Source organism: Hyperoodon ampullatus (genome assembly GCF_949752795.1).
Source record: "Hyperoodon ampullatus genome assembly, chromosome: 14".
Taxonomy (NCBI): domain Eukaryota; kingdom Metazoa; phylum Chordata; class Mammalia; order Artiodactyla; family Ziphiidae; genus Hyperoodon; species Hyperoodon ampullatus.
This window is the reverse complement of record NC_136927.1, coordinates 27,372,705-28,526,137: the sequence shown is the minus strand read 5'-3', so window position 1 is coordinate 28,526,137 and position 1,153,433 is coordinate 27,372,705. Positions and strand designations below refer to the sequence as shown.

At 41.6% G+C, this 1,153,433-nt stretch overlaps 1 protein-coding gene and 1 pseudogene across 21 annotated transcripts; one reads left to right on the top strand and one right to left on the bottom strand.

Annotated features, from left to right (window-relative positions):
- The first annotated feature begins 381,245 nt into the window (after positions 1 to 381,245).
- LOC307062934 (small ribosomal subunit protein uS5-like) lies at positions 381,246 to 382,104 on the top strand (annotated as a pseudogene). Its single transcript has one exon. The product of its transcript is annotated as a small ribosomal subunit protein uS5-like (transcript).
- A 21,427-nt stretch (positions 382,105 to 403,531) lies between these two features.
- On the bottom strand, positions 403,532 to 1,024,840 carry RBFOX1 (RNA binding fox-1 homolog 1; the record flags this gene model as incomplete). 20 transcript variants are annotated; one of them, XM_079718518.1, is made up of 14 exons in its annotated part: positions 404,673 to 404,820; positions 405,189 to 405,264; positions 418,554 to 418,606; positions 438,187 to 438,251; positions 449,400 to 449,439; positions 459,644 to 459,776; positions 483,504 to 483,584; positions 505,947 to 506,000; positions 516,635 to 516,695; positions 518,432 to 518,524; positions 525,327 to 525,380; positions 531,995 to 532,138; positions 583,139 to 583,381; positions 1,024,805 to 1,024,840. In XM_079718518.1, the coding sequence occupies 14 exons, from the start codon at positions 1,024,829 to 1,024,831 to the stop codon at positions 404,673 to 404,675; spliced, it is 1,272 nt and encodes a 423-aa protein (XP_079574644.1). The 20 variants fall into 20 exon arrangements, with proteins under 20 accessions (XP_079574645.1, XP_079574653.1, XP_079574657.1 ...); XM_079718514.1 differs by lacking the exon at positions 1,024,805 to 1,024,840 and adding an exon at positions 783,012 to 783,306; XM_079718525.1 differs by lacking the exons at positions 449,400 to 449,439; positions 1,024,805 to 1,024,840 and adding exons at positions 442,947 to 442,989; positions 755,504 to 755,590.
- Positions 1,024,841 to 1,153,433: the final 128,593 nt, after the last annotated feature.

Genomic DNA, 1,153,433 nt, shown 5'->3' with positions numbered 1-1,153,433 from the left:
CTGGAAGGTGAGTCAGATGCAGGGGATGGGGAGCAAACAAGGGGGAGAACTGCTTGACTTTAGCTTTGAATGGAGGGGAGAATAGAAATTTTCCAAAATAGACCCAATGTCAAATGACTCTTTGGTTTTTATTTTTAAAGAAAGAAATAAGCTGTGGTTATTATTGTTGTTATTTTAGAGAGGAAAATTTTTCCTGGTTAACTGCTTCTTCATAATGAATCATTGCCACAACATTTTTGTGTCTCTGAAATAAAGGTTGTCAAAAAGTTCTAATAAGCCAATGGATTTCTGTGTTGTCAATAAACTCATACTGTCAAAGGCAGCATTAGCTCGATGAAGAATTATTCAAATTAGCATGATCTTGAAATATATGGACCCATCATGAGGCCTCTGTCTCTTTCTTTCTCTCTCACAATTATATAAGGAGACACACCATAATTCTTTCTGGAAGTATGATGCTTGCATTGATGTATCACTGTAACCAGTTGTCTTCTTGCAGTGGACTTGTGTTGTCTTTATTTGCCTGTGTTAGATTTTGGTGCTTTTTATCAAAAATATTTCCATTGTTCTTTCATGCCAAGCACATGGTAGGGCATGCTTTTCTGCCCCATGAAGTTGGAGGTGGCCATGCGATTTGCTTTGGAAAAAAGATAAAGTAGAAATGATAGGTGTGACTCCCAAGAAGAAGCTTTTAACAGCCAATGGGAAATTCACCACATCCATTTTTTTCCTACCTCAGCACTCTCCTTCACTTTGAGCAAAGATGAGATGATGTAAAACAGAGCCCCCTCCCCCCAACCACAATGGACAATGGTGTGAAGAGGAATAAAAAGGTGTTGTTGGAGCCGGAGGAAGATGGCGGAAGAGTAAGACGCGGAGATCACCTTCCTCCCCACAGATACATCAGAAATTGGTCTACACATGGAACAACTCCAACAGAACACCTACTGAACGCTGACAGAAGACCTCAGACCCCCCAAAAGGCAAGAAACTCCCCACATACCTGGGTAGGTCAAAAGAAAAAAAGAATAAACAGAGACAATAGGATATGGACGGGACCTGCACCAGTGGGAGGGAGCCGTGAAGGAGGGAAGGTTTCTACACACTACAAGCCCCTTCGCGGGCGGAGACTGCAGGTGGCAGAGGGGGAAAGCTTCGGAGTAGCGGAGGAGAGCACAGCAACAGGGGTGTGGAGGGCAAAGCAGAGAGATTTTGGCACAGAGGATCGGTGCCCTCAGGCACACACCAGCCCGAGAGACTTGTCTGCTCGGCCGCCAGGGCGGGCGGGGCTGGGAGCTGAGGCTCGGGTATCGGCTTTCAGTCGGAGCGCAGGGAGAGGTCTGGGGCTGGCGGCAGGAAGAGACCCTGAAGGGGTTAGTGCTAGCCCGGAGGGAGTCCGGGGAAAGGGTCTGGAGCTACCGGAGAGGCAAGAGACTTTTTTCCCTTTTGTTGCCTGGTGCGCGAGGAGAGGGCATTCCCCTCCCTCCCCTCTGCCTGAGTGAGCCAGAGCCCCCGAATCAGCGGCTCCTTTAAACCCGTCCTGTCTGAGCGAAGAACGGACGCCCTCCGGCGACCTACGCGCAGAGGCGGGGCCAGGTCCAAGGCTGAGACCCGGGAGCTGTGAGAGCAGAGACAGGGAAATCTCTCTGTGCAGCCTCCGAGGCAGCGGATTAAAGCTCCACGGTCCATTTGATATGCCCTGCGTCTGTGGAGTGCATGAATGGACAGCGAATCATCCCAAATTGAGGAAGTGGACCTTGAGGACAAGATTTAAGACTTTCCCCCCCTTTTTTTTCCTCTTTTTACAACGAATTATCTCAAATTAAGGAGGTGGACTTAGCAAGATTTCAGACTTTTCGCCCTTTTCCTCTTTTTACAACGAATTATCCCAAATCGAGGAGGTGGACTTGGAGAGCAAGATTTTTGATTTTTCCCCCTGCTCTCTTTTTGTGAATGTGTATGTGTAATCTTCTGTGTAAGATTCTCTCTGTATAGCTTTGCTTCCACCATATGTCCCAGGGTTCTTTCGGTCCGTGTTTTTTTTCAATAATTACTTTTTAATTTTAATAACGCTACTATATTTCATACTTTATTCTATTTTACTTTACCTGCTCTTTCTTTTTTTCCTCCCTTCCCTTCCTCCCTCCCTCCCTCCGCTCCTCCTTTCCTTCTTTCTTTTTCTTTCCTCCATCCCTCCCTCCCTCCCACCCTTCTTCTTTCCACTTTCTTTTTCTTTCCTTCCTCCCTCCCTCCCTCCCTCCTGTCTTTCTTTCTTTCTTTCCTTCCTCCCTCCCTCCCTCTCTTCTTCCATTCACTCTTCCTTTTGCTTTCATTCCTCCCTCCCTCCCTCCTTTCTTTCCTTTCTTTCCATCCTTCCTCCCTCCCTCCTTTCTTTCTTTCTTCCTTCCTTCCTTCCTTACTTCCCTTCTTCCTTTCTTTCAATCTCTCTTTCTTTCTTCTACTAATTATTTCTTTCTACTGTTTCTCACTGTTATTCTGAGCCGGGTGGATGAAAGGATCTTGGTGCTGCAGCCAGGAGTTAGTGCTGTGCCTCTGAAGTGGGAGAGCCAACTTCAGGACACGGGTCCACAAGAGACCTCCCAGCTCCACATAATATCAAGCAGCGAAAATCTCCCAGGGATCTCCATCTCAACACCAGCACCCAGCTTCAGTCAACGACCAGCAAGCTACAGTGCTGGTCACCCTATGCCAAACAACTAGCAAGGCAGGAACACAACCCCACCCATTAGCAGAGAGGATACCTAAAAACATAATAAGGCCACAGGCACCCCAAAACACACCACCAGACGTGGACCTGTCCACCAGAAAGACAAGATCGAGCTTCAACCACCAGAACACAGGCATTAGTCCCCCCCACCAGGAAGCCTACACAACCTACTGAAACAACCTTAGCCACGGGGGACAGACACCAAAAACAACGGGAACTACGCATCTGCAGCCTGCAAAAAGGAGACCCCAAACACAGTAACATAAGCAAAATGAGAAAGCAGAAAAACACACAGCAGGTGAAGGAGCAAGATAAAAACCTACCAGACCTAACAAATGAAGAGGTAATAGGCAGTCTACCTGAAAAAGAATTCAGAATAATGATAGTAAAGCTGATCCAAGATTCTATTTCCCAGATCCAAAATCTTGGAAATAGAATAGACAATATGCAAGAAACAGTTAACAAGGACCTAGAAGAACTAAAGATGAATCAAGCATCGATTAAAAACACAATAAATGAAATGAAAAATACTCTAGATGGGATCAATAGCAGAATAACTGAGGCAGAAGAACGGATAAGTGAGGTGGAAGATAAAATAGTGGAAATAACTGATGCAGAGAAAAATAAAGAAAAAAGAATGAAAAGAACAGAGGACAGTCTCAGAGACGTCTGGGAAAACATTAAACGCACCAACATTCGAATTATAGGGGTTCCAGAAGAAGAGAAAAAGAAAGGGACTGAGAAAATATTTGAAGAGATTATAGTTGAAAACTTCCCTAATATGGGAAAGGAAATAGTTAATCAAGTCCAGGAGGCACAGAGAGTCCCATACAGAATAAATCCAAGAAGAAATACACCAAGACACATATTAATCAAACTGTCAAAAATTAAACACAAAGAAATCATATTAAAAGCAGCAAGGGAAAAACAACAAATAACACACAAGGGAATCCCCATCAGGTTAACAGCTGATCTCTCAGCAGAAACTCTACAAGCCAGAAGGGAGTGGCAGGACATAATTAAAGTGATGAAGGAGAGAAACCTGCAACCAAGATTACTCTACCCAGCAAGGATCTCATTCAGATTTGATGGAGAAATTAAAACCTTTACAGACAAGCAAAAGCTGAGAGAGTTCAGCACCACCAAACCAGCTTTACAACAAATGTTAAAGGAACTTCTCTAGGCAAGAAACACAACAGAAGGACTATACCTACAATAACGAACCCAAAGCCATTAAGGAAATGGGAATAGGAACATACATATCAATAATTACCTTAAATGTAAATGGACTAAATGCTCCCACCAAAAGACACAGAGTGGCTGAATGGATACAAAAACAAGACCCATATATATGCTGTCTACAAGAGACCCACTTCAGACCTAGAGACACATACAGATTGAAAGTAAGGGGATGGAAAAAGATATTCCATGCAAATGGAAATCAAAAGAAAGCTGGAGTAGCAATTCTTATATCAGACAAAATAGACTTTAAAATAAAGACTATTAGAAGAGACAAAGAAGGACACTACATAACGATAAAGGGATCGATCCAAGAAGAAGATATAACAATTGTAAATATTTATGCACCCAACATAGGAGCACCTCAATACATAAGGCAAATACTAACAGCCATAAAAGGGGAAATCGACAGTAACACAATCATAGTAGGGGACTTTAACACCCCACTTTCACCAATGGACAGATCATCCAAAATGAAAATAAATAAGGAAACACAAGCTTTAAATGATACATTAAACAAGATGGACTTAATTGATATTTATAGGACATTCCACCCAAAAACAACAGAATACACATTTTTCTCAAGTGCTCATGGAACATTCTCCAGGATAGATCATATCTTGGGTCACAAATCAAGCCTTGGTAAATTTAAGAAAATTGAAATTGTATCAAGTATCTTTTCCGACCACAATGCTGTCAGACTAGACATCAATTACAGGAAAAGATCTGTAAAAAATACAAACACATGGAGGCTAAACAATACACTACTCAATAATGAAGTGATCACTGAAGAAATCAAAGAGGAAATTAAGAAATACTTAGAAACAAATGACAATGGAGACACGACGACCCAAAACCTATGGGACGCAGCAAAAGCAGTTCTAAGGGGGAAGTTTATAGCAATACAATCCCACCTTAAGAAACAGGAAACATTTCGAGTAAACAACCTGACCCTGCACCTAAAGCAATTAGAGAAAGAAGAACAAAAAACCCCCAAAGTTAGCAGAAGGAAAGAAATCATAAAGATCAGATCAGAAATAAATGAAAAAGAAATGAAGGAAACGATAGCAAAGATCAACCAAACTAAAAGCTGGTTCTTTGAGAAGATAAACAAAATTGACAAACCATTAGCCAGACTCATCAAGAAAAGAAGGGAGAAGACTCAAATCAGTAGAATTAGAAATGAAAAAGGAGAAGTAACAACTGACACTGCAGAAATACAAAAGATCATGAGAGATTACTATAAGCAACTCTATGCCAATAAAATGGACAACCTGGAAGAAATGGACAAATTCTTAGAAATGCACAACCTACCAAGACTGACTCAGGAAGAAATAGAAAATATGAATAGACCAATCACAAGCACTGAAATTGAAACTGTGATTAAAAATCTTCCATCAAACAAAAGCCCAGGACCAGATGGCTTCACAGGCGAATTCTATCAAACATTTAGAGAAGAGCTAACACCCATCCTTCTCAAACTCTTCCAAACAATATCAGAGGAAGGAACACTCCCAAACTCATTCTACGAGGCCACCATCACCTTGATACCAAAACCAGGCAAGGATGTCACAAAGAAAGAAAACTACAGGCCAATATCACTGATGAACATAGATGCAAAAATCCTCAACAAAATACTAGCAAACAGAATCCAACAGCACATTAAAAGGATCATACACCATGATCAAGTGGGGTTTATTCCAGGAATGCAAGGATTCTTCAATATACGCAAATCAATCAATGTGATACACCATATTAACAAGTTGAAGGAGAAAAACCATATGATCATCTCAATAGATGCAGAGAAAGCTTTCGACAAAATTCAACACCCATTTATGATAAAAACCCTGCAGAAAGTAGGCATAGAGGGAACTTTCCTCAACATAATAAAGGCCATATATGACAAACCCACAGCCAACATTGTCCTCAATGGTGAAAAACTGAAACCATTTCCACTAAGATCAGGAACAAGACAAGGCTGCCCACTCTCACCACTCTTATTCAACCTAGTTTTGGAAGTTTTAGCCACAGCAATCAGAGAAGAAAAGGAAATAAAAGGAATCCAAATTGGAAAAGAAGAAGTAAAGCTGTCACTGTTTGCAGATGACATGATACTATACATAGAGAATCCTAAAGATGCTACCGAAAAACTACTAGAGCTAATCAATGAATTTGGTAAAGTAGCAGGATACAAAATTAATGCACAGAAATCTCTGGCATTCCTGTACACTAATGATGAAAAATCTGAAAATGAAATCAAGAAAACACTCCCATTTACCATTGCAACAAAAAGAATAAAATATCTAGGAATAAACCTACCTAAGGAGACAAAAGACCTGTATGCAGAAAATTATAAGACACTGATGAAAGAAATTAAAGATGATATAAATAGATGGAGAGATATACCATGCTCCTGGATTGGAAGAATCAATATTGTGAAAATGACTCTACTACCCAAAGCAATCTACAGATTCAATGCAATCCCTATCAAACTACCACTGGCATTTTTCACAGAAGTAGAACAAAAAATTTCAAAATTTGTTTGGAAAAACAAAAGACCCCGAATAGCCAAAGCAATCTTGAGAACGAAAAACGGAGCTGGAGGAATCAGGCTGCCTGACTTCAGACTATACTACAAAGCTACAGTAATTAAGACAGTGTGGTACTGGCATAAAAACAGAAAGATAGATCAGTGGATCAGGATAGAAAGCCCAGAGATAAACCCACGCACATATGGCCAACTTATCTTTGATAAAGGAGGCAGGAATGTACAGTGGAGAAAGGACAGCCTCTTCAATAAGTGGTGCTGGGAAAACTGGACAGGGACATGTAAAAGTATGAGATTAGATCATTCCCTAACACCATACACAAAAGTAAGCTCAAAATGGATTAAAGACCTAAGTGTAAGGCCAGAAACTATCAAACTCTTAGAGGAAAACATAGGTAGAACACTCTATGACATAAATCACAGCAAGATCCTTTTGGACCCACCTCCTAGAGAAATGGAACTAAAAACAAAGATAAACAAATGGGACCTAATGAAACTTCAAAGCTTTTGCACAGCAAAGGAAACCATAAACAAGACCAAAAGACAACCCTCAGAATGGGAGAAAATATTTGCAAATGAAGCAACTGACAAAGGATTAATCTCCAAAATTTATAAACAGCTCATGCAGCTCAATAGCAAAAAAACAAACAACCCAATCCAAAAATGGGCAGAAGACTTAAATAGGCATTTCTCCAAAGAAGATATACAGACTGCCAACAAACACATGAAAGAATGCTCAACATCATTAATCATTAGAGAAATGCAAATCAAAACTACAATGAGATATCATCTCACACCAGTCAGAATGGCCATCATCAAGAAATCTAGAAACAATAAATGCTGGAGAGGGTGTGGAGAAAAGGGAACACTCTTGCACTGCTGGTGGGAATGTGAATTGGTACAGCCACTATGGAGAACAGTATGGAGGTTCCTTAAAAAACTAAAAATAGAACTACCATATGACCCAGCAATCCCACTACTAGGCATATACCCTGAGAAAACCATAATTCAAAAAGAGACATGTACCAAAATGTTCATTGCAGCTCTATTCACAATAACCCGGAGCTGGAAACAACCTAAGTGTCCATCATCGGATGAATGGATAAAGAAGATGTGGCACATATATACAATGGAATATTACTCAGCCATAAAAAGGAACGAAACTGAGCTATTTGTAATGAGGTGGATAGACCTAGAGTCTGTCATACAGAGTGAAGTAAGTCAGAAAGAGAAAGACAAATACCGTATGCTAACACATATATATGGAATTAAAAAAAAAAATGTCATGAAGAACCTAGGGGTAAAACGGGAATAAAGACACAGACCTACTTGAGAATGGACTTGAGGATATGGGGAAGGGGAAGGGTAAGCTGTGACAAAGGGAAAGAGAGGCATGGACATATATACACTACCAAACGTAAGGTAGATAGATAGTGGGAAGCAGCCGCAGAGCACAGGGAGATCAGCTCGGTGCTTTGTGACCGCCTGGAGGGGTGGGATGGGGAGGGTGGGAGGGAGGGAGATGCATGAGGGAAGGGATGTGGGAACAGATGTATATGTATGACTGATTCACTTTGTTATAAAACAGAAACTAATAAAAAAAAAATGTCATGAAGAACCTAGGGGTAAAACGGGAATAAAGACACAGACCTACTTGAGAATGGACTTGAGGATATGGGGAAGGGGAAGGGTAAGCTGTGACAAAGGGAAAGAGAGGCATGGACATATATACACTACCAAACGTAAGGTAGATAGATAGTGGGAAGCAGCCGCAGAGCACAGGGAGATCAGCTCGGTGCTTTGTGACCGCCTGGAGGGGTTGGATGGGGAGGGTGCGAGGGAGGGAGATGCATGAGGGAAGGGATGTGGGAACAGATGTATATGTATGACTGATTCACTTTGTTATAAAGCAGAAACTAATAAAAAAAAAAAAGGTGTTGTTTTAAGCTACTGAGGTTTGGGGATTATTTGTTACAGTAGCATAACCCATCCTATCTAACTAATACATTTTCTTTCATTTATTTCTGCTCTAATCCTTTTTGTGTGGTTGGGGGAACAGAGACGGACTGACAGCCTCTCCTTCTCCATTTCAGAGGTGATTACTTAGCCCCATTCTGGCCAAACAAGCCATCCTGTCCTCAATTACTGGTTCAAAAACAAGCAAATGATCCAAGCCAGAGCATTGAGAATCAATCCCTAGTTAAGAAAGAAGATCTCTCTCTACACAGGGGGTTCATTAAGCAGGTAGAACAAAGGCTAGTGGTATTGGTGACCATTTTTTATGGCTACTTTGGAAGATTCCCTCTGAGAATAAAGGCTCCCAAAGAAGCAAGAGCTCAGATATGGAGAGGGACAAATTCACGATGATATTATCTAAGCGCTCAGATTCAGAACATTCTTGTTTTCTGGTGATACTAATCAGTAACTTCCCTAAAAAAAAAATTGTTTTTTGCTAAGATTTTTTTTCACTTGTAGTAAAAACCTTAACTAATATTCTTCCTAAACACACTAGATGAAGGATCTTGCGTTTTCAACCACATTCATCTACAGAATAAAGTTGAAATCTCTCAAGCATGGCCTTCAGTGCCTTTCAGGCTTTAAGCTCGACATACATTTCCAACTTTACACCTGGGTCACATCCTTTACCCTACTTTGCCTCCTCAGTTCCCCAGTGTTACCCCGGATTGCACACTGGTCATTCTTCAAGGACAACCTGGACTTTCCCAGGGCCATTCTCATGTTGCCTTGGGCTATGGTGACTCATGCTTGGGTCTCCCCCCTCCCCACTTGAACGCCAGCTCCATTAAACAGAGAGGGGGCAGTATTTCATTGCACTTTTATTTTCTTCATAGTGTCAAATGCAGATTCTTGCCCAGTAGTAGGTGCTAAGTAAACAGCTGCAGAACCGAACCAAATTTTGCATTCCAAGAAGTCTGCTCATCACATGCTGAGCATGGTCAGACCCCTGGTACATAAACCCTGTGTGTGGTTGAGCTTCTGAGAAAGCCACGTTTGATTCTGTTTTTATTCACCCAGATGTCATATTTCAGGGCTCCAGTGGAAACCCAATTTCTTTGTTTAGGCTGTATCTTTAAATATTTGTCTCCTTTCCAGAAGTCAAGAGGCTCTTGATTAATTAAAATTAGTAACTTTTTGAAGAAAGATAATGTACTATATGCTGTTTAAAATGTACATTTAACACACATAACAGTCCTGGATGGATTCTTTTGTTAACTCAATTTTATAGACAGGAAATAAAATCCAGAGACATTAAGTCACTTGCATAGTGTCACACAGCGGGGCTCAGATTGGAACCTAGACCATTTGATGCCAGAACCTTTGCTATCTCTTCTTCATGTGCGTCCCTCAGTTCAACACTGAGGAATTAATGGTCGCCCATCTTAGCTCTTCTTAAAAAGAGATACTGTTTTTACACTGTTTTGGAATCTTCTCAATCCATCCCAATCAAAACTGGAACTTCACACTCCCTAGAGAAAAGGGCAGTGCAATGCAGCACAAGAAGGAGAGTCCAGGCTGATTTGGGTATCCTCAGATCATGACTTTGCCCCTTTCTAGCTCTGTGACCTTTCACAGCCACTGAAGCATCCCCAGTCTTAGTTTAGTCATTTGCAAAATAAAGATAAGAACCTCCGCATGGAGTTGTGAGGATTAAGAGTGAAAACAGATGAAATATTCCCAATATAGGACCTGGCACAAAGGAGTGCTATGCAAACAGAGACTATAAATAATAATGCATGGATTTCTATTTTTAGTAATGCATATGTCCTACATCATCACACTCTTAGGGTTTGGAGACTGGGTCTTGTCTATATCTAGATACATGGCACCTGGCATAAGCCAATGTTCTGCCATCTTTAGGAAAGTCTGTTAGCCTCCTAAACCTCCTTTTCCTGATTTTAAAGCGGGGCAATCCTATCTACCAAGTGGGGTTGTTAGGATGAAATGAGGGCCTATGTGCAAAGTCTTAAGTGCAGGGACGGGCACCTAGAGAATAAATGTAAACAAATTGGATTGAGGTGACTATGAATATGGAGCCCGTTAGAGAAGATTCCCCCACTGCTTTCTAAATGCGCCGGTGCTCACATTTAGAGCACCTTCTTGTGTCCTCCTCGATCTGGGAACCATCAAGGTGGTAGATTTCTAGGATGCTCTTGGAGCCATGCTTGCCCTATCATGCAGACACAGCAATGCCAGACAGGCATGATGGCACAGGCAGAGGCAGGAGAGGGGTCTGGGGAGGGACGCAGTGCAGAGAAGGCCTTTCTTATTAAATGTCGACTCCCATTCCGCAAAGCAGTGGTGACATGTGCTATTTCCTAGTCCCTTACCAAAGGCAAGCTCCAGGTTGTCACTGTTTGCAGCACGGGCACAGAAGCTCTGGTCATACAGAGGACTTTTTATGAGGACATGTGCTACATGCCCAGCAGCATTGCCAGGCCTGAATGCTATTCCTTGGCGACACCATGATTATATTCCATCAAGTCTAGGGAAGCATCTCAGGCCTGCAAGGCTGAAATTTTGAAATGGATTTCACAGCTGCAAACTCGAAGAGGACCCAATTTGTCTTCTCCATTTCTGCCTCCTCTCCTATAACTATGGAAATCTGCATCGAGGCTCAGTGATGGGCTGCATAAAATATGCAACAGGACTCAGTGCTCAGATTTGAGAGCTGCAAAATTGAAGGACAGCTGCTCAAGCGATCATGGGATCTAGATGGAGGGGGCGGTGTGTGAGCTAAGGCCTCGAGGGGCATCTGCAGATTTCTGTTCCCCCAGATACAAAGGCCTTCTTTTTTCTAAAAGGCTTGTCGCAAAGGCAGGAGAAGGGGAGGATATATATGTCCCGCTTATCCTTTCCGAGGAACCTGGGGCTACCCATCCTCCAAAGAATATCCCAGATGGTAAACGGAACTGAAGTTTGCACATAAATTCTCCCGAGGGAATTGGTGGTTGGTGATAGCAGGCCTAATGAAATTTTTTATTGTGGTTATTACATACAATTTGTACAGTATATCATGCATGGAATTTTTTTCTATTCCTATAAATCTGGAATTGCCAGCATAAATGCCCAGGCTTACGAACTGCTACAGAACACAATTACCTCTTGATACAAACTCTCTTTAGGACATAAAAATCGTTGCTACTGAGAAGGCTGAATTGCACCAGCAATTTTGTAAATATTTAAGTGATATATTTCCTTTTGGATAAGTTTTCATAGCTTTGGAAAGCTGTCTCATTTCTTAATGCTTTTGTTATTGTTGTTGTTGTTGTTGTGTGTGTGTGTGTGTGTGTGTGTGTTTTCCTGGGTATTGCTTGTGGTCTGATTGTTGTCTTCAATCACACTTAGTAAATCAGACTATTGGGCAAATGTCATTTATAAAAGGCTCAGAAGGGCAAGACCTTCTGCTGGCGTTAAGATGACTGTCTTTCTAGCATGTTTCTTAAAGACAGGAGAGGAAAGGAAAAACCAAAACCAAAAGTCAGGTATGTTGTGGACTTTCTGCCCCTGCATGGTCAGTTTTTCAACTTAGAAGTTGCAGACGAGGTTTCCATTTTTAATGCGGGCTGAAACACAGTGACTGCCTCTTTATGCTTCGATCAATGAGAGGGAATCAGTCCTGGATAAACCGGGTTGATTTTCATGCTGGCAAAAACGAACCAGACACATGGAGTTTCTGCACATTTTCTAGTTAGGCTTTATTACCAAGTATGATGGTGAAGGATGTTATACCCTGGTATCGATTTGCTACAAGTTCTAATATTGGAGATAAGGAGAGTTCTTCCATCAGCTTCCAGCAAACAGAGAATGGGGACTGTTAAAACTCCTCATAACGGCTTCCAAAGGAAGACAACAGTGATGGATTATAGACTGCCCTGGAAGTGAGGAAACACGCTCATTGAGCAAACAAAGTGTTCAAATACAAGCCATACTAATGGAAAGGCAAAGTAAATATACGTTCTTTCTCTCTCTCCCACCCTGCCTCTCTTTTTCTCGCTCTCCTCTTCTTCCCCCCCCCCCCTTTTTTTCAAAGATTTTTTCTTGATGTGGACCATTTTTAAAGTCTTTATTGAATTTGTGACAACATTGCTTCTGTTTTATGTTTTTTGGTTTTTTGGCCGTGAGGCATGTGGGATCTTAGCTCCCGGACCAGGGATGGAACCTGCACCACCTGCATTGGAAGGCGAAGTCTTAACCACTGGACCACCAGGGAAGTCCCTCCTTTTCTTTCTTTCTCCCTTTCCGTATCATATCACATTCAGTCCTTATAACAACCTATGAATTGCCAATATTCTGCATGTTACCAACGAGGAACATTTCTGAGTTTCTTGCTGGCGTTGTACAGCTTGTGATGGGCAGCTGAGATCTGAACCCAGGTCAGACTGGAGTCTGATGCACAACCACGGGATGCAGTCAGTTGCCTGCTTCTCCCAAGTTTCTTGTTCATCCCAAGAGTTTGACACTCACAGGATTATAGAACACCACCTGGCCACCTGCTTGTGTCCCTTGAGATGCTTGAACACAATGAAATGGATAGTTGAGAAACAAAAAGAGGATTGATATACTTTTCCTATGCCAGTAGTGAGGATTTATGCCTGCATCTTCTACATGGGAGTCTAAAAAGAGAAATTTATTAAAGGCAGAATAAAGCAAAAGGGAGAGGTTGGGGCTCAATAGATACTTAATAAATGCAGACTGAATGTATATTAAATAAATTGGGCAAGGAACCAAAATAAAATGAGCAAGAACATGAATGAGTATTTACCAAAGAAGAGATAAATAATAAACAAGAATAGGAAAAATTTTAATGTTCCTAGTAATTAAGGAAAAGCAAAGTAAAATAAGAGGAGCTCAATTTTCATCAATTACAATGACACTTTTATTTTTCTAATCATAATTCCTGCTGTATGGAGAGGCAAGGTGAAGATGCTGTGACTGATACACATGTATTTTCATATACTGATAGTGGGAATGAAAATTGATAAAAACTCAGTGGGGAGATTTACCCATACATGCTTCTAGTGTTTCCTGAGCACTTACGGTGTGCCAGACTTTACTGGATGCTCAAATCCATAAAAATGAATGGGTCTGTTACTGAAAGTGGGGTCCAGATGCTCACTGCTCTAAAGCCAATACTAGAGAGGCAAGGTTGGTGGAAAGGAAAGTTTGCTTTATTTCGGCAGCTGGCAGCCTGGGTCGGGGGAGAAGGGAGGGTGGACTTGTGTCTAAAGGCTGACTTTCCCACTAGAATATAAATGCCACAAGGGTGAGAGGCATTAATCAAATAATTTTATTAGTGAATGTAGAATGATCAATGAAAATAAGAGCTATAGAAAAAAAAAAGCATGTACCAAATATATAACAAAGAAACCTGGTATGGACTAGGTAAAATTTTCTTAAAAATTAGAAACATTAAAAAGATAAAACTTAAAAAAACAAATTAATTTTTAAAAAAGATAAAACTTCCCTGAGGAAGTAGTGCTATATAAAAAAGTATTTTAAAATGTACTTTTCGTTCAGCAGTTCTAGTTTGATCAAGTTTTTGGAAATAATCATTGATTTATAGAAATCTCCATGCACAGAGATTTTCATTATTGTGTTGTTTATAATAGTAGAAATTTGGGAACAATATTCATCATTGGGAGAATACTTAAGATTTGGTGTGAACACACAATGAGATCCCAGGTGGTATTTAGAAATCAAAATTTTGAAGACTTTAAGTGATATGAAATTTCATGCTAATATAATGTTAAGTGGAAAATACAGGCTACAAAACTGCACACATATTATGACCTTAATTGCATAAAACAGAGAAAGGAAGTGCAACAGTATAGGATTAAGGTGAGTCATATTATCTTTGTTCTACTTAATATGTGTTTTCCCAGATATATGTAATGAACCTGTATTAGCACCTTATAAAGAAAATGATTGATTTTTCAACAGAGGAGAGATTCAATTCTTAAGTAGTTGTTGAGTGGATGAGCTCCAGATGTATATGTGTAAATCTGAAAGCAAATGAAGTGTCCCCCTCTGGTTGAGTGCAGTTTGAGCTTTGGAAGAGGATGGACCATGCCCCTAACATACTTATCCTGTGAGCTTCTATCCAGAGAATGAGAAGGAATTGAGCTTCGCAACTAACCCTGGCGGCGTGACTTACTTAATGAATTTAAGTCACAATCCATAACACTATTTGCCAGGCACTGTTCTTAGTGCCTTACAAATGATAACTTATTTACCTGTCATAAAAATCCTATGCGTTGGTAAACTGGTGCAATCACAGTGGAAAGCAGTTTGGCGGTTCTTCAGAAAGCTACCCATGGAATGACCCTATGACCCAGCAATTCCGCTCCTTGGTACAGCTGATCTGATTATGCATGGATTCTGTACTTGCAAATTCACCTATTGGCTAAAATTTATTTGTAACCCTCACATCAATGCTCATGGCAGTTTAGGGGTCATTTATATAGATATGCATGTAGTGGCAAAAAAATTTGAGTTGCCAGTCTGGCATATTCTCAGCTGAGGTCAAACAAGGTGATGCTCTGGTTTCTTGTTTTAGTTCTCTTGCAGAGATGACCAAGGATGAAGACAGTGGGAGGAGATGCTAGGTAGAGCAAGCAACTCCATCTCTGGGGCCAGTGGGATGCGGTTAGTGGGGGTGGCATCAGGCAAGTCACTCAACATCTCTGAACCTCATTTTGTCCTTTTGTAAAATAAAGAACACAGAATCTACCAGGATATGTTGCTTTTAGGATTTAAGATTAACATCTGTGTGATATACATCTATATATTTCCCCTAGGAGCAAGGACTTAGTATTTGCTAATTCAGTGTTTGATGTGGCTTTATAGAACATAACTATAGCAAATAATGAGAACTGACTGTATATCCCCCAAAAGAATGGAAAAGAGGTATTCACAGCATTATTTACAATAGCCAAGATATGGAAACAATCTAAGTGTCCAGCTGGAAATGGAGTTGGGGGTGGGCAAAGTGGGTAAAGGGGGACCAACCATACGGGAATAGGTAGTAACTACACTTGTTGTGATGAACACTTGGTAGTGTATCCAGATGCTGAACTATATAATGCTGTATGCCTGAAACTTATAAAAAATAGCAAATATGATATAATAACAGTATGTTATAATAACAAAGCTAAAAGATGAAAAAACTCAAATACCCATAATGAATGGATGGATAGTTAAACAAAATGTGTTTATCCATAAAATGGAATATTACTCAGCCATAAAAGGAATGAAGTACTGATACATGCTACGATGTACTAGACACAAAAAGTCAGACATCATACAATTCTATTTATATGAAATATCCAGAGTAGGTAAATCCATGGAGGAAGAAAGCTGATTGGTGGGTGTCAGGGGCCAGGGCAGGAGGAAATGGGGAATGACTGTTGAATGGGTACAGAATTTCCTTTGGGGATGATTAAAAAGTTCTGGAACTAGGTAGAGGTGATGATTGCACCCCATTCTGAATGTACTCAATGCCACTTAATTGTACTTTTAAAGATGGTTAACTGCATGTTGTGTGAATTTCACCTTGCTGAAAAAAAAAACCCCGATGAGGTAGGAATTATTATTATGCCGATTTTATAGGTGAAGAAATCAAATCATTGGCTTAAGGCACCTAATTGTCAGAGGAGGAGCTGGGATATGAACCCAGTGGAGATGCACTTGACCCCCATGTCATAAGCTGTTGTAGAACAAAGTGTAGATTTGGGTACATAGTAGGTTCTTAACAAATGTTGGTTCCATTCTCTTCTTCCTTTGCAAGGAGGAATTGTATATGGCTCCATTGGACTTCCACACTGCCATTTGTAGAGGGAAATAAATACATGTCTTTTTTTAAAGTTTTTTTTTTTTATATTGGAGTATAGTTGATTTACAATATTGTGTTAGTTTTAGGGGTACAGCAAAATGATTCAGTTATACATATACATATATCCATTCTCTTTCAGATTCTTTTCCCATTTAGGTAATTACAGAACATTGAGTAGCATTCCCTGTGCTATACAATAGGTCCTTGTTGATTATTTTATATATAGTAGTGTGTATATGTTAATCCTAAACTCCTAATTTATCCCTCCCCTGCACCTTTCCCCTTTGGTAACCAGGAGTTTCTTTTCTAAGTCTGTGAGTCTGTTTCTGTTTTGTAAGTAAGTTCTAAATGCATGTCTTTGTTCATTGTTTTCATCTTCTGTTGAGGTGGACTCTTAAAACAAGCTCAGTCATAAAAACTGAATATGCAGAACAAAATGTGGCAATGAGCTGAAGAAAACATCCATGAACCAAAAAAGAAGAAGAAAAAAAAGGTCCAGACCTACACTCTTCTAAATGATATAAGAGAAAAATAATGGGCCAGAGGGCAGAAGCCCATTGCATTCCCTCGAGTCCTTAAGATTTATCACCTGTACATGCAGGATGCTACAGAAAGGAGATCTGGGGACCACGGCAATAACTCACAGGGCAGCCATGCAGCCCGCTACTTGCTGATAGTACCTGCAACGTGTGGCCCGCCCCCACTATCATCTGGAACTGTCCATGGGGGCAGGGCTTCATTTCTAACACCAATCCCCCCACACACACCAGCCCCCTTCACTGCAGATTCACTGTTTGTCTGTAACAGTAGCTCAGCACATTGGGAACTGGGGAGAATCAGTGTTTCAGCTGCAGATTTGATGGCTAGAAAAATGCACCCTCTTTCACAACAGTGATTTGAATGGGGGAGACAAAGCAAAGTTAACAAAACGAACCCAAACTGTGAACCTCCTACTTGGGGAAATATTTCACTCTCCTCTGAGAAAGAAAAAAGCTCAAATAACAGAGGGGTTTTGGGCTGCAGTATCCCGTCAAGATTTGGTATTGTATTTGCAGGCATTTTTGAGGCATTTAAACAAGTATCTAAAACTTACTCTTTGTCCAAGGTGCCCATAGTATGAATGGATTACAGAGAACCAAACTTATATAAAATAATACTTTGGGCTTCCCTGGTGGCACAGTGGTTGGGAGTCCGCCTGCCAATGCAGGGGACACAAGTTCGTGCCCCGGTCCGGAAAGATCCCACATGCCGCGGAGCGGCTGGGCCCGTGAGCCATGGCCGCTGAGCCTGCGCGTCCGGAGCCTGTGCTCCACAACAGGAGAGGCCACAAGAGTGAGAGGCCCGCGTACCGCAAAATAATAATAATAATAATAATAATAATAATAATAATAATACTTTGGTTTTCAGTGGTGGGAAGAAATGTGTATCATTTCACTGTAAACATAATTGTATTAGCATAAACAAAATAATATTTTCATTGGAAACTCAACTGAATCACTCTAAACCCATGGATGATGAAATGTATTCTGCCCTCCGTTCTTCCCTTTTCCCAAAAAGCCCTTATAAAATTAGAATTTTTCTGTACCTCTAATTCTTATAAATCAGCCAATCTGGCAGTTCAATTTCTGATCTGTTTTTCTTTTTTTGACTCTTCTTAATAACTTTCTCTGCATTCATTCATTCACTCATTCATTCAGTATTTACAATGTATTAACTAGGCTATAGGAGATTTTGATTTAATGAGAGAGACAAATATGTACTGAAAACAAGTTTGAATACATGCTGGGCTCACCTACTTGGATTTTGCAGTTTTCTTTAGCAGGTTCTGCCCCCTGATCACAGAGGAGGTCATAGTTTGGAGTGGGTTGTGGGGATATCCTAGAAACTCAACCTTCTAGCAACAGTGGCTATTATAGGCAGTGGTGGAGTTTCTGGAATTTTTTAGGGAGAAGACAAATTATTTTTACTGAGGATGTCTGCTGGAAATGCTCTTTGCCTTCATCCAAAGTGCTTTTGGAGATTCGGAATAACTTCTGCAGCCTAAAATAGAGTAACCTCTCTTCTAACCTAATGGTCTGGCGAAGTCCCTCAATAATTACTTTTGTGGCATGACTGCAACCCATTAAGGTCCCCCAATATCACCCATGATGACCTGTGCCTGAAATTCCACCAATAGAAATGGCTATCTTTGGGATATTTTTTGGTCTTTGTTTCTGAGGTTCTCCACCCAAGGGAAAACGAAGATATGAAAAATATTCATTCTAGCTTTTTCACTTTGCTATTGGTTGGCACTGGAAGCCAAGTAAACTGGACCAGAGCCTTTGCTGTGGGCTCAGACAGGCAGGGTCTGAATTCTGGTCCCATCACTTAGTAGGTGTGTGATTCCAGGTAACTTCCTCAACTACTGAGATCAGGGTTGCCCTGTGATGCCTACTTCCTAGAGTTGTCCTGTGAGATTGAAGTAGCTAATGGACTCATGGGGCTTACAGCCTGGAAGAGAGAGGTGACAGTCCATGTCCTTGGGTGGACACCTCAGCGCTGTCCCTTAATAGCTGGACCACCTTGGGCAAATAAACATTTCTGTATCTCAGTTCCAGTGATGTGCAGGAACCAGCCTGCAATGGCTTGCGAGGGCTGATTATTAAATAGGAATTTTGTGAGCATGTTGTTAAATTATTGGTAGCTTGAAATTGGCCATGATGGGGGGATTTGAACCACAGAAATCAGCAAACACTGCAATGCCAGCCTCCTCCCCTCCCCTCCCTCTTCTGAGAACTGGTTTGCCAGCACTCCCTGCTCAGTTCCTTCATAAGTCTCTTGAAACAATTATAATAAGAATTTATGGAAAGGGCTCAGCACACTGCCTGGAGTTTTAAGAAGTTCCTCGTTAAAAGTTATTTACCACTACTGCTATGTCTACTCCTCCTATTATCGACAATAAGTTATAATAATGTTATTCTAGCACATTGGACATAGTAGGTACTTGAAAAATCTTAATCTCTTCCCTATCTGCTCATTATTAGAGTTTCCACAAAGGGAATAAAAGTGAATCTATGCAGAAGTCAAGACAATTTGTCTCTAAGGGTCACTTTTGACCCTTCAACAGTGTGGAAACCTCTTTCCTTCTCATTGTCCAGAGTTCTAGGTAGACACTTAGACAATCATAGAGCCTATGACTGGACACCAAATACGGTCTCCATCCTCACTCTCTCCATCCCGCGACATTTTCCCCTCTGGCTGCCACTGTAGCTGAGTGACTGGGGGTCTCTTCTCACCATCATGAAGCTGTCAGCACCCATGGTGGGCCCTGCAAAGTATAAAGGACAATTGATCCACACAGCAGTGGCAGCATCATTGTTTATGAAATGATAACTGCTTCAGGTAGCAGCAAGTTCCAATATTAGCACAACAAAAGCTTTGAGCTGGACCATCTGTCGCCACGTGGACAATCTGGTGGGCTTGCCAAAGCCATTTATCCGTGTCCAGTGCATATCCACACTGGCCAGTCCTCACGCTGAGCATAAAGGAAATTTAAAGAAAGGCCCATCATTTATCATTGTAGACAGCTGGGCTAGAGTGTGGGCAGAGAATACTTTTTTTTCCTTGAGAAAAACAAAGACCATGAAGATGGGTAATGCTCGCTCAGCTCCAAGCGTCTTTCTAACTACAGTCCCTGTAGCTCACTCCTTTTTTCTTGCTTTTCCAGATTGCAGAAGGGGAGTTGCAGCCATGGATGCTCGTCCCCTACCCCAAAATCCCATGACCTGGGGGGCACCTGGAATTCTTTGGTTTTGAGCTGGAGTTGGCACGCTTATCTGTGTCTCCGAAACAGAACCTTTCTGGCTCATTCAGGGAAATAGCAGCAGCAGCAGCAAAGGCCATTGATTTCAGAGCTCACAGCCCTCAACAAGGGTATAGGCTGTGTCTGCTGTGTGTGAGGAAACTGGGACATGGGAAGGTCCTCCAAACCTCAGCTTTCCATTCTGCGATCAGTTCTGCCTTGTTTGTGCCGGCAAGGCCATAATGTGACTTTCATAGGCCTCCTCTCTTCATAGAAAATGTTCAACAGTGTATTTTGGGACTGTGTTGGTATAAAGAGAAAGATACGAATATTATATATTCAGACATTTTCTTTAACCTAAATGTTTATTCTTTTCTTCTCTTTTTAAAAGAAATTAACATCTTTTCATGGACCCTGGAAATCATTGTGGGCCCTTGGCACTGTGTCCCCTGTGTCTAATGAATAAGTTGGTCCCACGTGTGTGTGTGTAAAATAACATACCGCCAGATGGAAGTACCTGACATTACTGTTAGTGTTGACTTAAAGAAAAACCAAACATGACATAAGAGTTGTGAGATAAGTTTTATTTGGGGGCAAAATGAGGACTACAGCCCGGGAAACTGTTCCTGGGCTATAGTCTTCATTTTGCCCCCAATAAAACCTAACTCACAACTCTCGTGTCGTGCATTGTTTTTCAGTCAACATTAGCAACAGGATAACAAGGGAGTTAAACTCATGGTCCAAGAACTGAAATTTCTGAGTTTAAATTCTGCCTGCCTCTATTGCTTACAAGCTAAATGAGCTTGAACAAGCTACTTAGTTTTTTTATAATATGTATATTTTTCACATATAGAAATATAAAAATAAATATAAAAATACTAGTACACAACCATCTACCTCAAAGGGTGGTTGTATGAACTTACTAATTTAAAACTCTTAAGGCAGTTGCACGGAATAGAGTAAGTCCTTGTTCAGTGTTAGCTCTGAGCAATGTTATCTTTCATGAAGTATTTCCAGTATACTGGGGAAGTCCAGTGGGCAACACTCTGCCACCCTCCCTGTCTTCCAAAAATCTCCAATGTCACCTCTGTAACTTCTTGGATTTCCTCATAGGAGTTTTATGGATGAAAAAATTAAGGTGTATAAAACACTGTACTAGACGACATCTCTATTCAGCACTAATTATGATATTTGGAAGCAGTGGGCCAAATCTGAGATAAAATTAGATAGGAATACACATAGGATTCCACACTGAATCCCCCAAAGAACAGCATCCAACTACAGAATGAGGGGTTATACTTAGGAAAACACAAACGAAAGAGACTTGGGTGTTCTGGCTGGTGGAAATCCCAGTGTGGGTTAAGATTGTTGTGTTATTGTAAGACAATAGCCCAAGCAACTATTACCCACCACAGTGACCACCACTTCCATGGTAAACTAATGTGGGCTAATGCTAAATTAACAGAAAGGACATCTCCCGAACCAGAAGGGTGAATTTCCCTTTCTACTTCTTGCTGGTCACACCATACTCTCTGTATTCTAATTTTTTAGGGGTATTATTGCCATTACAATGATATTTCATGGTTTTGATTAGAAGTTCCAGGTTTATCCATATCCTTCCCAAACAACCCTTTCCAATGTTCCCCGGGAAGTTACAAGCCAGTGGAACTATATCAAAATCAAAATCATCATAAGCACTTATCTACAAGGTTCAAAGAGCTTCGTACGTATTATCTTATTGTATCTCATTTAAATTTTTCATAGCCACTCTGTAAATTATTTTACTTCCTTTTTTTCCCCAGAGGAGGAAATTAAGACAAAGGGATGTTGAGTAATTGGCTCAACATCATATGGCAAGGTAGAGCAAATAAAAATCCAATACAATTTTGCCACAAGCTAGGTCCAGGCCAAGGAACCTCCATGTAGGGAGAGCTGTTTAGGAGTTTCTGGCTTCAAATTGAACCCTGGGCAAAGTCTCTACTGCCTCCTTCAAACATGAATATGACTCAATGGATCTTTCTGCATCTGATCAGTCGCATGGTACAGGAATTTAGAGCAGTGACCTTGAAGTTGATGCAAGAAAACAGAGTATCATTCTGAATGCCCCCGTGAAATCAGGCAGCCCCTGACCTTTCTATGTTCCATAAATATGATGTGAGCAAAGCAAATGAGAGACTGACTCCTGGGTGCATGCCTTTGAACTCCAAAATGCCCTTGCCCATGGTAGACCTGGTCAAGCAGGGGCTGCATCCTGAACCATCAGATCACTCTTCCCTGCTCTTCTGGAGGAAGAGAAACAAGTCACTGGGCTGGAAGCTTCCATGATTGCCCTCTGCTGCAAGCAGTCCTGAAGGCTGGACTCAAAGTGGGCTATTGCAAACTCAAGTGTGTGGGATCAGGGGAAGGGAAGTCAGAATTTGGTTATCCTCATATATCTAAAAACTGTGACTGGAAAGAGTTGTTTGGGGTCAGAAGTAGAATCCTGGCCAATGAATTCAGAGAAGCAGACTTTGGTTTCTGGTCATTAGAGCAGTTCAGCAATGGATGGGCTGCCTTGGGAGGTGGGTAGTCCGTGTCATGAAAGATGTTCAGAAACTGCATGATGGTTGGTTAAGATCGTGTAGATCAGCTCCACTCAGTGTGATCTGAGGACCACTTCCAGCCTATTCATTGCTACTGCTCTGCAGCTAAGTAAATATGGAAATTGAGAATAAGCATTTAGAAACTTTATAGGAATTTGACATAAAATTTTTTATATCTGTTGAATCTAATAATAATAAAAATAAATTTGGGCTTGTATATTGTACATTTTATTTTATTTTTCTAGTAACTTTTTTTTAAATAAAAGCATTGGTCTGTGGATGCATAAAACAATTTTAAAAAGCAAGTGCTTCTCCATAGATAGTTTGAGAAGCACTGGTGTAGAGGTTTTTCTGGTATTGGGTACAGCTTGGCCTGTACAGACATTAAAGTCAGCTGAGTCATACACATTCTAACTAATGACATATACAAATTACCTAGCACAGTTCCAAGCCTATAATAGGTATTCATCACAGTCTTTCTTGTCCTAGAGTCATGATTATTATAGCATATACATTGGGAGGCTACTCACTCATTTGTGCACAGAAATAAAATTTTATATTTACATAGGAGGAACGTTGGAATGTCATTGCAACTATAAAGTCTGCCTCTGTGACTTCTGATGCACGCTTGCAAACACACACACACATACATGCATCCTTATACTTTCTTTGCATTGTGAGCCTCTAAAAATAACTCCTTCCTTTCCTTTTCTGCCATGGGTTTTGCTTTTCATTTGTACAGCATGCAGTAGTAAGTGGGATAATGGTAAGCAATCATCACTTATAGATATCCCAGGTTTTCTTTTTTCTTTTTAAACCTTTCTACTTGAACTGAAATTTTGGAAGCAAACAGTGGTATTTGAGCTCTGGCACCATAATGACTCACCAATAGCCTGTTTTTCTGACCCCAGTCTGGGAGGACAAGATGGGAGCACGAATAGCCTTCTCACTGGCCACTAGGTGGCGAACTCAAACTCTCACAGCTTTGACCCTGATGGCTGGCCAGGATCAGGACAGCACACACAAAAGATGATGGACAAGAATGGAAGTATAGATGGAGCAAGTTGGAGTGAATTATCCTGAGCACACCCGACCAAGGACTTGATCATTTCCTTTGTGGGGAGGCTTGGAAAGGATGCTTGAGCTAATGCCATAGTAAATGATTTCTGCTTTCCATCCCACAGTGTGGGTTATGGTATGTTCAGCCAAGCTTGTTGTTTTCCCTTTCTTTTCCCCCATAAAATACTGAATTGAAGCATCCCTCCAGATATTCCTACCTATCTATGTATCTCATGTTGGGAGATTAGCTACAACTCAGGTGACCACAGTGAGGAATCAGGTGTCAGGCTACCTTGCAGAAGTCTGCTTTAATGAACAAGGATCGTTTCTGCCCCGGTGTGTGAGGTATTGCACATGCAGCCAGTGGCTCGGACGCAGCTAAAATCAAAACGAATGTGTGTGCAGCGTTTGGACAGATGAGACTCCAACCTGCCGCACTCTGCAGAGTGACGCCTTTTAAGTTCGAAGGCAGCCGTTCCCCACCATAAAGCTGGAAGGCAGCAGTGAGCCCATCCGCTCTTGGCAGGTTTGAGGGGTCCAGATGTCCATCATGAAATGGGTTATTTAATGTATCTGTGGGCTGTTTGCAAAATGGGAATGCCTCCGTTTTTGCAAACACTGAGTGGGCAAATGCCAAATGATTTTGCCAACAACATCCCTGTGTACACGGGTACCAAACACACATAAAAGACCCTTTCTATTCAATCCAATACAAATCAAACATTGTGCATTTCAATTCCTGTCTACTCAATTCTATTTCCTACACAGAAGCAGCTCCATGAGGTCACCCTGACAAACTCTGGTGAGAGAGGTGTCTCTGGAGACCTCTTCCCTCTGGGGCGATTATCAAACTGATCTGTCTCTATAACGCTTGGATGTGACACAGTGCTGACCCTGACTCACCTTGATCATAACTCATCAAAGCCCACTTACCCAAAAGGAACTTGAAAAATAACTCTGGTTTAGATAAGATGCCTTCAAGACATGATTCTGGAGAAAAGAATTCATTTTGGACAGAAACCGAAGTACAGGCATTGTCAGGCTGCCAACATCAAACGCATGACTTAATCCCATCCTCCTAAATCCATGGCTTCTCACTTTGCACGTGTGTGTATGTGTGTGTATGTGTGTGTGTGAATGTGTATGTGTGTGTACAAGACTAAACATCTTAGAGAATGTATTTACAGCAACAGATTCACTCCCCGGGGGGGTGGGGGGAATGTATATATGTACATGCACTCCATGTAAACATTTTAGGGGGCTCATGGACCTTCTAGAAAGCTATGGATTAAGAACCCCGCTCTATATTTTCTACATATGCTTAGATTACATTGAAAAGTCTATTAGAATTAAAGCCATCTGAATGCTCATCTTCCATTCTCACTCAATATGGTGGACTGCATTTCATTAACCACACTTCTGGAATTTAGAGTAAATATTGTTAATGAACCTCCTCTAAAGGTCCTGATGGAATGGACAGATACATTGAAAGTGTTAAACAGTCAAATTGAAACAGAAAGATTATTTTGACCCAGTGTGCTGAGCCACTATGTAGCCAGTCTGTGCATCTTGGGTGCTCAAGGAAACTTGACCCCTTAGGAGATTATTGCTCAAGGAAGGAGGACTCTTTGGGACATGATGGTTCTACATGCTTAATAATCTGAATCTATCTTCGAGCCAACCCCTCCCAAGGGCTGGACATCCAAGGACAGTGGGATTGGACACACCGACCAGCATGTCCCAGTCCACACCATCTTCTGGTCTGCATGAAACCTGTCTAATATCAAAACTAGCTTCTCACCTCAGTTCTACCTGACTCACTTGTGCTGACCATTTTTGCCTGCCATTACTCTCTTCTGAGTCCTGCAGGAAGTGCTGTACATGTCACTAGGTGATTATTACAATTGCAGTATCTGAGAACTAATTTTCTATGTCTAAGCTGGTTTGCAGGATGCTTCTGCTTTCCCAATTTCCTCTCATGTGGGTCCACTGAGTCATCCCTCTCCCTGCTTTCTACCCCCCAAAATACCTGGAGTGAGTCCTACTCCAGTATTCAAGCCAATCTTGGATGGGGCTAATTTTTTTTTTTTTTTACTGGGTATGGTTATTTTACAATGTTGTGTTAGTTTCTACTGTACAGCAAAGTGAATCAGCTATAAGTACACATATATCCCCTCTTTTTTGGATTTCCTTTCCATTCAGGTCACCACAGAGCACTGAGTAGGGTTCCCTGTGCTATACAGCTGCTGAATGGGGCTAAAAATTTATATGAGCCTCGTTTCTACCATTTGTGAAGGCTTTGAATCTATCCCTCTTTTTTTCTCCCAGCCTAACTCTAATGAAAAAGCAGCAGCACAGACATCACCTCCTCCAGGAAGGCTTTCTTGATTTACATTTGCTGGGTTAGATGTGCTTCCTCTGCATGCTCATCCCCATCTTGCATCTATTTGTAGCATAGCGCTATGGTACCATGACGTGACTGTCTGTCTATATGTCTATACCTCAACCAAACTGTGAGTTCTGTGGGGAGAGAGATGGTATCTTATCTTCTCTGAAACTCTAGACATAGCACAATGCCAGGCACATAACAGCTACTTTGTAGTGATAATGGAATTCACGGATGAAGGCTTCCCACTGAGTCCTAACCCTTAGTCTTCTCTGCACTACAATGTCAATCATACCTGCTTCCCTCATCACATGACCTTCTTTCTGGGACACATTCTCCCCTGGTTTGCCTGCCTCCTTCTGGTTACTTACCTGCCTCGGTTGACTGAACAGACTTCTTTCTCCTGGGTCATTTCCATAACTGAGGTAATTTCCTCAGTCCCTTCCTTTGCTCAAATAGGCAGGCTTCCTCCTAATTCCATCACCTCCCTTTCTCCACTCTACCAGTTCAGTACCTGGGATCCTAGTTTATCACATTGCCAATGACACCAGTCTTGCCAATGACTCCGAGAGACTGATTCTTGTGAGTCTCATAAATTGATATCCTCTTGGACCACACATCTTTGTTTCCATAACTCAGTACTGAGAATAGATGGATTCATCTCACTGACTGGGAAGTTTCTCTCTTTCACCCCAATTCCACCTACTTCTGGGCAGTCTGTTGAGAAGGGACCATTCCATTTCCTGCAGGGGACAGGCAGAGTTCATAAACACCTGACTCTGAAGCATCCTGCAAACCAGCTTAGACATAGAACATTAATTCTCAAACATCAGAGTGAACAAGAATCACCTGGAAGTACTCAGAGAGACCAGATTCCCATGGTCCCCCTCAGAGATTCAAATTCAGTGCTTCTTAGGTGGGGTTCAGGAATCTGTATGTTTGATAGATATCCCCAGATAATTCTGATGATGGTACAGTGTAGCTCCCAAGTTTAAAATATCGCTGTAGAATAGTCATATTATAGGCTTTCTATCTGGGTGAAGATGGGCCACAGCACAAGTCCCAGAGTTGCTCCAACTAAGTGGACTAAAGAATGGTCCATCTTGGAAACTGACATTTCACGTGAGAGACCACATGGCATACTGGCATGAGCATGGGTTTTAGAGATGGACAGACATTGGTGAGGATCCTGGCTGGACCACATACTGGCTATGTTAGTTGGAGAATACCACTTAATCCTTTTCAGCATCAAAAAGGATGCTTCCTGGGCTTCCCTGGTGGCGCAGTGGTTGAGAATCTGCCTGCCAATGCAGGGGACACGGGTTCGAGCCCTGGTCTGGGAGGATCCCACATGCCGCGGAGCAACTAGGCCCGTGAGCCACAACTACTGAGCCTGAGCACCTGGAGCTTGTGCTCCACAACAAGAGAGGCCACGATAGTGAGAGGCCCGTGCACTGCGATGAAGAGTGGGCCCCGCCTGCCACAACTAGGTGAAGCCCTCGCACAGAAATGAAGACCCAACACAGCAAAAATAAATAAATTAATTAATAAACTCCTACCTCCAATGTCTAAAAAAAAAAAAGGATGCTTCCTGATAGGCAAACTGAGGTTTACTTTTCAGAGTTTTAGAGGGACTCAGAGATAATGTAACCGAGTACTTTCCGTGGTGCCCAGCATACGGTAGGCTCTCAATAAGTGGCGATTTTATTTTCATATTGTTATGGTTAATATCCCTTTAAATTCCAATGATCAGAGCCTAGTAAAAATTGAATCGGAACAAAAAGGGTCTTCCAGAAGGCCATTTCCCGGCTCCACGTTCTGCTTCTCTCTCCCAGTTTCTCTTTAAGTGGTAATACTGGTTTCAGACAAGAAGTTCCCTCATTTTATTTTAAATACAACAGCAAGGCAGATTTTGACAGCTCCCGTCTGCACGAAGGTGATACCGGGAGAAGGGATGAGGAAGAGGGCAAAAGGCTCTCTCTCTCTGGCTGCATGGAAGTGTGCAAAGTGGCTGATTAGCCAGATATTTTTAAAGTTTCATAGGTGTGAGGCAGCCTCCGCTAATGAGAGTTTTAGGGGATTTCTCAAATCTAAAGTGAAAGGTGCCAGGAGTGGAACATGACCTTGGGGCTTTCCTGTACATTTTAACTAATATTACAAAGAACTCTCAGAAAACCCTCTGAAGTCAACTTCTGCAGGAGGTGTTGGGGGAACAGGTGAGGCTCTGGGGACTGGCCATGGAGAGTTAATGATGGCTGCTATAAATAGATTCATTCTGAAGGTGTGGGCAGAGTCTCGCCTGGGCTCTGCTAAGAGGAGGGAATGGAGGGCTTTGAGCGAGAAATCGGGTCAAGGGTCCCCACAACGACGTTTTCTTTGGAGGCGAAAGTTAAAAACAGCCATGTCTAGGGCCACCAAAGCGCAAGGCTGGATGGGAGCTCCGCAGCCCTTGAGCCCCTCAACCTCTCCCGGTTCACCCCACTGTTGGCTCTTTCGAGGATTCAAATCTGTCACAAGCGAAGATCTGTTGGGACCTCCGCTCAGAGAGTGGGTGGGTTTGATGGGGTAATGAGGCTTCCTGAGCACCTACTGAAGTGCCAGCTCCTATGCTTGATAGTTCATATGAACTGGTCCCATCCTCCCGCTGACAGGGAGGAGAAGGCATCCCATTCCTATTTTATAGGCGCTGGTGCAGCGGTTGGCTTGGAGAGGCCGAGAAATGTTCCAGATACACACAAATACTAAGTGGTGGACAGACTTTGGACTCAGGCCACCCTGTACTTATTAGGACTCGGGGTGTGAATGAGGAGACTAAGGTGGGCTATAGTGAGAGCCCTTCTGGGAAAAAAAAAGCAGGTTGCCTTGACCTCCAAAAGGATGCAAAGGCAAAGTTGGGATTGCAACAGGGGTCAGAGAATTGCTGATGGGGTGGGGAGAGAGACGGATACAAATAGCCACACTGTGTATTGCAAATGGAGATCCAGGGAGCAGGATGGGTACTGGGGGCGGGCGTGCAGGAAGGAGAGATTACTGCATAGCTGCTTATGGCAGTAGAGTCGATTCTTCTAGCCAAGCAGTCGTGCCTGAGCAAAGCAAGTGAATGACACAGCTTAAAGTCTAACAGGAAATTCTGTTGCCATGGGGGGTGGGGCGGGAAACTGAGGCAGGGACTAAAATGAGTGGATTGGATGATTATGGGATTGGGGAAGGGAGTGTGAATGACCAGTGTGACTTAGGCTACTGAGTCGGGGTACTGAGTCGACTCAATGCCAGGTATTTTTCCAGACAGACCAGATGCTGACTTTGTGGGTTCTTATATCTTTCTTTCTGGACCTTGTCTTCATCTCCATGGTGTCTCCCCAGCACTCAGCACAGCGCCTGACCAGCAACATCACTCAGGCTTCATCCCTGCTCCTGTCTGGGAGCATCATTCACACATGTGCAGAGGGAGCTGGAAATCCTAGACTTAAAATTAACTCATGGGACTTCCCTGGCAGTCCAGTAGTTAAGACTCTGGGCTTCCCTGGTGGCGCAGTGGTTGAGAGTCCGCCTGCCAATGCAGGGGACGCGGGTTCGTGCCCCGGTCCGGGAAGATCCCACATGCCACGGAGCGGCTGGGCCCGTGAGCCATGGCCGCTGAGCCTGCGTGTCCGGAGCCCGTGCTCCGCAACGGGAGAGGCCACAACAGTGAGAGGCCTGCGTACCGCAAAAAAAAAAAAAAAAAGACTCTGCTCTTCTACAGCAGGGGCACGGATTCGATTCTTTGTCGGGGAACTAGGATCTCACATGATGCCCAGCACGGCCCCCCAAAAACAAAACGAAACAAAACCAAAAACGAATTCATTCTGCAGCTGACTTCTGGGTAGACTTGAGCATGACCATCGGCTTCTCGGCTGAGTTTCTTCATTCGCAGAATTTGTAAAACTTTCCTCCTTGTGCACTTGGCAGGGGGGCTGTGCAGAAAGACAGAACCGTGCTCCTTATACCGCAGCCATCTCGGTCAAGGCCAGCGTGGCGGGGGGCGGGTCTCAACATTGAAACGTCTTTGAAGTCTTGTACTTAATTTTTTTTTTTTAATCACACAATTCTGAAGAATAATTCTTCCCCCAAACTGCAGTCTTTTATTTTACTCAGTGTGATTCTTCTCTTAATTGAATTTTTAACGTGCCATTTTGGTTACTGGGCAAAATATATAATCTTCATCTTATAATCCTTGGAGAAAGTCATTCTGGACCCAAAAAGTAAATTCATTTCCTTATTTCGTTCATAGAAAAATAATAGAGACCTTGCTCTGGCACATTGCTGAGGTACATTTGAATCTTCATGATTACTAGTCAGCATGTTCTCTTGGTCATATATAGCAGCACCACTGGTGGCAGCAGTGGTAAAGCTGGGGAGAGTGAGACATTGCATCCTGGGAATTTTATATATATATCTCACATTTAAAAACACACAAGGAATTCTTCAAAATGTTATGTTCTCTTCATGCACATTTGACATTGGCTAATAGGTGTCCTCAAGTCTCCTGTTTTCAGCGTTTCGGACTGAGGTTTGCTGAGCGTGTCTGGCACATCTACAGATGCCAGCCAAAAGCTGTAGGAGGTTGGCATAATAGTTTCAGGTCCCCTGCCCATAACACTCAACGAAGGGAGCTGAATGAAACTCTTCCAAGCATGGTGCTACTAATGCTACTGTATCCCAGTTTTTTTTTTAATTTAATTTATTTTTTTACACAGCAAGTTCTTATTACTTATCCAGTTTATACATATTAGTGTATATATGTCAATCCCAATCTATCCCAGTTTTTTAATATAAAAGAAGTGTTAAGCTTATTTTGCTCTGTAAGTAAAGAATGTATATATTGTATAAACAGCATTTTAGCTAAAAATGTTGAGTCATTTAGATGTGACCTGACATGAATCACTCTTTAGAGAAAACTTAGGAAAACCTAGAATACAAACAGCAAGATTTTATATCCATGTTTATCAAAGTGAGAGAATTTATATTCTCATATCAAATTACTACCGAGAGTGAATATATCTTTTGTTTTACCCCCTAAGTTCTTATTTGACTTTTTAAAAAAATAGGTCAGTTTTAGTCACTTTAATCAGAATTTTAAATGTACATGTTACATACGAAATTATAATATCTAATGGAGTAATTGCTCTTTTGCTATATTCTCCAAGACCTCTTAACACGAGGTGCTCCCAGCTTTGATGTTTCGTACATCTTGTTTTTGCTCATCCCTGACTGGGCAAAGTTTTCCCAAATAATTTTGAGAAACAAAAATATATTTTAAAAATTGACAATTCTTTTCCCTGTGCTTTTTTTTTTTTTTTTTTTTTTTTGCGGTACGCGGGCTTCTCACCATTGTGTCCTCTCCCGTTGCAGAGCACAGGCTCTGGATGCGCAGGCTCAGCAGCCATGGCTCACGGGCCCAGCTGCTCCGCGGCATGTGGGATCTTCCTGGACCGGGGCATGAACCCACGTCCCCTGCATCGGCAGGCGGACTCTCAACCACTGTGCCACCAGGGAAGCCCTCCCTGTGCTTTTTATGTAAGAATTATTCTCCTGTGGGCTCTGCTTGTACAAGAACTGGGAAAACAATACTTAGTCTTCTCTCTTCAATTACAAAGCCAATTGATGTTTCTTACATTTGTATTTTAAACATTTTATTATAAATAATCATAAGAATACCTTATTTCCCTAGCTGTCATCTTCTCAATGTTTTTAAACTCATCAATATCAATTTAATTAAAGATATCATATGTTGTAAAAAAATAAAATAAAATAAATTTACAAATCACACAATTCTGTATTCTGTTCCATAATATATTCAAGTTTGTTTTAATAAAGTATCATGTTGTTTCTCCCCCAAATTGAGTACAGTGGATACTCCAGGAAAACATCTTCCCCCCCAGATTGTCACATGCCTCCTGGTACACGTGTGCCCCAGTTTTAAAAAGCACTTTGAAAAGAATAAAGCAGAAATAAAAGAAAACTATAAAGCACTGAACAAGTGCAGGGTATCCTTAGAGTTCTTATTTATTAATAAATAATTGTTTTGAATAATTAATGCCAATCAAACCCACTTAAATGGCCCAAATCCCTTCGTAATTCGAGGCAGCCTCAGCCACAGCGAATGGAAAGAACATCTCCATTCTTGACTCAGCCCCGCTGAACAGTTTTTCTCCAGTGCTGCTGGCTCTCACATTGGGGTTCATTTTCCATAGCACCTGATGGGGCCGGAAACAAACAAAACCCAAACACACACAGGACAGCAGCCAGAGCAAAAACCACCACCAGCACAACTGCACTTACTATGTGTGTAATGTGGTGCTCAACGTTTTTCAAGCCTGACCTCATTCTTCTGCACAAAAGTCCCCTGGTGGGTAACAGATGTCATTTGCAGAAGGGAGGTTAGTTGTTCTTCCAAGGGCACACAGTGAGGGGGAAGAGGGAGCAGGGTTGAAGGGCAGGTCTAAAGTAGAGGTCTGCAGGCTGCAAACTACGTCCTGGGCAGAGGACCTAAATAGACATTTCACCAAGGAAGACATACAGTTGGCTAAGAAGCACATGAAAAGCTGCTCAACATCACTAATTATTAGAGAAATGGCAAATCAAAGCTACAATGAGGTATCAACTCACACCGGTTAGAATGGCCATCATCAGAAAATCTACAAAGAGAAAGTGCTGGAGAGGGTGTGGAGAAAAGAGGACCCTCTTGCACTGTTGGTGGGAATGTAAATTGATACAGCCACTATGGAGAACAGTATGGAGGTTCCTTAAAGAACTAAAAATAGGATTGCCATATGACCCAGCAATCCCACTACTGGGCATATACCCAGAGAAAACCATAATTCAAAAAGACACATGCACCCAAATGTTCATTGCAGAACTATTTACAACAGCCAGGTCATGGAAGCAACCTAAATGCCCATCAACAGATGAATGGATAAAGAAGATGTGGCACATATATACAATGGAATATTACTCAGCCATAAAAAGAAACGAAACTGAGTTATTTGTAATGAGGTGGATAGACCTAGAGTCTGTCATACAGAGTGAAGTAAGTCAGAAAGAGAAAGACAAATACCGTATGCTAACACATATATATGGAATTTAAGGAAAAAAATGTCACAAAGAACTTAGGGGTAAAACAGGAATAGAGACACAGACCTACTGGGGGTGGGCTTGGGGATATGGGGTGGGGGGCTGTGATGGGGTGGGAGAGAGGCATGGACGTGTATACACTGCTGGGCGTGGGGTGGATGGATGGTGGGGGGTGGCCACGTGGTGCGGGGGGATCGGCTCGGTGCTTTGTGGCCACCTGGAGGGGTGGGATGGGGAGGGTGGGAGGGAGGGAGACACAGGAGGGAGGGGATGTGGGAACAGATGTATATGTATGACTGATTCACTTTGTTGTAAAGCAGAGACTAATAAAAAAATAAAAATAATAAATAATAGGCAAAAAAAAAAAAGGAACGAAACTGGGTGATTTGTAGAGACGTGGATGGATCTAGAGACTGTCATACAGAATGAATTAAGTCAGAAAGAGAAAAACAAATATCATATATTAACGCATATATGTGGAACCTAGAAAATGGTACAGATGAACAGGTTTGCCGAGCAGAAATTGAGACACAGAAGTAGAGAAAAAACATATGGACACCAAGGGGGGGAAAGCGGCAGGGTGTGGGGAAAAAAAAGTGCAATGCAGGATGTGGGGGGCTGTTGCGGTTCTATGATTCTCCCAGTTGGACTTGTGTGTCTGTCCCTCAGGCTACAACAGCTTTTTGTACCTGCTCCAGTTCTGGCCCTGCTTACACCATCTTGCAACTGTGGATTTACTTCTCTGAACTCCCACTAGACTGGGAAATCTTTGAGGGCAGATATTGTCTTACTCCTTCATGTCCTATTTCTCCAAATTAGCCCAACATCTGGCCCAGGGTGTGTGTAACACTGAGAGTGCATTTGGCTGCTGGTAACAGCTCCTGATCAATGATGGCTGAGAGCAAACAGCATCCCATGTTTACGTAAATGGAAGTCCAGTGCTAGATGGTCCCAGCATTGGTTCAGGCTCTCAGCAACGTCATCTAAGATGAAGTCTTCTGCAATCCTTCCATTTTGTCACCTTCTACACTGGGGAGGTCTCTCTTCATGGCCATGAGGTGGATGTCTCAGCTCTGGACATCATATCCTCATATGGTGACTTCCAGAGAGTAGAAGAAGGATAAAGAGGTGCCACAAAAGGCTCCTACACGTGTGGCTCTTCTTACATTGCTGGGGGTTAGTTCCTAGAAGCCACCGCCAGATAATTTTTCTTTATCTCATATAGGCCAGAACAAGGTTATGTGCCCTCTGCTAAACCAATCTCTGGAAAAGGGGAATCTTTCGATGGTGACTGGCTTACAAGAGTGATAGCTTATTGATGGTAATCTCAAATGTCGATTTACTCCATAAATTCTGTATGTAGGGGGAGATTTATATTCAAAGAACCATTGTCATTAATAAAAGATGGGGGCTTCCTGGCCCACTTTCACAAGGGGGTAACTTCCTAGTCGAAGGGAGGTGGGAAAAGCTACATTATTCAATACCCCACCCTCGCCCACCACACCAGAGAGAGTATAAGAGAACGTACTGGAACCACACACATTGCTGCGATCACCACTGACCACACTGGCACCCTGATGCTTCCAGAACAGATTTTAGTTCTCCTAGGTTCAGTGACCAGTTATTGAGAAGCTACTAAGTGCCATTCCAGCTTCAGACACTGGGGGTTAGAGGTGACAACAGGAGAGAGGGCTGCCCTTTATGAAGCTTATATCAAGGGGAGGTCAAAGTGGACAGTGGACAAAGAAGATGAAGGAACTTATTAGTTGTTGAGCTTTGTGTTCTGTGGTTCATTCATCCATTCATCAAATATTTATTGCAAACCTACTATGTGCCAACCACTATTACCCATGTTGGTTGGAGATCCAGCAATTTGATTAAGACAGAAAGGATCTCTGCTTCCTTGACGTTTATATTCTACATGGGGAGATAGATGATAAAGATCGAAAGATAAAAATAAGAAAAGGACATCTAGGAATAATTGCTGCTAATAAACAGGGTAAGGGATGGAAAATGAACAGGAGAATATCCAGTTACATGAAGGTGTGTGTGCGTGCACTCAGAGCAGAGAGTAAAGGACTAGAAGGAGGGAATAATTTTGCCTGTTCAAGGCATGTCCAGGGGAACTGATGGGAGTGAGTCAAGGAGACAGTCCAGGGACAGGTGACATTATGGAGGAAGTCGGGGCTTTGGAGGTCATGCTAAGGAACTTTGTAAAAATACATTTTCCCTGCCTACTCTTGTGTTAGCATAAACGACATGGATAAGAAATGCATAAAATCCTTCAAATAGCAGTTGTGGGGCTTGCTTGAGCACATTATTTGTTATTATGTTATTTGAATTGTAGGATGCAGTGAGCATGAATACTGCTGTTTGCACAGCCTTATTTGCTTGGTATACTGTGGTCCTGGTTAATGCAGGCGTCTGTGCAATCTTCCTGTGTTCTGTGGTTTCCCGAGAGAAGCACCATTGTGGATTCAATAAAGCTAGCAATAAAGCCCATATTAATAATGCATGTGGAGCTATATATGTCTATTTATAAGGTGCAGAATTGCAGTCCAAATGCATCCTTTCTCTCTCCTCAGATGAATGTAAGTGGCCCCAACTATGTTAGATGAGGTTTCTCTCCCAACTCGACACTCCTTTTCACCACACTGCATATTAAGAGTTGAGCTAAGTGCTATTCCAGCCCTGGGACCACTGCATACACATTACCCCTTGGATCTGGGACGATTATTTATGCAGGAAATAGGAGATAAAGCATGCCTAGAAACATGCTATGATTCACCACTGAAAAGAGGAAAAGTAGCTGGGAAACCATATGAATAAGGAGATGAATAAGCTTTCTTGGAAGGCATTCTTTACATGAGAAGAGTTCAGGGAGGCAGGAGAATGCAGGAGAAAAGGCATCTGATGTGTGATGTGCACCTACTATGAGTTGGAGAATATGCTAGGATATAAGTGTGTGCATGTGTGTGGTCTGTGTGTGTGTGTTATAAACTGAATGTTTGCATCTCCCCCAAATTCATATGTTGAAACTTAATCTCCAGTGTGATGGTAATTGGAGATGGAGCCTTTGGGATGTAATTAGATGATGAGGGTGGAGCCCTCATGAATGAGATTAGTGCCCTTATAAAAGAGAGCTTCCTCATCCTTTCCACGATGTGAGGACACAGAAAGAGGATGACTTCCTATGAACCAGGAAGTGGGTCCCCACTAGACACTAAATCTGCTGGAGCCTTGATCTTGGACTTCCAGCCTCCAGAAATGTGAGAAATAAATGTCTATTGTTTATAAGCCACCCAATATACTGTATTCTTTTATAGCATCCCAAATGGACTAAGAAAAAAAATATATATATATAATTTTTTTCCACATAATAACAGAAACACTCAGGACATTGACTTAAAGGGGGCAATTATCATTTATGGAAAACTACTATGTGCTAGACAGTTCTATATACATTGTTTCATTTCAGTGACTCCTCAAACCCAACCCATAATGCCATTAATCAGACAGGATACACTAAGTACTGCTGCTGTAACAAGTGACCCCATAGCCTCTGTGGCTACTGATAACAGAGGCTTATCTCTCAGGCATGCTACATACTCATTGTGGGTCACATGTCTCTCTACTCCATGACAGCTTTACTCTGGAACCCAGAGAGTTGGAGCAGAATCTATCTGGAGCATTGCTGGTCATTGTGGCTAAAGGAAAAGTCTACCTGGTGAGCCACACAGGGAATATGAAAGCTTCTACCTGGTGGGAAGCAGCCGCAGAGCACAGGGAGATCAGCTCGGTGCTTTGTGACCGCCTGGAGGGGTGGGATAGGGAGGGTGGGAAGGAGGGAGACGCAATAGGGAAGGGATGTGGGAATAGATGTGTATGTATGACTGATTCACTTTGTTATAAAGCAGAAACTAATAAAAAATAAATTAAAAAAAAAAAGAAAGCTTCTACCTGGACTTGACATGCCTCTGTTCACATTTAATTGGCCAGAGCAAGTCACATGACCAAGCCTGAGCTCAACAGGGCAAGCATGTTTGATCTTCATAACAGCCTCCTCACAGGTATCCCTGCCTCTGGTCAGAATGATAACCTTTCCAAAGTGCAAATCCAGCCCTGCTTCTTGTATTCAAACCTTTCATTTTTTCTCCCCTTCAATTATCCCACTCAGAAGCGATTAATGAGACACCTACTATGTGCAAGCACTTAGTAGGCTTTTGGATCATGATAATCAATCTCACTACCTCTTATGGGGTTTATAGCCTGGAGGGGGAGACCAAATTTAGCCAATGATGCAGGAATGTGTAAAATGGCAATTGCAATCAATTCTACAAAGGCGAGATACCAGTGCTATGGGATAAAGTCCAAACTCATAAAGGATGCATCATGGTGGGTTGTTATTTTTGCACTGGGCTTTTCTGTCTCTGTCATGAACCACAAAATTCTGTAGAGCAGGAAGTGTGCCTTCTTCATAACTTCATATTCTGATACTTCTCTAGAGCCTGTTACATAATAGGAGCTCATGATTCCTTGTTGGTTGACTGAGTGAATAAATAAATAAACCATGTATTTTATTCTGTGAATTATACTTGTTTATATTGCTAAACCTGGGGTGAAATGGGTGAGATATCTAGCAAGGGGGATGAAAAGAAAGGTAAATAACGTCTCAACCCATGGGCGTTGGTGTCACAACACCTCAGGCTGGGTCCCCATAGTAGAGATCACTAGTTATAAGACTTTGAATAAATTACATTGATACTGGGCCTCCCTGGTGGCGCAGTGGTTGAGGGTCCGCCTGCCGATGCAGGGGACGTGGGTTCGTGCCCCGGTCCGGGAGGGTCCCGCATGCCACGGAGTGGCTGGGCCCGTGGGCCATGGCTGCTGAGCCTGCGCGTCCGGAGCCTGTGCTCTGCAGCGGGAGAGGCCACGGCGGTGAAAGGCCCACATACCACAAAAGGAGAAAGGAAAAGAAAAAAAATAAATAAAAATAAATAAATAAATTACATTGATACTCTGTGATCCTTAACACTTACCCCCTGGTGGGTGTGAAACCTGAATAAAAAGCATGTAAAGCATTTGCCATGATGCCTGAGCACTGATAATCATGAAGTGCTAGACCACATCAGCCTCAATATTATTTGCAGAGGATGTACAATGTTCTGAACACTTGGGAGGGATTTTAAGCATCATCCAATGCAATTCCCACAGATCATCCCATTGTACAGATGCACACACTGAGGCCAAAGTGTTGAAATAACTTTTGCTAAAGCTCACAGGGAGTAAACCATAATGTCAGGAAAATCATATAAGTTTTTTCCTGAGCTTCTTAAGGACAAGGGGAAAATGATAAAATAACTCGCCATTGGGGATTTATTTAAACATTGGCCTTTGGCAGTTTCTGTCCTTTTCCCAACAGTCAGTATAGGCCCCAGGGATTTGGCGTAACTTGTTAGTTTGCAGAAACCACATTCTGTCCTTACACAAGGCCTCCAGAAGTAGAATTATCCTTAATATATTTTAACTTTAGTGTTTTTCATCTGTGAAAGCAATCCCACTTTTTAGAATGTCTGTGAATATTTAATACACATAAAATGCAGCAGACTTTCACTAAGGACATAAATTGATTTTTAAAAAATACAGGGCACATAGCAAGTACTAAAAATAGAGCAATTATTGTTAAGAAAATATAGTATAGGCAATTAGTCATGAAAAAAGAAATTAAAGGCATCCAGATTGGAGAGGAAGATGTAAAACTATCTCTATTTTCAGATGACACAATCTTGTCTAGACAAAATACAAAGGAATCCACAGACACACACACATACACGCACACTTATTAGAGCTTATGAATGAATTCAGCAAGTTTGCAGGATACAATATCTGTCTATAAAAATCAGCTGTATTTCCATACACTAGCAATGCACAATCTGAAAACAAAACTGAAAAAGTGATTTTGTTTATAATAGCATCAAAAAGAATAAAATACTTAGGAATAAAGGAACAAAAGAAGTGGAAAGCTCATACACCCCAAACTGCAAATCCTTTTGGAAAGAACTTAAAGACAACAAAGAAATAGAAAGACATTCATGTTCATGGATTGGAAGACTTAATCAAAATTCCAGGTGTACTTTTTTGCAGAAATTGGCAAGCTGATCCTAAATTAATATGGAAATGCAAGTGACCCAGAGGAATCAAAGGATCTGGAAAAAAGCACAAAGATGGCAGACTCACATTTCCTGTTGGAAATAGTCCAATTATCTATCAACAGGTGAATGGATAAACAAAATGTAGTTTATCCATGCAACAGAATATTATTCAGCCATAAAAAGGAATGGAGTATTGATACTTGCTATAACATGGATGAACCTTGAAAACATGCTAAATAAAAAAAGCCAGGTAAAAAAGTCCACATATTTTATGATTCCACTTGATATGTACAGAGAGGCACACCCACAGAGGCAGAAAGTAGATTAATTTTTGCCAGGGGCTAGGCGGAGTGAGGAATGGGAAGTGACCACTAATTGGTATGGAGTTTTTTTTGGATGGGGGGGGTGTTGAAAATATTCTGGAATTGGAGAGTGGTGACGATTGTACAACCTTGTGACTATGCTGCAAACCACTGAAATATACACTTTAAAAGGGTGGATTTTATGTTATATGAATTATATCTCATTAAAAAAAGAAAATTTAGTGTAGAATGAGCAACCTAAATGTCCATCAACAGATGAATGGATAAAGAAGATGTGGTATATATACACACAATGGAATATTACTCAGCCACAAAAAAGAATGAAATAATGCCACTTGCAGCAACATGGTTGGCCCTAAAAATGATCATACTAAGGGAAATAAGTCAGAGAAAGACAAATACCATATGATGTCACTAATATGTGGAATCTAAAATACAACAGAAATGTATTTATTTATGAAAGAGAAACAGACTCACAGACATAGAAAACAAACTTATGGTTACCAAAGAGGAGAGGGGGTGGGAGAGGGATAAATTAGGAGTTTGGGATTAGAAGAAACAAACTACTATGTAGAAAGTAGATAAACAACAAGGTCCTACTGTATAGCACAGGGAACTATAATCAATATCCTGTATTAAACAATAATGGAAAAGAATCTGGAAAAGAATATGTGTATGTGTATAACTGAATCACTTTGCTGTACACCAGAAACTAACACAACACTGTAAATCAACTATGCTTCAACAACAACAACAAAAAACTTTAGTGTAGGATGACCCATACTTCTCTGGAGCCGACTGCCTCTGTTCAGATCTCAGCTCTGACACTGGCTGTCACATGACCTGTCCGTGATGCCTGACTTTTAAGTGCATGGGTGTCCTGATCTGAATAAGGGATAACTTAAGGGTCTCTAAGTTGTAGGATACATGTGAAGTGCCAAGGACAGTCCCTGGCATGCAAAGAAGAGTGCAATAAATTATCAATTACTGTCCCTGGCCTGGAGGAGTTATAATCTAGACAGAGGGTTGACAATTACCAATAAACAGAAAATGATAATGCAGCATGTCAAGGGCTGTGATGGGGAGAAACAGCAGGTATTTGGGGGAGAGTTGTGCAGGCTGTCTCACCCAGCAGGGAAGTCTTCCTGAAGGAGATGATACCTTGGATAAGCTTAAAGTCATCAAGCAGGCAAAGCAGACTTCAGTAATTTCAGATAAAGGAGCCATCCAAGTCTCCAATTTAAGAGAAGAGCATAGTGTCTTCCAGGAAGAGAGAATGGGAGATGAGGCAGGATGGATGCAGGGCTGGGGCGGCAAGCAGGAACCAAAGCACAAGAAGCAAGATGAAAAAATTTTTTAAAGAGTTAGGTTTTATCTTGGGGACAATAGGGCACCTTTGAGGGGGTTTAAGTAAGGAATGATGGAATTAGACTTGAATTTTATAAAGATCCCTGTGGCTGAAGGGTAGAAAATATTTTAGGAATGGGCAAAAAAAAAAAGAAGAAGAAAGATCAGTTGGGAGGCTAGCTTGCCTTTCCAGGCTCTGAGGATACAGAGACAGCAAGTAGATGGAAACTAACAATAACCCACATGGGTAACCCACGAGAGCTGGGCAGGGAATGAGGATGGGTTTTGGGTCCTTGGTCTGGCTGGGAGGGGAAGGTGGTAACTTCTGCTGAGACAGAGAGTCTACGAGGAGGAGCATGGGAAGAGGAGGAAACAAAATGAATTTGAATTTGGGAAGGTGAGATTCAGGTGTGTGTGGACCTCCAGGTGCTGGGGTCAGTTCTGCAAGGCCACGGTCAACAGTTCCATCCTTAAATTCAGGCATTCATCACTTCTAAAAAGCTAGCATCTCCTGAGTTCTCATCCTTGAAGCTGCTTTCGCTTGCAGGCATCTTTGTGTGAGCTTGGTCAGTTGGTTCTCTGAACTCAGATTTTATTACCAGTAAATCTGGGTAAATGGTGATCCTCCCCCATGTCATCTCAAACCAACCTACACCAATGAAATGAAATCCGTGTTGTAAAGTGTTCTAAAAATGCAGAATGTACAACCATTAATAACATAAAAAAATTAAATCTACATCACAAATAACTTTCCTACTAAAGACTATAATCCCTTATCTACTACCAAATCTATCAATACTTATAATTAACTCCTAGCAACATTACACTTACACTGCACCGACACCTGCAAATCCACATCTATCTTCTGAGCAGATACTTTCTAGTGTAGACAAGGCTGAGACCGTCATTTCGTAGATGAGGAAATGAGATGTCGAGCACTTAAATATATTTCCCAAGGTCGCCTAAGTATCAGAAATGATCTGACTCCTAATTCAAGATGTTGCCCTCCACACCGTATATTCTGTTAAAAAGTCACTTGAAGATCTGGTTCTCTAGATTTCAGATAACAGGTATTATGTTTATGACAATGGCAGAGACTGCTATTGCCTACCTAACATCCATTCTCCCCTTGTTATTTAGTGGCCAACTCTGATTATATCTGGTGGGTCAAAGTGCTCAGCTATCGTAGTACGTACCCGGCCTTCCTTGTGGCAAAGTATATATAAGTGGAAATGAATGGGGTTATGAAAAAGTTTTTTCAGAGGAACCAACCATATTGGGAAGTGGATCCTTTCTGACTTTCTCTCTTCCTGCTGTCTGGAAGGGGGATGTGATGGCTGGAGTTCCAGCAGCTATATTGGACCATGAAGTGACCTTGAAGATGAAAGCCTGAATTCCTAAAACACCTTATCAGCCTGGAACTGCCTACCTCTAAACTTTGTTTTCAGCTTTATTGAGGTATAAATGACAAATATAAATTTTATATTTCTAAGGTATATAACTTAATGTTTTGATATACGTTGTGAAATAATCACCACAATCAATCTAATTACCATATTTATCATCTTGTGAAGTTACTGTTTTCCCTTCTCTCTTTTTTTTTTTGTGGTGAGAACTTTTAAGATCTACCTTCTTGTCAAATTTCATGTATAAAAATCAGCATTGTTAACTATAGTTATATTGCTGTACATAACATCTCCAGAACTTAATCATCTTATAACTGAAACTTTGTACCTTTTGACCAATATCTCCCCATTTTCCCATGGCCCCAATCCTTTGTAACCACAACTTTATTCTCTGCTTGTATGAGCTAATACTTTTAACAGGAGGGAGAAAAAAGATTCTATCCCATTTAAACCCCCATCATCTTGGCTTTTCTGTTTAATACAGCCAATAACTGATCCAAGAAAATAACATTTCTTTAACATCAGGTCCACAGACAAGACTCCCCAGCTCCTAGATGTGAGGGAGATGGGGTTCTTTCCCACCAGTTATTGACATTCAGATCCCAGTGTGAAGTCAGTTTGCCTTAGAGTTAATTTCACTGGATGGCAGCGTTGGAAGGTAAACATCTCAGTCTGTGCTCTTCCCTTCTAATACCCTATGGCCATGGAATCACTATGCACGTTTCCTCTATTGCCATGCCTGTGGTCCGATGAGTAGCATCTCTTTCTTACCCCACCCTTCTGACACGAGCCCAGTTTACTTCATCTAAACATGCTCCATTATCATCAAGGCAAATGAGTGGCTGGAACCCCCTGGACGGGCAAGTCAACTGGAGTAAATTGACGTTGTGTTGGAACAAACTGGGGACCTAACGAGCAATCTGGGTAAGTTTGGGGATGGCTATGGCTGCTGCACAGCTTGGATTTCCAGAGACTGTTGAATGTCAGCATCGGTGGATTCCACGTAGGCAGCATCCTACCCTTGACTTCAACTCCACACCCGCTGACATTTTCCCTTCTTTCAAATTGGCAGCAGGAGCCAGGGAAAACCTAAATTTAACCTCCAGAGAATATACCACATGACATTTGTGGGCCTTGCATGTTCGGTTTAAGACTTTGAAAGCTAATTTAGCCATGTGATGCCTCCGTAAGTGATGGGGGTTGGTACACCTGAACTTCTGTCATTGTTAGCCATTGTGGTTTCACTCTGTCTCCCGAGACTTCATTCCTTAATAACTGCTATCTTAAGCCCCAGAGGATAGCACTAATGAGTATTTGAAAATGCCAGGTTCTTGGCACCGTGGGTTGATTTAAAAAAAAAACAAAAAAACTAAATAACACCCATCAGGGTAATGGTCACTCAGCGAGGGGTGGGAGGGCATGTATTATGCATGACTTGCTTTGTCATTTCCATCTCTCCCTTGAATTCCCACATTCTAAGTACAAGCAATTAAGCGGCTCCTGGACCAAATCTTAATTAATTCGAGGTCCTGTGACCAAGGCCCTGAAATAAAATGCCATAGAAGCAATACACATAAAAAAAAAATCACTAAGCCATGAAGGGGACAATAATTCAAGGATTAGCTTTGGAGAGATCAATGATGCCTGCTTGGTGACAAATCTCTCTTCTTAGTCTGGGCTTCCCAGCATAGAACGTGGCTGTTCAAGTTTGAAATTCCCTTGTAAGTTCCCAGAATCTAACATAAAATATCTGAGACTAAACAAACCCATGAGATAGCAATTCCTCGGGGATAAGGGCTTTCTTATTTGCCTTTTTCTTTTCAACATTTAGCACCTAGTAGGTATTCAACAAGTTCTGGCTAACATGAATGCAATTAATCAACTTCTTGTACACTTTTTAAAAAATATTTAAGAATAATTTATTTGTTATTGATTTTTTAAATTTAATTTTTTTTATATTGGAGTATAGTACAATGTTGTGTTAGTTTCAGGTGTACAGCAAAGTGGTTCAGTTTTATATATACATATATCCACTTTTTTAAAGATTCTTTTCCCATATAGGTCATTACAGAACACTGAGTAGAGTTCCCTGTGCCATATAGTAGGTTCTTGTTGATTATCTATATTATACACAGTAGTATGTGTTAACCCCAAACTCCTAACTCCTTGTACTCTTGACATTAGCACCAGTGTTCCATACTGCCTGAGAATCTTGACAAAGGTCTACTTATTATATGGTGTCCAATCCAGTTGATGTATATGAAGCTGGAAAACCTGTTGGTTTGGAGATGGCTGCAGCGAGAAAATGTTACCTTCTTGGAATTGTTAGAAACTCTTTCTACTTGATTTGATCTTCATATACTGATCTGAAAAATCACATTGACATTACTCTTTCCTCCATAGCATTTGAAGTCTTTAAAGTGGCCAAGTAATCTTGAGCACCAATAGTAGGATTCCCATCTGGCAGGCATATGACCACTGCCAGCTATTTAGCTGTGAACATTATCAAAACGTGTCTGTCCATGTAAGCCTTTGTTGGGCTTATTGACTTTTATTTTTCAAAATTGCCTAGCTAATGTCAACATTCACCAGTGTCAGAAATTAACCAGAATAAACCCACAAAGCAGGTGTAGCCAACTCACTTACCTCTTGTAAAGCAAAGCTCGAGGCATTTTCCATTCAGTTAGTGTAGAGTAGTTCCTCTTTTCTTCTGTGTCCATTTGTGTTTGTTATAAACATGGTTGTTTTGGGGTAGCAGAAGACCTTGGAAACCTTACCAAGGCTCCCTTCTCTTTTTTCTAGACATAACTCTCCCCAGTGTGGAAAAGAAGAGCAGGGACTTCCCTAGCGGTCCAGTGGTTAAGACTTTGCCTTCCAATGCAGGGGGTGTGGGTTTGATCCCTAGTTGGGGAGCTAAGATGCCACATGCCTCGTGGCCAAAAAAACCAAACATAAAACAGAAGTAATATTGTAACAAATTCAGTAAAGACTTTAAAAATGGTCCACATCAAAAAAATCTTTAAAAAATGAGCAGTTGCAGGAAAGAGGAGAAGAAGAAAGAGGAGGAGGAGAAAACCTCCCAATATCACAGCAGAGAAAAAGGCATAAGAAAAAGTGAATAATAGTTTTATCTCCAGTATATAGAGCACCAAACTCAGGTATGAGTTCTCCAATCCAATAAGGGGCAGTTGAAATGCAGGATCAATTTAAAATAACATCTTTAAAGAAGACATACAGATGGCCAACAGGTACATGAAAAGGTGCTGAGCGTCAGTACTCATCAGGGAGTTGCAGATCAAAACCACAATGAGATATCACCCCACACCAGTTAGAATGGCTGCTGTCAAGATGACAAGAGCTAACAAATGTGGGCGAGGATGTGGAGAAAATGGAACCCTTGTACACTGTTGGTGGGAATGCAAATTGGTTCAGCCACTGTGGAAAACAGTATGGAGGTTTCCCCCAATATTAGAAATATAACTACCATAGGAGCCAGCAGTCCCACTTCTGGGCATTTATCTTAAGATGAAATTGAGATCTCAAAGAGATATCTGCACCCCCATGCTCCACACAGAATTATTCACAATAACCTAGACATGGAAACACAACCTAAGTGTCTGCTGACTGATAAATCAATAAAGAAAATGTGATATATATATATATTTATATTTATATATATACAATGGAATATTATTCAGCCATAAAAAAGATGGAAATCCTGCCATTTGTGAAAATATGGATGAAACTTGAGGGCGTTATGCTAAGTGAAGTAAGGCAGACAGAGAAAGACAAATACTGTATGATCTCCTTTATGTGTAGAATCTAAAAAATCTGAGGTCATAGAAACAGAGAGTAGACTGCTGGTTGCCAGTAGTGGTGGGGGAGGGGAAATGGGTGAAGGTGGTCAGGGATACAAACTTTCAGTTATAAGATGAATAAGCTTTGAGGATATAATGTTCAGCACAGTGACTACAGTTAACAACACTGCATTGTATACTTGAAATTTGCTAAGAGAGTAAATCTTAAAGTTCTCCCCACACACATAAAAGTGGTAACTATGCGAGGTGATGCATCTTTTAATGAACCCTACTGTGGTAATCATTTTGCAATGTATTCATGAATTAAATCATCACACTGTATACCTTAAACATATCCAATGTTATATGTCAGTTACATCTCAAGGCAGCCGGGAAGGAAAGAAAGAGCATCCTCACTCCAGGGAAATGGCTGCTCATGAGGAAAGAGACTTTGGCACTTCAAAGAGTTGTACTCAATAAAGGAAATGAGGTAGGGTTTCTAGGAGCTGCAGCAGAGGTGCAATCAAGGTCACACAGAGGAAATGCAGAACAGCCCTGATGCCTAACTCCTGCTTTGAGGAAATCCACTCCCTGAACTGCTCGACCACCTGATGTGATTTTGAGCTCATGGGTTTAATGTACAGTTGCAGGCAGTTTCCAAGGCAGCAGCTTCTAAGCAGTGGCCGCCTCAGGAAGTGTAGACTGCTTCCTTCTTGCACTTTATTGGCAAGAACCCCAGTTGGCGAGGCGTTATTTTGACCTCCATCCATCAGCAGTTCATGAGAATTAATAATGTATTAATGTACAGCACAGGCTAGTAGTGGCATAAAATTATTTATAAATGTTTAATAAATATTCTGTAATGTTTCTGGAATACATGTTATAAATGATAAATAAATAACAATGCATTTCTGATGAAATATTTATCCTCAGCATGGTTATTGTTATGTTATAATAGGAAGCCATTACTAACAAAGCGAATTGAGTTATCAAAGTTATAGATATGTTTAGCATGCCATTCATAATGAAATGTGCAACACTTAAAATGAAGTAAAGACACTAGAAACAGTTGTTGACAAATTGTAACTGTCAGAGTCACCCGTCATACTTAGCAGTTCACAGACATGAAAGATTGGCAACTGTTTAATAATCTATGCCTCATGAAAAACTGGATCCTGGTGTCTTGTAAAATATTGTGGACTCTTTATAGATTGTTCTCTGTGAATGGTAATGAGGAAGCATGGAGTCTTCCCCAAATTTTCACAGGTTCAACGAGGCACGGAGCAAAAGTTCAACAGATGACCTTGCATTTGACTCATAAAGGGCACTTCACGGATGGGAAAAATGTGCACAGGATAGCCAGGGGTGAACATCTCAGAAGAGTTCCATATTTTGAGCACTTAATTTTTGAATATCATCCAGAAAAATTTTTTCATCCTTTTTTTTACTGAGGCATCACTTATATACAGTAAAATTCATCTTTTGTGTACAGTTCCATGGGTTATGAAAAATGCCCACAGGCACGTAACCACTACCAAATTCAAGTACCCACTTCCCCAATTTTTCCCATGCCCCTTGTGGATAACCCCTTCCCCATTCCAGCTCCTGCAAACCAATGATCTATTCTCCATCCCCATAGGTTTTCCTTTTCCAGACTGTCATTACAAATGGACTCATAATTTTGTAACCTTTTGAATCCGGATTCTTTCAGAGTAATGCATTTGAAATTTATCCACTGTATATGTCAGTAGTTCATTCCTTTTTATTGCTGAGTAGTATTCCATTGTATGGAGATACCACAGTCTGTTTATTTATTCACCAATTGAAGGATATTTGGGTTCTTTGTCAGTTTTTGGCAATTATGAAAAATCTCCTATTAACATTTGGTTACAGGTTTTTGCATGAATTTACATTTTCATTTTTATAAGGTAGATACCTAGCAGTGGGCAGGCTGGGCCATATGGTAAATATGTGTTGATTTTTATAAGAAAATGCCAAACTGATTTCCAAAGTGGCCACACCATTTTCGTTGCCATCAGCAACGTATGAGTACCGGTTGCCCTGAACCATCACTGGCACATGGTATTGTCATTTGTTTTTTAATTAACAAGACAATTGTGGTTATACCAATCAATGCAAACATTTTTTTATGTAGCCACATTAAAATGGAAAAAAGAAACATTTTGTTATCATGAACCAAAAGTATCCCCAAGTTTTAATCCTTGTCAGTTGGGCATGGAAAGTGTCAGGTGAGACAAAGGATGGGGTAAATCTCAGGGATAAAATGCAATTGTTAGCATTATATATATATACACACACACACACACACACACACACACACACACACACACACACACACAATGGAATATTACTCAGCCATAAAAAGAATGAAATAATGCCATTTTCAGCAACATGGATGGACCTAGAGATTATCATACTAAGTGAAGTAAGTCAGACATACCGGTATCATATAATATCACTTATAAACTCAATCTAAAAGAAAGATACAAATGAACTTATTTACAAAACAGAAGTAGACTCACAGACATAGAAAACAAACTTATGGTACCAAAGGAGAAATGCAGGGAGTAAGTTAGGAGTTTGGGATTAACATATACCCACTACTACATATAAAATAGATAACCAGCAAGGACCTACTGTATAGCACACAGAACTCTACTCAGTATTTTGTAATAACCTATAAGGGAAAAGAATCTGAAAAAGAATATATATATATATGTATGTGTGTGTGTGTGTGTGTGTGTGTGTGTGTGTGTGTGTGTGTATAACTAAATTACCATGCGGCACACCTGAAACTAACACAACATTGTAAATCAACTATACTTCAATTAAAAAAAACTTTTTTAAAGAAAGAGTTTATAATTTAAACAAGAGAGCTTAGAGAGGTTTTAAATGTAGCAGCAATCACTTAATGAACATTTACCTTGTGCTGAACACTTTAGTTCATACAATCTTTACAGCAACCCTAAGAGGCAGGCATTACCATACCCATTTTACAGATCAGAAAAAGTGATCTCAGGGAGGTTAAATAACTTACTCAAGCTTGCCCAGCTAATTAGCAGCAAAGTAAAGATTTGAACCCAGGCTTGTCTGAACATAAAGCCCACGCATTTTTCCAAGGCAGTATGCTACCAAAGTATATTAAAACACTAAAATGACCCTTGCACATATGGTCAACTAATTTTCAATAAGGATGCCAAGACCATTCAATGAGGGACAGTTTTTTCAACAAATGATGCTGGGACAACTGGATATCCACATACAAAAGAATGAAGCTGAACCCTTACCTTACATCATATACAAAAATGAACTCAAAACGGATTAAAGGCATAAACATAAGAGCTAAAACAATAAAACTCTTAGAAGAAAAGATACAAGAAAAACTTCATGACATTGGATTTGGCAATAATTTCTCAAGTATGACACTAAAATCACAGGCAACAAAAGAAAAAATAGATCAACTGGAGTTCATCAAGACTACAAACTTTTATGCTTCAAAGGATGCTACAATTGTGAAAAGACAACCCACAGAATGGGAAAAAATATTTGCAGATTATCTATCTGATAAGGTATTAATATCCAGAATATTTAAAGAACTTCGTACAACTGAAAAAAAACACAACAAAAACCCAACTAAAATATGGGCAAAGGACTTGAATAGACATTTCTCCACAAAGATATACACACGAATAGATGTTTATCACCAATTATTAGGTAAATGCAAATCAAAAGCACAATGAGATAACACTTCACACTCATTAGGATGGCTACTATCAAAAAAATAGACATGAAGTTTTGAGGATGTGGAGAAATTAGAACCTTTGTGCATGCTGGTGGGAATGTAAAATGGTACAACCACTGTGGAAAACAGTATGGCAGTTCCTCAAAAAATTAAACATAGAGTTACCATATGATCCACTAATTTCACTTCTAGGTATGTAAACAAAACAACTGAAATGCAGGACTCAAAGAGATATTTGGACACCAAATTCATAGCAGCATTATTTACAATATTATTTACAAAAGAGGTGGAAATAACCCAAATGTCCATTGATACATGAATAGATAAACAAAATGTGATACACACACACACAAAATGGAAAAGGAATGAAATTCTAATGCATGCTACAACATGGATGTACCTTGAAGACACTGTGTTATGTGAAATAAACCAACCATAAAATATTATATAATTTCTTATATAATATAAATATTATATGATTCTACTTTTATGAGATACCTAGAATAGTCAAATTCATAGAGATAGAAAGTAGGATAGTTGTTCCCAGGGGCAGAGACAAGGAGGAATGGGACCCTATTGTTTAACAGACACACAGTTTCACTTTGGGAAGATGAAAACCTTCTGGAGATGGATGGTGGTGATGGTTGCACAACGACGTGAATGGACTTAATGTTCCTGAACTGTACTCTTAAATGGTAAATGATGGTAAATTTTGTGTTATGTATATGTGACTACAATTTTTAAAATCCTCTAAAATGAGAAAGATTAGCATGTAAGTTTTAAAAGTGATTCACAGAGGGTCCCACAAAAAAGAAACAAAAATATAAAGCCTGAGGGTGTTTGATAAAAAAAATCTCTGACCCAAAGATCAGAGCAGCAGAGTTATAGGTAGAAGATATCCCATGGGACTCATACTACTTGCAAACAACTTTTTGCATTCGTATGCTTTTCCAAGGACAAAGTAATTTCCACCCTGAAAAGTGCCCAGAGTTAATATTTTCCTTATATTATTTCAATCACCGGCCACTTCTGAGGCCCAATATTCACCAGCTTTTATAGTTAAATGGGGACAGGTTGGAAAGATGGCACATTAATTAAGGATGAATTACCCTGGATCACTGCAGAGTTCCTTATGTAAGAATTACATTAATAGTAAAAATCAGCTCCTCATTATTAGGGAGGAAAAGGAGAACTAAGAATGAGACCCTCATTTTCTGCTAGATATTATTGCTGAGCTGATTTAACATCTCAGATCTTAAGCTCTTCTCGAGTTCAGCGAAGCTTCACAACTATTAAAATACTCAGGATTCAACAGATACACCAAAAATAAAATGGAAACTCATCTGCATAACAAAGCCTGGATGTAGCCCCTGAATCAGCCATTGCCAGATCTCAGCTTTTTCGACAAGCTTTGAGTCTTTCATAATGAACACACCACCATAAGCTGCATCATTTGAAGAAAAATGTGTGCTTTGGGCAACCAGGATAAAGTGATGCACGTAAGATGCATACATTCTAGTAGTGAGTGAGTATATGCGTGTATGTGGGGATGGAAAAGAGTGAACTAGATAGGGCTTCCCTGGTGGTGCACTGGTTAAGGATCCGCCTGCCAATGCAGGGGACACAGGTTCGAGCCCTGGTCCGGGAAGATCCCACATGCCGAGGAGCAACTAAGCCTGTGTGCCACAACTACTGAGCCTGCGCTCTAGAGTCCGCGAGCCACAGCTACTGAAGCCCATGCGCCTAGAGCCCGTGCTCCGCAACAAGAGAAGCCATTGCGGTGAGAAGCCCCCACACCACAACAAAGAGTAGCCCCCGTTAGCTGCAACTAGAGAAACCCCTTGCGCAGCAACGAAGACCCAACACAGCCAAAAATAAACAAATGAATAAATAAATAAATCTATTAAAAAAAGAGTGAGCTAGATAGTTTTTTAAGGTCTTAGAGAGCCCCTATATTTATCATAATGTTAGTTCTCTGTCCCACTCTTGACCCTTTAGACTAAAAAGATGTATTCACCACACTTCTTCCAGACGAGGCAATCAAATCTCAAATGTAATCTGACATCTAAGCTAGGAGCTTAAAACTCCAATACCCTCAAGAGTCAGGGAGGTCCCATAAATTGGAGGAGTGGGTCAGGTCTGAGTGGTAAGTCTGGTACATATTAAGCATTCTGTAAATGTTAACAATTTTTTTATTTTTTTAGAATTATAATTTGGATAGCCCATTAGGATAAAGAGGACTGCTTTGGAAATCTCTTACTTTGTGTTCAATATCAATTTAAATCTCATTAATATTCACATCTACTTTAAAAAAAGAAATGAGTTTATTGTGAAAGCACACAGGCACATAGAATAAGAGAGCAAGGAAGAGGATGAACTGGCTATCAGACTGAGTAATATGTCTGGCTCCGAGCTTCCGGATAGCCAAGAGAAAGTAGGGAAATGATGCATTAAAAACTTTCTTTGTCTGATTAGTAATTGCTCTTAGCAGGTCTTTAGGAACATCAAACGTTTTAACTGAAGTTTAGATATTAAGATGGAAACAAGTCTGTTCTGAAAAAGAATATCATGCAGAGGGAATCAAGGAAAATCCAGAGAAGGTTACATCCTGGGCTGGTGGTGACATTCATGTTGAAATGTACTTGATAGACATGCTCATATTTCATTCATTCACCAAATATTTCTTGAGTGCCTGCTATGTGCTAGGGACTGTTCTAGATATTTAAGGTTAATGAGTCAAGTAAATAAACATTTATACTGTTGTTCTAGCAGAAGAGAGAAAAGATGCAAACTATGTAATAAACAAACACATTAAGTGTTATGTGAAAATTGATATATGCTATAGAAAAAAAAAGAAAATGCAAAGGAGAGTACAGGGGATCAGGCATGAGATGAAAACAGTAATAACTGCTCTGATTTATCAAAAGATTGCTCTGATAATCAAATGAAATCACGTAGGTGAAATAGTTCCAAAAGTTATGTTGTAAAAGTCCATAGATATAATCATGGGAAAGTTGTTTTCAAAAGCTTCACACAAACACACACACACACACACACACACACACACACACAAATGTCTAGCTGTTAGAATACTCCAAAGGACACATCTACCCTGCTCTTTGTCCTAGTAAATAATCATCTGTTATTAGAGAAATATCCTTGGTTGTTAGCCAATAGCAATTAGGAGATGACATTTCAGAAGATGAAAAGGAGGCGACATATGACCCCGTGCCTTGCCTGGTACCTCTCCGATTCCCCATCCACTGGTGACATCACTAGGGCCACAATGGCCAGTAAACCAATTACAGCCTCTCCATGGCAACCCCCATCAGTAGCTAACTTCTCCTCCCTTCACCTGATGATGGCTGGAGGGGAAACAGACACCCCATGCCTTTCCTCTATCAGAACAGGCACATGATGGTTAAGCACTCAAACTGGTTAATGGAGTGCTCATCACAACTGAAACCAGCAAGCAAAAGACAAGTTACAGTTGTCTCTTGGTATCCATGGGAGATTGGTTCCAGAACCTCCCATGGATACCAAAATCCATGGATACTCAAGTCCCTTTGCATGTAAGCTATGCACATCCTCCTGAATACTTTAAGCCATCTCTAATACAATGTAAATGCTATGTAAATGGTTGCCAATGTGGCAACTTCAAGCTGTGCTTTCTGAAACTTTCTGGAGGAGTTTTATTTTTTCTGACTATTTTCCACCTGTGGTCGGTGGAACCCACTGAGGCAGAACCCGCGGATGTGGGGAGAGGGCCCACGGTCCATGATTAACTGTCAACAGAATTAACCAAACAACCAAATACATTGAGTAAAGTTTCTTTTGAATTCCTTGTTTCTTTAGAGAGCTAACTAATGCTTATTTCCATCAAGTTCTAGGTTGACAAGATGGTGGAGCCCATAGGATTTCCTGGTGGACTGGATGTGGGGTACTTGGATAAGAAAGGGAGTAAGGGTGTCTTTGAGGCTTTTGTTCTGAGCTGTTAAAAGGATCAGGCTGTCTTCAGCCGAGTTGGGGAAAGCTGTGGATGGGGGAGGATTTGCGGGAAAGATGCAGAATTTACTTTTGGATGTGCTGAGTTCACGATACTGATTAGACCTACAGGTGGAGATGTGGGGAAGAGTGGTATAGTTATGAATCTGGCATTTGGGAGACTGGAGATCTAAATCTGAGTTATCAGCATATAGATGGTGGTACATATGGAGCATATCTATGGATACTGAGTGTAGTTCAAGGAGAGAGGAGGGTTATGGAAGGGGTCCTGAGTGACTCAAATACTAAGAGGAAAAGAGAGGGAAGAGGAGAGGAGACAGTGGGCGAAATTGTGCGGAAACAGATAGTAAGGTGGGAGGAAAACTAGGAATTAGATGTCCTGGAAGGCAAATTAGAAAGAGTACCGAGGGGGAGGGAAGGAAACTACGCCAAACATTACAACGTTAAAATCTGTAATTAAGTGGATGCCTGCAATGATTCCCATTCCTCAGGAAACTCACAGCTTAACCCTAAGGACCCCAGGGATCTTATGAATAGGAAGCATGGTCTGGACTTGACCGTTGAAGAGCTCAGTGGGAATGGGGAGCTGCTTTAAGTGCCTGAGCTTGGATTCAAACCCAAGACCCTCTAACTTTGATGCCCAAATTCCTTCTACCACACACCCATTTATGCATCTTCTCATCAAAACCCCTCCCTCAACTTTTGGGAAGGGTGGGAGGCAAGGGAAAATGAGCTTTAGGGATTTTCTTATTCATTTTATGTTATCTTTTATAAATTAATTCAGTGGAAAAAGTGAGCCCCAAACCATATTGTGTTTGAATTATTGACAACCATTCCTATTGTAGCCAGGAAAAAACTTCACTTGGTGGAAATAAAGCCCCTAATCCCCACTCTACTTTTCTATTATTAAAAAAATGCCTTGCAATTCTGTGCCTATTATTTTACACTGTAAAGTGATGAGGAATTAGGAAACTCTTAGATAGCAGATGACAAACTGCAATCTGATGGGCCAACATGAACCTGTAAAAATGTTAACAAGATGATATTGAACAGGCTATTCCTTACTTAGCATCCAGGCAGGAAATTGGAGCTATTCTTGCTAGGATATCTCACACTTTGATATTTTTCATTTACATAATGCTATTTAAAATTTAACTGGATTGCTGGTAATTTGTCTTTCAAAATGATGTACCTGATCACTTGTCTCAGAATATCCTTCTACTAGTTTTCAGTGAAAGGTATTTGATCCTTTCTGGAATTTCTGAAATTTTTTTTTGTGGGGGGGCAATGATTTTTTGTTTCATCTACCCCAAAGCTGCTTAAAAAATGATTTCATATTTTGCTACATGGCCGTTGGATGTGAGGGACAATTATTCTACGCACATCTTATGGCATGAAGTGCTTCTATGCGGTTTGTGGTTCTGTCCCCAGAGCTCAGTGGAGTGCATGTCACATAGTAGGAACCCAATTCACATTTGTTGAATGAATGTTTTATTTGTCTAAAACTTGCACTTGATATGATATCCAGCACAGAATAGGTGTGAAATTAATACCACTTGCATTGGGCTACTCAGGGTATAGGTAGATAAGAAACCCCTGCAGCACAGAATCATCTCAAAAAAATTCACCTTATACCTCTTTTCTCATAGATCGTATGGAGGCAGAGCTGTGTCTCTTTTCTTAAGGCTAGGCTTTTTTTTTTTTTTTTTTTTTTTTCCTGCAGAAAGGAGAACACCTGTTCTTGTCTAAAAGTAGACTTAGAGATAGTAAAATTCTGGGCGGTGTCTGGTAAATGGGAGGAGGATAACTGTACATATGGTCACAAAATTGTACATAAAGGCCAAAAATAATTCTTAAAAAAGCTATATCGTATGAAAATAAAAACCAGCTGGGTTTGACTGTCAGGTCATGCTTACAAAGCCTAAGAAGAAAGGAAGAGAGGATGAAGAAATTCTTTCTTTTATTTGAAAAAGTTATTGGGCATGTGTTGTGTGCAGTGGTCTTTGCCTGGTGCTGGAGCTACAGTGGGGACAAGTCAGCGTACCTGACCTCAAGAGACTTACATCTTATCAGGCAAGACAGACTATAAAGAAGTTAAAATATATATAGTTGTGGTGATGAGTCACACACAATCATATAATTTAAAAGATGCTCTTGAGAAAATTAATATTAGCCAATAATGGAGTAAAAAATAAGATGTATGTTTTTCACATTTTTGGGAAAGTTAAATGATAAATAGGTTCCAGTATCAATTCCAAGGTTGGGGGAGGTTCCCCACACCAACAAGCAATTCTTGGATGCCAGTTCAGTATCCTACAATTCAACTAAATTCTGACACTATCTACCTGGAGACAGCAACAGATTCCATAGGTGAAGGGCTCCATCCTCCAAGATTATCCCCTCCTTTGGACAGCAGTCACAAGCCCGGGTTGTTACCCATACTTCTGACCGACTGTCTATACATCAGTTCTGTGAGTGAGTGGCTCATAAAACTCAGAGAAAAAATTTACTTACTAGATCAGTGGTTTATTATAAAATGATATAAGTTAGGAACCGCCAGGTGTAAGAGATGCACAGGGCAAGGTTTGGGGAGAGGGTGGGGAACTTCCACGCCCTCTTCAGCCATGCCTCTCTCCCCAAATCTCCATGTGTTCACCAACCCAGAAGCTCTCCAAACTCTGTCCTTTTGGGGTTTTATGGTGGCTTCATTACAGAGGCACGACTGATTATATCATTGGCCATTGGTGATTGGTTCAACTTCCACCAAGGTAGGGGAGGTTGGGGGGATGTGTAGGGATATGACTGAAAGTTCCAACCCTTTAATCACATGTCTGGTTCTCCTGGCAACCAGCCCCATCCTTAGATGAGGCCAAAAATGCATTCATTAACATAAGAGACACCTTTAAAAAATTCCAAGGGCTTTAGGAGCTCTGTGCTAGAAACGAAGACAAAAACCAAATATATACTTCTCATTATGAATCACAATATCACGTATGGTAACCAAACATAATCTACATGGGAAAGGTCAGAAGAACAAAATAAATTTCAAGAAATCACTAAAAATACCACAAACAAAACAACAACAAAAAGCATACAGGAAGCATAAGACAAAATGACACATGTAAGAGTAAATATATCAGGTAAGGTAATGTGTTCATAGACTCTCCTATTACAAAAAAAAAAAAAAAAAAGATTCTCATACTAAGAAAAAAAAAAGAAATTAAATGCAACCAAATGTAAAGAAAAAAGTTAAGAATAAGACAAGTGAAGCTTTATTTGAGAAAACAAGCCAGAAGAAAGAGTTGGAAATTCTGCTTTTACATAAGCTCAGATAAAGGCAAAATTCATGAAATCCAAAGGATTGTCTGACATTGTGACATAACATGCAATCTGCAATAAAAATATAAGGGCCATGACTATTTAGCTACTAAATAACATAGTTTAATATATAAAATAATCAACGGATTAAAAAATTTGTTTGCTTTGTGTTCTGCGTTTTGTTTTTATGTTTAGCAAATGGAAGGATGGCATTGCCAGCACTTGAGATGGGGAAAACTGTGGGAAGAGAGAGTTTTGGAAGGAGAATCAGAAGTTCAGTATGGGATATACTGAATTTGAGATCTCTGTTAAACTTCCAAAAAATGTGTCCAGTGAATTCAGAGAGTATGAAAGGCAAAGTGTATAGCAGCGTTTTTAAAGGCACAAATGAGAGGCTAAAGATGGGAGAAGAGAAAACAGCTATTTTTAAGCACCTAGTATGTACCAGGAATTTAGGGAGGGATTTTCCAAAATAAGTTATTTCATGTAGTACTCACAACAACTTGGATTATTTACCACTCATTAATTGACCACCTACTATGGTCAGTCACTGCATTTAGAGGGATAAATAAGATACAGTTGGTGCCTTAAAAGGATCTCAATGCAGGAATTACTGTGACCACTTGACAGGAGGGGTGAGTCAGTGTAGGCAAAGTGAAGTGGCTTATTAAATTGTCATACAGCTGGAAGATCCCATAATTAGATAGCACAGTCATAGACAGGTGACTTCAGAGATGCTCCTCTTTCAACCTTCTGTCTTGTGTCTATCAACCCTCCTCTCTGTCTCTGAGAGAGGAATGCTGCCAATATTACAGAAAAATGAGAAAGATGCTTCCAGGCCTGCTTGCAATTTTTAATGTTTCTGAACAAACACTGATCTTATTACAAATCAGTCTTGGCAATTATTTAAAGCAGGACTTCTAAAGCCAAAGAACTCATATTCAGTCACATGTTATGTTATCTTGATACAGCTCTGTTTTTACTGAAGAGCTGGAATTCCAAGTCCTCATCTTTTCCAAATACCTTTGTCACACATGAGCGGTGTGCTACTGGGAGCAGACAAGCCGGGCCATGCAGGCATCCCAGGGCCTTTCTTGAAAGATCCAGATGTCCAAGGGCAGGCAGTGAACAGCCAGTTTTCTCCTTTCTCCTCCTTCCCCAGATGACAGCCCGGAAATCCTGAGGTCTCTGCAAAGCAGGTATTGGGGGCCTAATTTCCTCAAGGAGAAGGTTAGAGTGCTTTGGAGAAAGCAGATCAGAGAAGGTTGGCCTTTAGAAATGAGGGCTTCTAGGTAATTTAACCTCTTAAAGTGAATGTTAATATTTACATTATCTTGTTAACATCTTTGTGCTTTTCTTCTCTGTCTGAGATACGAGCCCAAAGGTTCAAATATTTTAAATGGATATTTCTTTGAGGAAAACTGGTCTATGACAGCTTTTCAGAGAGGAAAGAGCAGAGCCTCTGTAACCCGTCCATCTGAATTTTAATCCCATCACAGCTATTTGTTTTGCTGGATGATCTTTGGAATAGGAGGTACTCTGGGCCTTCAGTCTCCCATCTGTAAAATGGGAACATGTCCCCTGGAAGGATTCAACTGGGATCATTTATTGAAACTATCTACCGCCTGGCACATTGAGTACCCACTGGTACCCAACAGTGTGGAACTATTATAGTTATTTTTGTTGTTACTACGAGCTCATTCAAAATCGTCACGAATAGAAGCAAATCTACTCTGGTTTTGTTCACTCTGTCTTTTAAAGGAGTTCCAATATTGTAAATGTTAACCCATGAGAAGTTTACTAGCACTTAGGACTTTTCACAAAACCACGGCATCTGTCATGACAGACCAATCATTTTGTGGCTATGAACTCAAACACCAGATCTGGTCTGAGTTCAGATCTTGTCAAGGCCACACTCTAGCTTTAGGACATTGAGAAAGATAGTTAGCCTCTCTATGCCTCCATTCTTCCTCCTCTTAATAGTGATGATTATGGTACCATCTCATGCAGTTCTTGTGTGCTTTAAGTTAGTCAATACGTGAGAGCGCTCAGTACATGCCTGGCAAGTGTCAGATGTGCAAAACATTGTAATGATTTCTAGCTCACTGGAATTTGATTGTATACGGGGCACTACTTTAACAGGGAAGAACAAATCTGACTCCATATTAGATCTGGTTCTTTTACCTTAACCTTTGTATTCTATTGCTTTGGCTACAAGTTAAACACTAAAGGGATGTTGCCTATAATTTAAAGGATGCATAATGGGTCACGTCCAGGGACCCTGCCTCCCAGACCTAAAGTTAAGCTAAAATACCTTTGTTTAAGCTCCCAGGAAACATCCTGACCAGGCCCACCTGTGAATGGCTGCAAGAAGGAAGAAATTAACAAATCCCCTCCGGAGTCTGGCCTGAAAGGGGAAATATTTGCAATAACTTATCACTTTTTTACTTTACCTCCTCACCTCCCCATCTTTGCTCTATAAAAGAAACTAGCATCCAAACCTGCACAAGATGGTCCTTTGGGACACTAGTCCACCATCTTCTAGGTTTGCTGGCTTTCCAGATAAAGTCACTACTCCTTGCTCCAACACCTCGTCTCTGGGTTGACTGGCCTGTCGTGTGGTGAGCAGTACAAGCTTGGACTCAGTAACACTACTATGAGCAACCAACAGTGCATGTGATATTATTCTCATTGAAAGGTGGAGAAACCGAGTCACAAACCAATTTGTAGGCATGGCCAAAGTCACACAACTAATGTGCAGCCAGCCAGTACTAGCCCCGCATCCTTTTAACTCCCAAAGCAGTCCCGGCAGCTGGAGCTCCCACCAGGATTTATTTCCCAGGCAGCTTTCCCGCACTGGACTCCCCCACCCGACCACGGTTGCCGGAAATGATGCTGGGAGCCATGTATCTTCTCGGACATGCTCTGCTCTTGAAGAAACACTCCCAATTACTGTGGCTGTGTTCTCCATGATTGCAACGTGTCATGACATTTCCAAGATGTAAGTTTCTTTGAAAAAGACATTAGCACCAGGAGAGTGAAGCAGCTCATTTTTCAAACTTGGAGACTGTTGTCTGCCCTGCTCAGCGCTGCTGAAGCCTGAACACACTGTTTAGTTAGAGACATCAGATGACTGAAGTTTCCCCCCGTGGGCACGAGTGGCTGCTCTGCCTCCAGAAGATCTGTAGCTGAGGACGTGCAAATGTACATGCATGTGTAACCACACTCATATACACACACTTTACACTATGCACCCCCTGTCTCTTTCAGGCTCTCCCATATCCTCAATTGCCACCTGAGTCTAATTCTCTCCCCTCTCCCCAGGAGCACCTGACAGCTGCTTACAGACTATTCTTCACCCCCTGTCCACTACTTACCACTTCAGGGAGGTATTACATCCTTCATGGTTCTCCACCTGTATCAGCCAGGTTATCAGTTGCAAGAAAAAGAAACTGCTGATTTAAGCAGTGATGGAAGTTACTGGAAGGCTTTCAGCACACAGAATCACCAGCCTCAGGAAACAGGCAGGAGCAAAGGAAGGCAATACAGTTGGGACCACGGGTTAATTCATGCTACAGTGGTGGTCCAGGGTGGGGAACTTGGTGCTGGGTGGGTACCATTCTCACATTGAAGATGGATGTTACCATGTTACCATGTGCCCCTTTGCCCAGGTACATCCTGGGTGGATGCACCTGATTGGCTGCAAGGTAGGCTGAGAAAGTGAGTAATGGCTATATTCATGTCCTACTGCTGTTATAACAAAGTACCACAACTGGGTGGTTTAGGATAACAGAAATTTATTGTCTCACAGTTCTGGAGCCCACAAGTCCAAAGTCAAGGTGTCAACATGGCCATGGTCCCTCTGAAGGTGCTAGAGAAGGATCTGTTCCAGGTCTCTCTCCTAGCTTCCAGTAGCCTCAGGTGGTCCTTGGCTAGTAGATGGCTGTCTTCTCCCTGTGTCTTGTCCTGATGTCTTCCCTCTCCTTCAAGTCTGTCTCTGTGTCCAAATTTCCCCTTATAAGGACATCAGTCATATTGGATTAAGAACCACCCTAATGATTTTTTTTTCAATTTAATTAATTTTTTTTTGGCTGCCTTGGGTCTTCGTTGCTGCACGTGCACTTTCTCTAGCTGCAGCAAGCAGGGGCTACTCTTCATTGCAGTGCGTGGGCTTCTCATCGCAGTGGCTTCTCTTGTTGCAGAGCACAGGCTGTAGGTGCACGGGCTTCAGTAGTTGTGGCATGCAGGCTCAGTAGTTGTGGCTCCCAGGCTCTAGAGTGCAGGCTCGGTAGTTGTGGTGCACGGGCTTAGTTGCTCCTTGGCATGTGGGATCTTCCCAGACCAGGGCTCAAACCCGTGTCCCCTGCATTGGTCGGCAGATTCTTAACCACTGCGCCACCAGGGAAGTCCCCTCATCTTGAGTATATCTGCAAAGACCCTATTTCCCAGTAAGGTCACATTCCGAGGTCTAGAGTTAGGGTTTAAACACATCTTTCTGGAGGACAGAATTCACCAGCTCTCCATTTATCTGGTAGGAGGCAGACTGTGGTGCATACCAAGACTTAAACGTTGCACCCAGCAGTGAATCTTTTATGCATACAAAGAGGTTCAGGTGCAGGCAGCCAAAACATAGTAACGAAAAGCCTGAGGGCCAGACCTGGGGGAAGATGGCGGAAGAGTAAGACGCGGAGATCACCTTCCTCCCCACAGATACACCAGAAATTCATCTACACGTGGAACAACTCCTACAGAACACCTACTGAATGCTGACAGAAGACCTCAGACACCCCAAAAGGCAAGAAACTCCCCAAGTACCTGGGTAGGGCAAAAGAAAAAAGAATAAACAGAAACAAAAGGTTAGGGACGGGACTTGCACCAGTGGGAGGGAGCCATGAAGGAGGAAAGGTTTCCACACACTAGAAGCCCCTTCACGGGCGGAGACTACGGGTGGCGGAGGGGGGAAGCCTCGGAGCGGCGGAGGAGAGCACAGCAACAGGGGTGTGGAGGGCAAAGCAGAGAGATTCCCGCACAGAGGATCGGTGCCAACCAGCACTCACCAGCCCGAGAGGCTTGTCTGCTCACCCGCCGGGGCAGGCAGGGGCTGGGAGCTGAGGCTCAGGCTTCGTTCGGAGCGCAGGGAAAGGACTGGGGTTGGCGGCGTGAACACAGCCTGAAGGGATTAGTGCACCACGGCTAGCCGGGAGGGAGTCCGGGAAAAAGTCTGGAGCTGCCGAAGAGGCAAGAGACTTTTTCTTCCCTCTTTGTTTCCTGGTGCGCGAGGAGAGGGGATTAAGAGAGTTGCTTAAAGGAGCTCCAGAGACGGGCGCAAGCTGCGGCTAAAAGCGCGGACCCCATAGAAGGGCGTGGGACGCTGGGGTTGCTGCTGCCGCCACCAAGAGGCCTGTGTGCGAGCGCAGGTCACTGTCCCCCCCGCCCTTCCGGGAAGGCTGTGCAGCCTGCCACTGCCGGGGTCCCGGGATCCAGAGACGGCTTCCCCGGGAGAGCGCACGGCGCGCCTCGGGCTGGTGCAACGTCACGCCGGCCTCCGCCACCGCACGCTCGCCCCGCACTCTGTGCCCCTCCCTGCCCCGCACTCTGTGCCCCTCCCTGCCCCGCGCCTGAGTGAGCCAGAGTCCCCGAAGCAGCTGCTCCTTTAACCCCGTCCTGTCTGAGCGAAGAACAGACGCCCTCCGGCGACCTACACACAGAGGCGGGGCCAAATCCAAAGCTGAGCCCTGGGAGCTCTGAGAACAAAGAAGAGAAAGGGAAATCTCTCCCAGCAGCCTCAGAAGTAGCAGATTAAAGCTCCACAATCAACTTGATGTACCCTGCATCTGTGGAATATATGAATAGACAAGGAATCATCCCAAATTGAGGAGGTGGACTTTGAGAACAAGATTTATGATATTTTCCCCTTTTTACAACAAATTATCCCAAATTCAGGAGGTGGACTTTGAGAGCAAGATTTATGATTTTTTCCCCTTTTTCCCTTTTTGTGAATGTGTATGTGTATGCTTCTGTGTGAAATTTTGTCTGTATAATTTTGCTTCCACCATGTGTCCCAGGGTTCTATCCATCCGTTTTTTTTTTCTTTTCTTTAATTTTTTTAATAATTATTTTTTTATTTTAATAACGCTATTATATTTTATCATACTTTATTCTATTTACTTCATCTTCTCTATTTCTCTTTTTCCTACCTTCCCTCCTTCCTCCCTCCCTCCCTCCTTTCCTTCTTTCTTTCTTTCTCTCTCTATTTCTTTCTTCTATTAATTCTTTCTTTCTACTTTTTCTCCCATTTATTCTGAGCTGGGTGGATGAAAGGCTTTTGGTGCTGCAGCCAGGAGTCACTGCTGTGCCTCTGAGGTGGGACAGCCAACTTCAGGACACGGGTCCACAAGAGACCTCCCAGCTCCACAATATCAAACGGCGAAAATCTCCCAGAGATCTCCATCTCAACACCAGCACCCAGCTTCACTCAACGACCAGCAAGCTACAGTGCTGGTCACCCTATGCCAAGCAACTAGCAAGACAGGAACACAACCCCACCCATTAGCAGAGAGGCTGCCTAAAAACATAATAAGGCCACAGACACCCCAAAACACACCACCAGACGTGGACCTGTCCACCAGAAATACAAGATAGAGCCTCATCCACCAGAACACAGGCACCAGTCCCCGCCAACAGGAAGCCTACACAACCAACTGAAACAACCTTAGCCACTGGGGACAGACACCAAAAACAACGGGAACTATGAACCTGCAGTCTGCAAAAAGGAGACCCCAAACACAGTAAGATAAGCAAAATGAGAAGACAGAAAAACACACAGCAGGTGAAGGAGCAAGATAAAAACCCACCAGACCTAACAAATGAAGAGGAAATAGGCAGTCTACCTGAAAAAGAATTCAGAATAATGATAGTGAAGATGATCCAAAATCTTGGAAATAGAATAGACAAAATGCAAGAAACAGTTAACAAGGACCTAGAAGAACTAAAGATGGATCAAGCAATGATTAGAAACACAGTAAATGAAATTAAAAATACTCTAGATGGGATCAATAGCAGAATAACTGAGGCAGAAGAACGGATAAGTGACGTGGAAGATAAAATAGTGGAAATAACTGCTGCAGAGCAAAATAAAGAAAAAAGAATGAAAAGAACTGAGGACAGTCTCAGAGACATCTGGGACAACACTAAACGCACCAACATTTGAATTATAGGGGTTCCAGAAGAAGAAGAGAAAAAGAAAGGGACTGAGAAAATATTTGAAGAGATTATAGTTGAAAACTTCCCTAATATGGGAAAGGAAATAGTTAATAAAGTCCAGGAGGCACAGAGAGTCCCATACAGAATAAATCCAAGGAGAAATATGCCAAGACATATATTAATCAAACTGTCAAAAATTAAACACAAAGAAATCATATTAAAAGCAGCAAGGGAAAAACAACAAATAACACACAAGGGAATCCCCTTCAGGTTAACAGCTGATCTCTCAGCAGAAACTCTACAAGCCAGAAGGGAGTGGCAGGACATATTTAAAGTAATGAAGGAGAAAAACCTGCAACCAAGATTACTCTACCCAGCAAGGATCTCATTCAGATTTGATGGAGAAATTAAAACATTTACAGACAAGCAAAAGCTGAGAGAGTTCAGCACCACCAAACCAGCTTTACAACAAATGCTAAAGGAACTTCTCTAGGCAAGAAACACAACAGGAGGAAAATACCTACAATAACGAACCCAAAACAATTACGAAAACGGGAATAGGAACATACATATCGATAATTACCTTAAATGTAGATGGACTAAATGCTCCCACCAAAAGACACAGATTGGCTGAATGGATACTAAAACAAGACCCATATATATGCTGTCTACAAGAGACCAACTTCAGACCTAGAGACACATACAGATTGAAAGTAAGGGGATGGAAAAAGAGATTCCATGCAAATGGAAATCAAAAGAAAGCTGGAGTAGCAATTCCCATATCAGACAAAATAGACTTTAAAGACTATTAGAAGAGACAAAGAAGGACACTACATAATGATCAAGGGATCAATCCAAGAAGAAGATATAACAATTGTAAATATTTATGCACCCAACATAGAAACACCTCAATACATAAGGCAAATACTAACAGCCATAAAAGGGGAAATCGACAGTAACACACTCATAGTAGGGGACTTCAACACCCCACTTTCACCAATGGACAGATCATCCAAAATGAAAATAAATAAGGAAACACAAGTTTTAAATGATACATTAAACAAGACGGACTTAATTGATATTTATAGGACATTCCATCCAAAAACAACAGAATACACATTTTTCTCAAGTGCTCATGGAACATTCTCCAGGATAGATCATATCTTGGGTCACAAATCAAGCCTTGGTAAATTTAAGAAAATTGAAATTGTATCAAGTATCTTTTCCGACCACAATGCTATGAGACTAGACATCAATTACAGGAAAAGATCTCTAAAAAATACAAACACATGGAGGCTAAACAATACACTACTTAATAACGAAGTGATCACTGAAGAAATCAAAGAGGAAATAAAAAAATACCTAGAAACAAATGACAATGGAGACACGATGACCCAAAACCTATGGGATGCAGCAAAAGCAGTTCTAAGGGGGAAGTTTATAGCAATACAATCCCACCTTAAGAAGCAGGAAACATCTTGAATAAACAACCTAACCTTGCACCTAAAGCAGTTAGAAAAAGAAGAACAAAAAACCCCCAAAGTTAGCAGAAGGAAAGAAATCATAAAGATCAGATCAGAAATAAATGAAAAAGAAATGAAGGAAACGATAGCAAAGATCAATAGAACTAAAAGCTGTTTCTTTGAGAAGGTAAACAAAATTGATAAACCATTAGCCAGACTCATCAAGAAAAAAAGGGAGAAGACTCAAACCAATAGAATTAGAAATGAAAAAGGAGAAGTAACAACTGACACTGCAGAAATACAAAAGATCATGAGAGATTACTACAAGCAACTCTATGCCAATAAAATGGACAACCTGGAAGAAATGGACAAATTCTTAGAAATGCACAGCCTGCCAAGACTGAATCAGGAAGAAATAGAAAATATGAATAGACCAATCACAAGCACTGAAATTGAAACTGTGATTAAAAATCTTCCAACAAACAAAAGCCCAGGACCAGATGGCTTCACAGGCGAATCAAACATTTAGAGAAGAGCTAACACCTATCCTTCTCAAACTCTTCCAAAATATAGAAGAGGGAGGAACACTCCCAAACTCATTCTACGAGGCCACCATCACCTTGATACCAAAACCAGACAAGGATGTCACAAAGAAAGAAAACTACAGGCCAATATCACTGATGAACATAGATGCAAAAATCCTCAACAAAATACTAGTAAACAGAATCCAACAGCACATTAATAGGATCATACACCATGATCAAGTGGGGTTTATTCCACGAATGCAAGGATTCTTCAATATATGCAAATCAATCAATGTGATACACCATATTGACAAACTGAAGGAGAAAAACCATATGATCGTCTCAATAGATGCAGAAAAAGCTTTCAACAAAATTCAACACCCGTTTATGATAAAAACCCTGCAGAAAGTAGGCTTAGAGGGAACTTTCCTCAAAATAATAAAGGCCATATATGACAAACCCACAACCAACATCATCCTCAATGGTGAAAAACTGAAAGCATTTCCACTAAGATCAGGAACAAGACAAGGTTGCCCACTCTCACCACTCTTATTCAACATAGTTTTGGAAGTTTTAGCCACAGCAATCAGAGAAGAAAAGGAAATAAAAGAAATCCAAATTGGAAAAGAAGAAGTAAAGCTGTCACCGTTTGCAGATGACATGATACTATACACAGAGAATCCTAAAGATGCTACCAGAAAACTACTAGAGCTAATCAATGAATTTGGTAAAGTAGCAGGATACAAAATTAATGCACAGATATCTCTGGCACTCCTGTACACTAATGATGAAAAATCTGAAAGTGAAATCAAGAAAACACTCCCATTTACCATTGCAACAAAAAGAATAAAATATCTAGGAATAAACGTACCTAAGGAGACAAAAGACCTGTATGCAGAAAATTATAAGACACTGATGAAAGAAATTAAAGATGATACAAATAGATGGAGAGATATACCATGTTCCTGGATTGGAAGAATCAATATTGTGAAAATGACTCTACTACCCAAAGCAATCTACAGATTAAATGCAATCCCTATCAAACTACCACTGGCATTTTTCACAGAACTAGAACAAAAATTTCAAAATTTGTTTGGAAAAACAAAAGACCCCGAGTAGCCAAAGCAATATTGAGAATGAAAAACAGAGCTGGAGGAATCAGGCTCCCTGACTTCAGACTATACTACAAAGCTACAGTAATCAAGACAGTGTGGTACTGGTACAAAAACAGAAAGATAGATCAATGGAACAGGACAGAAAGACCAGAGATAAATCCACGCCCATATGGTCACCTTATCTTTGATAAAGGAGGCAGGAATGTACAGTGGAGAAAGGACAGCCTCTTCAATAAGTGGTGTTGGGAAAACTGGACAGGGACATGTAAAAGTATGAGATTAGATCACTCCCTAACACCATACACAAAAATAAACTCAAAATGGATTAAAGACCTAAATGTAAGGCCACAAACTATCAAACTCTTAGAGGAAAACATAGGCAGAACACTCTATGACATAAATCACAGCAAGATCCTTTTGGACCCACCTTCTAGAGAAATGGAAATAAAAACAAAAATAAACAAATGGGACCTAATGAAACTTCAAAGCTTTTGCACAGCAAAGGAAACCATAAATAAGACCAAAAGACAACCTTCAGAATGGGAGAAAATATTTGCAAATGAAACAACTGACAAAGGATTAATCTCCAAAATTTATAAGCAGCTCATGCAGCTCAATAACAAAAAAACAAACAACCCAATCCAAAAATGGGCAGAAGACCTAAATAGACATTTCTCCACAGAAGATATACGGACTGCCAACAAACACATGAAAGAATGCTCAACATCATTAATCATTAGAGAAATGCAAATCAAAACTACAATGAGATATCATCTCACACCAGTCAGAATGGCCATCATCAAGAAATCTAGAAACAATAAATGCTGGAGAGGGTGTGGAGAAAAGGGAACACTCTTGCACTGCTGGTGGGAATGTGAATTGGTACAGCCACTATGGAGAACAGTATGGAGGTTCCTTAAAAAACTACAAATAGAACTTACATATGACCCAGCAATCCCACTACTAGGCATATACCCTGAGAAAACCATAATTCAAAAAGAGACATGTACCAAAATGTTCATTGCAGCTCTATTCACAATAGCCCAGAGTTGGAAACAACCTAAGTGTCCATCATCGGATGAATGGATAAAGAAGATGTGGCACATATATACAATGGAATATTACTCAGCCATAAAAAGAGACGAAATTGAGCTATTTGTAATGAGGTGGATAGACCTAGAGTCTGTCATACAGAGTGACAAATACCGTATGCTAACACATATATATGGAATTTAAGAAAAAAAAATGTCATGAAGAACCTAGGGGTAAAACAGGAATAAAGACACAGACCTACTTGAGAATGGACTTGAGGATATGGTGAGGGGGAAGGGTAAGCTGTGACAAAGCGAGAGAGAGGCATGGACATATATACACTACCAAATGTAAGGTAGATAGATAGTGGGAACCAGCTGCATAGCACAAGGAGATCAGCTCAGTGCTTTGTGACCGCCTGGAGGGGTGGGATAGGGAGGGTGGGAGGGAGGGAGATGCAAGAGGGAAGGGAGATGGGAATAGATGTATATGTATAACTGATTCACTTTGTTATAAAGCAGAAACTAATAATAACAGCAACAACAAAAAACCCAGAAAAAAAAAAAAGCCTGAGGATGCCCATTATGCCAACATCCAAAGAATCCAGTACTCCAAGCTTCTTATACATTTAAAGTTTTCCTCCTTGACCTGGCCCTCTCTTTCTTCTCCTTACCTTCTGAATATTTCCTAAAATATTCCCTGTCATTTTATAGGGAATTGCCTACCATTTCTTGAGTATTAAAAAAAATGTTGACATTAAAAAAGCTGTACATGATTAACATATACAAGTAGAGAAATTTAGAGGTAAGTATACATCTGTGAAATTACTGACATAATTCGTCACAAACCTGCTTATCACCTCCAAATTTTCCTTTCACTCTTATTTATTATTATTATTATTATTTTGTGATAAGGACATTTAACATAAGATCTACCTTTTTAGCAAATGTTTCTGTATACAGTATAGTTAACTACAGGCCCTATGCTATAGAGTTGATCTCTAGGACTTATTAATTTCCTGAATATTTTGTAACAGAATTGATGAATCATTTAAAAAAATCTAATGGTTTGAGTAGTCCAACCCCCATCACTAGGACAAACACAGGCTATTTAAAGACCTGCTGATAAGAGATAATGTATATCATCGCTGCCCAAAAGATAGTGGGAGAAAGCATTGACACATGAGGAAGATGGGAAGGAGCTTCCCCAAGACTTGCAAGGTGATGGGGATTTAGGGAAGCACAGAAAGTGTGAGGATATGAAGAATTATTGCCCTTGTAGCAGCAGGGGCAGGTGGTCCCCAGAGGGGAGTGTCTGCATAGGGCAATGAGGGACTTTAGACCCTGGTCCTTGGGGCTTTAGGTCTTGAGGAACAAGGGATGTTGCAGGGTAAATACGCATGTGAATGGTAACCCGTATAACATAGACTGGAGGGCCTTTTTCAAAGGTTCTAGACTAGACCTTGTACAAACCCCAAAACTCTGCTTGACCTTGGGTGACACTGGAAGAACAGGCATGGTAGTAACAGAGATTAAATTTCCTGCCAGCCTGGAAGGGTGGAGAGTTATATGCAGATATATCTAGATTTAGCTCGAAGAAAATATGTTCTTTTCAAGTCATGTTTTTTCCTTGAACTCACATGTGGTACTTAGAAATGTAAACTCTGTTCAGCTCCACATGTTCTTATGTGGTCATTCTTTTGAATAGTTCCATTCTTTTTCCTAGAAGCACCTCCTCCTACCCTGGCCATTTCATTCCATCTTCCTTATTCTGGCAGCCTTCTCTCACTTCCCCTTCCTGGACTGAGTTAAGAGAACTTCATCACTTCTCTCTCAGGACCTGGTTCTGCATTGCTATCATGGAACTCCTCGGTTGTAATTGACTCTTTCCTAGCCTGTCATCCCTAATGATTTGTGAGCTTCTGGGGCCATCACTTTATTTGATTTTTCAAGGTCTAGCACAAGGCTAGGTGCATAGTAGATACTCAACTCCTTGATGGACAAATGAAGGGAATGATAAAAAACAGTGAGATAGATGCCACAGCCTCCTGGACCTCGAGAACAACTCAGCAAATCATTGTACCATAGAGTGAAAAAGTCAACTTCCTCTGTAGAATAAGGGCTCACAGAGGGCCTCAGCTTCAGGCTGGGGTGAACATAGGGTGACACTGTCCAATATACTAGACACTCTCCACATATGGCCATTTAAAATTAAATTTAAATTATTTAAAATTACAAACACATTTCCTCTGTTGCACTAGTCACATTTCCAGTACTTAATAGGTCCATGTGACTAGTAGCTACCATACTGGACAGCATAGAAAGTTCTACTGGACACTGCTGACATAGGGTTCCTCTGTCCCTGCAAAGAGATTACATTCTAATCTAAGTAACTGGTCCATTTTCTTCCTCCATATTTATTTTTAACTCTTATAAAATCTCTCTCTCTCTCTCTCTCTCTCTCTCACACACACACACACACACACACACACACACACACACACACACACAAAATTAACTATCAAACTACCAATAACTTTTATTTTTTAAAAGGAGTATTTATTGATTTTTTACTAAAAAGACACTTGTCGCAAGAGGAATTCCACATACTGCAATAAAAAAGTCCCCTTTCGGGATAACTTTAAGAGAATGTCTGAATTTTAATGGGGCCACTATCTTTGCGCCATTGCCATAGAATACCAAGCACTTCGCATCTGTTCCCTGCTGCATTGCCTACAAAGACAGCTCAGAGGTAGATGCTCTGAAGGTGAGGTGACAGGTAGCTTGAGAGTCCCTGATCCCAGCAACTGTGAAAATTTCTTAGGGTGGGTCAATTTTATAGTTTCTGCAGAACTGGAAGGCCACCATTCAAAATGCATCTGACACGGTATTCACCGGTTGGATCAGGCAAGTGATATGATAGATCCTCCAATTGTTTTCAAGCCAGGAGTGGGTCTTAAAGGTAACTATTGATTGGGCTCTATACAGAAAGGGAAGGCTGAGGTTACCAAGAGAGAAAGGGAGAGAGAGAGAGACTGAGACAGAGACAGAGAGCTACTCCCAGAAGCTCTCTGAACCTCATCCTTTTGGGTTTTTATGGAGGCTTCATTATATCAGAACAATTGATAAATCATTGGCCATTGGCAATTGATTCAACATTCAGCCCCTCTCACCTCCCAGGAGGACAGGTGGATGGGACTGAAAGTTCAACCCTCTAATCACAGGACTGGTTCTCCTGGCAACCAGCAGCCCCCTTAGGTGAGGTCGTTAACATAACAAGAGATAACTTGGTTAATTTTTTTTTAAACAGCTTTATTGGGGTATAATTGCTTTACATTGTTGTGTTAGTTGCTGCTGTATAACAAAGTGAATCAGCTATATGTGTATACATATATTCCCATATCTCCTCCCTCTTGCAGTCTCCCTCCCACCCTCCCTATCCCACCCCTCTAGATCGTCACAAAGCACCTAGATGATCTCCCTGTGCTATGCAGCAGCTTCCCACTAGCCATCCATTTTACATTTGGTAGTGTATATATGTCAATGTTACTCTCTCACTTCGTCCCAGCTTCCCCTTCCCCCTCTGTGTCTTCAAGTCAGTTCTCTAAGTCTGTGTCTTTATTCCTGCCCTGCTACTAGGTTCATCAATATCATTTTTTTTTAGATCCCATATATGTGCATTAGCATATGGTATTTGTTTTTCTCTTTCTGACTTACTTCACTCTGTATGACAGACTCTAGGTCCATCCACCTCACTACAAATAACTCAATTCCACACATATATACAGTGGAATATTACTCAGACATAAAAAGGAACGAAATTGATCACTCTTATCACTGGAAATTCCAAGGGTTTTATGAGCTCTGAGCCAGAAATGGGAGGAAGTCCAAATACATATTTCCTATTATAAATCACAGTATCACACCATCATAATTGAGTACCTACTCTATGCCAAAATCCATGCTTGATGCCATTTAAAACTCATGATCAGATTTCATGATCCATCTCATTACATTTGAGGAAACTGAGGCCCAGAGAGGTTAAGTGATTTGTCCACGGTGGCACAGCTAGTAAGAGATCAAAGCTGGGATCCTCTGGCTCAGATGTCTAATTCCACAATTAATTTACAGCATACCAGCTGTCTTAGTTACCTTGTGCTGCTATAACTAAAATGCCTTAGACTAGGTGGCTCATAAACAACAGAAATTTATTTCTCACAGTTCTGGAGGCTGGAAGTCTGAGATTAGGGTGCCAGTATGGTCAGGTTCTGGTGACCTCTCTGGGTTACAGATGGGTGACTTCTTGCTTATCTTATCATGGCAAAGAGCAGAGAGAGGAAGCAAGCTGTCTCATGACTCTTAAACTGGCACTAATCCCATTCATGAGGGCTTCATCCTCAGGATCACATCTAGTCTTAATTACCTCCCAAAGACCCCAAACTTCATTTCATAGCACCACCTTTCACACCTAAAACACGATCAGAGGGCCATAAGAAACATCCATTTGACCCATTGGGGATGCTTATCCTTGCTGATTCTGCTGTCATGTCCCATGTCCCACCTCCCACCAGCTCCAAGCTCAGCAGCAGTAGACAAGGGCAGCCACCTCTTTCTGCATCACTGCTTATCTCCTGGAGCCCAGAGAAAGCCTGCTTTGGTGTTTACTCTTCAGCAGTGCCCTCATTTAAATGTGATCTGCAGGCTCTGCCTCTGATCACCCAGGCTGGGAAGAAGACTTCGTTTGGCTTCTGTACGATAAGTTTAGCACATAAACCCAACACCTATGTAGACATCCCCCACTGCTCATCCCTTGAAAATCCTTTTCATGTCCGTGGGCTAAGACCACAGTATGTACTATATCTTTTTAGAAACCTAAAGAGTTTGTGGATCACTGAAAAAGAACTGCATGTGAATAGCAAGCTCTGGTTACAGATTTGATGGAGCAGGAGGAAAACAAAGAAGTGCTGTGTGAATGGGGAAGAATTTCAAATGTAAGTTGATGAAGAGCAGGATGGGGAAAGAAAAACTCGGGGGACCCATTTGTGGTTCACAGGGGCCTCCATCTGGGGTGATCTTATGTTTAACATTAATAATTGTTTAATGATATTAAATGATATATCAATCAGATTAACAAAGCTTACAATATTTAGGGCATTTCTTTTGCTAAAATCACTGACATCTGTTCCTATTAAAAATGACAGATGATTAGGATACTCCAAAGTTTGGTGGAATCCACTAGCTAACAAGGTAGAATTAAAATTTACATCTTGTTCTGGCATAATGAAGATAATTAAAAAGAGTGATAAAACCCTTTGATTAACCCTCATCTCCTCTTGCATAACATTTTATTATGCAAATGAAACCTCCAACACTGTAAACTTAATACCAGTTAAGAATATGAATCTGTTCTCATTTTCAAAGCACAAAGACATATGTGTATGTATAAAATACTTGATGGAGATTGGAGACGGGGCCCATTTTACAATAAAGTGGAACTCAGGAGTGCATGTCGCAGGAAGCAAAATTATGTCTCCATTTGCTCCCGTCTCGACTTCTGGCCCAATGTGCCACCCACACTATTTTCTCAATAGCATCTGTTTTGTTATTTAATTACCTGCTCTGCCATGTCTTTGAAGATGCCCAGACACTCCCCACACCAGAGTGGCTATGTCATCCCATGAAGGGCTGGCTTATGGTCCTGCTTTTGATTTCCTGAATTAAAAGACTCAAGACAGTGACTTTAAAAAGCAGGAAATTCCACCATCTGATCCTGCAATCCCACTCCTGGGCATATATCTGGAGAAAACCATAATTTGAAAAGACAGATACACCCCAATGTTCATTGCAGCACTATTTACAATAGCCAAGACATGGAAGCAACCTAAATATCCATCGACAGATAAATGGATAAAGAAGATGTGGTATCCGCAAACACACAGACACACACACACACACACACACACACACTGGAATATTATTTGGCCATTAAAAAGAATGAAATAATGCCATTTGCAGCTACATGGATAGACCTAGAGATTATCATACTAAGTGAAGTGAGTCAGACAGAGAAGGTCAAATACCATATGATATTACTTATATGTGGAATCTAAAAATGTGATACAGATGAATTTATTTACAAAACAGAAAAAGACGCAGACTTCGAAAATAAAGTATGGTTACCAAAGGCGAAAGGTGGGGGGGAGGGATAAATTAGGAGGTTGGGATTAACACATACACACTATTATATATATATAATAGATAATCAACAAGGACCTACTGTATAGCACAGGGAACTCCACTCAACATTCTGTAATAACTGGTAATGGAAAAGAATCTGAAAAGAAAGGATATATGTATATGTACAACTGAATCACTTTGCTGTACATCAGAAACTAACACCACATTGCAAATCAACTATACTCTAATATAAAATAAAAATTAAAATTAAAAAAAAGCAGTAAATTCCTTGTCTGGCCCTCTCTGAGGTTAGAGGAAAGAGAGATTAGGAAGCCCCAGGGAGGAGAATTTTTTTTTAAGGAGATACGTTTTCACTGCATAATTTCTCTCCACCCCAGGAGGTGCTTCTCCCTCTCCAGTGATGTTAAAGGGAAAGCAGGGCTAGCAGGATCCCTCAAAGTGATGCTGAGCTGCTTCAAGAAATTTGCCCTCAGTTAATTGAGTTAATCAGTAGGAAAAAAGTATTTTTTTTTCCATTTGCCAGACTTCTCTGCTCCCCTTTGCACGTTTTGTTCATCGTTCTCTATCTTCACCCCGAAAGCAAAAGAGCCTTTAGTTCCATGATGAGAAGTCACCAACATCAGCAGGAGGAATCTGAGTTAGCTTCTAAGAGCCACTCTTCAAAGACTGTTAAGATCCAGAGACACCTGCGGAGAGGACATGGATGGTGGTGTAGACAAATGGGACGGGGCTTGCAGCCTCCTGGACGTGGGGGAGGAGGAAGCTGAGATGCTGAAGGGAGGAGACCAGACATGCAGGAAGGAAAGGAGGTTGATGGAGAGAAGTTTTGGAGGAGCCCGCAGAGGCCAAGGCCACGTGAAAACGTAGCAGAGAGAGACGGGTCATGAGTCCAGGAAGCGACAGCTTGCAGAAGCTGGAAGAGGCAAGGATGAATTCTCCCCTAGAGCCTATTGAGAGAAGGTGGCCCTGCTGACACCTTGATTTTGACTTCTGGCCTCCAGAACTTCAGAGAATACATTTCTTTTTTTAAAATTAATTTTTATTGGAGTATAGTTGCTTTAAAACGTTGTGTTAGTTTCTGCTGTGCAGCAAAGTGAATCGGCTATATGTTTACATATATCCCCTCTTTTTTGGATTTCCTTCCCTTTTAGGTCACCACAGAGCACTGAGTAGAGTTCCCTGTGCTGTACAGTAGGTTCTCATTAGTTATCTATTTTATACATAGCAGCGTGTATATGTCAATCCCATTCTCCCAATTCATCCCACCTCCCCTTTCCCCTTGGTATCCATACGTTTGTTCTCTACATCTGTGACTCTATTTCTGCTTTGCAAATAAGTTCATCTGTATCATTTTTCTACATTCCACATGTAAGTGATATTATATGATATGTGTTTTGAGAGGATACATTTCTGTAGTTTGAAGCCACCCAGGTTGTGGTCTTTTATTATAGCAGCCTCAGGAAACTAAGACAGCTCTTGGAATCAGGAAGTATGAAGTGGATGAAGAAGGGACCAAGAAAAAGGGGAAGGGATGCTCACACCATCTCCCAGAACTCAGGTGCATTCCTGAGCACGTGCAGTTGAACTCTGGCCTTTCTGATGGTGGTCATGGCGCCTATATGTGCCCAACCTGCAAATGGGAATAATAACAGTACCTACCCCCCGGGTTTGTTGAGTGGATTAAATGAGCTCATAAGTGGAAAGGTCCCAGAAGAGCATCTGGCACAAAATCTGTACTATTTCAGTATTGGCTTTTATTTCACCTACTGTTGCTGCTGTTATTTATTATTTTTGTTATTCTTATTTGCTGGAATTTACATGCCTTGATTATCACAGAGTCTATTTGAATAATTTCATTTGCACGTGTATTTATGGAAAAAGAGTAGAAGTCTATTCTCCAAAATACTATAAACAGTTATTTCTGGGTGATGAGTTTGCCATAGAATTTTATTTGCTTCTGTTGGTTTCTATTTTCTAAATTTTCAGCAATGAACACATATGACTTTGGTAATAAGAACATTAAAGATTTGGTTTTCTTTTTGGTTTTTATGAGCGTTCTGTTTGAACTCCTAACCAAAGTGAAGAAGCCCCAATCCAGGCATTCACAATGTCAATGAGTTGATAGAGAAAAGGATATATACTATTTTTGATGCAATCCTAAGATTTGTAAGAATTTTCAGCTAATCACTGGAGAAAGAGCTCAGGGTGGTTGGGTGCAGAGAACAGATGTGGAAGCCAGTTTTAAAGGTTTGCCAGTGTACCTGAGTAAGATTCTGAGCTCCCAACTATCTCTCCAGTTTGTACTTGAAATCCTGCCCTTGTGGATTGAGTCCTCTGATTCAGCCCTTTCTTCTCCAGGGAGATTCTTTCTGGGAAGAGAAAACCATGTGGTCGCTATAGACCAGGATTTATCAACAGGGCAAGATTGACATTTTGGGGCTGGATAATTCTTCGTGGTTGGGCTGCCCTTGGCATTGCAGGGTGTTGAGCAGCCTCCCTGGTCTCTCCCCACTTGATGCCAGGAGCATCGCCCCTCTCAGCTATGACAACTCAAAGTATCTCTAGACATTGCCAAGTATCTCCTGGTGCGTGGGGCGGCGGTGGCAAAACCACCCCCTCCCCCAGCTGAGAACCGTTCCCCAGCCCAACGTCCAATGTTGCTTCCTTCAGATTCTGCTTAGGGAAGGAAACCTGGGCTCAGACTGAATTGCTGCAGAGTATTTTTTTGAAGAGAGACAGCAATTAGGTGAAATGCTGTGTGTGCATGGTGGATTAAGAATGCCTGGGTTGCTGTACAAGTCCTATCACTCACTAGCCATGGAGCCTTGAACAAGGTACTCAACTCCTCCCATGCAGTTTCTTCACTATAAAATAGGGTTAATAACATCAACTTTAATAAATTTTTCTATGACTAAGAGGTAATATCTAGGCCATGCTGCACCATGCTTGGCACACCTTAGGACTTCATAAATACCTGGTCCCTTCCCTGCAGGTTGGTTGCTGTGTCTCATAAAATAAGAGAGATTAATTAATCATGCTGTAGAATTGACCCTTCCCATCAGAAACACATCAACCATACTATGGGCATGCTTCTTTTATCAAACCCAGGTTTCCTAACCTACTGTGCCTCCTCCTCACAACTTCCAGTAAAAATAAAATATGGAAACCAAGTTGATGCAAAATGATGATTTATGTTCTTTTTGTAGTTTAGGAGGGTCTAAGCAGAAAGTCCTTATCATTGGGCCTCAGCTACAGAAGGAATCCTTTAATCGTGACCATCCTCCTGGAAGAATAATCGAGATTTAGGGCCAGACTCGAGTTACTGAGCAAGAAGAAAATACTGCCAGTGGATACCCTACTTCTTGTTAGCTGCCAATGGCTGTAAGCTGCTTCCACTGCCTTTTTTGAAGTCTGAAGATATGTGACTACAGCCTAATTAAGAAGTTGTGGGCTGAGAGAGAATTTATTTTTGTCAAACCCATGGCATAGAGGAAAATGTGTCAGTGATGGTGATGGCGAAAGCTGGCCTCTTTGGTACCCATGGTCCCTCGGGCCACCCTGGGTCTTCCTTGTGGTGGCACCTACTCAGTGTCCTTTAGGAAAGATGGTCAAAATGTCTGAGGGAATCTCTACACCTGGGTGCCCTTTCTCTGTGGAAATACAGAGCTTAGGTCTGAAGTCAGAGTGAATTGGATTTAAATCCTGGCTTACTTGCTTATGAGCTGGGCAACCTTGAGAAAGTGACGACCTCTCTGAGCCTCAGCTTTCCCAGTTGTACAGTGGTGGATATTGAGCTTAGCTAAATTGATTAAGTCAACATTTATTAAACACTTGCTATGTGCAAGGTATTGTTTTAGGTGTTAGGATGAAAAAAAAAATCTCCATTATCATGGAGCTCATATTCAGTGATGCACAGGTAATATTTAACAAATGAATCACACACACGTCAAAAGACCTTATTGGTAATATTTGTCTATTTCTGTAGTGTAAATATTCCCATTATGGGTGACTTCAAGCTACGAACAGAACATTGCCAAATGAACAATTAGGAAGCAATGACATGTTATTAAGAGGAGCCGTGGTAAGGTTATATGAGAAGCCACTATGTCTTGGGTGTTGCATATGACCTGGGTTATGATAGAAACAGTGGGACTTTTGAGTTCCAATTTTGCACATCAAATCACCAAAAAAAACCCTGTTATAATAAATGAATTTAGTAGAATTGAATAATACAAAAGCCATACACAAAAATCAGTTAAATTTCTGTACACCAACAATGAAGCACCAGAAAGAAAAATTAAGAGAACAATTCCATCCACAAGGGCATCAAAAAGAACAAAACACCCAGGTACAAATCTAACCAAAGACATGAACGATGTGCACACTGAAAACCATAAGACACTGACAAAGAAACTAAAGTCACAAATCAATAGAAAAACAATCTGTGCTCACACACTGGAAGAATATTGTTAAAATGTTCATCTGGCCAAAGCTGTGTACACATTCAATTCAATCCCTAACAAAATTCAAATGGCATTTTACGCGGAAACAAAAAACGATTCCACCATTTGTCCAGAACAACAAAGGACCCCGAGTAGCCAAAGCGATCCTAAGAAAGGAGAACACAGCTGGAGGCATCTTCATCACTGATTTCAAACTATACTATGAAGCCATAGCAACCAAAAAAAGTGTGGTATTGGCACAAAACCAGGCACATGGACCAGAGGAACAGAATAGAGAGCCCAGAAACAAATCCACATGTGTGTGGTCAGTTAATTTGTGACAAAGACGCCAAGGACACACATCACCAGGGAAGGACCATCCTCCCCAATAAATGCTGCCGGGAAAGCTAGACACCACACACCAAAAGATACTGCACCCAGTCTACACCACACACAAAACTAACTAAAATTCCCAATGCTCCACGTCAAGCCCTTCCTTTGCTGACTCCACTGAAAATGAACGCCCTCAGCAGCAATCCATGCAGGAAGCTTCTTCCGACCTCTTCCTTACCTTTTACTCCTGCGTAGATGCCTCCTAGTGGGTCCTGAAGACACCAGGCTCCTGCCTGCATGGATGCGGTCCAGCACCGTCAAGAAGCCGAAGCTCCAGTTTGTCCCGAGGAAACTGATCTTCTGTCAATGTTGACATGTCCCGGCGCTGTCCAGAAGTCAAAGTCTGGGCAGATCCTGAGGAGGCCAAGCTCCTGTCCACTGCACCAGGAGCCACGCTCAAGCACGGAATTCAGTCCTCCAGCTGAACACTCAGGAGCCCCAAAAGTCAGAGTTGGGCTTGGCGCCACCTGCTGGCCAGTTGGGATGTGCAGGCCCCAACCACTCAGTTCAGCAGAGGCTGTGCAGCTGGCAGGCCTGCTGAATCCACTCAATTTGGAAATTCAAACTGAAATGGAGCCCCGAGTCCAAAACAAGCCACCAACTGAGGATGCCACATAGCGTCTTCAATATTTAGACAATGGCTTTGAAGAAACAGATCCAGTTCACACAAAGATGTGAGGCTAATCACCCTTGGAAGAGTCCACATGTATTGCAGCGGCACTGAGATTATATTAGGAGCCAATCTGTCTTGGGTGTTGGGGATGTCTTGGGCCTTGTCCTCCAGGCGGCGCCTCCCCAGGCAGGTCCTGAAGAACCAGGCTCCTGACAGCATGGACAGAGCCCTGTGTAGTCCTGAAGCCCAAATCCCAGTGAGTCCAAAGAAGACTGAGCTCCTTTCAGCACAGATGCTGACCTGCCATGTCCTAAAGCAAAGCCCTGGAAGTGCCTGGGGAGACAGAACTCCTTTTCTGAACCTGTTTTCTAACAAACAAACAAACAAACAAACAAAAAAGATAACAACTGTAATACACTGTCATTGTTTTGAGTACTTTTCTCACATTTTTATGCATATGTTTATATTTGTATATATTTTAAGCAAATATCTTTGTTTCCCTTCCTCTCTGATTCCCTTGTCATAAAACATAAGGACATATTAACATATTAACTTTACACCATAATGTTTGAGAATTGTTAATTTTTTAGTAGAGCATTAAAGTTTCAGCCTATCAAGGAGAAGAGTGAACATTATCTAAGGACATTGCATCCTCTTCTAGAGAAAGGGTTAGTGCATTTTCAGTTTTCTGCAGGATAGTTGTATTTTGTGAGGGAGAAGTATGACTTTGCTATTGTCTTTATTTCGAGGTGAAGTATGGTTTCAGGAGACATGTATGGGTACTGAATTGGTGGAAGGCCTTAGGAGCAAAGACTGAGGTTTCCAGAAGAGAAAGGAGCTCTGCTTCCAGACTGCAATGTAGAAATGCCGCCTGAGTTTCCAGCTTTCAGACTCAACACTGCAACATCAGCTCTCACCCCAATCCCCAACCTTGCCCTGTGGATTTCCGACTTGCCGGCCCCCATAAGGGTGAGCCAATTCCTTAAAATAAATCTCTCTCAGTATCTCCATTTGGTTCTGTTTCTCTGAAGAACTAATACAGATTTGATATTTCCTGACTCCATGCGATGTAGTCAATGATCAGATTAAGTACAAGAACATGTGTAAGGAATTGGGGTTGGGGGGATTTTGAAGTAGATGCCCTCCGAGTGTTCTTGTCCATCGTGTGTAACAGGATCTGCGTGAGAATGCACACTGTGTCTCAACTCAAGGGCCCCTTGGAGCTCAGCAGTTTGATCTCCAGCCGAGGACCCCTAATCTCGATAGACTCTAATGGAGCCACCTGGTTTGATATCGTGCTTCTAAGTAGGAAGTGGGGACCTGGCATCAAATGGAGCAGAGTGTCCATCAATTCCTCTCCCCCCCCCACCACCACCCTGGTGTCACCTTAACCCTGACCTCAATGCACACGGTGGTAGAGGGTGTATTCATACAGCACAGACACAGGGAGCAGCAAGGGGGAGGGGAGGTGCAAGTGGGGTAGAGGAGGTGGATGAGAGATGCTGGACGGGGCCAGGAAGGGAGGGAAGAAGGAGAGCTCAGTGAGATGGGAGAGCAGGGAAGGAGGGGCACCAAGCCAGTTCCTTCCACATCATCTGATTTATCTGATCATCAATTCCAACACCTGCAAAGCAGTTTTTACCATTTCAGTTTCTACGATGAGCAAATGGGCTCAGATAGGTGAAGTAGTTTGTGCAAGGCTACTCTAGTAACAGATATATGGAAACAGGATTTGAACTTGATTCACTCTGACTTCAAAATCCTTCCCATTTAGGGAAGAGGGCTACAGAGAGGAAGATGAGATATTGTAAACAAAGCTCTTTCTATGCAAGTTTGGGCACTGGAGTTATTCTTCCAGCCAACATAAGTAAATGTCCTAAGATATCAAAGGAAGAAAAAAGGTGACAACTTTCCCCCAGGCCTCTACTGTGTCAACACTCAGGCACTGTGACAGGATGTGGGGATACAGTGGAGAGAAAGGCAGACCCTGTCTCTGACCGCTGACTCCAATTTCACGTATGTTATACTATTTGACAGTGTCCCGTAGGACTCTGCTGCTTTTTTTTTTGAAGAGTCAGAATAGATAATTTTACTGAATTTTATTTATCCATGATATATTTTCTGCTATGTAGAGCCTACAAGTAAGCCCATTTGCTGAATTCTTCCTTAAAGATATTACATTTTTCAGTTCTAACATTTCCATTTGTTTCTTTGTTCGTGTTTTCCCTCTCTGTTGAAATGTTTATTATTTCATGTGCATTGTCCACTTTTTCCACTAGATGTTTTAGCAGGTGGAGAGTAGTTATTTTACAGTGCTTTTATGCTAATTCTCACATTTGGGTCATCTGTGAGTTCACTGACCAATTTTTTTCCTCTAACTTGTGGGTCACATTGTCCTTTTTTAAAAAAAAATCTTGTAATTATGTCTAAAAGATATTGTATATAAAAGAAGAATAGGGGATTTCCCTGGTGGTTCAGTGGTTAAGACTTTGCCTTCCATTGCAGGGGGTATGGGTTCAATCCCTGGTCAGGGAGCTAAGATCCCACATGCCTCGTGGCCAAAAAACCAAAAAAAACCCCATAAAACAGAAGTAATATTGTAACAAAATCAATAAAGACTTTTAAAAAATGGTCCACATCAAAAAAAAATTCTTAAAAAAAAAAAAAGGAAGAAGAGTAGATGTGGATTAAATCCTATCTACCCTGGACAGGGTTTGCCCCTTCCTCTCACCCAGTAGAGTGGGAGGGTTTATCCTCTTTCATCTCATCCCAGCACTACTGGGTTAAAGTTGGGTTGTAGCTTCAGGTCACGGTGGTTGTAAATGTTTATAGGTAAGATGAAGATTCTCCCTTCAGCAGGGCTTGGGACCCGAGTCCCGGCAAGACTTCTTAGAACTCCCTTTGCTTCACTAGCAAGGCTCCAGCTCTGTGGACCTTTGGGGAGCTTTTTCTGCTCTCCAGCCCACCTGTGTATTTTCAAGTTTTTGAAGATGCAGCTCCATCCTTGTGCTCCCCAGCCTTCAGTGAGCCACACCGTGGGTTTGTGGGAGGCACAGGTAGAATTAGCAGGTAGGTATGCCTCAGGTGACTGTCTGCCCTCCCAGCCTGCCCCCAGCCTCCTGCGTGCAGCTCTGCAGCTCACAAATCAATGGGAATGCTGGAGAGGCCAGTCTCCGACAGTGAATCAAGAAGCAGTAGCTAAAACAGGGGAGCAACAGATGCTAAAAAGGCAGTGATTCCTCACTGCATTATGACGGTACCCCGTGCATGTTAAAAAAGTAACTTGGACTAATCTGGTCCAGGCTTACGTCTCCAGCTTCTTCTTTTGCTTCTCTTTAGTTTCCATTTTCCCTTCCAATTGTGCTGAATCACATGCAATTCCCAAGGCTTTTTTTTCTAAAAGAACCACCATTTCTCTTCCATCACTCCATGGATTCCTCTTTATCCTTCAAAATTCCATTCCAAGGTCGCCTCCTCAAGCACGCCTTCCCTCGGTCTGACACATAAGGTCTGATACATTTCTCATAGCCCTTCATCATACTTTATTTTGATTACTGTACAAACACATCTTCCACACTAGACTTTGTGTTGCCTGTGAGGGGAAGCTTCACCCCATTTCAGCTAGCATCCTCAGAACCTAACAGAGCACAAGAAACTTGTGTCAAGGACTGTTGACAAAAAAGCACTGGGATTCCTCTCTTTAACAGCCTCATCTGAGCACCTGCTTCCTTCCCAGTGTTCATACCATATTTATCAGCTCTCAAGTGGACCCCGCTTCTCTCAGGGACCATGATACCATTATTGAGTACTTACTGGTTCCAAGAACTTTCCAGTGATTATTGCACACAATCCCCCGCGACCCTGCAATTTAAGTGCCACTGACGTTCTCTTCATTCACAGATAAGGAGGCTTAGGATGATTCACTGTCTTGCTAGAAAGCTAAGACTCCGTCCCGGCGTCTATGCCAATCTCGACCACAGGCTTTCACAACCAGACTCCAGTCTTTGCCCTCTGCTCCACTCCCCTCCTTCCCTCTATCCTCCTCCCCTCTCTGCATCTGACTCTAAACCCAATGATCAGCGGAGCCCATCCATCTGGCAGTGGACACGCAGAGCCTTGCAGCTCTGGTTTTCCCTATTCTGCTTCTGTATCATTCAGCAACTTCTGTTTTCCTCTGAGGTCACCCTTAAAGGTCTATGTGTCATGTTTCTCGTTTCTGCCTTGTCGAGGAAATCTCCCCAGTGCATCTATCAAAGTAATCATCACAAGCCTGATGTAAGAGTATGGTTCCTCTCACATTTTTCATTACTAGATAATTTATTAATATCCTTCCCGAGGAGCACTAGATTTATCTTGATAAAACTGCTATCAGCGGCGACACAGGCAAGGCCGCTGGGATGTACCAGGAAGAGCAGTGCGTTCACCTCCTTCACCCCTTAATGCCTCGGGAAGCCCAAGCTGGAGCCAGCCCAGGGGTCTGCCGAGACCCAAAACATTTTATCTTTTTGATAAAGTTGACCCAGGACAGCCCCGGAGGGATTGCTACCTATCTCGCCTTTCTTTTCTGCTTCTGGCAAGCACAGGATGGCCTGTGTATGGGACAGGCAGGTAGCGAGGGATGGATAAATTACCTTCAAAGAGTTCACTATTTATCTCATTTTCCTTTGAGCATCCGCAGGGAACTTCACCTCTCAGCTCAAGCGGGCTTTCTGGGAGGGTCTGCGTCTGCAGTGGGTGATGGACCTTTGCCTTATATGGCGGCAGCCTCGGGGCATGGATCCTTTAGGTCCATGAGCTGAAGTGACCCTTGCTGCCCCCTCTGCCTGCTCCCATTCAGTCCTCCTCTCTCCAGGAAGAGAGCAGAGCGAGCAGAGACCACCCCTCCCACCCGCCCTACCGATTATCCGCAAAAATGAAAATGCAGGAAGCTTCCTGCATAAGGCTGCTGCCTCCAAAGGCTTATGATGGACATTGTTGCAGGGGCGCATTCCAGAAGGGGGGCAGCTTCTCTGTCGTCCTTAATTTGTCTCAATTCAGAGCATCTCTTTTATAAACTGGGTTTCATGGTTCATTTCTCTCAACATCACCCCTCTCCCCCCCCAAAAAATAATTAATTAATTAAAACACACATATGTGCTCCAAGGGGAAAGTGGGGTGTCAGAGCATTGTGTGGGTGCTTCTGGGTGTGAAAACAGATAACGCATGCCTATTATTGGTGGAGTGGCTCATTAGTTTTGCAAATTGAGAAGAAAGGTCTACTCCCTATGACTCACAAACCCTGTCTCTAATATTTTACTTACATGTGCGTGGAGAATGGTTTTTGAAATGTGTTTTGCAGCATCGTTTATGATAGCAAAATAGTTGTCATCACGGAAGCAGAAAACTGCTGAAAGGAATGATGGTACGTCCATAGGGTGGAGTATTGCCTGGTCTGGCAAAGGAAGAGACAGATACAGAGGTTCTGATTCAAGAACAAGATCTAATCAGTGAGAAAAAGCAAAGTCGAAGTCGCTTTTGTAGAATTCTCTTCTTGTCTACACAGTGATTGTTACTTGAAGGATGCACAAGAAACTAGCCACAGTGATTTCTCATGAGAGGGAGACCCGGTCATCTGATGGCGGGGAGGAAGATGTATTTATTATTAGGCATTCTTGCATCCTGTTTACGCTTTCCCCGATAATGTGTTACATTTTCAAATAAAAGTTGAGGCTCATCATGTGACTCTCACATTTGTCTCTATGAACATTTCTGAGTCTCCGAATTAATGCTTTATCTTCTCTCCCCAAATGAGCTTGGGCCATACCATCTGGTTCTTCCCCCTTTTCCCTTCCATAAATAATAAAGTCCATGTTGTGCAGGGGGCCATAGCTGACAGTTCTCACCACAACAGATCACTCACTAAGTGACAAAGCTAATTTTCACACCAATTATTCCCTTATGAAGGAAGAAGGAAAGAGTCTGTTGTGATTTTCCAAGGGCAGAAACTGAATCTCTAGGCGTGACTTGTTCAAGATCATGCATCCCATATGGGCTGGAACAGAGATTGAAACCCAAATTTGACTGAAACCATCAAACTTGCCCTTTCCCCTTCACCACGCTCACACTCAGGGAAATCATGTCCCCTGGGCTTTTTCAGGGGTGATGGCCTAGAGCTCCCATCCATCTTGCGTGATCCCCTCCCTCCACCTTCTGTTGATCCGGGGACTTCCCAGCACCGATGGGTAGCTGGCGAGGCCGTGTCTGTGAGCCCCGGGCTGCAGGTGTCTGCTGGGGAAGAGCTGCCTCTTCTGATTGTGAATTTCAATGCCGAGGATGGCTCTGGACTCCTGGACAGATGGCCAGTGGCACTAGAGCTCTCAGAGTGCACATATGTCAACAATGACAGGGAGTTTCAGCTGTAACCAGAACTGGGACCACCATCCAAATGCAAGGCCATTTGTTACTGTGGTCGATTCCATAAAATCAGCAATGAGAGGGCGGATAGGGGATGCAGCCTCAGCTCTCTGTGGCTTGGCAAATCCTCGGATAACCCAGTGCACACCTGGCTTGTAGAGATTCCAAACCTACAGGGAATTGTTTTGCTTGACTTAGCCACACCTAAGTGACCTGGTGATGGCTTTAAATACATACCAGGATCACCACTATCACTACTGCACTACAATTAAATATGACAAAGAATGTACCTCTCCCCGCTTGCTGTCTTAACCAAAGAGAGTTCCGGAAGGAAGAAGAAAGCCTTTATTTCTATCCATGTCCTGGCTATTGTAAATAGAGCTGCAATGAACATTGGAGTGCATGTATCCTTTTGGACCATGTTTTTCTCCAGACATATGTCCAGTAGTGGGATTGTAGGATCATATGGTAGCTCTATTTTTAGTTTTTTAAGGAACCTCCATACTGTTCTCCACAGAGGCTGTACCAATTTACATTCCCACCAACAGTGTAGGAGGGTTCCCTTCTCTCTACACCCTCTCCAGCATTTAGTGTTTGTGGATTTTTTGATGATAGCCATTCTGACTGGTGTGAAGTGATATCTCATTGTAGTCTTGATTTGCCTCCACTGATTGTTTTCCTTTCTTTCTTTGGTATTTCACTTCATCTTCTAATACTGGCTTTTCCAGGATCCGGAGGAGAAGTCCCAACAGAGTGAAGGAAAACGCAGGGTATCCAAATTCTGGCTCCCCTGTTTCTTAGCTCGGTGGCCTAGAGGATGCTGCTGGCCACGCCTGAGTCTCAATCTGTTTTCTGAATCTTGTGAGGATTAAAGTGGGTGTCACATGTCAGGTGACATCACGGGGCTTCATACAGAGCACGTGACCCCGCCTGCATAATGTTCACTCCTGCAGTTATCCCTGTGACCTGAAGTAGAGGTTTCCATATCTTTTTTTTTTTTTTTGCGGTACGCGGGCCTCTCACTGTTGTGGCCTCTCCCTTTGTGGAGCCCCGGATGCGCAGGCTCAGCGGCCATGGCTCACGGGCCCAGCTGCTCCGCGGCATGTGGGATTTTCCTGGACCGGGGCACGAACCCGTGTCCCCTCCATTGGCAGGCGGACTCTCAACCACTGCGCCACCAGGGAAACCCTCCATATCTTTTACAGAAGTGGTTCTCAGCCAGAGGTGATGTTGCCTGCCACCCGCCCACACCCCTAGAACAATGTTTGGGGACATTTTTGGTTGTTGTGAGTGGGCTAGGGGGGCAGTCCTATCAGTGAATTGAAGGTTGAAAGGAGAGGAACTTTAAAGATGTAAGGATCCAGAATTAGTAATCATTACCATGGTGACATAAAATTTGGGCTCTAGAATGAAATAAATGAGCTCAAATCTGGACTCTGCTGTTTATCTATGCTATAAAGCAGAGAGTCATAACTGGGAGTGATTATATCTTCCAGGGGACATTGACAGTGTCCGAAGATGTTTTTGACCATCACAACTGGGGAGAGGGTGTTAGTGGCATCTAGTGAGTGCAGACGAGGGATGCTCCTAAACATCTACAGTGCACAGGACAGCCCCCTACAACAGAGAATGTCAGTGCTGAGGCTGAGACGCCCTGACCTACAACAGGCCATTTGTTTTATTTTTTTCCATCACCAGATTCATATCGTCTTTCAACTTTATGAACACTGGGAATTCTTATAAAGATACTTTGTTGGAGAGGTGGTCTGTTAATGCTGCTTATTAAATATAATATAATATACATATTTATTCTGTTTCTCTGGAAAACCCTGATGAATACATGCAGTGATGAGTTCCAACAATGTATGTGCACTAGACATAGTTCTATGCATAATGCAAGGTAGAAGTTTCCAGGTTCTAAAAGATAGGGATGGATAAATGTGGGAGTTCAGAAGGTGATGGATGAGACAGTTTGCTATATAAGGGGCAATGGACCTTTGACACTAAACTGTGAGAGAGTCTAAACTCTACTGAGCATCTATTTTTACAATATTAGTGCATTTAATTCCCCATAAAACTCCAGAAGCTAAACACTATACATCTCATTTTCTAGACTAGGGAAGTCATATTGAAAAAGGAATAGCCAGAATTCAAATCCAGGTCTGTTGGTTCCAGGGCCTATTTATTTTGGGCTCTTAATACTCCATGGGCTAAAGTCAAGATCATCAGACAGTCTAGATAGCAGAATCACCACTGAAATTAGTCTCAACAAGCTTGAACCCTAGTCAACTAAGGGTTGAACACAAGCCAACCTCCTGGTATCTAGAAAGTAAAAAGTCAAGCTTCACACTCAGGATCTGAAAAATCAAAGTCAACAGATGATTGGTTTAAGAAGATGTGGTATACACACGCACACACGCACACACGCACACACACACACACAAACACACAATGGAATATCACTCAGCCATCAAAAAGAATGAAATAATGCCATTTGCAGCAACATGGATGGACCCAGAGAATATCATACTAAGTGAAGTAAGTCAGACAGAGAAAGACAAATATTATATCACTTATATGTGGAATCTAAAAAATAATACAAATGAGTCTATGTACAAAATACAATAGAAACAGACTCACAGACATAGAAAACAAACATGGCTACCAAATGGGAAAAGAGGGGAGGATAAATTAGGAGTATGGGATTAACAGACACAGCCTACTATATATAAAGTAGATAAGCAACAAGGATTTACTGTATAGCACAGGGAACTACAATCAATATCTTGTAATAACCTATAATGGAAAATAATCTGAAAAATATACATATATAACTGAATCACTTTGCTGTACACTTGAAAGTAACCCAATATTGTAAATCAACTACATTTCATTAAAAAAAAAGACATGTAAGAGATTCAGTTTTGGCATCTGTAAAATGGGTATAAGATAACCGTTCATGGAGATGTTGCAAGAAATAAATGGTATCACTTATGTAAAGCATCATGATGCTGTCTAGTGTTACAGAAATTGTGCCATATTTTGGGTATTTACTTCCATTCTCATGGCTGTTCTATGCCAGCACAATCTTGCTGAATGCCACACACTGCTTGTCCTCCTTCAATTAATTATTTCTTCGGTTGTTTGCAACCATTCCTCATAAACCCAATTCTCTAGCAACTCTGACACTTCTGGCTGGAAATGGTGGGTTTATGGCCAAGTGTTCTTACCCTGACAGGTTCTAGAGAGATCCCTAGGAAGAAGATTTATAACTTATAATTTTCCCTCCAGTGTCACCTATAGAACAACACAAATCCTGGAAAAGTCTTTATATCTACACTTTTATCAATTAAGGCATAGTGTCTTTAAACCATAGTGATTCACAGAGTAATCAGGAGGAGCCTAATGGGTGATGAGGGATTTAAGAGCTTGACCTTGGAATCATGCATCTATTACTCAAACCCTAAAAGAGGGCAAACGTGGATGTCATCTATGTGTGTGCCTTTAAGACAGGACAGGGGCAGGAACATAGCAGGGAGAGTTAGCGACATACACTCCAAACTTGGACTTATTTAAACGGCAATGAAATAACAGCCAATCAGAAACTCTGAGTCAGTTTCTTTCATGATTAAGTGACGGCTTCAGGTCAACAATGGTGCTACATCCTCAGGAGATACTGGATGTCAGAGAATATAAACTCTCACCCCATGTGGCTGGGGAGGTAGAGCCATGAGTCAGGAAGTCAATAACTAAACTCTTTTCTCAAGGTTATTTAGCAGATGGAAAAGTTTCCATAAAACTCCAATGGTCCCCTCTGGAACCCTCTGACCGGGCTGATTCTTACAAAGAGTGTTAAGTTCCAGTGAGGGCCATAAAAGAGACCAATAATGATGACAGAAGAGGCTCAACAAGGTTAGCCAAAGATTGAACCCCACAGGGGAGGCAGAAGTCTTCTGCCTATGAGTGCCAATGGGACTTTATTGCCCATTGTAGGGAGGAGTGAAAGGCTGAGAGAAGCAGAAGGACTTAGAAAACTCCCAGGTTGACAGTTAAATTTCTAACTCCTCCACTGCCTTCTTTGGTAATCAGAGAATCTCGTTAGGGGCTGGGACTGGACTAGGTCTTATCCAGTTTCATTTGAGGCACCAAAGTGAGATGGGCTTAGCTTGTCCTGAGTTCTTTCTCCCATGGGTAGAGGCTGGTTCCACTGGGGCCATACATATGTGAGACCAGGTATGGCCAAACAAGAGGCCTCAGGCCCTGGCTTCAAAAAGAGAGAGGACCTGGTAGACCAGAAAATGTTTTAACCATCAGACACATTGACATTGAACTCCAACCTTGATTCTCTAATGCCATATTTGCATCTGGTGTTCCTTTCTGAGAAACGTGGGCAGTAATACATTCTTTCCAGGGTCACTTGGTGATTCAATGAAACAATGTTATCAAATCATCTAACGCTGCTGGGCACAGATTAAGCGCTCAGAAAATGACAATTTTCTGACCCAGTGCTTTGCAGATCTGGAGAAATTGTGTCACTGAACAAATGTAGATTTTGACTCAGACCTTAGAATGGGGTCTGCTCACCTCTTTCATCGTCAATTCAGTTTGCCATCTTCCCACCTGCCTTCCTGCCTCTTCTGTTCCAACGTAGAGCTGGTCCATCTTCTGTTACTATTTCTGTTCATAACACACACCCAGGTATTCTTGTGCTTAGGGCAATCCCTCCCCAGCTCTGCACTCCTTTCTTTGTATCAGGTGTCCTTGGCTAACTTTACAAGCTGTTGCTCTGCCCTGTCTGTCCTTTGTGACCTGACCTCCATGCAGGCTGGGAGCCAGAATTCAGAATACAAAGTCCCAGCTGCCATCTTGCAATGAAGAAGAAAAAGGTTTATCTCGTTTATTGGCACTTTCCAGAGCAGAGAGAACAACTCACATCTCAATAGATTAACTCAGGACAGGAAAAAAGTGCTCTGAGCAGTCAGACTTTCTGGTGGAGTGAGGTTTCCCTCTGAACATTGATGGGTGAGTCTGGACAAGGAGAAAGGTCATTCCATTCAGAAAGGATAGGATATACAAACACACAGAGACAGGTTCAGAAATGGTCTTTGTGGTTGAAGCAGAGAATTTGTAATATGAGATGAGACTGGGGAAGAAACGGGGTGCCTGATGGGAACAGGTGGAAGAAAGGAGGCAGAGAAAGAGGCAAGAAGACAGGTCCAGAAATTACAGTGAACATTTACTGTGTCCTTTTGCAGGAATTCAAAAGGGACCCCGAGAACATTTATTTAATTATGCCAGGGTCAGAGATAAGGACTCCTTTAAACATAAACCTAAAACAGATGCCACTGCTACAGGACAGGGCTCCCTCAGTCACTCAAAAACAAGGAGGAAAAGAAAACCTTGGAACAAGTATTTTTGGCTCAGGGTAAAACAAGCTGAATTACTCAAGTTCTTACAGTCCTGTTTAAAAGGCACAATTCACCATGAGTTCAAAACATTTTCACATTGAAGATGATAATTCAACAGTGAATTCTCAGAGATATTAACAAGAGGAGTTATGAGGAACACAGTGAAGGAGTTAAAATTTGAAGGAAAAAAAGATTGGGGATTATATGGACTTGAACTATGGAAAAGGCTGAGATGCATTCAAGAAAGCAATAAAGACTAGTGACCCAGAAACTCCCTGCTCACTTATGATAAAATAGCTAGTTAATACCAAATAAAAGATTCAAATAGACTTGTTATTGTTCTTTAGAAAGTCTCTCTAAAATAATGCCGAAATCCCAGTCTTTTAAAAGCACTTTCACAAATAAAATGTTGACTTTAGGAAGGAAGATTGACTATGGGGAATAAGCAGCTTAGTTTGAAGGGTAAAGATAGGAGAGGAACATAATTTCTGTACTTAGAATTGTCCTTAGACACTGTTTCAAGAAGCCTGCCTTGCAAACAAGATCCACCCTTCATTTGATATAGGTATGTATGGGCTTTTGATCACATACACACACTTTGAACACAAAAATGCAGGCCCTTTTAGTGAAAGAGATGGGAAATCAAATTGTCAATTTCAGTAAATGGTGAATGGTACTCTACAAAAGAAAACATTTGGTACTTTAAATGCACAAATAAGGGAATGCTCAGTGGTTGGGAAAATCAGGAGGACATCATAGTGGAGGAGACATTTGAGCTGGTTCTTGAAGGATCAATAGGAGTTCACCAGATTGCAGAATGCCTTCTACTTGGAAAATATAGGTCTTTCCCACGGCAGAGAACAGTTAGAAAGCCTCACTGAAGTGGGTTTATTGGCTAAAAGAGAGTACATGTGGCTGGGCAAAACACCAGGGATTTACCAAATTGCAGACCAAAGAGTCTTTATCTTATTTTTGATCTGTGAATTAACCAATGTTGTTTATGTGAATACATATCTGAAAAGGCATCTGAGGGATGCTTAATGGTGGGTATTTTCTCAAACCTAGGGGCAAGCATGAGTCAGGTCAAGCCCAATCCCTCTCCCTTCAGAAAAAAAACAAAAGTCAACTAAGATTTTCTGTCCTCCCTGTGTTAGTTTTCCACGGTTACTATAACAAAGCATCACAAACTGGGTGACTTAAAACTATGGAAGTTTATTCTCCCGTAGTTCTGGAAGCCAGAAGTCTGAAATCCACATGTCGGCAAGATCAGTTCCTTCTGATTCTCCAAAGGAGAATCTGTTCCATGCCTTTTTCACAGCTTCTGGGACTGCCAGTAATTCTGTGAGCTCCTTGGCTTGTAGACCCATCACTCCAACTTGCACCTTCATTGTCACATGGCCCTTCCCTCTGTGTGTCTCTGTGTCTCCTTCTGTTTCCTGTAAGAAGACTCATCACTGGATGGAGGGTCCACCCTAAATCTAGGACTATCTTATCTTGAGACCTTCAACCAAATTCTATCAGCAAAGATCTTATTTCCAAATAAGGTTGCATTCACAGCTACCAGAGGCTACGACTTGGACAGAACTTTTGGGGGATACTATGCAACCTACTACACTCCATTCCATTTCCTCCAAAGTTTTCTCTTCTAGAGAGAAGGTGACCCTATAACTGTAAAGAGTGAAAAGGGGAACTACTAATAATTATGCAGTTCAAGGTAGATGGTGGCCCATCTAGAAGGTGTGGTACATATATACAATGGAATATTACTCAGCCATAAAAAATGAAATAATGCCTTTTGCAGCAACAAGGATGGACCTAGAGATTGTCATACTGAGTGAAGTAAGTCAGACAGAGAAAGTGAAATATCGTATGATATTGCTTATATGTGGAGTCTAAAAAACTGGTACAAATGAACATATTTACAAAACGGAAATAGAGTTACAGATGTAGAAAACAATCTTATGGTTACCAGGGTGAAAGTGGAGGAGGGATAAATGGGAGATTGGGATCGACGCAGACACACTGCTACATATAAAATAGATAACTAATAAGGACCTACTGTACAGTGCAAGAAACTCTACTCAATACACTGTAATGACCTATATGGGAAAAGAATCTAAAAAAGAGTGAATATATGTATATGTATATGTAGAACTGATTCACTTTACTGTACAACAGAAAGTAACACAACATTGTAAAGCAAATATACTCCAATAAAAATTAAAAAAATTAAAAAAATTAAAAAAAAGGAAAGTGAGCTTGAAGCAAGGATGAAAGTGCTCTCACTTTATTTGAGAGCTGAGAGTCCAGGACAGGGAGGGTAAAGGAAAGATAGGAGTGGGGCCAGGAAAGATGTGAAGCGATACTGCACCCTGGATTTCAGGGACGGCTACCACTTCATGACAAGCTACGAAGAGACACATCACTTCTGCTCAGTGAGCAGGGTGGCTTAGCAAAAGGGAATTTCTTAAGAAAAGTTACACAAAGGAAGTACAAGTAGGAGGAGACTCCGTAATGGAGAAAGAAGGAGGAATTTATTTGCCCGGGCCCTTCTATACCTGTTTCCTTTGGTCAAGATTCCCCCTCATGGAAAACTGATTCTCCACATTTCAAGGTTATATCATTTGCCCTTGAATATCCCTCAAGGAGGTTGGATGCCCTCCCTCATGGTGTGGCATTACATCCAAGAGCAGAAGTGGAGGGATGACTTGGGGTGGGCAGGGCTCAGCTTATTGGGAATGAGGGTGATCCAGGTCCACGGCTTCAACTTGACCTCAGCCAACCCAGCTAGGCTGGTAAGGGCACTGCCAGAGATGCAGCAGAGTGGTCCAGAAGGCGGAAGTGGTATATTCTCAAAGAAGGAAGCTGTCGAGGGAAATCTAAGAGGGCTTAGATTTGTGCCAAATACTAGTATCAAGACACAGTGTTGATGGAGACAGTTCTTATATCAAGAGTTTGCTCCAAACATCAGAGATGTTTACTTTCTAATTGTGGGGAAAGCAGGAGTACTATGGAAAAGTGGCACAGAGAATTTATTAACTAACAATTCCCTTTCAGAGCATAGATGTTAGTCTAAAAAAATAATAATAAATTACCCTCGACCACGTGATTTAGGGGAATATAGAATATTTTGTTTCACAATACAAAAAGTAAGCAATGAAATGACATGTATATCTTTCACCTGAATTATTCTTTACTTTTTTATTTAACAGAGAGAGAAGGAAGAGAGAAAAATAGCATCTACCCACAGCAAGCTTTTTATTATTATTATTTTTAATGGCAAATCTTGCTAGAACCATAATGAAGCTCTGGAAGAAATAAAAACTTATGATCAGAACAAGCATTATAGACGTTTATGTAAAACTGGAAGTGAATAGTATTTTCCCATCTGTTACTAATTCATAAGCGGAGTCTCTCTGGTATTGTGACTGAAGTACATTTTTATAATTCATTTCTTGGCTTCAACTGTCAGGGAGTTCTCGTCTTTGTTAATTTCACAACATCAGCTGTTCATGAGGAAGTTACCATTATGACTCTGAGTCAACATGTTATCAATTCCAAGAGGAGAGGATGTAGTCATATAAAGTGGTGACTTGGAGGTTTTAAAATAGAGCTGTATTTCTAAACACTCAATGCTCCAGGAAAGTATCGAGGGATGTAGGAAAAGGCTCAGGGGCTGGATCTGAGGATCCCATATGCACGATTACAGTACACCAGGCCATCCCAGGATCCTACAACCTTGTTTGTGCTTGTGCCTTCAATGATGCCAAAACCCATTAACTACTCATTAGCAAAGGTGAACATTTGATGGAAAAGGAGTGATCTGCTGCCTGGGTAAAAGAGAGAGAGAGAGAAAGAGAAAACTGGGGGGAGTGCTAAGCTTAGACAATCCCACCCTTTACATGCTAGTCTAGAAAAACTCCATCACTAAGAGAAAAGCAAAACCACTGTTTCTTAATAATAGCAACTACAAGCAGACATTTTGCTGATCCAAAACGTCTAAACACAGAGTATTATTTTAAGCAATCAACCATTTGGCTGACATTTGTGAGACACACAAAATTATACTGAACCTGATCAAGCTGTATTGTATTTTAGTCCCATCCGTGGAGCTTTTAGCAAAATAAATGTCCTTTTCATTTTTTTCCCTGTTACAATGTCACTTACCAGGTGAATTTATGTCTTTCCTTATATGTTGTCTGAGCGATAGCATTTTTACTATGAAAACAGTATTTATTTGGTTATTTCATATGCAAACATAGTCTGAAACAACAAAATGTAAAAGGAAATATGTATGATATTTCCCAGAATATGAATCTTGTATTATTAAACTAGCTGGGTTCATTTCTTTGAAGCTTTCTATCCTCTTTTTGCTAGTATTACGGAACCTAAGAGGGTTTAGCGGGTATAAAAAATTTGTACAATACTTTAGAAAAACATAATTTCAAAATGAATCAAGTTTAAAATGTGTATATTGTCTGACACAATAAGTCAAAATGCAGGAATTCATCTTAAGGAAATAATACTTATTTGAAGGAAATGCTTTATACTCAAATTTACTGACCACAATGTTATTTACGATAGTTAAAACTTCAATACCATCTTAATGAATCACCATTTTTTTTGTGTGTGAAAAAATGTGAAATACCCATTCTTTGGGGCAAACTGCTGCCATTTATTTTAAACTTCATTTTTTAGGAATATTATATAATAACATGGGAAGAAATCTCAGAGAAAGATTTTTACGGTGAGTTACGCATAGACCCCCTACAATTGGTCTATTACCATAACAGTGCTCTCTACAATTATTTAAATGGCAGTGGGAAGAAAACAAGCAGATGAATAAACCATACCAAAAATATTTTTTTTTCCATTACAGTCTTTAGGCCTGATCCTACCTTCTCCGAGTCCAAACTTTTAAATCTCTTCAAAGAAAATAATAATAAAAATGTTAAGAGTAACAACAAAAGTTTTCTTAGAGTTTGTTCTAAAATAAACTTATAAGGAAGGTATTGTTCTCATTTTGCCAATGAAAGCAATGAAAGCTAGAAATATTCAATCACCTCTCTGAGTTCTTAGGGCTACAAAGTGGTAGACAGAGCATTTGAATTCAGGTTGGTTTGACTTCCTATCTGTGTTATTGCACAAACAGAATTTCGTATGCTTTTTAAGCTTAAAGCTAGAGAAGGGGAGGATTACAAAATATTAAGAGAGGTAATGAATAGGTATCAAAATTGAAAAAAGAAAATGAAAATAGAGATTAAGGACATAATGAGCTCTAAGGTAATCAAATACTCTTTGGGGAAGGGAAAAATTGATGATAAATTTTAATCAGACTTTTTATATTCACATCTTTTATTAGTCTTTGCAGCATTATCTCCAACGACAACAATGGCAACAAAAACATAGAAATAATTTAAAATGTCCATCCAGATAGCCGGAGGAAGATGGCGGAAGTGTAAGACGCGGAGATCACCTTCCTCCCCACAGATACATCAGAAATTCATCTACACGTGGAACACCTCCAACAGAACACCTACTGAACGCTGACAGAAGACCTCAGACCCCCCAAAAGGCAAGAAACTCCCCACATACCTGGGTAGGTCAAAAGAAAAAAAGAATAAACAGAGACAATAGGATATGGACGGGACCTGCACCAGTGGGAGGGAGCCGTGAAGGAGGGAAGGTTTCTACACACTACAAGCCCCTTCGAGGGCGGAGACTGCAGGTGGCGGAGGGGGAAAGCTTCGGAGTAGCGGAGGAGAGCACAGCAACAGGGGTGCGGAGGGCAAAGCAGAGAGATTTTGGCACAGAGGATCGGTGCCCTCAGGCACACACCAGCCCGAGAGACTTGTCTGCTCGGCCGCCAGGGCGGGCGGGGCTGGGAGCTGAGGCTCGGGTATCGGCTTTCAGTCGGAGCGCAGGGAGAGGACTGGGGCTGGCGGCAGGAAGAGACCCTGAAGGGGTTAGTGCTAGCCCGGAGGGAGTCCGGGGAAAGGGTCTGGAGCTACCGGAGAGGCAAGAGACTTTTTTCCCTTTTGTTGCCTGGTGCGCGAGGAGAGGGCATTCCCCTCCCTCCCCTCTGCCTGAGTGAGCCAGAGCCCCCGAATCAGCGGCTCCTTTAAACCCGTCCTGTCTGAGCGAAGAACGGACGCCCTCCGGCGACCTACGCGCAGAGGCGGGGCCAGGTCCAAGGCTGAGACCCGGGAGCTGTGAGAGCAGAGACAGGGAAATCTCTCTGTGCAGCCTCCGAGGCAGCGGATTAAAGCTCCACGGTCCATTTGATGTGCCCTGCGTCTGTGGAGTGCATGAATGGACAGCGAATCATCCCAAATTGAGGAAGTGGACCTTGAGGACAAGATTTAAGACTTTCCCCCCCCCTTTTTTTACTCTCTTTACAACGAATTATCTCAAATTAAGGAGGTGGACTTAGCAAGATTTCAGACTTTTCGCCCTTTTCCTCTTTTTACAACGAATTATCCCAAATCGAGGAGGTGGACTTGGAGAGCAAGATTTTTGATTTTTCCCCCTGCTCTCTTTTTGTGAATGTGTATGTGTAATCTTCTGTGTAAGATTCTCTCTGTATAGCTTTGCTTCCACCATATGTCCCAGGGTTCTATCGGTCCGTGTTTTTTTTTCAATAATTACTTTTTAATTTTAATAACGCTACTATATTTCATACTTTATTCTATTTTACTTTACCTGCTCTTTCTTTTTTTCCTCCCTTCCCTTCCTCCCTCCCTCCCTCCGCTCCTCCTTTCCTTCTTTCTTTTTCTTTCCTCCATCCCTCCCTCCCTCCCACCCTTCTTCTTTCCACTTTCTTTTTCTTTCCTTCCTCCCTCCCTCCCTCCCTCCTGTCTTTCTTTCTTTCTTTCCTTCCTCCCTCCCTCCCTCTCTTCTTCCATTCACTCTTCCTTTTGCTTTCATTCCTCCCTCCCTCCCTCCTTTCTTTCCTTCTTTCTTTCCATCCTTCCCCCCTCCCTCCTTTCTTTCTTCCTTCCTTCCTTCCTTCCTTTCTTCCCTTCTTCCTTTCTTTCAATCTCTCTTTCTTTCTTCTACTAATTATTTCTCTCTACTTTTTCTCACTGTTATTCTGAGCCGGGTGGATGAAAGGCTCTTGGTGCTGCAGCCAGGAGTTAGTGCTGTGCCTCTGAAGTGGGAGAGCCAACTTCAGGACACGGGTCCACAAGAGACCTCCCAGCTCCACATAATATCAAGCAGCGAAAATCTCCCAGGGATCTCCATCTCAACACCAGCACCCAGCTTCAGTCAACGACCAGCAAGCTACAGTGCTGGTCACCCTATGCCAAGCAACTAGCAAGGCAGGAACACAACCCCACCCATTAGCAGAGAGGCTACCTAAAAACATAATAAGGCCACAGACACCCCAAAACACACCACCAGACGTGGACCTGTCCACCAGAAAGACAAGATCGAGCTTCAACCACCAGAACACAGGCATTAGTCCCCCCCACCAGGAAGCCTACACAACCTACTGAAACAACCTTAGCCACGGGGGACAGACACCAAAAACAACGGGAACTACGAATCTGCAGCCTGCAAAAAGGAGACCCCAAACACAGTAACATAAGCAAAATGAGAAAGCAGAAAAACACACAGCAGGTGAAGGAGCAAGATAAAAACCTACCAGACCTAACAAATGAAGAGGTAATAGGCAGTCTACCTGAAAAAGAATTCAGAATAATGATAGTAAAGATGATCCAAGATTCTATTTCCCAGATCCAAAATCTTGGAAATAGAATAGACAATATGCAAGAAACAGTTAACAAGGACCTAGAAGAACTAAAGATGAATCAAGCATCGATTAAAAACACAATAAATGAAATGAAAAATACTCTAGATGGGATCAATAGCAGAATAACTGAGGCAGAAGAACGGATAAGTGAGGTGGAAGATAAAATAGTGGAAATAACTGATGCAGAGAAAAATAAAGAAAAAAGAATGAAAAGAACAGAGGACAGTCTCAGAGACCTCTGGGACAACATTAAACGCACCAACATTCGAATTATAGGGGTTCCAGAAGAAGAAGAGAAAACGAAAGGGACTGAGAAAATATTTGAAGAGATTATAGTTGAAAACTTCCCCAATATGGGAAAGGAAATAGTTAATCAAGTCCAGGAGGCACAGAGAGTCCCATACAGAATAAATCCAAGAAGAAATACGCCAAGACACATATTAATCAAACTGTCAAAAATTAAACACAAAGAAATCATATTAAAAGCAGCAAGGGAAAAACAACAAATAACACACAAGGGAATCCCCATCAGGTTAACAGCTGATCTCTCAGCAGAAACTCTACAAGCCAGAAGGGAGTGGCAGGACATAATTAAAGTGATGAAGGAGAGAAACCTGCAACCAAGATTACTCTACCCAGCAAGGATCTCATTCAGATTTGATGGAGAAATTAAAACCTTTACAGACAAGCAAAAGCTGAGAGAGTTCAGCACCACCAAACCAGCTTTACAACAAATGCTAAAGGAACTTCTCTAGGCAAGAAACACAACAGAAGGACTATACCTACAATAACGAACCCAAAGCCATTAAGCAAATGGGAATAGGAACATACATATCAATAATTACCTTAAATGTAAATGGACTAAATGCTCCCACCAAAAGACACAGAGTGGCTGAATGGATACAAAAACAAGACCCATATATATGCTGTCTACAAGAGACCCACTTCAGACCTAGAGACACATACAGATTGAAAGTAAGGGGATGGAAAAAGATATTCCATGCAAATGGAAATCAAAAGAAAGCTGGAGTAGCAATTCTTATATCAGACAAAATAGACTTTAAAATAAAGACTATTAGAAGAGACAAAGAAGGACACTACATAACGATAAAGGGATCGATCCAAGAAGAAGATATAACAATTGTAAATATTTATGCACCCAACATAGGAGCACCTCAATACATAAGGCAAATACTAACAGCCATAAAAGGGGAAATCGACAGTAACACAATCATAGTAGGGGACTTTAACACCCCACTTTCACCAATGGACAGATCATCCAAAATGAAAATAAATAAGGAAACACAAGCTTTAAATGATACATTAAACAAGATGGACTTAATTGATATTTATAGGACATTCCACCCAAAAACAACAGAATACACATTTTTCTCAAGTGCTCATGGAACATTCTCCAGGATAGATCATATCTTGGGTCACAAATCAAGCCTTGGTAAATTTAAGAAAATTGAAATTGTATCAAGTATCTTTTCCGACCACAATGCTATGAGACTAGACATCAATTACAGGAAAAGATCTGTAAAAAATACAAACACATGGAGGCTAAACAATACACTACTCAATAACGAAGTGATCACTGAAGAAATCAAAGAGGAAATTAAGAAATACCTAGAAACAAATGACAATGGAGACACGACGACCCAAAACCTATGGGACGCAGCAAAAGCAGTTCTAAGGGGGAAGTTTATAGCAATACAATCCCACCTTAAGAAACAGGAAACATTTCGAGTAAACAACCTGACCCTGCACCTAAAGCAATTAGAGAAAGAAGAACAAAAAACCCCCAAAGTTAGCAGAAGGAAAGAAATCATAAAGATCAGATCAGAAATAAATGAAAAAGAAATGAAGGAAACGATAGCAAAGATCAACCAAACTAAAAGCTGGTTCTTTGAGAAGATAAACAAAATTGACAAACCATTAGCCAGACTCATCAAGAAAAGAAGGGAGAAGACTCAAATCAGTAGAATTAGAAATGAAAAAGGAGAAGTAACAACTGACACTGCAGAAATACAAAAGATCATGAGAGATTACTATAAGCAACTCTATGCCAATAAAATGGACAACCTGGAAGAAATGGACAAATTCTTAGAAATGCACAACCTACCAAGACTGACTCAGGAAGAAATAGAAAATATGAATAGACCAATCACAAGCACTGAAATTGAAACTGTGATTAAAAATCTTCCATCAAACAAAAGCCCAGGACCAGATGGCTTCACAGGCGAATTCTATCAAACATTTAGAGAAGAGCTAACACCCATCCTTCTCAAACTCTTCCAAACAATATCAGAGGAAGGAACACTCCCAAACTCATTCTACGAGGCCACCATCACCTTGATACCAAAACCAGGCAAGGATGTCACAAAGAAAGAAAACTACAGGCCAATATCACTGATGAACATAGATGCAAAAATCCTCAACAAAATACTAGCAAACAGAATCCAACAGCACATTCAAAGGATCATACACCATGATCAAGTGGGGTTTATTCCAGGAATGCAAGGATTCTTCAATATACGCAAATCAATCAATGTGATACACCATATTAACAAGTTGAAGGAGAAAAACCATATGATCATCTCAATAGATGCAGAGAAAGCTTTCGACAAAATTCAACACCCATTTATGATAAAAACCCTGCAGAAAGTAGGCATAGAGGGAACTTTCCTCAACATAATAAAGGCCATATATGACAAACCCACAGCCAACATTGTCCTCAATGGTGAAAAACTGAAACCATTTCCACTAAGATCAGGAACAAGACAAGGCTGCCCACTCTCACCACTCTTATTCAACCTAGTTTTGGAAGTTTTAGCCACAGCAATCAGAGAAGAAAAGGAAATAAAAGGAATCCAAATTGGAAAAGAAGAAGTAAAGCTGTCACTGTTTGCAGATGACATGATACTATACATAGAGAATCCTAAAGATGCTACCGAAAAACTACTAGAGCTAATCAATGAATTTGGTAAAGTAGCAGGATACAAAATTAATGCACAGAAATCTCTGGCATTCCTTTACACTAATGATGAAAAATCTGAAAATGAAATCAAGAAAACACTCCCATTTACCATTGCAACAAAAAGAATAAAATATCTAGGAATAAACGTACCTAAGGAGACAAAAGACCTGTATGCAGAAAATTATAAGACACTGATGAAAGAAATTAAAGATGATATAAATAGATGGAGAGATATACCATGCTCCTGGATTGGAAGAATCAATATTGTGAAAATGACTCTACTACCCAAAGCAATCTACAGATTCAATGCAATCCCTATCAAACTACCACTGGCATTTTTCACAGAAGTAGAACAAAAAATTTCAAAATTTGTTTGGAAAAACAAAAGACCCCGAATAGCCAAAGCAATCTTGAGAACGAAAAACGGAGCTGGAGGAATCAGGCTGCCTGACTTCAGACTATACTACAAAGCTACAGTAATTAAGACAGTGTGGTACTGGCATAAAAACAGAAAGATAGATCAGTGGATCAGGATAGAAAGCCCAGAGATAAACCCACGCACATATGGCCAACTTATCTTTGATAAAGGAGGCAGGAATGTACAGTGGAGAAAGGACAGCCTCTTCAATAAGTGGTGCTGGGAAAACTGGACAGGGACATGTAAAAGTATGAGATTAGATCATTCCCTAACACCATACACAAAAATAAGCTCAAAATGGATTAAAGACCTAAATGTAAGGCCAGAAACTATCAAACTCCTAGAGGAAAACATAGGTAGAACACTCTATGACATAAATCACAGCAAGATCCTTTTGGACCCACCTCCTAGAGAAATGGAAATAAAAACAAAGATAAACAAATGGGACCTAATGAAACTTCAAAGCTTTTGCACAGCAAAGGAAACCATAAACAAGACCAAAAGACAACCCTCAGAATGGGAGAAAATATTTGCAAATGAAGCAACTGACAAAGGATTAATCTCCAAAATTTATAAACAGCTCATGCAGCTCAATAGCAAAAAAACAAACAACCCAATCCAAAAATGGGCAGAAGACTTAAATAGGCATTTCTCCAAAGAAGATATACAGACTGCCAACAAACACATGAAAGAATGCTCAACATCATTAATCATTAGAGAAATGCAAATCAAAACTACAATGAGATATCATCTCACACCAGTCAGAATGGCCATCATCAAGAAATCTAGAAACAATAAATGCTGGAGAGGGTGTGGAGAAAAGGGAACACTCTTGCACTGCTGGTGGGGATGTGAATTGGTACAGCCACTATGGAGAACAGTATGGAGGTTCCTTAAAAAACTACAAATAGAACTACCATATGACCCAGCAATCCCACTACTAGGCATATACCCTGAGAAAACCATAATTCAAAAAGAGACATGTACCAAAATGTTCATTGCAGCTCTATTCACAATAGCCCGGAGCTGGAAACAACCTAAGTGTCCATCATCGGATGAATGGATAAAGAAGATGTGGCACATATATACAATGGAATATTATTCAGCCATAAAAAGAAACGAAACTGAGCTATTTGTAATGAGGTGGATAGACCTAGAGTCTGTCATACAGAGTGAAGTAAGTCAGAAAGAGAAAGACAAATACCGTATGCTAACACATATATATGGAATTAAAAAAAAAAAAATGTCATGAAGAACCTAGGGGTAAAACGGGAATAAAGACACAGACCTACTTGAGAATGGACTTGAGGATATGGGGAAGGGGAAGGGTAAGCTGTGACAAAGGGAAAGAGAGGCATGGACATATATACACTACCAAACGTAAGGTAGATAGATAGTGGGAAGCAGCCGCAGAGCACAGGGAGATCAGCTCGGTGCTTTGTGACTGCCTGGAGGGGTGGGATGGGGAGGGTGGGAGGGAGGGAGATGCATGAGGGAAGGGATGTGGGAACAGATGTATATGTATGACTGATTCACTTTGTTATAAAGCAGAAACTAATTAAAAAAAAAAAAGAATTAAAAAAAAAATGTCCATCCATTGAGTAATGATAAACTAAATGATGTTCCATCGACATGATAGGATATTTTGCAGATTGTAGAAGTTATAATTGTGAAAACTGGGTGGAAATATGGAAAATGTTTTTGATCAATTATGAAATGAACAAAGCAGAACACAAAATGACCTGGGCACTATTAATGCCAGTCTGTAAAAATATGGGTCTATGCTCTTGGACTGGGGCAGGGGATATATAAATGAAAATAACTGTGTTTAGGATAATATTTTTGTATTGAAGTATAATTGGGCTATTACGCCTTCCTTTCAATAATAGGTATAAACACACACATGTATTTTAGGTATCATGAGTTTCACATCTTTGCTCATTTTAATATATCGAGCTCAAAAAGATAAAAGAATAAATTCCATGCATCCATGCAAGTGGGACAGAAAAATAAACCCATTGTATCCATTATACAGCTTTGAAAATTATTAACATTTTTTGGTATAAGCCATTTGTATTATTGCAAAACTAAGGTGAGGTTTGGGAGAAACTGACAACCAGAGATCATCACCAAACTTGGAAAAAAGTCTCACTCTAGAAATTAAAAATCTACTGACTGACTCAGCTCTGAATCTACCACTCTCATCTTGGTCCTACATGTGACCAAGAACTGCAGCCCCCTCTAGTTAAAAGACAGGCAGTATGGGTTGACTCCAAAGAAAATAGGAGTGGGGGAATAGAAAGCTGCTAAGAATCCTATGCCTGGTTGTCGGAGAGAGGTAATTAAATGTAACATGAATCAAGGAAAATAGTGTCCATCACCAGGACCTCAGGGCCCCCAGAGTTTAAGCCAAGATGAGAGGTTAGAACCATAAGTAAGGTTGAACTTCACCAAGAGGCATAATCACCTCAGTATCCAGCAAGTAAATATGATTCAGACACACTGACATGTCTGAGATGTAGAATGGAGAAGAATGAATTAGAGCAAAGGAAGATATTTTAGGGACTAGGGGTAAATACTTCCAGGAATGGGAAAGACAGTTACTTGAGCTATTCATCCATCTATCCAACCACTCTTCCATCCCTTCATCCTTGCATCCATCCATCTATCTACCTATCCATCCCTCCACCTATCCATCCCCTCGTTCTTCCTTGCATCTATTCATCCTTGCATCCATCCATCCATCCATCCATCCACTCATCCATTCATCCATTCAGCCAATAAACCATATTCATTTTTGGCCATGCCTTACAGCTTGTGAGATCTTAGTTCCCCGACCAGGGATTGAACCTGGGTCACGACAGCGAAAGTGCCTAGTCCTAACCACTGGACCAGCAGGGAATTCCCTCAATAAACCATAATTCTGCAGGAATTAAAAGACCTTCAGAATGTTTAGAACACATCGGATGGAGGAATATTGACAGAGTCTGAAGTGTTAAGGAGATGCTTTGCCTAAAAGTTTAGACTGAGCATGATGGGAAACCACTGAAGAATTTTGAGCAGCCCAGGAACGAGATGAGATATACCTTTTAGAAGCAAGTGGCTAGTAATTAGCATATGGTCACAAAAGAGCTGCAGACTTTGATTTCTGGAGAGGCAAATAGAAAATGGGAGTGTCTGAGTTGTCTCACCAAGCCTGGAGAGAGATGTTGTAGCAGGTTTTCTGACATTGGGGCATCAGAACCTCCAATTATTCCAGGAAACCACGCCTTTCTTCTTTAATCATAAATATCCATCATCTATAATCAAGCATTTAATCTAGCAGGTTCTGCTGAGGTGAGCCTCTATTTTCTATAGTCAATCTTCACTACCGTATTAGATTCACATCCAACTTGTCACCAGGGGCAATATGGCAGCATATAAGAGCTGGAAAAATGCTAAGATATAATCAAGTCCCAATTTTTCCCATTGTAATGACAACATCACACCCCTTCAAGGTATATCTGGTTAAGAAGTAAGTAAGTCAAAATGCCAATTGACTGATTTTGGAGGTGGAGCCGAACTTTGCAGAGTTCTTTCAGACTTTGGAGGAAAGTGTAGAAGATTCACCCTGCCAAAGTCTCCTTCCTCTCCAGTCACCAAACTCTCCCAAGCAGTAACCCAAAAATATGACAGCCAAATATCATCTTTGTTAAATTACTTTTTCAATAGTAGATGATTTATAGTTGATTAGGTAATTAAATCAAATACAAGTGGCTGAAAGCAAATCTATTTTTATCATCCCTGTAAATTAAAAGTTCTGCATCATAAAAAATCAGGACCATCTTGAAAATGACTAGTCAAGTGCCTTTTAGAGCCAAGCAGGATTTATTGTCAATTAACATATTGAACTGTATAGTCAGCATAACCCTGTGCTCGAGACTTTTAAAATTATTGGCTTCCGCTTCTGAGCTGCTTCCTATCATGGTAATGAAATGTATCTAGCTATTCTCATATTGAACAGTTCTGTAGGTTGCGTTTATATCTCACTATAACAACATTTCATTTTATTATTATCTCCAATCCCCTGTAATGAATACAAATACATTCCTTTTTTCCATCATGAGTTTATCAATTTTCATTGATTTGCCTATAATGAATACAGCCAGGAAAAGAAAGGCAGACAGATCATATCCATTAAAGTGTCTTTAGCTTCAAAAGTTTGTCTGTGGCATTGTTTAATTAAAAAAAGAAAAAAGAAAGTCATCAGGAAACCAATTAAAAAGAGACACTACTTTCAGGACTGCTTATAAACAAGAAGTCAATAATTATTACATAAAGGGGCTTGGGAGCTATCACACTTATAGAAATTGGGCATTTATATCCACCCCATTTGAAAAATAAAATGATGAATGCTTATCAAATATTTAGTGCATGTGGATAATCTCATATTACTAGTTCAAATGTTCTACATTTTACTAAGTTAATAAAGTCCAAATGGAACTGTAAAAGCTAAGGTGCCTTCATGACAAGTTCAATCTTTATAACTAGATGTGTTTGGCAGCTCATACACAGCCTTACTTTTGGGCAAAGCCCTATAAACCCACACTGGCTGGGTGACACTGAGAAATTCGTGTGTGTTTCTAGCTGTAAGGATCTTCATCTGTAACAGTCTTCTGAGATATTTTCCAGAAAAATGATTTCCAGTTCTAAAAAAATGTTTTCTGTACCATTGAATGAGGAGCTCTATAAAGCAATTGGGTTTCCCAAGGCCACATTGCTCATAGAAGCCAAGCCCAAATATTGGATTTCAAGGCAAATGCTTGTTCCAATTCCATGGAAGGCTCTGAGCATCATCTTGCAAGAGTGAGAACATACATCACACTTTCTTGAAGTGAAGGGCTTGAAGCAAAGTCTTCGAGATTCCTCCATGCATATTCATCTCTAATCACTTTCCATCTTGTCTAAAAGAAACACTACTTGAAGTTAAAGAATGGGTTGTTTAGAGTGAAAACTCACCCCGTATTTTGGGGTGTGCAAAGCAAGCAACCGTAGCAGGTCCAAGTGCATTAGAGATGAGTCTGTGGTTTTTTCAAAACCATTTTATCTAATCACAACTGTTAGCATCAAAATTCAAACCACCATGTCTTCAGTGATATCATTGCCTCTGTTTGGGCTTAGCATTTGTATCTCCAAGTGGTGCTAACATTTAGTAAAAAAATCAGCAATTCAATAAAGCTCAGAATTCTGAAGGAGAAAAATTTGTGAAACAGCGAATAATTCCAGGTTTCCTTCTTGCTCCCTCACTATTTGGAGTTGACAGGAGGATGCTGGTGAGAATAATATCTGGGGCTTCTTCTAATTTTGCCCTGAGAAAGATGCTGATGAATCTAGTCCTGACGTCCAAGCTTTTTGCATAGGGTAGAGAGTTTCCTTTTCAGAAAGCTGATTCCTTTAAGTTTCCTTACTTAGAGCATAAGATACAGAAACAGTGTCTCATTTAAGGACAACCATGACATCTGTCACATACAGAGGCATAGAGATGTTAGGCAAAACTGGGACTGTCTCCAAAAAAAAGACTTGTCTGTTCACCCTTCTTATTCTTGCCCACATCGTCTGCCTTTAGTCCATAGTATGTGCCTAGTTTGTTGAAAGAATGAGCTTTCATTTTTATTCAGATAGAACTTGATAGCCAAAGTGTGGTTCATGCAGACCAGCATCAGCATTACCTGGGAGCTTGTTAGAAACTACAAATCTCACCCCTGACTCCAGATTTATAGAATCAGAATTTGCATTTTAGCAAGATCCCCAGGAAATTCATTTGCACATTAGAATTTGAGAAGCACTGAGGTGTAACAGATTGAGGTTGGCACAGACTTAGCAGTTCTTTAATTTTCCTGCCCATGAGAATCAACTGAGCAGTTCTGAAAAAAAAACAGACTCACCATTCCCCATGACCCAACAATTCCACCCCTCGGAATATAACCTAGAGAGTATCATGGGTATGAGTGAGGGGATATGTTCAAAAATGTTCACTGCAACATTGTAAAAGTGACCATTTGTAAACGTCTTAAATGTACATTAAAGAAAAAGCGGATACATAAATTGCAGTAAATAAAGGCAAACAATGGAATATTATACAACAGTGAAAACAAATGAACTACTACTACATTCATCAATGTGATTGCACCTCAAAAGATACAACTGAGAGATCAAAGAAAATTGTAGAAGAGAACGTGGAGTTAATGCATATTGTATAAAATATGCAAAAAGATACTATATATTACATATGGACATACATATGTAGTAACGGTACAAACATAGATGAAATAGTAAACCCAAGCTTCAGGATAAACACTATTGCCTATGGCAGGGTGGCGGGGGGGACGGCAATGGCATCCGAGAGGGTTACAGAGGACTTTTTTTTTTTTTTTTTTTTTTTTTGCGGTACGCGGGCCTCTCACTGTTGTGGCCTCTCCCGTCGCAGAGCACAGGCTCCGGACGTGCAGGCTCAGCGGCCATGGCTCACAGGCCTAGCCGCTCCATGGCATGCGGGATCTTCCCGGACCGGAGCACGAACCCGTGTCCCCTGCATCGGCAGGCGGACTCTCAACCACTGCGCCACCAGGGAAGCCCTACAGAGGACTTTAATTACACATGATGTGTTTTATTTTTAAGCTTGGTGGTAAATGCATGAATGCTTTGTTTTCTGTGTGTTTTGATTGCTTGTAGTATTCACAATAGTTGCTAGAATACAGATTACCAGGTCCTACTCCATAATTTCTAAATCAAAATTAACAAGAACAAGGCCCAGGATCCAGTATAAGCATACAAAGTGATCATTATGGGCAACCAGATTTGAAATTCCCTGTTGTTGATCCTCTCCAACATGATTTGAAAAAAACAAAATGAAACAAAAAAACCACAGATCTATGATAAGGTGTACCACCCTGAAAACTTTTAGAGGCAGTGTGTTGTCATGCAAAAACATGGATTTTGTATTTGGATAAAAATGGAGTTTGAATTCAGTGCAGTTTTAGACAAATTATTGGATGACTCTGAGCTTTACTTTCCTCATCAGCAACTGGAATTGTTTTAAGGACTAAATGAAAAAAAAAATTGCTGGCATAGGAGGCGGTTCACAAATGGCTACTGTTTCTATTGTTACAAAATACCCAAATTAAGTGTTCATTGATGAAGATGTAAACACCCATAAGATGTCCACCATGTGCCAGAGACATTAGATATGAAACAGAACTGGCCTCTGTTTCCAAAGAGCTAACAGCCATGCACTAGGTAGTGAGTACTATGGTTTTATCTTATAATCCATCTTTTTTGGGACACGGTTCATCTCTCATTATCCATTTGACTATGTATCCTGTATGATTCCAGAGGGGCTGCCAATCATGGTATTCTGTCCCCTGACCACATGGGCATGCATGTGACCCAGACTGGCCAATCCCCACACTCCTCCCTGCCAATACTACATGGTACAAGGGGGGGGGATGTGATCCTAGCTGGCCAATCAGAGATCTTCCCTGGGATTTATCTACATGGATTCTGGGAGAGAAAACAGTATATTTCCTCTAAATGAAAGTACTGCACACCTTGGCTTGTTTTGGCTATGCTTCCCTGATGCTCAGTCACATGGAAAAAGCTATTGGAACAGGGAGTGAGAAACTTACATAAAAGATGATGACATTATTGGATGCCTTGGATCCATTTCCATTCATCCCAGTGACAGGGACCAAATAACCCCGCCACTTCTGCTTTTTTTTTTTGCTTAAATACATATATGTTACAGTTCTTAGTTGGCACCAATGAACATTGTCTAATGAAAACATATCCTAAGATAACCTCTCTCATAGCACAATTTGTTTAGTGCCTGATTAGAATGTCAATTATCATTAATTTGTAAAATCATATGACAAAAATCTAACATTTTTTGTGTTCAATAGTTCTAAAGCGTTTCTCACCCTCCCACCCTATTTGATTAAATAACCTAAGAATTTTGTCTCCTGTACCACTTAGGGGTTGCATTTGGCTGCTAGGAGCAGAGATTCATTTACAGTGGCTTGAACACACAAGAATTTATTTATTAACATAAGAGTATTTTGAAAGTAGATAGTTCAGGATTTTTATGGTGGCTCTACTGGGTCTGCTTGGACATAGAGTACATTTTATGTTTCTATTTTGCTAGCCTTAATACTGATTTCCATCTGCAAAGTCACCTCATAATCCAAGATGGCTGCTGGAGTTACAGTCATTGCATCTATATTAAAAGAAGCCAAAAGGAGACAGGGTGGTGATGACAGAAGAAGGAGTTACCTCCAACCTGAGGCAGTTCTTAGTAGGAACACTTTTCAAAATCCCACACAACACTTCCACTTATATCTCATTGACCAGAATCATGAGACAGAAAATGTAATCTTTGATCTTGACACAACACCGCTCAGAATAAAATCACATTCTGCGACTAAGTAAGAAAGGAGAATGGATACAAGGTAGGCAGCTAGTAGTATGTGTCACTCTTTTCAAATCAGTGTGGACCCTGTCTGGTCAGACCACATCCTCATCTTTCCAATCTTAAATTAGAGGGAAGCTTAGAGAAATGATGTTTTTCCCCACAATAAATGAAGGGGTATTGAATGGGAGTGTGGGAGCACAGAGGACTGACTCTTGGTGTGGGCTGGTGGGGAGGGGTCAGGGAATGCTTTTCTAAGGGAGAAGATGTCTGAGCTAAGTCTCAAAGGAGGAACCCAGAGTGGATGGATTTCTGGCCCAGAGGCAGCAAAATAGGTAAAAAGAAGTCAATGAAACTAAGTTTCATAGCACCTTTCTTAAGTTCTTCCCTTCAGAGACCACAGCCCTAGAGCAGAATTGGCAAACTTTTTATGTAAAAGGGCCAGATAGTAGATAATTTAGACTTTGTACTCATACCTTCTCTATCACAAGCACTCAACTCTAACTCCTTGTAGCAAGAAAGCAGCCATAGACAATAGAGGTACACAAACAGGTGCAACTGTGTGCCGAAAAAGACTTTATTTACAAAAACAGCAGCTGACCTCAGGCCTCAGTTTACCAACCTCCGCCCTTGGAGAAAAAGTAGGAAACTCATATGATAGACATATATGTCAGAGAGACAATGATATAAATAGTGTAGTTTTTCTGGATTTTTAAGAAATTTTCTGATGTTTTTCAGCATTTTAAAATTGTAATTTGCCATCTTTTTATTATTCGAAATAAGCATTCATATTAATACCTGAATTTTTTAAATTGGATTTTTAAATTGAAGTATAGTTGATTTACAGTGTTGTGTTAGTTTCAGGTGTACAGCAAAGTGATTTAATTATACATATATATGTATTTATTCTTTTTCAGATTCTTTTCCTTTATAAATACCTAAATTTTTATTAGTACATTTTTTCTTTTCCTTAAAGAGGGTCTGCAAAACTGTATATGCTTTCAGCCCTACAGAAAACCAGATCCATTCCTGCCCAGAGGCATGAGAAAATTGCACACTGGGTGAATTACAAGTAATTTGGTATTGCTGATGCGAAATAGTGAAGTGATTAAAATCACAGTCAGACTGCCTGGGCTGAAATCCGAATCTTACTACTTATTAGCTATAAGACTTGGGGAAGTTATTTCCTCCCTGTATTTTTTTTTTCTTTTTTCATGTGTAGAATGGAGATAAGAACACTCCCAGCCTTGGAGGGTTGTTGGAGGGATGAGGTGGAAAATTCATGCCAAGGATAAGTACAACCTGTAGTATCTCAGAAGGATGTACTAATGCTAGTGGTGAAGATGAGGATGGTGAGGGACATGGCTGGAAGGAAGGGGGCAAATAGGGTTAATGCAAAAGACTGTGTTGTCATCTGTAGGAATTTGAAATCTATACTGGAGACAATGGGGAATATAGGAGTTTCAGTCCAAGACTAGCCTGATCAGGTTTTCATGAGCTCCAGAAGCTATGAATCACTGGCCCTAAGAAAAGAAGCAAAGTGGGCCCAGCTCAGTGAATACCTGCAGTGTCAGCGAAGTTGGAGGTTTAGTTTTCAAAATTCCTCTCGGGGAAGTTTTCTGCTGAATTATATCACCTGGCATTGGGGACCCCTAGCAGAAGGAAATGAAATGCCTCAGTGAAGGCCTGGAAGTGTCCTTAAGGACTGGTGTAATTAAAGCTATCTATCCCTGTTGCCGGGCATTGGAAGGAGGATGTGGACGCTAGTATCAAAGAATGGTGTCAGGGCCAAGTTCCAGGTACTCTTCAGTGCCCCAGGTAGGGCCGTCCATCCCAGCAGTGACAGGGTAAGAGACTCCAAGCACACACTGGCTGGCTCTGCATTCTTTTACTAAAAGCTCAGTTAGTTTGTGAGGAGACAAGGTCAAGCAGTGTTAACAGAAAACGTCCAAACGTCCAATGAAAATTACCTGACAATGGGGGCCTCATCCAGACCAGACAAGGAATATTCTTCTACTCTACTGGTGGCTTGGATGTTTTCCTTTCTAGCTTGTAACACAACGGTAATAATAACAGTAATAAAGCTCTTTGGATAATACTTTGTTAAATATCAGGCTATTACCCTAAGTGATTAGCTCTCCAATGGCAGAGAATATTTCTGTTAGATTAACTTCTTGAAGGCACACAATAGCCTTGATGCTATTTGTTGTATAAATAACTCAATAATTTAGGAGGGACCCTCTTGGCAGGTATAGGGAGTCAGGTGAGAGAGGCTTTTTACTTACTGAGATGCCCCATTAACCTGTATTAACCTGGTTCATGATTCACCCTTCTCTCACTCATTCTTTTCATTTTCAATTCTTCAAACAGCTTTACTGAGATATAACTCACATACCAAACAATTCACCCATTCAAAATGTACGATTCAATGGCTTTTAGTATATTTACAGAGTGGTGCATCCATCACCAATCATCAATTTTTTAGAACATTTTTATTTCCTTAAAAAGCAATTCCATACCCTTCATCCTCTCCAGCCCCAGAAACCCACCAACCTACTTTCGATATCTATGGGTTTTCCTATTCTAACCATTTCATGTAAATAAAATCATATAATAAGTGGTCCCTAATGACTGGCTTTTCACTGAAGCACAATGATTTTAAGGTTCATCCACACTGCAACAGATATAGATACTTCATTTATTTTTATTGCCAAATAGCATTCCATTGTATGGATATACCACATTTTATTTAACCATTCATCAGTTGATGGACATTTGGGCTCTTTCCATTTTGGGGGTTTCATGAAACTCATTCATTCTTAAATACTGATTGGCACCTACAGTTTGCTGAGCACTGTTCTGGGCTCCTTATGTGAAGATAAGTAGGAGTTGGTCTTTGTCTGGGTAGAACATTGCAGCCTTTAGGGAGAGGATCATAATTAAGATATAGATAACTTGAGAGGTGCTAAAGAGAAGGGATAAAAAAATCCAGAGGAAGGAACAAGCACGTTTGCAACCAAAGGGATGGAGTCTGATTAAGGCTGGATGGGCAGGAGTTTAGTGGAAGATCTGAGAAGGCTGTGCAAGGCCAAGGAAACTGATCAGATGTGTTCTGTTGTGGACACACCCTGTGTGTTCAGGACAGGGTGAGTATGTTGGGGTGGGCAGTGGTCAGAGTACATGGTGGGGAGATGGGAAATGAGGTTGATTGGAGCTTCTACACTCAAGGATATTTTTTGGTGGAGGTAAACAATGAAAATCAAGACTCTCTCACCCCAGACTCCCAGTGTTTTGTTTCAGGACAAATTATGCTGAGAGACTGAGATTATCTGTGTGAATAGTTTCTTTAACACAGGTTCACAGTGGGAATTATAATGATTTCACAAGCCAATTGCATACAGGATAATATCTCTTAATAAACCAACAAAGAAATAACATACTCCAAACCAATGAGAGATTAATTACACTATTGCTCCAGGCAAGTGGAGATGAAAAAAATAAAGTCCATATTTAGTTGAGGTGTACCTTTCTACGAGTTAGCTCTTGGTAGAGTTGGCTTACCCAACCACTAGCTGATACCCAACTGCTGGGGAAAGGAAAGTGAAGCATCCCTGTTGCTAGGGAATGATGGCGCCGCTGTTGGTGGGGAAGATGCTCTTCTTCTAAGAGCTGCAGCATGGCTTCTGCCACTGCTGGTAACAGAGTCGCCTTTACCACGGCAGGAGCTAATGCCCCAAGGTCTTCGGAAAGCTACAGAGATCAGCAAAGGGGAGTCTTGCCCAGACCAAACACTTTTAAATGGTCCTCACAAATTTTGAGCATTTATCGTCTAAATGTCCCCTCCCCACAGTTGCTCTTCCCATGTTATTTTTTTTAAGATTTAAAAAAAAATTAAATTAATTTATTTATTTATTGGCTGTGTTGGATCTTCATTGCTGCACACGGGCTTTCTCTAGTTGCAGCAAGCGGGGGCTGCTCTTCATTGTGGTGCATGGCTTCTCATTGCAGTGGCTTCTCTTGTTGTGGAGCACAGGGTGCGTGGGCTTCAGTAGTTGTGGCATGTAGGCTCAGTAGTTGTGGCATGTAGGCTCAGTAGTTGTGGCTTGCAGGCTCTAGAGCGCACGTTCAGTAATTGTGGCGTACGTGCTTAGTTGCTCAGCAGCATGTGGGATCTTCCCGGACCAGGGATCTAACCCATGTTCCCTGCATTGGCAGGCGGATTCTTAACCACTGTGCCACCAGGGAAGTCCTCATGTTCTTATCGATAAGCCCTCCCGGGATCCATCAGCAGCTGAGCTACTGAGGGCTTACTGGCAAACACAGGTGTGGATGATCACATCCTGGCACAATTTCCCTTTTATATCAAAAGAATAACTTCATTTTCGAAAATCATCTCACTCTCAAACACAACTTCACTTTTGTCATAAACAAGTAGATTCAAAATCATAATCAAACCACGACACAACAGATAAGTACCCAGGCCGTTTTCTCTGATACATTATTATTATTATTCAGAAGATAGAATAAATGACAAAGTCTTTCAACAGAGGCTTTAGTGTGGAAAGACAGATGATGCATAAGTGAAGAAATGTCTATTTTTCTGTCACTTTTTTTGAAACATATAAAGGATTATCCTGTTTACCCAGTTTGACAACTTGGTTTTTATTTTTTCACTTAAAAAGATATCTTGGGGCTTCCCTGGTGGCGCAGTGGTTGACAGTCCACCTGCCAACGCAGGGGACGCAGGTTCGTGCCCCGGTCCGGGAGGATCCCACATGCCGCGGAGCGGCTGGGCCCGTGAGCCATGGCTGCTGGGCCTGCGCGTCCGGAGCCTGTGCTCCGCGACGGGAGAGGCCACAATGGTGAGAGGCCCGTGTACTGAAAAAAAAAAAAAAAAAGGTATCTTGGCAAATTAATCCATAAAAGCACTGAAGTGTCCACCTTATGCTTTAAAAAAAAAAAAAAAAAAGCCACATGGCAGTCCTGCTAGAGTCAGCATAATTTATTTAAATAGCATCAGTTAATGATCATTTAGGTTTTTTCCAATCTTTACTGTGAACAGTGTTGCAATGGATATACTTGACTAGGATTTCTGAAGGTAAATTCGTAGAATTGGAATTTCAGGGTAAGAGGATGTGCATTTTTTCATGGTATATATTCACAAATTGTTTTGCAGAGGGGCTGCAGTGTGTTTCTCCTTCCACAAAGGAAGTATAAATGTGAGGCCTATAAGGTTAAAACATTTTAAGTACGGATACCGGAATGACCAAGTGTGTGTTTAGAAATATCAGGTAAAAGCTGGTTTGACTTGTAGGGGTGGGTTTGCAGTGGGAGAAACTAAATGAAAGAAATACCAGTTTGTGGTTACTCAGGGTGAGAGATGCTGGGTCAGAGGCAAGGAGCTGGGCAGAATGCAGGGAGGAGAGGTCAGCCACGTTGGCCATGGAAGTGAGGGAATGGAAGGTTTCAAATATATTATGTTGAGGTGAAAGGGTCTGGAACAGTGCCTGGGTCTGAAAGATGAGGAACTGAGACCTTGAGAGAGGAATCCACAGTTGACTCCTGGAGGCCAGCACCGTGCCTTCCAAAGGCACAGCCTTCCAAACACCTAGGAGAGTTCACCTTGAATGACTCCCAGCAAAGCCGGAAGAAACAAAACTCCCAACCATCCATGCGGGAAACCGCAGCTGCGTTTGGAAAGAGGCCCTAAATCGAGCTTCCCGTCTGGGGGAACATATGGAACGAGGCGTTCTCTCCGAAGAGGAAAGACTGTGGTGTGAAGCTGCCAGGGGACCAGACGGCATTCTTGAAAATCAGAGGTTTCGTCTGTCTGTATTTCCATCGCTGCCACCAAGCGGGACTTCATCCGAGGGCTTTCTGAGTGAAACTTCAAGACTTCGAGGGACATTTCCTTCAGGTTTCTGGGACTCAGTTTGGAGATACAGAAAATCATGTCCTCACTAGTAACTTGAGAGTCTAAGAAATTCTGCAGCTTGCAATGTAGACCCAAATATCCATTTCCAGTTCTGACAAACACATTTGTATCAGATCAACACTCCCATCAGAATCAACTACAAATACTGTGTTATAATAGAAAGTATTTGATAGTTATCACAGCAGCTATGGCTTGGGGGTGATGGTGGCAAGGTTCTGGAGAGAAGGGAGACCACTGAGGTGAGCCCCGTAAGCTTGAGAATCTGAGTAGAGAGCATCAACAAAGAGCCACTTCATTAGCCTCATAGGGTTGTGGAGGCCAAAAAGTAAAGCAAAAAGGAAGTTTAGAATTATCCAGACAGCCAGGACCCAAGTGGGCAAGACACCAGAAAGAAGGTAAATAGAGGAATAGAGTCTGAGAGTCTAAGCTGGTTTTCCCCTTGAGTTATTTGTTTATTTATACATGGAGGACAGAATGAGAGGCAGAAACACCAGGCAGAAAGTCACTGTTGGGAGCCTGAGAAGATGCCAAAAGTTCAGAGGAGATAAGGATTGGGGTTCAGGATTTGACAGAGTGGAGAAGCTCTAGTAAACAAGACAGGCATTTTATTGGGACAGTGGAAGGATCACACCCCAGGAGGACAGCTGAAATGAAATGGAAATGTTCTTATAATCCTAAAACATACTTTGAACCATCTTGATGCTTGATTGTATTTAGATAATCTGCTCCTACTTGAAATTCTGGTTAGAAGCTAAATAAATTCTTCCAGGAGAAAGACAACAACATCTAGAGCCTCTACAATTTTTTCAAGTATATGTGGTATGGCGTTCATGCAAAACTTCCTATGTATACAAAGATGTGAGGCCAATAGAAGAGATAGACCATAGAAATGGAACCAGGAGTGATCCATGTATTGGATAGTACATTAAACATGGGCTGAAAAACAACTGTGATTAGTATCTTCAAAATATGAAAGACAAGATAAACAATTTAGAAAGATAACTGAAATGCAGAGAAGCTAATTTAAGGAAAACATTAGACTGGAGAAAAGAAATTAACATTGCAATAGTGTTTAACTGACACAGCAGTCATATACAAAGAAAGTATTAATGAATTAGAAGATAAATCAGTAGAAAGCATTTAGACAGAAGATCAGAGAGAAAAAGTATGAGTAAAAAACAGAAAAGTAACATATGGGACACAGTGTTTTGATCTAACATGCATGTATCTGGGATATCAGAATTGGATGTCAGACAGAAAGGGACGGAAGCAATATCTGAAGAAACAATGCCTGAGAATTTTCTAAAACTGTTGAAAGATATCCACCCACAGATTCAAGAAGCACTACAAACTTAAGTAAGATACATACAAAGAAAACCACACTGGGTCACATTACAATAAAACCGTTGAAAACCAAAGAGAGAAAATCTTAAAAGCAGACAGAGAAGAGAAAACAAAACAAAACATTATCTTCAGAGAAATAACAATAAGTATGATGCTAATTCTTAGAAAAAGATGAAAAACAAAATATAAACATTAAATAAAAGTAACTGCCAACCTAGAATTCTTTACAGCAAAAATATATTTAAGAAGTGAGGGCAAAATAAGGACATTTCCAGAAAAATAAAACCTGAGATAATTTAGAGCAGATCTACACTAAAAGAAATACTTAAAAATTAAAGTTCTTCGGGCTCAGGAAAAATTATTCTAGATGGAAGCATGGAAATGAAGAAGGGAATGAACAGCAACAGAAAAATTTAATTAAATGTATGTGTAAAATGTGTGACTATTGAAGGCACAGAAAGATAACATTGTCCTATGTCATTTAAAGTATATGCAGAATTAAAATATATGACAGGGCCTCCCTGGTGGCGCAGTGGTTGAGAGTCCGCCTGCCGATGCAGGGGATACGGGTTCGTGCCCCGGTCTGGGAGGATCCCATATGCCGCGGAGCGGCTGGGCCCGTGAGCCATGGCTGCTGAGCCTGCGCATCCGGAGCCTGTGCTCCGCAACGGGAGAGGCCACAACAGTGAGAGGCCCGCGTACCACAAAAAAAAAAAAAAAAAAAAATATATATATATATATGACAATTATACAACAGAAGGCAAGAGGGAGTAAATGGAGCAGAAGTATACTGAGGTTCCAAATATCAGGAAATGAGTGAGAACAGTAATTCATATTTTACTACAGTCAAGGACACATGCTCTAATCTCTAACTATTAAAAGAATAGTAAAAGTATGCATAATTATTATTTCAGTAGAAGGGGACATGGCATAACAAAATACCCCAATAGAAATCAAGCAAAGGAGAGAGAGGGAAATGGAATAAATGAGACAAATACAGAAAATAGTAAAGTGGTAGAGTTACACCTAAATATATCATAAATTATATTAAATGTAAATAGATGAATGAATACAATTAAAAGACAGGGACTGTCAGAATTGGAAATAGATAGATACAGCTATAGATATATAGATATATTCTGTTTACAAAATTACTCCTTAGATGTGAGAATAAATTGATATTGAAAGTAAAAACATGGTAAGGATAGACCAGGCAAACACTCTCCAAAAGAAAGCAGATACAGCTATGCTAATATAAATGAGGACTCAAGGAAGACTGTAGCTGGACACAATGGGTGGTGTCAGCCCAAGGAGAATCTGGGATTTATTCAACACGTGGTTGCTGCATGTCTACCGTGGGGCAAGGAAGAAAGACAGCTGTCAGAAGCAGGGATTTCAGCATCAGGGTAATGAGCAGGGGGAGATATTTTTAAATAGGGAGGAGATTGTGTCTACTCATCTCAGCAACATTAGACAGACTGGACTTCTTTTCAGTGCAGAAGCTCTTTTTTCTTTTTTTTCTTTTTTTTTTTTTGTTAACTAAGAAAGTTTCAGATTAATAAACTGGGACAAAGAGATGAATTTTAAAAGTGTCTTTGTTTGTACTTGTATTTTTAACAGCATAATCTAAAAAAGAAGAGTTATTTGTTTTTTCAGGACGCTTCATCTACATTATCATGAATAAACATAGACCAGTCCACTTAAATCTTCCTCTACTGTGGCTGAATTTCTGTTTCTCTCTGGAGAAGGCACTTCTCTTTGGTCTAACTGAAGTGAAATAGAAGTTTCCAGGATTCTATTATTTTAAAATTTCTATCTCGGAAGCCCAACTTAAGAAGGGTTGGCCTCTGGGGACTCCTCTGTATGGTCTAAATTTTAAGAAGAGTAATCATTACAATGATAAAAAATAATAATAACTATTATTATTAATTTATATTTGCTAAAATATATTGAGTGCTCAACCCCATGCAAAGCACTGTGCTACTCTTTATTTATTTATTTTTTTTATTTAATCCTCATCACAACCCTATACTTTCCAAAATGGGGAAACTGAATCTTAGAGTAAGCAACCCGCCAAAGTGATCTGGTTTCCTAGTGTCCTGTGGATGGATAAAGGTGGAAAGGACATCTCTCATTGTCTGTGCCCATTGATTCCTCAAAACCGCAAGGCAATTAGGAACCACTCCTGCCCCCACCTCCCTGCCAAACCATCCTACGTGGAAGCAAGGCTGTGTCTCGCAAGGCTGTGTTTCACAGGGCTGAGTCTCTGCCTCTATGTAAGATTATAGCTTATTCTGCAATTAATGATGCAGCAGCCTCTTTGGCTAATAAAGTCTAAACAAAGAGCATTTAATCCAATTCATGGGGTTTTTTCTCTCCATCGCGAGCAGCCTGTCAAACACAATCAGATTCCGCATGCAAAGCAGAGAAGAGGCAGGCGTCAGCCACACCTGCTTAGCGGGGTTGCAAGCTGGAAGCTTGCAGCCAGAGAACAGTTGGCTGCGCAGATGGTAGAGATGGAAAGGCTTGGGGAAAAGCCACTCTCTCTGACTCCAGCTCAGCGCCAGGAAGGGGCCATTTGGGGGTTGCAGGCAGGGAAACACTTTCTCGTCCCTCTTGACTTGGGCCAACCAATGGGGTGGGGGTGGGGTGAGACCACTCAGAAACAAAAGGCACAGATATTTACCAAGAGCCTCCTATGTGACAGACACTTAACTTACGTGATCTCTAATTATCAAACAATTGTCAGAGACAGAGGTGGGGGGAGGTGAATCTCTATCTTGCAGATTCGTTTCTCTGCACCAGGCTTATTGAAGAATGTTCAAAGAATATCCACTAAGTAATTGCTCTTTGCCCATCCCTGGATGAAAGGCTGGGTAGAGATGCCAGAAATGTGGAGAGCATCATCCTTGCCTTTAAGGAATGCTTGATACAAATAAGAAGGTAGGAATTAATACATAGGGACTAATTTTTTTTTTTTTTTTTTTGGGTACGCAGGCCTCTCACTGCTGTGGCCTCTCCGGTTGCAGAGCACAGGCTCCGGACGTGCAGGCTCAGCAGCCACGGCTCACGGGCCCAGCCACTCCGCGGCATGTGGGAATCTTCCCGGACCGGGGCACGAACCCGTGTCCCCTGCATCGGCAGGCAGACTCTCAACCACTGCGCCACCAGGGAAGGCCCGGGACTAATTTTAAAACAGTGCTGTGCTGAACTGTGTGGCCATGACTCTGGGTAAACTGGAAAAGGACAGATAACCACAGACTGATGTAGACACAGCAGCCTGGAGATTCATAAAATCTCAGAATCGGAGGGGACCATCATAATGATGTGTGAACATACTTTTGGGACCCCTGGACGCAGAAGACAATGTCCCTCTGCCCAATGCTTTGATCACTGTCAGGAAATAACTGTTGAATGTGTAAATAAAAATTAACCTTAAAGAGTAAATAAACACAGATATTACCTATTATGATTTTTTTCTGGGTCATGGACTCCTTAGAGAAATTTATAAAAGCTATGATCTTGCTCCTGGGAAAAAATGCACATGCAATTTCTGTGGGTCCAGGTTTCCCTAGAAACATAACATTAGGGAAAACCACTTGATTATAGAGGTAAAGGAAATAAAACCATGATGCAACAATTTTATATACCTTATGATCTCTTCTAGGTATAAACTCCTGGTTAAGAGTTTTGGTCCTGGCAAGACTACCAGGTCCATTCCTAGTTCCTCATCAGCAGTGTGGCCTTGGATAAGCTTCTGAATCTCTTGGTGCCTCAGTTTCCTCATCTCTAAAATGGTACTTTCTGCATAGGGTTATTGTGAGAATTAAGTGATAAAATATACTATAGATACGGTACTTAGCACAGTGTTTGGCATTGGGACAAACCATCCATAAACATCATCATCATCATCATCATAATTATTGTACATTATTCAAAAATTAATCTGTAATTTAGTCTCATCCTTTTATGTATCACACACACACACAATCATTTATAAAATTGACCTCTGTGAAGGGAATAGAGTTGATTTTGGAAAATGATGATGCCTCGATAAACAGGGACTGCAAAGATTTTTTTTTCAATAAGAACATACGTGTACATTGCTGTACAACAGAGACCGTTCCTCAAATGTATAGTATTATTGCAAACGTGAGCCACTCTATCCTGTGCATACTTTGTCCAGAGCATGGAATATTTTCTGCATAAGGAAATTATTGCCTTTTCAGGATAGAGTGTCTAGATTAAATCCCAATGCCTACCTTGACTTCTCTAAGGAAAGAGAGAAAACAGGCAAATTTCCATTGAATGTTGCAAAAGCCTCCCCAGAAGACAGATGCTTCAGGACCAATCTACTACCTTGCAGGCCTTCACCTGTACCATTGACACCCTGAAGTGATTGGCTCCATCTGCTCCGAGGAGTTCAAGTCCTCCAAATGGAATTATCCTGTTGTCATTTAGTTAAGCAATGGGCTTAAAAGCAGGGGCTGTTAAATATCTTCTCTGACTGCTAAGTTTTCCATTGAAAAGTCAGCTTCATCATTCAAACAATACTATTTCAGCATGAAGTATTTCCGTCTACTTTCCTCCACAGAGACTTGGCCGGGGGCAGTTAGCAAGTCCTGGCAAGCTGCCGTTCAAAAGAGAATGAGAGGAAGCCCAGTATTCTAGGAACCAAGTAGAAATTATTCAGAGAAGTACACATTGAGTATTAACTGAAACAAAGTTTCAAAATTCACAAAGTTTAAATGATCCAAACAACAGATCTCCTGCAAGAATTTTTGTGACTGATGAGGTCAAGATAAAACCAGCAAGGGACTTCCCTGGTGGTCCAGTGGTTAAGAATCCGCCTGCCAATGCAGGGGACACCGGTTCAATCCCTGGTCCAGGAAGATCCCACATGCTGCGGAGCAACTAAGTCCATGTGCCACAACTACTGAGCCTGTGCTCTAGAGCCCGCAAACCACAACTACTGAGCCTGGGTGCTGCAACTACTGAAGCCTGTGAGCCTAGAGCCCATGCTCTGCAACAAGAAAAGCCACCGCAAGAAGCTGGCACACCTCAAGGAAGAGTAGCCCCCGCTTGCTGCAACTAGAGAAAGCCCGCGCAATGAAGACCCAACGCAGCCAAAAATAAATAAACAAACAAACAAAACAAAACCAATGAAACCAGCAGAGAAGAGAGTATGTTTCCTGATGAAGAGAAAACTTCAGCACCATCTGGAGAGAAAGGAGGGAAAGGATATCTTTGTCAGAAAATATAGCCACTACTGCTGTCTCAGATGATGCACAGATATAGGAAGTTGAATGTTTAAGTACAACAATAATCTCACAAAGCGTTTGATGTTTTCAGTAGAACACATCCAAGGTCCTCTATCAAAGGTTGAGGGGATACTGACACATCCTTCAGCAATAATAGGGAAGAAAATATGTCTCATACACTCATCTTTTTCTTTTTTTTAAATTATTTATTTATTTATTTATTTATTTATTTTTGGCTGTGTTGGGTCTTCGTTTCTGTGCGAGGGCTTTCTCTAGTTGCGGTGAGCGGGGCCACTCTTCATCGCGATGCGCGTGCCTCTCACTGTCGCGGCCTCTCTTGTTGTGGAGCACAAGCTCCAGATGCGCAGGCTCAGTAGTTGTGGCACATGGGCCTAGTTGCTCCATGGCATGTGGGATCTTCCCAGACCAGGGCTCGAACCCGTGTCCCCTGCATTGGCAGGCAGATTCGCAACCACTGCGCCACCAGGGAAGCCCTCATCTTTCTTAAATAAACATTTATGGAGCATCTTCTGTCTGTCACCCCTGTTCCAGGCACTGTCTTTTTCTAGCAGTGAATGAGATAGGCAAAAGATTTGTCTTGTTCAGAAGGGAATACAGATAATTAGCGAACAAACATATACATAAAAATAATACAGACGCAGTTAGTGCTAAGTTCTACGAAGGGCATAAAACAGGGTGAAATGACAGACAGGTGCTCTCCATCTGAGGAGGTGAAATACGAGCAGAGGTTGGATAACAGAAGAAGCCACCTAGTTCAAAATTTGAAGACAACATGCTTCAGGGTGTTTAGAGGGAACAGCAAGTACGAAGGCTCAGAGGATGAGCTTGGTTTGCCAGAGGAGCAGGAAGAAGGCCAGAGTGACTGTAATGTTTAAGAAGAATAGTAGGTGATGGGGGTATCCCCTTGAGGAGAGAGGTACTTGACGGCATTTCTGTTATCTACTAATCTATGCCATGATAGAAAGCCATCTGAATAAGGCAATCAAATTTGTACATAAAATGCTGATTATTGGATCTGAAAAACTTTTGAGGGTAACTATGAAAAAGTCCCCCTTAAGGCACAAAAAATCAGTTTAATTTAACTGAATTATAGAAAATCAATTTGCTAAACTCCGATTGATTGTATGTATCAGTCAGGATGGGTTGGATTATGCTGTAGCAACAAGCATCTCCCAACTCTCAATAGCTTAAGAAAAAAAAAAAAAAGCTTGATTTCTTGCTGTCACTATATATCCACCACAAGTCAGCATAGGAACTTTGCTTATTCTAGTTAGCTGGGAATTTAGGCTGATAGGACAGTTGTCAACTGAAACATCTCTGGCAGTTGTTGTGCTATGAGAGAGCTGGGGAGACTCTTGTACTGGCATTTGACCCTCACAAATGTCACTTTTGCTGACAATTCAGGGGACAGAACTAATCACTTAGTTCTAGTCAATGGCATCATACTCAAGAAATGACATTCTACCTTGTGCTCAAAGGAAGGGAATATTTGTAAAATATCACTAAGGACAATCACAAATCAAAGTGAAGTTATTTTTCAGCATTTACATTCTTTTTCCTCAAGGACTTGTGATTTGCCTAGCAAACCTGCTCTATTTGGGAAAGTACTGAAGGTGACTAGCTGAGTGGCAAAACTCCAGGGCACAAATACTATACCAGTTGGCCCTAATTCTGAAGCATAGCCTCGTGATAACTTGTTGAATGCCTACTGTATCTGTGTCAGTCTCTTGACGTTACCTCAGTATTTTGCTTACTCTTCACAAAAACTCTAAGAAAAAGGTACAATTATCTACATTTTACCACCATAGAAGTTGATGCTCTGGTCTATCGGGCAGCTGGCTTGAAATCATACTTACATGTTGGGTATTAGGTTATGTCTACCAGATGCCAAAGTTCTAAAGTATTTTTCACCCTGATATTTAAGGTTCAATCAATTCAGAAAAATAACCAAGATCTGACTTAATTATTCAGGATTAACTGATGTTCTTTCATAGCTTTTTGCCTTTGGACATGTCATCACTTTTTAAATTCAACTATGTTTTATACTTTTAAATTTAATAATGATTCCTAACTGGAAGACAGAGTTCAAAGGATGAGAATTAGCCATCAAGTGTGCCCCCAACCCCCCCAAAAAACCCCATAGTTGTTACTTGACGTGCTTGCAAAAAAAAAAAGCTTGGAAACCAACCTCCCACCCCCTCCATGTGTATGTAGTCACAGTGATGGATGCTAATTGGGCCATGAGCCACAAAACCAACTATTTCTCTTTCCAGAGACATATTTTCACTTAAGAATTTCAGATTATACCTTAAAGAGCAATCTGTATCAGAACAAGCCCTCTGCCCAGGGTCAGAAGTCTTGGGCCACTGATGGAAACAAGCTTATGGTGAAATATTTAGATCCCGATTCTCCTGCAGAAAAATGTACCTACAAATTGAATCCAGGACTAACTTCAGTAATCTTCCTTTCCTTTCTTCTGTGCTAGAAATTCCGGTTCCCAATGACGCCAACATGATTTCTCATTTGTTTTGTCTCATACCACACATACAGCAGACCCACAGTAACAATAGCAACACTACCACTATTGATACGCTTTCTTAAAACAGTTCCCCCCCAGTTATTTTAGGTGATAGAGTATATCTCATTAGTGATATAGAGTGAAATTACTTATTTTAAAATCACGATATAGTTTCCCTCTCTATGTGTATGCCATCAGCTTGATGAACAATCAGGCTCATTTGTTATGTTTTAGGAATTGCTTTTTAAAATATAAATTGGTTTTGTGATTGTGGGAAATATTTACATGGTTTCAGAGCAAGATCTATAGAATTTATTACCAAAGAAGTCAAGATTCTGTCCCATCCACATTGTTTTCTCCCTCTTTTCCTCTTTCTTTATTTTTAAAAACACTTTCATTTTGTTTGTTTGTTTTGGGAGGGTTTTTTGGGTTTTTTTACATTTTTAAACTTTTTATTTGGAAATAATTTCGAACTTAGAGAAGAGCTGCTAGAAATAGTACTCACAACTCCCAATATCCCCTAAGAACACTCTCATTGTTTTTAATATAAGCTACTACATACTCAGGAATTTCCTGGTGGTCCAGTGGTTAGGACTCAGTGCTTTCACTGCCAGGGCCCGGTTCAATCCTTGGTCAGGGAACTAAGATCCCACAAGCTACTACTACTCCTACTTGCCTTCTCTTAATGATAGCAGCATGTTATAAACACTTTTGTACATTTTAGATTTTTTATTTTGGACTATATCCTGGCAAAGACTCCATAGCAATCCATGGAGGTATTGCACATTCCTTTTAAGTGCTGTATAATATTCCACTGTGTGGATGTTCTGTAATTTATTCCACCAGCCTTTGATAGGTAGATATTAGACATTAGAGTGGGGAACTGGCTCTAGTTTTGTATTAAATAAGAGTTAATGTCGGGGGCTTCCCTGGTGGCGCAGTGGTTAAGAATATGCCTGCCAATGCAGGGGACACAGGTTCGAGCCCTGGTCTGCGGGAAGATCCCACATGCTGCAGAGCTGCTAAACCCATGCACCACAACTGAGCCTGAACTCTAGAGCCCATGAGCCACAACTACTGAAGCCCACGTGCCTAGAACCCGTGCTCCGCAACAAGAGAAGCCACTGCAATGAGAAGCCAGCGCACTGCAATAAAGACCCAATGCAGCCAAAAATAAAGTTAATTAATTAATTTAAGGAAAAAAAAAGAGTTAATGTCGGGACTTTCCTGGTGGTCCAGTGGTTAAGAATAAACCTTCCAGTGCAGCGGACATGGGTTCGATCCCTGGTCAGGAAACTAAGATCCCACATGCCGCGGGGCAACTAAGCCCGTGCGCTCTAGAGCCTGAGTGCCGCAACTACTGAGCCCGCACACCACAGCTAGAGAGAAGTCCACACGCTGCAATGAAAGATCCCACATGCCACAACTAAGACACGATGCAGCCAAATAAATACATAAATAAATATTTTTTTAAAAAAGAGTTAATGTCATCCCTGGGAACAGATCCAAACTGATGACTTCTCTATTTATATACAGGCCACCTTGAAGGCACACGCTGTGTCATAATCTATCCTTTACGAACACAGATTGCAGGGCTAGTGCCTGGCTTAGCAAGCCAGGCTGAGCATCCCCTATGCACATCACTGCTATTCACATCCTGTCATCACGTACTCGGAGCTCTTAGGAAATGACCATAACTTGATACTTTGTGAAAGAAATGGTCCCCTCAGGAAAGTCCACTGCTCATGCTGGGGATGGAAAGGATGAGAAATTACAGGGATTTAGGAAAGTGGCGATTCTTAGACAGGAACGAGCTTCATGTGGAAATTCAGTTTTGTATTTACAGACTCAGTCCTTCTCTGCAGGAGCAATTGGCTTTCCTTCAGCCATGCTTTACTGCACTCATGAGGAATCTTGAATGCTGCGCTGGTGGCATTTGGGAACTTGGGGATTTGTGAAGCTCTTGCTCCTTTCTAGGTCAAAGTCACAGAGTGCTCACTGCATTTCAGAAAGCATAGACTTTGGAGTCAGACAGATTTAGGATTGAGTCCTGGTTCCGATTTTTGTGGTGGTTGTTTTTTTCTTACTGTGACCTCATGCAAATCATTTCGTTTTTCTTATCCTCATTGTGCTCTACTGTGACATGGGGATAAAACCATGAGCTTGTGATGTTGTTGAAGTGAATGAAATGTGGCAGACAGATTACTCAGCTCAGGGAGTTACCATCAGCAGTAACTTCTTCCCCTTCAGCATCATTATCAGCAAGAGGTCATGTAGCATAGTAAGTAGAGTGCAGGCCTGGAGATTGCCCATTGAATCCTGGCTCTACACTTCCCAAATATTTCCAAATACTCTTTATGCAAATTTCTTTATCTGTGCCTCAGTTTCCCCAACTATGTCTGGGGATAAAAATAGCACCTCTCTCATAGAATGTTGTGAGGATTAACTGCATGAACACTTGGAAAGTGCTTGGAACTGGGGTAGCCACTGTGACGTTTTCATATGGGAAGGAACGAATATCTGTATGTGTTATTTAAAGCTGGACCTCACGTTTCTTTTTTTTCAATTTTTAAAAATATTATTGAGGGCTTCCCTGCTGGTGCAGTGGTTGAGAGTCCGCCTGCCGATGCAGGCGACACGGATTCGTGCCCCGGTTGGGGAGGATCCCGCATGCCACGGAGCGGCTGGGCCAGTGAGCCATAGCCGCTGAGCCTGCGCGTCTGGAGCCTGTGCTCCGCAACGGGAGAGGCCACAACAGTGAGAGGCCCGTGTACCGCAAAAAAAAAAAAAAAAAAAAAAAAAAATATTGAAATATAGTTGATTTACAATGTTGTATTAATTTCTGCTGTACAGCAAAGTGACTCAGTTTTTTATATATATATATGTGTGTGTGTGTATATATATATATATATATATATACACACATATATATATTCTTTTTCATATCTTTTCCACTATGGTTTATCATAGGATACTGAATATAGTTCCCTGTGCTACACAATAAGACCTGTTGTTTATCCATTCTATATATAATAGTTTGCATCTGCTAATCCCAAACTCCCAATACTTCTTTCCCCAACCCCATTCTCCCTTGGCAACCACAAGCCTGTTCTCTATATCTGTGGACCTCGTAAGTTTTAATTATAAAAACCCTGCTCCTGGGCTTCCCTGGTGGCACAGTGGTTGAGAGTCCGCCTGCCGATGCAGGGGACACAGGTTGGTGCCCCGGCCGGGAAATCCCACATGCTGCGGAGCGGCTGGGCCCGTGAGCCATGGCTGCTGGGCCTGCGAGTCCGGAGCCTGTGCTCCGCAACAGGAGAGGCCACAACAGTGAGAGGCCCGCGTACCAAAAAAAAAAAAAAAAAAACCCTTCTCCTGAGCCTTGAAGCCAGATGTATCTGGACAGTCATGTACTAATGTCTTGCTTCTCACCATCAAAGATAAGTGTGGAGTCCCAAACCCTCAGCTGCCCCCTGCCTGATGCCATCCTACCCTTCCTGTGCAGGCCCAGGAGACAGCTCCCAAAGGAGATAGCAGATCTGCAGCCCAGCTGGTGTCAGGAGTGGGGAAGGGAATCAGATTCTAGCTGCAGCCTCCGGCCCCACCCTCTCTGTGCTATGCTCTTCTTGGTGAACCCTCTAAGGTCTCAATAATTCACTGCAGTCACCTTGTTCAGAAAGGTTGCTTGGAAAAGCGAGTTCTGAGCCAAGGGTTTTGGCAGGTCTTAAAATATTTCCTTCTGTGCAACTTCAATCACATCTCCATCACGAGCACCTGGGAGTGCAGGAAGGCAGAAAGGGGAGAGGGATGAGGAACAAATGCAGCCCTTGGTTTATAATTCACCCTTGTCATGGAGAGATCCAGGCACAGCCAATCTGGCTTGTAGTGTGAGATTTGGGGCAAAGGAAGCGATGCCTTTTTGGTTGTGTCTATTTTAATGTTCCCAGGTAAACCAAGTGTAGGTCTACTCCCAGAGGCAGCTACCAATTGCTTCTACAATTCCAATGGCCAAAGCTCAGAAAATGCATGCATCAGTGTCCACACTCAACTAACTCAGACAACGTTTGTTATCTCCTATTTTTTTTTCTAGAAAATGCTGGAAGAGGAGAGATAAGCACTTGAGAAGAGCTTGGTCTGCATTCCCTGTGACAAAGGGACTTGCACGTGGTGGGACCAGGACAAGTTATCAGAGACGTCATATTAAATATTAAGGTCCAAGAGGAAAAGATAAGTGGTGTACAATTTTGTTTATTTCATACTTCATTCTTAGTAAAATACTTGGTATATTGTATGTGTTCAATAAATTGTTGAACAAAAGGAGGGAAAAAAAAGAAAGAGGAAAAGAAGAAGAAAAAGGAAAAGAAAAAGAAAGCAAGAAAGATCTGATCAATCAAAGATCACTTAATGATAGTGTCAGAGATGGGATTCAACATTCAATCTGTATATTGTGAATACAGTAGACATGGCTGCCAACTCTGTCTCTCTCTCTCTCTCACACACACACACAAACACACAAACAATGACTGGGCTTATACATGTTACATCTGTGAAGCCTTGATTATTTATTGATCCCCCCCAAGTCTCAATAAAGTAATAACATTAACTTACATGTACTGAGATTCACTATATGTCATATATCATGCTAAATACTTTATGTGAATTTTTTTCATTCTTCATGATATAATTACTCTTTTCACCTTTATTTCTATAGATGAGGAATCTGAAATATGACCTTTTTTGCTTCAGTGTCACTCAACTTTTTTTTTAACACTTTTTAAAATCGAAGTATAGTTAATTTACAATGTTGTGTTAGTTTCAGGTGTACATACATATACACACACATATATAGAATGCATATATGTATATATACATATACATATTCTTTTTCAGATTCTTTTCCATTATAGGTTATTACAAGTTATTGAATATAGTTCTCTGTGCTATACAGTAGGTCCTTGTTGTCTATCCATTTTGTATATAGTGGTGTGTACCTGCTAATCCCAAACTCCTAATTTATCCCTCCCCCCTTTCCACTTTGGTAACCACAAGTTTGTTTTCTATGTCTGTGAGTCTATTTCTGTTTTATAAATAAGTTCATTTGGATCCTTTTTCTAGATTCCACATATAAATGACATCATATGATATTTGTCTTGCAATGTCACTCAACTCTTACATGGAAGAGCCAAGTTTTGAAATAATACTGTCTGATTACTATCCCCATGATCACAAGTTATTTACAAGTGACAGCTAACCTGGGGGAGATAGAGGCCCAAAGAGGTGCAGAAACATCCACAGTAACACCCACTACATCAGGAGCAGATCAAGAGTTACAGTTCTACACTTTGTTCCTGGCCCAGCGGCCTCCCCTCTAAGCTTCCAAACCTTAGTCTGATATTTGAGAGCAGAGGCAACTGCAACCTCTCTCTGGCCTTGCAGTGAGATTTGGGGGAAGCCAACGGCCACACACTAACACAAATATTTTGCAAATTCTGTTGGGGATAAAATCTTTTGAAAGGGGTGACATTAAATGGCTTAGTTGCAGGTGACAGAAAACAGCTAAGAGTAGATTAAACAACAACAGAAAATGGAGGAGGGAGTGGGAATAAGGGGTTTTTATTGATTCAGGCAACTGAAATATTTTTGTGTGATTCAGATTGTTACAGATTCAGCTGTAACTTATTGTTAGGCTCCAAATGATGTCATCTCTCTCTGTTTCTCTTTCTCTCTGCCATCTCTCAAATCTATTTTCCTCTTTGTTGGTTTATTTCTCAACCAGACTCTCTCCAAGTGAGTGCAAAATGCCAGACTTGTATAGACCTCACAGAATTTGAGGTGAAAGCATCTCTTTCCTAGTGGCCGTATCAATCCCTGATTGGCCCTTCTTGGATCCCATGCAGGTTCCTGCATCAATGGTTGTGTCCAGGAGGATAGGCTGCTCTGACCAATTTGCTGCAGTCACATGGTCATTCCATTGATTAAGAAGACAGGGGGGTCGGAAATTTTCCAAAGGAAAAAAAAAATCTGTAACCAGAAGAAAGAGAAGAGCTATTGGGCAAGACAAGTCTAGCTGCCCATTATAGACCTACATTCATTCTGTTTCATGTCCATAAAAGTCTCAATAAAATCCTAAAGTCCTGCCCACGTGGCCTGTGAAGAACCCTGGTTTGACCCACTCAGTGTGACAGGGGTATTTGCTGAAAAAAGTCTCTACTGCCTGCTGAAGGTTTCTCCCAGACTCCTCTCTTTACAGGAAGATTTAATCATTTATTATTTGAAGATCACTTCCCGACATCTGAAATGCTAGTCGTAAGGGAAGGTGAAAAATCATGTGATGTTGATTTGGCGAAAACTCAAGTAAGGAAGAGCATTGTTCTTGGCTAATCACAGCATTGAGCACGGTGATTTTTATTGATGGTCTCCTCCAGCAGGATGGATGTCTTTATAAGCCCAAGAAGGAAAGAAAGCAGCAAAAATGACAGAAAGAAGCCGAGGAGAAAATGTGACAAATTCTGAAGTGGGTAGGAAATTGTTTTAAAGAATCAGAAATCCATGGAGAATACTGAACTACCTTTGCACAAAGATGAGCAGACAAGTGCAATTCCACCGCAGGTTCTGAGGCTCCAATGTGAGCTCGGATATGCTTTCACCATTGTCTGAAGAATGATGGGCCTCTTTGGACTAGGAGGATGTCATTAGAATCCCAAACGGAGTCTTCTTCACACTAGGATACAAATCTCTAAGATCAAGCCTCTCTCAGCCACAACATGTTTCCTGTTACTTGCGTTCTTTCATGGCCCCTGCCACCTGCCCTCCACCTTTGTAAAATTTTGCATCTGGGCATGTGACCATGAAGGTCTTTGGCTGACATCTAAATTCTCATCCTAGAACCTTCACATTGGCATTTTATTTTAGATGACTTCTACTGGCTATCAGAAAAATAAAGAAGGAAACATGATAAATCAGCTGGAACGGCAGAATCTTCTGAAGGACTTGATGATTGGAAACACGAGTCCTTGACTGTCAACAGAGTGAGAAATTGTGTCTTCTTTCACTGAGCTGGGTCTCTTCAGACATGGTGATAAGAAGTCATGGAGCCCATTTTATTTGGCTATAGTAGCTGCTGCTATTAGTAAAGCCTGGAGGGGGTGAGGGCATACTCCCACACAAGCAGGTGATTTTGCCTGATACCTTGGAGAGACCACTGGATTTAAGTTGAGAAGATTTGGGTGAGTTAAAATGGTATAATTACAACCAGAAGAATACCTGTAACAACAGAGGTGCTACAATGTGTAGGCATGATGCTTGTCACATTGATATATGTTGTCTCAATTGATCCTTATAACAACACTGTGAGGTTCATAGAATGTCTTTCCCATTTTAAAGATGGAGAAATGGAGACTGAGGGCAAATAAGCAACATGCTCCAGCCTATGGGGCTAGTTAATGAATGAGCTGGGACTTCATTCTAGCTGTTTCTGTCTCAAAGCCTATACTTGGCAACATTTTTCTATACTGCTTGGGTCCTAAGCCATGTCCTGTTACTGTCTTCACGATCGTGGGAAAGTCATTTCCTAAGTCTCTTTGCCCGTAAAATGAGATTGATTTAAATCTGTAGAAATCAAGTTTTGGAATGTGAGAGTTTTTTTTTTTTTTTAAAGGCCAAAACATTTTTCAGATGCTCAGATAATTTAAAAAAAATAGTCATTGAGAAAATAAAGTATAATTTCTATGTTCTAAGTAGTTTTATTTACCTATAAGTAAGATGAAAAATTTCACAGTGGTTCAAAGTTGAGTCTCCAGAGCCATACCATTTGGGTGCAAATCTCATGTCTGCCATTTTTGAGCTATGTGGCTTTGGACCAACTACATAACCTATATCTCAATCCCCTCACCTATAAAGTAAGATGATAATAGTACCTCTCTCATAAGATGTTTGCAAAGACCAAGTGACTTTCTATTTGGAAAGCAATGAGAAAAATCTCTGGGGCATAGTAAACATTACATATGATTTAGCTATTATTATTAACTCATATATCATTTATCTTAGTGATAGTAATTATATTTAATTATGTTTAATATTATCACAGATCTACTAATTTTTCAGACAAGACTAGGGATATATTCAGAAACTCTGGGATATATTCCACAGAATTCTGAACACAAAGATAGGAGCCCAAAGCCACAATTTTCTGAGCTTTCTTCCAATTTGAGCATGGTGTGAAAAGGAAAGATTTCCCTTGTCCCCAACTTCTTGACATCATAGAGCAATTTTTCAAGACTTCTCTGATGGAAAAAAAAAATGTTTCAGGATAAATGTTGGGTTTTTTTCTACTGGACTGCAAGCTCTTTGAGGAGGGAAGCCATAGGTGATTCATGTTTGTAACTAGCAAGGCTGCTCTTTCATGCCTGCTCTAGCCTAAAAAACACATGGTCTTGTAAATAGCAGACGCTCATCCAGTGTGTGAAAAAGGAAGGGAGGAGAGGAAGGAAGAAGGAAGGAAGGAACTTGGCATTTATACATTGCCTGCTCTAAACAGGGTTGCCTGGAAATTTTCCAGATGGAAAAAGTGTAAAAACCAGTTGACTATGCAGACCAGGAAGTGAGAGAAATGATTAGGACTGGGAGTCACTGCATCAAGGTGGAATCTGAGAATGGGGACCAGAGGAGCATCACGTGCAGCCCAGCCCAGCTGCATCAGCCTGTGGTAACATCTGGATGTCGTTTCTTGGTGTTGCCTCCCATTTTTACAATTCCCTTCCTGCCTAGCCTCCGCTTCCCCAGGCATCCATGGCACAGGCACTAAGACCTCCCTCCCTCCTCATCCCCAGCCCCATTTTCTCACTCTCGGGCTCTTTCTACTGGACACTTCCACCCAGAAAACCTTACTGAATCCTGAGTTGGAATACAGCCACTGACGGCTTCTGTGCTGAACCGTATGCAGTCACAGTGAGAGCTGATGTACAACAGGGATTGAGAGCGTGGTCCCTGAGCCATGCTGTTAGGGCTTAATTCCTCGCTTGCTCTGCTGCTTACTGGGTGTGTGACTTTAGCCTCTCTCTGCCTCACGTTACTCCTCCAGCAAATGAGAATGATAGCAATCACACCACCTGTCTTAGGGGGTTGCTGTGAGGAGGAAATAAACTTAGAACTGTGCCAGACACCTAGCAATCATTATGTAGCTGTCCTGGTCGTATAACCCTGAAAATTGTTTGTTCTACCTAGACTGTGATTGCACACTTTTTCTTTTTTTCTTTTCCTGGCTACCTTCTACTTGTCCTTCCACCTCTGCTGAAGAGACGTCATCTCTTGGAAATACCCCTTCAGGTTCACCGTCTGGCACAGCTGTTCATCCTCTGTGCCCATTTTGTGCTGGGGTCAGACATACCAGTAGACAGTACAGCTTTGCTCTATATTATAAAGTCAGTTTTTTTATTTCTCCCACTGGACTTCTTAAGTCCTCTGAGTTTCTTAGGAGCAGACACTGAGAACTATACACCACTTTATCACCATCATCGGGTCTCTCCATAGACTGACCCTTGTCTCTCTGGACAGCACAGGTGTGGCTTGGTGGGCAAGCAGAGGTTTTGGGGAAAGACTAGTGTGGGCTTCCCTCCCACCCTCACTGTATCAGCCATGTTGTTCCCATGTCCATATTATTTCCCACTGTTCACAATCACTGCTTTAATTTGAACTTCTCCAGTGCCTCATCGGACCCCTGTGGTTCATCACAGACTATTCTTACTGAGTTTCCTTGTGTCCAACGACTCCTTCCCATATGCCCTATGTAGTCAAGATCAATCTTCCTAAAAGGCAAATTCAATGATTGCGTACCTCCCCGTCTATCCCACTAAACTGGAAATGTATTATATCTTTCCTTCTGCCCACAGTCCTAAAATAATACAAAACAGGTGCTCAAATTACTGAACTTCACTTTCCCGCTTTTACCCACTATGTTTATACCCCAACCCTTAGAAAAGAACAATCCATCTGTCAACCAGGAGGGTAATGGATAAATATACAGTGGGGTACTCATGGAATGGAATTGTGAACAGAAAATGAAATCAAAGAACTCGATCTCCTTGGGTTAGCCTGGATGGATCCCCAAACAGAATCTTGAGAAAACCAAGTCAATTTCAGAATGATATGCATAGTATATGCAATTTGTCTAAGTTCATAACACTACAACTCTTTATATTTTGATGGTTAGTCAAAGTATATAAAATACGAATCATATATACAAGTTCTTTTTATTATTACCTCTGGAGGAGAGGTAGAAAAGTGTTATTGAGAGAAGGCAGTATGTAGAATTTGGCTTTATTTACTATACTTTGTATATATAGGGAGAAAGAGAAAGAGATGACAGAGAGAGAGAGTGAGGGAGGGAAAAGAAGAGCAAGAAGAAGAAGAGGAAGGAGAAGGAGGGGGAGAAGTGGGGGAGAGAGGAGAAACCTAGAGATGCAAAGAAACCTAAACTAAAATCCAGAAAGAGCTAAGCTATTTATAGGAGAGAAGAAACCCCTGGCTTCTTTTACCCCTGGGCAAGGCAGGAGGAGCAAACCTACCTTAAACTGAAAGGAGAAATAGTCAAACTTTTACCAGACCTTGTGGGCTGCCATGATGGATTAGAATCTGTTGGAGCACCCATCAAAGGGTGAGTCTGCACCACCCTGAGGACCCTTTTCCTGGGGGGCTCCACTCAGCACACAAAGGCCACATGGCGAGGGCAGGACAGGAGGGCTTTGAGGAGGATCCTTTTCAGAGTGCCTGGCATGGGCCCACGAAGGTCTGATGAGCTGAGGAAAAGCCCGGAGGTACAGCCTAGTGTTAGGAGTGGCTGCAGAAAGGTGAGGGCAGGGCGGAGAGCTGAGACGTATCCCCGGATACACAGGCCTTCACCAGGCTCAGGCAGCAACTCCACAGTGCTGGGGGAGGCCAGCTAGGTGGGGAGAAATCGCCAGAGGCACAGAAAATCAGGGTGGGGCTGACGACAGAGAGAATTCCTCAGTGACCCTGAAAGCTGGTGGCTCTGTGAAGCGTAGTGAGATCTCTGGGGTCTGGCCAGTGCTCAGATCCCAAACCCTGCTGAGGGAAAGCCCTGATCTGACTCTGAAAACATCTGAAGCCAGTAGTGAACCGAATATATTGGGTTGCCAAAAAGTTTGTTCAGGTTTCCTGTAATATTAAGTGAAAACCCGAACGAACTTTTTGGCCAGCCCAATAATTACAACTGTGGTCTCTCTATATACACAGTGGAATATTCCTTAGCCATACAAAGAATGAAATAATGCCATTTGCAGCAACATGGGGGACCTAAAGATGATCATGCTAAGTGAAGTAAGCCAGACAGAGAAAGACAAATAGCACATGATATTGTTTATATGTGATGGAATCTTGACTGGTTCAACTCAGATTCTGTGGACTCAGCCCCAATTCTAAAAACTCGACAGAGAAAGAAAGAGATGTGCACTTTCCTGGGACAAATAGTATCTTCCTCAGTCTCTGCTGCTCTTTCCACAGTGTCTTGTGTATATACATGGAGCTCAAGGGATACTGTTGAATGAATGAATGAGGGAGTGAATGCAAGTCTTTGATGTTTATCTATCTTCTGGGTCACCTCACTGGGAGAAAATAAGTTACCAAGTTGGAGCCAAAAGCTCTCTTTAGTAAGAATGATTTGGTTCTTTCTCTACCTCTCTTGGAAACCTACAATGGTGACAGACACGCTTTTAAGTAAAAGTAAGCAAAATGAAGTGGATATTTTATAACTCTGAATTTATTCAGTTCAAAGGGCTGACATTAATCTAACCGTGTCTCCTTATTTTCCTGGTGTTCAAAAGTTCTTTCTTCCATGAAATTATGATAGTCAATAGCTGCTTTAAAAGATGTACTTAATCAGCAAAATGAAAATTTGGCTACCCTTCGAGGGCCCCCTAGACATGCTAAACTGATTTTTATTCCTCCAATGAGCCGGCCTTTTCCTCTCTCCCCATGCCTCACCACTGAGCTGAATGAATTCATTATTCAGGGCCTGGATTAAAAAATTGCCCACTCCTAGAAATATTTCCTGACTCTGCAGACTTTTTGGATCTCCCTGGAATAGATGCTCATTGTGTCTGTCACTTTTCAGAACATTCGTCACATGTGTATTTAGTAAGTCAGGGTGAGTCTTCTCCATCCCAGTAGATTATAAGCTTCATGAGCACAAGAAGGGCGCTTATCTTTTCCACCCGTGAATCCACTGGACCTAATGCCATGTGTAGAATATGGCAGTTACTCATTAGAAATATTCACTAAATAAATGAGTGAACATTGACATGTACACACTGTTATATATAAAATGGATAACCAACAAGGACCTACTGGATAGCACAGGGAAAGCTGCTTAATATTCTGTAACAACGTAAATGGGAAAGGAATTTGAAGAGGAATAGATACCTGTATATGTATAACTGAATCACTTTGCTGTACACCTGAAACTATCACAACATTGTTAATCAACTATACTCCAATACAAAATAAAACATTTTAAAAAAGTAAAAAAAGATTTAAAAATTAAAAAAAAATAAATTTAAGAAATGAGTGAACATATGCCACAACAAATTTAGGGGAAAGGGCTGGTTTCTTTGTTTATCTCAGTTACCCCCAAATCTACACCAAACACCCTTTCCTAATTCCCAGCCCCATCTCCCTTGGGAATGACAATATGCAGGCGAGCTGATGACAAGGCAAGCTTGTGGCTCACTCCTGCCCATCATTCTGCCTTGCAGCACCCATGTATTCCGAACATAAAAGACGAACTAAACAGATGTTTTACGTGAATTCACTTTATCACAGCCATTTCTCATAAGGACCTTGTGAGTTGTTATGTTATTAACCTCATTGTATTTACAAAGAAATTGGGGCCTAAAGAGATTAAATCACTTATTCACCCAAGTTTACATAACAGTAGATGGCAGGGCTGGCATCAGAGCTCAGCTGCATCTGGCTGCAAAGACCGTACCATTTTGCACTCTGTTATATGTGGCCTTCATCATCTTCTCCATCTCCAAGAGAGGCACCTTTGGATTTGTGCAGGAAAAGTGAAAAGGACAATGATCCTTTCCTGGGTGCCACTTGCCCTTCCTCCTCCCCGCTGGCGCTGTTTGGTGGCACTGCTTGAGCTACTTCCCACTCAATCAGGAAGAAATCATGACTGCATTACCAGGAGAATGAAACAATGCAAGTTATACAAGATCCACAGTGACACAGAGAAATGAGGAGCTGCCTTGAGTGCCGCGCGGCCAGATTTGCATGCCTGCCGGCCGAGTCACAAACAACCCCTCTCACATTTGTCCTGGAAAACGGGCAGCTTTAATTGTGGTGTGGGATAAACACAGAGACGTCCAAGAGCAGCCCTGTGGAGCCAACCAGGAGCTCCAGCCATGGGACGGGGTGGAAGCAAGGTCCCTTTCTCTATAGAAAGTCCCACTCAGTAAACCATGAAATCATTAACGCTCTGAGCCAGAAGGGTTCTGGCTGCCTGGTAGCTGGGTAACCTTCTAACCGACATCCCTGCTGACTATGGTCTCTTAGAAATACTTCTTTGACTTGAAGCTCCCTATTTGCTAAATGACCCATCACTGGACATCCTGGTCAGTGTTTCCCAAAGGATGGGATGGACATTAATTCTCCCAGAGTGAAAGTGATGTCCTTCTTAGCCCTCTTACGTTTCTTCTGACATCAAGGAGGTGATCTCAATATCCTCTAACACCTCGCCAACACTTTCCAATCTTTCTTTTCTTATGTTAAACTACCATTTTTGTAAATTTATTTCACTCTTTGTGAATTTTACCCCCCTATGAGATGTACATGATGCAATTTCTTATTTTTAAATATGAAGATGATGTAAGTAATTTAGTTTACTTGGTGTAAGTTAGTAATTAAGTGTGTATTTTATGACATTAATTAATTTTTATTGATGTATAGTTGATTTACAACGTGCTCGTTTCAGGTGTACAGCAAAGTAATTCAGTTATATATATATGTACATATATATTATATATGTATATATACATATTACATATTATATACACATAATATACATATATATAACATACATATAATATACATATATAATTATATGTGTGTATATATATATATGTGTGTGTGTGTGTTCTTTTTCTGATTCTTTTCCCTTATAGATTATTACAAAATATTGAGTATAGTTCCCTGTACTATACAGTATGTCCTTGCTGGTTATCTATTTTATATATAGTAGTGTGTATCTGTTAATCTCAAACTCCTAATTTATCCCTCCCCTGCCTTTCCTCTTTGGTAACCATAAGTTTGTTTTCTACGTATGACATTAATTCTTATCATTCTTTTTTTTTTTTAACAGAGAGGTAGCAGCCTTCAGACCAGATGGAATTCCATATCACTGTCTTTTCATCTTACTTATTTTTATTATTTACTCTCATTTACAATGAATGGTACTTATTTTCCATGTATAGTGATGCTAGAAGGTATTCTTTTAAAATACATTTATTTACACTTAATAAGAAAGTCAGTTTAAAGAAAAATGGACCAAAACATAGGGCAGGTTTTCTGCAGATACAGTGAAGGTGGTACAAACGTGACTGAGATTTGGAAACCTAGCTTTTGACTCTCTGAGCATCACTCTGATATGGTCCCTAACTTTGTCTCCCTTAAGCTTCTATCCATGGTTCTAACAGCAAGTCTCCAGGGTTTCACTGTTTATCTCCGCTTCCTGTAAACTGAGGTCCTCATAGTAAGAAGGAATTAATTTTCCTAAGTGCCTTTCCTCTCAAGAAAAAACTCATTCCCTTGACTATTTTCTTTTTTTATGATGAACTTCCAGTATCTTCCCACCCTGCTTACCTTCTGCTGGACAATTCCCATCTTCCACTTTCTCTCTTAAAGAGCACTGTGTGGGGCTTCCCTGGTGGCGCAGTGGTTGAGAGTCCGCCTGTTGATGCAGGGGACGTGGGTTCGTGCCCCAGTCCGGGAGGATCCCGCATGCTGCAGAGCGGCTGGGCCCATGAGCCGTGGCCGCTGGGCCTGCACGTCCGGAGCCTGGGCTCCACAACGGGAGAGGCCACAGCAGTGAGAGGCCCGCATACCGCAAAAAAAAAAAAAAAAAAAAGAGCGCTGTGTGGAACTAAACATATAATACTAGGCTTTGTGGGTCACTGAAAACAAAGTACCTCATTTCTCTCATTCTGTTCATTTTCCCACTTAATACAGCTCACTATTACATTGAGGTCTTCTGTTTTGCTTTGTTTGTTTGTTGTCATCCCATTCTCTATTGATATTGCCACACGAGTCAGTGTCTACGAAAATTCCTACGTGCTCCCCCTTCTACCTGCGTATTGGTATCTGCATCTCTATCTCTATCATATCTATCTATCCATATCTATGTCCATCCATCCACCCATTTTATCTATTATCTATGTATGTATCTATCCATCTATCTATGTCTTATCTATTGATCCATTTATTCATCCATCCACTTGTCCCTTTATCCATTCATCTATCTATCTATCTATCTATCTATCTATCTATCTATCTAGGAGTTTCTTGGCCATTATGTTTAACACAGAATAGCACGTCATTCAAGCTTCAAAGTCAGATTCAAAAAAACACTTTGAGTTCCGACTCTGGCACTTGCCAGCCATAGACCTTGGTTCATGAAGTTGTCACCCATGAGGCTCAATTGCTGGCTAATGATCTCCAAACAAAGAGTTACTCTACCTGGTGTTTAGGTATAGTGACACCGAAGTATTTATTTGTCCTTGGATCTGTGCAGGATTTACATGGGGAGCTCTATTTAAAAAATCCATCTGCACTACTGTTAAGTAGAAGGAAGGCAGAGAGCAGTAGCTATTTGGATCTGTTAGAGACCCAGGAAAACTAATACCAAAAAGTAAAGTCTATATTCAAGATTAGCAATAAATACTACAATGCTGTTATTCCACTTATCCACCCAAATTCATTAAGGCACATTCTGCAGAAGATGGGGTAGCACTGCATCAGTCAAGACCTTTCCCATCCAACCTGAATTAGGCAAAGATGAGGAAACCATGGAAACACTTGATGTGGATAGAGCCAGGTTCCAAGGGAGGCCAGCCTGGAACTGGAAAGGCATCGTTAGCTAAGGATGCCTCTCTATTCTGTAGGGTTCCATAAGATGTCTGCTCTGTTTCTCATGGTCTCTGTTTCTACATATCTGTTTTATTTTGCTCTCTCAGAAACCATATTTACCTTCACATCTCCTTGGCCCCAAGTGAACCCCTATTTGAAATATGAAGGACTGACAATCTGTCTGGTCCTATTGGGTGAGGTTTTACTCCTAATGCAGCCAACTCTATGGGGGAAAGAAATGGCAATATACATGTGACATATACATATACATCTTTTTACATACATGTGACAACAGAAGCCCACCCTGAGGGTGGCAGAAAATCATTAGAAAAGGGGGACTGTAGGATGAACAGACACCCCAAAATTGTCTACTACAGGGGCATATATAGAAATATAGACCATGTTGCTCTGAGATCTTCCTTTATATATGTCTCTTCATGATAGAAAAGTGGGCATATGGTCATAGAGAAAGGTTTAGCTTAGGCTAAATAACTTGTTTTTATACAATCACTATGCAGGGTTAGAAATTTTATTTGTCTTCTGAGATGGTGATTTTTATATTCTAACTCTAGCCAGTCACAACTGCACACAACATTCCCAGCACTAAAATCCCTCTCTTCACCCAGTCCCGAAATATATTATTTTACCAATCCAAATATGTCAGGGATTTTATTGCATTTGCATTTCAAACCTGATAAAATCATTTTCCGGGTGACATTTTTCCTGGAAGGCAACTTCAAATTGAATATTTTTTTTTCCTTGCTATCTCTCTCTCTCCCTTTGCAGTCCAACTTCACTTTCAGATTGCAAATCACTCACTATCAAGAGAGAGGCAATGATCCACTGTTGCCATCTTTCCCTCCCTGGTGTGTGGAGAGGTTCAGCTCTGCATTTCCAGCTCAGGTCTAGACTTACAGAAAATCTTTTACAAGCACCTTCAAATATCTTTATCACCCGTATCTCACAAGTTGATCATGGCTTTTTGCAAAATACTGCAAGTGATGTCTCCTATCATGCCCCAAAGACAGTTAGGTAAAGAGACACATTTGTACTTGGATTTCGGGGATCCATCCTTTAACCATGATCCCTATTTTTGATTTTCTTTAAGCACTTGTAACAAAAAATACAGGCTTGGAGTCAGATGGTTCTGGATGTGAAACCCTTTTTGTAAGTGACAGATGTGAAGAGTAAGGACTAAAGCATATGGCATTTGAGACAATTCAATTAAGTAACACCTCGTATGGCGCCGCGCATGAATGTAAGCTACTGGGAGTTCTTTGTGATTTGTTTCACGTTGTCTTTCTCCAGACCTGTTCTCAGGAAGATCTCTAATAGGAGCCATTTACACTGGGAAACTCCCAGTGTTCAGTAAGGAAAAACAAGGGAGACTTAGAATCTGAACCCTGAGTGACACAGACTGCATTACTTAACCTCTTAGCGCTTTGGTTTTCACCTCTGTCAAAGAAGGGCGACTTGTAGGTTTGGTGTGAAGATGCACATAGATGTGCCGCCCAGAAGAGCCCTGCAACCTTCAAGACGTTGTTCTGCCATTGTTAATAAGAGATAATATGTATAGAGCTTCTCCTATGTGCCAGGCACTGAGCCAGAATTCGATATGCTTTTGTCCTACAGTATTTTTACTACAGTCCTACACAGTGTACATCCTTTTCTTATTTGACACACAAAGAAACGGAGACAGTCAAACTCTTACCTATGTAAGTAGCAGAGCCAGATTCATGCCGAAGTTGTTGTCTTTTCTGTCACTGTCACTGCATTCACTCTGCCAGAGGCACGGGTCTTTTAAACCCTAAAATTAAAAGGGAAAACAAATGGAAATTATTATGAAAGAAGAGAAAGGAATTGAATGCTGAGAGAAAAATGTTCTTGGCACTTCCTCAAAATACTAATTGAAAACTTGTTTAAACACCCAGGACAGTCATCCAGATGGTGAAACATATAATTAAAATAATTACCCTAAATCTGGCAATCTAGAATTATCATTTATTATTATTAATATAGCACCTATTCAGACAGAATTCACTTTTTTTTTACTTCAAATTATTCTGTAATATTTAGTACAGTTTCATCAGCATGAGGATTATCTGTCTTTGGGATAAAGTCTTTTTTTTTTAATAAATGTATTTATTTTTGGCTGCATTGGGTCTTCGTTGCTGTGTGCGGGCTTCCTCTAGTTGTGATGAGGGGGCTACTCTTCATTGCGATGCATGGGCTTATTGCGGTGGCTTCTCTTGCTGCGGAGCACAGGTTCTAGGCACGCAGGCTTCAGTAGTTGTGGTGCGCAGGCTTCAGTAGTTGTAGCGCACGGGCTTAGTTGGTCTGCGGCCTGTGGGATCTTCCCGGACCAGGGCTTGAACCTGTGTCCCTTGCATTGGCAGGTGGATTCTTAACCACTGCGCCACCAGGGACGCCCAGGATAAAGTCTTTCTAACACTTTTCAGTTACATTAACATTCACCTATACACAGTGCTTCCTTAGGCATGAAATGATTTACCCAGCAATCCTGCAATCATGGACAGTCTCATTACCATTTCAAAGACAGGGATATTAATGCCCTGTATAGTTATGTCAATGGCTACTAAATGATTGGGCCGGGATTTGGTTTCGTAACTCTTAACTTTGTTCAGACAGGAACTTTTTGAATTATGAAGATCAAAGAAATAAAATGAAATTAATGTGCAAAAGTGTTCAATATCAGCCTTATTTATTAGAATAAAACATTGGAAAATACCTAGATTCTCAGTTTTAGGAAGAGGGTTCTGTATCTTGTTTGCCAACTTGATGGCACATTATACAGTGATTTGAAATGCTTTTAAAAAGTATGTGATATCATGTAATCATATATACTTATATATTGTATTTGCTACATAATGTGGGGTGAAACAAAAACTGCAGTTCACAGTTTTATACAATGGGTGATTATAATACTCAAAAAACTAACAAAAAGGAATTTCATTGAACTGTGAACAGAACTTGTACTTGATAAGAAATTTTTTTTTCTTTTCATGTTTTTATATTTTTACATTTTATGTGATGATACTAATTTTATAATAATGATGGTCGCTGATATATTTTAAAATGTTCACCTGCAAATTTAGAAGTGAAACTAGAATGGTTACCTGATTCCAAGACAGCTTCTATAATAATGACTGAAAAATATAAATGGCAGGCCTTTGGGAATTCCCCTTTTCTTTCTAAGATGCCTCACAGCTTAGTAAGCTGCATAATTTTGTGGATTTCATAGGCTGCTTTACCAATGTATTAATTTTGTTTCTCTCTGCGGGAAACACCAACTGCTGAGGGATTGGGTCTATTTGCCTATTTGTTCTGATTGGAGAGGAGAGTGTTATTACGCCATCTCAAATAATCAGGGTTGACTTACTGGAGAAGGTAAATGAGTTGAGGGACACGGTGGAATGGCTACCTGGGAGAAGGTGATTTCAGGCATGAGAAACCATTTAGCAGAAGGGCAAATGAAGTGGGGAGATTCCTGCCCACCTTTGCCAGGTGAATTTTGCTTAAAGACAAAAATAAAAATCAAACATACAAAAGAATATAAAATCTTTCTATCTGGTTCCTTCTTAGCTCAACAACAATTAATAGGTTCCCCATAAAGTCCGAATTCCTCAGCCTGGGGAGCCACATGGTACAGACAGATGAAAGGGAAATGGGCTTTAGGAACTGGGATGAATAGGTTCAGAGCCCAAGTTGGTCAGTTGCTAATGCAGACAAGATGCTTAACATTTCCGAATGTCAAAGGCCTAGTTTGTAAAATGAGAATAGTGTGAAGCAGAAAGGAAAGTTTGGGGATTACAGACACAGACGGGGTTCAGGCTATAGGATAGCCACTCCCTTTCTGTGTGGCCCCTGCCCCTTCCCACACACACACCACCCACAGAGCTGTCTTATGTTCCCCAAATATGCCAGGCTTTTCTTTTTTCCTATGGGGTTTTGAAAAGTTGTTTGCTCTGTTGGAAATGACCCCAACTTTTCCTCTGCTCCCTCAAGTTTTGCACACTCCCTCCTCCCCCTTTCACTTAGATGAGTCCTTCTAGCCTTCATATCTTCCATCAGAGAACTTACCACAGTTGATAATACTTTGTTTATGTGATTATTTGACTAGAGTCTTTCCTTCCACCAGAACACAACTTTGAAGAGGAATTAGGCCGTTTGCTCTTAATTCACTTCCTAATATCTAGTACAGGGCCTGATCCAGTAGGTCCTGAATATGTATTTGTAAACTAAATGAACAAATAAAGGAAGTAAAAGTAACATTTTGTCTTCATAACTCCCTCGGTCCTGGAAGCAAGGTCTGAGATGCAGGAAGGAATGATGATCAAAGAAAAGAATAAACATATAAATGGTATTGTCACTATAAACCAAAACAAATAATATCCTTTTGTAGGGTTAAAATATGAACACAATCGAACTAGAGTACTAGACAAAGATGTACTAATATACTCTGAATTGGGAGGAGGGTGACTCAAGTTAAAGCATTCTAAGTCTTGTATAATATTTAGTAGAAAGTTAAAGAGAGGTACACTTTAGACTTTATTATGTCTGCTATAATTTTAGAGTAACCACAAAGACATTTGAAATAGAGAATGTAACTTAAAAACTGCTAAAGAACAAAAAAGAAAATGGAAGTAGGATGGATGGGAAGCTCAATCAGTCACAGAGAAGAAAAGAAAAACAGAAGAAATAGGCAAAACTCCAAAGAATAAGCCTAACTAAATATGGACAAGACCTTTTGGGGGAAAACTGAACATTATGAAGCCTTTAAAGAGAACTTAAATGCGTAGATATCCCATGTTCCAGGGAGACTTAATAATGCCAAAAATGCCAGTTGTCCCCCAAATTGGTCAAAAGATCCAATTCAGTAGCCAGTAAAGTCCCTACAGTGTCCTTTGTAGAACTTAACATATGATTCTAAAATTTATATGGAAGAATGAGTCACCAAAAATAGCCAAGATGTACCTAGAAAAATGAAATCATGGAATCATTGTCAAACCCAATTAGAATTCTTAAAAAGTATAATAATTAAGACAGTGTGGGTATGATACAGAGATGCACAGAGCAATGGATCAGAAGAAAGAAGTGAGAGAAAAGTGTCTGTAGAAACAGACCTACATAGATATGAGAACTAAAAGAGAAGAGCAAATGTATATCAGTGAGAAAAAGGGAGGATCTTTAATAAACCATGTCAGCACAACAGATTATACACTCAGGGAATGAGAGAAAGAGATGGGGAGAGAGACAGAGAAGAGAGAAAGAGGGGGAGAGAGAGAGTCTCACCTTTCTTTTTTTTTTTCAGGAGAATTAAATATTTAAATATGAGACAATTTTTAAATGTTAAAAAATAAAGAAGGTCTTTATAACATCTGAATAAAGTAGAATTTCTTAATCAAGACATAGAACCATAACTACAGAGAAGATTAGTAAGTTTGACTATGCCCAAATTTAGAACTTTTGATCCTCAAACACAAAGCCAACACACAAAACTCAAAAAAAAAACCACAAACTGGGAGAGGTTGTCAGCACCACATGAAACGCAGAAAATGCTAGTATACATTAAAAATTCCCCAAGACTCAGTAAAGAATTCCAAACAACCAAGAATAAAATGGACAAAATCCTTGAATCAGCATTCCCAAAAGAGAAAGGACAATGGTTAATAAAATAAGATGCTCATCCTCATTGGTAATCAGAAAAATTCAAATTAAAGTCACAATAAAAGGTTTATAGTGGCCAGTTTGACAAAATTTATAAGTATGGAAATATAGGTATGGAGAATGTGCTCTGACATACAACTGGGAGGTGGTTGGGAGCATAAATATTTGCAACTTCTTTAGAATACAATAGTCATTATTTTATATACCATTGACCCGTGAACAACATGGGTTTGAACTGTGCAGGTCCACTTATACGTGGACTCTTTTCAATAGTCAATACTACAGTAATATATGATCTGAGGTTGGTTGAATCTGTGGATATGGAGGAACCTTGGATGCTGTGGAACCACAGATACAGAGGGCTGACTATAAGTTATACACAGAGTTTCAACTGCACAGAGCGTCGGTACCCCCAACCCCTGAGTTGTTCAAGGATCAACTGTAGTTTAAAAAATTAATAGCCTAGAGAACCTCTTAAACATAGTTAACATCTTTGTTTCCAGAAGTACATTAAAAAAAAAAACCTGGAAACATCCAACAAATCCAACAACAGGTGAACAGGTAAATAAATTTGGCATATTTATACACTGGAATATCATTCAAAGGCAAAATGAATAAACAATATCTATATACAACATAGATAAATCTCACAAAATACTCTGAACACAACATAAAACAAGAACAAATATGAAAAGAATATGTACAGTATGATTTTATTTATATAAGGCTCCCAAACTTGAAAAGTAAATGATACATTGAATAAGCAGTACCCAGTAAAACTTTATAGAAAAGCTAAAACATGATATCCATAAAATTCAGGAGATGGTTATCTTTAGGCTCAATATAGGTGAATACAAAGAAGATTTCAGAAATATTGGTAATATCCTTTTCCCTTTGTTAATTGATTGGCACACTGTTATACATTATATTATTTCAATAATTTATAAATCCATAAAATACTTTATTTTTAATTTAATTTTATTTTATATTGGAGTACAGTTGATTTACAATGTTGCATTAGTTTCAGGTGTACAGCAAAGTGGTTAAGTTATACACATACTTATATCCATTCTTTTTCAGATTCTTTTCCCATACAGGTTATTACAGAATATTGAGTACAGTTCCCTGTGCTATACAGTAGGTCCTTGTTGATTATCTATTTTATATATAGTAGAGTCATAATGTACTTTATTTTTTCATGAAATATTACATATTTTTTTTAAGTGGAGGAGGACTAGGTAATTCTGTTGCCTTCTCATAGTATTCCTTTTCTAATCAATTACATCATCGGTAAATATCAGAGCTTTGAAACCAAGTTAATTTTTCTATTCTGGCTTTCTGAGACTATGGGATGCCTAATGAATGGACAACCAGACCACTTATCTTGTCATTTAGGTACCTTTTATTTAGATTTAAAGCTGCTTTAATCAAGACATGTTCTCCATGAATTAAAATCTCTTGAATGCCATGCTGGCTATAAAAACAGGAAATGAATAGTCGCTTTGAACAAAGTATTATTCATAATGATCTATAGAACTGTCACTTTTCCTCAACTGTCCTTTGATAATGAATTAGACCTTTCTCCCTCTACTGATTAAAGTGGGTGATTGAATAATCTTGTAGTCACAGTGTCTGCTGCCCTATAGAGATGGACACCTTTTCTAACCAGAATGGTTAATGCTAAAATTGTTCTGTTCCTCTGATGAGTCCTTTTGAATGTCACCTTAGTTATTTTATGGAGCTAATTGTTAGGTTTCTGGTGGTCTCTGCTTGTTCGAATAGTGAAGATGTTCTCAGGCTTGAGATAGAGTTGGTATACTGGATTTTATCAGTGACAGGAAAACTTCCTCTTGGCTACTTGGGCTGATCTTTCTGAATGTTGCCTGGAGGACTTTTGGATGGCTCTGAAATATGATGGAGCAGCCAAGATTAAATATTACTCATTCCTGCCTAAGTGGAAAACCAGAAGGAACTCTTAGATCTTAGTTGCCAGGTACAATTCACCAAGTCTTCATTTTGTGGGGGATTTAGAACTGTTCATGTAAGAGGGTTTTGTGGTCTGTAAAGTATTGTGAAGGTAAACTCCATTATTAGGCAATTTTAATGTTTAAGCAAGCTAATATGAGGTATTCAGAAAGCTTAGTGTGTGGTTTCTCTGGGTGCGCATGAGAGTCCCTTGGGGACTTAAAAAAAAATGCCCAGTGCTCAGCCCAGATCAATTGCACTGGATCTGTGAGTGTGACATTTAGATATTGGTGTATTTTACGTTTTCTACGAGTGAGTCAAATATGCAGCCAGGGTTGAAACGAACATTTGACATCAAATCAGATCTGAATTTGATTCACAACTTAGATTCTCAATTAGCTGCTTGGTTTAAGCCTCTCTAATTACTAGTTTCCTTATCTGGAAAAAGTGACTACTGTGCTTGGCACCTAAAAAATATTCCATAAATGATGCTATTGTAGTCATATTTATTTGTTTTATGAATCTTTACTGCAGAGGTGCAGAGCAAAAAAGAAAACACTAGAATCAGCCAGGATCCAGAGGAGATTTGAGTTCCTAGTCCTTTTTGATGAGAGCAAAGTGCACTCCTTCTGTTGTTTTATTTCTACTTTTCTGGGTCCTCTTTCATAAGAAGTGTGGAAAAGTTAGAGTTTTCCAATCCGTACTTGAGCTCTAACAGTCATGTTCTTTCCACATCAACAGGCTTTCCTGAGAAACTAGAAGGCTTGGATGAACCCAAAAGGTTTGGTGGAAAAGTTCAACTGACCCTGGCAACCAGACAGAACTCCTGAAAATACTTTATCTTTGAAAATAAAAATTCATTTAATGGACCCAAAGATAATGTAGTATTCACAGACATGCCATTTTTCTTCCCACATCATTCCCACTGGTGCTGCTAAAGGGTTCAGTTGTCAGGGGTTAAGATGGAGGAAATATTTCTTTTTCTGAGATAAATTATGAATTGGCTCCCACTCCATCACCCCAGTGCTAATATGTCAGCAGCCAGAAGGTCAGGTGTAGTTTCAGTTCACATACCCCCACAGTGATAGAATGATTAACAGCACAGGATTTTGATTACAGAAGTTCAACTTCTGCTGTGCCCCTGTCTTAATAACGTGAGAGATGGCAAGTTACTTCATCTCCTGGTGTATCAATTTTCTCGTCTGTAAAATGGGGGTAATATTACCCACCACACTTGGTCTTTGTAAGAATTCAATGAACCAATGCTTTTTCAAGCTCTGCTTCTTAAACACTGTGTTTTTCCACAGTGTTTGGTATTTAAAATGGACTCGGTGCATTGTTGCTGTTAGGACAGTGTTAGTGATCTTAAGAAAACAACTCAGATTTAAAGTTGTGTGTATGCTCTATGCCTGGCAACAGACGTGCATGGCAACTTCCTTTGTCACTTGAAGAAACATACTATAAATGGCAAATCAACTTGAACCCAGGATGCAAGGAACATTTTTTTTTTCTGGCAATAAGAATAAAATACCCACATTTATATGTTTAAAGTCATGGTGGATGGGATGATGGCTAAGTGAGATTCAGTAAAGCCAGTTCCAATCCTAGTGCTCACAATACCTACATAAACTTAGGCAAATAATTTTCGTTTTTCTCAGCCTGTTTCCTTGGTGATGAAGTATATCTAGGCTAGAGTAGATGTAAGGTCAAACCCTGCTCAACAATGCTTTGAAAATGTTCATATTTAGGGAATCAGTGTTGGCTTTATAGAATAGCTCAAGAGAGATCCTTTCTATGTGGGGTTATTTGAGTGGTTGTTGATAAAGACCAGGCCTATCACCCTGTTATTTAACTGTTAGACTGCAAAACCAAAGGATAGGGAATTTGTCTGCTCTATTCTTGTTAACCTCCTTTTGTTGCCAAGAGCCAGCCTCTATCCATCTCCATCTTGCTTTGGGCACTAAAATACAAACAGGTTGCTGTAACTGGGCTTCCTTGCTTTCTAAACCCTAGTTCAGTTAAGCCAATGGCAGGAACTGGTAGGAGATCGTATGGGAAGAGGAGAGAGAGATTGCAGTATTTACTCACAGGTCTCCTTCCTGCTGGACTATGGCGTCATATAGTCTAGTGCTCAGTGATATGGCAGTGCCCTTCTGTCCAAGGTCATGTCTTCCATCAGGCAATCCTATTATACAGCTACAGCTCTCACCAGGCTTGCCAACTGCTTTTTTCACTTGTCCCTGGGGGAGTGGTCTAGGTGTGATGATGGCATTCCCCTTTTTGCTAGCTTCAGGGTATTTCTCCATCCCTTGTTGATTTCCCACACCTTATAAGGAGTTAATTCATTAGACTCCCAAATCATCTTTTTTGAATATGCTGTTTTTATGCCAGGGCCATGCTAAATATCATCATTTAACACCTGCAAACTTCCTCATATTTAGCAGACATTTAAGACTGGCTTTTATTATTTTTTAAATTTTTTTTAAAAAATTTAAACATCTTTATTGGAGTATAGTGGTTTTTCTCCTTCATCACCTTAAATATGTCCTGCCACTCCCTTCTGGCTTGCAGAGTTTCTGCTGAAAGATCAGCTGTTAACCTTATGGGGATTCCCTTGTGTGTTATTTGTTGTTCTTCCCTTGCTGCTTTAAATATGTTTTCTTTGTATTTAATTTTTGATAGTTTGATTAATATGTGTCTTGGCGTGTTCCTCCTTGGATTTATCCTGTATGGGACTCTCTGTGTTTCCTGGACTTGATTAACTATTTCCTTTCCCATATTAGGGAAGTTTTCAGCTATAATCTCTTCAAATATTTTCTCAGTCCCTTTCTTTTTCTCTTCTTCTTCTGGGACCCCTATAATTCGAATGCTGGTGCATTTAATGTTGTCTCAGAGGTCTCTGAGACTGTCCTCAGTTCTTTTCATTCTTTTTTCTTTACTCTGTTCTGCAGTAGTTATTTCCACTATTTTATCTTCCAGGTCACTTATCCATTCTTCTGCCTCAGTTATTCTGCTATTGATCCCTTCTAGAGAATTTTTAATTTCATTTATTGTGTTGTTCATCATTGTTTGTTTGCTCTTTAGTTCTTCTAGGTCCTTGTTAAATGTTTCTTGTATTTTCTCTATTCTATTACCAATATTTTGGGTCACCTTTACTATCATTACTCTGTATTCTTTTTCAGGTAGACTGTCTATTTCCTCTTCATTTGTTTGGTCTGGTGGGTTTTTATCTTGCTCCTTCATCTGCTGTGTGTTTCTCTGTCTTCTCATTTTGCTTAACTTACTGTGTTTGGGGTCTCCTTTTCACAGGCTGCAGGTTTGTAGTTCCCGTTGTTTTTGGTGTCTGTTCCCTGTGGCTAAGGTTGGTTCAGTGGGTTGTGTAGGCTTCCTGGTGGAGGGGACTGGTGCCTGTGTTCTGGTGGATGAGGCTGGATCTTGTCTTTCTGGTGGGCAGGTCCACGTCTGGTGGTGTGTTTTGGGGTGTCTGTGGCCTTATTATGATTTTAGGCAGCCTCTGCTAATGGATGGGGTTGTGTTCCTGTCTTGCTAGTTGTCTGGCATAGGGTGTCCAACACTGTAGCTTGCTGGTCATTGAATGAAGCTGGGTCTTGGTGTTGAGATGGAGATCTCTGGGAGATTTTCACCGTTTGATATTATGTGGAGCTGGGAGGTCTCTTGTGGAGCAGTGCCCTGAAGTTGGCTCTCCCACCTCAGAGGCACAGCCCTGACGCCTGGCTGGAGCACCAAAAGCCTTTCATCCACACGGTTCAGAATATAAGGGAGAAAAAAAAAAGAAAGAAAGAAGGAAAGAAAGAAAGAAAGAAAGAGGTAAAATAAAATAAAATAAAAATAAAGTTATTAAAATAAAAAATAATTATTAAGAAAAAAAATTTTTAAGTAAAAAAAAAAAAAAAAAAAAACGGACAGAGAGAACCCTAGGACAAATGGTAAAAGCAAAGCTATACAGGCAAAATCACACACAGAAGCATACACATACACATTCACAAAAAGAGAAAAAGGGGGGGAAATATATATATATATCTTTGCTCTCAAAGTCCACCTCCTCAATTTGGGATGATTCGTTGTATATTCATGGATTCCACAGATGCAGGGCACATCAAGTTGATTGTGGAGCTTTAATCCGCTGCTCCTGAGTCTGCTGGGAGCAATTTCCCTTTCTCTTCTTTGTTCTTACAGCTCCCGGGATTCAGCTTTGGATTTGGCCCCGCCTCCACGTGTAGGTCGCCTGAGGGCGTCTGTTCTTCGCTCAGACAGGACGGGGTTAAAGGAGCCGCTGATTCGGGGGCTCTGGCTCACTCAGGCCGGGGGGAGGGAGAGCAACGGAGGCGGGGCGAGCCTGCGGCGGCAGAGGCCGGTGGAACGTTGCACCAGCCTGAGGCGCGCCGTGTGTTCTCCTGGGGAAGTTGTCCCTGGATCCCGGGACCCTGGCAGTGGCGGGCTGCACAGGCTCCCGGGAGGAGAGGTGTGGATAGTGACCTGTGCTTGCACACAGGCTTTTTGGCAGCCCCAGCGTCCCACGCCCGTCTCTGGAGCTCCCTTAAGCGGCGCTCTTAATCCCCTCTCCTTGCGCACCAGGAAACAAAGAGGGAAGAAAAAGTCTCTTGCCTCTTCAGCAGGTCCAGACTTTTCCCCGGACTCCCTCCCGGCTAGCCGTGGTGCACTAACCCCCTGCAGGCTGTGTTCACGCCGCCAACCCCAGTCCTCTCCCTGCGCTCCAACCGAAGCCCGAGCCTCAGCTCCCAGCCCCGCCCGCCCCGGCAGGCGAGCAGACAAGCCTCGGGCTGGTGAGTGCCGGTCGGCACCGGTCCTCTGTGCGGGAATCTCTCCGCTTTGCCCTCCGCACCCCTGTTGCTGCGCTCTCCCCCGCGGCTCCGAAGCTTCCCCCCTCCGCCACCCGCAGTCTTGGCCCGTGAAGGGGCTTCCTAGTACGTGGAAACCTTTTTTCCTTCACGGCTCCCTCCCACTGGTGCAGGCCCCGTCCCTATCATTTTGTCTCTGTTTATTCTTTTTTCTTTTGCCCTACCCAGGTATGTGGGGAGTTTCTTGCCTTTTGGGAGGTCTGAGGTCTTCTGCCAGCGTTCAGTAGGTGTTCTGTAGGAGTTGTTCCACATGTAGATGTATTTCTGATGCATTTGTGAGGAGGAAGGTAATCTCCGCGTCTTACTCTTCCGCCATCTTGACGCAAACCCCAGACCGGCTTTTAAAATGACCCTTTGACTTATCGTGAAATCACCATGTCTGAGTTCGAATAATCTACTCTTCATCAGAATCGAAGTAGCCAAGATCATGCATTATTTTTCCCTTCGGTGCAACTCTCCCTTCACCCACCCCCATTTTTTCATTCAACTCCCTATTATTAAGAATCTAGTAAGTGTCAAGAATTACATAAAGGGCTGAAGTGATGTGTTTAAAAAATTAGATAAAAATTATATTTTGTATTCACCCCAATCTTCACCATTGCCAATGTCCTTCTTTCCTGAAGAATTGTTACCAACTGGTATAATTTTCCTCCAACCTGAGGTACTTCCTTTAGCATTTCTTATAGGGCACACGTGCTCAATGAATTCTTTGTTTTAATTTACCTAAAAATATATTTAATTCACCTTAACTTTTGAAGGATATTTTTGAGGAATTCTGGATTGATAGTTTTTTTTTTCTTTCAAAACTTAAAAATGTTGCTCCACTATCTTCTGAAATCCACTGTTTCTGATAAATCAACACTAATTTCCCTACATGTAGTGTGTTGCTTCTTCTGGCTGCTTTCAAGATTCCTTCTTTATCTTTTCCGTTTGATTATTGTGTGTCTGGATGTGGTATTCTTTATATTTACTTTGGATGAGTTTCACTAAACTTCTTTAATCTGTAAATATATGCATCTTCCTCCAAATTTAGAAAGTTTATAGACATTATTTTTTCAAAAAAATCATGCCCCATCCCATTCCTTCTTGCCTCACCTTCTTGAGCTCCAGTTAAACATATATTAGATCTTTTAATATTGTCCCACAGATGCCTGAGGTCCTGTTCATTTTTTCAATCTTTAATTTTTCTGTTCTTCAGATTGGATACTTTACACTGATCTATATTCAAGTTTACTCTTTCCCCTGTCATCTCCAATATAACTGTTAAGACCATCCAGTGAATTTTTTTCAAATGTTGTGTTTTTTTAGTTCAACAATATCAATATGCTTCTTTTTAAGACTTTATATATCTTTGTTGGCATTTCTTGTCTTTTCATTTATTATTAACATAACTTTATATCATTGAGTATAAATATAATAGGTACTTTAAAATATTTTTCTGCTATAGCCAATCTGTTGATCATTTCAGGTTGGTCTTTATCAATTGCATTTTCCTCTTTGGTATGGGTAGTGTGAATGTTGTGTTACTGAGACTCTAAATTCCATTATATTCCTCCAAAGCATGTTGATTTATTTTTTGTTTTAGCAGAAAATTAACTTGGTTGGACTCAAACTACAAACTCTACCGCTTGAGAGGCAATTCAAATGCTGGTTCACTTCTTTCATCTTTAGCTTGGTTGTTTGTAGCCTCCCCTATGCATGGGTGGTTCAGTGATCAGTCAGGCAAAGTTTATACACAGGATCTAATACCTCCCCTCTCATGTTCTCTCTTTTTCAGGAACCCCCTCCTCACTTTTTAGTATCTGCAATTGCTTCAAACTCTATCCTCCCATTTGTTAAGCAAGATGTACTGTGGGGTTAGCTACCCAAAATGGCACAGAAGGCTGCCTGCCATCAGCTAGAAGCTGTGAAGATGGGAAACTCACACAGTGTAATTCTCTTTTTTTCAAGTGATGCCTCCTTTCAAGAATCTGCTTGCTTTTATGCTCCCAACTGCTTTAATGTAGTTATGTTTTTATTTTGTTCAAAGTTTACGGTTATTATTTGTGGAAAGGTCTGTATAGTAGAAGCTTTCTAAATCATATTGGAAACCAAATTGAAGTATATCTTCTTTAAAATTTAATATGACTCTGTGTTTAGAGGTGCTAACAGGGTTATGGATTCAACCAAAATGAAAACCAAAAATTACAACTTTACTTGATAAAGGCATCGGACCTATCCCAGAAAGAGTGCTTAAAATAAAAATGTAGCATTTAATGTTACTGCACATGTAATTTGGAAACTTAATGACAGCTCTTTCTCAATCTCTATCAACAATATGCCTCTAAATTTATCTATCTCAACATTTCCAGCCCTTTCAAATGAGACTGGAATACTCATCCAAAGGAGTTTCTTCACTGGAAGATGATTTCAGAGCTTTACGTTTTATTTGAAAACCTCAACAATTATTACAGTAATAGCAAGCATAATATTGTACTACTACTACTACTATTAGCTTTCTAGGACCCCTGCCATAGTAGATATTACAATAATCCTTATCTTACAGATAAGGAGATTAAAGCACATGGAGGTGAAGCAATGCCCAAATTCACCCAGCTTGTCAGTGTTGGAGGCCGGATTCAAATCTACGTTCCGATATGGATAATGGAATCTTAACTTGTAGGCTTTTAGGATGTTCCAGACATACCGATACTCATTTAAAATTTATATTTGTCTACATTTTTAGTGCTGGATGAACTAATGAACTTCTATCAAAGAAAGATCAATTGACATTTGAACTCAGGAGAGTTACTGAATGTACCACTAATTTTCAGATCTTTTGACAGGGACCAAACCATAAGCCTGTACATCCGCATAGCAGTAAACAGAAGTTGATTGGCAGAAGGAAATTCAGTTCCCAGGAAGGAGAAGGAAGTTGCTGCTGAAAGTCTATCAGACCTTTCTGTAGACCTCATAAGAAATTCCATTATTCCAGAATTCTAACATGATTGAAAACCCAGGGCATCAGTCACTTTCAGAAGCTAATCATATTCTTAACAGCCAGAACAGTGTGACTTTGGCTCAAGATAGGTCAAACTTGTTTTTTTTTTTTTTCCCCTTTTGATGGGGGTGGGGCAGGGCAGAAAGAGATTTAACTAGATTGAAAACAGCTATGAATCTGAGGCATACTTGAATAAAACTTTGCTACCAGTCCAACCTATGTCCTCATTAAAAAGGTCATTTTCAAAGTTTCTGCACATTTTGTTTCAGCCAGTATGAAGACACACCAGGCTGTGGTTTCTCTCTAGCATTGTCTCATGTTAAAATTACCTTGGCATACACAGAGGGTATTTGTTGAATCTAATTGAATGTATTGTTGAGAAAGGCCAAACCAGCACATCCAAAAGGAGCTGTCCAAGGCCCAGGTGCTGGAACCAGGAGCGAAGACATTAAGAAGCTCACAAATTATTCAGCCTATTTGTAGTTGTGACATTACCCTCTGCGCTAGCTGCACACACAACAGCTTATATTGTTTATTTATGTAATAAATTAGCCTGTGAAATATTCAGGTCATTTCTTGAGTCATTTCACTTCCTATGATGACCATAATAATCAAATGTTACAGGAGTATAGGAGACAAAGAAGAAAAAGGATGTTATACTTAGATCTGGTGACATTTTCCCTGTTTTCGAGTCTAGGTACAAAAGCACCTAACTGTATACATGCCAGTTGAGATGTAAAATAACGCATGTGATGCATGTGTCTGGCACATATTTCATGTCCCTTCCTTTTATAGTAATGGTGTGGGATATTTCCTTTCTCCATCCGTCCCCCAACTTACTTCTTGCTCTCGATTCAACCTTGTTTCTTCCTGGCTCTTATCTCTTACCATGAGACATCATCTCAAGACATTGTTTATCGCACTGTGCCGAGTGCTAGGAATACAATAGTAAATGCCCTTTATGGAGTTTATTCTCTAGTGGTGGAAACAGCATATTAACACTTACACAAGTAAGTGTGTAATTATAGACCTACCTATGGAACGACTGCTCTGTTAATCCTGTTAAAGTTACAGATTATAACTTACAAAATTGTATACATATGTTGCTTATTTACTTATAAACTTATGTTATTTTGAGAATCCATATCATCTTTAGCTTAATGAAAACTGTCTTCCAATCTAATAATTTTTTCACACACAAAACACGTAAACAAGTCTGCCATAAGAAGTTATATTTTGGTAGTATAGTCATTTTTTTCTCTCCATAAGAGTTTCTAGTCAGAGAATGTCATGTGTACCAAATTTGAATTGTGCTCTGTGTTCAGATAAAGCACAAACCTTTTGCATATAGCAAGTGAGAGGGATAAAGAGGTAATATCTGAGATTAATCCATCTTTTGCCCACGAGGGCTATTTCTATGCATTATAAAGCACTTTGTATTCAGTGTTTAATTTGCTTTACATGCATTTTCTGTACTGTAACTTTAAAGTGCACATTGACAAAACAGAAACAGAATCACAGATATAGAGAACAAGCTAGTGGTTACCAGTGAGGAGTTGGGGGAGGGGTGAGATTGGGGTAGGGGAATAAGAGGTAAAAACTACTATGTGTAAAATAGATAAGCAGCAAGGATACATTGTACAGCACAGAGAAATATAGCCATTATTTTGTAATAACTTTAAATGGAGTATAATCTGTAAAAATATTGAATCACTATTTTGTACACCTGAAACTAATATAATATCATATATCAAGTCAATAAAAATAAACAAATACATAAAGTGCAGTTTGAGGGAAAGATAACTATGAGTCCCCCCAAAATGTTGGAACACTGATATAGAAAAAAAGAATTCTTCTTCCAAAGAATGATTCTTCTCTCTAACCACCCACTAGTAAATACTTTTTCCTCCTTTGACCAGTGAAATCTCCATCCATCAGATTAAATTTCACATGCAGACTATTTACTTTCAAACTGTTGCTTATTTCTTACTTTTTATATTATTCAATTTCCATATGTACATATATACATACATATATAAATCTATATGTTTTTTAAAGCTAGGTATAAAAAATATTTGTATATATTGATTTGGTAAGGAAGTCAAAATATTTTTTCCCATTAAAATTAATGGAGATATTTTATTTTTATTTGACTTTTCTGTTAGTGACATAGCCTCAGAAACTAGAGTTATTAAGTAAGGAATTAGGTGTATAGAAAATGCAGCTTTTGATACCACATGACAGGATAACTGTCTGAATCTGAGTGATCATGGGAAGGTCCCTGGAAAAAGTACCATTTAAGTGGGAAAGTTGAATAATGAGTAAGATCTAAACAGGAGAAGTGCAGAGAGCTAGTGAAGGGAGCATGTGTTTGTTCCTTCAGTGGAAGAGGGCTTGGCATGACCAAGGAATCAGGAGTATAGTGGATAGCGAATATATACATGAAGTAAATGGCAAGTTGACACATGATGAGGGGCAGTTCACCCATGGCCTTGTTGACCACATTATAAGATCAGTGGGAAGCTAAAGAAGGGCTTTGGGGCTTCCCTGGTGGCACAGTGGTTGAGAGTCTGCCTGCTGATGCAGGGGACATGGGTTCGTTCCCCAGTCCGGGAAGATCCCACGTGTCATGGAGAGGCTAGGCCCGTGAGCCATGGCCGCTGAGTCTGCATGTCCAGAGCCTGTGCTCCACAACGGCAGAGGCCACAACAGTGAGAGGCCCGTGTACCGCAAAAAAAAAAAAAAAAAAAAAAGAAGGGCTTTGGACAGTAGGGTATCAGGATCATATTTATTTTCCAAAGGCCACTTTGGCTACCTTGTTCATGATGAATTGGAAAAGAGCGAGAGTGGATACAATAACTTAGAAGGAAGGGATGGGGACTCAGACTAGACTGGCAACAGAGGGGATGGAGAAAATTGGATGAGATTGAAAGCTGCATTTTGATGTTTTATTGACATAAATTTCCAATTAATTGCATATGAAGACAGACAGGGAGATATTTATCCTCACTTTCCCCAGGGTTTGACTCTTCTCCTTAGAATCCAGACTTGTATTATTCTGGCTCCATCTGTCTTTAAGTGAACAATGATAAGAGTGTTTACTATATGCATTCTATCATGTAATTTTCACTACAAGTCTCTGAGTCTTATTATAATTTTCCATTTCATAGATAACTTGGATGAGGTCACATGATGGATTAGTGGGACACTCAATATTCAAACCCAGGAAATTTGACTTCAGAAACCACCATTTAACCCCAAATTGTCATATATCTCCCTTCTCTAATTTCACATCCAGTTAAAAACTTAACTATTATATTCTACTGCTTCAGGTAAGACTAAAATATGGGCTGGAAGTTTTCTATACTTTTCAAGCATCCATGTATTCCCTGTCTTTCAGAATCAAAGAGTGTAACATGTTGGCTGCACCTCTAAATGCTGCAGTGCTGAGAAGTCTCCAACTCCTTAAATGTCATCTCTTCAAGACCCCGGGAAGCTGATTGTGAAGTGGGAAACCTTTGTTTGCGATTAGAGTGTTAATTCCTTTTTCTTTTTCCCACTGCATGGCATGCGGGATCTTAGTTCCCCGGCAAGAATTGAACCTGCGACCCCTGCAGTGGAAGCGTGGAGTCTTAACCACTGGACCACCAGTGAAGTCCCTAAATTAATTCTTAGAGGAGTTTCCTGCAACTGCAAATAATTTTCAGCTGCAGAAAAATCCCAAACTCCCTGTTTTCTCCTTGACAAATCCAGCTGCAGAAAGCAGAGGAAATGTGCAAATGTCAATGGTGACACTTGATCTTCACAATAGACACCAAAGAAACGTGTGATGACAATGATGAAAACTGAGTGGAAACATTAGCCCATAACAGATTCATTCTCAGTGCAGAGCATGACTTTCATGTACTCTGAGGTGCAGAGAAAATATCATCTTGATGTTTCCTAGATAAAGGAAAACTTTGCATGGCCAAACTGGAACTCTTTTGAGAGTTAACAGAGCCACGGAAAACAGATATAGGGCTTCCCTGGTGGTGCAGTGGTTGAGAGTCCGCCTGCCGATGCAGGGGACATGGGTTCGTGCCCCGTCCGGGAAGATCCCACATGCCATGGAGTGGCTGGGCCCGTGAGCCATGGCCGCTGAGCCTGCGTGTCTGGAACCTGTGCTCCGCAATGGGAGAGGCCACAACAGTGAGAGGCCTGTGTACCACGAAAACAAAAAACAAAAAACCCAGATATAAACCAGGGCTATTCTAGAGAAACCAGAATGCATGGACAACCACATATGGGCATAGTTACCTTTGTGGTTAGTGCACAGTTCTTGCCAGGAGCTTATGTCTTGAATTATTGGTATCAGGATCTTTCCTTTTTTTTTTTTTTTTGCGGTACGTGGGCCTCTCACTGCTGTGGCCTCTCCCACTGCGGAGCACAGGCTCCGGACGCTCAGGCTCAGCGGCCATGGCTCACGGGCCCAGCTGCTCCGCGGCATGTGGGATCCTCCCGGACCGGGGCACGAACCTGTGTCCCCTGCATCGGCAGGCGGACTCTCAACCACTGCGCCACCAGGGAAGCCCAGGATCTTTCTTTTATGCTTGACATCTCCTAGACATAATCTCAAATGATTCATCTCATCATCTGAGCATAATTTTCTTTACGTTAAGCATTTTGTCATTGCAAGGGTGAGACAGGAGACAGGTGAGTGGTAGAGGTGGATGGAAAAGTCTCAGGAAGAAGAATATAAGGTTTGAAGCCTGACAAACCCGTCTCAAAACAACAGGTCAACTATGAATTTATTGGGTGATCTAAGTAAGACAGAGCTCAGCTCAGTGTCAAGTGACTTGTCTAAGCTATACTTAATGAACCCTATTGCCTGACTGGAATATTAAAGATCATAATATTCCATCTGACACTTAAAAGGACACTTAAAAGTTTCTCAATAGTGATGGATATTATTATTACCATTCTTTCCTTCCTGCATATCACATCTTAGTGACGGTGATTAGAGGTACATTTGTTTTCCCTATTTATTGATATAAATTAAGACATCTAGTGCCAAGACAATAGTAAGTGCCCAACAAATATTGAGCTGTATATCAATTAGCAAACTGTTGGGCTATCTTTTGTTGAAACAAAAGACTCCACTAATAACAGCTTTGAGAAATATAGAATTATTTGACTCATGAAACAAGAATTCCAGGACTGGGAAATTTAGGGCTGACACACTGCCTCTATGATGCTAAGGACTCATAACTTTTACAATTGTACATACACCATCTTAGCAGGAAAGAAGTCAAGTAGATGGCCTCCTTAGAAGGAGTTTTTAGTCCTCTGAATTCCCACCAAAATCTGAAATAATCTGTGCATGAGGAGGTGATCACTTTCAGGCAGGTAATTAATTGGTCCTTTACATAGTTCCCTAATACAAAACTCTCCAATCTATTCTTTATCCAGGGCTCCTCAAACAGATTCGGTTTATTAGGGGAGTGAAATATTGATCCCCTCAGCCCTTGGTATGTCCACGTGGGGTTTTCAATGTTCAGATCTCTTGTGTCAATCACTTTCAGACTAGAGAAGCCTTACTGTAACTTACTAGAGAATATGGTTAAAATATTATAATCTTAAGGTGTTCTATGATACAAAAAAATGTAGAAAGCAAGTAAATGCAAATCAAATCTCAATTAGAATAATATTTACACCAAAGATTTTGACAAAAATTTAAAAGCCCAGCAGTTATAAAGGTAGGAAAGGATATGGATAAACAAGATTATTTCTTACTCTTCTAATATGAGTACCATTTCATCCAAGCACTTTGGAAAACAAGTTGGCATCATATTGTAACATCTGTATATACTCCACAATTTAGCAATTTTACACCAAACAATTTTACTCTAGGAAAATGTTATCATTTACCCCCTGGAAACATATACTGGAATGTTTTACCCATTGTGAAAACAACCACATAAGCAACCAAACCTGGAAACAACCTAAATTCTAGAAAGAGGAGTAGAGAAATAATTTGTGGCATATTCATACAACAGAATATCGTGCTGTAATGAAAATGAATGTTGAATAAATCACAATAGATTTGACTTAGGAGCCTAATTTTGGGGGAAAAGTCCATGAAACAAGATATAGTTTGATACAATTTTTAAAGTATATTAATAAATAAAACAAAAGTATGTTTGTGTGTACATGTGGTGGTATAGAAGAACCTTTTTTAGTTCAATAAAGAAAAATAATTTTCCTGTAATCATTTACTTTCCAGAATCACCAGATAGTTTCTTTATATATTTTATTTGGAGTTTTTAGTTGTCATCAGCAGGGGAACTAGAGTGGAGTGTTCCTACTCCATCTTCGCTGGAACCAGAAGTCCTCAGTTCTTTTTGAAAACATGGACTGATAGCCCATGGCACCTCTAATGGAGATTAAAGGAGCAGAGATTAAGAGTTGGTAGTTTAGCTTATTTTTCTCATTGGACAGGATTACTTACTGACTATATGCTACAGCAACAGTCACTTTCACCGATGTTGCTGAAGGACCACTCTCTGAAAAGTGCTGAGCCCTTGATCGAGCACCTTCTCAGGTTTAATGTTGCTACACTGGTCTCCAGGGAGAGTCTCATAGAGCAACTTGAACAGAAATCACCCTCTTGTACTTAGTTAAGTAGAGAGAGTGGCTTTACCTATCTGGATTCACAAACACAGGAGCATCTCTCTGTGGTCCTTGGTGTTGCTCTTCTATGCAATTGTCTTTGTTGCCTGAGTGTATTTCACCTATAAGTAGGGTGACCATAACTTTATTGTCCCAGTCAGGGCACTTTTGAGAGTAAAAGAGAATGCTAATTGTGTGGCATATTGGAAAAACAGCTGTAAACTGGAACTAGTTTGGGGAAAAGCAGAGCATATGGTCATCCTACGATACATATGGTTATATCACACCATCCTGTGGTTATCTCAAGACTTTACCCACCAGCAGCATTTCTACTCAATGAAAAAGGCCCAATCAGGCCAGAAAGTCACTCCTAATACCGTGATAGCTTTAGAGCTGATGAGCTGGAGGTCAAACGAGAAACCAAAGACAGCAGAGCAAACAGCAACCCTATTTCCTTCTCAGAGTCAGGGCTGGAAACTTGGGGCTCTTCCTCACCCATGTCTTGAAGAAGAAGGAGTTATTCCTTTGATCCCTTATCTAGAAATGTCCCAAAGACTTTACTCTCTCAATTTCCATAATAACAACCCTCAACACATCCCATTCCTCCAATTCTCACCACTTTTATGTGTTTTCACCCTAAACCATTGAGAAGTGACATAATTAAATCAATGCTTGGATTTGACACTGGGGTGGAGGGTGGGGAGAACTCTGCCTTATTCTGAATGGAGCAAAGATTTCTATTTCTCCTTCCTTCACTATTCATATTAAGATACAATCACAGGGGTGGGCTGGGGGTGGGGAGGTCAGGATTTAGAATGTAACTCTTGGCTGATTAAGTGACAAAAGTTAAAAAGCAGTCATTTAGGAAACTTAAATGTGACAGTGGATGATAGATGGTAGCTTGCAAGACTGCAAAATGAGAAACATGAAATCGTAGATTAGAATAGATCAAGCTCTGTATTCCAGTTTGTGTCAGCAAGTTTCTTTTGATATGTCAAGTCTCCATAGGCCTGGAACTCCAGTCTCCTTTGAAGATGGATTTTAAAAGGAATATGTTTATGTTTAGAAACTTAATAATGCCATGTGCACCAAAAAGCCAGGGACAAAATCAAACTGAATGTGTTACTGTTTATTTGCTGTGTGCTCTTCCCATGGCTGGCACCCTGGGGCTCTGTGTCTGCTCTGAAGTTCTGGAGATCCTTTTAGAACCAGATCAGGAAGGCCTTTTTCCAGGAAGGCCGTCTGGTCCCCCCAGCTGGGTGTACTTGTGCCTCGCCAGAATCCTCAGCTTCCTGCTTGGACCTTTCTTGTGGCACTTGGCATTTTCTCCCTTGATATAGTTTTGCCTCTATCAGTGTCTTATCTTCCCTGCTAACCTATGAGCTCCTCAAGGACAAGGCAAATGACAGTTTTATCTCTGTACAGGGCTCGGAGAAGAACACTATGGTCATAAGCGTGTCTTAAGTTTTCTCTGCCTTCCCATCAGTGATAGCACCTCAGCTGATCACAACACTTTGGCTATATATCTATTACAATCTTTATTCATCATGAACCAGTTATGTATTTTTGTGTCTTCTTTTCATCTTCCATACAGTGAGTTTCTTGAGGATAGAACATATGTACTATCCCTCTTGGGAATCTCAATGACCAAAGCAGGGTCTGAGCCATAGGAAGTATTTGTTAGATGTTTGGATCAATCCATGAATGAATCAGTGAATTCCAAGAACTCCACCTCTCTGTAGCTTGAGTGTCCATGGGGCAGGAATTTGGTCTCTAAGTTGTTTTGTATGCTAGAATAAATAAAGGCTGAATCACATGACTTCCAAGATCCTTTCTACCACTACTAAAAGTTCTATTTGCTAAATTCTGTTTCTGATAAAAGAAATAATAGCACTCTTACAGCAATACACTTTTGTCCTTTATCTTTCATTTACGTAAACACATTCATCATCGTTATATCACATGGGGACTTAGGCTTAGAGAGGGACAAGGAAGAACATTCTAGCAGGAGCTTCTCATTTTATTCTCTCCTGTGGTTTCAAAGACAGATTGAGAAGAAGCTGAACCTTCAAGGTATCCAAGACTTCACATACTCCTCCCTCAAGCCTCCAACAACAGATGTGAAGCAGGGAAAGGGAGGCGTGAAGGAAAGGGAAGGGGAGGATCACAGTTTCATTCTCTTCTTCCCATGTGCCTAATTCACTCCATCTCAGGTGTGTGTTTTGGGGATCATTGCCTTCCTCTGGTGTAACTTCTCAAAATGTCACATCATTCTCTGAGCAAACCTAGATTCAATATTTGGAAAACCATCACTCAGATTTTAAACAATATCCCTTTACAATTTGTAGAGTGCTATTTCAGAGCTGGACAATGTCTTTTTTTTTTTTAAAGCATTTTACTAAGGTATGATTGACATACAGAAAGCTGTACATATTTAATGTATACAACTTGATGAGTTTGGAGATAAGGATACATCCATGAGACCATCACCACAGTCTATGCTATGAATATATCCACAATTTCTAAAGGTTTCCTTCTGCTCCGGTAGATCTGATGTTAAGTAGTGGATGTCTTTTGATGTCAGGTTAAGAGTTGAGATGTTGTGTTCTGGGGTTATTACTTCTTTAAAAGTCATTTCTTTGTGACCTGTGCTTTTTAGAAGTATAGTCCTCTTCTAGGTGGAAATTCTACTGGAGTACTAGGAGTGCAACTAATGACAGTATTAGAGGTAAAGAGTTGACATTTTTAGAGCATTTTATGTATTAACGTTTCCTGTCCTATCCATTGTGAGTATCAGTATTTCAGAGCTCATGGTCCAGAGTCAGATTATTTGGACTTGAATCCACATATAAGCCAAGGAAGACACTCAGCCTCTTTTTAAAAGATGTTTCTTCTTGACAGAGGAATGGATAAAGAAGATGTAGTACATACATACAATGGAATACTACTCAGCCATTAAAAAGAATGAAATAATGTCATTTGCAGCAACGCAGATGGACCTAGAGATTCTCATACTGAGTGAAGTAAGTCAGACAGAGAAAGACAACTATTATATGATATCACTTATATGTGGAATCTAAAAAAAATGATACAAATGAACTTATTTACAAAACAGAAACAGACTCAACAGACTTCAAAAACAAATGTATGGTTACCAAAGGGGAAACATGGCAGGAGGAGAGATAAATTAGGAGTTTGGGATTAACATATACACACCACTATAAAATAGATCATCAACAAGGACCTACTGTATAGCACAGGGAACTCTACTCAATATTCTGTAATAACCTATATGGCAAAAAAATCTGAAAAGAATGGATATATGTATATGTATAACTGAATCACTTTGCTGTATACCTGAAACTAGTACAACATTGTAAATCAAATATTCTCCAATATAAAATAAAAATAAAATTAAAAAATAAATAAAAGACATTTCCTCATCTTTTCAATGGAAATAATAATACCAGGCATCTCCTCAAATTGTTGTGAGGACAAAGTAAAAATAAAGCAGGTGAGGTTTTTCCAACAGTCCCTGGCATATCAGAAGCACCAATTGCATTTCAATTATTTTCATTGTATATTTGATTTCCCACAGCAACCATGCCCAGAAGATAGATAATTAATCTCTGCACATAACAGCTGAGGATACTGAGATTTTAAAAGGTGGAGAAGATTGTCTGCTGTGACACAGAAAGTAAGGAACTAATCCAAGGCACAGAGTAAGATTCTCTTTCCCCCATCTGGAGCTCTTCCACTGCACCCACAGCAGCCTTCTTTCAAGCTATTACATTCATGCTGAGGCAACACTGTGATATAGATGATCTGACAGAAGAGAACATAGTGGAACATAGCAGGGAGGGATGAGGATCAGTGCAAGAGAGACTGATGTCTGCGTATCACCTGTATCAGGTCACAATTAGGTCCCAGCGTAAATTATGTTCAAATATGACCCCTCCTCTATATAGACCAAAGCCCTGGGGTTCTAAATTCCATTCTAAGTGTGAACCAGACATTCAGAAAAATCTGAATTCCTATTAGGCACCAGAGGTCCCTAATACTGGTGAACAGAAGGTCACTCAGCTATAAATAAATGGATTTGTTCATTGAAACTGTGCCACCACTTTTTTTTTTTTTTTTTTTTTTTTGTGGTACGTTGGCCTCTCACTGTTGTGGCCTCTCCCATTGTGAAACACAGACTCCGGATGCGCAAGCTCACGGCCATGGCTCACGGGCTCAGCCACTCCGCGGCATGTGGGATCTTCCCGGACCGGGGCACAAACCTGTGTCCCTTGCATCGTCAGGTGGACTCTCAACCACTGAACCACCAGGGAAGCCCACCACCACTTCTTTTTAAACAGTGCCGGGTGGCCACTCCAATGGCAGAAGCCAGAGACATTGGTTTGTCTGAAATTCTGTAATTAAAGTCTGACCAGAATGCCTACTTTGTCCAAATAGAATCCTGCAACTATACTTCCAGCCATCTCTGTTATGAGGGTTCTAGTTCTTTCTGCCTGGCTATATTAAAGTTCTGGGGTGGCAATAGGTAAGCTCTCATTTACGCTTGGGACCCTACTCTGTAAAAGTTTTCCTAGTTCTAACTGAAGATGTAAGCAAAATCATTCCATGCATATAGTTCTTAAGACCTATTTTTGTTTGTTTTTGGCTTTGTTTTTATTTGTTTATCCCTAAAGAGCACACATTTTTATCCAGGATTATCTAAAGAGCAATACTCTTCGTAAATGCTCAGGAGAAAACAAACTCTTGCAATGACATGTCTTTCCGATCAAGACATTTTTCTCCCCTGAGGCAGAGGGCATTAAAGTCCTGCTTTGTCCATCAGAAGCTCTAAAATCTATGGCACTGAGTCATAGGAGATGCACATGAAGAATTCATTTGCCTTATCCTCTTTTTTTGTTTTGTTAAGGGGTGATCAGAGACACATAAGGTCTTCATGAAAAATGGATGTTGGAAAAAGCACCCAAATGGAGAGAAAACCTTCCAATGACTAGGTCAAAGGTGAACAATGAAAATGGGTCCTGGAAAGAGGAAGCCACTCAGAGCTCGTCATTCACCAGAGAAACCCAGCTGCCTTTCTGTGCATGTGCAGAGGAGGATCAGCCAGAAAGCCAGATGCTGCATTGGGGAAATAGAGGCTGAGTCTGAGTGCTCATCATCCAGGGATGGCCTTGGCTAATTGTCCAGATAATTGATTAACAAGAGGAAATATTTCTTTTGCTTGATGACTCTTCCACTTACCCACACAATTTGCCACTTCCGACCCCCCACACACATACACAAAAGACACATATAAAGCTTTGCAAGAAAGAGCAGCCAAGATGAAAAGAAAGGCAAAGTAAACATACCAGAACCCCTCACTGTTTCCTTTGCCACAGACCCTCTTTGTGTGTGGCATGTTTCCAAATAATATGCTTTGAGGACGGAGTCCTTTTAAGAGAAGCTAATTATAAAAACATGATCTGGCTCGGAAACGGTGAAATGGTTCCAAATCATTCCAAAGTAGGATGCCAGGTTCCTTGTAGCTTTCAATGTGTCTATTAAATTGCCAAAGCCCTTCTGCTTACCATTTTTATACTCTGGACCTTCCTTGCTGCCAAGAACCGTGATTTTGGGAGAATAGAAAGAAAAGATGGGAGTGAGGGTAGAGTTTGAAACTTGCCTAAAGTAGAATTTGTGTTTCATTGAATCAAACAGGTTTCCTTATTTCTTTATATTATTTTATTTTATCTTCAATAAAGTGACATCTATATGATGTGGACACAAAGGATTTTGTGTGGTCAGCAGTGTCCTCTCTGTTTTATTGATTCTCTCAAACATATTAAATCCTACTTCTGTTTTAATCTACCTGCATTTTAACCAGGGCAGTGAAAGGATGTCAGTTAAGTACTTTAACCCTAACCCTATTATTCCCCATCACTGCCTGTGAAAAGATAGCATGATATAAAGCATTTAACCTGTATATTGGTTTAAACCAGTGGAACTTTCAGTGATGGTGGAAATGTTTTTATATCTGTTACTGACCAGTATGGTATCTCCTAGCCCTATGTGGTTTTTGAGTCCTTGAAATGTGGCTGGTATGACTAGGCACTGAAGTTTTAATTTTAATTAATGCAAGTTAAACTAGCCCCACGTGGCTTGTGGGTATGGTATTAGATAGAGCAAATCTAAAACGGTGAAAAAAATAGGTAAAAATCTCAAGTACATGGGGCTTCCCTGGTGGCGCAGTGGTGGAGAGTCCACCTGCCAATGCAGGGGACACGGGTTCGTGCCCCAGTCCAGGAGGATCCCACATGCCACAGAGCGGCTAGACCTGTGGGCCGTGGCCGCTAAGCCTGCATGTCCGGAGCCTGTGTTCCGCAGCGGGAGGGACCACGGCAGTGAGAGGCCCGCGTACCACAAAAAACAAAACAAAACAAAACAAAAACCTCAAGTACCCTCACTCTGTATTGGAAAGGGCTCTGAGCCCAACCCAATTGGTCAATTGATTTGCATCTTCAATTCAGGCAAGTTACTGAATGACTCTGAACCTTGGTTTTCTCATCCGTAAGAGGGGTGCAAGAGCCCCTGCTCTGCCTGCCTCATGTTGTTATGTATGGCTCAAAACAGCCAGGGAGCATCAAAATGTCTAACTAAATTTAGTGTTTCGTATAACAGCCAAGTTTAGAGAGGACAGTATATGAAATAGATTTCCCTCACTTAGTCTGTATTTTAGCCTTTGGAAGGACTTTGAATGCCATTCTAAGAATTTAACTCTTAAAAATTAAGTAGCTTGTTCTTACACTAATTCCATTTTACAAATGTGTAAAATGATGCATAAAGAGATGAAGTCATTGCTCAGCATCACTCAGGTAGTGAGTGATGGGGCTGATATTTAAATGTAGGCATTTGGATTCTAAATTTTTATCCCTATAATGACTCCCCAAAGCCCAGGCTGACTCCCAGGTGTCCTCTCCAGCACTCATTCTTTCTTACCTACTATGATCCCTAAAGGTTTGAACCAGAGATTTAGATTGATTGGTCTTAAACCAATCAGCACATCTCCTACTCCTGGTCACATGACATAGCCATCTATGACCTGAAGTACAGATGCACTTCAGGTCAATGGGACTAGGACATTTACTGGGGCCTTTGGGTGGAGAAGTTTCCTCTCTTGCTTGTTATAATTTGGCAAATTTTTAATTCTGGTGACTGCTGACAAATATTTTGTAACCAACATTGTACTTAAGTTAAGGATGGAACAAACACTCTGAAAGGCAGAGTGGAGAAGTAGAAAAAAACCTTGGTCCTTGGTGATACTGGTGGTTTGCTTGATCCAGCTTTCCCTGAAGTCCAGGCTACAGCTGGACTTCTCAGTTAAATAATTTTTTTTTTTTTTTTTTTTTTTTTTTTTGCGGTACGCGGGCCTCTCACCATTGTGGCCTCTCCCATTGCGGAGCACAGGCTCCGGCCGCGCAGGCCCAGCAGCCATGGCTCATGGGCCCAGCCACTCCGCGGCATGTGGGATCCTCCCGGACCGGGGCACGAACCCCTGTCCCCTGTGTCGCAGGCGGACTCTCAACCACTGCGCCACCAGGGAAGCCCTAAATAAAATATTTTTTTAAATAGTATGTATTTTTTGTTGTTCTTGTTGTTGTTGTTATAACTAACAGTGGAAAACATCCCAAACTAATAGTCATGTCTTACACAAACTCAAAATTTCACAATCCAGGAAAATAGACCCATCATTTAAACGTCAAAGTTTGAAACTAACAAACGCACAAAGAAAGTGTTGCTTTTAGCTCAGAGCAGAGAGACAATTCTCTGCTCTGGCATTTGGAATGAGGTCTCCATAACAAGATAAACTCTGCAGCAAGCAACAGCAGTCCATTAAAAGAATATTAAGGTTGTGACAGGAAATGATATCAGTAAAAGCAATTCCTTGGGAAGAGAGAGGCACCATATGTGCAGCCATCACTGAAAGACAAGGGCAAGGTGGGGTAGAATTAAGACAGTCATTAAAGAGGCTCCACATTGTGCCCAGGAGTTAGAAGACATATGGTGCCTTTGCCCTGAGTTGGGAGGTTTCATTTCTCTTCGCTTCCAACTTTAGACTCATCCTATGTCACTTAGGAAGGAGGCAGGAATAATAGCTGTACAAGAATCAGCAAGGTGGGTCCTTATGTCGTGGTGACTCAGCCAGACTGGGGATATGGGTGGGGTAGTGGAGAGAGCATTGGGTGATGTGTTCTAAGGCCAAGGTTAGACCTGTGACCTTGGTCAATCACTTCAACTTCTTAGCTCTGGTTGCCCCATCTAAGAAATAGAGAAAGGATGCTGCTTTAGCCACAGTGAAACATTACCTTCTCCCCTAAAATTCATGCATCGTTTGCCTCTGGGATTTCACTGCTTTGCTCCTTCTGTCTGCACACTTTCCCCACTATCACTTTTTAACTTATTTTCAGCTCAAGTAACATCTCCAGTACGAAGTCCTGTCTGACCTGTATTGAATATCTCCCCTTCTGCTCCTACCTGTCCTAGGACTCACCACAAAATGCTGGGGTTGTCTCTTTGTCATCAACAGAAGTTAAGGTATGCATAGGTCTCCACTTTCCTTCACACATAATAAGCATTGAGTTCCTTGAAATCAGGGACCATGTTTGTGCATCACTGTATTTGGGGAGGTTGGTAACTAAACACAGGACTGGAGTAGGCACGTGTTCAAATTCAGGTGTCAACATTAACCAGGCTGTGGCAGCTTCCCTGGTGCCTTTGTCAGCAATCTGTTGCATTCTCTGCATTGCAATTAGAAGGATCCTCCCCCTCCTTAGATTGCCCTGTGACCCTGCCCTTGACTCTCAGCAGAGGTCTTTGGCTCCTTTGGTGCATTTGAAGGTGAAAATGGTGAAAATGTGTTCTCTCCTTGTTCATTTTCAGTTGAGAGAGGTGGCAAAATGAAACAGGCTTGTAAGAAATCTTTAGGTGTATTCCTGGGAAACTGTACTAGGAAGTGAGAGGTGGGTAGGTAGGAGGAGACCTCTTACATGCAGGTGTTAAAGTATTTGCTCTGCTCAGTCAGGAAACAGGTACCTGTGGTCATGGGCATTTTACCCTCATTGATCAAATAGACCTCTCCTCCTGTGAGATGGAGTGAGGAACTTATGGGGTTTCCTTGTGGAAACACCATAAGGAAAACAACAGAGTTTCTCTTCCTGTCCTATTTCACAGAGAAAGTATCTAGATTTCCTTGAAGCCTTTCTCTCCCCTTTCATCTTTCCTTCTGTAACAACTGAAGGGGAAAGTCCCTTCTGCCCAGGGCTGTGCTCCTCTCCCCGCCACCTCCAGGGGATTTTCCCTTCCTACTTGTCATGCTTTACTGGTTCCCATGTATCCTCCATTCACAAGACAGGGTGCAAAACAGAATTCAGAGCCTACCCTCAAAAGCTTTCATTAGCCATTCTTTATGACTAGGAGGGCACTTTCACCCTGCCTTTGTAATCAAGGAAATAGACCTGATTCTCAGATAAAGAAGCATTGAGGGATGGGTTAGAAAGATAAAGGGAAGCATGTTTCCCCAAACATACAATCTCCTGGTCATATTAACCTCTTGCTTCTCCGGCTCTTTTGTGTCTTCAAGTGATGTTAAAATGGCAGTGGCCAGCCCCAAACTTCTCCTTTCTCTTTCAGTCTAGAAACCAGCCCTGCTTCATTTTGTCAACAGTTCTACCATGCACTTGGACTGACCAATCTCTAAGAAGCATTTTAAGTGATAGTCCTTCCAGTTCAGGAAAAGTGACAAATTGCTCAACCCAAGTGAATATCTGAGTTGCCAAGATTATGGATACATAAGCATCAGCCTCTAAATGCCCTTTCTCAGCCAGATGCCAGGGGGCTAGATCCTGAACTCAACAATACATGGACTCAGCCATGGAGCAAATGCCCAAGAAGACAATGCAGTGAGTGACAGTCTCAATCACATTCAAGAAGAAGTCCATCTCTGTTGATGAATGTATTATATCTTCCATAAGAGGTATCAATTTGTAAAGAAGATGTGGTATATATATAATGGAGTATTAGCCATGAAATAAAGAATGAAATAATGCCATTTGCAGCAACTTGGATGGACCTAGAGATTATCATATTCAATGAAGACAGAGAAAGACAAATATCATATGATAGTACGTGTATGTGGAATCTTAAAAAATGATACAACAGAAGTGGGGGCTTCTCTGGTGGCGCAGTGGTTGAGAGTCCACCTGCCAATTCAGGGGACACGGGTTCGTGCCCCGGTCTGGGAAGATCCCACATGCCACGGAGCGGCTGGGCCCATGAGCCATGGCCTCCGAGCCCTGCGCATCCGGAGCCTGTGCTCCACAACGGGAGAGGCCACAACAATGAGAGGCCCGCATACCGCAAAAAAAAAAAAAAAAAACAGAAATGGACCCACAAACATAGAAAACAATTTTTATGGTTACTGAAGGGGAAGAGGGGTGGGATAAATGAGGAATTTGGGATTAACATATACACACTACTATACATGAAAGAGATAAACAACAAGGACCTACTGTATAGCACAGGGAACTACAGTCAATATCTTGTAATAGCCTATAATGGAAAAGAATCTGAAAAAGAACATATGTGTGTGTATATATAGAGATGTATACTTATATACGTGTGTATATATATCTATATATATACATATATATGCAATTGAATCACTTTGCTGTACACCTGAAAATAACATAACATTGTAAATTAATTACACTTCGATAAAAAATTAATATATATATAATAGATATCCATTTGGTTGAGAGTAATTCATATAGTAATACATATCCTTGTTTTTAAGACAAGCTGCAATTATTTATTTATTTATCTTTGTTCTTCAGCAGACATCTAAGAAGGAAGGAGAAAACAAAGAATAAGTAGTCAGTCAAATAATGAGATTTGAACTTAGTCTGATAACAGCCAGGTTATGAATGCAGGTCAGATTCTTCTCACTTGATGCAAACGGTAGCCGGGACACTTGCAAAGTACAGCAAAACTGGTGAGGCAAGACTCCTAGTGTCTCTGAAGATGCAGTTGCCGCCCATGACTGGGGAGCATCGTAAGTTCACAGAAGCCTTGTCGGCCCCACGCTCCATTTATTCTGATTTTCAACTTTGTTGTCTCCGCTTTTATGGATGAGTTAAAAGGCATATAACCATTCAATAATAATGAAGTACAGCATGGCTGAGGGCTGAGATCATATATTTCCATTTGAGTTTATTTTTGTCCAAATTTCTTAAAGTGCATTGCCCACCAAAAGCTTTCCCTCCACAAATACGAACATGATTAAACTAGTGACTGCAACTGAAAATGAAAAATTCGTGCTACGTGGCAAAGTGGTTTGATGTTCATCTTGCTGCTTTTAGTAGAATTTTCACGGGGCTGCAGAATGCTCCAGAAGCTTTAATCCAGGAAGAGATACTGATGAGTCTCAGATCCCAATCAAGAATTTGAAGAAGGATCTTCAAAGTTATCCATTAGCTGGCGATGGGAGTTATTAAAGTAGCTGTTGTGTGTGTTATACACAAGCACACCCAGGCTTCAGAGAAATGGGACAGTACGTATGTATGAACCTAAGATTCCATTGAATGGAATCCAATGTCTCCCCATCCAGTGCCGTCTTTCCCATTTAGGATGAGGAAACTGAGATCCCAAGAGGAGAAGTGATATGCTTACAATCTAAAGGCCAATTAAGATCTCTTTCAGGGGCAAGGCAATAGCTCACCCTCTGAGCAATTATTGACACCCTGAACATATCCCCTCATCTTTAATGCTTCAGCGAAAGTTGGCCAGGCTTCCAACTATAAGCACACGCACTTAATTGCCTGAGGGCTTCCTTCAGCCACTGACATCCACTTTGCCCATGGATGGCAAGTTGGAAGATCTGGGGAATTAACATCATGCCCAAGTATTCCTCAACCCATGGTAGAAGGGAGTTGGTGTAAGAATAACCCCAGCACCCTCACCCTTCAGATGGGAAAACATTTGTATGGTACACTGGCTACCAGAGTCTCCAGGGGGATTAATATTCAGTCACCCACAGGGGTAACTGACTCGGTAATCCAACCTTACTGTCTGACTTCTTTGTCTATAATAATTCATTACTTGCTGTCTGACCCCTGGTATTTTCTTCATCTTCCAACTAAACTAACTTGAACTCCAGTTTTTTTTCTTAGGGTATGCTTTTGGGAGTTTCCAAATCGAGACAGACCTATCTGCTTAGACTCTAAGGACCCAGCTACTGCCCATGCTCACTAAAAATAGTCACAATTTCCATTTCATTTTTCTTCCCACTGCTCCATCACCAAGAATTGGATTCTTGGGACTTCCCTGGTAGTCTAGCAGGTAAGACTCATCTTACCTGCTCAAGACTTGTGGACGATTTTCCTTGTTTTCACCCAAGTACGGAAAAGACACAGTATCACCAAATTCAGTGATAGCAACAATAAACGCTGACCTGCACCCTACCTCCAGCAGCTGCTAACAGGAAGCTTAATACATTCTGAAAACCAGGTAGTGCCATTGGTGAACAAGAGGCTACACATTTTCCGTTTTCTTGCTGATACTCTGAGAAATGATCTGGAAACCCACCCTTGACATATCTATTCCATGTAGATATTTGTAGAGGTTAAAGAAATTTGCCACTGGAAAAATATTAAGAGGATACAGGGAGATTTAAACAAAAACACTAAATTCAACTTTATATCCAGTGACTCAAGCCAATAGTTAATGAGTTAAAGAAGCATTCCCCGCCACCCTTCTCATCTATCTGTATCTCTCGCTCTCAAATAGAACAATCTTCATTACTAGTGAAATACATTGCAGTGAGTTTTCATGTGAAAAAGCTTGTTTCTTCTTATCATGCTTGTTTGAAACCCAGGCAAGATTGTGACCTAGAAGGGGCTATCCTTTGTATGATAAAAGTTCTCCTATAATTTTCAGAGTTTTGAAGGATTGTCTACCTAGTCTTTTATCTCCACATCCTCAATTTAACAGAAAGGTTGTAAGAAGCCTTAGAATTGACTGGTTCATTCTCACATTTTAGTCTTGAATATGTCCTGTGATTCTCTGCCAAATGATTAAGACCTCTCCTTGAATGCCTATGGTGACAGGGAACTCACTTCTGTAGAAACCTCACCCATCTATCCACAGAGGGCTCTAGTGCTTAACATGGTCTTTTCTGGCTTGAGTATGTTGGCTTCATGCCCCAAATGGAGTGGGTAGAATTAAAGTAGCACTCAAACTCCTAAGTCTAAGGATAAGAGAAAGGAAAGGAAGGAAAGAATAAGGGGAAAAAATGATAAGAAAAAAATGGGCAAAGAAAAAGAAGAAATTCAAATGGCCCATAAACATATGTCAGAGAAGTCACCCTCATTAGGAAAGATACACAAATTAAACAAAAATGAGATGCCATTTTCTTCTGTTCAAATAGGTGAAGAAAAAACAAAATGCTGACAAAAATGCTGGTTAGATCAGGGAAATGGGCTCTTGTATACACAGCCAGCTTCTCTGAAAATTGATTTTAATCTCAGGAGGGAAGTTTACCAAAATCTAACACCTTTACCATGTGTACATTCTATGGTGTATCATTTATGCTTGCAGAAACAGGACTGAAGGACAGACATGTGTAAAAACATTCAGCTACCCAACAGTTCATTCTAGTTTTATTTGAAGTAACAAAACAGCAAATATTGACATCCCTTATGGTTTATCCATACACTGACTACTTCAACAGGATGGTGATTAATAATTATTGACATGGTAACATTTTCACAGTATATTATTAAATTTAAAGAGCAGATTTAAAAGCACTATGGCTAGGTAATTGTGCGTCTGGAGCACGTGCTCTGCAACAAGAGAGGCCGCGACAGTGAGAGGCCGTGCACCGCGATGAAGAGTGGCCCCCACTTGCCGCAACTAGGGAAAGCCCTCGCACAGAAACAAAGACCCAACACAGCCAAAAATAAATAAATAAATAAATAAATTAAAGACAAACAAACAAACAAAACATCCAGAACGGTGTCTGGCACAAAGTGAGTGCTACGTAAGTGTGATCTCAGAGCCCTTTCTGGTTTTAGGAAGAAGCTTTAAACATAGTGATGAAATCTTCTAATGGCTTCTTTTTTACAACCATTTAAACAAGGGAGATTTGTAAGGAACAGCAAAGTTCCACTGCTTTGGGAAGCACACAAGCATGGTGAGCGATGACTCTACATAACATCTCTACCAGGCTTAAAACTAGTTTGTTCAGTAAAAATCAATCTTAATGTATCTCTCACATGAACTTATTTACAGAACAGAAATAGACTCACAGACATAGAAAATAAACTTATGATTACCAAAGAGGATAGCAGGGGGTGGGGGAGAGATAAATTAGGAGTTTGGGATTAACAGATACACACTACTACACATAAAAGAGATAAACATCAAGGACCTACTATATAGCATGGGGAACTATATCAAATATCTTCTAATAACATATAATGGAAAAATTCTGCAAAAGAATATATATATATGTATAACTGAATCACTTTGCTTTACACTTTAATTAACTACACTCCAATAAAAAAAATCAACCTTAATGTATCTCAATAAAAAATCCACATGGATACATTATCAGGGATCTGATATTAGCTAAGTTTGAATTAATGAGAAGTTTTTCAACTGCTTGTTGACACTGCAAGGAAAACAGCAAAGAAATAAAGGGAAAGAGAGAGAAGACAGGAAGACTGGGGGATGAGGGGAGAGAGAGAGAGAGAGAAAGAGAGGGAGATGCACAGAGAGAAACAGGAGAAGGGGGAGAAGACAGAAGCTCCAAAGAGCTGAGGCAGGGAGCTATACGAAAGAAAATCTAGGAAAAATCAAGGTTTATTGACTAGTTGACAAAACAGCCTAAAAAATCAATAATGTTTTCTCTGACACTTTAGATAACTTCCCAATAACGTTGGGTAGCATGCTACAGGAGACGGGTTCCTATGGTTGACAGCTTCTCTCCAGAGCAAGTTGAGTTTCTTTATTTTTACATTTCCCCAGGTGGGAAGAAGTGCAGGCTGTCACCTTCCAAAAGGATGAAAGTGAGCCTTCTTCACCATGAAGGGGACTTTGGAGCTGGGAGCAGGGGGTGGCTCAGATAAGGGATTTTTTTATTTTGGGGTTTTTTTTTGGTAACTAGGGGCTCTGTCAGTGACTGATTCTGCCTTTTCGGTGGAAGGAACCTGATAATACAATATTGCTTTTGAAGATCATTGCCAAAACTAGCCCCAAAGAGAAAGAATTACCTTTCTTTGAGTGGTCTTTCCAATTTTAGTATTGTTCAGATGACTTGAAGATGAAAGGTAATGGAAATCTTCAGAGCTGACTTATTGGAATGATGTGGCAGTACTTGGTCATAAGGTAAATTATAATATGCTTTTATTTTATTCAGATTATAAAACTTTTCCTTAAGAATTCCCAGAACACAGCAATATACCCTAAGCCCTTCTATGTGTGGCAGACCTCAGATTGAGAAGAGATGGTGAGGACAGCCCTTTTTATGAGTCCCAAGCCTCAGACTCTAGTATAACCTGTTTGGGGATGAATGAGTTCAAGGTGATCAAAGACCCTGGCTTTGGAGAGGGGGGTCTATGCTCAGTATCTTCTATTCACACCTCCAGATTCACTCCCTTTCTTCCTCCTGCTCTGTTTGCCAGAAGGCTGACCTGGATGGACCACAGATTGCCTTTGAGCTTCAGAGTTTGTTCATTGGGTGGGAGGAACTAACAGAACTGGAGGAAAGGAGAAAATGAAGCTGGATCCCTGCCTTCCAGATCTCCAAAGCTCACTGCAACCCTTTCCTGAAGGCCGTAGATCCTGTTCAGGCATCGCCTCTCTTTCACACTGTTACTAGTCCCCAAGTCCAGGAGCTCTGCCCTATGCCTTGTAGTTCCCTAACCCTACCTTGATTTTTGTAACCATCCCCTTTTATAAACTCTCCTTGAATCACTCAGTTTGACTACACATCTTTTGCCTGCCAAGATTTTGATTAATACAAGTGCCTACCCAGTCAATAGAATCAGAGGCACCTACAATCTCCAAGATAATAGAACAAGGTTAGTGGAACACACACACACACACATTTCTCAGGGGAGGGTATGGGAAGAGAATTCTCCTTTGTAACTAATTTATGATGTGCTAGGCATGGAACTAGGCACCTGATGTACGTTTTTAAAAAATGCTTCTTGATCACATTTTGAGAGCGGAATTATTCATCCTATTTCACAGATGAAGAAATCAAGTCTCAGAGAATGGAAGTATCCAGCGCAATGCAACAAAGCTGGAGAGGGACTCTGTTGGGATGCAAAATACAGACCTCTCAAGACTCAAAGCGGATGTTTTATTTACTGTAGTCCTCATTTGCCCAAACTGCTTGTGGAATTTTGTAGAGGAGTTGGTGTGATTTTAACCTGATTTTAATTTTAGACCAATGTAGGGAGCTCCATAGGAATTATTTCAGCTAACTGGATGGTTCAGAATGCTTGTGTTATGTTACATGATTCCAAAAAGCAAGATGAAAACCATATAATTTGGTTAAGGAGAGAGAAGCTTCAAACTAGATGGGTGTTGACTGTCATGTGGGTGAAACAAAGATAGAAATGAACAAGGGAAATCTATCCTGAGGAAATGCTTGTGGATGGACATAGAAATTTAGCTATAGAAGAGAAGGAAATAACCAAATGATTCAAAAAATAGGGAGTTATTTAAATGAACTATGGCACATCCATTTGATGGAACACAATACCCTGACTCCAGGGTTCCTTCCATTCAGCTGTGATCCATAGAACATAATTATCCCTGAATGAGGGATATTTTTTTTTCTTTTTACTGCACTGAGGAGTTATTTGGTCCTATGGGAATAAAGGCTTAGAAAAATACCTAAGTGAAGTACTTTTTTATCTATCCCCAATCCTCACGCACAAAAAAAACACATTCTCTGTTCCAAACTCTAACCTATAGAAAAGAGTGATCTGAGTCAGCAAAACTTAATTCCCATCATGGAAACCACCAGAAGGAAATAAACAACAAGCTGACATAGCTAAGCGATGGAGTCAAAAGTTCCTTGCAACAGGGAATTCATAAGATACATTAATAACTTTCATCTAACAGTCAATTCACTTCAAAACACTGTCAACCCTTGCTTTCCCAGATATCATGTATTGATAAATGACAGTCTTAGAAGGCAAATAATCAGAATGTAAGTGGTAGAAGTAAAAGGTCTTTGTGAAATCAGAAGGAAATCCATGATCCAGAAGATCTTGATAAACTCCCTTTCAATGTTCGAGATGCAATTTTCATAACTGAGATTGGAGCCAGTCTTCAAAAATGGAGTGAACCATGTGAATCGTGGCTCCTTATATTGCATTCTTGTGAAATTTGACCAACAGAATAAGGCAGAAGTGAGGCAGGGTAGGCCATAAGAAGCCTTACAGCTCCCACCTGGATCTTTTGAGATGTGTGCTATTGGGCTACTCTTTCTGAGAACCCAGCTGTGAGAAGTTCAAGCTACAGGGAGAAGCCATGGGTCCGTGCTCCCTTCTGTAGCCCCAGCTGGGCATCAGCTGACAGCCAGCCTCAATGGTCATCCTTGTGATGAGCTATTTTGGACATCGAGCCCAAAGGTGAATCTTCAGGAAAACCCTGTCCCTGCTGCCATGTGATTCGAACCACAGGAGACACGACCCCTAGTGAAAAACACCCTCCCCAGTCCACATACAGAACCACAAGAGACATTAATGAACTGTTTCAAACCAACACATTTGGAATAGTGTCTGTAAGACCCGGCAGTAGTAGGAATTGAAAGTTAACTTTGAGGGAAGTAACAGAAACCATTAAAATCAAGAGAAGACCTCAAAACAATAGCTGGAGACCATTTAGAGGGCAGAAGTGGAGGGAGAACACCGTAAACCCAGCACCAGATCCTTCACAATAATTATTTCTATATCATATCACTGTAGGCTCATGAATTCATGAGAACTTGGAGTTAAGAAGAAAGATGACATTCTTGTCAGCATATTTGAGAACCCACAGAGGTTCTCAAATTTTTAAAGGTTTACATTTTTAAAATCTATTTTTTTTTAATTTTTTGGTCGCTCTACATGGCTATGTGGGATCTTAGTTCCCCAACCAGGGATAGTAGCCATGCTCCCTGCAGTGGAAGTGTAGAGTCCTAACCACTGGACCACCAGAGAATTCACAGGAATGGGTTTTTAAAAAGGTTGTGATTGTCAAAGATTAAAGGGTGACATTGTCCAAGAATTTAAGGAGGCAAGCTTTGATTTTCTGCAAATTCATTAACTAGGCCACTTAATTTCCCCCCAACAATCTCAAATATGCAACATATTCTTGCCTCCTAACTCTTTCTGACATTTGGACTTCCACAGTGGCTCTTAGAGCCATGGAAACACATTAAGTGATTCATTGAGCAAGGATGCATTCATATTGGTTAACCACTCATCTTTGTCCAGGCATTATTCATAGAAAGACGAATAAGATATGGTCCATGCCTCCACGCCTTATCGTCCACTGAGGGAGCTATAAAGAAGAGGCCAGAGTAACATCTACTGAGGACCAACTCCCTGTACCAGGGAGGATATTATTTGCTTTCACAATGTTTGTTATTTTTAGATCCTCCCAGCAACTCTGTCCAATGAACCTGATTTGTCCCATTTTCAGATGAAAGGGCTCAGCCTCAGGGTGGCTGTACAACCTTCATTGAGGACTTAATAAGTGACAGGCTCTTGGCTTTCATCAATGGGAACTCTCCAACTTCCATAAACCTTATACGAACCTTATGGGAAACTGCAAGGTAGAATGCCATCATTGACTTATTTTACTTATTTTGACCATTTTAAAGGCCTTTGTAATAATTTGAGGTCACAGCAGTGTCAGAAAAATTCCTTCCCACCATCTTCCCAAGCCAGTTCCTCTTTTCTTTCCCCTGCCATTATTTAATTTGATGACTCCTGAGGTTTCCCAAGACTGTTTGTCATTTTAATAACAGCCATTTTTCTTTGACTTGGGGGAAGAGAAATATATTAAATTAGTGTTTGCATTTGTGCACGCTCCTTAAAGTGCTCCCAAATAAGTTAAGATTCCCATTGAACTTAAGATTTTAATTCATTTTACCCCATTGCCGCTGCAGAAGGAGTCACAATTTTAAATGCGTGATGACATATGGCTGTTCATTATTTATACATTCTGTAGCAGACTATAAATTTTACTTTGGACATATATCGCGGCACTGAAACCATTCTGGTTGCAAACACATAAATCACAGGTACAGTTATTAGTCTAAATGTAACACCGCTCGGGTTCTAGAGCAAAACCTTTAAAATCCTTTGTAATTGATACCTGCTGCATAACTTATGTCTGATTTTATTAAAGGTTCTCATTATTATTTATATATTTGGAGCATGATATTCCTAGCTGGGCTACTCCATCCAGATAAATTATTTTGAGGTGTAGGATATAGGGTGTTGAAGAGTCAGGGGTCAGAGGGATGCTCTTTGTGTCATAAGTGGGAAAAAGAATGGGTGTTGTATTTCAGTGAGTTCTAACTAATTCATACAATGATTTAGTTAATTTAGCTCCTGAATACCTGATCCTCTGTACCAATTGACATTCATTTGAGACAAGTGAAACAGCAGTGGAGTGGTGGAGTGTGTCAGTTGTATTATAAATTAGCAAAAGGGTAACTGAATGAGCTGGGTTCCCAGGACTACCACTGGACTGGGCCTTTCAAAGACCAGTAGCACTTCGATTGATCCATACATCACAGCACTGAGAGAGCTGAGTGAAATGGGAACCAAGGATGTATGACATTCCACAGGCTCATTAGAAAGCTTCAAGTTGATGAGCAGGTTCTCCTGGAAAGCTTGACTGCAGAAATGCTGGCAGGGTGACCCCGGGGGCCAGGCCGTATCAAGATGGTACAGAAAGTGAAGAGTGAAGGCAACTTGCCGCAGAGGAGAGAGCACACTCAACAGGGAGACAGGAGGCCAGGAAATAAGGAAGTGAGAATGTGTGGTGATAGGAACATGAGTTTCAGAACCACATGGACCAGGAGCCCTGTCCCTGTGATGCCATTAAAAGCCATGTGTTGGGCCTCCCTGGTGGCGCAGTGGTTGAGAGTCCGCCTGCCGATGCAGGGGATACGGGTTCGTGCCCCGGTCTGGGAGGATCCCATATGCCGCGGAGCGGCTGGGCCCGTGAGCCATGGCTGCTGAGCCTGCGCATCCGGAGCCTGTGCTCCGCAACGGGAGAGGCCACAACAGTGAGAGGCCCGCGTACCACAAAAAAAAAAAAAAAAAAAAAAAAAGCCATGTGTTCCCGAGAGCCTTACTTGCCTCCTCTGTAACAAAGGGGTAACAATGACCACCTGCAAGGATTTGTTATAAAGTTTTCCTTTCAATGAATGGGCTTTAAATTTTTAGAGCAGTTTTAGGTATACAGAAAAATTGAGCAGAAAATACAATGTTCCCTTATGTTCCTCTTCCTCCCTGACAGTTTCCCCTATAATTCTCATCTTGCATTAGTGTAGTACATGTGTTAAGATCCATGAACCGCTATCGATATATGATTTTTTTAATAGAGCTTTACTGGAGTATAATTGCTTCACAATAGTGGGTGTTGTACTGTTCTGTGAATTTTGACAAATCTCTAACATGCATCCACCATTAGAGTATCATACAGAATAGTTTCACATCCCTAAAAAAGTTCCTGTGGCCCACCTGTTCATCCCTTCCTCCTTCCCACCCCGGATCCATGGCAACCACTGATCTTTCTGCTGTCTCTCTAGTTTTGCCTTAGTTGGAATGTTTTGAGATAATACATGTGAAGGTCCAACAGAATGTTCTGGAAATGGCTGAACTATGGCAGCTGCTACAGTGGCAGCAGGCCACTGTATTTACATGTGAATTTCAAAAGTCACACGTTTAAAGGCAGATTTAAGACCAATAAACTCAAAAGTTATAAGAGGAGAAGTAGCTACATTATAAGGTCTCTGACTGTGTCTTCCCCAGACGCAAGCAACCGAAAGGAATGGTGCGTCCTGCCAACTCCAATCTTGCAGCTTTGGCTACTAGGAATGTTGATCTGGGGACTTCTTTTTCCCTAAGGCCCTCCTTGAAGGCTTCCACTGGGGCAAAATCAGAAAGTTCAATTGCATTTTCTGTAAACTTCTAACCCGGGGCCGGATCGGTCTCTGGAGCAGGGATTGGAGAAAGGCTCTTCAAGGCAAAAACTGAGTTCTTCACCCTATAGCATCTGCTGCTTCCTGGCACAGCTGCTTATCCTCATACCCTTTATCTTTTCTGCCCCCTTGAAGGGTGTGGGGACCCAGAGGATACTGCTGGGATGTGAGAGGTCATTGGTCAGGGAACTTGGTCATCTGCTTTCAGTGGTGGGTATAGGAGACACCTGTGCTCCTGTCATATCCCCTTGGCCTGTCTCTGAGTATCTGGTGTGTCCAACATGATGGAAAGTTCCCAGGCACACCAATGGCATCTGTCCCCAAGCCTCTGACTGTGTCTCAAGGTTTACTCCAATGACACACATGCTTCTTCAGCCCTCAGTCTGGATAGCCTGGAATTGTGGAGAAGTAAAATGCCTGGATAAACCAGTAACCAATGAGCAATAGGTGTTGGTGGCTAATGTCTCAGCCTGCTGTCTTTAGAAGAGACAATTCTGAGCTGTGTTGTTGAGCGGGTCCCCAGCAGGACTGAACTCCAGCCTCCCACAGTGGTACCTAAAGGGGAGCAAAATATGCCATCCCCAAATATGCCACTTTGGCATATTGATTATCTTGAATTAAAGTTACCTAAGGAACCGCTAGTGCAAGAAGGCACTCTGTACCTCCTTTGTCCCTCAGAGAGCAGGAAATAAATCTTCCATGGAAAAGGTGCCCTCCCAGTACCAGAAGGTAGAGAGACAATCTTACCACCAGATATAGGAAATTGAAGGCTGAGAAACCTATTTCAACAAACCTAGTGTAGGGGAGCAAAATTTGCCATCCCCAAATGTGTCTTTTTGGCATGTGGATTATTTTGAGCTGAAAACAATCAAGACCCAAAGACTTAGGAAGAACCTTTGACCTTCCCCTAACTGCCTAAAAAAATGTAGCTAGAGGACCTGATCCAAGAAGGGAGCATCACCAGAGATCAGTATAGTGTGAACTAGGTGTGCAGACGAGGAGGAACCTAGATAAGTCTGTTTGTTAAAATTCCTCTCTGTGTCCTACCATCTCTGCATGGCTTAGCAAACATTTTTTCACCAAATACTTGCTTTTCCAGCTCCATGTCAATTGTCTTCCTCCCCTTTGAAGTCCCAAACCACATCCCCCCTGCAACATCCTCTTTTTTTTTTTTTTTTCAATTGGGGTATAGTTGCTTTACAATGCTGTCTGTATCGGTTTCTGCTATTCAGCAGAGTGAATCAGCTATATGTATACATATATCCCCTCTTTTTTGGATTTCCTTCCCATTTAGGTCATCACAGAGCATTGAGTAGAGTTCCCTGTGCTATACAGCAGGTTCTCATTAGTTATATAACATCCTCTTTTGTTTTTAGCTGAAGATGGTATTTAAAGTAAGAGTTTCCACCATTTTGGTGAATTATTCTGTTTTCCTGGGTCTCTCCCATGTATACGTGTTATTAAACTTAATCAGTCTCGTTCAATTTAATTCTTAGACCATCCAGAATTTGTGTATATGCTTAATATACAACCTAGAAGGACAGAGGAAAATTTCTTCCTCCCAGACATTTGTTACTTCCTCACTAATTTAATACCCCAAGTCCAAATTTCTTTGTCTTGTCAGTTCCTCACAAATTTATTGTTTCTTTGTCTAAAAGGTATTAAAAATTGCCTGCCTCGGCCACTTCTTTGAGCCTCATATCTTTGGGACTCCCGTACATTTGAAATTAAATTTGTTTTTCTCCTGTTAATCTGTCTTAAGTCAATTATTAAACCAGCCAAAGAGCCTAGAAGGGAAGAAAGAGAAAGCTTTCCTCCCCTACACAGCCACATGGAAGAAAAAGGCATCCTTTTCTTTTCCTTCTTTCACGCCTCACCCTCTCACTGCTTTGTCATTCCTGCTTCCAGGTATCACTTCTACAAAAACTACCTGCTACCAGTCTTGTCTCAGATTCTGCCTTCAGAAAAACTCCAGCCAGGCCAGTGGGGATGCATCCAAGCAGATGGCAGAAGGTAACATCTTGTAGAAGCTGAAAATTTCATTCAGTTAATGAATGAAAGTGCAATTTACAATGACAATTACAATTGCTAACATTGCCAGGTTGTTTACTGAATGCTAGATGTTGTACGTGGATTATGTCATTTAATCCTCATACAACCATATGAGGTAGGAATTATAACCATGTTATAGAGAAGTCAGTGGAGGTTCAGAGATGTCAAGTGATTTGCCTGAATTCAAACACCTAATCAATAGAGCTGTCAGGAGACAATCTAAGTCAAGACTTACCTCTTAACCCTGGTTCTCCACTTCTTGACTCAGCATAGGGTTTTAGTTGTGTATATGTTTAATATACAAGTTCTTAAGAACACACTTTTTATAAAGATAAAATCATGACTCACAAACAAATGTTAAGTGAATACATGCTACGGATCTTATATTTATCTTATTCATTAATGAGGGAACCAGTAAGATGTTACAACCAGTTCAAAGGAAAACTTAAAATACTATAATTTTATAGGCAGTCAAGAACGTTGAAATGAAACTACAATGAGGTATCACCTCACACTGGTCAGAATGGCCATCATCAAAAAATCTACAAACAATAAATGCTGGAGAGGGTGTGGAGAAAAGGGAACCCTCCTGCACTGTTGGTGGGAATGTAAATTGATACAGCCTCTATGGAGAACAGTATGAATTTCCTTAAAGAACTAAAAATAGAACTACCATACGACCCAGCAATCCCACTACTGGGCATATACCCTGAGAAAACCATAATTCAAAAAGAGACATGCACCATAATGTTCACTGCTGAACTATTTACAATAGCCAGGACATGGAAGCAACCTAAGTGTCCATCGACAGATGAATGGATAAAGAAGATGTGGCATATATACACAATGGAATATTACTCAGCCATAAAAAGAAATGAAATTGAGTTATTTGTAGTGAGGTGGATGGACCTAGAGTCTGTCATACAGAGTGAAGAAGTCAGAAAGAGAAAAACAAATACCATATGCTAACACATATATATGGAATCTAAAAAAAAAAATGGTTTTGATGAACCTAGGGACAGGACAGGAATAAAGACTCGAGGTAGAGAATGGACTTGAGGACTCGGGGAGGGAGAAGAGTAAGCTGGGACAAAGTGAGAGAGTGGCATGGACTTATATACACTATCAAATGTAAAATAGATAGCTAGTGGGAAGCAGCCACATAGCACACGGAGATCAGCTCGGTGCTTTGTGACCACCTAGTGGGGTGGGATAGGGAGGGTGGGAGGGAGACACAAGAGGGAGGGGATATGGGCATATATGTATATGTATAGTTGATTCACTTTGTTATAAAGCAGAAACTAACACAACAATGTAAAGCAATTATACTCCAATAAAGATGTTAAAAAATATTAAAAAAGGAAAAAGAATGTTGAAATGAATTTACCAATAGACTCAAACCTGGAAGCAAAACTGGCCAATATCCACAGAGCAAAAATCAACTGCATTCCACCCAGCACAATTCACTTGCTTTTCTATGGATAAGAACATTTTGCGTGAGTAACAGTTTTCTGCAACTTACAGAATTGTAAAAGAGATCAAATACTTGAAACCAGACATAATTCTGGAGAGTACACTACATCGGATACCCAGTAATCTTTGTTCATGTCTTGATAAAATTTATGGGTTGATGAGTCCAGAACTTTTACAATAACAGCAATAATAGAACAGCGGTTGGTAAACTTTTTTTTTTTTTTTTTTGCGGTACGTGGGCCTCTCACTGTTGTGGCCTCTCCCGTTGCGGAGCACAGGCTCCGGATGCGCAGGCTCAGCGGCCATGGCTCACGGGCCCAGCTGCTCCATGGCATGTGGGATCTTCCCGGACCGGGGCACGAACCCGTGTCTCCTGCATCGGCAGGCGGACTCTCAACCACTGCGCCACCAGGGAAGCCCGGTAAACTTTTTTCCTAAAAGATCAGCGAGTAAATATTTTAGGCTTATTAATCCTTATGGGCTGTTCTGCAACTACTCAACTCTGCCTTTGTCACATCAAAGTATCCACAGACAATACATAAACCAACAGGCATGGCTGTGATCAAATAACACTTTCTTTTTTTTTTTTTTAATGCAAAGAGGTGGCCAGCCTGCAGGCTGTTCTAGTCCACCCCAGGTATAAAAGACCATAGAATATATGAAAACTTTGGCTGGAAATTTTTCCCAGGCAGCTACAAACCTCCATGTGGAGGTTATTCTGTGGACATAAGTTTTCAGCTCCTTTGGGTAAATACCAAAGAGCATGATTGCTGGAACATATGGCGAGAGCATGTTTCCTTTTGTAAGAAACTGTCAAATTGTCTTCCAAAGTGTCTGTACCATTTTGCATTCCCATCAGCAGTGAATGAGAGTTCCTGTTGCTCCACATCCTCACCAGCATTTGGTGTTATCAGTATCTGGATTTTGCCCCTTCTAACAGGTGTGTAGTGATATCCCATTGTTGTTTTACTTTGCATTTCCCTGATGATATATGATGTCAAACATCTTTTCATATGCTTATTTGCCACCTGTATATCTTCTTTGGTGAGGAGTCTGTTAAGGTCTTTGGCCCATTTTAAAATTGAGTCATTTTCTTATTGTTGATTTTGAAGAGTTCTTTATATATTTTGGATATAACAATTATTTATTAAGTGCTTATTATGTTCTAGTGGATGGGACACAACAGTGAACAAACTAACCTTTTTCCCCAGAATACCTGCCTTTGAATAGTTTACATTCTGGTGGGAGAGAGAGTCAAATAAATTAAGTAAGTGTAATATAAAGGTTGACATTTATTTATAAACACTTGTGCGAGGATCTGTCTCTCTCCCTCTACATCCTTAATGTACATCAGGGCAAGAAGAGACTTAATTTTGTTCTCCAGAGCCCCTAGAACAGTGATTAGTGTGCATCACATTCTCAATCTATTTTGGCTGGATTGAAATGAAGCCTCACCAATTTCATCTTCCTACTTCCCCTTCCACATACTACTCAGATTGGGAAAAATCTGAAACGAAACCACACTAGCAGTCACCATTTGGGCTCCAAGTGCTGCCAGCAGAGACGTGACCAATCTTAACCTATTTATCTGTTTGAATCACGGGGGTCCTGGGCTTTCCGACATGAAAGTGAATTCAGTTGTCCTCTCCCCAGTGCTCAACACTCAAACACACTCAAGGCGAGAGGGTGAAAGGAAAATGCAAAGCCCGTGTTTCCAGATGTTCTTTATTCCTTTAGACCCTGTTAATCTCTTTGCAGACTCCGAGGATACAAAACAAAGCTCTTTAGACTCCTTTTCACGGAGCCGAACATTCATTACCAAATGGCATAAGGGAGATATTTGAGGTTTTGGAGGCAAAAGGAAAATGCGTCCACATGGAGGCAGGTCTGGAATGAGTTTTTCTTTGCCTTCCCCAAGAATACCCATAAAACTGTATTTGCTACTGGTTTCTAATCATAACACACTCTTGAATTTTCTCCCTGAGTGTAAGTGTCCCTCCAGATAGAGCAGGAACCAACCGCTATCCTGTGTGTGCCCCCATTTATGTGCCATTTGTCTAATTCTCCTTGTGTCTTATAATCTGAGGTGCCCTGTCATTTGGACAGTATTAAACTACGTGGGCTTTTGCCTCCCAACCTGATGGAGTACTATTTATTTACTGGGGTTATCATGGGAAACTATATGTTCCCGGTGTAAAGTATACAACCATTTCGCGAGAACAATATTTAATTGAGGGGATAAAAACAACTAGTTCCATTCTCCAAGGTAAGCTCCTTTGCAAAAATACAGCGTCTTGTATAATTGGGAGCATAGCAATCACTTCTTTATCTCTGAAGCCTGCCTGGCGAGAGTGATTTTTGTTTTGAGAAAGTGAGGATTTCCTTTTAAAAACTGCCTTGGGGCTTCCCTGGTGGTGCAGTGGTTGAGAATCTGTCTCCCGATGCAGGGGGCACGGGTTCTTGCCCCGGTCCGGGATGGTCCCACGTGCCGCGGGGCGGCTGGGCCCGTGAGCCATGGCCGCTGAGCCTGAGTGTCCGGAGCCTGTGCTCCGCAGCGGGAGAGGCCACAGCAGTGAGAGGCCCGCGTGCCTCAAAAAAAACAAAACAAAACAAAACAAAACAAAAAAACTGCCTTGAAGAGCGAGCTTTCTGAAAATTATTTACCCACCAAAGGATGTGAGCTTGCATTCATTTTAGGCTGTAGATTTAGTGTTTCAGAAAGCCTGCTTAGTAAGAAAGACAGGGGATGGAGAGACAGAGAGAAAAAAGAAGGTGAAGAAAAAGAGAAAATAAAGGAGAAGAAAATGAAGGAAGAGAAAGAAGTGCAGAGGGAAGAAAGGAGAGTGAGAAGGAACTGATGGAGAAACAGGTTTCTTTCATCCCATAAAAATGGCTTCCCCTACAAAAATAATAGAGACCAAGTCATCTGCTTTTATTTTAATTTTATGATCCAGAAAATAAAAACTTTTCTTATGCTGGTGATCCTAAGTTTGACTTAGTAATATTAAAAGAAGATTCTAGTTATTCCATTACTGTCATTAAATTCTCAGAAATTTCCAAAATGGAAATCATTAAAAATTTGAGTTTAGTTTTGTTTGTAAATCAATGCAGCATCTATGTGCTGGATTTGAGGAAGCAGTGGCATCACTCAAGAGTGGGGTGTCAACTCCTAAAAAGATGAGGATGTCTGAATAGTTCGTAAGATGGTTCTCAAGAGGGAAAGACAGAGAAGGAGATAGATGTTGATATATTTATAGGTATAGTTACAGATATAGAGTTATTTTGATTTCTAGAAGTATAGTGAAAAGCAACACTACCAGTTAAAAGGGAGATATTGTTACAGACTGTATGTTTATGTTCTCTTAAAATTCACCTGTTGTCAATATTAGGGTTGAGATTCAAATGTAGGTCTGTCTATCCCCAAAACTCTCCAAGATTATAAGATACTTAGAATAATAATAATATAAGTACATCTTTTTAATTTTTTTTTTATGTAGCATGATTAAGTAACCACATGTAAAGTTAAGAATACTAAGATAGCATATAAAATACCAAGCATTGTGCAGTTTTCAACCTACTTACTTGCCACCATGTTCTTTTCAGGTGGGTGGACATTCATATTGCCATCTTCCAGACAGGAAAGGAGATTCTGAGAAGTTAAATGGCTTGCCTGAGGTCAAATAGCTGATAAGTGGCAGACTTTAAGTGTGAACCTACTTATCTCTGGCCCCAAAGCTCATTCCAGTTCAGTCAAGGTGAACATTTATCCTTAGGTAAACTTTTTAAAAATACTTGGGCAACTTGGGCTTCCCTCGTGACGCAGTGGTTAAGAATCCGCCTGCCAATGCGGGGGACAAGGGTTCAAGCCCTGGTCCGGGAAGATCCCACATGCCACGGAACAACTAAGCCCATGCGCCACAACTACTGAGCCTGAGCTCTAGAGTCTGCAAGCCACAACTACTGAGCCCACGTGCCACAACTACTGAAGCCTGTGTGCCTAGACCCCATGCTCTGCAACAAGACAAGCCACGACAATGAGAAGTCCGCGCACAGCAACGAAGAGTAACCCCCGCTCACCACAACTAGAGAAGGCCCACGCACAGCAATGAAGACCCAACACAGCCATTAATTAATTGATTAATTAATTAATAATAATAATAATAAAATAAATACTTGGGCAACTTCTCTCAGGACTGTAATGTGATGGTATTTGGAGATGGGGCCATTACATTGGGAGGTGATTAGATTAAGATGAGGTCATGAAAGTGGAGCTCTCAGGATGGGGTTTGTGGCTTTATAAGAAGAGGAAGAGAGACAGAGATCACTCTCTGTCCATCATGGGTTGACACAGCAAGCATCTCTGTAACCTATTAGCTTGCTACTTTCTATATTCCTCCTGTTCCTCTGACAACTTTCATATGAGAGGACAAAGAAAATCACCACCACTGGATACACCCTTCTCATCAGGCCATGGCTTAGGCAAGCATTTCCTCCAGACTCCTTCACAAGCCAACACTCAGACTCATCAGAATTTGATGTTACTGAGGTTAGAAGGAAAGAGAAAGAAGGGGGCCATTATCCTTTGGAGCCCTGGTCACTGCAGTCAAACAGCATAATTGAAAGTGTTCTCTCGTCCAGCGGGCCATCTAGCGCTTGAAAAAGGAGAGCAGCTCCTGGTTCTCACCCATTTCTGTAGACAGATTTGAAACACAAGTACCACAAGCGGTGTTCTCACTGTCGCTCACTGTAGCCATTTCTAGGAGTCCTGTGGTCAGGCCAGAATCTCTTCTCAAAAACATCATTTTAGATGAAGCTTAGAAATCTAAGAAAACATAGGTGCCAGGAATATGTGAGAATCTAATCTCTGAGAAAGTGGTAACAAGAGGTAGTAGAAAAAGATCCAAAGTATAGGGTAACACACCATCATCCTTGCCTTGCCTGTGACACCCGATAGATCTGTGATTTCATATTTAACATACCAGAGCTCCACATCCTTATCTACAAAATGGTTCTACTGCTACTTGTTCTTTTCAACCTCAGGAATGTTTCAAGCATCAGAAGAGAGAATGTATGTGGAAATATTTTCTAAATAGTGCACTACTTTCCAACACTAAGAACATCAAACATCATAGTTCTACAAATCTATGTCATATATGCAAATGCATGAGATCATGAACTATTTGTAAGTCAGGTTGTGTTATGAAATTCGAGGTTCTACTACTGATTGCAACAACCATATTAATAGCAAGGTCTGAGCATTTAATTTTCTTAACTGAAGAACTCTTTTGTCCGGTTAAGGAATCAGGGGCAGATAATATGAACAGGTGGGAGAATGAGCCTTTCATGTTCACGGTCATGTTATGACTACTGAGGATGTAAACAATGCTTCCAAACCATCCCTTGATCTTCAGTGGCTCTTATCTGTACCATTTCCCATGGACCATCATCTTCTATTAAGGGATCTGTTCTGTATTCTAGAAATGCTTCTGAAGCAGGGATCCTGCCCCTTGATTCTACAATTCCCTAATGCTTTTGAAGGGGCTGTGGACATAGAAGGAATGTAGGAAATGTGGGTTGGGATTAAATCTGGATAATCCAAGGTTGCTAAATATGTTCCACATTATAAATAAAACCACACAGTGCAGCGAAGGTAGAATGATTGTGGAGAATTAAATGTTCCAATCAGAGATGCAGATGAGAAATTGCTCATTTTCCCTCTTCTCACTCTCCCACCCCAAACATGAAAGATCACAGGGAAAACATGGCGGGTATCAAAGAATAAGGTGATGGGGTTGTGTGTTCCCTTCATCAACATCTCAAAGTGCAACTGGCTGCTTCTATAACAACTTTTTAAAAAATGGAATGTTGACTTGTTACAAAAATAGATAGCCCCAGGGCCTCCCTGGTGGCGCAGTGGTTGAGAGTCCGCCTGCCGATGCAGGGGATACGGGTTCGTGCCCCGGTCTGGGAGGATCCCATATGCCGCGGAGCGGCTGGGCCCGTGAGCCATGGCTGCTGAGCCTGCGCATCCGGAGCCTGTGCTCCGCAACGGGAGAGGCCACAACAGTGAGAGGCCCGCGTACCACAAAAAAAAAAAAAAAAAAAAAAAAAATAGATAGCCCCAAACTGAATCAGAATCTCTGGGAATAGGGCTTGGGAACCTGCAGGTTCTCAAGCATCTTGGGGATTCTTATGCATATACATGTCCTAGGAGCACCGCTCTACCATTATCCCTTTCTCCCCACAGACTGCTTCTCATTGGAATGTGGAGGGTGAGAGGAGCTGAAACAGGCTTGAATGGTTTCCCTTTATCTCAAGTTTTAATTCCCTAGTGGAGAGATCCCACTGACTCAGTAGACCACAGTCATTGTTGGGTGGAGTTTTTGAAGTTAACCATATCACAGGGCTCTTTGTTTATAGTTTTGTATATTTTAGGTCATTAGAAGTCAAGTCCATTTCACTAGGCTGGTGAGAGTCACATAGCACCTGCCCTAGGACCAGTATGTGTCAGTATGTGCAGTATGTGTCAGTTTTCTTAAATGAATGTTTATAAGTGGAAATGGCCCAGAATGGAACTGGGGATGCAGTCTAGCTGTGAGTGGTCCTATTTGTTAACCACTGGCCTCATGTGTATCTGAGATGTAGCTAGATTAAATTGAGCTGGACTCGGAGTGTATAATGCAGACTGGATTTCAGACAGTACAAGAAAAGAAGTAAATTGTGTCATGATCACTTTTATATTGAAATGATCACATTTTGTATATGTTAATAATAAAACATTATTACAAATTAATTTCACCTGTTTCTTTTTTCTTTTTCAATGTGGCTACCAGGGAATTAAAAATTATGTATATGTTTCACACTGTATTTCCATTGGAGGGCACTGAGCTAGCCTCTCCTGTAGCTACAGAATATTTAAAAACCTTAGTGCTAAGTGATCAAAATAGGATTTAAGTTTATATATGCTGTACAATCTCAATTTCTCTTTCACACAGGCATGCATGCACGCACACACACACATACATCCCCCCCCCCCCACATGCACTGTATTCAAAATCAATAGCTTTTGAGTTCTTTAAATCTTCCATTTAACCAGTACCACATTTGGATGGCAACAATGTCCATGCACTGATCAAGGACATCTCAGATGTATGCTTCAGGGAAATGACATATGACTAGCATGACACATGATGCTTGTGGATTACAGAACAGAGGATACTCTTTCTGAAGGTGTTAAGAGACTGCTCTGAATCCAAGTGTCAACAGTGGTCAACTCTGGATGGTGAGATACTTGCTTTTAATAACAACAAAAAAATCAGTCCTTTTTATTCAAACTTTGTGTCCAAAAACTTGGGTGTAATATAACAGCCTCCTTATACTCAGAAGAAGATATAAGAGGTCACAGAAACTAGGATGCTTATATAAACTGAATTCCCTAGCCCAGATCAAGTCAGAATGAGATGCTCAGTTTTAAGTAAATATGAGAGCTGAAACAGTAGCTGTACTATTGCCCTGAGCCCCAGGCATTAGTAAGACTCAGAATATTCCTTCCTTCTATGCCCCCTAGTCATGCTTGTTTTCCTTTGAAGAATAATTAAGATTTAATGGCATATTTTCACAGTTTTTTGTCTGCCTGCTTTCTGACTGCCTACTGTGCAGAATGCTTGCGTTTGATCCCGGTCATTACAAGAACTGTATAGTAATTGCCTATCTGGTGACTCGCTAATGGAGGTCCCCAGAGAGCAGAGACGCTGCTCTTTTGAAGTTCATCTTGTTTACTGTTGGCCTTTCTGGTTTAATCTATATCATCAGAGAGCCTTGCTCAATTATTGGCACCTCAATCTCTTCTCATTGGGATACAGACACTGAGTAAACAAGTTTCTGCTTGTTTTTCTTTTCTTTCATTCTAATCTCTTTTTTCCTTTTTCTTTTTTTGTTTCTCCTTTGCTTACCCAGGTGGGCCCATGTTGATCAATCATGAGATGACAGGACCAGGGATCAGTGGACCTCTGAAAAAGCCCCAAAAGCCACAGGTTGGAGAGCAACTAACCAGATGGGATGTTTCTGCTCTCTATTTAAACATGGGTTGACTTCTATTCATCTTGTAGGACCCAGATCATGGAGTAGCTTCTCCACAAAAACTTCTCAGACTTTACGAACACAGCTGCATCCAGTTTATCTATCCCTCCACTGACTGCCATCATAACATGGATCACAATTAACTTTGATCATTTGTGTAACTTTTGTCACTCTGGGTATGGGAGACACACACAGCCAAATGTTATATCTCTTTCCCTCAGTACCTAGTTTAGAACACTTCTCAGTCCATCTTAGATGGTTAAAATGTGTTTTCAGAATAAATGGACATTCTTAGGTTTTAGTAAAATTGCTGTTTTTCCTAAGGGAGGAAAAATTCAACACTAGATACCAGAGTTCTATTCCCTTCCTACCTCCTATTGTCAGAAAATATGGAATTAGAGAATTTTTCTAAAATAGGAGTTTTCTGATCATAAATGTAGGGGACCCTGTTTCTGGTTAGCATAGGCAAAGGTCACGAGCTACGTGACAACTTAGAGATCTCTGACCAGGATGGCTGTGAGAACTTTTAGCACCATAGATGTGGACAGCAACTCCAGTTGACACAACAGCCCTTTTAAAAAATGGATTTAAGCAGAGCTAATCAGGGGACTTCCCTGGTGGTCCAGTGGTAAGAATCCGCTTTCCAATGTAGGGGACATGGGTTCAATCCCTGGTCGGGGAACTAAGATCCCACATGCTGTGGGGCAACTGAGTCCGTGCGCTACAACTACTGAGCTCACCTGCCTCAACTAGAGAGCCTGCATGCCACAAACTATAGAGATCACGCTCTCTGGAACCTGCACACCACAACTACAGAGCCTACACACCCCAGAGCCTGCATGCCGCAACTAGAGAGAGAAAACCCACACGCCACAACTAGAGAGAAGCCCGGCACCACAACAAAGAGCCTGCGCCATAATGAAGATCTTGCATGCCTCATCTAAGATCCAACGCAGCCAAAAATAATACATACATACATACATACATAAAGTAAAATAAATAATTTTTTTAAAGAAAAGCAGAGCTAATCAGAATCTCTCCTGGAATTAATATCTGAACATTGGAAGAGGAAATTTTGCTTTCCATTCAGAGCTCTAAAGTACACTTAGAGATACAAAATCAAAGATAAAGAGAGAAAAGAGTTGAAGAAAGAGATTTTTACTGATGAGGTTTGAGCTCCTGGATCCAGATATATAAGAACCCAACGTTAACTCTAGACTTAACTGTTATATGAGAAAAAATAATTCTTAAACTAATTTGATTTTATTGTTTCTAAGTTAATCTTAATTCACAGAATTATACAAAACACAAATCATTCCACAGTCCCAATGTAGACATGTTTTGCATTTTCAGACAATTTTGAATTGGAAAATTTGCACCATCAATACATTTCAAATTCAACTGAAAATAATTACCTCAATAGTACTTTGGTCCCATAAGTACCATGAAGTTATTTTCCTGAGGCAGGTCGTTTGGTAAACACTTTTCCCATATTAGTTTGTTTAGTCTTCACAACAATGTCACAAGACACAACCACTTATTATTTTTATTCTTATTTAAAGAGAGAAAGAGACCAAGATTAAAAGTAGTAAAATAAATAATCTATAATGGAAAAGAATCTGAGAAAGAACATATATATATATATATATATATATATATATATATATATATATATATATATCTGAATCACTTTGCAGTATACCTGAAACTAACACAACATTATAAATCAACTATATTTCAATTTTTTTAAAAAGTAGTAAAATAGTTCACATTTGTCAATATTGGGGCTAATATTCAAATATAAATCTTCCTGTCTCTAAAACTCTCCAAGATTATGAGATACATCTAACAATAATAATATTGCAATTTAAGAAATTTTTTGTTAAGTAACCACATCTAAAGTTAAGAATACTAAGATAATTTATATAAAGTATCAAGTGTTGTGCAGTTTTCAATCTGTTTAATTGCCGTCATATTCTTTTCAAGTGGGCGGAGATTCATATTGCCATCTTCCAGACAGGGCAAGACACTCTGAGAAGTTAAATGGCTTGCCTGAGGTCAAATAGCTGATAAGTGGCAGAATTTGAGTGTGAACCCACTTATCTCTGGCCCCAAAGCTCACTCCAGTTCAGTCAGTCAAGGTGAACATTTGTCCTTAGGTAAACTTATTTTAAATACTTGGGCAACTTCTCCTAGGAATGTTCACACCACCAAGAACTGAGAGCCCCAAGTCCAATTTAGAAACCTTATTAGTCTAATAAGACTTCAGTTCCATCAGCATAATTGGCATCCACCTCAATTGCATACAGTCTAATTACTTTATTCTGGATTCCTCATTACTGGGTTTTGAGGGGAGGGAGAATGTGAAGAGAGAAGAAATGCATGTCAGGGGAATGCCAGTGTAGCCTAAGACCTCCCTGTGAAGCTAACAGAAGTTGCCCAAGGTCATGGGGGTATTGGAAATCTAGAAGAGCACATTAGTGTACTGTCGGCCACCTTCATTTCTGTTGGCACAGAGGCAAAACAGCCAAGAGAAGTTAATATCCAACTTGTATTATAAGCATTTAAAGACTTTTAAAGAAACTCCATGGCAAGGAAAACCTCAGAATTCAGTTGCATTGCTAATACTTAAATTACTTCATTTCTTCTTGGGGTCACCTTTCATTGGATGAGTGTGAATCTTAGCTGTTCTTTAGGACTGAAAAACAACAACAGTGAACAAATGCACAATTAACACCGTCTATATTTTTTAAATGGAATGTTGTTTTTTTCCTGTAAAATCTCTTCTATACTCCCTTCTCTACCTTCAAAACTAATGCAACATTTGCAATGATTTCCTTAGGATACATCTCCAGAAATAGGAATGATAATTCACAGGTTATGTATATTTTAAAATTTTGAGTATTTTATTAAGGCTAGTACAAAGGGCTATTCAATTATTTTTTATATTTGTGTCATTAAAAGATTGTTCTCAGCAATGCCATGTGATGGCAGGTGTCAAGCAACACCTTGGAAGATGATCCCAAGCATCAAAGCAAATGTTTTTTCTAGTGAGCAGTATGATATAGGATAAACTTTACTCTCAAAAGTTTCCAAAGTAGATTTCCCAATACTTACTCTGAGTCACATTTTTATCCCCAAGTTTTACTGATGGGTAATACTACATATATTTAAGGTGTACAGTGTGTCATTTTGATATACATATACTTTGTAAGATGATTACCACAATCAAGTTAATTAACATATCCATCACCTCACACAGTTACCTTTTTTTTTTGGTGGGAGAACATTTAAGATATATTCTCTTACAGTCATGCATATTTCAAAGCTTTTGACCCATATTGCTAAATTGTCAACTGGGTACCAATCTTCCACCCTCTGAATTTCCCCTTATTTCTGTAATTTTTCATTGTCATTAGTTGGATAGGAAAAAATGTCTAGATTTGAATTCTGCCTTTTATATTTACTTGGTACGTGACATTGAGCAAGTCACTGAAAGACTCCAAACATTTGCAAAAGAGGGATAATTAAAAGACCACAATGACAACAACAGCAATAATAATAATACCTAATACAGTCCTCATGAAGGTTGAATAGATAACACAGTATTCTGATACATGGAAAGGGCTCGGTAAGTATTACTATAGGTCTACTTATAACAAGTTCCTATAACACAATGCAATACGTGTTTTAACAATAATACCTGAGAGCACCAGGGAAGATCAGATAAACAAGATTTGCACATACCAAAGCAGACTTTCTCAAGTGGTAAAATCTTAGCAGAAAGCGTTCCAATTCACTCATCACCCTCCATTTTTCATGGAACTTTGGAGACTCAAGTTGTAGTCCTCCCAGCCCACATCCTAAGTCAGTCAGAAACTAGTTTCCCCAGTAGGATGTTTCAAACAGTGTCCTGACTCTAAAAAGTTACCAACAATCAGAAAACTATTCCTTTGGATGTTTCACAGCAAGCCAATCAACACCAAGTTCAATAGTTTCACCTGTTGACCTTGACCACAACATACCTGTCCCATTTTATAAACCGCTTCATGCTCTGAAAACAAAATGTTTAAACATGAAGGAAACATCATCACAGCACAAAAAGAAGACCAAATTGGCAGAAAAAGTCACTTAGTTGTGCGTACATATCCGAAAGGGCTATTATGATCCTGCCTTCTCTAGATCAAGCTTCTAAAGGCATTTTCTCTAAAAACATTATTCCGAACTCAACTCAACTTTACAAACATATGCACCTCCGGGACTCTAATGAAACCAAGTTATTCCACCTCTTTTCCAATCACAACTTCTTGTATCAACCAGTCGGTAGGTGTAATTGTTCATGGCCAACCATTTTTAAGGAAATCGATATCAGCTGATGGATTAATCTCTCAATTTAGCTTACTTCATTCAAAAAGAAAAGGAGAAGGAAATCTACTAATTTTTGGATATCCACCATCTCCAGAATACCCATAGTTCATTAGACACATTTCTTTGAGATTTCCTTCCTGTTGCCATTTGCTGGTGACCCTCTACCCATCTCAGTGATAGATATCTTACTTGTCCAATATTTCCTATTTTACACCTGACCCAGAGTTAACAAGAGGCAGTTTGAGATTACTGGGAAAAATCCATACTTCAAGTCAGGAAAGCTGAGTTCTACTCAAGGTCCTGTCACTGGGAACTTTGGTAAGTTGCATACCTTCTCTGGGACTGTTTCTTCTTGTTTAAAATAAGATTGCATTGAGACATTCAGCTGTATATAATGAAACAGAAGAAAAAAAGGAAAAAAAGGAAATTAATTTATTTCTGTCTCGTATAGATACAGCACAGAGGTTGGTAAGTTAAGACTGGGACAGCAGCTGTATGGTTTCAGATACCCAGGCTCTTCCTGCTCCTCCTATGTTATTCGTCTACCATCCTTGGTGTATAGACCTCATGGTGGCAGAGAGCTTTCTCAGCTCCTGCCTTCAGGAGCAAGTCCCAGCCAAGAAGGAGGAAAGGCAGAAAAATGACATGCTGCATCCTTTTAAGGAAGCTTTCCAGAAGACCCTCAGGATACTTCCACCTTCAGCTAGAATTTAGTCCCAGGCCACAGCTAGGCACAATGGAAATTAGAGAAGGTAAACTTCTGAATCATTGAGATTAATGTGGACTATTTTATTATTTTCATTTCGTGAAAAATTACAAGAGAGACAGTTAGGACAGCTCCTAAAGTCTGTTTCTGAATATGTATTTTGAACAAGGCTCATAGAGTTCTCAAGAAGGCTCCCACCCATCAGAACTTTCACAATTTTCCCCAATTCCTTCCCCCTCCCAACTCTCTACATAGCCACTCACAACCTATGGAAAGAGAGCAGGATGGAGACATCAAAAGAAAGAGGAAATGTCTCTCTTTTCCGCTAACATCTCCTACTTTATTTTTGAAAAAAAAGCTTCTGGTGTAGTAAGACCAATGTTCTGTGCATAAAATACTAAGAAATTCAGGATTTCTAAGCCACCTGAGAGCCTAATCTACAAGGTCCAATGGACTGCCCACGTGGCACAGAGCTCATGCATCAACCAAGAAGCAAAGGGAGGAGCATCCCAAGACAAAGTGACAAAAATACCACTCGGAGAAGAGATTGAAAATGATGACCTGCCTGACTCACCTCTCAGGGAGCTCATACCATGCCCCCGATTTTGTTTAAAATCACCCTAATAGGCTTGACTGAGCTGCATAGATCAGAAACTAGGGTCAGGGAAGTTAAGTAGCTTTGTTAAAATGGAAACCCCTACCAGGAGCAGAGACAATGTTAGCACTCTGTGAAGTTGGACCCTGTCATTCTTATCTGGCGCTTTGTCCCTAGCACCGAGCTGAGTATCCAGCATATGGGATCAATAAGAATTGTTTGATTGACCACACAAGTGAATGGATCACCCCATATTTAACGTCCTGTCCCTGTATGGGTCTCCCACTACGATTAGAGTTGTGCTTGTGCTTTCCCTGCTAGAAATACTTGGCACATCGGAAGGTGATAAAACCTACAATGGAGCAGATTCCCACGGTGCTGCAGAATTGGAAACCACATCTTATCACTGCATAATGGCCCTGGTTCTATTTCCCACATCACAGAGAATGAAGCCTAAAAGAGATTGAGTTATTCCACACAAAGACTTCACAGGAGGAAGGAAAAAAAAAAAAAACTGTTGTTTTGATTCACTGCTTTTTTGTTTTTTTTGGCGTTTCAAACATAATAATGCACATTTTCATCAGAAGCTAAATGATAGTGCTTACAGTATTTAATATATAAATTCAATTATGTTTTTGAAGGCTTATTACCATAGTAAAAGGAAAGTATTTCAGAAAATTTCCAAAGGCATCAGGGTACAATTGTTGGGGGGAAAAGTACACACTCTTAAGGGAACTATGTATCCAGATAAAAGAGAGACACTGAGACCTGCACAGGGAAACACACACACATACACACAAAAGACAGAGACTCACAAAATAAACATAGAGGCACACACATGAATAAGAAGGGCAAATAGATAAAGAACTTCCAGTATGACCCTCCAACACTCTTTTTTTTTTTTTTTTTTCGGTATGCGAGCCTCTCACTGTTGTGGCCTCTCCCGTTGCAGAGCACAGGCTCCGGACGCGCAGCCTCAGCGGCCATGGCTCATGGGCCCAGCCGCTTCGCGGCATGTGGGATCTTCCCGGACCGGGGCACGAACCCGTGTCCCCTGCATCGGCAGGCGGACTCTCAACCACTGCGCCACCAGGGAAGCCCTGACCCTCCAACACTCTTGATAACACTTGTTCTGTCATCCCTCCATAACATCATCTCCTCCAACCTATTCTCCATGCCTCCCACGAAGTAATTTGTCAAAAAGCAAATCTGATCATTTCACTCATCTGCCTAAAACCCTGCCATATATTTCCCACTGCCTGTGGGATAAAGGGCGAAGCCCTTTAAACTGGTCCCTACTGGTCAAACCTGGGACAATTTGAGCATTGAAATATATAATGATAGCAATGGTTTATAACTCATAAAATAAAAACCCATGAGTCCATAATAATATTTATGAATTCATTAGTAGAAGAGATGGGGAAGCTCTTCCTTACCCAAAATTGACAAATAATAAATACTAAAAGAGTAACAGACTTAGAAAATCACCAGTGGATGCTAGAAGTAGTGGATGAAAGATTGATGGAGAACAAGATATTTACATATTCTCAAGGAATTTCCCAACAATCGCTTATTAATTGCAAAGGGAAAAGTATGAAAAATTTGAAAAGACAGGGAAAAAAGAAGATACATCACAGTTCCATCATTCAGTAATGACTATTATTAACATGTTTTCTTTGGTATGGGAGAGAGAGAGAAAGAAGGTGAGAAAGGATGAGTGGGCTTAGTCATCATGCTGTGTGAATTATGTCATGTTGCATCTTTCTTTGTTGATTATATAATTATACAATATTCACAGGCCACCCCACTAACCAACTGCATTTGGTCAAAATATTATCTTTTCTTTTTCGTTTAAGTGTTGCTGGGATAACCTCCATATAGTGTTTTCCTCTCTGCACGCCAGGCAAACCACAGTCTGTTCATTATAAACTAAGAGAGAGCTGTGTATCTTGGATGCCTTAGTCTCAGCACAGCCCAGCATGAGCAGAATCTAACGGGCCATATCAATCGTTTAATAGTAACAGAAAGGGCCAGTTTTTCTCAAGAAGTGAGCTGGAGCCCAATGATTAAGAAATTTGGGGGCTCAAGGCTCTTCTCCATCTTTCTTTGGCTCTGTGGATTTGGTCCATTATTCAAAGTCTCCATCTCTTTGCTTTACCATGTTTAAAATGGAAAGGAGAAATCTAATTTTATGCTTACATTTATTCTTGCAATCTTTTGACCAAGCATCATTCAGTGAGTACCTTTCCTAAGCTAGACACTCTTTATGGGGCAGGGACACTAAGCAGAATAAAGTATCTTTTCATCAGCTGTTCTCAGTCCATTGGGAGATTAAAGACTTAAACCACAAATTATAGTATAATGCAGTGAGTTTCATAGTAAGAGAATGTTCCCCATGGTAGAGGAGTTGAGAGGAGAATTATACTCAAATAATATTATATTTAGTCTAAACAACAATGGTGAAGAATCAAAGGAGGAATCCCATAGAATTGCAGACAGTGGGACCAAGGGCTCCAGTCTGGTGATGGCAAATGGCAGCATGGTTACCATAAGATCTTGCCTGTGTCCTTGGCAGACATTATTAATCAATCCTTATTTCCCTTTGAACTCAGATTACAAAACCCTCCTTAAAAGTGTACCTCAAGGGGCTTCCCTGGGGCTTCCCTGGTGGCGCAGTGGTTGAGAATCTGCCTGCTAATTCAGGGAACACGGGTTCAAGCCCTGGTCTGGGAGGATCCCACATGCCATGGAGCAACTAGGCCCGTGAGCCACAACTACTGAGCCTGAGCGTCTGGAGCCTGTGTTCCACAAGAGAGGCCGCGATAGTGAGAGGTCCATGCACTGCGATGAAGAGTGGCCCCCACTTGCCACAGCTAGAGAAAGCCCTCTCACGGAAATGAAGACCCAACTGAGCCAAAATGAATAAATTAATTAATAAAGCCTACTTGGCTTTAAAAAAAAAAAAAGTGTACCTCAATCCTGGAGCCACAGCATGGGGGAGAGAATGCTTTAGAATCAGTAAAATCTGGGTTGAAACTCAACCTCTGAAATTATGGGATGCATAATCTTGGGCAAGACAATCCACATCTCTTTCCTCATCTAATCCCTCCCGGACAGAGCTCACATGATAATTAAGTAAAATTAAGATAGGTAAAATTCTACCTCAGACACTGCTGATGGGAATGTAAAATGACACAACCACTTTGGAAGATAGGAAAGTTCTTTAAAAGCTAAACCTAAGTTTATCATCTGTCCTAGCAAGTCTACTCCTAAGTATGTACTCAAGAGAAATGAGAACATATATCCATATTAAAACTCACATGTGAATGTTCCTAGCAGCATTATTCATAATAGCCAGAACTTGTCCATCAACTGATGGCTTGATAAAGAGGATGTGGTCTATCCATATAATGGAATATTATTTAAAAATAAAAAAGAACAAAACACAGAGACATAACACAACATAGATGAAACTCAAAATCATTATGTTCACTAAAAAAAGCTAGATCCAAAGCACTATTGTGTGATCCCATCTATATACAAGGCAAGAAAAGGCAAATTATAGACAGAAAATTGATTCCTGGTTGCCTGGGGCTGGGGGTGGGAACAATGATTAACTGAAAAGGAGCTTCAGGCAGTATTTTAGGGTGTTGGAGAGGTTATACAATTGTAACATGGAAACAACCAAATGTCCTTCAATAGATGAATGGATGAAGAAGATGTGGTGGCTATATACACAGTGGAATATTACTCAGCCATAAAAAGAATGAAATAATGCCATTTGCAGCAACATGGGTAGACCTAGAGATTACCATACTAAGTGGAGTAAGTCAGACAGAGAAAGACAAATATCATATGATATCACTTATATGTGGAATCTAAAAAAAAGATACAAATGAACTTATTTACAAAACAGAAATAGATTCATGGACATAGAAAACAAACATATGGTTACCAAAGGGGAAAGCAGGGGGAAGGATAGATAAGCATTGTATTAACAGATACACAGTACTATATACAAAATGGATAAACAACAAGGACCTAATGTATAGCACAGGGAACTATATTCAATATCTTGTAATAGCATTGTGGAAAAGAATCTGAAAAAGTATATCTATCTATCTATCTATCTAACTGAATCACTTTGCTGTACACCTGGAACATTGTAAATCAACTATACTTTTTAAAAAAGTATTGTGGTTATGGTTTCACAGCTCTGTAAATTCATTAAAAATCACTGGACACTTAAAATAAGTGAATTTTTAATTAGATAACTAATATCTCAATGAAGCTATTAAAAAAGATATGTCAAGTTTTTGCACGGAACTTGGGTCTACAGAATACATACAAAATTGTATTCCAACTCCCTTCTTTCCAAAAGTCTTCTCAGACCATTCCTTTCATCCTACATGAACTGTTACTTCTACAGAGCTCTGTAGTCATTCCTTCTTGGCAATGAAAACTGACTTGCCTCATGGCATTGCTTGCTGTTTGATATTATATAATTTAATTTTGGGTATACATCTTTTAATACTCCATAAAAAGACTGTAAACTTCCTCAGGGATAGGGATAATCTCTTATGTATTTTCATATCCTCCTCATCGGCAGCTGGCCTTCAGCTTGGCCCCTGGTACAAAATCCAAATTCCACTATTTTATTAACAGATTATTAACTTCAACCTTAAAAAAATGAATTTCTTGCCAACTGTGATTTCTGATTGGGAAAAGGAAGTAATAACAAGAATGGCTACTTTCAAGGGTGAATACATTTTAGAAAACAGAGCTGCATAAAAGCAAGATCAGTTTAGAGACGCTGATTCAGGCTCAGCGTGGCTAATTAATTTACACTGCCATGATCACTACAGACACATCTAAATTTTAGATTATTTTTATCTTGGCAAAGAAGCTCTTACCCAATCCAGCCTCTTGTTGCTACTCATTTAACAAAATAGACATTAAAGGAATTGGAGGGAAAAAAATTAAAGCTACCACATGGATTTTTCTTTTTATGACAAATTGATGTCTTTTAAGACAATCCAAACAGTAGCATTTTATGCAAGAACAACACTTAAGTCAATTAAATTAATTGATGTGTGTGTTAAGATCAGCCAATGCATTCAATGTCTTTCATCTAAACAGGAAAAAGAAGTTGCAATGGCTTTACAAAATCTCACATGTGAAGGTTGCGCTGAGCTCACAAAGTGCTGCTCAAACTTTAATACTAGTTTAAGCAAACACTGAAGATAATGTTTCAGAATTTTTGTTCTACAAAGAAAGGAAGATAAGTGTAACCTAGACAACTGCTATTTTGCCTATCGGCCCCCTCTTCCTCTTGTTCTTCTGATGGGACCTCAAGTTTCTTTTAGAAGCATCCCCCTTCTTTGTTGCAAGAAGGTAATGATTATCTGGATACCCTTCACCTACATTTACAATTGTTAATATTTTAACATTTCAGTATTGTCTTTCTCTCACTCTTACTTTCTCAATGCATGTGTGTACACACACACGGATATGTGTATGCATGTGTGTGTCTGTATACATACATTTTTTCTGCATCATTTGAGAGTAAGTCATAGCTGTCATGATCCTTTGTTACCAATTTTCCTCATGTATCTTCTAAGAATGAGGACTATCTGTTATGGAACCATAGTAGAATTATCAAGTTCAAGGACTTTACATGTTGATACAATATAATTAGCTAAGATAGAGGCATATTTAAATTTAGAAAATTATCCTCAAAATGTACCTTACAGCATTTTTCATCCAGGATACAACCCAGGGTCACACACTGCATTTAGCTGTCATGTGAGTGGCAGACCTCTAACAAAGTATTCAGAAAAAGGCAAATATAATGTTTCTCTACTGGAGGAGGATCTAGTAATATAAATCATGGAGGTAATACTGACTTATTAGCCAGGAGAGGCTAGTAATCATGGGAGGCTCTCTCTTCTCTGTGAGAGTTCCAAAGGTTTCATTCACTGTGGCAGCTCAGACAGCCACAGCTAGATTCTCTCTTCTTGACCCAAGCAGGAGTTACCATAGTAACTTTAACTCCATAGAGTCCTAGGTCAGCAAGACAGCCTTCTAGTAAGTGGCAAAGGAGACTCCCACAAAACCAAGGCCACTTTTGCAAAACTGAAAAACATGGCAAAGTTGACTTTTATTGTCTCTGACTTCCCTTTTCTATGCATTTTCCATTTCCCCTGATATTTGCTCAACCACATAATCCTTTCTTCTTGCTGTTAAAAGGTAGATGTGGCCTAATTTGAAAAGATATATGCACCCCAGTGTTTATAACAGCACTATTTACAACAGTCAAGACATGGAAGTAACCTAAATGTCCATCGACAGAGGAATATATATATATATATACACACACACACACACACACATACACACACACACAATGGAATATTACTCAGCCATAAAAAAGAATGAAATAATGCCATTTGCAGCAACATGGATGGACCTAGAGATGATCATATTAAGTGAAGTAAGCCAGAGAGAGAAAAACAAATACCATATGATATCACTTATAGGTGGAATCTTTAAACAAACGATACAAATGAACTTATCTACAAAACAGAAATAGACTCACAGACCTGGAAAACAAACTAATGGTTACCAAAGGGGATAATGGGGGTGGGGGGATAAACTAGGAGTTTGGTGTTAACAGATACATACTACTATATATAAAATAGGTAATAAACAAGGACCTACTGTATAGCACAGGGAACTCTACTCAATATCCCGTAATAACCTATAATGGAAAAGAATCTGAAAAAGAACATATATATACATATATATATATATATATATATATATACACACACACACATATATATGCATACCTGAATCGCTTTCTGTACACTTGAAACTAACACAGATTTGTAAATTAACTGTACTGCAATTTTTTAAAATTAAACATTTTTCATATTTAAAAAAAAAGGTAGAGGTGGCCATCCTCATCTCCATATGAATCAGTAGCACTCACTTCAATAAAGATTCATGGAAGGTCCTGTGATGCCTCTGGGAAGAAGAGGTGAAGCCAAATGCCAACGTGTGCTTCGGGAACTTATCCTCCCAGAAGGATTTGCAAGATAGGCATCTGGGAAGAAGATGCTTCCTTAATGGGATTTCAGACCCATCTCTGTCTGGGTGTCAGGGGGAGTCTCTGCAAGAAGGCCATGCCAATGCCTTTCAAAACAGTCTGCAGATGGCTTTTGCCCTCTCTACAAATATTCTGCAGTCATTAATTTTGGTCTTCTGGTAGATAACATGGTCTCTCCATCACATGCCTTCTTTCTCCAAAACTAAAGTTTCCTCTCCTGCCTTCCTACCATTTTGGAGTCAGAGTCTGGATACTCCCATGAGCATAAATAAACAAAACAAAATGAATGAGAAACAGATGAAGCAAATATTAAAATTCTGGCAATGCCTATTTGTCTACTACCCATTTTGGTCCACTCTGCACAGTGAATCTCCAGTCCTCATTCCTAGAAAACACATAGTCAGGCTTCTGCATGGCCAGAGATGATTTCACAAAAAAAGGTCCTCTGGAATTCAAACATTTTGACCTAGAAGATTGCCCTGATACTTTTGCTCAGTTTAATCACTTTTGCATTTGTCACAATTATAATAAGCCTTCACAATCTGGTTTTACACTGGGAAGCAGATGAACAGCCACAAATTGGAAGAAGAAAAATAATTCATTGGAACTTGAAACAAGAAGGGAAATCAGATGCCAGCTTTAAGGGAGGGAGGAAAGCAAAAAGTCTTAAAAATCACATGAAAAGCAGACACCACAGGTGAAAAAGCTGAGAGCATCAGGGGTCATTTACTGCAAGAACAAACCTGCTTCTCCACTTGAGCATCAACCCCAGAGCATCTTTTGTTATATCACACTTCAGTGAAGAATGTGCCAGACATCTGGCCTTGAATCATTACAGAAAAGTTATATTGTGTTGGGTCATCTTTGCTTAAGGAAGCAGAGGGGAAAATGAAATGTTTATTTAAAATGCTTCTGTAAAAAAAAAAGAAAGAAAGAAAACTAAACTAAAAACAAAGAGCTTGGGTGTTTAAGGGGACAAACTTATGTTACTTGGAAATTAATTTTTGTGGAATGGTTCATTCCCTGGCATTGCCTGATAAATGAGTTATCAAGACAGAAGAAGCCATAAGTGGCTAGATGCTCTCATGGAAAGAAGGGAAACTTACCCTTAGAGGAAACAAGAATTTTAGGATAGTGTTGCAAGCCTTTTCCTGCCATTGAGACATCTTCACCTGTTACTCTAAAACTTCTGAAATTGAAATTGAAAAAACATTACCAACATTGGCATCAACTACCCGCTGAGGGACATTTGCCATCGCTGGCATGACTGTCAAATTTATTCTGGTCCCAGACTAAGAGCAACGTCAAAGGAAAGATTTGTCAGCCCTGCTCATCCTAGAGATGGGTGGGTACAAAAATTCTGGCACCCAAGGATTGATCCTGGGGATCACACTTCAGCTCTGAGGCTAGAATGTTTGTCAGGCATCCTTTTTATCTCCAGCTAATGAGTTTTTAAGGTGCAGGGCCTTGGAGGCTATTTTAATGTTGATTAGGGAATTCTTCGCTCCCTCTCTCAGATTCACTGGTCAAAGTCTTAGGGTCACATAAGACATAGAAATATCAGAAAAAGGCAGAGCAAAAATAAATCTGTCTCTGTCTCTGTCTTAGTCCCTGACTCTGTTTTTTTTTTTTTTTCTCTCTCTCTCTCTCTTACACAAAACATATTAGGATATTTCCAACATGAAACAAATGCAATGAGATGGGTAATACTATTCTGATTTTGACAAGGAGAAAAAAGGAGAAAGCAGAAGGATTTCTTACTTCTCCTTATCTACCCCGTCCCCCAAATCAAACAAGCAAAAAACCCAAAAATCTAGTGAATAGAAATGATATGCAAATCCATTACTGCCTAACCTCAAGCCAGAATTTTTTTCACTACACGATGTGCATGAAGAATAAGTCCAAATAAAGACACAGTCAAAAACTGGAAAGAAAGCACATGAGAGGCAAGTCAGATTATCAGCTGCATATTCAGAGACGGCCCATGAACTGATGGCAGCATCTCCATCAGGCAGTGAAGCCCAGGAGGAGCATCACAACCTCATTCCTAGCAGTATCTCAGCCTAGATGTGAGAGGCTCTATCTGGATGCTTTCTTACTATCTCATTCCTTTCTTTTGTGCTACAGTCTAGCAAGGCTTCTCTCTGGGCTGGACTTACCTCCTTAAGTGGATCAAGTCTAATTTCTCTTAATAAAGCAATAGTGATGGCATCACCTTGACTAAACCATTAATTTTTGAGTCTCAGTAGCTGACTACAGACTGACCAAGCACTTCACACACATCATCACTTTTTATCCTCAAGGTATCCATTGGGTTATTGGGAGGATTAAAGGAGATAAATGCTTTGTAAACTGAAAAGCACAAAGGACGTATTAACCAATGTCATTCTCATGGCTGTGATTATTTACCTAAATCTGGCTCCTGAACGTGAAAGGCCTAATCTCTCTTTTCTCAAAAGTCCTGCCAGTTTTTTCTCTTACCTGCCTCCCAAGTCCACCCTCTTTGCCATTATCATGGCCACTCACCTCACCAAGAGTCTTGTCCAGGGACTTCCCTGGTTGCACAGTGGTTAAGAATCCGCCTGCCAATGCAGGGGACACGGGTTTGAGCCCTGGTCCAGGAAGATCCCACATGCCACAGAGCAACTAAGCCCGTGTGCCACAACTACTGAGCCTACACTCTAGAGCCCGTGAGCCAAAACCACTGAAGCCCGCGCGCCTAGTGCCCGTGCTCCACAACAAGAGAAGCCACCATAATGAGAAGCCCGCACACCACAACGAAGAGTAGTCCCTGCTCGCCACAACTAGGGAAAGCCTGCGTGCAGCAATGAAGACCCAATGCAGCCAAAAATAAAATAAATAAACAAGTAAATAAATAAATAAATAAATTTATTGAAAAAAAAGAGTCTTGTCCATCTCACACCAGACTCCCTTCCAACTGATCTTCTTGCCTTCAGCCTCCCTCTGCCTCCATCTATTCCCCCACAGCAGCCAGATTTATTTTTTGATATGAAAATCTGATCTCACTTCCCTCCATGAATTCATGTGATGGATCATGAAAATCTACAAGATGCACCCAAACATCCACTGTGTTTGCTCTAGAACCTTGCTCTTAATGTAACCCTACAGACTCACTGCATGTGGTTCCCCAATTTCCCAAGCAAGCCAGACTTGTTCAAAAGCCAGTGCTTTAGCCAAGCATGCTCTATATCTGAATCACCCAACCTTTTGTTGTTGAGCAATTACACATCTATCCACAGTATACGATGAAGCTGGAATGCCATTCCTTCTGTGAGTTATGTTCTGATATCACCTTCTATGTCTGCCTCAATCACAGTGCAGTGAGTCATTCTTTTTTTTTTAAATTAATTAATTAACTTTATTTATGTTTGGTTGCATTGGGTCTTTGTTGCTGTGCGCAGGCTTTTTCTAGTTGCGGCGAGCAGGGGCTACTCTTCATTGTGGTGTGCAGGCTTCTCATTGCAGTGGCTTCTTTTGTTGTGGAGCACGGGCTCTAGGTGCGCAGGCTTCAGTAGTTGTGGCTTCTGGGCTCTAGAGCGCAGGCTCAGTAGTTGTGGCACACGGGCTTAGTTGCTCCGCAGCATGTGGGATCTTCCCGGACCAGGGATTGAACCCGTGTCCCCTGAATTGGCAGGTGGATTCTCAATCACTGTGCCACCAGGGAAGCCCACAGTGAGTCATTCTAAACTCAATGGCCTCACAACAACTTGTGCATTCTTTGATTACAAAATAATGATGACAATGACAATATAATTAACAATAAATAATAACTGCTGGTATTTTATCAAAACTCTTTTAAACTTTGTAAAGAGCTTTATGTAGAATATCCCACACTCATGGGAATCCCATCATTCTTTTATCATAACTGTCCTCATTTTACAGATGCCTACTTTGGGCTCAGATAAGTTATTTAACTTTCCCAAGGGCACAGAGCTAGTGGTGGTGGAAGCCACAGACTCCTGCACCTTCTGTAAACTCCAAGGTTACAGCCTTTATCCTCATCACTGATTTTCTCCCTTACCTCATCGTCTAGATCTGTGCTATCCAAAATGGTAGCCACTGGCCATATATGTCTGGTTACATTTAAAATTTAGGCAATTAAATAAAATGAAGCATTCAGGTCATCAGTTACATAAGCCCTATGTCAAGAGCTCCAGAGTTGTAGTGGGTAACGCAGATATAAACCATTGCCATAGTCAGAGAGTGACCTATTGACAGCACTATCCCATGCTGTGAGCCTCTGAGAGCAAGAACCTGGTCTCTATATTACATTATCTCTAAAATCATCCCCTGCAGCTCAGTGAAGCTATGTATGGGGTACCAGACCCTTGTTAAATTGACTAGATTTTCTTACACTTCGTCTGCAATGTTAATGATGTTTCTTTTGAGCAAAAGAGCAACGCTGGTATTCCATCTGTCAGTGCCCATCATTACCAGCATGTGGATGGCTCTTCTTAACCTTCATCCCAAGGCCGGGGGAGGATTCAGTTCCTGAATCCCCAAAAGCACAGCCTCAGTCGCGTCATGGGTACATTGCGATAAGAGCTATCCAAACCTGTGTCCTTAACCATTTCATGTGCTTGGTTCTGAATTCTAATGTGAAATTCCCAAACTCACAATCTGTCTTCTTTCTTTGCTGTTTGGATTGTGAATGGGGTCTTTTCTTTGGTAAACATTCCATCAGTACCGAATCTCCTAGGAGTTCAATTGGTTATTAAAACCAAGCTCCAATTCCATCCTCCACCCCCTTGAACATTTCAAGGGTAAAATTTCCAATTAGTATCATCACTTCTCTTATTAATAACAACAATGCTTGGCATTTTATTTACAAGCGGAGTCTTTAACTTAGGCAGCTCAGGATCTGAATCCTGGCTCGACTGGCTTTGTAAACCTAAAGCAAAGTACTTCTCTGTGCCTCTAATTTTATTTTAGCTGTAAAATGGGAATAATTATGTTACTCACCTAAGCATGATGGTGAGACTAAAACAAGAAAATGCTTATCAGTTGCTCACAACACAGTGTATGATACACAGAAAGTGCTTCATTGAACTTTTAATCACTATTACCAGGATATATTTTTATTTTGCCATGGGCAAGGTTTTGGAAACTTTACATGTAGTGCCACCCTTTTTAACCTTTTCAAAGTCCTGATGAAGTTGGTATTAGTCCCTCGGCTTTTCAGATGAGGAAGAGGTTCAGAGCAATGAAGAGAATTGCACCCCAGGTCTGATGAACTGCAGAACCAAAGATCACTCAGCACCACCACTCACTGTTCCCATTTACAAGACCAGCTCGAAACTCAGAACAGTCAGTGTGGCTCAGGGCATCTGCAGATAGTGGCTTGCTTGCAGAGAAAATGCCAGGCTCTCTGGAGCTTCTGTGATGCACATCCTTCTGGTAACTTTGGAGAATCCACCAGGGAGTTGTTAAAACGGCAGGTCTTCCTGAAATGGGTTGAAAACCATTAGCAGAAAAGAGCATTCCATTCTCTGTTACCAGAGACATTTAGATGAACACTCTGGAAAGGAAACAAGAAGGCACATATTGGGGAGTCATTCTCTCCTGGCAACTCAGAGCAGGTAAAAGCAAAACAACCACAACAAACATCATAGTCATCTCTTCACCTTTAGACCCTTTATAGGAATGTTACCCAAACGGCCCTGAAACAATACAGTATTTACTACTGGATAAAGGTTTTCCCTCCCAGGACTCCTGGAATTCATGATTCTAGTGATGCTGAGAATCACCCATTGTCTAAAATCTGTACATTATGAGAAAACACGCTGTGAACCCTGTGCTTCATGCACCCTTCAAAGTATCTCTGCTTCTAGAAATTCATGTTGGGTTTGGCCTCAAGAAATTCACATTGCTTTGTATATCATGTAGAAATTTCAGTAGACTCTGCAGGTTAAAAAATAGTACAGAATTTTCTGGGGAAAAAAAAATCCAACTGTAACAGAACAGCTTGAGGAAGATAAAATTCTCTGCACATATTTAAATATATATTTAAATTAAATCTATCTATGTATGTGTGTGTATATACACTACACACACACACACAGTCTTTTACCTGAAAGCATGCTGGTTCATTTCCATAAAAAACAAATTTGAGGTTGATGCTGATGAAGGCAGTTGCACATTTTATTACTAATCAGTGACACCAGGGGCCTTATTACAAAATATTTCTAAACATACGAAATTCTGTAATGGGACCCCCAGGGTCCAGGCCCACGAGGCGTGGACTCTGTTCTGCATCGGCCCGGCCATGTGTCTCCACGGTAACTAACTAAGGCAGGGTATGTGAGCAGTTCAGAATTGCTGGCATGCAGAAATCCTAAAGCCTGCCGACTTTATTTTTAGTCGGAGTCGTTAGATTTCACATTTCCTCAGCGTTTAGCTTGCTTCTGTTTCCTAACAAACCCCGCACGTACAGGCGCACTCCACCAGATGTCTACAGTTTATCATGCAAATATTACATAGAAGCGATAATCATTATTAACGAACATAATCACCCAAAGTCGGGAGGAATATCCTTCACTGCCAGTTTGTGCTCAGTCCCTTATGTCCCGGCGTCAAAAGGGAAAAGAAGAAGAAGAAGAAAAACTGTCAGCCATCAGACATCTACTTTAACAAAGAATAAAGCTCATGTCCTGCCAGGGGGCTGGTCTGCAATTTCTTTGTTTTGACAACCTTTTTTTCTCCCAAAGAACAGAATCTACAAAGTCCAAAGTTGCCAGGGTAGGTCACTGATTGTTCTTTGTCCACAAGCTTGTAAAGATCTCTCTAGCCGGACCCTAGCCCATCTTCCAGCCGCGAAACCAGCAAGCCTTTTGGTCGTAAGCTGTAAATTGGGAGAAAAATCAAGCAACTGTCTTCTTGATTCCTCCTTCACTTTGTTCTTCTCTGTCTCAGCAGATGGTCCTTTGCAGTGTGGCCACCTCCTGCCCTTCTGTTTCTCTACAACAGAGGCCACAAACCTCTGCAGCCCATGGGAAACGCCAGGCGTGCAAACAAGTTTAGCCCAGCGCACGGTCGTGTTTAAAAAATAAGAGGAATTAATTGGCTGTCAACTTTTAAAAATCGGGAAGTTGCACATAAAAATCCAGATTGTCAGCTTCTTAATAAAAGAGAAAGAAAGAAAAGGCTAGCTGCAACACTGGGCCTGCATACCTGTTGCCTGCTGAGTGGGCTGAGAAGAACGGGAGCCGTCTTCTCTAAGTGGGACAAGCCTGTTTAGTGTTGCAGGGATCACTACCTCTCTTCAAATGCTTCGCCAGGGTCACATCACAGGTTTACCTGTTTGGATCCTTTTTTAAACCTGTGATCTTCACTTCCACCCTAACCGTAGAGCAAATAGATGTCTTCATTAGCCCTAACCCAGGTTCCTTCTTAAGGGAAATCTTAGGAGGACCTTAAGGGGAATTCTCCCTAAATTTTCCTCCTTCCCTCCCTCCCTTCCTTCCTTCCTTCATCTTTCCTTCCTTCCGTAATCCCTGAACACTTTCTATGCATGTAGCATGTTTCCAATCACTGAGAATGACCTAGAAAAAGGTCATGTGTCTTAATCATCTCAAGTATGTGACAAGTTTCATTGTATGATCACCTTTCCCCATCAATAAATAGGGATGTGAAACTTGGCCCTTACTTCCAATGTCATAGTACCCTTGTCTGTTCAATGACCTTCAGAGTGGTGAATGTCAGATTGGATAATGCATGTCAAAGACTTATCCCAGGGCTTGGCAAATAACCATGAACAGTTTTAGCAGGAAGGTGATCTGGCACAGCGGTTAAGAGCATGGACTATCGACTCAGGCAGAACTGGGACCAAATTCTGGCTCCCTTCACTTACTGGTTGTAACTTTGGCAACAAAGTATCTCTGAGCCTCAGTCTTCTCATCTGAAAAGTGGTTTAATAGGAGTTAGCCTCATAGGGTTACAGTGAAGATTAGTGCGAGCTAGGAATTCATGCTGTGATCTTCTTACATGTCTACATTAACAGTCCAATAATATTAAAGATGATGCACTGTATATTTGATTATTTTATGATTGACAGAGAGTGGAATAAATAGACATATATACTCAAGACCTTGGGAAAACTTGAGAGTAGAGGTCAACTATTTCCAGAGACTACCTGAAACTTGTATTGAGTTTTAAAAAGGGGGATAAACAATCTACACCTATAATTAGTGTCTATGGACAAAGAAAATACACAAGATTTTCTAACCTTGGGGGCATGGGAGAAGTATAGCAGCACGGTAGAGAGCTAAGATCGCATTCTGGGAAACACTGCCATGCAGAAAGGGGGGCTGGGCTAATTTAATACACTTTTTCTAACTCTAGCCAAGATTTGGGTCTGAGAAAATATGAAGGGGTTGGAACTTTCTTTGGATAAATAGGCTCCATCACTTCCATCCAAAATTATGCCTGCAACGTGTGCATCTTCTAGACAAATATTAGGTCAGGCAAGCCTTAGAGACCTCCCTCAAAGTTGCTCTCAATCCTTGAAGCCACATCTTTTGGTTTTACTTAATCAATGAGTCATTCATCACTCCTTCTTGTAGAAAATACTTCAGTGATGAAGGTGTAAATTCCCTCACCTTGAATCAACATATAGAATGTCACCTCAAAAATGGGATGTTAGTGACACAGAATAGCATGGGGGCAAAAAAGCAGGGACTCTGGAACCAGATTTCCTGATGTTAAATCCAAACGCTATTACTTAACCAGCTGTGTGGGACAGATTACTTAGCACTTGGTACTCACTTTCTTCATCTGTAAAAGGGGGTTAATAATGGTACCCACTTCATATGATAGTATTGATAGTTAAGATTAAATGGGTTAATATACACAAAGTGCCTAGAATACACCTAAAGTGATCAGAGGAATCTCAGTAAATGTTAGATGGTTTTTATTATTTCTGAAATAAGTAAAAATTCTCTCAGGAAATAGGACAAGATGGTAGACAAGAAAACAATGCACTGATTGAGCTGAGAGAGAAAGCTTTTATTTTATTTTATTTTTTCTGAGTTGAAGGAAGAACAGAAAGATCTAGCACACACTTCTGTCTTAAACCAAGCTGGCATCTCGTTTTTGTCTTTCATGTCTGGAGCCTGAGTCTCCAAAGACAATTGCGAAGAGATTGTGTTTGACTGATCAGTCAAAAGCAGCCCCCTTGCTTGTCTTCTGAGACTCTGAATTAAAACCTCCAGGCAGGATTCTGGGGAGGACAGGACCGGTGAGAGGGTGGGCAGCTACTCAGCATTGTGCAGGCTTTGATGGCACAGAAGCAGCCGAGATAAAAGAGCTCCTCCCAGCAAAGTGGAAATTAAAACAGGAAACATTTCATTAGGTCCAGTCCCAGGAAAGGAGCCCTGGGCAGGGAGGGAAAGCACGGAGGGTAACAGATGCCACAAGCCAGTCCTGGCAGCAATGGGGAAGCGGAGGCGTCCCGTGCAAGAAGAACTCTTCTACTCTTACCCTGTTGGGGTTACCAGCACTCCAGGCACCATGAGGCCCCTTGGCTGCAGGAACAACAGGAAGTCAGCAGCTTCCAGAATTAGGCATTTAGGGCATATGGCCATCTGATCCCCACCTACCTGGTTTTTTTTTTTTTTTTTTTTTGGTCTCTTCTTCCCTCCATATCTATTTGTCCCTGTTTCATGCACAAAGTCCATATGTGCTCCCATCAGTCTGGACACTCACCATCATCAAACAGCTCTCCATTCCGTCAGTCTCTAGAAAAGTTATTTCTTCTGCCTGAACCGCCTTTCTTCTGTCTCTGCCTGTCAGGATCCTATACATCCTTCAAAACCCACCTCAAAGATCACTTCTTCCAAAATGCCTTACAGCTTCTATCTCTGACCTGTCTAGAGTCACCCTTTCCTTGGACTTGGATTTTAGAATGCTTCAATGGACCCAGTCATTTATGCATAGGTCAGAGTCCCACTCTGTTCCCCCACCACAGTTTATTAGGTAGGAGTAGGAGAATGTAATTCATCTTATTTCTCACATCAAATTGAATCAGAGGATGTTAGAGGTGAAAATGACCTTAGGCTTCCTTTAGTTCAGAGATGGTAAATTTACAGCCCATGAATACTGCTTCTTTCATCTGAGCTCATGGCAGACACCATGAATCATTCAGAGCACTCTTTACTTCTGCAGAACCTGATATCAGAATCCTTATCAACACTGTGTTCCAGGCAGTCACAATCACTATATTTGATTTGATGTGCCACCTCTGAACTAATTTAGTACCTCCCCTCATTATATATGATGGAACCAAAATCCAGGTAAAAAATAAAGACTATGTCTAAGAACCAGTCTTCCATCTTTAAATTCCCCAGCTTGTACCATGTGGGTATACCATGTTGCTTCCCCAAACAGTGATTTAGAGAGAATAGGACATATTATGGGTGTGGGTGTAAAATTAAATTCCAAATTGAAAATAGAAAAGTTGTGAGAAAGCAACATTTTCAAAGATTGGCTTTAGTTTGTTGTATGGAATATTAATATGTATAATGAAAAGTACAGGATTCTTTCATCTAATTGGTCTAATTGGTCTCTTTAAGACAAGACTTCTCATAGGCTTTAAATATTCTAATAGGCATCGTGACTTTTCAAGAGAAAAATACATGATTCAGAATTCCTCAAGTGCTTTAGCTCGTGGGGCTATTTGAGCTAGGATCAAGGTCACAGAAATAGTGTGTGACAAAGCCTGCTTTGAGAAATGCTGATGAAAAGGAAAGAACATGGGTTTTTTAATCTGTCTTTGATTTGCATCCTGGCGCTGTAACTCATGAGCTGTGTGTGTGCACTTTCTAGCACCTTGAGGTCTAACTCATCTGTGAAACAGGTGTAATAACTACCTCACAAGTGTAATGAACTAACACACTCCAAGTGACTGATAATGGTGGTAGTTGATAAATATGAATTCTATTGCCTAAATCCCAATCCATGCATTGGGATTTAGGCAATGGAACTATTGCCTAAGAACTATTGCCTGAGAACTATTTTCCCAACTACAATGCAATACTCTCCAATTAAAATTATGTTTTGCCACTGTTTAATTGCTGTATAAACATGTTGGCTCTTGTGCCTTATTTATTCAGCATTTATTCAAAATGAACTTTCCATGTGTGTCAGAGACAATACAATGTGTTCATCAAAACATTTCACTTTCCTTCTGAGAATGCCGGAGGGCTATTTCCCAGTGCCCCTTTGAAGCTGGGTAAGCCCACAGTACTGAGTCCTGGCCATCAGAATGTAGGTGGAAAGGATGTACAGCACTTCTGGGTCTGGACCCTAAAAGATCTGTGTAATTGGCCATCCTCTACAGGATGGAAGAAGCTTGGAAGCCTGCATCCTTTGGGTACCACTTGGAGGAGTATTTCTTAGCAAGCATGACAAACTACAAACATTAGCTTTAGATCTTTTGCAAATGGGCAAAATCACACACACACACACAGAAATGTGTATCAGTTCAGACCTTGAGATTGTAGTGTTTATGTGTTATCTCAGCATAGTCTAACCCAAGGTTTCTCAACCTTGGCATTATCGACATTTGTGGCTGGATAATCGCTTGCTGGAGGGAGTGGGGAGGCTGTCCTGTGCATCACAGGTTGCTGAGCTATACCCATCAGATGCCCATAGCAAACCTCCCAATTGTGACAAGTACAACTGGCTCCAAACATTACTAAATGTCCCTTGGGGAGCTAAATTGCTCTCCTTGAAGACCCCTGGCCTAGCCTGACCTAATCTGCACACTATACACCAACACTCCCAATGGCTTACAAGCTTGTTGAAATACTGCACACTCAGACAACAGATTTCATAAAATTGTTTCGAAACCAGATGTAGATGCAACTACCTGAGCAGCCCTCTAGATTCCACCTCTTCCAATAAGAGTCCTGAAGACTATGAGTCTTCAGGATGAAATATCCATGGAAAGGAGGAAAATGAGTCCAGTCAATCTAGTCATCGTGATTTGATTCGCAAGGAAAATTAACATCTCCTGCAACACCTGGGGCCTCACTTTCTACATCCGGCCAAGTCTCCCACTGTATTACTCTCTGAAAGGTGGCAGGAGGGGGTGGGCGGGGTTTGGGGGGTGGAGGGGAGGGGGCGGGGGGAGATGCCAAAGGCCAGATTATTCGTTTATTGCACTCAGTCACACTCAGTATGTTAACTGTTGTCATAGGAAGAAACCAGCAGACACAACCCACAAACCCAAAGGTTGGCTCCAGAATGAAATCATTTTGAAAGCATTTGTAAAATAAACTCAAACTGGGTTCTTCCTTGTAGGCTGTCTCAGAACCTTCAATCGGGTCATATGCTCATGAATGCCAAAGAGAAGGTATAGAGCATGGTCCCCAACTTTTTTGGCACCAGGGACCGGCATCGTGTAAGACAATTTTTCCACGAACCGGGGAGGTGGGGGTGGCTCAGGCAGTAATGTGAGCAATGGTTCAGGTGGTGATGCAAGCGATGGGGAGCGATGGGAACAATGGGGGACAATGGGGGACAATGGGGAACAATGAGGAACAATGGGGAACAATGGGGGACAATGGGGGACAATGGGGAGTGATGGGAACAATGGGGGACAATGAGGGACAATGGAGAACAATGGGGGACAATGGGGAACAATGAGGAACAATGGGGAACAATGGGGGACAATGGGGAGTGATGGGAACAATGGGGGACAGTGGGGGACAATGGGGGACAATGGGGAGTGATGGGAACAATGGGGGACAATGGGGGACAATGGGGAACAATGGGGGACAATGGGGAGTGATGGGAACAATGGGGAACAATGGGGGACAATGGGGGACAATGGGGAACAATGGGGGACAATGGGGGACAATGGGGAGTGATGGGCACAATGGGGGACAATGGGGAGTGATGGGAACAATGGGGGACAATGGGGAACAATGAGGAACAATGGGGAACAATGGGGGACAATGGGGGACAATGGGGAGTGATGGGAACAATGGGGGACAATGGGGGACAATGGGGAGTGATGGGAACAATGGGGGACAATGGAGAACAATGGGGGACAATGGGGAACAATGAGGAACAATGGGGGACAATGGGGAACAATGAGGAACAATGGGTAACAATGGGGGACAATGGGGAGTGATGGGAACAATGGGGAATAATGGGGAGTGATGGGGGACAATGGGGAGTGATGGGAACAATGGGGGACAATGGGGCACAATGGGGAATAGTGGGGAGCGATGGGGGACAATGGGGGCAATGAGGAGTGATGGGAACAATGGGGGACAATGGGGAGCGATGGGGGACAATGGGGGACAATGGGGAGCGATGGGGAACAATGGGGGACAATGGGGAGCGATGGGGGACAATGGGGGACAATGGGGAGTGATGGGGAGCGGCAGATGAAGCTCCACTTGCTCGCCTGCTGCCCACCTCCTGCTGTGAGGCCCGGTTCCTAACAGGCCGCGGACAGGTTCCAGTCCTAGGCCCGGTGGTTGGGACCCCTGGTATAAACAATGCTTCCCCAATGTATTTGATCCTGAAACGTGAGCATGGTGTTATGGGGATTAAGTGGAGGTGAAGACAGCATTTGTTGAGAACACAGGCTTTGAGGAGAAACAGACCCTGGTTGATCTCGACTCGTGCTTTCTGAAACTCAGTTCCTCATCTATAAAATAGAGATAACAATATCTCATTCAAGGAGTGGAAATAGTCCATGGGAACTAGTTAGCATGGTTATTGATGCAGGAAGTGTGAGATAAATGCTGGCTTTCATCGTTATCACCACCACTGCTAGGAGGCTACATGGGATTCTCTTATGGAAAGAGTTCGCTTATCTAATTTGCCTAGTAATCAATCAAAAATCCAAAGGGACTGTCAAGTAAAATGTTAAATAAATCCTGAGGAATCACGATGAAACCTTCATAATATATGCTCTGCACTAAAACATCTTTACAACTCTCCAGGGTATTTGTCTTTTTAATGTAGTATGTGAGGAAATGCTACGGGGGATACTATTGATGGGAGGGCCCTGTGGCGGTGACTTTTAAATATGGGTGTCTGTGCCACCGATCATGTTAGAGCCCTTTGCAGCTGAGTTTGAGGGGAAGGGAGTTGTGACTGAGCCCCGGGGAACACTCCGTGGTTGGTGCCTTTGTTGTCATTTTATGACCCTGAAAGTATTGAGAACTTCCTAGACATCCAAAGCTTAATCCCCACAGAGTTGAAGAGCTATAAAGTGTTAAAGAGAAGTGCAATTGTCATCCGTGAAAGTATAAGAGGCTCACTTTCCCCAAAGATGCTAAATGTCCCAAATCTGTAGCCGTGGCAAATGCAAATGCATCCTCTCATATCCTGAGGCTCCTCCCTGCATTCGTGCAATTTAACTCCAATACAACACGTGCCTATTGATGCCTCCTATACCAGATGCTGGGTACGAAAGTAAAAGAACAATCGTCATGATCAGCTCTTCAAACATTTGTCATGGTTTTATTGCCGGTGCCCACGTGGCGCATGTTCATCGTATGCTAGGTGGTAAGTAATTCAGCCTCTATTTGTTGTAAGAGACAGAAACTCAGCTCAAACTGACCTAAGCAAGAAGCAGACGGTATTAGGAACTTCAAAACTTGGGTCTGCTTCAGGCATAGCTGGAACCAGAACCTAAAATGCTGATATCAAGGCTGTGTTTCACTCTCTTCTTCTCTCTGCTGCACTTTCCTCTTTATCTCTCCAGCCTCAGGTTGATCCCTTCTCCCAGGGGCAAGATGAACACCAGCAGCTCCAAGCTTACATTTACAGCTCTCAGGAACTGTCATGGAAATAGTAAATCCCTCTGCCTGCTTGCTTCAGCAAATGTCCACAAATTGACTCTGATTAGACAGACTTCAGTTGTGAGATTGCCCCTCAACCCATCACTTTGGTCCAGGATACAGAAAATTCTGACTGATAGGCTTGGGCCAGTTTCCTAGTCTTGAATCCAGGAGGTTGAATCTCCCCACTGAAACTACACACATTAAAGTGATTTCCTTAAGGGGGAAAAAAAACTTGCATGATGTAACAAAAAACAAACAAAGGAGAAGTGGATGCTGAGCTGGTAAAAAAAAAAAGAGAGAGTTTTTGCAATACTCTCCTATACATCATTTTTTTTTTTTTTTTTTTTTTTGCGGTACGTGGGCCTCTCACTGTTGTGGCCTCTCCCCTTGCGGAGCACAGACTCCGGACGTGCAGGCTCAGTGGCCATGGCTCACGGGCCCAGCTGCTCTGCGGCATGTGGGATCTTCCCAGACCGGGGCACGAACCCGCGTCCCCTGCATCGGCAGGCGGACTCTCAACCACTGCGCCACCAGGGAAGCCCTATACATCATTTTAATACCGGAAGCCTGGCCTGCATTTTGTACATGAGAAGACTGAAGCCCAAGTTTGTTAAGTATCCAAACTCATGTGCCTGGCTAGAAACCCAGGAAGTCAGCCTCCAAACGCACTCTTAAACACACAAGCTTTCTACAAAGAGCGCCTAGGTACCATTTTTCTTGTGTATTTTCTGAAGGGTCAGAGATAGGGTGGGGTGGAGGGGAGCATGGGAAAAATTCCTGGGGACATTGTTCATTCTAAATCTTTTGGACCTTAGATCTGAACCCAGCAAGGTGAATCTTGTGCTATCATGACCTCTGAATCAACCTCTGTTATCATCCTTGGATCTTGATATTTCTGATGAAAGTGTAAGGACTGATATGATTCTTAGTTGAAACAACAGAAATGGGCCATGGCTCATTCAAGCACACAGGGATTTATTGAAAGACTATCTGGTTTGATCACAGATTCACCAGAAAAGAAGGAGAACTAGACTTGAAAGATATCCAGGAGAAGGGGAAGTTAGGCAGCCTGTGTTCCAGCCAAAATCGTGGTCCAGAACTAGTTTGGTGACATCACTGACATTAAATTCTAACCAGCTCCGTTCATCCTGGACACTCCAGGATCTCCTGGCAAAGTCCCCTGTAGCTTGTTATACTTTCAGAACTGGAAACTGCTGGTGCCGAGGGTGGTAGTGCTGTCCCTGTGGGTGGGGGTGGTCAGTTTCCCAGAGTCTGTTTCATAGACTCCCTAGGTCCCAGTTCTGGAGAACATGCATCTGATTGGCTGAGTCTAGATCTTGGACGGGTGGTTGTCAACTAGGGTGAGGTTGCCTGCAGGAGACATTTGGCAATATCTGGAGGCAGTCTGGGTTGTCACAACCAGGGAGAGGGATTGTACTGGCATCTCAATCATAGGAGCCAGGGAGACTGCTAAACATCCTATGATACACAAGACAGGATGCACGCTGGTCAAAAATATCAACAATGCTGACACTGAGAAATTCTCTCCTAGCTGAAGAGAAGGTTGGAAAAATGAGTACGTTGAGATTTTTATGTCCTATCAAGAGAGGTGACTTCTGCTTCCCCCCAAAACTTATAAGGGAGTTCTGATGATAAAAATAAGTCCCATTATAAATTGATACCTCAAAGTTATTTTTGGTGGTTTCCTGGAATCCTCTTTGTTTGTTTCTGATATCTACTTGCTCTAATCCCATCTTAGCCCTTCTCCACATTCTTCACCTTGCGTCTGCCCTGTGTACATCTGTCTTCAGACCTAGTAGTTTGGTTTCTTGACTCTTCCTACATACTTTAGTTTGATCATGCCAGCTCCATCTTCCTGCTTCTCAACGTTCAAAAGCCTTACGGCTCTTGAAATCCTACTCTTGGACCATCTTCCAAGAAGATCCAAGTTCCAATATCCCTTTACCTTCACTTTGTGGCTTTTTCAACAAGGCTGCCAATTCCACAGGGAGAGAACACGGCCAGAAAAACCACTCCAGGAGGCCTGATACATCACTTCCATCTCTCAGAGCACCTGAGTCGATTCCAACAAAGACACCGCTATCCAGAGAAAAATAGCCATTTTTGTGTGCAAGTCTCAAGAGATTGAATATTTTCAACTGGGAATCTTGATGACCCCAGGTGAGAGGAAGTACTTAAGCCATTCTTTTCTTGGCCCTTGGGAATTCCATGACGAATGAGATGGCCAGTTAGCCAAAACAGTGCAGTTGGGAGCGCCAGGAAAGAATTGTAATTCCAACTAGAATGAGTGACTCCACTCCACTGGACACCTAAGAGTAGGCTCCAGAAAGAGGCTATAAAGTCATAGAGGAATTGGGAGAAAAATTAAAAACATCCCGCACCTGCCTCTCCACCTGCAAGAGAACATACAGCTCAGGCACCCTGTACCACAAAAATCATCCTTAGATGAAATTACAGTTCAGACAGGAAGGAAACCCAACAAATAAAGCAGTTTTTCAACGCAGCAAGCCTCTTTGTGTTATTTCAAAATTACAGCTGACACTTTAAACAGAGCAGAAGAGATATGGATTATTTATTTTCTTTTACTTTAATTTTACTTCTGAACCAGCTCCCAACTTTCTTTTTTTAACTTTAAAACAACAAAGCCCTACATTTTAACAGCAGTTTCTGCTCGATTCATCAGGTTGTGAATGTTAACCTGACATTTATAATCTACTAAAGCCTTTTTCAATGCCTTTGTCCCATTATCTGCTTCCATGTTGCTATGAAATTACACTGGAAATATTTTTTGCTCTGGGCAAAACTAGTCATATAGAATTTGACTATGATCTATATATTTATGGAAGAAAATTAATCTTCAATGCTTCAAACTTTTTATGCCTCATAATTTTATCAGAATGTCCAAATGCATCATAATGGAGCTGCCAGAGATGTGAAAAATGTCCCACTTTCTTCCTAAGCTTTTAAAAAAACATGCTTTCAGGATGCTTTTTGAAGGCATTGTCTGGTTATACTGTTTTATGGGCAACTCAACAACTGTAGCAGAAGCCGATGAAAATCTAAAAACGTGGGAGAAACTATGTAATAGCCTGTTTTAGATCAGTTATGGATAGCCCTACAAAGCTGTTCTGTTGGCTGAAGCAATTGTAAAACACTATTTATCCAGTCCAAGGAATGTTTTAAATCCACATTAATGTGAAATAAACTGCAGATGTTTGAACAGTTGCAAGTGACAGAAACCCAACTCAAGCAAAGCAAAAGAAAAAAGACACTGATGGGCTCAAATAATTAAGAAGTCTTTGTGGTGTTACTGGCTTTGGACCAAAGGCCCAGAGAATTCAATCAGGCATACATTTCTCTTCATTTTTCTAGGTGTGTCCTCCCGTGTAGCAGGCCTGACACACACTAGCCTCCCCAAACCCATATATTAGAGCTTAGCCCTCCCATCACAATGAGAGTGGGCAGAGAAGTCCCGGGGAAAACTCTGATTGGCTCAGCTCAGGTCACATGTCCATCTCAGAACCAATGACTATGACCAATGAAAGGAGCCCTCTCACCTGGGTCACACCTCCTGTGGTAGGTGGGAAGGCAGGGCCAATCCTAGGGGATGAATTCCCCATCGGGAAGAGCCACTGTTCCAGCAGAAGGAAAAGGTTCTCTGGGCAAGTGATTATGGAGATAACCACTACCAGTGGTGCTGGGTTTGTGAAGTGTTATTTCCATGTGTAACTTACTAACCTACTGGATTCTGGTTTCCACTGAAAATGCTAGAAACAGTTGTTTCTTGCATGAATTTTACAGTGATCTGACTTAAGTTTTCTGTATCTGCCCATAGCAGAACTCTAGCTTTTGTTCTTCTGAATTAGACAATGGTGTTGAAGTACTCCATCAATCAAGCCTCTTCAAACTATCCTCTTTCTACCTTCTCCTGGAGTCCTCTCCCTTCACTTCAGCTTGTTTTCAATTCTTTCTTCTGAATGAATTTTTAAAACAGACAAAAGTTGCTTATGAACTGGAAAGATGTTGTCACCCAGTGCAAACATTTTAGCTCCTTCTTCCTAGAGATCACCAGGATTTGGGCCCTTGGTCTTCTCATTTCATATGTTGTGAAAAGAAAATTAGATTTGGCCCTGAGATTACCCTTTGGTGTTTATGCACTTATGGACTTATTCTTCCATTTAGCAAATATTTAGTAAGCTCCTATTACGTCCCAGGTACCATGCTGGGGACCAAGGATAAAACCAGGTTCAGTCCTATTCTCCTAGCATTGAGAATCTTGTAGAGAAGAAAAACTCTTCAAATAGTCTTACAGGTAACTAGATAACTGGGATATATGCTAGCGCATGTACTGTCGGGGTGGGGGTGGTGATAATGGTGGTGATGGTGTTGATGATGATGATGGTGATGTTGATGGTGATGGTGGTGATGATAGTGGTGATGGTGATGATGGTGATGATGGTGGTGGTGGTAATAGAAGGGACATACTATACTATAAAAGGGACATATTTGTAGGCAGAGAAGTCAGAGGAATTCTTTCCCAAAGAAGCAATGCTTGTCCTGTGGTCTGAAAAATTAAGTAGTGATTAATCAGAGAAAAAAAAGAAGGATGAAGGGACATAAAGACAGCCAAGGAATCCTTCTGGGCTCATTTTCCTAGTCCCAATCTGGACAACTGAGTTTTAGTCAATAATTCTAAATTTGCATCAACACTGTAAAACGTTCACTGAAAAATTTCATCCCATGAAAAGCCTAAATGTATAGTTAAAAAATTCTGTATGTTCACACTTCATAGGTAGTCTATATAAATCTTTTATAAGGAAAAAAATTATATATTATAGAGCACTATAGGTAGTAATTACATATGTAGTGGCCATTGATTGAGAAAATTCATAAAGATGAAAACACTGCTATCATTTTGATGTCTTAAATGACTTTGCCTTATATTCTTCACAAGAGCATCTATGCTTATTTGAAAATTAGCCAGATATATACACAGATATTAGTCACCTACTCTAAAGTGAGTGGATGGTGGGTTCACCTAAGGATTGACGAACTTACTGGGACAAATACACGCAGCTCTCACCCACCCCTGACAAGTTGTAGCTCACAGGCTGTGAATAGGAGCAGACAACTGATACTTGTTTGTGCTGCTTCCCATCTGTTCGTTTTATGAATTCCTCCCCACCTCCTGTGATAATGAGGTACCTGTCAATCGGGGTCTCCTCTTCTACCATCTCAGGTGTGGGCTGGACAAGTTCTTTGGGGTAGTGACATGGACGCTGGGAGTAAAGGGTTGCTTTCTTTTATTTCCTGAGACCAGGCACTCTAAGTGCCATGGAAGCCAGGGGTCATCCTCCCATCAGATAGAGGTTGGACTCATCCGGGAATAAAGCCTGGAGGCATAGAATGAACCCATGAATTCAGCTGAGATTGAGGCCAGTTACCTTAGCCATGCATGTGAGCTAATGATTTCCTTTACCTTCTCCCACCATCTTAAACTACTGTGAGTTGGTTTTCTATGACTGGCCACTGGAAGTAACTTGGCTAGTACTATAATTTCTGCTAGTCCAAGCATTTGCAGGTTTGTGCCTATAGTCAGAGAGTTCATTATTACACAAGGAGCTCACTGTTACACAGAAAATCAATTATTACACAGAGGGTCAATTATTACACAGAGGCAATTATTACACAGAAATCAATTACTACACTGAGAGTCCATTTTTACACAAAGTCAGTGATGGCACAAAGAAATAATTAAACAAAGAGACCACTACTACACAGAGTCAATCATTACAGAGGGAGTTTATTACACAGAGTCCTTTGTTAAGCAGAGAGTTGATTATTACACAGGCCACCCACTATTATCCAGAAAATTATTACATAGATTCCATCAGTACACAGGGAGTCAATTATTACACAGAGACACAATTATCCATTATCACACATGGTCACAATACATCGGAGAACCCTGTTTGTTTAACCACCATGTCCTATTACCATATTTCTGGATTCTAAGAAAGGCATCCCCTTTCTCTCTCTAAGAAAGATTCCACAGGGCCTACAGAAGAGTGAAGTGTCCAGGGACAAGTTGTGGGAACTCTTTCAAAGAATTAAAATATCCACCGAAAAGTCTGCTGATGTATAATTCACGGGGGAAAAACAGGAAACAGAACTGCCCATATACCTGGGTTCAAATCTCAACACCACCACTTATTAGCTATTCCACCTTGACAACTGTCTTCATGTCTCTGTGCCTCAGTTTCTTTATCCATGAAATAAGGCTCTTAATGGTTCCTAACTCACATACCACATGTCCAGCTTATACAGAGGTCAACTGTATTTTTCTCCAATTGATGTAAATATGGATTATATTAATTTCCTAGGGCTGCCATAACAAATAACAACAAACTTGGTAGCTTAAAACAACAGAAATTTATTCTCTCACAGGTCTGGAAGCCAGAAGTTGGAAATCCAGGTGTCAGCAGGGTTGGTTGCTTTTGGACGCCCTGGGGAGAATGTGTTCCATACCTTTCTCCTCGCTTCTAGTAGCTACTGGTCATCCTTGGTGTTCCTTGACTTGTAGACTCATCACTTCAGTCTCTGCCTCTGTCTTCCCAGCACCTCCTTTTCTGTATCTCTGTCTTAAATTTGTGTTCTATTGATCAATGTTTCCATGGAATCTTTGAGTCTAACCACTCGTCTATACTCCGTGTCTCAAATCTTTCTCTTACAAGGACACATGCCAAGATTTAAAGCCCACTTTTCAAAATCCGTAACTTAATGACATCTGCAACGACTCTTTCTCCAAATAGGGTCAAATTCAAAGGTTCTGAGGATTAGGATTTGGGCTTTTTTTTTTTTTTTTTGGCATCCCTGTTCAACCCACTACATGGATGGCTTTCCTTTTTGTGATTTAACCTTCAATTGCAAAAATTACTTAATCACTTTCATAAACAGAAATATATATATATATATATATATATATATATATATATATATATACCTCTTCCCCACACCTCTCATATAACTATTTCATATATCTAAAAGCCCTAAAGGATCCATGTTTCTGCTTGTGGCAGGATATGTAAATCTATAGCAATTATTACCTTGATGAAAAGAGTACATGATAAGTCTTAATACAATTGCAAGCTCTGAAACCAAGGACTAATTTTAGGCAGTAAATGACATTAACCTGTGTTCCCAGGAGTACATTAGGATTTTCAAAATACAGCACTTTCTCTTTGCTCTGCCTGCATACAAATGGGACTCAATTTATTGTAAATGGTATTCCCGAGCACACCGCCAGTGACATAGTTAAGAAATGTATTCAGCCTATTACTAATTTAACAGTGTTCGGGGTTCTTATCAAAAAGCCATATGTCTCCCCACAGTGTCGCCATCAAATTTATGCATTGTAAATACAAATATATTTTATTCATAGTGGATTCTTGCAACTTCAATTATGCAATAAGTATTTATTTGGAATTCATTCTTTCCCCCCGTTTGATAGCCATCATTAATTCATGTGAAATTGATGAAGCCTGTTGTAAAGCTCCAGCAAACACCTTAGAAGACGAACTCAATTTGTAAGGATGTAGCTGTTGTCATGATGTTTTCAAATGAAGAAAAAATAGCCTCTGGACAGAATAACTTCAGGGCTGGTGCGTAGCAAAATGGTGGAGTAGGGTAAGTTGATTTTTGTGGCACCAATTCTTTTGTTGTTGTTAGCATCCTTCTCTCCTCCCATAGGAATCCAACTCCCAATCCTGGTGTCCAAGTGGCTTCTCTAACATCTCCTCAGCATATTCTTCACCCACTCTCCCTCAGTCCTTAAATGGAACCACCATAGATCCAAGTTCATGCCCAAAGCTAGGGATCACCCAGACCCTCCACCTCTCCCCTTAAATAAACCAGTAAGTACTGTTGGTTCCATCTCTTACATGTAACCGCAATTCCGTCACTATTCACTAGGGTGATCAACTCATCCAGGCTTGCCCGGGACCTTCCCAAGTTTAGCAAGGAAAGACCCACATCCCAGGAGCTCCCTGAGTCCCAGGCAAACCTGGATGGTAAGCCAGGACTGTCTCATTTTAAAATAGAAATTCCTGTACGCTGGGATCTCCTCAATCCTTGGCAAATGGATTGGTCACCCTACTTGTTACCAGCTTCACCTATCCATCCACATCCACAATCAAAATCACAATCAACTTCTGTAATAGTGTCTGATTCTACTCTTCCACTGGTACAGTCAAGTTTCCATACCTGCTATGTTACCCCCTTGCTTACAACCCTCCAACGATTTCCATTATACTCAGATTAAACTCCTCCTCATGGCATCCAATGCCCTGTGGTATTAGTTTCCTATTGTTGCTATAACATAACATATAACATTGTTGCCACAAACTCAGTGGCTTAAAACAACACAAATTTATTCCCTTACAGTTCTAGAAATCAGGAGTCTGAAATCAGTTTCACTGAACTAAAAGTCAAGGTGTTGACAGGGCTACTTCCTTCCTGGAGGCTCTATGGGAGATCTGTTTTCTTGCCTTTTCTAGTCATCCTTATTCCTTGCTTCATACCCTGCAACACATAACTATTCCCCCCTCTGCTTCTGTCACTGCATTGCCTTCTTTTTCTCATCTGATCCTCCTGTTTCATACACAGACTTTCATAGGGACCCTTGTGATGACATAGGATCCACCAGGTAATCTAGGATCATGTCCCCATCTTAAGATCCTTAATTTAATCACATCTGCAAAGTCCCTCGTGCCATGTATGGTAACGTATTTATAGGTTCTGGGAATGAGGGCGTGGCCATCTTTGGAAGAGGGGCATTAGTCAACCTACTACCCCTGTTTAATTTGGCCTCTGCCTTTATCATTGGGATCTTAAATGGATCCATAGAGCACGATCCTCTCTCCCCCACGCTGTCCTTCTTTGAAGTCTTTGAATATACCAATCTCATGTTCCGTTTAAGACTTTCATGCTTGATGTTTTCTTTGCCTGACCTCATTGCTCCCAGGTATTCAGAGGACTGGCTCTTTCTCATCATGTAAATCTCCTGCTGAAATGTCACCACCTCAGAGGGGCCTTCTTTGCCACACCCTCATCCTCTGCCCACTCTGCATTAGTCAGGGTGCTCTGGGGGCAAATGGAGATAAGTCCATTCAAACCAGTTCCAAAAATAAAGATGTAGTATGTCACATAATAGAAGGAAATGGCTCTACAGTTGGTAAATTCAGCTGTTCAGGGATGTCATCAGGTGCCCAGGTAGGTCCCACTGTCCTTCTGCTTCTCCTTGTGGCCATAAAATGGCTGCAGAACCCAGGCATCATATGCAAACACAACAACACCCATGAGAAGATGACTGCTCCTAGGTGTATTTTATCTTAAGAGCAAAGAATCTTTTCAGATAGACTCCGATGTGGCAGCAGACTTTGCCTCACCTCTCATTAGCCAGAACTGGCTTACCTGCTCACCTCTAAACCAACCACTGCCAAGGAACATGAGATTACCTTAGATAGTTACCAGACTCTATCTACTCCACAGGTGGGTATCTGAGCAAAATCAAAACTTGGAAATAAATGTTAGCGAGAAACCCACCTTGCCTTCTACTCTGATCCTCTATTTTATTTTCTTCACTGTGCCTAACACTTTTAGAAATAAACTTACTTCGCTTATTGCCTATATTTTCCTAATAAAATATAGATTTAATAAGAGTCCTCTTCCTGTCTTGCTCACAACAGTATCTTCATTCCCTAGCACAGTCTCTGGCACATAATAAATGCAAGATAAATCTTATTTGTTGAACGAATCTTGTTTGCAGAAGGACTCGTCCCAAATGGACTTCCATTCTTTTGTATTTTTCTTTGTGACTAACCAACAAATAACTTCTTTTTTTTTTTAAGTTTTTTTGATGTGGACAATTTTTAAAGTCTTTATTGAATTTGTTACAATATTGCTTCTGTTCTGTGTTTTGATTTTTTGGCTGTGAGGCATGTGGGAAACTTAGCTCACCAGCCAGGGATCGAACCCGCACCCCTTGCATTGGAAGGCAAAGTCTTAACCACTGGGCTGCTAGGGACGTCTGGCCAACAAATGTCTTCTGAGTGCTATGATAGTCTGGGCACTGTGATAGTAAGTGGGAATAGTACAGTGAACAGGATAGATGTGACCTGTAGGAGTTCTCAGTCTAAAGAAGGATGAAACAAACAGAGACATATTGTTATAGGTCTTGACTTTTTCCTACCTCTCCACACTTGAATTAAGCCTGAAAGTTCCATACCAAAGTAAAGTGACCTCCTTTGGCATAGATTCTCAAGCTTTAGTATGCATTAGAATCGCCTGAGTTGCTGATTACAAGTGCTGATGACTGTCTAAATTAAATTCCCTACCACAAGTTTTGAGGTTCTGATTCATTAAATCTAGATAGGTTCTGGGAATCTTTGTTTCAATCAGTTAAAGAGTTATCATCGGGCTTCCCTGGTGGCGCAGTGGTTGAGAGTCTGCCTGTCGATGCATGGGACACGGGTTTGTGCCCCAGTCCGGGAAGATCCCACATGCCGTGGAGTGGCTGGGCCTGTGAGCCATGGCTGCTGGGCCTGCGCGTCCGGAGCCTGTGCTCCACAACGGGAGAGACCACAACAGTGAGAGGCCCGCGTACTGCAAAAAAAAAAAAAAGGAGTTATCATCTTTTGTAATCCTTCCGGTAGTTGGAATCAGGTGGCCTATGATCCATCCTTTGAGTGACATGATCCTATGAGGTCTCATTCCCTTAGGATAAGCTTTGTGGAATCTTGGGGTTGGGAGGACAGAAAGCGCTTTTAAAAGACTGTGAACAAAAATATTACCTGCCACATCTGTAAACAAAGGATGTTGCAGCCATCATGCCACCACATTACAGCCACCCCGACAATGAGCACTGAGGGAAGTTAGGATAGAAACAAAGCATGTCCACCACCTAGCAGTCAACTGCTGCAGCCACTCCTGACAGTGCAACCTGTAGAGACACAGGGTGTGAAGACATAGGATACCCACCCCAGATAAATGAGGTGCAAATCAAAGGAATGATTTTGGTGAGCCCAGACTTTTGCATCTTCCCCTACACAGAAAAGCGTGAAGTTCATTAACTTGAGATGTCTGGTTTTCTTTAATGAACAGTAATCTTTTGATGTCCCAACTACCTGATCTTTTGTTGTAAAAACTCTTATGTATTCTGGCTCCCCCCTTGCCTCTTCGGAGCTGGCCCTTAGAATTATCTGAGATTCTGTGTCCCAGCTTAAGTCCTCCATTTTGTCTGCCAAATAAAATATAATTCCCAACTTTTAGGTTGTGCTTTTTTTTTTTTTTCAGTCAATATAACCTTCCTCATATCCTGAAGACTTCCTAGTGGGGTTTCCAGATAAAATGCAGTTAAATTTGTATTTGATATAAACTTTTTTTCTTTTTTTTTTTTAGTATAAGCATCACCCATGCACTATTTGGGACACACTTCTACTAAAAATAATTGTTTACCTGCAGTTCAAAGTTAACTGAGCATGCTGTATTTTTATTTGCTAAACCTGACAAATCTACTTTTCAGTGAAGCATAAACAAGTACAGATATTTCTGAGGATCACTTCTATGTAGTATAAGTACTATGACAGAAAGAAGTATATGATGTTGTATAAGCCTAGAGTTAGGAAAAGGGGGGCAAACTCAGGCTGGAAGGTCAAGGAGGTCTTTCTATAGGAGCTAACATTTAAGTTGAAACCTAATGGATGAACAGGAACCAGCTTGGAAGGAGGCTGTGTGTTACAAACAGAGGATGGGCTGTCAGCATGGAGACCAGAGAGCTGATGCCCTCTTGGGAGGCCACACAAGCATCTCCCTGTGGACAGAAGACTGAAGGCCAAGGAGCCAATGGTGACACTAGAGGGAGGCCTCAGGCCAGGCTATCAAGACACCCTTTGCCAAGTGTGTGAAGCTACTCCAACTCAACTCACTCAACTTCAGCTGGAATCTGGATTCTTGTCCCCTAGATGATGCTTAAGGATTTTGACTCAAGAACTTGCATCAAAAATTCTATTTCTGGGGCTTCCCTGGTGGCGCAGTGGTTGAGAGTCCGCCTGCCAATGCAGGGGACGCGGGTTCGTGCCCCGGTCCGGGAGGATCCCACATGCCGCGGAGTAGCTGGGCCCATGGGCCATGGCCGCTGGGCCTGCGCGCCCAGAGCCTGTGCTCCACAACGGGAGAGGCCACAGCGGTGAGAGGCCCGCGTACCGCAAAAAAAAAAAAAAAAAAAATTCCATGTCTGCCTAAGCACGGTGGTTCTCAACCCTGGCCGCATAAGCCCTGCCTCAAGCAAGCAAATCAGAATCTCTTCATGGGGTCTAGGCCCAGGCATTGGGTTTTTTTTTTTGTTTTTGTTTTTTAAAGCTCTGACTGATTCTACTATGCAGACTGGGTTGAAACCAAAGCCTTTGGTGAATCATTTCACAGGTTGAGCATCAGTTTTCATAGCTTAAAACGATGTGAGAGATATCACCACCTTACAGCATTTACCTTGTGACTTAACCAAGAGTATAAACAGAAAAAACACTTCATGAGTTTGAAGATAGTGGATGCTGGAATCAGATGGCTTTGGTTGGAATCCTAGCTCCAAATCTTGGTGTCACTGGGCACAAGCTATTTCACTTCTCTGAGACAACCTCCTCCTGTTAGCAAAGATAATAAAACCTATTTCATAGGGTATTTCGGCAGAATAAAGGGGATAATCCATGCGAGTGTTTGGTATGGTGGTTGCCACATGGACTTCATAAACATAGGATATTATTGTGACTACCAACTATACAACCCATATGCTCTCTTACTGTCAGGGGACTTTCAAGTTGGAAATGATCTGATGATCTCATTCACACCTGGGTGTTAGTACCTGGTGAGGCCAAACAGTGAACTTTCTGAAGGCAGGTGTTGAGCTGTACAGGTAAACATTTGAACGCATATATGACCAAGTTTCTCAGAGGCAATTCCACTTGACAAGGACCAGTAAAACCAAACAATAAAATTTGCAGCTTCATCAGCAATCTGGCTGATCGCTGATCGCTTAGGGGCTGGGAGAGCCCTCCCCAGACCCACAAAGACAACTTCTTACAAATATATACGCAACAGTTGGAGGTGTCAAAATCTTTCCCTTGAATTTCCTCACTGGAGTTGTGTTCTTTTTGAGTAAATCCAATCAGCTGAGTGGGGTCCTTAGATAAGAGGTGCTTTATACCAGAAATAGACAGGAACCAACTGAAAGGTTTTTGTTTTTAAGGAACATGAAGAAATATTGAAATTGGTATTTCACCATCATTCCTACCCTTGATGTCAGGTAAAGTTTTCTTCGAAGAGGGGAGAATGGCTACAGGAGGAAAGATGGCAGCCGCTGCTACTTTGGGGTAAAATGGAAGAGATTAGGGAGGGCTGCTGTTTCAGATGGGGCAATCTGGAAGCTCTGAGGAGATGACCCTGTGGTAGAGAAGTAAATAAAACGCAGGAATCAACAGATGCCTAGAGGAAGGGCGTTGCTGGTAAAAGTGTCTGCACAGGAAATCACCTAAAACCAGGTGCCAGAATAAAAATGGTCAGGAAACTATGACATGATGCTAATTAAATGCCCATTTTGGGAGGGGGGGTTGATGAAAATAGGCTTAAAGACCTGTGCTGGTCACAGAGAAAAGCCAGATTCCTTCTCTCTTTAACGATGATACCATTTTCTGAAATGAGGTCTCTTAGGCAGAGCCTGGAGTGAATGCATTTCAAAGGAGATGGTTTGACACATCATCAAAGCAAGTGGTTGGAACACTCACCCCAGGAAAGGGAGGTGAGAGACAGCCAGCACCCCCAGGTTCTGGGCTCCCATCTCTCCAAACCCCTGGCCCCATCCCATTTGAAGATTGCACACTGGCAGACGCTCTTATCATGAAGCACAGACAATGATGACTGCCAAATATTCCAGCCTCTCCGAATGACTGTCCGGAAGCCCACTGTCTCCCAGGACCACAAATATCCTTCTGGGAGAAATGATCTTGAGCGGCTTTCATGACGGGCTGACTTGCTCAGAATCCCTCTCTCCTTCTCTGCACACCTTGTGAACTCCTAGCTGTTGACTGAAATGTCACTTCCATGGGGGACTCTGCCCTGATCAAATAGACAATATCAGGTCTCCCTGTCATAGACTCTCGGGGCTTCTTAAGACCCTCCTAGTGCCTGGATGTATGAGATCATGTGCTGAATGTCTGTTCAGGCTGTAACCTCCACGAAGCCCATGTTGTGTGGCTAAAAGGTAAAGGTTTAAAAACGGTAAAATCATGAATCTCTTACAAATATAACATGAACACATCTCAAAAATTTTTACTTAACTTTTTCATTCAAAAAGGAACCAGGAAGATGTTAATACTCAAAGGAGAACGCAAAGGGCAGAGGAATACATGGGCATCCGAAATGTTAGGGGAAAATGCACAAATAGTAGCAAAACTGGCAACAGTGGTCAATATCCACGGGGCAAGAATCAATTGCATTCCCGGGGACACAATTTGCATTTCTATGAACAAGAATCATTTGCATTGCTATCAGCTTTCTACAATTTACCGAGCTGTGAAATAGCTCAAAGACAGGGAAAGAGTGAGATAGTGCAGAGGAGAAGGCCAGATAGGACGCCCACTCATCTTTCTGGTTCTCATCAAAGTTTCACAGTTTTTCTCAATTTTGCTCGTCTTATTTGCTTCCCACTGCTTTGCCGAGTGCTCACAACATAGCAGATCCTCAGTGAATATTTATTAAATGAAGGGCAGTGTTGTGAATGTATTTACTGAATGATAATATATTTTGTATCTACTGGGGTGGTTCTCAGTTTGAACCTACCTATGTTTCCTCAGAAACCATGTCTGCTCCTGTCTAATGAACAGTTGAAGAAGTTCCAGCAGGATCTTGGGAGGAAACATCGTCAATAACACACGTGACTCAATAGTAAATCTCATTGGTCAGAGGACAGCATGTACACGACCACATATGCACCACTTTCGTTGTATGAGGTCCTTAAAAGAGGCTACATGCTATAGGCACACTTAAGAAAACAACTATACTCCAATGCAAATTTTTAAAAATTAAAAATTAAAAAAAAAAAAAGAAAACAGCTTTCTAAGGAGATCAGGAATGCAAAAAGGTTTTGGAAATGGTAAAATGCCAGAGTATTGGGGGATGAGATGTATAAAATATCCATTCCAAATTTGTGTCATATAGATTTAGATGCAGGAAGAGGTTGACTCAGCCAATAAAATAAATTGTAGCCCCCCTCAAACTTTCAGTTTAGCACATAATTTATGAAACATAAAACTTGTCCCCTCCCCTCCCTTTTATCACGCCTATGAACATTTCAACAGCCCCTGAATCTCATCTTTTGCTTCGAAGTCCCTCACTCACACTGGTTCTCTCCAAGACCCTGGGAGGAAGCTTGGCAATGTGTTTACATGGTTACACTTTTTTCTAAAAATGTCAAAGTAAAATATTCTACCTGGTATTAGTTAAGATTATTGATTATATTTCATTACCCCCTCCATCACATTTCCCCTTGTGTTGGGTGGCATTCCAGTGGCACAAGCATTTGGGGGGACCCTTCGAAGAAAATTTGATTTGGGGATATATTTAGTTCAGACTGATGTCGTTTTCAGTCATTGCCATATAGAATTAAATTATCATTACATCCCAGTGTAGGAATGAATGGCTTCAAGGAATATGGATATACTCATTCCACTGTGTATACCACCAGGAGTCATGATACAAAAATGCTGGGAAGAAGTTATATCATGATATACCTGAGTCCTATAGTTCCCAGTTCCAGAAATACGTAAATAGTGAGGGCAAAACATGATTTGAGGTGTAAGGAGGTAGATGCTAGTCTGTGAGAAATTCTTGTAATCATTAGATGTGTAAAATTCTTATGTCACTGATTTGGTTCTCATTGATAATTACTCAAAATGGAATTGCCTACCAACAGGAATACACTAGAAAAAGTACAGCTTATACAATTTTAAATGCTACATACTTTTCTTTTTTAAAAATAAGTAGACTTCATCAAAATTCATGTGTTTTTAGGGCACAAACATACAACATGACTACAAACAGTATACGGCGTCACATGTTTTATCAAGCACGGTCATCAATAATATTGATAATAGAAAAACATCCCAATCAAAAAAACAATTATCTATCTTTTCTATGAAAAAAATCACAAAATTGTTGTCCTTTGAAAAAGCAATCAAAGAATATGCAGCTACAAGGTGTTAAGAAAAAAGTATCCCGTAGGTATGTCAGAGAGATAATAAAGAGAAAATAGTACATCATTTTTCTGGATTTTGTGATGTTTGTGCTTTCTGTTGGCTTGTAAAAATTTATAATTTGCTGTGATTTATGTTCTCATTCTAAATAAATATCCACTTTCACAACAGCTTTTTGCTCATAATTTTATATTCTTTTCCTTAAAGAGGGCCCTGGATGAAGCATAACTGTCAGGCCCCATAGAGCCTAGACCTGCCCCTGCTCTTGGTGTGTGTGTGTGGAGGGGGGGCTCATTCCTTTGCCCACCCCATTCCTTATCCTCACTCCATCACTGATTCCCTCACCTCCATCTGATCCCTTACCCCAAGAGTGGGAGATGGGGTGGAGGTCAGAAATTTAATATTACACAACTCTTGTTAATTTTTAAAACTTTAAAAAAATCATATTTATACAGCTGCTGCTATGTAGACATGTAAAAATGGCAATGTCAAAACACGGAACTTCACACGAAACCGTCCTAGCACCAGCTCCATCTGACACCCAATCTGTACTACCAAGCTGCCCTTTCCATGAGCATGGAAGCAGCCTGTGTGTCATGGAGGAAATTCCCAAATAATTTAGATGTGGTAGGCAGAAGGACCACCCCCAAATGCCCACATCAGGATCCCCAGAACCTATGGATGTGTTACCTTCCGTGGCAAAGGAGAAGTAAAGTTGCAGATGGAATTGAGGTTGCTAACCAGCTGACCTTGAGCTGGGGAGATTAGCCTGGATAGTCTAGGTTGGCTCAATAAAATCACAGGAGTCCTTAAACATAGAAGAGGAAAGCATAGGTGAGTCAAAGAAAGAGATACGACCACAAAAGCAGGGTCAGAAAGATGCTGTATAGTGACTCTGAAGATGGAGTAAGGGGTCACAAGACCAGGAATGCAGGTGGCCTCAAGAAGCAGGAAAAGTCAAGGAAATGGATTCTCCCCAAGAACTTCCAGAAAGGAACGCAGCCCTGCCAACACCTGAATTTTAGCCCAGTGAGACAGATGTCAGATTTCTGACCTACAGAACTGTAAGATAATAAATATGTGTTGTTTTAAACCACTAAGTTTCTAGTAATTTGTTTCAGCAGCCATGGGAAACTAATACACTAAACATTTAAGTAATGGAGACCCTGAGACATGGGTCCACTACATTAGTTAAGATTCTTTGGGTTATAAATAATAGAAAACCCAGTAGAACTGACCTAATAATGATAGGAATGCATTGGCGGGCATAACAAAAAGGAAGAGATTCGATTCCATGCCATGAATAAACCAATCAGTGCAGCCAGAGAGGCTGGAAGGACCCAACTGGCTTGGCCAATGTCATGTGCTACACTCCACTCCCTTCCAACTGAGAGCTAAGTCAGCATCACATAGGTCCCCAAATGGAAACTAGGTGTTGCTGGACAGGAAGGAGGAAAAGCCAATTCTCAGAAGACTGCCACAGACACAGTGTATTGTTTCATTTTCTTTTACCCAGTCTGTGAAAGACAGGCATTAAATCTGACCAGTGCAGACACATGAAAACAAGGCAAGAAAAGAAAAAAAAAAGGTTGTTGACATTGGAATACCCATCTTCTGGGTTATTGATTGACTATTTTCTTTATTATTTGCTCTTACCTGCACTCCAGTTAAAATAGTTGGGTATTCTGCCCGAGAGGTTGATTAATAAACCTTCAAAAGCTGGTTGTCTTTAAAGGATTCATCTGAATCCTTTTCGATGTTCTTTTGTCTGTTTCTGTAGTGTAAAGGGCAACAAGTCAAGAGTTCCTTTTGGCTGATTCCCTCTACTAAATGTTTAGTTTGTACTGTTTTATTGCAATCTATTTATAAGAAACGGGTGGGTTTTTTTTCCATGATGCCAGGAGCCCTGTCCTGTATTTGTTTATTGCTCCTTTCTGTACCAGAATCTGTCCTTGGGATTCAACTGCCAATGTAAGGGATTAAGGGGCTAAGTGAGTCTGACTAGAGTAGGAATCTTTCAAATGTGCTTCTCTCACCCAGCTCTTTTGCATCTTGGAAAATAGAAAAATATACAGGTATAACATGTAATTATCCAAATATACTTATTTCTGTTCGTTAATAATCTGCTTTTCTCCTTTGATAGAAAGTACCCCAAAGGAACATCTAGCCATCCGTTCTGCCACAAAACAACACGTTCTCAGCAGCAATGTAATGGAATCCGCTCAATTGCCTGGAAACCATTCTGTCAGAAGTGTTTTAGTTCCAACCCATGTGATGGTCACTTCTTACTCGGAAAAACCCTACTGCAGGGAGTGTTTCTATATCTGAAACCAGGACATCCTGGGATTTCTGGAGTGAAAGAAAAAATGGACCCATCTCTAAAGGCATCCCCCGCATCCCTCCAGCCCTGACCACTCCCCACAGAGGAGTACTCAGGAGTCAAGGGCTCTGACACACAACCACTAATGCCACCCTCTTTCTGACTGGCCTTTGCATTCTGGTTTAAGTCAATGTCTTGGTCCATCACACAAAACGGTACAAATGATGATGACAATGATGTTCCTAGGACTTTCCACACACTTTGCACATATTAGCTCATTAAATCCCCGAATGGCCAGGAAGCAAGTATCACTGTCACTCCTGCTTTACAGCTGAGGAAACCTAGTTCTAAAGAGCTCAATAAATGTTCCTGTTATCACTGCGTTTCTCAGTCCCAGCACTATTGACATCTTGGGTTGAATTATGTTGTAGGGGTGTTTCCCTGAACATTGAAGTATCCCTGGCCTCTACCTACTACAGCCAGTAGCATCGCTTCCCCAGAGAAAAATGTCTCCAGACACAGTCCTCCCAGTTGAGATCCGCTTTATGGCATTGATAAGTAGTGAGGTCTAGATTTGAGCTCACCTAATGCTAGAGCCCCAATTCTCTATCACCATGGTATCGATTACTGATTCTGGGTCATCAAGTAGCTAAAATACGTCTCTCTTCAACATGCTGTCCAGTAAAAGTACTGTCCCCTCTCTTTCCATAGAGCCACCTTCCTGAGCTTTCTTTTCTTTTCCTTCACTCTCATTTGTAGCCTTTATAATCCGGTTTCTCTCCTCTCATTAAATGCCATCCTCTGCCCCATCACATAACTTGGTATTCTGAAGGTTGACAGACCAATGTATTCAAAGAGACCCTACATTCCTCAGTGTCTCTTCTATGAGATGGATGATATCATGGAAATAGTGTGGTCTTTGGAGCTGGAGAGTCCCAGACTTTGCTGCTGACTTGCCGTGGGTGGTGACTTTGCTTCCCTGAGCTTCAATTTTCTCTGTTACAAAATGACGTAATCTCTGTCTTCATTCTCATCTTCCCTCTCTTGACTTCCAGGAGACCATATCCTCCAGGTGGTCCTCTGTCACCTCAATCTCTTTTTTGTTGGCTCCGGTTTCTCCTCTGCTTAAAGTTCTAACCTTGGCCCCCTCCCCTCCCATTCTTTCCCTCCATCTTCTCTCTCTGAAGCCATGCCCATCTCATTGCTCTGATGATCAACAACTGTACCCAGTTTCTTAGGCCAGAAAAATGCTAGTCACCCTAATTATCCCCACTTTCTTAACTCCAAATTCTATGAGTGGGTCCTCATAGCTCTACACTTTCTCCCTTCCTCACATTGTATAAATGCTCTGAATCCTTAGATGGTTTATCTTCATAGAGAATTAATTGATCTATAGTAATTTGGATAAAGTTAATTTTCACTTGGGGTTGTTTGTTTACTTTTGGGAATTTGTGCCACTGTTACCAATTCCATCCTTATACTGCTCGCCACATGACAGGCCAATACATTGATAGATGAGTTACAAGGAATAGCGAATTTATTTGGAAAACCAGCAGACCGAGAAGAGGATGGAATCGTGTCTCAAAGAACCATCTTCCCTGAGTTAGAATCCAGGCTTCTTTTATACTAAAGGGGCGGGGGGTGGAAATCCTGGTTCTGGCCAGACTCCAGAGGAGGTATGTTAATTTTGTCCTTCCTGCAGTCATTCACAGGTGAGCTGATCAGGATATTTCCTGTGAGCTAAACAAAGGAATTTTAGCTTAACACTTGTTACCTGGGAGGCAGGGTTCCCAGAGATGGGCCATTATGGATAATTTAAGCTATAATAATTTAATTTAAGCATATAGGCAACATCTCTTTAGTGACTAACTTGTAACAGAATACAAAGGTTCTTCCCTATACACCATGTTTGACAAGCCACAGGCCAGGGCAGAGATCTTCAAAGTAAGGTGAGCTTTATGTCTATTCCCAAGATAAATGCAAATCCCTTGGAACCACCTTCTTAGAGTTCTGATGACTCCTCAGCTTCTCCCCAACATGGCATATGAGAGAATGGAGAAAAGGCTGACAAGACAGCTGATTGCTCTAGCAGAAAGGTCAACTCTGACCGTAACTCCTGTTTCAAAATATAATTCTTCCACGTGTCAGTGGCACGAGTGATGATGTTAGTGTGGTCAAACTTAGTGGGGACTTTGCATTTGACCTTCAGGAATTTTAAAGTAGCTGGCATTATTTCTGGGCTACCTTATTTTAAAATCATTGATATGACAGTTGCCAAAATATTGGAAAGGTCCAAGTTCCCTTCCATTTTTTTTTTTTTTTTACTCTCTAATTGCTAAAATAATAATCAGGAAAAAGGAAAAATTACTCTGCTTCAAAGCCCTCTGTTACTAACTGAAAACCATCATTTCACCTGCCTGTCAGAGGCAAATATTTAGATTTATTTAATGGAAAAATATCTACCAAATCTCAAGATCTGTTCCTTCTGTGGGCCAATGTGTTAGTATAGTCTTTCCTTTGCAAATGGCAGAAACCCACCTCAGTCCAAGATCTGTAAAAAGAGGGAATGATTAGCTCACACAAACAAGAATTCCCAGGGGCTGGATCAGACACTTCAGGCACGGGGGTTGGGGGGATATAGGGATTTGAACTGTATCCTCAGGGCTTTCTGTGTCTCTTATTTCTGCCTCTGACTGGCTCCTCTCTTAGACAAAAAAGGAGATGATCACTTGCAATGGCACATCTACAGTATTTTTAGCTTTGGGTTTCAGAGAAAATTCTAGCATCTAGAAAGGCTGGAAAGGGAAGCTTCTGGTTGGTTTGGCTGTTTCATCCCTTCCCTGATCCAATCACCAGGTCCAGGGTGGTGACGGGTTCTTACTGACCAGTCCTGGACCATGTATCAAGATTGGAGTTTGAGATTTAAAGCTCTATTAGGCCCACGTGGAATATGGAAATGACAGGTCCCCACAGGAAAACATTTGGTGCTCTTACAAGAAGAATAGCAGAGGGATGCCAGACAGTCAATATCAAGATAAGTTCATCTCAGACACAGGTTTTTATTCCTTAAGTTTCCTGGACTGTGTACATCTTTCCATAAGATTATTCTGTCAGAGATCAATACACTTACAGGAAAGTTGATGTTTAAGCTTTGTCTTAACGTTTGATTTTTCATTTCTATTGCTTTCAAAGCCCATCTATGGTCAGCTTGGCTCCTTCAATGACTCTAAGCAGAAGGTAATTAATTCTAGGAGGAGACAATTCCCAGGCTCTCTTTCTTTCTCTCGATCTCTCTTCCAGAAAGAAGGAGTTAATGGCACTCCCACTTGATACAGCTGCTTCCAATAAGCTGTCTCACTTGTTCATTCTTACGATGGGTGCCCTAAATAATCTATTTCTGTCAAATTTCATATCTCATATCCATATATTTGCTTTGTCTAGACCGATGCTATCCAAGATGGTGGCCACTAGCCACTTCTGGCTATTTAAGTCTAAATTTAAACTGAGTAAAATTAAGCAAAATAAAACACTCAGTTCTTCAATTTGCCTAACCACATTTCAAGTACTTTATAACCATCTGTGCCTAGTGGATGCTATATAAGACAACATGGTATAGAACCACATCACCACAGTAAATTCTGTTGGAAAGGACTGGTATAGATTACAAAAGATTTCTATATTAAAGATAAAATTGTATTTTGTTACACATATATTCCATACATATGGCCTTTTGATACAAAGTAGAAACTTAACTGACCTTAAAATTATAAGGAATGATATATGTAGAGTGCTGACTACACCCTACACATCAGGGACCATTTAAAATGGGCACTGAATATTAGCATGTACATTGTAATTTTTCAAAAACGTATAATTCCCCTCCCAATAAGTTAAGCATTCCTTTAATCCTTTTTTTTTTTTTTTGTGGTACGCGGGCCTCTCACTGTTGTGGTCTCTCCCGTTGCGGAGCACAGGCTCCGGAGCGCAGGCTCAGCGGCCATGGCTCACGGGCCCAGCCACTCCGTGGCATGTGGGATCCTCCTGGACCAGGGCACGAACCCGTGTCCCCTGCATCGGCAGGCGGACTCTCCACCACTGCACCACCAGGGAAGCCCCTAATCCTTTTTTCACTCAGACTAAGCCACAAGGTTTTTTTAGGCTTCACTTCTGTCACTTACCGCCATTCAGTCTACCTTTCGGCCATACCGAATTTATCCCAGTTCCCCAAACAGGCTAGAATGTATCGTTATTCTAAGTCTTTGCTTATGCCATTCTTGGTGCCTGGAAAAATCTTCTAGTCTGTCTCCTACTTGCCTGTCAATAATTTTTTCTATGCTCCCCACTGGATATTAGATATTTGCTCCAATAATCTTTTACATATTTGCATGAGGGAATTAATTACACATTTTATTGCAATTAGCGCTTTGTATGTGATCCTACTTGATTACATTCTCTTGAGGGCAAGAACCCTGTGTGTATTATCCTCCCAGTTCAGCTTATAGAACTGTGCTTCTTACATCCTAGGTTTTCAAAATCTGTTTTTACCAATTGAAGTACATTAGAATGATATTGAAGGCCCTCCAAATTCTGACCCCATTGTAAATCTCCACCCCACCCCACCCCCATTGCTGTTACCTTCAGACTCTACATCCAAGCCACTCAGACCATTTAAATAAACAACCACTGCTCATTTTGTTCATTGTTCTCTGAACATACCATACACCCCATTCTCCATATTTTTGCATATGTTGTTACTTTCACTGGAAGAAGCTCTTCTTTTCCCCCTAGCATTCATCTTTCACTGCCAAGCTCAAATAGCTTCTCTGGAAACGAACCCAAAGCCTACTCACCCAGAACATGTTTTTCTCTGCTCCATTCTCTCATAGTATTCTGTTTTTGTTTTTTTTTTTTGCAGTATGCGGGCCTCTCACTGTTGTGGCCTCTCCCATTGTGGAGCACAGGCTCCGGACGCGCAGGCTCAGCGGCCATGGGTCACAGGCCCAGCCGCTCCGCGGCATGTGGGATCTTCCCAGACCGGGGCACGAACCCGTGTCCCCTGCATTGGCAGGCGGACTCTCAACCACTGCGCCACCAGGGAAGCCCAGTATTCTGTTTTTGAATACCTCCTTTAAAGTACTTTTCACAGCCTGATTTTTATTACCTTTAATTGTGTCCAAGTCTCTCTCCCCCACTCACTTGTGACCCTTCCAAGAACACAGATTCTGTCATATTCGTCTTTCTTTTCCTCTTGCGCTTAGCACAGGGAGTTGCCCACAATTCACACTAGAAAGTGTTTGTTGAATGGCATCACTGTGCAAAGAAGTACTTCCTTTAAAAGACATAAAAGAAAAAGAACAGTGACAGCTTAGCTGAAGAGAGCACAGTGGACTGAAAAGCCACCAGCTTTGATCAAAACCTGGCCCCAGGAACTCTCCAGCTGCTCACATGTGGTTTCCTAGCATCTGTGGCAGTGATGGACTCTCAGAAAGGAATAGTGTGTTCAGGACTCAGGGAGAGGAAAGAAAAATACCAGTAAAGCATAGGCAGTGGTTCCACATGCTGTAGTGTATTAATATACAGCACAGTAGAGGAAGGCTGAAAACCTTGGCAAATGGAAAGCCTGTGTCCTTTGCTTTATACATATTTTGAGTTTTGATACCTAAAAACAGCCTGTCATGCTGTCTTTTTGTAGAAGAGTGACGTGTAATAACATTTAAAATGATTGGGAGAGGTTAAAAATAATCATCTCATCTCAAGCATCAGGAAAATATTAAAGTGTTTAGAATAACAGAATTTTCCATCTAGAAGGGATCACAGAAATCATCTTTTTCAGGGATAGCAAATAAAAGAGATGTGCTGCTAACCCTCCCTTCCCAAGGTGATGGCAAATAATTTCAATTCGGTTGCCTAATTACTTCTTGGAGAGTGAGGATACGACCTCAGAATCCTTCTCAACACAGTGCCAACACCATAAGAGCTGACCCGTGAGATGAGATTATTTTTCATCCCTCATTTAGTCCAACTTTTCTCACTTGTGAGATGAAAGTGCAACCCAGAGAGGGGAAGGGAATTCTCCCAGTGACTCAGCAAAAGGGTGCAAATTTAGATCTACATCCTAATTTAGTTAACTTTCTGTACACCATGCCACCCACTTACTTGTCCCTTTCTTGGTCATGGCTCCTACAGTGATATATGCATTCCAAACAGAGCATGCATGCCAAAAACTCAGAGAGCTTTATGGTAGCACATCTAACGTCAAACCCAGCAAGAAAGCTCATGGTATATATGTTCCCTTGAGTTGAGAAAACAGCAACCCTCTCCCAGTCATCATAAACTGTTTTCTGACCACCCAATACACATCCTCCACTAAATCAGTCTTTTTTCTTGGCTATCATCAACTTGCTTCTCAATTTCTGATATGGCGGTGGTACAGGGCACTCCCTGGCAGGTATCCAATCAGAAATGAGCTTTGCTGAAAATCTTCAGGCCTCCAGCTTCCCCTGCCTGCTGCTTGCACCTCAAGGTTGCTCAGATCAAGCCCGGGGCTGCTGGAATGTGCAGAGTCTGAGTTCCAAGTACCGTACTGCTTCTTCCCTTTTCCTTTTCATGCAGCTGTTTGTAGAGTTTCCCAGAGGGACAACTTGAAAGGGCCTCTTAATAACCTTGTTCAGAGCTCCAGGGGAGAAATTAAATCTTTCTGCAAATTCAGCATGGAGCCGATTTTGGCAAGACAAGATCTCAGATGGCCTTTCTGGCACCAGGGCTATTTGGAAATTAACCCTTTGTTTGTCACTGAGGGTTATGAAATGTATCACCGAGAGAGAGGGAAAGAGAAAAAGAGAAGACAGGGAGGAAGAGAAGAAAGAAGGAGGAAAGAAGGAAATGATCTTTTTCAGCACATCTCCCTCTATGGAAGACTTCAAATGAACACGACCCTACTTCAATTCCAGAGGTGAACATGTGACGTGAGTTGGACCAATGAAAATGCTACATTGTTACATCAATCTGGCCACAGCCATAGTGTCCAATCCGGGCTACTGAAAGAACACCCTGACCCTTTTCCTAAAATTGATTAAAAAGAAACTCTTCTTCCTCACCTCTGGGAATTTCTGTTCTCATAGAAGTCTTAGAGCTGGTGTGGTCTGTGTTTTGGCTACTTAGGGAGCACCTTCCTGAAAATGAAACGTTCACAGAGAAAAGCACAGTCCAGAGAATGACAAACGTTATTTGGTCACTGGAGTCAACCAAGCCTGAACTTCACCCTTGTTCAGTGCAATTACTTGGTGCGATAAATCTGTTTATTTGATTAAGCATGTTAGAGTTGGGTTTCTATTGCTTGCCATTTAAAGCACCCTGATTAATAAATATGCTTATGGAAGACAAGGGTTATGGGGCCAAAAGTAACTGGGTAACCTGGTTGCAATAAAGTTAAACACTGGAATATTTTTCTCACTAGAATAGGATTTTTCAGATAATTGATTATGCTAACACTTTCTGTGATTTTCAAAGACAGGATATAGACAGAAGCATTGCCTAGAACTCTGCTGCATGGTTTCACTTATTTATTTTTATTTTCTTTTTTAGCAGAACACCAAAAATTAGCTAAAGCTTGTATACAGCAAGGCTTTGGGAGATTCTTTATGACTCAATGAAAATATGTATACTATCAGAAAGAAGAATCATTGGTAATGTTAAATTTTATGTCTGAAACTAGAAATAAACATATATATAGTAAAACATATATTATTTATAAATGTATAAAATAAATATATGATTAATTTAAACTTTTATGCATCAATTTTAAATGACATTTAGTATGTGTGTTTGTTGGGAAGGATAGCCTTGTAGTAATTTCAAATCTCTCCTCATTAAGAATTTTCAGAAAACCTATAATCTGGTGTGAATGATACTACTAATAATTAAAATTTATTGAGTAAATATTATATAGCCAAACACAATGCTCAGTCTTTTAGATGCATTCATCCATTTCATCTTCACAGCATGCAGTGGTTCCATTTTTATCCTATTTTACAGATCAAGAAACTGAGGCTTAAGGAAGTGAAGTGACTTCCTAGTCATGTGTTAGTTGTAGATCTAGGACTTGATCCCAAATTTGTATGACGCCATTGCCCAAGTTTTTAATCATTGCAATTAAAGAGCTTTCTTTGTTTGATCTAAATCTTTCTTGTGTTCTTCACTGGACCCCCATGTTTCTTATCTCATGCTGGTTTGCTTGGGAATGGTATTTTTTTGTTTGTTTGTTTTGTTTTGTTTTTTTTGCGGTACGCAGGCCTCTCACTGTTGTGGCCTCTCCCGTTGCGGAGTGCAGGCTCCGGACGCGCAGGCTCAGCAGCCATGGCTCACAGGCCCAGCCGCTCCGTGGCATGTGGGATCTTCCCGGACCGGGGCACGAACCCGTGTGCCCTGCATCGGCAGGCGGACTCTCAACCATTGTGCCACCAGGGAAGCCCGGGAATGGTATTTTTTAAATATAAATGTTCTTATTACAATGAATAGAAATTTATTAAATGCTACATATGACGTGTTTAATTTATGACATCCTCTCTACTGCTCCTGAATCGCTAAAGAATATTTGTCCCTGGGTTGATGATAACCCTGGGAAACTTCCTTCTATTTCTTATGCCCTTTGTCTGCTCTCCCTAATCTAAGTACCCCACTGAGATGGACACAGGGATGTACTTCCCAGATCCTGCTTCATGGCAGGGCTTGCTGCTCAGCTGCAGGAAGTGTGGTCATCAGCCAGCTCCAGCTGTCACCTCTTTCAGGGTCTGCCTGTCCCCCTAGCATGAGATTACAGCCTTCCCGGGGCAGCCTGACTTCAGTGTCTGAGTCATGAGAGGTATAAAGTCCTAGACACTTCAACCCAACATGGACAGCTCATGGGCAGCGTCCACTTCAGCCTCCCTGTCTCACTGGCCAAGGCTCTCGGGGGGGTCTGCATTGCAGTTCAACTTTTCTCTGTGTCCAATCCAGCTTCCTCCTCTTCCTTTCACAGATATTGATTTCTAATAAACTCATCTCAGTATCTGCTTCTGGAGAACCCCACCAGCAAGACCCATGTGCCAGCTGGAGGCCTCTGTGCTCCCTGTCAAGATCTCTTGCACCACTACTATATACCTATTACTCAGAATGGGTAAGATAACGTCATGTTTGGGTTCCTAGATCTATTCACCCACTAGATAAAAATTCAAGAAGCATCTCCAGTGTGCCAGGTACTAAGAAAGGCAAATCATTTGATTATCTGAACACTTACTATGGACCAGGTGCTGTGCGATGGAATGGAAACACCTTGGGTCACTGAATCCCCTGCAAGGATTATCAACGAGGAAGCGGGCTCAATGAGAGTACGATCTTTGGCTCAGTCACCAGCTAAGAGCAGGCTGAGCATTCAATTTCTATTCTCTCCAACTCCAACATGCCTGGGACCATGGTCAGATAGATACACACACATCAGCTTCTGAGAGGCTTATGCTCTGTCTACAGCCTTCTACGGAGAAGCTGACTAGGAGCTGCCCCAAATGGATACTTTGGAAATCAAAAGAAATCAAATTCAGGGCTCTTGATTTAGAATCAATCTATATTACCCTGGATCTGAGAGGACCTTTTTCTACAAAATTGGATGGCTCTGACTCAGGCAAACACTTCACGACATCAAGTGGGGGTCTTCAGTTTCTGAGTTTCATGATTCCCGTGGTGGGACCCAGGGAAGAGCGTCTCATCTGTTAAGACCCTGTTCCTCATAGGACATCCCAGCTGCCATTCTAACTCCACGCTGCCTTCTGTAATCCAGACCATCTTCTCCACTATGAACACATGAAAATATTGATTAACAGGAACTCATTAATACAAGGAGTATAAATAAAGACGATGATTCCTAGAAAGAGTGGTATTTAATAAAATAATGGTCTTCAATAACAATAAGAAGTAAAATAACAATAGCAATAATGACAATGGTTGTAATAAGTGAGACTTTCATTGAACACTTCCTACAAGTCAGGTGCTGAGCTGAGCACTTCACATAACTCATCACATCTTCACAACGACCCTTAAAGATGGACATAATTAACTATATTTTGCAGAAGGAAAAAACAATGTCTTGAGCTATGCTATCCAATATGGTAGCCACTAGTCACAGGTGGCTACCTAAATGTGAATTTATATCATCAAAACTAAATAAAATTGGGCTTCCCTGGTGGCGCAGTGGTTGAGAGTCCGCCTGCCGATGCAGGGGATACGGGTTCGTGCCCCGGTCTGGGAAGATCCCACATGCCGCGGAGCGGCTGGGCCCGTGAGCCATGGCCGCTGAGCCTGCGCATCCGGAGCCTGTGCTCTGCAACGGGAGTGGCCACAACAGTGAGAGGCCCGCGTACCGCAAAAAAAAAAAAAAAAAAAAAAAAAAAAAAAACTAAATAAAATTGACAATTCATTTCCTCAGACTCGCTGCCTATATTTCAAGTGCTCAAAAGCCACATGAGGGCAGTAGCTGCAGATTGCACAGGGCAGAATGTGGACATGTCCACCATCACAGAGAGTTCCATTAAACAGTGCTGCTCTAGAAAGCATCATCACTCATCCATGTTTAATGAGCTGGTAAGAGACGGGCTGAGATTTGAAGCCATGACCTTCTAGTGGTTAAAGTTTAGGCTAACACGCTTCCCTTCCTGGAAACTTTCTTTTTATACTTAAACTAGACTTAAACTTGTCTGTTTCCAGTCCAAGACAAGATCAGAAGAGAACATGGTATCTTCTTTTGTCTTCCCAAAGCAAAATAACTGTTCCAAGGAATCCAATTCACTGCCCTTCATCTACAGGAATAAAAAGTTTTACCATATTCACTGAGTACCAGAACTGGATCAGGTTGGGACCTTGATCTCAGATTTCCAGCCTCCAGAACAGTGAGAAATAAAATTCTGTTGTTGATAAGCCACCCACGTCTATGGTATTTGGTTATCGCAGCACCAATGAACTAAGACAAGTGTCCTCCATTGTATAGTGAGTGATGGAGGTATATAATTTTATTTAAATATGCATGCATGGGGTTGGCATTTAAATCAGTAAGCTTCTCCAAGAAGCCTTCTCTTAGCTTTCAGATTGGACTGAATACCCTTCTCTGTGCTTACAGAGCTTGTGCTGACAGAGCTGCAGAGCCACTAACGCTCTCTGCTTTACTCTTTGAGGCCATGTATCATAGCTGATTAGTATCTGCTCAGAGGTGGCTCCCAAATTTCTGCACGAATGCCCGCCTTAAAGGAAGAGCAGCTGGGGAATTATCTTAAAGCTGTGTTTTCATAGTATTTTATTTTCTTTTAAAATATTAGGTTGTATGTTCATTGGCAATGTTTTTGCATGGGGAGCTAATCCAGATTTTGATGGGGTAAGGACAGCTAATCCCTTGCCCCTCCCAAGCCACTCTTTGGCATTACAACTGTGAACACTTTGTACTTTGTGCATAGTCTAGCATAGTGCCTGGGATGTGACAGAATTTCAGTACATGTGGGTTAACCTAAACAGAAAGATGAACAAATACATCTAATTTACTTATGTGAACGACTTCTTTCCTGAATCTTGCCAAATCGAAATGCTTTTTGATACTGCATACTTCAGCATCTGATTCTGAAGCTACAGACATGCAGACTTAATCCACAAGTAAATTAAAAAAGGGCCCATAGATATTGACGACAATCGGAGTGGATGTTGTGATGTATCTGAATACACTCTACCCAAGTAAAACCCTAGACAGAGTAAGAGAAACAGTGGAAATTTCCTCTGAGGAATTCCATCTCTACAGTAGATAAGTTTTATCAAGTATGCACAAACAAATACCATCTATGTGGTGTTCCAAACTGAGCCCTCCAAGGAACATGAGACTTGAGAAAAATTTGATGAAGAACAAAGACTTTTTTTTAATGTTTAAGAAGACAGGGAATAGTGGGAGGGGTGTGTGTGTGTGTGTGTGTTTGTGTCTGTGTCTGTGTGTCAGAAAGAGAGAGAGGGAGAGAGAGAGAGAGGGAGATTGAGACTCCCTTAAATTTAACTTCGAGTTATTAATATATTGAAGTTGTTTTAAGGAAATTGAAAAGGATGAAAAGACTACCTTCAGAATCAAAAGATTTGCATGTGGCAGAGGGGATATATTAATATATTAAGTACATCTTACAGAGATGAACAAAGAAATGAATCTTTTTCTAGGACTTGTCAGCATGCCTTGTGATGTAATTTTTGTTTGCTATCTTAAAGATTCTCTATCCCTTCCCAAATTTTCTCTTTGAGCCATTTTTCATTCTCTTGAAAATGGTGTTCAATGAGACATCTCATGGTATGCACTTTCCTTTTTTTTTTCTTTTCCACTTCCTTCCTTCTTGCCTCCTGGCTGCCTTCCTTTCTCATGTGTTGAGGATGCAAACAAACATACTGCGCCAAGAAAGATGGCTTCATTCACTCACCAAGTGTCTAGTGAGTGTCGGCTGTGTGCCAGACCCTAGAAAAGATGAGGAGCGGGGAGGATTCAGACATAAGTGAGATGAGCCTTCTGGTATCAAGGGACAGAGAGGTAAGGCTGGTGACGGGTATGAGAAGAGGGTTGTGAAATAACATGATGGACACCTTCATGGAAGTAGCAAGAGGGTGCTGTGTGGGTAAAGAATGGGGAATGTTTGGAATATTACTCAGCCATAAAAAGGAATGAAAATGTGCCATTTGCAAAGATGTGGATGGACCTAGAGACTGTCATACAGAGTGAAGTAAGTCAGAAAGAGAAAAACAAATATCGTATAATATTGCTTATATGTGGAATCTAGAAAAATGGTACAGATGAACTTATCTGCAAAGCAGAAATAGAGACACAGACGTAGAGAACAAACTTACGGTTACCAAGGGGGGAAGGGGGGTGGGATGAATTGGGAGATTGGGACTGACATATATCCACTACTATGTATAAAATAGATAACTAATGAGAAACTACTGTACAGCACAGGGAACTCTACTCAGTGTTCTGAGGTGACCTAAATGGGAAGGAAATCCAAAAAAGAGGGGATATATGTATATGTATGACTGATTCACTTTGCTGTACAGCAAGAAACTAACACAACATTGCAAAGCAACATACTCCAATAAAATTAATAATAATTTAAAAAAAGAATGGGGAATATATGATTCTGTCTCAGTGGAGTGGGCAGAAACAAAAATGACTCCAGAGAAGTCATGCCCAAGCTGAGCTTCTCAATACCAGCCAAGGATTCCTGGAACCATGTTGGGAAGGATGGGATTCCAATTAGACATCAGGCTTCTAATAATTCCCTTAGTTAAAGAATTCTCAGCCCACTGCCCACAAAACATATAACCACCCCAAGCTTCCAGTGGAGTTAATAATACTTGTTCAGCTCCACCTATAATTTTGTCTCTGGCAACCCTTGACTGGGAATGATTATGAGTGGGTTAATGTAAAAAAATAAGCCAGCACATGCTAAACTCCAATAAGTCAGAGGATGGAGGGAGAGGATCCATGAAATCTAATTTAAATTTAAAAAGATGTTTGGGAAACACAAAATAAATCTTGCTCCAGAGTGATCACCAGATGAAACATTTTACTGAGTGGATGGTGAACCGGCCCATATTTCATGTTTGCAGACGACGTTCGCTCTTTGCATTACCTGAAGGGCCTGAGTGCTACACTGATGAATGTTTTGTAGGCTTAAGAAACCATTTATCACCACCACAGCAAATGCCATTTTCTGAAACATAATCTCAAGGCACTTTCTCAAAAGAGCTTTCTGTCTGGAAGTGTCCCCACCATGACTTTTTGGATGGCTTCTTGCTGCCTGATGATAATGTGGCAGGACGTGCTCCTTTACCTCTTTGTTTTGGATGAATTAGCATCACGCGTTCCCTGTCTCCCTCCTCCTTTCTTGAACTCCTCCTCTGCACCCCAGGTGGGAATGGTATCATGGGATACTGTCATGATTTATACGCACAAAAGGGTTAAGTGCCTTGGAAATTCTCCGCCCTCCCTGGAATGCTCCTTGTAGAAGAACAGGTGTAAGGGAAGAGCAGTAAGTGAGTGAGGATGGCACCTTATTCAGGTGGAGGCAGAGGGGAGTTGGAAAAGGAAGATGGAAAGAAGGTGGAGGAGGAGGGGACTTGTGGGCATCTGGGAGGTGGAACCATAAAGAGAGATTCGCACCATCACCAGGGACCACCTTATCAGCTTTAGATATGGTTAATTCACTTTTCTACTTATAGAATCGTTAAGAGGTTTCAGTAATATGGTTAAAATTATTAGTATCTTTAGGTAGAAAAGGACTTCATTACTGTGGCAAAGCCCGTGTGTACACCTTGACATAATCAGCTGTATATGTACCATCTGAGGGTTCATTTTTTTAAATTGAAGTATAGTTGATTTACAATGTTGTGTTAGTTTCTGGTGTATAGCACAGTGATTCAGTTATACATATACATACATTCTTTTCTATATTCTTTGCCATTATGGTTTATTGCAGGATATTGAATATAGTTCCCTGTGCTATATAACAGGTCCTTGTTGATTATCTATTTTATATATAGTAGTGTGTATCTGCTAATCCCAAACTCCTAATCTAGCCCTCCTCTAACCTCTTCCCCCTTTGGCAACCAGAAGTTTGTTTTCTATGTCTGTGGGTCTGTTTCTATGTTGTTTATAAGTTCATTTGTGTCATATTTTAAATTCCACATATAAGTGATATCATGTGGTATTTGTCTTTCTCTTTCTGACTTACCTCACTTAGTATCATAATCTCTAGGTCCATCCATACCATATGAATTGCTGAGTTGACTTATATTGCCTAACTTTGTGAGTTTTATTTTTAATAAAGTGTTTCAAGCATAAAACAAGTATATAGAATGTTATGAAGAGCACCTATGTTCTTACAAATCACTGTTTTCAAACCAACATTTTATTGTATTTGCCTTAGATATTCCTTCTATTGTTTTAATAAATAAAACACTGGAGATAGGTCCTAAATTCCACTCCTAGTTATTTCCCCAACTTAAATGAAAAGTTATTGTGTCACAAATATCTACACATATATGTTTACAGTGGTTTTATTTAAAATCACCCAGATCTTGAAAGAATCCAAATGTCTTTCAGTGGGTGAATGGATAACAGTGTGGTATGTCTGTTCAATGGACTATTACTCAGCAACAAAAATCAATAAACTACTGATAAAGCAACAATGTAGATAAATCTCAAGTGCACTGTTTGGCGAGAGAAGCCATACTCAAAAGTCTATGTACTGTTTGATTCCACATTTTTAATAACATTTTGAAAAAGTTAACTATATAGACAAGAAAACAAATTAGTGGTTGGCAGAGGTTGGGGGTGGGGAGAAGTGCTGATGACAAAGTGACATAAAGGAATTTGGGGGGAGGGGTAATGAACCTGTTCTCTAGCTTGATTTTGGTGGTGGTCACTTCATTTTGTTTGACAGAAAACTCATATACCATAAAGAGTGATTCACTGCATGAAATTTATATTTCAATTAAAAAATATATAGTAAATTAAAAATGAGTTGAAGTGGAGTGTGCATGTGGGTAATTATACATTATTGACAAGTAACAAGAATAAAAGTGCTCAATTGGAACTAATACAACATTGTAAATCAACTATACTCCAATAAAATTTTAAGAAAACACTGCTCAATTGGGTGTAAGATAGGTTCAAGGATGTATTGTACAATATGGGGTACATAGTCAATATTTTGTAATGACTGCAAATGGAAAGAACTATTTAAAAATTGTACAAAAATTTAAAAAAACTAAAAAAATCTTTAAAAAATCCAGTACTGAACTATTCACTGAAAAATGAAAAAAGAAAAAAGAATAAAAGTGCCTGGTTTTCTGAGAATATGGGATGGGAGATCCACAGATATAGGGCTGAGTCTCGTGTGGATGTGAGCGTGAAGGAGGATGACGTATAAGCTTTCTTTGGGTAAGTGATCTATGAGCCAATATCTGTAAGCTGAAGAGAAGTGCTCAATCCAAAAGGTCTAGTGGGAACCAGATAATAATTAGGATAATAACACCTTTATATTAAATGCTTGCTCGGTGTAGGTATTGATGTTTAACGTATTTTGTTCGAGATCCTTACAGGTCTGCAATGAAAGTATCATGATGTCATTTTGCCCATGGACAAAAAACATTTCAGATCAGGAAAGCCACTTGCCCAAGGTCACAGAGATAAATAATATGGTGAGACCAGGATTCAAAGTCAAGTCTGTATGACTTCAACTTCCTTGTTCTTTCAATCTGCTGTGCTGCTTTATCTCCCTTCTCAGACTCCAAACCCTCAGATGAATACTAGGGGAGAAGAGATCATCTTACAGTTTTCCCATCTCTGACATACTAAAACACTAAAATACAGGTAAGCCTCATCACTGGTCGAACAGACTAAGAAGAGCCAAGCTACCTCTTTCCTGTACTTTCTCCCAGCCTGCTTTTCAATGCTAGATTCATCTCTACTGCAGTTGATATTTCTGCTGAGTCCAGTGGTTTTCTTCTTCAACAAGTTTTTACAATAAACTCAGGCAGAGATTGCTATCAAAGGGCAGGTATGAATGAGTTCCATTAGGAAATGAACAATTATAGTGTAGAATTAATTTAATAACTACCATATTGAATGTACTCCAATCTGTACCATTTTGCCCATCTTTAGCTCTATCTGAAAACCTTAGTTAGTTGTCAGGTTGGAATTGTAGTTTTTTTAAGGTATAAATCCCAAAGATTTTGATCTTTTAAAATTTATATGTATACACACATGCACATACACACATATATGAATGTACACATATGTATTTAAGACATCTATATCTATCTATTTATCTATCTATATATACTTATATGTGTATGTGTATTTGCTTACTTGTGTTCACATCAAAAACATATCTGCTATATATACTTCTCCCACTAAATAAGGGAATTAGGAAGAATTTATAAAAGTAGATTCAGGGTATTTTTGAAAAGGGTGACAATACCATTTACTGGGGAAAGAAAAGTCTCTTCAACAAATGGTGCTGGTATCACTGGGATCTCTTGCATGTGGATAACCACATGCAAGAGAATGAAGCTGAATCACTACCTCACACCATACAAAAAATTAACCCAAAATAAATCAAAGGTGAAAATGTAAGAGTTAAAACAATAAAAACCTTAAAAAGAAGCAAAGGTGTATATCTACATGACAAAAAGATAAAATAAATAAATTAGACTTCATCAAAGTTAAACACTTTTGTGCATCTATTAAGAAAGTGAAGAGAAGGCAGACAGCAGAAGCAAGAAGAACTGCAACCCTGCAGCCCATGGAACGAAAACCACATCCACAGAAAGACAGACAAAATGAAAAGGCAGAAGACTTTGTACCACATGAAGGAACACAATAAAACCCCAGAAAAACAACTAAGTGAAGTGGAGATAGGCAACCTTCCAGAAAAAGAATTCAGAATAATGATAATGATAATGAAGATGATCCAGGACCTCGGAAAAAGAATGGAGGCAAAGATCGAGAAGATGCAAGAAATATTTAACAAAGACCTAGAAGAATTAAAGAACAAACAAACAGAGATGAACAATACAATAACTGAGCTGAAAAATACACTAGAAGGAATCAATAGCAGAATAACTGAGGCAGAAGAATGGATAAGTGACCTGGAAGACAGAATGGTGGAATTCACTGCCACAGAACAAAATAAAGAATAAAGAATGAAAAGAAATGAAGACAGCCTAAGAGACCTCTGGGACAACATTAAATGTACCAACATTCACATTATAGAGATCCCAGAAGGAGAACAGAGAGAGAAAGGACCTGAGAAAATATTTGAAGAGATTAGAATCAAAAACTTCCCTAACATGGGAAAGGAAATAACCACCCAAGTCCAGGAAGCCCAGAGAGTCCCAGGCAGGATAAACCCAAGGAGAAACATGCCAAGACACATAGTAATCAAACTGACAAAAATTAAAGACAAAGAAAAATTATTAAGAGCAACAAGGGAAAAACAACAAATAGAATACAAGGTAACTCCCATAAGGTTAACAACTGATTTTCTCAGCAGAAACTCTACAATCCAGAAGGGAGTGACACAATATATTTAAAGTGATGAAAGGGAAGAACCTATAGCCAAGATTACTCTACCTGGCAAGGATCTCATTCAGATTCAACGGAGAAATCAAAAGCTTTACAGACAAGCAAAAGCTAAGAGAATTCAGCACCACCAAACCATCTCTACAGCAAGTACTAAAGGAACTTCTCTAAGTGGGAAACAGAAGAGAAGTAAAGAACCTACAAAAACAAACCAAAAACAATTAAGAAAATGGTAATAGGAACATACATATTGATAATTACCTTAAATGTGAATGGATTAAATGTTCCAACCAAAAGACACAGGTTTGCTGAATGGATAGAAAAACAAGACCCATATATATGCTGTCTATAAGAGACCCACTTCAGACCTAGGGACACATACAGACTGAAAGTGAGGGGATGGAAAAAGATATTCCATGCAAATGGAAATCAAAAGAAAGCTGCAGTGGCAAAACTCATACCTGATAAAATAGACTTTAAAATAAAGAATGTTACAAGAGACAAGGAAGGACACTACATAATGATCAAGGGATCAATCCAAGAAGAAGATATAGCAATTATAAATATATATGCACCCAACATAGGAGCACCTCAATACATAAGGCAAATGCTAACAGCTATAAAAGAGGAAATTGACAGTAACACAATAATAGTAGGGGACTTTAACGCCTCACTTACACCAATGGACAGATCATCCAGACAGAAAATTAATAAGGAAACACAAACTTTAACTGGCACAAAAGAACATATAAAATGATATTTATAGGACATTCTATCCAAAAACAGCAGATTACACTTTCTTCTCAAGAAAAACTGTAATGGCACATTTTCCAGGATAGATCACATCTTGGGTCACAAATCAAACCTCAGTAAATTTAAGAAAATTGAAATCATATCAAGCATCATTTCCAACCACAACACTGAGATTAGAAATAAATTACAGGGAAAAAATGTAAAAAAAAACAAACAAACACATGGAGGCTAAACAATACATTACTAAATAACCAAGAAATCACTGAAAAAATCAAAGAGGAAATCAAAAATTACCTAGAGGAAAACGACAACAAAAACACAATATTCCAAAACTTATGGGATGCAGCAAAAGCAATTCTAAGAGGGAAGTTTATAGCAATACAACCCTATCTCAAGAAACAAGAAAAATCTCAAATAAACAATCTAACCTTACACCTAAACAAACTAGAGAAAGAAGAGCAAACAAAACCCAAAGTTAGTAGAAGGAAAGAAATCATAAAGATCAGAGTAGAAATAAATGAAATAGAAACAAAGTAAACAATAGCAATGATCAATAAAACTAAAAGCTGGTTCTTTGAGAAGATAAACAAAATTGATAAACCTTTAGCCACATTCATCAAGAAAAAGAGGGAGAGGACTCAAATCAATAAAATCAGAAATGAAAAAGGAGAAGTGGGCTTCCCTGGTGGCGCAGTGGTTGAGAGTACGCCTGCTGATGCAGGGGACACGGGTTCGTGCCCCAGTCCGGAAAGATCCCACATGCCACAGAGCGGCTGGACCCGTGAGCCATGGCTGCTGAGCCTGCACGTCTGGAGCCTGTGCTCCACAACAGGAGAGGCCACGACAGTGAGAGACCTGCATACCGCAAAAAAAAAAAAAAAAAAAAAAAAAAAGAGAGAAGTTACAACAGACACCAGAGAAATACAATACATCATAAGAGACTACTACAAGCAACTCTATGCCAATAAAATGGACACCTGGAAGAAATGGGCAAATTCTTAGAAAGGTATAACCTTCCAAGACTGAACCAGGAAGAAACAGAAAATATGAACAGACCAATCACAAGTAATGAAATTGAAACTGTGATTAAAAATCTTCCAACAAACAAGAGTCCAGGACCAGATGGTTTCACAGGTGAACTCTATCAAACATTTAGAGAAGAGCTAACACCCATCCTTCTCAAACTCTTCCAAAAAATTACAGAGGAAGGAACACTCCCAAACTCATTCTATGAGGCCACCATCTCCCTGATACCAAAACCAGACAAAGATACTACAAAAAACCAAAATTACAGACCAATATCTCTGATGAATATAGATGCAAAAATCCTCAACAAAATACTAGCAAACAGGATCCAACAACACATTAAAAGGATCATAAACCACGATCAAGTGGGATTTATCCCAGGGATTCAAGGATTCTTCAGTATATACAAATCAATCAGTGTGATACACCATATTAACAAATTGAAGAATAAAAACAATATGATCATCTGAACAGATACAGAAAAAGCTTTTGACAAAATTCAATATCACTTATGGTAAAAACTCTCCAGAAAGTGGGCATAGAGGGAGCCTACCTCAATATAATAAAGTCCATATATGACAAACCCACAGCAAACATCATTCTCAGTGATGAAAAACTGAAAGCATCTCCTCTAAGATCAGGAACAAGAGAAGGATGTCCACTCTCGCCACTATTATTCAACAGAATTTTGGAAGTCCTAGCCATGGCAATCAGAGAAGAAAAAGAAATAAAAGGAATCCAAATTGGAAAAGAAGTAAAACTGTCACTGTTTGCATATGACATGATACTATACATAGACAATCCTAAAGATGCCACCAGAAAACTACTAGAGCTAATCAATGAATTTGGTAAAGTTGCAGGATACAAAATTAATACACAGAAATCTCTTGCACTCCTATACACTAACAACAAAAGATCAGAAAGAGAAATTAAGGAAACAAGCTCATTCACCATTGCAACAACAACAAAAAATAAAATACTTAGGAATAAACGTACCTAAGGAGAAAAGACCTGTACTCAGAAAACTATAAGACACTGATGAAAGAAATCAAAGATGACACAAACAGATGAAGAGATATACCATGTTCTTTGGTTGGAAGAATCAATATTGTGAAAATGACTATACTACTTAAAGCAATCTACAGATTCAATGCAATCCCTATCATGTTACCAATGGCATTTTTTACAGAACTAGAACAAAATGTCTTAGTGTTTGTATGGAGACACAAAAGACCCTGAATAGCCAAAGCAATCTTGCAGGAAAAAAACGGAGCTGGAGGAATCAGGCTCCCTGACTTCAGACTATACTACAAAGCTACAGTAATAAAGACAATATGGTACTGGCACAAAAACACAAATATAAATCAATGGAACAGGATAGAAAGTCCAGAGATAAACCCATGCACCTATGGTCAACTAATCTATGACAAAGGAGACAAGGATATACAATGGAGAAAAGACAGCCTCTTCAATAAGTGGTGCTGGGAAAACTGGACAGTTTTCATTCTTTCATAAAAGAATGAAATTAGAATACTCCCTAACACCATACACAAAAATAAACTCAAAATGGATTAAAGACCTAAATATAATTCCGGACACTATAAAACTCTTAGAGGAAAACATAGGAAGAACACTGTTTGACATAAATCACAGGAAGATCTTTTTTGAGCCACCTCCCAGAGTAATGGAAATAAAAACAAAAATAAACAAATGGGACCTAATGAAATTTAAAAGCTTTTGCATAGCAAAGGGAACTACAAACAAGACAAAAAGACAACCCTCAGAATGGGAGAAAATATTTGGGAATGAATCAACGGACAAAGGATTAATCTCCAAAAGATATAAACAGCTCATGCAGCTTAATATTATAAAAAAACAAACAACCCAATCCAAAAATGGGCAGAAGACCTAAATAGACATTTCTCCAAAGAAGACATACAGTTGGTCAAGAGGCAAATGAAAAGCTGCTCAGCATCACTAATTATTAGAGAAATGCAAATCAAAACTACAATGAGGTATCATCTCACACTGGTTAGAATGGACATCATCAGAAAATCTACAAACAACAAATGCTGGAGAGGCTGTGGAGTAAAGGGAGCCCTCTTGCACTGTTGGTGGGAATGTAAATTGATACAGCCACTATGGAGAACAGTATGGAGGTTCCTTAAAGAACTAAAAATAGAATTACCATACAACCCAGCAATCCCACTACTAGGCATATACCCAGAAAAAACCATAATTCAAAAAGACCCAGGTACCCCAATGTTCATTGCAGCACTGTTTACAATAGCCACGACATGGAAGCAACCTAGATGCCCATCAAGAGATGAATGGATAAAGAAGATGTGGTACATATATACAATGGAATATTACTCAGCCATTAAAAAGAAGGAAATAATGTCACTTGCAGCAACATGGATGGACCTAGAGATTGTCATACTGAGTGAAGTAAGTCAGAGAAAGATAAGTATCATATGATATCCCTTATATGCAGAATCTAAAAAGAAATGATACAAATGAACTTATTTACGAAACAGAATCAGATTCACTGACTTAGAGAATGAATTTACGGTTATGGGCCGGGGTGGGGTGGGGGTCGGTAAGCATGGGGAGAAGCGATAGTTAGGGAGTTTGGGATCAACATGTACATACTGCTATATTTAAAATGGATAAGTAACAAGGACCTACTGTATAACACAGGGAACTGTTCAACGTTATGTGGCAGCCTGGATGGAAGGGGACTTTGGGGGAGAATGGATACATGTATATGTATGGCTGAGTCCCTTTGCTGTGCACCTGAAATTATCACAAACTGTTAACCGGCTATACTGCAATATAAAATAAAAAGTAAAAAAAAAATTGAAGTGAAAAAAAAAGTATGTGGAGAAATTGGAGCTCTTATGCATTGCTGGTGGGAATGTAAGAGAGTAAAGCACCTATGGAAATCAGTTTGTCAGTTTCTCAAAAATTAAACACAAAGTTACCAATTGACCCAGCAATTCTACTCCTATGGATACATCCAAGAGAATTGAAAGCATATGTTCACATAAAAAATCGCACATGAAAGCTCATAGAAGCATATTCATAATAGCCAAAATGTAGAAACAACCCAAAAGTCCATCAACTGATAAATGCATACACAGAATGTTTAGGAAGGGAATGGTAGGCAGGAAAGGAAAGGTCGCTTGCAGTAAGTGATTTCTAAGTTCTGTTTGTTTGCCTAAGACCTCAGGCTCTGAAGTCTGAAAGACCCATGTGAAGATTCACTAACTAGCTGTGTGTCATTGACCAAATTACTCAAACCTCTGAGCCTCAGATTCTGCACATTCCCCTTGGGGATAATTCCATTAATCTTAAAACATCATTATGGGGATTAAGTGAGTCAGTGGATCTACAGTGGAACTTCATCTGGTCAAGGCCTTTCCCAAAGATGAGACCTCACCAATCCCATGGGACCCAAGCCACCATCATGAATTAATGCAGACATGCTCAGAGAGGTACCCTCCTGAGAAGTTAAGTTGTTACCATGACAATGAGCCCCTTTCCACTTCTCTCTGTGGGATTGGTGTCCTTCTGCCTGTTCAACTGTGTCCTCTATGTAGAGTGACACCAAGGTGCCTTTCTGGTCAGTTGACTCTGATGCATCTTGTCTCATTCACAGCAGTGTCCCCCATGCAGTGTTATTTCTTTAAACATGTTCCCATCGTTCTTTTGATTTTTTTTTAAGAAGGAAAAAAACACCTTCAGTAATCAGGTTTTCTCAGATTTTCTACTTCATGATCTTGATTGGGTCAAACACTTGAAAATTATGTTAAGAGGCTCCGAACAAAGTGAGTCAAACGGAATTGGATCTAATTCCATGTAACTTCTAGATCACCATCACTAAATGCAGAGTCGTTTTGTGGCAGCCTAGCAAGGGAAAAGTTACAGCCATTCCCATCTTAATGATAAATCGAGTGTTGAAGGGGCTTAGTCTCAGAGGCTATAGATGTTTTTGACTTATGACATAAGACATTGGTAAAAAGAAACAGCCAAAGGAAGCCTACTCTTGTTAAATGTAAAATTATGTTAAAAGCAGAAAGCAAATTCATGTTCTAAGGAGAAGAAAGTTGGACCAAACAGTTATGAAGATAAAAGAATAAAATACAAAATATAACTGGATGGTGAAAGAAGGCTCCGGTCAAAGTGTCCCATACACTGAAATGGTTAGATTCAGTATCACAGAAGAAAGAAACAAATACTCCTTTGGATATATATATATTTATATATATATGAATTAAAATGTAGCTGAAATTTCTCTCTCATATTATATTATGAACATATTCAAACATAGAGAAATATTGAAAGACTAGCACAGTGCATACACATACCACTCCGAGGTGACAATTGTTAAAATTTGGTCCAATTTGCTTTCTGTATACTTCTCTCCATATATGTATATGCATATGTGTTTTTTGCTGACCCAGTTGAAAGCAAGTTGCAGACATCATGACACTTCATTTCTAAAGTCTCCAGCATACATCTAAAAATCAGGACCTTCTCCTGTATAACTTAAATTGGCTTTTAAAGTCACAGTCCATAAATCTTTCAGATCATAAAACTAAAAGAAAAATATTCATTTCGCTCTCTGTGAATTGTCTTTGGTCTAGAATGACTCTGGGCAAAATACATGTTGGCTTTGGCTTTGTAATCTCACTGGGTCTATTCGGTGTGTGTGATTTATTTAGAGATGGGACAGAATAGCAAGTCTGAGTGGCCCCCTCCCTGAAGGGACAGGAGATAAGGTCATCCTGTGGGGTTTAAAATATGGGATCAATACATGAAAAATTTGAGTATGGAGTATAATATTGGTCTACTGACACAGAATGATGGTGAGGCCTGCAAGCCTGGGCTTGTTTGAATAGATATGTTAGGATAAAGTGTAAGTTCTTCCAAAGAGGTTGGCAATGGTTAAGAAAGGGTTACAGACTCTAGGGTTAGTGTCCCGCCAGGCCCTGTGCCAAGGAGACGGGATGCTAGCAAGTCACCCTAAGGAACTGGGTATCTGAGCTCATTTAACCTGTGTGTGATGTAGATGTATCTGGAGATCACAGATAGTGGCGTGAAGTAACCAATTCCCATATTAAAACAAAACCAAACCAAACTTGCCCTTGTTCAGAAACTCATGCTTACCAAGTAACCTTTGGAGGTAACTTGGCATCCCCTATAGCTTCCTTGGTCAGGCCAAGATCATTATCCCAAGTACTTGGCAGTTCCAGTCCTCACATTTAATTCATAAAATTGGTCTCTGATGTTATTCATTCATTCATTTAGTGAGTTCTCTAAGTCCCTACTATGTGTGCGCTATTTTGAAGAATCATCATCATCACCATCTTCCTAACTGATCTATAAAATGAGTATTTTCCAATGCTCAGCATTATTCTAAGGGGCTCACATGGCTTTACCTCATTAATCACCCCATCCCCCAAACATCCTAAGACAGATAGCTTTTCAGTATTTAAAAAATCTGGAAATAGAGGTTCAGAGAGTTAGAATCAGGATCTGAATTCAGTCTGAATCTAGATGGCCAGGTCTTACTGTGAGTCAGATGAAACCTGCCTAGAATACTAACAATAAAGAATTTTTGAACTTTCAGGATGAAAACGCCATCTCTGGACAGCGGCTAGGGAAAATTTCACCACAGCAAATTTCAGAACCAGAGACCTGGCCAGTCAGCTTTCCCCAGTAAATTACCTCCTCTTCTGTATTAAGTCGTACCTTTATCTAAGATTCATATGTGAAATAAACCTTATTAGACTTCAATGATACACAATTGTGAAGTCTGGTTCAACCAGTCTTATTCATTATTTTAATATCAAAATAATACACTTGAGGGTCAGTGGAAAAGTACAGGTGGGGAGAGAGAAGGGTGATCCCCTTAACTGGATTGACTAGAGTGAGTGATTATAAAAACAACATACACATTCAGTAAAGTAAGCTTGAAAGACTCCCTGCTTGGGAATACGTTGTCAACTGCTCAGTTGATTCACTGTATATATTTGAAATAAAACTGCATCATTGCATCTTTTATAGTAAGATTTTATGATTTAGATTTAGTGTTGTGTGCTGATCATCCCTTAGTTAAACTAAACTTTTATTAGTTTTCTATTGTTGCATAACAAATGACCATAAACTTAGCAGCTCAAAACAGCTCTCATTGATCATCTTCAGGAGGTCATCTTCATTCAGTTCCTTATGGTTGTAAGACTCTGGCCCTCAGCTCCTAGAGGCTACCCCTCTCCATAGGCTACTCCTCCCACAACACGGCTATTTGTTAACTTACTTGACAGCTTCAGAGGGAATATCTCTGATGCTACATTTTCTTTGAAGGACTCAACTGATTAGACCAGGCCCACCCAGTATCATTTCCCTCGTAATTCCCTCAGAATCAATGGATTAGTAACCTAGTTACGGGATCGATATTTTATTATAGTCACAGATATCGCCCAGACTCAAGGTGAGAGGATTATACAAGGTTGTGGGACATTGCAGGTTGGAATTTGGGAAGGGAGGTCCCCTTAGAATTCAGCTTATTACAATTTAATACTGCTTGTACCTGCTTCTTTCCCTTTATTCCACCTGACACTATTCCAGCTGAAACCCTTATCACCTCACCGTCACATTTCTGAAACTGCTTCATGGTAGGTGTTGTAAGACGTTTCTTTACAGTTTCTATAGTTTGGGTTTGTTTGTTTGTTTGTTTTCACTTATCCACACTTCATCTTCTTAATGTCAGTTCAGATTTTGTACTTAATTCAAGGTGTAGCTGATGTCCAAGAAAGAGGGTTTGCCAGAATCAATTCAAACAATACTTAAGTCATTGAGCAGGTTACCTATTTGCATGAATTGTCAAACATGTTGGCTTATCCGACTCACCTGGATGCTCCAGATAATAACATATCAGAAAGGAAAAAAAAAAAACCTCACATTTTAAGTTACAGAAAAAGACCCAAACTCATGAGCTGTTCTGAAAATCTGACTTCATTAGCAGGTACTCAGAACATCCAGATAACATGCTGTGAGCTGTGTTCCCTCCAGAAGTGTGAGTGCAGAGGTCTCCCAGAGGCAGCTTAACTTGCCCAACCTACTTCAAAATTAGATTTATTTTGTTACAAATTGTACATGTTAAATGAGCAAAACCATTAAACAAGGAGGACTTTCTGGGCTAAATAGCTGAGCATTTAATGGTTCACCATGGCATTACCATTTTTATAGTCTATTCAGGCAATTGGAAGAATATCAGCAGAATGAGGAATCAGGTACTTTATGTACGTGTTTTAGAAATCACCACGTGCCTGGGTAAAAAGTCAAGTCCCCTTCTCATCTAATAAAATCTGACAGAGACACTGGAAAGACGTCCGTCTGTATCAGACACAGAGGACTTCTCCTCATGACCATGAACAGAATTTTCTTCTCTTCCTTTCCTAAATCGATGCTTTGGAGAATTAAAATATTCTAGGTCCTGGCCTTCAGTGTTTTTTCCCTCTGATCTATTTGCAATCAGATTGAGGAAGGCAGAGAGTCATTATTAAGAATTAGAAGAACCATTTTCTAAGTTGCTGCCTTAACTTTTGCAATTTAAACCTAAAGTAAGGTAACTCCTAAATCTCCTGCTATCCCCAAATGAAACTTGCAGTGTCGACTTCACCTTGGGCTGATTTTCCCCTGAATTGTAAAATCCAGGGACAGAAGACATGTGACTCTGGTGTAGCCAGCAGCCATGTGTCTGGGGGAGTTTAATAGATAAATAAAGGGGGAGGGGAAAGAAACTGCCCCCAAACACCAAAATTATAGTCCTTTAAAAACATCTAACTTGTGAGTAGTACTAAGAGTGAAATCACTCTCCAGGTAGAAGAGCTTTTCACAAATGGTTTCCTTGACCACAACAGGGGATATGCAGAAGATGTCACATGCGGAGTCACAGTGCTAGATCCCAGGGTCCCCAAGAAGCCATATTTTGCACAGCAGCTTCAGGGAGTTAGCCTGGAGGGGGTAAATGGTATCAACCACCTCCAAGACATCAGGGCTACATTTCCAGTTGGAGAATTCCACCCTGAGAATGGAGCCATTGGGATTCGGAGGAAGAAAGAGAGGAAGTAAGGGGATCTCAAGGTTCCAAAACAATAAGGCAGCCTCACAGAATAAGGAAAACCAGGATTTCAACAGATCTACAAATATGGAAAAATTTCTCTTTGGTATTGGCTGTGGTTTGAACAGATGCTGGAAACATAAAATAAATGGACATTCTGTTACAAAGAGACTCATTTTTTTTTTTTTACATTGAAGTATGGTTGATTTACAATATTTTATTAATTTCTGCTATATGGCAAATGGATTCAGTTATGCATATATATACATTCTTTTTTAAAAATATTCTTTTCCATTATGGTTTATCATGGGATGTTGAATATAGTTCTCTGTGCTATACAGTAGGACCTCGTTGTTTATCCATTCTATATATAATAAGCTTACATCTAAAGAGACTCCTTCTTTAAAGCTGAGCTCAACTGTCTGCTCCTTTGTGAAGACTCACCCTGCCTCCATGGAACAATGACCTCTATTTTTGTGCCACCACTGAAGGAGCCAGTGAAGTCACCACCTCTACCTTGTGAAACACTTAAACATTTATTGCAATTATCAGTGTACATGTCTTTTGTTCCCAGAGAGCAAGATGTGTCCAATTGTTTATGTACAATCTGATTTGTTGACTCTCCTTGTGCTTGGCGGATGTGAATGTCCAGGTGACTGCTAGAGTGACAACTGATATCAATAGTTAGAATTATACATTAGCTCATATTTACTAAGCTCGTATGATGCACTGACACCTATGTTAAAGGATCGACATATTCTAACTTCATGCCATTTGCATTTATTGGAGAGCTTTGATATGGACTAGGCTTTACATATATTATTTCATTTCTTTTCTTTCTTCCAAGGAAAGTACCTGTGAGATAGTAACTCTCATCTTTAGTCTGCAGATCTGAAAACTGAGGCTTACAGAGATGAAGGCAGGTATTTGAGTGAAGGTAGCTAGAAGTCATAAAGTCAGGGACTTCCTTGGTGGTCAACTGGGTAAGACCCCGCGCTTCCAATGCAGGGGGGCCCGGGTTCGATCGCTGGTCAGAGAACTAGATCCCGCATGCGTGCTGCAACTAAGAAGTCTGCATGCCACAACTAAAGATCCTGCCTGCTGCAACTAAGACCCGGTGCAGCCTAAATAAATAAATAAATAAATATTTTTTTTAAAAAGTCATAAAGTAAGACGACAGACCCACTTATGTCTGACTCTAAGCCTCATAGTGTGGACTAACTGAACTAATTAATCCGTCAGTAAGGGACTACTGCCCTGGTATCAGGTCACTTGCACTCAAAGCTCAGTTCTTCTGTATGTGGCTATGAACTGTGAAAAAATCACTAACCTCTCAAGCCTCTGCAAAGTAAGGGTGGTAACAGGACGTATCTCATGGGGGTAAGAGTGAGGAATAATGACAGGTGTGCAAGAACTTGGCTCGGCATCTGGTCCCTAGACACTGCTCAGTAATCGTCTGCTAGCATCCTCGTATTCACTGCTATTATCACCATTGCTCATTATTTTTCTGTGTTGCTCCCTCACTCCATCATTATCTTATCATGTGTGTGTGTTTCACAGCTTTACTGAGGTTTAATTTACTTACCATAAAATTCACCCATTCTAAGTGTGCAGTCTGATGAGTTTTAGTAAATGTACATAGTTGTGAGACAATCACTACTGTTCATTGCTGGAAATTTTCCATCAATCAAAGAAGCTCCCTCATGCCCATTTGCAGTCAACCCCTGAAACTGCTTCCAGCCCCAGGCAACCACTGACCTGCTGTCTGTCTTTAGAGTTTCATCTTTTCTAGATTTCTACATTGATTTTTTTTTTCCTCAAGCTCTGGACCATCCATATTAAACACCTTATCGTTTGTTAAACAGGCAAATTCCCAGGCTCCCCCAGAGGCTTACTCAATGGGCTACAAGTAGGACCAGGAAATCTCCATAATTAATCAGCAACACAGGGGGTTTCCTGATACTATAAAATGGGAGACACCTCATCTGTAAATTCCAAGGGTGCCAGGTTGCCCCTGGCAGGACTGAGTCAGATCCTGGCTAACAAAGCCCACGAGACTGAACAGAGAGATGGGAGGGAAGGCTCGTTTTCCCTGGAGGGTTTATCTGGATGATGATTCCCATCATTGTTCTTCTGGAACACGTCCCTTGGAGGAGGCAACCTGGCAGCCCCTTCCTCGGGAGGCGCTCCCACGGGACCCTGAGGACAGACCTTCCTTGGCTCCCATTATTTCTTTCTCCCTGGAGAAAAGACAATCCTGCCACATAAAAGACTGATTTCTCCTTGAGCCATCCTGGGAGACCAGAGCCTCCAGTCAGAGCTGTTCTTGCAGGATTTGCAAACCATCTTCTTAGATCACTGTCTTTACAGAGCCTGCTAAGGATGCAGTAAGTCTTAGCTGAATAAAGTGACAATTTTAAGGAATCACAGGGGGACAACACTGTGTCAGGGAGGCCTCTGTGACCAGGCTCCAATCAGGACTGGGAACCCCTGAGGACCTGGAGACTTCTCTAGCCATCATGCCCCTACACTGTGTGCAGTCTAGAAGGGCACAGGGCTTGGGTCAAGTTTCATCTGAGTCAGGGTTACAAATTCAAATGCCTACAGGGGCTAGGCAGGTAAAGGAGAGTAGCAGAAGGAGATGGCTGTGGGGACTTGCAGGGTTCATGTGTCATCCAGGAGACATGGCTACTACCCATTCATTGTCAATTGTCCCTGTGAAGGTTGCAGTCCCAATGTTATGAGAGCTTCTGATTTCTTAAGACATGCTGCAACCCAGACTCGCATGTACACATTTTATAATTGACAATTCAATTTTTTTTTTTTAAGTACAGGACATACAAAACCTCTGTGGGCTGTATCCAGTACTCGGGTCACTCAGCATACCATATGAACTAGGTGGTCTTTTTGGCTGTTTCATAATACCTATGGAGCTAGGAAATGTGTCCCAATGCAAGGGCACAGGAGATGGCTTCATAATGAGATGCACTTGAAGCCCAGCTCTGCCATTACTGATTACATTGACCAATCACTAACTCTTTATATATGCCAACACCCTCCTCTGAAAGGCAGGAAAAGGCACACGTACTTATCATAGGTTCTTGTGAAAATTAAATGAAGAGTTCACCTTTAAGTATCCAAGCGAGGTAAAAACACAACCCAGTGTTATAAATATCTGAAAGTCGTTTCCTTAACTAAAAATCTTGATGTAGCCAATCTCTTGCTCCCCCCAGCCCAAGACCTCTTAGAAGCTGTCTGGTATTCAGTTCTCACGAATTCCTCAATATCCGGGAAAGAGTAAACCAAGAGGGCATCATTTACTTTTCCCTCCTTTGATGGGGAAATGTAGTAGGAGCATCTGGGAGGAAAGGAGTGAAGCAAAAGAAGCAAAAAAAAAAAAAAAAAAAAAGAGTCTGAGCAATTTATGAGGGAAATGAATTGAAAGATGAGAATAAATCTGAGTGTATCTCCACAGTGATACACAGTGTATGTATCCATCCTAGACAATAAGGAATGATCTTGGGCTATTTAACAAAACCTCTAAGTCTATATAGAGCACTATTTCTAACAAAGAAAGCACTCTCCTCTGGATGAACATTTTCCTCCAATCTACAACCTCAGGCTATAGGGAAAAAAAACAGACATAATACTAAATACTCAGCCCTCAACCTGTGGCCCTGTGTACAGTCTCCTCCATGGCTGGAAAGGAGTCAAGAAATCAATTACATGTTATGAAAGCAATAGACCTGGATAGATCTATCCAAACAGGAGGGAAATAAAGGAAAAATTTTCAAGGTAAATCCAGGAGGAGAGGAATAAGAAAATGGTTAAATAAATAAATGTAAAAAATTGAAAAAAAATAAAAGAAAAGAGCTCAACCTGGAAAGTTATCTAATACAACAAGAAAAAAAAAAAGGTTTTGCAGAAATGTTCAAGCACTAGATCCACTTAACTAGAACACATTTTTAAATAATAATAATAATTCAAAGACAAGATAAAATGACAAATAAAAATATAAATGAGAGATATCACACACAAGGACAAAAATGAGGAACAGTAAGCAACTGAAATGATAATATCCTGAAAGATAATATCCTTTAGATCTGATCTAAGAGAAGGGTTTGGTACAAACTGGGTGGGAAAATTCCAAAAGATTCAAGCAGTCAGAGAGAAGATATTAGCAGGAGACCAAAAAAAAAAAAAAATTTGAAATAGAGAGAATGACTTTCCTTCTAGGAAAGAACTCAACAAATGGAACCAGAAAAATAAAAGTTTTCAAAGATATAATACAAGAAAAAATTTCTGAAATAAAACTAAGTTCATACAATTCAGGGAAAGAACATTTTAGAAGAAAATATGATACCAAATGGTCAGTATGAGGCATATTTTGTTTATATTATTGAACATAAAGATTTTTAAAAGGACTTTTTTTCCAAGTCTTTAAGGAGTCAAAGAAAATCATCTACAAAGAGTGAAACTCTGACTGGTCTCAGCTTTCTCCAAAATAAAATTTAATGCTAGAAATAAATGGAGTAATATGTATACAAATGTGATTCAGGAATAATCCCAGCCAGGGATTTTGTTCTAAAAGTAACACACAGTAAGTATTCATAAAAAAATACTTAGGGAACAGAGCTCTTCAAAGAAAATTAGCCCTCACCATGTCATGGTGTATCGGCAACACCTAGAAATAAAGGCAGAATATCAGGCCCCACCGCAAACCTACTGAGTCATAATCTTCATTTTAAACAAGCTCCCCAGATGGTTAACTTGTATATCAATGTTTGACAGCACTTGTGAGAGCAGTTAAAACAAAGAATTCAGGAATGAAGAAATTGTGGTCAAAAGACTATTAACGTTGTCTCTCTTTCAATACAATACTAACAATTGGCAATTATGAAAATCATGGTTACAGAACAAAATGTAACTGTCATCATCCCTGGCAATGTCAAAATTAATAATAATAGAACTAAAAAATTTGGAAGTGGTGGAGAAGTGAGGTCAGGAGAAATATGTGTTAAGAGCTTACTCTTTTACGGCAGAGAACCAAATGACATCATCTAAAAAGCAAAAGTAGTTTAAAACGCAGTAACGACTCCAATTTCTTAATGTTTTTGTAACATGTTTTCTTTACATTAGAGGAGCCTTTTAGGGTATTATATTTCCTGCAATGAAAAAACATTTATTTGAATCTCACCTATATCATTAAATTCACGTTAGTGTATTTTTCCATTTTTAACTCCAAGTACTATGAAATGTGATTCTTTTAGATGAACCTAGGGCAGGACAGGAATAAAGACACAGACGTAGAGAATGGGCTTGAGGACACGGTGGGTGAGGGGGAAGGGTAAGCTGGGAGGAAGTGAGAGAGTACCATTGACATATATACACGACCAAGTGTAAAATGGATGGCTAGTGGGAAGCAGCTGCATAGCACAGGGAGATCAGCTCAGTGCTTTGTGTCCACTTAGAGGGGTGGGATAGGGAGGGTGGGAGGGAGGTGCAAGAGGGAGGGGATATGGGGATATATGTTACGTATAGCTGATTCACTTTGTTATACAGCAGAAAGTAACACAACATTGTAAAGCAATTATGCTCCAATAAAGATGTAAAATACAAAATAGCCTGTTAGGTTAATGTGTTTCTCTATCCTTAAATCTGTGTTAATGAACAAAATGATACCGAGTATGATATTCACCTAATATTAATGATGGCTCTTTAGGATGATAATATTGGGGTGATTTGCAAATGTCTTCTATTTTACTTAGTATTTTTTAAATGAGTATGCATTTATTTTATAAAAGCAATAAAGCTGTAAGTCATCTTAAGGTCACACGTCCTTCTTCTACTACAGTAAGCTCAATCTTTGGTTCAAAGTTCTCTTCTCTAAGGCTTCCAGACAATCATGCTTAGTCCCTTCTATCTGTCTCCAGCCTCCTGAAACCTCATTAAACTGCAATATTGAAGAGTCAGGAAGCAGACTGGTCTTCATTATCGATGTATATCCCTTGTGTTTAATGTACAAGATGACACAGTTGTTCAATACATATTTGTTAAATGACTGAGTGAATCCTATTTGCTCCACAAAGGTTTCATCATAAACCAGGTCTCCTTTTAAACATTTGACCATGGTTGAGCTGGCTGCCTTGAATTTTAAGGAACTAAATGACTAAAAAATCTGGTGACCTTTTCTCAGCAAGAATCAGGATGTGGCTAATTGAGACTAATCCATACCATCGAGGTGCTCAGCAGTTGTAAATCTGATCCTCAGGTTTGTATGAACATGACTTTTTCATGTTTGAATGTGGCTTAATTAAGCAAAATGTCTTATGTGAGGATTCAAATCCCCGTGTAGATTAAACGAGTCTATTTAGGATCCACTAAGACTTTGAAAGTTTTTCTCGTACTGTAGCACATTACATTACATCCCCATACCTCCGGGGGATAAGGGAAAAGTTCAGCGAGAGAGAGAGACAAAGGGAGAATCACTGAACATGAGAGCTGAGTGGGACCTCAGAGACCATCAGGAACACCTCTCATTTTACCCATGAAATCGACTCCCTGTCAAAGAAAAATAGGCCATGCAGAAGAGTGCCATTTCCTCCCTGTTCTGAAAGAGACTCCACAATAGTGTTTTAGTGTCACGTAAGAATGTGGATCAGAGCTGCAGAATCGCCCGGTTTAAGTTCCAGCTTTGCCTGACAATGTCATGTGTCAACATGGGCAAGTCTGTTTCTGTTTTTGGGTCATCAGTTTCCACGCTTTTGAAAATTAAAGGATCACATTAAGATTAAAAACCATTAAAGTAATAAATAAATTCAAAAGAGATTCTAAGACAAAAAAACCCCAGAAAATTAAAGGATCATGTTAGATAGGCACTCATCAAAATTTATTATTTAAGACCTGGAATACTGATTTAACAACAACAACATAATTAATTTTCTTGGAAACTGAACACATAAAACAAAGGAAGGTTGAGGTGTCTGGGTTGGATCCAGGGCAGGAACTCTGATCCCTGACCACTTGGCCTTGTCATTTCAACCAACATCCCTTACAGTTTGACATTCAGAGTGACTTCTAGGGACAACCATTTTTTTAAAGTACTTAATTATTCACAGACATAGAAAACAAATTATGGTTATCAAAGGGGAAAGGGGCCAGGGAGGGATAAATTAGGAGTTTGGGATTAACAGATACACACGACTACATATAGAACAGATAAACAACAAGGACCTACTGTATAGCACAGGGAACTATATTCAATATCTGATAATAATGTATTACATATATATATAATATATAATAATGTATAATGAAGAAGAGCCAGAAAAAGAATATATATAGGTAAAACTGAATCACTTTGCTGTATACCTGAAACTAACACAACATTGTAAATCAACAATACTTCAATAAGAAAATAAAGTACCTAATTATTGTAACAAAAGTAACAAGAACCACAGAGCCATGATTGAACCATGCTATTTCTATTTGAAAGAATAAGTCATAGACTCCTTTTTTTTTAAAATTAATTAATTAATTAATTTTGGGCTGCGTTGGGTCTTCATCGCTGCGCATGGGCTTTTCTCTAGTTGCAGCGAGTGGGGGCTATTCTTCATTGCGGTGCGTGGGCTTCTCATTGCAACAGCTTCTCCTGTTGTGGAGCACAGGCTCTATGTGAGCAGGCTTCAGTAGTTGTGGGCTCAGTAGTTGTGGTTCGCAGGCACTAGAGCTCAGGCTCAGTAGTTGTGGTGCACGGGCTTAGTTGCTCCACGGCATGTGGGATCTTCCCGGACCAGGGCTCGAACCCATGTCCCCTGCGTTGGCAGGCAGATTCTTAACCACTGCACCACCAGGGAAGTCCCAAGTCATAGACTCTTGATCTACCACAAGTTTTGTGATACAGTAGGGAAGACCCTTCACTGACAAAATGTCTCTCCAAGCAACTTTTGGGGGAGTAAAACCTATTTATATTTCCAGTAAAACCGGTCAGTGTTGCCCAGGGAGATGACAATCAGAGAAGGATAATGCACCTAGGTTTGATCTGATGGAAGAAAGCTGAGATGCAATAAGAGATGTCAGAGACGGTGAGGTTATAACAAGATGTATAACACAGAGACTTAGACCAAGGGTTCAGGAGTGGGGCAAAACTGTTTTATCTGAAGGATCTTGGAAAATCTTGTTTAACTCCTCTAGTCCTGATTTTATACAACTCTAATAATTAAGACTCTCCAGCTGTACGTTTCTTATTAGTTCCCCAAAGTAATCACTCTCACTTTATTTTGCTTTTCTTATGATATCTATTGACATGGGAAATCATAAAACCAACTGAAATTTTTATAAGGTTCCTAAAGTAGAAGTTCTTGTTTTCAAATTTCTGACCCCATTTGAGCTGGCAAAGGGAAAAAAGTAGTAAAGAATGTGAAATTTTGAGGTAGCTATTTGAGCCCTGGACCAGTCCCCCATTAGCCACGTGACCTTGGATAAATCAAACCACGAATCTAAAATACCTTGCTGCTGAAAATAGGGCTACCTTTCACTAAGAAAAATAAAAAGATAAATACTGGTTTGGATAATACAAGGAACAGCATAAGAGGTAACCATGGGACAGAAATAACTCAAATTTGGCAAACATTGGCTTCCTGGCTTTCGATGAGTGAACCTAGGTTTGACTATCAGCCAGGTAACTTAGTTCTGGGGCCTCCAGCAATTTCTATAAACCCCTCTCTGTCTGACTCCTCTTCTCCTAGATGGATGAATAATAAAATCTACCTGGCTTCAGGGCGATAATACCACGTGAAAATCTCCTGGCAGACAGCATGGTGATAATGATGTTCTGAAAATGGGAGCAATGTTGTGTTTTTGTTTACTAGATTAATGCCTATATTCTCCCTCTTGACTTTAAGTACTTTGGAAACATGGCTTTGCTTATTTGTTGCTTCCTTCAAATAATTCCAAAAGTACCTAAGATCTATTTGTCAATTTAATTAATTAATTAGAAGAATATGCAGGTCCTCCCTAGCACTCACCAGGAATAAATTCTTCTACTGGGGAGTTGTACTATTATTTTTCCCTAATGGTTGCATGATGCCATTGTTAAACTCTCAAGGAAAAGCCAACAGAGGGCTATTTAAAAGTCTTGAGTTACATTTCCTGGGTATGGATTGTGACAAAACATCGTTGCTGGTAACTACAGATGGTGCCTCTTTCACCATAAAGGGGTCTCATCTGTTTTTCTTGCCACTTCTTAAGCCATTTGCCACAATTAAGTATGGCAGCAGAAAGTCCCACAGGCTGGTTTATGTTGTGTTTAAAAAGTTAATTAAGTTGCCAAGTTGTTAAATTTAAAGTTAAAAAAAATCTATCAGCAAGTTTCCTCCTGATTAAAGTCGTGAGACCCATGTGTTTGATTTTCAACTTGGTCCTCTCCCGCAATAAACATTAAAAATAAAACAATTCCATTTTATGACCAAGCCCTCTACAATGCCTTTTGTGTGATGCATGAGGAGGGGGAAAATGGCAGTTAAATGGCAATTCATCTACACACAAAACTTCCAAAGAACATGTTTCTCTTGGTGGGGAGTGGGGGGGAGATAAAATTAAACATCTGTCCAGAGTCACTGTGTGCCATTTTCTAATTTATAACCTGATCTTACGAGATAATAGAAAACCAGATGCCCTGTCCATTCTTAGGATGCTAGACTACCTTGATAGGACTTTGGAATGGGTGGATAACATCAGTCAGTGGTTTTAGAGGGCAGACAGATCTGCCCTAATTCCTGGCTTTACCTACATGCTGCTAGACCACCCTGAGTTTCCACTTTCTCACCGGTCCAAAGAGGATATGATAATATAGGCGTCAAAGGATTGTGAAGAGGATCAATGTAATAATGGCAATATAGTAAACCATTATTTTTAAAAAAGAACAGCTCTATCAAGACAGATTATATAGTATAGGGTTTCACTGGGGCCGAAGTTCAAATGTCAACTCAACCAACAGCGTGAATTTGGACGAGTTAGTCAGCTTCTCTGACACAGGTTTCAGGTCAGTGAAGTGGGTTTCATGACAGTATGCAAGGCAGAGGGTTAATATGACGAATCAATTAAAAAAATAAAATAAGACAATACTTGGCACAATAAAATGGTTTGCTTAATAAATGATAGTTGTTATTATTGGTAAGTCACACAGAAAATACATTCTGATCTATATCTATCTGTCTATCTATTTATCTGTTCCCAGATACAGTATTATTTCTTATAACATTATATAATATATATACATATATATGAACTAAAGATAGATGACAGCTAGCTAGCTAGCTAGATAGATGATAGATAAATAGATATAGGTATCTGTAAGAGCTAATTTAAAGGGAAAATATGAGGATAAATTTGAATCTCAAGAGATGCTTCGATGGAGCCAGTGCTAGAATAATCAAATCCACAAGTTGGAAGAGGTCTTAGAAATCATCAATTCTAACCTAAATGCTGAATGAATCTTCCCCGCCATCCACTGACAGGTTGTCATTGGAAATGTGATGTGGAACTCTCTACCTTCTGACAGCCTGTCCTACTGCTGGACAGCTCTGATTTTTGGCAATCTCATTCTTCTACTGATCTGAAGGCTGTCTCCCTTCCATATCGGGGTTACACAGAAGACATCTGCTCAGTCTTTACATAATAGCTCTTGAGAGACTTGAAGGCAACAGTCATGAATCCTGAGGCGTCTCTTCTCTTGGATAAAAAGCCTCCATCTTTAGCGAACACACACTCGAGTCACTTCAAATGCCACCACCTCTTGAAAGCATCCCTTGTTCTCTCTGAGAAGAGCTAAGTGCACCCTCTTCAAAGCTCTCACACTCTCTTAGCCAGCCCTCCATTGATTCTTTTATCCCAATGTACTGTCATTACATGTTTGTATTCATTTTCCTCTGAAACTAAACTGTTACCTGAAGGGCTCATGGCTGATTCATCGCTGCATCCTGGTGGTGCATAATTACACCTGAAAAACAATATGGCAGACGCAACTAGAGATTATCATACTAAGTGAAATAAGTCAGAAAGAGAAAGACAAATACCATATGATATCACTTATATGTGGAATCCAAACTATGGCACAAGTGAACCTGTCTACGAAACAGAAACAGAATCACGGCATAGAGAACAGATTTGTGATTGCCAAAGGGGAAGGGAGGTCAGGGACAGAACGACTGGGAGTTTGAGGTCAGTAGATGCCAACAAATATATATAGAACGGATAAACAACAAGGTCTTACTGTATAGCACAGAGAACTATATTCAATATCCTGTGATAAACCATAGTGGAAAAGAATATGAAAAAGAATATATATATGTATAACTGAGTCACTTTGCTGTCCAGCAGAAATTAACACAACATTATAAATCAACTATACTTCAATTAAAAAAACAACACAGAAGTTCCTCCAAAAATTAAAAACAGAATTGCCATATGACCCACTTCTAAGTGTATACCTATAAGAATTGAAAGCAAGGTCTCGAAAGAGATATTTGTGCATCTGTATTCATACCAGCATATAAAAGGTGGGAAGAAACCCACCTTTTGTCCATTAGCACATGGATGGATAAACAAAATGTAGTGTACACATACAATGAAATATTATTCATCCTTAAAAAGGAAGGAAATCCTGTCCCATGCTACAAGGTGGATAAACCTTATGCTAAGGGAAATAAACCAGTCACAAAAAGACAAATACTGCCTGATACCACTTCTATTCCACTAGCGGAGTCAAATTCATAGAGACAGAATGGAGAATGGTGGTTACCAAGGGCTTGGAGGAGTGGAAAATGGAGAGTTAGTGTTTAATGGGTGTAGAGTTTCAGTTTTGTAAGATGAAAAGAATTCTGGAGATGGGTGGTGGTGATAGTTGTACAAAAATACAAATATACCACTGAACAGTTCATTTAAAAATGGTTAATGTGGGCTTCCCTGGTGGCGCAGTGGTTGAGAGTCTGCCTGCCAATGCAGGGGACATGGGTTTGTGCCCCGGTCCGGGAGGATCCCACATGCCGCGGAGCGGCTAGGCCCGTGAGTCATGGCCGTTGGGCCTGCGCATCCGGAGCCTGTGCTCTGCAGCGGGAGAGGCCACAACGGTGAGAGGCCTGCTTACTGCAAAAAAAAAAAAAAAAAAAAAAAAAAAAAAAAAGTTTAAGGTGATAAATTTTATCTTATGTAAATTTTTAAATTTACATAACATTAAATTTAATTTAAAAAATTAAAAACTTGTAATATAATAAAATAATTATTGCTGAATGAGTGAATGAATGAATATATTTTAACTAAAAGGATTAATTCCCAATAATCTTACAGATATTTTGTCTGAGAGGCAGAAGAAATAAGCTGATGAGGGCAAAACTGTTTCTGGTACTCCTCAAACCATACCATTCAGACAGCTGTTTCTTTTGCATCCACCTAGTGCCTGCTTTAATAAGAGCAGAGATGACTTAAGTTGATCCAAGAGGTCAGTATAAGCCTGGCTCTTTTTGTTCACGTTCTCTTTTTGGATAATTTGGATAAAGCCAAGTGATATAGATTGGCTGAACCAATATTGCAGGTTTGGAGAGAAATGCAGTCACATTTATTAATGTAGTAGAGAGCACTTCCTGCTAGATACACTTTCCCAGGGAATAGTTAGCCCCATCTGTATACCCTTTTACATTTACAGAGAATAATTTTCACCAAATGGTCTAGGTTTCAACCTCAACTGCCAAAAAGTCAGTATGACCTCAGGCAAGTCCTGGCATCTCTCAATGAATATCAGTTTCACAATCTGAAGACAAGGAGTCAGATTTTTATCATCTCTATGAAAGCATTAAGATTAGAATTTTTAAGAGCTTGGATTTTGAGGCAGGCAGCACTGGCTCTAGTACAAGTGCCAATACTTGATAAACAGTAAAACCTGGCTATATCAATTAGTTCCTCTGAGCCTTGATTCTTTCTTTTTTAAAATGGGGGTAGTAATAAAAGTTACAAAAGACACAGTTTAAAAACCAGAGAGGTAATAGTTGAAAAGTCTTACCAGTAAGGACTTTATTTTAGCCTCTGTTTTAATCATTCCACCCTGGTCTAACCATCTTGTTCAGGAGAAGGGAAGCAATTCTACCAATAGTTTCCTGGAGATTCAATAGTAATCACCCAAGACATGAATAATTGTTTTGTAGGGTCAGGCTCTTCTGAAAGAGGACCAGAGGGCTCCTTCGTTTATGGGACCAATTGGGTACCATCATGACTCTTAGGATGGGCAGACACTCAGGGGCCAGGATGCACGTGCCTAAATCCCTGCACTTTTTCAAGTTTGCATCATCTTGTCTATAATTTAGGGATTACAGATTTCAAAAATGTAGGAGAACATTTTCATTATCCACCTCATTACAAAGCAACATTTACGTGTTGGGCCCAGGTGCACAAGATGGATTTTCCTCTATAGCTTTATGTTATTATATCAAAATTTGAGGTCATAATCTGTTAATTAAAACAAACAAACAACTTATCTAATGTGACCTGAAGTATGGCAGTGAAGCATCATGGCCTCCAATTCCTTTACATTATATCTTTCCCTAAAATTATCTCATTAAATCTTTAAGGGTTTTGGTCATGTTAAATCCCCAGGGAAAAGAATTCTCCTCCCTAGGCCTTGTTCCATAAAAACTGCCTTCCATTCTCCATTTCACAAAACCCAGGCACACAACAATATCCCACATGCCACTGAGTTTCGCTGAATCAATCAGGGGGTAACATAATCTTCCATTCCAAGGCTGGAGGGGGAAGGCCCTGTGACTGTCACAGGTGGGTGTCTCAGACTCTGCTTTGCTGGGATATCTTACATGAAGGAAGTGTTCACTCTTCATTTGTGTGAACAGTCAACTGTGGCAACATGGAGGCTGTTAAGTGGATTTCATTATGGAAATGATGCTAAAGAGGGCCACGAGCTCCATAATCCATTAAACTGTTTTCTATTGCTTTACATATTCTTCTATGATAAAAATAGCCTGATATTTGAATTTAAGAAGCCTCTGCCTAAAGGGTAACAGATGGATATTAAGAAGATTATAATAAAGAGGGGGATTATCAAAAAAGAAAATGGGGGTTGGGGAAAGATCGTCCTCATGCTGAAGGCAAATCAGTTTGGGGAGCCATGTGCTTTCCAGAATGTGACACTTTCCTCTTTGGCAGTAAAACTTCTCAGCACCTTGGTCACACTGAGGGGATTTGCAGCCATGGGTTGTTGGGTTTCATTTCACAGCCATTTCTCTCTGACTACCTGGGGTGTCTGTTTGTGACTTCCTTCTCTGAAAATGTGATTCGTGTTCCAAGATCCACTCACCATAGCCCTCGACACAACAGACTCTCTCCTTTCTCCCTGTGTCTGTTTTCCTTCTGTACCCACTCCCTGTAGAAAGCAATGGTACCATCCCCATATGTTGTCACACACCTGAGATACACGTGCTTTTTGGCCAGCCTCAACACTCTAAAGTTTGGGCAACAACCAACCTTGATTCAAAATTTTGCAATTCAGAATATTGCCTTTCTATCCTTCTTAAAAATTTGGAATTGCTGCTTTGAAGCTCTGTCCTCCAAGCTTTTCTTTACTAAGCAGCCATGTTGAAAGGTATATTTTATACATCATACCAAGTACCCATAATTAGCCATGTCTCCACCATGCTGCTACTTGTTCTCCTTGTCTATTAACTATTTCCTTCCAAGGCATTGAAAGTCCTTCATCCTGTCCCCCGATACTCTCAACTCGTACGTTTCATTTAGGTCATCTAGAAATTCAATTCCAGAGTATTATTAAATTTTTCCAGATTCTCAAAACAGAAGCATAAAAACACAAACCATAATTACCAGTCACAGTATCATTAACCCATTAGGTGCAATTACCATATTACAAGATCCATTGTCCACCTTGATTTGTTGAATACTTTGTCTTTTCCTATCTGGAGAGATTTGTTTTTAATCTCATTTTCTTCTGGTTAAGGTACTTCCTCAACCAACTTCTTTAAACAGGTTTTCCTCTACTCTTGAACTAGAATTATATTTGACTAGATTCTAAAATACTTTAATCATTGTCCTTTTTTTCTCAAAGGATATTAAGTGTGGTAGAGAGATATCAGAAAACTGCCTAACTCTCTGTTCTGTTTGGAGTCTGTTCTTTTCATCAGAAGTGTGTAAAAAAAAGTTCTTTTTATCTTTGAGATTTGGATATTTCACTAAGATTGACTAGAAGTCTGTGAATCTGTGTGTCCTATCTGAGAAGATGTGATCTAACAATTCATGGTTTTCTTTGGTTCAGTTAGTTTTCTTCTTTTATTTCTGTGTTTCATTTCTCTTTGGTCTTTTTATCCTTTAAGAATTTCAAATGTTAGCACGTTAAGACTTTTGGATCTGTCTCCAAGTCTCTTAATTTTTATACTGGAAATATAAAGCTAGCTAGCCCGATAAGTGCAACTATTATGAGTGTAAAGTTAAGATCAAGGAACAGAATATATCCAGTATGCAAAAGCTATCTTCATTATCTCTCTCCATCACTGGCTCCCATTCCTTTTCCTACCACTAGCATAATGATAGCCAATATTTTGATTTCTAACAGCATAGGTTAGTTTTGTCTGTGTTTGTGCTTTATGTAAATAAAATAACAAGGTGTGTACTATTTTGTGTCTGGCTTCCTCCATTCACATTGTTGTATATAGCTGCTGATCATTTTTCCCTCACGGTTGTGTATTATTCCATTGTATGAATATGCTGCAATTTATTTACCTATCCACTGTTGACAAGCATGTGGGTAGTTTCTAATTGTAGCTCAGAATTTTGAAGATGCGACTTCATTTTCTTCTGGTATGTACTGCAGTGGATGATAAGTTTGGTTTGAACATTGTTACTTGCACATAACTACCTTTTCTTTATAGGGATTTAAATTTTTTTTTCGAATACCTGCTGTTTTGATTTTTCACTATAGTGCCTCTTGGTATGGATTTATCCGTGTTTATCCTACTCACTCAGACACTTTCATCAACAACAGTGGATGTTCTTGACATCATTTACTCTTCCTTACAGGTAGCCACATCTCATAATTAACTCGTTCACTGCTCACAACATTCCTGCGAAGAAAGGACCATGTTACCCAACTTACAGGTGAGCAAACTCTGGCTCAAAATATGAAGCTCCTCTGCCCAATTTGGGAAGAACCCCAACTCTAATAACTGCCATACCCTAACCATGATTTAATGCATTCTAGACAACATACATTCTTATGGGATACCTAATTCTACATGTTAATATTGCATTCTGATTGTCTAGTGCACCACAAAGAGTAGTAGAGAGCTAAAGATGCAACACCAATACAAACAAAAAATATAAATAAAACCAAGAATTTCCTAACAAAATATTTTAAGGAAATATTAGGCTAAATAAAGTTTACTTATTTTGTTTTAACTACAAAACTTCAAGTCTTTAATATGTTTCTGATCTCTAAACACCCCCAGGGGAAGATGTGATAATTAGAATTCAGCATTTCCTAAATAGAGAACACTTTTTAAGATTACTATCAGTTTATTTTTACCCAACATTTTATCATGAAAATTTGCAAACAAATGGAAAAGTTGAAACAATTGTACAGTGAATACCCATGTACTCACCACTCAGCCTCTACAATTAAGACTTTGATGTATTTGTTTTATTATCTATCTATCTATCCATCATCTACAATATCTATCTATCATCTACAATATCTATCTATCTATTCATCCATCTATCCACCTATTTGTCCCTTTATCAATTCATCCATCTATGTATCTATGTATCTATCTATCCATCTATTTATTCTTTTATCCATTCATCAACCCATCTTATATTTGGAAGAATTTCAAAGTAAATTGCAGCACATCAGTACTCTCCAAATACTTCAGCATGTATATTATTAACTAGACTTCAACATATTTTATGACTGTTTTTTATTGTAGTAGAAATTACATAAGGCAAAAGGTGCACATTTTAAAGATTTTTAAAGATTTGCTAAACTTAAATTGAATTTAGAATTTAAATTTTTTATTTTGAATTTTTAAGGAATTTTGACAAATGCAAAGATCTGTATGACTCAAGTTCATCACCCCAGATATTTTCTGAATTCCCCTTCCTGTCAATCTCTACTCCCATCCACTCACCCAGAGGAAGTCATTTTTCTGATGTTTTTCCATCCTAGCAACGATCACTGTTTGATTATTTTCTCACCACACGTTAGTTTTGCCTGTTGGAAAACAAATCTGCTCTTTCACCCATTTTGCTGTTTTGAGAGCCATCCATGTTGTTGCATGCACCTATACTTGTATAAAACCTTTTTTCTTTTTTTCTGTAGCATCCTGCTGAAGGAGTGTGGTATGAAATACATTTTAGGGGACACTGGGCTACAGAATTTGGGGAAGAGCAGAGAATTGATTTGACAAGAACAAGTGGTCTTGTCTCCAGTACAAAGAAGCAATAAGACACTTTTAAGTTTGGATTTTTAAAAATATATCTTGCTTCCATTAAAATGTCTAAGATATGCAATGTTTGATAACCAGGGCAGGCATGAAAGAAATGTCTATGGTTTTAACTTATGACCTTGATTTAGTTTTAATGCAAGTCACTTCAATAACCTTTCTATAACAACTCCAAATTAATGAGTGTTACTTTTCTCAACATAATACCCAAAAGCTTGCCTACATCTCAAGGTTGTCTGAGAATATAAATAAATAATGCAAGATAAAATACTCTACAAACAGAAGTACCCTAAATGTTGGTTACTATCATGAATGACAATGATTTAAATACTATTTTTTCCCCTTTTGGACTCCTAGGGATTTAAAGTTGCAAGAAAATGTAGAGATGGATCAGTTCATCAGTCACTTCCATCTCTGCATGAGGAGCGTAGACGTAGAGGAAAAAATGACTAACCAGCTGATAGAGGCAAATCTGGGATCATAACTCAAGTCTCTCCGAGTGTCATCTTCTTCTACATCCCTGCCAGTCAATTACATCCTTCTTGAATGCAAGTTTGATTTAAACCTGTTTAAAAAATGTCACTTAAACGTAACTTTGGTTTTTAATTAAGAGGACCTGGGAAAACTCTTTATCTGTATCTATTTGGGTGAACAGCCATCCCAGTTTGCCTGCTTTAAGCACTAAAAGTGCTATCTACCCCAGGAAACACTTCAGACCTAGAAAATTATACAGCTGGTCATACCGAATCTTCTCAGGAGTCAGAGGTTCTTAGAAGACATCACTATATTTACATTTCAATCACTCTTAAAAGTTGGACCCTTGCAAGGGACAATCAGAAAACCACTTAAATCTGTTCCCTACTTTTTACTGGAAGCAGGTGTCAAATACTTTGTGTATCATTTGACAATTAAACTGCCCTTATTTGGGGGAGAGGGGGCATATGGTACAATGATTATGAGCTAAACATTAGAGCAAAAGTCCTGGATTTAATAGTTAGATCTCCTCCTTACCAGCTATGTGACCTTGAGCAAGTCACTTTACCCCTTTAAGCTTCAAATGCCTTGCCTTTAAAATGGTGGTGAATAACTACCTATCTTGCAAGGTACTGTGTGGATAAAATGAGATCACACATGTCAATGGCTTGGCAGGGTGCCAGGCATATTGCTAGTGCCCTGGAAAGAGTAATTTCTTTTATGATTTAATATGCAAGCCCTACAAGAAAGCTTAAAGACCAAGCTGGGAACAGCTTCCACAGGGACCTTATCCATGAACCTGCCTCGTGGTTTGATGCAGTCAGGAAGTTCACTTCCACTGAATGAAAAGCAGAAGAAATAGCTAAACAGCAGGCACTCACCCCAGCTCTAAGGGTTAAACAAAGAGGCAAGTGCTTTTACATCGGAATGTTTTTGTCACCCTCTTTTAATGTGAAAGCTTTTCATCTGTGCTAAAGCTTCAGAAGTCAGATTTCACTGAACTCACTTTGAGACTTGTGCTAGGGATGGGACTTTAATTACCTTTCTCAGACACAGAGATGGCTCTTGTCTTTAAAAACAGAAAGAAAGAACTCTTTTTTTCCCCCTTCGTTCATGCTTTTTTTTTTTTTTTTCCAGCTTGAAATCTTTTGTTCCTGGCACTTTCCATATGCCATCCTTTAATATTTAATCAGTCCCCACCTCATCGGAAGACTACTGGCCTCATTAGATAATTAATGGTTGCCGGCATTGCATTTGCTTCAGTTAATACATCTGCAGCCAACAATTAGTGCCTGAGTTTATTAGTTGCACTGGCTTCATTTACTGGGGAAGCAATTCGCCTTTGATTGAAGCCGCTGGGATTGGCATATGTGGACAGCTTGCCCCCTGTTCCATGGGATTCTTTTGCTTACATTTTTTTTTCTTTTTTGCTACAGTTTTGCAACACTGTGCATCCTGGCCCTGCCACCAACAGTTGGTGGGGAAGAGTTCCCTTTTATAATTTAGAAGATAATTGGGTAATTCTGTGCAAGAGAGAGGGGCTGCACAGTGATTCTCCAACTTTGGGTAGGGTGAGGGGCTGGGAAGGAAAAGGCTAGGTAATTTGTTCTTTTGGAAATGTCTATTTTTATAAAAGCCATAGATTCAAGGTTGAGGAATATTCATTCAGGAGGAATACAGGCTGAGAAATGCAATCTAATGTGTTAGGCAGCTGCCTGGAGTGAGATCTTGCTTCTTAGAGCTGGGAAGTTGCAGGGAGATGGGTCTTCTGCCATCTTTCATCCCTAAACTTGACTTCCACACTTTGGCCCTGTTCCCACGTGCATTTTTGTTACTAAGTGAAATGGTGTCATTTTCATGTGCATTTTGGGCGTGCTTCCCTGATGACCCTGATCACTGCTGGTTTCTTCCTGGTGATTAAAATCCTGGCCTATCACCAGGATTATTTCCCTCGTCAAATCCCATTTCATTCCTGATGCCAGACATTGGGGGAGATGAACATTAAGAACACAATAATGATGTGAAATCTGAAGGAAATGAGGGTGATGGTTTCTAGGTACATCAGAGAAAAGCAGGAAACAAAGAAAATATAGCTCGACCAATTGGGGGAAGAGGGAAGGAAAAAGCAGAAAAGACCAGAAGCAATAAGTGTTTCCAATTTTTTGTCTGTCTTTTCTTTTAGGCCAGAATTACTAAGTCAAGACCCTTCTAAGTACATATGCCATAAATGGAAGGAAGTAATGATGATGATAATACAGATAAATATAACAAACCTTTATCAAGCATTTTTCCAATGCCAGGCATCCTGTTAAATATGTTTCTGCAAGAGCGTTTTCTTATGTAATACTGAGGCATCTCTACCATCTTTCTCCCCATTTTAAGGATGAGAAACTTAGTTTCCACCGATTTTAAATGTTTTCCCCAGATGACACAACTTGTAACATCTTAACTACCATTCATTGAGCTTTTAGCCTGCATCAGTCACTCTGCATGCATAAATTCATTTCATTCTCCCAAGAACAGTGAAAAGCTCATTGAAGTTAAGTACTTACCTAGGACCATGCAGCAAGTACAGAGGCTGTTTAATTCCCAAACCTCTTTCCACTGCTCTAAAGACGAATACCATCTAGGGTCCCAATTAACATTCAGGTTGAAGGCATAGTCTACAAGGACTCCATCCTACTCAAAATCATGTGCTAAATTTTGGATTGCTCTATCATGATATTCAAGTCCTTTGGATGAGAGCAAGAAGGTCCTACATGCCTCTTCAGGCCTAAATGGTAAGACCCATATATTGATTTACCTATTAATTGCTTTTTTTTCAGGGTCAGCTCAGTTCTCAACCTCAGGTTAGAATGCACAAGGTAGACACCTGCCCTTACGGTGCAGTGCTTCTCAAATTTTAACGTACACACAAATAATATGGAGAGCTTGTTATCCATATAATTGAAAAGGGTAAGAGGAACCTGGGATTCTGAATTTCTAACAGATGGTCTCAGGCTTGTGAATGGGATGCAAAGCTGAACTCCTAGCCTCTGGAATGGATTCTCTTAGTGCTCAATCTTTGCAGGTTGATCTTAGCTCTCAGCCAATATCAAGCCATTTCTTCTCTCTGTGAATTCAGAGCATCTTATTTTCTAGAGGACTAAGTAAATGATGATAGTGATCTAAGTTAACGATACTTCCCTCGTAGTCCATATGCAAAAAGTGAAAACTCTCTAATTTCTTCTTCTGAGAGGCCATTAATAGAAATCTTTAAAAAGACAGTTTCTTAGCACTGGAAATATTAAACTGTTATTATGGCAAATGAGCTTATTTTTACTTTCAAATGAAAATATAAATAAGTAATAAGTAAATATCAGCAATTTCGGTTCCATAATGAATAAGGACAGAATTGGGAGCTGAAAGAGTGTGTGCCCATTAGAGAGAGCAGGAACTTAACATTTGTTGACATTTTCCTGCTTTTAGTTTTAATGTAAACTAGAGGCAATTAAGTTATGTTCAACACTTTTCCCTTGTAAATATTTTCTGTTTCTCCATATAGTAACCAAGATGTCTTACAACACTGCCATTTTAGCAAGCCCCAGATTAGGTGGGAAGCCTTACCTGTCATTGCTAGTGTAAAAATAGAAAGCCTAAATCCTTGAATAATTCAGTGTTTCTCTTCTATTTCTTATCCACATCATGACTGTGCCATTTACCACTCAGGATGCCTTCTGTTTTTCTGTTTTCTGTTGTTTTTGTTTTGTTTTGTTTTGTTTTTTACACAGTCGATCTCTAGGTAAATCTATAAATCGCCACTCAGAAGAACATGAATTATCCGATGCTTGAATGAAATGAAGACAAAAACAAGCTTGAATATTTAAACTTATAGCAAGTGTCTTCCATGATAGATCCTTTCAGACTCCAACTCATTTTTTTCTTTGATATCTACTACTGCTATAAAGTCCTAGTTTATCATATAACATTACAATTTATGGTGTAACCAGCTTGGGTACTGACTATAAACCCTTCATCAATGCCACTGTAAAGGGTTTATAGTCCATAAATAGAAGCGCAAGACTATCTTGCCTCCTTGTTTTGCCCACAACACAGCCCTTCAGATATGTCAGCTCTGTTATTTGTTTTACATGCTGGGTGAGTTACAGGAAAATAAGTGTATACATTGTTTTGTCTCTCCAAAATCCAGAGACAATTCAGGGTCACAGGGGAAATGAACAATGGGATGTTGGCTGGAAAGATACAAAAGGATAGGTCTGGCCTTATCACATCATGAATCTGTAAGTGGGAATTTTTTTTTTAATTTTTATTTTACATTGGATTAGAGTTGATTAACAATGTTGTGTTAATTTCAGGTGTACAGCAAAGTGACTCAGTTATACATATACATGTATCTATTTTTCAAATTCTTTTCCCATTTAGGTTATTACAGAGTATTGAGCAGAATTCTCTGTGCTATACAGTAGGTCCTTGTTGGTTATCTATTTTAAATATAGCAGTGTGTACATGGAAAAAAAAATTTTTTTAATCTCATAATTCAAGTAATTAGGAACATGCTCTTTGGAAACCAACCAACCATGTAATAATGTCACATCTTAAATTAATAGATGTATATAATCTGACTGTATTTCCTGTTGTTCACCTGTTTCTTAGGCTCTTTGCTCTGTATCAACACACTTTTTGGAAAGAGTGCTGGATTTTAGTACATGTAAGAACTGGGTTCAAATGCTAGCCCCAGTCCTGAATAACTGTGGGCTCAGGCAGGCCTCTAATTCTGATCCATGCTCTCCTCACCTATAAAGTGGAGGTGATAATAATGCCAGTATCATTTAAATTTCCTCAGTCCTCATTATTCTGCAGGCACCAATTCTGATGATGTTGGTGATGTGATGATGGTAATGATTGTGATGATGATTGTGATAAAGATGATAGGGATGATTCTGATGGTGATGGTGTTGACGGTAACAACACTGAGGTCACAATGATGATGGGGATTATAATGATGATAACTAATGATTATTTAGTTTCTTTCTGGCCAGATACAGTTTTAAGTGCATTATGCATATTATCTCATTTAATCACAACAACCTCATTTTACATATGAAAATAATGAGGCTCACAGGGGTTGCTCATCATCGCATAACTTGTGTAATAAGGTAGGTTTTGAACCCAGCACTCTGATTCTGTATCCCTTGGCCTTAATCACACCATCATATCACCTTCCTTTAATGGGTGTTTCAAATTAATGGTAATGATTCATATTTTGTTAACTCTTCCACAATCTGCACAATGAAACTGTCAATCTCTCCAAAATCTATATTTTTCCTCTTTTTTAAAAATTGAAGTATAGTTGATTTACAATGTTGTGTTAGTTTCAGGTGTACAGCAAAGTGATTCAGTTATACATATATATATATATATATATATATATATATATATATATATATATATATATATATATATGTTCTTTTTCAGAGTCTCATCCATTACAGTTTATTACAAGATACTGAGTATAGTTCCCTGTGCTATACAGTAGGTCCTGTTGGTTATCTATAGTAGTGTGTACCTGCTAATCTCAAACTCCTAATTTATCCCTCCCTCCATATAAAATCTTAAGATAATTCCAGGAGTCCCAGAGTACGGTGTTTCTTCTTTTTTTTTTTTTCTTTTTTTGTGTGGTATGTGGGCCTCTCACTGCTGTGGCCTCTCCCATTGCGGAGCACAGGCTCCGGACGTGCAGGCTCAGTGGCCATGGCTCACGGGCCCAGCCACTCTGCGGCATGCAGAATCTTCCCAGACCGGGGCACGAACCCGTGTCCCCTGCATCGGCAGGCGGACTCTCAACCCCTGCGCCACCAGGGAAGCCCGGTGTTTCTTCTTATCTGTATCTGCCTTTCTGTCTGCAAAGCCACTGATCACAGTGCCTCATGCCTTGAGCTGGTGCCCACCATGACGTTGCTGTGTTCTCTGACTCCTCGAAGGACCTCAGTGCTCTGAGGCTGCAAATCCCTGATGTTACAAAGCATGGCTGTTCTCCTCAGAGGACCAAAGCCATGATGTGCTCCTGACAATGGTTAAGGGGAATCCCTACTTGGTCTCCTAGACCCCAAATCAATTCTGCTTGTGTGTCCCAATCTCCAGTTCCTTGTGCCAACAGTTTCATTGACTTCTGGCTAGAGCCCCTCTCTTCTTAGGCCAGAGACACATTCATGGGACCACATCAAGGCCAAGGCCACTTCCCCATCATACCCCAAGTGCCCCATCTTTGCTGTAGGGAGCAGCAATGGGACTAGAGACACCCAAATTTATCACTGGCAAGAATTTACAATGCGGGGGGCACTTTTAGTAATATTCCAGAATGTTCCAGAAGTAACTGGATTGAGAGAGAAACCCTTCTGGTAAATAGAAAGTCCCAATGGAAAGTGTCCTCACTTCATGGGATGCCAAAGGAGAGAGAAGGTCCCAATTTTAATTAGGGGCACATTTGAATATCTTCATTCTGAACAAGACAGGAAGAGGCTCAGGTGAGCCCGGAGGGATTTCCAGCCAAAAGCTGGCTAATCTCCAGTTAAACAGGCCCATTATCTCTCCCTCCCCAGGAGAAAGTCAGGCAGAACTGATTTGATTAACAGTAGATTAACCTCTCTAACACAGCCGTCCTGGGTTTTACACCTGTCACTTTAGTATGACAATTTATATTTATTCAAAAAGCCATGAGACAGTAAATTAAACATTGCCCTAATTAGAAAAGTGTCATATGTTACAGTGGGGAAGCCACCTGATCTAATTTTCTAACAGGGCCTGTGCAAAGAACGTGTTGGTGTGGCATTAGCAGAAGCCCTATAAACACCAACACTCTGGGGAGGAGAAAAATCCGGGCTGCTGATGCTACATCTTGGTTTTTGAGAGGAGAAATTCAGAATTCAACTCAAGGAGCATCTATTATGGTCCTGTGAACTGCCTGGCAATGCACCGTGGTACTGAGTTGGGAACCAGAGTGGGACCCCTGCCCTTAGTGACTTCAGAATCCAGTAGGAAAGACAGGCAAGAAGTGAGGCAGTTTTGATTCAGTTTGGGTTAAGAGTAAATACTCAGTGCTGTGAAGGCTAAAAAAGCCCACCTAGTTAATGCAGGCTTGGGGGAAAGGTGACCAAGAGATTATCCTGGAAAGGAATGACATCTAAAATGGTATCTGAAGGTTATAGAGCAGTTTTCCAGGCTTAAAGGAGTGAGGAGGAAACAGAGCTTGCAAAATACTGATAATGAAGCAATACCTGGTATATTCAGGCACTCCTTGGTTAGTAATAAGTAGCAAAATACGCATAGGGAAATATGAGCGTCTAGGGAGATGAGAGTCAGGTCATGAAAAGATATGATGCCATATCAAGAAACACACTTTTAAAAAATTGAGTTGCCACCTACATAGGGCAAAGCATATAAATCTAAGCATAGAGCTTGATAATTTTGGATGTATGTGTGCATCCATGGAAATAACACTCCAATCATCATACAGAACAGTTTCAGCTCTTGATTCTAGCCTTATGCAGGTCAATATACCCCAAGGTTACACCTCTGCTCTCTATCACTGAATATTATGTTTGCCTGTCTTTGAACTTCATATATGTGGGATAATGAGACATACACATTTTAGGTCTGACTTCTTTTATTCAATATTCTCCCAGTAACGATGTTTTCTTGTTGTGTTTAGTTCTATCTTATTGCTGTGCATCATCCCACTTTTTGAATGCATCACAATGTATCCATCCCTTTCTACTGTGGGTGAACATTAGGGTTACTAATAGGGTCACATATTATAAATAATGCTGTGATAAACATTCTCGTACATGTTTTTTGGAGGACACTAGTGTTCATTTCTGTTGGGTGTATACCCAGGAGTGAAACTGTGTCAGGGGTATGTCAGGGTGTGGGTTAAGGCTACTAAGAACCTTCGCATACATTGTCCCATTCACTCAAGAACATTTCTAGAATACCTACTATGTGCTGAGTGTACAGCAGTCAACAGCACCTCACCCTACCCTCTTGATGCTTGCTGGTATAACCTCAATGGACTATATAAACCCCAAATTATGGCTGAAGTAAATTTGCCATCATAATGCCTCCAAGGGTCGAGAATAATGTTGGAATTACTTATAATTGACATTTGCCCTATCAGTCTGCCTGAACTCTTTAAGAAAAGCTAAGGTGTGGAGAACTAGTAATCTATTATTACTCAACAATAAATGAGAAGGATTTTAGGGAGAAACAATCTGATGGAAACACATTGCCCACCACACTGCCTCTGGGTATGGTGTGTGACAACCTTGTTCACCTCCCAAGGAGAGTGTGACATACACAGTCCCTAATGGGACAGACTCAGAGCTATTGGGATGTGACTCAGAATTGGCCATAATTTCTGGAAACCGGAATTGAAACCAGAGCATAGTGCATGGTGTGAGAGGGCCATCTGGCCCTCCCATGATGGTCATACCCTCAATCGGGTGTATCAGCTTCTCTTAACAGCTTTTCAACTTGCTTCCAAGCTGGAGTCCTGTTGCGGAGGCAGGATGCTGGACCAAGCCCGGTCCCTCTTTCCCATGTAAGAAGCTGGCTTATTCACTGTACCTAGTTCCCTGGCTACATTTTCCTAAGAGTACTCTCAACAAATCCTGGGTTTTGAGCTCTTGGACCAGGTTTTTCAGGCTATTTCTAGAGCTAGGAACTTAACAAAGGAAAAGGAAACAAAGAAGGAGTAATATTCTTACCATTCTGAAGAGGAAAACAAACAAAAATTTTATATACATGATAAACCAAGCAAGAGCTTCTGGGGTGGGGGGGGGGGGGGGTGGTCACATAAATTCCAAGGGTTCAATAGAAACTTAAAATGCTACAGCCTGTTTGGCATCTCAGGAAAAATCTGAGCCATTACCAGCCTGAACCTCCATCCATCAGAAAAATGGGGGGCAAATGAAATGTATCCTCTGAAAATACTAGTGATGCATTGTGAGACTCCAAAACCTTTTACTCTTTGATCCAATAATTCTGCTTTTAGGATATACAAATGTACAGGATATTCACTGTAGTATCACTTATGATAGAAATAAACCTGGGGAAAATTATGTATTCAAAACAGGCGAAAGGTTAAATAAATTATCAAGTGTTCATATGGTGAAATGGTGAAAATTACAAATGGTGAAAATTATTTTAGGAAATATGCTTAGTACATACTTATGATATAAATTTAATTGATGAAAAAGCAATATACTGACGTTTACATATTAAGCATGGTGAATCAATTTCATTCTTCGTGTCATCACCAACTGGTTGCTAATAGCTGCTTGGAATTCTACACTGGAAAAGATTCTGAGGTCCTATGTGCACTCAGCAGAAATGATTAGCAAGGTCTGTGTGGGCAGAAGAAGGGAGAATATCTCACCTTTGCCAGCAATTTGCTTTGCCAGGTTTATTCAGAATAATTTAAACTATGACACATGCAATATGCCTTCACACATATGAGTATGTTCATGCAGACAAGGGGAAAAATAATTGAGCAAAAAGAAAGTAAACTCTGTTGATCAGCAGAAAAGCATGACTTTGTTTACTTATGTGATAAGATGGGTAAGGATTTCTAGAGCTTCCATCTTAATGATTCCTTGGATTAAATAAAGTCACATAGACATACAAACATATTTCACGTCCACTAGAAAGGCGACCATTCAAAAGCAGGCGATAATGAGTTTGTGGAGGTGGAGACATGGGGACCCTTATATGTTGCTGGTGGGGATGCAAAGTGATACAGCTCCTTTGCAAAACAGTTTGGCCATTTCTTGAAAAGTTAAGGGCAAATTTATCAGATGACTCAGCAATTCTATGCCTAGAGAAATGAAAGCATGTAACTAACACACAAATGTTCTTAGGAGCATATTGTATAATAACCCAAAACTGGAAACAGTTTGAATGTCCATCATTGGGTGAATTGAGAGACAAAATGTGGTCTCTCCATACAATGGACTATTATTCAGCCTTAAAAAGGGATGAGGTACTGATACCTGCTACAACGTGGCTGGCCCTTAGTAACATTTTGCAAAACGAGAGAAGCCAGACACAAAAGTCCACATATTGTATGATTCCATTTATATGAAATTCTTCATAAAAGTCATATCTATATATAGAGAAAAGAAATCAGCTGTTACCTGAGGTTGGGAAGGAAATGGAGATTAATTATAAAAGAGCATGAAGGATCTTATTGGGTGATGAAAATGCTCTGAAATTGGTTTATGGTGATGGTCCCACAACTCAATAAATTTACTAACAATCATCGAACTGCACAACTACAAAGGGGATATTTATGATGTATAAGTATACCTCAATAATGTTGTTTAAAAAGGTATAAATGGAAGGAGAGAGAATGTGTGCTCCCGACAGGATGCTATCAGTGACTTTCTTGGTAGGATGTTGGAAAATTATTTTCTTATTTACGTCTCTCTATGTTTTCCTTGTTTTCATCTGAATATACCTTTTTTCTTAATAATCAGGGGAAAAATTACCATCCCCTAAACCCCACTCAAACCTCTTTCAGAATCAACAGATCTTTATGATGGAGACCTCCTATCCTCATCTCCATTCCTGCTGGGTGATACAATTGGACCAATGTGCCAAGGGCACCTTGGTGGATGCACTAAGCGTATCCACATGGATGTTGAGGGCCCTACTCTTGGCAAACATATGATTCTCCTCCTCTAATAACTAGATGAAACATTTTCACCTTTCGAATGCTTATTTTCCAGCTTCCAATTTCCCGGGGCCATGGCCTCCAGCTCTTATATGAAGTGTGCAGTCATGCTTCATGCTTGAGAAAAATCATGCCATTGCTGTGTAAGGTCAAGATGCCTGTTTGAATCCTCTAGAGCCCCCAGAGAAATAGCCCTGCCAAGTTTTTCTCGACATCGCAGATTTCATGTGTTAGAATTGCTTGCTGTGTCTGGCACAATAGTTTAAAGCAGTTCTGTAAGTAAAGGCCCTTCCTTAGAAGGAGGCCGTTTTTCTACTTGTGTCGGGAAAATGTCACACAATACACTAGATTCTCACCCTATTACATTTCCAGGTCACTATAGAGAGGAGTTACACCTCAATGAAGTGGGTCAGACATAGGCCATTGTAATGTAGCAAATAATAACAAGTATTAGCACTGGGCTCTTACTATGCGCCAGGTACTATGTGAAACATTTTATATACAGTATTTTTCATTGTATATACAATGAATATAAAATTTCATTTTGTATGCATGATTTTACTAAAGCACTGTTATTATTATCAATAATTCACTTTAGAGGAAATGGGTCAAAGAGAAGAAATGAGTCAGTTAGTGAGGTGCAGAGTCAAATTTAGGACTCAGTTCTGTCTTATTTTGACTTTGGGATAGACAAGACACGAAGTGACCTGAAACCAGGGGACCAGATGGAAAATATAAATCGCTTAGCCATTTGCAACTGAGATAGGTGCATACAGCTGGCCCTGGTCATGGTAAAGTCCATTGCAGTAGATTCTAGTGCCGGTAGACAATGATGAAGAAGCAACCACAGTCTCCTCCACCCAAGTGATGTTAAAAATCTCCTCTGCAATATATATGTAACCCTTCTGAAAATATATAGGAGCAACCACTGAGTTGTCTGAAAAACACTGATTTAACTTGTATTCCCTTAAATTGATTCGTCTTCAGTTTCTGTCATCAGGCCATTTGGAGACTTTTGATAAAAATTCATTTCTGTTATTCAATAATAAGAATTAATACATTTCCTACAAATGAATTCGTGTCCACTGACACAATTTAATTGCTAACGCTGTGAGATGATTTTCTTTCTGATAAAAGACTATCCTTGGATGAGCTTGCAGACAGTGTGACTGGAATGGATGGGGCTTCTTAGAGGAAAGCAGGTCTGAAAAGTGTCCTGTTGAAATGAGGTGTCAGGACATGGGTGAGAATGAAGGCTCAATTTTGAGTTGTGAATATCCTGAGAGCTCGTCCCCACCTGTCCATATATCCTGGGAAGGTAGGGGGCAAGCACCTGCCCTCGTCCACATTTTTTTTTTTATTAGTTTCTGCTTTATAACAAAGTGAATCAGTCATACATATACATCTGTTCCCATATCCCTTCCCTCATGCATCTCCCTCCCTCCCACCCTCCCCATCCCACCCCTCCAGGCAGTCACAAAGCACCCAGCTGATCTCCCTGTGCTCTGCGGCTGCTTCCCACTAGCTATCTACCTTACGTTTGGTAGTGTATATATGTCCATGCCTCTCTTTCGCTTTGTCACAGCTTACCCTTCCCCCTCCCCATATCCTCAAGTCCGTTCTCAAGTAGCTCTGTGTCTTTATTTCTGTCTTACCCCTATGTTCTTCATGACATTTTTTTTTCTTAAATTCCGTATATATGTGTCAGCATACGGTATTTGTCTTTCTCTTTCTGACTTACTTCACTCTGTATGACAGACTCTAGGTCCATCCACCTCATTACAAATAGCTCAATTTCATTTCTTTTTATGGCTGAGTAATATTCCATTGTATATATGTGCCACATCTTCTTTACCCATTCATCCGATGATGGACACTTAGGTTGTTTCCATCTCCGGGCTATTGTAAATAGGGCTGCTATGAACATTTTGGTACATGTCTCTTTTTGAATTATGGTTTTCTCAGGGTATATGCCCAGTAGTGGGATTGCTGGGTCATATGGTAGTTCTATTTGTAGTTTTTTAAGGAACCTCCATACCGTTCTCCATAGTGGCTGTACCAATTCACATTCCCACCAGCAGTGCAAGAGGGTTCCCATTTTTCCACACCCTCTCCAGCATTTATTGTTTCTAGATTTTTTGATGATGGCCATTCTGACTGGTGTGAGATGATATCTCATTGTAGTTTTGATTTGCATTTCTCTAATGAGTAAAGATGTTGAGCATCCTTTCATGTGTTTGTTGGCAGTCTGTATATCTTCTGTGGAGAAATGTCTATTTAGGTCTTCTGCCCATTTTTGGATTGGGTTGTTTGTTTTTTTGTTATTGAGCTGCATGAGCTGCTTATAAATTTTGGAGATTAATCCTTTGTCAGTTGCTTCATTTGCAAATATTTTCTCCCATTCTGAGGGTTGTCTTTTGGTCTTGTTTATGGTTTCCTTTGCTGTGCAAAAGCTTTTAAGTTTCATTAGGTCCCATGTGTTTATTTTTGTCTTTATTTCCATTTCTCTAGGAGGTGGGTCAAAAAGGATCTTGCTGTGATTTATGTCATAGAGTGTTCTGCCTATGTTTTCCTCTAAGAGTTTGATAGTGTCTGGCCTTACATTTAGGTCTTTTATCCATTTTGAGCTTACTTTTGTGTATGGTGTTAGGGAGTGATCTAATCTCATACATTTACATGTCCCTGTCCAGTTTTCCCAGCACCACTTATTGAAGAGACTGTCCTTTCTCCACTGTACATTCCTGCCTCCTTTATCAAAGATAAGGTGACCATATGTGCGTGGGTTTATCTCTGGGCTTTCTATCCTGTTCCATTGATCTATCTTTCTGTTTTTGTGCCAGTACCATACTGTCTTGATTACTGTAGCTTTGTAGTATAGTCTGAAGTCAGGGAGCCTGATTCCTCCAGCTCCATTTTTCGTTCTCAAGATTGCTTTGGCTATTCGGGGTCTTTTGTGTTTCCATACAAATTGTGAAATTTTTTGTTGTAGTTCTGTGAAAAATGCCAGTGGTAGTTTGATAGGGATTGCATTGAATCTGTAGATTGCTTTGGGTAGTAGAGTCATTTTCACAATGTTGATTCTTCCAATCCAAGAACATGGTACATCTCTCCATCTATTTGTATCATCTTTCATTTCTTTCATCAGTGTCTTATAATTTTCTGCATACAGGTCTTTTGTCTCCTTAGGTAGGTTTATTCCTAGATATTTTATTCTTTTTGTTGCAATGGTAAATGGGAGTGTTTCCTTGATTTCACTTTCAGATTTTTCATCATTAGTATATAGGAATGCCACAGATTTCTGTGCATTAATTTTGTATCCTGCAACTTTACCAAATTCATTGATTAGCTCTAGTAGTTGTCTGGTAGCATCTTTAGGATTCTCTATGTATAGTATCATGTCATCTGCAAACAGTGACAGCTTTACTTCTTCTTTTACGATTTGGATTCCTTTTATTTCCTTTTCTTCTCTGATTGCTGTGGCTAAAACTTCCAAAACTATGTTGAATAAGAGTGGTGAGAGTGGGCAACCTTGTCTTGTTCCTGATCTCAGTGGAAATGGTTTCAGTTTTTCACCATTGAGGACGATGCTGGCTGTGGGTTTGTCATATATGGCCTTTATTATGTTGAGGAAAGTTCCCTCTATGCCTACTTTCTGCAGGGTTTTTATCATAAATGGGTGTTGAATTTTGTCAAAAGCTTTTTCTGCATCTATTGAGATGATCATATGGTTTTTCTCCTTCAATTTGTTAATATGGTGTATCACGTTGATTGATTTGCGTATATTGAAGAATCCTTGCATTCCTGGAATAAACCCCACTTGATCATGGTGTACGATCCTTTTAATGTGCTGTTGGATTCTGTTTGCTAGTATTTTGTTGAGGATTTTTGCATCTATGTTCATCAGTGATATTGGCCTGTAGTTTTCTTTCTTTGTGACATCCTTGTCTGGTTTTGGTATCAGGGTGATGGTGGCCTCGTAGAATGAGTTTGGGAGTGTTCCTCCCTCTGCTATATTTTGGAAGAGTTTGAGGAGGATAGGTGTTAGCTCTTCTCTAAATGCTTGATAGAATTCGCCTGTGAAGCCATCTGGTCCTGGGCTTTTGTTTGTTGGAAGATTTTTAATCACAGTTTCAATTTCAGTGCTTGTGATTGGTCTATTCATATTTTCTATTTCTTCCTGATTCAGTCTTGGCAGGTTGTGCATTTCTAAGAATTTGTCCATTTCTTCCAGGTTGTCCATTTTATTGGCATAGAGTTGCTTGTAATAATCTCTCATGATCTTTTGTATTTCTGCAGTGTCAGTTGTTACTTCTCCTTTTTCATTTCTAATTCTATTAATTTGAGTCTTCTCCCTTTTTTTCTTGATGAGTCTGGCTAATGGTTTATCAATTTTGTTTATTTTCTCAAAGAACCAGCTTTTAGTTTTATTGATCTTTGCTATCGTTTCCTTCATTTCTTTTTCATTTATTTCTGATCTGATTTTTATGATTTCTTTCCTTCTGCTAACTTTGGGATGCTTTTGTTCTTCTTTCTCTAATTGCTTTAGGTGCAAGGTTAGGTTGTTTATTCGAGATGTTTCCTGTTTCTTAAGGTGGGATTGTATTGCTATAAACTTTCCCCTTAGAACTGCTTTTGCTGCATCCCATAGGTTTTGGGTCGTCGTGTCTCCATTGTCATTTGTTTCTAGGTATTTTTTAATTTCCTCTTTGATTTCTTCAGTGATCACTTCGTTATTAAGTAGTGTATTTTTTAGCCTCCATGTGTTTGTATTTTTTACAGCTCTTTTCCTGTAATTGATATGTAGTCTCATAGCATTGTGGTCAGAAAAGATACTTGATACAATTTCAATTTTCTTAAATTTACCAAGGCTTGATTTGTGACCCAAGATATGATCTATCCTGGAGAATGTTCCATGAGCACTTGAGAAAAATGTGTATTCTGTTGTTTTTGGATGGAATGTCCTATAAATATCAATTAAGTCCATCTTGTTTAATGTATCATTTAAAGCTTGTGTTTCCTTATTTATTTTCATTTTGGATGATCTGTCCATTGGTGAAAGTGGGGTGTTAAAGTCCCCTACTATGATTGTGTTACTGTCGATTTCTCCTTTTATGGCTGTTAGTATTTGCCTTATGTATTGAGGTGCTCCTACGTTTGGTGCATAAATATTTACAATTGTTATATCTTCTTCTTGGATCGATCCCTTGATCATTATGTAGTGTCCTTCTTTGTCTCTTCTAGTAGTCTTTATTTTAAAGTCTATTTTGTCTGATATGAGAATTGCTACTCCAGCTTTCTTTTGGTTCCCATTTGCATGGAATATCTTTTTCCATCCCCTTACTTTCAGTCTCTATGTGTCTCTAGGTCTGAAGTGGGTCTCTTGTAGACAGCATATATATGGGTCTTGTTTTTGTATCCATTCAGCCAATCTGTGTCTTTTGGTGGGAGCATTTAGTCCATTTACATTTAAGGTAATTATTGATATGTATGTTCCTATTCCCATTTCCTTAATGGCTTTGGGTTCATTATTGTAGGTATAGTCCTTCTGTTGTGTTTCTTGCCTAGAGAAGTTCCTTTAACATTTGTTGTAAAGCTGGTTTGGTGGTGCTGAACTCTCTCAGCTTTTGCTTGTCTGTAAAGGTTTTAATTTCTCCATCAAATCTGAATGAGATCCTTGCTGGGTAGAGTAATCTTGGTTGCAGGTTTTTCTCCTTCATCACTTTAATTATGTCCTGCCACTCCCTTCTGGCTTGTAGAGTTTCTGCTGAGAGATCAGCTGTTATCCTGATGGGGATTCCCTTGTGTGTTATTTGTTGTTTTTCCCTTGCTGCTTTTAATATGATTTCTTTGTGTTTAATTTTTGACAGTTTGATTAATATGTGTCTTGGCGTATTTCTCCTTGGATTGATTCTGTATGGGACTCTCTGTGCCTCCTGGACTTGATTAACTATTTCCTTTCCCATATTAGGGAAGTTTTCAACTATAATCTCTTCAAATATTTTCTCAGTCCCTTTCTTTTTCTCTTCTTCTTCTGGAACCCCTATAATTCGAATGTTTGTGCATTTAATGTTGTCCCAGAGGTCTCTGAGACTGTCCTCTGTTCTTTTCATTCTTTTTTCTTTATTTTGCTCTGCAGCAGTTATTTCCTCTATTTTATCTTCCACCTCACTTATCCGTTCTTCTGCCTCAGTTATTCTGCTATTGATCCCATCTAGAGTATTTTTTATTTCATTTATTGTGTTTTTAATCGATGCTTGATTCATCTTTAGTTCTTCTAGGTCCTTGTTAACTGTTTCTTGCATTTTGTCTATTCTATTTCCAAGATTATGGATCTGGGAAATAGAATCTTGGATCATCTTTACCATCATTATTCTGAATTCTTTTTCAGGTAGACTGCCTATTACCTCTTCATTTGTTAGGTCTGGTGGGTTTTTATCTTGCTCCTTCTCCTGCTGTGTGTTTTTCTGTCTTCTCATTTTGCTTATGTTACTGTGTTTGGGGTCTCCTTTTTGCAGGCTGCAGGTTCGTAGTTCCTGTTGTTTTTGGTGTCTGTCCCCAGTGGCTAAGGTTGGTTTAGTGGGTTGTGTAGGCTTCCTGGTGGTGGGGACTAGTGCCTGTGTTGTGGTGGATGAGGCTGGATCTTGTCTTTCTGGTGGGCAGGTCCACGTCTGGTGGTGTGTTTTGGGGTGTCTGCGGACTTTTTATGATTTTAGGCCACCTCTCTGCTAATGGGTGGCGTTGTGTTCCTGTCTTGCTACTTGTTTGGCATAGGGTGTCCAGCACTGTAGCTTGCTGGTCGTTGAGTGAAGCTGGGTGCTGGTGTTGAGATGGAGATCTCTGGAAGATTTTCGCCGTTTGATATTATGTGGAGCTGGGAGGTCTCTTGTGGACCAGTGTCCTGAAGTTGGCTCTCCCACCTCAGAGGCACAGCACTGACTCCTGGCTCCTCAATTTGGGGTGATTTGTTGTCTATTCATGTATTCCACAGATGCAGAGTACATCAAGTTGATTGTGGAGCTTTAATCCGCTGCTTCTGAGGCTGCTGAGAGAGGTTTCCCTTTCTCTTCTTTGTTCTCACAGCACCTGGGTCTCAGCTTTGGATTTGGCCCCGCCTCTGCGTGTAGGTCGCCGGAGGGCGTCTGTTCTTCGCTCAGACAGGACAGGGTTAAAGGAGCAGCCTCTTCGGGGACTCTGGCTCCCTCAGGCCGGGCGGGAGGGAGGGGCACGGAGTGCGGGGCGAGCCTGCAGTGGCAGAGGTCGGCGTGACGTTGCACTAGCCTGAGGCGCGCCGTGCGTTCTCCCAGGGAAGCCGCCCCTGGATCCCGGGACCCCGGCAGTGGCGGCCTGAACAGGCTCCCGGAAGGGCGGTGTGGACAGTGACTTGCGCTCGCACACAGGCTTCTTGGCGGTGGCAGCAGCAGCCCCAGCGTCCCACGCCCGTCTCTGGGCTCCGCGCTTTCAGCCGCGACTCGCGCCCGTCTGTGGAGCCCCTTTAAGCAGCGCTCTTAATCCCCTCTCCTCGCGCACCAGGAAACCAAGCGGGCAGAAAAAGTCTCTTGCCTGTTCGGCAGCTCCAGAGTTTTCCCGGACTCCCTCCCGGCTAGCTGTGGCACATTAGCCCCCTTCAGGCTGAGTTCTCGCCGCCAGCCCCAGTCCTCTCCCTGCGCTCTGACCGAAGCCCGAGCCTCAGCTTCCAGACAAGCCTCTCGGGCTGGTGAGTGCCGCTCGGCACCGCTCCTCTGTGCGGGAATCTCTCCGCTTTGCCCTACCCAGGTATGTGGGGAGTTTCTTGCCTTTTGGGAGGTCTGGGGTCTTCTGCCAGCGTTCAGTAGGTGTTCTGTAGGAGTTGTTCCACGTGTAGCTGTATTTCTGGTGTATCCATGGGGAGGAAGGTGATCTCCGCGTCTTACTCTTCCGCCATCTTACCCGGAAGTCTCCTCGTCCACATTTTTTGTCTTCTCTCTACCTCTGCAATAGCAGATAAATGGACCATGGTGCAGTGTTAAGACATTAGAAGGATTTTTCTCTTTGGATTTCTGCTTTTCACTATTGTGTACAGGAAGGATGAATAATGTTGGAACATAATAAAAATGCTTTCAGTCCCCTGAAGCTAGGAAAGCATTTTAATGTAGTGAGTGATGTTGCAAAACCTTCTTTATCAAGAAACACGAAGGAAAAGCTTTTCAAATACTGACTGCATACACAAACCTGCTATGTTAGAGACACCTCCCCAGAGACGGTCAGGAAGGGGCTTGCTTAGAGAACACTGCCCTCATTACTGTCCTGTAGCTGAGGATTCAAGATGAAGGGGCACAAGTCTTTTCAAGAGCTGGCTCTCACACCCTCTCCAGCCTCATCTCTCTCCACAAATTTTACCCCCTAGACAGGATGATGGAATTTCTAGTCCCCAAAGGCGCTGCAGCCTCCTGTTTCTGTGCCTTGTGTCTCTGGGGGTCTCCATGGGTCATGTTCCTTTTTCCTCCTCTTCTGATTCATTCTCATGCTTTGTGACTCATTTCACATTTTCTCCCCTGGAGAAATCATTCTCTAAGGACTCAGTCACAGAGTGTTGTCCTCTTTATATGTACCCGTAATCACCTTGCATTTTCTTCTGACAAGTGTTTTACATCAATATATAGCAATATGTCAATATCTCTATCTGTATCTAATCTTTACACTTCTCTCCCTCTCCCTAAGTGGGGACCAGGGCAATCCATATAAATAACAAAAGGTGGGGAAGTTTTACTGAAAATTATACCTTATGCTTAACCCAAGCAAAAAATCACCCAAGCCAAGAAGATTGCAAAAAAAAAAAAAGAGAGAGAGAGAGAGAGAAATTGATTGATAGTAGAATGGTGGTTGCCAGGCACTGGGGGGTTGGGGAAAATGGGGAGATGTTGGTGAAAGGATACATTTATAAGATGAATAAGTCCTGGGGACCTAATGTACAGCATGGTAATCATCATTAATAATAATGTATTATAGACTTGAAATTTGCTGAGAGTAGATCTCAAGAGTTCTCACCCCCACCCCCCGACAAACACACACAAAATGATAACTTTGTGATGGAAAGATTAGTTAGCTTGACTGTGGCCATCATTCACAATCAATATCTAGACATTTTCTTCATCACAAAAATTCCAGTTGTGACTCTTGTCAGTAATTCCTGCAGCCCCACCCTGGCTATTAGCTGTCTACTTTTTGTCAGTAGGGATTATGTTTGTCTTTTTTAGAGTTTCATATAAACACATTAATTTAGTTTTTAATCTTCTCTGTCAGCATAATGTTTTAATATTTCTGCGTTTGTCTGTAGTTCATTCCATTTTTATAGCTGTATAGTATTCCATTTTGTGGACATACCACTATTTGTTTATCCGTTCATCTATTGATGGACCATCAGGCTATTTCTGGTACTAAGGTATTATGAATAAAGGTGCCATGAATGTTCACACACAAGTCTTTGTATGGACATATATTTTTATTTCTTTGGATGAATTTCTAAGAGGGGAATTATTAGGTCACATAGTAAGTTTACATTTCATTTCATAAGAAACCTCAACAACCTTTTCCAAGTGTTATACTATTTTATATTCCCTGGGACTCCCAGTTGCTCCATATCCTTGCCAACAATTGGTGGTGTCAGTTTCTTTTTTTTTAATTTTAGCTATTCTTATTGATATGGAATGACATCTTATTGTGGTTTAATTTTTCATTTTCCTGGCAGCTAAAAATAATGATGATCATTTTTCTTATGCTTATTGGTCATTTTTAGATTTTCTTTCATGAAGTGTCTGTTCAAAAAATTTACCTCTGTTTTATTGGGTTACTAATCTTTTTATTGGTAAGTAAGACATATCTATCTATATTCATATATATGTCACAAAGATATATATATATTCAAATATTTTCAATATTTGTCAATATGACAAGTGTATATATTCAAATGGATTTCACATTTATTCCCTTAGTTTGTAACTTGCCTTTCATTCTCTTAGAAGTATCTATTAAAGAGCAGAAGAATTTAATTTTTCTGAAGTCCAATATATCATTGTTTTTCATTTATGGTTCATGCTTTCTGTGTCCTAAGAAATCTTGTCAACCCAAAACCAGGAAAAATGATCCTATTATTCTTTTAGAAACTTTATAATGTTAGCTTTTAGGTTCTAATGTATGATCCACTTTTAGTTAATTTTTATATAGTGTGAAGTTGATCTCTTTTCATATAAATATCCAATTGTTCCAGTAACATTTATTGAAACTATTGTCCTTTCCCACACTAAATTACCTCAGCACAGTTGTTGAAAATCAATTGATATGCACTATATTTATGGATGCTCTATTTGGTTCCATTGACCTATATACTCACCTTTATGCCAATTTCTATTCTATTTTTACTTCTATTCAATGCCTTGATTATTGTAGCTTAATAATAACTCTAAATAGTATAAGTTGTCCAGCTCTGGTCTTCATTTTATAAATTATTTAGGTTATTCTAGTTTCTTTGAATTTCCACATACATTTTAGAATCAACTTGTCAATTTCTATGAAAAAATGCCACCAGGGCTGGAGTTATGAAATTGTTGAACCTATAGATTCAAATCCCTTTAAATTGGTTGATATCTGTTTTATGGTTCAACTTTCCTGGGGCAAGTGTTGGAAAACCATAAATTAACTCAGCTTTATTCCTGTCATGATCTTTCTGGACCTTCACTGAATGCCCCAAATAATCACCAAGGACCTTCCATTTTTTCAGATTAAAACTTGAACATCTACCCATACTCTATGATCTCTGGTATTTTTTCTGCTTACAATTTCCTTGTTCTTTGACCAGTCTTTTGTGATGTCCCTTTGTGCATATGTGGCCTCATGCTAAGCAAAGACTCAAAGGGGCCCCTATGTAGATATGAGGCATTCTTTTTCAGCATAAATCACTTCTTCTTTCCCTTCTTCTTCTTCTTCTTCTTTTTTAAGAGGATGAAAAGATTTTACTACATACTTCTAGCAACTTAATTTGGAAAAAAATCAGTTTTAGAATAGAATTCTACTTCTCATATCGAAATATACTTATGTTTTATTACTTTTAGAAACATTATGTATTTAAGGTACACAATATGATGTTTTGATAACACATACATTGTGCAATGATTATTACCATTATTATCAGTCAAGCTCATTAACATGTCCATAACCTCACGTGGTTACCTTTCTGTGTGTGTGTGGTGGTGTAGTGAGAACACTTAAGATCTATTCTCTTAGCAAGTTTTGTGTGTCCAATACAATATTATTAACTATAGTCACTATGCTGTGCATTAGATCTCTAGAATTTACTCATTCTACAGAACTAAAACTTTGCAACCTTTGACTGACAATGTAACTCCCTTTTTTCCAAAACTGTTTTCTCACATATTTAGGCTCATCAGCTTCCTTAAATATTTGTTATCTCTATCTTCTCAAATCATTGAGGCCACTGGAGTCTTTCAGGGTTCTGTCTCTCACACAGACGCACCATACCCTATATATTCCTTCTATGAAGAATGGAGAAAACTAGGGCTCTCAACTCATATTATTCTTCTGTCTGGGTTCCCAGACCTGTGTAATCTATTGTTTGCCATAGTTGTGATACAGATATAGATATATAGTGATATATATTTTTTCATAGTTGTGATATATATAATATACATATTATATTATGTGTATATAATATACATATCATATATATATATACATGTATATATGTATATATTAGTTCCCCAGTGTCATCCAGAACAAGGTTACTTTATTTTTTATGCAGCCTTAGAATGTGGCTATAATCCTCATGGTCACAATATGGTTGCTCTCCCTCAGAGCATTGCAGCAGCATTCCAGAAATAAAGTCAGGGATATTGTTCCTCAATTTTTTCGTAAGTATTATTAAAAGCTCTTAAGAGTTATGAATTGGGAAATTGAATATAATTTTACCTTCTTTTATACATTTAGGCAGTTTCCAATATTTAGATAAAATGAACATCTGAGGGCTTCCCTGGTGGCGCAGTGGTTGAGAGTCCGCCTGCCGATGCAGGGGACACGGGTTCGTGCCCCGGTCCGGGAAGATCCCACATGCCGCGGAGCGGCTGGGCCCGTGAGCCATGGCCGCTGAGCCTGCGCGTCCGGAGCCTGTGCTCCGCAACGGGAGAGGCCACAACAGTGAGAGGCCCGCGTACTGCAAAAAAAAAAAAAAAAAATGAACATCTGAGAAATTTGACTTCTTAAAATATCTTTTTCTAAATAGAATTTTTACTACACTCCTCCTCCAAATAAATGATGTTTCCTTTGAAAGGATAAAGGCATCCCCCAGATCTCATCAAGAAATTTAAATTACAACTTCTGTAAGAAGAATCTAATCTAATTTTTTAAAAAAATATTAGTGCAAGAAGGTGTTCCCTGGAATTTTGTTTAAAAAGAGAAGCCAAGGGGTTTTATTTCTCTCTCTCCCATCACTTCTGCTCTCTTCTCTTTTTCCTGTCAGTGTCTTCCTTCTTCCTCTCTTTCTCTCTTACCCCATCCCTTTTTCTTTAGCGTTATTAACAGTTTTATATGCCATTCCTAGCAGGTGATATTTTTTAAACAATAGATACAACAACATTAATTATTGTTTACATTTTAATTTTGACTTTGAGTTCCATGAAAATATTAAGGTCCTTGAACATAGGAAGCCTAAAATGTATTTTAAAATTTCCATTCTAAATTATATTCCAAAAGTTACATTCTAAAAATTTTGGTAAATGTTTATATTTTATTTTTAAAAACTCCTAAAAATGCAGCTGTTATGACCACCATGGTATTGATCTATGTAATGGATTATTGATATATCACTTTAGAAAAAAGGCATGTGTGTACACAATTCCTATGTGTTCTTTAAAGATGTGTATAGAAAAGATTCCCTAGGGGTTTAATGATTTTATAAATGGGTTTTTTTTTGAAGCTTGGCTCTTATAAGTAAAAATTTTACCATTATTCTCATACCAAGAAAAAAGGATAAAGTGGTTTTTTGTTTGTTTTTATGTTTCTTTGTTTATTTTTTCCTTTATGATACCATTAAATGACCCAGAGCAAAGGGGAAGAATCCAGGAGATAGAAATTAGTAGAAGGGTTGCCACTAATGGAAGGACTGTCACAGTTTTTGTACTGTTGAGTCCCACATTCGGGGATAACCTTTAGTCCTGGCCAAATTGGGCAAATTTATCATTAAATGTCCATGTCCCAGGATATCACTGAGTCACAGGCAAGCCAGGACAGATGGTCACTCTAATTAGAGGGGAAAAAAGAGGGCCCCAAATTAATGTATTGTCTATAAGACTTGGATTGGCTCACTGTAGGTTATACTTTGTTTTTTATAGCTTTGATCTCATTCAATCATCACAACTGCCACAACTGCCTTATGATGTAGACATTATGATTCTACCATATAAGTGAGTATTAATCCCCTGCACCACAATGAATGCTCCAAGGGGAGGCTATTAAACCAAGCAGGGTGAATCACCAAGCATCCCTGGGAGTTTATCTTCTGCTATTAGGAGAAAGAAGTTCTTTCTCTTCTTTGGGACACCTATGTCCTGATAATATAAGCTTGGGGCTCTGTGCATCTGACTTCAGCTCTTGGTAGAAGCCCTCTTAAAAGACAAAAGAGAGGGCTTCCCTGGTGGTGCAGTGTTTGAGGGGCCGCCTGCCGATGCAGGGGACACGGGTTTGTGCCCCGGTCCGGGAGGATCCCACATGCCGCGGAGTGGCTGGGCCCGTGAGCCATGGCCGCTGAGTCTGCGCATCTGGAGTCTGTGCTCTGCAACAGGAGAGGCCACAACAGTGAGAGGCTCGCATACCGCAAAAAAAAAAAAAAAAAAGACAAGACAAAAGAGGAATATCAAGACAGAGAGAAATACCAAACTGGGAAGAGGAGGGAAAATACTAGAGAATATTGGGGAAGAGAGAGAAGGGGAGAAGGACATTGATGAAATTGAATCCCTAAACCCCATAATGTTACTGACACCCCTGGAATTCCAACCAAGCTCCCCAGTTGCTGTTTACTGCTCCTAGCTAAATTGAGGGTTTTTTTTTTTTTAATTCTTAGAGGTAATCATATCTTCACCAATACACTGTCTTTATTGGGGAGATCCAGGGTTGGCATCCCCAATCTCTCATTTCTCCTAAGTAGAACTTAAATGTGTGGGAAACATGCTCACACATACAAGCTGTGATACTGGGATTTATAATAGAAATATATATTTGGTCTTCGTCCTGTTTCTGTCACAGAGCTCCTAAAACCCTTGGAATTTCCTGAGTGATAAGAGTTCATAACAAACCCCTTTGAACCACACCTGAGTTTATGTCAATGAGGTGATATTTGGAATGTACCTAAGGGTGGGAGCTGGTTGCCAGGGGAGCCAACCATGTGATTAGAGGGTTGGAACTTTCAGTCCCACCTGCCCTGACCTCCAGAGAGGAGAGAGGGGCTAGAGGTTGAATTGATCACCAGCGGTCAATGATTCAATCAATTGTGCTGATATAATAAAGCCTCCACAAAAAATTCAAAAGGATGGGGTTTGGAGAGCTTCTAGATTGGTGAACACATGGATGTTTGGGGGGAATGGTACCCCCTTTTTCTTTATACCTTGCGCTGGGCCTCTCTTCCATCTGGCTGTTCCCTGAGTTATACACTTTTGTAGCCAGTAAGTAAAATGTTTTTCTGCATTCTATGAGCTGCTCTCGCAAATTAATCAAACCCAAGAAGGGGATAGTTGGAACCTCCCATCTACAGCCAGTGGGTCAGATGTATAGGTGACAACCTGGACTTGTGATTGGTGTCTGAGGGGGGCAGGCAGTCTTTTCAGACTGTATAATCCGATGGTATCCCTCAACTTGTGGAATCTGATGCTGTCTCTGGGTAGATAGCAACAACATTGAGTTAACTGTAGGACACCCAGCTGGTGTTGAAGGATTGTTTGGTGCTATGGGGAGCAAAAAGCCCACACATGGGGAGCGAGTACAGAATCCTTACGAGGACACACCCTCCACATTTCAATTCTGCTTAGTCTACAAAAATGATATTCAAAATGCCTTAAGGACATTAGGAGAGGCTGCTGTTACTGTCTGAGATAAGCATAGAAAAAGAGGCTTGGGGACTTCCCTGGTGGCACAGTGGTTAAGAATCCACCTGCCAATGCAGGGGACACGGGTTCGAGCCCTGGTCCAGGAAGATCCCACATGTCGCAGAGCAACTAAGCCCGAGCACCACAAATACTGAGCGTGTGCTCTGGAGCCCGCGTGCCACAACTACTGAGCTTGCACTCTACAGCCCGTGTGCTACAACTACTGACCCCTTGTACCTAGAGCCCGTGCTCTGCAACAAGAGAAGCCACCACAATGAGAAGCCCTCGTGCCGCAATGAGAGTAGCCCCCGCTTGCTGCAACTAGAGAAAGCCCGTGCGCAGCAATGAAGACCCAATGCAGCCAAAAAAAAAAAAAAAAAAAACTTAATAAAAAAATAAGAAAAAGAAAAAGAGGCTTGGCTTTCAAAACTTCACTCTGGCCGTCTCTCCAGCTCCAGCCAAGAGGGAGAGGTGCTCTCTCCATCTTTTTTTCTGTCCGAGTGCAGTTTTGGCAGAAGTGCCTCCAATTTGTTTTTGAGATTTGCTGTCTTGCCTGAGTAAGCGTTAAACAGAAGGAAACCTCTCTCTCAAGGTGAAAAATTACTTTAAAATTTTCCACTTAGGAAACCGCGTGTCGGCACCTGCGTTGGTGAGTAACATGAAGGCTAACCTCAGGGGCTCTGCAGGAAGCCCAGACAGATACAGTCTGCGGCTGTCGGCAGACAGATATCTCCCTCGTGTTTCCACCCCGTCTCCAACTTAACCCTGTTTTTGTCTTTTTTTTTTTTTTTTTTTCCCTTGAAGGTCTAAATGCCTTTGAAAACCTTTGGTTAAACAGATATCCACTGTGATGCCAGTTTGCATGGTTCTTTCCTATTGATTTAGCTTGTAATTTATTTCTTTATTTCTGACACATTTCACTTACATTCCCTGGTAAGGGCAAAATGCTGAAGCTAGAAAACTGTAATTAAATAATCGGGCGGCTGGCCGGCCGGAAGAGGCTATGAAGCTGCTATTTGTGGGTCATCCCTGAGAAGGCAGAGATGGGAGTGGCAAGCGATAGGAAAGCCATGTGCTTGTAGGCATGGGTAGGCTTTATTTTTGTAAATAAGAATCAAAGCGGGTTTTTTTTTTTTTTTTTTTTTTTTTTTTTTTTTTTTTTGGCGGTACGCGGGCCTCTCACTGTTGTGGCCTCTCCCGCTGCGGAGCACAGGCTCCGGACGCGCAGGCCCAGCGGCCGTGGCTCACGGGCCCAGCCGCTCCGCGGCATGTGGGATCTTCCCGGACCGGGGCACGAACCCGTGTCCCCTGCATCGGCAGGCGGACTCTCAACCACTGCGCCACCAGGGAAGCCCCAAAGCGGGTTTTCACGCTGAATTACGGCAGTTCCTTCAAAGTGCCGTGAAATGATATATTATTACTCCTTGCATGCCTGGTTCCCTCGACTGGGAGCTGGGGAGGAAAAAGGCCCATTGTGTTATCCATAGCCAAGTCTTTAATGAGATGATGAGACGTGCAAACTGCATACTGTGCAATATTTTTCTTCCTGACTCAATCTATATTAAGTCCATAGCCCGCTGAAACCCAGGGTTTGGTGCATTCTTCCAATTTAGTTGCTGTCGATGACTCTAAAAGTGCTGATCCCATCAAACTGCCCCTCTCCTACACAGATTTCAGTAACTTGGGAAAGAGAAATTCCATTAGCGGGCCATGGAGCTGCTTTAAACAAACAGCATGGTTTCCCTCTTTATCCACTTTACCTCCGATTGACTTGTCTTCTCATCAGGAATTATAACCATGTGTGAAGCCATCTTCCCAAGGAATGCTGTGAGAGGGCATTTATTTACTCATGAAACAGTGGGTGAAATAATTGATGGAAGTGGCTATTTCTGAAGTACACAAGCCATGCTATTAAAAACAAAAAAACAAAAAAACAAAATACTGTAGACCAATGGATTGCCTCATATACTCCAAGTCAGGGATGGGCCCACTTTTCCTGTAAAAGTCCAGATAGTAAATATTTCATGTTCTTTTGAGCCACATAGATCTCTATTGCATACTGTTTTTTGCTCTTATTGTTGGTGCATTTGCTCTTTTACAATCTTTTAAACATGGGGAAAAAACATTCTCACTTAGCTCAAGGGCTTTGCGAAAAAGGGCTGCAGCCCCAGTTTGTCGTGCTCCAAATGATGTTTGTTTTAAACGTGAGCCACCAAATTAATGTTCAGGATGGTATAAAAATCATTTGTGTGTCGTTGAGAAGTCTCTGGGTTCAGAGATGGTCAGCTCTGCGTTTCCTCTCCGCTGTGACTGCTCCTAGTTGGGTCCTCTTGGACTAGTTCTTGATTTCTCTGAGCCACATTTTTCTCATCTGACAAAGGGAAATAATACCTACCTTATAAAGGCAGATGACAGTTCTGAGGGCAATAACCCTGTTTTTCATTTTTAGTTCAAAACTGATCCTAATGCTTGCAGGAATGGCTAGCTCATAGCAGACGTTCAATACATGTTCTATGGATGATGAGATTAATGTTAATGAAACATTATCTATGTGAGAACCTTAAAAAAGAACACGCTACTTACAGGTTTGGGAAATATGGCCAATGAAGGGAATTCCCTGGCTGTCCAGTGGTTAGGACTCGGTGCTTTCACTGCCATGGGACTGGGTTCAATTCCTGGTCTGGGAACTAAGAACTCGCAAGCCACGCAGTGCGGGGGGAATAAAGTGGCCAAGAAGCACAGTTATTTGTATTAGTCTGGTTTCCAGAACCAATAGGATAAAGAAAGATGTATAGATAGAGATTCATTAGGAAGGATTGGCTCATGCAGTTATGGAGGCTGAGAAGCCCCACAGTCTGCCATCTGCAAACTGGAGACCCAGGAAAGTCAATGGTGTAGTTCCAGTCCAAGCCAGGGGCCTGAGAACAGAAGGGCCAATGATGTAAGTCCAGGTCCAAGACTGAAGGCCTGAGAACCAGCAGTGCTGATGCTCCAGGGCAGGAGAAGATGGACGTCCAGGCTCAAGGAGAGAGCAAATTAACCCTTACTCTGCCTTTTTGTTCAATTCCAGCCTTTGATGGATTGGATGATGCCCACCCACATTGATGAGGGTGATCTTCTTTACTCAGTCTATCAGTTCAAATCTCTTCCTGAAACACCTCACAGACACATTTAGAAATAATGTTTTGCCAGCCAGCTGGGCATCCACTGGCTCCCAGGGCAAAAGTAGTCTACATTTGCTTCAAGAATATATAAAAATTATGTCATAAGAATGTAATGATGGCTGAATCCTGAGGGAGATTAAATCATAACCTGCAAAGGCATTTTAATATTGCCATTCTTTCTTGTTGGCCCAACTTGGGTTTGAAGAATGCTGTGAGCAGAGGGGATTTTCTTAATTCTTGCGGAGAGATGCAGAATAGGTGGGAGTCAGAGAAGAAGATGAAGCTGGCCGGAAGGGTCAAGGATTGGCCAAGGAAAGGAAGGAGAAACATAAACATTATGTATGATCAACATGCAGAACAAAAATAGTGAAAGGACTATGATTTATAGATAGTCACTTTAGGAAGCTATATGCTTATTGCAAAGATGCCAACAATGCTTTTTATATATCTGAAAGCACCATCTGGAAACGGCTATTTGACTTTGTGACACACACACATGCTTTAGTAACAGTAAATCTTTTTCTCTGTATGTGGTAGAAAAAACATGGAATTTATAGCTCATACAATATAAATTCAAATTTTTATCCTCTAGTTATGTGGTAAAGAAAATATGATCAAACATTAATTTTAGACTCTAGGTGGTATGCACATTGAATTCCCTATTTTCAATTTTTTCAGAAGTTTAAAAGTTTTACAATTAAATGTTAAGAAACATAGTAAAAAGCAATCCTTAGTCTCTACTTCTAGCCATGTGCATTGCTTTCTCTAAACCTTAATTTTGTCAACCATAAAATGAAAATCATGAAATATATGTCACATGGTCATTGTGAGGATAGGTAGTAACACTTCACATTCAAATCCTCGTAAAGGGAAAATAACTATGCAAATGCTTTTTATAAAATCTACGTTTAGGCAAATCTTTTATTAGTTCTACTTTTAATGGGCAATGCACACGGGTTGCAATCACTTAAACAGTACAAAAGAGTTTACAGTGAAGAGACATTCTGTGCCCTCCTGACTCCCATCACTTCCCTTCCTAGTGGTGACCACATTCTTCACCAATAGTAGTAACACAGCAAATAAACATCCCTTGCATCTGTAGTGATGTCTCTTTTGATTTCTAACATTATCAATTTGTGACACCTTTCTTCCCCTTTGTCTTTGATCAATTTTGAAGGACTTCTGTCAACTTTATTAGTCTTTCTAAAAGAATCAACTTCTGCTTTTCTGATTCTCCCTGTGATAACTTTTGTTTTCTATTTCTTTAATTTCTGCTTTCAACTTTATTGTCTCTGCTTTTTCTAACTCCTGTGGGTTTATTCTGTTGGTTCTGTTCCAAACTTCTTAACTTAGACGCCAAGCTCATTTATTACATATATATAATATATGAATAAAGTATATATTATATATAGTTATACATTTATAATATAGATATATAAAATGAATATCATATATCATATATATCATATATGTATATAAAAATATGTATATGTGTATATATATAATATGTATATATGCTTAATGCTTCATCCTTCATCATTTGATATCTGGTATTTTAATTATAATTCAGTTCCAAATATTGAAAATATCAAATATGCTTCTCTGAACCATAGGTGGTTTAGAAGTAATTTTTTAAATTTCTTTTTTTAAATAAGGTAAGGATTCTATTTTTTAAAAAATATTTATTTATTTTTGGCTGTGTCGGGTCTCAGTTGTGGCACACAGGATCTGCGGCATGTGGGATCTTTCATTGCGATGTGCAGGCTTCTAGTTGTGGCGTGCAGGTTCAGTAGTTGTGGCATGTGGCTTAGTTGCCCTGCAGCACGTGGGATCCTAGTTCCCTAACCAGGGATCAAACCTGCATCCCCTGCATTGGAAGGTGGATTCTTAACAACTGGACCACCAGGGAAGTCCCTAAAATTTCTTAATCTATATTTATTTTAGTTAATTTTGGTAACACTTTTCTAACTTAATTACATTATAGTCCAAAAACTGTGGTCCATATAATACCAATTATTTGGAACTTGGTGATACTTGCTTTTGGAACTCAGGTAGCTTCTGTAGCTGAAGATGCTGTCCTCAGTAGCAGGGCTAATGTGTTCCTTCTCCCTGTGAAATATCCGGTTTTACTCCACTTGGAATACAGCACGAATGCATAGTTACTTTTGTTATAAATGTTTCATGTGCCAGGAAAGAGTCTTTACTCTCTAGGTGCTTTATGTACATCCATTAGGTCAAAAGTCTCAATTAGGAATATAAGACTCCTGGCACTCATTGTCTTAGACCTTCATCTTAGAATAAGACAAAGCTACACTTACCACCTTGTTTTGTGTACAATAGCTCTTAACACAGTTAGGAGTGAAAAGCAGGAGCTCAACAAATATTTGCTATGATTCTTCTTCATATGTTATTTTGATGGATTGATTACTTTTTCTCTTCTCTATTAGAAGGTGAGTGTTTTGAGGTCAGGAGTGCCAGTACCTCTGTGTCATCATAGGCACAACAGATGCTTAGTTGATGTTGGTGGAAGTAAAGTATGGTGACAGATGCTTTCATTTTTTTTTTCCTGATAAGAATAAAAGATTGATTTATGAGAAAAAGAGAGAGATGGAAACTTCAGTTGACTTTGTAGATAGTAAAACACGTTATATTAGAATGGTTCTAAAATCCCCTTTTACTGAATTTCTTTACATAAAGAAATCAATGACCCATTCTCAGGTTTGATTTATGTGTGAACTGCCAGGTGGTACGGGGGTGAGGAGGGAGCTGCTGGGAAGATCACATACCCTCTGGACGTGTCTCTCAGATAGGCCAGTACTTTTACTGGTGGCATGACAAGGAGACATTTTAGTCTTCAACAAAATAGAATAAAACATTTTACCACCTAGCAATACTTAAACATCTTAAACTAATGATCAATAAATCTGATTAAACAAGATTAGGGGTCTCCGGGTGCTGAAAATCCCATGGCTTGCATGCAGCTCTCTGTCCATCTAGTGGTTGTCACAGTGAAGGATTAATCCAGCATTAAACTTCGTCCTTTCACAATTCAGAGCTATCCTAAAGGGAATGATGAAGGGCAGAAGGAAACCCGTGTGTCCTGCATGTATCTGCACTTCAATGAGGTGAAACGAATAGAGGATTTGGGGTGAGATCGCCCTGAATTTGACATGTTTCTCATCTGAATTTTTATTTTATTTTATTTTATTTTTATGGGAGTATAATTGCTTTACAATGTTGTGTTAATTTCTGGTGTACAAAGAAGTGAATCAGCTGTATGTATACATATATCCCCTCCCTCTTGGACCTTCTTCCCGTCACCCCCATCCCACCCATCTAGCTCATCACAGAGCACGGAGCTGAGCTCCCTGTGCTATACCACAGGTTCCCACTAGCTACCTATTTTACACATGGTAGTGTATTTGTATCAAACCTAATCTCCCCATCCATCCCACCCTCCCCTTACCCACCCCTGTGTCCACACGTCCGTTCTCTACGTCTGTGTCTCTCTTCCTGCTCTGAAAATAGATTCATCTGTACTATTTTTCTAGATTCCACGTATATGCGTTAATATACGATATTTGTTTTTCTCTTTCTGATTTACTTCACTCTGTATGACAGACTCTAGGTCCATCCACATCTCTACTCTCATCTGAATTTTTAAAAATAATAATGATAAAAGTTAAATAAAAAAATATATATAGCTTTACATAAATCAATTTATTAAACCTTAATAGCTTCATGTGGTAGGTATTGTCATTAGCCCTAGTTGGTAAATGAAAAAAACTGAATCCAGATGTCAAGTGATTTCAATGGTTATAGTAGCTAATAAACTGTAGCTATTATCACTACAGTTTTAGTAACTCTGATGCCACATCCCGGCTGGAGAAGTATCTCTCAGCTCTTGAGTGGAGGGGGGCTTACCCTGTCCATGGAACTCAGGTAGCTTCTGTAGCTGAAGATGCTGTCCTCAGTAGCAGGGCTAATGTGTTTCTTCTCCCCATGAAATATGTGGTTTTGCTCCACTTAGAACACAACACATTTTATGTTGGACTGAGCTACTTCTCTTCATTTTATAAGTTGCTTTAGATGCTGTGCTGGGATCTTGTACATATCCTCTCTCCTTACAAAACAATGTACCCACAGACTTGTAGACTGGAAGGACACTTGGGGATCATCAAGCACACGGGTCTTAAATCGTGGCTGCCCCTTGCTTTACTAATAAATGCAGAATCAGAGTCTGTCCATTGTTGAAGAACATATGGATCACTCCAGGGGAGAACCATGGATCTATTCCACACAAATCCTTTTTTTCTTTTTTTTTTTTTAATATTTGTTTATTTTTTTACTTATTTTTAAAAATAAATTTATTTATTTACTTACTTTTGGGTGTATTGAGTCTTCGTTTCTATGCAAGGGCTTTCTCTAGTTGCAGCAAGCGGGGGCCACTCTTCATCGTGGTGCGTGGGCCTCTCACTGTAGCAGCCTCTCTTGTTGTGGAGCACAGGCTCCAGACGAGCAGGCTCAGTAGTTGTGGCTCACGGGCCTAGTTGCTCCACGGCACGTGCGATCTTCCCAAACCAGGGCTCGAACCCGTGTCCCCTGCATTGGCTGGCAGATTCTTAACCACTGCACCACCAGGGAAGTCCCACAAATCCCATTTTAAATATGTATTCATGGAGGTCCAGAGAGGGGGTAGTTCTTCTCTCGAGGTCATTTACTTTCTGCTAGCTAGTACCAGAATCAGGACTGACACCCAAACGTTGAATTTATGCTTCAAGTATACATTCTCAGTTCAACGGCCCATGTCAATGGTGCATTCCAATAAAAAATGAATTTTAAAACTTCTAAAGATAAAAGCCACAGTAAAAGTAGTTGCTGCTAACTTTGCTTCTGAATTTATCTTTGTGATGTGTAGGTTTGTTTTTCAGCATTTAGAAGTGGGGGGATAAAAAGAGCAAGTTTGGTCTGGATAAGAGGTTTTCTAAAAGAACCTTGACTATCAGGTGAGAAAAAGGAGTTAGGGAAAGCAAGATTCAAGAAGGAAAAGCAGGTGGCTCAGGCCAATCTAGGGACTGAGATTATTTTCACACTTTGTTATAAGCCGTGAGGTGGATAAGTGCCAGTGATTAAGTAACAACCACCACAACGAAATCAGAGAACGAAGCTGTGTGGCCAGGAGAAGCACATTTCTGGGTTGACTTCTCATTGTGCAAAATGAGATGAGAAAGTGGCAAATAGAACAGAGCCATGTTGGGTTGGAAGGAGAAACACAGAAATAGGGAAATCAGCACCCACACCCAGCTAAGCATCATCACGAAAGAGAGAAAGTATGTGGGCAACTCACCCCTCTCCTGTTCCCTGGTTCAAGGTGGGAACATGTTTATTAAATGACAAGTAATTGGATAACAAGGAAGTTTAGTTGCCAAGACATTTAACAGGTACTGAAATGTCATATTGATTTGAACCTTGCTCTAAATGGCACATTATATTGTTAGAGGAGAAAATTAAAAATCAAAACATGGGCAAGCTATTTAACTAAGAGCAATCTTTTGCATTAAAATGCTGCAGTGAGTGGATTGCAGGCCATGGTACCTGTTTTCTCAGTTACCCCCTGATACCTACGGCCGAGACACAGCCATGTTTGGTGGAAGCCTCTTGCCTAGTTTAAGGTTACAAGTCTAATTGCTTAAATGTCAGCTGGGTTGGGGGGGGTGTCCAAGTACAAATCGAATCCATAGTGGAAGTTACTATAGGGTCACAGAACAATGGATAAAAGGAAGTCTGGAGTCACAGAGAACTGGCTTAATTTCTGACTCTAAAGGCAGGCAAGTTCTGAATACCCCCTCGTCTGTAAAATAGAACCAATATTAGCTTCCTGGCAGAATTGCTTGAGTGAATATCATTTTAAACTCTTGTCAACAGTAGACTCAATCACCGGTGACTATTAATTGTCAGTAGTAGTAGTGATAGTAAACAACATTAAAAAAACAGCATTTAACACATAGATATGGAATCTAAAAAAAAAATGGTTCTGATGAACCTAGGGGCAGGACAGGAATAAAGATGCAGATGTAGAGAATCGACTTGCAGACACAGGCTAGGAGGGGAAGGGTAAGCTGGGACGAAGTGAGAGAGTGGCATGGACATATATACACTATCAAATGTAAAAGAGCTAGTGGGAAGAAGCTGCATAGCACAGAGAGATCAGCTTGGTGCTTTGTGACCACCTAGAGGAGTGGGATAGGGAGGGTGGGAGGGAGATGCAAGAGGGAGGGGATATGGGGATATATGTATATGTATAGCTGATTCACTTTGTTATACAGCAGAAACTAACACACCATTGTAAAGCAACTATACTCCAATAAAGATGTAAAATAAAAACCAAAAAAAACCAACCAGCATTTTCTGTCAAGAGTCTTGTACTGCTTATTTTGTAATCTATTTTGTGATATAATTTAACAGGTGTGAACTCACACGTATCAAACTCCTTTACCAAAGTTGGACCCCTTGAATCTCTGTTGACCCCTCCTTAGGAAGAGTCATCTGTGTTGACAAGGAGATGTGTTCCTCATTCTCCTTGGAGTCTAACCTCAGGTGGATACAACAGAGCATGCTGTGCTGATGGCCTTGGAGGCTATGTTAGGTGTTTCTTTCAATAAACACATTTGGGCTATTAAGTAGCTGGACCCTTGGGAAAGACTAAGATAAAGCTTGAAGTTGAGATTGTTCCTGATGAGGACAGAAACACCCTTGAGTGACAGGCTTGGGCTCAGGGATTCAATCTTGAAAGCGGGGTTTTTATTTTGACTTCTCCCAAGAAGTGCACTTTTGCTCCATGTATTTATACAGCAGATCCATGTGTTTGAGAATAAATATACTAGGTGAGAGGCTGAACAGAACTGTGAAATCTCTAAATTTCCTCCATTCCTAAGATCCCTTGGTTTCTGACCACTGAAAAATCCTGGAGAGGAGGTCCCTGACATTTGTGAGTGATGTAACAAAAAGATATAATGAACCACCCCCACCCCCATCATCCATCACTCACTCTTTTTTTGTCTTCTATACAGTTTCCAGAACAACACTGGCAATTGGCTTTCTTTTGTAGACTCTTCCTAATGAAGAAGGCAAGCCCATAATCTGTGATCAATAGAGATAAGCAAAACCAGACCCAGACCGGAAGCTAAGGGAAAGGAGTTTACTCGCTGGGTACATGAGTCACTTTTCCCTCCCACAGTCCAGATTCTTTAAATCTCAGCAAAAGGGCAAATGACTACATAGACATGTCAAGGGGATTTGGCAATCTCAGAAAACAGTTGAAGCTGGAACTGTAAGATCTATGAATGTCGGAATGCCCTTGCCCTTACCATGAAGATACACATAACTGGATTTATCTCCTACAACATTCTCACTCTCCAACAAGATTCTGAAAGCCTCAAGCTATAAAAATTGACCAAGACCAAAAACAAACAAACAAACAAACAATATCTCTCTATGCCCAAACTATTCATTTATAGCATTATTTGCAGTGTCAAAAGACTGGAAGCAAACAGTCCCAAAGTTCTCAATGAGTAGTTTATTGAATTATCCATGTATAGCTACACAATGGAGTTCTACACAGCTATAAAAAGGAATGAGAAATATTTCATTATGTTGCCATGTAATTATCTCTGGAATATATTGTTAACTAAATTAAGACAAGGTGGAGATAAATGTTTATGTCACACTGTGCTTTATCACAGTATAAGCAAATAGTTGTGAAGGGAAGTTTCATTTAGTTGTATTCTAGTGAACAGAGAATACATAATAGAATTAAACTATCACCATTAAAAAAAATCAATTCTTGGATCTAGTCAGTAATCATAAGTGGTTTATGATGATATGACAAAAAAATAGCGAGAACCAGACAACATAAGTATAAGTAAACTGTACCTTCTACGAAGTATTCTTGACCAAAAAAAGAAAAAATCATTGAACCCAGTATGATCAAACTTCTTAATCCAAATATAAATTTATAGGACACACAGGAGACAGAGGAACAGGTCAAAATGCACTAGAGAGATGTAATCAGTAAAGTCCACCCTGTGGGAAATTGTGTGTGACAAATAATCTAGGTTATTAAAAACAAAGATAAAGAATATGGAGGGGAAACTTTTGGATCAAAAGGGGATGTTTGATGATATTAGGAACTTTTGTTAATTTTTAGGTGTGAACATGGGATGTGTTTTTTTTTTTTTTTTTTTTTAAAGAGATTGTATTTTTGTGATAGATGCTAAAATATTTGCAGAGGAAATGATATGATACTTGGCATTTTCAACAAAATAATCTGGAGAATGAGGAGTGGATGAGGGTAGAGAAAAACAAGATGGGTTGTGTTTTGATGACTAGTGAATTTCAGTGATAGATTGATCAGTTTTATTATACTACTGAATATTTTCCTTGTGCACATATTTGCAAATTTCCATCATGCACATTTGAGAAAAATACTCATATTCTTAGTCCCAAAGACCAAATGGAGATCTCAGAGGAAAATATTATAGGTAGGGATTTTTTCCACTTAGATGTATAGAGAGATCTGTAAACTACATATCTCTCTATTATTATAAATAATAATTAATTCTATTTATTTCGTGTCTAAAATATGCAATCAGTTTTTAAGCACTTCATCTATTTTGAAGTGATTTAATCATCCCAACCATCCTGTGAAGTAGGTACTATTATTATTCCAATTTTAGAGATGAGGTCACAGAGGCATAGAAGTTAAGTAAGCTGTTCAAGGTCACACTGCCAGTGATGACTGAGTCAGGCACCCAATGGTGGCAGCCTACCTCCAGACACATGCTGTCAACCACTAATTGAAATGCTTGGATCTGAGTCACGGAAATGAACAGTAGTAGCTTTAGCAACTACAACAGCTAACATTTATTCTGAGCACTCTTCTGTAGCATGCACTGTACTAAATATTTTATATCTACTATCTTTAATTCAAGACAATCCTATAGAGGAGTCTTATTGTTTTCACTTTACAGTGGAGGAAAAGAAAACTCAAAGAGATTAGTAGCTCATGCATCCATGATCGTTCACATAGACTCTGGCAGAGGTAGGGTGTTATATAAGTTATCTGATGCTGAGTCACAAACTACTCAACAATTATGGGCTTAAAAATATTGGGTTGGCCGAAAAGTTCGTTTGGGTTTTTCCTTAACATATTATGGATGTTTGGCTCCTAACTGCAGGTGGCCAAGTTAGGCTGGGCTCAGTTGGGTGGTTCTTCTAACCTTGCCTGGGATCCCTCGTGAGTCTGTTATCATCTGTGTTTTGGCTGGCAGCTCTGCTTGTGAGATTTGGCTGGCTGTTGAGAGAAACACCTTGGTTTTCCCCCAAAGGGTCTCATCCTCCAGTCGGCTAACTTGGGCTTGTTCTTATCGTGGAGCCATGGGTCCAAGAGCAATATGTCACTTCTGCCAAATTCTACTGGTCAAGGCCAATGGCAAGGCCAGCCCAGATTCAAGGAGTGGAAAAACAGACTCCATCTGTTGATGGGAGAATCTGGAAAGTTACATTGTGAATGGAGCAGATTCAGTGAAGGACAGAAAATTGGGGCTGTTTTTGCAATTAATCTATCATAGGCACAAACCCAACTCTTAGTAACTTGAAAGCAATTGCATAACTTTCCTTCATTTTAGGTTCTACTGCAAATTTCGATTACTTGTGACCAAGCCGGTCTGAACTTATCTAAATCAGAATTCTCCATCTGGCTCCGTTCTAAGTGCTGAGCCAGTGCATACTTGGAGCAAGATACCAAAGGTTTGCTGCTGTGACTTGCTAGAGGATAGGATTACACGTTAGGAAGGCAAGAGACCAGATGCCATGGGAAAGAAGAGTTTTAACAAAAAACCCCAGTTTCCAGGTAATGAGAGATTCCTGACAAGTAACAACAGCCATGCAGCCATAATAGAATTTCAATGAGATAAATTCCACTTTCCGCCCAAGTTTAGCCACTCAGGGAATAAACAATTACCTTGTGAAAATGCAGCACTCTCCCTATATTATCCCTTCATTAAAATATTCAAATGAAGGTAACAACACTGTTATAACCTCATTTATAAAGAAAAATAACATTAATGCATTTAACGCTAATGCATTTACCTCAGAGCTCTTCCCAGAGATGGTAAAGTGTGAAGTTTATAAAATGTTCAGTGATGTTGAACTTGAATTGCAACCTAATGCTTGAATTGCTACATTTAACATTAAAAGCATGTTATTAATCTTCAATTTAGGGGAGAATAATTTTCACTCACTGTGCAGAAAAAAAAACAGTTATGATGGGATTTCATTCAGATCAAATTTGCTTTAATTGGACTTCTATTAAATTAGAAATAGACATTTTATCCTGATATGATTCTTTGATGTCTTTAGTTTTAATGCTAATAAAAGCATTATCACCACAGGTGTGAGCTGCATTATGTACAATAATTAGGCCTTCAATTAAAGATGTGTCAAGCTACCCTAAAGTAATTTGGAAAACGAATGCAAAAGAAATAACAGGTGAAAATTTGGGGGCAGTTTAATTCTCTACACTTTTGCCAACATCAATTTCTCATTATTGTGTATTTTGTAAAGAACAACGATGCCATTAAGAATAATACATCCATCAATCAGCAGCCATCAACATCAAAGGAAGACCCTCCATCAGCAAAAATGATTACAATTCACTGAAGGCTCAGATGATGTTTAGCATTTTTAGCAATAAGGTATTTTTTTCTTAAGGTATGTACATTATTTTTTAAATTTTTTTAATGGTTTAAAACAGTAAACATTTATTATGTCCATGGTTTAAAAAGCAGAAGCAGCTTAACTGCCTGGTTCTGTTTTAGGATCTCTCATGACTTTGCAGTGAACGTGTTGGCTGGGGTTGCAGTCATCTCAAGGCTTGAGCAACACCGGGAAATCTGCTTCCAAGCTCACTCACAAGGATATCGTCTCTGTTCCTCACAGGCTGTTGCCTGGAAAGCTCAGTTTCCCACTGCTTGGTTCTCTCCATAGGGCTGTTTGAGTGTCCTCATGTACACTGTTTTTTAGACACAATGTTATTGCATACTTAATAGACTATATTATAGTGTAAACATAACTTTTATATGCATTGGGAAACCAAAAAATTCATGTGACTTGTTTTATTGTAGTGATCTGGAACTGAACCCACAGTACCTCTGAGGTATGCCTGTAAATAAATAAATGAATAAAAGAAAAAACAAAAAAAGAATAATACATCCAAGACGTGGTTAAGCAAAGTACTGCAGAGCAATTGAGTGGAACACTTTGCAGACAAAGAAAGGCATTGTAGAAAAATATTTACAAAATGATGAAGTGCAAACAATGCATATTAAGTAAAGAAAAAGTCATAGGGCTTCCCTGGTGGTGCAGTGGTTGAGAGTCCGCCTGCCGATGCAGGGGACACGGGTTCATGCCCTGGTCCGGGAAGATCCCATATGCCACGGAGTGGCTGGGCCCATGAGCCATGGCCGCTGAGCCTGCACGTCCGGAGCCTGTGCTCCGCAACGGGAGAGGCCACAACAGTGAGAGGCCCGCGTACCGCAAAAAAAAAAAAAAAAAAAAGTCATAAATTAATATGTATAGTATACCATATTTATAAAATATGCATAGAAAAGTCTGGGAGGAAATATAACCAAATGTTACTTAGTTATTATTAATCTTTAAGTGGGGGATTACAGGGGCTTCTTTTTTAAATGTTTTGATTCTGTGTTTTATAATCAGCAAATATTATTTTGTATTAGGAGAAAAATCATAAAAGAAAAAAATGTATTCAGTGTGATGAGCTTGCCATAATCAAAGATTGTGTTGTATTTCTTTGTCAGATCTAAACACTAAGATTTCAGGCAGATAACACCCCCTGGGGAGTAAATGAATAAATGAATGAGTAAATGAATATATGAATAAATGAATGAGTGAATGAGTGGATGAATGAATGAGTGGATGAATATATGAATTAATGAAGAGTTGGGGTTCATTATGTAGCTAACAGGAAGGTGGCCAGAAATGATGGTTTTGCCTTTTGCTTTTCCTGTGAAGACCTCTCTTCAGAATCTAAATCTCTTTGTTGTACTGAAATATATTAAAGGAGGCATGGTCAATATGATCCAATTATGCTCTTCTCCAAAATGGACAGAATTTGGGGATAGAATCAGTAGATGTGGACTTAGCCACAATGCTTCACTTAAGAGTTGGCAATGTCTTTCTGTTCACACAGAAGTAAATTGACCTAGTTACGGTGATGTGACATTAGACTTATGGATTTCTTTTTTTTTTTTTTTTGCTGATCTTTGTTAAATATTTTGTTACTGTTCACACCCACTGTGTGTCAGGGAATGGACCATATGCTGTTGGGAAGGCAAAGATAGATGAAGACATGTTCCCTGCCCTTGGGGTGGCTTGGAGTAGAGAGAAAAAGGAACTGGCTTTGAAATTCGGCATTACTCAGGTCCAAGCCAAGCTCCATCAGTCACTGGCTGAGCAGCAAGTGACTTACCATCCCCCAGTTCCCATATCCTCATCTCTAAAGTTAGAAAAATAATAATACTCCACTGGGTTTTGTAAAAAATTAAACCAGATACTATAAAAATAACCTGGCACATAGTAAGCACTCAGATAAATAGTAACCATCTCGTGAAAGAAAAAATATATAATAAAATACAACAAAATGCAATGTAAATATATTAACATGAACTGCATTTGATTTAGATTGCCTTTAACTGACTTTCACATATATCTGGTTTTGTCTTCTGAGGACAAAGGGGATCTTCTGTGTTTTTAGGAATTTAATTACATCAAGAGCAGTTTCAATTACTTGCAGTGAGGTTTGGGTGCTATTGTGATGGGATGATGCCAGAGACTCAGATATTTCTCATCATTGCCCAGAAAGTCCTAGTTTTGGAAGCCCAGGAAAATCTGGATGAGATCTGGAGGTATAAATGGTGACCCCTACATTCTGCCCTGTGATTTGAAGTCTGGAGGCCAACATGCTCAGAAAAACTGAAGAGAAAGGGAGCTACATCATGGAGAATGACCTTGACAAGTCAACCCACCAGCTGTATGTTCAGGAAAGTGTGGAAAAATTGTGAAGAGCTGATCATAGATCAGATTTCTCAGTGTTCACAGAATGCCAGAACACACACACACACACACACACACACACACATTCTATGTGCCAGACTCTTGTTTTATGTACTTTGCTACAATTCTATGAAGTCATTACTATTATTATCATCATCCCTATCCTATGAATAAGGAAACTGAGCCCCAGGGACAGTAAGTCTCATGGTCCTAGTACACACAACTAATAAAGTAGTTGGCCTGGGATACAAACCGAAGCCCACTCTTGACTGCTCTGGTATAAAATTGCCCTAAAACCCAGTAACTCAAGCCAGTGTCTGCTTAAAGTGCTGGACTCTGATTCATAACAATTAGCTGAGAAGTAAAATGTGGTAAAAAGTGGCTGGGGGCCGAGGCAGAAGCAACTGGGGAAGGGGAGTTACCATTTGTGCCTCCAAGCTGTCATCATTTCCTACAGTCCTTTAAATATTTAAGGAACACACAGTGTTTCCTTTTCTCACATAGGGGGACACCTTGCACAGTGCCTTGGACACAGAAAGCTCGTTATGTAACAATTCAGTGGTTACGATTTTTCACCCACATTGGCCTGAAGTTTAGGCATGGCACGTCTCAGCGGGCCAGTCCTGGTAAGTAAGCCTTGGCTTTGGCACCTGACATACCTGAGTTCAAATTCTGGAATTCCTACTTAGTTTGTGTGACTTGACCTTCCTTATCAGATCCCGAGTTTCCCAGCATTAGAATGGAATGATAGTGTCTTCTTGCGGGGTTGTCACAAGAATGCCATCAAATTGTGTCAGGTGCTCCGTGAAAGGGAGCTGGTTTTATTCTTACAGCCATTATCCAGGTTTTAAACAGGGGACTTTACTTCTACTTTACAATCCGACTTTCTCAGTATGATTTTCTTCTTTTAAAAAATGTTTATTGAAGTATAGTTAATTTATGATGTTGTGTTAGTTTCAGATGTACAGCAAAGTGATTCAGTTTTATATATATTATATATATATTATTTTTTAGATTCTTTTCCATTATAGGTTATTACAAGATACTGAGTATAGTTTCCTGTGCTATATAGTAGGTCCTTGCTGCTTATCTAGTTTATATATAGTAGTGTATATATTTTAATCCCAAGCTCCTAATTTATCCCTCCCCTCCTTTTCCCCTTTGGTAACCATAAGTTTGTGTGCCAACGCAGTATGATTTTCAAAATGTGACTGTTCTCCATTTTAAAAGGCAGAGCCTTTGTGCACAACACTGAAATGGCATAACATTTGAGTCTCTTATTCAAAGTAGGTTAACACGAACTACTTAACCCTCACCTCCCATCTCAGTAGCTTCATAAACTTTTTTTTCTCTTTCCTGTAAATCAGAAGTGAGTCGGGGACCTTCCTGGGCTGCCCTCCTCCATGCAGCCTTGTGGGGAGCCAGTGTCCTTCTATTCTGTGTCTACATCACTCTGGGGCTCTTTGCTTCCAGCCACATGGGTGGGATTAAGAGGGCTCAGCCGATCACGCCAGATGTTTTAGGATCCAGGCTTAAACGTAACTTACACGCTCTCTGCTCGTATTCCTTTGGCCAAAACTAGTCACGTGGTTTTACCTAGATGTAAAATGGCTGAGAAACACAGTTTGGGGTGTGCCGAGGAGGAAAATGAAAATGGTAATGTCTCTGGCCTCTGCATTACAGAAAACTGGGCAGGTAGAATTTCCGGAGAAATACAAATAACTATTACCTTAATATTACCACAACAGACAGCCACACTGACCATTTCTTGGTTCTTATTATATGGTCCTATGACTATCATTTTAAAGGCTGCATAGATAGTCTAGGCTGTGTTACAATTTTCTTAATCATTCCCCTATCATCGGGCAAATTATGTAGGATCATTCTAATCCTCTTGCCCTGAATGTTACAGCTTCATCTTGTCAACACAGATAATGGCAAAGTGCCTGCCACCACTGTAGATGCATTGCTGTGCGGTTACCAGCCGGATGCCCAAATCATCCAATGTAACTCTCATGCCTCCTTAAGCAAAGGAATATTCAGAGTCCCAGAGGCTGGCCTGACAGTTCTTACCCTGGGTTCATTGCCTCTGAATTAGAAGGGGAGAGTTAGATAGTGTCTGAGTCAAATTAGACTTGACTTGGATTATATTTTCTTCCATAGAGGCAAGCCATCTCTATTAGAATGTTCAGTGACCGGTGTCAGGGAGGAATGGTCGTGGTTTCAAATGATTGCCTGGCTAATAATCAGAGGACCGTCACGCCACTCAGCAGAACTCTGCCCTTTCAGTGGTGTTGCATGAACCGTAACTGCAGTCTTTGATGGCGTGGGATTGCAGAGAGAGTGCAAATAAAATGCAGATTTGTTTCCATTTTATTCCATTCCAACAGCCGTTATTCATAACAGCTTAATGTGCAGCCGCTGCATTTCCCAAATGCAACGTGGTGAGGGTTTTGCACAGTTAAAACTGGTTTTATGGGCAAGGGAAATGCCACCAGGTCAGCAAAATTGTTGCTACCCTTTCACTCTCCTGGATTTAGCTCTGTAGCATGAGTATTCAGATCCTGGAATAGTTGTTGCCTCCGTAATGCAAAATCCAAACTACCAGAGTCAGGGTTATGCTGGGGAATTCACACACACACACTCACACACACACACACACATGCACACACACACACACGAAGAGCAGCTTATATAACCCTATAAATTAAATATGAAGCCTCTTTGCGCTTTCACAAAAATCAGAGAGAATCAAAGGCTTGTACAAATTCTTCTCACTCTGCTTGGAGACATCGTTACTCTCGTAAGCCTTTGCATCCTGGGTCCTGATGTGACTTTCGTTCCTTTTCGATGCTTTGTAGGTTTCTGCATGCAAAGGATTAATCACGATCACACATGACTTTTAATTCTGCTTCATGGCTCTCTAAGAAAGATCTGTCCACCAAAATGTAAAAAGCATGTCATGTATTGGGAGAAGAGTGATTGCAGGCAAGATCACATTTTTTTTTTTTTTAACCCAATGTAGCTGTCCAAAGGCAGTTCATTGTTATGACTGCTCTGACTTACAGCTGTGAGAAAACAGGCATCAAACAGGGAGACAAGTGGAGTCATTGCCAAGTGGTATTAAAGACTTACTGGTCAGAACATAATCTTTTTTTTTTTGCAAATTTTATTTTTAAATTTTTATTTCTTAAATTTATTTATTTTGGATGCGCTCGGTCTTAGTTGCGGCCAGTGGGCTCCATAGTTGTGCCATGAGAACTCTTAGTTGTGCATGCATGTGGGATCTAGTTCCCTGACCAGAGGTTGAACTGCATCCCCTGCATTGGAAGGTGGATTCTTAACCACTGCACCACCAGGGAAGTCCCAGAACATAATCTTTCTACATGAAGAATATATATCTACATGCAGTTCTTCATGTAAAAAGATTATGTTCTGACCCATAGAGTTTAGCACTGCTTTTCCAGGATTGTACCTGGATTTGGTCTGATCCATTTTTACTGATCTCCACTCTTTCCAGACCAATAGCCCCTGTTTACCTTCCATTGCTTTGGAAGTTTAATTTTCAGACTTTGGGATGTGCCTGTGTTTTCCTGACATGGCCTCTAAAATTCAGAAACCATTTTAGAATTCAACACTCCTTTGAATTAAAGTTTTGTGATGAAAGCTCCATGCAAGATTGTTTGATGACCAGGGAGTATGTCCAAGGACCCCAACATGGTGACATGACATGTATTCCTTAGCATCACATTGGGGAACCTCGGTTATGATGGAGACAGGCAAGTCTCTGCATCCCTGCTGTTGCCACAAAGCCGGTTTTGCTGAAAGCAGCTCAGACCATAGTGGCAGCTTCCCTATCATTCTCTGAGTGGGACATTAAAGTGAGACGTGCATCATCAAATGATTTTGATTCAATTTTTGGGAAGCGATGGCATTTAGTGAAATCCAGTAAATTGTCCCTTTCAGCACTAATAATGTGTTCTGAGCTTTCCCCACTAGATGCTGTGTAATGGTAATATAATAGGATTGCTATGGCAATTAAGTGATTGCATATTTTTGGGCAATGGAGGGCATCCACCGGGGCACAAACCATTAGTAAAATGGAAATGTTGTCACAGGATTGGTTGGGATCTGGCTCAGGCACTGGGGACATGAGCCACCATCCATTTTATTTTTTCAGAAAATTTGGAGGTGGGATTATAATATCACTGGGCTCCACTATTCACACCGGGATTGTACTGGGAAGGGCCCAATAGACTCTCTACCTAGTAAGTGACCATCATCACCATTAAAGTATTTAACAAATATTTATCTGCACAGACACTAAGACAAAATGGATTATTGAATATGCTTTTCCGATGGCTGAAGGGCCGTTTGGAGGAGGGCATTTATTTTTATTATTTATTTTTGCTGCGCTGGGTCTTCATTTCTGTGCGAGGGCCTTCTCCAGTTGTGGCAAGTGGGGCCACTCTTCATCGCGGTGCGCGGGCCCCTCACTATCGCGGCCTCTCTCTTTGCGGAGCACAGGCTCCAGACGTGCAGGCTCAGCAGTTGTGGCTCACGGGCCCAGGTGCTCCGCGGCATGTGGGATCTTCCCAGACCAGGGCTCGAACCCGTGTCCCCCGCATCAGCAGGCAGACTCTCAACCACTGCGCCACCAGGGAAGCCCTGGAGGAGGGCATTTAATATCTTGTAAGCATCGGCGATTTCTCTGTTTGCAGAATATTTTATGGTTTTCCATACAGGGAGGTCTCTTGGGATCTCCTTGTCCATCCTTCCCAACCCCCTCCCCTGCAGCATACATACCAACTACCGTGTAGGATTAATAAATAAGAAGACATTATCCCCATTTCATAGACGAGGATGCTGATTTCTGATGACCAGTCCCAGTTCAGCTTAAGTCCATAAAACTGTGCACTGCTGAAGTGGGGACATCTGAGGTTGGAAGATCTGGACTGTCAGGTCTTCCCCCCAGCCTGAGCAACCTGGCCTCAGTGAATCTGTTCTTTCTTTTTCATATTTCAACTGGCTGTACAAACATTTGCTGAAGCTGAGTGTTAGTAAGTGGGTGATCCCTATACATTGTTCCGTGCTCTTTACTATGTTTGAAAATATTGCATGATGATCAATGACCAAAATAAAATAAGTTGATTGCCTAAAGTGGGGATAACCACCTCAGAGTATCTTTTGGGGGTATTGACTTTAGAACATGAATACTATATATTATGGCATTTAGGAAATGCTCATTTCTGTGTTCCCATTTTTGTTATTATTGCTGGTATTCTTTTTTTTTTTTAAACACATTTATTTATTTATTTATTTATTTATTTATTTATTTATTTATTTATTTATCTTTGGCTGCATCGGGTCTTTGTGGCTGCGTGCGGGCGTTACTCTTTGTTGCAGTGCACAGGCTTCTCATTGTGGTGGCTTCTCCTGTTGCAGAGTATGGACTCTAGGTGCGTGGGCTTCAGTAGTTGTGGTACATGGGCTCAGTAGTTGTGGCTCACGGGCTCTAGAGCACAGGCTCAGTTGTTATGGTGCATGGGCTTAGTTTCTCTGCGGCATGCAGGGTCTTCCCAGACCAGGGCTTGAATCCATGTCCCCTACATTGGCAGGTGGATTCTTAACCACTGCACCACCAGGGAAGTCCCTATTGCTGGTATTATAATCTTTGGAGGAGTGGTAGTAAGGAAGTGGTTATAGTGTCTTCACAGCCTGCCTTTGAAGCCAAATCCAACCTCTGTACCCCTGCACTGAATTAAACCTCAGAGACAGAGTTTTGGGTGAAGTAGGAAAGAATGGTTTTATTGCTTTGCCAGGTAAAGGGAGCCACAGTAGGCAATGCCCTCAAAACTGTGTGTCCCAACCTGGAGGGGGTAGTGAGGAGTTTTATAGTAATGGTTCAAAGAGGAGGGTGTGATCAGCTCGTGGACTTTCTTCTGATTGGTTGGTGGTGAGGTAAGTGTGAGTCAGCATCATCAACCTTCTGGTTCCAATAGGTCTGGGGTCTACTTTCTTGTGGGCAGCATATAGTTAGCTTCTCCCACTGGCAGGGGTTTCAGTATCTGCAAAACAGCTCAAAGACATTGTTATGTGTATCCCTTGAGGGGGAACCAGGACCCTGCCCCAAGGCTGCACTATTGTTTCTTAACTGCTCCTCCCTTGTCACCCCATCCCCTCCCTTCCCTGATTAGCAACTGTTTGAACCTGCCCATTGGAACTCAGGGAAGGTGGTGGAAGCTGAATGAAGCCTATTTCCTGTAATCAAGAAATGGGGGGACACAGACAGGCTTTTGTGTCCAGGAGCCCCACAGGGTCCTGCTCGGTTTCACATTTACTGCTAAGGTGTAGAGCTATCACAAAGACTAGAGCCTCTTAGGTAGTATTAAAGCAGCATGTTCACAGTTGTAATGAAAAGTAGAGCAGAGAGTGGGGTCTTCGCACAAGCTGTGTCTCCTATGCACAAGCCTCTTTATCTACCATCATCCATTTCCACCAAATGCCTTTGTTCTTCCTCCAAGACTCTAGAGCAAGTTCACAATCAGCTATTAGCAGTTCAGGCACTATTACTCACAGAATCCTTCCTCTGTATACCAGATTAAGTTGGGTCTCCTTTTAATGCTCGCGGTATGCCTTAGACCTTTCTATTTTTATTGTGGTAAAATACACATAACATTGACCATTCTAACCATTTTTTTTTTTTTTTTTTTTTTTTTTTTTTTTTTGCGGTAGGCGGGCCTCTCACTGTTGTGGCCTCTCCCCCTGCGGAGCACAGGCTCCGGAGCACAGGCTCAGTGGCCATGGCTCACGGGCCCAGCCGCTCCGCGGCATGTGGGATCTTCCCAGACCGGGGCACGAACCCGTGTCCCCTGCATCGGCAGGCGGACTCCCAACCACTGCGCCACCAGGGAAGCCCCATTCTAACCATTTTAAAGCAAACAATTCACTGGCATTTAGTACATCTGTAATGTTGTACAATCATCATCACTGTTTAGTTCCAAGATTTTATGGTCCCAAAAGGAAACCTCATGCCCATTAAGCAGTCACTTTCCATTCCCCCCTCCTCACTCCCTAGTAACCGCTAATGCTTTTTGTCTCTACAAATGTGCCTATTCTAGATATTTCCATGTAAGTGGAATTATATAATTTTACGTCTGGCTCCTTTCATTTAAAATATTTTGCCCAAGGTTCTTCTATGTTATAGCTGGGATAAGTACTTCATTCCTTTCAAAGAACATTATCAAGAGAGTAAGAAGACAATCCATAGGATTGGAGAAAATATTTGCAAATCATATAACTGATAAGGATCTAGTATCCAAAATATACAAAGAACTCTTATGACTCAACAACAAAAAGACAAACAAGCCAATTAAAAAAAAAATGGGCAAAAGACTTAGATGGATATCTCTCCAAAGAAGACATACAAATGGCCAACAAGCACATGAAAAGAAGCTCAATGTCATGAGTCAACAGGGAAATGCAGATCAAGCCTTTCTTTTAGTAATTCCTCACAACTTGTATTTATTGATATGTCATTCTTTAATCAATACCTGTGTCCTCCACTAGACTGAGGGTTCCAAAAGGACTGGAACTATATATCTATTTATTATTGCAATCCTAGAACAGTGACACACGATAAGCCTTCAATAAATATTTGTTGAGTAAACAAAGAGATGGACAAGGAGAAACAAAGAACTTTCAGAGATCAAAAGAGAACAATGTCAACTCTTTCAAATTAGGGAAATACTATGATAGTTTATAGACACATTTCTGTACAAGGGAAACAGCAGTTGTCCTCTGACCTCCTCTCCTAGATCTCCAGACCATGAGAACTCATGATATTGTTGTTTTCATTGTCATTGATAGCAGTGTTGAGCTACCCTGTGTTTATTGATTACTGTAAGGCATTGCACTAGAAGCCAAGCATATGATGATCAATTAATAAAGACGTGGCTTTGGACTTGCCTGGTGGCACAGTGGTTAGGAGTATGCCTGCCAATGAAGGGGACATGGGTTTGAGCCCTGGTCCGGGAAGGTCCCACATGCCAGGGAGCAACTAAGCCCATGTGCCACAACTACTGAGCCTGTGTTGTAGAGCCTGTGAACCACAACTACTGAGCCCACATGCCACAACTACTGAAGCCCACATGCCTAGAGCCCATGCTCCACAACAAAGAGAAGCCACCAAAACGAGAAGCCTGTGCACCACAACAAAGAATAGCCCCCACTCACTGCAGCTAGAGAAAGCCTGCACACAGCAACAAAGACCCAGTGCAGCCAAAAGTTAAAAAAAAAAAAAAAAGTTGTGGCTTAAGCTTTACCTAAACTCTTTCCCACAGATCTCACTCTTGGTTTGCCTGTGAAGGAACTAGGCTCAGAAAATCCTTTAAATAAGTGATTCAGACACAGGGTCTGTGGGATGCCATTGCCAGGCTGGGTCTGCCACCTCCAGATCACTACCTGAGTATCCTTCCCTGCAGTTACTTGAGTTGGCTCCATCTTCTCCCTGCCCTTCTCTTTAAGGTGAAGACCTGGAGGAGATAATTCCTATTACAGTCCTTGGGGGATTTTCCAAAATGTAAATGGAAAGACAGTCTGATGACAAGATTCCTCATGAAGAGAAGGAAGACCGTGCATAAAATATGCCATGAGCAAAGACAAGGAAACAAGACTGCAGGTGCATCTGTGGTTCCAGGAATTCAGAAGTCCTCCTGTGTCTGACTGGGAGACACATAAAGAAATCATCACAATACAACGTGGCAATCAAGCCATGTGGCTGACAGGATCTTGGTGCCCCAGCCAGGTGTCAGGCCTGTGTCTCTGAGGTGGGAGAGTTGAGTTAGGACATTGTTCCACTAGAGACCTCCAGGCTCAATGTAATATCAAATGGCCAAAGCTCTCCCAGAGATTCCTATCTCAACACTAAGACCCAGCTCCACTCAACGGCCAGCAAGCCACAGTGCTGGACACCCCATGCTAAACAACTAGCAAGACAGGAACACAACCCCACCCATTAGTAGAGAGGCTGCCTAAAATCATAATAAGGTCACAGACAACCCAAAACACACCACTGGATGTGATACTGCCCACCAGAAAGACAAGATCCAGCCTCATCCACCAGAACACAGGCACCAATCCCCTCCACCAGGAAGCCTACACAACCAACTGAACCAACCTTAGCCATTGGAGGCAGACAAAGGGAACTATGAACCTGCAGCCTGTGCAAAGGAGACCCCAAACACCATAAGTTAAGCAAAATGAGAAGACAGAGAAACACACAGCAAATGAAGGAGCAAGGTAAAAACCCACCAGACCAAACAAATGAAGAGGAAATAGGCAGTCTACCTGAAAAAAAAAACTCAGAGTAATGATAATAAAGATGATCCAAAATCTTGGAAACAGAATGGAGAAAATACAAGAAACATTTAACAAGGACCTAGAAGAACTAAAGAGCAAACAAACAATGAAGAACAACACAATAAATGAAATTAAAAATTCTCTAGAAGGGATCAATAACAGAATAACTGAGGCAGAAGAACGGATAAGTGACCTGGAAGATAAAATAGTGGAATTAACTACCACAGAGCAGAAAAAAGAAAAAAGAATGAAAAGAATTGAGGACAGTCTCAGAGACCTCTGGGACAACACTAAAGAAACCAACATTCAAATTATAGGGGTCAATTATACAAATGCTAAAGGAACTTCTCTAGGCAGGAAACACGAGAGAAGGGAAAACCTACAATAACAAACCCAAAACAATTAAGAAAATTATAATAGGAGCATACATATTGATAACTACCTTAAATGTAAATGGATTAAATGCTCCAACCAAAAGACATAGACTGGCTGAATGGATACAGAAACAAGACCTGTATATATGCTGTCTACAAGAGACCTATTTCAGACATAGGGACACATACAGACTGAAAGTGAGGGGATGAAAAAAGATAGTCCATGCAAATGGAAATCAAAAGAAAGCTGGAGTAGCAATTCTCATATCAGACAAAATTGACTTCAAAATAAAGACTATTACAAGAGACAAAGGACACTACATAATGATCAAGGGATCAATCCAAGGAGAAGATATGACAATTATAAATATTTGTGCACCTAATATAGGAGCACCTCAATACATAAGGCAAATGCTGACAGGGGAAATCGACAGTAACACAATCATAGTAGGGGACTTTAACACCCCACTTTCACCAATGGACAGATCATCCAAAATGAAAATAAATAAGGAAACACAAGCTTTAAATGACACATTAGACCAGATGGTTTTAATTTATATTTATAGGAAATTCCATCCAAAAACAACAGAATACACTTTCTTCTCAAGTGCACATGAAACGTTCTCCAGGATAGATCATATCTTGGGACGCAAATTAAGCCTTGGTAAATTTAAGAAAATCGAAACCATATCAAGCATCTATTCTGACAACAATGCTATGAGACTAGATATTAATTACAGGAAAAAACCTGTAAAAAATTCAAACACATGGAGGCTAAACAATACACTACTAAATAACCAAGAGATCGATCACTAAAGAAACCAAAATATACCTACAAACAAATGACAATTAAAACACAATGACCCAAAACCTATGAGATGCAGCAAAAGCAACTCTAAGAGGGAAGTTTATAGCAATAAAATCCTACCTCAAGAAACAAGAAACACCTCAGATAAACAACCTAACCTTACACCTAAAGCAATTAGAGAAAGAAGAACAAAAAAACCCCAAAGATAGCAGAAGGAAAGAAATCATAAAGATCAGATCAGAAATAAATGAAAAAGAAATGAAGGAAACGATAGCAAAGATCAATAAAACTAAAAGCTGGTTCTTTGTGAAGAAAAACAAAATTGATAAACCATTAGCCAGACGCATCAAGAAAAAAAGGGATAAGACTCAAATCAATAGAATTAGAAATGAAAAAGGAGAAGTAACAACTGACACTGCAGAAATACAAAGGATCATGAGAGATTACTACAAACAATATATGCCAATAAAATGGGTGACCTGGAAGAAATGGACAAATCCTTAGAAAAGCACAACCTTCTGAAACTGAAACAGGAAGAAATAGAAAATATAAACAGACCAATCACAAGCACTGAAATTGAGACTGTGATGAAAACTCTTCCAACAAACAAAAGCCCAGGACCAGTTGGCTTCACAGGTGAATTCTATCAAACATTTAGAGAAGAGCTAACACCTATCCTTCTCAAACTCTTCCAAACTATAGCAGAGGGAGGAACACTCCCAAACACATTCTATGAGGCCACCATCACCCTGACACCAAAACCAAAGATGTCACAAAGAAAGAAAACTACAGGCCAATATAACTGATGAACATAGATGCAAAAATCCTCAACAAAATACTAGCAAACAGAATCCAACGGCACATTAAAAGGATTATACACCATGATCAAGTGGGGTTTATCCCAGGAATGCAAGGATTCTTCAATACACACAAATCAATTAATGTGATACACCATATTAACAAATTGAAGGAGAAAAACCATATGATCATCTCAATACATGCAGAAAAATCTCAACAAAATTCAACACCCATTTATGATAAAAACCCTCCAGAAAGTAGGCATAGAGGGAACTTACCTCAACATAATAAAGGCCATATATGACAAACCCCCAGCCAACATCATTCTCAAGGTGAAAAACTGAAACCATTTCCTCTAAGATTAGGGACAAGACAAAGTTGTCCACTCACACCACTACTATTCAACATAGTTTTAAAGTTTTAGCCACAGCAATCAGAGAAGAAAAAAAATAAAAAAAGAATCCAAATTAGAAAAGAAGAAGTAAAGCTTTCAGTGTTTGCAGACGACATGATACTATACATAGAGAATCCTAAAGATGCTACCAGAAAACTACTAGAGCTAATCAATCAATTTGGTAAAGTAGCAGGATACAAAATTAATGCACAGAAATCTCTTGCATTCCTATACACTAATGATGAAAAATCTGAAAGAGAAATTAAGGAAACACTTCTATTTACCACTGCAACAAAAAGAATAAAATAGCTAGGAATAAACCTACCTAAGGAGTTAAAAGTCCTCTGTGCAGAAAACTATAAGATACTGATGAAAGAAATTAAAGTGGAAACCAACAAATGGAGAGATATACCATGTTCTTGGATTGGAAGAATCAACATTATGAAAATGACTCTACTACCCAAAGCAGTCTACAGATTCAATACAATCCCTATCAAACTACCAATGACATTTTTCACAGAAACAGAACAAAAAAATTCACTATTTGTATGGAAACACAAAAGACCCTGAATAGCCAAAGCAAATTTGAGAAAGAAAAACGGAGCTGGAAGAATCAGGCTCCCAGACTTCAGACTATGCTACAAAGCTACAGTAACCAAGACAGTACGGTACTGGAACAAAAACAGAAATATAGGTCAATGGAACAGGATACAAAGCCCAGCAATAAACCCATGCACATATGGTAACCTTATTTTTGATAAAGGAGGCAAGGAGATGCAATGGAGAAAAGACAGTCTCTTCAATAAATGGTGCTCAGAAAACTGGACAGCTACATGTAGAAGAATGAAATTAGAACACTTCCTAACACGATACACAAAAATAAACTCAAAATGGATTAAAGACCTAAATGTAAGGCCAGACACTATCAAACTCGTAGAGGAAAACATAGGCAGAACACTCAATGACATAAATCACAGCAAGATCTTTTTTGACCCCCCTCCTAGAGAAATGGAAATAAAACCAAGAATAAACAAATGGGACCTAATGAAACTTAAAAGCTTTTGCATAGCAAAGGAAAACATAAAAAAGACGAAAAGAAAACCCTCAGAATGGGAAAAAATATTTGCAAATGAAGCTACTGACAAAGGATTAATCTCCTAAATTTACAAACAGCTCAAGCAGCTCAATATCAAAAAATCAAACAACCCAATCCAAAATTGGGCAGAAGAGCTAAATAGACATTTCTCCACAGAAGATATACAGATTGCCAACAAAACACATGAAAGGATGCTCAGCATCACTGATCATTAGAGAAATGCAAATCACAACTACAATGAGATATCACCCCTCACCAGTCAGAATGGCCATCATCAAAAAATCTACAAACAATAAATGCTGGAGAGGGTGTGGAGAAAAGGGAACCCTCTTGCACTGTTGGTGGGAATGTAAATTGATACAGCCTCTATGGAGAACAATATGGAGGTTCCTTAAAAAACTAAAAATAGAATTGCCATATGACCCAGCAATCCCACTACTGGACATATACCCTGAGAAAATCATAATTGAAAAAGTGTCATGGACCACAGTGTTCATTGCAGCTCTATTTACAATAGCCAGGACATGGAAGCAACCTAAGTGTCCATCGACAGATGAATGGATAAAGAAAATGTGGCACATATATACAATGGAATATTACTCAGCCATAAAAAGAAATGAAATTGAGTTATTTGTAGTGAGGTGGATGGACATAGAGTCTGTCACACAGAGTGAAGCAAGACAGAAAGAGCAAAACAAATACTGTAGGCTAACACATATATATGGAATCTAAAAAAAAAAAAAAGTGGTTCTGAAGAACCTAGGGGCAGGACAAGAATAAAGATGCAGACGTTGAGAATGCACTTGAGGACACGGGGAGGGGGAAGGGTAAGCTGGGACGAAGTGAGAGAGTGGCACTGACATATATACACTTTCAAATGTAAAAGAGATAGCTAGTGGGAAGCAGCCACATAGCACAGGGAGATCAGCTCAGTGCTTTGTGACCACCTAGAGGGGTGCGATAGGGAGGGTGGGAGGGAGACACATGGGATATACATATATGTATAGCTGATTCATTTTGTTATAAAGCAGAAACTAACACACCATTGTAAAGTAATTATACTCTAATAAAGATGTTAAAAAAAAAAAAGTGATTCAAAGACACTCAGACCGGAACCAAAAAGTTGTACATTCAATCCATCTTCCTTCACTCTTCCACACTCCTGGACTATTTCTCCATGGCCTCTGCCCTCTCTGCATCAAACAGAGGGCCCAGGGAATGGGAGATGTCAAAAGTTATTTAATAATGAACAGTTGATGGTTATGAGGGAAGGAGGGTGGGATGGAAGAAACCAAAAAAAAAGATTAACGTTGGGACCCAATATTGTTTCTTAAGATGAATAAAATGATACCGATAGCTAATACTTATTGAGTCCTTACTATATTCTGTGCAAAGCACTTAACTCTCATTGTCTCATTGACTCTAAAGATCCCCTATAGGCTGTAGGCACTATTTAACTATTATCATTCCTATTTTCGTAAGAGGAAACTGAAGCACAGGACCTTGATTAACTGGCTCAGGGCCACCCAGGTGGCAATGAACAGAACCAGGATTTGAACTCAGGGATTCCACATCCAGTGACTATGTCCCTAGGAACTAGGCTATAGGTGCCTCCAAAGTAGAGTACAGTCCAGAGTATCATGGGTTCTTGCTCCTACATTCACATGCCTTAGAGTCTAACACTTTGTAGAAAGAAATATTTATTGTTCCTGGTGTCCTTGGTACAAATTGCCAACAACACCCAAGGAGGGTAGAAGCTGCCCTGCTCCAGTCAGCTGGCAGAAAGAAGATTTCCCATCCATCCCAATGAGTGAGAAGCAAAACACAATGCCCATCCTTCATAGATTGCTCTGGAGGCTCCAATAGTGAACAGAGACAAGAGCACAGCTAAGCGCTGGGGAGTGCCCAAGGGGCAGCCATCCCAGGAAAGTGGACAGTTCCACTGGCCGCAGAGACCTTTGAGTGAGACGCTGCTGGGAGAGCAGAAAGAACACAGGGCAGGAAAGCTGCATTCCAAGCCCAGTTCTGTGCCTGGATCAGAGACGGTCACAGATGAGCAGCGTCACCAGCCAGTGGCAACCTTAAGGACCCTCGTCACTGTTCTCGCCATGCTCTTCCTTCAGATCTTTGCATCGCTGGTTCCTCTCATCCCCCAGCTCTTGGTTGAAATATCCCATCTTCCTAGAGGTCTTTCTGAGACATCTGATCAATAGTAACTCCCCCTCTCCATTACTCAGTAGCCCATTAACCTATTTTATGTTTTTTCATAGCACTGATCGTTATCTGAAATTATGTCCTTTATTCTGTTGTCAATTTGTTCACTGGCTTACTCCTCTCTTTGTAACCTCTGTAATTGTTTTCATGGTCATTGCTGGTACCTAGAACAATACTTGACATATGCTGAGAAAAGAAAGGAAGGGAGGGAGGGAGGGAAGAAGGGGAACTTTAGCGATCACCAACTCTTCTTTGTTTGGAGGAAGCAGCTGAGGCACAGAGAGGTTAACTGGCATGCCCAAAGGCACACAGCAAGTGAAGGAGAGCCAAGATTTAACTCATGTCTGTTTGACTCTACAGCCTCTGCCTTTTCCTATGATCACCCACTGCCTTGTTGGTTATCATGCTTACATGGATGAAGGTTTCCTGAAATAATATTTCTACTTTCTGCACTGAAAGTAAGCCAACCATTCCTCTGGCTTCTACCCTCCTCTAGATATTTTCTTTGTTATATCAACTTGAGCTTTGTCGCCCTTGGCTTTTTCTACAAATCTTTGAAACTTATACAAGAGAGGTGTCTCTTATTCCAATCCATCCTCTATCCCACACCCAAAGCCATCTTTGAAAGAAAAGATGGATACCTTAGATTCTCACTCCGCACACCACCACAGCTTCCTCTGTTTGTTTACCAACAGCATGTTCATATCTTTAAGATGAACACATAAGGAGGAAACCCACGGCATTTGAAGTTACCATCTAGACAGCCTCTCTCTCCTTTAGATGAAATTTTGCTTTAGTCCTGACACCTAAACCATTTGAGTAAGGAAAGCATCCCACCTTTGATCATTTTTAAATACTCACTAAAAAGAAAAAAACTTAATTGAAGAAGAAGTGTAAAGCCCTCTTGATCTCTATGAAAACACAGCCAATTATCAAGACAATTTCCAAATAACCCCAAAGCTTGTATAAGTGTCTTTCAGCACTGGGAGAGTAAAACTAAATATTTACTACATGCCAAACAAAATTAAGATTTATCTGGCACCAAAGGAAGAAAAGAGAAAGCTACTTCTACAGGCTGAAATCCCACAGCTACAAAAAGAAGCAGGGTCTTTTGAAAGGAAAACATTTTAATCGTATTTACAAGGGTCATTTCCATGTTTCTGAAACTCTGCTATTAAATAATGCATGTTTTTCAAGTGAAAAAATGAAGCAGCTAAGTACTGTCTTCTTGAAGAACATCTAGATGTCCAGGGGAAAGAGAAGACTGGACCCACTGGAGCGGTCTGATCCCTTCCTTCCCAAGAGAGCGTAGTGAGGGGCAGAGCAGGGGCCTTGGGGTCTTGTCCAGGATCTGTAGCTATTGTTTTTCTTGTCAGGAAATTGGACTGCAGGGAGGTAGGGGTAGGGTTGGAGAACAGGCAGAGTGTTGGCTTGGGAGCCAGACACTGGGACCCACTCCCTGCTCACTCATTTCCTTGCAGGCACATTCTTTAACTCTAGTTGCCAGCTAAATAGGAATAGTTGCTTAGCTCTCAGAGTCTTTGGGGAAGATTAAATTAAATAGCATGTGTAAAGCATAGTGCCTTGGGCATAGTATCCACTCCATAAAGATGAACTATTCCATTAGTAGTAGTCATAGGAGCCGTGTAATATTGGCAGAGACAGCAATGATCATTGAACATCCCAGACCCTCCTCTGTGTTTCCCAGTGTCCTTTGCAGGTAGTTCTGGGCCATGTGACCCCATTCTGGACAATGGGCTGTCAGCAGAAATGATGTGAGTCCAGGCAGAGCCAGGTAGGAGTGGGTGTGTGTTTCTAAAGCCCTCTCCTCTCCTGGTGGGAGAACCATGTTGCTATGGTGGCATCACAAGATAGTAGAGTCTCCACGAGTCTGGTTTCTGAGGGATACTATAGAGAGGTGTCCCCCCCATTGACCATGTGGGACACAGAGCATGAGTAGGAAATGTCTTTGCTGTTAGGCTACTGGGATTCTGGGTTAGTTTGTCACTGCAGCAGTTAGCTTGGTGCTTAATATAATTTATTATTATTTTTCTTATTATTTCTTGATCAAAGCAGGTTCAAGGGGACCAGAAACCCTCGGGGGGGCTGGAGGGAGAAGGCATTCTGAAACCAGTTTTCATAGAGACACATTTTTATCAACTGATATCTTCTGTCATATATATATGTGTGTGTGTATGTATATATCTTCCATATATATTCTATATATCTACATAGTATCTATATAGTCTATAGATATTATCTATACTTTTACCCAACTCTTTTTTTTAAATAAATTTATTTATTTTATTTTTAGCTGTGTTGGGTCTTCATTGCTGTGAGCAGGCTTTGTCTAGTTGCGGTGAGCAGGTTTCTTATTGCGGTGCCTTCTCTTGTGGAGCACGGGCTCTAGGAGCACGGGCTCAGTAGCTGTGGCTCGTGGCCTCTAGAGTGCAGGCTCAGTAGTTGTGGTGCATGGACGCAGTTGCTCTGCAACATGTGGAATCTTCCCAGACTAGGGCTTGAACCCATGTCCCCTAGCATTGGCAGGCGGATTCTTAACCACTGCGCCACCAGGAAGCCCTACCCAACTCTTAATTCTTGCTGGTTTATGGGTTTTACCAATCCTTCTGAGCAACCTTAAACAATTTCTGAAATTAGGAAGGAATGTATATGTTTCCTCCCAATACATTCTTCTGACTGCTGTTTTTGTATTTCTAAAACACCATCCTGCCCCCCAAACTCCCATTGTTCCCATTTCTATGAAGATAAAACACAATCTTTTCACCTGACAATCAAGGCTCTCTGAGACCTGGTTGCTTCATTCTCATCCCTTTCTAAACCGTCTGCTACAATCAGGCCGCTATTGACATTACTTTCCCATCTCTGTAGGATTCAGTTACTCTGAGTGTCAACATCTTTGCTTTTAACTTTTAAACATATCAAAAAAAATAAAATAAAATAAACAAATACTTACTTTTTGTCTCTTTTCCTTGAAGGAAGGAACCCAAGTGTTAAAACCAAGACTTAACTGTTTCTTTTTTAAATCGTACCAAAGATTCCACAGACTTTGTCTTTGCCTTTTTTTTTTTAATAGCAGCTGTACTGAGATAGAAATGACATGCTAAACAATTGATTTATTTAAATTATAAATTTAAATGTTTTAATATAGGTACAGAATTGTGCAAATATCAATACCACAATCAATTTTAGAACATTTTCATTACCTCCCCCTTTCCAAAAAATATCCACACCTATTAGCAGTCACTCCATTTTTTCCTCTACCCCCAGCCCCTAGAAACCACTAATCTACTTTCTCTCTATATAAATTTGCCTATTCTGGACATCTCATATAAATGGAGTTACAATATGTGTTTTTTTGTGAATGGTTTATAGCATTTAGCCTAATGTTTCCAAGGATCATCTGTATTGTAACATGTATCGGTAATTAATTCTTGTTTAAGGCCAAATAATATTCCATTGCATAAATACATTACATTTTATTTATCCATTCATCAGTTGATGGGCATATGAGTTTGTTTCCTTTTTTTTTTTTTTTTACTATTTTGAATAACGCTGTTGTGTACATTTGTGTATATGTTTTTTCATAGATGTACATTTTCATTTTTCTTGGGCATATACCTAGGCATGGAATTGCTGGGGTGTAGGGAACTCTGCTGTTGTTGATTTTTTTTGGTTGTTACTGTTGTTAAATTAAAGCACAATTTATTCTCACTTCCTATGACATGTGGGAAGGAATGGGAAGGGTCGCTGGTGCAGTGGGCACAAATACTGTGCTTGTTGATGGCAGTTTAGAGAGGAGATACTTTTATCCCAGCAGCCCGAGGGCGCTCAGGAATTCCAGGATAGAAATGGCAAATCCACTAGAGGTGTGGTCTCTTGCTGTCTTCCTCTGATGCCCCTTGTGCCTTCACAGGGCCTTTGCGGAGCAAGTGGGCACCCATCCTTGATAGAGGGGGGTGAGTGTCTGCCGCTTGTGAGGTCTATATTCACATTCAGGGTCCACATGGAGCAAGACCCTTCACTCTGCAGCAGAATGGTAATGATAAGGATGATCCTGAAGACAACTGGCTTCATCAGCATCACTTATACAAACACCTTCTGTGTAACTAGCCTGTACAGTATTAACCCATTCAACCTTCCAAATGATCTTATTAGATGAATATTAATTTTCCTTTTTACATAGGAGGAAGCTCAGCAATTTAAGAGAACGTGGTCAGAGTCACCCAACTGGTGTGTGAAGAAAAGTCGCCTGGTTTTAGGGTAAGGTTACACCTTGCCACGTGCTCCTAAAATAAGCAGGTGGAAACTCCAAATACAACTGTGAACAGAATCAGTGTTCCATGTACATCCCAGAGTTAGGTGGGTCCCCACATCTGTCCCTGCTACTGAAGCATCACCCTAAATATGGCTCATTTGTTAAGTCTATGAAGGTGACAAAAGTTACAACTAAGAGAATTGTTTCTACATATGTTAAAGTACATCAATTATTTTTGAATTTATCAAAAGGATGTGACCGAAATCACAAATCATCACTTTGCAATCGAAAATTGGAAACATAAAATAACAGAAACTAAACAACGTTTTAAACCAAGCTTATTTTTTCTGATTCTCTCTAATAGACTTCAGATTATGAAAAATGTATGTGTTCATTGTAGAATAAGGATGTTGAGAAGAATGTAGGGAATTTGGAAAAAACATGGAAATAAAACTAAAAAATCACCCTTAACCTTACCATACAGAAACAACCACTGTTCCCATCTCTTCCTATTTGTTTTAAATTCATTGAAAGTGAAATTGGGACTATAGAATAAGGATTAAAGTTCCCAAATCTCGAATCAGACAGGCCTGAACTTGATTCTCAGCACGGCCACCTGCTGGCTGTTTGACCTTGGGCCAGTTACTTAACCCTCTGAAAATTCAGGGAAATCGCACCTATTTACCTGTTTGTGAATTAAATGCCATGACACATAGACAGCATTTAACACAATGTCTAGCATGTGGCAAGGACTTGGTCACTGGTGGCAACTGTTTAATGACAGTGCTCTTATTTTTATTTTACTGTGACCCTCTCCCCCAGATGATTCAATAGTTTTTTTTTTTAATGACTTTATTTTGGTTGCTTTGTCTCTCTTATTGATATACCATGATTTATTTAGCCAGTTTCCTAATTAGGTCAAGGGTACTTTTGATCTCCAATGAGTTAAATAATGTTTCAATTCCGTCTTACTCTTTTTTTAGTTGAAGTATAGTTGATTTACAATGTTGTGTTAATTTCTACCATATAGCAAAGTGATTCGGTTTTATATATATATATATATATATATATATATATATATATATATATATATATATATATATATATATATATATATGTATGTATATTCTTTTTTATAGTCTTTCCATCTTATTCTTAAGACAGCTTTCTGTCAATGCCAGGGTCCTCTGATTCCCATCATTGGCCACATCTGGGATATCCCCACTCAACGTGGTCCATCCTGGTGGGGAAAGAGAAGCTGCTTCAGCCCTAGACACAAACCCTCCAACAAGAATAAAATTAGCCATTTTTTTCCTAAGCAGAAGCCATGGTGTTTGCTCACTCAGCAGTCTTTCTGGAGCATGGGGTAATTTGTAGCTTGAATGATTGAGACAAACACTTGGCGTGAGATGGAGAGAAGTAGGATGAGTCTGTAATTGGAATATTTTGTCTCATTTATTCTTGATAATGTGCCATAGTCCACTCCATCAGCCAGAGGTGATTGTTCACAGAATGCCTCACACCTGGAGTCAGTGCTTCTAGAAACCAGATGTGGTGCATTGTTAGATGCTATTTGAAAGCAAGGGTGAGCCAGTTCCTTCTAAACACGCTCCAGCCCTTTTTCATTCTCTTTCCATTTTTCCTACAATTTTTTGTCCTCTCTGGGGTTCTAGTTACACTTATTTGGAGTCCAGGGATGCTGGCGCATTTTCACCAAGTCTCTGAATGGTCTATTCTGAATCCCCTGCAGGTAGAGATGGGAAGGAGGTGTGTTGGGGAGGGGCACGGGGAGTCCAGAAGAATCAGGAAGGGAGACACATTCGCTCTGGCACCCACAGTGGTTCAGGCACCTCTTTCTCGTGTGGCAAGAGCAGGTGCTAAGCCATTGTGTGATCAGAAAGTTCAAATCCAGGAAACTGCTTCTGCTTTTGTTGTTTTACAGAATGACATGTATGTTTAAAACCTTTGCTTTCTTGGGTCTCTGCAGGTTACAAAAGGCAGGAAAGGACTGCATGGGCTGGCTTCTTCAGGGCACTGGGTCAAAATGCAATCTGGCATTTTAGATATTTATAGGAACCATCTGAGGAGCTTGTAAAGACGCAGTCCTGTTGCCAGCTCCAAATACACCAAATCAGAATTTTCACGGGAAGGGGCTGGACATCTGCATTTTTCATAAGGCTCCTGATGGTCCCGGTAAGGTCAAGTTGGGAAAAGTTGATAGGGAGTGATTACAGCTCAATCTTGATCACCTGAGGGACCTTGATTAAATGCAGATTCTGATCCTGTAAATCGAGGTGGCAGAAGGGGAGGGGGCTGAGACTTTTTTTTTTCAGGTACTGATGGCACTGATCCATGGACCACAGGATACATAAGAGGGGTTAGCTACCACCCACTGCCAGTTTTTGTACTGCCCATGACCTAAGAACTATTAAAAAAATAAAAAGAATATTATTTCATTATACATGAACATTTTGTGAAATTTAAGTGTCAATGTTCACGAATGATTTTTTATTGGAACACAGCTGTTACCTGAAAACTGGGTTTGCCTCTTGGCGGGTATCAAGCCAATAGACAAAACCAAGCCAAAGATCTGGAGAAGGTAGGATTTATTATTACTGGCAGCAAGTAAGAAGAGTACCGGGATCTTTCCCCAAGCAGTCTCTTTGAACAGCAAAATTGGGGAAGTTTTAAGCTAAGGGTACATGCATATTCATGAAGGGGCTTCAGCAGAGGAGTTTAGTTGATTGAAGTCAAGGAGGGTCAACATCATCATTCCATCCCCACCTGGGTGGGGGCCTTTGTACCTGAAGAACTCAAAGATATATTGTATATATATATCCCTTGAGGAAGCAGGACCCTGCCCCAAGGCTGCACTATTGTTTCTTGACTGCTCCTCCCTTGTTTCTGCATTCCCTCCCTTAAGATCATTAATTACTGAGACCTGTTCAAGGGCAAGCATTGCAGCCAGGCTCAGATTACAAAACGGCTTAGGCCAGAATGGGTTCTCTTATGTGGAAAAAGCCATTCCTGTTTCTCTTTCCCTGGGGACCTAGCCACACGCATTCTTACAGATTGACTATGGCGGCAGAGTTGAGTAGCTGTGATGGAGATCATATGGCTCCAAAAGCCTAAAATATTTACAATCTGGCCCTTTACATAAAATGTTTGCCAGTCCCTGGTCTAGATCTGGAGGCAAAAAAGCAAAGACGTCCTTTAAGGAAATTTATTCCTCAGTACTGCTGGGATATGGGTGATAAACCGGGCAATCCAGGATGTTGAGTTTGAATATCAATAATGATTCAGAAAATGAATATTACAGTAAAACAGGAGGTGAACTCTGACAAGAAAAAAATTCTCCAAACCTTTATTCTTCCCCACCCTTCACCTCCTGACCTCAATTTCTGACTTCGGATGGCTTGTATTTGCATAATGGTTTTCTTTTGTTCCTTTTCTTGCCAACTAATTGAATTAGGATGGCAGGAAAAAAAAAACCTTCAGGCTCCAACCCAGTTTCAGAAGCCTGTAAATAAGGGTATAGGTGAACCCAAGGGAAGCGTGTTTTGTTTTTGTTTTGTGTTTGATTTTGCTTCTTATATTTAGTCTATGGACATTAAGTGACTCAGTGGTAGAATGTCAGTAGGTGAGTCTTTTCAGAGAATGGAGTCAAAATTCAGCTTAAACCTGCTTTTCTTGGAGAGACTCTATCCATCTCTCTTAACTCTATGGGCTTAGGGTCCTGTTAGTCGGGGTCTAGAATGGGTGGAGGAGACTCAGAAAATTTTGCAAACTTAGATATTCTACGATCTTTACAAAGACTTCTCACTGAGAGGACTTGGAGTAGGGTTTTCTGCCAGCAGATTGATTCCTTCTTAATTGTGTTTCCCCCAGGATCCTAGTAGCATAGTTTGGAGACAAGTTGAGGTTTGAGAGCTTTTGTTTTACCTGAAAGCAAGGAAGAAATGGTGAACATTGACAATGCAGTGGGTACAATGATCAAACTCCCCCTCCAGTTGTAGCTCTTGCCTTCTGGACCAATCAAAGGATGCTTGGAAAGTATTTGGGCACTTTAAAATTTATTTGCCTTTTTATAGAACAAGGGTATTCTTCCTGTGCAAGAAGTTTAGTTATTTCTTCAGCGCACAGGATTATACTTCTTTAACTTTGCTCATGTTCAATATCATGCCAGAGTTCCAAACTCATGAAAGCCCAGGCAAACATTGACCCTGGCTGCATCCTTACCCTAAACTCTGCTCCTTTCTCCAAGACAGGGATGTCATTCCTTGCTCTTTCCCAGTGCTCCACTATAAGACAAAAAACAAGGATGAAAAGAATCAGGAAAAAGAAAAATCAGAAGCAAACTGAGTTTTTCCCTTTCTATTTATGACATTCAGCCTGCTGTGTTTTGTCTCTGAAGTTGGACAAGATGCTCACCAAAGTTTCTTTCCATCTCTTCTTCCCAAGGCTCCTCTTACTTTGCCAGACTTGAGCCATGTCTGCCTCTTCCTGCAAAGAGCTTGTAGCCCCTGTTCCTTGTGTTGTTGAACCCAAGTTCATATGCCTGACACAGTCAGGTCAAACAAACCTGACACAGTCAGGTCAGAGTTTGGAGCAGAGGAAGGTTTATTGCAGGGCCAAGCAAGGAGAATGTGTGGCTTGTGCTCAAACAACTCCTTGATGGTTTTCAGGGAAGAGTTTTTAAAGGCAAAATGTTGGGTGAGGGTTGAAGGGTGTGTGACTTTCTTCTGACTGGTTGGTGGTGAGGTTACAGGCTGGTGGTCCAGGAATCTTGTGCTTAGCCTGAAGTTAACCCTCCTCTACCTGGGTGGGAGCCTTAGTTCCTGCAGAAGAACTCAAAGATATATTGTTACATACATCCTTTGAGGAGGAACTAAGGCTCTGCTTTATCACTGCACTATTGTTTATTGACTGCTTTTCCTTTGTTTCTGCATTCCTTCACCTCCCTAATCAGTAACTATTTGTATCTGCCCTTTGGAACTCAGGGAAACCTTTTTCCTACAAACAAGAAACGGGGGGCACAGAAAGGCCCTGGTACCTGGCAGTTCCCTGCAGGGTCCTCTTCGGTTTCACTTGTTTAGGCTACGTGAGAGGCTCCAGCTATGAAGGAAATAAGAGGCAAGAGGCCACTTATCTCAGAACATAGTCTTTCAAAAAGAGGTGACACATCTTAGGAAGGACAGAATCTTTGCACTTCCTGGTAATGATCCCTGACACCATGAACTGCAAAATATTGCTGAAAAGTCTATTGCCTGTCTCTTTCTCTCTCTGTCACCATCTCAGTCTCTTTCTGTTCTAGGAACGAAGAAAACTTTTAAAAGAGAGAGGGAAAGAGCAAAAGGGTTGTTAAATCTTTTATATGTCTATGGAGCCCAGAACTCTGGTAATGGCAAGGTGAGGGTGGGGTGGGGAAGGCTGGACTCGGAAACAGTGCCTGGGAGCTGCTGACATCGGATAAGCTAGTAGTTCTTTTAGGAGGGAAAAAAAAAGAACAAAAACACCTGTCACCTCTAATTACATTCCATGACTCTTGCTGAATGCTACCTCAGAAATGCAATACTTCTTTTTTGTTTTGAATTTTTGAATTTTATTTTATTTTTTTTATACAGCAGGTTCTTATTAGTCATCCATTTTATACATATTAGTGTGTATATGTCAATCCCAATCTCCCAATTCATCACACCTCCACCCCCCACCACCACTTTCCCCCCTTGGTGTCCATATGTTTGTTCTCTACATCTGTGTCTCTATTTCTGCCCTGCAAACCGGTTTGTCTGTACCATTTTTCTAGGTTCCACATATATGCGTTAATATATGATATTTGTTTTTCTCTTTCTGACTTACTTCACTCTGTATGACAGTCTCTAGATCCATCCATGTCTCTACAAATGACCCAATTTTGTTCCTTTTTATGTCTGAGTAATATGAAATGGAATACTTTGATGTGAAGAAATAACAACTTCACGTTTCCCATTTACACCAATGCAATAACTAGGGAAGGAGGTTTGTCAAATTTGAACTTGAATCATTTCACTAATCCTCTAAGAAATTATGTAAAGACGTGTTCTTCATTTATTAGCCATGGCAGGGGAGGGGGCAATTTTCCCCATTCCCCTGCTTGATTTCTTTTGGCTGGTCTAATAATTAAATTGATACAAAACAGATTAATAGGAGAAAAAAATTAATTCATGATGATGGAGGTCTCATAAAAGACCCAAAAGAAGTGGTCAAAGCAGGCAGCTTTTGTATTTTTTAGACTAAGAAATAATAAGTTTGTGAGTCATTGACAGGACAAAGAAATTTTGGCTTGGGTGCTTAATTAGTAAAGGGGTAAAAAGGTTTGTCTATACACACTTCTCAGCCCTGAGCTCCCCATGTTTCATGATAAGGATGTCCTTCTAGCTCCAGATAGAGAGGGGCATCTTTCACATGGGAGATTTATTTCCCCCCTTCAGGGGGACAGAGGAGGATCAGAGTTTCCTTCTTAGATTGGCTGCTTTTCAAGTGACTTCAATTCAAAATCATCAATATGCCATTGGGGCATATTTGGGGGTGGCCTGCCCTGAAGCCCAATACCATCTTTTCCATAATTTTTATTACTAAAAAGAGAAAACGGTGATCAGTTGAAGAGGCCTGTATTCGTTTTTCATTGTTGCTATAACAAACTCTCACAAACTTAGTGGCTTAAAAAAAATCATTGATTGTCTCTGAATCGGGAAAAGTTATCCTGAGTTTCATTTTCCTCTTTGCTGTTTTCTGTTTTCCACATAATAAGCAGGTATTCCTTTAGTCAGTCCAAAAAAAAAGGGGGGGGGAAGGAAAGAAATAAAATAAATAATGTAAAGGGACATGGTAAAATCTGTTTCAATAAAAGCAACATACATGTGTGTGATTCTTTCAAATGCCATCCACAAGAGATCCACCTGCAGGATGGAGAGCATTACACCCACATTACAGATCTGAGAGGTAGCTTGTATAGGGGAGCAAAATTTGCCACCCCAAAATGTGTCTCTTTGGCAGAAGGATTAATTTAGGCTGACTTTTTTTGTCTTTTTCTAAACCATTTTTGAAATTGAAGTATAGTTAATTTACAATATTGTGTTAGCTTCAGGTGTATAGCAAAGTGATTCAGATATATATATATATATAGATAGATAGATAGATAAATACTCTTTTTCAGATTCTTTTCCATTATAGGTTATTACAAGATATTGACTATAGTTCCCTGTGCTATACAGTAGGTCCTTGTTGTTTATCTATTTTATATATAGTAGTGTGTATATGTTAATCCCAAATTCCTAATTTATCTCCCCCCACAATGGCTGATTATTTTTAAAGCCCAAAATACTCAGGAAGAACCTTCAACCTTCCCCTAACTGCCTGAAAGAATGTAAAGGACCTGTTGCGGGAAGGGAGCATCACCATAGATCACTGTTGTAGGAAGTAAGTGTGTGGACAGAGAGGAACTTAGCAAAGTCTCTTTGTTAAAATTCCTCTCTGTGTCCCACTGTCTCTGCTGGCCCAGCAAACATTTGTTTGCCAAACGTTTGCTTTTCCGTCTTCATGTCAATTGCCTTCCTCCCCTCTGAAGTCCCAAATCACTGCCCCTCACAATATCCTCTTCTGTTTTTAGCTGAAGATGGTAGTTAAGGTGAGAGATTCCACCATTTTGGTCAATTCATTTTCCTGGGTCTCTCCCATGTACACATGTTATTAAACCTTTGTTTGGTTTTCTCCTGTTAATCTGTCTCATGTCAATTTAATTCTTAGACCAGCCAGAAGAATCTAGAAGGGTAGAGGAAAATGTACTCCTCCCGGACACCTGACTTGCCCAAGGCCACAGATAATGAATGTATACCTACCAGACACCTAGTATACCTCAGACCTACACTAGGTATGGGGCATTGGATGTTCAAAACAAGTGTAGTCACTGGCTTCCAGACGCTTTTAAGACAGATGTGAACAAAGTATCACAAATATGTGACAGCAGTAAGTGCCGTAAGGGGAAAATGCCAGGAAACAAGATTGGAGAGTCTAAGAAAACTTTGTGAAAAAGTGATGTTTAGCCTTGGACTCATCCTGTATGACTAAGAATGAATAAGAGAGAGAAGTAGAGAGGGAACAAGTTCACTGGTAAGGTCATAAGAAGGATCATTTTCTAACTCCAAGTTCAGTTGTGTTTGTTCCACTGTGTTCAGCTGCTCTTTCTCCCCACTCCTGGTTCTCATTCCTCAATAAATAACCTCCAAAGGGGCCTGAGCCAATATGATCTCTACTATTTGGGGTTTGTTTTGTTTTCCACTCTAAGGAGACTATAAATCAATTTCCTGCAGGTGGTTCCTGGAAATAGATGAGTGGGGAAAATCCAAATAAACTCTTTTTGCTTTATTATTTTAAAAAAACAAAACAAATGAACGATAACAACAAAAAACCCCCAATATGCTCGGATATGCTTCAAGGACTGTCTTGTTTCATTTTCTCAGAATCAGTCTCCCCATTTCTATCAGCCTTCAGACGCCCCAAGCAGGTGGCCCGAAGCTCTTCCCACTCCCGAATTCATAGAATTGCTTACACCCAGTTCCAATAGAACACACTCACATGCTGGTTATTGGGTTCTTCTTAAACATTTTTTATCTCTATTTTTTATTTTTAAAAATGAATGTCCTCAACCAAAAAGAAAATAAAGAATAAAATAATGCCATTTGCAGCAACATGGATGGACCTAGAGATGGTCATACTAAGTGAAGTAAGTCAGACAGAGAATGACAAATATCATATGGCATTGAAACAGGAGGGAAGGGGGCAGGGCACAACCTTTGAAAGAATGACATAGCCCAAGGACATGACATAAACTGATTAAAACCAAATGGGTCCAAGATGGTGGACAAGTCGACTTCCGCTAGACCTGGAGACTCAGTATACGCTCACTGTAACACATCAGCAAGCTAAATGACATATCCACAGGCACCATGACAGTTCCAAGACCAACCATAAGGATCAAAAAGTGGACGGTGGCCCAATTCCTGGAATTCCCTGCCCCTTCCTGAAATAACTAGAATACTCTTCCCACTCATTAGCCTATGAAATTACCCACTGCTATAAAAACTGACAATCCCATACCCTGGGGCCACTCTCGCCTTCTGAGATGGCCCACACTCTATCTGTGGAGTGTGTTTCTCTCTAAATAAATCCACTTCTTTTTTCTTTTTAAGGTGTCATATTGTTGCAAATTTATTTTCCCAGATTTCTTACCATTTATTTTATAATTTTGTCCTTTTGTTTATTATTTATTTATTTTTTAGGTAATCTTTTAAAAAAAATTTTAAATTTAATTTTATTTTTTATACAGCAGGTTCTTATTAGTTATCTATTTTATACATGTTAGTGTATATATGTCAATCCCAATCTCCCAATTCATCCCACCACCACCCCCACCACCACTTTCCCCCCTTGGTGTCCATATGTTTGTTTTCTACATCTGTGTCTCTATTTCTGCCCTGCACACTGGTTCATCTGTACCATTTTTCTAGGTTCCACATATATGTGTTAATATGTGATATTAGTTTTTCTCTTTCTGACTTACTTCACTCTGTATGACAGTCCCTAGATCCATCCACGTCTCTACAAATGACCCAGTTTCGTTCCTTTTTATGGCTGAGTAATATTCCATTGTATATATGTACCACATCTTCTTTATCCATTCATCTGTCCATGGGCACTTAGGTTGCTTCCATGACCTGGTTATTGTAAATAGTGTTGCAGTGAACATTGGGGTGAATATGTCTTTTTGAATTATGGTTTTCTCTGGGTATATGCCCAGTAGTGGGATTGTTGGGTCATATGGTAATTCTATTTTTAGTTTTTAAGGAATCTCCATACTGTTCTCCATAGTGGCTGTATCAATTTACATTCCTACCAATAGTGTAAGAGGGTTCCCTTTTCTCCACACCCTCTGCAGCACTTGTTGTTTGTAGATTTTCTGATGATGCCCATTCTAACTGGTGTGAGGTGATACCTCATTGTAGTTTTGATTTGCATTTCTCTAATAATTAGTGATGTTGAGCAGCTTTTCATGTGCTTCTTGGTCATCTGTCTGTCTTCTTTGGAGAAAGGTCTATTTAGGTCTTCTGCCCATTTTCTGATTGGGTTGTTGGGTTTTTTTTGATATTGAGCTGCATGAGCTGTTTATGTATTTTGGAGATTAATCCTTTGTCCGTTGATTTGTTTGCAAATATTTTCTCCCATTCTGAGGGTTGTCTTTTCATCTTGTTTGTAGTTTCCTTTGCTGTGCAAAAGCTTTTAAGTTTCATTAGGTCCCATTTGTTTATTTTTGTTTTTATTTCCATTACTCTAGTAGGTGGATCAAAAAGATCTTGCTGTGATTTATGTCAAAGAGTGTTCTTCCTATGTTTTCCTCTAAGAGTTCTATAGTGTCCAATCTTACATTTAGGTCTCTAATCCATTTTGAGCTTATTTTTGTGTATGGTGTTAGGGAGTGTTCTAATTTCATTCTTTTACATGTAACTGTCCAGTTTTCTCAGCACCATTTATTGAAGAGACTGTCTTTTCTCCATTGTATCTCCTTGCCTCCTTTGTCATAGATTAGTTGACCATAGGTGCATGGGTTTATATCTGGGCTTTCTAACATATTCCATTGGTCTGTATTTCTGTTTTTGTGTCAGTACCATTTTGTCTTGATTACTGTAGCTTTGTAGTATAGTCTGAAGTCAGGGAGCCTGATTCCTCCACCTCGTTTTTCTTTCTCAAGACTGCTTTGGCTATTTGGGGTCTTTTGTGTCTCCATACAAATGTTAAGATTTTTTGTTCTAGTTCTGTGAAAAATGCCATTGGTTGTTTGATAGGGATTGCATTGAATCTGTAGATTGCTTTGGGTAGTATAGTAATTTTCACAATACTGATTCTTCCAATCCAAGAACATGGTATATCTCTCCATCTATTTGTATCATCTTTAATTTCTTTCATCAGTGTCTTATAGTTTTCTACATAGAGGTCTTTTGTCTCCTTAGGTAGGTTTATTCCTAGGTATTTTATTCTTTTTGTTGAAATGGTAAATGGGACTGTTTCCTTAATTTCTCTTTCAGATTTTTCATCATTAGTGTATAGGAATGCAAGAGATTTCTGTGCATTAATTTTGTATCCTGCAACTTTGCCAAATTCATTGATTAGCTCTAGTAGTTTTCTGGTGGCATCTTTAGGATTCTCTATGTATAGTATCATGTCATCTGCAAACAGTGCAGTTTTACTTCTTTTCCAATTTGTATTCCTTTTATTTCTTTTTTCTTCTCTGATTGCCATGGCTAGGACTTCCAAAATTATGTTGAATAATACTGACAAGAGTGAACATCCTTGTCTTATTCCTGATCTTAGAGTAAATGCTTTCAGTTTTTCACCATTGAGAATGATGTTTGCTGTGGGTTTGTCATATGTGGCCTTTATTTTGTTGAGGTAGGTACCCTCTATGCCCACTTTCTGGAGAATTTTTATCATCAATGGGTGTTGAATTTTGTCAAAAGCTTTTTCTGCATCTATTGAGATGATGATATGGTGTTTATTCTTCATTTGTTAATATGATGTATCACATTGATTGATTTGTGTGTATTGAAGAATCCTGGCATCCCTGGGATAAATCCCACTTTATCATGATATATGATCCTTTTAATGTGTTGTTGGATTCTGTTTGCTAGTATTTTGTTGAGGATTTTTGCATCTATATTCATCAGTGATATTGGTCTGTAATTTTCTTTTTTTGTAGTATCTTTGTCTGGTTTTGGAATCAGGGTAATAAATCCACTTCTTACCTATTACTTTGTCTCTCACTGAATTCTTTCTGCAGTGAGACATCAAGAACCTGAGTTTCATTATGTCCTGCAACCAGGTATGTGATCTCAGTTGGAAGACTGTGGGTTTTGACCAGGTTCGAGTCCTTGCCGAGTGGGTTCAAGTCCCAATGTGGGTTTTGGCCAGCTTTGAGTCCCAGCCACGTGGGTTAGAGTCCCAATCTGAGGTGCATGGTTTCAGTATCACTTATATGTGGAATCCAAAAAAAATGATTTAAATGTATTTATTTGTACAACAGAAATAGAACCACAGACATAGAAAACAAACTTATGGTTACCAAAGTGGAAGTGGGGGAGGGATAAATTAGTAGTTTAGAATTAACAGATATACACTACTATATATACAATAGATAAACAACAAGGACCTACTGTATAGCACAGGGAACCATTTTCAACATCTTATAATAACCTACAATGGAAAAGAATCTGAAAAAGAATATATATATGTATGTATGTATATATATAAATGAATCACTTTGCTGTACACCTGAAATGAACACAACTCTGTAAATCAACTATAATTTAAATAAAAAGAATGTCATCGAGGGTGGCCTCAAAGCCGACTCAGTGCTGTCATTGGAGGTGCAAACCCAGGGACCTGCACCATGATTAAAATGCTTTCTCCTTGGGAAGAAGGCAGCTGAGGTCTGAACCCTTGAGCTTGAAGGGGGTTCTATGGAAATGTGTCAGAAAAAGAGAGGCTGAAAAGTTCACACAGCTACATGATTCAAAACATTCTATTCTCAGGTCACAGTTCAAATCTCGTTGTCTCAAGATGATGCAATTCAACAGACTGAGACTTGTCCAGCAGCCTGGGCCATCCAACCCCATTATTTTTCCCCAGAAAAGTGGCCATGCTGGGTTTCGAAATTTTTGAACTGTGTCCTCAACACTCAAAATCCAATTTCCCAGCCTTCCTCCCTGAAGGAAAAAAAAAAAAAAAAACCAGGACCAGAAGCAAAGAGCTGCGTGTGGTGAGATGAAGAGGATGTTTTCCTTTTTTTTTCTTTCACTGTCTGTTCTTCCCTTTAACAAAGCATATGCCTCTTTATGAGGACGCAGAGTTTGCACTTGGTTCAGCTACTGAAGAGCTGCAAGGAATGTGGTTACTGGTTCAGCTGGAGGGACCAGTTAGGGAAATGTTTCCCTCTAGATTAGCTTCACATCCTGCTTCCCACAGTAGCACACTTTCCATGCAATTCTGATTCTATTTCTTCCTCTTATTTCTTTGACTTGTTTCCACCACTTTAATGAATAATGTACAGGATGCAAGGCATGAGATATGGGGGATGCAGACATGCTAGGCTGTGCAGTCTTGCTTTTTTGACTTCTTCTCTCCTGGTTTCCATGGTGCCATGTTCCCTTGGTTACTCTTTAATCATCCAGCCGGACTTCCCAACTCCCTTCTGATTTGCTGACACTGATTCCCCTCTACCTGCATCTTGCATGCTGTTGTAGGTTCTGTCCTGTGTTTTCTCATAAACTCTCATGTACTTGAATTCATTTCTTCCATCCCATGTCTATGAGACCTCCATGCACACATATTAAAATTTGTTTGTTTTTCTCCTGTTAATCTGTCTTGTGTCAATTTTATTGTAGTTCAGCCTCAAGCACTCAAGAAAGGTAGAGGGGGAAATTCCCCCTCGCTGACAATACTCAATTTTTAGCTGGACATTTCCACCTACGTCATGGACTCTACAAATTCAATCCATCCCCAGCTGAAGTCCCAATCTTTCACCTCTTCAATAAAGTGCAAACAGACAACAAAATTTGGTGATGTAGTATAAAGACAAGAAGCAATGTTTTACCACCTTCACTGCTAGTGGACTTGACAATGTTTTGGGGTGAAGTGGCTTGAATCCCCAAACAGCTGCATGGAGCTTTACATGGCTCCTTCTCCGAATGCAGTTAACTGCTTCGGGTCAACCCTGCTAATTTCCATCTTTCCTATGGACTCTGAATCAGTTGCAGACTTATTTACCTCTAGTTTACAAACAGTACACAGCTTGGCACCTTCAAGCATGAAATGCTGAAAGTCTGACTCACTGCAAATATTTCTGGAGGTGCTTTTTGTGCTGAATGCCAAAAAAAGTGATGCCAGTGATCGGGGTCATTTTTGAGAACCTGAATTTGTGAGCGTTCTCCTTTAAGACATAGCATCACACTCTCCTATGGAGTCTCTTGACTTCTTTTCTGGGACAGTTTGGAATCTACAGGGAAACATACCCATAACAATTACCCCACTTGTCTTTCACATAAGGGCATGGAGGCTTAGGTTTATGGAACTGGTACGTGGTAGAGAAAGTGTTCATACACATTGATCTGAACCCCAGTTGTTAGTTACTCCCTCTCCTAATGATTTTCCCTTATAAGTGTCTTTTAAATCTATTTATTTCTCTCATTGCCACTGCCACAGCTTTATTTTACGACCTCTAGTTCTTACCTACATTATAGGAGTAACGTTTTTGTTCTCACTTCTCTAATCATGCCCATCTTTCTCCATTCTCTCTTCCTGATATCTTCCTAAAACCAAGACTAATCATACTGCTTCCCTTTGGCTGTAGTGCTTTACCAAACCTATGCCATTATTTTTTTCCCCTTTTGGTATTGCAGTAAAACTTATATAATGTAAAATTAATCATTTTAGTGTACAATCCAGTTGTCTTTAGTACATTTACTGTGTTGTACAACTATCACATCTATCCCAATCCAAAACATGCTTATTACCCCAAAAGGAAACTCCATATCCATTAGGCTGTTTCTCTCCTATTCCTTTTTCCCTCAGCCCCTGGCATCAGCAATCTGCTTTCTGTCTCAACGGATTTACCTATTTTGAATCTTTCATATAGTGCGACCATATAATATGTGATCTTTTGTGTCTGACTTCTTTAGTATTTTCAAGGTTCATCCATGTTGTAACATGAATTAGTACTTTATTCATTTTTATGGCCAAATAATATCCCATTGTAGGTATATATCCCATTTTGATTATTCAGTCATCATGGATGGGCATTTGGGCTGTTTCCACCTTTTGGTGATTGTGAACAGGCAGCTATGAACATTCATGGACATATTTTGTTTGAATACTTATTTTCAATTCTTTTGAGTATAAACCCAGAGATGGAATTGCTGGATCAGATGGTAATTCTGTGTTTCACTTATTGAGTAACAGCTAAACCATTTTCCACAGCAGCTGTATCATTCTACGTTCCCCCTAACAATGTACAAGTGTTCCGATTTTTCTACACCCTCAGCAACAGTTGTTATTTTCCCTTTTTGTTTGTTTCTTTTGCTTCTTAAATTATAGCTATATATATATATATATTTGTGTGTGTGTGTGTGTGTGTGTGTGTGTGTGTGGTACATGGGCCTCTCACCGTTGTGGCCTCTCCCGTTGCGGAGCACAGGCTCCGGACGCACAGGCTCAGCGGTCATGGCCCACGGGCCCAGCCGCTCCGCAGCATGTGGGATCTTCCCGGACCGGGGCACGAACCCGTGTCCCCTGCATCGGCAGGCGGACTCTCAACCACTGCGCCACCAGGGAAGCCCTATAGCTATATTAGTTTTCTGGGGTTGCCATAACAAAGGATCACATACTTAGTGACTTATGACTCTAGGTAGATCACTTTCTTTTTACAAACCTACATTTCTTCTTGGGCTAAAGGGGACCATGAATAGAATCATCCCTAAGGTCTTTTTCAGGATTCACAGTCTATACTTCTAATGCCACAAAGTTGTCCTATCCTTGAAGTGATGCAGGGACACACACACACACACACACACACACACCACACACACACACATACACACTGCTTATGATAGGTTTTGCACTCTGAGATGAAACTGTCTATTGCAAGATTTCCCATCCAGGGTGCTGGAATAGTAATCCCCTTGGGGCAGAGGGATGGGGCCTAGGGATACCAGAGCCCTCAGGCTAGTCACCTCTGGATAAAAGCAACTTCATCCATTTATCCCAGTGTACTGTATACATAGATCACTTTTCTCATGTGCCATATGTAAGAAGTCTGGGAAGCCCTTGCTATTAGAAGGCAATATGGTCACATTGAGAAACAATGCTTCTGGACTCAAACAACATCCTGGTTGTACATATTATCTTCCCTCTCTCCTTTAAAATTGTTTGTTTGTACCCTTCCCCTTGTTTGGAGTATCTACGTATCCTTTAGAACTCTGGTAAGCAAAACTTCCTTTGGAAGTTGTATCAGTAGGGTTTGGCCAGGAGACAGAACTCACACTAGTTATCTTAACAGGAAAGACTTAACATAAAGAATTATTAACTAGGTATTGAACTAAAGAAGCAAAAAGAACACTGAGATACCGCAGGTGGAAAGCAGCTACCCCCACCTCGGGCTGAGGGAACAAAGGGAAGAGGTTGGAATTATTAAAATTTAAAGGCTTGGAGGAGGAGTCCTGCCAAGCTGGGATGCACACCTCTGTCTGAGGGTGTTGCTCGGCTAGGGCTGAAATCTCTGAGCTCAAAGTAGGGGGGTCACTCTTATCAGAGTATAGGGTGGGCTGGCCAACCAGGGCTTGTGTCTCTGAGTGGGTATAATCAGGCTGGTTCTGTGAGTCTTGGAGAAACTGAAAAGTGGAATCAATCTCTGGTCCTGGAGTCCCCAGCCAGAATGTGGGAGCCAGGCTGGGATGATGCCCATAGAAACAGAAAGGAAAGAGGAAGCCAGTGGTGACCTAAGAGGCAGGTGAAAATCCCTTCTCCCTTCTCCAGATTTGCAGGCTCCCCAGTGACTCTCCATTTTCAGAACCAAAGCAGGAACCACTTGGCAGAGCAGAAATGTGATTTGCCAGCCTCAGCATCACAACACAGAGTATAAAAAAGTAGGTTTGCAATTTGATTAAGAACAGATATATAGAGTATATACACATAAATACTGGAAGAAAATACATCCAATTTTTAATAGTGATTATCTCTGGAATTATAGATTTTTATTTTTATTATCTCTGGATTTTTATTTCTAACCTTAAACTTTTGTGAGTGCTCTGAAATGTTTACAACACTCATGTATTTCCTCCACACTTAAAGGAGAAAAGATTAAATGTTTTTTTTTTAAGTGGGTTTGAAGCTAAGAGGTGGTAGCATATTAACTGGTACCAAAGTCCCCTCAGTGTCTTTTCCTTGCTGAAATCAACGAGTCTCTTCCTTGATCCTGCAGCCCCTCGCATCCTGCTGTTCATGAATAATCTTTCCGGTTCTCTCTTTCCCTTTAAACAATGAACTACTTTGAGAGAAAGGGTTGTATTTTATTTATCTGTGTCCTCAAATTTTCCAGCTTCTACATCATAGTAGATGTTCACTAAATGTTTGTTGAATGATTCATGGATGAATGGATGAACCAAGCAAGAAGGCAACAAGTGAGCCCCAGAGAGTGGCCCTCATCAGAACCTGAAAAGGAACCACTGGAATGAAGCCAAGGTGAAAGATGGCAAGCGGGACTCAGGACAACACTGTTCAATATCTTGGCTCTGCCCTTGTTCTGCTCAGTAGGGTTTTTGTAATTTGAAGAAAAAGGAATTGTGCTTCTGCAGCGAGCAATCAGCCAAGCAAAGAAGGCAGAGATGCACAAAGAGATCCATTGTGGGTGGGAGGATAGTCACATATCCTCTAGGTCCAAGGTGCTGAGAAAGTGATTAGTAACAGTGAAGCGCATTACCAGAACCATGGACAGAGGCATTAGAATAAAGGGCAGAAGTGGCGCCCCGGAGCCTGGAATGCAAAACTCTTTGTAGTCAGGGTCTTGCTTATTCCTCCAACTCCATTGCTCAACAGTCAAATTGCATCCAGCTCAGTCCATGAGTCACTCCCTGTAGCTTTCCTCTGCCTGAAGCTCCAGCTTCTATCCACCTGATTAATTCTTTTTTTTTTTAAAGAATCAATTTTATTTATTTATTTATGTTTGGTTGCGTTGGGTCTTCATGGCTGCGCACGGGTTTTCTCTAGCTGCGACGAGTGGGGGCTGCTCTTCATTGTGGTGCTCAGGCTTCTCATTGCGGTGGCTTCTCTTGTTGTGGAGCACAGGCTCTAGATGCACAGGCTTCAGTAGTTGTGGCACGTGGGCTCAGTAGTTGTGGTGTGCGAGCTTAGTTGCTCCGCGGCATGTGGGATCTTCCCAGACCAGGGCTCAAACTCGTGTCCCCTGCATCAGCAGGCAGACTCTTAACCACTGTGCCACCAGGGAAGTCCCACCCCATAAATTCTTAATCATCCAGAGAAGTTGTCTCTTTTTCCAGTAATTTTGCTTCCCAAGCTGCTCCTTATCTTATACATCTGTGGTTCCCTATTTTTTTCCCCCAAAGACAACCAACTGCAGGAATTCATCCAGGTTCTGGAGCCTGGATGCAAAGCCTGACACCATCACTTGCCATCTGGGCATGTTTCCTAAATCTGCCTCAGTTTCCTTATTTGTAAAATACCTATAACCGTGCATCTTCCTAAATAGTGTATTTGTGACCATTACAACACATAAGTCATTTTCATAGCTTAGAACATTGGCTGGCATATAGAACGTGATCGTAAGCATTGGTGGTTAGTGTTATTATCACACTGTATTGTAATTGTTTCTTTAAATAAAATCTCTCCTATTAAGACCTGGCAGAGATTTTAAGTTGTTCAGTGTTGTCTTCCCAGGACTTGGTACACGGTAGGTATTCAATGAACACCAAAAATGAACCAGAAGGAATGAATAAATTATAGTTTTGATTAAGAAACTCACCCAGCTAAGGTTTCCTTAGTGGAACTGCCTAATAGGAAATTCACGGAAAATTCTCGATGTTGCTGAAAATGTTTCTACATTGGAGAAGCACATTATCCTTTAAGAAAATGAAGCTCTGCTAAACATCATGAAGACTTCCTTGAGAAATTGCTTCCAGGTTGACACAATAGGCATCAGAACCCCTATAGGACCATCAATGCAGATTATATGAAGCAGAACTCTTTTGTTTGACAGAGATAGAAACTCAACTGGAAAAAACATTAGAAGAAAATGTGATTTATGGAAGGTACTGGGATATGATTGAATAGCTGCAGGGAAATAGCTGGGCCTGGGCGTCAGCTGGAACCAGGGGTTTTTACTTTCTCCATCTCTTATTTCAGTTTGCCAATCTCTGGATTTCTATTATCTTGTTTTACTTTTTATTGACACATTTCTAGATTGTCCCCACTACAAGAACATAAGAGATGCCAGGTTAGGGACGTTGTATCAGTTTCTTGTTGCTAGTATATCAAACGACGACAAACATAGTGGTTTAGAACAATACAGATGTATTCTTACAATTCTGGAGCTCAAGCCTGAAATGAGTCCATCATGGTCACAGGGCTACAATGAAGGTGTTGGCAGGACTGATTTCCTTCTGGAAGTCCTGAGGGTGAATCCGTTTCCTTGCCTTTTCCAGCTTCTAGAGGCCACCAACATTCCTTGGCTTGTGGTCCTTCCACCATCTTCAAATCCGGCAGCTTTGAAGTCAGCATCTTCAAATCTCTCTCTCTGACTCTGAATCTCCTGTCTCTTCCTTCTAAGAACGTCTCTGATGACATTGGGTCCATTTGGGTAACCCAGGATAATGTTCTCATCACAAGACTTTTAATATCATCACATCTGCAAAGTCATTTTTTGCCATATACAGTAACAGTCACAAGTTCCGGGGATTCAGGTGTGGATATCTTTTTTTAGGGGGTGGAGGGGGAAAGGGAGGCATTATTTAGCCTCCTGCAGGCATTATTTTCTCCAGCGTCACCACAATGTCTAGTATACAGTAGTGTGAAAAGTAGCATCGATTGAGTGAATTAATGAAAGAGTGAAAGCACCTCTAAGTTTATCATGTTCAATCTTTCCCTTCAAACAGGCTTCAAACAGGCTGTCGATTGTTCCCTAGCCTTGGAAACCTCCCTCCACCACGACTCTTGGAAAAATGCTTAATTCATTTTTCGGTCCCCTTTGAAAACTCTTGGAGAATGATTCTGATCAGCCCTAGTTGATTCAGGCCCATGTGCGAGCCAACTGTGCAGGAAACGATGGTTATTCATGGTGGTTCTCTAACCCCGTAAGAGTAAGAACAGAAGTAGTCCCGCAAATACAGGGGGTATTCTTCCTTAGCGTATATGAGGTTATTTTTAGACAGGCAGTTAGTCCATATTCACAAAGCAGATGATGTAAGAACTGGTGAGAGGGTTGTTCCTACTTGGAACTTGTTTTTATTTCTCTTCCAATTAATATGTTCTGACTTTCAGAGCAAGTTCCAAATGTTCTCCTTTTTCTTTTCCATAAGATTAACTTAGTGTATAACTTAGGCTAACAACTAAATAAAGTTTGGATGTGACCCAATGAATTAATTGATTTAAAAAATCTGAAAATTGCTACTTAAAAAAAATCTGCACCCATTATTCCCTGTAGGAACTTATTTCCTAATGATTGATCACTTTTGCTTAAAAATAGATCACTGCACAGCAATGCCAGCTATATCAGGGTTCTGGTTATGAGAGTTCTAGATCAGTGGTTTCTAATCCTATCAAACTCAATGCCTCATCTTATTAAAAATAATGTATGGGGCCTTCCCTGGTGGCACAGTGGTTAAATCCGCCTGCCAATGCAGGGGACATGGGTTCGAGCCTTGGTCCAGGAAGATCCCGCATGCCGCAGAGCAACTAAGCCCGTGCACCGCAACTGCTGAGGCTGTGTGCCACAACTACTGAAGCCCGCATGCCTAGAGTCCATGCTCTGCAACAAGAGAAGCTACCACAATGAGCAGCCCGTGCACCGCAATGAAGAGTAGCCCCCGCTCACCGCAACTAGAGAGAGCCTGCGCACAACAACGAGGACCAAATGCAACCAAAAATAAATACATTAAATAAATAAATAAATTTCTAAAAAATATATATTAATGTCTAACTTCCGTTTTATGATCCTGAAGTGCAATTCTTGAGTAATATATACACCTGCACAATTTTGGATACAATAAATTCTCAAGAAGTAATATAAAAGAGAATAAAGATATAATTCATAATAAAATAATTTGTATTTCAGTATGTCAATTGTCTAGAATGGCTACACTGTAAAATAACTAACTCACAAAATTCCAAAATCCCATTAGGAGGCACTACCAGCCCTGTTAAAAACACCTCTCTTGGTAGATTGGTATTGCAAACTTAATGTATGACTAACCTCCACCCTTTCCCATGCCAATTAATTGCTATCAGATTTCTATCAGATCACACAGTTATGAACTTTCATGGCACTTACTCCTACCTGAAGCCATCTTGTTCCGTTATTAATGGCTGAGCCATTAATTGGCTCTCTCCTCTGCTTGAACATCAGCTTCATGATATTGGGAATCTTCTCTGTCTTTTTCAGTGCCCAGCCCATAGTAGAAGCTCAATATATAGCTGCTGAGCAAATGAACAAATCAATGTTCCTTTGACAAACCAAAGCATTTCAGAGTTGGGAAGGGCCTTCCTGACTATCTGATTTGATGACACTAAGACCAAACGATGGTGGAATTGATTTGCCCATGTTTACAGAGCTAGTAAGTGGATGGGCCCAGGTCTCCCAATCCATTCCCTTGCATCCAGGCATCACACATGTATGGCTTAAGTTTATCCTTCAATAACCAGAGAGATTTTTATTTAATGACACTGATACTTCTTCCCTTTATCCTAAGTAATCAGGCAGTGGGAATTTGAATATGATCATTCCTAATGATGATGAGAAATATTTAGTATATTCTAGCTGGCATGTGATAGCTTCCTTTTTTCTTTTTTCTTACTTTTTATATCCATCTCCCATGTCTGTCCTGTATAACCCCCAAACAGTCCCCTCCAGGATGCTAAGGTAGCACATCCTCTATAGTTATTAACCAACCCAGCGAGTACTTTCTATTTTTGTCTGATCAACCTTCCAGAAAGACAAATTTTTTGTTGAGAAAAAAGCCAGAGTATGCTTTACAGATGGCATGAAAAAGGAAATAGTGACAGAGAGTACAAATTGCCGAAAATAGCATGTGCCAAAGAGCTACTTTGCAATATTAGTTTATGAATTTTGCCAGCTCAGTAATGCTTTAGTGTCAGCAAACCACTTGGAGGTTTTCCTTGTTTATTCCATTCAAAGAGATATTGCATCTTAGCATACAAAGCACTATCTAACAGCAGTTGGGTCTGCTTAGATTTAGAAGTAAGCTGAGAGAGCAGTTTATATTTGCTTTTGATTTCTCTGTGTGAGAGGAATGCAGTGATTACTTCCAGCAACTTTGAAAGTCATATGCTCAAAACCAGAGAAATACAAGTGAGAAAGCAACAGAGGTGCATTGAAGAGAAAACAAGAGCAAGAGTCAGTGATTTGTTTCTGGAAGCTGGTGAAGTAAATTTACAATTGAAGTAAATATACAATTTACTTCAAGCTCACAAATAAAGCCTGGAAAGTCACCCCAAAACCAATGTGGATGTGCATTAGTAAAGGAAATATTCCAAGTGTAGCTTAAGCTTGGGTTCTGGTTTCTCCCTGATCTGATTATATTCATCAAGTCTTGCAAAGATCTGGGCTTCTTTCTTTCTTTTTTAAAATAAATTTATTTATTTGGCTGCATTGGGTCTTTGTTGCTGTGCTTGGGCTTTTTCTCTAGTTGTGGCAAGCGGGGGCAACTCCTCGCTGCCGTTCACAGGCTTCTCATTGTGGTGGCTTCTCTTGCTGCAGAGCACAGGCTCTAGAGCGCAGGTTCAGTAGTTGTGGTGCATGGGCCCAGTTGCTCCGCAACATGTGGAATCTTCCCAGACTAGGGCTCGAACCCATGTCCCCTGCATTAGCAGGTAGATTCTTAACCACTGTGCCACCAGGGAAATCCTGGGCTTCTTTCTTGCCTCAGAGGGAAAACTTCCCATACTGAAAAATAGCACCGCGCCCCATATGCTTTTCCATATGGTGAGGGAATCCAAATGTTTAAAATAATGGATCGTTTCCTAACATCTAATGGTTACTCTGGATCTGGATGACTGAAAACATTTAAGCTTGGTGACAGCCCACTTTAATTGCATCACAGAGCTGAAAGAAACTCTAAGTCATTATTTATCACAGGTGGAAGGGAAATTAACCATCTGGTAGCCCAAACTCTTCTTTTTACCTATGGGGAACCAACGTCCAAAGAGGAGAGTTGACCTGCCCAAGGTCCTGAAATGAGCCAATCACAAGTCTGACAATGGAAATTGGTGTAGAGGTGTAGTTATTCTTCACTTTTAGCCTTATTAGCAGCCCTCTCTTGAACCACTTACTTGACCTCTTTGTGAATCAGTTTTCTCATCTGTAAAATGAAGGTTATCATCATGGTGCCAGTCCCAGGGTTGGTGACGGTGTCTGAACACTGTAAAGCTTCTCAGTGTGCTCTTTCTCAAATACAGCATGCTTGATAAGCAGCAGCTTTTATCATCTTCGGGGTTGTTATCTTTATCTTTATCACCAGAATTATGATTATACTTATTCCTAGTTCCATGTATGGGTCTTCACCTGGCTGCAAACATATCAATTCCAAAGTCTGAAACACAGAGGAGTCCTAATAGGGAAATAGACTGAAAACTGAAGTCTTTTCAGTTGTCTCCATAACTTGTCTACACTACATCACAATGTAGCCAAAATTTATTTCTTTATTTAGGTATCATCCGTGGAGGACTTAAGTTAAATACTTCAATAACCAAACAGAGGCTTTTTTCATGTTAAAAAAAAAAAAAAAACTAGGGGAGAGGTACCTTTTGATCCTATTGACCCAGATTGTTTTGTCTCATTTCTTTCCTTTTGTAATTATTAGGAGAAACTTCAAGGGAAAACCACCTTCTTGGCTGTCTGGGACTAAATTGTAAAAACTAAAACATTTATTTTATTGAAGTTGCCAGTAGTGCAACTGAGCAGAGCAATCCCACTGGGGTTTATCTAAACCACAGCAAAGTGATGAGATAATTTGAGGTCAAATCTTCACAGGGCTAGACTCCCAGCCAACCCAACCAGTGTGCAATCCACTGTCTTGTATTTAGCTTCCCGACTAAACAGTTAGAAACAGAAGATTTGTCAGACTCAGACCAGACAATGAGAATAAAAAGATGCCACCCAACCACTCTCATTGATGAGGCAAGTTTGTTAGTAAATGTGTGTGAAGTTTTTGTATGTGGACAATATGAATGAAACCAGCCCATACAGGGTCTCATCAACTCTGGTAGGTTAGAAGCTTGACCTACCTCGTTTATACAAATAGAAAGACATTCTTAGTCCCTAGATGCAGCTCACGTATGTTTAATCAACATGTTGTGAGTGAACTGAAAGAATAAACCCACATTGCTCACCTACGTGCAACCAGACACTAACCTCACACATTTGTATCTAATCCTTGTGGTCCAATGGCTGCTAGGAACCTTTGTATCATAGATGGGGAAACAGAGACTCAGAGAGGTGATGTCACATCCCCATGGTCACTCAGATGGAAAGTAGCAAATGCACAATTTGAACTCAGATCTGAAGACAAAGCCTGTATTTCTTCCTTTACACACAGACCCACCCCAAACTGTGTTGCTGTAATGACAGAAATGCACATCAATAGACAGAACTTCAGAGCAGAGTCTGTCTCAGAAAGCAGTGTGGGCTGTATCATTGGCTCCCTAAGAGGAGGCTTCCAAGCATTGGAATTGTCGGGGGCTGGAGAGGTTCCACTGGATGATTTTTTTATTGAAGTATAGTTGATTCACAATATTATATTAGTTTCAGGTGTACAGTATAGTGATTCAGTATTTTTACAGATTATACTCCATGAAATGTCATTACAAGGATGACTTTTAATGGCGTGGCCGTCTATGACACATCAGTTGTTTATTCATTCATTCATTCATTCACACTTTAATTCAGTTTCCTCCTGATAAGCACTTGCACAATTTTAAAAAATGTTTTCAGTCATTAGGACTGGAAGAAACTGTGTTTCTCCTAACACCTGTTTGGTTTCATCCAGTGATTGACACAAATCATGAACTGATTATATATAAGCAAGTGCGCGTGTGTGTGTACTGATATTTCCATGTTCACTAGTGGGTTTAGAGCAAAATTTACAGTTTCCCTCCAAAAAGTGATTCAGCCACCTAGTCGGAGCTATATTTTATTAATCAGTCGATATTATTTCTCTATTCTGTTCTATATTTGATCTCGATTTCTTCAATTTTTCCATCTTGTGTTTCTGTGTTTATTTATAAGCTGTGTCAAATCCCTTCTGTTGGGAAAATGATGCAAATGTGCATGTGCCTTCGTGTGTATCTGTGTGTATCCATAAAAATACCTGCACGCGCCTCTTTGCTATTCAGTCTTGAGCCTTTGAACTTCAGCCAGCACAAAGGAATAGAAGCATTGCTGGCGCTTACTTCAGTTAGAGCCAGCCAAAACAAGCGGGCACAGTGAATGTCTGTTTTCCCCATCTCTGACTCCAAGGGCAGTTCATCACAGGATTCAAGCCCAACCTCACCCTGTGTGGAATAAGGGCCTTTTCTTTTTTGTGAGCTTTAGGGTCCTAAATCTGACTTCCTTGGAAGGGAGTACAGTTTTCATCTGCCAAGGGTAACCGAAGCCCTTGCATCTGTTATGCTGATCCATCCAGAACCCTTGCCAGATCTAGTATGCTGATCAATTACGCTGACCTGATAATACTAACATTAGCGTGAGGATGCCTAGAGCCAAAGGCTGGAAACCAGAGCAATAGCAAGGAGCTGCTCAGACCAGCCAAAATGAACCAGGACTTATTCTATTAGAGAGAATATTCCATTTGCTCCAATAATGAGAACTCAGTTGAGATTGGTTAATTCAATTCTGCCCATCTTATCAGATTTATTTTTAATGAAACCGAACAATAGTTTCATTTGTTATGTTATTAGTTTTCCCAGTAGAAGCAACGAGACTCTAACATTGAAAGCGAAGCAGACAAGCTTTGCCAGTGTCTTTGGCTTATCAGGGATGTGAGCCAGTTTGGATATTACGCAGTGAAATGCTTCTGTCCTCTTCTGGGTCTGCTGTCTTGCTCATGGGACTTAGAGCTCTGAGGCCATCTTTTCTCTTCTGTAACCTCTCTGCGCCTCATCTAATCTCATCATTCCTTCGTTAATAAACCTGCCAGGGCTCCTGATGGCCACATTTCCAACAGGTGCTAGCTGAGTGACATTGGCAGAGTGACTTAACCTCTGTAAACCTAAGTTATTTATTTATTTTTCATTTGCAAAGCGGTGACAATATAAATCACTCCAGAACCTTCTCATAAGAATTAAATTCAATAGTGTCTTACAAAGGTGTAATATTTGGCATGTAGTACATGCTCAATAAGTGTTGGTGTCATCTTATTTCTTTGTGTGTCCATCTACCTCAGGACATAATTCACTCCTTCAGGGGCAGAAACTACATTTGGGATGCCTGATTCTTATGTGCCTGTCTTGACTTGCTCAAAGCACCGAATAAATACTTGCTTAGTTGAGCTGACTGTTGTGTCCCCAAATGTGGAGTTCCAATCCTCAGCCCACTTTATTGCTTTTCTTTTCCTCTGAAACTTCTAGAATCACTTTCTGTTGCATTTTTGTGATGTCCACCCTGATGAAAAAAAACAAACAAAATGAAAGTCTACCATACTTAGTTCAAGCTCAATTTTAAGATAAAGGATAGTCATCTTACATTGGCTTCCCTTCTCTCCCTGGGCAAGTGACTTATTGAGTGAAGGAATGCAGAGAAACTTACAAAAGGATGAGGGAAGGAGAATAGGGCAAGGCAAAAGACTAGACAAGGATGGGGATTCTGGAGAAGCCTAGCCACAACTGAACCCACAAGGACCTCTGGACTGTTGGTTGTACCAGCAAGTTTTCCCACCACCAGCAAAGGGGACTGGGCTGACAGACACACACATCACCCAGACATTGCGTGAGCATCACTCCGGTGGGAAAGTGTGCACAGTCCTCTAAGCATCCTCAAGGTGGTGGCCCCTGCCAGTGAAGTTCATTTTGCAGGGAAGGGTACAGCTCTGAGTGACGAGCAGTGAAAACCTGCAGAAGCTGGGGTGTGGGGCTGTGACCTGGTAAGAAGGAATGTGAGCCTCGCCCATAATATATGCTACCAGAGCCAAGGAAGACGTTGGGTCTGGAATATATATAAGAGGCTTTTGGTCCAGCAACTCAAAACTTCCCAGAAACAGTGCAGCCTCAGGCCTGGAGCCAAGGGATGCTTGGAAACAGCTTGGTGACATTCAAGAGGTGAGTCATTTATTATTTCTTAGAGAAAAAAAAAATAGGATTTTGGCAGTGCAGCTCTGATACCGTAACCCCATCCCCATTTTCATTTTGAACATGTTTAATTGGAGTGTTGTGCAATTACTTACATGTCTATTCCAATATGCTGTTTACTTACAAAGCACTGTGGGCCATGTCTGCGATTAGCCATTTTCTCTGATGCCTGTCGTAGTGCTAATTACAAACGGATGCAGAATACTTTTTCTGACAAAGACACAGGAGCGTGGCACAAAGGTTTCTCCAACATCTCTGCATGTTCCCTTCATCTGGATCAAGCTCTGGTTGGCTTCCATAAAGCCGATGCGACTGCTCCAAAGAAGGTTTGCCAGGAATCGGACAAAGACTGTATAAGTTTCTAACCATGGTCCAATTGTATTGTCATGTTAGGGGCCCCACTCCCAGACTGTGTTTCTGGCCCTGGAGATTCTGAAAAGTCAGTCCTGTGAGCAATAAATCACAGAGCTGGAAATCCTGTTTCCTTGCAGGTCCTGCCAAAGAATTATGCAGTGAAATGTTCTAATTGTACTCTGATTTTAATGTTAATACCCATTTCCATAATTTCTCTGGATCTTTAAGGGGCTGTTTAATACTTGTCAAAGAAGCAAATCAACTAGAAGGAACACCCACAGATGGCTCAGTTTTCCCATTAAACCGGAGCACCAGGATCGGCTTTGTTTCACGTTTGGTTTGAGCAGCCGAACTGTTCACAAAGAAGCCAGCCTGAAAGCTTGCCCAGCTCTCTAAAGGGCTACCTTGAAACAAAGTCATCCCGAGTGAGTGACTGACAAAGGGGAGCAAAGTGGAATGTCTTCTAATTGGTCAAATGCAGGCCTCTGGGGCTCAGTTCCTACCTCCAGGGCCTCCCCCTTTATGCCCCGGGATGGCTCCGACTGCCATATACGGGTGCATTTCTTCAAACTTTGAGGCTCAGAAAACTCTTCACTGAAGGCCCCCAAGCCTCTACAGAGGCAAGAGCTGAATGGAATTGTGGGTGTATCTTCCTAGCCCTGGCATGAGGCTACTTCTCAGTGAGGACCCAGAAATGAAGCACAGAGTGGGAGCTTATACGCAATAGGGACGCCCCTTTGTTTAATCTCAGTAACCTGGGCTTCCGTCAGTAGGAACACATCACCTCATCATGGTCTGCTTGCCTTCTCCCCCACTGGATGTAGAAGTCCCAAAGAGTGTACCTAAGCCCTCTGGTTCTCTTTCATGGCATGTGATATTTCCCTGGTTCTTTATTGGTAAAAAATATCTGGGTTGGCAGAAGGCTAATTTTATCTACATTCAGTTAAAAGAAAGGCTGAGTGGTTCACGTAATAATGGGAAACATGATAGGAAACAGAATAGAATGGGATCAATATTCTCTCTTCTTTTTTCATCCTTCACCTTTCTGTGTATGAGCACTTGACCTCTCAAATAATAATAGCTTTATCCTTGGGCTGGAACGATGGCTGCTATAGCTCTGGGCTCTCAGCTGCATAGTTTTCAGAAGAAAAGGGAAGGACCCTATTTCTAAGCTCCAGCTCCCAAAACCCCAGGAAAGGACCATGAGGCCCACATTTCAGTCACATGACCACCTCTGGACCAATCACTGGGGTCCAGCATATGGAGCATTCTGATTGGCCAGTTTGCATCAGGTGTCTGCACTTGGGTGAGGAGGTGGGGGCCTGCTGCTCTATTTGACCCTGTGACAGAGCCCTCTCCGCGGAGAAAGGGAGGAGGCAGCACAAACGCAGTTGCTGGGGAACATTTGTGAGCCGAGCTGTTGTCCCCATCACAGTTTCTACTACACATGTTCAGCACAATTTCTAATTCTTATTTTTACATTTATTTAATGCCTGTCTCTACCATCACACGGAAAGCTGGTTCTCACCATAGACAACCCAGCTTGTTCAAAATGAACACTTATTAGGTGAACATACGACTTAATCTCAATAGCTTCATCTCAGGGACTTGGGGAAAAAGAAGATGAAATTCCTAGAAATCCTCAGGAATTTCCCATAAGTCGTTCTATACTTTTTATAACACTATTATGTGTTTTTTAAAAACAATAACAGATGACCATCATGATAAAAAGCGAATAATTTTTTTTCACTGGTAGGGTTATAGGAGATGGCTTAGAGGTTTTCTGTAACAAAAATGCATTATCACGCATTTTTAGGAACTGATATATTGTGACCAGATTAGATATTTCAATAATATGTAAGAGTTCCTGATACAGTCATTTCATCATAGAAATCATCAGAAAAATAAATTTCAAATAAAAATCACTTTTAGCTCTTCTTCTCCGTAAAAACACCAAATGGCGGATGATGCCAGTGCTGCTGATGGGCCCGGAGGCCCCGGGGGCCCTGGAATGGGAGGCAGCGGTGGCTTCCATGGAGGCTTTGGCAGCAGCGTCCGGGGCCAGGGCTGAAGGCCACGGAGCTCGCGGAGGCGAGGCCGAAGACAAGGAGTGGCTACCCGTCACTAAGCTGGGCCGCCTGGTCAAGGACATGAAAATCAAGTCCCTGGAGGAGATCTGTCTCTTGTCTCTGCACATCAAGGAACCTGAGATCATTGACGTTTTCTTGGGGGCATCCCTCAAGGACGAGGTTTTGAAGATCATGCCTGTGCAAAAGCAGGCCCGTGCTGGCCAGCAGACCAGGTTCAAGGCGTTTGTTGCCATCGGGGATTACAACGGACATGTTGGCTTGGGTGTCGAATGCTCTGAGGAGGTAGCCACTGCCATCCATGGGGCCATCATTCTGGCCAAACTCTCCGTAGTCCCTGTGCGGCGAGGCTCCTGGGGGAACAAGATCGGCAAGCCTCATACCGTCCCTTGCAAGGTGACTGGCCACTGTGGCTCTGTGCTGGTGCGCCTCATCCCTGCCCTCAGGGGCACTGGCATCATCTCAGCCCCTGTGCCCAAGAAGCTACTGATGATGGCTGGAACTGATGACCTCTACACCTCTGCCAGGGGCTGCACCGCCATGTTGGGCAACTTCGCCAAGACCACTTTCAATGCCATTTCCAAGATCTACAGTTATCTCACTCCAGATCTCTGGAAAGAGACAGTGTTCACCAAGTCTCCATATCAGGAATTCACTGACTATCTTGTAAAGACCCACATCAGAGTTTCCATGCAGAGGACCCAGGCTCCAGCTGTAGCCACAACATAGTTTTCTATGAGAAAAATAAAGTGAATGAAGCCAGTTTAAAAAAAATCACTTTTAAAATGGAAAGATAATTCCTCAGATGTTTAGTATTTTAAAATTATCATTCCTCAGTTGAAACTTTAAAACGCAAGACATTCAGTGCCCAATCCAATATCCTGATCTTTCTTTTATGACAAAATGGTCCAGACATGGAAAAATGCCTTTCCTTTTGCATTGTCATTGGTCGAATTGTTAACGAAGAGACCAAACACATCTTGGGTTGGTTTTAACACCAAAAGTTGGGTGTTAGGGCTCATGTTGTTTCATATAGGTGCCCCTTCCCTTTTAAAAAAAATTATTTATTTTATTTTATTTTTATTCTTGGGTGCATTGGCTCTTTGTTACTGCGTGTGGGGCTTCTCTAGTTGCGGTGAGCAGAGGCTACTCTTTGTTGCGGTGTGCGGGCTTTTCACTGCGGTGGCTTCTCTTGTTGTGGAGCACAGGCTCTAGTTGTGCGGGCTTCAGTAGTTGTGGCTCCTAGGCTCTAGAGCGCAGGCTCAGTAGTTGTGGTGCACAGCCTTAGTGGCTCTGTGGCATGTGGGGATCTTCCCAGACCAGGGCTTGAACTTGTGTTCCCTGCACTGGCAGGCAGATTCTTAACCACTGTGCCAGCAGGGAAGCCTGCCCCTTCCCTTCTTAAAGATGAATCATCCTATATCTATATCTATCTATCTATCTATCTATCATCTATCTATCTATATCTATCATCTATCCATATCTATTTTTCTATCTATCTCTATATATCTATCCAAGTATGTTTTGTCTTACAAACCTCTGTAGCCTACAGTGAATATGCAAACCCTGGAATACACAAGTGCACATTATTGGATAGTATTTGAATAATGCAGTGTTTAGAGCTCCTAGCAAGATTCACAGTCCTACGAAGAATTACACGTTGAAATGGACTATTTAACGACTTATTTTGCTTCCAAAATTTGCTATTTCTTGGAACATCACTCATAGTATTTGCATACGCTATGCATGTAAACTCATTAGTGCTTATTTTACTTTCAAGAATGACTTACCATGAGCAGCAGAAAGGGCCATGAACACACCCTTGTAATGGGGTAAGATCAGCCAGCAAGACTGACTGATTTGTTCATAACCCCTTTTCTCCTCTGCACTCCTGTCCACGTTCCAGAAAGTTTACTCTTTGATTTTACATGTCCGTGTTTCCTGCTCTTGCTGCTCACCAATGTCAGTGGATCCTTCAGTAATGTCTTTATGCCAGGAAGTTAGTCCCACATGGAAACCCTAAGCCATACATGGCACGGGACCGACAGCAGTGGACCGAAGTACGTCCTTGAGACTAACTACATCAGATTCCATGTAGCTCATGCCTCCTACGTGATAAGCGCCCAACGCTTATGGTAGGTGACATGGTATAAATTTTGCAAATAGGGAAATTGAGGCTCACAGGAAACTTGCCCAAGGTCACAAAGTTATAGACTGACAGAATTGGGTTCAATACTTTATTATACTATCTGTCATCCCTTCAAGCATTGGTATTTATATTTCCTTAAATTTCTATGTTTTTATTTCTGTCTGGAGTGCATGAATACTTATTTCTTTTGGCAGTGCTACCACTGTTATTATTATGTATTTTTAGATTATTTAGGGAATGCTTAAAATGCACTGTGCCAAATATTTTCTACATTCACATGTAGAAAATGTAATCCTTCTAATAGCACTCTGATGCCAGAACTCTTATTATCTCCATTTAACCAAAGAGGAAACTGGGGCTCTGAGATGCCTCCCAAAGTCTCTTGATAAGTTACAAAGCTGATTAACGAAAGCAGTTCTGTCTCGTTCCAGATCTTATGTTCTTTTTTTTAATATATAAATTTATTTATTTATTTATTTATTTATTTATTTTGGCTACGTTGAGTCTTTGTTGCTGCTCGCGGGCTTTCTCTACTTGCGGTGAGCAGGGGCTACTCTTGGTTGCAGTACTCAGGCTTCTCAGGCTTCTCATTGCAGTGGCTTCTCTTGTTGCAGAGCATGGACTCTAAGCACGTGGGCTTCAGTAGTTGTGGCTCCTGGGCTCTAGAGCACAGACTCAATAGTTGTGGCGCACGGGCTTAGTTGCTCCGTGGCATGTGGGATCTTCCTGGACCAGGGCTCGAACCCGTGTCCGCTGCATTGGCAGGCGGATTCTTAACCACTGCACCACCAGGGAAGCCCCCAAATCTTATGTTCTTAAACACAACAACACATCACTTCCTGCAATCAGGAAGTGATACCAGCTGTATCCTGGAAGTAGGTGGAGTGACATTTGACTCAGAGAAGGGGACTTCTGTAAGCTTCCAGGCATGAGATTTGGAATGGGGATGGTGGCCTGGGGGGGTGAATGCAGTGAATGGCCAAATGGTCCTGGAATGCTACAGCTGGGAGGTCTTCCAGAGACCATGTAGGTTACGGAACAGAGGGGGAGGCTAAGGCATTCAGGACTACAGAAGCTAAGAATGTTTTAGCCCTCTGTGCTAGGTGTCTCTGAGCACTTCCCAGAAATTTACTCATGTAATCCTCACAACAGTCTCAGTTACAAATGAGAAAACTAGACACAGGGAGATTAACTAGCTTGTCCAAAGTCATTCAACAAGGATGTGACAAAGAAATGCGGGAACTAGTGTCTCTGCCCTGTCCAGCCCTGTCTCTGGGGTCTCTTGGGTCTTCTTCCCTCTGTGTGCCTTGAGTGAGGGGTGCAGTTTTACTGCAAAGCATGATTCTTGACAATCCAGCTGCCTGATCAACTTATTTTTAGGGGAAGGGAGGAGTAGGGAATGATTAGTGACCTTAGTTCTTTCTCTTACAGATTCTTAAACTCAAGTCGCGAGTATTTGCCCTGGATGGGCTGGGGGTTTGGTGGGCACAAAGATTTCATTTAGGACATTTATTTTTCTTGGAGAGATTGTGAGGGCAGGTGACAGACTCATTTCTACAATCCCAGGTTAAAACTAAAATCTGAAGCAAATGTTCACCCTAATGCCGACACCTAAAGTGCTTTTAGACCCAGAGACACAAGCATATCATTGTGCTATTATTTGCAGAAGTGTTCAGCTTAGCTGTGAAGGGATTGTTTCATTCAGTTCTGTTTAAAATCATGTAGGCAGGAACTAAAAAAGCATTTGGCTCAGGGAGAGAGGACTTTTAGTAATTTACACCCTTCCATTATTATAAGGCTCTGTGTGTGTGTGTGTGTGTGTGTGCACGCTGTATATACATCACATTCCTTTTGGCAAGTAATGCATTTAATTAATCTACGTGGAGTTTTAGTACAACATAGTTGATTAGCATAGTAGACACAGTGCCTTTTTAATATAACAAGTCTACTGAGAAATATCCTTAGCTAATGAGCTGCATCATTTTGGGAAAGTTTGTCTTATAACTAATGTATGAAAATAACACTGTATTTTTTATGGTGCATGCTCAGAGCCAAATAAGTCATCCTGGGTATGAATAGAGTTCTAAATCTTCTACAATCTGTACCCGCATCCGCCCCCCCAGTCTGTTTTTTTTTTTTAACTTTTATGGGTTGATTTCTCTTCTGTATGATTTCTTGGCAAAGAGGTAGAGCCAGAACAGACTCATCAACTTTCAGTAAAGGTTTTTTCTAGGTCATCTGAAAGCAGAAGGAATATTTACGACAGACAAGGTATGTGAATTGTCTTCAACCCCTTTGTAAATTTGGGGAAGAGTTCACTTATATTTCAGCAAGAGTACCCACTGATGGGCACAACTTCTAGCCCTCTTCCCAGACTAATAAAGGATGACTCTGCCAGCTTCAACAGGGAATCTCTTTCATTACAGTCCCATCACAGAAATGACATTCTGACCTTCTGACTTTAGTCTTCCTTGACTTATGTTGTGGTTACATCCTGTAAATTGAAAATCTCAAAAGTCAAAAATGCATTTAAGGGACTTCCCTGGGATCCCACATGCCACGGAGCAACTAAGCCCGTGCGTCACAACTACTGAGCCCGTGCACCACAACTACTGAAGCCTGTGTGCCTAGAGCCCGTGCTCTGCAACAGGAGAAGCCACCACAATGAGAACCCTGCACACCACAACCAATAGTAGCCCCTGCTCACCGCAACTAGAGAAAGCCCGTGTGCAGCAACGGAGACCCAGTGCAGCCAAAAATAAATAAATCTATAGAAATTATTTTAAAGAAAAGAAAGTATGCATAAAAGTGGTTAATATAGAGAATTTAAAAAAATACATTTAATACACCTAACCTACTGAACACCATAGCTTAGCCTAGCCTACCACAACCATGCTCAGAACACTTACATTAGCCTACAGTTGGGCAAAATCATCTAACACAAAGCCTACTTTGTAATAAAGTGTTGAATATCTCATGGAACTTACTGAATGCTGTACTGAAAGTGGAAGCCAGAATGGTTGTATGGGTACAGCATGGTTGTAAGGGTAGTGGTTGTTTACCCTTGAGATCTCGTGGCTGACTGGAAGCTGGGGCTCACTGCTACTGCCCAGCATCACACAAGAAAATCGGACTACATGTTGCTAGCTGGGGAAAAGATCAAAATTCAAAATTTGAAATATGATTTCTACTGAATGCACATTGCTTTTGCACCATCATAAAGTTGAAAAATGCTGGGTCTAACCATTGTAAGTTGGGGACTGTATTTCATTATTCTAGCACCAACCACATTGTTTAGACCTTCAGCTAGAATAAGAGATGAGAATGTGAACCAATGCTCAGAAATTCCATTTTGATTCTTCTGAGGGTTGATGACCTGTAGAACATTGAAATGCCTCTTAAAAATATACCAAGGTCTTTTTTTTTGAAGTATAATTTATACACAATGAAATGCACAGTTTGTGATCATACAGATCAACCACATTTGACAAATTCACATACCTGTATAATCCATATGCCTATAAAGGTATAAATATGCTCATCCTTCCAGAAGTTCTCATATTTGTTTTAATTTGCATTTCTCTCGTAACTAATGATGTTCAACACTTTCTCTTGAGTTGATTGAACTTTGGTATACCTTCTTTTGTGACATATATGATTAAATCTATTACCCATTTTAAAAATTGGGTTGTATGAGCTTCTTTTTCTTTTTAATGTATTCAGCATGTAAGTTCTTTGTCACATATATTTATTATGAATATTTTATCCAAGTCAACATTTTGCCTATTTATGATATGTTTAGCACCCTTTGATAAACAGACATTTAAACTTTTGATCAGGTTCTGTTTTTTTTCTTTTATAGTTAGTATTTCTGTGTTCTAAGAAGTCATTGCTTACTGCAAGGTCATGAAGATATTCTCTTATGTCTTCTTCTAGAATATTGTTTTAGCTTTTGGGATAAGTCTGTGATCTAGCTCAACCAATAAGGGTAGGGGAGTGGTGAAGATTTTTGTTTTGTTTAATATCAGGGGTTGTTGAAATCACTCTTATTGAATTGCTTTGTCACCTGTGTCAAAAACCATTTGTTTATATATGTATTTTTAGACTTTCTATTCTATTCTATTGGTCTGTATGTCTATCCTCTTACTGTCAATTTATGGTAGATCTTGAATCCAATTAGAGTATATCCTTTAACTTTTTTTTCCTCTAAATTGTTCTTATTCAAAATTGTTCAAGCTCTTCTTAGTTTTTTGCATTTCAATATACATTTAGAATCATCATGTCAGTTTCTACAAACTGTCTTTATGGATATTGAAAAATGTTATGCTGAATCTGTAAATAAATGAAGAAACAATTGACATCTTAGTACTATTGAGTCTTTTAACACATGAGCATTGTATATTTTCCATATTTTAAGTCTTCTATAATCCTTCTTAGCAATATCTTACAGTTTTTGGTGCATGTCTTTTGTTAAGTTTATAAGTATTTTATATTTTGCATGATTTTGTAAATGATATTTTTCCCAATTGTTCTTTGCTAGTTTTCAGAGATACAATTGATTTTTGTATATTAATTTTATCTTTTACAACTTGCTAAATTTACTTGTTTATTCTAGAATTTATTTATTTATTTTTTGTAGAATCCTTTAGGTTTTTTACATGCAAAATCCTGTCATCTGTGAGTAGAGTTTTACTTCTTCCTTTCAAACTTTATAACTTTTATTTTATTTTATTACACTTGTTAGGACTGCTAATGCAATATTGAATAGAAGTGATGAAAGCAGACATCCTTTTTTTTTGCCTAATCTTTGGAAGGAAACATTGAATTTTCACTGTAACTTCAATATTAGTTGCAGATTTTTTTGGTGAGATATTTGTTATCATTTATCAAGTCACACATGCTACCAAGATTGCCAGTACAAATGTTGACATACTTGCTTGAGAAATGCAGGGACTCCAGAAGGCAGTTTCCCATGATCAACCGACATTAGACAACCTCCTGGCATCTACAGGAGACACATGCAATGTCACCAGTGATGATTGCTTTGTGTACGTTCCCAGAAAACTTTCTGGTATCTTTTTGTTGAATCAAACCATCTGTGAAGCCAACCAGAACATTTGTCAAATGAACAACATGGTTTTGGCTTCTTGGACTCATGGATCAGCTTTAGGTGGCTGAGGATGGGATATTTTTTCCTGGATAGTCCCAAGAGGGCTACAGTCCTTGATGTGCATTTTTTTTCCCCAAGGGCTAGGGATCTTTTTTTTTCTTTTTCTCCTGCTAGAAATAGCCCTCATCAAGTGTATCCCATCATGATTAATTAAGATCAACAGTATAGCCCTGTCCAAATAGATGATGCAAGCTATGATTAAGGAGTTAAAGATCAAAGAACAAACATCCCCTTCAACCAACTCTGGTCTGTTCCTGAGTCCTATACATCCCTGTAACCTTGTTTTCTCTCCTAACCCATTTAGTCAACAATGAAATGTGTTAAACTTAACCAAGAGGAGAACTGTAAAACAAAATAGGCACAACAGAGCATTCCCCTTGACTTTGACCCTTGAATCTTTTCTCCTCCCTATTTTTTCCACCTCTCCTCTTCCTGAACTTGACTGACAGATCTCAAGGCTTGCAATCTCTTTAATGCACTGTTGGATAGTTATCAGAATGGGATCACTAACACTCCTGCACAAGAGGCATGATAAAACAGAAAAATCTCTAACTTTTCCAACCATACCTTTACAGAAGTTAAAGGTGAAAACTGTTACATGTCCAATCTGTTCCTGAAGTCATGTACCCCTCCCTTGTCCTCACCCTATAGAATTCCAACCTTGCCTTGAGTCACCAAGTTCAGATGGTCCCTGAAGCATATTAGCCGAGTCAAGTCTTTTGCTCTATTTGAGTCACTTAAGCTATTTTCTTTTTAATAGTTCAAAGTTGAGAATTTAACAGTGTGTAAGAATTTACCCTGTAGGCAAAATAAATTGGGCATATGGGTGAGAGTAAGCCTTGGAGTATTTGGTGAATTAAGTTATTTGGTACAACTGAATCCTGGAACTCATGAGAGGGGAAGAAGGGGTTAAATGGGGCCAGGTTATTAAGAGGCATGAGTACCATATCGGACTTTTAATTGTAGGCGCTTCATTAAAAAAATTATTGAATGAATGAATATTTATAAGACAAAGACTGGAGAGTGTCATCTGGAATAACTTACAATGTTCCTTTGGAAGAAATCTTAGTCACCAAGAGCTTTGCTTATTTAATTAATTTACTTGCATATTTCTTTATTTTATTCTTAATAGCTAAATTAGATTTGAGAAAATGGTCAAGACATTAGAAGCTGAACACAATATCCAGTTTGAGTTTGATTTGTAGAATATGGCAATTAATTGGATTGTAGAAGTTTTGGAAATTATTTAGATTGAGTTTCAGTTCAATCGTATCTACTTTATGTGAGAAATCTCTCAATCTCACTCAACACACACACACACACACACACACACATTCACACACATTTTTGGTTATATTTATCCATCAGTAAAATAGCAGGTATCTTTGGGCAATTCGAAGTAATTTGGAAAATGTGTGCTTCTTATTCTTAATTTTGACTCAGGTCTCTATCAAAGTCTCATCAAAATGGGTTCTGAGAAGTAGATTCTTTTTTTGCCCACTTTTAAAAAAATCCTTTTTCATTATGGTTTATTACAGGATACTGAATATAGTTTCCTGCGCTATACAGTAGGACCTTGTTGTTCATCTATTATATGTATACCAGTTTACATCTGCTAACCCCAAACTCCCAATCCAATCCTCCTCCACCCCCTTCCCCTTGGCAACCACCCATCTGTTCTCTATGTCTGTGAGTCTGTTTTTATTTCAAACATAGGTTCATTTGTGTCATATTTAGATTCCATATATGAGTGACATCATATGGTATTTGTTTTTCTCTTTCTGACTTACTTTGCTTAGTATGATCATCTCCATGTCCATCCATGTATCTGCAAATGGCATTATTTCATTCTTTTTTATGGCTGAGTAGGATTCCATTGTATATATGTACCACATCTTTATCCATTCATCTGTCAGTGGACACTTAGGTTGTTTCCATGTCTCGGCTATTGTAAATAGAGCTGCTATGAACATAGGGGTGCATGTATCTTTTTGAATTATAGTTTTGTCTGGATATATGCCCATGAGTGGGATTGTTGGATCATATGGAAACTCTATTTTTAGTTTTTTGAGGGACCTCCATACTGTTCTCTATAGTGGCTACACCAATTTACATTCCCACCAACAGTATAGGAGTGTTCTCTTTCTGAGAAGTGGATTCTTTTATCATGTGAGTTCTCCTGAGACTTTTTTCTCTCTCCTGATAATAATAATGACTAAAGCATACAGTTTTGTGTCAAGCACAGCCTACCTTTCCCTAGGCAGGGTCTCATTTCTTTCTATAAACAACCTTATGAGGTATGTTTCATTGCTCTGCCCATTTTTCAGATAAGGAAACTGAGTTTCATAGAGGCAAGTGGCAGATCAGATGTGGTGAGTTTATGTAAATGATTTTTATTCTCATTGGTCAGCTGGGCATTAAGCAGTCAGTGTCATTCTACTGGGGCATCAGCCAAGGAGAGAGGTTCAAAAAAATGTATGGTCCTGGGATTTAAGGAGCGTGCTTCAAGGTGAGACATGAAAGTGGTACAAGAGACACGCATAGCTCTTCAAGTTCACGGTGTTTTCCTCTGTCCACACTCCCACCTACCCAACTCACACTACATCTCAAATACTCTCATTCTCAAGCAGAGACATGGATTTGATTACATTGGTTCTGAAATGCCCCCAGGCTTTCAATGAAGTCTTTCTTTTTCTTTTTTTTTCAGCAACAATATATACATTTTTTTTTCTTTTCCCCCATTACATTTGGAAATCTGTCAGTAGAGAAACATTGTCCCAGTGGAGAGCCATGCCAGGGAGTCAGAAAAATGTACATATCTATTGAATTAGATCACTCAAAAGTCCTGAACCTGCCCTTTCCCCCTCGGAAGGCAGGAATGTCAAGACCATCTTCTTCCTGCAAGAGCCCTTTCCCCCCAAACCCACCAAATTTATCAGGCTGTAGAAAGTACCTGGAACAAGAATAATCATAATGGCAATAACAACGATAGGCTTTCTTGTACCCAGGATGTGGGAGAAGCATAGCACTATGGATTTTACTTATTGTATCATTTACTTCTCTTCATAGCCTTTGTGTGTGTGTGTGTGTGTGTGTGTGTGTGGTTTCATTTATCCCATTTTTATCATATGAGGAAACTTTGGTTCCTGAATGTCAGGTGACATCCCTAGGGTCACCCAGAGATATAATGGGAGACATAGGCTTTGATACCAGGTCAGTCAGACTCTGAGCAAGTGCCATGGACCCTGATAAGATTACAAATCCAGTTATCATCCCTCAGGTGTTATGAAATCTGTACTTGTAGAAAATAGGTGAAAAGTTCATAGTAGGGCATCTGCAGAGCATGGGTTGGCCAGAAAGTCTGTTTGGGCTTTCCTGTAACCCACTAAATAATTATTTGAAGAGTCTTCCTTTTCACCTATCAATGGTCTTTCTGGCTTACACACAGGATGGGACAGTGGAGGGTCATGATTTGCCAGTGTGGGATCACCACTTTTGTGAACAAATAAACACAGTGACTCTAAGTGTTGCCTTTCCTGTGTTGGGAAGGAAACATTTTCTTTCTACCCTTCTAGGTCCTGTGGCTGATCTAACAATACAAATGAAATAAGGCAGATTAACAGGAGAAAAACAAATTTAATTACATATTACACACAAAGTATACAATTTAATGAGTTAGGACATATGTATATACCACTGAAACCATCCCCCAGATCAAAATAGTGAACCCCCAAGGGTTTCCTGGTGGCCTTCTGTAGTCCTTCCCTGTTCTACACCCATCCCCACCCTGGCCCTAGGTCATCACCGATCTGCTTCCTATTCTTACAGTCAATCCCATATCCTGGTGGGTCTTCTTGCATCCAACTGTATTTTATTTATTATATTTTGTTTTTCCCACTCTGTGTGTGGAAGACAAGTAAATAACATCCAGAAGTTTGGCTGAATGCACTCCTGGCCTTCTGAGCAGGCCCTGGGTGCAAGGCTTCCCTTGAGTGGCATCTGGACACCACCCCTACTCCCAACGTCTTCGAGTGGCACTGTCTCTTATTGATGGTTTCCAAATCCCCAAGAGTCAACACACCAGGCTTACAGGACAGAGAGGAGAGTGATGGAGAGAGAGGGCCTTTGAGAGCAGCCCCTCCCGAGGTAAGGAGCACAGCTGTTTGGTGGACGTGTTCCTGGAACTCACATGATGTACGGTACACAGTTTCACATGAATAATTTACCGCTATGCTCGCAAAAGGCTTTAAAAAATAGAACATACCTATGGCATGTCACTCTTTCCCCATAGTACCATCCTCCTTTATTTCAGAGCATGATTTCTCCAGAAGCGAAGCGGTCTTGGAGGTAGTGAATTTAAACAGGTTGGCATTGGATTAGGCCCTGATTTAAAGTTTTATTTTTAATATTAAAAAGAGGAGTGTTACTTTTATATCCAGGAGAAGCAATGAGTAAACAAATAAAACATTGATTAGAGACAGGCTGCTATCTCTGAGATGATAGTTTGATGTTAGAACTCGGCTTTCAAAAGCCAAAAACCCAGTCAGTGGGTCATTAGCTCAGCAGGCAGTCAAACTAAAAAAGAGCGATTTCGGGATGGGCAATGTCTGTGGTCTTTATTTCTTCAAGGTTTCAAAAATTAGCTTAGCACTTTCCCAGATGGAGAGAATACTTACTCTTAATGGCTAAGGTCATGGTTATGTTGAGAAAATTAAATTTCAATGATGCTTTGGAGTTCTTACAGGCAGTGTTTCTTCCCCAATTTTACTAGCACACGATGTGAAGAGAAAAGTTTGGAGAAGAAATGAAGTATTCTAGTATTACTCAGTTCATGTCTGGGATGAAGTTTTCATTTTAATAAAGCCATCAAGCCCCAAGGCTGGAATTCAAGGTCATGGATTATAGCATGCATGCACTTGTAGTTTTCATCTACATAGGGACATTTTCCTTTTTTGACAGTGCCACACTCCTATGCCCTGGTGGGTTGTTCCTTGTCTTATACGATAAGAATGGAAACCTCTATGAGGATGCTGATCCAAACTTGGCCAATCAGAGCACCCCAACCCTCCCAGGCACAGTGATTGGTCCAAGGAGGACCAATCAGAATCCTTCCCTGGCTTTTGCTATGTCTTCACTACATGGTCTCACTGTGTGAGCAAGAAGCCATAACTTTAGCTGGTTTTTCTAAGATGAAGCAATATAGGCTCAAGGCTGCCAGATGGCAACTACCCCACCAAACGGAGGGAGCCAACTGGAAGTATGAAAAAATATATGAGGGCTAAACACAATGTGAAACAGAGCGGAGGGATGGAGAAAGGATAGAGCTCTGACAGCATCGCATACAGGTGGAGTCAGGCATGCCTAAAGTCAGGGCTTAATATTTCTTGCTGCTGTTGAGCCAATCTGAGTTGGGTTTCTGCCCCTGCAACTGAAAGGATCTATGCTAATCTCACAATATATGGAAAGTCTTTCCCCCAGGTAGTCTGAGTTTGGGATAAAAGTCTGACCTCCCAAGGAAAATTATGCTCTACATTTTAGTATTGATACTTTAACTTTCCCAACTTTTGAGTTCTCTTGGAGATTAGAAAGTACCTTTTAACATCATTTTGGGTTGATAGGGCAGTTAAAAGGGTACAGACGTTGGAATCCTTTAGACCTGGGTTGGAATCCTGGATTTTTCAGCTAACTGCTTGGGTGGGTCGCTTCCTCTTTTTGAGCCCCAGGCTCCTCATATGTAAAATGAGGATGGGTTAGTAACAGTTCGCAGAGTATGGCAACCCGGCCCACCAAGATAATTAAATCAGAACCCCTGGAAATGAAGTTGAGACATGGAGTTTTGGCAAAAGCATCCCACCTGATTCTACTGTGCAGCTGGGTATACAAACCTCTAGAGTCGATGAGACCTAAGGCAGGAGCTCTCAAAGTCTAGGCCGCATGCCAATCACCCTGACTCAACACTAGCCACCGAAATTCCAAAGCTCTGTGGAGGGTGGGTTTTGGTACCTATAAGACTTTGTGGGGTTTTTTTGGCTTTATTTTATTTATTTTTTAAAAACATACTCTTTTTGATGTGGACCATTTTTAAAGTCTTTATTGAATTTGTTACAATATTGCTTCTGTTTTATGTTTTGGGTTTTTGGTCGAAAGGCATGTGGGATCTTAGCTCCCCGACCAGGGATTGATCCTGCACCCCCTGCACTGGAAGGCGAAGTCTTAACCACTGGTCTGCCAGAGAAGTCCCCGTTTTGCTTTACTTTAAATCCTCTAAGCCAGGAAGGAACAGAACTTTCTAGATGGTAATATATTGAGGCTAATGAAGGAGAAAAGGAGGGGTGAATATTTAGTGCACATCTTCTATGTTCAGAGGAGTTTATGTGCATTTTCTTACCCTTTTTTCACAACGGCCCTTCAAGGTAATTCTATTTTTCTCTATCTTACTAACAAGGAAGGGGGGCTTCATTTGGTTAAATGCGTTGGCCCACAACCAAGTGTTGGCACTGAGATTCACACTTGGGGTAGAGTGGCTCTAATGCTGTGTTGCCTGGCATTGGGAGGAATGTGCATTTGCAGATCTGCAAACCCAAAGCAGAGTCTTCCGGGCTGTTTTCTGGGTGGCGTGCATGCAGACTCCAAAGCACTATGATGGTTTCCAAGAACAGTTTCAATAGGTGAGCATTCTCCCTGGTTTTCCAAATTCAACCTAGCTTGGAACTCCCTCCAGCTGTTAAAAAATCCAATGTCTCACTTTTTAACATGGGGTTCGATTTTTGTTGCCAAGTGGGAGGTGAGTGACTTTTCCAGAACCAAGCTTCTCAGTGCTACCCAGCCCCATTTAATTCTCACCCAAACCCTTTCATTTCACCCACATGAAAGTTGAGCCCCAGAGGGGCTGATTAAGTTGCCTAAGTTTGCACAGTTGGGAAGAAGATAGATGATAACAGAGGCAGAGTTGAAATGTCGATGGAGAGAAATTTTTAAAAAGAGGCAAAAGACCTCTACCCACTGAATTTGGCTGTCCGTGTTTCCATTCTGGCTACTGCATGTCTAAGTCTCTCACAGCAAATGGAAATCACGATTATTTGTTTATATCAGCTTTCATGAGTCATTCTTTTTTTGTTTCTAAGTGATGGAAAAAATGATAAAAAGAAAGGAGGATTTTTTCTTCTACCAGGTAGGGCACAAACAATTTTGAATTTCAATCTCAGAAGATCGCAACTGACATTGAAAGTTTTGTGGGTGTTTAATTTTTCCTTCTTACCTCCTTTTCTCACAAAGGAAAAAGCTTGTGCTTTCTCTCTCGATGTCTCTCGGTCTTTAGGGGGAGAAGGGAAGAACAGGGCTTGGGAAAAAAAAGGAAACAGTCCAAAGAACAATACATCATCTAGTCATGCAGTTTAGGAAAATAGAAAAGGGAAAAGCAGCAGCAAGCCAGTTACGCTGACAGCCCTGTCCCGTTGAGCGGCAGTTTCCTCTGGTGCTGAAATCCTACTTACAGTAATGAATTTCCCTGCTGCTCGCCAGCCTAGGAGTGTTTGGGGGAGATAAAAGTCAAGCTGTATGCAGTGCCTCTGACCTGTTTTTCAGTTCCAGACAACTTCCTGGTGTGGCTGAAGAAAGTTTGCCTTTCCGGATGTGAGCATGAGGTTTTCGTGTGCTGACCTGAAATTGCTGCCTGCTTTTTTTTTTTAATTCTCCTTTAAGGGTTGCTGGAGTCTGCATGCTGCAGAGCTGCCAATTTGCCTGCTTTCCAACCGTCACCTGCCCGCAGCACCACCATGACCCTACTTCTTGGGTCTCTGCTCTTCTGTTTTCTACCCGCTGTCCTGTTGTTTTCTTCTTTCTTAGAGGCTGGGGAATTCTCTTGCTCTCCCTGGCTTTTTGCCTCATGCAGGCAACGCACCATCTGCCTGTCTCAGTCAGAGAGCTGGGATGTCAAAGTCACAGGCAAGGGCTGGGGACCCTGAGGATAATCATGGGAGGGTGGTCTGCACTCTCAGAGGCGGACTCTGGGACCATCCTGATTTCCACCTTTTGAACAAGTGTAGGAAGTCATGGCCAAGTTACTTACCTGGGATGCTGCAAGAATTAAGTGCCAAGTGTTTGTAAAGTATTGTTCAGCGTGGAGCAGCAAGAACTTTGGAGCCAGACAGCCAATGCCCACAGCTTGGCTCCACCATGTAGGGCTGTATCCCTTGGGCATCACCAGGTTTGCTTAAGCTTCTGCTCCCTGGTGGGTAGAGTGGATAATAATAGTACCTACCTTGCCAGTTCTTGAGGATTAAATGAGATAATAATAACTATGATGTTGATAAGTTCCATTTGTTGATCACTTCCTCTCTCAGTATCTATGTGCTTTACAAGAACTAGCATATATATTTATGGTCCACTAATGGGTATATTGTAGCTATGCTAATGCATAAAAATAAACATATTACATATTAAAAAGCTTTTGGTATCCATGTGTATATACAAAGAGATTTATTTTGGATGTATAAACTGTATAGATTATACATACATCTGTATGTATAATTGTGTTACATATCATATAGATATGGAATATATATTATTTGAATCTATGAATTATATATAGACACAGATAAATTATACAGATAGATATAGAAATGATTAGTAAAAAGAAAAAAATGTTATGTGCCAGGCTAAGTGCTTCACACTTTTGAATGCATATCATTCTCATAAGAACCCTATGAGGTGGGTATTATTTATTATCTGCATTTTATAGGGAATGTAACTGAAGCACAGAGAGGCTAAGAGACTTTCTGAATGCCTCTCATATACATGTTCATGTATAGACAGTTATGTGTTTATAGTATATAGATTAAATATGTCTGTTTTGTAGATGGGCTGAGACAGTATTCAGACAGCTGGTTAGTTGGTCTTGTTATTTGTTTTATCCTCAATACAAGCTATAACATTTGTTACCTTTAGGGAATGACACCATTAGTTTTAAAAGAACCCTGGGTGTTTCCATCATAATACCACTTTGCTGTCCAGAAAATATTTCCCCTTTGAGAGAGTTGGTAAATTCCCTTCTCTAGGCCAGATACTTGTGATCAAAGCAGCCTGGATTTTCTAGGCCATAAGAGTCAGAGACACACCTCTGGTTCCCCCACCCCAAATTTCCAGGAGGGTAATTAGGACACAGCATATAAGGTAAGACTGGGCTCTCCTAGGAGACTCCTCAAAGGTGCCCTTGGGCCAGCTGCTCCTGGTCACCCCCCAAATCTCTATTCCTTAGGACTGCAAAAAAGCAATGAGAAACCCTGGCCTTTGGTCCAATATCAAGCATCAGGTTAAGCGATTGTACAATGAGAATTTCATATCCCTCAGAGAATACTGCGCCTTGTGAATTTAAATACAAATTTCCTAAATATATAATATATAGTGTATAACACTTAACACCATACATGCACACACATGTGCATCACCATACATGCACACACATGTATCATCCAGCAATGAATAAAAAACAGAACAAAAAAACCACCTTCATTTTCCAACAAAAATAATTGTTTTATCTCTTCCCTAGAGAGACTATTTTTTTAGTCCTAATTCTTGACTTTAAGTGTGAAAAAATAATCACAGGCTGTCATGAGAAAGGGTAAGAATATGCAAGGATATATGCACGTGTAGGTCTGTGCTTGTGTATATGTACACTCATGCACACACACGATTGGCTCTGCCAATGTTACAAGGGTCAGATCTGGAGGGAGAACAAGCCATGAACACAATCAGGAAGTTCACTGAAAGATGGGAACTCCAATACTCAACCCTGGGAGTCCTGGAAGCAGATGGGGCCCAGGAATCTGCTTTTTCAACCAGCTCATCAAGTGTTTCTGAGAGACAGCATCTCTGGATGGTACATTGGAGGGACATGATCACAGCAGGAAAGGGCTTTTGCTTGTGTGCACATGAGTGCATGAGCACAAGCACGTGTGCATGGGAAAGCAATGTGCTTACTGGAGCTCTGTTTGCAGGAAAAGTAGCTACGTGCCAGGAAGTAGCGACAGTCTCTGGGTACCAGCCTAATGAATCCAGGTTGTCGGGATGTTGAGTGGGAAAATGGGGCTTAGAATGGTCTAAGCTAATGGAGTCAGATTTGTAATGCATATTTAAACATTTTTTTTAACATGGAGAAGGTTTTCCTGTTTAATTAAAATACAGTTCTAAGAAAAAAAATTATAGATGAGATGAGGCTCCGACTACCTTCCAGGCATTGTCCACAAAACAAATAAATAAGTACCAGCCTCTATTTACACACAAAGCCTGTGCATCACACCTAGTGGTCATCACCTCATGACCTTCCCCTGGCCCGTTAGCTCACCTCTGCCCACAATCCAGGTGGAGGAGACGGGTGGGTGTCAAGCACTGGTGTCCACTGGTCGAGTCTTGTAAGAAACCGTTTCACTTCTGCCATCCATTTTTAATTTTCTTTACATTTGACGTGAAATATATGTGCTTATCTCCGTTTTAGAGAGGAACCTAATTTGGGAGATTCACCTCTACTTATATCCTCCTATGTGGATAGGGCAAGGACTCAGCTGTAAACCAGCATTTTAGGAGATGGCCATCATCTCCTCACCATGTGCCAGGATAAAGCTGGGGACTTCTTTTTTTGAAATTAATACAGCCTCACATATTTCATAAGGAGAGTATTAGAAGCCCAAGTTCACCATCACCACCACCAACATCATCAATAATGAGAGAGAATTTTTGGAAGAAGACAGAAGCTTCCAGGCCAAGTCACTAGACATGACTTTAGGCAGATCATAGGACCTATCCTTATTGTCTTCATTTATACAATCAGGGTAACACTGTCTTCAAAGGTCAATGGACACGGAGCAATGGAAGTTGACTTAACTTGTACAGTCCCCTGTATAAGGAGTTTACAGAGAAGGGACCACTGAATATACTTGAAATGGTATAATGAATGCTCTGAAGACAACTGCGTGGTGGAGAAAACAAATCAGCCTTTGGCTCTTAGAACAAGACTTCTAAAATTGAAGGCTGAAATTTCCCATTGGGCCAGGAGAACAGGGACCCATTTTGGAATGCTGGACCTGCCACTTGCTTGCTGTGTGGTTTAGATAAATTAACCTATTTGGTCTCAGTGTCCTCACCTGTAAATAATGAGCTTACAATTTATGAAGTACCACAATAAGCCCTTCCCATATATGGTTTTATTCCACATAACAGTATTAAAGGGTAGGTAGGTATTAAAGGTCTTCTCATCCTGAATTATGGATGAGGAGACTGAGGCACAGAGCTTTGGTTTAACCTACCCTTGACTGCAGCTGGCAAGGGACCGAATCAGGATTCAAACTCAGAACACCTGCTTCCAGAGCCCATATTTTAAAAATCTTTATGTGTATTACCAACTTGATAGCAGTATTAAGAAAAGTAAATAAGATAGGATTAAGGTATTATTAAGATAACTAAATGGGGTAGATAATCCAACCCTGGTGGGAGCACTAAATAATTAAATGAAATAAGGAACACAAGATTCTTGGTCTTAGTAAGCCCTCAATAAATGTAAACTTGGGCTTCCCTGGTGGCGCAGTGGTTGAGAGTCCACCTGCCGATGCAGGGGACACGGGTTCGTGCCCCAGTCCGGGAAGATCCCACATGCTGAGGAGTGGCTGGGCCCGTGAGCCATGGCCGCTGAGCCTGCACGTCCGGAGCCTGTGCTCTGCAACAGGAGAGGCCACACGGTGAGAGGCCCGTGTACCGCAAAAAAATAATAAATAAATGTAAACTCTACCACTTATTATGATTATTTTTTCATCTTCTTCCTACAAGTCTCCCTAGTTGTTGTACTAGTAACTAAAAGTTGTACTAATAACTTAATAGATGTTAGTAGATATTTCATTTGAAATGTTTTTGTTGTTGTTGTTTTGTTTTAAACCAAAGACTGATATTTCCATGCCAGGAAAGAGCTAAGCTTAGTTCTGTTTCTTTCTTAAACATCTGTGGTTGGTTCCACTGACGTCTTTGGAAAGATACACGAGGCAGGGGAGCCCTCTGAGCCAGGCAGCCAGAGCACCTGCAGGAAGCACCTGGGTCTACCTGTGGCAACAAGGACAGCCCACTGCTCACCTGGGCGGCCCCAACCCATGCCCCCTGGTGGGCACAAGGGCAGCCCTGTGTGGGCGTGATGACTCCACTCCCCCAGGAAACACACAGAAGCCAAAGGACTCAGAACACAACTCATGTGGACCTTTTCAGACTAAGCTTTTATTTTTTGATATTACAAACCAGTTTTCTTTATTCACAAACCACTGTAAGTGATATAAACACTAATTTCTAAAGACAGATATACACATTTTCTGGGTTTGCAGATTGCGTGAGGTGTGTGTTAAGTCACTATATGCCACACATGATAGTAATCTTTTTTTTCCATAATTCATAATAGCAATAGTTATTTAGATAAATGAAAACATTCCAAATAAATACTGTTTAAAAAAATCCAAAATGTCTGTTTACATTTCTGACATACAGTTTAAAATGACTTATTGGCCTCTTGGAGGAGTGCCTGACAAAAGATTCTGTAACATCAGTTGGCACCCAGGCGGCTCTAAATGATTTTATTAAAACTACATACAATCATGGGGGAAAGTACAGCTCATCGATGAAAACCAAAACTGCAAATTAATTTTACTTGAACCAACACAGTAAGAAGTCTATGTTTGTGATTCCAAATACAATGCAAATTCTGGGTTTTGAAATCTGAGGCAAATGGGAGACATCGCTTGATTCTCCCGAACCCTCTGTTCCTTTTACCTTGTTCCCCTTTGGGGTCGGATGCGGTAGCATTTTAGTACATCGTTTCCCTTAAAAACATCAACCAGGCACCCATTGTCATGACACCATCTTCCAGGTGGGGGGATGAGAATGTCTCAGGGATGCTCTAAAACACCCTCATGCCCGCCCCCCTCCAAATCAATCTGGTGAAAAGAACATTTTTTTCTACTTTTGGCCGCTAAGCAGTTTCTTCCCCCATTTCTCTCTTTTTGCAAGATCACGGTGATCTGTCTTAGATAGCGAAGCTACAGAAACTCGGTTTTCAAATCTCGTGAAACTTTATTTAATATCCAACCGATCTTACTGCATGCACATAGGATGACAAGAGAAAAGCTGGATCACAAACACTTTTTTTTTTTTTTTAAGTTTTGTTTGGTTTTGTCTTAAAGCAGAGTTGTTACAGCAGTTTGGCAGGTTCACAGCGGTGAATTGATAGCTTTACTAAAGTGCATGCCATATGGCCTGCACCGCACACATGGAAATTTTACCTATGGCAGCAAAACTACTGGGGACGACTTGCTGCAGGATTTTTTTTTTATTTAAATACAAAAACAGGAAGGTCTGTGACAGACACCCCAACTTAGATTAACTTTGTAAACAGGACAACATGGAAAGACTTCAAACAGAAGAAGTATACAGACAAACTGCAATTTTTCGGCTGTGTCATTCTGGCCCTGCTTCAGAGGTGGGGGGACTTTGTTCTTTGGGGGATGTTGAGGGTGGACCTACTTTTTTGCTTCCTTCTGACAAGTGTCCTGGGCCTTGGAGACAAAAAAAAAAAACAAACTAAAGATACTGATTTGAGAGAATCCTTGGGGACCAGGAAAAATGGGAGGGCGGGCTCTCACGGACTGAAAAATTGCAGGTTGCTTACACGACACGGTCATGTTTCAAAAAGTACCAAGCGGATGAAAATACCATGATTATCTCTACCCAATGACTGCAATACTTGTAAAATGCTTCTATAAATCCGAATATGATTATCATGTAATTCCATAAAAATTATACGTCTGTCTGTAACAGTTGTTCTACGAGGCTAAAACTAAAGCTTCATAAGACTGTTTCTAGAACTTAACAATGCCACTGCACAGATGTAAATTTTATACATTTTTTTTTTCACTGGTACAAAGAATTTAAGTTTTTATTACTTTCTTTTTTTGGAAAAAAAGAAAAAAATAGAAACAGTGCTTTTTATCACCTTTTTATTAATGTTATTTTTTCCCTCCCATAATATAAAAGTCAGCAATGATATCAATAATTTATTATACTGGAAGAAATATAAAAAGAATGCTTGTGGATGGCCTAACTACCAATCTCTTGCCTAAATAACTAGTGGCTGGTTAAGAAGCTGAATACCGCCGGGTGGAATGGTTTAAAGGGTGGGTTTGCACAGCTGCATTCAGCTCGGATGCACAAGTGTTATTAGAAGCATCCCCTTAACAACATAACCTTTGGCTTGAACTGACAACGAGTGACTTAGAACCGTTGATATATGGTTGTTGGTGCAGTGTGGGTCGTTTAGATTCATCAGTTACTTTTTTTTTTTCTTTCAGCCAACCCCAGTCCCAACCCCCTAGGTGCCGCCCACCCTTCCCCTTTCATAAAATAAAATAATGCAGATGCAGAAGAACATGACTCCTGTAGTCACTTACACGCTTCCCAAACAGCTGATAACCCCAGTAGCTTAATATTCAGCATATATAATTCATTTACATGAGATAGCACTCTGGATATGGCCCTACACCAGTTTTTAGTCATAGCTAGCATCTCTCTAGATCAACCACAAAAACTCCTACAGCCAGCAACCAAACTACGGAACCTTCAGAAATGAAAGACCCACAATATTAAAATACACAGAACAAAATATCTGAGGTATAAGATAAAAAATGTACTTTTTTTCCTCTTTTTATTTTTTTTTTTTAGATGCTAAAATGATGCACTACTGCATGTATTGCAATACCCAGGCCTCGGAAAGCTTCCTTTCTCCCCACATTGGAAGGTTTTTATGGTTTTGTCATTTAGTATGGAGCAAAACGGTTGTATCCCCCTCGGTATATACTAGCCTGCAATGAAGAAAGAACGAGACCCACATCATCAGCATGGCTCCTAGTCTTGGCATCAGTCAAGGGTGCAAAAGCATTCTGAAACAAAGCAATTTAAGGGGTGTGTTTTTTACATTTTCCTTTTGTAACACATGGATCATCAAAAAAGACTAATGTGAAAAATAGACACTCAGAAACAACCAAGATGGAGGCACCCCCTACCCATCCCAGGTCACTCTCAGAGAACTGAAGATAGGGCCAATCCTGACCTCCCCCAATAGCTCCTTATAACAAAAAATCCCTGTAAAACCAAATTCCGTCGGCCAGCCCTGTGAGCTAAAAGGACTCGGGTACAAATGGACCACTGAAGGATTGCGGCTGTCTCATTTTGTTGGCTTGTTTGATTCATTAATAATACTGTGTTCCGTCGGGAAAAGCTCTATCTACACTCAAGAAGTCGAATGCAGATGACTTACTGAATGTAGTCATTCAACGCTCCTTTCCAACACATTTCCCAAGTGGACTGGGTGTTGAAGCGGAGCTGATTGAATGCAAAATCAGGATGAAAATGTAAATCAGCTTCTTACTTGACTTGGCTGAACAATCTGTACAGAAGTTGCTCTTGAGAGGGGAGCTCTGCAGATGAATTACTTGATGTCACTAAACTTGTGCAAAATAATAGGTTTCCAAATCATGGCGGAATTTCTACGACCAAGCTCTAGGCAATTGTCTGGCCATGGCTTTAGATGGCTTGGAGGTGGCACTTAACTATTTCCTTTTGCGAAAAGTTTTGGCGATTCAAATGAATGCCTATGGGGATTTATTTTTAGGAGAAGGACTGATATTCTCGATCCCAAGCAGAAAACTGCATGCCAAAAGCTTTGTAATGATTGCATACGCTCTCACGTGATGGGCACGTCTTACTGTACGTTTTAGTGCATAGAAGTTTGAACAAGTACAGGCAAATTCACCCCCCCTCACCTCCCAGTGTTGCCCTCCCCCCCGCCCCTCCCAAAACAAAAACCCAGACCCCCCCCAAAAAACAAAAGACAACCCCCAAACTGATTCCTTCTAATTCCTTATGTACTAGGCACACACACAAAGTGTGCCCTTCTCTCTATTTTCTTTCCTGGGCGACTATGACTTTAAACATGAATTGTAATAGGGGAGGAGAGGCAGTCAGATTCTCAGCTGCCTGACAGCAGAGGCCTGGAAGTGTGCAGCTTAGCTCCTCTGAAGTCTGTGCTGGGGCTGGAACCTTGGGGCTATGTGAATGAGCAGCAAGGGAGGGAGAAAAAAAAAGAAAAAAAAAGTTCTGCATTGACACTGCATTCTGTTAGTGATGGATTTAATTATCAAAATGACTAATTATTCCATTAAGGTAAGTGCTCGGCTAGGTGAGACTTGCAAAATGAGAAATATAATAACTTACATGCACTACATTGCCAAGAAATTAAGACATTTATCAAGTTTACCGGGAGGATTAATGTGGCATTTTAGCTGCTGTTAGCAGGAGACAAATTCAATTAAGGGAAAGTGAGAGGACGTCAACCGTCAACCCATCCTAAGGTCCCAGCTGTGGGGAGGGATGGGAGGCAGGAAGAAGTGAGGAAGAGGAGGAATTGGTACTCACCATGGCACCAACGCCGTAGGTGGGGGCTGGAGCAAGTGTGTGGTGGTAGGGGTCGGTAGCATAAACTCGTCCGTAACTGAAAGGAAGACAGAGGTGAGGATTAATCCATAATACGCAATTATGAAGTAATAATAACAACCATAAAACACAAAATACCAAGACAGTGTGGAGGGGCCCTATTCATCTTGAGAAATAAGAAACATATTCCAATCAGCCCTGTAACATGAGAAAAGTCCATCTTATACAACACATTCCTTTGTCCATTTAACACCGCTGATGATAAAGGGGTGTGTGTGTGTGTTTCCTCTCTCTTGCACACCCCTTGCTACACTGCTCAGGTAGGTACCTCGAAGACGGAGGGAGGCAGAGGAAACACTTTGAAAGAGTGGTTTTAAGAAAGCCAGTAACCACAAAGGACAAGCTATAATCAAGAGACATTGTCCTCTTCTCCTAATACAGCTGTCACCAATCAAGCGAGACAGGGTGGATCAAAAAAAGTGAAGCGACCCAGTCTGTACACTTAGGGTTCAACATCTTAGAATGGGAAAGAACAAATGGATTCAAATAGATGCATCCTTAAAGGATCCGTGGGACCGCCGCCCCACCACTCAAGAATTACCGCCTGATTTGATTTTGGTTCTCTCACCCCAGAACTTCTATCTCATCATCTATAGCCAGGTTCTGGCAAGGGACATGTTTCAAACAATATATTTCTTGATGCCATTTCCTTATCTGAGTTTTTTTAAATTTTCCTCTCTCTCTCTCTCTCTCTCTCTCTCCCCCATCCTCCTCCCTCCACTTCCCTGACTCCCAGCACAGGTTTTAGAATAAAAATGTATAAGGGATGGAAGCCTAATGCATTGGATAGCTACAAACTGTCTGGAACTGAACAATGCAACAAATCAGAAATTAGCGTTCAGAGAAGTTGAGTCACTTGCTCAAGGTCACAGAGCTAGACAGAGTCAGACTCTCTCAGGGCAACTATCACACCTTTTCCATGGTTCCAGGTAACCCTTCCTTGAATGGCCTGCCAGATACCTTCTTCGAGAGAGTTTGAACATTGCTGTTTTGGTAACGATCAAAGCTGAGATGCAGGCTAGGTTAGGTGAGGGTCCCTGGAAGCAGAGCCCGAAATGGAGATTCTTCCATACCTGGTTTGCTGAGGGGTGCTTTCAAGAGGAGAGAGTGGCGAGCAGGTCGGAGAAAGGGAAAACAGAGAAGCAAGGACGTATGTGGTCTGAGCCGGAGTTTAGCTTCTACCTGATCCTGAGAGTTGCACCCCAGAGCTGATCCCATCTGGAGGCAAGTGGGTTGGTTTTTTAATGTTCATGTACATTAAGCATTAGCTGTGGGCTTCCCAGAAGGGCAGGGAATAACTTCCTAGTTGAAGTGACTCTTTGGCAGAGGGTAAGGCTCTGCAGAAAGAGGAAACTGGGTGCCATTAGCAACCAACATTCACAGCAGTTGGGGGAGGGGCACACCAGCCACTAAACGGGGTAGATGTGGATTATCAACAGCTGTCAAGTCTTGAGCTTTCCTTTAAAGAATGAAGGAACAAGGCAGGAAGAAATCGTTTGCCTGTGCTATCAACCCTGGAGTCTAATTTGCATGGACTTTCTTCTTTTCCTTCCCTATCTTCCCCCACCTGTCCTCCAATCTTCTTTCTCATAGTTGATGGATAAGAATGTACTGGATGGATCTCACACCATGGAGCCTGGGAAGGTGGGAAGAAGCTGGGGGAAGAATCTTCTAACTCTCAGGCTCTGAGTTAGACTCCAGATGGAAAAAAATATATGATTATACCAAGTTCTCATTGGACATGTCTTACTCCCAAGCCCTCCTTTTGCTTGTTTCAAAGGTCCCTGAGCTCAAATAATCTACATGGGTCTTTGTCCTGATCCTCAAAAGTAGTGACATGAATAGATGTTTCTTTTCTGAGATGACTCTCTCAGCGAAACTAACCAATAGTCAACCCCCACTTGCTTTTCATTCCTCGGGACACCCTTCATGCCTTTGACTCATCGAAAATGGCCTTTCATCAAAGATTCTCCCTGTCTCTGAGAGAAAAAGCAAACAGATGTACGTCCAAGACAGGGTGTGTTAAAACAAGAAGAATGATGACGTTTTGGAAAAAACTCTTTAATTCATGGAGGTCACTCATGAAACCCGGGCCTCTCTACCCATTATTAGAAGTAGATACTAATAGGGTGAAAAGAACATGACGGATAACTTTGGTGTTGATTTTCATTTCATGAGAAAATAAAGTCTGTCATGGGTCTGGAGAAAAAAAACTGTTAATAGGATTATTTTTTATGTACTTTCATCTGGCAAAGCTGGTTGTAGGAACAGGCCGGAAACAGCAAAGGCAAACTAAAAATTCTTGGACATTTACTAAGTGAAGCCACAGCATGGTGTTCCTTCAAAACAAGTGTGAAAATGCAAACTCAGAGCAATGATGATTAGTTTTTTAATTTGGGGACCGGTTTTACTGTGGCAAAACGTCCTCTTTTGGGGAGACAACAGATTGGCAGTCTGAATGTATTCCGTGAAAATGCAGCCCCACTTCTCCTCTCTAATGGTCAATTCTTATCTATCTATAACCCTGGGCCAAGTTTCAACCCCTGTGGAAAACCCAAGGTAACAGTTTGGCAGTGTTCCCTTCCCAGGCAGAAGAAAATACAGCAGCACCGAACTAGTCCTTGTAAATGAGCGAGCTCTTTTTTCTCCTCAGGGTGACCTCTACCTTCAGAATCCGATGGTTTTATTATGATTAATAAATTTCATTTCCACAGAGGAAAAGGGACCATGTCAGCTCAAACTGAAAGCAAGGAGGCTTCTTTTCAAATGCTAATCTCTAAACACGCCCTTGTGTGACACTACCATTTAGACACAAGGTTATTAGGGAAGATGTGGACTTGAGCTCTACTCTTACAGCAGGTATGCCAGGCACGTCAGCGGCCTCCTATCCTCAGAGCTGGCTCAGCACAGCCCAAAGGAAGAGTGGCAATTCCCAGGGACCTCAGTGGGAAAGATGGGTAATGTCATAAGACCGCCATGTTATGACTAACCCGCGCCTGTGGTCACCCTCCACACCACCCATCCCTGGCCAAAGGGGATAATAGTGCAATTGGGTCATGATGCTCTCTGTGGCTTCACATCCCATCCATCAGAAATTACAGATGAAATCTGAAACATGTCCACTTCACTCCACTCACACTACCATCACCCTGATATAAGCCACGGGTATTTCATCAGAACCAAATCAAAAACAGGCTTGAATCTTGTCTCCTTGGTCCTACTCTTGCTTCTTCAATCCACCAGCCATTTATATCTAAATCTATCTGTCTATCTATTTATCTGCCTGTCCCTATCTATCTATCATCTATCTATCTATCTATCTATCTATCTATCTATCTATCTATCATCTCTATCTATCTTTCCATCTATGTAATATAAATCTATATAAATCTAATCATATCTAATTCCCTCGCTTAAAATCCTTCAATGGCTGTCCATCGATCCTAGAATAAAATCCAAACTTTCATGAGCTCCTCCTGCTCCGCTCTCAATCCCATCTTACTCTCCTCTACCCCTCGCTCACTGTGCTCCAAACACTCTGGCCTCATCAATACTCCTGGGATGCGTGCAAATTCACTCTCTCCTTAGGACCTTGGCCCGCGCTCATCTTCTATCTGAACTGCGCCCTTTCTTCCTTTATGTCTCAGCTCAGATGTCAGCTCCCCAGCGCTGCCTGCCTCCCTGATCGCTCTTTCTGAAACAAACATGCTTTCCAACCCCATCCCCATCCTTCACGTGACGGAGCAAATCTCCATTCATTTTGTTTCCTTACTTCTCTACCTGATGATGTACCTGTCCCCCTCTGGAATGCCAGTCCCTCGGGGGCTGAAGCCGAGTCTATTTTGTTCCCCCTTTTCTCCCCAGTGTCTAGCACAGCATTGGCCATGGGGCAGGTGAACAAGGGACCAAGCCAATGCCACGTGTTCAGTGAAGGCAGCAAGAGGGAGGAGTAAAGAGAGAAGAGAGGCCCGGGAAGAGCCCTGTATCCAACATAGTGATTCTGTCAGTAGCAGAGATTCTTGCAGCTATGCTTGCTGAAGATTCTAGGTCAGCTGCTCCCAGAGACACTCAAAACCCTTCAAGACGCTCAGAAGAAAAGTTTCTTGAGACTCAAAATACACAGTGCGTCATTTCACATCACCCCTGAGAGTTCACAAAACGGAGGCCAAGCTGCCATAAAGTTCATCAAAGGGAAAGAACAAGCAAAGGAATAAAAGAGAACTGCTTTGCTGGCTGGTTCAGCGCAGCTTGCGGCCATCATGAACACTCATGTTTTCCTGACCTTAGCGACAAGTTAAAACCAGGAGGCCAGCCTGCCCTGCGGAGGACAAAGGCTTTGGGGCCAGAAGATCCAGGTTCAAGTTCTGCCTTTGCAATGTCCTTGCTCAATGACGCAGGGAAATCTCTCGGAGCTTCATTTTCCTTGTTTGTAAAATGGTTTTGTTCTGAGCTCTGCCTAATTCACAGGTAAAGTGCACGAAAGCAAACCAGATACATTTTAAAGCCATCTACAGATAGTGGAGATTATGATACATGGGTTCTTATATAGAATTTCACAAGCTAACCTTTCACTCCTGCCCGGACTTTTGGTCTGCAGAGGCAACTGGAAGATCCTATTCTAATAGGATCAGTTATAGCTCTAGCAATCAGGTCACAGATACTTTTGGAGTCAAGATCTATCTCATTTATGAGTTACAGATGTAGTTGCAATTGCTATATTTGAACTTGAGGTTATGCTGGAGTCAAATGAATAAGTAAGCTGCCTGTTGAATGGGAAACATGAGCCCGTGTTTGTTAAAGTGCTTTGTCAACTCTACTGAGAAATGTAAATACTACTTATTATGAACATCTTCTAAATCCAGCTGCAACTAGCTGGATGTGAAAGAAATATGATAGGGCCATGTTGGTACCCTACCCCAGGGTTTTAACAATCAAGTGATTTTCTTATAGGGACATTGGAAGAACACTGTAATTAACTTCACTCCACAGAGTTCACTCTATATATTTTAATTCAGAGTCTTTATGCTCCTGGGACCTTTTATTCTTACTTTAGCATCACCTCCCCATGCCTCCTGTCCCACAGATAGCTGGAGGGAATCCCTGTGAGGCAGAAAGATGAATAAAATAGGCTCAGTCCTCAGATGAGGTTCCCAGTGTGGTGTAGGTCTCCTAGACAGCCTCAATGCAGCACAAAGGTGCAAAGGTTCGAGTCCCCACCACAAGGGGAAATGCTACAGAGTATGCATTCAAAACAGAATACCTCACTAGGGATCAGAATGCATGCCCCCAGTCTCTGCAATGCCACTGGGGCTACGGTACCCTCCTAATAATAGCTAAGATAGAGTCTGGAAGGTGTTTGGGAATTTCACTCATTCAAGTCTCACGCCTCCCACACAGTGTACAAACAGGGTCCTACACCATGGCCCTATGGTTCTCACAGTCTGCTATTGGGAGAGTGATGGTTTAGCTAGGAAATGCTCCCCTTTCCTCTCCTGTGGTCATGACCTCAGCTGCTCATTTACTCTTGTGAAGGCACTCACTAACGAATATTCCTCTATCACTACAGTAGCTTTCTCTGAGTCTAATCTAGGCAATGGCTTATATAACTGTAGACCATGGGGGTGACCAGGCTTTAGTCTAAAAGCTTCCCAAGATATATTCGTCAGAGGGATGGAAACAGTCCCATAACTCAAAACCTCTAAGGAAGACAGGGTAGAAATAGAAGAAATTCTCCAAGATGAAGCACAGGGAGTTATCCCACCCCGACTCTGACATTCCTGAATTCTCCTGCTGCTTGCTTCCTTAGCTTGGATTTGAAATGATTATCTTCGTAAATCACCTTTTTCAGTCTCATGATTCTTTTCCTCAGAAGTAGGAGGGAAAGCCTCTTCTGGGTTCTTTGGCTTCTAGATGGGAAGCCGCAGAGTTTGCTGTTGTACACGGATGCCTGTCCCGCATCTGAACTGTGTGGATATAAGTAGGCCTATACATCCAAAAGCTGTAGAAGCAGATCATACCCATGACAAATCAGATGGCACCATCCTTGCTATGCCTTCTCAATACAATTCACAACGTCTTCCTTTTATGAATGCAAACAGCACAGGTTTGAGGTAAGAACCCTTATTCTGGATTCACTGGAGCTGAGTACCAGCCTCTGTCTGGGAGTCGAGAAGACACAATAAGTCCTGCTTTTGGTTACACAGTCCCTCCACTCCAGAATGTCTCCTCCAACAAAAGACCCATGGCCATACTCTCTTTAATGCCAAGGCCAAGGCCACCTCCTTTTAGAAAGTCTGTTTCACCTTCTATGTGTCCCGACTACAGCTCTACCAAAACCTCCCATCATGCCTTGAAATCAACACGACACCCCAGCTGCGGTTTAATCCCTGGGGGGCCACAATGAACATTCTGTGTTTGTATCCCCCCTGTGAGATCTTCAGTACGCCTGCAGAGAAGCAAGGCTGCACAGCAGCTAAGAATTCCTCAGGGTCAGAATTCCTAGAATCAAATTCTGCTTGTGCACTTCCCCTGCTGTAATCTCAGAATGTCTCTCTCCTCTCTGAGCCAGTTTCTCCGCCCATGAATGGAGATAATGATGGTGCAGACTGGCTGTATAAGGCTGTAGTGAGGTTGAAATGAGGGTTGAGGGTCACCGGTTACTCAGAACCCAAACAAGCATCAGTTATTGACGTTGTTAAGATTATTTCTCTCTATTCTATGTGGGGTCCCTCCAGTAAAGCCCCTGGGATACATGTGTCAGAACTACCCCTGAACTGAGTGGTCCTTCTGAAGCCCTGTGTACCAGCACCCTCCATGTCCCATGTAAGCAGATCAAAGATTTTAAGAGGTTAACAGGATGAGAAGGATATAGATTCTGGGGCCTGTACCCCAGGGATGTCCTTCTAGAGCACGCACACACACACACACACACACACACACACTCACACACACACACACACACACACAGTCAGAGGCAAAATTAAAACATAAAGTCAAGACACACTACCAATGTCCAGGTTACCCGTCACAATATTTTAATTCCATGTGGTCTCTGAGAGACCAGTTCTTGGGGCACACACACTCTTTCAATATTCATTTGAGCAAAATGAATGAAAACACAGCTCTCGAACGTTACTCTCCATAGAAATATAACAAGAGCCACAAATGCGAGCCACAGAGGACATTGTAAGTTTCATAGTAGCCACGTTAAAAAAAAAAAAGTAAAAAGAAAAGAGGTGCCATTAATTTTTTATATTTTAATTTGACCCGACAGATTAAAAACAGTATCATTTCAATGTGTCATCAGCACAAAGATGATGAGTGAAATACCTTACATCGTGTTCGTACTAGGTTTTTGAAATCTAGTGCCTATCTGGACCAGCCACATTCCAAGGGCTCCAAGGCCACATGGTAATCGGCCACCATGTTGCAGAGTAGGACTCCAGAAAAACCTACTGAATGTTCTCCACACCACTGAAAGCCAGAAGATTCCGGATTGATCAGCTCAATGTTTCCTAGAGTGTGAGCTGAGGCCTACTCTATTAGAATGGCCTGGGGGGAACTCGTAAGAATGCAGATTGTCAGGCTCCCTCTCCAGACCAGGAATCAGAATCTCTGGGGCAGGCAGAGGGGAGGATGGATTGGATTCTGCATTTGGTTTTTTTTTTCAGTTTCAATATTTTTTATTGAAGTATAGTTGATTTACAATGTTGTATTAATTTCTGCTGTACAGCAAAGTGATTCAGTTACCTATATATATATATATATATATATATATATATACATACATATATATATATTTATACATTCTTTTTTATATTCTTTCCCATTATGGTTTATCATAGGATACTGAATATTGTTCTCTGTACTACACAGTAGGACCTTGTTGCTTATGCATTTGTAATAAATTCTGCAGGGGTTGTCACCCACTCTGACATGTGATAACCACTATTCTATATTTTTTTAAAATTCTGCCCTGATTAGCCCTCCCTTACTCAGGCTAATTCAGAGCTCTCTGGATATCTTTAATGTTCATAAGTAAACTGATAAAGACATTTCATTTTTAGAAGGTAAAATTATTGCATGTAACAAGTTTTGAACTACGCCTAGTACACAGTAAGAGCTCAATAAATGCTACGATTATTTTTACTAAGTTCCTTTGCCTATATGTTCCCTTATCACTCTGTGCTTCCCCTATTAGAACACACATCACATTTTATTGGAAACAGACCAATTAACTACCAATTGATTTGCTGCACGACAACTTTGCTGAATAATCAAATCACCGAAATGGAAGGGAGACCATTAGATGAAATTTGCTGAAGGATCAATTAGAGGAACGGCCAATTTGGAAATTTCTTCTAAATATTATCTGAAGTCTTAGTATGACTGTATGGGTGTGCAAGTGTGTGCGTGTGCAGGTTGGGGGGGATAAAGAGATGGAGGGGGCTGGTGACACCTCCCCCCACTGTGCCCCTGAACTTGCCAAACAATGCCTCTAATAAAAGCGTATAGCAACCCATCTCACGGGGACTGGTTTCAACAGCATTTGCAGATGTGTTTTTATGGCCCAGGCTTCTGTATCCAGTACTCATAAGGGACTGGGAGTCTCTCCGCAGGCTGGCTTCCCATCACCATGATGGTACCTGCCATGGTGGAGGGGCGAGACTGGCTGCTGGACCGAGACCCAACCTCACCTGCCCCCCAGAGACACACAAATGCACACAAGCTCCCTTGGGCCAGGGGCAGCTGGCAGCCAGAACAATGAAGTCAAAGTGTCTGGTAGTTTTCAGGGCATGGGTTATCTGTTGATTTTTAGCCACTGATTTTCAGCAAAGGAGGGAATTTTGGAGAATAGCACTAGAACACCCTTGGTTTGTGTGACCCTCTGTCTCCCTGGATATGCAGAATTCTCCCTTCACCACTCTGTTCTGCCCCCAGACCCAGGCCCAGCAGGTCAAGTGCTCAGCACACGTGAGCTGCATGAAGGAGACAGGCCAAATCAAACAAAATCCTACTGGAACAACTGTTTAGAGAATCGTTTAGCTCCCTTGGGGTCCCTCCAGATTTTAACAACGATGCCCACGCCCCAACTCACAGATACTAGTTTTCTAGGAGCAAGATAGCACAGCCGAAGAATGCAGGAGAATTCCATCTGGAGGCGAAGGTCCGTGTTCCAAGGTCAAAATGAAAGGAGTAATTGGGGGTAGTGTGATCTCAGGGAAAAAGCAGTGGGACCAGATAGACTCCTGTGTGACCATGGCCAAGTTACCAAACCTCTCTGGGCCTGAGCGTTTTGTTCTTTTTTAATTTGCAAAGCAAGGATGATAGTAACCTCTACCTCACTGAGCTACTGTAATAAATTATATATGCATGTATATATACATACATACATACATATATACATATATGCATGTGCATATACGTATACACTGTATATAATTTATCATACTTGTAAGTACACAGAATTTGCTCAATAAAGACAGCAAGTTATGACTACGCCCTGGGGAATTCAGTAAAGCCCATATGAGGGACAGTTACTGCAGGGATGAAAGGCTTGCTTTCCCTGCTAACAAAAAGCCTTAGCTCTCCAGGGAAATGACCAATACACCCTGGGGGCAAGAGGAACGGTGTGGGCATTTAACAGAACCTGGTCCTTGCCAGTTTCTAATCTGCCAGCATATCCTGTTTGTTCTCTTGTCAAAATACAGCCAAGGAACCACTTCTCAGCTCTTCTACAGCCATTGTCCTAACCAGGCCATTGTAACACCTCCCTGGGCTGCCCCAAGGGACTCTCTTTCTCCTGGTCTTGCCATATTGAAATCCACAAAGCAGTCCAATTCATCGTTAAAAAAAAGTAAGTCAAACCACAGCCAACCCTCCAACACCTGCCTATCACACTTAAAATCTCAAATGGTTTCTGTAGCCTCCAAGTTCTAATTTGTTTGGACCCCTGGCTATCTTCCTGGTTTTATCTCTAAAATCCTCCCTTGTACTCACATGCTCCAGGCACACTGTGCCTGAACACCTTAACCATACCTCAACCACAGGGCATTTGCACTTGCTGCTGCTTCAGCCTGAAATGCTTTCAATTCCACAATTAACTCACCTGGCCCACACCCTGGCTTGATTCGTGTCCCGGCTCAAGTGTCACCCTCTCAGAGAGGCCACCTCTGAATGAATATAAAAGTAGCATCGCAACTTACTTTCTACCCCCACCCTTGCTTTTTGATTCATTATAGCTATTGTATAACTTTACATGAAAGTATATTATATGCTCATGTATGTTTGGGGTCTGGTCTGCACTAGGATGGAGGCTTTTTGAAGGATGGAGGCTCTTTGAAGGAAGGGCTTCTCTTAACTTATTTAATGCTATGTCCCAAAAGCCTAGAATAGTTGCTGATGCACGGTGATGACCCAAAACATATGAATTAACTGAAATGAATTCCCAGCTGTTCTATCAAAATAAGTCATGTGCTTTTCAACCTCCATTCTTGTACAAGACCCACATCCTACTCCAACTACAATCCCTAGCCAGTCCTGGAAAAGCTCCAGTGAATCACAGCAGCAGGGAGGCTTCGGGTCGAAGAGAAGGGAAAATCCTCTTGCCCTTTCCACCATCTCCTGCAGAATCCAACTCATCAAAGTTTCTTGATGTTACAGAATGAGAAGCCTTTGGTGTGTTCAAGGTGAATGAGACAGCCACATAAACATATGTCTTTCAGGGACGAAAATCAGAACGAAACAACCAATATTGCAGTTGGAGCCACTGATAATGAAAACACATTCCCTTGTAAATAGTCTCATAAACCACACATGCTAGTTAGACATGTTTCTTCTATGTGACTAGCAAAGCAGAATCGACGTGTTGGCATCTACAAAAGACCCAAGTAAAAATAATCACTTTTCCTTTGGGAACTGAAAGAAAAATTCTTCAGGGCTTCCATTGCTCCTATCTGACGATTTGCATCTCACCACCTCTGCCCCAAGCCACAGACAAAACTGTCCAGCCATCTCTGCCCTCATAGACAGCTGTATAAGAATAACACTTCTTTATAAGAATTTCAGGCATCAAATCCATCAAGCCCTCCAAACAGACTTTAAGCATCTTCTTGATCTTTTTTTCTCATTTCAATAGAGATAAGTTGCCTTTCTGGGTCAAATACTGAAATCCAGGAGACACCAGGGTTCAATTAGACCCACCCTAGGGAGTGTCGTGTATACGGAGGGGAGAGCTCCAGACAGCTGGGCTGTTTAGGGTGTGGGTGCCCTGGGTTTTTTCCAGCATGTGGGAAATAAGAAAGACTTCATTGAAACCATGAGTCACAACCTTTGTTGACTGCGCAGTTCTGACTTTTCATTTTCATTCTATGAGGAGGGTGGTCTGGCTGGGAGATAATTCACATTTGATTGATATGGCTGTCTCCTTTTTCATGCTTGATTCGAAATTCAGAGTTCAAATTGAACCTTATGAAGCATACAACATATTATTAATATGGCCATCAAAGCAACAGGGATATCTCTCTCAATTTGAAATTTGATCAATAGCAATTCATTAAGAATTTACGGAGCAGCCATCCTAAATTAGACAAGGTAGGTGAAAACACTCTCTTGACTCAGGCAAAATTTCATTGTCTGCAGCCTCTTTTCGAAATATTGTGCGTGGACCACTTGCTTATTACAAGGCAGGGTTTGTTAAGTCATGGGGCAAAATCAATATCTACCTCTTAGGTGGTAACTTCGCAATGTTTGATCTATGATGTCAAAATAGAACCTAAGACACACTGGAACATGCATACTGATTAACAGGGAAGACAGAGGCTCTGGACCACCAGTATAGCCACAAAGGATGTTCATTAACATTTTCAACCAACTTCTTCCCCACCCTGATTTCCCCTTTAGGTGCATGCTTCATTCTCTATAGGTTCTTCAAACGTTAAATGTCTCATATCCCAGGAAGGTTGTCCTGCCACCCCCAGCAAAGCAACCCCCCATCTTCTACTGTTAGGCATTAGTGACTGCACCACCTCTCACAAGGAGAAACAGAGATATGTGAGGCTAAAGGCTGGAGGGAAAACAGCCGAGTTTTCAAGAAAGGAGTAAGCTGGCGCTTTAAAATATGAGCATGCATACCTCAGGCACTCCCAGGGGAAGACTGTAACCCATTAAAAATACTGAGTCCGACCATCAGTGAAACAGAACAGAGAGGGCTGGGGATGTGTTCCTAGTTCTCCATGCTTCCCTGATCTCTCTCTTTTTCTCCAAAGACTGTAAGCAGGGGGTGAAGTGTTAGCAAACACGCCTTTGTTCACCGCGCACCATTGATCACATGTGCTTGGTAACAGATGAATGTCTATGTGTCAGGCTCCGTTTAATGTATGTTTTTGAAGGTCATGGCACACTCAATGACATGAGAATGAGCTGTCATATCCTCCCTTGTAGACTAAAAGCAATACATTGGTAAGATCTCCTAGTCATTGTTTTGGTCAGAGTTTAGGCTTCAAAGCAAAAAAAAAAAAAAAAAAAAAAAAGTGTTGTTAGTTAAGGCACTCACCTATCTTGACATTTAATCAAGTAATTCCATGCTAATGGAAGTCCAAACATAACTGTTCTGAACCACATCAAAGCAAAAAGACAGGCGTTATTTTGATGGACACATCATGCAACTGTGTAATTTCCATTGGCCAATGCCCTGATTTCAAAAACAGAAGACTCTGTCTCTCTCATGTCCTGCTACTTGTAGTATCTTTTAAAAGAAAGAACTAGAGGATCTTTAACTAATGGAATAAAGATCCCCTTCTTATAAGACAGAGATAATTATATTCCCCAATGCCTCCAGCTTTACAGATTCGTTCTTTGATGGCCTATAGTATATACCAGTCATTCCATAAAGATCCCAAATAATGACATAGAAATCTGTGTGAACCCAGACATAATATGTCCAAAAACACAGAAGTCCCATGACTGTGTCCTTAAATCTCCCCTGTTTAGTATTTCACCGTAAGATTATACCATAAGATTGTATTGCAGCTTCATTCAATATAGTGTTACTTTTCTGGATCATGTATTATTAAAACTGGAAATAAAATATCCAAGTTAGCAAAATGCTTCCTGTCTTTTAAGACAGCAGAGCCAAAAAGCTCCAGCTATACTCCAAAGATAGGACTTTCTTTCTTTTTTTTTTTTAAACTAAACTTTCTAGCGTGACCGACTGCAGCATGTGAAGGAAAAAAAAAAAAGGATACTGGGACTTGGATGGATGCATCAAGAAGTAGCAATGTTTGTTACCTGCAGAGGTGTTACAAGAAATTTCATCTGCTGCAACGAAGACGAACTGATTTCTGGAAGAGAAGATAAAATTCACAATACTGCTCGCTCAGGGGGAAATGCTCTCTCTGCCAATTGGTTCGATGTATTCAGATGAGGGGGAGGGAAGGGTGCTGCGTTTGGATGTTGCAAGGAAATGTGCTGCTCTCTCTTGGACCTAGAGAGTTTAGGAAGATCATGAAACAGGCATGCGGGGAACCCTTCAACAAAATCATGATGATGTCAGAACATGGACCATGTATAAGCTGTTGCACTGAAATATTAATTATGTGTTACTAACATGTCATCATGCCAGGGTATGTTTCTAAGGCTAGGGAATTTCAAATTGAGCTTCTATGGATTTCTAATGCTCAAAGGAGACTACACCAAAAAAAAAAAAAAAGAAAGAAACAAAATTAGACTATCTATTAGAAAAAGAGTATACTGCAACTAGCTAGGAAAATCATAAAATCCCGAACTCTATTATTATAGTATAATATCCAAAAAACTTTTTTAAAGGAAAGAAAAAGCAATGCTGTCATTTCTGAAGAGCATGTTAAACGGTGTCATGTTATGGATAATAATTTCCTCACCAAATGAGGCTTGCTACATAAAGAAGGTAAGAGAACTCATCAATTGAAATAAACCCTGTCTTGCCAAATTATTTTTAACGATGTGGTATTAAAAAGAAAATAGAAATGGAAAATGCTGTTTCACTTTGATTTAGTAAATCCAGAAAGATGATAAAACTCTCTTAAGATGTTTCCAACTGGCCATTTCCACAATGTAATGTGTTCTAATTCAGGGGTACTGTTTCTCTAGAAATAAGAACGTCTGTGTCAGGCAGATTACAAAAGTGTCCCAATGAGATTGTCTAGGCTCTTAAATGCCTCAGAAGCAGGAGTATTGAGGCTTCTAATTCTCATTTGTTAGATTTTACTGTGCATAGGAATCATCTGGAACCCAGATAAATGCATTTTTTGCGTTTTGGTTTGATTGGTCTTGTTCCAACGTTCAAAAAGTATGTAGTGATTGAGCATCCCTTAAAACATCTTAAGAAAGTTTTACTATTGTAAGAGGTACACCCTGGAATACAAATAGAGCTACCATTTGAAAATTCACTAGAATTTAACATTCAGCTGAAGATTCTCATCATTGCCACACCAATGAAATCTAAACAAAGTTATGCATGGTCTGAGGATAGCATTTTTTATGTTTCTCATCCACATAACAAAAGTCACAACTAAGTTCATTTATCACCTCTCTTAAAACAATGAAAGTTAGTGTTGTTGGATGTTGGCTATCTTTTTGCTCTTTTACAAACTTTTTGGGCCCCATCGTTATCTGGCATCAACTTTTCAAGATTTGAAGAGAAGTAAAATTAGTATCCCTGAAAATGAAGATGTTTGGGTTGAGTATCTGTTTTGACTTGCTCACCTAGGACTGACTCTAAGACACAGACAGCTTAAATTACATGTATGATATTGTCCGGTGGACCAAACAAGTACTTTGGAAGGACCTCTGTTTCTAGCACGATCAAAAGAAGAACCTACCGTAACCAAGAACAGTGATCTGGTTTATCTAAGGGGCAAGCTCTTTGGAATAGCCATTCGCTTATCTACGAGGGGGGCCTCATTCGTGAGGTGGCCCTATCCCATCCATACTCGCTAACCCTAAACGCACTTCTCCCTTGAGTCTCTCTTCTGCATTTTCCCTAAGAAACTGTCCAGCGTGCTAGACTCGGAAAGCCATGGAAGGCAACAGATTAAAAAAATAGTGATTGGGCTTCCCTGGTGGCGCAGTGGTTGAGAGTCCGCCTGCTGATGCAGGGGACACGGGTTCGTGGCCCGGTCCGGGAAGATCCCACATGCCGTGGAGTGGCTGGGCCCGTGAGCCATGGCCGCTGAGCCTGCGCGTCCGGAGCCTGTGCTCCGCAACGGGAGAGGCCACAACAGTGAGAGGCCCGCGTACCGCAAAAACAAAAACAAAAACAAAACAAAACAGTGATTGGATGAAGAGGGAAAACTTGTAAAAATGCAGCCTGCAAGTATGATTATAAAGCAATGAGACCCTTTTCTTTAATTGTACCAGATTTTTAGAAACTATGATGGCTGTCCTTTATAGCACTTTTCTTTTTGACGTGATATACTTACTCTTTAAAAAAATGCTACACTTTCTCCATTTCCTTCTTCTTTTTTGTTTTTGTAATCTATATATTTGGACTTTTTTCAGTGTCTCTGATTCCTGGGCAAATTTCTAAACAAAGGGGATTCCTCCCATTGATGACTTACTGTCTTCAGAAGAGTTGGTTCAGATTACCTCCAACTATGAAATCGTCTACATGAAAGTTTAGAGAGTTCTCACCAACATTTTAAAGAATATGCCATGGGCTCTGCAGCAGTGCCAAAAAAGGAGTATAAACATATTTGTAAAAAAGTAGTAATCCATTGGACGTATCAATCCTGTACTGACTTTTTTTTAATCCACACAAGCAATCCCACTACATCCAAGGAAGTTTACCCTAATGTCTTAGAAAAGTGCATTCCTATAAAGCTCATTAGTTCCATGGAGTAAGCCTGTGTGATCACCCCTCCCTCTAAACTACCCTTTCATCAATTGATTATAAGTACAATTAATAGGAAATGCCTGGCAAATAACAGCCTGGTAAGAGATACCCCACATGTCAGGCCAACAGAGGAATTTGGGTAGAATAAGGGGCAGGTTTCATTGTGGTGTCTATGTCTCCTCTGTTAGGACACTTTTATATACAATTCTGTTTCTCTCCACTTGAAATTGAAGCTAAACCATGTCTTTTAGTCTGCCCATAAAATGATATGACCCTCTCGGTGAAATTATTTACCCCAAATGACCAGAGAGAGGTATGATCAAAGAGATTCATGACCTAGCAGAGAAGTCTGCTGTTCCCAAACTGTCAGGAAAACTTAATGATCAGAGCAACCCAGGTGTGCTCTGGACAGGGGGATCACCTCTCAAGAGGGGAAAGGAGCCTGGCACGGGGCCTGTCCCCTTTTGCTAATCCTAGTCTGCTCTTCACTGTCAACCCAGGCCTGAGGACTTAAACTTCAAATGCAGTTGGACCTTATTTTCAGCAAACTGGTTTGTGCAGTGGTTGTTGATGATTAAGTCTGGCTGAGTCATTCTCAACCTTGGCTGGACAGGGTAAATAGCTGGTGTGCTTCTAAAATTCCTAGTGACCAGTTAAATGGGCAGCTCTGTAAGTGGGTCTCAGGCATCAGTAGTTTCTAAAGACCTCCAGGTGACTGTATTATGCAGCCAAGGCTGAGAAGCGCTTATCTAGCTGAATGGTTCTCACCTTGGCTGCTCCCAGATTCATAGGGAGAGGTTAAAAGAAATAAAGCCAAGCCCTACTCCTGTGGGTCCTGGCATAATTGTTCTGGGACTGGATCTGGAAAGAGGTAGCTTAGGAAATGCTCGGCAGATGCATCTTATATCAGCCACAGCCGGGAAGCATTTGGGGATGGTACAAATGCAGAGTGGAAAGGGGGCTGGATCACCAAATCTCTTGCAGATTTTGCTTCTTTTGCAGCTTCCATTTTGCCACCCACCATGTTGGCCTCTAAGACAACCTAGCTGTGTGGTTGCTGAGGATGCCCAGGAATGGTTACTTCGAGTTTCTGAAGACCCTCTAAAAGAATGGGCTTTAAACCTTATTTCTGCCGAAGCTGGTGAAAAGTGGCCATAATATCATGCTCTGTTTTTGTTTCCTCCCCTGTTCATCTTCTTTCACTGTCTCCAATGGATATACCCAAGTTCATCTAGGCAGGGTCTTCCCATTTTTTCCTAGTGAGTCTGCATCTAATTCTCTTTACCATTTTTTTCACCTAGAATTCCTATTTTTGACCTCTCCCTCTACTCCAGAACTTCTCAAACTTCCCTGAAGACAATTATCTACAATGTTTGTTAAAAATATAGATGCCTGGGTTTCAACCCTGACCAACTGCATCAGAATTTCCAGGAGAGAGGTCTGATCATCTGGACACCACTCATACCTCCAGGGAGGGAATTGTGGTTTTAGGTAATTTTTTTTACCATGGAGATATTTGAGAAATCATGCTGAGAGATCTCCTGCAAGTTCATTCTCGTTTTCATTTCAAAGCCCACCTTTCCCAGGAAGACTCTTAGATATAGGGAGGCTTTGTGGGAGAAGAGAGGATTGCTAATTTAAGAAAAATAAGGAAATAGTAAATTACTGAGCACAAGAGAGGAGGCTGTGTTCGTCTTGACTCTTTGGAATGTTGACACCAAAGAGCCACTACCTAAAGTTGATGGAGCGCTTATCCATGACAGGCGGTTGCCAAGTGCTGTGCATATATGTATTCATTCAATTTTCCTTACAATCTCTCTTATTATCCCCACGTTCATAAACGAGGAAATGGAGACACAGAAGGTTATGTAATGTGAACAAGATGTTAAGTGAAATCTGGACATTGTCGGATTGGCTCAAGACTCCGACTCATTTTATTATTTTTTGCTTAAATATAAAAATCATAATAAAAATATTTTATTTTTATTATTTTTAACTGAAGTATTTACAATATTTATTTTTAAATAAGTATTTGTTTACAATAAATAAATATTGTAAATAAAAATTTACAATATTTATTTTTAACTAAAGTATTTACAATATTGATTTACAATATTTATTAGTTTCATGTGTACAACATAGTGATTCAATATTTTTATAGAGTAGACTCCATTTAAAGTTATTATAAAATAATGACTATATTCCCCTGTACTTTATATCCTTGTTGCTCATTTATTTTATACATAGTAGTTTGTATCTCTTCATCCCATACCCTTATCTCCCCCCCCCTTTCTTCTCCTCACTTATTCTCTACATCTGTGAGTCTGTTTCTGTTTTCTTATATATATTCATTTGTTTTGTTTTTTAGATTCCAAGACCCCAACTCTCATTCACCCTCTAAGATTCTGCTCAGAGATGCTCACAACAGAGGGTATTCAGTCAGTAATGGGTGTGGCTTCTCTGCGGAGGAATTTTCTAACATGGTCTTTCTCTCTTTTTAATATATTACCAGACTTCATGATGTTTTACGATGATTTCCATAGACTGACCACCCAGACTGTGGCTCTGACTCAGCTGGTGGTACATTTACATGAGTCCTGTGACTTGTCATGTTATCCTTAATATCCCACTTTTCACCTTCCATGAAATCTCATCTCTTGGCAATTTTCTTTTCTTCTAAAAATCACCCACAGCTGAATCCTAAGAGTCAAATGAAAATAATAGCCAGCCAGTGTTGCTGGAAGGGGTGTGAGAAGCTAGGTATCAACAAGTTACAGAGAAAATTCTGGCATAGGTTGGGGTGGAGGGAAAGGCCAGACAGGAGGTTCTCCCATTAAATAATACTGGCTTTAAGTTCTACTGTTAAAGATTCTGGTCATTTATCATTCTTTGGCCTCAATTCTTTTTTGTCACTATTGTTACACAAAACTCAGGGTTGGTGCCATTCATAGCAAGTTTCCTTTTGTATCCAATGCTAGGAATATTCAATCTAACATACACACACACACACACACACACACACACACACACACACACACAGAGATATGTGATTAAAACCCTCCAAGGCTATCTACTAAAAGATCCCTACAGCCTGAGAAGTGGGTCTTCTGGTCTGGCAGATGGCAGCCCCAAGATGGCAGTGGGACAAAGTCAATTTAATTCTATCTGTAGTCTCCAGGGCATCTATTAGTTATAAGACAGAGGTTCTCAAACCTGACTGCCCATTACAATCAGCTAAGATTTTTTTTAATATAAAATACCAATCACCAGGCCATTTTAAAAAATATAACATACCAATTACCAGGCCCGATCATTAAAGGACAGACTCTTTGAGAGTGGTACCCAGGCACAGGTATGCCTGAAAAGCCGCTCAGGTGATTCTAACGTGTCTGCCAGCATTGAGAACCAATTTCTCACTGTACAAATATTCTCTGAACATATGTGCCCTGACCTCGCAGGAAATGAGTTGTGTCTTCTGTCTTTTTTTTTTAAATTAAATTGCACTAGTGTTGATCTCCATCACAGGGAATGCAGCCTTGAGTATTTCCTGAAGAGTTAAATATAACATGCAGAAAAAAGGTGCTCCTATTAAAATTCCATTTGGTGCCTTTGCTAAATTGTTTACTGGTGTTGTTCATTCACTTCTCAGATGGTTAATGAGGGCTTACAACGTGCTGGGCACCCAGCTAAGCTTAAGGGATTTGATGCCATGCTCATGGCATGTAAATCACTGAGGAATATCTATATTGGGCTTGGCTATCTCGAAGCTCATAATCTAATTATATTTCAGTTTTATCACCTTGAAATGGAGACCGATTTGCTTGTGATCAGTATTTTACCTCTCTCACCCCGACTCAGTTCTAAAATTCTAGAATTGTACAAATCCCATTCAGATTCATATTTTCCCTACCCTGTTGTAATTTATATATATATATATATATATATATAATATATAATATAATATATATATAATTTATATATATATATTTGTGTGTGTGTGTGTATATATATATATATATATATATTTTTTTTTTTAGTATTGTATCATATGTACTTCAAGAGGCCATGGCCAATTGTAGAATTGAGGTGAGGTATAAAGAAACAAACAAGCAAGCGATTAAATAGATTGACTATAGACTCCTCTGAAAGGGTCTATCCTGGTATTTTTTTATTTTAAAAGGGGATTGCATTAACACCCATTCAAAACTATTTTATTGAGCCCCAGTTCCTACTGCTAACACCGCACACATAAAAATGTTTAAGTGCAAAAGGAGTTAAGTACTGTGAATCTGTCCCCAGTGTGAATATTCCATCCAAAATCTCTGAGTTTTAGAGATTCAAATGCAAGGGCATCTCCATTTCCTGGAGACCTTGGGGAGAGTCCACTTCTGTAATTTTAGCATCTCCAACATTTAATAATCTCCCCGGTTCCCACTGTACCACTTTCTCGGCTAAAGTGAAAGAGAACTGTGAGTCTGGAAGTTGGGCCTGGTCACATACAAGCTGTGTTCCAATAGAAAAATCATTTCGCCTTTCTGGGCCTCAGCTTCCTCATCTGGAAAATGGGAATGAAAATAGCACCTACCCCTCTTAGATTTTTGTTTGTTTTGTGCAGATCAATGAGAACATGAATGGGAAAGCACTTTATTTGGGGGGAAAACATCATGTATTTTTCTGGCTGTGTGGACTCATGAAAAATACAGGCTTCTCTCTCCCCACAAAGAGGCCTGGTGTTTGTGTTGTTAAGTCCTGGGCTTCTGGGGTTTTAGGGCAAGTGGGAGATAGTTAAGAGCCTTTGGAGGTTATAGGTCATTTTACAGGTGGCCTGGAGCCTCCAAGGAAGGCAAAATCCCACCTCAGCTTTGGTTGGGCAGAAGGAGCTTCTCATGTGAATGGGTGCCTATCACAGGGTGGAAATGGGTCTGGCAAGTTCTCTGAACAGCATACGTGTTCTCTAAGGGAAGCAGCCCTCATATGGCTGAGGGGGTACCTGAGCTTCTGGAGGCTCAGGAAGAGCAGTGGGTGTCCAGGCTGAGGCTCTGGAGGGTGGAGAGGCCACGCTGAGAAGGTCTGGGTCCACTTAGGAGTTATGTGCAAAATGAAGTGAGCTGATGGTAGAAAGTTCCCTGGGGTTCCAGTAACCCACCTCCACCACAGTATTGGACTTCTCACCAAGCACAATGGGAAAAGGGCGGCATCGACAGATTTAGTTTGACTTTTTTTAACTCTTTAAATCTAAAGCCATGTTGATTTGGGGGCTGGGTTTACACTGGGAGAACTGGTTGTTTGTCCTAAGAAGCTGATGCATCCCTGACAGCCTGAGCTCCTTCCTCCTTGGACAGAAAAGAGAAGCAATAATCCAGGAGAAAGATGAACAGAAGGACAGGCTGTTTGATCTCATGGTTCCCAGTTGCTTCTTCCTTCACTATTTTTTGGCCCAATGTATTTTTTCCCCAGTTTTGAGATATGATTGACAAATTAAAATTCTTATAATCAGGTTGTACATGCTTTTTTAAAGGTGTGCAAAGTGATGATTTAATATCCATGTACATTGTGAAATGAGTATGACAATCAAGCTAATTAACACATCCATCACTTCATAGAGTTACCTTTCTTTGTGTGTGGTGAGGACACTTCAGTTCTACTCTCTTAGCAAATTTTGGGTCTATGTATTTTCATATTTCTAGGATGGAAGTCAAGATTGAAAAACAAAACAACACCAACAAAAAAACTTCTAGAGTCAAAAAAATTCTTCTGACTCTGAAAACCTGCTGCCACAAGAAAGGACTCATCTTTGGGCCAAGAAAAAAACAAAATATGCCTATAGTTTAGTGATGTTGCTGAGAATAAAAATAAGGAGGATAATGATGCTGAGGATGATGATGATGATAATAATATCCTGAGGGCTACTCGGTATCAGTGCTATTCAAGAAGCTTTTTCTTCATGACCTCAATTAATTCTCACAACAACCCATGGAGGCAGGCATGATTCATCAGCCCCACTTTAAAGATGAGGCAGTTGAGAGTCAATTAGCCTGCCTGTACTACCACGTGTAGTAAGTAACTTACTGAGATTCAGTCTCTATATGTAAATCTCTGATCACAGTCTGTTGGTGAATAAGCAAAGATTTGCCAACGCATGTGCCAATCAAAGAAGAGATACAATGAGTATGAAAGATCCTGCTTTACATCTTGGTCAGGCCAATGACAAGTTGAGGAAGGCACAGGTTCCCAGAATGTTAGTGTTATGGTGGGTCCTGAAGATAGCCTCATCTAAAAATGATTTGCACTTTTAGATAGATTTAATTTAATTTGCTTGCTTTTGCCTGTATACATCCAATGCTTTCAAATAACCATATACACCCTAAAAAATCTGTCAATAATCAATTGACTTATTGATAATGCCATGCTTTTTCGCCACCTCTTTCAGTTTATAAAGCAATGTTCACCTTCATCTCTTTCTGATTCTAACTGGTGTTATGCTCTCCCTTTAGCAGATGACAAAATGGAGGCTCCATAAAGGTAAGAGAAATCAGATGTGACTTTTCCAGGGTACGTTTTACAACAGTGTGAGTTTACACTATTACACAACCAATGAGGAGATATTAGCATGGAATCACTTTCATTATTCTTGGATCTTTGGAATGAAAAAATGATTATCTGTGGCCCTAAACTAGTTGAGGAAGGAAGTCACAAAAGAACGGATTGTGAGGGATGCCCAACCACGGACAGCTCTTACTTTTTCCTTTAGGAAGGGAGAGAGCAGAGAGATGTTTACAAAGCAACAAGGGACAATGACAGACTCTCTTACATGTGGAAGATTTGTGGAAGGAGAACTCAGAGTGAACATTATTTACTGCCTATCGGGGTAGAATTGAAGCACCTTGAGAAAGGTGCTTCTCACAAATCGCCCTGGGATCTTGAAAGTACAGATTGTGGTTCAGGTGGGGCTTGAGATTCTGCATTTCTCACAAGTTCCTGGTGAGGCCAATTTGGTTGGTCTGGGAACAATGCTTTGCAGAGTAAGGCTCAAAGGACCCTCAAGATGAACCACTTCAATCTTGAAATTTTAGAACAGAATAAGGTAAGTGCTTCTTTTCCTGTTGTTTGTTTTAGTTCAAGACAGATATTGAATAAACAATGAAAAGAACAGCAGAGAAACTGTCTTTCTGGGAAAGCTGTGGAGCTAATATTTTCCAGGAGTCATTTTTCAAGTGTCCCCACCCCCACAAGCTGGGCTCCTATTCTAGTTACTAGAAGTGGTCCACAAACCCTCTAACAATATAGAAATGGCAGGAAGAGGAAAGTCCCTCAATCTTTTAATGCAATCAAATTTCAAATTACAAAACTGGACCATGAAAGGAGATAGGGATTAAAAGGATGCTAGAAGCAACCAGCAATACTAGTTTTCTTTTTAAAGAGATTCCATGGCTTCAAAAACAGTGGGAACCACTGTTCCAGGTTATCAGATGTGTGATGTATGTCTAGACTCTCAGGCCAACACATTTCAATCTAAGTGATTAAGATAATTAAGGGAAAAGGGTGTTTGGCTTTGATTCTGTCTCATCTCCTGACAATCTGGTGATCTATCTGAACATCAACACATCATAATGTAGTAAGAATAAGCCTGGAAACAATGACAACATGGACAAGTTAGCTCCTCCTTAAGCTCTTACCTACCCGACTACCCTAAATTCTGATAGTGGTCCTACTGTAAATGCTCTAAATGCTTTGTATGGTAATTCAAGATGAAATGCACTATTATTTGGAGGAGAATCTAATTCCAGAAGAATAAATCACTGTGATTCACATCAGGGAGAAAACCATGAGAAGTCATTTATTTCTGTCCAATGACTGTTCACAGGCATGTATTACACACAAATATGAAAATAAAAGAGAGGCCACATTTAAATAGAAGTCAGTTCTTCTGGAAAATAATTAAAAGTTCTCTTCACAGGTACAAAAGTCAGAACTCACTTTGATAATGTTAAAAGAAATACTAGAAATTTTTAAGTGAAAAGTTCCCTCTTACCCCCGAAGATAGATTTTCTAGCATATCTGATAGTGATCAAAAAAATAAAAGGTAAAGTGGAGCAGGTTTAATTTTTGTCACATTCACTAATGCTTCATCAGTTCAGAGTCTATCTACTGTGTGTATATCCCCTTCTACTTGACTGGAATACTGTCTTCTATGAGGAAAGTTCTTTATTTGCAACAGAAATGGCTCATCCAGAGGCTTCTGTGTACAGGTCCTCATCAGAGGTTTCTGACCAGCCTCTAGAAAGCTCTGGGCTTTCTCACCTGCTTCTAAACCTTTCACAGCTGAAGGACCCTGATGGCACTACTGAAAAGATAGGTTTTATTTGCTTTTTCTTGGCCTATCAAGTCAATGATCTGCAACCCAAAAAGTATGTAATTAGGCCATGATATGACCAAAGGAGTTGTTATATCTTGTCTTGCCGCTGGCAAACGTGTCTACCCAAATGGCTGTGACAGCTATGGTCCACTGGGCTTGGAATTTCCTTTAATATCTCCCCAACTCCTTCTTGGTCCAGTCTGTTGACTATTACAGGCTTACTTCTTTTTTTAACTGCTTCAATTAAATGATATATTCATCTGGCAGTGCCTAACAGTTGTTAAGAAGCCGTTAAGATTATGGACCAAAGGCAAATAGTTCTTGAAACAAAAACTTGAGCACTTTTTCATTTAATGTGTGCACGTGTGTGTGTGTACCTGTCTGTAAATTAAAAAGAAGGGAAACTCAGGAAACACACTGATCAGTAACAGCCATATTACTTTTCATCACTGAGAGCTTTGTGTCCATAAACACAAGTTCCCAAAATCATACTGATGCTACCAGCAAGAGCTCTACATTCCCTCCTTCACTATCTCTGAGCCATCTCAATCGTTATCAAATGGAATCAGCATCAACCTGCAGAGCAGGTTGGCAGAAAATATAATTATCTAGTTATTGTAATTTGTTTGGTGAATGTTCAGTCAGAACTATTGATCCATAGGGAAAAATAAATAAATAAGAGTATGAAATTCCATTCTCTTTTTAATCATTAAGTTATCAAGTTGTGTCTTAGGTATGACTATTTGAAGCTGCAAACATGCCTTTGCCCTGACTTTGTAACGATAACATAAGGAGGTAGAAACAGTCCAGGACCTGGACCGACAGGCATTGGACTTGAAGCCCAATAGTGGGATTTCCCAGAGTGTACATCACCCTGCCTGGACCTGCTTCTCCTATCCACACACTGGTGGTTCTACTTAGGATGACCACACATGTTCTTCTTGTTTTACGGAAGTCCTAGTTGAAGCCTGCTGTCCTGGAGTCATTATTACCAGTGCATCCCTTCTCTGTTATGTCATCCCATTTTAAATGATCATTTCAATGTCCCATTTAAAATGATCCATTTTAAATGATCATTATATGGGTGCCCTAACTATACTGCTTACCTGATCAGGTCATTTGTTCCAATGTTTTATATAGTACCTGCCACACTAGAGACACTACCTAAAAAATAACTTCAAAACAGAAATCTACATGGTGAAAAGATTTTAAAAAGTGGCAGGAAACATCATCTAAGACTGCTCACTTTAAGAAAACCTGACATATCAAAATCTAAACTTTGGAGGACTGATCAATTGGGGGGGGGGGCTTACGTAGCCAAAAAAAAAAAAAGCGTGTTTTTCTGTTAAAAAAATGCAAAACAAAGCAAACATAAATTATTCTTGGAACTCAGTGGATTAAAAAGGATTAGAGTTGCATATAATCCTACCTACTATATTTTAAAAGTTTTGTCTACATCATAATCAGTTGAGTATATTTGGTTATTATCCTCCCTAAACTTTGCTTGACTCTGGAATCAGTTAAAGAAACAACAGATTCAAACCCCTGGATTATAGAGATTCAGGTGAAACTGAAATAACCTAGATATTTTTGGTTTCCTCCAAGCTCACTGTTGCTACCCAGATTTAAAGCTCTTAATGGACTATGTTGTGGGAATATGAAATAAAATATGTAAAACTGGAATTTATGACTATGAAAATATAAACATGAAAATTAAAACAAGAATATTTTATGTACTGCCCTTGATGCACTGAATATTTCATAGGCAGTGTCTCAAAACTTTCAAACCACTCTGTGAGGTGGAATCAATATACCCACCACAGATGAGGTGATGGAGGGCAAAGAAACGACTTCTCAAGGTTGCTCCACTAAGATGCAATAGAGCCTGGGGATTAAGGGCATAGACATTAGCTCTCAAGTTGAGCTGAACATCTACTTCACCCTTCCCCAAGCTCGTCTTCCCCATCTGTACCATGGCGGTCAATTTAATACTTAGTGTGACAGTTCAGTGACTATCTTTGTAAAGCACTTAGAACACTTAGTGCTATCACATAGTAAGGACTCCATACACAGCCATTGCTATTATTGCTATTATCATAATTACTGTTATCGTTATCACAGAGAGATCATTTGAATCAAAGTTTGCTCAGTTACTGTATTAAACTTCTTAAGAAATAGTGCAAGTACTGACGTCCTCTATTTCCACCTAAGGAACATTTTCACAGGAGCATTCTCATATATATGGCAAGTTTTATTGAAGAAATTTATTTTCATGTAGTATGTGTGCCTTGTAACAGGAAACTCACAGGCAATCCCTGTTTCTTTCTTGTTACCCTGAAGCTGTCTAGAATAATTAGCTTCCCTTTCTCTTCCTGAGGGGATGCTGAATCACCAAAAAAAAAAAAAAAAAAAAAAAAAAATCAGTTAAGAAAGTAAACTTTAAACCAAAAAGAAGAATAAGAATATAAATAAAAACAAGAAAATATTATATACAATACTATGTATGAATATATATTTCAACCTGGTGTTCTAATTTTAAAAACTGGGTGTGCTTTTCTGGGCACTGGGGCACAGAAGGATATAAATAAAGGCATTAGTGACTCATTTCTATTATGAGTTCACAGAGCATCATTTTCTTTTCTTAATTGCAGAACCCAGAAGAGCTCATCAGGATGAGTGAAAACAGTGGAAAAGATTAAAAGCTAAAATCAAGAACAACTTCAACAGGGCACTATCAATAAAAGATAGCGGAGTAACTATTGCTGCCATGTTTTAACTCAATAGGTTAGAATGTGAGTCCAAAATAGCTTCCTTCTGACCCTGAATCCTTGTCTTAACTGCAGATCTATCCCCTCATGAACTAAGCCTTCAGTTTCTCGTTCATCTGAGAATACTATTCTTGGCATCACCAAGTTTTAGAATGCTCTCACTCTATTTTTTCACCCATGGATTTCTCAAAAAAAGATTGAAAATGTAAATAAAATATAATAAGGAGTCTATCATAGAGTTGCCAACTTTTACTTTGCCAAGGAAGAACATTAAAAACAAAACTGGATAAAAAAAGAAGAAAACAAAGCTGTTGTCATCATTTCATACAAGAAAAGCTATTTTTCACAGCATATGTGAAAGAAGCATGGGTAAAGCCTGGCCATTCCCCAGACAAGGGAGTTGACGGCCATATTACATTGTCTGTGTTCTTCTCCTATCCTGGTAAACCAGTAAATGTCATCAGGTCTTGAGCTGGCCAAGGGAGCTAGTACTTCACACAAAGCACCAGGATAAGATCTTGAAATCCCCCCTTACACACACCTACAAAGGATGGGTGCAGGGGCTTGTGACAGTTTTTCAATCAGAAACAGTTTCAACCCTTTTCTAACCTGGTTCACATATGAGGAATGGGGAAAACAATGAAACTTCCTACCTTTCTCTGCTTTGCATGGTCTACCCTCATTAAGGGATCCACATTATCCATAGATGAAGCTTTCTATATTCTACTCCACAGCAAGAAAAAGTAAAATTGTTAAGCCCCTAAAGTATAACAGGGTTTTAAAAATTAACCTTTCTACCAAAAAAACCCTTAAATGGTAAATTAAATTTTCCATTCAGGGGGCTCATATGCTTTATAGGCTGGCAACCCCTTAACTTTTAGTCTATATGATTTGGTAAGGACTCTGTATAAAATGCTGTATCATTTTAAATGCAATTATTAGCCTTATTTTAATGACGGCATTTCTCTATTATTTAATCTAAATCCAGGAGGTCAAAAGTCCTAAAGTAGAGAGAGTACCCACATAAATGGAAATCAACTCAAACCCCTTTAGTTTTTCAGTTTAGATCAAACTAAGGTTGTATGTAAGGATTTAGTTCTGCATCCTGTAGATTAGCTTATGATGAAATATTATAAGAGCATAGAGATAGTTTTTTTCCTATCTGTCCATACTTCCTTCTTTCTTTCTTTCCTTGCTTCTTTCCTCTTTCTCTCTCTCTCTTTTGCTCACTCACTTTCTCTCTCTTTTCCTTTTCTTCCATTCTTCCTCCCTCCCTCCCGCCCTCCTTCCCTCCTTTCCTTCTTCTCTCTTCTCCCTTTCTTTCCATTCATCCACCTAACCACCTATGTATCTATTTATCTATCATCTATCTACCTTTCTACCCATCCATCCATCCACCTATCCATCCACCCATCTATGCATGTATGTATCCATCCATCACTACCACCCATATAATTTTAAATAGTTGATCTACAGATCAACCTCTCCATGATCCCAAAGACATGACTATTTATTCCTATTAAGTTTTAAGAAAGAACTACTAATCTATTTCTCTCTGAGATAGAACCTTTTATTCATAGCTTGTGAGTATCGCATTTAAAAGATGTTCTAGCATGGGGCTTGTGACTGGTTGAACTTGACAAGTCCTGACCTCCTTGAATTAAGATTTACCTAGATACTGTTATGAGTCCTCCATGAGGTCCTAAGGCAGAAGTGTGTATGTGTATGTGTTGTGTATACATATATTTTTCACATATGTATATGAATAATATATATACACAACACACACACATATATATGTTTGACCATACATATATATATTTCAAGTGCAGAGAGCAAGATAATTGATATTATGGCATTTTAATTGGGTTTCCATTAAGCTGAGCTATATGAAATTGCCAGTATTACACCATGTGGGGCACACAAAGGTAGCAATTTCATATGGTACAGTCTAACATTGCTGATGAAAGTTAAAGGTCTCAAAAAACAAACAAAAAAGGGTAGAAAATAAAACAAACAAACAGAAGCCTGTTGCTTGCTGTCTCTTTAGCTCAGTCTAGGGGCACCTGTATGGCCAGGACTACTACTGTATGTCAGAAGCTGCTAACTTTCAGGGATCATTATGGAAATGTATGTCTTACATGAAAACAGTGGCCCAGGGTAACTATCAGGGCAACTGGATCGTCGTGAAATCTTGGAGTGAACCACTTTATTACCTTCTTCTCTAGCTGGTCTGAATTGAGTTCCCTTCTGCCCTAATGTGGAGGGCCGTTTCCATGCACTGGTTGTTAGGGGATGTTAGAATGTTTAGCAAGCAGGACAAGCATGACAAATGTCTGCCTTTTTGGCGCAGTAACATTTTCATCAAAGCAGTGTATACACATCAGACATATTTACCCAAATATCTGTAGCATAATTCATGGAAAAGGAAATCTCCCCCCGCCACCACCCCCGCCTCCCAGTCTGGCTGCTCAAAGATGCAACAAGGACCAAGTCGTGGACACAAAGAAACCGAAAGCCAATCAATAAAGAGAAGCCTGTCCCCAGGCTTAATTCAAGCAAGCCATTCATTGAGCTACTGTGATGATGGACCTGTCAAATCCAGAACATACCACGAACACATCAGCAACACCAAGTGGCATGCAATGACCAGATGACCATCGGCCCCACTGCCATGCTTTGGTTGGTTCAAGCTCAGAAAACCATCTCCCTTGAGAGTTCAGACAGTTGGCTTTCCACAAATCAAAGTGAGACTAGAAGTAAAGATTTGAGGTGAGGTCAAAGGCTTACCAAATGTTTCCTAAGTGCCAAGGAAAGATGTTTGCCTATTGTCATTCAATTCATCAATAAGACTATAAAATTACCTAGTCCAGTCAGGTCTTTTTCTTTGGGGGAAATCTCTGCCCACACCAGATGGTCTTCATTCTGGAGTCAGCATTCAGAAACTCTCAGGGTACTCCGAGATAATCAGCATGTGATCATTTAACCAAGAAGATGTTGGGTGGGGAGTTGCAAGGTGGCCAGTCCTGAGGTTACTGGAGTTCAAGATTTTCCAAAGGCCCCTGAATCTTTAATTTGATGAGGGCTTAATTTGTGCTGATAAAAGGTAAAATTCTACCGACTGGGGACATCAAACTTCTTTCGCTTTCAAGATGTCTGAAGAGTGAATCTCATGATTAGAGAGAAAGTTTGTTGCAGTTTCTCTTTTGATCAAGTTGACAGCCAGTGAGCGTGACCCAAACATGCTCTATTCCTGCTGATTTTACTTCCTATTTTGAAGGAGTTTCTTTGGGTTACGAAGCGTTTCTCTTTGTCATCCTGCCTTTCTTCTAGAAAGTAGGAACTAAGGGTCTTTCCCTACTGATATTACACTGTGATTGAGTAAAAAGAAATGATTACACAGCTGCCCTGAGATAATTCTAGATAACTGGCATCTTAATCTAGATTCGAAAGCTATTCTGATCATTTCACATTTTCCCCCAAATATGTGTCTTCTCTAAAAGGGTCTTCCTTCTCTTTACCTGCTTACTAAAAATAAAAGGAAGTACCACCATTTCATAAATACACTTTAAAAATCAAGCCAGAAACATCACTTTAAAGACTGTTTTCTGGTAATTTACCTATTACTGCATTTCCCTCAATGCAATATTTCCATACGTGGCAAGTGTCTTGCTTATAATAAAGTGAAATAGGGCTAGCAATCAATTGCCTCAGCAACTAAAAAGACCTAATGCGCACATTTCTTTAATGAACAGCAAGAGGCCAAGAGTATATTTAGTTGGTTTCTTCAACTGAAACTATTACACCAAAGTGGGAATTGCAGAGTTAGTCAAGATTTACCAAACCAAGAATGAGGGCAATTTTTCAGTAGGACATGTTGCCAGTGAGAAATCTTAATAATATTAAAACAACAGATTTCATAAATACATTTGCATAAATGGTGCCCCCAAATGCAGCAACATTTTAACTTAATTTTTAAGATGAATGCAAATAGAGATGGCCAGATTCTCAAGTAATTCTATCTAAGAATAGTATTAAACATTGTTTTTTATTTTCCAAATGTCTAGATTGGTTTTATTAAAGAAAGCAATTTAAATTATATCTTTGTAATTAACCTTTTTTTCAGCTTGGGGATAGATGCACTTATACTGAGAAGCAAGATAAAAAATCCAAAGACATAAATCTGTTTAAGGTTCTTATAATTATGCAGCAGGCTAAAGTTACTATGATTATAATTATATACAAAGTGGGTGTTGGAGAATTTAGCATCTAGAGATATTTTCATAAAAATAATTAAGGGTTGTAGATGAACCACATTACAATTGATACTTTGTGAATCTTCAGTGTGCAGAATTTAATAGCATTAAGTCTTTTCATTTGTAGAATGATGTTGAGGATTTCAAGATTGTCATCATTTTTATTAGCTTTTTTGACCCTCTCAATTTCCCTAATCTAGTGTCAAAGTGTATTGAAGACAGCAACTTCTATAAAACATATTTTGCATCCTGGCAACTGATGATTGGGTAACTGGATAATTTAGGTAATTAGAACTGCACATTGACAATAGTTTGGGTTCCTCTGGAAGCTCCCTCCAGCCTTGAGAGCTCGTGATGGCTGTTCATAAGAAAACAGGAATAATACCTGCATACATTCAGACAACAAATCTCAATTCTATCTTGTCAAAGAGCCATTTTATTACAAGTTTAGGCAGGGGGTTTTCAAAGTGAGGCTTTTTGGGTTCAGGAATTTCTTTTGATTTAGTATACCTCAGAAGAAGTCTGTAGTTACAATAAGCTAAAGACACATCTTGTGAGAAATGGAATGGAACTGCAGAGAAAGCATACCACAGCAAACCAAGATAAGGACTGAGTCACAAGAGGCCAGGGAGGAGAACCAGTGTCTGCCGACACTCCCCATTCTCGAGTCCAAGACATCGCCTGCTTACCTGTCGGACCCAGCATGCCTCAGCCACACATGCAAATTGGTACCATTACTGTTTTATTCATGAAACATATTTTTAAATTAAAGGAGTCATTACCCAAAATAAGCACCCTCCATGACATTTGTGCATGCAGAGCATCTGAACATTCACATTTATGTCCTCAGAAAACAGAGCCAACGATTTGCATTCAATATGGAAACGCACACTTTTTTTTTTTCAAAGCACTTATACAAAAATAGCTGTGGCTTGCCATTTCAGAAACCGAGTCATCTGTTAAGCCTGGGTAACACGTAATAGAGCTCCTCCATCCCCCAGCCTTCACCCCCGCCATCCAATTCTGACTTCTGCATTTCTTAAACCCTTCTGCTGCCAGTCTTAACATGTGGTGTGCATTACAAATAAATGTTGGCTTCTGTTCGTAGGAACAGTCATTGGGTGTTGCCAAAAAGAACGACTCTCCTTATGAATGCCAGATACACCTCCCCCATTCCTTTGGTTTGGGTTAAAAAAATGCAATAAGGGGAATGCTTTCCTAGATGTACAAAGATGTAAAAAAAAAAGGGAAACGGGGTGCTGAAAATTGAGGTGAACCTGCAGGATCATCTCCTGGTTTTTGTCCTATGAGTTAAATGAAACGAGGGTCTTACAGAGAAGACCATGAGAAAGTTGGTACAGGGAGTATACTTTGTGCATGCAAGGTGTGCTGTCACAGGAATTGAGATCTGGAAAACAACTATGCATGGACAAAATGTATCATTATCTTTGTGTCTCAGCAGAGAGGGCGAGTGTTTAGAATGAGCTAGGCGTCATTGTGCATCCTCTCTCTATGTGGCCCCCTGTTGACCTTCACCATGAGACCTAACTTTTGGGGTGCTGCCTCCCCAGCAGTCATGCATTTGCACCAAGACCAGACGAGAACCTCGTCTCCCACGAGTTAAGTTAATTTCCAGGTAAATGTCAAGCATGAGAAGGAAGGCCCTTACCTGTCACTGTAGGCGGCAGCAGTGGCAGGGGTGGGCTGGGCGTAGCGATATGCAGCGTAACCACCCTAAAACACAAGGAGAAAGTGGAATTAGGAACGCAGAGGAAGCCAACTCAGGGCGCCCGATTGTGAGACCACGTCAGAACAGTGGTTACCCACCTCTAACAAACTAAAGTGGAGGTTAATGAAAGCTTAGTATGAAAACACGCCAGAAAGATGGGGGGTGGACAACCAACCCCAGCTGGATGTTAAAGGTTAGCAGTTTTAAGCATATCCCAAAGGGACAACCCAGAGACCCTTTGAAAGAGATGTACCTACATGTTAATTAATGGTAATTGTTTGGGGGTGGGGAGGATTATGGGGAATTATTTAAATGCTCTTTATGCTTTGCTGAACTTTCCAGATTTTCCAAAATGAGTATGCTTTACCTTTACTTATCAGCTATTAACTTACATTTTATTCAATCTTTGATTACTTCCTTAAAAATCCAATATTGGTCAAGCTAATGCCCTGCTGTCTTACTTTGATATTTATTTTTAAAAAAATAAGATAACCCTTTGATTGAGAGTGTATTAGGCATCTCTTGCACGTGTAGTTGTTCAACCACTAAAGCAGTTAAAGAAGACTGTCTCCAGCTTTCTAAATGTCACGTAATGATTAAAAAAAGGAACGGTGAGCTCTTAAAAATTCTGTCTTTTCAGCTAAAGATATCACACTCGTTCAGATGGAGAATTTGTTTGGTGTGGAAAATATAAAGTCTTCCAATTTGTAAATAAAATCATTAGGAGAGAAAAAAAATCTGGGAAAAATAATTAACATTTAGTTGTATGTACCAGCAATTGCAATTGTTCAATTAAGCAGAGGACAAACAAATGGGCATATTCTAAAGGAACTGTGTTCAGTGGAGCATTGATTATCAAACTGTGAAAATAACAGAGCTCCTTGCTCAGCAGACCACAGCGATACATCAACCACTGTCGAATGATTTCAGCACAGTTAACAAGCAGGATCCAGTCTCCACCGATAACACAGGGACCATTCAGGTTCTAATTAGAATACATAGTCCCATAATCCTCTGGGAGAAGGGTTCTCACCCTCACTGTAAAGGGGCAATTCAGGACAGACTGCGATGTCAGAGGGCATCTAACAGCATAAATAACTGGTGTAATGGGGGGATTTAATGGGAGGATTTTGGGGGAAGGAGTTCATTATATTTGGCTCCAGGTATAGGATAGAAAACAGATGAATGAGAAAATTGCAAGAAGCATCTATCAAAACGTTCTGTCGTTTATTGTCATTTATTTCTACCCTTTGCCAATCACAGCTGACTTTCAGAGCAAATTTACTATCACTTACACAGCAATTCCAAAAAGCTAGTTTCTCCTTAATCAAGTTCCTTCTTTGGATCATGCTAGAGAGGATACCTCCAAGACATGCTGACAGATAATCACCAATAATTTGGAGCCAGTATTAAAAAAAAAAAAAAAAAGTCTCCCTTGAAAAACAATGTGAAAGTTAAAAAAAGAGGTCTTAGCCAGACACCACCTGGTGTTCCAAGCACCATGTTCTCTAATTAGGAACGGAGAAACTCATTAAATGTGCTGAGGAGATGGAAAACCAAAGCAGTTGTCACACCCAGCACCAAGCTCCAGATACAGAGCGATGCGCTGAGAAATACAGACCAATGGGCTGAGGGAAAATCGGGGTCACCAGATTTCTGGACCATTCTTTTCATCTGCTTGCCCATCTCTTCAGCTTTCATCACGCAGCCATAAAAGACACAGGTGTGCAGGTATGTATGTTCCTGAACTTAATGAGGAAGGGAGGGGCTGGCATTGGCTTCCTGATTGCTAGGAGGCCTTAGCTGCAACCAACTGAAAGCTCTGAATGGAGAAAGTTTGAGTGTGTGTTTTATTTTTTCCTTTCACTTCCAGAACGGAAAAGAAAAGTTATTGCAAAGTTCTTTGCATCAAGTGCCATGTCAATCAATCATTCCTTGGTGACTGTGAATTTGGTCCCAGTAAAGATTTCTGGCCACGTCCTGTTTGCAAACCTTCTTTGAACTCTGTAGGACTCCCCCAACTTCTGCAATGTTTTCCATCAATGGAAGTAGGTAGCAAGTTTGATAAGTGGGAAAAACTGTGGCAGTGCAAATAGAATATACCTAAAACAAACCTCACTGACTATTAGGTTGATACTTGTTGCATGAATATAAAATGGATGTGTGTACACCTGGGATCCTTCAGAGGGACTTATCTATGAAGCTTCAGGAAAGATCCATCCTCTGTATGTCTGCATAATGACTTGGCCATTTAGAGAAAATAAATGTGTGTCTCCATGCAAGACAGGCACAAGTGGTCAATGTCCTGACACTTATCTTTGTTATTTAAGAATGTGTTTACGAGTATTCCTGATTCATGAGTCAAGGTCATAGTTTGCTAAAGTCTGTGGAACCAGTGGAGAGATTTTGACCTTGGTCAGTGATCTTCTTGCTGTCCAGTAGACCTGATGATATCAGAAATGTTCTATATCTTTGCTGTCCAGTATGGTAGCTGCTTGTCCTAAATGTCTACTGAACCCTTGAAATGTAGCTGGTACACCAAATGGAGTTTTTGATTTATTTAAGTTGAGTTCATTTGAATTTAAATGTACCCAACCACATGGGGCTGGTGGCTACAGTATTGGACAATCCAGGCCGAAGTGATCTCTGAACTATGTAATAATTGGAAAAAGAAAAGGACTGGATGGCTGAATGTCACCACATCTATATACTGCATTGTCTTCGTTCACTATTTTTCTTCTGTATGAAATCCATTTAAGGGGAAAACCAGAGTTGTGTATTAACTCCGTATATGTGTTCATACACTGTAAAATGATCAAAAAAATACAAATTGCTTTAATTAGCCGTTCTAACAGGTGACTCTAATCAATTTTATTGCCCTATATTTTGCAGCTCGCTGAGCATAGCCAAAGCTTCTGTAAGGTTCTGGAGTAATGTCTGAAAAAAGAAGCACTCCCTTCTATTTGCAGTCACCAAACCATGTTCACATTGAAACTGGTCCTCCCAGACCTTAGGACAAAAAAATGCATCCTTGACAAGTAGATTTTTCCTACCACCAAACCAAAGGTAAAAAAGGGGTGACAAACACAAAATGGTCTACACTCCCTACTCACAAAATGTACTCACTTTCACATGCTAGGCAGCAAAATACAAGTGTGAACTTATAGAACATACACATTTTAAATGTCATTATGGATTTCCCCTCTCAACCTGGCCACCACCACCAGATGCGGCCATGGGAGATACTGACTCACATGGTCAGAAACACTTCCTTTGTTATCAAGACTTCTGAAGGTCCACTGGGGGAAGTTATCAATTAAGGACCTTTAATGATGCTCCAATGAACCATTTTCAAAGCTGTGCTTGGTGGGATATTCATAGTGGCAGGGAAGGGCAAGGTTTCATGACCAAACAGGTTTGGGAGATGCTGAGTGAAATGAAATGAAACTGGATACTCATTTGTGGAACTTTGTAAAGCATTATTAATGAGCCCTGTGGCTCTCCATTGCATCACAAAGTGGCTTGACAATGGAAATCACACGTTTAAACTTGAGAGCATACTTTTGGAAAAAGATGTTCAAATATCCAAATGGCGAATTGCTTAGGAGGCGAGGTGAAATTTTTGTCATTGGTGGGGACACAGGGATTCGGTAGGGCTTTTCCTTTCTGAGAATATCCAAGGATCTCACTTTGTCTAAAACAGGTGGATTAATAATATACATAAAATTGATTCACTATAATGACATTTAAAGAACATTTGCAAAATGTAAAACATAAATATAAATCATTACTCTTTTATCTGCGTATGTTCAGCTATTTTTGAAATATGGCAATGGAAGTCCTGTTTTCTTAGAAAGTGAAAATAAAAGTTGATGTCAGGAATTTTAATTATTTGGTCCTCTCCTAGGTCCAAGTACCCATTTTTTCTATTAGATTTCTTATTAAAACTTGATTAATCTCACAGAAAAAAAAAAGGGCCTTCTTAATTGACTTAATACTGAACCAAAACAAGGATGCAGGTTACAGGGAAACCCATGTAATAAAACTCCCACTGATCATTAGTTTTACATTCCTCTTTCCTTTTATTTGATAGTTTTAATGTTGGTTTTAGACCAAATTTGGAGACTTAGCCAGCTACACTTCGATGGATGTGTTGATTTTTTTCTGTTTTCTTCCTACAAGTTCGTTCATTTGGGTGTTGCTTCAGCAGTGGGAAATAGGTTTGAGAGCTACAGCAAAAGTTGTGAAATAAATTTATAAGAAGCTACAATGAAGCCAGGGAAAATTATGTTAGCTATGATGACCCTCAATGCTGGATGTATAAAAGGCTTTTTGGTTTAACCATCCCAGATGACTCCAGGAACCTACTAAAAATTTTTTTTCAGACAATTGGTCCAATGAAACCCTTGAATTATTTTCACTGAGTTTACATTCATTGAAGCCAGATACATTTTAAGCCAAGAAATGAAGAGCCAAGCCAGACCTCCATTTTGACACACAATCTAGCAAAGAGGGAAACATTTCATGATTAGCATCTCTCTTCTAGAAGAATTCACATCAAAACTGGAAAATTCAGTTAAGTCTTCCCTCCTTCTATGTTAGAGACCATCTCCCCTCCCCGGAATTGTCTTGTTAGTAGGATTTCACAGCAAACCCACAATCAATAGTGATGAATTTTTCCACCAGCCGGGATTTCATACCTGCAGCAATTTATTGCCATACACAGGCTCTTGATACACTACTCTATAAGGAAACAGAAATGTAATGTTTTTCAATGCAAAAATGAAATAAAAGAAAATGCATAAGTCAGACAGAAATTCCAGAGCAATTCATTTACAAGTTTGCTTCTCTTATTTCACTAAGACCTAAGAGTGACCCATCAAACCAAAAGAAAGACCAAGCAAAATCTCTGTAACTGAGAGTATCAAGACGGTGGGGCTGGGGATCAAACCGCACTCACTGTATTTGTGTTATAACCTGTGTTTATTTTTAAAGAAGGAAAAAGGATATTTTCATGGCTTCTTCCCCTACCAGCATATTTCAATTGTTCACGTTAAGTCGCTCACATTTATCTCTTTATCTCATTATTGGAATTCTCTGGAACACCTGAGGATTTAATTTTGATGCCTAATGATTGAGGCAGTTAGGATGACAGCACAGTAGCAACCATAACTGTATCAGCGCCTTTATATTTTTTTAAATTTAATTTCATGTAATAACACTACACAATTGCATTTCATGAAACAATGAATCACAATGAAGCTATCAAAGCTGCTTTTAACATATGACTAGAAACGTGTGTGTGTGTAATATATATTTTTTATATAGTCTGGCTTTTCTTTCCAATTTAGTTCTACTTAGCCTCCCTTTTTAAGTTAAAATCTACGTTTATGGAACTACAACTGTAAAAGTTCTTTCTCTCTCTCTCTCTCGCTCTCGCTTATTTGAATGTTTCAAGTACAGATATTATTCCCTGTGGCTTGTCCACCCCATACTCTCCATTATCCTCTCACTTCTCACCCTCCCCCTTTCCTTTCTTTCACTGCATTTCTCAAGTTTGCTCAATAGGAACAACAGTGTTATTCTGTTGGCCCAGGGCTTAAGGGTTGAACTCGGCAATTAGATCACATGGGCTCAAACCCCAGTGACAGTGAAGATTTCTGAACAAATAATTTCATCTCTTTTCTGAAAAAAGATTCCTCCTCTGGGAAAAAAAAGAAAATGGAGGTGATGGGTAATGGGTAATGAGATTGCTCCTTGATAGGACCATGTGCAGAGGGAATGAGGTGATGTAACGGCTGAGTGTCTTGTCTCTTACACAGGACGTGCTTAACTTCTGGATGGGCTATTGCCTCCCACATCGTTACTGACCAGCCTAAAGCCGAACCCCAGCTGGCTCAGATTCTGAAAGCAGGATCTCCGGAATAAACACATGGGGTTTTTATCTGGAGAATTTTCTCTTTCCACCTTTCAATGCTACTGACACTTCTGTCCTGAGCTCAAAAATGAGTGAAATGAGGACACCTTTTTAAGATCCATGGACAGCAGAGTGACATGAATGCAGAAATAATTGTATTTAAGTCATGGTGTCACCCAGAACCTTGTTATAACGGGATGTAGGCATGATGCAGAAATGCATTGGAATCTCATCCAGACATATGCACTAGGGAGCCTCTCAGCGGCATTGAGTGTTAGAAAGCTTAGGCCTTTTCTAATAAAAGGGAGTGAGGTTAACATTTATAGTCTATATCATCGGGACTTCCCTGGTGGCACGGTGGTTAAGAATCCACCTGCCAATGCAGGGGACACGGGTTCGAGCCCTGGTCCGGGAAGATCCCACGTGCCGTGGAGCAACTAAGCCCGTGCGCCACAACTACTGAGCCTGCGCTCTAGAACCCACAAGCCACAATTACTGAACCCATGTGCCACAACTACTGAGCCTGCACTCTAGAGCCCGTCAGCCACAACTACTGAGCCCACATGTCACAACTACTGAAGCCCACGCGCCTAGAGCCCGTGCTCTGCAACAAGAGAAGCCACCACAATGAGAAGCCCGCACACCACAGTGAAGAGAATCCCCATTCGCCGCAACTAGAGAAAGCCTGCAATGAAGACCCAACACAGCCTTAAAAAAAAAAAAAAAAAAAAAAAGATACCATTACTGTATATCATCTCTCTCTCTCTCTCACTCTTCCTCTCACTCTCTGGCCCTCTCTGACCTCCTGCTCCCCCGTCTTCTCTTCCCTTCTTCCCAATGCCCAGAACTCTACTCTCTTACTCTTGTTTCTACTGAGAGTTTCTCAGATCATTTTAACAGCTCTATTATCATTTCCTTCTCTCCATTTTCAATAGTTATCTTTTGATCAAATGCCATATTCTTTGCTATCTCCCTGAGCAGGTGAAAACACTTGTCTTGGTTCAGTTCGGTTCAGCAACCCTTATTTTCAGCTCCTTGATCGATGCCGGCCTTATGATATCTCTAGCTTCACCCCTAAATCTAATGGATTGCTTTGTAGGTCCTGGGGATGTGGTCCTTCAACTTTTAAATGGTTGATCATACCCATGTATCGCCTCTCCTATTGTTTATATATTTTTTCATTAACTTGGCACACTTTTTTTTTTATTGACGTATAGTTGATTTACAATGTTGTGCCATGGCCCACTTTTTAATTCAAAAGAATTTATGGAAATGGGTACCGCTAAACAATGAGTGAATTTGTAGGTTTGATAGGCTAGTGATGGAAGCTAAATTCCTACCTTTCAAAATACTAAAAGTGTGTGTGTGTGTGTGTGTGTGTGTGTGTATGCAGTGTGTCCTCAGGTAGAAGGGACCCAGGTAATGACTTTTGTGACCCTCCTTGCTGACTCAGGAACCCCTTGTGTCCTCTGACGTGTGGCCATCTGCACTGGGCCTGAGCACGACAGGCAGCATTTTCCCTGCAGGGCTGGGCTCCCAAGTAAGATGATTCTTCTTTGCCCTCAGCCCAAAGGAGCGTCCCTGGTTTTGAACCTTAGCTTCTAGCTCACAGCATCTTCTTACAAATCCATTGTCTCCAGCACTTTCAGGGTGTCCATGATTATCACTCTCTCTCTCACTTCAATGTTCTCTTCCCTGAAAAGTTTAAGAGGAGCTAATTCTAGGTAAGGTGGATTGCTAGTTACAGGGATCCTGCGGGTCTTTCAAATCCTCTGTGCTTTGGCAGGACTGGGAGATGCCAGAGGGCTCCACCATCAGGTGGGAGGGATGGGGACCTTGGACGACAAAGAGGAGAAGGAGTGGAGAAAGCAGGGTATGTACAAAAGGTCAGTCGTTCTGGTACCCACGCTGTTATAGTTGCTGGGTTGCTCTGACCCACTGTCAAGGCTGACGATAATTGGGGCAGGAAGATTTGGAGAGCAGCCTCCCCTACTTTCCTTAAAAGTAACCAAAGCCAGAAGCTTATTACTTTGCCCAATAAAATGAAAAAGAAATAACTGGTTTAGACCTATTAGAGGGGACCAATGTGTCTAAGACATGTCCCAGGTCTTCTCAGGATGGCCCTAGACCTATTTATTGTGCACTATTTTTTTAACACCTTTATTGGAGTATAATTGCTTTATAATGTTGTGTTAGTTTCTTCTGTACAACAAAGTGAATCAGCTATACATATACATATAGCCCCGTAACCCCCCTTGTGTCTCCCTCCCACCCTCCCTATCCCACCCCTCTAGGTCGTCACAAAGCACCGAGCTGATCTCCCTGTGCTAGTGCACTATTTTTAATGAGATCAAACGAGCAAGCCACAAACTTCCTTTAAATAAAATGGAACCTGGCGTGCCTTTTTATGAACCTCTTTAATCATTATTTCTTTTTTAAAAAAATGAAGCACGGGGGACATTTCCAGTCATCAGAACATACCAGTATCTAAAAGGAGGTAGGGGTAGCAGCTTGAAATAGCACATTCAAGATTATAATATACTTCTGGCCAGGATGAATCCTGCACCATAACCTTCAGAGTGCAGGAAATATTCATATTCTTTCTTGCCTTAAATCAACTTAAGGCTATCTATGAGCCCTTGGTTTGTTGCCCTAATGGGGCAGTCTAGTTCATCACTGTCCCCCACATACATACACCATCCATGCAGCAAGATTCCAAAGCTGCCATTGGACACAGAGCAAAGTATTCCAGAAGTTACCTTCCTGGAAAGAGGACAGAAATGTGCTGTGTAAACAAAGCTAAAACTTCATATTTCAGTTAGCTTTTTTTTTTTTTTTTTTTTTTTTGCGTTACGCGGGCTTCTCACTGCTGTGGCCTCTCCCATTGCAGAGCACAGGCTCCTGGATGCGCAGGCTCAGCGGCCATGGCGCACGGACCCAGCCGCTCCGCGGCATGTGGGATCCTCCCAGACCGGGGCACGAACCCGCATCCCCTGCATCGGCAGGCAGACTCTCAACCACTGCGCCACCAGGGAAGCCCTCAGTTAGCTTTTCCATCACCGAATTGCCTGTTTGGAGCTGCCTCCTTAAAATCTTATCGTCATAATATGAACAATGGGAAAAATATATAAATGTTTTCGGCTAGTAGGGTGGCTTGATAAGGGCAAAAGGGACAGATTTCTAAGCCTTGACACTAGGAAACTCAGGACTTGAATTATTGACGTAACTCTGTTCATCCAAACCTCACCCAGTGGGAAGCAAAGACCCCAAAAGGAGCCAAAAGCACAAAGGGACTTTTTTGGAGCTTTTCTCCCTGAATGGAATTTCTCTTTCCACCTTAGTCTCGATGCTCTCTTCTGAGTCCCTTTGCTCTCTCTACTTGCCTTGTTCTCGTGGATTTTCATTGGTCTCAACCAATGCAGACGTTCTCTATCCGTTACTCTCGCCCATTCTTTTTCCTTATTTGTGAGCTCCTACTGCCTGTACCTTCAGGAAGCTTCTACTTCCTGTTATACAAAAATCTATGAGGCAAGGAAAAAACACCATTTGACCTACCCATAGGACAGCACAAATTAATAATTCAATAAGTCATTGTCATTTTACAAATAATTCAATAAATTATTGTCATTTTACAGAGAAGGGAACACTCAATAAATGGCAGCTAATAATTGTAATGTGTTTGATTTTAGCTAGGCTTAGTAATGTCCACATTTTTTCCCCCTTGGGTGAGTGTTGATGAAGATAGTTTTCCTTTCTGTGTATTTTCGTTTTTTCTAATTTCTCCATCCCTTCTCTGCTCTCCTCCATTTCCCAAATTAAAAAAAAAAATGTCCTAAACTAAGTCCTAACTCCCTCCATTTGCATCCTCAATCCAGAGGCTACCCTAGGGGAAGGGTATAGACTGATGTTTGGGTTCATGGGTTATCTGAGGATTTGGAGGAGGTCCAGACTGTTTAGCCCCTGCCTGCTTCTCTATTTAAAATGGTATAAACTCAAAGTTTGGAAAAAGAGGACCTGAAAAGGAGTGGATGGAGCTACACACACAAGAAGGAAATAGGTTGTTCCCTGGGTGAATAAAGAACATGTAGGTTGTTCTTTCATTTCATTAAGGGGAAAAGAAAAAAACCTAACCCACAGATTATAATAAATGTACTTGATGCAATTATAATAAAACCCAAGTTCATCATTGATGGAGATTAATACTCTGCTTCAAAATTGTAATTATTTGAAATTCGAAGGGAAGGAAATTAAATAACTAGTGTCTTTCCTATTTTCTAGTAAATTGCCTTGATTTGATCAAAAATATGGTTACATTTTTCTTTGTTATCTAATCTATAAAACAACAAATATGATTCCACTGAATTTATTGGAGGTCCCTCGTAATAAAAATAATGATATGATTTAGAAAATAACCCCCAACCCCACCCATTTCTTTTAAATTGTGTTTATTCCAAGTCATTTTCAAAACAGTGCTGCTAATATCATACCATGGGTGAATAACTCCCTCTAGATCAAGTTAGGTAAATTTAATTATGGCCCCATAATGAGAAACATCCTCCTCTTCTCTAAAAGTGAAAAGCTTAATAAAGTGGTACCATTTAACAAACAATTCTAAATTGGACAAATAATTCTAAATCAGGTAACTGTTTGGGGGAAATGGAGGGAATAAAGAGTTGAAAAAAATAAGAGTTGAATGCTCAAGTTGGTCTCTATTTTGTTAGGAGATATTTCTTGCTAAAATCATCAATGGGGGAGAGAGAGAGAGAGAAACGGGGTTTGGGGGAAGAAATATCTTTCTAGGGCTGTAGTGATCAACAATTAAATATATTTACAAGAAAACATCCAAAACATCAGCCATGAAAATATATTTTCACCCTCTACAGCTGGTAACTACAGTTGTCATCCAACATATTATATTGAAAACACACAGACCATACTGAGAACTTCAGGGAGGATTTCTTTTTGAAGGAGGGTCTTTAATTTGACATGGGAAAAATGTCATCTTTTTTGGGAAGGTGTTTTGCATTTATTCTGAAGTTAATCAGGGAGTTCATTCCACTCACTCAACAGCACGACGGCTATCATGAGCAGAAGGCCTTCAGTCCTCCAAGCCTTTTGGACTCTTTTTCACAGGAAGAGGAAATGGGCGGCACCCAGTAGAGAAATTTGCAGCAAACTTGTAAAAAGAATGACTCGGGAGGAAACAAGGATGGCATGCATGTTAATGAATACTTACATAAATGTCTGCACCATAAAATCCATCCTGGTAAACAACACTGCAAGGGCGCACACACAAAGAAAAACATTCATATTAGTGCATTTCCCCATGCAGACACACCAACCCCTGCACTGGCGAAGTTAGTCTGGTCACAAGATCCGAAACACAGGAACCGAGGATCGTTTTCAGATTGGTTAAGGAGGTTGGAGACGACGGCAGTCCATCAGACTGAGAAAATTAGGCTGGGGTTCGGTGTCAGCCCAGAATCAGGACATGGTGGCGTGCTGGGTACCAGACTTTCCAACCTTTCCAGAGGGGTGCAGAAATGCAAAGAGGATTCACGTTTATTTTAAGTGATCCACGCAGATATGAGGATCGGGGTTTGCATTCAGCCAAACCATCGAGGTGCCCCCGGAAAAAAAAATCATCTGCTTAAAATATATGATGGATAAGAGCAAGCATATGGATGTCACATTTTCAATATGGGTTACAGCTGAATGACCTCAGGGGCATTGCAGAATCCAAACGATTTCAGAAATTTTCTTCTATATTCTTTCACACTCTAGTATTCTATTTGGTAATTCCATATGCCCCTCTTCTATGGTACATGTAGAATATCTCTAATTATATGGGTGGGTGAACAGGTGTGTAGATGTGTGTGCAAGAATAGATGTGTGCTTTTGTATATGAGTGTGCTTCATGCATATATATGCATATGAATGTGTGTTACTTTGAACATGTAAATGCATACATGTGTGCATGTGTATACCACGTACATGTGTATAAGTTCATGTGTATATGAATGTAGATATTGTGCATATGATGTGTGTAGTAGTATGTGCGTGCACATCTGTGTGTATGTGGGCTCATGAGTCATATGTGTGTACACGCCTATGTCTGTGTGTATATTCGCATAAATTATAACCAGACTAAGCAGACTCCGACAAAATGATTGAACAAGCCTGGCCTCACAGCAGCTCTCTGATTCCTGTCCATTTAGTCATCTCAGAGAGAAGGGACTTCACAGGACGGGGTAAATAAAAGATCCTGGACTTTTCCAGAAGTTTTTTGGTTTACCTCGAGTGAAATATCCAGGAAAAGAAGCTCACAGCTCTGTGATCCTAGGAAACTGACTTAAAATTCCTAAGCAGTAAAACGGGTTTAACGAGGATCCCATGTAGCTTGCGCATCTCACAGGCCTTTGTGAAGATCCCAAAACATCTCAAATACAAAAATGCGGGTTTCTAAGGCATATTTTCAAAGGTTAGCAGTTGTTATTAATAACCTTCCCTGATCTCTTCCCATGGAGTTTACAGATGATTTATGGTTCTGTCAAATGCGCCCCACCGCAAATTCTCCAATGCGCCCCACCGTCGAATGGAGCTGCAGTCCTAACAGAAGCAGGACTTTGATTACCGAAGGCTTCCAGCAGGTTTCAGGAGCAGAGTGGACCCGCAGGTAAGCCAAGCATATCGAGAGCCAGGGGGAGACACTTGACAACACACACATGCACACGCGCACACGGCAGTGACACTGGTTTGCTGGAGAACACTGCAGTGTGCTTCTCAGAGCTTTTCAGAGTTGATTGGTTAAACTCCAAGTACCATCATCTTTAAAAACGGGGCAGGGATTTCACATGCTAAGGAGGTCAGTAGGAATCGCTTTCAGCTGTTTTTATTTGGATTGAAAAGGGGCTCCGGTTCACAAGAGCACTTGTCAAGCAGCGTCAAACCCTAATCTGAGATACAGAGGTAAGTGGCATCCTGAGCTAGGGGTTGATTTCTCTTTCAACATTTGCAACATAAAAAGATACTGCCTGTTGGGGGTCAGAAGGCAGGGCTGGCCTCTGCCAACAAGACTGGGCCCAGAGCTGATCATTCAGTCAGATCAGAAGAGCGCTGTCCATTCCTCCAAGACGTCACACTGTCCATTCCTCCATGACATCACGCCCTTGCAAGTGCTGGTCCTTGTGCCAGGGAAGCCTTATCTCCTGATAACCTCATCCAGAAGCAGAGCGCCATTCAAGAGCCAAGTTAGAGACGAAACACACGGGCATCTGGGTCACAGCCTCAGCAGTCAGCAGCTATGCGCCCTGGGACTAATGACCTAAGCTATCTGAGCTTCACTTCTTCATCTGCGACATGCGGAAAGAGGTAAGTGCCCACGTCAAGGGAGGACTGAGTTAGGTGATGTGTGCAAAGCGATGAGCAAGGGAGTTGCCAACAAAGTTCTAATTAAATATCACATCGCTATGCACTTTACCCAGCGCCCAACCCAAGCGGAGTTTTTCCTCCTTCCCGTGAACACCAGCATCACGTTTTCCGATCCTCGAATCCTCACTTGGTCCAACCATTTTAAATATTGGTCAAATATTACAGGCATTTGTGTAGGCAGCTCATTTCGCCCTGAAAGTTGCACCCAACAGCTTACTCGACATTCTATCCCACTTGATGGCCAACACATTGCTTTTCACATTGAAGATGTAAGTAAATATCTATTGAGTAAATACTGCCCATAGTTTAAAGGGGGGGTTGGCCATTAGTAGGTGACAGAAGGTGACACAGAGCAATTCTAGGTAGAATCTTCACCTGGTTATTCAGCATCAATGGTTGTTGTCAATAGGGGAGGGGGGTAAGATTGAAAAACTGGACCCTGGGACTTCCCTGGTGGTCCAGTGGTTAGGACTCTGAGCTTCCATTGCAGGGGGCATGGGTTCGATCCCTAGTTGGGGAACTAAGATCCCACAAGTCATGCAGTGAGGCCAAAAACAAACAAACAAACAATAAAACCCCAAAAACCTGGACCTGGACTTAGGATACCCGTGCAAGAGGCCAGACAGAATGTGATGCACATGTGAACAATATATTAATATTTAACCAAACATTAATATACATTCAAATATGGGAAGGGATGCCTTTCTCTAAATATTTGTAGAGGGGGACTCCATCTGTGTCTGCTTTTCTGTGAATAATGGAGCAGATATTGGGGGCTGTTCCAGGGGGCACAGGACCAGAAGTAGCTGAGGCAGAGCTCTGGCTGAGAAAAGGGCCCCTTCTTTCATCAGGACAAGCTCTTGTGCACTGCGGCCAGCTGCGTGCCTCCATGGCAAGCCTCTAGGTACCAACAGCTCCCAGAAGTGAGTCAGGAACAGGCCCCGATATTTGCCTTGGGTTTGTTCAGCCGGGTGACCTGGCTGCCACGCTCTGCCCTCCACCAGGGACCACGGAAGATTACTCAGGGACTCTGACATGCCACGTTTACAAGACGGAGAACCAAAGGGAACATGTGATCTGGCATCTCATTTGAACAGACTCAAACAAACTGACTGATGAGCCCTATTCCTCTGCTGTTGAAATGCTTACTACATTCCAACCACGATGCTGAGGCTCAGGGCAAGTGCACCAGCTAAGGCTGCCCTCAGGGAGCTTACAGGGAGGCACAAAGCCAGGTACACTGGTGTAAGGTGGCAGCCGCGAGAGCTGCTGCGGAGGAGGGGAACGATGGCGCTCTGACCTGGTGATGGAAGGAGGAGGGCTGGCATCGGAGGTGAGGGAACCCCAGCGAATGGCCCAGAAACCCCAGCACCTGAGCTAGTTCAAGAGGAACTAGGGAGGGAAAGCAAGCCAGGCAAAGGGAACAGCCAATGCAAGGTCCAATGTCTACAGGGTCCAGGGCATAATTTCTAGTTTGGGGGTGTTCAGAGGCTCAGCCAACTGTGGTGGCTTCCGTAAGAAAGGAAGTGGAGAATTCTAGCTGCTCTTACAAACCACCCAGGATAGGGACTGCTGGTTTTCACTATGGGCAACACCTGCACAGTTTGGAGAGAAACAAACCAGAGGGGGAGTGATCTACCTTCACAATGACTCCAAAAAACTAGGAACCGATACGGCCATCCTCACTGGCCACATGAAACAAAGCCACTTGATGGGCCGCGAGTTTCATCACAATACTGTGTGTTTTTTTCCTAAGTCACAGCACGAATGTGATCGCCACAAGCCCTCACACCTAGAGAGCGATGCCTCTGTGTCCGTCCCTAGTCTGACCTAATTATCATTACCCCACCTAATCCTCAAAATACCCCTATGAGACGGATAATGTTATTATAGCCTCTTTGGACATCAAGAGAGTGAAACGGAGAGAACTAGGTACTGACGAAGAAGCTGGGATTCTAGCCCAGGTTGTATCAGCTTCACAGCCCAAATTTTTAATTGTCATGGCAGGCAGCAGTGGTCAAACTTCAGCAGGCATCAGGACCACCTCGAGGGCCTGTTAAAACACAGATGGCTGGGCCTCATGCCCAGCCCAGAGGTTCTGAATCAATAGATCTGGATGGCGGAGTGGGGAGGTTGGGTCTAAGAATTTGCATTTTTAACAAGTAACGGGATGCTGACGCTGCCGGTCCTAGGACAAATAGGCTTATTGCCCTATGGAGCACCAACCTCCACGTGTCATTTTACTTTACATCTGAGACAACCCTGAAGGTCAGCTTCCTAGGTCCTATTCTAAATAGGAGCTGGTTATAGGCAAGCTCTTAGAAAGTCCCATGCTAGTTTTCAAGAATGGATCCAAACATTTTTTTAAAACCCCACTAAACAGGTGCATATGTGAAGGGAAAGGAGGGCAGGGGATGATGTCTAATGCGTAGCTATCGATAAATTAGCCACATCCCAGTACAAGAGAAGAGAGTTGCCATCATGCATTGAACAGGCGCAGCCTTATTTTAATGCAGAGGCGGTCTGTCTAGCCATGCAAAGGTAATTGTAATCTCTTCGGAACTGCGATATGCTTTTGCAAGAGCGTAATGCAAATGCACATCTCATTTTCTTAGAAAGGTAATAACAGGAGTTAAATATTTGAATGAATGCAAGCAGGGAATGATTGCTCTATAGCAAATTAGTTTACTTTATAAAAAAAGGAAAGAAAGAAATCATGCGATGCCCAAACTATACAATCTGCTTGTGTAACATAATATATCCCAGCCACAAATACATTCTTGAAGGAAAGGTTATTTAAAGCTGCTTTATCTTACTGCCCATTCCATGTGGAAAATAATATTTTTAATGCATTCAAATCTAGTTGTTTTTGAATGGATATCAGGTGGGTCCATAAACTCACTAGCATTTGTATAGAATTGTGCAGTGTATGTACACTGACATTTTCCTGGGGAAAATACATATTTTTAATTAGATTATCAAAGGCATCTGTGGCATCCCACTTTCTCCCCCCAAATTTAAGAACCACTGACTTAGAGTGTTTGTCTTTAAATGCACTCAATTAAGAGGCTTTTTTTTTTTTATGTAAGAGGTTACATTTTTAAAACTGGCTGAGAATTTAAACAAGAATTCACGGCAAAACCAAAAAACCAAAAAAGCTAAAGACAATTCTGGAAAGTATTCTGGGGCTAGGTGATGATGACCTAATGTTTATGTTCGTCGAGAAACTTCCCAAGCATCAGATAATACAATCTGAGGATAAGACATTTATAAATTAAAACCAAAAAACGTGGTTGATTTACAGAAAGAAAGGTTTGCACACACTGTTCTAAAGGCTTCTTCAGGACCTAACCTGAAAGCACTCCCAAAGGCTCTGTGTATGGGCTTCATTCTTGCACTGAGCAACTGTAAGAAGTTTTTACCTGGGATACCACCATATCTTTCTTGCACTTAGAGTAGCATATTCAGCTCAAAATACTTCTCATGGTAACTCTGAGAAGTTGTACATACACATAATTAATGACATAATTAATGACTTGAGAAAGTACAAAATGTCTTGCTCAAAAATATCCAGAGAGCCAAGATAAAAACCCTATAGCAAATGCTGGGTGCTTAACTTAGAATAATAATAATAATTTTAAAAATCTCCTATGGTTCTCTATATCCCTAGTCCCATACAATATGATTGGTACATAGTAGGCACTTGATAAGGTGCTGTTAATTAATTAATTAACTAATTAAGAACAAGAACTTGGTGAGGCCAACCTCATAGGGTTTTGTGGGGAGAGGATTGAGGTTTAGTTGCTGTCCTGTAACATCCGATGTTGTACTGGGTCTGGTGTATGTGTCTCTGACACTTCTACCTTCCCAAATATGAGTCCTAGGAAGACAGACTGGACATGGTAGCCGTTTATCTAAACAGACTCCAGGAGCAAATGCAAGGAGAAATATGGATGACTTGGTCCATTTAGCTCTCCGAGACTGTTCACTAGTTAATATTTTATTTCCAATCTACAGATTCCTTAAACCACTGAAGTGCCTGTGTCCAAAGCCATCTCTGTGGCTTATGGGGAATGGAGGTCTGTGAACTGTAGGAGTCCCCCAGCCAATGGGTATGTGACTCATGGAAGGAAAGATATGGGTACTCAGCATAAGCCAAAGGGGACCCTTGAGAAAGAGGGGAGTATGAGCAACTAATAAAATGTCAATAACCACATCAACAGCAACAACAGTAGCTCCAGTTCACTTAACACGTGCCATTTGATGGAACTGATTAAGTTGTAACCTTACCTGCATCTCCCTACTTCATCCTCTATCAACCTTACGGAGGCAGGTGTAGTCTTCACTCACCTGCTAAGGCAACCGTGCCTGCAGAGATTAAGTCAGCTACCCAGGGTAGTATGAGATAGAAGAGCAGGAGCTAATCTCATCTGCCCCATAGTCTGTGTCTTTATAGGATTGTAACAATCTTATAGACTGTGTAGACACTAGCTTTCTAACTCATCACCCATTCTCACTCAGTTAATGCTGACAATCACTAAGAGGTTGGTTGGCCCAGGCTAGGGCTTTCCTCTCATTCCTGTGATCCCTGGTCCAAGTAGAGCCTTCCCCCCTGCCACCAGGAGTGATCATGAATTAATGTCCCAATAACTTTCTATTTAGCTATGTGAGAAAGAGGAGATAGGGCTCTTCATAACCTACATTGTTTACTTGCTGGGAGAAACTTCAGAAAATATCAGGACATGGAGGGAAAAACCAAATCAGTAAAAGGAAATGTAAGAGCATCCTTAGTGAATCCTCCTGGGTGATTATCTTGACGTTGGATACTTCCAAGGGTCACTCAAGGCTTCACAAAGGTGGCCTTGGAGGTTCTGTGGATTTGTTTCAATCTCTCAGAAAAAAAAAAAAAAAGGAAGCTATACATGGACATAGGATAAATGACACATTCTTTGCGGCGATTTTAGTAACAGAGTATTCATATTGGATACTTCATGGAAAACAGAGGTTTAGGATGACAGATGTGTCTTCAATTGGTGACAATGGGAAAAATAGATTCTTCCTTAATAAATGCAGTATTTTTTACGTGATGGCTTATAAAAAGATGGGGACCTCTGAGTATGAGGGAGCATCGCAGAATGAGAGCTTAATGTGGCAATTTAGGAAATGATTGGATTTTCTTTCTTTCGTTTTCTTTTTTGGTTTTAAACTTTTCAAAAAAAATTTTTTTTAACTGAAGTTTAATTGATTTACAATGGAAATGACTGGGTTTCTTCTCTCTCTGGAAGCTTTCTGTAACCCAAGCTGGTGCCCACTCAACACCCTATCTTATCACTTATCACATTTGTTGAAATCGTTAGCATCTATGGTGTTCCCTGTGCCTGACTGTAAGAAACTCCTCCAAAGGTGCCATGTGCCTCAGCATCCTTAGCGTAAGACAGTGCATCAGCTGAGAGAAGCAATTAACCGGACTGGAGGAAAGACAGTCAAATCTAGAAATCAGGAAACTAAAGAACTTTGAAGACAAACAGCTACAGGAAATCCACACTATTCCCGGGACCACCTGAATCCTGATCATGTCATCCTGGAAACAGAAATGGGTTTCCAACCTCTCTGCTACTTGCTTCCACTCAACATAGATCAGGGCGCTCTGGACTCCAGCCAGTGTCTGCTCTGTGTCCTGCTCAGCTCTTTTCCTCTCCAAGATGGGCTGCCCCTCCCAGCCCCTTCCCCCATGGACTCCTTCAGCCTAAGCCAATGAAGGGAAAGGAACCTTCATTGAAGATGCTGAGTTCACACATTTTCATTTTGTTGCAAAGCTCTCCAGGCAGTTTGTAATCCAGCAAAACACCCAGGCAACTAGCTGAATTTCCTCCTTTTCAATCTTCTCTTATAGAACATGCACACATGGACACACACACCCTTAGCCCTTCTGAATTTCCTACTCTGCCCGTCTGGAGAATTTTCTCTTCCTACTAGGTGTGGTTTCAGAATTCCAACCATAATATTGCCAGTGAAGAGGCACAATTCACCATTATAACCAAAATGATGAGGAAGATCACTGGAATATTAAAATGAAATCATGTCCAAAGCAGTCACCAACAACGTGCTTCACCGCTTGGAGATGCCTGGTTCTCTCCCTGGTGAACGTGGCATTAGTTATACCTGGTTATTGCCAGCAAAGAGCAAGGTCATTATAAGTTAGCAAATTTCAATTTTACAGCAGGTGTGTTACTCTGAGATTTTTATAAATTGCTCACATGAGGATAAGCCATACAATTTTATTTTTTTCTGTTCAATAGAGTAGTGATATATTGAGGGTACATAGACCAAAAAGCGACAATTACCATCTACTAAGGTAAGATAATGATTTTCAGACAAACTAATGTGATATAAACAGGCAATTCTGCATTTACAGCTTATGAATCTTGCTTTCATGAGCCTAAAGGGTAACTTATTTTTTCTTCATAACTCATGATGTGACCTTGGGAATAACAAATCTTTGTTTCTGCCTTTTTGAATCTAAAAATGGGCTCGACACTGTGGGCTGGAGATAATGATCATACTAGCAATGATTCCTTACAGTACACGGTCAGATATATGAGGCTTAGGACATGCAGACACATTGTTTTGGAGGGTTGGGAGAATTTAAGGCCGATGCATCCTTGGTTCGTTATTATCCTCCACCTTTTCGGTAAAAAAACTCTAATGACAATACAGAAATAATAGACATTGTCTTATTTCTCTGCTTTTATTTTCCCTTCCTGATGATTTCATCAAATTTCACTTCTTAATATTCTTAACTTTGTTTCATTGCATTTGTTTTTAAAACACTTCAAATGCTCTACTTGGGAATGTGTGAGATATGAATAAATAATGAACAAAGAGTGTTTCCCTTTGTCATCAGAATAGAGATGATCCAGGCTTATTCAGGTTTTCTAAAAGATGGATAAGCCAAAGAGCTATAGAAAATGCATTTAACCCTTTCACACAGTCCTGAATATAGCCAGATTCTTTCTAGAGGCCAGAAAGCCAGTCTCCTGGCCAGACTGTGCTGGGTATAGCTGAGTTTTCCTTTGAGCGGTACTACTGGCATTTGGGCCCCGTAACTCTTTGTGTTGGGGGGTGTGGTGGGAGGCCGTCCTGTCCTGTCCTGTGCATTGTAGGATTTTTAGCAGCAGCCCTGGCCTTCACCCAGTAGATGCTATCACAACAAACAAAAATGTCTCCAGACATTCCCAGTGTCCCATGAGGACCACTGCCTTAGAGACTTCCCTCTCTCCGACTCCAGGGGGCCAGAATGTTCTAGGAGGATTCCTAACAGCAAGGCAGAAAGGGTAGCACTCCAAGAGAGCAGCCCATTACACCAGTACCAATTTTTTTTTCTTCAGCATTCACCACCATTCCTTGATATTCACTCGGCAATAGCAAAGTCCATGTACAGAAAGACCAAACGGACCTTGGGGAACAAATCAATCTGCATTGTCCTCAGAGAGGGAAAAAGGAAGGCAAAGGCCATTTTGGAAAATCTAACTAAATGAGTCACTTCCAATTTCTTTGAACTTCAAGAGTTTGCGTTAGACTCGACACCTAATTTTCTCTTCTGGGCCAAAGGTTCATTCACCTTGAAGCACAAGATGTCTTTGGGGAGGGGGGCAAGACCGCCCCAGTGAATTGTACGTTTGAAACCCTCCTGTCCCTCCACCGAGGGATTCAAAGGGCAAAAGTGATCCAACCTCCTTAATCACCAGATGTTTGCAATCATCAGAAAGACGTCTTGGGCTGTAACCATTTCTCTGTTCTCCAGCATTCAGTCTCAAAGAGAATTTACATAACAAAATGTGACATGTAGAATGCTTAAAGGCACCAACCATGACAAGACGAATTACACTCATTTTTCAAGACTCTTTGCAAGGTGCTGCACAGCAAGCGTGCGGGCTGCATGCCAGGCGGCTCCGGTGGGGGGGCGGTCAAGGCCGGCATGCGCTAGATCGCACGCAAGGGGTGCTGGTGCGGGAGGCCCGCCCGGGGTCGGGGGGCTGCCCCACTTACCCGCCGTAGGCCGGGATCGGGGGCGGGGGCGCCGCGGCCCGGAAGGTGTTGTACACGGTGCGGCCGCGGCCTCGCAGGTGCGCCCCTCGGTAGGCGGCCGCGGCGGTGGCGGCTGGATACGGGAAGCCGGGCACTGCGGGTGACAGGAGAGAGAAGAGCTTTCAGAGGCACTCCTGCCTTTGAGGGAACCACCCGCCCCTCCCCACCCCCACTCAGGACCCTTCTCCCCGCAGGCCAAGGCTGGACACCTGCCCCGCTTCCTTCTCAGAGTCAGGCTTCCAAAGGCGGGTAGGAGGGAGGAGACCCAGGTCTGATTCCAGAGAGGATGGGCTAGTTCAGCCCGTGGTCCCTGTGCCCAAGGTCAAGGACAGACCATTCTTAATAACGGGAGAAAAGCTCACTGCACAAACCTAAATTTTTAAAAAGGTATTGCAACAAATTGCAAGATGTATGTGCAGTGTGCTCTCAAATCTGTCTACCTATCACCCATCTATCCACATGCATACATATACACATATGCATAGTGTAATATATACGTGGATGAGCACACACTATGCATGTGTATATGTACACATACATCTGCACAAGCATGTGTGCATGTGGAAGTGAATATATGTATATGTGTGTATATACAATATACCTGGATGTTTGTGTGTACATACATGTATGCATGTGTGTATGTGAATATGTATATGTGCATATTTATATATGTGTGCGTATTTATATAGTTATATATACAAATTCATATACACACATATTTCAATGTGTTTGTAGTTATCTCTGGGGCTGAACTTCATAAGTAAATGTTAGTTGTCTGTTCATAGCTTTTCCCCAACCCATTTTCATTTTTCTTCCTTATTTTCCTTTATGTACCTATATTGCTTGTTAAAAATTTTAAATTGAAATACTGCGTTCCTAGAGACAAGTGTACACAGCGTAGGTGTATGGGCCTCTCAGGCTCCAAGAAACAAATTATTACTAAGGTCCCATCAGCCCCCTAACCATTTATACAGCTTATAAAACCATTTCTACCACAAACATAATTGCAGAGAAGTGTGGGAATTCGACTCTGAAGGAAAGGGTTTGGGCAGGGTTTTCTTCCCTGGGGGAAAATTCTCTGAGCAGAATGACTTGGAGTCAGCAGGGAAAGTAAGCCTGATGCTTGAGATCCCTGATAATGAATATGGCTTCCTCTGCCTGGGGTGGCATTCCTCCTAGGATGTCTGCAAATCCTCAGGCATCAGGGCCCTTGAAGCCTTCAGAACACCACCTCTGCCTTCCTGCTCTTTCTGTCACTGAATCTCACTGCTCTCACCATGCTGGCCATGCCTGTCCCATCCCACTTAGCAGCAGGCACTGTTGCCCACACTGAATCCCGTGGAGGGGATGCTTTTTTAGGAAAATACTGTCCCAGGAGCTCTATATTAAAGGCTCAGAAAGTCCTAAGGTAAGGGAAGTGCATTAACACCATTAACCCAGAACCCCCAAGCTTCATTTTTCCAGGAACTCTAGTTTGCAGAATACCCAACCTCTCACAGGTATTGAGAGAAATCAGTCATTTATTACTTTACCTCTTCTATTCACCTGCCAGCTCCTTGAGGCCTCCCACCGTATCCCATTAATCTTTGTATCTCCCCGCGCAAGGCTGGGAAGGACACAGCTCCTCTTGGCATCACAGGATCTTGGCATCACAGGACCATAAAGGCTCAGAGAGGCCTCACAGCCAAGGAAGCTCTTTCCCCGAGTTAACTCAGCACATCCAAGCTTCCCTCTGCCAGGATCTCTATTTTGCTGAATACCTAGCCTCTCACAGGGTGTTGTATTTCATATTATGTTAAACTTGCCTACATCCAAACGGCCGAGAAGGGCTTTTCCCCTCCCCGCTATCACGTTCAAGAGTAGAAGCCCTCCACCCAGAGAACACACTGGTGGTTGCCAAGGGGGAGGGGGCTGGGGGAGGGATGGAGTGGGAGGTAGGGGTTAGCAGATGCGAGCTTCTATATATAGAATGGATAAACAACAAGGTCCTACTGTATAGCACAGGGAACTACCTGCACTATCTTATGATAAACCATAATGGAAAAGAATAGTAAAAAAATAATGTATTGATATATATATAATATATAAAACTGAATAACTTTGTTGTACAGCAGAAATTAATGCAACATTGTAAATCAGCTATACTTCAATTAAAAGAAAAGGAAAGAAATAAAGAGTAGAAGCCCTTCACCCCATCAATTCCCATTACTCCCAGAGTCCTTGGATAGAGTAGGTTTGCAGCTGCATGTGGGTGGCTAGGGGTGGGGAGAAGAAGGAAGTGGGATTTCCCACAGGAGCCATTCCCAATTCTATATTCATGGAATTGCATGGAGTGGAATATAACCCTTGACCCGGAAGTGAAGGCAGACTAGCTGTCATCTGGAATTCTTTGTGTGTTCTTGAATGGCCAACAGCTATCCTGTTTCGTGGATTCTACCATATCCTTCTGTGATGATGCTGGTAAATGCTAGGGTGGTAGAATCAAGCCAGAATGATTTTTATCTTTCTATTTATGTCTGAGAAGACCATCCAGGTTATTTCTTTTTTCTAATTGTCATTCAAGACAAATCATACAGCAGTACTTAATTCTCAGCTTTCCAGCCCTCACCACCCATGTTTCCTGGCTGGTGTTTCAATTACTGTTCTTGAAATTGCAAAGAGGTGTCAACCTCAATGGGAAAAGCAGGGAAATCCTAATATCGTAAAAGCCCAAGAGTCATGAGATAGGAGATGTTGGCTTTAGGACTGGGGAGAAAATGAGCAAGCGTGCCTTTGACTCCAGCACTATCTTGCCACAGTTCAAATATTAAGTTTTCAGAGGAACACCTTGGATTTTGAAATAAAGCAAATGAAAAGTTCACAATCTGGCAGAGCAGCTGGCTGCCTGTGTGAGGAAACACAGTAATTACGCTGACCCATTCATTATCGCTGGCTACGGCATGGAGTGAGACAGACAAGATCCCTCTCAGCGACAAGCAGCTTTTACAATAATTCTTGGAGGATTTAGATGTTGAGATAGAACATGAAACAGAAGCTCAGCAGTAGAGCAAGGGGAACACAAGCTGCTAGAAGGGTAGAGCCAGGATGCCATTTTGTACCCCCTTTGCTGCAGGGAGAAAATATCCTTCTCGATGCAGGATAAGGGATTTGCAGGTCTTAATACCAGGCTCTTTGGGCTGCTCCAAGCAGGGCACATTAGAGGGATTCTTATTTTGTTAAAGGAACAAGGGAAGGACTGCACATCAACTTCCTGGGAGGCCAAGTACCCTTAGGTAAAATAAGGAGGTTCCACTGTAACAGGGGCTTCATGGAGAAGGCACATAAGTCTCCCAGATGGATGGTTTTCTCAGCTATCCCTTTCTTGTTGCCGTCTAGAGCTGGCCAAGGGGTCTCTTAATGAAGTCTCTAGCTAGTCACCGTGATGGATGACTGTTCTCTTCTCTTCCCCTCTTTTCTTCCTCCCTCCCTTCCTCCAGAAAATAAGCAGGACCCTGTGGGGCTCCTGGGCACAAAAGCCTTTCTGTGTCCCCTTCCATGAGTTTCAACAGGCAGGTTCAAACAGTTGCTAATCAGGGAAGGGAGGGGTTGCGAAGACAAGGGAGGGGCCGTCATAGTGCAGCCTTGGGGCAGGGTCCTGGTTCCCCCTCAAGGGATACATATAACAATATCTTTGAGCTGTTTTGCAGATACTGAAACCCCTGCCAGGTGGGAGAAGTTAACAGTATGCTGCTCACAAGCACGTAGACCCCAGACTGGTTGGAACCAGAAGGTTGATGATGCTGACTCTCACTTACTACTTACTCACCACCAACCAATCAGAAGAAAGTCCACGAGCTGATCACGCCCTCCTCTTTGAACCATTACTATAAAACTCCTCACTACCCCCTCCAGGTCAGGACACACAATTTTGAGGGCATTATCTTGCTGTGGCCCCTTTGCCTGGCAAAGCAATAAAGCTATTCTTTTCTACTTCACCCAAAGCTCTGTCGCCAAGATTTAATTCGGTGTTGAGATACAGAGGCCAGATTAGGCATCCCTCCCTCCCTCCCACCCTTCCTCCCTCCTTCTCTTCCTCCCTTCCATTTATTTTCTAATCTCCTTCTGAAGAATGCTGCCATGAACCTTCCTGGCTGTACTAGCAATCAAGTAACTTGATTGATCAAGTAACAGAAGGAAAAAGACTCTCACCATTGCTAAAATGCAAGCTCCATGAGGACAGTGCTCTCCATCTGTTTTGCTATTTGATTTAGAAAACTGCCTGACACAGCAGCGCAGGTATCAGCTACCTAACACCATGCGTGGACACCCTTTGATGGTGAACCCATGTTAGTCTCCTTCTTTCTGGGACAGTAAAGGCCCTTCCTCTTCCTCTTCCACCTTCCATAATCCAGTCCTTTATACAAAGCACCCTGCCCAAGATTTGCAGATAAACAGTGTGCAAATAACACACCAGATCTCACTCATCTTTATAAAAACAATCACTACTCCCATACTTAGAAGGTGCTGTACTGGCCCAAAAATAGCAACCAGACTTGGAATATGTGTGATTCTGATAAAAAGGGAGACAACTTGGATAAACATACTGCACTGGGAAATACTGCCCACCCTCAATTCATTTAAATTCACAGTTACTGCTGCACCGTGTCAGGGTATGGAGATTGGTTTCTACTTCTGGGGGAAAAGCAGGGTTCAGACGTTTTCCCCAGACAGATGATGACTGTCTGGTCTATAAAAGGAACTCTGTCACGTTCCTCCCTTCATGGAACCCCACACAGCATTCCCTAGAAACCCAGCAAATCTCAGTCTCTGCGTGCAACACATGTGTGCAACAAGGAACAATGGAAAATAGCAATCGTTATAATCCCTAACACGCCTGACTTATAGCCATGCCTTCTGTGTTTCTCCCCATCTCCATTAGAGGACGTTTCCCCTATGGCTGGTTTAGGACAGTGTGGCTTTCTCTTGCCAAATGGTCAATTTCAATGGCAAAAAACCCACAACTGTTTGTCAAGCTTCCTTTAGACTCACATGGGATGGCAGGAACTGATTTATTTATTTTTACTTGCCTACCAGGTGTGTTGGCTTATTGATCATGGTTAACTGCATATGTGAAGTGAATACTTAAGATGATTCAGATATAGATTAAAACAAAACCAAAGTGGCTCTATCCTTGAACCATATAGAAAGAATGTAATAGGGAAGAATGAGTCTGACTCCATGTTAGATCTGTTTTTCACTTAAACCTTCGTATTCTATTACTTTTGCTTCGATTTAAGAATGTTGTCTAGAGCCCGAAATAGACAGGATAGCCCATTCTCAAGGCTCTGACTTTTCAGGATATAACACTTTTCCATTCATATAGAGACAAAAAGTTCAAAACAGAGAATAACATTTGTCTTGCTGGAGGTTTACAGGAACATCCTGACCTGACCTACCAGACAGCTACAAGAACAAAGGATTCTGACACCAAGAAGTCTGCAACAACCAGCCACGCCCCCTCTCTCACCTTGGCTTTGTTGAAACCATTTGGGGAGTTTGGGGTTTTCTGAGCCACCCCTCTCCTTGCATGTCCTTGCAATAAAACTTCCTGTGCTCCAAACTCCGACATGTAGGTATTGTTTGGCCTCACTGTGCACTGAGCACATGAACGTGGGCTCAGTAACAAGAAGACATCTTAATTATGTGCTTATATTTCAGTGTGACACGTCTCTTTTGCTGAGTTATCATGTCCTCTATCAATACCCCAGTTCAGGAGTTTGGGTCCAGGAAGTGGGCAATAAATGTTTAATAAATCCAATGCAAAATGCCAAATGGAAACTCACAATGTCCTCTCCACTTCTGAGATGGAGTAAATCAATGCTAATAAAAGTCATCCACCTGTCACCCTGTCCAATATTTGTAAATGCCTCTTTGTTAATTAAAGAACAATGTTAGAAAGAAAAGACACCAAATTAGAGTTATTTCTGAAGGCCAACGCTGGAGTTTTTTTTTTTTTTCTAGTTGAACTTCAAGTTAATAAGCATGTAAACAGACCGTCAATGGGGAACAATGGAAAGTATTAAGGCTGCTTTGTGGATACAAAATAAATCCTTAGTTCCTGGCATGAGGGAGACAAGGAACTGGAAAAAAAAAAAAAAAAAAAACATAGGTTCATTATACTGGAAAGGTTTCCTCTTAAACCTGAACCAGCATGAATCAAAGTGAAAAATCTGGTATCACTGCAACGAAAATTGGATTTAACTCATAAGCTAAAAATGAGTTTCTCTCAAAGAAAACACAGCAAAAGCTTCTGGAGCAAATACCAATTGCACATCTTGTTGACACATCAACATCCGTAGCCCACCCACTCCCAACCTTCGGCTAGATTTATATCCAGAGCATATTGGGAGGAGGTTAGCAGAGTAGCCATCTCAGTTCTCGGCAATAAGGAGTTCTCCTCCGCCAATGAACTCAATGAAACGGAAACTTTAGGAATGTAACCAGAGGCGTGCTGTGAGGTGCTCAAATATCAAGGCAAATCAACATTTTTAAACAGAAGATGTGTGGGTGTATCAAGCCCGCCAAATGGGCCATTTACCAAAGTGTCAACTGCTGATTGCCTTTCTCCCCGCAAAGACAAAGCCTCCACCTCCTACCTCCGACCAGCTCTGCCTTCAATGTATTTACGGTGAGGATCACGTGATCGCCCCCCACTCACCCCCCTCCCCGGTCTCTTTTACGAATGTGGTGCTTACCTTCGAAAATAAACACAAATGAGATCATCTCAGCAGCCCGGAAATCCCAAAAGAAGATACACAAAACCAGTGGAAAATACTTGAGGGTTATAAACTGCATATTAAAGTTTTAGAGCTCCGGGAGAGATGGAAGAGTAGCAGATGCAAAACCCGACAGGGGGGCAGATTCTGCATCAAAGCCATAAAAATATACAACTGCTTTAACGGGCAATTATTCTTTGCATTTGTGCAAGGGATGCCCTGAAAAGGTGTGCCTTTAGGATGGTAGGCGGGGTGGAGGGGCGGGGGAGGGCTCTCTCTTTGTCTGCTCTTCCTCTCCTTTGCTTCGTAAATGCCACCCTCCCCCCACCCTTGAAATGTTTTAAGATAGAGATGTTCATGGTCATTTGGGGTTGAATTGTTCCGTGGGTAATTTACAGTAGGAAATATTCACTTACACAATTCTGGGGGTGCAGACGAGGTTTCAACAGCAGGTTCACGGTTCTACAGGATTCCCCTTGAGGGAACTCCCGTTCCATAAGCTGGACCATAAATTAAGACGTGGCATAATAGGTAACATACCGAGGTGAAATAAACAGCCAGCTATAGCTCCATTTCACAGGCACAGCACTGTATGATAAACCTCACAATGCACTGTCCAAAAAAAAAAAAAAACCCAAAAAACCTGATGGTTTTTTTCCAAATGGCAAAAATGTTTGCACATTTTTGCAAGACAAATCTCAAAGAAAGGTACATAAAATTGGTTTGTAGCACAGAATTTATACACAACTAAGTCACTGTCTTTAAATGGCATTAAATGGAAAACGTAATATGATGGACCATATTTAGTTCTAGGTCAAAATCAAAATGGAAAGGCTTTCAATTTGGTTGAAATTTAGTCATTTCAAGGCTTGGGGGTAAAAAGGGAGTGTTCCATCCATGAAGTCATCTACAAAAAGACCAAAATGGCCACTCAATTTGTTGGGCTCTCTGGTTCTCATATGCACATATATTTATCCCTGAAATGCACATTTGGAATCGGCTTTTGTTTCATTTTAAAATGCATGTTGATATTAAATACTGCTGTTTAGAAGTGAATAAATCTACATTTTGGACAAACAGTTCCTTATAGGACATCCTCATTTGAAATGCATTGAATAGGAAAACAAAAATTTCTAATTAATGTACAAGTCTAATCACCATTCTCCACATGGAAGAGTAATTTTTCACTGTTCATTTGCTCGGTTTAATCTCAAAACTGACATAACAGAAATGCAATGTCCTATAAATCTCCACTCATTTGTTTCTTTAATATTCATATTCCATTGAACTGCAGCTGCTTGTTGCTGCAGCCTATTACAACTTGCGAAAGTGTCGATAAAAATATTATGAAAGGCAAGATGTGTTTCTTCCTGGCTGCATGTGCCATTTATTTGGGGAAAGACAATAAATGGCTCGTGGATTGTCCCCCCGGCCTGCTGCTCGGTGGGTGATTAGTGATTAATTACCTGGCAGCAAATTGACATGGCACGAGGAAATTGACACAGCCCTGATTAATTAACTTTTTATGGGCGGTAGTTACTCACAAAACATTGTGCACCATAATTGAATCTCTTTACATAACGTCATGGTACAAAAGTTTTAGTCAAATCCAAATTAGCCAGAAGTTTCTAGGCTGTTATAGGTCTGATGAGGATGCATCCAAGGCATTGGTAAGCACTTGAACTTGGAGACTGAGGCACATTTTTGAAAGGAAAAAAGATGGGGACATTGTGCTGGCTTGATTGCCGGAGATGAATTTATTGGCCTAACTCTTTACTGTATGAGGCTAAAAGGCCTCATTTTCCTCTAGCCTCCTCTGACTGCTGTTTCTCAGTGATAAAGATTCTCGCCTTTGTCCAGTCTCTAAACATCGATTCTCTAGTTCAATTCTTGGTTCCAGCAACAGCTCTTCCTTCAAAGGCCTTTCCTCTCAGTTTTACCCCACACTTCCCAACACGGCCACTGTCATCATCATACCACTCCTTTTTTTCCCCTTCACTTACCATCTTCTACCACCTCATCTGATCGCAACTTCGTTACCTATCTCTCTTTTGGGGTGTCCTGAGGACTTCATTTTGGTCCATACTGTGTCTCCAACGCACAGAGGATTACCTGGTCCCAGGTAACGGCTGAAATGTTTATGCATTATATCGTCAGATAAACTGAGGATGCCATATAGTAGGTCCGTTACAGAGGAAAGATGATTGACAGTTCTTGCCTGTGAGAGTCGCTAAGGTGCTGCTTACGAAGGATGCCTATTTTAAGAGAAACTTTAATGAGGACGTTAGCAGTGAGTGACTCTGGACCTCACTTGTCTAAAAGTTCAGGCTGTGATAACTGAAATAATCCAAGCAAAGTCATGATTACAGTTGGCATAATTCCATCCTCTTGTACTCCATTATCAGATGGAGGAGATTCTGCTGTACGAGGAACCAGCTGTTAGTCACTAACCCACAGATTAACTCACAATCTCTTCACAAAACCACACGAACCAGTTCTTATTTTGATCTTCACTTCCTGGCGGGGAAATGAAGATAGAGAGCAGCTCGGAAGCTCTCCAATGATCTGAACCCAGGCAGCCTGACACTAGACCTGTCATCTTATCTATCACACAAGACAGCTAGAACGAAAGCATACCACGTCATATTTGAGCAAAAACTCTCTACTTCCACTCTCCCCACACTGCGTAGAGGCTCTCAATTTGTACTTCCCTACTAGTGTCTGGACAAGCTACTCCATCACCTCCCTCTATCCATACCACATCCAAGAGAACCAGCCCCGATTCATCATGGGCAGAGTTAATTTGCAGAGCAACCTGTTGACAAGCCTCCCTGAGACCTTGTTGGGGGCCAAGGGGTAGGGGAGGGGGGTGGGTGCCATTTCTTCCATTCTATATTTATGTTCTGAGATTTCAAGACACCTGGAAGGGCTTTGCTCCTTCTCTGTTAATCGGACACAAGCCATGGGGATCACTCCTAATTCATGTTCCTGATGAGAGTCCAAGGCAAGCTGTTTTCCTTCTCCACTGGGGTTGATCTCCACATCTGAATGTGAGCTGGCATCAGAGGGGTTGTATACAATCCCCAAGTGTGGGGGAAGATGGACTCTCCCAGCGGTGGGGATCTGGGTTATAATAGTATGGTGTTATACACACAAACCCAATTACCGTCAAAATAATGAGCTCCTTATCACTAAACTCAACTAGAAATTTTCTCCAAGATTTGGCAGATGCGAGTAGAAGCTTTCAGGATATTTGGGGATGTTGCACTTTCTTCTGTATACAATCTATTGGTTAATACCGTTATCAAATATCACTTGACTCACAACTTGGTTGGAAATAGACTCTTCCTTGGAAAGAAATGAGTCATCTAGGTAAAAAAAAAATTAAAAATGCAATGCAGACACAGGGATGGGCCCTGAGCAGTGAGATTGGTTTTCCTAAAGCAGACATGTTTCTGAACTTAACAAATTCAAAAAGCCACAACAAACCCCCCTACACAATGCTCACACACATGACTATTCTTTGATCGCTTAGGTCTTTGGGATTTTGAATGAGGACAGCAGCCTCAGTTTTTATCTGATTGCCACGTGATTCCTGCTTAGCTCCTGAACTTAGTGGCTGTCTCTTTTCTCCCAGGTTACAAATGGTCCATTTAATCCAATAGACCTGTGGGAAGTGCCAGGGCTGCTGAAATGCGCAGTGATAGGCTTTTTCTGTGCAAAAGACCTATTTGTGATCTGTCTACTCACAGGTATTGACATTACCCCTGCGGGCAGGATCTTTGTAACAGTTCATTCAGCAAAAGGAGAATGAATCTCCATCTCGGAGTGTTTAACTCGGCAGGACCTCAGAGGGCATTTGCAAAAGTGCTTTCTGTCCTTTGAAGGAACATCGGAGACAAAGCCGTGAGATGCTGAGATCTATTGTAATTTGGATGAAACAATTTACCATCATCTATTCGTTTGACAAAAACCTGTACCGGTGTCAATGTAGCTTTTTTCGGGCAGCCGTGGAGAAAAAAAAAGGCTAATAATTTATATAAATAATTACCTTATCGAGTGCATACACACAGTAAAGGTTCAATTGTTAAATGATTCACAATCTATCTAACAGCTGGCTGAAACAGCAAGCTCTGTGAATTGCCTCTCCAGGTAGGAAGGAGGGCAAGTGAGATAAATGAGCTTCCCGATGCTGGGCTGGATTTCCCATGGTTCTCTAGGGCTGCTGGGGCTCCATGAACATGAGACCCCCGGAGGGGGTTGGCCGTGGCTCACGGGATAGGGATGCAATGCAAAAGCATCATTCATTTCACTTCCAGCCATCACTGTGTATAGAGCTGGTCGGTTTGTGTTGAGGCCCATCTGATCTTGAGAGCCAGCTTCCAGACTTGAAAACTGAGTCCTGATCTTTCGAGCAACACCCCGAGCAAACCTGGAGGACAGGTGCTATCTGGACCCCGGGATTACCTCCCTGATATCCCAGCTGGAGCCCTCCCCAAACACCCACATAGAACAGACTGAAGGAAGACCATTCAGAAATGGTCCAGTTGTCCAGGCACTAGACTAACATAAACCTTCCAAACCAGCTTTTTTGGTGAACTTTCAAAAGTGCCTGGAGAAGATGGCTTCTAAGAAAGAAAAGGAAAGAATAGCCATTTGTTTGAGGAGCTGCAATGCCTCAAGCAGCCTGAAAGTCTTTTTACACAAGGATTTCATTTAATGCTCACAGGTAAGCAGGTATTCATGAAGATGTTCATGGCAAAAAGACTTGGCCAAGGTCACACTGCTAGTGTACCATGACGATTAGGACCCAGCTCTGCCTGAATCCAGCTCTTCTCCTACAAATTTTGTATTGCTTCAGGAGAATTTTGTAAAACTAATACTGAGGACTAAGATTTGCTGACAAAAAAAAAGATCTTTGGGAAGTGTTTCTTAGATCCCTATAGCAATGACCAAGGGTGGGGATGATATATATCCTTGGGCAGGTGTGCCCATAGAGGGGGCTCTTGTATGTTTGTTTGTTACACAAAAGGCAATCAGGTGTCAAGAGCCTACAGGGCATGCAAACCAAACCCAAGGAGATGGATCTAAAATATGTGGTGTGTTATTTGGTCCTGAAAATGGCCTTTTGTTAACACTCCCCCCACCACCGAGTTCCCCAGTAGCAATAAAATAGCTCTTGGAATGTCAGTACTTTCACGTGAATGAACACATGATTTAAGACAGCGGTGTTTCTGGAGTTCTAGTGAAGTTAAGTGTTTGAATGATTGTGTTTACATGAACTATACCAGGCTCCTTCCCCTCCGGTGGGAGGTAAGCTCAGCCTCCTTTCATGCATCTTTGCACTGCATGGGGAGATTTGCTTTTGAAGAGAAATAAGGCAAGGGAAGGAGGGGCCACCTCTGTGGTTGGACACGTTTCTATGCAAGAAACACCAAGCGCCCCCACTCCAGGGCTTGAATTATATGAGTGTCATTGGTGGTTCTTACTTCCCTACTAAGCCAGTGGTCCCCAGCCTTTTTGGCACGAGGGACCAGTTTGGTGGAAGACAATTTTTCCACGGATCAGTGGCGGGGGCAGGGGTGGAGATGGTTCAGGGGGTAATGCGAGCGATGGGGAGCCGCAGATGAAGCTTCTCTCACTTGCTGCTTACTGTCTGCTGTGTGGCCCGGTTCCTAGCAGGCCGAGGACCGGTACTGGTCCGCGGCCCAGGGGGTGAGGACCCCTGTACTAAGCTGTTCAGTCCCAGCTGTGCAGACTTGGACAGGGCTTGGCTCCATTTACAAAGCCAGGTTCCCTAAACACATACACCTGCACCCCCTTATCTTGCAGGAATCAAACAGGATCTTATCTTTGGCCCCTGCAAATTTCATGTTCAGAGCCCTGAACTCAGAAGAGGATTTTTTTTTTCCCATTTTAAATCCACATTAGAGAAAGACAAATATCATATGATATCACTTCTATGGGGAATCTAAAAAAATGATGCAAATGAACTTATTTACAAAGCAGAAATAGACTCACAGGCATAGAAAACAAACTTATGGTTACCAAAGGGGAAAGAGGGGTGGGGGAGGGATAAATTAGGAGCTTGAGATTAACAGATACACACGACTATATATAAAATAGATAACCAACAAGAACCTACTGTATAGCACAGGGAACTATATTTAATATCTTGTAATAACCTATAATGGAAAAGAATCTGAAAAGGAATATATATATATATTATATATATAACTGAATCTGAAAAATAATACATATTTTATATATATTATATATAATATATAAGTGAATCTGAAAAGAATATATATATTCTATATATTATATATATATAACTGAATCTTAAAAAGAATATATATATATAATTATATGTTTATATGTATATAACTGAATCACTTTGCTGTACACCTAAAATGTTATAAATCAACTATACTTTAATAAAAAAATAAAAGTTTTAAAAAAAGAGTGAAAAACAAATATTAGTAAAAAACAAACAAAGCCACATTAGTTTGAGAAAGCAAATAAAGTGCAGATGAGTGCTTAAACAATTAATTCTTCAAATAAGCTTTTCACCCATTGAAGAATTTCCCTCTGGCCTCTGCCGAGGGCTGGGGGAAGATGAGGATGGTCATGGTCGAGGAGTTTAATGTGGGCGCTGCACCAGGCCGTGTGTGGATCCTCTTAAGAAAAAGTAGTTTCTGTCAATGTTATCACAGGACTTGGGGTTTCCAGGGAATTCCCCCAGAACAACTGCCTCACTGTCTTTCAAAAACATCTCATCTCGGCCTCGTTCTCTGGCTGTGCACGTGCCGGGATCCCAGGGCAATGTAGTTTATTGTTTTAATATCTGTTTGACACAAAGCAAACCATTCTCCAGTGACTCCTTATCTGTCACATGTATTTCTGTGCAAGAAATATCAAGACGAATAAGATGTTTGGGGGCACACCACGGGATGGTAGTTTTTGCAATTGGCAGCCTTTTGCAGCAGCAAGACCCCCACTGAAAAAGACAAAAGTCCCCCTTCTGCATGGAGATTAATAACCAAAGTGCTGGGAGAGCAGCTGCCTGAATTGTGACTTCTTCTCTGCAGAGTCTTCCCTGTGAACAACTGAGGGTGTTCAACCACTGCTTTATAAGAATTTTCCTGAAGTTGGTAGAAAGAAAGAAAGAGAGAGAGAGAGAGAAAGAAAGAAAGATAGGAAGGAAGGAAGAAAGTAAGCAGGGAGGGAGGGAGGGAGGAAGGAAGGAAGGAGGGAAGGAAGAACACAACAGTAACAACGAAGTGGTCTGTGACTGTGAGTCAGGCAGATTAACCACAGATGTTGGTAAAGGAGCTAATCCGCTCGGGGGTGGGTGGGGGAGGTAGAGGCAAGGACTGAAAATACAACTGAACCTGTTCTGAAAACTCGTGTCCATATGGAATAACTAAGTTAACATAAGAGCTAGTAAAAAACTCTTAAAACCACCTGTTAATAAGTCAGAGATGTGCTGGGCCATCAGAAAACAGGGCAGAGGAAGCAAAGCAAAGAGATGGTGCTTCAGGACTGCAGAATGAATGGTTCCTGGAGTCCATCCATCAGTAAGTGTAGCTGGACGGCTGTGTCCAACTGTGGACAATCACTGATCATTAAGTCAGGCATGTGCTATGATCGAGGCAACAGGCAGAGCCTGGCACACAGTAGGTGCCTCACAATCTCTCCATCCGTGGGCTCAATGAGGGAAATAGGATTTCAGTAGCCAAGTGTGTCTCTAGAGCCAAATGATGGTGAAAGCAGTGATACTTAGTTCACCTTCCCAGAGGTACTCAGAAGGCAGTGTTGACAGTGGGTAAGTCTCCTGTTGGGTGCAGCCTCCCAACTACCCCTGAGTACTGTGTTTGCAATTCTGAAATCTCAGCATTATGTATCCGTCTATTTTCTGTCTTGCCCACAAGAATGTGGGTGCTGCAGATGCTGACTTGTGCATGTATGGTTCACGGGGTATTGCAGTGTGTAGAGTGGAGCCTGGCGTAGAAAGAACTTGATAAAGATTTGGTTGAATGAAGTCATGCATTTTCACCCCCCTCCCCCCATCAAAGGACTGAAAGAATGACTAAAGACTGGAAGGAATTATTTCAGAGATGATGATAAGGGGACTTAGGTATGTTGACATCATAATGCTGAGCCATAGGCGTGGGAAAAGCCAGCCACTGATTCCTGATTAGAAGGATGCAGTCCGGAGGACCTTTCGGACCAGCCTTGTTGGAAGTGTGTGGGAGGAAACCGAAGGAGCCCAGGCAGAAGTTGAGGGATCCTGGGTACCTAGACAGAGTTGCACCATTTATCCCAGGGAAACTAGGGCAGGTCATAGAGAAGTCCAGCAGCTCCAAAATCATGGCTCCAAATCCAGCTGTGTTTCTTTGTTGTTTACTGTGAGAGCGAAGCTAAGTCAATCCATTGTATCTAGATTGAATTTATGCACGTATCTTACTTTACCATGGACCAGGAAAAGGGTATCCTCTTTATGTGCCCTACCTGACATTATTTGTTTTAAAATACAATAAAATGGCACAAAATGCAAAAGGTACACCACACTGCACATAAAAAGAAGTCTCCTTTTTTTACCTCCACCCCCAGGTAGCCAGCTGACCTGTGTCCTGCCCTTTAAAGGAGAATGATGGCCTGACAAAGGGGTTGGTACACAAATCTGGCACAAAGACTGCTTTTGTAAATAAACTGTTATGGGAAGTCCAGCCACACCTATTCATCTAGGTATTGTCTGTGACTACCTTCAAGCTATAAGGACAGAGTTGAGTAGTTGCAGTGGAGACCAGGTGGGACACAGGACTGGAAATATTGACTATCTGGCTTTTCAAAGAACAGTTGTGCCAACCCCCTGGCCAGACAGATCAGACAGGGGGAAAAAGGACTCTCCAGAGATCTTGGGATGGAAAGGAATAAGCACAACGTTGGGGCTTGAATGCAGAGACCGGACAGCTGTCTAGAGGATCCACCTGACCTCTCTCTGCTCAGAGTTTCCAGGAGCAGAGCAAGGAGCCTCTGGTGTGTAAGTTTAGAGACTAGTAAGGATGGAAGACCCGGGATTCAGTTAGGCTGGTCCAAAGCTGATCCAGCTGAGTGACCGTGGCCAGTTCTTCAATCCCTCGAAGACTAAATTTCCTCATGTGAAAAGGGGGCATGATAATAATAATGCCTATTTCATAGTTTTCTTGTGAGGATTAAGTGAGAACATTCATGTGAAGGGCTTAGCAGAATGCTTAACGTATAGTAAGTGCTCAAAAACCATTGCTTATTATTATCATTATGATTATTTTATTTTTTTATTATTTCAGGGCTGGAACTAGGCCTCACCTTGGGCATAAAATGTTTGGGAGAGGGCACCCAAACCCCCAGGATTAGGATAAATCATATTTTAATGCCATTTTTTAAAAAGTTAAAATGATTATTAAAAAATCCCTGATGAACAGACTCTCAAAATTTAAATAAAGAAGTGCTGGGCTGAGCCATATTGGATCCTACAGCAAAAGAAAAATGAATAATATTCATCCTGATGGAAAATTTTGATATTTTGTTGATCATGGATCTTTTTCCATTAAGTCCCCTACATACGAATGGGTTCTGTTCTGAGGGCGAGTTTGTAAGTCCAATTTGTTCGTAAGTCCAACAAAATTAACCTAGATACCCAACTCACACAATCGGCTATATACCACTGCTTTTACTCTTGCTTCCCGACATCCTGGGCTTGAAATAAAGATACTGTACTACTGTACTCTACACAGTACTGTACAGTAAAGTACACAAAAGCACAGCCACTTGTAGAGGATGCACGCATGTGACAATGTACGCCAGACACATGAACTACGTTATGTAATTGGACATGCGAACGCACGTTTGCATCTTTGAAAGTTCGAAACTTGAAGGTTCGTGTGTAGGGGAATTACTGTATTGCGTTAAAATGTTATTTATCTTGATGACTGAGTTTTTTGGTGCCTCTTTAAATTTTGTCTGAAGTGAGTGCGTCACTTGCCTTGCCCCAGCACTGATTATTATTCTTTTAAGCGATTCCTCTAGAAAATATTAGAAAAAGTCTCTCGGAGGCCACCACGAAATTTGAGTTACCAGAAGAGAGACAAAAAAGGGCACAGTTTTTAAATCAATGTATCAGTAACACAGTGACCTGTTCATGCACCTTCTATTAACTGAACTCCACCTACTGACATCTTCTGTGTTGGGCAGAAGAAAGAGGAAGCCATCAATTAATTTACGCTGTTACTTTAATTACAGAAAGCAATGGAAATTCTATCAATTACCTAAAAGTAGAACAGGGCAGGCATGTTTCTGCCACTTAAATCATTGTTTTATGAATTCCACACAATTACTTCCATAAAATCTGCAATCAATACATCAACTAAAACTTTGCCATTACACTTGCCCTTGAGTTTCATAAAAGTTAATCAAGGAGAAGATGCTTTTGCATTTTGATAACATTTAGGTTCTTGAGCATTTGCCTGGGATATCAGATTTTTTTTTTTTCTGTAGTCAGTGGTGAAAATATCCAGGGGGAATTAACAGTCATCTTCCTTTTAATTTACGATTTGTCCTTACATGGATCTAAAAATTCAGCCATGGCTTCTGTGGAAGTGTGTGAAAATACACCTGTTTGCATGGATAAGCATATGGGACCATATAGAAATTTCTGTTGGAAAATGTTTTTCTGGCCCTTGACAAATAAAAGTGGCACCTGTGTGTCAAGGTACTTGCTATGGACTGAATTGTCTCTCCCCCGAATTCACAAGATGATGCCCTAACTCCCATTGTGATGGTATATGAAGATGGGGGCCTTTGGGAAGTGATTAAGTTTAGATGAGGTCTTGGGGGTGGGGCCCTCATGAAGGGATTAGTGTTCTTATAAGAAGAGATACCTGAAAGCTTGCTGTCTCTGCCATGTGAGGCAACCATCTATGAGCCAGGAAGAAAGTTCTCATCAGAACTGACCATGCTGGCACCCTGATCTCAGACTTCCAGTCTCCAGAACCGCGAGAAATAAATTTCTGTTGTTTCAGCTGCCCAACCTATGGTATTTTGTTACGGCGGCCGAGAAAACTATACGGAGCTAAATAAAACTTGCTCCTGGCAGGGATTTTGTCATTTAAAATTATGTCTAAAGCTGGTAACAAAAGGAAGGACAGATACATTTACCTATACTATTAAAAATGTAGAGTGAAATGGAAGCAGAATTAAATGGCCAACACAGGAATTATGTTTGTAACATCTATGGTATTCATAGATAATGTCCCTCATGAATAATTTCCTCTCGATGTGAATTAAAAAATAAAATGAGAAAAACTTGGAAGAGAAACTGGCAGATGTGTATTGGAAATCCACAAGAGGTAACGTCCAAATGACAATTAACTATGTGAAAGATGATATTGCTCACTAAATGAAAGGCAAAGGCAACTAGAGCAAACTAGATGCTATTTTTCACCCACCTGGTTTGCAAAATTAAAAAAGAGCAAACTATGCAGGTGCTGGCAGGAATGTGGGAGGGACTGACAATCCTGTGTTTGGGAACCTCGATGTGGCATTTGGAACACGGGTATGTCAGAGTGTATGTAATGATGTTTGTCGCAGCCTTTAGGGAGAGGCTGAAAAAGAAGGAGTTTGAATGTCTGTGGACAGAGATGGTTGCATGAACTCTGGACCATCCACACCATGGAAGAGCATGAAATTATCAAAAAGGCTTAATAGGAGATAGTGAAAATGTGTTATTAAGTGAAACAAAATGTGATCAACATGTGTAATGTGCATATAATATGGATGCTACTGCTCCCCTCTGTATAAAAACAAACTGCTCACACCCCGCATTTCATGTGTGTATGTCCTTCCCTGCATTGCTTTAGACAAAATGTGAAAAGATACTTACCAGGGAGTCAATATGGATTACTTGAAAGGCGTGTCTGCGGATAAGTTGGGGGATATTAGTACATTATTCCATACAGATGTGTGTGTGTGTTTGTGTGTGTGTATGCGTGTGTATTTGCTTCCCTCATTACAGTGAGTACGTGCTATTTTTGTAATTTAAAATCTATTTATTAAACTGTAAAGACAACAAAATAAAGCTGGTAGCATTTACCTATTTCTGGACACTACTCCATATGGAAATAAGGATCGGTGAGAGCTGGCTTTGCTAATCCAAATTGGAAGTGGGTGTTTCCATTCATGGAACCAATGATTAACCTCTTGATATTTTAACTAAGTAAAATGGAGGTAATCTCTTAATTTGGAAGAAAGGTGAAGAAAGGTGATATGCTCTTTACCTTGGCTCTTTACCTATTTCTGCCTTAAGCTGTTTTTTTTTTTAGGTCAGGTTTAAGGATGCCTAAAGATGCACTAAACCAAAAGAAAATAAATTTAAGAGCTCCCAAGATCTGTCGATTAATAACCTGAGGAACTTTAGAAGAGGGAGGAATTCACTACTCACAAATGTTAGTGCTTGATTTGCAGGGAGGGTTTTCAATTAGTTGAACACTACCATGATTTCAGATTCAGGCATTTTCTTGGATCAGATTTGTTATATATGAACTATCTCAAATTTTTCTCAAGTATATAATTGTTTAACAGAGAAATAATCTGCTGTCAGTATATTTGATTTTGTTAATATTTAATACATTTACTCAAATTTACATTTATCTAAATTTACCATTACTTTGGATTATTTGGAAAAGACTAATGAACTCTCAGCCTGAAGCCTTTTTTGATATAAGCAACCACTTGATACATGCAAACAGTGCAGACAATAATATAGCTGGTGCCCTTCCCCTGACAGAAGGAGCCTCCAGACCCCTAGGAAGGAGTGGGCACTGAGCAGGTCCCCAGCCCTGACTCCACTTTCACCAAACATCTCTGTTGAGGGGCTACATTGTTTGCTACTCAAAGCAAAGCACAATGTTAATTAATTAATTACAGTTATTTGAAAATCGATAAAATCATTTTATTTAATTAGTTTAACTTAGTTGATTAAAGGTTAATATTTTTTAGACAAAATATTAATGTTAAGTTTTTTGGTCCAAGGTGATCTTGCCTAATTCTCCAGAGTTTTGATCAGACTTCATTTAAATCTGATACACTATGGATGGAAGTGGTTTATTAGGACACATAAGAGGGTATTCTGGGACACAACTTGAACTGGGGTTTCACATGAGGGTAAAGTTTGGGGAAAAGGAGGAAATACTGGACTCAGTGGGAATGTGATGGGAAAAATCTATGGGATTTGGTTGTATTATATTGAGCTCTGGGTGAAAATCTTTCTCTTAATACTTTCATGTTCTGGATCATGTTATGAGGATGATTCACTTAGAGGGGGAAAAACCCATTATGCAAAAATGCATCTTAAAAAACAGTTAACTTCAGTAGGAATTATTTTCATTACAGACTAATTCAGCAGGGTTCCTTTAAAAACCATCTCTCCTACTGCATTTAAGGGTGTTATTTACAGATGATGAGCTATTCTGCTAGGCAGAGGGGCAATTTAAGTCAACAACATCCAAGGCCAGCTAAAGATCCATGGAAAAAAGCACAAACTCGGGATTAGTCCTGAAAGTCCGTAAACACATAGGATCCCACTGACAAAAGTGTAATTTACACACACCTGGCTTCTGGAGCACGACTGTTAGATAAACATGAGAAACACATGCATTTTCAAGTTGAAACACTGGTGTAGCCTAAAAAAATTGCTGAGACGTAAGGGAGCCTCAGCTTTGGGGAAGAAGGCTGGATTCCTAGAGAAAAAGAGGCCATGCCATTCAGACTTCCAAGACAAGGCACGTGGCTCTCAGCCCTGGAGAAAGGAAAAGAATCTTAGGTGACCGTATGTGGGTCCCTAGATTGTGTGTGTGTGTGTGTGCATGTAAAAATGAACCTTTACTTTCTGGCTGAATTATTTATAGACAATACGGTGTGACTTTGTACTAGGATATACACCTTAATCTGGAAGAGAAAATATAAGTGAGTGTTCCAAAGAAGCCAGGTAACTGCAGACAGTCTAGTTCCAAAAGGCATTGCTGACCCTGAGAACTAGAGCAGAAAGGAAACCTTAGCGATGTGTCTTAGGGAGGGATGGATCATCTTTACACTCAGCATCATTGTCTCAAGATGGAACCGATCTCACACCCCTGGGAACCCAAGTGGAGCCGGAGGGGTCTCAGGGTCGGCTGTCCTTACAAAATATCAGTTGAGCTTGTCAATCTGAATACTGTTGCTTAAGGAATTGACAAGCGAAGATCCTTATTGCAAGAAACTAATTTTTGTTTTGCTTTGTTATGGGGTAGTAGGATTAGCTATTTATTCATTTTCCTTAAAACTATTATATACAAAGTGTATACAAGGACATTTATTTTCCTTAATATTTTTGAAAAACTGCTATCAACCTAAGTACCCAACAACACAGTGGGTGGATAGATCAAAATATAATATCATTAAACAATAGGTTATTATGAGGCCATTAACATATTTTCATAAAGTACATATGACATGATAATAAGTGAAAATAATAGGATGAAAACTGTGTAGGTAATATGATGGATTGTGCAATTTAAAAATGAAGGGTGTTGGACACATGACACAGTTTCTATAATTATTATAAATTTTAACTTTGAAACTCAAGAAGAGAAGTCTAATTATAAAGAGTGATATGATATTGCCCTTTTTGGTTTGTAATAATAAAATGGACCTTTTAAATCAGAGATGAGCACACTTTTTCTGTGAAGAGCCAGAATATCAGTATTTTAGGCTTTTGTGGGCCACCTACGTCTGTCACATATTATTTTTTGTTTTTGCTTTGTTTTTTAATCCTTTGAAAAATCTAAGAAGCCATTCTTAGCTCACCAGTGTTACAAAAACAGGCTGGGGGCTGGATTTGGCCTTTGGGCTGTGGTTTGCTGATCCCTGCTTTAGGTGATTTTATTTTCTCTGTATGCTCTATCTATTTTAACGTGGAGAATTTGTGACATATTTCCATGCCTGACATTTATGACACATTTTCCCCAAGTCACTTTAGAATAGCTATACCAATCCAAACTAGCCCTTTTTTGGAGTTAATTTGTTTTGTTCACTTCTATAAAGAAAAGTGAAATATACGTACAGCATATAATCGTAGAGAGCCACGCTGTCCAAGATGGTAGCCATCAGCCCCAGGTGGCTAATTAGAGTAACATTAAGTAAAATTAAATGAAATTAAAAATTCTGTGCCTCAGTCCCACGAGCATGTGTACTGAACTGTGCAGATATAAAACACTTCATTCTATACAGTTCTGTAGGACGACAATGTTAGAGAAAACCCCAAATAATACTCTGGGACTAACACTATGGTGAGTTTGGGTCACCCTCTCTCCTACGGAAAATAACATTTACGGAGAAGGAGGGACAGGTATTTACAATGGAAAGATGATGAGATTTAGAGTCGAATAGAGCCAGAAAAGCAGACAAAAGTTGATTAATCTCACCAAGTTCAAAAAACAAATCTACCATATCCTGGCTGTGTGATCCTGGGTGAATCATTCCACTTCTCATTGCCCTCCATTTCCTCAGCTGTAAAGCAAACATTATAATACCTACCTGGTGCAGATTTTGAGGATTAAACAAGGTTGAGCCTGTGAAAATGTGCAGTAGCTTTCTAGTTCTAGGAGACATATGCAAATAATTTACACTGGCCCAAATGGGACAACATTCAGAAATTCAGAAAGAACCATTTCTCGCCAGTATGGTTAGATTTTGGCGTCTTGGGGACACGGAAAAATACCTTGCATTTAAGGAATGTCAAAGCTTCTGCTGAAGATTATATTTTGCTTGGGAGAAACAACTGGCTACTCCCATGGCCCGATGACTTCAGGGACCCTCGGGTTTCTCATAACCATAATGTTTTTGGCTTCCCTGTGACTGCTTCTAACCTTTGCCCCCACAGCGAAGAGTTTGATTTGCCTCAGTCTTTGGGAATCGAGATGCTAGACCTTGGCGCACGGTGGAGATTCCCCTCTTGTCTCTCATCCTCTTAATTGCCCTGAGGCTGTTGCCTCTGCTCTCCACCTGCCCCTTCCTCTAGCTGATCTCAGAAGCAGCCCACCTTCCCTCTGGCCCCCGGACTCACTTTTGATCACCAACCCCAGTGAGGACCCATTTGGCAGTTACGGGGATTCTCCAGGGTGTAGACGCACTGTATGAAATAGAGGGTAAGGGCTCGGCTGTGCCAGGGGACTTTGAGGCGGGGCAAACCAGCTGGAGAACCACGGTGGACTCAGCTAGAACTTGTAATTCTGCAACCTGCTCTGGGAATTGGGGTGGGGGTGGGGCATTCTCCACTCCAGAGGATCCATCCCAGGCAGAGAAATCCTTGATTTTTTCTGTGCCAACACTGTGATCTCTGTTCCATATTTATTTTTGGTCTCCTCCCCCTAGCAATTCATGGCTATATCGATTAAAGTGCTTTTTAAAATATTATCCCCCCCCTAGTTAAATGGGGGAGAACCACATTTTTCTTTTATTTCTTCCTCCTTAGAGGAATCACAAAGGATAATACAGCCTTGCGAACAAGTCACTGGCCACGGGCTAGTAGTATTTCCCACAATGAGAAAACTATGCCCAAGATCACCAACCAAGCACCTTTTTGCTAGGGTAGGGTGTCACTTGGATGGCCTGCATATTTTATTTCAATTATTTTCGTATCGATTTGCAAAGCTGTGATAGAAGGAAGGCAATGAACTATATCCCTCCCCTCCCATCCCCCTGCCCCCAACCCAAAGCCCCACATCCCATCCTTTGGCCCCAATCCTGACAAAGATCTAACGACGAATGGCTGGGACAGCTGGGAAGTGAGGATTCAGACATGAGCAGAGGGGTTAGATGCTAAGGCAACAGGGAAAACCAGAGACATGCTTATGAGAGTCAGCTTCACCTCATAGAGAGCAACAAGGGAGGGTGGTGCGGAGGGAGTGGGAGAGAACTTACATGGCAGGGAAGGTGATTGGACTCAGACTTATGTCACAAAACAAAAAGAGCCACGAGAGCGGGCTTACTTGCGGAGGTATATACAAGTGAACTGGGGGCACTGTACATGGAAGATCCCTCCTGGTTTGCCTGGCACAACAGCACGGTGCCTACGGAAGAGAGAGAGAGAGATGGTATCTGGTTGGGGGACAGGCACACTACACCTGGGAGATCATGGCAATGCAAACGAGAAAGGCAGAGAAAAGAAAACACAGCCACACGCCCGAGCGCAGGATGGGGACACCCAGGGAAGCCCCCTGCCTTAGCCAAAGGGGATTGGTAGGAGCCCACCCACCCAGCCCACCACGCACATGGCATTCTTTTTCACATGGGGTTTGGGTAGTGGGGTCTGGTTTCAGATCAGGAATGCAGGCAGCATGGCATAATCAAAAGGGAGTTTTAGAAATATCACAGAGAACTGGACAACAAGCTTGACTCAGATATTACTTAGCTGTGTGATCTTGATAAGTCACTGTACCTCTCTGTGCCTCGGGATTCCCATCTGGAAAATGGGGGTGAATATACCTATCACCAGGAAGGGTTATGAATCATATTACTGTAGAGGTGCCCAACGCAGGGGCTGGCATGTAATAATCACAGAATAAATGGTAAGCGCATGCATCGATATGTTTAAAGAAAACTTTTCCTCTCCTCCATTTTAGTCTTTCTGAATCAGTTCTTCAGAGGAAGAACAGAAGTAAGGCAGGGAAAAAATAAAAGCAACTTGGCCATCCCTGGGACCCACCCTGGACCCATACTGGACTCGGGTGAGACCACTTTTGGCTTCTGCGTTTCCAGTTTCTTCCCTAAAGCTCTCTGCCTTCCGGCAGGAGAGGCTGCTTCCTAAGCCTGCGGACCACGGCTGCACTGCAGTGATGACGCTCCTCTCCCTGATTTAAAGCAAAGGGTCTCGGGCTTATCCTTGCAAAATGGCATTTTATAGCAGGGAAGAGTGGTGGAATCCTGAGATATCTCCTCAATCTATGACATCTTGTGAATAATACCCACTCCAGAGATGACCAGGTTAGGGAATCTTCAGGGTATCAGTTCTGTTCTCCTGCTGCCGCGAAGCTCAAACTCAAAGAGTTTGAGAAGAATGAGAGAGACCTTTGAGGACTTGTAAGCGTGTCACTGATGACGGAAGTGGGCTCCTGTGGTTTCTGTTCCCTTCCCTGGCTGGGCAAGGTCAGCCACCTCCATTTGTTTCTGCTTTCTCCTGTCATCACAGCCGCTGTGAAGCAATCTCCTGGGAGAAATAGCCCTGACTTCCAGTCAACTCACCTATATCCTTAGAGACTTGCCCTTGGGAGGGGTTCTGCAATCCTTTGGTATCTTTCCCAATATCAACAAAAGGGAGTTAGAACCTCTAGAGTGAGAGGGAGGTTTGCCAAATAGAGAGGGGCTGCCATACAACAGCATTAAGAGACAGGAATCTTTTCTGAACTTCAAAACCAGATGCAGTTCCAAAGGGGGGTCTCCAGGACCACCATCCTTCAGGTATTGAGCCAAAATAGAGGAGTCACATGAGGAGGACTGAAAAGGTTTCCTCAAATTCTACCCCGTGTTCCCTGTGTTTCTCTAGATTCCGTACATTACGTCCAGGCAAAACAAAGACTCTGTTAAAATCCCTAAGGCACCTCACCCTTCCCACAACACGAGGTCGGCCAGTTCCATCCCGTGAGAAGTAGCCCATGGACAGAAGTTCTATCTGAAGGGATCCCCCTTAATCATTCTCACATTCAACCTGCTATGCCATGTTTATAGCTGGAGAAGAGCCCCCTTCTTTCTCCTCCTCCCACAAAAGCCTGGATAGAAGAGTGAAATTAACTAACCCTCTCTGATAGTCAATATACTGAGAGTCTGGATGGGCCTGAGTCACGATCAACCTTTGCTAAACGGATAGCTCTTTCTTCTTTCTACTTTATTTAAATATAATTTATTGCAACATGTAAGATGAGACTTCACATGTTCTAATTTCTATTCAGCAGGTTTTTCCAGTTCTGGCAGGAAACTGGCATAGTATAGGGATTAAGAGCAAACAAACTAAACACACCCAGATCATGGGGCCCAGGGTCCAAAATCAACCCACGGGAGGCAGAATACCTACGAGAAAAGACTTGTCCTAGCCTCTATTCTGCTTTACCAGGGAAGCTCCTGATTTTTCAGGGGCTGCCTGTAAGCTTGTGCTCAGTGCTAGAAATCTTAGAAGAAACTAATATTTCTATAGGATATACAGAAAGCTACCAGATCAGAATCTTCTGGGGAGAAGGGGACCCAGGCAGGCGGATCATGAGAAAGCTCCCTGGTTAAAAACCACTTTAAAAATGAGATCTGAAGTTTCTTGGGGTGCCTAGGTTTCCAAAGAAAAATATAATTGTAGCAAAAACATATCCAGAAAGGCATTTCAGTATCGTGCAGTTAAAAACCTTAGGGTCAATTTTCAATACTATGCTCTGTCATTTAGTGAACCCCACTGGGACACAACACAGATTCTCTCTAGAAAACTAAATACTGGAAGTGCATAATGATGCTTCCCTAATTTTCTTATGCTGTGGATTCTGAGAAAATAGACTGAAATAACTTTGGATGTCCTCTTTGTAGCAAAAAAAAAAAAAAAAAAGTCTTTATGCAATGATTTTGACCTTTGTAAAATAAAATCCATACCGTCACAGGACTTGGTTTTTATTTTACCTGAAAACATCCTCCAGTTTAATTTGCAAAGTACTTATTGTATGTTCTGTTAGTACTTTGTGACCTTTTCTTACAAGAAGTCTTTGAATTAAACAAAACCAAAGCGGCAGAGAAGAACACTGTAACCTCCATGTGTTTTTTGGGTGGGGGTCAGTGATGTGTGTTTGTTTAAAAAAGTCAGTCAATTAGATAATAGGGTACAAACAGCAGTATGAGGAGTGTTTACAAGGTCATTCAAAGCACTTTGTGATAACCTATATGGGAAAAGAACCTAAAAACGAGTGGATATACGCATATGTATAACTGAATCACTTTGCTATACAGAAGAAAGTAATACAACATTGTAAATCAACTATACTCCAATAATTTTTTTTAAAGAGGCACTTTGTGATATAGCATGGACTGAGCTTTCTAATGAGTCTCCCAAACTGAGTCTTTGATCTGCCCCCCAACATAGACATTCCAACAACCATGAACCGTCTATAACCATCACGACGTCCTGTATTTCTCAGACTTCCGTGCCTTTGCTTTATAAACCTCCTTAGAATTTAAGGATGGCAACTATGTTCAAATTATACCACTATCCACCCATTCCTTAACCAGGAGAAACCATTCATCAATTTCAATAGTGTCCTTTCCCATTAGCTTGGAATCCTCAGGATCATTCTAAACACAGTTTCTAGGCAGTTACTATCATTAGATCAGTGTCGGTGGACGGCATGAAACCTTATCCTATTCCTGCTCTTACTGTTAGGTTAAACCATATGAAATTGACCTTTCTTATGTCAAATAGGGTTGACATTGGCAATTATATGTGGTTCAATTGAAAAAAAAAGAAGTGGTTCTCCCCACCCCCAACCCCTCTGCATTAAGTGTCACCTCCTCTCTTCCCAGTCCCCAGGAGTTAATTAATTACTCCATCTTCTATGCTCCTATCACACTTAAAAAAAAAAATCTCCCTAGTAGATCCTTTGATACGCAGTATTACAACTTTTTATTTACATATCAGTCTTAGCTACCGAGAATCCCCCTGGATCAGAGCCAAATCATACTCATCCTTTTATCCCCAGCTCCTAGCAAAATACCTGGCCCTCAGAGGGATTAATGAATATGATTGAATTATTATGTTTTTAAAGACCTCTTCATTTCTATTTTCTTTGCTAAAAATAGTGCTTTTCCCAATCAACCTTTCTGTCCCTTGTTTATAGCTGGGAATTTGCATGCCTACAGTTCACACTTGTTTCCTCCTCTTTTCTGGTTCTTTGAAGGTTGACTCATCCAGTTTAAGTGAAACCTGGGATCCACGTGACAGACCACGATCTTGGGACCATCAGAGGCTTTTCCAAAGCCTGTCACGCTCACTTGCGAATCAGAGCCATGATCGTCAGCATCCTAAATTCTGGCAAGATGTGGGTCCCAATGGCTGCTCTCAGGCTGGATTTGGCAGCTCCAGCGGGGGGGAGGGTGAGCCAGGATCCATACCTCAGATGGGGCAACCCAACTCTTCCTCCTCACCTGGAGACCCCCCACTGTGTAGAGGACCATTCCTGGCCCCTGGAGGGGCAAGGAGAAGCCCAGCAGGGTTGTTTCCTACCACAGACAGGAAGGGGAAGCTATCTACATTTTGTTTTACTCTGCTGCCAACCCTTACGTGAAGAACGTGGACTCAAACCAACTGGAACAAGGGTGCAGTTTCACCCCTCCAGGCCTTTGCACAGGGTGGTTCTTCTCCCAGGAAGCCCTTCCTCTCCCGCTGAGATAATTCCCCTCTCTTTCCACTGGGCTCTGGCTTCTCCTCCTCCTAGAGACCGGGTCTATTTGCCTCTACTTGGTCAGGTTCAGCTTCCCTCCTCTGCTTTTCTAGATTGTGTTGCAATGGTCTGTTTAACGAGTATCTTCCCCCATGGATGCACTGAACTCCAAGAGGTCAAGAATCATGTCTTACTCATCGTCCTGTCTCCATGGGTCCAGGGACCTAGGCTCAGAGGCAGGAAGCAACTGAGGAGAGAAACTACGGGAAGGGATTCTGGTAGGCAGCCCTGTCACACTTTCAAGAAACAAAATTAGAACGTTAAAGGAAGAAAAGAAAGGCTGTTTTGCAACAGTTGCCCTTCCATTTTAATACCAAATAGGCAGAGCTACAAGCTAGTCCAGTGAAATGCCTAGGCCCTCCCTATAATTTCTGAATTAAAAAAAAAAAAAGTCAAAGAAACATTCCAATTGCCTAGCAACTGGGAATGACTGATTCGCTTCATTAGCTCCAAGATGAAGATGGGCTGGGAGATTTAGAGAAGGATGCTCTTATCTCTGTTGAAATGCAAAAAACAAAGACCCAAAGAATAACAACAACAATAAGATTTTGTAAAACATCTAAGAGCCAATGGGAATTCAGGAGCACCTGCTGTGTGAGGTTCGTGTGTGTCCCGTGGTCCCTGTGTCTCCACAGATATCTAAGAGGTGCTAGTCCAGGGTCACTTGAAAACAGAGATCATTGCTGGAGTCCCGCTTTCCAGATGTCACTTGTCCTATGATGGGCTCCAGGGCGTGCCGCCCCAAAATATGCCTCAGTGGCATATTGGTTAGTTTGAATTAAAGTTACTTAAGAATACTGAAAATTCTCTCTGCCTCCCTGAAAATAGGAAATAAATCTCTCATATGAAAGGTGACCTCCCAGCATCTGGAAGTAGAAAGACACCCTTATCATCAGAGATAGGGAATTCTGGGCCGAGAAGCCGGCACCAACAAATCCTGTGACTTCTTTAAGTTACTACCCCAAGCTCAAACCACACTCTGTTTAGACTCTTTACTAATTCATCATCCAAAGCCTAAGCTTCTTTGTGCTGTCAATTCCTCACACATTTATTGTCTCTTTGTCTAAAAAGTATAAAAGCTGCCTGCTTTGGTCACTTCTTAGGTCCCATTTCTATGAGACCTCTGTGCACACATATTAAAATTTGTTTTTTTTTTTCTTTTTCTCCTGTTCATCTGTCTTGTGACAATTTTATTATTAGACCAACCACAAGAACTCAAGAAGGTTGAAGGGGGAAATTCCCACCCCCCCCAATACCTAGTAACTCTAGAAAGAGGGCTGAGGGGAAAAAGTCCCAGAGGGGTCTATTACAGAGCTGCCTTCCTGTCTCCAATGCTTGGCTCGGGAAAGATGGGGCTATGAGTTCATTCATTCAGCAGCCGTCTATTGGGACCTACTGTGTGCCCACTGTGTGGATCTGGGCTACACCTGCTGAACCCCATATGCTTTTCAAAAAAAAAAGGTCAACTCTTTTAGTACTCATATGATCAAGAACAAATATATACACAAGAAAAAGAAAAAGAAATAATTCTGAATATCAACCTCAAGCCTTAGACAACATGGTTAGTTACTTTGCTTGCTGAGAAAAATAAAATTTAAAAGTAATTTTGGGCTTCCTTGGTGGCACAGTGGTTAAGAATCCACCTGCCAATGCAGGGGACACGGTTTCGAGCCCTGGTCCAGGAAGATCCCACATGCTACGGAGCAACTAAGCACGTGCTCCACAACTACTGAGCCTGAGCTCTAGAGCCCACGAGCCACAACTACTGGGCCTGCAAACCACAACTACTGAGCCCGCGTGCCACAACTACTGAAGCCCGCGCACCTACAGTCCATGCTCCGCAACGAAGAGCAGCCCCCGCTCGCCACAACTAGAGAAAGCTGAGCACAGCAACAAAGAACCAAAGAGGCCAAAAGTAAATAAATAAAATAAATAAATTTATTTTTTTTAAAAAGTAATTTTGGAACAATTTTTATCAGATGCAACTATTATGACTTTGGCAAAATATTTATTCCCTCTTTCTATGATGTATTGAACTCATAACTGAAAATGTTCCAAAGTAATAGGAATCACTACTGGAAATAATATTTTGATTTCATATAAAAAAGGAAACTTTTATTCAATATTTACCAAAGAGTATTTACACTGCATTGGTCCCTCCCTATTAAGAAGGGTCAGATAGTATTAGGCCTTTTTTATAGATGGAAAAAAAGAAGGCACAGATCAACGATGTCATTTATGAAAAGGCTTATCATCAATCAGAGGCAAATTCCAGGTGAGAAACCAGCTATCTGTGTTCCTCGACCTTTGCTCACTTTCTCAATGACTCCTTCCTGCTTCTATGGTTGCTGAATGATTTTTAAAGCTTTTTATTTTTAATTAGAATAAAAGTAGGAAAATACTGGTTATGGTTGAAAAAACAAACTGTGAGCTGGGGAGAAAAGGAGACTTCACTGAAACAGAAACCCACTGACTTCTTTCTTGCGGGAGCAGTACTTTAAGAAAGGGGATGGTATCCCCCAGGGTTCTCACAACCACTTGCATCCCCAGAATCCCCTGGAGGGTTGGTTAAACACGGAACGCTGGGCCCCATTGCCAGTGTTTCTGATTCCATAGGTCTGGGCTGGAGCCTGGGGACTTGTATCTTTCACAAGTTCTCATGTTGTCTGGGGACCATACTTTGCGAAACGTTGGAGTAGAGCCAGTCCCCCAAAACTCAATGCCCTGAGTTCTTTCCACCCTTAAATCAGAGGTTTTCAAAGCCTCCAGAGTTTAAGAACCACCTGGGAGGATCTGAAGTGGTGTACCCTCCCAGGCCCCAGCCCTGAGAAGTGTGACTCAGCGGGTGGGAAATCTGCATTTCCATCAGCAACCCGGGTGATTCTGCTGCTCCGCAGATACACTCAGAGTAAACCAGGCCTTAGGTCATCACATATTTAGAAGAAAAATGAAAATGGCTAAATATATCTGGTCTGTTTACTTCTGTAGGCAAAGAGGTAGAATTTATTTACTTTTGATGTTTCCCCTTTTGTCCTTTGACCAATTTTGCCTTTGCTTTGGAGCATTTCAAACGAAAAAGCGTACCTCACTTCTAGTCCAAGCTATTCTGTCAAAGTCTCTGGAGGCAGGCTGGGGAAGAAGGCACACAAAACACTAATCACATAATCCTAGAGAGGCCACCCTTGGTTTTCCATCCAGAAGAAGACATACAAGCACTCCTGCTCTACTGTATGGGCTGAGTGGTGTTCCCTCAAAATTCATACATTGAAGTCCTACACCCAGTACCTTAAGACGTGACTGTGTTTGGAGATAGCATCTTTAAAGAGGTAATTAAGGTAAAATTAGGGTAGAAACTAATTCCTATAACTGATGTCCTCATAAGAAAAGGAAATTAGGACACAGACACATAGGGAGGACCATGTGAAGACAAAAGGAGAAGATGGCCATCTACAAGTCAAGGAGAAAGGTCTCAGAAGAAATCAACCCTGCCAACTCCTTAATCTCAGACTTCTAGCCTCCATAACTGTGAGAAAATAAATTTCTGTTGTTGAAGACACACAGTCTATGGTACTTTGTTGTGGTAGTCCTACCTTATCATGAACCCTGACTTGAGGATCAATGAGGAGCTACCATGAGGGTCGCCTATGAAGCATCATATAAGCATCAAACTTCTGTTCTACTTAGAGACCTGGGAGGTTGCCATGTGGTCCCTGCCAATGGAAGTTACTGCTTCCAATTGACAAATTCATCCAAAGCCTGATGATTTTGGCTTTTACAGTTACGCATTTTTGAACAGACTAGCATTGAGCTAATCCACGTAAGAATATTTTCACAGCTAATACCTAAAGCTTTTATACATGCCTGAAAGATGAGCTTCTCTGAAGGGTTATGGGAGCATTTTAAGTACAGAGGTATTTCCATTTAGGCACAGAGGCCGCAGAAAATATTGCATGTATATTTAATTCTTATAAATCAAATCGTGTTTTAATTGCACCAGGGGATTTCCATATTTAAAGGAGCCCTGGAGTGAATCTGTCTATAGTGTAAATAATCCCTCTTTCCAGTTTATTTGGTGAGTTTTGATTTTCCTATTTAGAAAGAAACACATCACATTTTTTTTCTTACCACGTTTTATTTTGACGTAATTGCAGAAAAAAGTTGCAAGGACAGTACGTCAGATCTCTGTAGAACTTTCTCCTTGATTCTTTATTGTTTGAAAAATGTAATGACTCGACTGTTATCTTAAGCTCCTGCCTCCAAATTTAGGCTAATAGAGACTTTTAAAGAAAATAGTTGATTGACTCAATAGATAATAAATATATCAGATCCTCAAATGTTACAGTGACAATTCCAAAAATTGCTTACTGAAGACCTGCTAAGTGCCCCGCAAACACTCTCAATGTTTAATTTGGATCATCCCCTACTCTTAACCCTATAAGACAGGTACTACTATTATATCCACTTAATGGATGAGGATACTGAGACAGAGAGAGTTTAAGGATCTTGCCCAAGATCACACAGACAGAAATATTGTGGTGCTGAATGCAAAATAAACCAACTAGATTCCTGGACCCATGGACTTAAGGCTAATCTTCTAAATCAGCTGCAGGCAAACTACAGTCTTCTGGTGAAATCCGGCCTACCACCTTTTTTGTATGGCCATGAGTTAAGAATGATTGCATTTTTATATGGTTGAGGAAAAAATATCAATAAAAGAATAATATTGGTGACAAGTGAAAATTATATAAAATTCAAATTTCAGTATTTATCAATAAAGTTTTATCAGAACACAGCCACACTTATTCACTTGCATATTATTTATGGCTGCTTTATGCTACAACAACAGAGCTCAGTAATTGCAACAGAGAATGCATGGCCCTCAAAGACTAAAATATTTGCTACCTGGAACCTTACAGAATACATTTGGGGACCCTTGTTCTAACGTCTACTTTCTGTTTGGAACAATACTACTACTAATTGTCTCTCAGGAGAGCATTAGCCACTCCCCAGGAAACTGTCACTAAAAATTTCAGAGGGTATCATTTTATCAATACTTTGTCAAAAATTTAATTTAATTTTAGTTTTGTTTAAAAACAACCATCCAAAAACAATTTGGAGACATGTTTTTTCAATACTTGTCCCAAATTTCTTTTTAATTCATTGTGGTTGAAGACAATGCAACAAGGAGAAATATGGTCCCATAAGGTATTTGTGGAAGGACAGCAATTCAGTTACAACAAAAACAATGCAAATAAATTTTATTTCCTAAGGCATTTGGCCTTCTGGGTCATGGGTGTCAATATATAGATAAGGGCCATCCTAGAACTTTGTTTCTCAAATGCTAATATGAACTGAATCAATGGGTGGGGACCCTTTTAAAATGTAGATTCTGATCTAGCAGGTTTGGGGTGGGGCCTGAAACTCTACATTTCTAATAAGCTCCCAGGGGATTCCAGAGCCACCAGTAACAGTAAAATACCTATGTAGGGACTATATAAACAATCTTCAGTACAGGTGATATTAATAAGACTGACAATTAAGATGCCATTGAGTTTCTGGTTCTGGACCGAGTATGTTCTACAAGCACTATAACTTTTTTTCTTATTAAACACACAAGAAAACTAAAGCTGAGAGACAAAACTATGAGACAAAACTGAAATCTGAGCCAGCTTTGCATGACTCCAAAGCTCAGACTCTCTCATGAAACCTATCAATGGTGATACTTGGTCCTGAGTTGATGAAACATCCCCTCCAACCTTGGAATGATAAATATCCACCAACACCTTTCCAACAGAACTGTGTCTAAAGATTCTGCAGTCACCTTCTGGCTGAAAACACCTGATTCTGTCAGGCTAAAGATGTTAGCTACAAGCTCCTGATCACCTTTAAGAATCTGCAATAGGGTTTTAAATCCAACCAAGGAAGCCTCTGGGCAGGATGTATCTTCTGTAGATAAGAAAAATCCCACTTGCAAGGTAGAAATAAGACTTGGGGGAAGGAAACACGGAGGAGAAATAGTGAACCCTTAAGCTCGGATAATGCAGTTGGAAAAGCATGGGCTTTGGAAACTTTTAAACTTAGTTTTTGCTAGCCTTGCTAAGTTTTCTTGACCTCATCATTTAATATCCTTGAGCCTTGGTTTTCACATCTGTAAAATAGGGGCAAAACTATCAGTTTCATTAAGTATTGTTGTAAGGATTAAAACTATTACATGAAAGTGTTTGGAAAATAGTAGCTAATCAACAAGTGATCTCAGTAATAGTAATAATGGAAATAGTAATTATTATTATTATTTGGAATCTCAAAATATGGCCCGTTGGGGACTTTTTTTGTTCTCTTGTTTTTGTTTTTGTCTTTTTTTTTTTAAGAAAGGAGTAGCCAATTGCTAACTAATGTACTGTACATAATGCTAAACATAATAGAATTAATGGAAAACATCTTAAGATTGAGAAATAATTGCAAACATTTAAATTTGGGAGTTTTAATGTTACAAGACAGATGTCTGGCTTCTCTTGAGGAATCAGGAGATGGGGCCACATGAGTTTGGGCTAGTATTCATGCCTGGCAGAGCCACTCAAAGTGATGGGGAGAAGCTACTTCTGCTATAATTGAGATATGACCCTTCCAATTTGTACATTTCACTTACCTATCTCACAACCTCCTCCTAAAGATATTTTAGTGTGCAATCTCTGCTCGGGAGAAAAAAAAATTACAAATTGTGCTTTGGCTGAAAACAGTGGAGCTTACAAGTCTCTGCAAAGAACCCAGATGGACTTCCTCCCTCTCTGCCTCTCATCCTCCTGGGGCAAGAGCTTCTATGATGCTACAAGAGTCCAAAAAGTCTCCCAGAAAGCCCTCCCTAGTGGCCCCCTCTTATATTTCACTCACTATTACAGAACTGGATTTTAGGAGGATCTGGGTATATTTGTGGGATGGCTGTAGAGATTCATCTTGAGTTTCCTTCTTATCCTAGATTAGGTTTAAAATCCTGACCTTATTCTTTTGGTGAGAATAGAAAATACTATATTTCAACTCTGAATCTCTCAAAGAATAATCAGGTACATTTATTTAAATATGCCTCCTACATCTCTCTCTCTCTCTCTCTCTCTCTCTCTCACACACACACACACACACACACACACACACACACACACACACAGAGCAATGGGCTGAAAGCAAGTAGACTATTTCACCTGGTGAAAATTGTTTTTGAAAATGACAGAGAACTAATATAGAGGGTTTCAATGTTTACAATACCACATGTATATCAAACAAACACTAGAAACATACAAATGGATTCATTTTTTTCCAGAGGAAATATCAATGATATTGGGGTGTTCGTGTTTTTAAAATGATACTGAGTTTAACACAATGATGAGTGTACAGCGATTAACCTCTGCGTCAGTTTTAAATGTATAACCCATTAACTAATTTAATCCCCTAAAAAAATAACAGCTGTTGGCATTATTCTTTGAGTAATCTTTGTTTAGTTTCCATAATGGTATACAGTTTAATGAAAAACTCATTAGAATGTAGCATGCAGCATAATTAATTCTGGCTGATTCTTTTGGTGTTAATAGCTAATGCAGATGCTGGATTCCATTTTCCACTGGCTTTATTAATTTTTCATAAACCAATATTTTGACTGTAATGGGTTGTAACAGTTCCATAGAAGTTCTAGAAATACATTAACTGTCATCATTGTAGTTAATCTAACTAGGATTTTGAGATTTGTGTGTTGGTTCTTCAACACTAAATTTTTTAAAAGAAAAAGGGACAGCTTCGTTTCATACTTGGAGAATGAGTATCTACATATTATTAACATAAAGTATATTAAACACTATTTGGCCAATTTGTCTCTATTTACACAACAACTTAATTGGCTGGGCTAATAACAGTGAACCATAAATTTTGAAAAGAATGCTGAAAGTGGAAACCAAAAAAATCTTCAAAACAAACTGGTTTATGATAGAATGGCAACTCAAGTTAAAACATAAAGAGAAAAATGAACCCACCTCATTTTAAAAATCTCTGGTAATTTGCTTTCCTCAGAAAAGTTTTGGACAAAAGTAGGAGACAGACACATTGTATAATAGCTTTCATTGTTGGGCACCATTTGGTAATCCTGGGGTCTGTCAAGAACCCAGTCTCTGGGATTGGTGATCAGTCACTGATGTGGTCTTACATCTTTCAGGGCTTAACCCACATATACTGTTCATGATAAGACTCCGATTTGTTGCAAATGTAGGTCTGGGTCTTAATTCATCACTGTGTTCTTCTTATTTTTTTTTATTATTTCATTTATTTAATCAGAGCTTTCAATGGTTGTCAACCACTCAACGGATAAATTCCAGAATCCAGATTCCTTTTTATGGTATTATCAGGTCTTTAGCAACTTTTCTCTAGAAGGTTCTTTCTGATCTCAGTCACTATTTCTCAGTCTTTGGAGAAAACTGATTTTGCCTCAGAAATTCCCATCTCAGATGAACATCAAGTACTTGTATTTATTTTTAATTCTGTTTTAACTTTTCTCAATGGATTCTGAAGATAAGGTTGAGAAACTCCTTTGGACGCTACCAAACTTCTCCTTATTTACCCCTACAATGATCTTCTCTCTGCCTTCTTGGCTGGCAAACTCTAACTGATCCTTCCAGACCCAATTTATGGCACCCCTTTTAATGCAGAGAGAGTGGTTATTTTCCAGTGGTCCAGGAGGTATCATCATTTATTATACCCTGAGTTTATTTGTGTGCATCCTTTACTGCCCTGCCAAATTCTGGAGGGAAGGGCTGCTACCCCAGAGCCTACCACAGTGCCTGGCACTTCTGAGCTAAAGGATGAATTAATGCAAGCCAGTGGTATGTGTGAATTCATACACAGCCTCTCTCTTTGGCCCTTCCTTGATGGACATCATACAACTGAGTGACAGCCAGCTAACCATGGGTTCTTGCAGTATCGTGTAATTGCTACCAAAATGCAATGCTAAAAAACCAAAACCAAAACCAAAACACCTCCCCAGGGCATAAGCTTTGTGTTTATTAAATCTGGAATCTACAGCCAGGGTCAGCAAAGTAGGGGCCAAGGCTTTCACAGTTTTACATAGCTGGTTGGTGGGGAGAGGAAGATGACTATTTCATGACACATGAAAATTACATGAAATGTAAATTTCTGTATTTTTAAATAAAGTTTTATTGGAACACAGCTATGCCTATTCCTTTCTGTATTATCTATGGTTACTTTTGCACTAGAAGGGCAGAGCTGAGTAGCTGTGGCAGAGACTATATGGCTCATAAAGCTGAAAGTATTGACTAACTGGCCCTTTACTGAAAAAGTTTGCAGACCCCTGCTCTAAATGAAAAAGCCACTCATTCCTTCCTCTTTCATAACTAAATTCAGTTTCATCTTTTCTCCTAGAATCAGCAAACACAGTAGTATGTCTTGTCTTATATCACCATCCTCATCCTCACTGCTTCCATCATGATCACTGTTGTGATATGTTCTGAGCTTGCCAACTCCATGTTCTTTTTTTTAATGTTGGGCAGGAAAGGGTTAACTCAGCAAGCCCGGCCTGCTCAAACCTTGTGCATCTCCCCCCAGAGGCTTGTCTTTAGGACTGGTCAGCTCCTGGGAGATGAGTTCTGATCCCTTGGAATATTCTAGCTGATGAGATTGTTTTTGCATGCCTGTGGCCTTGGGCTACACAGTTCCAGTTTGATAAGATTGTTTATGGAAGCAATGTGATTTATGGTATGTACTTATTTTTGCTCTTTGGGCTAAGGTTTGAGTAGTTGAGGTCAGTCATGGGTGCTCCAGGTCTACATGACCAACTCCCCTCAAAAATCTTGACGCCAAGGCTCAGGTGAGCTTCCCTGACTGGCAACACTTTGCATGTGCTGTCACACATCTTTGCTGGGAAAACGAAGCCCTTCCTGTGACTCTATGGGGAGAGCACACCCAGGAGCTCCTGCCTGGTTTCTACTGGGCTTCCTCCCAGGTGCTCCTTCCCTTTGCCAATTTTCAATCTGTAGCCTTTTGTTGCAATAAATTGGAATTGTGAGTATATCAGCCTTTCTGCATCCTGTGAGTATGTCTAACCAAGCCAGCTCTGCAGCATAAATCAAACTATGCTTTTCCCTCTGGAGTCAAAAATCATAAAGGAATGCCCAGAAGAGGAAACATTTGGGCAAATGTCTCTCATTCTTTGATTGCCATCAATAACTACAGCTGCTTGGACATCTTTAACAGTAGCCATCAGCAGGGCATGAGAATTTTTAAGATATTTGGTGCATAGGTCACATCTTTACACATGTGCTTCTATTAGGACCGGGTTTTTCAATCTCAGCACTATCAGAATTTTAGGCCAGATCATTCTTTGTGTGTGGGGCCGTCCGGGGCACTGCAGGATATTTTGCAGCATCCTTAGCCCCACCCTCTAGAGGTCAGTAGTGAACACCCCTCTCCCCAGATGTAACAGTGAAAATTGTCTCCAGAAACTGCCTGATTCCTTTGGGAGGCAAAATCACTCCCAGTTAAGAACCATCAATCCAAAATACTGGATTAACTAAAGCATGTCTGTGTAATAGGGAAGAACATATCTGACTCCACATTAGATCTGTTTCTTTTACTTTAACCTTTGTATTCTTTTGCTTTTGCTTAGAGTTAAGAATGTTGCCCATAGCCTGAAATATACAGGATAGCTATTCTCAAGGCTCTGACCTTTAAGAGTACAACACTTTCCCATTCTTATAGAGATAAAGTTGCAGAACAGAGAATAACATTTGTTTTGTTGGAGGTTTATAGGAACATCGTGACCTGAGCTATGTACACAAAGGATTCTGACACCAAAAAGTGTGCAACAACCAACCTGGCCCCTCCTTCGCCTTGCCTTTAAAAATACTTTGCTGAAACCCTTCAAGGAGTTTGCGGGTTTGGGGGCAAGAGCCACCTGTCTCCTCGCATGGTTCTTTATATAATAAAGACCTTTATATAATAAACCTGTCTCTGCTCCAAACTCTGACGTTTCAGTATTGTTTGGCCTCACTGTGAGTCAGGCACAGGAGCTGGCATTTAGTAACATATGGGAGGTAACTTGCAGGGAAAGGAATTGGCTTTGTAATAAGATATACAAAGATAGGGGCTGGAATCAGCTTTTTAACCTTTGAAGTAAGCAACCTTGGGCAACTCCACTTCACTGGATTTCTACTTTATCTGCAAAAAGAAGAAAATGACACTCATCCTGCAAAGCTGCAATCTCTGTAAACACATGTAAACATCCCATCATGGGGGTTGGGCATGCAGCCAATAATATTAAATGCAAAGACACTTACTAATTGTCATTATATTCTATGACCTAATGAATGGAAGGCATGGAGGGTGTGCCCTCATCTATTACTGAGGAAGCTGCATAGGAAGGTGATGAAAAATATTGGCTTTGTGGTTAGAAAAAAGACTTTTATATAATATACAGATTCTTCACAAACTAGTTCTGTGATTTAGGAAATGAGATAAACTCTCCACAAAAACCTTGGTTTCATAATTTCTATAAAGAAGATAATGCTATAACATTTTTATTAGAATTGAAGGAGATGCAGAGTTTAGCACAGTGCTTAGCACAGATTAAGCGCCCAGAGTTGGCTTATGTTGCTGATGTTTTGAGTTGCTGAGTATATTAATGAGGGCAACCTAGAACTTTCCCTATGAAATTTATCCAGAGCCTGATACCCGAACCTCATCTTCCTCCACATCCTAGTGGTGGGGCTTCTCCTACAAGGACCATCCTGTCACTCCCTGCTTTGGGGAAAGCTCTCCTTGATAGCCTTTCCATGCAATAGAATGGGGACTCATTTATTTAGGAAATACAGTTTTCAGCACATAAGCGAGTGCTGATCCTGTTTGAAGATCCCCACAGGCTCCATCAAAGCTGAGCTGCATTCCCTCTGTAGGATAGGGAAGGACGCAGATAAAAATTAAGGCCAAATGTGGGCAGGGATGGAATGAAATCCATTAAGACAGATGCAGGGAGGAGAGAGAAGAAGCAAAGTGAATTGCCACCAAAAGGGGAGGCAAAAGTAAACAGATGTAGGAGATAAACTCTTTGAAGTGGAACATTTCCAGGCTGAAAATCCTTTGCTTGGGGACTTAAATCTGGACTCTTCCGTTCCAGTTCACTGAAGTGCACTGCACTGGAATCTGGCAGATGTGTAAATTATACACAACAACACCGAGCCAAAGGTCATGGTTCACAAGAAGCAGCTCCTCCCCGCCCTGGCTCTGAGTCCAGGCGAGGCTGGTCCTCTGGGTGGATATGCACAACTTTAGAGCCATGAGGAATACCTGAATATTTGCTGCTTGGAGGGACTCTGGGTGGTGGCAGGTGCCTTTCCAACCCACCATATACTCTTTCAGGATGCTAAGGCAGTCACCCAAAACGGGGCGTGCTTTGTACCCAGTCTTTTGGCAGATCACCCCAAGCCCAATCCAAAGTCTAGGACTGTGACCAATAAAAGAAAAGCAACTTATGTCAGGTTATCCCAGGTTCTGGACACATTTTACATTTTTTCAGATGCTCTTGTATCCAAATTGCAGGAAAGGAAGTGGAAAGAAATCCATCCAAAAGTGTGGCTAAAGGTCATTCTCTGAACTGTGATGGACTCCACAAAGTGAAGTGGGGGGAGGGAGACCTACATCTACCTACTTCTGACCCAATTCTCAGATGAATCACGGTTCACAGTGGCCAAGAGCCCATAGAAAACCAATACCTTTGTCCCGGTAATCCAAGGTCAAATACACCTGCCCTTTCGAGCTACGCAATCACAGAGCACTACATCCATCCTCTTCATTTTTAACCTTTATATTGAGATCCCAATCCACTTTCTCCTCACCTAGCCTGGCATCAAGTCATGTGATCCGTGGCCAGGCTTGTGCCGACGTGGACACGATCAATCCAGGTGACTTCAGCGATCACGCTAATCTCTTATATTTTTATCTTACTTTACAGTCTATGAAGATCTTTTACACTCATTATTTTATCTGATCCTCCCTATAACCCCAGGATAACCTAGTTTCAAGACCTGGCCACTTTTCAAGTGTGACTTTGCAGATAGGTATGCCCTTCTTTTAGTACCCGTCATTTTGTTTCACTCCCCACAAAGCAGAAATGTTTATTTTCAGAAGGAGGATCCACTCAGGACCCCCTTTTTTCCTCCCCCGCAAAAGCCCACTAGTAATAACTGTGTCACCAAGACTATTGTTCACTGTCATCTTCAAGGTTTCCAAGTCGATTGACTCTGCATCTCTCTCCTTTTGAGTTTAATTGTGTATTTCTAGTCATCAGGACCTAACTCTATCTTAGATCTGCATTGCATTGGAAGATCTTTTCCTTTCCCTATTGATCACAGCTCGTGGAGTAATTTAACTCAATTCCAATTTTCCTTTGCAGGCGGGGTGCTCCCCATCCATGGAAGTGAGTTATGTGCGTTCAAGTGGTGCATCTTATGAATATTGTTAAGCTTTGCTGCCTTATAGCCCCACTAATGGAATATTTAATCACAGAAATGAGTTGGCAGATATGATATACAGGGTGCGTGCAGCCATCTCACCAGCAAGTGAGAAACGGATGAATTTGCCATTTGTCAGGACCATGTCGACAATTGTGTATAGCCTTCTGTTATTTATTTTTATTTTGTTTTACTCATGTATGAAGATTAAATGTGCTTTCAATCAGCAGTTTTGTTGGCTAGCTATCATGATTATCCCTTAAGAATATCACTTTTTTTAAAAAACCTTTTTATTAGATGGCAAAGGGGACTTCTCAGAATGACAGGAAACTCTAAGAATCCCTGTTGAGGCCTCCGCAGCGGGATTCCTAAAAACCCTATTTTTAATTACACTAAATAACCTGAGAAATGCTACTGGGAACAGATATTTGCAGACATTTTACTTCTACTTAGTGCCTTCAGTTTTATTTTGACTCTAAAATGGAATGCCCGTAGATGCTAGCTAGTCTTTGAAACTCACCTGGGCATTTTTTTTTGTATTGACTTATCAATCATTTGTCATGAGAATAAGCCTCAAGGAGTCTGAAGATGATTAGGCTTAGGAAAAATAATCAATGCTGCTGCTTAGTTTTATAGGAAAACACCCACTTGTCTTTGGAGAAGATTTATGTATGTTCATGGAATATGCTGATTTAGGTGTATCTGCTTCTGGAAACTGGTATTGGATAAGCATTTAAAAGAGTTCTTGCAGGTATAACTTGATGAGAGTTCAGAAAAACCACCCCCAATGAAAGACCTTTCATAACAGCTTTCTAAATGCTTCTCTTAGAACGTGTGTGAGGGAGAGTGCATGTCATAATTTATCAAAGCAAATTAATACTGTTCAGCTAGTAATTAAAGATCCTCATTAAGAGGTATAACTGCTCTCCCCACCCCCACCCTGCGTGAGCAATAAAAACACACTCCGGGCGTCAAGAGGTTACAGACGAATATCGATAACCTGCCATTTTATAATTAAAGGGAAAATAAATGTTAGGGGAAAAGTCCACTAAATTAGGAAAATTACCTTTAGGAGAAATTGAAAATATTGATTTAAATTTACAAAATATGTGCACTTTTCATGCCCCATTCTGAGAGACAATTGGAGGCTGGGTTGTTAATTCTGCATAAGCTTCATAAAATCAATAATTATTCTATGGGAATATTGTGATCTTTGTCATTAACACGAAGTCTTATATATAGAAATGACTAATAAAATAAGGCTGGCTCTCTGTGTCAGGCAGATACAGGGCTGACCTGTGAAATACCCACAGCAAATCAATGACAAGGTCTTCATTTCAGCTCTGGGGCACATTCAAAATTCCAAGATAAATCCAGACTATGTTTGTAGTTGGGGAAATTTAAAATGCCCCCTAGATTCTTAGTCACGGGTATTTAAATGGATAACATGAGGCATTATACCTGGTTATGGAAATGAATACATTCTAGAGCTCTATTTTGCATATATGCATTCCACAGATACAGGTGCCTGAAATTTTAGATTTAAGCTAGCAGGATTCTCAGTGTTTATGGGTCTTCAAGTATTTAAAAGGAATTGTTCTGGAGTGTTGGATATGCAGCAACTTTTCCCCACATTTCTGAATATCATGAGCTCTGTCTACCTACATAGACAAACATACAGGCTAAAAGAGAAAGCCTCTGATTATCAAGGATAGCCCAGATATTGGCAACACCAAACACAAATATTCAGATTTCTCAAGTAACATTTACTTCCCCCTGCCTCCACATCCGTCCCCCCCCCAACATTTTTTTAGATTTAAGTTTACTGAAGCAGCTCATAGAAATAATTATTTGGTTGTCCAGGCTCCTGAAAGCTTCCCCTGGCATAAGCAGGTAATATGTCTGAATACCGTGGTATTTGGAATAATGCAAAATTATTATCTTACTTCTCTTCTTTAATTTGACTGATTTGGAGAGAGCAGGAGCGTGATCTACTATCAGAGGGCACAGTCAATAAGAATGAAGACTTTTAACGTTTATAAAAAAGAAAGCAAAGTAACCTGGTTGCAGAGAGCACAGGCTCTCGATTTTAGCTGGCTTTTTACCAGCCCTTGAAATCTTAGCCCTGTGATGCCAATCCTTTGTACCTTAGTTTCCACATTTGGAAAACTGCCATGAGGATTCAAACACATTAATTTAGGTAAAGGGCTTAGAACAGTGCCTGACCATAAAAGTACTCAATCAAGAGTAACCCTTATTACAACTTATTTTTTCCCCATAGTCCCATGATCTAACTTTTGAGGCTGGGCCCAGGGCTCATTTGAATGGCTGCTCTAATGTTCTAAAAGTTATGCAGATTCATTTATTCTCCTACGTTTAAGTCATTCTGAATTGTTTCTTCTGTCTTAATGGCCTCTTAAACACCCACAGCTATGCACAGAGGTTTGAAATCATTGGAAAGTAGATATTTGTGTTTTCCTGGTTGCTTGAGCCAAAGGTGACCAGCACTACATTGCATGGGGCTGGAAAAATGTATTTTCCTCTCTCTGTTACAATGCGCACATTCATACCCTACCTCCTCATTGAATGGTTTCTTGCTTCTTGTTCTTCATCTCATTATTTTGGGGGAGAAAAAACATGCACATAGGCACGTGCACAGACATGGACACACACACACACACACACACACACACACACGCAGAATCTGCCACCTCTTTATTCCAGAGACTCTATTTCACTCAGCACTGCCAGCAGATACACAGAAGCTGCTTTCCAACTTCCTCCTTGCCCTTTTGGGGGATTTCATTTCTCTGAAGCTTTGGACAAAGATGTATCCCAGCAATATCTGTGCCCCCTGAATGGATAAGCTGAGCACTGAAGGACTAGTCTTCTCATGAATTAAAAGAGAATCTTTTAGTCTAGGGGTACACTCCAAATTCAGCAGAATCAGCTCTCAGTTAACTTTCCCCTTATGGCAGAGAGGTGGAACATTAACTTATGTATTTCTATTTCCTCGACATTTATATGGTGCTGCTATGCACCAAACACTCTTCAGATATTAACCCATGTAATTCTTATAAATACCTGTGAGTTTGTTACTACTATCATCTCCCATGTAACAGATGAAGACGCTGAGGCACAGAGAGGTTAAGTAACTCGCCTAGAATCACACAGCTGGCAAGTAGAGAAACCAGGATTCCATCCTGGGCTGCCTGAGAGTAATGTCCACGTTCCTCACTCTATGTGTCCCCTCAGGAAGTGGGTCCCACCACATAGCCATGGAAAGCCTTATAGCTAGGTCTTGCCTCCCCAGTAAGAGTCAACACAACTACTTCAATATTAGAATCCCTGGTCATAACCCAGGCTTGTAATAAAATTCACACATGAAGAACAACTACAAATATTGCCTACCTAAAATCTAGAACTCAGCTATCACATTGGGCCTTCCAAGGTTTACCATCTTTTAAAATCAAGTTGGTTTTTGTGCTAGAGTAGCTGTCTAAGTTTCCTATGTTCCTTTGTCATCCACTAGGGTCAATGTTTAGTTTTGGGAAAATGACTGACGTAGGGCATCTCAGAAGAGACAAAGCAAGGGGTGTGACTTACCATCAAGAGATTACAAAATGAGTGGATCTAAACCAACGGGTCATTGATTTCTCCTTATTAAAAAGCAAGGGCCACATCAAAGCAAGACTTCTTTTCAACATCAATGTGGCAAATCTACTAAGGTTCTCAGGTGTTCCATGCAGCCTTGTTCATGAGCAGGGAAATAACAGGTAGAAGTAACAGGCTATGCTGAGCAAAAAATCTCAGCTGCTGTTGCTTCTGGGTTACTCTCTCCCCAAATCTGATGACCAAGTTTTCTGGGACAGTGGATTTGAGTGGCAGTTGGTGGGTGGCTGGGAAGGGATGAGGAGAAAGCTATATACCCTTGAAGGCAAAGCAGAGAGAAAGGGAATTGCTAAGGGAAATTGATTAATGGAAAAAGAAGGACAACTTAGCTTTCCTAGTTTTCTAAATAATCCTTCTCTTTGCAATTCCAAAACACTGGCACATTATTGGGATAATTAAGCCAACTCTCTGCTTTGCCAAGGGAATAAAAAATGCAATTCCAAATGGAAACGTATGGCTGAAAAACACATTCAGGCACATTGAAAGAAAACAGGCATGAGCAGCTGTCCATTTGTTCCAATCTTTTGAACAAAATCTCAGTGCTTTTTTTGAGGCAAAATCAGTGTGAAAGGTCACAAGGAGCCGTGGCTCCATGCTTATGCTACAATGTAACTTACATGATTCCCCTTTATTTTTTAAAAGCTTTAAACACTTTTGGTTTTGCCTTAAAAAAAAATCATTCAAAACTTGCTAGGATAGGAATTTATCAGTTCAGATTATTTTATAAACCCATTCGTTATGGGCAGGCAAAGCACATTTAGAAAAGACCAAGAAGACATCATGCAAAGAGAAAACTCTTTACCTGCATAGAATTCGGGACTGTACACTGCACCCACAACTGGATTCAATTTCCAGCCTTAAAACAAATACACAAAAATGTTATCATCACATTTGATTCAACAACTCCTATCATTACAAATTAACTACAAGTCAAATGGATTGGTGTATTTTTTTTAATTTTAAAATTTAGAGGATGTATAGTTTGGGTAGGCATAAAGAATACTTGAAAACTATACATAGGAAAAATAGATTTATGCCCTTTTTTGATTTTCTGCCAATACAAGTTAATAGCATGGAAACTACTGACCAGCTACAGATGAACCTTTTGAAAAGGATGTGATAATTCATTTCGTCCCATATCAATATTTTCTAGAGCCCTTATAATAATTTAAATTTTTTGGTCTTCTTTCATGGATCCCTGTTAGATATTCCTTTGTATTAAGTTCATCCCTTTGTAATACATCCCTTTGTATTAAGTTCGTAAAGTTTTGGAAGATCTCATGAACAGAATTCTTTGCAGAAACATATTCTGATCATCGTCATTCCTAGTTGTGACCCAGAGACTCTATAGAATTCCAAAGTGCTTTTTAAATCCCAAAGAAAATGACATTTATCCACTAGAGATTGTGTGGAATACATTTCAAAGAACTCAAGAACCATAAAAATTCTTAATAAGCATGTGATATCTAAGGTAACTTTCAAATAACCTGTATATAGGATTAACAGAATCCTGTAATGTTCCAAATGTTCCACATGGTGCATTTTCTGTAAAATGAATCCTGGCCCTTTAGAAACTTTTACTCAAGAAAAGAGCAAACAAGAATATTTGCAAATCAAGCTACCCTCATTACACACCCACTGGGCACTACTTAGGGAACAACCTCAAAAAATGATCATGTTTTAGGGTTTGGTGATCATTTCCTGTTCCTGCTGGTAAGTCTTTATAAAAGCATCCATGGGCTTCCCTGGTGGCGCAGTGGTTGAGAGTCCACCTGCCGATGCAGGGCACATGGGTTCATGCCCTGGTCCGGGAAGATCTCACATGCCGCGGAGCAGCTGGGCCTGTGAGCCATGGCCGCTGAGCCTGCACGTCCGGAGCCTGTGCTCCGCAACGGGAGAGGCCACAACAGTGAGAGGCCCTCTTACCGCAAAAAAAAAAAAAAAAAAAAAAAAAAAAAAAAAGCATCCATTATAGACTTGCCAAATGACAGAAGACAGGTGCGGGAAAACTTGTGTCTTTGAGGTGAAGGTCAAACATCAGAGGTCCTCTACTAAATGCTCCTGAGAAAAGGCAATGGTGAGAGTTGTGATGTGAGAGAAGGTATTTGTGACAAGTACTCTCTGAGCTCTTCCCACAGGGAGAGGGTGTGCCATCCTACTGCCTGGTCTAAGTGATGAGCCTGTAAGAACAGCTGAGAGGTGACCACAATCTACTGATCCACTAAGGAAGACAGAGGCACCATAGTGCAACAGATTGGCCCCTGGGTGGACCTAAGAACTTCCTAGAACTTTCCAAGAATGTTTTGTTTCTAGAAACTTTCTGTTCCAATTTGAATAAACTAGCTGGTTTACAGCACCCAGGGTGATCTTCGGATAGGGTTTTCCAAAGGGTTATCCTTGGATTACTTGGGAGGCATATTAATGGGAAACTCCTGGCTGCAATTTTAGACCCAGAGAACGAGACATGAAATTCTGAGACGTATTGTCCCAGGGGCTTCTGAAACTCCATATTGTCACCTTCTTCTCCTATATTAAACACATCTTATCTTATAGAAATTCCTATAGTGGTATAAAAATAAAAATTACCCCAATCATTTCAGAATATGCGCTTTATAAATATGGAAAATGACTTCAATTTGACCAACTGAAATTCACTGCTTCCTAACAAAGAAAATACTCAATTTCTGAGGACATGTCCACATTTTAAGTCATTTGGAATCAAAGAGAAAATAGAGCAAACTGGCTGCAAATAAAGCTACAGGGTTATCTGGACATATTTAATTTTCTCTTGCTAGTTCTTCAGAGAAATCTAGAGTTTGTGAAAGAAATCTATATGTAGCCATATTAAGTGAATAATTAAGTGATGAATTTATTACCCTTCTTCTTCCCTCTGTCCTCCATCTTACATCTTGCTTATGCCCCTACCTTTTACTGGTAGTGAAGACAGGGTCTTTTGGAAACCATTGTTTCTTTTATGCATTCTTATTAACTCCCTTAAGTAATTCCTTTTGCACACAAGGCTGGGACACACCATTCACTGAATGTGGATCCATTGATTAACTTTGATGTAACTCTCAAAGATTGTAAGTTAGGCCAACAGTCTTTCATTTTTCTCAAAGAAACAGATTTCTCAGAGGTGTCTAAGACTGTCTAGAAATCATGTTTCTCTCATCTACATTTATCTTCCTCATTTCCTTGGGCTAAGAAAACTCTATCTATGTATCTATTTATCTATCATCTTTATATCATCTATATCTATCATCCATCCATCCATCCATCTCTATCATCACTCTCTCTTTCTTTATTATCTATCTATCTTTTGACTAATCAATCAATCTCTCAGCTCTTGACAAAGCTGACCTGATGTCTTCTTAGGGCATGCTACTTAATGCCACTTTCTAACTATCTACCAATGATCTACCAGTTTACCAAGTCTCCCCATGGAAAACTTCCATTCAGTATAAACATAATAGAAACAAAATGATACTCTCCCTCCCCAGAAGATCTATGCCATCTCACATTTGCAAGTATTAATTGAGAGAGGTAACTGATAAGGTCTCCTCTACAATAAGTCAGCTGGGATCTGTGAGCAGCAAAATGAAATGAGACTGCTCAGGTAGTCATGGGAACATCAGTGCAGGTTTTCCCTTCTTCCCATCACTTGTCTTTTCTCCTAAATAAGGCTTCTCTATTCCCACTGTAGGAAAAACAAAGGCTTTTCTGAACCACACCACAGGCACGAAAATTCAACTTCTCACCTCCCTCCTCCCCTGAAGCAGATTCCTCACCAAGTCTTCCCCCCTTCAGCAAATGGCATCTCCATCCACTTGGTTCCTCAAAACAAAATTCTTGATAAATAATGCCTTGATGCTTCCCTTACCCTCATATCCCATGTACCATCCATTAGAAAATCCTGTTGGTTAGACTTTGAAAAGATGTTTCCACTCTCTCCACTTCTCTCCCTAACCAATGCCACCATCCCAGCCCAAGACATTTCTAGTTCTCAGCTGGACAAGTCCACGGCAACAAAGTCCTAACTCTCACCATCTTCTCTTCCTCTTTTCCTAGTGGTCAAACCAATTTTTAAAAGTAAATCAGACATGTAATCCTGCTACTCAGAATTCAATAGCTTCCTGCTGCACTTAGAACACAAATTCTTTTTTTCTTAAATTTATTTATTGAATTTATTTATTTTTGGCTGTGTTGGGTCTTTGTTGCTATGCATGGGCTCTCTCTAGTTGCGGCGAGCGGGGGCTACTCTTCGTTGAGGTGCATGGGCTTCTCATTGTCATGGCCTCTCCTGTTGCGGAGCATGTGCTCTAGGCATGCAGGCTTCAGTAGTTGCAGCACGTGGGCTCAGTAGTTGTGGCTCGCAGGCTTAGTTGCTCTGTGGCACATGGGATCTTCCCGGACCAGGGATTGAACCCATGTCCCCTGCCTTGGCAGGTGGATTCTCAACCACTGTGTCACCAGGGAAGCCCTAGAACACAAATTCTTTACCTTGACCTACAAGCCCACACAATCTAACCCCGGTCCATTTGTTTTGTACCACTGTTCCCTTTTCTCCAAACTGTGGTGACACTGGCCTTTTTCATCTATTCAAAACAACTTAAGATCCTTCTACACCAACCTAGACCATTCTGGATTGTATCCACTGCTCACTCTGCTTAGAGAACTCTGCTCATTCCTCAAAAGTTGACCTGATATTATTTAGGTCTCCAATGTCTCCCTAGGGCAGGCTGTTTAATGCCTCTTCCTTCCCTACTCTTACGGCTGTGCCCTGATTCAATTCCCAGTTTTGTTTTCTGCATGGCGGTTAACACCTCCTGGATTTATCTTTTTTCTTTTGTTGCTTGTTCTTAATTGTTTTTATAAACTTTCTCCTTCATTAAAATTAATGGTAAAGTGAGCGGGACTGACTGCTGTCCGATGTGAAGTCCCAACATCTAAAACTGTTTGGCAAATAGTCAGTGCTCCATATATTTACTTAGTTTTGCTCTAAAGGAACTGAAAGAATAAAGAGCTTTTTTTTAATGGACTCATTCCTTTTTAGCTAGGATCTCCTTCCTACCGTCAATGACCTGCTTCCCTATATACACCTAATAAAAAAGGGCCCTGTTAGGGGTGACTGTCTTCAAGGTAAAGGCAGTAAGAATCCAGTCCTTGAAAATCACCTCTGCTCAGACTTAACAGGGATCTTGCAGGCTTATGTAAATGCATGCAAATCACATGCAAATGGCCTCCTAGTCCCTGTGACTCCTTCTAGTACCTGGAAGGGACCCTTGGGATCACCTTGCTGGAGACAGGAGCCTGCACTGTCAGGAAGACGGACAAAATGATCCCAGTTTTAATTTCTCAGGCAGTTTGTGTATGTCCCCAGGCCTTGCGAATTCAGAGATTTTGATCAAGAACATTAAACTGAACAATGAAGCTTACAACAAAGGGAGAACAGCTGACAAAGCCCACTGCTCCCAGCTCCCAGGGCTCCCATACAACAAGGCAATGGAGCAGAGACCAGACATGTGGAGGTCTCACTCCATATCACACAGAGGAGCTGTTTAGAGAGATCCCTCTGCGGCCTGGCCTCAAGGGGTTGCATCCAAATCAGTGCTCCCCTCCTAAAATTTAGCTTCTCAAAGGTCATCTGCCAGCCTTCTGTAGAAACACTGACCGAGGTTCCCAGTGTTAACTATGGCTGTATTAGGTGTTAAAAGACAGGTCTGAATGTGCACACAAAAAACTGCATGTGCCTTCTCTAGGGCTTTGCGGAGTTGGGTATCAAAGAAACACATTCAAGAAATCACCCTTAAATGTCCGGGGTTTCCATAATTTAAAAAGAATCATGGGGCTTCCCTGGTGGTGCAGTGGTTGAGAGTCTGCCTGCCGATGCAGGGGATGCGGGTTCATGCCCCGGTCCAGGAAGATCCCACATGCTGCGGAGCGGCTGGGCCCGTGAGCCATGGCCACTGAGCCTGCATGTCCGGAGCCTGTGCTCCGCAACGGGAGAGGCCACAGCAGTGAGAGGGCCACGTACCGCAAAAACAAGAAAAACACCAAAAAACCCCCAAAAACCCAAAAAATAGTCATGTACCACAATGTTCGCTGTAGCACTATTTACAATAGCCAGGACATGGCAGCAACCTAAGTGCCCGTAGACTGATGAATGGATAAAGAAGATGTGGCACATATATACAGTGGAATATTACTCAGCCATAAAAAGAAATGAAATTGAGTAGTGAGGTGGATGGACCTAGAGTCTGTCATACAGAGTGCAGTAAGTCAGAAAGAGAAAAACAAATACCGTATGCTAACACATATATATGGAATCTAAAAAAAAAAAAAAAGGTTCTGATGAACCTAGGGGCAGGACAGGAATAAAGACACAGACATAGAGAATGGACTTGAGGACACAGGGACGGGGAAGGGTAAATTGGGACAAAGTGAGAGAGTAACACTGACATATATACACTACCAAATGTAAAATAGATAGCTAGTGGGAAGCAGCCACATAGCACAGGGAGATCAGCTCAGTGCTTTGTGACCATGTAGAGGGGTGTGATAAGAAGGGTGGGAGGGAGACGCAAGAGGGAGGGGATATGGGGATATACCTATGCATATAGCTGATTCACTTTGTTATACAGCAGAAACTAACACACCATTGTAAAGCAATTATATTCCAATAAAGATGTTAAAAAAAAAAATGTCCAGGGTTTCCAAAACTGCATACCGAGGTTTTCTAAAGACATGACCTGAGAATGCCAGGGATCTGGTATTTGAAATGGTGCAGACGGCAATGCCCAAAATGAAAAGTCAGTTGCACATTGCATCTGGTTCACTCAGTAACTTTTTTTTTTGCAACACATATTTATTGTCAACATTTAAATTTCATCTATACAGGATTTCTGTTTCTCTTCAAACATGAGCAGAAATAGCAACTTTAGATTAAGAATCCCCCATGGACCAATTTGCTGGGGGTGATGACGGACCACTCCACTTAACCCCCCAGTTTGTCTACTCCCTATTACATGCTGGGCTTGGGGGCCAAAGGTCAGTAATCTTTTATTGTTACCCTGTGCTGTTTTTTTCTTCTAAAAGAGACATACTTTGCTTTTCCCAGTATGAAAATGAAAGAGAGTCCCAAAAGGCCACAAGTTTCTCAGACCCTCTCTGCTTGCTTATTTATTTGACCTAGCCAGCTTCTGTTAGCATCTGAATGTTTGATCCTTAAGTTAGTATGTCTATCAGGAAACTCAGCTTACTATCTACAGGAAAAAAAAAAAAAGAGAACAGGATGGCTACTTATTATTGAGATTATTGTGTAATTACATTTTTAGGGGACTTTGTACCCCTGCCACTGTTTTGAGTATTTTATCTCCCATAATAATCGCAAATACCCTATATAGTAGGTCCCATTTCTCAGGTCCCACTTGGGAAAGCTGTCATGTGGAGGGTTTCAACAGCCTGCCTGCAGTTCAATAGCCAGTGAAAGGCAGGTGTGATGACAAGTCTACCTCTCCATATAGTCTTGGGTCTTTCTGTCCCATTTTCATCCTTCCTAAGATCTCGGAGAAAATAAAAGAGCTACATCCAACACCCACGCTTCTCCAACATCGAAGAAGTTTGTGAGAATCTGATTCTCAACTTGTTTTACAGAGGAAACATTTGATCTCCAATGAGCTCAGTAAAGCTTAACTGTTCTCTGAGGGTTGGTGTCTTCAGGAAAAATCAGCAATACAGAAGTAGCCCACCCAATTCCCTCTGTGTGGAGCTTTCTGATGGGGTGGGTTTCCAGATCCCTATATGTCATTCTACAGTCTTCTCTTATTGCCAAGTTCAAATGTCCTGGGAAACGGCATCCACATCCTCCATGATTTCATTAACTTTGGTCCTCTATAGCAGAGCCTCCTAACCTCGTGTCTTATCGCGGTTAGGGTCCTGTCCCATTCATCATCAGAAACTTTGCAGTTGCTTAAAGTTTTGTTGGATGACTGACAAGACTGAAGGAGTGCATGAATGTGATGCTGGCATGGAGAGTTATATTTTTCCATGTGAAAGTGATCTCAAAATTTGATGACTCTAGTAATGCATAATTTTGCTGAAGCCTAAGTTTGATGGTTTGTGAGAATGAATGAGGTAGCTAATGAATGAATCTCACCAACCAATTTTCTCATTTCCATGTGACTTTATTTGTCCTCACTTCTCTTTTTTTCCCCAGCTTTATCGAGGTATAACTGATAACTAAATTTATCTATATTGAAGGATTGAAGGTGTACCATTTGTTGATTTGATATACATACACACTGTAAACTTTTTGCCACAACCCAGCTAACTAACATATCCATCATCTCACATAGCTACCACTTTCTTTTTTCTTTCTTTTTTTTTTTTTTCTTTTTGGTAGTGATAAGATCCTCTATTAACACAGTCATGCTTGTTAAGGATCTGAGAGGGCCCCATATCTTTTCAGTTATGTTGGATTGCCTTTTATGGGAAATTTTACTTGTAGTGATGGTACTCATGAATCAAGGCTTGAAAAAGCTTTGAAAACTACTTTTCTTGAATACCAAAATTCTCCACCATCTCCTCTACAGAAGCCAATCATCTTTATGTAGTTAGGATCTGCCTTTTTTTTTTAAGTCAGTTCTACTGCGACTGCCCATCTACCCCTTAGGTACCATCCTCAGTCCATGGGACAGGATAAGCCCCTGAGTACTCCCTTTTGGGTACACAGATTAGAGACCCATATGACATTTCTGGAAACTAAGAATGCATGGTTCCCTGGAATGGGATGTGGGATGTTTATGCCAACATACCAAACTGGGAATTGGGGGCTGCATCTTTAATAATCTTTCTGTTCCTGTAGCTGGTTGCTTGAGTGCAGTTCTGTAAGATGACAGGGGAAAGTGATGCACTCGTAACACATGGGCATGGCCACAAGATTTTGTTATTTCATAATAAAAGAAAAAGGTTTCACTAATCACTCCATCTCTTCTAGCCTCAAATTTTACAGCTTTACCACAGGAAACCTATGTCTTCTTTATAGGACTTCATGTGGACCCAGTGCACCTAAAATGCTTAAAGTAATGCCATGTACTCAGTGTTCCAGAGATGTTGGCTATTAATAAATAGGCTTTGAATTTTGTCTCCAAGGCCCACAGGTCCAGTTTTCAGCCCCTGGGTATGTCATTGATCAATAGCACTTTCTTTAACATAAACATGCCTACACATGGCTTAAGGAATAATATTTGGCTTCCCTTGCTTTATTTTCTCACAGAAGCAGCAGATATGAACATCTATGCATATGCATGAAAGCATGCGTGGTGCAAACACACACACACACTCACATGCACATGCACACACAATTGCTACTTCATAATTAAAGAAAGTGCCCAGTAGTCACGTTGGTGTCATTGTATACTAGCTCTGGCAAGTTGCAGAGCTATCATTTTTACCCAAGTAGAAAGTCTTCATGACATGTAACTCAGCGGTTTGCTTCATTTCATCACTGGGCATTCAAAGTCTGTTGCAAAAATTTTCTATACCATTTAAGGTTATGTCTTGGGTTGTTGGAGCTGGGAAAATGGGTCAGCAGAATAAATAATTCTTCTGGTCTTTCTCCTTAGACTACTATTATATTGAGCGTATATTTCTGTTTAATTTTGCCCCTTTTAAAAATAAGAACAAACTGGCTTAGCCTAATTGATAGCCATTTGCACAAGAAAGAAGAAAAACAAAAGCAAAGCTACCAAATGCTTGTAGCATTGTTTATAACAGAAAAAAAAAAAGTCAATCAGTATGTAAGGTGGGAATAAACCCATATATTCATTTTATGGAATATTATGTAACCACTAAAAAGAATGAATGTAGTCTGTATGTATTAACATTGAAAGAACTCCATATGACTTTCAAAAGCCAATTAGAAATGATATGTACACCATGTTCATATAAAAAGCATGCACACATTACTGTGAATGTTATAAATATATACTGACTACATATATATACAAGAAAGTGCAAAATAAAGGTATAGACAATAATCTGTAATAGTGGTACCTTCTGAGGAGGTAGCTGGGAAACCAAGGTGGCAGTAGTGTCATTCGAAATATATTTTAGCCTTTTCTTCCCCCCCTTTTTCCTTCCTTCCTTCCTTCCTTCCTTCCTCTCTCTCTCCCTCTCTCTCTTTCTTTCTTTTCCTTTTTTAATGTCTGTATTTCCATGTTTCATGTGTAATTAAAATGTTAAAAATGGAAAATTCCATAAATTTTTCCTTAAGACTGTAATAAAACTGTTATTTTTTTTAAATCTATAAACCAAAAAATATCTTCCAGTCTCACAATTCAACTTAACCATTAACATTTTGGTATAATGCCTACCTTAATTCAAATCATGCTATACATATAATTTTCTCATTTTAAATTTTTTCATTCATTATGAGGCCCTTTGTAGTCTTCATCCTACTCATTTTAATGACTATAATATTCCACTAAGCTCTAACTTTAACTTACTACATTACATTCTTTCTAATTCTGGTACAATTAAGTATGTGATTAGCATATCAACAGCCTCCCTCCCCCCATATATCTTTTTTTCTTTTTTTTTTTGTGGTACGTGGGCCTCTCACTGTTGTGGCCTCTCCTGTTGCAGAGCACAGGCTCTGGACGCGCAGGCTCAGTGGCCATGGTTCACAGGCCTAGCCGCTCTGCGGCATGCGGGATCTTCCTGGTCTGGGGCACGAACCCGTGTCCCCTGCATCGGCAGGCAGACTCTCAACCACTGTGCCACCAGGGAAGCCCCCCCATATATCTTAAGAGACATTTTTTTCTGAGAAGGATTAAATAATCAAAATGTGTGAACATTTTAAATAACTCTTCATACATATTAAATCCTTATTATGAAGCATCTTGAGATGTCTTCTTCTAGAGCAAGGGCAGAAATGCCTTGTCCTGAAGGGGTCTGCAATACACAGCAACACCTTCACCTGCCCTCAAATGCCACTGGTGGGCAACCAGTTCTCACTATGGAACTGGTCATGAGGGACCCTCTAAGGCACTTTAAAAGCCTAATAGCTCCAGAGAAGATTCAAAGCCAGAGCCAAGTTCTGCAGTCCCACTTCTGGGGATGATTAGTGATCAGTGAGGAGGTGGTGATGAAAAAAGAAACAAACAAAATATCCATCCTCCTTCAACTAACTCTAATAACAATAAATTAAATTACCCAAGTAATTCCCAAATAAGTACTGTATCTCACTCACATGGGAGTTATTATAGAGAGACTGAAAGAAGGACATGCACTCTTAACCTGAGAACTAAATTTGCCTTTGTCATGAAATTTATCTTATTGATTCAAGTGGTTCACTGTAGCAGGTCAGCAGCAAGGACACAGTAGCCATGCTAAGGCAAATATGGCTTGTTGAAACAGATTCCCCAGTTAAATTACTTAATAGATTCTGAGGTAGAGACAATTTCTTGTAAAAGGCCAATCTCTACTTACCATTTGTATAAGGGTTGACAGTCTTTTTATTTGTCATTACACGTGCTGTGGCATTATTTACCTATGTACATAGAAAACTCAAATAAGCACATATTCCAGGGCCAGTCCATATTCAATTAGTTGCATGCATTATGACTGTGATTACTTATTAAAAAAAAAACATCAAAAACTAAAATGCATTTTAATTTATAAAAGGCAGTAGGTGCATAACAAAATCATACATTTTTATAATTACATTTACTTCATAACCATTTTAACTTAACAAATCATTTCAATAAAGCAATGTCATATCACTTAAAAGTTTAATAAGGAGACAGTAAAAGCAAATTAAAAGGAACTGCATAATTGAAGACTGAAAAGCATGCGTGTACTCCATGGTAACACAGAAACAATAAATATTTTTTAAACATAAAATAAGGTTCATATGAAGGAACATGCAGTGGAATAGAAGAGGGGAGAGACAAGGTACAAGGGAACATAAATGTCAAAATAAGGACAAACAAGTTTTAGCCGTATGCAACACTTTACGAGGGAAGAACCATCGGGAAGCAACATCTAGCATTCAACACTTGGAACAAGAGCCTTTTACATCGCAAGAATTAACAAAATCATTCAAGCTTTAAAGTCACAGCTAACAAAAGGATAAAAGAGAGGGTGCATTGTTTAACACAATATGGAGTTAACGATCTGAGTAAGATGTGCACTGGTCATATCTCAATCCAGTCAGTGCCTCCCAGGCTAGCTTAGAACGTACACTCAGTTACAGGCGTACCAATATCCAAAAAAATAGAGCATCAAGAAAACTTAATACAACAAGTCAAAAAAATTCACGTGGTATATATATGTATAGAGATATATCAGCACTAAATACGTGAAACGGCAGATGGATTTCACCACTTACCATTCACCACCATCGCCAGCATGGGTTTGTATACAGTTACCATGGTTACTGAGAGTTTGGTGAGGGGCCTAAGGGTTATCGTCGAGGGTGGGAGGAAATGAAAGGCAAAATATGCAACATCTTACTCCAAAGACTAAAGCATTTTTAACTGGTAATTTTTTCTTTTTTTTTTTAAGTTTTAACAAATACGACCCTGTGGTCATTTTGAGGGAGAGTCAGTGGTAGAAAGAGCAGATTCTGAGTATCGGAATTTTAGCATTTATTTTTTTCCATGAAGAACGGCCAGATATTGAACAGGAAATCCTGTTTGGTTATTCACTTTGTGATCAAAAGAGTATAAAGTTCAAACTGGCTTCTTAAAAAAACAACAAAAAAAAAGAAAGGTTTCATGACAAAAACCTCTCACTTTTTTTTTTTTTTCCAAACAATCGTTCTCTCAAACGCCATTTTTCACAATTTGGCTTAATTTGCACACCACTGTGGATCCCTCATCAACCCTGTAGTGGAAAGAAAAAGAAAAGGAAAAAAAAAAAAAAGAAACTGCTCTGTATTTTGTTTTGTTTGGCAACACTCTCTCCACTGCTTGGAATCTACTGCACCCATTGGTTATAAGACATGAAAAATAAAATAATTAAGAAAAAAACCCTTTCAGATTAACCTTTCTTTTGTCTCACTTTTGCCATCCACCTTTCAGCAGTAATAAGAGTAACATAATAAAGGAAAATTTTTTAAAAAGTAAGGCCAGTTTTCCTTTTTATATATAAATATATATATATATAAACAATGAGAAGGGAGTAGGGTCACATACAAGACACAATGATGCATCTGAAACAACAAATGAGCGTGAAGCAGACACTTATCAAAAAGATGAAAAGGAAAATATTTTGGACATGCACCTCGATTTTACGGCCCTCTACCACGGTGCCGTGTAATTTCTCCCTCGCCCTGTCCGCATCGGCACTATTTTCGAAAGTTACGAAACCAAATCCCTGCATGCAGGAGGGAGAAGGGAAAACAACATGCAGATTATTATTTTCAGTCAACGACCACTGTGGAACGTTCTCTCGCTTTAATTTCTATTTCTTGTCCTGGCTTCAGTTCTGTAACATGCAAATTAGAGAAATTATAAGAGTACTAAAATGTGCAATAAGTAAGCGACAAATGTGAACAAGATTTTTGTTTTCTGTCACCCGTTAGCTGTCACCCCTGAAGAATTCAAAGAATGATACCAGAAATACCTTTCTAAATGTCACTACAGAAGAAAAGAAATCTAACGGAAAGAAAATGAGATCAAAATAAATGTACAGTGTCTTCACAGAGAAGAAAATGAAATAACGAGGAAAAAAAAAGGGAACCACTTTCTTGACATGCAAATTAAGAAGAAAAGAAAAGAAAACGTGTGCACAAAATTCAACAATGAATGCCAGAATCTTCTAACATTGCCTACAGAGTCATGCTGTGTGGTTTTAAGACCATCTCTTCTCCATGCAGTTTTAGGGTTATTCAAATTTGTCAATTCTACAGCCTTTATGTCTCAAAAAATAAAAATTAGAAGCCTAAAAAAAAGGAAAGACCTTTTTTTATAATAAATCTTAAACTCTGATCTAATAAGCAAAATAATCCCATGAAATGAATAGAAATAAACATCAATTGATTAATAATGCAAACAGCTCAAGTAACATTTTTGTATTAATACTCCCCCTCTGACCCCACAAATAATATACATACTTCGGAATTTGTCAACTTTCCCGACTACTTTATTAACCCAAAAGGGAAATGTGTATTCATATGGTAAAGTCCTAAGACATTATGCTGGTATTCATTTATCAAATCAACTGGTAGAAAATAAAGAAGCTCCTTTAATAGAATGTTATTTATAATAACACTCTGGGAATTTTTATTGATCAATAACAAATATACCCTTTTCTGCACCATTGGCATATTTTGTTTAATATTTCAGCCTCAAAAAACAACCCCCCAAACATCGCATTGTCAAAAATCCATCCTTTTTCTTCACTGAAACTGTTCCTAAGAAGAGTACAGAAAATATGACACATTATTTTTAAAACCCCTAAAAATATTTGTACATCTCGTTCAGAAATATACACCAACCGTTTGAAACAATTCCAGTGCAAATATGCCTAGCTCGTTCTGGTCTTCACAGTGTAAACTGGGTGAAATAACGCAATGTGCCAGGACTCCTCTTTGTGTTCGGTAATCTTTACATAAAGGAAAAATGCTAGCTTTAAGCTTAGCTGGGGCAGTAGGACAGTCTGTCCTACTAATAAAATAGACCGTCATTACAAATCACAGCTAGTCATTAGCTGTTAACTCTCAGGTCCTCATTAGATTGCTAAAGGGATGTCCGAAACTCAGGGTATTTAGAGAGCTGTTACCCAGTGCTTTAACTAAGAGAGAACTTTCCAATATTAAGATGGGCTCATGCATAGAGGAAACTAGCTGTGGCTGTCTTCAAGTTAGATTAGATAATTATCTGATAGAGAAAAATTTAATTATTCACTTGGGGGATTAGGCTGAATTACCCTTCATATTTCCCACAGTGAGGGTCCATGATTAGGGTAGGTCTGAACTGTTTGATTAACCTAATAAAGTTACATGCTCAGAAGGACGCTACTTAGTTCTGTTCATCACTGGTAGGATGCCCACATTTGGTACTCACACATACGTGCCGATTAGTTTTGAAATAATAGCTCTTCAACAGGCAAAAGACAGAATTTGGGAGAGGGGCTTGCTCTGTTTGATGGCTCTGACTCTTAGTCAGTGGGTCCCACACTTAGTTGTACATCAGAAGGAACTGGAGAGCATATTAAACATTCAGATTCCTGAGCCCTGGCCCATATCTATCACATCAGAATCCCAGAGTGGAGCCCAGAAATCTGCCGAAAAAGTTACCAATGTGGCCCAGCAATTGGGTTTCCATGGCCTCTCATACCACTAAGCACCATCTAAAGGATTCAGTTCCTTGAATGAAGTAGAATATTACATTGCCAGTTTCTATAGAGCAAGTTAGGGAGTGGAGTGAGTTTTTGAGATGAATATCTATCTGACTTGGTGATTCGTATCTTAAACCTAGGGGTCAGCCAAAATCACATAGGAATGTTTTCTTCCTGACCTCTAAGCCCAGTGCTCTAGCATCCACAGCCATGCCATACATTTAATAAGTAATTAGGGAAACTAGGACTCCGGCTCTATCTGGGGCAATTCTTTCACTTGGCAAGGAAAGGAAATCCACAGTCTGATGTGATTTATCGATGGAGGGCTTGGTGGCATCATTGTTGTCGACAGGCACTAACAGTCGGTGTCACCACAGTGCTGGAAGGAACAGAGGCAGGAGAAACTCGAACATGCCCCCCACCTGCCTAACGTGATCCCAGTGAATCGAGTTATTGTGATTCTGGTCTGAACCCAGAGCAAACCATACTGGCCTAAAATCTGCATCATGTTCGTCAGGGAGAGGTGAAAGTGAAGATAAAAATTTATTCTGAACCCCAAGTTCATAAACTAAAAAGGAATTCTACTCTATTTTCACTTTCTTTTGAAGTAAAAAATTATGTTGATTCTCTTTATTATTATTTTTACTCTCATTATTTTCTGCTACACTTTTTTTTTTTTTTTTTTGAGTGGCTCATTTCAACCTGCTGAGATGCCTAGTTGAGATCTGGCAAAGCTGGGTTCATGAAGACCTTGCTCCAGACTCAGTCTCCCAAATATTAAAGGGATTCTCCTACATGTTCCATTGGACAATCCTACCTCCCACCCAGGTAAGAAGTGCTATGATGTCCCTGGGTCAGAAGATGGCCAGATTCTCATCTGGGGAGCTACACCATAACTAGAGACCACGAGCTGGCCATTTTTAGGCACCCTCTCCATCAAGCACAGGTGCTGTTTCTTTTGACCTGCCTCGTGGTCAGAATTCTATGTTAAGCAAAATGTAACTTGCAGAATATTCTTAAAATATTTTGAATATTTTAATCTCAGTCTTAAAAAGGGGATCAAAAGAAGCACCTTCTGGACTTGGCCTGGTGAGCACAGGAAGGAACCGAGTGCAATGCAATAACCCTGTAAAGATCAAGTGCGCAGGAGGGGCTGCATGGGGGGAGTCAGATGCTCCCTAAGTGCTGGAGGAGAGACACTGCTTCCCAGGGTTTACCTTAACAGAGGAGGGGGAGCTAAGAGAAGGTGCAATCCTTCAGGAGAAGAGAATCTGGGATATTTGTGCCCTCTGATGGGAAGGCATGACCCCTAGGCAGATAATGGCGACCCTAACGTGGACCAGCCGTGACTTGCTTATTTTTAAATCGTTTTGTGAAACATAAATTCTGATCTTCCCATATCCCAGTTATTTTTCTACTTTAATCTTGTGGGATATATTTAGGCGATATATTCCCTTTTTGTAGTAATACAAATACAATATTTTATAGCTGAAATAAAGGCTCTGAAGTATCCAGGATGGATACTGACTTTTCATCTTACATGAAAATCTGATTCTACTAGTTTCTGGTGCAGAGAACTCCTAACACCTAGAAGAGGAGGTTGATAAGGGTCTGAAGGCTCATTTTCCTGTGAGACTAAGGGCTTTACGACCCACTTGTTCCCAATCGCCTTTTCACACGCAGACCCTTCTCCCTGGAAGACCATCTTCCCTCCTTCCTTTCCCTGTGAAACCCTGACTCATCTTTTTCTCGCAGCTTAAATGCCACTTCTCCCAGAAGGCCTCCCAGCTTCCAATGAGATTGGTCTGCCTGCTTGGAATCTCAGCAGCCTCTTCTTCTCTAGAGAACCCAGCAAACTCTACCGCATTTGTTTGTCTTAAGGATCCGTCTCTCAGGCTACTCTGGAAAGTCTGTGAGACCAGGAAGCACTTCTCTCTCACTCACGTCCGATTCACCAATGTTGTACTGGAATGCAACCAATACTATAGACATCACTGAATCAAAGAGCAGACTGCATTTCCTAGGTCTATGAAAAAGTAGCTGTCTCTGGCTGCACCCCCCAAATAAAATGTTTCAGAGGTAAACACAACATTTTTAAATCTCTTAAAAGGAAAAATGAATGATAGTATCTCTCACCCTGAAATGCTATCTCATTCCATTTTCCAAGTCTGGCAGATCTTTTCTGAAAGTGATTTCCTTGTTTACTTGCTATCCTTGTATACATGAACTTGTACATTATACATCCCCAGGATGATATAGATACTGCTTGTGTGTATATAGGTGTATATGCACAGGCGCACGCACACACACACACACACCAAACACCCACATTGAGCCACCCTCATTGAGTGGCTGTCTTGGGATGGTCCCCAAAGAGGATGGCCAGAAGGTCAGCTCCTAGCTTGTAAGCTCTCCCCCATTTCCTGGCTGCTTCTCCAGTACCAAAGGATGAAAATCAGGTCATACCAACAGTTCAGGTTTCTCGACCATTAAAGTGGAAATGTTCCCTTAAATAAGACCTTTTCCCGTAAAGGATAACGTCAAGTACGAAAGAAAGATACCCCTGTGTGAGCTGTTTCCTTCATTCAGCAGTTCCCAACTGGACTGTCTCCATGACATTCCAGTGGTACCAGTCAGCTCCCACACCTGCGAGACCAGTTCTTTCAGAGGGAGCAAACCCACTGAGAGAGGCTATTTTTGATGGTTCTTAATAAAAAAAAAAAAAAAAAAAAGGCTTCACAGCTTCACAAAATCAATCTCTCGATGCAGCAAATTTAAATGGTCTTATTCCTAAAGCCCTAGAGACAGGCTAATCACGAGAATGAGGGAAGAAGTCTTAAAAATAGCACCACCATTGTCCTTTCAAAATAGCAAATGATATTCTTCTAATGTCCTTAAACAGCTCTCGAAAAAAATTAAATAGTTTCCTCCAACTTTCAAAAGTTACAAAACAAAGTACACATGGAATATAAATTAAAAAAAAAAAAAAAAAACCTTTAAAGGCAGCAGTGCTAGGACTCAGGATTAGAAGAAAGTTGGCCAACATCTTCTATAACTTTGCCCAGAATACATCAGTCCTGAGTGAAAGGGATCAGGCACATTTTTCTCTTAATGCACTTGACTTTGCACACATAGAAATAGTACCTGTAATGCTTTTCATACCAGAGCAGAGAGTTAGCTTATTTTTCCCCCAGCCTGGAGGTCAAACTACTGACATATTACAAGGATGACTGTAAAACATCTGAAATTACAGAATGATGAGCTCCCTAAAGTAGCAAAACCAGAGAGTATAATGAATTGATTTTTCTTTCTTTTTTTTTTTTTTTTTTTACACTCATCTGGCATATCACAACACCATTTTGACTGTGGAAAAGAGAATACTGGCATTTTCTTTCTTCAATTCAATCAGCATTATCCTATTAGGTTAATACTAAACCTATTTAGGACGGAGAGGGTACAGACTGTCCAAGGAATAATAAAGGATTGCTTTGTGGGGAGGAAATGGTTACTATACCCAGGAGACTGGCTCTTGCTCCCTTAGGTAAAACCTGTTCTTCTTAGTAACCCTCCTGGATGTTGGCTTGTCCCAAATTGCCTGTGTACGAAAAGCTCTGGGGCTGAACCCGGGATCTCTCTGTGCTTGGTAATCAACTTCTCTCCATCCCCACTTTCACAGTCTGGGGATGTGAAGGCAGCTGAACATTCCTGGCGGACCGGAAACCCGGCAGAGTTATTGAACGTGTTTCACTTTCTAGTTCCTGATGTCAATATCCAAGTCTTTTGCAGCATCCTTCCCTGTTACCACAGTATCTGCTGCTGCTCTGCCAAATGCACTGCTTTCCTCCAGGGAGATTCTGATGGCTCTCTTGCATTTTCCGTCAATGCAGGTAGAAGGAGGATGCTTTAGCAACCTCGAAGCCCCAGGGGGCAAAGGGCTAGTTTGCATTCAAACGAAGCGTGGGCGTGTGTCAAAAACAGAAAGACACAGGGTTTATCAGTTTAACCACAGCCCTGGTAGGTTTGTTAAAACAGAGATTGCTGGGCCCCAGTTTCTGAGGATCTGATTCAATAAGGTCTGGGTTGGACCCTGAGAATCTGCATTTCTAAATTCCCAGGTCGTGCTGATGCTGCCCGTCTGGATACTGCTCTTAGATGACCACTGATACAGAAAATGTTTTGGAAGAGTTGGGCTTTTTTTTTTTCCTACTAACCTATTTCCATTTTGAAGCTGCTGGAGTTTGACCATATAACCTCTGATTTTTACTAACACTGTTAGCTCTAAGAAAATCTACTTAAAAATTGCTTTCCCAGAAAAAAAAAAAAAAAAGCTAACTAAAAGCAACGGCAAATTGCAAAATGTGGGTGGGTACACAGACTAATGGATCAAGTTTTATTCAAAAGGTTGGTGTATATGAGATTTTCTCCCCTACAACCCAGGAAAAGAACTGCACTTTATTAATACAGAATAATCACATATTTACCTGCTCATGAGACTATCAACTCACTTTTTAATATAAAGAACATAATTATCACTGAAAAACAAAAATGTAGCAACAATATTATTTTTTTAAGCATGGGTAGTTTTCCTCTGGAAAATTGATATATAGACATCTACAGATATATATAAAACAGCAATTTAAAATAACCCCCTCATACATTTTAAACTGAATCCAATGTAGTCCCCACCATTTTGGAAACGGGAGGTGGTCCCTAAAGGAATTCCCACGGAAGTGTATTTTCACGACGTACTGATTAAAACAGTGCAGTTGTTTCCCCGTATTTATAACAAGCGTTTCAACATAAGCTAAACAATTCTAAAGTGAATGAAGTTGCTTACCTTTGAGCCTCGCTCATTAAAAATAATTTCAACATCTAAGATTTTACCAAATTGCTGCAAAGAAATAGAAATATTTTATAAGCAAGAAGAGAAGCACACTGAATCATATTATGCACATGGGTAATTGTGCCCCAAGTCAGAATTTGTTTTCTCTTTTAATATCAAGGATATACATTTTATGTTGTTCTTTGATTAAACGATGCACTTGAACCAAGAGAAAATACAACCGCATGTATTATTTCCAAATTATGGCATATGCCATCATATAAGCTATCAGAATAGGGGCCCAGTACCAAGTATGTAACCAAGAGGTTAATTCTACTTTTCTTTCTTGATATGTGAGTGATTGCCTTCCCAGGCACTGAGCAGCAAAGATTAAAAACAGCTAGTATATACAAGGGCTCTTCTAGGCTACGTCACTAGCCACTGGGCAAAGCACACTTGGGGAAGTGGGATTTTGATAGTAAAATATCCGACTAGAATGGGATGTTGAGGATTTTGGACCTTGGTTCTGCAAAAGCCAGGAGCAGCCAGGCTATAAAAGAGAAGTAAAGATAAAAGGAAGATCCACTACACAGACACCCATCACAAGCAAGAAACCAGCATGGTTGTGGTCTATCCTCAGGCTGAAATGTACTTCTTTCAAGATGATTCTCCATGTTGTTAAACAAACAGATTTTATACAATTAGCATGAATAGGCTTTATAAAAAGTGGAAGAAACTCAACATATTCGAATCTAGAAACAAATTTTCAGATGACAAATACATTAGGTAGCCTGATAAAATACAGATGCTTAGTTAAATTTAAATGTCAGATTTTTCAGGATAAGTGTACCCCACACAATATTTGGGACATACTTATACTTAATAAAATATTTGTTATCTGAAATTCAAATTTCTGATATTGTGTTTTGTATTTTGTAACTTACTATGACTAGTAACAGACTACCCTAGTAGTCCTAGTGACAAACGCACATCAGTCTGTAATTCACACTTAAAAAATGGGAACATGGACCCCGCTCCAAAAGCATTTGATAATTCAAAATCATTTTCCCTGATGCTGGAATCCTTTCTGTTTCTTACATCGCATGAAGTCGAATGGGCATTTTTTGAGTGTGGTCTGTTCTACATGAGTACATGTGGGAGACAGTAGTGCAAATGTGTGTGACAAGGCCCAGGGGAAAATCAGATAGAAATTTTACCCTGACACAGAATGAGAGCAAATGCCTGTTTCAGTGATTAAAAAACAAACAGAACAACAAAAAGTAAAATTTCCATCCTCTTTTTCCCTGATTTTGAGCTTTCCTATTGCTCCATTTGCTTTTGCACCCTGAATTTTTATTGCATCTTTTATAACCCTAGGAGATTCTGTATTCTGTCTCTCTCCACTGGGTGGAAAGCCTTAAGCAGCCTCTGTGTAGCAGAGGATGGAGCCATGGGGAGGGAGGGGCAGGAGAGAAAGGGAACAATTAGATACAGAGAGTTAGGGGCAGCTTGACTGACCCATGTGCACCACTCACAGAATACTGGGAGGCCCGGAGAGTAAGTGTCAAGAAGGTCTTACTGAGATTCAAAAAAAAGAAACAAAAAAATTTGGAATATACAGAGGCTATCCTCTGGAATGTACAAATAAATCTACATTACTCAGAAAGACAGAAAAACATATGTATGCTCCAGTCAAATATAAATAGCTCAAAATCTTGAAATGAAAGTAGTTTTGACTATGAGAAAAAAAAACCCAAAGCTATGTCATCTTGGGCCACAGAAATGTGCCCATCCCTCAGGATATGTACTCGTCCAGGGGATTACAGACTTGAATTCTTCTTGTGGAGCAGAAGTGCTTCTCTACTTCAGAGAGAAGTAGAAGGATAGGAAGAAATCAAGAAGAGAAGCCTCAACGAGGAGAGAAGATGGAAGGTCTACATCACTAGCATGCCGTATGGAAATACCAAGAAACACGCAGCTAACTCACCCTGTAATTTGTGGACACTAAACTCTTCTTTTGGTCAAGAGAAGATTCTTCTACTGCATTTTCCATGCCCTAGATTTGGGCAGAGAAAATCGTTGAAAATAGAAGATAATTTTCAGATTTGGGAAATGCAGGATTTGCCATTGAAAGGTGGAGTCAATTTCATAGTTAAAAAGTCCTCCAGCTTTGTGAACTCCTCAGAAGCCATAATTCTGATATAACCTCCTTAGAATATTCAGTCTAGACAGATGCTATCATGTTTATTTCAGGCCTAAGAGGCTGGAAGCACACATATTTATGGATAGAGAAGCTTGAAAAGGACTTCCTCTAAAACCACGAAGCAAATGTCATCCATGGAACATTCTCTAAGCAGTCAACACAAAAACACTTCCTTTAAAATAAGATCTGGTTGAGACAGAACCAATCAAAAAGTAATCTTCACATGTATCATTCCCTAAATGGAACAATGGCCCCATATGCCCTGAAATGGTCCCCAATGTTTGCCTCTTTGGCAGTTGCCACTGGGTGGAAGATCCTCAAAGCCAGTGAAACAAGCCAGAAGAAGAATGCTGCTGATGTAAGCCCCGTTCCTAAGGCAGTTGTGTACTATATTTATAGTATCAACAGTTTAATTGGGAAGTTTGGTACTAATGATGTAAACACAGCTGGCACATTTTCAATTTAAATAGACACAACTCATTCGCAGACATAACTAGGATTTGTTTGCTCAACACCGACATTCAGCCGTGTTCAACAACATCTCAGAATCCAGGCGAGGTGTTTCAATAGCTGTGTCAAGGATAAAATCCAGGAGCTTATAGGCACACACCTGGGCAAATAGGTACCACCCATTTTTAGATATTCTCAGATCAAATAATATTTCTCTGAAAACCTCTGAAAAGTGTTCAATGGATACAGTATAAAACATGAAAGTAAAGCTTAGTTCAAAGAGTGTGCATGGAGGCTAAGAAAAGGCATCATCCCAGTTTTCTTAGGGTCGGCTTCATGTTTTGGATGCAGAATAGAAGGCAACATGCCATGTCTGAAAGCATCTCTATTTTGTTATACATCAATGGTGATCGTGAAAGCTTCTTTTCTTTTCTAATGAAAGCTTCTTTTGCATGTTCTGAAAGTCATGTAATCTGTGTCTGGTGACAATAGAGAATTCAGTGGATCATATTCATGCCCCAAAGGCCTGTATTTTGATAACGAAAGCAAGGCTGTGACCTTGACAAGGGAGTGGTAAAATCTGAAGCCAGTACTCACTGAATAGCTGTTTATGAAGGCAATTCTAGATTGAAATGCCTTGTATCAGAGGTCTGGATCTATAATAACCACCTCTCTCACACCGCAAATGCTTACTATTAAATATTAGGTTAAATTGAGCTTTTATTCAAGAGCGAGGCATTGTGATTAATTTGGTAGAAATCCATACATTGCTTTCATGGGTTCATTGAAAATTCAAATGGAAAGGAAACGCATGCTCTGACATGATCAAGAAGTAGGTAGCTGGGGCCAGAACCAACATCCCTTCCAGTGAAACATCCAGAACCAAGGCCCCTGATAATATAAGAGATCCCATTCACTCACACGTCAACTGGTGTTTTAAAAAGACTCTGGCTTCTGCTATGGATGTTGTGGCCACATCATTTTTTGACCAAGGAAAGTTCCATCTAAAAAAGAAAAAAAAAAAACCCAGGAAATCTAAGATGACCTGGATGATTTAATGCCAAACACTGGAACAAATTTATCCGAAAGAGAAGGAAGTAAAGAATATAAAGCGAGGGGCTTCCCTGGTGGCGCAGTGGTTGAGAGTCTGCCTGCTGATGCAGGGGACACAGGTTCGTGCCCCGGTCCGGGAAGATCCCACATGCCGTGGAGTGGCTGGGCCCGTGAGCCATGCCCGCTGAGCCTGCGCATCCGGAGCCTGTGCTCCGCAACGGGAGAGGCCACAACAGTGAGAGGCCCGCATACCGCCAAAAAAAAATAAAATAAAATAAAATAAAATAAAATGTTGAGGCACCTGCGGTAACCATTAGGCCTGCAGGGGTTGCAAGCTTCACGGCTGAATTATTCATGGTTACAGAAGTTGTTCTGAACACTGCCAGATTTTAGGCAGTTTGAAAAAGGAGGCTGTTTTGCCATTGGGTTTTGGTTTTGGTTTTGTTTTGAAATCCCCATGGCCATACTGAACAAAAGAAACCAAGAAGAAAAATGCAAAAATCTTTGTGAAGGTTTTTCTCTGCCATCTCACTCCTTGTAGCCCCTGCCACAGTGAAGGGACCAGGGCAGAACATAGCAACAAAAGGAGAGATGACATCTCATGTCTCAATGACTTGGAAAACACCTGATTGGGATTAAAATGTGATTTCTTAGAGTGACTATGAACTGAAAGAGGAAATCATGTTTAATTCTCTCAACTGGAGTGGAGGAACCAATCAGAATGTTTACAGATGCCTTTTCATGTGATTCATGCCACTAAATGTATCACATAACCACATGGGTTTGCCGCCACCCAGGTTTGGCCAGGAAGGATAGATTTTTGCAGTATTAAAATTCCATAGCTTCAGAATGGTGGTTGTAAACCAAGGAGGTCTCAGAGTTATTGCAGAGTCCAGGAATCCGTAGGTCCCTGATGATTTTTATGGACAAAACCCACGAAAAAATCTTGCATACTTTAAAAATTGGACAGAGAGGCAGTTTGTGATGAACTGAATTAATTTCAGAATTACTGAATGCTGCATTTTCTGAATAGATAGATAGATCCTAAGTGTAGCTATCATTTTGTCAAATCGACATCTTGTCAGTTGCTTGAAAATTTTGACTTACAAAACGTAGCTCTGAAACTAGTAGATTTTGATCAAGGTTTGACAACTGGTAGCACGATCCATCTTTTGGCAAGACTTCGCTCTATGCCACCTGTTCTACCCCGATAAGAATAGAGAGGCTCAGATATTCACACAAGCAGAATCTCTTCTTCGGAGTCTAGCTGTGAATATTTTGAATAGCTTAGCAGTGTAGCCCTCTGGTAACTTTCAAGATAACAAAGAAGACCAGCGAGGACAGAGCATCCTCAGGGGTGGGAGTTAGGGTGTGTTGCCATGAGTGACTCCAGAAAAGAGCACAGGATGGTCATTAAGAGGACCAAATTCAAAGCCAGCATCCCAGTGGCACTTGATGAATTAAGACACATTGAAGAGCAAGACAACTTCTGAACCTGACGTGGCAAAAGGGATCTAATTCTTCTGGCTGTGGATCATTCAAACCTGGTCTCACTGCTTTACACACACTTAACCTTGGCTTTAACTTTGAATGTTCTGCACTTTTCAAAGTCATCTTTGACCTGAAAGTGCCCGAGGGTATCTCTGCTCTGCAAGAGTTAGAGGGCTCAACTCAAGGTTATTACCAAATGAGAGAGATAAAAGAGCAGAAGTTGACCTTTTCCACTGAAATGTCAGGATTCAAGCCTGGGTATCTTAAATATGAGGACGCTTCTTTTGCTTTTGTGTCAGATGCATACTTGATAAACATCATGCATGTTAAAGAAAATGTTCATGCTAACCCCACCACTGTGGAGTGATGACACAAAGCTCGCCTTTTCACCTGGGGAAGGAGATCTAGTTGGCTCAGAGCTAGGCATTAAAGTTGAGCCTCTTCTTATTCCTTTTGTAATATCTGCATCCATCCAAAAAGTTTTTAGAAGGGGAATCTCTAGGCCGCCAACCTCTACTCTAAGTCATATGTTAAAGACGTAGTTTTGTTCATTGAATCCACAGACATTTCCCACCAATGCTGGGCTGTCATAGACAAATAGACTGACTGCATTTGCAAAAATGAATACTATCCAAGTCCTGTCATAGCTTTGTCCTTTGATGGAACACTGAGTCCAAAGGAATGGCAAACTCATCCCTTCCCAAGAAGGATGGTGCAAATATCATCCAGGAAAAGAATCAGGGTCACAATGTCCCATGAGCAAGCAACCCTATCATTTCTTTTCTCTGGGTTGGTGGTAGCTTCTGCCCTGCTCTGTGTTCCACCGTGGTGCCTGGGCAAGGCTGTCATTTGTGGCATATGACATCACAATCAAAATCTCTGAATCCTCACCACGGATTCTGGGAGAACGTACATTGCAGGATGCATGTCAGACTCAGAAATCTGTAGTGGTTTTGTTTTGTTTTGTTTTGTTTTAGTGAAGCTTTATGCAGAACTAATTATTCTCAACTTCCTCTGAAATCTAGATGCTCAGTGCCTGGGAAAGAGTAAGGTCTGCAGAAATATGTCATGAGTCACTCTTCCCAAAAATTTGGCAATTGCAATAGCAAGAAAAACCAAGGTGGATTATCATGGTTATTTTAATCATGACATGAGGTCCCAGGCCACTTGATGGGGGATCATCAATGCGCTTGTTGCAACCATGTGTTATCTGGGAGCCCATTTTCCATTTGACATTCAAATTGCTAATTAGAAGAAGTACCATTGGTCCAAGTGGAAACCTGGTGAATATATGCAAAGAAATTTATGCTAAAATCATAGATATCCTGGCCCCAAGATACCCACAGACTAGGATCTAAAATGCCTTTTTTTCCCCAGCCATGTAAACACCTCACCTTCGTATTATGAATACCAAGAACTTACATGAGGAGGGAAGGGCTCTGGGGATCCCAGAGCGGGCACTGCAGAGGAGAAAGGCAGTACTTACGCCAAACATTTGTCGGAGGTCGGGATCCCGGAACCTGAAGGGGATGTTGGAGACATGCAGCCTCTTGGGCTGGGACTTGTTTTCCGTATTTTCGGAAGGTTGTGTCTGGGGCTGACCATCCGTGGGCGCCGCATCATCTGTCTGCTAAAAGAACAAGAGGAAAGCAAAGAGGCTCTGAGTGGACCCGAATGTTCTTTCCAGTGTGCTTTTGCTTCCCCTAAATGGTAGGAAAATGCCAGAACAAAGGAATAAGGACAGGAAGAAACTGCTGAGTCATTCATTCATGCATACAACAAATATTTATTGAACATCCACTGAGCGCCCATCACGGATCCAGGATTCAGCAGCGAGCAAAACAACAAAGATCGTTACTGTCATGGATCCTAATTCACACAGGGGAAGACAGACAATAAACTCATTAAGGAAATACAGAGCTGGCAGAAGGAGATAAGTACTATGGGGATAAAGCAAGCGGAGGGGCTCGCTGGTACTGGGGTGCAGCAAATTCTAATAGATAATTAGAGAAAACCTCATCTAGAAAAGGAGAATACTCATTAAAGGTATCCCTTCATCGAGGCTGTTCAAAAATCTGAAAATACGCCTGCATAATTGTTGAGTCCATACAGATAAAAATATTAGTAAATCTCCTAAAACATTTGAAGAGGCTGTTTGGTGTTCTGAAGTCCAAGTAACCATCTGCCAGACTTAAATTTTATTTTTTACAGTTTTCAGTTTCCATTTCTTGATTGTGCAGACCTGTGATGTTCATTATGGTTGACCCCATGTGGCTCTTTAAAGTGAAATGGACTAAGATTAAGTAAAATGGGAAATGCTAGCCACATTTAGCATGCTCAGTAGCCACATGTGGCTGGTGGCTTCCATGTCGGACAATGAAGATATAGAACATCTATATCTAGCAGGTTCTGTTGGCCTAAGTTGGTGTAGACAATGTTACATTATTAGCATAACTCATTACTCTGCCTCCCACTCTACCCCAACCCCCAAGTAAAAGCCTGGACAGTATGATATTACATTGACACTCCTATACAGGCAGGAACCAGGAGAAAAGCCACTTTAACATTTGAGTTAATCATATAGGCCATTCCCATACTCTCAGTTCTAGAGTTTTAACATTTCAGAGATGCTTCATTTCTAGATACTTTCTCTGCAATTAGCAGGTACTGCCTCTAGGTGGCAGTAGATGCCAGCTACATCAGATAACCGGCTTCCCTAAAACAATGATGGAAAACCCATGCAAGAAGCCCATCAAATTTACCAGCAAGGGATTGTCCCCACCTACTTATAAGCAATTTAGAAGCATTTACCTGGGACAAAACTATCAATGCAGGCAGCTAGGTGTAAAATAATAAAGACAGTCTTACCAACTGACATATGTATATATAAAGCCAAAATAACATGGGCATAATTAGTGACTTTCTCGTCAACCCTTGTATTTACTGACAGATTTCACTGGCAACTCCTTCCTAACACACCCTAAATTGTATCTGGAAGTCAAGACCTTCCGGTGGTTGCCATACTACTCTTCCAAGCTCCTTTGGTATTCAAAGACCTACTAGCTAACTTTCTTCAACTTTCAAGGGCCCCGTCATGAAGATGAAGTACCTGGTCATTTTGCCAATGCTGTTGGATTGAATAAAGAGGATTGTGATCGTTTTCTAATCTGGAAAATGAGCAATAACAATGGTGCACACCTTATAAGATTCTGTGACGACTGAACACGGTAACACATGATGCCGACTTGGCAGAGTTCTCGGCACACAATACGGTCAATAAATGGGAAGTAAGGCAATTTTTAGACTGGCGGTGATTTTTACAAAAATGTCAAAGGACACGTGCAAAAAGCCTCTCAGGAAACATGAAGGAAAGGTTCTCATATGCTTATTAAACACATCTTTCCTGAGCAAGTACTATCCCCTGGACACTTAAGTTCGTCCTCCAAAGCATATGCAGTCCCCAGTTTAGTGGAAGAGAAAGAGGTAGAAAAAGACAATTGTAATACAGACTATTGAGAGCAGGGGTCAGAATGAATCACAGGGGGCTGAGTAAACTTAAATCAGGGACACACCACAGGCTTGCCAATTCTGGAGGTTACATTTTCAATGGGAGATGTTTAAGAGAAAAGGTAAAGGAGACTAACGCTGCACCAGCAGAGGACAAAGCATGTGGCAGGATGCAGAGAGGTGAATCGTGTTCTGGATTCGGGGGACTACATGTGGACATTCGTGTCACTAGTTGGAGGGTGTGTGTATGAAGGAAGGGCGGGAGAATACACTGTAGAGGGAGGCAGGGGTTGGACCATGAAGAATCCTGGGTGCAGACCAAGTGGATACATTTCATCCTAAAAACTAGGAGGAGACACTTAAGGGTCATAGCAGGGGTGTGACATGGGCAGCATGAGACACAAGCTGAGTCATGGGAGATGAATGATAAATGTCTCTTTCCTGGCTGGTTGACTCCCCAACTGAATGGGTGAATGCATTACGAGTATATGAAGAAATGAATGAATGAAGGAGTGAACCATCAGCTTTGCCACCTTCAAGTGATAGTCGAAGAACAATATTATAACACTGAGACCCAGAGCAGGGACTGTATTTTCTCTGCTGGTAATATGAAGTCTGGCGACATACCCAGGAGATAGATGGAAACGACTTTGCATCATGAGATTGTCACTTTCAGAGGGGTCAGGGGTCTTAACTACGCCAACAAAAGACTTCTCTAAGTTTGCAGAAGCAGCAGCTCAGCCCCCATGCTTTCAAGCCCACTTTTTCCCTCCTGTTAGAAGTTGCTGTTCAAATGCAAATTAAAACCAGCTCCTTCTCCTCCCAAGAAGGAAACTTAGATTTGGATTTCTGTATATCTGCTGGATATTTCAGCTTAATAAACCTAATTAGGAATTACAGAGATTATGATTAAACATATTAAATGATTAATAGCATTATGCTGCTCATGTGAAAATGAAAATTAATCATCTTTAGTCCAACAGGACTTTGGAGAAATCTTTGCATTGTCTCCTTTGATAAAAACATACACTGCTCAATTAATCATTGTGTAGCATGTGCAAATATACAAATGCTCATAAATGGTTGTGTCGGAATACCTGTGTGTTAAAAGTAATTTCAAAGATAACACGGAAAAAGAAAAACTCAACCAAAAATACTTCAGACATCATAGGGGAATGGAAAGGGAAGGGAAGAGGAGGAATATCAGGATTCAGAGGTTGAAAAAGAAAAATAGAAAAAAAAAAACCTTTTAGATTGAGCATGCCTGCTTCTGTGGTGTGATGTAACCCAAGATGGGGCTTTGATGAGGACCCAGTGCAGTAGGAGTTGAACCAAAAAAGCTACGACAGAGCCTCAATCACGCTAGGAGTCAGAGCTACAGGAATGACCCTTACTGACCCACATCTTGAGTATTTCAGGCTGTGAGATTTCCTTTTTGTTGGGAACTTTCAGAAAAAAACATATTCAGAACATATTCAGTGTTTTATACTCCTCTATTAGTTTCCTAAGGAATTACCAAAACCCTGGTGACTTAAAGCAACAGAAATTGATTCTCTCCCAGTTGTAAGGGCCAGAAATGTACAATAAAGGTGCCATTGGGATCACGCTCCAGCTGGAGGCTTCCAGGGGAAATCCTTCCTTGTTCTTCCAGCTGCTGGTGCCTCTTGGCTCAGCGGAGCTGCATTGCTCCCATCTCTCGTCTTCGTTTGGCCTTCTTCCCTCTGCATGTCTGAGACTCATCTCCCTCTGCCTTTTTCTTCTTACAAGGACATTAGTCATTGGATTTAGAGCTCACCCTAAATTGTGTATGATCTGGTCTTGGAATCCTTAACTTAATTACATCTGCAAAGACCTGTTTTGTTTTTTTTTTCCAAATAAGGTCACATTCCCAGGTTTACGAAGATCAGAACATAGACATATTTTTTGAAGGCCATCATTCAACTCACCAAGACCCCTGCTAAGCAAACATACCAGAAATCCCTGGAGAATGAGTAATTGTTATCAAGGGTTATCAAGGTGTGGTTGTACTTTTTACCAGTTCTGGAGGCATGGGGCTCTCAAAAGGGTTGGCCTCAACCCAGGTTCAGAAGAAGGGAGAATGTCCCCACTAGAGGTGCCCCCAGGCTCTCATCTATCACACTGGTCACTCTGATGAGTTCCCTAAAATGAGAAGAGACTTGAGTCTTCCCTTCAAACGCAGGGCTCCAAGACCCCCTTTCTGCACCTGCTTCTGGATGCACTGACATGCTTCAGCCGGGCTGAGAAGCATTCCTTCAGCCTCCAGAAAGGCCACCAGCCCTTGCAAGATGAAGACCTGCCTGCAGGTTCCCTGCACAGATGGATAAGCATCCCTGAGAGCTCCACTGAAGCTTATGGCAAAAGCACAGGGCACAATGTCTAAAGACAAAAATAATGTGAAAAAGCTACACAACTTACTAAAAGAAAGAAACACCTAGAATGTGTCTTTCTGAAAGGCAGTGTCTACCTGGTTTGCAGTTACATTCCCCAAGGCTTGTGCATGTCAAGGCTTAGTGGGAATTAATCGTTGAAAGAACTCTTGATTTATCCACGTCTGATGTTTTTCTTTTGAAAGTCATTTTGGCTCTAAAGTGGAAGCAACTGAATTAGAAATGTACCTTGTAAGCCGCATTTGGAAGATCAGAAGGTGGAACATAAAAACGAAGCAAATTCATACTGGTCCACTCGCTCAGAGATTGAAGGAAATTGAGACAAGTAAGGATGTGAGAGCTGTGAGCAGAATGGCCAGGGCACCATCCATCTCAGAACCCTCCCATCCAGACGCTTACCATGGTCTAGGAGATACAGCCCTAACCCCCTTGCTTCCTACCGCTCCCCTGTCTTGTTCACGGGCCTCTTTGCTCTCCCTTCAACATACTCAACACACGCCTCCTTAGTCTTTGCACCTGTTTGTTAGTCCCTTTGCCTGGGTATTTCTCTCCCCAGTCGCCTGTGTAGCTTGATCCCTCTTGCCAGTCAGGTCTCTGCCCAGATATCACCGATTGGAGAAGTCTTTCCTGGCCCCATCATCTAAAACAGCCACAACACAGAAAACTAAAAATAGAATTACCATATGATCCAACAGTTCCACTCCTGGGCATATACCCAGACAAAACTCTAATTCAAAAAGATACATGCATGTCTATGTTCATAGCAGCACTATTCACCATAGCCAAGACATGGAAACAACCTAAATGTACATCAATAGATGAACAGATAAAGAAGATGTGGTATATATATATATATACACACACAATGGAATACTACTCAGCCATAAAAAAGAATGAAATAATACTATTTGCAGCAACATGGATGGAAATAGAGATTATCATGCTAAGTGAAGTTAGTCGGAAAGAGAAAGACAAATACCATATGATATCACTTATATATGGACTATAAAATCTGACCCAAAGGAACTTATCTGTGAAACAGAAACAGACTCACGGACATAGAGAACAGACTTGTGGTTGCCAAGGGGAAGGGGGTTGGGGGAGGGATGAAGTGTGAGTTTGGGATTAGCAGATGCAAACTATTATATATAGAATGGATAAACAACAAGGTCCCACTGTATAGCACAGGGAACTATATTCAATATCCTGTGATAAACCATAATGGAAAAGAATATGAAAAATAATGTATATATATGTATAACTGAGTCACTTTACTGTATAGCAGAAATTAACACAACATTGTGGATCAACTACAATAAAACATTTATAAATAAATAAATAAATAAATAAAACAGCTGCATCAGCATCTCCTCCGTTCATGCCTATAGATTTGTTTTTTCACAGCACACCTCACTTCTTACCTTTATATGTTTCTGTTCATTTCTATAGTCTGTCTTCTCCACCAGAATGCACAGTCCATGAGAGTAGAGACCGTAGAGCTTCTATTCACTTTTTATCCCTAACCTCCTAGAATAGAGTTTCTCAATAACAGAAATGTTGACACTTGGGGCTGTATAATCCTTTGATGTGGTGGTCACCCCGTGCACCATAAGAGGGTCAGTAGCATCCCAGGCCTCCACCCGCTTGAGTTGAGACAGCTGAAAAATATCTTCTTGGGTTCAAATGTCCCAGGGGGAGCAAAATTGCATGAATTGAAACCGTTGACCTAGCACAGGTGGTAAATGCTCAGTAAATATCTGTAACATAAATGAATAGGCCTGGTTTTGCCATGAGGGAGCTGCATGAATGCTAACTTCATGTCTCTGGGTCTTAGTTTGCATGTGCATAAAGAAATAAATGTATATCTGTCCTGGATCCTTTAGAGTGAGGTCATGAATTCAAAGTCTCATGAATAAACAGGGGATCATTACCATCCTTATTATGAAGAGGATTAATAACCATCAGCTTTTGTTCTTTATTTCTCAAGCCCACAGTTGCTGATGACTCTGCGATGCAGAGTCCTCCTCATCACGCAGGAAAAGGTGCAGGACCCTATGTGGATGCACCATCCATTAACCTCAAGAGGTGGATGTCCAGGTAGCTCTTGGCAAGAGGTTCCCAAATAAGCTCATTAGAACAGCAAAGCCAGCTTCTGCTCTGGCCCAGTTCGAAGGCCCTGTTAGGAGGCGAGTGTCACAGAACTTTCCCTAATAAACAAACTCCCCAGATATTGGCGCAGGTTATAAATGTTAAGAAAACACCACCAGCACTTTAATCTCCTGAAGATCACTTAGTGCTTCCGCAAAAACCTTAATAAAGAACCGTGGGGCTCCCTCTGCTCTAATCTTTCCTAATTCAATGAATAGCTCTGAGCAACCTAAGGCTAATCCTGGTGAAATTGGATTTTGATATCGACCGATCCAGGGATGACTGCTGAAGAGAATACGCGTGGTTGTGCAGAAGTTTGCGCCTTTCAGATCCTGGCCCCGCCCCACGGTCTCCTCTCTCTAAGCCCACACACGCTCTGCTGAGTTCACCTGTGTACCATATTTCGGGGATGACCAGGTTGCAGAATCACAAGCCAAGGGCTTTTGCAGCTGGATATCTCTGAGTTCAAACTCTGTTCCATCATTTACTAGTCCAGCTCCTTAAATTCTTCTGAGACTCAGTTTCCTCGGCTGCAAGTAGGGATAAAAGAGTTGCCTGGAGTCCCAGGTCATTGGAAGTAACGTAGGTGACCAACACAAGGATGCATAAGTAAAATGTGGCAAAGCTGTCAGCAGAAATTTGAATTCAGAGAGAAAGGAGAGATTTGGAAGCAGAGCATGGAGTGTGTGTATGGGGAGGGGGGACAATGATGATAAATAAACAGGAACTGTACCAAAGTATACTTGATGAAGGGAAACAGGGGATGCCACTCCCAAACATGTCTTTTTGGCACAAGGATTATTGGGGAATGATTATTTCTGAGAAACAGCAGGCATAGGAGAAGCTATGAATATAGAGTAGAAGTTACCCTTTCTGTAAGAGACGTTTACATTTATAAAGGAACTCTCCATTTGTAAGGGTGTCTCCCTCTAGGTACAGGGAAGAGAAGGATAACTAAATCTCTAGAAACTCTTAGCAATGGGAAGGTGACAACTTAAATCTGCATCACAACCACACCCTTGTTCACTGAGTTTTTCCTCATAATCCCCAAGACTGGCTCCCATTCCCAACATCTCCTTTTGTCTTGAGCTGGAGATAGTATTTAAGGTGGTGGCTTGGATCATTTGGGGGCGTTGCTCAGGTTCCCTGGGTCTCTCCTATGTGCACAGGAGGTGTACATGTCATTATTATTATTAAACTTCTGTTTGTTTTTCTCCTGTGAATCTTTCATTGTAGGGGGGTCTCAGCCAAGAACCTAGAAGGGTAAAAGTAAAATTATTTTTCCTGCCCTACGTGACAAAAATTAAAACGCATATGCTCACAACACAGCACTAATTCAAGGACGGTGATCGAGCACTTTAGGGCAGCCCTGTCCAACCAAATAAAACAGGAGCCACATATGTAATTTAAAAACTTCCAGAAGCCATTTGTCAAAAAAGTAAAAAGAAACACGTGACGTTAATTTTAAGAACATATTTGTTTAACCCCATGAATACAAATATTACTTCATTACATAAACAATGTAAGTGATATTTTACATTTTTTAAACTCAATCTTCTAAATCTTGTGTATAATTTGTACTTAAGCTCATCATCTCAATATGGACACTAACTTTTCACTGGAAATGCCTGAGCTGTATTTAGGCTTTGAAAGATTGATGGTTGACTATTCAAGACTCTCAAAACATACCTAAATGGATTCAAATCACTGAATCAAGTATCAGTGTTTGCATTAAATTACAGTTGAATCAAAATAAAGATTCAGTTCCATGGTCATACCATCCACATTTCAAGGGCTCAAGGGATACCCACGGCTGTCAGAGTAAGGGCCCCTTAGAAGCATTAATATCCTAATCCCTAGAACCTGTGACTATGTTACTTTATATGACAAAGGGTAATGAAGGCTACAGATGGATTTAACGTTGCTAATCAGCTGACCTTAAAACAGGGAAATGATGCTGGATTACCTAGTGGGCCCAGGGTACCTACAAGGGTCTTAAAAGTGGAAGCAGGAAGCAGAACAGCCAGTGACAAGGCTCCACCCACCATCGCTGGCTTTGAAGTTGGAGGAAGCAGGTCATGAGGCAAAGAATGAGGGTGACCTCCAGGAGTCAGAAAAGGAAAGGAAAGGGACCCTATCCAGAGCCTACAGAAAAAAATGTAATCCCGAAGACACCTTGCTTTTAGCCTGGTGAGACCCATGCCAGGCTTCTGACCCCAAACTGTAAGATAAATACAGTTTTGTTGTTTAAATCACTGAGTTTGTGGTACTTTGTTAGGGCAGCAACAGAAATATAATGCATCCCCTACTTAAAAAGCATAGCTACAGAACACTTCCACCATTGCCAGAAGTTCTACTGGACAACACTGCTTTAGAGCAATGGTGTCTTGGGGGGATGGGAGTGGAAATGGATTTAAAAGGGAAGAAAGTAGGAAAAGAAAGAGAAAGAAAATGTCTTCTTAGGGCACTGGGGATGGGATGCTTCAAAAGGAGGAATGTGATCATTTGAGAGTCAACTCTCCATGGCTGTGTTTTAAATAAAAATATTTTTAAAACATGAAATAAATTTGGGGTAATAGTAGCTTCCCCATGCAGTTGGTCCTACCAATGGCAGCTGTAACGTTTGTTGCTATCATTATCATTATTATTATTGTTACTGGGGCTATATCTCTTCACTCTGTAGATAAATGTTTCTTAACTTATTTCTGTGTTCTTAGACACACTAAGGGTTTTAGGAAAGCTATGGACCTACCAGACACACTAAGGGTTTTATGAAAGCTATGGACCTACTGCCTGGGGGGAAAATGCACATACACCTGAACTTTGCATACAATTTCAGAAGTTCACAAACACCCCGAAGGATACAGTTGACATCCACGGACCCTAGGTAAGGACCACTACTGTGTAAGGGCATTCACCTCCCCTCTATCCTGAGTTGAGACATTGGATGCTGAGACCACCACCCACGGGTCACTTATAAGCTAAGTGTGGACCTGGCTAAAGGGTCTGAGATGGAGCATTGAAAATAGAACTGTGCTGAGATCCTACTGTGAGTTGGGTTTTCTTCTAGATGTTTTTCATACCTTATCCCACTGAATCATCATAAGGCCACGAGGCTCAGAGAGGATAAGTGACCTGTCCAAAGTTGCACAGCTAAGAGATGGCAGAGCCAGAATTAAACCTAGGATATCTAATTTCATATCCTGGACTCTTTTGCCCCCTCCCCAGCACGGCCTCTCAAGGTCAAGGTGAAGATGCTTTGGAAAGTCCAAAGACAGCCAATTCCTAGAAAGCAACTGCAAGGCACTCGTACAGAGGAATAAAGATTCAATGAAGTTCTAACTGCTTGGCCTTTAGGTCTGGGCTGGAACCCGAGTGATAAGCTCTGTGAATAGAGCCTTATCACAACCAACCAACCCAAAAGCAAACAAGACCAGTCTGCTTCAGATGCCTCCTCTGAGCTCCTAGACATCTTGTGTTCCTCTCTGTTCAGCCTTTATTAACCATAGCTTTTTTAAAAAAAATCAGGGCTTCCCTGGTGACGCAGTGGTTGAGGGTCCGCCTGCCGATGCAGGGGACACGGGTTCATGCCCCAGTCTGGGAAGATCCCACATGCCGTGGAGCGGCTGGGTCCGTGAACCATGGTCGCTGAACCTGTGTGTCCGGAGCCTGTGTTCCGCAACGGGAGAGGCCACAACAGTGAGAGGCCCATGTACCACAAAAAAAACCCCAAAACAAACAAACAAACAAACAAAAATCAGTTCACTTACCTCTCTGTCTTAATAGAATATTAACATCCCAAAGACACACACTATATCAAATGCATTTTTGAAGCCCTTTACCATATCACATAGCAGGTACTTAGCAAATCTTTATTGCCTCATTCCAGGAAACCTCTCTGGGTCCAGCTTCTTTCTCCATGAGCATCTCCCACTCTGCCAGGAAGGTATCAAAATCCAACACCCGAGACTCAACACTAAGGCAGTACGATCCCCTCCCCAACCCTGCCCCACTGCCCAGTCAGCCTACTGAATATTCAGCATCTTCCCTCTGCACAGGCCTGCTCTCCTCCACGCACAAAGCTCTTAACAGTGATAAATAAAAAATGTACTTTTGAATAGCCAGATGCTTCCCCCTCCTCCACCAGTCAAGTTATTTCTCAGAGAGAAAAGCTTCTGAGTGTCTTCAAGGCATTATTTAAGTTGACAATATTATGTGAGCGATGGTTGAGTACCCACTGCGATGTACTTGGGACCGAGTTGATTTGTGTAACGAACACTTGCCCTGTCTCTTCTTGCAGCCTGAATAGCAGTCTTGATTTAGCCAGCACTGTCGGGCGCCAAGTGAATTTACAGGATCCACAGTCCCTCTCTCTCAGTCTGCAGAGAAGAGCAGGGGCAAAGCATGGACTGGCATAATTCAATACATTGTACTATAAGCTCCGAAAATAATATCACGGAGCTCTGCAATATACCTATTTGATTTGATTTGTAAACTTGATAAAAAAGCAATTGAGAAAAGTTCAGGGGGAAAATATATATGTTCTAAGCAAAAATGTAACTATATTGAATGTGTACAAAGGACCAAAGAAAGGAGTGGGGAGGGGAGAACATCATGCATACTAAATCAACTTCCTACCCTTGCATTAGACAATATTGCACATTCTCCATTTAAAACGAAGCAAGATGGTGCAAAGTGATTTTCCATTAAAAATAATAATCATGGTAAGCTCGGGGAATGTGAATTAAAACCCACATCTTGGGTTCTCTCGCAATCCCACTTCAAAACGGGGCTTGTGCAGATTCACTCAGCTTCCTGCTTTTTCATTTTAGGTCCGTAGGCAAACAAGTTAATCACACAGCTTTGGATGGAGTTAATGCCTCCTTCTTAACGCAGCTGGGCTGATTCCACAGCTAGGTGACATAGATTTAAGAAATACATTGAATTTCTCTCAATGCAAATAAATTCAATGCTCTGCCGGAATGATAAAATTCCTCGGACAGGAGAAGGGCTGGAGGACAGAGACGGGATGACTCCAAATGCTTTGGCTACTTTTTTAGTCTTTGAAAGAATAGGATGAGCATGCAAGGGCCAAGCACTGAACACATCTGTAAAGGAGATGACCTGCCAAGGTGTCTGTATTAGTCAGCACCAGCTGCTGTAACAAAATATCACAGACTGGGTTGCTGAACCCACAGACATTTACTGCTCATGCTTCTGAAGGCTAGGAAGTCCATGATCAAGGTGCCAGCGTGTTCGGTTTCTAGTGAGAGCTCTCTTTCTGGGTTCTCACCTTCTGGCTGTGTCCCCACATGGTTGGCGGGGTGGGGAATGACCTCTCAATTCCTCTTCTAAGGATACTTGTCTGATCATGAGGATCCCACCCTCATGATCTCATCTAACCCTAATTACTTCCCAAAGCCCCTGTGTCCAAATACCATCACACTGGGGGTTAGGGTGTGAACATACGAATTTGGGGGGTGGGGGGAGACCCAATTCAGTTCACAGCAGTGTTTGCAGAGCCTGCAAACATCTAGGAATAAGGAAAGGTGTTTTGTCCTAAAGAGGGACAGGGGTTTCGTGGGGCTTGAAACTAGATGTTCTCTTATCCAATCACTCAAAATGTATTTATTGAGCATCTATTCTATTTAAGTCCCTGGGGATACAGCAGGTAGCACTGGGGATTGGTGTTGCCTCTCAGAGAGCAGAACAATACGACTATGAAAAGTGCTTTTTCTCTATTTCTCCATGATCAAACTTTTGGATTTTAGTTCCAGGAATAAGGAGTTGAAAATAACTACTACTACTACTAGCAATCAACAGTTATAGGCTCTGAAACCAAACTATCTGGGTTGGAATTCCATCTCTCCCACATCCTAGCTGTGTGTCCTTGAGCAAGTTACTTAACCTCCCTGGGCCTCATTTCCTTCATCTAGAAAATAGGAATATTATTAGCACCTAAGCCCAAATGAGTCAATACCTAGAAGTGCTTTTCCAGGCCTGCAATTATTATGGTGGTCAACGCCTAGAACACTGCCTGACACCTGGTAGCATTTAATAAAGGTTGGTTTAACGATTAGCACTCTGTTAAGCTCACTGCATTGCCTGATGACTCAGAGAGGAAGATTCTACTATTTGTCCCCATTTTACGATCAAGGAACTAAGGTTCAGAGAGCTAAGGGCTTCTTCGGGATGCTCAGTCAGTACACGGCAGGCAGAGTGGCAGGATAGTTGGGAGAATTTCCTGAGTCAAATCCCTTAATGACATCTGAAGACCACATGACAGCTTTCTGGCCACCTGGTGATTAAAAACTCAGCCCAGTCTCTTTTCAAGGTTCGAAGGTTCATGAGATTCAAACTCTCTTCCTACTACTGCAGACTTGTCTTGATGGACCTGCAGTAGCAGGGGGTGTTTCCTGCCTTTCCAGCCCTTCCATTCCAGTACTTGGCAGGCCGTGTGAGGAGGTCCACCTCTGGGACCCTCTTCTTCCCCTATTCGGTCTTGTCCTTTCGGGCAGGGGGTTGGGAGAAAGGATGGAGGAGGTAGAGGACATTCATTGAAATAAGATGCTTCCTGGTGGTGAGACGCAAGTGCCCCACTCTGCTCTCTCTCTCGTTCTGCTGGAGCTCATGTGCCCCTGGTGGCTCTGTTGCATGTGGCAGAGCCCGAGGTGTCAGTATGCTTGGGTTACTTGGGGCAGTGATCAGCCACCCCCACCATCCTCCACTGTTGCCCAGTGTCCTGTCCTTAAGGTCAGTACTCAATGCTCCCGACTCCCCTTGTAAACGGGGGTCCCTGCCTTCAGCACTGGATTTCCTGGACAGCCTCAGAACTCCTGCCCTGTCCTCTGAACTTCACGCTCTTCCAAGAGCCAGGGGAAGCACAGGGAGCAGAGGGTGGGCCCTGACACATTCTCCGTGACAGTTCTTTCCCATCCTGCTGTTTCCAATTACGCCAGCAAGCCTCCACCTTTATAAATCCCCAGATAAGAAGCAGGCACGAGTCTCCGTTAATGACATCTTGGGCCCAACTAATTTAAGGAACGTGTCAAGTTCTCCCAGAAACTGTGCCACCTTCTCCTGCTTTGATGGCATCATTAAGATGAGACTTCTTCCCCAGCCCAGCAAGCATCCAGCCTGAAAGAGAGAGCAACACCCCACCCTCCCTGTCTAGGAGCGACTCTCCTACAGCTTTCCCCTCATCCCACCTGAGCCCCCTGGCGGTCTTTAATCCACTGTCTCACTCAGAAATCAAGTCCAACTTAAACATCAGTTTAAAAAGAAGAAATGTTGATATTTTGTAATGAATCCTTAAATCCTCAAAGATTTTTTTCCTCCTAATGTATTATGTCACTCAGGATTTAATGTAACCAAATGACAGATCTATACATGGTACTCATTTTCCAGACCTAAGGAAACTGCTGAAAGCACAGTTTGGCTGCAGAAAATTGGTGATGAATTTAAGACAGAACTGATCTCTGCTAAAATCCCTGGATTTTCCTTACTAATTACCTTTCTTTGTATAAATCCTTGAAACAAAGAAACAAGCAGTCCGAGGGTTTTGTTCTAGGACAGAATTGGGGTTTTCCCAGTGTACACTGAGACGTGTGTAGATATCATTCTTTGTGAAAATTCACCTGTCTATTCACAGACGTTTTGACAGTCAAAGAATCTTGTCTCATAAAGAACATGATTTCCACAAACGGACACAATTCAGGTTACTTCTGAGTTCCAAATCCTATTCGTCAGTAGGCTAATTTCTCCTGCACTGGTAGATGGGGAGGGGTCTAAATATATGTTAGGAAATAGAAATACTAAGAAGTATACTATGAAAATACAAATGCCTGCATCTCCCTTCTAGTTTGCTCTTTACCTAGATGGACAGCAAACTTTTTCTTAAAGGTCCGTATAGTAAATAGTTTGATGTTGAGGGCCATTCAGCCTCTCTTGCACATGAAAGCAGCCATAGGCAATATTAAGAAAGAGAAAGATCCACTGGTCCTGGGGTCATCTCTCCTCTAATTATGTCATTCATGGCTCTAATGAGAAGAGGGTGAGGCTTGAAGAGGTAAGATTTGGGAGGTGGATGAGATGCTGTGTGACCTGAGGCAAGTCACTCACCTTCTCAGAGTCTTAACGTCTTCATTTGTGAAAGAGGAAGGACAATACCCGCTCCCTCATGGGTCAGACAGAAACAAATGGTATTATGCCCCAGAAAGGGCCTCTACTATTTCAAGGTGTTGTGTATCTGTGATCAACGATTTCCATTTTTCTGGGTTACTCTATGGAAAAAGCAAGATTTTCTCACACTGCAGACAAAAACATGGAGACCAATGGGGCATCTAGACTTTTAGTCATTGGAGGTCCTTCAATTCAGGACACTTGGATTCAAGCCTAACTTTTGTCAGTTTCTCACTATGTCGGGTTTCTGGGATGAAATTTATTGCACCTGAATAAATGAAGGCACTGAATTTGGTGGGCTTCCTGGTACATATCAATTTTAAAATTCAAGGGTCTGAGACTCAGGGAGGGTGGGTGGGGTCCCTGGGGTGTTGGGGGCGGGGGGGTTGTTTTTGGTCACCCTTAGCAAAACACAGGGTTTGTGATCTGAAAGGTGGACAGGTTTGCCTATAGTTGGAGAGGTAGAGAGTGATGCATGGACTCCATCAGTCTATCTCCAAGCCTAGCCTTCACACCACACTGAAGTGACCTGGGGAAGCTTGTTGAAAATGCAGATTTCTGGGCCCCGCCCCACGACGAATCATTCCTAGTTCTGGACTCAAGATGAATCATTTTAAATAATCCTCACGGGTGACTCAGATGTATTCTAACATCTTGACAGCCACTGTTTTATATTCTAGGGAGGCAACAATGTGAGTTTTTGTGTCTGGACTAAGAAACCAAATGGGACTGGAGCTCCAATTCCCATTTATCCGACCTTGGAGATGTTACTTTGCCCTTCTACACCTTACCTCCCGTGAATCCATTCATCCAAAGAATAACCATGGACTACCTTCAGTGTGACTGGGGAAGGACCAAAGGACAGGGGAGGATTGAAACCATAACACAGGCACAGCACTTACCAACAACTTAAGGCTTTTTTTTTTGTTTTATACATTTATTTATTTATTTATTTATTTTTGGCCGGGTTGGGTCTTCGTTGTTGTCAGCGGGCTTTCTCTAGTTGGCGGTGAGCGAGGGCTACTCTTCATTGTGGTATGTGGGCTTCTCGTTGCTGTGGCTTCTCTTGCTGCAAAGCACAGGCTCTAGGCGCATGGGCTTCAGCAGTTGCGGCACGTGGGCTGGCATAGTTGCGGCACGTGGGCTCAGTAATTGTGGCTTGCAGGCTCTAGAGCGCAGGCTCAATACTTGTGGCGCACCGGCTTAGTGGCTCTGCAGCATGTGGGATCTTCCTGGACCAGGGCTCAAACCCATGTACCCTGCACTGGCAGGCGGATTCTTAACCGCTGCACCACCAGGGAAGTCCCGTTAACGCATTTTGTGAGCACTCAGTAAACATTAGTCACAGAAATCAAGTCTTCAGCTACCCTCCTGAACCACCTTCGGAAAGCAAAGCCACTGTTTAGAGGACACATCCCAAGCCCTGGATTGGATCTTTTGTGTATCAGGGTTTTGCACACAGCTATTGGACTGCTCTTGATTTGAGGGGCACACTGTCTCCCTGAATTCCGTCCTCTACCTAAAAAAGAGACGTGTGTTTTTAAGGCTGATGGGGTGGGGTTGGGTGGAGGCAGGAGATGTTTCAAATGGTTTCTCTACTGAAGTTAAACAAGACTTTGTTATGGATCTCAGATACACCTAGTTTCTTCTATGAGGAGAGAGAGAGAGAGAGAGAGAGAGAGAGAGAGAGAGAGAGAGAGAGGAAGGGAGATGTGTAATGTATACATCATAACACATTCACAAGGTTGAATTCCAAGGCAGATGGAACATTCTGATGAGGAGGCTCACCCCTGACTGATTATTTGATGCTTTTGATCTTTCATATTGAATTTGAGATTACAAGCCTCCTTTTCCATTCAGCCCTGCCCTGCAGCTTTCCCCGACTCCTTCACATAGAGCAACCATCCTTCACTGAATGGTAAAATAAAACAAAAACTCTGGCATATTTTTATTCAATTTTTAGAAAAAAATTTTAAGATGAGTAACAGTGGAGTTCATTTAGCCTAACTGCCTAGGAGCATCTGTTAGGAATGTGAATCCCATCTACATTTTTCAGATGCTTGTCCTATTATAGGTTATTTTCATACACTTCAAATATGCTCTGAAAGAGGCTTATGGCACTGGCTCTGGAATTTGAACGTGTACTGGGATAACCTGGGGAACTCCTTAGGAATTCAGATTCCAGGATTCCTGCCTTTCCACTGCTGATTTTGTTAGTTTGGGTGAAGCTGAGGGGTGCTGCAGCCTGTCCCTGTGGATTTGTGAGAGCCGACAGTTCAAGGCATAGTCACTTGAAATCAGCCATGGTGGGAGTACTGACACCACGGAAACTGGCAAATGTTTCAGTCTCCTGAACCCCTCACACCAGTGCCCCAGGCTGCCTGTGAAACATATACCAGCACATCACTGGTGGGAGCCAGTAATATGCGTTTGTGATAAGCACACCAGGCAATTCTAATAAAAGGGTTTTTGGCCCACAGTCTAAGAAAATGCTTACAAAGATTTAGAATAGCCTGTCCACTCCATAACAGGAGTTATATTCTGGTCATATTGCCAGTTGCTTTAAAACTCTCCATGGCAACAAGGCAGTGCCAAGTACTGATGAAGGGTTAGAGTCTAGCATCAGAACTACCTGGGTTCCAGACCTGGCCCCAGGACAGCTGTGTGCCGTGCAGCAAATCAGTTCTCCACAAAACCTCAATTCCCTTATCTGCAAAATGGGTTTTCAATAATTGTTCTGCAGACTCATAGTAAACAATAAAATAATTATTAGTAGCATGTAGCATCAAGCCTGGCTTCTAATAACTGTTCAGTGAAGAATAGGTGTTTGATGAGATTGTGTTGTTAACAGAGGCATTTAGGAGAAATCCCTTGAAATACAGAAATAGTTGATGGCTATTAAACTAACTTAGTAATCTGAATCTAAGATTATTTTTCTCTTGGGGAAAAAATCCTTAATGTCCACTTCAACTTCTTCATTTAAACAATGATATCCAAACAATAACAGCAAATGCTAATATGATAATGGCCATATATACCACTGTACATTGATTATATCACTTATCCTCATGGCACTTCTATGAAATTGGTGCTAAAATTATGCCCATTTTATAGATGAGGAAACTAAAGCTTAAGAGGAGGTCACTCCACTAGTAAGTAGTAGAATGGGCCCTACAACTAAGGCCTTAAGCTTCTAAGCCTGTACCCTCTCCTTGATGTCATGAAGCCTTTTTGGGAATACAACTCTTCATCTGTAAGAGATTGTTGAGGCTGAAAACAAAAAATAGGCACATAAAGGGGAAATTGAAGGTAAAATTTCCACACTTGGGGCTTCCCTGGTGGCGCAGTGGTTGAGAATCTGCCTGCCAATGCAGGGGACACGGGTTCAAGCCCCGGTTTGGGAAGATCCCACATGCCACGGAGCAACTAGGCCCGTGAACCACAATTACTGAGCCTGTGCGTCTGGAGCCTGTGCTCCACAACAAGAGAGGCTGCAATAGTGAGAGGCCCACACACTGCGATGAAGAGCGGCCCCCACTTGCCGCAACTAGAGAAAGCCCTCGCACAGAAACGAAGACCCAACACAGCCAAAAATAAATAAATAAAATAAAATAAAATTTTTTTTCCACACTAGATTACTTACGAACAACACAAAATATTCCAGAGTTATCTTTGACCTTTGAGAAAAATAATATGGTCCATATATTTATCATGGATGGTACTGCCACCCAGGAAAGAGCTTTGAATTCTACAAACAAGTGACTCCATGAGTTGTGTTATTTCTAATCTCCAAGTCATATGGTTTTAATAAAAGGAAGGAAAGTATGTCATTTTGGCAAACAGCGTAAAGGAAACAGGACCGGATACAGCATCAGGTTTGAATCCTGGCTTTGAGATTTGGCTGAAGAGCTGTGTGAATTTGGGCAAAGCTTGAGACTTCTCAAAGCCTCATAAATGGTTGTAATAATATTTAAATTTTAGGACATCATGAAGACTCTACAAAATGACATATTAAAGTGTTTAGCACCATACCCTAGGTATCAAAGCAATAAAAGCAGGTGTTACTTCCTTCTTTTAGCTTAGAATTTAGTGTTTAGGTCTATTGGGGTTCAGGCCACCCCAAGATAGGCCAGAGTGCCATACTGATAATTTTGAATAAAGCTACTTGAGAAACAGCCAGTGTAAGAAGAACACTATGACTCTCCCATGAAAGCAGGAGCTAAATCTCCCACATGAAAGGCACCCTCCTGGCACCAGGTGGTAGACAGACATCCTTATCACCAGGTAGAGGGAATTCAGGGCTGAGAGGCCTACGTAAACAGACTGCTTGGATTCTCCACTAATTTGTACCCAAGCCCAAGTTTCTTTGTTTTGTCAATTCCTCAGCAATTTTTGTTTCTTTGTCTAAAAATTATAAAATGTCACTTCTTAGGTTCTATATATCTATGAGAAGTCCATACATGTAAAATTAAAGTTGTTTTATTTCCTCCATGTTAATTAATATCTTTTCTGTCAGGGCAATTATTAGACCAGCCAAAAGAACCTGGAAGCATAAGGGGAAATTTCCCCCTCCCCAGTGGGTCCACCAAATGTTCCTGAAGCACTAAGTACATGGTAGATTCAATTCCAGGTGCTGAAACTGCTTAGTGGGGAAAGTAGATAAAAAGCTCTCTTCCCTAGAAGCTCCACTTTTAGTGAAGGAGGAAAGTGACAAGCAATCAAATAATAAATAAGAACATGGCAGAGAATGTTAGAAGTATAAGTGCCACAAGACAACACTGAACATGAAGACCGGGGGGTGCTGGGGAGGGTTTGGAATTGTTGATAAATGGTTTTTGAGACGGTGACATTTGAGACAAAATTTGATAAAGAGGAATGAGCCATGGGGATAGCTCAGGCGAGACTGGTCCAGAAACAGGGACAGCCAGTGCAAAGGTACTGGGGTGGGGGTGAGACAGAGTGAGACTGGTGCAGGGTGATCAAAGGGCAGAGAACAGGAAATGATGTCAGAGAGATAATGATGGGGTTCCTAGAGCAGCCCACGGGTCTCATGTGAGACCTCGTAGGCTGCTCTAGGAACTCTGGCTTAAAAGAAACCTTTCTAAACTTCTGCAAAAATTTATATTCAGAGGTGTTGCAAGGATAGTACCGAGAGTTCTCACATACCCTTCACCCAGCTTCCCCTAAAGTTAGCATCTTACCTAACCATGTGCATTTCTCCAAACTAAGATGTTAACTTTGGTATTTTATTATCAACTATAGATTTTATTTAAATTTCACTTATGCTTTTCTTCTCTTGCAGGATCCAATCAAGTTGTATTTATGGGATTTGGGCTTTTACCCTGAGAGAAATAGGGGAGCCACTAGAGGGCTTTTAACGAAGAAGAGGGATGACATAATTTATATTTTAGCAGATTTCTGGGTGTTTTCTTTCTCGACTTAAATCTGAGTTGAACAGGAGGATAGGAAGATTACTTGAATTTTAATTTAATGAGCTCTTCCTTAAAGCCCACAAGAATAGCAAGTGTCCTTTATCAGAGTTATTACCAAAAGAAATAGACAAGAACAATTATCAGGCATTTAATAAATACAAAATGCTATGTAAATGCTAAATAATAAACATAATATCTATTTCTTTAGTGTTCTCCTTGATTTTTATTACTGCAAGTCCTAATTGTTGCAACCTCTTGGATTTATGTTATTCCTTTCTCCCTAATAACCAAGTATTTTCAACTTGTATTTTCTTAATTGTCTGAGCTAATAAGCTTGCCTGGTTAGCACATGGTGATAATGTGGCCAAAATTACAGGTTGGGTGTCATGCATTTGGCTTTGCATAAGAAAATGAAACCAACCAGGAGCTCAGCAGCCCGAAAAAGTGGTCCAAATTGGGGGTTGTTAAGTTATAGGTGCTGGGTGTTTGTTTTCAAAAGGGTGGGGGCTGAAGGTGCCCGAGTCACTCTGAATTCATTGACATGGAAAGTCAGCTGCTCACCTTTAGAGTTGCAATGCCGTGAATATACCCATATTTCCGATGAGGAAACTGAGATCTAGAGGGCTAAATCTGTGTTACTCCAGCTATGTGTTAGAATAGGTAATGACTAAGAGGCTGATCTCAAGAATTTGATTTTCTTTGTTCGGATCTTTTTTTCCTACTATGTGCTGTGCAACCATGAGTGTGTTGGCTAACCTCTCTGTGCCTCAGGTTGCTAATCAATAAAACGGACTTTCATATAAGAGGATATAAGATACAGGATTGCTGTAAGGATAACAGAATGTATGGAAAGCATTCAGTATAGTGCCTGGAAGATGACTATACAGTACATGACTAACTGTCCCTGGGATGCCTTGGGAGGCTATTTTGCTGGCTCCTAGCATTCTCCTAGAATATACCATGTTCAACTGAAACTATCTGTCACTTTGTCCATCATCCCAGCTAAGCCATGGGCCCTGAAAGAATAAGAACTGGGTGTCTATTCTTTATCCTCAATGTCTAGGACAGAGCCTAGTATACACTGATGGCTTTACAGCAGAACTAGACTCTTCAAGAAGACCTCCCAGGCTGATGGACAGAACTACCACTGGTTGGCTGTCACCATCTACCAGGAACTTTGGCTCTTCTTGGCCTCCAGAACCAGCCTTCTCGGCTCATGAATTCATCAAGATTGTCACTGCCCAAACATGCAGACTGCTCTAGCTGACTCCATCCTGCCATAAGAATTCCCATGCAGGGCTTCCCCGGTGGTGCGGTGGTTGAGAGTCCGCCTGCCGATGCAGGGGACACGGGTTCGTGCCCCGGTCTGGGAAGATCCCACATGCCACGGAGCGGCTGGGCCTGTGAGCCATGGCCGCTGAGCCTGCACGTCCGGAGCCTGTGCTCCGCAACGGGAGAAGCCACAACAGTGAGAGGCCCGCGTACCACAAAAAAAAAAAAAAAAAAAAAAAGAATTCCCTTGCAGTTGGGGCTTATGAGAGAGCTCCATTTGGGCAACACCCAACAGTACCTTCTGGAATGAATTGTGCATCTTACCCCCTAATACAGTGGCCACTTGGAGATCCTCATCTGAATTGTGATTTTTGCCACTTGTGTCTTCCTTCCTCCGTGAGCGTAGACCAGTGTTTAACACTGCCTCAGAGCCCTGTAAGCCTAACGTTCATTTCCAATTGTTCTGCAAGATTTTAAGCTACCCGTACTGGTCTTTAAAAATTGTAGAACGTCAGAAAATTCAAAAATAAAAGAAAGAAAGGAAAGAAAGCAGGGCAGAAGGGAGGAAGGCATGACCTTGTTCCTCCTGGAAGATCTTATTTGCTTAGTGAGAGAACAGAGGGGTTGTATCAGAGGATATTTGAAAGTAGTGAACAGATCATGCAAAAAACAAAACAAAACAGAAGGATGGGGCCTTGGAAATGCTGGAGACATAAATCTTACAGGGTCATGAACTATGGATTTCTCCTCTCTGCCACTGCTGTGCATACTAAGAATGGAATTGAGGGTCAGTTCAGATTTTGCCATAAAAGCATCATTAACAATTGACATTGACCTGCTGATGACTCAGGTCATTGCTCCACTCAGGTCATTCCTTCAGGGTCAACTCTGCAACTTCTTTGAAGAAACCCTGGTGCTCAAGAAAACGTTTCTGGAAAATGTCTTCCAAAGTCTTTTCACCTTCCCATGCTGCAGTCCTACACCTCTAGATGTTAAAGGAACATTCCTGTTTTCGTTTTTAAATCTGCTCTAACTATAAAAGAATGTCACAGACTATATAAGAAACTAGAGCTACAGAACAGCATTCTCATGGAGAAGGAAATAAAGAAACATTCCTGGGAATAAGTAGCAAATTCTACTATGGAATAAAAAAGATACAGACTCAGAATGGAGGAGACAGTCTGAAAACAAAATATAAGGATCAATGTATAATGATTATGTAAAGATATTTTCTACTATGCTGATGTGGAGGACAAATGGCTGATACATAAGTGGAATGAAAATATCATTAAGAGGTTATAGGGAAGGGTGAACCTTCTGTCTGAATATAAGCGTGGATGGAGGCGTGGAGGATGTGGACACAGGGCCTTTGCACATGCGATTTCCTCTGCTGGAACATTCCTCCTAGGGTTCGCCTCATGAATGATTGGCTCTTTATCCTCATGTTCTGACAGAAATGACACTCCCTTACAAAGCCTTCCCTGACCACAGTATCTGAAAAGGATGTTGGTATGCAACATCCCCACCTCCAACCAAAGAAAACCAAAAACCAAAAAACAACAACAAAAAACCAAACCCCAAGCCCTGCCAACTTCTGTGGTAAAAATACTCTCATTCTGGATGCTTTTAAGCTACCAACATGATGTCACTGAACACAGAGCTGGGAAGAAAAGCTTACAATTGGCTGTTGCCAGCTGCTCAGGAATCCCACAGATGTAGCTGAAATTACCCCCATTTATTTAGTCTTTCTCCAAATTATGTAAGCTCAGCAGGGTACAGACCTTCCCTGTCTCAATTGCTACTGTGTCCCCAGCATCCAGTAGCTGATACCCAGCAAGTGTGCCCTAAATATTCCTTATTTGGGTTCCCCCTTCCTGCTCTGTGGCTTGGGAGCCCTCTCCAAGTGGTGAGCTGGGCCCTCTGTAGGGTTCAGCTCATTTATTTTTCTTCTCCCTGTTTTTTTTTTCTTGTCCAATATGTGAATCTATCGTTCCTTATATGTTGATCTTTTTTTCCCCGGTTGTTTAAGGTATGAATGTAAACCTAGTTCCTATTTCTCCATCATAGCTGAAAGCAGAAGTCCCATAAGTATTTCTTGTTTGGATGAATGAAGATGTCTGAGTTTGGGTGAACGGGGCAGTCACTGGGGTTACTGAGATTTTTTAAATGCAGGGCCATGTCTGAAAACTCACCATCAGTGCCCTCCAGTGAGTCTAGGGGCATCGTGCATGTTGTAGAAATTTCTAAGGCTTCCTACTTCTGTTAGGTGGAGATTAAACATGGGAATCCTTTTTTTTTTTTTTTTTTTTTGCGGTACGCGGGCCTCTCACTGTTGTGGCCTCTCCCGTTGCGGAGCACAGGCTCCGGATGCGCAGGCTCAGCAGCCATGGCTCACGGGCCCAGCCGCTCCGCGGCATATGGGATCCTCCCAGACCGGGGCACGAACCCGTATCCCCTGCATCGGCAGGCGGACTCTCAACCACTGCGCCACCAGGGAGGCCCGGGAATCCTTTTTTTGAGTGCTGTTTGTAACTATGAAAATCATCATTTAATTAGGACTAATATAAGATGCCCTGTAGAGTGATAATTTAATAATTCGGCTGTTTTATTTATACAGTGCCTCCAGGCTCCTCATTAAAAATGGAAGAGACATTCCATGGGACAACGTTGCTTTGCTGCTGCAAACATTCCAAGGGCTCTGAGATCATAAAGTCCACCCTCTGGGCATCGTAATAGCCATCTCTCTAGCCTGGGAGGAGATATTTTTGTCGCCAAATTAACCTTCATGGACAGGGGAGTCCGGTAAACCACTTGTTTATCCTGGCACTTAAGAGTAACCTCCAGCCCAGCTGGAAAAAAAAAAAGAAAGACTCTGGAGGAGTCTACCCAAGAGAACAGAACTCTTGCTGCATCAAAAGCCTCTCGTACCGTCCCCTTGCTCTTCAAATTAGATCTGAACCCCTGGCTTGGCTAGCAAGGCTCCACCTTTACAACTTCATTTCAAGCACTTCTTTGCTTCTTCACGTCCTTACAGCCTCACCCCCTGCCTTTCACTCCTCCAACACTAGCAGGATCTTTCCCATCCCAAAGCCTTTGTATATGCTGCCTCCTCTCCCTGGAACCCCTTCCTTCCACTGTTTGCCAAATTGGATCCTTCTCATCTATAGTCACCAGCTTAAATGTCGGCTCTCTAGAGACCCCTCCCTGTCCACCCTGGATTACGCAGCACCATTCTTGTCAGTTTCTCTCCCATGACCATCAAGGCCAGCAAGTATCTGAGTGTGTGTTTGGTCCCCTGGAAGATAAGCTCTCTGGTGGCAGCATCTTTGTAGGTCTTGTTCAACATACTTCCAGAACCCAGAGACATTGGTTCTGAATGGTGAATACTTCATTAATAATGAATGCACAGTGGAGTAGGCTCCTAATGAATAGCTGTGCCATGACAGTGCCATCATGCCTGGAATTTCCTCTCTGCTTCCTGCCAAGGTGATGACTTAGGATAGAGATGAACATAGGGGTGTCAAGTGCAGAAGAAACCACAGAGGGAAATGCTCGTCTCCCTGTGATGTATCAGGTGGTGGGGGAGACGAACAGACAGAAACTAAGACTGGTGAGAAGAAACTTTTGTGCCTCAGTTGTCTGAGCTCCCATAACACCCTGTTTGCCGGCCCTGTGAATGCCCTTGCCATTCGCATTGGTCTACACCACTAGACTACCAGACTGGGTTAAGTTCCTTCAGGGCACAGAGTAGGTTTCATTCACCTCTATATCACCAGTGCTCAGCACCAGATTTAAACGTTGCTTAAAAAATTAATAGCCAAGTGTGTGTGTGTATATGTGTATGTGTGTGTGTGTGTGTGTGTGTGTGTGTGTGTAAAGGAGAATGTAAAGACCTCCTTGGTCTGTTTCAGAATAATGTACATGGTGAATACTCCCTGAGAATGAATGGAATAAATTACTCAAATTGCAAACATCCAGCTTATTGCCATCGCACAGAGCTTATTCTTTTACAAATATCCACAAAAGCAAAGGCATCACCCATGAGCAAAAGCTAAGATGGGCTGAGGAAAGTTTGTCCATGACACCTGGGATTTACTCTGTCACCAAAGAAGCTAAACCAAACGGGCACGTGATCAGTGGAATCATCCATTCTGTTTTGTTCCCACCAGGAGAGATTGCTCTCCTGCTTTAAAGACACACAAGCTTCACGTTCACTCATCACAATAACAGGTTTCCACCCCATACCAGCCAATCCCAGAACAACAGCAAAGAATCGTGACACCTGTTTCTACCTGCCTAAAATGGAGCAAGGAAGGTATCTGAATCAAAAACTTCGAAACACGAACTAAATCACTGAAAAGTCTAATTTCTAAAAGTCCACACTTTCCAGTGGTCCAGCTATTTATCTGTCATGCCTGTTTTTCCATTCTGACTCCAACACTGCCAGTCTTGTGGTAAGTTCACTGCTAATGTACTGAAAGGATTATTTGCATTACTTTTCCGTCAATAAATGATGTCAGTCTTTTAAGTATCTCTAGCTTGCAAAAGGGATTAAATGCAGAGTCAGATCCACTCATCATTTTCTTCTCAACTTTTCTCTCCTCTCCTTTGCATTTTTGGCATATAATGGAAGGCAAAAAGGCACTTCATAAATTATGTCTGCAGAAACAGTGGTGTCAACCGACACAATTATGCACTTGTTGAGTTAGTGGCCACTTACAAACAGACTTTGTAAGTCATCGCACTTCATACTGAAAGGTGCTAATGCATCATTATGATCTGGCAGGTTGCCTGCTGAATTTTACAGCATTGCACACTACATTAACCTTTGGTACTGCCGATATTTATGACCTTATAAGAAAGTATTTATCAAGCTGAAAGCCAATATGCAGCGCCCGTGTTTTAGCTAGTGCTGTTTAGAAAACGTTATCACTCCTTTCTTCAGGCATTTTAAATCACTCCAAGATAATTCTTGGCACTGGCCAGAGTTCAGGAAACAGGGCATTCCCGTGCCGTCTTGGTGGGAGTTTAAATTGGTATAATCTTTCTGGAGGGTGATTTTTTTTTTAGTTTTATCTGACTATCAAAAGCCTAAAAAAATGTGCATTTTTACTCTTTGACCCAGAAGTTCTACTTCTGGGAATTTCTTCTACAGAAACAATCATGAAAGTGTGCAAAGATCTGGGCAAGAGGAAATTCATCACAATGATATTTGCCACAGTGAAAAATGGGAAACAACCGAAGTGTCCAACTACAAGGAACTGGCTAAATAAACTAGGTCCAATCAAAACAATGCCAGGCACTAAAACACCAAGAGGCCATCAGAGACATAAAGGAAGGTTAAAATACGGGAACTGACTTGGAAAGACATGTAGGATATTTTTAACTAGAACAGTATGGCATGTACCAACTTTGTATGTTTATTTATTTAAAAAAATTTTTGTAACACATTAAAAAGCTCTCAGAGGATAAAGGACCAGGTGGTCAATGAAGGGATAGAGCAATTGTGTTATTATTATTCTTCGCTTATTTGGGTTTTTTATCTTTTCTATAATGATTAGGAGTTATTTGCATAGTTTAAAAGAGTCAAGGAATTGGGTCTTTTTATCTGTGACATGGAACACAGGGTCAGTAACTGATTTTTTTTAAATGAGCTCAGTGTCACAGAATAATGGTAATAATTGCTTTTTTTTTTTTTTTGCGGTACGCGGGCCTCTCACTGCTGTGGCATCTCCCGTTGTGGAGCACAGACTCTGGATGCACAGGCTCAGCGGCCATGGCTCACGGGCCCAGCCGCTCCACGGCATGTGGGATCCTCCCGGACCAGGGCACAAACCCGTATCCCCTGCATCGGCAGGCGGACTCTCAACCACTGCGCCACCAGGGAAGCCCTTGCTTCTATTTTTTTAATGCTTCCAGATTTCTAAAGCATGCGCACATCTGATTTCTCATCTGAGCCTCAAAACAGACCTGTTGGGCAGGCAGGGCTGATATTTCTGCTTCTGCTCCCAGATGCTGAGATGGAGGCTCAGAAGTTGCATGTGACTTTCTGAGGGTCACACAGCCTCCGAAGGCAGTGCTAAGACCTTTTGCCAAGTTTTCCAGCTCCCCATCCCGTGTTTCTTCCCCTCCACTGTTTGTCTCTATCTGGCAAGAAAAACCACAGCAGCCAGAGGTAAATCAAGTCACTGTGAAGGTCAGATCCTCCATTCAGGGTACCTGGTTTAATTCTAAATTTGCTGGGTCAGAGGAGGACGGGAGTGGAGGCAGAGCTGGCGGTGACTTAAACAGGTAGCAGCAGCACCCCAAACCCTGGGATATAGAACAGGCCTGTCCAGAGCCCATTAATATGGCTGGCAGCTCCTGGAGGCTGCAGGGGGCAGAGGGGCTGGTGCTGGGGTTTTGATGTCTCCCAGAATTATCAACTAATGTGTGTCTGCTGGACAGGGAGGTGAGATCAAAGCTTCCCATGGAGGGGAAAGGCAGGGCCCGGCCTCGAGCAAGGGGGTCAGGGGGCTGCAAAGACTGCCTCCCCCATCCCCCTACTGCCTGGATCCTGCCTCTCTCACCGGTAGGCTTCCTTTCTCCAAGGGAAACTGCTGGTCAAGAAGGGGAAGGCGGGGAGGCTCTCATCTTGTCAGTTTCTGCAGAAGCAACCTTTGCTTTAACTATGTTCTCTTATTCTATGTAGCTCCTTAAGTTCCCCTTGGCCCTCAGCAAGGCAGACAGAGGGGCTCTAGGAAAAATATAACCCCTGCCTCGAATGATAATCATAACAGCTTTCAGTATGCATGCCTGTTCTTGGCCAAATGCTGATGCAATTTCAGTATATTATCCTGCTTAATCCTCACAACAACCCTATTTGTTCATTCATTCATTCATTCATTCAATCACTTGGTCCTTCATCCTGAGCATCTACTTTGAGCAAAGCATTGGAGAAATGGATGCTGAACGGAATGCACCAGGGAACTGATCTTCCAGGGTAGCCAATGGATCAGCATAAGTAAGTCAACTAATAAAGAAAATGATTGCGAGTTGCAATAAGTGCTATAAAGCAAACAAATTCAAGAAACAAATATGTATTTGTTATGTATGTATGTATTAATTTCCTAGGGCTGCCATAAAGAATTGGGAACCTAAAACAATGCAAATTTATTCTCTCCTAATTCCTGAGGCCAGAGGACCAAAATCAAGGTTTTAGCTGAGCCATGTTCCCTTCAAAGGCTCTGAAGGACAATCCTTCCTTTCTTCTTCCTAGATTCTGGTAGCTCCTGGCAATCCTTGGCATTTCCTGGCTTGCAGCTGCATCACTCCAATCTCGGTCTCTGTAATCATATGTCCTTCCTCCTTGTGTGTGTCTCCTCCTCTTACAAGGATGCCAGTCATTGGACTTAGGGTCCACCCCAATCCAGTATGACCTCATTTAACTTAACTAATCATATCTGCAAAGACTCTACATCCAGACAAGGTCACATTCTGAGGTTCCTGCTGGACATGGATTTTGGGCATTATTCAACTCAATAAACAGTATTAAGTTCATTTTGCAAACTGGGTAACACAGCTAGCAAGTGTTTGGACACATGCTGGTCTTACTCCAAAACCCACTTCCCCTTAGTCATTATCCCCCTACGATAGTCATAATCAAGCAATTTTTACCCCCACAGGACAGAGGCAAGACATTTAATGTAGCAACTCAGAGCCCAGTCTTAGGAGTCAGTTTTGGGTCCAATTCAGGATTTTTGGTCTCATTTTTCCTCCTCCATAGAATGAGGGGATTCTCTCCTGCTTCATAGACTCATTGAGAAGAAAAATGGAAATAAGGAATTTAGAACATATAGATACAGCTTGGCAAACACCAGGTACCCTGTAAATTACAGTGGTTAAGAAATCCTCCGGGAAATGGTTCTCGATTTTAATGTGCATAAGGCTACATTGAACACACTGTGTTACCATGGGCCCATGGACCGTTTAACCCCTCCAAGATTCAGTTCTCTCATCTGAAAACGCAAAAGATAGGTTTTTGTTTGTTTGTTTTGCGGTACGTGGGCCTCTCACTGTTGGGGCCTCTCCCGTTGCGGAGCACAGGCTCCGGACGCGCAGGCTCAGCGGCCATGGCTCACGGGCCCAGCCGCTCCGCGGCATGTGGGATCTTCCCGAACCGGGGCATGAACCCGTGTCCCCTGCATCGGCAGGCAGACTCCCAACCACTGCGCCACCAGGGAAGCCCGAAAAGATAGTTTTATCTAGGGGTTTTTGAAATTGGGTGATACAAGTGAGAGTGTCTGGCATCTGATGGGTCCTTGGCAATGGAAGCTACTGGCCTCACCGTCATCATGATCCAGAGCTGGCCCATATAAAGAATCTTGTATTTTACATCAGATCCCAAATGTCTCCTACCATCTGACACTCTCCAGTAAGTGAGCAGTGAGATTATCACTGAACACTAGTTCTTAACCCCTTGTGGGAAGCGATGTGTTGGCGGGCTGCATAGAACTCACCCAGGGAGTGTGTTAAAAGTAGATTCCCTGGGCTTCCCTGGTGGCGCAGTGGTTGAGAGTCTGCCTGCCAATGCAGGGGACACGGGTTTGTGCCCCGGTCCGGGAAGATCCCACATGCCCTGGAGCGGCTGGGCCTGTGAGCCATGGCCGCTGAGCCTGCGCGTCCGGAGCCTGTGCTCCGCAACGGGAGAGGCCACAACAGTGAGAGGCCCACGTACCGAAAAAAAAAAAAAAGTAGATTCCCACTGGCCTCCTACCCAGTCACCCACCCCCCACCCCTGTGCAGATCAAGTAACTCAGGGGATGTCAGTTAAACACCATCCCTGCATGATTCCAAGGCACAGCTGGTGCAGGAACAGTAGGGGAAGGGATGCTGCAGCAGTGCAATGCTTCATCTGCCTATGCTCATCCCTTACTCTGAAGGACAAGTGCCTCTATGATTGTCAGAACCTGGGACATTGACTGGGACTCAGCCTAGAGCAGGTAGAGTCACCAAGCCCCGAATGTCAGCATCTGCAGTAGTGATGTCACTGAATTCTCTGCTGCTTGTTTTTTTTTTTTTTTTTGTCTTTTTAAAGAAGACAGAAATTATGGGGTGAGCCCACCCTCTCCCTCTCTCTTTCCTTCCCTCCCACTTCACGCCTCCCCTTTTTGTCTCTCTGTTTGTTTTATTTTGTCCCTGTTTCCCATCTACCTCCTTTGTGCTTATAAGCCTTTTGGAATCTGACGTGCACACCTAGATGGTCTGAAATCCAGGAGGGGAGATGCAGCGGAGGGCTGGGAGAAAGTGATCTGTCTGGCTTATGCCATCTTCTGGCCTAAGTTACATTCTCCAACTCTGTCTTTGTCATAGGTCCCTGAATCAGAGGATATTTGTTGCTTGCCTAGATATTTAAAAAGGAGGATTTGAACTCCTCTTTGGTCAGTCTTCCCAGTGTATACCTTCAGGTCCTGTCTACCTCATGGGGATGGAGGCAGGTGACAAACTACTTTCAGAAGGTTTGGGTTCCAGCCTTTGTGACATTTAATATGGAAATCTCATCTGCCACTTCTAGAAGTGAACTGCTGCTCTAGGTCGCTCAGAGGCATCCCTGAGAAAGCCTCCAATGCCCACCAGCCTTTCCAGTTCTAAGGAAAACCTTAGATACCAGCCAGTCCTGGTCTCTGACCTCAAGCGGCTGTAGTGTCCCTTAGGGATGTTGCTTTCTTGGGAAATGGAGCATCTATTCACCCAAAACATCTTTGCAAGCACTTATTCTATGAGTGCCCCAGAAGACTCCTTCAGCGCCCAAAATCACTCATATTATCCACGCAGTCCTCATGGCAGCCAACAAGATCACTTGCTGAGGGCTTCCCTGGTGGCGCAGTGGTTGAGAGTCCGCCTGCCGATGCAGGGGACACGGGTTCGTGCCCCGGTCTGGGAAGATCCCACATGCCGCGGAGTGGCTAGGCCCGTGAGCCATGGCCACTGAGCCTGCGCGTCCGGAGCCCGTGCTCCGCAACGGGAGAGGCCACAACAGTGAGAGGCCCGCGTACCGCAAAAAAAAAAAAAAAAGGATCATCGTTTTCAAGGTTATTGTTAAGAACACTGTCGTCACAGCAACTCCCTTTAATGCATGAGTATCATATGCAAGATGATACTGTGATAGAGGCTTCTGTACATTATCTCTACCTTCCACTTACAGTAACCCCAGAATATAGTGAAGGTAGTACTATTCTCAGAAAACTCAAGCGATGCTCATGATTACAAGATGCCCAAAGACTTGGGAAGCTTCTAGGTGGGTTTTGGGGAAGCGGTATCCTCACTGGTGGATCCTGGTTTCAAAGGTGCTGGAAGGTAGAAGGTTTAAAACAAGGATCTTATTGATGGGGAAAAGGACAAGTGGAAGAAAACAATCCAACTGAAACCTCAGGTAGGGAGCCCCTTCTCGGAGCCCCTTGTTCCCCCTGCCAGGATGGGGTCCTCATGGGTCTCCCTAGTGCCCCATTTTAAGGTCTAAGCCAGTGCTGATGGCTCAGCCATGCCTCCATTGATTTCTCACTCTTCCTGGGCACAGACAATGTCTGACTCATTTCTGCTTCCCAGCAAGGACCTGGCACACAGTAGGTGTTGATAAATGTTTTCTGCACTAAATGCAATTGGGATCAATGCCCAAAAGGCAGATTCTCTCATTTCCATTGTTTAAAAATACCACGGATTTCCCCTTATGCATTATTTATCACAGAAATTAATTTACCCGGAACTGTTTTCCAATGCAGTTTCCAAAGGCTCTAGTCTGCATCCAGCTGGAAAACTGTACTGGGGTGGAGGGTGTATGGCTAGTCTCTGACTCTCTCTGTTAATCCCAAACACCACAGGTCCAAGGATAAGGGTCTGAGTGAAAAGGTCAGGTCAGAAGCCGACGTCTCCTGATTCCCACTTGCCTTGGCAAGGTCAGGATGGATGTATCTCACAGAATCAGGTACATCTTTCCTGACTGCCCTCACCCCAAACCCAGTGGCTTCTCCATTCTTCCCACCCTTTGGGAGAGGGCTGCAGGAGAAGTCGTACAGAGCTGTGGTTATTAGCATGGGTTGTGGTTTCAGACATAACATGTGCTAGTGACGTGACCTTGGGAAAATCATCAAGTCACGTCAACTCTCCAAGCCTTAATTTCCTCATCTGTAAAAAGAACTTCATTACATCGACACTCAATGGCCAATCTCAGGATTAAATGATGTGGGACTATAGCACCCCAAACTAGTAACAAAGTTCACATGTGGGCATATTGCACGTTACAAAGAGCTTTGGCAGATTCTTTGGTCATTTGATAATTGCTCCAACTCTGTGAGTTAGGCAGGGTGTAGATTATTTTTGTGCCCATTTGGAAGATGGGAAAACCAAGAACTCAGAATGATGCCTAATCATAGCCCCCATGCCAATTACATGCCAGGCAGAGTCATAAAGAGCTTTGCCTGAAATATCTTCCTGGGTTCACAAAAGTTACAAAGTTAAGACAATTATATCCTGAAAATTGAGGATCATGGAGATTAAGTAACTTGCTAAAATTGTTAAGATGTGGTGAAGTAGTGGTTGAACCAAGACAGCCTGACACCATAATTGGTGATCTTACCCACTGCCCTGAGTGACTTGCTTAAGTGAATGCCCAAGCTGGGACCAGAACTAAGGACTTCAAGCTTTTTTCCCTCCATCAGCCTGTACACTGATACTCAATTTATAGAAAACTCTGTGTGTTTCAGATCAAAGCTAAAACATTATTAATTAACTCCAGTCTGGCTGTCCTATTTTTAAAAGGGCACAGGTTAAATGTGTCAAAAATTCAGATTCAATTATATTTTATTTCTTGTTTCCTACATGCCAAGGGTTTCCCTATTAATCAATCCACTTAAGAATCACAGCTAATAAGATAGGCATCATTCTGTCCATTTTAAAGATAGAAAAATAGAGGTTTGCTTAATGATATAATTAGGTGTCTCACAAGCATCTCAAAGTTCATACACACACACTGAATTTTTGATCTCAACTCCTTCTGTTTTTTGGAAAATGATCCTTATCTCCATCAAGACCCAACTTTATAAGAGTTGGCATTTACCCATGCCCAAGCTCAGAGTCACCATGGACCCCATTCTCTTTCTTACATACTACAGCCAACAAATTGTCCAGACCACACTAGTTCATGTTGCCTTCCTGTCTGGACCACTGCAGTAGCTTCCTAACTTCTCTTTCTGTCACCCCCTACCCCACCCCATTTCTGTGACCCTCTATTTAATTTTCCATAGTACCGTCAGATCATTCCTAAAATCAAAATCAAATCCTGTCACTCTCTTGCTTAAAATCCAATGGCCTCTCAGTGCAAAGGATAAATAGCTACACCTCCACCTCCACTCCCACAGGGCTCACAGGGCCCTGCATGAGTGTTCCCTGACCACTTCTTTAGCCTCATCTTGGGCCATCTTTTCCCCTTCCCCAACCCAGACACACTGACTTTCTTTCATTTGAATACACCAAGTTGCTTCCTGCCAGGGATGTGGTGGTAAGTGGTTAACAACCAGTTCTACAGAAAACAAACCCCCAAGAGCCCTGATTTGTAACACTGCCAATTTCCGTGGTGTAAATACTCTCACTATGGCCATTCCAAGCTACTAACATGGCATCCTGATCATGCGGGGGAGAAATGTGCACCCTTGCACAGCACCTATACCTTTCCTTTACAGCAATTTCCACAGATGTAATCATTCAATTATGAAAGTGATTTTTGTCTGTTTGTTTGTATTCTATGGTTTATACTAGACTGTAGTTTCCTAAAGGAGAATCCATATCTATCCTTCACTCTTGTACCTCCAAGGCCTAGTACTGTGCCTCCCAAATAGCAGGAACTCAAGACATATTCATGAATCAGTAAGTGACACACGCTTATTGAGTATTTTATTCTAGGCTCTGTGTTAAGCATGGAGAATAAAGCAGATGAGTAAGGTACCATGGTGTCCTCAAGGACTTTCCAGCTGTACAGCAAAAGTAAAGTTTTAAATTATTGTACCGTTGTTGGGTGAGCATTTAGTAGATTAATGTGTATTGTGACATACTGTAGGAGTTCAAGAAACAATTTTATTTTATTTTTTGGATGCCAGAGGGGTGAATTCTCAAGGCACATCCTGCATGTAAAGGGAATAACAACTCCGGCTTTGAGATGGTATCGTGAAAGGATTTATAGATGAACAAAGGCTGGGAGTAAGTAAAGATCTGATAGAATTTCCAGCAAAGGCAATTACCAACACTTCAGAGTTTAATTTCAGCATGGAAGGACTCCTCTCCAGCGAGCTTCCTTCCTGATGCTTTCTTACCCAGTTAATTTTCAACCTATACTGAGGTATCGAAAACCACTTGCATTTCTGAGCCGTTAACACACGGTGAGATGTCTGGGAACAGGGCTTGCCAACCTCTCCACTGTTAATAAAAATGATGTGGACCAATTGCTTACATCTGTGAAAACCTATGTGACTATAAACGTAGACCCCAGTTTCCCGGCCCCAGAAAGGGCCTGGGAGCCCAGCAGCCCTGAGCTGGCCCAGGGAAATGATGGGAAATTCAATTTCAGAAGGGCTGTTTGCAAAGTAATCCAGTACATTATGGTGTGTGCATTATTATTGTATTATATTGAGTAATATCACATTTAAGAAGATATCATAGCATCATAGCCATGCACAGGGGAATATAAAAGCGGTTAATAAAATAGAGAAGTACAATTTCCCTTCAGTGTTAGTTTTGCTCCTATTATACTCAGAATAATAATCAGAGGTCCACTTAGCTTGACTTGGGAAGTATCAGATCTGTAATTATCTCATGTCTACGGTGTCGTTATCAAGGGTTCAGCCCCAGTATCAGGCCACCGTGAATCCTCAGAAAGCCTGTGCAACTCACCACCCAAGTTGCGGAAGGAAAAGCACAGGGCTTCCTAAAGTGCCACCCACCCACACCCACACACACCCCAGGGTAAGTCCAGATGCCTGTGCGGCCCAGGCTGGGCTCTCTGCTAGAACTAAGCTGCAAAACAAAACCTGGATCCTGTTTACTAGGGCTTCCCTCGCCATGGGTAGGCTCCTGCCCTATGAACCCTTATTTTGAAAAGGAAACATGTGATTTCCCCCAGCCACTCAACCTAACTTCTCCTTCTTGCTAAGGCAAGTGGAAAAAACATTCTCTGCAGATTGGTTGAGAGCAATGAAAGATGCGTAAATGACTGTTCGCTAAAAACTCACCTTCGGTGGCTCTAACCAAGCCTTTCAAGGCTCTTCTGGGGATCAGCTGTTCTAGCCACAGGAGAAGTGATCTCTTGGGGCTTTCTTACCACCTTCTCATGTCAGCCCAAGAGCTGGGCCCCAGTTGCCTATTTTAGTCAAGAGTTATTTCCACTGCCTGTGCCTATGTGTGTAAAGACCTGCCATGGTGTATTAGGAAGAGCAGTTCAGTGCTTTTGGCATCAGCCAGGTCTGGGTTTGAGTTCTGTGCCCATCACTTATTGATGGTACAAGCTTGGGCAATTTTCATCACCTCTGAGTCTCTGTTTTCCTTGCCTGTGAAATGGGGGTAACCCTACGTGCCACTAGGTTTAGAATAACGGACTTAAAGTCTGAATACATTACCCCAGACTATTAATACTTACTCTATTAATAATAACACTTCTGATATTCATTTCATCATCTCAGAAGATGGGAACACTTGCTACTCCTGCTCTGATTTAAATCAAAGTCAACAGTGATATAGGTTTCACTTTCAAAGAAGGATTTTTTTTGAAAATGTGGGCACTGCATGTGTGTATGGATACATTTGGAGGTAGAAGGGGATGCTACATTTCTGATATAACTCTGGAATTCATTAAATTCTGGCATTATGCAAACATTTATTTTCTTGCCAGAGTTCCACAGGGAAGTCCAGTTTGATGGAGAAGAATAAAATAAATGCAGCTTATTTTGCAGGTCAGGGGAGAAATTAGAATTATTGTATTAAAGAATAATCCAGAAGACCCAGATGCCCTGGTCAAACTCAAATGCCTATGAGGGCCAGTCCAGGTAGATGGAAAAGGTAAGTTTGGTGAAATACTATAGGGGGTGGTGGCAACTATGGCATGCAGTCTTGGGGAACAGCCCATCTTCAACATTCGCACATCATAGCCATGTTTTGTTAGACTTTTCCGCTTTTAATCAAAGCCAGGTTATATGGTAAAATCTCCCATTTTTAATTGTAGGCAGTTTATTCCATTGGGAGGCCTGAGGTCTAAATCAAGTCAGCAGGCAACAATATATAAGCTTTGTCCTAGATCAGGGATTAACACACTTTTTCTGTAGAGGGCCAAATAGTATGTATTTTCAGCTTTGCAGGCCCTGTATCTCTTTACAATTACTCACCACTGCTGTTGTAACGTAAAAGCAGCCATGGATAATGCATGAATGGATTGGTATGGCTGTCTGCCAATAAAACTTTATTGACAGAAGGAGGTGGTGGGCCAGAACTGCCCCATTGGTCAGTTTGCCAAGCCTTGGCCTAGCTACTTAACGCTGATACTAACGGCCTGGAAGAGGCGAAGGCTGGAGAGAAGATGGGAAGGCTGTGCTGGTGAGGGCCTCTGGGTCCCGTGGGCAGCTGGATCAGGTAGACTGACAGCCAAGGCTCCAGGGTCTGTGCAATGCTTCCTACTCCTCTTTCCAACCTTTGATCAGGTCCCCTCCATTCTTCAATGCCAAGAGTTTCTGGGATTCAAAACTGGAGAAGACCCCCCAAACTCAAGGACTAAGCTGCCTTGCCTCCCTCTCGTCCCCAAACTTCCCCCTCCAAGAGTCAAGGAGACTCTCTGGGGCTCGTCCACCCAGCCTGACCCACCCCTATCATCTCTTTCTCTTTTGTGAAGCCACCAGATGAGTGTCACCCAGAGACACTGCCTGGAAGCCCAGGCAACTCCTTGCATAATTGCTAACCTGACTCCCACTTGCAAGCCAATTAGAAGGAAAAGTGGGGGACGAGACCCACCTCCTGTCATTCGGGTGCTACTGCCACCACCGCTTTTCTTAGTAAAAGGAAAAAAGGTAGTTAATATCTGCCCCTAAAAAAGGCTAGGGAACAATCTCTTTAAATTACAGTGTGATAATGTGAAGCAAAGATGCAGAAGTCAAATACAATTTGGGTTATAATTAGTGATTTCCTTGTAGCAAGTTTCTCTGGGAGATCCAGGCTTCCTCTAGTCAACTTGCCAAGTGGTCTGAAGGTCCCTTTCACTCCGAGGGGCCACTGGATGCCACGTGGGGGGAGGGGGTGATTGGGGGATGGAAGAGAGTGTGTGTGTGTGTGTGTGTGTGTATGCTGTGTGTTTATAAATTAAAGCAGTTTAGAGATAAATCCAGAATTATGGGGACAGTGATTATTAAGATACTTGTCTGCTATGATATTATCATGTTTAAAATAGCAGGGTAAAAAAACTATTTCTGATGGGGAAGTCAAACAATGTGGGTTTAGGAATCCACCAGGCCTCTGCTTGCATTTACACTCATCCCTTTATTAGTTGTATGGCCTTGGGGCAAGTTACTTAACATCTGAGCTGTCTCCTCACCTGTCATTCTGGCATCACCACATGCATCCCTTGATGGGCTATGGAATGTGACTAAAATTTTCAGCATAGCGTGTGGCTCCTGAGTGAGTTAGGGAGCGGATCCTGGAGGTGGACTGGCTGCCTTTCAATCCCAGCTCTGAGCTTAGTGGCTTTGTGATGTGACCTGGGCACTCTCCTTGATTTCTCTATGCCCTGATGTTCTCACCTAGGTAACAAGGGGTTTTAATTATGGTACCTATTTCCTCTGGATGATGTAAGATTCCATCAGATCATGCACAGAAAGCTGGTAGCATCACTGCACTGGGCATCTAACACATGCTCACTACATGCTAGTTACTGTTATCTAGACGTTACTCATACAGGATAGTTGAGTCGGCTTTTTTAATTTTCTTCCTTTCAGTCTCCAAAACTTCTATTTGTTTTTCCCCATATACCAGTCAAGATGCAGATTTACAGTTCCCCCCTTTAAAAGACCAGGGCAGCCCAAACTTGTTAAATTGTATTATTTGCAACGACTTCCATGATTTTTTAAAAAAACCTTTTTGCTTCCAAAACAAGTCTTCAATACTTAAGGCTTCATATTATCTTGGTCCTGATGGCCTGGTTTGTTTTGGACTATACTGTCTGCAAGCTTTGGTTTATTGGAGAACAAACTTGCCCATGTAGCTTTGTCTCAAGGACACCGAGATCGCATAAGAGTCAGGTCCTCAAGGTTGGATACATTCTGCTCCTGATATCAGAGGGACGGATTAGTGTCTGCATTGTGTTGACCTTCTCTCCTAAGCCCAAGAGTTGCAGGGCCCATGAGAGTTTCTGTGGGATCTCCGCTCTGACTGGCTCATCTGCCAGACTCACCCAGCTCACAAGGGTCTGGTTACTTTACTATGGGGGGCAGAACCTACCCTTCGACCTTCAGCCCTTCTGGGAGCTTGGGCAGTGACCTGGACCTAGCTCTACATCAAAGGCTATAATCTGGCAATCTGAAAGCCTCCATACTCTTCAGGGGTGCAAAGCTGGAAACCCAGACTCCCTAGTTAGAGTGTTTGGACCCAAGAGCAATTGGGACTAGAGCCGCTTGGAATACATAACAGTACTGAATGAGCACATCCCCATCAGCACAACCACCAGGATCTGCAGGAGAGAACTAGATAAAATAAAGACTCTTTTTAGAAATCTGGAAGCCTTTCTGAATGTAGGGTCCACTATTGGCTGAAACCTCTGGCTAGGAACCAAAACGGCATATCAAAGAGAAATGAAGCCTTAAATCATATAGCTTGGCTTGCTCCTATAGTCAGGGTCAGTGGCCTTTGTCCATTTTAATGCAGAGATAACCCTAAGTAAGTGAATTTTGAAAGCTACTACAGAATCCAGGAGATAGAAAGGGAAAAAAAGCATGGTCACAGCCAGTAGGAGGCAGAGGGAGGGGCACGGTGCAGTGGAAATTTTCTTATAGGACGTCCCTGTTCTGGTGTCTGCTGTGATATTCACTGTGTGACCCAGGCAGATCCCTTTCCGTCTCTGAACCTTGGCATTATTTGTAAAGAAAGCATGTAGACCATATGGTCGCTTCCAGCTCTAGCGTTCTATGCATCTCTGCACGGTCATGCTCAAGCATCCAAGCTGCCTTTTTTACAAACCTGAAATAGGGTCTCACTCAAAGGATTAAAGTTCCTAATTTCACCTCTTAGTTTAAAAATAGTGGGAGGGAGACACAAGAGGGAGGAGATATGGGGATATATGTATATGTATAGCTGATTCACTTTGTTATAAAGTAGAAACTAACACACCATTGTAAAGCAATTATTCTCCAATAAAGATGCTTAAAAAAATAAATAAATAAACGAAGTTTCAAAGAGTAAATCGGGGGTTATAAACTCAGTATCTTCAGAGGCTGGGCAGATAACAAAAATAAGTGAAACAGGAGCGAACAGGAAAGCACATACAAATCCAAAATGCTGCTTGATCTTGAAAAAAATCAAGATATTGTAATGCTGGGTCAGCAATCCAATATGGCTGGGATTGGATGGACTGACAGGGAACTGCCTTTGGATGGACCATGTGCCCTCAAGACTACCAAAAGGGCCTCCGTCAAGGGGTCACATAGCATCATGCCTAGGGTTTTATTATTTCTATATTAATGGGAAAAATTAATTATTTCATTTACCTATGTCTCCATCATAAACTAATCTCTTTCAAATATGTATGTTACTTGCCTGGACCTGAAAGTATTTGGGTTTCAGCCCTTAACTTACGTAATCACCTTACATCTGTACAATGAGGAGATTGGAATAGGTGGTTCCCTCCAGCTCTAACGCTCCAAGGGTCTAGTTGAAGCCCCCAGGAACCCTCAGTTCACGAAGCACAGCCAACTTCTTTCTCCTGCCTAAAATCCAAATACAGCACAGACTTTGTAGGAATTCACTATCAACTTGCAAAATATATGGCCAAAAATTAAGAGCATGACCTGGTGGTTGGCTAACGAGAGACTCAAATACTGCCCACAGAACAGATTAAAGTCTGAATCTAAATCCATTTAAAAACAAACAAACAAAAGCAATGAAACCACCTCATGAGGCCCATGAGCTGCGCAAAGGTTCTTCAACCCCTAACCAGTCATTTGTGTAGCTCGTGGACAGCCCACTTCATCTTCGAATTACCTGATCATTCCCCCAGCACTTCACAAGGACACTGTGCTAACACTTGCTCAAAGACTAACACCTTAATCAAGGATACAGACTGCTCAGTCATACTGAGAAGGTAAAACTGATGACAATGTATATAGGTATGAATAAGCACAAAACACCAAGTGAAGACAAAGTCACGATGCAACGTTTCCGATGACTTAAGACTTCCAATGGAAATATGACAGTGAAATCCCGCTAAGAAAACTGAATAGGTCTGATCTTTCCTCATTAAGCAAAAGCAAGATGGCTTCAGCCTTATGGACAAAACTTCAGTCATAGAGTCCTTTAATAAATCCTAACCTTGCTCTTCATGACCCAGACTTAGGACAATGACTTGCTTGTACCAATCAGCCGAACTCAGGCGTGAGTGATTGAAAACTATTTGTATGGAAATCATCACATACAAGAATTCCTTTTAAATAAGCGTGGGGATTTGAGTCTTCATTTCCCCCTTAACACAGAAAATGTCACAATTCTTAGGATGGATTTATTGTCCTGAAAAACATTTAGAATGAAGAATTCAGGACAGAGGAGAATGCTGTGATTTCCCACTGGGAATGATGTAATTATTTCCTAATTATAATGGTTCATATGGTAGAACGTTTACTGTGTGCCCATCTCTGTGCCAAGCCCTTCATTGGCATTATCTCATTAGGATGTCATAGCCTCACATACACAGAGGGAAACAGTGAGGCTCAGAGAGGTTCCATCACATGCCAGTGGTCCCAACCTGGGTCAGGACCGGGATGGGGAACTCCCAGCTCTGTATCGTGATGCTTCCCAGCTTCTCCTGGTAACACCTAAGGGTATTTATTTTTCCAGAGTCATTTTTCCTGACCTGTCATGAGAACCTTCAATTCTCCCAGAATCCAAGGCTGTAGCCTGGTCCTACAAAGGGACTTGAGTCTCTGATGCTCAGAGCTTTAGAATTATCCTAAGCTGGGCTCAGTGGTGTCTCCTGGGCCACCAGGACGGGACACTCTTTGGTCAACAGAGGCTCTGGAACAGTAAAATGGCCCTGGAATTGGGTAACACAGGCCTTTAATTCATCCTGAAAACCACAGACCATTTATTCTAAAGCAAAGACAGGAGGCAAAGGCATTAATACTCAGCCTCACGAGGGAACAAGAAGCAGTACCTGTGTCCTTAAAGTAAATGTGAACCTTAGGAGAGCAGAACTGATATTGACAAAACAGCTCAGCTACACTGTCATCTGAAAAGACAATTTTGAAGCCACTGAAACATATTATTGGAGTTTGCTCAAGGCGCCGGTCTCAAACAAGAGACCGCGCTAAGCCTGTAATATTGCACATGCTTGGGTCTGCTGGGGCCCTTCCCAGGGTGAAATGAGGAATTCCCAGGCAAAGCATTCTTTTCTGCCACATCTCTGGACACACAGAAGAGCCCAGAGTATGTGCCCAGGCCTGCCTGGGGATGCCTTCTGGGCTTCAAGCCCTAAAGAGTTTTGATCTTGAGTCTGCCACACCTGGTTTGGAGCCCTGGTTTCTACCTGTTAGCTACAGTGACCTTCAGGAAGTTACTTGCCTCAGGTTTTTCAACTGTAACATGGCGATGACAATGCCTCCTAACGTACTTTTATTCTTTTTTTCTTTTTTTTTTTTTTTGGTGATGGAGAGTCAAGATGACTTGAGATTGTGCATGTAAAATGATTACAACATAGCCTGATGTTCAACGAGCAAAAATTGTTATTTCGGAGACTGTGATTCTTTGCCTGCTGTTTTGATGTAGCTACTTACCCTATTTTTAGATTGGCATCCCTCAGTGATTTTGCCAAATTTTAAATGTAAGCAGGGGATGCCAAAGTCCTCCAACAGGAAGAAGGACTCTCTGGTGCTTTGCAATTTGTCTCTGATGACTGTTTCGAAGGGAAGAGGAAGGGTGTTTGGAGAAGGGCAGGGCCACTGTGAAGGAAGGGAACAGTAGGACTATAAGAGCAGAGAGGTCAAACAACCAGCCCAAGCACCTTCAGCTCGGAAATGGTAAAGAGACGGGCGAACCCTGACACACCCAGATTCCAGGTTCTTAGCTGACCTGCTTCTTTACATTGGAGAGCAGGCTGAAGGACCCAGCCTTGGGGTGAGTTCTAGATTGTTCACTTTGGTCCCAGGCACTGGTCATCTGAGCTGCTGGCCAGGAGAACTTGTAGGGAAGAGCCTGGAGATTGAAGAAAGTCTAGACTTTGAACTGGCCACATCTGGTGCGGGTCTCTACTCTGCTATCACAACTCCTCCAAATTCCACGACATCTTGAACCACTTGGTCCCTCAATGTAAAATGGGGAACGCTAGTATCATGTAAAAGGTTTGGTGTGAGGATAAAATGAGATGAGAGGTTGAAAGAGAACTTAGCAGGGTCTGTGACCACAGCAGGCCTCAATCAATGGCAGCAGCCTTTCCTTATCCTTTCCCTGACACCAGGCAGCTCTCAAGTTACTTTCTTCTGTTAAAGAGGGGGTGTCTCCAGCCCAGCATACGCAGGTGGAACGGCTGTGAGCTGAGTTGGGTGGCGTGTTGTGCTAGCCAAGGCTGCAGGCAGTAGGCCTTCTCGGGACTGTCTGTGGGCTGTACGTGGGCTCTCTGGAGGGTAATGTCTACATTTAAACCCATGTACCTTTAACAACTCACACAGAGACACTGGAGGTAGACAGCGATATTTGTACCCAGCTGCTCACTACAGCTTGACTGGGAATAATGACACTGCAAAATGAACCCCAGAAACAACCTAAATTCCATCAGTGGGAGACCTCTGTATGTAAGATAGCAGACAAACATGCAAAAGAATGCGAAGTGTGATACAGAACGATCTCCCAGATATAAAAGGTGCCAACGCGGGTGCTTAGTAGATTTTAATTCTGTCCTTTTGGGAATGGAACTAGTGAGAAGTTAGAAGTTTGTAAAGATTGAATTAGAGACAGAGAGAGATAAACTAGAGATAGAGGGAGAAATAGACAAGCAGGCTGCTATAAACCGAGTGTTTGTATTCCCCCAAAATTCATATGTTGAAATCCTAGCCCCCAAGGTGATGGCATTTGGAAGTGGGGGCCTTTGGGAGATGATCAGGTCATGAGGGTGGAGCCCTGATTAATGGGGTTAGTGCCCTTATAAAAGAGGCCCCAGTGAGCTCCCTCACTCCTTCCACTATGTGAGGACACAGCAATGAGACAGCCCTCTATGAACAAGGAAGTGGGTTCTCACCAGACACCAAATCTGCTGGTGCCACAATCTTGGACTTCCCAGCCTCCAAACTGTGAGAAATAAATATCTGTTGTTTATAAGCCAGCTGATGTATAATAGTTTTGTTATAGCAGCCTGAACAGACTAAGACACAGGCATATGCTTGTGTTTGCATAAAGCACTTCTGGAAGAACTGGTGACTCTTGTTTCTGAGAACATTTTAGTTTTCATTATATACACTTTCTAGTGTGTGACTTTTTGAAACCATAAACCTGAATTGCAATAATAATAATAATAATAATAATAATAATAATAATGGCTAGTTAACAAAAAGGAATGCATTGAGAAATTTTCCCCATACCTTAGCTGCACAATTGGCTTCCAAAGCAGAGCCAGTCTGTAAATGGTTAAGACGAGGAAGTCGCCACCAGGCCACGTCTTATCTTCTTAAAGGTATTAATGAAAACTGGAGACACAGTTAGCACTCCAGTTGGAAGCACTGAAGATCAAGAAGAACTTGGCTCCTTAAAGAGTTCCTCTCTCTGTCAACAGAACCCAGAGCTCAGGGACCAAGCTCTAAAACTCACATTGTTTCTCCCATCAGATCCTGGAGCTGGTGGGAGACTTTTAGACAGACTGCAGAGGTGATAAAAATAGAAGTTAAGTTGCTATTGGAGATACATGGAGAATTCACCACTTGCAAATCTCTAATTATAATATGTCAAGAGTAAAATACCTTGTCAGGAGCAGTATCTGATATAATACAGCATTGGCTCTGTCAGCACAGTGATCCATGATGTGTTTGGAGGCCCACATTAAATAGACAATCAGCAGAAAAATGTCCTGCAGGGACTCATCCCAGCCCTTGGGGAACTGAAAGGATGACCTGATAGGTCTTTTCTGTCTGTACTTTCCTCAGCTCTGGCTGGGAGCTCTGGGTGCATTCTGCTTCCCTTTTACGGATCCTGCACTTTGTGTTAAATCATGTGCATATATTAGATGTTCTTGGAGCCTACCAGATGGATGGATCTTTTCTCTTACCCCAAACCACTCCGTTTTTCAAAGAAATGATGGTCCCTCCAGTGGCCTCAGACTGGCATTAAGCACGGTGCATATCTGTCAAAGGACAGTTAGGGTTGTTTCAGGTACAGCTCTACCCTGTGCGGAATAAATCAGATGTATAATACAGGGCCATGTTTTCCGGGGTTGGGAGAACCATGGCTCTGACGCACTTTGAGGTTAAGTGAAGAGAAGGTGCCCCCGGTAAATGCACAAGGATGCAGAGACAGTTTGAAGAAACTTGTCATAGACTATGTTCTGCTCAGTCAGGTCAGGGAACTACAACTCAAAAGTAGGTCACAGACAACAGAAACATCTTTCCTTTTGGCAGAAGAGAGAAAAGCATAGGCATGTAATTGTAGCAGAAAACAAGATGGCACCTTTTAGGATGCCTGCTCTTTCCCCACACCAGCTAAGAGTATATGTCCTAAGACTTCCTTCAGGATCAGCCACAAAGCCCCTCCTCCTTCACCTTATCATGGTCCTCTTTCCTTGAAGACTTCCTGTAAGCAGTATGTGCCACCCAAACATTGCTGGAGTAGACAAAGTCACCGGATAACCAGCCTCACCACAAACTCACACTATCCAAAGTCAGAGAGGTGCCTACTGCCCTTCAAAAACCCTAGAATTGTATGAGCCAGATTCCTGGCAGGTCTGCTCAATTTCAGGAATCATTCTGTTGCTTCTAAATCCCTTCCTTTCTCACTCTCTGTCAGTTGATAGTGAGCATGAAGGTAGTATAGAGGGACCTCCTCAGGTCATCTCTTGATCTCAAGATTTATCTGTTTCCTCACACACTTATTCTTCATTCTTGCTATGGTCTGAATGTTTATGTCTCCCATTCACTGTCCCAGACTCACATGTTGGAATCCTAAAGTCCCATGTGATGATGTTAGGAGGTGGAGCTTTGGGGAGGTGATTAGGTCATGAGGGTGTAGCCCTCATGAATAGGATTAGTGCCCTCATAAAAGAGATCCTACAGAGCCCCCTTACTCCTCCCACCATGTGAAAAGGCAGAGGCTCTGAACCAGGAAGAGGACTCTCACCTGACCATCTGGTATCCTGATCTTAGACTTCCAGCCTCCAGAATTGTGAGCAATAAATTTCTGCTGTTTATAAGCCAGTGTGTGGTGTTTTGTTACAGCAGCCAGAATGGACCATGACACTTCTCTTCTGTTTTAAAATTGAAATGTTTTCAAATATTCATGGGAGCCCTTATTTGTAATGTTGGCCATTTTTTGTGGCCCCAAATGGAAAACAACTCAAATGCCCATCCACAGGTAAATGGATCAACAAATTGTGGCACATTCTACGTAATGGTATGCAAAGAGTAGGCTACTGATGCATACAATGAGATGGATGAATCTGTGAACCACGATGCTAAGTGACTGAAGCCAGAAAACAAAGAGCATACGATGTTTGATGTCACTGATAGAAAATTCTAGAAACTGAAAACTAAGCTATAGGAGTCAATCAGTTGGTTCCTGGGAATGAGACATAGGTGGAGAGGGAAGATTGCAGAGGGGTGCATGTATCTTTTCGAGTTATAGTTTTTCCTGGATATGTGCTCAAGAGTGGGATCACTGGATCATATGGTAACTCTATTTTTGTTTTGTAAGGACTCTCCATACTGTTACATATAATATACAATGGAACATTACTCAGCCATAAAAAAGAATGAAATAATAAGGCCATTTGCAGCAAGATGGATGGACCTAGACATTATCATACTAAGTGAAGTAAATCAGACAGAGAAAGACAAATATTATACCATATGATATCACTTACATATGTGGAATCTAAAAAAAAATGATACAAATGAACTTATTTACAAAAACAGAAATAGACTCATGGTCAAAGAAAACAAACGTACAGTTAACAAAGGAAAAGGGGGGGTGATAAATTAGGAGTTTGGGATGGAAAGATACAAACTACTCAAACCACTATATATAAAATGAAAAAGAATATAAATACATAAAACCAAATCACTTTGCTGTACACCTGAAACTAACACGTTGTAAATAAACTATACTTCAATGTAAACAAACAGACAAACAAACAATACAGTGGTTTCCAGATTACAAAAAAAAAAAAAAAAAAAAAAAAACTTTGGGGATGATGGACATGTCTGTTATCTTGAGAGTGGCAATGGTTCCACAGTTAAGTACGTATGTCAATACTTATCAAATTGCACACTTTAAATATGCACAGTTTGCTGTACGTCATTTATACGTCAATAGAGCTGTAAAAAATAAAGTATTTCTTCTCCTTTCCCAGACTACCTATTGTATCTGTGTACCCTTGATCATATTGCTTCCTGTTTCCTCTAAAATACTTTGTCGCTTTCCCTCTTGAGTCATCATTCCCTATCTCTTCTTCCTTGTCCTCCCCATCACAATTCTCTGTGGTGTAAACAGTGAATCAAAATCCACTCTCCTACAAACTGCTTTCTCTGAGATCTGTGCTCTTCCATTGCTATCTTTTCTTTTTCCTCTTCCCTCCAAATGCTTACAATGGTACTGTACATACCCACTCTGATAGTTCCCATTTATTCTTCAACTCCTGGCATCTCCCCCCAATACTCTACTAAGGCTACTTTCTCCTGGGTCTTCAGTGATGTCCACACTGCCAGCTTCAATAATGTCTTCTCAGTTCACACCTGCCAGGCTGCCATGACAACACTCTCCTGGTTCAACCCCCCATCTGGGTACCCTCTTTACATCTCATTCAACAGCTCTTTTTCTTCCAAACCTCACCACCTATGAGTTCTCCAGTGATCAGTCCTTGACCTTCTCTCCATTCCCTACACTCAACAAATGAATCAATTCAGGCCTATCCATACAAATGCATCACCATACTACCTTTGGCGCTGACCAGTTGCTGTCCGTTAAATACCTTTCAGGAGAAGTCCCAAAGGCACCTTACCATTGACTCCGGTGGAACCATCCCTGGTCTATGTATTTGGGAATGGGGCTCCTCAGTGGCCCCATGGCTGAGACATCCATTTTCTGCTTCAGCCACTGAACTGTGCAAACCAGAGAGAGAGTGATTCCCAGGCTTGCTTGTATGGACTAATCCAAGAGTCTCTCACTGGGAATCTGGTGTGATGTCAAGAGCCCGAACTTGAAGGACCATCACACAGAAGTGGAGAATGATGAGCAAGAGGAAGAAGAGGCAGAGATGGATGCAGCTGGAACCTAATAGATGCATGCCAAGAACCAAGCTGTGTCTAAAGCCAGCACTTGTCTGGAATTTTTTGTTTTATAAGCCGATACGTTCCCTACTGAGTTTTCCGTTACAGCAACAAGAAGCCTACGAAATAATATTGCTTCATCAGTGATTTTAAGGTAGATCTCTTAGAAAGTGTTTTCTTCCACGATCATCGTAATACACTAAAGCCTTGGAAATCCATGCTCTAGAACTTGCGACATTATGACAAGTAACAGAACACATATCCTACCTCTCCAGTGGGCCAAAACCTCTCTAAGGGAGGGAGCCTGCCTGCTCATCATTTCACCTCCTGTAGTGTCTGGGGCGCTGTGGACATCCGATATGCAATTTACATGTAATCATGTTGATCTCTGGAGAGTTCTTTTTGTGAGAAAAGGATGCTGAGCTCCTCCACTCCCCAGCTGGATTAAGATTTCCTTTAAGGTAGGGACAATTAACCCTTTCTTTCAAGATGTCATTTCTTCAACTTTTCTGGCTTAAACTCTTTTCAATGGCTTCCCATAGCTTTCAACATGGAACCCACTAGGTCTGCGGGATACGATCCCTGCTGGCTGCCCCCATTTTATCCTTTGCCATCGCCAAACTGTCTTCATATGCCCTAGACGTACTGTCTCTTTTTTAGTTCTTTGAATAAGCCCAGCTCTTTCCAACCTTGGAAACTTTGACTTTGGTATTCCTTTTGCCTGGATGCTTTGTCTTTTCCCCTTAAATATCATGTCCTTGAAGAAATGTTCCCAGACTACTCATCTGCAAGTGGTACCTCTGATCTTTTTTTAGCCTCCCATAGCACCTGTCTTTTCCTTAAGAGCACGTATCACAATGTATGTTTATACAGCTATTTTATTGCTATATGTTTACTCTCTGTCTCTGGCACTAAGTTACAAGAGAGAAAGGACCATTTCTGTTTGGTTCAACCACATCATCAAGTATGAGTCCTGGCCCGAGTAGATGCTTAATAAATATTTGTGAGTGAATGAATGAAACTTCCACAGCAGTTTGTATGGTTGGTCCATGTTGAGGCTTAATAAATGATGTCTGATGGGACCTTTTTTAGCCCTAAAATAACCTTCTCAAGCCCTACCACCATTGATTATGACAAAACAACCAGCATACAAATAAACAACTCCATCACTAGGTAGTCAACACAACAACAGTAAACACCTACTAAATCCACAAACCCATTTAATGAACCCATCCCTAAGTTATAGCAGCCAAATACTAAAAAGGCAATAGTAGCATTATTGACAATAGCCAAGAGGCAGAAACAACCCAAATGCCCAACAACGGATGGATGGATAAACAAAATATGATCTATCCATATCATGGAATGGTATTCAGTCATATAAAAACAATGAAGTACTGATCCATGTTCCAGCATGGATGAACCTTGAAAACATTCTGTTAAGCAAAAAACAGACACAAAAGGTCATAAATGGTATGATCTCATTTGGGGGAAAAGTACAGAATAGGCAAATCCAGACAGAAATAAAGCAGATGGGTGGTCCCCAGGGTCTGGTGGGAGGGAGGAATTGAGGACGTCTGCCTAATGGATACTGGATTTCCTTTTGGGGTGATGGGAATGTCTAGGAGTATATAATGGTGATGGCTGCACCACATTGTGAATGTACTTAATGCCACCGGATTGTATACGATAAAATGGTTAAAACAGTACATTTTATGTTATATGTATTTTGGCACAATAAATAAGGGAGGACAAGCAATAGAAAAATTTTAAATTTTCATTATTTTGAAAAATCTCCAACCCTAACCTGCAAATCAGTGAGGTACCAGGTAGCAAAGCTAGTCAATGGTTGCTTTGGCTACAAGAAATATATCATGCTTCAAACCAATAAACTTCTTCGCAAATACCAGTTTCTCAGAGGGCAGAAGAAACAGGCCCAATTGCCTTGCACCTATAAAGTGTTCTGGACTAGAGGTTGGACGTGTCCAGGCTTCTAAAGAATTCCGCAGAACAAGTTTTCCTAAATGTACATATACCTCTTACGGTATGCAGGGTGTGTGGTTATTTCAGGCGGTACATAAATAAACACTGTGTAATTTTCATCGTTATTTTTGTTTAGGGTGGTTGTCCTGTATGAATAGCCAGCAATACTAGTTTCCATGGATGGTGGTGATAAAGGGTTTCTTTTCAGTTTGTTTGCTTGTTTTCAATCCATTTCATCCATTCATATGCAATAAATCTAACTTTTTGGTGCATAGAGGTGTGTCACCTCCACCATCAAAATGCAGAACAGTCCTGCAAAATTGACTCCTGCTGCCCCTTGGCGGCCTAGGCCACCCACAGCCCCGGGGGCTCTGAAATAAAAACCATGTTAGGGACTCAAGCCACAACATGGGTGAATTTCCAACGAATTTGGCTAAGGAGGGCTGGGGTGGGAATGCGGAGTGGCTACAATGGGCAGGAGATTCATTCTGGGGGTGATGGAAATATTCCTAGACTGTAGCAATGGTTGCACAATTCTGGAAATACAATAATAATCGGTGAGTTGTCCACCTCGAATAGGTGAATTTCATTGTACGTAAATGGTATCTCCATAAAGCCATTAAAAAAAAAAGGTTATATTGTCACAATCTCATAATCATAGTGTATGATTCCCCTCAGATGACATAATTCCAGAAAAAGCTAAACTATAGAAGCAGAAAAGAGATAAACGTTTCCCTTTACAAATACACGCGGTTAATGGAAAATGTGTTGATTTAAATCAGTGCCAGGAGAAGATGCACGTAAGTAAGGTGAACTAGGCGGGGCTGGGATGACAAGGATGAGCTTAGAGGCTGCTTTGCGGGAGGGAGCCTCCCCCCTCCCACCCCCCCACCAGTTGCATGGAGGTGCGCCCCGCTGTCATTCCCGGAACCTTGGGGTCCCAGCGCGCCCCCTGAGGCCAGTGCGCACTTACTGTGGCGGTGCCCGAGACGGTGTGCGCGCTCGTGTCCGCTGCGCTCTGCTCCGAGTGCGACTGCGCGGCAGGGTACAGGTTTAACGTGTGCTCGGGAACGGTGGTCTGGCCCGTGTACTCTGGTGCGGGGTGGGGATGAGGGGCCGTGTATTCCGCGGGGATGCCGTTCTGAGGGGAGGCAAACTGGGCCGAAGCGTAAGGCTGAGCCATTGTGTCAGGGGCAGCTGCTGCTTCCTGATTACCCTGGAAAATCAGAAAGAGAGATAGGGAGAGAAAACCGTGAGCGGGCACCAAGCAGAAACTTTCCCCCCCACCAGGCACAAGGACAACTGCTCCCTGGATGCTTCGTGGGTTTCAGCACGGTTGCCAAGAGCCTGAGATGGATACATCCCACTCAATCTTCACCGGACCCTATAAGGAAACAGTAAGCATTGTAGATAGAGCCCCATTGTACAGATGCAGAAATCGAGGCTCTGAAGGGTTGAAGACCCTTTCCCAAATCTTCCAGCCCAACAGCCAAACACTGTGAGGGTCTGCGCTCTCCTGGATTGGGTTGTTCTGGCAGATCTTTCTAATTTCATTCCCGTTTTGGGACGTGTGAGCATGTAGTTGTCGCTGGTGACAGCAGAGCCTTGATTTGATACTTAAAATGCCAAGACCGATTAAATTGCACGTGTGTGTTCTTGAGAGGAGAGACAATTCATGTAAGCATTTGAATTTAATCAACATTTTATGTGATTTGGCTCACATAATGGGACGGGGGTGGTGGTCCTTGCAATGGTCACAGCGTGTGTGTGTGTGTGTGTGTGTGTGTGTGTGTTTGATGTTCCCAGTGCCAACATGAAGCAGCTGATGAAAATTCAGTGCCTAATTTGGACAAAGATGGCCTTCTGTGATTGTCTCATTTTAAGTATCTCTGCAAAATGCTGGACTTAATTCTTAGCCTCATTAATCAATGCCTGCTCCCATTCCCTGACTTATTATTTTTTTTATAAGCAGAGTATTATGTAACAATTCGCCCTTCACATCTAGGCAAAACATGCAGTGTGATACTTATAGGCAAGTCAAAAGAAAAAAAAAAAGAATTCAAATGCTTCCATTTCAGGAAGCATCTCTCTCTCTCTCCACCCCGACTCCCATAACTTTACTACCTTACACACACACAAACACACACACACACACACAAGGCATCAGGGACTGTAACCCAAAGGTCTAAATTTTCCACGGTCTTAAGAAGAAATGGGATTGCACAGTCAGAAAGAGGAGAGAGAGAGAGAGAGAGAGAGAGAGAAAGCTTAGCAATTAAGCACACCAAATAGCTGCCTCTCCCATTGTCTGTGGTCAGTTAGATGTGACTTCAGCCCTCCTATAACGATACCAGGGCAAAAGTGTCAGAACTGCTCACATCTCCTGGGTTCCCGCCACCAACATTTGAGAGCTTCTTCAGCCAGAGCAACTTGAGTGCAGCAAAAACCATTATGACAGAGAGGGGGGAAGAAAGTTTATTCTCAGAGCAGTGCAAGGAGCTGTGCATTTGTTTAGAAGGAACCTTAATTAGAATGTTAAAGATGACACTTGGAAGAGAACGACACTTAGGATAAGTTTAAAACATTTTACAAGTGAAAACACTCCCCTCAGGCCCTTTCCTCCCCCAGACTAATTTCTCCAAATGTCTGTGCCATCGGAAGCAAAAATAAACAGCCGTTTCTTTCTTGGCAACGTGTTTTCATAGCACTTGGGGCTGAGCGGGTCTGTCTGTGCTGGGGTTGGATCGATGGGCGTGGAAAGTTAACGGCATCCGTCCTTGGGAAACTGCATTTACTGTCATTGCCGTTCGCTGTTCACTCCTCTTCAAGGACAAGCCCGGTTTCCTTTTAGGGGCCACTTCCACTCCCAGTCCCCACATTGTGCAGATGTGGCTGGGCCCATCTCTGGTTACCTCTAGACGTGGTCATGTTACCCTGCCTGGCTAACCAGAGGGCTCCACTCTTAACGGTCACAGTGACTTGGGCTTATGACCATCTACCTAACCCCTAGCAACTCCAGTGAGGCTTAATCCTGGGACTTGGCTGGAGTTTGGGGAGGAAGTTCTTTCACTATGATGACTGGCAGCTGGAAAAATAACGTTAAGCCTGGAGCTGCCAAGAACTGCCTCTTGAAGGGAGCCTCCCCAAAGCAGAAGCCAACGCAGAGGAAAACGGAGCCCAGAAATGGAGAAACAGATCAACTGAGTCCTGCTGACATCACTTGAAGTCTTGGATCCAGCTTTTCCTGCAGTGAGTAACACTGCTGTTTAAGTTCCATGAGTCAGTAAATGTCTTATTTAGTGTAAGCCAGCCTTTCCGTTACTTGCAACCAAAAAGGTCTTGACTAATACCAGAAAAAATCCTCTTCTATATATAAGCCGACTAGCATTCTTCTCTTCTACAGGGCTGCTCAAGGAATACATCCTTGTGCACAGAAAAGTCCATACAGATGCTACTTCTTTCTGGCTGACAAGAAACCCTAGAAACTTTGGGACCTTGAGAACGCTCCAAAGAGAAATTCACTGGGACAGATTCCACTTCTGCCCAAAGGTCTGTTTCAGCCTCCCCTACCTCCCACCTCGCTTGCCTCTGACTTGAAAAATAGACTTGTGAAAACTCCAGGGGAGCATGAAATGATCACAGGATCAATGGTAGAGAGAGATGGTCATAAAAGACAAAGCTTTACTTTCTCCACCTTCAGTAGAAACACTTTCACGGGTACGTATGTGCCCACGTGGCCTTTCCTCACTGCAAAGCAGTCTCAGGAGGAGTGAACCAATCCTACAAGCTGCAAAACAGCAACAGCTGCTTGCTAGGATCTGACCTCTCTCTGTACTGGAGCGGGAAGGGCCTGCCCTCAGGAAGCTTATGGTCTCTCCATCCTCTCGACACCATCCCGTCTTCCTGTTCACTGCCTCCTCTGCTTGGGAATTCCTCCCCTACTCCCTTCCCTGGCTAGCCTTCCTTGCCTTCTCTTTGAGGTCCCGGATCAAGAGCTTCCCAGCAAGTCTTCCTTGACACTTAAACCACATCTGTTGCCTGCCCTCTACACTCCACTGCAGCTTGTGGTCACCTCCCACGTAACTCCAGGTACCGCTATCACCTGCTGATTAGCCTGTGAGTGTCCTGAGGGTGGGAGACTGTGTCACATTCTCTGTTCCATCTCCAGGGTTCAGCAGCACGCTGGCTGCAAAGTCAACATACACTGGTGTTTCCTAAGTGAATGCATACTTGGCTAGTGGACTCTGGGCTCTGTCAGGCTTCACTGGCAACAGGATGGGGGTGGGGAGATGGGAGAGGGATCAGCAAATGAACCCTGGAAGAAATCTGGCCCGTGACTTGTTTTTGTAAATAAAGTTTTATTGGGACACAACCATGCTCACTGTGCTCTGATGGCAGAGTTGAGTTGCTCTGACAGAGACCATATAGCCCACAAAGTCTAAACTATTTATCATCTGGCCCTTTGCAGAAAAAGTTTTCTAATCGTTGTGGCAGAGTTATCATGAAATATGGGGACATCAGTTCAGATGCAAGAGGGAGGAGATATGGGGATATATGTATGTGTATAGTTGATTCACTTTGTTTTAAAGCAGAAACTAACACCAGTGTAAAGCACTTAAACTCCAATAAAGATGTTAAAAAAAAAAAAAAAAGCAGCTGTTGTTGCACAGATAGTTTGGGCAGGAAATACAGTTGGTGGTGAAGTAGGGAGGGAAAGGGGGTGCCTTCTACCTAAACCAAGGAGGGGGCGGCTCAGCCAGACTTGGAGATCGGCGGCATTAAGGTTGGTGGAAGAAAGGTGCGGTAGAATCTTTTCCAGAATGTGCTTTCTATCACCAGGTCTCTGCATTGTATACACACGTGCCTCACACTCAGCAGAAGTGGGCTTGTGAGAAGACCTAGGATGGCTTCAGACTTCTGTGCTCCACCTGAAAGGCATCCTCTTCTCCAAACCAGAACTCAGAGAACAAACCGAGCGACACTCAGACCTAGTGGGCACCAGGCACGGTGCTGCATGCTTTGCATCAGGAGTCCTTAAGCAGGGGGACTGCTCCCCAGGAGACATTAGGCAATGACCAGAGACACTTTTGTTTCTCACAACTGAGTAGGAAGGGGTACCACCAGCATCTAGTGGGTGGAGGCCAGAGCTGCAGCTAGACACCCTACGGTGCACAGGACAGCGCCCCCCATCCACAACCAAGGATTATCTGGCCCAAAGATTAATAGTGCCAAGGTCTAGACTCTCTGCTTTGCATGCACTGCATCTCGGATCCCATTTTAGTTTGTTTTGAAGGCTACTATAGCCCAGAGCTGGTAACTAATATTACGAGGTTGCAGCCACAAGTACCTCTGAGGGAAGCCAGGAGCTGAACCAGAGCCCGGGTTTATCCCACGCCAAGGTGTCCCTCATCTGGAAAGAAGATCTCTGATGGGGAGATGCGTTTCCAATTTTAAATAAATAAACCGCTCTCTGTCATGTATACCGTGACCCTGAGACCTGTTTTCCACCTGGTGGCATGTTACACCCAGTGGGGAAGTCAGGTGCTAGGGTATTTGATTCAAAGAGGCCAGGGTTCCAGTAGCCAGACTGGGGAAGGCGAGGGGTAACCCTTGGCGTATTAGAGCAGCAGCCTGGGAAACTTCTGCCACCTCAAGCCCAAAGCCTGGCTTCCGAAGGCTCTGAGGCTACAAGGGCCAACGGCAAGGGCCAAGTAGGGGCACCACTGGAGCCAGGGCAAACCACCAACCCCTACCAAAACTTATGCCATTCTGGCAAACCACGGGTGCCCGCCTCTAGAGACGATGTCCATGGTAGCCAGGGAACCTCCAGGTAGCATTCAAGTCCACAGAACTTGGGATGCACTCCCGTTCCTGGAGTTCTCAGACAGATGTTGGTGGGACCCCACACGGTTACTTATTAACACTGACAGCCATTCCAGAGGAACCCTAATGAATATTCCCAACATTTGCCCTTTGGGCTAATTACAGCTAATATTTAATTAAGATCACTGTACTTCCTCCGGAATTATTTTTCACCTTCAAAGGGCTTCGGAGATGTCTTTCTTTCCTCCCTAGTGATGTTCCTGGATACTTAGCTTGGCTAAAATGGATTTTCTGGAAAAATATAGTCACATTATGGGCAGCTTTTCCACTCCAGGTCAAGGCAAATCTTGGGCACGTGAACAAGCTCCTGCTGGAAGGCTGAAGCCAATTTCACACTGGTGGCAGTGACAGGCAACAATTATTTGGAGCATTCTGGTTAGACATTCCCTCATTTGCAGAAGCTGCCTTCTTTCTTCTACTCTAATGCCCACCCACACTTTTCCCTAAATAAGGGGAACGATCACAGAGATTCTGCTATTTACTGAGACAGGGTGCTTGTGGCTGTTCTGAGTTGATGGGGAGGGTGATTCTGCTTTGCATGTAGCCCCACATTATCAAGGGAGTGCTTCAAGTGATTTTGCAAACCTAGCATCTAATTTTCAGGGCCTGGATTTTGCTGGGTTGCTGCCGAATACACAAAAGGGGGGGAAAGAAACCAAGACCTCATGTTTTAAAACCCACCGTTGCTGCTGCAGAACTGGGTAGGAGCTTGAAATCAAGAACATCCATTAGGATAAATGCAGAAGAAAGTTCTTTGTCCTCATACACCAAACCTCAATTAGAACAGCAACCCAACAGCAGCCAGATGATGACGTGGGACCCCTCATTACCTGAGACAACCCGACAGGTAGTTTGTACTCCGGTTACAGAGAGAAAAAGGATTATTAAAATGCAACCAAGTCTGATTCACCAAAGGAAAAAAAAATGCCATTTCAATTTAAATATTTTACTGAAGCATGAAATAGCCAGGATATTATTGCTATTTTAAGACAAATACCGTAATCTGACCATTAGCATAGTGTGTGGACTCTGCTGCATGCAGGCATTCAGATAGACGTCCCTCAAATACAAGGAGAATTTCCTTGGTCACTAGAACATCCTACACCCTTAATTTTCTCAGGAGGCAGAGTCAGAGAGAAAATGGGAGGTGCTTTTTTTGGTTTATTTTTAGACATCACCTTTCTCCCATGCGTGGCCCTCAGTGGTTTAATAAAGTAGTTTTGGGAAACTAAAAATCGAACCAAGAGAGGCAGCCCATCAGACTTGGCAAAATATTTTGGCTCAGAGTCTAATGCAAACCACATTTCAATTGCAGAAAATTGTCTTTACGTGGCAGAACTTGAAATGGATTTATTCTTTTCACCGTAACTGTCTGACTTTCACCGAGGGGGAAAAGTGCCTGCCAAGGTGGACTTTAAGTATTTTTCTTTCTCTTCTGTATGTGTATGTGTGTTTTCTCAGCTCTAACTGTGAAACTTCTAGAGCATCCTTTCTCCTTTTGCTTCTGGAATTTATTTGTCCCCAGTCCACTTCTTGCCCCCCGCAAACCTCTTCTGGCCTAAACACAGCCCCTATAATGAAGAAAGGCACAGGAATGGTTCAATCCTCATAAACCAGCTGATTACATCTGTCTGCACCACCTAGGAGAGCAGCCTCTCCTGCCTCGGGACCCCCCACCAACTTGGATTTGCAGGAGGAAACTATCCATTCTCCATTGCCTGCAGTTTTCCGTCTTGCTGACAGTTTGGTTTACTTTAGTTTCTTAGCCTGGTCTGTTCTACTTCTCTGGCAAGAAACGGCATATTTCTTGAAGAATTGCATATTCAGAGAAAGCCTCCACTGCTGGACGGAAAAGAACTAAACTGCATCATGCCCCCGGGGGCATGGAAACCAAGAAGGAAAATGCAAAATTACATCATTAACCTGCTGGTTCTAAGACCGGCTCAGTTCCACCCATCAAGCAGAAAAGCCCGCGCGCGCGCGCGCACACACGCACACACACACATACACACACACACACACACACACACACACTCGGTTGAAAATCCTTTCCTCCCCCCACGCCCCCCACCGCCGGCATGATTCAAGGAGCAGAATCCACATCATGGAGAGAATAACAGAGACTTAATACAAGGAAAGGCTTCCGCTTCATTCAAATTACAATTTCGAGTAAAATAGAAAATGGGGGAAGAATACCTGCTGTACCATCCTGCTTCCTTTCTCCTCCATAAACTTAGCAGCTGTTCTAGTGTCACACCACAAATCATCTGCCTGAAGCGAGCCTCGATTACGAGCCAGGGTGTGTGCGCTGTGCAACGTGGGGACGGCGGGGGGTGTGGAAGGGGGGCGCCGAGGCTGCCTGGCTGACCTCCCCTTCAACAACTGACTGCTCCCCAAACCAGCCCCAGATGGGACTCCTTCCTTGAGCCTGGCCCATCAATCACAGCTTGCCCCTCCTCTGGCCCTTGCTCTCAGTTTCAGAGTACACACTGAGCAGATGATTACATAGAAGAGGAACGGGGAAACAAAAAACCCACACAGCACTCGACTACATTAATTGCTGTTTAAAAAACATTAGAAATGCTATCCTCTGCGCTGCCTGGAGCTGGAGTTTTTCATTACTAAACTAAATATATGGTATGCAAAGTTAGGGAATCCACTGGGAAGCTTGAGACTATCCTATTTTTTAAATATTTTCAAGGTGGGGGGTGCACCAGGGGGATCAGGGGAGGAGACAGAAGAGGGATGAAGACAGAGCTCAAAGAGATAAGAGAGATGGTGATGGGTAAATTAAAAAAAAAAAAATACCGTGAGAACATTGCGGATAAACTTACAACAAAGCTGAGTGGTTAATTGTAAATTGATCTTAAAATAGTCATGGGCCAGTGTTTGGAAGATCTGGAGGCCTGGCTGTTTGCCAGACTCACCCTGTGATCTCAGACAAGTTGTTGCAATGCCCTGGGCCCCAGTTTTTTGCTTCTGTTTAATGGGGAGCATGACGAGTGACTTCACAGGGTAATTGTGAGAAGATCATGTTAAAAAATCAAATCACAGGGAAACAAACACGGCACCCTGCCTCATAGGATGCGCTATAGAAACAGATTCATTCATCACACGCAATAACGCGGTGAGCGGAATCCAAAGCCATCTTTGTCCCTAAGGACCAAACAGGCAACAGGAGCAGCAGGCTTTCAAGAAAGGAACCCACAGTTGACCACAGAACCCCAGGGGTGATCAAGGCCATGAAGGAGAAGCAGAGCCGTCTTGCTTTTCCCTTGTCTTGAACTTCTGTCTCTCCCTAGCTCATTGTTTTTTTCTTCTCTCCCAATAAGCAGAAATAAAACCTCGTACAAAAAATCCCCAGTCATTTCAATGCCAAATGCTGCCTCTTCATTTAAAGCTACAAATACTTTGTTCCTCCTCTATTATTAAAACTACAACAACCACAGTGAAATGTCAACACAATTTCAGCTTTTATTTAGTCATGTCTTTCTGGCTCGTCGAGGGAGAGGTTTCAAGAGTCCCATCCACCATTCCCGTGGACAGCTGCTCATCGCCGAGATGCCTGCTTGGAAACGAGACATCTCACTACACTGGAGGGAATGGATGGGGTTTCTGAAGTGATTAAACTTGTAATTAAATTGTATAACAGAGGAGGAGGTGAGGGTAGAGGAGGCTGCCCGGAAGAATTCCACTTTCCTGCTGATCTGTCGGTGGTACTAGTCCAGGGAGCCCCTGGGTGATTTGTTTGTTTGTTTTAAATTCCCAGCTCCCCAGGGTTGAAAAGAAAATCTGGATAAACAGTATTTGTGCCATCCTTACATTTCCATTTCCAATCACACTCCGGGGATGCCTCTAATGCAGGATTAAATTAAGCAGCCTTTTCGGGTTCCTTAAAGGGATGTGTCAGCTTCCCTCTCAGAGCCACATCGTCAGAGGACCAGAGCCCCTTCCTCACAGGCCTCCTGCCCAATACGTGGACTCAGCAGTCATTCCCATGAGCCATGAGCTCTTTGTCCCACTGGTAACTGAAAAGCTAAACTTCTGTCCTTCAACCAAAGTATAGGGGGTCTTACTTTCTCCTAGAAAGCAAAAGGGATGAGACCGAGACAGACAAATTCCCTGGTGAAGGATGTTCTGGGAAGTGATAGAGAAAATGCAAAAAAAAAAAAAAAAAAAAAAGTCAAAACACCCAATAGAGAAGAGTGTTTCAGGTGGAAACAATCAGAGTTATGTAACAGGACATTGTTCCTTAGCCTGTGGACCATCAGGTCATTGGGGTGTCCTTACAGAGCCAGATGCTAGGACTCCACCCCAGACCCACCGGCTTAAAATCTCCAAGGGCGGGGTCCAGGCTTGGGCACTGTGTAAAGGTGCCCCAGATTATCCCAATACACTATCTGGGGGGGAAATATTATGTGTTTTTCAAACTGTAGGTGTGAACCCTTGGGATGTAGAACCCATGTAGGGGTTATCACACCAACATTCTTTAAATGAAATAAACTATACCACACTGGAAAAGAATAGAAAAGAGTAAGGAACTGTTTCATGAAACTTTTATGTGGGTGAATTGGGTTGTGACATAAAACTGTTTATGGATTGCAGTAAAATAAATAAAATAAAAAACACTATGCTGGGTAATTTCCCTGTTTGTTACCTTCTAACCTTTTATTGGTGCTGTGACTATGGAATCAGAGACAAGTGTTGAAAAGCCAGGAGCATAATGGTGGAACTATTGGCAAGTCATTCAGCCTCCATGTACCCTGTTTCCTCATTGATTAATATAAATCATAATATATATTCTTCTTCCCGATGAGGCTCTTGTGATTCTCTAGGGATAAAATCTACAGGAATGCGTTTTATAATCTAGAAAGCCCTGTGAGCATATATGCCCCATTGTGGGGATGAAATTGGTCCCCCTTCTGGTCCAGCAAAGTGCTTCCTCTGGAGAACACATGGGGAGGTGTGTTGGATTCTACTGTGTGCCAGGCACTTTAATCCCTACAACCACCCCCAAGAGATAGATATTATGGTTTCTTTTTTTTTTTTTTTTTTTTTTCGGTACGCGGGCCTCTCACTGTTGTGGCCTCTCCCGTTGCGGGGCACAGGCTCTGGATGCGCAGGCTCAGCGGCCATGGCTCACAGTCCCAGCCGCTCTGCGGCATGTGGGATCTTCCCGGACCGGGGCACGAACCCGTGTCCCCTGCATCGGCAGGCGGACTCTCAACCACTGCGCCACCAGGGAAGCCCATATGGTCTCTTTTAAAGGTAAGAAAATTGAGGCTCCAAACAGGTGAAAAAATATTTCCCAGTATGGGAGTTAGTAAATTAGGTAAGTGGCAGAACCAGAACTTGAACCTGATGTGGTCTTATTGAAGAATTCCTGCCACTGAATCCATACTAAGATGAAGATGGAGATGATGATGATGATGAGGTGGAGGATGGAGATGATGATGGTGGTGAAGATGATGGTGATGAGGATAAGGACACTTGGCTTGGGCACTATGTACTAGTCATTGCTCTCAGCACCGAGGATACAAAATTCACCAAAGCAGCCTTGCTTGTTTGTTTATAATTATTTTACTTAGTGAGAACCCAGTGTGGTACATACTGTCACAAAAAGGGAGGTGGGGTTACTTCCTCCTACTCACACAACTAGCTACCCAAATCCACCAGACATCCTTCAACAGTTGGAGATGGGTTCAAATCTGACCTCAATTAGGTCAACATACAAACCTTGGTTTCCTAACTACACTGGCTTACAAAAAAAAAGCATCTCTTGGACAAAGAACTCTGAAATTGCTCTGAGGCCATAATTCACAAAAAACAAACAGACAACAAAGATAACAGGAATCCATTTCACAGATTCAAGTGAAAGCAATTTGTTTCATTTCACTTTCCCAGCCTCAACCGGGGAAGCAGAGAGAGAGAGGCCAGGAGCCATCTTGCTGCGGCTGGCAAACACCAGCCCCAGCTACACAAACCAGCCGAGTAGGCGGCAGGCTTGCAATGATGAGGTGTCATGTTTGCAAAATGTTCCATCCTGACTTTCCATTTGGAGCCCCAGAAGGCAGTAGAGGTTGTTTTTCTCAACTCCTTGAAACTTAGTGACAATGAAATATTTATGGCACTGTGCTAGTCAGTAGCCTTGATATGGTTTCTTATGAGGTGATATTTCCAAAGAGAAACGTGCTTATCTCAAAAAAATTTGCAGCCTCTGGAGCAAGTGAAGTTCCCAGCCAACAACACCAGGCACTTAAGAACATGGGTTTTCTTATCTTGCTCACTGCAGCTCCAGGGTCTCAGAGGGCCCTGACTTGTCCTTTAAAATCCTTGTCAAAGTCTGACATGATACACATTTTGATTTTGACATTACGTATATTTTTATATTACATATATTTTGAGGTCTGTCTCCAACTAGACTGTAAACTTCATGAGGGCAGGAACCTCTGCTGTTTTTCTCACAGATGTTGCTTTGAACATTTCAAAGAATAACACGCACATGTACATATTCAAAATGTTTTGTGGCATGAAAAATTCCCAAGCTAGTCCCTTTATCCCTACTAGGACCAAGACATGCTCTGACTCACCCAGCACCTCAGCACGCTGAGAAACAAGGTCAAACCACCAAATGTTGCTCTGCACTGTTGAAAAAAATTTCCCCGTTGAAACACCCCAACATCGTACTGAGCGATTTCTTGTTGGAAAGCCAAGAAGCATAGGGCTTCACCTCTCTGTCTGTGAAATAGCTGTAAATGCCTTATTATTGTCCATTATTAATAAAAAGGAGCAGCCAGAGCAGCTGTTATTCATTGAGTTCATTCTAAGCATTAGACCATGGTAGTCACTTGATATACATTATCTAACTTCATCTCTACAGGAACTATGTTTTTACTAGCCTTGTTTTTATCACACCCATTTCACAGATAGAGAAGCAAAAAAGTCTGGAAGCTAGTAAGTGGCAGATGCAGACCTCAAATCCATGTCTTTCTCCAAAGCTGAAGTCCTTTCCAGGATGCTATGACTGACCTCTTTGTTGGCTAAGATGAGGGGTGATATCTGTAAGGGTTATGGTAGAACAATTCAATCACAACATATTTTCTGAAGTATCCCAGCCAAAGTTGGAGGTTCCCAAAAAGGCATGAGACCTTGTTCTTGCCAAACCAAGATGCAGGACCTAAGTGGGTTAACAGTGCTAATGACGACGATGGCGATTAAAACATTACTAATAACAACAAGAATATAATTAGAACGGCTCTCAACATATGCTTTCCATTGCCCTAAATTTTGTATAAATGTAACTCCTTCAATGCACCCTGCAGCCTCAGGATGGGGACACAATCATTATCTTCATTTTATAAATGGGCAGCTTTGAAACACGAAGCAAATAATCTGAGTCCACCCCAATAGCGCATGCAGACACTCATATTTGGACCAATCCAATTCTGACTCCAAAGTAAGAAGTTGGAAAACAAAACCAAGAAAGTTGCTGTCTCCTTCATCCAGTTTCGCCCAGTGGTAACCTCTCACATAACTATAGGAAACTGTCAAAACCAGGAAATTGACATTGTCGGACCAGTACTCTACATGGCTGCGAGCACAAGGGGAAGTCAGGGCAGCAAAAGTTCAGCTGTCATTTTTTGCCATCAATACCATCACCTCATTACCATTGCCCTCTATCCTTGAGTGACAGCTGGAGCTGCCCACCACTGTCCCAAATATAGCGGTGGAGACAGAAGGGCAGATAAAATAATTGACAATCGAATCAAGCAAATATATATGAGCAAAAACCCTTTTCATAAGGGAAGGAACAGATAACGCACTATAAATCATCATTCAGTAAAGATCCTTCATCTCCTGGGTATGGAGGAAACCTTCAGTCCTGAGCAGGCCTTTTACCCTCCTAATCTATCTCCTTTCACAGCCAGCTATTTTCTAAAGAAGGGGACAAAAAGTTCTTACCACTACCACCAGGGTAACATTAGTGTCAAATTTATATTCAAGATGAATTTCAAAGACTTGCACCACTGCTAATATTACTGCATTTAGCCAAATCCACAAAAGGAAAAAATGGCTTGTGTTCCCTTAAATAGCTTGCTTACAGTTACCCTGCAGATATGACTTGGGATAATATCACTGTGTTACTTACTCCATCTTAGCTATCCAGGGGATTCTCTGCCTGCTTCTAAAATAGGAAATTAATAGATTTGGTGTAAAGCAACTTTTTTTTTGTAAGAGAGGAGGTCGCTGTACATACAGCCAGCACCAAGTAGCTCAGAGAGGTACCAGCTCCACTGTGGATGTTGCTAAGTACAGCATCCCACCAAGAGCATCACCAAGGGTCTGCCTCTAGATTTGGGAAATGGGGAGCATTAAGTCACACTCCTAGAAAGAGAATCATATACTCTCTTCATTGGAATGTTGTCACAGAAAATGAAATGCTCTAGTGAAGGGAAGAATAAATATTCTAGATGCAAATCAATGCAAGAAGTAGATACCGGGCCTCCCTGGTGGCTCAGTGGTTGAGAGTCCGCCTGCCGATGCAGGGGACACGGGTTCGTGCCCCAGTCCGGGAAGATCCCACATGCCGCGCAGCGGCTGGGCCTGTGATCCATGGCCACTGAGCCTGCACGTCCGGAGCCTATGCTCCGCAACGGGAGAGGCCACAACAGTGAGAGGCCCACGAACCGCAAAAAAAAAGAAGTAGATACCATCGTCTTGTACGTGAATGGATTCAGATTCATTTGCACTCGCATCCCATTATGAAAACTGAATTTCCTACCCATCAGAAAGTTTATATCCCAGGGACGTGAATCAACATTTCTTCTCCTTCTCTGGTCCCTTCTCAAAGTTCGACCCTAAACATAGCTGAGATAACCCATGACCTTGAGGAGACATGACACATGACACTATTAATATACAGAAACTAGGTACCACTGCCACATAGTTTATGATGAATTTCCAGAACCAAACCTTTGACTGGATTTTCAATTATCCAATTTCCCTACTATCAGCCTCTCACAAGATTGTAAACTCCTTAAAGGCAGGGACTTGCTGTATTCATCTTTAACATTTCCCTCTTTTTTGTAATCAGATGTTTGACATGATAAATATCTGTTGGTAAATATCTGTTGGCTTGCATTCACCTCACTTGTAGAAAGATGTCTTATCTGGTTATGGCAACAGGCAAAGATGATAAAATATGACCTTGTCTTTCATTGTGCATTGCATAAGTTTTAGCTCTAATAGTTTGCCAAGTAGAAAAAAAAAGGCTGTCACAAAATGAATTATACTTGGACTTGGAAGAAATGAAATTAGGAGAGACTGCCAGAAAGCAAGGGCAATGCACTATTCAAATAGGCAAGAACTTGATATTCATGCCATTGTTCCAGCAGTAAAACACTGGGCATCTTCTCGATGGCAGGTCCTGTGCTAGACTCAGGGGCTACAGTGGTGACGAGGATTCACGTAGTCCAGGAACCTCTGTAGCTATAGGTTGGTAGAAGTTACATAATAGACCAGGAATGTACAGCTGATGGGGTATGTGCCATGAGAAGAGAAATATAAGGAGCTAAAAGGGCTTGCCTATCCCCTCTGGTTTATCAAGGAGGGCTTTCCAGAAGAACTGATGTCTAAACCTAGAGTTGAAAGGTGAGCAGAAAATAGCCAGATGGAATGAAACAGGTTGACAAAATAATATGTGGAAAGGCCAGCTTAATGTTGCAGAAGGAGGAAATAGCTCATACCCAGGGTGGCAGAATCAATGAAAAAGAAGTAAAAGAAAGTGGTGAGGTTATTTTCAGAGCCACAGGGTGGGCTGAGATAGAGACCTAGAGGCTATTGGATTGTAAGGCCCTTGAGGGAAGAAACCCAAGTCTGTGTGATTGAGTACCATATTCCCAGGAGTATTTGAACGGCATGCACAGAATAGATGCTCAAAAACGTTTTGGGTAAATCAAAGAGTGAATGTAGTGATGGTATATGCCAGGATGAAGCTAGTCAAGGGAAGAAAGAGGAAAAAGAAAAGACAGGGATCTGATCATTTAAACTATGCCCTTTGACATTACATTTTCCCTTGAAGCAACCCAAATGCTTGAAATAGAAGAAATAAGCAGATGAGTCAGGTGGTCAGTTTAGGCAAATAAATAGGACAGAGGCTCATCACTCTTTCCGTCACCATCATCACAATAGCTTAGCCAATGATAGGATGTAAAGGTTTCTGGGAGTATTTCAAACATAGTCTGTTTGAGCCTCCATACCACATTGGAAGGTAGGTAGGATGGGTACCATTTACATCCATTTAACAGAAGAGAAAGCTGAGGTCAGGTAACTCAGTGATATGCTCAAGTTCAGACAGTGAATAAACGTTCTAGCTGGGATTTGAACTCTACATATATTTCCATTGCACCAAACTGTTTCCTAAGTTTTCTATCCATATGACCCAACAAGTCTAGCTATATCAATAGACTTGACTGCATGATGCATTTCTAGGTTTCCTCCATCCTCATTTCATAAACTTTTATGTGGAGAAAAAGAGAAATAAACATGGACAGTATGACAATTGAACTTCTCATCAGAACAAAGAGGAGATAAAACTTTATTGGCCTTACAAATTCAATACAACCTAACTTAGCATAAGCCAGTATTGCTTAATGCCAGTATTGAAGTTATTACTATTTTTAAAAGATAAGTCAAAAAGATTGAAATCAAAGAGCTCCATCTTCCTAAGTGAAGAACCAAGTTCAGTAACTGGCCCTGCCCCAACTCAAGGGTCTCTGAGCCCAAGGCCCTCAACCAAAGCACCACTGGAGACTGGAAAACCTTGAATTTTTCACATGTGTTTGATCAGTGCACAAGTATTATTTTTCTGTAGCTAAGGATGTGTGATATTTTAAGGATATCTGCCTGCATGAAAGCTGAGCCGAGAAGATCACACAATTTGGAGTAAGGCAGGGCTAGACTGAATTAAAGAAGAGTTTTTGCAAAATGTCAAGATGGATCCAAGGAGGAGAGTGGGGTTTCAAAAATATGGAAGAAGTTTGCCTTATTTGTATATAAGAGAGAATTTGCCTAATGGCGAGACATTTTATTTCAGATACCAATAGCATGTAAGTCTGGCCAAATAAATTGTGTGATCCCTTTGTGTACAACTTAAGACACTGATGTTAATTTATCTAAACAACTCTGAGGCAGCTTTAGCTAGGAAAACTGAGGCTGATGGAAGTTAAGTAAGTTTCATTCGAAAGACCTTCAGGGAGCGGCTTTAAATATTTTCAAATATGGTACCTGCGAAGCATGTGCTTTTGCAGAATGGAGCTGCCCATCGGCAACATTCATCCTCTTCACATCTGGTTTTCCTTGTTTGATTTTTAACCTGCCTGTCTTCTTCAGACAGGGCAGAATATTCTTGGAACCCACCCGAAGTAGATAAAAAGTTGTCCTTACATTCAAGTGTTATTGGCTCATGTATCTGACTTAGGTTTATTGAACACATTCTGTTATAGGTGGAATCGTGTCCCTCCCCGCCCAATCAAATCTTTGAAGTTCTAGCTCTCACTATATCTCAGAATGTGACCTTACTTGGGAATGGAGTCACTGCAGATGTAATCAGTTAATACGAGGTCATACCGGAGTAGGGTTGGCCCCTAATCTGATCTAACCATTCTTATAAAAAGGGGAAATTTGAACATAGACAGGCACACAAGGAGAACACCATGTGAAGATGAAGGCAGAGATTAAGGTGATGCTTCTACAGCCGAGGAACACCAAAGATAGCCAGAAAACCACCAGAGCTAGGAGAGGGGCATGGGAAAGATCCATCCTCACAGCCTTCAGAAGGAACCAACCCTGCTGACACCTGGATCTTGGACTTCTGGCCTCCAGAACTCTGAGACAATACATTTCTGTTGCTGAAGACTTTCGGTTTGTGGTACTTTGTTACGGGAGCCCTAGGAAACGAATACACCTAGTCACGTACTAGTGTACTATTACTAGTATAGTAATAATAGTCCCTGGAGACCCAGTGTTAAAGGATGTCACTTCCTACCTCATGCAGCTTGAGGTTCAGTGAGAGAAATACAATGACCAAGTAAACCAGCTAAAAATGATGAAATAGCTTGTCCTCTTATTCCATTCTTTATACTCAGGAGAAGGAAGTTGGGGCACATAATGATTTTCATGCAGTCTCATCTGATTTCTGGGAAGCAGATCTTGGAATCCGAGTTGGAGAAGTTTAAGAACTTGAGAGATTTGTACAGGCATTGTGGGTCCCCCCAACCGCGAGCTGTCCTAATGTGGTGGCCGTTAGCCATGTGTGGTTGTTGAGCAGCTGAAATGTGGTTAGTCTGACATGAGGTGTGCCGTAGGTGACAAATGCACACTGGATTTCAGAGACACGGTACAAGGAAAAGTGTGCAAAATATCTATTTAATAGTCTTATTTTGAGTCCAGGTTGAAAATGATAACACTTTGGAGATACTGGATTAAATAAAACATTTTTGGTTATGTGTTGAGACATACTGGGTTGAATAAAATGTTGAAATTAAATTTACCTGTTTCTTTTTACTTTGTTTAATGTGGCTACCAGAATTACAAAAAAAACAAAAAACAAAAAACATATGTAGCTCATATCTGTGGCCCTCATTATATTTCTGCTGGACCGTGCTGGTGATACCATTGTTTCAAGGTTCACAGAACTGGGTTGGATTCATGTTTATCACTGACTAACTGATGAGCAGATCTGGGATTGACCTCAGACCATTGAAATGTGAAGCCCTTGCTGCTTCACAATATCAAGTTACCATCTTGGCACCAAAGGGAAACAGCTTCACAAGTGGCCTCGTTGAGATGAATCCAGAAGATGGAATCGTGATTCCCACACCAACCCTCACCCAATCTATGTCATGTTAAAATCCTTCACTTTCCCTGACCCTTTCTGCACAATTTCAGCATCAACCCCAAGACAGCCTTCACAGAAGGCCGCTTCTGAACAGAACATAACTTTCACTTTACCGAATCTGACAAAGCGTCCAAGACCCTTGAGAATCTGTCTAAAGTACCTATTTGGGGACAGGAGAGGTAAAAGGCTTTTAAAAGCTTGTTTTAACTCTGTGTGAAATCAACTGACTAATATTTATACTGGGCAGCTTTCTACAAAGATGAAATAAACTCTCTACAAATAGCCTACAGAGCTCAGGCATTCGCTGTGTGTGAGGTCAGGGAAGAACCTTGAACACGCTCCCGTATGCAGGATGCTTAAGGCATCAGCAGACATTCTGAGTTAGATCTTGTTCTGCAAGGTTATCCACTGGATTTGACCAGAAGGGAACTAGTTCTGTTCTAAACCTCACAGACATGTGGTAGGATGTCTTGCTTTCATTCATTCATTCAGTCACTCAAGATGTATTTCTTGCCTATGTTTTAGGTACAGAGAGATGCATAAGGACACTTTCATTCAGTGTGCCTTGCCCCTGGTCTCCTCTGAATCGCATTTGTTTTTGCATGAATGTAAAATACATTCAGGCATGAGAAAACAGTCTCCGCTCAAATGGAGATTTTAAATATGGATAAAGATAGATGGAGGAAAATCAATGATCAAAGCAAGTTTCATGGATTTTATAAGTCTAAGTGCAAATTATTATGGGAGCCAGAGAGGAAGCATCCCAATTCAGAGATGGAAGGTGTAGCAAATGCTTCTTGAAGGATGTGATGGTCGAGATGAGTCTTAAAGGAGAAGTTGGAGCGAGTTAGGTGGAAATGCTAGACAGAGGAAAAGCAGGGAGACAAGCTTCAGGGAATAAAAGAACACAGAGAACAGGTTATACAGGTGAAGTATGTGTGTGGTGGGGATTTGGCAGGAATTGGAGACAGAAGTAAGGTTGAAGGCACACAGAAAAGAACAGGGAATTCCATGTAAAGTAGATTGGATTTGATCCTTTAAGTAGTGGGAGGCCATTGAAGAGTTCCAGGAATGAGAATGACATGGTCAGATCTGTGTTATGGAAAGAGCATTCTGGCCACTAAACAGCTGATGCACTGGAGAGAGAAAACGGTGGAGACAGCAGTCATCCACAAGCAAAATGACAAAGCAGGGGCAGAGATGGAGAAGGGCAGGAGGAATCAGGGACCCACTACTGCCAAGGCTATTTCTTTGCATCAATAAGGATACTAACGACTCTAATCTTAATGTCTGAAACCTTTCATGTGTCCAGTGCAAAATAACTGATTAAAAAAATTTTTTTTAATGGGATTCTAATGAGCACACCCCCTCTCCACCACAGGAAAGAAATCTGGAGCAATTACATGAAATAAGGAAACTGTTTTTGTGTTCTGTTGTCTTTTTCATGAGAATGCTAAAGTGGTCAAATTAGAAAAAGAAAACCTCTACTGAGGATTACACTGTTGGAATATAAATACATTCAAGCAACCTAAGGCCTACTATGAACTTGAAATGTGACAAGCTCTTGAATACAGGCTATGGGTGGTAGAGAAATAATGTTGATGATAATAATCATGGCCATTTATAAAGCCCTTTAAATACCCTAAGTGACTTATACCCATTAGCTCATTAAATCCTCATAAGGACCTTGAGTGATATATTATTATACCCATTTAATAGATGAGAAAACTGAGGTTCAAGTCAAGGAATGACTTGTTCACAGTCACACTGCTCATAAGAGCTAGAGCCAGAATTGAATCCAGCCTGGTGTCTTCCCACTACACCATGTTCTATAGGATTTCTCTGGGATGTCTTCCTTATTGGTCTCCCCTCTGTATGGGAGCCCTTATTAATAATCCAGAGAATTCAAAAATAAATTTAAATGAGCAATTTCAATGAGCTTCTGCTGGTTTTCCAAGAAATTATCTAGGCTCTTTGAGAGGACAGGGAAAAAGAGTAAAAAAGATAGTATGGGTCCTGACATTAAGGAGCTTAAAGTCTGGGAAGGGGGATCATTTGCTGAGTTGTAAAATGCAAATCTCTGGAGCCAGAAGGCCTGCTGTCTAAATCCTGGTTCTTCCTCTTTTTTTAAAAAAATTTTTTTAATGTTTATGCAGTGTTAAATGTTACATTACATTTATAGTTATTACAAAATATTGACTCTATTCCCCGTGTTGTACAATATATCCTTGAGCCTATCTTATACCCAATAGTTTGTACCTCCACTCTTTCACCCTTATATTTCCCCTCACCCCCTCCCAACTGGTAACCACTAGTTTGTTCTATCTGTGAGTCTGCTTCTTTTTTGTTATATTCACTAGTTTGTTGTATTCTTCAGATTCCACATGTACGTGATAACATACAGGATTTGTCTTTCTCTTTCTGGCTTATTTCACATAGCATAATGCCCTCCAAGTTCATTAAATCATGTTTCTCCCTCTCAACTAGGTGCCTGATCTTGAGTAAGTGGCATTAACTCTCTGTGCTTTGTTTCTCTCTATTACAGCGGGGATACTAATAGCGTATCCTTATGGAGCTATTTATGGAATAAATAAGGCAATGCATATAAATTTCCTATCACCATCCTGAAAATAACTGTTCAATTGTATCTGTTATAATAGTTACGGTGTATGTGTTATTATTATTGTTATTTAAAAGAGACATAACTTGGACGACAGCATACAGTGAGTGAAGGAAAATTTTCCAGAAAAAAAGAATCCATCAAAACCCAGTCTGGGAGGAAAGGAGCAGGTTGAGGGAGCAGAGAACAAGCTTGACTCATCACACCCACAGTCCCACAGTAGGCTTGGAAGTAACACACTAGCCCCTGGTGGCAGGAAGAGCAGAAGAGATCTCTCCCTGCACTGTACCTTCTGACTCTTGGACTGAGCTTTGATTCTGATTCATCTAAAATCCTTTAGTAGGATTGTCACCTATGTTTTCAGCTCTTCCAATCCCATGCGGACAGAGGGCTCAAAACCAGAATTGGAACTGACAAACACCCCAGTCCAAAAAATGGAAAGCGAGGCTATAGAGATCACCTTTTCTCACTTTCAAGTATTACAGCCCCCTCCAATCCTTGCTGACTCATGGCGCACTGTCTAAGGCCTCACTCTCAGAGCAGAAATCATGCCCGAGCCGCCACGAATATCTCAAATGAAAAAGGAGCCATTGCTTATGAGTTTGGTTCTTCGAACACCCAAGGGGTTGACTGGACTCTCTGCTTGAGGAGACAGCAAAACTCTAAGAATCCGAATGAAATGCAAGAATCTAGTGAGATGATGATGATGATGATGATTGTATCTGTTTCCTATTGCTCTGTAACAACTCACTACCAACTTGGTGACTTAAAACAACACAACTGTACTCTCTTACAGTCCTGGAGGTCAGAAGTCTGAAATCAGTTTCACTGACATAAAGTCAGGGTGTCAGCAAGTTCTTTCTGCAGGCTTTGGGGGAAAATCCATCTCCTCATCCTTTTCAGCACCCAGTGGCCACTTGAATCTGTTGCCTTGTGGTCCCTTTCCCCACCTTCGAAATGCATCACTCCAATTTCTGCTTCTGCCATCACACTGCCTTTTCCTCTCACTCTGACTCTGATGCTTCTGCTTCCTTCTTATGAAAAGGACCCTTGTGACTACATTGGGCCCACTGGGATAATGCTGGATAATCCCTCCTGGTCGATATCCATCCATCACCTAATCACATCTGTAAAGCCCCTTTTGCCATACAAAGTAACACTGACAGCACTGACAGGTTCCAAGGATTAGGATGTAGATATATTGGGGGGATGTTATCGAGTCTACCACAATGATGATATTCTAGGGAAACACTGTCCAATAAAACTCTCTAAGATGATGGGAATATTCCATATCTGTGCCGTCTAATACAGTAACCACCAGTCACATGTGGCTGTGGAGCACCAGAAAGGTGGATAGTGTGGTTAAAAAACTGAATTTTAATTTTATTTAATTTTAATCAATTTAAATAGCCACACGTGGCTAGGGACCATTGTATGGGACAGAGCAGTTCTGGAGTAGGCATTAGTCAGCTCCCATAGCATCAACAGTATCTACTGTCCTAGGAAAATAAGACTAAATAATGATTACAGAAAAATGCATGATCTCTTATACAGTCATTTATGAACAGTCACATCATTACATTTCCTAAAGCAGAGAAGTTGACTGAAGATTTTTCTTTTTTTCATTTTTCAGCACCAAGGACAGAAATACAAAGACTTCTCATTGGCTCCTCTGATAACCTACATCCCTCCTGAATTTTTTACAGATGACTTTTACAGTATTCTGATTGGTGAATGAATCCCAAAGAACTGAATTTTATGCCTGTTTAGATTATGTTGGGAATCAGTGCCAAATGCAGAATGCAGACAGAATCATGCTAAGTAGTCAGTTTACTGTAGAGCTTTTATCCACCTTTCGGCATGGTAAGTTTAACGCTGAAAATTGAGCCGGTTCCATGATACAGAAGCATGAAACACAGGGTTCCAATGCTAGAAAAGTACAATAAGTGTACTGAGTAGAGTTTTTAGCCTAGGAATTAGTAGCATAGGCTATATTCATCAATATTCAGGATGATAAAAAAGAGAGACACAAGAGTGATGGAATAAAAATTAACTAGATATAGAAGATGAGACAGAAAATTATTGAACTCGAATTACTGACATTCAAATTCTTCTTGAAATATTTGTTAAGTAAGAGTCAATAAGATCCAATTTCTTACAAAAATTTAAACGGGAATAAACACTATGGCTATAAGATTGTTACCTATTAGGATGTGTCAGTTTGGTGGGGGGGAAAGCCCAAGGACTTAGTGGACCACAGACTCAAATATAGTAATAATGAAATTACTTGTTAAGAATAAAGAGTCCAACAAAAACATTTTAATACTACGTAAGCAAAAAAACTTAGAGAGAAAGAGACCATTTAAAAGCTTACCTTGACCCCAGCCTGGTGACCAAGAAGGAAGACTAATGCGATCCCTCAAAGGAATTCTGAAAATCAGAGAGACCACACCATCAGTCTGTCTGATGTTCAGTGTGTCTGGTCCAGCCCTCAAGGGCTGTATCCACTTATGATGGAGGCATATCCCATGAGCAGACTGAATCTTAAGGTAAAACCCCAGGAGGATTCCTTACTAGGATATCAAGTCAAATCAAGACCATACACAGGATGACAAGTTGTAGCAAAAGAGAAGTGAAGGATTTGGAGTCAACCAAATGGTCACAGAGAGTGGTAGAGGATGTGGTATTACCAGGTGAGCAACGATGGGGTGGTAGATGATTTAGGAACTGGTTTCAGAGAAAATCTAATGATCTGAATATCTTGCTACCGTTAGAGGGCTATGACTTTCTTTAAGAGCCAGATGAAGAGCAGGGGAGATAGGAAGTGTGGGTCACTTCTTGGTGTCCTCAGAATCCCCAGTTGATGCATCCCTAAACTAGGGGTAGAAAGTAATTCAACTCATTTTATTGAATCCTTAAATCCTCAAATACAATTTATTTTCACTGTCTATGAAAGCAGTTCAGCAGTATATTTTTAGATTTTTCAAAATGTGATGATGAAGAGGTTGGGAGTAAGTTTTTTCAGGCCACCGCAAGAAAAAAGGGTACTGAAATGGTCTAAGTTTCCATGGGTTCTTAGGAGAGCAAAGATGCCTTGGTGGGCTTCCCTTGTGGCTCAGTGGTTGAGAGTCCGCCTGTCAATGCAGGGGATACAGGTTCGTGCCCCGGTCTGGGAGGATCCCACATGCCGCGGAGCGGCTGGGCCCGTGAGCCATGGCCGCTGAGCCTACGCGTCCGGAGCCTGTGCTCTGCAGCGGGAGAGGCCACAACAGTGAGAGGCCCGTGTACAGCAAAAAAAAAAAAAAAGATTCCTTGGTGTCAGAGCCAAACAATCCAAGCATAAAAGGCAGAGCTGCTTTGGCATAAAGGTGGGATTTTATTTTATTTACCGTGGTTTCCTTTCTTTGAGACCATGGGAAAGCTCATTTTACCAAGGCTATAAGATGATGACCAATTGGTGTCAAAGTCTATCTTCAACCAGATTCAGATTTGAACTTGTGAACCAGTACAGTCCATGGTTTCAAACAGGTTTTTAGCTCACGGTTCCTTCCCCAAAGTTGAATTTGCTAACCCGAGTTAATCTGGGAGTTGAAAAAATCATAGTTGATTTTAATACCTCCCCATTGAAAACAGATAAAAATGGAGAGTGTGGGCCCATTATCCATCCCTTCCCCGTTGGACTCAACCCTTGCAATTAAGAAGGCAGCCTGTCTAGCTAAAAGAATTTTAACTGCACACAGTGAAACCAGAGTCCTAGACCGATCTACTCCAGGGAGTGGCCATGAGTTCTAACAGACACTCTGCAAATCTAATCTTGCCTGGGATAGAGCTCGGCAGAGCACCGCAGCCTCCCCAGCCCATCCAGGCTAGCGGATCCAAGATCAGAAACTGCACAGCTATTATTTCGAATGTCTGAGCTCTTGGAGAGACAAAGTGTCATCCTTTTCTCAGTAATGAGAAGAGCATCTGCCTTGAAGAAGGAGAAAAAGTCAAATCAGACGTTTCTGCCAATTTATTCTCCCTCAAATGACTGACGGAAGTTCTGCAGCCTCCTGTATTCGGAAGCTAGCCCCTTGGCCACATGGCAGCGATGCTCAGTAAATACAGCCCAGACACAGATTTAAAAGGGGAGAGAAAAACAGAGAAGCACTGGAAGGCACAAACCCACCTTCTGGTCTATTCAAAGGAGCATCTGATGGAGAGACACATCTGGGGTAAGATCCCAAGAATTTCACTCTTCAAGCTCTCTAACCTTGGCCAATCCATTTCCCCCTTTCAAATCACTGTACATATGTGTATCATTAAAAGATGGAAACAAAGTCTTATTTTGATGTGATAAAGTATGGATTAAGGAAATATGCATAATTCTCTCTCTGGGCCTCAGTTTTTTCATCTCCAAAATGGGAATGTGAGGGTACTGCTCCAATGGATTGTTTTGAAGATTAAATGGGATTAGGTACAAAAAGTGCTTAGCATTGGGACCTGGCACATATTAAGAGATTAACCAATGTCAGCAATTATAAGAACAAATATTAAGTAATTGTCCAAAGGTACCTCAGGCAGCTTTTGGCATTTGGTAGCTGCTTAACCAAAGGTAGCTTCTAAATTACTCAAACATTAATGCTGCAGAATAAAAAAAAGATTTCAGCTGGAGCTTCCCTAATATTCCCTTGTAGGGTAGCCTTCAGAGAGACAAAAGAGCACAAAGTAAGACAGAGACAGACAGAGGCAGATCAACAGAAAGGTCTGGAGAGAGCAAGAAAAGCAGACCCAGGAAAAGACCGACACAAACATGGAACTGAGATTCACAGCAAGATTTCAGATAGACAGACAGGCACAGATATAGATACAGCTACATAACTATAGATAGATAGATAGAGGGACACATAGATGGATGGGTAGATAGATAGGTACACACACATACATATATATATACATATATATCTGTATATATATCTGTATATATATACAGATATATATATCTGTATATAGCTATATGTTCCTATCTATCTATCCTCTATCTATCCATTCATCCATTTGTCCCCTTATCCATCTATCCATCCATCCATCCATTTATCTATCTATTATCTATTCATCTATCTATCCATCCATCCATCCATTTGTCTATTATCTATTCATCTATCTATCCATCCATGCATTCATTTGTCCCTTTATCCATCCATCTCTCTATCTATCTATCTATTTATCTATCTACCACTCTTTCTATCAGTCTATAAAATACTGGAGAGAAAGGAAAAGGTGAGAAAAGCAGAGATGAAAAAGGAATTGCACAGCCAGCTCTTCAGCTAGCTCAGAACTCCGTCGGGCTAAGTCCACATGCTGAGAGCTGGAGCCCCTTCTGCCCGTGGGTATTAGCGTCACACATAAAGATGTAAAGGGGACTAACTCATCAATCACAATCACGCGGGGACGCGGGAGCCAGGCAAGAGGATTAGCACTGCAGCCTGCTCAGGCCCCTTCCCTCTCACAGCTTCCCTTTAATTAAACACCACCTGCAGTGCTTACTTCCGGCTGAGATGCCCCCTCCATTCCCAAGGCCAGCCTCCTGTAATCTACGGTCCAGAGTTAATTAGAAAAGAGGTTCTGAAAAAGAAAACACATATCCATTCCAAAGAGTGGGAATCCCCAAACGGAAATGATTAGATGCTGGTAATAAAGATTTGCTTTTCCTTGGAACTGAATGTTAAATGGCCTTCATTAAGCTGCAGCTTTTTTCTACCCAGGACCTCTCCAGTAGAGCTATTTGAGATCTTACTGAAGAGGCTGTTAGCTTCTCTGAGTGGGGAATGAAGCCGGGCGGGGCACTTGGAAAGGCTGTGTCTGGATCTCCCAGGAGAATGTCTGTGTCTGCCTGGAGAGGGCTGAGGGTAGGGAGTGTGCGTGGTGTGTGGTCTGGGTGTGTGTTCCCACATATGTGAATAGGGCTGGGAGTGGATTTTCCTGGACAGTTTGTCTTCGTGCAGGGGAAGAGGGAGGGAGGGAGAGATGGCAGGTGAGCCCCCTACAGCACTGAAGGAAACGCTCGCTTTCGGGAATGTTCATCCATTCATTCATTTATTCAACTAGTATTTATCGATCTCCTATCTCATGCCAGGCCAAGGGCTCTGTGCTGGGCATAGAACAAGAAAACTTCCTCAACTGCCTGCAGAGTGCCTGTGAGTAAAGGAAGAGCAGACTGACCCATAGACACGCAGATAGAGAATACAATGGCCTCGAAGGGTGATGAGCACAAGGCACCAAGCAAGAGTGATGGAGCTGCTCTCTGAGATAAGGGAGACGGGGAAGGAGCTAGCCAAGTGCAAATCTGGGGAAAGTGAGGCTCAAGGAACTGCAAGTTCAGTGCCTTGTTGAAGTGGGGCGTGTGTTTGGCAGGACTTAGGGGCAGCAGTAAGAAGGCAGAACGAGGGCTTCCCTGGTGGCGCAGTGGTTGGGAGTCCGCCTGCCGATGTAGGGGACGCGGGTTCGTGCCCCGGTCCAGGAAGATACCACATGCCGCGGAGCGGCTGGGCCCGTGAGCCATGGCCGCTGAGCCTGCGTGTCCGGAGCCTGTGCTCCGCAACAGGAGAGGCCACAACAGTGATTGGTCCGCGTACGGCAAAAAAAAAAAAAAAGAAGAAGAAGGCAGAATGGGGCTGAAGGGGTAGCTAAGGACCTCGGTGTTGGAATTCTGACTCTTGCCTGGCTTGTCTCTTAGAAACAGGGCTGGGCATCTGTGCAGTCCCTGAGGTCTCAGCTTGAAGGTCTACTTCTTAGCCTTGGCCCTGTAATAGCAGGGAATACCACCCAGAACAAGGCGGACACCTTCTACACTAATATCAGGCCAGCTTCCATGCAACGAGCTCATCTTATGTGAACTGGACACGATGCGTGCCAGGCACGTCACCTGTCTTTCCCCCAAATCTTCAAACAACTCTACAGGAAAGATGCTGTTATCATGTTCAATTTATAGATCTGGGCATGAAACTCAGAGAACTCAGGTGGCTGGCCCAGGGTAACTGGACACCTATAAACTGCCCACATACAAAAAAGAGACACACACAAGGATGCACAGACAGTACAATGAAGGTGCAGACATGCCAAGCATAATATAGAGCAGAAGTTGGAAAACTTTTTCTGTGAAGAGCCCAAGGTAACTGGACACCTATAAACTTCAGCTTTGCCAGGCTTATAGCATCGCTGTTGCAACCACTCAAGTTGGCCATTGTAGCCAGAAAGTACCATGGACGATGTGTTAGTGAATGAGTGTGGTTGTGTATCAATAAAACTTTATTTGCAAAAGTAGGCAGCAGGCCAGATTTGGCCCACAGGCTACTGTTTGCTGACATTTGTTATTGAATATCTGTAAATTGAGAACCAAACTGATTTGGGGAACTACAAATGATAGTCAAGGGATTTAATGTTCACATAATTAAAAAGTAGATATTCGTTAGACACATGCAAATGCAGTCTTCTATCTATTTCAAACCTCTCCTTAGGATCCCTTGCCTGGGGGAGTGGGGACACCCCATTTGGGAGCTGAGAGCTCCTTGCCCCCAAGATAAAGGCCACATCCTCAGTTCATTCACCTCATTCCCTGTCATGTTTTAAAACTGAAAAAGCACACGTGGGAGGTTGAAGCATCCAGTTGGATTTGGGGAAAACCAATCAAGTATGTTAATCCATTTGTGATTCAACAAGAAGAAAATGAAAGTACAAGGCAAAGTGCAGAAGATGGGAAAATGTCTTCCAGAAATGTGCAAGCAACAGTGCGTAGCAAGGCAAACCATTAAAGAGTCCGCACTCGGTCTGCCTTGAAAAATGGTGAGCAGGAGACACATGGGTGTGCAGTTGTGTGTGCATGTGTAAACAGAATTAGTCACTGCAGCTGCAAACAGATCACAGTGGACGTCACGTGTAACAGTGAACATACATGTCAAAGGACATGTAATGAACATGTACTGAACAAAGTTTCATTAAACAACCTGAGTACAGGGTGTGGGAACACTTTCCTACAGGAGTGAGTGTAACTTCTCTTTATATATCTAAGGTGAATCCTCTGATATTTAACAAATACGATGATTTAATGCTAGGAAACCTAAACCTGCATACAAATTTTGATGTGCAAGACACATAAAAATGCACCTCAGTTGTGGAAATCCAGACAGTATCTCACTCCTCAGCAGTTTTGAGCAAGTCAAAACATATCAGTTGGGACAAATGTCTTCTTTATTGTCCTGATGCTAACTAACATCATCGTCACTCATCTGAGTATCCAAAAGTGGCCATTAAACAAGAGAAAGCAAAGGCCAGAGGGTCTTATGCTGGATCTATATTAGAGACACTGGTAGCTATTAAAACAAAACAAAGCAAAACAAAACAAAACAAAACATCTGATGCCCCATGGGTGGTGGGCAGGAAGCACATTTCACCCCAGCCACTCTGGAATACAGTATTGCCGTATCTTATAAGGTTAAACCTATACTTGCCATGTCACCCAGCAGTGCCACTTCCAAGGATTTACCCAAGAAAAATGAAAACTTGTGTCCGCACAGAGGTACATGCATTGTACCTCATTGCATTCGAATTTGCCAAAAACGGAAATGTCTATTAACTGGTGAATGGATAAACAGATTGTGGTATATCCATGCCATGGAATACCACTCAGCAGTGAAAAGGACTGTTAATATGCATATCATGGATGAATCTCAAAAACAGTAGGCTAAGTGAAGAAAGTCAAACACAAAAAGCTTTGTACAGTATGATTCCATTTAGATGAAACTCAAAATGATAAAGAGAGAAAAATAGATCAGTGGTTGCCAGGGGCTGGGAATTATGGGGTAAAATAGACTGAGAATGGACACAAGGAAGCTTTTTAAAATGAAGGGCTGTTCTATATCTTGATTATGGTGGAGGTTATAAGATTCTTTACGATTACCAAGAGTCCTCAAACTGTACATGTAAACAGACAAATCTTATTGCATGTAAATACTATCTTAAAAAATGAAACAAAACAAAACCCTGTTTGTGTGGTCTCCACAACAAACCAGTTCAAACAGAACTCAGAAAGAAAAGCAATTGGTTTTATTATCCCCAGGCCTGTTTCTCAACCCTGGCTACACAACCATATGACCCCAGTAACCTGCTTTCCTGAGTGGTTGGACTTAAATCCAACTCCAAAAAAACCATCTTTGAAATATCAGAATTTCCCAGAATGTATGACACTAAACTAATATTCTAATATCAGTTATCCCCATAAGACCACTGTCCTTCTACATGCCTAACCCAGGGATTACATAAGTAGGTGACAAAGCTGGCATTGTAGGCAGGGCCAGGGTAGAAATGGTATGGACACAATGTCTGTTGTCTACTGAGTGCTTACTAGGTGCTAGGCACTGTGCTAAGTGCTTATTTAATACCACACACTTCTATTTTTACAAGAACTCTGTGAGATACACATTACTGTCCTCTTACAGATGAAGCTCACAGAATATACATAACCCATTCAAGTTCACGTGTCCAGTAAGGTTGAGCTGGGATAGAGTTAGGTCTGCCAGATTCTCAAGTCAACACTTTTAGTTAACTATCTAAGTGTTGCCCTGTTTGACTTCAAGTCTCCTGCAGAGCCCAGTAGGGACTCGAAATAGTTTGGCAAGTCTAGGCCCACAGACCCATAGCAGCTGATGAATAAGGACTATGCGTTGCTTCTGGAATTACAACAAGCCCTGTTATACTTGGAGGAACTGAGGTACGGGGTGGCTTCCTTCTCCTCCCACTGCGGTCCAGGCTGAGGGGCCCAGATTCATGACCTGGGAAAATCAATGTAGGGCTAAACACCTTACAGAGCTCATCTCCAGGTGCAGGGCTTTTCCAACGCAGGGTAAAGCCTACAAGGAGATCATGGCAGGCAAAGCTGTCCTCCTCTCAGATCTTGTTTCTGCAACAGCCAAGCCCACCCCCTGTACACGGTGTTCAGAATTTGGGGACAGAACATCCTGAGCATGTGGGAGGACGTATTTGCATAGAGGTGGGTAGGCAGGGGCTTACCAGCACATCCAAGAACACAAGCAAACACACCCAGGAAGGAAAATTCCTTCATTGCCGTGGGCTGTAACCCCCAGCAGGGGCACCTCTAGGGACAGACCAAGGTTGCCTGTCCCAGCATCCTCTCCTCACTGGGTTCTCTAGTGAAGCAGATCCAGAATTTGTGTCTCTGGGGCTCAGCATCGTCTTTAATGATTTCTCTCCCCAAACAAACCCCAGGCAATCAGAGGGAAGAGACGAGCAAAGCTAGTAGCTGACTCTTGATTAAAAAAAAAAAAAAAAGGGGGCTTCCCTGGTGGCGCAGTGGTTGAGAGTCCGCCTGCCGATGCAGGGGACGTGGGTTCGTGCCCTGGTCCGGGAGGATCCCACATGCCACGGAGTGGTTAGGCCCGTGAGCCATGGCCGCTGAGCCTGCGCGTCCGGAGCCTGTGATCCGCATTGGGAGAGGCCAAAACAGTGAGAGGCCTGTGTACCGCAAAAAAAATAAATAAATAAAAAAAGAACCAGAGGGAAGTTGAGGGAGAAACTGAAGAGGTTCAAAGGGAAGGTCAGGAATAAGGCTACCGCTTATTACATAATAGTGATTATTATCACTATAAGCTGTGTGGACTGGACAAGTCCCTTTGAGCCCTGTATTCCTCACTTGTAAGGTGAGGCTGGAACTCTTACCTAACACACCTGGAAAGGTTGCTTTAGAGATTCCATCTTTGGAGACGGAATTAACAATGATCATAGCTGACATCTTTTGGGCTCTTAGAATGTGCCAGCACTGTACCAAGTGCTTTGCATGTATTAGATCATATAATTCTCTCTGCTACACTATGGCGTAGATGCTAAAATATTATTGTTATTACCATAAAGCAGGAGGGCTTGTTGCTATCATGACCGTTACTAGTCCTTGCTGTGTGAAGACAGCCAAATGACTTACAAGTACTACATCATGTAATATTCAAAGCAGTCTTGTAAGTTTGGTACGAGGAATACCAAATCACTTTTCAGTAGGAGATATTTGCTCTTGTTGCTGTATGCAGGATTTTATCCAGGGATTGAACAGCCCGTAGTCATTTGAAGGGGGAGGTTAACTTCCAAAATAGCCCAGCAACAAGGAGGATCAGGTTGAGGTATGATAGATTCTTGTTGACTCACCAAAGGAGGGTAACTTACACTAAATAGGCATCTCAGTGTCACCAAAGAGCCATTTATATTATATAAATATAATTTTTCTATTATATATGGAAAATTCAGCAGCAATTTATAGTTAATATCACTAGAAATATGTGCATAAGTTCTACAGAAGTATCTACAGAAATATCCACAACCCTACATGTTATATAGATAATATAACTTTCATTGTCTGCAAAACTGTAAGCACCCTGAAGGGGCTATGTCTGCCTTGTTTAATATCTTATCCCTAGCAGTTTTGAGACCCTACTGTGTTCCCTGTACATTATTTTCGATTTCTAATGCAAATAGCCTTTCAGACTATGTGGCACTTTCCCCATTTTACAGGTGGGCAAAACTGAGGCTCAGAGAGTAAGGTAACATGTCCAGATGTCACAAGGAGTAAGAGGCAGAGCTAGAATTCAAGCCCAGGACCTTTCGTCTTAAGAGCCAGGGTTCGTTGCCCTCATCACTCTGTTATCATGCATGGCAAGGAAACATGTGCCAGCCCTGAAAGCTACACAGAGGACAGGGACCCCAAGTCTCGACCTGCCCCTCCCAAGATCTACTACTTCTGTGTGGAGAGATAAAGCCCCAGGAAGATGACTTTTATCCAAGAGGCTGCCCCAGTTCCCAGTGACTTTGTGTTTCCTCTAATAAGTGCCAAGACCCAGCAGATCATTAATTACGACTTCTCACAAATGGTTTCCCACATTCTCTTGCAGGCATGCGTGTGCCCTTGGAGGGAAGAAGATTTCTCAGTAGCAGAAAGTGGTCTGTGCTTCTACACACGGCTCTCAGACCTGAATCTGCTCATGTGGCACCAAGGCCTTCAGGCAAGAGGGAATCCACAACGGAAAAATGAGTCTGTGCTGGAAGGAAGGAGGGTGATGAAAACAGGGCTTGCAGCTTTCAAGAAGTAAATAGCATAGGAGAAAAAAAAAACAAAAAAAAAGAGCTGGTGAGAATTAGAACACAAAAAACTAATGTTTGTATCACGTTGATTTTTCCCCAAAGGACTATTGTATCTCATTTGTGGGATTAGGATAAATATTTGCTGAGCACCTACTATGTTCTAGGCAGTATCTCCCTTAATCCTCTAAACAGTACAACACGGTTAGTATTGCTAGCGCTAGTTTCCAGGTAGGGAAACTGAGGACCAGAGAAAACCCAGTAGAAGGACTGGATTTCAGATCTATCATGCCCCACATTTCTTGCTCTGGCCATGACCCCATGTTGCTTCACAAAGACCCAGTGGGGTAGACAGGCCGAGACAAATGTTCCCACTTGAAGTGCAGAAAACTGAAACTCAAGAGAGTTTATGTAGCTCTCCCAAGAGACACAGCCTCAACCAGTAGTCAAAGACCCAAGATATTCTACCTTTGCTCAAAAAGATGTTAATGAATCGCTTTAACAGACAGTTCGAGCAAAAGGCATGTGCTTTCTGAGTACAGCCATCGAGGGACTAATCCCAGGCTGTAACTAGTGTCTATGCTTGAGGCTCACTTCTGACCATGCCCTGGCATCTGCATTTTCCATGTAGATTGCATACACCTTTGCTGGCACAAATTGGGGAGGGTAGAGTCTCAGATAAAACCCCCAAATTAAGCTGAAAATGCCTATCATGAAAGTGAAGTATTGAAGGCTCTTCTGGTGAATACTTTTCACCTAGAGCTCTGCTAAAAATGGGGCACGTAGGGGAAAGGAGGAGTTGAAGCCATTATAACATGAAAACACAGAACCTCTGGCTACAGTTGATTCCAAAGGCTACACCTGAGATGGAACAAAAGCCAAGAGTCACATCTGCTCATCAATCAACTGTGATCAGATGCACAAGGTCAATTCCATATTCTAGACTCCAGGAGTAAGAAGGTTCCCACATCCTTCCCTATAGACAATGTTGCAAAGCCTGCTAAAGTGTCCCGGGGCAGGGGCAGGTCAAAGGGCAAACACTGTAGAGTCAAGTATCTAGTCTTCAGTCAGCTTTCCCCACCCCTGCCTGAGAGGGGTCATGCAGGTCACGTCACTTCCCTCTCTTCACAGATGAGCCTGGGACGAATGCACAGATGAGCAAAGAGATCACCTCCAAATTCCGAAGATGAGATTCAGGGCTCTCGCACTTCCTACCAACAGGAAGCCATCACAAGGCCAGTCTGTCCTCCCCTCCATCCACATTTCTGAATGCCTACATAATCAAGAGGATAATCGCTAGGGTAGTATTCAGAGTGGTCAAACGTACTGGATTTGAGTCAGACCAACTTACAGCTCAGGTTTTACCTCTCTGAGACATTAGGGTAACATTAATCCCTAACCCTCTGTCCTTTGAAGAAATCAGACCGTTGCAATGATGAGATGAATAACTATACGTAAAATATTTTGCACAATATTTGGCTCGTAACAAGCACTGGTAAAATTAAAATGATATCTTCATTATCCTCATTACCTTGATCCATCAACAACTCCAAGCCCTAGGAGGCAGTCATTGACATTTTGAAAAAGGTCCTACCAAGAAGTTGAAAGCATGAATGGATGCCTCTTCTACATTCACATGAAGGAAGAGGCTAAATATTGTCCCCTGGGTACATAAGTTAAGGTCTGAGTCTGTGAATCCTAGCAGAGTACTGATTGGGAAAAAAGCTCTTCTGCTGAAATTTAAGAAGAGCTCCATACCATATAAATTAGGTGGATTTATATGGCAGATACTATTTGCCAACTACCCAGCATCCACTCATTGTTAACTTATTAATAGAATTCCAGTTTATTCAGGTAAAGGGATAATACTATTTCATCTCAGGAAGTGGGTCCACTTACCCAGATCTAGGGAATGAAAAAATGATCAATCTAATCTGGTTAGGGTCATCTAATTACCTTTTGCATGTATGCTATCCAGTTCTGGCAAATAAGATGTAATTTCACATATCCTTGATGGTTTTCCTTCTCAGAAAAAAGGCAAAACCTCGCAAAAAGTGCTTTATCCCTGTCCTTTTAAACTTGAGGCACTGGTGTGAGGACATGACACTTGGACCTTTAGCAGCCATCTTGCTGTCATGAGGAGAAGTAACGGTTAGATGCAACCAGAGTTTTTAGTGATGGCACTGAACCAATTAACCAACTCTAAGACCACTTGCTTTAAGGCTTCTTGTTAAAATTTTTTTTAAGTATTTTTGAGTGAATCCACTCACTGATAGTCAGTTTTTGGTTACTTTTAACTAAAAGAAATGCAAACTGATTCAACTCCCTAAATTCAGAGCTTGAGGGGTTTTTTTGCATTTAGTGAAAAGCTGGAAAAAATGGTTTCTGAAATCACCTGAATCATTTATAACTACAATCAATTCAGCTTGCATTGGAAATCATCTCATTGCATCTCACTGTGGCTGTGCCAATGCCCAGAATCTGGGGACCTCAGACCAGGAAGGAACTTCAGACATCATACAAGAGATGTCCTCTCTCCATCCACTGCAAGTCCCAACCCCATCAGGAGCATTTCAGGATCTTCTCCAACCAGACAGCTCCAATCACTAGACCATTTCTGAATCTAATACACCCCCATCCCCTCCCCCCAAAAGACCCTTCCCTTTGGATATACTTTTCCCTTTGAGCTCCATTGGGAATGCATTCCATTTCTTTTCCTATTGCTATCCCTTTTATCTACTTGAATAATATCATTCTCTGCCCTCTTAGTATTCTTCATTCAACATAATGATCATGCTCTCAGAATATGGAAAACTATGTTATATAAAGGTAGTACTTTCTATATATCCTGGGTAAAGTGAAAAGCCATCAAAGAATTCTCTTTTACAGACTCATTCTAACAAATTCCTATTATTTAAAAAAAAAATCTGGGGTTCAACTCCAGCCCTTAATCATTGAGTTACAAGCACCCATACATTTGAAATACAACTTATTTGATTTGGAGTTAATTTTTTCCATGTCTTTAAAACCATGCTGGGGAGAGGGAGGGATACAAATTATAGACTTAGGAATCGAAATCAATGTCTCAATTATGTGTAGGAGTCCGAAGGTCCAGAGAGTACAGATCAAGCAATAAACAACGACGACACAATACCAAAATGTCTTTGTTAGACTCTGCTGGCAGCCCTAGGAAAGCCCTTTAACTTCACCTTCACATTTTCCTAACATCTTTCTGAGTTCTGGGTCCATTTTTCATCTACCTGCCTCCCAGCCATGGGTTCAGGAAGAGAAGGAAAAAGTCAAATTTGCAGTGGGTGATGCTGCATCGAATTCTACCTTGAAGTCTAAGGCTAGTCTCCAGGGCCCAAAGAATTAAAACCGATGCAGTGAACTTGACTTGCATGTAGTTACTGCCATCTTAATAAGGTGAGAGCAGCTTGGGGATCCCAGGAACATGTAACTCAGGCCTTGCCATATGGAGCCAGCCTGGAATCTGTCAAGTTCACTTAGCACATTTTCTCTTTGGGGAGTCAGCCAGGCAATCACATTCGGGGGCAGGAGAGAGAGGCAAGAACATGGGGAGAAAGGGCTGTTGAAATATTGAAGCTACTGCTGATGTAAAGCCAGATGCATAATCACCCTCCCACCCGCACTGGGAAACACTCTTCTCATAGACCCAGGCTGGAGCTGAGCACTGACAATGATTTAGGGCTGTTTGGGGAAAGGAACTGAAATAGCTAGTATGAATATATGTATTTCAGAAAGAAGTTAATAAGCATGTTTCTCACTGTCGGTAGATGAACCACATTTGCATCAATGTCTTATTTCTGCCCTGAAAAACCCAAGAGATAGATATACCAATTTCAGCATCCACAAGAATGCCATTTTTTTGTGGATGGTTTTGTGATCCTCCAGTGTGAGAGATCTTAAGAACAAAAAGTAGTGAGAAAAAGGCAGGGATTTGAGGGGAAGAAGAAGAAAGTAACTAGCTGTTAAGAAGCGCGTTACTCACTGCTGCAGTCTGATAGCAAGGGCTGGATAGACTTCCCAGGAAGGGGAGGAGAGTCTGGGACTCCACACCAGTGCAATTCTGCTCTGATGGATGGGAATGAGGGCATCTCTGCAGAGCTTTGGGGAAAAAAGCCTGAGTTGAAAATATAATCTCCATTTCATACTTTTCACTGATATTCAGCATGAAAGCAATGCTAGCCCATGGCCAGCCAAATTCAATGCAATTCATATGCAGCCTCATCCATCTTTGCAGGGATTTTGTAGGGAGACCAAATCCTATTGACATCCCCTCGCTTCTGCGGTACAGATTTGCTGGGGTACAGAGTGACGCTTCAGAGGGGTCTTTCTGGGGGAATGAAGTGAGGGATTTAATTTTGTACAGTTAATAGAATGTGCCCCAGTGGTGACATTTCCAGGGACAACTGGGCACTGTTGTCCCTTGGAGATGAGGGAGACCATTTTCAGAATGCTGCTCATTTAGCCTTTACTCCTGCTGAGGACCTGACAAAACCAACCCAGGCTCGCTTCTTGCATCTTATGAGTCGTGTGAACCTAGGCAGGTTCTTAACTGCTCTGGGCTGATTCACTATGGGTAAAACCACCTAGCAGTTGTGATGCTTCCATATGGTAAAGAATAACCAACATGTATTCAGTGCTCCATACCTGTCAGACATTTTTCAAAGTGTTTTACATACATCATCTCAATGAATTCTCACATATTACACATGAAGGCTCTGAAGAAAAGAAAGGGTTAAGGAGACTGAGTAAGATCACAGCTTATAATTGTTGCGGTGAGGATTTAAACTCAAATATTCTGACCCCAGAGCCTTTTTTATGAGCTACTGCATGGCGGCCGGCTCTCTGGAGAGAAGTTCTCCACTCGGTTCCTGGCATACACTACGCGCTTAATAAATGCTACCACCTAACTGTACAGAATTCATAGACATTAAAATGTCTCAGGTGCTGGGCTTCCCTGGTGGTGCAATGGTTGAGAATCTGCCTGCCAGTGCAGGGGACACGGGTTCGAGCCCTGGTCCGGGAGGATCCCACATGCCACGGAGCAACTAAGCCCGTGCGCCACAACTACTGAGCCTGCCCTCTAGAGCCTGAGAGCCACAACTACTGAAGCCTGCGCACCTAGAGCCCGTGCTCTGCAACAAGAGAAGCCACTGCAATGAGAAGCTCGCGCACCGCAACGAAGAGTAGGCCCCCCTCTCTGCACCTGGAGAAGGGCTGCGTGCAGCAACAAAGACCCAAGGCAGCCAAAAGTAAATAAATAAATTTATTAAAAAACCAAAACAAAACAAGTCTCAGGTGCTGTATTAGCCACTTTAATGCCTTAAGACAATCCAATTCTCATTTTCTTACGGGGAAACTGAGACCCAAGCAGGTTTAACAGCTGCCCAAGGTCACTCAGGCAAGTAAGCAGTCAAGCCAAGATTATAATCAAGCGTTCAGACTCCAGAAGAAGGATCTTAGCTACATCTCTATACCAGGATGCCCACCCGTGAGGCATCTTCAAAATCTATTAATTAGTAGTCCCACCCAGCATAGAAAGTGGAATCACATACGTTTCCCTTGTTCTCTTGAGTAATCCCCCTCCCCAGCTCCTGTGAGCCAACAGAAAGTGACAGAGAGGAACACAGATCCCCCTCCTGGGTCTCTGCATGAAACACAACCTATTGGGAGGGGCCTACGGTCATTAAAAAGGCACCCATCTGTCTTTTCTAAGCTCTTATAAACTCTCAGAGGACTCCCTGGCTTAGTGAACAATCACTCACTGCTGCAAACACCTGGATAGGGTGGCAATCATTTGGAGCACAATCATAAGACACGCAAGAATCACAGGGGAAGATGATGGCTCGGCAGTGGTACCCAGAACAGCCCCAGCACGCCATAAATAACAGGTGAATGAATGAGCGAAACGAATGAATGGATTTGGCTAACTAAACAGCATTCACAGTAAGAGCTGACACACAAAGAATGCTTACTGGGCTCAATGATTAGGGCCCCCTTGCTCACGGCTTTAGATTTATCATCACATCTCATTCTCCCCCGAAATCTTAGGAGTTCATCTCTGCTATCATGTCTATTTCACAGAAGTAAAAATTAAGGTTTGGAAAGGCAAAGCATTATTACCCCTCCAAAGGCACACAAATAATGAGTGAAGCCAGTCTGACTCAAGAGCCAGGCTGCTTAGAGTTGGCTGTGCACCAGCTAACTGAGGCACTGTCAAATTGCATTCAAATAGCCTAAAGGGAGAATCCACCCTTAATTGTTAAGAATTAGGGGCATGGATAGATTATCTTCTTCGTGGTGAAGTTGAAGTGCACAAGGAAACCCTAAGAGGTAAGCAGAGGACATTTGTTCAAAAGCATAATAGCCAGGAAGATGGAGGTGGGAGGTGTTTCAATGAAAAGATAACATTGATTTCTAATTAACATCCCAACTGTTTGCCAGGTAATAGATGGTTCAACCAGTGCTTAAGGGGGTTTAAAAAAAGTTTGAGAGCTACAAGGTGCTTGGGCGTTTGACACATCTGCTAAAATCATTGTTCTAATCACTGGAGTTGCCTAGGAAGAAAGCAACTGTGAGACAGGAATGAATGCCCAAATGTAACAGATACACACTACTATATATAAAATAGATAAACAGTAAGGAACTACTGTATAGCACAGGGAACTATACTCAATCTCTTGTAATAACCTACAATGGAAAAGAATCTGAAAAAAATATATATATATATAACTGAATCACTTTGCTGTACACTCGAAAGTAACACAACACTGTAAACTCACTATAATTTAAAAAAAAGAATGTAAAGAAGATGTGGCACATATATACAATGGAATATTACTCAGCCATAAAAAGAAATGAAATTGAGTTATTTGTAGTGAGGTGGATGGACCCAGAGTCTGTCATACAGAGTGAAGTAAGTCAGAAAGAGAAAAACAAATACCGTATGATAACACATATATATGGAATTTAAGAAAAACAAAAAGGTCATGAAGAACCTAGGGGTAAGACGGGAATAAAGACACAGACCTACTAGAGCATGGACTTGAGGATATGGGGAGGGGGAAGGGTAAGCTGTGACAAAGTGAGAGAGTGGCATGGACTTATATACACTACCAAAGTAAAATAGCTAGCTAGTGGGAAGTAGCCACATAGCACAGGGAGATCAGCTCGGTGGTTTGTGACCACCTAGAGGGGTGGGATAGGGAGGGTTGGAGGGAGGGAGACGCAAGAGGGAAGAGATATGGGAACATATGTATACGTATAACTGATTCACTTTGTTATAAAGCAGAAACTAACACACCATTGTAAAGCAATTATACTGCAATAAAGATGTTAAAAAAGAAAAAGAATGACTATCCACATGCTCCATTCATGTATGAAGGCAGCAAAGAAGTAGAGGTGGAGGATACTGATAAATAAGAAACCACTCTTGGGTTACATACTGTCTCCTCTCTCTCTCTCTCTCTCACTCTAGCAATTAAATCTAGCCAAATAGAGCATTAAAAAAATATTATTGTTTGAGGAATTATCCCAGTAAATTACAATATAGGCAGGCAAAGAGGAAAATAAGTAAATCCCTATTATTGATTATTTACTACGTTCCAGGTCCTTTTAAGACTGTGTTTGCTGAAAATAAAACAATGTATACTTAAAAGAAGCACCATTCATGGTATTCATGAATTCATGAATATTCATGGTTCACACTATTGTTCCAATATTTTTATCTAATAATATTGATAGCTAATAAACTCTGTAGAACAAGTATTCCTTTCTGTGCCTTTTGTTTTTAATGAAATAATTGAGCCATCACCCTTGACTTGGATCTAATGTAATGTGACCACATGCTATTATTTATGTGAATATGCTTAATTGACTATCTCTGGAAAGATGCACAAAAATGGTTACAGTGGAACCTCCGGGGAATAGAACTGACCTGGGAGAGTGGGGTGCAAGGAGGCCTTTCACAGTAAACCTGATATTGTATGCTTGCATTGTGTACTGCACAAATGTAATATTCTAAAAATAAAGTATTTTATATCAACATAATGTAATATTTTCTTTGCAAGTTTCATAACACTGCTTTCTAGACTTTACAATGCAGCAGCGGTGGAGAAAATTGACTTCCAAATGAGTTAACCCGTAAAGAATCAAGTGTGACAGATGCAAGAAGGTGCTATGTTAATGGAACGTTTATGTTGCTTACATAGATTTTCCCTTCATAGCACCATGGGTTTGGGTTGAAATTTTGTATAAGACTAGCTACATCTTGTCCTAAAGGAGAAAAATGTCCTATGTCTATATCTATCTCTTTTTTTTTTTTAATTGAAGTATAGTTGATTTACTGTGTGTTAGTTTTTGGTGTATAGCAAAGTGATTCAGTTATATATGTATAATATACATATATGATACATATATAACTGAATATATATATATTATATATATATATATATATATATATACACATAACCTTTCTCATATTCTTTTCCATGATGGTTTATTACAGGATATTGAATATAGTTCCCTGTGCTATACAGTAGGACCTTGTTGTTTATCTGTTTTACATAGAGTAGTTTGTATCTGCTAATCCCAAACCCTAATTTATCCCACCCTTTTTCCCCTTTGGTAACCCTAAGTTTGTTTTCTATGTCTGCAAGTGTTTCTATATCTTTTTATCTCCGAATTAAAAGAGAAGCTACTTTTTTCCCACTGCATGACGGAGAAAAAGAAGATATCAGAAACATGCTCCATGCTCTTTGTTTTTTTCTTTTTTTCCAGTGTCAAATATCAGGCAGGGTGTGTTGAAGCTGAGATGCTTCAACACATCAACACAACAGATGAGATGGACATAGTAGTTCAGTTGTGTCAAACATACGCTAAACTGTTTTTGCCACTTTTTCACCTACTGCCTCCTCTGTACTCTGGGAAACAGCCAGCCCCAAACTCCTTTTCATCAGCTTCTTCAACCCATACTGAACGGGGCTGACATTTGACCTGTGGAAGCAGGAAATAACACAGAATATAGGGCATGCCAAACCAGTGACACCTCTTCCCAGCAGTAGTGACAGCCGAGCTGTGGGTTAGATCCTGGAGCTCCCAGACAGAAGAGAATCACCCATCACTCTTAAGGGAAGGCGACTGAAGGTCTTAACCTCTTCTGTCTCTTCCATTTGAAATACATCCACTGAGGACAAGAAAATGGACTGAACTTCAAATCTTGTTTGAGTTACACATCTCTGAATTTTCCCCTTTCTTGATCTGACATGCACAGCTTTACATGTAAAGGAGCCACCTCTGCCCCCTTTCAGAATTTATTATAAATTAGAGAATATCATGACTCATCCTTTGAAGAATCCTAGTAAGGTTCAGATGTAAACTGGACCAAATGCTCCAACCTTATGTGTTTTTTTTTTTTTTTTTTTTTTTTGCGTTACGCGGGCCTCTCACTGTTGTGGCCTCTCCCCTTGTGGAGCACAGGCTCCGGACGCACAGGCTCAGCGGCCATGGCTCACGGGCCTAGCCGCTCCGCGGCATGTGGGATCCTCCCGGACCGGGGCACGAACCCGTGTCCCCTGCATCTGCAGGCGGACTCTCAACCACTGCGCCACCAGGGAAGCCCCCAACCTTATGTGTTTTAACTAGCATGGTTCACTCACGTTAATATGATTGACAGCAATAAAACAAGTCACAGTACATAAGCCAGTTCCAACTTTGGGGAGAGGCACCTGGCAACATATACCAAAATGCAAAGTGTATGTAACATCTATCAAAATGCAAAGTGTATGTAACATTTACCAAAATGCAGTGTATGTACTTTTAAAAACTGAGCCCAGAAGTTCTCCTTCAAAGAATTCACCTCATGGATATGGTCACAAAAGTACTCCAAGATGCTGTAGCTCTGTTACCAACAGTCGAAAGCTAAATGTCCTCCCCGATAAGGAACAGTTAAATTATGATATCTGCATGCTACGGATGAGTGGGCACCATGAAAAAGAGCGTGGCTATGTATATTCATCGATTATGAAAAGTTCCCCCAAGAATGGTTGTAAGCACATACGATGGAGTTCATGTGGTTACCTCTGCAAAGAGGAATTTTTAATTTTTATTTTATTCCTTCCTTTCCCCTGTGAACTACTTTTGGTATATTATTTTTATATTTACAAGGTCAATAGGATTCATTTTGGCAGTAAGACCACAGGAAAGTTTTTCATTGATTTGTTTTATTAAAATACTAAGCCCAACTTTTTAAAGTACAAAAAAATGTAAAGCAAACTATACTCCCCTACCCCCCACCCTGAGCTCCATTCTTGCTTTCTGCTCTAGGTTAGTTTAACCTTGTGCTTTCCCTTGGCCCTTAACTCCTGTTTTCTAATCACATGCTCACCCATTGGACTTGATAGCAGGAATCAAATTGCATTCCCTGAGATATCTGCTTAGGCCCACCCTCATCTTTTTATCCATCCATCCATCCACCCCCCCATCCTATGAGTCATTCATTTCAAATATTTGCTGAGTGCCTCATGTGAGCCAGGCATATTTCTAGGTCATGGAGAAATAAGGGTGAACAATTTGCTGGCATGGCACCTGTACTTAAGAAGTTGAGAGTCTAGTGTGAAAGGCAGATGGGGAAATAAGCTCCCACACTCCCGTGAGATAAGCACCATGACAGAGGGGACCATAGGATGCAGCTGGGTAATACTGTCAGGTCAAGAAAGACCTTGTGAAGCCAAAGGAGGAAGCAACACAAGTGTCCATGGCCAGATAAATAAATAAACAAAATGTGGTATAAACAAGTCGTCCCTCAGTATCTGGGGAGGATTGCTTCCAGGACCCACCACAGATACCAAAATCTAAGGATGTTCAAATCCCTTATAGTTGGCCTCAGTATCCATGGGTCCCGCATCCACGGATAGGAAGGGCCGACTGAATACACGATGAAGTATCACTCAGCCTTTAGAAAGAAGGAAATTCTGGTGGCGCAGTGGTTGAGAATCTGCCTGCCAATGCAGGGGACACGGGTTCGAGCCCTGGTGTGGGAAGATCCCACATGCCGCGGAGCAACTGGACCCATGAGCCACAACTACTGAGCCTGCGCGTCTGGAGCCTGTGCTCCGCAACAAGAGAGGCTGCGACAGTGAGAGGCCCGCGCACCGCGATGAAGAGTGGCCCCCGCTCACCGCAACTGGAGAAAGCCCTCGCACAGAAACGAAGACCAAAAATAACACAGCCAAAAATAAATAAATTTAAAAAACAAACAAAACACAATAATTAAAATGAAAAATAGAAAGAAGGAAATTCTGGCACATGCTACCATATAGATGAATCTCGAGGACACTATGCTGAGCAAAATAAGCCAGTCACAAAAGGACAAATCATGTATGAGTCCAGTTATACAAGGTACTTAGAGTAGTCAGATTCATAGAGACGGAAATGGTGGTTGCCAGGGTCTGGGAGAGAGGGAGCCAGGCAGTTAGTGTTTAACCGACACAGTTTCAGTTTGGGAAGATGAGAAGTTTCTGGAGATGGCTGCCGGTGGTGATTGCCCAGCAATGCAAAGATACTTAATGCCACTGACCTGTACACTTAAAAATAGTTACGATGGTAAAGTTTATGTTCAATACTGGCTCATTAGTTGTGAGAAATGTTCCACAACAATGTAAGATATTAACAGAAGAAACTGGGTTGAGAGTAGTATAGGAGATCTGTACCATGTTTGCACCTTTTCTGTAAATCTAAAGCTATTCCAAAACAAAATGTTTATTTAAAAAAAAAAAGGCTTCATGAAGGAAGGTAATTGTAAGCCTAGGTAGGAAGGATGAACTGAGGTTGCCCAAGGGAATGGTGAATGGTAAGATTGTTTCAGACAAAAGAACCTCGCACGCAATGGTCCAAGAGTGAGCTGAACAGCCTGTTAGGAACTGAAAATTACCCAGTCTGGCTGGGACCGTGCTTCCAAAGCCTCAGATTCACAAATCAGGTCATTCGCTGGGTTGGGACTCTACGGTTCCAGCCACATCTTGACCCTTGATTGTGGCTTGAGTACCAGTGGGATCCACCATAGGAAAGCGTTTACTTATGATGCTTGGAGAAACACGGGTTAGGACCCAGGGAAGCTGTTAAATCCCTGCTCAGGGGCTGGCCTGATACCACTCACCACAGTCCACAACACCTTTTCTTTGGAAGACTGTAAAGCATCACACGTGTCATCTGACATTTTCCCTGACCCACAAGTTCCCCGGATTCCTAAATGGCTCATGCCAGGACCTACATCACACATCAAGATGAAAGCTCTCACACCCCAAAAGTTCCATGAGTATCAGTGTTAATAGCTCAATAGAGAAATAGATGGAAAGAAACTCCAATGTGTGATCTGCAAGTTGTCATTTAAAAAAAGCAGCATCGGGGGACTCAGAAACAAGCAGTGTGGTGAGTATGAGAAACAGCGTGAGCTATCTCCCCAATAGCTCAACACAGTATCAGCTTTCTAATCGGGATATACCCAGGGGAGAAGAATTTATTGTTTCAATTATAATCTGAAGCGCAGCCTTGTTTTTTGATAAGGCGCCAAAGCACACGCTTTTGGGGTGTTCCTGATGGTAAAGGTCGGGCCGGTGTGTGGGAGGTAGCTGGTGCATTGTCCCTCTCCCCTTGCAGCTCTTTTGATCCTGTGCGCACGGAGCAATTTGGCTGTGGAGATTTAATCCCAGGGTTTTCATACACAGCTTGTTACCTTCCTGCCAGCTCAACCAAGTTCTGTGATGCTCCCTTATTTGCAAGCGGCTAAGCTGATTCTGTCCTCAGAAGCTCAGCAGCTAACAAGCCGGAATTAGGCGTTTTCCTCCTGCTCCGTTTGCTGTGAATGCATTGGATTCAGCTAAAGGTTTTCCTCTTAGCAATAACCTGTTATTCAAAATGTACAAATTATGGACATACCCAGTCAAGCTCAATGACCGGAATTCTTGGACTGAATCAGATCAGGCTCATTACTTTGGCTATAGATTGAGCTCTCAGGAAACAAAGGAGGAATCTTCAGAGACTGAAGTCAGGCAGGACAACAGTGCTTCGCAAAGGGCTGCAGTGGGGACAGGAAGGATGCTGCGGGTGCACTGTCTGAAGGATATGGGGTTTCAGACCCGAATTCCTATCTCCACTTTTCTGTAGGTGTGCAATCCCATTTAATCCTCAAACAAGGTCAATCCTCTAGCAAGGTCACTCTTAACTATCACACCACATTTTTACCTTTGGATTATTTTGCCTAAGGTCCCACTGCTAGTAAATGACAGAACTGAGATTTGAACAAGTATTTGATTCCAAAATCCATGTTCTCACCCATTATATTATACTGTCCTCTCTAATATTCTAGGGGTTAAATGTCCTCTCTGGGCATTTGGGGGTTTCCAACCTCTGTAGTTGTTATGCTCTATTATCCTCTCCATCCAAAGTGCCTGCCTTTAAGAAGGCACCGAAAGCCAGACACACAAAACCTCCCCTGTCAAGGGTTGACACTGGAGATCAAGCAACCTCTGAGCCTTGGAGGTATGGGGGCCCCTGTAATGGGTGTGCCATGCAGTGGTCTGTCTTTAGTCTTTGTTCCCTACTTCAAGGTCACCTGGCAGGTCATGGGGGGATGGGTTAGAAAGTTCTCCCTGCTTTTCTAAGTGCCTAAGTTATAACTCTTATTGGAGCACTTCGGAGCTTGAAGAAATCTGATTTCCTCTCTAGGAGACACTCCTTCAGTTGCCTCTGTTTTACACTTGGATGGCTTATCCTTCTCATCCCAATTTTAAATAACCTGCGTAGTTATGGGCATTGTTTGCTAAATACACTGAAGCCGCACAGAAACCATATCTGTTCACCTCTGTTTTCCTAGTGCCTTACGCTGTCCCTGGAGCATAGGAGTTGCTTTGTAAATATCTGTGGATTAGATGAGTCACTCCTGTGGCTACAGAGCATCAGCTTCTCCAGCCCTGCCTGGGTGCACGTATACCCTGGTCATTCTGCCATCTGGGTCGTGCCCTGCTGTAATCTGTCCTCATTCCTCTGGAAGTGTGGTGTCCCCAAGTGAAGACTCTGTGTACAACGAGATCAGGATAATAACACAGTTCCCTTGATGGAGAACCTTTGCCCATGCATCACATAGATGCTTCATTTTCCTATCATGCCTGTGGATGCACATAAGTTTCACTGTTGCCATTTTACAGATGTGCATGGCTAATGTGTGCAGAGCTGCGATCCAAAGAGATGATCCATCCCAGATAAGCCGAGCTCTGCCTTCTTTGTGAAGCTCAGGGGAAAGCAAGACAGCCTGAGGGTTAAAGCAAACTTCACATCTGCACTCCCCTACCCCCTGTATGACCTGCGGTGACTCTTCTTAAACTAAGCTCCTCTTTTCTTACCTGGAAAATGCAAACATTAGTACCGGCCTCACAGGGCTGTATGTGAATTAAATGAGATAATGCACTTAGAAGGGTGAGCTTGGCACAGAATAAGTACTCACTTAATTTAACCTTTATTGCCATTATTAAATAGCAGAGGTCTGGCAAACCGCAAAAAGCAACGGCATTATTTCCATACACAACGCTGCGGCATGGCACTGTTAGGTTTTTGTTCCATAAATCTGACTTTTATTAGATGCAAATGACAACGGGGCTAGCTTTTCGGCAGTTTAAGTTTATTGCTGACCCAGACAGCCTTCCCTGTTGGCTAAAACCAGGAGCCTTTTGCTCTGTGCGTGCTCAGCCCCGGGGCTGGTTAAGCTGAAAAAAATTCCCTGAGTAGGTTTACTCCACCCTAAGCTCAGGATCAGAAAACGGAGCCGATACATTTCCTGCTTAAAATTGGAACGACGAGATTTGTTAGAGAGATGTCTGCTTTCTGTTATCCAGCCTGTCATTTTTTAAAAAAATAATAAAACTGCTTAGTTGAGTACCAAGAGATATTCTTGTTGGGCAGGAAGATATCTTTATGGACAGATAACAGGTAACACTGAACACTCCCGGTCAGTGATTCTAATACCTCCGTGCAGATCAGAGTTGCCCGGGTTACCTGTTGCAAATAACATTCCTGCAGCTCAGCATCAGGGATTCTAATTCGCCAGCCTGAAGGGGGACCCATGAATCTGCATTTAATAAGTGTTCCAAGTGACTCAGAAGCAGGAGATCTCCAGGGTATACGCTGAGAACCCAGTATAGGAGCTGACTTTATAAAGGCAGAGAGAACATTCCTGAGGAATCTTGGAAGCAGTTAAGTACCATCATCACTATTTTTATTGTCTTAGTTTCCTGAGCTGACACAAGGAGCCTGAGAATGCTCTCCCTGGAGCTGGGAACAGAATACGTGCTAAGTTATGCACAAGACTTCTTATGGGAAAGTAGAGATAATGGTGTTTTTTTGGAAGTCATTCCACAAACATCTATTCAGCTTACTCTGTGCCTGCCCGCAGGGGAGGCACTGAAACCCAAGAACAAACAAGACAGGCAAGATCACCACCATCATGGAGCTCACAGGCTCATAGAGGATCCCACCCCAACAAAAAAAGACAGGCCAAAAAATAAAAAAATTAACTATTTACAAATTGTGATGAGTTTGTACCTCAATTAGGGTTGGCAGAGAAGGATTCTCTAAGGATAGGACATGTCAGCGCAGAGTGAGTTGAAAAGATTAAGCTAGGTTTGTAAAGAGTTTGTCAAAAGAGGGGTTCCAGGGGAAAGGAAAAAACTAGGCAAAGGCCTGAGGTAAGAAAGAGTTTGGGGGTCTCCAGAAACTGAAAGGAAACCATGGTGGCTGGAGCTTAGTGGATGCTGGGGTGAGAGGTGGGCAGGGGCCTGATCATTCCCTGGAAGAGAGAATATTCTAGCAGAAGGTAATCCCAAGGGGTGGAAGAGAAAAGATTCCAGATGTATTTTGGAGAACAAATCTATAGGAAAAAGAAGACATTATAGATACTGCTTCATTTAACCGCAGAAATTGAGAACCCGTCATTCGGGGATTCTTAACTATAGTTTTAGCATCCCCTGCTTGTGTATTTCCCTGAAAGCAGAGGATATTGCTGAGAAAAAGGAGGTGGCCTTGGCTGTCCCCAGTGCCATTCCGCCGTTCCGCCATTCAAAAGCCTCTTGATCCATTTTTCAGAAGATCATCATCTTCCAGCGGCCCACGCCTGGTTTGATTTTGAATGTTCCTGTTTTCCAATGATCTTCCTTCAGAAACAAGAGTCAGTGTTCCATAGCGATGGTGATCACATCACTGCATTTTTGGACTAAGTAACCTTATGGAATCCTACCGGGGGAGCCTCACGTGCTCCCCGGGAGCGTTTTTGAGAAGGAAGCATTTTAGAACTTGGTCTAAGCAAGGCTGAAGAGGGAATTGGAGCTCCTGAGGGCTGTCTCATCCAGCCTTTACTGTGCCGATGGATATACCCAGCTGTGTGTGTGTACAACACACTGATATCTGTCCAGGGGATGTGAGCACAGCCTACTTCAAGATGGTTTATCCCAATGCCTGAAAATGTCCACCATCACAGATATTTGCACAGGTGTATGTGTATTAACAATTCATCGAGCACCAATGACATGTCTTGGACAGAGATACTTGATGAATAATGGAGTCCTACCTTTAAGGAAATCAGAGCCCAGGGCAACAGACAAGTAAACAGATCATAATGGGGGGCACGGATGGGAAGATGGCGTGGGCAGCGCCGTGGAAGGATTACCTGCCTGGTCTCTGTAGGCAGGCTTTATAAGTAGAATCTCAGTTTCACATTTACCTTTTTTTTTTTTTTAATTTTATTGGAATAGAGTTGATTTACAATGTTGTGTTAGTTTCAGGTGTACAGCAAAGTGATTCAGTTATATCTGTACATACATTCATTCTTTTTCAGATTCTTTTCCCATATTGGTTATTACAGAATATTGAGTAGAGTTCCCTGTGCTATACAGTGGGTCCTTGTTGGTTATCAATTTTATCTATAGTAGTGTGTGTATGTTAGTCCCAAGCTCCAAATTTACCTTTTGAGTGACCCAGAACAAGATGCTGATGTGTCCTGTGTCTCAGCTTTTTTTTTTTAAATATGTAAGATGAGAATAATAATAGTCCCTACTTTGTTGTTTTGTGATGGGGATTAAAAGAGCCAGTCAATTTCAAAGACCTGTCATGGTCTAGCACATAGTGACATTCTTTAGATATTAGCCATCATCATTATTAGAGCAATGTTGGTTAATATTTATTATTTTTATGAGATCATTTGGGTAGGCAGAATGTCCCTCTGCCCCAAATGTCCACACCCTAATCTCTGGAACCTGTGAATATGTTACATTTCACAGCAAAAGAGATTTTGCAGATGTGATTCAATTTTTAGATTTTGAGATCGGGAAATTATTCTGGATGATCTGGGTGGGTCTAATCTGATTATATGGGCCCTCAAAAGCAGAGAACCTTCTCCAGGAGAGAACTTTCCCCAACAGGAGAATTTGGAGAGATTCAAATTCTGAGAGAGACTTGACCCACTGTTGCTGGAGAAGGGTAGAGCATGTGGAGAGCACAAGAAGGAAGGTAGGTAGTTCCTCAGAGCAAGGACCATCTCCCAGCCGACAGCCAGCAAGGCAATGGCGCCCCTCAGTCTTACAACTGACAGGAACCGAATTCAGCCAACAACTGAAGTGAGCATGGAAATGGGCTCATTTTCAGAGCCTCCAGAAAGAAAGACAGCCCTGCTGGCATCCTAATGTCAGCCTTGTGAAATACTAAGCAGAGGAGGCTGAACCTGAACTTATAACAGACAGAACTATGAGATACTCAATGGGTGGTTTTTTTAACATTTTTTATTTCTTTAATGTTATATCTATTTTATTTATTTATTTTTGGCTGCGTTGTGTCCTCGTTGCTGCACGTGGGTTTTCTCTAGATGCAGTGAGCGGGGGCTACTCTTAGTTGCGGTGCACAGGCTTCTCATTGTGGTGGCTTCTCTTGTTGTGGAGCACGGACTCTAGGTGCGTGGGCTTCAGCAGTTGTGGCACACAGGCTCAGTAGTTGTGGCTTGCGGGCTCTAGAGCACAGGCTCATTAGTTGTGGCACACGGGCTTGGTTGCTCCGCGGCATGTGGGATCTTCCTGGACCAGGGCTCGAACCTGTGTCCCCTGCACTGGCAGGCAGATTCTTAACCACTGTGCCACCAGGGAAGCCCCTCAATGGGTATTTTTCATCCTGCTAAGTTTGCTGTGATTTATTACAGCAGCAACTAAGACAATCATATAAACCCGGAAAACTCACTTTGAGACCAGTTGCGTCCTTCAGAAGGCTGTGGGGGAGTCCTCCACATCATTGTGTATATGGCGGACTCCATGGGTGTGTCTGGTCAAACAGCAGGAGGAGACCCCAAGAGAAGATGTCCAAGATTCTATCTTGCCCATGACTCACTGGCATGTCCTTGGGCGTGTAAGTGCAAAAAATTATCATGGGGGCTTCCCTGGTGGCACAGTGGTTGAGAGTCCACCTGCTGATGCAGGGGACGCGGGTTCATGCCCCGGTCCAGGAGGATCCCACATGCCACGGAACGGCTGGGCCCGTGAGCCATGGCCGCTGAGCCTGCGCGTCTGGAGCCTGTGCTCCGCAATGGGAGAGGCCACAACAGTGAGAGGCCCGCATATCACACACAAAAAAAATAATAATAATAATCATGGGTCCTTCCCTAATCTTCCTTGTCACCCTACACACCTCACAGGTGGCTGAAGAAGCTAGAGAGAAGATCGGGAGGAGGACGGAGACCCACTGGAGAGGGGTCAGAGGGTTGTGGATATGAGAGCACTCATGAAAACTGCCAAATGCTGGTGTTTTCTGGATCACAGAAGCTTACTAAGAAACATAAGATAGCACAGATGTAAGTTCTAACACCAGCACTCACTACTTACAAGGACTTAGGTAAACTCTTAACCACTGTGAGCCCCAATTTCTCACCTTCTAGTTATGCATTACCACACCATCTTCCAAAATGTCTGTTCAACCCAGTGAAAGCAGTGGCTGTGAGTTCAAATGAAACTTCTAGTTCTTGGAAAAAGAAACACAGGCAAACAAATAACTAAAATGGAAATATTGTAGTGAGTCAAATGTAAGTTGTAAGTCCGTGGATGGTGGCAGATCCACCTTTAGACACAATTCAGTCTCCAAATTCAAGTTCATCCTCAGTCAACTCTTACTCTCCACATGAAATATCACGTTATTGCTGTAAGATGTAAATTGTGTCAGCTGCTTTTGGTTAACTAAACAAGAGGTAATTTTCTGGCAGACATAAACCCAAATACTTCACTCACCTCCTGACAACCAAGCCTTCAAGGAAGCTGAGCCTTTCCCCAGTGCCAAAGGGGATAAATCTGGATTGTTGTATGTCTGTAGGTCTCAAAATGTTGTTCTGGGACCAGCAGTATCAGCATCACTTGGAAACTTAAACATGCAGAATCTCAGGCCCCACCCCAGACCTACTGAATCAGAAATTCTGGGAGTCAGGCCCAGCATTCTGTGTTTTCTCAGGCCTTCCAGGGAATTCTGAAGCACACTCAAGTATGAGAATCACTGCTTTAAGTCAATCTTAGGGATCTCATTTCTTTTGCTAAGTGATTAAGGCAAATGATGAACTGGCCAATGCGATGTCAGGAAAAATCTCTGGGAGAGGTGAATGGGCTGCTAAGGAGTTTTTCATAAGAAGAAAAATCCAAAAGGGGCATTTCCTATTCTTTTCTGAAGTGTTATCATCTCTGTGTGATGTCTGGAGCAATGGCAGCTATCTTGGGACCAGGAGGAATGCCAGCCTAAGAGGATAAGCAGACACAATGAGAATGGCAGAATGGCAGAATGGCAGAGCAGAAATATAGCAAAACCCTGAAACCTTACTGATGATGAACTGCTAAACTATCTGAATTAGCTGACCCTAGCACAGCCTCATCCCCTGAATTCTTAAGTGAGATCATACATGCCCTTCTACATAAGCTATTTTTAGTTGAGTTTTCAACTACTTGCTCAAAAAGATTCAACCAATACACTATTTAAACACTATTTAAACACGATTTCTGCCTTGAGTTGTCAGTAGAAAACAAAAGTCATTCAGCAGGCTGATAAAAGTTACAAATAAATGTGAGCATATTGTGGCCTATAATGGTTTCAAAGAAAACGGACTAGAATAAAAGATAAGTCTGAAGACCATGCTGATTATATTTTCCAAACCAATTTGGATTTGGGAAAGAGTTTTTTGTTTGTGTTATTTCCAAGTGCAAACAACAATTTGGAATGCCAAAATATTGCAGTTTCTAGGTCATTTCCTTGATTTACAGACACACACAGTAGAATATTTGAAACTAGAATTGCTCCTCCCAAATCCAAGCTGAATGGCTGCCATAGCAATAACTTTTCCAATTAACAGCTGAAATTTTAAATGCTTCCAAAACCTAGACGAAATGTTTTAATCTGGCAACATGAAATGTATAATACTCTGTGGCTTGGTTTTTATGTGTATTCCACTCTAACAGGTCTTTGGAAATTCTTACTTCAACCATAATATTCAAGCTGCCAGAGAAGAAAGGGAGAAAAGAAGCAAATATCTTTTTGCACAAAATGGCAAGTGCCAGGTAATTGCCCATACCAAGTGAAGAAAAACGATCTCTGACTTGCCCCAGAAAGTCTGTCTCAAAGTATAATAATGATAGGTGTTCATCCCCAAATCCAAAATCTAGGAATCAGAGATTACTATTGATATTAAAACCCAAGGCTAAATCTATCCATTCTTCTGTCCATCCATCCATCCATCCATCCATCCATCCATCCATCCATCCATCCATCTACCCATCCATTCATCTGTCCATCCACTCATTCATCTGTGCATCCATTGTTTTAATTATTCAAGAAATACTTAATAAATCCCTACTCTGTGACAGGCACTCCAAGGATACAGCAACAGTCAAAACGACTAAAATATCTACCCTGGTGGAGCTTACATACTAGTGGGGAAAGACAGACACAAACAAAAAACATAAACATAGTGTATCAAATGGTGATAAGTGAGTGATATGACAAAATGGCAGATAGAGAAGGGGAACAGGATATCTGGGAATGAGCGGAGGGTCGGATTTTAATGGAGGGGTCAGGAAAGTCCTGTCTGAAAAGATGATATGTGAGCAAATTAGAGAGGGAAGTAAGGGAGTGAACATGAATATAAGACACTGCCTGTCTTTCTCAGAAGATGGACAAGGGGAGATTTGATAAATGGATGTTCCCCATTGCAGGGAAATGAGCAGCTGGACACAGAGTAGACTGAACCAGTGACACAGCAGCCCCCAGGGGAAGGTGGCAAGCCACGGAATCAGACAATTCCTGCATTCATGACTGTTAGAGGCAGGTTCTGTGTGGGCTCTGAGGATGCACTGGGGTGCTAAAGACACAAGATCCCTGCCTTTATAATAGCCATGATCTGGTGGAAGAGACACGTTGTGCACACCAGGAAGAAAAGTACAGAAAATTAGTTAGCACCTAGAACAGGGAGTCTTGTTCTGATTTGAAGAGTTAATCAGAGGGTATATCCCTGGAGAAGTGATGTCTGAGTCAAAGAAGGTTGAACATAAGAGCCGGCCAGGGACTAAGGTGGGGACTGGGGGCTGTAGCATCCCAGGCAGCAGGAAAAGCATGTGCAAATGTCCTGTGGCAGAAATAGCATGATTACTGGAGGAACCAAGGAGCATCTGCTTGGCTGGTCACGAGAAGGTTGGAGGTGGGTAATGAAGCTATAGGGACCTGTCAGATTGTAGCAAAGATGTTGTTCTTAACCACTGAAAACATTTTTTTTTAATTATGATCATTTTGGCTGCTGGGTGGGAGGCCATGTGCTCATTAGGAGAACCAACTAGACTGAAGCCAAGAAGAGAAGGGTTTCTTTTCAGATGTTTCTGGGAGGACCGGGAAGGGCCCTGTCAGGCTGAGGATATGAGGAGAGTAAGACGGCAACAGAGACAAGTTCCTTGAACCGGGGAAAGGAGATTTGATCCCTGCTATTAAAAACACTTCACGAATAATATTCACAATCAAAAACAGGTTGAAGGCAAAGAAACAGAGACCCAGAGAGCTCCAGGGACTTCCCCAAGGTCACTGCAGCAGGAAACCCAGCCATCCTTCTATTTAATTAAACAGGAGGGAAGAATACAAGGTGAGGTATATTTATACGTGAATAAATTTGTGTGTGCTTGTGTGTTTTCCACTCATGCGATGCTAATGCCATGACAATGAGATTGACAAACTCTATTTCAAAGCTGTCATTTTGGAAGTAAGAATTAGGTCCCCATTGTCAGGAGGCCAGGGGCTGAGGACACGGACATGAAGATGGCATTTTCTATTTGATGCTCCATAGGTCTGTTGCTGACCCCCTGGATATCTGGGGGCTACTCACTTGTAGGCATGACACCACTGTTTGAAATAAAAAAGTCATCCCTCCCAGCGGATGAATGGTGCCCCTTCCTCCAGGCCAATGTAGCCATGCACCGGCACACAGGGCTTAAACAGAAGACCCAGAGTCGACTTCTGCCCCCTGCTTGTCACCTCTGAGGCCCCCATGAGAAGAGCACCTCATGGTCGTGGCCCTATAGACACCCACCAGTCTCAGGAGGGTGGACACCCCTGGATGACCATCCAGTGGTACCAAGGCAGACACAGGAGGTGAAATGCATGTCGAGGTGTGTTCTCCCAGCTGCCATGCCCCCCTGGCCTACAGGTCCTCAAATCAATTTGGAAATTATTACTCTGAGTAGATGATACAAAGATTTTGTGACACCAAACAAGATAAAGCACAGAGGGATGCGGGCCCTGGGCAGATGCTGCTGCGAGTTGGAGATGCACGTCATCGTGTCTTGTGTTTAGAGTTTTTCAGCTGAGTACTTCGTTTTTACTTTGGAATTAATTCAGGTCCATAATACGAGTGCTATATCAACACAGCAGATGTACTAGAGCAACAATACATGAAAAGGTGATGCACTTCACAATGAGAATCCACCCACAAGCTGGAGACTGAAGGAGGTATCTTCCAGATTTCTCTAGGAGAGGCCCTTCCTTGACATGAAATATTGGGTGGGGGACCCTCATGTAGGGGAGCCATTAAAGGAACAGATTTTGTGCTTGGATCAACCCTGCATGGACTTCTGTTCCTACTCCTTAGTCAGGACTGGCTACAGAATTTCCAGGGCTGGTGCAGGAAGAAAATGTGGAGCCCCATGTATAATTTAAAAATTATTAAGAATATTCCAATTCTTTAAGAAGAATAATTCAGAAAGAACCCCAAGCAGAGTGTTACACTTCATGCCCATGAAGCTGGCCTTGCCCTCAATCAAAGGGATTCAGGTTGGCATTTCCAAAATAGGGATGTTAATGATATTGACTTAATAGGGTTGTTCTAAGAATCAAAGGAGGGAAAGAATCTTCAACTGCACACGGGCCCATACTCTCAATAATGTTAGTTATTAGCATTCGTTAAAGTGTGACTAACATCTCTTACATCATCCAAACAAAATGCCTGTATCTGTATAAATATTTAATATTTCCTCGCCAACAGCTCTGAGGTCTGTTAAATTCCTGCAGAGAAAACGAGGCTAGATAACAAAACAAAACACATTCCAAAGAGCTGGAAGAATGAAGTTCTTCATAAGAGGTGAAGTATCAAAATACAAAGAGGGTAAAGTATCAAAGGAAAGCATCTTTGGGTGTTCCAAAAGGGGAAACAAAAAAAAAAAGATATCTTTTAGCTAAAACCTAACCAATTGGTAGGTGGAGGGGCTCAGAATAGAGAATTTTCTATCAAAATCTAACTGTTCCTAATATTTGATTCTAGCTGTTTGTTTGGAAGATACTGCCCCATTTCAATTAAAAACTAAAACATGTCCCTTCTAGATCTTTAGCTCCGAGATGGCAGGGACCACCACTGTCTTGTTCACTCTTAGCATCATATCTGTCACATAATTTTTGCCCCATAAATAGGCATTGAATGAATGAATGGATCCATTAGCAAAACATGGAATGATGGGCTTTATTATGGGAAAGGGGTTGGCCGAGGGCTGACGCCACATACAGAGTGTGGGAAGAGGACAGTGAACATCACTATAGTCCCTGGTGGAACTGTCCTGGGTCCATTCTTGTCGCAAGGACTCCCTTGGGGCCCAGAAGTTCAAAAGGATGGTCAGAAAGGAGAGAAAATACAGACTGGCAATTCCACGTGTTCATGGTGGAAATGTGTAGGTCAAAAGATGGCTGGATCTAGGCTGAGGCAAAACCTCATTCCTCTGTTGTATCTCAGTTTCCATCCAAGTGTTTGCTATTGAATAGACAAGAGTTTTGGATGGTATTTTGTCTTTTTAATTTCTTGATCTAACCAGTTGACTTCATGCATCTCTGTGTAGCTTGCCTTCATGCACCAATGCACAGGGTATAACCCAAAAGGTGGCTTTCATTTACACTTTCTCGTGTGCATGGGAATACTGGATTGTATGAATCTAACTTCACCATACGTATAAGAGCCTATAATACGTATATGACTGGGAAATAGGGCAAGGCGAAATGGATAAAACACGAATTTGACTTAAAAGCATCGGGAGACTATCTTCCAGTGAAATGATACAATTTTAGGAGACTCCACGTGACACTGATCAAGGAGGTCCATCCTGGGAGCAGGGTCCTCATCTCCTTCCCCAGCATTCTATCTACTGACCCTGAGGATCTTCCCCACCTGCCACTGACTGCGGCTGTCTTAATCATGCCGTTCTCCCTGCTGGGACACCAACCCTTCCTCCACACCTTCTTTGCAGGACAACTTCAGTCCTTCGAAGATTCTGTGCAGAGGACATCCACTCTAGGAAGTGATACATAAGGGTAAAGGTCCTTTTCTGTGCATCCTAATTTCATCAAAGTGCTTGATATTTAAATCATTGGTTAATATGACCTCCACCTCATTAGCCTGTGAATTTCTCAAGGGTAAGCATGCTCCCTTGTGTGTATGCATCCTCTGGGCCTTGAACACTGTTTGGTATAAAGTGGATGCTTATAGCATGTTTATGAAACCACATGCAGTACCTATTCAACAAAGCAGTTTTGTCTTCCTGGAGCACCCAAATGACTGCAAGATGAACACAACAGCTCCTAGGTGGGGCTGCTCCTAGCCGGCTCCTCAGTCCTAGGCCTACATGCAGTGCTTAGTGCCCTCCTATGGGTCCCTATTCTTGGGGTAAAGTCACAACTCCTGATCACGACCTGTAAGACCCTGTCTGCCCCTTACATGTCCTAAATGGACTTGGACCACTCTCTAGCTCCAGTATAAGGATAAATGATCTTTCTCATACTCACCAGTGTCCTCCCTACCACAGGCCTTTTGTACATGTCAATTTCCCTGCCTGGAATGCTATTCTCGTCCCTCCTTAACTGCTTAATTTTAGTATCTTTTCACCTTTTGATGTCAACTCAAACATCAGTTCCTTCAGAAAGGCCTCCCTGACCAACCCAAATGGAACTTGTAGCATATATTACTACTGCAATTTTACATTTATTTTTGTGATTATTTCATTCAGGTCTTTTCCTCCTACTAGACTATAAGATTCGTATAATCTTATAAAAAAGATTATACATAGTTTGCTCACTTTTAGATCCTCAGCAACATACAAAGCGTTCAATACATTTAGTTGAGTGAATAAATAAAGAAATTGATCGACACCTTCCACAGGGAAGACCCCAGGTCTAGGATATTGACAATTTGTTTATTTTGCGTGTGGCTTACTGATAATAGAGGCACAGGGAAAGCAAACATTTGCATTCCAATGCCAGAGAACAAAGTTAACCTCATGCCATAGGAAGCAATCAGTTGTTCTAGGCAGGAGGGGGACAGACCAGGCATGCCCTCTTGTTCTAAGATCTTAATGCAATTCAGATCACCTACCTACTAATGTGGGCTGATTCATTCTCAAATGATGTGTTTTTTGTGGAAATTGTCAAGCTACATTGTTACCCTAAATAGAATATTACTAAAGTGCTTTAACCAAGCCAGCTGGAAGGCTTGACATTTTATCCATATTGTTATTTATATACATATTTACGGCTGCCACCTGCCTGTAACTTGGCTGTGTCATAAAGCAGTGCTGTTCCCCTGTTTCATTATACTTTGACATTTTACTATAACTACATTGCTTCCCATTCTGTAGTTTCCAATTGCTCTGCAGCCACTCTTGAATTATATTGTCTTGGTAATAGAATAAAAAATCTTTCTCTGTGGTTATACTACTAGTCTCTCTCTGTCTCTCTCTCTCTTCTTCTCTCTCCCCACCCCCTCCCATACCCAGATGGTACAAATCGTCACTGGCGCATGTAACAATTATAGCACAGCTTCTGCTGCTTAAATGAACCTCCACAAACCTCACTGAGTTAGATTAGATTAGGGAATTGGGCAGTGAGCAGGAGGGCTGGCCAGGGGTCTCAGCTGAAGCCCATGGCTGCCTGGTTGTGCCTCTGCAAGATGGGAAATAAATGTTTCCTTCCTCAGAATGGTTCTGGGAGTCCTTCCTTCCGAGAGAGAAGACAGGAAGAAAAGCCAACGATTCAGTGAAAGGCAGGTAGGTTTCATTTCCAAATGTTGGCATAGTCCAATCTCAGGGAATATGTGCAGCTCACTTGGAATTAAACAACTGGATTCCGAGAGCAAGGGGGAAGCAGGGGTTTAGGGATCTCACAAGTTAATGCGTTAAGCTGTGTTGTGCAGTGCAGGTCACAAGCACTGCGGTCTCAAGCCTCCGATGGATGCAGAGAAGGGGCAGCCCCCCTCCTCCCCAGGTTAACTTCGCCATCACCTCAGCCAACCAGGTTGAGGGAACAGGGCTTTCCCTCCCGTTTCCTAAACTACTGCAGTCAAAAGAAATGACTTTTTGCGTTCATCGCAAGGAAGAAGCATGCTTTCAAGGCATCCCCTGCAGGATTTGCACAGGATCAGTGCATAACAAAAGCTCATAGAACTGAGTGGGATTCAATCTAATTTTAATATCTAAGGTCCCACCCAAAACACATCCATAGAAATCGTAGAAAACTGGTGCCCCTCTCCACCCACGCCCACCTCAAGTGCGTGCATCCACTTCCCCCAGGAAGCTGTCTGCCCTACACAGGATTCTCCTCCCTCCAGACCTTAACCATCCCCTGTCTGTCCTAGCGGGCCAGTCCCCTCCTTGTCACTCAGGGACTCTCAACGGCCTCTGAGTTTACTACTCAGGAGCGAAGCCCAGGTCTTATCAGAGTAGTGATGGAAGGAGGCAGTTGCCTCTGTTTGACAGGGAGAGTCCTTCGCAGGCTGGTCTTCAAGCTACCAATACACACTCTAGATCCCTGCCCTGAAACCCACCAGCTCTCTTATTCTCTCACTGCTGATGTCAGATTCCACCACCCCTCCCCCACCCAGACCAGGTCCCTGAATCCTACTGCTGTCACGGAGCCCCATCAATGTCTAGTGGGATCACCAGTCTCTCCCCCGAAAACCCACTCTACCAGCCTGAAGACCTAATCATTAACATCCATGCCTGGCACCCAGAAGGCAATTAATAGATGCCAATGCCCTTCCACTCACTTCAAAGGCACAAGGAGAAGTGAAAAAGGGGAGGGTTACAGGGATCAGCATTCAAGTCCCAGACATGCCAGCAATTCTCTTTTTCATCTTGAGAAAGTCACCCAGGCTCTGCTGTAGACTGAATGTTTGTGTTCCTCCCACCAAACTCATACACTGAAATTCTAACCCTCATTGTGATGGTGTTAGGAGGTGGGGCCTTTGGGAGGTGATTCAGTCACGAGGGTGGAGCCCCCGTGAATGGGATTCGTGCCCCTATAAAGGAGGTCTCACAGAGCCCCCTCATGCCTTCTACCACATGAGCACACAGAAAGGAGAGGGCCGTCTGTGAACCAGGTTGAACAGGTAGCAGATTCTGACCAATGCAGAATCTGCCAGCACCTTGACGTTGGACGTCCAGCCTCCAGAACTGTGAAAAATAAATTTCTGTTGAATATAAGCCACCTAGACTATGGGATTCTGTTGTAGTTGCCAAGGGACCAAAACAGGCTCCTGGGGCCATAGTTTCTTCATCTGTAACCAAGAGGGATTATCTTCAATTCCTTACAGAGTTAACATTCTCTGTGGGGGTGGGGCAGGATTTATACTCCACAGATGCTTCTTTTTGAACTGGCTCTCTGTAATGCTCTCCTTTATTTACACTTCATGCTGGGTGTCTTCCTCCCTCCCTCTCTCCCTCCCTCTCTTCCTTCCTTCCTTCCTTCCTTCCTTCCTTCCTTCCTTCCCTCCTCCCTACCCATCTCTGGCAGTTCCCTCAGGGTTCTCCAAATACAGTCATCTCTGCTGTCAATTTTCCTCTTCCATCTTTCACCCGATCCTACCACATCAGCAGTGAGGATGATAAATAGGATCTGAAATCACAGGCAGAGAGGCTCCTACAAGACTGTTGCCCTGAATGCCTCTCCCGTGGTGTCTTTCCTCCACTCTAACGTGGCACCGCCCTTGTGCTGGAGCCAGAGATACAATTCTCCATTTCGCTCTGCTCTCATCTTTTAATAGTTTTCCTCCTCAAATGCCTTCAAACGCCTTACATTTCATACTTACGGTCTCAGATGTCATCAGGGCAAGACCCCTGAAGCATTTCTCTTTATGGTAGAGAGGCGGTGCTTCTACTTACTGGAGGAGACAAACGCATTTCTTTCTCCCCAGCTAAAAGTAGCCATTCAACGACTTATCCCTGAGAACCTACTGCGTGCCAGCCCCTGTTCTAGGCATGGTGGGAGACGGGGAGGGGAGTACACAGGCCTGAATCTAGTAGAGATTTAAAGTCTCCTGACGGTGAGGTGAGGAGATGGTGCTAAATAAGGAATTTAGGAACATAGCAAAACCACAACAGAGGGTGATGGACTAGCTCATGACTCAGGGAGCCATGCCCTCCTGGCAGGGGGGCGCATTTTAGCGAAACCTGGGTGGTGACTGGGAAAACTCCCTCCTTGGAAGATTTGAGTTGGGAGTGCTCCAGGAATAGAAAACAGCCAAAGTGCCAAGACCCACAGGCAGCATTAACTGCAGGGAAATCAAGGAATAAAAAGAAAGTCCCATCACTGTTCGCTCCAAAGATCTTAAGCGTAAGCAGAGAGGATCTGGATCTGATTCCAGAAATATGGAATTTAGGAAAGAGAGCATTTTCTCCAGATCATAGAATCCCATGCCTTCCAGAACACAGCCAGCACTTTCTGATCACTAAGCAGACAAAGGAAGATGCAAGGGTGAGTCCCTCTAGAATGGTCTCCAGATCTCAGGATTACTTTTCTCTTTGAAATCTGCAAATATCTTCTCCTCAAGGTTCATCTTAGATTATCTTCCCAAATGTGTGGCTCAGGACTCTCCTGGCTCAGCGCATTCTCCAAAACTGTGTGGAAACCCTGAGGTTTGGCAACCGAATCTCCCTCCCACCATGCTAGGCTTCCTTTTGTTTCCTGACCACTATCTTATACATGGCCCCCTTAGAACCCCTTCCACACTGCACAGCCACAGCCCATCCAAGCTGTGCAAACATACTTCCCACACACCGGAAGCTCCCTTTCCCCAGTCCGGGAATTGACACATGCTGCAGTGTAAGAAAGTCTGGGGAAACAACCCATCCATCCTTTTCGTCAATTCCTTGAGCTTTGAATTGGTTCTAAGCTCATCCATCTCTTTTCACTGCCCTTTTCCCCATTCACTACCTTTGCGTGGTGTCCTGGGTTGAAGAGGATCCTCCCACCAATTCCTGTCCACCTGGAACCTTGCAGTGTGATCTTATTTAAAAACAGGGTCTTGGGCTTCCCTGGTGGCGCAGTGGTTGAGAATCTGCCTGCCAATGCAGGGAACGTGGGTTCGAGCCCTGGTCTGGGAGGATCCCACATGCCGCGGAGCAACTGGGCCCGTGAGCCACAATTATTGAGCCTGCACGTTTGGAGCCTGTGCTCCGCAACAAGAGAGGCCGCGATAGTGAGAGGCCCGCGCACCGCGATGAAGAGTGGCCCCTGCTTGCTGCAACTAGAGAAAGCGCTCGCACAGAAACGAAGACCCAACACAGCCATAAATAAATAAATAAATAAATTAAAAAAAAAAAAAACAGGGTCTTTGCAGATGTAATTAAGATGAAGTCACACTGGATTAGGGTGGGCTCTAAATTCAATGACCAGTGTCCTTATAAGGAGGCTGTGTGAAGGCACAGACACACAGAGGAGGAAGAAGTCCTTGTGAAGATGGAGGCAGAGTCACAAGACAAGCGACACTGAGAATGCCAGCCACCATGAGAAGCTGGGAGAGAGGCATGGATGGATTGTCCCTCAGAGCCCTCTGAAGGAATCAGTCCTGGTAAGATCTTGATTCCAGACTTCTAGCTTCCAGAACTGAGAACAATGTCTGTCTTTCTCAGCCACTCCACGTGTAGTCATTTGTTACGCAGCCCTAGGAAACTAATACACTTGGATACTTCCGTTCATCTTTTAATTCTCAGGTGAATGTTCCATCTTAAGAGCAGCCTTCAGTGGCCTAGAGAGCAGTAGTTTTCAAACTTTTCTGTGCCTCAGAATCATGGGAGGTGGATGACTCTTAAAATGGAACGCCCTGCATTCTAACCCCAGAGATTCTGATTCTGTAGTTCTGAAGGGTCAGGGCCCAGGAAATTACACAGTTAACAAGCTGACATTGGCCCCCTCCCCAGGTGATGCAAACACAGGTAATCCACAGAACATACACTGAGGAATCTGTTGTAAACTAGATCAATTCAACTACAATGTCCACTTTTTTTCCCCCTGGGAAGCACTATGACCTTGAACCAATGCATTTAGCTCTCTTTAAACTTGACTCTCCATCAAGAGAAGATGAGTCCAATTGAGGCAGAGGTTCATAGAGAGGAAGAACAGGGGATCCAAGGTGAAGCTTGGGGCCCAGTTCATGACCACTTTGTAAAATTAGCTTCATTACTGCAAAATTTCATTTGGGAACACAGGTGGATAATTGCAAGGTGATGGAGCTTAAGCTTCAGAGACCATCACTTAGGACCATGTGTTTCCATGGCCACACCTCACTTTGCACTAGTCATTTTGTATCTTTTTCTTAAGGGGGCATCTCAAATTGTGTAAGTCTCACATTTCATAAAACCCAAATCCACGTCCACTTGGACGTGAGTTTATGGAAAGGTGAGTTTAGGTTTACAGAGGAGGGTCTTGATTATGAGAATAAGAATTCTGGGAGTTTCTGGAGTCTGTCCTGGGGGATTATCCAATAGGGAACTCCTGAGGTTTCTGGTGTAAGGGCATGGTCATGTGCTTCCGGAGGCTTGGTCTGATGGGATGGGGCAGAATTGAATAGTCTAGGAAAAGATGCGCTTGGATGACTGCTCAGATTATGTCTACACTGCTTGGTGTATGGCTGAACTGCAATATCAGTCTCCCCTCCTCAACTCAATTACAGTTCAACTATGGGGCAGTGTGGGTACTTAGCCCACACCACTTAGGGGAGAACTAGCTGACAAACTTTGTCTGGTTGTACTAGGAAAATGTAGGCTCATTGGTTCTATGCCACTTGAATTTCTGAAGCTAGAATCATGCAATTGTCTATCACAGGACAGCCTGAATGAAGGGACTCCAAAATTTACAGACTCAAGTGACAAGTAGCTCAATCACAGAGGGGATGACAAAGGTCATCCTTCTAAATTCACATGGGTCTAGGGAGACCCAAGTGCTGGCCAAACATTTCCAGGAGAACTGCTGGTTATTAAAAGCCCTATTCGTCAATGACAATTCTGTCTCCACGTCTGCTGGTAATTAGTCATTTCACACAGTATCTCTGACAAGGAGTTAGGTCCCAGTTAACCCAGCTTTTAGACAAGATGGAGCAGCAAAGAAGGAAAATGGCTTTACTAAGACTACCCTGCAAACTGTTGGCCAGGCTGAGATTAAAACCAGAAGATTCCTGTCTCCTTGGATGGCCTTGTTTAGCCAAGAAAAGGAAAGATGTGGGAAGGAAAAAGAAGCTTAACAGTTTAGTAATACCGTAAATTAAAGTGGACAATACCTACCACTTGATTGAGAGCATTCTCTTAATGAATGTTTATTAAACAACTTTCATGAGTGAGGACGTAATACCAGGCCCAATGAATATTTGTGGTTGTAGACTAGGTACTTTGGGGATGTCAGTCTTTGGGCATCTTCATAAGTCATCCCATGTGCAAGGGCAGGGAAAAGAACTGTGGCACCATGCAGGAGATCTCCTCTTGTTCTGAATTTCTAAGGGAGCCGAGGGAAACACCCTCTGTATTCCAGGAAGGGCTTCCTGGGGATGAACTTGCTGGGGAGAAGACATTCTACATTCTGAATTCGATGGCCGCAATCTCACTTGATTTATGGACCTGTCACTACTATTTGATGCTGTATCAAATGCATTTTGAGAAGTTCACTTGATGAGCCTCTTCAACTCTCAAAAGCTTGTCCTAATTACGCAGATCTGGGGCCAATATTGTGATTCCTGCCTTCATTTATTCTAATGGAGCTGGTGCATGGGGAGATCAGGGACCCACTGGTCCTCCAGATTAGTGAGAGAGAAGTGGGGAATTTCATGGCTAATAGGGTAAGGTTACAGAGCCCCCATCCATACTGAAGCACATGCTGTCACTCTTTTTTCTTATTATCAATTTTCCTTCTATTGTCTGTAATATTCATACTAATCCAGGCACGAGCACTAAGGTCTGCCCTTTGTTTAGTCCTGGGTAACCCCTAGGCACTATGCTTCACCCTTCTTTCTCCCCCAGCACAGTCCTCAAACCTAGCACCAGCATCACCAGTTGACAAGGCAATCTTTCTCCAGGCAGTAAAAAATTTTGCTCATTGTCACTCCTAAAAGAAAAACATCCCAAGTCAGGTTCAACAATAGGGTTGGGAAAAGTTCTTCATATGACACACCATGATGCTGGACTTGCTGAGACTCAGAATTCATGGTCAACTTTTACGGGCCCTGTGATGGTTCATTGTATGTGTCAGCTGGACTAGGCCCGGGGGCCCAGATTAAACATTATTTCTGGGTATGATTGTGAGGTGTCTCTGCATGAGATTAGCATTTGAATGGGTGGACTCAGTAAAGCACATTACCTTCCTCAATGAAGGTGGGCATCCTCCAATCTATGGAGGAGTATTCATCCCCTGCCTGACTGCTTGAGCTGGCACATCACGTCTCAGCTTTCTGGTCCTTGGACTGTGAGTTAAACTATTGATTCTTCTGGTTCTCAGGCCTTCGGACTTGGGTTGAAACTATATCACTGGCTTTCCTGAGCCTCCAGCTTAGGCTGTGGGACTTCTCAGCCTCTACAATCCCATGAGCCAATTCCTTATAACAAAAACATTACACATATTGGTTCTCTTTCTCTGGTGAACACTGGCTAATAAAGGTAGTAGCACTACTACCTTACTATGTACACTCACACTAGACCCTTCAAATATAGGCCAGGATAAAGAGTAAAAAGCTTACCCTGGCCAATCAGAAACTGGCCAGAGGTACTCTTGCAGGACATCTTCATTATTTATAGCAGTGGCCCTTGGCCTTTCATTTTCTCCCCAGGTGTTTAAATCTCTGGCTCTGTCTTCTGTTCCCAGTATCACCACTGGCATCCCTTATTGGAGCCCTTTCTCTAGACTCTACAGTCCAGATAAGGAACTTTGGAAGATAGACATCTCTATAAAAAAAATGACCCTGCCCCAATCTCATGGACTCTATATCAGCCAGACCACACCCACTGTTACAAGATTACCCTTTATGAGAAAGGTCAGGACGTAAGGAATTGCATGTGTAAACTCCTGGTGAAACGGAGCAGGACTCTATGGTCCCCCTCCGCCCCCATATCCTCCGCCTGCCTTTTGTCTGTTAGAAAAACTTTAGCCAAAGAATAAGTTTAATCAGAGAAGTGAGAAAATGCAGAAGCAAAGAAAAACAGTCAAATAGGACAAAACAATAACAGTTTAGTCGGTAAGCAAAGTCAAGGACTTTTAGTTCCTCCTCAAGAACTATAGATAATATTCTGAGCCATATCCTGTGAGCTGTCTTATAGAGACTGAAACCCTCACCAGGTGGGAGAAGTTAACTACATGATGACGAGGCTGTAGCCATGACACAAGCTGCAGCCATGACACAAGCTGCCACAATTCTGAGAACAGGCCTCAAGGAAATGGGAACAAATTGATGCTGGAACCAAAGATAAACTGGACTTAAAACAATCAAGGTGATGCTGATCAGACCACTGCAGGACCAATTTCAAGATGACCGTCAGAGCTGATTGTGCGGCTCTGCTCGTAACCCCTCCCTCTGCCTGTGCACCCTTGAAACTCCTCTCTGAAAGCTCTTGCCCACTGGTTGTCCGTGGGTGATGCTCCCACCCTCTACCCCTCCAGTTGCCAGCCTCCAAAATAAAGCAAACTTTCCTTTCCACCAACCTTGCCTCTTTCTTGGTTTTTGAGCAGTGAGCAGCCGGACCCCACTTTCAGTAACACTGAGGGAACATTTCCATGAGGCTTCACACTGCAGAGCTGCATAACTATAATCTGAAATAAGAACCCCAGCCATTATTGCTTTAGTATTCTGTGATTCATCAAGCGTTTTGTGCACGTATGGTCTTGTTTGACTTAAATCTATATACTAATGCATCTAACTTAAGGCAACTGCAGAAAACAACTCCAACTATTCCCTGATCAACAAACTAGAAGTATTCTCTTGAAGATAAATATGTATAGTTTTTGTTTCAGCCCAGCGAAAGGATGCCTTAAGCAATATAAGAATATGAAAACAGCAATGTCTTATTGCAAGGAGTTTGGAAGTCAACATTTTCACCCCATGCACATCCCTCACTAGTTATAAAGTCTGAAACAAGTCAGTTCACCTCACTGTACATCAGTTTCCTTGTTATAAAATAGGGGTAACAGATCTCTCCCGGCTAAACCTCAGGGATTTTGGTTCTGCTGTCAACTAAGACACCACCTATGAAATGCTTACGAGTTTGTGAAGTACAAACTTCAAAACTGGATGAGTGCCAACTCAAAACTAGGTGAATACAGAAATAGAATGAACCTTTTATGATGCTTAAACTTTATCAATGAAATGGCTTAGAAAAATAAGTGTCAGAGAAGAGGAGATATTTATTACAAAAAGATAAGATGAGAATGTTTGTTACACAAATCTGGTTGTTGGATTTCATGCCTGGCAAAATTCAAGAGCCTCGGCCTTCCAGTCAATTGCAGAACTGAAACCTTATAGGGAGAAGAAAAAAAGGGGAGGGAAAAAAAAGCTCTTGAAGCCAGAGCTTATTAAATCAATTACATGATTAATGTGAAAGACAGTGTGTGAGCTGGGAGGGGTGGTAGTTCACTCAGCCCAGTAAAGGATGCTGATCAAGCATTTTTTGTAACCTTCTAAGCCACCAAGAAAATTCCCTCTTGGTGGATGAATCAAACGGGAGAAATATATTTGTTGGCAGCTTTTCATATTAAAAAAAAGTGGCAGTATATGAAATCTCCTGTACCACTCAATCTCAGAACTGACAAATATTGAAAACATTAGAAACATTTCCCTATGAATCAAGAATGACATTTTATCCTTGGTTGGAGTTTTCTCATGCCCCAGAAGGGTAAGGCTTGTGATTTTGATAGGAAGGGGGCTGTCCCAAAGAAACAAGGATGCTACTTAGAGTGTTTGATGGAGTTTTCTTCCCAGTGCATCCTGGGAGAAATGTGACTTGAGTTCCACAAAAGATCATTAGTCAGAAACAGGCAATGACTCCAGTTATCTTGATCGAGTTTGAAGATGAATTCTTCTTGGAGGCCATGGACCTGGTCTTGAATCAGAGGAAAAAAAAAAGAAAAAAACAAAAAACCCACCCAGCCACCTGGACCAAATGAGTTGATCTGGTGGTGATGACAGAGGACTGAGACCAGGGTTTCTACTAGCAACCAGGTCTTTCCCATTCCGGTTGACAAGACGGACAACCATCCACCCTCGTAAAAGATTCATGACCCAACTTTGCACTCTCTACTGCTTGCTTTCTCATAAAATCAGTGCAAATCCTATCAAAAATTTAGCAGAATCCCTGCCTCATCTGTTTAGGCCTGAAGCTAGTTGCAGGGACAACTCATTAGGGACAGGCTCATTAAAACCAGCCCTTGGGCAAAAGCAGTTTGCGAGTCTCCTCATTTTTATTCACTCTCACCTTCCTGCCCAACCTCTGTGAGCCCTCAGACATAGGCTTCTAACGATTCTGTACAGTGTGCAGGTCTGTTCGCAGAGTTGCAGGGCCCAGGGTTTGACAAATGCAGCTCCTTACGTCTGCCAAAGATAATCTGTGTCTTCTCCTCTGTGTGCATCAGGAGGGCTGTGCCAGGGGGTGGGGTGCGGTAGAGAAAGGAAGGAGAGAATCCTGAAGGTGGGCCGGCTTCTCACCTGGGGATAACACCTGGCATTGCAGCGGTCATGGGAGCCCTGAAGACCAAGCCAGAGCTCTGGCAGGACCAGGGCCAAAAGGTAAAATCTTTGGGGTCTCATTCATGTGACCCTGAAGATTTAACTCATGAACAGGATGTTCAGCCCAGCACTCAGACCCTTGGGCACCTGCAGCTCGAGCAACAGTCTGGCTAATGGATTCATTACCAGATGTTTTCTGCTCTGTGCCAAGGATGCCATTCTCTCCATGAACTTGGGAAGAAGCTTATTTGTGCTGAGAAAGAGCCGCTGGATTCTCCAGGCAGAGCTGCAAAGAACAGGCAGCCCCGATGCTGATGCAAAGCTTTCCTGTTGCCAATTTCTCTGGGCAAGTTTATTTTTCGAGGCGCGGGAGGACAGGGCTGCAAACCCAAATGCTTGGGGCGGCCAGTGGATAGTTAAGCGGGCTGAGTCGAGGTCAAGAGTGAGTTGCAGGGACCCAGTTGAACTGGAAGGCTCATGCCCACTTAAGCGGGTAGACGCCACAGAGCCCAAGCTGGCGGTTCACACGTGGGGAAGTTGCCCAATATGTCGATAGTCTGATTTTTCACAGAAGCCAGACATCTGGATTTTAAGTGAGATCTCTAGGTATTTCAATATTGGCAGTGAATAACAGAAAGAAAACGAAAACAACTCTATGGGCAAAAGAAAAGTATAGATTTCAGGTTTGCAACACCTGACGTGAGAAAGATGCTGAATTAGGAGGGACCTGGGTACCAGCCTTACCACCTCTTGATGACGGCAGTACACTGGTGAACCCCTACGGCCCCTCTCTGTAATTCTGTAAAGTGAGGGGCTAGTGCAGGCCATCTTTCAGACCCAAATTCTATGACTTTAATCCTTTTAAAAGAAACTTTATTAGGTAGGGATTATAGATTCCAAAAGCATTTAACCATCTCAAATGGAACTAATATGCTAATAGCTCCACCATTGCCAAAGCCATTGATGCTGATTGTTCTTAAAACATAGATTATTAGCCTAACAGAGCTTCCAGAATTGCCAAGTCATGTGCACACAGCATCGATTCCCTAACCGTGATGGGCTTCAATAAAACAAGAGAGGTTGGTTTTGGGGGCCAGTGGTGAAGTGGGAGGGCCCAGGTGTAACCCCATCTCTCGATGTGCCAGGGGTCACATCCTTCAGCTCTCCCCGTAACAGCATGTAGCTGAACTTGATTAGAGGTTGGCACACTGGGCCATGCTGGACCCCGAGGGGTCTATGCAACCCCATGGGGGCTGCTAAAGGTGAGGAACAGAGAGGAAGGGGTGGCAATGAGGAGGTAAAGGCCTGGTTTCATTTCTCTTGTTTTCTTTCTTCCCCCCAGACCCCAACAGAGGTGCTTCATTTCAGCAGTATTATTCTGCTCCTTAACCTGAGACTTTAAGCAAAATGGGTGAAAGAAAGAAAGAAATGAATGATGGGATAGAGTGGGAGTTCGGGGTTAGTAGCTGCAAACTATTATATATTAGGATGGATAACAGTGTCCTACTGTATAGCACAGAGAACTATATTCAGTATCTTATGATAAAACATAATGGAAAAGAATATTTTAAAAAAGAATATATATATATATATATATATATATATATATATGTATAACTGAATCACTTCGCTGTACAGCAGAAATTAACACAACACCAGAAACCAACTATATTCAATAAAAAATATTGAAAAAACAGGGCTTCCCTGGTGACGCAGTGGTTGAGAGTCCGCCCGCCAATGCAGGGGACATGGGTTCGTGCCCCGGTCCGGGAAGATCCCACATGCCGTGGAGCGGCTGGGCCCGTGAGCCATGGCCGCTGAGCCTGCGTGTCCGGAGCCTGTGCTCCACAACGGGAGAGGCCACAACAGTGAGAGGCCCGTGTACCGCAAAAAAAAAAAAAAAAAGTATATATATATATATATATATAGAGAGAGAGAGAGAGAGAGAGAGAGAGAGAGAAAACAAATGAATGAATGAGTTACAAAAAATTTTCTCCAAATGAAAAGTATAAATACAACAGGATCTCGAAGCCCTAATTTTCTAGAAGCCAGAGATTTGCTGACCCCACTCAGCCACTTACTGCCTGACTGGCCAGATCACCCTGGTTCCCTGCGCCTCCATCACCTATCTGGGTTGGAGGCATCCAAGGGGAAGTTCACCCGGGAGAAAGTTCTTTCCCTAAAAATGACCATATTCATATTCTCTTCATTTCCCCCACCTGGAAAAGTGACTGCAAAAACAATCTTGCTTCGGCTCACTGTTAATTCTCCAATGCCCGCCTCTCCCTCCCCCAAAAGCCCACGGCTGGGGTAAAACAAACTCTGTGCTATTGATTTCAGGAGGCCACAAGGCCCCATGGCATGATTGACCTTATCAGAAATGATTCGGTTGTTTTGTGGTTAAAGGAAGCAGGAATCCACACCACGAATCTATTCCAGTACAACTGTTTTCTGTTAGCTTTGAACCCATCGCTGCTTCTCTTTTTCATCTACATTATTGCCACCTCTTCCACAAACCCTGAATTACAGACAAGAAATCTGTAAATTTGGGGGTGGCTGCTCTGGGAAGACTCTGCATGAGGGAAAGACACGTCCCTTAGCAATGCAAGTACAGTCACAAATGAGACCTGCGCTTGCACGAATCGTGCCTTTAAAACAGGTATTTAATCCAGCTAAAATTTATCTTCAGCAAAAAAACCAAGCAGCATGGCGACTCAAGACATTCTGCATTTAAAACATGGATGAAGTGCTCTCCGAGTGGCCCTTTTTAGGGGAGATGCTTGCCCATCGTGTTGATGCCACTTTCCAAGTTGGCAGGGCCTGGAGGGATAATTCTGGGTTAAAAAATCATGGCCGGACTGGAAGAATACAAACGCTTGGCTCTCTTTTTAGAACAAATGGGTACATTTTGCTCCATTCAAGAAAAAAAGTGAGACTGTAGTTCTTATCTGCGTTTCAGGGAATCCTTCCACCTGCACAGACTCATGATGTTCTACAAGGAGATGGAACCAAAAGTGTCAAATCACCGCCCTGGAGATGCAGGGAAGGCCACGCCATTGGCATGATCGTGTGGTTTGTATCTTTTGGTCCCCGAGCTGGATCTGTGGGTTCAAGGTCTCCCAGAACAGGGAAGACAAGCACAACACAAAGACCTGCATCCGGGACAGTCGACCAGAAGGCCATCCATCTATCCATCCGTCCCCCAGGCACAAGGAGTGGGCTCCTTCAGGCGCCCAAGGTGCACCTGGAGAGAGTCCACATTTTTGGCTCAAGAAAACAAGACGCGGAGGCTTCCGCGGAACGCCACTCCACCACAGCCCGACCTGCCCTCATTAAAGATTCCCTACAAACAGGTGCTTCTCACTGGGCTGACTTCTGAAATGGCTTTCTTTTTATTCCCAGGGACACATCAAGAGCTGAAGGAGGATTCATGCAGTATAGATCAGTCAGCCATTGACAGCGCCTCATGCTTTGACAAGCTGCTTGGCTCGGTTGAAAGTCTAGGTTGGGCTTGGGCCTGTCAAGGCTACGCTATTGAATTATTGACAGGCGCTCACCGTGGTGCAAGGGGAGAGGGAACCATAGCCTCAGCTCAATAAAGATGAAATGGAAACCCTCTCTGAAGCCGACTTTAGCACGTTAAAGGAGTTTTAATGGGCTGGTTTAAAATTCAGTAAGAGAATGCATTAGGCTGATTATAGTTTCAATGGCTAAATGCAGGCACGCACAGAAGTTTGGGATTCTGAAGGGCTTACAAATGAGTGGGGAGCCTGTCAGGATGAATTACGCCCTTTGAAAGGAAAGCAAGCGTCCGGGTATATTCCAGCCTGGTCTCAAGAGGGGTTATGTTCTTGCCGTTTCTCCTCGATGCTCTTCTTCTGCCATTCCAGCCTAGGGCTAAACTGCTGCTCTGGATGTCGCAGAAGAAGCCTGTGGTGTCATCCCGGCTACTTGGGCCTCAAAGGACCCAAACCATGGAGTGCATGCAGCCCTCGGTGGCACCTTTGACTCCTTCCGACCCATTCATAATCTCCGGCCCCGTCCCAGTCAAGAGTAAGGCATCCATCTTATCAGCATCCTATTAGAGAGCTTGAAGAACCGTCACTGGCCAGTGTCCCCTGGTTAGCAAATTAATATTAACAATTCCGATTTTTCTTATATAATCTCTTTTCTTCTTTAAATTTCCACCTGCCAAGATTTACTTGTATTTTAATAGCTGATGTCAGACAAGCTGCAGAGAGCGAGGCCCATCTCAGAACTATAATTTTAAATACAATGAGACGCACATCAACTGTCGCCTTGACGTGCGGGGAATGATTCCACGTGGACTTCTAAAGTGCAGCCTAAGAGCTTCAAAGACCGAGCCCATTTTAAAAGAATTTAAATTGATGATCACGGTTTGCTTTTTTTTTTTTTTTTTTAAGCAATTTGTCTAATGTGACCCTGTATTCATTTTTTTCCAACTTTGCTTCCAAGGGGCTGCCTCCTGTCAAATTGCAGAAAGGGCCAACCAGCACATCTAAATCTGTGTTCATTTGCTTTCTGCGGGATTATCTCTGCCACGTTGAGCAGTATAAGTAAATCAAAGATGCTTCTCAGAGCTGCAGGAGTAGGCTAATCTCCAGACAAATATTTAGAAGGCAGCTTTGCCTACTCCGGCCTTAATCGTTTCCAACTGATTTGACTTATTCTAATTACAGCCTTTATGTTATAAAAGCCATTTTTATGTTGCTGGGGAGCAGTTTCATTGCAAATACATGAAATTTTGCTGAGTTTCCGTTCCCATGTTGATTATGGAAATGGTACTCTGCAGCTTGGCTCTAATTAGAAAAACACACTGCATGGAATGTCAACAATTTTTAACATTAATAACGTACCGGCTGGGTCCTTTTGTCTCTCTTAACATCCCTTCCACAAAGGCTGACACCAGGGAGCCTGGGATCCACTCTGCTGCAGAAGGAACATTCATTTCCCCCAGGGTTGATGGGCCAGAACTCCGTCACCCCCACCCCCTAAAGTGGGAATGGCCTGTTGGAGGAAGTGGGTTACTAATTTAATATAACAAAAGCAAAGGGAAAAAAGAGAATTAAATTCTAGCACAGTTTAGGGTAATGCATTTTCTTCATGACTATGAACTTGGAAAAGTCTAGCACAGTATCATAAAGCAGATTAAATGGGTCCTGTTACAAATCTCAGTGATACATCTGTTCCAGGGCTTCTTTCGGTGTCATGAGGTTTTATGTGTTGGAAGGATCTCAGAAAGAGACCAAATGATTGTTTAGATTTTGCACTGAGAGTGGAGGTGGCCCAGGGCCAGGCCTTTAACCTCACTGAGACTCAGTTTCCTCATTTTTAAAATGGGAATTATCATGCCTACCTTGCAAGGTTATAGTAAGGATAGGTATAATACAGTACTCTTGCATCATGTCGTAAATGCACATCCATCCAGCTGTTCTGGAGACTGAACTGCTGGACCCTATACAAATTTCAAATGTGCCTAACCCAGAACAGGCAGTTCTACTTCTTGTGAAATATCTGAAATGAAGCCATGCACATAAGTTTAAACACATTTGTTTGCCTACCGAAATATCAATCCTTTGGGATACAAATAAAGAGCATGGAAAAACAAACTGGAGATAACATAAACATAGACCAAAGGGAAAGCTGTCCATGGTTCATTGTTAAACAAACAAACAAACAAACAAAAACCCAATAAGAATAATTCCCCTGGAAAAATTTATATTGCTTGGCCAAAATACAGGAGCATTTTAAATTGGAAAGGTACTGCCAATTTGCCCTCCAAGAAGGCTGTCTTGAGTTACACTCTCATCAACAGAGTTGTCTGTATACTTGGAGAGAAGGTTTCATGATGTAGGAGGGCTCAGGCCATACTCCCCCCCACAGAAAAGTGTGCCAGAGGAAGAAGAAGAAAATGATACAACTGATGATCGTAGTGGAGAGAGAAGAAAAGAGGTTGCTGTGTGATAGAAGAAAATAATTTGCTGCAGTGATAGTGAAGCACTTCACCCAGGGTTGCCTTCTTTGGTCATTTCCATGGGGAAATGCACACACACACACACACACACACACACACACACACACCACAATGTGGCAACTCCTGAGGTTAAAACAAAAAACTTCTGCATGGAAGAATAACACGCTAGCTTTCCTTCAGACAAGATCTGAAGTTGTGGCTATGATGTTTGTCTGGATGATGGAGACCTTTAAAGAATCTTACGTATCCTTGCACTGAACCCACAACCAAACAGTCTTAAGTGGTAGGTGCTTTTCCTGGTAGTGAGCCCAATCTGCTTCAAGTTGGCTTGCACAGGTTCTTGCATTTTCCACCCAATGGCCCTTAAACCAGGTCCCTCTTCTGCTTAAACATCTCCATGGATACCTATTTGCCCTCTCTCAGAGGTGCAGCATAACTTCCCAGCCCTAAGTGTGGACTGTACACAGTGACTTCCTTCCGAAGAGCACGATATGGAAAAGGAGAAAAAAAAGTGTAACTCTACAGTGGAGAAATCGTACAAACTCTACCTCGTCCAGGCAATCAAGGTGAACATCTCAACAATGATCAATCAGATAGTATGTGTCCTTGATAGAATGCCATAAAAATGGTACTTGACCTCTGTGGTCTCCCTCCCCAAACTCATAACCCCAGTCTAACCATGAGAAAAACATTAGACAAACCTACATTGAAAGATACTCTACACAATACCTGACCAGAATGTCTCAAAACCACCAAGGTCATCAGAAAAATAAAGGGACTGTCTAAGAAACTATCACAGACAGAAGGGACTAAGAAGACATGATGACCCAATGTAATGTGAGATCCTAAAGGGAATCCAGGAACAGAAAAGGGACATTAGATAAAAATTAAGGAAACTGAATAAAATATGGACTTTGGTTAACAACAATGCATCAGTATTGGTTCATTAGTTGTGATAAATGTACCATAGCAATGTAAACTGTCCACAGCAGAGAGAATTGTGTGCATGGTACATGGGAACTCTGTACTATCTTTGCAACCTTTCTATAAATCTAAAACTCTTCTAGAACAAAAATTTATTTAAAAACATACTAAACTTCAGGGGCCGCCTAGAACCTCTGAGAGATGCAGTCCAGTAAGACACTCTGGTCCTTGTTTTTGGCCCCTTCCTCCTTTCCCTGGTTCACCTCCTGCCTCATCTGCTACAACACCAAGTGTCAGGGTATCCTGTGCTCTTACCTGATTCATGGGCTTTGCTCCTGTGCTCTCCTCTACCAGAAGCATCCTTGATCTTTCTTCCTTTGTACCTGATTAATGCCTTTCAGTGTTTCTAAGATCATTCAGCCTTGACCTCTCCAAGAGCAGCTTCCAACAGTATCAATTGTTCCTCCTCAACACGCTCACTAATACCCTGTCCAAAATTCCACTTACCTCTTCAGTTTATAATTAATCATCTAACATACCTGTCTACCGCACTTCTCTGAACTCTTTCAGAATTGATCTCCTTTAACTTTTTCTCTCTGCCACTTGGCTTAGTGCATGGTACCCAGCCGATCTGAAATAAGTATTTTCAGGCTGAATGGATGAATCGATACATAGATGGTTGAGTGGATGGATGGGTGGATGCAGGGGTGAATTATTCTACCTCTGCTCTTAGAGAAACTAAGTTGATGGTCTCTTTCTGAGAAAACTCCAAACATTTGAAGTCAGAGAGCTTTCATGGACATCCCAGGAACCCCATATGAGCCAACTCCAATGCTGTGTCCTTTGTGAATCTTTCAGTGAGGTCACATCACTCCTTTGTCTGGCTCCCACAGGGCACTGTGCATTCATTCCACTGCTTTATAACTGACTTGAATGGAGCATCTTTCCTATTAGACTTTAAGTTCCTAAGAACAAAGCCCATGTCATCTTTGTACCATGATATAGAGGGTGGGGGCAGGGGACAGTATTGGTCAGAATTCCTTTCAGGAGAGTATTACCTTTACTATGGAGAATGCCTGGGTAAGAGCCGAGTGTCGGATGTAGGACTGGACCCTTACCCATCACTCTTCCCCATTATTCAAGGACCTCTGTATTGACCTGTGCTCAGCTCAGAGGGGGCAAGAGACTCTTCTGAATACTAAAGGCACAGGAATTTCAAAATTGACAATGAAGTCTCAGGAGGAAGGAGCAAGGAAACAGCCAGGTTGCACACTTTGTTGGAAAGTTAAAGCGCCCCTCCCACCTCGCCGCTTGCGTGGCTGCCTGAGGAGGAGTTTGGGGAAAGTAGGAAGGACTACTTGAGGTGTCTGCCTGTCATTTGCCAGAGGACATGGGACCCCACTGCCCTCCACAGAAATTGCAAAGAAGTCGCCTACGCTGTTCACAAATGCTGCTTTAAAGAATGAATTATCTGGGGGAAACTCCCCAAAGCTGCCAGTTCTGTGTTGAGGTGGCCAAGAAACAGAGATGGTCATGCTTGCAGTTTCAGGGACTGGTCAGGAACAGGGTGGGCAGAAGAGCAGTAGTTTCTGAGAATGAGCAGAAATCTTGGAGAGGTTCCGCACTTCACACAACAGGGAGTTCGCTGGGGTCTAGGATAGGGTTCTCCAACTAAGGCCGGGGGCCAAATTCAACCCAGCACCTTTTTGTAAATAAAGTCGTATCAGAGCACAGTCAAACCCATTTATCTGTATGTTGTCTAGGGCTTCTGTCACACAAAAACAGCAGAGTTAAGTAGTTGTGATGGGGACTCAATGGCCCAAAAAGCCTAAAATACTTAATATCTGGTCCTTTACAAAAAATGTTTGTGGACCCCTGGTCTAAGGCAAGGAATCCTCTAATTTTAAGTAGCAATATGCCCGGGTGTGTGTTTCCCCAAACATCGTCAGTAAGCATCCAGAAACATTAGCTGGATTCCCAAAATTTCTCTCCTCTGGGCTTGGGATCATAAATAGTTCTGCAGATTAAAGACAAATAGGGCAACAGATTAGCCTCTTCCCTGCAAGTCATTCACACAGAGATTTTTAGTGGAATCCCAAAGCTCACCTCTCCCAGAATTCCGTCCCAGCTTGCGAGTCACACCCCAGCTTTCAGACAAGAACCTAAGTTAAGAAAATGGGTGTGTTGTCTGAGAGCCACATCTCTGCCCCAGGTAAAGGCCCTGGACTGGCCTCAAGCATCCCTCTGACCTGGCCATTTCCTTGAGAACCAACACTCTCTGGGTACCTCCTATAGGGTCTGGGGACTCATCTTCCCACAACTGCTGGAGTGACTCCCTTCTCCCTATGGGGCTGGTGTAGGAAAAACCAGGGGAGGGAGGGAGGACTCCAGGTGACATGGGTTTCCACTGGTGGACCTCATGTAATGAGACCTCAGAGAGAGTCATCTTTTGCATCAGTGAAAAAATAAGCCCTTCAGAGTTAGTGTGAATTGGGTGGTGGGGAAATGTCTCTTGAGTGGGGAGCTAATTTGCTTAGCAATTCAGTACTTTGTACTGGGACTAGCAGGCTTCTTCTTACTAATGTGGGTCTAAAGCAGGCCAGTTAACCTTTCTCTGTCTTTGTTTTATAGCTTTTGCCTGGGGCTAAGGAGATGTGGGAATGAAGCATGACTGCTGAATGGGTATGGGTTTCCTTTTGGGGTTATGGATATGTTCTGGCTCTAGACATTGATGGTGGTTGCACGCCATCATGAATGTTCTAAAGATCACTCATGGTAAATCTGAAGTTCTGTGTATTTTACCAGAATTTGGCTTAAGTGACATAAAAACTAGGGTCCTTTGTTAGAGTTAAGGGAAGAGATTAAATGAGATAACCACATAAAACACCAGCACCACGCATGGCATACAGCGGATAATCAGTCAATGTCTTTTTGAGGTTGGGGTGTTGTTAAGAAAATCCAGACCTTGCACTCGCTGTTGGAGTCTGCTAGAACACCACGGGAGGACTTAGACTCCTGGTTAATGATGGTAAAAACAAACCATCCACCCAACGTATTAGATTCAAGCACATGTGCTTCTATTTCTCTGCATCCAAGAAACAAGCAAGCTAAGATTCTTTGGCATATACCTATGCCAGATTATTTTCCAGTCCTAGCACACACACTCCTCTATTTAATGTCATGACAACCCAGTCCCATTGTCATCCCCTTGCATTTGCACGTCCAACTAACAAGGGGGCCAGAGATCAAATGTGGACCCACGTCACTGAACTTGAAGTCCACTGTCCTACACCATATCCTGCTGTCCATTGTTATGGAGACACAGAATGGTTGGGTGCCATTTTTAATCCAAGGGGGTAATTGTTTCAAACTATTCTCAATGATGAGATGCTGAAGCTTTGCCTTTGAGAATGGATAAACAACAACAAAACAGTATACACCTTTCCAAATAGGGAATGGGTGCAGGCAAAGACACGAGGCTGGGATGTAGACAGTGAGCTTATGGAACGTTATTTATTCCAAAATATCTAAGTGCACTAGATTAATGACGAACCCATTGGGCTGGATTATAGCGTTAGTGGAAGGAAAGTGAAATTTTAAAGAATCCCTTCATTTGGCCAATTTCTATCAAGCACCTACTCTTTGTAAAGAATCATGTCAGGAGCTGGGATCAAATCATGAAAACAGAGTCACTAGGTAAATACAACATTGTAACATAAGTTACCCAAGGGCAGGGCTTTTTGTGTGTTTTGTTTACTGCTATTCTCCAGCTTTTAGAAGAGTATCCAACATAGAATAGGTCTCAGCAGCTAGTTGGGTTAGTGAAGAGAGGAAAAGAATAGGGTCTTGGGGAAGTAGAGAAAAGACATGTCTGACTAATGCACCGTGTGTGTCCTTTTTTCAACAATGGAGGTCGCAAATTCCCGAAGGGAAAAGATACAGTCACTTTTGCCTTGACCCACCACGGCTACATAGCATCTTTGATCACTTCCTCCCATTATTCGTTCACCCATTTAAGAACTATTTCCTTCACACCTACTACATGTCAGGCTCTGGAGTAGGTTCTGAAGGTATCTCAAGGACAAAATACGTGGCTTCCTACCTTCATGGAGCTTATTGCCGAGTAAGAGAAAGAAATATTCAATCACATAAAATCATTGCAGAAAGAAAAGTATGGGGTGCTGGCAGAGAAAATACAAGCTGTCTGGGAAGGGGCTACTTTTGATGGGCTGGCCAGGGAAGGCTTCTTCGTGGACCTGATGCTTAAATCAAAGTCTGAAGAATGAGGAGGGGTGAGGGGAGGAGAGACAGGCTGGCTTGTGCAAAGCCTTCGGGATCCCAGAGGGCTCCAGCATGAGAAAGAAGCCAGGGTGGCTGGGGATGGGTGAGTAGCACACGGAGCCGCCAGAGAGGGGAAGCAGCTTGGCCTGTGTCCACTAGAAGTCACCCCTTCCAGTTACTCCAATTCACAGGAATATATTCAGAATGTTAACGTCAAGGGACACCAGAGAAAAGCGTCGCCCTGCTCCACTGCCCTACAGCTCCTATGTGGGTCCCTTCCGCTGTCACCTACCCCTCTCCACAGGTCTGATCCTCATTCTACCAGTGTGGATGCCCCACAGTAGGAAAAAGAAAAGAAAAGAAACATCCTTATGTTTTGAATGTTTGTTATGTGTCAGGCATTGTCCTGTGCCTTTTCTTACCTCTGTGTGAAGGAAGTTGTGGGAATGCTATTATCGTTACTGCTACTACCACTATTATTATTATTATAATACTTATTAATATTCCCCTTATAAAGATGGGTAAGACTGAGTCTCAAAGAGGGGAAGTGAATTACCTCCAAAGCAAAAAACCACAGTATGGTTGCATGAAAATTCAAACACCGATCATCTGACTCCAAAGTTTTGTCCTGACCATTAGATAATAATTCCCACAAGACAGATTTGTCTCATGCAAGAGTTTACTCAACAAAAATGTTACTGTGCGATGACTATGTGCCGGGCACAATGCTAGGTGTTGGCTTAATAAAATGAATAAAAGCCATCCCTGATTTTACTGAGAAACACACATAAACACCATCATACAATGTGATACAAGCATCTGACAGGTGTGTATAAAGAGCTGTGGAGATTCAGATTGCAAGGGAGTGACAAATTTAGCGGGGGTCCCCCAGGAGAGGCCATAGCTGAGTACCAGCTTAGCAGAGAGGTAATAACTTTCCATGTGAGAACATGGGAGGGAGAGACATTCTTGGAATGTAAAAGCACATTTGTTTTTAGATTCTTTTCCCATTACAGAGTACTGAGTAGAGTTCCCTGTGCTATACAGTAGGTTCTTATTAGTTATCTATTTTATATATAGTAGTGTGTATTTGTCAATCCCAATCTCCCAATTTATGCCCCCCCCCTTGGTAACCATAGTTTGTTTTCTACATCTGTGACTCTATTTCTGTTTTGTAAATGTTCATTTGTACCATTTTTTTAGATTCCACATATAAGCAGTATCAAAAAGAGTAGATACATGTATACGTAAAACTGATTCATTTTGCTGTACAGCAGAAAGTAACACAACATTGTAAATCAACTATACTCCAATAAAAATTAATTTAAAACACACATTTGTTGTGAGGGCCTAGTTCCACGTTCCCAGTTAAATAGCTTGGGCAGTAAGACAAAAGACCGGAGAAGGAGCGGCCAGATTATAAAGGGTCTCAGAAGTCAGTTAAGGGTTGGGGACTTTCTCCTGAAGATGATGGGGAGACACGCATGGGTGTCAGGCAGGGAGGCTGGGGATACATTTCACAATTAGCAAAGACCAAGCCAGTCAGTGTAAACCAGAGTTTCTCCAGGTTTGGTTTCGACCAGCTGCATCAGCATCTCTTGGGAATCTCTTGGAATGCAAATCCTCTGACTCCACCCCAGACCTCCTGAATCTGAAACACTGAGGTTTTAACAAACCCTCCAGGGGATGCTGTTGAGCGCCCACGTATGGGAACCACGGATCTACCCCACGCTTTGCCTGCTTCTGCATCCGCCTCCACGGCACACAGGATCTGCAGGGGCTGCTTCACTCCTGATGCTTCTCCCAGCTCCTTACAGAGACAGGAAAGCATGCGGCATGTCTTGTCCCCTTCTTGGTGTCAACCCACTACCCCCAGGTGGTCATCCAGCACAGTGACCACCTAACTTTCTCGGGAGAGACCCTCTCTCTTGACTTATCTCTTTGGTTTGGTTTGAAGACCAACAAACCTTCTCTCTCTCCTTCCTAGTTTTGCCCACTGCTCCGGGAGCCAGAGAGCTGATGACGGATGCTGTTCGGGAACTCTGGCTGGTGCTCGAAATGATCATTAGCTAAGTGCCAGGCTAATGCATTCAGAGGTGGTGAGTTAATAGGAAAACAGGCCTGATTCGGTAGCCTGTGCCCATGGTGACCTAGAGCTGGGTGTTAAGTGGTGACGGGCAACTCCCCTCTAATCACCTCTTGTTAGCTGCAACTATAGGCAAATTGCTAGCGGGGATTAAGTGGGGAGACTATGCCAGGATCACTGTCAAGCAGAAAAAGGACTCAATTTGTAGAGCAATCACGACTCTGTAATCACTTCCTTAAGAGCTCTTTTCGGCTCTGTTTGCCTTTGGAAGGTGGGGACCCTGCCTAGGCAAAGGTGGGCTAAGAGCTGCAGGCTGGCTATTTCTGGAGCATTCTAAAAAACAATTCCCCACCACCACGCAAGGAGATAAGCCTTGGGTGCCCTGCCCTCAGGGGTCTCTGGGCTTGAACAGTGAACACCAATGTGCATAAACAATTGATGGGCGCGCTCCTGAATAGAGCACATTTCTGTAAACTCAGAGAGTCTGGGAGGAAGCTCTATGGGGGGAAAAAAGCAGATACATATTGTTTATCACTGTTTGCATAATGTCCATATAAAATAGAAACAAATTAACAAGGCAAAACAGTCATCCCTCTGTATCTGCTGGGGACTGGTTCCAGGGCCCCTGTGGATCCCCAAATCCATGGGTGCTCAAGTCCCTTATATAAAATGGTGTAGTATTTGCATATAACCTAAGCACATCCTCCTGTATCCTTTAAATCATCTCTGGATTACTTATAATACCTAATACAATGTAAATTCTATGTAAATTGTTGTAAATACAATGTAAATGCTATGTAAGTAGTTGCCTGCGTGTGGCAAATGCAGGTTTTATTTTTTGGAACTTTCTGGATTTTTTTTTCCCAAATATTTTTGACCCACGATTGGCTGAATCCACGGGTGCAGAATCAGGGATATGAAGGGTCAACAGCATTTTAAGAACCATTACATAACAGTGGAGAGGAGAAAATGCTGGAAGGGTATCCTGTTCCCCCCTTTTCAGTTCAAGGGGGATATTTTAAAAGGTGGTTGGGGGGGCATGACTTTTCTTTTCCAAATGTTTGGAGCCTTTACCAGGTTGGATAACAACTGTTTTCAAGCTTATTCTTAGGGCTTAACGCCTTCATTATCTTCACACAGTTACCTGGAGAAGTTTGGTACCAGAATAAGTTAGAGGGATCCACGTCATCTCAGAAGAAACATTCTGAAGCTTGGAAACAAAGGAGATCGTTGGGAATGAGTGGATATTTGAAGCCAAAACGTGATTCATTCAGATAGAAATGTTATTTCTTTTAACATGTTTATTGGAGTATAATTGCTTTACAACAGTGTGTTCATTTCTGCTGTATAACAAAGTGAATCAGCTATACATATACATATATCCCCATATCCCCTCCCTCTTGCGTCTCCCTCCCACCCTCCCTACCCCACCCCTCTAGGGGGTCACAAAGCACCGAGCTGATCTCCCTGTGCTATGCAGCTGCTTCTTCCCACTATTTTAAGTCCTTCAAAGAAAGGCTCCAATCCTTTGCAATTTGCCAAGTAGAAACAAGTTTTGAGAAAGTTTCCTATCACATGATTCACTGGCAGTCTGCCATAAGGAAAAGGCAGGAGAGATGAGAAGTCTAGGGGCAGGTGAGAAGCCGGCTCATCTACTACTCAACACATATTACTTCCCCCCCTTGCAGGTTTATAAAAAGTCGTAGTTGAAGAAAAACAAAACCCCCTCATTAAATTTGTGTTGTGAATCTGCACGTTCCAAATGAAGCATAAAGCAATGTTGGGAATGTAGCCTGCATTTCAAAACATAGTTTTCAAATTTTTCTCTAACTGTCCAAAGGAGATGATTTCTCACCCATACAAGACTTTCCTTGAAAAAAAAAACCAATCAGCATTTGCCATAAACAATACACTAAAAATTTTTTAAAGCTCCCTTGTATATTTCAAAATAATTAGAATGGGAGATTTGTATTGAAAAACTAATTACCATCTCTCTGTCAAATATCATTCCTTTTTAGTGCCCCAACTTGTCAACATCCTATCCACTTTGGAGAATAGTTTGTTTTGGTTCATCTCCAAATTTCACCTCTCTAGTGGACATTCAGTCAAAATAATACCTGTCATTCACTGAGAAAGGAAACTGAAGAAAAATTCATCGGAAATTCAAGGTGATAATCTTGGTGGTGGCTCCAGCTGTCACTGTTTTTGGTTTGTTTGCTTGCTTGTTTGTTTCTGACTGTGTTTTTTGTATTAGGATAACACTATGGCCGCAACCTGTCAAACTTGAGATGTTGCCCCTTCCCTATGAATTTTCCAGTTCTTTCTGATGCTGGGTGCTGTGTCATAGACCACATATATATGTGGGCAATATATGCCTGAGGGTGGGGATGGGTCGAACATACGAGTCTTAACAGCAATCTCACATTTGATCAAACATAAGTGAGTGTACGTATAGTACATAAAAACCCCAGCTCCTCTATTTGTGCATTGCTTCAAAACACCGTGACAAACCCCGCTACTGGAACTGGAGTCATTAAAACACTGCATCATTCTTTTCCCTCAAAATTCACTACTTAAGAAGCTCCAAATGCTTAAAAAAAAAAAAAAAAACGGACTCAGAATAAACCAAAGGAATAATCAGCTTGGAGGACTTTTCCTGCCTCGTGCGTGCTTAAGTTATATAAATAAAGAGAACAATTAATGTCAACTGCCTTTTAGTTCTCCATCCTATTAGCTTTGGGGAGCTTCAAGGTAATCTCTCCACAAAGGGGGGACACTCTGAGATTAAAACACAAAGTTTTCTTGAGAAAAATGGGCGTGCTGGACAAGACAGCTCACGGAAATAAGACATATCGCTTCCTCCACTCTTCTGCTACTGAATCGTGCTGATTTCCAGAGGATAGGGATTCAGACACAAGGAAAGAAATCCTCCAAGTCAGGTGAGGAGAAATCGGGACAGAGCCGTGTCACATGGAATGTGGAAGTGGCTGGGCCGCCCCTTTCTGCTCCTTTTATACCAGCCAGACACATGAGCAGGTCAGCGAATCAAAACCCCGAAGTCCCCCCAAATCACAGGCACAGGATCAACACACAAGCCACGGCTGCAAACTCTCCTGGGTCCACAGTCAGCAGGAAACTCTCCTTCCCAACGGTGTGAAGGTATGGCTAGCAAACCGGGGGTACAGATCATGATGGGAGTTTGGGTGCAAAGTCTCCCCAACTCACAAGGGCCCCAGAAAGCTTCCATCTTCCCCCCTCACTCCCGGGCTCCATTCCACGGTTCTGGCATCAAACGAAACTCTGGCACACTAAATACCTTTTCACATGACAGCCGTGCATCCCCTGTCATTATTTCCCCCTTTAGTTTCTGTTTTGCAACGTGCGCTCTTTGCATCTAGAAGTGGTGAGAGAGATGCAATTAGTTAACTAAGAGAAATGACATCTCTGCACACAGCCGCGGCTGGGGCGGGATGGGGCCCAGTTCATGGATGAGCTGGTCTTGCTTTTTTGGGCCACTCCACACAGAAGGCCAAGCCTGTGCTGACAATTCAGCGGGGCTCAAACTCCCTGGGGGGATCTATTTCCTCTCTCCCTCCGTCTCTCTCTCTCCCTCTCTCCCTCCGGCTTTCATGGACAGAATCCCCAGTGGGAGGAGATAAACTCACCCCAGGTGTGAAGCCAGCCGCACGAGGTGGGGTGGCCAGGCGTCAGTGGGAAATGCTAGTGGTGAGCTCCATGGGTGGAAAGGTAAGCCAGAGGACACAGAAGGAGGGATGGAGAGGCTCGGCAAAAGGCACAGTGAAAAAAGGCAGAAGGAAAAGCATCAGGAATATGTACAAAGGGAAAAAAAAATAAGGCAAAGGGGATGGGAAATTAATAATCCAACAAGCAGGTTTCCTGCGCGTTATTAATCACACTGCTTCGCCCAAGCTGCAGAGAAACCCAGCGCTGCACATGGGAGGGGAGGGCTTTCAACACCATTGGCCGCTTCTGCTCACTCCTACACACCTCAGCCAATCCTCCCTGTGCCTTAAGGTACAGATCCATCGGACTGCAGTTCCACACCCCTGGAAGATGAGAAATTGTGCTCCGTGGGTAAGGCACTGCTCTGTCTGGTTAATGCACTGTAAACTTTATTTGAGCTGACTTCTCCTCTGATCCCCCAGTGACGAGGTCAGGGAGCGCGAGCAATTCCACCCCAAATCATGCCATAATCGAATTGCTGCCTATTTCCCGAACCTATAATGAAAAAGGCAACCGAAATAATGCAGGTAATGTTGGCGGCCTCCCCTGCCTGTCGGACATTATTACCTCCGATTGCTTGCTGCCATTTCCCCGGGACTCTAACAATGAATATATTTCACAGCTCACTTGCTCTCCTGTGTGGGTGGCATGGTATAGACACCTCCATGATCTGAAAGGGAATCTAAGACAATAGCGCTGTTTCTGAGCTCTGCGCCTAACAGCCTACTGGAGGGAGAGGTGTTTTGATCAAAGTGCTTCATACACACACACACACGCACAGCAACCTGATGGGGTCCAGAGTCACAGATTCAGTCAAAGCCAACTCAATTTCTCTTTGTCTCTTTAAGTCCCCAGCTTCGTCACCTACAGCAGAATAACCGAGAGTGTGACTCCTTTGTCACTCAGATGCTCTGAAGGTTTTTATTCTATTTTCTCCCTCTGAATAAAATGGGACAGATATGGCTTTAGGGACTGGAGAGGAGATATAATAATATGTGTACACACCCTACCTGCAACATGCCTTTTAAGCGCTTGTTTCTCCTTTAAAAAAAAGAGCACTTAAAAAAAAAATCAACACGCTGTATTTGCATGCCCTTAAAAAGCAGAATTCAGCGTCCCATCATCTTTTTGCTTCTCAGAAAAGTGCTGACAGCAGCACGATTCCATGGTACGGAGTCAGAGCCACAGAAGGAACAACCCAGACAGCATACGCAGCTGTGATTTGTGTGACCACTCTTTGGCGAGCGAAGGCCGTCTCCAGGCCAGTGGAAACGTGATGTGGGACGCCGAGGGTGCCTGATTTCTGGAGAAGCTGTGTCCAGTTGAGCGCCTTGGTAGTCTCCCAGCCCTAGCTTTTCTTTCTCCAACTTGTAGGTTTGGTTCAACCTGAGCAGTGGCTTTGAAACTGTCAGGCATCAGATATGGCCATTTGTGCCTAGGAGATGTTGCTTTTGTCTAGCCATCATCACCAAATACTGGGACTGGCACCTTGGAAATAGGTGTATTTACAGATGCCGTATTACGGCATGTGAGTCTGGACAGTCAGAGATGTGAAAGCATGCATTCAGTTGGCAAGCAAATACACTCCCGACACATCTGGTTTAGGAACCATACAGGGGATACGTAGAACAAGTCAGAAACAGGGTCCGAGAACAACATTTTCTTAAGCTTGAATTACAATACAGACTCTCCCCTTTTATATTTCTTCTTAATTTTGTTTTTCTTCTGCTGCTTCTTCTTTTTTTGTTTTTTTTAATGGGAACTGCACTCTACATAATTTTCACTACACACAAATTTATTTCCTCCTCCCTACTTTGGCCTTACTTCTAACGAGGAAAACCAGGCCACAGAAATGACGTGCTGCCAGTCAAGACAAGACAGTCAGGTGAGAAGAGTCTATAAGAGTTCATCAGGTGAAGGTCTCCAATTTTCCCCTTCCAGCTCGGTCCAGACTGATGGAAGGGTAGCCCCACATTTTAAAAAAAGATACACGGGTTCAAGAGTGCACGCTGACACACGGACGAAGAATAATTCTTAAAAAACACTCAGCACTACGGGCTATAGAGAACAGATCTTATAAGAAGGAGGAAAAAAGATCAATATAAAGAAAAAAATGCTCTAGATGTAATTGAAGTCATACATTTGTACATGACTTCTGCTATAAGCCCAATTACTGCTATTTATCAAAGAGTAGACAACATTGAACCTGGCAGCATGAAAAACAAATTTTACTAAGTCAGAGAGAAAAAAAAAATCATCAGAAAGAGAAGGGTGGAAAAAAGATACAAATAATAAATAATTCAATATTCTCAAGGAAAGCTCTTGGAGAAAAGGCTTGGTTGATTCAAACATCAGACATGGGTCTGACAAGAGATGTATCGATTGAGACAATTCTATCATTATTATTCCAGCCGGAGTCCTTCACAAAAGCTGCTCTTTTTGTTCCTGTTTTTATTGCTGTAACTACCAACCTCCTTCTTATACCTCGATCTCTTTGAACCGGTATTCATTACAGCTTAAATCTTAAGCCCAAGCATAAGATGATAAACAGATTCTGTGTCTCATGTTTGGCGGAGGCAAGGGCTCAGCTTCCCTAAAATCTAATAGGATGGGAGGCTATTCACAATCTGCTGAGGATTTCCACACTTGATGGAATAAGTCGTGTGCCCCATCTGTATAATTACCAAGGCAGAATATTTAGATTCCAGCAGGAGCATATATCCAAAGCAAATAGGACCCACATCTAACAAAGAGTTGCCAAACACTGAACAGGATAGCTGACAACAAATGTACCCTCATTTGTTACTTTCAAGGCTATGAAAAGCAACACTGACAACATATATCCCTAATGATTTCCTTCTCTTCTGCCCAAACTGGGTTCCCAAAATGTACTTGTTCTTCCAACCAAAACAATTAAAAAAAAAAAAAAAAAAAAAAGAAAGATCCTTTTAGGTCAAGGCAGATCGCGGGCATACAGCAGTATAATGAGTGGAGGAAGAATACACCTCCATTAGACAACTGCAAAAAGCAGAAGTGTGTCTTCAGCGTTCCATGTGTTAATTACAACCAGATAGGAGGTGCCACAGAAAATTAACAGTCTCACACAGGCATGAGAAGTAAACAGACAAAACAGGGGCTGCTGGAGGGTCGGGAGAGCAAGTCAATTTTGAAGAAAGATAAAAGAACTGCCATGTCCATGATGGCTGCGGGGAGGGGAAGGGGCAGTGGATCTCGTTATCATCAGTTAATTAAGCAGGAGGTCCAGGCTTGCATATGCCATAACATTTGCCATGGTAATCAGATGTATTATTCAAATGGGCAGGAAAACAAAAGCCATGGCAGGCCTGACAAGGAGAAACCACGTCTGCTCACTCCAAGGTGCTGGATACACGGAGCCAGAGGAGGGAGCAGGGTTCTGCTCCTGGGGGTCTAACCAATGGGGTGGCTTCCTGAAATTCAGATGGGAGAATGGAGGCGGGTGGCAGATGAGGATAGATTCTCAAAATTAAATACTCCCCAGGTCTGTGTTTGACGACCAGCCAAGGCGAGAGCCATTGCAGGAAAAGCTGGGGAGGGGCATCAGCTGGTAGAAGACAGGACGGCATCCAATCAGACTGAGGCTACAACGTAAATGACACTTAGTGGGTCTGCGAAGGGGGCTCTGGAAGACTCAGTTTATAGAGGAGAGAAGAAGAGAGAGAAAGGAGGAGAGACAAAGAGAGAGAATGTGAACAGGAGCTCAGATTCAGCATGGTTATCACCTTTTCTGGGCTTGCAGGAGTAAGGGGGTAAACCTCCCCTCCCCAAATCTCAGATACGAGCTAATCTACTAATACTCTGTGGCAAAGGATAGTTCAGGTTAGCTGGTCTGGTCTTTCACCCCCGATGTGTACTGACCATTTACAGCCAATGACCTTCATGGGATTAGATACAGCATCAGGAAAGTGTGGCTGCCCTTGTGTTGGGCAGTGACGTGTGATGCCCGATCTCCACCTCTAAGACCTGACTCACACCCAGAAGGGGCAGTGGTCATTTCACAAGATGTGAAGGTTTCTGGACACTGTGACACAGGCAAGACTGAAGGTCATTTGCCATGCAAGATTTTAGGAGATGTTGCATCTTGTGAAAACTGGAAGTGGAGCCCCCTACCCAGCCACGGACAACACAAAATCCAGTCTGATATCCTCTGTAAGACCTGCTTTAGCCCTGGCAAACCTCCTCCTCTTGCTATAATTTTTTAACCAGGACGGGGCATCATTTATCAGCCGCTGAAGCTGGTCCTCATGTCCCCAGGCTCAGTGTGGCTAATGGACCTGGGTTGGCCAGGGAAGCAAGGGTGACAGTAGGGGTGGGTGGGCAGTGATAGGAAATATCGTGGCCTCCAGTGGCTGAACTGGAGCTGGGACTCTTACAGAATTCCCACACAATGACATTGGGGGACTGTCCCTGGGGTGGGAGTGGTGGTTGTGGGCTACACACTGGTGTCAAAAGTGTATCTCATCTCAGTAAATCTGCAGCAAAAGGGGGGTGGGAGGTGCCAGAGGAACTGAAGGGGACCAGGAAGCCGAATGGACATACAGTTCTGTCCCTAGACTGGCTCTGTAACCACACACATGCACAGAGATGGCAGATCACAAGTGCACGCTTTTCACATACTTCTTGTAGAGCACGCTTGAAATGAACACAACTGCAGAGATGCAGAACAGATTAGTGATTGCCCGGGTTTGAGGCGGGGCAGAGAAGGAGAGCCAGGGATCCTTGTGTTGGAGCTGCTCTGTGCACTGACTGTGGAGGCTCTGCAGGAAACTACACAGGCGATAAAATTACAAAAGTAAATGCACAAGCATCACTGAGAGCATGTATAATTGGTGCTATCTGAATAAGGTGGATGGGCTAGGTCAATGTCAGTTTCCCAGTTGTGATACTGTATGCAAGTTATGCAAGATGTTACCACTGGGGGCACTGCGTAAAGGGAATACGGGATCGTCTCTTTCCGTTATTTCTTACAACTGCCTGTGAATCAACAATTATCTCCAAAATTTAAAACCAAAACGTTTTAAGCAAAGTGCAAACTTAGGAGTCATGCATGGGATTCTCAGGGTCCCTACCTACCAGCCATGAGTCCTTGGACAAGTTACTTCTTTAAGGCCCAATTTTCTGCTATAAAATGTGCATAAGAATAATGTCTCCTTCAAAGGATTACTGCGGGGGTTAAATGAGATATGTTTTCTGTGGTTGGCTCTTAGTGAGGGTTTGATAGGTGTTAGTTATCACTTTTAATGTCATCATTACCATTAGTATTTACAAGTAGTGTCCAAATCTATGTGGATAGATACGAACACATCTAAACTCTGAGTTGCCTTTGCTCAGAGATTCAAAGTGCATCTATCGCCGCTAGATCCTCTGAGTTTCAATGATTGGGAGTGGAGGGTGCTTTCCATAGTTCATCACTGACAAAAAAGGCAAGAAGCCTGTTCCTAGGAAGGGCTCTTGTGCTCTCCCCGTCCCAACAATCATCCATTTGTAACTTTCCCATCTTATCTACAGGATGTCCCTCCCTCCGCAGTGTGGATCTAAGCTCTCCTGCATCCTTTATACCAGCCAACAGAGGTCAGGGGGTGACTCCCGGGCACTCAATCACATCTGCTAAGAGCTACTGAAAGGAGCAACGGGGAATAGAAGTCTCTATTCTGATCAAATTAGTTGGACATGGATCAATAGCAAGCTTTGGTGTGTCTGTAAGCTCAGAGCCTGCAGATTCCCAGCATAGAGTAATCTAGAGAGAAAGAGAAAGAGAGCGAGGGGAGAAATAATATCTGTTTCCTTGGCACAGAGATTTCCTTATATTGAGTCTGTCACTTCCCATTTCAGTTAACAAACTGCTGAATGGAGCTCATCGTTGAGCAAATACCACAGCTCCATGGAATACAAAATGGGAGCAGTTGTTTCAGATCAGGGGTTTAATAAGAAAGAAAAGGCCAAGAGAGAAAGAAGAAATCTGCGGGGGGACTCTGTCTGCAGAGGGGAGACCAGCTCTACAGAGACAAGGTTTAGGAAAGAAGAGAGTCTTCAGCTTCACTTGTGTTTTTTGTTTTGTTTTATTTTATTTTTCTCTCTCTTCAACTACTACTAGCCCAAGATTCATAGCAAGCATTACTGGGTTCAAAGCTATCACAGCGAATGCATAAAAAGGACAGTTCTATTTTTCCCAGGAGAGGATACTAAATTTGGAATTGAATAACTTTGGAAAGAAGGGTCTGGAAAAAAAAAAAAAAAAAACTGAATGCGCTCTGCTTATCTTCTTCTACTTTCCTGTACTGAAAAAGGAGCATAGTCATTGCCAGGTGGAGAGGAAACAGTGGCCCTCTTCTTGTCTGCTTGGGATTCAACAAGTCACCTCGGTAGGGGGTGGTGTATTAGAGAAAATAGGGAATATCATGTGGGGAGCCCCTTATATTCTTAACAATGTTAGGTAAGGAAGAATTCGGAACAGTTAGGTTTAATACATCACCCAAAATCACAGAGCCAGAGAAGAGCAGAGCTGGGTGTCAAACCCTGTTTGGACTCCAAAGCTTGTGTGGATTCCACAATACCATTCTGTCTGCCCACTCAAGGGGCTGGCCTGTCTCTTATTTCCGAGAGATTTATCACTCTAGTGATCATGAACCTCAAGTGTACTGGCTCATGGCTACCCTCTGGATCTGCATCCTGAACCGGAGCTCCACTGATAGTTATACAGCCAGAAAATATTTATTAGTCTTGGACTACAATCCTAGCCAGTGGTACCTGCCAGTGGCTGCATTTCAGATTCATCTGAGACTTTAAAATCCCTGATACCCATCTCCCACTCCCAGGGGATCTGCATGGGCAGCCAGGATTATAAATGACTGGGCATGTCAATATAATGAATTTAAAACAATGGCAACAAAATGGCTTTTTAAGAGGATTATGGCAATATGGTTGGTAGCACTATGAATTTTGAAAATGAATAAAGTTCAGAATTTTATACATTAGAGGCTGTAGGATGTAAGAGAAAGAGCCAACATTGGCCATTTACTAACGATGTGACCACGTAACTTCTTCAAAACTCCTTTATCTATAATGTGGAGATGCTATGCTTCCCCTTGCAGAGCTGTTATGGGGATTAGAAATTAAAATTGCAAATCACTGAGCATCGTGCTCAGGATATAGTGGACATTCAACCAGGTCTACAATACTGGCTGGGAAAGCAATGTTTTCTATTAAAAAAAAAAAAAAAGACTAAAAACTAAAAATGACTACATTTGTGTTAAATTGTGTGATTCATATTAGAACTTGAAATTTAGAATCTCAAATTTGAATTGAAGATTCTTGTATGTTTTCTCTCTTTATTCAGTCTTTCCTCTGTCAGCTTCTCAGAAAGACCTTCTCTGACCACCCCATACATATCTTCTCACACGGCTTTTACTCTCACTTTATATCACTCCCTAGGACCTGGGTATTCATTATGCACTCATTCGAATAGTGAGGGTACCGTCTGTGTAGTTCATGACTGTGTCTTTAGCACCTAGAATCCCACTGGCACCTGGAAACCCACCACAAACACTTGTTGAGTAACTGAGTAAGTGAATGATGAATGGATGGATTGCCTGTAGATCACGTGAATTGGGACTGTCCACATTTCTTTTTCAATGTACAGAGTCATCCCAGCCTTGATGAGTCAGAATCTCCAGAGGTAAGGCCTGGGACTCTGCATTTCCACAAGCTTTGCAGGTGATTCTGATGGACACCAAAGCCTGAGAATCACTTTTCTGGAGCTAGAGAAGTAATTGTCATTGAATTGCTTCAGTGTGCCGGGTTCTCTGCACATTCATATGTGTGCTACCAATTAATCCTTGCAAATGCTGAAGAGGTGACTATCATCCCTGTTTTATAGTAGAGAAGCCAAGCTCTTGGATTTTATGAAATACGCCTGAGGTCACTCAGCTAGTAAATAATGGCACTGACCCCGGGACCCAGATCTATAGCTACAAAGAGCAATCCTCACTCCTTTTTTTTTGCGGTATGTGGGCCTCTCACTGTTGTGGCCTCTCCCGTTGCGGAGCACAGGCTCCGGACGCGCAGGCTCAGCGGCCATGGCTCACGGGCCCAGCCGCTGCACGGCACGTAGGATCTTCCCAGACCGGGGCACGAACCCATGTCCCCTGCATCGGCAGGCGGACTCTCAACCACTGCGCCACCAGGGAAGCCCCTCACTCCTTTTGATAAACTGTGCTACTCTCAAACCAAATATTCCCTATCTCCTACCTAGCAATTTCTGAATCCTAGAGCCACTGGAGAAGACTTCACTGATATTTATTTTAGATATTAGGTAACCTGGCACGAGGAACAGCAAGAGCAAACATATGGTAGCAAGACAAAGCCTGGGATCCATGGAGAACTGCAAGATAACTTCACAACCAGAGCACAGGAACCTCAATGGTTTTCAAAGTGTTGTCTCTAAGCATGATGTCACCTGGGATCTTGTGAGAAATGCAAATTCTCCCCGCCCCACCCCAGAGCCACTGAATCAGGAACTCTGGGGGCGGGGTCTGGCCATCTGGGTTTTAACAAGCCCTCCTGGGAAGAGTAAGACCCACTGCCATAGAGAAAGAGTGGGAGGGAGAAGAGGGCAGTTCAGGTAGGGTGGGATTGCCAGGGGAGAGAGATGGTTTCAGCGTGAGGATTTCTGTGGAGGCAATAAGGAGTCACTGCAGGCCCTTGAGCGGAGCACTCGTGGGAAAGTGGTCCAGCCCTGCTTCCTGGGAAAACTGATGCTAAGAAAGGCCTCAAAATCAGGGAAGCTTGTGACCTAAGTTTATGTTCCCTATAGCTCTCTTTTTTTTTTTTTTTTTTTTTTTGCCTCAAATAAAAGGATTCCATGATTAAATCAGTCTGGGAAGCCTGGTTTAAAGCAAATCACACAAATATGTTGATGCTTATGGTGAGACTTTTCAAAGCCTTTAATTGCCTGATAGATACTGTGAAAATATGAAATAGAACATTTTGCATCACTCTGTGAGAAACCCTTACTAACAGGAAACCCTGGGACTTCAGTTATTCCATATTTTCTGTGTGTGCTTATGTTGGTATTTTTTTTCCTTTTTTTAAAATAAACTTTATTTTAGAATAGTTTTGGATTTGCAGAAATGTTGTAAAGATAGTACTGAGGGTTTGTACATGCTCGACACCCAACTCCCCCTGTTATTAATATATCTTAATAGTATGGTACATCCTGCATAACTAATGAACCAGTATTAATGCATTACTATTAACAAAAGTCCATACTTTACTCAGATTTCCTCAGTTTTTGTCGAATGTCCTTTTTGGGCTCTAGGATCCCACCTAGGGCACATGGTATTTAGGCATCCAGTCTCCATGGATGGGCTCCTCTTGGCTGTGATAGTTTCTCAGACTTTCCTTGCTTTTCATCATTCTGACAGTGCATTGGCCAGATATTTTGTAGGATGTCCCTTAATTGGGATTTGTCTGATGTTTTTCTTAAGATAAGACGGAGGTTACAGGTTTGGAGGAGGAAGACCACAGTGATCCCATTTTTTTGAGTACTTACTATTTTCAGCATCTTTCCTAAGACTGTTATGGCTTTGTTTCTCCAAGTAAAGTCGGGATGATTTTGAGAAGGAAGATTTCACAATTGAAATCCCATATATTGCCAGACAAACTAATGTGGGGGTTTGCCTACTCTGATGAGGATGAACTCTGATTCTTACACACACACTTCAGTGCAACATGGCATGTGGGTGATTCTTAGAATTCCAATTTGATGGAAACTAGTCTATTACTGGGGGGTGAGCAGTTTGCTGGGGCCTATTAGGACTCCTCAATCAGGTAGACTTGCATACAAATAAAAAAACCCTTATTTTCCCCATTTCTGATGAAAATGCAGGATGCTCTGCGCCAAGTATGAACATCTATGTAAAACTGTTATCCAGCCAAGGGTGTAGGCTGGGGGTTATGAACATAGATTGTAGTATTAATGTCCTGGGTTTAAACCCCAGCTTTGCTACTTAGAGGTCTTAGGCAAGATCTTCCCACAGCATCAGTGTCCTCATTTGTCAAATGGGGGTAAGGACAGTATCTCCAACAAAGAGTTGTTATGTTGGACCAATGAGCTAATGCCTAGGCAAGGCTTATAGCACTGTGTCTGGAACAAACTAGTCACCCAATACATATTAGCTATTACTTTTACAATGATGAAGTTGAACCATGGGAAAGTGACACTTCAGTAGGCCAACAACTGTCAAACGCCAGCAATTTCATAGGGTTCAATCTACCACTCTTATCATCATCATCATCTTCATCACCATCACCTTAGAGACCAAAATAAGATGGAGCTTTCACTTACAGAAGTGACCCCGGAATAAGAGCCATCCAGCTGTGCCCTGGTGGTCCCCCAGGCCCCCCTATTAGAGAACTTTCAGCTCATACAATAGGCAGCATACCCCCTCATTTCTAACCCAGCCACGTTGGACCGACTCCCATTTAAGTCATCGCCTTAACTCCATTTTTCCAGACTTCATTCTCTCCATTGCCTGGCCTGTGCCATATCAAAGCAATGGGACTAAAGAGAAATTTCACAGCTCCTGACCTTCAGCAGGGAAGGCCCAGGAGCAAAGAATTAATGAAACATGATGAAGTTTCATGAATTTTTCTGGAAAATCTAACTTTCAATGAAATCAGAGAGGTGGGGGTCACGGAACAGGCAGAGATAGAAGGCCAGCCCCATGGTGATCGGATTTCATCCACCAGCCTGTGGTTCCTTATTAAGACCATTCAAATGGATGTAATATAGATCACGCACGCATATGTATTCAATGCACGCACATATACTACTTGGGATCCTGTGAAATAATTGAAACAAGAAACAATAGGCAATGTCTTTTCAACGGAATTGTGTTCAGAAAAAGCTACGCTGTTTGTTTTCTCCATTTTCCACATTCCGTGACAAAGAGGGAGGGGAAAGAAGTGCCACTCTCCAATCACTAAAAATAAATACTTGTGTTATATTCTGTTGCCTCCGCAATGAATAAAACAGGCATGAGGGTTTATAATATCAATTCACAGGGCTCTCTCTGCTCCACTGAACTGTTACTGAACGGTTCAGAACAAAGCTACAGGCAGATCGGACAAAGCTCTTCTAACAGGGCTGACATTAGGCTCAGCCTGATAAGACCACATCAGAGATATGCTCGTGCTCCAGACCCTCTGATCACAGCAGCCCGAGTCGGAGAAGTGCTCCAGCTCCTGGAACCTGACCACAGACCTGGTTCTGCTGATCTGGCTTAGAGCTACGACGCAGCTCCAGGTTATCTGCGAAGCTGGAGGAGTTCAAGGCAATCTCCTCTTTGCAGTGCCCTGGAGGAACAAGAGGAGGACTTGAGGGGCGGCGGGGGGTGGGTGGGGTGCTTCAAAAGGAAAAGAATAAAAGTTCATCTGATATAACAACATGTAATGTTTTACATACCCGGATGCCAAGTACCACCTAAGCCCCTTAAAACCATCCCTGGGATAGAACAACTGTCTCAACTGGGGGCCAATTTGACTCCCATTCCTCAGAGACTTTGGCAATGTCTGGAGACACTTTTGATCATCACACTGCGAGGGTTGTTTTCAACTGGTATCCAGTGGGCAGAAGTCAGGGATGCTGCTAAACATCCTACAATGCACAGGACGGCCCCCTCACAATGAATACATATATGGTGCAAAATGTCAATGATGCGGAAACCTGCTCTAGGAGATAGCAGCCCTGATTGCCCGTCTAGACCAAGATAAAGTCTTATTAAATTAGATTATCAAATTAGTTATTGGCAACAGTGATCTCAATCCTCAGAGCAATGGATGGACAGTCTGGAGAGGGGACAGTGTCAGGAATTAGTTACTTCTCTTCAGCAGATCAAACAGATGGTTATAATTTAAGGATATTTATGGGATATTTTTGGAGACCTACTGTTTACTCCCATTCATCTCAGTGCGGTAACAGTCTCGAATCGTTTGCTGTATTCGACTTCCTGAAGAAGACGCATTTTAACTTGTATTAAAATTTCAAAATGAATAGAGTCACTGTATTAAAATCTTGTCCGCTTTACTCGCATCTACAAGTTACCACAGCGATGTGCAATTTATCTCATTAAACATAGCTAGGGAGTAAAAAATCTAAACAATTTGAGGGTCTGCCTCAACTAAGTTGAGAGTTTTATTAGTTGCAGTAATAAAAGCATTCATAGGATGATCAAATACTATAATCCAAAGAATGTGAATGGCCTGACATCTGAGGTAGCCAGACAGTGGTGTGCTGTGGTGAATCAAATTTTCTGAGCTGTCACGAGGTAAGTTTGTCAATGCTCCACTGTCTAAAGCAAGGGTTTCTGAATTTTTTTCTGTGAAGGTCCAGAGAGTAAATATTTGAGGCAATGAGGGCCATACGTTCTGTTGCAACTACTCAAATCTGCCGTGGTAGCACAAAAGTGGCCATCGACTCTTTGTAAATAAATATGTGCATGGCTGTGTTCCAACGCAACTCTGTTTATGAAAACGGTTTGCAGGCCAGATTCAGCCCTCGGGCCAGTCTGTCCATCCCCAGTGAAAGAGAAAATCCTAGAGCTTAACTGAAGTCACTGAATCTGCAGGGGTGTGGATAGCACTTGAAAGTGTATACAGTCTCTAGGCTATGACTGTGCGTACCCGTCACCATTGTAATAAGGTGAGTCTCAGCAGCAATGGGTGTAATGAAGATGGTGTCATAGTGGGGCTGCTGTAATAGACAGTGTTTCTGCTATCTTTCTATTGAACCCTATACATGCATTTCTTAGAAAAACGAATGCATGAAACCAATTGAGCACCTGCCATGCCATACACCAGGCACCATAAGAGCCTCTGAGCATACAAAGATGAATCCAAATTATAATAATCATACCTGCCCAAGAGTGATTATACAAGTGTCATGTTTTCTTTTCTGTGATTATACAAGCGTCATGTTTTCTTTTCTGCATCAGCCTTCTCTAGAGCTTGTGTGCACGTGTACACACACACACACACACACACACACACACACACACACAGAGGCACACCCCATACCAGTCGCTTGAAGGTAAAATTATACGTTTTTTTTCATCCCTTTTTTCCCAGTAACTCTAGCAGGGGTAGCTATAAAGTAGGTGGACAGAATAATCCCCTCCTCCCTCCAAAAATGTCCAGGTCCCAACCCCTAGAATGAATATGCCACCTTATATTGCAAAAGGGATGTTGGCGATGTGATGGAGATTTTGAGATGGGGCGATTACCCTGAATTATGTGGATGGACCCAGTACAATCACAAGGGTCCTTTCAAGAGCAGAGAAGGAGATAGGACCACAGAGGTAGAGTCAGAGAGCTTAGAAGATGCTACACGGCAGGTTCTGAAGATGCAGGAAGGGGCAAAAGCCAAGGAATGCAGGAGGCCTTGAGGAGCTGGAAAAGGCCAGGAAACAGTTCCTCCCCTAGAGCCCCCAGAATGAACAGAGCCCTGCCAACACCTTGTGAGAGCCACCTGGGACTTCTGAGCTGCAGAAATGTGAGATAACACATCTGCATTGTTTTACACACCGTGTTGTTTGTGGTCATTTGTTACAGTAGCCACACAACACTGACGCTGTAGGCGTTGAGTCACAGCTGACGGCATGGTTGAAGGGTCACTTCCGAGTGCAGGAAGCTTTTAGGGAGGGCAACTCTGGATTCTGGAAATTTTTATTTTTATTTTTTTCCTTCTAAGTAGTTTTGCATCGCTCTCTAGTTTACTGTTTACTCAAAAACAAGATTCGAAAGTGGGTTTCCTTTGGGGTTTGGGCCTCTTTATTAGTACAAATCAAGCATGCACGCCTCTACCCTAAAGGATCTGGAGGCCTCCTATGGGGAAAAGTGTAAGGAGATGCCAGCCTTGCAATTTGCCAACAGCATAAGTCCAGTGATTTAGCTGCTGGTGCGCAGTTACTGTATATGTCCTGGGTGCCGGGGAACTGAATATCCCCCAGCCACCAGCAACAGGAACTATGGGGTCTCAGAAGAATCAGAAGATGCCCTTTATGGAGATGAAGCCCTCTCTGTTTCAAACCAGCAGATGGAGTAAAGAAGAGAAGACACCTCCTCAAACCTGGAAGGCTGGGAGCCCACTCAGCACATGTTTTACCCCACAATTTGTGCAGAAACCACTGAGGTCCATACCTGCCTTCCTGGCCACAGGGAGGGACAGCAAGTCACAGGGAAAGAGACAATGGCCCCAAAGAAATTGGATTTGGGTTCAAAACTGACACCCTGCCCAGCAGCTGCAGAGCAAGAAACACAAGCTCTCTGAGCCTCAACTTCCTCTCCTATAAAATGGAGCAAGAATCCCATGCTCAACATCATTTCTGCAAGGCTAGAAACGACCTGAGCAATGTCCTTGGCACACAGTAGGTCAGCAACACATGGCATCTCTTTTTCACTCCTTTGTGGGCTGTTGCCTTGGCATAATGTGTCATTGTAGTGATACAAAGGAGCTCTTCTGGGACAATCACAATTGGAAAGATTTATCTCAATGTGTGTTTTGAAGAATGCAATCATCTTGCCAATACAGCCTTTGCCTCTAGAACAGGGTTTCTCAACCTCAGCACTCTCAGCAGTTTGGGCGATTCTTTGCTGTGGGGTCTGTCCTACACATGGCAAGATGCTTAGCAGCATCCCTGGCCTCTCTACCCGACAGATGTCCACGGCAACTCTCCTTTCCTCCCCAGTCAACCAAAAGTGTCTCTGGACGTGGCCAACAACCTCTGGGGACTCAGTCACACCTGGCTGAGAATCACTGATCTAGGACTGTGACCTCCTGACTCTGGATGTAGAGGAATGGGAAGGGGACAGGGAACAGGTGCTGAGAAGCAATTACCCTGTGTTAACAGACAAAATCCCTGGCATAGAGAATTCCCCTTGTGTGCATCCAAGGTGACCGTCCACTTCCCGGTAAAAACGCAGGCTGACCACAGGTGCCACTGGGACTGAGGTTGGTGACCTGGATCAGCGTGAGCCTGTGTGTTCTTCCACCCCCCGCGTGAGAGTGTGTGGGCAGACCCAAACGTCTACCGCAGTGTGCTGATTTGAAATGTGAGGCATGAGGCAGACACGGAGACACAATTCAAGCATAACATTTACTTGCTGCCTTCAGAGCAGCCCGTGTGTTCCAAAGCAGCTGCGAACACACTTTGCCCGGAGCTCGGCTCGGCTCAATGTTCTCTGGCAACACCTGGTGGAACAGAGAAAAAACTGCACAGCGCCTTGGCGTGAGCTGCTGCGTCTGCTAATCTCATCGCTGCTGAAGGCTCTCCAGCGGCAAAGGTTTGCGGCGGGAGTGGGGGCGGGGGGAGTCCCATCAGAGGCCCCACCTCTGGGCTGCTCAGTGCTGTGCCGTGTTAATTTCTGCTGTTTTTCTTTCTACTTTACCAAGCAGAAAACAAACACTGCTGTATTGGCAAGAGCTTTCTCGCTAGGAGGAGGAAATAAATTGCAACGGCAGCCTCACTGGAGGTTTTTCTCTAGCATGTGCCCAGACAGCTGCCTCAAAGATCGCCTTGCAACCTAGCAAGCGTGCACTGCCCAGCTTTAAAAGCACAAACTTCTGGGTTATTACTGTACCCTAAAGGATGCCCTTCCTGGTGTGGCAGGCATCTATCCAACTGTAGAGTCGAGTCAGCTCTGCTTGGAGCAGTAGAGATGAGAAAGTTGGATCGCACCCCCCACCCCCCAAACATCTACTCCCTGGGAGTAAGATGTAATGACCCAGGAATTCCATCCTAGCTGCCACCCCCGCCCCCTCCTCACATCAGCATCCCAGGGGGGAATCACATGTGTTTCTTTATTGATGAGAAGGAAAGGCTAGCCTGTCATGCATTCTACCTGATAAAGGTGTGGCAGGAGAGAATCAGAGAATTAAAAAGCACATTCAGGATTTCTTTCCTTTTTTAAGGCTGAATAATATTCCTGTGTGTGTGTGTGTGTGTGTGTGTGTGTGTGTGTGTGTGTACACACACATATACTACATTTTCTTTATCCATTTATTTGCCACAGATATTTAGGTTGTTTCCACATCTTGACTTTTGTGAATAACATGTGCAATAAACATGGAAGCACAGGTATCTCTCTGCAATACTGATTTCATTTCCTTTGGATATAAACCCAGAATTGAGATGGCCGGATCATAAGGTAGTTCTATTTTTAATCTTTTGAGGAACATCCATATCGTTTCCCATAGCGGCTGTACCAATTTACGTTCCCACCACTGTGTACCCTTTTCTCAACATCCTCACCAGATTATTTCACAGTTTATATATACATATATCAAAGCGTCAAGCTGTACATCTTACATATATGCAAATTTTATTTGTCAAAAAATAAAGTGAACTCAACTTTTTGGAAGAATGTTCTCTTGAAATCTACAGCTTCACTACATATTTCTAAGAGAACATTGTAGCTTGGATGAAGGCAGACTGATCTCAGAACTTTAGGTCCCAGTCACTCATGTGTTAGGTGTGTGATTTGGGGCAAGTTATCTACACTCTGTAAGCCTTTTTTTCTTCAGTTGTATAACAGGGAAGGTACGAGTACCTATCCACGGAGGTCATGCATGCCAACTGCTTCACATAGAGTCTGACACCTAGAAATGCTCAGAAAATGTTAGCTAGAGTCATAAGTGTTTACCTGTAAGACATTATCACTAAATGTCAGAAGTTGGGGGACCCATCTCAGGTAGGTCATTGATTTGCAAAGTGACCTTAAATAAATTCCCATCTCTCTGGGTTAATCTTTCTTATCTGCCAAAATAGAGAGGACACCATTTGCTTTTAAAAATTATTTCACTCAAAATACCATTGTCAGTATATAGAAGGGGTTAGGACATGTCAATGCTTCTGAAAAAGATCTAGTTACAAACATGCAGCATTTTTCTATATTTGTTGCTCACATCCATGTAAAATGTACACAGCCCATGTCATCAATTGGGCATCTTTTAGAAGACACTGGAGGGCTTCCCTGGTGGCACAGTGGTTAAGACTCTGTCTGCCAATGCAGGAGACACGGGTTCGAGCCTTGGTCTGGGAAGATCCCACATGCCGTGGAGCAACTAAGCCCGCGAGTCACAACTACTGAGCCCGTGTGCCACAACTACTGAAGCCCGCATGCCTAGAGCCCGTGCTCCGCAACAAGAGAAGCCACTGCAATGAGAAGCCTGTGCACCGCAATGAAGAGTAGCCCCACTCACCACAACCAGAGAAAGGCCGCACGCAGCAGCAAAGATCCAATGCAGCCAAAAATAAACAAATTAAATAAATAAATTTATAAAAAACGCTGGAGAATTATTTGGGAGTGTCTCAAAATGCGTGTGCCTCAGTTACTGACCGGGAAGGTCTCTTCTAAAATTTAGTTCTACCCAGTCAAATGGGGAGGGGGAGTGGTGTCAGGAGTGGTCAGATAATCCAAGGAATACCAAGCTCCATTTCATGGCAAAATGGCACCATGAATATGGCGCTCCACTTCCTACAAGATCAGATTTGCAGATGACCTGCAATGTTTCTGGAACTTCCTCCAAGTCCTCCTGTGTCTGTGGACCATGGTTTGTACTTTGGGTAGCATCAAGTCAAAGAGAGACTTTTTCTGCAGTTAAGCTGTCCTGGCTGTTGATGTTGAGACTCTAAGTTATCACGTCTCACCCAGTGGGATTCTCAAGGAGAGGGGTTCCCTTCTCAAAGTCACATTCTATGAAATATTTAGCATAGTGTGTGCCAGTGGCTGTCAAATTAGGCTTATCTGAAATACTATAATTAAGAGGGGAGCCTCACTTACTTAGCCTTGGAAGCCAGTTATATTCAAATTATGCATAAGGGTCTGGAAGCCAAGGAACATCTTTCTACAACTGCAGTTCAGGTACTTTGAAGAACCCTGCTCCCAAACAAGACCCGCTAAGAGCAGCAAGGGATCTCTATTTGCTCCTTGAAATTCTCAGTGCAGGATATTCTCAGTGCAGCAAGATCATCAGCTGCACACTGTTTTCTGCTATGACAGAAGGGCCTGTCTCAGTGCAGGATATTAATCTTATTTTTAAATTTTATTCAACACCATATTTTCAAAATGATATTCATGTGTATCCAAAGACAATACCTTAATCTGAAATGATTAAAGATTGATGATGGGGCTCAGGAACATGCTTACTCTTTTTCACTTCAAAAGAAAATGATTAACTATCACTTTCAGGGCACTTAACACTGTCCCAAACTGAATATGTTAGTTCATCCTTCTTTACAGGTTATTCTTCAGACGAGACTCAGTGAATTTTTAAACATACTTTCAAAGAGTTGCTCATCACAGCTAGAGTTTTAAAATCTATATATTTGGTGAAAATACGTTCTATGTTTGAGTTAAAACTTTCCTTTAGAACACAGTCTGATCACATGCACTATGCCACTCTGCATTTTTAAAATCTAAAATAATAAAAAAAAAAAGCTCTTTAAAGCAAAGGAAAAAGAACACCCACCTGCTGCATGCTTGATGGATTATTAACAATGATGTCCTTCTTTTTGAGATTGAAGCTTATTGAGATATCGCATGAGCTTGGAGATGAAACTTCTCAAGGGTCATTTTTACAGGAGAATCTAGTTTCCTTTATGCAATTTACAAACTCCTTTGGCCTCTGCTACATCATAACATGTGAAAGGAACTGGGTATATTCTAGTTCCTGGCGGTGTCACTGTGTCTGTAGAGGCCATGATATTTTCAAACACATTTTATCATTGAAGCCTTACTCTCATCCTCAATTCTAGAGGCAAGCAACACAGATACCATTTTCCTCACCTTACAGATAATGAAAGCTGGGGTCAAAGAAGTTAAACAAGGAATTTGCCAATCCCCAGCACCATACAGGGAGTAACCAGCAAACTCAAAACTTCTGTGTACCTTGATTTGGGATTCCAAACTATTTTTCTTTTTTCTTTTTTTTTTTTTTTTTTTTTTTTTTTTTTTGCTGTACGCGGGCCTCTCACTGCTGTGGTCTCTCCTGCCACGGAGCACAGGCTCCGGACATGCAGGCTCAGTGGCCATGGCTCACGAGTCCAGCCACCCCGCGGCATGCGGGATCCTCCCGGACCGGGGCACGAACCCGTGTCCCCTGCATTGGCAGGCAGACTCTCAACCACTGCACCACCAGGGAAGCCCCCAAACTATTTTTCTACCTATCTCTTTTTCTGTTTTTCAACCTGTCTAATCTGTCTGCCTATCTATTAATATGTTTGACTATCTATCTCTTCATCAATCTGTCAACCTGTCTGTGGTTTCACCAAAGCACCTGCCACTATTTTAAACTGGGTTTGAGAGTTTATCAGAGAAAAGCCTGGAATAACTGCTAACTACTTACAACAGTTACCTCTTTGAGGAAGGCAAGGCAATTTGGAGGCTCTTTAAACTTTGGAAACCTTCACTTTTTACTCTCTAGTTTGCATATTTATGTGTCATGTGAGTTGTTTCACAGAGAGAATGAATTTACGCCAACCACTGTGTGATTAAAAATAACTGTGCTAAAGATAAAATTTTTTTAAATAACTCTATCAAGCTGCTTCCCTCTTCTTGATTTTCTAATACCGGTTGTTTCTTCTATTCAGGCAAGTTCTCCTGGGACGTCTTGGGGCTGTATTTGGGGAAAACCCTCTCCATCCAGCTCCACGGAGCCAGATTTCATACTTCTGTCCCTTCCCATCCCTGGGTTTCATGCAGGGCTCCGAGGCTGGCAGGGCAACATATTAGAAATAAAATGCACTCGTGGTATGTGACACTTCAATTTCGCTGCTTCAGCAGCAAGATCATCAGCTGCACTGTTTTCTGCTATGACAGAAGGTCCTGTAAATTTCACTTAACAGGGCTGTGCACCAAGGGCAGCATGGACGACTCCCCACCCCACTGCCACCACACTGCCACCACGCTGCCAGAAATGAAATCGATTTTTAACTGACTAGATTATTGTAGGACTATGGCTCCTCTGCTGTGCTTTGCTGAAAGACTTCTCCTCTCTATCTCTGTGGGTATCCTCCACGTGGAAAACTTCAAATGCTTGAAGAGCAGCAGACTTAAATCTAGGAAGGTACTAAGAGCATCACCACCGATACCCACATTTCCTCCTGAAGGTGGATGATACCACGAAACGTTTGTTTGAGCAAACAGGAAAGGGACCTGTTGGGGGAAAAGCTACGGACAAAGAGAGCTTTAGCAAACAACAACCAAAAAAGGAACTTGGCATATCTTGTGAGAGGTTTTTCCCTCTTGAGGATTTCTATCTTTGGGGATAATCTGAACATGTCTGCTAGACCCTGTACTAGCAGGGTTGCAATGACCTGAGAGATAAGTTCAGGGGGAAGAGAGAGAGGGCAGAATTACATAATGCAGTTATTCTCAATGTAGACCATTACCCTGCCCCCACTCCTACAGAATCAGAATCTCTGGAGATGGAGCTTGAATCCCCAGAAGATTCCTATGCGTGGCAAAGTTTGAAAACTTCCAGCATGAATGTTCAAAGCAAGGATTTTGGAATTAGAAAAACCTGGCTCAGGTTACCAACCTTGGCACTCTCCCGGTTGGCTGATCAAGAAAAATGAGCTTCCCCTCCTAAGGCTCAATTTTCTTATTCATAAATTGAGGAGGAGCATATTACCTACCTCACAGGATTGTTGAGATGGATAAAAAGATATGCATATAATCAATCAACACAATGCATGGCCCATAGTAAGTGCCTGAGGATGTTGCCTCTTTTTATTATGTAATTGTCATTGAATGGTCTCAGTTAAATCCAACTGTTTCTCCATACAAGCGTGTTTTACACACACAAAAAAAATGGTAGTGGGTTGAATTGTGACTCCCCAGAAGGTAGTCTTAGTCTTAAGCCCAGAACCTGCAAATGTGATGCTATTTGGAAAAAGTGTCTTTGCAGATATAATTAAGGATTTTGACATGAGATCATCCTGCTTTAGGGGGAGCCCTACATCCAATGACAAATCCTTATAAGAAACAGAGGAGGGGAAGGTACAGGCAAGAAGGCCACGTGAAGATGGAGACAGAAATTGAAGCGCTGTGTCTACAAGTCAAGGAAAGCCAAGGATTGTCAGAGGCCACCAGAAGCTGGCAGAGAGGCATGGGATGGATTCTCTCTGTCTCCAGAAGGACTCAACTCCACTGACATCTTGATTTCAGGCTTCTAGCCTCTAGAATTTCTGATGTTTAAAGTCACCAAGTTTGAAATAATTTGTTATGGTAGCCCTAGGAACTAATAGGAAGCTCTTCAGTTCCACTTTAGTCTAAGGATCACATTTGGAAAGGGTCATCTCAGAATGATCTCCTCCAAGGAGACTGGCTGAAGGTTGGAATCCCTGGTCCCTCACCACATGGGGCCACAGCCGGGGACTCTGCTTAGTCTCCACACTTGTCAGTGACTTCAGGAGCCCCTGGCCACCGCCAGCTACATCAGTAAATGTCAAGCTCATATTTCACTCTCTGGCAGCCACCTGAAAGAATAAGGAATTTCTTCTCTAGAAAGCTCCTTAGGTAGAGAGATCTGAAGGTGGCATATGTCAGATCAGGGTCAAAGAGCCAACATCTGGGTAAGCCATGCAGGGTACCTGTGAGCTTGAAGCTCTGCCCTCAGCTCTGGACTCTCCAGAGAATTCACCCATGGATCTGTATTCCCAAACGAATGTAATAATAACAATGATGATAGCCACCATATATTGAGATTCTTTAACACACTAGAAATTTAATTAAATGCTTCACCATCATCATCTCCAAAACTTCTGTGATATTGAGATAATTATCTGTCCCCATTTTACAGATGAAGAAACTGAGGCCCAGCAAGCTTAAGGATCCTGTCAATGTCACCCAGTGGGGAAGGAAAACATACAGCATTCAACCCTATGTTCCTCCAATGGCTATAGTCTGCCTGGCAACAATGACTATGCTTTGAGTATGAACGTCTGAGACCTTCCCCACTAATGCCCTCGCTGGTTTGAAATGGGTCCACAAAAGGCACTTTCTTCCCCCATGTGGCATCCTGCTGGAGCATACCCTTTCTTAGGTCCTCATACTTCCATTTCAAGTACCAGAAATGGAAAATTTTAGAGCTAACTGCCCTCTTACCATTCGCATAGTTTCATTGTGCCATTTTGCAGATGAGAAAACTAAGGCTTAAAGAGACTAACAGGCTTATTCAGGGCTGTGTAGCTCCTGACACAGACAGGACTCCAACCCAGAACTCTTGACACCTGTGTTCACACCATCATACATACATCTATAACTTGAACACTCAGGGCCAAAAATGGGGGTAAAAATATAGGTCAAAATCTTTGCAGGTGCCAGGACAATTTTCCCATGTAAGTGTCACTTTACTTTTAAATTATTCACCGTAAAGTTCATCTGTAGAGTCTCAAGAATTGGAACACTACATTGAAAAGTATCGATTTTCATCTCCCTCTATTTGCCACTATTACTCTTTGATACCAACTTCAAAGTTCATAATGGGATGCAAGGCCCTGAGGTTCCCCTCTGTCACCAGGGGCGTCTATTCACCTCCATGCAGACCCATGTTTCTACTAGTCTCAGGAAGACTCAAACGCCCTCTACATGACAGTCATAAGATATTAACTCGATGCTCGGTTCTCCTATGAACCAATGTTGACAGGCTGCTGTGCTACAGCCTGTGGATAAGTGGTCCCGAGAAGTCACTTGCAAAATGAATGACAAGGTAAAGAGGCTGTGATTTGAATCATGTTTTAAATACATACTGGATTTAAATACAATGCAAGCAATTATTCTATCTTTACTATAGATTGAGAATCTCTTCCTAGCACTGTATTCCATGCCAGAGATAGCAGATAAAGAGGATGCCATTTTTTGGTGGAAGATCTTACAATTCAGTGCCTTTTGAAATAAATCATGATCATGTATTTGCTGCTTTAAAAAAATAAGTCCTCATTTTTCATACACTGAGTTTCCTCAAAGCCAATCTGACCTCCGTGTTTTCCCAAAGCTCATGTGAGTCTGTATGTTATGTGTTTGTCCACTGCTAGAATCCTGCTGTGTTTTGAAAGGCAATGCCCTGTTTTTGTAGAAGGGAAGGGACCGGTGGAGCTGGAGCTAATTGTGGGTCCAGAGTGTGAACTCAGAGGTGCTCCTGGTGACAAGGTCGTGGGCACCTACCTGTGAAGCGGGGCACGTGGGGAAAGGCAGAAATGGCACTGAGAGTCTTCAGCGTGGGTGTCTGTGGAGAGATGCTCTGAATCATTCAGAGAGAAAACAAGAAGAAAAACCTTATAGCTGTGAAAACGCTCTCACAAAATCCCCATCTGCTGGCAACTGAGGTATGCCTGTTTACACTGTTCTCCTTCTGATTTCTCAGGTGCGACACCTTCGGGGCCATCTTCCTCCCGAAGGCTCCAACAAGCAACAAGTCCAGGTAGGGAGTTGGAACACTGCAGCCTTGCTCCTGGAGACACAGCGGAGGGCTGTCAAGTCCAGGGAAGAGATGGCGCTGTCTTTTCCCTTTCTTCCTCCTTTTGCCCTGCTTATTGGCAAAGGATCAGCCGCCAGCTTATGTGTCCCTCCCCTGACACTTACAAGCTGGGGGCACCCCACAGGACCCATAACCCACCACTCACAATTCTGGTGCCTCCTCTGCATCCTGGGAAAACCCCCCTCCCTTCCGAGCCCCACTGATCCATGTTCCCAGCGCGTAATTATCTTAATTTAGGTGTGTATTTTGTGACAATATTTTGGATAACCCTGGCACTAAGTCTTCTCTATTACAAACATTTATGTAACCATGCCAGCTGATTAATCTGAAGGATGTGGCAAAGAGACGGGGAAATTTTACCCACAGGAAACAAAAACCCAGTCTTTGAGGATAAATATGTACTTCAAAATTCATAACTTATTGCAGATTACTACTGATATTTCAGCAATGTATTTGTCCCTTGGACATATTCATAGAGCGTTTCCAAGTCTATAGACACATCTATTTAATAACTGGACCGAATAATTCTTCCACGCTACATATACATGAGAACTTGCAAACACCCCCAATCCCCACAACAAAGGTAATAAGCTTTTGTCTCATCTTTTTTTTTTCTGCTTTAAGCATCTGCCTTAATGAGCTCTGCTTCTTTGTAACTCAAGAGATTTAGTGTTCTGTCCAACAAAACAATTTATTGCCCAAAATATTCCTACTGCAGATAAAATCTTTGCTTCCCCAATACGTCTGGCTCCACAGTTAATACCCTAATGTTTCATTTACAGCTGAACAAAGCGGCTTATCTCCACTAAAAGGGGAATTAGTAGTAAGAAATAATTTCAATCATCTGCTGAGTTTCTAAGTAAAGTGATGACTTCTGCATTCTAGCTTCTATCTGATGACAGGTGTGTTGGGGGCTCCCAGAAAATAGAGCAGTTCTGTCACCTAAGGTTTGTAATTTGAACAATGCAGCTACATAGATCAGGCAGGAGTTAGGTCTTAGCTGTCAGGGAAAAAGAAAAAAAACCTGCACTCGGATATATGCTGTAGTCAGCAGTTCTTAGCTACAGATTGGGTACTAACTCAAGGGAGGAAAAAAAAAATTGGTTTGAATCAACAAATGGCTCCATTTTTCCCCCTAGTCTGCGGCAAACTTATTATACACCTACAAACGCACAACCACAGTCTATTACATTTCCTCGGCACGTCCACACACCCACACGGTACCGTGATGGCTATATATCCTCACACGCGTGCGTGCAGCCTTATTTATGTGTGCGCAGACACGAAGGCTGCAGGAGACCACGGAGCCACGGGGAGGGAGGATGGTGGGGAGAGTCGTAGTGAAAAACAGCAAGGCAGAGGAATCATGGGTGAGTTTGCAGCGGGTATCAGATCGTTTACATCAGACGGAGAGCCGGGGGACATGCCTTCCTGAGATGACAAGGGGAAATTCAATTTTTCGTCGCTCATGTCACAACCTGGGCACAGGAACACCTGACGCTGGCCCCCGAAACTGCCTAATAGGTAAACTGAAAGGCAGGCAGTCAAGAACCTAGGGGCTGGACAGACCCCATTTGCAGGAGAGTAGAGAGGCCATGACGCTGGACTCTAGGAGATGGGTAATAGGACATGTAAGAGGATGGGAGGTCCAGGTTAATTTCTCTCCCTGTGTATCTCAAGGTAGGGTGGTTCACCTCCTATGTCAACCCTTTTAATAGAAAGTCTTCCTTAAATCTGGAAGTCAGTTGTGGCCACCAGGGTGTGTAAACAGGAGGCTTAGGTAGGAGACTTAGGGGATGGAACAGGTCAGGCAGAATTGGGACGAATCAGAAATTAAAAATAGGGGCTATTATTTATATAACGATCCCTCTAATTTCTTATTCTTCTATGTTTCTTTAAAGCTCTAGCCTCACAAATCCTCCCCAGTTTTGTGAAACATCTGCCAGCTGATGTGAGTATTGGCTGCAAACTGCTCTCAACCTGAGCTTTTCTTCTGAAAGGTTGAATGTGACAGATAGGGGCTGCTCTAGTCAGACATACCCAGAGTGGAGGGTAGGAGTAAGGGCTGGTACCATCCGTTCCTTGGGTGAGGTGGGGGGAGAGCCTGAGCCTGTGGCCAAAGACAAATTGATGTAAAGGGGTGGGAAGAAGACTCTGGGTGAAATCATCTTTGGTGCAATGAATACTCCGGAGCTCCCCAGAGGATCAGGCTGAGGCTGGGTTTTCCCCTGAAACCACACCTTTCCCTATGTCTTTCCCTGCCCTACCCTGATTCTTTACCCCATCACCCATAGGTTTCCCCTGACAGCACCCCTCCGATTAACCACTGGCATGCCAATCTCCATCTCAGGCATAATCCCTAGGGAATCTGACCTAAGGCAGATGGAGGTAGGAACACTGTATATAAATCTTGATTAAAAAAAAGTACACTCCTATGACTATACACTTGAGCATAATAGCTGGATTTCAGATGCAGTGGGGATGCTAAAGAAAACATGCTGGGGCTTCCCTGGTGGCGCAGTGGTTGAGAGTCCGCCTACCGATGCAGGGTACACGGGTTCGTGCCCCAGTCCGGGAAGATCCCACATGCCATGGAGCGGCTAGGCCCATGAGCCATGGCCGCTGAGCCTGCGCGTCCAGAGCCTGTGCTCTGCAACGGGAGAGGCCACAACAGTGAGAGACCCGCGTAATGCAAAAAAAAATAATAATAAAGAAAACATGCTGATAGACTTCCAGATGTGGGCAAGAAGTGAGGCCTGTCCTGCCCCTCAAAGACTCTGTCTCCCTGGCCACAGAATTAAAGTTTAGGGATGGACTCATGATCCAGCATGGGCTGCAGCGCCCCGCCCACCCACGCCCAGGCATTTTCTGTCAGATCTGAAGTTGTAAGAGCCACTGACTACATGCAAGAAGCTGCAGCTAATAAAACAAAACAAAACAAAAAACTCCAAAGAGAGGCTAGCTCAGTGGTGGAAAGGAGAGACCCCTGTCACTAGGGCTTAAACCCTTATACTCAGCAATGACTGATGACAGTGAGAACTCTGCCTGGATTTCTCAGTTTCTCGAGATAATCAATCTTCCTTTGGCTTACGCTAGTGTGGGTTAGGATTTATAACCTATTCAGCTGAATCGATGGCATATCAGGAGAAAGAGGCCCTAGCCCCAGCCCAGAGAGAGATGAGCCTCCACACATCACAGGAAGTGAATGAATATATGAACATGCACGGCCCCTTTTCCTCCTTGATCCTAAATGTCTCCCAGCAAGGCCACTGGCTCTCGGTTGGACCATAAAGGGGGTGGTGTCTGTGCTTTACAGTTTTATTTGGCAGCCACTTGTAGCTGGACACTTAGTGATAACCAAGACTGACAATGCATTTCCTCAAGTAGCTTACTCCTCAGTGGAAGAAACAGGCCATTGTCTAAATACACACGTTATCATTTCTTTAAAGGGAAATACAAGATTCTATGAAAGGGGATTCCGGGGGGACCTGGTCTAACCTACAAGACCCCATGAAGCTTTCATGAAAAAAGTGGCACACAGGTAGAGGTGTAAAAAATGATGATGAAAAACCAACCTGAAGAGATAGAGTAAAACATTTTTTTGATGGATGGAAAACATGTGCAGAAGTTCCCATGAAGGAGGAAGCTGGGCAAGCTTCAAAACCTGCAAATCATTCCAACCCAGCTGAAGTACTGAGGTAGAAACCGCGCAAGCTGTCATATGAGATTGCAGAGGGCGGGAGGGGAGAGAGGATGTGTGGAGTTTGTATTCTGTGGGCATCCAAGATGGATGAAGAGGTTTAAGCTGGGATGGGGTGCAGTGAGTAAGTTAGTGCAAGTTCACATCCTTGTCCCTTATGTCATGGAACTCAGCCTTCCTGAAAGCATAGGTGTCCTGACAGGCTGGCCCTGTAACCCATTCATTCATTCATTCGTTCACTCACTTATCCATCCAGTCATTGACCAAAGCCTACTGTATATAAGGCAGGCACAGAACCACATATGGTCCTCCACCCCATAGTATTGACAGTCTTTCAGGGAATGAATTAAATCATTATATCAAAAGATGTAGGGCTTCCCTGGTGGCGCAGTGGTTGAGAGTCCGCCTGCCGATGCAGGGGATGCGGGTTCGTGCCCCAGTCCGGGAAGATCCCACATGCCGCGGAGCGGCTGGGCCCGTGAGCCATGGCCACTGAGCCTGCGCATATGGAGCCTGTGCTCTGCAACGGGAGAGGCCACAACAGTGAGAGGTCCACGTACAGCAAAAAAAAAAAAAAAAAAAAAAAAGATGTAAGACCAAAATGACCTCACAAGCTACAAGTGAAGGTATATGAAATTAAGAAATAATACAGTAGAGGCACTTGACTTAGTCAAAGAGGTCAAGGAAGTTTTCCTTGAGGAAGGGACAAAGCAACTGTGTTCCAAAGCAGACGTGAGTGTTAACTAGGCAAAGAAGGGAGAGAAAAGGTAGGAAAGCCTAGGAGGAGAGAAAATCCTGGCACAGCTCCTTTGGTGAGCCTGGAAGAAAAAGGGAGGGGGCAGGTTCCCACCTGGCCCCAAATCTGGTGCCCTTGGAGCTCTTAGGATCCAGAACTTCTTCCCTCTACCTCCATGAGAGCCCCTCTTTTACAAAGCAGTGCACATAATCCCACAAGCACACTTAGAGGGACATCAGCAAACACCATTCTACAAAGGGACTAGAAAATCCATGCCACTGATCAACGCGCTGGTGGAGCTGAGGTGGTACAGGGGGTCAGGAACAGAAGAGACGATGCCTGGGTATGCTGCCCTATCCAGAGCCTCGTAGTGGATTACCTTTCACAAATTTAGTTCAAAAGGTCAGCTGAGGATAGGAGATATGATGCTAAGGGCTGGGGGCAGAAGAAATAGCCACAACGAGGGGAGCCAACGAGCCTGCAAAAAAAACAAGGGTCTGAAAGGTCCAAGAGCCTCAGGGAGGGTCCGGCTCCAAGCCATACAACTGAAGCAGGTAGTAGAAAAATCTTCTTCCTGGACCTTTTATTCCATATTTGCAGTTTTCTTACATTCCTGACTTTCTGTATCCCCAGGGCATACAAATCATAGTAAACAACCTGATTGTTGAAGCTGTCCGCCTTTTAGCACAAACATATTCTTGTAAATGGAAAGAAAATGGGCTCATTGCATGCTATTGAGGTACACAAATCTCTAAATGGATTGTCAGTTCCTTTAACCACTAATTCCTCTTTAAAGAGACGGCATATTGATTTTTTTCATTAAAAGTTGCCAAACTTGTAAATTCACAATCCCAAACACAATCCCAAAACGATCTATTGTCCAGGAAAGATGCAAAACAGGGCACCTTACACTTGCATAATCTTTGTGAGGTACAAAGATAGTTTAGGTGCTTTCTCTTATTCCATCTTTATAATTTTGTGAGCAAGGTTTTATTATGCCCTTTTGCAGATAAGAGAAGCAAAGCTCTGAGAGGTTAGGGGATGGGAATGAGGGTCCAGCAAGTCAAAATTTGAATTCCAGTGTTTTGACTCCAAGTCCCAACATCTCAGAGTGAAGAACATGAGTTTGGGTGTCACATTGATTGGGTCAAGTCCTGGTTCTGGAAATTTATCATTTTCATAATTATGGGGAAGTTACTTAAATTTCCCGAGTCCCAATTTTCTTATTTGAAAAATGGTGGTGATATCATGTATCTAACAGGGTGGCACAAAGATTATGCATATAAAGGTATTTAGTCCAGTACTAGGAGCATTCCATATACTCAAGTGGTAACCACCACTATTACTATGGGTGTCATCATTGTTGTTGAATCATAATACCGTGGCCTCAGCCAACCTGGTCTTCTGCATATTGGAAGCTCTGGCCAGATCATCCTCTGAATTTCTCTCTAGACTCTGAACATATTTGGATGACAACTCTACCCATTAACTATTTTAGGCAATGTTTTGCCCCACTCCTGATTTGGCTAATATAAGTCATCACCTAAGGATCTCCTGGAGTCGTCCGCAAGATTAAACAATGTTGTCTTAGGACCTGAAGTCCAGAATGAAGATCAGGAGTCAACCTTTAGGCAGGCATGGGTACACCCCAATTAACATTTCATTAAATAGACTGAATTTTTTTTTTTTTTTTTTTTCGGTACGTGGGCCTCTCACTGTTGTGGCCTCTCCCGTTGCGGAGCACAGGCTCCGGACGCGCAGGCTCAGCGGCCATGGCTCACGGGCCCAGCCGCTCCACGGCATGTGGGATCCTCCCAGACCGGGGCACGAACCCGTGTCCCCTGCATCGGCAGGCGGACTTCCAACCACTGCGCCACCAGGGAAGCCCCAAATAGACTGAATTTTAATTTTTCAAGGAATGGTTCTGTGCTGTGCACATTAGATATCTCCCCTCCTCCAATTCATTCAGGTTTTCCAAAGAACTTACATCCTGACATAAAAGCAATCTTTTAGAAGTACCTATTCCATATCAGGCACTGAAGGAAGCTCTATTTGACCCTCCCTAGAACCACATGGGGTGAGGACTATTACTAGCTTTCTTTTATAGTTGAGGGGACTTAAGCTCAGGGGCGTGGTACAAATTGATGATGAAGAGTTAGAATTTGAACCCCAAAGTTGTCACATTCCAAAGGTCATGTTTCACATACCTCACTCTACAGTTTCTGAATCACACACCCCAGCAATAATGAAGTCGATAAAACATCCGTTTCAATTGTTTTCACATATGCCATTTCATTTCCCTTTGCATTCAAAATCTGCACAGTGTCTGAAGTCCCCCAGAAAGAGGCAAAATCTACATGGGAAAATGATTCCACCTATGATATATCCTGAATACCTAGTGCAGAATCACACCTAATCTGTGTGTTCCATAGACTCGTTCCAGGTCAGCAACAACGACAGGGTCAATCTCTTCTCTGCTCCATACATTCTGGGATCAGGTGCCTGCCATTTTAAGTCTTGAAAATATCAACCTCCTCATAAGGTAAATGTTGACTATGTAACTTGATCTTGATAAAAGGCAATGAAAATGATTTATTGGAACAAAATGAGGATATTATGTTTTGGGTCATTTGTTTGCTTTGCTTTTTTCCCCCATGACAGCTAAAGAACAGAACACTCTTAAGCTTTGAGAGGCTTTCACCATTGCAACAATGGCACGAAATAAGAAGTCTAAGAGAAAACAGAAATAAAGCTCATGAAATTAACACATTAAAACAATAAAGTCCATTGATGGATGAGTGGATAAAGAAGATGTGGTACATATACACAATGGAATACTACTCAGCCATAAAAAGAATGAAATAATGCCATTTGCAGCAACATGGATGTGACTAGAGATTATCATACTAGGTGAAGAAAGACAGAGAAAGACAAATACCATATGGTATTACTTATATGTGGAATCTAAAATGTGACACAAATGAACCTATCTATGAAACAGAAACAGACTCACGGATATAGAGAACAGACTTGTGGCTGCCAAGGGGGAAGGGTTGGGGGAGGGATGGAGTGGGAGGCTGGGGTCAGCAGAGGTAAGCTATTATATATAGGATGGATAGACAACAAGGTCCTACTGTGTAGCATGGGGAACTATACTCAATATCCTATGATAAACCATAATGGAAAAGAATATTAAGAAAAGAATGCATATATATATATGCATTTATATATATATATATATATATATATATATATATATATATAAAACTGAATCACTTTGCTGTACAGCAGGAATTAACACTATAAAAAAAACTACACTTCAATAAAAAATAATCAAGGGATTCTGGAGACCTCCTACACTGATAGGGAAGACCAATATGCCCTCTGCCCTCTTGAGCATTCAAAAGATGAAGAGGTCTGCTATCCGTGAAGTTGTGTAGAGCCTGGAGCTGATACATGGTGTGTAACACAGCTGCCTGCAGCTGCCACGGATACCGTTCCTAATGGTACCCTGTGTTGAAGACTCCGCAGTATCAGCTTCTTTCCAAACACAAAACTGTTTCCATGGTGTCTGACCATACATTCCTGGAGTCTCTCTCAAGGTGTGCGTTTATTTCACAGTTTTGGATCAACCAACGCCGACTCTCTTCTTGCCAGGAAATGTACAGTTTTGATAGGAAACAAGATCGGGGAAGATACACTCTGACAGCTGTTGTAGATCTATGCGTTCAGAAGACATGAATATCTGAGTGAATATCATGCCATTCTGGCAGAGTGACTAAAGACCTCAACTCTGGAATTGGAGATTCCAGCTCTTCTCTTTATCAGGCCTCGGTTTTCTTGCCTATAAAATGGGGGATAATAATGAAACATATCTCATACGATTATTATACTAATTTAGCAAGAGAATGAATGCTGGGTGCTTTGCACAACGTCTGGTGTATGACAAGCATTAAAAAACTTGCCTGTTTCTCCTTCCTTCTTCTACTCTCTACTTTCTCTCTGCTCTACCCTCTATTCTCCATAAGATCTTTTCAGTCTTCACCATCAGCCATTGAAAGTTGGGATAGTGATGTGAGAAGTCAAAATCACCTTGGTTGCATTGCCTTCAAATTTAGAGTCATTCACCTGTCCTTGAGGGAGGTACCTTATTAAGACCCATGTGTGGGCACCACAGTGCGGAAACATAACATCATGAGACACAGTTCATCCTTAGTCAATGATTTTATAGAACTCAGAGCAAATCCAAAGCAACAAAAAGATGGAGGCAATGTGCACGTAATAATATACACTCTCTGTTAATATCCCCCAATTCCCCGGTCAGAGGTGCTCAAGGATACCTGGAGTGTGTGCTGGTGTGCCTGGTAGGATGGGTGGGAGTTGCTGAGTCTGACGTGGTGGGGAGTTTGTAGAAGTCATGGATGATGGTCTTATTTTTAATGACTGGATTAGTTACTCAGTGATGAATCAATTAATTAATGATGAATAAACTAAGCAAACGTATTTTGAGCAAGGATTATATCAAGTATGATCCTAGGTAGTTACGGGACACTGCAGAACATGGGTAAGTCAGTTTAAAACTTGAAGGAGTGGGACTTCCCTGGTGGCCCAGTGGTTAAGAATCCACCTGCCAATGCAGGGGACACGGGATCGAGCCCTGGTCCAGGAAGATCCCACAGGCCATGGAGCAGCCAAGCCCATGTGCCACAACGACTGAGCCTGCACTCTAGAACCCGTGAGCCACAACTACTGAGCCTGCGTGCCATAACTACTGAAGCCCGCATGCCTAGAGCCCGTGCTCCACAACAAGAGAAGCCACCACAATGAGAAGCCTGTGCATAGCAATGAAGAATAGTCCCCGCTCGCCGCAACTAGAGAAACACCGCGTGCAGCAACAAAGACCCAACGCAGCCAAAAATAAATAAGTAAACTAATTTTAAAAAAACCAAAACCCTGAAGGAGTGTCAGAATCACCTGAGAGTCTGATAACATGAAAATTCCCCAGCTCCAGAGGCTAATGATTCTGACTTGGCTGATCTGGGGTGGCAGAGGGATTGCCCGGGGCCTATTTGTTAAGGGTGATTCAGAATCCATACTTGGAGAGACTCTGCTTTACGGGACCGAGGAGAGATGGAGTCTGGCTTCCTCTGAACCACAAAGAGCCAGCCCCTGTCCTCCTTACACAAAGGCAGTCAGCGAGAGGACCCTGTCCTGGGCTCGACAGATCCAAATCCTGCCCCCGTCCTAACTTGCTGTGTGATCTTGGACAAGTCAGATGTCCTCTCTGACCTTTGGTTTCCTCCTCTGAATAATAACAGACATGATCCCTAAAGTCTCTTTTAGCAAGACCATTGGTGGATTTGATGGAGAGATGCCCCGTTCACGTGTGCAATTCCACCGAGTACCAAGAAACCTCATAATGCCTTGTTGGGGGAGAGGCAAGAACCTAAAACTCAACGTCTGACACTTACCAAATACCCAGCACAACCAACCCACTTACTGAGGTCTCTTCTACCGTTGTGTTCCTCTCTAGAATAAAGTCCATCAGGTTCCAATGCCTGAGATGACCACTATACAACCTGATCTTTCACCTCAGTTGATAATCACGGCCTTTGAAATTTCTCCTAGAACTTCTGAGCGGTGATTCCAGCTCTGCCCACTGCCTCCAAAGTGCGATTTCTCTGTTCATGACACCACCAGCTCCAGGCCCCTGCCTCAGCACCGAGAGTCGTCTGTATTCATTTCCTCCCACCTCAAGTCGGTTTCCAAAGCTCCGCCCCCTCCATGACCACTGTAGTCCAAGTCACCTTCCCCCTTAGCCTGCAGTCCTAGGTCACTTTCTAGCAGTTGTCCTAGCTTCCTCTCCTGGGCCCCAATGGTCAGTGTTCCACACAGCAGTCATCTTTATGAATGCAAATCTCTATACTGCCATTTAAGTAAGACACAAATCCCTAACCCTGGTTTACAAAGTCCTGTATGATCTGACCTTTGCCCCTTTCTCAGAGCTCGCTGTGCCGCTCTCCCATTTTCTGGGGGTCTTTTCATCCCTCATACATTGCAAGTTCCTCCTCTCTGAGGGCATCTGTCTGGAATGGTCTTCCTCCCTGTCTTGGCATGACTTGCCGTTAACAGCTCAGCTTAAATTTCATGTCTTCATAAGAACCTTCCCTGAACACCCATCAATCTCTGTTTTAATGACCTGATTAGCACCTATCATTAACCATTTTCTTATTTATTTATCCTCTCAACTAGAAGGTAAACTCTATAAGAACAGCATTTTATTTGTCCTGTTTAGCACCACATCCCCAGTGGCTGAGCAGAGTGGGCATTCAGTAAATGTTTGTTGAGTGAATGAGAATATCATTCTGACTTTTCCAGTCTCTGCATGCTTCACGTCTAAGTCTAGGTGGTGAGTACAGGATCATCTTATTTTCTCTCCACCAATTCCAAACTTGGCATGACCTGCAAAGCTGTTCACCCCATGACCCCTCTCTCCTCCATCTCATTTATTTTCCCACAAGAGAAATAAGAAGATAGATAAATGACATAGCCCAGGGTTTCACAGCCAGAGAATGGTGGAGATGGCTTTCAAATTCAGTTATGTCTGACGCCCAAGCCTACTGCAACACGCAACTCTTCATTTTCAGCTCCAAGTCTAAATTCAGGAACCAAAATAACAGAACAGCCGTGTGTTTGCAATGGTCCAAATATACAGGTGTGTGATGAACCTGAGCCATATTTTCCCCTTGTTTTGGGTACTGAAGTTTGTATCAGGAAAACCCAAATGACTGCTTCCTTTCTCCTACTTTTTTAATATATATATATATATATATATATATATATATATATGTATTTCATTATGTATACTGATGTTTCCCTTACTTGAGGGATTATAACATACTTTTAAAATTCTTGTTTGGATCTGAGTATTGCTTGAGTAAGAGTTTAATGTATATAATGGAAACTCAGTGTCATTCCAGATTAATACTGATATTAAGTGTCACTCTTAAATTTCTTTATCCTGAAGGTGTCATAGCCTCAAGCCCTCAAATACAAAATGGTTTTCAGCATGGAGACTGCGGAGGAATGAGGCCAATGTGTCAGGGAAAGCATTTACTGATGCTCGCTGGAAACTCCAGAAATGAATGATAAATGCATTACTTCAGTCTGCACCTTGGCCTGGCTAGCATAAAACTCAGATCATTCTAGAGATGATTTCAATGTCAAGGGTCTATGACTCCAAACACTTAAAATGATGTCGCTTACATATTTGCCATCAGCCTTTTTTTTTTTTGCCCCTGAGGTATCTGATTCTGTCATAAGCAGAGAAGTGATACTATCTTATAAATGCATGCTAGTGTTGTTGTATTTTTTTTTTTTAGTAACAATTTTCAGTTCTAGAACTAAGCATCAAACAAGAAACTGGACCAAGAACTCCTGCTAGAATCAGAGAATCAGCAGGAAACTTCCCTAACAATGGTTATCCTAAGATCATCTTGAATGCTGCATTTTTTTTTCTTTAGATGCCAAAGAAAATTCTGTATTCCTTAGGCATTTTCTGGTCTTGCTTACCCTATGTCAACTCTAATGAACAGCTCTTTGACTAGATGTCCATTCTTTTCTCTTCAGTGTGGAACCCTTTACAGAGAGATGTCTAAAGACAAATATCTAAACTAAACTTACTCGATTTAGGCAGCTTACAGCTCCTCGATTTAATTGCATTACATTCTATAAGTGGGGAGCAATTTACTCTGAAGTGGTACTTAGGCATCATTCCTCTTGGCTTCTCCAGGAAGCACTTGGGCTAAATTTCTATTTAATGTATGCTGGCTTTGGAACATAAGTACAAACGGCAGGATGTGTATTAATGTTTTAATTATGTGGCGATCCTCTGTTAGAAAATGAATCCGGGGTGGACACAGACTTTAATTCCTTTAAACTAAGAAAAACACTTTTCTTGCCATTTTGTGCATTATTCAGTCTCCTGAAATGTGTATCTCCAGCAGCTTGCAGCAAGAAAATGGAATCCATTCTGTGAGTTATGCCATTTCCTGGGCTGCATTATCTTTGTAATGTTCTCAGCATTTAATAAGGGCTAACAAGAAGAGCACTTTTGTTTAATTAAAGTAATATATCATTTTTAATAATTAGTCATAATTAAGGTGAATGATTAGCTAGGAAAGATATGAAAAATATACAGTCTAGATAAAGCTTCAAGTCACATTTTAAAAGTCCAAAATAAACTCTTGAGGGCTGTGCATGGCTTTTAAGTATGATATAATTTATGTCATGAAATAAATCTTGAGTGTTAAAATACTTAGTGGAACTGAGAATAATGAATTGAGATAGGATTAGTTTAATTAGTTTACTGAAATGGAGTCTTTATAGTGGCCAAGTGTGATATATTGGCTTTTGTCACTTGAAATAAAAAAGAGGTAATTAGTCCCTACTCAAATATATTGTTTTCCCAGAATAGGTTGAGTTTTATTTTAGGCGCTAATCCAGGGCCAACTTCCAATTGATTTATAAAGGCTGCAAGATAAGATCATCCTTCAGACAACTCAAGAACCCAATCACTTGAAGGCAGTGGTTCTCAAAGTGGGGGGGTTTGTCTCCATCCCCAGGGGACATTTAGCAGAGTCTGAAGACATTTCGGGGTGTCACAATGGAGGGGGGAGTACCCCTGGCATCTGGTGAGTGAGGGCCACACAGATGCTGCTAAATACCTAACAAAGCACAGGACAGTTACCCAAGAGAATTATCCATTCCAAAGTGTCGATACTGTCAAGGTCAAAAGGGGCTGCTGTGAACAGTAAATTCAGCAGCTAACTGGCCATGCCACTGGTGAGAAAGTGTGCCCACTGTCCATGATTTGCAGATCTCAAATCTACACTGTATGACACTTGCACTTCTCCAATGAGGGAAAAAAATTTACTCAATAGTATAGAAATTTAAAAATAATAATAAAAGCAACCTCTCAAAATAATGAATCTTCTAACAGTGAGGCAAAAAAGGGGGTTGATACAAAAATTCACATCCTCTACTTAACGGTTCATTCATGCCATAGAATGCTGTGAAACTGTTAAAAATATCTATAAATAAGTTAATGAAATGGAATGGGCTTTTTATGTATCATTTTATGGCTAAATCAAAAGTTACAAAACAAAGTGTATAGCATGGACCCATTTTTATAACTATGTATTTTACAAGTATGTATATTCGTTGGAAAAAGAAGTCCGGAATTTTAGAAAGGAGAGTAGGAGTTACTTTTATGTAACTTCAAAGACTTTTATTCCAAATATTGAGTTTTTTTCTAATTGCTTCTCATATTTTACAATTTTTCTCACAAGGTATATACATTGTTTGTATAATAAAGCAATAATACAGACGGAAAAGGAAAAGGGGCCGGAGAGGAAACAGGAAGTCGGAGCCTGGGAAGACTTCCTTCCTCTTGCACTTGAGTTCAAGGGAAGTGACCTCAGCCCCTTGAAGGAAGCCCTGAGATGAGAATTCCCTATAAAGAGTGTAAGGCAGGAGAAGGTCAAATTGCCAAAATGGTTCACTTCAACGCAAAGCCAAAATACAGATCTTGTTTGATAAAGCATGACATCCTCAAAGTGGCCATGAACTAGGGCCTACACGTTAAATAGTCAAACAGAGAAAATACCTGGAAAGTGTTTCAAGCAAGAAAAACTGGGAAGTGCGGAAATCCAAACCCCACATTAAAATACTGTTCTTTCTCTCTCTTTCCCCCTTCACCCTTTAGTGATGACATTTACAAAGCCTGTGATTCCTGCAAGTCACTAGCGTCTTGGAAGAGGAGGCTGACGAGAGGGAGGAGATCTTGTACTTCCCTTAAATCTGGGATTCTTGTTGGAGATTTTTACGTTTTATTATTGTTTTTTTTCTTTTCCCCCCAGAGAATGAATTTCAGCTACACAGTAACTGAACACTCAGGTGAAAACCAAAAAACCTGGGTGTTTGTCCTCCATTTGGACAACGCATGGAGTGAACTGAAGTCACCGTCCTTGACTGTATTTGAAAGCAACCCAGGGTTTGTAAAGAGTATTTTGTTTTGTTTTTTTAAACACACATGTCTATCAATAAGGGGAACTATTTAAACAAATTACAGGACATAGAAGTGTGATTACGAGGCAGGTGTTAGTAGATTGAGGTAGATAATTTATATGTACAAACACTGAAGATTTATTCATTATTTTTAAGTGGTGACAGAAAGTCACAGATTATTATATTAAGTGTGTATGTGTCTCAACGTGTGTATTTTGCATGTGTATCGAAAATATCTGGAAAGATACACTCTCAATTATTAAAAGATGGAGGGTGGGAGGGAGAGATAGTGAGAGAGAAGGAAAAAGAGAGACTTTTATTTTTATTTCCATAATTCTGTGTTGTAAATGTGGTATGTATATATGTGTGGATGTATTTAACACAGAGCATGCACTACTTTAAAAACAAACTATGATATAGTTCAGACATACCAAAAGGTATGTAGAAAAATACAAACACATCCATGTAAATGTTACCCAGCTTAGGTAATAGAACATTTTAGGGCCATTGAGTTCCCCATCTGAAACCCTCCTCAAGTGTCTCTCTCCCCTTAATCTCTACTAGCAATCAATATTCTGGATCCTGAGCTTTCTTTTTTGTCTATATATGTTTACCACATACATATGCACAGAGTACTAAAGCTATGGCATGTTAAATTTTTGAGTAAATTATCTTGGCCACTGTGCATTTATTCACCCAGGATCATATCAGCTAGAGCCATTCTTCTTGTTATGTGTGTCTCCAATTCATTCATTTCCACTGCTCTGGAGTGTTCCTTTGTACATCATTCTCTTCAATTAGGCTATTTCTGATTTATGTCTTTGCTCCATGAAGTATTACCTTTATTATTTAAAAAGAGCCTAAAAAATAAGATACATTTTAGATAGGAAGAGGCAAGCCACAGTTATTACTGAAGCTCTTTTAGTTTTATGGTGAGAGAGGAAAACTACACCTCATTCAATCTTGGAGCTTTCTCTCTTCCAAACACTCCCATTAACCCTGGAGAACTTAACTACAGCTACTATTGTACTATTATCAAAAACATTGACTACTACTTTTTCCAATGCTTATGACGTGCCAGGAACACACTCGGTACTACACTTCCATGTGCTTAACACTGTTCCTATTTCCTTCTCACCCATGAGGCCACTGGGCTTAGAGAGTAAATACCCACTTAGCAGTCTATCTGATTCTAAATATTGGTGGTGGGATTTTTCCAACATGTCTGCTCCTCTCTTGTTATATTAACCCACAGACAGTAGCCACTGCTACTGTCACTTGACAACACACCATCCTACTGCTTTGGAAGGGTCTTTCATGCCCTCTAAGAAGAATGACCAGGGATGAGCCTGAATTAGCAATTCACCCAACATCTGTGTCCATGCCCTGCTGTACCAACCAGCCACTGAGAAGAGCAGCAAAGAGCTCATCAGAAAATGACTGGGTGTTGGGAGAAGAGGAAATACCTGAAAGATAAAAGGCTATAGCAGCAGGGAGGTCAAAGCTGAACTTTTACCAAGTATTCTTCAGGAAAGGGGAGACAGACAATGACTCTAATGCTTCTCACCACCCTGTCCCAGATTAAATGCATCCTCAGGTTGGAACTGCCATGGGCTTGGTAAAATTCCATTCCCAGCTGGAAAATTACCCAAGAGAGAAACATTACACAAGTACCAGCCAGCTTAGAAGGCTTGACAAGTAGCAGTTCAGGAATAAATTTGGACTTGGCCATGAATGTCAACCTCGCTCTTGTCAAGGACTCTCCCGTGAACTTGGGTCTTCAAGGTACAGCTGGCCAACACAGGTTCCCATCCTCTAAGCCTTTGGGCTTCAGTGATGGAGCCTCCTCATCACCTGTACATTCCCCTTGTCCCCTCCACCCCGCCTGCCCCCGGGATGTTTTGTGCACAGTCATCAGACCTTATCTCATGACACAACAACTTCCCACTCTCTTAGCATAAAGTTCACTCTTCTTATCTTGCCAACCACGCTCTTCTTGATCTGGTGTATCTATTTCTCAAGCTTTCTTTTCTGCCACCTCCTTCGGAACCCAAACCCTCTGGCCACTTGGGCCTCTTAGCTGTTCTTCAGACATGTCAAGCTTGTTCCAAATTTAGGGACGTTGCATGTTCTGTTTCCTGTACCTAGAATGTTCTTCCTCTACTTGTTCACCTGGCTGGTCCCCTCTTGACATTCATGTCTCAGCTGAAATGGCACCTTCACCTTCCCTGAATCTCTGTACTAAAGAGGACCAGTCCCCTAGCTGGTCTTTTACCACCTGGTTGTATTTCTCTGCACTGCCCTTGTCACCCTCTGCCCTTTCTCTCTCTCTCTTCCCCGACCAAGAAATTTAAGTTCCACGCGAGCAGGAAACCTGGATTTTTCATTCACTGCTATATCCCTGGTGTCTGACACAGTTCCTAGAGCATAGAAAGGGTCTCAATAAATGTACATGGAATGAATTAATAAATATACAAATCAAATAATGAACTGCCTTTCGTACCATTAAGTGCTATAAAGTTCTACTGACAATGCCACAGATACTTCTGAAATGTTTTTCCTACTCTGCAAATATGGATTCCAGAGCAAAGGGGTTCATCTCCTCCTTAGGCTGTTACTATAGTCTTTTCCCCCAAATGACTGATTTGCAAGCACAGCTGTCATATTCAATATTTCTTAATGATGAAATGATTCTTCTGAAACTCTTCCTGTGTGTCACCTACAGTGACAAGCAAAGAATGTAAACAGGCGTGTTTCCTGTAAATGAGATGTCTGCTGATGGGTTTAGCCCAGAAACACATGCCACCAACTCACTCGTGTGATATGGGATACTTGTGTCCCAATATCATTTGCCCCAGAATCCAGTGGGGGTCATTGATATATACAAGAGCACTTTGTATGGAGGAATTCTCCATGAGTGAAGCAGAACAAAGCCAAGAAAGAAATTTTTAACATTTAAGCTGGTATAAAACAGGTAACTCCCTGAGTATTAAATCATCTTCATGAAAAAAAAAGTGGAATTTGAAAGTTCTTTAACTTTAAATATTTTATACCTTCCATCACTTCTGTAAAAACCTTTATATGGACCTATGGACATCACTGGTTTTGTAAGCCATCACATGATGCCAGGGATGTAAAGGCATACTATGTCTATTGCATGGACCACACCAATCCTTCATACAACACATGTATATGTGCTGGGGCCTCCTTGTACCTGCCCCCACCCCTCAAGGAAGTTCCAACCCTAGTAGGGAAGGTTTATGTTCCAAGAAAGACAACAGCTACTTTCAAAGATTCCAAAGCCTACACACGCCCTACTGCAAGAGAAGGCACACCGGCAAAGATGAACTCAGCCTTTGCACTGATGTTTGAACTTTTCTGTTACTTAAGAGTCTAAAAACTGGATTAATTATACTTGTACTTCAGAAACAAAAATTCCTTTGCTGCAAGAACCGTGAAAACAAAATGCACTGATGATCTTTAAGTGACCCAGAAACCAAGATAATTATAGTTGTAATTAATTACATAACATGACGTCCCACGGTAGTCAGCCAGAGGTCTAACCCAGAAAATGCCGAGGTTGGAAAATTTGAATTTAGGGACTTATCACAGACATGGGGCCTCGGTGAGCACTCACCAATTCCTAATCTTTCTTTCTGCATGCTGGACCTCAGGCAGAAATCACTTAACCTGTCCTTACCTCCCATGCTCATCTGTAAAATGGGGATGGGAATCCTGGATCCCCTCGAAAGGGAAGCTGGGTTGAGACATATATTAATGATTTGAAATAAAATGATTTCCCATACAACACAGTCAAGGAATTTTAATGAAGCTGAGTTGCTAATATCATATAATAGCAGTAAGAGCCAGTCAGTGCGCCAATGAGACGCTCTGTTTATTGGAATTTCGTCTAAAACAGTTCTTGTTTTACCACATCAACTGGGTGTATTTCTTTTATATAACTAATTTTATTTCAATACAATTACACAAATGTTGATTTCCTTTTTTTTTGGCTGTGCCGCATGGCATGCGGGATCTTAGTTCCCCAACTAGGAATCAAACCCATGTCCCCTGCAGCGGAAGCATGGAGCTTTAACCACTGGACTGCCGGGGAAGTACCAACTGGGTGTATTTCTTGACAACTTAAGAGAAGACTGCACGATTTTATATACATATATATTCCCCAAATGCAATAATTGCTTGTTTACTGTTTGCATGATCTCATACTGTTTTACAAACGTGCTTTAGAAATACACACCCCATATTTTGCAATGCACTTTTTTACAACAATGAAAAATAAAACCAAGCTTCATGTCTGAGTCTAGTATGAGATCCCTGGCTTGTGGGATATATGGATTGTCCCTAATGGCTCTAGGTCTTAGCCCCACCTACTGAATGCTTATACTTCATTTTGTTTTTAAGCCAGGAACTTACACAAGATCTTCTCTTTGCAAAGCCACCTGTATCAGAGAATATTGGTCCAACATGGTAGTAGATAATAATAAAATTGTTGCTAGTGTCATAATTAAAAAGTGGGTTTAAAATAATTCATAAAAGCATGGGGAGACAGAGTAAAGGTGTAAAAGAGGAAGAGAGAGAGAGAAACCATTCATTTTGTCACTTCCTGTGTTTGGGGGTAAGATGCCATCAGCACAAACTTCAGACCAACAAGGAATAAAGAATTTTAACCTAGAATGGTTTTCCATCACTGTTTATGCTAAGCGTCTTTCCATCTTTGGAAGGAACCCGGGACTGAGAAGGGTATAAACACCTTTGCCAAATACAGGCAAGAATGGATGAGCACACTCCATACCCGATTCTGAAGCAAACTCTCATAACAGGGGAGCCCAATACAGGTGTCACTTTATGGGGTAGGGATTCGATGGCTACTGAAGACATCTTTGTACGCCTACCGGCAAAATGGGGTCCCTGGATCTTCTGTTTGCATTTACCTTAAGCAGACATTGTTTTAATTATCAGACCTCAAAATATATTAGACTCATTGTATCCTGAAATTGATACCACAGGAGACGGATAGCCCAGAAAGACTTCACATTTTGAAATGAGACAGTGCTGGCTTTGAATACTGACTCAGCGATTTAGTAGCTGGCAATTTGGCCATAGAAGCAATTTTATTTCTCTGAGCTTCAGTGTTTTATCTTAGGGTATGGATAATGATATTAATCTCCCAGGGTTACTGAAAAGATTAAATAGGATAATACCTGCAAAAGGTCTGGCATGATGCCTAAAACATGGTAGAAACCAAAACGTTCCTTCTTCTCTTGGAACACACACATATACCCATTGACTCTACTAGGACATGGGCATGCCTTAAGACTACCTTTACATTTCCTTCCACCAGTAGGTGTGTTGTACGTATTAATTTCAAGTAACGACAATTAACCACACCACATTTAGATTCCTGAATGCTAAGGCCTTCAAATGCAAGTCCTGGCAAGTTATGGAGGGAGATGCATTTTGGATGGAATGGAAAGAAGGCTATTCCGCTATTTCAAAATACCCAGTTGCTTGAGATCAGATGAGCAAAACTTCATGGCAACAACTAGATCTCCAGGATATTTGACATTGTGCAAACAAAGCCGTTAAAAAATGTCTGGGAGCAAAAGAAGAGGACTGAGTACATGTTGGAGATAAAAGGGAATTTTTGGGTATTTCTAGAAGATTCCCAGGGTTTCTGTTCTTATTGTTTTTATTTTAGTTTGGGCATGACAATCGCCCCTTCGTCCCATGCAAACTCATCGTCCTGTCAGGTTAATGTTATAGCAATCACGTGGAGGTGGGATTAGAGTGGGTAAGAGACAGGTATATTTCTTGGGAAACAAGCATTAATATACATATCGGCTTAAGGCTAGAGTCTGTTGGCTACGGTTGTGCCATATCTCAGAACCAAAGCCCTCATGAATTATTCAGATCAGCAGAATAATCCAGCATAGCTAGGAATAAGCAACCCATCCATTTGAGGGGAATCGTATGGAAGACAGACAGGAATATTTGATGGTAATCTTTTTTGTGCCACACACTGTGCCAAATTAATTCCCAGAAGCGCCTAATGAAGGACATGCCATCAACCCCCTTTCACAGAGAAATCATTGAGGTTCTGAAAAAAGACTTAACAATTTGAATCCATCGGGTGGTACATGTTTAAGCCTGTATTGAAACCCAGCTCTGTCTGTCCCCGCAAATCCACGCTCTGTGCTATTTCCACCGCCCCAGATCACGTGCAAACCCCGATGCTACAATAAAGAGCCAGGCAGTGGTCCTTCTCCCCACTCCATGGGAGCTGTAGAAAAGCTCACGCCATGTCTGGGCCTGTATCTGCCTCTCCATGTGTGTCTCAGAAAGATATACTTTATCTTTCAAGGTTTATGGCTCATATCTGTGACTAAAATATCATTTATGACAATCCCCATCTGCTAAGCTTCAAAAGTGATATAGTTTCATTGCAAAGGGCTGCTAGTGGGGGCCTAAGTTACAAGCCAAGAGTTGAGTGGAATCACAATGTACCTGAACTTGATCTCACAGGGAGCTGAGCCTCTTTAAAATATGTCCATTTCCTTGGCACAGGGTGCTCTGGGAATGTGTCAAGGCCCCAGAGTGTGGAGCCTCCCAGCTTCCCCCAGATCAGAGCAAAGAGCTGGGCTCCTACAGCTCACGCAGGTCGGACCCCGTTTCTTATCCTGAGCAGGAAAGCAGATGGCCCAGGTCCTCCATCACTCTGACAGCTATAGACTAGCTGGGAACCTTAGTAAAGAATACGGTTTGCCTGGGCACTCTCTTTTGGCCATCTCCTGTTCACAGTCCAGCATTTATTACAAAGAGACTGGAGATTAACACCATCCATCCTGCTGGGAAAGAATGCCCATCACTTGGTGGTCCCACAAAACCAACAAAATGCAGAACAATGCAGACCTGCTTTCCGTCTCCCATCCCAGGATCTCTGTGCATCTTAATTCTACCTGGTAGCTTTGCTTTAAGACCATCTTTATTTTATTTTGTCCTAACAACACTTATTTTTTTCCCTGCTATTTTCAAATGCAATGTTCCCTGTAGTAAATTTTCCCTCCTATTTTCAAATGCAATGTTCCCTGTAGTAAATTTTGAAAATATAGAAAAGATAAAATAAAGATCAACTTAGAAGCAGGATACTCTTCATATTTTTGAGATCTTTCTGTTCTCTCTTGCTTTCTCTTCCCTCTTCCTTCTTCCCTTCCTCTCTCTCTTCCCCTTTCCCCCAAAGTTGCTTTCATATGTTGATATATGTTTTCTATGAACCCCAAATAATCATAATACATAACCCCTATTTATTATGGAACAATGGAATAAGAATACCTACTTTCCACGTTGCCCTTCCTCTGTTCAGTGACCACAGCAGACATCACCAACCCATTATGAACCACCTCGTTCCTGAGTCAGACAGAATCCTTCTCCAAACAAGTTCCAAGCGGCCACTACTAATCAATCAGGGTTGGCGCACGATGTGAATTCTCCTTCAGTATATAGCCCCTGTCCTCAAGGAACCGACACTTGGGCAACAATACAAATAAAGAGGCAAATTTCAAGCAAGATGGTAGTATGAAGGCACACATTAGAGGCCCGACACAGACTCAGCAGCTGTCAGATTCTCCTAAGGAGAGGGAACACTGCCTCCCTCTGAGTCGGCCAGCACCTAGATGCTCCCTCTATTATGGGACTCAAAAGTGTATGGTGGTTACCTTTCCTCCCATGAACTCCAGTGCTGAGACCCTGCTTCAACACTGCAGGGAACTTAGCACACGGTCCGAGGTCAAGGCAAGGAGAAACACATCTCTGCATAGTGGATGCTCAGTAAATGCCCGTCTTTTCTTTCTTTTCCTGTATCTTAAAACAGGATGTGTGTATCAATGGTGAGAACATGATGAGAACTAGTACCATTATATACAGTAGGAGGTAAGTTTTGAATCACATCTTTAAAAAGTACATGATGGACACCAGCTTTGACCCCAAAATCACACTGCTAAGTAAATAACATGCCTGTAAAAATTAACCAAGGTCCCTCTATGTTTTATTTCTATATCTCTGTCTACACAGATAACTCAGTGTGTGTACCTGGACTTAATGTTTGTAATAGACTAAAGCAAACAATTGAAGAGTCCATTAAGCGAACTGATTAAATTAGATATGTCACAAGCGTACAATGGAGGACAACAGAAAGAGTGATAGAAACCAGTTTGTGCTAATATGAGAAACTGTCCATGGCACGTTTTTACGTCAATGAAAGCAAAGTAAGCGGAGAACAGAGCATAGAATCTGGTGATTTTCTTGTGAAAATAAAACACGTCTGTACACATGCACATATATATCCTACATGGACATAGGTACACAGGCTGTATCCTTCCCAACCCGCAAAGGGTATTTACAAGAAGCAATGGATAATGATTAGCTCTAGTTAGAACTGAGATTCAGAGATGAGCCTTATTTTGCTCTCTTCTTTGCTAGTGTTGGTGTCATTTGAATTATTAATCGTGGGCTTGCAGCGCATTAACTTAAACCAAAAAAATGTTTCCTGGTTGGTCTAGTTGATGGGACAATGGCCCAGGTGTTTACTTCTTGATTCTTCATGGAAAACATGCAATACATAAATGTTATGTGAAAGAAGCCATTGATGAGCTTCGAGTGGTGGCGTGTGATCCGGGTGGGAGCAGGGCAGAGGAAGAGGAATGAGGCAGGCGTGGCATTTATTAAAATATCAGAAAGGCTTCTGAGAGCCTGCATAAAACCAAAGGTTTTTGGAGGCAAGGAGACTAAAGTACAGGCAAGTCAAAATTACAGAGACATCTGTCCACATAAAATACCTGTCGTGCTAATGCAGAAATTCCCCTTTAGGGGGTTTGCTTCTGAGGTCACCGTGATTAGTATTCCACTCGCCAGTGCTGCAGTCACCATTTCTCTCCATTTCTTTTTGACCTCAAGCATTTTATGCATAAATGTCAGTGTTCTTTGCAATTAATCATGCCTACCACAGACTAATTGTGGACAACAGTCATGTAATTAGCCAAAATGTGTCTCAAATATGCATGAATGTTCAGAAAGCACTCACATTCTAAAACCTCGGGTACCTAAACAGGGAGATTCGCCACTCTTTCACAAGTCCTTTTCAAATTCAGTGTGAACTAGCAAGATAATCAGATCATAGTTGACGGCACCCATGCCTAGGGTCGGTTAATGAGAAAATGGTATCCTAAAATGCATGCTATGAACTCAGCAAAGCGGCACCTCTGAAAATATCAAGCATGCCCTTCAGAAAAGTTAGAGAGAGAAGGAGAGAGACAGAGAGAGAGAGGGAGGGAGAGAACACTTAACAGAGTTGATCAAAACAAAGATGCCTTATACAATTGGAAGACTCACATACAACACGATCTATCTCCCAAGAGTCAAATATGGTTACAGTACCATCATCCTAGTTAGACACAACTAGCTACTCATCACCAGTAGGCCAACCTAGACAACACATTTGCCCATTATCATTTTGTCTTAATATATGAAAAGAAGGTAACCTAAAGCAGTAGTTATCAACCAAGGGCAACCCCTTCCCCCCGCCCCTCCAGGGGACATTTGGCAATGTCTAGAGATATTCTGGTTGTCACAGATGGGCTTGGAGTTTCTGCTGGCACCTGGTGGTCAGAGGCCTGGGATGCTGCTAAAAGTCCTATAAGTACAAGGCAGCCCACCTCCCCCCCCACCCCAACAAATAATAATCTGGCCAAAATGACAATAGTGCCAAGGTTGAGAAACTATGACTTAGAGTAATGAAAAATGTAGATTCTGTGATGAAGAAGATCTAGGAGAGTTCAAGGCTCTGACAACAGCACTGTGGCCCCAAGCAAGCCCCTGAACGTCTGTGAGCCTCAGTTTCTGTCTCTGGAAAGTGAGGATAATACTTTCTACTTTGGAGGGCGGTGGCAAGAATTTGGAACAATGGAAGGGAAAGCACCTGCCAGAGAATAAATCGGAGCTATCATCATCTTTGTGACTATTATTATAAACGATTATTTACTTGTTTTTCAATCACATCACCAAACAGAAACAAAACAAACTTCTTGGAGAATCATGCTATTGCTCACCGGGCACCGTGGCAAATATCACCCCCATCCTCCCAGGAATAAACTAGTCTCACTTCAAACAACTGTTACAGTTTGAATCCAGCTGACTCCAGACAAAAGTATTGAGATAATCAGCATATTAAAGCCAACACTATAACCATATGTTAATTATGTAAATGATTCATTTTAATCAGCTAGAACCTTGTAAAGAGTAACTAGGAATGCAAATGCAGGGAGTTATTAAAAAGCTCATTATTATTCATCTTGGTTCCATGCGTGAACGTATCCATCCAAACAGATGAATTAACAGTGAGAGGAGAGATGAAAGTGCTAGAGGGAGAATCTGCGGGATACCATCTGTCCGCCTTTGCTGCTGCTCAGGCCTCCACTTTGCAGAAAAGCTGCAAGAGGAAAGAAGGAGACTTTGAGCTTCCTCCTGCTGGCCTGGTCAGCCTCCCAGAGCTGAGGGAGCACAGTGGTTTCTGTTGATTTGGGTACATTTGCTTTTTAAGGTCAGGACCGGAAGTGTGTGGGTAGCATGGAAACCACTCTGCGGTATTAAGCAGACTATGGATTTGGATGGACAGGGTCCTCAATCCAGCCTTGAGTTGTGAAAACCTCCTTCGTAATTCTCTTCTCTTTTTCTTCCACCTTCATTATAACTTCCACCACCACTGTGCTATTTTCTCCCTTATCAGGAGAGCTTACTAAGATATTATGAAATTACTATTAATAATTGGTAATGATTATACTTTTCTGTTTTTTTTAAATTGAAGTATAGTTAATTCACAATGTTGTGTTAGTTTCAAGTATACAGCAAAGGGACTCAGTTTTACATATATATATATATTCTTTTTCATATTCTTTTCCATTTTAGGTTGATCATACATTTCTTACATTGTTATTATTGTAGAGCCCCTTCTCTATGTCCAAATCCATTTTCTCTTTTTTTTCTATTTTATTTTATTTTTAAAATTTTTAAATTTTATATTGGAGTATAGTTGATTAACATTGTTGTGTTAGTTTCAGGTTTGCTCTTCACCAAGGTCATTGGACTTGAGAATATTAAGTAGTATTATGCCTGCCTCTCCTAGTAACTATGTCCTCAGCTCAGCTCATTGGCTCATTAGATGCTTCCAGTAGAAATTTATTTCTGAAACTTTGAGAAGGAGGAGGTGTAGCATTCCTGGAATATCTATAGTTTGCATATCGGGGGTGGAAGCATTAAGGACAAGGCTCTGCATGGCTTACCCACTGATTCATCTTATTTCCCCCCAAATTTTCATGATGTGGTTCATTATCCCCATTTTATAAATATGAAAAAACTCAACCTGGAGCAACCTGATGACCTCAAAAGGAACTGGAATTTGAACCTAGATCTGACTCCATCACTCACAATTGCCCCTGCTTGAATCCTGATGAAGAAAGTATTAACATGTCTCTGTGTATTGGTGAGGAAACCGTGACTCAGAGAGGTTTGATGGCTGGCCTAGTGTCCGGTTGTTGATCTGGATTTGAACCCAGGTCTGTCTGGCCCTCACTGTTTTCATTACTGCTCTGAGGGTAAGATCCTTGTTGATCCCCTAAAATCATCACCACGCTATACCTGCTGGGATAATCAGTGCAGTTCAACAGAGCTCTCTGAAATGATGGAAATGTTCTACATCTGTACTGTGAAATACGGCAGCTGTGAGCCACATGTGACTACTGACCACTTGCAATGTGGCAAATGGGACTAAGAACCTGAATTTTTAAAATCTGATTTGATTTCAATTAATTAATTTATTTTTAATTTAATTTTTATTTCATATGGGAGGACAGTTGATTTACAATGTTGTGTTAGTTTCAGCAGTACAGCAAAGTGGTTCAGTTATACATATACCTATAGCCATTCTTTTTCAGATTCTTTTCCCATATAGGTTATTACAGAATATTGAGTAGAGTTCCCTGTGGTATACAGTAGGTCCTTGTTGGTTATCTATTTTATATATAGTAGTGTGTATCTGTTAATCACAAACTCCTAATTTATCCCTCCCCCACAAACCTTTCCCCTTTGGTAATCATAAGTTTGTTTTCTATGTCTGTGAGTCTGTTTCTGTTCAGTAAATAAGTTCATTTGTGTTAATTTCAATTAATTTAAATGTAAATAATGACACATGGCTGGTGGCTGCCCTACTGGACAGCATGACTCTAGATTTTCACAAATGCTATCGCATCATTTCATGCTCACAAGTACTCACATATGTTAGGAAAGGCTTTTCACAGATAAGGACTAGGAGGGCAGCTCTATTAAATGGGTGATGGAAGGTTGCACAGGTCAGTGAGGCCTGGGCCAGGACAATCATCTGGCACTTCCTCCTCAGCTCCAATCTCTTTGTGTTGAAAAGAAGAAAAATTCACCACCCTTCTCATTCCAATAAAGAATGGGGGTCACTGGGATGCCCTTTCTTTGTTGGCTTAATCTGAGGATTATGGTCCAAGAGATAACTCCTTTTCTCACCATCAAGCCCCTAAACTATACAAGGACACTTGTTCCATTTTAAAATAATGGGAACTAAAATTAATGATGTTTTGAGACCTTCATGGAACCTTTTTAAGTATATAAAGACTTGATCAATGATGCTGGTAATGCTTAAGCATATGTCTTCTCAAGACAAATGGGGGAAAAAAACTGATGGAATATAAAACACTAGGTTTGGGAAATACTTACGGCCTTTCTTCTCTCTAGAGAAGAGACTAAAAACTGGTGACCCTTGGGCTAGTGATGTGTTTAGTTATGTGTAACACACACATATGTTGAGTTATGTGCAATATGCATATGTATGTTTGGTTATGTGTAATACATATATATGTGTGTGTTGTGTGTATATACATATATCTGTGAAAACATATGTTCAAATTAGTTCCTGGGCTTCCCTGGTGGAGCGGTGGTTAAGAATCCGCCTGCCAATGCAGGGGACACGGGTTTGAGCCCTGGTCCGGAAAGATCCCATGTGCCACAGAGCATCTAAGCCCATGTGCCACAACTACTGAGTCTGCACTCTAGAGCCCGTGCTCCGCAACAAGAGCAGCCACCACAGTGAGAAGTCTGTGCACCACAACGTAGAGTAGCCCCTGCTCACCACTACTAGAGAAAGCCCATGCACAGCAATGAAGACCCAACGTAGCCAAAAATAAATAAATTAATTAATTAAAATAAAATAAATTTGTTGTTATCATTTGAAAATCATGATGACTATTCCCTTAAAAATCTAGAATTTTCATTTTAGTTTCTTTTGAAATATATCAGAAAATCTGGTAACACAGAGCTTCTAGTACTGCATGGGGAAAGAAAACAACTGTAGTTAAGTAGAAGCTGCATCCTTTCAATGGAACATATGTGACAGGACATTTGTTTTCTAGTTCCCCACAGTTCCCCTCGTCCTGACTGATGTACTTATGTGGAATTATGTGGGTATCTGAGTCTGGGATTTGGGAGCTATCACAAGATACGTAGATTTCTATCTCTTCCATCAACTCTACTACACAAATCTGGAAAAGATACTTTATGATGCTCTAGGGGGAGGAATCTCCTCTTTTCTTCATTTGAAGTCACATACCTATTTCCTTTGCAAGGAACTAAGGGCAAATCAAACATTTGGATAAGAATTTATCAGAGCATCCACTGAAGGGAGAGAGACCAGAGGAAACACAATGTCTGATTTACACCTGGTTCTGTGAAGCTCTGCTGTGCCAACACATCTTCAGGGCTGACGAGGTGATGGCTACAATCAGAATGACAACTCCATAGCTCAAAAGAGAAAATCCCAAAGGTCCATCCCATACTGCCTCATCTCTGCAAACAGTCAAATGAGGGGGCCAGGGGCCTTGACCACTCCCCAGGGTGTAGCTGCCAACACCACCCCGTCTGGGAGCATCTCTATCAACTAAATAAACGCGCTCACCAGCAGTGATTTCATGAGTCACTGACACCAGATTGTCTAAGACCAGGCAGAAAAAAAAAAGATCAAGCCAGAAAACCCATCTGCAATTCATTTCACACCAGACTTTAAAAACACGTCCACCTGACAAAAGTACAATCGATCATTTCATTTCATTTTTAAGAGTAAACATGCTCAAAATTAAATGATTTTGGGGGGTGAGAAGTAAGGACATCCACAAAGCTCTATGTGGCTTTGTTCTTCATATTCTAATTCCTTCATGTTTCTCTGCCTGATGTTTCCTAATGTACTTTCACTAGAATCCAATTTTTGATCTTTAATCCCTTTATGTGTTTTTCTGTGCTTACTCTTGAATGCCTTTGTAGCCGCCGTAATTGGGTCTCTGGCACCATTTTAATAGGGCTTAGCACAATGCAGGCTTGACAAATTTCATCTAAGTTAAAAACAACAACAACAACTATCAATCATCTGAGAAACTGACCAGAGTTTCAAATACACTGCAACAAATGTGTCAAATAGGACACAGGCGGAGGAAGGCAGCCTCCATAGTGGGACCAGGAAGAGATGACAGGAACCATCTAAAGTTGAGATATAATAGCCTGTATGTCCTAGAGCTTTACAAGTTCACAAGTCTGGAGGCAGAAAGCTGGGCCAGTGGATTTTTCAAGGCCCAAGTTGGTTCAACAATCTCACAGTAAATGTCAGGGCCTGGCTTCCCTGCAAACACACACAGACGTTGTCTTCTCTGCAGGTGCCCATGCCTTTGTGAGTTTTGGCCAAGGTGCTCAACAATCTGGCGATGCCTAAGTGACATTCTTTGACACAGCCCTGCTGGAAACAATGTCAGATTTACAAATGTCCTGGCAATCAGGGGACATGCAATGGAAGCAGACATTGTCAACAGGGGTGGCAGCCTGGCTCAAAATAATCCCCTTTCCTCTGGGAGAAGCCTCAGTATACCTTAGTGGAGAGTCAGGGGCCATGTTTGTGTCACGTGACCCAGCCCAGCACCCAGACCATAGCTGACTGGCTCAGCAGTGAGCACCCGACCTGTGCTGGGCCAACAAAAACCTTCCACGGGAGTTTCTGATATGGAACCAGGGAAAAAGACTCAGGCATCCTCTGATGTCCAAACTTAGAGGCTCAGTAGCTAATAGCAGCCACATTTCCCACAATGTGCAGGAAGCAGATTTGTGGACATGAAACTGACACAAAGAAAGGAGACGAGGGCTTCCCTGGTGGCGCAGTGGTTGAGAGTCCGCCTGCCGATGCCGGGGACGTGGGTTCGTGCCCCGGTCCAGGAGGATCCCACATGCCGCGGAGCGGCTGGGCCCGTGAGCCATGGCCGCTGAGCCTGCACGTCCGGAGCCTGTGCTCCGCAACAGGAGAGGCCACAACAGTGAGAGGCCCACGTACCACAAAAAAAAAAAAAAAAGAAAAAAGAAAAAAAAGAGAAAGGAGACAAGGAAGAAGAATCTTATGGTCCCAGCTGTCCTGGTGATAATCATATGAGATATACCTGTGTCCTCCTAATAGAGACATCACTTTGCATAAGTCGATTTCAGTGGCATTTCCATCGCTTACACTAAAACAGGGTTTCTCAATCTCTGGACTCTTGATATTTTAGGTGCTCTCATTCTTTGTCACGGGAGGTTGTCCTGTGCACTGCAGAATGCATAACAGTGTTTCTGCCTCCACCCACTAGATGCCAGTACCAACACCTCCATCCCCCACGTTGTAACAACCAAAAATGCCTCCAGACATTGTTAAAGGTCCCCTGTGGGAAAAATTGCTCCCAGTTGAGAATCACTGCACTAAAAGAATTTTAATCCAGCAGTTCAACATCAGTAACCAACAAGGTTCTCTGGCCCTGCCTATCCATGGCAACTAAGGTTTGGTGCATGAATTGAGACTATAAAAAAGTGAATCCCAGTTTAGGCTCTCAGTCTTCGATATGCTCTAAATTCTTCCTTGTTACAAAAAATCCGGCAAGGTCCTTCATATATTTATTACCCTGTGGAGTGTTTCATCTGTTTCTCTGGTTTCTGGTGACATTTATATCTCACAAAGATATTTATTGTTACAAAGAGGAAAAAAGGTCCCCTGTATTCATGGCACTAGTTTTGAAACATAGTCCATCATGAGATTGTATATGTATCACACTTGGATGAATAATATACATAGATATATGCATAGATTATACTATGTTACTTATATATTATCTATATCCCACAGGAGTCATTCTGATCTTTGCGGATCTGTTCTAATATCTATCTATATTATTTTTTATTGGGGTATAGTTGATTTACAATGTTTTGTTAGTTTCAACGTACAGCAAAGTGAATCAGTTATACATATACATACATCCACTCTTTTTTAGATTCTTTTCCCATATAGGCCATTGCAGAGTATTGAGTAGAGTTCCCTGTGCTATACAGTAGGTCCTTATTAGCTATCTATCTTATATATAGTAGTGTGTATATGTCAACCCCCAAATGTTCTAATATATAAACGATTAGAATTTTTGGCATCTAATGCCAACAGTCAGTAGTAGCTATTGCACCTTCCTAACAGCATCTTCATATCCTTTTACATAAACTGCCTCTTCCTCATTTATATGCAGAATAACAAATATATGCCCTCACTATGGGAGCCCTAACGGTTTCTCCAGACTTCTTTCAAAAGATTCTCTTGTGGTAAGAACATAACCAGCAAGTATTCTAAATACCTCCTAAGACTTGGAATTTCAACTAGAGAGTTGCAATGAGAGAAGATATGGCTGGAGGGTCATTTGGATAAAAGAAAGGACACTCATTCTAGAACTAGCCCCCAATGGTTTATAATCCTCCTGGTATCTTCCTTATAGAGCCCCTTTCTCTGGTCTACCTATCAACTCTATGAGCTACTCAATATCCACCCAATAAATGTTCTCTCTTGCCTAAGGTAGTCAAAGTAGATTTCTAGTACTCCAAACCAAGGAACCCAAACCTGATACAACCAAGAAAGGCCAACTAAAATGGTAAATGCAAAAAGCACAGGGAACTCAAGATCTATGAATTAGCACCAGGATGTATTCAATTTTTTTCTATTAAAAATGTCAGATTCAATACCTACACTTAATTCCAAGGCCCCTTCTCCATAGTAATTACAAGAGAAACAGATCTCATGCTTAAAAAGGCTCTTTCTTTCCTACTAACCGAGTGTTTGGAAAATGAGGAAGCCACAAGCCCAGCTCCTCCCTAGCCACTGATGTGAGAGAAAACAGCTCGTCAGACATAAGCTCTTGTAAATTCCTGACCCCACTATCACCAACACATCGTGCAAGGTGGATTCCTCATTTTTAAAATGCTTTGAAAAGAAAGATGTGGGCTTCACACTGGACTTAGGAGTTCCAAAGTTGACTGGCTGTTTGACTTTTCCATCACACCTACAAATACAATCTTGTTCTGCTTTCCTGTTCCAAAATATTTCCCCTCAAATGTCCTCTTTTCCTCCCCACGAGATACCAGGAAGGCCATATGTCTCCTCCCACTTCTGCTGAAGTGTCAACAATGAAACGCAGAAGCTGCCATGTGCTAACGGGCCCTATCCCTCCCCCTCCACCCAGATGATAAATAGCAAGAAAGACAGGGCAACTTCCAGGCACTTATTTGTTTCCCCTGAAACCGAAACACAGCTACTCCAACTTCTAGGGAAGAGTCATTAAATGCTCCATAAAATGTATTTTGCCTTAAGCAAAAAGGTTTTGTCCTCCAACAAAACAATCTAACCGGTGCCAGCAGAAAGGATCCAGGGGCATCAAGTCCCCGTGTGTTTAAAGGTTCTATGAACTCGTGGTGACCTTTTTCCAGCTGCTCGGCACACTGCCTTAAAAGACATGAGACCCATTTTATGCCAGGCACTTTGCCCAGATGAGAGGTCTAAAAGAGCCCAGACCTACAGGAATAAAGACGCAGATGTAGAGAATGGACTTGAGGACACAGGGAGGGGGAAGGGTAAGCTGGGACGAAGTGAGAGAGTGGCATGGACTTATATACACCACCAAATGTAAAATAGATAGCTAGTGGGAAGCAGCTGCATAGCACAGGGAGATCAGCTCGGTGCTTTGTGACCCCCTAGAGGGGTGGGGTAGGGAGGGTGGGAGGGAGACGCAAGAGGAAGGGGATATGGGGATAAATGTATATGTATAGTTGATTCACTTTGCTATACAGCAGAAACTAACACACCATTGTAAAGCAATTATACTCCAATAAAGATGTTAACTAAATAACAGAGCCCAGTCTTTATTATTATTATTATTGTTTTACTAGCTCCAGGGGTGACCTCTTCTGAAGAATTTAGTCTGGATCAGACACTGTCCTGAGTGCTCGACACTTGTCATTTCATTGGCTACACGTGGTCGTGGTGCAGAATTGGATTCACCGCCCTTTACTGAAGAAGTCAGAGTCTCACTAACTATAAGGAAGAAACACAAAGATATTTAGACTGGAGGCAGGATTTCTCAACTGCTTAATGTATTCATTTGAAGATTCCCCTCCAATATCACAGCAGACAAGGAGTCCAGGCCATGTGAAGTCAGGATGGAGGCTTTCTGCAATCTCCCCTGTGGTTCTCTTTCTGGCAAAGTCCCTAATTAATAATAATAATAATAATAACAATAACAATAATAGCAGCAGCAGGAGAGGCAATAGCAACATTAACCACTGGCGTCAACAAACCTAATTATCTCAATTATCTGGCAAATTCCGGGCTGGGTGATTTAAAAGGTATCCTGTTTAAGGTTCTGGAAACACTCCATGTGTGTCTTATCCTTTTTCTCTTCTTTTCTTTCTATCTTCTTTCTTTTTTTTTTTTTTTAACAGATTATGAAACTAAGGTTCAGAGAGGCTGAGTGACTTGCCCAAGGTCACACAGCCAGTGCATGGCTGAGTTAGAGATTAACTCCAACTGCACCTGATTCCCACATCTGGGCTCTTAATCTGTACATTATAAAATACCCATGCTGTCACATACGATTTTCTTACTTAATGTTCAGTCACTTCACAGTAAGTGCTCCAAAGCACACATGCACATTCACATTTACACACAATTTGCCCTCCAATGGTTCAGCCTCTAGAATGTGTATATGTTTTCTACTACTGTCATGAGAACATGGGCATGACCAAATCCAGGAATCCTTCCCTTTTTCCTCCTACCTCCAGTGGGTGTGGGAAGGCGATGCCCACGTGGTCTGGTTGCTTTAGTTATCCTTATGAGTAGAAATAAGGCCAGAGCAGCTGCAGAGGAAATAGTCCCCTTTGTCACCGACTTCCCTTAGACTCACCTGGTCTAACGTGGACTTAGTCCACTTCAAGGAGCATGAGGGTGTCAAGCAGGAGATGGAGTGGGTCTCAGTAAAGCAAAAGAAACAGTTCTCTCCTGCTTTGCGGAAATGCCACTGCCTTGTTCTTTGATGCAAAATGGTTTTTACTTTTTTTTTTTTTTAACATCCTTGTTGGAGTATAATCGCTTTACAATGGTGTGTTAGTTTCTGCTGTATAACAAAGTGAATCAGCTATACGTATACATATGTCCCCATATCTCTTGCCTCTTGTGTCTCCCTCCCACCCTCCCTATCCCACCCCTCTAGGTGGTCACAAAGCACCGAGCTGATCTCCCTGTGCTATGCGGCTGCTTGACACTAGCTAGCTATTTTATGTTTGGCAGTGTATATATGTCCATGCCACTCTCTCACTTTGTCACAGCTTACCCTTCCCCCTCCCCATATCCTCAAGTCCATTCTCTAGTAGGTCTGCGTCTTTATTCCCGTCTTGCCCCTAGGTTCTTCATGACATTTTTTTTTCTTAGAATCTTCCCCAAGAATAAACATCTGCTTAATGCAAAGCTTTCTAAGTCAATTTAGGCCTCCTGTAAGTGCTGCCTAGAAGCTCCGCAGCTATTATGGGCAGGCCCAGCGAGATGGAATTGCTATAAAATGTGCAGTGACACAAATGGTTCTTTCAGATCCAGAACTTGCACGAAACAGAACTGGCCTCACTGCGCAGGCTCGTGGTGGGCAGGTTAGGCGCTGAGACTCAGAGAGAGGGCGTCCAAGGGGAGGAATGGAGCTCTCTCCATCCCTGGGCATGTGGCCTTCTCCACATGGTCCAAAACCCCCAGCAGGTGGACAGTTTGAAAACGTGGCCACAGAGTCATTTTCTTTGGTTGGTTTTGGTTCATTCTATTGATGGCTCACAGGGGCTGGAGCCTGAGGTTGCCCTTGGAATGAAAGAAGAAAAATTCACATCCAGTGGATGTGACTCTCTGGGGATGAAGATAAATTAAGGGGCTGTAAATATATACTCAAAGAGTATACTTCAAGGTGACTTGGGTGACATCTCTGGGAAGTGAGGCTGGAATGTGGAAGCCTAATTAATGGCACCGTCTGAAGAAAAGGGACGTGAAAAGAAGGGACCTCGCCAACACGGGTAGGAAGGAAGGAAGCCCAGAGTGTCAGACATTGGCAGCGTGTCCACAACACCATCCAGAAAAGATTTACAATGAATCCTGGGGACACGGGCTTTCCAAATAATGGAGAGGCCTGCTGTGTTATGGGGAGGTTAATTCCTCTGGCCTCATGAAAAGTCCTTCAGAACAACCCACTTCCCTTTGCACAGGGACTCTGCTGGCTCCTCCAGCCGGGTTTCCTTCAAACACACACACACACACACACACACACACACGTACTCTAGACCACTTCATTAATTTTAGCCACATGAGAGGCAACAGAGCCACTGTTTCGGATCTTCCCAGAGACACAGTTCACTGACCACCGTTTGGCTAAGATCTGAAGTGTTTCTACTCTCTCCCAACAACTTCCTGACTTCTTATTGTAACTCCATCAACCTCAGAAATCTTTATGCATAAAATGGGCTAATATTTGTAGGTTCATGACATGGAGCGTCCAACATAACACCAAGACCTGTAGTGTGTAGCATCTAATATGTAGGCTATATATAGTGCATTAGATAATATATAAAGTTCTGTCCATCTGTCTATCGGCTTGATTACCTTCGTCATATTGGGAAGGAATATTTAAGATAGCCAATCCTATAAAGACTACTGGGCATATGAAAAGAATAGATGTTCCAGAGTGGGTGAATTTGAGGTTCACCATAAAGTCCTTGAGATTGCTGATGGAGAGGCAGGCCACATACAGTGAAGTGTCACGGACACAGGAAGTAAACAGTGGTTCCACACTTGAGCCCCAAATCAAGACATGGGGGCAGAGATTTCCAAATGCAGGTGACCATTTCCCATCAAATAGTCTCCTTTTGTAGGTGGCTCTACGTCTCAAGTTCCATGGGGAGTATTAGCAAGAATTTAGTTATCTAATGAAGGCTAATTATTTTCCCTAGAAACACACACACACACACACACACACACACACACACACACACACAATTAGCCGGCATTTATCAGACACTTACTACGGGACGAGCATTTTACATATTAATTCTGTTAATTCTCATAACAACCCTATGGGGTCAAGGTTAGGAACTGAGGTTCAGAGACATCCTGAGATTTGCCCAAGGTCACACAGCAAGTACATGGATGACTAGGGGCTGGACCCAGAGCTTATGAATATAACTAACGCACATTTTTTCTGTATTTTCTTAGGTGACTACGTTGTACCTGACAAGTCCCAGGTGAATCAGGGTTGAAGACAAATGGAGACTGCAAAGAGCTTAACCAAAGCCATACTTTCCACCCACAAAACATAATTAAACTAGCTTTATATTAAAACGTTTTTTTTCTTTGTAGATCTGAAATTCTGATCATTAGGAATAAAGAAACAGGGGTGAAGGGTAGAATTCTCTCATGTCCTGTCCTTAAAAACCCAGTTTTCTCTGGCCACACAGATACACTAACGCACGTACAAATAACATTACTTCTCTCTGCTTCTCTCTGGGCTTTGTCATATCAAGATTGCTGTACTATCTGCCTCCCTTGGCTATCCTGTTCCTATCAAAAAAATACAGAAAGGACATCTTAGCTTTTTCCTGGAAAACTGCAGGTGCCAATGGAGAATTATTTGTCCTTCTGTATCAGATAATTTGCCAATTTTTGCTCTGATGCTGATGTTACCTGCCCCTTTTAGGAACAGGACCATCCCTCTGTTCTCTCATGGTTTATTTGTAGAAGAAGCTGACCTGGCTATGAATTCTTCCAAAGGTTTCTCAACCCTCTCAGGACAGTCTGTGCATCTCCAATGCAATGACAACAGATACATAATTTACTTTCTGGAGTGAGTTATGAAAGTTAATCAATAGGAACTGGAAGTCTTATAAATTATCTATCAAAGATCAGCCTACTAAACGTTCTACGTGTATGAGGCTGCTTTGTGTTGAGGTCTCAGACTGTGCTATTTATTAGCCTGCATGCAAGATAATGTGATCCTCAAGCGGATGAAGGCAGACCTTGCTATTAAGACAGAGACAGTAAAAATAAAAATGAAATGTGTTTTGCTACAACAGCATACCCTGCTCCCTTGATTGCCAGGAAAAAAAATTAAATAAATAAATAGAAACCAGAAGTAGGCTGAGAAAATCTCTCTCCATGAATAGAGTAAAAGGCTTACAAGAGAGTAGAAAAGTAAGGAGGGGGAGAGGTTGCACTGGTAACTCCCTTGAATTCATCTCAAAATCAAGTTGTCGAAGCACCACTTTGCATGGCAAGCATCTCCAAGGGCCTGTTCTCATCTAAAGCCGCCTAGCAGGGCAAGATGAGGGACTTTGGCATCCTGAGCACTGCATACAAGCCCTGGGCAAGAGACAGAAAGTGGTGTCAGGCTTGGTCCAGAATCCAGCAACATGGGTCAAAAGCACCCATGCACTTTTAGGGGTCAAGTTACAGGGCAGAACAAGGTAGGTCATGATGAAGAGAGCGGGATGTGGCTGGACTTACTCAATCAGTGGGAATCAGGAGGTTTGTAGAGGACAAAGGCCAAAGAGAATGAGAAAAACAAGATGGTCCCACCTGCAACACCCCTGCCCTACAACCATCCTGCTCTCTATCTATTATTAAGACTCAGTCACTGGGCTTCCCTGGTGGCGCAGTGGTTAAGACTCCACCTGCCAATGCAGGGGACATGGGTTCGAGCCCTGGTCCGGGAAGATCACACATGCCGTGGAGCAACTAAGCCTGTGCACCACAACTACTGAGCCTGGGCTCTAGAGCCTGCGAGCCACAACTACTGAGCCCGAGCGCCTAGAGCCCGTGTTCTGCGACAAGAAAAGCCACCACAATGAGAAGCCCATGCACCGCAATGAAGAGTAGCCCCCACTCACCGCAACTAGAGAAAGCCTGTGCACAGCAACAAAGACCCAACACAGCCAAAAATAAATACATTAAATAAATAAAATTTTTTAAAAGACTCAATCACTATCACTGACTCATTAGATTCTTGTTAATCATTGTTTAATCTCTATTTAAAATATTATTTGGGTTAAAAACTAAGAGCATCATGACAATAACTGAGTGTTCTTACCCACTGGGCTGAGATCAGCCAAAGGGATGCCTTGATTCCTCTACTTGGGGTGATGTCAAAGCAGTGTACGTGCCTGTAAAATCCAAAATGCTTGTGCTCCTAAATGCGGATGCCAAGACCTTGAGTACAGGGTTCCCTTCCCCATCTCTGGTCACGGCACCATTAACAAGCTCATCCACTTGGATACAGGATGTTCCAAGGCTGGTCCTTGGATTCCTGAGCAAAAGAAAGCTTTCTGCTAGTATAAAATGGTCATGCATGGTGGGGCCCTCAGCATTTGTGTACGGAAGAGGAACTAGATGCTCCAAGACTTGGTCCCAATGTTCTTTCCACTGCACCAGCCTTGCTATGGGCTCTTGCCATGCTTTGATTATGAGCTTTGGTTCAGATGAAACAGACACCAGGCTATGGATGATTCTAAGTCCACTAAAGCTGGCTCCAAACACTTCCCTCCAGCACTCAAGAAGGCATGGCAGAGAAGATTAGCCCTGCTATAAGAGAACCTTTAACTCTTCTTTAATGTATTTGTATTTCTGGAAAAGCAAAGCATTTGTAAACTTCAGAGTTGTCATGCTGTTAACGTAGAGCTCTCAGGATAAACCAGACTGTGCTCTTGCCTTGCTTCAGACAGTCCAGTAGCCTCTTAACACGACTCGATAAAAGTCCAAACTCTTTACCACACTGTGCAGGGCCCTATCTCTCCAACTTCCTATCTCACCACTCTGCCTCCTACTAACAAGGCTCCAGCCATCCTGGCTTCCTCTGAACGTTCTGCAATTTCCGGTTCCTCTTGGTGGGATGTACCTTCGTGTATTCGGTTCTTTTCCTCAGTGTCACTGCTCAGAGAGCCTTAGCTGAGCACCCCCTCCACGCTAGGCCCTCACACTCAAGCCCTGGGGTCACGGGGCACCCCTTCCATTGCAGTCTCGTATTCTCTCTGGAAGGGTTAGACACTTGTTTGTGTGCCGCCATCTCTGCCCCATCAGAACGTCCATCCTGTGGGAACAGGGACCTTGACTCTGTTCAGTGCTGTATCATTGGTGCCTAGAACTATGGCTGGCATTGAATCCATGTCCGATTGCTATCGGGTGAATAACTGATTGGAGGAACATATTCCACACTGTAACTGTAACTGATCATAATGCATCAACCCATGCGTGGGGGACCGGGGTTGAGACACACACCTTGAAGGGGGCTTCTCAGACCTTGCTTCTTCACCTTTCGAACCAATGAGACATTTTGCTTGGACCATATTTACCCAAGTAAACACCCCTCCTACTGAAAGGAAATATGCTTTAGGCCTTGACCTCATTTCGCCTCGGGCAGAATGCCTTTGGCTGTCAGCAGCCAGAAGCCCGAGCAGAGCAGGTGGAAGGAGGTGTAAATGACCCTGAAGGTTGGAAGGAAAAGAAATTATCACCCAACAGATTGGCAAAAATTTAACAGATTGATGATGTCCAGCTTGGGCACTGATGCAGGGAAGCTGGTCTCTCACGCTGTCTTTGAAGGGGTAAGAATTGGCAAAGCCGTCTTCTGGGGGGCATTGGGCAGCATCTATCAGCAGGTAACGTGTGCAAACCCTTGGAACCAGCAAACCCAATTCTAGGATTCTACTCTAAACATGTCTTCACACCAGTGCACGAGCACAGATATGCAAGGGCATTCATGCTGCGGCACTGTTGTAAGAGGAAAAGAAAACCGGAAGTTACCAAAATGTGTAAAAAAAAGCGATAATGGCTAAATAAATTATGGTACCACCATCTGTAGAATTTTGTGCAGTCTCTTAAGATGATTAGGGTAGACCTATATGGACTCATGTGGGAAGACAGGCAAAACGTGTTGTTAGATAAATAAAAGCAAGTTTCAGAATAATGTGGGTGGGGCTTCCCTGGTGGTGCAGCAGTTAAGAATCTGCCTGCCAATGCAGAGGACACGGGTTCGAGCCCTGGTACGGGAAGATCACACATGCCGCAGAACAACTAAGCCCGAGAGCCAAAACTACTGAGCCACGTGCCACAACTACTGAAGCCGGTGCCCCTAGAGCCCGTGCTCCGCAACAAGAGAAGCCATCGCAATGAGAAGCCCACGCACCACAACGAAGAAGACCCCCTGCTCGCCGCAACCAGAGAAAGCCCACATGCAGCAGCAAAGACACAACGCAGACAAAAATAAATAAATTTTAAAAAAGAAGAAGAATGTGAGTGCTGTGATCCCATTTACCTAAAACGTGCATTGTGTCCATGCACGCATGCCTCTGCATATAATTACACAGAAAAGGTATAAGAGGACTTCAACTAACCAACTCTCCAAACTGTCAGCGTGCATTACCTCTTGGGGAGGGGGTCGGAATGTAGGGAGGATGTGGCAGGCAGACTCATGTGTTTTACCCTGCTTTCTTATTCATTTCTGGAACTGTTTTAGGAGAAACATAGCCATTACACTGCAATTTGAAAAGGGAAAGGCAAAGGGCTAAGACGTCTTGAAAGAATCCTAGCCGGGTCCAGGAATGTGCCTCAGTGAGAGGCCCCGAGCACTGGAGGAGGTAGATTAAAAGGATGGGGAGGACAGATCATTAGCTTTGTGAACTTGAACAAGTGAGTTAACTTCTCTGATACCCAGAGAAGTTTTATAGTTTTATAGTTTTCTCATCTATAAAGCTGGGATAATGACAGTACCTACCTGTTAGAATTGGTGTGAGGATTAACAGAGATAACACATGTTAAATGCTTGGCGCACCACCTGGCACAGAGCAAGCATAAATATTAACTATTCATTTTGTTATTGTTACATTATTCATCGCGTTTCAGCACTCGTATCTGCCTAAACGAGGGAGAGGCAAAGGAGAAAAAGGAAACCACAACACAGGAATATAACTACTTCAATATTCTGGACCGGGGCTGTCCCATAGAACTTTAAGCAATGAAAGAAACGGTCTATATCATGCTGTCCAATACCATTAACACCAACCACACATGGCTACTGAGCACTGGAAATGCCAATGGTGTGACTTGAACTTAAATTCCAATAGTTACATGTAGCTAGTGGCTCTCATATTGCACAGCGTGTTTCTAGAGAATTTAATTTTCCCAGCTAAAATACCCTTATTCTCTCCTGATCGTCATTGGTACCAAAGATTGGCACAGGGAAGTCTTAGCACTTAAAATATTATGAAATCCTAAGCATTTCATCTCATTTGTGGTAGAACAGATGAGTTCAGATGGTTTTAGGAAGTTGTTTCCTTTTTAACCTCATTCAGTTTTTCTGGCTACTTGAAGGGGAGTGTTTCCGTTAGCGCTCTCCTGCCTTTAACACCATCTTCAGAACACTTTCGAATCTCCCTTTTTTCCTAAGAGAGAACAGGCCTCAGACACAACAAATGCCTTTAGTAAACACAAGTGATAGAGGATTTGATCGCACTGCTTTGTTTTCAGTGCATTTTTGCATTGAGATAGCATTCCCATACCATAAGACATAGCCTTTGAAAAGTGTACAGTTCATTGCCTTTTTTTTTTTTTCTTCTTTGGCGGTACACGGGCCTCTCACTGTTGTGGCCTCTCCCGTTGCAGAGCACAGGCTCCGGACGTGCAGGCTCAGCGGCCATGGCTCACGGGCCCAGCCGCCCCGCAGCATGTGGGATCTTCCCGGACCGGGGCACGAACCCACGTCCCCTGCATCGGCAGGCGGACTCTCAACCACTGCGCCAACAGGGAAGCCCATTGCCTTTTAATATAGTCACAAAGTTTGGCAACTATCACCACTATCTAATTCCAGAACATTTTCACCACCCCAAAAGGAAACCCCACACCTACTAGCAGTCAGTCACTCCCCCGTCCCCCAGGCCCTGGCTACCACTAATCTACTTTCTGCCTCTACAGATTTGCTTATTCTGAACATTTCACATAAGTGGAATCATACCATATGTGGTCTTTTGTGTCTCCTCTTAGCTAGCATAATGTTTTCAAAGTTCATCCACATTGTAGCATGTATTAGTGCTTCCTTCCATTTCATGGCTGGATAATTTCTCTGCATATGAAATATACCACTTTTTGTTTAGCCATTTATTAGCTGATGGACATTTAGGCTATTTCTATCATTTGCTATTATGAATAATGCTTCTATGAATATTTGTGCCCAAGATTTTTGTGTGGGAATAGGATAATTTCAGTTCTCTTGGGTACATACCTAGGAGTGAAATTGCTAGGTCATATGGTAACTCTATATGTAGTTTTTGGAGAAACTACTAAACTGTTTTCCAAAGGGTTTGCAAAATTTTACATTTTGCCATCAGCAGTGTATGTAGTTTCCCATCTCTCCACATTCTTGCTAATACTTGTTATTACCATCCATTCTAGTTGGTACCATCAGTGTATTTTTAGCAGATACCACTTATTTATACCTAGTGATGGTGAGTGTCTGCTGGAAGTAGAGATGGAAATTTTCCTTCTGTGAATTAATTTATATTAGGTATAAAACTAAATCAATTGAAATAAAAGCAACAAATATATAGTAGTACTGGTGCTATGAAGCATGTGAATGTCTGAAGTTTAGGAGCTGTGGTCAAAGACAAGGATTTGGGTTCCCCTTACGGGAGATCCGTGCATAGATTTGAAACCTGAAATCATGTACAAAAGCAGTGTGTGTACATTCGTGCACACACTCAGATGTGTACGTGCCTATGTTTGAAAATTTCTGCTTTGGTCTTCTCCCTCGCTCTACGTACATAAATGAAGAACAAAGAAGCCAGGAGACTTGCTTACAGAGGCACAGACATCCAGGGGGCTGAGAGTGCAGTCTTCAGAACTCATGCACCAGGGTCTTTCTAGAACTGCATGGGAAATGCAGAGGTATCACTCAGCCAGTTTTTGCAGGCAGGATGGACCACTATAACTCTCTTCCTGGAGAAGGACCATAACTTCTGGCTTTCTTGATCATTCTAGTCCCATCTTACTCCCCTTTGGGATTTGGACACCAAGAGCCCTGGAGGAACAGAGCTGACCAAACAGCAGAGGTGGTCAGAGCCTGAAGCAAGAATTTAGTGGTAGATGGATCTCTGTCAGTTCTACTGTTTCCCAGCTGATGTTCTCTTGCAAAAGGGAAGGGCTAGCTATTCCTAGGATGGCACACAACTACATCCAGGATGGGATGATGCAAGCTCACTCTCCTCCTATGTGGTCATATGACTCAGAGTCGGGGAGAGAGCCAGTCCTTTCTGTCCTGTCTGGGGACGTGTGCAAAGATTTAGGTTACACTGTACCGCAGTATCCAGCTGACCTCCTCTGAAAGGCTGGAAGACTTTCTCTGCCCAGAAGCCATAAAGCCACAGAGCCATGCTGTTTCTGCAGCAGAGATTCTTAAGTATGTTTCTGCTATGGGGTGTTTTGACAACCAATTAGAAGTTAAGAACCCCTCCATAGAAAGACCATATGCTCACAGTTTGACAAATATTTTGAAGAGGAATTTCCAGCCACTCCAATTAAAAACCCATGCCCACGCATCACTCTGCAGGAGCCCCTCTTTCCTTCTCAGCTCCAGAGATTGGTGAGGGTCGTGATGGGTTTTCATGGGGGTGGAAAGCCCTCGGCAGTGGATCAGAAGAGACAGCTGCTGACAGCTGAAAATTCCCGGCCTGGGCCTCAAGATCATGTGACGGAATGTGCGTTTCCATGGCACTCCCAGAAACAGGTGGGTCCCAAACTCTGGAAAAGCACATTTCCTGGCTCCTGCAATTTCAGCTGCATCCGTGGCCATGTGCATTTCAGGCATGGAAGAGTGCAGTATCAGGTGTCTCCAAGACAAACCCAGGAAGCCCAGGAAAGTGAAGGTGTGAGCCGACAGAAGAAGGATCTCTAGACACGGGTGTGGGGGTGTGAGTTCAAGGGCAGGGTATCTTGATCTCCCTCACCATCATTAACTCTTTCTTCCTTCCTACGTTATTTTCTTCTTATAGAGTAGCTAAGTGCTACTCCAACTGTAATTAATTAATTCCTGTGTTGCTGTAGCTGTTCCGTTCTTTGTTTTATCTCTTTCCTCCATGAGATCATGAACTCTGCTAAGGAAGGGACCACATCTGACTCATTGGGCATCATTCTGCTAACATATTGCATGGTGTCTTGCACGTAGCAGATGTTCAATAAATACCTGAAGAATTATCAAAGGAATGAATGAACCACTCACAGGTCGCAATCTTTTCTGCTGCTCTATGACATACGACCATTTCATTCTATTTTACGCCTGAGTAAAGTGAGGCTCAAAGATGCAAAATAATCTATTCAAGATAAAATCTAATAGAGGGTAAGGCTGGTCCTGGAACCCAGATCTGTCTGAATCCAAACTCCCAAATTGTTCCTGTTGTCACAAATTACAAAAGTGAGACATCTAGCCCTCAGGGGCCTTTCCTACTTCTGCTGAAATAAAATTAAACGAAAATCGGCCAGCCCAAAGACAGAACTGTCCTGTGATGGAATATCCATTCCATGGGCACATGGATCACTACAAGTGGCTCACAGCTTGGTACAGCAAGACTTAATAACACGCCCAAGACTGATCTCCCATGCTCAAGCAGGTTTGCTTGTAGCCCTTGGATGCATTTTGGGGTCATTAACAATTAAATACTCATGCTGCATTCCTCTGAAGCAACAGGAGCTTCAGACCCTCAGACACACTTCTGTAATTCCCAGTCGCCTCCATAGCATTGTGATTTTCTGCTCCACCACACCCTCTGAAAACTGTCCTTCCTTTCAGGGCAGAATTCTCTTGTCAATCAAGATCAAAGAACAGTATAGAGGTTCCTTAAAAAACTAAAAGTACAGCTACCATATGATCTTGCAATCCCACTCCTGGGCATATATCCAGATAAAACCGTAATTTGAAAAGATACATGTACCTTGATGTTCATTGCAGCACTATTTACAATAGCCAAGACATGGAAGCAACCTAAATGTCCACTGACAGAGAATGGATAAAGAAGATGTGGTACATATATACAATGGAATACTACTCAGCCATAAGAATGAATGAAATAATGCCATTTGTAGCAACATGGATGGACCTAGAGATGACCACACAAAGTGAAGTAAGCCAGACAGAGAAAGACAAATACCATATGATACTGTTTATATGTGGAATCTTAACAAATGATACAAATGAACTTATATAGAAAACAGAAATAGACCCACAGACATAGAAAACAAAAATGGTTACCAAAGAAGAAAGGGGGGAGGGATAAATTAGGAGTAAGGGATTAACATATACACATTACTATATATAAAATAGATAACCAACAAGGACCTACTACATAGCACAAGGAAATCTACTCAATATTTTGTAATAACCTATAAGGGAAAAGAATCTGAAAAAATGATATATATGTATGTATAACTGAATCACTTTGCTGTACACCTGAAACTGACACAACATTGTAAATCAACTATACTTCAATAAAAAAAATTTTTAAGTGTGAAAAAATGAAGATGGAAGAAATGGTGGCATGAGGAATGGATATCCATTAGCCAACCATGGCTGCCGTGGTGTTGGCATCTCCACTTGAATGCACACAGGCTGTCCTTCCTGGTTCCCTGTTTTCCATATTGTCCCACTAAAGACCATTTGTCCATCTCCCATCTAGCTTCCAAAGGAACCCTATAAAAATATAAAATCAGGTCATGGTGTTCCTCTACTTGAGACTCTCCAGGGGTTTTCCGTCTCTCTTAGACCAAAATCTGAACTCCCTGCCTGCCACGTCCTAGAAGGTTGCAGACCACACAGTTGACTTTATATCCTGCTTCCTGCTCCTTCATCCAGTGGGCTCCAGTCATACTGACCAGCCTGTGTGCCCCACGTGTGCCCATCTCATTCCAACTTACGGCTTCTGCGTGGTGCCACTGCCTGAACTTTCTTCCCTGCACCAGGGCATTACACAGCTGGCCCTTAATGTCAATCAGATCTGAGCTCAAGTTGCACACCTTCCCTCCTTCAACCATCCAAAATAACCCTCTTGGTCACTATCATGTAACTGCCTTATTTTCTTCATAGCACTTTATGCCATCTGATGTTCTCCTGCTCATTGCCTGTTTTTTCCTATTAAATCTAAGTGGTCTTATTCACCCCTGTAACCCTGTTGTCACACACACACTAAACGTTCAAGAAATATTTACTAAATTAATGAACACACATGGAAACCAGTGTAGAGCCATCTGAATTTCCAAACCAACCCTCCTCTTCAACCTTTAAAATGCACAGGGCATGTCACCACCCTCATTTTGATTCTGAGGGTCAGATATAGAGATGGACAGGGGAGAACATTAACGGGTAAGCTACTGATGGCGAGAAGGTCCTTTGCATTCTCTGCACACATCCTGACAAGGGCTGTCTGCCTCATCTCATCCAATGCCATTGGCAAGCCCAGTCCGTGACTTCGTTCTCCAAACCATAAAAGGAAAATGTGATACTTTTAGGACTTAAGGGAATTAGAAGACGGATTTAGTCTTGTAAGAGAGAAAGCAAATTTATTTAAATGGAAAACTGATCTTGTGCCTTAGATATGCGTTTGGTTTATAAGAGAAATACTCAGGCAGGAGTGTTGACAGCTGGCCAGGCAAGTCTGGTCTGTGTCCTGGTCTCAGGTCCTGAGAGGAGGCTTCCCAGAAGATAGCTTGGTGTCTTGAGCAGCTGGGTTTTGAACCTAAGTGGTAGTCCTAAAATGAGCATGAACTTCAGCCAGGTCCTAAGAGAGAATTGTGTGTTCCACAAGTCATAAGCAGCCTCATGCCATCCTGATGGTGGTGGAATTTTTCTTTCCTCAAAGGGAAGCCTATCTTTCAGTGTCTCCATTTCATGAAACTTGGAAGGAAAGTTGGGAAGAGAAGCATCCACTTGGCTGGAGCCAGCCCACCTGTGCCTCTCTCTCTCGTAATTCTCTAAGCCCTGGGATTGTTGGGTTGATCCCTCTCCTTCAACCCAATCTTCCTCTTCCCATCTGACTTAAATACTATAATTTTTAGATGATCCATTTACTAGGATCCCCAGCTACGACATTATCAAGGCTGAAGGAAGGCGAAAGAACACAGTATATGCATTTTGTTTTAAGATATCACCCTAGTCTTGACATACCTAACAAAAAGGATATTCCTAAGTTTAAAAAAATCATTGATTCTAATTCAAAAAGTTTCTTATTAAGAAAAAGCGCTGGCTGCAAGTGATACAAATCTTCATGTGTAGGATGAGGGTATGAGAACTTTTTTTGGAAGAGAATGTGTATAGAAAAAAGTGGTTATTTTTCAGTGGTGGATTATAATGTATGTGTGTATGTAGTGTGTGTGTGTTTGTGTGTGTGTGTATTCGTTTGTGCTTTTCTGATTGCCACAACTTATTTAGCATTTATTCTGAATTAATTTTAAAATTAGAAAAATAGGCAACAATTATTTTTTAATGAATCTTCTTTTGGAAAGGAGCCCAAGAAGGATGCTATAGGCTTAAATCAAAGAGCAAAGAGATTGGCTAATTGCTGAGACTGGCACCAAGGTGCAACACGCTTCCTGCAGACAGATAGCTCTGTGTGAAAAATGCTAGCAGGACTGGACCTCAGCCACAGGTGAGGTCCGTTGAAGGCTTTCGCAAACGCTGTGAGACCCATCTCCTGGGGAGTCTCCTGGCTCACAAGTCTCAACCTACCTCCGTTGTCTCAGGACTGTTCAACAATGGGCTCCAAGTACTTGGAGTCTGGAACATAGTTCATTGATTCAAAGGTTGAGACATACCCTGAGTTGGATCTGAGACAGGCTGGGACTTGGGACCTGGGACCCTTTGCTGCAATGCTTGCACCTGGACAAACGACTCCTCAAGAGACAAAATACAAAGAAACTATAAGGGACTGAAAATAAATGCGTGCATGCACAGTTGGGGCAAATTAGGGACAACAAGATACAAAAAGACCAAAAAAACCCAACTGACACTTCTGAACAGCTGGGAGCAAAAGCAGGGTACTGTGCATGCCCTCTGCACTCAACACCACCAAAGAGGTGGGCAGACCATCTCAGGTGCCCCTCTGGCCTGACCTCTGGACCGACCCCTACCCTCACCCCATATAAGGAACCAGCTGCCCGCCCCCCCGGGGGAGCAAGTGAGCAAGGGAACCTGTTACTTGTTTTAGCTCCCCTCTGCTGCAGCAGGGGTCCCAGTAAAGCCTTGCCTGAATTTCTTTTCTGGCCTTTAGTCAATTTCTATTGATTGGAGAAGGCCAAGAACCCTGGTCAGTATTAGATCTCTTAGATCCTTTCCTGGGCATTTGAATGGAGATACACAGAGGCTGGCGGTCTTTGTAGTGCAGTCACTGAGTGTCAAGTCAACTTGGCTTGGCTGACACTTTGAGACAGATAATCCTGGACAATTTTGAATAATTCTGGTTGCCCTACGCATTGCAGGGTGTCAGGAGCAACCCCAGTCCAGTTATGACAACTACAAATGTCTCTAGACACGGCCGAATGCCCCTCTGGGGCAAAAGCGCTCCTAGCTGAGAACCACTCACCTGGAGATGATGTCCATAAACTGCCTGCCGAGGTCCGTAGGCCTGCCCAACCTCCTGTACTTCCCTTGGCTTGATTTTCTCTTTTTCCCTCTTTTGAATCCAAGACTTTCTGTGAGTTCAACTGTTCATGCATTACACGTCAGAAAGTAGTAAAAATATAAACCTCCCCCGCTATATTTTTGTTAAGCTAGCCAGGATTGGGTTCTGTTCCTTCAACCAAAGGGATCTTAACAAAACCACCCACTTTCAAGAATTGTGTTTGGTTTCCTGACGTTCAAAATGGTGGATCATCTGTCATCTTTCAACCCACAGAAAACCAAACAGTTCTTAACTTCTCTCTGATATCGGAGCAGATCTGAGCACAAAGGCATGAATGAAGCAGACGCCCCTGGGCCATATGGAGGCTGGGGATATACAACAATGCGTCAGCAACAAGACCCTTACAGAGTAAACCAAGATGGCAGAGGAATGTTCACCAGGGAGGGGTGGGGGACTTGATTGTGATGGAAGTTTAGGCCAGCACCAGAGGAAGTTGGGAAACCATGAAGCAGAGATGGCATCAGATACACACCATGTCCACCCCCCCAGGAGTGGACTCTACAAAATGCTCCTTAGTGAGGCTCTGACGTGCAGGAATCAAACACTAAAGAAAATACACATGCAGACAGCATCGCACACTCAAACCCCACAACAGTTTGGACAGATAAGAATCCCATATGCTCTGCATTACCCTGAGCCGTGGAAAGCTTTTTATCCATCCCCAGGCCACCCCGTCACCATGCAGCAGGTGGGAGCTCTGGTCCCCTACAATGCAGACAGGGACAGGACTCAGCGGCTAATGACTGGTGTACCGTATGATGGGTGAACACGCCCAACATCTGCTCGGCCCCTGCACAAATCTTAGACCCTCTGGCAGGCAGTACCAAGTCCCTCAGCTAAATCACAATGGGAACCGCCTGCCAACACACCAGGTGTGAAACAAGCCCCAGCTCTTTAGAGTCCTTAAGTCCCCCCACCCAAATTCCCGGAAAGGGCTCCAGGCGAATGCAAGGCTGCCCGTACGGCCAGTCTCTATGAGGCCAGAGGAGCCACCTTATTAGGATGGTCATTGGACGGTCTGTCAATTTCACATTTCCTGTCAAAACCGCCCAGCTAGCAGGCACCTCGGTGTTTCCACCTCTCACCAGAACAAATGCAGAGCCCTTGAAGGGAGAAATAACACACCAGCACAGTAACAATAGGAGACACCGCTTGCAAGCTGTCCGGGGCCCCTGGAGTAACTGACATGTTTGACAGAGAATGTGTTTTCGTAACATTGTTTGATTCATGTTTAAAGGAAAAATGGAGAGTATGTTTCAGGGAGGTTTAGACACTGATAACCAAAAGGAAGGGCTTGTAAACAAAGCCACAAGGGCCACGTCCGAGCAGTCCCCTCCTCGCCCTCTGTCACCACCCCACCTCCCGTTTTGATCTTCTCCCAGAGGAACAAGCCTTCCACGGGGAATGAGACCTCTTGACAGAGGACTGCCAGGCAGAGGGAGGAAAGCTGATGAGAAATGACAGCAGCACAAAACTGCGTTAGCCTTCTGCTCAGAATAGGTTGTACGGGGCAGAGACGAAGCGGGTCCCCCACAGAGGATGGGGAGACATCATCAGAGTCACACATAATGGCAGGGTCCTGGCCAGCAGAGCTCGGAAAGCCCAGATCTGCCGTATCCCAGCACTGAGAGCTGGGGCAGGTATTTAACTTGGCTGAGCCTCAGCTTCTGTCTTTCCAAGATGGTTTGCAGTGGTAGTAAAAATATTCTAGTAGAAACATTGTACGGAGAGTAACCAATGGAGTGACAAGCAGCTGTAGCAATAGCAGAAATGATAGTGACATAATTATTATCATGTAATTATATAATAAGATCATAATTATAATAATACAATTATATAATTATTATATAGTATTATACATTATATAACTATATATTATAGGATATATATTATATATAATAATACATAACACTATATATTAATATATAATGTGATAAGTTTTATATGTTATATATTACTATTATATAATGATACATAATATTGCATATACTTATGATATATTTCACTTATGTATTATTATATAATCAAGAATATGTCACTATACAATTATATTAAACAGTATAATTTAAAATCATTATGTAATTATGTGATAATTATACATAATATGTATTTTATATATGTATTATGTCTAATGCATATTGTCACGCAGACACAATATGCAATACATAGTGATAATTATGTAATCCTTATTATATTATTATGTCTGTCCTGAACCCTTACTATATACCAAGTCCCATTACAGTGCCTTACAAGTATTAACTCATGTGATCCTCAAGGGCAACTCTGGCTTTGTCCCCATCCAATACAGGGAGATGCTAAACCATGGATTTAGGTGTTTTTAATGTGTCCATTTTATAGATGAGAAAACCACAGTACAGGGTGGTTTAGGAACTTCTCCAAGGAGGCAAAGCTGAGATTCTAACTCAGCAGTCTGCAGTCTGGCTTGAGAGCTCACGCTCTTAGCTCATATATAACACATACATATATATTTATATATGTGTGTGTGTGTGTGTGTATATATATATATATGTATATATATATATCAAAACTCAACATTGTCTCTCTTACAAAGTTTGGTTGTGGTGATGTTGCAGTGCACTTGGAAATAAACTTGCTGATACATTTATTGAGCACTTTCCATGTGCCAGGCAGTTGGCTATGGACTTTTTATGCTTTGATTCCTTTCGCTACTGTCCAGTGAGGTGACTGCCACCCAGAGAGGGCAAGACCCATGTCCAAGGTCACACAGGTGAAGGAAGGAGATGAACCAGGGAGTCTGCCACAAAGCCCACATCCCCACACCATCCTGTTGTACTGCTTTTTCCTCTCTAAACCACAATGCTTCAGCTAGATGCTGTAGGTGAAATGCCTTACACATGGCCTAGTACATAGTAAACGCCCGAAAACAAGCAGCTGCTGCTCTTACTGTAACTAAATGCGAAAAGCCCAGTAGGCATTTTCTTCCAAGAAAATGACGGAAGTATGAATTTATGACGCCGTCTGTTCAGAGGACAGATTCGTCGCCCCTTTTAAACCCCGACAAAGCCCCTGCATGGTCAGTCAACACCAGTTCCGGAATCCAGCTGCTCACTGGAAACCCGGGATTGCCAGTGAGGCATGCAGTTCACTGGGCTCTGCTCCCTGCCTTCTGATATGGATGATCTGAGGTTCAGAGTGGACACCTGCATTGTTAATGAACTTGCCCAGGCTCTGACCAGTAGCAGGACAGGCAAACACCCAGGTTTGCAGGAAGTCCTCCAAGCAACTCAGAGCTGAGTTTTTCCCCAAAGGCTTCTCCCACAAGGTGCCCTGTGCCAGTCGGCTGTCCTGTGCTCACACGTCCTCCCTGCCACTGGGCACTGACAGATGGGAGCTCTTCTTAATATTTAACATTTATTAAGCACCCACAGCGTGCCAGGAGCTGCATGGAACAGGGGTGTGGGTGGTCCCAAAGAGTCTGTCCCCAGAAGGCTGTGGCCACATAGAGGAGAGAGGACAGTCCTCTCTTTTCCCCTCCAAAGCTCCCCCTCCCTCTCCTCTCACCCAGCCCCAGTTCCAGTCTCAGATGTCCTGCCAGAGCAAGTGGACAAAGATTTGGGCCAGGATTCAACATGACTGAGACCCGTACACCCTCCTGCATGTGTGTCTAGTAGCCCCATCTCCCCAGGCTATGGACTTAGAAAGTCAGAGGGGATGTAGGTTTCATGCCACCCAAGGCCCTGGCCTCAGGCTGTCAAACCCCAGGGTGGTATATCCCTGATTGCACCCTACTCTATTCAGCTGCACCAAAAACGTATGTCCCTGGTTAACAGGAATCTCCATGGGAGCAGAAGCAGGGAGCTGCATACGTGCCCACCCACCTCCAAACCGAGAGCATCTTCATATGAAAAAGAAACTGCAGCAACCAGGATATGATGAGAAAACCATGGCAACGGCGATGGTGGCCAACCGCTCTGGAGTTCCTACAATGAGCAGGTGCTGCTCTGGCTGCTTCACATCATCACATCAAATCCTCTGGGCTCCCTTTCAAAGGGGGTGTGATAATTCCTGCTGTCAAGTTGAGACAGTGGGAGCTCAGAGACGCCAAGCCTGCATGACACAGGGGCCAAGGGGCTGCTCAGGTGGAGCCCTTGGCATTATGTCATCGCAGTGGACTGCAGAGGTCCTGGGGATGGTCCCTTTGGAGGTCTTTTACTCCTGACATTGACTTTGGGAGGCAGAGCACATGGGAAGTTACTCCCATTTTACAGGTGAGAAAGTGGAGGCTCCGAGAGGTCACGCAACTGTCCCAAAGTCCCCAAGAGAAGGTCGTGGCCAGACTCAGCTTTCCCTGTTCTAAATCCCATGCTCTCGATTCTCTGGTCTCAATCCTTAACTGTGCTGCCTCATGAAACGAGAAGAAATAGCTCTTCGGGGAGGAGTCTGTGAGAACACTGTGGAATGCACAAGCTGGCTGCCTCTGTCACCAAATCTTCCCCACGTCTGGGAGCCAATGCGGATTAGAGAGTGGAAGGAAAGGTAACAGCTGAGGGAGGCCGCCTTCACCCATGGCAGCGGTGCACTGGGCTCCACTGTGTTACTCTGAGCCAGATGCAAGGTAGGACGGGGCAGAGCTGGCCGCTGCTTCAGACACAGATTTCCTGCCATAATTCTTGCAGCCAAAAACACAAACAGAAAACAAAAAACACTATTTGTCCCCTGGAACATACCAGAAGCCCTGTCATTTGGGAAAGACGGAGAACCTGACTATAGAACATCATCTTCCTGGGACTGTAGAGAAACCCATCTTGACTGTCTGAGCCACTGAAAGTGGTAAAGATCTCGTATTGGGTGGGGTGAGCGGGGCTGAGAATCTATAGAGTTATACCTTCAAGCAGCTGTGCTTCACTTCTGACTCCACAACTGACATTGTGGCCATCAAAGCTACCTCTGAGGACAGAGACTGGGTCCTAGTCATCTGAATGTCTCCAGAGCTTAGACGAGATCCCAGCATGGAACCCATCATCCACAAATCATTACTGCCATGAATGAATGGATGAAAGAATTTCATGGTGCCTCTGCCTCCTCCTTTTATAAGCCTGAAGAGGGACTTCCCTGGTGGCGCAGTGGTTAAGAATCCTCCTGCCAGTGCAGGGGACACAGGTTCGAGCCCTGGTCTGGGAAGATCCCACATGCCATGGGGCAACTAAGCCCGTGTGCCACAACTACTGAGCCTGTGCTCTAGAGCCCACGAGTCACAACTACTGAGCCCATGTGCCTAAAGCTCGTGCTCCACAACGACAGAAGCCACCACAATGAGAAACCCGTGCACCACAACGAAGAGTAGCCCCAGCTCAGCGTAACTAGAGAAAGCCCGCGCGCAGCAATGAAGACCCAATGCAGCCAAAAAATAAATAAAATAAATAAATAAATAAATAAATGTGTTGACTGGCATCAAAAAAAAAAAAAAAAAAAAGCCTGAAGAACTCAAGCTAGAAATTGGGCTTTGCAATTTATCCCAATAAATTAGGAATTTGGGAGTGACATATACACACTACTACACATAAAATAGATAAACAAGCACCAACTGTATAGCACAGGGAACTATACTCAGTATTTCGTAATAACCTATATGGGAAAAGAATTTGAAAAAGTATATATATATTATATATAATATATATATATATATACACATGTATGTTTAACTGAGTCACTTTGCTGTATACCTGAAACTAACACAACATTGTAAATCAACTATACTTCAATAAAATAAATACATAAATGATTTTTAAAAATTTTTTTTAAAAAGAAAGAAATTGGGTTTTTGCAGACAACTATGGTCCCAGTTGCCCAGAGGAAAAGACCCCACAGAATACTGAGTGCATTGCTCTGGACAGCATTTAGGGTTCAGCAGTTAATCAAGTGGATGAGCTGGCGGCTTGTACGCCGGTGGGATGCATGTGTGATGGGTCTATCTTTAGACGAGAGAGAAACATAAATAGGGGTGAGATCTCCATCCTAAGTCAGCTGGGGAAAGCACTTACCCAAAACAACCTTTAAAAGACAGGGAGGGGGCTCTGCTTCACCATCAAAGGCTCAGATCGCCCAACACCAAAGCAGCAAAGCAGAGTGTGAAATCTGCAAGTCTCTCCAGCCCCGCATGCCCCATGCCAACATATTATAAAAAGCATACTTGCTGATATAGCATGCCTTTAAAATGATCAGAATGACAGATGGCTGCGGCAGGAACACATCCTTTTTATAGGACTGCTATTAATCAGAAGAGATTGACAGCGTCCCTTTAATCTTTTAATTTAAAAAAAAAAGTGCATCTCTATACAACTGAAGGGGGCAAGTTGCTGGCATTTCCGAGTGCTTTGAGACACTCGGAATAATGTGGAAGGTCCACATTATTTCAAACTTAATAACTGGAGGGCTTTAGTTTCCCTTTATTTATAGATTTATTGATGTAGGTCTTGCTAATATAAACAGAAGGTATGGGGTGGCATGATGTGAGAAACCCCATCTTGCCTCAGTTATGGTGTTACCGGTTGTCCCTGTCAGGCTGTCTTTACTTCCCTAGATCGTGGTGTTCTCACCTGTTAAAGAATGGGGACGTCCCAAGCATACTCTGGTGGGAGACATTCCTGTAATTACTTTAGGTGGGAAGATACTGCTTAAAATTGCCATATCTGCCTTTGATTCATCTGATCAGGAATGAAGAAGCAAGATGCACTAGATGATAGTCAATGCCTGGTGAATACAATCACTGGCAAAAAAGCAATCGGATAAGTAACATTAGAAACTCACCAATTTCTTCCCTGGGGAGGGTATGTGCAAGGTTTGGGGGAGAAAAACCATGTTTGGATGTTTGTAATAGCTTCGATTATTGAGGTAACTGTCATAGCTCTCAAGTAGTTGAGAACTTGTATTTTTTGCCTGTTTAGCACCGTAACTGGATAACAGGACTCTGACTATTCTTTTACCCACAGGCAGCCCATACAGCTCAGCTGGGCCTGACCCCACCCTCCAGCTTGACTCAAGGCAGTCAAGATGATTGACTTGGGGATGGGTGTGGCCTACAAGATAAGCCAAGCAGACTGTTACTGGAATTTTTGCAGTTGGCGAAGAGGCTTGCTAAGATGTGTTGGGGTGTAAGCCTGGAGTTTTGGGGGACCATCTTTGCCACCAGTTGGACATGGTGTGTTTGTGAACAAAGATCAAGTAGAGATAACCAATGGAGTCATGGGGAGACATGACTTGGGGTGTTGGAGCCTCTGAATGCAACTGTGCCTGAAATTGGACATTTTCTTTTTCTCCTCTAAACCAATATGAATTAGATTTTTGTCACTTGAAGATAAAAGAGGTCTTCTGGTATATATATATATATATATATATATATATACCAGACCTTTCCCATATATTAGGATATAGGCTTCAAGTTGACAAGGATTTTGTATGTTTTTTATTCTGCCTCATCACCTACTCCTAGTTCACAGCTGGGCACACAGTAGGTGCTCGATAAATAATTGCTGAATGAAGAGATGAATCACATGTAAAGCTCACAACCACTCTGCAAGACAGGTATTCTTGTTTTCGTTTTGTAGCTGAGAAATCAGCCTTGGAGAGGTTAATTGACAAGCCCAAGGCCACACGCTTAGTAAATGCCAGAGCCAATATATCAACCGGGACCTGTTTGACTCCAAGTTCTCTTTGCCACCTCCCTGACTCTTTAATTTAGTCTGCTGTTGACATGGCCTCTTTGGCAGTACAGAAAAGTCACTTAGTGACTAAGATGGAGCAGCCGCAAAGTAAATGACACCACCAGCACTCATATCAGGCGTGCATTCTGATTTCTTTCCCCATCAGCAGATATTCCAAACATGTAGATAACATTGCAGGGCAACAATGCCAAGATTGAAAATGGCTCCACTAGCCACAGAGCAAAACAAGTTTATTTCTTTCAAGTTTACCCCAAAGACCTGCATGTTCCCTACACATTTCTCCACCTTTCTGTAGGGAAGATTACTCTTGGTCCATTGTTAAAACGAGCACTTTGATAATTCTTTTTTTTTTTTTTTTTTTTTTGCGGTACGCGGGCCTCTCACTGTTGTGGCCTCTCCCGTTGTGGAGCACAGGCTCCGGACGCGCAGGCTCAGCGGCCATGGATCATGGGCCCAGCTGCTCCGCGGCATGTGGGATCTTCGCGGACCGGGGCACGAACCCGTGTCCCCTGCATCGGCAGGCGGACTCCCAATCACTGTGCCACCAGGGAAGCCCCAGTTTGATAATTCTTGGTGACACTACATATGTGTATGCAGATCTCTCATTAAATACATTGCCAGATTCGACGATGTTGACTTCTGTTTCAAAATCCAGAGTGCAAGGTTTGCCTATACCATTGCTATCCACGTCAACGAGGCATTAATCAGCATTTCTCTGCTACCATCTAGTTCTGTAGGGTATAAGTTGAAAAAGACAGCCTTCAGAGAGCTTACTGTCTCAGAGAGAAAGGACGGCAAACAACGATCAGGACTCAAATCCAGGGAATTCGACATTCAACTGCTGGATTCACAGAAGGGTATTACAGGGCCCATTCCTTTGTGGGCACACAGAGATTCAGGGCTTAGGAGTTCCATTTCTGAGATTCCTCCCAGGTCCTTTGGAGCCATGTCTTTTGAATTTTGAGACCTATGTTTACATAATGTCAAACCCCACAGTGCCAATGAGTTGGCGAAGAGACTGCAGCTCTATCTTGATGTGTCAGGGCAACGTTGTGAGTTCATCCAAGCTCTCTGCTCTACTAGGAAGGGCTTTCTCCTCTGCTTGCCCAGTGAATGTCTGCTGATGCTCTACAGCCCACCTCAGATGCCACCTTTCCCCTTTGAGCCACCCTCTTCACTACTCCAAGAGGCATCCATGTGCACTCCCATGGATACACCTCAACAGTGGATCAGTGGTTGAGAGGGAAGGCTCCAGGCCACCAGACCTGGTCTACATCTCGGCTCTGTCACTGACAATCCCTGTGACCTTGGGCAAGTTACCTTTCTCTAAATGTCAGTTTCAGGTCCTCCATATGCAGAAAGGGTATCATAATACATAACTGTGTTTTCTTATCAGAGACCCTTGGGGTCACCTCTATCTTGAAATTCAGATTTTGGGGGATTTCCTTTTCCAGAAAGGGATTTCATCAGACACAGATTATGTAACATTCTCAGCAGGGTCTGGGACAACACTCTGAAATCAAACACATAAATATTCCCGTTGCAAAATATATGAATATTCACAGTAAGTCGGATAAAGAAAGTCTATAAATAGCCACACATCATTTCAGGTCAAGTTTTCTTCCAAAATGCGTTTTGGTGCCAAACTCTCCCCCAAAAACCTGATTTTCAGAGCTTTTTGGAATTTACAATTACAGGTAAGGGTTGGTAGAACAACAGTACCCAACTTTAGGGTTACAGTAGCCCCCGTTAGCTGTGGTTTTGCTTTCCCAGGTTTACCTGAGGTCAACCACAGCCTGAAAATATTACATGGAAAATTCCAGAAGTAAACAATTCATACGTTTTAAATTGTGTGCCGTTCTGAGTGGTGCTGTGCCATCCTGTCCTGCCCTGTCCCACCCTGTCTTGTCCTGTCCCATCCTGTCCTGTCCAGGATGTGGATCATCCCTTTGTCCAGCGGATCACACCCGTTATCGCTATCGTGTTATCATGGTGCTCGTGTGCACCTGACCCTTATTTTACTTAATAATGGCTCCAAAGTACAAGAGTTAGTGATGCTGGCAGTTCAGATGGACAAAGAAAAGCCGTCAAGTGCTTCCTTTAAATGAAAAGGTGAAAATTCACGACTTAATAAGGAAAGAAACAAAATTGTATGCTGAGATCGCTAAGATCTAGGGTAAGAACAAATCTTCTCCATGACATTTCAAAGAAAGAAAGAGAAATGCGTGTAGCTTTGCTGTCTCACCTCAAACTGCAAAAGTTACGGCCACAGTGCGTGAGAAGGGATGAGTTAAGATGGAAGAGGTATACTGGGGAAGGCATATTCACATAACTTTTATTGTACTACATTGTTATAATAGTTCTATTTTATTATTAGTTACTGTTAGTCTCTTACTGTGCCTAATTTATAAATCATACTTTATCATAGGTATGTGTGTGTATAGGAAAAAACACAATATATCTAGGGTCCAGTACTATCCACCATCCAGGCATCCACTGGGGTCTTGGGCCATATCCCCCTGAGATAAGGGGGGACTACGGTACTGTTAGAATAAATTGAGATAATATATCTAAGTATTTAACACAGTGCCTGGCACATAGCGAGTACTCAATACTTATCACCTATCATGCTTTCCTGCTGTTTTGACTGTTGTATTAGATTTACAGTAGTATTACTATAGTATTAGTTTATCTCATGCTCTCTTCCACTGGGCTGTGAACCCACCGGTCGGTAGCTATAACTGCCACTTTTGTTTTCCCGGTGCCTAGAACAGTGTCCAATATGGAATATGTGGGCAGCGATGGAATAACTAAATTAACAAATGCATGGTGAGGCGGACGTGGCTGTGTTTACACTGCCCTCCAGGAAACAGTCTCCTGACCTGATCTGTGATACCCGGATGAGATGAGAATGATTTGTCCCGGTGTGGAGAATGATCTAGCCATGATGGTCAAAGGGCATATCTGTCGGACAAATATCTAGAGTGAGGGGCTCAAGTCTGAACTTGAACCCAGAGCCAAGGGCTCATTAGACCCAAACACCAACCAGACTAATCAGTTACAAAGCTCTTGTTTGGATGATATCGTCTGACACTGGGCATGGTCCACGGCTGGGGTAAGTCCTCTTGGCAGCTCCTCGGACTCAAGATTGACTGACAATCAACTTGTCAAATTTCCTTCGTCTTCAGGTCAGATAACTCACTGGTCATTCAAGGTCTTGTTGGAAACTGAGAAGCAGTAAAGAGGCTCAAGGGGAAGACACATTGGTTCTTCTTATCCAGAGATACCAAGATTAAGGTCTGCACCAAGGGTAAAGGAGCAGTGTTTACACACTGCACTTGGTAATATTGCTCTTTTCCTCTTCTGCTTCACACTCCCCATGAAACTGTCCAAACTGCTTCAGCTCAACCCTCCACAGTCACTCTGGAATTCTTTACGTGGCTAGAAGGAAAAACTATCTGCCTTGCTATCTATTCAACAAGTTCAGACATCAAAAGATGGGTTCAGGGGATTCAATATGGTAAAGATTCTAGTTTTCCTAGGGGATGGCAGGTGAGGTCAGTGGTCACTATTGAATCTACTCTTGGGACAAAAAACCCTATTGAGTAACGTCCCCAGAATTATTATGAAACATCTTCACTCACTGCCTTTGCAGGATAAGGTGATGTTCTCCTAAAAGCCTCTTATGATGTCTGATCAATTATTTTTTTGTCCTTTTTCACTGAGCAGACAAAAACAGGGCAATAAAAAAGTGGCACTTGAAAGGATTACGAAAAGGAAGTTTCTTATGCCATAGAATCACTGGCTCTTCGGGTTGGAAAGACCTTGAGAGGAATCTTAAATTCTGATACAGCAACCCTGCCAAGTGGCCCCTACAGCTGTTTGCATATCTCCAGTCCCAGGGAACTTACTACCGAGGCTGGAGTACACACTCTATTTTGGATCCTTTGACTGTCTGGTTGATCACATTATGAAGGTGTGGGTGCCACCTTAATTGCCTCTAGGAAAGCCCTTGCATCTCCAAGAGCTGGGAAGAAACGCACACGATCAACAAATTGGTCAGCAAGCTAATAGAGTCTGCAGGGACGCAGGGCAGCTGGCATCAGAAGCATCAGCTGAAAGGGGTGTGTGTGTGTGTGTGTGTGTGTGTGTGTGAGAGAGAGAGAGAGAGAGAGAGAGAGAGAGAGAGAGAGAGAGATTGAGAGAGAGGGAGAGAGACAGTTTTTCTCCCTTTGAGTGGCCTTTCCTCTGCTTGGAAATGTTGCTGCAATGGAGTGTTTGAGTTTCTAGTTGATGCCACTGGATAAATAACACAGGCTGTCTCAGAACACCGGAAATAAGGCAAGTTTCTCCCTGCCCAGAGCATTTCAGTGTGATCCATGGTGGGTGGGAGAGGAAGAAGACGAACGATGCCACAGCAGCTGGGCTAAGGGTCCCCGTTGCACTGCTTTCCTGACTTCAGGGCAACTAGTTATCAGAGGTGTCACCTGGGAAAACAAAGTATGATCCGGCAAAGATTTGCAAGTAAAATCACTTATTCCTTCCCCAAATAACTAGACATGTTTCTCAAACACTCTGCAAAGGAGGAAGAAATTGGGCCCCCAACTTCTCAGCTCGCCCGGGTGTCTTCTCATCTATCACTGGGGTAATACGTCCAGAGTGGCATTTTGTAATGACGGCAACATTCCAGCGAATCGATAGTTATTTAATTCCCAACAAGCTCTCGAGTCCATTAAGCCTGATTACGTTCACCCATTTCAGTGGGTGCCGTTATTTTTCCTACACCGGCACTTAATCTATAACAGGAACTTATGAGAACTTTCTAAAGCAATTTCAGCATCAATCAGCATAGAGTGAAGGGCACGATTTGCCTGTAATTATTTATCAGACAGGGTGGCAGAGCGTCTGACAAAACTCCAATGGCTAAACTTCACCCCAAATTTCCAATGGAAGCAAAGGCCTTCCAGATTGCCACTGAGTTCTACTTCAGACCTCGTGTGGGTCACACTGGCCTGCTTATGCCCGGAAAGATGGAATAATTTCCATGTTGTGAAGGACCATTCTCCAAGCAGTCTGTTATTTCTCACAAGAATATAGGAGCCTCCAAAATGAGTAAGGACCATAAATTTGGGATGGTAGAACGTTTTGCTTGATTACTTGCAATCACTCCTGAATGGCTCAAATCACCAAGGTCCTTACAGTTTATAAGAGGTAACAAAAGCATTCAGCATAGGAGAAAAGGGCCCTCAGAGCCCTCCCCAGAAATTTTAATTAATGAGCTAGGGTGTTGCAGAATTTTAAACTATTGTGGAGGGAGAAGCACAAGGCTGAAGGGAAAAGGACACCCTAACTATGCGTAGTTTTCCTTTCCTGTAGAAACGAGATACAGAATTTATTACAAAGAGATTGTTGTTCTCAAACAAACAACAAACAAACCACAGTGGAAAACATCCGGGTTTCCTATGACGTTCAGGCCCTGTCACCAGTTAGCCTTCCACAGAGAAATTCAGACACACATCCAGAAGCCAACACTTGCTTAAGAAGTCACACTTACGATGAGGAAAAAAAAAAAGGCCCCAAATATCTTATTTGATGATTCTCCTGACACAAAATTAATAGCCTTAAGAGTAATACCAACACACATTTCAATCCTTCACTTTCTTGTCATTATTAAGATGTAAACAACTGGTAAGGAATTCCTAGGGTAATCTCTGAACTTCATAATTAACCATCAGTAGAGTGATCCTTTTTCCCTCCATGCCACCACTCTACCCAGGTTTGGGGGGGCGGGGGGAGCCTCTATGAAAATAGACAATCCACGGGAAGAGGAAGCTAAGGATTAATGCATATTTCACGCTCCTTCTATTTCCTGGGTGAAAGCGCTTAACCAACTCACCTCATGATCGGGTACTCTGCCTCATGATCTGCTCTGGGAGACTGAGCCCCTCAGAAAGCTAGGAGGGAGAGCAAATCCTTTGCCCCGTGGTCAACCTCCCGAAGCAAAGGCATGAATGTTAAACAGCAGCCAGATCAATACAAGCAAATATAGCTCAACTACACCATTTATTCAGCCATGAGAGATGTCAATAGCCAGATTAGGGTGATCCATCTTTTTGATTTCCTACTGTCTTCCCACTGACTACACGAGAGCTTTTTCCTGTATTAAAAGTGTTTGCTTTCTCAACCATAAAAATTCCAATTATTACTCTGAGTGCTCTGGAGTTAAGTTGCTTGCTGGCAGTGGCCTTGAATTACCTGGATCAGTCCGGGGAAGTAGGGGGCTGCTGGAACAATCATAGACACGCCATAGGGATGCAGGAGGACTCCTTGAGAAGGCAACATGCTTTACGGGAAGGTAGGATTCCCTCAGAAGCTCAACGCATCAATGGAGAGAGTTAGGGGACAATCTATAGACCCAACTTCTTCGGAACCACAAAGCTGAGAGCCAGATCGCTCCTTGTCAGGAGCCGAGCGCTCATCAACGCGCAGAGGCGAGAGAAAGAAAATCCGGCATCAGCAACTCTTAATGTGAAAGTTTTCCTCCCAGACGACGGAGAGACACAGCAGCTGCAGGGTTGAAGCTACCAAAATGGAAGGTTCTATTTTGGGAACGGCTTGCCTAACATGACTAACCAAATACTCTTCATTAATTTAGTTCTCAGAGAGAGCGAGAGAGACTAAGAGACTGGGAGAGAGCTGGTCAAGCTGGGAGATTTAGGCTCTTCCTAACGAATTTGGGCAAAAGGCAAGGGACAGAGTCTGTGTGGGATGTCTAGAGGGGAAAACTGAGAAATGTAAATTGATATGATTATCAGTTGCCACTTAAAACCTAAGTAGGGGAATGTGGGCAACCTCTGGTACTGATCACAAAGAAATGAAGAAGATACTTAGTCGAGTTTGTTATCCTTTGTCTCTCTCTGGTTTTAGTTTTAAAGGGCGATTTGTGCAAATAATAATACCACCAGCGAATATCTGCAGTGTGTGCTATGCACGCAGGATGAGCTAAATTATTTACATATGTTTTGTAATTTCATTCTCACAACTCTCCCAAGTAGGTACTATTATCAGTTCCTGGTCCACATGGGAAATGAGGTTCACACTAGTTGAACTGCTTGCTCACAGCCCTATACGTGTGAGAGGCAATGCCAGGCTACAAACACAATTCCTAATCAGCCACAATATCCATTACAGTAGTATTTCTTTCTGTAATAGAACTTCATATGCCTTAAAAATTTTTTTAAACATTTTTTGTCTTTGAGCTTTCAATTGTTATATTTTAATATGCAATCTATTAATAAGAGATGACTCCCTGCTCCCTGAGTTTAAAGGCATAGCAAATGAACATCAAAACTGCAGGTGAAAAACACATTCTAGTATTTGAAATCTTTCTAATGTTTGAAAATATCCGAGTGATTGTCTGGGATACAATACACGGAAATAGATAAACTTCGATGGGAGTGCATTAATTGGAATTATGCTGACTTGTGTGTCCTACTTAATAGCTGTGTGCTCTTGAACAGGTTACTCAGCATCTCTGAACCTTAGTTTCTTCGCTTGGAAAACTGAGATAATAATAATAATAAATCCTCATAGGGTTGTGTGACAAGTAAAGTATTTGGTATCCTATCATGATGTGTACAATACAAGATGCATACAGTAGTTGCCATTCTTATCCTGTGTTTCCTGATCTTCTACTAATACCTGGTATAGACACATCTTTGACTTCAGATTGAAAGTGCAGAAAGCATTCAAATTGGCACTCTTCTCATCTGCATACCAGGAAAGAACGTGGGCATGTTGAGAGTTTCCCGATTTCGAGAGTACAGAGTGAGCCCACTCAGCTTATGCTCAAAGCCCAGGGATCATCGAAAATCACCTTCAAACCGGACACCTGCTTACCACATTCCACCTTGAACTTGAAATAGGACACGAGATATGGATTGTGTCGAAACTTGGAGAGCTTCAGACACCGCAAAACATATTCAACTATTGGCTTTTTCTAAATCCAAATGTCAATTCCTCCACTTTTAGATCACCAAGGTGTTTTTACACGACACTAATTTTAGTTGCTTGATTTAGCTGCATAATTACATTTCTAGATAACGACAGTGGACAGCATTTGGCAGAGAATTCAATTATTTAAGGCTGAATTTGGGCCATCTTGACAAGGTTTCTCTGTAATTGATTCTCCTGTATCAAAGGGGCCACCTTGTTACAATTCAGAAAGCTCCAGGAACAGCTGCGAGTTGACCCCTCTTACTTAACAGCCTGATATTTCTAATTTTAGCTTTTGACTCTGACTTTCAACACTGTGCTTCTGAGAAGTTACCAGTGAGGACAGCGGCCTCGCCATGAGACAGCTTCCTGGGAGGGGAGAGCTCTTCCTGACTTTGGTAAGGGATGGGTCAGATTGTACTATGTCTCTGGTGTTATAAAGTAGAAAGACCACTGGACCAGGAGGCAGGGAACTTAATTCAGTCATGAAGGCCAGAAACGTACACATTTAGACTTTGTGTGGGAGTGTTTTGGAAACTGTAGAGTTACATAAATACAAAAGATTATTCTGTGTATTACTCTATGTGTTGTTTTTTTAAAGAGCCTGATGATACACTTCAGAAACATATTATAGGTAGATCTTGGAGATATCGTGGTTGGATGCCAAACCCCTGCAATAAACAGAATACCACAATAAAGCAAGTCACACACATTTTTGCTTTCCCAGGGCATATAAAAGTTATGTTTACACTATACTGTAGTCTGTTAAGTGTGTAATAGCCTTATGTCTAAAATAGTATATATCTTAGTTTAAAAACATTTTATTGCTAAAATATGCTAACCATCATCTGAATCTTCAGCAAGTTGTAGTAATAACATCAAAGATCAGTGATCATAGATACCAACAAATAGAAGAATAATGAAAAAGTTTGAAATAGTGAGAGAATTGCCAAAATATGACATAGACACATGAAGTGAGCAAATGCTCTTTGAAAAGTGGTGCCCATAGACTTGTTTAACACAGGGTGGCCACAAACATTCAATTTGTAAAAAACGCAGTATCTGTGAAGCACGATAAAACGAGGTGTGCCTGTACACACAGGACATATAGATGTGTACTATATCATTTGCAGAGGATATTTTCTCTTTTCTTTATAAGAACTCCATGCTACAAAAGCTTTTCTGCTCCTGAGTAAATGAGTATCTCTTTTCCTCTCTCTGAAAATAAAGGCTCATTGTTTTGTGACCCTTTTCACTTTGACTTCCAGGAAGCTCAGAGCCCAAAAAGAGGTTCAACTCTGTCCATTTTATTGGCCTTTACTGCCTGCATATTTGTGTTTTCATCTTCCTGTTCTCACCACCTCCAGTCCTGTTCTTCACATTTTCTCTGATTCTAATTTTATATTCAGATATTACTGCCACGTATGATTGTAGTGGTTATACTTGTAAAATGGTACGAACAGAATGTACCCTTGTTCAAAACCCACCCCCAAAACTTTATGACTTTATAAAACATAAAAATAAATAATGGTCACTAAGCAAAACCTCTTTTTTCTAAAATGGGTTCTGTTTTCCCAAATGGGAAGCATCCAGTATTACTGGACTGTAATTCTTTCCTCTTGGGTCCATTTCCTCCACTGAATGTGCAGGTACCACATTCCATGTATCTCTGCTTTCCAGTGGCTCATGGTAAATGGTTAGCTACCCAATGTCTAATGGATGGTATTAAGCTCATAGTATTTTGCAGGAACTTAAAAAAAATGTAAAATAAAAAAATAAGGTGAAGAACAGGGGAGATAGTTCTGGCAGCAGGTAGGAAACATAGCTACCTATGCCAAAACGGACTGAATATAAACCAAGGGCCACGTATCATTATCACTCTGGCCAACACAGGCAGGGGAAGGCAAACATTTTTCTGTAAATGGGCAGATGACAAATATTTTAGGTGCTGTGGACCTTAAACTCTCTGTTGCAACTACTCAAAACTCTGCCGTTTTCATGTGAAAATGTTTACAATAAGCTAATGGACTCTGAAATCTGAATTTCCTGTAATTTTCACCTGTCATGAAATATTCTTCTTTTGAGTTTTTCCAACTATTTAAAAGGATCAAAACCAATCTTAGCTCGAGGGTTGTACAAAAACAGTCAAAGGGCCAGGTTTGGCTCTCAGGCTGTGGTTTGCCGACCCTTCACTTAGAGCAGATATTTTACAAACCTCTGGAAGCCCGACTTCAATACAATGACAGGTATATACTCCATTTTTGTTTACTCCTGCTTCTTTACTTGCTTCTGGCTTTCCTGCCACTTCTTTGGTGCCAGTTCTGTCAATTATCCCTGTGTCAGGGATTTCCACCAAGCCTTTTTTTTTCTTAGCCTGCCTTTGCTAGTTCAGGCTCATCCATCCTCCCTCCAAAAATTCTCCCGTCTTTCTCCACCTTCCGGGATGACGCCCCCTTCTTAGTTAGTGACCTCTCTTTTCCTTTCCTGGATTAAAGTGGTTCCTCTCATGCTGTCAGACACTACATCTCCTTCCCCAGATCCTGAGACCTAACATGAGGATGACTCTGCCTACCAGCAGCCCTTCCGAGCAGCAGCCACCCCAAGTTTAAACACCCATGTACACATGTAAGAGAAGGAAAGAGAACAGAAACACAAGTGTTGGCTGGAGGATGGGAAAGGGGAGTATTCAGACAAGACTGATTCCTGCCTTATGGATTCTATTGGTCAACAGAGCCAAGTGCAGCCTCACGGACCAAATCCAGTTCATAGATGAGGATGATGCTGAGGATGCTGATGACGAGGAGGAGGAGGATTTGTCTGCACTGTGTAAAAATAAGCTAATATTTTTAAACGGAGGCAGCTTATATAAAATGTAGATCTATAACATCTCTTGAAAGGCTGGAAGGTCTAGAAACCTTGGTGCACATTCCCTCGGCCCGACTGTCCCTGAAGCCTGGGAAGGAGCTGCCCCCTCCCCAGATTAGGAGCTCTCGTGAGACCATTTCCATCATTCTCTACCTGCTTCTTGAAAAGCAGCCGAATGTCAGTTGCCACTTGTCCACCATTAAAAACAAAACAAAACAAAAAGCGTAAAACTGAGTGTTCCTCTGAAAGCATTAAGCATACTCCTTAGCTTTTGGATATTAACAGTGGTTATCTCCTAATATGAATTTATGCAGATTATCTAATTACCCATACCTCCCCATTTCCAGGCCAAGTTGCGTGACAGAGAATTTCCTATAGTTTTCAAGGCCTCTCACAATATTCCTCAGCTTTTCCAGATTCATCCTCCAATACACACTGTCCTTCCTTCTACAAATCACTCTTCTCTGCAAACCACACTGGCAAGTTGCCTTTGCCAAACACCTTCATGCATCTAAGACTCCGTACAAATTTGCCTGCTGTGCAGAACTACCCTCCCTCCCTCCCTCCCTCCCTTCCTTCCTTCTTTCTTTCCTTCCTCCCTCCCTCCCTTCCTTCCTTCTTTCTTTCCTTCCTCCCTCCCTTCCTCCCTCCCTTCCTTCCTTCCTCCCTCCCTCCCTCCCTCCCTTCCAATTCAACATCACTGGCCCAAGTCAAATGCACAAAACCTTCCCCACCACCCCAGGCAGAACTAAATACACTGCCACCTGTGTCCTAAAGTCATGTTAGCATTGTATAATAATAATTCTTTTAAGTGTGATGACTCCTTCTAGAAGGTAGACTGGCTCAAATAAGGAAGCATGCCATTCATTCTTATTCACCCAATGACTAAAATGCTGAGTAGACAAATGAAGTTTCCCCAAATGCTTCTTAAGAGAATGACTGACTGAATGAATGCTCTGGACAAATGCAAGTAAAGCTGCTTTCACATATTGCCTTTGCAAGGGGTCTCCAGACCACTGAGAGCTATAAATTTCCAAGGTCATCTCAAGTGACCCAGGGGCATCTGGGCACAGTAGAAAAAGCATGAGTTTCATAGTTGGAGAGTCTGGGTTGGGATCTTGGCTCTGTCATCCTTTTAAAGATTTGACTGGAATGAAATACCTAGCTCTGAGCCCTGGTCTCCTTGGGGGTAAAATGGGACAACACCCGGCCCTTTGCACAGGTACGCTGCTGCCGTGAAATGACAAAAGTGCATATGGGTGTTCCTGGCACTTGGAAAGTTCAAAAGGTGCTGGTTTATTTGATATTTTCTTCTTTGGCGTGTCTTTCATGTACCCATGTCAGTTGTTTTCTAATCATCCCAATCCTCAGGTCAAGTCTGCCTCCTCAGTGCCCCATGTGTACCCCACACCGAGGTCTCTGTACGAAACTTCATTCTTTCTGTTCCCTCACACGGCCCATGAACACCCCCTTCTTCAGCAAACAGCCACCTGTTTGATGCTCCAGGCAGCCTCCCCACCTTCTCTAGCACTCACGACCCCACTTGTCTAAGCCCCCAAAAGACCAGCAGTGTTTTGACCGAACATGGTAAAGACCCAGTTAGGAATCACTTCCAGGTATGCTTCTATTTTATTTCCTCCACCTCCTTCCTCCTCCATCATTGTTTTCCTGTCTTTCTCACAGGACTGGGCATAGAGTAGATGTTCAGTAGGCACTTGAGAATTACCTTTGGTAGCCACAGGATGTTAGGGGGGTTCAGAGAGGTTAAGTGACTTGTCTGAGGTTAAACAGCAAAAATAGGTGCTTTCTTAATTAGCAAGAGCCAGTTTTCCCTTCGACACGCCCCTAAACTCTGCTAGACCATGACACGTGACCACTCTAGAGCAACGACTCAAACCAAAATTGATAAACTCCACTCACCACCAGGCATGCATTCAAACCCAATCCAATGCAGGTAAGAACACAGCATGGAAGGGCTTTATGTCAAAAAGAAATGGACCTCAAAGAAAAAGTTCCTAAGATGCTTATGGCCCTGAGGCCGAGGACTGACAGGTGAGTTCCTGGAAGAGGGGAGACTGAAAGTATCATGTGAGTAACCAGGGAGGCAAGACCTTCCACAGGAAAACCTTCCACAGACTGTGGGTAGATGTACTGGGCCACCCATCAGCTGTTCTCCAAGTTATAGTCACCTCATTTGTAACCTCAGCAAAGGACCGATCCAGCTAGGAAAGTCACATCCTGGGAAGAGAAGACACATCCCCAGCCCACTGGGTTCAGTCAACACATGTAAATGAGGTGTTGCACGGAAAGCTTTTACACGAGTGATAAGTACCAAGTAAGCATCAGTTCTCACTGTGGCATTACTATAGTCTGCTATTGCCCAACCCTTCCACCGGATTCTAGCTGTATGTTCTGGTGCAAATTATGTAATGTCTCTGTGCCTCAGATTTATTATCTGCAAAGTAAGAATATGATTAGTAACCACACCTCATGGGGTGGCCTAGAGATTTAAATAAGAGTCATATACAGGTTGACTAAAAGAGTCACAGACACATTTAGCTGAGGGCTGGCTCTGAGCAGATAGTGGGTGCAGTAGTTGTCATAGTAACAACACATTAGCAGCATCTGCTTCCAAGGATCAAACCAGCTCAAATCAGACCTCCCCCAAACCCTTCCTCCCTTCAACTGCTAATTGGTTAAATAAAATAGTTCTCACAGGTGCTACCTGTGATGTGCCTTTTGGTTGTAAGAACCTACCTTCTTCTTCCGGGATGTAAACCAAAAATTCAGACAGAGAGGCTAATGAGCTTGTGGGCGTAGCTTCTGTACACGGAAGACACCGTTTTGAAAACAAAATACGAGAATTTCAAACTCAGTTGAGGGTTTATGGGGATGGAGAAAGGAGTGCCTCTGAAACAGGAATAACCCAAAGAATCCAGGACACTGGGTCACTCCTACCCATCAGCATCGCGCCCGCCCCCCCAAAAAAAGTGGTTATGAAGATGCACAAAGAAAATTCCAGTAGGTCTTGTAAGCGAAGAAGCTGCTGATTATCATTAGAAACTCGAGCCCCCAGTGGTGGAGGCAGCACCAGTGCTCCTCTTGGATCATTAAGCCCTTCTTGACCTGATTCTCCTCTGAAAGCCAGACTGACTGGCTGAATGAGCAAATCTAAGAATATCAACCCTGCACATCATCTCTGCTGAGATCAACAATGCTTCAGGAACTGACCCCTGACCTGTCTGGGGATGAATGGCAACTGGGTTTGAGAATGTATTGACCTTGCTCCAGGCAAACAAATACTCCCTGGGGGCTCTCGGGATGGGGGATGAATAATCAGCCGCCCCCCCAGATTGTGCTCATGCCCTCCCTGCATCTTCAGCCTCGTGTGCTGCAAGCAGGTCCCTGCAGGAGCCGGGTACAGAGCCCAATCCAAATAGCACGAGTCTCCAGGACTCAGAACTGGGTCTTTCTGTCCCAACCCCACGCACGCCCTTTACTCTCTGGGAACGCACTGAACCACCTGAGCTCTACGCATATCCTTTTCCCTTGAGAGACTAAGAGTCTGGACTGGCCTCTCCCAAAGCTAGCTCTGCACTAAAGATGCCTCATGAGATGCTTTATTGTAAAAAGAACCGCGTGGCCAAAGAAGTGGGAGAAATACAGCTTGTTCTCTCTCCCAGTTGGGGGTTCATGGTGCATAGCATAGTAAAGCACCTGAAAAGTCCTGCAAGGGGAAAAAAATAGAAACCTGTCCAACCTTGTTTGAGGCAGACATTCCCAAGATTATTTGATGACTGACTGGCCATCCATCCATCTATCCATCCATCCATCCATCCATCCATCCATCCATTTTGCTGCCTATTTCAATATCTGGTTATTGACAATAATAAGTTATGTCAGTCCCTGTGCAAAGTTCTTCACTGCTTCTCCTAGTTGCCCTCCTCCTATTTCTTCACCTTCATCAGAATCTTTGTGACCATCACCATTATCATCATCACAGTTGCTATGTATTCAATGCTTACTTTGTGCCAGGCCCTGCACTAATTTCATCAGATGCATTATCTCAGGTTATCCTCTCTAAATTCCTATGAAGTAGATTCTGTTAAATGTATTACATTACAGTCAAGAAAACAGAGCCACTCAGAGGAAAAGTAAATTGGCCAAGAAAATGCAGCCAGTAAATGACAGAACCGCATCTTGAATGGGCCAGAAGCCCCAGTGCCTAACAACTATGAGAAACCCTTTTTTGGCCTGTGACAATCACGAACACACTCTGAGAAATGCTGCCCTGGACTGAACTCAAGCTGAGTGGATCCCTTATCTCCTTTGCCCTCAATCCCTCACTCAGTCTCAAGCACCCTAATTGCCATTAAAGGCAAAGCAAGACAAAACCACAGCCAAGAAAGACAGACGGACAAGACTTGACGATCTGGAGAAGTGCTAGCCTCCACCCCCCACCCCACCCTACCCCACTGAGTCATCAGGAAGCAGAAAAATACCTCCCAAGGAAGAGGAGGTCCAAGGCAGTGGAAATGGCTGGCACATGGGAACACCAGCAAAGAGTGACCATGGAAGGAGAAAAAAAAAAAAAAAAAAGAGGAGGAGGTGATCCAGAAGAAAAAGCCCTAAAGAGATGACCCTGTGACCTTTCTTTGTGATGCTGAAGCACCATCTCAGCCTCCAGGGCTCCTTATCTCCTTGGGCTATCTTGTCCTTCGCTCTTTCTTGTCTGAATGCCTCTTCTGGGGGTGAAGAGATGGTTCTTCACTCTCATTTCTGATGCATGGACCACTCTGAGAATTTTGCCCTCGTCCCAGAAAACTGCACATAACTCACAAAATGTTCCAGATCATTGCAGGGACTTGATGGTCCCTCTGAATTCATCTGTGGAACCTTGAGGGCCCTCTGAACCTCCATCAGATTTTGAAGTATGTAGCCAATATATGCTACGCTTTTTCTGAAGGAAAGATATGGAGAGAGTCAGAATCCCTTTAGTCAGTCTCACAGTGACAGCTCGGGTGACCGTTCTCACATGGAATCATGTTGACCGGCACTGTGGATGTATACCTGCCACTCAAAGAGCTCTCGCCACAGCTCAGCAGGGCTGAGTGTTTCAAGAAGGCAAGAAGGTCAAACAACTTGGGAAGATGCTGCGGCATCTACATCGTAAAACCAAGGCAGACACTAAGAAACCCAAACGCACATCCTCAGCCTTCTTGTCCAATAATGAACAATCATCCAACAGGGATTGCTTTCTCTCCGCTGAGGCTTTCAGGCCAGGAAACAGAGAATATCAAACCAACGAGCTGGTGTTAGGCATAGAAGGGCATCCACCAAACCCAGCACTGGGAGAGAATGGAGGTAGGAAATATATGCTTGTGTTTTCAGAGACGATGCAGTCTGGTCTTGCAGCCAAGACAGAGAGCGGAAGGACCCAGGACCAAGCTGTGCGGCTGAGCATCTAAAAGGCTGAGCCAAGGAGCTGACCACTGCAAATGGTTTCTCCGCGATGTCATGACCAGGCAGCTGGTGGCAACAGAGAGCCTCTGACAGGTGGGCTTTTCAACTTCCCAGATTAGCAGCGCCCTTCTGGGACACTCTGGGGACATCAAAACAGGAACCACCCTGAGTGACCTCGTTTCGTTTCTGATTCTACATCTATTTTTAAATATTTTGGGAACAAACCATATATATCTTTTACTATTTGCCAGACACCTTCTAACCCCTTTAAGTATTAACTCATTTAATCTTTTTTTTTTTTTTAAGTATAGTTGATTTACAATGTTGTGTTAGTTTCAGGTGTACAGCTTCAGATTCTTCTCCATTACAGGTTATTATGAGACATTGAATACAGTTCCCTGTGCTATATAATAGATCTATGTTGTTTATTTTATATATAGTAGTGTGTATCTATTAATCCCACACTCCTAATTTATCCCTCTCCCTCCCCTTTTCCCTTTGGTAACCATAAGTTTGTTTTCTATGTCTGTGAGTCTGTTTCTGTTTTGTAAATAAGTTGACCTGTATTATTTCTTTAGATTCCACATATGAGTAATATCATATAATATTTGTCTTTATCTGCCTGACTTACTTCACTTAGTACGTGACTACTCACTTATCACTGGTTGACCCCAAACATCACAGTTTCATGAATCAATAAAGTCCCATATTGCTTAAGCTAGTTTGAGTTGGGTTTCTGTCCCTTGTAACTAAGGGTAGATACACATCCACACATGCATAAAAAAAGTCATAGGAGATACCTTTTGCTTATTTGTATCAGCAAACATTTTATAGCACTTTCTAAGTGCCAAACACCGTTCTAAGCACTTTAAAAACCTTAATTCATTTAATCTTTTAACAAGTGTCTGATATTGGTGCCCGTAATAGCCCCATTCTACAGATGAGGACGTGTAACTCAGAGAGCTCACATCAGTCATGGCTAGTTAGTTGAGTGAGAGGGCCATAGCCAAAGCCATGCCTGTCTGTTTCCAAAAGCTATTTCCTTTCCTCTGCGTGCTTTCTATTACCGACAATGTTGATGTATTTGCTAAGTAAGGCATCCTGGAAATCTACTAAGGAGCCAACACCAGCACTCAGGTACAAACCTTATAACCCTTGCCTTCATGCTGAAACCTCTTGTAAGTGAGCCCTAGGAAAAACTGCATGAACAGTGAGCAAGAATTCCAAAATATCCTTCCAGAGAAATCCCACTGCTACAGAGCCATGACAACACAGATTGCACCACCTCCAAACTATATTCAGACCCAGACACAGAAACAGTGACCTGAAATCAACCTACTGCCGTCCACATCTTCTTTTTAAATAATGTTTGGCAGGGAGAGCTGTTTGCCCCTTCTGCAAATAAAACTTATTGGGCTGGGTGGGTTTTAGGTGCTTATTTTTATGCACACCCACCTATCACAGATCTGAACTCTACAAGTCGGCATTCCATAAAATATTTACTGTGTTCGTTTGCATCTCTCCAAACAATATTGAATAGAGCTCAGTGTGGAAACTCACAGATTCCAGGGTGGTTGTGTATGTTAGGATTACAACCCAGACCTCACTTCCTTGGAGGCTCTGTGGCTGGCCTCAAAGATGAATATTCCTTTTAGGACCAAAATGGAACAAAGGGACAAAAGGGAACTGAAGGATTTAAAATCAGGCTAAAAAAAGAAAAAAGAAAAGGAGCCCTGGCACTGGAGCGGCCTTCCTTAACCGACTGAAACTTACCAACGATGCCCAACTTTTAGTGTGGTTTATCCCCATATGTTCCCACACTCCCACTGGGACCTAACATTTGCAGGCGCTATTTATCATTCTGGTTAGTGGTGTGCTCATCTGCCTACCACATTAAGCAGCCCTCGCTGTTATTTTTATAATTACTGGGAGGCTTTTTCATGTTGCACTCCGCCAGAATCCCAGCTCACCACACACCTGTTATACTCAGAACACATGGAGAGATGGGGGCGCGTCTGGCAGAGAAGGAAAGGGGTGATGCTTCCTGCTCACTATGCAAACCAAAATCAAGAATAAAGAAGCCACTGGGTACCTTTTTTTAAGGCTGTACTCAGGGCCAGTTTGTTATTTAACAAATGCTCTATGCTCATTGAAGAGTTCATGCATTAGAATAAATGCTGTACTGTGTTTTTCTTTTACAAACATGAATTCCTTTTGTCATTGTAGTGACTGACAATGAGTGTCATCCTCCCCATTTGACAGATGAGAGAACTGAAACAAAGAAAGGTAACTTGCCAGTGGGCACACACAAGATGGCAAGTGGCAGATTTGGACCCAATTTAAATCCAGGTGCTCTGAAACTACTCTACTACACTGCATTTTAATCAGCATCACCAACATCAGCATCACCACCAACAGACCTCCACCACCATCTCTCTTGTCACCACTACCACAGCTATCACCAGCACCTCCACCACCACCAACACAACCACCATCATCACCAATAGCAATCAGCACCACGACCCCCAGTACACCACCATTATCATCACCATCACTACCTCCACCACTATCACTACCAGCATCAGCACCAGCATCAGCACCACCACCACTGCACCATCACCATCACTACCTCCACCACTGCTATCACTACCAGCATCAGTACCACTGTCTCTACCACCATTGTCAGTACCAACACTATCACCATTGCCATCAGCATCACTCCCTCCATCACCAGCACCTCCACCACAACTACCAAGAGTAAAAACATTTACTGAGGGCTTCCCTGGTGGTGCAGTGGTTGGGAGTCCACCTGCCGATGCAGGGGACATGGGTTCGTGGCCCGGTCCGGGAAGATCCCACATGCCGAGGAGCGGCTAGGCCCGTGAGCCATCGCCACTGAGCCTGTGCTCCGCAATGGGAGAGGCCACAACAGGGAGAGGCCCGCGTACCGCAAAAAAAAACCCACAAAAACATTTACTGAGCTTTCATCTGCCAGGGGCTGTGCTGGGTGCTATACAAATAATCTCATGCCATACTCATGGCAACCCTATGTTACCGGTCCTGCTACTACCTCTATTTTACAAATGTAGAAACTAAGCTTCAGAGAGGTTAAGAGACATGTCCACCTAGCTGGTCAGAGGTCCATAATCTCCATTATGTTTTTAAGATTCAAAGCCACTTTTGCCTGACACCGACGGGAATGCATTTAACTCCTGAGCTCCCTTGACTGGAGGTGGGGGACAGAGCATTGCCCCCAGGGACATTTCATCCAACTAGCTCTCCACTCCTCACTCGCGATTTCAGAAGTCTGCTGCCAAGATACGAGAGGTCACCCTGCTGATCTGTGTCATTTTGTGTGGTGACTCTGCTACCAAACACTGTGCGAGACCACCTGCTGAGATTCTGAGCTCTGGCCAATTAGAATCCAGGGAGCTTTGGCTGGAACTAGCTTGTAACTCTCTTCGGTGAAGCCCCATATATTCCAGGGTGGTACCTCCTGAGAAATTCCCATCCCCACCCAAGCCCTCGTTTGCCCCTCTCCAGAATATTACATGTGTTCTCCTTTGGCTGAACACCTGCAGTGGGGGGTGGAGGGGTGTCACAAAGAAGGTCAGGTTTATTTTTCAAAACTTTCACTCCTGTCCGTCTCTGGTGTCAATTCCCAGTGACCGTCCTCTTGCGGCTGAATTATTGCAGTGGCCTCCTACCTGAGCCCCTGCTTTCAATCTTGTCCCCCTCCAATCTGTTCTCCATAGAACAGCCAAACTGGTCTTTTTAAAGTTTAAATTCAGTCATATTTGCCCCCTGCTTAGAGACCCTCTGTTTTTTTTTTTTTCCTTTTTATTTCTCTTGGATTAAAATCCAACCTCTATATCAGTGCTTCTAAACCCCTATGGCTTCTGGCCCCTCTCTGCATCTTTTGCCCTCTCTCACTGGCCTCCGGGCTCCCTGGCCTTTTCTCAGCCCCCCTGAGATCACCCAGGCTTGGGACACACACTCTCTGCCTCAGTGTGAATGGTCTCTCCACCCCTACCCCTTTGTCTACCTCCTACTTGATCTCAGCCTCAATGCTCCTTCCCCAGAGAGAATACCCTTCATCTCTGAATCCAGCCGCTACTATTTTCTGCGGACCCTTCTTCTTTTCTTTTGGACCATCTATCACCACTTGCAATACAGATATATATGGTGATCACTTAGGTCTCCAACAAACTTGTGAGCTCCATGAAGGAAAAATGAAGTTGGTTTTCCTTGCCTATGCCTCTTTGGGGACTAACCCAATTTCTGAGGCAGAACAGAGGCTAAGTAAATATTTGTTGAATGAATGAGCGAGTGAATTCATTATTAACCAGTTACTTAAGTGAGAGAATGAGGTCTGATCCACTCATTATGGGTGTCACACGCTTTGCTGTAGATGACTCGATAAGTGTCATAAATAGATCATGAAGTATGAGGAACATTCTACAAATGGTTAAGAACATAGCTTTTCTCTTCTCTGAGAGTATCGGGTAAACTTTCAAAAGTCTGTCTCACGTGTCACCTGATACTTGTCTTATGTAATATAGTAATTGCTGGCTTGAATTAAAGACATCATTATTTTGGAGAGTTGTTCTTTTTCTGATATAAAAAGTGAAGGATCCATCCCTTATATTAACACATCATCTTGGCATGCTATGTGATTAAGGAGGAAATGTGATTTTATTTTTTGGGCAATGTATGTTTTTCACAAAGCCAAGAAGAGCCCTCAGAATAAAGGGATGTTTATTTGGGTGAATCACCAGCTTTGCACAAATCCCAAGTGCTAATTGCATAATGGGTCTTTACAAAATGCCATAATACGGGTTCGGCCTGTTTCTCTGTTTTCCGTTTGAAAAATAGATTGTTTAATAACCCATCAAAGCTATATGTAAACCTAGTAAACAATGGAGCAGATGTTGACTGCTGTCTTGTGCCTTGTAGACATAATTAAAGACAATGAGACACTCACAAATTCATATAATAGAGGACAAACACAAACACAAAAATCAGTACAATATGAATGTAAGCTGCATTTGTGGGACACCTGCTTCCTTAGTCCAAAATGCTGTATCATATTTCCTGTGATGAGAAACGTTTGTAACATTCTTCATTTACTTATGTAAATATGTACATTCTGTTCTCCACTTTTCAAGAAGATGAGACTGGAAAAGGTAGTCTTTTCAATGGAATATTTGTTTCAATTTCATTACTGCTGACTAAGACCCTGGACAGTTTCAAAAACGTTTTTAATTTTCTCATAAGCCTAAATGTGAATGAGAACCAGTTAGTCAAAACTTTCACATTTCTAAAAGAAATTAAAGCCCTGGTTTTGGTGGGCGTTGGTTGGGGCTTTATTCATCTGTCTTTGCATTCAATCCTTCATGCATCATTTAGGAATGCTACTAAATTGACATGTTTATTTCCTAAAAGCCTTACATCTCTTTTTTTAAAAGTCAGGCGCATTTCCCTAAAATCAAACTTTTATCTTATATAAAAAGAAGCCGCTGGGATAGCATATTTAAAGTATCATCCTAATTTTCTAAATATTCTGTTTTCCCCTCAAACTCCTACTCAGACCTCTGTTAGTTGTCATCAGTCAGTTCTATAGGGGAAGAAATAAAACCACACACAAAGTGAAATGAATGGTACAATTAAGAGAACACAAGTGCAATACCCCCTTTCCCCTCTTCCCACCCCCCCCACCAACCCCAGGGCTTTTCCCTGCAGATATCTTGAAAAAGGAATTGAGGGTTGTAAATACACCATGTGATTATATACTCTTTTTCCTTTCAATTAGGAACAACAAAAAAGAGAGAGAGGTTAAAATCCACTTTCTATGGCTCACTAGACAGGAGAAAGTTTCCTAGATCCAGAATTCTCAATTTGGAAAATAAATATCCTCCCTCGTGTTCAAAACGAAGCCAAATTCTTTTTCTGTGAATAATTTTAAAAAATTTAAAGCCTCAAAAACCCCATTGTTTACAGAACACACGAAGTCCTATTGACTTGTAGTGAACAGTGATTCTGCCTTCAGAAGCCCCGCCATCTCCCTTGCCTGTTGTTTTGGATGCTATGGAAGGAAGCGGGGATTCTCATGCGGTCTACATGTCTTTATGCTAATAAAACGGTGTCAGTCCCTTTTCACAGACAACACCATAAAGCATGAACACCAAATGGGAAACAAATAGGGCCGTGACGCTACTGTGAAACAAACCCATCAACCCTGAAACACCTAAGATAGATGGCACCCCCTCCTTCATTCATTCTTTACAGAAAAGCAATGGAAATGTCCCGAGGTGAATCTGATAAGCCCACAACACACACACACACACACACACACACACACACACACACACACAAGCTCAGGAAGGTTGTAAAGCACTAAATTCTTTTGACTGATGAAGCAGGCTGCATTGCATTGAGGAAAACAGCCTGGCAAGCCCAGACCCCACTCGCAGAAATTCCTTTATTAACAGGACCAGGCCCTGCATGTGAACAAAAGCAGTGGTGCGGGGTGTATAAATCATTAATACGGTGCTGGGCAATGACTGCATTTCCTGTGTTGGTTGGAGAGCTCCTCTGTACAACGGGGATTTGGGGACTGGAACCGGCAGTGGAGAAACACACTCCATTCTTCTCTGAGCGCTTCCCGTCAGCTCTCTCCCTCCCTGGCTCCCCCTCCCCGAGTCTGACAGCCTCGCTGTGTGTTGTCATTTATTCAACAATAATCATAAAGACCTAAAATCGCAGAAAGCTTCAAAGTGGAGAGATCTCCGGACTCTTTCCCTTTTTGACAAGTTTTGCCTTTAAAAGGAAAGAGAACCGAGGGCGCGGTTAAATGCAGAGAGATGGCCTAGCAGAGGCCAGGGTGGCTCAGGCAGGACCAGCAGCCTGCACGGCCGGGGAGACGCCAAGCGGGCAGCACAGAACCGTGCTCAGGAGGCTGGCGCCGGAGGGAGACAGTCTGGTTTTAAATATGGGCTCTTCCACCTAGGCCTCCCATCTTTTGTGTGTGTGTGTGTGGTACGCGGGCCTCTCACTGTTGTGGCCTCTCCCGTTGCGGAGCACAGGCTCCGGACGCGCAGGCTCAGCGGCCATGGCTCACGGGCCCAGCCGCTCCGCGGCATGTGGGATCTTCCCGGACCGGGGCACGAACCCGTGTCCCCTGCATCGGCAGGCGGACTCCCAACCACTGAGCCACCAGGGAAGCCCTAGGCCTCCCATCTTAAATTTAAAACAAAAAAACAAAAAAAAAACCCCAAAACGATTCCTGATTCCTGTCAACCCTCCTGGAGGCCTTTTGTCGGGGGCTAAATGAGGTAATCCATGTAAAAGGGTTTGATCGTGTGCCTGTCACCCCGTAGTCCATAAAAGTTATTATTTCACTATTTCTTTTTTTCTTTATCATCCTCCTCCTCCTCAGTGAAGCCTGCTGGATTCTCTGTTTATCTACATGATCTTAGAAGCGGCATCTCTTCCTGCTTATAGAGGAGTCTCACTTTTTGAATGGAACCAAAAGGAGACTAAAAAAAAAAAAAAAGGAAAAAAAAGAGTTCTCAAGAATCCTGAGTCACATGTTCTAAACGGAGACCCCCAGTGGAAGGTTGTGCCATTGCACCCTGAAGAAAAGGATTTCTCCACTTAACTGTTCAGTGCAAACACTTGGTGGGGGGGAGAGAAAGAAGGAAGGAAGCAAAAAAATGCATAGCTTTATACAGATTATTTGGATGAGAGAACCTGTCAGAGAGTTTAAGTAGAGACAATCGATAGACCCAAAGCCAAGCCATTTGCAAGAGGTGCTTTTGCATTTCCAGAAATTCCAGGAGCGGCTCAGATGAGAGTGATGTGAAGCTCGGAGTCCGATGCTTCGTTCTTCTGCTTCAGAATAAAGAGGACACAATGACACAAGCACCCTCTCACAGGACAGATCCAGGGTCTAAAAATGCACATGTCAGCTGGACAATCCATCCTGAAACTGGGGCATCCACCCAGGTGTCAGCCGAGGACCCAGACACCACCAAGCCCCGGAAGGACTCCTCTGGACTCTCCCGGGTGACAATCTTCACTTTAGCTGGCACCCTCCCTAGGAAAGCTTATGGGAATGAACTTCAATGCGTGTGCTCAAGTCCCTTGCATCACAGAACAATGACATTCTGAATAGAAATAAATGAAGCCCCTGCAGTGTGATTCTGTCAGCTTTTGAAAGTAAATAACTTTGCTACTGACAAGAGCAAGACAATTTCTATTTTCCCTCCTCCTGTCACAGAGCATTAATTGAGCTGTGCGGCCACATTACAAGCCAACACCACCAGCAGGACTTAAACGGGGCAGGAGGAGGGAGAAGAGACCCAGGACAGGTAGGAGGGACCGTGGGACCTGAGAGAGACACCGAACTCCACCCCCGCCACCATATGAGGCCTCGTGTGTGTCCTTGGCAAGGCATGGGGGCATATATCACGTTGATTTGGGAGAAATGGAAAATAAAAAAATATGTTCCATAAACAGACACATCTTTAACACAGATATGCATTCATTCTTTCATTCACTCTTTCACTTCTTTTTTTTTTTTTTTTTTTTTTTTTCGGTACGTGGGCCTCTCACTGTTGTGGCCTCTCCCGTTGCGGGGCACAGGCTCCGGACGCGCAGGCTCAGCGGCCATGGCTCACAGGCCCAGCCACTCCATGGCATGTGGGATCTTCCCGGACCGGGGCACGAGCCCGCGTCCCCTGCATCGGCAGGCGGACTCTCAACCAGTGCGCCACCAGGGAAGCCCCACTCTTTCACTTCTTTAATAAACATCTATTGGCTGCTCACTCTGTCCACGGTACTGTGCTAAAAGATCATACTTAACCTTACAAAGAACAGTATGAAATAGTTATTCTTATCCCAATTTTTCAGAGGAAGCAACTAAAGCTGCTCAATCCAGTTGAATCAACTAATTGAGTCATGGAGTTGGGATAAGCCTTCAGCTTACCACTTCTGTCCTACATACAAGCTCCAGAGACACCAGTATTTTTTAAACTAGGCTTTGCAAAGACCTGACACCAACGGGTTCTAAAATGATGTCGGTTTCTCATCTGAATTTTGGAGGATCCTTGAGATGGACATTTGGGTACTGCAACATGTCGACCTCAGCATTCCTTCTCTTTTTTGGAGCCGATGTTACCCACTCTTGAGGAAGACTCATGGCGCGGGGGGGATATCTCTCAGCTCTCACCCTTGCATTAAGAGCAGAGCTTGCCCCATGCCTGGAGAAAGCAGAACCATCCAGGGAAGGGTGGTGATACTCGCCGTTGTTTTTGATAAGGGGAATCTAGTCCTCCAGGTGAATCCTGGGCAAACATCAAACGCCAAAAAGAAAAGGCTCATTGAGACTAAACCTTTTGTGCATTTACTCATCAGTACCAGGAAAGCTGAGGCTCTTAAATCCTACAGCTGCCTGTACTTTGTTCCATAGCTGCAAAAGGTGATAAAAAAAAAAGTCATTACATCCCCAGGAACATACACTCACCTTCTGAATGCTTTGTTTTTGTTGTTTGTTTTGTTTTGTTTTGCTCTGGCTCCAAAATTCCTAATTTTGACTCTTTGTGTGTTTAAACACAACATAAAGAACAGGATGAAAAGAGGAGGAGGCTGCCCCTCACCTGGAGCCTGGTCGAGTGTCAGAGACCACACACTACCACCGCGCCCGGCCTCATCAACTCAAACCCCCCACGCGCTGTAGACGTTAAATATACGTCTATTTCCCTCTACTGTGTACTCTGAATGCTGCCCTGGCAGAGGCGAGAAGAGGTGACACAAAGATGACTAGAATCTTGCTTTTTGCAGATTGGGTTGGGGAGAAATGAGCGATTCCAGGCCAGGCTTGGAAGGGGATTCCTAGGAAACCCAATGGACCCAGGCAGAGTTAACCAAAGCGTGGTGCTACATTGACGGTTCACAAGATGGCACGTGGATGAACAATTGAATGGACCCTCTGTGAGGACAGGGGCCTTTGCTTTGTTTCTTGAAACAATGTAGAAGATCAGCTGGTACCTAATAGGAATTCAATAGACTGAATGAATGAACACGTGAATGAATAAATATTTCAATGTACTAATATTTCAATGTATATTGGGAAAAATAATAGCACAGCTGTGATTTCATGGGATGTATTGATCCATTTATTTATGCGTTTATTATTTTTTTTGGACAATCTACTTTGAAGTTCAACATGTAAGTGAGTTTTTAAAATCTTTAAGTGGATATCAACTGTGTTGATGAGTGGATTGGCAAGAATTAGGAAGGGGATGCTTGGATGACTGACGTTTTAGAAACACTGGACCACATTCATTGTTTTTGATGAAATAAGCCCACTCACTGTGTAAGCACCTTGATGGGGTTTTGACAGAAAATACCAGCAGGACTCTTGGTGCTCCACAATTAATGTCTTTCTTACGGCTTCCATCAAAACCCTCTCTCCACCTCCAAGCCCCAAACCTGTTTCCAAATGTCCCATGGGACAACTCAAGAGGGGTTTTGTCTCCTTCATTCACTGGACATTGATTTCTGTCCTTTCTCCTCTTTTCAACATGGCCCCAGAGGGTCACAGAAGCCACATTCTATCCATAGAGACCATCACACTGGCAGGTGACCCAATTCCACCGCTTACTGTCTCCCTAGGTCTTTTACACCCTTTTTGCAGACAAGGTGGGTGCACCTGCTCTTCTCATTCCTGAAACACCTTTCTCAATGCTTCACACGCACCAAGCTCTCTTATCCTCAGGTCAGGAAAATCATCACCTTCTTCACGGGACCCACACTGACGCACCCATCAGATAAAGCCCAATAACCCACAACGGCCACAGATCCTCACCCATCACCCTGCTTATTTCCTGCACAGCACTCTCCACAATCTGAGAATAGCTCTTGATTCACTTACTTTTGCATCGTCTATTCTTTTACTAGAATGTCAGCTCCATGGCGGCAGGGACCTTTCCTACTTGTTTTGCTGAAATATCCTCAATGCCTGGAAACAGTATTTTGCGTGGCCAAATGAAAAAAATGAATGAATGATTGGATGTGTAATTGTATACCCCTATAAAAAGCAGTGACAATCACTGTCTCCTCCTGCTTAAAAGGTTCAAACGTCCTCATTCATTCATCCATTATGCTTTTTTTTTTTTTTTTTTTTTGCAGTACGCAGGCCTCTCACTGTTGTAGCCTCTCCCGTTGTGGAGCACAGGCTCCAGACGCGCAGGCTCAGCGGCCATGGCTCACGGGCCCAACCGCTCCGCGGCATGTGGGATCTTCCCAGACTGGGGCACGAACCCATGTCCCCTGCATCGGCAGGCGGACTCTCAACCACTGCGCCACCAGGGAAGCCCTATGCATTTTTAAAAATTGAACAACTACTATGTCTTAGACTTTCTTCTAGGCAGTGTGGGTAGAGTAAAACAGAATGAAGGTGTCTCTGCTATCATGTTGCCTACGGTCTAGAGGCAACCAGAACAAGCACAGCAAAAGTGCTCTCTACACCCTCTGGTGCTTAATAAATATATATATAAAAAAAGGAAATTAACAACAGAGCAATCATAAGTGGGGTCCCAGGCAATAATAGGAAGTAGTCATCTTTTGCTCTTTTTCAGCCGAAATCAATCAATCAGGGCCACGATATGAAGATCAGAAACAGCCGTGAAACTCCTTCTCCCCAGACCCTTTCAGGAGCCAGAAAGTTCCAACCCCCTAACCCTATGCAGGCTCAGGAATGGAATTGGGCAGGGGGGTCCTTCAGAAAACCCCTTCTCCAAGAGTTTCTCCCAGCAGGGCCCGCCTGCAGGGTCTCTGCTTACTTCCCCAGCTGGCTTGCACTCAGCGTGGCTGAAGGGCCAGGGCCAGGGCCCTCCTGAGCTCTTGTGCCTGAGAGCTGACCCCATCTGACACAGCCCCTCTGCACGGGGCCAGGCAGGGCAAGCCACATCAGGCAGGCAGCCACAGACGAGCTCTCAGCCCAGCAAAGCTCTCTCGGGCAGCGCCCGGAAGGAGGAAACTTTATTGATGAATGGAACTTTCTTTGCCTTTCTTCATTGAATTAAACAGCACACTGGGACACCTCTCCTTGTCCATTAAAAAGGTCTCTACATATGGGGCAATTACGCCCACACTTTGTCAGCTCTGCCTCATTCACCGGTCGACATCTCCTGAGCATCATACAGCCCCCTTAGGCACAGACGAACCAACCTGATTTTGTTTACAATGCTGTAATTCCTCTTCCAGAAGACTATTATTTGCCTGACAAACTACACTGTTTTTATCCAGCCAATATGAATAAACAAGCATTATGTTTTCTCTTGGGGGCAGAGAGCCTGGTTAAATGAATCAGAAAACCCTAAAAAAGATTGTCTACCCTCAGTCCATCAGCTACTGGACAATTACTCAAGGGCCAGCTGTAAGGAAAACAGATGGCATGAGCACTAATAACATGGGCTTTCTCTACTCGGGCAAAGGCAAAAGCGGCCGGTTGTATGTTCTGACACAGAAACCGCCGTGAAATGGCAGACAGAGCTGCCGAATGGCGCAGGACTCGGGTCTACGGACTAACAGATGTTTACAGTTTTCATGAGTGAATGTTGGATGAAACAGACTTAAGGCAGAGGCAGCCCCAGGAACCCTACAGTGAATCCCCCATCACAGATTCCTAAAATGGAAGAAACAGAGGGTGAACCCTAGCCCACCTGAGATATGGGCCTTATCTGGCTGATCAGAGCCCCAAAATTCATGTCTTTCCCCCTTAACTGGAAAAATCGGAGAAACCAGGAAGATTGGTTAATTAACCAATTAATGACATAAGATCTCTCTAGAAAGAGGCAGAGGGTCCTAGGTTCTAACAGAGTCACCCAGGCCTGGGAATTTGCTCATTCCGGCCACTTAAATTCCTTAAACAATTCAGACATGAGGATAATCTATCCTAATTCTTTTCTGCATTATTGACACTATTGACTCCCCCCAATCCACAGCACGATCTAATAAATCAACACGGGATTAAGCCGAGAAGAAAGAAGGTGATAAAATGCCATTTGGTCCCCTATAAATCATCAGATTGAGCAGCACTAGGTAAGTAACTAGAATGAGAACTGAACTTTTCTACGCAGCCATAATTGTTACAGCCTCCCTAGCGTCTCCCAAATTTATAACCGCGGCAGGTGCATGGTGGGGTGGTGCCCCCTCCTACAGCCGCGGTGTGAGAGCCCATCTTCCTGGCGATTCTCAGCTGAGATCCACTTTCTAATTAAAGAAAGAAAGGGTTGATATGCAGGTTTCAGTTCAATTGCTTTCGATCTGAAGATGTCCGTAGTGAGCAATGGCTTCATTTACCAGAAATTACCCTTTGTACAAACCACTTCACTATTTAAAACAAACCACATGGATCATCATTTAGTGGGAAAAATGACCACTCTTTGGATATTGACAGTGGCAGGGCCCACTTTAGAGGCTCCCTTTCCCCCCTGCTTTTAATGTGGATTTTAAGCATTTGACTTGTTTTTAAATGTAGGCTGATAAAAAGGTTCTGAGTGAACAGGATTTGACAGATGAGAAGCTTTCTTAGAACGGGACTGGGAGACGTGGATGCGGGTTTAGGAACAGGGAAAATGAAGTTAATATGCTACTTACCCTCTTTCGGGGAGTTAGAACTCAGTGTGAAACAGCTTGGGGGCAATCTGGCAGGCAGTGTGCATCAGGAAACAAACCTCGTCTGTTGTGTCCGTAGCCTCACCATACCTTACCGTGTGATGCTCTTCGGTATATTCCCTGGGACTTAGGATGGACATCAAGCATCTCTAGATTTTTTTGTTATGAGTGTGTGTAGTTGTTTTCTATTTCTCTGTGAAAAACGAAACCTATACTCTTTTGACCCAGCTTGTAGTTAACCCCCAAATTTGGAATTTGTATTTAGAATTTTCCCTCCAAGCAAGACTGTGGAAATGCGTACCCACTTTGGAACTCTGGGCAGATTCCATATTGGGGAATGTGTGAATTTGAAGTTCACCTGGGAGAAGAAGATTCACCACCCAAGAAGACGCCAAACAAAGCCACTGCAGTATGTCAAGAACAGCGGCTGAAGCAGAAACTTTCCCTGGACAGCAAGATCGAAGCCAGCCGCTACAACGCCTTCCTGTCCCTTCCATCTTAACAATGGTCTACAACCATAGGATACATGCTCTATCCTAGAGGGATACAGATGTGGGTATATATTCATGTGATGACATCACTGGCCTCAAGATATAGATGCCAGATGGACTATTCGACATGATCCCATCTTACAGCTCCGAACTGTAGTAACATCTCTGACGTTAAAAGAGAGGAGAAAGAGGAAAATAAAGAAAGAAATTGTAACTGTAGGGAAATACCGATCTAAAGCAGAGTCATTGGGAAATAGGGATCAATGAAATGGAATAAGTCAAATAATTGAAAGACCAAAGTCTCCTCTTCTTTGGCCTGAATAAATAAGTTCCTTGTGGCAAAAGGGTTATGTCGTTTTCACTTGGTCATTCAGGGTAGATTTGATGCTGTGGTATCCCAATTGATTTTTGCTTTTATGAGTTGTCTTAGGAACAAATCTGGGAGGGTTTAGGAAGAGAGGTGAGAGTCAAGGCTGAGGCAAAGAAAGCAATCGGAAACTTCGTTCCAGGAAAATATGTTTTAAGGGAGACTCAGTGGCCCCTAATCAGAGTTTGTGCATTTAGAAAACAGAATGATAAAGCCTCCAAAATAAGAGAATTGTGTTTTCATTATTTTCTTATGTAATTAGTGATCTGAATGACAAAGACTCCTGAAATATGCTTATTTCTAAATAATAATGAAAGAAAATGTTTCCAGTGAAGGTGTCCTTTATCAGAGATATTGCCTGATCCAGCCGTCTGATCAACTTTGAAAGTATAGATTAGCCCTCCTATCATCAAAATTAAATAGAGATACAGTAATAGCTACAGATTAATAGCAGAGAGAAAACATAGTGGCGATGTACTGATAGAAGACATATAGATTGTAGCAGTAAGTGGTTTGTGGAGATTGAAGTGAACTGTTTCACACCCTTCATCAGCCAATTGTCTGGACTGCTAAATAAAAGCAATGACACGAGACTTCTACACAAACTGTCATGCCAGCAGTGGCTAGGAGAGATGACCTGAAAGTACAACTCTCCCACCCTGACAGCGAGGTTTCAGCAAGGTGGGATGTATGGCTGGAAATCCTGATTCTCAACCAGACAGGCAAAAATAAATGTCTGCCTGTACTATACTTCAGGCATTTAGTGAAACTCAGAAAAAATGCACACGCGCGTGTGCACACGCGTGCGCGCACACACACACCGCATTCTGACGCTGTATGTCAGCATCACCTTATCAACACTTTCGTTGAAAGCATTACAAGCCCCTTTAAGGGAGGGGGTGCATTCCACAGTACATTTCAAAACTCACCTCCATCTACCGCCATATGGAACCACAATGCTGATTCAGTCACTTCTAAATACTTGTGATGGCTGCCAACATTCCCTTTGAGCCTCCCCTTTCCAGAGCAGGAGTGCCCCCCCACACACACACACAAACACACGCACTGGAAGACACTGCCTGGCTGATGTTGAAAACCCCTGTATTCATCCTGAATACTGTCCTTTCCATGGCAAGAATAACCTCACAGTCAAAGTCACAGTCTTCCTTCCTAAGTTGTGCCCACCCCCAAAGCAAACCAATTTAACAAGCTAGAAGGAAGAAACATGAATTTATTAAAAAAGAAGAATCATGCACAAAGAAACTGTGAGAACATTGAATACTTATGGCATTTTACTTGCTAGGTAATGCTTCTCCAATTGGTTAATAAATAACGTGAAAGAAGTGAATACGGTAGGCAAAAGATCAACTCATATTAATAATTTGATTAAATTCAACTGAGGCTTAGCATCTGTAAAAAAGCTTATTAGGATACTCTTCTGGTGGGTAACTGGTATAAAACACACACTACACATGCAAACACACACACACACACACACAGGCACTCAGAGCAAAGGCACAGAAATGGTAGAAGCAGATGAATCATATCATACGTTACCAATAGCCTCTTGGGAAATGTTTCCTGGCACAAGTTACTTAATGACAAATGGGATAAAACAATATTTAAAAGGATAAACCAGTTTGTTCCTAAGATATTAAAACGACGAGAAAAAATAAAAGGTTGTTCTCAAAAAGACTTGAGATAGAAAATACGCCTAAGAAATATTTTCTGGAGGCAAACGACTTGATAACAAATTACCCAAAATGTTCAAAGCAGAATCTGGACATTTTGTGAATACGTAGTCTTATAACACAGGTTGAAATTGAGGGTCTTTGGAGAAGGAGGCCCCTTGGAACACTTATAAAGGAAGTTTAGTCAAGTACAACCACACACACTTAACACAGGGTACTCTTGAAGGGAATCAATTGAAAAACAGATAAAAAGATACAGTCAAGTTAACTCTTCACAGAGCAGGACAGTGATCCTGGGAAGCGAGGATTCCCATCTGCATGTCAAAATCCTTCTAACTCTGTCAGTTCACATCCACAACCCCTGCCCAGTGAGCTGGGCTTGTCACTCCACAAGGCAAGGTTTAGCTGTTTCCCAAGCCCTGGAACCAACTTAGGCTGTAGCCCTACTAGTAAAGAAAGAAAAAGAGACAGAAGGTCCGAGGGAGACACCCAGAGAAAGAGAGAAACACAATGCAAGATTCTGAAATATACACAGAATGGAAAATAAAACGCAGAATCCCTCAACAAGACCATTAAGGGAGCATAGAGGAGGGAAAAAAAAAAAAAGAACCTTTATACATGCCAACAAAGACACATCCTAAACCCCTCGCCTTCATCACAGCATTTCCAGTGAGTTTACAGGCAGATTCTGGGGCTGACACCCTCCAGAAACCCAAAGGCTCAGATCCCAAGCTGACGGAATATAGCACAACCCAGACAAACTTAAGAAAACAAAAATACTCAGCACATACACACACGCATATATGTTTTTGCACTCCTCATTAAAGCAGCTGAATTAAAACGCCAGGCACCCAAATGCCTCCACAAAGATCCAAACTCTTAGCATCAAAGAGGTCTTAGACTGGGATCGTCACCGGACGCACTGACACGGGAAAGATTCGAGTAAGGAAAATGCAGTTTGCAATTTTAAACTCCCCGTACCCAGGCTCAGAATCAGGCGTTCAAAGTATCCAGAGAGCTGCAAAAACAGCTGGGCGCAGAGTGCCCGGGCTCCACGGAGGACTAGGGTCTCCGATCCACCCCTCCCGTCCAAACGCAGGATCCCCCTCCCCAAACCCATCCAAGGTACCAAAGCGCATCCCAGCGACGCGGGTACCCAGTCCGCCGAGACCCAGGAAGGAGCCACCGAGGGAAGACGCGCGCCTTACCTGCTGTAAGTACATAAAAGTCAAGGCACACGAGAGCTGGGGACACATGCCCACGTTGGGGAGCGCCACGCAGGTGGCCCCCGTCAGAGGATGCTGCATCGTGTCTCTCTGGCGCCCGCCGAGCACGAGTGGGGACGCTCGCATGCAATCACGCCGCTCTTTGCCTGGTCGCTACAATTTTTTTTTTTTTTAATTTTGCTGATTATCTAAGTCAAAACCCAACCCGGTGGCTGTCTCCCTTCTCTCTCTCCCTTCTCTCTCTCTCTCTCTCTCTCTCTCTCTCTCTCTCTCTCTCTCTCTTCTCTCTCTCTCTCTCTCTCTCTCTCTCTCTCTCTCTCTCTCTCTCTCTCCCTCCCTCCCCCTCGCCGCACCCCGCGCGTCCGTCCCTCCTCCCTCGCTTTCCTTCCCTTTGGGTGTGCTAGATCCCGGCGCTCATCTGCCTCCAGCTAAGACACTTGAGAGGGCCGGGAAACTATTTTGTTCCCTTCGTGGCTGTATCGTTTTTTCTGGTTTGTTGGTCCTGCTTTCTGATGCCTCTCAAAGTGGAGGGTGTCCCCTGCCCCCCGCCCCCGTGAAGATGACAAAACAAGCCAAGGCAACTTCTATGAAAGGTACAGGGGGGCCGATGCCCTCCTGTAGATGCTGAGCAGTGGGGGCGGAGGGGGGTGGGAGGATAAAGCTAAAGGCCAGAGAGAGATTTAGGGGAAGGGGAGAAAGGAGAGAGAGATTTAGACTCACACTGAGACTCACTCCGCTGGTGCTACTGCTGTTGCTGCCTCATTTGTCAAATGGGTCCAGGGGCAGGGTTTTTTTTTTGTTTTTTTTTTTTTTTTTTTTTTTTTCTTTCTCCCCTTTGCTTTTTTTTTTTTTCAAACGACTCACCAAAATTCAATTTGTGTCTGCTAAAAATCTCCGCGGGGCGGGTGAGGAAGCCGGAGAGCGCCTCACATCGCCAGCACCCAGGCGAGCTGGACAATTCATGCGATTGCCCAGCTGGGACCCAGAGTCTTAGATTCGGGTGGCAGCGGTGTGTTTGCCCGACTCGGTTGGCAAATAAACACGGAAGTGGGATTCCCCCTCGTAGGAGTGCTGAGACGACGCTAGGGGCTGGGGGCAGGGGGAGCTGGGGCTGCCCGCGCCTGAGGCGGGGCGGAGAGGCGGCGACGCACCCCCAGGCGTTCGGGGCGCAGCTTTCGCTCAGCACCTCGCCCTGGCTGGGCAGGCGGCGGGGAGCGCACCACCCGGCCCCGAGCCTGAACGGGAGAAACCGCCCTGGCTGGGGCTGGCGTGGAAATCAAGCCTATTGGGCTAACACGCCAGCCCTGCGCGAGTTCAAGGGGGCTTCTCCCTGCCTAGAATCCCCGATCTTCTCACATGATAAACGCACGGGGTGGGGAAATCTGGGTCTGAAAAGAGATGACTCCGTGGGCTGCAGCGGGCAAATGACAAGGGTTTATTTATTTAATTTTTTTCCTGCCTGGCCAGCCCTCCTTGGCCACATCAGCATTCCACTCTTGCAAAGGGGTCTCCCCCCTCCCCTTTATTTTATGAAGTAATAATTATTCATTAGTAGATTTCCTTAGCCTTTATGCAATAAAATAGGATGTGATCTGCAAATCAAAAGAAAATATTAAGACTCTAAGGAGTCCTTGGTCCCTATGGGGGGGTAGGGGGGGCGGGGGAGGGAAAGCACATTCTTGGCAGCAGTAAAACCATGATCAGGGATAGTAGCCATATTTTGTGATACAGATTTTGACCCGGTGATTGGATTTTCTTTTTCAGAGCAAGAGGCTTGTCTGAACAGCATCTTTTTTGATGGTTGGGTTCCCCGCAAGAAGCCTTGCAGGGCTGGGGGGTGGGGGCACCACTCTGAAGGACAGAGTGACAGGGGCACCCCTGGGGAGGGGCATTTGGGACAGGGCTGGGGACTGGCCACCGGGGGCATCCCCAGTGACACTTCTGTGAGGCTCGAGGGGACACTCAGCCAAATGACAGTTTCTAGGCCATCGGCTTACAAGGCACAACTCCCTTTGCAGGCTAATCAAAATGCTTTCTGAAGAAAAGGAAATTAATTATGCCACAGCTCCATTTTTTGTTGTTCTGTCTTGAGACACCATCGATAATATAAAAGTCTTCACTCCGCCAAACACTGGGTCCCAACCAGGCTGTTTCTTTCTACTCCTCACCTTGCAAAACCAATTTCTCCAACACCCTGGGACTTACACATCCCAACAATTTAGAGGGGACACAGTAGGATGCTAAACCCTGAGCAGAAGTTGGCTGGAGGATTAGGGGAGAAGAGCCTGGTATTTTACACTGCTTTTTCTGAGGGTGGGGAAGTGGCAGTGGTTATTTGAAAAATCCCTGCTATTTGTGGTCTCACATTCATCAGACGAGGTCTGATTTACAAATAAACTCTTTCTCTTTTTTCTGTCTTCTTATTTTCTGCCTGTTTTTATTTCATTTTTTTTAAATTTTGCAATTCACAAAATCAAAGGAAAAACCACCCCACAAAACATATACGGAATACAAGTCAACGATTCTGTCCTTCCAATCCTTCCTCTCTCCTTCCCATCCTCTCCTGTTGCCTCAAGCAATTTGCTGTACTGACAGGGGTTCACCCTGCTTTCTTTCATTCCCCCCCCCCCGCCTCACTGGCATTGGAAAAGCCTGCAAATGCCCCAAGAAGAGAACAGAATTTTCCCTTCAGCTCATTTTCATAAGAAACACGATAAATAATACATGGCACTTTAATAAGACCTTATCTGAATGGTTTAATGAAAAACAAATACATTATGTGAGGAACCAATAACTGCTCTTGGCTGTACTGAGCCAGCACTGGGTTTCTGGTCCGTTTTCTCCCCAAAGTCGAAAACTCTCAGTGGTGATTGGATTCCCACAGACTCATTTTACAATAATGGCTCATGCTTCTCCTTAGACTTAGGTCTCCTCAGTCAGGCAAACTGGAAATCTGCAAAGGGAAATGGTGGAACCTGGACCGTGTAAATGCATCTCAAAATGATTCGAGGCCAGGCTGCATTCTCTGGACAACCAAGTCCAGAACATTGCTGCACAAGTGCATGCAAACTGATTCATGCAAACATGATTACGCACACAAACAAGTACACGGACCATCAACATGATATAAAGGATGGGGCAGGAAGGATTTTGCAGTGGCTCTTATCAGCAGACTGTTCACCAGGAACACAGCGTCAGATTACCCCCAATCAAATGGTAATGCCCTAGCTGCAACTATGGCTCCGTGCAAAAAACTCTGCTAGCCTTTTAAGCAGTGTCTGGGGATGCTGAATTTGAATTCTATCTCAACAGAGACTGGGAAAGAGCCACATCAATGCTACTAGCTCCCAAACGATTCTTCTACGTCAATAAATGGGAGACGTGGGGGAAAGAAAATACCCTTCTCTCTTCCTACAAAGGCTCCCTGGGCACTCAGTATCACTTGAGCGTATATACTGCGCACACATTCAAGGGCTACCCTCCTGCCTTTCAGCTACAAGAACCCTTCATTGAATGTTTACCCTGTAGGAAGCAGAGAGAGTGCCGGAAAACCAGCGATGAACAATGCCATCTTCAGATGAAACTTCCTCGGGCAGAAGGCAACTGTTCCAGTTTTAATGTGACCCACACAACAGTGTTTGTAACTTTTTCCTTCACTTAAATTTGCCAACTCTTCAAAATAATAAAGGAAATTGTTTTTCTTCCTTTTCTCTCTTCCATAATCCCTTATTCTAACTTCCTAAGGCTGTCAAAAAGGCAGGCATTTAGCTAAAGGAAGATCTTCTAGGGGAGTTGCTGTGCCTCAGAGCAAGAAAAACCCCAGTTAGACAGAAGGAAGGACTCCTTGATCTTAAGTGCAATTATCCCTTCCAGGGTTAGCTCCATGACGATGTCAAGAAGTGGCTGAGAAGTATTTTATTCTCACTTCCAAATTTTGATACGGGCGATGACATATTCTGAATCTTCAGGAAAGTGAGAATGAAAGTCTCTGTAGGAAACTTTGTTATTTATGATCTCTATCACAAACACGTTGAGTCACCTACTTGTTCAAACATTTGAATGATATTTAGTGAGTGTTGGTTACACTCAGGCACTGGTCTGGCCCCTAAGGCTGTTTTAGTGGGAGAAGGTGAAGATTCCTGACACCATACCATTGACTTTCTGGTGGGGCTGTCAGTAAACAAAGAACAAAGGTAAGAAATAAGTCGATTGTACAGAATATAGAAGCTGATGAGTGCTGTGCAAAAATAAAAGATAGAACAGGATCAGGGAAGCAGGACACCAAAGATAAAGAGGGATGGGCAGGTTGCAGTAAACACTGTATAAATGTGCACTCACTCTGCAAATGCAGCTTCAGCTTGACATGTACACACTACTATATTTAAAATGGATAACCAACAAGGACCTACCATATAGCACAGGAAACTCTGCTCAATATTATGTAACAAATGGGAAAATAATTTGAAAACTAATAGATACATGTATATGTACAATGGAATCACTTTGCTGTATGCCTGAAACTAACACAACATTGTTTATCAACTATACTCCAATATAAGATAAAAGGTTAAAAAAAAATGAAAAGCCTCCTTGCATCCTCACCCCTTCCACTCCAGTTGCCAAGCCCCAGATTTGCCTAATATATTAATTCTGGAGCTCTCATGGCTCAGTCTACCAAGAGTGGTGGTGGGCAAGTTTGTTCCTACCGATGACTAAAAACGGGCAAGATTCCCATCTGCTATGTTGTCCACTTGAAGTGCAGGGTTTAATACAGTGTCTGACATACTGTATGTACTCAGAAAATACTGCATTAGTGGATGGGTGGATGGGTGGATGGATGGATGGGTAGATAGGGAGATGGACAGATGAATGAATTAATACAACAGCAATTTGGAGCAAATGACCTCTAGCTATCTCTTTCTGCTCAAGGGATCCATGGATTCTGAGTTTTATTTATTTTTTTAGCTCTCTATATTAAGCTGGCTTCTTGGCCCCTGGAATAAGGTCTCAGTCCCTGATGGTCCCTCCGGGCTACCCTGGAGAAGCCCTATTTCTCAGACAGTTCTTTTGGCAAAGGTCCCCCCACTCCATGGCACGGAGTTGGAAGGTGGAGGATTCAGCAGTGCTCAGATAATGAGCATGGCGTTCTTGTTTCAGAGTAGAGGGCTGTGTCTGAGGCAGAACAGATTCTAACCATTTAGAGACAATTGCTTTGCAAGTAATCGTGGGATTGAGGCTGGAGATCAGAGTCCACTTCTGAGTCAAGGACTCTCAAACTCCACTAGCTTTCCAGCCTGGGTGTGTGGTGTCAGTGAATTCAAATTTAAAAGAACAGAAACACCAGTACAAGGATGCTCAGTTCTTAACTAGCTCCTACCACCCAAGCTCTTTTCAAAATTATACTGGTTGTTTAGAAAAGTTAACTACAATCCTTTGTCCACAAGATGGACATCAATTAATAAATAAAATCAACTAAATAAAAATAAAATGCCTACCAGTACTACCTAGAATCTATGTCTCTGTGGAGAAATGGGTAGTCTCAAACACAGATGGTGAGAGTTAAAATTGGTACAGTTCTGGAGACAACAGTTTGGCACTTACTCTCAACATTTTAAATATGCTTATCTTTCCACCAAATTATTCGCATTCTAGATATCCATCCTGCAAGAAATACCTGAGATGGGCACAGAGATACATGTACTGGGATAATTTTTTTCCAGCATTGCTTGTAAAAGCAAATGAGCAGAAGCAATAGAAAAATAGTACAACACAGTATGATGGCATATCTACATGCAACTATTAGAAAGAACAAGGTACCTCTAGGTGTCTTTCCTTGGAAAAATCTCTATGAAAGATCTTTAAGAAGTTTCAGGGCACAGATAATCAATTTTTTATGTGAAAACCAAACCAAACTAACCAGAGAACAACAAAAACCTCACAATCTCTTTATGCATGTGTGTGTGTGTGTGCACACACGCACATACAGACCTACACGTAGGCATGTGTGGATGGATGTCTGAATAAAAATACACATACATACACACATGTGAAATGCATAGAAAAGGATCTGAAAAGATACAAGTCAAGTGGTAAATTTGCTTACATCTAGAGTAATGAGGCAGAAAAGGGAGGTGGGGGGACTTTCAATTTTTACTCTATAAAGATGTGTGTTGTTTGAATTGTCACAAGAATGGATTTGTGCATGACTTTTATAATAAAATTTAAAAAAATTCTTCCTCTACAATTACTGCCACTACTGCTATTATCTTGGCTCTCACTATGAAGGACTCGGGTTACGTGTTCCTAAGGAGTACTTTTCTAAATAGTAGTAAATTTTCCTGGCTAGTCCATAAAAACCTGCTTAAGCACACTACCAAGTTGGAATATTCTAGACACTCACAGCCACAACAAAAACGGGAAGCACACATACCCTGGTAGCTGTACAGGATTCCAGAAACTAAGAACCTCATTTCTGTTTACAACTTCACTTCTTAGAGACAAGGTTTTCAGCTTCCCTGAGCAGAAATGAAAACAAAGCACCAGCCCCAGCATTGCCTCTGGTGCCAAGGCTGCTGAGAAACAGACCCACAGGCAGGAAACCTGAGAATGTTTCCGTAGAAAATAAGGGACAGAATTGGTTTGAAATCTCTGGAATGTCTGATTCTCAATCCCCCCACTTCCTAGGTGGGGTGGTTTGTCTTTGTACCAGGCCTAGCATATAGTTCAGGGAGATCTTTATGACTTAGAGAATGCGTTTCTTGTTTTCTGTTCCTGCTCAAACACCTCTTCCCTGCAGGCCCAGTGAGGAAGGGGTTCAGGAGGCACAGAAGATACGTCTCTCCCTTTATTCCCACCCCTCCCACTGTAGTCGCCTCGCTGGCTGCTAGCTATGGTCCCACAGAGGGCAAGCCTGCAGCAAAAGACAAACTTTCCCCACTGTGTTGGTCTGCCGTGTGCCAGTCATCAGAGCTTCTTCATCTGCCTCTCCAACATCATGAATCTCCCAAAGCTGTCCTGGAGTTCAGCCTGCAATCCAAACGAAGGCCAAAGAGTCCCAGGACTCTGAAAATGGCTTCCTGGTCTGCCCCCTCCCTGGCCAGGGGAAGGCTAGGGAGCTCATTACTGCAGAAACACCATGATCGATGCCCATGGTGGTGTTAGTATCCCAGCTCCCAGAAACACACAACCTGGGTTTATATCCAAGATTTGCCACTTGCAGGATCTGTCCATGAGGGTGTGTAAATTAACTACCCTGAGGCTCACTTCTTTTATCTGTAAAAGGGGGCTAATAATACCTCCCTCACAGAACTGTAATGATTCTTAGATTTTTTTTTCTCCCTCATTCACAGAATAATTTTTATCACAGTAAAAGTTGAAAAACAATGGACGGGTTGCATGAAATTAATGACTTAAAATTTTTTTTGACCAAGTTAGTATATTCTCACACACACACACACACACACAAACACACATGAACTCACACACACATACAAACTCATACACACCATCTGCTCTCATCATCATCTCATAAGGGAAAGGGCATTTTGTACCAAAAAGTAAGAAGGACATAATCTCAAAATAAAGGACAGCCCTTTAAATTGATTAAATTTAGGTCTATTAAAATTTTCACTAAATTGCCCTTAATTTTCTCATTTAGCTGCAGTCTGTTGAAAATGTCATTATGGAATCAGATGAATTGGTGGATCTGCATTTGGGAACCACTGAGATAATGAATGTAAAGTGCTTCTTAGCCCAAGAATCAACAGTACACGTTAACTACTGTGGGGATGCTTGAACATGATCAACTGTGACACTCATTAGGCCGGAATAACTAAGCTCTTCACCCCCACCAGCTCCTTGCAGCAGAACCACCCAAACACCTTTCTCACTTCTGAGTCCCCTGCACCATGGAGCAGCATGCCTTTCACATGGGAGGGGCTTAATAAAGGTCAGATGGATTGAATTTGTTGCATTTACTTTCCTCAATGACACTGTGGTTGCAGCCTGCTCATTCAAGGCCACCTGAAATGATGGCTCTAATGGAGGACTTGGGAGCTCCTTGTGGCTCCTATGAGGGCACGCAGTATACTGGAGAGTGGGTGTACTGTCTTTTGGAGTCTCATTGCTTGGGTGTGAAGTTCTGGTTCTGCCTCATACTTCTATGGCTGTTATGAAATGTCTACAGAGTTATAAACCCTTAAAGCCTCAGTTTCATTCAAAGAGGGAATGATGCTAATTTTGCCTTCCTAAATAAGTTGTTAAAAGATAAATGTGGGCTTCCCTGGTGGCACAGTGGTTGAGAGTCCACCTGCTGATGCAGAGGACACGGGTTCGTGCCCCAGTCCGGGAGGATCCCACATGCCACGGAGCGGCTGGGCCCATGAGCCATGGCTGCTGAGCCTGCGCGTCTGGAGCCTGTGCTCCACAACAGGAGAGGCCACAACAGTGAGAGGCCCGCGTACCGCAAAAAAAAAAAAAAAAAAAAAGATAAATGAACACAATACATGTAAGTCCTGAGATTGGTGCCTGCTATCTAGTAACCACTCAATACATATTAGCGACTCTGATTATGAATTACTTTTGTGCTCATACCCCGACAAGTTGCTGAAAGAGAGATTCCTCTTTTTTTTTTTTTTTTTTTTGCTAAAAATTACACAAACAAGATAAACAAAATCAATACATTCATGGGATGACTAACTCCAAATGCAATTTTTTTTTGAGAATTTTTTCATAGGACATGGCATTGATACGAAAATCTGTAGACATCAATTTTCTGCCCTGGTCTTCTGAGTACACACATTTTATCTAACATTGCTAATGAATCAAATGAACACAACCTTTCACATTAGTCCTTGTCAACTAAATTCTTCACCAGCTGGATCTCACAAAATGTCAGGTCTTTTACTGCTTTTTGGAGACTGACTAGGGTTAACACGTGTAAAGAGATTGCTTCTGGCCAGTGTAATATATCTATGTATTGATAGCTATCTATCTATCTATCTATCTATCTATTTATCTATCTCCTCACAAAACCCTGTAAGGTAGGTTTTATAGCCGCAATTTACAGAAGAAGAAACTGAAGCTGCAAGAACTATACACCCCGTCCTGCTAATAAAGGATGGGGGCAGTGTTTTCAATAAGCTCTGTTGAATTAAAAAAGCAGGAACTATTGTTTCCATCACCATGCTATACCAGTAGCAGTAGAAACGCTGCTTACAAATCATCATTACCATCACCATTATCATCATCATCATCATCTTATTCATCATTGTTTGCAATATCTAAACCTAGCAAGCACTTCTCTGATGCATTATTCTTTGTCTATCCAGCTGCAAGATTTCCTCTTCCAGGAATCTATCCCTAACCCCAGCTACCTAATTTTATAATATGAGAATTTCCTAGCTTTCTAGTCCCTACTTACTTACAGGAGGAGTAAGTCACACACCACCCACAGGCTACCTGAAACTCTTCCAAGGAAACAACCCTGCATCCATCCTCATTTGCCAATACCTCCCTAGCGCTACCCCAGGCCAAAATGACAAGTTGTAGGCACAGTGTTCTATCTGAGCAGACAACTGACATTGGGTCAGGAGAGACCCAAGACACACCAGACAGAGCCCCCAACTGAAAAAGACCCAGAGCGAGCAAATACCTTAAGTGCTGACAGGAGCTTTCCTAAAACGATTGGTTCCAGGAGGTGATGCTGAGGGAGAGTGCAAAGTTTGACATTTGAGAGGGTGGGAGTCTGTTTCCAATGCACAGGACAGAATGTGAGAGCGTGGGACAAGGGACAGTAGGCGGTAGAGACAAAAACAGCTAAGTGGTGGTTTCTCCTAATGAACAAGTGGGTGGAGAGGTCTACTTTGGGAAGCCTCCACACGCCCACCCACTCTCTGTGTTGCGGCTTTCTGGATGGAACTTCGAGCAAATGTGAAGACAAACGAAGCCTGCAGAAGATTCTATTTTTCCTCTGTAATAAGCTTGGCTGCAGAGTTCTTTGACCCCCCAAATGCTCAGAAATATTTATCTTTATGTAACAGGAGTCACCCTCAAGCCTCTCCGACTAGAAATGACTTTGCCTCTAACATCGCAAGTCCTGGAATAATCCCTTTTGACCTTAACTGGCCCAAGGTCCTATCCTGGCATGCGGGCAAGAGCTGCCACAGGGATCCTTGGTCCCCGGCAACACTGGCACACCTTCAAAGGCTGGTGATTTTTGGTGATGACCTAGGAAGGATGTAAGGATTCAAAGCAAAACTAGGTTAGTCTGCAAAAATTAGAAGGTCACGTTGCATATGGACTGGATACGGGGTGGAAGACCTTCCTGGTTCTCAAGAGCTCCCCTCGACAGATACACAGGCTTTGAAATTCCAAGTCTTAGTCCCCAAATTGCAATTCTGCATTATGGGAAACTCACACTCTTACAACCTCATCTGACCTGTGAGCTCAGGTGTTTATATTCCCTGTCTCTGAGCTCCATCCCAAGAACCCACAGTGAAGCTCAGCCCTTCGTCATATTCCACAATACATCCACTCGCAAAAGGCACGTTTGAGTTTAGTAGACATGAAAACTGTACATGCGTAAGGAAGAGAGAGGATAGGAGAAGTGATATTCATCTTAGAAACATGATTCGAGAAGGATCTGCATGTATCACATCCTTGCAAATGACATTTGCCTATTCCACCACCATCAACTACGATTAGACTCTCGACTTCAGACTTTCTCAGCCATGTTTGTATTACCTCTTTCCCTTCCCACTGAGAGCCCAAGAGCAAAGTCTTATCCCCACTCCTTTGTCCCAAGTTTCCTTCTCCTTGAAATGTTGACATCAGTTGACCACATGCCCCTGAGGGGATCACCGTCTCACCCAAGTTTGCATCAAGCCATTTTTCTAAACCAAAACGGTACTCTCCAGAGGATGATTTCTATGCCCACTGTTAAAAGAAGAGCATCACCTTTACCTGGTTTCAGATAGAATAATTTGACACTCTTTCAGGCACAGTGGCATGTAAGAGAAAAACTACATGTTTCCCTGGCTGGACCTTCTTAGATAGGTCTGTGGAAGAATTCTTACATGCTCCATAAACATAAGATCTCCCTTGGCGTCATCATTTTGTGCTTTGTTAGGTCTCTTAACTCTTGTATCCCAATTGCTATCACCCTGAATGACCTATTTACTACGATACTCTTTGCACACGGGTGAAGGTTTTGCAGCAGTGGTTGGAAACCACTGCATGAGGAATGATCATGCACCTCAAACCGCTCCCTGCATGTCTCAGTATGAAGGTCCTATCCTTGCTGTTTCAACATGCTCCCCAAACAAAATGTTTGCACGTCCTGCTCTTCCTGTGTAGACTTGCTTTTTGTTAACAGAAGCATCTCCCTTCCATTTACATAACCTCGAAACCCTAACATCTGCCCTTCACACCTCCCTTTGCTTCTTGGACTAGTCAATCGAGTCCCATGTCACATCATTCTTAGCTCTCCCATCTCCTGACTACGAAGTCTCTCGATTTTCCATTGCCGCTGTCCCAGTGCATCCTATTATTCTCCTTAGCCTAGACTAAAACAAAAACAAACAAAACAATGAAAAAAGCTGTTTTCCTAATTGGTTCCTTTGGCCAGCCTCAGTTCACACTCTACACTGATTCCACAGGGAAATTTTAAATATAAAAAACAGGCATGCCCACCTTTTGCTCAAAAGACATCACCGACCCCTCCCACTGTTGAGGGTCTGATAGCAAATGCTTTAATGTGGTCCCGTACCTCTTAACTTGCAACATAACTGGCACTTTCTTTAATGTACCTCCCCCTCCTCCAGATTCTGGTCACCTCATATCTAGTCTTATAATTGCGTATGCCCAGTGCATATTAATACCTCTCCGAATATATGTTCTCTGGCTGAAACTGCTTTAATGATATGAGTGTTCAAATCCCAGAATACCCAATGTGTAATTAAATAAATAAGCCCAGAATGAGACACGCATCTTTGTATGTTCTGCAATGTAGAGATGGAGATGAGGAGGAAAACACGTATGTGTGTTTCACTTTATTCTTCACAGGGGCAGTGCTGGATACGTACTGATAGCACTGTTACCCACAAGGATGCCGAAACCCAGGCGGGTTATGTAAGCCTCCTTACATGGGATGCTTACATAAGGATCCTTAAATGGGACAGCCAGTGTTGAAGTGAGTTCCTTGTCGGTTTACTGCCTATCTCCTGCCTTCCCATCCTTTGCACACTGCCACGCACCTATTCCATGAGAACTTTATTTTCCCTCTTAATGTTTCATCCCCATCAACTTAGAACAGCACCTGACCTATTGTAGCAGAGGCTTGTTAACTATTGGTAGAATCAATGAGAAAACTTGGAGATGACAAGTCCTCTTCCACTTCTATGCCTCTGAAATCCATTGGATGCTCACTAATTGATTGATTGATTGATTGATTCATTCATTCATTCACTCATCAGGTATATCTTGAATGTATTCTCTGTGCCAATCATGGTGCTGGAGATACAATGATCAACAAAGCAGGAGATGGAATTTACATTCTAAATTAACATGATATTTGGGGGTCATCTGGTTTAAAAAAAAATTACCTTTTGCAACTCTGTGCCAGCATGTGAATCAGCATTTTCTCAATATTCTGCAACAAACTAAAATACTGAAGTGAATTGGATTATGAGGCTAAATGAAAACAATATTACTTATCCATACTCCCCACTTCAAATATTGGTGTTCATCAAAACAGCCTCATTTTCTCACTGATAGGCTTTATAATAAATGCTTCACATTTGAATTTATAAAATTCATCTCCACTCTGCCCCTTTCATTTCTTTTACAAATGGCATTTCATGTAGAATTTATTTGTAAAAGGGTTACTACTGGTGTAAATGTATATATATATATTTGAGAACCTCCGGTTTTCTGTGTGACACTCACACTCCAGTGTGAGGCTCTGATTATAGGCTTACCCTCCTACAGAAAAGAAAAAAAAAAGAATTAAAAGGGCATGTTCTGAGGCCATAGGGTTTACTCTATCCTTATACTGCCTTCTTGACAGTGAAGTGGATCATAAGAACAGAGGAGGCAGATTACCTGGTCCTGAATCTTGGATCTCTTTTGTCACCTGGGTGACTTTTGGCAAGCTATTTATACCTTCTGGGTCATGGGGTTCTCATTTATAAATGGAGACAGAGTGAGTATCCTTTTTCACAATTTGGATAACATGGGATTATATGTGTAAATTGCTTAGTGCAACCCATAAATGCACTATGCGTATTAGTGTCATAGCTTCGTGGTGATGATGATGGTGATGATGGTGGTGGTGGTACTGGTGTTGGTGGTGATGCTGCTGCTGCTGCTGCTGCTGGCAGTGTTGGTGATGGTGGTGATGATGATGATGATGGCAGTGGTGATGGTGTTGGTGATGGTGATGATGATGGTGATGGTGATGGCATTGGTGATGATGCTGATGATGACCGCAGTGTTGGTGATGGTGGTGATGATGTTGCCTATGGTGATGGCAGTGGTAGTAGAGCTGGTGATGATGTTGATGATGATGATGATGACAGTGGTGATGGTGTTGGTGATGGTGATCTGGCTATTAACCGTGAACACAGGGTTAAGACAATGCAACTAGCCTCTGTTGGAAAGACAGCCCCATCCTCTCTGGTCAGAAAGAAAGAGGGCCATTCTTTTCCTCTTTTCCAGGAGAACTCTTTGCTAGTTCACTATCCTGCCCTTCTCTCTTAACTCTAGTGTTTCCAGCTAAGGAAGCAAACTGGCATCCCTGTCACCACCTTGACTTCTCCTGCTGTCTCTCCTCATAACTGGGCCACAGACATCTCTAAGGAGCCTCTCTTGTACAGCAAGCAGGAGCTGACACCACTGTTCTTCTGGGTAACTCTGGAGGATGTTAATATTTTATGACCTCTTTAGTGAAACACCAAACTCCAGGGTGCTGATACTTCCTCTAATACCGCTCAGATTCTCAGCAGGCTTCCACCCTCCCTTTCTCCACCCCCGCCTCTCACCAACCAAGCCATTCCAATATTTTTTTTTTTCCCCGCATAGCCATTGTCCTGTCAAGAGCCACACAATTCCAAGAAACATCATAAAAAAATAGCAAAGCTAAGAAGTATTGAGCCTTTACTGTCTGCTGGGTGGTATGCCAAGTATTTTACACTTGTTATCACACTTCGTCTTTTCCAAAACCCAGTCAGGAAGGCGGTCTGACCCTTCGCATTTTAAAGGTGAGGAAACAGGGTGGGAGAAGATAAATAGCCTTTAAATGCACACACTCAGGCCCTAACTCAGGTTGGTGTGATTTCCTTGGCTCTGATCTTCCACTTTATTGCATAATTCATTCCTAAAAATGGATTTTAAAGCGGAATGTCTGAAAGTTGAACAGTTGCTATAAGGTGGGTCTTTCCCCGTGAAGTAAATGGGATTACACAATCCCAAACTGTGGTTCAGGCAGATGTTGCCTCCTCCAGGTCCCCGTGAGTATCATAAACCACCACAGGGTCTCCCTGTTGCCATGGAAACCCTGGATCAGGGTAGGAAAAGCTCAAGCTTTGACCCAATGCCTGAAGGAGGTCTAGGTGCCTGTGCTTCTCCTTTCCTTCCACACAGCTTGAGTAAAACGGATCTCAGCCAGCAAACATCCTTGGGATTCTATTTTGATTTTTGGTCAAACAAACAACCATACAAACAACTAATTTACTGCCCATTCCATTGGGACTATATCCCCCGGACTTAGAAATATAACTAGGGAACAATAGTTTGAAAAGCAGAAAAACGCATATGAAATGAGGGGGAAGGGGTGGAATAAGATATATGTCCATATTTATATGGTATGATCCCATGTATGTAAATGCAATCTATATCTACAGCTTACACTCTCCATTTCCAAGGGTATCTCCTTCTAGATCAAAATCTATATAGCTAAATAGATACATCTAAAATATGTTGAGACTACTGGTGACTTTTATTACTTTTTTATTGCTAATCTGTATTAACCAAGTTTCCTCTCATAACCACGGGGTACTTTCGTAATAAGGAAAAGGGAGGTTTCCACTTCTTCTCCTTCTGTTTCTTTTATTTAAGTGGCCCAAGTCACAGAGTGAAAACACCTCCTCCCTCATCACAGGCCAGGTCAGAATCTCACCAAGGCTTGAGGAAGAATGGGGATGTGATCTACCAGGAATGAACTTGGACATTCTCACTCTCCCAGCCCTTTGGAGATAGTTGAAAAGTGATTCTAGAAAGAGGCAAAGAGCACTCGTGCACAGTTCCTGAGCATCGCTGCTCTCCATGTAAGCCTAATTATAGTCACCAAGGAAGTTTCTTTCTCATCTCTCCAGGTCTTCTGTGACAGCTCATCATTCCGGTGGCATTTTTGTCGGGAAAACCTCATTTCTATTTTTATTATGAGGACTGCTTGTCTTTACTAGCTCTTTGTACATAGATCAAGACGTTAGGAAGACCTGCGCTTTCCCCAGGCAAATGAGAATTACTAATTTTCTCTCTCTATTAAGGACTGTGCCATCTCCATCCACTGCAACAATATTTATTTCACATGCTAAGACCACAAGGATCCTGGGATAAAGTTAACCAGTTCAATACCAACAGCCTCACACTCCAAAGGCTTCTATCATTTATTGCCTTTGCTCATTTTCAACAGAGAAAGGAGCCATGTAGCTTCACCCTGACCTATGGAAGCAGGATCTTATTTAAGGTATGAAGCCCAAATTCCCACCCTGCTGTTTTCAGCCCATTCATGAGACATACTTCTCTTAAGAGAAGGAAGTAGAGCCAGAGCTCAGACCTTTGGAATCCTATAAAGCCGCATGATGTTTGTGTGATGAAGGTGGAAGAATTTGAAAGTTACATCATGTCACCCTTAGCCAAAATCACATCTGATGTTGATAAAAATTGACTTAGTATTAGAGGTTTCTCCATGCTAAGCATTCTAAAAAATGATTTACATATATTGTTTTACTTAATCCTCATGCCAAAAATTTTATTCATGCACTCACTCATTCATTCCTTATTTAATTCATATATAAATATTTATAGACTGGTAAATTATGTTCTAAGCTTTGTGAGAGGTCCCCAGTATACAGTGATTAGACACACAAACAAGCAAAGAGACAAACAAACAAAACTCAGTCTATTTACTCTGATGGAACTTAAAGTCTACTGGAGAGAGAGATTTTAAATATCAATTCAAGCAGTTTCTTATACAACTAATGTCCCAGCAATTTCGCCCTTGAGCATTTATCCTGGAGAAAGGAAACTTACGTTCACACAAAAACCTGTACATGAAGTTTTATTTATAATAGCTAAAAATAGGCATTCATCCAGATGTCCTTCAACAGATGACTGGTTAAACAAACAGTGGTCCACATCACAGAATACTACTCAGCAATAAAAAGGAACAAGGGGTTGATGTACACAATAGCTTGGATGAATTTTCAAAGAACTATGCTGGGTAAAAGAATTCAACCCCAAAAGCTTATGAAGTGTATGATTCCATTTTGGAAATGACTAAATTTAAAAAATGGAGAGCAAATCAGTGTTTGTCAAGTGTTAGAAATTGGGGGAGGTGGGGAGGGCAGACGTGGTTATAAAAGGACAAGGGAAAGAATCCTGTACTGACAGAATTTTTCTGGAAGTTGATTGTGGGGATGAACCCGCAAATCCACACGTGTGATAAAATTGCATGGAATGAAATACACCTCCCCCCACAAACACACACACCAATTAATGCAAGTAAAACTGGGGAAACCTGAAATAACATCAGCAGATTGGTATCAGTGCCAACATCTTGGTTGTGATACTGTATTATAATTTTGCCAGATGTTACCATTAGGGAGAACTGGATTAAAAGGACATGGAATCTCTCAGCATTATTTCTTACAACTGTATGCGACTCCACAATGATCTCAATAAACTTTTCCATTAAAAAATAAATTACATAGTTAATGTCATAAAGGCCAGTTGCGGTCAATGCTATAAAGGAAAAGAACCGACTTTAACATTTTTAGAAAGAAACTATACATGGTGGGGCCTGGATTTAGACTAAGGGTGAGGAAAGACTTTTTTGGAGAGGTGGCATTTCATTGGGCAATGGAGAGATGTGTAGCTGGTGAGGAGAAAGGTGGGTGGTGAAGAGTTCCAGGAAAGGAAACAGTGTGTGGCAGGGATGGAGAAAGGGTGTGCTTGCTCTGGAGCAGAAACGGGAACACCGTGGAGAGAAGGAGTCCGATGTCAGGAGGCTGCAACCCAGGATGAGGGGCCACAGGTGAGCGACTTTCCTAATGCCGTATGAGAACCTAGATTCCACCCTTTCTTCTGTTGCAGGAAAAAGAGGCTCAGATAATCTATGTGAGGTCACACACCTAGGAAGTGTCAGACCCAGCATTCAACATCAACAGTACACCAAGCTTACTGTCTCGCCCCCAAAACTCTTTAAACACACATTGGTTGTTCAACCCAGCAATACCACTCCCTAGGGATTTACCCAAGAGGGTTAAAAATGTATATTCATAGAAATACCTAGACAAAAAGGTTTATAGCAACTCTTTCATAATCAGCAAAAACTGGAAAGAACCCAAAGATCCTTCAGCTGTTGAATAAACAAACCTATTTGTATCCACAATAGGGTGATTCTCAGAAATAACAGAGAAGAATGAACTCTCAGTAGACAAAACTGCAGGGATGAATCTCAGATTCACTATATGGAGAGAAAGAAGTCGGACTCAAAGGCTACCTACATAGGACTCCATTTACATGGCTTTCTAGAAAATGCAAAACTAGAAGGACTGAAAAGTGATTGACGATTGCCAGGGATGGGGCTGGGGCTGGGGACTGTCTACAAACAGACACCAGGGAACTTTTTTGGGGTGATGGATATGTTTGATATCCTGATGGTGGTGGTGATTATATCACTGTATGTCTTTGTTGAAACTTGCAGAACTGTATGCTAAAAAGGGCAAGTTTTATAAACTAGGTAACTGATAAGAACCTGCTGTATAGCACAGGGAATTCTATTCAACACTCTGTAATGGCCTATATAGGAGAAGAATCTAAAAAACAAAAAAAGAGTGGATATACATACAACTGATTCACTTTGCTGTACACCTGAAACTAACACAACATTGTACGTCAACTACACTCTAATAAAAATGTTTTAAAAATAAAAAATAAAAATGCAAAAAAAGGGCAACTTTTATTCTATATAAATTATACCTTGATAAACCTGACTTTGATCAAATGTGCGGGGTGAGCAGATATAGCTTAAATCCAGGGAAGAGCCCTTCTCACGTCTAGAAATTTCTGGGTAGCCCCAGGAGGCAGTGACACGAATAAGAATCTTATTTTCAGGAGATGTAATGAAGGAAAATGGAATGAGGATACAGCTTCTTGTAGGGTGGGACAGGGAAGACCCACTCTTCCTATTCTTAGGATCCATAGATGGAGCAGAAAGACTCTTCTCTGCAAGGTGGACACCTGACTCTAAGTAGCCACTTCTTTTGCCCGGCTGGAAAAGGGACCTCAATTCTCTGAAACATGAGTTTGCTCACTTCACAAGGATGGCAAGGATGGATGGAATGGAAGAACGGCTAAACAAAGCCAAAGTACGTGTTTTGTTTTTCTTCGTCTTTGAAGAAAACCAAAACTTTGTGTTCTGTGGCCAAAGAAGTCAAACTCAGGGCTGGGATTCAAGTCCTGCTCTGAATGTAAGTCCAATGTGGAGGGAACCATATACGCTCAAACAGCTGACACAGGGCCAGCCCTAGGGCCAGAAATCACCCCAATGTCTGCTAATATGGCCCATTTGCTTCCATGGACCTGCTCTCACTAAGCCCCTGGGTTTCTCGAAGGTCTTACCCTGTGGGGACCATAACAAGCCAATGATCAATTTTCTTTCCAGCTGCCATGAGTCACTGGGAGGTGGCTTTGAGGCAGGGATAGAAGGTTTGGCCATTTCTGGAAGTTGCCTTTCCTCCTGTGGTTTCACCTTCAAGAAAGATGAACTCTGTGCCATCTCCAGGGGAGAGCTGGTTCAGGTCAGGCGATATTAGGATGAGGTGGCATCTTACACCCTGGCTGGCCTGTTAGCTAAGGCAACGCATCTGATCAAAGTCAGCCTGACTCTCTCAACCTGCCTCCATGCCAGACCCTCTACCATCCACCCCTCTACCCTCTTCCCATAGTACTTTATTTTCATCTCTACTGTTGTCCTTATAATACATATATTCATCATGCCTTCCTTCATCTGCTTCTTAAGTGCCCCATTGACCCCAAAGATGGCAAACACCCAGGGACAGGGCTGGGGTTTTGCGTGACTATAACCTGAACCCTTGACTCAGGTCTGAGTGTGACAAGAACTCAGCAAATGTCTGCTGAACAAACGAATAATATGAAAGCTTGGTGCACGCACAGAGAAATGAATTCAGGAACAAAGCTCCAAAGAGACCACCTGGTGAAAAGCAGAAAATATCATTAACTGGAAACAAGACATTTTTGAGAAATCCACATTTCAGCTTTACCAGAGACACTGTAGCACTTTGCCCAAGTGACATGTTATATACAGAGAAAATGCAGCATTTATTTCTATTACGTGGAGGCTTACTCTGTAAGTTAGAGAGGTTATATGCTCAGCACGGGGTCCCCCACGTCCAAAGATCTATGTTAAAAAAAAAAAAAAGAAGAAAGAAAGAAAGGAAAGGGAAAAAAAAAACATTTTAAAGAAAAGAGTCACCAGAAACTTATGTCGCTTTTATAATCCGAGAAAATAGGCCTTCTTATCATCTCGCATCAGTATTTACATTTTAAAATCCAGCTCCTAAGAGAACTATAACCAAATGTGGGCTTTTTGTTGTTTGTTTGTTTTGTGGTACGCGGGCCTCTCACTGTTGCGGAGCACAGGCTCCGGACGCGCAGGCTCAGCGGCCATGGCTCACGGTCGCAGCCGCTCCGCTCCGCGGCATGTGAGATCCCCCCGGACCGGGGCACAAACCCGTGTCCCCTGCATCGGCAGGTTGACTCTCAACCACTGTGCCACCAGGGAAGCCCCCAAATGTTTTTTAAAGAAAAGAAACCAAAAAAACATGAAGAAAGCAATTGAACAATGAAACTTTAACTATTTTCATTCTCTAACCCTGATGAGAATAATTCCCTTTCGATGAGATAAATTTAGTCTGAGAGCAAGACAGCCTTAACCCAGCTGCATAATTCATTGGCAGCTTTAATCTTCAGAATGAATATTAGTGTACGTTTCAGGTTTTACTGCATTTTTTAAACAAATGATATTTTAAGCTCAAAGTGAATATATCGTGAGTTGGCAGTTTGTAATACGTTTTTCCCTAAAAAGGAAATCAAAATAAAATTCCTTTAGACCTTCTGATGTCGACTTCAGACCTGAGAACAAACTGAATACAGAAAATGTAGGATAGGAATGCAGACAAACAGAAGTCAACACGATGCAGATATATTCAATAGACAGTCATGATCGACTTTTAATGAGCTGTAAAAGTATGGATGAACTTCCTTAAAAGGATATGCTAATTAATACAGGACACATCTACATGACGCAAAGGAATATATTTAGTCAATCACTGAAATGGTTTGCCTTCAAAATGTCCAACACCCCATGGTTTGTAAATGTCAAACATATATAGGAGTCTTTAGGCAGATATTATGATCTTGGGCAAATTTAAGGCTTAGTTGTCTAGAGACACGGGCAGGTTTAATCTCTCTTTAAGTATTAATTTGGAGCCCTTGTCTATTTAGCTGGTGTATTTTCATATTTAGTCAAAAGGTGTGAGGAAGGCACACATTTGCAACTGGGTAATTTGTTGAACCAATATACCAAGTCTCACCATATCAACCATTTCCCACTTAAAACCATGTGCCTGGAATTTAAATACCTTAGGGTTTTAGAAACTTAGCAGAACCAAACACCTCTATGATACACTAAGCAATCTTTCTAGCTGCCTACTGATGAGTTGCATGACAGGTAAGCCTAACGTTAAGCTGTGTTGACCACCAATAAGGAACTGGCAAAGAATTTTTGCTTCTTTGGCACTGAAATCTTCCCCTCAATCTTAATCTTTGTTCTTTTCTACCATCTTCTCCTCCTAGCATTTTATATCCTTTTCCCCCAAGTGGGCCATCTTCTTTTAAAATAGGAATGGTTCTAGAAGGAGAACAGCTGCAAAGGATTCTCAAATCTCTAAGAGGGGGTGATACCAATTTCATCTAATGAAACTAATACCAATTTCATCTGAACTAGTATTCCCATGTACTCTATAATGGACTCTACGTCCTTGTATCAATTCAATATCTTGACTCTTCTTTGCCTAAAGAAGTATGAAGACTATGATTTTTGGACAGTGCCCGCTCTGGTAGACCCCTCTCAAGCTTCTTCGGTGTGTAAGGAACCCTGGTGTGAAGATTAAGAACTAATGACCTCCCAGATTTAAACACTTGTATTTTCATGACCATCCTGATTATGTTGGTTACAATGACCCCTAAACTAGCTGCATTGAATATCATGGCCTCCTCTTAACTATCTGGGGTTCAATTTGCCTTCGTCCATAGAACAGCATCCTTCTGGTGGCTCAAGGAGGTTTGACCATCCCACCCAGAGATGGGGGAGCTTTCAGGAGAGGCTTCTGAAAGGAGGGGGCATCAGAGAACAAACCACAAGAGATTTTCTCTGAGTAACTATATATGCATTGCAGTTGAATAACATGATATTTTGCTTCTTAATAATCCATCCATAACCAACAGACACCATTCCTCCAGGATGAATAACTTGTGAAAAAAAATCATTAAATAAAAGTTGGTTAATTGCATTTCTTAAGAAATCCAACTTTTTAATGTTTCTTCTGAGAGCAGAACTGTAGTACAGTCAAGTGGTCAATTATCTTTTTTTTTTCTTTTTCTTTTTTTTAAAGTTGCAGAATACAACATTTTCTTTCCTTAAAGGGCTGCAGACACATTCCCATTTCTTTCCATAAGAATAACTTGAAAAGGATGCAAAGTTACACAATCGACAATTCACTGCACACAAGCTGCTTTTGATTATATTGCCTCACAAACTAGATACTTTGCTGGGAAGCATAAAACTGTTTATCACTAAACATTTGAGATTCCACTCAGATAATTTACACATAATTAGACAGAAGCCCACACTTCCGAGCGGTAGCATTACGTCCTCTCTTACAGACTATTCTTAAGAACATTTTTGGTAGCATAATGAGTATTTTATGAGGCTTTGTAATCAGTCTTAAGGTAGGTGGGAACAAAGGTGAATTACTCGTCAACAGGATCAAATCATTACATCATTCAGTGCAGAATAATGATGAACTGAGGTTAGGAGAGGTAACCTGTCCAGGTATTTGGAGGTATTAGGAAATTCTGGTCTTTTCCAGAGGCATAAAATGAATTAAGTGATCCCGTAGGAAGTAGAAAAAATAACACGAAAGAAATCAGCCAAGGAGAGAAGCCTCCTACTTAGATTTCCCTACCCTTTGCTCTCTATCAGGGAAGGAGATGAAAAAGCCAGAATATAGAGAAGGGAAGGAAAGCTAATGGTATTTTCTATCCACAGAGTCTCTCTTCGTCCTCACAGATGCTAAGTCTTTGGGGTCTAGTCTTGTATTTTCTAAACATCTGTCCTAAGACACAATCAAACCTTTGGTAGGAAAAACCGAGCCAACTGTCTCCAAACAGACTGACCATCACTTAAATATATAGAGTCATCGGGGAGAAGAGGAACATAGCGGGGTGGGGAGAAGTGTCACCATTTCATGATACAAAGACCAAAGCCAGAAATAGCTTGGTCTCTCGATACTGTATCGCTCTGCAGCCACACTTCAGGCTTGGCACTGTGCCTCCAAGGGGTATTTCAAAATTGCCATCTTGCATGGTCCCTTCGAATCCACAAAGCTGAGTTGTCCGGTTTCCATTTATGTGCGAGGAATTATGTTTTGGTTTCTCTTTATATTGCCTTTTCGACCAGAGAGGGTCTGTATCATGTGCTTATGCATGAAATTTAAGCAGCTTATAATCTCAGCTATATTCAGTGTATATATCATGACACAACTGTGGATTTTTCCCCTTAGATTATTTACAAGAAGAGTCAGCAAAGCCAAGCCTCACAGCAATGCTTGGAGATGCTGCTTGGATCCTTGGTTCCAGGACCAGTGAGACGCTATTCTCTGAGGGCTCACCCAGCTCTAAACTAGGCGACATGGAAAGATACAGCTTCGAGATGGTCCCTTGGAGGCTGGGGATAGAAAAATAGATTTGGATGCTGGTGGCATACACAATCAAGACAATGCCTATTAATTTTATAACTACCATATTGGAAGACAGTGTGTCCAGGACTCTGATTGTGTTTCCCGTGTCAGCTAAGCTCAACATTTATATAGATTTCATCTCGACATTTTGTCCAAATTCAGCAGGCTTTACGGATCACGTTCTCCCTAACTAAAGAAAGCCAAAAATTAAAAACGAAACCCAAAATAACAATTTTCATGTAATTATGGAAGCAAATGTATGTATGTCAAAAACTTACGTATAAGAACATCTGTGCTATACTTGTTTATGTTAATGCCTGCAAATAATAGTTCCCAATAAAAATCTGATGAATAAATGAATGGTAAAGAACCAGAAGCAATGTACATGTCTAAAATAGGGGAAGGGTTAAGTAAAGGATAAACTGTTTGATATTTGAATATCATACAGCCACTTGAAATCAGGTTTTCAAGGAACGATGCATGGCATACATGGGAAATAACCATGGTGCAATGCTATTTTGGAACAGGTTAATAATGGATTGTATAATTTCAGTTGTGTGTCTGTTTTCTACCCTCTCTCCTTCCTTCCCTCTCTCCCTCCCTTCTTCCCCCCGTCCTTTCCTTCCTTCCTTTCTTTCCATCCATCCAACCATCCATCCCAGATATAAGCATAAGTGCACTGGTTAATGGATGTCCAGACTTCTACCGGCTCAGCATTGCTTTCCCTACCCCTATCACTCCTTCTGGACCACTTACTCAGATTCTTGAGCTTCCTGAAATAGATTAGAAGCCAATGATCTCATCCAACCCTCCAAATCTGGACCATAAAGAAACTCGGTCCCAGAGAGAAGCTGTGATTCACTTCATGTTAGTGTCAGTAACAAGTTCAGAACAGAGCAGTCCCTAACTCTCAGGCATTCAACACATGTATGCATCCTCTGAGCTTAGGAAGAAAATGAGTTTCTTAAGCGAACAGAGCACTGTGTGTGTGTGTGTGTGCGTGTGTGTGTTGTACACTTTGCAGTTGGATTACTTCCTTATGTGTGTCCCTGAGCAAGGCAGTTAAGCTTTCCGAATTTCAGTTTCCTCAACTATAAAATGGGGACAAAAAATCATACCTCCTTTATGAGGTCGCTGTAAAGATTAAAGGACTTAATATAACTAGGGCTTATAATAGTATTTACCTGGAACATAGTAATTCCTCAATCAGCCTTAGCTAATTTTATATTATTTATTAATGTTGTTATTTCTATCTGAAAGGCTACATAAATCTCTTGGATAGACAAAGGTGGAATAAGCAAAGATCTCAATTCGTTTCCTGGATTTCATAAAGCCAGTGGGAAAATTCCACACTGTGTTGTTTTCCAGTGCTTTGTGTCATTTCAAGTATTTAAGTGCTGAGTTTTACTTAGTGGAAAGGGGTATCCTTCACCCAGTGTTCAGAAACATGGAGATTTAATAAAAAGTATGATGGACTTAAGTAATACTACAGAAAAACAGAAACAATAGATGACATATTGAGAGAATTACATATTTGTGTATGGCAAATAATGAAATTATGCAGTAGCAAAGAAAGAGAGAGAATAATAAATGTGACACTGGGAAAATAAGCAGTTTTATGAACAAGGCAATGAAATGGGTGTGGCAAAAGCCTTCTGAATTGTGCCCCCAGTGATGGAGGGTTTTGGTAAGACTACCAACATCCTATATTTAGAAAGAATGCTCACTTTTCGTCAGAACAAAGCGTCACAAATTACAAAGCAATTTCTCTTACCCTTTCTCACTCATCCGCACAAAAATCCTGGAACGTAGGTGTCTCCTTTTCAGCTTCTCAGTTGAGAAAGTCAAGGTAGAAAGAGGTGAAGCAACTCGCTCTAGGTCATCCGGATTCAATGAGGGAGAGCTGGCACTTGTCCTTCCATCAAGGCCAAATCTCAGTGACTCTTTAGGCACCTGAGAATACCCCAAATGGGCCCATTCTTGTTCCAAATGTATGAAAATGAAATGCTTAGAGATGAGACCCCACCAGGCCATTATCCAGAGCTTCAGTCCAACCTGAGGTCTGGTCGGGGTGTATGGAACCAGTAACCCAAAGATGCTGCAAAAAGTAGTGTTTCCATAAGCACCACAGTCTGGGATCATTGGTGAGGATGAAGGGGGAGGCAAAGGAAGGAAGGAAGGGAGGGAGGGAGGGAGGGAGGAAGGGAGGGAGGAAGGAAGGAAGGGAGGGAGGGAGGGAGGGAGGGAGGGGGAGGGAAAGAAAGAAAGAAAGAAAGAAAGAAAGAAAGAAAGACAGTAAGAGGAAGGGAGGTAGGGAAGGAGGGAGGAAAGAAGGAAGGGAGAAAGAAAGAGGAAGGAAGGAAGAAAGGAAGGAAGGGAAGGAGGGAGGGAGGGAGGGAGGGAGGAAGGAGGAAAACAAGAGCTAGACCTTCCGTGAGAGGAATATAAAGCAAGAGGATGTTCCTGAGAGGTTTCAGGAAGCGTGTGGGGAGCTTACAAACCCCAAACACAGGGGCTGCATAGGCTGTGATCTCAAGCCCCCATCCCCCTTTCTGCCCAGTAGGGTCTCTAATTTACAAGAAGAGTATGTAACTCCAAGGACGAGAAAGCAGCAAGAGTGTTACAAGAGAGAAGGAGGTTTCCTGCAAGGCTGAGCACCCCCGGGATATCCAGCAGGTTTATAGGCACAGGGGACAGGGTGAGGAGAAGAGCTCCCAGGAGTAGCTCTGAGATTTTTCCCGAATGAAACTACTTAGTTATTCAGAATAAGACCCTAGAAGATGGTTAGTTGTGGGAAACTACTTGACTCTCTAGAAACACGACTGCTTTGCCCCCACCCCTGTGAAAACTTTTTTTTTTTAAATCAGGGTTTCCTAACATCTGGCATGGGAGCCCTGGGTGGTACATCAGATGGTCTTAGTTGGTAGTCACAGATTTATTTTGAATATTAAGTTACTTGCATAGTGACGCTTCAGTTTATAACACTGGGTTTCTATTTACTGCGGTGACATAAATACATTCAGATAAAAGCAAATTAATTAGACATTTAGTAAATAATAAAAACAGCAATAAAACAATAAGAAAATGATCAATGTTATAGCAGTGGAACGGGAGTGACTGAAGTGTCACTGGCCTGCGTTTAAGGGTACTTTTTAAATGGGGAAGAAAGGCACTCTATGTATGGGGGGGGTGTTCATGTTGGCTCTTCCCACCAAACTGCACAGTTCCAGTGGTTCCAAGTCCAAGTCCAAATAGCGCAGTTCCAGTGGTTCCAAGTCAAGCCTGTGTCTTTGAAGCTGAGAAGATGCTTGCAAATGTTCTCACAAACACAAAGGATGGAAATCAAACATTACGCAGTGCATGCAGATAAGAAAGGAGATCATGGGGCAGAATGTTCAAGTGCCCCCCATCCTCATTTAGGGGAAAAGCATGCTCAGAATATGGACTCGAATCTTATATTTAGCCTCCACGCATGATCCTTCAAAATGTGCACAATGTGATACTCTCTATTTCAGGTCTTCTTTAGAACTATGATGCAATGCAGCAAAATAAGGGAAGCTTAAATTACCTCGCTGTTTAAGCAGGGCTAATAAAGACACAGGCCCTGACTTGCAAACATCTATGTCTTCCAAATGGCTCGGGACATAGCCCCACCGTGACCCTCAAGCCTCTTCTACTTAACAGGATAGGAAGGGGGTTCCCAGATGTGGAAGGAATTTTAGTTAAAAAATAACGATGGTATTGAAAGCAAGGTTTTAGAGAGTTGGTCCAGAAAAGGAGAAAGTGGGGTGGTTGACAGGGAGAGAGGAGGAAGGCCAGCAAGCTAACGGTACGTTGGGATCAATCAGATGCGATAAATTATCGAAATGAACAGTAGTGAATGTTTCCAGAGCTTCTGTTTTTAAAGAGAAGGTGGAACCCAGATTTTTGTGTGATGACAACAAATTCAGTATTCCAAGCACTATACATATGAAGTAAAATAAGAGTGGGTTTTGGGCTGCTTGGAGATGAGCCAGCACTGAGCAACCACTGAATTGAAGGTAGATGTGACTTTGGCCACGTCTGTCTTCCTTATCATTCCCAGATGTTTTCATTTCTATTCATTTCTATTCATTTCATGTTTTCATTTCTATTACATTTCTGAAAATTCCTTCTATAAGGGAAAGATTTATTTAGAATAGTCAGTAGAGTTTTCTTGTTGTTGTTTTTTGGTTTTTTTTAATCCAGAGGCGGAGAGATGCTTCTGTTGGTCACTCACATATTCGTGTGAATTGCTTTAATCAGATTGCTTTACTGACTCACATCCAGCTGAGAGGGTCCTTTCATCTTGCCTGCTCCTCCCTGGAGGCAAAATAGAGCTGGAGCTTACAGACTCAGGGGATATATTGGCTGGGTAAGATTCCAGTAATAGCTCCACTTTTTACCAGGTAGCATTAGTTCCTCAATTTGTAAAGTGAGATTAAAAGTACCTACCTCCTAGGATGGCTGTTATGCATGAGGGCATCACACGTTTGCTACTTGCATTACTAAACAGCCAAGTTAAAAAGGGGGAGTTTTAAACAAGGAGGTAAGAATATTTGCCTCTCAAGTTGATACAAGTATAAAATAATACAGGCAGACCTTGTTTTATTGTGCTTCACAGAGAGTGTCTTTTTTACAAAGTGAAGGTTTGTGGCCACCCTGTGCTGAGCAAGTCTATAGGCACCATTTTTCCCAACGGCATTTGCACACTTCCTGTCTCTGTGTCACATTTTGGTAATTCTCGTGATATATTTTTCATTGTTATTATATTTGTTATGGTGATCAGTGATTTTTGATATTACTATTTCAAGAAAGATTATGACTCGCTGGAGTTTCAGATGATGGTTCACAACTTTTAGCAATTAAGTATTTTTAATTAAGGTATGTATTGACACATGTTTTTATATACAATGCTACTGTGCATTTAATAGACTACAGTATAGCATAAATGTAACTTTTATATGCACTGGGAAACCAAAAAAATTGTGCAACTTGCTTTACTGTGATGTTTGCTTTATTGTGGTGGCCTGGAACTGAACTCGTAATACCTATGAGGTGTGCCTGTATCAAATAACATGGGCAATGACGAGATGAGATGGCATCCTAACAGACTACCATTATGCGATGTACACGGCACAACTGGTTTAACCAGCAACTGCATGAAATCTATTCAAGAGGTATAAAGCTGCTCATATCTTTGACCCCAAAATAACACTTTTTAGAATTTAGTCCAAGGAAGCACTCAAGAATGTAAACAAAGGTTTGCATAAAAGAATGTTCTCTGTGGCATTATTAGTAATAATAGTAAGGGAGAGGGAGACCAAAGAACAAATTCTTAAATGTCAACGGTGGAGACAAATTGTGGTACTGTAGAAAGTTATGGAATCATTAAATATAATTTTGAAAAATGATTAATGGCATGGTAAAATGTGCATGTTTTAATGCCAAGTTAAAAACGTAGGATAAGTTTTGAAAATACAGAGTCTGATATTGTAAAGGTACACGTACACACACACACACACACACACACACTAAACAGACCAACAAGAGAAATATTAAAATGTTAAGAGTGTGATTCCAACTATATGACATTCCGGACAAGGCAAAACTATGGAGACAGTAAAAAGATCAATGGTTGGAAGGGGTTGGTGAGGAGGGAAGAATAGGTAGCGTACAGGGGACTTTTTAGGGCAGTGAAAATCCTCTGTATGATATTCTAATACTCTAATGGCATGTCATTATACATTTGTCCAACAAACCCAGAGAATCTACAAGACCAAGAGTGAATCATAACGCAAACTATGGACTTTTGGCGATGATGATGTATTAGTGCAGGTTCATTGATTCTAACAAATGTGCCACAGTGGTGTGGGATGTTGTGTGCATGTCGAGGGCAGGAGGTGTACATGAAATCTTTCCACCTTCCTCTCAATTTTGCTGTGAACCTAAAACTGCTCTAGTAAAATAAAGTCTGAATTAAAAAAAAGAAAAGTTAAGAGTGATTACTTTGGGGCAACGGGCAGCTGATAAGTGATTTTTGCTTTTGCATGCGTTTCTAAATTGTTTTTCAAATGAAAATATGTTGTTTTTCTAAGCAGAACATTATTAAAAACGGGTTTAAAGGGTGTGCGTGTGTGGAGTGGGAAGCATTGAGAAGTTGAGGAAGAAAATGTGAAATAAAGAACCAAAATGCTGTATACTCTATGAATTCTGGGTGAGAAAAAGGCTAGATCTGAGGCTGGGGTATTAATTCCCAAACAAAACATGGATAGGATTGAATTATAGTTATACGAGCTCAAGTAAAATAACTTACTGTAGTCACAAGATTAACTCCAAACCATCCGGAGTGTAATCTATTGTTTATTAGCTGCAAAGCACAAGGCAACTGGTAATTCAGACTCCTCTTTAGAACGTGTTACTTCACAGGATCTTCGGAAAGAGATGTAATGCACTCCTGAGAAGGGGCGATTTGGGTTTGAGGAAGACCCACAGGTCCTCCCAGACTGCAAGTCCCAAGCCCTTTTTACCCCAAGAGCCACGAGCAATCGGAGAGCTCGGGAGAAAGACAGCGGCCCCTACCGTCCATTCCCCACATAACATCCAAAATACTGTGAAAATGCAAATTACTCCAGTGTTTCTGACTCAACTGAAGTCCTCCCGTTGCATTTAGAATAAAATCCAAACTCTTTATTACGGGGCCACGATGCTCTACTTTGCCTACCCCTTTCCAGGCCCCCTGTCTTCTCCCTGCTTTCCTTGCTCACCCTTTTTCTGTTCTGGTGGCCCTTTTGAATCTGTTCTCTCTCTGGCACAGCTCTTCCCAACGCTGGCTTCGTTTCATCCAATCTCACGCCTCAGCCCAGGAACCTGTTCAAAGTGTCCTCTGAAGACGGTTTCCAACATTATAATCCCTGTTCCAGTTAATCCCTGTACTCTAGTCATGTTTTGTTTTGTTCTTTCTCTTTCTACCACTTACCACTGTCTGAATTTATCTGAAATTATTAACATTATTTTGTTTCTTTGCTGTCACATAGAGAGAGAAGGTAAGCTCCCTAAACACAGGGGCTTCATTTCTCTTGTGCATCACTGTTATGGACTGAATTGTATTGCCCCCCCCTCAAATTCACAGGTTGAACAGATAACCCCCGATGTGACTGCATTTGGAGATGGGGCCTTTGGTAGATAATTAGGTTGAGATGAGGTCATGAGGGTGAGGTCCCCCTCCCCACCTCGACTTCATCCATCTTTTTCTACCATGTGAGAAAGTTGCCAGCCTGCAACCAGGAGGAGGCCTCTCACCAGAACCCGGCCATGGTGGTACCCTGCCTTGGACTTCTGGGCTCCAGAACTGTGAGAAAATAAACGTCTGTTTTGTAAGTCACCCAGTCTGTGGGATTTTGTTATGGCAGCCTGAGCTGAATCAGACAGCTAGCATACCTTTAGTGCCTAGAACAGAGGCTGGTATCTACTAGGCATTCGATAAATATTAATACAGAAAGGGTTTGGGGGTTTACAATGCTCTTGACAAAGCAGAAACAATGGGAGTGACCCACTTAAAAGTTCTGGGGGTCCCCCATTTGGAAAACACAAATGCATTCGGCCAAGAATTGCTTGCTGGGGTTGATTTGGGGAAGACAAAAAGTGTTGACTTCTTGGCTTGTTGAAGCTTCCCATGTAAAGTTAAACTGGGAGGCGTAGGTTTCAAATGGACATATATTAACTTCTTTAAAAAAATTTTATATTGGACTGTAGTTGATTTACAATGTTGTGTTATATGTTTCAGGTGTACAGCACAGTGATTCAGTTATACATACGCATGTATCTATTCTTTTTCAAATTCTTTTCCCATTTAGGTTATTACAGAATATTAAGCAGAGTTCCCTGTGCTTTACAGTAGGTCCTTGTTGATTATCTATTTTAAATATAGTAGTGTGTATATGACTTTCTCACTAACTTTTTACACTCCACATGCTTTAGAATTTAGACCATGGTAGACAAATTATGGCCCAGGAGCCATATCTGTCCCGATGTCTGTTTTTGTGCAGCCGATGAGCTAAGAATGTTTTTTAAATACATTTTTAAATAGTTGAGAAAAAGAAAAAGATAGTTGAGAAAAAGAAAAAGAAAAAGAATCCTTCATGTCACATGAAAATCATATGAAATTTCAATTTTGGTGTCCATAAATCAAGTTTTATGGGAACACAACCATGTTTATTTGTTTATACATTCTCCATGGATGCTTTTGTGTTGCAGTAGCAGATCTGAATAATCATGGCATGGAATGCAGGGTTCACAACCCCTGAAATATTTTCTCTAAAGTCTTTACAAAAAAAACCCAGCTCAGACACTTAATAGCTGTGTGAGTTTGGGCAAGACACTAGACTTCTCTGAGGCTTAAGTCTCCTCTTGTAAGTTGAGGGTCATGGGTTTTGTCTCACATAGCTATTGTGATTTTATCGCAATGCCTTGAAGAAATATGAAATCTGCTTTTCATTTGCTGTGTCATTTGTTTGTATTTTAATGCTCAGTAGCTCTCCTTGGGTTTATTGATCTTGTATTTCCTCCTGCCTAGTCCACTCCCATCTTCCTTCACATTTACCTTGTGTTTTTGAAGGAACACAGCCTAGTGGATCAGTGCTTGGGGTCTGCAGTTTGGCAGCCTGACCCTTTAGTTTCTAAGCTTCCTCTCTTTTGCTGAAAAGGGGATGACAACTTTGCTTAAGGTTGCTGTAAATCTGAAAGATAACAATCATTTAGGCACGTGCCTGGCTGGGTGGGTGTGAGCTTTGGATCATAACAAGGATTCAGCCAGATCCCCAAGTTCCCTTGGTGTTTATTTTGTCCTTTCAATTTCATCATTCCTTCTCCTACGGGCCCATAACTTCTTCTAGCTCAGCCATCCTCTGTAGTCTTGGAGCCTGGACCCAGATCATCCAAGGAACATTTGATGCCACATCCCAGAGACTCTGATTTAAACTGGGCTGTTCCAGGGCCAGGCATCAATACTAGTTACAAACTCTTTAAATTGTTCTTACGCCAAGCCAGGATTGAGAATCAGTGGTTGTAGTCTCTTGATACACCATTCCTGGAAGTATCAAAACTCTGGAGGATTTCAAGGGCCCACACATGCCTAATGAGAGGACCAAACAAAGTGTCTTTGACTCCCATGTGTTTCTTGGGTACTGAGGATGGTTGCCAGGTGCCTTCGTGTTGTTGGAGGTACCAGGAAAAGTGACTCATGGCTCTTGCCTCAAGTGGCTCAGAATCTAACAGAGAACACAGATGCATGTTTGAAACATCTGCAACAGAATTCAATTTGTCATTTACTGAGTGTCTAAAAAAGGCACAAGGGTCGTGGCCGGTTAGCTCAGCTGGTTAGAGCGTGGTGCTAATCGAAAAGGCATGAGGACTATGCAGACACTTGGTTGGACTTCATGAGAGCCTGGCAGGGGGGTGGGGAGGGGAGAACAATCATTCTACCTTCAAAGCCTGCGGACAACTTCAGACTCCTTTCTTGTGGCCCATCACCTTCCTACCACCAGGGTACACTGGGGCCCCGGGGAATTCAACCTCTTGTCCAATGCCACCAAACTGCAGGTCCTGCCAAGCAGGTTCTGGTTTTCCAGTAAGAACCGTAAGTTCCAATAAGTTTCTCTCTCCTCTCCCCTCTCTGATACTCAGTACCCTTTCACCCTAGTGTTCAGGCTAAGTTAGGAAAAGAAATGGATTCCCAAGCCTACGACTGCCTTTGCAACAACTCTTCTGCCCCTCGGTTCATGCCGGGCATAGCATCTCCCCTTCAGTGATGACCAAGACACCTATTGATTAGGACCTCTGTGACCTCCCCTGTCCCCTAACAGGTGGCAGACAGTGCCTGGAGAGAGCTAGAAAGGTTATGATAATAGCCTGAGGCAGGAGGGGATAAAAGTTGGATACAGGATGAGGTGCAATGGTTGCCCCATATGCTAGGGCACCATGGGTGGATGTATAAGTGGTTGACTGCAGTAGGGATAACTCTGACATTCTTTTTCTTCCAATATATGTATCCACATCTGCCTAACACTCATCACGCATTTTTCTGTGCCATATTTCCCAAAAATGTTTCCCCAAAGGCAGAAAACACTGAAACCTTCAAAAGAAAAGTCAACTGTTTTCCTCATTAATATAAAGAAGGAACCTGTATGGAAAAGGATAAGGAGGAAAAGACAGAGCATAAGTATGACTTGACAACAGCCACTACTCTACCCCTGAAGGAATGACTTGCAGTGGTCCTCCATCCTGTCTGTGCATTAGAATCACCTGGAGGACTTCTCACACTGTGGATGCCCAAGGGGCCTGACATTTTGACCAAATGACTCTGAAACTTTGGGAATGGGGTCTGGCATCAACATAGGGCTTTGAAACCTCTCCAAGAGGATTCTAGTGTCAGGTTCATATGATCGTACTTTGTTCTCCCAACCATCCTATGAAGTTGATATGATGATGAAGATGACAGTGGTGGTGAGGATGATGCCCATTTTTATCAATAAGGAAAATGATGCTCAGACTGGCCTCCCATTAGATGACTAGTAAATATCAGAGTGGAACAGTAACTTCTGAGCTTGGGTTCCTAAGCATCATGCTATACTGCTCTCTACAGAGAAGTCTTTAAACTAAATATGGCTTTAGGAAGGAACCAAGAACTGCTGGGAGCTATCTCCTTCACAGATCAAGCTTTCCTGTTGTCAGGGAGATAACAAGGGACCCATTCATTCACTTTCCCACAGCATCTAATTTTTAGCTCTAAGGCACCAAACACAGACTAGGCTCTACACTAGGCTACGGAGGAGAGAGTTTGCTGCCCTGAAGTCTGGGCCTCACCATGTTGGTGGTGTTGATGATGGTGCAACCACAAGCTGAGATCTCTTGAGGGCCCACCATGTATCAGTTCCACTTTATACATCAAATACTGCTTCCTTTAATACTCAGCACTATTTCACAATAGAAGCTGAAGGGCTCAGAGATGCTAAGTGACTCGCCCAAATTTACACAGCCGAAACATGCTAGGGCTGGAGTGGGAATCCTGGCAGCCTGGCTCTGCTGGAAATGTCACCTAGAGCAGAAATGCTGACATGATGCCACTGTTCCTCTAAATTTCTCTATTTCCATTTTCTGTTATTCCTCAGGTTGAGTAGTACAGGCCCTGCTGATCTTGGGGGGAAACTTCCTCCATCTCGCAAAGAGACTCAAATCCTTGGCAGTGAACTTTCCTGACCCTTGAAGGGACAGTGAGACACTTAACCAGAGCTAGCACTTACCCTAATAATGGGGCCAACCCTAGTGACTGCATCAGAATTCCCCCTGGGCCTTAATTAGATACGGGTTCCATAACTCTCACGCTGGGGTCGATAGAAAAGCAATTTTTCCATTTGGTCTCTCTGAGGACCCTGCTTTTTTGCCAGCCCAGGGAGGTAGCCCATGCGTGTGGTACACCCCGAGGTCAATAAAAAGCTTTAGAATCCTTCAGGATTGAGTGGAAAATATTCTCATTATAACATTAGAAAAACTTTAAAAAAATAAATCAATGAAGTAATGGGATATAACACCGAATGAGCCCTTTAGGTAGACTCAATTGTTTTACCCACATAAAGCCTCTGGATGATGCATAATGGAGATGCAATGAGTTATTCACTGAAGATGCAGCCTGGGAGATCCAAGGAGATGAGTAGCAGTTAAAGGGGAAGAGAGCATCTCAATAGGAATGAAAACAGAAACCAAAGATGATCTTATCCCCAAAGTCAAAACTAGGGGTTTCATGGGTGATTTGGAGGATGGTTGATTTTGTTTGTTTCTTTCACTGTTGTTGTTGTTGTCATGTTTTAGAGAAACTGTTCATGGAATTTTAATAAAATACGCATTGCATTATTTCACCTTTTAATTAAGATCAAGAGTGAAGCATGCCTGGATTACTGAGAAGTCTGAATTAGCAGCTAAAAGGCAATGCAGTTCTATTTCTCCTAAATGCAACAACTTTCATTAAGTTAACAGCATGTCATTCCATGGTGATCCCGAAAGAGTTCTGATTTGATTTGGGGATAAGAATATTATTCATTCTCTCTCAAGTCACAATGTTTGAGGACCTATGTCCACTGTGTATGGTTAGGTACTTACAGAAACAAAGCAGTGAATAGAGAGTTTCTGTTCTTGTGGGTCTTACATACTACTATAAAAGATTAGCCATGCATTGCAGAAAAGTATTGGGAACAAGTAGTTGAGAGTGTGAAACTCCTAAGCCAAAGAGGGAATGGATAATATCAGTATACATTGACAGGCATTCTTTCTCCTAGAATTGTTTGCTAAGTGCCCTGTATGTATTAGGCACTTAATACACTAGGTAAATGAGATTCTGATTATACACACATACAGCTATCCTTCCTGGGAGAATGCTGTATTTTAGAAGTTTCCCTCCTTCCCCATTAACTCACCAGCTCTTGATAAAGCATGTGGCATTGTTAATATAAGCTGGCCCCATGGCTATGCAAGTGATTCATAAACATCAGAAAATGGTCACTTCACAAGTAAGTGATAAAATTTCAGAAGCTATAGGCTTGTTTATTAGGGGGAGAAAAACAAAGAGAGAAAGTATTAAAATTTAAACTGCTTTTTTTTTAGTGTTAAATAAAAATTTATTAGATTTTTATTTCATAGTAAAGAACATAGGTTCATGCATCAATGTATCTAATAATGCTTTTTATCTTAGTTTTCCCATACCATGAATTTATACTGACCACTTTCTGTTTCTCTCAGTAAATAGTGTTCCCCATGTTCAAAGGAGTGCTTGCATCACCACTAAATGCAAATGGTTACAGGATTTTGTGCAAAAGGGAAGGGGGGCAGTCTGACTCATTTAAAAAAAAAAACACAACCCTAGGACTGGGTTATGTTTGATGTGTGCTGTGAACAATTGAAACCCATTCTCTTCTGGTTCAAGATCATGGTATACAGATTGCCAGCAAACACATGAAAGAATGCTCAACATCACTAATCTTTAGAGAAATGCAAATCAAAACCACAATGAGGTATCCCCTCACACCGGTCAGAATGGTCATCATCAAAAAATCTACGAACAGTAAATGCTGGAGAGGGTGTGGAGAAAAGGGAACACTCTTGCACTGTTTGTGGGAATGTAAATTGATACAGCCACTATGGAGAACAGTATGGAGGTTCCTTAAAAATCTAAAAATAGAACTACCATATGACCCAGCAATCCCACTGCTGGGCATATACCCTGAGAAAACCTTCATTCAAAAAGAGTCATGTACCACAATGTTCATTGCAGCACTATTTACAATAGCCAGGACATGGAAGCAATCTAAGTGTCCATTGACAGATGAACGGATAAAGAAGATGTGGCACATATGTACAATGGAATATTACTCAGCCATAAAAAGAAACGAAACTGAGTTATTTGTAGTGAGGTGGATGGACCTAGAGTCTGTCGTACAGAGTGAAGTAAATCAGAAAGAGAAAAACAAATATCGTATGCTAACACATATATATGGAATCTAAAAAAAAATGTTTCTGAAGAAGTTAGGGACAGGACAGGAATAAAGACGCAGATGTAGAGAATGGACTTGAGGACACAGGGAGGGGGAAGTGTAAGCTGGGACGAAGTGAGAGAGTGGCATGGACGTATATACACTACCAAATGTAAAATAGATAGCTAGTGGGAAGCAGCCGCATGGCACAGGGAGATCAGCTCAGTGCTTTGTGACCACCTAGAGGGGTGGGATAGGGAGGGTGGGAGGGAGACGCAAGAGAGAGGGGATACGGGGATATATGTATGGATATATGTATACGTATAGCTGATTCACTTTGTTATACAGCAGAAACTAACACAACATTGTAAAGCAATTATACTTCAATAAAGATGTTAAAAAAAAGAAAAGAAAAGATCATTTAAATGTGTGTGCCTGGGAGATGGCAGTGTTTTGGCTGGGCTTAAGCCTCTCTTTGCAGTTGGTTTCCTTCTAGCAAAAGGTTTCCACCCTTCAGTCTAACTGTACGGCATCAGAGAGAAAGCTTCTTGCCCTACTCATAACTTCAGTGTGATGGTGGGAGAGAGGTGTCTTGGTGTCAACACTTTCTCTCCAGGTGACAGATTGATAGCTCTGGTCAACAGGGTTAAATTTCTTCTGGGAACTTTTCATAAAGTAGGGTTGCTTCATTTTGGCTAATGGTTTTCTCAAAGGGGGAGGTGATCACTAGTTTGAAGAGGGTCAAGAGATGAGGGGATACACACACTCGGAAAAGTAGGTACTATGTCACCAGGGAAACAGGACCTATATTTCTCCTACCTAAAAACTTCACCTGAGGTGAAACCAGAGTACCATCTGACAAATGTTAAATCAGAGTCCCTTACTTATAAATTCCAAGGCGGCAATGGCATCTGTTGGAAGAACCCATTCTCAGTCAGTTCAAAATCAGCAGTAGTTGCAGCCACGAATAAAGTTGAGGTCAGTAATGGGGGGATACATGAGATTAAATGGCCCTAATAGAACAGCAACCATGACCTCTGCATTTCATTTGAAATTCAGCCATCATGTTAGTAAAATAATACAGTATGGGATGGATCCTATTTTGCTAACATGATATGTAGATCTCTGATACAAATCTCTTACTTATGAGTAAATTACAAATGTGCCAGCTCTGATATATGTTTACGTACATGTACTACAATACTTCACAATCTACATGCAGTAATCCCTCACCTTGACCGAGAGAGAGAGAGACAGAGACAGAAAGGAGAGAGAGAGGGAGAGAGAGAAAGAGAGAGGAGACTGAAAAAGACAAATAATGGACATAAGTGAAATAGCATCTCACATCTTCCCAAGTTGAGTGTACTTGAACCTGAATCTCAAATATCCAGTCAATAATTATAGCCATTAACATTCCTTCCTATTATTTGTTGCTCATTTTAATGTTCAAAATATGGAGACTCTATAAATTGACTAGAATAATTAAGAAGAAATATCCTGGATTGAAAATGCAATTAAGGTCTCTACAGCATGTATATGGATGCTTCTGTTGGTTGCCTATTTTAACCACAGATCTCTAAAGACTTCCACAGGAAAATAGTTAAGAAATTATGGCTGGTACCTATGAAAGCTACGAATTATAAACAAACATTTTCATGAACAGAATATGGCCAACTGAATTTTGTTTTTCAGCACAGTGATCTTCACCTAAAGCTACCCGTTCTACTGATTACATTAAATATTTCAAATGTCAGGGTTTTGCCGATACAGAATTCCTTCATTAGGTACAGCTCAGCTGCCTCACCTCCCTCCGCTCCCTTGAAAGTGGGAGATACCGAGATGGAATCTCCTTGTAACCAAATCATTCCCAGCCCAAAGAGTAGCAGAATCCAGCCTGAATGCAGGGCCTTCACATTTAATTTCCTTAGCTAAATGCTTGCTATCTGCGGTGAGAGCCCTCACAGCCCTCAAATCTTTCATTCAAATCGGCAGCGTTCCACTGAAATTCTGACAGAGGCGACATCTATGCAGAACAGAGCAGAGAAGGGATTTCCAGACGGCAGAGAAATAAATGTGGTTCCCAAGTAATCAAAGGATAGGTACAGATGAGAGTTTGGAGTGAAATCTCACCTTGGAAGAGAAGTAGTTCTTAAGAGGGGTCTCTTGGCGGGTGTGGGGGACAGGGGTGGACCGTGGTTTGGTGGGGGGCGGGCGTGGGGATCGAGAGGTTTCTAGGGGAACAAGCACAGAGAACTGATTAAGCAGATGAAAACAGGGGGGATGGCTTTCTGACAGAGTTAAACACATCCAGCTCTCAGTGGCTCCTATTTCACAGTTTGCAATCAGTACATTTTCAATCCTGTGATTTAAGAAATAAAAGGGAGAGGTAGAGGGGCCGCAAGTTTCACCAGGTTGCCACGTAATTTTACCCCCAGGCGGTGACCTCAGGGTGGTGGGAATCACACAGGAAATGTGTGGGTGCCGGGAATGGAGAAGGATGCTCTTACTTCCTCAGCTGGGGACTGAAGCATGACCCCCGGGAGGGGAAGATATTACCGATTAAGTCTTAATGAGATTTTCTGATAGAGAAACAGTTGGACCGGGAAGGGTTTTCTGAAGGCAATTTCATTCAGTTCCACAACTATTTACAGAGAGACTATGGCATGTAAAGCCAGAGCCATGCAAAGCTCCAGACACCACAGGGAACAGAATCGTGAACGGTGCCCTGTCTTCAAGGAGGGTCAGATCATCGGGGAGAGGAGACAGGACCAGAATGAGTAACAGGACCAGCCTAGCCATGGGAAGTGCCATGAGAAAGGTATAGAGAACCTCCCCCAGGTGGTCAGGGAGAAGGGAAGAGACTTGGGTTTCAAGATGCTGTGGTTTTTCAGATCAATCAACTTGCTGTGGTTGGAATACAGAAGTGAAAGGGACCTAACCTACAAGGGAAAAAAAGAAACAAAACCTGTGGGTTGGAAATTTAGGGAGGTGGGTGACCATTGGCCCAAGATGCTAGGTGAAGCATGTGAGTCACAGAGAAACTCCTGTCACTGACATTTACATGGATGAGCACAGCCATGCATTCTCAATGGGGGACAACATGATTTTGCTCCTTAAGGGGGTGAAAATTGGTTCTTGGTGGGAGGGGGCAAAAAAATCTTATATGTTACAATGGTTTGAGACTCTCCAGAGAGCCACTGTTTATAATCATATATACAGCACACTGGTGGAATTAAATTGAATGCGGGGAGGGAGGATGACTAGGAAAAGAATTGTCTAGAAAGGCTTGTTGGTGAAGGAACAGCAATAATGGCAAAAGACTGAGAAATACTGGCCGAGTCTCTTCCCACGACAGCTGCCTCTGTCTCTCAAAGAGACTGAAAATGACTCTGGGGCAAATCCTCAACCCTCTGGCACGCAAGGCGGCTTCTCCAGAGACCCGAGTCCTGACTGTGGAGATGCGGCTTAACCTCTCTCCTCTCCGCAGCTCTAAGGGTGAGACATTTGGGAGAAGGGGGTGACAGAGAGGGAAGGCAAGCGAGCACAGAGGAGAGTCAAGATCAGACAATTCCCGGCTTCTCTCTGCCATTGAAAATAGGTCACGGGGGGGCTTCCCTGGTGGCGCAGTGGTTGAGAGTTCGCCTGCCGATGCAGGGGACACGGGTTCGTGCCCCAGTCCGGGAAGATCCCACATGCCTCGGAGCAGCTGGGCCCGTGAGCCATGGCCGCTGAGCCTGCGCGTCCAGAGCCTGTGCTCTGCAACGGGAGAGGCCACAGCAGTGAGAGGCCTGCGTACCGCAAAAAAAAATAAATAAATAAAAGAAAATAGGTCACGGATTTACATTTTGTATATTTATTTTTAAAAGTGTATTTTAGAAACTCACCACTCCCTCTGAAAAATGAATGATGTCTTTAATAGTTTATTTTAATTCCAAATTACAAAGGCGGTATGTATCCATGATGGAAATTTGGGAAATGCAGAAAAGACAAAAGAAGATAAAAAACTAACACCAACCAATGCACGTAATCCTATTATCCCGAAGAAACACTTCATGATCTTATGATATTTCCCCTAGACCAGCACCAGCCAATAAGGGTAACTGCGAACCACACGTGGCTACTGAACCCTTGAAATGTAGTTGATCCAAATCGACATGTGCTGTCAGTGTGAAATGTGCACTGGATTTTGAAAGCTTAGTATAAAAAAAAATTTCATTAATATTTTTTATACTGACCACATATTGAAATGATACTATATTGGATATTCTGTTTTAAATGAAATAGAGTAAAATAATCTCAACTGTTTCCTTTTACTTTGTTTAATGCAACTACTAAAAAGTTTAATATTTACATATATGGCTTGTACTATATTTCCATTGGACAGTGCTGGTCCAGACCTTACTTATGAATGCACATATGTACACATGCATATACATACCTTAGCCAATAGATACTGAGGTGCGAATTCTTTTGCAATCTCTTTTCTACTATATATGAGCTGGGCATCTATCTTGACAATACATATTTCATTTATATTTAAAGTGAATGTTTAAATGCTAAATAATGTTGGATTACACGACTGTAACTAAATGTATTAAACCAATCCCCTATCAGTGGATACTTAGATTGTTATCAATTATTGACTATCCTCACAACTTTGCAATCAACATCCTTTTAACCACATCTTTGTACACAAAGCTTCCACAGCAGCGTGGTAAAGCAGAAACAGCACTGAGTTTAAGGCCAGACAATTCCTGATTCAGATCAGTCTCAGCCTTTAACTAGCTGTTTAACGTTAGGCAAATTGTATCTCCAGCCTCAGGTTCACTGTCTAAAACAGGATCAGTTTCACTATTTTTTCAGCCCTGTTGAAAGAATCAGAAATGGTATTGTTTGGGGCGCACTTGAGACACTCAGTGAATAATAGGTAACATTTTTAACACTGTAAATAAAACAAGAAAGACGCTATTGCTAGAAAATTCCAGAACTGCCGACACTCACACCACAACAAATAAAATGACAGAAACTATAGAAAATAACTTCATATTAAAGGCCATCAGTGAGTATCTGGTTGAAATTTGAAACGTCTAGAGAGATTGTACAATATCCACTAATCATGCTCTCACTGGGAAATTTTCACCGATTTAAGACCAAAATCACTCATCCCAGAGTTCCAACCCTCTTCCTCTAGGTCAGCCCTGAGTGGAATATATCATAATGTACCATTCTAGGTAGACGTAATCATGCTTCAGAGACATAATGCTTACAGTTTAGTCTGATGATAATAACAATTCCAAAATAGGCTTGTAAATGTCCAGCTTAGATGTGAATGGCTCTCACCTCTGATAGGAAGACAGAGTTGAGTTGCAACATCACTCCTTTTATAAGAGGCAGTACAGAGGATTATAACCTGGGAGGCATATGAAGATGTTCTGGCACAGTTAGATAAATGACAAAATGGCACGCGGAATGGGTATGTATTGATAATGAAGAAGGGAATAGAATATGCTGGCATCTTGGAAGGGTTGATCAGGCCGTTGATACCTTCATCATGGAGACTGACTTGGGCCATCAAAGACATGGGTTGATAATCCAATAACCTCAATTAACCTAAGGAAGCCCAGAGTTGGTCTTGCCACTGGATGAGTCACCCAAGAAACAGTCAAGTGGCTAAGAGTAAATAAGTCAAGAACTTCTTTACAGAGTGATTAACCCTATGAGTCTTGACAGCCAAGCAGCTTCTACTGGGATCCTTATTCCTCCAGCACTTAACTGTGCAACTTTAGCCAAACTATTTAACCTCTTTTCTCATCAGTCTCCTCAGTGCCAAACAATGGGGTCAAGGGTTGATGTGAGGATTAAAATAATAATGAAAAAGCCTAGGGCTTGCTTAATGTGGTAGCACAACACCGACATAGAGTAAGCTCTCAAAAATATCAGGAGTTCTGAAGATTCCACTACTTTATAAGTCTTGTGCCATCTTTTTTCTTTCTTTCTTTCTTTTTTTTTGGCTGTGCTGTGCAGCTTGCAGGATTCTTACTTCCTCAATCAGGGATTGAACCTGGGCCATTCAGTGAAAGCCCGGAGTCCTAACCACTAGGCCACCAGGGAACTCCTGTGACATCTTTTAAAGACAACACTGATTTGCTGTCTCAAATTCTGATATACCCTTCTCCTGATACAAAAAAGCTCCTAGGTAAAGACCTTACAGACTTAGGTACTGAACATACATAACATGAAATCCTACAACAAGCATTTCTCAAGAGCTCTCATACACAGGGCTCAGTGTTAGAGACACAACAAGACAAGATCTCTGCACCGCCCCCCCAAGGAGCTCACAGCCATAACTAGGTAGCATGATAAGTCATGAGAGGGTTGGCACAGGTTGGCACAGAGTACTACGTGGCGATGGAGAAGGCACCCAATTGCTAAGAAGCTGGACAGAGAGGGGTGACGCTAAAGATTAGGCAAGATGGGCAAGGAGCAGTTGGCTGGGGATAAAAGAAAGAGGCAGGAGGTAAAAGCATTCAGACAGAAAAAAATCTTCCAGAAAAGGCATGGAGGTGAGAGTGCCTTTTGGGTTTTGGGGGAGGCATGCGGTTAGAAGGGGAGGGATGGTGAGAGTCAAGGCTGGAGAGGTGGGTGGAGGTTCAATTCTGAAGACTCTTTGGGAGCTCAGACTTGACCCTGAGGGCTACAAAGGGCCTTGCTTGGCTGTTAAACCAGAGGGCACCACGCAAAGCAGAACCAGAAACCAGAGTCTGGCATTTTCTCCTTTTTGAGCCTTGAGTCCACTGGCATTGACATGAGTTTCTGAGCAGCTTCTCATAACAGAACTGACTGAATGATTTGTCCATTTCTCCCCCAGGAATATACCTGTGAATGGAGAAGCAGTTGTGAACCACACCTTTTTTGGTCTTGGTCCTTGCTTCTCACAAAGAAACAAGACAAGGATGGATTACACTTTGTTTAACAGAACTGTCAGACTGCAAACAGATTGACCTGGATATGTTTGCTGAGTCCAGCAACACTGTGTTTAAGAAGTTATTGTAAGAGAGTAAACAAAGAAGAGGGGAAAGATGCAGAATGCTTATTTACCCAGAAGGGCTTATTATCAGAGGTTAAGATGCTGAACTTCTTTTAAAATGTGTGTATGCATGTTTAAAAAATTGACAAAATGTGTGTAGTCACACACACACACTGTGGAGGCTCTAAGATTATGGCTCTGACAAATATGGGAAGGAAGTTACAGTAGTGGAAAGGCTACTTGGTCTAAAGCCAGAAACCTGGGTTCAAATCCCTCATTTGACACTTCCTACTATATAACTTTAGCAAAAAAATGACTTAATTTCATCTAAAATTGAAATAATACTAGCTAACCTAAAAATATCTTGGATTTTCTCTGTGACCAAAATTAGAGAAAAGATTTTAATGGAAAAGATCAGCTCTGAAACAAGTTCATCAATGAGTAGCGTGGGCAACTAAAGAGCTCACATGCACCCAAAGCATTTAACAGCTACCAAAGCCCAACAGTTCCTTGTGGTGCTGGAAAGCAGCCCTGTTTTGCCAGATCTGATTTCTAATAAGAAACCAGAAATCTAAATGTCTATGTACAAATTCCTGAGTTTTCAATGTTGGCACCAAATTCAAACTTGAAGCAGCTGGAAGGCAACAAAGCACAAAAGGCCTCTGGGCTTTCAGACTGAGACCTCTGCTCTAGTCAAGTGCACAATCTTTTCTTGCAATTAGCATACATGGAATGGTGAATGAAACATGTTTTCCAGTTAGCTTATGAGTTCCATTTTCCACTTACTTTCAAGTCAATAGAGGGAGGGACTGAAATTCCAAATTTCAAATGAATGAATGAAGCAATTAAAAAAAAAAAAGCTTTCAAGGGAGGACCAGTGCTTTCCTTCTTTTTGGTTAAGTAATGGAACTTCCCATATCTGGCCTCTGAGCTGGAAAATAAATTCCCTTCTCTTCCTGTTCTGAATTCCAAATTCAGTAGCTATTCTCCAGTATCCTAGTAAACACCATCCTTCTCCACTTTACTTCTCACCACCAAATATTGTAGGCGTTTTGTATTTGCCTTCAAGAGTCTTTTTTTTTTTTTTGCGGTATGCGGGCCTCTCACTGCTGTGGCCTCTCCCGTGGCAGAGCACAGGCTCCAGACGCGCAGGCTCAGCGGCCATGGTTCACGGGCCCAGCCGCTCTGAGGCATGTGGGATCTTCCCGGACCGGGGCACGAATCCACGTCCCCTGCATCGGCAGGCGGACTCTCAACCACTGCGCCACCAGGGAAGCCCAAGAGTCTCTTTAAGAATCACTCAATGCCCCCAGTTCATTAAAGGAAGGGGAATAGCCGGGAGAACGCCAACTTCCTAAAGCTTGATTCTTTGGCAGATTGATATAAAAGGTGACACCCAGTGTGATCCTTCTTGATAAATGCTTTCATATACAAATGCCCTGGGCACATAAAAATTCTGAGAAACACAGTATGATGTTCTTCCACAGTCAATTGGTAAAATGTATTCATCTAAATGTACTCAGAGTCTGCTGAATTATGACCCAGGTGCCTGGGGTATAGAATCTGAGTCTTTGCCTTCAGGCAGCTGACTTTCTTGGAGGGAGGGGGTAAAAATCAATTAAGCAGAAGAACATGTAAGTATAACCACAGTGGTTGGGGAGGCAGCTGAGGGAATGAAACAGCCTACTTGAGAGACTCAATTAGGAAGACTTTCACTGAGAAGACAAACATGAAGAAAAGTTGGCTCCAGAACTTTTAATCATCATGTCGACAATGATGGCCATCACTGTAACTGTAAATATAAGCATCCCATTCTCCCAGATGATTCTGTAGGATTGCATCCTAATAGCTAATCCACAAGCAACTGCTAAGTGAAATCATGCTTTTTCTTACCGTTCAGAAACATCATGTTTGAATTTTAAAAACGAAAGATAGACACAACTTTCAAAAAATCAATAAAAGACATGAAGAGAATTCTCCCAGAACAAGAAACATGATTGGTCCAAGAACATATGGAGTGAAAAGAAGGATAAACTTTAATAGTTATCAAATAAATGTAAAGCAAATAGGTTCTGGTCAATATATTTTGCCAAACTGGCAATTGGCAAGGATTTTTTAATGCTACTCTTCATTATTAAAGGAGATTTGGGGAAAGAGTCTCTCTGAAAGACTACCATTGAGAGTGTAAATTGGTTTAACCTTTCTGAAAAGACAATTTAACAATGTGTACCAAAAGGCTTAAACATTTGCATAACCTTTTATTCAAGTATTTCCACTCCTAGGGACTGATTCCAGGGGAAGTCCTCGGTGTGATTAAGATATAGACACACAGTTGCCCATCACTATCCATTTGTTGTGGTGAACAACCGGATATAACACAAAAACTCAGCAACTGTGGACTGTGGGAGGAAAAAATAAGATCTGGTACCCATCCAGTGGTTTACCCTTCAGCCCTTATGTTATTCTAACCCACCCTATTTTTATAGAAAGAAGCTTTATGAAGAACAAACTTTCCCACAATATATAGTTACACTGAAAATTCACATACATATGTCAGTTGATATACAATGTGTTGAGCAGCGGGAGAGAGAAAGAGAGAGGAGAACCCAGAAGGAGAGAGGAAAGCCCGTTCTCTTTGTGGATGTAGGTAAAATTGATGCAAAACTCTAATTCCTATGGCCTTTGGGAGTCTAAAGACCTTTCCAGGTTTCTACAAATTCCCAAGTGGCTTTTGTTCCTATTGTCTTCTCTGCCCTCCAGGATCCTCCTATCATATTTATGATCTCTCTACTGCACCATTTGCAGGGTCCATCAAAAAAACAAAGAAAAGAAGCAAAGGAAAAGGAAATAAAGGGAAGGGAAAAAGAGAAATAGAAACTGACCCACCCCTGCAAAACATCTGAGAGCACAGCCGACTTTCCTGAAGGTTTGGAGTCACAGGAGAAGGTTGCACCCCGTAACCCTGAGCTGTCTCTCCTCCTCAGCTTCAATTCCATCCTTTCCCTCTCCCTCCACCTCTCTTGCCCTCTCCCCATCTCCTGTCAGTCCAGTTCCTGGAACTCTATGTTTTCCTCCTTCTGTTATACAGAGCACTGTGCTCTCTGGCTCCCATTCCCAAACTCCCAAACTTCCAAAATCAAACCTATCCAGGATTCCGCAGACAAAGGGCCTTTCTCTGAACAGGATGCAGACATCGCTCCTCTTCTGGAGGCAGCTATACATAGCAACTCTGCCTTGTTCCATATAGGTAGATGAGACATACATATTATAAATAGATGATAACTGAGCTGTTACAAAGGCCATTGTCACAAATAGCAGTTTTCCTGGTACATTTAGATCTAGATATATAGAAAAATAAATGAACTATAATGTTAACACACATTATCTCTGGATGATGAATGCCAAGCGATTCTAATTTTCTCTTTGTGCATATCTGCAGTATCCAGATTTTCTATAATACATTGGCATTGCTTCTGTAAGAAGGAGGTGGGAGGGTAGAAAACAAGTTAGCTCTCCAGAAAGAAGAAATGCCTGGTTCTGGAGGGGAGGTTGGGTCATGGCTGAGATAACAGATAAAACCATTGATAATGGCTAAAATTAAGTAAAGCTGCTTCTAACTCAGCCAACAAAGCCAGCAAGTGTAAGCATGAAAGTCCCTGTTGATCCAGACCACCTTTTCCCCCCAAGGCTGAGAAGATGTGGAAAGATACAGCTAGAAGATGCTGATCGAATGTATTCTGCCCACATAGGACATCCTACTAAAAAGTGCCAATAGCTGTGAAGAGTCACCAATGCTGTCCTTTATGAGAAGGGAAGGGAGGCAACAGTGGGTAGGATAGGAGCACGGATTTGGGGAGCCATCCATGTGCCAGACACCGTGTTAGTACTTTGTACGTCATATTTCTTTCTTTCTTTTTTTTTTTTTGGCGGTACACGGGCCTCTCACTGTTGTGGCCCCTCCCATTGTGGAGCACAGGCTCTGGATGCGCAGGCTCAGCGGCCATGGCTCACGGGCCCAGCCGCTCTGCGGCATGTGGGATCTTCCCGGACCAGGGCACGAACCTGTGTCCCCTGCATCGGCAGGCGGACTCTCAACCACTGCGCCACCAGGGAAGCCCCGTCATATTTCTAATGGTCACAAGGACCCTACGACAGAACTAGTATTATCTTCAAATGACAGATGAAGAAACCAAGGTTCAAAACCTAGAGTTCATCTCTCTCTGATTTGTTCGCCTTTTTTCTTAGGCAACTTTCCCAAATCAGGAGTTGTTCTTCCTTTGAGAACTACATTCTAAAATACCTAGACAGACAGCCCCAAGTTTGCCCCCTGTAATGAAAACATACAATTTAAAGAGTCTGAATTTAAAGAGTCTGTGTTTATCATATTCTATGACAACGGAATGGAGAGATTCATAATAATAAACAGTCACTAATGGGTTCCTAAAATCACAAAATTGCTGTCAGGGTAAAATTCATTTAAGTATGACTCATGAGCTTATAGCTGTTTTAACATAAAACTAATTTTTAGGCTCATATAATACTGAAAGTGTCATGCATTTGATTTTATAGAAAAAATGTTATTATTATTAATAATTTCAAGGGACAATTGTTGAGCATCTATTAATATATCTAATGCTTAGAACCCATTATATTGTTCTATTCTTAGTTGATGTTAGAGATATTAAGTCCTGCCCCACCTTCAGAATGTGTACTTCCCCACCCTTGGCTGTGAGTGTGTCTGTGTGACTAGCTTTGGCTAAGGTATGTTAGCTGGTAGTCAGTGTGATGTGGCCAAAGGCTTGAAGGCTTGTATGATTGGGCTTGTTCTTTTATGCTTCTCCCATCACCATGAGAACACCCCTGAGCTGGCCTGCTGCTCCCAGGAGGAGATGTGAGATGCATGGACCAGCGCCCTTCCCAAGCTGAGCCCCCTAGATCAGCAGCTGTTAGCTCATCTGCAGACACAAGACTAAGTCCAGCCTAAAGCAAAGTCCCCATGGGACTCCAGACACATGAGCTAAATAAATGCTTACTGTTGCCTGACAGATTCCGTGATTGTGAGGTAGCAGTAGCAAAGGATACAGGCAAGTTTCCTAATGAGGGGGGTATGGTTCTCATTCTTATTTTATTTTATTTTATTTTATTTTTTTGCGGTACGCGGGCCTCTCACTGTTGTGGTCTCTCCCGTTGCGGAGCACAGGCTCTGGATGTGCAGGCTCAGTGGCCATGGCTCACGGGCCCAGCTGCTCCGTGGCACGTGGGATCTTCCCGGACCGGGGCACGAACCCATGTCCCCTGCATCGGCAGGTGGACTCTCAACCACTGGGCCACCAGGGAAGCCCTCTCATTCTTATTTTAAAATAGGAAAACCAAAGTTTAGGGAGGTTATGTAACTTGTACATCTAGTGGATGGCAGAACTGGAGTTCTGGTTTGACTCTAAAATAAAGCCTTCATGCTGAAGCCTACCTTGATTAATCAGCCAGCCAGTCATTGAACCTAATATTAATAAGCACATGCTGTGTGCTAGGCACTGTTCATGGTGCTGAGAATACAGCAGTCAGCACAACAAAAACCCATGAACTTCAAGGGTTGTATTTCATCAGGGAGGACAGAAAAGGGATCATTGAATTAAACTTCAGTAAAGAGAAAGAAGCAGGTGACCATACACGATGACAGTAAATAGCTGAGCAAGAGCAAAGGCTCTAGGATGGGAATACACTTGGTAAGTTTATGGAAAAGGAAGGAGACCACAGTGGAGAGTGTAGTTACATGGGGGAGAGTGGAGAGAGATGAGATCAAGGCTCAGAGGCTGTGGGCATTAAAAAGGACCCTTGATTCAATTCTGGTTACAATGGGAAGCCACTAGACCATTGTAGGTACAAGAGAAAAAATATTTTGGTTATCATTTCAGAACAACCTCCATGGCTGCTTTGCTGCAGACAGAGTTTAGGGAACAAGGCTGGAGACAGGGAGATGGGGGAGGAGGCTGTTGGAGCTGTCCAGGTGGGAGATGGTTGGATTGGATAGGGCAGTGGCTACGGAGAAGCTGAGGATTGTTTCCAAATTGCGTCTCCAATTCAAAAGCAGTCCTAACTTCCCTAATTCTAAAATAGACTTGGCTTCAGCATGCCTGAGCAAAACATTTACCAGATTAGAGACCAAACTAAATTGTGAAAAAATCTCTCAAAATATTTGCTTAGAGTAAAAAGTAAAAACACACTTAGCAGTTGTGAATTAGTCATTCGCCTAAGGTGGGTGATAATTTATGCCGCACTTGTAGTCGAAAAAGAAATTTACATTTACACTGAAATCTATACATTTTTTTTCCCCCCAGGGATGGGCTAATTGTGTCTGCTGAATTGTTTCAAGTCGCAATGGGCTGGGAGAATGGAGTATCAATTTGCAAGGCTATAGGGATTAAATTAGATAAACCCAAAGGGAAAGTAATTGGTAAATTGGGAAGTGTTGCATGAGTGTATGAAGTATTGTCTAAGGCCCTATGAAAGATTAATGGACAGTCAACTTGAAGTTTAAAAAAAAAAAAAAAAGACCAACTTAACTTTGATCCTGAGAATCCTTAAGCCAGTAAGCAAACAACTTTCAACAAACAAATAAAAATATAAGACTATACACACTTGTCTACCTGCTTCAGCCTTGGTGTAGCACCCAAAAAGATTGATGTCTACCACTCAGAAAAATTATAAAGGCCAGATTTTGAAATATTCTTCTTTCTTTTTTTTTTTGAGTGTGAAAACATGTTTTTCAAATCAGAATGTTCTCTCCTGGTCTCCAACCAGTGACCCAAAGAGCACAATGACCGCCCCCCCCCCCCACTACATGTAAGTTTTGTTTGGCTCAGGTAAGGTATAAAGAATGACATCAGAAGTCAGATTTTTAAATGGAGAGATTTTATCTAAAACATATTTTTAGACTTTCTTGAAAAAAACCCAGAAAATCTGGCATATTCCTATGTCAAAATGTGCCCTGGAGCTGAACAGCAGCTGTCAGTGTTAGATGAACTTGAATTCTCCTCTCTGCCACGGTCCCTATCACTCCCTCCTGTGACCCTAACCTGAAGGCTCAGTAGCCAATTAGCTTCCCATGTGATACTGCATTTTTCTTATTGTAGAAGAATATCTATCCTTATCCCTATCATGAAAACTAGACCAGGATGGTCATATGTTTTATGACCCAGGCTGCCTCCTTTAAGTACAATCACTTCCCAGCTCCTGGGTTCATACATCTGATCTTTCCACGATATGTGAAATTAGAGGAAAGTGCATGAGAAGTGGAGGGAACCCATGGATAACAAGCCAGAGATTTACACGTTTCAGCAGTGACTTCGGTTGTATATTCACTCTAACTGGAGCCCTAGGCCAACACCCTGTGTGCTGATTGAAGTGCCCATTCTTCCATAGCACCGCAACCGAAAGTGGCTGCTGGCTCGGATTCTCGTGGAAGCATGCCAAAAACACAGTCCCACTTAAGAAAATTGAATATGATTTTGCAAAGGGGATGGCCAAACTCGATCTCAATATGACAAGAAATAACAGAGATATGCGCTGAATTGGCTCGCTCAGGAAAAAGGTCCAGCCTGGCCTGATAAGTTGCATCCTCGGGATTTTAAGAAGCTCAAGCGCTAGCAACTTTGCAAATCAAGACAATTGTAAATACTAAAGCATAGTTCATATAAAACAGTAGGGTCTTAAATTCTTGTGGGATATTTTGGCATTTTCCTAGAACATATTCTGAAAAGGAGATGAAAGATACATTTCCATGGGTGTGTATTTACTTTTATTTATATTTTTCCTATGGAGACACCCATTGATGACAATGCTGCCATCTAAAATTAAGCCAGAGAATGACCTATGAAATACAAAAAAAGTTTTAATATACAGGCATTGCTCAGAGATATTGCAGGTTTGGCTCCAGCCCATCGAAATAAAGCAAGTCATATGAATTTTTTTGGTTTGCCAGTACATATAAAACTTATGTTTACACAATACTGTAGTCTTTTAAGTGTGCAATAGTATTGTGTCTAAAAATACAATGTGCATATCTTAATTCAAAATGCTTTATTGCTAAAAATTGCTAACCATCACCTCAGTCCTTAGCAAATCATAATCTTTTTGCTGATGGAGGTTTTAAAACATTATGAGAATTACCAATATGTGGCACAGAGACATGAAGTAAGCAAATGTTTTTGGAAAAATGGCTCCCACAGACTTGCTTGATGCAGGGTTGTCACAAACTTTCAATGTGTAAAAACCACCATACCTGTGAAGTACAATAAAGCAAAGCCTAATAAAGTAGGTGTGCCTGTATAATAATGATTTTTAACCCTGTTGAGAACACAAAGATCACTTTGAGACATTGACTTACAAGCTATGAACATTCTGTACAAAAAAAAAAAAAAAAAGAAAATGCATGTTAGACACACATACAGAGTTTTCTATGTGGCTTCAGAGGGTCTCCTGATTCTAACATTGAAATTAAAATCTTCAATCATGTGAAATCCAAGAATACAGCATCATCGTTAAAAATAAGGTGCATGGGGTCAACTGCCTGCCGTTGCCTCTGGCTCAGCCACACCCTGTGTGAACATTTTGAGCCTCATTTTTCCTCATCTACAAAACAATGATAATGTCAACCCATAACTCATGGACTTGTTTGGAAGATAAGTGAGCTGAATTCATACCAAGTGCTGGCACAGTTGCTGGCACGTGGTAAGAGATCAATAAATGTTCGCTGAACATTCACTTTCTGATTTAATACTGGCTGTGTGACAATTTTAATGAAAACCTTCAAGTGTATTTTATATTGGCATTCCTAACATTTTAAGTTAATGACAAAGAGAATACATTATTATACTATCTATTTATATTAAATAAGATGGCCAGAGCTTGACATTCTGAAAATCAAGTCACAAAAGCAAGAGGAGGAGCAAGAAAACAAAAGAAGGAATAGGATGGGGGTGGTAGAGATGTAAGTCAGACACGACCCAACAGGCAGGACAGGAAGCATCCCTTGCACCTGACCACAGACTCCCAGCTATCCCACTGGCACAACCCGTATCTGGCCAAGACAATCAGGTCTGAATCAACAGGTCGACCACCTGCCTGAGGTCTTTAGTCAGTTCTATCAGATGACTGGTCAGTCCAACCATATCAGCCATACACGTGGCCAAAGCCTCAATCACAAATCCAGTCCAACAGGCCGAGGGATGCATATCAAGAAGTGTTAATGTCTGAGTGAATTGACTGAGTGCTGGGCATCGTGAAGCTGTTCTTCTGATGGTTTGTTCGGCTTATTCCCAACCAATGGCCAGGGGACCTTCAGACGCTCAAGCCATGATGCAATCCCAAGCATCCTATTTCTCCAGTGTGTGTGTGACTGAGGGTGCAGGCTGAGGTACATCCTATCCATGAATTCAGCAAGTGGTAAAATGAAAGGGCTAATTTTTCCTGTGCCAGGAAGCCCTTCAACCTACATGGACAGCCTCTCTTCGTGGGCGGTGGGTTCTACAGCCTCCCGTGGCCAGCTCACCTCGGAAGAAATCTGACAGAATTTGGCCCTCCTTGGGGGAGTAGCATACATTCAGAAAAAGGGTATTAGGAAGCCCTCCAGCATTCCAATCATTCTTCTCATGCCCAGACACTGGGAATGCTTCTCCTTGTCTGCATTTTGACATACCTCTTATCTGCTTTCTGCCTTCTTCTGCACTGTTGTTTGCAATAAATTTTGTAAAATAACCATGATGTCATAGATGAGGGAACTAAGGCTCAGAGAGGTCTAGTTACTTGCCCAAGGCCACACAGCCATCATGTGGCACAGCCCTTGCGTCTGCAGCAAAGACACCTGCGTTTCCCATGATGATATACTATGTCTGTTATTAGGTACTTATTTTTTCATTTGTTTTATTCAGTCATTTATGTGCAGTCATGTCCCTGAATGTTGGGTGAATGTTGCTGTCAGTCCATTGATAAGCTACTTGTGAAGCCATAGTTTCTCTGTGTTCGAGTGTATATATAATATACACGTACATGAGTGTGTTTGTATGTGTGTAGCAGTGAAGAAACAGTGGTTCTCATACGGGGTGGGGTGGCAATCCCTCCCCCTGACATTTGGCAGTGCCTGGAGGCTTTTTTTTTTTTTTTTGTGGCACGCGGGCCTCTCACTGTTGTGGCCTCTCCCGTTGTGCAGCACAGGCTCTGGATGCGCAGGCTCAGCGGCCATGGCTCACGGGCCCAGCCGCTCCGCGGCATGTGGGATCTTCCCAGACCGGGGCACGAACCCGTGTCCCCTGCATCGGCAGGTGGACTCTCAACCACTGCGCCACCAGGGAAGCCCTAGAGGCATTTTTTATTGTTATGACTGGGATGTGTGTGATAATGGCATCTAGTAGGTAGAGGCCAGGGATGCTGCTAAACTTTCTATAATGTGCAAGACAGACTCCCCCCTCAAAAAAGAATTCTCAATCCAAAGTATCAATAGCACTGAGGTTGAGGAATTCTAAATATATATACACACACAGAGAGATATACCTATTTCTGTATATGTACACACACACACACATATATATATATACATATGACATATATATACATATAACCCACCAATATAACTGTATATATTACATATACATATATGTGTGCTTATGTACACATGTATTGTCTATCAACATATCAATATCTATATCTATCTGTCCATATCAGGAGAAAGAGAGAGAAGAAGAATGTGGAGATGGACATATGTATGCATGTGTATGTGTGTGTGTGTGTTATGTGTGTATACTTGTGTTTGTGTGTATGCATATATATTGATACAATTGAATCTACCCATTTGTATCATATTTGTCTCCCAGATGTGGATTTATTCATAATGCACTCTTACTGAAAACTTGATGGAGGTAAAGAAGAGACATAGTTTTTCTTTACTAAATCTTCCAGATGCCACAAAACATTTTAAAGAACCCTCTCACAACACCCCAACCCAAACCAAATCCAGAAAGGTCCATGCCATACAAGTTTTTGCTATGAAATTTTAATAACTTTTGAAACATCCTGCCCAGAAACATATTAGTCAGCTTGAATGAACCAAAGGCTTTAATTAAACAACCACATTTAGATGCTGGAATGCATAATTTGCCCAGTGAACTTCAAATTCCCTAATATTATAGGGAATCACATGCTTTTCCCAAGACAGTTCCAGGGGCCAGGAGGTGACTTGATCCCTGCCTGGGCCACATCCATTACTCAAGCTGAGCGGAATTAAAATAAATACCAGCATCGAAACGGAGGTGCCAGGATTCAGCTAATGAGTATGAAAACTCTGTGGCGATTTATTTTAGAGATGGGGCAATTTGTTTCAGGATTCTGAATAATCAGTCCTCTAGTGGGTTTCTCATTTTCCAACTGCAACAGTTACTTCTTTCTTGGCTCTCCTAACCCAAAATGGCAATCTGATATAAATACAAAAAACTGCACTTCATAATAAAAAAAAATTGCTTCTCCAACCCCAACCTTATGGCTTAATTTTCATCATAGCTAGAACTGATGTTGCCATATGCTAAGGCAATTGCCAGGCAAGGTGGTAAAAAAAGTAAAATGTCACATTAAGAAAAATATTTGTGCTTTTCAAAAAAATCTCCTTACTGGGAGAAAAATTTTAAGAAAACAATATCCATAATAGAAATCAATACAATAAGTAACATACTTGTCTTTTGTCTTTAACATACATCTTTCACACACATTATATGTATCAAATGGAGATTTAAAGATAAAATGTTAGTGCTTTAGTTTCCTCATCTCCAAGATATGCATGATGATTTATAAGCATGACTAAGTATTTTATGGAGACCAATGAATTAATACGTTTAAAGTAATTGATCAGTGTCTGATATATAATGTTCCATAAATGTTTATTATTATTATTAAGTCTTATAGTTTCAACAAGTAGGAAGTTTTTGGAATTCCATGACAATTAAAATATTAGTCAGTATTGAGAAATTTTTTTCTTTAGCATATTGATCTATGTAGACTCAGTTCAAGTATTGATAGTAGTTTCAAGTAGCCAGATGAATATAAACAACACCTATTTTCTTCCTGCAAGCCGCATGCCCCATTTGCCCCATTTTCATTCTTAAATGAGCTATTGCTGATTCAAAGGAACACACATAAAACCTCAGCACTTTCGAATAAGCTAGGTGTCTATATCAAGGGTCCTGGACAGTAAAATAATACTCAAATCTAAGACAAGTGTATTGTTACAGTCTTAAAAGGGGTAATAGTGCCTCAAAACATCCCAGTGTTTTCTGATTTCACCTTTTCTTTCATACACATGAAATGAGCTTGACAGGTCACTTAATGCACTTTTTGTTTTTTTGAGGCTCTACCCAGCTGATTCTTTTTCGGATCACATCCCAGCATCTAAAGTCCCTATGTAAAAGGAGAAGTAGCCCCATGGTGGTATAAAACAGTGTGCTTTAGGAATGACAAGAAAGAAAAAGGATAATGGAAGGAAATGCATATGCATCTTGTAAGAGATTTTGAATTTGGAAGACTTGAAAGGCAGGGAGAAGACAGAAGTGGGCCCCCTAATAACGTGATGCTTGGGCCAAGGTTTGAAGGATGAGGAGAATTCATCTAGGAAAGGGCCAGGTAAATGTTCTGGGCAGAGGAGAGAGCCCGAGCAAAGGCCGCGTGGAGGCAAGGAGCAGGGTCTTTTTCAAGAACTTATAGAAGGGTAAGTTGGCGCCGGTGCAGAGAGCAGAATTTCTTTTCCAAAGTCACACATGGAAAGAGGCAGAACTGGGATATTAAGCCAGTTAGTCCAACTCTGGTGTCTGAATTATTTGCTTTTTTACTTTGCTCATTGCATTCTGCTTTAGGCTAATGAGATATGTAGATAGAAAACAAATATGTAAATGAGTTACAATCTGTGCAGCATTTCGAGCAGTGCCTGGTCCATAGACTGAGCTATGTAAGGATCCATTTGTACTGTTATTACTAATTATCATTGTTATGTACAGAAAACTTGATTAAGGGCATGGCCGGAGTCTATTCTACTCTCTGGTGATCCATCCAAATGCTCCGTGGGCATGGAGGACGGATGGGCAGAGGGGCTCATGGTCCCAGCTGGACCAGAAGACGAGTGTGCAGTCTTCTGCATGACAAGGCGAGTACCCAGATGCCAGACAGGGGAAGTTATTTTCTGTGATGGCATCTGGCATGCTGGCCTATCTCACTGACATTTGTGTTGGCTGCTGTGTTGCTGTCCCTGGAAAGTTTGGGAAGCAGCTGGCTGCCCCCAAACCCCACATCTCCTGAATCTGGCTGATGGGTGAGGCAATAACCTCTTCTACGTTAAGAACGGTTCGCCTCTTCCCAAGCCAGCCTTAGATCCACCTGGTATCCAAACCACAACAGAGGCGGTCACTCATGCATGTCAAGGTCCTACCAACAACAGGCATACGAGAGGAAGAAACCTAGACTTTTCACCACCACTCACACCCCATGTGTGCTTCTGATGACACTGCCATTTGCTGAGTAACAGGCATGTGGACAAATCCAGATACGATGACCAGACTCTTCCTTAGCACTGACTGCGTTTTCAATCATGTTTAAATAATTCAGGGCACTGAACGCTGTTGTATTTCTGCTGCGACTGAGGATTTTAAAAGCAGAAAGTTGCTCTATCACTTCTAAAAATGACCACCAAAAGCCATATAGAATATCAGTATTTGGGAAGTTGGCTACAATACCTTACAAAGGGGAAGCTATTCCCAGTCTAGAGATATCAGCTCACATGTTCGTGATTACAAAAACAGATGGCCAAAAAGCCAAAAGTAGGATCTTAAGGGCAACGGGATGGATGCATCTGGGAGCTCCGGAGCAGAAAGATATTCTGCCAGATTTTACAACAGCTGAGAGAGAGCTGGTGGCTGTGTGCTGTGCAGTCTCGGAACCACTGCAAAGAGGATATGGGATCTAGATAAAACAAGAAGTGGAGAACTGCTATACTTTTTGCATATGGGACATTCTTCTCTCCTGAAATTGAGTTAAAGCAATATGGTGTTAAATAGGTCCTATTAACCCTGGTTCACCCTGAATATGGGGTATTTGGGGCTTCCCTTTACAGGTCTAAAGTACAACACTTGAATATTTGCTTTGATTTTTGAGCTACTAAATACAAGAAAATGAATGCTTAATTTGTTTAGGTGTCCAATATAAAACACAAACAAGAAAAGGCTTGAATTTCTGAGATGCTAAAGAGTTGAGCACAGCCCAGACAGGCTATAGCCTGTATCTCTATGATCTGAGGGTTTACTTAAAAAAGATGTCCACATTCTACCTAAATCCTTTCAGTCACTAATGAGCTACAGTGCAATTCAGAAAATACACCTTTCCCAATGAATATTGAAATTGGCTGTCATTAAGAGAAAGCATTAGCAGGAGGGCACCAAGACAGTGATCAGTATTCATATGGATCTACACTGCCTCATTGATTAATAGCCTTCAACTGTAAAAACTGGAATGGTGATAATAAAGCATTATTTTTAGTGCAGCCTGACACAGGATATTACTTAGATTTAAACTTTTTTTTTTTAATTGAGAAAGTTTTAATGAATAGATTGCCAGGAAGGAAAACAGAAGGGCTTCTCTCCATCCCTCAACAGGACTTTTTTTTTTTTTTGGCCACACTGCTCTGCACACGGAATCTTAGTTCTTTGACCAGGGATTGAACCTGTGCCCCCTGCAACAGAAGCACAGAGTTGTCTTAACCACTGTACCACCAGGGAAGTTCCAACAGGATGTTTTTTTGTTTGTTTTTTTAAAATTTATTTTGGCTGCACCGGGCCTTAGTTGCGGCGTATTTAGTTTCAGCATACAGGATCTTTAGTTGCGGCATGTGGACTCTTAGTTGTGGCATGCATGTGGGATCTAGTTCCCCGACCAGGGATTGAACCCGGGCCCCCTGCACTGGGAGCGCGGAATCTTACCCACTGAACCACCAGGGAAGTCCCAACAACAGGATATTCTTAATGCCACATGAGGTGGCATTGTCATATTCATTTCAAAAAGGTCTGTTCATCCCTAGACTGACATCAACTCAAAAGAGCGAAAGGCAGTCCCTCTCCGCTTTCCACTATGCATGTTTCCATTCCTTGTATATAACGGACAAAACTAGGAAGGTTCAAACAGTGTTGAAAATCACCAGCTTCTCCTTGTTAGTTTACTATGTCTACATTTTAGAAATAAAGATCTCTCAAACAAAACGTTTTACTACTGTATCTCTCTATCTGTTCTTTTCAGCTTAGTCAGCCAGATCTCTTCCCTTTGCCTCTTGGATACACACCCTGCTCTAAGCCAAGAGCCAGAAATTCCACTGGGGATGGTCAGGCTAGTTCCTCCACTTTGGCAGTCTTGAACAAGTTGCTGACTTTCTGTATGACCCATCTTTTAAATGTGAAATGAAAATGTGCGTCCCAGAACTCTTCACTCCTTCTAAGGAATGCCAACACTTTAAAGCACTTTGAAAATATAGGATGCCAAAAGAATGTTTATTATTAGTGTGCCTACTAGTGATACATAGATTTATATGCCTCTTAAAGAACCTTGGCTGTTTTACATTCTTCCTTCCAGTGAAGCATGTCTTACAAAGAAGAATTCCACCATGACACTTTGACTCGCCTAGCAAAAACTCATTAGACAGTCCCTTTTTTGGACTGCGGCAAGAGAAATAAATTTCTTGGATCCAAGCTATAGCTATAAAAGCAAGTCTACAATAGGTCTCTAAAAATGGAATTGGGAGATGGTCGTGAATAATTCTCATGGGATATATGAAATTTCTCTCTATTAAATGCTAAAAAACATCCATGTACCAAAATGGGGTGCCTTGCTTTTTTTGGAAATTGAAAATGACTTTGAATGTAGTCTATTACTGACTTCTGATTTCTCCATTCAGGACAAGGTGTTTGGAAGGATTTGGTGAGACAGCAAGTTTGTTTGTTTTTTTTCTTTATTATTATTATTATTAGATCATTTGCATCTAGAAAACTTCATTTTTAAGTGCTGTGACCCAGAACACGATGTTTATATTACAGGCTGAGAACAAAAGCTTGAGGCTGCCCCCCTTCTTTATGGGGGAGAGGCTTTGTTCTTGCTCTATCTTTCACTATCCAAGGATATTCTTTCTCACCTTGTAATTTTGTAGTTTAAATGGATGGAACCACAAGCAATTGGATTTCCTGTCCTAGCTCACTCTTATACCTCCATGTTATATGCAACACACACTTGCTAGAAGATAAACCATCCAGGAGCTAGTTCTTTTTTTTTTTTTTTTTTTTTACATCTTTATTGTAGTATAATTGTTTTACAATGGTGTGTTACTTTCTGCTGTATAGCAAACTGAATCAGCTATATGTATATATATATCCCCGTACCCCCTCCCTCTTCAGCCTCCCTCCCACCCTCCCTATCCCACCCCTCTAGGTGGTCACAAAGCACCGAGCTGATCTCCCTGTGCCATGCAGCTGCTTCCCACTAGCTATCTATTTTACATTTGGTAGTGTATATATGTCAATACCACTCTCTCACTTCAGCCCAGCTTCCCCTCCTCGCCCCCCTGTCCTCAAGTCCATTCTCTACGTCTGCATCTTTATTCCTATCCTGCCACTAGGTTCATCAGAACAATTTTTTTTTAGATTCCATATATGTGCGTTAGCATACGGTATTTCTTTTTCTCTTTCTGACTAACTTCACTCCGTATGACAGATTCTAGGTCCATCCACCTAACTACAAATAACTCAATTTCATTTCTTTTTATGGCTGAGTAATATTCCATTGTATATAAGTGCCACATCTTCTTTATCCGTTCATCTGTCGATGGACATTTAGGTTGCTTCCATGTCCTGGCTACTGTAAATACTGCCACAGTGAACATTGTGGTACATGTCTCTTTTTGAATTATGGTTTTCTCACGGTATATGCCCAGTAGTGGGATTGCTGGGTCATATGGTAGTTCTATTTTTAGATTTTTAAGGAACCTCCATACTATTGTCCATAGTGGCTGTATCAATTTACATTCCCACCAACAGTGCAAGAGTGTTCTCTCTTCTCCACACCCTCTCCAGCATTTATTGTTTGTAGATTTTTTGATAATGGCCATTCTGACCGGTGTGAGGTGATACCTCATTGTGGTTTTGATTAGCATTTCTCTAATGATTAGTGATGTTGAGCATCCTTTCATGTGTTTGTTGGCAATCTGTATATCTTCTCTGGAGAAATGTCTTTAGGTCTTCTGTCCATTTTTGGATTGAGTTGTTTGTTTTTTGATGTTAAGCTGCTTGTATATTTTGGAGATTAATCCTTTGTCAGTTGCTTCATTTGCAAATATTTTCTCCCATTCTGAGGGTTGTCTTTTAGTCTTGTTTATGGTTTTCGTTGCTGTGCAAAAGCTTTTCAGTTTCATTAGGTCCCATTTGTTTATTTTGGTTTTTATTTCCATTTCTCTAGGAGGTGGGTTAAAAAGGATCTTGCTGTGGTTTATGTCATAGAATGTTCTGCCTGTGTTTTCCTCTGAAAGTTTTATAGTGTCTGTCCTTATATTTAGGTCTTTAATCCATTTTGAGTTTATTTTTGTGTATGGTGTTAGGAGTGTTCTAATTTCATTCTTTTACATGCAGTTGTCCAGTTTTCCCAGCACCACTTATTGAAGAGACTGTGTTTTCTCCATTGTATATTCTTGCCTCCTTTGTCAAAAATAAGGTGACCATATGTGTGTGGGTTTATCTCTGGGCTTTCTATCCTGTTCCACTGATGTATATTTCTGTTTTTGTGCCAGTACCATACTGTCTTGATTACTGTAGCTTTGTAGTATAGTCTGAAGTCAGGGAGCCTGATTCATCCAGCTCTGTTTTTCTTTCTCAAGACTGCTTTTGCTATTTGGGATCTTTTGTGTTTCCATACAAATTGTGAAATTTTTTGTTCTAGTTCTGTGAAAAATGCCAGTGGTAGTTTGATAGGGATTGCACTGAATCTGTAGATTGCTTGGGATAGTATAGTCATTTGCACAATGTTGATTCTTCCAATCCAAGAACATGGTATATCTCTCCATCTGTTTGTATCACCTTTGATTTCTTTCATCAGTGTCTTATAGTTTTCTGCATATAGGTCTTTTGTCTACTTAGGTAGGTTTAGTCCTAGGTATTTTATTTTTTTTGTTGCAAGTTTAGTCCTAGGTATTTTATTTTTTTTGTTGCAATGGTAAATGGGAGTGTTTCCTTAATTTCTCTTTCAGATTTTCCATCATTAGTGTGTAGGAATGCAAGAGATTTCTGTGCATTAATTTTGTATCCTGCTACTTTACCAAATTCATTGATTAGCTCTAGTAGTTTTCTGGTGGCATCTCTAGTTCTCTATGTATAGTATCATGTCATCTGCAAACAGTGACAGTTTTACTTCTTCTTTTCTGATTTGGATTCCTTTTATTTCTTTTTCTTCTCTGATTGCCATGGCTAAAACTTCCAAAACTATGTTGATATACAGTGGTGAGAGTGGGGCAACTTTGTCTTTTTCCTGACCTTAGTGGAAATGGTTTCAGTTTTTCACCATTGAGGGCGATGTTGGCTGTGGATCTGTAATATATGGCCTTTATCATGTTGAGGTAGGCTCCCTCTATGCCCACTTTCTGGAGAGTTTTTATCATAAATGTGTGTTAAATTCTGTCAATAGCTTTTTCTGCATCTACTGAGATTATCATATGGTTTTTATCCTTCCATTTGTTAATATGGTGTATCACATTGATTGATTTGTGTATATTGAAGAATCCTCCCAGAAGGGTTACCGTTTATTGGCCAGGGAACACTTGCCTTCAGCATGGGAAGACTTGCAGTTCCTTTGCAACTTTATTGTCATGACCCATGTATCTGATGAGGGTGTAGGGCAACAGGACAGCCTGTTTTGAACAGAGCTGAACGCAATGGAAACAAAATAAGCATTCTCAGGGAATAATTTCCACACTATCGCTCTCTTTTCATGATAATATGACTACTTGGGGTTGTCTCAGTTTTGCTGAAAAGGAAATATATCAAAATAGAATTCAGCACATTCGCATCTATTCTCTTAGGACCAGAAAAGCCAGTCAAGATGGAAATTTGTCCGTTGGCTAAACAGTAGAAGCACTCCTGTTGAGCAGTGATTGGCTTTTTGGCTAAGCTCAGCAGAAATGAAGCTTGTGGTCAATTAGTGTTTCCCTTAATAGGATTGTATTGGGCAAAATAAACTAGAGAAAGAAGTTGAAGGGAAAACTGTCATTTAATGAATTCTCAGATGTCATGTTTCCCTGAGACATACATCATCAATAAAAGAAGGGTTCAAAGCTCACCAGACTGTCACCATGTGCTAAAGTCTCATTCCTTGTTGAAAAGGCAGAGGATGGAGAAAGAGAGGGACATCCAGAAGGCAAAGTATATGTGTATCCCTTAAATCATTCCATAAGTGTGTACTTGATGGCAAAGCAGACTTCATAGAAATTTTAGGACTGTAATAGTAATAATTTCCACACATGGATCTCATTTAACAAGCACTGATGGGAAGGCTTATTATATACCAAGCACTGTGTTGGCAGAGCTTCATTCATGAATAAGACAAAGAATAAAAAAAAATGAGTCAATTTTTAAAAAACTTACAAATGGTAATAAGAGTTTTGAAGCACATGAACAGGGTGCCATGGCAAAGAATAAAGAAGTCGTAGAGTCAGTCGTAGAGTTTGGAAAGAGTGGTTAGAAAAGGTCTTTGAAGAGGTGACTTCTCATCCGGGATGGATCCAGCTAGGGACAAGTCAGTGCCAATGGGATCAGAATGAGGGGAAAAAAAAAAGTGATGGGCTCTTTGGCTGTTGTGAGAAGAATCAAGTGTAAGAAAAGAGAATAGAAGTATGGGATGTGGCCGTTCACAGTTGTCTGGGAAAGTGTGATGGCACTCTGACTGATGGGGAGATGAAAAATAATAATAATTAGTGAGAAATATGGGAATGTGGATTTGATAGGATTTGCTAGCAACGTGTGGTAAGTTTTCTATATATTCCATCTCAGTCTTCAAAGTAACTCTGCTGAATGGGAATAATTTGAGTGACAATGTGCATATGTGTGTGTTGGAGTGTGGGTGGGGTTACATGTTCCTTATTTATTGAGCAGCTAGCAGCTGCCAGGAACCATTAGCTTGTTTGAACCCCGCCATCACCCTAAGCTATAGGTATCTCTTGCCCTTTTGGCAAAACAAACGTGTGGCTCAAGCAAGTTACATATCTCCCTAAGGCTGCACCCTAGGTCTCCTTGCTTTTTTTTAACTATTTAACTATTAATTAACTATTAACTTTTTAATTTTAATTAACGTGAACAATTCAGTGGCATTTGGTACATTCACAATGTTGTGCAACCACCATCCCTGTCTAGTTCCAAAGCATTTCATCTTCCCAAATGAAAACCCTGTACCCATTAAGCAATTACCCCTCACCCCCTTCCCCTTTGCCCCTGGCAAACACCAATCTGCTTTCTATTTCTATGGACTTATCTAGTCTGAATATTTCATAGAAGTGGAATCGTACAATGTGTAACCTTTTGTGTCTGGCCTCTTTCACTCAGCATAATGTTTTTGAAGTTCATCCACAATGTAGCATGTCAGCACTTCATTCCTTTTTTATGACTGATTAATATTCCATTGTGTGTACAGATCACAATTTGTTTGTCCGTTCATCCCTTGATGGGCATCTGGATTGTTTCCACCTCTTGGCTCTTGTGAGTAACGCTGCTATGAACATCCATGGACAAGTATTTGTTTGAATTTCTGTTTTCAGTTCTTTGGGGGTACCTACCTAGCACTGGAATTGCTGAGTCCTAGGGTAATTCTATAATTGCAAATCAAACCTTTCGAAGAACCCCTTTTTGCCTTTTAAGTTTGGCTAGAATGATGAGTGATCTGGGTAAACTGCGTGCTCTTAGAGGCCACAGAATAGTGGGCATAGATATTTCCTCCCATCATTATTCTTACGAATTCTCTAACACTGTAGTCACACCAAACCACGATAGTCCATTCCTGACTCATTCTGACTGCTTTAAGGACGTATGCATGCCCAGGTCAAACCAACACAAGTCCTCCTATCTGTCTTTGCCCAGATAACAAAAACCAAACATGTTCTAACTTCCTGGGTTGTTCTGCTGGCTGGCTGGGAGTTTGGGGCTATAGTGGTCTCTTTGTTACCATGTGGACAAACCCCACATGATCCAGATAACCACACTTACTCCACACTGTACTCTGGAAAAGTAGATCCTGAAAAACACTCTCCATTTAATAGAAAGGCCCCTAGTGCTAAGAGTGTTTACCGAGATTCCACAGTTGGTAAATGCTGATGCTGGGACTCAGAACCAAGTCTTTTGGACCCCACAGCTCCAAAGACCAGTGGCTGATTGCCTGGTATATCAGAGGGTAGAATTACAACCAGTAACTTGGGGAAAAACAAACGTGTTTTCCTAAAAGAAGGACCGTCAGTTGTCTAGGAATAAAATGACCTGTCCTGTGCAGCAGTAATTCTGTTGGGTATCAAGAAACTGATCAAAAAGTGGGGAGTAAGTTTAAATCCAGAGAGCAGAAATCCAACAGTGTAAATTCATGCTAGCTGACTTACATGATCTTGAGGTCACTTTTAACTCTAAGTGGCTCTCTCCTCTATATTTAGTGCCTTGACTCATTTTCAGGAACAAGCTCCCGAATGAACACATCAGAAGTCGCCAGGAGAACCCAACTCCATCACTTGGTTTCGGAAATAAAATCAACCCAGCTTTCCTTTCCCACATAGACTGGGGGCTGAATCTGCCACACAGTGCTTCATTATGGCCTAATGTGCCCACCTTTTTCCTTAATGTGCTGATCCAGTGCCCCTAATACGTGGGTTTGAAAGTCAGGCTGGTAAATCAGTCAACTGTTGAAGCCGACATGTTGAGCCAGAAATGAGGTGTGAATGCAGAAATACAGACCCTTCCCCAGCACACATAAGGGTAATTATTTTATTCTTTCTTGCCTTCCCTCCTAGATCATGAGCCCCAGGAGAAAAGGCGCTGTGTTTCTTTTTGCTTACTGTACCATTATTTCTCAAAGTTCATACAGTGACTGATACATGGGAGAGATGCCCGATTAAAAAAAAAAAAAAGTGGAATGAGTGAACAGATGAATGGAGGAGAAAAGGATGACAAGAAGGGGCTATTTCTTTTAATTTCCCTTCCCTTCTTTTCTTTTCATCACATGACACTAATATTTTCATATATCAATAGCTGAATAATGGAGCCACCTACAAGAGACAAGAAAATATAACCAGGTCACTTCCATATGTCTTTTATAGGGCAAGTTCCAACACATCGTTTTCTTTATGGTTAATGTACAGAAAGCTTAGTAGTTTCATTTTATTTTTAAGGAAGTTTGGACCATCTCAGGGATTCATCAGTTTAGCGGGAAAAAGTATGTCTTTGTGAAATACTTTAGTACCTTGCAGAAGATTGCAATGAATTATTGGGACATTGCAAGGTTTAAGACTGATGCTTTCTGAAGCATGAAAGAAGTATTTGCAGCTTTTTTCTTTTTATGTTTAAATTACTCTGCTTCTTACTTGACTACTTTTTCTGACCTTTTAGAGGGCTTCCTTCTTTATATTTCTCCTTGAGCTCCTTAACCATTTTTTAAAATAGTTTAGATACATCTCTTCTGAGTTATTCTTTCTTAGCCTTCTGTTCTCCATCCTTCCAGCTCATATTCTCCTCACTTGACCCTTCCATATAAAGCCTCGCCATATTATTATATTCTTTGCCCTGCTCCATCCATCTTCTCTGTCTCACAATGCAATAGATAATGTGAAGCTATGGATCTATAAAACACTCACTTCTCATTTTCAAGTGAACATGAAGTTATGACCAAGGGGTTCTGGTTTTAATCTATTTTCCCCCAAAATGAATGTAATGGGAAACTTGGTCAAATCCACTTAACCTCTTGTACATTTCACCTTGGGATTAATGTTCTTCATGTTGTTCTTCATTGAGCTTTGACAGAATACAGTGAGCCAATAAAGTGCAGAGAGAAAAAAGGACTCAGAATCCTTGCACACCAAGGTCTGAATCAAATCTCCACTACCTTATAGCTGTGTGGACTTAACCTCTCTGGTTTCCACTTTCCCAATCTGTGAAATTTGGTTGCTATTACTTATCTCAATGAGTCACTAAGGAACTTCATTGATAGCACCTACTTACAACTCCCACACAGTGGCCACTCAGGAGAGTCCTAATGATGATTCAGGCTTTGAATCAGCAAACATTTATTGAACTCTTTTGATAATGATGGTGGGAGAAGGAAATGAGAAGGAGCCCTTGATTCCCCTCCTAATATGTGAATTACAGTCACTGTGGTTTTTCCATTTTACCTTGGGGATGAATATAATTTCCAGCTCTGACCAGTTGGAAGTTCATTCATCCATTTATAAAATATTTATTGGGAATCTTCTGTGTGTTCACAAATAACAGTGAGCAAAATCAGACACAACACTTGCTCTCTTCAAGCTCATCCGTGCCATGTCCCTATAAGGCAGTGATTCTCAACCAGGCAAATTTGCCCCAGGGGACATAGGTCAATGTCAGGAGAAATGTTGGTTGTCACAACTGTATGCTATTGGTATCTGGAGTTGAGCCCAGGAATACTGCTAAACATCCTACAGTGCTCAGGAGAGCACCACAACAAAGAACTGTCTGACTGTGGAGAAACACTGCTATAAAGGAAGGAATCAACATGTGAACTAGTCCATCATTAAGGCAAGGAGCAAAATCAGCCAACACAGACTTCATTGCTTTGGTCTCTCCCAAACACTAAGCTGCAGTTACGAGATTAGAGTTTCCTGCGCCTGCCATTGGAAGGAAAAGATTCCTGGGCATTTAGGCAAGGTGGTGCAGCTCAGCCTGGGGGCAGGAGGATGGACCAAATGGCCATGTTAGTGCCCTGTCTTTGCCCCCTGCTGCAATGACTAGGCTGGGAACACTTGGGTGTGCAGCTGGCATCCTTGGCTTTGAAGTTCAGTCAATGTTTTTGGACTCCTAAATCTGCCCCCAGGGAAACTGCTGCGTATAAAGAGCTGCAGAAGTAGCACTTCAGTAGAGATAGTTAGATAAATAATCCTGAATAAAATTGCATATTTTTAAGTGCTTTATTAATACGGTTGGGTAGAGAGCAAGCTAAATTCCTACATTGCGGAGATGAAGGTTACAAGAGAGGGATTATGCAGAGAGCTAAATGAGAGGGGGTAGGGAAGGAAAAGAACAAGGCAAAGGCAAATTCCTCCATTGTGTATGTGTGTGTGTGTGTGTGTGTGTGTGTGTGTGATACACACAGTGAGAATAGATACAGATGCATGGATTTGGAGCACATGGTGTGTTTAGGAACAGTTCAGGGGAATGCACTGACACATTGCATAGGCTGCAATGTATATGACTGAAGTGACATGATGCTATTACACTAGGATTTGCAAACTCAAATACTTGCAGTGCTGAATAATTCCCATAAATGACTGAAGCTGGTCAGGTGGAAACTTTGGGGGAAACCCAGAAAGCATGAGGGGGACAACCGTAACTCAGCTCCAGTCATTTGTTACCTTGGTGGGATGGGGAGAAGCCAGAAATTCATATTTTTATGTAAAATGTTATTTGTTAACTACAACCATGCACACACCATGTGAGAAAAAAAAAATTAAAGACTCTATCTACAAGTCATGAAGTCCATTTGCCTGTCTGTGAGCCTCAAGTTTGTAATCTTCTACTTGGATTTTATTTTAATGACATAATTTGCTTACTTATTTATTTGCAGAGAGGAATGTACAAGAACAGGGGTTTTGAATATACTAATCAGGTAGTCCTCCCGATTAGCTGTGACCTTAGACCCATCGCTGAATTTCTCTGTGTTGCCTTTTCTGGTTTGGGAGTTTGAGTCTGGAAGATCTACTTTACGGAGTCATTGTGAATAGAAAATGGTTTAACTATGTACGCACTTAGCACTGTTCCAATATCAGACAGAGCCACCAGATGCTGGCTCCTTTCTCCCTAAGGAGGCATAGCTGAAATAAGTTGTTATGGCAGGCAGGGGGGAAATCTAGAATTTTGTCCTCAGACTGTACATGCAGGCGGGTGGAGGTCCATGCAGGTCCCTCTGCCCCCTCCACTTCTTTCTACCTTAGTCCTTTAACTGAGGCCCTTTAGTGGACATGTGTCCCCTACATATGCCAGTAATTCCTACCTCCTTCTGATAAGAATAACATCTTGCATTTATTTGAAGAAAAATTCCTACTACAACCCTAGTCTTATATAGTACACAACTTATATGTTCACATGGGGTCTTATACATCCTTGGTTCTAAACCTGTCTAATCCAGATATCTTATGCTCCTGATCAAAGTAACTGGTTCAAGGATGGGTATGGGATACATGAAAGTTATCCCTGGGATGCTGCCTTGCACTATTGAGAAAGAGGTACTCTTTTTATGCTGATCTTGATAAACTGATAGGGTCTCAGTCCAGAATTTTGAGTGAACATCTTTCTACCATTTAGGGAGAATGTGTCATGGAATAAAGTCAACACCAAGAAATTCAGAGCGTAGAGATACAGCAATGCACATTTGGTCACCTTGATCCAGCCATGACTGAAACCCACTAGGACATTAAATTCAGAGTTTTTAAAAGTACAGTATCTTCCACTTTTGATTAAAGGCAGTTCTTTTTGGATTTCTGTCACCCATAAACCAGAGTTTGGAGAAAAAAACACTACTCTCCCCCATTTGGTTATTGTTTAATGCAAGGTTCAATCACATCATCTCATGTGGCCCGTGGAAGGGAGACAATCTACAAATTTACAGCTATATTCATACTTTCTACCCATTTACAGTATGGCAAATAGGCAAAATGAATGGCTTTGGGGAAAGACGCCAGTTGGCCATCTAGCACTTCCATCTACTATCTGGGAACTTTGAGCAAGTTACTTATATAACTGTCTTACAGGTATTAGAAGGACTATATTACCTTCTGTATAAAGTCATTGAAAGGACTAAACAAGGTAATAATAGCCTATTTTTGGAACTTTGGATATCATACACTTGGCTTACTGCTTTTCATGCATCACCTCATTGAATTCCTATAACAATTTAAAGAGAAGCATGTCACAAAAATGTCTTAGCCTAGTGCCTGACATATAGCAGATGCTCAATAAAAAGGATTCTGTTGGAGGGAAGGACTGGGAGTGTGGGATTAGCAGGTATAAACTATTACATATAGGATGGATAAACAAGGTCCTAGTGTATAGCACAGGGAACTATATTTAATATCCTGTGATAAACCATAATGGAAAAGAATATACATGTAAAAAATGAATGTTTACATGTGTATAACTGAGTCACTTTGCTGTACAGCAGAGATTGGCACAACACTGTAAAACAACTATACGTCAATAAATAAAATAAAATAATGCATATAAAATGGAAAAAAAAAAACAAGGATTCTGTCATCATTATCATCTTCCTCATCACTGAGATCGAGCGCAGTGCTCCTCTACCTCAAAGTGCACCGAATCACCTGGGGATCATGTTAAAGTTCAGATCCTGAACTTCATGTATGCGAGGGAGCCTGAAATTCTGCATTGCTAACCAGTCTGTAAGTGATGCTGATGGTGCTGGTCTTCAGACTATACTCTGAATAAAAAGGACCTAGGGCACCCAGAGCCAGGATAGCCCAAAATGAAAATCCCAATTGACTGGGTTTTGATTATTCTATTTAATTTTAACCAAGCCATAATTTGATTTGGAGAGATGACCTCCCCCTATCACAACACACACTAGACTGAAATATCTAAATATATGATGCTCAAACGTCTCTCAGAAGCTCTGTGGGTGGGGCCCAGACAGCAGTATTTTTACAGCTTCATAATTTGCAGGCAAGATTAAGAACCCCTTGACAAGAGGTTCCTGGAGAGGGTCAGCATAGACCAAGAGTGATGACCACTTCCACTAATTCACAAGGGCAGATTTCAAGTATCACTGGGACTGCCACGGACTTGATAGAGTAAGTAAACTGACATAAAACATGTTAAACTTTATTGATAACACTTAGCCAAACATATTCCATAATTTTTGCTTGAAACAAGACTGAAATAAGCCATTTTGTAATTGAAATATTGGTATTGTGGACTTCTTCCCATTAGGTGATTGCATTAAGCCAGTTCTTCAACTGAAACTATTTAGACAAGGGAGGAGTCAGGGTAGAAAATATTATTCGAAAATCTAGTTCCTGCAAAACCTAGAAGTATCAACTTAAGAAATCAACTGTTGGGAAGAAGAAGAGAAAAAGAAAGGGACTGAGAAAATATTTGAAGAGATTATTGTTGAAAACTTCCCTAATATGGGAAAGGAAATAGTTAATCAAGTCCAGGAAGCACAGAGAGTCCCATACAGGATAAATCCAAGGACAAACATGGCAAGACACATATTAATCAAACTATCAAAAATTAAATACAAAGAAAAAATATTAAAAGCAGCAAGGGAAAAACAACAAATAACATACAAAGGAATCCCCATAAGGTTAAAAGCCGATCTTTCAGCAGAAACTCTGCAAGCCAGAAGTGAGTGGCAGGACATACTTAAAGTGATGAAAGGGAAAACCTACAACCAAGATTACTCTACCCAGCAAGGATCTCATTCAGATTTGATGGAGAAATTAAAACTTACAGACAAGCAAAAGCTAAGAGAATTCAGCACCACCAAACCACCTTTACAACAAATGCTAAAGGAACTTCTCTAGGCAGGAAACACAAGAGAAGGAAAAGACCTGCAGTAACAAACCCAAAACAATTAAGAAAATGGTAATAGGAACATACATATCGATAACTACCTTAAGTGTAAATGGATTAAATGTTCTAACCAAACGACACAGAATGGATGAATGGATACAAAAACAAGACCTGTATATATGTTGTCTACAAGAGACCCACTTCAGACCTAGGGAAACATACAGACTGAAAGTGAGGGGATGGAAAAAGAGATTCCATGCAAATGGAAATCAAAAGAAAGCTGGAGTAACAATTCTCATATCAGACAAAATAGACTTTAAAATAAAGACTATGACAAGAGACAAAGAAGGACACTACATAACGATCAAGGGATCAATCCAAGAAGAAGATATAACAATTGTAAATATTTATGCACCCAAGATAGGAGCACCTCAATACATAAGGCAAATGCTAACAGCCATAGAAGGGGAAATCAACAGTAACACAGTCATAGTAGGGGACTTTAACACCCCACTTTCACCAATGGACAGATCATTCAAAATGGAAATAAATAAGGAAACACAAGCTCTAAATGATACATTAAACAAGATGGACTTAACTGATATTTATAGGACATTCCATCCAAAAACAACAGAATAAATTTTTTTCTCAAGTGCTCATGGAACATTCTCCAGGATAGATCATATCTTGGGTCACAAAACAAGCCTTGGTAAATTTAAGAAAATTGAAATCGTATCAAGTATCTTTTCCGACCACAACACTATGAGATTAGATATCAATTACAGGAAAAAATCTGTAAAAAATACAAACACATGGGGCTTCCCTGGTGGCGCAGTGGTTGGGAGTCCGCCTGCTGATGCAGGGGATGCGGGTTCGTGCCCCGGTCTGGGAGGATCCCACATGACGCGGAGCGGCTGGGCCTGTGAGCCATGGCCGTTGAGCCTGCGCGTCCGGAGCCTGTGCTCTGCAGCGGGAGAGGCCACAACAGTGAGAGGCCCACATGCTGCAAAAAAAAAAAAAAAAAAAAAAAAACAAAAACACATGGAGGCTAAACAATACACTAAATTAATAACCAAGAGATCACTGAAGAAATCAAAGAGGAAATAAAAAAATACCTAGAAACAAATGACAACGAAAACACGATAACCCAAAACCTATTGGATGCAGCAAAAGCAGTTCTAAGAGGGAAGTTTAGAGCAATACAATCCTATCTTAAGAAACAAGAAACATCTCAAACAAAGAACCTAACCTTACACGTAAAGCAATTAGAGAAAGAAGAACAAAAAAGCCCCAAAGTAGGGCTTCCCTGGTGGCGCAGTGGTTGAGAGTCCGCCTGCCGACGCAGGGGACATGGGTTTGTGCCCCAGTCTGGGAAGATCCCACATGCCACGGAGCGGCTGGGCCCATGAGCCATGGCCACTGAGCCTGTGCGTCCGGAGCCTGTGCTCCACAATGGGAGAGGCCACAACAGTGAGAGGCCCATGTACTGAAAAAAAAAAAAAAACAAAAAAGCCCCGAAGTTAGCAGAAGGAAAGAAATCAGATCAGAAATAAATGAAAAAGAAATGAAGGAAACAATAGCAAAGATAAATAAAAGTAAAAGCTGGTTCTTTGAGAATATAAACAAAAATTGATAAACCATTAGCCAGACTCATCAAGAAAAAAAGGGAGAAGACTCAAATCAATAGAATTAGAAATGAAAAGGAGAAGTAACAACTGACACTGCAGAAATACAAAGGATCATGAGAGATTACTACAAGAAACTATATGCTTATAAAATGGACAACCTGGAAGAAATGGACAAATTCTTAGAAAAGCACAACCTTCCGAGACTGAACCAGGAAGAAATAGAAAATATAAACAGACCAATCACAAGCACTGAAATTGAGACTGTGATGAAAAATCTTCCAACAAGCAAAAGCCCAGGACCAGATGGCTTCACAGGTGAATTCTATCAAACATTTAGAGAAGAGCTAACACCCATCCTTCTCAAACTCTTCCAAAATATAGCAGAGTGAGGAACACTCCCAAACTCATTCTACAAGGCCACCATCACCCTGATGCCAAACCAGACAAAGATGTCACAAAGAAAGAAAACTACAGGCCAATATCACTGATCAAAATAGATGCAAAAATCCTCAATAAAATACTAGCAAAGAGAATCCAACTGCACATTAAAAGGATCATACACCATGATCAAGTGCGGTTTATCCCAGGAATGCAAGGATTCTTCAATATATGCAAATCAATCAATGTGATACACCATACTAACAAACTGAAGAACAAAAACCATATGATCATCTCAATAGATGCAGAAAAAGCTTTCAACAAAATTCAACACCCATTTATGATTAAAACTCTCCAGAAAATAGGCATAGAGGGAACTTACCTCAACATAATAAAGGCCATATATGACAAACCCACAGCCAACATCGCCCTCAATGGTGAAAAACTGAAAACATTTCCATTAAGGTCAGGAACAAGAGAAGGTTACCCACTCTCACCACTATTATTCAACATTGTTTTGGAAGTTTTAGCTACAGCAGTCAGAGAAGAAAAAGAAATAAAAGGAATCAAAATCAGAAAAGAAGAAGTAAAGCTGTCACTGTTTGCAGATGACATGATACTATACGTAGAGAATCCTAAAGATGCTACCAGAAAACTACTAGAGCTAATCAATGAATTTGGTAAAGTAGCAGGATACAAAATTAATGCAGAGAAATTGCTTGCATTCCTATACACTAATGATGAAAAATCTGAAAGAGAAATAAAGGAAACACTCCCATTTACCATTGTAGCAAAAAGAATAATATACCTAGGACAAAACCTACCTAAGGAGACAAAAGACCTGTATGCAGAAAACTATAAGACACTGATGAAAGAAATTAAAGATGATACAAACAGATGGAGAGATATACCATGTTCTTGGATTGGAAGAATCAACATTATGAAAATGACTATACTACCCAAAGAATCTACAGATTCAGCGCAATCCCTATCAAACTACCACTGGCATTTTTCACAGAACTAGAACAAAAAATTTCACAATTTGTATGGAAACACAAAAGACCCCAAATATCCAAAGCAATCTTGAGAAAGAAAAACAGAGCTGGAGGAATCAGACTCCCTGACTTCAGACTATACTACAAAGCTACAGTAATCAAGACAGTATGGTACTGGCACAAAAACAGAAATATAGATCAGTGGAACAGGATAGAAAGCCCAGAGATAAACCCACACACATATGGTCACCTTATTTTTGACAAAGGAGGCAAGAATATACAATGGAGAAAACACAGCCTCTTCAATAAGTGGTGTTGGGAAAACTGGACAACTGCATGTAAAAGAATGAAATTAGAACACTCCTAACACCATACACAAAAATAAACTCAAAATGGATTAAAGACCTAAATGTAAGGACAGACACTATAAAACTCTTAGAGGAAAACATAGGCAGAACATTCTATGACATGAATCACAGCAAGATCCTTTTTGACCCACCTCCTAGAGAAATGGAAATAAAAACAAAAATAAACACATGGGACCTAATGAAACTGAAAAGCTTTTGCACAGCAAAGAAAACCATAAACAAGACTAAAAGACAACCCTCAGAATGGGAGAAAATATTTGCAAATGAAGCAACTGACAAAGGATTAATCTCCAAAATTTACAAGCAGCTCATACAGCTCAGTATCCAAAACAACAAACAATCCAATCCAGAAATGGGCAGAAGACCTAAACAGACAATTCTCCAAAGAAGATATACAGATTGCCAACAAACACATGAAAGGATGCTCAACATCACTAATCATTAGAGAAATGCAAATCAAAACTACAATGAGGTATCACCTCACACCAATCAGAATGGCCATCATCAAAAAATCTACAAACAATAAATGCTGGAGTGGGTGTGGAGAAGAGAGAACACTCTTGCACTGTTGGTGGGAATGTAAATTGATACAGCCACTATGGACAATAGTATGGAGGTTCCTTAAAACACTAAAAATAGAAATACCATATGACCCAGCAATCCCACTACTGGGCATATACCCTGAGAAAACCATAATTCAAAATGATTCATGTACCACAATGTTCATTGCACCTCTATTTACAATAGGCAGGACATGGAAGCAACCTAAGTGTCCATCGACAGATGAAGGGACAAAGAAGATGTGGCACATATATACAATGGAATATTACTCAGCCATAAAAAGAAGCGAAATTGAGTTATTTGTAGTGAGGTGGATGGACCTAGAGTCTGTCATACAGAGTGAAGTAAACCAGAAAGAGAAAAACAAATACCATATGCTAACACATATATATGGAATCTAAAAAAAGAAAAATAGTGGTCATGAAGAACCTAGGGGCAGAATGGGAATAAAGATGCAGCCCTACTAAAGAATGGACTTGAGGACATGGGGAGGGGAAAGGGTAAGCTGGGACAAAGTGAGAGAGTGGCATGGACATATATACACTACCAAATGTAAAATTGATAGCTAGTGGGAAGCAGCCGCATAGCACAGGGAGATCAGCTCGGTGCTTTGTGACCACCTAGAGGGGTGGGATAGGGAAGGTGGGAGGAAGGGAGACGCAAGAGGGAAGAGATATGGGGATATATGTATATGTATAGCAGATTCACTTTGTTATAAAGAAGAAACTAATACACCATTGTAAAGTAATTATACTCCAATAAAGATGTTAAAAGGAAAAAAAAGAAAATGCATAAAGATTTTTTAAAAAAGAAAAACAAAATCAACTGTTGTGACTTCCCTGGTGGTGCAGTGGTTAAGAATCCGCCTGCCAATGCAGGAGACACAGGTTTGAGACCTGGTCTGGGAAGATCCCACATGCCGCAGAGCAACTAAGCCTGTGCACCACAGCTACTGAGCCTGCGCTCTAGAGCCCGTGAGCCACAACTACTGAGCCCAGGTGCCACAACTACTGAGCTCATGTGCCACAACTACTGAAGCCCATGTGCCACAACTACTGAGCCTATGCTCTAGAGCCCCCGAGCCACAACTACTGAGCCCGTGAGCCACAACTACTATAGCTTGCATGCCTAGAGCCCATGCTCCGCAACAAGAGAAGCCACTGTACTGAGAAGGCTGCACACCGCAACAAAGAGTAGCCCCGGCTCACCACAACTAGAGAAGGCCCGTGTGCAGAAACAAAGACCCAACGCAGCCAAAAATAAATAAATCCATTAAATATAAAAAAGGAATCAACTGTTCATCCCAATGGTCATAACTTAAAAATATATATTAATAATATATATATATATTTTTTGTTTTGTTTTTGTTTTTTTTTTTTTCGGTACACGGGCCTCCCACCGCCGCGGCCTCTCCCGTTGCGGAGCACAGGCTCCGGACGCGCAGGCCCAGCGGCCACGGCTCACGGGCCCAGCCGCTCCGTGGCACGCGGGATCCTCCCGGACGGGGGCACGAACCCGTGTCCCCTGCATCGGCAGGCGGACTCCCAACCACTGCGCCACCAGGGAAGCCCCAATAATATATTTTAATCATGTACTTATTATTCATATTATTTCAGAAGTTCATAAGCACTCTGAAAAGTAATTAGCTGTTCCTCTCCCGATATATGTCGACTTTCAATTTGGTACTTTTAAATTGTAAGATGTGCTGACCAACCAGCCATGAGAGATTCATGAATTTTAATAAAGAAATTGCTGTTTCTAGGGGGAAAATGCCCTTTTGGTTTAGGAAGTGTCCCCATTTCTATGAGACAAAACAAAAACAAAACAAAAAAATGACCAGGGATAAGTTCTCTGCCTCTGTATACCTTGCTTTTTCCTTCCACACTGAAGGCTCTACTGAGGGCAGAAACTATATATTCTACACTTTTGTATGTCCCATAACATCCAACACTCTTTGCACATAGTGGGGAATTGATTCAACACTTCTGTATCCCCTAGACACGAGACAGCATAACCTGTAAGAACATGGCTTGGGAGTTAAGCTGACCTGTTGGGAGCTTGACGTCCTGCAAAATTCTTGGCTGAGTGAACTCACCTGTAAAATAGGAGTTCTCTTAAGTACCTCCTACAGGTAAAACACTAACACGTAGTCTATCATACTATATTAGTAACATTACCAATACTAATTTATCATGGTTGAATAAAAAAGACACTTTGGTTTGGTTTCTCATTTCACATCTGTCAGGGTACCCCACCATGAACACCCATCAGCCCTGAAGCCTTTTCTACTACTGACTGTCCAATTCTAGGCTCAGAGAAAAAATCCTTTCACCTGCTCTGAGAATAGAAGGCACACATGGTTTCACCTGGACCTGTGAAGACTCCCCTAGAGGTCTTACCTTCTCATTACTCTGATCTCAAACTTGAGTTCTTAGGCTGACCTGGCCATGAATGATAATCTTCTTGGTCCCAGCTGGTCTGTCCTTTGCTCCAACCTCTAACCCTTGGAGAAGCAAGTGATCTGCCTTCATGGAGTTTGGTAGCTAACCTCTCAGGCTGCTGCTGATATCGAAGCAGAAATCTGTCCTTCAATCAGGCTTTAGCCCACAAGAGTCTTCCAGGAAGCTCAATGGATGGAGGATAAGGCACAGTGGCACTGGCATACACCAAAGAAGTCTACGCTGGGTAAGTGGGACCCTCACAGAAATAAAGTCACCACAAATGAGAAGACTGGTTGGACAAAACTTAATGAGTGAGGATCCTGGACAAATAACCCTTCTTAGTAAACCACTGAATAATGCCTATATATGGAACACTGCAATTCTTCCTGGCGAGTATCTTGGAGAGCTCCTTGCAGTGCTTTCTGCTTCCCAGTTTAATAACAATTGCTACAGAGCACATACTGTGTGTCAGACATCAGGCTAAACCTGACACATTATCTCATTTAATCTGCACAACAACCCTATGAGGAAGAAAGGCTTACAAGTGCTCAAAACTTATAAAAAGCACCGTTCCCAAGTGGAGATTTGAACTCAAGCAGTAGAGGGTAGAACGCCAGCACCCAGATGAGTAAACACTATGGGTGTTTGCTCCTTGCCTCCCCTGGGTCCCATTATGGAGAGAGCTTTAGTGTGCATTAGGTTGTCATTTCCCTGCACTGCCAACTTTTCAAGGGGGACAACTCACTCTGACAGAGCTCTGGGCTGCTGCATGCCCTAATAGTTCAGTAAGAATGAAGGGGAAAATTCTCAGTGCTGAGGAATATATTAATAATTGGGACTGACACAGAAGCTACCTACACAACCAACATGAGACTTGGTACATGAGACCTGTTTGCCTGTCAAACGCTGCATTATCACTTTAATTGCTGGGACTCATTGCCCTCAAGTAAAATAATCAAGAAGAAAGGGGAATTTACGGTAGTGTGTGATCCAGCTCTCTGCTGTGGTCATTTCTGTGGCACCCTCTTACCTCCAGCTGGGCTTTTGAAATGAGGAATCTTTTTTTAGCTGGAATATTCACTGCCGCCTTTCATAATATCAGCTGGAAGAAGTGACACATAGTATTCAAACCTTGGCTTTGTGTCTTCATGAGGAAGTGTTAAATGACTGATGGGTTGGCTAATAATGGCAAAAAAAAAAAAAATGCTGCCTCTCTACTTTTCCATCAGAGAAGAGAAACAGGACTAGAAATCTTTTCTGCATTTTATTGTTTTCTACCCATTTTGTAGTCGGGCATGCTGAGACATCAGTACTTGTGGGTTCTTAAATTAAATCAGGAACTTCTCAGAGGAGATCAATCAATTTTTCAATTCTCAGCATCTTTGTTTTCTCAGATCTCCCTTCTAAAGGATGTGACCATTCCAGTGGAATAACAAATGTCAACAGACAGCGAGTAACCACTGAAATGTTCAAGTATGTATGTAGGATGGAGGATAATTTAGAAAGAAAAGAGTTAGAAGTTAGAATTCCCCTTTTATAATTTGGCCACCTTGCACTCTGAGACTTGCCAGGTGGCTGTATGGTCCCTATTCTGACAGTTTCCAAACTGTTTCTTGAACCCCTATAATGTGCAAAGCGACTATTCTGAATCACACCCTCTAAAAGGCACAGGGAGCTGTCACGGAGACATCAAAATGTGAGCCACAATATAAAAGGCAGCAATCAAATCAAAACTCAGCTAGTCACAACCATTCTGGCAACATCTTCAGGAACAGAGTGAAGACACACCTGATAAACCAAGCTCTCCATTGGTGGAGTTGGAAAATAATGGATTATGTACTTACCTGGACAGGTGTCCCTTTCTCATCAGTCCTTGAAATGTTAATTCATTTAGATTTCCTAAGCATACATCCAATAGAACAGTCCCAGAAGTGTACCGGGTCATGAGTGACAGACAGTAGGATGGGATGTGAATGTTCTTAGAGATCAAGGGATCATGGGGACACCAGAGTGCCCATTAAAAATGCTGATTCTAGGGCTCCTCCTGATATACTAGATCAGAAGTGGGCCTGGAAACTCCGCTCAAAATCAGCATTCAAGATGATTCTGAGGGCTTCCCAGGTGGCGCAGTGGTTGAGAGTCCGCCTGCCGATGAAGGGGAGGCGGGTTCGTGCCCCGGTCCGGAAGGATCCCACATGCTGCGGAGAGGCTGGGCCTGTGAGCCATGGCCACTGAGCCTGCGCCTCTGGAGCCTGTGCTCCGCCACGGGAGAGGCCACAACAATGAGAGGCGTGTGTACCACAAAAAAATAAATAAATAAAATAAAAATAAATAAAATAAAAAAAGATGATTCTGAGGCAGGCCCCAGGACTACAATCTGAAAAATACTGCCATAAATCATTTGCAAAGCAGATAATTGAAAAGTATAGGTAATCACCCTCAACCAGAAGGAAAACGAAGCAATGGTACCTGTGTAACTGGTAGTGGTGCAGCTTCCAAGAGACACATCTGACATTGGGTCATGTCCAAAGTAGGCACACAAAACAGAAATCACACATGGTCAAATCTTAGAAAATTGTTTAGGAAGGTACCATGCTGGTGACAAAACACCACCCTTCAAAAATTTGGGACTGACAGTTTCTTCACTATTATTCAAATCCATGGTCTTTTTTTGAGCAACAACTGATTAAGCTGTTGACCTGTGCTTAGGGCTATGTTGCATGAATGATACACAATTTGAAAATGGAATTACAGTTGGCATCATGTAATGCAACAGTCAGAGAGATGGGCAGGAACCGAGGTCCACTGAGGGGTGCCATATTGAATCTTCTCTCTCATTCATTCAGAAATAGCTCTCGAATAACACCAAGAAATTCCCTGCCTTTGTGTTGTTATAGTTGTTGAGAAGGAGGAAGAGTTGTAGCATGTATAAAATTATTGGGTTTTATTGGCCTGGCGCACAATTGAATTATCTTAGGTTAAACAAGGGAAAGAGGTGACTCTACTATAGGGACTTGAGTTTCAAAATGAAGCTTAATTGGACCAGTTACACCACATTAACAAAAACCAACTGAACTTAGACCTTTTAAAATAGCTACTGAAACTTACTGGGTTTCTTTTTTTTTCTTCTTTCTTTTTTCTTTTTTGCGGTACGCGGGCCTCTCACTGTTGTGGCCTCTCCTGTTGTGGAGCACAGGCTCCAGACACGCAGGCTCAGCGGCCATGGCTCACGGGCCCAGCCGCTCCGCGGCATGTGGTATCCTCCTGGACCGGGGCACGAACCTATGTCCCCTGCATCGGCAGGCAGACTCTCAACCACTGCGCCACCAGGGAAGCCCTCTATTTTTTGACCAAATGGATTTCACTCTGGTCAGACAACCTCTTTGTACAAATGCACTCGCTCTTTCAGAAACAACTCAAAAAACCCTTTGGTGGAAGGTCACGTTTTAATCTTACGAACACAGAGAAAAATAATTATATTATCCATCTGGCTTTCTGAAAGGAATGGAATGGTTCCAGCACCACTTTTATCAATTCTCTTGCTCCCATTTCCAGGATGTAGTCAAGGCAGGGATCTACAGCTCAGAGCCCGTTCTGCTTTGAGTCTGACAAAGACAATCCCATCAAGTGTGCAAAATCCACCACAGTATTCGTTCTGGAACAGACAAGTCTCAGATTTTTCTGGGCTCCACAAAATGCCTAGTCTATCATATTTGTTTCTAAATGCACATTACATTCTTTAACATACCTAAGAGTTACTTTCAGGGGAAAATGCATTTATAAATGAGCCTGGTTGCAGCATCCGATGGTCCCTTCCCCCCCGCTCAAACTTTTAACTGTGCTCATCAATTACTCTTAACGGTGCAAAGAGTTGGCAGTGTTTACCTACCATCCTTTCTGAGTTACTCGCCTCGATCTTGTGGCTCATTAAAAGCATCTCTATTTATTTGCTGTGTGTTACAGTCCTTAACTTTGGCACAAGACGCCAAAAGAAAGCCCATTTTCCTTTTCCCTGTGGTGTTAATTGGTGGAGCATGCTGCCTGCCTCTTCATTAATTATGTCAATGTGTATGAAACTTCCATTTTCACGGGGGTGAATTAAAAAGACTTCTCTGAACAGGGCTGACAAAAAGCCAGCCTGACTGCCTGTGACGAGGAGAGTAATGAAGGCTACTGATGGTCAAGGCTACGTTCTGTTGCAAAGGCTTGCTTTGTCAGGCCCCAGAGCCCTTCTCACCTCTCCTTTTGTGACCATCAGCAGGAGACAGGCACTTTTGTTAAGCTGGGGATTTCGCTCTGCCAGGGACAGCCCCTCTGCCTGCCCAGACCCCAGAGATCAGGTTGTGCTGACCATACTAACTGCATGCAGCTGATGAAGGCAGGGGAGGTGGAGCGGTTCAAGCCCCCCAAATGGAGTAGCGGCTTCTGATGCTCGCGGAGAGGTTCCTGATTACCTCGCTGCAGGGGAAGCGAGAAAATAAAAGGCAATCCCTGCTGAAAACTCCTTTTTTTTAATCACTCCGAGAGAGATGACTTGCAGAAGTCTCACAGTTAGGTAGAGGCAAAAGAAATACACACACACACACACACACACACACACACACACACACACACACACTACATAACCCTAAGAACCTTAAGCCAAATCACATCTTCTGGTTAAACAAAATCATTCTCTCTCTCTCTCTCTCTCTTTTTTTTTTTGCCTACTTCTCTGCTCAGTTACAGCGAAGGTTGGTAAAAGAGTGACACCTAGTTACTGTTCTACTGTTTTCTGTCTCAAACACGCATCCTCCTTGATGGAATTGCTGACGAGGACCAGATACAGATTTCCGTCTCTCGCTCGCTCGCTCTCCCTCTGGCTTTCTCATGCTCTTTCACTGTATCTTCCGCTATCTCTCCGTCTCTATCTGGGGGGCTCATGTGAGAAGCAAATTGAAGGAGAATGAGAGAAAGAACACATAGACGGAGGAAGTCCTAGTTAGAGTGTATTTCTTAGTTCCTTCTCACATATCCAAACATATCTGTGGGGCGTAGAGAACAGTGACTTGCAGAGGATTTAGCCAGAATCAGGAAAAGAAAGAAAATGTAAGGTTTAAAATTTAGCCAGAATCAGGAGAAGAAAGAAAATGTAAGGTTTAAGCTTGCTTCCCCAAAGGATCATAGGGTTAGAAAGAGTCAGCAAGATGGAATGATTCAGCATGGTTTCTGAAGGGGGGAGATCCAGTCAGGCACATGTGTACCCCTCACACACATACAAACACCCTTATACACACAAAGACACACACACATACAAAAACACAAACACACAGGCACACACAGATACATACATATGCATACACACATATACACATACACACATATAGACAAACACACATGCACACACACAGTCAGTGGAGATAGTGCCACAGTCTCTTCTGAGATGAGCTCTCCAAGATTGCAAAGGCTTGACCGTTAGGAAATTCTTCCTGATGTCTCACTGCAGTCTTTCCTGCTGTGACTAAAGCTTTTTCTCAGAAGAAAGTCAACATCTATCATCCACCAAACACTCCTTCCCACGGTTAAGAAGCAGGTGTCCGTTTTCTGTTTTAAACTAAGCCCTTGATTATACTCCTTGAAGTGGCTATCTCTGATCCATTTTATTCCTTTTGTAAGGGACAAAACCGAGGGTAGCAGATGTAGGGTCGGAAGCCAAGAGGCAAGTAGATAACAGATTCAAATACACCATAAACGCAGGTTCCGAATATTCAGTGTTCAGTTTCATTCACAAATCCTGTGATACTTTTTCTTACCTATGTGCACTGGGGCACACTTCTGATTCCCCTGAGACTTAGTTTCTTCATATGAAAAATAAGAGGATAATGACTGACTCACAGCTTTCTTGAAAAGAAGGAGAAAAATTTCACTACAAGGATGTAGTGAAAATTAAATATTTGTGAAAAAATAACAACTGTCAGTAATGGCTATCCTAAGCTTTATGTCCCAACCAAAAGGGGGCTCATAGAAGAATAGCACAGGTTTATGGAGTGCTCGTTACGTATTAGATGCTGGGCTAATCTCTTTCCTCACATCATTACATTTAATGATCACAATGACCCATGAGGTCAATGTCATTGTTATTCTATTGTACGGAAGAGAAAACTGAGGCTTAGAAAAGTCAAATGGCTGGTGTTATTGTTGCTGATAGGAAAGGGAGGAATCTGGACTTATTGATGCTCTTAATGATATGCTCTTAATGATATGTTGTGTTGATTCACAACACCGAAAAGTGGAAACAACCCACACACCCACCAACTGGTGAAGAGATAAATAAAATAATGTCTATCCATACAGCAGGATGCTCTCTGCCAACACCTGCTACAACATGGATGAGCCTGGTAAAGATGATGCTCAGGGGCTTCCCTGGTGGTGCAGTAGTTGAGAGTCCGCCTGCCAATGCAGGGGACACGGGTTCATGCCCCGGTCCGGGAAGATCTCACATGCTGCGGAGCGGCTGGGCCCGTGAGACATGGCCGCTGAGCCTGCGCGTCCGGAGCCTGTGCTCTGCAATGGGAGAGGCCACAGCAGGGAGAGGCCCGCGTACCGCAAAAAAAAAAAAAAAAAGATGATGCTCAGGAAAGAACCCAGACACTAAAGGCCTCCTAGGGTCTGATTCCATTGATATGAAAAGTTCAGAACAAGCAAACCTACAGAGACAGAAAGCAGATGAGTAGTTGCCTAGAGCTGAGGGAGGGGGTCAGTGAATGCCAATGTGTTCAGGGATCTTTTGGGGTGGTGATGAAAATGATCTTCCCTCTGTCCCCAACTCTGAGGTATAACTGACAAATAAAAACTGTATATATTTAAGGTGTACAACATGATGATTTGATATATGTAAACACTGTGAAACGGAAATGATCTCAAATTAGATTGTGGCAATGGCTGCGAACCTCAGCAAATGTGCTAAAGAACACTGGATAGTACACTCAAAATGGGTGAATTTTACGGTATGTCAATTATAGCTCAATAAGGTTGTTTAAAGAACAAAAATCCTTTCTTGGTCTAAGACAAGCTACCCAGACCACCCCACTTATCATCTCATGTAGGTACAGAGGCATTAAACATGAAGAGCATTTATCTACTTAATTTTGCAGAGGTGGGAACCACCAAGGACAGGAAACAATGGAGAGAAATGAGGCTGGGGAGCCCCAGGGAGGATTGTGCAGTCCATGGTAGGTCCTGTGAGGGATTCCGGACTTTCTTTTCAGGGCTCAAAGAAGTGTGTGTCTTTCTGTATGTGTGTGTTTGTGTGTACCTGTGTATGTGTGTTTGTGAGTGTGTGTATATATGGGTGTTTGTGTGTATGTTTATGTGTATTTTTAGCATGTGAGTGTTTGTGTATATGTGTATGTCATGTGTGTGCATGTGTGTATTGTCAGCACTTGGAGAAGAGTTTGAAGTAATGCAGACATGATCAGATTTGTATTAGAAAGTATGCCTCCGGCTGCACAGGCTGGAGAGGAGGTGTGAGCTAAGGGCTGACCAAGCAGAAGCCACAGTGGTTTCCTGTCAGAGAGAGAGAGATGAGGTCTGGACCAGAGATGGAGTGGAGATGGCGAGAATGGATGGCCGTAAGAGGCGTGTCAGGACGTGGTGGCTTACTGCATGTAGAGAGGAAGAGGAGTGTTGGGTGCCGGAGGGGGAGGGGTGCTGATCTTGAACAACTGGGTCACGCCATTCGCTAACATCAGGATCTATACTGGGAAAGATATTTGCTGGGTAAGATCAATGCATCATTGCAAAGATCATCCTCACCCCACACCCATTAGAAATTAAACCTCAGAAGTCCTTTGGGGAAGAAAGATGAGAATAGGATGAGAGAGACACTCTTGATTAAATGAAGGGTCTATATCTGCTTCATTAGAAATAGAACCCTTACTTGTTTGAGACACATGGTCAGGGACCAAGAAAATTGGAGGGCGGTGGAGGAAAGAAGTGAAAAAAGACATTCCTCATAGCCAAGTTCAGAAGCTTCCAGACAGGATCGGGTTCTAGGCAAGGGGAGACTGTCAAATTCTTTCCCACTTGCTCCTCAGGACAGTGGAGATTAATCCTGAGCTAGACAGTGCAAACTGGGAATGTGTTACTTTTTTAACCATGTACCACTTCGGAGTTCCCGCATGCCCTCCGGCTGGCAAAGCCCTCTAGCTGTCTTTAAGTCTGTTCCCCTATTTCTGGGCAGGACTTTTTCAACTCTCATCTATCAGAGAAGTCTATTAGGAAGAATTGGCTTTGGCATTAAATAGTGTTGAGTTGGTTTATGGCTCTATCCTTTACTCAGGGTGACATCTTGGGTATGTTCCCTGGCTTTCTGGAACCTCAGCTCCCTCCTGTATAAAATAGGATAATACCAGGGCTGATAGGATGATTAAATGAGATAATCTATTCCAGTGCCTGGCACACAGTTGGCTTTCAATTAAAGGTGATGGTGATGACCATAATCCTCCAAGGCAACAATTTTCCACCTTTTTTGACTTGTTGGCATTAGGGGATCCCTTTGAGAATTAGGAAAAGCCATGCCCCACACCCTCAATAAATGCTCATGTGTGAAAACTTTGGACAGACTCTCTTGAAGTCTTACCCATGGACCACAATTTAAGAATCTTACCCATGGACCACATTTTAAGAATGTTCGATCCCAGGCAGTGGTTCTCAACTCTGGCTGCCCATTCAAATTACCTGGGGAACTTAAAAAAGAACACTGATAATCAGGCCCTTCTTCCCTAAAATTATCTTTAATTGATCTGGGGTTGGACACAGACAACATTAGTTCTTAAGGCATCCCAGGGGACCCTAATGTACAATCTGAATGGAGAACCATTGACAAAGGGGGAAAGCACAGGTGCCTCCTTTCCTCTGCTTAAGATATTATGCTGAGTGTCCTGGATTTCCCTAGCTTCTGGCAGTGTTTTGAGATCATTAGGAGGTCAGCCTCTGGGGTCCTAATGACCCACAAGCCATTCACACTCAAGCCCCACTAGCAGCATAATCTTGGCAAGCTACTCAACTCTTTGCCTCTCATTTATTCCCTCCCGTCTATAAAATCAGGAGTGGGACAATCATACTTCTCTTCCAGGATTTTGGGAAGAATCAAATAACATATTCCATGAATGGTTCACAAAATATGGGTGGCACAGCAACAGCTCAATAATAGGTCATGTGCAGCCATTATTGCTTTCATTAATATTAAGGTCATCGTCATCATTATTATGATGATCATCATTAGCATACTATCCCTTCACCTTCAATAACTAAACTCAAATACTAATGCAATTTTTTTCCTTTTATTTTATTTTTTTAACACAGCTGTTGAGAATGCCTCATGCCAGAGTTTGCAGCCTCCCAGGGGTGTGAGCCTCCTCTGTTTGGAAAAAGGTCTGTGTCTAGGACCTATCCCCAGTGGTTCTAGTTCAGTGGGACCAGGATGTGACCTGATAATCCATTTTTAGGGATCCTGCCAATGCTGAGAAAACCTACACTAGAGTGTACCCAGATTTTGAATTCCCTACACCCTAAAGCAGCTTCTGCATAGATTCAGGTACACCCGAACACTTAAAATCATGTGTGGTTGGAGGTTACTCATCAAATAGGTGTTCCTCAGTCATCAGATGCTAGGGCCATTGATGTTACAACCAAAAGATCACTCTCTCTGATGGTAAGGAATTGTGCCGATGTCAGGGGAAGCAGAAGCAAAGGGACCAAATACAAAGATGGCTGATGTGAGGACACAATTCAGCAGCTTCTCTCACTCCTGGTTCCCTTCCCTTGACCCTAAGTGACAGGTGCCGTTGCTTCAAGCAGCGCTCCTGGACCAGCCACCCACACCAGGTAAACATATCACCTTTCTTTTGGGACACTCTCTTTTTGCTGCTGATCACCAGCTAATCGTCATTCCCTTGACTTGTCTGGAACCTCCCTGGCCCTGCTTTTCTAGAAACAGTGATTCAGCCAGGCAAGGCAGGTTATTCGGGGTGGCTTGATGGGGGTGAGAAGGGGTGAGCAAAAGCGAGGAGGGGTGAGAGGGGAAGGCAATTTACAGCACCTGTGGGTAGCTGGCTTCCCCCCACTGTCACATTTCTAATTTTATTTTGCTTTCATTTATATTAGGAAATTATGCAACCACCTCGGGCTAGGGGCGGAGGACGGGCTGGAGGAAGATGTGAAGGCTCATTGCAGCTTAGAGACAAGGGGCTTTGGAAACCCCTCTGTGGCTTCCCTGTTCAGGCTCCTGCCCACCTGGCCTGGAAGCCGAAGAGGAAGTATCCCCATTTTCCCCAGAGCAGGAATTACTGTAACATAGGTTCTTGTTCATTTCCCCCTGGAAACGAAAGGAGGTACCTTCACTTACCAGGTGTGGCTCTAGATTCCAACAATGGGCTCTTTCTCTCTCATTTCAGATTCATGGGATGCTTTTTATATGGAAGATGCTCACTGCAGCCTTTACTATTTCCTGTATTTATTAATGATGAAGCCCTAAAGCCCAGAATTTCTGTCCTTCTGAGAGCTACCAGCCCCATGGGTTCAAGTTTGGCCCTGGAGATCCCACCGACCTAGTTTTTAATCCAATGAGACCCTGGGCGTGGTATTGAACCTCACTGAACCTCGTTTTACGTAATATGAAGATAATAATTGAAATTCAAATGTTGTAACTAATACATGCAAGCATCTTAGTGCTGTGCCTGACGCCTACCCAGCATACAAAGAACAGCAATTGTTGTCATCATTACCATCATTATGATGGTCAATTTTATGTGTCACCCTGGTTAGGCACCTAGTTATTTGATCAAACACTCATTTCAGTGTTGCCTTGAAGGTATTTTGTTGATGGGATTAACACCTACCATCAACTGTCTTTAGATACAGGAGATTGTCCTGGGAAATTTTAGTGGGCCTGATCTAATCTCTGAAAAGCCTTAAGAGCAGAACTGAAGCTCCCTTGAAGAAAAAGAAAGTTCATCTCTGGACTGCAGCATCCGTTCCTGCCGGAGCTTTCAGAGCCCACTCTTCCTGGCGGCCTACCCTATGGCTTTCAGACTTGCCTAGCCAGCACCCACAATCATGTAAGCAATTCCTTGCAATAAGTCTCTCTCTCTCTCTGCACATCTTTATATGCAGAGCAGCTGTGTTTTCATTGTGTGGGGTTAGCCCCTCACATTTTCCATGGAAACACATTTAGGGTGGGTGTTGTATTACTTTGCTAGGGCTGCTATAACAAAGTATCACAGACTGGGTGGCCTAAACAACAGAAATTAATTTTCTCACAATTCTGGAGGCTGGATGTCTGAGATCAGGATGCCAGCAGGGTTGGTTTCTGGTGAGGACTCACTCCTTGGCTTGCAGATGGCCACCTTCTCGCTATGTCCTCACATGATCCTCCCTCTGTGCCTATCTGTGTCCTAATCTCCTCTTCTCATAAGGACACTAGTCATATTGTATTAGGGCCCATCTGATGACCTCATTCTATCTTAATTATCTCTTTAAAGACCCTACATATCTTTAAATACAGCTGCATTCTGCGATGATGGGAGTTAGGACTTTAACATATGAATTTTGGAGGGGGGTAAAGTTCAGCCATTACAGATGGTGAGAGCATTGGTGACTGTCTCATACCTTAGCTCCAGTAAAATCCCTGCCTCCCAAATCCAAATTCCGGAACTAAAATAGCAATCCTCAGTTGACCTGTAACCACCCAACTCCCTCTTGGCTATCTGCTGCAGGATTGGTGATGCCTGAAGTTCCACCTTGCTAGAGAGCATAACAGGCACCAAATTCTGTAGGTGATGGCAAAATAAATTCCACTTATAAGAGACCCAAATAAGGTAACTGATGATCTTCCCTAAGATTAAGACAGAGGGAGAAGAGGTGGCAGGTAAACTGCCTTGGAGTTGAACTCCCACTGTGACAGCTTATCTTCTCCATGGCTCTGTCCCCTGAAAAAAGGTAAGATGTTCTCTGGTGACAGATGGTGCCAGTGACAGATGGTGGCTGACTGCCCTCCATCAGGGAAGGTTCTAGCACAAAGCCACCTGAACTGGGTCCAACAGACAAATTAGCCCTGGATGGACTAGAAGCAACTGCCATACAGAGAGCCCCAAGTCAGTGCTCCATTGTTGGGTTCTGTTAAGAAACATAAGAACTGCCTTCATTTCCATTCATCTTTAGGAGGCAGAAACAGTTCTCGGCACTGAGCACTATTTTGTTATAAGACTTTATAGTGAGGGTTTTGCACCTCCTAGTAAAATCACAAATAACCCATCTGGCCCCAAACCTGAATGGCTCTATTTCCACGTCATTACTTTTTTGTAGCAAGATCAGCAATTAAATCAACCATTTCATCATTCAAGCAATATTCACTGGATCATCTATTGTGCACCAGGACTGGTAGGGGCCAATTCGGGGTGTGTTTGATTTGATTTTCATAAAGTTTATGTTTTGGCTCTTTTATGCTGTGGAGTTCCTCTCTCTGCCATTCATGTGAATCTAACGGAAGGCGGAGTAAAGATTCTTGGAAGGGGCGGTGGAGAAATAATGAAAAGCATTTCCCTCTGCTCAGAATCATCATGGTTGACCAACCTGAAGCCAGCAGAATGAAGAGGCAGAGCATGACCAGAGGGACCACTGTAAGCCTGGTGGATGATGCAATATACACGGAAATAGACAGCTATGCATGAGAAAGAGGTAATGAAGATGCTGTCAAAGAAAGTACAATGTAAACCCCTTGCTGACCAGGAAAGAAATGCCATTAAGATGGATGGGGTTATTTGAAGACACTGCAAAACACCTCCACAGCTGTATGGTATTTCCATAAAGCCCTTGAAGTTGCTGGGATGAAGAATGAGATTATGGTGAGTAACGAAGGGCTAAATTGGCTGCAAAAGGCCATGAAGTTCTGTGCACCATAAGTGGGACTAACATACACAAAGGGAATGGACCATGGCACTAGGAAAAATAAGCTAGTGTTTCAAGTCAAGGTGATTTCTCCTGTCTCCCCAGTTTTTTTCAGGTAAGGGTATCGTTTGATTGTTTACAAACCCCAACCTAAAAAAAACAAAACAAAACGGAACTCTCTGTGTTCTAAAATGTGTCTGTGCTATAAGGCCCCCTTTCAGACTCTTCCATTGCATATTTCTTCTTGGCCAGGAGCTGGTAATCCAGCTATGGGAAATCTCAGAGTAAATGTCGTGAACATGTGTTTGTCACTTCGTAAATCCTCACTCTCTGCTTGACAGAACTCCAAGATCACCTTTTAAAGCTAATCTAGAGGGATAAGACAGCATTCTTAGCACTTCAACCAGAGTACAATATGACTGGCAATAAAATCTGCCTTCACCCACGTGATTGGCAGAGGGTTATGGTAGGGTAGGCGACTCGCATTTGAGAGCTTGCAAGATTCTTTCTTACAAAAAATACCTGTAAGCAAATATCCCAATTGCTAAAAATGCATGCAATGTATTTGTGAGGGGGCTGCTAGTTGCATTTGGCAATGCAAAGTCAGACATGTTACATACATAGCACAGAATCTCGAATCTCCTACGTACTACCCACCCTTAACTTAGCCAGATCCTTGCAGTGTAAACACCAAATACAAAGGCATTATTCCCTACTAAATCTATTTTACCTAAGTCTCTCTAGAATGATAATCCGTCTATATCAGATGACTTACTCTGATAAAAAAATATTACTATACAGAGGGGATTGTTATTCTAAATTAGACTCTAAGTAAGCATTTGCCTAAATCTGCTAAACACGTTATTGAGTTTAGTTGAGTCAACTAAAATGAAACATTCTGCTCTCATCTGGGTGACCAAGCCACACGTGTGCTCAGAGAACAACATCTGCCATGGACCCATCATGTTGTTGACCAAATCATATAAGAAAGCCAGACAATCTTCCTGTATCCCACCACAAATGCTGAGAAGTGGGCTCAAATGACTGCCTTGATTTTGGGAGTGTAAGCAGAACACTATTTGCTGTTCAGTAATTGCTACACACAGTTCCCTTTGGGGTGAGGTGTCAATTCACCACCCAGAGAGAATCATTAAAGACCCTGTACTCCCCTTTGCCCTTTTAAAAGACTCAGGGGTCTCCTTTTCTTCCTCGTCTTTCTGCCCACCACCAAAGACTGTAGGTTGAATGACAAGGTTTATGTCAACACTATTAATGATCACAAAGGCACAAAGATCCAGTTTCAAAATGTGTCACATATTGTAAACACGAATGGCAGAAACATAAACATGGTGGGCAGAGACATACTATTGAAAGTTTGGCATTTCTCTCCATAAGTTTCCACTCGACTCGAATTTTCCAAAATATTCACCTGGCCAACCCTCATCTTTTTTACTATTCCCCATCTCAGCCTCTGTCTTAATATCAGAGATGGGGTGGGTAGAGGAAGCATATATAAAGGAAATTAAATATTCCCACATGTAGTTTCCATCTCTACTTCATAGAGGAGTGGCGTAATTCCTCTCTCTTTCTCTCTTTCTCTCTTTCACACACACACACACACGTACCACATTAGAAGGAGAGTAAAGTTATAAAGAGAAAATTGCATTCTTCTTCTTCTTAAGAAAGAGCGAAGAGGAGTTTGTAGTTATGGTGGGCAGCCCTGGAGACAGCAGGAGCCCCGGAAAATGGAGATATGACAAAATATGACAAATATGACAAAAGTAGTAGCTTTCTACTGAGCCTCCAGTGATATGCTTTCAATAAACCTGATATCATGTTACACACCTACAGTACAACCCATACCCAACAGGGCGTCAGAAGCCCTACCTGGTACATCCTCTGCCTGCCTCTTCCCTCCCTGTTCATCTCCTCCGTTTGTCTTCAATGTCACCCCCCTCCCCTCACTCCCGCCTCCACCATCCACATCGGCCTCCTTTGTCTCTCTTGAGCACATTGATAAACTTCCTTTGGCGATAGGGCTTTGAAGTTCCATTCTTCCACTTAGAACTTTCTTCACCCTAACCATCACATGGAGACACCTTTCTACCCTTCAATTTCAGCTAGCAACCCTTCCTAGTTTCTTGAATATGTACCATTATCTCTCATCATGGTGAGGACAATGTGTTCACTGATGGTATATACTTGAGGGGTATCTCTGCCAGCACAACACTGCAGGAAGATAGAGACCTCTACATCTTGTTTACTAGCTCACCAGTACCAAAGGCATCTTTGTTGAATACCATGAATGGCTCACCCATTGTCCACTGAGAGAGAAGACAAGAGAAGGGAAAGGAAGAGGAGTCTCTAGAGGTCAAGATGAAAGGGGAAAAAAAAACTGCCAGTGAACAATCCCCGATGTCTGAGAAGACCAAGAAACTTTAAAAAACAAGGATGCTAATATTGAATTCTAACCTGTTTGTAGTGCTGTGATCCCCTCTGCCCCGACCATCTCCAACTCACATTAAAAGTTGCTACACACAACGGACCTGGATGTTTGGGGAGGATCTGAAAGGGGCAATAGACTAGAGGTGGGAGGAGATCACGGGGAACAGAAAATTGGAATGAGCAGTAACTGAGAAAGTAACGAATCCTACCAGGTGTAAGCTGGTACCCGAGAGGGGAAAAGGACTTCCCACCACCCATGGATAAGGACTGTAGCCAGTTTAAATATAGAAACCTGGAGAAGTTCGAGGCACCCAGGCTGCAGATCTAAATGTTAATCAAAGATTGCGACAGTCTTAAAATACAAAGTGAGTGATGTTTGAGAACGCAGCACAGCTTGTGCAGCCCTATGTAAAGCAGATGCAAATCATATGTAAATGTGGATGTGTCCTCCTTGACTAGTTCTGACTACAGGTCCCTTTGGAGGATTAGCTTTCTGGACATACTTAGATTTCTAGTTAAATCAGTGTATGGGGAGCCTCTCTGTCACTTTGCAAAGCAGAAGACTGCCTTTGCTGGGTTTTGAGGGGCTTTTGAGAAAGAGCTGCTAATAAGTTGATATTTGCAGAGGGAAATGGGAAACTCATAGACACCATTTGTCAACAAGGTGGTGGCCTGGGACTCACATATAAAGGGACCTGCTTCTGAGCTGTGAGAAGGATAAACACGATTGTGCTGGCTGAGAATTGATTGCAATCCCAGGGGCAACCCATATTGATTTTTCCCCCATTTTTTAAATTGTGATAAAATACACATAACATAAAATTTACCATTTAACTATTTTTAAGTGTACAGTTCAGTGGGATTAAGTAGATTCATATTGTTATGCAACCGTCACCACCATCCATCTCCAAAACTCTGTTAATTTGCAAAACTGAGACTCTGTCCCCATTAAATCCTAACTCCCCACTTCCCTCTTCCCCAACCACTGGTAACCATCATTCTACTTCCTGTCTTTATGATCTTGATGACTCCAGGTGCCTCATAGAAGTGGAACATACAGTACGTGCCATTTTGTGACTGGCTTATTTTACTGAGCATAACGTCTTCAAGGTTCATTCATGTTGCAGAATATGTCAGAATGTCCTTCCTTTTGAAGGCTGAATAATAGTCCACTGTATGGATATACTACATTTTGCTTAGTCATTCATCTGTTGATGGACACTGGGTTGCTTTTACATTTTAGCTATTGTGAATAATGCCGCTATGTACAAATATCTCTTCAAGTCCCTTCTTTCAGTTCTTTTGAGTATATAACCAAAAGCTGAATCACTAAGTTATACAGTAATTTTATTTTTAATTTTTTTGAGGAACTATTGTACTGTTTTGCATAAGCTGCACATTTTACATTCCCACCAACAGTGCACAAGAGTTCCAATTTCTCTACATCCTCTCCAATACTTGTCACTTTCTGTTTTTTGATAGTAGCCATCCTAATGGGTGTGAGGTGGTATCTCACTGCAGTTTTGATTTGCCTGTCCCTAATGATTTGTGATGTTGAGCATCTTTTCATGTACTTATTAACCCTTTGTATATCTTCTTTGCAGAATGCCTATTTGAGACTTTGCCCCTTTTTGAATTAGGTTGTTTTATTGTTGATGTTGAGTAACCTATGTTGATTTTTTCTTTCTTTTCTTTCTTTTTTTTTTTTTTTGGCATACAGTTAAGTGACTCTAGTAGGAAGACTGTAAGAGATTCTTCCAAAGGTAAAGCAGATACTATATCTATGCTCAACCTTCTAACACAGACGTTCAGATTTTAATTAGCTGCCCCAATTTTTTGAAGTTTCATTAGCACAATCTCCAACCTAAATCCCACAGTCAACTCTGGTCTGGAGGTCTATAGTCACCACGTAAATGATTTTCCTGACCCCACATGTGTCATGCCCATTCTCTACGCAGCAGCTTCAGGGAGCTTTGGAAATAAATATCAGACCATCCTCCTGCCAACATCAAATTGAGGACTTCCTGCCTTGCTCAGAGTAAAATCCCTATTTCTTAACGTGGCCTACAAGAACACACAGGACCTGTTCTTTCCTGACCTCACTCGGTGACATCTTTACATCTCCTACCGCTATCTGACCCTTCTAACTTTCTTTCGTTTCTCAGTGAAGCCATTTGGTATCTGGCATCTGGCATCTGGCATTCCTTCAGCTTGGAATGTTTTACCCCCAGAGCTGCATATGCCTGACCCTCTCCCCTTCCCCATCCCTGAGTAACCTCACTCTTCACCCCAGTCCTCCTCTCTCACATCTCTCTGCTTTATTGTCTAAAATGAACCAGCTTTTGCTTTCTGAAATTGTTTTATATTTGTGTTTTCTGTCGTGATCTCATAAACTTGGGTTTGGTGGCTCTTTACCTAGTCCCTGGATAACTGTGGCTTCAACTAAATATAGGTTTATTTTCTCTCCCATAAAATAAGTTCAGGACAAGGCAGTCCATCAGATATCTTGTTGCTCCCTTCACTTTTCTGTTCCACCATCCTTAGGACATAGAATCCACCCTCAGAGTCACCTCAGCATCACCTAGTTTCATGCAGTAGGAGAGAGAAAGGGACAGAGGGCACATGGGTGCTGGCTTTGAAAGTGAGTCAGCCCCTGCTGAAGGGTTTGCCCAGAAACCACACCTAATAATTTTCATTGCCAGCTTGTGCGTGATCCCATTCTGCTAGGAAAGCTGGAGAACACAGTATAATTTTCCTTTAATCTGGGCATCTTGGCTATGACTAAGGGACCAAGGAGGTCGATTACTAAGGAGGAAGGGATAAACGGCTGTTGGTAGGCGGCTGGCAATTTCCATCATAATTCCTTCCTGACTGTTTTTTTCCCTCTACCAGAAAATATGAGCCCCATGCAAGCAGTGATTTTGTCCATGTGGTGTAATGCAGCATCCCCAGCGTAGGCTGCAGTGTCTGATGGGCACATCACACACAGACATGCAATAAACATTTGCTGAATAAGGATGAAGCACAGTAGTGGCTTCTAATTTCCAACGTGATGTTTAAGAACACGCATGGATCCTCTCTGCCACGTTCAGATTCTCCCATAAGACAGGAGGCCATCCTCTTCCCACTCCCCTCCCTGGGAAAAACCATCTCCCTTTCATCTGAGAGTCAGAGGATCATTCTTAGTCTACACGGAGAGTGGGGCTTCCTTTCTAAAAATCACGGCTGCCTAGAGTTTAGCATTTTGTTCTCCATGGAGCCCCGTTTGCAGGCCAGAACAATTCAAACCTCTCCTCAGGGACACCATGGGTTCACATCCCTCACCAGAAAATGTAGCTATAATCTGACTTTTAGATTTTTCTCCAGAATTTTCCAGGAATCTGGCTCTCTGGTCATTGCTATACACATTCTGAGCACATTCAAGAATGAGTGAGTGCACGAGTGGCCCCACAATGTTTTTTATCTAACTTTGTTCCAACCCTACCCAGACAATTGACTGATGCCATGTGTGGAGGTGGGTGCCATCCCTCCAGATAGGAGGATGCACTGGCATGACAAGTGTCTGCTTATCCTAAAAGTTCCAAACCTTCAGGCGTCTGCTACCTAGGACACGCAGACATCCATTTCCAAAGACGTTTTAAAGTGCCTAATTCAGGGCCCATCTTGAAAACATTTCTCATCTATTACTTTTTAACCGATTACCATTCGATTTTTCAAATGATAAAACAGAAAAACCTTTAAACACTCAGGGCATCCTGAATTATTAAACATAAGAGGGCACTTTGGTATATTTATTATCACACTGGAGGAAATCTTGTCTGGTTTAAGCTCTTAGATCCTTAAAATGTCCCCTCTACATCGAAGTGGAGTTAAAAATGCATTGCCATAAAACTCTATCCATTTCCAATTTTCTCATCATCGCTTTCTCACATTATGAGCTGTCACCTTCCCAGGCTGCAACTTCCTCTGGGGAGGAGGGTGGTCACGTGATGCTGGTGGTCATATTTCACTGGCCCCTTGGAACTGAAATTGAACCCTGGTCCTTGGAGCTGCCTCCTTTTCCACTCTCCAGATGGACTTTGTTTCTCCAAGGATCAATTTCTGGGGATTTCTTGCAAGCACAGTTCCTACTGTGCAAACTGGGTGCAATGCAGCAAACTTGTATCTTTGGAACCTGTGCTAGTGCTTTTTTTTTTTTTTTTTTAATGGAGGTAAAATTCACACAACATGAAATTAACCATTTAAAACTACAATTCAGTGGCATGTTGTAGATTCATATGTTGTACAACTGCCACCTCTATTTAGTTTCAAAACATTTTCATCATCCCACAGGAAAACCCCATACCTGTTAGGCAATAAATTCGTATTTTCCCTCCCCTAGAAACTGCCATTCTGCTTTCTGTTTTTACAGTTTCCTATTCTGGACATTTCCTATAAATACAATCATAAGTATATGACTGTCTGTGTCTGACTTATTTCACCAAGCACGACGTTTTCAAGGTTCACCCATGTTAGAGCATGAATCAGTATGTCAATACTTTTTATGGCTGAATACTATTCCATTGTATGGATGGACCATATTTTGTTTACCCATTCTTCCACTGAAGAGGGTCAGGGTTGTTTCCAACGTTTGTCTATTGTGAACAATATATGAACATTTATGTACATATTTTTGTGTTGAATACCTGTCTTAAATTCTTTTGAATGGACGCCTAGTAGTAGAATCCTGGATACAATGATAATTCTATGCTTAACATTTTGAGGACCCACCAGACTGTTTTCCACAGTGTCGTAGTACTCTTTGTTCATGGGTTTTTAGGCTCTCTCCTACTGATGCCTTTTTAAACTTAGTACTCAAGAAAAGATCATTCCAGAAACAGAAAGAAGCTCTGGAATTCCCCAAAGCAGGTGTTATAATCCACAGCAAGCTCACCTCTCCCTGCTTCAAATGCAACCATATGAAGCACAAGATACCAAGAACCATATTTTTCCTTATTCTTTTTCTTCATCTCATAGGGGAACAGCTGTGTAGCAGGCTTAGAGGAACAACATTTGTATTTAGTTTCAACAGCCTGGAGAAACCAGAGAATCCTGGTTGAAAGGTATATTGGAGGTGGGATGGGGGGAAAGGAACAATGAGGGAGATGGGGAAAAAGTGTATGTGTTCAGGTGTTAGACGACACGGAGAATTAGCCTGGCTGCTCAGGCTGGCTAAGATGTACACTTCCAAAATGGAGTCTTTTGAACTCTCCTTAAAATTGACCCAACTTGCATATAAAGATGATACCACTGGCTTTATATATTTCAGATAACCCAACTTCCCCTCTTGCACACCACTCTAACTATATTTAGCAGTGTCTATTTATCTTTGGCTCAGAATTCTACTTCCCTTTCCCTTTGCAAATGCTCTCCTCTTTGCCTGATACATCCTTCCACAAATCGTCTGTCTGAAAAAAGCCTGCCCACCCTCAAAATCCGGTCCAGGAATCACCTCTCTCCCCCCACCTTCCAAGACACCCTTCTCAGCATGATTCTTGCCCCCGTGGACACATATGTCATTCAATTTTGTTTATCATTACGTGTGACTCTCTCCCCTTCCTAACTGTGCGTTCTTTGAAGGCAGGGATCCTGGCTTCCTCTGAAAATAGGGATAAAAATATTCACTTCTCAGGGTTGTTGTCAGATTGAGCTCACATATGTAAAGTGTGCACATCATAGGTACTTAATGAATGTTTGCAAAGCATTTAGACCTTTAGATACCTACACTATCAAGGATGGCAATGGTCTGAACAAAAGATGCTTCTGGATTGCGTACTGCGAAACCAGTCTGGTAAGTGAGGCTAGGGAGAGAGGAGAAGAGGGGTGCAGGAAAAGTTGGGCAAAAGATTCACTGAGAGATCTTCAGAGTGAAACGTGAGAATGAATATAATATGGCCAGCACCATGAGCAGTAATTTTACAACACATACATGTACTAAATAGATTTAGTCATTGTAACTATTATTATTGCCACTCTATGGGACATACTAATGTATACTTCAAAATCGCTGGACCAAGCCTGTGCCTTTGCTTTCTTGGATGAATAAAAGAAGGAGGAGGAGAAAGAAGAGGGAGAGGAGGAGGATGAAGAGAGGGAGAGAGGGAGACCAAAACAAAACAAAAACAGTCATCAATGAAGCTTCAAAACTCCCTCTGGGAGGCTGAGAAAGATGATACCCACATTCTTTAGATTCTCAGAGCCTAGAAGAAAGTCCTTAGATCCTGCTATAAACAGCAATGTGACCAAGATTAAAAGAAAAAGCATGTTGCAAGTGCTAAGCTGCATTCAGAAATCCTTTGATAAGAGATACAAGCCAGGTACCTTTCTTTAAATTGTGAGCATTTTACGTACCAATTAACTCTTTTAAACCTGTGCTGTTGAGTCATTGTCTTGTTCTGCCATACCAAGTACCGGATGTGGTACCAGATGTCAGATGCCTGCCCCTGCCCCTGCAATAATGCTCATCTCCTCGACCTGTAATTTGTACAGTGGACAAACTGTTTGCACCCCAGTTCATTGGTAGAATCAGTTAGGGTTGACAGCACAGCCAAAATTCTAGCAAGGAGCCATATCCTACAATCCTGCAAGATGACACATAATGTAAGCGGATGAGCTCTGGTGAGACACATTCTTTCCCATCATCAAAAATAAGGCTGTGTCTGGGGAAAGCTGGACCACTCTCAGAGTACAGGCTCAGCTCCCAATATGGCATGTCCAAAGACAGACTTGATTCAAGATAAAGCACGGTGAGGTGAACAAACAGTAAGAGCTTTTTAATAAAGTTCAGCAAATGCTATGTATTTTAGATATTTTGTTTCTAGAATTAGCAGAACAATCAACAGCTAATTAAGGACCAATGGACTGAGCTAATCCCAATCAACTTTTAATGTTACAAAGATGGTTCATTTGTCCTGAGGTCTCTTCTTTCTGAATTCAATGAAATTACTTATTTCTGGTGAAGAGGTAGAAAACAAAAGGGATTCAAAAATCACTGTGGGCCTTGGTAATGAACATCTTTTTAGCAATTAGAGTTGACACCTTGAAATCTTCAGCCCCAAAGAACCAGATGTTCCCAAACCTAAGCCATTCTTCTGCTACTGTCACTAAATGGCCACCATGTGTCATAATGATAAACTATCAGCTGCTTAAAATATCTTTACACTGATGTAATTTGCTTTCACTGAACTATGTTATTTTTAAAAGGCAACTTTATATCAATACTATAAATGGAAAAAAAATCACTTATTCCAAATAGAGAGTAACCATAAAATAAGTACGGTGCAATCATAAGTTATTAACATTTTGCTACCATTACCTGCAGACACTGAGCCTCAGGCCTCCAGTTAATTATTAAAAATGGTGATTTTCAAGTATTAGAAAGATGTTTAAGGACAGCCTAGCACCAAACAAAGACTGTCTCAGTGACATAAACAGGGACATGGAAGGAGAATTGAAAAGGGAATAACGCCTTCACCAAATGATTGATTTAATTTTATTTAATAGTATCTTCATGTGCCACCTAAGTCTATAATAATCAGATGGGATTCACAGTTTGTGAAAGACATATTTTAGCCAATGCCTGTTTTTAAAGAAAAGATAGAGACTGTTGTCTTTTCAACTGCTATTAGAATATTTTATCTTTCTAGTTACCTCTCCAAGAAACTTTGTCTCTCACTCTCTCCTTCTTATGACAACATTTCTTCCAATTTTAAGCTATTTAAACATATTGTACTACTATAATCTCCACTAAATACTTACTATGCTAGAGTATAATGCTAATACTATGGGCTGCCTGCCCATAGCGGTTGTTTGAGCGCACGGACCCCATATCTAATTCTCTGCTCTGTTACACACCAGCTGTGCCACTGGACAAGCTTACATCCCTCTGCCCAGGCTCCTCATCTATAAAGCAGGGTACCATGTACTACTACCTCATTGGATTAGGGAGGTAATACATATAAACTGCTTATAACTTTCAAGGACCATATAAGCATATAAGCATTTGCTGTTCTATTGACTCCTCGTCTGTATTTGTTTCCTGTTGCTGCTGTAACAAATCACCACAAAGCTAATGGCCTAAAACAACACACATTTATTATCTTACACTCTGTAGTTCAGAAATTTGATGCAGGTCTCACTGAGCTATAATTAAGTTTGTCAGCGGGGCCGTGTTCCTTTCTGGAGCCTCTGGGGTTGAATGTGTAATCTTGCCTTTCCCAGATTCTAGAGGCTGCCTGCATTTCTTGGCATATGCCTCCCTTCCATTTTAAAGACAGTGATGGCCTGTCAAGTTTTTCTCAGAAAGCATCACTCTGACACACTCTCTTCTCCTGCCTACCTCTTCCACTTACAAAGACCTTTGCAATCGTATTGGGTCCATCCAGATAATACAGGATAATCTCCCCATGATCAGCAAGATTAATTCTATTTGCATTCCTAATTCTCCTCTGCCATTTAATCTAACATATTCACAGGTTCCAGGGATCAGGACGTGGACGTATTTAGGGTGGGGAGGTGATTTTGCCTACCACACTGTCAAGCTGTGAGACAGCTATCCATACAAAGTAAAGCGGCGGAGGCCCCATTTCCCCCAACTTTCATGTTGTTCTCAGAGAGAATACGAGAATGTCCACGTGGGAAGTTTTAAGCTGGTTACCGTTGACCTTGATCTCTATATTATATGTCCCACACTTTGCTTTGATTGCTCGTAAACATATTTTTATTTAGAAGTAATTTCAGATTTGCAGTGAAACTTCAGAAATACTACAGAGAATGCCTGTGTATCACTCCCCCAGCTCGCCCTAATGTTAGCATCTTACTATAATCATAGTACAATGATCTGAAACAGGAAGTTAACATTGCTACAATACTGTTAACTAAATTGCAGACCATATTGGGATTTCGTTAGTTTTTTTTTTTTTTTTCCCTCCATATATTTCCCTTTTCTGGGCCAGGATCCCATCCAGGTCTCATCTTACATTTTGTGTTATTTGTCTTTAGTGTCCTCACAGAAGACATTCTAGAATGTCAACATTTGGTTGAGTCGAACAATACCACCAAGTACCTTACCACCTGCCTTCTCTTACACTCCCCACTTTGGGAGTCTTCCTGGCCTCTGTAAGCATTTGAGTCCGCAGCCCTTCTTTAAGTAAGCTCTACTAGGATTCTGAGAAGCACCCAGTCCACCAACTTTCTCACCCCCCAGCTCTCTCTACTCTGTTTCCTCTCCCCAAATATTGTGTTTCCTCTAACTTTAGATTCCAAGCAAACTCTCTCACAAAACACCAATGAGCTACCATGAGGCTAGAACAATAAAATGCCATTAAAGCACAGGAGAGTCTGAGAGGCTTGATCTCAGAACTAGAACTGCTGGTCAATATGCCCTCTTCTCCCCCTCTTCTATTTTTTTTCCCTTCTTCCCTCTGGTTTTGAAAACAGCTCGTGGAATTGTACAGAAAGGGCATCAATAGATTAAAAACTGTTTCCCTCTAATAAAATGTTAAACGGTGTTGAAAATTAATCACCAGGGCCGCTGTGCTGCCCTCCTCAGAGGGAGACGGCTCAGGAAATTTAATAAATTATTATCACAATGATGTTCCTATTACAGAATTTGCATTTCATTCCCAAGGCCTGTATTCAGCCTCAAAGTTGCCTGATGATGGTTAATAAAACCAAACAGGACTCTTTCGCCTCAATGGTTAGAGGGCTTCTCTTAGAGTGGTCTGTCAAAGGGTATTCTTTGGATTTCAAACTTAATTATTTCAGCTTCTGCTCTCACCCCCTCCTTGGTAATTTTTGTTTCTTTAAGACAACTAAAGACAGTGTTTAATTGTGAGAGTGCCCTCTTGCCGGAAACATGCACTGTAATGATATGCCTAGCTTAAAAGCAAATCTAATCTACTTGCTTATTAAATTTAAATGTGTTTTAGGCTGATATGGTTTGAACATGATATGTAAAATAACAGCCTCCATGGTTATAAATGTCAACTCTAAAAATTATATGCAATATAACATACAAAATAAATGCTGCTTCATCTTTACATTCCACTGTGATCAATTCATTAAACGATGTATTACAAGCCATGAGGACGATTGTAAAATGCGAGACACCATTTGTCACAGCGTATTCTAAAGCACCCAGGAAATGCTGTAGAGTTTTTCTTTTTTTGTCGGCAACGGATTATAATTCTTATTAGAAAGAGGGAAAACAGCAGCTTTCTGATGTACCATGACCAGAATTAGTTCTCCAATCAAATATTAAAGACTGAGGAAATCCATTCGTATGACAAAGTTCCATATTAAAAAAAATAGGAGGGAGTGAGAGGGATTTCCTTAGGAAGAGAGCACCGTTAAGTACGATGGTAAAGAATTAAGACGGGGGCTTCCCTGGTGGCACAGTGGTTGAGAGTCCGCCTGCTGATGCAGGGGACACGGGTTCGCACCCCGGTCCAGGAGGATCCCACATGCCGTGGAGCAGCTGGGCCCGTGAGCCATGGCCGCTGAGCCTGCGTGTCCGGAGCCTGTGCTCCGCAACGGGAGAGGCCACAACAGTGACAGGCCCGTGTACCGCAAAAAAAAAAAAAAAAAAAAAAAAAAAAGAATGAAGATGGATTTCCCTCTGGGTTGTGAATCACAGTTTCATAATGTCCTAATCATATCACATTCAGACCCTAGGAGTCCCCAAACTGGATTGATCCTCAGGATCCTATGTGGGTGGGAGGAGGTGGGCATGCAATATGCAATTCTGGACCCCTTCCTCAAGGTTCTAATTGAGAAGACTAGGGAGAAGCCTGAAAATCCCCATGTATTTTTTTCCCAAAGAGCTTTGTCCATGATTCTCTGAACAGTGAACATCCTCTGAAGCATAGCCAAGCTTTGTTTAGCATGTGTGTGAATGTAGACGAGTCTGTTTGAACTCTTAAAGCAAATGAGTGACAGGGCGAATATGTGGAATTCTATATGCCCTAATAAACAACTTACTTTACACAGTTAGAACCACAGCAGCCAGAAGAACCACACTCGCTTTCTGATGGCTGTTGGGATACTTCAAGTGGTGTTGACTTCTGGGCCACTCTGAATGCCCAACCATCTCTATTTTCCCTTCTAACTTAGGTCACTTCCTATCTCCCCTTAGTTCATCATTTAGAGATCAGAATTTCATTTATTAAAAAAAAGTTCCTGGATGGGAAGTCAAAAATCTCTGTTGGGAATGCACTGAAGAGTGAGAAACATCAATGCTTACAAAGGTTAACAAGGAATAAGGGCAGTTAACTCCAGCTGGAAGGACTTTTAGTTTAAATTAAAATTAAAAAATTTTTTTTAAATTTGTGCTGAACATAGCAGTTTATCAATGGTTTTCTGTTCCTTAGTGGCCTCCTAAGAAGTCTTGGGATTTCATCATTACTCAACAGAGAACTCTGCATTTGCATCACTAACTGATGTCCTGCCCAATGGTCTTCAAGTCAATTAGACTAATGGTCCTTCTTGCTTCTGTATTTGGGTTGGGCCCATTCCAGACACACAGGTCATCAGGATGTAGACTGGCTAGAACGGATTCCTCCAGAAAGCTGGAGTAAAGAAAGAAAACTTTATTCACTGGATGTCTTGCAAGAATTACACAGGAGATTGCCTGCAGGTGTCTTAGAATTGTGCAGACTGCAGATCTATATCTTCTCAGTACTTTACAACCTCCAGCACCTTTCTCCCAGTGAGAGGTTAGTTTATAAATGAAGAGATAATGAGATACAGATAATCATGCCTCACAGAGTGCCTTACGTCCTCTGTTTAGTGTGTGTGTGTGTGTGTGTGTGTGTGTGTGTATGTGTGTGGTGGGGGGAGGTGTTTAGGAATGGGGCAATACATTTCCCAAACTGGGGAAACTAACTGAATTAGTGTGAGTCTTTATAGCAGGGTCCCTATGGAGATGCCATCCTTCTAGGCTTCATCAACTAGAAGTCGCTCAACTTTCCCATCAAATGCCTTGAAGTCTCAAAGTGCCTCTGGCCAGAGCTTCCTGAGCCTACCCTTCACTGCATGGTTTATGCTGCTTCCCAGGCTGCAGTCATGACCTTCACAGTGTCAGAGAACTTCCTCCAGTCCCTAACTGCCCGCTACTGGTCTCTACTCTCTGTTTCCTCAACCATTTCCTGGAAGGCTCCCCAAACTCTAATATTTGCATTTTTTTCATCCAGTCAGATATTTTAATTCCCTCTCTGGTCCCCCACCATGCCCCCACCCCACCTCACCCCTTCCCAAGTCCAGAGACACCCTGTTGTTAAACAACAGCTTAACTCTTAATTGTGGTGAGAGGAGGGGGTTGACAAAGGAGAAGATAGTTCAGATGAGGCAAAATTCCAAGCAATGCATTTGGTCTCCCCAAGCCAGATGTATCTTGTGTGGGTGAGGCTGCATGTGGGACGGACCAGTCAGCCCCTCCACTCCCAGCTTGTAGCTGGAACATGCAGGGAAAAGACGTGGCAGAGACCCCTCCCAGGATGCAGAATTTGCTTTCAAAAATCCAGAGTCTTCAGTCTCAAGGACTCGTGCTCCACGCCTGACACCACTGGAGTGCAGGACCACCTGACATTTGCATTTTTAATAGCCAACTCAATGTCATTCCTTTGTTCCCTTGTAGAATGCCTTGCACCATCCCTCATGGTCATACTCTCTGTGATCATGAGACAAATCTGCATCAGAGTCCCAAATACATAAGGACATGTGCAACTCAGGAGGGCAACAGTGAAAATGGTAAATGAGCCAGTGCTCACTGGACAGGTCTTCTGCAAGATGTGCTCTTATTTGCTTGGAGTATAAAAGAGCTGGAAGGGGGAGGGAGAAAATCACACAAACACACACACACAAACACACAGGCACACACGGCAAAACATTCTACTTCAGTTAGGGTCTGTCCGTATCAGACCTCTGTAACATGCAGTTAAAAACTTCCTCCAAATGGCATTTTGAAATTAACTGCAATGCAAATTTCAACTTTAGGGTTTTTAATGAAACCCTACTCAGACAATATCAGAGCATTTTAATGCAAGACCTACAAGGCCAAAGGAAATACAGGAAGATGTGTTCTGGCCTCTTTATTTTACCTAAAACACTTATGTCACCTTCTCCAGCTTTGCAGCTGTGGTCCATCTCAAGAAACCTATGCTGAGTACATGGCCATGAGGATGTTTATTCCAGCACATTTATGCTTCTACTTTCCTTTCTGGTCAGACAATACATCTTTTGCTGAGTTGGCTGATTCATCAAAATTCTTTAACTCAATCACCAAAATATTCCACATTTCAGGCAGAAAATGTATAAATGAAAGAAAAATAAAATGAAATAAGATAACCTATAACCCCACTATCTAGAGAAAACTATGGTTAACACACCAAAAACATTTTTTTTCAGGATTTTTGCTCTGTGTGTGAGCTAATTTTTAAAGTGCTGTGATTCCGCCCATACAGTTGTGGAATCTGCTTTGCTGACTTGACAACACATTGTGAGCGTTTTCTAATATGACCACCATAAATTAGTCAATTCTCTATGTCAGAAATTTAGGTTGTCTCCAATTTTTCACCATTAAGAAAATGCTGATAAATATTATTTTTTTCTGGAGCCATATCCATTTCCATAATTTTAAAAGGGCTTTTCCATAGTGCCAGATTATATGTATACTCCTTTTAAAGCCTTAACTTGATTTTTAAGTGATTGATAATCTCTCAGAAGGACCAAGGAAAGATAGCTGCACTATAAAGAAAAAAAATACTTTAAATACTTATATCCTATCTTAGGCCACCTGCCTCTCCCTCTCTACACACACACAATGTCAGGAGTTCAAAGTGACTAGATGGCTGTGTTTTACAAATAAGTTATAAAGGATATTTTGGGGGGCTACTTAGCAATCTGATGATAGGATGGATTAAAGATAATGCTGTTAGTTGCAATAATGTCATCAGGGTTTTATATATTTTCATATATTTATATATATGAAATTTCTATTTATTTCTTTTGTATTTAGGGGCAAGTTTCAGGATGTGTGGAAACATCCTTTCAAGTTGTTATGCACAGCTGGTCAATTCTTAAATCCCAATGTTAGTATATAATGCCCACTGTATTACTCTTTCTCCTTTTCTACATGTCTGACATTTTTCATAATAAAACTAATTTTTAAAAGGAACCAAAACATTCTTCTCACTGGGGATGGAAACACACAGTGGGGCCCAGGTGGTTCAAGTGTTAAAACACTACAAGTAGTGGGTTTCCCTGGTGGCACAGTGGTTGGGAGTCTGCCTCCCGATGCAGGGGACACGGGTTCGTGCCCCGGTCCGGGAAGATCCCACATGCCACGGAGTGGCTGGGCCCGTGAGCCATGGCCGCTGAGCCTGCGCGTCCAGAGCCTGTGATCCGCAATGGGAGAGGCCACAACAGTGAGAAGCCCGCGTACCGCAAAAAAAAAAGAAAAAGAAAAAGAAAAACACTACAAGTAGACTGGCAACAACAGAATCTCTGTTTTTGATATAGGATGATGCTCCTCGGGAGTGTGCCTGCTGATAGCCAGTGACATGAATAGCCTAAAGGATATTCTGTGAAATAGCAGCATTTGTGGTTCCCACGGGTATCAGAGATCCCTGACCCTGACTCTCTAGCCCCCTTGATCTACACTAACACATACTAACAAACCATAGGGGCTAACAGCTGATAAATACTTGAGAAGAGGAGGAGAAGGGGGTCATGAAGCAAGTCTCCACTGGGCATTTGCATCTTTGCTTAAGAATGGATTGGGTTTGCTGGTACCTAGGGACGAAGTGCCATGAAACATGAATCACTGTTCTTCACCAAGTACCTGTGAACCTTGTTCATGCTCAGATCTTTACATGCCAAGGTAGAGACTTTGCAATCTAAAAAGGAATCTGATAGCTTGACATTTGTGCTCATCATTTAACACTTTCAGTCAGAGCAGGGAAAAGAAAACAAAACAAAACAAGTGTATTTGAAGATAAACTGCATAAGTAGGACTATCTCTGAGGACTAAACTGATTTATGATTCTGACACTCACATATCAGCCCAGATGTTTCTCAAGGTATAATAAAAATGGCAGGGTTCCTTGCAAACTGGTATCTCCCATCTGGCCAAGAATGTGTGTGCCCACAAAGATGATCCATATTATTATGGGAATTATTAGGATGCAGTATCATCGGAAGGCAGTAGACCTAGATAGTTCTAATCTAGTCTCATCCCTTGCAGACAAAAGCATGGAATCCCATGGACTTCCATACAATCCTTCTCTGTCAAATGCATTAAGGAAATTACCTGTCAGAAACATCATGGCTGAGATGTTGTGATTAAACACAAACGTGGAAATGCTCAAGGGTACAGTGGAATCATTAGGGGAAAAAATTACACACAAACACCTCCTTCAATTTACTTTCCTTAGAATTAATTCTGTGGTCATAAATAGTTGAAACCTGCAGAGAGATATGTAACATGAAAGTTGTCAAGCACCCATTCTGGTGGAAGCTATGCCATGTATTTCCACACGCTACCTCATAATGTCCCATTGTTAGGTGGATGAAATGAGATCAACTCAATGGACATTCCTTCACTTACTTACTGCACAATTCCACATGCGTTACTTAATCTAAGGTTCATTTTCCTTATCTGCAGCGTGGTGCATTAATATGCATAATAGGTGGTCATTGTAATGTTTCAAAGAAATAATGTCTATAAAGTTTCAAGCATACATTTAGGGCAACATAAGCACTCTTCTACTTAGTACTAAGTAACAATTATGAGGAAGCATTATTACTGTTGTTAATTAGTATCCCCTTAAACACACAGGCTTGGAAGTCAAGGATCTTGTTTAAGGTTTTGAGTTGATAAGCAGATATACAGAAATTTAGAATCAAGTTTGCTCTGTCTGTAAAAGCTCAAGCTCTGCCTACAGCTCCTCATTGCTCAAATTCTTAAAATAAATAAATAAATAAAGTTTCACAAGCATTCACAAAGAGTGCATGCATGGGGGTTCATGTCTCTTTAAGTACACCCATGGGATCAAGACCTGTATATTCTGAACCCCCTGGGATTCTGAGTTATCATACTGTTGCTAACCCAGCAAGGATTGTTTTAAAGCCATTCTAGAGGTACCAAACTTCAATCACTTGGTTAATTTTTGACCATGAGACTGGGGCTGTGGGTAAGTAGAGGGAGGTAAAAACCTACACAGATGAACCAATGCCCTGTGTCACGTGGGGAGTTTGTGGATATATTGTAATCACCATCATCTCTCCCCAGGACTTCTGCTAAAACCTCACAGTTTACCCCCTCTACTTCCCACTCTTCCCCTCTCCGGTCCACAAAATTCCTGTAAATTGTAATGTGGATGATGTCCCCTCTCTCAGGCTACTCCAAAGGCTTTCCATTGCTCTGAGCCTAAAAGTCCAGCTCCTTACCATGAGCAAAGATTTCCTTGATCTACTTCTCCTCCACTCTCCCTTCTTCTCTCCCCCTTGTTCTTGGAGCTCATTCCAGCCACATGCTGCCCTTTTCCAGCTCGTCAAACACACCACGCCCTTCCCCGGCAATGACCATGCACATGCCTTCATATCCTCAGGTTCCCCTCATAGATCTTGGCTTCCTTTTCCCCACAAGGTTGCCTGCCACCCCTGGTCACCTGCACCACCCCAGGCATTCCGGTTCTTACCATCCATTTCATTTTCTTAATGACACCATCACAACTGAAATTGTATCCTCTCTCTATTGGTTTACTTATTCTCTCTTTTAAACCACTCCCCAAATTAGAAGGGCAGTTTCATGTGGGCAGAGACCTGATATCCTTCACAGCTAAAACCTTACTTGAAAACAGTAAGTATTAAGTACCTCCTAGCTGAACAAAAATGAAAGAAGATAAAAAGTTCTTCATAAACTGCAGCAATTTCATTCTAACAGTAATGCTAAGCCCTAGCTTGCTTTACATGTGTCACATAATCCACAATTCCTGTCTGGAGATTACCATTTGGCCCTGTATTCTGAGTACATCTTCCTGTTTCAGGACCATATGAGATCATTAACACAGGCTTATGGAAACTTGGGAATAAAATACGCACACGTGTGCATGTGCGCACACACACACTTTATTCAGAAGTGTTGAAAAAATAAAGGGTGGGGAGAAGCACAAAGCAACTGTTGTATCTAAACTTTGGATTGACCTCTGAAGGTTTATTTAACAGCGATAAATAAGTAAAAGTTTTGGTTCAGGAAACTTCCATAGTGTCCAGTGGGTACTGATGGTACAACAAACTTCAAACAAAAAATTATCCCTGTTTCTTCTGCCAAATTTAAGGAGAGCAATCACTTACCCTCACCATCCTCTGTAAACTTACAAGCACACAAACTTGTAGTCATTTGGGGATATATCTTCCTGGTCCATGATGACTTCCCAAAACAAGTCCATCTCCCCTCAGGTACAGGTACTCAAAGAAGTGTGCCTCAATTAATAGGACCGTGGTTGATTTCCATCCCCAACTGGGCCAATTTAATTCTCTCTCCTAGAGAATTTGGAATTAAGGATACCATTCTCTTATTTATAATTTTTGATATTCAAAAAAACATTGCTGTATGCCTAGTATGTGTAAAGCATTGTTTTAAATAAGTCTTTGCTCGTAGGGACTTAGGTCCTAAGGGGGGATGCATATGGTGAAAGAGTGAACAAAGAACATAAGGTAATTTATGGTCATGACATGCGATTGGTATGGCCAGAGAAGACCTTTGGGAAGGGTAACCTGTGCTAAAATTCAATTAATATAAAGAAACTAGCAGTGCTAGGATCTGGGGAGAACACACAAGAAGGAGTATGTCCAATATGCAAAGTGGGGAAGAAGGGCAAGTATGATGGGCTGGTCATGACTCACAGAGAAAAGGGTGGGTTGCTGTCCAGGGTGCTGACGCCTTTCCTGGTCCATTGTGTGTCCTCCTCCTCTCCCTCTTGGTATCCTCTTGGCATCTATGGAATATTTTCAAACTAAATGCTCCCTTTTCACTTAAGTGAGTCTGAAATGAGTTTCTGTTCTTTTCACCAAGAAGAATTAGGACTCCCTCTTATTCCCAGATTTCTAGACCCATAGCTAACCATAGAATATCTGGAAAAGGGCAAAAAGCTTGAAGAACAAGAAAAGAGAGCAGGTGCTGCTAAGCCTTTTGCTAAGCCTTTTGGGAGCCAAGAAAATGAGAGATCTTACCAAGTTCCTTTGTGAGGCCATTTCATGAAGAAATTTCAGGGAGGGAGGAAGATACTTTTTACTTGTTTTGTGTGTGTGTGTGTGTGTGTGTGTGTGTGTGGCCTCAAGCTAAGGTTCCTAAAGAAAAACATCACTGCTCACAAAACAGGAAAAAAATGGCAACTCTTCAACAGCTTCACATAGCTCATAATCTGAGGAACGTTTCAAACTCTCTGACCCTCAAAGCTAATTATCTAGGTCAAAGACACCTAATAAATTTCATCTTATGAGACAGCTACAAACCACTGTTGGTGACTGAAAACACTGCCATGAACACACTTCTGAATCCTTAATCAATTCATCAGTTAAAAAGGTTGTGATCACCTAGTGATGTGTGCCATGGATGGTGGACTAGTGGATTTGGGGAGGCCCTCTTCATCTACTACCTCTGGTCCAAAGGAATTAAACCTTTTCCTCTTCATACCATGATGGCTAAGACTTTTTTTTCCTAGCAACTATTTCAAAACCACTTCACGTGCAACTATCAGAAAGCTCTCATCTGCAGGGAGAAGTACTCTTCTAATACTGGCATAACCAAAAACTAAGGACTCTCAAAAATTCTCAGGCAGCCATAACTATTATCACCTACTAACCAATGAGCAGAAGGTAGGAAAAGGTAGAAGAAGAAGGAGTTTGAAGAGGGCAGAGATGGATGGAATGGAATTTCTTTTACTGAATCTGGTCCTTCACTCATTCAGTGCTTATTCATTTAATTCTCATGACCATGCTAATAGGTAAATAGGCATTTCCCCATTAAGCAGTTGGCGGATGGTGGCTCAGAGAGGTTCAATGACTCATCCAAGGCCATCCAGCTGGCAAATGGCAGGCCAAAATAGAAACCCTATCTCCAAACCCCTGGTGTTTCCTTTACGTCAGGGGGGTCAGTAAACTATGACCTGAGGGCAAAATCTGTCTTGATGCCTACTGTTGAAAATACAGATTTATTGTAACAGAGCCACACTCCTTTGTGCATTGCTGTGACCTCTTTTGCTGCAAAATTGAGTAGTTGTGACACAGACGGTACAATCCACAAGCCTAAGTATTTACTAAATTGCCATTTATAGGAGAAAGTTTGTCAACCAATGCTTTATGGCATTGTGATGAACTTTAAGTATAAAATCCTAAACCTGACACCTACTTCTTTTTAACCATGATGCTTAAAATAAACTTTCCCTGTGGTAATATTTTGCCTAAATATTTTCACCTTGAAGCAAGTATTCTGGCTTTTTTTTTTTAAATCACAATAACTCACAGTAGAAATGGAGTGGAGGAGTGTAGGGAAAGATAATTTTCCCCAAGCAAATCTGTTGCAGTCCTTTCTAACACCATAGGGAACCATTTCACCTTTTACAGGTAAGGGAAGAAAACAGTGTCACTATACTTATAGTGCCATGTCATCTATCAGCCTGTAAAGTACTATCCAGTAAAATCAAAGGACTCTACCAGGTAAATCAATACTGGTGTATAAACAAGTTTATGGCTGGGCTTTCCAAAAACATGCCTTTAGAATATAGGGACTTGCCCTGCCCTGCGTATCTGATGAGAAGGGTATCCCATCACGAGGAGACAGGCTTCCAAAAGATCTGCTCCTTTCTGGCTGTGTGCTATCAGTCATTTACTTATTAACCTCTCTGAGTCTCAGTTTCCTATCTTAAAAAGAAATGAGAATAAGAATAGTATTTTCCCTCCTTACAGAATTACATTAGAATTTAAAGGGTGAATATATGTAAAGTATACATTAAAAGATTGTGTGGCATACAGTGAGTTCTACATAAACAACTGCTATTGTCATCTGGATATTATTATTATTATCACATTATAATAATAGTCCTGCAAAGCAGAAGATGGACAGCACAATTTTCACCGTGAGTATGGAGGATGTTGTGGACAAAACACAGAACCTTTCCTCTAAAAGAAGCAAGCCCTGTGTAAAATTTCTGGGGAAACTGTGAATTTTTCAAAGATTCTGTATACAAATGAAGGATAATACACCTCCAATGAATTTTTGTCTTTGTTGTTATTGGAATCACCCTTGGGTAATCAGCCTGGTCTTTAAGAAAACAAAAGTGAAACACATGTGCACATGAAATTTAAAACATCTGACCAAATGGGAACGCCAGCACCTAACAGATAGGTCCAACAGCAAATATAATTAATTGGTTTGCAGCTTGGCAAATTCTCCTACAGATTTTGGTGACTCATAAATCAGTTCAAGAGGGAGGCAGACAAATTGTGGAGACTGAGCAAATCATTGAGAGAGACAGAAGGCAGAGGAAATTACTCTCCAAGGAGAAAAATTTTAGAACCATGTTCTCTGAAGTAGGGGGAGGTACTTTGAATCTGAGCATAGAATCACTTTATATTTTCAATAGAAATGAATTCTGAAAGCAAAGGTAATTTAAGTGTCTTCCTTTAAAAAAAAAATCCTGGTTAAGCGTCTTTCCATATCAAAAACTGTAGTTTTATCCCACTCTCCCACCCACAAATGCATCTAGAAAATGAACACCTCAGAATGTATCAAATAAACTGGGAACTGACCCCAAAAATGTAGTTGAACCTTGTACATTAATTATGTATCAGATTAAAGAAATGGCCATAAAAATAAAAGCAGACCTACCCTCCATGTGGCAGCTTTATTAGTTAGTTTATTACCCACCATATGGGCTGCCACAGAAAATTATAATGGGCCAGTATTGTTAACCATAAACAAAGCGAGACTGGATTATTATTTATGGTCTTGTTAACCAAATTAGTAAAGTCAACCAAACTGGATCAGTATAGGAAGTGAAGATGAGTACTCACTAAGCATAACTTATAGAATAAACAGGTGAAACTCAATGTCAAGAGACATTCAGTCAGTGTGAATGTGCTTGACTTTTACAGGACAGAGATACGTTCTAAGATCAGGCCTAGGATTAACAACACTGATAATGGCTTTCAACATCAAATACAAGAATATGTGTCAGTAAAAAGTGTCTGAACCTAAGTCTAGTGGGTGTTTTCTTTCAGATTCCCCCCAGTGGAAAATTGATGTGAACAACATATCCTCGTAAATTCCACACAGTTTCTTCACTGGTGGACACATCTGATTGCTTAGAAATGATTACCAATTAATTCCTCAATCAAATCAACCGATCAAACAAGAACTTTGCATGTTTACCCAGATCCAGTTCCTCTCCTCTGCTAGGAAGATGGGAAAGATTATATTTGACATCTTCTTGAAGCTGGTTAGGACCCTGTGACTAGCTATGGCCAAACTGTTAGTGACCCAGATATTTAATTGCTATTATAAGACCTTGGTCTTTCTCACTCGTTTGCTATTCTTGGTCTTTCTCAACCACACTAACCTAGGAGGCTGTGTGTTCCAGAAAGTGAAGCTACAGGTTGATGGTGCCTCCATAAGATTGAATCGCCATGTCACCCATAGAGGAGAGCTGCCCTGGAAAATCACCCATACCCAGGGTAGACTCATGAACAGGAGACACACTTCTGTTTTACCATCACTGGGATTCTGTGGGTTACATGCATAGCCTGGCATATACTGACTATCTGTGGTAGCGCTGGTACATGTGCACATGGCTGGCCTGAGTCATTAGGTCAGAAGGGAGGAGACAAAACATATGTGTGTTGCATACGCTCCCCAACTGATCTGAGAAGCGCACATGCAGAAGAAAAAGTGCACTAGAAAAGGGGCTGGCAAACCACAACTCACAGGTCCAATCCTCACTGGCTGTGGAAATAAAGTTTTATTGGAACACAGCCATGCTCATTCATTTATGTATCATCCAAGGCTGCTGGAGTGCTACACCAGAAGAGCTGAATACTTGTTAAGACCTGCAAAATCTAAAATATTTATGATCTGGCTCTTTACAGAAAAGGTTGGCTGACCCTCACACTAGAATTTTGTGGAAGCGCCCTGCTTCCTTCTACAGCCTTGTTAATAATGCAACTTGCTTGCAGAGCAGCACCATAGCAAGCAAACTGTCCAACAACAAGTAGGCACTGAAAACCCTACTGAAAATAAGACACAGGGTAGAAGGCCTTCCATAGCATCTCTGACCTACTTCTTACTCCTCTTTTCATCTGCTCTTGAGGCCCCGAGGGCTTCTTTTTTGTTTTTAAAATGGATACTTTTCAATTTAGTCTTGGCCACAGATAACCAGGCTGAAAGAGGACCACAACTGTAATTCCTCTTTTGTTGGAGGCAGTGATGCCCTTATTGTTCTCCACGTGGGAAACCAACTCCTGGGCAAGAATATATACCAGTCAGCAAAATGCCAAGTGGTCTTCAGTTAGTTTCATGATACTGTTTATGAGGTCTCCCCAAACCAGATACTTTTGTAGGCCACATCTGGATTTATTTGCAACCTGGGGTGGTTTTTGAATGTCTGTGAGATTCCACGGGGCAGTGAGTATTTGTTTTGCTACTGAAATTACTCTGAAAATAAATTACTAGAGAGAAACTTTGAACTTCTAATCTGATATTAGAGACATTCAAATGACAAACTTAAAAATAAAAAACCCTCCTACCCCTACCCTTGGCTCTTCTCTATTCTCTTATACTTATTTTTTGTTTTTTATTGCACTTATCACTACACATAGTTTGTGTATGTATGTATGTATGTACAAATGCATTTATTCACAAGTGTATTGTCTGTTTTGTCTGGGCCCTGATGAGAGCCTGAATATCACCTTATTCTGTACACTGTTTGAATCTCAGGACCTAAAACAAGGGTTGAAAAACTTGTCCTCTAAAGGGCCCAAGAGTCAATAGTTCAGGCTTTGAGGGTCAATCAATCTCTGTGACAGCTATTCAACTCTGCTGCTGTAGCACAAAGAAGCCATACACTGTATGCAAATGAATGGGCGTGGCTGTGTTCCCACAAACCTTTATTAACAAAAACAGGGGAAGGGCCAGATTTGTCCTGAGAGTTATAGTTTGCCCCAGGATCTAGAACATGGTTTGACACATCGCTGGCACCTCATAAATATCTATGGGATGACTGATACATAGAATGAATTTATCACAGCACCATCAAATGAAGGGATGGAATATATGAACAAATGAATGAATGAGTGAATATCTCAACTGAATACGGTTAGATAATAGTCACTAACTGCCCACTCTCCTTCAGGCTTTCTTCCAAGTTCCAACGATATAAAATCCAATATAACAAAAAACTTTTTAACAGCTGAAGAAACTCTGAATGATGCTAAGCACTTTACATGCATTATCTCATTTAATCCTATCAATGATTTTAAGAACCAAGTATTGCTATTAATCCCATTTTACAGTTGAGTTAACCCAAGCTTAACATGGTTAAGTAGCTCATCCAAAATCACACACACACACAGCATGTACTGCCAGGATTCCAACTGAAGAAATCTGATTTAAAGGACATGCTCTTAACCAGCCCAGTGGTGTTTAGTGGGGACTTCAGCTGGCTGAAATCCATTTCGGTCACGTGTCAAAATACCCAGATGCTGACATCGGCTGGCTGCTGTGCACTCACCCCCCAGGTATTTAATCTTCTGTTTTCAGAGATTTCAAGGTTTGAAAATCTGAGCAACAGAGGAACCCATATCTGGGGCTCGTATATGCTCAGGGGGGCCAATGTATGAACCTCGAGTCCTTTCAACTCCTCTAAGTGACCTTTTCCTAGAAAGCACAGGTTACCACAACCTAACTGAGAAACACATGCAGAGCCTTGCCTTACTCTGAGAGGGAGAGAGTCTTTTTTTTTTTTGCAGTACGCAGGCCTCTCACTGGTGTGGCCTCTCCCGCTGTGGAGCACAGGCTCCGGACGCACAGGCTCAGCGGCCATGGCTCATGGGCCCAGCCGCTCTGCGGCACGTGGGATCTTCCTGGACCGGGGCACGAACCCGTGTCCACTGCATTGGCAGGCGGACTCCCAACCACTTCGCCACCAGGGAAGCCCAGAGAGTCATTTTATCAAAAGACAAAAGAAATAACACCAACTACTGTGTGGCTGGAAGAGCTAACCTCAGAAAGCTTGCACTGAGAGGGTCATATATTAGTTTCAAGCTCCAGAGCAGAGGCACAGAGCTCCAAGGCTGGGACGATGAACACAGATCCTATCTTTTCCAAAGTAGAGTTCTCAAAGTGTGCCTTACCCACTCATCGGATCATTTGCATATGAGGTCAGTGCCCCCACTGATGCTGAGTTGCCACAACTAGCCTCTAAGCTATGAATACAACAGGACAGGGAAAGGTTCCATTCCCCGCCCTACATTTCTGCATAAAAGAGAGGGATTTCTTTCCCCCCATTTCACCCCCTCCATCCATCCCTTTGCTTTGTTATTCACAAAAGAAAGGGAATTATGGATAGATATGTAAGACTCTTTCATTGAGTTCCATTTCACAGGTGAATAAGGTTATTTCATTAAAAGGTCAGGCACATGAGAAGATACTCAACATCATTAAACATTAGGGAAAGGCAAGTTTAAGCCGCAATGAGATACTACTACTTATCCACTAGACTGGCTATAATCCAAAAGACAGATGATACCAGCAGTGGCACATCTAGGACACTTGTCTGTTGCTGGCAGGGATATAAAATGGTGCAGCCACTTTGGAAAACAGTTTGGCAGGTTAAGTTGAACCATACAACCCAGCAAGTCCACTCCTAAATATTCACTCAAGAGAAATATGAAAGCATATGTTCACACAAAAACATGGTAACAAATGTTCAAAGCAGCATTATGTAAAATATCCAAAATCTGGAAACAATCCAAGTATCCATCAATTGGCAAAAATATAAAATGTAGGATATCCATACAACAAAACAATAAAAAAAACTACTGATATATCAATACTGATGGAGCTCAAGAACATACTGCTAAGTTAAAGAAGCTAGATGCATAAGATTATACACCGTACCATTTTATTTATATGAATTGTCCAGAAAAGGCAAATCTATAAAGACAGAAAGCAGGTAACTGTTGCCTCACATGGAGGGTACAAGTGGAATTGATTACAAACAGGCACAGGGTACTTCATCGGGTGATGGAACTATTCTAAATCAGGATTGCGGCAAACTTGCATACACATAAATTCACTTAAAATTGAATTGTACATTTATAATGGATGGATTTTATGACACGAAATTATACCTCAATAAGCTATAAACAAATAAAACTTTCATGCACAAGACTATTCTCTTTCAGTTTCTCAAGCCCTGCTATTGGGTTAAGTTTTGTGCCAAGATTCACTCCATGCATGGGTTTTGGTGGAAGCCACAAATCACAGGCACAGAGGTGGGCTTCTATGACTCAAACCTGGAGAATATAATACTCACACAGGACACAGGCATGGCCAAACAATGTTTTTCTTCAGGATTTTTCTAAATGGACTCAAGCAAGGAGAACTCTATTTCCTCTTGTTTTGAGGTGCTTATCCATTAGAATGTTTTTGGTTGCAAATAAAACAAATCCAGATTGAAACCAGCTTCAACCATAAAGGAATTAAGCATTTTACACAATAAATATTGTGTTATTTTATCACAATAATTCAAGAGCCAAAATTAAACATACTCGCTTTCACTCTAATTAAGCTTTTTAAGGTCAAATGCCCAACTATCAACCAGTTGGGTCATTGGCTAATGAGAGCCCGAAGCCTGGCATCTAGAATGAAATGTTGACAAGGGATTATTATGACTGCCTTAGACCAATTAAGTCCTTGTCCCACTCCAACTCCAAATGGGAGTGGGGTCAGATTCTCCTGTGTCACATGAACTTCATGGAGAAAGATGGATGTGTGAGTATCCATGTGAAGACATGAGCAACATCAGTATTCTGCTAGGAAGGGGAAGAAAGTTAAGGAATCTCTTGTAGAAGAACAACCAACTGGATTCACACTAAAGCTATGAGAATAAAATCCCCAATCTGCCCATGTTTTGCCACCTGGTAGAGAAGGCCCATCTTTCCTGGAAAGGAATGAAGCCAATGTGGTGATCCATGAGAGGTGGAAAGCCATAGACCAGCTGTCATGCCATTACTTAATTCCAGTTGTCTCTCAATTTTACCTCAGTCCAAATGGAGTTTTTTTATCACCAGTAATAGAATCAAGATTAATTCAGTTATAAAGAGATCTAAACTGACTTTGCATGGGGAAGGGACAGTAAGTTCCATGAGTGTCATACAAACTTCATGCACCGTCCAACACAACCCAGGTGCTCAATAAATATGTGTTGAATGAATAAACCTCCACGAACCAGCTCACGATGTTTGACTGAACTCTTTCTTCAGAAGAGACCTAGTGATTTGTCTTTTATTTCACTTCTCAGTGTGATCCAGGGTGGGTAAATGTTTGTTCTTACCCTCAACTGTCAGAGAAGCAAATGGGCACATAAGTTATTTAACTTGTATCATATATCAGTTATGACACTGGGCTAGAGAATAATACTCTGTATTCAATTTTAGGATGCTTTGTGCTGTAAGTGGAACTGAACTGTGGATGAGTCTACGGAATTATTTTCTCTATAGGTGATTAAAATAAAAAACGTCCTAAATTTGTTCCACCCTCTCAGAGCCATTCTCAGTCTTAACTACCACCTCCTAATATTTTTACTGCTCTTTCCCTAGTGTTTCTGAAAATGGCATTCAAAGTGTAAAAATAGTTTGCAGTACTGTAATTGAAATGACAAACGCTGAAATACAAGGAAGGAAGCTAGAAGTAAAGAGACAAAATGGCTTCCGAGAGGAAGAAAAAGATGCCTGTCAAATTGAACTCAATTTTGCACATAACATTTGAAACGAGCATCTTCCTTTCTGAACCTTTCTGCACAGATATGCACACATATCTGGTTGCTTCTGAATTCTGTTTTATAGCATTAAAGTGAATGGGGTTTGGAGGGACATCTGTTTTTGGCAGCGGTGCTGTGCTGTAGCTAAAAATCCCTTATGAAGCTGGATTCTAAACGCAGGTTTGCTTTGACTAAATTTCCATAGCCTCTGGTGAAATCTGAAATAAAAGAGGATTAAAAGTAGTGATTGTTTTTCTTTCATTTTTATATTAATAACAAAATAATTCTGTAACTTTAATGAATTAAATGAAATAATATTTCTATGTATCTATAATCATTATTAATAAAATGTGTCTAATATTAAGCACTGTTCTTTATGCTGAGCTCATATTCTTTCTTCTTGTTGGGTATTAAAATGTCATTTCTACCATGAGATTCCAGGAAAAGTAGATTTTTCTTTGTTTTTGTTTGTTTCGTTTGCAGTTCTTTTATATGGAAACCACATGGGGTGGGTCCCAAAATTTGGTTTTGAAATGTATTGCTTTAGGATATTTGAGTCTCCTGCTTCAAAACTTCACCGGCTGGTCAGTTTTATATTGAGGGAGATAATTATCTCCCCATGTTCCCCAGTTTAACTCCACGGTTGGGAAGCCAACGTTCACTTTGAAAAGTCAAAAATGAAGGTTTTGATCCTGTCACTTTTGCCTCCGTGATGGTGAACTCCTAGTTGTGTGTTAAGATCCTTTTCAGTCTTCTGTTTCCAGCCTCATGCCGACACTGTTGGTATAACGTGGGATGATGTGTGTTCCCTCAGAGAGAGATTTTTTTTGTTGTTATTTGCAGTGTGAAGGAAACAACGGGAATGCTGATTACATTTAATGGAATTTGGCATAATTTCTCAGGAGGTGGTGCTAATTTGCAGAAGGTAGCACTTCTGATTTGCTGATAAAAGGCTGAGGATCAAAGGGTGGTTTCGGGAGAGAGAGAAGTATGTATTTTTTATCTACCACTGCCATGGAGGGAATAACAATGTCTTCCACATTCTAAACACTCCAGTGGGAAGATTTAGTTTTATTATATACTTTATTAAGAAAATGTGTGGGGCATTGGGGAATAAAAAACGCGAGTGTGTGTATGAGGGGAGCAGAGTTTCTAAATGGGATTTGAAAGCACTATTGTGGTAAATTTATTGTGGGGAATGTGGATTTTAGGGAAATTAGGGAAAATAGGAAGTTACTGGTTCATACCAATGAACTTCAATTCTGGGATGCAGAATTACAGAAATGAAAGCTAATTCATAATTTATCTGATTTGGATGCTTTGTTTTATAGATGAGAGCATCAAGGCACACAAAGATTTTTTTTTTTTTTCAAATTGCCCAAGCTCATGTGAACCCTGACAAAACTGGAACCCAAAACCAGCCTCTCTGTGACCAATGTACTCTGCTTACTGTTCCACACAGCCTCGAAGACGAGATCTGGAACCTGAGTCCATGTGTCTGTTCTGGAAATTGGTCTCCCTGGGGATATATCCTCCCTTAAGTGGCACTCATAAATGGAGATGCGTCTCAGTAATCACCCCCACTTTAAGCTATAGGTTAAGCAAAATTTTACAGGTAAAAAGAGTGGCAAAGCCAATGTCCAAAGGACTCAGAAACCTCAGTGAAGCATTGAGACAGACTGATAATGAGTTATTCCAGTTCTGATGCTTATATGCTCCGAAAACACTGGCAGATTGCTTACCATATAAATAAACCCATTTGCAATGGCCCGTCTGGTATGGCAGAGTAAATGGAAATGGCCTTTTCCATATTATTGATAAAGACACCAGAGCTCAGAACACAAAGAGAGCAAATTATGTTTTGAACATTGAGGTGGCCTCCTGGTCACAGTTTTACCTCTTACGCTGAACTCTGTAGCACGTTAAAGATCTACTCTGAAAGAAATGTCTTTCTATAATCCGACAGTCCAGTTGGGAAGATTAGACAAGCTCATATGAATCAATCAGAGAATATATCATATAGGGTCATTGTGACATTAATGATGACAGTAATTTATTAAGAACATGCTACGTGTCAAGGGCTAGGCTAAGTATTTTCTCATTGAATCCTCAGTAAACTGGGAGCTACGGCAATATTATTGTTCTCATTACACAGTGGAGGACATTGAGATTTCAAAGACTTTTAAGTTGCTTGCCCAAGATCATACTTCTTATAGGGATAGAGCGGGGATTTAATCCTGGATGTTTTGCACTGCTCTTCATCAGTTGTTGGCTGGCAATGGCAGTGGGATTCCTGAGAGGCCCTGAGAGTTCAAGAATATAGGGAGAATATTCCAGAAGAAAGTTAGAGTTGAGCTGGGCCTCCAAAATTAAATAAGATTTAGACAAAGGGAGATAATGAGGCATTCTAGGTGGAAGGCAGAGATTGAGCAAAGGCTGTGGAGCAAGATGGAACAGTGTGTTTGCTGCCATCACCAGCAAGAGAAAACTGGGGGAAAACTGGACAAGAAGGTAGAGTCAGAAAGACAGACGCATTGGTTCAAAGGAGCAGATGTGAGACAGCTAACATATAGCTACTGAACAGAGACACCATGGGTAGCAGTGGGGGCTCTGAGATCAGACTGAGTGTCTGAGTTGAAGGTCCATTAACAACTTAGCAACATTTATACTTTCTCTAAGATTCCATTTCCTCATAAGTCCCTCATTCAACCAACATCCATGGAGGCCTGACTCTGTGCAAGGCACTGTTTTAAATGCTTAGGATACAACGGAGAACAAAACAAACCTTAATCACACTGCCTTGGGTTAGGCGTTAACCAAAGTAGGTACCTCTCAGATATGGGAATGAAATAGGTAATCTAGGCAAATTTCTCAGCCTGTCACACAGGAAGTGCCCAATAAGTTGTGGCGGGAAGGATGAAGAGGAATCACTACTGTTATTGTTACTATTGTGATAGTGATTATTAATTTTGTCATCATGTCATCTATACTTCTTATGCAAGAGGTTTCAGGATTTTTTCTTTTTTTTGGTTCGCGGGCCTCTCACTGTCGCGGCCTCTCCCATTGCAGAGCACAGGCTCCGGACACGCAGGCTCAGCGGCCATGGCTCACGGGCCCAGCCACTCCGTGGCATGTGGGATCTTCCCGTACCGGGGCACAAACCCACGTCCCCTGCATCGGCAGGCGGACTCCCAACCACTGCGCCACCAGGGAAGCCCAGGTTTCAGGATTTTGAAGTTATCTCTGTGTAACTCATAAGATAATATTAATTATCCAGTGCACATGTGCCAAAATACTAATTATATCAATTATGTATTTTTTCAGTTTGAAAATATCACCCGTGTAAGAGGAGAAGGCAGATGAATTGACGCTATGAATCATCACATGCAACAAAATAGACTTAACATTGATGTGGCAGTAAAATTTGCACCAAATTTGGGTTCTGTCAATGACTCTGAGCTTTTGTTTCTTCATTTATAAATGGGGCTAATAATTCACTTGTCATGTAAGAATGTTATGAAGACACAGTTAGTCATGCATATCAGCAGCTCTCAGCTGGGGGATTTTTGTCCTCCAGGGGACATTTGGCCATGTCTGGAGACATTTTTGCTTGTCACCTGGAGGACGGTGTTAATGCTAGATCTAGTGGGTAGAGTAGATTTGTAGGATGCTGCTAAACATCCTACAAATGCATAGAGCACCTCCCCTTGCCAACAAAGACTTATCTGATCCAAAATATCAACAGCACCAAGGTTGTGGAAACCCTGATACATGGAAAGTCCTTAGCCCAATGCCTAGCATCTCAAAGGAACTCAAAAATGATGATGATAATAATTATTATTGTTACTACCATCATCATTTTCATCATCACCATCATACTGAACCCTGTCCATGTATATAGAAGGAAACTATGGCTGTGGATGTTGGCAGAATTTGAAACAATGATTGGTGATGTCTTCTTATTAGGAGAGAACACATTTTCCCTACCCTGAAACACTGGCTGATTTGCTTCCTTTTTCCTCCACATCCAAACACCTATTGTCAGTGTAACAAACACTGTATATAAATTCAGTTATGATTCTGTGCCATGGTTTATTTCTTTTAATTAGAGTATTATAATTTTTCCCCATGGAGTTCACCCAAGAAAGGACATTGGAAAACCTTTAAAAAATATATAATGTTAAAAAATGGAGTAAAGACTAAAATACAGCCACACTCTTCCCATTTGAAAGTATATTTGTTCATGTCAGGAGAATGAAGGCTGCATGAATTATTCATTAGAATAACAGTTTATTGGCAAAATTGTTGTCTTTGGATGGTATGCATTATGGAGTGAATAAATAATGTGGGACGGATATTTTTAGAGACTGAAGAATAAATCTATGGAGAAAATTCGTTACAGGAAGGAAAGGAAGTTATGGCTAGAAGTGGTTGAGTCTTCTCAGTGAAATACGCAAAGGAAATAAAAATTGCCTCAACCAAGATGTAAAGCAGAAAAACAAGTAAGGCCCTTCTAACTGTTTTGCTCTTGCGTGTGTGTGGCTGTTTCTATTAACTTATAACTGAAGGCTTTCTGTACCAGTATGAATGAAATTAGTTAGGTTTCCTATGGCTATCTTCCTGAGCTGGCCGATGAGATTCACAAATTCACATTGCCTAAGAGCTGGAGGACAATCTGACCATTGTTATGTATGTGTGTGTGTGTGTTTTTAATGAGACATAATCAACATATAACGTTGTGTAAGTTTAAAGTGAACGTGCTGATTTTGATACATTTATATATTGCAATATGATAACCACCAATAGAGTTAACTAACAACTCTATCAAGTCACAAAGTTATCATTTCTTTCTTGTGCTGAGAACATTTAAGAGCCAGTCTCTTAGAACTTTGGAGTATACAATACAGTACTGTTGACTATAATCGCGACCTTGTATTAGATCACCAGAACTAATTCATCTTCTAATGCAAGTGTGTACCTTTTCACCAACATCTTTCCAATTCCACCATCCCTTATTCCCTGATAACCACCATTCTACTCTGTTTCTATGAGTTCAGCTTTTTTAGATTCCACATGTAAGTGATATCACACAGTAGTTGATTTTCTCTGAATTATCTCACTTAGCATAATGCCCTCAAGATCCATCCCTGTTGTCACAAATGGCAGGGTTTCCTTTTTTCTCATGGCTGAATTACATTCCATTGTGTATCTTCCTTATCCATTCATCCTCTGACAAACACTTAGATGGTTTCCATATCTTGGTTACTATAAATAATGCTGCAATACACATGGGAGTGCAGGTATCTTTTCAATATCCTGTTTCCATTTCCTTTGGACACATACCCAGAAGTGGGATTGCTGGATCAAATGGTAGTTCCTTTTTTAATTTTTTGAGGAACCTCCATCCTGTCTCCATAGTGGCTGAATCAATGTACATTCCCACCGACAAAGGGAACAGGGTTCCCTTTTCTCCACATCCTCACCAGCACTTGTTATCTCGTCTTCTCGAAGATGGCCAACTTAACAGGTGTGAGGTGGTAGCTCATTATGGTTTTGATTTGCATTTCCCCAATGATTAGTGACGTTGAGCACCTTTTCATGTACTTGATAGCCATCTGAATGTCTTCCTTGGAAAAAAATGTTTATTCAGTACCTTAGTGTTTTGGTTACTGAGTTGTATGAGTTCTTTATATATCTTGGATATTAACCCCTTATTGGATATATGGTTTTCAAATATTTCCTCCCATTCTACAGGTTGCCTTTTCATTTTGTTAATGAGACCATTAAGGTTAGTTGTTCACTTGTTCAACTTCGCCTGCTGAGTTTTACTCTCTAGAACATAGCAAACAAAACTTTTCTTCCTTCACTCTCCGGCCAGCTGCACATCAGACCTTGGTTCATTTACTGCTCAGAGTGAAGAAACTCACTTAGGCTCTCCAAACCTTCCAAATGAAACCTCAGCTTGCTGGGGGAACCACACCCCCATTAGCATTATTAATACAAAGCTGCTGCTCATATAAAAGCTGTCATTGGTAAGTGAACTTTAATGCTGATTGATTCAACAGAAAGCAGACCATTTTGCTTCATTGAATCCCTTAAATGTAGCTAATGCTGTAAACTATTCCAGAGCATTTTATGTTTTTCCTCTGGGGAGGAAAAACCTGCTTCATAAAAAATTGAAATCTATGTAAAAAAAAAAAAAAAAATCCCCACCTTGTGTGGCTCTATGCTGTTAAGAACAGTCTCTTATGATCTCCCAACATCACTAGACAGGAACACAAATTAAATACTTCCCTAGAAGTGGGGTTGGCTTGCTTTTTCTGTAAAGGGCCAGAGAGTAAATGTTTTAGGCTTTGCGGGCCATATGGTCTCTGTGCAACCTCGACACTGATGCTGTAGCTTGAAAGCCACCATAGACAATATGTAAATGAATAAGCAATGCTGTGTTTCTGTAAATATTAAAGCAGTCTAGCTCTGGCCCTCAGGCCTTAGTTTGCAGACCCCTCAGTTTCCTAGGGCTGCTGAAACAAATGACTACAAATGTGGTGGCTTAAAACAACACAAATTTTTTCTCTAACAGTTCTGGAGGGTGGAAGACTAATGTCAAGGTGTCAGGGGGGTGGTGCCCCTTCCGACAGCTAGAAGGGAAGGAATCTCTCTTGCTCCTTTCAGCTTCTGGTGGCTCCTGGCATTCCTTGGCTGGTGGCAGCATCACCCCAATCTCTGTTTCCGTCTTCACATGACCTTTCCTCTGTGCCTCTGTGTGACCAAATCTCCCTCTATTTCTCTTATAAAGACACCAGTCATTGGATTGAGAGTCCACTCTGACTCCAGAAAAAATGTCACCTCAAGATTCTTAACTAATTACATCTGCAAAGACCCCATTTCCAAATAAGGTCACATTCTGAGATTTGAGGTGGATGTGAATTTGGGGGGTGGGGAGGCCCTCTTCAACTCACTCCACCTGGTCTAGAAGAAGCGCTTCCCTTTATGTTTCAGAACTTGACACATAGATGGCCAGAGGAAAAAAAACTGCAGTGAAAGTGGGGCACTGTTATACTAGTCACATACTAAGCCCAAAACATCCTCTCTGTTAAGAATGGAGACTGGCAAGCGCTGGAGAGCAGGTAGAGATGCAAGTGCATCCATCTGGGATTTCTCCCCACCGTCATCAGGACAGAAAGAACATTCAGAAGAGAGCAGTGCTACCCGATACCATGTCTGTGCATCGCCCAAGCTTAGGTCCTGCTCCTCCAGTGAGGCATCCCACATCCTGGGGAATGTTCCCATGCCCTTCTGAGGGATGCTCTGTTGGCCATCCACCCTGAGCCCACATTACAGCTGCCCCTCTGAGTTCCTCAAGGTTCCACCAAGCGCCACTGCTGTTGTGGCTGGTGTCTGCCCAGAATTCCTGCTTGGAGCCATTCTAGTTCATCAGCCGAGAAAAGACTGGGGCACATAGCCAGGTACTCCCCCATCTGACTGTTCAAGTGTATCAGGAGGGTGTTGTGGTCCATTGTTACAACCATGCAAAGAACTTATAACTGGTCATCAAGCTGTTCTTAACTGACCTCTGGCCATCCCGACCCTGGGGCTTCCCCCAGGCCACCCTGCTCCACAGTCTCCAACCTCTGACCTTCCTGAACACCCACAGGCTCCCTCTTCTCCACCCCCCTTCCTCTCTGAGTCACAGTCTGTTCATAGGCCTCTCTCTAGTTTTCTTGTTTTCCTTCTAACCCAGAGCTGAAGAACTTCACCTTTAACTCCTCAAGTTGTTTGCTGATTTAGATTTTTCTCTTAAATATACATTACTCACTCCTTTGGAGGAAATCTGGTAAGTGTGTGTGTGAGAGACAGGCAGAGAGATAGAGACAGAGACGGGGAATCTCCAGCTATATCACCTTCAGGAACAAAACATCAAAAGGAATAATAACAATCTCTTGATTCCTGGCCTAGAAAAAGGCAAATCAAATTTGATATTCTCACCCTACTCAGAATCACAGATCTGGAAGTGGCAGCAAATAAGTCAAAATTAAGAGCTCCAGAGTGGGGACCAGGGCCTCTGGTGGCTCTGTCCACAGGCTGACTCAGCCTCACAGCAGAGTACATGGCTTGTAAGCAGAGTGCCTCCGACCCTCCACAGCTAGGTGCCTTGGAGCAGTACACAAACCACACAACTGCACACAACGACCCTGGCAGGGACCCAGCCCATCTTTTAATCCCCTGAATGCTCAGTGCCTGACATAGATAACATCGAACACTAGTAGGTACTCAACAAATGCTTGTGAAAAGAGTGAACGGGGATAGGATTGTATTCTTGGCAGCCAAAGACAAAGGTGAGGGTTTGAAATGGCAGTTCCGCCCCTGTGGTCTGGAGGCCTTTTGAAAGGCTCAAAACAATCACAAGTCTTCCTCAGGGCCTCAGCTTCAGGAAGGGGTTAATGTGATGTGTCTTGGTCCTTACCAGACCTGGCCTCCTATTCCAGTTTATGATTTAGGGTTAATTCAAGAAGGAGACTATTTATTTTATAGTTCACTTAAAATCTCCTGCCCCTCCTAGAGTTACTTGAAAATGTCTGCAAAGAGGTATGGCAGCAATGCTTTTAAAAGCTAATATAATAATAATAATAATAATGAAAAGGTCACCTACTGAATGGGAGAAGACTTTTTCAAATGATAGATCTGGAAAGAGGCTCCAGCAATTCCACTCCTGGGAATTTATCCGAAAAACAAATGAAAACACCAATTTGAAAATATACATGCACCCCAATGTTCATTGCAACATTATTTACAATATTCAAAATATGGAAGCAACCTAAGTGCCCATCAATAGATGAATGGATGAAGAAGATATTATATATATATATATATATATATATATATATATATATATAGTAAAATGCAATATTACTCAGCCATAAAAAAGAATGAAATTCTGCCATTTGCAACAACATGGATGGACTTGGAGGGTATTATGCTAAGTGAAATAAGTTAGACAGAGAAAGACAAATACTGTACTATTTCACTTATATGTGGAATCTAACAAACATAACCAAACAGAAATAATCATAGATATAGAGAACAAAAAGGTGGTTGCAGAAGTGAGGGGGTAGGGGGAAGGAGAGGAATAGGTGAGGGAGATTAGCAGGTACAAACTTCCAGTTGCAAAATAAATGAGTCAGGTATGAAACGTACAGTGTGGGGAAATATAGTTAATAATTATGTAGTATCTTTGCATGGTGACAGATGGTAACTAGACTTAATTGTGGTGATCATTTTGAAATTTATAGAAATATTGAATCGCTATGTTGTACCACAGAAACTAACTTAATATTATATAGGTCAATGATAGTTCAAAAATGAACAAACAAAACTCAGAAAAAAAAAGATCAGATGTGTGATTGCCAGAGGTGGGGGAGGAGGGAGAGGGAATTGGATGAAGGCAATCAAAAGGTACAAGCTTCCAGTTATAAGAAAAATAAGTACTAGGGATGTAACATACGACATGATAAATATAATGAACACTGCCGTGTGTTATATATGAAGGTTGTTAAGAGGGTAAATCCTAAGAGTTCCCATCACAAGGAAACATTTCTATTCCTTTAATTTTGTATCTATATGAGATGATGGATGTTCACTAAACTTATTGTGGGAATCATTTCATGATGTCAGTCAGTCAAATCATTATGCAGCATACCTTAAATTTATACAGTGCTGTCTGTCAATCATATCTCAATATAACTGGAAGGAACAAATGCAAAAAAAAAATTGAGAGTAACCTAGTAGTCCATCAGAAGGGGAATTTTGGATTAAATTATGTGACAACTGTAACAAAAGATTCCATACAGGCATCAAGTAGCTGGGGAAATGAGTTAAAACATGGTGTGCATACTCACATGATTTTGAAATGTGGTTGTGTGTGTGTGTGTGTGTGTGTGTGTGTGTGTGTGTGTGTGTGTGTCTGTATGCAGAGGAGAAATTATAAACAATAAAGCCGTTATCTCTAGAGTATAGGATTTGGAAGGGGAGTTTCCTATATTTCATGCGCTCTTATTCTTTTCTGTTTTGGATTTTTGCAACAGACATGGATTATTTCTGTCGTGGAAAAAAAATTTAAATAAACTTGAAAAAAATATCCTCAAACTATTTTGCTGTTTACAAACTGAGATCCTGAGGAAGTTTATTGAAACTCTGAGGGGGGAAAGTGGTAGGAAGACTGACATTCTAGGGAGTAATAAAGGGAACAGAAGAACCAGGCAATGAAAGGAACAGATCAGATGGTGAATGAGGTCAGTCACCTACTTGCAAAAGCAAAACATCACCAGACCAGGCTCTTCATACATAGTCATAAAATTCCCTCATCCGTGTGCTGTTTTCTAAAGCAAAATCTCTGAACATGTCTCTTTGCTCTGAACTGATAAGGTTACTAATTACCAGGGGACAAGGGCTCTCCACAGTGACATTTATACAATTCCCTGCCCCTCCATCCAAATCAAACAAGGTAATAGTCAAAGGAAATTGGCCAGTAGATTCCCTGTGCTTCAACTCAGACAAGTCAAAACCATTTCCAATCTTAGTTGGCTGATATTAAAATAAGAAAAATAAAATTTGAGAGTCTTGAGCTGCAGATGCTTTCAGTAGTTTGGGAGTTATTTATATGGGTACCACATTGCTTGGCAGATAAATAAGATGGGCATAATCCCTTCCCTGCAATCTTAGGCACAATATAGAAAAGTCTGCATTTACATACAATAGAACAGAACAGTAAAGATGCTAGGTGATCTGTCCAAGACTGTAATGCCAGATCTTGACCAAAATGGGAGCTAAGCCCAGTTGTCTTAACTTCAACCTGCCTTTTCAGGGGATGGACCAGAGAATATCTTACATTATTCATCCAGTTTTTGAGTCTATGATTCCTTAACAAGAAAAAATAGGGAGAGGAAGAAAGAGAAAGATAAGAAGGAGGAAGAAGAGAAGAAGAGAGCTGTTTTAAATTGACCTTTGCTTTTTCTTTATCTGGGAATCAAGAAATCTGGATTCTTATATCAGTGTTATCATCTGCACAATGGGGTCTAAACAAACTTGCTCATTAATATTTATAGAATTATGATAATAGTGAAATGAATATTCAAATGAATGACTATACATATTCGTTTTAACCATCATATAATCATATATATGGAGAGAGAGACAGAGAGAGAGAGAGAGAGAATAGACAGATACATGATATATAGATACAATTTCAATTTATTTTAAAAACTAGATATCATTCCATGGCTGATTGGGGCAAGATGGTGGAGTAGAAGGACATGTGCACACTCCCTCTTGCTAGAGCACCGTAATCACAACTAACTGCTGAACAACCATCAACAGGAAGACACTGGAACTCACCAAAAAAGATGCCCCACATCCAAAGACAAAGGAGAAGCCACAGTGAGATGGTAGGAGGGGTGCAATCACAATAAAATTAACTTCCATAACCACTGGGTGGGTGACTCACAAACAGGAGAACAATTGTACCACAGAAGTCCACCCACTGGAGTGATGGTTCAGAGCCCCACATCAGGCTTCCCAAGCTGGGGATCCGGAAATGGGAGGAGGAATTCCAAGAGAATCAGACTTTGAAGACTAGAGAGATTAGACTACAGGACTTTACAGGACGGGGGAGAAAACAGAGACTCCACTCTTGGAGGGCACACACAAAGTAGTGTGCACATCAGGACCTGGGGCAAGGAGCAGTGACCCCATGGGAGACAGAACCAGACCTACCTGCTAGTGTTGGAGGGTCTCCTGCAGAGGCGGGGGGGATAGGGGTGTGGCTGTGGCTCACAGCGGGGACAAGGACACTGGCAGAAGAGGTTCTGGGAAGTACGCCTTGGCATAAGCCCTCCTGAAGTCTTCCATTAGCCCCACCAAAAAGTCTCTAGGCTCCAGTACTGGGTCGCCTCAGGCCAAACAACCAACAGGGAGGGAACCCAGCCCCACCCATCAGCAGACAAGCAGATTAAAGTTTTACTGAGCTCTGCCCACCAGAGCAACACCCAGCTCTACCCACCACCAGTCCCTCCCATCAGGAAGCTTGCACAAGCCTCTTAGATAGCCTCATCCACCAGAGGGCAGACAGCAGAAGCAAGAAGAACTACAATCCTGCAGCCTGTGGAATGAAAACCACATTCACAGAAAGATAGACAAAATGAAAAGGTGGAGGACTATGTACCAGGTGAAGGAACAAGATAAAACCCCAGAAAAACAACTAAGTGAAGTGAAGATAGGCAACTTTCCAGAAAAAGAATTCAGAATAATGATAGTGAATATGATCCAGGACCTCGGAAAAGGAATGGAGGCAAAGATGGAGAAGATGCAAGAAATGTTTAATAAAGACCTAGAAGAATTAAAGAACAAACAAAGAGAGATGAACAATACAATAAGTGAAATGAAAAATACACTAGAAGGAATCAATATCAGAATAACTGAGGCAGAAGAACAGATAAGTGACCTGGAAGACAGAATGGTGGAACTCACTGCTGCGGAACAGAATAAAGAAAAAAGAATGAAAAGAAATGAAGACAACCTAAGAGAGCTCTGGGACAACATTAAATGCACCAACGTTCACATTATAGGGGTCCCAGGAGAAGAGAGAGAGAAAGGACCCAAGAAAATATATGAAGAGACTAGAGTCAAAAACTTCCATAACATGGGAAAGGAAATAGCCACCCAAGTCCAGGAAGCACAGAGAGCCCTAGGCAGGATAAACCCAAGGGGAAACACACTGAGGCACATAGTAATCAAATTGACAAGAATTAAAGGCAAAGAAAATTTATTAAAAGCAACAAGGGAAAAATGACAAATAATGTACAAGGGAACTCCTATAAAGTTAACAGCTGATTTCTCAGCAGAAACTACAAGCCAGAAGGGAGTTGCACAATATAGTTAAAGTGATGAGAGGGAAGAACCTACAGCCAAGATTACTCTAGCTGGCAAGGATCTCATTCAGATTCGATGGAGAACTCAAAAGCTTTACATACAAGCAAAAGCTAAAAGAATTTAGCACCGCCAAACCAGCTCTACAACAAATGCTAAAGGAAACTCTCTAAGTGGGAAACACAAGAGAAGAAAAGGACCTACAAAAACAAACTCAAAACATGTAGTTTTTCTCTTTCATGCCACTGTGCCTGAAAGAGTGTCAAATTATTCTATCTGAAACCAGGTAAAAGTGATGCTCTTCTTTTAACAGTGGGCATAGAAATCATCCTCTGGAGAGTACCGTTTTGGTTTAGAAAAATGGCTTGATGCAAACTTGGGTGAGACGGTGATCCCCTCAGGGGCACATGGTCAACTGATGTCAACATTTCAAGGAAAAGGAAACTTGGGTCATTCAAACAATTAAGAAAATGGTACTAGGAACATACATATCGATAACTACCTTAAATGTGAATGGATTAAATGCTGCAACCAAAAGACACAGACTCACTGAATGGACACAAAAACAAGACCCATATATATGCTGTCTACAAGAGATCCACTTCAGACCTAGGGACACATACAGACTGAAAGTGAGGGGATGGAAAAAGATATTCCATGCAAATGGAAATCTAAAGAAAGCTGGAGTAGCAATACTCATATCAGATAAAATACACTTTAAAATAAAGAATGTTACAAGAGACAAGGAAGGACACTACATAATGATCAAGGGACCATTTCAAGAAGAAGATATAACAATTATAAATATATATGCACCCAACATAGGAGCACCACTATACATAAGGCAAATGCTAACAACTATGAAAGAGGAAATTGACAGTAACACAATAATAGTGGGGGACTTTAACACCTCACTTACACCAACGAACAGATCATCCAGACAGAAAATTAATAAGGACACAAGCTTTAAATGACACAATAGACCAGATAAGATTTAATTGATATTTATAGGACATTCCAACTGAAAAAGGCAGATTACACTTTCTTCTCAAGTGCACACGAAACATTCTCTAGGATAGATCACACCTTGGGTCACAAATCAAGCCTCAGTAAATTTAAGAAAACTGACATCATATCAAGCATCTTTTCCGACCACAATGCTATGAGATTAGATAACAATTACAGGGAAAAACACTTAAAAAACTCAAACACATGGAGGCTAAACAATACATTACTAAATAACCAAGAGATCACTGAAGAAGTCAAAGAGGAAATCAAAAATACCTAGAGACAAATGACAATGAAAACACGAAGATCCAAACCCTATGGGATGCAGCAAAAGCAGTTCTAAGAGGGAAGTTTATAGCAATACAATCCTACCTCAAGAAGCAAGAAAAATCTCAAATAACAATCTAAACTTACACCTAAAGGAACTAGAGAAAGAAGAACAAACAAAACCCAAAGTTAGCAGAAGGAAAGAAATCATAAAGATCAGAGAAGAAGTAATGAAATAGAAACAAAGGAAACAACAGCAATGATCAATAAAACTAAAAACTGGTTCTTTGAGAAGATAAACAAAATTGATAAACCACTGGACAGACTCATCAAGAAAAAGAGGGAGAGGACTCAAATCAAAATTATAAATGAAAAAGGAGAAGTTACAATGGACATTGCAGAAATACAAAGCATCATAAGAGACTACTACAAGCAGCTCTTTGCCAATAAAATGGACAACCTGGAAGAAATGGACAAATTCTTAGAAAGGTATAACCTTCCAAGACTGAACCAGGAAGAAATAGAAAATATGAACAGACCTATCACAAGTAATGAAATTGAAACTGTGATTAAAAATCTTCCAACAAGCAAAAGACCAGGACCAGATGGCTTCACAGGTGAATTCTATCAAACATTTAGAGATGAGCTAACACCTACCCTTCTCAAACTCTTCCAAAAAATTGCAGAGGAAGGAACACTCCCAAACTCATTCTAGGAGGCCACCATCATGCTGATACCAAAACCAGACAAAAATACTACAAAAAAGAGAAAATTACAGACCAATATCGCTGATGAATATAGATGCAAAATTCCTCAACAAAATACTAGCAAACAGGGCTTCCCTGGTGGTGCAGTGGTTGAGAGTCTGCTTGCCAATGCAGGGGACACGGGTTCATGCCCCGGTCCAGGAAGATGCCACATGCCATGGAGCGGCTGGGCCCATGAGCCATGGCCGCTGAGCCTGCACGTCCGGAGCTTGTGCTCCACAACGGGAGAGGCCACAACAGTGAGAGGCCTGCATACCGCAAAAAAAAAAAAAAAAAAAAAAAAAAAAAAAATCTAGCAAACAGAATCCAACAACAAATTAAAAGGATCATACACCATGATCAAGTCAGATTTATCCCAGAGATGCAAGGATTCTTCAATATATGCAGATCAATCAATGTGATACACCACATTAACAAATTGTAGAATAAAAACCTTACAATCATCTCAATAGATGCAGAAAAAGCTTTTGACAAAATTCAACATCCGTTTATGATAAAGACTCTCCAGAAAGTGGGCACAGAGGGAATCTACCTTAACATAATAAATTCCATATACAACAAACCCACAGCAAACATCATTCTCAATGGTGAAAAACTGAAAGGATTTCCTCTAAGATCAGGAAGAAGACAAGGATGTTCACTCTTGCCACTATTATTCAATATAGTTTTGGAAGTCCTAGCCACAGCAATCAGAGAAGAAAAAGAAATAAAAGGAACACAAATCAGAAAAGAAGTAAAACTGTCACTGTTTGCAGATGACATGATACTATACAGAGAGAATCCTAAAGATGCCACCAGAAAACTACTAGAGCTAATCAGTGAATTTGGTAAATTTGCAGGATACAGAAATCATGCACAGAAATCTCTTGCATTCCTATACACTAACAACAAAATATCAGAAAGAGAAATTAAGGAAATAATCCCATTCACCATTGCAACAAGAAGAATAAAATACCTAGGAATAAACCTACCTAAGAGGTAAAAGACCTGTATGCAGAAAACTATAAGACACTGATGAAAGAAATCAAAGATTACACAAACAAATGGAGAGATATACCATGTCCTTGGATTGGAAGAATCAATATTGTGAAACTGATTATACTACCCAAAGCAATCTACAGATTCAATGCAATCCCTATCAAATTACCAGTGGCAATTTTTACAGAACTAGAACAAAAAATCTTCAAATTTGTATGGAGACACAAAAGACCCTGAATAGCCAAAGCAATCTTGAGGGAAAAAAACGGAGTTGGAGGAATCAGGCTCCCTGACTTCAGACTATAATGACAAAGGTATGGTAGAAAAGACAATATGGTACTGGCACAAAAATAGAAATATAGATCAATGGAACAGGATAGAAAGCTCAGAGATAAACCCAGGCACCTATGGTCAACTAATCTATGACAAAGGAGGCAAGCATATACAATGGAGAAAAGACAGGCTCTTCAATAAGTGGTGCTCAGAAAACTGGATAGCTACATGTAAAACAATGAATGCTCCCTAACAACATACACAAAAATAAACTCAAAATGGATTAAAGACCTAAGTGCAAGAGCAGACACTATAAAAATCTTAGAGGAAAACATAGGAAGAACACCCTTTGACATAAATCACAGCAAGATCTTTTTTGATCCACCTCCTAGAGTAATGGAAATAAAAACAAAAATAAACAAATGGGACCTAATGAAACTTAAAAGCTTTTGCACAGCAAAGGAAGCTATAAACAAGATGAACAGACAATCCTCAGAATGGGAGAAAATATTTGCAAATGAATCAACAGACAATGGATTAATCTCCAAAATATATAAACAGCTCATGTAGCTCAATATTAAAAAAACAAACAACCCAATCAAAAAATGGGCAGAAGACCTAAATAGACAGTTCTCCAAAGAAGACATACAGATTGTCAAGAAGCACATGAAAAGCTGCTCAACATCACTAATCATTAGAGAAATGCAAATCAAAACCACAATGAGGTATCACCTCTCACCGGTCAGAATGGCCATCATCAAAAAATCTACAAACAATATATGCTGGAGAGGGTGTGGAGAAAAGGGAACCCTTTTGCACTGTTGGTGGGAATGTAAATTGATACAGCCACTATGGAGAACAGTATGGACATTCCTTAGAAAACTAAAAATAGAACTACCATATGACCCAGCAATCCCACTACTGGGCATATACCCTGAGAAAAGCATAATTCAAAAAGAGTCATGTACCAAAATGTTCATTGCAGCTCTATTTACAATAGTTAGGAGATGGAAGCAACAGAAGTGTCCATCAACAGATGAATGGATAAAGAAGATGTGGCACATATATACAATGGAATATTACTCAGCCATAAAAAGGAAGGAAACTGAGTTATTTGTAGTGAGGTGGATGGACCTAGAGACTGTCATACAGAGTGAAGTAAGTCAGAAAGAGAAAAACAAATATCGTATATCAACACATATATGTGGAATCTAGAAAAATGGCACAGATGAACAAGTTTGCAAGTCAGAAATAGAGACACAGATGTAGAGAACAAATGTATGGACCCCAAGGGGAGAAAGGTGGGGTGGTTGTGGTTGTGGTGGTGGTATGAATTGGGAGATTGGGATTTACATATATACACTAATATGTATAAAACAGATAACTAATAAGAACCTGCTGTATAAAAAATAAAAATAAATAAAATAAAATGAGATTCCAAAAAAACATAAGAAACCACAATGAGACAGCACCTCACACCTGTCAGAATGGCTATCATCAAAAAGACCACAAATAACAAATGTTGGCGAAGATGTGGAGCAAAGGGAACCCCTGTATACTGTTGGTGGGAATGTAAATTGGTGCAGCTACTGTGGGAAACAGTATGGAGGTTCTTCAAAAACTAAAAATAGAACTACCATATGATCCAGCAATTCCACTCCAGGGTATATATCTGAAGAAAACAAAAACACTAATTTGAAAAGATACATGTACCCCAATGTTCACGGCAGCATTATTAACAATAGCCAAGACAAGGAAGCAACCTATGTGTCCATCAATAGATGAATGATAAAGAAGATATAGATAGATAGAGAGATAGATATAGATAGATAGATATAGATATAGACACAATAGTATATATCTGAGCCATTAAAAAAAATGAAATTTTGCCATTTGCAACAACATGGATGGACCTGGAAGGTATTGTTTAGTGAAATGCATCAGAGAAAGACAAATACTGGATGTTTTCACTTATATGTGGAATCTAAAAAAGAAAACAAACAAATGAATTTAACAAAAAAGAAACAGATTCACAGGTATAGAAAACAAACTAGTGGTTACCAGTGGGCAGAGGGAAGGGGAAGTGGAAGGGGCAAGACAGAGTTATGGGATTAAGAGTTACAAACTACTATGTATAAAATAAGGGGACTTGCCTGGTGGCACAGTGGTTAAGAATCTGACTGCCAATGCAGGGGACAGGGTTCGAGCCCTGGTCCGGGAAGATCCCACATGCTGCGGAGCAACTAAGCCCATGCACCACAATTCTTCAGCCTCAGCTCTAGAACCTGTGAGCCACAACTACTGAGCCCACCTGCCACAACAACTGAAGCCCGCACGCCTAGAGCCCATCCTCCGCAACAAGCGAAGCCACCGCAATGAGAAGCCCACGCACTGCAACAAAGAGTAGCCCCCGCTCGCCGCAACTAGAGAAAGCCCGTGCGCTGCAAAGAAGAACCAACGCAGCCAAAAATAAATAAATAAACTTTAAAAAGTAATAAATAACATAAAATAAATAAGCTACAAGGATATATTGTACAGCATAGGGAATATAGCCAATATTTTATAACAACTATAAGTGGAGTATAACCTATAAAATTTTTAAATCACTATGTTGTACACCTGAGATACAGCTGTAAATCAACTATATCTCAATTTAAAAAAACCCTAAGAAAAAATAATCCTGAAATGGTTAAATAAGTAAGCATAGTATCCTTTAAAAAAAAAAAAGAAAAAGAAATCTTCTGGATTATTGAAAAGGTCTTTCTTCTTTACAGATAGCAGATATCTATAAAATAAAAATCTATTCTGCTTTAAAAAAATAAAAAAATAAAAAAACTAGACATCATTCCACCATTATTGACACATTTCAGCTACAGGGAAAAGTGCTGGCTTCCCTGGCACGTCTGCTGGAGCTTGGAGGGGTTTCTCTGGCAAGACACCAGCTCCCTTGTAAGAAGCTGGCTGCATCTATGAGAGAAGGAAACAGACTCTTGTTACAATAAATGTCAGCACCAGTGGGACAATCTTACCAGCTGGCTGTGTGCTGGGAACAAATATGTTTTTAGTGGTTCTTGACCTGGAAAACTCAACTTGGGCCCCCCCACCCCGACCTTTGAGCCTGTTTAGAGGGAGAGTGAGCACTGATGCTCTCATTCTGGATCCTCCAAATGCAGATCACTGGACATGTTCCATCTTCCCACTCAAGGACTGACTAGAAACTTCTCAGCATCCAGCACTCATGCTGGCATCACTTCTACAAATGCTGGCTTCTATTCTTGCAAATTTCTAGAAAGATGATTCTCATGAGTAATGAGAGTAATTCAAATGAAGAAAAGAGACCCTCATGGAAAAATTCACTTATTTCTGCATTATCATATTTGATGCCTGTATATAGAAACTTTCATTAGGGTTGTTGCACAATTTAATCCAAAATTCCCTTTCTGGTGGACTACTAGGTTATTCTCAAATTGTTTTTGCTTTGCTCCCAGTTTTATTGAGATATAATTGACATACAGCACTGTATAAATTTAAGGTGAACTTTACCTTCAGTATTTCAACATAGAAATCTCTGGAATTAGATTGCCCATATTCAAATACTGGTTTCAATATTTACTAGGTATCTAGTTACTTAGCCAGCAACTTTACTACCACATCTTCAGTTTCTGTATCTGTACAATGGGGATAATAATATTCCCTAATTCCTAGAGAGACCTAAGGATTAAAAGAAATAAAGATTGGAAGAGTTTATCTAGTGCTTCACACTTAGCAGTAAAGTACCTACGAATAGTACTGGGGGGATGATATCGTCAGCAAATATATAATAAATTTAGTTATCCATTCTAAAGCAACATATACACACAATCATTTCAAAAAGCACATCCATTTAAAATAGTTATGTTTAAGTCCAATGTAGTGGGAGAATGTGGTACTTTATTTATAGCTTGTGATGAGCTATGGATAAATGGGAGAGAAAAGGCTTAGGGTAGATATAAAGTTCCTAATCGTTACTCTTAAACAAACTCCCCAAGCCTCCAGAGGCTCCTTTCTGCAGAAGAAGGAAGGTGAACAATTATGTTCCAAGCTACATGAATAGCAGAGTCAGGAAACCATAGCTATGTACTTCACTCCCTCTGTTCATGCCAAATTGCACTCGGCATTCCTATTTATTGCACTAATATCTTCTTGAAAGGTGGGGGAATTAGATGAGCACATGAAGTGCTGAGGGAATACAAAATAAGGGAGGAATCAGCTATTGAGATAGAAATGAGTGCTGTGCTGAAGCTAAGCAAATATACACCACACATATTATATTTTCCTATCCCCTGACCATGGCAGACATCATTAATTGATCACTGCACTCTTTCCCCATGAACCTGTCGATGACCTCATAATCCTCTACATAGTCCTGCTGCAGACAGACACTACCAATTATGCAGAGATAGAAAGTGACATGAAACCATTTTATAATCCCAGACATTGGTCTTGATAGAAACAATAAATAAAGGTCTGCAAACACGATGAAGGTAGGCATTTAAATAGCTGGAAACAACTTGGGCCAAAATCATAGCAAAAAGGAGCATAACATCTACAGGGAAAAGTAAAGAGCTGGCTTCTTTTTTCCTAAGCATTGAAGTTTTGGGGCTGACAAAATGTGAAATTGGCTACAGAGAAGTAAAAGGCTGAAGGATTCAGAGTTCAGTTGGGGAATTAAAAAGAGATTCCAAAGTTGAAACCTGCAGTATTCATCAATTTAAAATTTTTTCAAAAAAAGACTGGCTCAGCTATCTATGCTAAGAAACTACCTGAAAATGTGCACAGGAATTACTGACAGCCCTTTAATAAAATTAAGATGAGGATTATACCTCAAAAAGGCTTGGCTGAACTGTGTGAATCATAAAAAAGAAAGCAGTAGGATAATTATTTGTATTGTGACTTTTCAGCTAAAGAAGAAGGAAACTTTGTAGAATCAATAACAAAAAATAACAAATTAATGGCAATTATAAAAATATAACAACATATAGCAAAATATGTATATCTTACCATAAACATATTTCCATGCTGTGTGTTAGGTATTTAACATGCATTATTTTATGCAACCTTACAGAAGAAGGAGGAGGGAAAAGGTGGAGGGAAGGATGAGGAAGAAACAGATGGAAAAGAGAGAGAAGGAAAAGAAACAAAGGTTTGTTTGCATGTTTGTTTTTAGAGCCACTTTACATACTAGGCAATTGAAGCTCAGAACAGTGATGTAACTAGTCTGGCATGTGTCCCCATCCCCCACTAAAATATATAGTAGGTTTTTTATTTTTTTTAAACTTCTTTGCCATACTTTATCTAAAAAAAGTGGCCAGGGCTTCCCTGGTGGCGCAGTGGTTGAGAATCTGCCTGCCAATGCAGGGGACACGGGTTCGAGCCCTGGTCTGGGAAGATCCCACATGCCGTGGAGCAACTGGGCCCGTGAGCCACAATTACTGAGCCTGCGCGTCTGGAGCCTGTGCTCCGCAAAAAGAGAGGCCGTGATAGTGAGAGGCCCGCACACCGCGATGAAGAGTGGCCCCCACTTGCCGCAACTATAGAAAGCCCTCGCACAGAAACGAAGACCCAACACAGCCATAAATAAATTAATTAATTAATAAAAATTTTAAAAAAGTATTAAAAAAAGTGGCCAAGCACACTGCTATTGTAACAATCCAAGGTGAGGAAGCAAAATCAACCACTATGAACACCCCCCCTCTCTTCAGTATATGTAGGTATTACTATCACATAATACATGACAGAAACTATAATCACTTGACTCTCTTTAGTTTGACAATGTGCCTGCAAGCAATCCCCCCATTAACATGGATTCACAAATATACCAAAAAAAAGTTGACCAGCTAGTCATAATTAAGCAATCGTAATCTGCAATTACTGAGAACATACTATGTGTACATGCCTTCTCCTAGAGCTTTCTATTTATTGATGGATGCAAACATCCATCCATCCTTTCATTCATTCATTCAATAAACACATCTTTATGGCCAAATATGTTACAGTCATAACTACTTGGGAAAGACCAGTAAATAAAGCACCCACGAATGCCAGCCCTTATGAACCTTCCACTCTAGTGGAAGAAGACTCATGATAAACAAGATACATTTTAAAAGTACATAATATCTTAAGTGGTGATCACTATAAAGGAGACAAGGAAGGTAGTAGAGAATGTTGGGGTAGAATATACAATTTTAGATATGGTGGTTTATTCAAGGAAAGAAGCAAAAGCCACTATGGCTCTAGAGGAGAGAGGCACTCTAGTGGAAGATGAAGCTGTGTAAATTGGCAAAAGGTAGGGCATGCAATTCTTATAGACTAGGTTATGGGTTTGGGTCTTACTCTAGGAAAAAACAGGAAGCCATGGAACGGTATAAGCAGGAGAGAAGCATGATTATGTCTGCATATGAAAAGATCTACTGGAAGAACTGACTGTGGGGATGCATGCTGGAAGCAGGAAGACCAGTTAGGATGCTATTTCAGGAGAAGTCAGAGCAGATGGCAGCTTGGACCAAGGTAGACATTTTGAAAGGATTTGGTAAATCGTTAAGGGGAGAAAATCAACAGGACTTGGTAATAGGTCAAATGTGAGGAGTGGTAAACTAATTTTTCCTTGAAAAAAAAAAACACAGAAACAAAAGAAATATTCTAGGGGCCCAGTCTGGGATGTGGCCCATCTCTAAACTAATCATTTTAGGGATTCTTGATTAGGTGTTGAGCACATTCTTGAATGTCAGAGTAAGGATGAGGGTGAAAAAGTGAAATCAACTCTAGTTTTAGGATGAATTAAAAGGTTCATTAAAAAAAAAACAAGTTTCCAAAAAAGGAAAGAGAGAATACATTACAGTAATCCAAATATGAAATAAGAGGACACATTAAACTTAAAAAAAAAAAGACACAATCATGAGACTTAGGAAATGATTTGCTGCGTGAACAAAATTGACAAAAAGTCAAAGATTACATGAGGTTTGGAAACCCAGAAGCATCAGAATTCCTTTGACAGGAATGGAAAATTCAAAGAGGATAATATTTTAGTTGTGGGGAGAAATTAATTCTATTATTGTTATAAATGCCTTAAATATTTAGAACAGACACATGGCCACAATTGTACAGATAGTGTTGAGATATGTCAAGCAAAACACAAAACAATTAATTAGTATGACAACTTCCCCCAAGGAAGCAATTCAAACATTTAGTGAAAAACAAGGATATAATAAAACGCAATCATCTGGCACCTATATTAGCAATAATTAGTATATATAATCAAAGCCAAGCCAAAGATTATTTTTCCATTCCAAGTGTACCAACTAAAAACATTCTGTTGGTGCAGATGGGAGGTATGCATTGGAGTCCAGCTATTTGATGGGAGAGAGGAAATGCAGGCATTTCAAGAGGCTGATCAGGCTACCCAACAGACTAGGCAACCTCATCTGTACTTGGCAGATTGGAGCAAAACCACCTCCTGCAAATTGTGTGCTCTCCAGCACCAGCAAAACAAAGCTGGAGAAAATAGCGAGAGAATGGAGTGCAGAGAGCCTTGAACAAGTGGCGGAGACACGATCAAATCCTGCCCTCTATCCCTGGAGCTCTATATCTAGCTCATGAAATGGGAGTTCAAGCCATCACCAGCTTCATTAGTGAAAATCCTCACGAGGCTTCTGAATTTTTTCTTGGACACGAGATAGATATGATCCTCTCTCCTTCCTGATTCTCTTTCAAATATTAGCACAGACACGTAAGCCAGGTAAGTTAGTGTCCATCTCCATCTCTGTGACAGACATTACTAGGTGATAACGGCACTCTTTCCCGATCGGCCTCAGGGTCTCTACCAAAGAAGCAACTTGGGTGGTAAAATCCTATCATAAAATACTACTCAACAAGAAAAGGGAATAGACTGTTGATACATGCAATGACTTGGGTAAATTTCTGGGGCATTATGTTGAGTGAAAGAAGCCAATCTCCCAACATTACATACCATACATTCTATTTACATAATATTCTTGAAATGGCAACATATAAGAAATGATGAACATGTTAGTGGTTGCCAGAGGTTAGGGATGGGGGTAGGGTGGGAGAAAGTGGGGCAATTTGCAGTCTGAGGGATCCTGTGGTGATCAAACTGTGCTATATTGGTGTGGACACATAAACCGATACAGGTGTATAGAACTAAATACACACAAACACACACACACACATAGAAGTACAAATAAAACAGGGCATCTGAATAATATCAGTAGATTCCATCAGTAGATGGCATCAGTGTCCGGGTAAGAGCCATAGATCTTATTGTATCAGTAAGATCAATCACTGATTGTGATGTGCTACTACAGTTTTTTTAAGATTCCCTTAGAGGAATCTGATTTAAGGGTACCCAGGATCTCTCCGTATTATTTTGTAAGCTTTCTGTGAATCTACAAATCTATAATTATCTCAAAATATAGAGTTTTTTTTAAAAACACCCCTTTGGAAATCTATCAACAATCAAAGTGATCACGTTAAGTTGAAATCTATTTGTCCTCCCTCAAGTAGAGCATCAGGTTTTTATCCATATTTGCTTTCAAAACCAAAGAAAAGAAATATAGTAAGTCTAATTTCCTGCCTAGATTCTGATTTTTAAAAAATCTTTCTATTCTGTCAACATAGGCTGCAGTGACCACAAAATGAGGTGATGTGGAAGTGCTTTGGGGTGTAGATATTTTGTCATCTCCACCATCTCCAGTTGGTATCAGCTGACCAGTACTGGTAGAAATTTGGATTTCCTAGACCCAGCTCTGGCATTGACATGTGCCTGGAGTTCGGAGCTAAGCTACCCAAACCCCTGCAGTTTGTCTTGACTCTGATTCTGAATGGTTCTGTCAGCCCCTAACCAATCCCAGAGTACCCACATTCCAAAGCAGAATCCCATCTAACTGCTGGCAAAACATTTCCTTTGATTCCATGGCAACTCTATATCCTAACTGTATTTTGCATGGGCTGCAACCTTCAATTTACCCTACATTCATTTCCAAATTGAAATGGTATCTTGTACTACACATGTTTTTCGTGATAGTTTGTCCTGTGAATTCATTTAATAATGAAGCATATGGTCTGTCTTCCCATTTCAAGAACCTCGGTAGCGTTCACAACAGCCAGCTGCCAGGCATTACATACACACAAGGAGGAGCTTTTCAGCCTGCAATTCTGAAGCTGAAAAGATGCTCAGGTGAGTTTGCTTCCATTAACCTGCACCAATGAGAATATTACTGCATTCTTCCACACTCAATAGCATGGAAGTTGCTGAATATTTAGTAGCATAATCAAGTATAATAGGGGCAGAATGGGAGAACTCCTTGCAAACTTCCTTCAACCTTTCACTGTCTGACAGCAGAGGATGTCTGTTTATTATAAGGAAAATGTTGTTTAAAAGGCACCTTTTTTTTTTGGTGAAGAAAACAGGTTATCACATACACTGTAGGAATGTAAATGAATGAAACCTTTTTGGAGAGCAAATTTTAGCAATATCTATGAAAAGTAAATTGATCCAGCCCTTGCAGAACTAAGAAATTATCCTATAAATATACATGCACAAACACCAAGAGATCGATGTATAAATAAATGCAGTGCTTGAAATAGGGAAAAAAAAAACAACCCTGAAGCCAAACTATTTATATAGGCATTAATAAGGAATCCATTAAATAAACATTGCTTAATTCATAAAATGGAATACTATGAAGCTATTAAAAAGAATAAGTTAGTTCTATACAATCCAGTATGGAATTATTATATATGCCATGCTCATTTATAAATATTAGAGCACTAGCTGGATGGCTAATTATTTTTTTTTCCTTCTTTCTTTCCTTTTTTGATGGGTAGCTAATAAATCTTTCATGGACCAATTCTGGGAATATTGCTACTTCTCTTATTCTGTGGTTCTTGATTCCTTTCTCAAGATCTGCTACTCCAACTGAAGATGACTATGGAGTGGGGTAAGTAGGGAGTGATTATTCAAAGGATATAAAGTTTCAGTCATGCTAGATGAATAAATTCTAGAGATCTAATGTACAATATAGTACCTAGAGCTACAATATGGTATCGGGCACTTCAAAATTTAAGAGGGTAGATCTCTTGTCAAGTGTTCTTACACACACACACACACACACACACACACACACACACACACAAAACCAAAGAGACACCAGGATTCTCTGAGAGGTGCTGAATATGTCTATTACCTTAATTACAGTGATGATATCACAGGCTTATGCATATGTCCAAACTTATCAAACTGTACACATTAAATATATGTCATTCTCTGTATATCAATTACACCTTAACACAACAGTTTTTTTTTTAAGGTCACTCTTTCAGAATCTATAGGAAAAAAAAATCCCCAAACTTTGTTTCAGCTTTGATTTTTTACAAAGACATATTTCATGATTCTACTCAGCCTCTTCAAAAATGTGCATGCTGAGAACAATTGCTAATCGTTCTAAAACAAGAGTCTGAGAAGTTTGCGTTAATATCCTAAAGGAACACACACACACACACACACACACACACACACACACAATATTCCAGCTTTATAGTAATCCATATTATGTTGGATCTACCTTATTCAAGCCAATATGTCAATTTTGAGACTAAACTTATTTAAAGCTGAGTTGAAGTTCCTTCTCTACCACTTGCTATGTAAATTTGATGAATTTATCAAACCCTCTTTCTAGTTTCCCTATCTATAACGTGGGTCTGATAACCAGACATACCTTATAGGGCTGTTGAAAATATTAAATGAAATAATACTCATAAAGCATTTGCTAAAATGTCTATCCAATAATAATATTCAGTTCTTATGTATACATGGTATATGTAAACACACACATACAGTTGAAGGCAGAGGGTCCAGCCATTTCCCAAACTGAGTTTTATGACTCTCTTACCATTTTCTTATAATTGTCTATTTACCTTCAACTTTTTCTAAATGCCTTCTTTAAGAAGAGCAGGCATTCAGCTTAATCTAACAAAAAGAACTTCTAACAGTTAAAAAAGCCATACAAAAGTGGCTGCCTTGTGAGACAGTCCCACCACTGGGGATATTCAAGCAAACGAGCTCTTGTGGGATGAATCGTAAGAAAGATACGAGGGTCTCTCTGTGACAGGGCTCTTTCAGGCTCCTTTCCACATTCACATGGAATGCTGTCTATGCACTTCAGTTGTAGTTTTTCTAATCTCCCAGGTGTAGACATCTGACTGATTCTCGGCCCTCTACATATAGTATCTTTCACCTGCATCCCTGACAGCACAATAACGTGTAACTATTTCTATATTCATAGCATGTCTTCCTCTGACTGGAAATCCTTGAGGGCAGTGACTTGATCCTATTTATTTCTTCATCTCACAACACTAGGCACACAGTAGGTGCTCAGTGAATGACTTTGGGATGATAAAATCAATCCTGAGTGTTTTTCCATCTACAAAGTTTCCCTTATAAATTCTAGACCTTTCAATATTCTGACAGAAGATTTAAACAAATCTACTCTTAAAATATTAATAACAGAAGGAGCAGCAATGATGGCAATGATGTATAAATTGAAAAGTAAGTCCACAGAGGTGTCAATAGAATGTTTTTGTGTCTTTGTTTCCATTCCCCTTACTTGAGAAGGGATGTTTTTATCAGCTTTAATGCCTAACTAGAATAATTTACATCTATCTCCTATCCCCTGGCATCAAGAGTCAAAGCATGTGAGTCAAAGCTTTCTTTGGAGAACCTTCCTAATGAGATTTCTCCTCTCAAAATGACTAGTTGATAACAAGCACAGCAATAAAGTAGATGCCTCTTCCAGCCAATAAATGCCCTGCTTCCTTAAGTCAAAATTTTCTTCAAGGTGGGATGGGGAGGAAAGGTAAAATAAAAGATTGCATTTATAGTTTGGCCATAGAGACTAAATCAGATCATGTTTATGGATTTATTTCAATCAATAGACATGGAAAAGTTCAGGAGATTTTGACCCATGCCTCTAGGTATGCATTTGAGAGAGGTTTTTACCCAGCCCCCTAAGTTGAGTTATTGCAGAATAAAAAAATGTGTCCACCAAGTGACACAGATATATTCATAACAGGAGGGAAGGAGGAAATTCAGCTCCTCTTATTTTTCCTGCAGATTATAACATTAAAAGATAGATTTTGAACAAATTATTAAACTATGTCATGGTTCTATGTTATTAACCAAATGACAGCCTCCCCCTGCCAAAAAAAATATCAGAATCATAGATGAACATAGCCTGGATCATAAGATTAAATAGGATTCATGCAGTGACAATGGCCATTCCTTGGTTTACTTTTTGCCCAGGTTATATGTGTTCTCAGAAACCATCTCTGTCTTTTGGACTCTCAGGTCTCCTGGAGTCTTCCAAAAATTTAAGTTTCTTAGTGCTGGCTCTGTACCACTCATCGTATAGTGCCTCTTCTGGAGAGGGAAAATGGTCCACCATGTTTGGGAATGAAATCTCATGTCTATATCCCACAAAGAAGTAACTCATCTAAACTACATTTTGCAGGAGCTGAGCTAACCAGGATACACCTGTCTTTCTCATGCTGTATTTACAAAGGGAAACTAATTCCTTCTCACTGACATGTACACACACCAGACTCAGGTTTTTTTCAACATCATTGACACAACAGAGAGACCATTGGCAATGAGGCAAATAGAATCAGAGACCTTAGGGCATATCTTCACCAAGACTGCATGACCAGCTGTTTGGTAGCACAAGACCTAATGGACACCATTTTTAAAGAAGCTAGGGTTCAAGCTGAAATCAAAGCTTTAATGGGGTTTTGAACTGTGATGGGTATAAAGAGGTAATGGCAACATTCTTTGGCTAACAGGTCAGCCAAGGGATGGGATGAGATAGTGGATAGTAGTAGTGTATCCACAGTTTGCTCCTGGTGCATCATCTGTCCCCCAGTTTTTTTTTTTGTTTGTTTTTCTTTGGTTTTTTTTGGTAGCAACATTTCTCTTTCCACTGATAGAATGCTTTCCACATGGTGTTTTTAGTAAAGTTATGTTAACCTCACCTGTGCAACTGCTATTGATACATGGTCTTGCTGGACTCAGATTCTTTCTCCTTCTACCTCCAGGGGTCAGTTCAGGGACGAGAATGTGATCCAAAGAGAGTTGATATCTCTCTTATTTTATAGATGGAAGCTAGAAGAGAGAGGATCATGTTTTGCTTCAAAACATGAGCTGTTAAGAATATAACCTGAAGGCTACAAGTGGCCTCATGAAGAAAATCTGCTCAAGAATGAAACCAACACTCAGAAGGAAGCCAAAAGATAGAGACTAGACATAACGCTGGTAACATTATTTGAACCCCCGGACCCAGCACTGCCTTAAGAAAACATATTTTTTCAATTCCTAATTTTATGAGCCAATACATCTCATTGTTACAAAGCAAGATTAAATTTGTTGGAATTTGGTTTCTGTCACTTGTAATAAAATCTGTACTGATGAATCCAAGTGAAGACAGGAAAAGTGTGACCTACCTCCCACTCTGCGGCTGAGTTTTAAAAATCCTCTTTCCCAAAGAGGTCTAATTTTGGTCAAGGTGGCTTCTGGATCGACAAAAATCTTTCTTGCCTTTGGACAACTTTATATATGATGAGGTTGGAATGTTGGTTGAGCTTAACAAAATAGTTCCTGAAAATGGAACACACTTTACAGCCTCTTTCATTTGAGGGAGAGAACTCCTGTGCTACCATAAAAATAATTTTGGAAAGAAGTGCCTCTGCTTTCAGAAAGTGCCTGCCAAGTTGTGGCCTGATGTAATTTAAAATGGCTAAGACAATCAGCTCGAAAATTAAGGTTTCTAATGGGAACACCTACTCAGTCCTAATAATAGGGGAACTACCATCATAATTATAATGTGGTGCAAGCAGGCACATCATTAACTAACTTTTCTCAGCTACTGCAATTAACGAGCCTCAATAGATTGAGTAAATTATTAATAACCCACACATGCTCCAGTGCACGCTGCTGGCTATTTTTTTTTTTTTCAAGTAAGAAGCAAAAAGTTAACAGCTGATATCCAAACAATCTTTGATTTCTCTCTTTCACAACATTACTGTACTTCTTAATAATTCTTTCTGGAGGAGATAACGGTTGTAGAGAATTAAGTAGTGAATAGAGAAGTGAGCAATGTCATCTAACAGAGAGACCATCTTTTATGAGTTGATCAAACAGTCTCATTCCTTACTTTCTTCATGGTGCAATCACTTACGGAACTGTTATTATCATCGAGTGCTAGTAATGGTGCAAGTTGTTAATGGCTGTTACTTTATACAGTAGGGTGTGAATCAGCAGTTCTCAAATATAGCCTAGGGAACAATTTAGGTTTATGATGTTCACAAATAATCTCCTCAGATCATGGGGCATTAACACAGGGTGGCTGAGTCCACTGTGTAAGTGATAAAGAAGACCAAAAAAAAAAAAAAAAAGATCCAGAAAGAGAGAAGGGGCATAGTCAAGGTTGCACAAATAGGTAGGGAAGTCTCTTCCACCCCTTGCATTTAAGTGGTTGCCAGCCACTGGGTAAATAAAGCATATTCCTTACCTTTAAGGGGTACATGTTCTAACAGAAGGAGGCTACTGAATAGGAAACATCAATAGGCCATGAAAGCCCTATGGTTGGAATAAATACGGGGAAGAGGGAGGGAAGGACAGTCAACCCAGCCTGGGGCAGGAGGTCACAGACAGATTCCCATAAGATTTCAAATCTCTGGATTCTTTAATGAGGAAGGGAGGGGAAAGGGAAGGGTGGAAAGGAGAAGAGAATGGAAGAGAAGAGAAGAGAATAAAATAAAATTAAATTAAATTAAAATAAGTGGCAAGGCAAAACAGAGGTAGAAAAGGGTCTGAGCAGAGCAAACACTGTACATAAAGGTCTAGGTGTAAGAAAGGCATGGCGCATTCTTGGAACAACAGGTCACCTGATGTAGCTGGAGGACAGACGAGATGGTGGGTAGGGGTCAGGTGAGAAGGGCTGTGTTAAGGCACAGATGCTCACTGCTGAGAGCAGGGAAGAGCCTCTGAGGAGTCTTCAGTAAGAAGTGACTGTACTGATGAAAGGACCACTAGAGCAGCAGTTGGCAGAATGGAGTGGAGATGGGGTGTGGTGTGGAGAATACGGAACCCAGAGAGCTTGCACCGATCTATGGGATGACAGTGGTCTTAACCCCAGACTCAGCGGTGCAGATGTAGCAGGGAATAAATGTGTGTATTTTTGTGATTATCGGGAGGTGAAACCCAGAGACTGGACTCTTCACTCTGAGACTCCAGCCAAGTCCTTAACAGGCAAACAGCCATATTGCAACTGCTGCTGCTACCAGATTGAAACAACACCAAAAAGTCCAGTAAGTGTGATTCTGAGTCAGGTGGAGATTCCGGGAAACTGGGCTGCCAAACATGATTTCCCATACTTGGGTTTCTCACTTCCATCTCGCTAAACCTGCATCTTCAAAGACCATCTCCTACAGTGAGGTAGGGAGTCTTTTAGAAAGAAAGAACAAGAACAAGTGTAGGGTAGGTAGACCAGAAGGCCTCTTACCTTGAAGAAATCTATAAAACAGGGAAGTAGCAGAACACTATGACTCCACGGATTTCTATCTTGATGCCTCCTTCCATGAAAAGGCATCAGACTGAATTGATTCTAGGTACATGCAGAGTCATCTGGCCAAGTGCTGTGAGCAGGAGGAGGAAAGAAAAAGTGACCCCTGGGTCACACGGCTACAAACATACTCAGGGCCTGTCTGCAGGCAAGTACATGGGGCTGCTGAATTCAGGGTCCGTCGCAAGCAGCCTCTGCCTCCCAGGCCTCTTCAGGTTTCTGCTCAAACGATTGCCTCATTTTGAGAGCATTCAAGCATGTTAAAACTGTAGACAGCAGAGCAGCACATCTATTCAATGACCATTTAAACTATACAACTGGAATTTATCACAAGTACAAGGAAAAGGGTGAAGCGTTAGAAAATCAAACTTGGAAAATCTCCACTCACGATCAAACAGCTATGTTTTCCGCTCAGGGAACTGGGCACTGCAGCCTTCAAACATTAAATAGATACAACCTCCTCTTGGTGTAGAAAAGGGATCTGAGGTAGAGATGCATACAGCAAAATAGGTGTTAAAATAGAAAGGAAAAGATGTAAAAGATGTAAAGGAAGAAATTCAGACAAGGCAAAAGGAAAAGAGGGGGACAGTATAGGTGAATGCAAAAAATTCATTCTGTAATAGCCTGTATGGTTGCTGAAATCCGACGTCTTGGAGACCTTCTGTAATGATCATTAAAGGGGAAACTCCTCTAGAGACAACATCCGTGATGCCTTTAAATCTCATCTGTTTGTACAGAAATTTTCTTTTCATTGTACCTATTGGTCTGACAGAGACCAGGCACTCTACAAGGTCTAAAGATCTGCATCCTATGAGTTAGGACTGAGAAGCAGCACTGTTTTGGTTCCTCTAAGCAAATTGTGCCTCATTTCCTAGAGACTGGCTGTGCTCAGGTCAGTCCATCCAATCTTTGGCCATCTTCTAAAGAACGACCTTTTCACTTGGGCTCTGATCGGTGGTGGCCATTTTTACCTTTGTATACCTCCTCTGAAAGCCACTCACAAAAGAACCCCCATTGTTCCAGCTCCTTGTCTCACCTTTAGCCTTATTCCAGTAATGGCTTCCATAGAAGTCCCTTAATATGGGAGTCCCCCACCCCCAGTCCACGGCCTGTTAGGAACCAGGCCACACGCAGGAGGTGAGCGGCGGGCCAGCAAGCGAAGCTTCATCTGCTGCTCCCCACCACTCCCCACCGCTCCCCACCGCTCCCCATCGCTCCCCACTGCTCCCCACCGCTCCCCACCGCTCCCCGTCGCTCCCCACCGCTCCCCACCCCTCCCCGTCACTCCCCACCGCTCCCCACCGCTCCCCACTGCTCTCCACTGCTCCCCACTGCTCCCCATCACTTGCATCACTGCCTGAACTACCCCCCACCACCCATCCATGGAAAAATTGTCTTCCATGAATCCGGCCCCTGGTGCCAAAAAGATTGGGGACCGCTGCCTTAATAAGCCACCCACCCTATGGTCCTTCATGTTTGCTGTCAAACTCAACATGCTGTTTGATTAGATTTCTCCTGAAGAACAAACTACATAATCACCCATAGCAACAGTGTCAATGGCAAGGTAGAGGCAAAGGGATGAAGCAAGAGAAAATCATAAGGTGGGGGGAGGGGGAATTTGGCTTCGACAGCATCCACTTTGTGGCGTTTGGCTGGTGAATTCATAGAATAATGTGTTGTATACGTTATGCCTCACACCCACCACAGTGGAAATCTCTGGGCAGGCTTTCAGATAACACGAAGATGCATGATGAAGTAGAATGCAAACATACACTAGAACCACCTGTGGGTGCCAGTTTCAGAGTTTCTGGAGTGATGGGGAACAAGCTTTATGTCATAGGCGTATTTCTCTTGCCTGGTTTTAACAAGGAGCTCAAGAAGAGCTGAACGAAATGCAAAAGTTAACCCCAATGGCCCATGCAGTGTAGCCCTCTCTAGTACCAGAAAGCTGAGGACCACTTCTGTTCATCGTCACTACCAAGCCAACCTTTCTGGAGGGTAGGGAAAGGGCTAGCAGGTAGGTGAAATGTTCAGCTGGTTCAGCTAGGTGTGCGGATGCTGCAATTCCCTCTCTGCCTTTGAGACAGACCATTACTGCAAGTACATTTTCAAAGGCAAGGTGTATTACTAGCAAGCAGAGCTATCATTTTTAGTGCCAGAGAAACTTGGAATTTCAATACATGACATTGGCAGTTACTAGATGGGGTCTTAGTTGCTGGTCTCAGAGGAAACAGAGAAGTGCTTTGAATTCGGACCTGAAGTTGGTACCCAGGGTGCCTTTTGTGGAGCCATTCACCTCCTCAATCTAGATGTGCTTAAACATTCAAATCTCATTTGAAAACTCATCTTTACTCCCTTTACCCCCTTTGGAACAGAACGAAGAATAGGGGAGTTTTCATGACAGGACTCTTAGCCCCCAGCCAGGTAATCAAACAGCCGAGCAGATGGGGTGAGTTCTTCCATAGGAGAGCTGAAGGAAGCAGTGGCTGCCAAATAGTGATGGAGGCAAGCACGTGGCTACCACTGCTGTTCCCCATGGGGCTGGTAGACCCGAGGGACTGCAACCCTCCGAGAAGCAGATTGTCCATGAATGAAGAGGACTGGCCATGTGCAGAAGTCATGGAGGGGCACTGTGGGAGGGAGGGAGTGAAAGAGATTGATTCAGAACTGGCCATGTCTTCCTAACGTGGGGCCATGCTGCTGGGATACATCAAGCTCAAAAGATACATTTCTGTTCTTTTGTTTCAAGATCTGCAGTCAGCACCTAGATGAGGCCAAACTCAGCTGTTAAGCATCCACAAGATGAACCTGGCTCCTAAATATTCTTTGTAAAATAAGCCAGGAAAATTGAAACATGGCAGTTGTCTGCAGGTCATAATATGAGAACCTGAACACCCTTTAAGTGCAAAACAAAACAAACAACAACAAAGCAGGTACATAGCAGAAGGAGGGGTTGGGGAGGTGTGTCCTTGACTATAGGAGAGTCATTCTGAGACCCGGGGAGACTTACACTGGGAAAGGGATCACCGTCAAAGGAGCCAACCAGCCCCATCTGACTCAAGGTTTGCTGAGAAGAAAAACGTAAAGGAAAACATGCCCTCGAACCCATCCAGAATTTGTATATCTCCCTGCCCTCCACTGGAGGAAGTAGGAAGGGGACGACTTTTGTGTGGGCAAAGGCACCTCAGATCACAGACACCGCACTGCTGGAGACCCCCAGGGAGACACAAGCCCAATGTTGCCAAATAGCAACCTTCAGAAATCACCTTCTCGGGCCATAAATGCTCCTTTATTCCATAGCTTGATTTGCTATTGATTTAAGGCTCTTTTTCACAATGATGCAGGACAACATTTTATTTTCTCACATATAAGTAGGAGGAAGTCTGTCTGGGGAAAGCAGGGGCAAGGCTGCTGGGCAGAGCAATGGCGTCATTTAAGGGGAGCTGAAAGGAAGGGCTTTCCACTGCATCCCTAAAGGCCCACATGGAAAATTTCTAAATAAGTCTAGATTCCTCGAGAGCAGGAGCTTTTCACCTGGTAACTGTGGATCCAGGATGGGTATTGGCAATTGTGGACCCCAAGTAATGGTGGAAAACACTGTGTTTATGTGTATATCCATTCCTCTGGAGAGAAGTTGCTTCACTTTCATTAGCCTCTGAGGATTCTGAGACTCTCCAAACGAGGATATCTTCAAGGTATCCTAAACCATCATCTTAGCAAACTGCAAAGATAGTCATATACTACCACTCAGAGGGGCAAATCCTGTACAGACATGTTCTCCCAAAAGAGAAAACTTACAGAAATATCAACCCTGAACTCAGATTTTAAAGCCATTCAAGGGCACACAGGAACCAAAATAGGAATGTTCTGAAGACAATGCCATGCTTGCTTGCTTGCTTGCTTGCTTGCTTGCTTGATTTATTTATTTATTTGCGCCATGTGGTATGCAGGATGTTAGTTCCCTGACCAGGGATCCAACCCGTGCCCCCTGCAGTGGAAGCTCAAAGTCTTAACCGCTGGGCTGCCAGGGAATTCCCTACCATGCTTCAAAGAAAGTCATGATCATTCCACAGTCTATGAAGAAACATTATTGTGTAAGATCCTGGAGGTGGGGGACTTTCACTTAAAAGATCACAGGTTGCGCTGCCCCCACCCCCCAGGCTTATCACAGTGCCTGATACACAATAGATACTCAATAAAGCCTGTTGAATAATATACATGAATAAATGAATGAATGAATGAATGTAAGATCCAATGAAGCCCTTCTAAGAAATGTAAGATCCTAAGAAGTTTTCATGGTAAAGAGGATATTTGCTGGAGCTGACTTCCCAGGCTCTGGGTCCTTGCTTGCCTCCAAGGACACAGAAAAGATAAAAGCGGTGAGTGAGAAGAAGCTCTGGGGGAAAGCTACCCCATAAATACCAGGTATTGTTATTTTTATTTTTATTGGTGCTTCTACTGCCTTCAGGGGAGGAGGTAGCACATGTGAATATGGCTAATTTTCTGCTTGACTCCAAACACGTTCTAAATTACTGAGCCACATTTTATTTTAAATTGACTAATAAAGGAATCTCACACCCCACACCACTACCCATTTTCTTGGGTCATTTAATGTTTCCACCCTTCTCCAGGGACTCAGGGTTTTTTCCCTGAGAGCTGGGTAGTGTGGGGGCTGAACGGAGAGTGTGATGCATTATCACCTCTGTCTCTTTCTCTCTGCCTGTCTCCTTCTGTCTGTCTGTTTCTCTTTGTCACTCTCTCTCTCTCAATTGCCCTGATCAAAGCACAAATATCACCCTGAATCAGATGCCTTGCCTTTATGCTCACTTACAAAAAAACCCACATCCACCTTTTTGCCTTCCCCTACACAAAAGTAAATGGAAAATATTTTGCAAATGTCAAATGCTCTATAAAAGGAAAAATATGAAGGACACTGGACAAATAAACAATAATACTAATGACACATTTTACCTCTCCTAAAGCACTCTCTGCCACCAAGTTCCAATTCTGGAGTTTTATTTCAAGGGTCAGAAACCAGCTATATCATAGGTAGAAATGGATTCTCACAGAAAAATACTCTCCAAATGTGTCAGCAGATGATGTTAAAGAAGAAGGAAGAAAACTAAAAGAAAATTACTCAGGACTGAGCATTTTCTTTCACGCAATCATTCATTCAACACTTTTTAAAGCAAGCCAACGTTCCCCAAATAGCATAGTTGTTGGGAATACAATGTATGAAACAACAGAGGTGGTCCCTGCCCCAATGAGAAAATCATATTGAAGTAGAGAACAAAGGCCACGAAAGAGCCAGCCACCTGGATAAACAGCATTGGGAAGAGTGCGTACACATACTCAGAGGTAAAACAGAAACAAACAAAACCCCCAAAATAAAACAAACAAAAACAAAAAACAAAATACTTGCAATGTTCCAGGAACTGTCAGGATGCAACTGTCAGGAGCTCATGGAAAAGTGACAAGAAATGAGGCCACAGAGGAACCTAGGAGCTGGATCTTGCCACATGGGCATGGTAACGAGTCTGGATTTTTTCCTAAGTGAAATGGAAATCCATTGAAGCATTTTAAGGGAGGGCAGAGGACAGGATGGGATTTATTTCTTTAAAAGGTCACTCTGGCTACAGTGAGGAACTGAAAGGAGGGAACAGAAGTGGAAGCAAAGTGTCCAGTTAGGAGCCTAGTGCAGTCACCCAGGGGAGCATTGTTGGGGGCTCTGACTAGGCCGATGGCAGTGGGGACGGAAGGGAAACCTTTTAGGACTCACTGGTGAATTGGGTGTTGAGAGAAAGGAGAAGAAGGGGTTCAGGAAGACTACAGTAGTCCATCTCTTTGAAACATCTGGAAATGCTAATGTTAGATCAGTTTAAATGCATCCAAAGTACAAATGACATTGATATTTGTTAACATGTGGTCCTTCATCAGGTCAGGGAGAGTCACAAATCTCTCCCTGCCCCCCCGCCCAAATGATTATTGACTCCCTCTAACAAAATTATATTTCCACACTTTATGCTTTCATTGAAGCCTGCATAATTTCCCCTAGTATCATCTCTCACAACCTTCATTAAAGAACTCTCTGATAAGTGACCCTCACTGTCTCCCTAGCTGGATTCCGAGGTCCATCAGAGCAGAAGCTGTCTCTGTCTTTGTCAGCATTATATTCCCAGAACCAAGCACTGTGTCTGACATCCTGTGGGCACACTGAAATGAATACTGGCTGTGAAGAGATGCCCTGAAATTAACTCTCTGAGTCTTCAGAAGATGAAGGACAGAAAGTAATTCAAGCCCAGTCCTGACACCCACCAATTGTTTCCTTGTCTCCTTACCAGGATCTTCCCACTCCTTCCCCAGCCGACTGAAAGTCTAGATGCACCATTCCCATAAAGCCAGAGCCATGGTGAACGTGATGACTCACAGTTAGGAAACCACCATGAATAATCACTGGGGGTCCCCAGGGTGAGCTGAAGGTGGCTTCCCACAGGGCTCTTCGAAGCAGAGCAGGGCTCATTCTTCCCTCCAGCTAGAGTTCATCCTCTTTCTCCCTCCCACTTCCACTCAGGCTCTGAGACACTTAGAAACCATACTTGAACTCCTTTTGGAAATGCCAATTGCTTATGAAAACATTTCACAAAAGAACTCCCTCGAACCATGCTACTGGCAATGCTTCAAGACGTTTGGCTCTTTGAAACCCATTATGATCACACAAAGGAAACACATTGGACAAGTCAAGGCTACCTTTCCCATAAATACCTGTTGATCCAATTCCCATCGTCCACTCCTAATTTTAATCATTACTGCATGGGATACTACTCTGAGAAATTCTGCTCTAAGGGTTTTAGACGGGGCACTGTTGATTCAGGTATTTACCAAAAAATGTCTAGAAAGATGCCACAAAATTCATCCATTCGGTAAAAAATAGAAAGATGCCCCCAATTTACTGATTATATATTAAAAACGTATTTATTAAATTCATACCAAGTGCCAGGTCCTGAGTATCCATCAGTGGATTAAACAGATAGGGCCCCTTCTCCTCACAAAAGTGTCTGCTTGGGAAAACAGACAATAGAGCAATGGATATATAATTGCAAATTATAGTAAGCAGCATAAAGAAAAATGATTCAGGTGCTATAATATAGAGTGGGGTGGGGGAAGGTAAGCACTTAGATGAGATAGTCAGGAGAGATGAATAAGAGAAGGTAGAGAGGAGAAGGCATTTAAGCTAAGTTGTAAAACTGAGAAGGGACCCACCATTCATTGAATGAGGGGGATAGAGGTGGAAATGCAGATGGGGATGAGATGGAGAAGGAGAAGGAGATGGAGATGGAGATGGGGATGAGGATGGGGAGAGAGATGGGGATGGGGATGAGGATGGAGATGGGGATGGAGATGGGGATGGGGATGTGGATGGAGATGGGGATGTGGATGGAGATGGGGATGGGGATGGGGATGGAGATGGGGATGGGGATGAGGATGGGGATGAGGATGGGGATGAGGATGGGGATGGGATGAGGATGGGGATGAGGATGGGGATGAGGATGGGGATGAGGATGGGCATGGGGACGGAGATGGGGACAGGGACGGGAACGGGGATGAGGATGGAGATGGGGATGACGATGGAGATGGAGAGGGAAATGGAGATGGGGATGGGGAGGGAGAAGGAGATGAGGATGGAGATGGGGATGGGGATGGGGATGGGGATGGGGATGGAGATGGGGATGAGGATGGGGATGGGGATGAGGATGGGAATGGGGATGGGGATGGGGATGGGGATGAGGATGGGCACCGGGACCGGGACAGAGACGGGGACAGGGACGGGAACAGGGATGAGGATGGAGATGGGGATGAAGATGGATATGGAGAGGGAAATGGAGATGGGGATGGGGATGGAGAGGGAGAAGGGGATGGGGATGGAGATGGGGATGGGGATGGGGATGGGGATGGGGATGGGGATGAGGATGGGGATGAGATGGAGATGGAGAGGGAAATGGAGATGGGGCTGGGGCTGGGGCTGGGGATAGGGATGAGATAGCGATGGGGATGGGGATGCGGATGGAGAGGGAGATGGAAATGGCTAATATTTCCAACCCCCTGAAGACCTGGCCGTGACCTTCTTCCAGGTGCTCTGTGTCCCTCTGCCGTCTCCCCTTGAATATGTAATCAGCAACCACACTCACCTCAGCCCTTCCTTTCAAGATGCTGTCTTTACCTTCCCCTTCCTCCATAGCCAAAACTTTTACAGGCTGACCCCATCTTTAGTGTCTTTGCTCCCTCATCACCTGCTCACTCCTTAATACCTGGACATGTGTCTCTCTCCACACTCAACTGAAGCAGCCTCCTCAAAGGTCAACAGTGAATTTGTTTTCAAATCCAAACAATTTATTTCTCAGCCTTCAACATCTTCACAGCCTTTGATTTTCACCATCCCAACATTCTTGAAACTGTCTCCCTTCCTTTGCCTCTTTGTCTAAGCCTTCTCCTGAAACTGTCCCTGGTTTACTCATGTTTCTCTTCCTTTTCTCACCATCACCAGTAAAAATAGTAGTGGTAGAAGTACCTTACCCTTTATTCGGCACATATAATATGCCAGGCACTGTGCTGAGTATTTCACAAAGCTGGTTGTGAACTATTTGGAGCTATTTATTTCGGATTTCTTTCCCTGTGTTTTCTCCTCTTGCTTTCATCACTCAGATAGGTAGGAAAGACCCTCTTTGGTCTTTGGTCTCAAGATGAGGAAGAGAGTGGAGAGGAGGGAGTCATGGAAGGATGGTGACAGCCAGGTCAGAAAAGCAATGCTGCCTGTAAGAATTTGCTTTCCAAAAGCCTTTTGAGGTGCTTATGCTCAGTGTTCTGTATGGAGAATTCGGGGCATCTCTGATGGAAACAGAAAGATTGGAAGAGAAAGAAAAGAGGGATGGAGGAAAGGAGCGAGAAAAAGAGAGAGATTTCACACAGATTATAACAGAGATTCCCAGACACTTGTAAGAGGATCAAAGTCTATGAGTTTCATAAGCAGCAGAGACCTCCAAAGGGAAATGGGTATGGGGTCCCAGCTTCCACCAAATATTCGAATCTCAAGCTTATGTGCTGAAGAAATGCAACCTGTGTATCTAGAAGATAATCAAGGTGATGGTCAGGCAATGTCCTACCTCTGCCCCTCACCTCTCCAGGCACCAGGTGAGAGTCTGGATCCTTTGCTTAATGAAGCTTATATTGATATTTCCCACCCATGAAGTGGGAACAAGGATGAGGATAAAATGAACTTTATTTTAAAATAGCACAGAGGGCTTCCCTGGTGGCGCAGTCATTGAGAGTCCGCCTGCCAATGCAGGGGGCACAGGTTCGTGCCCCAGTCCAGGAAGATCCCACATGCCGCGGAGCGGCTAGGCCCGTGAGCCATGGCCACTGAGCCTGCGTGTCCGGATCCTATGCTCCGCAACAGGAGAGGCCACAACAGTGAGAGGCCCGAGTACCGCAAAAAAAAAATAATAATAAAATAAAATAAAATAAAATAGCACAGAAATATGCTCCTTCTTGCACCATTGAGCTTGTGAGCACGGATTCACACATGCATTCTCTCCCTTAATCCTTACAACCTCCTGTACTTGCCTCCATGTTGCCGAAAAGAGAACGTTACTTCAGAAAGTTTACCTGGCTTGCCCATGTCACAAAGTGGCAAAGCCAAGATGAATAGAAGACTATCTAACACCAACATTAATGGCCTTATTTACTAAGTCTTATTGCCAAGGACACTGTGTGCATCCTCTCACTTTTTTTCTCTTTATATCTTCTCTCCCAGCAATCTTCCTATCTCTCATGACTCCAGGTATCCACTTCCCCACGCTTCGTGCCAAGTCTGATCCTTACAGCCTAGTCTTTCCATTAGCATTATCTGATGGCCCTATTTGAGTCCACAGTGTTTCCCCCATTGCCAGACCAGGCTTCAAACCTGTGAGTCATCCTTCTCTCCAAACATCACTTCTTGACTAAGATCTTTGGCTTTGGAGACAAACTACCTAGTGAAAATTCCAGCTGTCCTGCTGTGACCTTGGGCAAATTACGTAACCTCTCTCTGCCTCCATTTTCTCATCTTTAAAATCATGAAGAGAGAAGCTACTGCACTGAGATGTTTTGAGTATTAAATTAGGTAATACATAGAAAGCTGAACATTTAGAATAGGACCTGGCAAATAATAGAGGCTCAATAAAAATTAGCCAGCGTTGTCTATGCAAAATAGTTTTTGAGCCCCTTCACATTAATTTGAAAATTAAATAGAGCCTCACTCTTTCCACTCTAAGTCCTTGCAGGGAATTGTTTATCATGGCACTAGCCTTGGTTTCATACTGTCATCCCTTTGGGTTAAGTTGCTATTGTGATATATCAGAGTTTTAAAACCATGCATCCTGTCCCTGAACTTCCTCCAAGCTCTTTGTGGGGGTCCTAATAGGTTTCCCAAAGCCATAAACCCCCTGATAACTTCCCAGTGTACACCAGAGGAGTCAGCATAGCTGAGTAAAGATGAGAACTTTGCAGCTGGACTCAGTTGTACCTGGAACCCTGCTCAATCATGTTTTAGTATTTAATCTTGGACATATTATTTAATGTGTCCGGCTTCTCACTGGTAAAACAGGGATAATAATAGTATGTGGTAGTAAAAATAGTAAATGAATTCTCAGTTGGCACACAGAAGACTGAATTATAAACCTTTATCAGGGAGCTAGGGCTCTGGTGACCAGTTCTGGCCAGTGGACTCTAAGGAGAAGCAAAAAGGACCACAGCAGGACTCTCCTGCTGTCCAGGACCCCAGTAAACTTTGCACAAGAGAGAAATAAATCTTTGCAGCATCAACCCCTGTAGTCCATGGATTGCTGTTACTGTTTCAGAATTTAGCATATCCTGACTAGAACTAACCACTCACCCACTTGATGACTAGCCTCTTGTTCAGTACTGTCCAAGAGAACTTCCTATAATGATGGAAATGCTCTACATCTGCATGGTTCAATATGGCGGCCACCAGTCACATGGCGCCATTGAAACCTGGCTAGTGTGACTAGAAATTGAATTTTAAATTTGATTTCATTTAAATTAATTTAGGTGTAAACAGTCCCCGTGGCTGGTGGCGACCACATCGGCCATCTCAGCAGAACCAGACTTTATTCTGTTCTTTGGAAATGTCAAGCTCTCCAGAGTCCCGAGGTTTTTCCACTTGCCACGGGAAACCATTTTCAACCAACCTCTACCTTTGAAATTCTCTCCTTGAAGGCATTTAGTCTTTCACTCAGTTCAGTCAGAAATATTGCTCCAGCAACACCATGTTACTTCTTCAGGCTTCAAATGAACAGCATTACAGTTTATAGAAAGTGCACATAAGCAAAAATGCATGCAATTGTTACAGATGCTATTTCCAGATCAAAAGGCAATTCTAATGGCCTAGTGCAGATGAACATGTGTGCCAGATACAAAACAGAACAAACAGAGCTTTCTTGGAGTTATTCTAGATCCAAACTACCTGAAAAGGCAAATCCACAGTCCAAAAGACCAAACTAAGTGGAATGAGGCCTTCGGAATAATTACATCTTGCTAATTGAAAAATGTTAATCCTGTCATATTAGGAAGAAGACAGGGTTAAATGGGTAAAATTTCAATTCACTTAGGCTTTATCTCTTGTTGGAATGAACCAGATGATTAATCCTCAATATTCTTCAGGGATGCAGCAAACAGTAGCAATTAAATTAACAACTACAAAGTTTATGCTCAGAGATTCAAAAATGAAAGAGGGAAACGCTTTCATTTTTCACAAGTTGTTACCTTAATTATCTTCTTATTGCTCTCTCTTTTCCCTCATTACAGAAACACACCCCTTAGTACTCACAGATCCCTTTAATTTGCTGTAGCTCAGGAACGGTGTAAGAAATGTCATCAGAGATACAAACCCATAAATCTTACTCTGTGCGTGCTCCTTGAAAATAAATTGTTCTGCTGTGCCTAGTCTCAGTGTGCATTCCAGAAGGTGCTGACAATTTTCCACTTCCCTACAAATAACTGGAGTGTCTGTAAACCTATGTACATGGCGAGTTACAGTACACTTTAATCCAACAGAAACAACAAAAAAAAGTCCTTAGGAGAACAGGCTGCAACTTAATTGGTCAGGTTAATGAAATATCATACGGAAATAGAAAAATGCGGTAATCCAGGAAATAAACAAAAACTCAAATTGAAACTTCTTTTCCTAACATACTCACAGTACAGACGTGAAAATGGGCACACAGGAAGTCTATATTACAAATGCAAACCTTTAAAATCTTCTTTATGTTGTGCTTTTCTTTTCCCCTCTGAATGATATCTCTGTATTGTCAGCAGAGGAATCCAAATTTGTGAAGATCAGATCATTCATCTCCCTTGGAATGCAGCTAATCAAAATTGAAAAAAAGATAAATCCAGCAGCAACCACCATAAAGCAAGAGAATGCTGCCTCATGGTGATTTTACAGGTCCCCTGACATATGTGCATTAAAACTGTAACGATCGCAAGTGCTATCTGCATGTCACGTATTCCTTTAACTCAGAGGCCCCGTTTGCAAATTTAGCACAGCCTAGGAGCCCTGTACACCAGTAACCACAACACAACAAGGAAAGTGGTTCCAACAGTCAGGGTTTCTAAGTAGTTTCTGCCCGTATGAGCGAAGGCTAACAGGAATTCTTTCCTTCAAAGAAAATCATTTTCTGGCCAGAGCGGGACAGGGGTGAGGAATCAATGACATAATTAAGAAAATAGGCTGGCGATTTAGAAACTGTGAATTAAATGGAGAAAAAAAAAAAAAAAACCTACCACAAAACCCTGGGCTGAAACAGCAATGCAATCAAATGATTGTGAGTCCAAACTGGGAAATGCATGAGAACATATCAATAATTGAGTGCATCACATTCTCAGTGCCTGAAGAAGTAATGACCACCACTGTAAATCCTCTCTCAGACTATGTTAAAGTCTTTGACGGTTATATATACTAGGGCAGTATCATCATTTAGTGTACTTTCTGAATTTCCAAAGTTTCACAGCAAAATGTCATATCCCCAGAGAACGTCCTCACAACAAATTATTAGCCCGGCTCTATTGATCATCACCCAAATGGCAAAAATCTCAATAAATTTCATCTGGACCTTTACTGAAAGCTCAAAAATGCATTACACCCTCTCTGCTGACCACTGTTTTTATGATCGCTATTGTATTTGCAGGGCAGTCAATTTTATACGGCATAACAAACTGCCAAGCGGTAACGCGATTCCCTCCATTACGGAGGCCCATGTATTAAATTTAGTGAAGCACAATATCAGACTTCAAATATTGCAAGGCTTAGAATTGAATGCCGCAGAGCCTAATGTGATCAACCTGACAAATACACTGACATATTAAGTAGCAGCTCATGTATTCATATTTGGAACTGATGTTGTTTTTTCTGTTTAGCTGTATATTTTTTGGATTAGCCATGATATTTCAAAATGAGCATTATGTTTGGGAGTACAAGAGAACTGACAGCAAAGAAGCTGAGTGGGTCCCTATTTTTCTCTCATGGCAGATCAATTATTACTTTTCTTAATGATGTCCTATTATAGGTAGAATGAAAGTGTAAGCACAACTCAGAAAAATGTCATTTTTAAAAGAAACTGTCTATTCTTTCTCTTTTGCCTTCCACCAATGCAAATAAACTTTAAAATTATATTTTTATGCCATGAGTAATATGGAAGGTTTCTTAGGCATGAATCAGATGTATCCCTTCTAGCTTTAAATTAAGGAAAGGATTGCTTTCTCCTTTCTCCCTCTCTTGTCATTGACTGTTTATTGCAACAAGAGCTGCGGAAAGTATTGGGTTTTGTTTAAAAATCTCACTTTTAGGGCTTCCCTGGTGGCGCAGTGGTTGAGAGTCAGCCTGCCAATGCAGGAGACACGGGTTCATGCCCCGGTCCGGGAGGATCCCACATTCCGCGGAGCGGCTGGGCCCGTGAGCCGTAGCCGCTGAGCCTGCGCGTCCGGAGCCTGTGCTCCACAACGGGAGAGGCCACAACAGTGAGAGGCCCGCGTACCACACACACAAAAAAAAACCTCACTTTTATTCTAAAGCAACTCAACTGTCCTAACCACTCCTCTTTTGAGAAACATGAGTTGCAATATTCTTCACCCGATTTTGTCCTCCCACAGTGAAATTTACAGACGCGCAGAAACCAGAGTCTAAAAGCTGAATATCCCGACAGCCAAAGCTTGTCAAGTTTACTCTCCATGGCTTAGATATAAAACAGCATTTTGCCAAAATGTACATTTTTCCTATGGATTAAATAGAATTTTACAAATTCTATGTTCTTTCTTCTCCTCTACCCTCTAAAACCTTCAGAATATGATACTAAACCCTCTTCTATGTCATGAATTCTGGTATTAAAAGTTGTTTATTTCTTACATGCAAATCAAAATATCAAAAACTAGTTTTACAATAATGAGGTCACTCCTGAGAGCCAAGAAAATACCAGGGCGCATGAGAACTAAATTTTTTTTTTCTTTTGAGTCTAGTCTGCAAATTCATCAGAATCACCAGAAAAAAAAAAAAGTCTCTTGTTAAAAATAGAGATGCTAGGACTCACTCCAAGATTCTGATCTGCAGTGTCTTAGGTGGGGCTCAGGAATCTGGATGTCTTGCAGGCACCCTGAGATTCTGATAAGACAACTGCTCTAAGGTGGTAGTTCTCAGCCTTGGATGCTTATTTCATTAACAGACAATTTATGAATGGAGTGAATCCAGATGTCCCACCAAAGGATTTTCATTCAGTTGCTCTGGTGAGGGGCCAGGCATCAGTGTTTTTTTTTATTGTGAGAAAAATCACATAAAATATTTTTGTCTACTTCCCATTTTATTAAAGATGTGATATAATTCTGACAGCTGAATATAGTCCACATTTTCTGTCAAAAAATACTTGAAATAGTGACACTATACCAAGTTTTCTGTATATTATATATGGCCAATTTTTTATCTACAATATAAAACATCCATTCCAAAAAGTTTACAGATAATCTTAAATATAAAAGTTTAAAGATTACACAAATTTTAGGATTTTTTTCTGAGAAATTTTACTCTGTAAATATTTTTTTTGTGAAAGCATTCTTCTTTTCCCTTTCATTATCAATGGGGATTATAATTTATGGTAAATGGTTTAGAGATTATGTTTATTGAGTACAAACATAGATTCAACATGACATTTGACACTGTCCTAAGATAATTATGTTGCAATGTGTTTTTTTAATAAAGCCAATTAATCTCTTATTTAAAAAATCACATAAAATATACCATCTTAATCATCTTTTAGTGTACAATACAGTAATGTTAACTATCTGTACATTGTTGTGAAGCAGCTCTCTTGCCCTTTTTTCTTACAAGTCTGAAACTCTATTAAACACTAACTCCCCATGCCCACCTCCCCCAGACCCCAGCAACAACCACCCTTCTACTTTCTGTCTCTATGAGTCTGACGAATCTAAGTACCTCATATAAGTAGAATCATGCAGTACTTGTCTCTTTTCTGTGACTGGCTTATTCTACTTAGCACAATGTCCTCAAGATTTGGCCATGTTGTAGATTACAGGGTTTCCTTCTTTTTAAAGGTGGGATTATATTCCACTGTATGTGTATACCACATCTGCTTTATTCATACGTTTATTCACGGTCATTTACGTGGCTTCTACCTCTTGGCTATTGTGAATAATGCTGCTATGAACATGGGTGTGCTGGGCATGAGACTTTTTAAAGACCCTCAAGTGACTCTAATGGGTAGGTGGGGTTAAGAACTACTTTTCTAAGATATTGTGAAGGCTCTCACCACTAGAAGGAAGATGTGCACTCTGAAAGTTATGGCATTCGGAAGCTTAGAAATAGGGAAAACTTATATATATATTATGCATCAATACTTTGGATGCATTTATTTTTTTCCAAAAATCACATATAAAGGTAATAGGCCATCATGGTTTCCATCCAGCCCAAGTTACTTTATGTGCCCCAATACTCACAGGACCGTTAACAGACTCTAAAGCTTCATCCAAGACTTTGAGCCACTGATTTGTACAAGAGCCTCTGGTCAGATGTAGGAGAGACTAGACCAATCTATTCCAAAGCAGGCTCTGCCCAGCTCTCTGTTGCTAGGATGGTACAGAGGAAAGACTGCAGTGTTCAGAGTCAAGTGAGCCTGGGTTCGAATCTCAGCTCCAAACACTTGCCAGACATGCAACTTGCAGTGAGTTTCTTTTACTCTCTCCTTGTCAGTTTCCTTAACTATAAAATGGAGATTATAAACCTATCTGAGCAGAAGTGATAAACATAAAGTAGCCAGCAGTACTCGGCACATAAGTAGGCCCTATCTAAGCAGAAGTTATTATTCTTATGATAAAAAAAGACAATTTAATATCATAGATTCCTAATCTTTAAAATACCTATATTTTTAAAAAAATATTTATTTATTTATTTGTCTGCACCTGCATGTGGCATGTGGGATCTAGTTCCCCTGACCAGGGATCAAACCTGGGCCCCCTGCATTGGGAGCACAGAGTCCTAGCCACTGGACCACCAGGGAAGTCCCTAAAGTACCCATCTGATTAGAGATAAAAGAATTGATGACTCCCATTATAGGCAATGTGTCTTCTCCATATGGGACCAATCATAAAACTGAAGTCAGACATTGCTGTACCACTATCCCCTAATGATCTCTTCTTGGTGACATCCCAGAATTGCCTGACAGGTTATTAGTAAGGTGAGAAGACTGGCATTGTTCTTGGTCTCCACTCTAGCTTGCTCCTACTCCTTTAAAATGCATTGACAAAATGGGAGCACAGTATTCAAGGGGGAGAATTTGGCCAAGAATGGTCTTCTAGAACATTGATGATTATTTTTTTAGTCAGTCATATTTATCAAGGAAAAGAGCACTGGGCATGTCATTGGCTATACATTCTACACTTCTATCCTAGATCCTACATGTTCTTATCAATGTACATTACTTGTGCATTAATTAATAATCTGTTCATTTAATCATTCAAAATATACTTACTATGCACACTCTTTGGGTCAGGCTCTATGTTAGGCACTGGGGTTAGGCACTGGGCTACAGCAATGAATAAAACATTGATGCTGGCTTTGAGGAGCTTCTAAGTGTGTAAAAGGATGATTATCATGAAAAGTATTGTGTAATAATATAAATAAGCTCAGAGAATTACAGAAGCCCTGTGGAAAGGCACCTAATCCATTCAACTGGCTTTGAAATGGTGAATCTTCAGAAAATGAAGAAGATTAGAGCAAAAAATGAAGACGATTAGAGCAGATTAGATTCCAAACAGAAGGAACCGTATGGGCTAAGACACAGAGGCCAGGTATAGATGGAAGTAGAAGAATGTATATCCAATTTGGTATTGCTGGCAAATAAAATTTGAGCCATGACATAGAAAACAATACAGGATTCAACTTATCATCTAGACATTCATTCATTGTTAATTTATTCATGCATTATCTATCCATCTATGCAACCATTTTCCATCTATCTATATATCCACTATCTCTCTATTAATCCATACATCCATTATCCATCCATCCATCTAACTGTCCACCTCTTTTTTTAAAGTGTGATAAATATCTCCTTTAAACATGGAGTTGTGCTAGTCCCTGAGAATAAAAAATAATGCAAACAGCTCCATTTGGACATTCTAAGACACTTGAAGTTTGATATTTCTGCCCCATACCAATAAGACATCTCTTCCTAATTCTCATATCATCCTTATCCTTATCCAGCTATCCACCAGATGCATAAACTTAAAGCCAGTTGAAACTCCTTAATCGTCTCCCCCAGTAAATAGAGCACATACAGCATCTCTCCACGTGTAATCTAAGAGTCTTAAGACATGGCTTTTCCCTTGAACTTTACCATTTCCTGTTATCCCAGCCCTCTCAGTGGGGGGGGCCTTATAGTTGTGTCCTGATCTCTATTCATTTCATCTTCTGAAAATGATTTTCCATTATGCCACTATCCCTAGACTACTTCCAGTACCTGTGGTTCAGGTGGGGCTGGTTTCTCCCTCCCACCTCAGGGATGCAGACATGACCCAAGCCTAACCAGTGAGAATACTTCATTACCCTAGCCAAAATGATTAGTTCAGTTATGGGGATGCAATCCAAGCTGAGTCAATCAAAAGAATATATGAATAAAGAAAATTGTAATAGTTAGGAATTTGGACACTGGAGTCAGACCAATTTGGTTTGATTCCTGCCAGATGTGTAACTTTGAACATGTTTCATAGTCACTATGATAGACTGATTACAAAAAATGGTCCCGATTCTTCACGCTATTATCTATTACTGCCATTTTTCTACGTGACTCTCAGTACCCTCCCATGAAGTAGTAATCTATTTCCCCATCCTTTGAATCTGGACTGGACTTGTGACTGCTCTGGCAAAAAGAATGTGGCAGAACTGACAGTGTTTCAGTTCCAAGCATAAGTCTCAAAAAGCCTTGAGCAATCAGGCAAGAAAAATAAATAAAAGGCATCCAAATAAGAAAGAAGGGATAAAATTGTTTCTGTTTGCAGATGACATGATCTTGTTCATAAAACACTCTTAAGATGCCACCAAAAACTGTTAGAACTAATAAACAAATTCAGTCAAGTTGCAGGATACAAAATCAACATACAAAAATCAGTTGTAAATCTATATACTGAAAATAAATGAGCTGAAAAATAAATAAGGAAAATAATCCTATTTACAATGGCGTTGAAAAGAATAAAATACTTAGGAACAAATTTAACTGGGGAGAAGGAGCTGTACACTGAAAATTATAAGACAACAATGAAAGAAATTGAAGAAACAAATAAATGGAAATGTATGTGTTCATGGATTGGAAGAATGAATATTGTCAGAATGTCTGTACTACCCAAAGCCATCTATAGATTCAATGCCATTCCTATCACAATTTTAGTGGAGTTTTTCATAGAATTAGAAAAAAAATCCTAAAATTGATATGGAACCACAAAGGACCCTTAATAGCCAGAAAATCTTGAAAAACGAAAAGCAAAGCTGGAGGCATCACACTTTCTGATCAAACCATATGACAAAGCTATAGTAATCAAACAATATGGTACTGGCATAAAAACAGACACATAGACCAATGGAACAGAATTGAAAGCCTAGAAATAAACCCTCCTATATAGAGTCAACAAATATTTGACAAGGGAGTGACTTCCCTGGTGGCACAGTGGTTAAGAATCTGACTGCCAATGCAGGGGACATGGGTTTAAGCCCTGGTCTGGGAGAATCCCACATGCTGAGGAGCAACTAAGCCCGTGTGCCACAACTACTGAGCCTGCGCTCTAGAGCCCGTGAGCCACAACTACTGAGCCCATGTGCCACAGCTACTGAAGCCTGTGCACCTAGAGCCCATGCTCTGCAACAAGAGAAGCCACCGCAATGAGAAGCCTGCACACCACAACGAAGAGTAGCCCCTGCTCACCACAACTAGAGAAAGCCCGCCCACAGCAATGAAGACCCAATGCAGCCAAAAATAAATTAATTAATTAATTAAAAAAATTTTTGACAAGGGAGCCAAGAACACTCAATGGAAAAAGGATTCTCTTTTCAAAAACTGGTGTTGGGAAAACTGGATAGCTGCATGCAAAAGAATTAAATTGGATCCCTATATTACACAACTCACAAAAATTAACTTGAAATGGATTAATGCCTTAAATAAGAGTTGTAACTGTAAAACCCCTGGAAGAAAACATATAAAGAAAGCTCCTTGACACTTGCCTTGGCAACAATTTTTTGGATATGACATGACAGCACAAGCAATGAAAGCAAAATAAACAAGTGGGACTACATCAAGCATCTACAAAGCTAAAGAAAACAATCAACAAAATGAAGAAGCAACCTAAGGAATGGGAGAAAATATCTGCAAACCTTATATCAGATATGGGATTAACATCTAAGTATTTAAGAAAGTCACATACAGAGAAAGACAAATATCATATGATATCACATATGTGGAATCTAAAAAGAATGATACAAATCAACTCATTTACAAAACAGAAATGGACTCACAGACATAGAAAACAAACTTATGGTTACCAAAGTTTGGGGAGGGATCAATTAGGAATTTGGAATTAACAGATACACACTATATAAAATCGATAAAAAAAACAAGCACCTACTGTTTAGCACAGGCAATTACATTCAACATCTTATAATAACCTATAATGGAAATGAATCTGAAGAAGAATAGAAATATATATGTATAACTAAATCACTTTGTTATACACCTGAAACACTGTATATCAACTATACTTCAATTAAAAAAATTTTTTTTAAAGTCATGAACTCAATAGCAAGAAGACTAATGATCCAATTTAAAAAATGGACAGAGGACTCGAAAAGACATTTTTCTGAAGAAGGCATACAAATGGCCAATAGGTATATGAAAACTCAACATCACTAATCATCAAGGAAATGCAAATTACAACCATAATGAGAAATCACCTCACACCTGTCAGAATGACTATTATCAAAAAGACAAGAAATAACAAGTCGTTGATGAGGGTGTGGAGGAAGAGAACCCTGGTGCACCATTGGTGAGAATGTGAATTGGCACAGCCATTACATAAAATAATATGGAGGTTGCTCAAAAACTTAAAAATAGAACTACCATATGATCCAGCAATCCCGCTTCTGGGTATTTATCTGAAGGAAATACCATCACTATGTTAAAGAGATATATGTACCCTGGCATTCACTGCAGCAGTATTTACAATAGCCAAGATGTGGAAACACACACACACACACACACACACACACACACACACACACAGAGGAATATTATTCATCCATAAAAAAGAAGGAAACCCTGTGATTTGTGACAATATGGATGGACCTTGAGGGCCTTATGCTAAGTGAAATGAGTCAGAAAGAGGAAGAGAAACATTATATGATCTCACTTATATGATCTCAAAAAAAAGCTGAATTCATAGAAACAGAGAGTGGAATGGTGGTTACTGGAGGCTGAGAGTGTGGGAAATGGGGAGATGCTGGTCAAAGGGTATAAACTTTCGGTTATTCGATGAATAAGTTTAGGGGCTCTAATACACAGCATGGTGAATATTAGTTAACAATACTGTATTATATACTCGGAAGTTGCTGAGACTAGATCTTAAATGTTTACACACAAAAAATAGCAGTTATGCAAGGCAGTGGATGTGTTAACTAGGCTTATTGTGGTGACAGTGTTGCAATAAATACCTGGATCAAATCATCACGTTGTACACCTTAAACTTGAATGATGTTATATCTCAACCAAGCTGGTGGAAAAAAGCCTGAGCATTTCTTCCCTTTTTCCTTCTACAACTGTGCTAGGTTACTGTGGCTTCTACACTTTCTCACTATGAACACCAAGCTAACCCGCTGAGGGCGTGTGAGACACGTCGAGTGAAGAACTGAGCCATCTCGTCCAAAGGCACACTAGAGGACCCAGGTACCACATGATCTGACAACTGCAGACTCACAAGCAAGCACAGCTGAGACAAGAACCACCACTAAGTTTGGGTCTACTTTGTTACACAGCAATAACTAACTAACACAACCATCCTGTGACTAAATTTCATCATCTTAAAAGGGGGGTCATCGTAGTGTCTATTTTATAGGATTGTTGTGAAGATTAAAGATGATACTAAAGTTAAAATATATGTAAAGTATTTAGAAAAGTGACTGGCATTTGGTACAAGCTATTACTCTTTCAAAGAAAATCCTCATTTTTTAGTGAGAATGTTTAGAACAAAGCATTGATTTTCTACTAGCATTGGTGGGAGAAAAGCCCATTACTGCTATATCTCTTGAACTCCCAGAAATGATGCCAAAAGAATTCAGTTGAGCAAAAAACAGAAAAGATTCCAGGTGATGTATTTGTACACCTGGATCCAGTCTCTTCCTGGTCTTTGCAATTAGGTAAACCAATACATTCTCTCTTCTACTTAAGCCTGTTTGAGTTGTGATTCTTTCACTTGCATTCGGTGTCCAGATTAATATCTTGCTTAGTAAATTCCTTATGTCCTTGCAAACTACCTTTCTTTTAAGTCAGGTCATCCTTTCAAGATGTGTTGAGGCTTCAGCTAGCTTGCATGGGGCCATGAAGAAAAATGTAGAAGACAGGGACCATTCCTGAAGAATATACAGCCCAAAGTCCACTGGAAAAAAACTCACTCATTCCTCAGCTATGCATTTACCTGAAACCATAACCACACTAGGAATTGTCATTCATTCATTCATTCTTGATACACCTTGCCTTATTCAAACCCTGGTTCAGAACTGATTTGCCCAGCTCCAACACACACACACACACACACACACAGTATACACTAGATCCCAGAAGACTGGTAAGTAAATCCCTGTCATCAAAAACAGCTCTGTTTATTTCTTAACAATAAAATACTTATTCTTCCATACCTTGGTATTACCTTGGTATTACCTTGGCATCTATAAATTGGGGGTGATATCACTCATTCAGTGATAGTAAGTATCAACTAAGTTATTATTTATAAAATGTGCATAACCAGATCTGATACACAGGAAACACTATTAGCCACTCTTACAGGCATTATTGTTTTTATTGTTACATGAAACACTATCTCCTCTCTTGCAGTCAGACAAACACAGTGTGATATGTACTATGGAAAATATTACATATTGCTGACGACACCATGAATAAAAGAAAATGTGAAAAATGCTGAATAACGATTTTGTGCTTTTGGTAGACATCTGTACCCAGTTCACAGAGACTTTTTTCTCTGAAATTGCAATCCAGACATTGGCCATTATATATGACTACATGAACCATTCCCCCTGCCCATAGCTGTTTAGATCAAAGGAGTCCAGTAAGGAACAATTAGATCCTCTCTACCAAGTATTTGGAATCAAAATCCAAGATGAACACTTTATAGCTGTTTGAGGCTGGAACTGTAATAAATTTAAAAAGTTTTTAAAAGAACAATTTACACTGAGTTTTGGAGCAAACAGTCCATTACTTCTATAGGTCAGTTTCCTCTGTAAAGTGGAGTTAATGATACCCATCTTTTTGGTTATTGTGAGGATTAAATGAGAGAGTGCATATAAAGTGCTTGGAACCCTCCCTGACTTAGCACATAGCAAGTCCTCAAAAAATATGTGTCATCTTTATTTTCCAAGGGAACAAATCACTTTGCACAGGAAAACTGCTTATAATCCAATGGGCTGTAAATTTTTAACTGAAAAACTGGACATTTACACATGACCTCATGAGAATAAAACAGTTGGCACTAGTTATCTAACATGTACTGAGTAACTATTTGCTTGGCACACAGCTAATGATCTAAACACACCACCTCTATTAATGCTCACGCCCCTGTGAGGAAGACGGTCTTTCTATGCTCATTGTATGGGTGAGGATGCTGAGGTTTAGAAAGACAGCAATGAACCCAAAGTCCTACAACTGGTAAGTGACAGACCTGGGATTTGAACTCAGCTACCTGACCCTCAAGCCTTTTTGCACTTAACCACTGAGCAGCTCTGTCTCCCTCTTCCCATGAGCAGAAAACCTCTGTGTTGTCACTTCTGGTTTTCTTTAAATATCTCAGCTTCAATAGAGAGCTCTCTTGGTCCAAAACCAAATGTTGCTCTTAATAAGCCAGGCCCCTCCTTCCCACATGTAAACGTCTACCTCTGAGGCAAGGAGCAGCCATACACTTTCCAGCCCTATGAATTGAGCTGATGGCATTCTTTCTTCCAGGGTTCAAATTTTAATTAGCCCATAAGTCTGTCCCTGGCGGGTGAAATATTTATTTCTCAGGAATACACTTTAGTAATTTATGAATGAGAGTCATACGGTAGAAATGGGATATGGACTGTTTCTACACTGGCTGTCAATTTTATTTGTTTTTTTATCGGAAAGTGCGATTTCCGCTTTGGCAACCTTTGTACCAAAGCCGGCTGCCTTTTCTCTCTGTTTGTTTGTTTCTTTGGTTTTGGGTAGTGGGGGTTGGATTATTGTAATGTGTACGTTTTGGGATGGAGTGTGAAGGGAGCTAGGAAATCAGGAGTATAATAGGCTACCCTGTTGGAGAAACGTTATTAGAAGTCTTTTAAAAACCCACAAATTATTATTATTATAAGAAAGAAAGAAGCTGTATAGAAGTATACAGGACCTACTTCAAATTACAGATTACATCAACATATATTGTATCTACAAGTCTATTAAAATTATCCTGATACTGGGTAAAAGTATAAAACACTATGGCCATATTGAAGGGTCATACAGTTATACGTACAACATTCCCAAATATACACATTCTTTGACGTAGCAATTCCATTTTTAGAATTAGGTAGAGTGATAGATATACAACACATGTACAAAGATACGTGTAGAGTATATTCACTGATATCTAGTATTGATTAAAACATACAGCTTCCATTCTTGCCCCTCTCCTTTCCATTCTCCACCGCACGCTGTGTGATCTTAAAACAGAAACTGGGGACTTCCCTGGTGGCGCAGTGGTTGAGAGTCCGCCTGCCGATGCAGGGGACACGGGTTTGATCCCTGGTCCGGGAAGATCCCACATGCCACGGAGCAACTAAGCCCGTGCACCACAACTACTGAGCCTGCGCGTCTGGAGCCTGTGCTCCGCAACAAGAGAGGCCGTGACAGTGAGAGGCCCGTGCACCACGATGAAGAGTGGCCCCCTCTTGCCGCAACTAGAGAAAGCCCTCGCACAGAAATGAAGACCCAACACAGCCACAAGTAAATAAATAAATAAATAAATAAATAAATAAAACAGAAACTGGATCAAGTGACCAACTGCACACCCCCATCCCCACCCCCAACCACTGCCACCACTGTGTAAAACCCACCAGTGGCCTTCTTATACTGAATTTTCTAAATATAAAACAGTACACCTTATTAACCATAAGAAAGCTATTGTTACAAAGTATTATCATGTAAATATAAGTATGTATGTCTAAGTAGGCACTGTATTTCCCCTGGGCTAGTTCCTAACATATGGCTTTTTAAAAATAAGTCTTTATTCTTCCATTTATTTAATCCACATATATTTTTAAGTGTGCAATTTTTGCCAGGATTGATGCCAGGGGCTGGAGATACAATGATAAAAATATATATAAAGACTCTTTTCTCATGCAAATCAAAACTACAATGAGGTATCACCTCACACCGGTCAGAATGGCCATCATCAACAAATCTACAAACAATAAATGCTGGAGAGGGTGTGAGAAAAGGGAACCGTCTCATACTGTTAGTGGATATGTAAATTGGTGCAGGCACTATGGAGAACAGTATGGAAATTCCTTAAAAAACTACAAATAGAGCTATCATATGATCTAGTAATCCTACTCCTGGGCATATATCCAGAGAAAACCATAATTCGAAAAGATACATGCACCCCAATGTTCATTGCAGCACTATTTACAATAGCCAGGACATGGAAGCAACCTAAATGTCCCCCAATAGAAGAATGGATAAAGAAGATGTGGTACATATATACAATAGAATATTAATCAGCCATAAAAAAGAACAAAATAATGCCATTTGCAGTAACATGGATGAACTTAGAGACTGTCATACTGAGTGAAGTAAGTCAGACAGAGAAAGACAATTATCATATGACACTGCTCATATGTGGAATCTAAAAAAAAGGGTACGAATGAACTTATTTACATAACAGAAATAGAGCCACAGACATAAAAAACAAACTTATGGTTACCAGGGGGTAAGGGGGGTGGATAAACTAGGAGATTGGGATTGACACATGAACACGACTATATATAAAATAGATAACTAATAAGGACCTATTGTATAGCACAGGGAACTCTACTCAATACTCTGTAATGGACTATGTGGGAAAAGTATCTAAAAAAGAGTGGATACATGTGTGTATAACTGATTCACTTTGCTGTACACCTGAAACTAATGCAACATTGTAAGTCAACTCTACTCCAACATTTTAAAAAAAGACTATTCTCATATAGCTTATTGTTAGGGGCTTATATTTATTTTTTATTGTTATTATATTATGAACTTGATATTTTGAGTGTACAGTTCTATAAATTTAAACACAACGTATAGATTTTTGTAATTGCTGCCATAATTAGGAAACAGAATAGTTCCATCACCCCAAAACTCCCTTGTGCTAATCCACTGCAGTCACCCTAACACCTGACAGCCACTGATCTGCTCCCCATCCCTGCAGTTTTGTGTTTTCTTGAGAATGTCACTTGAATGGATTCACAGAGCATGTAATCTTTTGAGACCAACTCTTTCACCCAACACGATGCCTTTGGAATTGAGCCAAGTTGTTGCGTGTATCAATAATCTGTCACTTTTTACTGCTGCGCAATATTCCATTATATGTATGTACCACAGTTTGTTTACCCATTCACTTTTTGAAGACATTTGGGTTGTTTCCAGCTTGGGGCTATTATGAATAGAGCTGCTATAAACAGTCATTCATAGGTTTTTTGTATGAATGAAAGTTTTCTCTTCTCTGGAGGGGGATTACTGCACGTTTAACTTTGTAATAAATGGTCAAAATGTTTTCCAAAGTGACTATACCATTTCACATCCCCACCAGCAATACATGAGAGATCCAGTTTTTCTGAATCTGTTTTTACTCTAATGCATTCTACTAGGTGTTTTAGTGGCTTCCCATCCCAATTTGAATTTGTGTTTTCCAAACAGCTATTGATATTAAATATATATATATATTTGTGTGTGTGTGTGTGTGTGTGTGTGTGTGTGTGTGTGTGTGTGTGGTACGCGGACCTCTCACTGTTGTGGCCTCTCCCGTTGTGGAGCACAGGCTCCGGATGTGCAGGCTCAGCAGCCATGGCTCAAGGGCCCAGCCACTCCACGGCATGTGGGATCTTCCCGGACTGGGGCACAAACCTGTGTCCCCTGCGTCGGCAGGCGGACTCTCAACCACTGCACCACCAGGGAAGCCCGATATTAAATATATTTTTGTGCACTTGTTTGGCTTATGAACATCTTCTTTGGTGAAATGTCTATTCAAGTCTTTCTTTAACTATTTTTAAAATTTGGTTGTTTGTTTTCTTTTGAGTTTTGAGAATTCATTATATATTCTCACTGGTTTTGTGAGAAAGGTGATTTGCAAATATTTTCTGCCTCATCTTTTCCTTCTTTCAACAGAACCCTTTGTAGATAATTTTTTAAAGATATTAAGTCTAATTGATTTTTTTTCAATTGTGCTTTTGTGTCATGTCTAAAAAGTTTTTTTTTTAACTCCCCAGGACATAAGTCTTTTCTCCTGCATTTTCTTCTAAAATATTATAATTGTACATTTTACATTTAGATCTATAATCTATATTGAATTTATTTTTGTATAAGGTGTGAGATCTAGGGTGAGATTCATACATTTTGTATATGGACTTCCAATTGTTCCAATATCATTTGTTGAAAAGAAAATAATTTCTCTGTTGTTTCAGTACTTTTTTCAAGATTTAATTATATATACTATTGTGGGCATATTTCTGGACTCTATTCCATTCCATTGATCAAAATGTCTATCCTTTGCCAACACTATACTATCTTGATTACTCTAAGATTATATTAAATAAAATATATTCATAAAATATATAAGATATGTTCACCTAACTTTATACTTTATTCCTCTTTATTTTGGATATTCTAGTTGTTTTGTATTTCCACATGAGCTTTAGAATCCTTATGTTTATACCTACAAAAACTCTGCTTGGATTTTGATTGTGTTAAATCTTTAGGTCAGTTTGTGGAGAACTAACATTTTTACTATGTTGAGTCTTCTAATCCATGAATACAGTATGCCTCTCTGTTTATTCAGATCTTCCTATTTAATTTCAGTTTATAGTTTTCAGCATAAAGTTCTCTTACATGTTTGTTGACTTATACCTAAGTATTTCATTTGTTTGAAACTAAAGTAAGTAGTTTGTTTTTAAGTTTTAAATTCCAGATTTTCTTTGCTAGCACATGGATGTACAACAAATATGTGGGTTTTGACCTTGTAGCCTGGGACCCACTTTATATTTCTGAGAGGCTTTTAGAGCTTTCTTGAGATCTTCTAAGTAGAAATTTTCACTTTGTCTGTGAATAAGTGCACTGTGATTTCCTCCTTTCTAATCAGAATACTCTTCTTTTCTTCTCCTCAGTTTATTGCACTAAGATTTCCAGGACAGTTTTGCATAGGAGTGCTGATAGCAGGCCTCATTTCCATGTGTGTTCTCTAAGGAGAAGGCATTCAATCTTTCACCATTAAGTATGATGTTAGTATAAATTTTTTACAGATGACCTTTATCAGGTTGAGGCAGTTCCCTTCTACTTGCAGTTAGTTCAGATTTTTGTCATTAGTGTATATTAACTTTTTTTCAAATATTTTTTAGCATTAGTTTTTAGGCTCATGGGTTTTCTTATTATGTTTATAGGGTGAGTTATATTGATATTTCAAATATTAAACCAGCCTTGAATTCCCAGGGTAAACTCCACTTGGTTGTGCTATATTATTCTTTTTCTACATTGCTAGACTTGATTTTTTAATATTCTGTTGAGGATTTTTTTGTCTATCTTCGTGAGGGAAAATGAGCTTGGATGAATCCCCTCCTTTTCCATATTTGGAAGAAACTGTGTATAATCGATATCTTTGTTCAGTATTAAATGTTTGGTAGAATAACCAGTGATATCATCTGAGTGTACAAAGTTTTGTTTTAGCAGGATATTTTAAATAAATTAAACTTCTTTAAAAAGCTTTTGAACTATTTAAGCTATCTAGTTCGTCCAGGTGAGTTTTGGTAATGATTTTAGGGAATAGTCTGTTTCACCTGAGTGGTTAAATGTGCATAGATTGTAATATTTCCTTCTCATCTTATTAATGTGTGTGATATCTATAATTTTTGTCATCTCATACTTTTTGTCAGTCTTACTAGAGCTTTATCCATTTTCTTTAATACTTTGAAAGAACCGGTTTTGGTTTGATTGGTTTTTTCTATTTTCAATTTCAGTGATTTCTGTTCTTATATTTAGTACTTCCTTCTTTCTATTTGCTTTTTTTTTTTCTTTCACTTGCTTTGCTCATCATTTTCTAGTATACTTTTTACTACCGTATCCTCAGAGCCAGAAAATAATAATATTTGAGCTACCTTCCTGGCGTGGCTTATTCTTATAGATGATGAGTTTTATTCCATCTACAAGATGTCCCCCAACTGAAGAAGGTAATCTTGACCTCTCCCTCATTAGCATTTGGCCAACAGAACTGACCAGTCTAGTACATCTAATACCCAAAGCACAGAAATGGTCTATCCCACTATCCTCAAATCATATGCTAACTGAACAATAACAGTTAATAGATTTGAGAAAGTTATCTTAGTGCGAGGCAGCAGGCTAAATTCCTTCATTCATTACGTACATGATTCTACTGGATTCTTGAGTTGTACAGATTTTAGGGTGCCTCCCACCATGACCCCTACCCTCCTGGTATTCATACCTTTGTATAATCTCCTCCCCTTGAGTATGGGCAGGATCTGGGACTTGCTTTTATCCAATTAAATATGGAGAAGGTGATAGGTCTTGTGATTACATGTATGCGATTACATAAGATTGTAACATCTCTCTTGCTAGCGTCTCTCTCCTCTCCTACCTCCTTTTCTCCATCTCTGGCTTTGAAGAAGCAAACTGCCATGAATCTTAGCACCACAAAGAAATTAATTTTGCCAACAACCTAAGGGAGCTTGGAAGCATATCCTGCTCCTGGAAGCCTCAGATGAGAGCACAGTCCTGGCCGATATCCTGATCGCAGTCTGTGAGATCCTAAGCAGAGGACCCAACTAAGCTATGTCCAAATTCCTGACTCACAGAAACTGGGAGATAATAAGGATGTGTTGTTGAAGACTCTAAATTTGTGGTAATTTGCTATGCAGCATAGAAAATGAATACAAGACTTACAAAAGTTCTATGAGGTAAGTATTATTATCATCTCTATTTTTTCAGATGAGATAGTGGAGATTCTTAGAGGCTAAGCAATGTTCCCAAAGTCATACACTAAGCAAATGATTGAGCTAGAATTCCAACTTACATATTTCTGATTCCAGAAACTGTGCTCTTAATAACCATGTCATGCCACCTCCCTCCATGTCCCCATGGCTTATAGAAACAGAGGATATTAGGGTTGTTAACACATTACCATTGATTCAAAATTATTCCCTAAACTCTCTAATTTAAAAAAAAAAATGAGCTAGGAGTTTCGTTGAGAGGACAGCTTTTTCCACTGGTTTAAAATATATCAATGCACTTGCTACAAACCCAAGATACTTATTGTGGCTTAAAAGTCCCATCATGATCTGAACCTTGGTTGCTTTTCCAACCTGTCATCTCTCTGCCTTCTCTTTCCAGTCCTCACTTTGCTATCTTTTCTTCAATATACCGAACTCCTTGCAGTTGTACAGATGCATCATTTCAGTCGACTTTGGGTATTTTTACTTAATGTTTGGCAAAATGTCCTCTCCTGTGTCTTCATCTGTCTAACTCTTTCTTGGCCTCAGTTCTCAGCTTAGACAATCCCTCCTCCAAGAAGCCTCTTCTGCCTAGTCCTCTCAAGACTATGTGTTCCCATACAATCCTAAACTTTCTCTGCCTAGCACACATCGCATTATTTAAATCATCCATTGACTACTCCCAGCAGACTGTAAAAACCTTGATGACACGGTCTGTATCCTGCGTGCATCATACATCAATGCTTAGCACGGTGCCTGGTACACAGGATGTGATCATAGCCATCAGCCAAATGGACACTGGGCCTCTCCGGAGACCTCTCTGTCTCCATTTACCTTAAAAGTGAGTAGAATACTGCTTAAGGAATCATCTAATGGCAGCTAGACTGGCGTTCCACCAAGTCACATGAATTTCATTTTCTTATCCCCATAGCCCTTGACTGGTATCATGGGTTTTCATTTTCTTTTCTAAAAGGTTCAGTTTTAAGCTTTAATAAACTCATTGAATGGAAATGCACAGTAGGCGAGAGCAGCAACCCATCCACAGCTTGACTATTTATTGACTATTTATTTGCTTATGAAGTGAGGCTTCATTCCCATAAATTGGCTTAGGAGGAGAGCTTGGGACAAGCAGAGATATTGGTGCATGTGATGTAATATTGCTAGCCCACTGGGAACCATAGCCATGAAATATAATACCTTGGCCTCAAAAGTACTTTGGATGACTCCTCATGACCTGATCAGGGATTCTCCTTTACCCCTAGGCTTTCAGAGGCAGATAGAGCAGTGGGAACAGTGAAAATTGATTGTTTGCCTGTCTTGAGCTTTCTCTCAGTCTGGATGTTCAGGAAGGTGGTGAAAATGCCTTTAGACCTAATATGTGGTTGGTGAATGTGACAAAACTGTGGATCTAACTAAGGTGTATCACGTGGAGACAGGAATTTCAGAAATCACGGCTGCCTGTGCCTCAGTTTCCCCATCTGTAAAAACGGGTACATAATAGTACCCACAGACTGAGGATGGTTGTAAGGATTAAATGAAAAGAGGCACATGAAGCATGTAGCACAGTACCTGGCACTTGGTGTTTGCTCAATAAATGTGAGCTCTTATTATCATCACCCTTAATACAAAGCTGTTACAATATTAAGTCCTCAAAACATGTCATTGGCCATTATTACCATCATTGTTGCTTTTATGCTTTTCTCAGTGCCTCCCAGGGTAGGCATTGAATAAATGTGGTAGGAATCTCCTAAGATGGTTCCAAAAGATCCCTGTCCTTGTGTGACTCACTCCCCTTGGGGGTGGACTAGATTAATGGACTGATTTCTCACAAACAGAGTAGAGCACGAGTGATGAGACATCACTTCCAAGATGAGGTAATAAAATGACTGTGTTTTCCATCTTGGGTGAACTCTCTCACTCTCCCTGGAATTGCTTATTCTGGGGGAACGAGGAAACTTGACATACGGCAGCCTTCTAATGAGATCCGTGTCAGTGAGTTGGGCAGGCAGACATTCTGAGGCCGACCGAGAGCCACACGAGAGAGCTCAGAGGTGGATCTTACTCTGGTAGTGCTTTGACAATGATTTTTGCACCACCCAACCCACCAAAACTACTGAACAAAGACTACTCCAAATTATGCTTCAGCTAAAGCATTCCTGACCCAAAGAAACTATGAGATGATAAATGTGTCGTTTCCAATCACTAAGTTTAGGTACCATGTGTTATGTAGCAATGTAATACTAAGAAATAGTATTAGCTTTTATTTTCCATTAGAATGGAAGCTCCATGACTAAGACTTTTGAACGTCCTATTTACCACTTTGTCAAATATCTATCAACATTCCTGGCACATAGCAAACGCTCAAAATATATTTTTCTATGAAGGATCAGGGTCCAATCTAAAGATTCATTAATGTGGGAATGCCCAGTCCTCACCTGGAGCTTTTCATCAGCAATGTAAAAGAAACATACCATTTCTTCATGAAAGGGATGACACCAAATGCAAAAAAGAAATATCTTTTGGACCTGTATTTGAGGAACATTATGTAACACATGATTTTTAGGCAAATGCTTTCATATAGTCCCAGTTTGCAACCTCAAATCCCTTCTCCACTCCTAACAGCATTAGCTTCAAGGCCAAGTGACCCTTCCCTACCCAGACAATTTTCCAACCGACAAATACTGTGTATTCATCAGTCAGCTTTGGCTGTTTGCAAACCACAATAGTTACCACACCTAAAGCTAAAGACAGCAGTAAAGAAAGACAGAGGTTGGCACATAAACAGAAAGGAAGCAGTTGCCCGACAGATATCAGGGTGTTCCATGTGGCTAAACCCGAAATTGGGGTGGGGAGTAGAGACAAAAAAGATACAGGGGCTCTTATTTCCAGCCAGACAGGGGAAGGAAGGGAGAGATGCATCTCAGCCTTGAAGAGACTGTGCCCAGGAGAAGAAGGCGTTTCAGAACCATTTAAATGACAAAAGGAAAAGATCTTGAACTAGAGGAGATGAATACATGGTATTCAGTTCTCATTAGACCCATGGTGTCAATTTCATTTGGAACCGTGTTCCAGTGCTAATTTTCACAGTGCTTGAGTGCTTCTTAAACTGAAGAGCACTCGCTCCTGCTTTGATGCAGACTGCATGGCCCATTTCTGTGCCTTTATTAAAGGGTACAGTGAGCATATATGTCCTTCCCAAGGGTAGAAATTTAGAGCTGTTAGATATATGGCCTTGGACCTCCACAGCAAAATGGCAGCTCCCCCAAGTACTGATATTTTTTCATACTGACTTGGATGTAAAATGTCCAAAATGTGTGTTGCACACATGCGCACACACGCACACACACATCACTTTCCTAGTTGTTTTGTATTTTGCAACTTTTTGAACACCACATAAGAAATGCTTTGCCTCTGTAAACTAACTCATCTCTTAGGTGCAACTAAGAGTTAATAACTCAAAGGGTTTCAATTTTTCTTTTTAAGGTGGCTCAAATCTGAGGTAAGAGACCATTTTGCCAAATTCGAGGTGGGAGTTTTTTGCTCATAAAGCTCCTTGTACATCCATTATTGGTCATATAATTACAAAACTAAGCACTCACCATGCTAAAGCACAATGGGTGATTTTTTTTAAAGCCTCAAGGCTTCCACTTTTAGGAATACATTCTATTAAAAAATTCACCCATGCACACAGAGGTGCCTGTCCTGAGATGGCTGTGTAGCACTGCTGGTAACTGTGAAAACTGGTGGTGAAGAGGGACTTAATATCCATCAACAAGGGAGTGAATATTCAAATAAATGAGGACACATTCGTAACATAAGGGATTATTGTAGCTTTAAAAAAGAACGAAATTGATCCACACATTTTGACATACAAAGATTTCCAAAATGTATTGAGTGGAAGGATGCTGAATCAGAAGAGACCATAGTATGTTCCTCTAGGCTAAAATAATATGTATCTATACATTCATAATGTGGATGTGTATTCAGTTGAACTATATAATACATTGCTATTTTTATAAGTCTAAGTGGTCAAATATCAGCAATGATATGTGGTCTGACCTACTATATATCTAGATAAAAGGAGAAAGATATCTAATATATATCTAGATAGGGTATTGATGGGACCTTGTCAACAGGAGGGGAATGCGGGTGAGGGGTGAAGAAAGAAGAGGGACTTTTGCCATTTGCTTTGTGAGCATCTTTACTGTTTAGATATTTTACCAGTCTCTTCCACTTAAATATGTGATAAAATAAGCCACCAAAGTCCAAAAATGGTAGGGGATTACTCATATCCGAAAAGAATGGAAGCTGCATCTTCAGTCTTCACTCAAATCAACTCATAGGATATCTCTCCTCAGAGAGCTCACTCTTGAGTTGACTGTGGCCTGGCATGTGCCAGAAAACGTGGAGACAGTTAATTATCCATCCCATCAGGCTCCTGAAGCCTTCTCTGAATTGAGTTAGGTGAGTTTGAGTCACCCTTTTGTTATGGAATGACAATCAACAGCATCATTGACCCCTTAGAGGATGGAAGCACTTGCAGGAATGGTCCCTAATTGGATGCTTTCCCCCAAAATCAGTTAAATCAGTTAAGTAGTGTCTTATTGCTATCATCACCATTATTGATTGGTATTATTACTATTATTCCTGTTCTAAAAATAATATGATGGAGACCTAGAAAAGATGAATGATCTTTGACACACAAGTAACAACTGCAGAAATGGAGCTCAAACCTCAGTCTTCTAAATTAAGGTCCCATGAGCTTATTACTTTGACACACACACACACACACACACATGGACTTTACATACTGAGGCTAGATTTAAGAGAACCTTAAATTATTAGACCAAAGCATTTTTTAAAAAAATCCCATAACAGTGTGTGTGCAGCTATTAAAGGTTCTGAACGTAAGAGTAACAATGTTGGCAAGAGAAAAGGGAACACTCGTACACTGATGATGGGAATGTAAATTGGTGTCGCCACTATGGAGAACAGTATGGAGGTTTCTCAAAAAAACTAAAAACACCATATGACCCAGCAATTCCACTCCTAGGTATTTATCCAAAAAAAAAAACCCCAAAAACACTAATTTGAAAAGATACATGCACCCCAATGTTCATAGTAGCATTATTTATAATAGCCAAGACATGGAAGCAACCTAAGTGTTCATCAACAGATGAATGGATAAAGGAGATATGATATCTATATCTGTATCTATATCTACAGTAGATAGACGGACACAGTGGAATACTACTCAGCCATAAAGAATGAAATTTTCCCATTTGCAACAACATGGATGGACTTGGAAAGTATTATGCTAAGTGAAATATGCCAGACAGAGAAAGATAAGTACTGTATGATATCACATACGTGGAATCTTAAAAAGATAAAACAACCCAGTGAATATAACAAAAAAGAAACAGACTCACAGATGTTGAGAACTAACTAGTGGTTACCAGTGGGGAAAGGGAAGGGGGAAGGGGCACGATACGGGGAGGGAATTAAGAGACCCAAAACCACTATGTGAAAATAAATAAGCTGCAAGGACAGGGAATATAGCCAATATTTTCTAATAACTACAAATGGAACATCAGCTTTAAAAGTTGTGAATCACTATACATCAACTATACATCAGTTGTACATCAACTATACCTCAGTAAAAAAATGTGACTTGATGGGCAAAGTCCTTCAAGAGGATTAGTTTGTTGATTGTGTACAAAATAAACGGCATATAACGACACAGATAAAGTTTAGGGGATTCTGATTTCTTCTCATCAGGAACTTTAATAACTGAAGACTTGGTATAATGCCTAAAGCCATACTGTATTTTTGTCTTTAACAAAGTCTCTATTTGTTGGTTTGTTTGCCTCTCTCTCTCCTTTGCTCCCTCCTTCGCCCTCTTCTCTTGCCTCATGCGAAGTACAATTTGTATAGGTCAAGTTATATCTGTCCTTCAAGGATTAAGTCTGCAAGAATTCAGGGTGAGAAGTGACCTTATCAACTATGAATGAGATCACTTGCAGTACCTACTAAGTCAAAAATCTCCTGATCAATGTATACGTGTGGATGTTAGCCCTGGGATTATAAAGTTGATTTCCCTTCTCCGAGGGAAAAAAAAATCAAATAAATTTGCCAGCATCTTGAAAATATAAAAGGTACAAAATAACCACCAGAATAGTTTTATAAAGACCAAGTCCTTTCAGATTAATCTAATCTTCTTCAGTAGAAAAAAGTTTTATACCAGGCACAGGTATGAACCACTTTTATCCAAACAAATACTTAGTAATTTACTCCTAAAACCCCCAGGATACCCAGATATTTCTTCATCTGGTTTAAAACACAGGGGATACAATGGTGAAGCTGATATATTCAGTAACTCTTCTATCCCTCACTCCCCCCTCTCCTCAACAGCAGAATTGTACTACACACAGCACACATTTAAAAATGTAATATAATCAAAGGAAGCATTATTCTTACAAAGGCTATTAAAAGAGCTAAGTAAATTCATACAGTATAATAAAAATGATTTATTTACTATGAGAAAAAAATGGAAGGGAAAATAGTGCAGCTCAACTCCATCTGCAAAATCAGGTTCCCATAGAATATTAATCTTCATTGATTAGCCTGGAAGAAAAGTAAAGCTTTACACTTTCACTTTTACAGTGTAAGTTAATTCAAATACTTCAATTTGACAAAGCCCCATCTGATCACACTGAACTCCTTAATACCAAGCACTGCAGAATATTCTATTTGTTTCTTGAAATCATCAATTTATGTCCAACAACATCTGTAGGAAAATGAGATTTGCCAAATGTCTCAAGATAGGGAACCATAGTTTCTGGGCATTTTGAGAAGAGCAGTTTTCTTAACATTTCTTTTTCACCATGTCCTCTAGAAGAATAAGAAAGGAATGAAGACTTCCCCCACCCCCAGAAGTACTGCTTAATGCCCCATTCCAGGGGTACACGGATTCCTTGGTGTCCATCCATAAGCAAAGGTTAAGAATCCTACTTTTATATGGCAAGTGGCCCTGGTGAAAATCACACATTGTTTACCACCCATTACTGTTTTGGAGGCTAGAATAAATAGACATTTCGGTCTTTGGTCACTGATTTTCTCCTGTGACACTATCATTTTGTCACATTATTTTTACAATAACAACAACCAAAAAATGAGTCATGTGTCAGGACTATTAATGTCAGTGTTTATTTTGTCGGGCCTCTGCCTCATTTAACTATGCAGAGGGTATACGGTTTAGGGTCCTTTGTGTCCCCAGGTAATACTCCAAATGTCACCAAAGCAACTAGACTAATCCCTGTGCCAGAGATCTCTGCTCACTGTAACCGCTGAGCACACGAAGGTCTTGGATTTTACAGCTAAACTAACCAGCCTGTTCAGTCTCTCTTGAAGCCTGAGCCCTGTGTTGAATTGTTCAAGCTTAACTCCATCCATACTCGCTGTGATGGGCAGGCAGTTTCGTCTCTCTGCCCCTCAATGTCCTCAGCTGTAAAGTGGAGAGGATGTCATTAATTATTAATATTAGCAAACTTCTAAATATCCAGGTGAATGAGAAAGTCTCTGCTCTTGTGACAGGATCAGGACCGCCTGTTTCATTCAGCAAGCTTCCTCAATAATCTGGAGCACGGTTTATCGTTATGGATTTGTCTGTGAGATGATTTGACATGTGGCTCTCTCCCTTGCATGAAATAAAGGTTCAATGAAGGCAGTGACTTGGTCTCAACGTCCCACCATCACATGACCAGCATGTAGCAAAGAAAGTGTCAGTCCCAAGGAAAGTGTCAATTCATATTCATTAAATGAATGAATGAATGAAATGGCCCAAGGGGCTCAGCTCATTATTTTTACTCTGTGGAACTGGCTCCTCTTCTTTTCTTCACCTAGAGACCCTTCATTCCTTGAACCTAATGGTGTTATTAAGCAGAGGAGGAAATTCGGTACCTATATGGCTGTCCTTATTCTTAGTGACCCTTTTCCTAACTCTGGGCTTGGGAGCCCTGGGTTCTGAGAAGTTGTACCATCACCTTATCCAGCCTCCAACCAGAGATTCTCCTCTTCTGAGCTGAGTCATCTATCCCACACCTAGTTCACAGATACCCACCCTCACTGGTCCAAAGGATCATCACCTTCCAGGTGGGGTGTATCCACCTGGGGACATCACCTTCCTTCAGGGCTCCATATTGCTTTAGGGTTCTGAGAGGCAGTTAATGAATCATTCATCTCATTAGCAGTAGGGAAATCCAAAAAGAGGGTTTGCTTGCAGGGACACCCCCCCTTCTATTTGTTTGTTTCAGGGCATGGTAAAGGGAAAGAGAATAGCAACCTGAGAAGACTGCAGCATAAAATAATTATAAGACACCCCAAGCTAAATATTAGAAAATATATGTGCATCCTTTACTTACTTTTTTTTTAACATCTTTATTGGAGTATAATTGCTTTACAATGGTGTGTTAGTTTCTGCTTCATACAGCCACCTTGAGAACAGTATGGAGGTTCCTTAAAAATACTTTACTTATTTTATCTATTTATCTACTTTAAAATCTAGTTCAACAAAACTGTAAATCCAATGCATGAACGTTATAAATATTTAAAATAATTCAGAGAGGTCACCCTTTGCCCATCCTAGCTTCCCTGATCCCTAGCAGTAATTTTTCAGGAGTTAACAGTGTCTGCTATCTCTTTATACTGCACATATATGGCCCCTTTTCTATCCTATTAACAAATGGAAGCCTCCCACACATGCTGTTGTGCTTCTTGCTTTTTTCCCCCTTTAACCATACATCTAAGAGCTTGTTCAATGTCAGTGCAGATAAATCAACCTCATTCTTTTCATAAATGCACAGTATTCAGTCATAAGTGTGTAGCATGGCTTGATTAACTGGTCCCTACCTTGATGGGCATTTAGAAGCAGCAAACAAGGTTACATGAACCTCATTATACATGCACCTTTGTGCACATGGGTAAGTATATATCTAAGGTAAATTCCTACTAGTGAAATTAGAGGATCAAACAAGATGGACATTTTTAATTGCAATGGCTGTTGCCAAACTCTGGTATTAATTTAAACTTCTGTGTGCAGGGTCAGCTTTCATATTTTACAACCAATTAATAATATATTTAACAATTCCCAGTGAACCATGCTCAAACACACAAACACATGTGGGCAAATATAGGGAGTAAAGTAATTATCTCATCCACTGCCATATACCCAGTACCTAGAAAAATATCTTGGAAATAGTAGGTGCATAATAAGTGTTTACCAGATAAATGAATGGATGGATACGTTTTATACTGTCCTTTGAATAGTTTAACGTCTAAAAGGTTACATTGCTCAGCAAGTTGTGAGGGCTTTAAAATTCTTTGGGAAGCAAGCAAAGAACAAATTGTACATAAGTAAGATTAAGTGAAGAGTTTCTTTATCGTTACTGGAAGGACAGTGAGCATATCTGTGTAAGCACACACACACACACTCCCTGAACGTGAGTTCTCAATTAATCCATTTTTCCCACACTTCTGATTCCAAAGTTGATGTTCATGATGACCCCAAGGCTGTTCTGAATCATCAGAGATTAAGTTATGTCAAGCACAATTTTAGCGAAGTGTATTTTATTTCCTTCTAATTAGCTGACAATTGGTCATCCCCACATCTTATTTCTGGGATCAGAATGATTAAGCAGCGTCTTCCTTTGCTTCATCTCTTCATCGCTCTGCCCCTACTTGCTCAACCTTTTGTCATTTTCACCCTCTTTATCTTTTCTGGGTCAACTGTGTATTCCAAAATGATAATGAAGGGAAGATAAGGGGAGATAAACTCTATATTTCAAGTCAGAAATTCCCTCCACTCTTCAGAGTCAAGCAAACACATGTTCTGGACCTCAACTATAGAAAAAGAGATTATTGTTAAATGACTTTTAAGATTCTTTTCCGACACAAAAGACATATGGAAAAAAAAAAGATTAGAAGGCTTGAATTCTGTGTAGGCTCAATGGCTATAAAAAGTAGCCCCACCTACTCTAGGATTCCATTTATATAAAATTCTAGAGTAGGCAAACTAATGTATAGGCACAGAAGGCAGATCAGCCGTTGCCTTGGGGAAGGCAGGAGGGCAGGAGGTGGAGGGGGAGAGGACAAAGGGGCAGGAAGAAACTTTTGGGGGATGGAGATGCCCCCTATCTTGGTTGTAGCGATGCTTTGCTGTTGTGTATACACATCAAAACTTATCAAAGTGCACACTTTGAATATGGGCAGTTTATTACACATTGTTCCTCAATAAATCTGTTTAAAAATAAAATAACCTCTTGAGCAAGGAGGATAATGTATAAGAATCAAGAAGTTCTAAGTCGAGGTCTAGCTCTCACCCTGGAGCAGTCCCCTCCTTAACGCATTCTGAGCTAGGAACATCTCCAGAATATGCTATGCTTTTGTACATACTCTCTGTCTTCCCTTGGAAGGTCTTTCAGTCCCTGAAGGAAGGCCCCAATCTTGCTCGCTGACCTCATCATGTGCCTCTCTCCCTCTTGCTTACTACCTTAAAGCCATTCTGACTTTGAACCTAAATCATCTATTTCAGCCTTGGAGATTCTGTACCTTCTGCTCCCTCAATGCCTAGAATGTCCTTCCATTGGCTCTTTGCATGGCTGGTCCCTCTCACTTTGGGACTCAGCTTTAATATCTCTTCCTCCAAGAATCCTTTCTTGACTAGCCCATCTGCAAATCCCACATATATCCTGCATAGCACTTACCAAGCTGCCATCATGCATTCATTTACTTGGTTTGCCTGTTTACTGTCTGTCTCTTACACTGGGATGCAAGCTTCAGGTCATCAAGGATCTTGTCCCATTTCTCACTGTTGCATGCTCACTGCCAAGAAGAGTGCCTGGTACATTAGAAATACTGGTTCAATTGACTCCTTAATATTCTATTTTGTTTGCTTATGTATCTGTTGAACACTGTTCATCAGACACCTTTTGGGTCATTTGTTCAGATCACTCCCTACTGAATTCACCCTAATAAATCTGGTGTTTCCAGGGAGCAGGGATCATGTGTTATGAATTCATATCTGAAGGACCTAGTATGGGGCCCACACATAGTAGATTTTCAATAAATATTTGTTGAATTAAATGAAATCATTACACCAGAAACCAAACAATTGTTATTACACCAGGGCCTTGAGATAGACTTATTTTCAAAAGAAAAAATCTTGAAGCACATAGAAAACCCAAATGTTTAAGAATAAAGGCAATGAGTAGTCTTGAAACAATGACCTAATGAACTGTAAGGGATTTCAAAGACTTAAGACTTAAATCATCACTAAAAATCACCAGGGGTGTTTGCTCTTTTGTTGGTTTTATCACCAGAAATGTAAAATGAACAATGTAAAGTTATAAAATACTTTTCAATCTGATTCTAGCATTTGCCAATTCTCATCTAATTTACCACGTAATTAGCCAACACTCCCCATTCTTTGACCAGAATGGGTGACAGAGTTATCTCTAGAGATAGAAACTCACACACATTCTCTCTCTCTCTCTCTCTCTCTCATACATACATACACACACACACACACACACACAGACATCATGCACCTGGAAGTTAAGAACACAATGGAATACACAGGTGTACTAGATTCAAAGACATGAACTATGCCTTCATAGTTCATGTTGCTATTACATATCCACAGCAAAGGCGTTTCAAGGAGTAAGGAAGAATTCAACAGAGAGACACTAAATAGTGCTAAGTATTCTAGAACATTTTCTCAGTCCCATGAATACCAGAGATTTGTGTCATAAACAATCTTATTAGACAGTCATTTTAGAGAGCTGTCACTAGCAAAAACAAAGACTAAGCATGGAACAATTGCTTTTCTTGTCTAGCATCCATTGCCCACCTTTACCTGTCTTGAGTGGAACAATACCTCCTCCATTCTCAGATCAAATGTTGCAGAGAAGATGAAAGCTCTTGCTTTCATGGTTGGTCATGAGACTCAGAGCTGGTCAGTCACTACATACTACTGCCGACCACTGTGATTGGCCAATGGGTCAGCATATATCCTTAGCTGAACCAATAAGAGGCAGTCCTGGGGCTTTTGCTTAGACTTAAAGACTTTGGGGGCAGAGATGTTCTCTTTCAGCTTAAGGTGCTTAGCTAGAAGAACATAAGCTTGAGGTTGCTGGTGGCTACAAGGAAGAAAGGCTTGTCTGTGACTGAAGCCTACCTCAAAGAAAGCAGAGCTGAGAGAAGGAAAGATGGAGATTTCTGAGAATATTATCTGAATTTCTGGGTGCAGCTGTGTCTGAGATCTACCTCTTGGACTTTTCCATTTTGTATGCCAGCATATTCTCCATTTATGTGTGATTTTTGTCTAAGCCTATTTGAAGTGGTTATTTTTGCCACTCACAACTGAAAGAAGGCAGAGAAATACTCAATAAAAGAGCAAATGGTTGAAGATTCCCTTGGTATTAGATTCCCTTGGTTTACTGCCCTTGTCTCCATTGACTATGAACTGAAACCAACATGAAAAATACTTGTCTTCTGGTGTCATAGTTTAAATATCCACACTAAGGAGTCAGTGATCTAATAGAAAGAAGTCCTGAATTGACTATAAAAGACCAACATTCTCATCCCATTTTACCATTTATTTTAAAGCCAGACAAACTTGATCTTGAGCAACATTTTTACTTTTCTAAACCTCACTTTCCTTAGCTATGGTTTAAGTATAATTTCCCTCCATCTCAGATTTAGGGCAGTCTGTTCTAATCAGAGGGGCATAATCCCCTGATGGGGATGAGGTGAGATGCCAGATTCATTTAGAAGCTTTTTCAAACTACACTGCCATGAGAAGGCACAAAAACTATTGGTAATACGATATACCTTCAATTGTGTTGTTGGAAGGGGTAGGAGGGGAGGTACGGGCAGAGTTTAGAGGTCAATGATGTTGAGTCTCCAGTACAGTGCCTGACGTTCAACATGTGAATGCTGTTTTTATTATTTAACTTGGCCTTAATTTATATATAAATTTAGGAAGTGCACATATATAATCCTAAAATTGCTATTCTGGTATCATATGGAATTGCTTTGTTTAACAAAGGACTTTAGATCTTGTATGTGAAAAATATAAAAGGAAGGTTAAATTCTGTTTTTACTCTTGTTACTACAAAATAGGGGGCAACATTGTCTTAACCAGCAGATGGTTGACAGATTCTAAGTGGCCATGCATGTTTGAAAGAGAGGCTCAGGTTAGCAAACAGAAACAGCTGTTTGAGTGTTCCCACACTCGTGAAGAGCTTTTGCAAATGATACCATTAGGCTCTGGTAGTTTCTCATGGCTTACAGTTAAATGCATTTTAGGTCACAGGACTGGAGATTTCTGAAAGTGTTCACCTTGGAGGTGCTGATATATACAGATTATACCAATTCTGATACCACTAGGCTTGCTGGTTAGTATGTTCTATATGAGGCATATTCATTCATTTATTTATATTGCTTTAACTTATTTTTATTAGGTAAATATCACATGTACATAACAGATACAATTAGAAACAGCAGAGAGGCAAAAAAGAGGAAAATAGCAAACAGCCGTACCAACCACTGCTGCCATCTTGGTGTATATACACTCTTTTAGAAATGAACTACTGCAAGGTTAATCTGGAGATTAACTTTCTGGGTTCAAATCCTGGCTCTCTGCCACTTATTAGCTCATAAATTTAAGGAACTTTACAACCTCTCTGGTCCTCAATGCCATAACATGCATAGTGGGGATAATAATATCTTCCTTCATATCATTATTATTTTTAAGGTATTTCAAGTGGGACCTTATTGTATATACCTTTTTCTCATCTACCATTGCTAAACTTAGCAAAGAATCTCTTTCACATCAATTATTATACTGCATTTCTAAATTCAGTAGGACTGAAGATGGGCCACTTCCTTGTTAGAATGCAAGTTCCATGTGAAAAAGGGGCCCAGTCACCTTCATTTGCTGTTTTATCCTCAGCATCAGGCCTAATGCCTGGCCCTTCATAAGCAATTCCATAAATGCTTATTCACTGCTAAACTGGCTTGAGACTGGGCACATCATGAACTCAAGATAGTTCAAGTTCTGGAAATCAAAACTGGTACAAATGCAGGAGAATGACATCATTGGTTTTCCATCCCCTCTTTAAAAAATCACAACTTGGAAGGCGACGGATGCCTCTTCAAATGGTGTAACACACAATAACATCTTATGCAGAAGACTTGGAAAGCACCCACACTTTTCAGAAACAGTTTTCCATTATCTTTTTAGATGCGGAGAGAATTAGGGAGAGAGTTAGACATGGAAATAGAGAGAAAAAAGAAGAAGGAAAGAGAGAGAGGAAGGAAGGAAGAAAGGGAAGGAGGGAGGGAGGGAGGAAGGAAGAGAGAGAGAGAGAGAAGGAAAGAAAAAAAAAAAGATGTGTATGTGTGTGTGTGTCCATACACACAAACAGAGTTAGGCTCAAGCTTGCAATTGTATCATCCATTCTCCATGTGAAGGTTCAATCAACTCCAACACTGAGAATATACTTGCAGCACTGAATCGAAGTACATGCATTTTTGGTTTGAAAAGTTCTTTTGAAATTACACTGTGTTTTCTAATCTCAAAAAAACTGCTGGTTGGATGATTTTCATTTCTTTGTAAACTGTCAAGTGATACTTCATTTTTTAGCAAAAGGTTAATGTGAAGTCTCCAAACTTTATAAATTGTACTTTCTCCATAAAATAAACTATTGCATGCTGGTGTGCAATATTAGTGAGAAATGTTCATACTGTTGAAAACAGATGAATTTTGCATTTCAAGGTGACAAGTGCAATGTCAGACCCAATCAATCGATCACTGCATAATTATTATTGCAAATGATCCATATCCATGCTGTAAACCTTAAGGGGAATTTAATGAAGCAGTAAGCACATCAATAATAAGATCTACTTTGGTCTCTATTAAATCTCATGATTCATAAATATCCTGGCATGTTTTATTCTCCCTTTAAATCCTGTGAAGACACCTAAAAAAGTGAATGTTTGAAGGCTACTATTTAACACTTCACTAAAGACAATTCTAAGGCTTTCAGTAAGATATAGGCTCAGTATCGGATCCCTCTTTACATACGAGCTAATGGAATCCAGTAGTCTATGGATATATACAGGAGAGTGTTCCTCTGCAAAGTTAGAATCAAGGTAGACATGTTTCATCTCCCTTTTCAAATTTGAATTTCCACAGAGAAAACCCCTGCAAAGAGCAGCTGAACTGGGATCCAATGACCAAGAAGAATATTTCTTTCTGAAGAGAGAAAGAGTGGATCCTGGCCGGACTTTGCTTGCCTACACTGTTTTGTTATGTATGAGTTAGATAAAGGCATCCTCCTCTGGGCAGGACCAGCCCAATTTGGGTGTAACGATTGGCAGCTTATGTAATCTCTGTGCAAATAAAATGAATCTGGGTGGATGCAGCACCAGGCTATGACACACAGCTTGGTGAGGGGAGTCAAGACTGGGTTTCAACCTTGTCTCAATGCCTTGGTGCAGTTCACCAACTGTACAATCCCCAGACATGAGATGCAGACAAAGCAGAGCCACATGGTCCTGGTTTAGAAGTCAGACCTTCCAACTTCTTGATTTCTGAGCATCAGCCAAGTTCTGATATCAAGACAGGCTGAGAGCAGGGACAGGCTTGGGAACAACACTTACACCTGTCCTGGGTGGCAAGCAAACACATCTAAAAAACATGGCATATGTTGAATACCAACTTTACATACCTTAAAGTTTTGCTCTCACAAAATGCATCTTCTAATAAACTTTCATCTTAGCCTTAACTGTCATATGATCTTTTCAAACAGTGTCACTTTTCAATATGTGATCTGCTCTGCTTCTACAAATGCTTTTGATTGTGTAAATGGGTACATCATTTTTGTCTCTCTGAGGCTCTTTCTTCCATCTGAAAGTCTCTGGTGTCACTCATATATGCACTGCTATAGCCTATGATTGCTACTACCAATACTCTGTAATGTAACTCAGAGATTTCTTTCCATCACATATGAGAGTATTAATTTTTTCCTGAATTCCCTCTTACCTTCAAATCAATAGTGCATTCTCCAAGCACAATGGTACATCACAAAAGTCTCCAGGCTAACGGAGGGTTGGCACAGCACTGCCTTAGTTTCCATAGCTGCCATGCTGGTGCAGAAAGAATAAATTCCTAGCCAGGGGAATGAGTCCTACACAGGTCAAGGAATACTTGTATATACAGCTTTGACTGTCTTAATCCTGGGCACACAGCTGCAGGAAGGCACCATCTACTCTCTAAATAATACTGTAGCCTGAGATGATGGGCCTTTATTCTCTTCCAAACAAAAACTTGAGAAGATATTCAGTGTATTTAAATAACTCAGTATCAAATATCCTTATCCATAATATTTTTTTCCCGTGCCAATATTTATTTCCTTGGGATATAATCCTTTCTCAGATCATAAAGTACACATTTCTCTCTTTTTAAAACAATCTTTATACTTGCAAACTAACCTCTAAAAATGTTTAGCAGTTTAGATTCCCACCAAAATTGCATGAGAATGAGTACTCTCAAACTCTGGCAAGCGCTCAGTATATTACCCTTTTCAATCTCTCTCAATTTAACAAAACACTTGCTTTAGTTTGCATTTATTTGACATTGGGGAGGATGAACATAATGTCCTATATTTATATTTATTTTTTTCTGTCTGAAAAATCTGTTCACTCTCCTTTGCCCACTTTGTACAGTTTTAACGTTGTCACTATTCATTTCATTAATATTTATCACGAGTTATGTTAAAATAAAATTTTAAAAACTATGTCCAATAATAAGAAAATGGGTAAGTAAATTATGGTACATCTGAATGCTAAAAAAAAAGATGCAATCTTTAAAAACTCATATTTTCAAATAAATGTAGTAACATCAGAAAATGCTCCTAAAGTAATTTGTATGAAAATACAAAGGAAAAGGATATCCAAGTAAATTCAGATATATAGATATTTTAAAACACGGAGAAATTTATCAAAATATTAAGAGTGGGAGTCATAGGTTAGGGGATTTGTGATTTTACTCATATTTTGAATTCTGTATAATGTCCAAATATTTTTATTTTCATAAAGAAAGTAATCATTATTCTTTTTTAAAAGAACACTTTTCCAGGGCATTTTCTTCTACCCATTTTTCAGAACAGAGATACTAAGACCCAATATAGATTCATTCCTTTAGAGCCCAAATTTTAAGACTGCTTGAATCTGCTATTATCTTTTCTTTCCATCCTTCTCTGAAGCTTTTTCCCCCTCTCCTTGAGAGTTAATTAGTAATAGGCAAAAAACGAATATAAGTTCTCACTTTTCAGGGCAAAACACTGAGCTAGGTCCTGTCATTTCATCCTTAAGAGTCTACAGGTTTTATGCCCATGTTAAAGAGGGGTTAATAAAATGGTTGAGATCCCACAGTGAGAACATGGTACAAAATGAGTTTGAACCCATGCCTGGGTGGCTCCAAACTCCTCGTTTTTCGAGCCGTTTCCCACTGCAGCTAGATGGAGGGGTTGGCCCTGCAGTATGCACACCACCCTCATCCTTCACCTACATTCATGGAGAAGATGCTCTTTGTTATAATAATAACGATAACTGTGGTTAGAGCTCACTCTTACCAAACACCTACTACCTGCCACGTATGATTCTAGGTACCTCTTTTGCAGTACATTGTTTGATCTTCATTACAACCTTTTGAGAAAGGTACAAAGCAAGGGTGACGTGCCAAATATTGAACAAGCAATATCATTTGGTCACCAACCAACCAGAAGGAAGCAACAAATATATATGGAATCCAAAAAAAAAAAAAAATGGTTCTGAAGAACATAGGGGCAGGACAGGAATAAAGATGCAGACATAGAGAATGGACTTGAGGACATGGGGAGGGGGAAGGGTAAGCTGGGATGAAGTGAGAGAGTGGCATGGACATATATACACTACCAAATGTAGAATAGATAGCTAGTGGGAAGCAGCCGCATAGCACAGGGAGCTCAGCTCGGTGCTTTGTGACCACCTAGAGGGGTGGGATAGGGAGGGCGGGAGGGAGACGCAAGAGGGAGGAGATATGGGGATATATGTATATGTATAGCTGATTTACTTTGTTATACAGCAGAAACTAACACACCATTGTAAAGCAATTATACTCCAATAAAGATGTTGAAAACAAAAAAAAAAGGGTGAGGCAAGACTGAAAAGGGAAAAAAAAAGGCTGCCAGCTGTAAGCAACACGTATGGCACTCAGGAATCCAGCTCAATACCTGCTGAATAGCAACCTCATGCAGTAGTATTAGCCCCAGTTTAAAGATGGAGAAATGGAGGGTTACATGTGGATAATCCTGGAAGGGTTTGATTTTGAATACATTTCTGCCTCACTGCAAAGTCTATGATCATAACCATTGTAACGTCCTATGTCCTCAGAAGAAACATGTTATTATCTGTATACGATAAATGATTGTACATGGTTTAATGTGAGTGTATGCGTCTGTTTATGAAATCCCTTTGCTTTCACAAAGTATGCTGCCTTTGGCTTTGGCTTAATTTTTCAAATGAAAGAATGGCGTAAGAGTTTTGGCCCCTTTCACTGGTTTAAAACATTGAGGGCTTCGGGGAAAATGTGAAGTTATCATGCATATGAAAAAAAAAGTCCTTTCCATTCTGTCTGACTCTCAATCCTCCATTAACTAATTGTGCTCCTGTTCTCATTTGTAGCTCTTGCCTCTTTGATTAGCCTTTTAATTTAGCACATTAACAACACTCTCTTTACTTGAATACTCCATCACTGAGCTCATTTAAGTCGAATGACCTTGAAGATGCTTGAAATTCCTGACAACACACTATTATTAAACTACTTTGTATTTCTGATTGTCAACCAAAAGTGCCAGGTTATTGGACAGAGCAAGCCATTGTGCAAAGCGCTGTGATTTATTCAAGGATCTCCCAGCCCATTCCTCCCCAGCTCTGCAGGAGACCGCGGAGTTTCAATATACTCTGCAGTTCTCTTTTTTTGGTTTGTCCTTTATTCTCCCCCTGCCCAACCCCCATCAGAATTTTTGGGTAAATAAGCACACGAAGCTGGCTGATTCAGCACACAGGAAAAAGTCATTGGTAAGGTCTGAGAACCAGGTTTCTTTGAAAATCAGGCCTGGATGCAGAGAAGCAGTGGGTTTAGCACGTATGTGTACTTTCCTTTTATAAGTGGTAACAAAATCACATTGGGTGGAATTTGGTTATTTGTAGCAGATGGAGAGGTGCATAAAATCCTGGGAGAAAAATGACTAGTCAATTCTCTAACACTTCTCAATTAAAATAGCAGAAAAAAGCAGCTCAACTCCCTTTGTCTTCCCCCACTCTCTGTGAGGTCCGCCTCCCCCTGCTTTAATTCTAGGATGCTGCATGAGAGCTGCGGATGGGACCGCTGACTTGGGCTAAGTGTAATGCAGCTCTAACCCAACATGATCTGGTACCTGCCCACCTCAAAACTCTCTCTCTGGCCATGCTGCCCTGCCCTCTGAGCTTTGGCCAGCCTGGCCTTCTGGAACTTCCTTGCACAAAATGTCCTGCTTACCCCCACCTCTGCCTAGCAGCTTCCTCCCTGATAGCAGCCTCCTAACCCCTGGGTCCCAGCTGAGAAGATCCCTTCTTGGAAAAGTCTTGCTTGATGTCACCATTCCTAATACCCCTCCTGCTTTTCCTACTACTCCAACACTCTTTTTGTTTTTGTCTTAGACGCTGCTGCAAGCTGTAATTATCATGTTTATTTATTTGCATCTTAGGCATCTGTTGTTTTTACCTAACCAGTATTTGTTTCTCCTTCTGGTAACAGCTCTCTAATGTTTCCTGGGAAACCACCTCTCCCCAACTCTCAGTTCATGGGTTTTTGTTTTGTTTTGTTTTGTTTTGTTGAGCTGAGCCTATTCTCAGATTCCAAACAGCATTTTACCCAAGCGTGGACATTAAGTCTCAGGAATTGGTTCAGGATGGGTAGGTGGCCCAATCCAAGTGCAAGAGAATTGGCCTCAGAACCTTTCTCAGAACCTAGTACTTTTTGGATGAATGGGGTTCCATCCATTGGGGCTGCTCTATTCATAGCGTTCACAGTGGACATCAGCTTGGAGCCACCAGTGATACTCTTAGGGAACTGTTGACCGAAACCACCCGCTGTGGCCAGGCCTGCTTGCCTGAGTTGTCTTACAACAGGAGGTCCTGATAAGGAACATGGCACCATGAAACGTAACCAGGAAAATTAGGGAGGGGCCAAAAGAGGGAGGAGACCACCAACCTCCCAGAAGCCCTCACGCTGGAATCCATCTTGGCTGAGAGATGCTCGCGCCACCAGAAGGACCCTGAGTCACCAAATATGGCCCAAGCAACACGACTGGCCAGAGACGACCTGGAAACTAACCCCACTACCATAAACCCTGAGACTACGAGCCACGTGGCAGAGCAGTTCTCCTGGATTCCCTTACCCCGCTGCTCTCCGCCCAGGTGCCCCTTCCCAATAAAGTCTCTTGCTTTGTCAGCACATGTGTCTCCTCGGACAATTCACTTCCGAGTGTTAGACAAGAGCCCACTCTGGGGCCCTGGAAGGGGTCCCCCTTCCTGCAACAATACCTCGGCCACCTTGTGGGAGGAGCACAAGGGAAAGTGGATCTGAGAAGCCGAGTCAGATTCCCAAGCACGTGCCTTGACTACCTGCATCCACCTGGCCTTGAAAGCCTGTCTTTGGGTTTTTAAGATATGTGAGTCCATATATGGTCTTCTTTGAAACTCCACTTAGTTCTGCAACCATGAGCCTCACTTAAAACTCTTTATCTGCTGGTTTTTATTCCTATGTTACCACTTGTGCTTTGTTGTGTTGTGTTGTATATGTCTCCTCAACTATATATAAGTTCCACGAGGATTGGGACCACATCATGCTCTCCGTTTCCCCAACACTCAGCACACACAATATCCGACATATTGGAAACTCTCAGTGACTATTTTTGAACAAATACACAGATTAAAAAACAAATTTCTAATTGTCTAGTGATGCACTGAGATCTTGTAAACATGATCGCCGTCAATAAACATTCCCTGAGCTGCCACCAAGTGTGTATCATGACATCCAAGTACAGAGAAGGACACTTTGTCACCTGAAAAAACTCACAAGCTGATTCAGAGAACTAAAGAAGAAACAGCCAAATATGAGTGTGCAATTCCACATCACCGACAAAAATTTAGCCAAATTTTCACTCTGTCATGGGTTCTATTAAGACAGAACACTCTAGTTAGAACAAATTATGAACTTTGTCAATAAACAGATTAGCAACTAACAGAATTGCAGGTCAGTCTTTAATAGTAGACAGATTTTTCTTCAATGCACATTCATCTTTGATGTACGGGAAAAAGCAAAGTCTGTTTCTCGGTTAAGAGATGGGGGCAAAACTTTTGGGTAATCAAAGAGAGCAGATATTCCAGATGTTAGCCATAGTACATTATTTAGCCCTCGTTTGCTCATGCTCCCCTCCCCCCGTTTTACAATCTGCACTTGTTTAAGGCATCTCCCATCTCAGCCGTACCACCTAATCTACTGGCCAGACACTGGAGTGGGATAAATAATATATCAAGAATAAAAAACTGCAAAAGGAATATAAAAATCCTCATGTCAAGGTTCCTGGGGGTGTTAATCCAATACATAAAATGTGAAAGACTGACTCTAAGTAATAAAACCATGGGGAATATGAGATTCAGAATGCAAAGACATGGTGCATCCTATCTAGTCCACAACACCCTTGAAAGAGCATTAAATTTCTCCCCGTCATTTCCAAACCTTCTTCCTCCTACACCTACCTCTCCTTCCCAATTGTTTTCTTGAATTTCCAACGAAGACGTCTTTGGATAATAAATGGAAAGCACAAGGTACAATTCTCTCTCTACTTGTCCTAAAAGCTTCATGTTCCTTAGTTGTCAAAGCAATGCTCTGTTGCTTCCCGAAATTATCTTGTTGGTATTGAATATCAATTTTTTCAATTTGTTCTTCTCTGAATGGGGACACAAGGTTTGTACAGAAACTAATTTGGTTATGTTGTTCAAATCTGCATCATTTGATCAAGTATTTGTCTGAAGGTTTGTGAAATGTTCTAAAGGTATATGAAACACCACTCAAAATGTAAAATGGAGAATAAGACTGATTCACATTAAGTCAGTATTTTTTCTGATCCTCTGGAGCTAAAGAACCAGAGCTGGCCAAAGACTATGTTTAAAACTTAAACATAAAGCCTCCATAAGCCTTTTATATTAATACTCATCAGGCTTTGCTTTAAATATACATATATACACACATCAGGAAGGAATACAAACCTAATGCCTAGAATTTCCTACTGAGAGAAAACATTGGCTCAGTTTTAATTTTGTTTCCTTTGATGCAATGCTATGTATTTGCTGCCCTATAGAGTCGAACCATTATTTTTACAGGAATCTTTAGACACAAGAATTCAATGAGCTTAGTGTCATTATTAGATTGGAAAGGAAAATGGATGGGGCTTTATGATACAAATCACTTTACAGACAAAGAGGAATGTGCATGTAAACAGAATTTCAGAAAAACACACCAAAAAATACCGATCAATTTACATCAATGGCTTCTGGGTGCTCAAGCGGAAAATAACGTATTACTCCTGCTGCCAGAGAGAATCTGCAGTAAGTAGAGGCCATGAATGGTTAAGTCAGAGGGGGAGAAGATGTAAGTCGTAAATGAGCTCTCATTCATTAACGTTCGGGCCATCCGCTTTCCCTCTCATCACCCAGAAGGTTGGGATGTTCCTGAGGGCCAGTCACTCCTCTTCCGCCTGAAGAGAATGTAAACACTGGGTCCCTCTGACTTAAACATGCTGGGAAACTAGCCCTTTGCAAATGTTTAATAAATGTCTTTAAGCAGCATTCCAGATGTTCCTTTGTTGGGATGCAGACCAGGAAGTGGGCTGGGTTTGGAGGAATGGTCATCAGAGTGTTTGGGAGAGTAGAGTCTGTTTGGAGCTCTGAGCTGCCCCCGGTGATATACAGACACTAGCAAGGATTCTAGTATAAGTTATAGGCAAGGAAGCTAAGGGATCAGTAAAGATGAACACCTTTATCACAGTAATCAGAGTTGGCTGGGTCCATTTTTCTCGGCCCCTAACTAAGATATACAGTGACCATATCAGCACTCAGTGAACTTGCCAGGTCAGTAGAAGTGAGTCTGTTGGGGAGAGAGGAGTCATCTTTGTATTCCTGAGGCATTTCTGCTACAAAGCAGTCCAGTCATAGAAAACGTAGAAATTCTCAGTTTCAGGATAAAGCACTGAAATCTTTCTCTCCACAACAGCAAGAACAATGAAAAAGGTTTCCTTCGGTTGTCCACAATCTCTAGGACAAATTCCCACAAAACAGAACCATTCAATTAATGGGTCAACTAACTTGGAAAAAAAAAAGACCATACTTGGGCCTCTGTTGTACCAAAGCAGAACTAGAAATCGTAATGAAAATGAAGAACCTCTAGGGTTAGATTTGGCCCAAAGGAGCAAATATCTGAAGTAGAAACAAAAGAATTAACAAATCTGTGAATTGCAGTCAACAGGTGATTGATGCTAACAACCAACCCTCCATTTTCAGCTCTTTCTAATTTTCAGAACATCTTTTACTTAATGGTATATTTCCCAAGGCCCAGTATAATGACTGGCAGAGAGTTTGTGCTCAATAAAGTCTTAATAAATAATCAACAAACTGAACAAGTGTTTGCTTAATGAATATATTCACACCATGCCAGATACTAGCAAAGATTTTTATAAGCAGCATCAACAGTTAAAGAAACTGGTTAAATTATGGAACTGGAGTACCACGTATGCAAGCATTAATGATGCTGCTGTGGAAAATACTTAATGGCACAAAATGTTAAGTGACAAAAGCAGGTTACAAAACAGTAATGATCTCATTTTTTCCAACAGAATATTCCCTCTCAGAGACTTTCTTGTTTCCTTCCTCACAATTCAGTGTATCTAAACTTGAGATGTGTTTTACAGTCGATACAGTACTCTAACGCCATAGCATTTGACCTCTACACATAAACACACACACACACTCAAAGCAGAAACAAACAAGCAAACAACAACAAACCCTCTTAACAAGTCAATGGCATGGCTTTTAATTGTCTCCAAATTGAGAAAATAGGTGCAGGCGTGCATATGTGTGTGTGAGAAAAATATCTGTAAGAAATTGAGTAGGGTTAATATTTAGGTACATATCTTAGGTAGTAGAAGAGTTCGTGCTATTTATTTTCTTCTCAGACTAATTTCACTACAAAGGGCATATGTATTGTTTGTTTGAAATAAAGTATGAAGGCAAACATAAACTAAAAGGAAGAGATGCTTCTGCCCTAAAGGGGTTGAAATAAAATTGGTACGACGACCCTGGAACATAAAACAACTATAGTTTATACCTATAATTTATGCATAATCTCTATATAGAATCTATAAGTCAAGCAATCTGTCATCAGTTTATAAGTAAAGGCTAGAATGTGGAGCATAGAACAGAAAAAGCTTTAGGCATTCAGGAAAGAAAATGGGGAAATCAGAGGAGGGTCCCCAAATACCCAGGATGAGCTGAAAATGCAACAGATAGACTACAGGTATGTTCAGCTACTTCATCAGTTTGCTAAGAGCAGGCTGAGAATAGAATATTCTGGTTGGTGGAGTTCTTGCCAAGGGTAACGCACGATGGGAGATATAGGACTCCCAGGACCCTGGAGAAAGAATGATGAGTTTTCGTTTATTCTTTTTTTTTTTTTTTAAGTGATTGAACTGCATTGGCAAGAACTGTGATGCTGCCTACTGGGGTGACTGTCTCTCTCCCCTGTTTTTACAAAATCACTCAGAAATTCTCTACTTGTTCTTCTCCACCCGTTTTAAGCCGTGATATGTATGTATAAACCTCTGTTTATAAAAGAATGGGGGGAAACTATAACATGATAAGAAAGTTAAAATCAAGGTTGTAGTATTTTTCCTAGAAGTTAAAAGAACAGAGGAAGAGATGGTATGTAAATGAGAACGTTTGCGTAGACATAATAAAATGGAAATGGTTCTCTATTTTAAGAGAAAAGAAGTAGAGAGAAATAAAAAGGTCCCAGAGTCAAAAGTGAATGCTCATGCCAGTGGAGTTTAAACTGGGGACCATTTGGTCCAGGACATGAGGGATGAGGGTAAATAGTGTCTTACCTCTGAATTAGATGAGCAGCTGTCAATTGCCAGTGTGTTTTGCCCAGCCCTGGGAAGACACAGCTCAACTGTACCCCAGGAAAGACTAATGCTAGTGGAATTAAATAACAATAGTTGTGCTGCCCAAGAGGGCTTTATCTTATTCTAGGGCATGTACAGCCTGGTACCCCACACAGATCAGGGCCTCAGTAAAAGTGATTCCCCTGCTTTTCCTGGGAATCCCCAGGGAAAGCTGTTTCTATCTTCAACTGCAACTGAGTTTGGTGAAGCAAAACTGCCCAGAAGTTAACAAAGGGTGCCAGAGAACGCAGCTTTCTTTTCCCTGTACACTGACCTGTCCTCATCCAGGGGAAATGAAGCACCAGGAAAACTACCAACCATATTTTTTTATAGGAAAAACTTCCAAAAGAAATTGAAGGAAAGAATATACAAATGTTAGATGGGGCTAAAAGATTGTGTTTGTGTCTACAGTTATATTATCAGACTGGCTTCCAGGAGCTATACTGTGTTTGTAACTAGGACTATTCCAAAGCATTTCATTGTCTTTCTCATCCGGAGAAGACAGTCCCGATTCACTGCAATAACTGAGTGGGGACAGAGGGAAAGAGAGAAGGCTCTATCCCAACCGCTCCCGCAACTCCACCCAGCAAAAAGGTTCCAGTCTTAATAAAAATATTCTCACTGAAATCATGTGCTATTAACACAGGTGCATATAAAGAGCCTACTTGACAAATTTCAGAAACAAGGACGGGAATAAACTGAATACAAATTTTGTTTTACTGTATCTCCAAGTCTCTTCATTTTCATTTTTACATCCATGAGAGAACAGCAAACACTATGTTCATACCTGGATATAGCTGAGACTCATTTTCCTAAAGCAATACAAGCCCTTAAAAGAGATATCAGCCACATTTAGAGTATCTTTATTTACAGACTACAAGGCAACAGCAGAACCTCTGCGTTAAAAAAAAAAAAAAAAGAAGAGGAAGAACAGAATGGAAAAATCCTCCAATCCATAGTGTTAAAGCCAGCTCACCAATTCATATCTCCTTAAACGGCATGGATCCAGCTGTTACAACTTAAGGTCTCTGCCATTTTTTGAATATAAATCCCTGAAACTCGGAATTAAAGATGTAAATAGAATACCTGAACACAGGGCAAAGAGGTAGTAACCATTTTTCGATTTGATATACGCAGTGAATAAAAACAGGTAGCACAGAAAAGCATCGGTTGGAAAGAAGAAAATAGAAATTGAGGCATGCAGCTTTTACAAGACAAGGACTAATTACCAGGAATCAGGTTAGCAAGCTTTGAGGGTCTGGGACACACAATGTTTCCCCACCTGTTCTGAGTTGCAAAGATGCACATGTGTAAGAGGCAGCAAACTTCATAAATAAAATCAATGGCACCACTTAGCAACTTTTTCTTCTTTTCAGAGAAAAACTGTAACCCGTAAATTGTTACTCACCACAGCCTAAAAAAATAGAAATTTGTTTACAGTTAGTCAGCACCCACTCACAAAATACAAACCAAAATAGACTCCTTTCCCACAAACACTGGCAGGTATTTCCTTAATAATTGATGTCATAATCCCATGTGAAAAATGTTCTTAGTTCTTAAAAATCATCATTTGTAAACATTCAAAATTTGAATTGTTTCCACCTCCACCGTCAAAAATAGATGGCATGAGAATTTGGTGTTTTTAGGTAAAACTATCTCTGTTAAGTTTATGCTATTCAGTGATTTGATATTTCCAAACACCTCTTTCATAACAGGCAAGTTTAAAGAGGAAACTTGCCCTAAAATGAAAACAAAATAATAATAGAGACAGTCTGTCCCCAGCTGGCAGGATTCATTGTGTTGAACTGTGCAGAAATAAACCAGGTGTAAATGGAGCTAAAGTCACTATAAAAGAAAATGTACAAAAGAAAAGAGGGGAAAAAAAAAGTCTAGATTGCAAAGCTTACTGAGGGGCAGGCTGAGACACCAGTGGAGGTCAAAGAACAGGGGTGATTAACAAAGAAGCTTTCTTCCTAACAGCAAAGACAAGTTCATGGATCTGAGTTGAACTAGAAGAATGATCGGAGGGAGGGAAATAAAGTGAGGTTTTTCTAATTATGCTGAACGACAAAAAACAACGATGATGATGCTGACGAAAAGAGAGGTACTGTTTTACCTCGGAAATGTCTCCCTCCCTTGAACACGCAGGGAGCATCCTATCTTTAACCTGAAGTCACAGAGCCAGTCTTTGGTTGATAAATGCACACAACTCCTTCAGTGGCCAAACTCAACTAGGATGTATCTGTGCCCCCCAAAACACGATTGAGAAATTTTTCTAAGCCTTTCATGCTAGATGACTTTTTTTTTTAATTGCCTTGACAGTTAAATAGTGGAATTCGTAACTACAGGTTACCACTTCAGTGCTTTTATTTTCATGCCATCTCCTAAAAAAGAAAAAAAATAATAACTATATAATATTTATCAGTAAGCCAGAACAAGTACAGGGAAATCCACCTTTTGCCAGACAGATCTTGTAAAATACACACATACAAACACACACCTGGTGAAGGCAAATAAGACACCCTGCTCACATCTCCAACCCTCAGCCCCCAAATGACAAACAAGTAGTCACTTGTGAGAGAAAACCAAACCAAACCAAACAAACAAACAAACAAAAAGCCACCACGACTCCGAACAGTTCATTCTTAGTAATTAAATGAAATCCTGCACAGCTACAAGTGATGCAGAATTTGCTTCATGCCTGAACTGGCTTTTCCAGACCTTTTCTTTATTAAAAAAAATTTTTTTTCCGAATTCACCATCTACAGTGTTTCAAGAAAAGAGAAAGCCATGCATTCCCCACACACATCTTTTTTTTTGGTTTCCTTTTTGCAACTGAAAATAAAATTGCAGCTTAATGCTAATGAACCAGGTCTTCCTAAACTCCCACTGGAAACACAAGCACATGTACTGTAGCAGGGCAAGATTATTCTGCCACAAGCATAATCACCTTACACAAAATGCGATTACTCTGGGCTGCAATCTTTATCCCCGAAGTCAATTTATTAATCAGAGAGAAAGAGAGAGTGAGGGGGTGAGAGAGAGAGAGAGAGAGAGAGAGAGAGAGAGAGAGGGCGGGAGGGAGGCTACCTACCCACAAATACATCATCATCTTGAAAGAGAAATCAAGGGCTCTCTGTCAGCAAACAGAAGTCTCCTTACTTCACCAAGAGTATCTGGAAGAAAAACTGTAACCAGTGGGTAGAAAATCTTGCCTTTTCCTGTCAAGTCCTTAAGGTTTGGTGTGCTTGTTTATGAGTTTATGAGGATAGCACTCCTTCAGTGGCACTGTGTGTGATGTGACTTGCTTCAGGCTGCCTCTCTCTCTTTCCTTCCTAACTCTTGCCTTTCCTCTCTTTCCTGTCAAGGCTGCTTTTGGTAACAAATTCTTGGTGTGGCTCCTTAATGAGCAAAAATCCGGACACTTTCGGCAGCCAGCAAGAGTGGCGACCACAAACCCTGATGATGCTTGTAGTATTAATAATAATAGCGATGGTGTAATCATAAACAAGCAGGCGCTACACCATTTCCTGACGGCTGGTGGGAGGTTCACGGAAGTCCCCACTGGTGAAATTTACAGGAAGACGGCCGATCCTCTTGAGGCAAAAGCACATCTGCACGGAGCCGCTGACTCTGGGAGGCCAGCATCTGAGAATTTTTTTTTTTTTTTTAACTCAAAGTAAAGCTCCAGCCGCAGAGAAAAGAACATGTGCAGTAACCCAGCTTCCCCTTTATCTCTTTAAATGTACTTCAGATAAAAGCAGCATCCAGTCCGGTCAAGGCCTCCCCAGACTCATTGCTCTTATAGCACACGGCTCAGCACACTTGTCTACAGCCATCTACCGACCCTGCCGTGTCATTGCGGGCTCGGAGGCTGCCTGCTGTCCACGCTGCTGCTGCCCAGGGGCAGCCGCTTCCCTGCGCAGGGCTCTCAGCCAGAGTGTGTACCAGGAAAGATGGGCCATGGACGCTTCTGTGCCAATTCAGCAAATCAAAAGCAAAACCAAGCCCCACCAACTCGACCCAGCAAATGGAAAGCCTCAGAAAGACTTGCTAGCACAAATGTTTGGCCTTGCTAACCTAAGGATGGAGATGATACACATGCCCTCATTAGGAGACCAGATGTGCGTGTGTGTGTGTGTGTGTGTGTGTGTGTGTGTGTCCTTCTCCCTTATCCTTTGCAATTGCAGACCTGGGAAATCCTGTGGTATGCATAAAACTTGATCATTTCGACAGGCTCTCCTTACAAAATCCACAGGCTTGGATGCACAGCTAAGATTCCCTGAAATTATCCAAATTTTTTTCTTTCCCTGAATCAATTCTCCTTTATTAATTGTTCTTTTTAATCCATTTTAAATTGTATACTTTATCTTGAAAATTATCTCCATTACTGAAATACGTCGCAAACGAGAGTATGGGGAATGCAATTTTCCCGGCATATTAATTGATGCAGTGCTCAATTACTGATATATGGATATAGGAGGAATTAATATTAAAATACATCTTGTACATTAGGGGAGAGGGAGGAAAAAAATGATCTCTTGCTCGGGCCTGAGTTTTGACCATGAGTTATATATTTACACATCACACAGAGAAACTGGCTGAGCCCCCAAGTTGATTTACATTTCTCCTTAAAATCGCACAAGGCAAAATGGCACCTAAATTATTAAAATGCATTAGCTAAATGATGGAGTCATCTGCAGCACTGGGCAGGTGGCAAGGCACCTGTTAAAACAGCCCACAGATAGCCCATCAAGATGCATAATGGCCAAGCAGTTTGGAGAGAACTAATGCCAAGACATGCCATTAAACAAACAGCGATGGAGAGATGCTCAGAGCTGGCTACATCCGAGTGGCAAGAAGAGAACCACATAGCGAACAGCTGGTAAAGTCTCAGTCGTACATGTACACTGACCTACAGCATTTGAAAGGCCCTTGAGTCACACAATAGGATGGAGAGGTGGGTGACCAACTGTACTGGTTTGACAGGGTCCGGGGGTTCCTGAGATGCAGGACTTTCAGGGCTAAAAGCAGGATAGCCCCAAACAAACTAAAAAGGTTAGTCATCCTCCTTAGGAGAAGTCCTGGACACACTATGTCGTTACGGTGAAGAAATATGGGAAATCCATCATCTTCATTACTTTGGGTGATAAATATCACCACTACACATGATCTCCACTAATTCTAGACTTGCACCAAGGACAAAATGTGCCCTTCCTGATAGGAAACCTTGGGGTGGGGGGAAGATAACTAAGCCTCATTCTTTACGCATTTATGTGTGTGCTCATTCATTGATTCTACAGGTAGTCTACTGAACACCTGTTCTGTAGCAGTCTCTGGGTAGATACTTGTAATTCAGTGGCGGAAAATGGGTGATGCAGCTGTTTCAAATCAGTGGGGAACAAAGACCCTGAAGATGCATTTCTTTGGGCCAGTCCATTTTCTAAAATGTAACTTATTTGCCAATATTTAAAAACCAGGAGATTTCAAATGAAAACCCAGAAGTACCACTTTTTTTTTTAAGAACTATTGGATGATCCAGCAACGTAAGATCGACATTTGTACAGTGGTGACAATGGGATAATGCTGAGTAGCGGCTGCCCTCATCAGGTGCAAATGCTCTCCATTTCTCCACAGTCTCCACCACTCCCAATCGTCCCTGAGATCAGATGTTACATGGCAAGTGGATTCACTGTCTCATGCGCCTGGCCCTTGTGGACATTTATGTTTGTAAATGCCTCTGATCTGATCTGGGATGTGAGAACAAACACACACACTCAACACTGCACTTCAGATACAGAGTTCATCTAGAATGTTTATAATTTAATATTTATTTTGTCTTCAGTATCTCCTAATCTGAATTAAGATGTTGGTCCATTAGTAGAAAACATGGATGGATAGATAGATGATAGATAGATAGATAGATAGATAGATAGATAGATAGGTAGGTAGATAGAGGAGAGAGAATATATCATGATGTGTGTATATTTTACATTCCCCAAATGCTCATTTTCCACAATGAAAGTTACAAGGCACCTATTGTGCATAAGGGAGAAATCTCATTTCAACTTAGGGCAGGTGAGCTCTGGAGACCAACCGGGCTCTGGTCTTTGAACTCAACTTGTAGGAAGGTATCACCCCCTCCAAAATCCCCTCCCCTTCTCACATGGCCAATGAAGTCAGCTCATCACGGCATGGGGCTGTTTCATACAAATGGTTCCACTGCAATCAACTAAAGGAAAGAATAAGTCTCTTTAAGTTAGACATTACTAGATCAGTGCAAACTCACACTTTCTTTTTCCTCTTCAGTATGTGCATAGCAAGATCAAATTTTCAAATATTAATGTTTTTTCTCTCCGTATTTTTTCCTTTCTTCCCTCTACTTTTACCCCCAACTTCCTCCCCCCATGTCCATTTCTTAGCACAAAGCAATACAAAGATATGGTCTGAAATTAATGTTTTGGGTTTTTTTTCCTTGAGCTAAAGCCTAAGTCAAGAAATACATACATATATATATGCATATATATATATATGTATATATAATGAACCACCACTATATATAGTATACTATACATATCTTTAAACTTGAATTATGTTTTCCTGTTCACCACAGTCCCCACATGTCTTAATTGTATTATACCAGGTCTGCCTCTTACATTCACTTGCCTAAGTTTTGTTGGTATTTCAGTTCGTGACTTTTGGATCAGAAACCCACGGGAGCGATTAAAACAGGTGACCTGAAAGGTGATTGGGAGAGTGGGAGTACCTTGGAGAGATAACAGGAGAGAAGGAGCTCCAAAGACTGCAAGTGGGCCATACATCTGAGTCCCAAGAAGAAGATGGTTTGCACAGTGACCCTAGGAAAGCTGGATTCTAAGTGCCGGTGTTTCCAGCTTCACTACAGAGCCATCATTCTTAAGGATGATAGAGAAGCAACTGAGCCACCAAGCCAAGAGAAACCATGGGCACCACATAGCAGATACTGCCTTGGTAACCACTATCAACTGATGGTCCATGACCCATCCCCAGTGCCTTCTTGCTGTTGCAATTTGCACCTCCCAGACCTCTGCACGTGCCTAGGAAAAGGGAGGGCTCTACAATGGCTGAAAATGAATGTTTTGCCTGAGGAGTAGGATAGGAGACTGGGTTCAAAATTAAGTCGACTCAAAATAAAGAATGAAATAATGTTTTGCACATCTGAGTTAATGAACTGATTTCTCATACAAACTTTAAGAAAGCTAACAAAGAAACACATCTGATCCATGGAGAGGTGGATGCACAGTCTAGACTTGGTAGTCTATAAGAGATCAAGGGATGGGTACCTAGTATTTGTCTCTTGTGCTTTCAACTTCTGTTAGCACAAAGGACTCTCTTGATTGTGTTTTCTCTCCCTCTTCTCAGCCTGCACCCTCTCATCCTCCCACCTGCTTGAACACATGGCCCCTCTGCAAGGAATGAGATTCACCCAAGACAGTGAAACATTTTATCACTGTGACACAAACGGGAGACAGCTGTTTCCCATAAATCAAGTTTGGGAGGTGTTATGATTTCTCTACTCTGGAGTCCAGAGGTTAAACAGACAGAATGGAACATTCAGTGGGCTGCCCCCTCGGGGGGTGTCAGCAAATTATTTCTATGTTTGAAATTCTGCTCATAACCATATTGATTATTCAATCAATTCCTCAAACCTTGCTGCTTGAAATGAGCACACTGACATTTTTCTATTTACTGCCATCCCCAAAACTTCCATTTTAAATCATTTTAATAACAAAGTAAACATACTCAAATATTCAATTCAAGACCAATTTTCCCCCCATTTGCAACCTGGCTGGTAGTCCAGGAGCTGCTTTCACAGTGGATATAGTTAATGCTCCCTTTTCTCATGCTCAAAGAGGAATTATTTTTAAATAATCAATCCATTTATCAATTATCAGCTGGACACCATAATTAATCAATTGCAAAGCAATGGCCTAAAAGCAATATTGATTAAGCTACTGGTAACCTATCTGTATATGTGGTTTCTAATCTGCTACAGAAATCGAATATTGCTATGAAATATTAGATAATATAGGACAAGCAGCATCAGACTTCCAACTTTATGAAAGAAAGTCTTCATTAAAAAGCCGAGTTACTAAACACTAAACTGAATATGAAAAATGACTTGAGAAACCCAATTTAATTAGTGCTGGGACCTTTATTTTATATGATTTTACCGTGTCCTTGCTTGACACTATTTTTTTTTTTTTTTTTTGAGGTACGCGGGCCTCTCACTGTTGTGGCCTCTCCCCTTGCGGAGCACAGGCTCCGGATGCGCAGCTCAGTGGCCATGGCCCACGGGCCCAGTCACTCCGCGGCATGTGGGATCCTCCCGGACCGGGGCACGAACCCACGTCCCCTGCATCGGCAGGCAGACTCTCAACCACTGTGCCACCAGGGAAGCCCTGCTTGACATTATTATCTGCAAGAATGGAAGTCCTGAGTAGGTTGATCCATTTTGAGCCCGAAGTCTTCAATTCTGTAATAGCTACAATATCCTACCATAAAGCCAGTGTTCCACTAAGATAGTCCACAGAGCACAAGGACGTCAGTGAGTGACCTCCAGACGGGGTCTTCAGCATCCCATGGAGACAGTTAACCACAATCGCTATTAACCATATAGCATGGGAAGAATCTAATGATTTCTTCTTCCCCTTAAAACCATGTAGTTGTTCAAGTCCAATTTTGATCTCTCTGGCCACATGGACAAACGTAGACTTTCCCCCTACAGTGGAAGCTGCAGCAATCCCTACCGCATTATTCCAAACTCGAGTGCCTTCGAGGAATATTTAGGCCACCAAAAAGACTGACCTGGACATGGAGATGATTAGAGATATCTGAGTTAATCAATAAGGGCCGTTCGATTACTGCATTGTTCAGGCAGGTATTGCTCAACTGGTCCATCTTAATGAGGCAAAGGTCACTGACATGATTATTTTAATTATTATTAAATATTTAAAACTCATAATTATAATAAAATCAGCACTTAATTCCCTAACTCCTAACTTGAGATATAGAACATGGGTGTAGTGAAGTGCTCAATATGTACTGAATCAATGAACAAATTAATTGATAAGCACATAAATATCGCCTTCCATGTAAAAAACTGCTGGTACTTCTATTCCCATAATTAGTGAGGAATCAGAGCTCTTATTTTTCCATCCTTGGCGATGAATTCTCTAAAGCCAGACTCGTCCTCCCTTTGGTTTTCCCATGAGGAGCAGCCAAAGCTATAGCGGCCAAGGTTTAGGACACAAACCGCGGTAATAGAATGGAAAGGTTACCAGCGTTCTGTATGTTAATAAGGCCGGTAAGGCAAGAGCTGAGGCTGGAGGGCAAGGCAAGGACCAGTTTAATATGTGTCACATCTTCTTTATCCATTCATCTATCGATGGACATTTAGGTTGCTTGCATGTCTTGGCTATTGTAAATAGTGCTGCATATGAATGGATAAAGAAGATGTGGTACATATAGACCATGGAATACTACTTAGCCATAAAAAAGAACAAACAATGCCATTTGCAGTAACATGGATAGACCTAAAGATTGTCATACTAAGTGAAGTAAGTCAGACAGGGAAAGACAAATATCACATGGTATCACTTATATGTGGAATCTAAAAAAAAAATGATACAAATGAACTTATTTACAAAACAGAAACAGACTCACAGACTAACAAAACAAATTTATGGTTACCAAAGGGGAAAGGTGGTGGGGAGGGATAAATCAGGAGTTTGGGATTAATATGTACACACTACCATACATAAAATAATCAACAAGGACCTACTGTATAGCACAGGAAACTCTACTCAATACTCTGTAATAACCTAAATGGGAAAAGAATTTGAAAAAGAATAGATATATGCATACATATAACTGAATCACTTTGCTGTACACCTGAAACTAACAACACTGTAAATCAACTATACTCCAACATAAAATAAAAAGTTAAAAAAAGAACCAGTTTAAGGCAGAGCCTCAGTCATCATAGGGTGGGGGTATGGGTTTTGCTCCAAGAGCAATGAGAAGCCACCCACTGAGGGAATCAACTAGGGATGGATTATGTCCCCCTGGCTACTGACAATGGCAAAGACCAGTCAGGAGTTTGTTGCAATCCTCCGGGCAATAAACAATGCTGGTCTGGACCAGGTGGTGATGGAGAAGGTTGAACTACACAGTGTAAGTAGTGATGCAAAGCATATCCTAACACTGATGGCTTCCACAGCAGCCAATTCCAAAATGCTGGCATGCAGCTGGACAAGATCAAGTTGTGAGTGCACCCTAAGAGAACGTGGACCAGGATAAGAGGACATCAAGACAGCACATCACTGAGGAATCTCTGAATAGGCTAGAGAGCTTAAGTAAGCAGAGAAACAGTGATCTGCAAACTTTATAACAAACAGGAAGGAGAAAAATACACATTTCCTGGGGACTAACGCTCTGTTAAATTTGTTCAGCACAAATAGTCATTTCTTTGGCATCGAAATCATAGTGAAGGCAGTTCTGCCAGGGTAAAGACAGGTTACTCATTATGAGGACTTAGGTAGCAGAAGAAGCTACAGGAAGGTGGGCAAAGCACTGGAGGGAAATTATTTATACCAGTGTTCGACAATCCTCTGAGATACTGCAGTCAGGATCTCTGCAATTTTCTGTCCACTCTGCATGAAATTATCAAAGATCCATGCAACCCTTCTAGTGGGCCCCCAAATTAAAGGGAAATGGAACCTTTTGTTTACTTCACCTTTATTTTTTGATTGAGGTATAACATGGATACAGTAAAGAGCACTGATTTTTTTTAAACTGTGATAAAATATATATAATAAAATTTATAATTTTAACCCCTTCTGAGTGTACAGTCAAGCTGCGTTAAGTGCATTCACATTGTTGTGCAAACATTAACGCTCTCCATGCATAGAACATTTTCATCTTGCAAAACTGAAACTCTGTACCCTTAAACAGTAACTCCCCACACCTCCCTCCAACACTTGTCAACTGCTATTCCATAAAGTGCACTAATCTTAAGTGTACAATTTCATACACACAACATACATACACACACACACACACACGCACACACACCCCTATGAAACCACCACCTAGATCAAGAGTTTGAAAACATCAAGCACGCCAGAAATCTCCCTCCTGCCAAACTCGGCAATGTTTATTTTCCTCTCTCATCCTCCTGGTTCTCTCTCCATCATAATGCAAAAGGCTTTATGAGGTACTTATTCACAATGGCATTTTATTTTTCTTTATACAGAGGGAGAGAAACAGATGTGACACCACCTCTATATTCGCCAAGAATTTACAACCTGACTTTGACAAGGAAGGACTGTACCTTGCTGAATCTCTCCTTCTGTGCCTGGGGCTTATGCTACAAGATGGAATGCAGTGTTCGAAGTATAAAATCAGCTGCATGAAGCTGATGCATGTTGCTTTCATTATGCTCCCTGCCCCCAGTGTCCATCCCCAAGCTTCTTCTAGGAATACACACTGGTCTTCCTTAGGATACCTTCCCTGAACAACCCACAGTGTGCATGGCCCAGTTGGGGCTGAGCCAGATGCAGCAGCGAGCAAGGGATACTGGACTTTGCCAATGAACACAGGCAGCCCATGGCCGTAGGTGTTGGTGTAGAGATGGGAAGGGGAGTCAGCCAAGCTGGTTTGGTCCTCCATCTGACCTATGTAACCTCGAGTATGTTAGAGAACCCTGCTAGCCATCAGTCATAAAATGGGGAAGATAATCCCCACATCACTGAACTGTGATAGGCTTAATGAGATAACAAAAGTCAAATCATGAGCATGCCACATAGCACAGTGTAAGTGCTCAATAAACTGCATGCATTAGGATTCATGCTAACATAAAAATAATCACTATATTAATTTTTATGTTCAAGTGAACTCAGTGGATACCCCTCTAGCCTGTGAGCTCCTTGAAGACATCACTTGAATGTGAACATTGTCTTTTTATTTCTATATTTCTTAGTATTTGACACATTGTGGGATGCTTAGGAAACATATGTTGGGCAGATAAACAAATGATGTAATCTCTATTTTAAAAATGTGATCCTGTTCTCATCTTTTCCCCCTATTTCTCTTCATTTTCTCTATAGATACATTTGTTTGCTATAAACAACATAAATAATGTTATGATTTAGAATTCTGATCACTCCCTGTTCCCTGCATGCTGCTGCCCAAGGAGTGGTCTGAAGCTCTCTGGAACTTAGACAGCTGGGTCCCCAGGCAGATGTTCCTGTTCCCTAAGGACTAATGATAGCCAAGCATCTCAGGTGGCAGAAACTTATGCTGTAAGGCTCCTGCTGCTGTGACTGTGGCACTGTGTGGCAGAAACGTACAAGAACAGAGAACTCGGGTTGTTTGGCCTGAGGTAACCTAGCACCACAGGCTCCTTGGTGGGGCTAATGGCAGACTCCAGGAGGGTTCATGCCAAGGAGTACTTCCCAGAATTTCTGCTGCCAGTGTCCTTGTCCCCATGGTGAGACACAGCTGCCCCCCCACCTCTGCAGGAGACCTTCCAACACTAGCAGCCATTGATGATCATTGCCAAGATCCATTAATTCATTAAAGGTTACAGAAAGGACTACCACATAAAGAATACGTTGAGACTTCCCTGGTGGCGCAGTGATTAAGAATCCACCTGCCAATGCAGGGGACACAGGTTAGTGCCCTGGTCTAGGAAGATCCCACATGCCGCAGAGCAACTAAGCCCGTGCACCACAACTACTGAAGCTCACGTGCCTAGAGCCTGTGCTCCGCAACAAGAGAAGCCACCGCAATATGAAGCCCGCGCACCGCAACGAAGAGTAGCCCCAGCTCACTGCAACTAGAGAAAGCCCACACGCAGGAATGAAGACCCAACGCAGCCAAAAATAAATAAATAAATTTATTTATTTTTAAAAAAAAAAGAACAGAGAACTCTGATGTGATGGGTTGAATTGTGCCCCTTCCCACAAAAGATACCTTACTATCCCAATGCCCAGTATCTCAGAATGGGACCTTATTTAGAAACAGGATCTTTACAGAGATAATCAAGTAAGAAAGAAGTTAGTAGAATGGACCCTAATCCAATATGACTGGTGTTACTTTTCAAAAGAGACAATTTGGACACAGAAACAGACATGCGCAGTGGGAAAATGACATGAAGACATAGCAAGAAGATGGTCATCCAACTGGAGTGATGCATCTCCAAGCCAAGGGATGCCAAAGATTGGGCACACATTATACCAGCAGCTAGGAGAGGAAAAGATAGATTCTTCCCTAGAAATTTCAGAGGAAGATGGCCCTGCTGACACCTTGATTTGACTTCTAGCTCCAGAACTGTGAGATAACAAATACCTGTTGATTGAGGCCACCCAGTTTTGGTACTTTGTTAAGGCTGCCCTAGGAAATGAACATACTGACTCTCTATGGAGTCTGAAGCTCTTTTTAACAAGAATGTCCATGTGGTGGGTTATAAACAGAGGAAAAAGCCATGTCACAAAGCCAAACCATACCTGGGTTAGGTCACTTTACAAGGTGATTCCTAAACCAGTTTCAGTGATACCGTAAAACCCTGTGTAGTGTACCTGGGGTGCTTTGACAATTCAGTGTTCCTTCCCCATTTTTCTGCAAGAAAACTATGACTGATGAAATCCAAATAGCAGGAAGGGCAGAGTCACCAACATTCTGCATGAGTCCAGGGGAAAGGTATTAAGTGGTACAGATAGGTACAGGCAGAAAAATCTCAAAAGATGCTTGCCTTTCTTAGCAGTGACAGTGGTAATACTATTGCAACTATGGGAGCCAGAGTAACTCAGCCCTTGTGGTCACCTTCTCACAACTGGGATTCATGAGTTGAGCAAATACTTTGCCTTCTCAGTAAAAGCACAATCTCAAGTTTCATAAAAGGGATGCAAAGTGGGTAATGGACTGGGAGAAATTGTAGCTAGAAGCACGTTTCAAAAATACATTCTGTTTATATTAAAATCTCATTGAAGTATCAGTTTAAGAGAAAGCTGCTAACAGGGCAAGTTTAATATGACTAATACTCCCACAACCTCAGAACATTCCATTTCTATCCACCCAAGAGATGTAATTTTAAAAACATTTTAATGTCACTAATATGGTAAGATGCTACTAATATGGTACAAATTATAGCAAGAAGACACAAACACAGTACTGAGTATTTGCCTAGGAACTCAGTAGCAAATATGATCCTTGCACTAATATGATGACAGGTTGACAATACTTGCAATCCTCTTCACTGTCTCCCCATTAGTCCGTGTTGATGAGGTTACAAACGGCGCAGTTATTCACAGATTAGTTAATCTTTGAGACTTTGCATCCTTGATGCTAATAAATGCGCTGACTTTGCCACCTCCAAGAAGCTAAAATTCTCATTTTTTCTTTCTCAAGAAAACTCATCATGTAAAACTCATTGCAATTTGCAAAGCAACGTTGACATCGGTCAGTTAAACATGGGGTCAGTTAAACATCAGCTATTGACCTGATGGTACCCTGCCCTCCAATGCCATGATCTCCCCTCATGGATTGTTTAAAGGAGGACTAGCCTGACTGCAGTGCCATGCATGCTGCTGAGAAGCTGCTTGCTCACAGTTACCATTCCCCCAGAGCTAAAACTTGAAGAGATTTCTGGGCAGGAAATTGTAGTTGCACCAGAAGTCTGTACAAGGAAAATCTCTGGGATCTAATCCACGAAAATGGCCCTGCTCCAAGAAATCATACTGATGTCTCGCCCACCCCACCTACCCACACCTTTTAACAGCTCATCCTTCCAAGCTGTTCTAGAAATGCAATGTTAGCCAATTGTTAGAAAGTAAGTGCTTAACTAACCAGAAGCCTGTTCTGTGGTATCAAGAGAGGTGACATTACTTAAGCTGTACAAGGACCTACGTCATTATCCCTGGGGCTCATGAGAGGTATATAAGTGGGCTTATCAACCATGACATTGGAATGGGAATTTACAGTGGTGAATCCAGAATATGTATCAACTGTTACAAGTGAGTATTTTGGTTGGCAATGGGAAAGTGGCATTTAGAATTGTTTACACTCCCTCTGCATTGTTCATTCTACTGCAAACATTTAAAGAAATTCAAGTATTTGCAGGGAGTCACACAGTTGATGCATTTGAGTGGAACTGGGAGGGTATATGACATCGGTTTATTGGCATATCTTATTTATTTTTAATAGACCATGTGATTCTTCTTGGTCTATGTTTTATTCTTCCATTTTTAACAAACATTTGGGTAAAGGCAATTTTTCCTTTCTACCTAACTCTCTGCAAATAATGAAAACAGCACATGTGTGACAATAAAGAGCAAATGACAAACTATAGTATTCATGTTACCTAAATAAAGCAATGGTTCTCATCTTCAAAAACTTGTTTCCATGTAAGCCCAAAAGTTCATGGATTTTTATTTATTTAAAAATGTGTCTTTTAAAGAGAAGCTAGAAATCTGGATATTTATGTGAAACCTCCAGATTTTTAAAATACTGGCAAGTATTTTTTTTTTTGGTAAGTATTTTTTTTTCAATCATGATGTATACCAGAAAAGTGTCCCAAAGCAACACAGCAGCCAAAGTTTTCCACTTCATGACCCTCTTCTAGAGTTCTTTGGCAACCTTTGGTGCTCTACTTTTTGAAATGTTCACTAAAACTAGTAACTGTGAGCATTTGAAGACCTTGGTCATCACCAAGCAATGAAGCACTTTTACTGCTGGTGTCCAAGAGAGGGGTTATGTTACAAGGGTTCCCACTATTTTAGCCAGTACCAACTACTCCCTATATATGAAGGTCACTGCAGTCTTCACTTATACACCATAACAAGACTATCTATCAGTAGTGAGATCAGCCCCCCAGCTTCAGCCCCATTAGTCATATACTTCCAATAATGTTGGCACTAGATCTTGACCACCATAGAGTTTGCCATATGCTCCCTCCTCATTTTGATGAATCTCTTGGCCTTTTCTCTCTTCTTCTAAAATTCTCTCTCTTTGACTTCCCTTTTATGCTGCTATCGATGAGTCCGTCTTCTACCTCTCCCCAGTTTTCATTCCCAGAAGTCTGTACAATGTTTCACTGGGGGATGGCTTTATGGGTCTTAGTCATCTATACTCACATTGCACAATAGACAAATAGAAATCTTCTTTCCAAAAGCAGGTGTACTCTGTGTATCTTTGCTTTTGAGCAGTTTCTTTATGATATCCTGGATATGTTACTTCTTTGTATTTAGATGGATTATATTACTTTCCTATACTCTCAGGATTTATAGGTTGATGTTTTCACCATAGTTGGAAAAATTTTGGTCACTAATTCTTCAAATATTTTTCTGTCCCATTTTCTCTCTCTCCTCTATTTGGAACTCCAATTATATGTATTTAAATGTTTGATATTTCCCACAGCTCACTGAGGATTTGTTCAATTCTTTTTCAATATTTTTTCTTCTCTCTGTTCCTCAATACTATTATTCTATTCTACCTTAAAGTTTACTGATTTCTTTACTCAGCATTTTCTAATCTGCTCTTTACAGTTCAGATATTATACAGCTCAGTTCTAGAATTCAATTTAGTTCCTATTTATAGTTTTCACTCCACTCCTGAGATTCCCATCAGTGAACTCACTGTGTCCATCTTTTTCTTTAAATCTTTCAATATGTGTAATAGTTATTTTTAGAATAACTTGTCTACTAATCTAAACATTTGATTCACCTTGTAGTCACTTTCTATTGACTATTTTTTCTCCTAATCAGGGGTCAGAAATAAATATTTTATGTACTGTGGGCTTTCTGGTCTCTGATAAAACTACTCGACTCTACCACTGCAGCACAAAAGTAGCCAAAGGCAACATGTAAACAAACAGAAATGGCTGTATCCCAATGAAACTTTATTTATAAAAACTGGTGGCTGTATAGGAATGCAAGAGATTTCTGTGCATTAATTTTGTATCCTGCTACATTACCAAATTCATTGATTAGCTCTAGTAGTTTTCTGGTAGCATCTTTAGGATGCGCTATGTATAGTATCATGTCATCTGCAAACAGTGACACTTTTACTTCTTCTTTTCTGATTTGGATTCCTTTTATTTCTTTTTCTTTTCTGATTGCTTTCGCTAATACACTACTGATGGACAATCTGAAAGAGAAATTAAGGAAACACTCCCATTTACCATTGCAACAAAAAGGATGAAATACCTAGGTCTAAATCTACCTAAGGAGACAAAAGACCTATATGCAGAAACCTGTAAGACACTGATGAAAGAAATCAAAGATGATACAAACAGATGGAGAGATATACCATGTTCTTGGATTGCAAGAATCAACATTGTGCAAATGACTATACTACCCAAAGCAATCTACAGATTCAGTGCAATCTCTATCAAGCTACCAATGGAATTTTTCACAGTACTAGAAAAAAAATTTACAGTTTGTATGGAAACACAAAAGACCCCGAATAGCCAAAGCAATCTTGAGAAAGAAAAACGGAGCTGGAGGAATCAGGCTCCCTCACTTCAGACTATACTACAAAGCTACAGTAATCAAGACAGTATGGTACTGGCACAAAAACAGAAATATAGATCAATGGAACAGGATAGAAAGCCCAGAGATAAACCCACGCACATATGGTCACCTTATCTTTGACAAAGGAGGCAAGAATATACAATGGAGAAAACACAGCCTCTTCAGTAAGTGGTGCTGGGAAAACTGGACAGCTACATGTAAAAGAATGAAATTAGAACACTTCCTAACACCATACTCAAAAATAAACTCAAAATGGGTTAGAGACCTAAATGGTCTGTAAAAGACACTGTAAAACAGTGTAAAACTCTTAGAGGACAGAAACTGTAAAACTCTTAGAGGACACTTTAAAACTCTTAGAGGAAAACATAGGCAGAACACTCTATGACATAAATCACAGCAAGATCCTTTTTGACCCACCTCCTAGAGAAATAGAAATAAAAACAAAAATAAACAAATGGACCTAATGAAACTGAAAAGCTTTTGCACAGCAAAGGAAATAATAAACAAGATGAAAAGATAACCCTCAGAATGCGAGAAAATATTTGCAAATGAAGCAACTGACAAAAGATTAATCTCCAAAATATACAGGCAGCTCATGCAGCTCAATATCAAGAAAACAAATAACCCAATCCAAAAATGGGCAGAAGAACTAAACAGACATTTCTCCAAAGAAGATATACAGATTGCCAATAAACACATGAAAAGATGTTCAACATCATTAATCATTAGAGAAATGCAAATCAAAACTACAATGAGGTATCACCTCACATGGGTCAGAATGGCCATCATCAAATAATCTACAAACAATAAATGCTGGAGAAGGTGTGGAGAAAAGAGAACCCTCCTACACTGTTGGTGGGAATGTAAATTGATACAGCCACTATGGAGAACAGTATGGAGGTTCCTTAAAAAACTAAAAATAGAACTACCATATGACCCAGCAATCCCACTATTTGGCATATACCCTAAGAAAACCATAATTCAAACAGAGACATGTACCACAATGTTCATTGCAGCACAATTTACAATAGCCAGGACATGGAAGCAACCTAAGTGTCCATCTATAGATGAATGGATAACAAAGATGTGGCACATATATACAATGGAATATTACTCAGCCATAAAGAGAAATGAAATTGAGTTATTTGTAGTGAGGTGGATGGACCAAGAATCTGTCATACAGAGTGAAGTAAGTCAGAAAGAGAAAAACCAATACCATACGCTAACACACACATACGGAATCAAAAAAAAAAAAAAAAGGTTCTGAAGAACCTAGGGGCAGGACAGGAATAAGGACGCAGACATAGAGAATGGACTTGAGGACATGGGGAGGGGGAAGGGTAAGCTGGGACGAAGTGAGAGAGTGGCATGGACATATATACACTACCAAACGTAAGGTAGATAGCTAGTGTGAAGCAGCCGCAAAGCACAGGGAGATCAGCTCAGTGCTTTGTGACCACCTAGAGGGGTGGGATAGGGAGGATGGGAGGGAGACGTAAGAGGGAGGGGATATGGGGATATAAGTATATGTATAGCTGATTCACTTTATTATACAGTAGAAACTAGTACAACAATGAAAAGCAATTATACTCCAATAAAGATGTTAAAAAAAAAAAAAGCTGGTGGCTGTCCCACAGGCTGTAGTTTGCCAATCCCTGACCTAGAAGATTGTTCAATTTTTTCTCTTCTACACGTAACTAGTGTAGTTTTTGTTTGATGGTGGACATTTTAACTGACACATTTTAGGGGGTCTGAATTATGTTTTCTTTCCTTTAAATTACAGTTCAGATTTTTTTTCTGGAAGCACTTAAATAATTGGTATATGCTCTTGACCCCTTCAAGTTCATTTTTATAATTTGTTAGGGCAAGTCTACTTTGGATTTGTACATAGTCCTAAGGCATTCTTACTACAGGGCTGGGATTGGCTAACATTTTCAAAAAAGACGAGATAACGAAAATTTTAGGCTTTGCAGATGACATGCAATCTCAATCACCTATTCTTACTTTTTAACCCTTTAAAAACATTTAGAAAATATTCTTAGACCATGGGCTATGCAAAAACAATCCACATGCCAGATTTGGCCTGTGAGGCATAGTTAGCTGACCCCTAGGGGTAAGACATGCTCCTTACCCCTAAAGGACGATCTTTCTGGAGTCTCAGCTGAATGCCCATAGCACCCAATATCTCCATCCGGGCCTCATTACTGTAGTTACTCCTCTCTGCTAGGTCTCTTGGAGCCTGGCCCTATGTGTACATGGCTTAGCCTTCAGCCAAGGAAGTGGGGCGTGAGACTTCTGTCTCCTACACAGCTCTGCCCTCTCCAGTGTCCTGCTCCATGAATTTCAGCCACCTTGTCATTCCCAACTCTTGTTCTCTGTCTCTTTAGCTCAGTGAACTTTCTGCCCTCTACTTGGGCTCCACTCCCCTGAAGCTATGGCTGAGATGTTTTCCCCAGGCCAAGGGCTGGGTCAAGCACGAGTTTCATCTCACATGTATCTATTCTCTTAAGGGTCAGAACTCTATGCTACCTAGAGCCCAATGTCTGAAAACTTGTATTTCATATATTTTGCCCAGTTTTAAAGTTATTACAGAAGAAATCATTGTTTCATGGCCAAAATCAGAGGATCCCCTGGTACACTATGATATCTAGTCCTAGGGCAGCTCTCTGGGATATACATCATCATTTGGGTGAAATTAGGTACTGGTCCTCATACTCCTTTCACTACAGTAATAATAAAAAGTAATATTCAACTAGTATTTTCGAACATTTATTTAGTTCCTATTATGTTATAGGCATTACAGAACAGAGCAGTAAGCCAGATGAACTCTAGGGGATTACACATAAAGGTAGCAGGACTGTAGGAAAGAGAGACCACAAATAAGTAAACAGATAAATACATTAGACAATTACAGATTATAGGTAAGTGTAAAGGAGGTGATAAGCATGGTGACAAAACAAACAGTAAGAGTAGCATTAATTAAGCTTTTGAAGGGTTATTCTGGCCCCAAAGAGTAAATGGAATGTTGAGTGACCGTAATTAGTTGTCCAAACCAGGACTTTAGTGGGAAGGATGGAAGTACTTTTCATAATTACACCAGAACAACAGTTGTAACTGGGACTGTTCCAGGAAACCCCAAATATATATTCACCCTAAAAGGGAAAAAGAACTGGAAAGCAGGTCAACTTCTTTGAAAGCTCTGGGGGTAATCTGGATGAGAAATCATGGTGGCCTCAAACTATGTTTGTGAAAATGGATTTGGAGAGGAATTGACAGATTTGAGAGATAGTATGCATCTCAAATCTAAAGGAGGTTGTAGAGGTGAGGAAGATGTAGGAGTCAAGAGTGACACCTTGGTTTTTTGGCCCCAGCAAATGAATCCAGATCTCTTACAAGGAGACAGAAGAAGCAAGAAGACCAGATCGATGGATATTTGTGGAAAAGAGAGATGATGAGTGTGGATTTGGGTATATTGAGTTTAAGATGTTTAGGTAAATTTAAGTTGAAATAAACAGTAGTCTTTTGGTTATTAAAACCCAGAACTCAGGCAAGATTTCAAAGGTGGGGGAGGGGGGATATCCTTTAAAAGATCTGTCCCAGTCTCGGCATCTAGGATGAGGAATAACGTCCTCCTCTGAGCTCTCATAGCACCTCATTTCATACCTACCAAATAGCACTTGCTTCTGCCTTGCTTTGTCATTACTTATGTCCACATTTCATACCTTCTAGAAGACTGCATAGCCCTTAAAGGCAAGATACATACTTATTTTGCCTTAAAGGTAAGACAGCTACTTTCCTGGTGGTGTATATAGCAGATGCTCAATAGAAGCCTTTAGAATAATGTCATTGCTCTATGATGCTAAAGAACCAACAGTTCTTAGGATGGCAGCTTTAGGGTAGCAGCAGAGAAGCTGAGCTTGTGTAGAACCTCTGGTGTGTTAAACCACATGGGACTTACATTTTTCATTCTCAGGGTGAGGATGTGCCCATGAAGGGCTAGCCTGTTTATGAGGAGTTCATTTCTCTTAATGGCAAATGTAGCCAGAGGAAAATGTGACAACATGCACTAAAGACTTTCCAAATTCACACCTGAGTCCTGCTCACTGGTTCATGAACCCTCCCAACCATAGTCTTTTCTACTCTGTTTTTTGTTGACCTTAAACAATTTGGTGTCTGTATAGTTAGGTTCCAATTTCCCAATCTGCACCACCTGAGTAGCTGAGGGGAGAAAACAGCTAAGTCTCAAATTTTAAGTTTGAGGCAACTTTGGGGAAATATTCTGAGCGTGATGCTCTTGGCTATTTAGAAAATTATGCTTCCTAGGGCTTTATTCCCAAATCACTTTATGCAAAGGGAGATGGCTCTGCTTTAGAATATTTAGGAGCAAATAAGCAAAACCAGGTTAATCAAAACCACTTAAACTTTAACTCAGCTATCTTGAAAACCATCCTAGGTTTAATTCAAACATCTAAAACATGCCTTTGGCTTAAATGTGTCAAACCATAAATGCAATAAAGATCAAGGGTGTACAACCATCAAGAATAACACTGTAAAAATTGCCAAAAATATTTAATCTCTAAGTTGTTCTCAGCAGTATACTCTGCGAGTGTTCATACCCATATATGCATGTGCTGCATCTTAGGCAGAGAAGCTTTCAGAAATCACGACTCCAAGCTTTCCTATCCAGGAAGCTTTCTATATTCTTAACCTCAACCTGTAAATTAGAAATCACAATGGAGCAAACTGTAGCAGCAAATGCTTTGGTCTCCTCACGTGCCAGAAGGACATGGTCCTGTCAAAATCAAGGGTCCCAATTACCCTGTCAGCTCAACGCAAGTTGCCCAACTGTTGGGAAATGTAATATGAATGAAAGATCAAGCTGCAGTTGCTTTAGAATCTACTCAGTAATCCAAGACTTCCTTCAAGAATAGCAGTGATGTGTCTATCTGAGGTGCTGTACACTCAGGTAACACAGAAGGAGCCTAGGAGCCTAGGAAATAACCTTTGCCCTCCAGGAGAGTGCTTTTTTTCATATCTAATTTTAAATCACATATCAATAGGGCACAAAGATCAGAGGTACAAAAACACATCAGAATCAACTATACCATTTTGGGTTTGTTTAGTAGTAATGTCTTGGACCCTCACAGGACATGCGTATGAATCTGCCAGGGTTCCCAGAACACAATGCCACAGCCTAGGTGACTTAAACACTAGAGGTTCATTTTTTCACAGTTCTGGGGGCCAAGAGACTGAGATCAACGTGTCAGCCAGGTTGGTTTCTTCTGAGGCCTATTCTCTTGACTAGAAGATGGCCATCTTCTCCCTGTGTCTTCATATGGTCTTCCCTCTGTGTGTGTCTGTGTTCTAATCTCTTCTTCTTATAAGGACACAAGTCATATTGGATTAGGGCCCACCCATATGACCTCATTTTAACTCAATTACCTCTTTAAAGGCCCTGTCTCCAAATACTGTCACCTTCTGAGGAACTAGGGATTGGGACTTCAACATATGAATTTGAGTGGACACGATTCAGCCCATAATGACATGATAATTTAGTATCTTTAGGGTGAGGCTATGATATCAAAATGTTTTACCAACTAAGTTTCAGAAAAATGGCACTTTAAAAAAATTTATTGGAGTATAGTTGATTTATAAAGTTGTCTTAGTTTCTGCTGTATAGCAAAGTGAATCAGTTATACATATACATATATCCACTCTTCTTTTTTTTGCATTATTTTACCATATAGGTCATTACAGAGTATTGAGTAGAGTTCCCTGTGCTATAGGTCCTTATTAGTTATCTATTTTATATATAGTAGTGTGTATATGTCAGTCCCGATCTCCCAACTTATCCCTCCCCACAATAGCACTTTTAATTAATATTCTAGGTGGCCTTTGGAGTGTACTCTGAGAAGCATTAACTAAGTGACATGTGATGACCTCAGATCACCCCTTCTTTATCTGCAGGGATCTGGGTAACTCCTTGTGACTGAAAGAGAGAATATCTTACTTGTGCAGAGGAGGAAAGGGCCCTGACATGCCTCCCAGGCTCATGGTGACTCAACAGAATGAACAAATGTAGATAAAACGTCTAGCCCTGTGTATGACATAAACCAGTAGTTTCCTGCCCTTGGCCTGCCAATTCCAAAAAGGTAGTGCCGATCCACAGAGGCATCAGGGAAGCATTTTGAAAAACGATACAAGAGTTGGCTTTTAACAAACCTTTAACCAAACTCTTGGTTCTGCAGTTCTCCCAAGTTTAGCATATTTCCCCCATGTATGACTAAAGATTCTTTGATTACAGACAGAAGGAATGAGATCTGACCAACTTCAGCAGAAAAAGAGATCACCATAAGGATATGAGATAGCTCCAGGGAGGGCTGGATAACCAGGCTTAAATATAAAAAGAGGAACCAGTGTGGATCTAGAAGGCTAGCCCTAGGAATTATCTCCTCACTCAGTCTTCCCAGGATATCAGCACTGAAATGAATCAACTGCAGCTTTTTATCATATTTTTTCCCTATTGTGTATCACTGCATTCAGCATCTGGCATGGTTTAAATGAGCGTGTTCCCCTAAAATTCATATACTGAAATCTTAATGCCCAATGTGATGGTATTGGGAGGTGGGGCCTTTGTAAGGTGATTAGGTCATGAGGGTGGGGCCCCCATTAATGGGATTAGTGCCCTCATAAAAGAGACCCCAGAGAGATCCCTTGCTCCTTCCACTATGTGAGGATATAATGAGAAGTCTACCCCTCACCAAATATGCTGGCACTCTGTCCTCGAACTTCCAGCCTCCACAATTTATGAGAAATAAATTTCTGTTGTTGATAAGCCACCCCATCTATGGTATTTTGTTATAACAGCCTGAATGGACTAAGACCATATCAAAGTCTCGGGAGAGAGAATCCCATTGACCTGCCTTGGCCGTATCTACATCCCTTGGCTTTTTTATTGCCTCTCCAAGAATGAACACATGAGGGAAGATAACTAACCCCAAAAGGACAATGGGATGCTGCTCCCTGAGGGTAGGGATGTTTGCTGCCTACCAACAATAAACAAGCATGTGTCCACTACACCTGCTATGCACCTGCAAACATGCACAGTCTGAATAGGGGCTCTCTCGGGCCATGAAGGAGTATAGGAGATCTTGTTGTCTGAATGGAACTTGCCTCTTTCTGTCCCCAAGTTGAGGAAACTACACAATGCCTTATTTATGTGCTTCATGCCCCATTCCCCTTCCCTAGCAAGGCTTTTTTTTTTTTTTTTTTTTTTTCCTTCTGGAATGGTATTTAGATCCCAGAAGAACACAGCAGGAGGATAAGTCCTCACTGAGGCATCAGTCATAGAAATGAGGAGTGCCGATGACAAATTGAAATGTCAGCATTATTAGCAGTTTTGCTTGGAAGCTGTTTGATACTAATTTAATGATAAAACAAGAAATAGGACAGATTTGCCCTGGAAAGGGGGATGCTGACTTGGGAAAATGGGCTAAAAATAAAGCAAGGGAAAGGGAGAATAAATATTAGGCCAAGTGTCCTAAATGCAATAACTTTGGAGTCTTCCCCAGAGGAAGCATTGAAATGCCTGGGGAGACGCAAAGGAGGACAGATGGATTAGCATGCACGTGAGTTCCAGTATCCAGCATCTAAGATGTAGGGAGGGCTACCTGTACATCTCTTTATGTAACCGTGCTGCACGATGAAGTTGGGGGAATTAATATCTGTTAACTAGTCGGCTGGTTTCATGATCCATTCCCTTCAAGCTCATCCATTAATGGCCTTGTGAATGTTGGGCAAGCCATGAGATCTGTAAGGAAGAGTGTGCAATGCAAGGTCTTGTGAAGACAACATTCTTTTAAACATTTTTTAATGTATTTATGAGTTTCTTATTTTAGTAGGGAAGCTACCCTTAGAGATTTTTCTGGTGGTCTGAGTTTCTGTTGATTCTGTAAGTAGAAAGCTAACTACTTTGGGATAAACTCCCTTTGGTTGGGGAAAATCACTAAGATGGGACCATTAGTTTTGTAAGATTAAAGCAGGCATCAATCTCTTTTTATTTTTTTCTTTTTTTGTCTTGTGTGTGTGCGTCCGAATGTACATGGTACCTGCAAAGAACTAGGCAGGGGTGTTGATGGCGAATCCTCTAAGTACCATGCAGAGTGGATTTCTGTTACTTCCTGAGTATTCAGCAAAGCTTTGCGAATGACCAAAGCCTGACTTTAGCAGAGTTTTTGTGATATTAACACAGAGGACAATGTTCATGCCTCCAGAGAACTGGTTCTGAAGACAGAACAATCTAGACAAGTTACTAAATATTTCTTAAGAAAAGAGAATATTCTGGAGCAGCTGAACAAGTCTGCAGAGAATAAGCCCCCTGATATATACGCGAACAATGTCACCTTCAATGTGGAGTTCCAGAACTTACTTGCTGGCAGATCCGGAGAAAAAGGATAAATTTGTTCTTCCGTTCTATACTGATGGGTTGACACATAAAAATAAACATAATTTTATTTTGTGTTTCAAGGCCTTACATCATCTCTCTATATTGTAGAAGCCATCTCACTTGGGACTAGGACAAGGTAGTTCATTGGAAGCCTCTGAAAGGAAGGAATCACTTTTAAAGTGATACAGAGGTTTCTTAAATCTTCCTCTTTAATGTAAAATATATTAATGTGCATTAATTTGTTGATCTTTGATGTGAGTCTAAGGCCTTTTCTTTGAGTGTTGATTGAAATTCCTCATCATCTTTCCCATACAAACTTCATCCACTTTTCACAGTCTCCAGTAGAAGTCAGCCAACTGTGGCCCAGGGGCCAAACCTGGCCCACCACTTGTTCTTATAAATAAAGTTTTATCGGAACACAGCCTTGCACATTCATTTTGTCTATGGCTGTTTAAGTGCAACAAAGGCAATGTTGAACAGTTGAAGTAGAAACTACATGGCTAAAATAGTCATTATCTGGCCCTTTACAGAAAAAGTTTGCCAACCTCCAATCTATACTATCAGTTTTGGTTTTGTTTAATGTAGAGGAAGAATTCCAAGATGCATCTGAAAGATTCTGAGTGCAGAATCTCTCCAGATTTCTGAGGGTTCTTTTTCTGCTAACATGTTACCATCCTCTCACTCACAGCTAATCCAAAAAAGTTTTGAGCCTTGTTTTCACAGAATGTTTCCAAAGCATTAACTTAGTTTTCAGAGAAACAGCTCTTTTTCTTATTGTACTCATTTTTCACCAGTTTACATAATATTCCACTAAATAATGTAATTACAATAACAAGTGCAGCTGGCAGAAGCAGGTCTGGGAATAAATACAACTGACTCTTGGCAAGCAGACACCTTGACGAGTGAAGAGAAAGGTAAGTTTGCACAAAGCAGTCACTTCACAGGATGCACAGGCATCTGTCAATATGTTTTATAAAGGGACTGGATGGTGTGTGTTAATCTGGCAGGTTTGATAAGTGGAGGCCGATTGGGTACATTTTTTCCATCCATGTCCCTTTACAAAGCAACTCTCATTTCAGGAATTTACCAGTTTGCCATGTACCAGTTTGTCATGGTTATTTGACAAATGCTTATCTTCTCCACTAGCCTGTAAGGTTTAGGAGAATGGGAACAGGGCAGGTTTTGGTATACCATTCTGTCTCCATTCCTTGGCACAGTGATTGGCATATGGTCTGTGATCAAAAAACACTTCTCAAATAAATAAATGAATGGAAGCAGGCACTCTTACAATGTGCCAACCTAAAACTGTAATACAAAGACCATGAATCTTTTGAGGTCATATCAAGGAGTAGGGGGCTAACATTTCCTTCCCTGTTGTCCTAAGATCCATTGAGGAAGGGCTGGGCTTTAGAAGGGTGGGGGAGAGAGAGGCAGGGGAAAGGTAGCTCTGATTCTGATAGCTTACTTTCCCAGGCGGTTGGGAAGTTCCATTTTCAGACACCCAGATGAAGGCAATGGGTTTAAGCCAAGAGGATCATTAGCAATTTGCCTTCTGCAATCCATACCACTCTTGTATCTAGCAGAAATGAGAAACTTGCTTCTAACTGGCAAATTAAATATTGATAATACAGATCTGCTCTACAACGTCTTTCACAAGGCTGGCACCATAATTTCAGTGTTTCTAAAACTTCAGTCATTTGCATTCTGGTGTCATGTTTTTGTCATAACTGCAGGCAATCTGTAACATTATGTAGTTAATATTTATCTTTAAAGCAACTCATTTTTAACCTAAATAGATGTGCTTGCCGAGGAAACTTCGTGTTGCCACTGCAAACAGAAGACTAGTATCAGCAGTCATAAGTTAATGGAAAAAAATTAATACCTAACAATTATTAAGAACCTTTTCTATAGCAGACATTAGTGTTCTAAGACACTAATGCACCTCATATGCATTCATTATTTTAATCGTTGTTTGCTTGCACACACATACACACACACACAACTTATTAAATGTGTGCAGTTAATATCTCCATTAAAAAGGGAGGAATTGGAGGCACAGAAGATTTAAGTAACGTGCACAAGTACTAAATTGCAGAGTCTAGATTTTTATCTCAGGAGGCCTAGCTCCAGGCCCCTACTTCTTAACTACTATATTTTGCAAACAGTGTTTTTAAAGTCTAGATAGATGCTTTGGCTGCTGCAGGCTTTAAGCCTGAGGCACGCTCCATTTCTGTTAAAAAGAGGGTTTAGAAATTGGTAGAGACTTGTTAAAGATACTTTCATTTAAACTGAGAGTTTCTCATTGACATAAAAAGGATTGTGAGAGAATTGAAAAGGGAATAACTTTCTAAGTGATTCACCCTTTCCTGTTGACTTGATATTCACCACCTGCAGGCTGTATCACACCGGCTAGGTGTCTTGCACTTTGGGAAACGCTGAGCTACAAGTGGGATATAGCACACCCATATTCCAGGATCCTTTGCTCAGCTCTGGTCTCCAAGTTTGGAGAGTATAGTGGACATCCTTGGGGATATTTTCTTGCTTGCAATGGCTCTCTTTCTCTGATTATCCAGTCCTCCCCTAAGAGTTGGCCCTGGGTGACTAGGTTTATTTATACTGCTTCCCTTAACATAGCTGATTGGACCAGAGTGAGAAACTGACCCAAGGTTGGGCCCATCAGACTCCTTTTCCAGGGAATCTGTAATCAGGATTCATTAACAGTTAGTCCCTATTCCTGCGGGAATGAATGCAGCATAAATCTTAGGGGCTGGAAAGTGCCATGTGCATAAAGAAGGCAAAGAGAGCCTTTAAAAAGCAAAACAGAACAGGGTGGACCCACAGGGATAAACAAAGAGAAAAGGTAGGAAAAAGCTGCCTGAGTTCCAACAGCTCTCAGATTCTAAGCTCTGGTCCCTGAGAGACCTGGTTGTGTGACTTTTCTGCTTAGGTTGGCCCAAATCGGTCTCTATCATTTGCTAACCAAGTGAGAGGCAGTTTTCTTCCGAAGACACCACCACGCCATCAGCTAAGGAAACTGCCCTCTGAATTATTTTTTAGTGTGTGGGGAGGGGTGGGGACAGATAGACCCTGATTGTCTGTATTTTCTGGCCTGCTATTCCTAGTGGGAAGAGGAATGAGAACCACTGGGGAGAATGCCATATCAACAACCGAGAACATTGCTGATGATGAGGCATATACTTTTTTGGGAAGTATTCTTTGGAAGTCACTTAATCCAATCAACTATCCTCTGAGAAAGTCTCCCCATTTTGCACATAGGGGAACCCAAGCCTTGAGAGACACAAGCCTAAGCCCATAACCAGAGCTGCTAGACCACCCCTAACCACTCCTCACACTATGCTGCCTCTTACGGTATCCATCTGCCATATTACCGATAAGGATTTCAGTCCATAGACAGATTCTGACACAGCTGGGAGCCAAGCCTTTGCCTGCTTGGTAGCACTCTGACAAAATTTGTTAAACAGCCCCCAAATCCAACATCTGATAGCCACAGCACACAGATCCCTTTGTAATCAAATATTTTATATGAATGCAAATAAAAGTGAGCATTTGATCTCTTGCCCTATGACCATACAATCTTTCTAGTTGGGAGATTGATGAGGGAGACAGGGAGGTACTCAGGTCATGTGATTTCTCTCTTAGTTGTTTATCTGTCCATTTGTTGGTTTCAGGTGCCGGAGAGGTAAATGTTGATGGTGGGTTATGCTAACTGCACAGCTAGCACTGTTGGTAGCAACCCTGGGACAAGCTGGCAAATGCAGCCCATAGTGTCAGGAGCACTTGTAACATACAGATTTCATGGTGAGCCCTTGTGGACCATCTCCCCAAGGGAATCCAGCAACATTTTGAAATATAAGCTAGGAGAAGGCTTAGCCTATTCTAAATTGACAACATTTAGGATGGAGGAATGAACAGGTTTTGCATTCTGTCGTTTGCTCATTGGCAACATGAGTAATTCCAATAGTCTTCTGAGATGGGTGAGTCATCATTAGGGGTGACTGGCTGGTGCCCTTCTCATGGGACGAGTAGGGGCCAGAAAGCTCGTGGACGCTGGTATCTCTGGGGCTGAGCCAGGTCCTAGAGTGAAGTCTTCTGTCTGCTGCTGATACCTGATGCTAAGGGAAAATTAGCAAAAATGGCATCCAGGATGGTTCCAAAGAACAAAAGGCAAAATACAAAGAGCGTGCCAAGCTGGATAGAAAAGTCAGTTAGGATGGGGAGAGGTGATCCCTGAGAAACGATGTTGGCAGAGAAAGCATCTATTTCAGATTCCACCAGCCAGAGTTGAGGCACTTGCTGAGGTTGTATATGTGGTTCCTGCAGTCTTATATGTGGATGAAAGGGAGCAATTAAAGGAGTTGACAGGAAACCAACACCATGAGTGACACAAAGGACCCATGTGGATTCCTTTCATGGCCGACTCTATTGGGAAACTCCACCAAAGACATTCTCCTTTTCCTCCTGTTTAAGCAAATCCTATTGTCTTCCAGTGACAATGTACCTGTCCCTGGGGATGGATCATGGTTGCTGTGGCCAATAACTAAGATCCCAGGTCACTCTGGTAGTGATTGGTGTAGAGATTGGCCAATGAGATGAAAGAGAATGTCTGCAGAGAAGGCTTCTGGGAATGATTTTCCTCCAATCAAATGCAAAAGCTCTGAGAAAAATGTTCCTCTTCCCTTTCCCTCCTGATTAGAATGTTATCTTGTGAACAAGTGATGCTTCTTCTTCCTCTTGGAAGAAGGAAAGAAAGGCCAAGACAGGCACAAAGATTCCAAACCACTGCCTGATACCCCAAATCCACTGAATCAACCCTGAAACTAGGAGGTGATCAAGTATTTTTAGCTTTTAAATAATGCTTAGCTTTTCTATAACTTCTAGACAGCAACATTCTAACTGGAAAAAAAAAACGGATATAATTTTCAAAGTGTTTCTCAGGGTGTGTTCTGCATCCCCAAATGTTCTGTGATCAGATGAGTTTGCAAAAAATTGTGTATTACTGCCATCTCTCTGTTTTTCACTTTTGTGTATTAAAGGCCCTGAGAAGTACTGCAATTAAATAAGTTTGACTTTCTTTAACATTGCATTTCCTAAAATGAACTAGGCAGAGAATATTTTTAAGACTTTGTAATGTCTTTTAGAATAAGTACCTCACAGAGTCCATTTTGGAAAAATTAATTTAGAATTTGTGAGAAAAATAAGGAGAGCAGAAGTAGAGGGTTTTGGATGCGCCAAGCCCTACACGTGTCTACACGCATAAAACATGGATGAGCAGCTCTATCTTTCTGCATTATCTGCTGTTTCCAGGAGGCCAAGAAAAAGGGGTGCATTGTATAGCCATCCACTTGTCTCCCTGAAATCTGACAACATAACAGAATGTGAAGGAATATAAACTTGGCAACATGGTCGTGGTCCAATCATCCTGGAGAGCAAATCTGGAAATGCAGTCTGCTGTATTTAAAACACGTTTTAAGAAGTGTGGCTGGCAGGCGGACACTCTTCAACGATGTTGGTAAGTAAACAGCTATCTATTTTTCTCCCACTGTCTTATTTCTAAGAAAAAAAAAGAATAGTGCATTTCATTGAAATAGCCAGGTATTTCAGATGAGAACCGGATTTCTTTGGGAACCCCCAAAAAGTGTGTCTCCCTAAAAAAAAAAAAAAAAAGCCATCACCTTCATCAAGGAAGTTTTCTTTTCAGGTAGTAGGAGGGCAGAGAATAAACACAAGACAGGAATAAGAGGAGGGGAGGGACCGGGTAGGGAGAAAAAGAAAGAGAAAGAAAACAGAAAAGGAGAAGATGGTGAAAACATCCATAGGTGAGACACAGCTGTCAAAGATGAGCCAGAGTCTAATAATGTTAGGTGTCTCCCAGGAGGGAACTGGATGCCTAAGATTCAAATAGGAAGGGAAATCTTCACTGCATTCCCTTGGGCATCATTTACATTTCGAACCACATAAATGTGTATTCCATCGATTGAAATGTATCTATTGATTCAAAACATAAATTACTTTAAAATGTAAAAACAGGCTACAACAGCAACAACAAAGCTACAGTCCATGATATCAGGGATGGTCTTATACGGACTATTGAAGCCCCACGTTAAACTATATGACCCATCGTATCAAATCACGTTAAACTATATGACCCATTGTATCAAATCACAGCTTGAATTTACTTAACAGAGTGGGGGTTCCATTCTCGTTCCTAAACCACACCCCTGTTGACAAGGTCCCCATCAGTGTGAAATAATAAACCCCTCAGACTGCACACAAGCACTTCATTACCTCCCGTGTCCTTAATTTGCCAGGCGAGTCTCATTTGCCGTAGAGATTTCAATTTTATCTTAATTCTGAGGAATGTATCAGGGCCTTCTGGAGACAAGCAGCACACATTCCTCTTTATCTAGCTCTGACCTAGTTCTGGACACATCGTCCCCATCCAAACAGGAAGAGAAATCTGAAGTTGCAATACATTATTTACTAGGATGAACCAGTAATTCAGACTGCAGGGAAAAGCAATAAGAGATCTCAGGAAAGCTTAAAACATCTTGAAGGCTGTTTCATGAAGGAGTCACAACTAATGCAGGCACAGGTACTTAGGAGTGAAGTGGGGAGAGATGAGAGAGGGCCGTGCTGGGATACCACATACAATACATATGCATAAAAGAAGAAGGAAGCCTCAACCCACTAGTTCTCGGTTCCACACAACTAGATTTTGTTGTTTGTTTTACATAAGGATTTAACACACCTGATGCCAAAAGCCATTGGAAAATGGAAATAATCTACAAATCACTGTCATCTCGAGACTGGCATGAAGTAAAGGCTCTGAAAAGTTACAAGGCAGCGCATAAATGATATTAGAAAGGTTTAATAAACTATGTGGATGTATTAAATCTCTTTGAGCACAAGGGTCCCTCAACCCCAATCCTGACTGTTATGATTTTAAAAGTAGCAGAATCCTTTAGTTTTTTATAACAACACGGAGACACGACTATAAGGCACCCTGTCTGGTAAAAATTGCCAATTTCCATCAGTGACATTAAAGGCAGGCCAGTTATGACTTCACATTTATCCATCCAAACATGATGCTTTTTAAAAAAAATACAAACGGCGGCGGCGGCGGGGAGGCAATCCGTATATTTCTTAAAATACCATATCCATGCCAAGAAGGATCTCAACCAACCGTGACACCTTCACAGCAGAACGAAGCCACCAAGCTGCAGTTATAAGCAAACGGTTCTCTCCTCATCTAGGCAACACTGTTTACATCTAATGTACTTCAGCACTGAGAGAGTTTTGTTTTTAGGAAGGTAGATAACACGTGAGGTTTAAAATTCTGTCTCCTTCCCCTAGAAACACAAATGCCACTAAAACTAAGAGGACTCAAATTGTGAAGGACTCAAATTCTCCTAGAAAATGCCCTTGACTTACTAGTGGATCACCCAGCCCAGTTAACAGCAAGAGAGCATTTGAGCCACTCAGCAAAGAGCCTGGTACTCACATTAAAAAAGCAGCAAGGCATCCTTCTGACCTTTGTTATTACTTAGACCTCGTGTCGTACATAAAAAGAGTACAATGATGTCAAACAAATTCCAGAAGAGAAGTATTTATTGCTGAATCTAAATCAAAAAATCCATATCTACTATAATGGCACTTCAAAAGAAGATATACTGTATTTACCAGCTCAATCAATACTAAATTAGCTGGGATAAATATTTTCAACTCAACCAGTCTTAAGATGAAGCCTGCTATTTAGAACCCTGCGTCTGGGGAGAGACAGGGAAATTTTTGCTTATCACACAGAAACGAAAACCAGGAAGTATTTTACAAGCAGACACACCTACCCTTAGCTGCTCTCTTTCACAATTCATCTGTTGTCTTGAAACCTACAAAGAAAAGAAAAAGAGGCGGGGGAAGTCAGAAGGTTCTGCATGAAAACAGCATGAAAGAAAATGGAAAATTACTTCTAATCACTTGGCTCAAAGCAGACCCAGAATTAATTAATTATGTATTTAATGTTTTCTTTAGGTCCAAATGGCCTCCGCTTCTCTTGGAGTTTCAACTGTGTGATCTAGAAACACAACTAAGATGAGCCAGAGTCTGGAAGGTGGGTGAGGAGAGGGATGCAGTAGAGGGTGTGGGAGGTAAAAGCTGCCCAGGGGGAAGGCTTCCCTCTTGCCCTGTCTAACAGGTGCAGGCATTCTTCCCAGAAGGCCCACTCAAAATGGTTAAGAATAAGCACTGGGCATTACACAGCATCTTCGCCGATGCTAGCGTCCAACAGTATCACCTACACGCCTTGGCAAATGCGTTGCATTGTATGGTCCAGTTCTAATCAGATAGCAGTATGTCTCCATAGGACTGTGTTGGGGAGAATTCTCAGGTCAGGGCTTATATCAGAGAAAGAAACTCTGATCAAGTTGTGATGTCTCCCACAAGCTCAAAAAGAAAAATAGATTAGTGATACTTATGCCATGCATTGATTATCCTTGCCCTATCAAAATGTGCTTCTTAAAATCAAGGATGAGTCTTTAGAATGACCATATAATTTATTGTCCGAACAGGAGAAAAAAAATATGTGAGTTAAAGGAGTGGGTGGGGTAGTAGGAATGATTACACTGGGCACAGCAGATGCAAAGTGGGAGTGACAAGGCAAACTGGGATCTGTGGTCACTCTACCTCCACGGGGACTAGCTGACTCCACCTTCAACTCAAACAGCTAAGCCAAAATGAAATTTAGGTCTGCATTCACAACTTATTCTGTGTATTTCGAGCATTTTTTTCACCAGTGAGGTAAGCCCTGACTCCTAGCACCTGACAATATATTGCGAGTTTTTAAAACTTACACTAAAGGAGAAGGCTGAGGAACTGACTTTTGATGTATATTTTATGTATTTTATACCGAAGGTTTCTTTTTTACTTTCTCTAAAACAAAAATAGGTGTCATTATTTAGGATATGACAGAGCCCCAAATCTATAAATCAGTGCTTTGCTGTGCCCTTTAATCCAGAAATATCACCTCTAAGAATAGCTCTTAAGAAAAGAAACAGAGTTAAACACAAATGTTTATTTATGTGTCAATTAACTGCAGCATTATTTATTTAAAAACTGTAAACATTACAATGTATAATAATAGAAAAATTAAAAGTAAATTATAGTACGTTGATTAGATGGCAAAATGTGCAGCATTTAGAACCACTGTTTTGAAAAACAGAAATGGGAAATGCTTAAAAGGCACTATTTAGTCTCTAATAAAAGTAACTACAAAAGTGCACAAATGTTATGATTCTGATTTTGTGTTAAAAATACAGTGAAATTGGGGCTTCCCTGGTGGCACAGTGGTTGAGAATCTGCCTGCTAATGCAGGGGACACGGGTTCACGCCCTGGTCTGGGAAGATCCCACATGCCGCGGAGCAACTAGGCCCGTGAGCCACAACTACTGAGCCTGCGTGTCTGGAGCCTATGCTCCTCAACAGGAGAGACCGCGATAGTGAGAGGCCCGTGCATCGCGATGAAGAGTGCCCCCCGCTCGCCACAACTAGAGGAAGCTCTCGAACAGAAACGAAGACCCAACACAGCCCCAAATAAATAAATAAATAAATAAATAAATAAATAAATAAATTACAGTGAAGTTGATCATTAAAGAAAAGGAAGAAAGATAAAAGAAAAGAAAGAGGAAAGGACTGGGAGGAAATATTCCAAAATATTAAAAAGGAAATGGGTACAATTCTATATATATACACAACACACACACACACACACTTGGAAGTGAGTTGTACACTTCAAATAGGTGACTTTATGGTATGTGAAGTGTATATGGTACGTAGAGTTTATATCTCCATAAACTGTTAAAAAAATAAAGTGGGGCAAATCCATAGAGCCATAGAGACAGAAAGCAGTTTAGTGGTTGCCAGGGGATTTGGGGAAGGGGCAAAGGGGAGTGAGTGAGTGCTTTGTGGGTTTGGAGTTTTCAGATTTGGGGTGACAAGAAAGTTCTGAAACTAGACAGTGATGGTTGCACGATATTGTGCATGTATTTAATGCCTTTACTCTGTACACTAAAGTGGCTAAAATGGGAACTTTATAGTCAAGTAAGTCAGGTGGGTGATGAGGTCCTGGTTCCGGGTAAGATGGAGTAAGCATACTTCACTCTGTCTCCCCCGCGCAGTGCAACTATAAAATCTAGATAAGAAGGAAATCCTGCCATTTGCAACGCAGTGGATGGACCTTGCGAGTAGTATGCCATATGAAATAATTCAGGCAGAGAAAGACACATACTGTATGATGTCACTTGTACGATTTCACTTATATACGGAATCTAAAAACCAAAACAAAAAAGGAAACAAGACTCATAGATACAGAGAACATATTGGTGGTTATCCGAGGGGAACGGGATTGGGGTGGGTGGACAACATGGGTGAAGGGGAGTAAAGTGTAATGTGACCGATGGTAACTAGATACATTATGTTGATTAGTTTGTAGTGTATACAATAATCAAGTAACTGTGGTTTACACCTGAAACGAATATAGTGTTCACCAATTTTACCTCAATAAAAAGTAAAATGTTGGGAAAAAATCTAGATAGAATGCATGACACAACTACGTAGGGCCTCTGAAAATTAAACATTAGCAGGTGGAGCAGAGAAGCAGACCAGAATACTGGATGAGCGGTGAGTTCCTCCCCCTTCTCTCATCAGTATCCCCTGGCATGGATTCACAGCAGCCTAGAGCCCAGAACTGGGCACCCACACACAGACACAGAGAGATGCCCAACAGTCTGAGGGAGGGAAACCTCCTCTATGATCTGAGAAGCTGTGGTCCCAGGAGATGGGGCAACCCTCTGTTAAATTTTTTCTTTCCTCTTGCTGCTTGGCCCCAAATTGTAGGCTCAGTAGCAGAAACACATGAACAGGGTTAAAAAGCACCAGCTTTCTGGCTGATGGACCAGAGAGGGAGCCCTAGGAAACCAAGTCCAAAACAAAACAAAAACTTTGAGATTTCTAGAGAGGAAAGAGTTTGGGAAAATGACTTCATACACTACTTTCATGAACTCTGGACACACCCCTGAACTTAGATGTGTGTGCACGTGACCCTAAATAGATACCATAGACTTTGAGAACTGAACTGAATAGACTACTGCTCAGGTCCCAGACTGGCCACTGGGATGCACACACATGAGATCCAAAGCAAAGGCTTTGAAATCAGAACTGATATTGGAAACAAAACCATAGAAGGAAGGTAGAAACTTTCAGCCTAAATCCAACTGGGTTGATTGCCTGGTAAAGCAAAAATATCAACCATTTCCGTAGGATTTAAACAAGACCCAGAGGGACTTCCCTGGTGGTACAGTGGTTAAGACTCCACGCTCCCAATGCAGGTGGCCAGGGTTCGATCCCTGGTCGGGGAACTAGATCCCCATGCCACAACTAAAAGATCCCATGTGCCGCAATTAAGAGCCGGTACAGCCAAATAAATAAATAAATATTTTTTAAAAACCAAGACCCAGAGTCTCATAACATAATATTCAACATACCCATGGTACAACCAAAATTACTCGGCATAGAAACAGGAAAATCTAAACTCACATGGGGAAAGACAGTCACAGACACCAACACTGAGATGACGTGGGTGCTGGAATTATCAAATACAGATTTTAAGTAGCTATTATAAAAATGCTCCAACAAGTAAGGGAAAAAACAGGTAAAACTAATTAAAAAAATAGACAGTACTGGCAAAGAGATAGAAGACATAAACAGGAACCAAATGTAAATTTTAGAAATGTAAAAATCAATAACCTAAACTAAAAAATAAAATAAAATTGCTGAAAATGTTTAAATGTAGAATAGAGATAGCAGGAGGGCACTCAATGAATTTGAGTACATGTCAGTAAAAAGTATCCAAAATAAACAAAGAGGGAAAAAAATGAAAAAAAAAAAGAAAAAGAAACTCAAGCACTTGTAACAACAGCAGAAAGTATAACATTCATGTCACTGGAATTCTAGAATAAAGATAAATTCTAGAATTAAGAAATCTAGAATAAAGTTCACTGAAGATAATTATTTGAGGAAATCATGGCTGAAAACTCCCCACATTTGGCAAAAGATATAAACCCACAAATTCAACAAGTTCAGCAAACCCTAAGGAGGTAAACCCAAAGAAACTCACATCCAGATATAATCTGGGGGGGGGGGGGGTGCTTTGGAAACAGCCAGAGACAAATGGTGCAATATTGTAAGAGAGTAAAAAAATGATTTAAATAACTGTGGATTTCTCACTTAAATAAACAAAAGCCAGGGAGTCAGGAAGGAGGTGTTGCACAATTTTTTTTTAAATTGGGGTAGAGTTGCTTTACAATGTTGTGTTAGTTGCTGCTGTACAGCAAAGTAAATCAGCTATATGCTGTATAGCAGAAGGAACTCTACACACGATTTTTAAGTGCTAAATTCAACCCAGAATTCTAATTCCAATGAAAATATCCTTTAGAAATGAAGATGAAATATTAAGGAAACTAAGAAAATTCTTTGCCAACAGAACTACTCTGAAATAATTGCTACAGGAATTGCCAGGCAAAGGGAATATAATGCCAGAGAGAAACTTGGAACATCAAGGATAAAGGAAGAGCAAAGGAAATGGTAAATATATGGGTAAATATGAACATAACAGACTAGTGTACCCCTTTGAGTTCTTTCAAATATGTTTAATGGTTGAAAACGAATTACAAAATTGTCTAACTCGGTTTTAAATGTATGTATATGCAACACGCAAGATAAACACAGCGTAAAGAGAGGAGGTTAGGGACTTCCCTGGTGGTGCAGTGGTTAAGAATCCGCCTGCCAATGCAGGGGACACGGGTTCGATCTTTGCCTGGTCTGGGTAGATCCCACATGCTGAGGAGCTACTGAGCCCACACACCACAACTGCTGAAGCCCGCATGCTCTAGGGCCCGTGTGCTGCAGCTACTGAGCCCTCATGCTGCAACTACTGAAGCCCGCGCCCTTAGAGCCCATGCTCCGCAACAAGAGAAGCCACTGCAATGGGAAGCCCACGCACCGCTATGAAGAGTAATCCCCACTGGCCGCAACTAGAGAAAGCCATGCACAGCAACGAAGACCCAACGCAGCCAAAAAAACCCCAATAAACCTATTAAAAAAAAAAAAAAGAGAGGAGGGTAAGGGACATATATGGCAATAAGGTATCCACACCCCAATTGTAATGGTAAAAATTGATTCTAGGTGGCCTGAGAGAAGTATAGGTAATATAATCCATAGAGTAACCACTTAAAAAATTAATACTACAAAAACTGATATACCCCAAGACAGATGATGTTAGAATAATTGGATGTCTCTAAGCAAAACAAAAACAAAAACAAACAAAAAAAACAAGCAAAACACCTTGATATAAACCTCACACTTTACACAAAAATTAACTCAAAACGAACCACATATCTACATGTAAAACATAAAACTAAATGGGAGATGCAATTAAAGAGGGATGGCAACACTTTTTCCTGCACAGCATCCATTTTCTAGTAACATTGTCCATATTCTACTAACAATATCCAGCTTCTCCTTTGGGGCCATGTTCCTGCCCAATGCCATAAATTCTTTGTGAATTTGATGTCAACTCTACCATACTCTACTGCTGCATAATAGAACCTACACCTGCCATTTCCTCTTTGTTTAGAAATCAACTCAGTAACACCCACATCTTCTGGGTAAGGTGGCAGGTGCCCTCCTCTTCTTTACCTAGAGATCATCAAGTGCAAATAGCCAGTTATGCAAGATGGGCTGAGTCCTATCGTGGGACTGTGGTCGTCACACCACAATCCAAGCAGGATGTAATGATGCTCTGAAGGCTAAGTTATTGCTAGACCTAACAAGGTTCTTAAAAAGATTCCCCAACACCATTATGGGAGAGGTTCAGAAGAGGCACCTGTAACTCCTCATCATCTGTTATGAAGAAAGACTCTTCCTATGCACTCTTTAAAAGCCAGCCTTGAAAAATATCTTAAATGTACACTTTACTAAATGCCATTTCATTTGGAAACTAGCATGTGATATTTTTTTTTCTCCCGTGGCACTAATGCACAAAACCAACATATTTTATAGCCTAAATGAAAAAAAAAGGGACAGTGGGAAGTCTGGTGCTGCTCCTTTAAGATGCTTCCAGAGAATCAAATACCACTCTCGATAGGGCTGCCAAGTAAGCACTTATGAAAGGTTAGACACTGAAGCAATAAACTCCAGCATGAGGCCCTTTGCTCTCCTGGTTGAACGAGATGTTTAATAGCAGGGATTCATCTTCCCCCATCTCCTATCTTCATCTAGTCAACAGGGCCACAGAATCTTTCTCAGACTCAGCCTTTTTCATCTTCTCCTGACTTTGAGCTCTCTCTTATCAGTTCTTTCTGCTTTATCCTGACCTTATTACAAGTATTTCCCCCTCCCATACATCAGACTGGATCTTCAAGGGAAAGAACTGAGTCTTATTCAGCTTTCTTTTTCTAGAGATCAGGATAATGTTTGGAATCCATTTATTTGTTTTCCCATCCACCATTCATCCCTCCATATATTCAACAAATATATACATACATATATATATATATACACACACACATATATATATATATATATATCACCATCTGGATGTCAGACATTGTTCTAGGCACTGGGAATACAATAGCAAAGAATACTTCCAAAACTCATTGTGTAAGCAGGAAAAGAGATGAGTTAATTGATGATTACAATACAGAGAACATATGCTACAATGAAAGTATAAGATGTGCTAAGGGCACATAGAAGGGACCACAACCTTGTCTTAGAGAGCTGAAAAAAATGTTAGTAGTTTTTGTTTGTTTTTTTAGAAAATGTATCCAGAAAAAGAATGAAAACAATTATTTCAAGGAGAGAGGGAAATGTGTGAAAATCCCAGTGGGATTATACAAGTGCAAGTAATTCAATGTGGTGGAAGAGTCAAGAGCAAGAGGAAACTGGCAAGAGATTAACTTGAATTGGGAAAAGTAGGAGTCAGAGAAATAAGAAGACACACAATAAATGAATGGATAACTAGATATGTATGTTGTCTTGTTTGTAATAATAGAATGTTGGAAATTCCAGTTCTCAAGACAGCTGTGAATTATTCAGAAGAGCACCAAAGAAGTCTAACAGCACAGAACTCAGTAAATCAAATCAACTGGTACCTCTGTACCTTTCTCAGATGTGCCGTTTTCATAATCATTATAGATTCTTCCGAAATAAGATGGCATTGTCCTATAAAAGCATGCTTCAAAGTACCCAGGGTGAGAGCTACCGTTTGCCTTTCCCTTCATGCATTTCAGGATTATTGCATACCTCTGACGTGTGTACTGTGAGTTCCTACTCTCTAATGCTGTGCTAATGGAAGGAGATGCAGATGTAAATGATGCCCAGCGCCTTTCCTAAAAAAATCTCAAAGGGAAGGGAAGAGAGAGGAATAAGATGAAGATTATAATGCAGGGTCATAAGTGTGATAATAAGGGAAAACATAGGATACCCCAGGCACCCAAAGGAGAGGGGCACCGACCCAGACTGTTGTGTGGGGAAGAAAGTGGAGGGAGGTGTCAGTCAGGTGTTTTAGGAGATGGAGCCCTTGGTCTAACCCTTACTGGATGAGTAAGAGTTGGGTGGGCTGACCTACTCAAGGATTTGAGAAGATGAAATTGCAAACAGCACAGTTAAAGGTAGAACAAAGTAAGGGAGATGATACTGGGGTGGGGGGAGTAGGGAAAGCACATTAATATCATAACACCTTTATATGTTGCTCGATTTTAATTATACTGGCAGGAAAATAATGATTTTAATCATTTTAAAGCAAAACACATTTCACATTAACAGTAGTTAAAATTTATCTGGTGTTTACAATATGCCAGAAAATGTGCTAAATGCTTTTCAGGAAGACCTCAGTTAATGCTCACCAGTTGGTGAGTAGGCAGGATCCTTAGCTCCATTTTACAGATGGGGAAACTGAAGCACAGAGAGATGAAGTGACTTCCTGAAGTCATAAAGCTAGGAAGTATCGGAGAGGGAGTTACTATCTAGAGGGCTCGAGTCAAGTCCCCCTCTGACTCACTGCAGCACGCAGCTCCCAGTGCCAAGGAAACCAACCCAAACCACAGATGCCCACTCTCCGATCTGCACCTCATTTGTCTTTAGCAGGTGCTTTTTTTTTTTTGCTGACTGTTTACATGCTTGTGACTTTGCAACAAAACACGAAATGACTGTGATGTCTGGCTACATAAATGCATAGATCTACATACTTGGATTCTTGTGGTTAGATTGGGTTTAGACTGGGTTTAGAGTGGAACACTTTCCACCAAATTAAATTTCTCTACTAACAACCCACTGGTCCTTTTGCAGGTGGAGTTTTCTCCACAGTGAAGATGGGAGGCTCAGGCATCAGACTGCCTGAGACCAATCATGGTGAATCGTCTACATGACATTAGCCACACTGTAAAATCTCTCTGTTCTCAATTTCCCCATCTGTATAATGGGGTTAACATGGTGCCTACCTAGTATCTAATTTTGTTGTGAGCTCAAAATAAGATAACCCATATAAAGTACTAAGCAAAGCGCTGGCATATTTAATTCAACAAATACTAGAAATTGCTATTAATATTCATGTGAGACTGGGGGGGATGGGGGCATTTGTTTCAGACAGAACACTAGACCAAACAATTTGGGTTTAAATCCTGGCTTTACTCCTCATAGGCCATGTGAATTTGGCTGAAGTAATGACACGTTTTGAGTTTCTGATCCCTTAAAAAAAAAATGAGGACAATAGCTGGCTTGAAATTTTGAAAGGTTTGATATTATCCTTTTGCAATGGGTGGGTAAACAGGTCCTCCTAAGCCCCATGGATGAGAGTGGTAAATTGCTACCACCTGTAGAGGGCAGTCTGCAGCTATCATGACACAGAATGTGCATTTCCTTCCATTCAATGGGGAAGGAACGGCAGTGCTTTTCATAGCACAGAACTGGAACTTCAGAATATCAGTATCCATCAGTGCTGGTTAAATAAATTGTGGGTCCTCTATAACAGGAGTGGGAAAACTTGTTCTATAAAGAGCCAAATAGTAAATATTTTTGGCTTTGGGGGCCATAGTGTCTCTGTCTCTCCTACCTCAATTCAACCCTGCCATTGTGGCAGGAAAGCAGCCATAAAGGATATGTAAACAAATGGCTGCAGCTGTGTTTCAATAAAACTTTATTTACAGAAATAGCTGGTGGGCCAGATTTGGCTTGTGGCCATAATTTTCCAACCCTTGATCTATACTATGGAATACTATGGATTCATTAGAAATTTACTGAAACAGATACACACTACTATATATAAAATAGATAAACAGCAAGGACCTACTGTATACCACAGGGAACTATATGCTAATAACTTAATATCTTCTAATAACCTATAATGGAAAATAATTAGAAAAAGAACATATATATTAGATATATATGATAACTGAATCACTCGGCTATACATCTGAAAATAACACAACATTGTAAATCAACTATATTTTTTTCAATTAGAAAAAAAGAAATTTACTTCTATGGAAGGGTGCTCATGAGAGAATGAACAAAACAAAGCAAGTTGAACTGCTTTTTAAAATACAATCCAATGTTTGTTTAAAACCTGTACATATGCACATGCGTGCAAATATCCATTCATACCTGGAAAAAGTATGGAATGATAAACACCAAACTGCAAACAAAAGCATGCAAATTATGTCCTGGGAATGAGAATAATAATGGGGACCAGGTACTAGTGAAGCTTTTTCTCACTTTTAACCTTAGTTCAACTTCTTGCAATGAGCATGCACTGCTTTTCTAAATCAAATGAACAGTAGTCATAATAATACCTTTTAAAAAGCTGAGAGTTAAAAAAGTTTTTGAGTGATTAAATGAGAAATTGCATGTACAGCATCATATCCAGGTCTGACCTGGCACAGAGTGGGTGGGTACTCAGTTAATGGTCACTATAAATAACTCCCCAGAGCACCAAAAGAATTACGAATTGGGAAAAGTTCAACTCCGAATTTTCCGGGACATTATGTATTTTAGTGTAGACTCTCTTCAGTAGGAAACTATAAAACAAGGAGAAAGGTTGATCTGCCCACCCTACTTCTGGGTTCTGATATAAAATGTTTATTAGAGATCTGAGTTTATGAAGACCTGAAATCCCAGAATATAATCCAAGTCATCATATGGTTGTAATAAAGCCCACTACTTTTTTCCAACTGCATCCTACAGTGAAGTGTGTCCTCTGATTCAAAGAAAACAGGATCGTTTATGTCAGATAAGCAAATACAGATCCCATCACTTGTTCTGGCTGTTGTTTCTTTTTGGTCTAAGGGAGAAAAAAATAGTGCGTGAAAGTAGTAAGTGCTTAGACTTCAGAAGAGGAAGTGAGGAATAATCAACTGCAAAAATGAAAACAAAAAGCCACAACAGTGAGTCAGGTCAGCCATGATTAATTAACTCGATTCTGACTCATGCCGTACTACTGAAGAAAATGCATTTGAGAGAATTTGGGGGATCCACTCATCTTCTCCCCAAACATTTTTATTTTAACCTTGGGGAAAACCAGAATCTGCTACTAAAATCTCATCTGATTTTGTAAAGGTGCCAGATTTGGAGGGGAGCCAAAGGGGGTCGGGAGAACGGGGAAAGAGCTTGGCAAGGCCAAATACTAGTTAGAAAAGAAAAATCATTGGTTTGGTGTTATATGTAAACATGAACAGATAAACCCAAAGACTGAAAGATCTAACATATTTAATTGATGGCCAGCAGCGCTTAGGGGTAATTTATTGAGCATGTCATGAAAATCTCAAACTATTTAATATTTTTAGCACTTAAATGACTTATGTATGGTATATGTCAGACACTACACAACTGTGAGTGAGCACTGCTTCTCCTGCTGTTCCCTGTAAAACCATATCGTTTGATGATGTTGGTACTTATCACAAGAGACCCACTGTTCCAGATGTAAGTCACTAGGGAGAGTCAAGTGTTGGTTATCTGATTAAAGGGATGTCAGAGGTCAGGATGCCCGCAGAACTGGAGCGAGCCTCAAATAACAGGTTTTAAAGAGCAGTTTTCTTTGGAGGATATGCTTTTTGCACTTGCTGTGCCATGAACCCACTTGTTAAATACCCCATTAGCAACAGAACAAGTCCCCCAGATCTGGGACAAAGCTGTACAGGCAGACGGATTCCACAGACAAACACCAAGCAAGAGGTGGCAGCACAAGCGACACCTGGCATGGATCCCCTTCAGCTTCCCGCATCCATCTGCTTCCTGCAAGGATGCAGTCTCTTGGAGTTGTTAATTTCAGGCCTGATGCTGGTCTTGAAGTGAAAGGGCAGCCCCTGGCCACGAAGAGCCCGGCTGGCCTGACACATGCATGCACGTTTACAAGTGAAACCAGCAAAATGTCTTTGCATCTGATAACTTGCAAGGTGGGGGAGACATATTGCCTATTATTTATTCTAATAATAAACCATTACCCCAGGCATATTTTTATTCTCCAGATTTAATAAGGTATTTTGTGAACCGAGGCAGAGGAGGGAGGGAGAAAACAATTGCGGTTATTACGAAGATGATTTCTATTTGTTTCAGCTGCAGAAGCAATCACCATTCCTTTCCTTCACAATCAAGGGTTATAATTGCTCCCCCAACTCCACCCCAATCCCTTGCTCAGTCCAAGAAAATTTGAACACTCAATGAAATGTCCTGAGGAACTAAAAGGGCTTGGCATGCTTCCCGGAACCAGTCTCCTGGGACCATCATTACCTTATAGCCAGAGAACTCTGATTATATAGCATGGGGCTCTCAAGTCAGATTTTCCCATCATGCGCCTCTCCACATCCAGAGGTGAGAAAGAGGGGGAGGGCCAGGTGGGTTATTTACATACCATTTGCATATCTCCGCTTAGATGGAATATATGTTTTCAAGACTTTTTTTTTTTTTTTTTTTTTTTTTTTGCGGTACGCGGGCCTCTCACTGTTGTGGTCTCTCCCTGTTGCGGAGCACAGGCTCCGGACGCGCAGGCTCAGCGGCCATGGCTCACGGGCCCAGCCACTCCACGGCATGTGGGATCTTCCTGGACCGGGGCACGAACCCGTGTCCCCTGCATCGGCAGGTGGACTCTCAACCACTGCACCACCAGGGAAGACCTCAAGACATTTTTAAATTAATTTGTTTTAACTGGACTCTTTTTTCCCCCTTCTGGTTAGATGTTGCAAAACTCTGGTGATAATTTTTTCAGAAGTTGATATTTTTATCATCTGCAACCCAATTAAATAGATTCAGCAGATATACACAGGCCACAGCCTTATCTGGGCAGTTATCCTGATCAGGTTAATTGAAAGACATTTGAGAGGCATCTTATGTTAAGAGGAAAAACTCTAAAAGCCAGATTTCTATGGTTCATATATCTCAAGTTCCCTGCTACTTATTAGCTTAGGAACCTTGAACAAATTCCTCAGCTGGGCCTCACCCCAAAGGGTCATCACAGGAGTTTAATGAGTTAATATTTGTGAAGCAATCAGAACATCCAACGGAAAAAAGCACTGCTTAAGTGTCTTTTTAATGCAAGAAAGTGCATTTAATCCAAAGTCTGTTTGCTGTTGTTATTTGTTCTTTTTATAAATTGACAATGGACCGGGCCTGCCCAGCTCTGTGCTTAGATGCTGGGTGGATGATACCACAGTGGTAGAAAAATAAAGGTGGTGAAAAGCTGCTGATATTTCTGGAAGTTTTGTGCTGCGACCTTAAAAGTTCACTCTACAGACCGTAGCGTATGTCAACAGAAATAAATCATGGGACAACCACTATACTATCAGAAAGAACCATACTATAGTGAGGTGAACTAAGTCCCATTGAACCAATTTTCCAGACAAGGAAATAGGGACATAAGTGACTTGCCAGTGGAAGGCAGCCCAGGCTGGCTCTCTAAGCCACATTGCCTTCTGCATTTAAAGAAATCTTTACATAGCTGTGAGAGGTCTTTTCCATTCCTGATCTGTGACTTTACAAAATGTCATCATTTAAGAAATGGGAACAATCCTGTAGCTGGAGAAGCTTGAGAAGTATTCATTTTCTAATTTTCCAGTTCAGTTGTCTGAAAGGGTTGCCTGGGTGGTGGTTGTTATTGTTGCTCTGTGTGTGTGTGTGTGCGCACGCCATGTGCATGTGTGTGTGCACTCACACCCTTCCTGGAAATCTTAACGGAAGGAAAGCTGGAAGACAAATGCTTCATGAAAAATGAGCTCTTAAAACCCTAAACTTAAAAAATCTTTACTGAAAGAACTAGCTTCACAAAAGTTCTGAAACAATGAGGAGGCATTCATATAAATTGCAGGCAATTGAAGAGGAAAATCTAGGTCATCTGGCTGTTTGCTTTGTCATCATCAGTATTAATTAGACGCTGGAAGTAATGACTGAACTTGGAGAGCTCTTCAGATTTATAATAATAATAATAATAAACCAACAGAGCACAGCTTTACCTTCGGAAAGAAAATATTTTCACAAGTAGAGTTCTGAAAGAACCTGAGTGAAAAAAAAAAAACCTTGCAATTAAATGCTGCAAATGTGCCCTGAGGTAATCCCAGGGGAGGTCTTATTTGTACTTAATATTCAAATAAATATTCTTTTTGTGTACAGCGCATTTGATAGGGTGCATTTTATTTAATTTGAGTGTATAACGTAATCAGCATTGTGAGGACAATCACAGCAGAACCCTTTAACTAGGGTAAAGGGGCCACAGCTCCCCAATGGAGGGGGCGACCGCGCGCGAGGAAGGACATGCAGCAGAATCCCAAGTATGGTTTTCCCCAGGGGCGTCCTGATGTTCAAGGTGGTGTCTGGGGGACCAGCAGCAGTGGCATTAATTGCAAGCTGATTAGAAATGCATCCTCGACCCTGCCCACCAGACCAACTGAATCAGAATCTGGGTTTTCCGAGACCCTAAGTGATTCCTGTGCACATGAAATCTAAAGGAGTGCTGAGGTCAAGGGTCCTCACTGCAGGTCAGGGGCATCTCTGTTCCTTTGTCCCCTAACAAGGAGGACCCTCTAGCAGCTGTGCTCCCGTACCTTCACAGATGCTGGGTACCAAAAGGCTGCCAGGGGACGTCTCCAGATGTTTCCTGGAAGGTAAAGCCACAGGGCTCTCCAGGCAGCCTCATCTGCCCCTCCCTCTTTGGGGTCAACTTTTTGAAGGGCCCTCAAGGTGGTCACAGTCTTTCGTCCAGCTGGAGCCCAGCAAGGAGGCGGAGGAGGAGAGGAGGGGCTCAGCGTCTCTTATCTTCACCCCCAGACTCCTGGAGGGTTTATTATTCCTGACTTCAGCCCCGCTCTCCAGCATCACGCACGAGCTCGCTTTCTGCCTGCTTCGTCCCATATTTACTGTCTTGTGTGTTAGGTAGTCTCATTATTATGATCCCTTTTAATAGATGACAGAACGGAGGTTTAGAGAGGCTACACTACATATCCTGAGTTAGGAAAAAACAGAGCCAGAAGTCCGACCCAGACCCACCTGAAGCCAGAGCGTCCTCATCCACTGTGCGCCCCCCACCAAACTCCCTGACAATCCCACAATGGAGAGAAATCAATGAATTCATAAAATGTCTAATACAGCACCTTCCAGTTGTTCAATACTGACCCAAGCCCCACCCCAGCCTCCCTTCCTCATCTGCTTCCTTTTCTTCTGTTACGTGCAATCCTTCCGTTGGGACCAATTCTGCGTCTTTACAGTTGCCGTTAGTGTGTCTCCCACTATGACCCTCTGTGTCCGCATGCTAAGGTTGACTTAAAGAAGGTTCACATTTCACACTGTTTTCAGGTTCTCAGGGAAGAGTTGGTGTGAGGGTCTCACCCCTAAGTTCAACGCGGTCGTCGTGCTATTGGAACCTGCTGACTCCACTGCCCACATGCTTCCCATCAACACAGACTCACTTCCTGACTCACGTTGCCCCTGAGGATAGGAGGAGAGGGTAGGTGCTCTTTCCCATCTTCTGAAGACAAGGGCAGTGAACAATCTGTGCACAGCAGGTGCACGTGCTCTTTTTGCAGAACTGAATTCTGACGATTCCCTGTTATTCCTGTTGACTCGTGTTATCTTTCCAATCGGAGCGGTTCCCCCACTAGCCAAGAACAGCCTCCTTCTCCAAAGGTGCTCTTAGCCACAGCACTTAGTGACCTTGGAAGTTAGACAAGGATTAGCAAAGAGGCTACACCTTGTGCCCAGAGACATCAAAAGCATTTTCAGTTCAACTGGACCCAAGCTGGGGTCCCTCAAGGAGGGTAAAAGGAAAATTCACCACCAACAACAAAAAAGCCGGTGAAATTCAAGGACAGAGCTACGTAACAATGAACAATCTGTTCTTTGGAATTATTGGAGAATATCATCTCTAATTCCATCAAGGAATAATGAGAGGGCTTGGGAAGGGGGAGAAATAATGCTCCTTTAGCAGATCTAATATATATATTTTAAAAAGCTTTAGACGTGGACTTCCCTGGTGGCACAGTGGTTGGGAATCCTCCTGCCAGTGCAGGGGACATGGGTTCGAGCCCTGGTCCGGGAAGATCCCACATGCCACGGAGCAACTATGCCCGTGCGCCACAACTACTGAGCCTGTGCTCTAGGGCCCATGAGCCACAACTACTGAAGCTCGCGTGCCACAACTACTGAAGCCCCAGCGCCTGGAGCCCGTGCTCCACAACAAGAGAAGACACAGCAATGAGGAGCCCGTGCACCACAACGAAGAGTAGCCCCCGCTCGCCCCAACTAGAGAGAGCCTGTGTGCAGCAACAAAGACCCAACACAGCCAAAAATAAATAATAAATAAATTTATTAAAAAAAGAAAAAAAAAGCTTTAGACGGTAGGTGTTCCCAAATAGGAGTTGGCCAATTTGCAATTTGCTCCTGACTCTGGATTGTAATCTTTTCTTTTAAAGACAAATTAGGATTGATTAAAAAAATAGCAAAACCATCCGATTCTAATGGGGACCAAGAGGAAGAGACATTGTGGCCATCCAGAGCTTGCCGGCAGCCACAAGAGGACCAAAGCACATGCAAAGGAAGAGTCGGTTTCCTTCCCTGGACTTGAGTGAAGCTAGGAAGCCATGCTAACCTCAATGATGAGCACCTTAAATAATGAGGAAGCCCGTCCAGTCAACTTGGCTGAAACCTTGCTTAGCAGCCACTGGCAGTGCTACTGGAAGAGAGGAAAGCCTCTGTAATTACACTAATGAGGAAGAGATGAATTGCAGGTCACCACGGATGAGGTGGTGGGGTTCCACGGGTGTCAGGTAGGCAAGCAGGGGCCACCACGGCCAGACGGGACACAAGCTGTCTGCGTCTCTGGGCAGTAGGTAATACATGGGATGATGCTTGGGAGCCCAAAGAAGAATGTTATAAGTAATCATGATAATCAGCGTTTATTAAGTGAGAGGTACTGAACTGGGGGCTTTGTATGCATTATCTCATCACAGTGAATCACCTCATATGCCTGATGAGGCTGATATTATTTTTATCCCAGTTTGTGGCTCAGAGAGGTTAAGCAACCTGCCCAAGTTGACACTGCAAGTAAATGGCAGAGCCAGAATTTGAGGCCAGGCAGCAAGGCTTAGGGGCCATTTTCTTAATCGCTAGGTCTTCCTGCCTCTCTGCCTTTAAAGTTGTAGCCACGTCCTTGAAACACAGCTGCCAGTCACTTGCTCTCCACTCACTTTGTCAACTATGGCCCCACCCTGACTACAGCTCTGGAAGAGACAGCATCATAGCTCATAGACCATGTCAGCCTTCTGTTCCCACCAGAGAAGCTGGACCAAATAGGTTCTCTTTCTGGGGTACCACTCTGCTCCACCCCCATCATCCTACCCCTTGAGTATTTTTTTTCCAGGATAGATACACATATTTCCTTGACTCTTCCTCAAATGACAAGGATTGGAGTCCTTTTCCTATCCTGATCAGTTCCTCTAAGATAAAGGGGAAACTCCCCTCTGTAAAGTCGGTCAGAGGTGAGTGTAAGTCCCGGACCTGCCACTTGATCCTTGGACCTTGACTATGCCCATAACTTTCCACAGGGGGTTGAATAGCATCCCCCCAAATCCATGCTCACCCAGGACCTGAGAATGTGACCTTATTTGGAAACAGAGTCTTTGTAGATGTAATTAAGTTAAGATAGAGAAGAAATCATAGTAGATTAGGGTGGGCCCTAGATCCAATGAGAGCATCCACATAAGAGACAGAAAAAGGACACACAGGGAGAAGGCCACATGACAACAGAGGCAGAGATTGGAGTGATGCCGCCATAAGCCAAGGGATTCCAGGAGCCGCCAGAAGCTGGAAGAAGCCAGGAAGGTCCTCCCCTAGAGATCTCAAAGGGAACATAGCACTGCTGACACCTGGATTTCAAATTTCCAGCCTCCAGGACTGTGAGAGAATAAATTCCTGTTGTGTGAAGCCTCCTAGTTTGTGATAATTTGTTACGGCAGCCCCAGGAAACTGAGATGTTGGCTATGCCTCATGTTCTCATCTGTGAAATGGGTGTGAAAGTCACGACCTCAATGGACAGAAGCACCCCACATCATACCATCCCCGAAACCGAACAGCAGCCTTCTCTGTCTTCATCCAGATGTTTAGAAAAATGCCACCAGGACAGACCTGGGCTCAAAGCTCACTGGAGTCACTCAGTTCCAAACCACCAAGGCGTTATGGACGGATCTACTGATCGTGCCTCTCAGCTACCAATCTATCAATAACTTGTGACTTCTCCACCTCCCTTTCTGAACCTCCATTTCATCATCCTCCACCTTGCCCAAAAGGGGTCACATATGTGCCCCACAAAGGTCTCCTTGTTGACCCTCCTGGTTAAATTCATATATAATGTGTCTACCACATGCTCTAAACCTACCATTTCAGGGAGAAGTGGTGTGTGCTGGGTCTGGGTTATCCTAAATAAATTGATACACAAATCTCGTTATCATGCTTTCCTCTTCAATAAACTCACAAACCATGCTTCTCATGACCTTCCGACACCTGAGTGCAGGATTTATGAGATGCTACCAGCCTCTGGTTTATAGGGTCCACCAGCCTCCTTCCATCTGTTCTGAAAACTGCAATGATATCTGATATTTCTTCATTTCCAATCTCATGCCCTTCTGCTTTTTGCCACACATTCTCAATGATAGCTGTTCGTCTTGTGTCCAAGTTATTCTATTGTCTCTGGATATGAGTCTCGATAAAAATACTTAGGTTTGTTGAGAGCTAACACTCTCCTAAGATAGTTTCAACAATACCAACTCCATCACCCCACCAAAGTTTATTCCATCCTGAATGAAGAGGATTTTTCATGACAAACAGGATACGAACCAATGAAGAGTTTTGTTTTTTCTATGTGATGCATTAAGATTCTTCTATCAGCCTCTGTTAGCCTAGTGATCTCTTTCTGCCTCTGTTTGATCAGCTTTTAGATTTTTCTGTTTTACCCTGACGTTATTAGCAACCCTTAGTTAAGTTCATTTGGAGGTTGGGCTACCAAACAGCTGGTTTGCTGATGTCATTTAAACATGTGGATGAGGAAACTAAGGCTTAGATTATACACTTTCCCACAAACACATAGCTGCGATCATAGAGCTGGGATCATACTCAGATCCGATTGGTGATAGAATCTTCTCTCATTAGCCTCTGCCATGTGGCTTTCTTTGTTAATTGCAAACTTTGGGATAGTCTAAGTGTTCCATATTCCCATCACTAAGCCCCACACTCCTCTTAGATTTTCTAGGTTGATCAAGTCCTGTGATACTTCACAGTTGGTTCACATTTTCCAAGAAACACAAAAGCATGCAAACATCCTTTGGGAGTCTTTCAAAAATAGAAGTCACAAGGATGTTTGGCTGAATTTTCTAAAAGATGGGAGCCCCTTATTGTGATTAAATGAAGAGCTTAAGATGATCAAGCATCAGTGAGAAAAATTCCACCCCATCCAACTCCAGCCTTACACTGAGGCAGAGCAATTTTATAGCAGTCTATTCCCACCCGAAGACAACACAGACTGTGTGCCAATTTGATTAGAACAGGGCTAACACGCAGAGCCAGCCCTGTCTATTAGATGCAGAGCTGGACTAATGAATCTTGGAAATGGAAAAGTCTGTCTATCCTTCTTCAAATCTGTAAGCCAATTATCATATTGGATCTTGACTTCCAATATTTCTGCAGGCTTCTAGGCAGTGAAACTGTGCCAAGCAACAGGCAAATGAGAAGTCAGGGCTGCGGACACCGTTTCTGTGCTGGAGATTAAATAAAGCTTGTTCTTTCTTTCTTTCTTTCTCTTTCTTTTTTTCTTTCTTTCTTTCTTTCTTCCTCTCTCTTCCTTCCTTTCCCTCCCTCCCTCTTTCTTTCTTCATCTCCTCTCCCTCTTTCCCTCTTTTTTTCCTTCCTTCCCTTTTTTTCTTTTTCTGCATCTTTAAAACCCCAAAATGCAGTCTATAGGTTACAGAGGTGAAGGGAAAGAGATCTATCCGTTTTCCTGGTAAAATCAAATAATTTCACTATTTCTTTTTTCATCTGGAAACCTGCTTTGCCATGTCTTTTGAAAGCTAAATTCTGAAAGGTGGGCTTCAGGGATTAAGTTCTAGCATGCTTGATCTCTGCTTGGGTTTATCTAAGTACATTAGTCTTGGTTAGAGGACAAAAAAAACTAAGGATAAGAGGAAGTTGAGTGGAGACATTTAGAGAAAAAACTCTGGAGCCAGACAGCTTGGGTTTGAAACCTGGCTTTTCCACTTACTCGTTGCCTGACCTTGGTTAAGTTACTTAACCAATTCCACCTCTAGTACTGCATCTGAAAAAAGGAATATCAACGGTGTCTATTACTGGGTTTCTATTGGGCATATATGAGTTTACATCTAAAAACCACTTTGAGCAGTTCCTGGCACAGAGACAGTTATTATATAAAGTTTTTAAAATAAAATAGACATAGTTAACTTATTCAGAGAGATGATTCATCCTCTCTATTCATTTCCTTGATTATTAATTGAACACATACTTATGAAAGTTGTTTAGGAGAAAGGAGTTGGAGAGGCAGTGTCCCAGCAACCCTCGGACTTGCTCAGCAAGTGTCCCGCTGCCCAGAGAGAACAGCATGGTGTGGGCCGGGGCTGCAGGACCACTAGACCTCTGGTCCCACTCCATCCAGGGGCAGGGCGGCTCACACTCCAGGCCTGAGAAGGGCCAGCGGCTGACCTGGCTGCCCCTGTACCACCAGGCAAAGCACATGTTGCTCCAGGCAAATCCTTCCCTTGCAACTAGAAGATTGTAACATCTGGAACAGCAGCTGCCACGTGTCAACTTTCTCTAAACCTGATTTAAAGGTAATATGGTGTCCTCTGGCAACAGGAAGATGGGGCCTGAGAACAGAGGGGCAGGGAGAGAGTCCACAGGCACAAAGGGCCACTCTACCTGAGAGGTTCAGCTAGAGTATTTCTATTTGATGGGTCAGCCTGCCCTAGCCCAGGGGATCCAGGCTTTTCTGTGTTCTCTGCATCTCCATGCAGAAATGCCACAACAGCTTCAAGGAGAGGCAGAGGGACAGAGGCTTGTGTAAGTGCTGCTGTGAGGGTGTGTGTGTGTGTGTGAGAGAGAGAGAGAGAGAGAGAGAGTCAGAGACAGAGGGAGAGAAGATTCGAGGTCTCTTGCAGGTGTTGGGAAGAGGAAGGAAGAGGAAAAGAGAGTCGACATATTCAGACATATAAGGGCTGCCCCCGACTGCCCTTTAGTCATTTAATTCTGCAATTTTGAAAAGTAAAGCAAACTCCTTTGTAAAATCATTTTGTCATGGGCACACAAATTAAATTATTAATTACAACACATCAGACATGGCCTGGAGGCAATTCACAGGCCTGGGAGTCAGGAAGAGGGAAGATGAAACATCAGCCTTAAACGCTGGCCTTGTGCCTCCCACGAAAGGAGAGTCTTCGGGTTCCTTATAAGGATCCCCAGAAGATGGGTTTTAGGGAGACCCGACCCAGAGGGAGGGCATCTTGCTGGCACCCTGAGCTTTGGCTGAGTCCTGCGAAAATAACAAGTTCCCTGCTCTGCGCAGAGGGAATAGGATCCAAGCCCCAGTGCTCGCATCCGCTGGTGCCTGTGTCGTTTCACCTTAGACCTGGCTCTCTCTGCCAAGCAAGGCTGGGGCTCCTCACAGGGGCTCAGGGGTCCACAGGTCCCTGCAGCCAGGACGGATCATCTCTCTTCAAACAGCTTCTGGTTGCAGGGTCTGTGAACCCCAGCGTGGCCTGGGGCTGCTTTAGGATGTGGTCGCTCCAGTTCAAATCCCTGCAGCGCCATCTGCTGGCCAACTCCTCCTAGTACGGAGGAGCCCCTGGACGCCGAGGCACAGACCCTGCCCCTAGAGCCAAGCACTCCCCGGGACCTCGGAGGAGGAGGCGCCACCTTCCCTCCCAGTCTCCCCAGTGCAGGCCGCTTCTCCTTGGCTTCGGGCCTGGGAAGCATGCGACTGTAAATCTAAGGCTCTGGGAGCTGGTCCCATCTCTTCCTTCAGTCCCATCTCTTCCTTTAGTGTAAAGGATGGGCCTCTGGCTGTCCCATCCCCTCTCTGGGCCTCAGATTCCTCCTCTATAAAGCGTGGAGGTGGACAGGGCAATTTCCAAGGGTCCTTTGAGCTTTGGATTTCTGTGAGGTGTGACCAGATGTGAAAACCAGCTTGGCTGAAGGCCAGCAGGGTCCAGGAGAAAATCGCAGGGCACAACTCTGAACTCAATCTTGAATCCACTGCTTCAAAGGCTTAACAACAAGGGAGGGACGAGGCACTGGCCAACTTGTCCAGGAGTTTTTGCACGAGGGCCTCTAATTATTGCCTATTATTTTAAAAAATGCATGAGAGAGAAGCTATGGATTATGAATTCATGGTAGATTATGTTTTAATGTTCCCCAAACAGAATAATAATTGCTAAAACTGCTTTGGGTATCAAGCTTCATTGCACTCCAAGAATTATTATTTTTAAAAATCACTTATGGTACCAAGATGGTACAGTGACACAGAACTAGACTCTCCACGGCAGTCTCTGTTGGAGCCATCATATCCCCATGTGCTAATGTCCGGGGCAGGATACGAGAGCAAGTGTTGTAAATTAAGGTGCAATTTGTAAATGCTTCATTAATATTTATTAAATGATTATTAGATGCTTTTACAATCTTTGATAAGATATTATAAAGCATGTCATTAAAATGCATTAGAAGCACATTCTTAGCAAGCCACACCATAGCCCTCTGTTAGGAAATGCCTGGTTTTATGATCCTCTTCCTAAAGCCTTTTCCAAGATATGATTATCATGAGGATACAGAAACTTAAGTGGCTGCCCTATCAAAACATCCCCTGGGATGATGACAGATATCACCCCTTTGGGCATCAGAAACAGTGAGTCTTCCTTTTTGTCAACTGCCTTTCCAAATGCTATGGCTTAGATCCAGCAGAAAACACCTACAGGGATAAGAGATTTCACCTCTGGATGATTAAAAATGGAAGCCTACAGTTCTGTGTTGAGAAGGATTCTGAGGCTCTATTTGAGAGCTAAGTGGAAAAGAATACAGTGCTCAATAAGTGATGCCTGTTGTGTGCACTGTATTTGCAAGTGTCATTGTAGAGCTTGTAACACCCGTCTGTGATCTAGGAAAAGGGAGATAATCTAGTCAGAAGGGTTGCAAGACATAATGGGAGATGTCCATTCTGAAGGTCGTTATTTCTATTTTGGTTGCCTCATATACACATGTCCGTGAAAGAAGGCATGAAAGAGGAAAGTATCTTCTAAAGATTATGGATGGAAAGAGGGATCGAGAATAGATCTCCATTCCTTCAGCACCAAAAGGTCTTCCTTCTGTGGCCCAATAATATCTCGTTCATTTCTTGAAGACCATTAACCCCTTCCTTCAGCAGTTTCCCACTGTGTGTTTCTTGGACTCACCAAGGCCCTTCCTACCTCAGTGCCTTTGCACAGGCTGGTCTTTTTGCTCAGAGTTCCTTTACCTTTCTTTTTTGAATAGGATGCCTTATTTTTCTCATCTCAAATGAAATACCCCCTCTTGCCAGAGCATTTCACTGCCCATCTTGCCTCTGGCCTGGCTGTGTTTATTTCATGACAAAGAGTGGAGACTCAAGATTCAGATGGTGGGGTTCGAGCCCTAGTTCTGCAGCTTCCTAGCTGTGTGCACTCTGCGGCCAGTCACTCACCTTCTCTGCCCTTCACCTTCCTGGGGTGTAAATAGGGAGGATAAGAACAGGACCATCTCATAGAGTAAATGAGCTTATACACAAAGAGCATGAAGAAAGTGCTCGGCACATAGTAAGTACTCAGTGAGTACTCATTTTTTCTCATTTTGCCTACTTAACTATGTGGGTTGTTTTGTTTCTTTTTTTTCTGCTTTCCTCTGCTACATGTCAGCCCTATGGGGGCATGGGCCCCATACATCCAGAACCTACCAGAGTGTCTGGCTCATAACAGTTGCCCAATAAATATTAGTTGAAATTGCCACCAGAGGCTTCTCTAGGGTTATAATGAGTGAGGCATAGTTTCTGCCCCCGTCGGGCATCCGGGCTATGAAGAAAGAAAAGAATCATAACATTTCAATTCAAGCTCAGGGAGAGATGGGTGGTCTGGTGGGACAAAACATCCTCCGGGTCAGGGAAACCTGAGTTTGAAAACTGCCTCTGCCACTTCTAAGAATATGACCTTGAGCAAGTTATTTCATTGCTCCAGCTTCCTTTTGGATAATAATATCTACCTTCAAGAATTAGAAAAAAAAATATATATATATATATACATATACATATACAGGTAGACTTCAGAGATAATTTTGGGTTCATTTCAGAGCACCATGATAAAGCAAATATCGCAATAAAGTGCATCACATGAATTTTTCTGACATCCTGGTGCCTATAAAAGTTATGTTTCCCTATGCTATACTCTATTAAATGTGTAACAGCATTATGTCTAAAAAAACAATGTAATACTCAATATTAAAATACCTTATTGCTAATAAATGTGCACCGTCATCTGAGTCTTCAGCAAGTCATAGTAGAAACATCAAAGGTCATTGATCACAGGTCAACAGAACAAATAACTAATAATGAAAAAGCTTGAAATAGTGTGAAAATTACCAAAACATGACACACAAACATGAAGTGGCAAATGCTGTTGGAAAAATGGCACCGATAGACTTGTTCAACACAGGATAGCCACAAAACCTTCAATTTGTAAAAAAAAATTGGAAGCACAATAAAGCAAAGTGCAATGCAACGAGTTCTGCCTGTATATATATATATATATGGAACATAGTAATTGCTCAATCAATCGAAGGTACTACACTATTACTAATTTTTTAATGTTACTTTCACTATTTACAGGAGGCTTGGTGAATACTATGGTGGACACTGAATCCAGCCTGTGCAAATAACCGATGTACATGTCCTTAAAGTGAAGGAATCAGACTCAGATGCAGCCACAGGGTGCTGGAAGGTCTCCAGACCGCTCAGAAAGCATCCCTGGTTTTCTACAGAACACTTTGCACTGCCACCAGCTGATTCAAGCCTTCAGGAAGGATGCCCATTGGTGCCTTAAGGGACCCTGCCAGCCTGGAGTTCTGTCACTGCCTGGAGCTTCCCCTGGGCTCCTGGCCCAGGGCCTCCTGGGGACCCCCTGGCCACTGAGACCTTATGGGTTTGGGAGAGGTGCTGTAGGCCCTCCCCTTGCCTGGCAGAGCAGCAGGGGAGAGAGCTGTGGACCAGCTGCCTCCTTCCATCCTTTCACCCACGAGTCTTCCTTCTTGCCCCTGCAACAAACACACACATGCATGGCCCAGGCCGCAGGGAGCTCTCTCCTACATCACAGTGCTGTTCCGGTGATGAAGGCTGTGGGCACCATATTCTCAGCAGGGTTTCTTAGCACGGCTTTGGGATTTGAAAGATCTGAGTTTGAATCCTATCTTTGCCACTTTCTAGCCACCTGACTTCACTTAAATTGTGATACTTAGCTCCCTTTAAGCCTCTTTTTTTTTTCAGCTTTTTAAAAATAAGGATAATGTAAGGGTAGCACCCATACAATTTAAAATGGCAATTTTATATTATATATATGTACTATATTACCAATATACATGCACTTAGCACATGCCTGACATGTTCAAAATATTTTAAAATATTAGCTATTACCATATTTATCATTTTTATCAAGGTGGCACCATTTGATCAAAACAATCATCCATTCATATGACAAACCATGGTCTGATCCACAAGCCCCCATCATAGGAGAAAAACAAAAACAAAACTGACATACTGCTGTGGACAGTTGTTATTAACCAAGTGTGATAAAGTGGCATTTTCTTTTGTTTTGCTTTGTGATTCTGTGATTCTAGGTACTCAAGCCCCAGAAGGAAAATCCAATATGCTAAAGGAACCTGAGTCCAGGAGAAGCATTTAAGTCTGTTAATCATATTCATTCACTTTTTCATTTCATTCATCACGGACCATGCCTTCCTACCACCTCCTCCCCACGTGGGTGACACTCAAGCGGCACGGGCCTTTGGGAAAGTCACCTACCAGGGTTGGCAGGTGAAAAAGAGAGACCCGTGGTGTGGCCAGGCCTCTGTGGCCTTAGCCAAAGATATTTTAGAGTGAAATTCAAGGTAAAAGCTAAACTAAGGGCTTCCCTGGTGGCGCAGTGGTTGAGAGTCCGCCTGCCGATGCAGGGGACACGGGTTCGTGCCCCAGTCCGGGAGGATCCCACATGCCGTGGAGCGGCTGGGCCAGTGAGCCATGGACGCTGAGCCTGCGTGTCCGGAGCCTGTGCTCCACAATGGGAGGGGCCACAACAGTGAGAGGCCCGCGTACCGCAAAAAAAAAAATTAAAAAAAAAAAAAAAAAAAAAAAAGCTAAACCAAGGGGCCCCAGGTGGTAACCAAGAAAGATGGGAGCCAAAGCAGTACCTGCTGCAAAAGAAGAGCCATTCAGCTCACATCAAACTAATAAGGCTCTGCTACCCATTCGTGCACTTGTTCATACATTTGTTCTACAAATATTAAGCTCTCACTAAAACCAGGCAGTGTGGTAGGTATTGGAGAACAGTAACAATGCAGTTAGGAAGGTGGAGGTTTCAAAGGCTATGGTTTGGGGAAAGATGGATGTTTTCCTCCTCCTCTGCCTCTTCCTTTTGTAATGTGACCACATGGGCTGTATCCCATTACATTTCCTTTTCTACTTGTTTACTTTTTAGGTGAACATCTCTGATCTTCTGTTTGCTTTGATAAAACACAGAGAAATTCTCATACATTCCCTTTTCTTTTTATTCATATATGGGTGTGTGTGTGTGTATGTGTGTGTGTGTTTATGTGTGTGTGTGTCTAGATTTACAGAAGAGTTGTAAAATAGTACAGCAAGTTCCTATGTACCCTACACCTGGCCTGAGAAATGACAGTGTGTGACAAATACTCTGGCAGGAGAAGTGGTGATTCTAAAAGAAGATATTGAAGGTTCATCTAACATAGTCTAGAAAGCATCATAGTGGGCTTCCTGGAGGAAGTAGCCTTTCATCAGCGACAAGAAACAAGAGAAGGTGTCAGCCAGAGGAAAGGGAAGACTGTTCCAGGTGGAGTGAACAAAATGTCCAAAGGCTGGGAGGTGAGAGAGAACAAGGCTTCTTTGGAACAGTCAAGAGAAGGTCAGTATTGCTGGACCACAGACTGGGAGGTGGAGGTGGCAGCTGAATAGACTCCAGTAGTTCAGAGTTCATGGGAAGTAAGGTATAGGAATTTCCTTTTGTGAGCTACACCTGCTGGGCAAAGCCCAGAAAGATGTGATATTTGGACCTGAGCATTCCTTCTTTGCATAAGATCCACTTCCTCTCTGGCTAATGTCATGCCCTTCCCAGCAATGAGTTAGCCTGGACTCACAGCTCTGATCATGTAATTCCAACTACAAAGTGATTGAACATGCAGAGCACATGTCACAGAATCAGGAGGACTGGGGGTCAGGGTGGCAGACAAGGATGCTTTCGAGACCCTAACAAAAGCTATGAAATCCCTCAGGGGGGAAAATACACACAGCATGAGCTCTCTCTCCCTCTCTCTCTCTCTCTGTCCTTCTCTCCTTCCCCACTTCCGCCAATACACTTTCAAAAAGTCCATGAAACTCAGTTAAAAAGTCCTATTCCAAAGAATTCATTTCATACAAAAACTTAGGACCCTTTTCATCCAAAGCATCAACATTTCCCCAATTTACCTGCCTTTTCCTTAAGCAACAACATAACAACCAAAACAACATAACAAAACCTATATGAAGTAAATGCGCCAAATTACATTATTTCATAGCTTTCTTCCATACAGGAAAAGGAAATGCATATGAGGGCAGAGGAGAGTGTTTATGACAACAGTTTTCTATAAAATAACACCACGTGTACTAGGAAATTCCTCTGCACTAAGAGAATGGGTGTGATTTTCAAGTTCATCAAGTATCATCACCTCTTATTTTTCATACCCATACTCACACCCTTCCACATGCACACACAGACATTTGGAAAAACGTAGGAAACCAGGAACAGCCCCTCCAGTTCTGAAAAAGAGTGCGTTTTAATTTAAAAGCATTGTCCACATCTCCAAAACAGGATCAGTTAAGACAACACATGTAAATACATACACACATGAACATAGACACATATACACAATTACACTCAAAGACGCATCCAGAAAGGAGAGGCTCACTCTTACTGGGATTGACTTAAAGCAATCCTAGACTTCGAGCTTCCACGGAAGGTAAAAATCTCACCCGACATGTTAGAAATCCCCTTGCAAGGAAAGTAGCTGAGGAAACACCTAGAGTGAGGGCCAGTAAGAGAGAGCCTCCCTTCTCAACGTGGCTGCAGGTTTGGCATGAGCCACCAAGGGATGGAAATTCAGCAAGGGTTCAGATGGATTCCCAAGCAAGTGGGCTTCATTCCATGAATCCTAGATGCTCAGAGAGATGGGTGGCTGCCCACGCAGGCCGGCTGGAGGAGCTAGCAGGGCCTGTCTTCAAATGGGAATGACAATCCCCTGACTGGCACTTGGGAAAATTGCACTCTCTGAATGCGAAATGTGCCTGGAGAGGGGCAGGGTGCACACCTAATTCTCCCATCACAGGAGGTTTGCAAACATGGCATCTTGGCAAATGTATTTCCTGCCTCACTTTCTTCTTACAAAGCCTCTGAGACTCCAAATCATAAATAAATAAATAAAACACATTTTCAAAAAAAAAAAGAAGAAGAAGAAAACAACAATGTTCCTCTCCCAGAGGGTTATAATTCATCAGTATTTGTTTGGAAGTCAGCCTGTCGCAGGGCTGTGAAAAGGTGAAGAGACAGCTATGGAGCATACAGAAAAGGAAAAAGCTTTCCCCGCCAAGGTCAAGTATATATCAGCCGTGAGACAAAGCAACACTCATTTCAACCCGAGGCCACAATGTACCTTGACCCCAGCCTCATGAAAACAACAATTTGCAGTCGTCTATAAAACACTTCCTTTCCTTTCTCTGTTCCATTGGCTTCTTCTGAATTCACACTCCTGAGTTAGCAATATCTGGCTGTATTTTACAAGCATGTGTGTGCACGGGAGTGTGTGCACTGCATCCTAAGATTTGGGGCCAAGATTTATCTCATTCTCTGATGGCATTTTATCGTTATTAGAAAGCAATAAATTTCAGCTCCGTTAGTACTGCATTTAAATATGCACCAGCCAAGATAGAAAGGTGCTAGATCTATAGCACGCTATAAATTTCCATTATTTGCCATCATTCTATACTTGGGCCTTGGCAGAGCCCAGCCAAGACTGCACATTTTGTTTAGATCGCTCCTCTTCCCTAAAGGGAAACTTCGCCAACACTTGAAGCAGACACGATTTGCTGGCCGCAACTCTGTTTGCACCTTAACAGCTGTTTTGCTTTTTTATTTAGAGAGAACAGGGTTGCCACCATCTGTCTTTTGAAAAATGAGTTCTGCTCACAGCAACATGGAACCATAAAAAAAGAGACGAAAAAGGCTGAAGGATGAAGCCAAATGTCATGAGAGAGAGAGAGGGTCAGTTCCAACAGGAGACAAAAATAATGATGAAACATTTACCACTTGAAAAAAGAAAAAGAAAAAGAAAACAAGTCAGGGATTTCAAGGTTGGAAAATGAGGCTCCAGTGACAACCCGAGAGAAAACACTCAAGTTCTTTCCAACAAGTGCTGGCAGAACCCAAATAATGAATCACCTCATCTACTCGGCATCCAGATCTTCTGTCACATAGGCTGCTCATCGAATCCTAAAAGTGCCCAGGAAGGGCAATATTTTAATCAACTCCATTTTAGAGGTGAGCAAAATACAGTCATAAGCATCAATCAGATCTGGTTCAAGTCCAGCACTTCCACTTTCTAGTTTTGCCTCTGGTATCATGCCTAATCCTGCACCCACCAAGCGATCAGTGTTTACCCAAGGGAAAGAATATCTGGAAGGACTTGATGATATGATGCCTGCAAAGCCCTGTGCGTGGTACCCGGCACACAGTCATGCTCAGTAAATTTCAGCTGCATCTGTTGTCCAAGCAGCTAAGTGACCCTGGTTAGGTCTGAAAGCTGGTGTGAGACATGACCCCAGACTTAAATCCAGTCTGTAGAATTCAAGTCCACCATGATATAGATATGTATATGTCATGGCAGCCATTTTCTAAAACTCAAGTATATAGGCTGGTTCATACCACAGTGCTCTGTTAACTCCCAACCCTCAGTGACTTCATACAGCAGAAGGTCATTGCTCACATATGCTACATGTCTAAGGTATATCCTGGGGGCGAGGCAGGTTCCGTTCCACATGATTACTCAAGGACCCAGGCTGATGGAGAGTGCAGCCTCTCAGCAGAGGGCTTCAGGTCCACTGTAGCAGAAGAAGAGAGTGCTTGGCGATCGTGCACCCACTCTCCTATGCTGTGTCTCAGAAGTGACACACATTACTCCTGCCCACAACCCAAAGGCCAGAACAAGTCTCATGGTCCCACGTAACTGCAGTGGGGGGACGGGGAAGTGTGGTCTCCATGGGGATAACCACTGGTGTGGTCTACTACACCAACTAATGAGAAGGATGGATTAACTAGGTCTTCCCCATCATATAGATTTTTACGTTTCCCTGGAACATGCTGCTTGCTTCTGTAGATACAGTTAAAACCAGACAAGTTTGATATCCCACAATTCCTCACTGCAGAATAATATATCTGTTCCCCTCCCTAAAGAACAACAAAAAAATGGCTTTAAAATGAGTTATTGGTAATGAATTGTAACAGAATAGAATAGAGATATGAAATACTAGATTTCCAATCATCAAAGAAAATTTCAAACAATCACTCTTCCTTGTTTCCTTAAAAGAACCTTTTTAACAAGAGGAGATGAATCGCAAATGGGTGTCTAATTGGCTCTTAAGTTAGCCAGAAACTCAGAATAATGTAAATAGCCTCTATCCAAAGCAGTCCTGAAAATTAAGATGACGTTTGATACAGGAAGGGAAGAATGTCTGTTCCTCTTCCCAGTCTCTCTGTCTAAAAGTTGTTTACGAAAACCTCCTGCTCGGTGCCTTATGTACCAGGACATTTTGATCCCAGAGGTCTGGAATAGCACTCAGGTCTCTGTATTTTCGCCAACTCTGTAAGGTGATTCTGATGCCCAGCGAGGGCTGGGAAGCCATGCTCTAGATCCACTCCACAGCCTAGGAAAGCAAACTCAGGAATGTACGGAGGTCCTGGTTTCCAATCCCAGACCATATATTCACTCAAAGCCTCTGTGTCCTTTTCCATAACCATATAATGTCTTGACAACACCATCTGATTGTGAAGATTCTATTTTAAAATATATGTGAAAACCTTTCAATGCCTGTGGCATAATACAACTACTACTACAAACACCATGACAAATCCAGACCACTGATGGTGGTTAAGGGGAGAGAAAAAAAGAGAACATTAACTACCTACTCTATCCCAGACCCAAAGTTTATGCTGTCCAATGCAGATACAAAAACACAAACAAGATGTGGTTTAAAATACAATGGGACACTATTCATCCTTAAAAAAATACGGAAATTCTGCAATATTCTGCAATATGGGTCAACATGGATGAACCTTGAGAACATTTGCTAAGTGAAATAAGCCAGTCACAAAAAGACAAATATTGCATGATTCCACTTATATATCTAAACCCTTCAAATTAATAGAATCAATGAGTGAAATGGTGGTTACCAGGGGCTAAGGGGAGGAGGAAATAGGGAGTTACTAATGAATGGGAATAAAGTTTCAGTTAAGCAAAATGAATATGTTCTGGAGATTGCTGTACAATATTGTACCCATAGTCAACAATTATGCATCGTACGCTTCACAAAATTAATTTGTTAAGAGGGTAGGTCTCATGTTAAGTGTTTTACCACACAAAAAATAAAAATTTTAAAAAGTCTATCCCCCCCAAAAAAAATTAACCATGGCGCTTGCCAGAAAAAAAATGATAAAGACAATTCCTGTTTTCATGAAGCTTACAGTTTGGTAAATAACTTAGTCTTTAGCCTATTATCCATTCTCTCTCACCCAAGATACAATGTCATCACCTTAAAAGGCTGGGAATAGAAGCTAGAATACATTTCCCAAAGCCTTTTGATGCATTTTTGCAAGGACTGTAGTCCAACCTAGACTTCACTCTACCTGCCAATTTGAACGCGTGTTAGCCAAAGTTTCAGAACTTTGGACAGTTCTCTTAATTTATTCTGTGTACAAAAGTTTCTATCCTAACACGTCTGCCACTTTAATTACCTTATGCATTTGTTTTTACTCTACGGAGTGAAAATTGTTACCTGACTTCCTCTGCAGTCCTCTGAAACCTCTCCTTCCTTCTTTTAGAAGGAATCTTAATGTGGGGGATAGAAATACAGGATTTGTTAAGATCATCGTCCCTCCTCTCCAATGCCAAGGAACATCAATAGTGATGCTGCCATAATAGATTACATCAGGGCTTCTTAATCCTGGCACTATTGACATTTTGAGAGAGACAATCCTTTGTTGTGGGAGGCTGCCCTGTGCATTGCCGTCTGTTTAGCAGCCTCACTTAACCCTACCCACTAGAGGCCAATAACATCCCTCTCCCAGTTCTAGCATCCAAAAATGTCTCCAGCCATTGCCTCATGGCCTCAGGGGTGGGGCGGACAAAATCACTTCCAGCTGAGAGAGACTGGCTTTTGTTTCTTGCACATATACTATGAGCAAAACACTGGCTCCGGACGCGCAGGCTCAGCGTCCATGGCTCACAGGCCCAGCCGCTCAGCGGCATGTGGGATCTTCCCGGACCAGGGCACGAACCCTGCATTGGCAGGCGGACTCTCAACCACTGCGCCACCAGGGAAGCCCGACCCTGTCAAATCTTTATGCGGGTTCTCTTCTGCAAATGCATGTAAAAATCAAGGATTCTCATGGGGGGCGGGGGTGTCCTAGGGTAAGGATCTATATAGGAGGTCCAACCAGAAATATGGGCTCGATGCTAATACTTGCGAGTTCTTTCTTTTGCATTCTCCAAAGGCCCATGAAAAGCATTTTCCTCTAGGTCCTGGAAAATTTACCATTTAGTCCTAGATTGTCAGTGGACACGTACTGCAGAACTTAAAAATGACGCATGCGTGTAAGGAAGCCTTGTAGTACCCACAGTTTATTAAGCCTCAACCCTCCTGGAATGATCACGTGCTTTTCAGCAAAGAATAGAGTTGATGCCCTCAGGCAAACCGTTATAGAAGTTAACTAAATTTGAATTCTCCCAGGGCCTCTTGAATGCATTTTTTTTTCCTTAAGAGTTCTCTGAGCTTGTATCAAGTCTAATTGATTTTTAGCACAGGAAACCTTACCTCCCAATATAGCACGGGACCCTTTTTCCTTGTAGCCAATGGCAAAAGACCCATTCATAAATTGTTAAACATGTTCACAGCTAAACGACACGAAAATAGCCCAGGAATAGTGTAATATTCATAATTGGCTTTGATTAAAATACAAACTTTTCACGTCAGTGCCGGGATTATTTTTCATAACGTAGGCAGGTTACCAAGCTGACTGCCACTTAACTTAGTGTTTAATCAGGACAACTACAGTGGCATCAGGCTGATTAGGTTGCCTCAACTGCTGCCTGCTCAATTTTTCCCCATAATTGCTGGATATTTTTTATGGTGACAAGTGCCCAGATGGTAGGATTCCAATATGCTATACATCAGCTTCCCCATTATTGGATTAGCTCGACGTGCTGCTGTTTCTCCAGCACCCTCACTCCCACCATTGATCTCACCATCCCTTCTATTTTACAATTAATGCAAGTCTGCTGGATTGATCAGTCTTCTCGTGAGCCTGGGCCGCAGTCAATATATTCTTCGGGCTGTGTGTGAGTGAGCTGCAATTTCTTGCGAGGCCTGTGGATTTGTCACGGGGGCAAGAGATTTTCTCATTTGAAGATGCTCCTGATCCCATCAGGCCACCTTTATGCAGTGTTTTCAAATGACATGTGTATGGATTTAAAAAATAATAGGAAGAAAGAAAGATAACTAGAATGACATTTCATTGGTGTAGCTGACTGTTGCTGGAATTATTACTTTGTTAACTGAATTCTACTTTCTAAAACTTTATGGTGTCCATGCAAGACCCACAGACGCCTGCTCACCAAAACTATCATCCTCAAGGCAAAGAGGATAAGAAACAGAGTTTGCCAACAAATCGTTTTCTCTGGTAACAACACTTCCCATGATGGAGCGGATGGATTATTTTCAAGAAACGCTTCCACTTGAGACAAGGAAGTGTGACAGCGGCAGGTGTGGCTGAAACTTGGATGACAAGTTTGCTATTAGCTCAATGGAGCTAATGCTAATTTGAGTAAGGGACACAGAAGTCCAGGGTTATAACTGGTTCCTTTGCTACCCTTCCTGAGATTTGCTGCCATTTCATATGCTTCTCTGGGTTCCTACTGTATTAGGAGGCCCTGGCTAGAGATCTTGATCTTGAGATCACATGGAGGTTTTTCCACCTCCCACTCTTTTTTTTTTTTTTTTTTTGCGGTACGCGGGCCTCTCACTGGTGTGGCCTCTCCCGTTGTGGAGCACAGGCTCCGGACGCGCAGGCTCAGCGGCCATGGCTCACGGGCCCAGCTGCTCCGCGGCATGTGGGATCTTCCTGGACCGGGGCACGAACCCATGTCCCCTGTATCGGCAGGTGGACTCTCAACCGCTGCGCCACCAGGGAAGCCCTCCACCTCCCAGTCTTATACTTCCTAATTCTGAAGCTTCTCTAGGCATCAGCAAGGCACAAGAGCTGTTATAAGAACAGCCGGGCTACAGTGGCAGCAGCCCCACCCTGCCCTCATAATTCCTAAGTACTTTATGTAAAAAAAAAAAAAATTAGCTGATCTTCTTGGGAATTTACCCTCTATTGCCAAGAGACTGAGTGCAGCAATTATGCAAATTCACATTCAAAAGAAGAGCTTCCAAACAAGAAAGAATATAAGTGTATTAATATATTGAAAGGATGTCTAAATCCATCAAAAGATGGTTAGAGGATGGGACAGTGACTAGCTATGTGTAGTTGGCAGAATATGCCCTCCCCAAAGATGCCAATGCTCTAATCCCCAGAACCTATAAATATGATAAGCTACATGGCAAATGGCACTTTCCATATATAATTAAGGTTGTGGACCTAAAAATGGAGAGAGTATTCTGGATTTGGTGGGGAGAGCCCAATCTCATCGTAAGAGTCTACATAAGGTACTGTCCAGAGCCTCAAATGATGCCATCAAGATTTTTCCTTTCTCAATTTCTTAGATTGTGTCTCTGTATATTGGGGACAGGATGGCCACCACAACATTAGACTCACTCACCTATAACCAGCCTAACAAACCCCATGAGGAAGGATGATTTCTCCATAGAGTTTAATAGCCAAGGCCCACAGGGGACTCTAAGTGGTCCCCCTGGAATGTGAGCCCATCTCTGAATAAACTGTTAAGCCCAGGGCTTTCAGTCACTCTGAATATCCCCACATGTTCAACCCTGTTCACAAGAACCAAACAGAACTGCTCTTCTCAAAAGACAGGGACTCTCCTATTAGAAGAAGGTGAAATGGGTGCTAGATAGACATTAAAAATAAATAAAGATGTTCACTAAATCTCCCAAACTAAGCTACCTACTGGTTCTGGAGAGCTTCCATAAAAAAAAAAAAAAAAGACTGAGTCCAGGTCAGGGGCAGGAAATGTACAAGTTGATCTGGGAACATCTTGTCATCTCATAAAGCAAGAAAAGTCTGTGCTCAGACAAGAAGAAACCAGCTGGAAGAAGCTCCCGGTGTTCAGCAATAGGGCTTCAGAACAGAACTTAAGAAAAATCACTGGTTACTTCTGAAAGACTCAAGCAAACTAACTCTGTCATTTGAAAAGTGGAAAAATACAAAGAAAGATGCAATGTATCCTATATTTCTTTTGTGAAATGTACTTCAAGATAAGCAAAAACAAACAAACACAAATTCACAAGAGGAGCTGTCTCTCTGTAGAAGTATCCTACCTAATAAATGGTGAGGAATGATGGCCATGGTTGGCAGGAGGGGCTAAAAGTCCCCCAAAGGACCGCCAGCCAGACAGGTCATGCTTCCTGAGGCAAGTACGCAGGAACATTTATGATGTGGTTTTGCTTAAAAAAAAAAAAAAAAACCTGAACCTACAGCTCATCAAACTTCTGAATCTAACCACCAGTTTGCAGAAAACAGAGGATAGAGAATGCAGTGGGCAAAGCCAGATGTGGGGAGGCCCTCCAATAACAAGGATCTGGTATCCTCCACAAATAGAGTGCAAGGTTCAAACAACAACAACAACTTGGGGGGGGGCACCAACAGAGTAAAAGGGACTCCAAAGACATATGGACTGATTTTAATTTGATCTACAATCAGCCCTCCATCTTTGCCGATGCAGAATCCGAGGATATGGAGGGCCATCATACTACTCCATTTTATAGAAGGGACATGGGCATCCAAAGTTTGGTACCCCTGGGAGGTCCTGGAACCAGCCCCACGCGGATACCAAGGGATGACTGTGTATCACTCTTATTTTAACATTTGATAAACAAGCAAAATTAAATATATGGATGACAATCATGTAAATGAACATCAATAGAATATTTGACTATATTAAGGAAGTAATGTTAATTTTTAAGGCCTAATAATGTTAATACAATCTGTTTTTTTCCTTAAAAGTCCTCACCTTTTTAATATGCATGCATAAATATTTTAAATGAGATGATGTGTGGATAGTTGTTTCTATTAAGGAATTATTGCTAATTTTTAATATGTAATAATGTTAGTAATGGTATTTTTTCCTAAAAAGTCTGCATCTTTTGAATACACATATTCAAATAATATAATAATATATATTACATATGCAATTATGTATAATAATACAATGTTTGGGACTGGCTTCAAAATATTCATGGGGTAGAGGGAGGAAGATTAAATACGAAAGGAACAAGCTTGGCCATGAGTTAATAGTTGTTGAAGCTGGAGATGAGTATGTATACTATTACATTAATTCTCCCTACTTTTGTTTATATTTGAAATTTTTCATAATCAAAAGAATTTAAAACCACCATTAAAAAAAATAAAAGAGTGAGTTTAGGTATCATCAAATCAGTCTGGTCCACTGATGAACTTGGAGTAAAAACATAGCTTCAGGATTTCTGGGGATCTTGAGGAAAACTCAGGAGCAGTTCCAGAACTGAGACCATAACTGAAATGTCCTTCCTACTTTCCCTGGAGAGCCTGATGTGTTAAGTCTTCTGTACAAATAGCCTGCATCCACCCATCAAATGTCCCTCATGATTGGAATAGTCTGAGGGCAAATGATCCAAACTGTGAAAGGGGGTTGGCATTTTGAGACACTAAAAGGAAATGTCATTATTCTATCATAACAACATAACCTAAGTTAAAACTCTTCTGGTTCTCCAACGCACTCAGCTTCTTCCCACCTGGGCCTTTGCAATTGCCCCCCCCCCCTTTCTGGAACTTTCTGTCTCTCACTCTTCCAGGGTCAGTCCTTTACCATGAGCTCTGACATCACCTCTGCCATGATGCCTTCCTTGACCACCACTGCCCTCAACTCCAAATCATACTGTATCTCACTGACTTTACTTTTTCCCCTTCCAATCAGTTATCACCATCTAAAACCTCTTATTTATTTCTTGGTTTCATGTTTAAACACTTGATCACAATGACAGCAACTAGTCAGTACTGTTCAACGCTGAATATCCATACCTAGGACAGTTCCTGGAGTCCAGTAGGTAATCAACAAACACTTGAAAATTAAATGCTTAATAGATAAATCTCTACTACTCCACCAAATCTGTTGGTTTAGCTGCTGCCATTTTACACTAAATATTATAGAGTTGGCCAAAAGTTTCTTTGGGTTTTTCTGTATATGTCATTGAAAATCCCAAAAGAACTTTTTGGCCAACCCTATCTATCTATCTATCTATCTATCTATCTATCTATATATATATATATATATATATTTTCACCCTAAATCTAGGCATTTCCTACCTTGAAGGTTAACAACAGAACAGCATCATTCTTTTTCAGTGATACCTTTTTCCTTTATTTTGCTAGGGCTGATCACTGATAAGTCTAATTGGAGCTAATAAGAAACACAATATTAAAATAGATGTAAGAGTGGTTTTTACCTTTTTTTAACAGCTTGCATGAGAGTGCACAGCCTTCAGACAATTAAAAGGATGTTCTGATAATTCTTTCCTGCTATTATTAGCAGATGAGTTATTTGTGCTAAGAGAGCAAGAAATCCTACCTCAGAGAAATAGGGAATTGAACAGTTTGCAGTTGTGAGAACAACAAAGTTAGCATTCAATTAAGTTCCATCACAAGATTTATACTAAGCATTAACCAAAAGTTGTCTTCTGTTCAGTTTCAGGAAATTGAACAATACCCTGACGAAGAGAAAGAACCTTTAAAAATTAAGCAATAATTATGGTATGTTTGCAAAATGCAGTCTATCTTTTGTATCTTGAATTTCTTGGCTGCATAACTTGCATACACATTAAACTCTGTGGGAAATTGGAAAGCAATTCAGAATTCAACAATTAAAAGATACAAATTAAAATTGTTACCATTAACTTAAAGTTTATTGCTGGTGCAATGCTCTTGGTTATAACTGAACTCTGATCAAGCAGCCATTTCTCTCTTAGAAGTTCAGCACGTTTTCAACTACTGTCTCCAATTGTACCTTTCAGTCATTGGTTTGCTGATGCTCCTTGATATTCATAAATATGCTCTTTTAATAAATATAAACATGTATTTGCTGAAGATCATTCTTTTACATTAGAAAGAGAAGTTGGGTCCAATCTCTGTGGCATTCAAAAGAACTTTCCATCTCTTCAAACACCTTCAAATTTCGGGCGGGAATGCTCAGATAATTCTTTGTTTAAGCTAATAGTAAGAAAAGATGCCTCTTTATGGATGCATGAGTTTGAGAGCCAAACACAGTCCACACAACAAAAGGTGTTTCTTGCCTTTTCAATTCTCATGGGCATCTTATTATACATACATGTATATATTAAAATAGACATATATGCATGTATGTATACGTACAAAGCTTTCACTACAAAATATCGAGAACTTCTAATCTAATTGGATGTAAAGCACAACTCCATCACCTTTGAACTTTATGATCAAAGATGTGTTATTCTTTCAGCTTCTGTGCCTGGCTCTGCAAAATAGGGATGATAACGAAAATCAACTCATAAGTTTGTTGTGAAGACTGAATGAGAAAAAAATTAAATCCCTCTATCAGACATGTAGAAAGTGCTGGATAACCATAAACCATTATTTTTTTATTGTAAGTACTGGGATATGGGGCCCCTGGGATTGAATCCTAGCCTTACCACTTACTAGCTCTGTGACCTTAGACAGGTTAACTTGCCTCTCTGTGCCTCACTGGCCCCATCAGTAAAATGGGGCTATAGTGCCTACATCGTAGGGTTGTTAGGTGATTAATTATTTGTAAAGCAGTTACAATAGTAAGTGCTTCCTGGAGTAAGCCCTACATCAGTGTTTGTTAGGTAACAAATCTGCGTGGATAGATAGATAGATTAACAGGTATACATATTATACATCTATCTATTTACACACATACACATACATAGAGAAAGAGGACTGACAATATAAAACTGGAAAAATTCCAGTATTTTTCCAATGTTGTTTTAACCTAGAGATGCTGATCATTGTGTTTATTTTCATTGAAAAGCAGGCAGTTGGAGCAAACTTTCTAATATCCAGGGTGCACAGGAAATCAAGAACTATGGTTCATCAGAAGCTGCCATGTACCCTACAAGACCAATGTTGAGAGAATTAGGATACAATAAAATGCCCTTGACATTATAACTATTTAATTGAATACACCTGGATCTTTGATGGTCCTTCGACATGCCCCAGGGCCATCAACATAGGGACCAATTTAAGTCCAGAAGTTTAGATTTTTATGCTATAAATATAATTCTAGTGGGAAAAAGGTGAATAGGGGCTAGAATGTTTCAGAGCCACAGGAACTAGGTTATTTTTCCTATATATGCATTCTAATAGGTTGGAGGTTCATACACAGGAGGATGAGAAGAGCAGACAGTTATGCATTGAGTTATAAAACCTGACCCAGTCTACAGTGTGAGCATGTCTAGCTTTTACTTCAAACCTACCTCTTCTGTCTCCACCAGCAAGATTATTTGCTTGGGAATTTCTGAACAACCTTACCAGGCTTATCACACATCACAGTCATAAAGTACAAAGCTCCTTCCAAAATCTGCCATATATAAGAATAGAACCACCACCTCCAACACACACACACACACATACATACACACACACACAGACACACACACATATACACACACACAGACATATACACACACATACATACACAGAGACACATACATATACACACACACACACAGACGCACATACACACACATACATACACACAGACACATAACATTCACACACATGGGGCTACTTTTAGATCACAATCACTTTGCAATCAATATAGGTTTAACTAATGCAAATTATATCCTCTAATTAATTGAGCACATTATATCCATTTCCTGTTGGGAAAGCCACACTGTAGGAGAAATGACCATAACAGTGAATTGAGATATTAGCCTACATCACAGAAGTCAGATAACAGACTATGGTTGTTCTGAAATTTTAATTCTCCACTTAGTCAAGGAAAGTTTTAGTCACAATTATGTGATACCATATATGTGACATTTATGTGTGTGCGTGTGTGTATATATATATATATATATACACACACACACACAATTATATATACACACATGAATATATATGTATATATTTATACATGTATTTTTTTTAAAGAATGGCCGATATGCACAAACTAACAAAGAAAGTATCAAATTCCCAATCAGGGACATGGACTGATAAAGAGATTCCCAAGTTGACTATGGAATTTTCTTTTGATAACATCTCATCTTGTGTCTACCATGTAAAATGGATTTTTATCAGGTCTCTGAAAGCAAATGGTTTACATGTGATTTGGCCCATGACATATATACATACTTCAAGCATAAAAAATAAATACATATTTCAGAAAGAACTGAGGAAAATGATAGCTTTAGGACTTTCCGAATAAAACCAGGATCCTTTCTAGTGGAGAGGTGTAAAAGAGATTAAGTGGACGGTATTTTCTTTGAATTATTGATGCAACCTAACACTAGCAGATTCACAACATTGGTCTTCCTTGTGCTGGGGTCGACATCAAATTTTAGTTGGGTTTTGGCTTCTCTTTTTTTTTCCATTTAAAAAAAAGAAAGAAAAAGCAGTCATCTATTGTTTACCTAAAAGAGAAGAGAATTTCCTAACAATTCATACCATGCAATTAAAGGGAGGTAACTAGGAGTGGTTTTCAAAATCAGGTGCATAAAGCATTCACCCATCCACCATCCAGTTTTCAAGTTCAGTGCTGTGTGTGGGCCAGCACCTGGGCTTTTAAGCACACTGGAATACAGACACATATGTCTAACCCTGCATTTAAGATGGAGATGGCTTCATTAAACTGGGGGCAGAATTCTATTCCATAAAGCTCTGCTCTCCATAGCTTAACCTTAAAAGTGCGAATGCGGTATTTTCCACCTTCTAATTTTGCAGTTTGGAAAGGAACTTCCTGTGGCTCACTGATCTCACCAATACCCCAAGCCCAATTCCCAGACTCCCCTCATGGCGAGCAGATATCATTTCATCAGATGTCAAGAAAAGGGAAAGTGCACTTAGGCCTATTTGTTAAATTCCTGAGGGAGGGGGTGGATTGTCCAAATTCAGCCAGTAATTAAACCACATACTTCTTTGCAAGCTGCCTGTCTCCCCTCTTCCCTGCATAATCTCTCTGTCTTCCATCAAATCATTTAGGCACTTATTGGCTCCAATCAATACAATATGAGATACATTAATTTTGTCCCTGAGAGACTTCCGGGAAAGAGGTGGGATTGCTTCACCAGCATTTTGGAGTGTTCACGCAAGCACACCATCAAACACAGCAATATCGCCTCCGCGCTCTACCCTGACAGATTTATGGTCTCCCTGCCCCCCACACCCTTGCCCGTGGAACTGGGTTACTGCCAAACACACACAAATTGGATTGGAGCGAGAAACACTGAATATATTACCTAATGCACACAAACGCTAAAGAGTGCAAATTGTAGGGAAGAGGTGGCCTGGCTGAGCAGAATTTTAACAATTAAACTAAATCTTTCCATATATTCCTGAGCTCTTGTGGCTTGCGGTGGAGAATAAAATTACAAGAAGGAAAAGACCTTTACCAGGTTTCCCAGGGGCAGAGTCTGTTTCTTCCATGCAGTGTGATCCCTTCTCCCACCCCTCACCAGCCCCCCACTCCCTGGTGGATCCCTTGATTTTTAATATATTTAAGAAAAGGCTGGAGGAATTCCCAACAAACAAGAGGAAATGCATTCATTATGGAGAGGCGCTAAGTGAAGGTTTGCCCTATTCACCATTTTATCACAGTACAAATGTGTTATTTTTGTGAACTTGGAAGTCTGGATTCTCAGAAGGATCCTTTGAAAAAAAGACATGACTCCCAGGAAAGTGTGTATCACTGTGGTCTGTAATTCCAGCACCTTCCTGACAGGCCACCAGACATCTTTCAGGCTCCAATACCACTCAGCCTCCAATGATTTTATTCGACAAGTGAGACAAAGAAAGGAAAACTGAAGCTACAGTTCAGTCCATCAATGGACCCTACAGTAGAACCAAAGATGAACGCAGTGGACTAACAAAGGAAGTCAGGGAATAACCGTGAGGGCCAGATGACAGCTGCAAAATTAAAATCCATCAGAAATTCAGACAAGAAACACTCCCAGTGTCAGGTTCTCAGCTTTGCACTTAAAGAAAAGAAGTAGCGTATAGCACAGCGAACTCTACTCAATACTCTGTAATGACCTATATGGGAAAACAATCTAAAAATGAGTGGATATATGTATATGTATAACAGATTCACTTGCTGTACAGCAGGAACTAACACAACATTGTAAGTCAACTGTACACCAATAAAAATTTTAAAAATAAAGAAAGAAAAGAAGTAACCGAGGAAGCAGGATTCTGTGATTTACAAAAAAAAAAAAAAAATCACATAATATTCTCATTAACTACACCCTGCTTGGGCAATGGGCAATGACCCTTTGATGAGATATCAAAAATGTTTCTTTTCTGTTTGAAAGGGAAGGAAACAGGCTTTCTGGTCAATGGTCATCAGTCATGACAGGATACACAATGAAACCCTGATACAAGAGAGTCAGGAAAACTGGCCTCGGGGCTGGCTGCCTGTGTGGACCCAGGTCATTCAGGAGACCTCACTGGACCCGCCGCCTCGTCTGCAAAATCATTAGCTGGTTTCTGGAGCCCCTTTGCGGCTCCAACAGCATATGGTTCACACTGTGTAGCTTTTATCCTTAACTGCCCTCTTTCGTAGTCTTTACGGCAGTCCTTTCTTTGCATTTAACACCACAGAGAAATGCCACGGCTGACTTTTGAAGAGATGGTAAGAAACTACCTCCCGATCAACCTCAGCTTCCTATGGAGTGGAGAAGAAAAGGCAAATACACCTGTTTCCTCTGAGGAATGTGTGAAATTCTGAACAGCAGAGAAGACAAGTGCTGATGTTTTGTAGAGTTAAGTTTTGCTCTCTGCCAATAGTTATCAAGGGGTGGTGGATGGAGGACTAGCATTCAAAACCCTGGGAGTTCTGTTAACAACACAGGTTCTGGGATCCCCACCCTATTGATTGAATCAGAAACTCTGTGAGTGGACCCTAAGACACCGAATTTGGAGCAAAATCCCCCAGTGATTTTTATGCACATTCATGTTTGAGAAATGGGCAGATCAGGGCTATCAGCTGAGGGGCTAATTTTACAGTTAGAGATGTCCATGTATTGTGCTAATTATTGTGCCAATAATTCCCTCTGAGCTTCCCAAGGTACAGAGGGTATCTTGCCCAATGATGGATCCCTAGCATCCTGTCCAGTGTCTGTACTTGCAGGTGCATGTACCTTCGTAAACGTTTGCCGAATTAAACTGAAGAAATACACATGTCCAAAGCCCATCCTAGGTCTAAGGCATTAGAATATCTGGGCACACAGCCTTGGAAGAGGCCATTTATGAGCACCTCAGTGACTCTCATTCACAATAAACTGGGAGAACCGCCTTTCTCAACCTAGCCATACTCCATGGAAAATGAGAGCCTTATTTTATCAAAAATCATTCCAAGTAGGTACACTGTGGTTTTCCATTTTCAAGGCTCTTTGGTACATATTTTTTCCTGGCTCTTTCCAAGTAGGTTGGACTGGAATTATCCCAAGATGGAAACAGAAGATCAGTAGTTCTTCACTAACTTGTCCAAGGTCACACCCACTACCATGTGATGATATTTTGACGTGGTGAGCCTGGACAATGTTTATGGGACAGAATGTGCCCTTTCTATAAATTTACCATCAGAATAATGAAAAGGCAAGGCCAGGGAATCCAAAATCGAGAGTTCCAATACGATTCATTTATTCAATAAATGTTTGTGGAATGCCCACTCTATGCCAGACAGTTTGTTAGTCATTAGGGATACATGTTGAGCCAAAAGCATATGGTCTCTGCCCTCCTGAAGTTTAAATTCTAATTTAGGAGAAATAAACAACTGTATTCTACATGGATTGCAAACATTTTCCCAGTTTGCCCTTTGTCTTTTTGTTTCCTTTATAGTGTATTTTTAAACATTACATTTTTAAAAATGTAAACATTTACATGGTCAATTCTATCTTTTATTATACTTTCTGGCTTAAATTTCATTTTGTGCCTCAACAACCTAAGGTTATATTAAGATTCTATAGGATTCTAGAAAGAGAAGTAAGTCTATATTCATAGCTTCTGTTGCCTCACTTCTATTTAATCCTTAGCCCATGTTATTTCAGATGCCCTTCTGCTCACTTCCTGGATGAGCAGTCACCTCTTTAGTTACTAAATCTAGAGGCTAGTTTCCAGAAGGTCTCTTATTTGATCAGTTCCCATTGGCCTTTCTATCTCTTGGTTTCCTATCAGTACCTCTGTCCTGGTAGGTCCTGTCACTCTCCCTTTATTCTCAAACCAGTGTGCAGGGCTCACTTCTGCCCACCTCTTAAAAGGTTGTATTCTCCAGAACTGCACCTGCTTTTCTTCCTATACTTTTTTTAAAAAAATAATTAATTAATTAGTTAATTAATTATTTTTGGCTGTGTTGGGTCTTTGTTGCTGCGCACGGGCTTTTCTCTAGTTGTGGCAAGTGGGGGCTACTCTTCGTTGTGGTGCACCGGCTTCTCATTGCAGTGGCCTCTCTTGTTGCGGAGCACAGGCTCTAGGCGCTCGGGCTCTAGGCGCTCGGGCTCAGTAGTTGTGGCTCACGGGCTTAGATGCTCCACGGCATGTGGGATCTTCCTGGACCAGGTATCGAACCCGTGTCCCCTGCGTTGGCAGGTGGATTCTTAACTGCTGCACCATCAGGGAAGTCCCTTTCTATAATTTATATCCACCCATGCATGCACTTTGTATAAATGGATGAGCAACTCATAAATCAGTTTAAGTACTGCTATATAGTAATTAAAGAGAACGATGTTGATTTATATGTACCAATGTGGGGGGGAAATCCTAATTACACTGTTAAATGATAACAAATTGTAAATCATTATATACTATATGATATTGTTTCTATTAAAAATAAAATGGCCTTCAATAGATAGATGATAGATACATACATAGAAAAATATAATTGTAAATATATACACATATTCATAGACAAACTACCTAGACCTATGGTGCCAATAGAAATATCATGCAAACAACATATGCAATTCTAAATTTTCTAGTAGCCACATTCAAGAAGAAAAAGAATGTAAAACTAATTTTAAAACATACTAAATTTATCCAAATATGTTATCATTTCAACATGAAATCAGTTTTTCTTAAAATGTCAATGAGTTATTTTACCCTCTTTCATTCTACAAAGACTCTGAAATCCTGTGTGTATATTATACTTACCCAATAGCTACCATATTAGACAGCAAGATTATAGAACATTTCCATCATCACAGAAAATCCGATTGGACAACATTGGTTTACAGGGCTTTGAGGAGAAGAGAGAGTCCTCTCACCAAAGAAACAAACAGGAAAATGTAAGTTTATTTCCCCAAATTTAGGAGGATAATTCCTGTTAGGACAACATGAACTCTTTGGGGTGTTTTTGTCTGAAATTTGTTTTCTTCCTTGGATACTATGTTCTTACTGCTCTAACAGCAACCAGGAGACTGTAATCAAAGGAAAAACAAAAAAAACTCTGGACACATTTAATTCTTGGTTTCACCATTTAATGGATGTGTGATTTGGAGTAAGTAATAGTCTTTCCATACCTATTATTTTTTTTTACCAGTCATATGGCTATTATGAGGATTAAATAAGATAATATATGTACCAGAGTGTGTAGCTGGCACTCAGAAAACTCAAATTTCCTTTGGGGTCCCTTTCTAGCCATAATAAACGCTTCGATTCTGGCCTGAATAAGGATAAAATGTAACTGCTGTGAGCTACCCTCTCAGTAAAGCTGAATTTCTATATTTCTTCTGTTACTTCACTGACCACACAGTCATCCCAGCAGCCTTATGATGTTCACCTTTATCCTGCTTCCTTCTGTTAGCTGCAAGAGGGGCTAAGCTGCTGAGTAAAGTATGTTCATGTATTTGGAGGAGTTTTTATTACCAAGTTCACATTTCTATATTGCAAACAAGAGGTTGTATAGCCTCCAATCATGAGTAGTATCTCGAGGAAACAGAAACTCCATCCATAAATGAGGTTGCACATAAGTCTGTACACCTGTGTCCCTGTGTGCCTATGTGTGTGTGCCTGAATATGTGTGTCTGTCTTAAAAGTTGTCTGTGAATGTTCTGAGATCGGCTTGGTGGCTTGGGAGATAACCTGGCCTAAAATCAGAAACCATGGCAGCCATGAGATTTTAAGCAACTGTTTCACTCTCTCTTGTTCTCTGCTTCCTTGTCTGAAAAATGCAGGGGCTGTAGCAGATGATCCCTAAGATTCTTTCCAGCATGGATAGTTCATGATTCAATGAATCTGTGGGCAACTGGGGCCAAGGGTCTCATTCTTGTTATCACGGGTAATCAAGAGTTGGCAAAACACTTCAGTCCTCTATCAAAATGCTGTTCTTTTCTTGAGCTCCTATTATTAGGCTTCCTACACCCGCAGGAGATTTTGATAAATGGAAGCAGCTAATAGACCACTTGGATGGTGCCCAGGAAGAGGGCAAAATCTCCATAAGGCTTCATTTGCAAGTTTCATACCACTTAGAACTGACTCACCAGCCCTGGAAAAGAGAAGTGGCATCCAAAGGCATACAATATGGGTATGGAATGCAGAAGGGGTGGGTAGGTGAGCAGGGCTTGGATTGGATGCCTTTTCAGGTCCCTCCACACCTTGAGATTCTATGATTCTGCTGGGATGGGATTTAATAAATCATCAACAAAGACATGTGAAACATACAGGCATCTGCCCTAAGGCGTGTTCAGTTATTTTCTTAAAGGCAGGCAGACAAGTACATCCCAGTGGCATCCAGAACATATCCTCCTTATTGTCAGGAAGAGATGCCCAAAAAGAATTTGAAGAGAGAGAGAGGGAGGGAAGGAGGGACAGAATAAGCACATATGGTAAAATGTTAAAAATTGGTGATTCTGGTAGGGATATACAGGCTCTATTGTAACAGTCTTGCACTTTTCCACGAGGTTAGAATTCTTCCAAATAAAAAGTTAGAAAAAGGTTGCAAATTTTCCAAAAAAAAGTAAAATAAAAATATAGAAATACGCATATCCTTCAAATTGAGTTCCTGCAAGACATTCTTTAAAAAAGACTTCTTTGGTACAGTGAGTTTGGAAGCTGCTTCATTCTATACCATTCTCCTAGAGATTTATGATTCATATTGATGGCATATTAAAGGTACTAAGAAGTCCTGCAAAAAGAAATCGGTTTAATCGTTTTCATCCAATGTATCCCACATTTTTTTTAAAACCATGGAACTCTGTGTGTGTGTGTGTATGTGTGTGTAGCATCTATTAACCTACCATGGAATTAACATTTCAGCAACACACACTAGTTCATTCTTTGATTCATTCATTCATCTCTAACTGAGTGTTCACTATGTACCAGATGTACAAACATAAAATAAGAAGATATATCTCCTATTCACAAGTAGCACACAGCCTAGAAAAGAAGAGAAGCAAGAGAAAACAAATACAATTAAAATAGTAAAGAATTATGTGCTTGAAACCACATGGAAGTGCAGAGGTGAGAAATGGAATTAGAATCTGTGCCTAATGAAAGATTTTAGCAATAACCTATCCTAATCAGGTGCCTGGAAAGTGTCTGAGTCTAGAAAAGAATAAACCAAAGAAAATTCACTGGGATTTGTCCAGCTCTGCCCGGAAAATAAATAATTATATCGCTCTGCATATTTTCCCATAGATTTTTCAAAATATCCCCCCTCCAATTTCCACTTTCCTCAAAAAGTATTTACGGATGAGGAAGAAGAAGTTATATAGAAAATTTATTGGAAAGACCTAAGATTCTGTCCAGCATGAATATTCTATGATTCAGTGAATCTAGAATTCATTGAAGTGCTGCATCACTCTAATTTAGTGACGACTAAGAGTGAGGATGCTTTAGGATGCAAGTCACAAAACCTGGCTAACAACGGCTTCATCCATAAGGATATTTGTTGTTTGCCTGATTGGAAGTCTGGTAGGAGATGCTCCCAGGTCAGTTTGATGGCTGGGCAGTGCCAGGAGCACCCAGGCTTTTTCACACACCTTGCATGTGACATAAATACCATTGTAAGTTCCATTTTGCAGAAGAAGGAGCTCACCAAATTTCTCCAGGTAAAGGAGGAGTCAGGATTTTAAACCCAGGCAGTCAAACTGCAGACACTGATGCAGTGCAGATACCCATGACATCATACTGCCATCCAAGGATTAGACAACGTGTCTAATACTTAGCAGCACAGCTGGACCTCCCAGCCTGATGTCTTGGTCCACTGGGCATCACTAGCCTTCACCCAGGAGCAGGACTTGCATCTCACAGTATCCACACAGCCTACATCACACACACACACCTCTCAGCAGAGGACCAGACCTCCATGCCTATGAATGCGACACTGTTCTCCTGGAAACCCACAGACCTTGCCTCTTCCCCCACGAGATTTATAATTGTCTGCGAAAAATTAAGAAATTAATATAAAAGTTGCCGTGTTGCCAATGTTTTTATTATACTTTAATCTACTAGAAACATTTTCACACCACCCCTGGGAGTAAGTGCAATGTAAAATTGCTTACATCACTCTTAAAAGCTGAAGTAAGCGTTTCCTTTTCATCTTCCATAATCATGTGTGTGTGTGTGTGTGTGTGTGTGTGTGTGTGTGTGTGTGTGTGTGTGTATAAAAGCTGGCAAGTCTGTGGACCAGAAGCAGCAAATAGATAATTATATCACTCTGGATATTTTTCCCCCCGGCTTTTTTGAAGAGTCCCCCCCACCTCATAATTCTCCACTTTCCTCATAATTTATTTACAGGTAAAGAAGTGATGAACTAAACGCATTGGGCAGACAACCGCACATCACTTTAATTCAATTACTAGTGATTCTGAGTAGCTCTGCAATCACCTACAGGATAAAGCAGGTGACAGGGCCAGACAATGGGGAACATGAGAGCCAGAGGTGGAGGAGGTGGGAGCTTGGTTTGCCCTGGCAGCTAGAAAACTGCGGAGTGATTAGCTAAGAGTTTGGGTACAAGAAAACCACAGCTCAATTCCCTCATGTCCACTTCCCAGCAGTGTGGTATTAGGCAAATTCCCCACATACTCTGAGCCTAGGTTCCAACGTCTCTCAAAATAGGATGCTAGCAAACCCACCTCTCATGTTTATTGTGAATGTCAAAATGGGGCAACATACGTGAAAAGCAAATGTTCAACTCCTGGGCACTACTATTTGGGGCAATTAACATGGAGAGCCATTCTATAGGATGATGGACTGAGGGGCAAGGACACCCCTGGGACCGTCCCAGGGTCCATCCTATCAACGATGCTCATTAACGAATGAGAAGCAGCCTGATGCAGTATAAGCGCTTAAGGATGGACAACTGATGATCCAAGATCTGAGCCCTGACTCTGAAATGAGACTCAGTGTTCTCACTAATGGCATCCACAAAAATCAAACTACATTTGTGCGAAGGATGGCCATGGGTTTCTATAGAGATCAAAATGGGATCATATGTGTGAATGATATTTCTCACCTGGAAAAAGCTTTTCAAATTGAAATTGATTGAACTTGTCCCTGGGTACTTGCATTCTGGCTACAGAACAGTTCCCAGTCTTCTCAAATTGGAAGCCAGATAACACACAACCCAATAAGATAAACATGGACATCTCTCTGCATCATTAATTTGGCTCAGTGATTGGTGCAGGAGCCCCGTTATGTTATATAAACCAACATGGGTATCTGATGGGAAACAATGAAAATTTTACGTGGATCTATAAGATAAAGTACAAGGCTTCAAGGAAATTATATGATGCACCATTCAGGGGTATATGTATAGTCTCTTCTGCCATTAAAGGGTTAACTTAAGTAGAAAAGCACCAAATACCATCACTGTTGAACTTTTCCTTCCCACACATGAATCTGCCCCACTTTGATCTCATTGTTCTCTCCAAATTCTCTATAGGAGAGTTGGAACCTTGGTCATGGTGTTTTTCTTCCTGGAGAAATATCAATATCTCTTGATAATTGAAATTTTTCAGCAAAAACTTGCCACCTCAAACTTATTAAAGCTGTTTCAAAACTCTGTTTTGATCCCTGTGTCAGATGATAGCTTGGAAAAGATTCTTCCGGTCACAGGCAGCCAATGGGCCAAGAAATGCAAGCAAAGATGGAGGATTTCAAAAGTAAGAAGTGAACTTCGTGCTTTTCATAATGTACCTTTTTCTGTTTGAAAATGGCAAATGAGCTTTTGGAAGAAAATGAAAAGATGAAAAAAAAGGAAAGACAAGATAAATAGTTACATGATAATATGTCCTCATACCTAACCCCAAATCTAATAAGTAGTTTATATGGAAAAGCTAACATCACATATCTCACACGCACACACACACAGCACTTCTATATATGAAATAAAATTTTGCAATACCTTTTTAGTTTATTTCATTTAGAAATGCTTTTGGTTGCCAATAACAGAAATCCTAATTGCCAGGGTATAAATGAATAAGGGATTAATATTCTCACACAATGTGACTTCAGAGGTAGCCTGTCTTGTCAGCTGCTCTATGATGTCAGAGCCAATGTCCCATGTGGTTGTCAATCAGTGGCTACTGCCCCACCATGGACACCATAAAAGATGAGGAAAAGGGGCAGGAGAAGGACAGATAGCGCCACCTGCAGGTGCCCCCTTCCACGAGAAAAATAAAAGCTTCCGCAGATGCCCACCGCAAACCTCCAGTGACCAGACATGTCACATGGCCACTCCTAGCTGCACAGGAGGCTGACAAAGTAAAGCTGGCTTTTTTTGGTAAGCATGAGGAAATGGTGAAATACCAAGATAATTATGCATTTCTCGAAAATGTCCAGCCCCTGTTATGATGAGTGATCAGAGCCCTTAACACAAAACTGATCATGCCCTCAATGTCATTTATGGATGTTCTGTTGATACATGAGTTATTTCTGCAACCCAAGAGGAAGTGTGAGCTCCTCAAAGTGTCATGCAAAGAGTCACACCCCTTTCTAGCAGGCCACAGTCCTGCTGTCTCCTCTTTCATAAAAAGCATCACTGTATCTGCTTGAAGGTATTGATTTTAATTAATCACAACATACAGCCCCCTCCATCAATAGAACGGTACAGGGGGAAGAACAGAAGCTGTAAATCACTGTTATTTCTTCTCTTCAGAGAACTTTCCTTTAACTTGAATTCAGTGGTTCTATTGTGCTCAGATTCAACTAATGTGTTCATAATTACACTAATAGCTACTCTTGACTGAACGCTATTATATCCCGGTGTGTAATCATACAGTACCTCATAGAATCCTGTGATGTTTCTACTATTTTACTGGATTTTACTGTTATTCACATTTTAAAGAGGGGAAGACTGAGACTTGAGAATGTAAATAACCTTTCAATGTCCCCAACACCACTCATACTAGAGCCAATATTTGAATTCAGGACTGACTCTTGAAACAATTTTACTTGAGCTCATAATAATCATGTTGCGTGTCTAGGTACCATTTTACATAGATTATCTCTAACTTTCATAATGACCTTTATATTATCTCCCTTTCTCAGAATTTATGCCTGAAAGTCAGAGAAAGTAAATGATTTGCCTGAGATCACTTGCGGGTCAGGGTGTGGCAGAGCTGGAATCCCCACCAAGATGTGTCTGGTCCCCAGGCCAGACTACTAACTTCAAATGCAACCTATAGCTTCCTGCAGCATCATCAGGGCATAACGCAGCAAAGCAGCTCCACATGAATCATGGAAGCCATTTCTTATATGACAAAGGGAGTAGTGGGTAGCCACAAGGAGGATGAGCTCCAGAACCAGGCTACTGGAGTTCAAATCTGTCTTCCAAACTCAGTGTGTGATTTATGGCATCCTACTTAAATTCATAAAATCTCAGCTTCCAAATCTATAAAGAACATGAGCATATTGAGAGGAGTACAAGAGATTACTTATGGAAAGTAGCTGGTAATACCTAGAACAAAGAAAAACGGAGCTATATCATCATGAATAAGTTACTTAACCTCTCTAAGCCCCAGTTTCCCCTTCTGCAAAATGGGGTTAATAATACAACCTACATGTTATGCAAATATAATGAGTCAACATGCATCAAGGGCTTATAACTCTCCTGGGCAGGTATCATGTGCTCAATAAATGTTAGCTGTCATCATCATCATCATGATATCTATATAAGCAGTTATATCTAATTTCAAAGACCAGCTGAAAATAGAGCATCAGGAAAAAAAAATCTCATTTTTTTTGCATAAAATGAGACTGTTAGTAACACAATGGAGACATTTAGAGGAAATAGAAAGCACAAAGCAATGCGCTCCAATGCCAGAAACTTGTTTTTCAAGAAGCTTTTCAAGCTGAAGCAGAGGGCACAGCCAAGCCTGGCTAATTAGCTGCACTGCCTTATGCCATGGGGCCCAAGACATCATGCCCGGCTGTTGTGTTGCGGGCTGGAGCCTGCAGAGTCAGCTGTAATTGACACCCAGGCACAGGGGGAGTAGGGAAGGTTAAGGGAGGGTGGGGGGTACACTTAGAGGAGCCAGGAAAGAAAAATACAAGGCAGTGCTAAGCACCTTGCAAGAAACTCTCAGCCACATTAGCGGGGAAAGTTTGTTTTCCTTTTTGTTTTTTTCTGGGGAGGCTGGAAAATGCACCTTCTCTCTCTCATTCTCTCTCTCTCTCTCTCTCTCTCTCTCTCTCTCTCTCTCTCTCTCTCTCTCTCTCTCTCTCCCGGTGTTCTCAGGCCAGATGGGGAAGCATGTTTTCCAGGTACTGAAAACAAGCCTCTGGTCCCTTTGATTCATCCTGTCTATGGGAAAAGAAGACATTTTTTTCAAAGATGCACCCTTTTTCAGCATTTCACCATCCCATTTCCATTTATATCAAGCAGTATTCACCCAGAGCCTGCTAATGTGCCTGGCATTGTGCTAGCATGAGAGCTGAAGAGATCATCAGTCAGGCCCTGCAATGGTGAGGCTTAGGGTCCAGCAGGAATCAGTCTGTCCTGAGTCAGGAACTGCAGACGGATATCCAGCCAATAGCCATGGATGTCTAAAAGATGCCTGCCTTGGGAAACTGGATTCGGAAGATAAAATTAGCTTCATTTACTCTTGGAAAGGATTGAGCTTGTTGGAGGTAGCACAAAGGGGAAGCTGAGAGGGTGTGCTCCACACCCGCATGCAAATCCCTGCTCTCAGGGAAGCTAAGAGGATTTCTTTCCTCAGAGCACCCCAGTTTCTGCCTCTGAAATGATAATAACAATGCTTATCTCATAGAACTGTTGAGGTAACTCATGTGGAACTCCTAGGAAAAGGAAGCACGTAGCCAATGCTAATTTTACTATTAATCGTTAGCTATTCACTCGGGAAGTTCCTAAATATCCACAAAGTACACGTTATCAGATCATGAGGACTACAAGAAACTTTCAGCCAGTGAGCACGTGAGCAGTGCTCTTTCCAAGCTTATGGGCCAAGGAAGGACATCTGTGCACTATGACTTAAATTCTGACCATGTGGTCAGTTTTGTCATCTAGAAAGTGGGAAATGCACACCTGATCAGTTTTCTCCTAAGTATCACTCACAATTCGGGCACTGATAAGATAATGCCCTCCGCCCCCAAAGAAATCTGTACTGAAGCTGAGTCTACAGGCATGGGCAGTGACTGCCCCTTTCAACTGCTGTTTTGAATAGCTTCTTCTGTACAACTGGCCATGGCTGGGTCTGTAGGATTCCACACTCACTGCATCGGATTGGACCAGGGCAAGTTGCCCCAGCAAATTTGCCCCATCTAGGGGCTGGCTAGTATATCAGCTCAATCAAGATGTCCTTATGGCATGGCCCCTGGCAGACTGCAGTCAGTTACTAGGAAGTGGTGTAGGAAGAAGCTGCAATTAGAGAGAAGCACAGAGATGGCAAATTTAAGCCACAAGGAGGGCCGGGATTGGGGTGAGGCGAGCGAGGTACTCTCTCACGGCACGAAGCTTAAGGAGCACCAAAAAATCTCAGTCATCATCATGCATGATATTTGAATGCTATTTTTATTTAAAAAACGAATTAATGCAAGAATCTAGGATGATCAATCTAAAAATTTTAAATAAAGTCATGATGCAACTCTACACTAGTACGACTCACCTCCCTTGCCCTCTGCTAATTCAACTCTGTCAGATGCTGTCAATTAAATTTTTGATACTTTATGTATCAGACTTTGACACTAATCTTGATGATTTGCATGAAAATAGGATTCATCTTGGTTACTGAGTCTCTTGGTGCCCTCTTCAATCGTTTGACTAGGGCAAATGCCTCCCTCTCTTCACCTTAGTCCTACTGCAGGGACCAACAAAGCTGGCACTGGATCCCGAGCAGAATGAAACCCCTCCCAGTCCTCTCTGAGCCCAGAGAAGTTGCCAAGATGGTTTTCTGTTCTCCTTCTCCTCCGCATTTTCTTATATGATGGGGGCAAAAAGAAAACGTGTGAGCAGGTCTGGCTGCACCCTTCCTGACAGAATGAAGGGCAAAAAGAGAACAAGATTCTTTTGGAATGATGCTTTAAAAACAACGATAGCGGGGGCTTCCCTGGTGGCGCAGTGGTTGAGAATCTGCCTGCTAAGGCAGGGGACACGGGTTCGAGCCCTGGTCTGAGAGGATCCCACATGCTGCGGAGCAACTAGGCCTGTGAGCCACAACTACTGAGCCTGCGCGTCTGGAGCCTGTGCTCTGCAACAAGAGAGACCGCGATAGTGAGAGGCCCGCGTACCGCGATGAAGAGTGGACCCCGCTCGCCGCAACTGGAGAAAGCCCTCGCACAGAAATGAAGACCCAACACAGCAAACATAAATAAATTAATTAATGTCAGATGCAGGCTTGTGACATCCTCTGTCACATAGGGGAGGACGTAAGTCAGGCACCAGCAGATAAGCAAAGCTTTCACTTAAAAAAAAATAAAGATAGCGTGAGGATGGAGGTCAAGCCACATTTCTCAGGTGGCTGTGCTGGGGAAGTAGGGCCTTCGGGGAGCGTTGACTACGAGGGTGGCGTGGAGACAGGAGTCAAGGGAGTGACTAGAAAGCCTCGATGAGGAAGGGAGCTTTTCCGAGGTGCGTGGAGGGGCAGCCTCTAGAGAGTTTCAGAGTTGGGATGTAGAGAAAGAATGTTAAGGGGATTTCAACAGGTGTTGCCCGCCCCCATCCTACCTTGATGACCTTCCAGAAATGCAAAGAAAGGACGTGATTTATATCACCGGAAACTGGACTATTATTTCTTGAAGTGGCATCAAACCAAAAGTGGAACACATGGGTCCCTGCATTCACACAGGTTATAAGCATCCCTCATTAATAAGTGCAGTTAGGATCCCTGAAACCCACAAGTGACGGCCACACATAACTCAACACGCTTGATTCAAAAATCCCAAATGGGTTTATTTTTCAGACTATGGCCCAGCTTTAAAAAAAAAAATGTTTCTTTGATAACTGTCAGAAACAATAAAAAGTCCTCACCATTTACAATATCTATCTCACTATCCCCTCAGGAAGAAAGAAATAAACAGACCCTCCAAATAGAAGCTGAAAAAAAAAAAAATCAGCATTCAGCTTCTGCTAGAAATGGGAGTATTTCAGTAAAAGAAATATTCCTGGTTGTGTCCAGAACAGTCTATTACTCGCATATTATACTGTTGGTATTACTGGGTGAAACATTTCCTGACTGATTGATGTGTTATTATCTTTTATAGTTGAATTATCTCTGAATGCCAACCATTATAATAAGAGCTGCTTTTGTCTGACAACAAAGCTGAGCTTTATTTTGTCTGCCTGGCACATAAGGGGATGCATCAGCTTGATTTCAAGTACTTCCTGTTAATCATTCATCCTATTAATGGGAAGGCACCTCTGATGTCCCATCCCACCCCCCTCAACACACACACACACACACACACACACGAAGCCGACAGTCTGATCTCTAACTTCAATAAGAAACAGAAGCATTCAAACAGGAATTTCTTCACCCGCCTGTCACCAAATCTACCAGCCTCCCTGTGAATCTGCTCCCTGGTTCCCCACCTATTCTTGTGAAAGAAGCATCCCTGACCCTATTCCTATCAGCCCCTCCACTTAGACTCTTGTGTCCTTGAAGCCAAATCGGCCTCTGAACCCTGACACTGAATTAATTCTCGGCCCTGGTGCTGAATTAATTCTCGGAGACAGAGTTTTGGGTGAAGTAGAAAAGAATAGTTTCATTGCTTTGCCAGGCAAAGGGGGCCACAGAGGGCTAATGCTCTCAGAATTGAGTGTCCCGACCTGGACGGGCTAGTGAGGAGTTTTATAGTAATGGTTCAAAGAGGAGGGTGTGATCAGCTCATGGACTTTCTTCTGATTGGTGGGTGGTGAGGTAAGTGGGAGTCAGCATCATCAACCTTCTGGTTCCAACTGGTCCAGGGCCTAGTGCTTGTGGGCAGCATACCATCGTTGGTCATTAACTTCTTCCACCTAGAGGGGGGTTCAGTATCTGCAAAACAGCTCGAGGATATTGTTGTGTGTATCCCTTGAAGGGCAACCAGGACCCTGCCCCAAGGCTGCACTATTGTTTCTCTTGACTGTTGTTTCTCCATTGTCTCACATCCCCTCCCTTCCCTAATTAACAACTGCTTGAATCTGCCCTGTTGGAACTCAGGGAAGGTCATGGAGGCTGAATGAAGCCTATTTCCTGTAGTCAAAGAAATGGGGCACACAGAAAGTCTTTTGTGCCCAGGTGCCCCTCAGGGCCCTGCTCTTTGTCAATCTCAAGGGATCTGCTCTTGCAATTTTCTGCTTGTTCTCCTGCATCCTCATTCTCTCCCCTTCTCCTGGATCATTCCAGGCAAAAGAAAAGTATGCTGTGATGTATGTGTACACCCATGTCTCATAGCAGCACTATTCACAATAGCCAAGAGGTGGACGCAACCCCAGTGTCCATCAACAGACAAATGGATAAAGTTGTGGTATATACATACAATGGAACATTCTTTAGCCTTAAAAAGGAAGGAAATCTTGACACATGCTACAGAATGGATGAACCCTGAGGATATTATGCTGAGTGAATTAAACCAGCCCCCAAAAGACAAATACTATATGACTCCACTAATATAAGTTATCTAAAATAGTCAAGTTCATAGAAACAGAAAGTAGAATGGTGGTTGCCAGGGGCTGGGGGGACAGGGAAATGGGGAGTTAGTGTTTAATGAGGAGAGTTTCAGAGTTAAAAGATGAAAATGTTCTGGAGAATTTGTTTCACAGCAGCGTGAGTATATTCAATAGAGTCAACAATTCTAAACCGTAAACTTAAAAATAGTTAAGATGGCAAATTTTATATTACGTTTTTTTAATACAATAAAAAAATGCTGTAATATCTCCCCTTCTCTCTACATCACTTCACAGCCACACTCTTGCACCAGCCCTGTCTACAGCGGGGACCACGTGTTCACCTCACCTTCTAGTCTCACCCCAAACCAGTCCTGTTACACCGCCCCCCGCCAAGAGCTGTGCCTGTAAGTTATCTGTGAATCACTGCACGTGACTGGACATGATACTTCTTTGCTCACATCACCCAAGTCCCAACCACATCGCCTTTCTCCAAGACCACAGCAATAGTCCTCTAATCAGAGTCTCTGTCTTCACTCTCTACCTGGTACTCCATCCACATCACCACGAAACAGCTGGGGATGTTTTAATAAGCTGGAAATTGGAAAGTCATTTTGTTGTTCAAAACCCTCTAGTGGTTTACACACACACAAACACACACACACACACACACAAACTTTCTCATGTTCCCTATCACGACCTAAAAGGCTCTGAGTAACCAACCACTGCTACCCACTCCAAGCCCATCTTGTACCCCTTTATGACTCCCCTTTACTCTCCAACAAGCAAACCCCTTCCCCACTCTAGAGTGTGAGAACCTGTTCCTTCTACCTGGACCGCTGCTCTCCTGATGCTTCTCAGGAGGAGTTCATGGGGCCAATCTTGTCATTTCTATGTGTCACGACTAGAACTACAGTGACTGTCTTGAAATTGAGAAGGGACAAGCCTAGGGGCCACACCACTGTGCTCAAAGAATGAAAGAAAATGAACATTTCTAGACAGAAATGGTCTCATGACTCTTTGAGACTTTGAGTCTCTGAACCTACCCTATCTTATTCCAGAGGATTCTTATTCTCTAAAATAACAAATGCCCTCATTGGGTTCCACCCATTACCTTGGGAAATCTATTCCAGGCCACTCAAAACATCTTGAGGGACACACCACTGCAAACCAAACTGATTATCCTAGGGCCTCACACATGGCTGATGCTCAAAATCAGGGCCCATACCAGGGTGAGGCACAAAACTGCAGGGGCACCAGAAAACTCAGTCATCAAGATACACCATTTTTCATGCAATAGTTTACAAAATCAAAATACATGTAAAAAATGCACAGTGGACAAAATACCAACATTGTAAATAAAGACAGGATCTAACCCTGTACTTGCAGGGCCCTGTCTCACGCGCCTCACCCTAGGCCCTGCTCTAAATATTTGTTGGATCACTGCCCAAGCATTTTAACCCAAGATCTCCAAGTTCTACACAAGCACTTCACTGTCATCCTCACTTGACAGGCGAGGGCTCTTGAGACTCAGAGAGGTTAAGTAACTTATTGGGGGTCACACAGCCGAGAGTGGTCTGAATGACTGAACGCAGTGCCCTGCACCAGTGTGTTGGAAGGTCTTTGTGAGACGTGGCCTTGGTACCTCTCGGACGGGGACTGTACGAAGCGGGGGAAGAGAAGGGCAGGAGCTGCCAACATCCAGGCTTTGCTCTGCTGTCTTCTGTCTTGCAGAGCACACTTCCTGAGCACCCACTAATCTGGCCTTTGAGGGACTGGACCTTTCCTCTAATGAGCTTATTATATGAGTGCTTAGTATGCAAACGGGGCCAAGAGTCATGAATGGCCTCCAGCAGCCAGAAAACCTTCAGGTTTTGCTAAAAAGGCACCTGGATTAACACATTTCAGGGTAATGAAGGTATCACCCAGTTTGCAACGTAACAGGCAGTGAGGAGGGTGGGGAGGCCAGGGGCCGTGAGAGAGGGACTCAGGATGTGGACTAGACCGCAGGCAGCTTTCTGTGGGTTTCTTCCAGTCCTCAGGGACGTGGCACATTATGTAAATGCAAACCGATCCGGACAGGATGGGAGGAATCCATCACTCACACCCTCACATCCTTCTGAGACTGCTTCTGCCAGAGACTTGCTCTTCAAATCCCCCAGACTGCTCCATGAAAATGCTACTGGAGGACTTTAGCCAAAGGCAGGGAGAAGTCTTGAGTTTTCAGTTAGGACAGGGGTAGCCTGAGGTCCTCCTGGCTTCGAGCTGCATGAGCTGGGAGCAGACGAAACATTGTAAAGTGCCTGATGACGGGGGAACACATAAAAAGAAAGATAAGAAATGAAAGGTCTCATCGTTTGCATCGCTGGTTATTTCACCAGGCGGCTTTGCAAAGATCCTCCCTCGGAGTGACAGCCCGCCTGGGGGCTTTGCTGAGTTAAAGGCATCCTGGAGAAGAGGCTGTCAGTCACTGGGAAGTGAAAGAGGGGCCAAAGCTGAGGTTCCGACCCCACGGCCGAGTGGCGCTGTCTCCGTGTGTGGGGTGTGCAGGCTGGCAAGTGCAGAGGAAGGGATCTGTCCCAGTGGCTCTTTCACGGGTCCCAGGGTCGCTCCCCACGGCCCCCAGCCCTGGGAGCCTGCACTGCTTTCCTCAGAGAGCAGACACTGTGCTTTCATTCTGTCATCAGCAGAACTGCCAGCCTCTCTCCCAGAGCACGTTCATCCTTCTGGTACCCACCGGGGCAGCTGAACACTTGGTGGGAGAAAGCAAAGCAGCGAGAAGGGGTGTCTTTTTTCAGACTGTCAACCCAATTCCTCAGAAAGTACGCCTGGCTGTTTCGAACCCCTCTCTCCTTAAATTCTGAGTTTCACCGTTTGGTCACCTGCTGCCGCCCACACACTCCCCAGGGACCCACAACTTCATGGGCAGATGGGCACAGACTATTTCAGAAGGCCTGTTTTGACCAAGATCTACCGGGTCGTACGTCTTGGACCCTGCCCTGAAAAAAGTGACAGGATTCCTGTGCAAATACTTCCCTGTTCAGCAGCAATCCACGCTTAGCAGGGACAGGAGAGGGCAGATGGGGCAACGATTGAAATGCAAAGCCCTGTGGGGACACGTAGGTGGCCAGGTCTCTCACCTGTGTGTGTTTCTAGTTTCCTTCCTAGTAGTTCTCACCCCTCTCCACTGCTACCATCCCAGCTCAAACTTCACTTCTTGTTGTAACCCCTACCTGGCCTTCCCGTGGTCTCTTCACACCCTCTAATCTGTTCCCGTGTTCTTGGAAAATGATATCCCAACCCATTGCTGATAGATGACAGATAGATAGATAGATAGATAGATAGGTATACAGACAAATGATGGATGGGGTGGACAGACAGATATATGATAGAGAAAAATAGGTAGATAGGGAGACGGAGAGAGAGAGAGGATGGATGGATGGATCAACATAGATATATAGAAATATATATTTATATATAGATAGATATAATAGAGGTAGGTAGGTAGGTAGATAAATGGATACATAGACAGATGATGGATGGATAGACATATATATATGATGCAGAAAAATAGGTAGATAGGGAGACAGAGAGAGAGGATAGGTGGATGAATAGATAGATAGACATGATAGAGACAGATAGGTAGATACAGAGAGAAAGAGAGATGATAGATTTAATGGATGGATGGATAAATAGACATATGATAGAGATAGGTAGGTAGATAGATAGATGGATGGATAGATGGATGATGGATAAATATGTGATAGACGGGTGGATTTATAGATAGATAGATGATACATCTGATAGACGGACAGACAGCTAGATTGATAAATACATAGGCTGACTTACGGTGACTCCTCAATGCACTTAGGCTTTAGATCAAAATGTTTTATTTTGCTCCCTCCTGCGCTGTCTGGACCCTAACAGCATCAGCATCATCTCCACCTCGCCTCTTGCTCTGGGACCCCAGGTTTTCCAGAACCACTGGCCTTACCACTGGTCTTATTTTTAACTAACATTTCTCTTTCATTCTTCCTGAAAACAAAGCCACTGCACACTCTGACCCATCTCCCTGAATCCCCGCCCCCAGCCTCACTCTCAGCAGCTTAACAAGCCCCGCTGGGCCCCAGCTCCTCTGAATGCCTGCTCACAGGGCCATCTCCTCTTCTCTCACTGATGCTGTGACGATTTGTTTAGCGTTTGTCTTTCTGACTAGCCCGTGTGATCTCTGAGAGCTAGAAAAGGCTCTACAGGGCTCACGACTGTATCATCAGAGCCCAGAGCAGCACCTGGTGATTTGTGATGCTCCTTAGATATGTCGGCCCTGGGCTTGGCACCGTGCAAGGCGCTAGGGAGAGAGACTAGAAGGTGACCGCTCGCAGAGGCAGGGTTTTCTCTAATAATAGTATCAATGTGTGCTTCCTTGCATAAGCCTGCACGCAGTCAGTCATTGAGAATTGGGTAACAGAGTAAAAAGTGCTACTCCAAAAGCCCAAGACCTTATCCCCAGAGGAAACGTACATCTCAGATTTTCTATGATACTCCCTATTTTGAGCATTTATTCCCCATTCAGAGGCCCTACGCGTAGCAAGTAAGAACCTGACACAGGAGCCCCTCTGCCTGGTGCTAATCTCAATCCCGCTGTCATCTCCCTTACTTCCTTGGGCAAACACTGTTTCCTCATCTAAACAATGGGGTCGACATTAACACCTATTTCAGTGCAGACTCTGTGAGTGGCTAAAAAACACAGGATGTTTAAGAGAGGGCTTGTTGTGTTAAAAGCACCCCAGGACACCCAAACATTAGTATTATCAGCCCCATTTGGTGTCAATCACACCTGCCTTTTTAATTCAGAACATGGTCACTCCATAAAAAAGAATGAAACAATTGCAGCAACATGGATGGACCTAGAGATAATCATACTGAGTGAAGTAAATCAGACAGAGAAAGACAAATATCATATATCACTTATATGTGGAATCTAAAAAATAATACAAATGAACTTATTTACAAAACAGAAACAGACCCACAGACATAGAAAACAAACTTATGGTTACCAAAGGGGAGAGGGTGAAGGAATAAATTAGGAGTCTGGTATTAACAGATGCACACTGCTATACATACAACAGATAAACAACAAAGATTTACTACACAGTATAGGGAACTACATTCAATATCTTGTAATAACCTATAATGGAAAAGAATCAGAAACAAAATATATATGCATAAGTGAATCACTTTGTTGAACTCCTGAAACTAACATGATATTGTAAATCAACTACACTTTAATTTTAAAAAAAAAGAATGATATGGTCACTCTATTTGTATTTCTGAAAATCACCATGAAAACTGAATTCATCTGTGATTGATCATTCTAGCCTTGAATTCTCCGTTTTTTTAATACTTCAATAAGTAAAAAGCAGTGACTTCCTGTTGTTAAATTTTTAAATTAATTGGCTGCGTTGGGTCTTCGTTGCTGCATGTGGGCTTTCTCTAGTTGTGTGAGCAGGGGCTACTTTGTTGCAGTGCACAGGCTTCCCATTGCGGTGGCTTCTCTCGTTGTGAGCATGGGCTCTAAGGTACGTGGGCTTCAGTAGCTGTGGCATGTGGGCTCAGTAGTTGTGGCTCACAGGCTCTAGAGCTCAGGCTTAGTAGTTGTGGCGCACGGGCTTAGTTGTTCCACGGCATGTGGGATCTTCCCAGACCAGGGCTCGAAACCATGTCCCCTGCATTGGCAGGTGGATTCTTAACCACTGCGCCACCAGGGAAGTCCTGTGACTTCCTTTTAATTAGCAATTTACCCATCTGCAAAGTCCCCACATGAGCAACCCTATAGTACAACTGCCCTTGGCCAAGACCCATGGATCCAGAACCTGGATAAACCCACCTCATGCCCCAGGGAGGGGGCCGTATAATACTCTGACCCCACATTCCAGGGAAGGAGGAAATCTAGAGATAATAGTGACACTCCATCATTTCAACTCTCATTTATTAAGCACCTAATATATGCCACACACTGTACTAAATAAGTGCTTTGCATTTGTCATGTCCTGTAATCCCGAGAGGTAGGTATCAGCCTGGATTAATTTTTCAGAGGGGAAAATAAGCTTCGAGAGGTTAGATAGTAAGTTGCCTGGTATCATCTGGCAAGGAGCTGGTGGGCAGGTATTTCAACCAGGCTCTTTCAAAGCCCCTCTTAGCTTTAAGCTTTCTAAACAGCCCTGCTGAGAGGTTCTTAAGCTCTGCTCAACAGGGATTTTGTCAACCAAAACGTAAGTTTTAAGTTTCCATTGAGCCATTTGCTCCTTTACCAGAGGATCCTCTAAGATGTACCCAATTATGGACCAGTGGTTCAGAGGAACATGAGATAACTTATGTTACCACCACCTGCTTGGTCCAAGTCCAGCTGAAAGCAAAGCTTTGTGATTTCTTGAGAGGTTTTTTAAAATTCTGAAAATAGTGCTGGGATCTCGTTCCTGCAAAGTGGAGGGCCTCAGTCATAAAAAATAAACAGTCATTGTGGAAAGACACTGGGATGTGCTTGCTTTATGGCCACACCGTTGCTGCTTTTGATGCTACCTCTTGACACACTTATACAGAAAGTGACTTTAAAAAAAATGTAGGTGGGGTGTGCTAGGCCAGGGACCAGTCACGGGCCAGAGCCCAAGCTTGTCCTGCAGCCAGGGATGGGTCTTGACTCCCACGATGAAGGAGAGGAGAGAATCATGCCTGGATCAATTACTCAGGGCATTTCACACAATGATTGTGTTTCAAATCCAGGTTTTATAGAGCTGAAGTCCTGGCTGGGAGTCAATATTGCTTTATTCTCCAGATTTGCACATTGCTGAGGGGTCTGGACAAAATCTCCCCCCAGCATCCCAAGCTTTATTTTGAGGTGTTGCCTGAATTACTTTCATGATGCTTTTTGAGCTCTGAATTTCTGAAATTAGGAGGCCAAGACCACAGACATAGGGGATACATTAACCAGGGCTCTATTATGGTGGGGGTGGGTGAATTTGTATTCAAGTTACATCAGAGAAAACTTACTCAGGTTGTAGTGAGTTGAATTGTGCCCCCCACCCCACCCCCCGAAGCTATGTCCAAGTCCTCACTCCTGCATTGTGGATGTGCCTTTTTTAGAAATAGAGTCTTTGAGACTGTAATTAAGTCAAGGATCTCTAGATGAGATCATCCTATATTTAGGGTAAGCCCTAAATCCGATGAGTGTTTTTTTTTTAAGAGAAAGTGATACCAAGCAAGACCTTGTGGGGCACCTGGACACAAAAGCCTTTCTGTCCCCCATTTCTTAATTACCGGAAATAGACTTCATTCAGCCTCCGTGATGTTCCCTGAGTTACAAGGGGTAGGTTCAAACATTTGCTAATCAGGGAAGGGAGGGGATGCAGAGACAAGGGAGGAGCAGTCAAGAAACAACAGTGCAGCCTTGGGGCAGGGTCCTGGTTCCCCCTCAAGGGACACACATAATATCCTTGAGCTGTTTTGCAGATACTGAAACCCCCACCAGGTGGGAGAAGTTAACTGTATGCTGCCCACCAGCACATAGACCCCGGACCAGTTGGAATCAGAAGGTTGATGATGCTGACTCCCACTTACCTCACCACCAACCAATCAGAAGAAAGTCCACGAGCTGATCGCGCCCTCCTCTTTGAACCATTACTATAAAACTCCTCACTAGCCCCTCCAGGTTGGGACACACAATTTTGAGGGCATTAGCCCACTGTGGCCCTTTTGCCTGGCAAAGCAATAAAGCTATTCTTTTCTACTTCACCCAAAACTCTGTCTCTGAGAATTAATTCTGTGTCGGGTGACAGAGGCCAGATTCAGCTTAAAAGGAGGGGGTGATTTGACACACATACACACAAAAAGAAGGCATTAAAAAAATGGAAGCAGAGATTGGAGTTATTCTGTCACAAGCCAAGGAACCACCAGAAGCTGGAAGAGGCAAGGAAGGATCCTCCCCTAGAGGCCGCCGAGGAAGCACGGCCCCGGCAGACAGCTTGATTTCAGATTACTGGTTTTCAAACAGTGAAATACTAAATTGGTGTTGCTCTCAGTCACCAAGTTAGAGGAAATTTGTTACAGCGGCCCTAGGCGACTCATACAGAGTTTACAAATGGTTTGGGATGAGCCAAGGCTCCGCTGTTCTGTGGCAGGCATCCTCTGCATTACTCAGCTCTACTGTACCTTTGGTCTCTGGCAGGTTCTCCCCAGGTGGTGAGAAAACAGGCTGCCAGCTGAGTGCCCCAGGCATGCAATCTTCCTGGCCTGGCTGGGGTCCTGCATCCAGGCTCGAACCAATCCCTGCAGTGGGGGAGGAGGGTGTGCTGATTGAGAGGTCAAGCCTGGGTTCTGCACCCGCAGGGCAGGGGGGGCATAATATTGTGATTTATAATAACTATATTATTATATTTGGTCTTTGTCCCTGGTTTGGGCACAGAGCTTCTAAAACCTCTGGAATTTCCGAAGAGAGCCATCAAGATGTATTTTGTTATGTTAGTGAGGTGACTTTGGGACCTCACTTAAGGATGGGGGCTGGTGACCAGGAGGACCAACAACCACATGGTTAGAGGGTTGGAACTTTCAGTCCCACCCCCCTGACCTCCTGGGAGTGGAGAGGAGCTGAATATTGAGTTCAGTCACCAATGGCCAAGGATTGAATTAATCATGCCTATGTAAAGAAGCCTCAGTAAAACCCAAAAGCACCGGGTTGGAAGAGCTTCTAGGTTGGTGAGCAGGTAGAGATCTGGTGAAAGTGAGGTGGACGGAGAGAGCTTGGAAGCCCTGCATCCCCTTCCCATGTACCTTGCCCTATGCATCTCTTCCATCTGGCTGTTTCTGAGTTGCATCCTTTTATAATAAACCAGTGATCTAGTAAGTAAAATGTTTCTCTGATTTCTGTGAGCTGCTCTAGTAAATTAAACAAACCCAAGGAGGGGGTAGTTGGAACCTCCCATCCACAGCCAGTGGGTCAGATGCACAGGTGACAACCTGGACTTGGGATTGGGGGGAGGGGAGAGTCTTGTGGGACTGAGCCCTTATCCTATGGAATCCAATGCTACCATTGGGGCAGAATGGAGTTGAACTGTGGGACAATCAGAGGTGTCAGGAAAAAAAAAGCATACTTTGTACTTGGTACTGGTGTCATTTTAGGGGAGAAGGAGAGAGAAGGAAGGAGGTCAGGGTGGTGAGAAGGCAGGAAGGGAGGAAGGAGGGGGTCTCTCCTGAAGGCAAGAGTCCTAAGTTTGGATGGAGCTGAGAAGGGCCCAGAGGAAGGAAAGGAGGAAGCAGGTGGCATCTGAGGAGTCGCTGAAGCCCTGGGTCCAATGTTTATGGAATTAGTGAGAGAGAAAGAAGCCACTCCCTAGAGATCAGCCTAGAAATGGGATTTTATTCGGACCTTCTGTGTTCATCCCTGCCGTGATAAGTTTCAGATATAATTCTTAGAAACTCAAAATGCGCCTTTCTGAAAACCCATTCAAATATGACAGTTATCAGATGTATTGAAAACAATAGTTTTTGAGAGATGGATAAACAGAGAAAGTTTAATATATCCCCATTCCTTCCCTTCCTCATAAACACAGCTTCACAGAATCTGCCCGTCCCCCGAGCTCAGCAAGCAGAGGTCCTTTTAAAATACAATGTGAAACACAGTGACTATTTCACAGATGAAAAGGCATGTGCTTCCCCATCCACGGGTTTCTGAAAAGGTGGATTTTAATTTCCAAAAAGACAAAGCCAAGAGAAAAAGAAAATGCCTATCTCCATGCACTTAAGAACTATAATATTACTTAGATGGGGACGTTTTATTCTGAAAAAAAATGACTGTCATTGGTGATTAATATTCTCCTTATAATTAATTCAAAATCTTATTAAAATCAAACTTTTATAACTTTACATATAACCAGGCTGCCTATGTCAGGATGTAGGATAAGCCTTGTCATTAATTTTACCTGTATCATTTCTCTCGTTCTCCAAAAAGGCAATAAAAGATACCTCCTTGAGAGTCAGTAATGCCGGGCCACCCTCATCTCCATAATGACACAATTTCCAATTCACGCCTCATTTTCATTAATGTTTCTGGCCATAAATTTTTAAGCATATGATAAAAAATTTCTGAAGCAGCATAAAACTAACATGAAAAGGGAGTTCATTAGCATGTGACCCTAATTAGAAATTCCATATTAACTTCCCATTTCTACTTGTGCATATCCACTAACGTCACACCTCTATTATGGACGTGCGCTCACACTGTTGGGAGGAAATATTCCTTGGCTGTATTTTTTAAAACAGTCCATGTGCTTCCTCTGTTACTGAATAAGCCAACAGACAATTGTATCACAGAACGCCTTACATGTCGCAAATTATCTGGAAGAATTGTGAGAAGGTCCTTACCCAATGTTTTATTAATGAAAAAAAGCATTTTTTTCATTAATAAAAAAAAAGATCATAAAATCATAAAAGGTGGGGGGGTGGAATGTGCTGACTCTGTCTCTTTTCTAATGTTGGGTGATAAAAATGCTACTTCAGGATTCAGAAGGTTAAGTTCTAATGTGTATTTTGAATAGAGGGTGTTGGAATAATTGCCTCATAAAGCAAAGCATTGCCCGCCTGCTAATGGCTGCATAGTGCAGGGCTCAGCAAAGATGGCCAAGCTTACTGGAAAAAATGCTGTGCCTCAACTTTTGTAGCCCTCCCATATTAAGTTAACTTTCCCCTCCTCTTGCTTTCCAGAAAAGGTACAAAATCCCATCACCCGTTTTTGCAGCTCAGATGAGCTGCTGCCTTTAACATCATTGAGAGCTAGTCTCCAAAGATGCCCTGCCATGGACTGTGTCTCCATCTACTTTCACCCCTGCTTTGTCCCCTTCCCATATCGTGTAACCAACAGAATGTGCTGGAAGTGATGCTATGTGACTTCTGAGTCTAGGTCGTAAGCAAGAAGCCTTGTAGCTTCCCCTTGAGTCTCTTGGAATGTGCACTCTGGAGAAATCCAGGCACAATTTAAGGGATCCAACTAATCTGAGATGGCCATGCTATGAGGAAGCCCAAGCTATCTACATGGAGATGCTAAGAAAAGAGATGCCGGGCCATCATGAGCTGTTCCAGCTAACCCAGCCCAGATGCCAGACAAGTGAGAAAAGAAGCCCCCTTGGATGTCTAGCTCATTCAAGCCCTCCAGTGACTCCAGCCTGAGCTGCTTTCCCATTGCAACCATGTGGAGACTCCAAGTGGGAACTGCCCATCTGAGCCACTCAGCACAAGGGACTATGATAGATTCATGAAATTGGCTTTTAAAGCCTTTAGGTTTGGCAATATTTTGATATGATGAGATAGATAACTGGAACAACATTTTTTTCCATAAATAGCAAGTAGGGAAGGGAGGCAATGGATTTAAACCATTCACTGAGCAGAGGCAAGAGCCACAGTGTCCCCCATTGGTCCCTGGTCTTCAATTCTTCCCCACTCTACATTGATTCTTCAATTACAGTCTTTAGTACAACCTCTTGAGAAGTATGTGAGCAAGTCCAGCATGGGGATTTCTCTTGATACATGCAAGGGTAACTAGAAGAAAATCGAGCCTGTTGGTCCCCCCTTTGAGGCCAGGCTTGACACAGAAGCAATTCAATGCCGAAAGTCTCAGGGGGGTTATTAATGTAGGCAATGGCAAATGAGGAACCACAGTAAGACTCTCTAAAAACTCATCACCCACATAAAGTCCCACTATTCACAGCAAAGGCTCCTCTCCCCCAACTCTCCCCAAACTCCATAGGTCTTGCTTCTTTATTGGTTCTCTGGTGATTACTCCCCAGCCCTGTCCTCACTTTTTTCATCTGTTCCCTGAGTTAGTGATTTGGCCAGCTCCGTCTCACAGCGCTGGCCTCTGCAGCCCTCCCTCGGGTTTGCAAAACAAAGTGAAGGTAATCAGCTTAATCTAAAAGTTGTCCTCATCCCCATTATAAAGTGGGTTGGAATAAGAAAGGATGGCCCATACCATTATATTTCTCTCTTATTGCTGTCACAGGAGGAATAGAACGCACCAGCCTACAAAATCAATATTTCACGGAGACACTCAAAGAGGAGTAAGACCTGCCCTTTACAGAAGCAAGCAATGCACTGAGTCAATGCCACGAGATTCACATTTTGCTTGAGTGTGATGACTGTAAAGACCTCTAACCAGTGAGATGCAGAACAAAAAATCTCATAATCAATTAATCCAGGACGCAGAGGGATGTGTATGTGTGTGCATATGCATGTGTGTCTGTGTATGTGTGCGTCTGTGCGTGCACATGTGCATTTGTGTGCATGTATGTGTTTGTGTGTGCATGTCTGTGTGTGTGCGCACATGTGCATGCACTTGGAGGGTTTAAAGGTGAAGAAGGGAACGAATAATTTAGGGACAATTTACTATGGTATGCCAAGGATGTTCCCCATATTAAACTTCATCCTTATAACAGCCTTGTAAGGTTGGAATAATTAGCCTTTCTGACTTTACAGATGAGGACAACAGGAATCAGAAAGAAGAGGTGACTTGCCCAAGGTTATAAAGCTGGGCATCGATAGAAATGGGGTTTGAACTTCTTCTATCTGCCTCTGACTTTGGTTCCTAAATCAGGCCATGTTCAAGATCCTCTGGAGAGCCCACCCCCTGGTGCTCAGCACACACCTAAGGGTAGGCTTGAGAATCTGCACTTGTAGCAGACTCCCCGGATGAACCAGACTAATGACGGAGAACCACCCTAGAAAAGTCATTCCTCCCTGAGCCTCAGTTTCCCCATCTGCAAAATAAGGTAGTTGTGGGAGGTTATTTCTTGGTAGTTCAAACAATCTCGGGTTATAATTGAGATTGCATGGGGGAGGACAAAGAGTGAAGAGATGAGCGATGTATTATATCTTAACTATCATGTTTCTATTAAAACAAATAAATGTTTCAATAAAATTATGTTTTAAATGGAGATTTGTTCCTGCCTGACAATTTACAGTCATGTAATTTTAAAATGCCAATCATTAAATGCAAAAGAGTGACACATATAAGCATGCCGGCACCGCTAATGGAAAGGGGCATGTTATTGCAAATATAGATCAACTCCTCAGACCTTAAAATGCCATAAATAAGCCTGTCTCTGGGTCAAAATGGGTGAGATGACCAGAATTGCTACCCTGATTTATTACACAGCAACTTCGTAATCAACACCCCATTGATCTGCCACTTTCTTTCTACATAAATATGTGAATAACTTTTTGACATCGGAATAAATCTTAGCTCCTTGATCTAAAATCTAACTTCAAAAATCCCTGCGAAGGTGAATGACACTTCAGGTGTTGTCCATTATTTGATGTTGTTGCCTTGTTGACAGAGAAGTTTTATTTCTCCCTTGTCATCATGTGAGTGATATGTGGACTTGGCTCCATATCCTGTCTTGGCTTCTGAGTAAGACCTAGCAGATTTGTAAAAATGTAAACACTTTTATAAATTACAGGTTACTCTTCTGTCATAAGAGGGATGTAATTATGAGAGAAAAAAAAACAAACAACATAAACCACTGTGCAAGGACAGATTTAATTAATCCATTCAGCAACTGTTCTTTTCTAGTGTGAATACTAATTGCAAACTGGTTTGAAATCTTGATGTTCAAAGACAAATGTATAAAGTTAATCATCATCCTTTATATATATAAATATATGTGTGTGTGCACATGAGAGTTCTTTATATATGTAAATATACATGTGTGTGCACATGAGCATGGGGCGGGGCACGCCCATGTAGAACAGCGTGGTCTCTATGCCAAAAGTTAAATTATTCTTGATAAAGCCTCCTTGGATGGCCTGTCTCCGAGTAGTTCTGCTTTATTTCCCTTGTATTCATCTAAACTTAAGTAAGGTTTCATTTGAAGAAAGAGTTCCATGGATAACAACAGTCTGAAAGCATTGGACACGCATATCTAGCTTACCAAAGTTTAAAATTATGCTTTTTCCAATGAAAAGAAGCATACACCTCAGTGTTTATTCATTCGAAGGCCTTCAGAAACATTTTAATATCTGCAGCTTGGTTTCTGCAAAATTGAAATAATAATGCTTAATATACACTGCCAGCCTAGGTGAAGATGCATTGGTTTACCAGTGCTATGCTCTCTGAGTTTAGTTTCCAATCGGTCTAAATTAACTACTTTGTCAAAAGTGGGACGTTTTTGCACATGTAACTTAAGAGAATTTTCTTCAGACACCTTCCAGGATCAGGAAAGCTTTATCCTTAGGGGGCTCTTATATAACCAGAAATCTACAGAAGTGAAAACAAAGCTTCTATTCTTTCCTATAATGAGAGCAGGGAAAGATTTCTCTATCAGAGGTGCCATGTCCATCCCTGACCAAGGCTATGTCTTGTAGAAGACGTCTGGGGAAATGTCCAATGAAGGCACACAATGAGTTTCCAGGAAGAAAAATGTACCTGCGTGTGATGGGCCATGTATGGGGGGCTGTATTCTTCCACAGCAGCCATGGCATGTCCTCCCCACATGCTCGTCCATAACCCTGACCCTCCTCCATCAACAGGTGGGGTCTATGGTGCCTTGAACTTGAGTGAATCTGCTCCTGCTTCACTGGATCCACGAAGTGGAAGTGACGCCATATGTAAGACGTCTGGCCACCCTCTCTCTGTCATCTCTCCAGCATGACAGATTTTTTAGAGAGAAAGGGAGAGAGAGAGATCTCAGTAGCCCCCGCTATTTTACCTCTGCTATAGACTGAATGTTTGAGTTTCCCCCAGATTCAGATATTGAAACCTAACCCTCAGTGTGATGGTATTAGGAGGTGGGACCTCCTTTGGGAGGTGATTAGGTCACAAGGGTGGAGCCCTCATCAATGGAATTAATGTCCTTATACAAGAGACCCCAGAGAGCTCCCTCATCCCTTCTACCATGTGAGGACATGGTGAGAACCAGAAAATGGGCTCTCACCAGACACTGAATCTGTTGGCACCTTGACCTTGGACTTCCCAGACTCCAGAACAGTGAGAATAAATGTGTTGTTTACAAGCCACCCAATGTGTTTACTTGAGCTTGTTACAGAAGTTCGAATGGACCAAGACAAGCCCCTTACTGTTTGAGTTTTCCCAGCTCAGAAAAGTGAGTGAGGACATCTTCAAAACAACCCCAGACTGAGCTTCTGTCTCTGGAACCACATGAAAAGTCCTGAATAAGAACTGCCTACTTGAGCAGACTCGATTGCCAGATTCTGGAGCAAAATAAGTGAATATTATTTTAAGCCACTACATTAGGGCACTTTGTCAAGCAGCAGCAGTTAGGTGGAACACCCCAGAGTAATAATGAAAGATCACCCCAGTTTCCAGTCTACAGGCAGCAGAGCAGAACCCCTCAGAAAGATGAGTGACTCTACCATGCTTCATTGATTCTCATGGTTCTTCTCTACTGGCACAAATGAAAAAGTTGAGGTAGGTAATAGACCCACTAACATCTGTTGTTATAGAGACCTTCTGTCCCCGTATTAAATGAAAGTCGTCTACCCAAGTTTCATGGTTCCATGTCTCTTTCCTTTCCTGTACAATAGCTGCTTCTGAAACAGACTACCAGGGGGGAGGGTGGGAGGGAAGGGATAGTTAGGGATCAACACGTACACACTGTTATATTTAAAATGGATAACCAAGAAGGACCTACTGTACAGCACAGGGAACTCTGCTCAATGTTATGTGGCAGATTGTATGGGAAGGGAGTTTGGGGGAGAATGGATACATGTGTATGTATGACTGAGTCGTTTTGCTGTGCACCTGAAACTATCACAACATTGTTAATTGGCTATACTCCAATATAAAATAAAAAGTTTAAAAAAACCCAGCTGCTTCTCAGGGTAGTTTTCCCAAGCCATTCTCTTTTCTCATTCTTCAACCCAGCCTGCATCTCGCTTCTTTCTACATCATTGGGAGAGACTTAGAGCTTCTACACAAGGCACACAGCACCTGGATGTGTACTGTATTATCTTAATATTACAGAAATAAGTCACCTAACTCACATATAATTTCTAAGCCAGGGAAAAGTTGCCCAGTGCATTTTCTGTTTGTTCAGCTTGAATCCAATTCAACAAACATTGATTGAAAGTCAACTCTGTGCCAGGCTCTGGGGATACCAAACTCCTGAGTCATTATCCTCATTCTCAGGATGCAAAGAGTGTAGCGTGTAGTGGGTAGTGGGTGAGGGGTAGGGGGACAGGCATCTAAATAAATAGCTGTGGGATATGTACATGAAGCTGTGAGATGCAGAGGGGTTCTGCTCAGGTAAAGATGGGTGCTCAGGGCAAACTCAGCTTTAAAGGAAGAATAGTTCAGCAGGCAGAGGAGGTGAGAATGGCATTCCTTCCAGGTGTGGCCTGAGCACAGACAGGAGAATACAGATGGGAGTAAAAATCCCATGTTAAAGACTGAACTGTGCCTCTCTCCCACAAAATTCACGTTGAAGCCCTAATGTCCCATGTGACTGTATTTGAAGACAGGCCCTTTAAAGAGGTAATTAAGGTTAAGTGGGGTCATAGGGTGAGGCCATAATCCCAAGGATTAGTGTCCTTGTAAGAAGAGCAAGAGACACCAGGGATGCGTGTGTGTACAGAGAAAAGGCCAAGTGAGGAGATGGCAGGAAGGAGGACGTCTACAAGCCGAGGAGAGAGGCCTCAGGAGAAAGCAAACCTTGGACACCATGATCTTGGACATCCAACCTCCAGAACTATGAGAAAATACATTTCTATTGTTTAAGTTACCCAGTCTGTGGTATCTGTTAAGGAAGCTCTACCAGACGAATACATTCTGAAATAAGTAAAAAGTCACCCACAGAGCCTGTTTCAATGAAGGGAAGGAAAACCAACTGGCGCACTGTTTTCTTTTCTCTTTACGGTTTTGTGTTGTTAACTTGGGTATGTCTCTTGATGAAGCTGCTTCCTAGAGTCTTTGTTTCTGTATCCTGGACTCTTTACCTCTTTACCTCATAGTTTCTATTCTGGAAGTTAGATTTTTTCGAGTAAAATTTATCACTTACATATCACTATACATACCAAAAAAAGAAAAATCAATCATTAAGTTTCAGAGGAAAGAGGAACCTTAAAGATCTCTGAGTTTTTACTCCCTACTTTACAAATCACATTCCAAAGAGTTGAGTTTCTTTTCTGGGCAGAATCCCTTCCTTTGGGAAACTATCCCACACAATCCTATTCCACAGCAACCCTGCTCAGTCTGTATAACTTAGGATGGTGGAAATCACTCTCCCCTTCCCTCCCTCACTGGCAATCAGAGTATGGCTTCTCCCTGCTCACTGTGATTGGTTCATAGATGGATGGATGACTTGGGTGGCCAATTAAACACCTCCCTGGGATTTATGCCACAATAATCAGAAAAGATGTTTCCTCTTCTAGATCGTAAGGGCATTGTCTGCCGTATGGAGAAACCAACAACAAAACAACGGAACATCCAATGATGGAGAAGGGCGTCTTTAATAACATGTGACACCATCCATCTATACATATGTACATACCTTCATATATGTGTGCAAATATTTGTTTTTGTTCAGGATATATATATTTACTATGTGTTAAGGCTGGCCAGTCTAAGGATTATAGTAAATACTTCCCAAATTTATTTTTCTATTTCTCATCAGATTTATACCCTGTGACATGTTTAAACATCAATGGCACCCCTACCTTCCTCCACCCTGACCATACCCATGTCAGACATTTCTAACCAACCCCAGCCAGATTTCCCATCGATTTCGCTACCCTTTTTCTCAACATAGTGCTCGTGATAGCCACTACTAAACAACGGGATTTGGCCTTCCAGATGAAACCCTCTAGCCACCCTTGAGTAGTTATTCTTGTTTTCCCATGCTGGCTTCCTGATTTCCCGATGGTCAAGCAAGGCTGTCTCCAAAGCAAATGGATGGCTTTCTTAAAGCAAAATGCACATGGCAGATGGAGGTTAGTTTGCCTCCATCACCTGGCTTTACACTGAGAAAGCAAAATTGTGCTTTTTAGTGGTTTGTGGTCCTCTCCCTCTCAAACCTGCAGAAAAAGGGAATGAGAAAATGTGATAAGGCAAAGGAAGAATATCACCTAATTAAACACGAGCAGGTCCCAGGAAACTGAGGCTTAGAGAAGTGACACAGTTAGCCCCAGGTGACAATGACAGAGCAGAATTCAAATCCAGTTCTGTCTGGTCCCAAGAACAGTTTTCATGCCTCAAAAGGCAGGCAGCATGTAGCTAGGAGGAAAGACAATGAGGACTTGGGTCCATCCCCATGTTGGAGTCTTCCTCTCGCCTCACATCTCCTTCAGCTTTATTTAAGTGCGTCCCTACATCCTTCCTAAGAACATATGTTCCCAGCCGGTTGAAATAAGGCCAGTTGAAGACAGAAGCTCAATTCTTCCATCTGTTCCTTCTTCTAGGGAACCAGCGAGAGTGATTAAGATTCAAAGGGCTCAGGTTGCAAACTCACACTGAGGTGTCTTTGTAATCTTATCTTTTAAAGACAGTTAAATCACATCCCACTAGTGAGAAGGGAGACCTTATTTCAAAATAAAGGCGAAACATAGAAAAAAATAAATAAATAGAAAGAAGAGCCTTCGACTCAACATTTTGGCACATTCTTAAAAGACAGCCAGAGAGCTAGTGCAGGGAGTCTGAACCTCTACCCTCCACACTGAGAACTACAATCACAGCTGGCGTTTGTTGAAACTCTACCATGTGCCTGACAACGTGCTAAGAGTTGGACAGGCATGATCTCATTAAACCCCTGGAACTATTTTTTAAATGGGCACTGACATTATTGCCTCAAATGAGGAGCCAGAGACAAAAAGGGGTGAAATCACTTGCTCAAGGCCGGCAGAAAGCTGTAGGGATGAAATTAAAGATGACTCAAGTGGCTCCAAAACCCAAACTCAAATAATAACGTTTAAGGTTTTTGCAGACCAAGTTTCAAATGCAAGAAGCTTGGAGGAAGGAAGGTTTTCAAGAAGCACTAGCAGGGAGGGGGAAACAAAGCAGGGAGGGAAGGTAGGCTATACCACGTCTATTACCAACTAGTTGACACTGTAGGTGGAGCTCATTTCCATCAGAGAATTCAGGGAGTAAGCATCAAGGCATGCTTTACAACATGGATAAGCAAGGTAGGGGCAGTATGAGGCCAGTCAGCTAAATCCGGCCCACTGCTTGCTTTTGTAAATAAAGTTTTCTTGGAACACAGCCCCACCCATATGTTATTGTCCCTGGCTGCTTTCCTGCTAAAATGGAAGAACTGAGTTGCTTTAACAAAGACCATATGGAGCCCACATCCTAAAATATTTACTATACTTGGTCCTTTACTGGAAAATACTTGCCAACCCCTGACCTCAAGCTATCCCATCTGAGAAGTAAGAATGCTGGGATATTTGCACATCAAATCCTGAGTCACACATTGAACACAGCCAGGGGAAGGGTGCTCTAATTCCCGGGCGCTTCCAACCTGACATCTGTATGGGCAGAGCTGCCTCCAGAGGCACCCAAAAGACACATGCAGAAGACAAGACAGACTGCCTCAAAATGGTAAATACCCCCAGGGGGTCAGGTAGGGTGGGCACCAACAGCCTCTGTCACAAAAGTAAACTTGAAAGTTGCCAACTGGTAGCCCATAAGCCACAGATTTGCTTTGTTTGGCCATCCAGTGTTTTCCAAAACTGAATCTTGGAAGATTTCTTATTTGAAAACTCCAAATATCCATCTTTTCTTTAAAAAAGAGAAAAATCTGGAACCATTGGGTCTCCATTCCTGTATGGCCATTTAGAAATGGCATGCACTGACCAGGAGAGTAATTGGCCAGCTTTGATGGATTATATTAACTGCCTGGCCCTAGGTAAGCATCGGAGTTTGAGACCCCTGGTGAACACATTATCACCAACATAATAGGCTAAAAGAGGTTACATGACTTGCCCAAGGACATGTGACAAGTCAGTGGCTGAGCTGGAACTTTGCTGCCCATTTGCTTTCCTAAGAAATCTGAGGTCACAGTTCTATTTTATCCACACTATTGTCTCTATGTACTACACGCCCACCTCTGCAATGACCCCAGTAAAAGATCTCTGGGTGCAGAGCTGGCCTCTGCCCTGTCCTCACAAAGCCTGAATAATGCTATAGAGAACACGGGATGTGGAATGTTAAGATAAGAATAATGCTGCTAAAAGTCATGACCCTTTCCATCCAAGAGGAGCAAAGAGTACTCAATACAGCAGTCAGCCACTTCTCGGCCTGCCTTCATTCTCTCAGACAGAATAGCTGAGAGCTGCAAATTCATATCCACCCAGGAATCAGTCATCGCCAATCAACTGGAGTTGCTAATTGGATTCTGACAAATCATATCCATAGCCCTCTATTCCTCAGGCTCGTTTTTTTTTTTCCAGTTTGCATGGATGAGATACTCCCATACAAGAGAAAAGTGGTGATGGGGGTTTATCCAAGTATACAAAGGACAGAAAAGTTGCACAAGAAACTATATACTGAGCCATGGAAACAGTCTGTGCTTTTGTACTCTTGAGACCAGAATGTATAGACAGACCCCCTAGAAAAACTGGGCAGTGGCTCAAGATTCAGTCTAAGATCTAGGAGACCCAGTCTCTAATGCACACATTTCCTAAGAGAAGATTTCCAAAATACACCAGAAGCTGAGCATTTGTTGCTACCACTCTGATCCAAGCCATCATTACTTACAAGGAGGTGAGAGAGGCAGGAGAGTGCAGGGGATATGCCAAGCAAGAGTGTGGCCTTAAATAGAGTCTAGCTTTGTCCTGATCCAAAAGCTAGGATAGGTTTGGGGCTCTGTAGAGTAAAATGCTCTGCTGGGTTGTCCCACCTTAAGGCAAAAGGGAACTGGATCAGTCATTGACTGCTGGCTGCCCTCCTGTGGGGATTGTGTGTCATCTCTTAGGCAAAGCAGGTCAAAACCACTTGGCCAAGGGCAGTTCTGCACAAAGGGGGCAGCTGGAAACCATTAGCAACCAACAAGCATTGCATCCGGGGCTGGATGAGTCAGCTCAGTAAAGGGGCTCTGGTCTGGGTATCCAGAGCATCCAGCATAAAAGCATTCAGGGATCTTACCTCCAGCGTCTTTGGTTGGCTGCTGGGTAAGAAGAGCTTTGGGGAATCCAGTTTGCTGTGTTCAGCCATGAAACATGACACAGAGGTGGATGGCGATTTTTGAGCTTCCACCCTGAACTTGACAGTAACCCAGGGCTGTATGTTTTGGCATGCTTCGGGCTGGCAGCACCACACTGTGCCCACCCAGAAGAACGGTCCTCCTCAAAACCCACTGAACGTCAGGCATCGTCCTTGATAGTGACTTGGAGGCAATGTGTAGTGACTATTTGAATTTTTTTTCCTCTGTAGAGAGGCTCTGTCTCTCAAGAGAATCCCTAATTGGTCACTAGTCCTCTGAGAGTCCCCAGTCTTAAGCTTTCATATAATTCAGATTTTACCATATGTACTCTTCATCCCATCCAGCCTTCAACTCTGCCCTGTCATCTCCCCCTCCTCTAAAATGTCTACTGTATCTTCATCACCAAATAGCCTTGAGATGGGGTTGCTGCCAGCACAATTCAAGCTCATTTGATCCGTTAGATCCTCCTTAACATAGTATGGGTTCATCAGCCTTTTACCTCTTGGTACACTTACTACTTTTCTCAGACCTACTGGACCAAACTCATTTTTCTATGTCCACCCATCCTTCATTTCCATCAGCTCTATCTCTATGACAGATCCACTTTATAGACAAGCCCACTCTTATAACACCTGACAGGTATGGAGGGTGACAGAAAGCGGCGGGGGGTCATTGAGCAGGGTAGGAGAGTTCTTCCCGGGATTTCAAATCTATCTGGGGGAACAGAGGGAAGAACCTTTAAGAAATTCACCACTACAATCCCCTACTGGCAAGGGAGAAAGAATCTAAGGTTTAGATGCTCCTATTGTATGTGAGAGGGTTTTCATGCAGATGTAAAGATTTCCTAATTTTACAAATGAGAAAATGGAGGTTCCACATGGTTGAGTTTTTTGTTAGAAGCCACACAAAGTTAAATAAATAAATAAAGCTCATTTGAACCCAGCTCTTTCTGCCTCTGTAAACTGGGAGCTTCACATTACATCATGCTCGGGTCAAATAATGGTGACACTGATCCCACAGCTGCTGCGGACACCCTTCAAAAGACAGGGGGAAAAGGACAGGAGGAATGCAGATAATAAGAGGATATTTCAAACAGCATTTGATTATTGATTTAAATATGTATATGTTCACACACACGCAAACATACAAGGTCTCTGAATATCCAATTTCTTTGGTTCTCTCCCAGAGAATGGATGAGATTTAGGGGAATTTCATTAAAGGTTCAAAGAATTATTCTTCTCCTCATCAATATTTACCTGAATCATCATTATCATCACCCGCTCATCAGTTTTTGCTGTGTAGACAGAGAGGAGATTAGAGAGGGTTTAGCTGGTCCTGAGTCATTAAGTTCTGGGAATTGTCTGAGGAGAAATGGACAGCATTGTGTTTGAGCCTTTGCTTTGAAAGACCTCACAGATTTCAGCTCGGTCACAGCAACTCAAAGCAGCCCCTTCCCAAAAGGGCAGAAACAAGAACCCCAACCCTCAAGCTCTTTCCCTTGTTCCATCCTTTTTAAAAAAATGCTATGTATGGTATAAATTATATAAACTTTAAATATTACCCATGCCATTTTTACTGTCTCATTTAAACAGGAGTTTTGATTAAATAATATATTTATGGAGTGGAATTCAGTAATAGGCCGTAAATTACCAGAAGCCTTGACGTTTATCTTCTACCATCTACATGAAATCCTCTTAATGAAAGACTCTGAAACTAGGTTTAAATTCCATGCAGAGCAGGACACATTTATTAACCTAGATAAAGATAGATGTTTATGATATATATAGTAAATATATATATATATATATATATATATAAAGCTAAGTAAAATTTTGGACAAAGTTCTACATTATTTGTGACTCTGGGTAATTTATTTAGTTGTCATTTTAAACAAAGCTGGCCCAGAATAATAACTCATGTTCCATTCAAGACTGAGATATTTGTCTGAGGAATAAATAGCTATGGTTTTCATATATCAAATTTCAAAACTTAATAGTTAAAATAGATTTCTTTCCCATGAATAGAGCATGCCCATGGTAAGGAGGCCTGGGTTTTCATTTCAGCTATGCCAGCCAATGGTGTGGCGTTGGCAGGTAGCTAAATATTTCTGGGCCATGGTTTCCTCAGCCGTAAGAGAACAGGAAAAGGACAAAATCCATCCTAGCACCAACGGTCCAGAGCTTACCACGTGTCGAGGTAGACCTCCAAGAAAAGGGACTGTGAGAAAAGTAACAGCACATTCCAGGACAAAATCTCCATCCCCCACTTCCTGTCCTTCGACCCAGAAGGACCCAACTGAATATACAACCCCACCAAACATCTGCACATAATCAGGAAAAAACAAAAAGGAAACAAAACAACATTGAGTGTCTGGTAATTCCAGAATGTTAGGCATTTGTCTCGCTTTATCATTATAGTATATCCCCATATCTTGGGCGAGGCTCAGCAATTTTAGGTGTCATCAATAAAAACGATGACAAGAACAGCAAAAAAATAACAATAGTAACAGTAGTAGCAAGTATATTTTCTGGCCTCTTATTATTTTCTGGGTAATGTTCTAAGCACTTTATCCACTTAACCCTCATGACAACACTATGATTTGGATTCAATGTCATTTCTATTTTACTTATGAAGATACCAAAGAACAGAAAATCTAAAAATGGATCCAGGAATCCATGGTGGCTTTGATTTGGGTGTTTCCTGCTGCAGAAAAGGAGAGAACCATATTTTCTTTCTATAGTTTGTGTATTACCCTGTCTCTCCCCAGATTCCTGCTGGATAGGTACACAAGAAATTAAACAATACGAGGGAATAAGCCAATGTTGAGGGTATAGAGCTCATGGGAGACAGAGAACTCCCAGAACTGAGAAGGTAAACTCAGGGCAGGAACTAGGTAAGAGAGGGTCACTGGATATCCCATGGGTAAAAGTGTGTATCCACAAACTTACATTTATATGTAATAAATTCCTGATGATAAAAAGTAATAAAAATGACAATGATGGTTTAGATTGGTGTAGCCCTTTTGAAATATTTCCATAGAAATTCCTTCCATGTATATCATTCAATTCAATGGAAGGATGCCAAATTTGTTCCATCCTAAAGACAATCTCTAATTGATTGGTGGTGATTGTTGGCAGCAGTGTGGAGGGAAGGATTATTCAATCATTAAAGCTACATCCAGGTTCAGTAAGAAGGTGAACTAATCTATTAGTGATGTCTACCATGGGTGCAGAAAAGTACGCAGGAGTCACATACTTGCAGACTCTATCAGTGATAGAAATAGGACACGTACCATTATTCCCATTCTACAGTGATGAAAAACTGAAGGTCAAGGAGATAGAAGGCTTTGTCCATAGAGTTAGTGAAAAAAAAAAAAACTGAGAAAATACAGATCTTCAAGTTATTAATCTAACACTCTTTACTGTGTCTTGTGATTCCAGAATGATGGAAGAGAGTTCCATTCCACCCAAATAACTGTAAGAGAACAAGGCAGGAGTTCAAATTTTCTGTGGAAGTCTCAGTCTTCAAAAAGTCGACCTAGGTGTTAAGAGGGGTTGACTGTGCAGCCCTGATGGGTCCATGGATGGGGTTCAGGGCTGCCTACCCCAAAATATGCCACTTTGAGACATTGATATTTTTATTTAAAGTTACTTATGAAACAGCTGGTGCAAGAAGGACACTCTGACCACTCCCTCACCTGAAAGCAAGAAATAAATCTCCCATGTGAATGGGACCTTCCCTGTACCAGGAGGGTGGAAGGCATCCTTATCGCCAAAGATAGGGAATTTAGAGCCAAGAAGGCTGTATAAACAAACCTTGTTACTTTCTCACTAACTTACTACTCCAAGCCCAAACTTCTTTGTCTTGTCAATTCTTCACAAATTTATTGCTTCTTTGTCTAAAAAGTATAAAAGCTGCCTGCTTTGGCCACTTCTTCAAGTTTCATATTCTTTGAGGTCCTGTCTTTATGCACAAAATACAATTTGTTTTCCTCCTATTAATCTGTCTTATGCCAGTTTAATTATTAGACCAGCCAAAGACCTTAGAAGAGAAGAAAGGAACACTCTTCCTCCCCTACATCATCATAGCCTGTGAAAGAGATTTAGAAGGAGGTAAATATGACTAGCCCAAGCACCAACAATATATAAAGAAACAAAGGCCACAACTACCCCTTACTCAGCTCAGAACTTAACATAATATAGCTCGGTGGAAACACAGCATATGCGTGGGATTATTCCCAATAATTTGATACTTCTGAGCTGGGGACAAATTCAGTCATTTTCAGACAAGGTAAATATCTGCCAAGAAACATCCCCACCCATCCTAGACAAGCTTGCTTACTGTCACAATTTGCGTAAGGGCATACTTAGCGTTTTCATGATGGATCTGTCACCAAGTACATTTTCCTGAAGATGTGACTAACACACATATTTGCAACCAAGCTGGGATTTATAGAACAGTGAGCTCATCTGGGCACTAAGTTATGTTTCTACTCTGAGAAATCAATCCACAAATTTTTAAACCATAAACTCAAGTGGTTCAAGATGTCCATAGGTTGATTTGTTTTCCAAAGTGTTTGAGCACAGTTTCTTCCTGCAAGTACAGAAACAGGGGAATTCCCTGGGAGTCCAGTGGTTAGGACTCGGCACTTTCACTGCTGAGGGGCATGGGTTCAATCCCCAGTCAGGGAACTAAGGTCCTGCAAGCACACAGCTTGGCCAAAAAAAAGAAAGAAAAGAAAAAGAAAAAAAAAAAGTACGGAAGCAGAAGTTGTTCTCAATATTGGCCAGCTCCCATTCCCACAAATAAGTCAGTGGTCAACACTTACAAGACTCCAGAACAGTAAAGCCCATATTAATGAGGCTTTCCTATAGGAAATCCAATGGACTTTTTACAGCTCCTACTAGCCAAATTGGTTGGCCACATAGTTCATCAAGAAATCTTGGCCTTCCCTGGTGGCGCAGTGGTTGAGAGTTCACCTGCTAGTGCAGGGGACATGGGTTCATGCCCTGGTCTGGGAAGATCCCACATGCCACAGAGCAGCTGGGTCCATACCGCAAAAAAAAAAAAAAAAAGAAATCTTTATGTGAGAATTCTTATCTTTTAGAAATGAACAATAAAACACTGACAAGAGAAATGATCTGCTTCAAAAGAATGCCTTGTGTGTGCATGGTGGTTGCAGGAGGATGGGTAGTGAATGTTGGTACAAGAGAAACAAGGTTAGCCATGAATTGGAATTGTTGAATCTGGGTGATGGGTACATAAGGAATGCATTATATTATTCTCTCTAATTCTTTATAAATATGTTTGAAATTTTTCAGAATAAAAGTTTAGCAAAATATCATCATTTTAGGAACATTTCAAAGGTAACATTATTGGCTAGTGGGTCTTAAAAATTTCAGCGACCAGCTTAAAATCAACTCTAACTGCTGTGTTTTCTGGGCATTACATGCTTTGAAAGGGTCATATTTTGATCACCTTTGCATTATCATTACAGCATAGATCAGAGACATTGAAAAGAAACATGGTTATCAAAGGGGAAGGGGGACAGATAAATTAGGAGTTTGGGATTAACAGATACACACTACTATATATAAAATAGAGAAACAGCAAGGTCCTACTGTACAGCACAGGAAACTATATTCAATATCTTGTAATAACCTATAATGGAAAACAACCTGCAAAAGCATAGATGTATATGTATGTATAACTGAATCACTTTGCTGTACACCTGAAACTAACACAACATTGTAAATGAACTATCCTTCAATTTAAAAAATTCAGCATAGATTTAAGAATTTAGGATTTGCCAGATTCACACCCTATCTCTAGCTGTTTGAGGTTTTTTTAAAATTATTAATTTGATGTTATCTTCTCTGTGAAGCTTAGTTTCTGTACCGATAAAACAGGAGGGAACAGTCATACCTGCCTTACGGTGCTACTGTGTATATTTCATATGCATGTCAAGTGCTTAAACCACAGCATGCAGGAAACAATTAAGCATAAAAAAAAATACCTCGTAATATCTCCAAATCATTTCACGTTGCTGGACACATAGTAGGGAATCAATTAGTCAATGAAGGAAGGAAAAATATAATACTAACAGGAGAAACTCTAATTAACTGTATCCATTATGTATTCCTTAAGTTTCACAAAGTCACAAAAAAAGTTTTATTGTTTGTTTGCATTCATGCATCCTCTCATTGGGAGTCAGTTCAACAACTTGGTAATTAAAACAAATATCTTGCATTTCCAAGAAACTTAGTGGCATAAGATGGAAGGCAATTACTCAACTCTGATTCAGGCTGAATATGCAGCATGCTTTAATTTATTTTAATTTAATATTCAAAAGAATATCCTTAAGGTAATATCCTTCCACAGCTCACAATGACTGCAACACACCAAATTACGGCCAGCATCCATCAAGTGCATGAGAGCCGAACCCCCAGAGCAGAAAGCAAACCTCAGATCTGAGGAAATGCCCAGAGTCAGACTGGTGCAGGCAGAACACCCTTGTGCATTCAGAAGACACCCTCTTGCCTTTATCCAAACTTAGCTCATTAACCCCTCAATATGCAATCAGTGCCTGAGTGTAAGCAAAGCAGACATATTTACATATCGACACAGATTGGTTCCCAGTCACACAAACCCAAGGGCTCCATTAGGAGCTGACGTACAGGACAGCATCCCTCCTGTCTAGAATCTGGACCAGCAGTATCCTGGCCCAGAGAATCCTGCACATACTTGAAGATGCCTTGGTGACAAGCCCCCTCCCTGCTGGCCGACCCTCCTAACCTCTTCTCCAAGCATTTTCCATTCTTCTGGTTAAAATAAGGTGGATATTTCACTTGATTGCCACTTTGATTCTCAGAGCTGCTGATCATCCTTTGAATAAGGTGGGTCAAATTCAGGAATAAGACGTCCACAAAGGGTGCGTATGTGTGTGTGTGTGTGCGTGGTGCGCGTGCATGCTGGGGATAAGGCATGCATTGCCAAGTATTCAAAGATAGCAGATGATTGCAAATATCAACTGCACGTACGTTGAGTTGTCTATGACTGTGAGACAGATTACCCCAAAACTTTCAGTGGCTTAAAACAATAATCATTTATTATCTCCTTCTTGTGGGTCAGGAATTCAGACAGAACACAGTAGACAGATGGGCTTTGCTCTACCATGTTAGGGGTCTGAGCTGGAAGACTTAAGAGTCGGGGGTTGGGGGCTGTTGAGGAAGGGGGCTGGAGTCACCTAGAGGTTTGGTTGAGCCTGGAAGACTTGCTTCTATGATGTCTTACATGTGGGCAAATTGGGGCTGGCTGTTGGCAGGAGGCCTCAGCTCCTCCTCATAAGCTGTCTCCACAGGCTGCCAGAGGATCCAGGTACTGGGCATATTCCTCTGAGATTTTCACTGGATACCAAGGTGATGAGACATAGCATTTCTCAATTTTTGCTAATACCATTTTTTTAAATTTATTTTTTGAATTGCGTAACATATACATAATATAATTGTACCATTTTATCCATTTTTAAGTGTACAGTTCTGTGGCATTAAGTACATTCACATTCAACTATCACCACCATCCATCCCAGAACTTTTTTGATTTTGCAAAACTTAAACTCTGTACCCATTTAACAATAACTCCCATTCCCCCTTCCCCTAGCCCCTGACAACCACCATTCTACTTCCTGAATCTATGAACTTGATGACTACGTACCTCATATAAACACAATCATACAGTATTTGTCTTTTTGTGACTGGCTGATTTCCCTTAGCACAATGTCTTCATGGTTCTTATCAGTTGTAAGATGTGTCAGAATCTCCTTTTTTTAAAGCTGAATAATATTCCACTGCATGGATATAACAGATTTGTTCATCCACTGATGAACACTGGGTTGTTTTTTAAACTATTTAAACTATTTAACTGTTTTTTTAACTATTGTTGAATAATTCTGCTATGCACATGGGACCTCTTTGCAATGGTGCTTTCAATTCTTTTGGGTACATACTCAGAAGTGGAATTGCTGGATCATATGATAATTCTATTTTTTTCCTTTTCTTTTGCTTTTTTTCTTTTTCTTTTTTTTTTTTTTTTTGAGGAACGGACCATACTGTTTACATTCCTACCAGCAATACACAAGGGTTTCAAATTTCTCCACATCTTCACCAACATCTATTTTCAGTTTGTTTTTGTTTTTGTTTTATAATAGCCATCCTAATGAGTATTAAGTGGTGTCTCATTGTGGTTTTGATTTGCATTTCCCTAATGATTAGTGACATTGAGCATCTTTTCATGTGCATATTGGCTATTTGCATATCTTCTTTGGAGAAAAGTCTATTCAAATCCATTGCCCATTTCTGAATCAGGTTGTTTGTTTATTTGTTGCTGTTGTTGTGTTTTAGGGGTTCTATATGTATTCTAAGGGGCATTAATCCCTGGTCAGATATGTGATGATACCTCTTTTCTTCTCTTCATCCCTCTAGCACAGAGTGAGAGGTGGACAAGGAGACTGATCACTCAAGAGCAGGCAGCAAACCAGCATAACTGGCTGGGGGAGATTTGCTCTGGGAGGAGGAGGACTGAATACGGATGCTGATAGAACAGGAGAGACATCTCACACTCTGTTCCCCCCTGTTCCTTGTTGGACAGATTGACAAGAATCAGCTTGATTATCTACAAACCACAAGGTAAGAAACACACAGTGGGCATTTTCTTCCCATCCCACTTTCTGTTCCCCATAATAAGGGCTAAAGTAGCGTTTTAAAAATGTAGGTGAAGACAAAAAAAGATTTCACTTTTAATGCTTGAATTAAAACAGCATGAGCAACTTCTTTGAATACAATAAAAATTAAAAAAGACACTACAGGATATTCCCTGAAACAATCATTTCTAACTATTTTCCTCTGCATTTCATAAATAATAAATGTATTAAAAATAACCCTGTAGTAATGCATTCTCTAATATACTAGTTATGCAAGCTGGATATAACTCTAAGAATCCCTAAATGTGAGAAAAATTGAATTTGGTGGTACTTTTTTGAAGCTAAAAATTAAATTTCCCTGGCACCATGCAGACCTTTTCCCTCACAGCTATAGTCATAACTGGATTTTTAAGCCTTCTGAAAACATTGTGGTTTGCAATAAAGCAAAACACTGTCTCAAAAACTGCTTAGAATACAGAAAAGCACACTTTTTGATGTATACCAGAGGGCCACCATTTACCCAGTGGAGGCATCAAATGGCTTGTGGATGGCATCTTGATAGCTGTGACTGACTTGCCTAGGGATTCAGACTACACCCCTGCATTCATATTACAAATTAAAAGTATGAGCTCCATCCCTTTCAAGTTACCAGTGAAGTAGTTTTCCCAGCATCCTACTCCTATTTCAACCCTTAGCATCACTTCTTCTCTGTGATGAAAGTTAGGAGGCAAGCAGTGGTAAGAACACACTTGGCTTCCAAGCATGGAATGCATTGGCTCTGAAGGTAGCGGGGTGTCCAGGAGAAGAGATGCTTAATAAAGTATTGAAGAGCTACAATGTGGGCCTATGAATAAAACACTAGATTTGGGATTGGGAGAAGCAAGCTGCTTTCCTGGTTTCTCCCTTCGTGTCTGCTTATCTGTAACTCAAGCATGTGTGTGTGCAGGCAGGTCAGCTGCTCTGTGAACATCTTTACTTCCCAATGACATGAGGTGACATCTGCTTTGGGGACTTGATGCCCAGGTCTCTGGCAACAGATGTTCCACTGGGCTATATTTCCAAGTTTCAGTTGTGGTGATGGTGGTGGTGATGGTGGTGGTGATGGTGGTGATGGTGGTGGTGACGATGGTGATGATGATGGAGGTGATGATGGCGGTGGTGATGATGGTGATCATGATGGTGGTGGTGATGGAGGTGATGATGGTGGTGGTGACGATGGTGATGATGATGGTGATGATGGCGGTGGTGATGATGGTGATGATGGTAGTGGTGACAGTGGTGGTGATGATGGTGGTGGTGGTGATGGTGGTGATGATGGTTGTGATGATGGTGGTGATACTGATGATGATGGTGGTGGTGATGATGGTGATGATGATGATGGCAGTGGTGGTGGTAGTTAAGTGGCTGATTTTTTGGTTGTTTGCTATTGTTCTGTGTGTGTGGGTGGGTGGGTATGTGTGTTCATAGAGGAGAAAACAAATAAGAAAAGCAAATAATTTGAAATGATGAAATATGTACACGCAACTCTTACTGACTGGCTTTAATTTACAGTTTTTTATTTCCCTCCCACTTTGACCTCATGCTTCCTCAATCATATGAGGGCTATTTTCTGAAGACTCTTATATGAATGTAATTTTGCTAGAGACCTTGAGAGCTTCAGTGTAACTGTCCAACACATCACTGATCCCAAGGAATTTATAATCTCCTTGGGCCAACAAGGTTGCCCCAGATGAAGTGATTAGCGAAGACAAGAGTGTACATAATTAACACATTAAAGGAGTCTTGTTTCTGAGTTCAAGGCTCTTTCCTCAAGTGTGCGCTAAGTTCTATGCTGCCAGCTCACCTTTCGTTATCTTGCAACAATCTCTGCTCTAAAAGTGTTACTTCCTGGCTCCAAAAATCAAGACTCTCTTCCTCTTTTCTTCCCTCCCTCTTCCTCCAGGCCCCCTCCACCCCTAATCCGATGGTTCATAACCTTGGCTGTGAGCTTTTAAAAATTCCGATGCCCGGGGATCCTCAGACCTATTAGATCAGGATATCTGGGGGCAGCGCCCAGGCACGAATTGTTTCTAACACTCCCCACACGATGCCAGTATGCAGCCGACACTAAGAACCCTGATCACACACGCTAAGAATGATGCCACCTGCTGAAGGGACTGAGAGCCACAAAGTAAAGCAGCAGCTCCCCATCAGCTGGGGGTTCCACCGAGGCTGGGGAAATCATAAATCTAGAGAGTGTGGGGTGGGGCTGAAGAGCTGCAGCAGCAAAGCAGAAGGTGAGTGGGACATTTTAGGAAATTACACTTATGGGGTCCTAGTATTACTAATAGCATTAGATTATTATTTCACACAGGAACAATCTGTTGCAGGATCTACACAAATCTATCTCATTTATTTATGTATTTATTGTATTTATTTGTTTGTTTATTTTGCTGTGTCAGTGTTAGTACAAGTTCACGTGCCCAATGCACAGTGAGGCCAAACACACCAAAACGTTGGAGTGTGGAGCAGAGAAACGTTTATTGCAGGGCCACGCAAGGAGACGGGTGGCTCATGCCCTAAAAAGCCCCTGAAGGGTTTCGGCAAAGCATTTTTAAAAGCCAGGTGAGGGAGGGGGTCCGCAGGCTATGTGATCAGCACGTGCACAGTTTTCTGAGTGGCTGATGGTGAGCTAACAGGGTGGTGTCACTGGGGTTCACATGATCAGTCCTTAGGCTCCAGGAGGCCTGGGGGCTGTGAGCTCGTGGTCATCAAGTAGTGAACATCTTCCATTTGGTTGGGGGGGGGGGTCACATCTGTAAGACAGCTCAGGAAATGTGCATCAAATACTGTTAGCTGGGTACCTCAGAGAGCAGCTGAAGCAGAGGATACGGGGGAAGGCTGTCCCAGGAAGGCCCCATGGCGTCCTGCTCGGTTACATCGGGGCATGTGGGATCTTCGTTCCTCAACCAGGGATCGAACCCATTCCCCCTGCAGTTGAAGTGTGGAGTCCTAACCACTGGACCCCCAGGGAAGTCCATCTATCTCCTTTTGAATTGTTTCTGGTTCTCCAATTTGGCTCAATTCAGAACAAACTTTCACCACGAAACTTCAGTGTTCCAAGTTTTGTGAAGGCTCTGAGTTAGACAGGTGAATGAACCCCCTACTGTGCCTTAAAACTAGCCCCCAGGTGCGGGGAAGCCAGTTGACGGAGACGCCATCACCAGTATTTCACAGGCAACAGATATTTCTCAAGCCCCCACTGTAAGTCAGGCACCGTCTGAGAAAGCGAGGACACAGCAATGAACACAGCAGAAGGGAAGGAAAAAAAGAAACTTCTGTGCTTGCTCTGGTCCATATGGAAAGAAAGGAAGAGGAGAAACATTTTTGCAAGAGATCAGTCTGTTAACGTGAGTCTGCGGTAAAGAATTTGCTTCCACTGGAGCCTGGTGGACTGGAAGCATCAGTTTGACTTGGGAAGTTGTTAGAAATTCAAATTCTTGAGCCCCACCCAGACCTAGGGATGCAGAAATTCTGAGGGTCGGGCCCACCAAGCCTTTCAGGTGATGCCCGTGCAAACTGGAGTCTGAGACTCCCTAGGATGGGAAGAGAGAAAGGGTTCCTGGGAATTAGGTATCCAAGGGTTAATAACCATGGGTGGCAGATTAGCATCTGCTCTGAAAGCTGGCTAAGTAGCTGCCAGAGGCTTGGGGGAGGGAAGGGGGAACAATCGCATTCCAGCAACAACCAAAAGCACCAATGAGCACATCCTGGGGGAATACCTGCCAGGAGGAAGCACGGAGTCTAAATGAAGAATAAAAATAAAAAAGGGCCACGTGGGTTTTTATTTATCTGTTTATTTTTTTGTATCCACATGGGATGGAGAGATCTAGATTGAAATGCTACTTTTAAGAACTCAAGGGCTTCCCTGGTGGCGCAGTGGTTGAGAGTCCGCCTACCGATGCAGGGGACACGGGTTCGTGCCCCGGTCTGGGGGGATCCCACATGCCGCGGAGCGGCTGGGCCCGTGGGCCATGGCCGTTGAGTCTGCGCGTCCGGAGCCTGTGCTCCGCAGCGGGAGAGGCCACAACAGCGTGAGGCCCACATACCGCAAAAAAAAAAAAAAAAAAAAAAAGAACTCAAGGGACCCGCAAGACGCATTTAAAACTTGAGTCTTTGAGATGTGTATGCTCTTTTACCAGTTCTGAAAGGGAAGAAGAGCTAAGTGGCATCTTTATCTTAAATATGCATAGATGTTCCTTCAGACTACAAAGCTGTACACCTTCAAGACCAAGGGAGCCCCGGGCTCTCTGCTGGAGAAGAACGCGCGAGAACAGGACTCCGTTATTTTTCAAGAGTCCAGAGGAGCACGACATCCCCCACCCCCCCACCCCCATTTTCCAAGAAGCCTCCCAGGCTTGCAGCCTCTCAGGCCACTGCAAATGTCATCAACTCTAGCTACCCGCTGAACCTAATATCTACATCTGACCAGGAGCCGGGGAAATACTGACACACACCCAGTGGTGAGGACCCAAAAGAAATTTTCTGCATGTAGGGTCCCCCGTGACAAATCTCAATGTACAGAGTCGTTGGCAATTGTGGACTTGGAGACCATTTTGGTTTGGGTTTATAGACAAGGTGGAGACACCTGACCTCCAGGATTTAAAGATGTCTTTAGGTTATTTATGCAAAAATGAATGAATGAATGACAAAATAAAACTACTTCGAGAAACAGAATTACAGACTTTTAAAAATCATGTAACTTCATGAGGAACTCACCACAGATCATTTGACCAGACTTATTTTATTCACATTTCCAAAAAATCAGGCCTACTGTAGAAGATGCCCCATTCTCTGCTAGGTTGCCTGTGTCTGAGTGTTTAAGATCAACTTTGACACACTTGCTATCGAATACTTGACCAAATACAAGCCCTTAATACATTCTAAGCTCTATACTAAGCCCTTTGTGGCCCCTACCTCATTTATTGATGCCCCCAAATATTTACTGATGGCTATTCTATGCCAGTGATGGCTTTTCCACTGAAGATGTGTCAGTGAATAAAAGACACCCAAATCCCTGCCTTCATGAAACTTTCATTCGAGCTGGAGGGTGGAGGGGTTGAGACAACAAAAAAGTAAGTGAATATAGAGTATATTCAATGAAATGTGCTAATGAGAAAAAGAACATAGGGAAGGGGAGTGGAGATGGGAATATTTACCATGTTAAGGCCAAGAGGTTAGTACTAGTGTTACATTATTATTTAGGTGAGGAAATGGAGGTTCAAAGAGATGAAGTCTCTTGCCGAGAGCCACATGGCTTGTAGGTGATGGGACATTTATTTGACTCCAAAGCATGATGCTTAATTATTAGGCTCTGATGTCTGTCATACTGGCTACTTCCCTGGTGCCTCTAGTGCTTTAAAAACTGGAAGGGAAGGTGTGCCGGGGTGCTGGGCAGAGGGTGTGCTGTCATCTTCCAGGGACCTCTGCGGATCCGCCCTCCATCCTCCTGCCCGCTGCTCCCTGCCCTGGAGGATGGCCTGCAGACATCATAACAGGACCAGCTCCTTCTTGCCTGTTGGTTTGGACCAATGGAGAGTTCGGGAAAGTGGGGAGAGAACTAGAGGAGGCCAGGGTATTTATTCCAAAGCTCATTTTAGGCCAGCTGCATAACTATCTCTTCCTGAGTTCTGGAAACAACTTTCTCTCATTGCCCTCTAGGCTTAAGGGTGAAAACATCTTTTATTTGAATAGCCCAGGGCACTCACCGTTTCTGGTATCCTTACACCCATAGATGTATAAGCAGCATGTGTATTAAAACTCTCCTTAAATCACCTGATTTGGGTGTGTTCTGGTTAGCCAACACCAACAATAAGCAAAAGGAAATACAGATACATTGTTTAATGTCACAGGGTCACACCCGGAAATGGAGATGTTAACAACACCTGTGCTTTATGTCACTGTTATAACATAGTCCCTGTGGAAATGAAGGCTGCCTTCCTAATTTATCTACAGTCACCCTACAACAGGGCAATTAGGGGAGGATGTTTCCACCTTCTCAGAGACTTTCATATTTTTGGAGCGGTGGATGTTCTGAGGTTAACACGCTCTGCGTTCACTCAACACTCCCCCTGGCCCAGAGGGGCTGTAAAATTCACATTCAACAGCCAGCAGGTAAAAGAATCACAGGTTCATTTACCCCTTGAAATACAAGCCAGCTCTTTGCTGGGAATCCAAACAGAGACATGGGAAAATAAAGGATATTAATCATGGAAAAGAAAACAGAAAGATTGGCAACCAGCCTTAAATTCAGGAAGAGGTGTTACAGTCGGCTAGAGCAGAGAGCAAAAGACTGCATTCACTGCCCTGTGCAGGCTGGCTGGGGTTCTAGACGTCAGCACTCACAGGGCAGCACTGAATGAAATACATCTTTACCACTCAACACTCCGAAACAAAAGCCAGTGCTTTCCAATTTCTCCAACAGTCAGAGTTTGTATCCGAGGTCTAGTCAGTGCCGTATATTTCCCTATCAGTGAGAGCCACTGAGTTCCCCATATCCTGGGAGCTCCATTCACATCCTGCTCCACGTGAATGGTGTCCCCTGGAGTTGTGCAGTGCACAGCCTGTGTAGGGATATGTACCCGCTGAAATCAGGGCAGTGATTTACCTGGATAAGCATTACAGCTACCAATGAATAACAGCAGTTATATGCATTAAGTATCTACTATGTATTAGGCATCATGCTAGGAGCTTTATGCATATTCTAATCCATACAATATTTCAGTGTGGTGTACAGACTTTCAAGTGATACTTAATGATACCTGACTTCTGGTGTTCATGCCCTGTAGGTCTTCCTCTTGAGTATGAGTGGGATATGTGACTTGCTTCCAATCAACAGAATGTGGCAAAGGGGATGGAAAGTCACACTGTGATTATGAGATATATACATAGATAGGTAGATAGATACATAGATAGGTAGATGGATAGATAGATAATTTTGTTTCTTTCTCCAGTGTTAGGCTTGAAGAAGCAAGCTGCCGTATCATGAGAGAGTCTCTGTTTTGTTTTGTTGTCTTCAAAAATTTTTGTTTTGTTTTTTGCTTTTTTTATGTTTTTTGTTTGTTTGGCCACACCACACGGCTTGTGGGATCTTAGTTCTCCGACCAGGAATCAAACCTGAGCCGCTGGCAGTGAAAGTGCAGAGTTCTAACCACTGGACCCCAGGGAAATGCCACAAGAGAGTCTCTGGAGAAGGCCAGGGGGGCAGGAACTGTAGGTGGCCTCAACAAGCTGACAGCAACCTCTGGGAGCTGAGAGTGGCTTCTGGCCAAGAGCCAGCAAGAAGGCTGGGTCCTCAGACTCACAGTAACAAGGAAATAAATTGTGTCAAGCACCCTAGTGAGCTTGGAAGCAGATCAATCCCCAGTCAAGCCCCCAGGTGAGAACACAGCCCACCTGACCTCTTCTTTGCAGCCTTGTGAGACTCTGAGCAGAGGATCCAGCTAAACTCAGCTAAACTGCCCCAAAATCTGACCCATCAAAACTGTGAGATAATAAACATGTGTCAAGCTGCTAAATGTGCGATGATTTTGTAACAGAGGATAGAAAATGCATGCATTTAGTGAAGTTAATCTACTGTCACCACCTCCCAAATGAAGAAATGATACATTGGGGAATTTGAGAAACATATCCAAAATTGCACAGCCAGTGAACGGTACTGGAGCTTGAACCAAGGCCTGCCAAGCCCTGAAGTCTATGGGCTTCACCACGACAACCCGAGATTCTATACTCCACTCACGGAAGTGCATCCCCAGAATCTGTTCTCTGTCAGTCATAGTAGGAGGTTGAACAGTGTCCTCTGAAAGATATGTTCAAATCCTAGCCCCGGATGCCTGTGAATGTAATCTTATTTGGAAATAAGGTCTTTGCAGATGTAATTAAGTTAAGGATCTCAAGATGAGGTGATCCTGGACTTAGGGTGCTCCCTAAATCCAATGATGAGTATCCTTAGAAGAAGAGGACACACAGAGACACAAAAGAAAAGGCCATGTGAAGATGGAGACAGACTGGAGAGATGCAGCCACAAGCCAAGGGACGCCAAGGATCGCCTTGAGCCACCAGAACCTAAGAGAGAGGCACAGAGCAGATTCTCCCTCAAAGTCTCCAGAAGGAACCAACCATGCTGACTTGATTTTGGACAAAGAGCCACTCAACCTGTTATAGAATGAATTTCTATTGTTTCAAGCTACCCGGTTTGTGGCAATTTGTTACAGCAGCCCCAGGAGACGATGACAAGGGCCTCTGTTGCCCTTGGTGCTTTATTAACTGCTAGGATCTACCTTTCTAAGATAAAATCAAACAAGCCATTCATGCCTTGAGGAGTAGACATCAGAAAGGGCTCTGGTTTCAGGCAGAAGAGTGGAGATCTCATCATGGCCATATCATGGCCCAGTCACTCCACCTCTTGGAAATCCTCCTCCTTACCTATGATGTAAAGTATCACTCCCAATTCCAGTACCATATGGGTCCATCATTGTGATGGTTGATTGTGTGTGTCAATTTGACTGGGCTAAGAGATGCCCAGGTAGCTGATAAAACATGATTTCTGGCTGTGTCTGTCAGGGTGTTTCTGGAAGAGATTAGCATTTGAATCTGTAGGCTGAGTAGACAAGATTGCTCTCACTGATGTGGGTGGGACTCATCCAATCCTTTGAGGGCCTGACTAGAACAAAATATTTGGAGGAGACATGAATCTGCTCTCTTGCTTGAGCTGGGACATCCATCTTCCCCTGCCCTGGGACATCAGTGCTCCTCGTTCTGGGGCCTTAGGACTCAGAACCGGACCAGCACGTACACCATTGCCCCCCTCTGGTTCTCAGGCTTCTGGGTTTGGACTGGACCTACACCACCGACTTTCCTGGGCCTCCTGTGTGCAGACGGCAGATTGTGGGACCTCTCGGCCTCCATAACTGTGTGAGCCAGTCACTCATAACAAATCTCTTTCTGTATATCTCCATATATTCTACTGGTTCTGTTTCTCCGGAGAACCCTAATACAATTATTTACCACTTAGGAGCTGTGTGACACTGAGAAGTTTACTGCAGCTCTGTGCTTCAGCTTTTTTTAATTTTTTTAATCTATAAAATACAGCTAGTAATAGTACTAACCCCACAGGGCTATTCTGAGGAATTAATTTGGAGAAATTAATATATGTAAACTCCATGATAAATAGGAATCATTCAATAAAAATTAGCTGTTATTAAATGGAGAAATGGTGTTTAAAACAGCATCCCTTATAGCCAAATAGAGTGTTTTCCTCCCTCTCCTCTTCCATCCCCTTCTTTTCACCATCTCTTACTTAAGGGAAGGGCTAAGTCTCATTTGTTGCAATGAAAATACTTGTTTATTGATGGAGAATGCCAGTAGTTAATGCCCATGCGTATTTCTGTGCCCGTGATTAATTATTAAGCATTATATAAACGGGAAATTGCTGCTTCATCTTATCTGCATTCGGAGGGCAGGGGGTAATTTCTTTCTCTGGAAGGACCACAGATCTCTCCCATCAGGTGGGATTCTCACTGAGAGGGAAAGGGGGTTTCGGAAAATAAATAATTCAAGTTTACGTCCCTGGTTACTCATTCATTAAATGATGCCTCTGGACATGGGGAAGGAATTACAACTTGAAAGTTATGAAGTGGGGTCCAGGCAGACATTTATTTAATTAACAATTAATTTGATTGGGTTTAAGATGGTTTTGCCTGGCATTTATGAAGTCCTTCTATGGTCATATTTTATCAGTGTTAGCAGGCACTGGAACCACCTGGGCAGCTTGATAAAGATTCAGATGCACTGGCCCCCAAATCCAGATGATCTGATTCATTCAGTAAGTCTGTGGTGGAGTCCCCAGATCTGCATGTTTCACAGATTCCTAAGTTACCCTGAAACCCTCCTTGGGAAACAAATCCCTAGAAGGATGCCCAGGACTCCTGCATCTCTCTGAAGACTTGTGCCAGCTCTTTCCTCTCTTGTATTTTTCCAGGATTCCTGATGAAGGATGAAGCAAATCCTACCCAGGATGCTCTTCTGTGAGAGGCAGCTTATTGCCTGCAGCTGGGGGGAAGGGGTGCACTGAGGTTGTGTAATATTTCCACCTGGGATGCTGAGGTTCCCGGCAAAGCAATAGAGAGAGTCTATTCATCAAATTGTGTACAGTCCCTACTTCAAGAAGAGCAAATTCAATCTGGAATATCTTAGCCCTCGCCTGCATGCAGAAGACGGGGTGGGAGCCTGTGTTAGATCTCCCTCACTTTCATTCCAGGAGAGGGCTGCACTTAGGAAAATGAACATTATTAACATTGATCTTCCTTTGGGGCAAAATATTTCCACCAGCTCGCTTCCTTCCTTTCAAATTTAAAGGAGGAGGAGACAGAAATGGATGTATTCCCCAAACGGAACACATCAAGGAGGAAAGCATTTTTTAATGTCTTCATACAATATAGAGCTACACTCATGTTCAGAAACTCTGTTTCACGTATGATCCCATATACTAGTTTCACCAGACTGGTTTAGTCTCCAGGTGCAATATCATCTGTTGAGTGTGCTTGTTACAAATGAATACTCTAAAGATACCTTAACACAATAGAACAGGAGCCAGGACAGGCTCTTTGCAACAAGAATAGGAACCAAGGCTCTAACTGGGATTTTCTACATCAATGCAAGTCAAAAACAGAGATTCAGTCCATCCTTAACTTGGGACCTTGAAAACAAAGAAACAAAAAGTATTTGCTCACACAAAAAATTAATAGTTGGAAAGACAGTAAGAATGCTAGCTTCGGGAGCTGCTAATGGGTAAAACCTGAGATGAGGTAGAATAGAATTGCCTGAATAGAATTTATCTTGTGTCATGGAGAGGTGATGTCTAGAACTAGTAAAAGGCCAGTTCAGAATCTTGGAGCTGTCTTAAAGACTCATGGAGGTCTTGGAAAGAAATATTCAGTGGAAAATAACTTGTTAATCATGTGATGAGAGATGAAGGGGTGATATTTACATGCATTTCATGGGCTGTACTTACTAATAATCAACCAGTCACGAAAAATGTATTGAATAAAGCGTTAATAAAAGGAGTCAGGGCTTCCCTGGTGGCGCAGTGGTTGAGAGTCCACCTGCCGATGCAGGGGACACGGGTTCATGCCCCGGTCCGGGGGGATCCCACATGCCACGGAGTGGCTGGGCCCGTGAGCCATGGCCGCTGAGCCTGCGTATCCGGAGCCTGTGCTCCGCAACGGGAGAGGCCACAACAGTGAGAGGCCCTCGTACCGCAAAAAAAAAAAAAAGTGAGTCAAATCTGACTTTGAATCCTGGGTCTACTATTTATACTCACTTGGGAGGTCAAAACCTCAATTTTTTGATCTGTAAAATGGAGACAATATATATTCTACAGCAGGGTTGTCCACTAGAAATAGAATGTGAGCCTCATATACACTTTTACATTTCTAGTAGCCAAAACAAGAAAAAGTAAATAAGGTGCAGGTGAAATTAATTTTAATGATGTATTTCATTTAACAAAATATTATCAAAGTCTTATCATTTCAACATTTAATTAATATGAAAACTGTTAATAGATATTTTTCTTTTTCTCTATATTAGGTTTTTGAAATCTGGTGTGTAGTTTACATGAAGAGCACATCTCAGTTTGGAACAGGTTCATTTCAAGGTGCTCAAGAGCCCCATGTGGCTGGTGGCTCCCGTATGGGCCACTGTAGACTTACTGTATTACTATGTATATTAAAAGAAATTGGGCATGTCAAATATTTCTATCAATATAGTAGGTATGTGGTAAATAGTTGCTGTTATTTATTATTATTATTATCACACATGTGTGCAGCAAAAATGGAGAGAGCTATAAAGCTTTCTCAGAGGAAGATATCAATATGGGCTTGATGAAATGTTTATTGGTCCAAGCCAAAATGATTGTCACAAGGACAATGGATTGAGTTTCTATGAAACGACATATGTTCAACTTTTAATTTCAATAGACTATTTTAGTGTCTATACTTCTATTTATAACACCATATTATTCCAGTGTAAACATGTATCATACAGCATAACTACAAAAATTATTAGTGGGCACATACTTTATAACTTTCATTTTTTTAAACTGACTTGTGACAGTCAAAAGGAGGGCAAAATCACGGCCCAGGTACAAACCTAAACTCAGCCTTCAACGATGGGTAAGATGTCAGTGGGCAGAAAAGAAGCTGGAAGGAAATATGGTACAAGCAAGGGTCTGTAAGCAGGAATTGGCATAACTGTGGCAGGTGGGAATATGACGAGGAAAGGTTAGATGACAGTACAGGGAAATAAAAGCCAGGCTGGTTTTTAGGGTTACAAAGTGGAAGGCCTTAAAAGCATGTAGGTAATAGTTGTTGGTGATATTTCTCAAACTGCGTATGTGCCATCAACGGTCCTCAAGACAGTGGTAGGATGGCAATTTAAAAAAACAAAAGCAAAACCAAAAACCAAAACTCCAAAACCATTATTTATTTAATCAAAAGTGGATTACAACCTATGACCCAGCAATTCTACTCAGTATATATCCAAGAGAACTGAAAACTTATGTCCACAGAGAAACTTACAGATGAACATTCACAGCAGCATTGTTCATAACTGTCAAAAAGTAAAAATGACTCAAATGTCCATCAATAGATTAAAAGATAAACCAATTGTGGTAAATCCACACAATGGAATATTATTCAGCCATGAAAAAGGAATGAAGTATTGACACAGGTTACAATGTAGATGAAGCTCAAAAACATGACACTCAGTGAAACAAGCCAGATACAAGAGGTCACATATAGTATGAACCCTTTTACATGAAATATCCCAGATTGGCAAATTCATAGAGATAGAAAGCAGATTAGAGGTTACCCAGGGAATGAGGGAAGGGGAGGATGAGGAGTGATTATTTAATGGGCACAGGGTGTTATTTTGGGGTGAGGAAGATATTCTGAAACTAGAGAGAGGTGGTGGTTACACAACACTGTGAATGCACTAAATGCCACTGAACTGCACACTTTAAAATGGTTGATTGCATGTTATGTGAATCTCACCTCAATAAAAGAAAAGTGTATTTAAAAAAACAGGTTATTGCTTAGATTGAGCTGGTAGTCACTTTTTAAGAACTCAGTTTAAGGAAAAATACCAAGGAAATGATAATGTGGTGTGTGGATTTGGCATAAAATATAAAGGTGACACTTTAACTAAAATTCATTTTCTTCTTTATATGTAAGAGAGAGCTGCAGTCCCTGGAAAGGAAAGGGCAGGACCCCCTCAAGTCCACAACACATCGAGTGGAAGCAGATAAAGGTCCTTCTTTGATGGAATTCCAGCAAGCCTGGAGGACCAGGGGCCTTATCCAGCTGGCGGGAGAACAAGGGAGAGGGTCTTGTGGTATCTGCTGAAAGCTACAGCTGAACACCAGAGCCTTGACCCTGAGCGGAGAGAGCACTGCTCCGTCACTGATTAGCTGGATGACCTTGGGCACTTTCCCCCAGAACTGATGCATACTCTGCAGCCCTTTCTCTGTGGTTGAGCAGGGCTGACTTCCACCACCCTGGGCTGGCTTTCTCCTTGGCAATGACACTGTCACAATGATAATTTGCATATATTATCCCATCTATTGTCTGATCATCACGTGAGATGAGGGCTGTCTTGATCTCTGTGATATTGTGATTTACTATAAGAAATATATATTTGGTCTTCATCCCCATTTCTGGCACAGAACTCCTAAAGCTCTTGGAATTCCTAAGTGATAAAAGGGTGAAGGTGTCCTTTGTTATGTTAATAGAGTGATTTTTGCCCTCTCAGGGAGGGGAAAGGGGCTTGGATTAGTCACCACTGGCCAAGGATTTCATCAATCAAGCCTATGAAATGAAGCCTCCATAAAAACCCGAAAGGATAGGGTGCAGGGAGCTTCTGTAGGGAGATTTGGGGAGAGTGGCGCACCCTTTCCCACACCTTGCCCTATGCCCCTCTTCCATCTGGCTGTCCCTGAGTTATATCCTTTTATAATAAAACAGTGATCTAGTAAGTAAAATGTTTCTCTGAGTTCTGTGAGCTGCTCTAGCAAATTAATTGAACCCAAGGTGGTTGGAACCTCCAATCCACAGCCAGTCGGTCAGAAGCCCAGGTAACAACCTGGACTTGAGACTGGTGTGTGAAGTGTGTGGGGAGAGGGGAGAGGGCGCCGTCTGGTGGAGCTGAGCCCTTAACCTGTGGGATCTGAAGTTATCTCCAGGCAGAAAGCGTCAGAGTTGAATTGTAGGTGTGGGAAACTCCTCCCACCCACAATGGAATCAGGTGCAGAACCTTAATCCCCTTTGTGCTGAGCCGAAAACTGAAGTCCTGGGAGAATCCATGACTTATCAAAGGTAGCCCAGGTAACAGGTAGAGTCAGGACTCGCACCTGGGTCCAACTGTTCGTAACCACTGTTCTATACCAAAGAAACCACAGGCCCTCCATAATGACTTTTCTCCTTCCTCTTTTTCTTTTCTCTGCCTTCTGGCTTCCAAATCATAAAAGTCAGATCATTTACCAGTCAACACTGTCATCTGTGTTGGGACACCCTGGGCTAGATAACCACTAAGGTCCCTCTTAGCCCTGAAATGACTATTATTATTATTTTCTTTTGTATTGCAATACACAGCCAACATTCCACTGAGGAATAAATATGCTAAACTTGGTGAGGTATTTTAGAAGGAAATTACGATCTGGTCTGAAATCAGAAATTCACTTATTATGTTCGTATTTCCTTCACAGAAGCATGCAGACATATCATTCCAAATATTTTGGCACTGGCTAGATTAGACATAAAACAAAAGATGGGTTTCTAACCCAGGCCACAACAGTGTTTTTGCTTAATGTTTCTGACTACGTCAAGTAGAACATTCTCATAAAGTGCAATGTATACATTACCTGGGGAGTATAAATCATCCGTAATTATAATATCCTTCACCCTGAGAGGCCTTTAGTGTTTCCTTTATAAAAGTTACACAGTTGAGAGCTACACCTGGCCAATAGATCAGCCCTCCCTGAAAATACAATTATGCCACATGCAGGGCAGGGAAGTAGTTTTGCCTGCCTGCTGTCGCTGTGTGTTTCACACACAACGGCTTCTCAAAATGGACTTCACCGCTGGCTGCCCGGAAGCTCTGTGTAGGAGAGGATGGCAGGGAGGGTGGGACATGGAGCCGGTTCCACAAAGGGCCTCTCAGAGAAAGACCATGAGGCACCCCAAGGGGCTCTGAATGGCAGTCATACTAGGAATCCCAGGACCCTGGGGTTTGAGCATCTCTGGGGAAGACCTGGAGATGCTGTTGACTCAGAACCTCTCCTTCAAGGTATGGGCTGGGTGCCAGGCTCTGTGCCAGATGCTGTGCATGCAAAGACTATGAGGACCCTACTGAGGGCAGGATGGGGTTGGGGGGAGCCTGATGTCAATGTGCTCACGGTCTGGTGGGGGTACCAAGGGAAAAGACATCATCACACAGCACGGTGGGTTTGCCACGACAGACAGAGGGATGCAGTGTGGACACAGTGGCCACTGACCTGCCTCACCTGCCCATGGTTGTTAAATGGACCACTGGCCTTATGCTAAAATGAAGCTTCTGCTGCACGTCACACAGCCTGTAATTGTGGAAATGAATTAAAAGTGCCATTTTATTCCATTTAAATAGAAGGACGGAGAGCAATTTCTGAAACCCCGTTTTTGCATTTCTTTATATAAATAACCCACGGAGAGGCCTTGCGGGTAGACAGACATTGTTTCCCACCGTGGTCCTCCCACTGGGGGCCCTCTTTCCAGGGTCTCCTCCATCCTTCAGAAGCCCATCCCTCACCTGGCAGAGGCTGCTGGCTGCCTGCCCAATAGCCACTCTTAATCTTCTTTCTTTTTTTTTTAAACCAGGAAGCTCATAAGTGAACTCTTTTTTTTTTTTTTTTTCCCCGTACACGGGCCTCTCACTGTTGTGGCCTCTACCGCTGCGGAGCACAGGCTCCGGACGCGCAGGCTCAGTGGCCATGGCTCACGCGCCCAGCCGCTCGGCGGCATGTGGGATCCTCCCGGACCGGTGCACGAATCCGCGTCCCCTGCATCGGCCACCAGGGAAGCCCCTTCTTTGTTTTTAACGTGTTATATTTCTGCAGTGCTGCAGAAAAAGGACTGCACTTCCCAGCATCCTTTGCGGCTAGGTTTGGTCACGTGACTCAATATCCTGGTTAATGAGATATTAGCAGCAGTTTCTTAGGAATGCCCAGAAAGGCTGCCTGATAAAGGGAGATTTTTCCACTGGGAGGAGCACAAATTCTGTGTCCTCCTGGAACTCCCAGTTCAGCTTATCGTCCCCATCACTCATTTGGCCCTTTGTGCATTCATGCACTTCTCAGGCATTTATTGAGCACTTACTATATGCAACTAAGATGAATAGCATGAGATGTATAAAACAGATAACTAATGAGAACCTACTGCATAGAACAGGGAACTTTACTCAATGCTCTGTGGTGACCAAAATGGGAAGGAAATCCAAAAGAGAGGGGATATATGTATACGTATAGCTGATTCACTTTTCTGTACAGCAGAAACCAACACAACATTGTAAAGCAACTATACTCCAGTAAAAACTAAAACTAAAAAAAAAAAAAAAAAAAAGACATTGAATAGCATGAGATCCTAGACTTCCGGCATCCACAGCCTAATAGAGGAGAGAGATGGGAAATGTATAATTTCATACACGGTGTCTGTCAAGGGCCAGATGAAGAGACATTTGCCTGAGACACAGTGAGGATAAAAGGGATTTTTGATTGTAATGGGTCAGGGACGGTTTCAAAGAGAGAGTGAGGCCTGAGCTCACTTTTGGAGTCTCTAGGATGTAAAATTTCCAGTGGCTTTTCTGGCATGCATTTTTCCTTTCTCTGATTTGACAGGAAACTCTTTTCAGGCAAGAACTGAACCTGAAACTGGGAAAGCATTTAGCATAGTTCTCTGCACACTCCCAGCACCTTGAACTCTGATCTATCGGAACCCTGTGGCTGGAAAGGATCCTGAGACACCTGTGCTCACACAGGACAGACATCTCACCTTACTAGCCCAGTGGTCCTCAAGTGCAATGCCTCCAGCAGTGTCAGCATCATCTGGGGACTCGCTAGAAATGTAAATTATAGAGCTCCGCCCCAGAGCTGGTGAATCAGAAAATCCAGGGGTTACTCTCTTTGTCCTTCAAAAGATGCTCCATGCCCAACTCCCAAAATGATTCTGGGAGTTTGGTGAAAACACATGAACCACAGGTGTGGGTTATCATCTCATCAGACTCCACTTTTCCCATTTTCTGCTCAAGTCTGCTTTTCCTCCTTCTGCAGTGTTCCACCAGAACCCCGCCAGTGTGCTCAGTCTCTCTGTACACCCCCAAAGTTTCAAGCTGCCCAGGGTAAAATCTCCATGCTTGGCATTTGCTCTTCAGAGATTTGGCACCTCGAGAGGCAAGACTAATGAACAGAAGGTAAACAAACCAAACAAACAACATCCTTGCTTTAGAGAGAGATCGGCCTATGGGGCGCTATGAGAGATCAGAAATGCCTCACGAAGTTTGCTAAGCAAACAAAAAGCAAATCCTGCCCAAACATAATTTGCCAAGGCACCAAGATTAAAGCAAAGGCAGAAGGTTGCACGCATGGGGTGGTCAGGGCAGACAGCCTAAACTGCATACCTTGCTTCAGACAAGCCGAAGGTTGTTGGCTGCAGGCAATAAGGGAAGGGCTAGACTGGGGGTAAAAGAACACGGATAAGGGTAAAACCAACAGTCGTCATTCTAACAACCTCTAGTTGCCAAGCACAGGCTTGGCCAGACACAGGCCTCTCCTGCTCCCGTATCTTCACTGCATGATTTCTCATTCCTGTTTTGCAGAAGAGAGTATGAGCTCAGGGAGGTTATGTGTCCTGTGCAAGGCCCACAGCTTCTGGGCAGCAGAGCCTGAATATAAACCTGTATTGACTGGCTCCAAACTCATCTTAGAGTGTGAATACATTTAGAGAGTGTGGTAGGCAGCTTCACAGCTGCCCCAAAGATGTCCTAATGTGGTATATTTATTCAGTGGAATATTATTCAGATTTAAATAAAAATAAGGGGATACTGCCCTCTTTGACAACATGGATAAATGTGGAGGTCGTTATGCTCACTGAAATAAGCGAGTCACAGATGTACTAACCCCTGGAACCTGTGAATATGTTACATTCCATGGTAAAAGAGGCTTTGCAGATGTGATTCAGTTATGGATCTGGAGACGGAAGATTATCCTGGATTATTCGGGTGGGTACAATATAATCACATATATCCTTACAAGAAGGAAGTAGGAGGTCCAGAGAAGGGGGTGTGATGACCAAGGCAGGGACTAGAGTCAGAGATTTCAAGATGCTAAGCTGCTGGTTTTGAAGATGGAAGAAGGGAGTTAAGTAATGTGGGTACCAGGTAATATGGGTGCCAGGTAATGTGGGTATCTACAGGCCAAGGAAAGCCACAGATTGCCAGCAAACCACCACTCGCTAGGAGAGAGTCATGGAACAGATTCTCCCTCAGAGCCTTCAGGAAGAATCAACCCTGCCAACACCTTGATCTTGGACTTCCAGTCTCCAGAACGCCGAGACAATAAATGTCTATTGTTGATGCCACGCAGTTAGCGGTACTCGGTTATGGCTATGGCAGCCCTTGCAAATGAGACATGGACACAGCAGTTCTCCTGAGGTCAGTTCAGTGCAGTATTTCTAAAGGTCAAGTCCACCGGACACTGGGAACAGTTCAGGAGATAAATTGGTAGATAACTCTCAGCCTCAGCACCAGGGACCCTCTTGGAGAGGAATTCCCCTGCCCTGTAGGATGTTACTCAGCATCCCTGGCTTCTCTCCACCAGAGGCTAGTAACACCCACCCCCCAACTTGCAACAAACTGAAAACATCCCCAGACATTTTTACCAAATGCACAGGGGAGCAAAATCACCCTTGGTTGAGAAACAGTGGAACAGAGGGATAAGATGAAGATGCTACACAAATAATGTTTTAAAATTTAGTTCTGCAAATACTTAGGGAGCACCAACTCTGAGCTGGGCTAGAAGCAAGTACCAAGAGTTCAGAGTTGAAGGAAGAGCAGCCCCTGGCCTTGAGCTCCAAGTCTAGCCAGACTGCTTTCGACTCACTGCAAACACTACTGACAAAAGCATAAAGAAAAGTTTCTGGAGATTAGAGTGTGGTTATGTAAGCTGACTTTTTTTCACGCGTACGCTGTTATTTCAAATTATTCCAAAATAAAGCCACATTTCCACAGGCCAGAGGCGATTTTCCCATACTTTTCTTCCAGCATTGTTTATCCTGTATTTTTTATGAGTTTCGGTGTTGTTAGTGAGTATTCAGCAATCATTAGGTTGTGCCTGTGACATAATCGAATACCATTTTATTACCCCAGCGAGCAGATATAAATATTTAACCCTGATGCTCCTCAGGACACTGTACATTTTTTTGGGGGGGGGCTAATACATTGTTTTTAGGGGTTGCCAGCCGATGAGTACCTTCTGTGAATTTGCCTCAATATTTTCTCTGATGGGCGGTTAAGCCCATCAACACAGTTTGCAGTCCTAAGTGGGGCATTTAAAACAAAGATAAAGTGTTCCATCCAAGATGAGGTAGCAGGTGGAGTTCTGCTCCCCATTCCTGGTTCTGTTGGGTGGTTTGGATGACAAGTGGAAAGTACAGGATTTCTCCTGAATGCGGCAGAGGCACCTGCAGCCTGGCACCCGACAAAGCTCATCTCGGAGGCATCGGTGTCACTTCAGAGGAAGCCTGTGGACACTGACCTCACTTCTAGGGAACAGCAGAGGCCCTGAGAATAAACACATAGCCCTCAGCTATTAATAACATGATGTGCAAACAGCATGTTCCTTAGGTAGGGCTGGCTCAAAGGTACCGTCTCTCTCCCGGCATGTGACTTCACCTCAGGCATTTGTGAATTTCCTTCTAATAGGATGGTTAACTGCTGCCTGCCTTTCCCCCCCTTTTGGTGGTTATAGGGGAGAAGGGGGGTCATTCTTAAAGGAGAAAGAATTGGAATACATAGGAAGTTCAACATGCTATAGCTATATGATTTGAAAAGGTAACCAGCTTTTTTTTTGTTTGTTTTTAAGTTACAGTTATATCAGTTACTTAGGAAGCACTGCCTAAGAAACAGCTGTTATTTTAGCAAATAACTGTGGAAGAAATAGGGTTTGAACAGTCTGCCCCAGTGCAAAAAAATGCTAATGCTGCAAAATAGCCTGGTTGGATGTTTTTTGTTTGTTTGTTTGTTTTAACTGCACTGACTCCCAGGGAAGAAAGTTCCACCAAGTTTATTAAGTAATTCAATTTTGTACAACTTGAAGGAAACCTCTAAGTCTTTTACCATGCTAACAAGCACAGCGCCTCTGACAGACTGGCTGCCAGGGAAGTTTCATCCCCACTGTTTTTGTTTATCCAGCAAATTGTAGTTTTGTTGTCTGAGGGAATTGGGAACGGGGGAATTTGTAGAAAAGTGTAATAGAGAGAAACTTTGCCAAACACAGAACGAAACAATTCTTCTCTAACAAAATTAACTGCTTTGACTTCATCCCCTTTGCAAGTTTCCTGCAGAAGTAGTGGGAGAGCTGGTCTTCCCAGCAGTTGCAAAGCAGAGGGTGCTTGTGAACAGAAACACCCAGGAAAACCCAAGGGGTGAAAGGAGATATTTCCCCAAATGGTAATCGGACCCGAGATCGATGGGTTTCATAAGCTCACCCCTCGAGCCTCACCAAGAACAGGGCTCAACAGCAGATGTCCTGGAAATAATAGTCTAGGACACACACGGGTATGCATAAGGCATGCAGTGTAGCAGGAAGGATGCTTACACACACACACACACACAGCTTTCATTTAGACTTAAAAAAATCTGAGAAACGAATGGACAAAGAAATGTGGCATATTTATTCGGTGGAATATTATTCAGCCTTAAATAAAAGGCTGCCCTTTTTTTTTTTTTTTGCGGTACGCGGGCCTCTCACTGTTGTGGCCTCTCCCGTTGCGGAGCACAGCCTCCGGATGCGCAGGCTCAGCGGCCATGGCTCATGGGCCCAGCCGCTCCACGGCATGTGGAATCTTCCCGGACCGGGGCACGAACCCGTGTCCCCGGCATTGGCAAGCGGACTGTCAACCACTGCGCCACCAGGGAAGCCCGGATGTTGCTCTTTTTGACAACATGGATGAACTTGGAGGTCGTTATGCTCAGTGAAATCAGCAAGTCACAGAAGGACAACTACTGCATGATTCTACTTATATGTAGAATCTAAAATAGTCAACTCATGGAAGCAAAGGGAAGCATGGTGGTTGCCAGGGGCTTGGGGGGAGGGAGAAATGGCAAGTTGCTGTTCAATGGGTATCAAGTTTCAGTTATGCAAGATGAAAAAGTTCTAGAACTCTGCTGGGCAACATGGGGAATGGGGACTGTAGTTAACTATATGGCCCTGTGCACTTCAACTTCTGCTAAGATTTTTTTTTTTTTTTGCGGTACGCGGGCCTCTCACTGTTGTGGCCTCTCCCGCTGCGGAGCATAGGCTCCGGATGCACAGGCTCAGCGACCGTGGCTCACAGGCCCAGCCGCTCCGCAGCATGTGGGATCTTCCCGGACCGGGGCATGAACCCGTGTCCCCTGCATCGGCAGGCGGACTCTCAACCACTGCGCCACCAGGGAAGCCCTTCTGCTAAGATTTTATATTAGATCTCATATGGTCGATCTCATGGTAAGTGATCTTACAAAAAGAAAAGCAAAAAACAGAGAGGCACAAGAGAACTTTTAGAGGCGCTGGCTAGGTCTATCACATGGCATCAAGGGTGAATACATATATCCAAATTTATACATTAAATATGTGCACTTGGGGGTGTATCAATTATACCTCAGTCAAGCTGTTAAAAAATTACCTGAGAAAGATCTGCAGTGCTAGGCGGGAAGGAGCCAAATACGAGCTGTGTTTTGTGAGCTCTTGGTAGCTCCCTGCAATGGGGACCTCCCTTGGGTCTGTAGGGATGTACCTCCAACTGGCCCCAGCCTGCTCGTGGCTTGATCCAGAAGCTGTGTACTTCCAGCTTCCACCACCCTGTCCAAGTGGTGAGCTCCACCAGTTTACAGCCCACGTGCTGCTGGGGAGGCAGCCTCTCTGCTTCTCTGGCTTTGCGGCAGCAATCCTCACCCCCAACAAAGGCACTCGGGCTCTCTTCCGTCCTCTCTTCCCTTTGCCCCTCTCTCCATCTCCCACTTGCGTCTGCACTGCTGCCTTCAAAACGTTCTAAAAGCCACCTCTTTACTTGTGCCTTAGGTAAAGATGACACCAGGTCACCTAAAGGAATGTCCCCAGGGACATGTATACAAGTTGACTGAAACTTCCCACCAGTTTCTGGGATAAGTCATCCTGGGGCCCCTCTCTAGAACTCCCATGGACATCTCAGCAAAGTGGTTCCCTGGCATCGTGTGTTTATTCCACAAGCATCCACTGACCCCTAGACACTAGGGAATTCAAAGACAAATAAGAAATGAGGGTAGACTTCAGGGATATTCTGAAAATCAGAATGGGATCATGTAATCCTCCTCTCTGTTAGAATCTGAGCAATGGTTTCCCACTGTTCTTGCTGCATAAGCACTAGCCTCCTTACCCCAGCATGTAAGGCCCTGGGGTCTGGGCCTGCTGACCTCTCCAGATGTAGTCAGCTCTTCTCTCCACTGAGCCCTCCTGGCTCCAGCCAAACTGGCCTCTGAATAGTTCATGAAATGCTGCATGAGCCCTCTGGTGCCCAGACACTGACATATGGTTACATTCACATCTGAAAGACTCCTTCTCCCCTTCTTTGACAAGAAAGATTCTTGCTCACCCTTTCTTTTTTTTAATTTTTTTTATTAGTTTCTGCTTTATAACAAAGTGAATCAGTCATACATATACATCTGTTCCCACATCCCTTCCCTCCTGCGTCTCCCTCCCTCCCACCCTCCCAATCCCACCCCTCCAGGCGGTCACAAAGCACCGAGCTGATCTCCCTGTGCTATGCGGCTGCTTCCCACTATCTATCTACCTTACGTTTAGTAGTGTATATATGTCCATGCCTCTCTCTCGCTTTGTCACAGCTTACCCTTCCCCCTCCCCATATCCTCAAGTCCATTCTCAAGTAGGTCTGTGTCTTTATTCCTGTTTTACCCCTAGGTTCTCCATCACATTTTTTTTTCTTAAATTCCATATATATGTGTTAGCATATGGTATTTGTCCTTCTCTTTCTGACTTACTTCACTCTGTATGACAGACTCTAGGTCTATCCACCTCATTACAAATAGCTCAGTTTCGTTTCTTTTTATGCTCACCCTTTCTATGGTGGTTTCAGAGTCACCTCCTCTGAGAAGTCCTCCTTGAATTTCTGGGCCAGGCTCCTTCAACAGAGACGCTTACAGACCCCTGGGTTTTCTTGTTTTGTTTTGTTTTGTTTTTAGTAGGAGCTCTGATCTCAGTTTAAGTTATACATTAATCACAGTGATTCTTTTCCTTACGTCCTTCTTCCCTGCTCCCCTGTAAGCTCCAGGACAGTATGACACAGATCTACGTCTTTAATACTTGGCACACTTTAGGTGCTCTCAGTCAATGTCAGATGAGGGAAGGAGGGAATGAACAGCGCATGTGATCTAGCAGGCAAAGCAAAAGCCTGTATTTGGTGCAAATTCTTGATGCAGTGTCCTGATGGTTCAGGGGTTCTCCTGAAGCCTGACTTCCAAGGAAACCATTTCTTCTTCTTGGGTTCTCTCCTTACATCCAGGAAGCCTTCCCTCCAGGTAATGCTTATTTGACCAACCGTGGAGTTTTACCATGAAATCCATGTTAACTAAGAATAGTTTCCCATTGCATCATAAAAGACATACTGGGAACCAAAAGGAACACCCATACAGAACACTGGAGTCACATGGAGTTCCACAGTTTGATTTCCAGAAATGAAGACACCAAGAACCACATAGGGCAGAGCAATTAATATCCCAAGTACTAAAAGCGCCACCTACCAAGTTGCAACACTCTGGGTTTTGACTATGACACCTGATTTCATGTAGACAGATATACGCTGACATTGAGTATGCAACTTTATATTTCCATATGTCAGGTAAAGTACAACCTTAAGCATATTCTGAGTAATTCATTCAGGCAAAGGTCTGATAAACAGATGTCTGTAATGCAATAGTTCTGAAGGTGCCATTTTTCTGACATGAAAAAAAATCCCTGCTTAAAAGCCAGATGGCAAATAAACCCCAGTTCATCACTTAGGCTCACACGGGGAACTCCAGCACATTTTTCATCAATTCCCACTCTATATTTAACACAGTAAATATAACAGTGAAGTATTATGTCTCTTCCTTCTCAATCCATCTCAACCACGAGTGTTAATCTCTACTGGGTCTGAAGCCGTATTTACTCCAAATAAGCAAATGAGCTTCCTTGTACAAATTATCTCTTTGCAGAAACAACAGAAAATTCTGTATGCTCAACTGTTTTCGTTTATTGAAGATTGCCAGAAACAGCCTTTGCAAAAATGTCTATTTTCCCCCCTCAGCCTCTCACAGTATAACTGAGGAGCTGAACACTGCGTTACATAACCAAGAGTCATATCTGGATTGGCTTAAGTAGATATGAACTTGCTGTCATGGTGGGTCAGGGATTATGCTCTAAGGGTCAGCCCCATGCCAGGCACCATTTGACTCCTTGGGCTCTGGTTGCAGTCTTCTCTGACTGCAATAGACATGTTCTGTTTAGTCTCTTGACTTTGTCCTACCAGGTAGGGCATTTCCAGGATGAAACTTCTCTTGACTTGCCATGTTACTACAAGGCACCCAGGGAGAGGGATGGACTTAGCTCCAAGAGGTCAATAAGTGATTCTACTCTTCGTGGACTGGTGTGATCTTTCCTCCTTCCTTTCTTCTTCTCTTCTTCCTTCTGAACATATTTCTTGAATTCCTATGTTAGACACTGGGATGGGAGAAATTGATGAGACTGTCTAAGGGGGAACACTAAGTCTGTCAATAGATAATTTATAATACAGGGAGGTGAGCAAAATTTAGAAGTATACAGTGGTCATGCTGGGACCACAACACCCAGCTGTACATGATGTAGAGGGATGAGAGGGATATCAGGAAGTCTTCCCGGTTCTAATGAACCTTATGGGAACCTCTTCAAGTGCACTCATGCAATAGGCAAATATTTTTCTAGCAATTATCATGTGCAAGATACTGGGGATGGAGACTTCCCTGGTGGCACAGTGGTTAAGACTCCACGCTCCCAATGCAGGGGCCCCGGGTTCCATCCTTGGTCAGGGAACTAGATCCCACGTGCACGCCGCAACTAAGGAGCCTGCCTGCCACAACTAAGACCCGGAGCAACAACAACAACAAAAAAGATGCTGGGGATGCAGAAGTGAACAAGACACTGTCCCATGCAGCTCACATGCTAGCAAGGAAAGCAGAAATCAACAATAATAATGCAAGTGGCTAATTATGAACTGCACTGTGGGCAGTGCAGGAAGAGGGGTGTCTTATAAGAGAAGACACAGGATCCCAGTCTACACAATAGATAGGAAAGTCACTCTGGAGACAAGGAGATTGATTCTGAGACCTGAAGAGTGAAAACTGCTGTTGACCAGATGAGGTAAAGAGAGGGGGGCACTCCAGGCAGAGAGACCAGCACGTGCTATGACCCTTAGCACGCTGGCAGAACTGGAAGAAGACCAAAGGGAATCAAAACCATGAATGAGGGAGAGCAGCAGAGGAATGTGCGGAGAAGGGCAGAGGCCAGACCATGAGGCCACGTAGAGGAGTTTGCGTTTGTCTTAAGAGCAACGGGAAACCAATGGAAAGTTTTAAGAGGGAGAGTGGGTAGTGGCAACATGACCAGATCTGTATTTGAAAAGATTCCTCTTCCTAGTGGGAGCATGGAGGGAAAGCATCCGGAGTGGCCACAGAAAGATCCATCGAGGACTTGGTGGCAGTTCAGGTGGGAGGTGATGACAATTTGGACTAGGATGTTAGTGGAGGAGCTGGTGAGAAATCGACAGATTGAGTACATATTTGATAATGATATGCTTGAACCTGTTTAAACAATAAATGAATCATTCACTAATAGGTTCCAAGTCACCACACAGGCTCATTATAACAATATCAACAGCATCAGTAATAATAACAACACAAAACCTGACTCCTATCAACGTTCGGTGTGCAAGGGACTATTCTAATAATTTTATGAGCATTAGCTTACTTAATCTTTCCAACCACCCTAACAAGTTAGTACCATGAGTATCCCCATTTGATAAATAAGAATCCAGATGCTAGCATGGGGAAGTTAAATAACCTCACCCAAGTTCTCCTGGCTATTAAGGTTAAACATAATTCCAATGTCTGGGGCCAGAACAAGGGCAAAGAAATCTTTCCCACCGCTATTTCCCATCTGGATGCTAGTAAAATTCACTTACAAGATGCCAGTGCCTGCCTTTGGTTCCCTATTGCAATGAAAGGGTGCATATACTTCAAATATATAAGTATGATGCAATGTATTCATACAAAAAGTCAAGGGAGTCATAGGCATTTAGTACTAGGGTAGCTCAAAATGAAACACCCATGTGCTCAGCAGTGTCTAGTTCCACTTCCATGTAGGACTTGGTGAATATTTTATTCTCCCCACGTGGCAGATGGGGAAAATGAGTCTCGTGGTGTTCAATAACTGTGCCCAAGGTGTCACAGCTGATAGGAGATGGAGCTGCTATTGGCACCCAGGTGTGTCTGCCTGCAAACTCTTTGCACCTAAGATGGTATAGCAAGCAGCAGACTCTGCTCCCGACAGACCAACGAATAGCCATGAGAGGCTGACTGAAGATTGAAAAACTGTAATGTGTCCAGTCTTGGTGAGAAGTCTGAATCAAGAGGAAATCAATGCCTGGGGCAGGAGAAATTTCCTGCTGTCAAATAGAAAAAGGAATGCAAGGAAACCCCCAAACAGACACAGGAATGCACACATGTGTACACAGACACACACACACACACAGAGCTGAATAATCTCTTCCAGAAATCCTTGTGTTTTTTCAAATAGTCTATTTCTCTTAATGTTACTTCCACTGACATGAGCAATTTATATACTGTGTAACTTTGATGGCAGAACCTGTGTTCTCTGTTCCCTTTGTGTCAGTGCTTTGTTTTTCAGTTTGTTGCAATAAATCTTTAATATGGACTGAATTATGGGTGTTAAATAATTGATAGGGCTGATTCCAAATGCTCCCGACCACAGTCATATAACAAGCTGAATCTTTGGGGGGCAGGGGTGCACTCAATACCCTCACCATCTCCAGCCTGCTCCCCCCTCTCCTGACCCCCTCATCCAAGAGGAAGGGAAACTCTGAAAGGTCATGGAGGGGCAGGGGGCGGATGGCAGATCTGTTGTGGTCAGTGACCACAGCTGGATACAGAGCCTGATGCCAAAGCGTTGGTCATGAGTTCAAACCCCACAATGGGCTGTAAGCATTCTGAATAGAATCGGCTGCAACCTCAATTATTACGTATGATTTGGCAACAAGGTGGCAGGTTGCAAGAGTGGTGTAGGATTTATTCATTCAAGTCATTTTTATTGAATAGCCACTAAGTATCAGGCATGGAATAAGCACTGGAGAGACGGCACTGGCCAAAAGCAGACAGGGTCCCTTGTCCATGTGGAGCCTGTAGTTGAGTAGGGTTACAGATATTAACTTTAAAAAATCACAACAGACAGCACTGATATAAAATTGTAACTGTGTTAAATGCTACAAAGGAGAGAGGTGGTGCTGTAATTTACATATAACAAGGGGATTCAACTTAATCAGATGTGTAGGGTGGGAGGATGTCTGAAAGGATCCCAGGGGATTTGGGATGCAGAAGGCAAGGGCTGCAGGTGGGTGATAAACTTGAAACCTGCAGGGCTAAGTCCTAGTAAGCATTTGTTCATTTTCTTAAATGCACTGGGAGGCCACATCTTTTTTTAGCCTGTGTAGGGACATGACCCAATCCATACAAATGTTTTCTACTCTAGCTTAGTGGAAGAAGTGGGCTTTTGGAAAGAGCCAACCCGGGTTCAAATTTCTACTTTACTCTCTATAAGCTGTGTCAGCCCAGGTGAGTTATCTTTCAGCTTCAGTTTCCCTTTTGTCAAAGAGGAATAGGTCCCACCCCTGTCTTCCTTCAGTAGGTGCTGCCAGCACTCAGTAAGCAGATGTGTGGAAGGAACATGTTACTTCCCACTCTATGCTGCTACCGCCATTGCTATGGTCCCTGTTACCATGATAATTCCCTCTAGGTGGGTTGTTAGCTGCTCTCAGGGTTGTAGCACACCTTCCTCACTGCTTTTTACTGAATGTATTTCTGAAAATGGAGCCTAAATTCCCTTCCCATTTCTCACCACTTTTCCACTCATTACTACTAGCCACCAGGCCCTTTTCTAACACAACCGCCATGATAGCAAGTTCCATAGTGTCAATTATTTCCAAGCATTGTTCTAACTGCTTTAGAAATGCCATCTCAAAATGACATGGGAGGAAAAGTACTAGGATGATCTTCATTTTACAGATGGTAACACTGATCCCAGGGAGTTAAAGCAAATTGGCCAGAGTCACGCATTTAGGAAGTGGCAGAGCTGGGATTTCAACCTGTCTTCAAGCTCTATTGTGCTCACTGTCAAAACTCTACGGGATGCCTCTCAGTAGAGTTCACCCTTTTTTCCTTGAAATGCTTCCACTGTGTATAGTCTCATGGGTCTCCTTTAACCAACTTTTATTTCTTTTATCAATTCTGCCTTTCCCCTCCTTTCCACCAAACATTGGTATTGTCAGGGATCTACAACTCTGGATCTTTGTCATCTTCTCCCTCTTATTCTTCTTTAAATTTCTTGGACATACATTCTTTCCCTTCTCAATTTTGTACAGTTGCCTTGCAAAAGCCATCAGAGGAATGGGCAGTTTAGTTTTATGAACCCTTGTTCATCCAGCAGGGAAACAGACAATTAGAACAACTAGTAGTAGAGGTCAAGAAACAGGGTAGACCAGTTGGTTCTTCTACTCCCTGAATCCCCTTCCATACTTACTAAATAAAGATATTCAGGGGAAGAGGCAAGAGGCCTGGTTCTATATTTTATTTAAAGCTACCAGGAGATTCTGGTAATTAGAAACCACTAGGATATATACTCTGGGAGTTTTGGACTTGTTCTTTGATTCCTAGAAATGTCATAAAAGTAGACGGTTTCACTAATATATTTTATATTCTTTGATATGGTGCTTCTCTGAACTGAACTTCCATGGGTGAGAGAACCAGAGTTTTTTTTTTTTTTAATTTATTACTTTTTAAAAATGGTATTAGGTTATTCTAGGGTTTGTTGTTGTTGTTTTTAATATTATCTATAGCCAGCATTTAAAGCTGGTGAAAAGTCTGAAATAAATGAACATTTTTAAGTGGTAATTTTCAGTGTCTTTGTTAGTTCTGGATGGGTGTATGTTGTAAATTGTAGACGGAAAACATTTGGAAACACTGAGACATTTAATTTTAGCTGAGCGAGCCACGTGTTACTTATGAAACATCTATTTTGAGAACTGCAGCAGAGAATTAAACCTGACACTTCTTATTCTGGTCTACTACCTTCACTGATAAACAAAATAAAATTACAAACACACAGGGAAAATGGCTTTAAAGGATACTAGAAAAAAATAATGAAGTAAAGGGAGCCTCATCTAGACTGATGTAATCTGGTTGTGACTGCTTTATATAAAAATGTTTATATAAAACATTTTTATATAAAAATGTTAGTTTTTTATATAAAATGTTTAGTTAATTCATAAATATTTCAGTGGGATTGAGGGTGTCAGTTTAAAGTTTCATGAACATGCATTCAGAACCCCACATAGGGCCACTATTTGGAATTGGATTCCAGAAATGCTTTTTGTCTTGGGTGTGCTTTGGGACTACCTCTAGTTGGGATGGACAGATGGTTGTGAAAAGAAACGTGAGACAGAGCCCCAGGCTCAAGATAAGAGATGACACAGCATAGATTCAAGAAGGAGCTCTCAAGTGCTCAGCATTGGATAAGAGGTCAGCACCCGTCCTGCAGCAAAAGAGATCCTTTGTTCCACCAACTCATGGGCCTCACTCTCAAAGTCACCCAGAGCCCAGTGCCACTGGGAGCATTTCAAGGGGATTGAGTTTATCTCTTTACAAGAGCAGCCTTCTATGTGGACAGGTAATCTGGAAATACATGCCAAATTGCCTTTTGGAAATAGAGGCATCTTATGAAATTGTGTTGAAATGACCAGCGCTGGCTGTGACAGAAAGTGCAGTAATGGAGTGTGGGAGGATTATTGTGGAGACAAGGTTGAGGAGAAAGATAGATAGATAGTAGATAGATAGATAGATAGATAAGATAGATGGATAGATAGATAGACTGGGACTTAGAAGAGATAGAGATTATCTGTCTCTCTCTCTTTATCTTTATTTATCTGTCAATCATCTAGCTAGCTAGAGATCCAATATTATCCACAAGGAGAGAAACATATCAAGAGCTGTGTTTTAGATATTAGTAGACAATATCACAACTTTCGATTAATTACCATACTCTCGCTACAGCCTTTCTCTGGGTCAGCTCTCTCTCTATCTGTAATAGTTGACCCTATCAGACTAGCTAAAAAAATCCAGCCCATTCCACTGGCCCTGCAATATTAAGCATACATTTTTTTTCAGTGATCATGATTTTTTGGTTTCTAGAAAAAAATTTTGTTTTCACCAGAGGACATCCTCATGATAAATGTAAATGTCCTAATTCATCAGAAATGAATGAATGCTTGAAAAGAATGCTCAACATCATTAATCATTAGAGAAATGCAAATCAAAACTACAATGAGATATCATCTCACCTTGGTTAGAACGGCCATCATCAAAAAATCTAGAAACAATAAATGCTGGAGAGGGTGTGGAGGAAAGGGAACACTCTTGCACTGTTGGTGGGAATGTAAATTGATACAGCCACTATGGAGAACAGTATGGAGGTTCCTTAAAAAACTAAAAATAGAACTTCCCTACAACGCAGCAATCCCACTACTGGGCATATACCCTGAGAAAATCAGAATTCAAAAGTGTCATGTACCAAAATGTTCATTGCAGCTCTGTTTACAATAGCCAGGACATGGAAGCAACCTAAGTGTCCATCAACAGATGAATGGATAAAGAAGATGTAGCACATGTATACAATGGAATATTACTCAGCCATAAAAAAAAATGAAATTGAGTTATTTGTAGTGAGGTGGGTGGACCTAGAGTCTGTCATACAGAGTGAAGTAAGTCAGAAAGAGAAAAAGAAATACCATATGCTAACACATATATATGGAACCTAAGAAAAAAAAAAGGTCATGAAGAACCTAGGGGCAAGATGGGAATAAAGATACAGACCTACTAGAGAATGGACTTGAGGATATGGGGAGGGGGAAGGGTAAGCTGTGACAAAGTGAGAGAGTGGCATGGACATATATACACTACCGAACATAAAATAGATAGCTAGTGGGAAGCAGCAGCATAGCACAGGGAGATGAGCTCGGTGCTTTGTGACCACCTAGAGGGGTGGGATAGGGAAGGTGGGAGGGAGGGAGACACAAGAGGGAAGAGATATGGGAACATATGTATATGTATAACTGATTCACTTTGTTATAAAGCAGAAACTAACACACCGCTGTAAAGCAATTATACTCCAATAAAGATGTTAAAAAAAAAGTAAATGTTAAGTACGTTCAAGGAAAACACTGCATTACCAATTTTTTAAAACTTGTGGAGATTAAGCAAGAAAACTCATGCTGCCAGCTTCAGTGATGTGGAACAATGGTGTTGAGTAATGCTATGCTGGAGACACTGAAAAAATTAACCATCAAAGGTAAAGAAGTAGGGGACTAATACATAAGGCTGGATTTACAAGCGTATAGCTGGTCTCTCTCTCTCTCTCTGTCTCTTTGTCTCTCTACCTCTCTATCTCTGTATCTGTCTCTCTGTTTCTCTCTGTCTCTGTCTCTGTCTCTCTCTCTTTCTCTCTCTCTCTCTCTCACACACACACAAAAACAATCTCTCTCTCTTTCTCAGTCTCCCATTATCAACATGGTAGTGTTAAGTGGAAGTGCCAAATGAGTTTTTGGGTTTTGGGAATCAGGCAGACCTGTATTTGGTTCCTACCTCTAGTATCAATTGGCAAGTTGATTAACTACTTGAAGTTTCAATTTCCTTACCAGAGATGATATCACCCATCTTGCTAGGTTGCTGTAAGATGAAGTTCTCAGAGACATAAAGTCCCTAGCAGAGCTCCTGATTCATATTCTATAATTTGTAGTTGTTACAAATATTGTGTAACCATTATTATGAATAATAAAAATGGATGTACTAGCACCTGTAATGGAATGCATCAGCCAGCTTTAATTGAAAGCCGCTAGTGAATGGCTTTCATGTTGGAACAACTTCTGGCTTCAACAGACACAATGTTTATTAAGCAACAGGGGAACATAACTGCGACCTAGACACAGTTGCTGTCCTCAAAAAGGTCACAGTCTTGACACGCCAGAGATACAAATAATCAGGTGAGTTGGACCAATTCGAAGCAATACTTAAACATGGACACAGGCAAGCAGGAGTCTGTTCCAGGGTTTTCAGCTTCATGCTTCCCCGTCCTCACACATTTTATTTAAAACTCCACTGAGTCCGTTAATTGTTCTTTTCACTCACACCAATGGTTCCAGTAACTTCTCCAATTGGACAGGAAGTGGGTGTAGAAGGTGAAAAAATTTTAAATCAGAGGGTGACAGTAAATCTGTGCACCAGCCTCATTCTCCACTTGGAACAGGCTAATAATAGGGAAATCAGCCGAGAGAACAAATGGAGGAAAAACTCCCTGGATGAGAAAGAAAAACTCTGCTGCAATCACCAAAACCATCACTAATTACCACAGTGATGATTCCTTACATCTATTTATCACTTTACCATCCAATCACACTTCATCTATTTTGGCTTTTATAACAAATTGTGTAGGGTCTCAAAAGGCTTATAATAGGGTTTTCCCCCCCCAAATTTCAACCACTTGCCATACTTTTAATTTTTGCCATATCACCTTGCTGCCTATGCTATTATTTACTTGATATTTTTCTCTGTCTCACTCTTGACACTAAACACAATTTATTTTTTCAAAAAATTCTGTGAAAGCCAACGACTAGTATAAATAGGAAGCTATTGCACAAATATACACAGATGACTTATTATATTCTAGTTATTACCATTCCTCACTAAAGTCTATGGATATGACACATTTTTGTTTGTTTTTGAATGCCATAAGATGTATTAGAAGGGAATTGAAAAGGGAATAGCTTTCTCATGATGGGATCTGATGTTATTTTCCGTGATGTCTGTGGACCACCTGAGATACACTTACAGAACTTCTGAAGTCTCAGCCACCCTTTGGAAAAGGCTGGGTTTGAGAACTGAAAAGGTGACCCAAGATGACCCAAAACAATTTCAGTATAACGCTTCAGGCATTTATCCAGCAGACAGTAGGTGCTAGGCAATACAGCAGATGCCGGTGGGGTAAGAGTGAGCTTGCAGATAGGAATCCACACTCCTCCTATCCTCCAAAGGCTCAGAGACTGCTTGGGAGTTGGACTAGCAGAAGCAGCAAATACTACAAATATCACTCAACAGAGTTAAATCACACCCTACGAACAAATGACCCCAACACATGGCTTACAGTAACTGTTCACTTTCCCTCTTGTAGAATATCCATCTTAGGTCATCTTCCATTCTGCTCCAAGCCCTCTTCTCTTTGGGACCCCACTCTGATAGAGCATCCCTTATCTAAGACATCACTGGCCTCACAACTGAAGGAAAAGAGACCCCAATGAGGTACACGCTAATCCTTACATTTTTCCACTTGGAAATGACATATACCATTTCCGCTCACAGTTCATGGGCTGAAGCAAGTCATGTGGCCGAGGATGGCAGGAATGGGGTGGGGAACAGAGCCCCCTGCAAGGAAAGGCAGGCAGGAAGTGCCGCACAGGAAGGAGCAGTGAAAATCGCATGTGATACTACAACCCACCGAATATTTCAGGAATGAACTTGAGATTTGAACCCAGGTTTCTTGGAATTCTTGTGATATCCCCATAACCAACCTGCATCTACAGGAAGAAAGTACAATAGAATGTGAGCAAACACACTTCTCAGCAGAGTTGCTTGCAATCTAAGTGGACAGAATTGGATACGCTCACATACCTACTGCAAGTTACTTCTGTGCTTGACGTGGAAGGAATTCAGATGCTAAAATGATGCTTATAATCAAAGAATGAGATTGTAGAATAATGCTGCAAATAGTCTCAGGAGGCTCCACTCCCCTTTTGCTTTTCTACAGAGGCCTTGGATATTAGAATATAGGGGGCTTCTGGGTCAGGAATAATTTAACTACTGACCTGCAAGGAAGAACAGAATGAACCAGAAGACCTCTAAAAGGCACTCCCAACCCTATGGGTCTGTGGTATTTTACCCAGAGGACAAATAGCAAATAAAAACTACGTGGAGATAAAATTTCTTGGGTAGGCAGATAGTGCAATTGCCAGGGAATTTAATTTCCCCCTGAACCAAAAATGAAACCCAAGACAATAAATGACTATATAAAGAGAACATTGCTTTCTAAAGGTTGACATCAGTAAGCTCTTTCCACTCCAAGTTTGGATTTTTACACACAAATGAAAAAAAAGTTTTCAGACAGCTTCAGCGCTTTGGTTTACAGTGCCTATCGGGTGAAAGCCGCTGAGAGTGTGGGGCTCAGCTGTCAGAAACATAAATCTATAAAGCATTGTTGTCCCTGATTTTCTTTTGATTTATTTTTATTGGTTTTACAAAAGTTAATTATTTTTTGGTAAAGAAATAAAATGTTCAAAATGTCACAACCACTGCCTAATGTTCTTGGATGCTAAATAAAACTTGTTCTCCAGGGAAATGATTCTAAAGCTTAGGAGACACATTGAAAATTTTATAATTACTGGGAAACATCTACCCCAAATCAAACACACAGCAAACACCCCAAATGAAGTAAGAACTGGTGATGAAAGGATGATTCTGGAGTTCTGGTGAGAGAGAAAGAAATGAAAATCCATCAAAAACTAGTTTTACTAACTTGATGAAGGACTCTGTGTTGATTTGGCCAAACTACAAGAAATAAAAAATAAAAAGAGAGAGAGAGAGAGAGAGAGAGAGAGAGAGAGAGTGTGTGTGTGTGTGTGTGTGAGAGAGAGAGAGAGAGAGAGAGAGAGAGAGAGGAGAGGGAGAGAGAGAGAGAGAGAGAGAGAGAGAGAGAGAGAGAGAGAGAGAATGAATCATCTACTACACATGACAGAAAAAGTCAGAAAAGACTACGAAAAGTTTAGGGAATGATGACTTTTTTCAGGGAGGCTTCTGTTGATGTTACCTTATCCTTTCTGCTTCTCAAAAGTCAAGCTGAACCTGTAAAACTAGGGTCAACTTCTCAATTTAATTTATCAGGTGCCATCTTGTTTTTATCGTCAGAGCCCTTTTCATCATCCCACCTCACTGTGAAATATCTTCCATGATAACTTAGATTTCAAACCACAGGTATCAGCTACTTTGTAGTCTCCTGTCAAGTAAAAGCATTGTAAGTGGATAAGAAACAAGATGTGAAACAATATGAGCAAGAAAAGCAAAGTCCACAATAAAAATGGGAGGGAAGATCATGAGTTTGGTACAGGACATGATAATCTTAAAACTTCAGGAAAAAGCCAACTTAGAGAACATGACAAAGAGAGCAGGTTCATCAGCATATTGATGGCAACCAAAGCTATGGGAGTGGATAAAACTGTCACTAACAAGATCATTTCTTTGTTTTGTTTTAAACTGACTAGAACAGCACAATCTTGCTTCAGTAGACACCTGACCACACTGACTAACAGACCCAAAGGAAGAGGTTTTCCAAGCTTTCTTTAACTATCATTTCTTCCACGCCAGATTTCATTGGTTCTAAGGTATTCACTTTTTTTTTTTTTGCATTTCAATGTCTTGCAAATTGGGATGCCATTTACAATTAATGATGGGACATAATTTATTTGATAGCGTTTATTTCTTTTCTCAGTGGTAACATACACATATATTCACATACATGCACACAAACACACACACAGACACTCCAGATGCTTTAACTGAAGTCAAAAGTATCTTTGATGCATGAGATCCAGGTAATATTTCACTTCCCTCAAATAAGCATAGTTTTTAATTCTTAACCACAAGTGATCAAGAGAAATAATTTTTATTTTTTTATGGGCTCAATAATGTCAATATTTGTTCTTCAATGTTGCATTGAGTAAATAGGACCCACGCCTTAAATTTCTTAAAAATAAGGACTGCAAGACTGGACCTAATCAACCGTTCTTGCAATGAAAGCTTCAGCTTCAACATCAGGCATCCCATGTACCAAAAGGCAGGATGGAGCTGAGCTGTTATCAAAATTTGTTTTGGAGACTTAAGGCCAGCGGTTTTCACACTGCAGCACACATCAGCATCACCCGGAGGGCTTGTTCAGATACACATTTCCAGGCCCCAACCCTAGAGTTTCTGATTCAGTTTGTCTGTGGTAGGGCTGGAGAACGTGCATGTGTAACAAGTTCCCAGGTGATGCTGATGCTGCTGGTCTGGGGACCACACCTGGAGAAACACAGCTCTAGTTTGCTGGGGTGATGGCTCTATGGTCCCCTCAACATCAGGAAAGGATAATGAGGCCGACCCAGAGCTTTGAATTGTCCTCCCTCTGCTTCTATCAAAACTTCAATCTCCATGAAATTTCATATCAAATGTAAGTTTTGCTGCTTAAATTGTTTAAAGGCAAACCATTTTTGAAATACAAAGAACCAAAGTCTTACGATAAGACAAGTGTGGGCTGGAATCGTGGTTGCACCATTTAGCACTTAAATAAGCCTGTACTTCATCTTTTTACCTCTTCCAAATGGGGGTGACAAAACATATTTGCAGTCTGGAACTAATGAGGACATAAAACCTAGTGGACAGAGGGTCCCGCATACTGTAGGTGCTTAATACTTTGTAGCCACTGACAATAAGAAGCATGGAGCTCTGATCCTTGAAGGCAGAGACTTTGCTGCCTTCACACCTTCTGTGAATATGTGTTTACGTGCAGCGACCCAGGACAGAGCATCTGTTGTCAACTGACTTTGGAACAGCCTGCTGGTTCCCCAGCCCCCGTTAATCAAGGCTCAGAGCTGCAGTTGGGTCACAGTACCCGGAGTTTGGAAAGCTGGACGCACACTGACTGCCTGGGCCTCTGGCATCTGGAGCAAGGCTGATTGCCAACTAGCCAAAAATCATGCTCTGTGGGCAGAGGGAGCCTGTGAACCAGCTTCTGTCTGCCGCAGCTCTGCTTCGTTCAGTACCAGACGCCTCTTCCTCTGCAGTTCATTACAGGTGCTTGCAAAACACAGCTGCCAGACACTCAGCAGTGTACGCTTAAGAGGATCTGCTTGTCACCAGCATAAAAAATACCCCCTCCTCACGTATGACTCCCCGGTTTTCCCTATTCCCCCATCTGCTTGGTACTTCGGAACTCGGCAAGTGGCAACATCATTTACACCTAGGTAAAGATGTTCCCTTCTAACTTAGTCTAAGCTTCTATTAAAAACAGTTAACATTTTTGGCTACTACAAAGAACAACACTTATTCCTAAAAAGAAGGGCAGAAAAGACAAGAAAGGAAAGGAAAAAAAAAAGAAATCTCTCCATTTAAACGTGTGTTTTCAGCTCACAGCATCTATGAAGGACTATAGGAAACGTTTGGACTCTATCATGCTAAGAAATGATCTCATCTCATATTTGAACAGCCTGGATGTAGGAGGCAAGGCTTCAATACTTACTACAAAGATAGAAATCTAGCTCTGAGTTCTCAACACAGAGCAGAGCGGCTCAAGGGTGCTATTTCAATATTTTCCCTTAAAGGTAAGCTGAGTAGTTACATATGGCATTGGCCTTAGGAAGATCGTTTTTACACAATAAATTATAAGTAAATATTCTTGCAGATGAGTGTCTATGGGAGAGAGACCAGTGAAATCAAATAAAACTTTTCCCAGTGTCTATGAACTAACACATAATTACATCGGTCCGTCTTTGAAGTTTGTGACTTTAAAGGCTATGATTTAGTTGATTATATGCTTCTATTAAAAACCTACCTTATTAACTCATTTGGATTCCCAGAGGCTCCAACAGTGGAGCATTAAGCAAGCAGGAAGAGGGTCCACAGCAACTTACAATAAATAAAATGTAGCAAAATGAGATTTCTAAGCTAAGCATTTTCTATTGCTTGGGTTCAGAACATAAAATGGATCTTTAATATAAATGGCTACATCTCCATCTCTGCCTTAATGACCTGTTTGATATGTACTGTAGCCATTCATATTAATTACATCATTAATCATGGTTTTCTTAGAGAAGCCATCTATGAATACAGCGAAGTCAGGAGATGCATGGGCCACTGAGAATATCTACAGATCAGCCTTAAAGAGCCAGATCCTCACCTTTAGAGATGGCCAGGTATTGACAACTAAAACAAGAAAGTAATCTGCTTAAGACTTCCAATTCATAACTCCTGGTGGGGTCTCGTGGAAGAGAGAAGGAAGGGAGAAAAGGGGGCTTTGTCACATCTGGGGGTGGACATTTCATGGAGCAAAGAAACAGAGGATGAGTGCCCCCAAGAATGCCACCTGCATCCTGATCTTGTGTCTACATGTCTGGCTGTTCTTTCCCAAACTGAATGGTTACTGTGGATATAGCCACATGCTAGACACTGGACAGAGCTCTCTACATAGGTTATCTCATTTAATTTCCACAGATATTCCTGTGAATGTATGGAAGCACATTATATCTACTGTATTCTACAAGTTGGGAAGCTAGAGAATCAGAGAGGTTAAGTAACTAAACTGTGGTCACACGGCTGGTGAGGGCAGTCAGTAGAAAACAGAAGGATGAGATTAGGTGTTCATGCTGTTCTCCCTTGAGGTCCTTCATACCCTCCAAACCCCTTCTCCTTCCCCTTCCCTGTAGTGGAGAGACTGCAAACTGTTTAGTTTTGCTGGACCGCCAGGAAGTAGTTAGAGACAGAATTAATGAGGCATCTAGGATCATGAGCAGCTTTGATTTTCCTGCTAAATAATTTAGGTCTTAACCTGCAGAGAATAGGGAGCCACTGAAATATTAGGGAGAACTGATATCACCATTTTTCCAGCAACCAAGTCCAGAGATGTTGGTGATTCTGTTTTGTTTTGTTTTGTCTTTTTTCTCCCGCTTTAGATGCAATACATAACCAAGTTCCCCTCTTTTTATGTCAAAGAACCAGTCAGGAGCCTGGGTCTGAATCCTGGCTCCATCAACAATCCTGGCTGTGCGACTCTGGATACAATTCTTTGAGCCTCAGTTTTTTGTTCTGTAGAATGGGAACAATAAAACAGTCACCATATTGGTCACTTTCAGGGTCAAGTGGATGACAGTATATCAGCTCACGTCTATGTCTGGCCCATGGTAGGCACCATTGTAAGTGTTATGGGCTGAACTGCATCTCCCTAAAACTCATATGTTGAAGGCCTAACTCCTAGGACTTCAGAATGTGACCTTATTTGGGAGAGGGTCTTTACAGTGAGAATCAAGTGAAAATGGGATCATTAGAGTGGACTCTGGTCTAATATGACTGGTGTCCTTATAAGAAGAAGAAATTTTAGGTACAGACACATACAGAGGGAAGACAATGTGAAGAGACACAAGGAGAGGGTGGTTATTTATAAGCCGAGGAGAGAAGCCTGGAGCAGATTCTTCCCCCACAGCCCTCAGGAGGAACCAAGCCTGCCAACAACTTGATTTTGGACTTCCAGCCTCCAGAACTGTGAAACAGTAACGTTTTGTTTAAACCACCCAGTTGCGGCACTTTTTGGCAGTCCTAGCTAATACAGGATTTAGGTATTTATTCCTTCCATTGCTCTCTCTCTATTTAGGTCGAGTCTTGAGAAACTTGTATCTGATTATTGCTCAGATTCCTACTGTTCTCCTCGCCTCTGAGCTCAGTAGAGCAAATGGGTTTCATTTTGTGAGCCAGTTCTGCGCATCTACACTCTCTGCCTGAAGCACTGTCTTGAGAAGGATGTGACTCAGTGGATAAAAGTGCCCTGATTGATTAGCAATGTCTGCCACAGGCATAGGTGGGGAAGGGGAGGATATGTGCGCTATGTACTTTTTAACCCTGTTCTAGGCTTTCACTGGTGTATTCATCTTAAAAAACCATTACCAGATTGAGCCTCTTAATGTAGCACATATCTTTTCATATCTCTGCTCAAGAGTTTAGAGTAGCTTATTTCCGCCAACCACATAAAATGTATATAATTTGGTCTCCAAAAACAGGTAGGCATTGACTCATTCACTCATTACAAGAAATCATAATGACTGGGGTACATGTAGCCCACAGCCCCCTTTCTCTCCATCTGGTTTTCACCATTGCAAGCTTTTTGGGAGTTCATTTCTTCTCCCACACCGCCTTTTCAGTTCATATTTCAAACACTCTAGAAAGAAAAACAGCTTCTGGCATCTTCCGGTTCACATTTCTGAGGCTTTCAAAGCTAACTTCCATCTCCCATTTGAAAAATGTCCAGGAAAGCTGTATTATCAGGTCAGATCGGGTCACACGCCCACCCGGGACCAATCACCAATGCAGGAGAAAAGCAAATGCTGATTCGCTGGGTCTGGGTCACGTGTTCATCCTTGCAGCCAGAGCAGTGGGTTATAGTGA